Source organism: Equus przewalskii, chromosome 2, assembly GCF_037783145.1.
Source record: "Equus przewalskii isolate Varuska chromosome 2, EquPr2, whole genome shotgun sequence".
NCBI classification, from domain to species: Eukaryota; Metazoa; Chordata; class Mammalia; order Perissodactyla; family Equidae; genus Equus; species Equus przewalskii.
Genome location: NC_091832.1, coordinates 101,422,461 through 102,575,893, shown reverse-complemented (window position 1 = coordinate 102,575,893; position 1,153,433 = coordinate 101,422,461). Strand labels below are relative to the sequence as shown.

The following is a 1,153,433-nucleotide window of genomic DNA, read 5'->3' as shown; positions in this document are numbered from 1 at the left end:
TTCTGAAATATCTTTAAATAGAAGCATCTGCATCCACATAAAAAAGCCCTATGAATAATACAATCTCTAGATTTTAAAGCATAAACAAGTATATTAATGTTGCCAAACCCATAGAAAATTTCATGTTCATTTGACCCTAGTTTGACAGATTTTAACTGAACATGAAAAAACATTTTGTTTTTAGTTATCTGGAAGGTACTGACCCTCTTCTGATATTGGGTTTTAAGTAAAATGAATGCAAAACTCTAATGTGCTATTTCACCACCAGGAATTATATAATTCAAGCACGTAAAATGAAGTGATGTTGTAGCAAATATCAAAATAAGTCCACTCAAACTTCCCCCAAAAGAGCAATTTGCCAAAGCAAATTCTGCTGTAAACAATCAGGCAATGCTGGGAAATAGAAAGGAAAAAACAGATAGTTTTCCTCTTGAGAAAATATTTGACTTCATCATCAAGAGTGTGTTCAACTTTTTTTGCATTTTCTTTGCAAAATGCATTCTCTTCTTCCTCTTGGCCAGCATTACCGATGTCTTGTTAATCATTCTAATGATTTCACCCTGAAATGTTGAAAGCAAAGGAAATGGTATGAAAAACAGTAATATGTGTTTTTTCCTGAAGCAATTTGTGAATTACAGATATGCCCTAAAATGTTAGTTAAGAGGGATAATAATTTTTTGGATTCCTTGCTCTCAGATAATTCAGTAGGAATCCCCTCTCACGTTTCTGAGGAGTAGCCATCCAGATATTTCATGCCTATAATCGTCTATGATGTAAGCATCTCCACTCTTCAATGATGTCAGTCAATCTTCTCAAAGCCATTCACACTGTTCTTAAACAGTTGTCATGGTTAAGAAATCTGCTTTTCTGAAATATCCTACTTTCTGTTCTAATGTAATCTTATGAACATTGAAAAGTCTGACCAGCAATCTTCAATGTTAGTCTAAAAATACTTGAAAATTGTCATCATTGTCCTCCTAAGTATTCCCATTCCAAGTGAAAAATAGCCAGTTTCTTCAGCATTTTTGCAATAGACTTTGTTTTATTTGCTTAGAGGAGTTTTAGGCTCACAGCAATATTGAGCAGAATGTAGAGATTTCCTGTATACCCCTTGCCCTCCTCCACCAAGTCAACATCCCCCTATTATCAATACTCCCCAGAGTGCTAACTTTGTTACAATTGTTGAGCCTACATTGACACATCATCACCCAAAGTCCAGAGTTTACATGAGTGTTCACTTTGGTGTTGTACATACTATGATTTGGAACAAATTTATAAAGATATGCGTTCACCATTGTAGTACCATACAGATCATTTTTACTATGCCTAAAATTTTCTGTGCTCCACCTACTATTTATCTTTCCCAGCTCTCCACTCCCTTTTGTTGATCCTTTTGTTGTCTCCATAGTTTTTCATTTTACAAAACAGCATACACTTGGAATCATATAGTACATAGCCTTTTCGGATTGGCTTTTTTCACTTGGTAATATGTATTTATTTCCTCCATGTCTTTTCATGGCTTGATAGCTCAGTTCTCTTTGGTGTGGAATAATATTTCATTGCCTGTATGTATCACCATCTAGTTATCCATCCGCCAACTGCAGGGCATCTGGGTTGTTCCTACGTTTTTGCAATTATGAATAAAGCTGTTATAAATATCCATGTGCAGATTTTTGCATGAACATAAGTTTTCAACTCCTTTGGGTGAATACCAAGAAGCACAATTGCTGGATCGTATGGTAAGAGTATGTTTAGTTTTGTAAGAAACCACCAAACTGTCTTCCATAGTGACTATAGCATTTTACATTTCCACCACCAATGGATGAGAGTTCCTGTTGCTCCACGTCCTCACCAGCATTTGATGTTGTCAGTGTCCTGGATTTTGGCCATTCTAATAGGTATGTATTTATGTCTCATTCTTATTTTAATTTGCATTTCTCCGACGACATATGATGTAGAGCATCTTTTCATACGCTTATTTGCCATCTGTATATCTTCTTTGGTGAATTATCTGTTTTGTCTTTGGCCCATTTTTTAATCTGGTTGCTTGTTTTCTTATTGTTGAGTTTTAAGACTTCTTTGTCTTCAACTATTTTTCATGTGCAAAGTTTTCCAGCTCCTTTGCAACTCTACCTATTCTCTCACATGTAATCCAGTTTTTTAGTGTGATGATCACAAACTAAAATATTTTCTGTTGACAGAGTCTGACAACAGGGGGCAGTCGAAGCATATTTCTATTTAAGGAAACACTATGGATTTACTAAAAAGCAATACGGGAAAACTGTCCTGGGGAAGCCTCCATTAAAGGATGGCACTAACACTTCTTTTTGAAAGCACATTGTACTGTCAAGTTTTTTTCTTTTAGCTTGTAGTCAACTATTTTCACAGAAGGTCTTATAAACAGAAACTGGCAAAGAAAATAGTAGGGAGAGATGAGACCTATACTTAAGTGTATGAAATTTATGAACTATTTAGTAGAATTAAAACAAGGACAGCTTTACCCATATCACTTTCTAAATACGTACCAACCACTCAACGTGAGATTATGAGAATAATTACAGAAGGGAATCTAAATAAGTAACTGGGGCAGTTTCATAAAAATGATCATGTTGGTAGCACTCAGAATCGTCTTTGTCTAAAGTTCCCCAATCTTAACTGAAGTATGTACAATCTCAAGTATATGAGCAATAGGGGCTTTATTTGCATTTCTCTTCAAGATATAGCAACCAAAAAGGAATTAAAAAAGTAAACTTTAAAAACACATTTTGATGTGGATTTTCATACAAATATTCTTCCTACACAAATGACAGATATGTCTACAACTAACCAATTACAATATGATAATAATGATAATTCTGTGTAGTAGAATGAATTGTGATTTTTATAATTTTCTTTATACCATATATATTTTTATGTTTTTTTACAACAAAAGTGGATTATTTGTGGAGAAAGAATGTCTTTAAGCTATTTCCCAAGATATTTCAAATAAATGTTTTGATCTGAATTTTCCAGAAGTCCTTTCTTTCTTCTTTATTAATATCATTGATACAGAATTTTGGAAAATCATTACTGGCAACTCAGTAGTTTATTTACAATAGACTTGCCCATAGATTAAAATGAAATGGAAAAGTTAGATAATTAGTATGTTTATCATTCAATACAACATTAAAATAATAAGTTCAGATCAATTATTCAAAAGTAATAATGACTTTCATTCTTCATATTGCAAGTTTAGACTTGGATCTTTCACTCTTATCCTCAAGAAGAAGAATCTATGTTTAATTTTTCCTAAAATGCATAGAAATACAGTCTTTTAGACTAAATTCCCTTAGATGTGCTAAGAAAAAGACTAGTAGCTATATCCATTAGTCATTTCAAAATATTTTACAAAATTGTATTTCTCTGTTTTATACATAATTCTATTTTAATGGTCCATGGCTACATGTGGGGTGCATGAAAATCAATCATCAGCTAACAGTGCATGCATAATAGACAGAAAAGAAATCAAACTAGTTGCTTCCCTAGCTTGACCAACGGCAAGAATCTATAAATATTTAAATAGTACAAAATATACCATTGAGTATGATAAGATTGATCATAAGTACAAAGTAGTTCCACCAAATTCCTTTTAAATATATTGCCATGGTCAAGCTGTATTAATCTCTATAACATAATGGACAGGGGGAAAAGCAAGTCTTCGTTCCTAGGAGTTACAACTTACCATTTTTCTTAGTTAAATCTCTTGATGTATAAATCAGGATAAAATTATAAGTTTTATAAATAAAATTCAAACACCAAATAATATCATTATATGCACAAAATCACATGAATTCTAATTAAATCTGTGCTATTTGAAAAAATATTTTCTAAGGCCATGTTGTACTGTATTTGACACACAAAAACATCTATATTGTGAATCATGAACCAACTTCATGCTATTAGAAATAAAAGTGTCCTCCAAACCAATGGAAACTGGCATTCTTGTCTGAACAGAAACAGCCTGGAAAAAAATTTTCATTTTATAATCATTTCAATATACACATGATGACATTTGGAAACATCTGGTTTTAATGATGTCCAGAGGACATTCCAGAATGGTGGGGTCTAGATGTGCAGATATGTATAAAAAGCATTTCTTGTTAATTTTAATAAATGGAATGCATAAAATGGATAAATTCAGGCTAAAGAAAGATGAGAATCTTTATTTTGAGGGAATCTTTGAAAAAACAATCACAAAGTTAATTAAAATACCTGCATTATATACTGGCTGATGAGCAATTGCTTGACTTGCTGATCTGAAATCAAAGTCACAGTTGATTTTTAGCCAAGATTCTTGACAGACTGAAATAAATGGCATCAATTCAAACCATTCTGGCTCAGCATAATTGAAAATCAGACTCTAGAACAATAGCCTGCTAATTCACTATCACATGGCAAAAAAATTAAATTTGGCCTTGCCTTCAATGACCTTTGATTTTTATTTTTTTCCTTAATTTAGTAAGCTCAATACCCAACCTCTTATAGTTTACATAAAATAAAATTGATAATATAAGAAAAACCATCTAGGAATAGTGAAATTAATTTATAATTATTTTACACTAGATTCTAAGCCATAAGTTACTATGTGGATTTGGTTGTATATGCATGTATGTAGGTAAGCTAGGTTTTGAAAAACTGTTTCAGAATGTAGAACTGGTGGAAAGATTTTACCCCAAAGCACATGGAATTCAATCTTAGCTTTTCACCTTTGAGTAGAGGAAAGGTAATCTAAAGTTTTATTTTATGGGTGGTAGATGAAGTCAGTCCACTCAAAGTTGCTTTGCTTTCTAGGGTTTTTATCTGCGGGTCACTGGAGAACCCTTTGGGGGAAGTCTCATCTCATTTTATTGCTTTCCTGCGTGATAATATTTTCTGCTCTCATATAAAATATCTACTTATTTGGGTAAATGAACAAAAGTTGGAGACTCCTTTTGTGAAAAACAACACCCACAACACTTTAAATATGTGTATTTGTTGCCTGTATTGGGATAGCATATATTAAATTGTTCCCTGAAAAGAGTGGAAAAGTCTATGTTCAATCTGATGTTGTGTTTCGGGAGTGGGGGCAATGAACTAGTAGGGAGAGAGAGTTTTGAAGAATCAGCTGCCTATGATGTTAAATAAGGCAGTTTATTGAGTAGAAGTTATAACAGTAAAAAAAGTATTTTGAGGGGAATTTCCCCCCAAATAGCTATTTAATTGAGATATATACACCACTTATTATGTACCAAGTACTGTTCTATGTGTCTTAAAAATATTAACATCCTTAGTTTTCATAACAACTCTGAGGTAGGTATCATTTTAGTTCTACTTTATGATGAAGAAACTGAGGCAAGAGTAGCTAGGCAACTTGAGGAAGTTTAGTGAGCTGGTAAGTTACAGAGCTACTTGTATTGCTCTTACTTTGGTGTTGACCAAGACTGAAACTGAAATCCATTCAACTTTTAGAGAGACCTTGAGAAAGTCTAGGGGATTTATGCGATTACCAACTTTGGTCACCACCAAATTCTTAGAGTCGATATAGTGACAAGTTCTAGAGTTTATTCTAGAAATTTGTTAAAAGTCTGATTACACTAGAAGCAGAAAATAAAAGTGGCTGCTTGAGTTATTGTAGCATCGCAATATGAGAGGTACAGTAGAGAAAGGAGAAAGATGGTCTCTACAGTCACTTCAAATAACTCATAACTGAATATGAAAATTCTAAGATGTTCCTGGGCTTGAGAAAACTCAAATATGTTTTCACTACCTGACTGTTATAGTTTTCTCAACCATGAAAACACAATAACCTCTCAAAATAGGTTCTGAGAAAGCTTCATAGACTTTTTGCATCGATTTCAGAATTCCAAGCTCAAATCTAGCCTCCCAAGCACTTTAGAAAATTCAATTCAATTGAGATTTCTACAACTCTACTCTGTAGTAAGCAGAATCAAGATAGCTTGAAAAAAGTTCATTCCAACACACACTCACGTTCACATTGTATATATGAAGTGTATTTGTATACAAGCGTGTATATATGATGAAAAAATAGAAAATACAGTCCTTTCATTAGCAGATTTTATAATTCACCTTGGAGCCCAAAATAAACCTATTGAATAATTATTAGACGAAATAAAAAGTTGTTTGTGTGATGGCAGTAATTTTGAAGGTATTTATTTATCTTCTGCCCCCAACCCTTCCTTCAAGGAAATTCTTACTTGGAAACTAACATGTCAAACATGTTCCTGTGGTTAAAGTGCATGTGGAGAGGCAGGTTTCTCCCACCTGAGCAGGGCCATCCCGCTGCAAAGTTCCTGAGAAGCTGGGCAGGACTGTGAATGGAGCAGAGAATGAAAACCACTGACAGACATTCAGCTCAAGGACTGTACAGTAACAGAAAGGTCATGTGGTATAAGATGTGTCAACCAAACTCTACACTGGTGAGTTTCAATAAGAACTACACTATAAATGCAGAATTCAGGTATATTTATTTATTCATGTATTCATATATTTTTATATTCAGACTAAATGGTTAAGACACTCAACACAAACTATTCAATCTGGTAATATTTACGATTTCCAAGCTCAAGGCAAAAATGTCAAGTCTGTCTTTCTTTTTAAAATTAACATTTCACAAATTAATTCATTCTGCTGTGTTCAAGAAAATTTAGTAAAGTTATTCAAGGAATAATAAGTTTGAACAAATAAACATATTGTCTTGATGCGCTTTTTTTCTTTTTTTCAAAAATAGGTACATGCATTTCTCATGAAGAAAGAGTTAAAAAAATAAAAAACCATAGGGAGCTAAACTATACTGGTATTTTCTAGCTTTAAAATAAAAGCACTGTATGTACAGATATTTAATAATATGACATGGTTTAAATTGAAAGCTGGTGAAAGTCACTGGTGAAAGTTCATTATCATGAACTAAAATCATTTAATGTAATTAAAATAGAATGGGAAAACTTATTCTTTGCAATTTGGCATATTCCTTCTAATAATAAAACAACTTTGTTTATAACAAAGACATTACTCATTTATTTCCAGAATGGATGCCAGAGCAGCTACGTTGGAAAAAATAAAATCATAATGCTAAAAAGAAATGAAATAAAAATGTTACATCTTTATAAAAGGTATATTTTTTATTTTTTAAAAGAAAAATAATAACTAGTATGTATTGACCTTGATTGTGTTCACTTTAATATTAATACTTCTGAAGGTGGATGTAGCTATAATTAATTGAGAATTTACAAAGATCCATGCTGGTGCTAAACTTGGTTCATAGGTATCATTGCCTTAGTTTACTATTTAAATTAACATTTTGAAAAGCCGAACTCTAGGGAGATTAAGAAACTTGTTCTGATTTACAAAATCAAAAAATGGAAAAGTAATTTTACAAACTCAAGTCTCTCTTGCTTTAAATCATGTGCTCTTAATCCACAATTCTATATCCGGAACCCTTAAAGAATAATCTTAGAAAACTTCTTGAAACTAGTAATTTCCACTATCTACAATAAATAAATAAATAATAACTTCCTTCTTCGTAGTGTTCAGCTATTATCTGCTAATTGAAGGACCAATCTTAAAAGTGATCCATCTTAAAAACAAAAACAGTCATAGCTCTTTACATCAATCTGAATGTTCCTTCCAGATGGGTATGTACAAGGTGAAATGAAATAAAAAGAACTGGAATACATTAATTCAAGATTGAAATTCATGAATCAATTAAAGATTCACGGTGATTGCTACCTGTACTTACATAAATATGTAACTGTACAAATATTTTCTTCTGCCTGATTAGCTTATATTTATGTGATAATCATTTTATATTACATAGAATTTACCTTTTCTTTCCCATCCCGTTTATCTTTGAATTCTCATCACAACTCCATGAATAGCTCATTATTATTCTCATTTTAAAGATATTCCAGGGATGTCAATTAATTTGACCAACGGCATACAAGGATCAAACAGCGGGTTTAGGAGTCAAATTGAGCCTTTGGATCCCACACTGTCTCATCCCAGCTTGCTGGCCTTTCTAGAGCCAATACAATGTGCGGAGCTTAGCAATAAATTCATTTGTAAGTCATGTTCACCATTTTTATTTAAAAATTATGTTTACCCACAAAGATGAATTACACATTTTTGATAAAACATTTGTAGTATTTAATGTCAAAGTGCCTATCTAATTCAGTGGGTCATTTCAGCATTTCAGTAGGGACAAAGATAATAACCAAACTTTTTGATTCTGTCTAAACAAAGTAAATATTCGATTTATAGAATTTTTCGTACAGCAATAATTCAATTTAATTCTGTGTATACACTGAATAATATTAAGGAATTTTTATGGTAATAATTATAGACAATGTTACTAACACAATGCCTATATGGAAAATGTTCACTAATATTTATATGTATGTAGGAAAAACATGCATAGTGATATTTACTTGAGAAAACATTGTTATGACTCATTACTACAAAAATTCAAGTCTGTCCATACGTAATGAAACTGCCACTTACTGTATAGTCCATCTGATCCTGGTCTACAACTCATACTGACTGTGGTAGAAGAACTTAATATTAAAGTCATATATGTGTTATATAACAAGACACCTCCATAACTCAGTAATTTAAGAAAGAATAGAAGTTGATTTCACTTTCATTGTCAGTGTACAATGGTACAGTAATTCTACTCTGATACACGATTTAGGGACACCAGCTCTTTCTATTTTGCTCCAAGATTTTGATATGTTGGTGGCATCATATTTTAAACTGTCAAATTTGTGTCACTGTATCCCTGCCAGGCTCTGTATTCCAGAGGGCAGGGAGGAAAAAGAATATGACTGAGCATGTGTCTGATGTTTAAACTTAGATTCAAAAAAACAGTAGATACATGCCTACTCACATTCTGTGGGTAAGAACTGAGCCATATGGCTATATCTAGCTGCAAGGGAGGGTACATGGCTGCCAGCATTAACTCTATTAACATGGAATGAGGGGAAAATGACTTGGCACGTGCAGCTACTAGTCTGCCATGGTCCACCTCTTTTGTCACTCAAAACTCCATGCTTATTTTCTTTCCACATGTAGACACAAGCACTCCTTCCCCAGGGGAGACAACTCAATAATACATTCAGATACTACCTCTAAGATTTGGGATGTTGGGCTAACGTACTGTATTCCCCATCAATTCCAGATGAGGCTCCTTGGTGTCTTTCAAAATAAAACACTTGTTATCTAATTCCTCCCTCCCCCAACATATATATGCACACCTAATGAACACAAGGCAAGTTCAGCAGTAGGAAAAGATAGTCATAATAAAATCTTTTATTCAGAAATGGAAATAATTAGAGATATCAAGTAGTCACTGGTTCATAAGAATGCTAGAATCCTGAAGGATGGAATTCCACAGATACATTCCCCTGCCCTGACACTGAAGAATTTCCTTAACTCTAGGAAAAACTACCTTCTCTCTTTCAAGAAGGAGTGAAAATATGCCAGTGTGTCTACAGCCTTGAAATTGAAGGCAAGGGAGAGATTAGATAAACGTGAAGATGTAGAAAGTCCAAATATAAGGAAATAATTAAGGTGACCACATAATTTCTCATCAAATAGGGACACATTTGAGAGGGAAAGGTAACACTGAAAATGATTAACAGCTCTTAATTGATCTACTAGGAGCATAAACCAGGATTTTTCTAGGCAAATTGCAAAGCATGTTCATTGTGTTTGAAACTAGAAAAACTGTAGCTATGTGAGAAGGCCTGTTTAGAGAGAGCTGTGGTCATAGATAACTCCTTACATGGAGGAAGGAAGATTAGGAATGTCGAGAATAACTACTCAGATACCCAAGCATCTCATTTAGTCCTCATTCCCTTGCTACCGCCTTCTGATTCAGCTCTGATGTTGAAGTCTGTATAAGTCAGCCTTCCAGAACACAGTTGAAGAAGGGACAAGAATGGATCATGGAAGGGATGGAGGCATGGAAGGAGAGTTAGTGGAGAATTATCCAATACATATCTTCTATTAAAAACAAAAAAGCTGACAATACTTTGGTAGTGTTCTTACCTCCATCCACCATATATTCATTCAACAAATATAACAGCTACATGGCTGCATCCACACTTTTCTGAGCAGCAAATGAATTCTCTAGTTTACAGTGATTTCCCAGTTTCCACATGGGCCCCTTCATTTATTTTAGTTACCTGGCAATAGGTGACTATATCAGCACCCATAAATATCTGATATTGTGATGCTTAAATTTAAGGAACAAATAAGTCAGCAGAAGAGAGTGCTCAACGTAGAAAAGTAGAGAAAGAATGGTTATTAGAACAAAGTCTGAACATTCTAGAAAAGAGAGTCATTTAATCAATAAACTCACATACTTGGCAAGTATATCCCTAATATAGAAGTAGAGGCATTAGATAAACTTAACTTAACACAAGTAAATATTTGAATTACATAACTCCCTTTGCCCTGTATGAAATTGCCAGGCAACTTAGTTTCTACGTGGAGGGTCTGCACTAGTCAAATTGATAAAATTGTCTAGTCCAGCACAGCCCAATAGAAATATAATGAGAGTTACATATGCAATTTTAAACTTTCTAGATGACATATTGAAAAAAGGGAAGAGGAAACAGGTAAAATTAATTATACATTTTATCCCAATATGTAAAAATAATTTTATTATGTAATCAATAAAGAATTAATGAGGTTTGCAATTTGTTTTATAGTAAGTCTTTGAAATCCAGTGTGTAGCTTTTACTCACAGCCTAACTCAATTTGGACTCGACACATTGCAAGTGCTCAATTGGCATATGTGGCTGGTGGCAACCATTTTGGATAAGGTAGGCCTAGACTAGTTAAAACCTATGTTTCTCATTATAAATTTTAAAGTGTGTACTTGTCAAAATCTTGTACATTTAGTTGTTAGTCTTTCTGAGTTAATGTACCATGGATCACAGATAACATGGAAGTTCTTGGTCTGTAAAGCTAAAAATCATGTCTTACTACCTAATAACTCCCTCTATACATCTACCTGAACTAGCAGCTAATTAGACAGTAATTAGTACTGTCTAATAAGCTACTTCTCTCTCATCAGCAATTACTATAGCTCATGACCTAAAATGTGGGGATTATCACTGTAAATTTTCTCTTTGAATATTCTCCGAAATTATATTTGACCATTATGTTGTTTTATTTGAATTATTAATCAAAGAGGGTAAGACTACTGCTGACTATTTTCTCCAAATCCTCTCAAAAATACTCTGGAATCTTCTTTAAACAGTCTTTCTTTGCCATGATATATCCTTTAAAAGGTTATAGAATTGTTCCAGCTGACTCTTTGACCATCACAGTTTGTTCTTTAAGTTCAAGACAAATGTTTCACTCTCCCCTGCCATTGGTCGAAAGCATTGCCCAGGGCATTGTTTCACTGCTTTCCTTATTTAACATTACCATGAAAGGGAAAAGGGGGCCTCTTCCCCCCCGCAGCCTTCTGCTCCCTGTCTTGAACTACTTTGCTTTATGTCACTGATCCTCAACAAAATCCAGCCTGTTTAAATTAAAGTACACGGCATTATCTACATTCTTCTGGTGAATAGCCTGCATTTTACATGCTGAAATGTTATTCATCTTGCATTATTTACTGCTTGTATAAATGGACTAGTTTCCAAGATGTTGTTGAAACAAAAACAATAACAGAAGAAGTTCTATTAGGAAAAGGAGCCCTCTGGCAGTTCTTGCTTCACAGTCCATTGCCTCCCACAGTCGGCAAACTGGAGCTTACTAAAAGTAATTTAGGCTAATGTCCGGCACCAGGCAATCGAAATAAGGTGCCATTATGGAATAATGCAAACTGCATTTAATTCCTGGTCGGAAATCTTGCAGAGATCTTAGAATGAAACCCGTGGACATCCCTAACAGGCCTTCCTGAAACAGGCAGCCTGTTGTCCAGAGTGAGAAAACAGGGTTCCCAGGAACTGCCTTTGCTGCACAGTGAGGACCACCGTGCAGTAGGGATCACCAGATCTGGGGATCTAAAGGATGTTACAGATCCCACTTTGGGGATTCAGTCAATTATTAATGATAATGCAAGTCAACAAATATGTAAATATGTGAAAATCTGGGCCAAACCCCGTGAGATGTAACATATTAATAAACATGAAATTCAGACTACTTGAAACTGTAAAAGTTATGGGGAGAGAAACACAGACATCATGATAGGAACAAAAAAGTAATAGTAAAGGGCTCTATAGAAGCTGTGGAATTCCGGAGGAGAACACAGACTATAAACAATAGAACATATAAGTAGGATTATTTACTGAATTCCATGGAATGTATTTATATGGAGTGAATCTAGTTTTTTCTCCACTTGCTTTTATGCTAACGTGAAAAGCTAGCTTTTATCTTCATCAGCTTTTATCTTCATCAGCTGTTTATGCAAACAAGGATAAAGAACTTTGATATAATCTATGCCATCTAATAATAAAAGAAAAAATTCCTTGAAGTGGTTCTATTCATGTAATATAATATATAATTGAGTCAAATCAAGTATCAGGAATAATATTCTCTTAGAGAAAATTCAATCATTTTTTAGACAACAGCGTAGACAATATTATACCATCAAGCTGGTATAATGCTGACACGTTTTTTCTATCATAAGAATACAACCTAAATCTCTATCAAGTCCTTTGCCTTTGGCCTGATAATTAATAGTGTCTACCTATTGACTGCCTCCTTTTTTCTTGTCTCTCTGGGAGTTCTGACTGGGCAGCGTGGGTCTCTCACTTAATTAGAGCTGCTTTTTCAGATCTGATTGGCTGTAGTACACTTCTTAGCTTTTTGTCCCCTTTCTTTCTTTCTCTTACTTTTCAAAGTGAAAAAAGATTTATTCAAGCCATGTGTTGGGGAAGGCAGACTAAACAAAATTTATCTCCCAAGTCTGAGAGGTATTTGTGCACTCTTACATGTAGCTGTCTAGAGCTTTCTAGAGCCCCAGGTACTTATTTCTATCACTCACCTGTCTCCCCAGAGGAGAGAGAAATGTCTTCCTTTTCTACTGCCCAGCTTTTCCAAAGGAGCATCTACAGAAAAGGGCTTGGAGTCTCTGTGAAGTTTCATCAGTTTTTTATGTATTCATCCTTGCTGGGTTTGCATAGGAACTCCTATGGGCTGAGAAGCAGATTGAGTGTGGACCAGGGTACAGATGGGAGAAGTTTCCATCTTACACTGAATTTGAAGTCATTTTCTTTCTAAACTCCTAGGTTTTGGCCTCGAGTCGGCTTCACAGTGCCAATTTTTTTTTTTTTTTTTTTTTTTACATTTATGACTCTTTATCTGAGTCCTCTTTTTCTTCAGTCGGGTTTGTTTTTCTCTGAAACTCAAATTGTGGACAAGGTTCTAATTCTTCCTCATGTTTGCTCACGAGATGTGTCTGGACATCTTTTAAATGTTCTGCTATATTTAGATGTGCTATTTGTCTGCTGGGTCCACCCAAAGTTACTCAAAAGGACACGGGATTATCTGGCTCAGCCAAAACATTTTATGACATAAAATTTCTGAAAATGGAATAGACACAAATGCCTATTTTGAAGAAATAGCTTTAGTAAAGTGTGTTTATCAAAAATAAGTCCATATATTTTTATCATAACTTAACATGCTCATTTTGTGTTTGGAAATGTAGCATTTTGGCTTAATAAAGAGATATTATGATTAATAATACACTTTTCATGCCTATTCTCAACAATGATTAAATGTAATACAGTCATGCATCACTTAACAACAGGGATACATTCTGAGAAATACTTTGTCGGGCGAGTTAGGTGATTTCATCATTGTGCAAACATCATAGAGTGCACTTACACAAACCTGGATGGTATAGTCTACTGCACACCTAGGCTATATGGTACTAATCTTATGGAAACACCGGGGTGTATGCAGTCTGTTCTTGACCAAATTGTCATTATGTGGCACATGACTGTGGATTGTTAGATAAATAGCCGTGAGTGTGGGTAAGTCACTGAGGCACTAAGTCCTTTGGGAGAGAGCAAGATGATCCTTACCACAATTGTTAGAGCAACATCTGACTGCTTAGAGAAATGGACTGAAATTAACCAGCATCTCAGGTTGAAGGACTATGTTCTAAAAATTATTGATGTCTGTAACCACGCATTCATAATTGTAATCCTGCTTCTGCCTCAAATGCAATTAGAATCGATTATATGAGGACACACCCATTGTCACCACTCCCTCAGATGTAATGATTGACTGCCTGCACTTGCAAGGGTGTTGTATTGACCAGCAAGCAAACTGGTTCCTCTTCCAGCCAGCGGAAAGTGCAACCATTCTCTGTCGCCAGACTCACTTCTGAGCAGCTGTTTTTTGCTCTGTATCTGGGCCACCTTGATGTCCTGACACACTCCTCTTTGCCTTTCTTACCCTTTGAAACCTGATTGCTTTTCTACATTCCCATTCCCAGAACTTTGCTTATTCCAGACAACTATTATTACCTGATGTGCAATTTTTCCTTGTACCCCTAACTTATCATCATACTGAATGAGTTCAAAATCTCTTGTGTGAAAACCAGTGAATGCTATTGACAAATGCTACTGATCTTAATCAATGGGGTAACAAAATTATCTGGGAAGATTTATAAAAATACACAGGTCTGTTCTCACTTCAGCAGCACATGTACTAAAATTGGAACAATACAGAGAAGATTAGCATGGCCCTTGTGAAGGATGACACATAAATTTGTGAAGCATTCCATATTTTTAAATTTCTAGTTACAAAGTAGATAAGTCAGGGGATGTAATGTACAGCATAGTGATCATAGTTAATAATATATATTGCATTTTTGAAAATTGCTGAGAGTAGATCTTAAAAGATTTCTCATTTTATCATCACAAGAAATTTTTTTTTTTACATATATGGTGATGGGTGTTAACTACACTTATTGTGGTGATCATCGCGCACTGTAAACAAATATTGAATCATTACGTTGTATACCTGAAAACATATACACCGAAATATAAGGTTATATCTCAATTAAAAAATAGACATAGATCTGTGTCGAACTCAAGTGCACATGGGTAAAAAAAAGCAAAATTTCGTCTCTCTCACATGTCCAAAACCCATTCCGTTCTTTTTGTATATCCTTCCAGGAATATTAAATGAATATTCCAGGATATATTTGCTTTCATTTTCCAAAAATTGGGGTCATACTTTGTTCATGAGGATTGTTCTGTTCAGTACTTTGTTTTTCCCTTTATAACATCTTCTATGGATATCATCTCATTAGATCTGATTTATTGTTTTCCCAACTGCATATTATTTAGGTTTAGATATTTAACCCAACTTCCGTTGTGGAAAATTAAATTGTTCTAAAGACCAGGCTTTTATAAATGGTGGTACAACAAATACCTTTGTCTATCTTTACAAACTGTGTTAATATTTTTCTAGTGTAAACTCCTAAAACCGGAGTTTCTGGGTCTAAGAGCCTATGCAAGTTTATGTTGAACAGATCCTGCCAAAGTCGATACAAGTGTTTAGACTTTATCAACAATATATGACAGTGCCTGCTGCTCCCTGCCATGGCCCAAAATAGACATCAGCACACTTTTTAATATTTACTAAACTGATAAGAAAATATAGTCTCTAACTGGACTTTGTTTGTAATTTTTTACTTTTGAGTGTAATTCTTTACTTTTTATTTTCTTTCTGTATTTATAGGCATTTTTATGTAGTTTGTTGTGATTTGTCTGATCCTACCTTTGATGATTTGACTAATGAGTTGTAGTCTTTCTCTTTATGGATTTGTAACATAATATCACATATTAACCACATTAGTGATTTTTCATGTTTTGCCAATTTCACTTTTCAAAATTTGGATTTATCATTTATGTTTCCAGGCAGATTTTTGCTTTACTTAAAGTAATAATTCTTCAAGTAATTTGTTTGGCTTCTGTGTTCTGTGCCATGAAAGAAAAGATCTTAACTTTTCAATAATTCCTCACGGATTCTCATAAGCCTTTTTTTTTTACCCAGTGTTTACACATCTCATCCATCTAGATTTTATTTTGGTTTAATAGATGAATTAGATTTTTTTGAGCATTTGGTTATGAAAATTTTCCAACATACATAAAAGTTTTAAGAATTTTACAGTGAACATCCATATACCCATCACCATGTTTCTACAATTACATTTTAACTAATTCAAGTTACCACACATCTTTCCATCTACCATTTTTGAGATAGATATTTAACTTTACTAGGTAGAAACTTAACACTACAGATATTATTGCTTCTAACTTTGCCATCTTATTATAAGTTACTTTTCATATTTTATCACTGTTTGTTTTCTAACTTTTGCTGGAAGTTCTGTGTGTTTTGTTAACATCTGGCTTTAGAAGGTACACAAATTATACTCTCCCTTCTTCAGAACTATAAATAATGTACCTAAAATTTATGTTTCCCAATTTATCTATTTTCACTAATAAACAACTTTTCACTATGAAAAAGGAGAAAATATGAACACCTATATTCCAACCTACTTCTATTTGTCATCTTTACTCCAAATTTACCTTGTTCATGTTTGTAACATTTCCAAATTCTTTTAACAATTCCCTCCATTGCTTAGTCTTTAATTAGTGGGATTTGGTGCTCACCATCTTCTTCTTTGAAACTTTACTTCTCCATTCCTGAGTTCTTCATTTTTCTTCATTTCTTCATTGGTTGAATATTTCTGCCTACTTTTTTTAAATAGTTTTTCCAAGACTAACTTTTTGGGCTGTAATCTCCGAGTCTGACATGTTTGAGAACATAAAACACATGCCAAATTTCTCTTTCCCAAAACTTTATAGACATTGTTACACTTTCTTCTACCAGTGAACAAAGCTCTGGGAAGTTGACGTCAGCCTTATTTCCCTCTCTCTTAGATGCCTTTACAGCTTTTTCTTTTTTGCCAATCCTCTGTTTTGTTTTGGTTTTTTTGCTTGAGGAATATTGACCCTGAGCTAACATCTGTGCCAATCTTCCTCTCCTTTGTATGTGGGACGCTTCCACAGCGTGGCTAATGAGTGCAGTAAGTGCATACTGGGGCTCCAAATCTGTGAACCCTGGGCTGCCAAAGCAGAGCATGAGAATTTAACCACTACACTACTGGGCCAGCCCCTGTTTTTGTCTTGAAATCATAATATTTATGAAGATACAAATGTGTGAGGATTATCCATTAGCGATTTTCCTGGTATAAATAGTACATTCTCATCTACAAATTCAATTCTTTATTTAAGAAAGCAATTCTTTCTATAATTTAGATTTTTCTTCAACTCTCTGTTCTCTTATCTAGAAATGCCAGTTATACAGACTAGACCTCCTTTAACTTTTATATCTATCCTCTTCGTACTTTCATTTCTTAGTTCTTTTCAACTTCATTTAACGTGACTTCTCTTATCCATGCCAACTCAGTTTTCAACAGAATCTATGTTTTCCTTCTAATATGGCATTAATTTTTTAAATAATTTAACATTACTACAAATTTTCCCCAAGCTAGATTCACTCGTTTTGTAATCCCTTTTAGTGACAGTAATTGTCTGAACTTTCATTAACTATGTCTCATTGTTTGAGCTCCTTTTAAATAATTCATTTACTGCTTACTTTGTTATAGAGAAGTATTTTTTTTCTGTGAAATTTTCATAGGGCAATTCTTCTAATTGAAATACTTCATTGATCTTTTGCTTGTTATCTTTTATACTGTCTCTTGTTCTCATTTTAATGCTTCATGGACACTATTTCTTTTCATTTTTGGTTACTACTCTTCTTCCATTTGGGGTAATTTTCACAGAGCCTGCTGATGCTGAAGAGTAGAGTGGGGGTTAACTGGCGGGAGGCATTTGAGCCTCAGTTTGCACTTTTATCGTTCTCATGTCCACCTGCCACACTTCATCATCCTTGAAAGTTAATCTCACATTTAGATAGTGCATGATTTGAAGGCAGAGGTCATTCACATTTATCTTATTGTATTCCCAAGTTTTAAGGCCGTCTCATTAATTGTACTTCAAATAAATTTGCCACATTGATAGCCTAGCTCCCAAACCTCATTTCTGATCTCCAAAACCCACTAAATCTTTGATCCCCAGCCAGCAATTTCACCTTTTGGCACATTCCTGGCTTTCCTTCAAACCTGACTCCCCATAAATCTATCTGGGTCCATGGTTACCCTTAGCTCATTGTGACAATGTCAATTAGAAAATCATAATTAATTATAAATGTCCCTAAGTGAACATGGATACAACAGATTAGGGTGTGGTATAATCAATATATAAAAAGAAAAAAGGCTGGCAGTAACTATGTCAATATGTTACCAATTGTCTTCCCTAAATTGAGAGATATGCAGATGATTTTTCAATTCTCTTAATAATTACATTTTATAATTTTCTACATACTTGTAGTTTTATTATTTTATTGTCAAAAATAAAAAGTTTATTTTCAAAATAGCTTTTTTTAAATTGATTTTTCTTTCCTTTTTTTAATTGCCTGAAAACTACTCCATATGAATTTCTATTATTAGAGCTATGAGAATTAGTGAACAAGTATTTCACTCTTTTCCTATGTTATTGGTACAAATTTTATTTATGTTTTCTCAGTCTTGGGGGTTCCTTGGTCAGTTTTGTTGGTCCTTTTTAGAATTTTCCAGTTCTTTTTTTTTCCTAATCTTTTTAAGTAAAGCTGTTACTACTACACATGTTATCCAGTTGGGGATAAATGCTGCATTCTCTCTTTCTTGTGTTGTTTTTAAATATACTTCAAGGTGAGGTCTAGCATTAGCTGTATGAGGGTGTTTGAAAAGAATGCATTCAAGTTTATGTTTTATGTTTAAACTGTTCAAAATAAAACCTGAAAATAAGTCAAATATCTTATTTTCTTAAAATATGTGGTTAATTTGTGCATTTATATAACTAAAATCTAAGAAGTATCATTTAATTCTTTGGAAACTTTAAACACGGAGCCCTCACCAGTTTTCTCACTAGATTGTATGATATCCTGCTCTGACACTTTATGTGGTGGCTAAGATCATAAGCCAAAGTTTTTGCACGCGGACCATATTGAAAGTATTTGGAGAGGTTTGCCTACTTAGTCTCTAATTAGAATTTTTCACCAAATTTTAGCAGAAAATAAAAGTTCGTAAATTCAGTGTCTTTGGCATTTTGTACTATTTGCACATGGAAATGATCACGAGAAGAACTGCGCCGCCCAAGCAGCAGCTGTAAAAAGAATGTTTTCCAGGAAAGTTTAGAATTAAAATTAAAATGTGAGACAAAAGTAAAACTTAGCATAGCAATAAAATAAAAAGTATTTAGATTTTTCATGTGTTTTTAGAGTAAATATTCAAATTAAAGATGAAAAAGTTCCTTGTCATGAACTTCCTGAAGCATTTACTACCATGTTTCTAGATTTGTGTGTAAACACATCAGGTCCAAAAGGGCTGTATGTGACCTCGGGGTTCACTCACACCACTAGCTCTGGCGCTTCCTCAAAGCACTTAGAACTCCTAGTAGCCTAAACCCTTTGTTCTGTCTCATCCTTCTCAACAGATCTATCCATCTTTAGGCAGTGATCTGAATAAAAATGATCTATGGCATTCAATTTTATCCGTTATCGAGGGCTTTCTGTCTCTTGACTTTTTTCTTCAAATTCCTTTTATTATACTTAAAGTGATCCTATCTAAGGGCTACCTCTCCCTTCTACATTCTTCTATCATACACCAGAAGGCTACCAGTATGCTACAAAATAATAATTTAAATGCTAGTGCAATCTCCTGATGACCAAGAGTACACTGTCTTGACTGTCACAGAAAACATAGTGATAAGATATGAATATCACTTTCAAAGTCATTTTGAAAAATAGTGTTAAAAATATTCATCAGCTATTGAGTATGTGTCATATCCCCCCCATAACATTTATTCAACCATCGCAATTTGGTCCATTTCAAAATTCGCAATAATTCTGCTCCTCCTTGGAGCTTCCGTAAGCTTTCTAATTAAAACAAATAATCCACCTTTATGTGTGTGATGCATCCTCTTCTCACTTCTGTCACACTGGATGTGGTTTTGTATCTCCAAAATCCACAATTCCAATTTAATTTAAATTTCAAGAAACTATATGGTCCTACTATAGTAAAGGACTGGACAAGGTGCTAAATATACAGTGTGGATACAATGGACATGACTGTACTTTGTAAGATAAATTAGCAACCATTTGCTGTTTTATATATTGAAGTTTTGTATGGAAATTCTTTTGAATAAAGGAAAAACTGAAAATAATATTTGAAAAATGCTAATTCTGACTCAACTACTACTGTGTTTGTTAGATAATCAGTTATCGTATATAAAGTCTAAACAATGTTTTAAAACATGTTAAAATTAAATTTTATACCATAATATTACATGCAGATGGAGACAAAAAAAATCATTCATTTCGGAAATAAATGCTTAGTTGCATCGTCTTTTATACCCACAGTCTTAAAGAGAAAGGTATTCATAAACCTGAATTGGTAACCAATAGTTTTTTCTTCATGGGTTTTAATGAGAATTTGTTAAATAGATGATTATGCAGATGGTTGTTTAGGAAAAGTTATCTCATAACACTTTTTTTTACATCTTTTCATTTTCATTTGAATTACTCATGTTAATCTGTTGATGCTCTTAGAGTTTTGAGAGCATATTTCATTTTCGAGAGAATCATTAGCATGTGAAAGAAATAATTAGAATGATAGATCTACTTCTATCAGAAATCATGAGACCCTCAGATCTACATGCATTCCAGATACAGAAAAGACAAAAAAAGAGAGAGCAAGAAAAATGTACAAATATATTTGTGTTCTATAAAAATGCAGGTGTTATTTGTTGCCAAGTCTTACATCACTAGATGTGGTTCCGAGGTACGCAGAATCTTGTTATGATTCCTGCATTCTCAGACAGTTAGATAGGCTTCAAACAACTTTGAAACTTTTCAGACTAGTAGAAGTAAGGATAACTATTGTTTCATGTTTATGTTTTATATTCCAAAGGAAAATACTTTTAAATAAATTTTCGGTATGACTTTTTTAGTAAGTTTTAAAGTCAGCGGAGTATATTTCCAATCATGTAATGATTCGCAAGTTATGGTTTTTCCTCATCTTTTGTACCCAATTGACACTTTCTTTTAATAGTGTAATTTTTTTAAATTTTATTTATTTATTTATTTTTGGGGGGAAAACTAGCTCTGAGCTAACATCTGTGCCCATCTTCCTCCACTTTATATGTGGGACGCCTACCACAGCATGGCTTGCCAAGCAGTGCCACGTCCACACCTGGGATCCAAACCAGTGAACTCCCAGCCACCAAAGCAGAATGTGCGCACTTAACTGCTGTGCCACCGGGCCGGCCCCAATACTTTTTAAATAAATTATACTTTATAGAATATTGAAATCTTTAGAGCAGTGTGTGTATATGATAACAAAGCTAACATCTCCGAGAAAATATTAACCTCATCTAAGGGTCTTGATAAGTTCAAGGTACATGAAAACAAATGAGGATTTTGTTTCAGTATATCTAGATTTTATCAGAATTTAGTAAGGAAGAGCTGTCTGTTGAATATGAAATACATGATGACTGGCTACCAAATTGTCACAAAATGATTCTGATTTTATATATAGCTAGAAATTTTAAAATTTTAAGAATTCCTCTAAAAAGCCACAGGAGTGGAAATTTTATAATATTCCCCCTAGTTAGCTTGTTTTAATTTCAGTTGATTTTTATCTAGCAATAAATTAATTACATGTATTCCTTAGTGATTCATCAATGTATCAATAAGTTGATTGATATAACATATATGTGTATATCCATAAATACTATGGAAAAAAGAAAATAAATTATAAAATATATTTCCACTGATCTTTTTTTTTTTTTAGGAAGATTAGCCATGAGCTAACTACTGCCAGTCCTCCTCTTTTTGCTGAGGAAGACTGGCCCTGTGCTAACATCCATGCCCATCTTCCTCTACTTTATAAGTGGAACGCCTCCCACAGCATGGCTTTTGCCAAGCGGTGCCATGTCCTCACCCGGGATCGGAACCGCTGAACCCCGGGCCGCTGAGAAGTGGAACGTGTGAACTTAACTGCTGCACCACTGGACCAGCCCCTCCACTGATCTTATAATCTGGTCATTCTTTTAGAAATTTTCATATCGGTATATACTGTATTTAAGTAATTTGAGATACTTTAATTGTGGTGAATAAGTTATCATTTGTGACATAGCAGAAATATTACTGACTTTGGTGTCATAAGACCTAGAATCCAGTCCTAACTATCCTGTAATCCCTTACTGATTACGTTCATTGATCTTAGGTGGTCCTTCAGTCTAAAGTAGTAAGTTTTAGCAAACTAACATCATATTCAGCACAGTGTTTTGAATCAAGTCAATTCCCAATAAAATGCAAACGAATTAAAGGCATTGCATTTAAATAGTTGGAGGATTGTAAATCTGCCACAATTGTACAGATAACAGGGAAAAAACAAAAAAATATTTCCTGTTAGAATTCTTGACATTTTTCATGGAACTGTGTCTTTTGCTTTACTTTCCTCAGATTGGTTGATGGTCGTAGAGCTTTGAACAAAATCATCATCTATTACAGAGAATGGCTAATAGAATTTTAGCTATATTCTCATAGTTGACTCTTTAGTGATTTATTTCCTATAAAAACATTTTGACAATTTATTAAATATGTCATCATATGGGTCATTTTTGGCAAGATTCAATGAGCTGGGGGCCGGCCCCGTGGCCAAGTGGTTAAGTTCACACGCTCCGCTTCGGCTGCCCAGGGTTTCACGGGTTCAGATCCTGAGCTCAGACATGGCACTGGTCGTCATGCCATGCTGAGGCAGCATCCCACATGCCAAACTAGAAGGACCCACAACTAAAACTATGCCTCTACTATGTACCGGGGGGCTTTGGGGAGAAAAAAGAAAAATAAAATCTTTAAAAAGAAAAAAAGAATTTAATGAGCTACCATTGTGAGTGCCTGAGTTATTAGTAAATATCCTACAAGGGAACAGGACAAAGAGAATGCATATAATAACCACATTTTTTCATTTACAGGAAAATACACTTTCTTCTTTTGCTCCTCTCTCATCTCCTAAATTTTCTTGATCCTTCATTGATGGCCTCATGATTTTTACTTAATTGAGATGTGATGCAGTGTATTTTTTTTTTTTGAGATCTGAACACACAACTTATTTATGCCGATATAAAGAAATGATTTTCTTCCTTTTTATTAACATGTATAAGAGAAGCTGAATAGTAATATTTTCTTCTTTGGAGTCTACTCCACATCCTAAACTTTATTTGCTGTGTTTTAATCAAGTGAATTATCCAATAATAAGTTTAGTACAATGCAGAAGACAAAGTAAAAATATATATGAGATCCTCACAGATCTTGTTTTGCAGGTACATTAGAGAAGATGCAACACATTTAAATAAATTTCAAAGAGCTTCTGTACCGTGGCTTATATTTTTACCTTGGGTTTCCAGAATTTTGTTGTTATTCCGTTGCAAGACTCCTTTTTATGTCCTTATTATCCAGACCCGTACTAATTGGTACATATTGCTTGATTTCTTACATATATCCTAAGTAAAAGTATTGAATTAAGAATTAAATTTGACTTTGAAATGTCACCATTATAACTTTCTTTCAGTGGTAGTTATTTTCTTTCTTTAAAGTCAGTTTATATTCATTAATGAAGACTAGAAAGGGTACTACAAAACTTAGTTAGACAGAGATAAACAGGAACTTTAAGTTATTCCTCTTGTTTCCCCTTCAAGGGATTATTTCAGTATTTGAGTGCAATTGACTTCTTCCAGCTTTCATGATCCTGGTCTGCTTGAGGTATTGCTTATGGTTGTCACATCTCCTACTGTGGCTTTAAAAGTGATTTGAAAAGTCTGTTGTTTAAAACTCTCAGGCAGATGTTACTTTTACCACCACAGTCAAGCATGGCTCCTGTGTGTTTGACTTTCAAAATCCCTGCTAAGTTTCTTGCTGAGATCAGAAATGGTTTGTTTATTAAATCTATATCTTTACATAGTGTGGGGGGTCTAGAAAGAAATACCAGCTCTCTGACAAGATCCCAAGGGAATATATACCTACTTAATCTTTCATCCAACACCATTTTCCAGTAACAAAGATGTATGTCTAGAGTTATGAAAGGAGCAAATAGTGTTTTGGCTTTCATCAGCATCAAGTTGGTTTATACACTACCAGGGACTTCCAGAGTAGACTCTATAGTTGTTCCACATATGAAGCCAGAATATCACAAAAGCCTACTTTTGTTGAATATGTTTGGTGTAGCTTAATATTCACTATTGAGTTTTCATCATAAATAATTTTTGTACCTCCAATCAGTATGACATAAAGATGAGAAATGATCTATGATTAACTGATAACTTTGTACATTCAATTTAAACCATGAATTCAATATAAATTAATGACAGATAGTTGGTGCTATTAAGATATTAATTTACCTACTTTGAACTACATTAATGTAATTCAATTACTTGGCGCTAGGCATAGAGAAAATAAACACCAAATTCTATGATATGATTTCTGCTGAAAGACACACTGTAATCGATGGAATCAACACTGAGAAAAAGCTAGTTACATCAAGAATCTATATTTGTTAATAATTTGTAATAGAGGTGCCATTCCTTAATTCATATTCCTTCTAAGAAAGTAGGCAAGATATTTTTATTATGAGAAATACTAGGAAAGAGAAATAAGTAAAAATTTTGGAAAAAAACATATTTTAAATCACCCAGAATTTCACCCCTCAGAGATAACCACACTTTATTTGTTGATACCCATAATTTCTCTATCTTAAAAGAAACAAGTTGTTAAAAAATTAATGTAGGTCTTATTTCAATATATTAGTCATCAACATTAATTATCAAATTTATAGTTAACAGAATTAATACATAATGTTATCACTAACTTCAAAAAGAACACCTTAGTTGTAATTATGGCACACTGGACTATGGTGTAGCAACGATGTTTACTATACTGATGTTTAATTTCCTCATTTGTTAAACGGTAATGACATCTATGTCGAGAATGCTTATTTGCGATGTATGCATTGTGTGATGGGTAGTGCCTGAAGCCATGACAGGGAAAAAAATATACAGAGTATTTTTAGCCCTAAATTCCCTTTGTAAATCACAAACTAAAACCAGTAATTTATTTCTGATACGACATTACTTTCCACTTTCAGAGAGGGAAGTCACCACAAAACCTTCTTCTTAACACAATTTTACTCTTACTTTAAGAACAATGTGATAATTTGCTCTTTGTAAATTTTTGCCTAACTTCCCAGGTGTATGTTGGGCCTTTAATCCATTTGACTGGCATCTTTGTAAAAAGAGGAAAGAGAGATATACAGAGACGATGGCCATGTGTAGACAGAAGCAGCAATTTCAATTATCCTTCGATAAGCCAAGGAATGCTGGGGGATACCAGAAGCTTAAGCAAGGAAGGATCCTCTCCCAGAGTCTTCAGAAGCAGCCTGGCCCTGCCCATACCTGGATTTCAGATTTCTAGCCTCCACAGCTGTGAGAGAATAAATTTCTATTGTTTAAAGCCACTCAATTTGTGATACTTCAATGCGGGAGTCCTAGGAAACAAATGGTTAATTTAGAAAAAAAGAAAGTTTAATATCAATGTTCTAAGATTTTAATTTAAGAAACTAGAAAAATAGATGCTACCAAATAATACAACCCAAATAATATGAGGAAATGAAATAATAAAGATACAAACAGATATCAACGGAATAGAAAAAATGTTAACAAAGTCAAAAATTGGTTCTTGAAAAATATTTTTAAAAATGAAAAATCACTGGCAGGAATGGTAATGAATAAGAGAAAAACATAAATTACCATTATAAGAAAAAAATCAAGGGTTACCACCATAGATATTACATACATTATAAAGAATATAAGGGATTTCATAAGTAATTTTGTGCCAATAAATTTGAAATCTTAGATGAAATATGGAAATTCCTTGATAAACACAACTTATTAAAACAGATACAAGGTGAAATAGAAAATCTGAGCAGCCCAATATCTATAGAAGTTATATATTCCAACAAAAACTTTATCTACAGAGAAATTTTAGGCCCATACGATGTGCCTGTGAATTTTATCAAACATGTAAATAATAAACAGCTCTAAATTTATACAAAACCCTTTGGAAAATAGAGGAGAGTGATACACTTTATAGCATGTTCATGTAAAGTGAGCAAAATTCTAACATCAGGGCCTGTCCCATGGCCTAGTGGTTAAGTTCACACGCTCCCCTTTGCTGGCCCAGGGTTCACTGGTTCAGATCCTGGGTGCAGACATGGCACTGCTCATCAGGCCATGCTGAGGCGGCGTCCCACACAGCACAACCAGAAGGACCCGCAACTAGAACATACAGCTATGTACTAGGGGCGCTTTGGGGAGAAGGAGGAAAAAAATAAAAGAAGATTGGCAACAGATGTTAGCGCAGGTGCCAATCTAACAAAAAAAGATTTCTGTCTAAAAGAAAAGCAAAAAAGAACTCTAACATCAAAATCTGATATAGACATTAAGGGAAAAAAAAGATAGAGTATAGCCCTATAGAACAAACACACGTAAATCTTTGACAACGTCTTAGCAAGCCAAAGCCAGCATTATACGAAAAGGCACAAAACTACTGTGCCAAAAGGGGATTTATCCCAGTAGTGAAAGACTGCCTAGACATTTGAAAATTTCTCAATGTATTCCACTACATTAATAAAATAAAGGGGAAAATCCACACATCACCATTTTACTAGACGCAATTCAACACTTATTCATAGTAAAACTCTCAGTAAATTATGGATATAAGATACACTTCTCACAATTATAAAGGAAAGCTATGAAAACTTACATGTAATGTCAAACATAATGGTGAAATATTAATTGTTTTCCCTTTAATTTGGGGGAAAATCATGAATGACTGCTCTCCCCACTTTTATTTATATTGTCTGAAGTCTTAGCCCTAAAAATAAACAAAATGAATCAAGAGATACTATATGTAAAAAAAAAGAAAACTGAAGAAATAAAGAAAGCAAAAATTAAAAGCACAAAAATTAGAAGAGGAGTAAAATGACTCTATTCACAGAAGACATGATGGTTTACATAGAAAATGGTAAGGAATCTACACAACTATAGAACTAATGACTAAAATTAATAAGGCTGCAAGAGGTACAATCTTATATAAAACTCCATTGTATTTCAATGTAATAACAGTAAAGACATTGACAAATTGACTTTAAAAATACAATTCTCAATACTGTCTGAAAGTCAATAACTAGAAATTAATTTAGTAAACAAGGTGAAACAAAACACCTGTACATTGATAACTATAAGAAATTACTCAGAAAAATGAAAGAATATTTCAATACATGGAGAAATGTGTATTCCTGGATTAGAAAATCAATATTGTTAAAATCTCTATTTTTCCCACAAAGATTTTCACTGAAAATGACAAGCTTTTTCCTAAAACATATATGGAAATGCAAAGAACATATATAGCCAAACAATCTTGACAATGAAAACAAATTTGGAAAACTTAAAATATCTCACTTCAGGGCTTACTATAATGCCACACACCTAAGATAGTCAGCTTGGTTTTGGCATAAGGATATGTTAAATTGAATCAATGGAAAGGGTAAAGAATCTAGAAACAGATCCACATTTACAGGGTAAATTGACTTTTGACATAGGCTCCAAATTAATTAGGATAAAAAAGCTTTTTCAAGGGGCTGGCCTGGTGGCATAGCAGTTAAGTTCTTGTGCTCCACTTCCGTGGCCCAGGGTTTGCAAGTTCGAATCCCAGGCATGGACCTGAGCACTGCTTATCAAGCCATGATGTGGCAGGTGTCCCACATATAAAATAAAGGAAGATGGGCACCAATGTTAGCTCAGGGCCAATCTTCCTCAGCAAAAAGAGGAGGATTGGCAGTGGATGTTAGCTCAAGGCTAATCTTCCTGAAAAAAAAAGAAAGAAAAAAACCTTTTCAAGATATTGCATTGAGACATTTGCATATCTAATTGTAAAAAAAAAGAAAGAAAGAAATTTTACTCCCTATCTCACATCAAAAATTAACCAATAATTTCAGATGGACAATGAAACTATACCTCAAAGCTAAATGATGAAGATTCTAGAAGAAAACAGTGGTCTATTTTCATACCCAGACAACGGTCAAAAAATATTTTAGAGAGGACACAGAAATCAATAACCATTAGAGAAAAATGTATAATTAGTTAGATTTCACCAAAAGGCAACGTTAAAAATATTATGAAGTAAATCATAGACTAGGAAAAAATAGCCGAGAAAAGATTCAAATGTTGATTAAATACATACATACACACACATGCAATTAATAATTAAAAGACAAACATCTCAATAAAAAAATGAGTGAAAGACTGAAACAGCCACTTGACTAGGAATATTTTTAAATGATCATTAGCATCTGAAAAGTTGTTTGATATCATTAGTCATCACGGAAATGCATATTAAAATTATAGGAGTGTACCACTACACATCCCATCCACCAGAGTGATAACATTAAAATGATTCACAAGACCAAGGTGGTGAGAATGCTGTAGCAGCTTGCTGATAGAGTATAAATGAGACGACCATTTGGAGTGAAGGGGAAATAAAAAACAGTCTCAGACATACAGGAATTGAGGGAATGTGTCTCTAGTAGATTTCCTTTGTATGAAGTGTTAACAGAAATCCTTCAGAAAGAAGAAAAACGATACAGGTCAGAAACTCAGATCTACATAAAGAAAGGAAGAGCAAGAGAGAAGGATGAATGAAGATAAAATAAAATTTTTATTTTTTAATTCTTAACAGATCTAACAGATAATGCTTTGTTCATAATATTTATAGCAGCAATGTATTCGGTGATTATAGCTTATGGATAAGTGAAATGAATGACAGCAAAGTTATATGAAATGGGTGGGAGGAATTGGGAATACTCTTATAAGTTGATTATACCACACAGGATGTGGTATAGTGTTATTTGAAAGAGAACTTGGATTAGATGTAAATTAATACTGTAAATTCAAGGGAACCACTAAAAGGAGAAAAAAAAGTAAAATGTTTTTAAAAACTCATTGAATAAAATCACTACAAGTCTATACTAATGTAAATGAAGGAATGAATGAACAAATGAATGACAGAAAATGGAAAACTTTGTCTTGCAAGTGTGCTGAGCAGATGGTGAAGGATGATGAAGCTACAAAATTGTCAATGGATTCCAAATCTAGTTGACAGAAGATTTATCAGAAACAGGACATTTACATTATCTCAAGGTATCTCCCTACAAATCAATGCTTAATTAAAATGAAAAAATTTAAATTTACAGCTGTCAGACAAGACCATAACAAAATAATAAAAGTGGACATCTGCTCTATTGAGATAAACTGTCATCAGGAGTTTTCTGATAACGATTGACTAAGACGAACATATATCAATTCTGTAGTATTTCTGCCAAAAACGCATAACCTGAATATTTTTGTGAGGTAACTTCACTCAAATTCAAGTTGAGGGATATTCAATAAAATAATCGGCAGGGATTTTGCAAATATGTCAAAGTAAAAAAAAAAAAAAGCCAAGAAAGGCTGAAGAACTATTGCAGGCTGGACAAGTAATGTAGTGTGTGATCTCGAATTGGATCATGAAACTGGGGGGAAAAGCTATTGTAAAAATAGCCATCATTTGCACAGTTAATGAAATTTGTATTTGGATTGTAGATTAGATAATAATATTGTATAAATGTTCAACTTTCTGATTTTGGTAATTCCATAATTAAAATGTATAAGAGAATGTCTTGGTTCTAAGGAAACACACATAGAGGATTTGGGGGGTAAATAAACAGAATGTCTTCAACTTACCCTCAAGGTATTTAGAAAAAATCCATGTATAGATAGGTAGATATAGGTAAAGACATTGTAAGTAGATGGATACATAGATAGGAAGAAAAAATGACATATGAGGTAAAATGGAAACATTTGGTAAATCTAAATAAGGTATATATGGGAGTTCTTTGTAGTCCTATTATAACTTTTCTGTAAATTTGGAGATACATTAAAATTAAGATATATGAACAAAAATTACACTAATTTTTTTATTTTTAAAAATTTGGAGCTATCAAAAATATGCTGTAGTTATTGGTGTGGATAACTTTATACTGCATAGAAGAAAATGTAAAATATATTAAGAACGTAAAGAACTTTAAAGATTTCCTAGAAGCTTCTGACTCCGAAATCCATGCTCTACTCACAATACCCCAAACAAGGAATTTTAAAACTGATAGATATATTTATTTAAACATTTTACAAACATTTATTTTTTTGAAAATACATTTTATGCTCCTTTTTCTTTTACAAAGTCAAAAGATATAAAAGTGTCTAAAATGAAAAGTACATCCTGTTCACACTTTGGCTCATATTTCTTACCAGTTCATACTCCCAGTGATAGCCTAACCACATATAAGCATATATGTAACACTTTTACTTATTTACATAAAAAGATAAGTCAAGGTTCTTGATCTCACTTATTTTACTTAACAATATATCTTAACATGTATTTCAGTAGTATATTCTATAAACTAATGAATACATATTACATCCCATATTTAAAATACCAGATCTCCAGTTGATATCCATTTTGGTGCCCCCACATTTTTGAAATCAAACAATGCTACAGTGAATATCCTCATCGTCACATATATGTGCACACATATGAGTACTTCTATAAGAGAATTCTACAATTGGAATTTCTTGTTCAAAAATTACGTGCCTTTGTAGTTTGATATTGTCAAAATGCCTGCTAGAGACAATATACTATTTATGTCCAAAAAGTACATTTAAGAATGTCAGTTTCCCCACTCCTGAAAACACAATATTATAAAGCTTATTTTGACAAATGGATATAAAAATTTTTCTCATTGTATTTTTAATTTGCTGTTCTTTTGAATGTCGTAAGGCAGGCTGGTTTTCATTTGATGATTTTAAAAGGCAATATTTTTACTTCTTTTTGGAGGAGGCTTTATTTATGCCTTTTGCTCTTTTTATATTCTCTTGTCAATACATATTTTCCTACTTTTAAATTTTTTATATTTTACATATATTTTACTGATATTATCTCCTCAATCTCGTGTCATAAATATTTTTTAAGTTGATCTTTTGATTTTGAATATATACATACTATCTTCCATGGACAATTACACACATTTATAGAATCACATTTATCAATCTTTTCTATTTTAAATTTCTGGGTACCATCCCTAGCAAGGACTTCTTTGCTGTCATTATATAAAATGTAAGTCTTCAATATTCTCTTTTATTCTTTCTTTTTTTACACTTAAATTTTTATTTTTGCAAAATTTCTTTTGTTTAAGGAGTTAGTTGGCTAGCCGAGTGTATTTATTCGCTATGATTATGCAGTTGTTCCGACAGCGTTTCTATGCTATTTTGAAGTACTCCTTTGATAATATTTCATTGTTACCCAAGTATTTAGATCTATTTCCAGTTTCTGTTCTATCATGCTTTCTACTTCTACACCAGGAGCAAACAATTTTAATTTAGTTTTATAATATATATATTTGATAGAATATATCATCTCATCTCTTCTTTTCCTTTTATTCTTTCCCTTATAACTATTTTTTTAAGAATGTTCCTGGATATTCTACATATTTTCCAAATGAATGCTACAAATATCTCTATTCCAAAAGAAATTAGATGAATAATTTTAATGATAGCTCATTAAGCTATAAATAATGGGAAGAATTGTCATCTGTGAGATTCGAAGTCCTCCATTCTAAGAACAATATTTATCTCTCAATTTATTCAGATCTCTTTTAACCATCAGTAGCATTTTATAGTTTTCTTATTAAGTTTATACCTGGACAGTTTTACCTTCATTTCTGCTGTTTTAAATAGCAGGAGGCTTGGTAACTGCCTCTTGGATTAAATTCAATAGGTTCTTTAAACTTCAATTTATGCTGTTGTCCTTGGGTGTGGCATTTGGGGAAGTTCTAAATTCTTCAATAACCATACCAGGCAGATTAAGAATAAGAAAACAGGTTCAACTTGAAGACAATAGTGATGCACTCTAGGAGACTGCTTTCTTTTTCATCCTTCCTCCCTCCCTCTCTATCTTTCTCTCTCTTTCTTTCTTTCTTTTTAATGCAGCTGACTCCTATGTCTAAGAAAAAATTAGCAGTATATTAGGGACTCAGACAAAAGGCCCGAGTTTGAGATCAGAAATTTGGTTCTAGAATCTCAGAATATTCAGTCGGCAATGGACATTAGTTGAAACAGGTAGAACTTAAGAAAACTTGTCTGATAGGCTGACTTCATAAGTTACTGTGAAAAGAGATATAACAAGGAGTCCTGTGTCTTGACATTTACACAGACGCCAAGAGTTCATCACTGTATGCTAGACATTGGTTATGTTACCGAAGCAGGTTCGTGTTTGCCCGCCGCCCAGAAAGCCAAACACTGAGACGGCAAGATTGCAGCAGAGAGTGTACTCACAAGGAAGTGAGAGCATGCAAGGAAGTGAGAGCATGAGCCTCAAATTTGCTTCCCCGAAAATAGGGACTCCGGGATATTTATGGGATGGGGACAAAGTGGTCTGAAATGTGGAGAGAGGTGATTGGAGGGGAGGAGAGGTGAGGTAACTGACGATCTGCGCAAGCGTAGTCAGACTCCATGTGTCTTCACGGGACCCATGTTCACAAAATGGTGACGTTGGCATGATCTGAGCATGGAATTTTTAGCCTCTTGATGTCAAAAGGTCGCCTATTGGGCATCTGAGCAGGCCCACTTGATGAGTTGGTGGTCTCAACTGGCCTGAAGTGGACAAAGGAGTTCTAATTCCTGAAAAACAGCTCCCATACCCATCACCATGGTGATCCAGGCTCCAGGGAGATGTTAGCTATAGGAGCCCAGTAGGAGTCAGCATATTGCCTAAGCAGCACAGTCAACAACGGGCGGGTTAAACAGCTAAAAGCTATAATCAGTAATTGCAAAAAGGAAAAAACTTTGGTACCTAAATACTTAATCATCAATGGCTGCTTGCCTGTTTCAGTTATGGATCTGGTTGCATAGTCCGGTAGGAAACAGAAGCCTGAAAGATTTCACAATTGTAGTTGTTATCCACCTACCCCACTCCCCAACACACACACAAATCACTGATCTAAGAGACAAAAAGATTATTTTAAACCCCTCCCTGCAAATACTATCTTAAACCGCAAATACTATCTTAAACCGCCCCCCCAAATAAGAGAAATTGGAGTTAAAAGGAACTGAAGACTACTAGCATAATTCTTTCCCCTTACATATGTTATGTTGGCTTGGAAACTGGAACAGGTTAGCATCCATTGGTCCCTGAATCAAGCTGTGAGAAAGCAGAGAGGCAGAGGTAGGGGAAATATGCACATGGAACTAGAGCTCGGTCTCTGTGCCTTATGCACTGGGGCCTCCCCAGTGGCCATTGTCTCCTAAGGACCTACAAATACCTGCTTTGAAAACATAATCAGCTCTGCTCCAGAAGTCTACACTGTGACGACTTTCATTACAGATGCAAAAAAGCCTGAATGTATTTTTGCTTACATTACCATGGAGATTTCTATTTAATAGATTACAATTCTGGCATCCAGACCAAAAGAGCAATTTGAGAAATAAACATATCTATGTATCTAAATTCCAAAGTAAGAGCCCGTTTGAGAATGTGTTTTCCATTTGCAAATTTAACAAATTTCCTCACATGGAAGTGAATTACTTAGTGTATTTTCAGCTTGGAATTTCATGGAATTTAGGCATTATCCATGAATAAGCTTCATGAATGAAGCCATCTGTCTAATGCCACTTTCTTATGGGATCCCAATAGTAACAATGGAAAAGAGTGTCAACAATTTTCTCAACAAAGAGTATAGTTCATTTATTTAATAAGTATTTATAACTGGGACTCTTCTAGGCTTTAGAAATGCAACATTATAGACTAAATCTTAGCCCTCATGGAGTTTACACTCTAGTTGGGATAGACATGTAATAATAAATTTTTAAAAGATTAAGTTAAGCATATTACATGTGTGTTACTATGAAGATAAAAGTGGCCAAGGAAGGACTCAGTGGGAAGTTGAAATTTTGATAACGTTTTAAGGAGGGAAGGGCACCCAGCTGCATCTCACTTGTCTGTCCAATAGCGCGTCTCGCACATTTGCTCCAGCAGTTTCAGCATGCCTCTCTTCTGACTGGCTGCAGGCGGTGAGCTACCGCTGTCGAATATTTTGGATATCATTCCTAAGTAGACGTCAATTCGTTTCCCAGCAACCTCCTTCCTTTTTTTTCCCTGAAATCAGCAACCTTTCTCTCTGAATCTTAAATCCAGCTTTCTGAGTCCTAAGGTGATGGTCCCAGAATTAAAGTTCAGCCAGAGGCTGGCCAATCACAGACCTTGCCAGGGTTTTTAATCCTAGATCTGAGGAAAGGTTCTCAGTGTCCTGCTATCAGCAAAATGGTGACCTGTCAAGCAGAACAACTCTGCCAGCTATCTGCATAAAGGCCTCTTCCTCTTTTGGTGTGCCTGCTTGAAGTTGAGTTTATGTAACTTGTAAAAAGTAATCAAAATCAGATTATGTACCAGACACTGTGGTAGGATCCACAAAGTAAACACTGTTAGGACATCTCAAAATTATCCTAGAGAAACCTGATTTAATTATAAATGTAAAGCAGAGAGCACTCACTATCGCACAAACCATCTCATTTAATCCTCGTGAAACTCTATGTGGCTTACTTTGACTCAGTGACTTTCTAAATCCACACAATTAAGTTGCAGAGGTGTGATTAAAACCAAGACTCCAAAGCTAAATTATCAAAGTTATAATTTAGTGATATCTAGGATGCTAGAATTTGGAAGAGAAGCTATGTTTTTTTTTTTTTAATTTTACAAATATTTATGGAGGGGCCGGCCGGGTGGCACAGTGGTTAAGCGCACATGTTCCGCTTCTGGGCTGCCTGGGGTTCGCCGGTTCAGATCCCAGGTGCTGACATGGCACCGCTTGGCAAGCCGTGCTGTGGCAGGCATCCCATATATAAAGTAGAGGAAGATGGGCACGAATGTTAGTTCAGGGCCAGTCTTCCTCAGCAAAAAGAGGAGGATTGGCAGCAGATGTTAGCTCAGGGCAAATCTTCCTCAATAAATAAATAAATAAATAAAACAAATAGTTATGGAGCAGTCAGAAGTGAAAAAGTAGTAATAGTGAAGATAAATGCTGTGACAGTTCAGGGAAAGTAGAAGTTGAGCTGCTCCATAAATATTGTAGAGAGAAAGGAAATGGGGAATATAGTCTACTTGTTATTGTGCCTTTATTATATTCTGCGTGACTCTTCCCCTTCCCTCCAATCAGGCTCCTATTTTCTTTTTTTTTTTTTTTTGAGGAAGATTAGCGCTCAGCTAACATCTGCAGCCAATCCTCCTCTTTTTTGCTGAGGAAGACTGGCCCTGAGCTAACATCTACACCCATCCCTCTATTTTATATGTGGGACACCTGGACAGCATGACTGGATGTGTGGTGTATAGGTCCACACCAGGGATCCAAACTAGCAAACCCCGGGCCTCCGACGTGGAACGTGTGAACTTAACTGGTCACCACTGGGCTGGTCCCCAGACTTCTATGTTTTAATCTTAATACAAATGTGACAGAGAATTTATTCCCAAAGTTAACTTTCAGCTCCGTATAAAATTTGACTCCAGCATTGACAATTATACAAAGCTTCAGAATGTAACAGGTAATTAAAAGTATTGTCGACTTTATTATACGATTGTATTCTCCTAGCTCAGTAATATGGACAGGAGTTTTCTTCAATTTACAGAAAATAAACAAATGAGTGTTCGCATGTTTAAAAAATGATTACTCAAAGCAATTTAGCCGACAAGGGACAGAACCAGAAACATAATCCAAACATTCTAAGCATTAGTTTCATATTCTCTCTACCTAAAGGTATGCACATGTATTATAATTAAGAGTCAGGTGAATTGGTTGTCGTTTTTTGCTTTTATTTTTTTAAAATCTGCTATCAGCTGGTTACTTCTTCAGGAATTAGCTTTGAGCAATAGGAGTAGAAAAGATCAGTTAATTGTCTGTTGTTTCAAGGACCAGAAACTAAGACCTACACAAATATAGAATTTACTGAAAAGACAGTGGGAAGTTCCCCAGAGAGGACATGTGTGACATTGGAGGCATGGAACTGGGGTTTAATGTGCTGTCAAGATCGAGGTGGTGACTCACTCTGCATCATCTTTCTCACTTACTCCCAGAAGAAGCTGTCTGTTTCCTCCTTGAGTCTCCAATCTGGGAATTTGATTTCTCTATTGATTCATAATCTGCATTTGTCCTTAGCTTTACTCAGGTTTACTGTGGTGCTGTTTCAGCCTTCGACTCTAAATGAAACTTCAGCTCCTCAGCCTAGAGTATGAGTCTCTGAGTCTAATTTTTTTCTCTTTTTCTTTTTGTTTTTTGAGAAAGATTAGCCCTGAGCTAACATCTGCTGCCAATCCTCCTCTTTTTGCTGAGGAAGATTGGCCCTGAGCTAACATCCGTGCCCATCTTCCTCTACTTTATATATGGGATGCCTGCCACAGCATGGCTTGACAAGTGGTGCACAGGTCTGCGCTCAGGATCTGAACCAGTGAACCCCCAGCTGCCGAAGTGGAGCATGCTTACTCAACCTCTGTGCCACTGGGCCAGGCTTTGTACTTTTTTTTTTAAAGATCAGTCCACTCCTTAGCCAGTCAATTCATTGACTCTGTTTAGGTCAAATGTATACTCTGATCTAATCAGATATGGCCAGAAGGATGAGTCCAATAACACAAACATGGGTGTCCTACATATCTATTACTAAGAATTTGCTCAGAGAGAGTTATATGAAGGGTTATGACATTTTGTTAGAGTTAAGAAAAACTTACTTTAAACCTTTATTTTCCCTAAGAGGGTACATTATCTACATTCCTACTTTAACTCTTCTCTTCACTTTTTTAGGTGGGGGAGATTGGCCCTGAGCTAACATCTGTGCCAATCTTCCACTATTTTATATGTGGGATGCTGCCACAGCATGGCTTGATGAGCAGTGTGTAGCTCCATGCCCAGGATATGAAACAGCAAACCCTGGGTTGCTGAAGCAGAGCATGCAAACTTAACCACTACACCACCAGGCTGGCCCCTCTTCTCTTTACTTTTACCTCAGTAGATACAGGCAGTATTTCAAGGCTTCCAGATGAAGGAGCTCAGAAAATGTTTGGTAAATGTGTTCTTCTGGATAAGGTCAAACTATTTTGCACCTGAGGAATTTCTAATAAAATCAATAGCCAGAATAAAACTTCATAGAAGCAAAAACACGTGAACCATGACTGACAAAACTATGTGAGTGTGACAAGAAAACAATTGTCAGGGTTTCTTGGGAGCAAATCACCAAAGTCTGGGCAACACTACTGTGATGAGCGCAGATTTAAAAGTACAGATCATTCAGAACTATCAGCTTCTGAGTATAGTGGATTTTCAGACTGACTTTCTTTTTATTTTCTTAACATTTCATTTAGAAAAAATAACAGACTTATAGAAAGGTTGCAAAATAGCACAAAGAATTCCTGCATATACTTCACACTCAGATTCCCCAAATGTGAAGAGCTCACCATACAAAATATAGACAGTCTATGAAATTTTCTCAACTATTTGAAAATAAATGGCAGACATAACTCCTCCTGACCCTAAAGTCATTTCCTAAAGACAAGGACTTTCTTCTATAACCACAGCACAATTATAAAAATCAAGAAGCCATCATTGACGTAATAAAATTACGTGCTCTGTCGACTTTGTTCAAATTTTGACAACTTCTCCACTAATGTCCTTTACGTGGTCAGGAATCCAATTCAATCACATGTTGCATTTAGCTGTGATGCTCTTTAATCCCCTTTACTTTGGAGCAGGTCTTTAGTCTGTCTTTGTCTCTTACAACCTTCACACTTATGAGGAATACAGACTGTCTCTCAGTTTTGGTTTGTCTGATATTTCCTCATGGTTATATTTTGTGTTTTGTATTTTGATGGAATATCACAGAAGCGATCTTGTATTCTCAGTGTATCATATCAAGAAACACATAATGTTGATTTGTCCCATTACTAACGATCATAAGTTGATCCCTTGGTGATGGCGGAATCTGTAAGATTTCTCTACTGTAAAGTTACTGTATTTCCTTTGTAGTCAGTAAGTATGTCGTGGGGAGATATTTTGAGACTGAATCTGATTTCTCATCACACTTCCATCTCCTGGTATCGAGCATCCACTGATGTGAACCAGTTATTGCTTTGATGGTCAGCAACAGTGACAACGCTGATTTTATTAGTCCAAGTGATTTAAATGTTCTGGACTCGTCCGGAAACCAGAGAAGAATGAATATTTCCAAATTTAAAGTAATCAATTCAGAATTTCGTTTCTAAGCAACTTGCCATTCTGCTTTCTTAGTGATGCATACTGCACTAGTAATTGCAAATGAGTTTTAAGAGGAAGGGTTAAAATGAATAGAGGTAATGAAATTTGTATTTACAGTGCGTTTGCATCCCTTCCTAGCTTATTCAGTAAACTGAAAGATCAATGCATTTGTCATTTTCTTTAAACTTCACTCCATTATTTTTTGTTGTTTAATTGCGGGGGTTTCTGCTTATTTATTTATGTTTCCTCTTACAATTCTTTTTCTCCAAGTGGCAATTCATGTGTTAGATTTCATCCACTTATTCGTCAATAGCACACCAAGCAATGCTGCAACCACCAATTCTGAATACAACAGACTTGTTTAATTTGACTAATCAGTTTTTGAAGTAAAACATTATGGCTTTTGCCTTTGTGAGCCTATCCTTGTTTTTGGTCTGAGATCGTCTTCACATGGGACTCTTTCTTTCCTCTAGATCTATATATAAGCAAATACTTTAGACATTTTCCCTCAGCTACGCTGTGACATTAACCTGAAGTTCTCGTCCCCTACAACATCACTCATCTGTGTTGAATCAAATTTTCCTGATTCAATAGTAGTAAACTCCTCTTAACCTTATTAGGTCTTTGAGTCTTTGTGTTTCTTTTATCAGTAACATGTCATAATCTGCAAAGATCGATGTAAATAATGTTTTAAAACCAAGATATAGAAAAATTTATTAAAGATAAAATTCTGACTTCTCTGAGAATAACAGTAATGATAGGAAATATGCACTATTTTATACTACGGTTTCACATCCCCTATCTCTAGGATACCAACCCCTGTTTATAAAGGTCAGCTGCAGGATATTAAAAATGTTTGCCAATCGGCTCAGGTAAGCATATTCCTGGTTCATCTAAGCTTGATATAGGGTGGCCAGTGGGGGATCTCTCAATCTTGCTGGAGGTTAAGGGGGCCTAGGCTGGAATATACACAGAATAGCCACAGTGGGAGTAAGCAAGTAAGGACTTAAAGATTAGTGTAATGAGTATTTTAAGTATACTCATTCCTAAGTTTCACTTGAGAAATAAAAATATGAGTGGTTTATCTTTACCCTAAGTGAACAAACTATGATTTATAAAGGAAATAAAGCATAAGCAAAGATTACCGACTTCCTTGGTGTTCTTTGTATTAGTCCATGGTGAACTGAAACAAAAACACTAAAAAAAATATCTAGCTGAGTGTATGGTAGACTTATTACTGTTCTTATCTTGCACAACAAAAATCTGTTATGCTTTATTTTTGCACTCAATGTATTTTTGAAATCTAACTGGTCTATTAAAGCCTAAAATGATTGGTATAAGTGACAGAAGTGCTCAAGTAAAAGAACTTACTGAAAGCTGACTATTTGTGAACTAAATGTGGAGATTTCATTGGCTTAGACTTTCAGGGTATAATGAGAAAATATGCATCTTGGAAAAAGTGATGGAAATATACCAGTACCTGTCTATCACAGCAGAATCAAGCAGATTTCTATTTCTCTGGTTTAACTGTTCCTTGCCAACCTTCACCATCTTAGAAAATTAAATAATAATATTAAAAGACTAGAAAACTCTTCACCTTGATATCAGAATGTGGAAAATTTTATCTACAGTCATCAAATCTTAGAATCACAGATGCTTAACACACTAAGGGGACATTGAAAACCATCTTATTCTACCTCTCCAGTAGTGGTTTATTCAGTGCAACGGGAGGATAGGTACTATTCTTTCAGTGCATTTGCATATCCTTTTCTTAGCCACACTCTTCCAACATCTAAATCAGAAAATGTTTTAAAGTATCTAAACAAATTTTTGTGACACAATGATTTTTCTCTGTGCCAGTATAAAGGAACATTTTGTATCTATTTTCAGTTCACCAGAAGATCATTAGGATATCTCCTTTGTCCTGGTAGAACAAACCAAAAGTTTACTATCGCTTGTGGAACAGGCTGGTATCACCCCATTCTTGTGTGTCTGCTCTTTATGAGTCTGCACATGTAAACCCATGAAAATGAAAGAGCAGAATCCATCTCTAGCACTTTGGGATTCTACTAGCCCAATTCCACTGATGCATTTGTCTTCAAAGGAAGTCAACACTTAAGATGCATATTTTGAATTGACATTGCTTAGAAATTTGGTTCAGATAGTCAAAGAAGAATAAAACAAAAATCTACATTATAAAATTTTGTCCTGGCACTGTAGATTGTAATAACTATGGACACTGAAATAAGCTTGGATGTAAAATTCCACACAATGAGGAAAGGCAATATATTCAGTCTAAAGGGGGCTGATATCAAAGCAGTATAGTATGTGTTATAAGATGTGATAATTAATACTAACTTTCTGGCTGTAGTGTCTAAAGAAAATCTTTAGCAACCATGATCGACTTCCAGTCTTTTTAAACATTTCTCAAACTGCTAAATTTGACAAGGCATTACTCTGCTGACCGTGTACAGTAAATAACCAAAAGCATGGAACGTGTCATCGAAGGACCTACTGTTGATGAAATCATCGTGATTTTTATAGCCTAGCTCACTTTTACAAGCAGAAGTGCTGTAAGGGTCAAAGCCCTGTTTCATGTCATACGGCAACTGAACGAAGCTGAACACCCACCGTGAGACACCGAGGTGGCCAGCTGGCATGGTGGCGGCTCTGTAATATTGTTTTGCCCACCCACACAGTGTGTTTTCAACCAGTAAATAAAGAACACAACAGTAGTTTTATAAAATTGCCAACTATAAACAATTAACTCATTAGATTAAAGGATTGATAGTAAAAAAGAGAGACAGAAATGAGAATCTTAAATATGCTGGAGGAATAAAGGCTTTCCAAAGCAATGAACAGACCAGGAAAAAAAATGTCTCTTAAAATGCTATCTGAGACAATACAGTCTGCTACTTTCAAGTTTCAGCCAAGAAACTACAGATCAGAACTAGATTTAACTACCAGTTTTAGCTATAACATTAACATGTAATGCACTGTAGCATATATGCAGTACCTTTCTTGGCATTCCAAAAACCAAGCACTCCGTGAAGTAGAACAGGCTATATATTAAGTGGGCTGACATAGAACACTTATGTCATGCTCCAATTTCAGAACCTAACACAAAAACCTGACATTCTGATAAATGAAAACTAGCCGGGTAGCTAGGATGATTTAAATAGCCAAGACCTCTCTAGTGAACAGTTTTACTTGTTGAAAACAAAAGAAGTTTATTATGTTTTCTAAATTGATTAATAGATGCATTAGCAGTTGTTTTTATTCTTTGAAAAATAAGACAACTAAATTTTTAAAAATTATTTTAACCAAAATAATAAACACAAATTGAAAGAAAACTTGCTTTGGATTAGATCAGGGTGGGTCAAATACTCCCATAGAGACAGTACACTTTCCTTGAATACAGTTGTTAGATAATTTCGCAGGTAAGAGATGATTAAAATTTTGTTCTTGTTTTTTATATGAAGAACTCTGATGCTCTACAACTTTAAGCTCCATTTAGCCTATTGTTCTTTTTCTGAACCTTCTGTTTATTTTTCATTTGTGAGGCATTTTGCACATATCTCTGCATGCCATTTCTGCTGGCTTACTTTGTAAACTATCTGCAAGTTTTTTCAAATAAGCTGGAAACTGTGATTTCTATTGAAGGCATGTGATCACCAAGATAAAAGGTAATTAGAGAAAATATTATTTTAAAATTGGCCTGATTCTACTACAAGAGTAAATTATTATTGACCCTTTTATTCTGGTTTGAGGTTTTATAGATAGCCATAAGAGTCCAGTGAAACTTAAAAGTTTTCAAAGATTCACTCGATCATAATGTTTTCTTCTGCAGACGTCTTCAGTTGTGAGGGTTGAAGGAGGGTAAAAGAGAGGATGGAGCAAACCTGTCTTCCGTTAGTACATTTTGATTACAATTAGCATGTTAGCATGAATTCTTTTTATCAAATTCCCTTCTAAACACTTATAAGATGCTCCACTTCCCTCCCAAGTGTGGCCGAGATTCTGGATTCTTAGGATACAACCTTGGAACTTGCCTTCAGTTATAGAGAAACAAAGGAGAAAGGAAAAAGGAATTCTAGGTCATGTGACTTCAGGAAGCAAAGAACTGAAACGGCCAATGTATGTGGGAAAATGCATTGTCTGCTGAGGCATCATAAGCAAGAGGACAAGAAGGTGGCATCTAGAATACTTTCCTGAGAAAAGATTCACAGGGAACTGGAGATTTTGTGGAGTGCTACTTAAGGGTTCAAAGAGAGAATTCTCAAATAAGCAATTGGATTGATTGTCAATGGCGACACAGGACTGAGATATTGACTAATTATGGGGAGATGGAGAGAAACAAGACTACAAGTGGAGATGAAAGATTGGTTTGGTATAGAAGAAAAACTCCTGGTGCCCAGCACAAGGGTGCCCTGAACCCTACACAGCTGAGAGCAAACACGGAGACTCAGCATTTGTGCAGGGCAGAGGCAGCATGGTCATGCTAAAGGAGAGCACTGAAAACAGAGTTGGGAAATCTGAATTTTAATCAAGATTTTTGAATTATCTAGCAATTGCAGAAACGTTACTTTAAATCACTGAGCTAAGCTATCATCATTAGAAAATATTACATAAAAAGGTAAATAGTAAGGCATATTCAATTTCTAAACTCAATGTCAGTAAAATGGAGAGAAAAAGAGGACCCTCACCATGAATATCACCAGCTTCACACACAGTACTGCCTATGTAAATTGCATATTTTGTATGTATTTCCCAGCTTTAAATGACTTCATCGAGGATGTCATACATTGATTGGGTTTAATCAGTATTGTCTTAAAACTTTCCTTTTGTACCACCCCAGTGGAAGCAAAGAGCACATTTTTTAACTGTATAACATTTGGAGCTGGGCATTTTTTCTTTTTGTGATACATATCCTTAAGTGGTTTAAAACAATCATTAGTTCTGATTTATGTCTTGTATATATAGAAAGTAAACTATTCTCTCACTGTAGTAGTTTCCAAAATACCATTTTATAAATGACAAAGTATCTAGTTAACAAAAGAAACTGAGGTCATTAATAAGGAAAACTGCTTTTCTAGAAACCTAAACATCTGAACAGCTAAGCTCTGAATAGAAATAAGCAATTTAAAATTTTGTGATAAGACAAATATGTTACTATGACACCACTGGAGGTACATACGTTGAACTTAATTTTTCTCCTGGGAGTAAGAATCGCCTGCCAAGGGAATCCATCATTCTGGGGTTACACTGGGAAGGAGGGACGACAAAAAGAATGTTCTCTCTTGTTTAGGGTTGGGAGTTGGGAGAAGCTCCCACAGCCATTACAGAAAGATCGTGTCTTTAAATAAAAATTTTGACATTCTTCAATCTATGTTCTCTGAATTCGTTCTTCTGTCTTCTTTTCAGGGTACACTTGCAGGATTTTTTCCCCAGAAAGGAATCACCTTGAAGTGTAAGAGATGAGTTCACATAGGCGGTTTAATGTAATTGTGAAGGAGCCAATAAAAATCTCAGGAGTAAAAAAAAATCTGTAAAAATAAACTCAGGGAAGTCATCTCCTCTTCAGCTTACTTCCTGCCAGCCTCCAACAATCATATTGAACTCAAGGGGTGAAAATGTTATTGCATAGGCTTAAGAATTGTTTGCATAAAAAATTAAGCTGGAATGTATAGTCTATAAAACAATGTGTCACAGAGCAGATAATTGTAAGAATATTGATTTTTAAAATATTTTGATTATCTGAGAAACTATAATTGCAACTGTATATTGCTCATCTTGTCAACCAACTGAAGCAATTGGATAAATACCTCATTTACTTGATAACATGCTTTCTCTAAATAATTTATACTTTCCCACAATTATAAATGGGAAATGTTAATAATACCCAGATGGGAAGGGGGTGGGGGGAGGGCGAAAGGGGTGTGGGGGCACATACGTATGGTGGTGGACGGCAGCTGCGCTTTTGGTGAGGAACATGACGCAGCCTATACAGAAGCTGGAATAGAATGATGTACACCAGAAATTTACATAATGTTATGAACCAATGAGATTTCAATAAAAAAATATAAATAAATGAATAAAATAAAATTAAGTTAAGGAGTTAGCTAAAAGGTATTTTTTAAAAGCTCATACAAGTGATTATAATTCTGTCCTTGTTTTTATCTGTTCATTTTAGTTGTTTGAATCCAAATTTAGAAAATTCTTATACCTGAAATGTTTTTTTATTCATGTTCTCCTGTTTTAGATGTAGTCCATTTTCCCCTCTGGCGTGACACTGTAGCTACAGAAGCCTGTCAGCTATTAAAGGAAATAGCTACAGGGAATAAAAGTTCTAGACTTTCAAAGAAGAGAAAATGGTTAAATACTCAATTTGACAGTTATTTCCCAGAAGTCTAATCCCATCAGGCTTTTATATAATATTTTGCAAGGAAAGAAAATTTACTGAACAAATAAGAGGCAATCCAAATGTTTTATAATCTTTGGAACAACCTCAAAGAAGTAATGTAAGTAAAGGTACTTGGAATAATTATTTTTCAAACTAATAATCATTTTACAAAACAATCATACCACATCTTTCTATTTCTTTGTACTAAGGCATGCTTGAAAGTTGCCACAAAATAAGACTTATAGGGATGGTAGTGGCAGTGAAATTTCTATTAGTGGTGATAGCTAACATGATTTTTCAAGTAATAGAAGTTAAAATATCACTGAGATAACATTAGCATCTTGCTGTAGCTGACTTACTGCTGAACAAAACTCTTAGGAGTCTATGAACTACAAAAAGTCATAACTATCATTAAAATTTGGGTTAATTCAAAGAACATAACAAAGCCAGCCCTGATGGCCTAGTGGTTAAAGTTTGGCACTCTCACTGCTTCAGCAGCCCAGGTTCGTTTTCTGGTCCCAGAAAAAAACCACTCATCTGTCAGTTGCCAGGCTGCGGCATGGCTCTCATACAGGAACTGAGAGGACTTATAATTAGGATGTACAACCGCGCACTGGGGCTTTGGAGAGGAAAAAAAAGAAAAGAACCTATCAGTGAGCACTTTAACTAATAATGCTCTGGAGTGTATATATCAGAGCATCGTGCATTGAGATGACAAGGTCAAACCATTAGGCTTTTATACCTGCCACTTGCTCAGCTACCTGATGAAGATGTGAGCTGCTCTGGGAAGGGAGTGTCCGCAGGGGCAGCTCACTGCAGCTGAGGCAGACCCTGAAGTGGCTGACAGGTAGGGGCTGTCTGCTAACTCTCCTTTTGCCTTGAGGCAAAAAGTCCTTCCTCAAATTTGGATCTGGGCAGTGGATTTACCTGTCTATCACAAGGGTGTCAACATCACAGAATGTGGGAAGTGGTCAGATTTTGGATGTATTTTGAAGGTAGGGCTGAGAGAATTTCCTGAATGGATTAGATGTGTGCTGTGAGAAAAGTAGTCGTCAGGAAGATCCCTAGATTAGGTGCTTTTTTGTTTGTTTGTTTTTTACCAGCGTAAATGCATGAAAGGTGAACTACTTTTCTTAAATAATAAAGGGGTGGATTTGGAGGGTGTAGAAATGAAAAGTTTTCTTTAGGGCATATCAAGTTTGAGCTATGCATTAAACAGCTCAGGTAGATGTCAAGAATATACTGAGACATATGAGGTTAGTGGGGTGGTGGGGGTGGAAGTATGAGTTTCCAGTCATAGGATTAGACAGGAGTGAGGGTTGAGATGAGACAAGAAAGCCAAGGATAGAGCCAACACTTAAGAGTTAATTCAACATTTAGATATTAGAATGATGAGAAGGATCCAGAAAGGAGACAAAAAAATTTCCAGTGAGATGATGGAGAAAAAGAGAAGTAAACTGAAGAAGATGTTTCAGGTTTAGAAAACAGAGATTAAGATGTTTCTAAATCATTGAATCTTAATGTTTTCAAGTTTGGGTGGCAAAACTCTCCCTTGATTAAAAAGGAATACAGCTGACTTTTGAATAGTGCAGCATTGTTGAAGTACGACATTTTCTCTATAAAAACAAATGACTAAGCAATAGCCATTGGCTTTCACAAAGTTGCATTTAAGTATAAAGACGCTTTTGGAAATGAAACATGAATTAACTTTGACAAAAAATACAAAGACTTTAATATGCTTAACTGTAATGATTGCCCAGAAAAACATTGCAAATCCGGTCAAAATGTATTCTCCTAAACACACAAAAGCTGAGTCCTTTCTACTTGGTCAGTGGCTAATCTTACATGGGTGTCTTGCTTATGAAAGAAGTTTTTCGTATTGGCATAACACTAAAAATAGTGTTAGCTTAAGTTTTTCTCTGGCACTTTCCTTTTGTTGTGTTAACTGTATGTGTAAAACTTATTCTTGAAACAAAGTTGTACATATATTTAAATTATTTTTAAAATAAAAAATTACGTTAAAGTCTTTTACATAAAAAATGAGAATGAACATGAAACCCATCGGAGACATGCTAAAGGAAGTTAAGCTTTGTTGCAGACATATTAAATATATTGCCCATTCAGCACTTGGGCAAACGTTATAATGCAGTTTTATCACACCAAACCATTAGTGTCATCAATTAGTGTTGTCTTAGATACACTGAAAGTACGGTAGTAGGCTACACGTGGAAAAAATAGTTTTAAATGTGGCTCTAATGTGTGATAAAAAATAATGAAAAACTATTTTGTTTATTTAAGAAAAAAATCTCAAGGATATAATGCTTATTGACCACTAGTTTTCCTTTAATGAGTATCTTCAAGGATAAAATTAAAGTTAATATATTTTACTCTTTCCAAGCTGATATGCAGATTTAATACTTTTGAAATTTATTTTTTTAAATTCCCATATAAAATTGGATTTTCTAGTTCTTACTCTTTCAATAACACAATATTTATTGAAAAGAAGTCTTTGTTATGAGGAAACTGCATTACATGTTAATTACCATGTGACCGCACGTGTCCTGGAAAAATTTTTCAAATTAAAATGTTTATTTAAGTAAACCAAAATTATATTTGGGTACATTCAATCAGACTAACGTTTGTTTCTCGTGGAAATACTTGTTTAAGTTTCAATTTGTTAAAGGTTGTTTCAATCATTGTATTGTTTACTTTTAAGACACTGAGGATAATATGACATTTTTGTAATTTGCAAAGACATATTGCAAGTTAAAATATAGTTTACCCATGAAATAATCTCAGCATGATTGGAATTTAGTTTAAATTATGTAAATGGTGAAATCCTGCCATAACTCAATAAGTAAGGTCCAAAAATTCAACTGCACATAATATGGGCTAGCAGTATTGCAAGGTTAACGAAGACCAAAAGGGTGTGTTTTGTTTTAGTTGGTCTTCCAGTTACTATGTGGCAAAAGAAAAAGAGAAAATGTTGTGATTTATTTGTTTTTATTTATTAAGCCAGCTGGGAAAGAGACTAATCATTACATAGAAAGTCTATACCCTATACTGAACTGAGAAAGACTGAAATGATCACGAGACAGTTATTTCTTAACACTTCCTGCTTTCACCCCATCACCACCAAGAACAAATTAGCTTTCACCTACCCTGCCCCTTTTTGAGAATCTGGGTTGGCCAGAGCATTGGCATTATTCACCAATACCATATAATCTGTATTTTGATACGATGACGATTTTTATGTAATTTGAAATAGCATCTACTCAACAGCTTGTACCAACAGTTATTTGTTGGTGCATTTATCATCTTGCTTATTGCCAAGGTTTATTTAGTTGATCTGACAGGCTGGTTGATGGCAATATCTCCTTCCTCCTTACTTTCCAGAGTGTTTGTTTCATTGACAAGAGTGGTCTTTCAAACTAAAGAATAGTTTTGCCAACAAGAATGTAAATGGAGTAGTTGTACTTCTCTAAGGAAAACTCTGAACACATTGCATCTGTTTGTTTGAAATCATTTGTAAGGTTTATAAAACTGTATGTTTTATTAAAACAGTGTTTTGTTAAAAAGTAAACATTGTTTGCAGTATTTTCTTTAAAACATTAGTGCTCTACTTCAACCCACAATTTGTTTCTTACATTTACCTTTTACTTTGTCTTCACCATATACTGGGGCTTGTGGTAGCTCATGACAATACGAATATGAATAATTCACAGCCTTTGTGCCCCAGCTACTCATAGTCTTGTGGCAGTGAAAACCATATAAAGAGAAATTGTAATAAGTGTGATAAGGCAATAAAAGAATACTCACAGGACTCAGTAGTGCCACCAAGGAGCAAGCAGATTTGAAAGTAGAACATGCCTAAATGAAACGTTTGAAAAAGATTTCAAAATTAAAACCCGGAAAGTAATAAAATAGATTAAGAATTTGATGTTCTTTTTAAAGTTACCATTCATAATAGAGCAGCAATTCTTTTCAAAGACTGGGGAAAAGGGAACCCTTACTACCCTTAAAGAAGATGAAAGAGGAGAGGGGCAGTTATCACGAGCAAAAATATTTCAGTTTCTGCTCTTTCACATACGGGGCTCTGGAATACTTATACTAGGATTCATAAGACACATAAGCTGCAATCTCATAATGAAAAGATGATTACATTTCATATATGCCTCCCTTAGGGAAGAAAAAATATGATTTAAAATGAGGTTAGCCAGCAAATACGAGTTTAATTTCAGGATGGGTTTGGATCCCAGGCGTAGCTTTAGAGCCATATTAGCAAGCATTAGTTTTGTTGTGTTTTTCTACCAAATCCTTTAAACATTTCTTTGGGGAGATAAAAATAGAGATTACCAGAGTTCTTTTAATGCCCTATTCCATTGTCTCTACGACCAATTCCAAGGGGAAAATGCCAGAGAGACTTTACAATGAATAGCATTGCTGTGCTGTGGGATATCAGACAATATGAACTCTAAAGCAGCCTCTGAGTGGCTCCATCTTTTGTTGTTCTAATTCTACCAGCTTTGAGCACTTAAGACAGCAAATGGAAGTGAATAAAAACAAAGTACCGAGACTATAGATAATTCCACTCTATTCAGGATTTCCCTGAGTCCCAAAGTTCAAATTTGGGGTGTATTTGTTCAAGGAAAAAATCCTACGAAAAACATTCAATATGCACTCCTTTTAAGTCATTTTGAACACAGTGCTCCTGCATTATCTACATTTGTTCCTGTTTCAGATCTACATTCTTTTTCTAAAAGTATTTATTTTTATTCTATCTTAATTCATTCCACTTGAATTACTAAATTGTACTGTATGCCACACGTGTCCTAATATGATTTTGATAAAGGCCACTGATAAAGCTTTTGAATTATCAAATGAACAGTTGTTGGTTTTCTTGGAAATTTGCCCCTTAATACATTACTACTTTTACTTTCTAATTCCTTCTTACCACTCTCTTCCCAATTTATGCATAATTAACCACCCTCTCCAGGTGCTTCTCCTACCTTGACGGCCATTTTCATTGGCTTTTACTGATTTTCCTTCTCTTCCCACTTTGTAAACATTAGTGTTCTCTGAAGTTTTGTCCTTGGCCCTCTACTCACCTCTATGCTTTCTTCCTGAACCATTTTGTCTGCTTATATATTTTCAATATAGTTCAAGTATGTCAAGCTATCAAATCTGCAATCTTCACCAAGCTTTCTCCCCTAGAATCTTCATATGCTGTATACCTTAATTGGATGCTCCAGTATTATATCTTATTACATGAATTTGAAAAAGACCTCCTTCATTTTCTAATCTGATCTGCAAATTCTCTTGCTTATGTCTTATTTCCACTCTGTATTAATTGAAACATATTCTTAAGAGATAAAATTATGAGTGGAAGGAGAAAAATCTTGTTCCAAAGAGAATGCACTTTGCACATACTTGACTCAAAGTCAGCCATGTGCCAGCTATTCTAACCATCAGTCAATAACTGAATTGTGAAAACAATTCCTTCAGTAGTCATTGCCCATACGGAATAATTTTTTCTGTTGTGTTCTTTATTGTATATTTGAAATATATGACTGGTATAAGCTATGTACATTTATTCTCTGGCAATTTTATTATTTACAAAAACCTTAAAAATTATACATAGTTTCATTTTTCCTCATGGGTGATTAATGAAGTATCACAAGGAGAAATAAAGTCAATTCATATATTGATTCAATTTACAACTTGATATTGATATACGTTTTCCTAAACAGGAGTATCTTTCAAGCAGAATTGGTGAAGAACAAATCATAAAGAAACTTTTAGAACTATTTAATTATATGGTGTATTGGAGGTATTCTTTATAAGCATGCATGTATACTCATCTCTAACGGGAAGTATCGGTCTACCTCCAGCATCAGTGAAGAACATTCTCTGAGTCTAGATGCTTACTTGTTGAAAATTACTGATACATTAACCCAGAGCAATGTTTTTAAAATATAGTTGATTTTAAAACAGCTGAAGACTTTCTCTGATAGAGACAAATTGGGAACATTTTGAACTTTGTTATTTTGTGCTGTTGTCTTTTATTATTTTGGCTGGCCAAGAATAAGCTTTCAGATTCCTTTAAAGATGTTAATTATTTGATTACAAATTCTTTTGTCAAAAACAGTTTTGTTTGTGTGCTTCTGACTTTAAGTCAGAACTAGTCAACACTGGAAAACTCATTCTCACATAGTTTGATCTAGGAAAAGGCATAATCTAATGTCAAAGTATATTTCTTCGTTAAAACCAGTTTGTTCCAAAGGTAATGCATCTGAGATACTAATAGCAATATACATACATATGCCATTTTCTTTCTATTAACCTATATCTTTGTTCCTTGAGAGTAGACATTCGGAAATGAGCTACTAGCTATATTTCAGTATGCAGTTTTATAATGGGATTGGCATGTGAAATGTTTATACTGTGAAATAGAATAATATAATAAAATACCACTTAATTCAGATATCTACTGTGAGAAGATATACTGTTTCATTGTTTATAATTTTGTCAATTTAGAACAAATGCAATAAATTGCAAAGGAGGTGTTTACAATAGCTCATAATCTTAAAATAGACATAACTCACATAGACTAGAATGTAATAAATATTACATAAAATCCTATTGAGCAGGGAATCAGAAAAGAATGCCCTTCTGTTTTTTAATTTGTCTGTTCTTTTAAAAAATTGTTCAAATTTACTATAATGTCTTAGAAACATTCAGTAAAATCCAAAAATGGAGAGAAGGATACTAAAGGGCACGAGTATCAGCCTGAGTCTAGTCAAGAAACATAAATTACACCAGTTCTTTTAACAAAGAGAACTTAACATAAAGAATGGTCGACCAGCTATTGAGAAACGAAACATAATAAAAGAGAAACTGCGGTATTATGTTGGAAACAACTATAGGAAGCAGGCATCACCCGTAGAACCAGGAAAACAAAAGGAAGAGGTTGGGCTTACTAAACCTTCGAAATTTCGAACGGGGTCCCCCTAAGCGGAACTGCAACCTCCTAGGGGTGTTGTGTGTCTGGCCCTAATGTCTCAGAGCTTAAAAGAGGCTCTCTAAGGGGCCGGGACTCTGACTTCTGAGGAGGGGATGTCTCCTGGCTCACGCTAACGCCCAGGTCCCAAGGTCCCAAGTGCAAGTATTGGAAAAACCCCACACTGCTGCCACTGAAGTGAACCCACCACTTCTGACGTGAAGAAGCAAAGCTGTGTGCCATAGAGAAGAAGAGGAAATCGAGCTGAAAGAAGCAGAGAGAAAGGAACAGTTTTCTTTCTCTTCCAGCCTCCCAATCTCCCTTTAACTCCCTCTATTGGCCGAGTCTAACAGAAAGTCAGCTGACAAAACAGGATTGCGGTTTGCAGAGCTCTGGCTCCCCAGTCATCATTGTATAGAAGGATGGATTAAGAGTGAAGAAAACTAGCTTAATAACTAGCACAACTGAACAGTAAAGACGGCGTTGTTTTGGAGGTGAATTTTAAAATTGTGAAATCAAATTGAAGCCACAAGTTTTGCTGACCTGGTCTAAACCCTAAAGTTGACATAATAAAGTGGAATTTGGAGAATATTTTTAAAGTTCTTGATTGTTACTCTTATGTCAGTTCTTTTGAAAAATACAACAAATCTGAACCTTAGAGAGGAAAAATAAAAATAAGTAAAATGTAAACAAGAGAATACACATCTATGTACTCCCCCAATGCCCACACATACAAAGTATAAAGGTTACATCTATGATAAAAGGTAGCCACATGAGTTAAAGAAAAGGAAGGCTTTGTAATCTGACCATCAGAAAGACAGGAGTCAGATTTCTTAACAGCTATCCGCAATGTTTGTTTATGGTCCCTGAGAGAGTATCCTGTGCTTACGTGTTTGCAAAGAGAAAACTTCTGTTAAATAGAACATAAACCAACTATTTATTTCCCCCACAATTCCCTGAAATGTTATATCTACCTTCATCAAAAAAAATAGTTGGCTTTCATTTTAAAATCACATTCTAGAAAAGCAGTCACGTTTGCTTATATTTTTGGGTGAACTATCTCAGAATTTTCCACTAAACAGTATGGTCCTTAGTTTGGGGTGGAAGGAAATTGAATGACAGAGAAGAAGAGAATTGCTGCAAAGGAATTTTTTTCAGAGCTTATCTTTATGCTAAAAGTGGCATAGCTTGTACTATGTTCTCTAATGGGAAGTATCAGTTTAAAAATAAGTAACTATTACTAGTTTGATATATTATAACTATTCTGAAATATATGCGTAGGAAAAATAAAGGATCTCTATATACATGCACTTCAATTTATCTCCTACTGATATGTATAAGTACATAAACACTTATGCCAATTTTATTTTACAGTAGCAAAAATCTGGAAAGGCCACATAAATAATTATTTGCTTACAATCTTTTAAAAAGTGGTTAATATTACTGAGTACCTTCTAAATATCCTGGGCTATTTTAGGTGTTGCAGATACGTAGGTGAAGAAATAGATACAAACCCATGCCTCATGCAGCTTACTTTCTAGTGAGGAGCAGCAGTCAACATATAGAGTATGTTATGTGGTAATAAATTATATGGTAAGATATAACGCAGGAAGAAGTATAAAGACTGTCAATGGAGGGGAGTGTTGTTATAACCTAGGGAGATAAAGGAAGGAAGGCCTCACTGATAGAATGTCTTAAATACAGACAAGAAAAGGGAAAGAAGGGCTGACCTCGTGGCCGAGCGGTTAAGTTTAGGCGCTCCGCGTTGGCGGCCCAGGGTTTCGCTAGTTGGGATCCTGGGCATGGACATGGCACTGCTCATCAGGCCATGTTGAGGTGGCATCCCACATAGCACAAGCAGAGGCACTCACAACTAGAATATACAACTGTGTACTGGGGGGTTTTGGGGAGAAGAAGAAGAAGGAAAAAAAAAAGATTGGCAACAGTTGTTAGCTCAGGTGCCAATCTTAAAAAAAAAAAAAAGAAGAGGGAAAGGGATAGTGAACATCAATGTTATCTGGGAACAGCATTCCAAAGAGTGAAAGTTAAATGCAAAATACCCTAAGAAAGGGGCAAGCCTAGAGTGTTCAAGTAACTGCAAGGAGACTGATGTAACAAAGTTAGCAAGGGTCAGAGAAGGAAAACAAGAGGTCATACAATGAAACCTGTAGAGATTGGCCTGGCAACTGTAGTTCAAGTGGGTCAGAACAACAACAGTATTTGCACTGGCTGCACAATGTCACCTTAAAGTCAAACTTCTTCATATTTCTTCCTCACAATTAATTCCCTTCACTGATTTTGTAAAACATGATTACTGCTTTCTATAGCTATTATGGGAAGGAGGACAAATCAAAGAGCCAAGCAAAGTTATTTCCAGTTTAACTTGTAATAAAGAGGAATAGCTCAGGTTAAGTGGCTTTTTAGGTTAAACAGAGTTGAAATCCCCATGGCACATATAGGTTGAGCCAATGGTATCAAGGAGTAAATCATAGATTATCATTTAACAATAATCTTTGTACCAAATTCATTCCCATACTTTTTTCTTTTGATAATTTCCCATCCCACCACTTTCCCTTCTAGAAAAGTTATTTATTTTGTAAAGGTATTAAGCAAGTTTTACCCATGTCATTTTTTAGTAAAAGGAAAAGAATCAGCAATAGCAGTTTTGAAGTTTGAATGCATAACTTATGTAAGAAAACAGCTAATATTTGCCCACTTATACTTTTGAAAAAGAGGCTATGTAAATTAATTCTTGAATAAATAAATAAATAAAGGAAAAAGGACAAATCTTCACTGCAGACAAACTTTATAGATATAATTTTAAACTTTTCTTAAAAGACATTGCAGATTTTATAAATAGAAATACGTAATATGTTCATAAATGGAACAATATTATCAATATTTCAATTCAAAATTAAACTATATGTTAAATAGAGAGGCAACAAAATTTTCACTCAGATATTTTGAAGAACTCTGAGTCTAAAAATGTGAATGAAAGACTAACAGTTGACAGATACCTAAAACTTAGATAAAGAAGATCAGAGAAGTGGGCATGACCTACTATTTCTGATGATGTAAATGCCATTATAATAAGACACAGAACACTACAATAGAAACATGTAAACAGATCAATGAAGCAGACCCAGATTTATATGAAAACTTGACAACATTAATACGGAATCACAAATTAATGATGAAAGGATAGTAAATGGAGTTAGGTAAACTGTCTCACTACATAGAAAAAAAAAATTGATAATCTATTTTCTAACACAATATATAAACTAAGAATCATGGTGGACTAAAAGCCTAAGTAAGAAAAGTAAAGTTTTGCAGTATATCCTTTTACACCAGACATTGGAAAGATTTTTTTTAAAAAGATCTGTAAAAGTACACACTAAGCAGAAAAAGAAAGAAAAGAAAACATGGAGTTGATTAAAATTTTTTAAAATAGGCACAAACACTTAAAGAGAATTAAAACCAATTTTATAAAATATCTTTGAGAAAAGTAGAAGAGGGAATACTTCCCAACTCATCTTCTGAGGTCGGTGGTACCCTGATACTAAACCATATAAAAACAGTACAAAAAACAAACAACAGACATATCTCTAATGAACTTAGATACAAAAGTCCTCAACAAAATATTAACAAATAAAATCTAGCATTATTAAAAATAATAGACCATGAGAAAGTGAGATTTATTCCAAGTATGCAAAGCTGGTCCAGCATTTGAAAATTAATCAGTGTAATTAACAGGCTAATGAAGAAAAATCATATGATTGTATTAATGGATGCAGAATAAATATTTGACCTAAATATTAATATCTATTATCCAATATCCATTAATTTTAAAAACTCTCACCAAGTTAAGAATGCGGGGAACCAACTAAACTTGATAAAGAGCATCTATAATATCTTATACCTAACATCATATTGGTAAAAGACCAAATGCATTCCCTCTAAAATGTGGAACAAGTCAAAGATATTTGCTCTCACCACTCTTATCCAACTAAGGTTCAGAAGTTCTAACCACTGCAATAAGATAAGAAAATAAAAGAAATACAGATCTTAAAGAAAGATAGAAAACTGTCCATAATTGTCTCTACAGGAAATTCCAAGAAATCTACCAAAAAACCTCCTAGAACTAATAAGTCAGCTCAGCAGTCTTGCAGGATGCAATAACGCACAAGAATCAACCCCATTTCTGCATACAAACAATGAACATGTGGAAATCAAAATTAAAAACATAACACAATTTATAATTAAAAAATGATGATGAAATAAGTCAAAGAAGGCCAAAATAAATGGAGAGAAATGTTGGAAGACTTAACACAGTACAGATGTCACTTCTCCCTAAACTGATTTAAGGGCTTACCACAATTCCTATCGAAACTCCAGTAAGGCTTTTTTATTAACATACCAAGTTTATTCTAAAATTTATATGGGAAGACGCAGACCCTAGAAGAGCTTTAAAGTCATGAAGAACAAAGTGAGAGAAATCACTCCACCTGGATATGAAGCCTGCTATGCAGACACAGAAAACAAGACTATGGTACTGGTAGACAGAAAGACACAAATAGCTCATTGCAATAGAATGGAGAATCCTGAAATAGAAGCGTGCAAATAAATCCAACTGATTTTTGTCAAAAGCGCAAAACACAGCAATGGAGGAAAGATAGCCTTTTCAACAAATTGTGCTGGAACAATTAGATGTTCATAGGCAAAAAAAAAAAATCCAAAATAACTAAAACCAAAAAAAAACACCTTGCTTCAAACCATGGCATTTACATTAAAAAAAAAAAAAGCTCAAAGTAGACCCAGATTTAAATGTAAAAAGTAGAGATATAAAATTTTTAGAAAAGATGTAGGAAAAAACATTTTGGGTCTAGGGCTAGGCAAAGACCATGATCCATAATAAGAAAAATAGATAAATTAAAGTTCTATTCTCTATCAAAGATCCTGTTAAAAGCATGAAGACACAAGCTTCCTGGGAGAAGATATTTGCAAACCTCATATTGGACGAAGGACCAGTGTCTAGAATATATGAAGGACTCTCAAAACTCAATAGTTAAAACAACAACAATAATAACCATGCGATTAGAAAATGAACAAAAGGTATGAACACACATTTCACAGAAGAGGATATACAGATGGAAAATAAGTACATGAAAAGGCATTCAACATCATTAGCCATTAAGGAAATGCAAACATTAAGCCACAATAAGGTATCACCATATACCTACCAGAATAGCTAAAATTAAAAAGCAGTGACAAGACCACATGCTGGCAACGATGTGGAGAAAATACATCAATTTTACATTGAAGGTAGGAATGTAAAGTGGTACAGCTTCTCCAAATATTGATCGTCATTTTCTTATAAAACTAAACTTGTAACTACCATACGATGCAGTAATTACACTCTTGAACATTTACCCTAAATAAAGGGAAAATTTATGTTTAGATAAAAAGCTGTTCATAGTAGATTTACTTATGGCAACTTAAACTGGAAATAATCCAGATGTCCTTCAATGGGTAAATGGTTAAACAAATTGTACTTCATTCATACCATGGAATACTACTCAGCAATAGACAGGAATGAACTATTGACACACACAACAAATTGATGACTCTCCTGACCATTATGCTGAGTGAAAAACCAATCCTACAAGGTTACATGCTATTTTATTCTATTTATAGAACATTCTTGAAATGATAATTTTGTAGAAATGGAAGCAGATTAGTAGTTTTAGGGGTTAGGAATGAGGGGATGGGGGTATCTCTAAAAGGACTATAGGAGAGGTCCTTTTGATGATGGAACTGTTATGTATTTGACAGTTTAAATGTCAATAACTTCCTTGTGATTGTGTAGTATAGTTTCACAAGATGTTACCACTGGGGAAAATGAATTACCCTTTGTTACCTCTTGCTTCTACATGTGAATCCACAATTTTCGCAAAATAAAAAGTTAAATTGAAAAATAAGCATATTTCTTTAATGTGGATAGTATAGACGATGTTAAGATTGAGCAGACAGATTGGAAGAAGATGCTTACACTCTCTAAATTAGAGAAGCACTAACACAGACTTTCAAGAAATTATTAGAGTAAATGGCAATCTATAGAAATATAGGCAAAATATGAACATATAATACCTATAGGACGATACTCAAATGGATAATAAGTATAGGGAGAGATATGAAAATTCACTGAAAATCATATACAAAGGATATTACCACCTACACACTACGTCTGCAAAAATTTAAAATTTAAACATTATCAATTGTTTAAAGGGGTGTGGGGACCTAGCAACATAGCAATCCTTCTTTGTACATTGCCCACTACATTCAAACACCATTCCATTAGAGGACATAAACAAAGATGTTCTTCTCAGTGTGTTTTATTGTAGGTAGAAGTCTAAGACAACTTAGACATCCATTAAGGAAGAATAGATAAGCAAAATGTGGAGAACACACAGTAAAGAATACTGAGCAGCTATTAGAAGTATCAAATTAGATGTAGACACAGTAAGGTGGACAAATCTTAATATTATAGAAATAGAATGTTGCCATTTACTTAATAAAAATTTTGTCTCATATATATAAACACACAAAATCAGAACTGTAAATTTACAAGAGTACATGCAATTACAAGCGTACATATCTAACAAATTAAAGGATTTGACAATACGTAAGAAGAGAATTAAGAACGGTGTTAAAAGGAATAAATAATAAGAATAATATTATTGAAAACTTGAATATTTTATTGATCATAGTAGGCCCATTGCATAGCTCTCTCACTCCTGTTCCAGAAATAGTGACCAGAGTCTAAAACCAAAAACAAAGAGGTCTTAATTACCTGATATTCTAAAAAGACCTACCAGTAGCTGAGGCCAGACCCTTCCCTCAGGACTTATTACACGTTGAGAGGTGGCTGACCCAGCTGGACCACCTCCAACCATCACCCCAGCAACCACTTATCCCTCAATTCACAGCTCCTAAAATATCCAAAAAGACTGATAGAGGGGAGCCCAAGGGGACTGTAGTGACTTTCCTGATTTCCCACCTGTGATGAGACATTTCCACCACGTAAGCCAAGTGAATAATGAAAATCCCAAGGAATCACTTGTAAAGCTTGGGAGAGCTGAGATATCTACAGCATAGGATCTACAGGATTCTTTTACTTTGAAGATTAGTTTCCAGACAGAGATAGAGGGGAGTCCAGGCCCAGAGACGCCTTTCTGTCCAGTCATTCTGGATCTGCCAGGTTGCTTGGAGAAATAACTCTATGCATTTCAGAACTCATCATGCTGTATAAATAAAAATCAGGACTGAGCCACACATTTGGATATACAAAGGCCAAAAATCTGCAATGCAGTCATGTGGATAAAGGTGTCTAGAACATCTGCCTGATTCTTCTTTTGTTAGAAGAGCCTTCATTGTGATAATTTCATCCAAAAGAGAATAAGGATAACATCAAGTTGTCTGGTCATCAAGTTTCTAAAAAGGGGCGCACCACAATTTAAAACAGACTATAGGCCAGGAGGGCTACACTGGGATAAACTTATCATCAGTGTTTCAAAAATGGTATTCTTTAGCAATTTATCTCTATATATTCATATTAAAAAAAAAGAAACACTTCAAAAACATGATGCTAAGTTAGAAATCTGATCCTTCTTTGGTACCCTACTGTCTCTTACCCCTATTTGGTCTATCACCATTCTCTATATATTTTATGGACCATTTAATGCTTTGAACTTGTTGACTTCTTGCCTTGTCAACTGCCATCATCCTACACTAAGCTAGCAATATCTCTAAACCTCCGTATTCTAATTGTCTCTGGACTTACAGAATTCTTGCTATGTCTTTCCAATCAGTTTACTACACTCAAGCCAGAGTGACCATTTAAAATTACAATTCTAATTATACACGTATACCACAGTGCTGCCTTCCATCCTTCACTTAAAATATTTTGAGGGTTTTGTATTGTGTATATATTAGACTCAAGGCAAGGGGGACTTTATGTGGCCTACAAGTCCCTGCGTATTCTTACTCCTCCTAAGAAAGACTGGTAGAATTGCCTATTGGTCAAACAAAACTGAATTTCTTAGCTACATTGCAATAGATGAAAGGTCACCTTGACAAAGTCTTTATAGTATGTTAGAAGAAAAAGCCCAGGGGAGAATATTTATTGAGTTTTGAAACCTGGACTCTAGTGGTATATGGAGAGTCTTTCAAAGCAGGAAACTTATTAGGATTGGGCACATTTTGTGTCACAACAATAGCTTAGGATTTGGTGATCCAGCTTAGAAGTGAGTTTTCTTTAAGTGAACTGTTGTTTGATAAGTGAGTTGGCTGTCTGGGAGAGCAATGTATTCTTCAGATCGATGAACTATTTTCCCAGATTAGCAACTATTTGTTCAGATAGATTGGTTTGTAGGAATTTCCCAAAGAAATCAGAGAAGTTATTTATTGGTTTGCAGCCTATTTTCCAGGACAAGAATTTCTTGAAACCAATAGGAAAGTCTCGTTGACTCAGGTGACCTCAGTTCTCAGTCCTTGATAGTTAAACTTTGTGGAGGGGTAAGGTCTCAGTTCCCATTCTTCAGCTTGAGTTTATACTAATTTCTCTCCTTCTCCAGCCATAGTCCCTTGAATATAATCAGGGCCATGTAGATACCTTGGTCCCTCTTTCAACAGTGCTTTTGCATATGCATTTCCTCCTGCATGGACCTTTCCTCCTTCTCCTTTTCACATCTTAAGCTCTTTTTCTTCTTCATAGCTTGGTAATCACGTCCTTGGAGAAGTCTTTCCTGACACCTCTGACTTTGCTAAATCAGTCTATTTTGTGCTCTCATAGTTCCATTAATTTCTCATTTGTAGCATGTATAGTTATAATTTTGTTTGCAAGATTATTTTATTAAAGAATAACTATTCCACTAGACTAAGCTTTAAGAGGAAGGTTTCATGTTGCTTTGGCTCATTCTTAGACTCTCAGTATCTATAACATTATCAGTTACATATTAGTTACTCAAATATTTGGATGAATGGATGAATAGAAAACATTCCTCTACCTAAACAATGCCTCTGATTTGGCCTTCTACAAAAAGTAATATCCAAGAATAAACAAATGGGACTACATCAAACTAAAAAGCTTCTGCATGACAAAGGAAACTGTTCAAAATGAAAAGACAACTCACCAACTGGGGGAAAGTATTTCCAAATCATATATCCAATGAGGGGTTAATTTCCAAAATATATAAGGAACTCATACAACTCAACAACAAATAGATGAACAACCTGATCAAAAAATGAGCAGAAGATATGAACAAATATTTTTCTAAAGAAGACATACAGATGGCCAATAGGAACATGAAAAGATGTTCAACGTTAGAAATTATTAGAGAAATGCAAATCAAAACTGTGATGAGATCTCACCTCACACTTGTCAGAATGGCTATTATTAAAAAGACAAGAAATAACAAGTGTTGGAGAGGATGTGCAGAAAAGGGAAAACTCGTCCACTGCTGGTGGGAATGCAGACATGGTGGCACAGCCACTATGGAAAACAGTATGGAGATTTCTCAAAAAATTAAAAACCGAAATACCACACAATACAGCTATTCCACTTCTGGGTATTCATCCAAAGAACATGAAAACACTAATTCAAAAGAGGTGTACACATCCCTATGTTCATTGCAGCATTATTCAAAATAGCCAAGATGTGGAAGCAACCCAAGTGCCCATTGATGGGTGAATGGATAAAGAAGATGTGGTATATATACACAACAGAATACTGTTCAGCCACAAAAAAAGTTAAAAATAATGCCATTTTCAACAATATGGATGGGCTTGAGGGTATTATGCTAAGTGAAATAAGTCAGACAGAAAAAGACAAATAGTGTATGATTTCACTCATATGTAGAAGAAAGACATATAGATAAGGAGAAGAGATTGGTGGTTTCTAGAGGAGAAGAGGTCGAGGGAGGGCAAAAGGGGTAAAGGGTCGTATGTGTATCGTGACCGACGGAAACTACACTTTTGGTGGCTAACTTGATGCAGTCTATATAGGGGCTGAATATGATAATGTACATCTGAAACTTACATAATGTTGTAAACTAATTTTCCCTCTATAAAATAACCTTTAAACTATAATAATAATATCCAGAACTAAACCCTTAGGCCATGTAATTATCACCAGCAATCTTGAACTCATCAGTGGAGAGAAGATTCTGTGGAGTAAAGAAGCAGTTTTTCCAACAAGCAAGGTGGGGATTCAGCATCACACAATTTAAATGTTTAAAGAGTATGACCCTTTTTTTAATCCCAAATTGCTGAATTGGGACTTATCAGTATGAAAGATGTTAACCAAAGTGATTCATGGTTAATTAGGATTATTGAAAAACAAGTTATTATGTAAGAAAAATCTATTCAGAAGAGGAAAATTTTTCTCTCTTCATTTCACTGTATTTTCTCAGACGATGTTGTGAAGCCACATGTAAAAATGGAAATCCAAGTTCAGCATCTGTAGACAATAAGAAAATGCTTTATTCATTATAATTAGAGATGCTAAGAAAAGTGAATATGAGACCGATATTTTAAAAGCACATGTTTTTTCATATTTTTTTCTTAAATGTAGTTTAGTTTTATGTCATGGGGGAAATTATTGACTGAGAGTATCCAAGCCTACACACACACATTCAAGGTAGATGAGAGAAAACAATAAAATATTAAATAATTTTAAATGTAAGCCAAATAAGCCATTTGTTTCTCACTTTCAACAGAATGCCATAGACTAAACTTTAGTGAATTGAAATTAAATAGCATTTATTAAGCATCTACAAAGGCCCAGCGCTGAACTTAGTACTGTAGGTACAAAAACAGTATGAAGAAGGTGAGGTCCCTTTCCTAACTGGTTCTAAAGTGAAGGAGATAGATAAACAAGAAGCTGAATGAAATACATTTATATAAGGCCACGTGGTAAAACAAGCATAATGCATACAGATGTGAGCATGACTGACATGCCAATGAAGTAGACGTATTGATGAAAGATTTGGATATCCAGAGAACATTAGAAAGAGAAGGCAAAACACAATAGACTTTGTAAAAAGAGAGCCTAAGAAGATACTATAACACATTTTGTTACACTCATTTTAAGCATTTTCTTTCTAGGTCAACTTGTTTGAATGCAGTCGCCTAAGAAAAAATTCATTCTGAAGTCATACGGCGCTGTTTATAGGGATGTGCTGCTTGTGAGGACTTAATTCAAATAATTAAAGAAGCAGAGTACACAAATGAGGATGCCCTAAGAGTGCATGGACATGATGAACAGTAAGTATGAGAATCATAATTATGGAGCCAGGCCCATTTGAAACCCAAGTACCAAAACTGGGAAACATTTCTTCATGAAGTTTTCTCATTTCTGCACATCTTGTAAGAAGCACCAATAGCACTCTGTTTTGGATTATCCTTGCAAGGATATTTGTAAAAGGAAGAGTCTTTGATAATGTCTCCCTCCAGATCAAAGGGCAGTCATGCTCGTTGCTCATTATAAAAATTGGGGTTCCCTTACTCAAGATTCCTCTCCTTTAAGGCAACGCACCATATGTGCACACATCCATCTGGGTTCTTCTGCTCTATTTCATGGGACATGAAAGCAAAAGGAACTGATGTAAATTTGTGGATGCTTAAGTTGCTTGTTGTGCTCTGAATCAGGAATCTTGAGCCCTCTAATAGCATTAATAAAACTTGTTAGCTTACAAGTAGGGTAACATTTCAGACCATTTACAATTTTTGACAGCTCTTTTAGTCAGTTTGAACTGCTATAACAAAAATAATATAAACTGGGTGACTTAAATAACAAACATTTATTTCTCACAGTTCTGACACCTGGGAAGTCCAAGATCAAGGTGCCAGCAAGTCCGGTGTCTGGTGTCAGTCTGGTTCGTGGTTCAGGGATGACTCTCTTCTTACTGTGTCCTCACATGGTGAAAAGAATGAGGGAGCTTCCTGGGGTCTTCTTTTTAAAAGGCACTAATCCCATTAATGAGGGCTCCACCCTTATGACCTAACCATCTCCCAAAGGCCCCACCTCCTAAAACCATCACAGTGGGGATTAGGATTTCAACATATGAATTTTGGAAGGATACAAACATTCAGTCCATAACAGCAGTTTTGGCAATGAAGATGGGATACAGACAGAGACATGGCTGTCTAGAAGAGGAAGGATAAGATTGTTATAGGCCAATTAACAGGATTTGAAGGAATACCATCAGAATAAGTAGCAAACGTGTAGACCATACCATAAGACCATTTGGGCAGTAAATAGTCTTCTACTTTATTGCTTGTTAATAAAGAAGAATTTGGGCAGTTGTTGTAGGCCGAGCACTAGAAAATAGTTTCAGTCATAGTTTCCTGAAAAGTACTTACTGCTTACTACTCTTTAGGCAGGCAGCTTCCTTGCCAATCTGATAGTCACCCTCAGTGTCAGGGTGGTTGCTGCCACCCTCACATGTCCCTTGCTTCTAGGCCTTTTTTGATCAATTTGCCCAATTATCCACATTGAGGGGCAAATAGTCAGATATAGTGCACAAGCATAGAGGCATATATTAACAGGGGAATCATTTCATAAGCTATTTAACCTGTGAATTATTTTTAGATTATCACCTAAGCATTGTACATGTGCTTTTACGGGACTTCCTATAGTTACATTATTTATAACAAGTATAGAACAGATAAACCAATACTTGAAATGATTAGCATAAAATGAATTCTTAGGCATAATCTTAATCAGAAAAGGAAATTCATTCAGGGTTCTAAGATAGATCGACCATCTCAAGTCACTGAGCAGTCATTACTCTAGCCTGAATGCCAGTCTTATGACACTGAGCAAATAAAACAGTAATTAGTTAGAATATTATAAGTCATACAAGAATTCTAAGGAGTAATAGAAATAGAAATTGCAATCTAGATCACAAAAAGGAGCCAATGCCAGAAGAGAGCCTACTAAAAGAATCAAGACTAGATTTAGGGTGGCCCAGGACATTCACTTACTTTTTCATGTTCTCTAGAAGAGATGCCACATTGGAAGATTCATCAGGTATAAAAACACAGCATTTACTTTGAATGATTGCACACATACCACCTTGGAATGCGGTTAAAAAAAATCTGAAACTATTCTATTTTAAAGGCCAGCCTTTCTCATTAAAGACATCTCAATATTCAATAAGGATATTCCTACCTGACTATCATTAAGGACTTGTTGAGTAAATTTAGTCAGGGCTTCTATACGTGATAATATAGCCACCAGGTGGCCATACCAGTGGAACACCGAAGGAGCCCATCTGTCCTTAAGGAGAGGAAGATTGGCAATAGCTGTTAGTTCAGGGAAAATCCTTCCCTGTGCATCCAAGGGAAACCCAGGGTGCAGTGTCCTAGCCACCCAGGTGGTAGTCAAGGCCAGAGGTTTGTTCCTCAGAACTACTGGGTTCCATCAGGAGTCACTCAATAAATGCCTGGCCTTCAAGACCAGCCTGTTCCAACCACTTTCTTTAGGTATGATAGTATTATGAAAACCTTAAATAGAACAATTATAAAATGGGTATATGGTTTCAGCATTGCAAGGGTTTAAGTGAGGAGATACATGGTTAGGAATACAGGCCTGATCCAGAGTCTTGGGACAGCCATCTACAACAGATGCTGTCTTCTTCTCATCCTGGTTTGCAGGTATTTTTCTTGGTCAATCAAAGTCAGGTGTCAGAAACAGGAGTTGAAATCTATTCAGGTGGAAGAGACTTTTAATGTGAAATGTGTATCCATGAGTTTATGCCCTTTAATTTTGCAGTGCGTGGATTGGTTAAAAGTACCTGTCATGGTTCTTTCCAACAGGGCTGCAGAGAGTCTTTTATTTGATGCCTCTTCCAATAAATAAATTCTCCAGGTTATTTAGTCTGTGATCCTTAAAGTCTTCACCTCCTGGGAGCTCTGTGAAAGGGATCAGCTACCAACCTTTTGTTTCTTTTAGGCACCTCAATGAGACCCTGTCAACAATGTAATATATATCCCTTAGGCAAAGTTGGTTGATACATTTCCTCATCTAATTGCATAGGCTGTCCTGTTATTATTTGAAAAGGACACTGCTGATGTAAATCAAAAGGTGTAGAGCTAAAATTAAGAAGTACTAGCAGAAGAGTTTTTGGTCATGAGAGATTAAGTGCTTCTGAAAGCTTTGTGAATTGATAATTTTGATTGTAGCATTACTTAAAATGTTGCATTATTGTCCAAATGCCACAAATAGATTTAATCATTTGTCTGGTGGGATGAGATCCCCAGTTACTGAATAACTTGGTAGGTTATTCAGTATTACCTGAAGAAGAACTATAATTTCCGATAATTTACCTACTACTAAAGCCATTGCTCTTCTGCAAGGAAAGGTCTTAACCCAATGTGAGAAGACACAGATCATTACTAAGATATTGATATCATTGAGATGATGGCATTTGAACATAGTTCAATTGCTATACCTCAAAAAGTCCCTTAGGAAGGGAAAAGTGGCCTTGTGACCCATGAAATATTTTCCCAGGATTATATTTAAGACACATAATACAATGAGCATATGCTTTATGAGCCACTGTGAGAGAAAGTTTTCAAAAATACTGTTTTCCCCACAAAATCATATTTTCAGGTGCCCAGTGGGCAATTGATGCATATTCTGGAGCAGTGTCAATTGTGCTCCAATAAGTACCATGGTTGATTATCAGGCCAGAACCACATCTGCATGGTGGTGTCAAAAATTTCCCCTTTTTGTTGCCACCTTTTTTTCTCCTCTTGCCTGGCAATTTCTTGATCCTGTAGCAGGAAATCTTACATCAGGTTAGCAGAGTTAATAGAAAGTAGTGAGCATTCTCAAGGTAGGACAGCATATCCAGCTTGATAATGTCCTTGATGGTCATTTAAGTAAGACCTATCTGCAAACCAAATTAGATAATACGATGTAGTCATGGTTGTTTTCCTCCTCTGGTGCTGGAAGCAAGGTAGCAGGATTAAGAGAGTGAATAATATTTACCTATGCAATATCACCTAAGAAAGTTTATCATCATTTATTTGACAATGCTTCCCATGAAATTTAGCATAACAAAGAAGCCTAATTAGTTCGGTAAATCCCTCTTTATAAGGAGAACAAATTTCTTTGAGGAGTCCTAGAGGTCCTCTGAAAATTCTGAAAGAAAAAATTTTTTTTTCAAGTCAAAAGAAAGATTTCATTTAGGAACTGAATTTTGGGGCAAACTTGTCAAAAATACCAAAAGGTTTCAAAACACTTGGTGAAACATAGTAAACACCTGATCTTGTGTCACTCTGAAAGGGAAATAATGCTTAGTTTTCCATTTAACCAAAGTGGCAACAGTTGTAGAAGACAATAGTTAAAAAGATACTCTGTTCTTTTAATAGAGAGATTTTAGCCTTTTAGAACACAGGAAATAATTTTGACAAAGCATAGAATTTCTGTCTTTTGGGTAGATTTACTCAAAAATCAAGAAAAACCTGTTATAATCTCATTATCAAGAGCAGAATGAAAGTCCAGGAAAATTACCCTTTTAAGAAAGAGAAAACTAAATTCTAATTTTGCACTAGCTTACTTTTTTTTTTTTTTTTAAAGATTGGCACCGGAGCTAGCAACTGTGGCCAATCAGTTTTTTTTTTTCTGCTTTATCTCCCCAAATCCCCCCTGGTACATAGTTGTGTATCTTAGTTGCAGGTCCTTCTAGTTGTGGCATGTGGGATGCTGCCTCAATGTGGCCTGATGAGTGGTGCCATGTCCACGCCCAGGATCCAAACCAGAGAAACCCTGGGCCACCGCAGCGGAGCACACAGACTCAACCACTCGGCTCTGGGCCCGACCCTGCACTAGCTTACTTTTGACATTAAAACTCATTCACTTAAATTTATTCCAATCTTAGACAGCTTGACCACACATAAAACTCTTTTCCTAAATTTCCTTTTCACTAAACTTTTATAACTTTCTTTTTACATTCATAATTTGTCCCATGCCATCTTCTTTTTTTTCTAGTTTTTATGACAAATTTATCTTTCTTAACAAAACAAACAAAAATATTTCCTTTCCTTATACCTTCTTTACTGAAACATACATCTTACTTTCCTTGAATACAAACATGTTTTCCTTACTAATTTTTAGTAGCTTTAATCACACATATTAATTAGAATTCTTAACCCTTACAGAGCTTAATTTTTAGTGAAAAGTAAGAAGTAAGACATTGTAAACTTTTACATTAACATTCTGTGGCTTGGCAAATTCATAAACACTTTTTATAATTTCTAGAAGCATACTAATTTATAGTAAAATCTTTTAATAAAATACAAGATGTCCTTACTAATAAATCCAAACATCTTTTAGTTTCTCTGTAATAAGAAGCCAAAAGTAGATAAACATATATTTAGTGATTAATGTCTAATATTTTATCTTATGTGAAAATGACCTAGACGCCCAATAAATTTCTATCACTTAACAAAATTCTAAGATTTCAAGTCACCAAAAGGTTTTGAAGTTAAGTACATACACCATAACATAATTATTGTTAAAAAGTTCACCCAAAGATTTATCTTTTAACATCTATTTAATTTACTTCTTTTCAATAATTATGTTTAGATGGTTTACGAAAACTTCATGAGACATTAGACAAAATCAGCTATAATTCTATGCTATTTTGCTGACAAACTTTGTAACAGAGATACATGAGCTTATGTGACTAAGAAACCCAAGCTGCATGAAATAATTTATGTAAGTGCTTACTTTAAGCCAATGAAAGAGCTCCTTTAGAAATTATACCACCTGGAGGTAGAAAAATATCACATATATAACATATATAGACATACACAACACATAGACAGATACAACAGTGATTTTATAGCCTCTGTTTTAAAATTTTTCCTTAGATTTTTGGGCAAGGGTACTTTCGTAGCAGTCTACATCTCCATAAGCTCTGCCCCTACACACAATCTTTTTTGAGACTTTGGAATCTGGGATGGTCTAAATAATAGCTCCCAGAGAGGCCACAATTTTTTTGAGATAAACAGAGGAAGTTAGTTACTTATCAAAGGACTGGCATGCTCATCCAATCATTTTCTTTAATTTTCTTCTTTCCCATTGAGTACTTAGTTTTATCTTAATTTAGGAAAGAAGGCCTAAAATAATTCCTAACAGGCTTTGAATATCAGCTTCCCATTTGGCCTAATTTCTGATCAAAAGTTACTAAATCCTCTCAAATATCTTGTCAGTTTTCAGCCAGGACAAACAGTAACTATTCCTAGCAGCATTAAACAATTCCATTAATTTTTAATTTCAGTTTCCCCTTGACTGTTTAAGAATAGCAGTTTCCCAGAAAATCTCTCAGGGTCTCATTAACCCTGAGAGGGGCTCATATTGGGTCCTCCTTCAAATGTAGATTACAAGGGTATCTGTAAAAGCCATGATTTAGAGGTGCACTTCTTAAATGATCTTACATAAGTGGCATTCTCCTTCTAATGGCCAATGTACAAGTTTTGGAGGCTCAAAGGAGCACCAAAGTGGCCACTATAATTTTAAATTGTCCCAGGTTATCATGATCCAAAGATCCAACTATTTACATTTATCCTCATTCTGTTAAGCACTTGCAAGTATTCACTCCACCATACGTATTGTACATGAAGCCAACCAGAGTTCCAGGGGGAGGCTGCCAATTCGGGAACTAGTCAGCTTGCAGAAGCACAATTTCCCATTTTCTTTTAGTTTCATTTTACTGTAAAGTCTAAGCAATTCTAAGGAAACTATTTGTTCAGAATTTAAAGACACAATTCTTTCCAATTTAAAGCTATGTTAAATATGTCAGCCTGCCCTGTTCACTCCAATGTTCCCCCGGTGCTCCTCTGGCCTAGGAAATTCCCCCTAGATTCCTCTTACCTGGGAAATATACCAGTACCCTCGTGAAACACCTAGTCTTAAAACTTGAAACAGCTCAAGTAGAAGTCAGGAGCTATGACTTAAATCAGGATGTCCAAGTTTCAGGAGAACTCACTAGGGGCACCTGAAGAGTGCCATGAAGCTAAGGGGCTCAATGGACATGTGTTGTACCAAGCAGTGGGTCAAAGTAGATTCCAGGTTGTCTCCAGTGGGTTTCCCTGAAATACTTCTGTACCAGACTGAGAAATGTCAATGCAAAATAACAATAGCCATTCTATAGATAAGAGAAATAAGGTGAGTTTTGCTTGAGCCAGAGCGAGGATTATAACCTGGGAAGGTCTTAGAAAGTGTTTCAGAGAGGCATGGTTTTCAGTACAGTCTTACATCTTTTTAGAACAAAGAACATACATTAAACACACCCAGGATACGTTTTCAAAGTTTCAAAGAGGTATTTAGTTGCAAATTAGCAGGTCAACAAGACCCTAATGTCAGGAAAGGCATTACTGATAGGGCATTCTCTTTTTTTTTTTTCCTTTGAGGAAGATTGGCCCTGAGCTAACATCTATGCCCATCCACCTCCACTTTATATGTGGGATGCCAGCCACAGCATGGCTAGGGAAGTCTACATTCTTATCTTAAGAGGGCGCATTCTTTAATGGTTAAGGCAGATGTACAATGTCTGTTTGACAGGCTATAAGTCAGGCTTCTTTAGTTCAAGCTGAATCCGTTTTGAACCTGAATAGTTACCCCATATACCTCAATATGTGAGAATCTCTTGTCATTAGTTTGATTAGCTCTCAACAGTGACCTTGCTGCTCAAAAAAAGGAAAATAAATTTATCTGGCATATTACTCATTTGGCTTATAGTGAGAGCCAGTCACTTCCTCCACACCCCGAATCTCTCACTCCTCCTTCACCATGACCTCAATTACTTTAAGGTAAAAGAGAATTCTGTGTAGCAGCGAGGTCCCCCTCTCTTCAAGGTGGACTGAAGCCTGTGCACATCCATGGAGTATGCTGAGGAACTTTGGGGAAGGAAGAATTCCTGCTTTTATGGCTCTGTTGAACATGGTTCTGTTGGGGAAATAGATGCATGATTTTAGCTGACGAGGTTTGAGCAAGACTACTAGTGGGGAAATGAGGTAAACATGATCTTATGGGTGGGGCCGTATAAGATCCTATTGTTATTGCTCTTACATCTGAATGTGTTGTGGGAAATGATGTGTTATATGTTGGTACTTCTCCATCACAAAGCACCAGACAAGATTCTGCTGACTGAGAAAGTCTGGCAATAGAGAAGTACTAATGGGACAAACTCTCCTGCCATTTGCTCCAGTTGTTGGATCAGGATTTAGTGTGACTGCTCCTACCCTCTGCTGCCTAAAGCATTCACTCTTTAGTTGGTGTTCTCTCAATTATCTTCTGAATTGTCTTGGCAAGTCAGGGCCTCAATGGTACTGACCATGACGCTATCACACCTGTCAGCAGGATTGACAGATAGACACACACGTAATTCAGATGGCTCTTCACCAAGTAAAGTTTCTGCGGACTATGTGAACAGATTCATAATGCTTAACTCTGCTGGCAGTCAAGGAAAATCAGTTATTTCTTTGGACAACCTCCTGGCTAGCAAAAAGAAGGCTTAGCACCTTATTGAAATTTGGGGGTATTGCAGATAATAAATGCCTCATTAGTGCTTTTCTCTTGATTTTTAAATATTGGCTGATCCACAAAGAAGCATCCTTTTAGTAGGACCCAAACTATGCTGTTTGGAATCTGTCCGTTTAGCTGTGACATGCTCTCTTTGTGGTGCCCCAACATAAATGACTTTTTTGAACCATAATTCTCTGACCCATGGTCATGCTGATGGAAGTCTTGAACAAAATGAGGCAGCCTACTCTCAGAGGCACTCCCTAGGGTTTTGAATGCATTGCCTCCCTGACATGGCTCTCAAGTATACTCCACTTGAAAGCAGCTATTAGATTGTTGCTAGGACCTTGTCAAAACGGAATGCCTTACCAAGTGGGCTTTGTGAATCTCTTGCCTGATATTCCCGTGATGGAGCAGATCAACTTGTACTCAGTAACTAACAAGGTAGAAAGAACCCTAAAGCCTTACTTGTCCATTAGAAGTGGTATTTTCAAAGATACAACCTGCCTAGCCCCAGTGACATCTTGGCTTTACATGAAAAAGTGGCAGTAATCCTCTCCTGTGCCACCTGGAGCAAAACTGCAGCCTCATTAGGGCCTTCAGTTCACTGAGGCTCCCTTAAATGCTGGGACAAGATTCACCAATGATTCAGCTAGGCTGAAACCCCCTATTATCACTGGGCCAGTGATGTTGTTCAGCTTTAGAATCAGCTATGTTTGTCCAAAAGTAGACGAGGTCACTCTGCTTAGTGGGCAGAACTCAAGGCCGTTCTTATAACTCTGACCAATCCTTTGATGAACTTTGTTATATTTTACTGACTCTTGGCTCATTGCCAATGGACTGAGTGTTTCATCTCCCACTTTGAAAACTACAGACTGGCAGATTTAAAATATCCCTTTTTGGAACCATGAAATTGGGAAACAAATGTTGGCTGCTTATCAAACCATCTAGGTCACTTATGCACATGCTCAGACTAAGGGCCCATTCTGGGATAAGTCAAACTGGAAGTAAGCTGCTGCTCAAGGCTACACCACTCAAATCGTCACCATTTCTGCCTGAACCCATACCTATGGCAGATATGCAACATATTCAGTGTTATATCTGGCTACAATATGAAATACTCCATGGTTTTCTTTTGTTTCTGACCTAGGAGTCTTGTGTCTTTTACCAGCATGCATGGAAATTTAGCAGGCTAACATGTTCACTTGTAAGTTGTATAGAATCTCAGACCCTTCACAATTCTTGACACTTACAGATAAGCATTTTAAAATCTATGATTTGGCAGATGTAATATTTTTCATATGTAATATTTGGATTGTGGGATGTGTATATATGCATGTGCATGTGCACTTGTCTTGGTGTTTCTGTTAATAAAATCTATTTATAAAATTTCATTTCATTTGAATATGCATAAAAATGAGAAATTTAGATTATTCAGAAGAGAAGTTTCCAAGATATGCTTTGTAGAGACAATGCAAATTGAAGTGCTAGCTTAAATATTTTTCCAAGTAAAATTCTTGCATGAATAGATACTAAATCTTTAAGATGACTACTATTTAAGAATAAAAATATTTCAATCATTCAGTATTCATGTCAGCAACAAGTAGTAACAAGTTAAAAGTTGTGTTATTATCATATAGATAGCACCTTGTTAGTGCTGTTTTTCTACCTTTCAATATGTTACTTATTTCTAGCAATTATAAATTTAGTAGTTTTATTATGCACTAAATCATTTTTTTCCAAAAAATTTTAAGTCTCTATGAAACGTTGTAAGTAAATTAGTGAAAGTAGAATATTGAATTCCAAGAATGGGTAGTAGAATTTGAAAATCTATGATTTAAATTATTATTAATAACAAAGAGTTTTTCCCAAAATTGTGTTTCTTTTTCCATGGGAAAATAGATTTATTGGATCTACTGCCATGCAAGCTACTGCATTACATTCCGCCGGAACAAATGACAACTGTGGGTTGGTTTTCATTGCCACAGAAAACAGATGAAAATTTCAAAGTTAGCTCTTTTGGATTGTTTCCTACATATACAGTACCAACTGAAAAATCACCCCCATCCTTAAGAGTGGGAAGGTAAACATTCCCTTGACATTTGGTGCAGCTTCTTTATCAGTAAATACAATCATGGATAAGGGAATAAATGTTTTACAGACATGAATACTGTTTCTCCCTGGAAGAGGCTATGAATCGCCCTGCACGATCATCTGTTCTAAGATTCAATGTCAGTCAAGCATTTGATGGAAAGTTTCGCCCAACAGAGTGTTATGAAAAGAAAATATCTTTTGACTTTTTCTTTAAATGCTTGGAAGTCATTTTACATTTTGGCCTTTTTTCTCTCCCAGGAGTTGGTTACATGGAAAGTTATTTTCACACATATAGTGATTCTAGCATTGCTAATTGGAAAGGGGTTTGCCACTGTTTGGTGCCTTGTTATTTAGCAACCACCCTGTGAGGCTGGGCGACATGAGGAAATTCCTTTTAGAAAAAAAAAAGACAACAATGTTATACTAAAACTCTGTTTCACTTTTGTACGAGAGAGTAGCAAAACATAGCTCAACGCAGAGTTCTCTGAAGGCTTTACTCCACTATTTTGTTGTCAGTCTATATATAATATGCCAAGTAAAATATCAAAAACTCTCTCTTTTCATCTATTATTTTCTCATTTACTTATTAGACATTTTTTTTCACAAATTAGGGAGTCTAGAATTCTTACTTGACTGACACAGAGGTCACATTTTCAGGAAGCTTTGAAAACTTCCTAGTTATTATACCAAGTTCATATAATTATACCAAATTCATGACTTACAACACCTACACTTAACCAAAATGGGTATGACACCTTCAGTTTATCACTTGTAGATGTGTAGTTTTAATACGACTGATATGCTGTGTTTCTTTAAGAATACGAAAGATTAAAAACACATGACTACATGAGGGTGGCCCCATGGCCTAGTGGTTAAGGTCGCACACTCCGCTTCGGTGGCCCAGGGTTTCACTGGTTCGGATAGTGGTTGCAGACATGGCACCACTCATCAAGCCGTGCTGAGGCAGCGTCCCACATAGCACATCCAGAAGGACCTACAACTAGAATATACAACTAACTGTGTACTGGGGGACTTTGGGGAGAAGGAGAAGAAGAAGAAAAAAAGAAGATTGGCAACAGTTGTTAGCTCAGGTGCCAATCTTTAAAAAACAAACACATCACTGTCAAAAAGCTTGACCACTTGGGTTCTGTCTCTAGAATCCCTTCAAACTTGAACATGGGATGCATTGGGTTTTCTCTGTTTATATGACTGACTATCCAAATCGCCTAGAACACTGCATGAAACATAGTAAGCAGACAGGTATATAAGCACCTATACTTTGGAGTTTCCAAACCATTAAAATTCTAATTGCTTTTCCCCATTGTAATTAATTCCTATCCAAGGTAAAGTAAATGTTGACAAAGTGGAATGGTTGCCATTTTGAGAAGTCAGAATTCTGCTGGAAAAATTGCTTTTAAGAATATATTGATTCCTTTTTTTACTTCAGACGTTCTAGAATTACCATGAGGAACAATACTGTGATGTTTACACAATAAGACCTTTAACTCTTGTTTTCTAAAGAATATAAACTTAATTAAAGAAGCTTAATAAAGTTCTACAAATGAAGCTCCTCTTGCAGAAAGTTTATACATAATCTGTTAGGTTTCACAAAAAATCGGTGGAATAGTGATTATACCTCAAGTAAAGAAAACAACTACAATCCACATAATTAATTAAGACTTTCTTAATCCTAAAATAATTGGTTCTTTTCCTGGTTGGCCAAATAACAATAATTATAACTTTCTCATAGTGGTTATTGTTTTCAAATTCACTTTGGGATCAAAAGGACTACAAACCCACTCCCTTTCCTTGAGTTCTGTGTCCTGTGTGGCTTGATACACAAGCATGAGACAGACAGGAGATCAAAAAACCATCTTCATTCCTAAATAAAAGATAAATGTGACGTTAAAAGATGTGTCTTTATCTGTGGGAGAGCAAGTTTCTTCATAAGTAAGATAACTACGTTATTCAGTTTCCTAACCAGGACACTTTTGAAAGGAAAAAGGAGCTATGTTAATAATTATATTAAGCATAAATTGGGACCATCCTGACAAACCGAGACATATGTTTACACTATTTGTAATGAACCACAGACTTCAGCAGATGCACCCATCCTCTACCAGACTGTGCTGACTGATCCCAGGCCTCTCCTGTGGAAACAAATCATTTGGCTTCATAGGGGAAGGCAGAAAATAGCATATATTCTTAGCAGGCAGGTTTTCTCACAAGAAGGAAAGAATTGAGCGAAGCATTGTCAGTTTACTCTTTCCAATTGATTGTGTCAAGCCTCTAATGGTGGAGGGCATTAACAAGGAGGGACAACGAGAGGTCAGGGGTTTCACACCAGTAGATCTCTCTCCATATGGAAGACAACATCAGGAGTAAGTCAGAAGCGCTGCTCTCCTATCCCCCAAAATCTTATACTATTTGTAAGCACCAGTCCTTGTACATTTGGGACAAGTGCCTTCAGTGTTTCAGATAAGGTGTGTTTTAGCAGAAAAACAAAAAATTAGGGTAAGTTCTTAGCTCTTGTGTTTCCAAAGACTAATCCCAAAAGAAACAATATAAAGTTTATTCTAAAAATAATTTTAAGAGAACAGATGACCAGTTAGACTGTTTTCATAGCCTCTGGCCATGGAGAGGAAAGAGAAATAGACTGATGGGAACAAGATGGTTAGATGTTGTATGTGACCATAAGAAAAGCTGGGGCTTCCTGCTCTATAGAGCATGACCTTGGGGTAAAGGTGGAAGGATGGCACAGGAGAAGAAGCCCAAGAGAGGTTTATGCACATTGAGGGCAGTTAAGAGTCTTGCTTCTTGAATAGGAGCTTCGTGAATCCCTGTGCCCAGTAGTTAAATAGAGTAAAAGTACTAGATGTGGCATGAATGAAATAGGCCTAGTATAGGATGCAAAAGGGTACAACTTTTTTTGTTTTCTGAGCTGGAAGGATAAGTTACAGAGACCCAAGGAACTATTTGACCATTAGTTTGGGAAAATGGAGTGGGGACAGCATCAGGGAGACCAGATCAGGCCGCAGAATAAGGTTCAACAGCCTTCCGTTCCTCCCAAAGAGGCCAATATAATACAAAAATCCCGAGAATTCATAGCAATCCTAAAAAGAAGGAAATAAATCCTAAACTACTAAGATAACAATTCTGGCTCACAAAAAAAAAGAGTAGAGGAAAAATTGAGTCATGGAAAAACAGTTATATTGAAACATACATGTATATTTATTATTTTGACTTTTTTTGTTCATGGATGCTTGATATCTTTTAAACACTCTTCCCATATTTGGGTAATTCGGATAGGTCACCCCAAGAAGAAGAAAAATTTCTCTCTTACAGTCTCTGTTGTACATTCACAAGGACGTGACCCAGGATCTGCCTCTCACATGTCCCTGCAGGAGGCTCTAATGTGGAAGTGAGCACTGTCGGGACGGGGCAGCTATGTGAAACAGATATTTTTGATAGGGTGAAGGCAGAAGCATACAGCTTTTGAATGGTAACACTCTAAGGAATTCTGTGTTCAGTGCTAGTTTCGTTGCTAAGGCTTCCATAACAAAGTACCACAAATGAAGTGGCTTAAGCAACAGAAATTTATTGTCTCACAATTCTAGAGTCTAGCAGTCCGAGATCAAGGGATCGGGAGTGTTGGTTCCTTCTGAGGACTGTGAGGGAGACTCTGTTCTATGCCCTTCTCCTAGCTTCTGGCAATCTCTGGCCTTCTTAGGCTTATTGATGCATTATTCCAATCTCTGCCTTCATCTTCACATGACATCACTCTCCCTATGTGCTTTTCTGTGTCCGAATTTCACTTCTTTCTAAGGACACCACTCATATCGGATTAAGGGCAACCCTAATCCAGTATGGCCTCACCTTAATTTAGTTAATTACATCTGCACATCACTTTCTGAAGTCCTGGGGCTTAGCATTTCAGCATATGAATTTTGGGACACAATTCAACCCATAACACTAATATATTGATATGTGTTGTGCCATAGTGATAGCAAAATTGGTATTTCTGATAGTACACCCCTTGTAGTGAAGTTGAGATATTATTATTGGCAGTATAGCTTCTAGGCCTAATTCTTGGCCTTCCGACAGATTCTTGGGCTACTTAAATTCTACTTTTCTGCCTAGACTAGAATCCAACTTATATATTTATAAGTATACAAGTAAACGTAACCAGAGATGCACACCTGCGTACACACACATGCTAATTAAACTGTAGCATTTTTTAATGAAAATATTCAAGGTTAGTTTAATTTTGTACCATTCTCAATGTATTATCTGGAAGACAGGATGTATTTTGTAGGGCTTCAATAAATATTTTTTGAATGAATAACTAAATATTTAAGACTTTTGTGTTGGAATTAGCTAATACATAAATAGTCCTAACATATCCATCTATCAGCTGAGATCTGTGATTAAAGGACCAAGTTATTTGCTTTGACACACCTTCCTTCCAGATGGTCTTCTTTTATGCAACCAGACTATGAACTCTCCTTTAGAAGGAAGTCGAGGAATATACAGCCAATGTTATTCTGGTGCCCATCTTCCTACTTCCTCTTGTCAGTTTTTACAGTGTAATAAGATTTCCAGGTATCTTTTATGGTTCAGTTTTCCCTGATATTTTATTCTATATTTAAATTTTGCTTCTGCTTTATTTGAGTAACGTTTTCCTGGTTAAAATCTTGGTTGATTTTGCTTATTTCTATACTAGTTTAGTTTTAAATTTTGTCAACTCAGTTTACTAATTGGATAATTGAAGGTCGTGTCATTTATACTGAAAGATTAGTTTGCAGTATTAGTCCAAGAAACATTTTTCAGTTATATTAAATGATATAAGATGATTAAAGAAGTAATGCACATGAACTAAAGAATGTGTGTAGCTTATATAAGACATGAATAAACCATATGTTGTAGGGAGTTTGGATTTCCATTGGAAATATAGTAATTTAAAAAAAAGTTATAGCCTAAACACACATTCAGTCTGTATATTCACCTCACCAGGATATCAATTGGCATTATTAAAAGTAATTGAGCCGAAATCTTTGACATTATATAAACAGCATCCCAATCTAGGAAAAATATGTTAGGGTCTTTTCAAAATCTTTCTACTTAATTACATGTTTAAAAGTCTCTTCTACTAAATTAACTTTAAATATGAAACTATGCATTGAGAAAATAAAGCAGAAAAATATGGTGGCCACAAAAAATCTCCACATTCTTTGAGCTTTAGTTTTTAATATTTAAAAAGCAAGTAAGGAAGACAATTATAGTTAAAGACAGTATGAACACGAAGATCAATCATTTCTGAGCTGGACACCATACAGGAAGTTCAAAGGTATTGTCTCCTTACTTAAATTGCACAGAAGGCAGATACTGGTAATCTGAAATAAAGCACACTTTTACTTTTATCATTTTAGTGATTATATTAATTATCTGAGCTCTCCAAATGAACTGAGAACTTGAAGCCTCTTTCAGATTTGAAATATCAATCTGGAAGTTCCACCAGGGAGCACAAGCTTTGAAACAGGAAAAACCAATGTTTTGACTTGGACTGGGTAAAGCTAACAGATTAGGAGGATGGAAGAAATATGATACCCTCCATCGATGTCACATGACTAGTGCTAAGGCCAGACCTAGATTTTGTTCTAAAACATAAAACTAACTTAAACATTCTGTTGGAGAAGATGCTCTAAACTTAGATTATTTTAAAAAAAACTACAGCTATGTAACAAAATGGAAGTTGAATGCCGTAGGGTAGAGCAGAGCTTCTGAAATTAGCGTGTATCAGCATTACTGGAGAGCTTGTTAAAAACATGATTGTTGGGCAACACTCCCAGAGTTTCTAATTAGTCCTGGGTCGGCGCTGAGGATTTGCTTTTCTAACAAGTCTCCAGGCAATGGTGATGATGCTGCTGGTCTGGGGATCCACTCTGAAAGCCACTGAGATAGAACAGTTATTATGTCTCTGTCTCCAGCACCACTTCCTATATCCATGTTACTTTTTTGGTTCCTGACGGCATTTGAATTGTTGTCTGCTTACTTAAGTAATGGAAACAGGATAGAGAAAAATTACTTTGGGTTGAAAGTAGTCATTCTAGGAGGGAGAGTGCAAAAGAGGAGAGTTAATTCTGGGAAGTTATTGCAGGTCAGTCCCAAGACAGAGGAGTTACTTTGGGCCAAGTATGGGGTGGAGGGTGTCTTTCCTTTATGGATTAGACATCAAGACTTGGTCTGCCCTGAGGCACCATACAACAGAGAAGGTAGGACGGAAGAATTCTGTGAAATTGCTTGGGAACTTTACCTACCCACACAGGGTACCAGCATGAAGTTGGCCTTTCTGGTCAGAAACAATGCCAGACAGGATTAAGGGAAAGGAACCAATGCCTTTAAGTCCTTAAAAGCTGGCCAGACATGTCAGTCTGTGGTTCAGATTCCAGCTACCTTCAGAAAAGTGAATCTGTATGTAAACTTATCTGTGTCTAGATTCCATGTTTTATTTGTCTTCATTTCTCCCTTCTTAATAAACTTACTTTGGAATGTTTGTCCACGTTAAGCCAAGATATCTGAAGAAGGAGAGTGCCTGTACAGACTAACTGTAGTACCAGCCATAAAATACATCTGCCAAGAGGAAAAGAGGCTTGGTCAAGCCGTGGTATTTCATTCTGGTAAAACTCTTGAACGTGGACAATTATGACCATCTACGACAGCTCTTGTCTTCATACGTGACAATTCAGAGTGAAAATAAACTGGAAAAATGACTAAACATCTTATTTCTCAGAGGCAGAATCACAATATACACGGATACTGTTACTATATAGAACCTTGCAAAAGATTGCAAATAATCAACCGTGCCTATTCTCCATAAAGAATACTGCCAAGATTACAGAATTGTGTTATAAGGCCTCACATATCTGATGCAAGAAGGGAAAAAAATTTTAGACATCATTTTGCATTTTGTATGTACATATAAAAGAGAGAAGAAAGCCCTTAAGAATTGCTAAAATAACATCGTGGCATTTTTAAGACTTTAAATAATTTGAGGAAGAAAATACTTTTTCAGAAATAATTTAAGCCATCATTTGGAGAGTGTTTTTCTACAAAATGAGACTTATGGTAAAAGGGCAAAAAAAGAAAATCATGAAAGATAGCTTTGTTAAATGTCAGTGAGATGTGTCTGTTATTCTTCTGCCTTGCAGGCTAATAAAGTGCAAACCAGTTACTTTCCAGACAAGGTTGCTATTAGCTCTCTGTAGAAATTAATGCACTGTAGGGACTTTCTACCACAAGAAAAAATGCTCTTAAGAATTTGGAGTCATCCAAGCCACCCAGAGTGAGTGTTTTCTGGCACCTGAGGTGTTATGATTGCTATGGTCCTGTCACATGATGCTATTTTCTCAAGTAAATGTAGTTTTTTAAATGCCATAAAGAACTTTGCCCAAATGCTTCAGCTACCAGCCAAAGCTTTTTTTTCCACCCCCCAGCTTGAGAAAGGGAGCATCTGCCATTAAAGAAAGAAAATAAAATCTTTCCACAAACTCAAAATTAATTTGAAAAAAAAAAAAGCCAATTGCAACCATGCAATAATAGTAAGGGATGCAATAAAAATCACAATTAACAAAACAGGCGCTGACTTTTTCCATAGAGTCAATTTTACCATTACATTGATATTTGATGGGCAGAGAGCAAAAGAGGGGCAAATAACTTCTCTTCCCATATTCCGCTTACTGCTTCCGGGACTGTCATGACAGGCTGCAGAAACTGGTAGAATGAAGAAAGGAAGAGGATTTAGAATGAGTTTTTAATTCATTGATTGGTGATGTCAAGCCCCCCAAAGAATAATGTTTCCTAATTATCTGCCTGACATCAGTTGCAGGCAAGCAGTGGAGGCAGTGGGGACATAGAGCTGTAACATTTAAAAAATGTGTGTAGATAGACACATAGATATATCAATACCTTATAAATACATAGATATAGATTATTTTTTCTAAGTGATTATATATACTGTTTGTTCTAATGCTAAAGGCAGGGAAATTTGAGAAATAATATAGATAAGGGAGAAAAAATGAATGTTTGTTAAAAAATATCTTTTAATGGGCACTAAAAGATTAGAGCAAAGTTGTTAACAATATCTTATTTATATAACATCATGATTCTCTCAGAATTCCACAATAGACTATTTAATACTGAAGTGTGTGCTGACCAAGTTTGACGCAGAAAAATAGAAGCATAGGTTTGTATATCATTTTGGGTTATTCTGGGTGCTCTGATTAGCCAAAAATAATTTCTATTAGAACAATGTATGGTTTACGTCAATGTTTTAAATTATTTTGATAGAATAAAGTTCTGTGTTAGAACATAATGTTCTAACAAATTTCTGAGCACTCATGGATTACTTTACGGTCCTGACAATTGTATATAAGGTCATTTAGCATGGCACATTTTACATCCTGACAGAGGAGCCCCGTGTCCCATGACTGTAAGCATTAGTGCTAAACACTTCAGAGGAAGATGTATGTTATCTACTTTAGTTGACTAACCTAAGGTGAAACCACTGGAATCAGCCCAGCTTGGTTTGTATGCTTTAGTGAAATACTTTCGAGAACTTGTTCAGCCACGAAGCTCTTCCGCCATACAGAAATGCATAGCTTGTTATAACTCTTAGACTGGAGAAGCAATTCCTGTGGCTTCTCAGAAAGCTGATCTTTCTGACTTTAAATATGGAATAGCTGAACATCCCTGACTGCTTTGCAGTATTGGGAGGGAGGCTGCTAAAGATATAGAGATTGCAGCTGTGCTTATTTTGGAAGGCCCACAGTGCAGAGTCAATTGTTGTGCTTAGATTAAAATGCATGGCTGAGATTTCCAAGGGTACAATGAATAATGGACCAGAATAGGCTATCTTAAGAGTAGATGGGCATCTGTAAAACGGAATACTGAAAGAGAATGTCAATTAAAATTAACATCTGAACCTAGGCTTAAAGAAGCAACTGCACTGTCCCGGGATGTGGGTCCTAGCTGTATCCTCATCAGTTGATGCGAAGGCAAAATACTTTCTCACTTTTTTCTCTTTGGCTTTTCCATTTATTTGTGGAAAACAAAACAGAAGAAAATAAGTGGAAAAGATAATGTTTTTGACCACATATAAATAAAACTTCTTCGATCTCAGGAAAAAATACTTTGTTTCACACAAAATTATGAGTTTCAAAATGATGCTCATATTTTCAAATCTAGAGATATTAAATGAACAGTTATTTGTTCCATGCACTATATTGATGAAAGCTCTAAACATTGAGATCATTATCACTTTGTGTTAAATTCAAATGAATGATCACATACGTTCTAGTCCTCTGGTTCGTCTTAATCATGTTTGTGTAATTTTTATATTATTTTCAAAGGAAATGTCTAATGAAATAAAGCATTTTTTGAAAGAATGGTTTTTGGGCTCCTCCATTCCCTATCAGCAATCTGTAATATTCACAATTAGGTAAACACCCTGGGCTTACTGTCCTCTTAAATAGAGTCTCTTTGAGGATATGAACAAATGAAGACAATTATGTATAATTGTTCCATAATATATCCTCTCTCTAATGCTTCAGTAAACTCTAAACACTATGAAAAATATTATTTAAGAATAAGCGGTTTAGTATAAAATTCCCACCCATAAAAGCAAAAAATAAGGAACAAAACAAACATACAAACAGAGTTCCGTAAAAACGAAAATCTTGGGAAACATAAAACATAAGAACAATGTGGCTTCCTATTTTGTTTTTAGCAAGAAAAGAAATATAAACCAGGAACTGTAGTTTTACGATCTTTATAAAAGTATCTATTATTTTCATATTACTTGTTTTTGATGATCCAGACTGTTTTAGCCTAATGATTAATGATACGTTGCTTCAGATGAAACTGCTTAGAGGCCAGTTTCCAGGAAAGTGTCCACTGACAGTTATTGTTTTCTGTGGGAGAAAACTTCAACCCACCAAAGGACAGAGTAAGTAGCAATATTTAAAAAGAAACAAAGAAAGACAGAGAGAGAGAAAGGGATAGGTATGTCTGTAATGTTACCATATAGATCCTAGCAAAAGATTGCAAATAATCGAGTGTGCCTATTCTCCCTGAAGAATCCTGCCAAGATTGCAGACCTTGTGATTTGAGGCCTCACATATTAGATGCAAAAAGGGAAAAATATTCCTTTCTTGCAACTGGGAAGGAGGGACATCTATGTATCTTTCCTTTTAGTTCAGAAAAGTAAAGCTCAAGATTTCTTGTGCTGGAAAGTTGCTTTAAGATACATAGAAGAAAGGTCTTATACTCGTCTACATTTCAATAGAAACTCAAATATATTTGGCCTAACGTTGCTTTCTTGATTTAAAACAAAACAGCAACAAAAACTTTTAAAGGAAAATAGACGTTGTCTGTTTCTGGTTATTTTGCACTTAAGTCATTAAAATGTTGCTTTCTTGGTCTCTATTAGCTATGCAAAATCATTTTCAACAATTTCAGTAATGATTTTAGCTGTATTTCTCTTCAACGCAGGCCTATTTTCCAAGTACAAATACATTTGAACAAAAGATTTTGATTTTTGTGAGAAATTTCTCCAGATGTGAATTTTGAAATAAGGCTCATGTTATTATCCTGGTTTGAAATAAAACATGGCTTAAGGCAAAAAACATTTTTAAAAAGGAGAAGAAAATGCTCGATAAATAAATAATTAAACTTTGTTTGCCATTTTTATCCATAGATTTTGATGTTTGCCATAAAATAACATTGGCTTAAGAGATGGGGTCTTGGTTAACTTGAAGCCAAGCAGTTCAATACTTAGGAAAATAATAACGAATTTAGTTGAAAAACAAGTTACTTGCGGACTCCGCTTAATTCATATCGTCACCATTTTGTATTTGTGTGTATTCCAGCTTAGTATGAGTGACAGTGGTAAGCTGAACTGCATTATTTTAGCCATATGTCTATCCCTTGAGCAATCTTCAGTCATAGGTAACCAATACGACCAAATATGTCAGTCACATAGTCAAATTAAAATAATTTAAATTTAAAAACATTTTTCATCATTTTTTCATTTCATCATGCATGATCTCTTGTCACCAGAGAGACATAATTTATAAGAAAAATTTTGCATTATCAATTTAAAAATGCAGCTAATTTTACAGGACATTTGTTGGCAAAATATAAGTGCTTATATCTATATAATCTGTATCATTTTTTAATCTATCTGCTTTTCTTTCTGTCATGTATTGGGGTGAATAAAATTAAATATCATCTGGATATTGTTGCATCTTTGACACACTTCTGTTCCTTCAGTATGAAATTTCATATGACTATAGCACACGGATACGATTTTCACTCATCAGACTGGCAAGCGATTTAAAGCTTTCTACCATTCTTTGAGGAGACAAGGGAGGGTAGGCATTCGCACATTCATGGTGGGTGTAAAATTTGGTAACAGTCTTCTGGGGAACAATTTGCCAGTATACATTAAATTTTAACTGTGCCCAGGAAGCTCTTTTACAGAAATTACATCATAGTACAGATGTTCACCGAGGCATTGCGTTAGCAATGGACACCACTTACTTTTCCATCAATGAGGGAATAATTAAAATATGATAGATCTGTAAAAGTGGATACAGAGCAGCCATGCAAAAGAAAGAGGAGATATATATTGAATGCACATGCTATGCTCAATTATTAAGAGAAAAAATAAAATGAAGAATAGTATGTAGAAGGTTATCCTATTTTCCTATAGACAATAATAGCTAAATGAATTTACGCATATCAGTAAGAAAGTTGCCTGGAAGAATATCACCAAACTCAGGTGGATGGATGGAAAGTGGACACTGAGAGGGTCTGACTCCTTCCCTTTTATGTTACACTTATAAATCTTAGAAGTAAAATTAGTTTACAGATTTTTCTGCTAACATCCAATCCTCAAACCAGCACTTATTCCACTTGGTCAGCATTTTTCTCTCTTCCTAAAAACTACTCTCCATCCAAAATAAATATTTCTACTGTGCCACAAAACAAATTATTCAGCTTTAAAATTGCAAAGCCTTTGCCATATAGTAAATTCCGCTAAACCATGGCAAAACTCCATCTTCAGTTCAGAAAAACATTTATGTCTGACCAGTGGGAATGATGATAAATTGTTTGTGTTACTCTTTGTCTTCTGGGGAAATGTTTTCATTAAGTCTGAATGCTATCTAATGATTGAGGCAGGAAAGTTTGAGAAAAGCGACTACTGTTATTCAATCACTGCATCCAGAGGACATTAAGATGGATCAAGGAGGGAAAAAGTAAATGGTAACGCTATCTGCTCCTGGGCTCGTCTTGCTACCCAAGCTCCCATTGCAAGAGGTGGAGTGAAACATCTTTCTCACTGACAAGTAACTTTCTTTCTCTCTTGCAGCAAAGTATGTTATACTCTATTGTTGAATATTTTCTTAGTGTTATGAGTATATGTGTGTGTATGTGTGTGTGTGTTTAATTCACAAGGAATGGCAGAGATTAAATAAGTGTCTGAGAAATACGTTCTTTTTGCTTTCCCTAATATTGCCGCATCTCAAATTTTAAAATAATTTCATTGCTGCAAACAATTCTATAAGCTCCATAACATGTATGGCTCTGTCATTTTTAAATATATTAACAATTTAAAATATTAAGAAATTGTGAAATAGATGTGTTACTCCATATTCTGCTTTTTGAGTTAAAATACTAATCATTTTCCATGTTTCTTTATAAACATGATCCAATAGCATCAAATCAAGAAAATCGTTATAATATATTTAATCACAAACAACCCCTCAACATTTGGTATACTTCAGTTTTTGATACTATCTATGATGTTGTGGTGAATATATTTATATTTCTGGATTTCCTCTCTTTTAATTTATTACCGTTGGAGATATTTCTGAAAATAAAATTACTGTATTGAACAACATGAGTTGAGAGGCATGGCTAAATTGCCCTCAAGTTTAGCATTACATAGTTAGCAAAATATTGATAATATTGTCAACTAGGTCTTATTAAATTCCACAATAATTTAGAATATTTATATACCATAAAACAAATGGTAGTGAGTAACCAATCCTAATTGATTTTAATTTACTTATATATTTAAATAAGGCAACGTAGTTTTTTCAGAAGTTTTGAGGTCCTATATCTACCTGGCTACTGAAAAGTTCAGTCTCGTTTTATTTTGAGGCCCTTCTTCCTTCCTGGCTTTCTGTGGTTTTATGCACTGCGGTGATTTGGAGTAAATATTGTTGGTCTTCAGTTTTTTATGGTCTCCACTGCAGTGTCTGTCATCTACGCCAATCTGATCCATTCACATTTGCCAAATTCATCTACCCATATTTCTACCTAAGCTTCTGAGGCCACCACATCTAAGGTTATGCCTTTCCATTATGCTTACAGTTAAAATTGATTACAGTAAAAGGATACAGATTGAAATCAGCAAAGGAAAGGCACATGGGGCAGAGTCCTGAAAGGGACAGGCACCCACTTCCATGTGTCTTTTCCATGTGTCTTCTCCTGGTAGAATCTGAAAGACAGTGCTTAACCTCCCGGCAATGATGTGTGACAAAATGTACGAAGTATCACCGACCACGTTAGCTCACCTGAGTCTTGGTGGGCAGCCTTTTCACTGGGGGCTGGTCACTTAGCCACGGCCGAACACCTTCAAGGGCCACAACCTTCTTTGGTGCTCGCAGGGTGGGGACAACCCGGGCACCCGGCGTTGAGTCTTTGCTCACACTTAGTCACTGTACCTGTCTCACTTGAGTTCTTCAAAACAGAAGAGTCCTTTGTTTTCTTAGGGTATGGCAACTCCTAACTCCTTAGAAGGTCTTGGAATTTAAAAAGGTAGAGCTTTTCTTTGAAAAATGTAACACTTTTTACTCTCCATAATGTAGGGAATCTCAGACTTTCAAGAACAATCACAGTGACTTCCCTGCCCTCTTTTAGGAGAGCAAGATAGAAAAAAAACTTCTCCTTCGTCTTGGACACACTCAGAAGAAAAAAATTAATCCTTTATCAGGTTATTCTGTCACAGATATAATATATTCCCTGAGTCATCACAGTTATTTTAAGATGCTAAATTATGAGGTTGATTTGTTACACAGCAAGAGTGATCAGAACTCTTAGATTTGCACATATAGTTAATAAATTATATATGAATCATTTTATGACTGTGCTTGGCTTCCATTTGGACAGTCAAATTCTGCTACATGAACTAAAATTTAAAGTTGTTTATAATATCTCTTTACAAAAATACAATTATGAATTTCCTACTGATGGATTCTTTTGGGCTTCATTTTTTTTGTTTTGTTTAATTTAAATATGTCATAAAGAAGTGATTATTAATTTTAACACTAAATATTAGCAAACATATGGGCACATATATTCATATGTCCAACTCCATGTTCCTTACCACACAGAGCAAACTTTGGAGAGCTAGCTACACTCACTTTTATGTAGTCTTCAGGAGGTGACCTATGCACATACGAGCATCTACTTCTATCTATAATTTTTATACAGATTTTGCTAAATTATATGCTACACCGTAACTTGGTTTTTCCTAAAATATATATCTTGAAAATCATATAACTATTTTCCTGTGTCTTGGCTTGTATTTTAATTTTACTTATGGCACTTTAACCTTGTATCTTTTTTGATGGTTTTGTAGTCAAATGTATTTTCTTTGTGAAAGTCTAAAGATTTTGGTCGTACTCTCAAAGACCATTTTGGCTCTAATACAGAAATATTCCAAATAGAAGAAATATTAATATCCTTATATTTTGATATTTCCCCTTCTTATTTATTGCCAAACATTTTAAAATCATAAGTGAGTGAGATATCTCCCAAAGGACTACCAAGTCATCACAATCACATTTTTAAAAAAATATAGAATTTCTACTGATTTAAATTAAATTTTTATTATATTTCAAATTATCATTTTTGCTATGTATTTATAAACTTCATAGCTAATTACCTTGATATATCTATATATGTACCATCACAACAATGTTTTAATTATTGCATTTTGTCATATATTTTAATACCTGGTAGAGCTACTCCATGACTTCATTTTTATTTTCAGAATTTTCTGGGCTAGACTGGCTTGTTTATTTTGCAAATAAAATGAAGCAAAGGGAACATAGCCTACTAAACTTTTAAGTGCATATAATGCCAAAGAAGCACAAGCCTGGATTAAAAAGCCTTTTATGGTTCAAGTCTTAAAACAAACTTCAGGCCTCCAAAGATATACTAACAAAAGTGGCAATGAAAACTATATAGTCACTAAGGAATGTACACTTCACAAAACTCACTTCAGATGTGTCCTTGAGAATAATGATTAAGAAAAAAATCTCCCAGAGACCCAAGGACCACGGAAAATATTGAGAAAGCAAGTTCTTCCCAGAAGGCAGAATTTCATCTTGGGAGATAGAGACAATGTCTCTCTCCATGGCAGAAAACAGATTTTTTTCTCATCCAGGATTATAATCATATACTGTGTCATTGTATTATAATAATAGAAGAATGTCTCCCACTAGGGCAAAAGTTAGCAGAATTGGTAGTAGTGTCTTTCTAAGATTGGGAGTTTCCTAAGCTCAGATTCCTCAGCTGTGATACAGATCCACTGAGTGAACAGTATTAATCTGAGACACTCTAGTCATAGGACTTGGGGTTTCAATAGAAACTGATGCAAACACGATGTTCATGTTACATGCCGTACCATAAGTGATAACAGTTCTTTGTCTTTGACCCAGTAGTCTTGTGATTTTTCTCATCATCAAAGACACTATAGCAGAATAACTGTTAGCTTACAAGTGGGGTAAAATCTGTGACCCTAGAGAGTTTTTGATAACAACTTATATTTTCAATGTTTGGGCCACCTTAACACCAGAAGCTATATTGGATGGGATACAAAGAACTGCACATCAGGTGACGAAGCTGGACTTTATGCTACATGCAGTTACCAGACAAGAATTTGCGTTATTACTTTTGGTAAGAAGATGAGTATGGGGGCCAGCCCAGTGGCATAGTGATTAGGTTTGTGCACTCCACTTCGATGCCTGGGTTCATGGTTCAGATTCTGGGTGTGGACCTACACACTGCTCATCAAGCCATGCTGTGGAGGCATCCTACATATGAATTAAAGGAAGATTGGCACAGATGTTAGCTTAGGGCCAAGGTTCCTCACCCAAAAAATAAAAAAATAAAAGGTGAGTACGTTCTGTTTGTGTAGAGTTAGTAGGTGAGGTTTATCGCCACCAAATTCACATGTTAAAGTCCTAACTCCCAGTACTTCATACTGTCACCTTATTTGGCAATAGGATTGTTTTATATGGAATCACCTGAGATGAAGTCATTCAGGTGGGCCTTAATCCAGTGACTCATGTCTTTATAAAAAGAGGAAATTTGGGCACAAAAACATTCACACAGAGAGAATGCCATGTGAAGATGAAGGGAGGTATGAGAGTGACACTTCTCCAAGCCCAGAAATGCCCAAGATTTCCAGCAAACTACTAGAAACAAGGAGAGAGGCATAGGACTGATTCTTCCTCATAGCCTTCAGAAGGAAGCAAATTTACTGACACGTGATCTCAGACTTCTAGCCTCCAGATTAGAAGGCAATAAATTTCTATTGTCTAAGTCACTTGGTTTGTGGTCCTTTGTTATGACAGCTCTAGCAAACTAATGCATGTAGGAGAAGGGTGAAACGGATGTATGGAAATCGGAAGAGCAGAGTCTGCTAATTGAATGCCCAATATGTGTCCTTTTACTTCTAAGATCACATTTAAACTACATTTTCCAGTCTACCTTGTATTCTGGTAGGGACATGCATCCGAGTTCTGGCTATTCCAACGTAGATATAAAGGGCAAAAACACCACTCCTGAGCCTGGGCATAAAACCTTTGACTCATTATTGTTCATGACCTTTCTTCTTTCAGTGGTTGTCTTTGAAGCCATGTTTTGAAGACAAAAGAACCAAAAAATTTTAAAAAGTGAGTCTCTGAATCAATTTACTTTTGAAGTTTATGAGAGTGAAAAATGTGTTAAATCACTGAGATTTTGGATTTTATGTGCTAAAGTTGCTAACGTTATCTTGACCAATACACAATAACAACTTCCTTACCACTAAACTGAACACATTAGACAGATACATAATTTGGGAGCATTTTGGAAAGTGTAGTGTGTTGGGATGATGGGTGAGTGAGGAGATATTGAACCACAATTCTACTTTATTGGGTAGTATTTACAGTACGATTTAATAAAAGATACTTTGTTGGATCCTATATGTACTGAATAACATGATAAGAGTGGAGAGAACCACACTCTTTGGTGGGAGGATTACCCAGATTTCCATGGGGGAGGAATAAGCATGAGCTATCAAAATGCTAACTCTAAGTACTTCATAATGCAACATTTTCTGAACTTAAATTGCTTTCTATTTGGATTTAAATTGGTTTTAAAGAAACATGTTTTTCTTAAGATATTAATTTTCCCTGAGCACCATCTACGAGTGAATACTTTAGATTTAAAAGATAAACATGAAGAGCCACTTCTAGAATGGAGGCATGAGGAGAGCTGCAGGTTAGCTTTCCAGCAAAACAACCATAACTGGTGAAAATTTTTAAAAGAGAAAATATTTAAAGTCTATGGAGACTTTCCTAAGGGAATACAACAAATTAAGAAATGTTTATTCAAGAAAATCTGCATTTTGGTAAGAAGAGCAATAGTCGGCCCTTGAGCCTTAATCTGCTCCCTCTCCCCCAACTCCAGAGATGAGCATGACAGCATCTCTACTCTTGGCAGATGTTGTGAAGAAGGTAGGCTTTCTCTGCCTTCAGCAACCAGTCAAGCGCTGCAGCATCTCCCTAAGGGAGGCAAACGACCAGCATTTATCATTCCCCCAAGCTCCATGTTGCAGAGTCTAAATTCCAAACTAGTGTAGCCAAAAGGTTGGGGCTTCTTTCCTCTGTCTGACTTTCCTTCTTCCACCCAGCCCACCCTCATAGGGTGGTGGTTCTGGAGCTGGGAACCTGATGGCTACTGTAGCTATTTAACAAGAACATGATTGCCTTTTGACCTTGTTCCCAACACAGACAGAGATGAATCTTGTCTTGCTGTTTTCTTGTTTAACTTGAGGGGTAACAGGAGTCTTGAAGATTTCTGAGTTTGTTTTTCAGGACAAAGAGAATGCCCTTGGGGAGAATGTGATCATCAGATGGCTGGCCCTCAGCAGCCATTGAGGCTCAGAAGTAAGATTGCCCAGGGGCTTATTGGGAGTGACCCCTTTGTTTCCCCGAAGCTCCTCCTCCAAATCTCCTCAGCTCTATAAAATCCTCTTGATTTCTGTTCTTGGGAAGGCAGATTTGAGTGAACCCAGGCTCTTGCCTTCTCATTTCAGCCAATTAGAATAAATCTTTCTCCACGTCCAAGCACTGATGTCTCAGTGTTTGGCTTCTTGTGCTTTAGGCACACGAATTTAAGATTAAGATGTTCAGTATCGGGTCCACCTCAGGAGAGGAAGACTGAGAATACTGGGGCCCTATGCATTCTTGCCCCAATCTGCTTGTAGGGCAGAGGTTCTGTTTAGGTAAAGGCAAGGTCAGAAGGCCAGAGGCATCTGGTCCACACGGAGCCTTGCTCATAAAGCAGGAGTGTCTCTCTGAGAGAAGTGGGCTACTCTCTCTGTTCTCAGCTCAGAATCAGTGGCTAAGAGATTTTGCCCAAAGGGCAAAGAAAGGCCATAAGAACCCAGAGCTCCAAAGCTCTTCCCAAAGGAATTGACTATATTTAGAACAGAGTGTGGGGAAATTAATGCATAAGGTAATCTGAGAAACAGTGGAGATTTTGGTGGTAGGCAATTTAGAGGAGGCTGATTGCACCATGAGACCCACAAATTAATCTATGGGCCAGCTGCTCTATCAGAAAGAACTAGGGAAAGAAACAGATAAGAAAGCCTTATTGGAGTCAGAACAAACCTTGAAGATTGACCTCAAAAATATCGCTGCAGGGCCTCAGACTTAGTTGGATTAGTCTGGGGAGAAATTTACACCACACAGCATGGTCAAAACCAATAAAGCAGTCAACTGACAATTAGTAGAGCCTAATTGCTGTGTGTGATACCAACAGAGGCAGACAGCCTAAAAGAGAGAAACATGAGAAAGTCAGAGGGCCCTGCTAAAGCCACTGACATACCAGGGTGTTTGTGCACATGTCTAAGGCTGGCTACACCCTCTGAGGAGTGACAGTAGGGGCCTTACACGATACTTTATTAAAATAGCCCAGCCAAGTCTCTAAACAAATAAGCAGACAACAAGCAAACAAACAACAACAAGAAGCCCTGGAGAGGGCAGACCAGTATCCAGAGTGCTACAATATATTATCAAAAATTCAGTTTTCAACAGAAATTTGAAAAACATGAAAAGAAACAGGAAAGTGGATCCCATACATAGAAAAAAAGCAGGCAACAGAAACTTCCTGGGAGAGGGCTCAGATGTTAGACTTAACAGACAAACATGTAAAAGAACCATTATAAATATATTCAAAGAAATAAAGGAAGTGATATTTAAATAAATAATAAAGGTAAAATGACAATGTCTCATCGAATAAAGAATATCAATAAAGAAATAGAAATAATAAAAAAAGAATCATATGGAAACTCTGGAATTGAGAAGCACCATAACTGAAATAAAGCTTTCACTAGAGGGGCACAACAGTAGATTTAAAATGTCAAATGAAATTGCTGGTGAACTTGAAGGTAGAGCCATAGAGATTATGCAATCTGAAGAGCAAAGAGAAAAAAATTAAGAAAAAGAAACAAATCTTCAGAGAAATATGGGACACCAACATACACACAATTGGAGTAGCAAAAGAAAAGGAAAAAGAGAAAGAGACAGAAAAAATATTTGGAGAAATAATGGCTGAAAACTTGCCAAGTCTGATGAAGATAGACAAATGTTCACTAAGCACATGAAAAATGTTCAATTATCCTTAAGCATCAGGAAATGCAAAACTAAATCATAACGTGAAACTATCTCACATCCACTAAGATGGTTATAATCAAAAAGATAAATAAGCATTGGCAAGGATGTGGACAATTTGGAAACTTCACACATTGCTACTGGGAATGTAAACTCGTATTATTACGTTGGAAACACTCTGACAGTTCCTTAAAAGTTTAAACTTGAAGTTATCATCTGACCCAGAAATTCCATTCTTAGGTATACAGTAAGAGATTTGAAAACACATATCCGCAGAAACACTTGTAAACAGATGTTCATAGCAACATTATTTATAATAACCCAAAAGTGGAAAGAACCCAAATGTCCATCAACTGATAAACAGAAAAATAAAATACCATACATCCATACAATGGAATGTTTTCTTCACAATAGAAAGAATGAAGCATTCATTCATGCTGCAACATGAGTGAACCTCAAAAAGATGATGTTGGGTGAAAGAATCTAGTCGTAAAGGCTACATATTGTATTGTTCTGTTTATAAAAAATGACCAGAATATTAAATCTAGAGACACAAAGTAGATTAGTGGTTGCCTAAGACTGAGAGCATTGGGGAAGGAATAAGAGTGACTATGAACGTCTACAAGACTTGTTTTTGGATGCTGACAAGAGTCTAAGATCAATTCTAGTGATGGTTGTCCAACTCTGAGAACATACTAAAGACTATTGAATTTTACACTTGAAATGTATGAATTATATGGTATGTAAATATGTGCGTCATAATCTCATTAAAGACGTTATATTTTTAAAAAGTGTCATCATAGACCTCAAGAGGTTTACACTCTACTGAGAAAATAAATATATTTATAGGAACAATCAAAATTTGATAAGGGCCATGAAATATTTATGAACAAACTAACACTGTGTTGCTAACTGCGTTGTGGAGCTGTTTAATTTTAGAGGACTAGATTAGAACTAATGTAAAAGGTGGAACTTGGGCTTCAGAGTGATATCCATAGATACTGAATGTACACTGTGAGAAAAGAATGAGAAATAGAAAAGATAGCATCTTCTGGAATGGAGTAAATTGCACAGCAGAGAATTGGCTTTGAAAAATGCAACATCTAACATGAGAAGGAACTCAAATCATGGCAGGCCTTGGATGTCAGGGTAAAAAGTTTGTTCAATACTCTAGCTTGAGAAAGTTTTTCAAAGATTTAAGTAGGGTAGTCAAAAATGACTATACTAGTTGTTTGCAGTTTCTTGGTAATGGAAATTTCTCAGTTTTCAGTGATGGTTGTTAAGGAATTTTGATTGTTGGAGATATACAATTTCTCAAGGCTGACTTGGTTTGTAAGGCTTATATTTGTTTATTCTCAAGAAATACTACTTTGAAATATGACAAAGTTGTTCATCTTTCATGGTCAGCGAGAAGACTGGCAGATGATACCCTACTAAAATTTATTTGCATTCTCTGTTGGTTTTCGGAAATCTTAATTATCTAGAGTAAATTAAATAAAGTGATGTTATAGAAAGTTCAGAGATTTTGATCACTTCCTAGATTTTTACTTACTATCAGATTCATGCTTTTGGAAAAGTAAAAATTCTGTACATTCAAATCAAGAATCTTGGATTTTTTTTATTTTAAATGACTGCGGAAATGTCACCTAATGTAATATTATCCTGCTATATCAGCAAGAAAATTCAACCCTAGCAGAACATGTAATATAAATTTCTCTGATTCAGTGTCACATACTTTCCAAAGTTAGTCTTATAAATTCAATATTTAGCTTCAAAATGTAAATATTACATTTTAATAGTGGCATTGTTATCGTTATTAATTTATTATAATTATATGATTTATTATTTATTTAAGTATTTTTATGGCTATGTGTGTGTTTTAAATAAAAATAGTCATAGAACTGAAAATTATATCAGAGATATTAACTGCCACATCCACCCTTGTCATTTTGTAGATAAAACTGAGTCCAAGAAAGATTGTGAGGGACACATGGGCTTACTACAATTTCAGTGCCAAACCTGGGATACAGTTCAAACATCTTAAATTCAAGTTCAGTGACTTTCCTTATATACTATCCAATAGATTAGCTAACAATAGTCTGGATCATATAGGAAACCTAATAAAAACATGTGACATGGTAATAAATGATTTCTATTTCGGGGGATTTGGACTGTATAGGATATAACAAGCCCCAAAGCCGTTTATTATCTTCTGCTATATGGCATTCAGTTATGGGGCCCTATTCGAACTCAGATCTTTGAGGATGGCAAGGGGTCGGTTAAGTCAGTTCAGCCAAGCGCTAAGTCCTCGTGTTTGGCTGCAGTGCTGCTGGTATTTGCCTACCTCGGAGTGATCACAGTCTTGCTGAGTGCTCTGATACAGTATGAGAGACAGGAATTGCATTAGGCTTGAGAATCAAGATGCAGTTACCTTCTGCTTTTTTCCAGATTTCCTGTGTGACAAACGTCAGAATTAAACCGTTGCAACATTCAGCACATTTTTATCCAGATAAATATTGAAAACATATTTAATGCAATATTGAAGGGATTATAGCATTCAGAAAAGGGAAAGTCTGACTAATGCAGCAGCTGCACCGCATTCCAGCGCACTCAAGCCATTGCCAGCATTTATTAGCCAGTCAAGTCTTTGACAATAAACAATCTGCGGTCCAGCTCATGCTCTCTAGCAGATAGTTGTTGGAAGTTTGTTTTCACAACAGTATTAACAGCTCTTGTTTCTGCAGGTTGCCTATTGTTAGCTGCTTAACTGACATCAGAAGGCTTTTGGTCAAGCTTTAAATGGACTTTTAATTGCATTCTCACAGATGATATTCTTATGATAATGATCCATTTTGCAGAAGGTAAGTAAGTTAATATATATCAAAAAAGAGGAATCCCAAAATAGAGTATCTGTTAATGGCAAAAATTGAGCTGGTGGCTTCTTAAAACTTGTATCTAAAAATAAAATGTATCTAAAAACAAAAGATGTGTATCATTTTTTTGAGCCTTCTTCCAAATGAGATGTCACTGTTTACATCTCTTTATAGCTTATAGCACGAGGTTAGAGTCAGACCTGCTTTGCCACAGCTTTCCACAGAGAGGCCATAGTGGTTACAGAAACTGTGTCTTTCCTGATTGGATGGTCTTTGCTCTGAATGAACTGTTTCCAGGTCATACTAGTTGTTCAATATTTTAAATATCACATTTGGATAGAATGGATCATTAATGTAACCAAAAATCATTTTTACTAGTGAAAATTGGAAGGTATCCAAATGACATGCCAAAGAAATAATTAAAACAAGAAGAACGCAGTCTGTGCAGGATGGGAAAGAACTGCAGTAAGCATCGCATATTCTGTCTAGTCTCATTTTGGTCAGTAACAAATATTTATGGAATACACAGCAAAGCCTGGGAATAGAGTTTTTGTTTGTAAAATAGAATAAAGCTAAGTGACTCAATAAATTGTTGAAACAATATATACATTTATCTTTGTCTCTTCAGGCTCCTACCTACTTGAACAGACTGAATGGCTTATAAACAAGAAACATTTATTTCTCACACTCTGGAGGCTGGAAAGTCCAAGGTCAAGGCACCATTATGGCTGTGTTCTGGTGAGGACCTGCTTCCTTGTTCGCCGATGGCGTCTTTTTGCTGTATCCTCACAATGGGGAAGGGACAAGGGATCTCTGTGGGGCTTCTCTTGTAAGAACACTAATCCCACGCACGAAGCCTCTACTCTCAGGACCCAAGCACTTCCCAAATGCCCCACCTCCTAATATCAACATCCTTGGGGTTTAAGATTTCAACAAATGAATTTTGGGAGGACATAGATATTCAGACCATAGCAATATTACACTTGCATATTCACAATTTGATAAAAACAACTAGTCTCATGAGCAAAAATATCAAAATGAAGTGAAAAGTTTAATAAACCTTCTGGATACATGTGCCATTGTAACATTCAGGTTAAAAAATGTGTCATTTTTTTACTTGTATTACAGAGAGTATATTTGCCTAATATAATAAATAAAATACACATATTTTTCTTACATTTTTCCCAAAAAGAACTTTGATGAGTAGATGGAAATACAATACTTGTTTGTTCAAAAGCCTTACCGGTTCATGCATAACACTACAGATATTTATTCAGCTAGGACTTAAAAATGCTAATACTTTATACTGTTTAGCAGTGAAATATTTGTAGGGAAAGTGCCTTTCTGAACATTTAATAGTTATATCCTAAGACTCAGTCTAAATACTTCTTTATGTAAAGAAAAGTGTAATCCCCTTCTGTGAAGACTTCACCACTTCTTTTGTGCCTTATTGTTTTTTATTAAAGTACCTATAAAATTGGTAATGATTTTTTGTTTAGATTTTCCCCACCTATCTAAAATATATATATATATATATAAGCTCCTCAAGGAGATAACAGGCATGGAAAATTATATAATGTCATACTACTGACTAAGAAAAAAAGCTTTTTAGAAAGCAAAATTATAACACTTTGCTTCAACACGTTCATTGAATCAATAGGAGCAACCATAAACCATAAGTCTGGGATGGGAGATTATGTTGATTTCGTATGCTTCCACATCAGCACATTAAGTAAAGGCTATCATATTTTTGTAAGTATCTGTAAAGAAATGATATTTCTATGAAGTAACCACCTACAGCTCTGATGGGGATAGAGTATTACGCCTCCCCATTCTCCCATTCCTACAAAGAAGATACTTTTCTGAGAGTTTGTGTTATCAAAATACAGGGTTGAGTTAACTCCTACATGACTCCTACATATAGACAGTTGCCTCTCTAGGAAAAGGAAAAGATTGCTACAAGGTGGAAAGATTCATTTTATAGATTAATATAAATGGTTAACTGATCTCAAATAGGCAATAACAGTTAGCTTGGACTTAAGTTTTGAAGTTATTTTAAACCGTGCTTTAAATTTTATCTATAGTCCTATAAACTATCCTATGATCTGGCTTAATTAAAATAATTCTGTTAATTGAATACATTTATTTTTATAGATACTGAATAATGTTTTACCTTAATTCTTTATCATATACATCTCAAAAGTTTAACTGCCTGAAAGTTTCATAACCTCTTCACAAATATGATAAAGAGGCTCTTAAGATAGTAATTTAAGTTTAAGAGGTATGCTTAGATTATTCAAACTTAATTTGGTGACCCAATTGACCACATTTACACATTGTAAACCCCTAGAGACCAAAAACAAAACTAAATATGCTACATTAAATGTTTAAAGGTCACATTACTTTGTTACATAAATGTGGATGCTTATAAATATAGAATTTCATTTTTATGATGTTCGTATTTATGGGGGGAGAAATCATATTGGTTACGTTTCTGTCACTGAAATAATTTCAAAAGACTTTCTAGATAAAACATATTAAAGGTAGATAAATAAGAGAAGCCAATGTTTAAATTTTAATAGTAAAGTATATAAGCCTCTGTATACATGTAAATATAGAGTATGAATTGCTAGTAAAATGCTATATGTGACTAACATATTATTGGGTCTTTATCTTTTGCATTAACTTTTATCTTTATATTTGTGGTTTTACAATTGAAGTCCTAGAGATATTTGCATTTAATTTCCTGAGTTTAGATTTCCACTTTTACCTCAAAATATTTATTGAGGTTAATACCCAAGGGGAAAAGTTTACTTTTTTGGGGGTCCTTTATAACTTAAAAAGTCTGAAAATTATTTCTACTATTTTTTAGGAAACTATATCCTCTTGTAGATTAAATCCATGAATGAAATACTTTAATCAGGCAAGTTGTTATATTAAAAAAATTATGCAATTTGTAAATGGAGTTGAAATGGAAATCTGTGTGTGATTTAAGTGATAAAATAGTATTATAATTATGAATTATGGAAGAAAAACATCCCCTAAACTCCCAGCACATTTACCTGGGCTTCATTGAATTTTCTTTTGTGTTTATGTTCATGAAGAGTCCCAGAAAGTTCTCAAAAGGAAAAAAAAAGGAAACTATGTCACCACTGGCAAATAGGATGTCAGCCACTATAAGAGTTCATGGCTCCCTGGCTGTGAAGACCAAGTCTTGTGGTGAAGAACACTGCCTTCCTCCCTGTTATAATCATTCATTAACGTACGCTTTCAGAAAATTGCTTTTGATTTATATCAATGTAAATTCAATAGCTGTACTAACTTTTTTCACTATTTTGTAAGTCTGAAATTGTAAAAGTGAAAATTTAAATATTTTTTAAGAAGAAAAATAAATGAACCAGCGTGGTCAGCCCACGGCTGAGCTGTTCAGTTCTCCACTCCACTTCGGCGGTCCAGGGTTTCACCAATTCAGATCCCGGGCATGGACATGGCACCACTTATCAAGCCATGCTGAGGTGGCATCCCACATGCCACAACTGGAAGCACCCAGAAGTGAAAATACACAACTATGTACCGCGGGGCTTTGGAGAGAAAAAAGGAAAAATAAAATCTTAAAAATAAATAAATAAATAAATAAATAACTAAATGAACCAAAGGCACATGTTTCAACATAAGTAACTTCAAAACTTAAAACTCTTAGAAAAACTTAAAAACTCTTAAATCTGTTCTTGTTATATATTTACATTTCGGAAACCTGCAAAACTATTGCATATATTCGTTTTATAGTATGTACATCAAATAAAGAAGAAATGTGTGACAAAGGAACCGATTATTTTCATTTAGAACTGATCCACAAGTGAGAGATAATTTGAAATTTTGCTTTAGAAATATTTAGTTGTCCCCATGTTTATCCCCTATGCCCTAAAATTGGGAAATTTGATTCTCCCATATCCCAGCAGAGGGTAGGAGGTTGATTCCATAGAGAGCATATAACAAGAGTGTGTCTAGATTGAGGACAACAAGCAGGTGGAAAATGGAAGCATTATACAGAAAACGTAGGATTAAGTCAAAGTTTACCTTTTTAATATGGAGATACTGTCCCACCTCCAACCTCTTCTCATACTCAGTTCCCAAAATAGAGGCATTCAATATTATATCTTATAATCGTGAGCTCGCTGACACGGTGGTGGGGTTGAAGCTTCTGAATCTAACAATCAAGCCAGATTACTAAGAGAATTTAAGAAGTACTCATCAACAAGGGAGACCCATGTTTCATAAGACATACTTATCTAGACAAAGTTTCAATCAGATTTAAATGCCTTGTATTAAAAGATAAGCAGACAATCATAATCAAGAACTATCTGGGGAGGTCTCCAATATGAAATAAACAGACCAAAAAGATAAATAAGCAAAAAAGGAACCTGAAGGAAACACAATAGACAAGAAGAAAAAATTATTATCATTGACATTCTCAGAAGGATAAACGTATCTGGGCAAGAAGACCAAGATGTAAGAGAAAAGGGAGACTCAGGCAACAAAAAGGAACTTTTGGAAATCTAAAATATATAGCAGAAGTGGAAACTCAATATATTGACTGAAAAATTAAATTAAGGAAGTGTCCCATAAAGGAAATCAAAAAGACCAATTTATGAGTAACAGGAAAGTAAAGGACAGAAAATCAGAGGATCAGGTCTGGAGTCTCAACATTAAATAAAAAGAGTCCCTACAAGAGAGAACAGAGTAAGAAAAGGGTGAGAAAACAAATTAATCCAAGAAATTATTCTCAGAAGGAAAGAATTTGTTTTTTGAGTAAATAGACTGAACAAGTGCTTCGAATGCTGGAGGAAAATGGATCTGCCTCTGCATATGGTTCTCGAATTTCTGAACATCGTTACCAATGAGAAAAGCATGATTTTCCTAGATGGAAAATAAAAATTATTATACAAGGAATCACAGACCACATCTGAAGCTAAAAAACAGTGGAGGATGCCTCAAAATACTGAGGAAATGTTTTTCCAATCTAGTAGTATTCTGTTCCTAAAAGGGTATCAATTGAATGTGATTGCAGATATGTTGATATGCAAAGTGTTAAAAAACTATTTACCTCCATGCACGCATTCTAAAAAAGCTACTACTGCATAGGCTTAAAAGAAAATCAATTAATAATTAGCTAATTAAAGCTACAGGGTTTAAGACATAAAAAAAGAGGAAAACAGAATCCTAAAGTGAAAAAGAAGGAAAGTCTAGAGATCAAACAAGTCAGAGAATTTCAGAAATTGCTGGGAGACACGTCTCCAAAAAGATGATTTTTGTAAGGACATTTGATGCATTTGCATATATTTAGAAAGATATTTTATTTCTAGAGGTAAACTTAGGATTGGTGATTGCTACATAGAACTGGTGATTACTACATAGAAAAGTAAGCAAATAGAAAGTTAGCTACAGCAGGGAAAACAGTAAGTCGTTCAAGAAAAGAAAAAATAACAGTAATATTCTGTATGACTTAGATGCGAATTATGTCTAGTCATAATAATATAAATGCAGACTATTGACCCAACCAGAGCTATAACTATGTTTAGAAATGGACAGAAGGAAATTGTGCTTGTGGATGTGGTGGGAAAGAGAGCTAAATGCTGAAGACATAGAGATAAGTAACAAATGCAATCGCTAACATAATTAAAAGTAATTGCCTCTGGGAAACAGTAAATGATAAGAGTTTTTTTTGAGGAGGAGTTACAAGACTGACATTTTTCATAAAGAAAAGTTTGACTCTTTAAACAACATATAAGTTTGAGAAAATTAAATATAATTTTGACTAAGAAATGATCATTTAAAAAAGCGATTATATGAAATGGGAGAATAAAATACAATTCTGTCCAAGAGAGAAAACCTCATTCTTGAGTGCTTAGGTATGGGGAGAAGAACCATAGTGACAGCAAAGCTTATGGGGAATGCTGGATTGTGGGTAATTCTACATGACCTATACAAGTGTACATCCTCAGTCTTGCTCCTTCATTCCTCTGAGACTGCTTGCAAATTCGTTGCAATTCTCTCTCAATGATCACCAGATGGAATGTTATTATATATTCTATTATATTCTTTGATCTGATAGAATACAGTTTACATTTAAATCTAATCCAATTTTATGAAGAAAATGTCTCATGTTTAAAATATCACAAAATGCTAAAAGAACATTTATGGTACAATAAAATGCATGATTATAAACACTATTACAAATCACACCACACATAAAACCACTTTAACTTTTAACCAGATTATTATCTGGAAGACAATGGACACATTCTGAGATCCAGAGCCATTGCTCCGATGTTTTAAATTAAAATGGAATTGTGCCAGCAGAAAAAAAAGACCAAGAGCATGGACACAAAAAATAAACAGAATAAGCCTAAAAAGTATCAAGACAAATTTAATGTGTTCTAAGAGAGCTGTGATTTGAAATCAAATATCATTGAATTATTTTAAAATCATAATACTAAATTATCAACACATTAACAGATTAATTTTGAAGCTTTCCTGCAGAAAGGATCAGATAAGTGTATTACACTGGCCCGGAGAATGACATCACAAATAAGTATATCCATTTTGCAGACTGTTGGCCAAACAACAACATATTTGGCAGCATAAATGAGTAAGGGAAAAGAAGTATGCTTTTAAACTTCTCCAAAATACTCTTGTTAAACCCAACTCATGATTTCAGATTATGTACAGCCCAGGGTTAAAAGGAACAAGGATGGAGTTGGATTCAGACTAGATATGTGTTAAATTGGTAGAAATAAATGTCGTGAGTGCTAATAGTCAACATGATTGATTACAAAGAAAATTATTTTCCAAAATGCAGCATTAATTGTGTTTTTCAAGGAAAATTTCATTAATAAAATGGAAATAGTTTACTAAAGGTGCTTAGTTTGTTAACGCAAAAATAATCATTCAACCTAAACCGCTAAACAACTCACTTTATAAAGTAGAACAGCAATTTATGTTTATACTTTCAAAGTTGTGTGTGTGTGTGTTTCAAGGTGTGAGGGGGTTGGCATTTTGTTCTTGGAAGTTTTCCTTAATTTTTCGTCATTCGAATACAATTCTATCATGAAATGGAGTTCATTTTAAGTTCAGATATAAAAAATAAAATTGTATACCATATGCAACTGACTATAACCAAATAAAGATATTTATTTTAGTTTAGGAGAGATGATCAAATACCTAGGAGATTCTAGAAGCCCAGACACTGCAATCCATAACCAGGTATGGAGGTCTGATTCAAGCAACACGTCTACCCAAGAAACCTAGAACAGAAAGACAAGCCTGGACCTGAGTAAATGCATTTCTCATTTATGAGCCCATGAATGTTTTTCTATCCTAATACGAGCTTTTACCAAAAATATTCCTCGTTTTGGTCTGTGGTTAAAATTCTCTTGATTCTCTCTTCTCAAAGATCTGGAAGCACATGAACCGTCCGAAGTGATATTCAAAGAGCCTAACTCTAAATTTCATAGTGTCAGAGTAGTAAAATATGTCCACTGTTGAATGAAACTTGGGAAATATGAAGGCATGTGGCCTGTTACATTTTCCTCACTTGATTCATTGTTACTGTTCTTTGAGACTGCTTTACCTGTGGCAGCTTTATGCCTTATTTCCGTCTACATGCCTCTGTGTGTTGTTTAATTCAGATTAGTTAAAATTATAATATTGAGTTCAGTCACAAAACTCAGTCACCCCTGCCCTATTGCCAGCTTCATAACTATTTCAGCAAACCTTTAGAGTCAAAGATTGACCAATTCAATTAGTTGATTCAGTCAAAAGCCTATCAAATTTATCTGATTAATGTAAATTTATTCTATTAAATTCTGTGTGAATAAGCAGATGACTAGCTCCCTATAAGTAAGGTATATTTTAAAACATAAGAGCAAAGCATAAGAAAAAAGTCCAAATCTAGCAATGCTTTTTATACATTTTTGAAAGTGTAACTTTGGAGCCAGACAGATCTATGTTCATTGCCAGTTTGGGGACTATGCTGACTCTGCCGCTCCCTTATCTGGGACACTGATTGGTAACAGTACTTGTAGAAATTTTTTCAGTGTGGCCTTCCACAAGCCCATCCGCCCCAGAATCATCAGAGACCTAGATAAACACATATTCTTGGGCCCTAACTCAGATTATTAACCAGTATCCCAGGTGATTTTCACGCTCTCTAAAACTGAAGAGTTGCGGGGTTAGTGTGTAGATTAACATTAACAACCAAAGCATTTAAGGTTCTGGTAAACTGAGCCAACTCTGAACCTGACGTTAACGGGGGAAACCGTGAATTCTAAAGGCAATGTTGCCAAGGTTTTCGTTGTAAGGAAGGAGGAGGAATCTCGTTAGGACTGCTCTGGGACCCCAGAGGACCGCAGACTGGTGTGGTAGGACCAGAAAGGGCACAGGCTTTGAAAGGGCCACGTTATGGCGTGAGCACTAGAGCTGTTAGAAAGCCCAGCCCTGAATGCGTGTGGGAGGAACTGACATGAACATGATCTTGTGGGCTGTGTGGTTGGAGCGAGCGGACTTGCAGCAGGGAAGACATGACTGCGCTGTATCCGTTACCTTCCCCCCCAGGGCCATTCCTCCTCCTCAGATACTTCACTATGGCTACATGAGCACTGCCTTTACAGCATTCTAAAATAGCTGGGAGGGGGCCGGCCTGGGCCAAGCGGTTAAGTTCACGCGCTCCGCTTCAGCTGCCCAGGGTTTCGCCTGTTCCTATCCTGAGCGCAGACATAGCACCGCTCATCAGACCACGGTGGGGCGGCGTCCCACATGCCACCACTAGAAGGACCCACAACTAAAAGATACAACTATGTACTGGGGGGGACTGGGGAGAAAAAAAGCAGAAAAAAAATAAAATAAAATAGCTAGTAAATGCAGTAGAGAATTTAAGTTGATTCATCCACAAAAAAAGGAAAACAAAACAAAGAACAAAACTAAAAAGAGTATCTGATTAAGCTAACAACCAAAAAAAAATGTATAAATTCTGCTTCTCCTTTCACTGCCTTTGTACGCAGGACAAAGCCATCAATGACAAAGCTTATTCCATTAATACATATATAATTAATTCAAACTGTGTAACACTCGTATATGATATCAAGACTCATTTAAGGAGATAACCAAAATAACACTATAAACAAAGTATTCCATACTGTTTCAGTTTTTTTGGCAATGTATTAGAATTAGAGTCAAAAGTAGTATTTTGTTTTATTCTGGATTAAGCAAATTGGCTAGGTAGAAACACATTTTTGCTAAGTATCTAATTAAGAATGAGAATAATGTGATTTCATGTTTAAAATCATGACCTGAATGACTCTGTGGAATTTTGTAAACAATTTATTTTTTTACAGTTCTTTAGATGCAATGTATGAATGTGTTCTCAGGCTATGAAAATAAATTAAAATTCATTATGCAGGAGAAATGTGCATAAGGTGCAAGAATGATTAAAGGAAATATTTAATAGGAGGGAGAATGTGAAAGACTTATCTTTTATTGTTCCCTAGATAACGCATACTATGGAATTTAAAAAATGAGAATTGGATTACACATGGACGTTAGAAAGTACACACAACTCTCTGTTTCCTGGCTCACCATGAACGACAGTAGGTAGAAGAAAATCATGGAGAACCAGGCTACACGAAATAAGAAATGGCCCGTGTTATGTTTTGGAGCGGAAATAATGAGAGGCCTAGTGGTTTGAGCTTGACTGGGCACTCAGCTTCGGTTTAAGGATTTGTGAAATCCAATCTCTGAATTTTACATAGCTTAGGGGGGCCAGGTATGCGTGTGACTTGTCCACATGCACACCATTTAGTGGACAATACTTTTATTCACTGTACAGAAGAGGCAGAGATATACGATGCCTTTAGTCAAATCAGTTAAATTTAATAGTTCAGGGACAACAACGGGCAGGTAATCTTTACCTCAGGAGTAAAGCCCTAAAAGGGAAGAGTGTGTATGGCATTTCTTATAGGACTACTAGGATTAAATTTGGAAGGAAAATGGAGAAATGAGTTAAATAAGTCCTCTTTTCTTTGTTAAATAGAATTAGACTTAAAAACAATATTAAAAATTACATTTTGAAAAATTCCAAGGAACTCCTGTGGTCATAAAATAAGCCTGATCAGAGAAGAGAAAAAAAAATAAAATAAAAAAAGGAAAATAACATACAGTATATAATTTCTTTTTCCAGCTTTACAAAGCTGGAAAAAAAAGTCCTGACAACAAAGCTTGCACACCAAGAGCTAAATACTTCTTAGAATATCACTATTTTAAATCCTAAAGTTTCTATGGAATATTTGTTTTATAGGACTTTATAGCTACTTGGTTTATGTACGGCAGGAACCGAAGGCTGATGTTTATATTAGTTCAGTCTGTGAAATATTTTTGATAGGCCTATTTATGATTTAGACCTGGCTAGGATTTAGATTGCCTACAGCTCAGGTTTCATGTTGGTCTGGCAATTTTTCCTTCACGTCACAAAAATTTTTCATCTTGAACACAACAGCCTTACCAAATCATCAGAGGGGAAAATGTTGACACATACACACGCACAGCCGCGAAACTAGCCTGGGAATCTGTTTCCCCATGCTTTCTCCAGGAATGTTGGTGGTGGTCTTTAGTACTTGCAGCCTGGAGGACTGCACAAGACTGTGCTCCAGAGACCCTACACAGCGATGTCTCAGACGATCTAGCGAAGGCCACTGCAGGAAAATGGTTGTCTGTTTTGTGTAAGTCATCTCCTTGATGACACGCACACAAGATCTTTAGCTCGTCCTGTTTAATGATGAACATAAACTCTTCTTAAACTTTATCTAAACATGGAAGAGTTGAAATCAGAGTGGTACAGTCATTAGATAAGACCAAATTGCTACCAATGTCAACAGATCTTAATCGATTCTTAGGCAGTGCAGAAACTTTAGAAAACTTCTTCTCCTATGTCTCATTTCAGAGTTCAATAAACTGACACAAAGAGAAGTGAAATATCTATATTCACACTGCGTGCTAGGAGAAAAGCTAGTTCCTAGTGTAGCCTAATGTCATTTTTCTTTCTTTCTTTACACATTTGACAAAAAGAAGAAAATTATTATTATAATTAAGATGTATATAGGTAAGTTAAATAAAAATTTTGTATTTTCAATTCACTGAACTTGGAAAATATTTTTGGCAGATTTGAGTCCCAGGACAGTCTTAAAAAAATGGAATCAATTTGAGTGACTTGATTTTATTTAACTAAGACTGGAAGGTACGCCTCAAGCATAAAAAAAACCTAAAATTCAACATTTGCCAAACATCTTCTAAGGCAAGCACCGTGGGAAACATTGGGAAATGGAAAATGAAAAAGACACAGTTCTGGTCTAAAACATAGTGTAGTCTCCTGTGGCAACATATTAACTCTACAACGCACAGATTATTAAAGGAGTACAACTCCGCAAGAAAGGTGGTCAATAAATATTTGTAATTAGTTTATTTTATTAGCTAGATAAAATAGTCTTGAATTTAGTACTTTGTGTATTTTGTACAATTAAATCAACTTTTAGTATCATGATATTTGAGAAAGTTCATCACTAGCACAACAGATTAAACGGGCTAATTTCTCTACTGAGCTCTTTGAAGGCTGTAACATCCAAATCATTTTGGACCCTCTTACCAGAGTTCTAGTATAATTTTCAAAAATGTAAAAATCTCAGGCAAATATAAAATGAACACCTGTTAAAAATGTTTACTTAACTCATTAATTAATGAGTAAACCAGGAAAATGTGTAAATCAGTCTGAAGAACATTTGAAAAACAAAGTAGAAGCAAATGAATAAAGTTTCAAAGCAAGATTGTTGGGTTAAATGCAAAACTGGTTAATGTCCAACAGGGCAATAAACCATAACCTTTGAGGTTAACTTTTCCACAGGAGAGAAACTATTTGCATACCCATCAGAAAAAGAAAATGCAAGTTGACCTCTGCCAGTAAAGAGTTATAAAAATAGCCCAATGGATAGAAAACCAATCCAAAGTGCAAGAGCAGCACTGGCCTGATAGAACACTCAGGGCTCTCTTTTGCCTATTTTGAAGTTTTGGAAATCTTTTTCTCATACCAGCATGCCTTATATATTAAGACACTTTGCTTTTGTTCACGAACTCCAAATAATTTATGTTTTCGACCTTCTGTATTACTTGCAGAATCTCTCTGGCCTGAGTTAGTCCTATGGTATTTTTGTAAGCAAGTACATTAGCCAGCTGACTAACTTCTGTAACAGAGAAAAGAAAAAAGAAAATTTCTGAGAGGGAGACTTTATTTATTTGGAGAACTAAACTTTCTAACCTTTCTACTGTCTAGAATAAGTTCAATTTAAAGTCTATTTGAATGTCTGTTTGAGGTCCAGAAAATTTAAGATACCTTCATACTTCAGCGGGTGTGTGGAAACTTTAAATTTACCAGTTGAAGTTTAAACACACTGAAAAGGATGAAGATAACGGATTTCTGAGCCCGTTGATCTAGAGTGGCCCTGGACAATTTAATCCGTCTGTTAAGCTCCTCAAGAGCGATGCTTTGGGAAATTTCTTTGCCTTGGGGTTTTGCCTCAGGCGATCGAATAGTTTCCTTGTTTTGTAAGACAAGGATGCAGGGGCATAGAGTTGCTGTTATCACGCCAATTTACATTCTTGCTTATCCCTCGCTGCGAAAGTAACAGTAAGGGAAAAGGTCTGCTAGCCCAGTTGGAAGAAATGGAAAAAAATGACTTCCAAGTCTGGGATACAGATGAGAAGGAAATCCCGAATATATGAAGTAATAGAACTAACTACTGCATGAAAGAAATGAAAATTCATCATCAAGATGTTATTAAAATTATACAATATGTTAGCAAACTATAGTTTGCTTTATAACATATGATTTGAAAAGAATATATGACTTTTTTTAAAAAAAAAAATCACAAGCTAGCTGGTAAAGAACCCTAAGTAGGTACAGTTTCTCTTTGATCATGTAATCTTACTATGCACGCTAATGGTGGTTAGTCCTAACGAGAAATGTTGACTTGACACCCTGTGCAGTGAGGCCGACCCCTTCGCTGGTAAATTATACTTCAATATTTCTTTCGTGCAGTCTTTGACTTATTTTTAAAAAGTTAACTAAATCTGCAGTTCTAACAAGGCTGATTTTTAGCAAAACAAAAATGCCTAGTTGTTGAGCCAAGGTTTAAGTTACATCAACCTCATAAGCTATAGAATAACTTTCATGAACAATATTTATTTACCTTCAAGTTTTATTCTAATGTTTCTCATTATTTAATAGTAGAATAATCCATTTGGTTTTTCGAGAAATGTAACCCCCATATATTGCATTGTTCCTATGGGGAATTAGGTGTTAATAATTCTGTTTTGAATAAAGCTCATATTACCAGGTAGATATTTCGAGAATTTTTGAAGTGACTATTATGTTGCGATATTGTTTCTGAACAAAATCTTGAATTTAAAAATTGCAAAAATCATGAAAAAATGTATAAGCTAAAGTAGTATAAAAATGTTTTGAGACGATTTTCTTTAATTGCATTTTCACAAACAATTCAAGTTTTTTTAGCTTATTATGATCCATATTTCTCATTCACTCAAAGCATCATTTCACTGGATAGTAAAATCCAAAGTAGGTTTTCATCCTTCCCATAAATCTATTTTGGCAAACTTAATTGCAGTGGATATCAATAAAATCATTTCGAATTGCTTACTATAATCAAGATTACTCTTATTTTTTTATCTAAACTAGTATATAGGTTCAAGAATGCCAGGACTGTTGTTTTGCTCACCGCTGTATGTCCAGGACACAGAAAGAGAGCCTGGTCCACAGTAGATAATTTTTGTTGACTGAATAAATTAATGAATGTTTTAAATTTGATGATATTCAATCTGCATCACGTTAGAATTACTGTAAAACATATAGAATGGATTTTTGCATTATTGTGGGATTTTTTTCAAAACAACTTTTAAAAATTAGCCTTTGATGCTGGTTGGAAAGTTACTCATGTTTTGTACAAATTGTGGCAAATATAATTAAGGCCAACTATCACTCCAAGAAAATCTCTGTTGTGTACAATACATCAAATCAATTTTCATACAGTTGTTGATCTAGAGCAAAAAAAAAAGTCATTCTAACATAAAAATCACTCATTTCTAATACATGGAAACTTAAACGTGGTATTTTTATATAATCTTGCTCATAAATTTATCTTACCATCTGTCTGGGCAAAGCGAACGGCTTCCCTTATTTTGGCAACGCTGAATGAATGCGTTTCTACAGGCAGCCTTGGCATATTTATTTTATACTCTTTCCTGAAGGTTACAAAGTATGTGCTGCATGATCTAGAAAAAACTGTGTTAGCAACTAAAACCTTAACTGTGAAAGCTATGATTCTTGTCCTTTAAAATCCCTTGAAAATCTCATATTTGATTTTCTTAGTCCTCTTTCTGATAGTATAGAAAGCAAGATAATTCAGTTGTGAAAACGAGCAAAATTTCTTCTAATATAGAGCAGCTGAGTGCTTTGCTGTCCTTACAAAGAATCCACTCCTTCTGTAGCCACAGGTATTTTTTTCAATCAAGTTTCTATTATGGGTACAGTGTGGTTGATTAAGGGTTCTCTTTTCTTATTGTAGAAAACTTAGAAGAATAAAAAGGCAGAGGGAGCCTAAATTGTTTGAGTTTGTGTTACATTGGCCTTGAAAAGAAAGAGAAGAGGATAATTTAGCCAAAAACAACAAACATCCAGTTACCACGAATTTCAAACTCTCAGGTTTAGAGTGAAAGAGACCCATTAATTCAGGGATGTCAAGGCTGCTGTTGAAATTGAATACAAAAAATTACTGTCCTGTGAGTTGCTGTAGCTCGTTTCCTTTAGTAGATAGTGTTTGGGGGAATACCTAAGCTTGCTATTTAAGCCCTTTGTAAAACAGTGAAAAAGGGTGGAGAGAATGGAATCATGTTGTCTCCAGTTCACATCTACTCATTCAGGATCCCAACAAAGTGCATAAACTCTGGCTGCTAAGAGAAAAATAGAAGTAACGGTTTCCTGAGAATTGTTAAGCCAACATGCTATTAAATATACCACCTAACATTGTTCTTTTCCTCTCCTTTTTCACTCTTGCAGCTACCACATGTGATGGAAGGAATCCAAGTTAAACACTCTCTCCAGAGCATGCTCCAAGACAGATGACTGGGCCTCAGGCTTGGCCAATACAATGCACTTCTATTCTCTATTTATTTTTGTAGTTCAAAGACCTGGCAGTAACCAACTTGATGCCTGCCATAAGGACCAGTGCACTGTTGATGACTGCCCAGTGATTTTTATATCTGTATGCCAGCTACTCAGATAGACCACGTATAAAGGGTAGGGGGATTTTAGAAAGGAAAAGAAACCCCAGCTTCCACTGAGCTTTGAAATTTCAGATGATATACTGCCAACTTACAGACCCTACTTTAATCAGAGCAGCCACATGAAAAGACTGTTTCTATTTACCCTAGGTTATTTAGGAAACCAGTGATAAGTAGGCCATGCAAAATTTCAACTTCTCTTAAAGTTGGCATGTTCTCCTCAACTAGAGTTGAGTCTTGATTTCATTTTCTGAGTAGAAATATTTACAACGCTGTCATACACGAGTTTTAGCCTTCCTTCTGTCTACCAACAAGTGGGCTTTTTAAAGAATGCTTAGGGTTAATTGGAAGTTGTTTTCTAACGGTGGGCCCGTGTAGATTTAAATAATGACTAAACTGCTTTACTGGTCTAGTTCAAATTTCATCAAAATTGACGTTAGCTAGAAAAAATTAACATTGTATTTTAGTTTTAAAGTTTGTATTCATATAATAAAAAAGTAATCTTGCAAAACAGATAAAGTAACAACTGTAATATTCAGGAGTTCATTAATATTAGAAAGGAAAAAGAATTAGGGAACCAATTTATTCTTTGGTGAACATTGAATACCTTTTGTGTTTTGTTTGTTCAGAGTATTTTGGTTATCTGTATCATGAAGAGATTTTTGTACAGTCCTTGATATTGTGAAAAAGTACTATACTTTGTGTTATCAAAATACAAAAGGAAGTTCCCTTCCTTGATTAAAGTCAATATTGCATCACTTCACATTGTAAACTTTCCACTTCTTACTTTTTATCTGCCAGTTCACACTTTACGACTGTAACAACTTTACAAGAGTAAAATTCCGTTTACACCCTTACCATCTTTCCATGTCTTGTGCTACTGTTGTCATATTTAATTTTTAACAGAATCTCATCTAAGGATGTTAATTTTTTGTTCTAAACACTCAATTTTATTTTAAGGAAATTAGGAGAGAAAAATATACTCTTTTATACTTACCTCCTTCTTCCCCTCCTTTTTTTTTCACTGTTTCTAATATTGCCATCCTTATTTATAGAATCAAGTTCCCATCAACCCAACAAAAAGCATTTTTCAGCATTTCTTAAAGGACAAATGTGCTTGCAATGAATTTTCTGGTTTTTATTTATCTACAAATGTCTTTTTTCATCCTGTTTATTTCATCCATGAAAGGATAATTTCACTGGAAATAGAATTCTGGGTCAACTGCTTTTTCAGCACTTTGAAGAGGTCTTTCTGTTGCTTTAGCTTCCATGGTTTCATATGAGAAATCAGCTGTCATCTATATCTCTGTCTCCCTGTGTGGAATGTGTCTTTTTTCTTGAAATGACTTCATGGTTTTCTTTTTCCTTTGATTTTCAGCCCAGCTGCAGTTTTTTGTTTGTTTTTTTATCTGTCAATGGATAGTAGATTTTAATTATCAATTGTGGGAAAAATCTGGTCATTATATCTTCAAATGTTTTCCAACCATATTCTCGTTGTCTTCTCCTTCTCAGACTCCAGTTATACATACGGTAGATTGTTTGATATTGCCCTCAATTTCTGATATTCTTCTTCAATCTTTTTTTTCTCTTTTCATCATATTGGCTAATTTCTATTTATATGCAGTTTCATTGACTCCTCTTTTCTGTCACCCTCAAGCTCATCAGATAATTTTTCTGTTCTAGAATTTCTGCTCTAGAATTTCTATTCTAGAGTACTGCAATTTTTCTGTTCTGGAATTTCCAAGTGGTTCTCCTTTTTATTTGTCCAGTTTCAATTTCTCTACCAAGATTCCTTATAGAATTTAGAAAGACTATACTTTCCTTTAACTCTATGAACAAATTTATAACAGCTCTCAAGACCCTTAGTCTGTTAAATCCAACATCTGAGTCATCTTGGGATTAGTTTCTATTCACTGCTTCTTTTCCTTGACTATGTGTCATAGTATCCTTTTTAAAAAATATGTCTAGTAAATTTGATTTAATATTAAACATTGCGTATGTCATGTTATAAATGTTCTTTATTATGTTATATTCCTCTGAAGAATATCACTTTGAATTCTAGAATGTAGTGCAATTACTGACTAATTGCCTTGAAATTTTAGAGGCTCAGTTTACACTTTGTTCCTGCACCTCAATGAAAAGCCTCTGTTTTCCAGGCTTCTTTAACTTGGTAGGACTCAACCTCCAAACTCGGACTCTGCTAGGGATATTGTTAAGGCTTGGTGTTAGGTTTTATAGGTATGTATTTAGAGTGGGATTTACTCCAGGGCATAGTACTTACTCCCAAACTATGAACTTTCTGGGACTGGATGCTTACAATATTAAGAGATTTCTTTTCCATGTCTGGGCAAGAATTCCAAACAACTCCCAGTGTGGCTCTACCTTTCTTATCTTGGGTTTGTTCTTAAACCCACAGCCAATGCTCTCTAGTAAGCCTTGTACAGTATTTCCTAATACATGGACAACCCAGCCCCCAGCCAAGAATTTGCATCGGACTTGCAACCAGTCTTCTGTCTTCCCCTCCAAAAAGCTCTCTTCTCTATGTTGTTTCAGCTCCCTGCATTACAATCAAGAAATCGTATCCAAGCAGAGCCACGAGAGCTAAAATCTTCGTGAGAAAACGGTTTACTATGTGAGGTAAATAATGTAGTCATGTTCCTTTCAGTCCTCAATGGAGTGCCTTCTCTCATATTGTTCATATAATATGAATGCCTTTCTTCCCTACCTGGCAGTTTTACCTCCCGAGGAAACTCCCAAGAATGCTGGAGGTTACTGAGCCAAAGGGATCAAACTTCCTACTTTCACCTGTAAGAAATAAGCACGGAATGCTTTCTTCAGCAGCCAAGGACCTCTTACTGATCTTTCAGTTGGATCTGTGTGGCGTTGTTGGCCATACTAAAATCAGATGCTATCTTTGCTGAGGTTCATTTAAGCGGAATTATCTCAGGGGAAAGTGGGTAAGAGGAAAGAGGAAGAACTCACGTGCTCTCTTTGGAGATGGGTCATGCTAGCCCTGCTCCTGACCCCGCTGCCGATCCCGCCATCGCTGCAGGCAGAGAGCTAGCCCGCGGTACAGTCTGTCCTGGCTTGCCTCCTTGAGATGAGCAGCAGTTCACCGGCATCATCAAATTGAGTTGCCCTTTATCTGCAGATCTTAGCCTAGATCTAAGGCCTGAGGAATTTCTCTCCACTTCTATTTCCAAAATTCTGATTTTTTCCTTTCATGATGTAATATGACTTACCCCCAGAGTTCTCCCAAATTAGCCACTAAATAAAACAGTCTAATTTTCATGAGCTCATTGATTTTAGCTGCTCGTTTTCTCCTCAGACTACTATACTTTAAACATTTGAATGACTTTCTGCTGTTATCCAGCATCCTGACTTTGTGCTGTTCATTTCATTTTATGATATCAATGCACCCAGGTATTGGTCACCAGTATTCTCTCTCCAGCACCAGTGTAAATAAGAATCTGGAACCCATGACTACACATTTGGGATGCATTATTCTGTCTGACTACCCTCACTACATTGTCTCCCTCCTGAGCACTTTTTATTCTGTAGAGGATGTTATGGTTCCCCACACAAGTCCCCCCTTTCAGATTGAAGCACCCAGTTCCCTGCGTGATGGAGATATTGCCTCATGATGGTTCATAGCTGAGTCTATACTAAGAAAAACAGCAGAATTATAGTTAACCAACCTGGTGTCTGTATTTTTTGCTGCCCCATACCTGAGCTTCAGGTTACTCAGAAAAGCAGCCTATATAGAAAAGAAAAAACTATCAGTTGATGCTCTGATAAAGAAAGCAAACAGGGGCTGGCCGCGTGGGCTAGTGGTTAAGTTCACACGCTCTGCTCTGGTGGCCCAGGGTTTCGCCGGTTCAGATCCTGGGTGCAGACACTGCACAGCTCATCAGGCCATGCTGAGGCAGCATCCCACAGGCCACAACTAGAGGGGCTCACAACTAAAATATACACAACTATGTGCCAGGGGACTTTGGGGAAAAAAAGGAAAAATAAAATCTTAAAAAAAAAAAAAAGCAAGCAAACATCAAGCTCTGAGATGTTTATAACTAGCTACAGTATAGACCCACTACTTTCATTTTCAAGGTAAAGATAAGAGTCAGGCAGGCAGCAAGACTCCCTTCTGTCATCACGATTATGCCCTGCACAACTCTAAAGGCCAAAGTTGCATTGCAGTCCCTCAGAATCGTGGAGTACACAAAACACACAAACGTACGTGTAGCCCTTCAAGGGAGGGCTATATTTTTCTCTTCAAAACTAAATTATAAGTTCCTTTAATATGATTTCTCTAATGGAAAACTACTTATGACATTAGGTGGCATCAATAAATGAGCACAAGGATGTATCTCCAGACCATAATCCACAGTTGTGCATTAGAGAGCTGTGGCAAGAGCTTTCTAGCAAGTCTATGATAGCCTGATTGTTAGAACTTGGAGTGAATTTTCTCTTAGACATTGTACTGTAATAGTGATCAGATTTCTTATTCAGCAAGGCGTATTAAATCTATAACTTAACCTAAGTAGAAAAATAATACTTAAGAAACTAATTATCATTTCATCATGGTGCTTGGTTCATGGTTACTATACAAGAAATATGCATTGAATGACTAAATAGATTAATAAGTGCATGTACAGCATGGCTTCTGTGAAAACATGCTTAAAATTCTGATTCAGGTCGTAGCTGCCATTAGACACTAGTATTCTTTACATAGCCTTTCTCTCCAGCCCCAATCCCAGCGGCTGGGTCAATACCGTATCCCCTTCCAAGCATCAGTGCGAGGGAAGATAAGGTGTAGGGATATTGATCTTCCATTCCTACAGGGACCTACAGATACTAACACAAGAGGAGCAATCTGATGGGGAGTTATCTGGGACGATGGTGCCTTGGGAGAGAGAAGTAAATTAGGTGGAGCTCTGGAAGAGGAGCAGGACAGTGGCTCTCCACAGTGACAGCCTACATAGAGATTACTCTGGGGGTGTTTGTGCGAGCGCACTTCCTCTAATAGCAGCATTTCCAATTCACAATCACCATGATGCCATTGGAACATGGATGCTCCTGTGGGGCAATGGGAAAAATGGCCATTTTACTGACCACAGCTATGCAACTCTTTAAGCGGCCAAGAATTGCCATCTTAAGAGGGGATGATGACATTTTCAAACTGGATCCAGATGAATACTCAGATGGAACAAGTCTTTGGGGACAGATCCAACCGCAGGTGGAAATTGGATCTGGCAGGCAGAACACAATATTTAAAACAAATGGCAACGGAACATGGCATCAGAGAAGTACTAACAAGTGATTTCCACAGCACCAACTAGAAGTCCAGGGTGAGGTGATATTAGACAGGCAGAGAGGGAGACATGAAACAGGCAGTGTTCTTACACAAGGAGCTGCTGAGTAGCAGGAGTCAGCCACATAGGGGAAAAAATTCTGGTCCTTGAGCTATAAAAATGACTAAAATTAAACAGTGAAATAGAGTGCCTGCCACATACTGGGGAAAATACAAGGACTAAGTTTTAGGAATATGGCAAAAGTCCCTTTGGCAGAACAGGGACATACAATTTGAGTCAGACCAATTTTGTTTTGGACAATTTGATAGAGTCCCTGTATTTGTTTAATACGCAAGGTCAAGGTGGGTCCCAGAAACTGAGGAGACAAAACCTCTTTCTTGGAAACAAGTTTTTTTAGTGTTGGGAAAACAGGGTTATAGCTGCTCAAACCAGCAAGCCCAGCAATCTAGGCCTGTGTCAGCTGTTCTATACAGCAGGTCTTTACATTTTCATTTCCTACCCATTTTTATTTTCTTCCTATTTCATCCCGTTCTCTTCTTGTAATACTAATGTATCCTTGTGCTTCAAATCTCTCTTAAATTTAATTCAGTCTGTGGGCTAAATTTCTTAAGCTCTATTCAAATGTAGATCTGGTTTTGGTTTCCCTCTCTCTGCATTTCCCTCTCTCTGCATCTTCTGCAGTTAGCTATTTATCTACCCCCTTATATGTTGTCATTTTGTCTGCTTCTCTCTTTGCTTTTTAGGCTTTCAAATTGCCTCTTTTTATCTTTGCCCAATACCTGATGCAGCACTTTGTACCATCAGGCAAAATGATTTCTGAGCATAGTTTCATATTTGTAATGTCTAAAGAGTCTTTAGTTTAATTCCAAGCGACACCCTGAATAAACCATGCAAATCATTAAGTTCAATTTGGAACCGGCAGTAAATAGCACCTATGAAAAAATCCAAAGTGACTACACAGAATTCTTTAATAACGTTTGATGACCACACATATGGCATTGAATTGATCAGAGTAGAATTATCTATGAGTACATAAAGGATTTTCCATTGAGTGTTTCCATAGTTATTTAACTTTTCATGATTAATAATCTGGAGAAGAGGAAACCCAAGCTCAGGAATAGACATGAACGATGTCCTGGAAATATTGAGAACTCAGGAATAGACATGAACGATGTCCTGGACATTTTGAGAACTCAAGTAACTGCATCATGGGATTTATACTTGCTTTGAATTGGAGCTGTAAAGAAAATTAATTGACCAACAATCGCAATCAATTTATCCCCTAAAATCCAGATGCTTCACCAGTTCTCTCTTGGAATTTTCAAGATTAAATTAAGGATGAAAAGGGTTTTTGAATTTTTTTCTTTTTTTAAAGATTGCACCTGAGCTAACAACTGTTGCCAATCTTTTTTTTTCTTTTCCTCCCCAAGTCCCCCACTATGTAGTTGTATATTCTAGTTGTGAGTGCCTCTGGTTGTGCTATGTGGGACGGTGTGCCTCAGCGTGGCCTGATGAGCCGTGCCATATCCTTGCCCAGGATCGGAACCAGCAAATCCCTGGGCAGCTGAAGCAGAGCGCACAAACTTACCCACTCCACCACGGGGCTGCCCCGGACTTTTGAATTTATGTCTGACATGGTAAAGATTTGTTGACAGCTAATGAAATAAGAAAAAATCATTAAGAAAACAAACAGATGGACTAAAGAAAAGTCTTCCTAATCACTTATGCTTGACAATTTTCTAGCCAATTAACATAATTTACTATATTTCAGTGAGTTTTCAATAAAAAATAGAAGCTTTGTATTTAAAATAAAGCATTGATAAACAGATGCAATATAATCTCCTAATAATCTAGGAGGCAAGGAAACATAGGCGGAGGCTTTGCTCTGTTTCCTGTAACTTGTGTATTGTGTGTTTTACGATGGGAATACGCAATGACACCTGCAAAGTACTTTTACCAAATATGGTACCAGAATCTGATCAAGTCTCTAAATTTAACTACACATTTATAGGAAATATAAGAAACAGAATGCAAGTTAAACAATACCAAAGGGATGCAATTAGCAAATTTTATACTCCAGGAAATTATACATGACAAGTGTCCTGGTCTCTTCAGCAAACAAACTTCAAGGAAAAAGGAAAACAATAGAAGTTTAGAAAAGAAAGAGATGGAAATTATAAGAGAAATTTCATTTAGCCCCGTTGTAATGTATGGATCTTATTTGTATCTTGATTCCAACAAACATTCAGTAAAAGATATTTTGAGACTATCAGGGGATTTGAACACTAACGAGATATTTCATAATATTCAATTTATTCTCAATAACTTGTTTATAGTAACAAATTATGTTTCAAGATGAGTGCTTATTATGTATAGAAACATACTGAAATATTAAAGATGAAATAATATAGTTCTTGATTTTTTTTCCAAAATAAACCAGAAGTGAGGGGAATTGGCAAGAGCTGTAGACGAAATAAGATTGGCCAAGAGTAAATAAGAACAGATAGTACATTTGTTTAATTATGACGGTCTGTACATATTTATGTATTTAAAATTTTGCATAATAAGCAACTTAAAAATAGTAGTCTCAGAATTGCATCTACTAAACATTTATTGTTCAATATAGAATAATAATCATTTTCCAAATTGAGATATATATATATATATATATATAAAATATATAACTACCTCACTAAATTCACCTATTAAATCTGATAATTTTTATATACATTCATTTTGGATTTTCACTAAATAAAAACACCTCATCATCTCTTTTTTTCCAACTATTCTCTAGCATAGTGATGCTAATGATGAAGATGATTGTCAAGTGCTTGCCTAGGATGGTAATTACCAGAGATAATTAATTATAATAGACTTTGTATTGCTAAAATCAAGGGAATCATTTCAATACCTTCATATGCCCCCTAAATTTGTTCTATTTAGAACCATTTGATACAACAAGCTAAGTTATACTTAAACATGAATGTGTTGAGGAATTTTCCTTTTAATATAATTGTCCCTTAAAAAATATTTTATGGAGGCTGGCCCTATGGCATAGTGGTTAAGTTTGGTGAGCTCCAATTTGGTGGCGTGGGTTTGTGGGTTCAGACCATGGGTGCGGACCTATCGCACCTGCCAGCCATGCTGCGGCAGAGACCCACATATATAAAGTGGAGGAGGACTGGCAGAGATGTTAGCTCAGGGCTAATCTTCCTCAAGCAAAACAAGAGGAAGATTGGCAAAAGATGTTATGCCAGGGCTAATCTTCCTCAGCAAAAGAAAATATATATATATATTTTATGGGAACAAAAAGAATAAGCTATACTTACCCCTGGGAGAGGCCTTTTCAATCACACCTGTATAATTCTTGGTTTGGGCTGCAAGTAAATAACTATAAAGTTATATATATATATATATATATTATATATATATAAAATAAAATAAATAAAAATGATATAAAATAAAGTCTTTAGAATTAAAGAGATAACCAACCATTTAGAATACGCCTTGATAAGACGCATACACATCAGACACCAATAAAGTCCAATTATTTTGGTGAAAAAGTTAGACCCACAGAAATAGATTCATATCAGGCAAGATTCATAGAAGTGCCTCTGAAATTTAGCTTGGTAGTCAGTCAACATTTACTTCAGTGAAAAACTTTTTTCCTCATATATCTTGGAAAAAATTTAAGAAAATGTACAGCAAGGGACTATATAGTGAACTGGTGACAAAGAGCAGAGGCTCTGGAGGCAGACCACCTGCATCTGTTCTCCTTAGCGAGTGAGGACAAGCTGCTGAGAATCCTCGCCTCGGTCACTCAAGGGTAATGGCTCATGATCTCAAAGGATTGAATATGTGAGTTATTACCTGGAAAAGCCCTCAGAAAAGTGCAGAAAAGAGGAAATGCACAAGTCATCAGCATTGTTATTTTTATTATTATAGTCATTATTATTAAATATGTGACTAGAGACACACAAAAAAAGATAACACGTAGGGGTCTTTAGCATTAGCTCTTCATCCATTAATATTTCAAGAGAAGAATATTAAACACACAGAGATAATTTCCATTCATATCTTGATTTAACACATAATCATTAAGAGCTTACTACATGCCAGGCATTGTACTTGGCATGTGCAAATAATTAGTAAAACTTGTCCCCTATCCACAGGTGCTTTTAGACTTAAAAATTATTAAAGACACCTAAGTATTATAGGAGCCATGAAAGAAGTTCACAGAGGCTACCATAGATGGGAGGAGGAAAGAGTGGGGAGCTTGAACTTGAAGAGAGTGCCAGAAAAATTATTTGAAGGAAGACAGTATTCTAAACTCTCTGGAGAGGTTTAGGAGGATTTCTTCACCAGATAGCCAGGAAGGTGGCAGAGAGACACAAAGATCTGAAACAGCCTGATGGACGTGATGCATTCCTTTATTTCTCCTTTTATTCAGCTTCTAAGGTTTGGATGCCAGCCCCTGCAGATGCTGCTCTGAACAAAACATACAAGATCTCTGTGTTCATGAAATTTACAAAAGACAGTGAACAAACTAACATGCAATATGTCAGCTAGTGGTTGAGTCTATAGAGAAAAGAAAAGCATAGTAAGGGGATAGAGAGAGACTGGGGCATTGGTACCCTGTAAGGCTAGTCCATTGAGAAGATGACATTTGAGTAAAGACCTGGAAGAGGTGAGAGCGCAAGCTGGGTGGAATAGCTTTTCAAGCAGAAGAAATAGCAAGGGCAAAGACTGTGAGGCCGGAGCTTGGTTAACATGTTTGAGAAGGAGCCAGGAGGCCAGTGTGGCTGACACGGAGTGAGTGAGGAGGAGGGTTAGGACCTGGAAAAGAGATGAGAGGAGAAAAGGGAAGTAGGAAGACACAAATGGCCTTTTAGGGCGTGGGAAGATCTTTGGATTTTATATTGACTGGAAGATTTTGAATAAAGATGTGCTTTATTCACTTTAAGTTTTAAAGAACTCTGGCTAATGTGTGATTAGATTGTACACGGCAGAGGTGGAAGCAGGGAAATGAGACATGAAGTTTGCCCAGTAATCTACATGACAGAACGTCCGTGCTAGAGTCAGGATAGTGGCATTTATCTAGTGAGAATCAGTCAGATTCAGAAGGCACTTTGAAGGCACTGTCAACAAGATTGGCTAATGGACGAGGAAAATGAGAGAAAGGCAGAGCTCAAAGCTGACTCCAAGTTTTAGGACTGGGCAACTGAAACGTGGTGTTTCCATTTACTGGGATGATAAGACCAGTGTTGAGAAATTGAGTTTCTTCTGGGTATGTTAAACTGGAGATGTCCATTACACCTTCCACAGAGATAGGTGTAGTCTAGCTGCTGCAAGCTCTTTGCTACAACGCGAACATCAGACTCAAAGGAGGCATGTTGATGAAAAACGAGGCTGGGGAGTAAGCAGACTTTATCACGTGGGAGGCTTTATGTGCATACCAAGGACGTGTATGTATTTTACCTTCCCTGACTACAGCTGGCCTGTGTTACAGGAATAAGCATCTCTTATTTTAGTTGGCGCTAAATCACTTTGAACCAGTGTCCACTTCTGGAGCCTACACCTCTTGTAGCCAGATGTATGATGAGTGACCAATAGCTCTGTATTACTCTTTGCTTCCTTCCTTACCTCTTGCCAGGGACTTTGCTATGGGTGATTTTGTATTTATTTATTTATTTATTTATTTATTTAAGATTGTGAGGGAGATTGGCCCTGTGCTAAGATCTGTTGCCAATCTTCCTCTTTTTACTCGAGGAAGATTGTTGCTGAGCAGCATCTCTGTCACTCTTCCTCTATCTTATGTGGGATGCTGCCACAGCATGGCTTGGAGGGTGGTGCTAAGTCCACACCCAGGGTCTGAACCTGCGAACCTTGGTCGCTGAAGTGGAGCTTAAGAATTTAACCACTACACCACCCCAACTCCCCTGGGATGTTTTGTTTTGTTTAGATTTTTTAATTTTTCCTTTTTCTCCCAAAGGCCCCTGGTACATAGTTGTGTATTTTTAGTTGTGGGTCCTTCCAGTTGTGGCATATGGGATGCTGCCTCAGCATTGCCTGATGAGCAGTGCCATGTCCACGCCCAGGACTCGAACCAGAGAAACCCTGAGCCACTGAAGCAGAGCACAAGAACTTAAGCACTTGGTCATGGGGCCGGCCCCTCATTTTGTTTTTAATTTAATGAAAAGAATTAACTCGAAGATCTATTGGAAATAAAAGAAGAAAGATAACTTAAGACCAGATAATTGAAAGTCTTGAAAATCAGTGTAGTTTAAACATTATGGATAATTAAATGGGCATGTTTGTTAAAATATAGCATGCTTAAGATTATGGTTAAAGAAGTTTAATCCAGCAGCAATATCAAAAATAGATTGGACCTGAGGAAGAATGACAGTAGAACTAGAATTAATGTAATTAGCAATATGAGACACACCGGCAAAGCCATAACAAGAGACATCCAATCTCTTCTCCCGTTTTTTGATTATTTTTTAATGGCATACTATCCACTTATGACATTTAACAACCTCTCTTCAATTGCTGAAAAGAAAATTTAGAATCATTTCCTATTTTTCTTTCTTCCAATCCTATATCCAATTGGTTAACAAGTACTGTCCTATATATCCCAGGTTTTTGGTGTTTTTATTTACCTTTTACTTCATTCTGCTAATTCTACTTAAATTTCAGAAAATCATTATGTTTGCCACTGCAGAGATCCTCCTCAACTTAGATGAAATCATTGCTACCTCCGGCTGTGGTCGTAGTGCCCTGACGGTTGACGGCGACTTTTTTTTTTTTTTTTTTTTTTTTTTTTTTTAAAGATTTTATTTTTTCCTTTTTCTCCCCAAAGCCCCCCGGTACATAGTTGTGTATTCTTTGTTGTGGGTTCCTCTAGCTGTGGCATGTGGGACGCCGCCTCAGCGTGGTCTGACGAGCAGTGCCGTGTCCGCGTCCAGGATTCGAACCGATGAAACACTGGGCCGCCTGCAGCGGAGCGCGCGAACTTAACCACTCGGCCACGGGGCCAGCCCCCTGACGGCGACTTTCTTGATGATGTGTCTTGTTTACCTTAGAAACTCAGTGCTGTGCTTCGCTTTGTTCCTGGTGGAGTATACAAATCAACTCAGCATGTGATTGTAGAATGAAGAGGTGAAAGAAAATTTTTAAAATTGTCTTTATAATATGTTTTATTTTTCCTCTGGGAATATTTACATTTATTATTCCCTTCCCCCTTGTTTATACCATCTCCTATTAGTAAACATACTTACTGGTTTGAAAGTAAATCTAATAAAAATAATCATTTCCTTCCCTCATACTACTGTGTACTTCTGAGTTAGAGGATAGAATTGTTAAATATGTGAGGGGAGTAGAAAAAGACCGCAAGCATCATCTGAGGTTTAAAGTTTTGTATTCATAAATGTGTGATTTTTGAGACACAATCATTGAAATTCCATACATAAATTTAGCTTAGGTCATCTGTAAGTAAAATCAGGGCCATGATTTTATGTTGCATGTGAATGAAATATATTGTAGGGTGAATGAATAATTTTCCCTAGTTTCAAACTAAAATCACATTATTTCCAAATTGATCAGCTAGCTGTCATGACAGATGCCAGCTTAGGAATTATAATTCTCCTTTAGTGGGGTTTCAAGATTATAACTTAAATCTGTTTTTGTTTTTTTTTTTTTTTTGAGGAAGATTAGCCCTGAGCTAACTGCTGCCAATCCCCCTCTTTTTGCTGAGGAAGATTGGCCCTGAGCTAACATCTGTGCCCATCTTCCTCTACTTTATATGTGGCACGCCTACCACAGAGTGGCTTGCCAAGTGGTGCCATGTCCGCACCCAGGATCTGAACCGGTGAACCCCAGGCCACAGCCAAAGCGGAACATGTGAACTTAACTGCTGCGCCACTTGGCCAGCCCCAAATCTATTATTTCTTTTGAGTACAAATGGCACTACTGAACTTATTAGACTTTTGTTTTAGTCCAATTTTTTGAAATAAACTAAAAGAGATAATGCCTGAGAGGATCTGAAAATATTCATTTTCAATTTTGAGAAATTATAGGGAATTTCTGTTCTGGTCTCCATTAAGAGATGCCACGTTTGTATTAAAAAAATTTTTTTTAAACTTTCAACACTTCTGGGACCAGCCACATTGCCTTGTGGTTAATTTGGCACACTCCACTTTGGCAGCCTGGGTTCACAGGTTCTGATCCCAGGCGTGGACCTACACCACCCATCAGCCATGCTGTGGCAGCAACCCATCTATAAGGTAGAGGAGGACTGGCACAGGTGTGAGCTCAAACCTAATCTTCCTCAAGCAAAAAAAGAGAAAGATTGGCAACAGATGTTAGCTCAAGGGCTAATCTTCCTCAGAAAGAAAAAAAAAAAAAACTTTCAACAGTTCCAATAGCAAGACCATCTACATTTTCTTTTTCACATTCCTGTTTCCAAGAATATATAATTGAAAAATGCCTTATTCTTTAACTCTATCCTATTATTTTGGGTAAGTTCAATAACATACATCATAAACTTTAATGGCATTCATATTTTCAAATGTTTTCCTCATAAAAATAACAACTTTTAGGTACAATCGTTATTAATTAAATTATGGTAGGGGTTGATGATTTAGAGTAATATAGCCTTGAAAGACAACACTCATTTTTAAAAACATTATGAAAAAAGGATTCCTTATTTAAAAAATTATACGTAAATAAGAGATATATCTGATGTTTCAGAATTTCAGAAAAATAGCTTAATTGAGAAAAATATTTTAAAGTGTGTGTCCTGCTTCTCTATCCATCACAATTAGAGAAAATTACACATTTTACAACTATCAAACACTGTTACCAGTGAATGGTATAAACTTTATTAACAATTTCATGCAGCTATAGACTTTATTTGTGAATCTAGTATTATAGATTTAAAGAAATCTAAGCAAACAAAAATAGTAAGTGAGTGATTATAGCAATGAATCTCTATCATAAAATATTCAAAACATTCACGTTTGAAGTATGACTACTTTTTGAGAGAGTCTAGTGTATAATTGGAATATAATTATAAATAAAAAAATTGAACAGATGATAATACTCTTAAAAAGGGTAAGATTTTTAGTGGTTTTCTGAGTATGCATTTTATTCTATTTTGGTGAGAAATTAGCCAATAGTTTATTTTTGACAATTTTTGTTTTGTATATAGATTAATTTTAATCAAACATAATTGTTAATAACATAATTTTCGTGATATTACTAAGACCATATTTAAATGCTACATCCCTCTGGGTGAAATTTTGGTGACTGGGCTTGTAACTTCTTTAGTAGACCTTGGTCAAAAATCCAGCTTGAAACGAGTGGGTCTTAATTCTTTCCAGGCTGCCTATGAATCAATGCTGGTTTATTGGGAAAGAGATGAAAATTTGTGCTGCAAAACCATTAGCACTTTTGAGACTACCATATTGCTTGTATTTTAAGAATGCAAAACATAACAAAAAAATAAAATAGAGAAAAAAAGAAAGAAAAACGAGCCTTAATTCCTCTTTCTCACCATGGAAACAGTTTTAGGGAAAAATATATTTTATTAATTAATGTTCCTCATGCATATTAGATGGTACCACACTGAGTGATGCAGTGTTATAAACAAATAAGTGGTCATTTCATTCAACTCTGAAGAAGAATAACAGTTATTTTTTAGTGAGTGGGGACTGTTAACTATTGCTTAGTACCCATTCTCTCCACTTTCCACTTTGTAATAAAACTCTCTGAATTTTTGCTGTGTGCATTAATCCAACAAGCGACTACACTTCCTAATCGGACTTGCAGTCAGGCATGGCCTTGTTTGTACATTTAGGCTGATAATGTCAGGAAAATGTGTTGTGAGCAACTCCGACGTCATTGCTTTAAAGACAAGGATGCTCTCGCTGGGCGCTGGTTTCCCTTTCCCACTTCCTGGGGAAGGGCAACCCTGAAGCAACATTGAAGTCTGGTAGTAACGAGAGCAGAACTGCTCTGCCAGGAGGTGAGTGCTCAATTTAGATTGTTATAGGGATGAAAATATCTTTTTTCCCTTTGTTTTTTTTTGGTGAAGAAGATTGGCCCCTGAGGTAACATTTATGCCAATCCTCTTCTATTTTGAATGTGGGACACCACCACGGCATGCCTTGATGAGTGGTGAGTAGGTCCATGCTGGGGTCTGAACCAAACACACGAACTCCAGGCCCCCGAAGTGGAGAGAGAGAACAAAGCCACTACACCTCTAGGTCAGCCCCTCTTCCAGATTTGATCACAGTATTTTGGAGTCTTCTTGTTACAGCAGCGTAACTCTTATTCAACCTAATAGAGTATTCAAATACTATTACTAATGGAAAAAATCTTTACAAATATTTAGTCTACATGGCATGCTACAATAAAAATATCTTGAAAGTTACCAGACTCTATGCATATTCACATAATGCTAAAGCTTTATCTACATTACAAGTATCAGTGAAATTTTAATCTATTTGGAACAAGGCCAGGAATGAAAAGGAAAGAAGGGATGGAAATAAAGGAGACGATAAAGAATCAATTTAGAAAGAAAAGAATGCTGAAAGATACAGCAAACAGGGAAGACAAACTAAAATATTGGTATGTGACTAGAAACAGATCAAATAGAAATTATTTTAATAAAAAGGCCTTTTTTATACTCCTAAGCTCTTCCATCATCTTTTTAAAAATATAAACAGAAAGTTACCGCTACATAATCCAGAGAAAAACATTGTATTTCATTAGATAAAAGTAAACTAATCATTATTGAAGATATGTATGCTGCATGTTTATGAAGACAAGCATAAATCAAACTGGCTTTCAAGAAGAAATGTGTATTTCTTTGTTTTTTTAAAATATTTTAAAATTTAACTAATATCAAAATAATATTTTACTTTTGACTGCATGTTTGAAATACTGATATGTTGAACTAAAGTAATAGGCTTCCATGAGCTCTTTGTAGGTTGTCACATTTTAAATGGACCCAATTTACTAATTTCATCTGTAAGTAAAGAGTTCAAATGTGAAATCCACAAGCATTTTAGGTAACAAGCATTCCTATCAGTCAGCAGTGAACTGTTACCTATTAAAATGTGGCATAATAATGGGATCTTAATACTTTACCATCCTATTCTCTGCACACATATCTGGTACAGAAACCAGATTGGAAAAAAACAAAAAATTCCTACTCCCTTTCTTTGAGGCTCAACTTTCCATCAGATAATTTTCATGAATAATGGCAAATTTCACAGTTCTGATTTTCTTTCTATTTTTCTTGCAGAAAATTTATAAAATAAAACCACATTGCTTTAAAGCAGAACACATGGTTAGCTTTTAGCAGAAAAGTGAAAAATCTCTAGTTTGTCCACCACTGTAATTATTGGCAGCCGCTAAATTCTTCATACAACATAAGGCATAAATTAGCTAATCACCAACATGCGTGTAGCCGCAAGGTAACAACTATTAACCTTGGGGACAAGGGAGAAAATGAAATAGGTTAATAGATGATGACAAAGAGATAAGATGTTTAGTTATATGTTGATTAGGTTTTGCCACATGTCATTTGTTTTAGTCTTCAATGCCAGTTGTTATTCAACATTTTTATGAAAAGAGGCATTTTATGATATCAGTTTTCATTTTTAGTGGTCTCATTGCAAGGTAAGTTTCTGCATTTGGGCAAGAAAAAGGAAAATGGCAACAATGCAAACACAGTCACATTTTTCTAACAGCATAAAACTAATGTTAAGTCACCCTGTCAACGTAGATTCAGAGCCAAAAGGGAAAAAAAGAGTAAAGGACTGTATGTGATTTGTTCCACTGTCCAATTTTGCTGAGGACTCTTAGTTCTGCGATTAGAAGCTGATGACAGCTCACCATGTTTAACTTGAATGTGGAGGTTCTTTTTCACAAATTTGTGGGAAAAACACACTGATGAGGATTTTTACATTTGACAAACAACAATGCCTAAGTACTAAAGTTTCAGTTAATAAAGAATAACTTAGATGAAAATATCAAATGAATAATACGCTATCCTTCATACGTAAATATAACGTTAATGGCCCACTGTCAATACAGCATACACTGCTGAATTTCTTCCGATCCGTGATGATGGATTTACACTCATTAATTCACAACTTTGCTCATCCCTCTGTGATCAACCACACACAAGACACCTGACTGGGAACCGGTTCATGGGACAGAGGGAAGCTGGCTGGAATTCACGAAACCTAACTACATCACTTACGCTCATTAGTATGGTGACTAGAGACCAAAAAGAAAAATGGAGCAGAAAATAAGCATTAATGGCAAACATCCCAAAAGTTGAATTTTAACTCATAAAAACTGACATTTGTCTCCTCTTTGCAGCTCGCAAATGATTTTTGTATCGATTTTCTTGTTCAAAACTTAGTGCTATTCCCAGTAAGCAGGACTTACAATCACACCATGTTATAGATATGAGATTGTGACACAGAGGAATTAATGTAGTTAAAAGTCAGATTGAGGACACAGAATTTCCTGATGGCTAAGATCTGGCCTCTTCTCTGAATTCAACTCCCAGGTCTACCTCATAAGAAGCTTTATGACCTCTGTAAAGTCAATTATGATCTCAGCCTAAATACCTTTATCTATAAAATAATGATAACAATAGCGTCTACTTATGAGGATGCTGAGAAAATTACATAGGATGATCATATAAAGTGCTTAGTATTAAAGCTGGTCTCAATAAATGCTAATTTTACTATTAGTTTTATTACCATTACCCAAATATCCATAATCATCTCAGTACATCCTGCTTGAAATTGTAATAATAGCATTTACTTTAAATGAATCTTTTGTACAAAATAATATTACAAAATTTCAGGTACATGACATTCAGTTGTGAAAATTCTTATCGTTGTAAGTCAGAGGTGGATTCTAACCCTGGCTTTGCCACTTTTTAATGTGATGTTAGGCCCATTAGTTAACTTCTTTGAGTCTCCATTTGCACATTTATGATATTGGGTTAATAAAGTCTGCTCTGCCATACTTACTGAGCTGTGAGGATCAAATGCAAAAGGACACTGACAACTGGAAAGTACTGCACACATGTAAAGTATTATTAGTACTTGGGAAATAATTGTTGGTGAAATTGAATCTTTCTGAAGAACTCTAGCTTTTCACCATCTGGTATCACCTTGCCAATTTTCAACTGCATTGTACCTTACAAAAAAAAGATATCTTTCAGTCTTAGTATTTTGTGTTTGCAAACATTTTCCTCTCAAAGCAATTTTAACAAAATTAGAGACACCATTAGGTAACCATCAAGCAAGATACTGAAGTATCTGATTCATTCATTTCATGTTCCATGTGATCATAGGAGTTAAAATGATGAGACAAAATGGGACCTCTAAGCCAGCACATGTGTTTCATTGTATGCTGAGTTGTAAAATCCTGAACTCTGATTTTTAAAGTAATTTCTCTATGACTCTTTTCAACAAAAGCAGTTTTGAACATGTGTTAAAGTGTAAAACAATATCGCTTTAGAGGGGTTGGGATTAATTCCAGTCTACCCTGTGATCTGTTAACAAATGTGTCAGCTCCATTTTGATTTGGGGCCTTTCAATTGATAAGAGCTAAGAAGAAATGGCTTCGATTTTTGGTCCCTGCATAAGAATTAGAGTTTTGATGAGGAAAAAAAAAATATGACCTTGCTAATAGATTGTGTTTCTTTGGAAAAGATACTCAAGAATAGTTTACAGAGAGACACAACCTAAGCACATGGCATCATTTAATGACTATTTATTTAACAATTCTGTACCACGCACTCTTCTAGGGCTTGTAAATAGAGCAGCGAACAAAACAACAAAATGGAAATCTGTGTCCCTATCAAGTTTGCATTCCCAATGTATTATGCAAGGTAATAGAAAAGACGGAAAAACATGTTTTCATGGTTATATGTGAATTTAGCTGAATACTTTAATTTTAAATTCACCCCTATGTGTGTCTTCTAAGAGATGTTTATAAAATAGTTTGTGAAAGGTGAATGAAAATCCTTGGGTTTATTCAAAGATGATTGAAGGAAGCATTTCTGTTGATCTCTTAGAGCAGGTAAAGTTAATATGCTTTCAGTAAATTTGGAAGTCAAGAGTAGGTCACGTGGATGACCCTAAGTTCTCCCACCTTCTGTGCGCAACCATTACTTTACTATCACAAGTAGCTCCAGCCTCCTCCCCATGTTGTGTCGTGCGCTTAGTGCACCCAGCCTCTCTGCAAATTCCGCTGGCGTTCTCATGGTTCTCATGTCAGGGATGACACTGACTCAGGTCCCTGAAACTGCTGACTTCTTGATCCTAATATTATTTCCTTTTCTGTGACCTTGACTTATTGTCCATTTGATCTGTTCTGGACCACACCCAGATTCTTTCATTCACCCCTAACTAGCCCACTCAACTCTTTTCTGTCTTCTGGATGCCTTATACTTCTCCCCAACATTGCTGACTGAAGAGACAAAATTCCCAATACCTTTTTACACAAACTATTTTAACTTTATCCAAGTCTCTCCCATTTAGGCCCACCCAGGGGCCTTACTCTCTGCCAATATATAAAAATAAATAAATAAGTAAAAGCCAATCAAGGGACTTGTTTCAAAGAGACAAGATTATTGCTTTTCCGCCCCTAGAAAGAAGATGTACAATACACACACACATCCACTTCCACAGGAACAAACACAAGTGTATATAGTACATATGTATACTTAGTAGAAAATAAATCTCTTACCATCTGCTTAGAATATCATCTGCTTTTGATGACTATTACTAGGTCTCAGGAGGACATGGATTAAGTTCTGCCTTCATTGCTTGTTTTTCAGGTGATATTGGACAAGTTAACTGATATTTGCCTCACTTTAATCAACTAAGAAATCAGAAAAATACTATGTCAGAGGATTGTCGAGAAAATCACATGAGATAATAAACATGAAATATAGACGCTATAAATTAGTCGTAAGCACTCTTCACTTGCAGCAAGGTAAATTTGTCTTTCATGATCTCCGAATTCTCACTTCCCTCTAGTCTGTCTTCGGTCCTGCTCTTTCAGGGACCTGATCCTTCACTCTAAGCTCCTTCCAGCCCTCCTGCCTGCAATGCTTTCTTTTGTTTGTAATTTAATAGACTTCTTTTTGGCACAGTTTTAGGTTCACATAAAATTGAACAGACAGTTCAGAGAGTTCACAGATACTCCCTTTTCCTCTGTCTGCCACAGCTTCCTTATCATTAACATCTTGGCATTACTGTTGTGTATTTGATACAACTGATGAACTGGTATTGATACATTATTGGTAACTGAAGTCCATAGTTTACACGAGGGTTCCCTCTGTGTTGTGCACTCTATGGGTTTGCACAAATGCAGAATGACGTGTATCCACCATTATATCATCACACAGACTAGTTTTACTGCCCGAAAACCCCTGTGCTCCACCTGCCCAACCTTCCCCAACCAGCATCCCCTGCCAACCACTGATCTTTTTACTGTCTCTGTAATTTTGCGTTTTTCAGAATAATACAGTATTTACTCTTTAAAGACTGGCTTCTTTCACTAAGAAATATGTATTTAAGTTTTCTTCATGTCTTTTTGTGGCTTGATAGCTCAATTCTCTTTAAGGCTGAATAATATTCCATTGTATGGACCTAGCAAAGTTTGTTTATCCACTCACCTACTGAAAGACATCTTGGTTGCTTCTATTTAGCAATTATGAATAAAATTGCTATAAACATTTATGTGCAGGTTTTTGTGTTTTCAGCTCTTTTGGGTAAATATCTAAGGTCACGGATGAAGGATCATATGGTGAGACTATTCTTAGTTTTGTAAGGAACTGTAAAAATGTCTCCCAAAGTGGATGTAGCATTTTCATTCCCACAAGGAATGAGTGAGAGTTGGAATAAATTTTGGTCATTTCAAAATCACATTGTTTTCAGGGCCAGCCTGCTGGCATAGTGGTTAAGCTCACCTGCTCTGCTTTGACGGCCTGGTGTTCACTGGTTTGAGTCCTAGGCACAGATCTACACACCGTTCATCAAGCCATGCTGCGGCGACAGCCCACATACAAAATAGACAAAGACTGGGACAGATGTTAGCTCAGAGACAATCATCCTCAAGCAAAAAGAGAAAGATTGGCAATGGGTGTTAGCTCAGGGCCAATCTTCCTCACAAAAAACAAACAAACAAACAAAATCATTATCTTCATCTTTCTCCCATTTTTAAATTGGGTTGTTTCTTTTATTATTGTTTAGTTTTAATAGTTCTTTGTATACTTTGAATAGAAGGCCTTTATCATGTATGTGCTTTGCAAATATTTTATCCCAGTCTGGCCTTTATCTTTTTTTTTCCCTTGAGGAAGATTTGCCCTTAGCTAACATCCACTGCCAATCTTCCTCTTTTTCTATGTGAGCTGCCACTAGAACATGACCAGTGACATATGAGTGGTGTAGGTCCATGCCTGGGAACTGAACCCAAGCCACTGAAGTGGAGCATGCCGAAATTAACCACTAGGCTGCTGGGGCTGGCCCTGTCTTTTGATTTTCTTAATAGTGTCTTTCACAGAGCAGAACTTCTAAATTTTAATCATATCCAAAATATCAAGTTCTTCTTTCACAGATTGTGCTTTTGGTGTTGTAGCTATAACACCTTGCCAATTGCAAAGTTACATTTGACTTTCTATATTTTATAGTTTCATGTTTTCTTCCTTTCTTTGTCTATTCTTTCACCAATACCACAATATCTTGATCACTATAGCTTTTATTAGTAAATTCTAAAGTCTGCAAGGACAGTCCTTAAGCTCTGTTGTCTTGCAGGATTGAATTGGTTATTCAGGGTCTTTTGTCTTTCCGTAGAAACCTGAGAATCAGTCTGCCCATATTCACAAAGCAGCTTGCTTGGATTTTGACCGGGCCTGCATTGAATCTGTCGATCAAGTGAGCATTGACATCTTAAAGATATTGTCTTCCTATCCATGAAAGTGAAATATCTATCTATTTAGATTCTCTGATTTCTTTCATCACGGTTTTGTAGTTATCCTCATACAGATCCTGAACATCTTTGTTAGATTTATGTCTGAGTGTTTCTTTATTTTTGATGCTAATGTCAATTACATTGTATTTGAATTTCAAATTTCAGTTGTTCAGTGCTGATAGATAAGATCTCAATGGACTTTTGCATACTAACTTTGTATCTTGCAGCCTTGCTATCATAGCTTACTATTTATAGGAGTGTTTTGGTCAATTTGGGGGGATTTTTAAAAAATGAGCAATCATGTCATTCATGAACAAGGACAGTTCTATCTCTTCCTTTACAATATGTATGCCTTTCAGTTACTTATAATGTCTTACTGCATTAGCTAAGACCTCCAATATGATGTTGAAGAGGAATGGTGAAACAGGTTTTCTTTGCTTTCTTTCCAGTCTTAGAGGGAAATCATCCATTTTCTCGCATTAATTTTGATGCTAGCTGTAGGTTTTTTGGAGATGTTCTTTATCAAATTGAGGAGGTTCCCTCTATTCTTAGTTTGCTGAGTTTTTATCATGAATGAGTGTTGGATTTTGTTAAATGCTTTTTCTGCATGTATGATGTGATCATCTGACTTATTTTTTAGTGTGTTGATATGATGGATTACATTAATTGATTTTCAAGTGTTGAACCAGCCTTACATATCTGGGATAAATCTCACTTTATTGAGATTATATTTCTATTTATACATTGGTGGAATCAATTTGCTAATATTTTTGTATCTATTTTCATGAGAGATATTCATCTGTAGTTTTTCTTTCTTGTAATGTCTTTATATTATATTGGTATTTATGGTAATGCTGACTTCATACAATGAGTTAGGAAGTGTTCCCTCTGTTTCCATTTTCTGGAACTGATTGTACAGAATTGGTGTAATTTCTTCCATAAATGTTTGGCAGCATTCATTACTGAAACCATCTGGCCCTGTTGCTTTCTGCTTTGGAAGGTTATTACATTGATTAAATTTCTTTGATGGAGACCAATATATTCAGATTATCTATTTCTCCTTGTTCAATTTTGGGTAGATTGTGTTTCAAGAAATTGGCCTATTTCATCTAAGTTATTAAATTTGTGAACATAGGCTTTCTTATAGTATTCCATTATTGTCCTTTTAATGTTCATAGGCTCAAAAGTGATGGTCCCTCTTTTATTTCTGATATTAGTTATTTATGTCTTCTCTCTTGCTCGCTCCCTCTTTTTTTTAGCCTGGTTAGCACTTAATCAATTTTATTGATCTTCTCAAGAAGCAGCTCTTGGTTTCATTAATTTTCTCTGTTTTCCTGTTTTCAGTTTCATTAATTTCTGCTCTAAGTTTTACTGTTTCTTTCCTTCTGATTGCTTCAGTTTTATATTTCTCTTCATTCTCAAGTTTTCTAAAGTGAAAGTTTAGATTATTGATTTCAAATCTTTCTTCTTTTCTAATATATGTATTCAATGATGTCAATTTCCTTTTAAGCACTGTATTTATTGCATCCCACATATTTTTATAGGTTGTATTTTGTTTTCATTCAGTTAAAAATATTTTTAATTTCTTTTGAGATTTCTTCTTTGACCTATGTGCTATTTAGAGGTGTAGCATTTAATCTCCACGTATTTTGAGTTTTTCAGCAATCTTTCTGTTATCGATTTCCAGTTTAATTTCACTCTGGTCTGTGTGAACACGCTTTGTACGACTCTTGTTCTTTTAAATTGTTGGCCCAGAATGCAGTCTATTTTGGTGAATGTTCCACATGAGAAAAATGTGTATTTTACTGTTGTTCGATGTAGCATTCTATGAATGTAAGTTAGATCCAATTGATTAATGATGCTGCTCAGTTAAAGTATGTCCTTACTGATTCTTGGCCTTACTGATAGAACTGCGTTGAGGTCTCAGAAATAGTGGCTTTCTCTGTTTTTCTTTGCAGTTCTATTGCTTTTGCCTCACACATTTTATTTTGATGCTCTGTCATTAGCTCTATATACATTAAAGATTCTGTGTCTTCTTGGAGAACTGATCCATTTATCGTTAAGTAATGACTCCTTTTATTCCCTTATAAATCTATTTATTCTTATGTCAGCTTTGTCTGATATTAATATAGCTGCTCTAGCTTTCTTTTTATTTATATTAGCATGCTATACCTTTCTCCATCCCTTTGCTTTTAATTTGTTTGCATTTTTATATTTAAAGTGGGTTTCTTGTAGGCATCATATAACTGTCTTTTTTTTCTTATCCACATTGTCAGTCTCTGTATTTTATTGGGGTTTCACATTGGTGTATTTATTGGTATATATAAATAATCTCTTTAAATATATTTAAAGTTTTGAAGTGGTTCTTGATATAGTTGGATTGATATCTACCATTTAAAAAAAACTGTTTTCTATTCATTGCCTTTATTTTTTTTTAAATCTTTCACTCTTCTTCTAACTTCTCTGGTTTAACTGAATGTTTTATATGATTCTATTTCTCTCCTGTTTGCATGTTAATTATACTTCTTTTTAAATTTTTTAAGTGATTGCCCTAGGTTTTGCAATATACATTTACAACTAATTTCAAATAACACTGTACCACTTTGTGGATAGTGCGGGTATCTTACAGCAGGGTATTACCACTTCCTCCCTCCCATCCCTTATAATCCTGCTGGCATTCATCTTATCTGTTTTACTAAATATACTGCTGCTATTATTATTTTGGAAAGTCATCTTTGAAATCAATCAAGAGTAAGAAAAATAAAAAGTTTTATTTTCCCTTCATTTGTTCCTTCTCAAAGACTCCTCTTTTCTTTATGTAGATCCAAATTTCTGACCTATATTATATTCATTCTCTGTAAAACTTAACATTTCTTACACCACAAGTCTACTTGAGAAAGTCTTTATTTCTCCTTCAATTCTGAAGGATAATTTTCCTGGATTCAGTATACCATGTTGACTTTTTTCTTTTAACCTTTAAAAATTTCCTTCCACTTCCTTGATGCTTGCATAGTTTGTTAAGAGAAGTCTAATGTAATTCCCATCCTTCCTCCTTTATAGTTAAGTTGCTCCCCCAACCCACCCCACCACCAGTTTCTTTCAAGACTTTCTTTCTGTCTGTGGTTTTCTGCAGTTAGGATATGACACGCCTAGGTGTAGACTTTTGGAATTTATCCTACCTGGTGTTCTCTGAGTTTCTTACACTGTGCTTTTGTGTCTGTCATTAGTATTAGAAAATGCTCAGTCACTATTATTTCAAGCATTTCTTTTGCTCCTGTATTTCTTTCTTGTCCTTCTGGTATTCCCATTATGCGTATGACACACCTTTTTTAATTGTCCCACAGGTTTTGGATATTTTGTTCCTCATTCTTTTCATTTTATTTTTCTCTTTGCATTTCAGTTTGGGAGGTCTGACCTATCTTCAAGTTCACCTACTCTTTTCTCAGCTGTGTCTAGTCTACTGGTGACTCCCTCAAAAACATTCTTCATTTCTGTTACAAAGTTTTTGATTTCTATCATTTTTCTTTTGATTCTCAAGATTTCAATCTCTCTTCATATATTACCCATCTGTTCTTAATTGTTGTCCATTTTTTCCACTAGAGCATTTAGCATTTTAATCATAGCTTTTTTAAATACCCAATATGGTCATTTCAAATTCTCTGCCATAGCTGGGTCTGTTGTCTTTTCAGATTATGTTTTTCTTGCTTTTTACCATGACTTGCTATTTTTTTTGGTTCAAAGGTGGACATAATGTATTAAGGGATAGGAACTGACATAAATAAGACTTTAGCATGAGATTTTTATTTTATCTTTTATATTAGTCTGCTGTAACACACTACCACAGGCTAAGAGGCTTAAGCAATAGCTTACGCCTTTCTCACAGTTCTGGAGGCTGGAAGTCCTAGATCAAGGTGTTCATGAGTTCCATTTCTCCAACGGCCTTTCCCTTTGGTTTGCAGATGTCTGCCTTCTCCCTGTACCTCACACAGCCTCACCCCTGTGTGTGTGCATTCCTGGTGTCTCTTCCTTTTCCAATAAGGACACTAATCATATTGGATTGAGGGTCCACACTTATGATCTCATTAAGTTAGTTTACTCTTAAAAGGACCTAACTCTAAATACAGTCACATTGGGTGTTAGGGCTTTAAGATATAAATTTCGGGGAAACAAAATTTAGTCCATAACTATGGGCTAGCAGTAAGGCTGTGTTAAATATTTCCTGTAGGCATCAGAGAATGCAATCTCCTCTAGTGTCCTTGTTTTTATCTCCCAAGTTGCCTTTGGGTTTCCCTAAGTATTCTTCCTCAAGTGGAGTCTGTCTTGCAGCACTCTTGGTTATCACAGCACTATTGTTATCCTAGAGTCTTTTGATGTGGTGGCAAGATATCAGGGAAAGGAAGTGTTTTATAATCTTGTGATTAAGCGTCTGTCTTTTACTTGTTGTTTGCTGTTATTTTGGTGGATGAGAGACCCTAGGTTGTGCTCTTCAGAAGAGTATCTTGGCTTCCTTTTTCTTTCCTCCCCTTATGTGAGATAGAAATTGCAAAGGGACTGGAGTTGGCTATCTGTTCTTTCCCATGTCATACAAAACTTTGTTAAAGTAATTTCCCTTGAGGGTTGGCCTTATTTGCAGAGAACAGAAGGAATCACAGAATGCTCTGAGTGTATTCCATAATGGTTGCTATTCATTTCACTCTGCCAGAAGCATGAGTAAATTTTCCTTAGAACTTCACAGTAAGAACTGGTGGGGCTCCTGGAAACTAAATTCTTGAAAGCATGGGGGTCCCACCTAAATTTCACCCCCACCCCTGGAGATTTTTTAACTCTCATGCTAATCCATATTGAACCTCCAGCAATTCATCAATTACAGTTTAGGTGTTCCTAATGGTACTGGCTCCAGAGATGAGCTCCTGCTCCTGGGTTCTGCTCTCCAAAAATTTGATTCTCTGTATTTCCCTCTATCTCCAGGTTTCTTGGAAGAACTTTGTCCATGGAGCTCAATTCTGTGATGATTTTAAGAAGAATTGTTTTTCAGTCTGTTCACTTTATGTCTTGTGAGAATAGGAGTGGCAACTTCTAAGCTCTTTACATGTTGTAGTGAAAACTGGAAATTCTTGGACACTTTTTGTTCCCTATAAAAATTGTCCTACAATTGAAAGAGTGCATCCCCCTTTTTCCATCACCACTTGCCTGCCTAATTCCTCAGGAACACAAAGTAGTGTTCCAGTATTTCCAAGATAGATACTAAGCAAATGACACAAAAATTGATATCACAGAGCTAGTGCTTACAATGGACTAATGTGTGAACTTTTTGAGGTATATTTATAGCATCATATTAGGGTTGTACAATTATAATAAGACTAATGGGATCAATACCAGCAGACAATAGGAATTTTTTTAACATAAGCAAAGAACGTAGTTTATTGTACACAGACAACTACACAAAGCAGGAGACACAGCCACTCTCAACTGAGGGCTCAAACCTTCCCAGAAAACCAACCAACACTGGTGTTCAACCACTAATGATATCCTCTGATCAGGTTGAGTGTCCTGTCTCATAGTCTATGCTATTATCCATTTCAACATAATGACTTTGTATGCACATGGCCACTATGGAAAAATGGAGAGCAGAAAATAGACAGTGACATTCAGTAAGGAGATAGTAAAAGTCCTGGGAAAACCAGAAATGGTGATAGTCTTGAGACTTTAAAAAAAAAAATACAGTACTTTTCCTAATTTATTCTTATTGATTCTCCTAATCACTCTACAAAGAAATGAGCATGAATCGTTATTTCCATATGGAGACAAGGAAAATGAAGTCACAGATTGCTAAGGGATTTATTCAAGATTTTAAAGACAGTAATTCAAATTAGGGATTTGAACAGAAGTCCTTGTGCATTTCTGCAACTGTCTGCTGCACTGTGAAGTGCCTGCATGAAGAAAATAAAAGAAAAAGAAAAAAGGAAAGAGAGAGAGAGAAAATTATATTGTTCAAAATTTCACATGCTGAACAATAGCTGTTGAAAGGATTCTGAGGCCCCCACCACAATTTGTGGTTTCCATTTCCATTTTAGTTGTCTTTCAGCAAGGTAGCTTACTCTGTTTCTGGTTACCTACTGAAGCTTTGCAAGTATAGGTATTCGGTACAGGCTTCATCTGGATAGGAATATCTAAGAACTCATTTTTCTACATATGCTTTGCAAATTTTCAGTGGAGCAAAGCATTTAGCACAGCATGTGGTGTTAATGTCATAGATGTGATTTAGTATGTCCCTGAAGCAAATCAACCAAAGATGATTTCCGCCCAATATTCTTGACAATTCTGGGATGCACAATGGAAATTCTGATGGAACATCAGTCACAAAGGAATTGTTAAAAGACTTGTGTGACAGAGACTCTTCCTAAAACAAATCTTACAGAGGTACAACCCAAATATTAAAAACTAGATTTAAAATAACTTTTATATAAATAGTGTATGAATGCTAAATTCTCATTGTTTTCACTCCCTCCAGGATGGATGTAGGAAAAGTAGACAGAATATTGGCCTAGGTCTTTTACAAGAGATCTTGTGTTTTATTTTCCATTATTAACTTCACATTCAAACCCTCATGTTCTCGTATTCTTTAAACTAGATACTATAAAACATACTTGTATGTTTGAACAGAGATATTATAAGGATTAAGAAAATATTCACCACCATCTCAGTTCATCAGACTAGCATGGTATATGATATCTACAACAGTCTTTAAATAACGCCACATATTAAAGCCTTTGCAATTTGCTTGATTCCAAGTTATTCTGTAAATCTACAAGAAATACAAGCATACATGCTCCTCTTTACCATTATCCTGTATCAAGTGTGGGCAAACTACTGCTCACTGGCCTGATACTGCCCTCCACCTCTTACTCTACAAAGTTTTTCAGGAACATAGTCAACTCATTCGTGTGTATTGTTTTTGGCTACTTTCCTGCTACAATGCAGAATTAGTAGGCGTGATAGAAACTTTATGGCTCACAAACCCTAAAATATTTATTATCTGGTCCTTTACATAAAAAGATTCCCAATACCTGTCCTATGGGATATCCTCTACCTTTTTTACTTTTACCGTTTCTGATCTTTGTTAAAGTTTTTCGTTATACTTAAAATGTTCTCATTCTTCACCAAATATAAATAACATAAAAGAATAACTCCCCAAAATAGAAAAGAGAGCACTGTACATTTTCTTTGTGCCATTTTCTACTATTTAAATGACCAATGATTCACAGTACGCATCTTTTATTAAGTACTAGTTGTATGGCAGAGCCCATGATAGGCACTTTACATATAATCTTTCTAATACTCAAAGCAGAATAAAAGAAGCAGAAAAAAAGACCTACTTCCATGTAGTAAAGTAGCAAAAAATAATGCCTATTCACCCAGAGAAATAATTTCTTTCTCTCTGTAACAGCTGATGAGAACATTGTTATACATTTATATGCAAGAATTACTCTGAGATATACATCTGGAAATGGAATACTCAATTTCTTTCCTAGACCTGGTCTTGTACTTTTAATTAAGTACTCTGTATGACATTGTCATTAACCCGTTACTCAAACCAGAAATACAGGCTATTTCTTCATTTTCTGACCACTTCTCACAAACTATTCTTTTTCATGTCTTACAGATTTTACCTTGTAACTTTTTTTTTCTGCTTCAACTGCTGCCATGGTTCAGATGCTCAGTAAGCCTTATAAACTTCAATAACATTTCTTGTTGGTTAATATAGTTCTTATCCAGAATGTGGGTACAGCAGCCACTCCCCTCTTTGGAGGATGTGCTCCTCCTCTTTCCTTTTACATACACACCTCAAGGTTCAATTGAGGGCTGACATTTTCCTATGTGATTTTGTCTCCCTGGCCACAGTGATTTGATGAGAAATGAAAAATGAGAATTTGACCCAATCTGAACCGATCATGTTGTGCTAAATCTTTGACCACCAGAGTGAGTAACCTTCAGGTGGGTATGGACCCAAGTCAGATTCTTTCTTTTTAACTTTCTGACCTGACTTGGGTTCTTCTCTGGTGGCAAAGCTAGGGAGCCATTGGACAAGGGGCTGCTGTCAGCCTTGACTCCAGCCTTTTGCAAGAAGAAGGTCTGTAGTGAGAGGAACTGAGCTGGACTATAGACAGCGGCAGGAATTTACTAGATTTTTTTGCTTTCTCTCATGTGAGTCCTGCCCTATTTTTTCTTTTCCCAAAGTTTTCTTATAAGGACCAAAATATTTCTCTCATTTGCTTAAACTATTTCAAGTTTGGTTTGTATAACTTGTAACTAAAAGGATCCTGATTAATATTCTCTTAAGTTCATCCCCGAATCCCTCTAAATTCACCCTGCACATTGTTGCTCAGGTTATCTATCCAATTTCCTCTCTGAAATACTCAATCCTGCATTAAAACTGGCAAGATAAAATCTGAGTTCCATGGCCTACAGACCTTCCAATATTTCACTCATCTAATTTTTCAGTCTGCCTTTCACCACTCTAGCCTTAACATTTTGTAGGTTGCGGTTTCCTAAATACACTATGCTGGTTCACACCACAATTGTTTTATTTTGTTTAGTTCTCCTTTTGATTAAAATTTCCTAATTTTTTTATCTTTCCTTACTAATTTCTGCTGATTGTCCAAAACTCATTCAATGTCAACTTCACTAGAAAGATTCCCATGATGTATTCATTCTCCTTCCCTGTTTCAAACTGGCCAACATATGTCTCGATATGTACATGTGCTCCCATGTCACACTGTACATATATGCAGCTGTGCTGACTCCCTCAAACAGAATATCAGTTTTTTCCAGTGTCTCACCATGACTTGTTTATCTTTTCATGACAGCCTGAAATTTAAGAGGCATTATTATAGTTTTATTGAATCTTGGAGACGTGGCTTTCACACCTCAGTGTGTATAAAAGCCCCATCGGAGGCTTTTGTAAAATGCGGGTTCAGAGGCCCCAATTCCTTTAGATTATCTCGTAGTAAATTTGGGTCGAAATTCAAGAACAAATATTTTCAACAAGTACCCAAAGGACTTATTCTGAAGGTTATCTTTTACAATTTTAAAATAAAGAATGATAAGGTAGAATATGCAACTTGAAAGTTCTCTTAACCATCAAATTGGTCCTTACCATAATTCAAAATAAGGGAAGAGAACTACATTCATTCAAGAATGGTACCATATAGGGGCCGGCCCCATGGCCTAATGGTTACGTTCACATGTTCTGCTTTGGCTGCCCAGGGTTCACCAGTTTGAATTCTCTGGTTTGGATCCCAGGCACAGACCTACACCTCGCTTATCAAGCCATGTTGTGGCAGGCATGCCAGATATAAAATAGAGGAAGATGGGCACAGATGTTAGCTCAGGGTCAATGTTCCTCAGTAAAAAAAAGAGAATTGGTGGTGGATATTAGCTCAGGCTAATTTTCCTCAAAAAAAAATAAAAAAGGATTAGTGCCATATACATGTCCCGGGGTAAATTACATATTACCCCAAGGAATATGTTTCTGGTACTCTAAGTGGCTTATTATTATCTTTTACATTTACAAAAGTTTAAAGACATAGATCTGAAAAAAAGTAATATAGAAAAATCCAAAAGTAAGGATTATCAACTGACAATTTGAGTATATGTAATTTTTCACACATAACTCCAAGAATTTTCATTAACCAATTAATTGTTTTCTTGGGAAAAACGTTTTTTTACTTATACAAGTAGCAGTATCTGGACAGTAAATATATTTGCGGTGAAGACATAATGGAAGATGTTAAAATTAAATTTTATCTCTCAGATATAAGTTTTAAAAATTCAAAGTCAAGAAAGAAATAATAAATGTACTTGGCTACTGAAGATTAATTTAACACTGTCTGAGCACAGAAATCTTACCAAATAGTGACATAAAAGTAAATCAAAGTGAATTTTGGCTCTTTCATTTACTATAATGAATAAAATAAAATCATTTACTATAATTTACTATAGCATTTACTATATACTATAACCCCAAATAGGGTACATATTTGGCTTAAGAAAGAATTGGTGATAAGTATGTTAAATATAGTCAAAATTTATTTCATAGCAAATTAATTTTTAAAATCTTAACCATAATAAATGTAATTCTATTAAAAAACATTTATCAAGCATTTTTTAAAAAATTTTATTTACAAGATCTATTAGAAAATACATGTTTGGTACATTGTCAAATATTATCACAGGTCTACTGACCAAATGTCAGCTATAACACCTAAAATTTAAAAGAAAATTTTAATACTGCATTCTTCTTAAATTCAGAGTAAGCATATACTATGTTGAAGACAGAAATAACCCAAAAAGCACACACTGATATATTTCTGAAGTTAAATTCTATAGTTGAGGGCTGGTAATTACATACCTAAACTATCCCATTAGTTCTGGTCTAGTTCAGATTGACCCAGAGAAGAGAAACTTCTTTTGGAGCAAATGCACTAAATCCACAGGTAAGAAAACATTTTAGATTTACATAGACTTAGATTGAAATATTAGCTCTGATAATTGATGACTAATTAATCTCCTTAGGCTTTTTCCATCTCAAAATAATAATTTCTCTCTTGCAGGGTTCTTATCACACACAACTTACATAAAGCGTGTGGCCCAAAGCTTTGAAAAAACTAGGCACAATTGAAGAAGAGTAGGAACTCTAGACTTTTTTTCTATCCTAGTGTTCCAAGGTATGTTAACTTGAGTTATTGAGGAAAATTAAGAAGTGTAATAATTATTATGAGTATCTTTAAGACCATATTTTCCAGAATTCAGTTAACTTTTAGAGTCATGAATGACTAATATAATTTCAGCTGTTTTATTTTATTCTGTTGTAAGATACATCATAGTCGACCAGACTGACATCTGTGGCTGTCCCGAACTCTGTCCTCTAGTTCCTTGGGCCTGAAAGAGGACTGATGGTCTGTTGATACTAGAGTCATCCTGTGTGGTGCTCATAATAACCTGAGCTCAGGCTAAAAGCTATAAAAACCAAAAAACAAACAAACCAAAAACAATGTTGACAACCCTTAAGAGAGTTCTTGTGCCTTCATGTAATTATTCTGTTCTGTTTTGATTTTGTAATTTGTCCAGAATTTGTTATTATCTACTGGAGGTTGGGTTTAATCAGGTTTTACTCAGCTGTCTTGTAAGCAGAACTCGATGCAGTTATTTGTAAAGAAAAGTTAAAATGCACTCATATTGTTTGGAGAAATTCATTAATGTTGTCTGACAAAAACTGAAGCTTTGAAGTCACTGAAGCATCTGGTGAGAACAGAAATTTTTCATCTCTCCTCCAATTTCAAATGGAAAATAAGAAGATAATTGAAATGATGTTGGCAAAGGTAAAATAAACTGTTTGCATCTTGATTTAATGAATAATGTTAATATGAGCTAATTTTCTTTGAAGGAGTTCTTGGAAAATATCAAAATTGTATTTTAAAAGAGTGCACATTAAGTACTCTCTTAAAATATATTAGATAACTATTTAGGATCTTTTACTTTTTTAAGATAATGTGCTGTATATTTTGGAGTGTTAGCAAATATTATTGTAGTTCTCCTCTTTGTCTATAAGTGAACATTAGTTGGAAGTCTTTGCTAACAGAAATTAAAATAACCACAAAATCTTTAGTCAGTTAATGGATTATTAAGGGTTTTGCTTGTTATTCTCCTCATTTTAGCTACTTTTCTTTTGACACCTGGCCTTTATTTGAAGTCACATGTTTTATTTTAACCCCTCTCTAAAGGAAGAAATGGTTTTGTAAGTCAATGCTTTTCTTTAAGTAGTTATATTTTTATCATTTTTAAATTCCCCGTTAGCACTCCAGATTATTATGGCCAGACTTAGAACCAGACATAAAAATAGTTTGCCATTTGTAAGAAATTCAACAGTTTTATGGGTGAAATAACGAAAAAATCTTAAGGAAAATATTGTAACAAAATACTCCCAGAACATTCTGTTAATAATATAGGCTATCACAAATAAAAATTTTAAATAATTTGGAGGCATGCCAAAAATATCAACTCTGGTTATATTTTGTGAATAGTAGGTACCTGATTGTTCAACTAACAGCTGAAAAAAGCCTTTGAGCCTCATTAGGCTCTTTTTAATATCTTTGATGTAGCTGAGAAACTAGACATAAATACGATTAGCCCTCCATATCCACAGGTTCCACATCTGCGGATTCAACCAACCATGGATTGAAAGGTCTACGATGGTTGTGTCTTTACTGAACAAGTACAGACTTCTTTTGGGTAGTTATTCCCTAAGCAGCACAGTATAACAGATATTTACATAGCATTTACATTATATTAGGTATTACAAATACTGTAGAGATTATTTATCATATACGGGAGGATGTGCATAGGTTATTTGCAAATATTATGCCATTTTATATAAGAGACTTGAGCATCCCTGGGTTTTGGTATCCACAGGGATCCTGGAACCGGTCCCTGGCTGATAACGAGGGATGGCTGTGTGCTTAAGGACTATGTCAGCTGCTAGTCTCTACCAAAATATTCTTTATTATATTAATTGATCCTATATTTTATATTCTTTATGTGATTAACGTTGAACCAAGTATTATATTTGATGAGGACTGCAATTTCTAATATAGATATACCTCTTCCCTGCATCTTGATAAAGTTTAATGTTTGTTAATTTTGAAGATAAATATCAACATTCAAAGTTGTTTAAATTATCTGTTTCAAAAGCTTTAAACAAATATACTATTTGTCTCTTGTAATGCTATTATAATAAAGTCTTCCCAGGACAACATTGACTTGTAACTTGCAATCCCTATCAAGAAATTTCTAAGTCTATGAAAATAGTCTGCTAGAATGCTGTTTCTTTTTCTCACATAAATACCAGTTTTGCGTAATAGTTTATTTGCAGCATTGGTAACTATCTTTTGACATGGAATCACATTTGGTAATTTCATTTGACGTTATTTTAGTCATCTTCATTCAAGAGGAAAAATTGAAAGACATTTTCACTTTTCCATTGTGAAGAAGCAGATTTATAAATAATAATGTCTTAATAATCTTTACAAAAATCTCAAGAATATTCCAGAAATCTCATTGACATTTTCAGAAAAACATTCCCAGATATTTGGTTTGGGTGGTTGGGTTATTATTTGTTTAGCTTAGTGCAGCAAGAATTTCATCAGTACAATTACTTCTCATCGTAGGAAATTAGTCAAGCTTGTTCAGACCTTGATATTTTGCAATTTAAAAACAAGAGAAAAAGAAATGGAAACACTGATATGAAATTAGGGACATAATATTAAACGACACTTTACAAATCTTTAAATGTTTAAAATTTCATTTGTGTTTTGGCATGATTTATGTATTTGACGTTAACAATTAAGTTACTGTAGACTCTATGAAATCACTATTAAAGGTAAAAACAGTGGTAGTTCACGCAATATTTTGAGTGCATGAACCGTGACTCGTGGGAATAGCGTAATAATTTCAGCTTCAGCTATTTTTCGTCATTTGTTTTGTGGGTTAAAATCTGCATTGGAATGTGCGCTTTTGCTTCGGGATCTTCATTATCAGGTACTTTTCTTTGCTCAGGCATGCACTCGATTACCATCTCTAAGTACACAGCCTTTATCAATTGCTTTCTATAAAAGTTATACTATCTCTCAAATATTTACTAACTTATTAACTGTGGCTGTGCAATGAGATTACCATAAATATAATATACATATATATGTATATATATGTATATTATATATATGTGTGGTATCTTTCTATTTATTGTATTGCATTATATATTATATATATAATGAAATTGTTTTAAGTTTACAGAAAAATAGCAAAGACAGTACAGAGAGTTCCCATACACAATGCTCCCAGTTTTCCCTATTGTTGAAATCTTACATTAGTATGGTATATTTGCTACAATTAACTAATTAATATTGATGCATTATTATTAACTGAAAGTCTATACTTTATTCTGATGTCCTTAGTTTTTACTTATGGTTCTTCTCTTTAGGATCCCATCAGGGATAGCATCTTACATTTAGTTGTCACATCTCCTTGGGTTTCCCCTTGCTTTTATAGTTTTTTGATAACCTTGATAGTTTTGAGGTGCATTTGTCAGGTATTTTAAACAGTGTCCCCTTATTGGGATTTGTCTGCTGTTTGTCTCATATTTAGATCGTATAATTCTGTTTTAGGAGGAAGAACAAAGAGGTAAAGTGCAATTTTCGATACACTATATCAAGGGTGCATACTCTCAGCCTGACTTATGACTGTCCATGTTGACTTGATTCCTTGGCTGAGGGAGTGTTTGTCAGCTTTCTCTACAGTCTAGGTTTCTGTTTTCTCTCCACTTTCCGTGTTGTACTATTTAGAAGGAAGTCACTAAGTGCAATCCACAAGTAAGGAGTGGCAAGTTATGCTCCATCTCTTTGAGGTCGGAGTATCTACATAAGTTATTTGGAATTTTTCTGCACAGGACATTTATCTCTGCTCTCACATTCATTTATTTAAAATCATTTATTTATTTATATCAATATGGAATAACGGCAATATATTTTATAGTGTGGTTATAACGTAATACTTCCTTATTTATTCCAAATGTAAACATTGGAAGCTCTTTCAGATGTCTTCTGTGTCCCTTTGAAGTATACCTGCATCACTATGTCTTTAATGAATTATTTTTCAAAATGTTTTCTTTTATTTTGCTGGCAAAGATTCACCCTGAGCTAACATCGGTTGCCAGTCTTCCTCTCTTTTTTTCCCTCTCTAAAGCCCCAGTACATAGTTGTATATGCTAGTTGTAAGTCCTTTGGGTTCTTTTATGTGAGCCGCTGCCACAGCATGGCTACTGATGTGGTTCCACGTCCAGGAACAGAACCCAGACCGCCAAAGCAGAGCACACCAAACGTTAACCACTAGGCCATCAGGGATGGCTCTAAAATATTTTATTTCCTCACACTACATTATGCTCTGGCCTTATACATTTTCTGCCCAGCCCTAGAATTAACCATGTCTCCAAGGAGCTCTGATTTCTTTTATTGGAGAATAGTATTAGAAATCAAAATCGGGATACTAAGTGTGCTTTTTGCTACTAAGGTGTTATGGCTTCTTACCCTCACAACAGACACAGTAAGAAAATATATGTGTGCATAGCAAACCCTTTATATATACGTATCTGTACATATTTCTATGTGCAACTATCTCTACTGATATGAAGCTAAACATGAGCTCGTACTGATGTCTCTAACTATCTGTTGTCGCATAGATCACTCTAGTCTTCCTCCGTCCTCACTTATTTGTCAACACTCACTCCAAAAGTGAAAATCTGGTTCTCACCATCTGCCATCCATTTACTTAACCATTCATTTCCAGCATAGCAATATCAGAACTGTTAACTCGTTCCCCCTTAAACAACAACCTGATAAGTTAGTTTCTTTTGCCATTGCTTTTGCAGACTCTGCATTTCTAATGTCATTAGCTTAGCACCTTTTCTTCTTCCCCCTTTAGTGAGGTTGTTTCACATATTTACCAGACAGTTAGATTGTTTTGTTACATTCTGTATTCCCTCGTGGAATTCCCTCAACTTCCTAATTTTTAAAAAATTTGCATAATTAAAGTTTACCCTTTGTGCTATAAAGTTCAATGGGTTTTGACAGACACATAATATCATATATCCACAACTACAGTGTCATGTAAAATATTTTCACTTCTCTAAAATCCCCTGTGCTTCACCTATTCAATCTTTCTGCCCTGCCTCCAAAACCTCTAGAAACTATTGACTCTTTTTTACTTTCTCTGGGGTTGTGTCTTTTCCAGTCCGTGATATAATTGGAATGTAGCCTTTTCAGACTGGCTTATTTCACTTAGTAAATTGCATTCAAGATTCGCCCATGTCTTTTTGCGGCTTGATCATTTCCTTCTTTTTGTGCCTGAATAATGTTTAATTGTATAGATGTACTACCATTTGTGACATCTTGATCACTTCTGCTTTTTGGCAATTATGAATAAAATTACTATGAAGATTAATGTGCAGATTTTCGTGTGGACATGCTTTCAAATCAGTTGGGTAAATATCTAGGAGTCTGATTGCTGGAATTTATGGTAAGAAAGCTTTGTAAGAAACTGCTAAAATGTCTTCCGAAGTGGTTGTACAATTTTGCATTCTACCCAGCAATCACTGAAAGTTGTTGTTGCTCTGCATCCTAACCTTCAATTCAGGTGGTCAATGTTTAGATTTTAACCCTTCCAAAGGTAAGTAATGGAATTTCACTGTTGTTTTAATTTGTATTGTTTTAACATCAAAAGATGTTGAGCATTTTTTCACGTTTCCTTGCCATCTGTATACCTTCTTTCAGTAGAGGTCTGTCCAGATCTTTTGTACATATTTATGTGGGCTGTTTATTTTTCTTATCATTGAGTGTTAAGAGACCTTTGTATATTTTAGATAAAAGTCCTTTATCAGATATATGTTTTGCAAATATTTTCTCCCAGTCTATGGCTTGTCTTTTCGTTCTCTTAACAATGTCTTTCAAAAAACAGAAGGTTTAAATTTTCATAAAGTTTAACTTATTGATTTTTTCTTTCATGGATAGTGCTTTTAGTATTATACCTAAAAATTCATACCAAACTTAAAATCACCTAGATTTTCTTCTATGTTTCCTGCTAGAGATTTATAGTTTTGTATTTTACATTAGATTTAGTATTGATTTCAAGCCAAAATTCGTGAAAGTCATAAGGTCTGTGTCTAGGTTCATTTTTTTGCACATGGATATCCAATTGTTCTACTACTCTTGGTTAAAAAAAGACTATCCTTTCTATTTGGACCATCTTTGCTCCTCTGCCTAAAATGAATTGACGATATTCTTGTGGGTCTATTTCAGGTTTCTAGATTCTGTTTCACCCATCTACTCTTTTGGAAATACCACACTCTCTCAATTACTGTAGCATTATAGTAAGTATACATGTTAATACGAACCCTCCAACTTTGATCTTCAACATTGTGTTAGCAATTCTAAGTCTTTTGCCTTTCCATAGAAAGTTTAGAATTAGTTCTTTTATATCTATAAAATGGATTGTGGAGTTTTAATTGAGTCGCATTAAATCTGTATATCATATTGAGAAGAATTGAACTCTTGACAGTGTTGAGTATTCTAATCCATGAACATGGAATACTTCTTCATTTATTTAGACCTTCTTTGAAAGCTTTCATCAAACTTTTCAGTTTTCCACATATAAATGCTTTGCTTATTTTGTTACATTTATACCTAAGTATTACATTTTTGATGCTATTATAAATGACATTTTTTTAATTCAAATTTCAATTTCTATTACTTGCATACAGGAAATCAACTGATTTTTTTATACTAACTGTTTGTTCTGTAACTTTGCTATATTTGCTTATTAGTCTCAGGAAATTATTTTGTCAGTTCCTAATAAACAATCATCTCAGCTGTGAACAAAGTCATTTTTATTTCTGCCTTTCTAATCATTACGCATTGATTTCCTCTTCTTGTATTATTGCAGTAGGTAGAACTTCCAATACAATGTTTTGATAGGTCTTCTTTTCCTTGCTTTTGGTCTTTGGTCTTGATTCTTTAAAGAGAGAAAGCAGTCAATTTTCTTACCAAGGAGTATGTCCACTCTAAATTGCATCATCTCTTCTCCTTGCTTTAAACTAAAATTATTCTTCTTTCTTTAATTTCCTAGGGGAAGCTTAAGTTCTTGGATTTTAGATCTTTCTTCTCTTCTAATATGTGCACTGATTATATAAATTTCCCTCTAATCACTACTTTTGTTGCATCTCACAGTATTTGATAAGTTGTATTCATTTTATTTAGTTCAAATATTTTTTATTTCTCTTGAGACTTTTTCTTTGACTCATGGGTTATTAACAACCTTGCTGTTTAATCTCCAGATATCTGGAGAATTTCCAGTTCTGTTTCTCTTATTAATTTCTAGTTGTATTCCATTGTGTCTGTGACCACACTAAATTTTTAGCCTGTTGTTTTTGTGTCTTCCTGCAATGTACTGTCTTGTGGGATTTTCTACTTTGTGCCAACGTTCAGCATACATTGTGATGTTGAAAAGAATGTTTTAAAGACTCTTTCTTAAACATTTATATCCCTGCCTTTAATGAAAACTTAAAGTAGAATCCCTGTTTATTACATATCCATTTTGTTTCCTTCCTAATATCATCAGCTATTCCCTAGATCACAACAGGTCATGACACTATTTGCTTAATCACCTCAAATCCACTATTATGTTAGCTAAAATTAAATAATGAAAAATTTAAATATAGTAAATAAATTTACTGTTAAATATATTGTAAATGCCTATTATTAATCTTATATGACTCAATTGTTTAAGCAAAAATATTCTCATTATCTACGGTTCAGAAGAAAGCAGCAGGAAATCCAAAAAGAGATATAACTTTTCCATGCAAATTTGGAAAAGCACATTTGTAATTCATGGGCTCATTTTAGACATTTATAATGAATGAATGTTGAAAGTTATTAATACTTGATTCTACATACTTTAAAATCTAATAACTTACAAAGCTCAATACCTTTAAAAAATAGATTCCAATACGCATATGAATTTCCTGGATGTCCTGATCTAAATTTGTAATCATACTTATTTTTTAAACAGCTAAGTATGCCCTACTTTCAAAGTTTAATCGTGTACAGGAGACAGAACAGCTGCAAAAAGAAAAAGTTAGGCTCAGGTATTCTAAAAGAAACAGAGAGGTTATGGAAATTTAGAAAAAAAGATGCATTTTTTCTTCCAACTGCAGAATTAGTGAAGGCTTTGTGGAGAATTTGGTGTGTGAAGTGGGTCTTAAAGAACAGATAGAATTTGACCAGCGGCACATGATGACAGAACCCATTCAAAAGACAGAAAAGAGTAAGGATTGTGTACCTATAAACATGATATTTGATTTTACAGTAGTCCTCACTACACTAAGGAGAGAAAGGATTCCTATCTATAGATTTTGAGAAGATACTATTCTTGTTGCTGTCAGGTTGCATAGGGTAGAGAAAAGCACGCAGGTTTTTGAGACAGAAAGACCAGGCTCTAAATGCTAGTTTTTCTGCTCCTCTTTGTGTGATGTTGAAAGAAACTGGTTAACTTTTGTGAGTTGAATATTTCATCTGTAGAATCTAAATAATAATGCCTAATTCACCACTGCTATAGGATAAATTGGAAGGAGAACACATCAGAGTGAGAGTTAGAGTGAGAAGGAAAACAGAAAAGAGCTTTGCAGTCTGACAGACCAGTCTATAAATTAGAATTCTTTAATTTATAAACCGTGATCTTGGGAAAATTACCATCACCAAGCTTCAATTTACTCATCTACTAAAGATCAATAATTATACCCTGTGAAAGGTGCCGTGAGGATATAATTGAATCGGAACCAAGTAGACACCCCATAAATCGTAGCTACTTTAGGAGTTGGGACTTCATAGAAAACTGGAAAATATGAAATATTTCAGAACAATGAGATAACATGATCAGAGTTTTATTTTAGGAAGATTTATTTGTCAAAAAGGCACTGCTTATAATTTTAAACAAGTAAGTTCAAAGGTAGGGAAAACAATAAGTTGACTCTGCCAATCGTCTAATTATAAATTAAAGACAATCTCAATGTGGTTAGTGGTAGGTAAACTACAAAGAACTAGACATTGAAGTTGTGGAATCAATGAGACTTGATGATTGCAGCCTTTTCCCGAAAGAAGGAGCTGGAATTCAGTCAAAAATGTTGCAAATGGTATTTTAAAAATATGCTGGTGGCATTGATTAAATAAGAACATTAGTAAGAGAATTAAGTTCAGAAAGAAAATTGATGAAAATATTGACATTGTTGACAATATTGACACTCCCTGATCTCAACAGGGAATATTAGTGGGAATAAGGAAATAATTACATGAAACACCTATTTAGGATGAGGGAGTAAATTGGAAAAAAACAGAAATATTCCTTTGGAATGTATCTAAGAATATGAACATTGGCAATATGAAGAGTATATTTCAGATGTTGAAAATGGGTTCCATGCTACTGCTAGAAGCTGACTTTTGAGTTTTCCCTGACCAACATACTGACGCTTATACAGGTTACAAGTTCCACACACATCAGAAAGTTTTTTTGTTAGATGGAGAATGCCACTCTGAGTGATTCTAAGACTGTGGTTATACATTAATTTAATGATTCTTTATTTGTATATAACATTCTTTATCCATACAGAGCATGCCAACATTCTAATAGTCTTTAAACTTGCATACACAACTGATCCAAATTTTGCAGTCACTCTACAAGGACTTTAAAAATGTACTATAACTAATGGACTTTAAAAAAAATAGAAAAATGGACTATCAGATAAAAGATGAAGTCATTCAACAGAGAATGGGAATGCATTCAAAATAATCATACAGGGCCTGCCCAGTGGCATAGTGGTTAAGTTTGAGTGCTCCACTTTGGTGGCCCGGGAGTTCACAGGTTCAGATCCTGGACATGGACCTACACATTGCTCATGGAGCCATCCTGTGGCAGCGTCCTACATACAAAATAGAGGAAGACTGGCACACGTATTAGCTCAGCGAAAATCTTCCTCAAGCAAAACAAGGAAGATTGGCAACAGATGTTAGCTCAGCAACAATCTTACTCACCAAAAAAAAAAAAAAAAAATCAAATAGACATTCTAGGCCTAAGATATACAAGATCTGAAATTTTTAACTCAAAGAAAGAATTTAACAGTAGAATGGATTTAGCAGAGGGCAGAGTAAGTAAACTGGAAGAAAAGTCATTAGAGCATCTGTACATTGAAAGAAAAAACAATGGGAAAATAAAGGGCCTTGGAGACAAGTGGGCTCAAAGGATTTGAAATGCCACCTTGGAGATGGCTTATACATTATTTATTAATAGCTGCCTCACAGCCAAAACTGTGTGTTTGTCAACCACATAATACCCAATATTTCAAATGTGTGAAGTCTATGCGTTATTTGTTTATATATATAGCTAAAGGTGCCTTTCGTAGAATAAGTAGTGCAGAGACATCATGCCACAGATCATAGACAGATTTGAAAATATCACTGTTTGTTTACCTTTCACAGTGTCCTATAAACTCTACTCTCATCAATTTTATGGCTTTTATCAACGAAAATAATTGAATCTTATACTCGATGAGATTTACAGACCTCATCTAAAGCCAACTTGACCAAGCTTTCAGGTTTTGCTTTAACTTGCTCCTACTTGGTCCAATAACTTTATTTTGAAATAATGATATACTATTATAAAAAGGAACTTTTTGTTTAAAAAGGTGTACTTGCACTTATTTTATTTAATACATGAATATTTTGCCTTAAAACTAGGGGCATTAAACACAGTAATATGGAGAATTGGGAGAAGTCTGTACAGGAAACTCCAGGTTAAATGGCAGGTACTTGATTGGCCTTCTTAGCTCTGTAAATGGCAGCCAAGGAGTATTTGAACAAGACTTTTCCCTTAGTAGAGCGCAGTGGATCATTCCAAGGAAAAGATTTGATCAAAAGTTTCTGTTAGTAAGATGGATTCTTTTACTAGACGTTACCACCTACAACCATATGCAACAATTTAGTCTTTGCCAAAAGGATATTTACAGTAACAGTGGATGTTACGTGTACTACTCTGAAACAATGGGATTGTTTAAAACTATAAATCAGTGAAACAAATCAAACAAAGTGTTTTTGGAGATATGTAGACACAGCTACAAACATAGCCAAAGAATGAGGTCAATATGTCATTATGTTGCCTCCATGATAAAATATTTAATGTCGCTCTACACAAGCTACTTCAAAGGAATATAGAGTCATGTTTTATGCTAGTTATTAAAACAAACAGTGAATGAGGTTCTAGTTGTTTCATCTTCCCTAATCTAATTTCCAAAACAAAGTTTGAATTTCTATATTTCCATGGCTTAAAAGGAACTTATCGTTGGAGACCTACAGCTAGAAATGTTTGGAACAAAAGCCTGCAGATCTGTGTGGATATGAAACAAAATAGAATGAAAAAAACATGAGTACCACTCTGATGACTGTTCTCTGCATAATGTCGTCAGGTGATGAACATATTGTTGATGCATCTGGAAATGAAAAGTAAACATAACTGAATCCTCAGTGTTGTCCTTAAAAAGAAAAACAAATTATTTAGAAAGTACAAAGTGAAGTAACATTCAAGCTGCTTTGTCCAAGTTAAGTGGCCTGAGCCAGAGAACACTCTCTTCAAGAAGAAATTCTTTGTTATAATATAGAAAATACTTTAGTTTCATTAGATTATCTTCCATTAAAAAATCATAAATTAAAAGAAAACATTTTGCCATATCTCTCCATGTTAGACTACAGAATCACAAACATAAAAAATAGTTTCCACAATTTTTTTCTAATAATATCTTCTTGGAGAATAATGATAAATGCACATCTTTCTCAGTCGAGTTTCTTACTTACTATTGAAAAGTTAGTTTAAAAAATCTAATCAAGAGCCAGCCCTGATGGCCTAGTTGTTAAAGTTTGGTGCACTCTGCTTTCACAGCCCAAATTCAGTTCCAGGGGGCAGAACCGCACCACTTGTCTGTCAGTAGCCATGCTGTGGCCTTGGCTCACATAGAAGAACTGGAAGGACTTACAACTAGAATATACAACTGTGTACTGGTGCTTTGGGGAGAAAAAAAAAAACAGGAAGATTGACAACAGATGTTAGTTCAGGGTGAATCTTTGCCAGCAAAAAAAAAAAGAAAAAAAGGTCTTAAAAATAATCTAATCAAAGGCATATACATGTTTGTATCTGTGAACAAAAATTCTTCATGTTCTTGGTAATGGCTAATCTCCAGTAGCTGAATATTTTTCCACAAACTCATCGTAATCAACATCAGCCTCTCCAATAATGAAATATTTAATGATTTAAATTTAATTATTAATATATTTGATTCCTTGACTAGACTGATCAGAAAAATAAAGTTTTTATCCTACTTCTGTGGGTAATTTATGACACTTATATTCTTGGTAAAGAAAGCAAGGCATAACTATATTCCAATTTCAGGAAATATCTTCTTTAGAGAATGGCAATTGTTAACACATTAATATGAGATTAACATAAGGTTAAGCTTATGGTTGTCTCATTAATTGAAGAATCAAGTCTGGTCTTATTAAAAAACAACTCTATGCATTCTCTCTGTTTGCCATCATTATTAAAATTTCAGGTATTTGGGTATTGTTAAAATTGAATGTTTAGCATACATAGGATACTTCCTTGGGAACAATTTAGCACGAGTCCAGAGGAAGTAAGCAGAGCTAATGCGCTGAGCTAGGACAAGCTGGAGAACTTTGTGTCAATCATCTCTGCTTTGAAAACAACCTCTCAGCTCAGAGATATTAATTCTGAGATTAATCTAGTAAGCGATGTGGATTTTTGGATAAGCATGCTTATGTATTTACACATGTTACTGTTTGTGTTTTTAGTTAATAAATGTTACATGCTTATTGTAGAACATAAGGGAAATATAAGAAAAATAAACAAACACACAACAATCATTCTGCTTCATCTGGTAACATATTTCTTTCCAATCTCATTTCTATTTATTTGAAAAAATCTTTCTTAAAAATTGTTATTACAGGGTACAGGCAGCCTGACTTCCAGCCTCTTTTTTTTGATTCTTTATTTTGGAATTGATTTAGATTTACATGAGAGTTCCAAAGATAGTACCGAGTATCTATCCTGTGGACTCTTCACCCAGCTTCCTCTACTATTAGCATCTTATCTAACCATAGAGCATTCATTAAAGAGATTAACATTGGTTCAATACTATTACCTGAAATGCAGACTGCACTCAGATTTCACTAATTTTTTCGCTATCTTCCTACTGTTTCAGGATCCAACACAGGATACTGCATTGAATTTAGCCAGCATTTTTCTTTTGTAGAACCTAACTTTAGATTGTGTTTGCTTTTGTATATGGCCTTTATAAATGAGCAGGTTGATTATGAAACCAAGAAAGGATCCTAGAGAGACAACTGTTGTCATAGATATCTAAAAAGAAAAAAAAAATTAGTGAAAAAGCTGACCTCCATTAAATGGAAGAACTAGGTTTAACTTTCAGGAGGGAATATGCTTCAGGCAACTGAAGAGGACACGGAATACTGGGTTGGCCTCAAGCGAGGGCTTAGAAAACTCCAGATGTTTTAACACACTACTCGGTTGTTGCAAATTAAGCTGAAAATGAAAGAGCAATCTTGTACCTGTCCTAGGATAACAGAAGGAGAAGGGAAGAAGGAGAAAGAAAGGAGCTTATACTTTCCATTAAGGAGTCATGTTGTTCATATTCTAAGAGTTCCACCCACAAATGCTTAGAGATGCTTAACATCTCTGGCTTTAATTCAATGGCTCGCTAATTGATATTGCATCCCAAACCCCACTTCAAGGATTCTAAACATTTCTCCCAAGTTTATGTTTCGTACCAAACTCATATTTTCATCAGAATACGTTTTTTTCTACTTTATTAAGATTAAGACAATTCCAGGTGCCAAACCCAGAAAGAAAATAATTTATTTATCCTCCTAATTAAAGAGGAAAATATAAAACATAACTGCCTGGCAGAATTTGTGTTCTACTTAAAGGTCAGGATCATGATTTTATAGTAAAATCAGTCAACATGGTTGTGTTTACATTTGTTTTTATCATATTTTTATAGTGCTAGTCACATAGAAAAAAGTACACAAATCATAAATGTACAGCTCAATGAATTATCACAAAGCAAACACCTTTGTACCAAAACCAGGTCGAGAAACAGAATATTGACCACATTCCATAAGCTCCATTTGTGTCACCTCCCAATCAGTAACCTCATTCCTCCCCAAAGTAAATTGCCACCCTGACTTCTAGTATGATAATTTGCTTGTTTTGGGAATTAATATAATTGGAATCATTTAAAATGCATACTTTAGTGTCTAACTCCTTTCTCTCAATATTTTGATTATGAGATTCATCTATGCTGTTGCATACAACTATAATGAATTCATTTTCATTTTCTATAGTATTAACATTTTATGAATATTCTTCTACTTATTTTTTCATTCTTCTAGTATATTCATATATCTGGACAGTTACCATTTTCAGCTATTAAAGTAATACTGTTATGAACATTCTGCACGTGTTTTGGTTTTATAGGTGCGTGCACTTGTTGGTATGCACTTACTGGTGGGATTTCTTGCTTTATGCTGTAACTATGTTTACACCGTGACTAAACTTAATGGAAAATGCCAAGGACTTTTCTGAAGGGAATGTATCAATTTAGTGTATAAAAATGCCTGTTGCTCCATATTCACGCCATCACTGGTATTGTTAGTCTTTATAATTTTCTATTCTGGGGGGATTGATATGCTATTGTGCTTTTAATATGCCTTTTCATGATGAGTAATGATGTTCAGCAAATTTTAATATGTTTAGTGGCCAATTGATATGCTTTTGGTGAAATGCGGTACTTCAAATATCTTCACCAACATTAAGGTTCTTTTTTCTATTTCTTAACAACATCTTTTGATGTAGTAAATTTTATCAGCACTTAACTTGAGCTCTACCTTCTTAACAAAGTTTTAAATATAGAATGTTGAATTGTTAGCTATGGACACTGTTTCAACACAGACTCCTAGAACCCATTCATCTTGCATAACTGAAACATTATCCCTTTGAACTTGAAACCATTCATTGAATAACTCCCAATTTCCCCCTCCCACCTGGAAAAGCACCATTTTACTCTGGGTTTCTATAAGCTTGACTATTTCAGACACTTCACATAAGGAGAAATCATGAAGTATTTGTCCTTCTGTGACTGGCTTTCTTCAGTTACTATAATGTCCTCCAGGTTCATGCATGTTGCTGCAAATGGCGAAATCTCCTTCTTTTTAAGGACGAATAATATTTCATTTATGTACGTATCACATTTTCTTTATCCATTCATCAGTCAATGGACATTAGTCAATGGACATTTTTTTTCCATATCGTGGCAATTGTGAATAATGCTGCAATGAATATAGAGTGAAGATATCTCATTGAGATCCTGATTTCAATTCTTTCGGATATTTATCCAGAAGTGGGAATGCTGGATCATAAGGTGGTTCTATTTTTAGCTTTTTGAGGAATCTCCATGCTGTTGCCCATAGCCTCTTCACCATTTTACATTTCCACCAAAAGTATATAAGGGTTCAAACTTCTCCACATCATCACCAACATTTATTGTCTTTTTGTTTCTGTAACCATCCTAACAGACATAAGGTGATATCTCATTATGATTTGATTTGAGGGGATGTCTCATTTGGTTTTGGTTTTGAATTTTAAGAGCAATAATGTTGCTTGCCTTTTCATATACCCGTTGGCCATTTGTATGTCTTTGGAGAAATATCTATTCAAGTCCTTAGCCCATTCTGTAATTGGGTTATATGGGGGTTTTTTGCTGTTGAGTTGTAGGAGTTCCTTATATATTTTGGATATTAACCACTTAACAGATATCTGGTTTGCAAATATTTTCTCCCATTCCAGAAGTTGCTTTTACATTCTGTTGATTGTTTCCTTTGCTTTGCAGAAGCTTTTTAGTTTGATGTAGTTACATTTGTTTATTTTTGCTTTTGTTGCCTGTGCTGTTGACGTGATATTCAAGAAATTATTGCCGAGGCCAATATAAAAAAATTTTCCTGATTTTATCTTCAGGAATTTTGCAGTTTCATGTCTTATTTTTAAGTCTTTAATCCATTTTGAGTTGATTTTTGTGTGTGGTGTAACATAGGGGTCCAGTTTCATCCTTTCCCATGTGGCTATCCAGTTTTCCTAGCACCATTTGTCGAAGAGACTGTCCTTTCCCCATTGAATATTTTTGGCAACTTTGTTGAAGATCAGTTGATGCTTTGTGTGTAGATTTATTTCTCGACTCTATATTCTATTCCACTGGTCTAAACAGCTGTCTTTGGGGCTGGCCCCGTGGCCGAGTGGTTAAGTTCACGTGCTCCGCTGCAGGCGGCCCAGTGTTTTGTCAGTTCGAATCCTGGGCGCGGACATGGCGCTGCTCATCTAAACCATGCTGAGGCAGCGTCCCACATACCACAACTAGAAGGACCCACGACGAAGAATATACGACTACGTACCAGGGGGCTTTGGGAAGAAAAAGGAAAAAAATAAAATCTTTAAACAGCTGTCTTTATGCCAGTATATGCTGTTTCAATTACTGTAGCTTTGTAATATTTTTTGAAAACAGGAAAATTTTATTCTAGCTTAACAAACTTATCCAGGGATACCTCAAAGCAATTTCTCATTTATGTCTTTATTGTTGCCGTACTGTTGAGAGTTGTAATTTTTAATGACAAAACTCTAGAGTCATTCACTTCTAGATTTGATTTTACACTTGCTTACTGACCAGCTATGTGGCATTGAAGAAGTGTTTAGTATCGCTGAGCTCATTAACTCAGGTAAACATTGGAAATAGTAATAATTTTCCTTAGATATTCATTCTAATGGGCAGTGGGACCAGCCAGTTTACAAAGCTCAAATTATAATAAGTAAGGTAAATCAACTATGGCACATATTATATATAAAATAATTTCTCCTAATTTAAGAATGAAATTTGATTTTTTAATATTTTTCATTTTACAAATAGAGAATTTGATGATTGGCCATCTGTATATTCACATGATGTGGTGGCGAGTGCTAATATCATACCATGTACATTTCCTGTGTTTCAAGGAAAATGTGATTTTGAACTCGGCACATGGGCTCCCAGAATAAAGACTTTGTTCGCCACCTCTCTTGAAGGTAGTTGTTGGCGTGGAATAATTTCTGGGAAATGAAAAGTCAACAATATTTGGGAGGCATCTGTCCAAATTTCAGTTATGTCTTTCCAAAGTAGGGACCTGCTGTGCCCTTCTCTTGTCTCTGGAGTTTCATTTACTAAAGATTGCCCCAGGTGACAGAGTGACATGCACCCATGGATTGTCTTATGCTTCTGACACCATCAGTAGTAGTATCTACTCAGACTCTCTCTGTCTTAAAGAAATTAACTAACTTAAAGAATTTAAATAAATCTAATTTACGTATTTCTGTCTTGTCTCTTCACCTAAAATCTAGTAGAGAACAATCGTTAGAAGTGTGGACTGTCTGAGTTCAAATTCAAACTTATACCACTTACTAGCCTGTGGTCTTGGGTAACAGTTAATTTCTCTGTTTCAGTTTTCTTTCTATAAAATAGGAACAATACTGGTGTCTCTACTTCATAAGGTTGCTGTGAGGATAAGATGCTTCATGTGAAGAACTGTACCTGTCATATAGCAATCACTCTATAAGTATTTATCTTCATCACTATCCTCGCATCTCTAGACACTTTGGAAGATACCTTGTTATATAGATGTTAAGTAAATACTTACTGGCTGGATTTTTTTTAGTATTTTTGCTCTATCACATTGGCCAAAACGAACTGTATAATCTATGTCATTTTTTGATATTATTTTGTGTCTCACCTCTGGATTTAAGAGTCAAATAACAGCCATCTACCTTATCCTACATCAGCCCTCCAAATAATTTGATAGTATCTAAATTCCTGTATTAAATCTTTTTCTGCTTAAAAAATATCTTAAATGTTTCTGCTTCCTGCTATGAAATTGATGGACTAGCACACACACCCCTACTGTGGTCTAAAAAGCAGCACCTAGTTATTAATTATTAGAAGTTACATATACTCCTTCTGCCCTCTTGTTTTTCTAGAATGCAAAGCCTGGAATGGAAAATGCAATTCCATCACATACATGATCCTAATATTTAAGTTATATGTAGATGTTTTCATTTGTTCTACTTTTCTTTGGAATTCTTTGCCAGAAAGGTACCTTGACAGGTAGATTAATGAAAATAATGGGTATAGATGAGAAGTACATTTCATTTCACTTACAGATATTTATTACCTGACTAGTAAATAAATGTTTCCATATTACTAATTTATACCTCCCTGTTTTGCAAAGTTTGACATTGTAATATTCTAAAAAGTGTAGTCATTGATAAAAATATTTTGAAGTTGTGTACTAACAATGGAATTGTTTCTGTGAGAACAATTTTAAAAGGTGATTATTTTACATTAGAGAGAATGATGAGTCCAGTTTGTTTGAAGCTATTTTTCTACATCAAAACCATTTTTGTTGCAAATTTCATTATTATGCATATATTATTTTCAAGAAATTTCATTCGCACTGAATAAAACATAACAAATAAGCCTAAAACTTCACAAATTCAATCAAGGCTCTTTGTAAAAATAAAATTTATTTCTCCAGAGAGAGAGACAGAGAGAGAGAGAGAGATTCCATGTTGCTGTTTTATAATAACTAATGCCAGACTCCTCAAAAGGTTTTATTAAAATTTCTATAAAAGGGCACTATGGCCCAGAAGTTTTGGGAATAATTTGTAGCCAAACACACATATACACGCACACAAGGCAAAATGATCCTGATAAGGACCACGAATGTCTCTCTTACTCGTAGAGTGCATGATGCAGAATTGAGAGAGCTGTGAGCTATGAGCTGTGTTTACTCACACTCTACCTGTTTGAGAGGCAGTATAAGCTAGGACTGTGGTGCTTGGGTTTAGTATTCCACGTCCAACACTGTTGTGGACCAAATGCTTTTGTCTCCCCCAAATTCATACGTTGAAACCCTACCCACTATGTGATGGTATTAGTAGTTGGGGGTTGGGGAGGTGATTAAGCCATGAGGGTGTAGCTCTCATGACTGAGATTAGTGCCCCTGTAAAAGAGACCCCAGAGAGCCCCGTCATTCCTTTCCGCCATATAGGAACACAGCTAGAAGACAGCTGTCTGTGAACCAGTAAGCAGGCCCTCGCTACACACCAAATTTGCTGGTGCCTTCATCTTGAACTTCCCAGTCTCCAGAACTGTGGGAAATCAATTTCTACATTTGTAAACTGCCTAGTCTATGGCAATTTGTTATAGCGGCCCGAAATGACTAAGACAAACACTATGTATGTGATTGTGGGAAAATTACTTAACCTTTGTGCCTCATTTGCTCCATCTTTAAATAAGAATAATAGCATCAATTTATGTAGTTGTTGTGAAGAATAAATTATATATTAATATCTATAAATGTTAGCCATTCTTCTTCTTTTCCGTGTTCAGTCTACTTCTTCCAAGAAGCCTTCCTAGATTACCTAAACACACTGAATTCCCTTTTATAGGCAGTAGTATGTATTTATATTAATTATATAGCACCTGATATTTTACCTCAACTGTCCATATGATTGATATATCCATATGATTGGCAGTAAAGGCAGAGACCTGATAAGGTATAGACTGAATACCACATACTTGTGCACTGCTTATCTTTGGCTCAGTAGAAAATATCTTTGCATTAGTTGCTTTTCTTGGATAAAATCAAGTAAATAAAACTCAGTGAAGGCTAAATTTACACTGGAAAAATCACAGAGTCCTCATCAGAAATTTATACTGTAGGGTCAAATTATACCATCTATATTTTCTCTGTTAGTGTAGTGACTTTTATGAGAAAACCAATCCTTTTCACTCTTCTATTTTTTCATTCAATTAATAAATGTAGTGTGATGTAAGTAAATCATGTAGTATGAGAAATCAAGTATCAGTGGTTCATTATTAATCAATAAGCTAATTCTTTGAATTTTGTGCTTACATTTGAACTGAATGCAAAATATTAAAAGGAATTATATGTACAATAATGAAGAATGTAGTTTCCATGACTATTAACAAAAGTTATGAAAGAGCATGGATAACATATTATCATCTCATCAAATAGAAAATAACCTCCTAATAATGCAAATACTTATTGTTATTATGTATGATATCTGTCTTTTGTGATGTCCAATACCGTATAAGACAGAACTTGTCTCTCTTTACAACGTCACTTTACAAAAGTATTGTTAAATAAATAAAATGACTATTTACATTATTTTAAAGGGCATCAGAAGCACAGATATTGACTTTGTTCTTAAATAAGATATACATCACTTAGTAATGTTATAGAACAAATGTACACTTTAATTGAAAATAAGAAAAAATAAGAAACTTTTGTTAAATTGCAGGATATTTGTTTCATTCCCTGGCAGTGTTTTTTAATCCATATAGATATTTAACCACAGTCAACTATAGCTTAATATCACATTCGGTTCTTATTTGTACATAAGCTCTAATGCTTACCGTTTGTGGTTTATGTTCCTGGTCTGTGGACTTCTGCAGGGAAAAAGGTGCCCTAGAGCTGAATATTATAGTTAATATTCATACACTGCACAAGTTGTGAATGAAAATATGTCACCATACGTTGGCCTTCATAAAATTTCAACACGTTGTTATGAAACCCTAACCGTTAACATCTTAATCTTTTGACAAGTAAACATAGTTAGCTATTTTTTAGATCAAGCAGAAATGACATTAGAGTACAAGAAATGAAACTTTCGGAAAATACATTTTCATTTGCAGAAAATGACTGTTAAGTACAGCTTTAGCACTTTCACCATGTGAAAGGAAGTTTTACAGTAAACCACACACATAAAATGGTATATTAGCAATGTTTCATTCAGACCACAGGCAACTCTTGGTGGCAACATGAATTTAAAGCATTTGCCACTTACAATATTTTAAGATCAAATTAAGAGAAGTTTAAATATCATTAGTGTTATTAAGCATCATCTAACGAGTTGACAAATTATTTACACAAAAGCTGTTGAGAGAATGAATTGTTAGGATAATCAGATTCTGCCTTATGGAGAAAAATATCAATAATCTAGGTGACCTGATTTGAAATGTCACAGATGGCATGCTAACTTTCTATAACACACAAATTATCAATTTTTCTCTCCATTGATAAAAGAAAGAAATAGGAATACATTAATAACATATATTGCCATTTCTATAATTAAACGTAGTATGTTTGTTCAGAAACCACTTCTCTGTCTTTTTTTTCCTGATTTTTTTGGAGATTCTAATAGAATAACATTATTTTAATGAATCTCACTTCAATGAAACAGTAGGAAAATAAATTGCACTTCAAGTGATGCTGATATAAAAGACCTCTTCCCACGTAAATTACTATAGGTAAGAGTATTCATCTTTACAACAATTATTTCAAGCATATGCTTAGGAGTAAAGCAGAACAACTTTGTGTAAATTGTATTTTATAAGAAAGGATGTAGAACAAGGTATGAATGTATGTAATTTAATGGAAATACTATCACTAATGGCATAGATTGCCAAATGGGGTTCTCTGGTCTCCAGAAGCTGTGTTTACGGCCTTTTTCCAAAGTGACTTAATGGATTTTTAAAGCCACGTCTTCAGTTACATTGCTCTTGTTAAATGGAAAGTTGAAGTTTAAGCTTCTCCTGATTCCATTTAGTGGAAAATCTCTTTTGCATAATCCCACAGCTTTTCTTTATTGGAAATATCTTTCATAAAAATTTGTTATGTGAGTTTCTCTGTATTTAGAGTTCATGGAAGAGTTTCAAAAAATGAAAATGCACATTTTGACCTTAAGGCTTCCACCTTATTTAGGTACATTACTGGAATTACCTCTGTTAAATAGCTCCAGACTTCTCAGACCACATAAGATTTCATTAAGGGAAGAGAGAGCATTGTAACATAAAGCATTTTTTAAAACATATCTTCAAAATAATTCTTCCATATATATTTCATTTATCTAGTAAATATTTGTTGAGTTCTTACTATCTGTTAGAGAAAGGAACAGGAATTGGAATTATACAGATACATGAAACAAAATTCCTAGATTATTCCTGAATAGACTATTTTGTGTTACGTGCTTTGAGAAATTTTGCATACAAAAACTACAACTTTGTTTTCTGAGCTGTAGTAGTTTTTATAATTGACTCATTATTTGCAAAATAATGAAAAATCTAAAAAATCTATGTCAATAAATATAGTATGAATGTGTCTGATTCAAAAGCACATACACATTCTTTCTTTTCTCATATGAAACTCAATTAAAATTAAGAATTGAAAAAAAATTGAATGTGAATCATCTGCTGAGGGAGAATGTTTTTTTCATTAATATAGAAAAAAAAAGGAAGGCATATAGAAAGAGAATGGAGATGTGGTAATTGAAAAAAAGTTCTGAGGAAACCACGATTAAGAATAGGGAGAAGAGACAGTGGATTTAGAAGTAAACAACTTAGGGGCCAGCCCAGTGGCACAGCGATTAAGTGCACAGGTTCCGCTTCTTGGCAGCCCGGGGTTCACCGGTTGGATCCCAGTTGCAGACATGGCACCGCTTGGCAAAAGCCATGCTGTGGTAGGCGTCTCATGTATAAAGTAGAGGAAGATGGGCATGGATGTTAGCTCAGGGCCAGTCTTCCTCAGCAGAAAGAGGAGGATTGGCAGCAGTTAGCTCAGGGCTAATCTTTCGCCAAAAAAAAAAAAAAAAAGTAATACTAAATAAATTTTAAAACCTCTAAATAAAGTTTTTTCCCTGAATAGACCTTGACTCAGAAATGTTAAATACGATGGATGGTTGAACTGAACTAATGGATTTGAAAGCATGTGGAATAATCCAATGTTTGTAAATGGAACTGCTGACACTGTTCATTACTCACCCTAAACGTTAACTATGAATCTTAATCAATAACAAGTATCAACACCTCTAAACCACCTCCTCCCCCAAAATCACATATTTTCTGGGACAACTAGGCTTTCTAATGCAGACTTGTGCTAGACTAAAACACCTACATTTTGCTATTTTTGTGTTAAATATGCAAGTTCCAGCCTCCTTTTCATTTACTCTAAAAGGAAGACTATCAATCAAGGAACCCAACCCACAGAAATAGTTCATAGTCAGCATTTATGTTGCATTATTTTACATTTAAGGGCCAAACAATGACCACCAAACTTTTGAAAACGGCTTGAGGACTACGTCGAGCAGCAGTTGCCAAAATATTACTTCAGAGGACACGGAAGTAGTTCAGAAAACAGAAAAGAACTTTAAGAATAATGCTAATTGATAACTTCAGAGAAATGTGGGAAAAGATTGCATTTGCTACCACCTCACCCCCAAAACAAAATCATTGAGAGCTCAAAAGGGTTCCCAGTGGGAATGTCACCAGCAAAGAGGACAGATGAGGACCACAGATAGTATTTTTCATCTTTGTCTTATCTGTACTATTTAATTTTTCTCATATGCAAGTATTAATTTGATTTAGAATTAAGTAGTTAATAATACCCCCATAATAAATTCTCACAGCTTTCAAATTATTCTTTATATTGATTTAAATAATTGCAACGTTGCTGATATGCCAGATTTATAATGAATATTGTCCTGCTGCTTCTTCAAAATCTCCAAATTGGATATTTCAAAGGCAAGTTATGGTTACCAGCTACCACTCTGCTCTCCCTCCCCAAACCTGGTCCTTTGCAGAGTTCTGCATCCTGTGGAAGCTCTCCAGCACCTACTCAGGGTACAAATGATAAACTAGAAGCCTAGGCAACATCCTTAACATACTCTCTCATGCTCTCTTGAGCAGTAAATCCATCACCAGGTACCATCTGTACTCCTATAGTAATTTATCTTTCTGAATATCTGCCCTCACCTTCACCTCTCCAGGAACAACTACTCTTCTAATTTCATTTACCGTTGATTGGTTTTGCCTTTTCTACAAGTTTATATAAATAAGATTAACTGTATGTACTCTTTCGTGTGTCTTCTTTCACTCACCATATGATTTGAGATTAATATATGGTGGTGTGTGTTTGAGTACTTCATGGATACAAAACTTTACCCATTTTGCTGTTGGTGGACACCTGCTGTGGTTCTTTGTTTGGTTAGATGAATAAAGCTTTTATGCATATTCTTGTACAAGTCATTTTATAGACATATGTTTTTATTTCTCTTTGGTAAATAAGTAGGATTGAAATTACTGGATTATTAGGTAGTTGTATGTTTATGTATGAAGAAGTTTTTGTGAAATAAGTGTATGATTTTACACTCCCATAAAAAATGTTTGGCAATTCAAGGTCCTCCACGTCCTTGACAATATATAATATTGTCAGTCTTTTTGCTTTAGTTATTCTGGGGAATATGTAGTGGCATTTTATTATGATTTTAAGTTGTAGTTCTCTGCTGACTAATGAAATTAAACACATTCCCATGTACTTATTGTCCTATGTAAAGTAATACCCTTTGTAAACTGTTTAAATCTTTGCTCATTTTATTATTGAGCTGCTTGTATTTTTACTGTTACATTAGCAGAGTTCTGTATATGCCCTGGATAATGGTCCTTTGTCGGAGATATGTTTCGTGAATATTTGTCTGGTTTCTTGCCTATTAATTTATTTTTAAAGTGTTTTTTTTTTTTTTTTGATGAGCAGAAGTTGTTTTTTTTTATCTGGTATCTACTTTATTATTTTTTATGGTAATTGTTAATGTTTCTTGTCTTAGAAATCTTTCCTGCCAAGTAAATAAGATATCCACTTATACTTTCTTCTAGAAAATTTATAGTTTTAGCTATTATGTTTAGTTCTACCACCTAAATCAAACCATTTTTGGATGTGACATGAAATAGTTGTTGAGGTCCTCTTTTGTTCCTATGGAATATCCAGGGGCTTTTTCTAAATGTCGTTTATACTACTAAGAAACTTTCATTATATTACCAGTTTGGTGAGAACTTTTAACCTAACAAGGTGATGAATGGGGTTTTTTTAAAAATGTTTTTTCTGCATCTATCAAAATAATTATATCACTTTTCACTTTTAATCAATTAATATGAAAAACTCCATGGTTGATTTCTGAATGGCAAACTGATGTAAGATTACTAAAATTAAACTCACTTGGTCACGATGTGTTAAACGTTCTTCTATTGCTGGAGTCTCTCTATTAATCTTTTGCTAAGGAATGTTATTCATACGTTCATGAAAAATACTGGTCTAATTTTCTTTTTTGTAATGTTTTTGTTATGTTTTAATGTCATGGTTTTGCTGGCCTCATAAAATGAGTTGGGAAATATTCTCTCCTCTTCTATATTCTGGAAGTGTTTGTGTAGGATTCCTTTCTTTTTTTCCTTACTATTTGGTAGAATTCACCAGCAAAACCATATGAGACAATTTATACTTCCTTTCTCATATTTTCCCATTTATTATTTCCCAATAAATCTTTTAGAAAAATGTGTTTCAGTGTATGCTTCCCAGAGAACCCAACAGACCCAGTGATTCAATTGTTAAAGATATAATAATATTCAGATTTTCTGTTTCTTCTTCTGTTTGTTTTTAAAGATATGAATTTATAAGAATTTGTCATCTTGACCTAATTTTTCATATTTCCTGGCTTAATATTGTTAATATCTGTAACAATTCCTTCATAGGATCTGGAGTAATATTGTATTTTTATTGTTTTTTCTCTCTCTTGATCTATCAATCAAACTTGCCAGATGTCTTATCAATTTTGTCTTTGTAAACCCTCAGGTTTTGATTTAGTTCAATTTTTCATTGTCATTTTTCTTTATCAATATTTAAACAATTATTTATCATGTAACTTTGTCAGGTTTAATGTGTTCCTTTTTTTCTTCATTCTATAAAATGGATTATCATCTTATACACAGGTAAAGCTATATATTTCTCAGTAAGTGCAGCTTCCGCTTTAAATCACAAAATTTTGATATGTTTTCCTTTAGTTATTATTCACTTTAAAATATTTTCTAACTTCTTTTTTTAGTTATTCTTTTTCCTATCACTTCTTTAGGAGTTTATAAATGTCCAAATATTTGAGCATTTGATAGTTACACTTTTGTTTTTATTTAATTTCTAATTATGTTCTACCGTAGTCAGAAAAAATACTTGAATGATTTCAGACCTTGGAAATTTGTTGTTTCCTTAAGTCAAAGCATACGTCTAATCAGTTCTGCTAAAGGTTTCATGTGTACCTGAGAAGAATATGAATTCTCTCATTGTTGGGTGTAGTGCTATGCCAGTTAGGTCAGATGTGTTATCTCTGTTTTTTAAACCTCAATGCTGGCACAGAAAAGCTTTAACCCTCCCTTAACTTTCAACCTTTCATTGACCTAATAGTTAATGAGGGACTCTGAAAGCAGCATTCAGTTGTGGTGGTTGTAATTTTTTATAACTTGGTTTTTAAATTGGCAATCTTTGTCTTGGGACTGTTATTGGTTCCTCTTATTTTTAATGCCATTGTTGATTTTTATAGGTTTAACTTAACCTCTTCCTATTTGGGCCAACACAAGGATGCACTTAAGATATTTAAACAATATTTTATCTAGCTTCTTTCTTATTGTTTAAACAGGAGAATGGATGAACATTTCCATTTTACCACATAGCCAAGAAGAGCATCCCATTGGTCTCTTTCTGATGAGGAATTTTTTAAATTGGAAGCCCTTTTCGAAGCAGCATTTTTCTGACAAATCATATGTAGATTGGCCAGAGAAGTTAGCTGAGAAACAAGAAGCTTCAAACCATGTACAGAGTCTTAATCATGTCTTCTGTGCAGTCATTCCAATGAGCTAATTCTCCACAATCCTCACCTTGAGTGAGTAGGGAATTAACTTAACTCACAATAAAGTCAGTAAGTTATAGGTTTGTGCGTGTGTGTGCGTGTCTGTAAAATGACTTACCAATTATTTGTTCCCCTTCAGTTATCTGTGATCAGTAGCTCAAAAGTTAGTTTCCATCTATCACAGCCCCCCGTCCACCCCTGAGCCCACTGACTTTCTGCTTCCTCTACAGTTGCTGTAGTCTCTCCACTCCTGCTCTACTGTATTGTGGCATGATACCTTGGACACTTCCATAGTAGATACTTACACCTGGGTTAGAGTTCCAGGTAACATATTTATTTGAGAGCATTGGGGTCAAGAGACATACTTTTGGAAAGCTCTGTGCTGCCAAAGATTTATTGAGAGACGTGTTCTCTTTGAATCGTCCCTTCACCGAGTCTGCTTTCCATGTATTTGGCCGCTATTCCTTGTAGCTTGTGGTTTGAAGTGTGAAAATGTGATTTCTTTTCTTTTTGATTGCTTTCAGGGAAGGAAATGAGGTAGAAATACTTTTGCTTAAGTTTTTTTTTTACATAAAAATCAAGAACAATTTTAAGCCACGCAACTAAATTTTCTCCATGCCTAATTAAAGAGGCAAGTCTAACCTCTGTTTATGGAAAGAAAAAGAGAGACAGAGAAGACACGGAGAGTCTGTTTTGTCTGGGTATCTTCTTATGCAGCAAAGGGCCTTAGAAGTGTTTCACTTGTAAATTTTCACTTAATTATTAATGAAATACTGAAGCATATATTAAAAAATTAAGTATTAATCAATTTGGCCAATTACTAAAAGTATGGGGATTTAAATTAAGTCAATAGATGAGAAGATGTAATATAGAGCTAAAAGTTTTCCACATATTCTGATTCCTTAAAAGCATTCCATTCAGTGATGTTTGAAGTGATAAATTATATAAACAAAGAAAGGCCACCACATTCTCTCAGACACTGGCAAAGAGAGACTCAGACCAAACTGGCATTAAATTAAAACCCACATGAAAGTTCTCAAACCAGTGACCATGTCGAAAATTAAATAAATGGATTTTCACAACCTGAACTAACACAGATGGCACATCTGGCATCTCGAGGAGCCCCATTGGTATAACACATGAGCCATTCCAAATGTTAGGCAATAAGATGCATTCACTAAGGGTAACCCAGGGAACACCAGCCAGAAGCATATGGCGATTGTCTTTACCATACAAAAGTTCGGGTTGAGATATATGCAAGGAATCGAAGACATTCATGTAGCACACTGTCTTAGAAACAGTTTTTCTGGCCACTCTGCTCTTGCTTTGTTCCAAGGCTCTACTGAAAACAGCATGTAGACATGTGCCCAGAAACTGCAGAAGAGAAACACAAGTTTGGTGCAAGGTTATTAGCCAATTTTTGATACTTTTTCTTATATTTTCTGAAACTTTTTGCCTTGCTTTAAAAGACCTAATATGATTTAAAGTATCTTTCAAGAATATGTAATGTTTAATATACCGAAATAAAAATGTAAATAAGAAACAACAAAAATAAAATTTAAAAAAGTAACAGAGGAAAGCTAAGATTACTGCATGCCGCAGTATTCTGTGCTTACATATTTTTATACATGAAGAAGTCCACAAATCTAACAGGAACAAGTGTAAAGTGAATTCTTGGTTAGCCATACAAATAGATGGCAAGACCTAAGAAAGAAATAATATGTTTGAATATGGTGCATGATTTAAGGAAGCCATTTGCTATATAAGACCTTGTCTCTTGCCTTGACGCTGTAACTCCATAATTTCTCAACTAATACCTGCACCTCATACAACTCCAAAACCATTCTCACCATTTAAAGTTTATGTTTATTTGTTTGAATGGTTGATATATTTATTCCCTAATAATAGAACACAGGCTTCATTGGAGTACAAGTCATGATCCTCTTTGCTCGTCTTTATATACCAAATTGCTGACACAATTTGACCATTTCTACCTTTGTTAATACATTGAGATGTTTATTTAATTTTACTGGATGCTATTAAATAATGCTTCTGTAATTTGGGTATATGTATACAGCCCTTTCTGCTACAATATGATACATGTATTCTCACACACTTTGTATTATGTAAAATTGTGCACCAAAATAGCAAGGCATGCTGGAAATACCGAGTTCTGGGCAAACCACTTAAAATATAGCCATCTTTGTAACCAGATCTCCAACTAAAAAATAAGATATAAATAAATATATGATACAATAAATTATGCTTTTAAAAAGGTGAAGGGAGTTTGAGGTAAGGAGATATAAGGAAAGGTAGAATCCATAGAATTAATGAGAAGACCAAAAAACATAAAAAAAAAAAAAAAGGAGAAAGGAGCAACAAGCACTTTCAAGATAGAAAGTACGTTCAAACTGAGTCTAAATCTGGCTGGTGCTTTAAGCTGTGTAAATGAGCCTTCTTTGCATTTGGCCACCATTATTGAAAACACAAACCATAGGCAAGCAAGAAAAATGGTCCTGTTTGTATTGACATGCAGGTGTTGTCATGGTGATAGACTTTATTTTAGACTAGAACTAGAACACCAGGTGAAATATTCCCATTAAAGAGTAAGACTGATAAAACTCTCCATTCACGGGACTATGGCCAAGGTACAGGGAGAAAAGTCACTGGATGCTAGTCAGAAATCAGTCACTACATGCCACTCAGTGTAGACAAAGCAGAGCTGTAGGGCCACAAGAAATGATGGAGAATACATCCTTCAATGAGAGGAAATAAGTCCGAAGGAACACCATAAAAAGAAGCTGAAGAGTCCAGAAAAGATCAGTAAGGAAAGGAAAGAAGAAACTAGACCTTGCTGTCAGAAGCTCATAATGTTTTAGACATAATGAGTGCTATAGAATTATGTTAACTCTCATAAAGTAGACAAATTTCTCATCCTAAGTTGTGGACAATATTATTCTCAGTAAACCTTTTAAGTATCTTCCTAAACGCCTGGGTTGGCTACTGCCTTTGGCTGCCTGATGTGCTTCTTTTCTACATTTCCCCAGTAAGAGATGGCACACCCCCATCACAGAGGAGGGCATGTGATTCAGGCCTGGACAATCAGTATCCCTGTCCACAGGATTTCATACAGGGAAGGCATGGGACAGAATCTTAGCCAATTAATATCATTTTCCAGGATTGTTCTAACTCAACCCAGTGGAGAAAATGTCTTTGCTTCTTAAGTCACAGAACCAGGGTGTGAATATAAAGCTGTGACATTGTGGTATTCCTGTCAACACAAATAATTCATAACCAATCTATAAATCTAAATTGAGTGAGTTTATTTTGAGCCAGATCTGAGTACCATGTAGCCTGGGAGAGTCCTTTCACAGAGGAATGGAGCCCCCAAAAAAGTGGGGGTGTGCAGAGTGGTTATATACCATCAAAGAGCATGTACACGTAAGATTGGAATGTTCCTTGTACAATAGTCACAAGATTGCCCAGCTGGCATAGGAATTCACACAGCAATTGATGAACACAGCAGGTAGCAGGTCTGTGGGCACCAGCTGGGTGGTCACAGGGTGCACACAGCAGGCCAGCCATCAATTCCCAGGCTAGGGAGAGATGCTTATCCTGAAGGCAATGTCAATGGGGGCGGGAGAGGGGGAGATACAACCTTATCTTTAAGGGCATTGTTCTTGTCCTTGAGATGTAGTAAATGCTTAAAGCAGACACACTGCATGTTCAGTGGCCACATCAAGCCCTTTTGGAAAAACAGGGTCAGCTCAAATTAGTTTTACACGAAATGGCTTCCTTATATACTCCTATGTATCCTATTGCTTGTCATTTATTTATCGTCTCCATGCAAAGAACTTGAGTACAGAAGGAGAGAGTTAATCTAGGCACAGACAAACAGAGATGAGTAACAAACGGAAATGAGAGACTGAACAGAGAGAGAGAGAGAGAGAGAAAGCAATATCAAGGCAACACATGTTGCCTCTTTCTAAAGTCGCAGAGCTACCCTAAATCCTACAGTTCTCTCTTTGCCCTATACACTCTTGGTAGTTTTCTGGTAAATTGTCTTTTTATTCTGAAACTAGTTTAATTTGAATCCAAAAAAGTTCTGAATGATCTCAAGTTAAAGAACCCCATTTTGTTTTAGTCTGGGTTCTGGGCCAGATGGACATTGCCCGACAATGTCAATTATGATTCTGGTACCCCTGTTAGGTAAAACAGAACAGAAGAACACAGCAGAGGATCTAACCAGAGGGGAAAAGGGAGGCTATAAATCTGGACCTCCTAATTATCATTTTTAAAAATATAAATGCCTGCCCCTTCCTCTAAACATGCTAATTATTAAGCGCTCAGGATGGGAAGCAGGGTAAGTATTTTATACAGTTCCCCAAGTGATTTTATTTCTCATCTCATGCTCAGCGCCCCTCAGCCACCATCACTGCATTCTAAAGAACTGCATTCTAAAATGTTTCTTTACAAAGATTGCTTCTGCCTTTTGCTACTTACACTTTTACAATCCACTGTATAAACTATTAGGAGTGTAATCTATACAGTTTCAAGATTCAACAAAGTGAATTTCCCCAAAGAATCTAAATGAAAAAGTAAGTTGAAATAGTAAAATAACATGATTTGAAAATAAACGTTTAAGGCTTTGTCTAGATATTTGTTGCGGGCAGCATAAAATGAGAGAAAAGATCTCAAATGTAGCAGAAAATATTATTCCCAATTATTTTAGAAGTCACTTAATTTAGCAGAACTAAAATGCCACACTGCTGTAATACGCAAATTTGAAATTGGAATAAAACTTAGCTGTGCTATAATGACATGTTATAGTGTTTCTCCAAAATGCCACAGCCTGAAGGACTCAAGAGATTAGCTGTAACACCGACTAAGCATGAGATGCTTGGTTTATGTCCACCAACCCAATTTTAGACTCCCAGTTCATTCCAGAGCATTCCTTTTGTTCCCTGTGGGTTTCTGAAGTGCCTCACAATTGCTAACAAAGGGCAGTTCTAGTCTGTTGCTGCTACAAACAATGCGCTTGAATATCTGGCAATGTCACTGGTGGCTGGTTACCATGCTGAAAACTGTTTTCTACATGACACTGCAGTTGCCAAAAGACCATTGTTATGTTTCACTGAATCTCAGCACACATGGTATTATATTTTATCTGCAATTGGACTGCATCTTAAACTGCTGTTGGCTGGGCAGAGTCATGAGTAGTTGACATTGCCTGGGGATTCAAGAACTTCATCAATTCTTGAATAATCTCACAGAATAGTGTAGTAACTTGGATTTTCTCCTGATGGCATTCCTAGAGGAGGGCAAACCCTCTATGCTTCGGTAAACAAAGCAATTAAAAGAACATTTGAGAAAGGACCATCAATCCAAGTTTTTTTGCGGGTGTGCGTTGTTTGTTTTTTGGGAGGGGTTTGGCGAGGAAGATTGGTCCTGAGCTAACATCTGTTGCCAATCTTCTTCTTTTTGTTTTCTCCCCAAAGCCCCAGTACATAGTTGCATATCCTAGTTGTAGGTCAGACTAGTTCTTCTACGTGGGATGCTGCCACAGTATCGCTTGATGAGCTGTATGTAGGACTGCACCCAGGATTCACCCTTGTGAACCCTGGGCCACTGAAGTGGGGCACACAAACTTAACCAATTCACCAGGGGGCCAGCCCCCAGTGAATCCAAGTTTTTGTTTGAAAACCTCCAATAGACATCTGCCATGAGATCCAGAAAGTGCTCTTATCATGTGATTATCAAATTGCAAAATGGTTGGCAGAGGTCTGAAAGAAAATATCAGACACAATAGTGTAGAATTCTTCATGCAACAACTGGTACAAAGGAAGACAATGTGTAAAAAACAGAGACACCAATGATTCCGGGTAGAAAGTCAATCAGAATAGTCGCTTCTGAATGTGAAGTGTCTTGTATACATTCACCAAAAGTACATCTATATTAACTTTTAGAAAATGTTTTTTATAAGAGCCCATAAACTGGAATGTATATCTCTATTTTGTGCATTTACAAAAATAAATTTTATCAAAAATTCAAAACATGAAGTAAAAAATGGAAAAATACATATGAAAAATAATCACATATAAAGGTGAACAAGTTGAAATCCCTGATACCTAGGAAAACTGACTCCTAAATACTAAATAACTGCTAAAATTCTCAGGGTCATGCTCTAAGGCAAAATAATTTCAGTATAGGGAAAAGACATTTTTATTTATTTATTTTTAAATTTTAATTAAATTTTAAATGTTCACAGGTATAAGAAAATAATGATTTAGCTACATTTAATATGAAATCTGGAAACTCTGTCAAATTTCTTAAAATGCTTATTTCATAATGCAAGATACCACTAATCAAGGAGAAAATTTTAGGAAAGAGCAGGATTTATTTTCCGAGGACAAAATAATAATTTTAGAACTTTTAGTTTTTCTTCTTGAAGGAATTTTCTCCTGAATTTAAAATGATTTATATTTCTAGATTTATATTTATATTTCAGATTATTAGTAGGAGGGTTGGTATTAAATGATCTGCTATGATATTGACTAGCACTTATCCTGATTTATATTTTAAACAAAAGATGATTACAGTAGTTAATAAACCATAAGAAACTTGCAGATGGTTAATTTTAAATTCAAAGAATGAGCTATTTGTCTCCACTATTGATTGTTCAGATATTTTGAGCCACTGCTGAAGAAAATGAGAATGTTCTTGAAAGGATACATATGCCCATTATTTATGTAAGTTTCTCAAATGTAAAGGATAAGAGATTTCAGGAAAAAGAATTTCAGAAGAGAGCGACGTGAGAGTGAAAAGAGGGAACTTTTTATCACCTAACCCAGAACTCTCGTCCTGTCACCACCGTACAGTAGTCTGTGGGCTACACACCTCAATGGATTTATCTTTTATAACAGCTTTAGAAAATTTGTGGGAGATGTAATAGTGTAAGTCAAGTTTTATTTTGAAGTTTAAATGTTTACATTAGCATTTTATTTATTTCCCTGCTTATTTCCAATGTTCTATCAAAATAAACCAAGCAGCTCGCAAATAAGGAGAAGCCCTCACCCTCCACATGTTTATTTTTCATCTTGAATAGTTAGGAATGGTGCTTTCTAATGTCGTTAAATTCTTTTAACTATCAAAGAAAAGAAGAGGAGGCGGGCCAGCCCTGTGGTATAGTGGTTAAATTTGCAGGCTCTGTTTCTTCAGCCCGGTGTTCCCAGGTTCAGATCCTGGGAGTGGACCTACACACCACGCATCAAGCCATGCTGTGGTGGTGTCCCACATATAAAATAGAGGAAGACTGGCACAGATCTTAGCTCAGGGCCAATCTTCCTCATCAAAAAAAAACAAAAAGAAGAAGAAGAAGAAGAAGAAGAAGAAGAGGACAGGATAACAGAAAAGTATGAGGCTAATAAATGGAAGATAATTATCCTCATTGGTTCATCTCTTACAGAGGAAAAAGGTAACAGAGAGTGGGAGGGAGGAGCAGGAAGTGTCCTGAGAATAGTGTGTATTGTACTTAAGAGACTTGTTGGATCATGATAAGAGGCAGTATTTTCAAGATAATTAGTATTAGAATGTGCTTTTTAAGGTAAATAACCCAAAAGTCAATGTAATAATTAATGGGAAAATATCTGATGGAAACTTTTCTATTTAAAAACCAACACTATCAAATTGCACTCAATAAACATTTCTTCAATAGATGGATGTATCCATTTATACAAAATTAAAAAGGAGCAATGATAGGAGGGAATTTTATTAAATATTTTCCTTCCTAAACAAAATAGGAAGGAAGTTCTTTCAATCAAGAAAATTCTTTTGCTATTAAACAGCTTTGTACCACAGACAATTATAATTTTAATCCATTTTATAACGCCAGCATAACTCGGATATAAAACTTAGAAGCACATAGCACTACAACAACAATAAAGTTCTTAATTACATATTAATATAAATTAAGTTATGCTAAATAAAATTTTAATTTATAACCCAAAAGGGTATTTAACTGGACACTACAATCAAGAGTTGCGTATCCTGGGAATGCAAGATATTTTAATTTTAGGAAATTATTAACATATCACCAAATTAATACATCAAAGAAAAAAATATATAAAAGTCAATAGAGGACGATGAATTAAACTAAAATAAGAATCAAAACCATTCTTGATTTTAAAAAAACATTTTCTCTTAAGGGATGTTTCAGCACTATTCTGCTGCATCTACCTGTTCACGAGCGTCAGATGAGTAGACGATGAGCAACGAGCAATGGAGCTGCTGATGGAAAACAAGCAAAGGCAGAAACAGTTCGGAAAATTGGAAATACAAAGAGATAAATAAACAGGAAATTTCTTTTTTGCTATCAAATGGAAAGTGATAAAAACAAAATCCTCTAAAATGGTATAAAATAAGTCATAAAATAAATGATGAAAACATGAATTCTTTATTTGTAACTAAGATTCTGGGATAGAGGAACTCCATACATTATTGAAGATAAATGTAGCTATGATGTAAATTAGTAAAAAATTCAGACGTTTTATCTGCTAATGTACTTCAGCAATCTTCAATACGTGTACATTCTTAAGCTTGGAAATTATACATCTCGAAACAAGTTTTGAGGCCACAGTGTTGATTTTCTGCCATGATTTACTTACAGTTGCTGTTTCCAAGTCGTATGAATGAAATTTAAAAAATAATAAAAGTAAAAGGCATGCCTTCATTTTAAAAATGATACATTTTTATAATAAATTATACATTCTCACTACATCTTTAAAGAAATGTCACAATATAAAATTTTTGCAATGTATTAACTGAATGAAAATAGCTTATCATGTACTTGAACAGTATAATCAAAACATTCCAAAAAGAAACAGAATAAACCAACTGGTAAAAATACACTGGAAGTAAAACTGGACATGGATCCCATCAACATTAAAAGTGTTTTTGACTCATCATAAGATCCTACGTGATTTGTGTTTCTTTGAATATATATTTTTTTAAATGGGCTTACTTTTATAATCAGGAAAATGCCTTTTTGATAAAATATTTTGTATGTCATATTTAGTTAAATACTGTCCTATGAGGTATTTCAAAATATATAGAACATCCATAGATTCAAAAGACTAAGTGAGGGGCAGGCCTGGTGGGCACAGCGGTTAAGTTCGCAAATTCTGCTTCTCAGTGGCCCGGGGTTTGCTGGTTCGGATCCCGGGTGTGGACATGGCACCACTTGGCACGCCATGCTATGGCAGGCATCCCACATATAAAGTAGAGGAAGATGGGCACGGATGTTAGCTCAGGGCCAGGGTTCCTCAGCAAAAACATGAGGATTGGCAGTAGTTAGCTCAGGACTAATGTTCCTCAAAAAAAAAAGAAGACTAAGTGAATTTCTGTAATATTGGCAATAAATTTTATCCATTATATAGCATGTTTATATATATGAAATTATAATTCTTCCTCTCTAGTAGGTACTGAAACGCATAGCCTAGTATAACTAAGAATCTTTTAAACTATCTGAATTTTTCTTTTCTTATATTATTTTTCTGTCCTAATTGCACACTGCTGCCTGTCCCATATTGTCTATAGACATTTTATAGTTTCTTGTACCAATACAATTATTACTGTGACAAGAAGGAGATATTTCTCTTGATCAGTATCCCTGTAGGAGATGACAGGCAAACCAGCACAAGAGATTCTCTTTCCTTTGGCGATCATGACAGACAGGAGACAGTGCGCTCCATTCCCCGGCCAATGCCGTTGCTGGGATAGGTCAACCATTGGAAGACAAAATGGGATTTTGAAGTTGAAGTGTGAAACATTGAAATGATTGACAGGCATGAGTTCTGTATGAGACCCTTCTCCACTGGTCCTTGTGGTTTTCATAAAAATGATAAATATGTGATTTGTGTGGTGAAAATAGACTTCTCAAGAAAGTCAGGAAGAACTGATGTTTTGCTTCCCAGTGGGAACTTAGTTGACCCCTAAATACCTTATGCGGATGCCAGAGCAGAGACAGAGATGAGGGCAGGGGTCACAAAAATCGAGGGGATGGGTGTTGGAAATGCTGAGACTGACAGGAGGAGCTCAGGGCAAGTTTCCCTTAATCACTGAGGGCAGGAAATCTTTGAGGCGATGTTAGTTTCACTTTACTGAGAGAGATTTCACCGTCTCGTCTCTTAATCCACGTTCACATATTTAATTTAAATAATAACGTTTTCCTAAATGATATTGCTAAGGAGTTTTTCTCCAATATGCTTTGCAGCATATCTTGCCCCAGGTACTTATTACATTTAATAGCAGCTTTTTCCATTTCTTCAGTGCTTTGTCTCTCCAAAAATTAAAACTTATGCTCTGCACATTGAAATTTTTTCTGTTACTTTGGTTTATCAGCAAAATGCCAGCTGAAGCTCTGCGCTTTGCCACGTGTCAGTTGTGTCAGAGCCCTGCTCATATTAAACAGGAGAGTGGGTTTTATACCCAACTTGTTACAGGAAGAATAGATTTCTTAGTAAGCCAATTACAAAAGAATCCACTATTAAGTAGAAACAGACTCATTAAATGTCACTCCATGGTGACCAATAAATATTTGTTGCATGACACTTGAGTTGCAGGAATTGGTTTTTCTACATCAGGTCAAATCTGGCTGAGCCTATGCTTGCCAGAGTTGGCTGGAAATCGACTCTGAATCATTGCAGAGAGCCCCTTTCTCACTCTTTCAAAGAAATGAGAACCTTAAGTCATCAGGACCTCAGCCCATCGTAGTTATCTCGGAATTACTTACTTTTCAAAACATATGGTTTATTCAAAGCACGTTTTAACGTCCTTGGCACCCATTTCCTCTCTGTCAGGCTCCCCCCGAGAGCTTTAAACTTTTTTTTACATAGTTTCCTGTTTTAAGACATCACCACACTCTGGGGGCAATGATGTTCTTAAGACGCTTCCTGGGAGCAGAACACAGATGTCCACCCCTCTCGAAACGCACCAGTGCTCCATCTCTGGGGCTCAGGGAATAGAAGCACCTAGTTCTTCCCTTTTCCTTCAAACAGTTACCTCCCCCTTCCTGGACAAGCTATCTGCTATTGTGATGCCAACTTTTGAAAAAACAGAGGCCGATTAATCCTCCCCTAGAAAAGTAAATCCCAGCTTGGAAAGCTGGCACAACTTACGGTAGCACGCTATCTTCTGATTCCACACAAATGAAAACAAAAGACAATTGTTATTCTGGCTGATTTTCCTGTTGCACAATTAAACCTCGGCCTCTGACTATAGTAATTGAGGTTTTACTCTTTAGTCTCTCTTCTCCTTCACCGCCCCTCACCTCTTATACAGCATCGTGTCCTGCCAGGTAGCCTGATAAATCTCTCTTGAATCTGTCCGCTTCTCTCCACCTCTCAAGGAACTATCCTGGATTAAAACATCTCATGTCTCACCAGGACAACTGCAGAGTGTCTACCCATTTCTACTCTTGTCCTGTTCAAATTCCTTCTTCAGAGAGGGAGGTGATTTTAAAATACAAATCTGAATACGGACACATCCCCACCTTCCCACACACTCCTTGCTTAAAGACTTTGAATGGCTTCTCATTTCTCTAAACATAATGTCCATGGTTTTAGCTTATAAAATCCTGGACGATTTGGCCCTTCTCTAACAGCCCAACCAATTTTACACCAAACACCACCTTGCTCTCTGCATTCAGAGCACTGCAATCATTCACTCTCTCCTTGGGTCCCGGTCCCTGTGCCTGCCAAACCTCTTCTAGTCGTACACCCACAACAGCCACACAGAGGACTCTGTCATCTGCTCTTCTCTCTTGTTGCAAGGCCATTTGTTGGTTGTTCCTGAATCTCCTACTCCTTCTTCAGACTTCAGTTCAATCAGTACTTTCATAGAAAGCTTTCCCTGATCCTTATTAAATTACGTCCTCCTTCTTATAACTAGTCCTTCACAGATTATCTCAGCATTAATTTTATAAATTATTTTTAATGTGTTGGCAGATGTCTTCATTCTCTGTGAAGGCAGGCTCTGTAAGTTTTGTTTATTGTTTTGTCTACACTCTGAAATACAGTTTCTGGCACTTTGCAGTTGGTGAGTAAATATTTTTCAGAGGTAACAATACAACTATGTAGTGTACAGTAGCCATTTGGGTGATTATTTGTAGTTATAGTTATGATTTTTTTTCTTCTTGTGGACTGCAGTGTAGAGGAAGCAAAAAAGAAAGCAAGTAGTCACACATTATGGGAAAGTTCCAAAGAATATTGTTAAGATTGTCTTCCCTCGGAAAATGGAAAATAAATCTAATTTTAAATATCCTTTATCTATATATATTAAATATTTTTTGGTTTAAAATGGAAAATAAATATTTGCACCTTATGTCTGAAAGAAAGTGAACATTAGTTGTCTTTTTCCACCCAGTAAGGTAAGAACCTGTATTATTTAGGCGACTCACTCCAGTATTAGATGTTGAGAATAGATGCACTAATGAAGACTCAGCTCTCATTCCGCAGATAGCGATACTGGAAGACAAGCACCTTGAAAGGGAATCTGACCTGATTCTGACTGATTTTAACCTGAAATAACTGTGCACTAAAAAATTCAGCCTCTTACTCAAACTCGGGCTATTCATGTTGGTATGCTACAGCTACACTGTTCTAGTTACACTCTGAGACCCTCAACTCATTCTGGAAAGAAAAGTTGAGGACCAGACAACCAAGTGACAGTAAAAAAAAAAAAAGCCATGAAGAAAGAAGCCATTAATACTGCCAAAGGAGGAGGATACTTGGGCCATGAACGTACTCTGATATAAGAAACTGGTGGGATTACTGAGGATTGACAAGTCATGATAACCTGTCCTGTGTCCACAAAGTGACAATAAATATATTTCAATTTCCTTTAATAGAGTGTGCAATTTGTGTAAGTCATAGGGGTAGCTACGGATATTGATAATAAGTGGTACAGCATAGTCATTAGGTATGCAGGGTGTAGAGTCAGGCTACCTGAGCTGGGAGAGTGGCTTTACCTCGTTTAAACTATGTCATCTGGGGCAGTGGATGCATCCTTCATAATCTTGTTTCTCTTCTACAAATGGGTAAGATAGCATTTCCTACATTATAGGGAGTTAAAATGAAAAGGATAAATAGTGAGTGCTTTGTATAATGCTTGGCAAAGAGTATATACTCAATAAATTGTAATTATTATGTGTTATTGATAATCACAGCACTATTATAATTACATTAATCTGAAAACTATTTTACAAAAGCAGAATAAACCTAATTTTAAAACGTGTTTCTGTTGTTTTGATGAATACTTGTCTATAGGAAAGATGACTTTTACATAATGAACAAAAACTAAATAATAAAGTATTTAATGTAATATTAAATTGGAACTTGTTTAAATAGTTTACCTATAAATCTTACTTTTTCATATACAATAGTTTCCAACAATACTATTTATAAAAATGAGTCATGATTTTGAAGTTATAAATATTTAGAATAGGAAGTATCGAAAGTTAAACCAAAACATAAAAATAACAGAGAACTAATTTTTTTTTAAAGATTTTATTTTTTTTTCCTTTTTCTCCCCAAAGCCCCCCAGTACATAGTTGTATATTATTCGTTGTGGGTCCTTCTAGTTGTGGCATGTGGGACGCTACCTCAGTGTGGTTTGATGAGCAGTGCCATGTCCGCGCCCAGGATTCGAACCAATGAAACACTGGGCCACCTAGAGTGGAGCGCGCGAACTTAACCACTTGGCCACAGCGCCGACCCCAACAGAGAACCAATTTTTATTGAACCTTGTTTTCAAATTCTGTTGATAAATTTTCTAGCTTGTTTGGATAAAGCTATTTTTTAATATCATCACTTTCTGCAGTTTTTCATCGTCAGTTTTTCAGACCAACAAAGGAAAAGAACTTTAAACAAAAAAATTATTAATCTCATCCTTTCTTTCATAAATTGTAAGAATAAAGTTTAAAACAAAAAAATAGTTTCATACACTCTCATAGAAATCTTTATTTTTCGTTTTTAATACATGAATGTATTTAATACATGAATGTATAAATGTATTAATACATTTAATACACATTTTCAATTACTTCTTCAGTGTTTGTCTTCCCAATAGACTGTAAGCTCTTTAAGGGCAAGGCCATGAGTACGTTAATCAGTAACATATAATGAGTGACATAAAATTATGTGCTGTATGAATGAATACATGATGAACATCTAAAGAATGAATTAATGAATTAACAAGTACATGCTCTTCTTAGCTTATTTAGTAGTTTGTATTTATTTGATATATTTTAACGCCAATTGCAGGGTATGTTAATGGATTGGGAGAATTAACATAGTTAAAATGTTCATACTTCCTAAAGAAATCCACAATTTCCATGCAATCTGTACCAAAGTCCCAAAGACATTTTTCATGGAAATAGAACAAAGAAGTCTAAAATTCATATGGAACAACAAAAGACCTTGAATAGCCAGAGGAATCCTGAGAAAAAGGAACAAAGCTGGAGGTATCACACTCTGTGATTTCGAAATATACTACAAAGCCGTAAGAATCCAAACAGCATGGTACTGGCACAAAAACAGGCACACAGATCAAGGAACAGGATCAAGAGCCCAGAAATAAACCCACACATCTATGGACAGCTAATTTTCGACAAGAGAGCCAGGAACATAAAATGGAGAAAGGAGAGTCTCTTCAATAAAAGGTATTTAAAAAACTTGACAACCACATGCAAAAGAGTGAAAGTAGACCATTATCTTATACCATACACAAAAATCAACTCAAAATGGATTAAAGATTTGAATGTAAGACCTGGAATCATTAAACTTCTAGAAGAAAACATAAGCAGTACACTCTTCAACATCAGTCTCAGCAGAATCTTCTCGAATACCATGTCTCACCAGGCAAGGGATGCAGAAGAAAAAGTAAACAAATGGGATTACATCAAACTAAACAGCTTCTGCATAGCAAAGAAAACCATCAACAAAACAAAAAGACAACCTAACAATCAGGAGAAGATATTTGCAAATCATATATCTGATAAGTGATTACTGTCCAAAATATATAAAGAACTCATACATCTCAACAACAATAAAAACAAACAACCCATTGAAAAATGGACAAAAGATCTGGACAGACACTTTTCCAAAGAAGATATACAGATGGACAACAGGCACATGAAAAGATGTTCAACATCACTAATTATTAGGGAAATGCAAACCACAATGAGATATCACCTCACGCCCATCAGAATGACTATAGTTAACAAGACAAGAAATAACAAGTGTTGGAGAGGGCATGGAGAAAAGGGAACTTTCATACACTGCTGGTGGGAATGTAAACTGGTGCAGCCACTATGGAAAACAGTATGAAGATTCCCCAGAAAATGAAGAATAGAACTAACATATGATCCAGCTATTCTACGTCTGGGTATCTGTCCAAAGAAATTGAAAATACAAATGTGTAAAGATATATGAACTCCTATGTTCATTGCATCATTATTCCCCATAGCCAAAACTTGGAAACCTAAGTGCTCATTAATGGATGAATGGATAAAGAAGATGTGGTATATATACACAATGGAATATGAGTCAGTTATGAAAAAAAATGTGAAATCTTGCCATTTATGACAGCATGGATGGACCTTGAGGACATTAGGCTGAGCAAAATAAATCAGATGGAGAAAGTCAAATATCATATGATTTCGCTTATAAGTAGAAGATAAAAAAAACCAACAACAAACAAACACATAGATACAGAGATTAGGTTGGTGGTTATCAGAGGGGAAGGGAGGAAGAAAGAGGGCAAAAAGGGTGACATGAGTAAGGTGATGGATGGTAATTAGTCTTTGGGTGGTGAACATGATGTAGTCTACACAGAAATTGAAATACAATGATGTACACCTGAAATTTATATAACGTTATAAACCAATGTTACTCCAATTAAAAATAAAAGGAATAACTGGGAAATTACAGTAAAACACTGGTAGTGAGCTTTGAATATAATTAATAATAGACTACCAAGTGGGGAGACAAGTCACAGGAGACAATGTAAACTGATCGATAATAAAAATGTAAAAATGCTACATATAACAAACTTGTTCCTGGAAAAGGGAATGAAGCTTGGAGAAATAACAGAAAATAGTATAGTATAGCATGATATAATATGGTATAGTTTAATACAGTATATTGCATTATGAAGGTAAAATCTGAAATATATTACATTTGCTTAAACACTGGTAGGGAAAAGGAAGGAAAGGAAAGAAGGATTGTACTAATCATATAATTACACCCATAGTAGGGAACTATCAAATGTTGATTAAAGAAATAGAGAACAAAGGGAATTATATAAAATTGTACATCTAAATGTAATCATTGGAAAAAATTATAAAACTTCCAAAATATCAGACCTACACACACACATGGAAAAGAAAGAGACCATTTGGTAACAAAAATTGAAACATAGGAAACAAAGCAAACAATTTTGTTAGAAATTATAAAATCTCTACTATCAAAAAATATGAAAGAGCATGACTTGTCTAATAAAAGAAAAAGGTTTGCAACAATCTGGGCAGCATTCATACCAAAAAAACCCAAAAGATGAAAAGGATGAATCTTGGCAAGGGCAAGCTTTGGGCATTTTAACTTGCCCTATACCCATCAGTCTCTCTCTAGTTCTGGGACAGTCCTGAAAACCAATGGTCTGTAATTATGCTGAAAACCAGCAGCCAAGCCGTTGTTCAAGGAGTTGAAATAGAATTGGAATTCTTACAAAGCCCCATTCCCAAAGAATTTCCATTATTCAACTCGCCAGGAAATTCTGTAGAAAACCCTACTCACAGACTTGTCTTTATTTGATCTGCTTCAGACCTCTTGAGTGAGATCAGCCTTTTTCCTAGGTGAGTTAGTCAAAAAAATTTGCAGTGCGGGTATGAGAAAACGCCAACATATTCCTGGAAATCTAGAAGGCCACATAAATGCATAGGGCTTTGCACATGACATGGGAAACTGTGAAGCTCTGTGAAAACAGAAAGTGAAGGCTAAAGCATAGTTGTACATCACCTGGCCGAGTGGTGAATATCTGTCTCACCGTGTACACAGAGCCCTTTGGCAGATGCTGGGAGACCTGTTGGTTCTGGACATTCAAGGAGATCTCTGTCCAGTCAATAACCCGAAACAAACTGACCAGAGACAACATTGGTCACACACAACAAAGAATACCCACTTTCCAGAAGTAGTCCAGGAAAGTCACCAGACAAATGAACAGCAACAGCAATGATACCAAACAGAAACAGCTATAAACCCTGGGGAGGTAGGAAATCTAATTTTCAGAGTTGGTACATTGCATTATTCAAAATGTTCATTTTTTGCCAAAAAATTACACAGCGCTCAAAGAAACAGTATGGCAAAGACATAGGAAACAAACAAACAAAGAAATAGATAATAGATAATGCGCCTGAGGAAACCAGGAGACTACACAAAAACTTTGTCAGCTATTTAAAGTATTTTCAAAGAACTAAACCGAGGAAACCAAATATAAAGAACTACAGAATAGTATGAGAACAATGATCCATCAAACAGAGATATGAATAAAGAGATAGAGATTACAATAAAGAAATAGAAACTTTGAAATTATAAAGTATAATAAAAAAAATTCACTCTAGTTGGTCAACAGCAGATTTGAGCAGGCAGAAGAAAGAATCAAAAAAATAATTGAACATAGGTCAATTGAGATAATCCAGAGCGAGGAACAGAAAGAAAAAAGAATAATGAAAAGTGAGCACAACCTGAGAGACTTATGGGACACTATCAAATGCACCAACATACATATACTGGGAGTCCCACTAGAAAAAGCAATAAAAATTCAGCCAGAAATAATCTTTGAAGAAATAATGGTCCAAAACTTCCAAATATTTCATGGAATACATTAATCTACACATCCAAAGTTCTCAACAAACTCCAAGAAAGATACTCAAAGAGATTCATGTATAGAAATATCATAACCAAAGTGTTGAAAGACAAAGAAAGAATCTTGAAAGCCGCAGAGAGAAAGAACTCATCATGTACCAGGGAATCTCCATAAGATTAACAGCTGATTTCAAATTTGAAACCACTGAGGCCAGAAAGCAGTGTGATGATATTCAAAGTGCTAAAAAAAAGAAGACTGTTAACCAATAATCCTATATTCAGCAAAACTATCCTTCAAAATGAAGTATAAATTAAAACATTCTTTGATAAACAAAAACTGAGAGTATTCATCTTTATCACACTTTAGGTACAAGAAATACAAAAGGGAGTTTTCCTTTTTTAAATGAAAGACACTGGAAAATAATATTAATCCAAATGAAAAAATAAAGAATATTGGTAAGGGTAACTACATAGGTAAATATAAAAGACAGCATAAATGCATGTTTTGTTGTAACATTGTTTTCTCCTATCTTATTTAAAAGATGATTCCATAAAGCAACAATTATAAATCTGTGATGATAGACACAGTGTATAAAGTAATGCACATGCAATGTATAAAGATGTAATTTGTGTGACAATAATGGAACAGAGGGGGGGAAGGAATGGAGCTATAGAGGGGCAATGTTTGGTACACTATTGAATTTATGTTGGTATTAATCTAAACTAGATTGTTATAAATTAAGATGTTAATTGTATTCTCCAGATCAACCACTAAGAAAATAAATTTTAAAACATAGTCAAAGAAACAAAAAAGTAAATTTAAATGGTAAGTTATCTATTTAACATAAAAAGTGGCAGTTATAGAGATAAACTAAAAGACACAAGAAATGTAGAAAACAAATTGCAAAATCACAGACATAAATCCTAAATTATCAATAATTACGTTAAATATAAAGGAATTAAACATTCCACCCAAAAGGCATAAATTGGTAGAAAGGTGAAAAAAAATATAATCCAAACATATGCTTCCTAAAAGAGAGAGAGTTTAGATTCAAAAACACAAACTGGATGAAATAAAAGTTGGAAACTGATATACCAGGCAAGCAGTAACACAAAGACAGTTGGAGTGGCTATACTAATATCAGGCAAATACAGACTTGAAGACTGGATAACAGTTTGGCATTTCCTCCAAAAGTTAAACGTAGAGTTACCATATGACCCAGCAATTTCACGCCTAGGCAAATTCCCAAGAGAATTTAAACATATGTCCACTTAAAAACTTGTATATGAATATTCACAGCAGCATTACTTATAATAGCCAAAAATTAGAATAAACTCAAATATCTGCTAATTAACACATTTCACAATTCAATAAAATATAGACTAAGTTATGAATATTAATTGAAAAATCCTAAGGTGTTTGGAAACAGAATCCAGCAACATTTTTAAAATGAGTTTATTCCAGGAATGTGATTATGGCACAATATCAACGGACATTATTATAATATATTAGAATTTTAAAGAATATAATTAAATCATCAGTGATATTGAATACATTTACCAAAATTCAACACCGGTTTTGTATAGAAAGAAAGAAAGAAATTAAATAGAAATAGATACCTCCTTAACATTAGTAAATATGTCTATTTCTACCCAAACACTATCATCATACCTAATGGGGACCAGTGGATACATTTTCAACAAAGCCAAGTATGAGACTATAATGGTCTCCCATTTACTTAATATTGTATTGGAAAACCAGTTAATGAGATTAGACAAGGTAAGAAAATACACATCATAAAGTTGGAAAAGAGGAAATAACTATCACTATTTTCAGATGATATAACTGTATATGTGGAAAATCCAAACATAATAAACAATAACATAAAAAAACAGCAGAACAAAAACAATGGAAAAAAACATTGGCACAAATTTAATTTGAATAAATAGATTCCATATGCACAGGCAAACACAAATTAGAAGATATAATGAAATAGAAGATCCTATTTATAAATGCTATACAATGCATAAGATCTGAGCATAAATTTAACAAAAAGTAAAGGAGGAATATGGCATGAAAATTCTTTGGGTGTTCACAAGACTTAGAAAAATGGCAACTACAATCATGCATTGGATATTCAATAGCATGATGGCATAAATCTTCCCAAAGTATGTTATAATTTAATATGATTCCAATAAACATATTCACATTTGTTTTTCCTTGAACTAGACGAAGTAATTCTAAAGTTTATATAGAAAACAAAAATTTAGAAAATAGCTCAATAGGAGTAAGAAAGTAGGAAAGAAGACTAGACATACCAGTTATCAGATCTTACTATAAAATCTTAATTATTGAAACAATCTTAAATTAGAGCATGATTAAGCTGACAGACCAATGGAACAGAAGACAAAATTCGGAAATGCTCCTTATACAAATAGGAGTTTAGTCTATGATAAAAAAGATCTTCAAAAATAAACGGGTAAAATATTATCCATTCAATAACATTGGTTAGGACAACTGAAAAACACTGTAAAAAAGCAGTTAGATCCATACCTCATAGAAAGATAAGTTCAAGTGGGCCAAAGATTTTTATGTAAAAAAAAAGTCAAAGAAACCATAGATACACTACAATGAACCCAGGAGAATATTTTATAACTTTGGAATAGAGAAACTACTACAAAATAAAATCCAACTATCACAAAAGGCAGGTTTGATAATATTGATTACATTACAAAATAGTTCTTCCATCACAAAGAAACTTGCAACAGTGAAAAATAAACAAAAAAAAGTCAAAAACAAATGATAAAGTGAGAAAAATGCATGCAACTCTTGTGACAAAAAGATTTCTCCCTAATATACACAGACAGCTACAAATTCCTAAGAAATAGATTTTTAAAACCAGCATAACAATGATCCAAAGAATGCGAACACAGTAGTCATGATGATTCTTTTAAAACATAAGCCGTACTATCCCACCTTCTGGTCAGTCATCTCCAGTGACATAAAACCCACAAGTCAGATCTGCTGCCTCTCTGCTCTCATCTCCTAGTACTCTTGCTTCACGCGTTTTCTCCAGATACACTATTCTTTGCTGCTCCTTTAGCACCAAGCACACTCTACGTCAAGAGTTTTGTATCTGCTGTTTGTATTTTCTGGCACATTCTTCCTAGTATACACACGAGTCACCACCTCACTTCCTTCCGGTGTATTCTCCCTGATTGCATCTTATAACTGCAAATGAGCTTCATCCTGTGAGCCACCTATCTGTCTCTCTTACCTGTTTTATTTTCCTCTATGGCAGTAATCCCTGTCTGAAATACTTGCATCGTACTAATCTGTTTCTTATTTTTCTACACCCCCCTAAATGGTAAATTTAATTAAGGAAAAGTTTTATTAATTTTGTTCACTTCCAGTTTCTCTAGCAGCTAGAACAATGGCTGCTTTAAAATAAGTGTTCAAAAATTATTTGTTGAATGGATGAAAGAATGAACAGATAGTTCAAAGAAAAAGATGTACAAATGGCTCTGATATATAGAAAAAGATAAATTTCAGTCATAATAATTAAAAATACAAATTAAAACTCCACTGTAATATAACTATTAAAAATATATCTTACAGGAAAAGAAAAGTGTTTTATAGACTGTGGTATTGGTAGGAGTGTACATTAGTATATCCAGTAAGGAGGGCAATGTGTAAGTATCTACCTGTATGAAACAAAACAGCCTCAATGCCTAAAATAACAAAGGTTATTTCTCGTTTACACTACATGATTATCTTAGGAAATGGCAAGATGGTTCTGTGTCTCACTCAAGGGGTAGAGAAGTGCAATCTCACTTTGTACTTGGGGGAAGAATAGGAATATTGATGAGCAATCCTAGTAACTATCATATTCCAAAATTACAAATATATGTTAATATTTATGTATATACCCTTTGTTTCAGAAATTTCATATAAAATTCATCGTACAAATATTTCAGCAGATATGGAGGAGGATAGGCTATGTTTAAAAGGTTATGCATTGCAGTATTGTTTTTTGGTGTATCTCAATATTGATTAAATACACTTGGGCATATCCATGCAATGGAATGATATGTAGCTAGAAAACAAAACAAAACCAAAACAGAAGCTCTCATCCTTTAGTCTGGAAATATCTTCCATATCATTTGTAAAATAAAACAAGCAAAATGCAAAAAGTCTATATAGTATGCTACAATTTTTGTAAAAATGAGGGGAAAAAGTATATATCTGCATTGGCTTTCATATGTAAACAAAATTCTCTAGAAGAGCAATAAGGAATTAGTGATAGTTGTTATCAGTTATGGGGACAGAGACAGGATAAAGACTTTTCACTAAATACCTACATTTAGCTTTTTTATCTGAGCCATGTGAATGCATTATCTACCAATAAATTTTGAAAAACAACAGTCAATTCTAGAACCTTAGCCATAGTCTCACCTTCCAGATTCTCAGTGGGACAAAATCATTTGTACATTTCTCTCTTTTTATTAATTTAGAAGTTCACTAAAGATAGGGGTCACATCCTATTATTCATCTTAATATTTATGCAATGCAGTGGCTAGCATACAATAAGTTCCATGTATATTTTAAATATATCTTTAAATTTTATTGAATTAAATTGAACTAACCGCTCTTCTTCATTTGTAGGCTTCTCCTAACTCCCCGCGTCCTCATATTCTCTTACTGCTCTCTCAAAGTAAGCCAAAATGTCTCCAAATATGTCATTTCCAAAACTATCTTTCTTCCTTTGAACCCAGATATCTCATATGAATAGGTCTGTCAGTCTCAGTATTCTAATGCCTTTGATTCACACATGTGGGTACAAGACCCTCTGCCCTCCTCCTTCCCCAGTCCTCTAAAATGTTACCTATTCTGCACCTACGTTACCTTAGTGCTTTTAGAAAATGCTTTTTCTAAAAAGAGCCAGCATTTTATTTCTCTCCCCAACATTAAATGTCTCTCAGCAAACGGCCCTAAGAACTGTAGTGCAGTTGTTTTCTACTTTTGGAAATCAGGCTCATATCAAGCTGTTCCTATCTCAGGACTATGAATATAGCCTCTTTCTTTCTTTGGGCATATTGTAAATTCTCAATACATCAAACAAAACCATATTACATATAAATATATAAAGCATATCATAAAACCAATTTTAAATGAGTTTTATTTATAAAACTTTAGGGATTTATAGAACCACTTCTATCTTTTAATGAGTTGGAAGAATAAGATTTCACTATACTCAAGATAAAATTAAGGGGCAAACCAATCAGATAAGGACAGAAGTAGAGGTCTTCCCAAGTTTGTCTCTTAGATATATGCCATCTAATTCAAACAGATTTAAGAGTCATTTGAACTCAAGTCAAGATGAGAAGTAGAATTTATCAAGTACCGGCCTTCTTAGTCTAAGTGCGGAGACCTATCAGTGTCTGTCTCTTGGCTACCCTCTTTGTAATAAATGTAGGCTTGATGTATAATGAAAACCAGCTGAGTAGTTTAAGGTACGGATGCCTTCTTTTCTTCTTCTTCCAACTGAGATTGGTCTTACTCTTCATAATCTCTCACAGCTGCCAAAAATCCATTTTATCTTTGCATGAGGTGAGGTTTCCATTAACAACGATTAGAGTCGCAGAGGTCAGACGTCCAGTGTCAGATGTGCGACTGAAAAAGAAGTACTGAGCAAAGAAAGTGTCTACCAATAGGGGATAAAAATCATTTCAGAATCTTTGGAACTTACAAAAGTGCTTTGTTCTTTCATATTCCCCTTGCTTTATTGTTGACAAGATAATTTTGAAAGAAAAGAGAAAGAAAGGAGAATTTATGTAAGAACTCATCTATTATGGTGATTGAAAAGAAATTAATTGAGTCAGAACTTGCCTCACAAAATTTTGCCATTTGGATTGCTGATATCTTCAAGTTACAAGCCATAGTGAAGCTATCTCTGGATGTAAACTGTGCTGGTAATTTCAACACTTGGTCATGTTGGAAGATTCTCTGGTCCAACTCCTAACACAGACATCAAAGAAGGCAATAACAACCCACATTCTTTTTGAATAAAAAGCTGAAGTATGTATGTGTGGAAAATACAGCTGATTCTACACACCGGTATTAAGAAACTGCTATCCATAAGAGTATAAATACATATGTAGATATTGTCATGTCATTCATTCGTTTATTCTTCCATTCAGCTGGAATATTCCATTCCATGTATTTGTTAATATTTATTGAGTGATTTCTATGTATCAGAACTACCAAATTAGAATTTCCTGAGAGTGGTCCATGATTAAATTCTGGAATCAAATTCCAGTTTATTGTGGTTCATGGACAGATTTTAAAAGCAATAATCTTGAAAGCATGATCTGAGCTTTATTCATGGCTAGTTGAATGTAGTGCATTTTATCATAGGACTGAAGAAAAATAGAACGAGGAAACTGCAGAATAAAATTGGCAGTGAGACCCAGAAAACATTTGCGATAGGGTCTGCCTGGATGTCATCTCGTCGATATTTAACATCTATATCAATCTAAATATATTCATAAGTGAACTCTTTATTTTTTTGGTTGAAATTTACTCTTCTTTCTATAATTACTAGCTCAGTAAATCAGCAAATAATCAATGGTGAATCATTGATTACTGGGTGACTGACTTTTGCGTGAAGACACAGACAGGTTCCACAGGAATCTCATTGACTACCCTAATGATCACTCCAGAACCTGAAGCGTCTAAGCCAGAATTTTGCAGCTTTACTGCAGTCTACTTCCAACCCCTTTCACTTTTTATTTTCTATAAGTTCACCAAAATTTCAGATATGTTGAAAAAAATCCATTCTTTACTGAGTATGAATCAAGGTACATATACAGGCTCAGTCTGCCATCTTGCAAGCAGTAGTCCATATAATCATGTTCTGTTTTCCAGTCATTCAAGTACAACCAAAAACATAACTTAGTATAACTTAAGTTACAAATTCAACATGTGCAGTTTTCCTTGTTTTATGGAAAATCTATGTTGCTGAAAAGCTTGCTTAATAGCAAATCATGATTTTTTATTGGAATTTTGGTATAAAGTTACTATCTTAGCATGGAGGAATATCTTAGGAAACAGAAAATGAAATATTTAGGATAGGATGAATATATTGGTTGTCTTTACTTTTGCACACTTGGAATAATAATGACTACTAAAATTATCAAAAAACTGTTCAGTTTCATGATATTTTTCTATGTATTAACCATATTTTTAATCAACACAATCTTTTGCCTTTCTTCAAACCAAAGGAGTATTTCTTCCAAAATGAACTCTGTACTTTCATGTATGTGAATGCAACTTTGCCATAAGTCATAATGATTCATACTCTTACAAAGTATGAGCAAAGAACATGTCTATCAAAGGGGAGAAAATCAGTTCTTACTGATGTTATTGAGCAATGGATGCCCTACCTGACACTATGTGGTGAAGTATAGGTAGAAAGTGCATAGGTTTTGGAGGTGGACAAATCTGGATCTAATTTGTCTTTTGGATATTTGTCGTCTTTGTAGCCTACAACATTTTCCTTAATTTTTCTGTACTCAGTGTATAAACGGAAAATCGTTAGTATTTCAAAGACGAGTATTTTTGTTCTAATGATTATTAGATTGGTTTCCTTATTTCCTACAAAATAATATACCCCCAATTAACAATTAATCTAAATTAACATATTTATGTGCCATAAAATGAAGTTAATGTGTATGCTCAACATTATACATATGTCATTGATGGAGTTATAAAGCAAATTTGCTTTAAACAATTATTATTATACATGAAATATTGTTTCCTTCTGCCCTGATTAATATTAGGAAATTTATACATGATATTTATTACATATTTAATTAAAATGAAGATGAAATGACATAATCAATAATTGTCTAGTCTTGGAAAATTGTATTTCCTAAGTCACACTACTTATGATCGCTTTGTGATACCTCATCTTAAAATAAACTCATATTTTAGAGAGGTGAAATTATGTAGTATAGCTCAAAGTGAATATTGTGTGAGAAGCTTGGTTTAAGATCATGTTTCCCCAAATATTTATTAGAAACTTCTTTCAAATCTTAATGTATCACACATTTATCAGTTGACTAGCTAAGTTCAGCTCTCTACACTTCATACTCTAGCATTTCATATATAGCATTAACTTTTGCTTCTTTTATTTAACTTTCAAGTAATTTGACTGAATTTTGAGAAAAGTTACTATTGCCAAAATATTTGGACAGTTCAATTTATGATTCCAAAAGTCAAAGAAAAAGGATTTTAAACTCCCAAAAATGTGATCATTAATTTTATTACTTTGAGTAATTTAACATCATGATTATCAATTAAGATAATTATTGTTGCAAGTAACGTGAAATAACATCTCACCTAGAATGAACAATAAGGACAATTTACTATCTCGAATAACAAGAATTTTCAGCATTGGGTGACCCAGGGTTGTTACTTCAGCAACTTATTGTCGTTATCAAGGATGCAACTTCTTTGAATGTCTTCACTCTGCCATTCTGAATGTGTGGCCTTGGCCTCGGGCTGGTGTACCTCATCTCAGGGTGACTGTCACCATTCCAGGAGTGATATGCTAGATGCAAAACCCTCTACCTCATATAAAAGGACACTTTCTTAATTAAAAGAATAAGCTCTTTCTCAGAGGCTTCCCAGCAGACTTTGCCTCATATTAACTAGAATTCTCAGCCAACCACCAACAAGGAAAATGGAACTGCATGATTGGCTTAGAATGATAGGAATTTAGGTTTAAATCGTGTGGGAGAGGTTGGACATCTAAATAAACTGAGCCGAGCCAACGTGGATGACATGGTGAATGGCTCCTGCATAGGCAATAGCCAGTTCCTACTACAAGAAGCACAGTAAATTTCTCCCATACTCCCTTTCATTGAATCATATAATCTAAATTTAATTCTAATATCTCCTCTGATACTTGACTATCATATAAAACGTTTTGAGAAATGGTTATGAAGAATCTACTGGACGTCTCCTGTGTGAAACAGCCTGGACAGCAGGCATATTGCTATATCTAAAAAACAAAGGGCTGTGATTTCCAACTCCAACAAGACCATGCGCAATGGGGCAAGGTGAGGTCCTCAAAGGAAGAGTTCTAGGAAAAGAAAACAAAACACTTTCATCCCTTTATTTGTTCCCTTATTCTTTCGTTAATATTTGAAAAGCTTCATATTTACTATGTGGAGATAGTGGACAAACTACTAGTGACAAAACTAAAGAAAAATTTCCAATTATGATACTGCTCTCAAGTTAATCATGACAGCCAAGTAAAAACCAAATAATTGGGCAATTATAATACATTCCGATAAGTGCTATGGCAGAGATATGCAAAGTGTGCTATGGAGACGGAGAGGATGAGCATATGCCTTGGACATAATTTCAGAGGCTGCATAGAGCTTCCACCTGCCAGAGAAGGTGCTGTGAGGAATCAGTAAGTCTTAAAGCATATGGAGTCAGCTAAATGAAAAGGAAAAGAGATGGTGTCCTGGGGAAATGAACCAAGGAGTGCGTGTGTGTGTGTGTGTGTGTGTTATGAGAGAAAGAGGAGGGAAAGAGAGACACAGAGAGAAACTGATTTGAAGATTGAAGAGCACTGGAGTCTAGACAGCAAAAAATAGTGAGTAATAGACATGAAGCTGGAAAGTTGGGGCCACATCAGGAAGGGTCTTTTCTAGCAGATCAAAGAGTTTGAAATAGCACCTTGAAGGCATTAGGAAGTCATTCAAGGATTTTTGAGTAAGACAATGACACAGTTATATCTGAAGTTAAGGTTTATTCTGGCTCAAATGTGGAAGATTAAATTGCGTCTGGGAATAGATTAAATACAGAGAGATTGCTTAAGAGCCTGTGTTAAGTAACACAAATGAGAAATTAGAGCTGTCTGAAGTGGGGTAGTGGTAGACAGAGAGGTTTAAAAGGAAGGGACAAATTCGAGTAATACGTAAGGATAAAATTGAGAGGATTTGGTGACAAAATGTTGTGGGGAAATAATTCAAAATGGGTAATCAAGGGGGCTTGTCAACTTTCTGACGTGCGAGCAGTCCTCGGGGGTCCTGTCGTCCACGAGATCAGGATGTCCCGGTGGAAGAGTCTTGGAAAGCAATCAAAGATCAGTCTTGGGTTCATCACTGCAGTGTACCAGGCAGATGTACTTGTTTGGCTGCGTATTTCTTCTCTATTTTCTCCTATTTGAAATACGATTCTTCATATTCCATCTGAAATGTGCCTCATGAGAGAAAGCATCCCAGAAATCTTCCTAGCACATCGTCAGCACGACTCTCTTGTCTCTATCATCTCACTGGCCCTGGTCTGTCATAAATCACAGCTTGTGCCATATGTTTGTCTGGACAACCAGATTGTGAGGTTCTTACAGACGTAATATTTTTCTATTCCTGTATGAAACTCCTCAATGCTTAGCCAAAAAAATAAAAGCTTGCATATAATAAGCACTCAATAAATGTTTTTTGAATTGAGCCAAAAAATAATATTCTTCATTGAATTCCTTTAAAATGAACACAATAGCTGTTTTTGGTCCCACTGTTGAGTTGAAGGTAAGGTCATTTCTTGCTAGCAGGCTATGACTGACTTTAATTAAACATTTTATACCATTCATCTGCTGCTGGGGAACGTGTCTTTTAAAACACAGGAAACATTAATCTGCAGATGAATAATATAAAATCTTTTTACAATATTTTCCTCAGTTACAAGGAGATTATATACTAACCACAATATTTCTGCTCCATTCTAGAATCATAGAAGTATGCATACTATCAATAGACACCTACAGTGAGGGTAATAATGTGCATATGGTGCATTATAACATCCTTATGCTAGTTTTGAAAACTGAGAAAATAAAAAAATAACGAATGGAGAATATTATGACTTAAACAATACAAGCATGCACATTAAGTCAGGTCTTTAAAGGACAGATTTCACATGTGGGAAACATAAGTGGGAGCATTATATGTTTCACTGTGTGCTAACCCCTCATCTTCCTTCATTTGGTTGACCTGTATCATTGCACTGTATCAAACACTGTGGGTGTCCAACATTACCCTCTAGGTGGGAGTGATGGCAAGAAAGGAAGGCAGGCAATGTGTTGACCAGGCAGCAATCTGTACCAGAGCAGAGGAAACAGAGATGGGGCAGATCTTGCCATGACCTGTAATGTAAGTATGCAATGCCCAGGTTGATAGAATTGGTTCATAAACACAGCTATGTCCAAGAGGTAATAGGTTGAAGCAATGAGAAGTTGAAGGCAGAAGAGCTAAACACAAAACCAAACCTGAAATGGTTTGGGAGCTGGAGAGAATGACCGCTTGTATTCAGTTTATTTCAATCCCACTTTTGGCAGACAGGAGAGGTGGTAGGACATCTTGGGGAGTCAAAAGTACTATGAAAAATGTATACTGAATATTCTACCACTTCATTTCCCTACTCTCACCTGCCTGGTGGTGCTCATCTAGGAACAACTTTCCTGTTCTCCATTTTAGTGAGAAGCAGGTTGATATGTTTGTATTGTATGATCTGGTCTTGATTTAAGCTCTTGCAGATAATCTCAAGCCTGATGATGCAGAGGTTTCCATATTCAAGGTACTGAAGATGACAGCACTCAAGATAACTGAGCCCTCTCTTCTTCCTAAAAGATTCTTCTCTTGTCTTCCAAAATTTGTGAAACTTCTTTTTTCAGTATCCAGGAGCTTTTTCTGATTCTCTGATATTTGGCTAAGGAGTCTTACCCATTTCCACTTATACTTTCCTTTGAGATTTAAACTCATATACAAGCTAAATACTTGACTTCTCCACTTGAAAATTTTACAGGCATCTCAACCTTAAATGTTGTATAACTCAATCTTTTATCTCTCCTCTCCACATTCAGTCACAACAACACTTTTTCATCTCCCTCAGCTAAATCCTTTCCAAATTTCCAATAACCTCCAAAATACACCCTGAATTCTTCCATATCTGTCCATCTGCATTGGCACCACTCAAATCCAAACCACCATGATTTCTCTCCTATGCTGCTTGAAAGAGCCTCCAATAGTCTCCAAGCTTCTTCTTTCATACAAATTTACCCACTTACCCATTTCCCTCACAGCAATGAGAACAAAATTTTAAAATGGCAGGTAATATCTGGTCAGTCTTCTGTTTAAAATATTTTAGCTTCTTTATATCTCTTTACTTTTAAAATTAAACTAAATCATATACCCAGGATCACTTTTCTGTCTACTCGTTGAGTACCTACCATACTGGGCTTGCATCAGTTCTTAGGATGCTCCAAACTCTTTTCGGCTCACAGATTCTGCTTATGCTTTTTGCACATGCAATTTTTGCTGCCTGGAATGTTCTCCCCACCGCTATTTCTTTGTTGACTTTTCCTCATTCTTCCAGTTGCCATTAAAACACCATTTCCTCACAGACAGCAATAGCAATCATGGAAAATTGATGCCAGTCTCCACTATTATTTCCTCTCAGAACACGCTTTTACTTCATCAAATCAGACTGTTCAATCTCAGTCTCTTCTGCCAAGCTGTGGACTCTGTGATGACAGGAATGTCTGCTTGTATCTCAGAACTTTGCTCGGTACTTTGAACTTTGTAAGAGACCAATAATCATTTGTGGAATAATGACCTAATTTTATGACCTTTTTATATGTGTAAGGGTTATCAATTTCTTTACTGACTTTATAAAACACTGTAACTAAGATTATAAATCACAGAAAGTTGTTTAGAAATTATGGCAAATTATACTATTTTTGTTTAGTTATTTATATTTTCCTTTATATGTTGCTGATTGTTAGAAATAATTTGGGATTTTTTTCTTGCTTAATGTTTAATCTCAAGGTGCACTCAGGAAGCCATTGCAAATTTTACTGTTAGAGTGACCCAGAAAAATATTTTTTAAAATGTGACTATCAAGTTTGTGTTAATTATATACTAATCATTTTAAGTGGTTGGGTTGCTGAGGACACAAAAGACTCAAACAGTTTTTCCTCCAAGATCTCCTTTGTTACAAGCAAAGGGTACAGAGCAGCAACAACAATGTAACGAACGGTATGTATCGAAAAGACTCCAGAGCTCTCAGGTGTTAGTGGCCCTCCCACAACTGGGCCAGGGCAAAAAGGATGCATACTGCCATCTGGCTGTAAACTATCAGCAAAGACCTTGGTACCAGGAAATGCAAATTTTGCTTCGTACTGAGGATCTCTAGGGTGAGCTGGATATATAGGCATATTCTATTTATGTCACCAACCCTAACTGTTAAACTGCTCCCACCCCAAGGCTCCCTGGAAACCACACACTAATCATAAATTTTACTATTACTACTAAACAATGTTGGCAAACTTGAAATCATTTGTTCCATAGTTTCATGGTTTGGCCAAGAGTCAAGCATGCAATCAACCAGGTCAGTTGACACTCATAGTTTGCAAGTGAGAATGGAACTTACGGCATGCATAATATTTTATAAAATTCTTCCATACGCTACCACATTTAAATTTCACACTGATCAGTGGAAGGTACTATACTTTCCGCTATGATACAGAAGTGGATGTCAAACTCAGAGAAGTTAGATGACCTACTCAGAATCAAATAAACAGCAAACAGAAGCACTGAGAATGAAACGTTTATCTTTAGATGTTAAGTCCAGTTGTGTTTTGTTTTCTATTGCACCAAAACTGGCTTCCAAGCAATATACCTTCTTCAGATGTCTCTGAAATGCCTATGAAATGGTTGATACCACAGCACAGTTGATTATTATCTACATTTGCATTTCCTATTCATCTTTCTTTTATCGATCCCAAGTACAATCTACCCTGTACATCTATATGCACAATTCTACATATGCCCTATATCTTTCCCGTTTATATCAAATTTGAATAGTGAATTTCAGCCCACCCATCAACTCTGATCTTCACATCTTCCCAAGGCTTATGATCTTGCATGTTTTTGTCATTCTCTTGCAGAAGAACATCAGGGGAGCGGAGGAGTGTGTGCAGTTGCCCTATCTAATAATTTACCTTCTCAGAGAATGGATTAAATGTCTACCATATTGTAGGAATAGAGATGAGCAAGATTCAGAAGATCTTGCAAAAAATACTTGCAGTGTTAGCGTGTGTGTGTGTATTTCCAATTATTTTATTGACTTCTATTTCTCTAGTTTTCTATTCATGATCAGACGGTTCCTTGCAAAACTTTGCATTTAAAGTTCCTTGAATGGTGATCTTCATGAGTTTTTCTCTGCTTGCTCAGCCTCAAGGAATCAATACTGAATCTTTGCATCTAATTTAATTTAATTCAGCCATTATTTATTTTCCCTTCTCACGGCTTACCAAGGTGGTGGAGTTGTTTTGTTCGCTTGTTTGCTTTGAATGGAAGATTAAACATTACCAACTAGAAGTAACAGCACAAGCTTTAGAATTAAAAGCCATGAGTTTGAGTCCTTCTTTTTATTTTATTTATTCATTCACTTATCCATTCATTCCCTTATATAAAATGAGCAAAAAGAATGATCTACTTAGAATTATTTGAAAGAAGAAATGAGGTTGTGAGAGTAAAAGTTTTCTGTAAACTGAATAATATTGCTTTTAGTTACATTGTTTAGTTATGAATGTTTTTCTTCTTGCATAAAATAGAATGTCTCCCTTTTAAGACAGGAGACATGATAGACTAAGTACTCCATTTTTCTCCTCCCTTCAATGACAAAGTGAAAAGATGGTAAAGAAATACAAGAGCCATAATCTCTAATTACAAAGAGAGTAGGAGAAAGGACATCCAAATGTGAGATTTGCACACATTTCTGGAAAGCATAAATCAGATGCAGGGGTGGTTAATAGGTGAAATACGGCAGTGGAAAAATTAGACTTGGATATGGACAAAGGAGAAAATAGTCAAATGGAATATTATCTGCCAAGAATCTGGTAAGATGGTGGAGATAATTTGCAGGTTGTGAGAGAATTGGAGCTGAAAACAAGGCCTGTAAATGGAAAAGTCTAGTCTTATAATCTTTCTCACCTTACTTTCTAACTTCCAGCTATTTCTCCAGGTCGTATATTGGCACATTCTTTTATACAGAGATTGTGTAAATCATCTAGGGATAACAAAAGCGATTTTCTGAGGGTGCTAGTACCTCAGAATAAAACTTTCTCTTTTTGAAGTTCCAAAGGCTACTCAAACAGTTCAGTCCAGGTACACGATCTCCTGGTGGTTTTCCTGCCTTGTTCTTAGATACGAATAGAAACCCAGAGATTACCAGATATTTGAAGAGAACTTACAATATTAAAGATTATCCTGAGAAAAACAATAAAAAAATTAACAGTAGAAGAATCATATAATTCTGGAAATAGAAGGGAAAAAATCCTCAAGAAGCTACAGAACAGGATTCTTTATAAAATAGCAATCAGAGAATAAGCCTGGTACTGTGCTGGCAAGCCTCTACTACCTGAGGCAGGAAAACAACCAAGGCAATGTTCTTTTAAAATTTTATAGATATCATATCAATGCACCTTCCAATATCTTGAGTAGCATCTTTAAAAATATTAAATAAAGCAATCACCTCACATTTGAGTAGCATGGCTCAGATATCAAAAATGCAATTCAGATTTTCATAATACAGCATCCTTTATGGCAGTGCTTAATTATATATCTCATCTTCTCAAGATAGAATTTGAATAGCTTTACAATGAGGTGCAATGATACAAAACAAATGTATGGCAGTAGGAAGGAACACAGTGTTGTCCTTAAGGATAGATATTCAGGGGCAAACCTGCCTGGGTTTGATACTAGGAGTACACGTTACTAGGTGTGCAAGTTACTTGATATATATGTTCCTTATCTGTAAAATGGGGGTAATAATAGTATATGCCCACATGGTCTCTAAGAGCATGAAATTATTCAATGTATTAATATTTGTAAAATGCTTAGAACTGTATCTCGTAGGTGTTTAGCACTCTAATAAGCTTTGGTTATGTACACACAAATGAAATTAGGCATCGCATCTTTGTCCAAAATTAGCATGGTTACTTCAGCTCTTTCGAATTAAGTGTTAGCATTGTGTCTTTCTCCATCTCTTTACTCTGTCGTTATATTTAAAGTGAGTTTCTTTCTTTTATTTTTTGTGCTGAGGAAGATTGGCCCTGAGGCAACATCTGTTGCCAATCTTCCTCTTTTTTTCGCTTGAAGAATATTAGCTCTGAGCTAACATCTGTGCCAGTCTTCCTCCACTTTATATGTGGGTCCCTGCCACAGCACGGCTGAAGAGTGGTGTAGGTCTGCACCCAGGATCTGAACCTGCAAACCCAGGCCACCGAAGTGGAGCACGTGGAACTTAACCATTATATCACGGGGCCAGCCCAAAAGTGGGTTTCTTATAGACAGTTATTGGGTCTTATTTTTTATCCACTCTGACAGTCCTTGTCTCTTAGTTGGTATATTTAGACCATTCACATTTAAAGTGGTTGTTGATAATTGATTAATATATACAATATTTATAACTGTTATCTATTTGTTGTCTTTATTCTTTGTTTTTTCTTGTCTCCCACTTTTTTTCTCTCTTCTCTAGTTTCAGTTGAGCATTTTACATTGTTTAATTTTCCTCCTGTGGTAGCATATTATTATGCTTATTTAAAAAACTTTAAAGGATGCCCTAGCATTTGCAGCATACAAGTCCACTTAATTAATCTCAGCTCACTTTCAAATAACACTATACCACTGTACAGACAGTGCAAGTACCTTATAATGAGTATTCTGAATTCCTCTGTCCCGGCCCCTATAATGTTGCTATCATTCATTTCACATATCCATAAGCTACAATCATCAGATACATTGTTATAACTATTTTGAACAGTTATTTATTACATTAAGAATAAGAAAAATAAAAAGATTTGTTTTACCTTCATATATTTCTTTTGTAATGCTCTTTATGTAGATCCAAGTTTCTGACTTAAACAAATTTCTTTCTCTCTGAAGACCTTCTTTTAAGATTTTTTTGCAAGACAGTTCTACTGGTGACAAATACACCCAATTTTGTTTGTCTGAGAAAGTCTTTATTTCTCCTTCACTTTTGAGGTGTAATTTGCTAGATTCAGAATACTAAGCTGGTGATTTTTTTCTTTATTAACACTTCATATTGAATACATGAAACATTTTGCCCCGTTCTCTTTTTGCTTGCCTGGTTTCCAAAATCTGATGTAATTCTTTTGCTTGTTCTTCTACAGGTAAAGTTCTCCACACCACCATCCTCCGTCGTCTTTCAAGACTTTCTCTCTTCGATTTTCTGCAATTTGAATATTATTTACCTAAGTGTAATTTTTTTGGTGTTTATCCTAATAGGTGTTCTCTGAGCTTTGCGAATATGTAGTTAATTTTTGAAAATTCTCAGGAATTATTAGTTCAAGTATTTCTTCTGTTCCTTTCTCCCTTTCTGATATTTTCTCTCCTTCTGGTCTTCCTGTGGCATATATGTTAGACCTTTCATAATGGCCCGTCATTCATGAATATGCTGTTCTATCTTTTTCATTCTTTTTTTCTCTTTGCACTTCCATTTTAGAAACTTCTATTTGCATATCTGCAAGCTCACTGATTCATTCTTAGCTCTGTCCATTCTACTGACGAGCACATCAAAGGTTTTTCTTTCTGTTACAGTGTTTTTGATTTTTAGCATTTTTTAAATTCTTTCTTTGAATTTCCAACCCTTTTCCTATAATACCCGTCTGTTCTTGCATTTTTTTCTGTTAGAGTTCTTAGCATGTTAATCATAGTTATTTTAGATACCTGATCTGATTGTTCTCATATCTCTATCATAGCTGAGATTGGTTCTGATGGTTACTTTGTCTCTTCCGACTGTGTTTTTTGCTTTTTAGCATGCCTTGTATTTTTTGTTGTTGTTGAAAGCCAGACATGATGTATCGAGTAAAAGGAACTAAGGTGGACAGGCCTTTAGTGTGAAGTTTTGTGTTTATCTAGCTAGGAGTTAAACTGTGTTTACTGTTTGCTGTAGCTGTAGTGTCAGAGGCTAAAATTTCCTCTAGTGTTCTTTTCCTCTCTCTTGTTGTCTTTTGGTTTTCCTATAGACTCCTAAAATAGGGTCTAAAGGTTACAGTAATTTTAGGTGTAATCTATTATTATATAGGATCCCTATTGATGTGGTTGTAAAGTATGGGGGGAAGGATTCTATAGGCTTACAATTAGGTCTTAGTCTTCTAGTGATCTTGAATTGGGTATTTCCCTTCCTTCAAATCAAAGGCTAGAGCAGGCTGGAGTTATTTACCTTTTTCAGGATGGTTAGGCTTTCGTTAGACTTTAATTGGTTAGGCTCTGGTACAATAGTTTCCCTTGAGTATATGCCTTATCAAGGAGAACAAAGAGCTCTTGCCTTATTTCAAAATGGTTGCTTTTTCCTTCTCCCCGCTGGAAGCACAAAGAGATTTTTCTCAGATCTTCACAGTGAGAAACTGGCAAGGCTCCTGGAAGTGAAATTCAGGAAATTTTGCCGCCCTCCTCACGAAGATTGGGCTCCCTTGGATTTAGTCCACACTTAGCCTCAAGCAATTTGTCAACTACAGTATAATGTGTTTCTCTTAATACTGGCTTCTGCTTTGGTCTTTTCTTCCCAATAAACTGTGATTCGCTGCATCTGACTATGTGTCTCTCCAGCTTCCAGGGCAGAAGTTTACCCCGTGAACTCAATTCTTTCATCTAAGTAGAGTTGTTGATTTTCAGTTTCTTCAGCTTTTTTCTTGTTGTGAGGATGGAAGTGATGACTTCCAAGCTCTTTATACGTTGAACCAGAAACCAGAACTTCAGATATTGCATCTTAACTTAAAAATCTCTGCCCATTGACAGCCCTTGGACAAAGTCAAAATAAAGATCTGCAAATTGGAAAATAAAGCAATGTGAGATTTACATCTTACATGAAAGAAACGAAAGATAAATACAAATCATTCTCAATTTACGATGAAGTTACATCCCAATAAACCCATTGTATGTTGAAATTATCATAAGTTGAAAATGCGTTTAATATACCTAACCTACCAAACATCATAGCTTAGCCTAGCCTACCTTAAACGTGCTCAGAACACTTAAATTAGCCTACACTTGAGCAAAATCATCTAACACAAAGTTTATATTATAATAAGGCATTGACTATCTCATGAAATTTATTAAATACTGTACTGAAAGTGAAAAATAGAATGGTTGTATGGGTACATAATAGTTGTAAGAGTATTGGTTGTTTACCCTCATGATTGCATAGCTTACTAGGAGTTGTGGTTTGCTGCTGTTGCCCAGCATCATGAGAGAGTATCTTACTGCATATTGATAGCCTGGGAAAAGATCAAAATTCAATATTCAAAGTACGGTTTCTATTGAATGCCTTTTGCTTTTGCACTATCATAAGATCGAAAAATTGTAAGTTGACTCACCTTAAGTCAAGGACCATATTTACTTCCTGCTGATTGAATATTAAACCCTCTGTATATAGTAGTAAAGTCATAGAAAGTTCTTAACTTGCCTACTGTACTCAAACAATGGTCATCTTTTCCTAGTTTTCATTAGCTTATTCTTGCAATATGAGTTCTGTGGCCTCTATTTATAGTCATGTTTCCTGTTGCTCTCTTTATGGGCCAACTTACATCTTTGGAAATAGACAGGGAGGATTTCAGAATGATTTAGGAACCAGATGGATACAGTGACTTGCCGTGTTTTTTTCTCTGCCTATGAAGAGAACATCTGCTAGATATGCTGAGATGGAGTATGCTTTTGTCTTTGGAATGAATCAGACATCTTCCTGTATTTCCATTCTAAAGAGAAAATGTTGCAATAATGCATTAAAAAAAAATCCAAACTGTAAGTAACAACTTGCTGAGACACCATGGTGGAGTTATGTTTTATTTTAGGGTCTTTGATAGAATGCATTGCCACTGCACAAAGAGTGCAGAGAAAAGTGGGCTGCGACCATGCCTACCACGGTCTTCTTTAGGTTGTTAAGTCTCTTGATAAGAAAACACAGGAAATATTAATAATCTGACAGGAACTGTCAAGGTTCACATGGCAGTCTTATGCCAAGCAGGCTTAATGATACTTGAAGAAAAATAATGCTAAACAAGCTGGAGAAAAATCTGACCGTAGAATTGTCACCACTTTAAGGTCATTCCTTTAACATTAAAAAATACTACACCTGTTAGCAGCTAAGATAACAATTCCCCATCTTTTGGGTTATAGCATATTACTGATTATTGACTATCACAAACTTTTTTTTTCTTAAAGATCGGCACCTGTACTGACATCTGTTGTCAATCTTTTTATTTATTTTTTTCTTCTTAGTCTCCCCAAAGCTCTTGGTACATAATTGTATATTCTAGTTGTGAGTTCCTCAGGTTGTGACATGTGGCATGCTGCCTCAGCATGGCTTCATGAGCGGTGCCATATCCATGGGCAGGCTCCGAACCAGTGAAACCCTGGGCTACTGCTTAAGCTGAATGAGCGAACTTACCTACTCAGCCATGGGGCCGGCCCCTGTCACTAACTTTCAATTCTGCCAAATAGTATATAAGAGATGAACACTCTTAAACACATATATATGACAGATATAGAATTCTTATTTCACAAACTTAAAAATAGATCTTGATTGAGACTAGCTTCTGGTAGCTACCACTACATTACTTCCATAAACTCCTCCTCCCCCCCATCACATATTAGTACCACAAATGCCAAATCCCACAACACTAAAGATATTCTGTTGATGTCAATAAGCATTATATATACTTTTAATTCTCTGGTTATTTTCTGGTAGCTTTAAAATACAGAAATTACTTGTTGTCTAATACATGCAAGTACTCATCCAAAGATATTTCCTCCTCTGAAAGATCCTAAAATTTTATTCAAGCAGTACTATAATAAAATTATATACAAATCAATTATATGAACTAAATCAATTTTATCTTCATCTGTCCCACCTTTCCATATTCAAGCTACAACCATCCCTTTTCTGATTTACTGAAATAATCTCCTAACTAACCTTTCCAAATCCACACTTGCCCTCTTTCTTTCTTTCTTTTTTTTTTGAGGAAGATTAGCCCTGAGCTAACATCTGCTGCCAATCCTCCTCTTTTTGCTGAGGAAGACTGGCCCTGAGCTGACATCTGTGCCCATCTTCCTCTACTTTGTATGTGGGATGCCTGCCAAACATGGCTTGACAAGCAGTGCCCTGGTCTGCACCCAGGATCTGAACCAGCGAACCCTGGGCTGCCAAAGCAGAATGTGCACACTTAACCTCTTTGCGACCCGACAGGCCCCTACACTTGCCCTCTTTGATCACTTATCTGCATAGCATATTGATTGACCTTATCCAAAAGCATATTTGATCTTGATGCTCCCACTTAGAACATACATTGCCATCCATCTCTCTTTTGATAAAGACCTACAGTGCTCTGCATGCCTTAGCCCCCATCCATATCTCCAGCTCTCTGTGCTCAGTATCACTCAACTTCTTTCCTTTCTTCATACACGTCAGGCTCACACCACCAAAGGGTCTTTTTCCTGTTGTTTCCATTGTGTGGGGTCGTCTTTTCTCCACTTTCTACTTAGTTAACTCCTACTCGTCCTTCAAGGAAGCATTTCTTGCTCCACTTCCTCCCCAGGTCACCAGGTCACCAGGTCAGAGCTTCTATGAGCTACTGTCAGCTCACATACATTTTCCTCCGCAGAACTTAGCACTAGTGACTATTATGCCATGACAAGGACATGCACCAAACAGATGCATTTGAGTCTTGCCTGACATTTAATTGAGGGAGGCATGAATGTGCTGGAGTAATGTACTCCTGGTACATTTTTACAGGAATGGACGTGCACAGGCATACATTAAGAGGGAAAGAGAAAGAGAAAGATTGAGAGAAAGAGAAATGCAGAGCTGAGACCTTCCTAATCAATGACACATTTTAAAAAATGTAAATATGTACTTGTGTTTGCATTGAAATGCAGATGGTGTTTATAATTGTATTAACACGGGATATAATACAATGATTATGCATCTTGTTTCATATTTGTTTTAAAAGTTAATACAGTTGTTCCTCATTATTCTCAGGTTCTATATTTGTAAATCCATCTACTTTCTAAAACTTATTTGTAACCCCCAAATCGATACTCACTGCACTTTCGTGTCATTTCTGGACATGTGCAGAGCTGCAGAAAAATTGGACTGCCCAACATGTCCATTTCCAGCTGACGGTGAAGAAGGAGACTCTCTGCCTGCTCGTTTCGGCTCTCATCCAGAGACGACCAGAGGATGGAGACAGTGGAGGCCATGCAGTGTAGGGCAGGAAACGCTTTGTCTGGGGCCTTGTGGAGATGTTTAGTCTCAACACCAGCACTTGTTAGTTGAGTGGCCTCACACAAGTAACTTAACACTTTTGAACTCCTTTACCTCTTTTCTTAAAGAAAGAAAATAGAATCTACCAGTATGAGTGGATGAGTTGTTATGATTTAAAGTTATCTTTCTGAGATATATATATATATGTTTTTCCCCCTAGGAGCAAGAGTTACATATTTGCTAATTCAAAATTTTCTTGGCAACTTTCTAGAACAAAACTAACGCAAATAGCAAGAATCGATTATACATTAAAAATGAAGTGTAAATTAAAATTGATGGACCTTTGAAGCAAGAAGTCCATAGACCAAAAATTGATAACTGATGGCCAAAAACAGAGTTCTAAATTTTAAAATGAAGACTTTTATACCCAGGCAGATTAAAACACTTTTCCGAAGTAACACAGCTATTCATTGAGATAAATATATCCAGAACTCAGATATGTCAGTTCTTTCAGAGTACTAAACTTTTCACAAAATTATACAGACTCTGTCTCTTCATATTTCAGTCTGTCTCTCTCTTCAAGAAAGTGACATCCAAAATAAAAACTGAAGAGAGAAAGAACATTAAAATACAAGGACCATTATGGGAGGGAAAGCTGTTTGCAGCAGTGGGACCTTTGGTTTCTTATCCTCTCAAAGTCCTGCTTGTTCTCCTACAAAATGGACATAATTATATCTACTATTTATTTAAGTTTATTATTCTGAAGGTCAAACAAAGAGATGATTTTACAATTTAACCTAAATCTCTAAATGATAATGGAGAAAGTCTTAGATAAATTAATCTGCTATATCTGACTCTGATTAAAAAAGTACCAAGCAGAAACAGTTTCGGATTTGAATAGAATTTAAAATCTTGCAACTCATAAGATTTTCAGACTTTTTTCTCATAAAGAAACAGCTATTATGGATCAAAACATTAAAACTTCGGTCCAGCTTGGTGGCATCGTGGTTAAGTTCATGCCCTCTGCTTCAGCAGTCCAGGGTTTGTGGGTTCGGATCCCAGGCATGGAGCTCCACATTGCTCATCAAGTCAAGCTGTGGTGGTGACCCACATATAAAATAGAGGAAGATTGGTACAGATGTTAGCTGAGGGCCAATGTTCCTTATCAAAAAATTAAATAAATAAAATTTAGTATGTAGTTATTTTGCTTTGTTTTTAACAAGCTACCTTCAATAGGAAGTTGAATATTCACTAATTTTTTCTAATATTTAGAAGCTACCAAGAGAACAGTTCTAGTGAAAAGCTAAAATCACTTTTGACCAATTTCTCTCTATTGTGGTACTTGACATAGAAATGTGACAGCAGTGACTGTTACTTACTTGTCTCCATAACGATAATCTTTAGCTGAGTGTATGGATGCCTGCAATAAAGGTTATGTTTCCCAGCCTCTCTTGCAGCTAGTTCTGGCCTCATATCAAAGTTCTGGCTGCTGGGTTTGAATAGAAGTGTTATGTGACAGCTACTGGGAAATCTCCTTGAAAGAGAACTAAGGCAGGTTCTTTGCCCCTTCTGCTCTCCTTCCTCCAGCTTCAACCTGATCTAATAATACCTAGAAAGATATCTCTCAAATACTATTGAAAATAGATTAAAGGAGAAATGGGAATAAGTTAGACCAATTAGGAATGTAAATTCAATAACCCAGATAAAAGATGACAGAGTGGACTCCTAACAGTGCAATGGAAATGAAATTGAAGGAATTTAAGGTAGCAATCTATTTTTAAAGGAATTTAAGTTTAGGGAAATAAATACATTCACGTATTTATTATGTATTGATTGCTATATCCTCTCTCCTGCAAACATGTTGTAAATACAACCATATACTGAGTGATCCAAATTCTTCTCTAAGGAAATCAAGAAAGAAAGAATAAATAAACCAATAATGAGCAGTTCAGCTCTTCAATATCAATTTCTTTTTCCCTAGGATAACTCGTTATAGGTGTTATTTATGTTCCCAGCTAAAAGTGAAGTGCCCAAAATGAAATATAGGTACAAGTTCATGTTGATAAGTTAGGACTTTATTTTGCCATTAGCTGTGATGATAATATTTTTGCTTCATGAATCAATTAAAATATGAATCAATCCACTTCTAATAAAATTACTGGCTAGATTCCATTTCCTTTTGCAATAATAGTGTGATGGGGGAGGTCAGACACTGACATTCGTTGAGTTCCCACTATGTGTCAGGACTGTGGTTGCGCTTTATATCCATTACTCTCACAAAAGCACGGTGAGGGTAAATAGAACCATCATTTTATAGACCAAAAAGCAATAGCTCAGTGAAGTCAGGTACGTTGCCCAAGGTTGCATAGCTAGGACATGTATTTAAATCTAAGTCTGTCATAGTGGAAACAGGAGCTGTGAACACACACTGCCATCCAGGCAGAGTGAGCAGCATTAATCATCTATAGAAGAGCTTGTGAAGTCTTATATGGATCAAGTTTGTGAGGACTAAAAAGGTCTTGCTATTTCATCTACAACTTTAATCAAGTTTCAAAATGCACTACCGACCCTCGCAACCAGTAAGTTCCACGCAAAGCCAATGGAAAAAGAGATCAAGAAGACAGATGGAGCCTTTGGATCCCGACACAATTATTGCCTTATGTTCTCTCACATGATCCCTGTAAAAATAGGGCAGCTTAGCTGTCTCACTCAGATGAAAATGTAATAAATGTTTACACGATTCATCACTTAAAGAATCTAAATTTAATTTCCTACTTGGACTCCTGTCTGTAATAAAAATATGGAAGAAACAGCCTGTGTTATCTACCTCTTGAGAATGACAAGTTACAAAGTGGGATCTTTGAGATAGCGCGCATAGATCTTTCCATAGCTCTTGCTTGCGTCGCTGCAGCTGTCACAGTCATCAGTATAGACTGATTTAACCACACGATCAATCTTGCCTACTCATCAACCAGCTTCATTTGAAAAGGTCATCAAAATCACCCAGTTCATCATTAGAGTGGCTAGGTATAGAAACATTTTGATTATCATATTTCATTAAAATGACATTTAATTGACCTTTAAAGGAACAGCAAGTTTTGAAAATTGGTGACTGTAATTTCAACATTTTTAAATGGAAGAGAATGTTAGAATCAGAGGTTTCATAGTGAAGTTTTAAATTACTTAAAGCATCATCCATTGACAATAAGTTATGATGAATTTTGAAGGCTTCATACCTTCCAGAGGCCCTTATCTATCTTCTGCTTACTGAAATTTCAATGTTTAAGATTTATTCTTTCTTTTACCATGATTTCATTTGTATCTATAAAAGCAGTCCTTGAATTTTAAGGTATTTATATTCAAATGGAACTTACTATGTTAGAAAGCTCCCCTTTGGAAGAGCTGAGTACGGAGTGCACTGATAATGAGTGGTTTGATAAATAGGCAGAAAGGGCATTTGGAACGGATGTAGAACAGAAGACAGGTAGAGAAGTAGCAAAGGATTTTGACAGAATATTAATGGCAGAGTTTGTCTATTTATCAATTTTTACTAGAGATACTTTGCCTTCCTTTAGTAAAAGAATACAAATCCTTGCAGGTATTCACAGATTTATTTTATTTTACTTTACTTTTTAAATTTTATTTTATTTTAACAAAGTTAATATCCTAAATGTATAAGAGAACTGACAACTGTGTGTACAAAATATGATTATAAGTGAGTGTTCCTGAAGAAAATATGTTTTCCTTATGCTGAGACACATTTTTTGGTGTGGTAACTACACATATTAAGAGTTAAATGTATGTGTACATTTTAACTATTAGCAGAGATTCACTTAAAAAGGAAGAAAAGTAAACGTTAGTTACATAATGGACATGAAAGAGAAAAAATTAGAATAGTTCTTGGAGTTAGATATTAAATCATTGAAGAGGGAACAGGCTAAAACACCCACCTCCCAGTCTTCCCCTCAAAGGGTCTAACTGCACACTTTACAAGCGACCGATGAACTTTCTTTTCTTTGCGTGTCACTTGCTCTATTTTGGGACTTTGTGCCTCTCGTTTAAAGGGAATAGTTTCCTGAAATGTTTGTGAGATATTTTCGTCCACAAATCCCATTCATCTTTCTGTCATGTTTATCACTGGCCCTCTGACAGCTACTGAGGAAGGGAGAGAGCTTTCTCAATGGTGGTTCCAAAGGGTCCCACTGCACCTGGGTCGAAGTGCTGCCTAGTATGTTGGAAAGCTTTGCTTTGTTTCTCCTGTATCCAAACTAGAACTTGAACTGTCAGCTTTAGCCTACGAGCCTGTTTAGCCAGTTTTCCAGAGATAGAGGTAGGAGGATGGCAGAGATTCCTAGCTTGTCCAAGTGCCACTGCCAAACCATCACCTGAAGAGTGCCCCCGCTACTCTTCTTGTGTCTTCTCTTGGTGCAATTGGAGCTCCCCAGAATCATCCCTGCCTATTCCTACCAGTGCCGCGTTCTCACCAGTTTGTGACTGGCTGTGGTTTTACTGACCTACAGATGGGATTCTCTCTCTGTCTCGCCTTTCTTTCTTTGTCTCTTTCTGTTTCTCGTTCTTTCTCAGGAATTATTCTTGTTATCTCCAGAGTTATTCATTCTAAAAAGGCCTTTTCTATCATTTGCTATGCTTTTAAGTAGAAAGAAGGATTAATGGTGATGCACTTCTGCTCAGATCATTATCTCTGGGTCATTTTAAAACAAAAAGTTAGGGGCCGGCTGGTGGCACAGCGGTTAAGTGCACACGGTCCTCTTCGGTGGCCCGGGGTTTGCTGGTTCAGATCTTGGGTGCGGACATGGCACTGCTTGGCAAGCCATGCTGTGGTAGGTATCCCATATACAAAGTAGAGGAAGATGGGCACGGATGTTAGCTCAGGGCCAGGCTTCCTCAGCAAAAAGAGGAGGACTGGCAGTAGTTAGTTCAGGGCTAATCCTCCTCAAAAACAAAAACAAAAAGTTAAAGTCATGAAGGCTGTTCAATGTTCTTTAGAGTACCAGGGCCCCATAATTCTATTCTTATTCACATTTGGTTTTGTTTAATCTTAATCCCCATTTCCAACTCTTCCTAAATCCATTTTAAAGTTAGCAAATAGTTAAGGGGAATTAGCAAGTTTAAAACATCTTTAACTCTTCCTTCTCGTATCTTCATATGACATTTTTCCTAACAACATATTATCTGGTAAGGAAAAATATTATTTTGAATATAGTTAATTCTAACATAACTTTGAATATTAATCCTTATGTTTCTTTACCAAATTGTAAATGAGATTAATTTTTAACAAATTAAAATTATACAGTTATTAGATACTCCCTTAATCATAATCTCTAAAGAATGGTTCGGTTGGTTCAGCTGGGGCTCAGGGAGCTGAGGGTTTATGGTTTAGGGGCTGCCTGAACCCTGGGAGCTGCTGCCAGTCTCGACACCCTCTTGTTTTAGATTTGCTCTTCGCTGCATGAGCACTATTTCCGTTTCATCCCAGGGTTAGCACAGTGCTCACGGTCAGTAGGCCCTCTATCGGTGCACGGGAAAGGATAGACGGTAAACCAACGGAATAAAGGAAATGACAAGGGAAAGTAAAAAATTTAAAGGAAGATTTCTCACCAAAACATAACTTACCCAAGTGATTTTCCTATATTTTTAAATGGCCAATAAAACAAGGAAATCTGTAATTTTCACATGACTAACTTTGCATTACTGCAACAAATTTATCTGATTATGTTATTATCAATTGACCTGATTTTAGACACATAAAAGCTCACTTCAAGTTTTCTTTAAAATGAATAGAAACAAAAACTCTACTAACATTTATTGTCAAAAGCGTTTATTGAATACTTGTTTCAGTAAGGCACTGAGGAAGCCGGTTGCTATGAGTTTTATGCTCAATAAGCCTACAATCTAGTGAATTAGGAGTAAATAAGAAATTGGTGGTTTATTATGCATCTTTGGAATTTGTATAAAAACTAACTTTAATTACACAGTATAATAGTCTATTTCCCTGTTTACTCAGGAATGCTAACATTCCTTTTAAAACAACAATGGTGTCCTTATCCAGACAATGATCATTAGTCATGAGGTGACCTTGGGTATTCGGCCAACTAAAGACATTCTTACCTGGCACAATTAACTAAATGAATTAAAGGAAAGACAAGGGAGGTCAAATCAGGCATTATTTTTGTTAACTCTTTCTAGCATAGTCCACAGTATGTATGGAAGCTTTCTATAGTCCCCAAAATATACAGATTATGTGGTTTAAAGACGGAAATTACCTCGTGTATGGTTTAAATGTAAACTAAATTTCTCACCAATGGCCTTTATTTATATCTCTAGTATTTACTAGGATTGAGTGTAAATGAAGGAAAGAGATTTATAAACTCTTTCATTTCATTTTCTTAGTTTCACTATAATCTCCCTCTGAAAACTTGAAGTTCCATTTTATGAACTGAAAACATTTACTGTCAGTAAAACTGACTGTCAGGTTGTAAGAGTGATGGAGACAAAATTGCATATAAGTTATATAATTTTAAGAAAAATGTCATAAAGATATAGTTTTGTTTGGCTTCCAGACCTACATATATCATAAATTTCCCCAAAAATTAGAAAGAAGAAAAAAAAGCTGTCCTATTCATAAAGCAACTCAATTTTAGCCAGGAAGGGTAGAACTGCATCGAAGTCATAAGGTCTCATCTGTCACACAGAATTTTGTTTCCTTTCAAAATTTAACTATGTAAATACTGAATTTTATTTCATAAGAAGGGATAAATCAGAGTTTCTGAGTGAAGAGCAGGAGTGAAGAAAAGGAGAAAATTTGGCAAAGAAGGAATTTTTCCTCTTCTCTGCATCCCTCTTCCTTCAGCATATTTTATCTTACTCTCTAGGCGTTAATTGTACATTATCCTCTTTTGTGTCCTTTCATTAAGTTCTTGTTTTTCTTCCCTGTGCTGCCTATTGCACCATTACCAGAATATGAGCAAAGTAAAGTAAAATTCACACCACCTAAATTCACAGGTTTGTTAGCAGCTATATTAAATGATTTAGCAGAGTGTCTGGGAACATTTGGGTAAAATGATGTTAGCCAGGTGAACCGTGGAGATTAGCGTTGAGATTGGGAACAAAAGACTCTGGAATCACTCAGCCTTGAATCTGAATCCTGACTCTACAGCTTCCAGAATTAGGTGAACTTGGGACGGTGGCTCCCCCAAATCTTTGTTTCTCCGTTTGGACAGTGAGAGCAACATTTCCTAGCTTGTGTCATCTTTGTGGGGATCTCAACAGGTTTCATATACAAAGCAAGTCCTTATCGTGTGACCAAACAAAAACTCAACGGCTTTTAGCAATTTTTACAATTTCAATTATCTATTATTTTACACCATGTCATAGAGTGAGTGGAAGGTGTTCGCATAAATCTACAGATAGATGTACATACACACTTTTAAGATAGTCAAGTATTTCTCCATGAATATAACACCTTCAATTTAAGCTATAATCATTAGTTGTAAACACCAAGAGCCCTGTTTTACTCTGGGAAGCAGAGCATACCTTCCAATATGAAGTTTTCACAAAAGGAAAAACTAAATGTTTTAGAATATGACCCTCAGCAATGGACCCAGAGGCACTAATTCTCTCTCTCTGATCAGCCATTATTCTGTTTGCTTCTTCTGATCCTGTTTCCTGCCTGAGAATATCTCTCTTTTTGTGCTCATTTCAGATTGACTTTGTATCTATATAGATTTTCTTTTCCTATGTGATTTTGTCTGAGACCCTAGACCCTGGCTTAGAGTTCTCCCTGAGCACAACCAGAGATCCTTGGTCTACAGAACATTCTAACTGGGATTTGTTGTCCTATTATCAGCCCCATCTGTTACACCCCATCTGATAAATCTGCTTGCCAGATTTGGACCCTACTTGTCCATCCTGCTGCAGCCCATGACTTAACACGAGTTCACATCAGTATACGCACACATTCCACATGCGTATATGTGTACAAGTAACCACAGATTAGAATGGAACTTTGTCAAACGGCACATTGTGATAATTTACTCCTCTCTGCCTTTCTGCTCCTAATATTGATTTTAAAAGTAAGGATGTCTGTCTTCATCATAGTTAATGATGAATAAAACTATTTCAATATTTTAAGGACTCTACAATAACCAGCCTAGCACCTTGGTAAACTATTATTATTCAGGAAATGGGATAATTTACTATTTGTTTTTGGACTCTACAATAACCAGCCTAGCACCTTGGTAAACTATTATTATTCAGGAAATGGGATAATTTACTATTTGTTTTTATGTGTCCACCATGGAAATTAACCATCTCTCAGACTATAAATAATGTATAGACTCTCATATTCAGCCATAGCTCAGTTTGAACAAAGTAGTCTCAAACTTCATCAATGTTATGTCATAAAATCTTAGGTAGGAAGTAGGTTAGAGATAATAATTTGCGTATAGAAAATCAGAATTCATTAGTGGTTAGCTAATTTTGTCAGGATCAATCCCATAATAAGTGTTAAATCATTGTCTCAAACTCAGTCCTTCTCGATCCTAGCCTAAAAATCTTTATCTCATGTGCTCACTAGAATGGAACTCGTGAATACTGTATCTTGTTTCTGTGATTTTGATGATGGAAGATAAGTAGCATGTTTTTATAGGGAACATAAAGTCTAAGTTTAAGGGCTTGCTTTTTGTTTGCTTGTTAGAGTTGTCTGTGACAAGACTGGTCCTGTTTTAAGTGTTTAGATACTGTACTGGAAACTATGTATAAATAAATGCCTACCAAATAACTTGAGCTTTAATTTTAAGGAAATTACAATTGTAACCCAATGATCTTACTGGAAAAAATTTTTTGTTGTTGTTTTTGAGAAAAACATTTCTCACCAGATAGACATACAATGAAATAGTAATTTAGTAACTGTTTCAACAAAAGAATAAAATTGACTAATTTAAAAACATTCGAAGAGACTGTTCCTGGAATTGAATGGATTACACAGGCTTGTCCAGGTCCTTAACTGAACCTTCAAGAAGTCCATGCAACGAATGGTTTCACCCAGTGTCCAGCTGCCCAACAATAACTAGATAAGTAAACCGCCTGTGGCACAGGGCCTCTCACTTCTGTCACTTTGCAATATTCCAGCTGGAATTCATTTCTGGCAGGTTTTCCCTTTTGCTGTCCCTTACTTCCTGCTGGAAGCTTACCCTACTTGTTGGCATTTACTCTGGAGTCGAAATTTTTCTCCATAGTTTACTTCCCTTAACTCTGGGTTTTGTTTAGGTCTGATTCACCAGCCTGTACACAATGACAGCCTTCCCTTCCTCATGTAGTCATGTAACCAGATGGAATCCATTTTCCAGACATTCTCATTGACCTGGAATTCAAAGAACAGACATCCCCTCACCAAAAAAACAATGCCCCCTGAGTCCTCACCACCTTCAGTATGCTCTCATAGTCAGCCACTTGGGCTGACGTTTCTGAGATCAGCCCCAATAAACAGAACCTATCCAGGGGCTCAGAATCTGGTCAACATATGGGGGCCTGCTTCTGTCTCAGATAACTACTTAGGGTATTTTTCTCTTCTCGTCTTCCTAGAGTCTTCTTTCTGTTTTCAGATCAACTGTACCTTCTCTTTTGTGCCTTTGTTAGGATAGAATTCATGATATTTATAAAATCAAGGAGAAGCATAGAAACATTAATTTAAAGAGAGGGTGTTACTCTCTGCCCAAAATCCCACTCTAAATACTTTGAGAGAGGAAAGAAACACAGAAGCATAATTGAAAACTTAAAATGTGCCAAGTACTGTGTCCAGTGTTGCAAATACATTTTACGTAACAAAATCTTCATATAAGTAAGTGACACTTTATAAGTGTAAGAGACACTTTATTCACTCTCTTATTACATAGGGTTAACTGAGCTTGAGACAGTTTTAAAAGATTTTATTTACCAAATGACATTTAAATGCAAATATGATTGGTGTGTATAATTTTGACTTCTGCTGCTTTATCATGTTTACTTGTCATATGTCCCCTTATAAAAAATCTTATTATCCATTATTACACAGTGTTCTTCCTCTATAAAAACAGCTATAGTTATGTCTGCCAAGATATGCATTTAATAAAAAGGTTACTCCTCATCTGTATGTTTCAAGTTATACCTAAGTATTCCACTGCTAAAGTATTTTTTTCTTCCAATTTATTCTAAGCTTTAATTTCTGGGCATAGTGAAATAATATGCCTATTTCCAATTAAGTGTTTATTATTCAAAGAGTCTAACATTTTTGGATGGCCTCTTTTTAAAAACTCAGAAAAATAATGTGTAAGATTGCATAACAATTCAAACATTTGGAACTGTTCCAAAACCAGGTGAACTTCAATCCTTTTCTCCATAATCCAAAACAGATGATTACATTGGTGCATGAAATATGATGTACAGTAAGTGCAAAAGAGGCAAAAGGACTAAACAAACCATTATGATTTAATAAATGAAATTTTAACATATTTTACATATCATTTGCTATTTAAAAATGAAAACCTGTTGCAATACAAAAAAACGTTAAGATCACTAGAATGTAAACAAATAAACAAGCGAAAAATAAATTCATCCATCTTGAGTCTGTTAATCTGACAGTCAAGGGAACACTGACGGGTGAAGAAATTCTTTAAGAAGGAATAGTCAATGGTTTTTAAGTGCTGGAAATAGGAAGGCAGTTTCATGGTGGTTATGCTAATTTAACATTGAAAATGAGCCCTCTGGATAATATGAAATGTGTCCATCAGTACATACACAGTTGATTAAAAGTCCCGTTGTTCGTTGATTAGAAAAGTGTCTTCAGTCACATCCAGTAAGGGTCTGGCAAACTCAGGCACTTGAACTTCATGGTCCTTGATAACCTTCTGATGACTAACCAATTGTGATGAAACACTATATTTAGGCTTAGCATTTCTATGAGAATATGGCTGTAAACAGAAATCTTGCCTTTCATAAGATGTATTTCTATCTTTTAATATCTTGAGATATTCAAAATACTATTAATAATATATATATTGAAAAGATCATAAAATGATAAAAAATACAAAAGACTGAATTTTACAAAGCAATTATTACAAGGGGGAAAACACCAACAATATATTATTTTTATCACTGTTTTTGTTGATGCATCCGTTAGCTAATTATTGTTACTGTACTTACATCTGAAAACACATAAAAATGCAGTCATGTTCTAAAGAGTGGTAATGTTAAATTAAATTTTTTTTAAAGACCTAAATCTAAAAATACCTCAGAGATGAAATTGTGCAGTCTCTTGGCATTCTTCCTAGAATGGGTTAATAGTTAAGAAAATGAACCTGCGTACAACATGGATGGTTTATAGAAGATAAAGACGCAGATACCATGTAAGAATTACACTTTCAAAGTGTTGAATGGAAATTAACTCTGTGAGTATGTGTATATAGTTTTTTTATATCTTTTTTCTTTCTCGTAAGAAACGGTAGTTTCTTAAGAGATTCTTCTTCTTCATAAACACCTACTGAGTACTCTCTCTGTGCAATATTTACTACTTTTAAAACACATTTGCTTTTCTATAATTCTTTTCTCTTTAGCCACTAAGACTGTGGTTCCTATATCTGCAGAAAGAGGGAGGGGATACAATTTAGTGTTTAACATTCTCAAGGCTTAATTAGCTAAAGTTACAGATTTGTTACTCACATGAAAATTAGCACTGCCTTTGTTCACAAATGGAACTACCCATGTAAAATATACTAGTAATATTGAGTGATTGTCTATCATTTACAATTAACATCTAATCAAGATATAATCATACTAAAATGAGGTAGAGATTCCATCTCTTTCCTAAATTCTAGCTTTTATTAAGCTAATTATAAGTTATTCTGTGTTTCAAACTTATTTAGACCCTTTCCACCATCAGAAGCTTTTCCTAATTAAACTAACTGTGTATAATAAAGTGAAATAAACCAAAGCAAAAAGCCTGCTCTGGAGGCTGTTTAATCAGTTTCTTTAACTTTGCTAAATTAAAAAGAAAAGAGGTCTTAATTTTGGTCAGTAGACTTATTTTCTTCTTGGACAGAAAAGTCATGCTAAAGGTCAAAGGTCAAGTATATCTTCTCTCTCTCTACCTTGTATTTGAAGCATCATCAAAAGCTTATAATATTAAGAATTAGCAAGTTGAGGAATAGGGAAATGGGTAATTTGCCATCGGCGAAAACAGTTTTACAAGTATTTTCTGTGTGATGTGTTTTCTTCATTTACATTATAAAAGTAAATATTCCTCAATTCCACTCTTCCTCAATTTCTCAATTCCTCGGTTTCACTCTTAAGTAAATATTTATTCATGTTCACAAATAATTATTAAAAATTTACTCCAGCTTCGTCTGTAAAACTGAAAGCAGAGAAGCAAGCTAAAGGTAAATCAATAGAATATTTGAATAACTCTTGGTCATCAATATCATGGAATATATGCAAAGGTTAAAACAAAAGAGAGACATTAAAATGTACTAATTTAGGAATGTTTTCAGTGCACATTTATTATAATAAAATGGAGCTGCAAAGCATTACATGCTGTATGACCAATTTATGCCAAATGTGCACACAAGCTTTGCATTTCTATTGTGTAGCTGTGTTTGTAAATGCATAAAAATACATTTGGAATTATGCATCTTGAGCTGTTTTTAGTGATTAGCTGTGAAATGTTTTTGTTGGGGTACTTTTACTTTTTGATATTATACTAATTTTTCATAATAATGCATTTGTGTATTTCTGGGGTTTCAAAAATAAAATCCCAAAAGAAATCATATGTATACACACTTTTTAAAATTTTATATGTAAAATATACCATATACAGTCCATCTTTAGATATACAGTATGCATATATTATTTTAGCTACATCCTTAAAAATACCAAAATTAAGAAACGTCCTAGTTATATATCATTAAAAACACAGTTAATTCAAATAGTTTATCAGCACAATGCAGTATCATGCATCTATTTAAAATGATAATTATCCAAGGGTTTTTAAAATATTAGTGCAAGTCAGAATATGAACCCAAAGGCATTGAATAGAATATCTTCTAAAAAGGAAATGTATTCTAAATGTGTTCTAATATATTCTAAAAATATATTCATCTTTCATCAAAAGCTTATAACCCATTTCTCCATCCTCAACTTGACAATTCTTAACACTTAAGCTTTTGATGTCAAAACTAGAGTATAAACAGATCATGATCAGGAAGTTAGAAAATTATGTTGATCTGGTGAAAAAGACATGAGTCTTGTGTCAATAAGGGAAAGATAAATGATTAGCAACTTTAGTGAGCACATAAAGCTATACAAGAGGGGCTGGCCTAGTGGTGTAGTGGTTAAATTCATGTGCTTTACTTTGGTGGCCCAGGGTTCACAGGTTCAGATCCCCGGCTCAGACTTACAGACCACTCATCAAGCCATGCTGTGCCAGTATCCCACATAAAGCAGAGGAATACTGGCACAGATGTTAGCTCAGTGACAATCTTCCTCAAGCAAATAGAGGAAGATTGGCAAGAGATGTTAGCTCAGGGCCAATCTTCCTCAGGAAAAAAAAAAAAGCTACACAGGAAATTCATAGTTCAAAAACAAGCGTACTTCTTTGGTCTTATTTCTTTAGCAATCAATGCAGTTTAAGAAAGGAGATCTGTTTGAACTTACCACTTGGAAAATGCTCCTCTGAGTGTCAGACTATGTCTTTTTCTGTGGGTTGTGTTACACTGCTCCATTCAGCAATAAATTCTACTTACATAGTCATATTGTGAAAGTTGATTTTCAATTTTTTAGAACAAATCAATGGACAGAACTCAGAAAGATCTAAATATTTTTTGGAATTGAGGATAAATATTATAAGACTTTGCATGTGAAAGTAATGACATCACATACAGAATCAGGGCCTGAGGTAGGTGGGTGAAGGTAGGAGAAGTGCACTAAATTTCTAATTTTTCACATTGTGGGGATCCAAAAGATAAACTCTCTGGTGAATGGATCCAGAACTTGAGGATCAAGTATATTGATAAAATTTATTAGTGCAATTAATTTTTTTAAAAAACTATAAATGATACAAAATAATAAATTCAAGTTAAACAAGAGAAGGAGGCAGAGGTAGTGATTCATGGTATAAATGAGTTTATTCCCTCATCATCCTCCATGAAACACACATAGAGAATATTTACAGTGGATTTGCTAAGAAGTTATTTAGAATCAAGTCCACAAAGAGAGAAAAATTGAAAAAACAAAAAGCTATTCTGAAGGAGAAAGACTGAGGATTAGAGAATATGATGCAGAAATTTTTAAATTTTGAATGCTGACTTGTTTAATTTTTAATATACACTAAATACTTCCATTAAAAAAAATAAAAGGATAATATGCCATCACTAGGACTTAGAATTTTACATCCAAATCAAAGTTCATTTCAATTAATCTTGACATTAAAGCAATCGGTCTTCTGGTCAACAATTTGAACCCCGCTTTCTGAATCTTGGTGTAACAGAATCAGTTGGTTATAGAGGACCATTACATTTATAGCATGTAGTCCAGTTATAAAATGAAGTTAAATGATTTGAAATAATCAGTAAAAGTAAGGTGCTAGAAACAATGTAATATATTCTGGAGGACAAGACAGAATTTTGGGAGTTGATTAATAAACCCTAAAAATTTAAAAGAATCCTCTGTTCAGATTGCTTCATTATGTTTTTAAGAAGTTATTCCACGTTAAGTAAACTGAATCTTTTAAAGACAATGCGTTATTGTCGTGGTTTATAAAGTTAGACAAGTAAGATGTTAATTTTAAAAAGTCAGTTCAAACAAGAAACAAAAATAGGTACATGTGCATATACACACATATATTTGACTATATTTCTCAGATAAATCAATTCTTTCTTCAAAAGATTCTGATTGTTATTTTAAAGTATACTTTATACTTAGACGAGAATTGCCATCTTACAGTTTCTAACTATGGTTTCCTGTGTTCCAGTTTACCTAAATTGCTCTCTTTACCATCTGGGTTCCTCACTCTGGAATATTCTCCAGTGAGTTTTTCTCTTAAAGTGTGGTGCCTAGAACAGGATACAATATTTGAATGTGTTCTGAGAAACAAAGAGAAGGACAAGAATATCATCTTTCTTATTCTCTAAACTATAATTCTACCACTATACCATGCAGCTTTTTCATATTAAGTTTATAGTCAGCTAAAATCCCTGTGTCTTTATTAAATCAACATCTGTTGATATGTCTATCATTTCCTCCCATCTTAAGAAGATTTGGGATTTTTAAACCAAAATTCAGTTTTCTATTGTAACATTTGTTCCATTACTCCAGGCTATCAAACATTATGAGACTCATCCTATTTCTCCATTCAGGCCATCTATAGTGTTATTATTAAATACCGTAACAAATGCCTTAAAGAAGCCCAAATATACCATAAGCTCTGCCTTTGATATACTATGACTTTATTTAAGTTTATCCATATTAAGAGTTGGTTCTTACAACTTATCATTTCTTCTTGTAGGATTTAGCAAAATGATTCTTTAATAGTTCGTTATTGATAAGGTAAACATCAAGATTACTGTTGAGTGGAATGCACTATCTTAATAATTCTGAAGGTCTATTTGACCATTCCTCTCCTTTCACTTTCAAGTCTCTTCAAGGTTTTCCAGAAACCCTAATAATTGAGAAATTGTTCTTGAAAAACCACTGTCGTAAAACTTTTCCCCTTAAGTAAAACACGTTTTTGAAAGATAAACCTAGTAATACATAACACAATAGTTTTAAAAACACAATAAAATTATATTTAAAGAAAGCATATTCATACACGGAATTTATTTTTTCTTATATTGAATTGTTATGTAAATACTCATCTTCATTCCTTCTTATTTAACTTCAAAGGAAGTTTTTTCTTGTTTCAGTAGATAAATTGCAATATTTTTTTGATGCAACTGTAAATCTGCTGTTGAAAACCAAATTATTTGTGGTTTCCTAACATAGAATTGCTCTTTGCTCTCTTAACTTCTCTTTCACGGAAGCCACTTGTAGAAAAACATTAACAGGGGAAATAACATTTCTGTATCTACTTCATGTCTCCCTGCTCCAAAATCCTCATTCTCCATATTTCTTTTCACACAGGATTAATAGGAAGAGAATGAAGAATGACATGTCAGCTTCTGGGATTGAGTTTTCAAACAACAGTGAATTATTTTCTATTTTTCCTTTAAAGATGATAAACTTTTCTCAGCTGTTCCCTTCTTGCTAGGAATTTTCTAGTACTATAAATTAAACCACAGCCCTTTTTAAATATCTACCTATAAACCTGCAAATTTTATGTACATTGCCTCTGATACAACTGCTTTCTCAAGGAACTTGATTTTTGCCATAGAAACTTCCATTGACTACTTTATAGAATATAAATCTTTTACCAGGAACACACTCGAATCTGGCTTAATTATCCTCTGTTCTACAGAGGCTTAATTCTCCTCTGTTCTACACCATTTCCAAAAGCTATTGGGAATCTGTAAAGATTTGCTTGATTTGTATGCCAAATATTCATTTACTTATGATATACATGTTACTCACCACCGCCAGTCTCCTGGCTCGGCAACTGTGGGATATTAAACAGATCCCTATCTGCAGAGATCCATCAGCAGTCTCCCTCCTCAATACACCACTTTACAGTTTTTGTTTCTCCCTGGGTGTCTCTACGCACATCAAAACCTAGTATAATACCCCAAACTAGCTCACTTGCCAGGCCTCACCTGCGTCTTGGCATCTTCTTCTCAAATTAGAACACAGAATCTATGTTGTTAACCTTGTTATCAATTCCCCAGCACCTTTGCATTCACGCCACTCTTGTTTTGTTATCCACTTCACTTGTCATCAGTATTCAAGTATATTTTCCAATGCTATTATTAACTGTTGACTCCCCAAAACACTACAAAACACCCCAAAAACTCAAAAATACTATTCTTAAAGCAAAACTAAGTTATTAGACTTGCTGGAATAAAGAAGGATATTACCTTCACAGATCTTCATGATGCTTCAAAATAAGAAATTGAGGTGGAATATTTACGGGGATTTGGGTTTTAGGTCCTCGTTTGGAATAGTTTTAGGGTAGGTCTGATTGGAACTGATTGGGCTTGAGCAGAGTTTATATCACAATAGCTTCAAATTGGGGGCCACAATGAGGCAAGGATTTTGAAATGAGTCTTGACGATCAAGTTCCTAGTCTTAAAGATAAAGCTGTATACTTGGCTTACCATCTCTCTTTTCAGGAACAAGTATTTTTTGAGGCAAATGTCTAAATTATTTTTATTTGGTGCCAGCACTGTTTAATCCATGGACAAAAACTATGACCAGTCTTATTATTGCTTAATATACTAGGTTAGTTTCAGTTCTCAGTGTGTACCCTCCCTAAGTCATTTTAATGTCTATTGTTTTCTCTTTGCACCCTTTTCTGTGCATGTACTCAATAAATGCTGATCCCTGTATCTAAGTTGTACGAATGCCATTGTATTGCTCATACTTTAATATGCAGTACCAAGAGTCTTTGCTGGTACATGGTGTATCTTCAATTCAATCTTCTGTTGAATAAATGAATCATTCATAGAACTTGAAATTTATATAAGAGATTTTATTTACTTGTAGCATAAATGGCTTAAGCATCAAATACAAAAATGTATGCTAGAAATAATTTAAGCCTTTGTTAGGATTAATTCTTATCTCTAGGTTTTTGTTCAACATGTAAAGTTTACTTATTTAGTAAGTTTCCCTTTTTTTTTTTTTTTGAGGAAGATTAGCCCTGAGCTAACTACTGCCAATCCTCTTCTTTTTGCTGAGGAAGACTGGCCCTAAGCTAACATCCATGCCCATCTTCCTCTACTTTATGCGTGGGACGCCTGCCACAGCATGGCTTTTGCCAAGCAGTGTCACGTCCGCATCCGGGATCCGAACCAGGGAACACCGGGCCACTGAGAAGCGGAACGTGTGAACTTAACCACTGAACCACCGGGCCAGTCCCAGTAAGTTTCTTTATTAAGAGAGACAGAGATGCTAGTTCAATGTTTGTATATAACATAGAAATGGCTTAGAACATGTTTGATTGGGAGTGGAGGAAATTCAAGAATGACTTCCCTGAGGAATTGAAAGACTTGAGCTGCAACTTGAAATATGAGGGGAAATTATCTAGGCGATGGGAGAATGCATTGCAGGCAAAAGGACAATATATGCAAAGTTTATGTTGTAGGTTGAATCATAGTATGTTTGACAAATTAAAGAAACTCATTTTTACTGGAGAGAGCAAGGGAGAGAATGATTTAAAATGATGCTAAAGAGGTGGGCAGTGGCCAAGCCATGCAAGGTTTTGTAGGCTATGTTAAAGAATTATCTGCCTTTATCCTAAAAGCAATGTGAAGCCATTGATCTGTTATCAGCGGGGAAGTGATGATCAGATTTGAGTTCTGAGAAACTTACTCTGGCTGTTCTGTGGAGAACGAGTTTGTCATGAGCAACCATCCATTTAGGGAGACCACTTGAAGTCTATTGAGGTGATCAATATGAGATGATGGCAATGGATTTGGGTGGCAACAACAGTAATGGAGAGAAGTATAGAAATCTGAGAAATATTTAAGGGGTAAAGTAGGTAGGAATTCACATCAGTATGGGTGTGAGGGGGGAGGAGACAACAAGGATTGTGGAACTGCATGATTTGTGGTATCATTACCTGAGCATAAGGACACTGAGTGAGCGTTGGTGTTAAGGCAACTATCTCAAGTTTAGTCTTGCACATGTTATGTCTGGAGAGATTTTAGAAACATGCAAGTAGAAATGAAAAAGAAGTAGTTGTTTATATATATTCGGAGTTTCCACTAAAGTCTGGTCAGGGGATTTATATTTGTCAGTAATGACCTTGTATAGCAAACTATAAATGTGAGTAAAATCATCTAGGTAAAAATAAATAATAAAAGAGCCTTATAGAACTTCCAACATTTAGGACCAGAGAAGTTGGAGCCAGCAGGAGTTTTAAAAAGAGGCCTATAAATGTAGAAACAAAATCAAGAGAACATTATGTCCTGGAAGCCAGTGAGAAAAAAAAAAATTAAGAATTCCATATTGTGAAAGGTTGCCGAAAATCAAGTAAGGTGAATGAAAACTGAAAATGCCATTAGATTTAGAAACACAGAACTCATTGGTGATCTCTGCTCTTTTTAAATACACCAACCTTAAATTTGATCACTGTTGAAAAAGTAAAATGACATGTAGAGTCCAAGGGGAAGTCTTCTCTAAGTTACATCCAGAAAAGATACTAGAATGCAGAAAATGAAATCCCTGACAGCAATAACATAAATCACAAGGCTGTTATTAGAGACAGGGACTGGTTTGGCCATAGGAGGCGATACTTTATAGTTTTAGACTTCTAGCTGTTCAACGTGAACCTCAAAGAAATCATTTTTGTACTATATTAATGTGTTATTATCCATGTCTGTTTGTGAATAAACAGCCCAAAATAATATAGGCTGGACCTTCTATGCTTGGAGTTACTTTAAATACCAACTGTCGGGAGCTTGATATTTATGTCAGGATAGGCGGTGGAGCTCCTTGGATGCGATTTTGAGGCAGGTCTCAGAGAAAAGTGAGCCTATTGAGATTTAAGGTAAGAGATTGAAAGGACAGGAGAGTAAATCTGGCTACCAGCTCTGTCTTCCATAAAATTTCTCTCTAAGTTAAAAAATATGTTGCAATCACAAGAAATTTGGGAAAACATAACAACTCTGAGAGTTGTTTGGTTTAGTTGTTTTTCTTTTATTTCTTGTTTGTTTCTATGGCAGTGCCTACATTGGGTATGTAATCCTTTAGAAATACTGTTATGTTAGGACATAAAAGGCATCCTTGGGGCCGGTCTGGTGGCATAATGGTTAAGTTCGTGTGCTCAGCTTCGGCAGCCTAGGGTTCATGGGTTTGAATCCCAGGCACAGACAGACACACCTCTCACCAAGCCATGCTGTGAGTGTCCCACATACAAAATGGAGGAAGGCTGGCATGGACATTAGCTCAGGGACAATCTTCCTCAAGCAAAAAAGGGAAGATTGGCAGCAGATGTTAGCTCAGGGCCAATCTTCCTCACCCCTCAAAAAGAAAGAAAAGAAAAGAAAAAGGGCATCCTCCTGTATCATTTAAAGTGACTAATACTTGAGGAACACAACATAGTATTTACTCCTTCCGGATTTTGGAAGCTATCTAAGTGGAAACAATTTAAGAGTCTTCTTGATAAGTAGTTATTTTTCATGATTTTTTAACTTATAAATTGTGTGTTATTACAGTTTATGTTAATGTGACATAAGATTGATATTGAATATGAGATGAAGCCTTAATACCTAAACTTAAGTATTAAATACTTAAACCCATTTGTCTTGCCACAGTAACCCACAACATGGGAAATGTAGTATAGATCACCAATTTCAATTATATGTGAATTGTTTGAAATGTGCTAACCCTTAATTATCAGGAATATTAATTTTTTTACATTGTAGAGAAACAGATTATTTCCATATGAGCATATATTATGGGAAGTGGGTTAATATAATTTCAAAATGGTGCTTAGAGGGAAATTTACAGTTTTGAATACATACATTAGAAAAAGAAGACAGATCGAAATCAATAATCTAAGATTTCCCTTAGGAAACTAAAACAAGAACAGCAAATTAAATTCAAAGTAAGCAAAAGAAAAGAAATAATAAAAAGTAGAACAGATCAATGAAATTGAAACAGGAATTCACTAGAGAAAATCAGTGAAACCAAAAGCTGGTTCTTTATAAAGATTAATGAAATTGATAAAATCTCTAGCCAGGCTAAATAACAACAAAAGAGAGGAAACACAAATTAGTAATATCAGAAGTGAAAGAGGGGACATCACTACATATCCCATGAACACTAAAAGAACTATAAAGGAATGTGGTGAACAGCTCTATGCCCACATATTTGATAACCCACGTGAAATGGGCCAATTCTTTGAAAGACATAATCTGCCTAGATTTACACAAGAAGAAATAGGCTATCTGAATCGGCCTTTTAAAGAAATTAAATCAATAATTAGTAAGATAGCTTTCCAAAACAGAAAGCACCACACCCAGATGGGTTCACGGATGAATTCTACCAAGCATTAGGAAAGAAATGATATCAATTCTCTACAATCTCTTCCTGAAAATAGAAGCACAGGAAATACTGTCTAACTCTTTCTGAGTCCAGTATTACCCTAATATGAGGTTCTCACACTGGTGATCAGAGGAAAATTCTCTCATGGGTGGGGGAGGAGAAGAGTGACCATTTTGAAATACATCAGAGCAGTTTATTCTTCTTAGCAAAGCTGCCCCTCGAGATACACTATTTTACAACACAAAATCCTGCACATGGAAGTTTATAGCAGCTTTATTTACAATGACCAAGACTTGGAAGCAACAAAATTCTTCCATAGGTGAATAGGTGAATAAACCGTGGTACATCCAGACAAAGGAATATTATTCAGTCCTAAAATCACATGAGCTATTATGCCAGGAAAAGACATGGAGGAACCTCAAATGTCATTGCTGAGTGAATGAAGCCAATCTGAAAAAGCTACATACTATATGGTTCCAGCTATATGGCTTTCTGGAAAAGGCAAAACTGTGATGACAATAAAAGGATCAGTGATTCCAGAGTTGAACTGTGAATAGGTGGAGCACAGAAAATTTTGGGGGCAGTGAAAATAATCTATATGATGTTATAATGGTGGGTACATGTCATTACACATTTGTCAAAACCAATAGAATGTACAACACCGAGAGTGAACCCTAATGCAAACTCTGGACTTTGGGTGATAATGATATTGCAACATAGGTTCATCAATTGTAATAACCGTAGCACTCCAGCGTGGTATGTTTACAGTAGGGGAGATTGTTTGTATGTTGAGTTGGCAATATATAGGAGCTCTCTGTTCTTTTCACTTAATTTTGCTGTGAACTTAAAACTGCTCTGAACATGAAGTCTATTTTTCAATGAAATTATATTATTAAAAATACGCATTTGTAATACACATATTTATCTTATACTTCCTATAGTTAAAACTCAACAGACAAATTACTTAACATTTCCCAAATATATTTTACTGCTAGACTCATTTTCCTATAACATCTCTTTATATCCCTTAAGAGTTGGATTTCAGACAATATTTTCTGTAAAATACTGGGTTTGGATAAACAGTAGTAAAGAAATGCATAGAGGGGCCAGCCCGGTGGCAGAGTGGTTAAGTGTGCACGTTCTGCTTCGGTGACCGGGGTTTCGCCGGTTCAAATCCCAGGTGCGGACATGGCACCGCTTGGCAGGCTATGCTGTGGTAGCCATCTCACGTATAAAGTAGAGGAAGATGGGCACGGATGTTAGCTCAGGGCCAGTCTTCCTCAGCAAAAAGAGGAGGATTGGCAGTAGATATTAGCTCAGGGCTAACCTTCCTTACAAAAAAAAAAAAAGAAAAGAAATGTATGGAAATCTTCTGCTGTACACTTTACTTTCTATATTAAATTTATATTATTACATTATATATTATGTAATTATATTATTATATTGTATCATTACATATATTATATTTTTTATTATAATACATTATGTTATATGTTACTCTCTGTATTAGGGTTCACATTTTTTGTATTTTATTTAAAAAATTCTTTTTAAACAGACATAAAAAAAAAGAAATTGATGTATATGAAGCAATAGCGGTAAACCAAAGGTAGAATGTACTCCTATTTCCTGACTCACAGTGTCGTCAACCTTACTGCCAAAAGAAGTATCTATAATTTGCCATGGAGCTGTGATTTTGATTGTACTTTTCTCTAATCCACTCCAACACACACACACACACACACACACATGGGCACATACACACACACACACACACACTACAATCCCCATATTGAATATGAGGGCCAGGGCGACTGATCTCTCTGTCAGATCTTTGTCAGCACCCTATTGTGCTTCTCTGGTGGACCTGCCTGATTTTATAGAAACTTGCTTCCTCTCTGTAACTGTGTGCTGACATACGCCTACTTCTTTTGACTTGACCGCCTGCCACTCACTTTCAACTTGGTTTGAATCCCTGGCACTTAAATGGCTCTGCTATTCAGTCTTTGTTTTCTGTTTCTTCCCACTCTATTTGGAAATCTTACTGATGACCTCAGACTGCGCACTTGGATTTGACGCCCTGTGTGCTCCTTTCCTGTTGCCACGGAGTCATTAGACTTGGAGCACATCATCTGTCTCCAGAGTTACAATATCTGTGCTTTCTAACCTCCTGGGTTTGGGTCTGTGCCTGCCAGACTTTCACTGTCTTCAAGGTCCTTTCAGTTGGACTCCTGATCTTGGCTTTCAATGGTCTGCCCCAGCTGGCTCTGTGACAGTTTCCAATACTCAGCAGACATGAGAGAAGGCCTCCCTTTCCTGTTACAGCTTTTGGTAAGTCAAATACAACACTTCCTGCAAACCCACAGGGCTTATCTTCAAGGCAGGGCAGTACTATTTTCAAATGGCACTTTCTTGGTGAGGTCTTCCCTCAACATCTATTTAAAATGCCAACTTTTTTTCTCCCCATCACACTCCTTGTTCCCTTTCTTGGTTGGATTTTTTCTCCATAGCATGTATAATCTTCTATCATACCATATAACCTATTTGTTTATTTTACAGATTGTCTACTTCCTGCCACTGAGACATAAATTCCACGAGTGCAGAGTTTTGTCTGGTTTTCTCAGAGTTATATCCCATCCTTCTAGAAGACTGTCTGGTCCACAGGAGGATCAATAAATATATGACATGTGAATGGATAAATGAATGAATATGGATAACCCCTGCTGGGGCAAACTGGGGGGTAAGAACGCTGCAACCAACAATTTCCACTCTGAAAGTCACGGAACTTTTATCCACCAAGACTGGCCCAGTGTGGTCCTTCCTAATTTGCACTTTGAGCGTCCATGTATACTATAATCTCACTGAGAATTTTCTAGCAAGGAAATCAAAGTTAACTCTAGCTTACTGACATAATCTTGAAAACAAAGTGAAATTTCTTTTTTTAATGCGCAGATCTCAGTCCAGTTATTGACAATGAAAAGCAGTGTGGCTTACTCTCTTTTCGTTTTTATTTCATGAGAAGAAGATCACACTGTTCAGGGATTCCAAACTCTAAATCTCTTGAAAAGGGCAATTTGTTTTCCATCATTCCTTTATTTTTCTGCCTTTTGTAACTAAAAGTATTCTTTATTCTCAGTGAAATTTTTAGGTTTGAATCGGCCAGTTGAGAGGAGCGGTCATCCCTCCTCCCATTGTACAGCATCTGGATTGCTTCCTCTTTTTGGCTATTATAAATAAAGCTACTATGTACACTCATGTCCAAGGTTTTGTATAAATCTAAGTGTTTAATTCTTTGGGATAAATGCAAAGAGTGGAATAGCTGGATCATGTGGTAATTGCCTGTTTAGTTTTATAAAAAGCTGTTTTCTGGAATGGCTGTACCATTTTGCCTTCTACGAGCAATGGATGAGTGATCCAGTTTCTCTGCGATGTCACTAAAATTTGACATTGTCCTTACTTTTTATTTTAGTCTTTGTGATACGTGTGGTAAGATACCTTGTTGTGGTTTTAATTTGCATTTGCCAAGTGAATAATGGAGTTGAACGTTATTTTCTGTGTTTATTTGTCACGTGTATATCCTCCTCAGTGAAATGAAAAGTTTACATCTTTTGCCCAGTTTCTAACTGAGTTCTTTTTTTACTATGGAAGTTTGAGAGTTCTTTATATAATCTAGAAACTAGTTGTTGTCTAATCTGAGCTTTAAAAATACTTTCTCCTGGTCAGTCACTTGTCTTATTATGCTCTTAACCGGGTCTTTTGCAAAGCAAAAGTTTTTAGCTTTGACAGAGCCCAATTTATCAATATTCTCTTTTATGGATTGTGCTTTTTCAAATCAAATGTAGGAACTCTTTGCCTAGTCTTATATCTTGAAGATTTTCTCATATTTTTTTCTAAAATGTTTATAGTTTTGTGTTTTAAGTCTGTAACCCACCTTGGGTTAATTTTTATGTAATATGTGAAATTGAGTTTAAGGTCATCTTTCTAATTTGCTTTTTTTCTTGTTATTTTCAGCCTATGGATCTCTAATTGCAACAGCTTCACTTGTTGTAAAGACTCCCTTTCTTCCATTCCATTCTTTTGCAGCTTTGTCAACTATCTATTGGAAATATTTGTGTGAGCCTATTTCTGGGTTATATGTTCTTTATCATTAATCTTTCTGTCTGTCCTTCTACCAATAACAAACTAACTTGATTCATGTAGCTATATAGTTAAGACTTTATATGAAGTAGAGTGATTTCTCCTACCTTATTCTTCTTTTTCAAAATTGTTTTAGCTACGCTAGGACTTGTGTCTTTCCATGCACATATGAGAAAAAGCTTGTCTGTGTCTGCAAGGATCCTTGCTGAGATGTTGATGGGAATTTCATTCATGCTTTATGTCAGTTTGAGCAGAACTGATGTCTTTAGTATATTTCGTCTTCCAACGTATGAACACAGTATGTCTATCTATTTATTTAGATCTCCCTTCATCAGCATTTTATATTTCAGCATATAAGTCTTATACATGTTTTGTTAACTTTATATCTAACTACATCATTTTCTTTGTAGCAATTTTAAATAGTGCTGTGTTTTTAATTTAGTTTCCACATGTTCATTGTTAGTGTACAAAAATGAAATTGATTTTTTTGACTGATGTTGTGTTTGTGACCTTGTTTAATTCATATATTAGTTTTAGTAATGTTGTTGTAGATCCTTGGGATTTTCTATGTAGACAATCATGTCATTTGTAAATAGGGAAAATTTTCTTTCTTTCTTTTTATTCTAGAGAATGTTTGCTTCTTTTTCTTACCTTATTGTAATGGTTAGAACTTCTAGTACCATATTGAATAAGATGATGAGAACAGACTTCATAACCTTGTTCCTGATCTTTGGGAAATCAGTTAGTCTTTCACTCTTATGTCTGATGTTAGCTGTAGGGGTTTTGCAGATGGTTTATGTCAAATTGAGGTATTTTCTCTCTCTTCTCAAACTTGCTGAGAGGTTTTTTTCTTTTCATAATGATGTTAAATTTTGTTAAATGCCTTTTCTGTATTAATTGATATAATTATATGATTTTTTCCTTCTTTACACTGTTGACATGGTACAGTGCATTATTTGATTTTCCAGTATCAAACCAGCCTTCGATAACAAAAGTAAATTCCATTTGGTCATTATGTATCATCATTTTTATACATTGTTGAGTTTCATTTTCTAATATTTTTCTCAGGATTTTTGCGTCTACTAAGTAAATGAGAGGTGTTGGACCGTAATTGTCTTTATTTTGTACGTTTTTCTCTGGTTTTTCTATCAGTATAATACTAGCCCAATAAAAGTGAGTTGAGAAGTGTTCCCTTCTCTTCTATTTTCTAGAAGAGATTGTATAAAATTGACATTTTTTGATGCATGATAAATTCTAAGTGAAGCCAACTGGGTCTTCTATTATTTTTCGAACTTTTTAAATTAAAATTCCAGTTTCCTTAATAATTACAGGATGACTTGGGTTATTTCTATCATCCTGGTTGAGTTTCGGTAGTTTACATTATTTTAAGAGGTTGTAAAATTTATGACCATATCATTGTTCATAGTAATCCCTTATAATTCTTTTAATGGTGGTGAAATCTGTAGTGATATTCTCTGTTTCATTCCTCATATTGGTGATTCGTATCATTTCTCTTTTTATCTTAACAGTCTTGTTAAAGATCATCATTGCTACAGACTTTTTTCTAAGAATCAATCTTCTGATTCTCTTAATTTTTCTTTACTGTTTTTCCGTTTTCAATTTCACTGATTTTTGCTCTTATTTGTACTATTATTATCCTTTCTTCTACTTACTTTGGTTTAATTTTGTTCTTGTTTTTCTAATTGTGTGTCACAAGAAATTACATTGATTAGAAACTTTTCTTCTTTTCTAGTATAAGCATTTAGTGCCATAAATTTCCACCTCAGTACTGCTTTAGTTGCATCCACAAGTTTTGATATATGACATTTTTATTTTTATTCAGACCTATTTGTATATTTTTATTTCCTTTGAGACTTACTCGTTAATGTATCAGTTGTTTAGAAGGATGTTGTTTAAATTCCAAGTGTTTAGATTTTTGCTATTATTTATTTATCCTGTTTTCTTTCTTTTATTGATTTCTATTTGGTTCCATTAGGTCAGAAAACATAGTCTGTATTATTTAAATCCTTATAAATGTGCTGATGTTTATATTATACATCAGGATGTGGTCTATAATGGTGAATCCATGGATGCTTGAAAAGACTATGTATTCTGCATTTTTTGGGGTGAAGAGTTCTATAAATGTCAACCAGATTCTTTTGGTTGATGGTATTTTTCAGTTATTCTGTATCTTTGCTAATTTTCTTTCTAGAAGTACAATTACATATGGAGTACTAAAGTTCCCAACTAATATCTTTGATTTGTTTATTTCCCCTTTCCCCTCTATCAAGTATTAGTTTTTTCTTCATGTATTTTGAAGTTCTGTTGTTTTGCATGTGTGCATTTAGGATCACTGTGTCATTATGTTGAACTGTGCCTATTATCATTATGTAATGTCCCTCTTTGTCCTTAGTAATTATCTTTGCTATGTAATCTACTTTAACTCATATTAATGAAACTATTCCTGCTTATATTTTTATTGATGCTAGCATGATATGCATTTTTCTATCTTTCTATACTAGCTGTGTTTCCGTGTTTGATGTGAGTTTTTTGTAGATGGCATATAGTTGAGTCGTTTTAAAAGATTCATTTTGTAAATCTGTGTTTTTTAGGTGGTATCTTTAGGTAATTTACATTTAGCGTACTCATTGATATGTTAGGGCTTACATCTGGGATTTTATTATTTGTTTTCTGTGGGTTTCCTCTGTTACTCAATGCCCTGTTTCTCTTTTCATGCCTTCATGTGGATTACTTCAATATTCTTTTTTTTTAGTACTCTATCTTGCTTTATGTACAGACTGTTTTAGAATGTACCACTTTGCATACTTTTCTAGTGATCACTTTATGTATATAATATATATGTAAATTGTCACAGCCTACTGATATTGGCATTTTACCATTCCAAGTTGAGTACTTCCATTTTGATCTGTTTTGGTCACCCCATAGAAGAATAATGACCCCTCTATCTAAAATTGGTTCAGATATCTAGACTGGAAATGTCACATATGCACCACAAAGGTAGGAAAGGTTTATTTTTGATCACCTAACGAGAAGGACAGGCTCCCAAGCAGATCCACAAATAACTTGAGAGAATAAGGAAAGGATATTTGGTCGGTTTTTATTATGCTTAAGGATTAGCTTTGGGGTGAAGGTTTCTCTCTGTGGTCTGAGGCTTATTTGGTTTGAAATTCCCAAAGAATGGAGCACTTGGGCTTTCAGATCAGCTTCCCCAGATGTGGGGCAGAGGAGAATGAAGATTGTTGGGCTTTAAACATTGGTAGCTATCAAACAACAAAAATGGATTTAAATTCTTTATTACATTCACCCCTAATGTTTGATTGATGACTGAAATGTGCCATATTTTATTTGAAATTGTTTCATTAGCCATTCTGATGCATATTTGTAGCCATAGACTGCGAAGGAAGGAAGAAAGAAAAATTAAGAAAGGTAAACTTTCTGTAGCACGCAGTGTTCAAGAGTCCAGGCTTGGGGCCGGCTCTGTGGCCGAGTAGTTAAGTTCCCGTGCTCCACTGTGGCGGCCCAGGGTTCAGATCCTGGGCGCGGACATGGCACTGCTCGTCAGGACACGTTGAGGCAGCGTCCCACATCCCACAACTAGAAGGACCTGCAACTAAGAGATACAACTATGTACATGGGGGTTTGGAGAGATAAAAGCAGAACAACAACAACAAAAAATATTGGCAACAGTTGTTAGCCCAGGTGCCAATCTTAAAAAAAAAAAAAAAAAGAGTCCAGGCTTATGCATTCTGTGAAGTGAAATGTGTGCTTTGGTCACTGTCAACAATGTTTGGATCTCTGAAAGGGGAACTCTAAAAGTAGTGCCTTAGTGGGGCCTTGTATTGTGGCTTTAGTGCAGAGAAAAGTGAGACATAGACTTATATTTTGGGTATCTTGGATAAGAAATTGTTGTTGTCATTGGCTGGCCCAGATGGTAAGATCAGTGGAAATGTCCCGAGAGCCTCTAAAAATGTACTGGTGGAGCTAGTTGTTTGCCAGGGCATCCAGTGTTAAGATGACTCCCTGAAGTTAGACCAATTACCCTGACCATTGGGTCTTGTCCTTGATCAGGGACATCTTGGCTAAGGGATGAGAAGCAGCAGCTGTCCAGCAAGTTCCATCATATGTTATGGTACAATTATCATCTATAATTTACTAATTCACTTTTCTGATCACCTACTTGATCCCCCAAAGTTCCCAGTGTAGCCAAGGAGTCTGGGAGAAGGATGACCTCCTCCAATACAATAGCATCTGGTAAGGTACTAAAGACAGTGAGGACAACCCGCTCACATAGGTAGGGTACACCAGAGGGCTCAGATTTGACTCTATCTTGTAAATAACATTTTTCATTTTAACAAGCAGCTGTTGGTGGCTATGTAAAGCTTGTAGAGTGCATCATTCATGACCCAGGGCAGGATGGGCTGTTTGACACTCTGTGTCTTGGGTTTAGAGGGTATTGGAGCCTGTGTTTCCAGGAGAGCCCCCGCAGAAGCCAACATCTGCCTCACTAAAATGTGTGATACATGGGGCTAAATAAAGCAATATCTTGAACCATAATTCCATGAGGAGCTTGTGGCCATCACGGCTGTAGAAACTCCAGGAGGCATAACTGGAGGTTTCCAAAGCCTCTATAGTAAAGCAGTCTCAGCGGGACGCTAATGGGCGTGCCAGTTTTATTGCAATTTGAATAGATTCTGCGGACTTTTGCTGTAGGAAATCTTTCAAGGTGGTCTGATTTGTAACAGCCTAAAGGGGCTTAAGTAAAATTTTTAAATGAGGAATATGTTGCCACCAGGATCCAAAAAGACTTAAAAGATACTGGGTTTTTCTTAACATTGTAGATGCTGAGAGGGTAAATAGCTGTTTCTTGACAGTGTCAGGCATAGAGTGGCCATTGGCTTACCCAAAAATTCACCAATTAACTGAGGTGGTGAGGCTTCCACTATGTGTGAGGCAATGACTCATCCCCTTTTGTGGGTTCCTTTGTGAGTATTTGTGTGTGCTGAATGAGTGTATCAAATAAATCTCCTTGGAGGAGAATACCAACAATGAAATATCATACATGTGTTCTGGATAAAGTTGGATGTGATTAAGATACTGCCTGCTAAGACAGTTGTGAAAGTAATTTGTGAGGGCTATTGAGGCACCTTATATAGTCAAACCCTTTATTACAAGGTCCATTTACTTTCCCCACTTTAAATATAATTGTCTCAATTATTTCCTCTACATATATTGAGTGACAGAATAGATGTTGTAAATTTTACTTTAATCACCAGATACAATTTAAGGAACTCACAAGGAGAAATACAGTCTATTATATTACCCATATTTTTTACCACTTCTGCTTTTCTTCTTCAATTTCTGAAGTTACAATCCTTTTTCTGTTATAATTTCTTATTTGTTTGGAGAGCTTCTGTCAGCTATTCTTCTGATGAGTAAGATTTGCCCCAAGCTAACATCTGTTGCCAATCCTCCTCTTTTTTGGCTTGAGGAAGATTAGCCCTGAGCTAACATCTGTGCCAACCTTCCTTTATTTTTTGTATGTGGGATGTCGCCACAGCACGACCAATGAGTAGGGTGAGGCCGTGCCTGGGGTCTGAACTGGTGAACCTTGGCTGCCAAAGCAGAGTGTGCCAAACCTTAACCACTCAGCCAGGGGGCTGGCCCCTGTCAGCTCTTCTTTAAGAGTAGGTCTACACTCAAAATGGACTGAAGACTTAAAGATAAGATCTGAAACCATAAAACTCCTAGAAGAAAACAAGCTCTTTGACATTGGTATTGGTAATTATTTCTTAGATATGACATTGAAAGCAAAGCAAAAAAAAGCAAAAATCAAGTGGAACTGCATCCAACTAAAAACTTTTGCATAGCAAAAAAAAAATTTAACAAATTAAAAAGGAACCTATGAAATAGGGGAAAATATTTGAAAACCATATATCTAATAAGGGATTAATATCCAAAATATGTAAAGGACTCATATAACTCAATAATAACAAAGAATAAACAATCAGATTAAAATATGGGCAGAAAAATTGGATATTGTTCCCCAAAAGACATCCAAATGGCCAACAGGTATATGAAGAGTTCCTCGGAATTCCTAATCATCAGGGAAACCCAAACCGACACCACAGTGAGATGTCACCTCACACCTGTCAGCATGGCTATTACCAAGACATAGCAGGTGGAGAAAAGGGAACCCTAGGGCACTGTTGGTGGGAATGTCAACTGGTGCTGCCGCTATGGAGAACAGTATGGAGGTTCCTCAGAAATTTAAAAATTGAACTACTATATGAACCAGGGATCTCACTTCTGGGTTGCTGTCCGCAGCTGCAAAGGGCAAGGAATAACAGGTACCGTCAAGGCTACTTGGTTGTTTAAGTAATCAGAGTTTATTAATTTATTAATAAAGGGGAACAGAACAAGGAGCGGGGAAACAAAGATCAACAAATTGGTCCTTACAACATCCATACCACAATCAGCCGGGGAAGTCCCAATAGTTTGTATGGCGGGCAGGAGTGCCAATTGTCTGGGTCTGAGGCAAAGCATCCTTTCCTCAGTGAGACTTCCAATCGTCCTATTCCTGTGACCCCCTTTTATCCTAAGGTTTCTCTTACTTTGAGTTATTTCTTATTGTTCCCACGGATGGGATATTTCTAAAGTCTAGTCAGGTACCTGTCTGGGTGGCCAGCCCAGACAAGGAGCATGACACAGGACATATTCTTTGTAACTTGTGCCTTAGAGTCAGGGCTGAAGTAGCCATCTTTGGCCCCGAGCCCAGACACATTCCTTCACGTAGGGCCCAGGCCCAGTGTCCTTGGAAGGTGGGGAGGTCAATGAACTCTGTACGTGGTTATATATACAAAGGAAGTGGAAATAGGATATCAAAAGGACATCTACACTCCCATGTTTGTTGCAGCATTATTTATAATACCAAGATATGGAAACAAACTAAGCGTCCATCAATGGATGAATGGATGAAGAAGATATATGAAGAATACACACACACACACACACACACACACACACACACTGGAATATTGTTCAGCCATGAGAAAGAAAGAAATCCTGCCATTTGGGACATGAATGGACCCTGATTGCATTATGTTTAAGAGAAATAAGTCAGACAGAGAAAGACAAATACTGTATAGTATCATTTATGATCGGAACCTAAAAATGCCAAACTTGTAGAAACACAAGAGAGAATGGGGCTCACTAGGTCCTGGGGGCTGGGGGATTTGGGGAGATGTTGGTCAAAGGGTACAAACTTGCAACTAGAAGATGAAAAGGTTCTGGAGATCTAATACATAGGTAGTGATTATAGTCAACAATGCTGTGTTATATACTTCAAAATTGTTAAGAGATCACATCTTAAATGTTCTCACCATGAAAGGAATTGATTGATGTTATGTGATAGAGGTGTTAGTTAACGTTCTGGTGGTATCATATAACAATGTATAAATGTAACAAATCAACACATTGCACATTTTAAATTTGCACAATATTATATGTCAATTATATCTTAATTTAGAAAAGGAATAGATCTGTGTGACAAATTTCTTAATTTTCCTTAATTTGAGAATATCTTTATCTTCTCCTCTGTCCTAAAGGATATTTTCATTGAATATATAATCCACAGTTTGACAATTATTTTTTTTCAGGACTTTACAAATATTTTTACACTTCGTTCTGGCTCTATAGTTTTTATTGAGAAATTTATCTTCATTCACTATGATGTTCTATTAGTAAAGCATTGCTTCTCCCTGTCTGTTTACAAAATGTTGTCTTTATTTTTGTTTTCAGAAATTTAATTATGGCGTGTTTTGGTGTGACCATTTTAGTATTTATTCTGCTTGTGGTTCATTTAGCTTCTGGAATATATAAGTTTATATCTTTCACCAAATTTGGGAAATTATTAGATATTATTTATTTGAATATCATTCATCCCTACATTCTTTCTCTTCATCTTCTGGGACTCCAAAGATACAGATGTTAGATCTCTTGTTATTTTCCCACTGGTTTCTAACACCCTGTTTATTTTTTTTTTCAGTCTATTTTCTCTGTTTTCAGATAGAATAAATTTTATTGATCTGTCCTCAACTTCACTGATTCTATCTCTTCCAATTAATTTTTAATTTAGTTATTGTATTTTTGTTTTTGAGGAAGATTAGCCCTGAACTAACATCTGCTGCCAATCCTCCTCTTTTTGCTGAGGAAGACTGGCCCTGAGCTAACATCCGTGCCCATCTTCCTCTAGTTTATATGTGGGATGCCTGCCACAGCATGGCTTGACAAGTGGTGCCATGTCTGCACCTGGGATCAGAACTGGTGAACCCCAGGCCGCCAAAGTGGAACATGCAAACTTAACTGCTGTGCCACTGGGCCAACCCCATAGTTATTGTATTTTTTGGTTCTATATTTGCATTTAGTTTATTTTTATAAATCCTATTTCTTTGCTAATATTTTCTATTTTTTTCACTTGTCTCAAATAAATTCATAATTACCTGTTGAATCAATTTTAAGACTGCTGCTTTAAAACCTTTATCAGATAGTTTCAATATTTGGTTCATCTAGGGATTGGCATCAGTTGATTATCTTTTGTCATTTAATTTATGATTTTATTGATTCTTAGTACAACAAGAGATTTTCAGTTGTACCCTGTACATTTTAAATATCATCTTGGGAGACCTTTCGTCCTATTCCAATCTTTTATTTTGGCAGTCGCTTCCCGGTTTCGGTTTAGCTTGTGGGTTCTGGCACCTTTTCTGGCTCTACTGATGAAACCTCTGGGGTCAGATCAGACCCAGTACTACTGGCAGGTGTGAAGTGGGATGTGAGGTAGGCTGCTTGAGTTTTGTTGTTGTCACTGCTGTAGGCAGATCGGGTCCCCACTGTTGGTTGGCGAGTGGTGAGAGCTGGGTTAAGATAATTGGGATCTGTTGGTGGCACTCACAGTGGCCAGCAGATGTGAAGCAGCGGGGCCAGCTTTTGTTTTTTGAAAGTCAATTTCTTATCCTTCATGAATTAGTTCTCTCAAAATGCATCAAATATCTAAGAAAATTAGCTGCTGCCATGTCTACAACTTTGTAACTTTTTGTTCAAACCTTTGATATGACATTTGATGTGAGATATTTGTTTATATACTTGTCTGACCGAAGAGGTATAATAGATAGCAAATAGATACTTTTCGAATAAATAACTCCAGATTATAATATTGATCACAGGAAAATTCTACTCATTTCCTTTCCTTCTTCCTTTTGTCCTACCCCTGCCATTATCGTTACGTGGTGAGTTGAAATAGCTTTTAAACCACTTGAAAAGTGCCGTGAAAATTCTGAACAATTTTAAGCCAGGAATTCTGTTTTAAAGCCTTATATTAATCCATCTACCATCTAATTTCTTAATTGGTGCAAAAAAAAAGTGGTATTAACAGAGCCCTTCTTTGCAAAGAGCCAAATTAATATTTTAGAAACCTTAGGAAACTGACATAAAAGCTTCCATATAAATACTAAATGTGTAGTTTTGCTTTCCTTTATGTTTATTTTCTGCTCTGAGAAAATTACATTTATTAAACATACAAAAACATTTATCATATTTCCTTTAACTGCGGTTCTGAGTCTTGATATTTTTCATGATATGGGCATGATAAATTTGAAGAATTTAGTTTCTGTAAAAATAATTCCCACATGGGCACAGGTTTTATGTTTCCTCTTTACATAAAGAACTGTACTGTATTTATTTTTACATTTCTTTTGTAATGTAACATAAAAATCATGCGTACATTTGGCTATCAATGTATAGCTGTTAATTTAATTAGATCCAGTTCATTTTATATCTTCAATAAGTCCTAAATAGTGAAGGAAATTCCACAAACTTTTTCAGTTATCACTTATAACATTCTTCAAAATATTTAATTATCTGGGGACTGATAGCATATGACATGTAATAGTTATTCAATCTTGTTTTATAATTCATTCATAGTATAAAAGATTTCTAAATCTGAAGACTCTCCTCTCAATCATGAAGTAATTTCTCATTTCTAGACTCAATGAGAAAGGATCCCATGGGCCTATCAATACATAGATCTCAGGGCTATGTTCTGGAACACAGAAAAGCTGTGTAAACTCTCCTTTTCTTCTTCGCTTCCAGTTTCAACCTGTAAGCTCTCTTCTGAAATCCTGTTACCATTTATTATCACCTTCGAAGTTCTTCAAACAAAAATGTCTGCAGAGTGGCATTCGTCCTCATTTGCCACTCCTTTTCTTGCTGTGTACCACCCAGTCAAGCATGCGTGTTCTCTTTTCATTGTCATCATTTTGAGAGAATGGAAAGAAGTAAGATAAAGCAAGTAACAAACGTTAGTTTTAAAGAAGTCAAATGCTAACGATGTCTTCCGACATTTCCCTCTTGTGGTGCAACAAGAATGATTCTCTGAAATTGATTCTGAGGCCACACTCTTCACTTTGGTTTTCCTAGACAACGCGCTCATTCAACAGTCTCCTTCCCTTCTCTTAATGGAAGGGGTTGTGTTTGAAATCAGCTTCACTTAGATTATTGGTGTCTGTACCCAACTGGTGTGATTACATTGGAACCTGCTTCTCCACGGGCCACCCAAGACCCCAAGTAATAGGAAACTGATTTTTCATGCCACACCTATCAAAATCTAGAATCTAAACACACTTCCTAGCATCTCATTATTCTTCCATAAATAAGGTTATTTTAAGCTTCACCACATAAGAAGGGAGATCAAGTGTTGTTTTTGGTACTGAGTTCTCTTCCCAGGAAATTAAACCTATTGATTTTCCATCAAATCACCTGTATTTTTTTTTTTTCAGGGCAAGATTTGCCCTGAGCTAACATCTGTTGCCAATCTTCCTCTTTCTTTTTTTTTTCCTCCCTAAGGCCCCATTGCATGGTTATATATCCTGGTTGTAAGTCCTTCTAGTTCTTCTAGCACGGCAACTGACAGACAGGTGGTGTGGTTCCACAACCAGGAAACAAACCTGGGCCGCGGAAGCAGTGAAAGCGCTGAACTTTAACCACTGGCCCATCACAGCTGGCCCACAAATCACCTGTGTAGTTTTACGCAATGATGAGTATTGGAGTTCGCATGGCTTCTCTTGGTAACGCTTTCTTATTATGCTTTCCCAACAAATATTGCATTTTTACCCATATTGTATAACATGATATCATTCTTTCCAATCCCTGTCGTATAATAGGAGGCAGCCATATAACATTTCTATGTTGTTCTAATATCTCCAAGCATTTGTTTGAGAAAACCAAACAAAACTCTATCCATCTGCTACTAAACTATGAAGGAAAGAAGGCATGTTGTCATTTTTACGTATCAAACATGTAAGGTGTATTCTCATTCCATTTAAATTTCTACCTCTTTTAATTGACTTTTCCCTAATGTGTCATTGCTGAATGAATTGTAACATATTTAATATTTTGAAGATAATGTTATGAAATTCTGTTTAATTTTTTCTTAAACATATTGTCCTTAAGTTGAAAAAAAAAGAGCAGGAACACTGGTAACTTTAAGCAATATTCATACCATGTAAATTTTATCTGTATTGATCTGATTATAATAGTAATATCTGCATGTAAGTTAAAACTCCAGAGGTATAGAAAAAATTCTGTTACTTATAATCTCTGCATCCATTGATAACCACTGTAAAATTCTTGAGTTTATATTCCCAATATTTTTATATAGGTATAAACATATTAAGAATACATATGAAGTTAAGATGATTAAGAGTACGTATGATGTTTCCAGTTGTTCAACTTTTTTTTCCATTTATTTCTCTGTACTGGTTTGAAAGTTATACACTCTACTTCTATTCTTTAAATAATCACTTTAGAAATTGTACTATCAACATTTAAATTACCCAAGAAGTATTTTACTCTTCTCCTGAGCAATATAAGGACTATTAATTAGAATTGGCTTGACTTACATGCCATCACCACTATCATCACTACCACCAATATCATGATCATGATCATGATCATCATCATCATCATGACTGTTATCCTATACAGCAGACATAATTTTATAATTTTATTTGCTCAGTATTCCTGTAGCATTTCAGATAATCCCCCGAGACCCTTCCCATTTCTCCTAATAAAATTATCTAAAAATTCCTTTAGATACTTTTCTGGGTCATAAATCCTCAGTTGGTGCTTACTTTTAAATATTTATCTTCTTCCCTCCGGTCCTTGAAAGGTACATTTTTTATTTCAAATTGCTACATTTAAAGTTATTGTCTGTTGGTACTTTGAAGACCTTATTCCATAATATGCTGGGTGTCATTTTTGCAGTAGAGACGTTTTTTCTTATTCTGTTACGTTTTCTTTTTTGTGCGCAGGGTAGCGACTAGGTAACCTGTCAATTTTCCCGGGCTTCTTTTAGAGCGTCCTTTTTGTATCTGGCACTCTGCAGGTTCACTGTGCTGTGTCTCGTTGTGGATTGGCTTTAACCAGCCTGCCTGGGCTTCTGTGGATTCCAGTTTTCAATTTGTTTGCACCTTTTCCGATTGTAATCTCTTCACATATTGTAAATTAGAATAATATGTCTAAAAATAAACAAGAAATTAGCATTTAAATAAATTTCCCCAGATGATGTATCATAGCTGTGGCGAGAAAAGGTGTAAAATACAATTTGATAAAATATCTGACTCTTATAATGCCACAGACAAATGAAGACCTATGAATGCTTCTCTCTCTTATCTTAGGACCTATAACCTTCTTTATGCCAATATTTTTCTACCATAATTCCAAATGTTTACATAATGATTTGTCACTATCTGTTCTTAAGCATATTTTTATACCTTGCTAGGTTTCAGACCAAATTTATTAAGGAAAAACAAAATGAAGGAAAACAAAATAAACCTTTTTTTTTTCGCTCCACCAGCTTAATGATTTTTATTAAATTACATTTTTGTATAATTGGATTACTGATTGATTTTTGTGAAACAGAGTAAGTGTTTTTATTATAGTTTACCGCTTAGTCCAAGTCACAATGTTCATATGCTATATTATGTAGGGATTGGAACAACTAATTACTGTGCTCTACAATTGACTTTGTTTATCCTCTCAATGAGACTGTGGGTTTAAAACCTAGTGACCTTTTCCACACTAAGGAAGTATAAGAAATACTCATGAAAAAGAGAAAGTAAATATACTTGAAAATTATCCAAAACACTTATGATGAATAACTATGAAACAATTCTATTTCAGTTCTACCTTTGAAGAGACAAGATATATTTACTTTCTTCTTTTTTTTTTTTCATTTTTCCCTCTTTCTTTCATAAAGAAAATGTGTCTTCTCTAATGGTATGATTACTTCAAGCATCTTAAAATAAAATAATAACATATTTTCTAGGGATTGAAAACAAAACAAGACAAAGTTAAACATGAAAGTGGAAGCAAAAGAACTTAATCCTATCTCTATTGTTAATAATAGAGGAAAAGTTTCAAGTTTTGAAATAAAAATACAAAATGTCAAAACTCTTTGTTAATTTCAGGCAAGTGCTGTTTCTATTATCTTTTATATATTAAGTATTTTCTTTATTGATTTTTACATTATATACGTTGAGGGGAATAAAAATCAAATAAATAAATATTTTTTCAGAGATATTATTTTAAAATATGGGGTCTGGGGAAATTTATTATCATTATTGATATTCTTTATGAATAGAAATATTTCATTGAGAATAAGGCAAACATCTACTATGTATATCAAAGCCCGACTGAAGTTACTTTCAAAGAAAACAATAATTACATAGAGTCTCAAACACTAAAAAGATATGGCCATCTTACAATTTTCTTTCCAAGTTAGATTTTCATCTGTTATCTTATTCATTAAACTGAAATATGTTTGAGTATATTCTATTGCTACCACACATAACATTACATCTCACTTTCTAATTTGAACTGAATATATGTATGGTATATATTGTAGATTAACTACAGAAAAAAATTAATTAGAATACATTTAGTTTGAACTATCCAGTCAGACAGTTTATATGCACAGTTGTGTAAGAGGTCAGTAAACCATAAAAAATAGAGGCGAAATGTGTAGAGAGTAAGTGGAAAAAATTAAAATATTAATTAGATTTATTAGATTAGATTTATACATTTATACATATTCAAATATTAGATTAATACATTTTGGCTTTTATTGTTGACTTTTCATTAAGAAAAAATAAGTTTTCAGAAAGTTCCATGTATTTGAAAATATAGTTTATTGAGAAGCATACTATATCACTTCTTTTAACCTATTCATTTTAATTTGTTTATTTGCTTTAAATTCAGAAAAAAAATCATTATGCTATTTAAACCACCACGTGCTAAAGAAGTGAAGAATACTCTGAGAACATAAAATGGCTGTTTGTTTTTCTCACTCCTTACAATTTTATGTTACAACTTTAATTTCCCCCTGAAACCAGGAACACATACTAGCCCATGGAACTGTAAGGTCTGCATCATTATTTCTTCCCCTTCTCATGTTATGTTTTGTGGTTGGGATCCATCATAAATATTAGTATTATCATCTGGATCCAATTAAATGTAATAGATATGCAGCTTTGGAAAATAACCCACTTTTTTGCCTATTAGTAAATAATATTGATTCTTCTTTACACAAATCACTAAAATTCTGTAACACCCAGTAAAACAATGGTTTTTAAAAGCTTGCCCAGCCTTGTGTGTAAAATTTTATTTTCGGAGTTTAATTCAGTCAGATTATTTTCATTGTTTTCTACCATAATAGCCATGAGATTACCTACTGACATAAAATATTTTAAACATCCATAATTAAAACCTAGGGGGAAAAAAGACAATAAAACTTCAAAACTAGTTTAAAGCTTTGCAGTAATATTTTACTGCCAAAGAAAGCAGATAAGACCTTCACACTGTGCTGAAAACTGCAGGTAATTAATTCCCATGGCAGAGAAGCGAAGGAAAAGCACATTCCATATTCTCAGGGCAAAGTGTACAAGGAATTTGCAGCAGATCCTGTTAGGTTTCAGCATTGACCTGTAAGGGACACTTAGAGTGGACGCGGGTAGGGGAAATTGTGAAGGTACAAATTATATAATAGAAATGCTTCCGGCAGAAAATCACCCACCGCAGGAGAAAAAGCTCTAAATAATACAACAAAAGGACTTATTAAGTGTCTGAGCTCTTTACTAATGTCACTTTTAGCCAAAGCATTGTCCTGCTTTCCTAACTCGGCCACATTTAACTTCGGATTTAAGTGTCCCTGACTTTTGCTCACTCTGCTTTCTGATATTTAAAGACCAGAGCTTTGTTCCCTTTAGGATTTGTAATTCCGACTTGCCTCCTCCCTTTTAGTCATTGATTTCAAGGGGTAATCTGCAGTTCCTCATTAATTCAGGGAAATACGTGTGATCTCATCAATCCTGGCAGCTGTAAAGTGAAGCTGGGAGCGGAATGAGGAGAAGACAGAGAGCTGCGCACCATTAATGAGGAAACCTTGTGATTTTCCTGGATTTGGCTAAGACTTGACTGTTTCAAACTGTCTGCAATGTGTTTGATATATCAGGAGGGAGTATAGTAAACAATCACCAGAAGCCTGAGCAGATCATAACATCACATACGTGGCATTTACAGCACATAGACTTTCTTTTAATTCTTCACAAGTCACTTTCAGGTGGGCAACATTTGAATATCATGATTATGAACATATGTAAAACAAGGAAAATATATTTTTACCAGTGAATATCTATATTTTAAAATGTAATAGCCCCAAAACACAACTTGACCAAAATGTTGTCTCACATATGCAATGAGTTAATGAAAACAGAGGTTGGATGAAAAATATACAATATCTGATCCTTTTTGAGGGCAAAATTCACAAAATGGTTTCAAGACATCTATGCAAAAATTTTTGAGAATAATCACCCAGGTAAAGAACTCAATGTGATCCCATCGATTATTCCTATTTTTTCCCTACACTTCAAACAATTTTAAGTATTTCAGAATTTTAAAGGCTATGGGAAATAAGCACAAAGTTCCTGAAGTTGTAGGTGCCTTGTGAACATATCAAGTGCTATTGAAATTGCTGAAAGATTTTGCTCATGTGCGCCAATAGATTCTTCTGCCATGCCAAACCATTTGGATAGGTGAAAAAAGAGAAATATGTGTTATTTTCCAGGAAGTACTTTAGAAATGGTGCTCAACAAACCATCAGGCTTCTAGATACTCACAACTATAGTCACAGTGGTGAGGGGGGTGACTGGAGGGCCAAGTAAGCAATGTTCTGGGTCCTCTCAAATGTACTTTAATCAGAGCAGGTTTGCTTTTATCTGCTTCACATTCTGCAAAACTTCTGCCACTTAAACAGCCACTTCATTACAAAGGCTGTTCTGGTATGACTTAAAAGATCCAGATCTCAAATGTACATATGTAAAAAGGAGAATAAATTAAACTAAACTATTAGAACACATATAAGGAATTTGCTGTCGTGGTCCTTGTGCGTGTGCTTAACACACATTGCCAGGTAAAATTTACAATTAATAAAGGCTTTTCCACTCCATTGTAGCAGTTTCAATTTGTCCTTATCACTCAATGCAATAACTCATAAGAACATGGCAGTAATTTCTTGATAATCAGAAGGGCATTCATTAGTTTTCAGAGTTATGAGTTTTTGTTTTTCTGGTTCAATTTGTATTGATCCCCACAGTGTGCATGACATACTACGCAACTGTGACAATAAAATATGTGACTTTTGCAAAATTGAAATGCTCTGAAGTCTGGATGCGTGCTTTTCCCTGAAAAGCTATTATTAAACCAATGGCCTCATAAAAATCTATTTTAAAGTTAAACAATCAATGACTGTGATGGTTACTGTTAGGTAGATATCTCAAATGGATTCCTTTGATCTTGAAGCAATTTAGCCACATAAGTATCAATATCTTGTTACATAAAACAATGTTTTTTTCCCCAATTTTCACAGATTGGAGACAGAGAGAGAGAGAGATTCAGCTTAAGGACTCGCTTCTGACAGTAGGAGCTCAAATCTTCTGTCTCAACTCTAGTTTCTTCTCCAATAAATCCAAGTTGCCATTACAGTCAAGCTTTGGGTGGTATTAGTATATTTAATGGCACAACAACCATTGGATGCTTGTCTGATTTCCTCTATCCTATACACAGAAAGAGAGGAAAGCACACACTTTTCTTCGCTATATTCGCTGTGTCCCCCTTAGGCTTGAAGCACCATTGATGCAGATTTGTCTACCAGCCTGAACTATCAACAGGGTGAATTTCACATTCTGGCTGACGTTGTAGCTTATTACATATATTATTTTGCCATTCTAGATTGTATGGCCCCTAAAGCATTGTATTTTATATCTCTTGAACGACTCACAAAAGTTCGTACAGTTTCTGGAACGTTGAAGTCCATATCTATATCTATATCTATCTATCACCTATATGTGTATGCACATCACACAGATGACAGATGATTTTTGAAAGATCTGAGTTTTAGAAAGGAGACGCAGCTCCTGATTTTAGTTTGTGCTTAGAAAAGAAGGCATTTGTTTTATTCACCCTCACTTGACTCAACCCCTGGCTGATGTATAGTAAAAGTGCACATGAAAAATGTGGTCTCAACATGCCATCTTTCTAGAGGATAAAGAAATATCAAAGTCTGTACCATTTTCCCCAATGTAAAATTATTAGCAATAATAAAATTTTGAAAGCAAAGAAGCACCACCAGGTTGACTCTCATAAAGCTATTTGAAAATCTAGAAATAAAATAATGTCTATTTAAATGTATGAGTTGCAGTTCTTACCACAAAAGTTGACTTACTTTCTCCCCATTCCTCTCCCCCAATCTCCTTATTTAATTCAGATTCCTTTACTTTATTGGCGTGGTCATTAAAGTATGACAAACAAAATGTTTCTTGCTTTCAAAAGTATTTGAGAGTGTTAGGTTCACTTTTGGTTTCAGACTAATTTAGGATAATCATATAAGTTGTTGACAAATAAACATTCAAGAAATTTTTATGAAGGATAATCTTGGCAAACCACAATAGCCTTTAAACTTTGCTTTAAATTAAAATTCTAGCAGTTTATTATGTTACTTTGTGCCAGGATAAGGCTATAAACCACTCTCATATTCAAAAGAATGTTTCCATTTAAAATTTACAATTTACAAGTCTAGTAAGATATTGGACCTCATTCTATTCACAGAAAATCTACTAAGTTGTATAACTTACCTTTATTAGAAAACTAACTCACATTGTTTCTTGAATTAACTAAGTTAATAGTTTTTTATGATGGAATTTTTGAGGTCAATTAGAGATAATGATAGAATCTTAAAATGAAGTTGCTAAATGTGTAGTTAGTTTAATATAGACGGGTGAGTTTATTATGAAGATAGTGCATTCAATGATTCATTTTTAAATCAGTTTTGAACTTCATATTACTTTATGATCATATCTATTTAGATAGACTGGCATATTTAATTTTAGAGTATAATTTATGGAAAGTATTTAGAGGACTATATGAAATACATTAAAGACATATGGCATGTGGTTTCATCCACAAGAGATGCCTCATCAACTGTAAGAAATATTACAGCCAATAAGTTTATTGCTCATTATACATACTGGGTACTAAATTATAGGGCAGTTTTTTGAGAACATGAATTGCAATTCTTAAAATTCTTGCAGAGTTTCAAAATGCTCAATTATGGGACATAATTGGTTATTTTTTAAAAATTTAAATGCTTGCAAATAATTTTGGCAACTGAGTTTTTCATGAATAGTATCTAATACAACAAATTCATACTCTGAATTTTTGTGCTTAAATGATTTAAATTCTGAGTACTATGGATGATATTCTCTCTGAAGATATATTTAGTAGCATACATAAGCACATATAAGAAATTGATTTCTGTAAGAACCATAAAGATCAGGATTTTAGTTATGACGAGTCCTATAAGAGGTTCTTAAAAAAAGGTGTGACTTGAGAGATAGAGTTTGAACTACTCCAGGGGACCACAAGCATCTAGATTAAACTCTTTTTAGTAGTCATTATTTATTGGATAACATAAGGGGGGGGGGGCGAGTGTTTACAAACCATTTATAATCTTCTATTCTATCTTTCCTTGAAACATAACAAAAAGTGCTTCCAACTGTGCAGATATGTTTTTATAAACACCAAGAACACATAGACGCAAATACAGGTATACACAGGTATACACAGTGAGTAAGATTTCCCAAGACTGGAAAGTAGCAAAGATATGCTATTGAAATTGAAATGAAACAAAAACATATGGTATATTTTGTGGTGAGTAAACTACCAGGGATAATTTAAAATAAATGGAAGAGGTAAAAGATCTTCAGTACATATACAAACTATGGAGAAATATAGACCAATCTCTGCAGCTTGCTAGCTGTATATTTGTACAAATATAATACAACTAACATCAGTCATGAATGTATGATTAATAGGTTCAGGGAAATAATACTTACTCTATTTTAACAGATTAGAAAACTGATACTTACAAACAGTACCTAACTTGCTCATGATCAGACAAGTATGTATGAATGGCAACTCATGATTTGAGTCCAAATATAATTTCAAAGTAATATCTTCATTGCCTCATGGCGTGGTTGTATGGATTACACGAGGTAACATTTGTAAAATACCAAATATAGCATCTGATGTATGGTAGATATTGAATACTAGCCATATTTATTAGACTTTATTAGCAATTGGTGCTTACTCTTTGGGAGGTTCTGGGAAGTTTAATGAGAAATGATTTTGCATATCTCCTAAAGTCCGTTTCAACTCCATATAAACTGATTATAATCCTAAAGAAAGACACTTATGAATATAATCTAAAAAGAGAAAGAGTAATAAGCTACCCCTCTCCTGTATGATTCCAGTACTCTGTTTCTGATAGTGACAATAGTTACAATAGTGTTTGGTACTCGATTTCCTACTGCCAATCTCAACAAACAGGAATTTACTTATGGTAATAATCTTAAATTCTATTGTTTATTGATTATATTTTCATGATCTACTGATGTATTTAAATTCTTCCAGAATCCATGCCAAAGCCTACCGAACATTTTTGAGTGGTCTGGGCGTGGTTGGAAAGAAGGGAGTTCCTAGGAGATCAGACCCTTCCTAGCAGTATTATAAACATCATCCTAACTTTAAACCTATCTCGTTTATTCAATATTTCTTCCAAAATTTATACTCCAGCCTTATTTTGTCCCAAATATTGTGCAAAACATTGAAGATACAGTACTGTGCAAAGAATCCTCTGTGCCTTACCAGCATGTCCTTTAGAGTCTTTACTCAAATTCAGACAAGATAAGCTGCAAGAACAATAGCATGTGATAAATGCTTTGATAGGGAAAGAATAGAGTTCCCCAAGATCAAACACAAGGAAACCTTGCGCAGTCTAAGAGAGTCAGAAAAATCTCCCCTGAGAGAATGAGGTTAAAGCTGAGAACTACTCCAAATTATAAGCTGGGATCCCTGGTTTTGATTTTTCTCAATCTCAATGAAAACCTTTTTTACTCAACAGGTCATACTTGATATAAATTTTATAGACTTGATTATATTCATATATTTGGACTTTGGGGTCAAAACCAAATGTAACAATAGTATTAAGCAAATAAGTTCTGAAAAAAATGAATGTGTCATTTCCCAAATCTGTATTTTAAGTGAGTATATACGCAATTACTCTTATGCCTACTGGAGGAGGGCGGAGCTGGACAATGTGACTTGCCTGCCTTGTGAATGAGTGTGTGTTTGTGTGTGTGTGTATAGTTTTGTAATAAGCCCAAAGAGGTTTGTATCTGGTGACATAATCTATGGTTTCTTGCTTAATATTTCACAGAATAAGATTGCACCACAAATATTGTCGTTTGTAATACTCTGAATCTAACAAGATACAGTAAAATTTCAGAAAGTCAAAAATAAATAGCAAATATAATTCAGAAACAGAGAAATATGAATTATATAAAATAAGAGATAGATGTTAGCTAGACTAATAAAAGATGAACGTTAACTAGACATTGTGGTGATCATTTCACAATATACACAAGTATCAAATTATTATGTTGTATACCTGAAACTAATGATAATGTTATATGTCAATTACACTTCAATAAAAAATTAATTTTTAAAAAGTCATATTTTGGTTTAAAAAAATGAAACATATAGGCAGCTCTGTATTCCTGTATAAGTGTTTCTGTTCATCTTAGCCATAAATACAGAAAGGTCATCATGATTACTTTTTGATTATCTATTTATACCATGGGCAACATAGATAAACATATCTGATCATGACACAGAACCAAATTGAGCAGTCTTTTGGTAAATGAAAAGGTATATCAGTTCTTACATGATAGAAACAAAAACCAGAAAGCTTTTCCTTCACGATACAAATAATTGAACCAAAGAGACAAATTTTCTCCCACCAAAACAAAATAAAATCTGAACTTCAGACAAGTGATGTAATGAAATAAGCGTAAAGTGAGAGTGATAGATATCAGTTATTCTTACCATCCTGTGAAGAATAAAATATAAAGGAGTACAGTTATGGACAAAATTCAAATATTAGCTAATATTTATGCATTTCTTATGTTTGAGGCTCCATTCTGAGTGATTTACATGTTTTTAATCCCAAAACAATAATTAATCTTTATTTTATTATTATTTATCTTCATTTTGCAGATGAGGACAATGAGGCAAGTTGAGAATGGTAGTTTTAATATACATCCATGTTTGTGGGGACTCCTTCTTTCACGAGGCACAGCCTGGTCCCCTCTCTAGAGTGGGGGTTGAACTTCATGCCTCGCTTATTATGAATAGAATGTGCGTGCAGCGCAGTGTGTGACTTCTGAGACTCTTTCATATAAGACATTGTGGCTTCCCCTCTGATCTCTCTGTCAGATCAATTGCTCTGAGGAAGCCAGCTACCATGGTGTGAGGACTCTCAAGCAGCCCTGAGAAGAGGCCCATGTGATGAGTAACTGAGGCCTCCAGCCACCAGACAGCCAAGATTGGAGGCCTGCTGCCAAAATCCATCAGTGTGAACTTGGAAGTGAATCCTCCAGCCCCAGACAAGCCTGCAGGGAAGCACACCCTTGACTGACACCTTGACTGCAACCTTCTAAGAAACCCTGAATGAGACAGAAAATGTGAGATAATAAATGTTTATTGTTTTAAGACGTTAACTTGGGGGATAATTGGTCACACAACAATAGATATGGTGAGTTAATTGACTTTGCTAAACGGAGTACTTGAAAATTAAACCCAAGACGTATGGCTTCAGAGCTGAGGCTCCTCATAGAGAATGGTAATAATAACGGCAGTCATTCGTGAGATTCTGCTGCATGCTAAAAACTCTCCTCACACTTATAATAACACCAATCAGGAGATAACATTTTATTTCACTCAGGCTCACATGGGTTGTGTTCCTGTTCAAAGCCACCATGCCATCTGAGTGGAGAAAGTGAAGAATGTTAAGGATTAATTTAGGGCTATAAAATTGATTAAATTAGGAAAATAATATAAGATTTGATACTGAGATTTTAATACTATTTTACATTAATTCTATCTACCAAAACTAAAAATTAGGTAAAAATGATACTTAAAATCATCTTATAATTTTTATAAATTTCATAGTATTAAAGATGGTACTATTATTACTTATAATAATACCTAAATAAACCGATTAAAATAAGAAATTAACGAGTGGATGTATACTAGATGAGAGACTGAAGGTGAAATGTCATCTTATTTGATGTAATATTGTCAGAGATCAGCAAACTTCTTCTGTAAAGTGCCAGATAGTAAATATTTTAGGCTTTGAGGGCAATAAGAGTTCTGTTGTAACTATACAGCTCAGTCATTGCAGTACAAAAGCAGCCACAAATAATACATAAATAAATGGTATGGCTTTGTTCTAATAAAACTTTATTTATAAAAACAGGTATTGGACTGCATTTGATCTGTGAGCCACAGTTGGCTGACTCCTTGTTAAATATAAAATATTTGATATAAAGGAAATAATAGACATCTCTGGTGTATTTTAGTTTATAGATTACTTTAGCATATATTACTGCCATTCCCAATCTTATACAATGCTTTTCAGAAAGGGTGCGCAAAGAGACAGTGCACAAATTAACAAACAGAATTCAGTTTTTTTCCCTGATCACAAATAAAACCAGAAAAGACCAGAACTAAAGTTTGCAAGGGAGGAGGATGGAGGGAATGAGAACAAAGCAGGATAGGCCTGAAGATGTACCAGAGCAGATTATCCTGAAATAACAAATGTGGTCAAAGTGCTGGAATTATAGCGGGAAGGCTGTCAGCTGTTCTTAGCCCATTTGGGCTACCGTAATGGAAAACCACAGGCGAGGTGATTTACGAACAACAGAAATTTATTTCTCACAGTTCTGGAGGCTGGGAAGACCAAGATCAAGTTACCGGTAGATTCAGTGTCTGGTGAGAACCGGTTTCTTGGTTCACAGACAGCCTTTTTCTCTCTGTGTCCTCACATGGCAGAAGGGGCAAGGGCGCTCTCTGGGGCCTCTTTATAAGGGCACTAATCTCATGCAAGAGGGCTCCATCCTCATGACCTAATTACCTCCCAAAGGCCCCACCGTCAAATACCATCAGGTTGAGGGGTAAGTTTCAATATATGAGTTTTGGAAAGACTCAAATATTCAGTTTGTAGCATTCCAGCCCTTTGCCCCACCAAATTCATGCCTTTCTCATATGCAAAATACATTCATTTCATCCCAATAGTTCCAAAAGTCTTAACTTGTTCTGGCATCAATTTTAAAATCTAAAGTCCACAGTCTCATCTGAATATCTGCTGAATCAGATGCAGGTGAGACTCAAGGTATGATTCATCCTGAGACAAAATTCTTCTCCAGCTGTGAACCTGTGAAACCAAACAAGTTATATGCTTATGATACACAATGGTGGGACAGGCATAGGATAGACATTCTCATTCCAAAAGGGAGAAATAGCAATGAAAGGAGTGACAGGTCCTAAGCAACTGGAAACCCTAACAGGGCAAACTCCATTAGACCTCAAGGCTCTAGAATAATCCTTCTTGGCTTGATGCTTTGCCTTCTGGATCCACTGGGGTTGACACCCACAGATTGGTGTGGTGCTGCCCATGCTGTGACTCTCTGCTAGGGCCCCACCCATGCCATGGCTCCCCAGGTTGTAACCCACGCTGCAGCTGCCTGAGGGTGTCCCACCCCCGAGACACTGGGCAGGGACATCCCTGCTCACTTGCACCAGAGTCAACCCCATCCATTGAAATAGTTCTGTTCCCTGGGCGTGTGGTGGGAGTTTCAGCACTGATGATCTCTGAATCCCCTTCAAGGGGTCATTCTTCCCTTGCTAGGAGGAATCGTTCCTGTCATCTGTTGAGATGGCTGTTTAGGTCCACACTTTCTATCCATACTAATCTTATCAAAAGGTTCCTTGGCCACATCATTAGTGTTCTCTTCCTAACATGCTTTCTTATATTTTGCAGTATGGGTAGAATCAGAATTTTCCAAATCCTTAAATTGTAGTTACTTTTTCTGTAATAATTGTATCTTCAAATCATTTCTCTCTTCTCACATTTTATAATAAGCGGCCAGAAAGAAGTGGGCCATTCCTTCAACATTTTGCTCAGAGATTTCCTCAGCTAAATATCCAATTTCATCTCTGCAAATTTTACCTTCCACACAATGCTACAACATGAATAAAATTTAGCCAAGTTATTTACCACTTTGTAACAAGGATCAGTTTTTCTCCAGTTTCTAATAATATGTTCTGCCTTTCCATCTGAGACCTCACCAGAATGACCCTTGGATCTGTATTTTTACTAACTTTTTGTTCATGATTACTTAGGTATTCTCTAAGAAGAGTAAGACTTTCCCTTCTGCTTTCCTCTTTTCTTTTTGAGCCCTTACCAGAATCATCCTTAACATCTGTTATTTCTAGCATGTACCTCAAAACTCTTCTAGCATCTACCTGTTACCCAGTGCCAAAGCTGCTTTCACATTTTTAGGTATTTATCATGTTAGCACCCCACCTCTCAGTATCAGTTTTTGTCTTAGATCAAGGTGCCAGAAGATTCAGTGTCTGGTGAGCACCTGTTTCCTGGTTCATGGATGGCTGTCTTCTTGCTGTGTCCTCACATGGCAGAAGTGGGGAGGCAGCTCTCCAGGGTCTCTTTTATAAAGACACTAATCCCATTAATGAGGACTCCACCCTCCTGCCCTGTTTACCTCCTAAAAGCTCCACCTCCAAATACAATCACACTGGGGATTAGGTTTCAATACATGAATTTTAAGGGGACTGATGGAATTTTCCAACATTCAGTCTATAGCAATGTCTACGTTATTTTCACAAAGTGGACTATTAGATGGTCATTAAAAAGAGTATGGTTGATTCTCATTACTCATGGTAGGTATGTTCCATAAACCTGCTACAAATGCTGAATCAGGGAACACAGAACCATCGCTCCTAGGGAAAATACAGGGTTAGGTTCCGTGCGGCCATAACATTTTGTCAACTAATCAATAGATGACCTTGTTTTATGCGTGTATCTATTCAAAGACATCTTATTTAATATACATTTCTTATAAATAAGTAATTTCAGAGTATTGGAATGATTTAAGGTCAAGAGCTCTGGAGGCCATGGGTGTTACACAGGTTTGTTTGCCAACATTCTTGTAAAATAAGTCAATCTCAGCAGCATGGAAAATCTGCACTTACACATACCCCTCTTCCTGTATAACACTTAGTAGGTATTTTTAAAATTCTGCCACAGCCTCCTGATCTACAGAACCAGCCTCATCTGCAAGTTTAACATTTTTCAAACTGTATTGACTTTTGAGACATGTGAGTCAGTCAGCTGTAGCCGAGAAGGGTTTAACATTTTCATGACCCTGGGTAACGTGCTTGTAAATTTCTTTGGCTTCAGCATCACAAGAATCCTGTCCACTATGCTTTTTTTTTTATCAGTCGTCATCTCATGAACTCACAAATGTAGCTACTTTTTCATCTTTTCCATAGCTTCATCCCACTTTATAGATGTTACTAAGCACTTCTGGAATGGCTTCACAAACAAATATGCAAATTTAATCTTCCTTTTTTGGATGTGTCCTATTATTGATTCATTAACATTGAACTCAAATAATAGTATAAATCAAGAATGAAAGTTTATCTAACATGTGTCTTCTCTGTAAGACACATCACTGACTTTTTGCACTTAGGAATGCTAGATAGCCCTTGGGCGCTATGCTTCGGAGCCATTTTAAACAGTGAACTCACCAACAAAAGCATACAACTGTAAAAAAAATGTGCACTAAATAGACAACAGAAAGGACATCTGTTTAATAGAAGAGCTGAAATAAAACAACAGTGTCACCTTGTTTGACCTCAGCTGGGAAAATGCACATCAGACAACTCAAATTTCTCACTGCTCTGAGAATGTCTACAGATAAACTTAAAAGCCCCAGGAGTATTGATTTTGGAGTTACAAATAAACTTTAGTGAGTAGGAAAATTCATAAATATAGAATCTGTGAATAATGAGGATTGACGTATATAGAAAGAAAGAAGACTGATAAATAATATAGTATATTACTTTCTTTACTCTGAGCCACTTGTCAAATATTTTCTAAGCATTTGATACTTGATGAAAAACACCAAGTTTACTAGGATTTGTAAGAATTCAGTCTGTTAAAAAGCATATTTACACATATGTACAGGGAAATGAAAAATGGTTAGCAGTAGAGAAATTAGTTATTGTACATTCCTGGTCAATGTTAATAACTTGCTGTGCTTAAAAGCTTTAATATACAATTTATATTTTGCATAATGGCAGATGAGTACAGAAAAGAAAAAGTAAAGGATTCATCCCATTAACAATGGAGTGTGTGTGTTTCTCTTCATCCCTGTTGTGCATCTCTACTCGGACCAACACTCTCCTTACTCCTCCTATATTCCATATTTTTCATGCCAATATATAAAAATGAATAGAGAGTAATAGAATGATATTAATTAAACTTTGATAATATGCATTATCTGCTTTGCTACAATTTTAATAGCAAGGTAATAAATCTATGGAATTTATAAAAAGTGGAAAAGACCAAAAAAAGAAAAAAATATGATTCATAATGTTATTATATTTTTTGTTTTATTTTCTTACTATAATGATACTTAAACAGGTGGAATGCACTGACAAGGTAAGCTTACATGTAAGTGTTAGGCCATCATCTTTTTTTTCAATAAAAAATAGGCCATCAGTTAAAATTTGCATATGTAAGTTTGTCAACAACAATCTGTTTGCTGAAATCATACCAGTGTGTGAGGTAATGGTCCCTTAAAGGTAGGGACTGTGATGTATTCAGGTCTGTATCATTAACTTTCTGCACACTTGCCGGGTTTACAGTAGGCCCTCAATAAATAGCCACTGTATTAAATACATATTTCTTGTTGAAAAAGCAAGTATCCCAATTTTTAAAGTTTATTCAAAAATATGTTTCAGGCATATTAAAAAAAGTCCTTTGGGTCTGTGGCAGATTAGCGAAATGAAATGATATCTATGGGTAGTGAATGCAAATGAAGAAAGTATGTGTTCACAATGAATTAAGTAAGTGCTGCAGTGAAAAAAATTTTGCCTTCTGTCCCACAAAGTTGGGACCATCTGTTTGATCATAATTATTAAGGAAATAAAATGATTTCTGAGGTTTTGTTGATAAAACTTAAAGATACCGCACGACTTTTCGATTGTGTGCAAGAGGATGGTGAGTTCGTAGTTCTTACAACATTGGCGATCTTGCTACGTTAATTTCATTTGAACAATGTGGTCAAATGAAATAACTAGAATAACATAAGAAAAACGGTGTGTTAGTGAAGTGTTAGTATAGACATGCTGGAGAGTTTAGATTAAAAGTCATAGCAAGAATTTCACCCATGAGTAGAGCAGAGCCAGTACAGATTACTAAAGCCAAGTATAATATGTTCCATATGCTTAAAACTTACAGACTATGAAGTATATTATATAACTGATTTCATTTTAATTAGGTTTTTACGTCCTAGGTCTTCAAAACACTCACACACACACACACACACACACACATACACAAATTCCATTCTTCACATACATGGTGTATAGCAACTTTGTCATCATTAAGTTATATAAAATAGAATAACCTTTTAGGTCTAGAGTTTTAAAAGATACATAAAATTTGAGCCAGCCCCAGTGACCTAGTGGTTAAGTTTTGTGTGCTCTGCTTCGGCAGTCTGGGCTCAGTTCCCAGGTGTGAACCTACACCTCTTGTCTGTCAGTGGTCATGCTGTGGCAGCAACTCACATACAAAAAAAAGAAAGATTGGCAATAGATGTTAGCTCAGGGTAAATCTTCCTCAGCAAAAAAAGTAAAAATAAAAGAGAAGATACATAAAATTTTACTCATCAAACAAAAGAATGAAGATAGTTATACTAAATTCCTAGTTGCATTACACTATAAATAGTAAACCATATTTATTCTTAGTGCAATTGAAAGAGTGTATCACTTTGATGCTTGTATTCTTTCTAGCAGTTCTGATTTCATATTCACTTTCAAAAAAAGAGAAAAGAAAAATAGAGTAAATTATGGTGTACATATGATGGAATATTACACAACAATAACAAAAAATGAATAGGATAGAATGTTACATGGCCATAACAAAGAATGAATTCTGCAAGTGACCGCAAGGATGAATCTCACAGCAATTATCTTTTGTGAAAAAATCAGGGAAAGCTTACTTACTGTACATATATGATAATTTTATTTAAGAACAGAAAAAAACAGCTTGATGGTGATAAAGTCAGAATAGTTCTCTCTGCTGGGGGTTTGGGAGGAGTTGGGGCTTGGGGAGATGTTAACTGGGATAAGACATGTGAGATGCTTCTTGAGTGCTAGAAATGCTTTTATCTGATCCCACTGTGCCTCTAAGACTAATGCATTTTATTCTATGTTATTCTTAATGGAAAAGTCTTTAAAAAGTACCTACCACATGTAAATATTAGCCATGCTAGATTAATTTATTTTAAATTCAATGGAGAAGGAATACATTTACACATTTTCCTAATGAGATAAAATAGTTGCTCCTATCTATTCAAAACTTTGTTTCTACGTTAAGAATGTTCTACCATTTAGTATATCACTTCTATAAACATTTGCATATAAATTTTTTAGATAAATAATAATTTTCTCTCAAATGTTTCATGTTATTTGCTTTGATATGAGCAAATTGTTCATATATGTAGAAAGAAAACATTTGATATCGTATCAGATTTTACTGTATTAGGCAAAGTTGCATCACAAATGGTTGATACATTCTGTACCAAGGTGTGACATGCACAAGAATGCTGTACATAGTTGTCCTGGCTGTGCACTGTATAGACATTAACTGAGCCACTCTCCTCATAGTCCACATGAATGGTGGCCCCTATAGTTATTCATTGCAACATGCTAAACATTCATACATACTATATAAGCACAGTGTTTCCCAAGAAAATCTACATCATCAACAAAATTATCTACACACACTCTAATACTAAGCTCTAATGTCTTTTTCACATTTAAAATGACTTCTCATTTAAAAAAATTTTATCTTACATATGAAAAATGTTAGGAGGTTTATAGGATCAATTCTTACAAAGAGTATTCATCTTATTAAAATCAAAACAGAAACCTACAACCCTCATATCGGTTTCCTACACATCTTGCAATGAGATTGTGGACCTAATGTGAACTCAGTTCTACTATACCTTAAGTGTTTCCTTAATATAATAAATACAATGGTAATTATGATTATTTTATGTTCATCTAGAACTAGATAATTATAGAAAACTGATGCTGTATATTGGTACATACATTCAATTTTTAGATAAATGTAATAGATCCATGGACTTTCATTCAAGAAGGTTTATTGAGAATGAATTAAGTCATTAAGAAATGCTTAGAAACACTACAGTGTGCAATAAAAGGTACTGTGTTATTTTGGAAGATGAAAAATGTCAGTTATGGATAAAGTAGTGAATAAACTCTATCACAGTTCAAAGGAGAGTAATAAATGTAACATGGTAAGAGAAGCTTTATTATGGAGATAGATATGGGCTCAACTTCAAATAAAGGAGATTACGTGAACAGGCAGACGGAAAATTCAAGTGACAGATGACATTATCAAAGGCATGGAGGTTGACGGGGCAAGGCATACTTGGAAAACAGTGTGGGTGTTTGTGTCAAGAAGAACTGAAAATAAGCGTGGCCAGGAAATAAACATAGAGCTAGAAGGTCCTTGATCCTCTGCTAACGAAATCCGACTATGCTGTAGGCAGTACAGAACTATTGATTATAAAGTTCAAGGAAAACAAAATCAAAGCATGGCTAAAGACAGAAAATACATGTGGAAATATTTAGAATAAATTTGAATTGTTGGTGAAGATCAAGTAATTAACTAGTGACTAAAATCTTGTTTTATACATCATACTTGTTTTTCAGCATACATTAGATATGATACCAGTGGTCTTTGCCTTCAGGAGGACAAAATGATACACTCTATAAAAATAGGAGTAACAAAGTTTCCCTAGACTGACTCCCACTGCAAAAGTGATCTTTCCTGTTTGTATAAAACCTCAGACCATTACATAAACCTTTTATTTTATTTTTTAACTAAAAACAAGAGCCATGTATTTCCCCACTGGGGATTGTATTTACCATGTTTACTCAAGACGAGAAAGCTCTTCAGAAAAGCAACATATTTTCAAGATAATTTCTCAAGCCTTGTTTGCAATGATGTGAAATTTGATATTGTCCATTGTGTTTGTGTGAGCTGCATATAAGGTGTGCTGTTTCACTGAAACATATTTTTATTCTCAAGTTTATTATTAATAATGAAAATAGTAAATGAGTACAATTCCATCGCTGAGTCATATATTGGCTGGAAATTTGGGTGAGGAAGTAAAAGCAGTGGTCTGGAAGAAGGAATGGAAACATGCAGAGCGCAGGAGAAGAAGAAAGAATAACAAAAATGTAGATAAGTGAATTGGGAATTTATATAAATGGAGGAAATCATGTTCAGCAATAAACTCAGCAATATGGTCCTAAAAAGGGGAAAATGGGAGAATATTAAAAGTAAACATTCATAAAATAGAATTAAAAGCACAGAATGACATGGAAAAAAGTCAGCATTTTCTAAATCACTTAAAGTACATGTGCAAAGTATATATGTTTGGAATGGCATAAAATAGACTTTAAGTGCATGTGACTCAAAATATGACACTATTTTAGATTGAAATGATACATATTAAAGTAGTTCAAAATATCTTGGTAAGTACTAAGGAGGGAATAAAGATATTGACTGTTATAAGTTTAAAATCAAGCCAGCATTTTAAGAAGTACTGCCTTTCCCTTGAAACCTGTTCTTTTTCCGGTCTACGTTTTGCCACTGGCAGTATCATGTTTGCCCTGAACAATCCAATGTGGGTTTAATTAAGAAGCAAAAAATTCTACCATTCTTAGATAGTGCTCCATACTTTACTATGATGTTTTCTGATGGGCATTAAAGTGAGCCTTGAGGAGAATGAAACAAAAGAGTAAATATAGTCAGCATGTAAGATAGAAGAAAAGCATCAACTAGATTCTGTTCATTGTCTCATTGTTTGAATATGTTAGTGAACTGTGGAAAAGGAGGACCGGTCATGAGGTGTTTTACAAGTGATATGAAAATCCAAGGTAAAACGTCCATATTTCCCAGGAGATAATCTGGAGAAGCTGACTTGGATCTAGTTGAGTAGCTGAGGAAGGGGATGCGAGGAGTAAGTGCCAGTCTGCCTACTGAATCGAAGACCCTGCATTTGGTACAGCCCACCCAGCAATAAGATCCTTGATGGGCAGAGTCCTTCAAATGCCTGAGGATCCTCAGCTATCAGTTCACATTGGAGAGGCAGACAATGAGAAGATAAACTGAAAGCCTGCTTGTGTGGAAAAGTCTCATCCATTAGCTTCTCTCTGGACTTTCCTTAAAGTTCTCAAACGTTTTTTTATAGTGTCTTAATAGTACTCTGGCAAATATAACAACTTCTCTAATTTCTCTGTGCATACACAGAGTTTTGATTTTTCTAATTTAAAGTTATTTTCATTTATTATTGCTTCCTGTAGGATGGATCTTTTTTTGTCTTTTTGGGTCCTTCCTTCTGTAGTTGATGGCTTCCATAATATGTCTGTTAATATTTGGTTGTTTATTCATATTTTAGAATAAAGTACCTATTATTTGGCTTGGGTTTCCTCTGTGACTGAGTGATAAGCTTCTTCCATGAGTGGCAAGAGTGCCTGGGAACTCTTAAGTGTGTATGTGATGGAGCATGGGGAGTGGGCCAGGGACAGGGGCCTGGCCCAGTTTTAGGCTTCCCAAACTGGGAAAGCTGTTGGAAGTTGCCTCTCAACCTGTGACATCCCCAGAAATGAGAAAAAGAATAACTTTACATTGGAGAACAAGCATGAACTGGGGCCATCCTGAGCAAAGCAGGATATGTTCATCCTCTTTGTGGAGAACAGATGCTTAAGATCACACAGAAGCCAGAATGATCCAATATTTCCCTTTTGCACCTTTTCAGTGTAAATACAAAAGACTTGCTTAGTCCAGAATTGTTATCATGGATCCACCGTCACTGGGGACACAGACTCTTTCTGTATTTCTACTCAAGTTTCTAACACCAGATTCCAATCTCAAGATCAACTGCTGGTCAAAGATATCTACTGGAGCTCAAAATATCACAGCTCAAAGAAAGACAGACAGAAAGGGAAAAATATCTATTTTATTTTAAAGATTCCATTCTCTCTCTCCTTACAAATATACTCAGACACACACACGCATAAATGATGTATTATATATATAATACATGCGGGTAGGTGTTCATAGTGTTTATATTTATGTAAAGAACTTCTATGGGTGGTTTTCTTATTTTTATAATTTGGTTTGTCTCAAAATATTCTTTACTAAACATGAACACTTATCCATGTACATATGAGCAAAATGTTCTTTAAGACGTATGTGGAAAACAGAGTTGTTAGGATTATATATATATAATATATACGCCTCCCCCCATATTGTACCAATTCCTATTTCTGGCAAGAATATGATTATTATCAAATATTTTAATGTTCACTAAAACGATCAGTAAAAAAAATTTGAATTTTGTTAATTACTAATGAAACGAAGTTTCCATTCATGTGTTAATTGTTCATTTGCATTAATTTTCCATGCTATTTACATTTTTGACCATTTTTACATTAAGTTGGTTGCCTGTTTTTCTAAGTAACCTCTGAGTTCATGTTATATAAATACAAATCTTTTGTAATATGTATTTTAATTGTTTTTATATCAACTTGAAACTAGTTTTAATATTTTCTATTCTATATTTTTTATGCAAAAATCTGCACATTCATGTGATCAATGATGTCAGTCTATCCTTTATAACTTTTGAATTTTTTGTCTTCTTTCCAAAGACTTCCCTCACTCCAAAATTGTGAAATAAAACTATTTTGTATTTTCTCCTTTTATTTTTTGCACTTAGCACTTTAATTTGCCTGGATTTCATTTTTTTTCTTTTTATTAAGATTATGATAGTTTACAACCTTGTGAAATTTCAGTTGTACATTATTGTTAGTCATGTTGTAGGTGCACCCCTTCACCCTTTGTGCCCTCCCCCTACCCCCCCTTTCCCCTGGTAACCACCAATCAGTTCTCTCTGTCTAAATGTTAACTTCCACCTATAAGTGGAGTCATACAAAGTTCATCTTTCTCTATCTGGCTTATTTCACTTAACATAATACCCTCAAGGTCCATCCATGTTGCTGTGAACGGAACGATTTTATCCTTTTTTTGGCTGAGTAGTATTCCCTTGTGTATATATATATCATATCTTCTTTATCCAATCATCAGTTGATGGGCACTTAGGTTGCTTCCACGTCTTGGCTATTGTAAATAATGCTGCGATGAACATAGGGGTGCATGGGACTTTTGGAATTGCTGATTTCAAGTTCTTTGGATAGATACCAAGTAGTGGGATGGCTGGGTCATAAAGTATTTCTATTTTTAATTTTTTGAGAAATTTCCATACTGTTTTCCATAGTGGCTGCACCAGTTTTCATTCCCACCAACAGTATATGAGGGTTCCTTTTTCTCCACAACCTCTCCAACATTTGTCACTTTTTGTTTTGGATATTTTTGCCATTCTAACGGGTATAAGGTGATATCTTAGTGTAGTTTTGATTTGCATTTCCCTGATGATTAGTGACGATGAGAATCTTTTCATGTGTCTATTGGTCATCCGTATATCTTCTTTGGAGAAATGTCTGTTCATGTCCCCTGCCCATTTTTTGATTGGGTTGTTTGATTTTTTGTTGTTGAGCTGTGTGAGTTCTTTATATATTATAGAGATTAACCCTTTGTCGGATAAATAACTTGTAAATATTTTTTCCCAATTACTGGGTTGTTTTTTTGTTTCAATCCTATTTTCCCTTGCCTTGAAGAAGCTCTTTAGTCTGATGAAGTCCCATTTGTTTATTCTTTCTATTGTTTCCCTTGTCTGAGGAGTTATGGTGTCCAAAAAGATTCTTTTGAAATGGATGTCAAAGAGTGGATTTCATTTTTGCATGGTATGTAACATGAATTTTGTTTAAAACCAGATCAGCTATCCTAAAATGAGTTATTTATTTTATTAAATTGTTCATTTTCCATTAGGGATTTAAAATACCTATTTTTAATTTTACAATATATTTCATATATTCTAAAATGTGCATTTTATTTTGATTTATATTTTTAACCCACAGATGCTCTAGGCTGGATTTCTGATTGCAATGGGAAGCTTCAAGGTAGAAAATGGCAAGTTCAGGATTTTTAATTATTCATTCAGGCACAGTCAAAGCACCAGAAAGTGTCTAGAGCATTTGAAGAACTGTCATGCTGTATGGATAAAGTTGAAAACCAGATACTGAGATTGATTCAATGATCTACAGTATTAATAAATAAGTTAACATCACAGTCTCAACAGGTTTCTGGCATATTTAGGCTATTTAATAACTACAAATTTTCTTAGTCAGGCTTCTCCAGGGAAATAAAGTGTATATATACATATAGAAAGTAATATATAGAAAGACTATATATAGAGAGAGCAAGAGATAGAAAGTCTAAGTGTATATACATACATATAGAAAGTATATGTATATATTGACATAGTAGATATATATATGTAAAGAGTGTATATATGTAGACATACAAATATACAGAGAGAATATAAACATAAATTTATTTATTTATTTCTTATAAGCAATTGGCTCACAAGGTTATGGAGGCTAAGTCCCAAGATGTGCAATTGGGAAGATGAAAATATGGAAGAGCCAACGGTGTAATTCCACTCCAAAGGCAGGACAAAACAATGTCACAGTGCAAAGACAGTCAGGAGGAATTCCCTCTTACGCACAGAAGGGTCAGCTGCTTCAGCACTATGTTAATATCTTATCTATTTTGCCAGCGGTATTCCTCTGATATGTTTTGGAAGATGGTGAGAGGAAGGGTCATATTTGCATGTAAATTCTGCAGAAAAAGACTGCCAGGTGACAATGAGCAAGAGGGACAGAGAGCCACAATTGAAAGAGATCTTCCCAAGAGAACTGGCTATGGCCACCGTGGGTGATTCTAAGGGAAGTTCCGTGTTCATCATTCTGATTGACCTCCACTGTGGCACTGTGGATGCAGGCATGAAGATTTAGGAGAGTGGGGAGCAGAATCAAACTTTCATGAAAATATTTATAAAGTATTAGGAGCACAAAGCACAAGTGTTGGAGTGGCTGGTGATGTGTTAAGACACTTCTGAAACACAGAATTACATGAAAGTGGCCACAGCGACTCGGAGCTGGAATATCCCATATTAGTACCTGAGTAGAGCATGTCAGTCCGGTACCATAGCAGGGTCAATAGCTGCAATTTATTTGCAGTGCTTAGACATCATCATTGCTATTTTCAACTTTGCAAAAAATAGACATCAGGGAGTGTAAAAAAGAAGAATGGCTAATACCACCTGCAACCTTGTGTGAAACTGTCAGGGAATTCAGATGTGTGTGGAATATTAGAATGCTGGGAGGTCTCACAGTATTGAATGGAGTCAAAGTCAAAGAAATATTCCAATTGTGTGATTCCAGATTCCACTGAAACTCCGTCCCTCTATGGATTATAAATGCTCACTACACACAACTGATACTAATTTACTATGTTTAATAGAATATAAATTGAAGTATAGTTATTTTGTCACAGAGAAATAAAAGACAAATGTATTTTTCTTTCTCATTGAATTCCTTCAAACTAAGAGAATATACTTATATAAAAATTGTGTGTGTCACAGGTCTTAACAAGATAAAACATTTTTTTAAACATGTTAACAGGGCATGATTGTTTGGAGTGCAGATAACTCCAAATTATGTGCTACAAAAAGTATCAAAAGTGTATATAATGTCATAGTATTCTTTTTGTATATTTATGGCTGTCCAAAAGTTTCCATGTGATAGAAAGCCCTTCAAACCATCTCCACTTCTTTGTACATTCTTTACCTGTTCATCATTACCAATATACTATAGGATATAACGTGATTCTGAAATCTTTCCCAAAATTTAGGTTTGGGGAAATTTGCCAGGAAGATGTTGATCACTAGGCATTGAAACATCGATGATGAGGAGAACTTACCAACATCACCAGGTGTGCGCCACACACGCACACCCACACACATACACAGATGTGTGCCTATGCCCACTACCCATATGGATCAATGTCTACCTTGGGCATATGCTCAACATTGTCTTTCTTTGCGTGGCCTGTGCCGTGCAGATTACTTGGAAACTTCCAAGCACATCCTGGTGATACTTATGCTTTCTGATTCCTTAGAAATTGTATCTTCTTTTGGGGGTAGGCAAACAAATCTATGAAGCCTAGGAGACTATGACATTATTTTTCTTTTTCTCAAATTCACAGTAAGCTGCTATGAATATAGTTTTTAGGAATGAGTTCTGTAGTAAAACTTCGGTTTTAAAAACTGAATCTGAATTTTCTAGCTGTGTGACTATGAACCGCAAATATGGAAACTTTTCAAGCCTTGGTGCCTGTGTCTGGAAATGTCGTGAGTAATTATACCAGCCTAACAAGATCCTTGGGAGGACTTAATGGAGTAATGTCTAGAAAGAGATTAACACAATGCCTGAACTCGTAATAAGTGCTCAATAAATTGTCAGTAGAATTATCATTATAAATTATAGGGAAAGAAAACAAATTTTAACTTCAAAATAGCTTTACTTGAACACCTAAAGAGAATATCAAATTGGAGCAGAGATTGTGGTTTTTTTCATGCTTTCAGCAAAAGCATATTTTTGAAATGATTCATATTCTTTTTTCCTCTTCTCTTTTTTCCTTCTCTTTCTCTTCTCACCGTTACTCAAACTTGAGATTTGTCTCTACCTTTATCATAATTCATTTAGTTTTGCCAACAACTTAATTCTTTTAGTCCTTAAGCCAACTAGCTCCGCTTTGAGTCTACTGGGTGCTTTTCCATACACTCAACTGTAAGTACAGTTTGCTTACTTTGGCTGACCTAATTGAGTGCACATTTTATAATGTTTACCTCTCTATGAAATTTTACCTTTTGTAAAATTGTACATGATGATTAGCTACATAACAAGGATTTATGACAAAGAAATGTACATGAATAATTTAATGATTTCCATAAGGCTCTAATTCAAGATTCTCATTTTTTTCAGGTTCACTCAACTATTGATATCTGAAGATGAACCCGTCTACTTTATACAGAAGTACATGAAGTGCATGCATTCCACAGTTTTCCCATATAGACGATGAAACGAGAAATCACTCAGCACATTATAAGCATAATTGGATTTAGAATTTATGTATCATTAGCTTCCTGTCTAATATTGATCTGGGCGACAGTCCTACTCATGTTTAATTCTGACAAGAGAGGCCTAGAACCAAAACAAATTTGAATCCCACTTGGTAAATTCAGTTTGTTTTGGGCTTGTTCCATCCTGTCTTAGGCTTCACCCTCAGTCAAATCTTGAAGTGTGTCCTATTTAAAGTCTGCTAAATCGCCAGCTTAAACCTGTGTTCCCACTTGCTCTTTCACTATACTGATTCTCAGTGCCCCTTCCTCTTCTCCAGATGCTTCCTTAACTCTCTGTTACTCTCTGGCTGCACAATTCTTTTATTAAATTAATTAATTTTACCTGATTTAAATCAATTCTCTAGTCAAGGAGGAAAGTTGAAATCTCCTGGTCATTACATTTCTTGGCCATAGCACTTGTCATGTTCTCTACTTAGGTATTAGTCATATACAGCTGGGATAAGGGACATCATGGAGAGTAAAGTAGTGATCAATAGAAATGTGTAAGATCGGAGAAGATTGTAACAATCTGGAATCACCTTGACAATTAGTTTTGTAAGTTTTTTCTTTAATAATGATCTGAAGCTTTTTAAAAATAATCTGTCAAAACCCATAGAACTCAACAATGTAAAGAGTGAAACCTAATAACGCAAATTTTGAAAAAGTCAGGGGAGGAGGTTGAGCGATCCTAGGATAGACATATCTACACCGGGATCGAAAAACTAAATAAATGTATCACAAATGATGGAATTCAGATTTCTCACTGTTGAAGTGGGAGGTTATTTTTAAGCAAAGGGAGGAGAATGGAATGATCCATATGGTATTGGATTAGAGGTGTAGACATCAGTATGAACTCATGTTCAGCTTAATATAAATATAGATGGTCACATATGGAAATATTTATAGAGATGTATATATACATGAGTGAGTATACACACATGCATTTCCTTGCTTTGTCAGCTAAAAGGGCCCAAAAGCCAGAACTCACAGCAGCAAAGAGCATACCTAGCACCTGGATCTTGGCTTTTAATATCTTCATTCGATAAAAAGAACCAAGACTCCTTAGAGAAATGGTTGATTCTGGGACTAGGGCAGGAGATAGATAAGATGAGCTTCAAACATCTTGTAATGCCAGAAAGTAAGGAAGTGTTCAAAACAAACAAAGAAACAAACAAATCCCACAATGATAGAGGTATTTCAAAGGGACAAAAGATCAACTGAAAGAGCTTCCAAATGGCCAATGCTGGAACAATATAAGCAACAAAATAAGTAAGGTATTATGGGATTATAGTTCAGAGTATAAAATAAATATTTAGATTCCATACTGACATAAATGATGGAGTAAATAAATACATGGAGGATAAGAGACAAATTTCCCTTGGCAAAGAATTCCAAGTAATTTGTAGAGTTGCTTCACCCTCAAGGAGGTGGAGTATGATTCCCATTCCTTAAGTGTAAGCTGCACATAATGACTTACTTCCAAAGATCACAGTATGGGAAGAGGGGTCCAAGAGTAACTTGTACATACAATGGAGAAAGCTGACAAACACAAGCTTAGTCAGCTTATCAACACTGGTATCAATAGGGATGTCATGTTGATAGTACGTGCACTTGATATGGTATGATGAGAAGGGCATTTTAGTTTGTGGTCTTCCTTCCCCAAACTCATAACCCCAATGTTAAGAGGCAAACAACAGACAAATCCCAATTGAGGGGCATTCTACAAAATAACTGATCAATATTCCTTAAAACTGCCAAGATCATAAAAAAACAAGATGACTAAATGTAATATGGTAACCTGAATGGGATCTTGGAGAAAAAAAGGGATATTAGGTAAAAACTAAGGACATCTGAATAAAGTATGGAATACTAAACCAATATTGGTTGTTTGATTGTGGCATATGTAACATATTAACGTGAGATGTTAATAATAGGGAAAACTGGGAGGGGGAATATGGGAACTCTGTAATATTTTGGCAGTATTGTGAAAATAAAGACTATTCTAAAATAAAAAGTTTGTGTAAGAAATCTGTTTTACCAGCAGATTACAAATAAATTACCACACTCAGAGGGACATTTAAGAAGTTTTTTTTTTTTTGACTGCATAACAAAATACTTGGCTTTTTTGAGTAGGATTTCTACATTATATATTTAGAGGTTATTATAGAGATATTGTAATATATATTTAGAAGTTAGCGTATGCATTCTAAGGAGAATAAATTTATTGATTGATTGATTTCCAAGTTAAAAATAAAAATATAAGTTCAATTTTTAAAAAGCTTTGCGATTTACTGAGTGATTTCATATAGTCTCTGATATTTTGTAAAGAGAGTAGAGAAGATATTGCTATTCATAACTTTATAATGAGGAAGCAAGCTCAGATATGCTAAATGACATGTTCAGACCCATACGAGAGTCAGCACTTTGGAGAGTCAGAACACAGAGATAATCTCCTTCAATTCAGTGATTTAGTTTTCAACTTTGCCCTGAAAAAACTTCAAATGAGGTTCTTAGTCATTTGTAAGACAAGGACATTTTAGAGTGCTGGAATTTACTTCAACTACCTTCAAAGAGAACGAGGTTAAATGATGTTCAACTACAAATAAGCAAAAAATATAATTGTACGTTTTCTCTTTACCTTCCTTCACTGTTAGGGCCTAATTTTTATTTTAACTTAAAAAGAAAGAAACTTCCCACAGTTTTCCTGCCAGGAGTGTGGATCATAGCAGAGCTATAGATGCCCAGCCTATGAACAGACTGACCCATTCATGGACTCCAAGACCAGCATGCGATGATAAGTCCAGGTACCTAGTCTTCTCAGCACACTCAATGCAAAGATTTCAGACTCACTCATGACATCCATACTTCTTCCCTTTGATTCTAGCACTTATCTACCGACTACTAATACTTTGGCTTCTATCTTAGCCTAACAAAAGGAAGTACTCAGCTTCAATGAAAACAGAACTTCACATTCCCTTGGTAATGGTGGCATACTTGCTTTTTCTTTGCCTTTTTGCTGTTTTTCTGCCTGCCTGGCATTTTTTCTCCTTCAATAGTTCCCTTTCATGAACTAACTCCCCCATAATTTCCCTCTTGATCAGGAGAGACTGACTAGAGGTTCCACATCCAGAGGTTGGCACTTGACCCGTAACTGGCTGATCAGCTCATCTCTTCCCTGTAGCCACAGGAATTTCAAGAATGGACATGTAATAAGAATTGACCTGATGAAATTCAATCCTGGGACTTGTAGGAGTTAAATGACAAAGTTCTTCACACTGCAGTTGGTTTTTTGTTCCCCCACAGTTTTATTGAGGGATAATTCATATATTAGAAATTGCACCCGTTGTAAGTGTACAAATCAATGATTTTTAGGAAATCTACCGAACTGAGCAACTATCACTAAAATCCTATTAGAACGTTTCCACCTCCCCAAAGAGTTGCCTTGTATCTGTGTGCAGTTAATCTCTTCTCTGATGGCAGTCCTAGATAATCACTAATCTGCTTTCTTTCTATAAATTTGCCTTATCTGGACATGTATTATTGGAATCAAGCAACTTGTGGTCTTTTGTATCTGGTTCCTTTCACTGAGAAAAATGTTTTTGTTTGTTTGATTTTTGAGATTCATTCATGTCGTAGCATTTATCAATAGTTTGTTCCCTTTTATTAACAAGTTGATCTTCTGCAGTATGCATACACTGCATTTGTTTATCCATGCAGCATGTGATGGACATTTGCATTATTTCCAGGTCTGACTATTATGAATAATTCTACTATGAATATTTACCTACAAATCTTTGTGTGGCTATATATTTTCATTTCTCTTGGCTAGATTCCTAGGAATGGAATTACTGCGTCATAGGGAAAGTTTATGTTTAGCATTTTAATAAACAATTGAATTATTTTCTGAAGTGGCTGTAGCATTTGACATTATACCCAGCGATGTACAAAGTTTCCACTTTCTTCACGTCTTTGCCAACACTTGATATCGTTTATATTCTTTATTATAGTCATTCTAGTGGGGGTGAAGTAGTATCTCTTTGTGGTTTTGACATTTTTCTAATGACTAAGAATTTTGAACTGCTTTCCTGGCTTATTAGCTACTCATATATCCTCTTTAGTAAAATGTATCTTTAAATAACTTTACCATTAAAAACAATTAGTCTCATTATTGTGTTGTTAAGTGTTCAAATTTTTGGATTCATATTCTCTATCAGATGTGTAATTTGCAAACATTTTTTTCCCAGTCTATGGCTTCTTTTCATTTGCTTGACGATATCTTTTGAAATGGAAAAATTTCTGATTATGATGAAGTCAATTTATTATTTCTTTCTTTTAAGGATCTTGCTTTTTGTACCATATGTGAGAGTCCTTGACTGGCCCAATTTCATGAAGATTTTCTCCCATGTTTTATTCTAAATTTACAGTTTTAGGTCATACTATTATTCAATTCTTCCATCTGCTATGGAATAAGTGTCTAGATTCACTTTTTTCCTCATATCTAATTGTCCCAGCATCGTGTGTTGAAAATATTTTTGCCATTGACTTGTCTTGAAGAGTTTGTTGAAATCAGTTAACCAGAAGTGTAAGGATTTATTTCTGGACTCTCAATTCTGCTTAATTAATTCCTGTGTCTATCCTTATGCCAGTACCACACTGCCGTTATTATTGTGGCTTCACAGTAAGTTTCGAAATTGGGTAGTGTCAGTTCTCCAACTTCATTCCTATTTTTAAATAGTATTTTGGCTTTTCTAGGCCCTTTTCATTTCCATATAAATTTTAAGACCATCCAGCAAATGTCTACAAAATAAGCCTCCTAGAATTTTGATAAGTATTGAAATGAATTAATAGGTTAATTTGGAGAGAATTACCATCTTGAATATATTTTACTTCCAATTTATGAAAATACAATGTAGCTCCATTTATTTAGATCTTTAATTTATCTGTGCAATGTTTCATAGAACGCAGTGTAAAAATCTTACAATTCCTTTGTTAACCATATTCCTAAGTATTTCTATCCTTTTGATACTTCCATGAATGAAATTTTGTTCCTAATTTCATTTTCAGATTATTCCTTGCTAAAAATTAGAAATATAACTGATTTTTAAAAATATCAATCTTCTTTTAAAAATATTTCTTCTTTTAAAAATATTAATATTCTTCAAAATAGGTAAACTGATTTATTAGTTCTAAGATATTTGTGTATGTCTAAGATATTTGTGTTGGGGGGGTGTGTGTATTCCTTGCATTATCTACTATTAGATATGTCATTAGGTCACGTCTTTTGCAAAAAACAGTGGTCTTACTTCTTTCTTTCTAATCTGAATGTCTTTTTTTGGTTGTTTGTTTGTTTGTTTGCTTGTTTTCCAGGGAAGATTAGCCCTGAGCTAACATCTGCCAATCCTCCTCTTTTTTTTTTTTTTTTCTGAGGAAGACTGGCCTTGAGCTAACATCCGTGCCCATCTTCCTCTAGTTTATATGTGGGACACCTACCACAGCATGGCTTGCCAAGCGGTGCCGTGTCCCCACCTGAAATCCAAACCAGTGAACCCCGGGCCACCAAAGCGGAACATGTGCACTTAACCGCTGCACCACCGGGCCAGTCCCTACTCTGGATGTCTTTAATCTCTCTCTTTCCCTCCTCTTCTACCTCTTGCATGTGTGTGCACCTTATTGCAATGCCTAGAACTTCTAGTACTATATTATGTAGAATTGGGGAGATAGACATTCTTGTTTTGTTCCCATTGGTAAGGAATTGAGAACCTTTTCCTTTGCACCATTGAGGTGGTTTTAGGTGTGGGTTTTTCATAGATATCCTTCATAAGATAGAGCAAGTTCCTTTGTACTCATAGTTTATTAAAGCTTTTCATACAGTGTCGGGTTTTGTCAAATGAGGTTTCTGCATCTGTTGAGATAATCTTCTTTTTCCCCTTTTTTCTGTTATAATGACACTTACTTTAATTCATTTTAGTGTGTTAAATCCACAACTGGATCATGATGTATAACTTTTGTAAAATGTTTCTGGATTCAGTTTGAAAATATTTTGTTAATGATTTTTATGTTCATATTCATGAAGAATATTAGCCTTTAGTGACTTTCCTTGAGTTATCTTTATCTGGCTTTGGTATATTGCTGATCATGACCTCATAGAATGAGTCTCTATTTTCTGAAAAAATTTCTGCAGTATTGGTATTATTTTGTCTTTAAATACTTCAGAGAATTCACCAGTAAAGTCATCTGGGCCTGGCTTTTCTTTTTCTTTTCTTCTGCTTTATCTCCCAAAATCCCCCCAGTACATAGTAGTATATCTCAGTTGCAGGTCCTTCTAGTTGTGGCATGTGGGATGCCACCTCAATGTGACTTGATGAGGGGGTACCATGTCTGCACCCAGGATCCAAACCAGTGAAACCCTGGGCTCCCGCAATGGAGCATGCAAACGTAACTGCTCGGCCACGGGGCCAGGCCCATAGTCCTGGCTTTTCTTTATGGATATAGTGTTAATTACTAATTCAGTTTCCTTCTCATTAATGACCTATTCAAATATTCATGTTCATCTTGAGTTTGGTTCGGTAGTCTGTGTCTTTCTAAGAATTTTTCACTGTGTTAAGTTGGCTAATTTGTTGGCATAAAGTTCACATATTCCATTTAATTTCTATAGGGTCAGTAGTGATGTAGCGTCTCTCATTTCTGAATTCTGTAATTTGTGTCATATATCCTTTTTTCTTGGTCAAACTAAAATTTTGTTAATTTTGTTCATCTTTTCAAAAAGCCCACTTTGGTTTCATCGTTTTGTTTCATACTTTTTTCTGTTTTCTATTTCAGTAATTACTAGTCTAATCTTTATAATTTTCTTTTTTCTGTTTGCTTAGTGTTTAATTTACTCTTCTTTTTCTAATTTCTTGTTGTGAATGCTTAGGTTATATACCTGAGATTCTTAGGTTATGCAGCTGAGACATTCAAAGGTGTAAATTTTCATCTAAACATTGCTTTAGCTGCATTACATAAATTTAGAAATGTGGTGTTTACGTTTCATTCATTTTTAAATATTTTTAAGTTTCTCTAGAGACATCTTCTTTGACTGATGAGTTATTTAGTAGTATGCTACTTAATTTCCAAATATTTGGTATTTCCCAGATTCCTTTCTGTTATTGATTTCTAATTTGATTTATGACCAGAGAACATAGTTTGTATCATTGTATAATTTGATTGTTTTCAAAGTTATTGAGACTTGTTTTAAAGCGTAGCTTGTAGTCTACTTCGAAGAAACTTCCATGTGTGCTATTTTCAGTTGTTTCTAGTTAGATTATGTTCTTAAAGTATAGACTTTTCTTCGTAACTAGTAGATTGAAATCTCTTTGGTTGTAAATTGTAAGAATCTGTTTCATAATAGAATTGCCCTTGCTGTGTAAAAGAAAATAAAACATTGTAATATATGTAGGCCACTGTATAAGATGAACTACTTAGTTATTTTTTCTTAACTCGTGGAATAATACTGTTATATCTTTGGGGGTATTAACCCCATTCTTACCACTGTGCCACAAAAATGTCTTGTCTTCATTTAATTGTAACTATATTAACTAATAACTTCAGTACTTTTAAAGCAAAACAAGCCACTTATGGCCCTTCTAACACAATGAGTCATTCTAAACAGCATATTCAATGTGCACTTTCCTTTTAGAGACCCCAAAGGAATATGTACACACTGTTGTGCTCATGGGATATTTACTCATGGCATATGCCCTTGACTTATGGGTGGCAACTCAGTTAGTATATGCCTGTTCTCTAGGTTCATGAAGCAGAATGGTAAAGACAATGAAATGACGTTAATATTTGATTGGCCAAACTAGAATGGGTGATTGCCTATTAGTGTTGCCATTGTTTCGATAATTCTCACTAATATATCCGTGTCAGCTATTTAAATCTTTATTTATGTTTCTTGAAACCAAGGATTTTCAGAAAGGTATTTCAAGGAGACACTAGTACTTAATAAGGACATTTGTAAATTTTGTTTGTAATATAATAAGATATTTACAAGATCCTCAGGAAGATTGATTCCAGTTATACATACATTTTTACAGGATCAACAATTTTATTTCTCTGTTAAACAAATGATGATTAAAATACTGAAGGAACATTTTGAGTAATATCTCTTTCTTGATGTCTAGAAGCAAGTTTCTAACATAAATTAACAGTAGAACTTTCCTCTTTGGTTTAGATGGCATAATGCCTTGGCGACAACACCAGCATTCTTATAACTTTTTTAGTTTTTATTATATTTAGTTATTTTTCTGGTAAAGTCTCTGATATAAATCCTTTAATCTGTTGACAGCAATTGACTATAGTAATACAGTAATCTCCTTTGTATTTTCCATTCCTTATAAATTCAAACTTGACTTCAGGTATAATATTGTTGCTGTATATTTGTACTTGATGACATTTTATGTAATTAAAATGAGGAATATCTGAATAAATAACAAGATTTATTATTACTTATTTATTAAAAATGTAAGATTTTATCTTGCATTTATCCATAAATATTTTGATTAATAGAATATTTGAGAAAAATACCCATAGTCACATGAAAGTTTTTATACTTTTACCAAAAAAATAACGATAAGTAAAGCACTTATTTTTAACAGCTTTATTGCAATGCAATTCACATACCATACAATTCACTCATAAAAGTGTTCTATCCAATGGTTTTTAGTATTTTCAGGGTTTTGCAACCATCACCACAACTTTAGAACATTTCATGACTTCAAAAATAAACTCCATGCCCATTAATGATCATTTCTCATTTCCTTCAAAAGCCCCCACCCCTAGGAAATGACTATTCTACATTCTGTCTTGTAGTCTAGACATTTCGTATAAATGTAATCATACAATATGCAGTCACTGGTGACTGGCTTCTTTGACTTGACATAATGTTTTCAAACTTTGTTCAAGTTGTGGAGTGTATAAGTACTTCATTTTAATTGCAGGATAATATTTCATTGTATGTATATACCACTTTTTATTTATCTGCTCCTCAGTTGATTGACATTTGGGTTGTCTCCAATTGTGGTATATTTTTAGGAACAGCACTGCCATGTGCCTTCATGTACGAGTTTCTGTGTAGACTTATCTTTTCAGTTCTCTTGGATATACGCCTAGGAGTGGAATTGCTGGATCACATGGTAATTCTATGTTTAACAGTTGGAAGAACTTCCAAACTGTTTTTCTAAGTGGCTGTACCATTTCATATTCCCATCTGCGATATATGACAGTTCCAATTTCTCCACTTCTCGTGAGCACTGGTTATTATCTATATTTTTTGTTACAGCCAGCCTAGTGAGTATGAAATAATATCTTATGGTGGATTTGATTTGCATTTCCCAAGTGAGTAATGAATTTATACTTCCTTTCATGTGCTTATTGGACATTTGCATAAATTCTTTGAAAAAATGTCTATTTCAATCTTTTAATTGGGTTATTTTTTATTATTGTACTGTAAGTGTTCTTTAAATATTATGGATATAATAATTTTTATCTTATCAGATAAAATATGGTGGTAAATAATAATTTTACCTTAACGATAATCATTTTTTCAAGCATTTGCTCTCATTCTGTGGATTATCCTTTCAGTTTCTTCCTGGTGTCCTTTAAAGCATAAAAGTTTTTAATTTTTTTGAATTTCAATTTATTTTTATTTCTTTGCTTGTACTTTAGGTGCCATATTCAACAATGTTTTGCCTAACCCAAGGTTACAAAGATTTACTCTTATGCTTTCTTTTAGCTGCTTTATGATTTTAACTCTTACATTTTGGTCTATGATCAATTTGGAGTTAATTTTTGTGTATATCATCAGAAAGAGATCTCACTTCACTTTTTGCGTGTGGATATCCAGTTATCCTAGGCTCATTTGTTGAAAAGAACTGTTATTCTTCCTCCTTTGAATTGCCTTGGAGTACTTGTTGAAAGTCAGTTGTATATCACTTAACTTTGTTTTACAATCTTAAATAATAGCTTTTCCGCTGGACCTTATTGTTCTAATCTCAAGTAAATACACTTTAATATTTATCGAATGACTCTAATGAATAATATTTGATTTCTTGATGTATTTAGTATCTTGTATCTCATACATTATCTAGATTTACTATCTTAATGAATGCATGGGTCAATGGTGTGCTAAATTTTAAGTGGTAAATATATAGTTATTTTCCTTCTTGATAAATTAAACATCAAAGCACTCTGAATTGATAAACTTTAGAAGACTTTAGACCTAGATTTTCCTAAATATGACAAAAATGTAAATTGCTACTGTAAATATAAGGCACATCTCAATTAATTAGATTCTTGATTAAAATCTATATTATCAAAATAAATACTAGTTGGGAATATTAATGTTTGTAGATTATCATTTATCATGCTTCCTTGTTGCCAAACATCCTGGAAAACCCTAACCTTATCAGAAGAATTCTTGGGTTGACGATCCCACTTGCTCAAGGTCAAACAGAAATTTACCAGCTTCATTTGCAGCTAGTACCCAGGCAGGTGAGTTTACAGACAACAAACAGACTTACCAGTCAGGGACTTCAAATTCTCAAATAAGTAGCTGAGGGAATTAGGCACAGGACCTGATCCATTTGCCTAGTTATAGTGGCACCAGAAGCATACAGCATTTATGGGTATCAGAGTTTGCAAAGTCTCACACCTTGCAGCAATGCTATTCACTGGGAGGCCATAGCTGCAATTTCCTCTTGAGCTTGACTGCTGGGTACCAGCAGGATGGCATTTTCATCAGGCTAGATTTGAAGTGGTGTTTATGGCATGATTCCTCAAAGTTTAACCTTAAACTTGTTCTCTAGAAAGTCCAACAATTACATAAACTACACAAATGTTCTCTAGTGAATTCCTTTTCTACTTAAAGAGACAAAGCAATTTTTTCTTGCTTTCAACTGACAACCTGATTGATAAAATATAGTATCTCATCCTAGAGTATATCACTATTAATCATATATGAAGTCATATTGTCAATTTAGTAACAGAATTTAATTCAAAAGAGAATTGACTGAAAAAATACTATTCCTGAGGTATCACAGAAGTTTTAAAGACAGGAACATCTACTAAGTTCTATCATTTCCCTAAAAGATTCATGGGTAACCATGTGGATTTATACACAAGCAACTAATACAAACTTGGCTTTGATAAAATTATCTAAAACACTGTTGATAAAAGGTAACACTTAGACACAAACAATATTGAGATATCAGCATTTTTAGATGAGTTGGTACTTGTGACCATAGAATAAGAGCTTCTGGTTACTTCTGTAGACTCACCAAAGAGAATTTGGATCTTACGTTTTCATTCCTCTGAGTTTTTAAATAGTGTATTAGAGAAGTATAATCAACTTTAAGCATTCTTCTCAATTCTAATCAGGATTGCACAGAATTATACAGGTAAATAAAACCTACAAATTTTTATTGTTTACTCATAAAGGACTTAAGTTTTTAAAACCAAACTTTTCTAGGAAAAACTAAACTTCCTTCCTTCATTCATTCCACAAATATTCATTAAATTCGTATGTGCCAGGCACAGTACAATGTATCATGCTAGTAGTTTGGTACTAGGATTTGTGTTTTCTCTTCTTTTTTTATATATTATTTTCTTCTTTTTACACACACACAAATAAAGGAATTATTTTTAAATCTTACGCTATTCCATTCCATGTTCTCTGTAATGTAGGTTGGTGGCTATGATTTGTTTGTCAGTAGATATGAAAAGCTAAACAGGTTTACTGAGGTCTAAAATATTCTTGTGTGTTCAGAGACTTTTTCAGACACAGCTGGAATATTCAGTGTAACTAAACGTTATGCTGTTTTTCTTTTCTTGCCACACTGGACCTGCAGGATGAAATAGAAACCAAGGTCACAGTTGGAAACAGTAATAGAATTCCTCAGCCTATGAATATGATCGCATTGGCAGTCTTGGACTCCTCCTTTTCTATACTATTGAAACTCCAGCCAAACATTAGAGCCAACTATATATAGAAATGTAATATCAAGTTTATTTTTACGGCAATCAATGCACTTAAAGCCAAGTTTAACAATGAGATTCTACCACACCCTGAAGATTGATAGCAACACTGAGAGGGAGATGAAATGGTTTAATGTTCTTGAAAGTTATCAGTCAGAAGCTCTACAGTGACTATATAAAAATCTCATTCCCATTTCATCTTTGGTTTTCATTATTCACTATCCTGCTGTTAATTTTTGTTGCTCTTTAAAAGTGAAGCATACCACAAAGTAAAGAAATCAATTTTTATAGAAGACAACTATGTTAGAATCTTTGATCACATTATCTTAGGTAGTTTTTAAGAAATGTATCTGAGATACGTATTATAACTAATTTCCAGATGACAAAACACACTGCTTGAGGGTGAGCAATGCCTCTACACAAATGGAGAAATATATTAATATATTCTTTCACTTATTCAGTTAATCACTCAACAAATATTTATTCAGCACATGACAGGAATAAAATATTTTAAATTTGGATTGTAAAAGCTATAATGAGATACTGTGTTTTGAATTATATTCTGAATATTATCATATTTTGAATTTACTAAATTACCTAGTGTTTTTAGGGCTATTTTAACCAGGACCTTTATTTTCATGTACTTTGTTTCCATTGTTCATGATAACTGTGCTGAAATCCTGTTAGTTAAAGTGTTAGAAAAAATAAAAAATAAAATAAAGTGAGAGAGACTGGTTAGAATATAAGCTTCATGAGGGCAGGGATTTTCTTTCTTGTTGATTAGTAAAAATCTCCTGAATCTAGGACACTGCCTTGTTTGGTCCTCACTAATTATTCCTCTGAATGAATGAGATTGCAGAAAACTGATGCTTTTGTACGGAAGCAAGAAAATAATGAAAATAATTGTCTCAAAACTGTTCCAATGAAATAAATAATTAAATTTATAACTAGTTGAACATTATACTGAGTTGGAAATCATTATGTATTTTCTAGCTTAGAAGATTCACTCATAAACCATTGAGATTGCTTTATGTCATTCCACGTGCTATCAGTATGAGGTAGAGTATAAAGTTGAAATATTAAATTAGGAAATAAAAATAAAATTAATTAAAACTAAACATGCGTCACTCAGAAATAACCACTGTTAAGATCTGGAGTATAGTCTTTCAGGTATTTTGATATGTATTTATATATCTATAACCATTCAGTTATTCATTTGTCCCACCGTGTGTCCATCATTAGTAAACTCAATATGTCCCTACCGTATGTCATTAAGCTATAACTATTGTTTGCTCTTTCACTGACTTATTTTGCTTTGTTTAGCAATTGTAGAAGTGTGGCAACATTTCTACAGCAAAAGTTTTGCACACATCCATCGTAATAATTCCTAAACTCCAAATTGGAGATTCTAGAGTATGGCAATTTTTATGGTTTAGAGAAAATGAAGGTATTTATTGACTCAACAATACAGTATCCAACTATCATTTTCTTAACACTGAATATTGTCATGTTTGTTAATCCTTACCAACTTCAAAGATATCTTAATTTTTATAAGGATATTTGTGCATTATAGTGCTTTAACTCTGTAGTCTCTCAGGAAACTGGCTGTTTTTCCATCTTCTGCACCTCATGGAGTAGTTCTGAAAACCTTCAGCTTCACTACAAGCACTCCAAATACGATTCTGAATGTTTATTAATGCTTGTGGACTTTTGATTCCAACTGTTGATGTCTACTGTTGATGAATTCAGACTTCTTCGGTGTAGTTAGCAACCATTAGGCTGCAACTGCAACACATTTTAGTAATGGTTACAATCTTTATCTCTTTTGTGTTCTGCGATTTTTGTGTGTGTGTTCTACAATCTAGACTGTTATTTCATGATAGATAATCTTGGGGAAGGGATGCATTCTTATAACAGCTGCTAGCCATAAACCATTCTATGTTATAGTTTAATTTTTCTCATTCAGCCAAAATTTGCATATGTTTTGGCAGAAGATTGTTTTTAGGACTCAGCAGCAGGCAACTTTATCCATCAAGCACACTTGTGAGAAAGAAGTAAATAGAATTTGAGCAGTAAATTGCTGAAGTTGAATGAAAATCGAAAGTAGGAAATCAACTAATTTTCAGTGTCATGTTTCTCCTATATCAATGTTATAGTATATTTATTATTATTATCAAAAAGTCCCTACATATTGCTGTAAACATAAAAACGCAGTAAGCTTGTCAGTGATCACTCAGAAAAGCAATTTTTTTTTCTGCTTTTAATGAAAACTAGGGTCATAGAATGAAAATAATTAGAGCTTGTTTTTGCAAATGCCAAACCTCAAGAAGAATGAGTACAGATGGTTTCAGCTAGAGACTTTATTGCTGCAATACACGAACGTTTCCTTACAACCTCATTTATACAACAAATATTTACTGAATGGCCAATATATGTCAGGCACTGTGATAGATGCTAGAGATAAACGGTCAATAAACAGATCTTACTCTTACTTTCCCAAGACATTTACTCTAATAGAAATTATAGGTACTTGAGTACAAATATGAGAGTGCTATACTAAAGGATAAAAGTGCTAAAGTGTGTGGAAGTGACAAGAGTTTATGACAAAGTCTAGAAGGATCAGTGAAGACTTCACTAAGAAAATAATATTTAAGACCTTAATGAGAAGTAAGAATTATCTATGTGACAAGAGGACAGCATTCAAACTGGGTTTATTAGGAATGAATGCCCAGAGGTGAAAAAGTTCAGTGCATTGTAGGAACTTAAATGAAGATATGATTCCTTGAATAAGAGATGTTATGGGAAAAAGAGGAATGCCAGGAAAGAGCAGCCAGGTCCAGATGATCTGGACCTGGGTAAGACATGTTTAGAAGTTTGATTTTATCCTGAAGAATTGGGATAACATTACAGCGTTTTACAGAGGGCACTTACTAGAGCAGATTTGTTTATCTGAAAGAACACTCTAGCTAGTGTGGAACACTGATTGAAGAAAAACACCACTTAAGGTGAGGATAGCAGTTTGACGCTTGTTTTGTTATTCAAAGGATGCACATATTAGCCCAGACTGATGACAAGGTAGCAGCTTGGTTTATAGGAGAGGGAGTGAAGACAGAAACAAATAAATGGATTTGAAAGAGATTTAGGATGCTTAATTTTAAGGCTTTGGTGCTGGATTGTATGTGGATAGATTGGAGAAGACGGAAAATCAGTGGATGTCTCTGAAGATTCTGGGTGAAACTCTGTGTGTTTGGGTGTGTCACACACTATGTGATCACGAAAGAAAGACCCAGCACATTGAGAGAAGAACAATGATGCGGTTAAGCTTGTGAATATTGAATTTGATCTTCCTATGTGTCATAAAATAAAAGTATCTTACAGGCAAGAGATAAAATATCTGGAACTCAAGAGTAAGCAGTGGATATTGTGGAGTTTCAACATCCAGCTATTAACTGGGGATCTAGAAGTTGCTAATCTCACCCAGAGAGATGACACAGAATAAAAAGGGGAAAGGTTCTTGAATAGGATCATGAAGGAATCCAAACGTGGAGATGAAATTTTCAAACTCAAGCTTCTTCTGTGGCCTGTCAGGTGTCAATAGTTAATAAAACAGTCCAAGTGTAATAATAATAACAGCATAAGCTGATGATAAGTGTCCACTGATTTTGTGACTCAGAATCAAGGTTCAAAACAAATGATGGAAACTGTGGAGGGCTCCAGAACAAATACCTTCAAGGGAGTGCTGTTAGTCAGCTTTAACCAATTTTTCTTACAAAATTTATCAAGGAAAGCTCAAACTCTAGCTGTTACCGTGATTTTTAAATATTGACAAATAATTATCTTTAAAAAAAAAAACCCAAAGCTTTGTGACTATCAAACAAAACACAATGGTGGACCAGACTCTACATAGGGTCATTCCATTCCATTTTAAGGAATGAAATGAGAAAAAAGAGAACCAATAGAGGAGACTGGGGATGTACGAAGAGAGGTGCACAAATGCAGTGATCCTAAAGAGTTAACAGTCTTCCTCATCCAGAACCAAGTGGGTAAGTGGCGATAAGCTGTGGGATAATAGATCCTTGTGCTTGGAAAGGGCTTTAAATATTAAACAGCCTGTATTGATATTATTCACAACATTGCCTTAAAGTCTTCCATCTCCTACTGTTCATCTTCGCCGTGTGGGATTTATTATGCTCCCACGTGCATAAGCTACAGTGCTAGTTGTTAGCTACTAAACATAATAGATAGTTCACCTTTTTCGTAAATTTGTGGTTTAACATTTTCTGTACTTCCAACATATTATTTCAGGAACGTATTCATCCTAATTTTTTTTTAACTTTAAGATACTTTCTCCTCCTTTTCTTTTCTTAAATTGCACAGCAATATATCCTTATTGGATAGTTTTCTTGATAAGATTTTGCAAGTGCTCCAACTGGAACAGAATGTGGTTGCCAAGATCTGTGTAGTGGAAATGACAGAAGCACATTTATTTTTTGAGGGGTTTATTGGATAGAAGTCAAACACTATATTGACTTGGCTCTAACAAGGTTTCTGCTATGCACCCCATAAGATATTATACTTTCTTGGCAAATATGAAGTGCTAACTCCTCCCTTTTGCAATTGAGGCATATCCTGCCCAAGCAGAAGGATGAACACAATAACCTAACAGGTATTTTTCCAACCATGACTACTGTGATCTAAGTCCAACAGACAGCCAGAACTTTTTAAATATTTCATTTTAAAATAATTACACTTAAATTATCTTAAAATATATCCTATAAAATATATACTTGCTTTGACATACATTGCAGTGTTCTGAGCAATTTCTTCCAGCTATATTTTCCTTTATCCTAAAGTTTTCAGAAAGAAACGTGGGAAACCCAATATCCTATATATTTTCAGGAGAACCTCAAAGCTGGATTAAATTTGTGAAGGGTAATATTTTCTCAGGAACTGTACTAATGTAGTGGACCCTCAGCTTTCACATTTTCTTATAATTAATTCCAAAATTTACAAATATCACCCTGCACTGTAAATTTCCTCATAAAACTTGAGAAAGTATGATGAAAAGACAAAACTATGAATGATTAATATTTTGAATTTCTACCATATATTATTTGAATCATTGACATAAATCTGAGTATTTGAAACAAGTCTCCAAGTAAAGTCCATAATTTTGTGCAAATTTTTCCTATAAATGTTTGTTATTAGTGGCGTCAAGTTGGTTCTAACTCCCAGTGACCCTGTGTACAGCAGGGCAGAACCCTGCCAGATCTTTTTGTGCCATCCTCTCGCCTTCTGGCACTATAGTAGTCTGGAAGCTCCACTGAAACCTGTCCACCATGGGTGACCCTGCTGGTATTTGAAATACGAGCGGCATAGCTTTCAGCATCACAGCAACATGCAGCCACTGTAGTATGACAACGAACAGAGGGTTGACAAAACCTGGGCCATGGCAGTGAGAACACCGAATCTTTACCACTAGACCACGAGGGCTGGCTGCTCTATACTGTACTTCAATTAATTCTCAACATGCTTGGGTAGTCATCTATGTTCATCTATCACCCAAGTAGCATATTCTTTCACACATAGGCACACAAAATTCATACTTGTACTACAGCAAAATTAATGTTTACTGTGCTTTATGGATTCTTTGGTCTCCTGTAAATGAAAAAAGCTGGAGATATTGAAATCCCAAATGGCAAAGTGAGTCAAAAGCTCAAGAAAGAAATAGTGGAAAAGACCACACAAGAAATTATTTTATTCTTCTTCTCCCATTCTAATGATGTGTTATGTGGTTACCACAAAGTGAATTTATCTTGAGCCTCTCTCTGTATCCAAATGATTCTTTCTTGACTCCTGTTTATTTCTTATTGTCTTTTTGTTTCTCTCTCATTATATTTTCTTTTTCTAACCACTTTATTGAAGTATAATTGATATACAAAAAGCCATATGTATTAAGTATATATAACTTAATGAGTTTGAAGATAAATAAATACCTGTGAAACCATCACCACACTTATTTCATAAACATATGCATCCACTCCAAAAGTTTTCTCCTGCCTTCTTTATTTATTGTTATCATTGTTTGTGTGTGCATGTGCATGAGTGTGTGTATAATAAAATCATTTAACATAAGATTTACCCCCTTAGCAAATCAGGGAGTTATTAGTCAAAGGGTACAAAGTTTTGCTTATACAAGATGAATAAGTTCTAGAGATCTATTGTATAGCATAGTGCCTATAATTTACAATACTGTAGTATAAACTCATTATATTTTCTAATCTTTAATCCACCCTCGTGTTGGGCAAATAAAGCTTGTGTCAGTTAAAATGTGGAAAGGAAATAGAAGAAGCAAAGGAGAGTTATTTTCTCTGAGTGCCTCCTATGTGCCATTAATTATGATAAGCAGTTTACTAGCATCCTTTTCAGTATTCACACCAAGCCTGAATACCTCAGTGTAGCACATATTTTTCTTCCTTACTGCTGTCCATGTTTATTCCATCACTGAGGCACCAAATACCTTTCATATCTCTTATAAATATCTGTTATCACACCACTTTCTCTATCTTTTCAAGTCTAAGCCATTATAATTTTTCAGTAATAAATTTCTAATTACTCTCCCTAGATAGACTCTTATCTCATCTCATTCTATTTGCTGTACAGGCATACGTCATTTTATTGCACTTCGCTTTATTATGCTTTGCAGATATTGTGTTTTTTACAAGACCTTTCACTAGCAAAAAGATTACAACTCACTGAAGGCTCAGATGATGGTTAGCAGTTCTTAGCAATAAAGTATTTTTAAATTAAGGTATGCACACTGCTTTTTTAGACATAATGCTGTTGCACACTTAATAGATTACAGTATAGTGTAAACATAACTTTTATATGCACTGGGAAACCAAAAACTTTGTGAGACCCACTTTAATGCGATAATCACTTTATTGCAGTGGTCTGGAACTGAACCTGTGATATCTCTGAAGTATGCCTGTATTTAGAACAATATTAAAAGTGCATGCTTGTCATGCCATTTCAGCAGCTTAAAATCCTCCTGACTCTTACATAAAACCTATATATTTTCAAATATGTGTTAAATTCCCAAATGATTTGCTCCTGTCTGTCCTTCCAAATTTACTTAGTGTCATTCTCTAACATAATGTCCAGAATTATTCAGTCCCTCAAGTGCAGTCATGAGCCACGCAATGACGTTTCAGTCAATGATGGACTGTGTATACGACTGGGTCCTGTAAGATTAGTACCATATAACTTAGGTGTGTAGTTGGCTATACCATCTACGTTCATGTAAGTATTATAGTAAAGGAAGAACTTTTCCTTTACTCTTAGAGGTTCTTTTGGTTGGTCTAAGAATTAAAGTGACATGAGATAGATTAAAAGAAAAACACAAACATGTATACAAATATGTCTACATGGGAGAAACCCAGGAAAACTGAGTAACTTGCCAAAGTGCAAAGCAGTCACCTTAAATACCATCTTCAGCTAAAGACAAAAGAAGATGGGAGTAGAGAGAGTCAGGGACTTCAAGGGAAGGGAGGTAATTCACGGGTAAGTGAAAAGGAGCAAACATTTGGAAAACAAGTGTTTGGCCACACAGAAACAGAAGAACACAGAGGGGAGTCCAGCAAACAGGTTTCTCTAAGTTCCTCCCCATCTACCAGCTAGTACATGTTATGCTAAGGTGATAGCTTGCTTCCTGACACAGGTTTTTGGTCTGAATTTTTTTCAGGCAGTTAAGGGCGAGATAAGAAAAATTGTCCAAGTCTTTTGTTTCTTGAAAATAGTCAGCCTAAAATAATCCTCCTGTTAAAGAGACACATTTTGGTGTGGCAAATTTTGTTCCCCTTCAGTACACTCCATGATGTTCACACAACAATGAAATCGCCTAACAATGCATTTCTCAGAACATGTCCTTGTTGTTAAGTAACCCATGATGGTATTCCAAACTCTGTTTACCTGTACAGCATTTTCACATTTCTGCCCAGATTCCATTAGGTCCTCCAGCCTATACTTTGAAAGAAAGCAATATTTCTTTCTGACAATTAATTAAATTTATATTTAATTGTTTTATATGTGTCCTTCCACTCTGGATTGTAAAACCCACACATCTCTACTGTGGAATATATATATATACACACACATATATACATATATACATATATATATATATATGTATTATATATATATATACACCTGGCATATATTAGAGAGCTAACAAATATTTGATAATGAATGAACGAAGAAAAAAATAACCACATTTAAATCGTTTACTCTTATTTTAGGATATGAGATTCCAAAATGACCTCACTACAGATGATTCACAAAGGTACTTAGGATTAAAAGCAAAACACAGAAAATGTGTTTGAGCTACTCTTTGTGCTTGTGTGTTCCTCCTTAACTAATATCACCATGTTAAAGATGATTTATGAGATGAATTATGAGTCAATTGAAAAACTTCTTTGTTGTATTATTATTTAGTACATCCAAGTAGTATGTATCAAACAGAGCAAATCTAACTTACTTTTAATTTTTTTTTAAGCTATGGGCAAATCCAAATGGAGCAAATCAACTTTTTAATATCCCAAAGGAAATACCAGTACCGTGACCAGATGAGCTTTCATTATCAACAATTGTTTCCACTTATCTTCAACTCACAGGTCAAAATGTGTATTTTGGAGTATTTGGAGGATATTTTTAAAAATGGAACAAATATTCAAGGTATTGAATTTTTAAATTGAATTTTTAAATCGTGAAACAGAATACTTTGGCTTAATTCACTAACAAAACACCGCAATTGAATTTAAAATCATTTTTATTCATCCATTCATTACTTCTTCCCCCATTTTTTCGTAATTCCTGGAGTCCCCTCTGATGCTTGTTTCTCCTGCTGTTCTGTAGCTTCCCAGAACCGCGGGACTTTGTCAGCAGATCCCTCCAGGGCTGTTCACCGTGGTGCAGTTGGAGAAGCAGTGCTGACTATGGTGAATAGTGGGGCCTCTGGAGCCAGCCTGCCTCAATTTGAATCCTGACTCTGTCACTTACTAACTATAGAAATATTTTCTAAGCATCAAAAATGTGGAGCACTTCATTTGATGGCTTTTGGCTCAAAGTGCAAATGCTTATAAGATTGATACTGTGCCTAAAAGCCCTAAATAAATAATCTGCCAACCTCAACATTAAGCCAAATTTCTGAGGGAAAGTATCCTATGATCTGATGTTACCTCAACAATTTGAAACATGTAGCTTACAACATCATCATTACAATGTAAGGCTCATTTCCTTTAGGCATTTTCTTAAACAAAGACAACCGTACACACACATACACACACATAATACAATAAGAGAGAATTTCGTGCTTTGTCAATATGTTGAATGAGTTATTTGGGGCAATTTTTATTAATTTATGTACTTTATAATTTTCCCTTAAGGTAGGAAAATGTCATTTAACTGTTGAATCCCCATCTTTCAACCACCAGAAGGTAAGTTTATGATTTCAGTGTGTATAGGCACATTTTCTTGAAACATTATAAATAACTAATATCAATTAATAAATAAGTTACATTAGACTGCTATGGCAATAATTGCCTTACTGAATTAACACCATGAACACACTTCTATTCATCTTTATTTCATTCTTACAATGTGTTGTTGATATTAAATTATTTCATCTTAGGTAATCATATTTCATGGATAACTAGAGAAAAGTAAAATAAATGATTTTTTTCTTATTTAAGCAACACAGCAAAATATTTGGAAACTACATAGTTAATATAACAATTAAAACATGCAAATTATTTGAGCAAAAAATATAATTTAATTAAATATTTTCCTACATCCTACAAAGTTTGAGGTAGTACTACATAGTCAAAAAATGACCTGGGGGGCTTAAAGATATTTTTTTTTTTTGATGTAAGCTCTCGTGTAGAAAATTTAGAATGCATTCTTTGGCTATATATGTGCTCTCTCACTTATAAAGTCTGTGAAACATACAGCACAACATACTGCCAATGGCATGATGACATCCAATGTAAGGGGAATATCTTGGCTAGGGTACCACACCCAAGGTCATTCTAGACTCAGTTTAGAGAAACATTCAGTACAGGTGTATGCTGACTCTGGCTGAATATGAGTCAGAAATGATTGAAGTCAAGAGCATAAGGCCAATGTAAGAGATGGTCAAGAGGACTTTGGTTGTCTGATTAAAGAGAATCACTCATAATATAAGAGCTAAAGAAGAAACAAAGCCTTTATCCTAAGAGCTGTGTTGCCATCCAGTGGCTCTTTCCTTTCCCTTACAATGTCATTATTAAAGGGTTTCTAGGGTTAATCACAAAACTATTTAGAGTTCTAACGGACTTGAAGTAAAGAAAAACCTTCTAAAATTTAGCAGTACAATTGGCTTCTGTATGAAACAATGAGATTCTTCAAAAATGAGGAGTTCAGAGGCTAAACATTCCTTCAGTTGGGGATATTACAGAAGGATTTATTGCAACCATATCTATCTCCCTGTATGTTTCACCTGTCTATCCTTATTCTTTCTTCCTAACTAGCTCCAGAAAATAAAGGAAACCAGTGCCATCACTCCTACATAAGACAGACCCTTACATATTTTAAGGCAATTCTTTGGTACCCCACTATGCTCAGTTAAATTAGGGCAATATACATGTTTCTGTTCCCAAGGACCTTTTGATTTCTTGGGTAAAAGGTACAATATAGAATTTGGTAACTCCAAGTGTCTGGCAGGTAAGTGGAAGTTTTCATCATCTTCGTCACCAGTGTTGCAACACTGTGGTCCTCACTCTTTCCTCAGTCAGGTGCAGAGCTCAGGCTGAGTCTGTCAGAACGATATTGAGGTTTCCCAAGTCACATGCAATTTCAGACCAACACATTCTGTGTGATAAATGATCAGCTGCTGACTTGAGTCACTTTAAACTAATTTTCTAAATGTCTTCTCTCTGGTATGGCTAAGCATCATGTGTGCAGATTCCCTTGCCTTCTCAGAGTCTGGCACACTCCATGGAAAATCTGGATATTTCACAATACAAGTCTAGTAAAATTACTCTCCACCCAATCCAAACAGCAAGAGCTCTACCACAAGAGTTTATGGTTCTTTCCAGAAAAGTATGATTTGGGGGATAAATATTCTCGAGTCAGTTGCATTGTTGTGGGAAAGTCAGCCACAGCCACTAAAATATAACATACTTCTCTCCTCTTGTGCCTAATTTCACCCTGAGTTAATTGGAGGAATCAACCTTCCCAAGTTGATTATTTGTGTTAATCAGCCCTTTACCTCCCTCGAAGTTATCTAGTTCTCTTCAGATATGATCTATAACTTCCTTTTAAAGCACTCAGACATATTCTCCAGGGGCTGCTGTGAAACACCTGGAACATTATTCGAATTATGTCCCTTTTCTAATATCCATGCATTACCAGCCTATTTTTTTCACTGATACTAGAGTAAAGTTGAAGTTGCAAAATACTCTTCTGCAAATAACAAAGCACTGTATTTCTTCAATATTCTTAGATCAGCTAAAGATGATGAAGCTATCTTCAAGGTACCAGCTTCCTCTTTCATGCAGGCATAAAAAGAAAAATCACATATTTTTATAGCCATGATATTTAAGGATTGGTATACTCTTGGTTAAAAATGAGAGAGAAGCTCAATTTCAATGAAACCAAATTTGTGAAGTCAATACTTCTGTGTCAGATCCTACACCAAGATGAGAATGAAATATACAGAGCCCATGCTGATTTCAGTTTAAGGAAAGAACTACCATTGTTGTTTTGTGCATCATTGCATGTCTGTCTCTGGATTAGATTGAATACATATGTTGACATTTGGAAATTGTGAACAAACAGTTTCTAAAATCCTGCATTAATACATTTTGTGATATGAAAACATTTTATTACACAAAATGAAAATTGTTCATGTCCATCTGAATTATTCAGAATATTAAGTAGTCTTGATCTTCATATGCTCACATTAATGGATGTTTTTAATAATAGATTAATCTTTCTCAACCTTATGGAATATTGATATTTCTTCACATTGTATTGAGTGATTTACAATATGTAAAGCACTTAGGCAAGTGTTTGGCATATAATGAACATTATGTAAGCATTTGTTATGATAAATATAAATAATTATAGGAATATACATTAAACATAAAGTAATCTTAAAGTGACACTAAATTCTATTAAATTGTGAAGCACTTATCATGAGACATCAATGTATTATATCTTCAATGTTATAGAAATGGATGAGTTTTGAATTCATGTATGTTTGAGTTATTTTTTATGTTAGTACACAGTTCAAGTAACATATATGTTCAATTATTTTTATATTATAATGCGTGAGAGTAGAAATTCATCTTTGGGCAGAAAGAAGAAAGAATTTACTTGATAAAACATAATTTTCTCTGAATATAAGCTGATGTGATAAAAACATTCATTTTGAAAGCAAAACTTACGTTTTCAAATGACCCCCCCGAAAGTTAGTCTGAGTGTAGTAGTTCTGCATACTTAAAAAAAAAGAGGAAAAGAAAACAAAGAAAAGGATATTCCCAGAGTTGACTGGAAATGTTGACAGAATTTTGCACAGGTTGTTATGCAAGGCTGGATTAACTGGAAGGCAATAAAAGTGTGACCAAAAAATCATGGCTGGATTCCAAGATATTTGCAGTGTTTTCTGCTATGGCGTGGTGCAGAAATCCTAACCTCAGCCTATGGACTTGGAGAGACACAGAAGCACTCTACAAAGTGCCATGCTGTGTATATTGTAATCATATATTGTAATCAAAATCAACAAGTTGCTTAAATAATGCAGGTGGTGAACAATTCTGATTCTTTACTAAGTTTTTGGGTACTATGCACATCTATAAATTACTCTACACTAATTCTTGTGACTTTTTAAGATAGATTCCTAAGGATTTTAAACCAGAGATAGCAGAGAGAGAGAAATTACCTTAAATTTATGTCAGTTCTAAGAGAATTACTACTTCATTATTCTATAATTATTTTATTTGAAAAAGAATTATGACTAAAGTTTGCTCACGTGATGTATAAGATATTAGTACTCCAAGGAATAAAAATTGGTCTAAACAACTTAGTTTTAATGTTCTTTAATGGATACTTGATGAAGTTAAAAAAAATTAGTCAATACAATGAGGCTCATAGAAATCGAAGCAGATTTAGGTAATATATGATCCCCAAAATACTTCCACCACATTCTGCTGCTTAGACAATCACAGAGGGAAATCAAAACAGCTATTTAAAATACAACATATATGGGGCTAGCCCAGTGGTGCAGCGGTTAAGTGTGCACGTTCTGCTTCAGCGGCCCAGGATTCACTGGTTCAGATCCCGGGTGCAGACATGGCACAGCTTGGCAAGCCATGCTGTGGTAGGCGTACCACATATAAAGTAGAGGAGGATTGGCAGCAGATGTTAGCTCAGGGCTAATCTTCCTCAAAAAATAAATAAATTAATTAATTAAATAAAATACAACACACACACGTGACCTGATTTAACAAGGAGCAAAGGACTTGAATAGACATTTCTCTAAAGATGATATACAAATGGCCAACAAATGTGAAAAGGTGTTTACCATCACAAATTATGAGGGGAGGGCAAATCAAAACCACAAGGAGATATTACCTCACACCCATTAGGATGGCTACCATTAAAAGTAAATAAATGAATAAATAAATGAAACAGAAAATAACCAGTGTTGGTGAGTATGTGGACAAATTGGAACCCATTTACTGTTGGTCTTAATGTGAAATGATACAGCACCAATGGAAAACAGTATGATGGTTCCTTAAAAAAATAAAAATACAATTTGTATATGATCCAACAATTCCACTTCTGGGTATATATTCCAAAGAATTAAAAGTAAGATCTTGAAGAGATATTTGCACACTCATTCATAGCAGCACTGTTCACAGCAGCCAAGATATGCAAATAACCTAAACGTCCATTGATGGATGAATGGATAAACAAAATATGGTATATACATGTAATGGAATATTATTCAGTCTTAAAAAGTGAAGGAAATCCTGTCACATGTCACAATATGGGTGAGTAGCAAGAACATTATGCTAAATTAAATAAGCCAGTCACAAATGAACAAATACAGTGTGATTGCACTTATGTGAGATGTCAAGAGTAGTTAAATTCACAGCTACAGAAAGTATAATGGTGGTTGCCAGGGGCCGGGGAAGAAGGAAATGGAAGTTGTTGTTTGATAGGTGCAGGGCTTCAGTTTTACAAGATGAAGTTCATCTTGCTAATAGAGAGTGTTTGTACAACAACGCGACTATGCTTAACACTACTGAAATGTATACTTAGAAATGGTTACGGTATATTTTGTTCTATGCAATTTTTACCACAAATAAAAAAATGATTAAGCAACACTCAGTCATTTATTGAAAATGTTTGTTTGGAAACAGTCACTAGAAAGTAAGAACTTTGCTTCTCTCCTTTATGTCCATAAATATGGATGTTTTTCTTATGTGATTGTGTTTTCTGTTATGATAGAGATCTATAGGACAATCAGCTGGGCAATTCCAGCTCTTAAAACTGTTTATATGGTATGTATTTCTCCATCCTTGTACTTTCAACCCATTCGTGTTTTTGAATCTAAGTTGTGTCTCATAGACAGCATATGACAGGTTCTTGCCTTTTTATTCAGTCTGATAATCACTGACTTTTGTTTGGGATGTTTAGACCATCAGCATTTAACCAAAGTACTGATTGATTATTAGCTGGATTTGCTTTGACTACATTGTAATTTGCTGTCTGTATACTTTTTGTCCTGGTCCTTAGTCCTTAGTTCCTTGTTTGCTGATCTCTTTTGTGTTAAACGTTTTCATTGTACTTTTGATGACTTTTATTATATATTTTGTTACTTTCTCATAGATTCCTCTAGAGATTACAATATTTGTCTTAACTTTTTACAATCTACTTCAGATTAATACAAGTTTAACTCTGATAAAATATAAAAACTTTGCTCTAACATAGCTCCATTCTTTTCTCCTTCTTTTGTGCTCTTATCACCTATATTGTATCTATGTACGTTATGAAACCAACTGTAGGATGTTACAATAATTGTTTTATTCAGCCTTAGATTTCTCAAGAAGTAAGAGCATGAATGAGAAAAACACTATTTATAGTACTTTTATATTTACTCATATACTTGCCATTTCTAATGTTCCTTATTTCTTTTTTTATAGATTCATGTTATCACTTGCTGATTTTTTTTACAAATGGAAGGATTTCCTTTAGTATTTCTTGGATGTCTGATCTAGCAACAAATAATCTTTGTCTTTATCTTGGAATGTCTTTATTTAACCTTCACTTTTGAAAAACAGTTTTGCTGAATATTGAATTCTTTTTTTTCTATGTAGATAGTGGTTTTGTGTTGTTTTTTTTTTTTTTTTTTTTGCTAAATCATGACGAATCCTTGTTCACATTTTGCTTTTTTGGGTTTTTTTTGCAGGGAAAGATTCGCCCTGAGTTAACATCTGTTGCCAATCTTACTCTTTTTTTTTTCCTTCTCAAAGCCCCAGTGCATGATTGTATGTCCCAGTTGTAAGTCCTTTTAGGTCTTCTGTGTGAGCCGCCACCACAGCATGGCAACTGACAGGCAGTGTGGTTCCGTGACCAGGAAGTGAAGCAATAAGAGTGCTGAACTTTAACCAGTAGGCCCTTAGGGCTGGCTCTGAATATTGAATTCTTGGTTGATAATTGATTTCCTTGCGTAGTTTAAATAATGCCATCCCGCTGCCTTTTGTCCTCCTTGCTTTAGATGAGAAGCCAACCACTAGGTGCATCAATGCACACCTATACCTATTGAGTTGATTTTCTCTTTCTGCTTTCAAGATTTTCTCTTTTTCTTTGGCTTCTTAGTGGTTACCTCTTTATGTGCTTAGCTTAGTGCTGAGCTGGTGTTAAAGAGAGGTTTTCCTCAAACCCCTTGAACCAGTAAATCTTTCATCATCTGCTAACGTATCTGAGTGGATAGGAGAGTGCATTCAAATTCAAATCTTTTTAAAAATCTGCCCTGACTTTTATTTTGCACTAGATGCTTTTGTGGCTCCTATGCACATGTGTACATGTTGAGGGTTGGTCAGAATATATGGTTAGCTTGAGCCCTCTCAGGGCTCACTACACACACACACACCCTTAGCCAGTAATACGTTTGCCACTAACCATTGTAATCTCCAGCTGGTAGGGCCATTTGTCTTTCTGACTCACGCAGCTAGGTCATTTCCCCCAACAATGCCACTGCACATGAGCATGGTGCACATTTCTCCAAATTTTCTTTGCAGCTTTTCTTTTTGTTAGGCACAGAACTGGAAATTTTATTTAAGTGTTTTTGTAGGGTGAATATGCATAAATAAAATTTATCTTCAATATAAAATAATTATTTGACAAATAGCTTAGTCTATTTGTAGTAAGTCCAAAATAGCTTTTGAATTTTCATGGAAAGAACACCTTATGGATACAAACACAACCCAATCTTCATAATTTATTTTTGTGATTTTCTTATTTTTTCACAGTTTTATTGAAATATGATTGACGTACATCACTGTATAAGTTTAAGGTGTACAGCGTAATGGTTTGACTTACACATATTGTGAAATGACTATGGCAACAACTTCAGTTAGCATCCATCATTTCACATAGATAAATTAAAAAGAAAGAAAGAAACATTTTCCTTGTGATGAGAACTCAGGATTTACACTCTTAACAACTTTCATATATATCATACAGCACTGTTAACTATAGTCATCATGCCGTACATTACATCTCTGGTACTTATTTATCTTGTAACTGGAAGTGTGTATCTTTTGGCCACATTTCCCCAAATCCCCCTTCTCCCCACCCCCACCTCTGGTAACCACAAATCTGATCTCTTTTTCTATGAGTTTGGGGTATTTTTTTAAATTTTAGTTTTCACATATAAGTGAGATCATACAGTATTTGTCTTTCCCTGTCTGACTGATTTCACTTAGCATAATGCCCTCAAGGTCCATCCATGTTGTCACAAATGGCAGGATTTCCTCATTTTCTATAGTTGAATAACATTCGATTGTATATGTATACCAGAACTCCTTTATCCAATCATCTGCCCATGGACACTTAGCTTGTTTCCATGTCCTTTTTATTGTAAGTAATGCTGCTACAGACATGGGGGATTTGCAGCTCCTTTGATGCTGGTCCTCACCGCTGGCCCATCTCCGGCAAAAACTCCAGTCTGCCTTACCTGGGAGGTGGTTTGAGACTGGAGCTGTCCTGGGCAAAAATGGCACAGATTTCTTGTGTTCTTATGAGTGGTTCACTAGTTTTTTAAACAAAATGCTTCTCAAACCATTATACACATTTTGCCAATTTCCAAAACTTTAAAGTGTTTTGTTTTTTTTTTTTTTTGGTCAGGTTTTTTCAGTTTAGAATTTCCTTTGGAAATTCTTTGGACCTCTTACTTCCTCACTTGGCCATAACCAATAATGATCTGGCCCTCTCTGCCTATATTTTGAGCATTTTTAAAATCATTCTTCATCATTCATCAGAAAAGTAGAAATACATTTATTTTTGTTATGACATCTGTGCTTTTTCGCAAGTAGTGAATACTAATCTGAAGATCAATGTAATCTTTACAATGTACGTTTCTGAGAGTGGTTGTGCGTATTAATCTGGTTTTTCATAGTACAGATTTTTGGTTCTCAAACGGGAGACTTTTCCCCAAAGAGAAATCTGGCAGTGTCTGGAGATATTTTTGGTGGTTGTGACTGAGGACAGGATCCTATTAGTATCTAGCGGATTGAGGAAAAGGATGCTGTTTAGCATCCTCCCATGCACAGGACAGCCCCCCACAACAAGAATTATCTAGTCCCAAATGTCAATAGTGCCTCTTTTTAGAAATCCTGATCTATATTGCCTTTCTGCAATTGATACGTGTCGTCCTTCAAAAACTTATTCACATGTTTTCTGTGAGGCCACTCCTGACACTTTAGGAACCAGCAAGGAATACTCTCACTTTCTGCCACCGTATAGCTGGAACATGTTGATAGTATTTAGTATATATTCATTCTATTGTAATTATCTGTGTATATGTTTCTATCTTCTCTAATATAATATGAGCTCCTTAAGGACAATAGTTTCTTAGCAACATCTGTATCCCCAGCAATAAGCACATGACTTAGTATAGAGTAAGCCCTCAATATATATTAGTTAAATAAATAAATGGATGGAGGATGGAAGGATTAATGGAAGGAAGGGAAAGAGTATATTTAATGGCAATTAAAGAGATGCAGGCTTCTCATAAGAAGGCGAGGAAGAATAAGATTTTTAAAAGTTTACTTTTCTAAATGCTTCAGCTAAGTACAAACCACAATTTTTTGCCTACAACTTTTCTACTTATTGTAAATAATATTTAAGAAACTATAACTATACTGTAAAATTTAGCACCAAGGTACTGTGCAAATGAAAAGTAAGTTATTAAAAATTGATCAATATCTTATGGGTAGCCGGTTATTTTGCGTAGCACAAAACTCATCCGTAGCTACTATAAACTGCATCTTCTGTACATAATCAAAGATGACGTGCTTCAAAGATAGTAAAATCAAAGATAGCATGTTTCTCTTTCAGATCCATGCTCCACCTTCCACCCAGCCCTGTAAATATGCCTTTATTAATCTGTCTTCAAAGTACATGATTTGAATGAGTCTCATATAGTTTTTGATGGGAAGTTGGCAGATGCAAGCATATAGAAATAATTTCTAAGAATATGTTGGATATTATACATGATGTTACAACAAAACTTGAAACATTATTATTTCCTATACAGTATACACATGTGTAAACCCTATAAACTTCATACAGGCAAAGGAACTACAGACATCTTTCAACTCCACCCCTCTTCTTCATTTCTAACGTCATTGTCCCATTTTAGACTTCCATTATTTATTATGTGCGTTATAATTGCCTTTTAACCCCACTCTTCCTGCTTCCAGTATTGCTCTCTTTCAATCTACAGTCCATAAAATTATCCAAAAATGCAAATCTAGAAGACTAAATCACTGCTTAAAAATTAGCAATGATTTATTACTACTAAGGTCAAATCTAGACTATATTTTTTGAACTGCTTAGGATGTTAAAGCACCGACTTTCCAACTACTACAGGTAATAGAAAGCTATTCATTCTGGACAGCTAATAATTATCATATCTCTTCAATTTTTGTAAAATTAGTAACTGTTACTAAGAAATTACTAAGTTCAGATTGGTATAAAATCTAAGCTATGAGAAATGAAGAATGGAATAGAATTCTGAGACCTACCTTAAGGCTACAAAGAGATCAGAGATACAATTAAAAGGCAACCAAAATCACAAGATGCTCACACAAATTTTAAATATACTTTTTTCCATTGAATACCTTTTTTTTTGTATTTAGTAGTATGTGAAAGCAAGCATGCAGGCATATAGTCCATTTACATTACAGCTGTTTGTTCAACACTGAGTATGTAATTGTAAGCTGAGCCTGTGGTCATCACTTAACACACATATCTGGAATGCCTGACACTGCATAAGCATCTCATCCTAGTTTTTATATTTATTAATTTTAATGATAATATCGCTGCAATTTATACTAAATGCATAACAATATACAGCCAGAACAATATATTTTAAAACATCTTAGGGAAATTTAATAAATAATAATCATAAACATTTAAAAAAGACAAATAAGAAAGCAATCAGAGAAGAAAAAGCATTTCAGTCACAGAGCTAAGTTTTTTCTTCACTCTTGATCTCTCCCTCTCTCCATCCCTCCTTCTCCCTATGTCTCTGTCTGTCTCTCTCTCTACGTACATACGCATACATGCCCATGCAGAGTAATCTACTGTTTAAAATATTATATTCTTAACATTTTCCTTTAGCCATAAATCTCCTTTAATGACAATGTTATATTGTGTGAAAATTGTGATGTTATTTAACTGATCTCTTCTTTTTAGATATTTAATTTACTTCTATTTTATTTCTTTATGAACAATGCTGCAGTAACGGTCCTTGTGGCTCTGTGTGTGTGTGTGTGTGTGTGTGTCCAGCCAAAATAGTACTTAGAAATTATGCTTTTGAGCTAAAGGACATGTTGCACTGTAAGAATGTCAATATGCACTAGCCAGAATGTCCTGGAGAAAGTGGACCTATGTTTTTAGAAACTCAAAACTATGTAGTTCTTCATGTGCTGTCTTTAAACACTGTATTAAATAAGCAAAAGGGAAGAGATTGGCTGATTTGATGTATTATATTTTATTTAAGTGTAGTTGTCTGTGACATAAGAAGTGATTTAACAGAGTCCATTTTACAAAAGGTTTGTTTACTCTTTCTATCATTTGCCCTTCCTTTTCCCTCCCCCCCAAATCCCTTCCTGGCTTCCAAATTACTGAAATATTAAAGGAAAATCCGTCTCTTATGATTGCCATAGAGCTTAAAACTGCACTTTACAATTCCAGCAAATTTAATCTATTTTTATAGCATTTATTTTGAGAAAATTTTCATTTTGTAGGACTTAAAGGTGAGTGCTGCCATCTATAGTCTTTCCTATCTATCAAGCACTGTTCTTTGTTCTTCATATCATTATTCCTTCCATCTCCAAAACAAACAAAGAAGTAGATACCAATTAGGCGAGGCAGTCATTGGGGATTTGGGGAGCAATTCCTAAGCTTTGTGCCAAGATTAGTCCTGCTATTGTTCTTTATATATTTCCTTTAAGGGTGCATTTCTGTGTGTCATTATTAAAATTAAAGTTACTGATACAGATATATGAGCAGAATGATCCAGCCTGATAAGTAGGACCATGGTTTGACACTGAAATGAGCCAAGAGCTAAATATTCTATCAGTCTGCAGCGACATGATTTAGGGACTTGGGGAGACCTCTGATTGTAAGATCGCTGTCACTGAAAATGGCCAGTGGCAGAGTGGACTAGAAGGCACAGGCTTATGGAGGTTACGTGTATGGGTGTGTGGGTATGCATGAGTGGACGTAAAAAACAGCATTTTCTTACTTTCTTTTACTGGCTATGGACTATACAATGATTGATTTTGCTGGTATTCACACTGTTCTCGAAGTCACTAGTGAAATTGCAATAAGTTAGCGGATTGTGGACGGGTACTCACATCCACTCCACTCCCCCACCTGGGGAATTAAATTGGGTTGTTTTGGATAATGAAATTTTAAAATCTGCTATATTTTTAAGTAAAGATAATTAAAATATATTTTACCCTGTCTTATTTATGTCCAGAGTTGAACCATACGGCTCTTCCGCAGTAGGATCCATTAGTTTTCTGTCTCCCAAAACATGCCTTTAAATAAGTTTCTCAAAGTCATACAGCTAGCAACTGTCAAGAGTGAAAGGTGTACGCTGAGTTACTCTAAAACCTAGTCAATCACTGCGTTCCTCTGCCTCTTGGTTAATTGCTACTACTTTTACTACAAAAGGTTACTGCTTTTGAGAGTAGTTAGTAAATATCCATTAGAAATTATGGATAAAATTGTGCTTTTAGTCCTTATCTCTACCGGGAAAAAAAAAGCAGTCAAATATCCCAAACATTATGTCTTGGCCCAATTATTCTCTAAGATGAGAAAAACTTTGCATTTTCTGTTTTATTACACTTCTGTGTGTTGATTATGGACAAAGCCCAGGATTCTGTATTGGGGGGCAATGTTTTCTGGGGTTTACAATCTATACCAAATAAAAAAGGCATCCAAAAAGACTATTCCCAGAACACTTTAGTAAAATTGCCTGCTTCACTTAGTTTCAAGTACTACTACAAGCTCGTAAATCAGTAGACATCATTGGATCAATTAAAGGCAAGAACTGATCTTAGTCTTGCAAAGTCTAAGATCTTTACTTCTTTTTTAAAATTTTTTTCCAGCTTCGTTGAGATATAATTGACACATAACATTGCGTAAGTTTAACATGCGCAACACGATGATTTGATACACGTCTCTATTGCAAAATGATTACCAAAATAGGATTAGCTGACACATCCATCTCCTCACATAACTACCATCTTCTCTCTTCCAGGTCCAAGTCTAGAACTTGGAGAATGCTTATGGAACTTACATCCTTGAAGTTTCAATTCTCTGTCCTCAGTGCCAGAATTGTATTATGTGGTTTCCAAGTCCTTTCTACCTCTATTTACATAGCTTTCTAGCAACATTTTATAATTTGATGACATAACAAGGAGATATTATTTTCTTAAAGGAATTTTAAATGTTCACTTAAAAAAATTATTTTCAATGTTGATTTACTATTTTTTAAATTAATTCTAACATTGATTTGGTCTCATTACAATAGAATTCAAAGTCTTATTTTTAGTGGTATACTTTACTTTTGATTGATTATTGAGAGAGACATATATAGCAATATTTTGCAATTGCCTCTGTAGTGATCTAGCCATTAAGATACATTGTTTAGGGGCCAGCTCCATGGCCGAGTGGTTAAGTTCTTGTGCTCAGCTGCAGCAGCCCAGGGTTCGGATCCTGGGCGCAGACATGGCACCTCTCGTCAGGCAACATTGAGATGGCGTCCCACATCCCACAACTAGAAGGACATGCAACTAAGATATACAACTGTGTACGGGGGGGGTTTGGGGAGATAAAGCAAAAAAAAAAAAAAAAAGGATACACTGTTTAGGGGCCAGCCCAGTGGCACAGCGGTTAAGTTTTCAAGTTCCGCTTCTTGGTGGCCCGGGGTTCACTGGTTCGGATCCTGGGTGCGGACATGGCACTGCTTGGCAAAAGCCATGCTGTGGTAGGCGTCCCACATATAAAGTAGAGGAAGATGGGCATGGATGTTAACTCAGGGCCAGTCTTCCTCAGCAAAAAGAGGAGGATTGGCATTAGTTAGCTCAGGCTTAACCTTCCTCTAAAGAAAAAAAATAAGATACACTATTTATTCAACATGAACCATATTTGACTCATACTTCATCTTATTTAATCTTCTTATATCATTTTAGATATGCATTATTTCTAGTTTACAGACACATGTCTTTGGGCAAAATTATGTGTGTAAAATTCCATAATTTTTAAGAGTACAATGAATGGTTTATATTTAACCTATTTAAGATTCAATGAGAAAATACATATAGAAATCACACATTTTCCTTTATTGAATTATTTTGGAGAATGTTTGTAAAATGATCATGACTCTTTCCATTGCTTTAGGAGCACATGTTTGAAAAGCCCTTTGTATATTTTTATTATATATTCTAGCTCCTCTTATGCGGTACTATCTTAGGATTTTTGAATTCTAAAGACGATTTTGACAATAAAAATTATTTGGGGCATATTTGTTTCAACTGAAGAGCTGTATTTTGGAGCAACAAATATTTCTTGTGATATACTTGCACAGCATTCAGTAGCCATTTGCATCAATATATGTTGTTTAATTTTTTGATATTAATATAACATGAAAAAACTTTTATCAAATATTTAAACTCAATAAAAGATTAAATTATGTGATGAGTTTTGTTTAAAATTGATTCTGCAAGTAACTCAGTAATTCTATTATCTTATAAAAAATAAAGGTTAGAAATTTTAAAAATATTGTCCAACTAGGCTACTTTTTTGTTGTTGTTTCTTTTTTTGTTTTTATCATGAAAAATATGATTTTATATCTAAGCACATTCTAGCCTGATAGAGAAAGATAACAATTTGACAATCACTTTGTTATTATATTTTTGTGAGTTAGAAGTCATTGTCAACAGAAAGTAAGATTTTTCTTTGCTATGTGTGTCTCCTTTATGAACTTTAAAAATCTACAATGATGCTTATCAAATTTTAAAATAACATGAAAATTAAAATAGTTAAGTTAGAGAGAGTAGTATAAAATAGATCAGAAAAGCAGTTTCTTCACTTAACACTTATTCTATAATGAATTAAGTCAAATTGCTTCATACAGAGGCCTACTTTAGGAGTATCAAACTGCTAATGTTGTCATTTAATCAATATCAAATCCTTTGGATTGCTATAATCCTACTTTTTTACCTCACACAACATTCTTAAGTTTTAACCTGCATCATAATGTAGTACATACCTTCATATATTATGCTTTCAACTTATTAGGAATTTGAAATATGCAATTAGTTATCATCTTAGCATCATCCAGCCTGTACTCAATGTCTATTTAATTAATTGATACAATCTTGATATTTGGAAAAATTGAATGCTCCTTAAAAACAAGACCTAATTTGCAGATTGTTTGTAATGTGCCTGGTGCTTTATAAATCCTCAGAACAAACCTATATAATAAACACATGCATGCATACGTACATACATATATACATACATACATAGCTCGCTCTTCATTTCACAAATGAAGAACCTAAATTGCCACAAGATTATTAAGAAAGATTACCCTCTGATTCTCTGCTAAAAGTTTTATTAGACTAAAACATATCATTGTCTCAACCGTTAGCACTTTATTGAAACTGTAAACTCATAATACAAATTATAAATTTTCCATTTAAAACTCTTGTATTCTGAGTTATAGCATAGATACTTTAAATATAAAATATTTAAATGTATTAGTTAGTTTTTCGGGTAGGTAATCACTTTGATAAAATGTAGGGGACAAGAATATAGATTAGCAATTTATGCATATTAAGGATAGGCTCCATTCAGACTCTAAGCTGAGTAAAAATAGAGGCTCATCAATGAAGTATTTAATATTTTAAACCAAGCTAACTTTCAAACAAAATTAGCTCTATACTAACCTTAAAAAATATTTCTTCACAGCAACCCAGAAGGTCAGGATGAATTTAAAGTTCTCAGACTCTTCAGATATCTGTGTTTGAATGTGTTGGCCAGGGGAGAGTCAGACCCTTGCTTCATGTTTTGAACCCACAGTTTGCCCCTATTGTCTTCCAATCTCTGGCCTTTTTTTACTCCTGGAGGGACGTCATGCACACAAGTATGAACATCTCCACTCTTACTTAAAAAACTTTTAAGCTTCATCCAAACAGCCTCTCTAAAGAGCCTCTCCTTGGCCATTCCATGGACCTAGAAGGGTGTGCAGGCCAATGTGTTCTGCCATAAGGTGGAAAGACTCAAAGAAGAAGCCCATACAGCAAATGGGGACATGGCACTGGGCTATTTGGGCAAGACCTTCTAAGGTCCTGGATACCTGCAACATGGTCCAGAAGGGGTACCTGTGGGTTCTGGTTGGTCATGACTTGTTGGCTCTAAAGACTTCTCCCAGAGCATGGCTCCTTGTTGCCCTGGTATAAAGAAGGTAATGTTTACACTATGTATTAAATATAATAGTATTTTCTATCCTATTTGCTAAGCAGAATCAATAGATTCTAACTAATATAAACAAGTGATTGGACACGTGGATCATCAACATCATCTTTTGATCAACTAATTCTTCCTGAGAAACACTAACTCACGTATTCGGAAGAACTCACTATCCTCCATTTTAACCCTCACTATATAGTGGGGGCTGTTCTTTTTGTCATAGGTCTAAGGATGCACACACGATCCATCCTGCCATAGCATTTTTCGTGCTAAAGCTAGATAAGGAGAATAGTTCTCTTTGTAGTAGAGAAACTCTGAGATGTGAGACGGAAAGGAATTATCTGGGAAGCCATTATTTTCAACCATCTGGACAAAAATCTAAGAAAATGACGCCAGTATGCGGAATAAAGCAGGGAAGGGAGATAGGAAGTTTCAAACAGTGTCCCTGATCCTGTTAGGACTGAGCCAAGCCTCAACATGGTGCTTTGCTCCAAGGCTTAGGGACTCTATGACACAATCCTCTTTGAGCTGTTCAATACCCTAAATTATACGGACATTATCAAAAAGAATGAGAACTGCAGAAATAGCCATCGGCTTACTAAGATAGTGTTCCTCTTCACTTTATCTGAGACTATCATTTATTTTGCACTAGTTTGAGAGCAGCTTGCTTCTTAATACTGTGACAGATTTTCCATCTCTAACCTGTGAGTGCAGGGGATTGCTGTGAGTGCTAGAGGCCATATGGTGCTTCTCTGCAGTCATATGGAAAACCAGCTGGGCCGCCTGAAGATTTATGATCAATTGTCTATGCTCAAAGGCCATCAGCCCATTGAACAATGGCTCTTTCTGAGTTGCTGTGTGAGGGAAATAACCAACTATTGTAGTGTTCCTTTGTCAACAGAAGAAGTTATTAACTCAAATTACAAAAGTTTATACTTCAAATGGGCTCTTTAGTTGATAAGAAAATTAATAAGTGTTTTGAAAGAAGTTTTAGTCTTCTAACAATAAACATACAACAGACACAAACATACACACAGAACACATACTTACATCCACTTACACACTTCCTGGTGTAATTTAAGTAAAGATTGCCCTAAAAAGTCATGATTTTTAAATGTTTTCCTCATATTTTCATGATCGTTTTATTCTAAGTGGAACAAGCTTGGAAAATATTTCATGAATCTAATTCTCATTTGTGAGTCTTCGTATCCAATCATCTAGTGTCCTCTCTATTTTGGTGGCTAACTGCTTTGGGGAAATATTGTATTCTCTTCAGGTTCTCCTTAAGTAAATTTTGCTGAGTTTATTGGTAATTTTGCCACATGTTTACCACGCCTATTGGCATGTGCACATGTTTTATATCCACCTTGTTCCAGGAGGAATTTGAGAAAGAATCTCTATAAACTGCTTTACTAGTTTGAGTAAAAGTCTTATTTATTAGTACTTCATTTTCAATATTGTTATTCTAGAAGAGAGCTGTTCTTTTGAAAGAAGAATGGAACACACTTCCAACTCTCTTGCCCAGAAGCAAAATGCAAAGAATGATAGAAAGACATAAAATGAGACTGAGACGGAATTAAAAGTGAGGCCATTAATTTTATAATCTGTAATTTATTTAAGATAAGAATTTGGGATTAAAAAAAATTTTATCCGTTACATTGCATTGAATGTCACATTTGAATTATTTACTTCCAAAGGTTTTATGTATTGGAGTAAACTCTGTCCTATAAACTATATTTAAGTGTCTGATATTTTTATCATTATGAATTTATGACATATAGTTATTTAAGTTTATTGACATGCTAATATACTGCATAAAACCCAGCTGATTGTTTTTATATTGTAAATACAGCTCTCCTTGTTTTATTTTTGTAATGAATGTCTACAAGCATCCCTAATTATGATTAATTATAAAAGCTCAAATGAATTATAATATAAATGAGATTTTTTTTGACAGAATCTCAAACAATCAATAATTGTTTATGTCCTGCTCACTAAAACAAGAGGATCAGGCTACTACTCTCACAATCTTTATTTGGTTTATATATGTATGTCTCAATACCACTTCAGGGAAAATGAAGATCCATTTTATAATTTAAAAATCTATTCATAGTCAAAACAGGAATCAGTAAACTTTGAATTTTGATTAATTCTTTTTTTTAATTAACGGAAGTTTTTGGTGATGTACTATCAATGAATGCATTTTGAGCTTATAAAATTATTTTCAATTTACATTTACATTCATATATAACTTTTTCCTAGAATATCATCAACATCCAAAAAATCATTCAAATACAGCCAAAGCAAATATTACTTTTCACTAAATTAGTTTAAAAAATTATTCAATTCAATTTAACAGTAGGTATTTCTTTTCTATAAGTGGCAAAAAGTGAGAGAAAAGAAATTTTGAAAATATGTACATTCATAGATGTTAAATGCTATTACTAATATTAATGTTATCCAAGTTTACAAAAGTATTAGAAAATTCAATGAAGTTTTCTATAGTTATTTAGCCTTCCTAAAGAGTTTTCCATTGTCTTTGTTCTTTAGATAAGGAAAACATTTGTTTCCAAAAATTTGCATTGGGTATGAATTTGACTGAGAAAAAAACCTGACGCAAAACTGCAGAGGATCCTCCACAGCTGTACGATTTATGTGCTCTCTTATTGCTTGTGGCTTGTTATATTGGGGGAGATTATTAGCTTAGGAAGAGAAGAAAAATGTGAATGGGTGATTTCCAGAAAATTATTGATAGAAGTATTAATCTGTAAGAACATGTATGCCCTTTATCAAATCCTTGAGCGTCCCTAAATACATCTGTTATTACCAAAAGAACTCCTTGGCTGTAGAAAGTCTGTACCCTGTGGAATCATAATGGCAGAATTCTTCTCAGAATATATATGGTCAGTGTGACAAAATAAATATAGTGAGTAAACAGTAAAGTTGTCCTCAAAACAAAATTTGTCATAATATACCTATATGTACACAATAATATCAAACACAAGTGGCAATCATGAACATTGATTAAGATCTGTAAAATATTTTGAAATTTCCATTTTTTGAAATTAATCATTATACATGCCTTGTTTAATCAGAAAATATAATTTGTGCTTGCTTTCAGCTTTTCAAAGAACTGAAACTACTCTATGTGTGCTTGTAAGCTTAAACCTGGAAAAGCTTAAGCGTTTATTCTAATTGCTCTTTAGCTCTTTGCCTTTATTGCGACTGCTAAATCAATGAAACAAGGCAAAAAATTAGTTCAGACTTTGGGACATAGCGATCTTATAAGAACAATGCCTAAAATTATAATGGTTAAGGATGTAGATTTTTAAAACTCCAAAATATAATTAAGAAACATGAAAACAGTATCTGAAGCTCATATCTATTTGCACTCCGGTAAAATCAGACCTAATGAGCTCCCTGTAGTCATTAAAAAATATAAGAGGTGATTTAATTGTTTTGGGGGCTCCCAGCCTGATGCTTATCCCAGAACTCCAGCCCAGACAAAGCATATTTATCATGCACCATAATAAGTGAACCTATAAACTCTATAGAGCAAAATGATATAAATCACCAGGCAGTAAATAGTCACTGGACCTCTGGACTTTTAGAATTCCCACTTCTTCAATGAAGCAATATGGACTCTGGAAGAATAGTAGAGGCAAAATTTAATGATGTAGAATAGAGATGACAACTGTTGGACTAAGGGAATAAATATTCACTGGACTTATGGGGTTTAAAAAATTCTCATTTCTTTAATGAAGCAAATGAATTCTTTATATGGTTGAAAATATATGAAGATGATCTATCAAAAAGGTTGCATACCAGTGGCCTGAGGGATTCAGCTTAAGAATGTGCTGTGTTTGCACTGAATTGAGTAGGTAGGCAGTGTTGATTCCAAATTTAACTTAGCTGTCAACACTTAAAAATCTTCAGTTTTCCAATAAAAATTCATTTTCTAATTATTTTAAAATTGAAAGAATCTGGTATCATGGTACCTTGTTCACACACAGTGAGAATCCGTTAAATCTGTGGAGCAGCTGCTTCTTACACAGGGTGCCCATTTCCCAGTTTAACATGATTTGGCCCTCTCCTTCTCTGAGTCATAAAGGTTAGATTTCAAGTGGAACTGCTTGAAAGCCTTCCCTGCCCATCCACCCACTCGGTTTAATCCTTCTTCTGTTTCTCTGCACTATATTCATGGCAATTATCACTATTGAAAATTTCTTCTTTATTTACTTGTTAATGATAAGTCAAATTTTTCTGGAACATAAATACTCAAGAGCAGGAATGTTGACTGTCTAACTCCTTAGCATGTTCCCCAGGACTTAGAATAGAGCCTGGTATATAAAGAAGCCTGGTATATAAATGAATACCTTTTGGATGTCAGTTGTCATTTATTTGCATGATGTTTCTGTTGTTTTGCTCAGATTAAATAAAAATATCAAATTCTTCATGTAGTCAAAACTGTATCACAAGTAAGAAATATAAGATTAACAAACAGGACCATGTGTCAATTATATTCAACTTGTCTCATATTTTCTTATCTTCTTCTCTGGAATTTTTTTAGTACTATTTCTGCTTAAAGTGAACAATTATACCATTGCCCTTAATCAAATGATCTTTCCATTTCTTGTTGAACTGTAAAAGTCTGCTTACTATATATTAGTCTTTATAAAAATATTGATTTTCACATTTTTTAACAGTACTATTTAAAAACCATTATAGCTTTATTATACACTGGTTCACACTCATTATTTTATCCAGAACTTTTTTTTTTCATAGTGGTACCTCTTTACCTTGTTAATTTTTCCAAGTAAACTCAAAAATGACTGCCAGAATTGCAACACATTTATTCATCTATTAGAAGCAAATTGTTCTGTCATATCATCTCCATAACCTCACATTACTATATTAATTTCATCAAATAAATAACATACTAGTTTGATGAACGTTATTGTTTCATATATTGGTAGACAAATATTTTTAATAGATTTATGTTAATTCCTTTGTGTTTTCTTCTTCTCATTCGTGATTATTAAATAACAGTATCTCTAGATTTTTAACATAATTTCTCTATCCCAGAATTCAAATATGCTGTTAACATACTTGAATCTGGTTGTTAACAATAACAAGGACGTCGATGATCTAAAGTTGTATCTATCCTCATTTTACAAAAATATCTATCTTTTTCAATCTTTTTTTTGTGACTATTGTAAGGAATTGATTAAATAAAAATTTCCAGGGGAAGATATTCTATACTTATTTATATCAAACAATTCAAAATAAAAGACATTGAACAAAGAAGTATATGTATGGCATATTTTGGTAGAATGATGAAACACAAGAAATTGTGTTACTATATTAAGACTTCCAGTTTCAAGATATTATGTTAAATTATTGACTTTTTTCCAAAACCAAGGTACATCATCATAAATGAAACCAATCCATACAATAAATTATTTAATGTATCGAAAAATCACTGCAAGTCATCTCAAAAGTGTGTTTCTTTCTAGTTTTTATTTTTTATTAGTCATTTATTTAATTATGAATAATATATCAAATAAAAATGGATAAAAATTCAATTTCAACTTCCAGTTCTGGCCAAGATGGAATTTCTCTCTGAATCTCACCATTACAACTAAATGTCTTGGCTATAACACAGTCAGCAGAACCATAACACAACCCTGGACTAAAATAAGCACAGGAAGACTCTGAAAGGTAGAAAGAAGGAAGTGAACTGCCTGGAGACTTCAAGACTTGAGGAAGAACACAGCAGTGAGTTCTCTGAGTTTCCTTATGGTCTCCCATATAGCTTGACTAGGGTGCTGCAGAAGGCTCCAGCCTGGAACTGCCAAGAGGAACAGATAAAATTTCCAATGAAAGCTTAGTCTTCTAGGCACAGGTTTGGGAAAAGTGTGATCTGGCAACATTTGTCCACTCCAGCCAAATACCAATGGAAACCCTTCCCTCCCACCATGATTTCAGTGGTGAAGAACAGGGCAAACTGATCGTCCGTCTCCCTCCCAGTGGTAGCAGATGGTGCTCTAGCTATTTTACCAGAGTAATGTCATCAGGGTCTAATGGTGAGGTAAGCCTCTACCCACACCATACAATTAAGAGCATAACAATGTAGCGTTAGGTGGAAGTAGTTATCACTATGCTTCATCGCCCCACCCCCACCCAAGTGTCAGTGGAGCCCAGGCAGGAGTGGCACATCCACCCTATCTTACATTAATGAAATTGACTGAAGCACTGCAAATTGAAGCTAGGCCATACTCCACTTTTTCCCTATCCCTGTTGTCAACAGGACTCTGTTGGGGACCTGAATTTTGACACATACCCATCAGTAATGAGACTGAAGGAGGTGGTAGGAAGCAGGGTGAATAGGCACTCTGATTCCCTCCACTCACTCTAGTGTCAGTTGGCCCCAGTGGGAATTTATAAATAAACTGACCAACATAGAATCCTAAAAAAATTTCAAGTATTCCCAGGAAAATAAGAAAAGATAAACAGAGAGACAAAAGCTACAAGAACAAACAGAAAACAAGCAATGAAATGAAAGATTAAAGCCGTAAGATATCAATAATTACTTTAAATATAAATGGTCTAAATACACCAGTTGAAAGACAAAGATTGGCAGAATTAATTTAAAAATATTAGGCCCAGCTACATGCTGTTTATAAGAAATTCACTGAAAACTCAATGACAAAGGTTAAATGTAAGTAAAAATATGGGGAAAAATATGTCATGCAAACATTATTTATTTTAAAAAGCATCAGTAGCTATGCTATACCACACAAAACAGACTTAAGAACAAATATAATTGTTAGAGATGAAGAGGAATGTTACATAATGATAGTAGGATCAATCTATCAAAAAGATATAATGATTCTAAATATTTATGCTCAAAAACCAGAGATTTAAAATATATGAAGCAAATTGATAAAGAAAAAAGAAGAAATAAATAAATATATGATTATAGTTGGCAATTCTAACACCCACTCAGCAATTGATAAAACTACCAGACAGAAAATTAGTAAAGATATAGGAAAACTCAACAACACAAACAACACATTCAGACAACAGGAACTAATTGACATGGATAAATATCCAACAGCAAATTGCACATTCTTTTTTAGCACCCATGGAATATTCACCAAGATAGGCTGTATCCTGGGCCAAAAAATAAACTTCAACAATTTAAACTAAATGAAATCATATAGAGTGTGTTATTTAAGATACTAGAATCAAACTAAAATCAATAATAGAAAGACAATAGGAAAATCTCTGTATATGTGGCAAGTAAGCAATATATTTCTAAAAAACCCATAACACAAAAGGGAAGACCAAAAGAAAATTAAAAATATGTAAAGCCATAGAACTGAGTAAAAATGAAAATACAAAATATCAAAGTAAATGGGACATAGCTAAAGCAGTGCTAAGAAGGAAACTTATACCACTAAATGATTACATTAGAAAAGAGGAAAGATCTCAAATCAAAAGTATAAGTTTCTACATCAAGAACCAAGAAACAAAGAGCAAAATAAATTCAAAACAAGCAGAAGGAAGGAAATATAAAGATAGAACAGAAATCAAGAACTTGAAAACAGGAAAACATAGAAAAAAATCATTGAAACAGAGTTGATATTTTGAGAAAATGAATAAAATTATTAAACCTTTATCAAGACTAACAATTATAAAAAGAGAGAAGAGTAGGAAAATTCAACCAAGATGAAATGGACAGTCTGAATAGTCTTATAAAGTTAAAGAAATTGCATATATCATTAACAAGATCCCCCAAATAAATCTCTGGGTGCTCACGGTTTTACTTCAGCATATTACCAAATATTCAAAGAAAAATTAACACCAATTTTACACAATAGATTCCAGAAAATAGAAGAGGAAATACCTTCCAATTCATTTTATGAAGCTGCTCTTACCCCATTACCAAACAGAACAAAGACTTGGAAAAAAATAATTACAGACGAAAATCTTCCATCACCTTAGATGCAAAAGTCCTCAAGATAATATCTGCAAATTGAATCCAGTAATATATAAAAAGAATTATAAATCTCATGGCCCAATGAGACCTTTTCTAGGTGTGCAAGTCTGGCTCAACATTCAAAGATCAGATAATGTAATGCTCTATAGTAGAGGCTACAACGAAAAATTGTATGATCATATTAATTGACACATAAAAAGCATTTGGAAGAAAATCCAATATCCTTTGACAATTTTCAGCAAACTAGAAATATCATCAGAATTTGAAAAAGAGAATCTGATAACAAACAAAAAATCTACAGCAAACATCTTATTTAATGGTGAAAGATAATGCTTTCTCCTTAAGATCAGGAACAAAGCAAGAATGTCTGCTTTCACACTGCTATTCAACATAATTCTGGACTTTCTTGCCATTGCAGTGGAAATAATACTGTCTACATTTGCAGATGACATGATTGTCTACATAGAAAATCTCAAGGAAGCTAAAATAAACAAACTCCTAGAACTGCTATGTGAGTTGAGAAAGGTAGAAGGATACAGGACCACAAAAATCAATTGTATGTCCTTACGCTACCAGCCAACAGGTGAAAACTACAGTTAGAGGGATAATACCATTTGCAATTGTTCCAAAAAAATAGAAATATTTGGGTATAAGTCTAATAAAATGAAAGTATAATTTTCATCCTTAAAATTACTAAATGGTCATGAAAGAAATTTTAAAAAAGCAAAGTAAATTAAAAGACACATCATGTTCCCGTATTGGGAGACTCAACATAGCAAAGACACCAATTCTCCTCAAATTGATATACAAGGTTAACGTGATTCCTATCAAAAAAAGCCAAGGAAGGTTTTTGTAGACACAGGTAAACTTATTCTAAAATTTATGTAGAAAGTAACAGGCCCTAGAACATCTAAAACAATGTTGAAAAAGAAGAATAAAAAGGGAGGAATTATTCTAGCCAATATTAAGTCGTACTATATAGCTGCAGTAATCAATAGCATCGATGTAACAGTAGAAACACAGGTCAACGGAAGAGACTAAAGAACCCCAAAATAGACCACACTAATATTCCTAACTGCTTTTTGACAGAGGTGCAAAACAATTCAATGGAGGAAAGGTGGGCTTTTCAACAAATGGTGCTAGAGCTATTGGAAATCCATCAGCAAAAATAAATGAACATCGATGTAAGTTTCACACCCTATAAAAAACTAACTCAAAATGGATGACAGACAATGTAAAGTGTAAAAGTATAAAAATTTTTAGAAAAAAGACACTGGAGAAAAACTGGCTTTCAGGGCTAAACAGAGAGTTCCTAGACTTGACACCAAAAGCGTGCTCTATCAACATAAATTGTACAGATAAAGTGAACCTCATCAAAATTTAAAACTTTTACACTGAAGAAGATGAAATGATAAGCTTAGTCTGGGAGAAACTATTTATGAACCACATATCTAACAAAGGACTTGCGTCTAGAATATATAAAGAACTCTCCAAGCTCAACTTGGGGAAAAAAACCCCAATTTGGAAATGGATAAAAATCATGAGCAGACATTTCACTGAAGAGTATATACACATGGCAGATGAGCACATGCAAAGATCTTCAATATGTTTAGCCATTAGAGAAATACAAATTAAAACCACAATGAGATATTACTACACAGTTATCGGAATAGCTAAAATAAAATATAATTAAACCTCAAATGCTACTGAGGATGCGGAAAATGTGTGGGTCACTCATACATTGCTGGGGAGAATGTAAAATAATACTTCTGCTGGCAATTTCTTACAAAACTAAAGTTGTATTTACACATGGCCCAGCATTTTCACTCTCAAGCATTTACTCCCCCAAATGAAAATTTACCTTCACCAAAAATCTGTGTACAAATGTTCATAGAAACTCGATTCATAACACTCTCAAACTGGAGACAATCCAGATGGGCTTCAATTGGTGAATGGTTAAACTAACTGTGGTACATCCACAGTTGTAATACTCAAAAATGGAACACTACTCAATAATAGAAAGGAACAAGCTATTGACACATGCAACAACTTGGATGGATCTCAGCGGAATGTACTCAGGAAAAAGCCAATCCCAAAAGTCACAAACTATTTTATTCCATTTATGTAAATTTCTTGAAATGATAAAATTATAAAAGTGGGGAACAGTTTAGTAGTTGCCAAGTGTTGATGGGGCGATAGAGGGAAGTTGCTGTGGCTATAAAGAGAAGGAGGGACCTTTGTGGTAGAAGTATTTTGTATCTTGACTGTGGTGGTGGTCACACAAACCTGCAGATGTGATAATATTACACAGAACTAAATACATATGAATACATGTGCCCACACACACACACAAATGAGTGTAGTAAAATGGGTGGAATCTAAATAAGGTCCAGGGGTTGTACCAATTCAATTTCCTGGTTTTGATATTACAGTCTAGTTATGGAAAATGTTACCATTAGGATTAATTGGATGAAGGGTACTCAGGATCTCTCTCTATTTTTCTTTCAGCTGTATGTGAAACCTGCAATAATTTCAAAACAAACATGTTAAAAATAAATCCAAACCCGGGCAGAATCCTTATCTCAGCAAAGGAACTCAGAAATTTTCGCTATGTGAAAAATGAATAAATAAATTGATAATTTCCATCTTTTTCTTCTATTTCTTCATGAAAATAAGTCTAACTCTAAAATAAATTCTCTTCAATGCTGTCTTGATGGATGATCAGAACAATTTTACATGGCCATGTTTTCAGGTAAAACCTTACTTCCCTGGCCTCTACAGTTCCATCCACCAGAACACCAAAGTTCCACATGGTCTTATAGTTCTTACAGTTCCACGTGGTCCTGCCAAGGGCTCTCTATTTTTCCCCAACATTCCCTGCTTCACTATAATCTGTCTAGCAGAGTAATCCCTGAAAGAATGTTTACAATTAGAATTGATAAACCAACCATTTTTCCACAAGATTAAAGCAGAGATAATCTCATTAGGACCTGCAATCCTATTTACCTCAGCCGCAGTAAGTCAAGACTCAAGGAGACTCATCTCCTACTCTCACAATCTCACATTCCTCTCTGACCTCAGAAACTCTCACTATGCTCTTGAGAATTTGTCACCGATTATCAGAAAAATCACCTGTATAAAAAGCCCTATTCTGAGTGTTCCTCTGCTTAAAAGCATGCTGATGAACATGATCTCACTGTTTAGAGACTAGGATGCATAAATTGCAACTCTCTCAAATGTGTATGTGTGTGAGTGCATGTGTGTATGGGGTGGACGTTCTTTCCCAAACTCTGTTACCGTAAGCCAGGCTCCTCACTGCCACTTGCACACATTTGTTCCCTGTGTCTCTTAAAGTCTGCAGCTCTCTGGAATTATAGGTCACTGCCTTCATATTGACTGAGGATTTTAACATCTGAATTCACCACCTCTTCTTACATAATTTGTTATGATTTCAGTATCAACATACCAGAGACATGTAGCGCCCTAGTCTTCTGTCCCCTTGACTGCTCTTCCCGTGTCCCATCTCAGTTACTCAATTATATGACGAAATATAAAACATTTTTATTTCCACTAAGTGCGCCCCCACCATTATCTCTATTTAAACACTTCACTCTGTACCACAGTCACATATCTGTTCAATATTCCCCCTATAATATCTCAAGTCCGGTAACTTTTCAAATGTAATGGCACATAGAATTTATTAAATATTTTCATTTGTCATTCTCCAACTTTGAACTGATTCTTTTTTTATCTGACTTTCAGAAGTTCTTCCTTCCTACATCTTCAATCGTGATGTGCTGGAACCAGCTCCTCTTGCCTCCTGAGGGCCATTTGTGTGCATCTCTCCCCACCTCATGTACAGTAGTGTTGAGTTGATACCTTAAATATTGATATCACTTAGTAAACATTTTCTAGCACACTACTGCCTTCTATTCCCTTGTGCTTGAACTCATTCACATTTTCCTGGTAACAATGTGTCCATGAATAAAGATCTGGCTTTATCTTCTCTGTACCTTAATCTCTCTCTCTCTCTATCGCCATATATATGATGACTCATTTTTCTTTATAAGCCCTGTCTCCATATTTAATAGTTATTTGTTCAGTTATGTAAAATCTACCTTCACCCATTAAAACATAATCTCTACAAAAGGAGGGACTTTTTTAAGCGTTCCCTCCTCTGATGTGTAAAAAATCATCTAGAATAGTTTCTGGCAAATTAATATTAATAAAAATATTGATAAGTTTTATTGAATTAATAACTGAATAAAATGATATGAATAGTTTTGAAACATATGTAACATATGTGCTATTCCTTAATTTTTTAATGTAATATTTGATTTGGACAAAGAATATATGTTATATCTAATCATAAGGCATAATAATAAAATACCTCAATTTTAAGAACTCAAATATTACCAACTCAGTGTTTAACTTATATATCCCATTTCCTTGCTTCCCCTAAGTGCTCACAATTGAGTTAAATTGGAGTTTGTTATTTCTATGAAATTTAAAAGTAGTTTCATCGTAAAAACATACCGTTTCATTTTAAAGTTGTGTAAAATATCATACCATGAAGAGTCCTCAAGAACGAGTTCTTCTCATTCTCATATGTGTTTTTCAAATTTAAGATGTTGTATGCAGTTGTAGTTTATTTTCAGAAAGTGAATATCATGCTTACTTAGCCACTTTAAAATAGATCGCTATTTCATATACTTGCAGTTTTTAATATGGTGAAGAGTACTTCTAAGAAAATTGTTGTAAATATTTCCTGGTACACCCTTCCAAGATTTACTCTGGAGTAAACTGAGCCAATTATACTTCTATTTACCCTAGGAATCAATTGGAAAAAAATATAAAAATAATGCATTTAACATAACTGTGAAAATATAAATTGCTTAAGAATTATAAGATGTGTAAAAAATCTACATTGAAAACTATAAACCACTGTTGAGGGAAACTAAGAAAGACTTAAATATATGGAGAAATACACCATATTCATCTATTAGAAAACTCAATACCATTAAAATGTTAATTCTCTTTAGATTTATTTAAAGGTGCAATATTATCTCAACCATGTTGAACTTTTTAACTCAAAAAAACAATATTTTACACTACAAAGTTTAACAAATGTATTATTTATATTGTTGGAGTTTTGCACAAATATATGTCACAGTTATTTTTAGCATAACGTGGAGAATTAAAAGTTTGATCTTATAGTAAGTATTAATGACTCCAAGGATCTAGGAAGGTCCCAGGTGCTCTATTTTTTTTTTTTTTAAAGATTTTATTTTTTCCTTTTTCTCCCCAAAGCCCCCCGGTACATAGTTGTGTATTCTTCGTTGTGGGTTCTTCTAGTTGTGGCATATGGGACGCTGCCTCAGCGTGGTCTGATGAGCAGTGCCATGTCCGCGCCCAGGATTCGAACTGATGAAACACTGGGCCGCCTGCAGCGGAGCGCGCGAACTTAACCACTCGGCCACGGGGCCAGCCCCCCAGGTGCTCTATTTTTAAGAGACTTCCAGGTGATTTTGATACATGCCAAAGTTTGATACTTTGAGTACATATCTCTGTACGCAGTCAGTTTTTAACTTTTTAAGACTTTAACTTCTTGGGTTACTAATTAAATTCTGAATAAAACATGGTAATTGAAGACCGATCAATACTGCAAAAGCCACAACTTTAAATTTTTGCCTTTCTGCACTTACTAGAATACATCAAATTCTTCTCTTTCTTAATGTCCTTCAAAAATATATCAATGCTTAAAATTAGAGAGGTAAACATGACTATTTCTACCTAAAAATTTTACAAATAATCTTGATAATTATCTGTTAAAATGATATTGAAAAAGGAAATATTGTTCAATACTTCATAAGATAATAATTGCACATGCTTTGTGAAAGCTATAGAAATGTGAATTGTAATTGAATTTTATTGTTATACAAACTGAAAATTGTCTCTTAAAATTGGCAAAGCACAATAAACTGAGGGTTATTTATTTGACTATTTTGTTTTAAAAGCTACCATTGCCAAGTGTTGAAGAAAAAGGCATAAAACCTAGCTAATGCACCTAATCCTACACAACAGGGTATATTTTTCTCCAAGCCATCTGGAAAGCAACTAATGCCTTGAAGCATGAGAATTGATAGTTCTTTTAATTTTTTTCCTTGCCAGTGTAGGTCTTTAAAATATTTTATGACTTCTAAGTCAGACATGTCAATGTTTACATCAGAATACAAAATGGCAGCTGTGATCGAGGTCAAGAGCCTATAATATTCAACAAAATTTCTCAAGTTACATATAGCATATTGCATATTGTCTTGTGCAGGAATTTATGTCAAGAGTAAAACAAAACAACATGAAATGAATTCAAATTCAGTATATCTTAATAAGATATTTACCTGGAGTATTCCCAATCCTTATATATATAAAATGGTGTATGACTCATGCAGTGAATGATTGCTTAGAACAGAAAATTCACTCAGGATGTATAATGGACCTTAAAAGCATATCATCTGTAGCAATATGCTTATCTATTAAATAGAATTAAAAAATAATTAACTTGTGTAAGACATTTATAACCACAAGTCAAAAATCTTAGAATTTAAACATTTTCTAGCAAAATGTACACCTTTGCAAAGCAGAAATCTCCTCTGTAATATTCTCTGCCAGATATTACCTTGCATGACAAAGAAGGATAAATCAAAAACAATAAGATGAACATGAGTACCTTCTGAGAGTATTAATAACACTTTTTAAATTTTTCAGCTCTTACATGTTTGGGGCACAAGCATATACAAGCAAGTTAAAGAATATTATTGAGTACTAACAAAAGTTGGAAATAGTACCTGGTGTTATAATCACATTAAGCCAGGGGTTAGGATTGCTCCACTCTTAAGTGTTCTTTAACAAGCGAACACTATACAGAATAAAAAAATAGTCATGAGGAAAAGAGAATCCAGCTTTATTAATATGTTTTAAAATAAGATCTGCTTCTTTTCATCTCCTTGAATCTAAAATGGTCAGATCTGCAGAAAGACAGAGAGAGCCAGATTGAGTAGGCTGGCTATAGTTTCGATCTCATGGAAGCAGGGGGCACAACGAGAAGAGGTTGACCAGTCCTGTATGAGAATTCAGTCCCTTCTTACACGGGCTTAAAACATGGGCTGCAGAACTGCAAGAAGCACACTGCCACGGTAGCTAACGTACAAGTTCTTGCCTGATAACCATGCCTACCTGCACTATATGCACTATAAATGTCCTCACCTTTGACCATTCAAAATAGCAATTTCTTTCCTGGAGGGTCTGTAGAGGGTGGTCATGGGGGACGTGCAGAAGAGCATCATTAGCTGAAGGGATGGAGTCTGCTGTCTCACTAACGCCAAACCTGATCCTGATATGATGTGTCCACTGTCTTCATGAAATAGGAGAATTGGAAAATGATTTTCACATGGCAAATATTTTAAAGTTTTAACATTAAAATAAATATGGATGTATTTTCAACAAATATAAGATTTCACTAAATTTTAAAATAAGACACAAAAAATCAAATGTTTGTTTTACACTGGGTTGCAGCAAGCTTCATTCCAAAGTGAATTGGAATCTCCCTTACCATTAGCGCCACCTTGGAAAAAATATTTTATAAGTTGTAGGCTAACGACAAATCGTAGGATCTGAACTCACCTTTTGAGCCCACGTGGCGCTTACTGGCTACGAGATCTTAGCCATTGCTTAATATTCCTGTGTTTCATTTTCCCTTTTCTGACAAGGAAATAATTAACACGTAACTAGAAAAAAATGCATGTAAATAGTGACTTGCATAAGAAGTCTTCCAGCAAAGAATTGCCTTCATTGCTATTATTTAGAACATTGATTGTCTTACATTGATACTATCACTATTACTGTCACTACTACTACACTGTTACCCACTCTAATTCTACCACTGGGAGCGCTGTTACCCTCACTGGACACCGGCTTGAATGCTGCCAATGGTGGTAGGTTCAATACTATCTACAGCAAAATCTGTGTTGTTAGATAGTTCCAGGGTTTTGTGATTTTTCGCTTCTTCTTATTAAACTAAAGTCTGCCTCCCAATAGTTTGTATCTATTTTTTAAAAATTTTCTCTTTATGGAAACACTTTCCCTTTGCAATAACCCTTATTCAGATATCTGAAAAGAGAGTCATATGTGAAGTTTGTTTCCTCAATTTTCTCAAACACTTTCCAGCTGAAGTGGCTCCTTTTCTCCTTACTGTCTTGATCTCCCTCGTCCATACATGGTTTGGTTTGTCAGTGTCCTTTATAAACATGGTGCTCTGAATTGAACAAAGTGTTACTCATGCCATGAGAACAACAAGGGAAATATGAAACTTCTTTACCTTGTAATTGGGAAAATTATTGTTAACTTTATTTAGAATTTTGATATCTTGTTTCCATTAAACTTACTAGTATTTTGATGACTTCCCCTTCCTGGCCTCTTTAATAAAATTAATCTTCTAATCCTCATGCTTTCACTCCTTAATTATTTTTTTTTGAACACTGCACATTTCTCTTCATACCTACCATACTTTAAATTATCTGTTTGGCTGTCTCTCTTGTGGGACTTTGGGTCTTTGTGCACAGGGAAAACCACATTCATCTTGATGTCTCCGGTGTTTACTGAATAAACATAACAGCGAATGACTGGATTGGGAATTCTAATTTTAAAAGTCTGAGATCTGGCATTTCACTTTTAAATTCATATGCTTTGTAGTAAAATATCCAGTCATAAAACTCTTTCCAATAATTTATTTAAAATGATGAACCAAGAAATAAAAAACATCTACAACTTACTTCTGTAATATATATTCAATATGTAGAAACATGAGCGTTTTGTTCTGTTAATGTGCAACACAAAATCAGTTAAAGGGTCATTTAGATAATGCTATATTGCTATGAGCACTAGTGCAAATAATATTCCAAACATATTCAAAAAACACAGATTTCAATAAATCCTATATAGTGCTACATTAACAAATAAGATTTTGTCAAGGACAATTTTCTTTAGCTCAAATTGTTAGGAATTTCTTTAACAAGTTAACTCTTTTAACAAACACATTTGTCGTAATTTTCAGAACAAAATCACAAATTGCTAATGCAGATAACTTTCCCTCTATAAATGTCTGTGTAAAGAAATAATGATTTTCTCAATAACCTAGAAATCTGAGGGGTTTTTTTAATTGCATCATAGTATTTACAGATGGAAAAAAATTTAGATTTGCAAGAGCCATCTGTTGATGAATACTGTAACTTACTATTTGTTGGCACTTGTTTCAGGATAAATCATTTCAATTTTGCATCCATTTTTTGTAGTTTCATAAAATTCATCCCACTTAAGATGCTGCTATGAAGTGTTAATGGAAAAAAAATAAGATTATTATCTTCAGTAATCTTAGAGCTGGGAAATGTTCTAATGACAGAGTCTCTTCTTAAATTTTTTAGTTTTAGTAAGGAGTTAAAATTTTTCACTTTTTTTCCATGCTGTGGCTGTGACTATATAATGACGAACTACCTAATATAGTTCATTTGATCACCTCAGAGCAACTTAATTGAACTTTTGAAAAAAAATTAGTATTTCTCTTAAAACAGACAACAACAACAACAACATAAAGCAAGACAAGACAAAAAACTAAGCTCTTTTTAATCAAAGTTTGGAAATTCTTACATAGCCAACATTAGTTTCTCTAAATTCAAGGGCACTTAGCCCACCAACTAGTTGAGTTTTACTTTATAAGATTACAAATTTTTAATGATCTTAAGAATATTAGCTCAAAGTCGATTCTCCACGTTTATTTTTTTAATATTTATAATGTTTTCCTTCATTTTTATCCTCTTGGATTTGCTGTCTTTTTTGATATAACAATAAATAACAAAACCAACATTTAAACAAAAGCCATTAGAAATCGTATTCAAATACTTTTCTGAAGAGCTGAATTTCAGCAGTGAAGGTTTGTTGGGCCCTTGAAATATCTTCTTTGATCTATATAAGAGCAGTATTGGCTTATAAATACTTTTAGTATATATTCCTATCCCCCCCCAATTTATTCTCAAACTCACAATTTAAAGAAAATGAAGATGTAGAGATCGTTAGGATTTATGCTTTTTGAACCTTGAGATGCTGAACCTATTCAGCATTCTGAATGAAACTTTTATAAACTTTTACGAGATGAGACTTTAGATATTCATCATATAAGCACAAGCTTTTATTGGGGTTCCATATTGAAGTAGCAACGCATTCATCTTTTCCATTCAAAGAAGTAATTTACTGTAGAATTTTAAATACTTACTAAATAATTAAAAGATTCTTTATAATCAAGAAATTAAAAGTAATAAAATTCTCTTCTCACTGTCATAATGTTTATGTCTTCATAGCTGTGAATTATTTTCTAATTTAAAAAAAACGTATTGGGGCTGGTCCAGCAGAATAGTGGTTAAACTTCCACACACTCCACTTCGGGGTCTGGGGTTCATGGGTTGGGATCCCAGGTGCAGACCTACTCCGTTCATCAGTCATGTTGTGGAGGCATCCCACATACAAAAAGTAGAGGAAGATTGGCATGAATGCGAGCTTAGGGTAAATCTTCCTCACACACACACACACACACACACACACACACACACACACAAACCTCCATATTTCTTTATACCATTTTTATAAGAGGAGGGGTTTCCTTGGCACCTACACAGTTCCTACACATTTGGCACCTCCTCCGTGAAGCCTTATCTGAACTCTTCAACCACACACAATATTGTCTCCCCACTCTCAACTCATTTCACAATAATAATCTGCATGTCTTTTGAATTATAGACCCCCTGCTCTTATTTCATTGTTATTATGCAAAAATTTGACGTGCTTTGCCACCCCCTTTCCCTTCCACTATGAAACTGGAAGCTCCTCAAGGCCATAGGCCATGTGGTAAATTTCTTCATATTTTGTCACTGTACCAGCACTGAATAACACAGAACAAATGATTAAAAAATACTTTCTGAAGTAACTTATGGTTTTGATGAGTGTTTATTGAAACTAATTTTACGTCAGAAGAACAAGTGTGTGGGGCAAACAGTATTTAATCTCTAATAGGAATTGGCATAAGTGATCATAACTCTGGCAAAAATCATGCCGCCAGTCTAAAAGAAAACAGCTGGCTGAGAACCAAGTTGCAATTCTCAGTATTTTTTTCAAGGGTAAACTTAGGGTGAATTAAAGCTCTGAAGTCTACTAAAACAAGAATAACTAAAACATGTAAATTATACTTTTTCCTCCCTGTCAACTAAATAGGGATGGTTTTATAAGCATGGTTTAATCCAAAAAGCAGATGTAGTTTTTCCCTACAATACTAAATAGAGCCAACTGGCTTGCACAGTACTTTTTCCCCCTGTGGTTATTGGAAGTGGCAGGTTGAAAGAACTAAGAATTATAATTTCAGGACATGGCAGTAGATGCAAAGAATTGAGTTCCAATCCTTCAGAGGAAATAGAAAAAAAATGGAGAAGGAATAAAAGAGGGACATTTAAGGGAAGAGTACTGGTATTAAACATAATGATGTCAACCAGAAATTGCATTCTGAAATAAGCAATGACAATACTAAAAAGCAAATATTGGGGCCAGCCCTGTGGTCGAGTGGTTAAGTTCATGCGCTCTGCTTTGGCGGCCCGGGGTTTGCTGGTGTGGATACTGGATGCTCACCTACACATCGCTCATCAAGCTACGCTGTGGTGGCATCCCACATAGAAGAACTAGAAGGACTTACAACTAGGATATACAGCTATGTATTTAAAGGGCTATGTATTTATGTGTTATACACATAAGTTATGTACGTATGTGTATAACTATGTGTTTATATGTTAAATAGATCAATTTCTATTCAACAAATTTCTTAGATGTTTGTTATCGTTTAATTGCCCTTTCTGCAAATATTTAAGTCCCTTCCTCAAAGAACCCAAGAGGTATCACATTTTTCTGGTATGATGGTCTGGAAACTCTACTTGTTAAATCTACAGACTTTCCCGGATAGGCCTGTGAAATTTAGCTCTAACATTGATCAGACGGCTTCTTATCCCTTTCTGTATTTGTACAACATGGCTTCGTGCCTGCTATTCCATAACTATTTTTTGGCATTATATACAAGAATGCAATATTCAAATGGGTCAAGTACCTAATTTCCTAGTCAGGAAAACCTCATTCTGCGTCTAACACTGACACATATTAGCTGTATGCTGTAATGAAAGCGGCATAAACTTTAGGCTTTTTGGTTTTTGAGTTTTTAAAAGATTTAAACTAAATCTATGTAAAGCACTTCACTCTATACCGAGCACACAATAGACATTCAATAAATGGAATTGATTCTTATTAATAATAACAAACAAACCTAAGGGCATCACAGAATTTGATCTTATAGTGAAGAAGAAGAAGAGACATGAAATTCCAGTTCTCTTGAGGTCATGAAAGAAAGATTTTAAAAGTCCTGATAAATTGGACATTCAAACTTGCTTCTGCTTCCCCAGCCCAAAGTCCCTAACCAGAACCACACTGTGCAAGTCATGAGTCCTTAAGAACTTTCTAAATTGATTGGTGAAGGAGTTAAATACTTCCTTACAAAGTCTGAATTATCAATGAGAGTCTTACAGACTTTTAATTCATGTCAATAACTAGCTTTAATCCAGAATGAGGAGCTTCAATTAGGTATTCAGGGTCCCAGGAAGGAAAATTAGCATTTGAACATGAATTCAAGACCTTGTGACCGCAGGCGATAGACTACAAATAATAAGAAATATGATGTTTCGTAACCACTTCTATCCTATGTATTGTATTATATACTAGGAATTCAACAGTGTTTAATAAGAAACATGGGATATTTTTTGTTGCGATTTGGGTCTGATTATACAGCTAAAACTAGTGTGGATTGCATAATTACATTTAAGTGTGGGTGCCAGGAATCCCATGTTCTTTGTACCTCATAAGATCTACAAATACACCAGGAGGGGGAAGCCAAAATATGGGAGTTTTACATATGTACTACAGGCTTTCAAAAGGATCAAGAATAACAAGGACAACAACAATAATTACAAGAGCAACTAAAATGTTGTGTGTTTACCATACATCTGCTAGGCACTGTTCCGTGCTCTTTATCTATATTAACTCATCTGTCATCACTAGAACTCTAGGAATTAAGTATTGTTATTATCTAATATTAAGAAAATAATAGTTATCAGATATTAACTATTAAAAATGTGATATGAAGTATGAAATAATGTAAAGTATAAAAAAATGTAGCCACAACTAGAAGGACCTGAAACTAATGATATACAGCTACGTACCGGGGGGGATTTGGGGGAGATAAAGCAGAAAACAATATATATATAATTCATTCTAACAGGAGCAGAGCTTTTCTCCCAAGAGAGGTTAGACCAATTATCTATTCCTATCGCTCAAGATGTGTTCAAATTTATAAAACTTTTTCAAACTTGTTTATTTACTAAGTATTAACCTTGGGGAAATTATTTAACCTCTCTTATCCCAAGTTTATCCATATATAAAACTTGGATAATGTGATGGTTCATTTCATGTGTCAACGTGACTGGGCTAAGGGATGCCCGGATAGCTGGTAAAACATTATTCCTGGATGTGCCTGTGAGGCTGCCTCCAGAGGAGATTAGCCTTTGAATCAGTAGACTGAGTAAAGAATATCTTCCTTACTAAAGCAATCATGTCTACTGTGTTAATATGGCCACTCCACCTGCTTGAGAAGAGTTAAAACCTAGCTGGGACTATAGAGCTGAAAATCAGCTGCAAGTGAAAATGAAAAAAGTAACCTCACTATTAACAATACTGGGAGAACAGACACTTATAAAGGCAGCTGCAAGGTTAGTAAGAGACATTGTTTCTCCCAAGGTCATGCAGCAGCTAGAGAATAACAGAACAACTGTCTCTAAGTAACTACTACTTTCTTACCAATAATGCTCAGAGACTCACTTTGCTATATTCATCTCTTACTGGGGATGCTCTGTTGCTAAACTATCCTTACCTCATGGCAGCAACCAATCCCTAATTAATCCTCGTTCTCCTAATCCCACCACAGAAACAACAACTGATCTATGCTCCTCATAGTCGCCTCTTCAGAATCCCTCAGAGGAAACTCAAACCTTACAAAAGATGCTCCCCTCCTTCCTCTTGCTCAGTGGCATATCACAGTTCTCCTGGAGTGCCCTCCTTTATTGCAGAGTGAATAAATGTGATTTTGTCAGACTACAGCTTTGTGCCCCGTGGGTCTTTGGCATTAGCATTTCCCTCAGATTACCATTTGTCATCAAACACATCCATGCTTCCCACTAACTTGGAAATCCACTACTAAGCCATGTAGTTCCCTCCCACAATAGATTCCTCTTCACTCATCACTGCTTCATCTATTTTTCATTCTCCAATACTGACCACTTGCTTCCACTTATCTCTGACTCCCATGACTGTGTTATATTATTAAAGGGCTGCTTGGCAAAGCTATTGACTCTACTCTCTTATATCATGAGGCTCTTTGGTCTTTTCTGCTGTAAACTACTTTGAATGGCCTACTTGACGCCTAATCTTGAATATCTCACAAGCACATAAATTCAGTATGTTAAAATTTAAAGTCTTGATTTTCAAACTGGAACATGGTATCTACTGTCTTTCTCATTTTATCTCCACTCTACACAGTTGGTCAAGCTAAACACTCAGTGCTCTCCTATACCTCACCCTCTCTTCAGTAGTCCAATCCATCAACAAGTCCTGCCAGCATAAGCTCCAAATACTAGATCTGGAACCATCCTCTGCCCCATCTTTATTGCCATCAGCCTTGTCTGAGCCATAATTAACTCTCACTTGGTCTTCCATAATAGGTTCTCAACGGTACTTCCAATTTATTTTGGTTATTTTATGTATGGATTTTTAGTTATTTAAATTTTATGTTTACATAATTATGTTTAAATTATACAAAGTAGAAACCTCCTATCTTTAGGTTTCAATTAGCATCCCTGTGCTAGGTACTTTGATAGACACTGGAATATTTGATGAGTTTGTACACTTTCCCTACCCACGGGATAGGGGACAAATAGACAAGGAAATCAAGGATTAGAGTATGAGAAGACAAGGGAAATGACTGAGAAAAAAGGGGAATGGACGTAAAAAAATAATAAGAATATTCATAAGGTCTTTTGCCATGAAGCTAATGAAGCTCAAGCTAAAGGACCTCTCACTTACAAGAATCCATTTCAAAGCCCTGAGAAGGGATTCTAGAAATGTGTTTGCATGGTCATATGTTTTTGTAAAATGTGCAGAAGTAAGATATTTTAACCACAATTGTAAAGACCGCTGTCTTTTTTCCATTCAGACCTCCCTCAGACACATCTCCTTTCATCAAAGGTAGCATTGCAGTGGCCACAGACATTTTGGGGAATCTAATACAAGGAAGTTGAGTTGGAAATACATTTAGTTTTGGTTTAGTGGGATATATTTTTGTGGTTCACAGTTGTCTCAGTGTATAGTTATAGTCTTGCAAGCCATCATGCAACAGTAATGACTGCAAAGAATGTACTTCCCCTTGACTATGCCAATTCACCCATCATCTTGATATGAAAGACAGGACTAGAGGTCGTATCACATATATCCTGATATTTAGCAACTTAAATTCAAAAGAAACTTGATAAAAGTTTTCCCAAGTTTGCTCTGGATCATAAACATCTACATAACATTACTAATAACAAATTGTGAGACAGGGAGCTTTTCAAAATGCCAGCGATAATAATTTTCAAAGACATTCTTATTTTTCTATTCTTATAGAAATTTGTATTATAATATCACTGTCATATGAAGAGGCAATCAAAAGGAAGAAACCTGATTTTTTAAAAGTATCATATACTTTTGACAGCTAATAAAATTATTTTATTATTGTTATGGATATTGTGATATTTATAGTATTTGGTAGCCTTTAAATGTTTGTCATTCCAAATAACTGTGATTACACCTAAAGAGACAAGTAATGGAAGAGGGAGCAAGGGATCCAAATTGTCGTTTTAAGAATGTGCTTTAGACACCTGTCACTGAAAAGAAAGGAAAGAGGGAACCATTTTGTGGGTGCCAGGGGAGGAGCCTGAGGAAGTTCTTACTTGATGGTTTAAGATTTGGAAAGAAATAGATGCCTATTTCCAATCACTAAAAATACAGGGAGGACATAAAAGAAAAAATAAGAGTGTGGGATCATATTGGAATGGCAAATGCCTGGAAACTCACATATATTCCCAGTCTGGGATGAGAAACCAGATCTTTCCTATGTTTGCCTGATTTTTCTTTATAGTTCTCAGAAACTGTGGTGCAAGAGCTATTACATATGAGGTAGATAGCAAAGAAGGGGAAGTTTGAGAGAAGCCAATAGATTGTGAGAAAGTGAAAATATTTGAATCTAGGGTGGCTAATTGTAGATATCAGATACAAGATTGAGCTAGTAAAAGGAGAGGAGACAGTGGTCAAAGGATAAAACATCAGAGTACAATTTTTGGAGTTAGATAAATTAAAGTTATTGATATGATTGAAGGTGTTCATAAGAATTAAAAAATGGGCAAAGGTTGCATAATTCAAATCTTAGTAGTGGACGAGGAAAGGATATACCAAGCAGACAAAATAGGATGCACAAATGCTACTCCATTAACAAAAGCTGCTCCTTCCATTGGTCTTATCTCATTTCTCACTTGGAAAAAAATAGATAAATAAAATTCTTTAGAATTTTTACATTTTTAGTGAATAAAGACTTTCAGCCAATATTTGATTTATTTTTTAGTATGATGAAACTTAAATAGAATGTAATATTTTTCTAAAGAATCTGAATTTGATTTTCTTTTGCTCCCATTAGCTCTGCCCTTTTAATTATGAAATTAATATTATTTGAGTTTCTATTATATTCACCAAAGATGAAAATTGCCTCTCTGAGGTCTCTAATATCTAAAATCTATCAGAATTTCCTACTCCATGAACAAAATAGTTACTTTCAAAGTCAGCCTCCCTAGATCAGGATGTGAGAGTTAGCCCCTAAACTATGTGTCACAGTTGCAATCAAGTCTGAATCAATCTGATCAGCAACAACACCAAAGGAGGCGAGACAGAAGTTGCTACGAGAATTGGAAATTCAAAGTTATGGCTTTGTTTTTATTATTATAATAATTTCCATTAACATTTTTCTTACATTTGAGTTTTGTTGTTTCAACATTTTAATGTTCCTGTAAGCTAAACTATTTAATGTAATAGTGAAAATAATTTTGTCTCGAAAAATTCCTACCAATTTTATACTCCAATTATAAAAACATTAATGTATCTCATAACTCTCAGATTTCAAACAAGCAGGGGAAAAAGTTCTAATGCTGAAAGAATTTAGGGCTGAATGGGTAGGACGAATGTAAATTAAGAGGAAAAAAGTATACTCAAAGCCTTCAGTTTTAGTTTGAAAGTAATGTAAATGGCAAATGCAAATCTCTATGGATTTTCTTGTTATATCTTCCGTCAGTTGTCTTAATAAGAGCCTTTCCCATGGTGTTAATTTTGCCTTTGAAGAAGCATTAGATATTGTTGAATTTCCAATATGTTGCTATGGTGAAGAAAGTTTTGCTGTCTGCTCTTTGAAGGAAATTAAGCTGAAAGGGTTGTGTAGTCTTCTGATTATTCTTGATTTTATTTTAAAGTTTGCAGCTGGGAAGAAAATCTTCCTCAAAGAAGTATGATATATGACTTGGTCAGGAATCAAAACACTTTGAAGTGGCTCCTGAGCCAGTGAAAGAAACCATCTGTCTGTGAAATATCTGTGAATGAAGTCTGACAGTAAATATCAGGGAAGCGAGGGTTAGTGGCAACAGATTGCCACACACAGTTACAATACACACTGAAATTGCCTTCTATATGCACATTCATATGGACATCTAATTTTACTGATGAATAGCAATGATTGCTTGGCAGATCTAACCCATCATCAAATGCTTTTTGGCATCTGGGTCGGGATGTCTGTTATTTAACCTCTTGAGAATGATCTAATGGGAATGGACTAGAGGGAATGTGGAGAAAATGAGCCTACTAGACCAGATTATTGAGGGAATTGTCCTGGTCAATAGTATCTCAAGAGGTCCATTCCTTCTGATCAATAGATTTCTTTACCTAATTCACTCATTAAACTCAGTGATGATCAGGAGTGCTTCTTCATCTCTGGTTTCTTTTAACTAGATTAGAATTCCTTAGCACTACATTTGGGGAAAAAATCATGCTACTTCCAGAGGTAAACCCAATTAATATGTTCGTAAAATGTCTCCCGGTTTTGATCTATGTAAACGTACATGTAATATATATGTTCATATAGTATGCTTTTCTATAGGTATATTATACTTAAATAAAAAGGCACAAAATATGTACAGAACCAATATTTGAAACTTTTTCATATAAGATGCCTTAATGTTATATGGTATATATTATACTATCATTGTATTATTTAAAAATATAATTTTGATGCCTGAAACCCATATAGGCAATACTTCATTTAACCATTTTTTTCTTTTCCAGTTATTCAATATTATAAATAGCATTTTATCAGATAAACTTATGCATAATAGTCATGATATTATGAACAATAATTTGACCATTTTTTGAATTATTTCTTTAAAGTAGGATACTAAAAATGTAATCCTGAATAAATTGGTATTTGGTACCAGTTACCTAATAAAATTAAATTTCCAATAGCAACGTATAGAGTATTATTAATTTGTTTCCTTATAACCGTCAAGCCTTATTATATTTTAAATTTCTGCCAAATATAAGCAAAATATTCATTGATATAATTTTCATTACTATGAATATTAGTGAGGTTGGGTAATCTTCACTCAATTTCTCTTTGCAGGTATTGTTAAATTCTTACCATATATAAATATGTGTGTCATATTATGATATGCAACATGATATACACACATATAACTCGAACAAGATAGTGTTTATTTTCTGGGCAATTTTTTCTGTTATATACCTTTAAATATTTGTGAGGATAACATATCATTTGCCTACTGGAGTTATATATTTTAATATTTGGTGACACAAGTATCCCCTCAATATTCTTCCCTTACAAAATTATTGTGGCTAGTTTTGCCTATTAATTTTTTCCAGATACCTCTAATATTAAATTTTAGTTTTTTAGACAGAAAATGTCATTTATTCATTAAAGGACATTCAGGCTATCCAGTTTTTGGCTGTTATGATTAAAGCTGCTATAAACATTCATGTACAGGTTTTTGTATGAATATAAGTTGTCATTTCTTATGGATAAATGCCTAGGAATGCAAATATTGGGTCATATGATGGTAGCATGTTTAGGTTTTTTAGAGATACTGTCAAGTGATTTTCCAGAGTGATTGCAATATTTTACATTGCCACCATCAATATATGATAACATATTTGCTCTGCATTCTCACCAGAATTTGGAATTATCACTTGCCATCTTCAGTATTTTCTCAATACAACAGGTTAATAATTCTTTAGAAATGTTAGTCTGATTGTATCACTCCTCTTTACATGTCATTAGGAATAAAATGCAAAATGCTTGTCAGAATTAAAGCTAAAGTACTTCCAATGGCTTAAAGTGAATACACGTATGCCCCCTCCCTTTAGCTCTCCGACCTCATGTCTCCCTCCTCTGTGCATTGTTCTCTGCGCTATGGCAATACCTGGGCCCCTGCTGCTCATTAAATGAAAGGCAGGCTTCTACTTCACTGCCTCTGCAGTGCTCTCTCCTTTGCCTGGAGTGCTTAACCCTTGAGGTAGTCCCAAGACTTTCACCCTTAGTTGCTACAAGCATTTGCTCACACATCATCTTCTCGGAGAGGACTTTCCTGTCAACCAATTTAAAATTTAAATTATACTCATATGGCCTCTGTCCTTCCTTATTAACTTTTCCTTTTACATTTTTACCACAGTACTTATAACTTATCAATTATTATGTTATTAATTTATTTTAGATACTTTCTATATCCTTATATAATAATATAAACTCTTTTGTTGATTATTAAATTCCTAAGGCTTAGAACGATGTCTGGTACATATAAGGCATAATAAATATCTATTGAATGAATGAATTGAAGAAAGAATTTTCAATGGTCTTAATGATACAAGTTAAGTTGATAGCAATTAAAAAAATTCTCTTCATATAAACCTCATAGTCTAAATACAAATTAAAAATATTTTCTTAAAATGTACATGAGAAAATTTTAAAGCAATATGGATTTGAGAAATGAACATAGATGATCTCACTTTCTAGAACAGTCTTTTGCCCGCTTTCTACATAATTAGAACCAATGGATGCAGGTCTTTCATCTAAGACTTGGGCATGGCTCTTAAACATCCTTCTTTTCTTCTTCAATGGAAAGTAGATTATGTCATAAAGATGAGTGCTGGCCATTTTGTGTGGAATATTGGTCAAGTGAACTGAAGAATTCTTAACTGATGATTAAGTTAATCTTTCTTTATGGACTGCTGCTATTGTCTGTTGGGGATGTGGAGAGTAGAGGGAACTGTGAAATGAAATACTGTCATAAGGGACAACATATTTTATGATGTAGTACATCAAGTATCCTTGGTCTTTGAATTTAAATGTTCTCTGCTATTTATTTCTGGTTGCTTATTTTTCAAATATCAGTGAACTTGCTGGGAAAATATGTAATGTCTTAAAATGCTAAAATATAGATCACTGTTTAGCTTTTTCTTCTGGGAAATAAACATTTGACATAGTGTAAAATATGGCTGGGATTATAGCAAGTATTTTTATGTCTAAATCATGATCTACCATTGTGAAAGAGAGAGAGAGAAAGGAAGAAAGAAAGGGAAAACCACCAATATATAATCAGCAATGTTGTTCATGCAGTATGTAAATGGGAATCTAAGATTTTAATTCAACTAGAATCATCAAAAAGAATACATGATTATTTTGCATACCTATTCCCCACTACATTAATACTCTAGGGGATATTGTTGCTTTAAAAGAGATTAGAAACCTCTTACCTTTTATTATGTCACAAACTAAGCCAAACAGAAAATAAGCTAACAATGTTTAATATTATGCCACACTTTATGCAAAACTTTTTCTAAACATTTTAATTTCACTCAAATCCTTGTAACAACATATGAGGTAGATACTTTATTATTCCCATTGGCAGTATCAAAGTCACCTAGTTGTCAAACTGAGGGACTAGGGGTGAACCCACGCTATCTGACCCCAGAGCCCATGCTCTTGTCTACTATACTATACTGTCTTTTTACACGCTAGAAAGACACTATCAAATAGAAATAACAGACATCATTCTATTATTGTTTTTATTGATAATAAAATTAGGAATAAAGTCATTTATTTAAGCTAACTTTCTAGCAGTAAGCTACAGAGTCTCCTGTTCTTATTAGACCGTGGACATTTCAGTCTGGCTGTGCGGTGTGTGTGTGTGTGTGCACCCACGCGTGTAAGAGGAGAAGCCAGAATTCTACAATGCAGTAGAGAGTGAGGAAGACCAGGAAAAAGAGTATAAAGGATTTAATCTAACATAATAGGGGTTCTTTGGAGACTTTCCAAGATGTGTTACATTTAGTAAATACAATAAGATTTCTATGTTTAGTCTTCAACTTCTGTTTTATCTTACTCACTGTTGTCACGTATCAGATATTCTATGATATAACTAAAGAAGTCTGTCTCTATGATAAAAGCAAGTATTCAGTATATTCATGGGAGAAACTAAATTTTATTCTGATATTCTATCCATTTTTATATTTTAATACCACATGCCTATCATGTAAGTCATACAGGACTGACGCACTTACTAGTGTTCTCGAGGTTTCTAAGTCAACTAGCTAGCTCAGAAAAAATATATTGCTTATAATTTTCACAGCAGTCATCTTACATAAGTCCACAGGAAAATATAGTCATGGAAATGCATCTTCTATCTATGTGGACATTGTTTGTATCCTACCAAATCAAATCAATGTCTTTTGATAATCTATCACACAAAAAATGGTACTTTTTAAAGAAGTCCTTGTTTCGAAAACTCTCATGTCAGTTATTGCATTTACCAAATATCCTATCTATCTTATTTTCTTCACTTATAAGAAAATTCTACCAAAAATTGACAGAGTAAGCCAGTGAAAGATATTCAGTCTTATATGTTCTTATATCATGTGCATTCTCTTCACCTTAGTTTTCTGTCATCCAAGGAAATGTGATTTTGAATATTTATGTCACATTTCTTTATTATTGAGACAAATAGTCAAATGAAGTAAGACATAAGTGTAATGAAATTTACGTAACAAACATGAAATACACTTTGTATCAATCCCTTTTCATTGAATTTAATTATTATAAATTGCATAAATTGTTGGTCGGTTGTGTAATCTTCAATTCTAAGTATTGTTACTTGATTCCTTTTTCCTAAATTGCAAAATCTCTGCAGAATACTTCAATATCAGGTAAAACCTATAACACTAAGAATTTCATACATGTTGCATATACTGTATTTCCTGTCTCAGTACTTCACTATCTCTAACCTTGTTTTACAGAAGAATTGAAGCAGCTTACAGAACACACACGTAGAAAATGATGGCACACTAAAAAGAAACAAAAGTTTCAGACCAAAACCAAAATGCTGGTCTTGAAGTAAAATCAGATCCACTTTAAAAAATGTAGATGAAGGGCCCCGCATAATTGCTATAGTTCAGCTTTACATTCAGTTCTGACTTTCTTGGCAACCAACACAAGATACAGTTTATTGTATGGGGCTCCACACAGGAGAGCACTGAGTGAACAGTTGCAATTGTGCAGCAACTGGAAGAACAAACTGAGCATCAGTATAATTTATTTTAGAGATCTCCAACATAAAACATACAGTAACAACATCAACACTCCTCACAGTAAAAAGGTTATTCAGGAGGTTATCAAGAGCTGAAGGAAGTTATTCCCATGGGAGTAATTCTCACTGGGGCCTTTTTAAATTTATGGAGGTGAGGGAGGCAGTACTTGTGGTTTGTAGAAACAGGCTAGGGATGGCAGACATGCTCCAATGTGTACAATAGTCATGCACAAGAAAGACTTATCTAGAGACCTACCTGAGTTGCAAATGCCTTGCTGGACATTCACCTGGATGAGAAATATATTTACAAGTATTGGAGCTTAGAAACGAACTCTGTTTTACATAAAAATGCAAAATATTTCTTTCACAATTTACTATGCACAGAAGGTAACTACTATTAAATCAATCGAAAATTTTATTGGTTTGGTTTGGAAATGTGCTAAGAATGATTTTTCCATTTGGGGAAAATAACATCACCATGTCAAAAGTATTTTAATCGCCAACCTCAGATCTGCATCAGCCTATTTGTGTAGCTGTCCCCTTTGCCCTGGTGCCTGGTTCAGTGGGTGGGTACAAGTGTGTGTCTTCTTCAACATACCTCCCAGTGTAGTCATTTCCATACATTTTCACATTGAAAACTATTAATTTATCATGAATTACTTCCTTCTTATTTATCCTTCATATTAGCATTAGGGCTTTATATAAGGTTTGCTTTTTGATTTGAAGTTTTATGTGAGACTAAACTTGTACTATCTACTAATTTCTTTTCAGTAAAGTGATTATTAGAAATATTTGATGTAAAAAGTGAAAAGGAAGCTTTTGCTCTGGTGAGTTTGAGAATCACTGGGTTAAGGTAACTTAGGCATGTTATTCATTTTTATGATGCTTAGCTGAATACAAGTACAGAATATAACATAAATAGAGATGGAAAAAGTGCACATCCTTAAAATTATTTCCCCAGAGTATTAAATCTTTCAGTTTTTAGTGAGATATAGAGAATTAATCATTTGAACAAATATTTTCTAGTAAGTTGAGAAAGTTTTAACATTCTTTCTTGCTATTAAGGAAAGATTCATCTGATTCAATAACATTGAACTCAGTTCTACAAGGGATAAAAATCAAAACTACTGGAAAATGACAAATTCTAATATATGAAAATGTGGTTAACAGAATTGGAATGTGCTTAATGGCAATATTAACTACTGAAGAAGACTGAGTAAAATAAATCATATAATTTGATTTAAATTACTCATTTCTTCTCTAAAATTTTCCTTATCCTGAAACAGTGTTGTCTCCATAGGATTATGTGGTACACTAAAAATAAAATAATAAAGAAAGAATCATGGGTAACTGTTAAGTAGATTTAGGAGAAGGAAGTTAGTTTCATTCCTGAAATTTTTCAGCTCTTTTTATCCAGACATGAATTTAAATCTTAAGAATTAACTTTATGATTTCCTAGGAGGTGACCCTACACAATGTCTCATTTACGAGAAAACCATCTTCAAAAATTAGATTACAAGAATTGTCACAAATGTAAAACTGTGTCTTCAATGTTCACATGTAACAGTACCTGTCACAAATTTAATTGATCCTGAAGATAAATGTGCAATTCTTCCTTTTTCAATTTCTTTTCCTCAACTGTGGGCAAAGAAGGAGTTGTCCATATCCAATTTTAAAGTTTATTGGAATGTTTGGTTAGAAAATGAAAAGAAAGTATAAATCTTGGACATGGACGTGCACAGATGTTTTCAATAAGTATACTGACATTATAAATGACAATGAAAGCTTCTTTGGGGGAAAGGTTTCCTGTGCTGCTTTCATTACTGTTGTTTTATAGTGGTTATATTTAGGTCCTAGAGTAAGAGCAGGTACCCAATAGGAATGTCCAGCCATTGAGTCTTGCAAAATTAACTGGGTTTATTGTGTGAATTAATTTAACTTAACTTTGTTTTAAGATGTGAAGGCAAATACATACAGTATTCAATCATGTATCAAGTGCTACTTTTATTTTTCAAGTAGTAAGTGGCTCCTTTCTTGCATCAAAGAATCAAACAACACATAACGTACATCAAAAAAAGTTTATGTAAACTTTTTACATAAAGTTGGGAATCTCATTCAACCTCATTTCTCTAACTTCTATTCCTTTTTTCCAGAAAAAGAGAAACAAACACATTTATTCTTGTTTTGTATCTTCCCAGTTTGTTCTCTACACATACAGCCACACACCTCTCACACATGCGGACACCTGCATCGACATATTTATGTACAAGGGACCGTACTTTGTGCATTACTGTGAATAATATTTCGTAATATGAATTAAAAATTTTATGCTGAAAATTCCCACATCTCCACACAATATGTATTCATTATATTTAATTAATAGTAAAATTTAATTAATAAACTAAAATAACATGGTTTAGTGTTTCCAAAAACAATATCATTAGTTTTTCTAAAATGATATAATTTAGAATTTCAATTAGAAAATATCGGGAGAAACAATCTTGAAACTCTGTTCAGGATGAAAGTAGTTTGTATATACACAAGCCAGAGCTGAAGGACATCTTAGTACGTGGGGCATTGGATAGAATCTTCAAAATGGCATTGCTTTCATAGTGAAGCCAAATTAACCCTAGATTAGCAACTAATCTGAACCTGTCCCAAAAAAGCTTTAAGACAAGTCTTAAAACAACCAAATTTATTCTAAGTAATTTAAGTGCGTATCAGAACAACTTCAACAACATTTAAAGGGACATAACAAAATTTAGCAATCAACAATATAAAATCACAGTGCTGACCTTTGGTGAAAAATTATCAAGCATGAAGGAAGCAGGAAAATATGACCTAGAGAAACATAAAACTAACATAGGTGATGAACTTAGCAGACAAGGATGTTAAAACAGCTACTATACATAAACTACGTATGCTCCATGAAGTAGAGGAAAATATGAGCATGATGAGAAAAAAACGCAAAAAACGACCTAAGCAGAAATTCAAAAAAGAAAAGCGTAATTTCTGGGGAAAAAAAAAAAGAATGAATGGAATGAATAGCATATTTAAAACTACAGAACATATTTCAGTAAAATAGAAGAGAGAACGTTAAAAATATTTCAAAAAAAGAAACATAAATAGACAAAAGACTAAAAAAAAATGTAATCCCCAGATAGCTATGCACAACATTGAGCATCCTAACACTTGTTTATTGGGAATCCCTAGGAGGAGAAGAGAGAGGGCAGAAAATTTACTTAACAAATTAATGACCAAAAGAAATCTTCAAATTAAATAAAAATGATAATCTCATAGATCTAAATATTTCAATATACTCAACCAGAAAAAAAGGAAATGCATACCAAGTCACATCATAATAAAATTGCTGAAATCCTATGATAAAGAGAAAATCTTAAAAGCAAACCAGAAAAAATAGACCCATTACTTATAAGATTAAAGGTGTGCAGCAACTGGAACACATAGACGTTGCTGAGCGCAATATTAAATGTCACCACCACTTTGAGAAATGATTTAACAATTTTTTTAAACGTTAAATATGCATATTACTATGTGGAACAGCCATTCAACACTCAGGCATTTACTCAGTAGACTGAGTAAAGCAGATTGCCCTCCCTAATGTGGGTGGCGTCAGTCAATCAGTTGAAGGTCTAAATAGAACAAAAAGACTGAGTGAGAGCAAAATTCTCTGGCTTGACGGTTTGACCTGGGATATTGGTCTTTTGTCCTTGACTGGAACTTACATTATAGGTCTCCTGCTTCTCAAGCTTTCCAGTCTGGGACTGGAAATTACACTATAGGCTCTCTGGTTCTAAGGCCTTAGACTCAGATTGGAACTCACACCATCAGTTCTCCTGGTTCTCAGGTCTTTGAACAAAGAATGGAACTTATACCATTAGCTCTCCAGGGTTTCCAGCTTACTGGCTTCACATCTTGGGGTTTCTTAGCCTCCGTAGCCACATGGGCCAATTCCTTATAACAAAACTCTTTGTATATAGATAGATAGCTAGGTATAGAATAGATATACATATCTTTATATATGCATTTATACGAGCGTGTGTGTATATGTTTATCTTCATATATTTCTTATTGGATTTGTTTCTCTAGAGAATACTGACCAATATAGATTTCTGTACGAAAAGTGGTTCTAGAGGAATAGAATTTAAAGGATGAGGCTTCTGAATTGGTTCTGGGGTTTCTGAAATTGGGTCTTATCAAATTTGAAGACACTAAATCTGATTAGACTTAAAGACACTAATGACTCTATTTACAGTAGAATGAGAACAGTGATAGTTCATGGCATGATCTGGCAATAGAGATACACAACATGTTACCATGAGTACTCCTAATCAACCACTTACAAGAAGCAAGGAACTGGATGACCGTGTATATGATATGTTCAAACATTTTTTGAAAACTAGTGAATATAAAGAGATTGGAATGCTAGAGTGGATTTGTCATTTAAGACCTATTCATTCACACTGGGAGGGTCCAGAAGATACGCCTTTCACCAATACTGTGAGAAACTCCAGAGGGGAGCTCCAGAATACCTGCAGAGCTCTTTGGTTGCTCTTCTCTGTAGTACAGACTTTACCGTGAATCACTGAATTCAGAAAGCTAAATGCACTGGGAGTAATTGGATCCTGCGGTGGCAGGGGCCAAGTGGCAGCAATCAACCACTAAAGGTAAGGCGGGCATGGTTTCTGTAATAGACAGCAGAGTCAAAGCATCCATAAGAATAGTGTGACTCATGCAGACTGTGGCATTGGCTGGTTGGTCATGGTGTTCCTAGAAGTGAAATAGATAGAAATCTTACTAAATTCTTACTTCATCTGTGTAAGCAGAAACATTCTAAGTCAAGTGAATAAAAGTTTAACCTGAATCGTAATGACAGAGTCAGGGCCTCTTTATCAATTCCCAGATTTGAGCCACTTTACTGACCCAGAACCTCTTGAATGAAGGAGAGGCTGAGTCCCTTTGAGAAACAACTCTGATATACTACTAAAAATTTATATGCTTAATCTTTCCCCCAGCCTCCCCTACAGGAACTTACACTCTTTTACCAGAGTAGCTGCATCAGGGAAAAGGAAATAATCAGAATATTGGGGGACTACCAGACAGTGGCTCTGAACTGACACTACTTCCAGGAGACCCAAAATGTCACTGTGGTCTACAGTCAAAGAGGAGGCTTATGGAGGTCAGGTGATGAATGGAGTTTTAGCTTAGATTCTCTGACAGTGGGCCCAATGTGTCCCTGAACCCATCCTATGGCTATTTCCCCAGTTCTGGAATGCACAATTGGAATAGATATTATCAGCTGCCAGAATATCCACATTGGCTCCCTGGCCCATGGAGTGAGAGCTATAATGGTGGGAAAGGTCAAGTAGAAGCCACTAGAACTGTCTCTACCTGGGAAAATAATAAACCAAAAGAAATACCTTATTACAGGAGGGATTGTAGAGATTAACGCCACCATTAAGGACTTGAAAGACACAGGGGTGGTGTTTCCCACTTCAACCCAATTCAACTCACCTATCTGGCTTGTGCAGAAGACAGATGGATCTTAGAGAATATCCATTGATTAGAGTAAGCTTAATCAGTTTCATTGCTTGAGAAAATTAACACATCTTCTGGTTCCTGGTGTGCAGCTATTAACATGGGCAACAGTACACCTTCGCTGTCTTACATCGGGGATATATCAACTCTCCAACTATATATCATAATTTAGTTTGCAGATATCTTGTTTGCCTTTCACTTCCACAAGATATCATACTGGCCCACTCTATTGATGGCGTTACGCTGACCGAACCAAGAGAGCAAGAAGTAATCTAGAATTTTTGGTAAGACATTTGCATGTCAGAGGGTGGGAAATAAATATGGCAAAAGTTCAGAGGCCTTCCACCTCAGTGAAATTCTAGGGATCCAGTAACGTGGGACATGTTGAGAATACACCTTCTAAGGTGAAGGATAAATTTTAGCATCTGGCGCCTGCTACAAACAAAACAGAGGCCCAACACTTACCTGGCTTGTTCGGATTTTGGAGGCAACATATTCCTCACTTGAGTGTGTTACTCTGGCTCATTTACTGAGTAACTCTAGAAGCTGATAGCTTTGAGTGGGGTCCAGAACAAGAGAAGGCTCTGCAACAGGTTCAGGCTGCTATACGAGCTGCTCTGCCAATTGGGCCATGTGGTTCAACAGATTCAATGATGCTTGAAGCATCAGTGGCAAATTGGTATGGTGTTTGGAGCCTTTGGCAGGCCCTAGAGGTGAATCATAGCTCAGGCCCTTAGAATTTTGGAGCAAAGCCCTGCCATCCTCCTTTTGAGAAACAGCTCTTGACCTGCTACTGGGTCTTAGTAGATACTGAAAACTTAACTACAGGCCACCAAGTTATCAAGCTATGTATATCTTATTGGTTCCATTTCTCTGGAGAACTCTGATTGATACACATGTCCAAAATAAGATTTGTATTCCAAGGTTCAAAGCAACATTATTTAAATTATCCAAAAACGGGAAGCAATCAACCAGTGAATGAACAAACAAATTGTGGTGTATCAATACAGTGAGCAAGACAGCAATTAAAAGAACTGTGAATACATGCAAAAATTTTGATGAATCTCGAAAGCATTATGTTCCGAGAAAGAAGGTGGACAAAAACGTTTACATACTGTATCATTCTATTTATATGACATCCTGGAAAAGGCAACACTATAGCAAGAAATCAGATTGGTGATTGCTACAGGCTCGGCTTAGGGGAGTGAATTGACTACAGGAGGATATAGTAGAACCATTTTAGAGTGATGAAAAAGTTCTATATCTTGATTGCAGTGATAGTGAATGGCTGCATACCTTTGTCAAAACTCTTTGAATCATATACTTAAAATAGTAAATTTTGTTTTATGTACATTTTATCTTAACAAGGTAAGTTTAAAAAAAATTGAACTTTAAAGAATTGTCTCCAAATTTTACATAGAAAAGAACAAGAAAAGATCACAATGTGAACTAGCTGGTTAAGAAGAAGATTTTAAAAAATTAAATTGTTATGCACTTTTAAAGATCTCCTCCATAAATTTTAGTAGTAGTAATTCACCAAAAAAATTTTCTTCGTTTAAGTGTAGCTACATTTCATCATTTTTAAGGATGGTACTTAAAAGTGAAAACAGATATCTTTTTGAGTAAATGGCCAAAAATGAATTAGAAAATCTGAGTAAGAGCTGATCGTTGCATGAAGTGAAATTGATTCCGTCTGGCGCTCGCTGGTTGCAGGTAATGTCAAGTCTTATGTACTCCATCTCCCTAACAAAAGTCAGATTCCGCAGAGGGGGTGGAGTGAGTCTAGGGGAAAAAGAGATCATTTGGTATGTACTTTGGCAAGATGTAGGTAGCATTCTAGAATAACGCTATCTATAAAACTGGTTGGCAGTATTTATAAGGAAAAATGTCTGCCATTTAAAATTATGTTATACACTTCTTTTAAAAACGCCTATAACAGAATATAATACTGCTCATCTTTCAGAAATTGCTGAACAGATGCTTTTTATTTATATTTTGTTCAAGTACAATATTTCATTCATTCCTAATTAAATGTTTATATGGCTCAAACTTAGGTTAACTTGAAATTATGTGTTTTATTTGAATTCTGAGAGCAGGCAGTGCTCCATGCCATCATGGCATAATGTAAAAGGCAAATTATTTCAAAATATTTTCTAGTGAAACAAAGCTTTGTGTTCTGCACAGAGCACTTTACATGCTTAACAATGAAAATTCTCCATTTTTGTGAGCGCTATAAAGAGTTATAATGATTATTTTAAACCTGTCTTCAACAAAAGTTTACTTTAATATGTCATTTTGGGCACTTAAACAATGAAAGTTCTAGAAGTTTAGACAAAATGTCCACACCACAAGGCAGAGACGATCTGAATTTTCAAAACTTGTAGCTCAGAGGGACTAATTTGGGGAAATTTATGAATACTCATTTTTAAAAGTTTCTTGGCAATGTCATTATACAGTGCTTTTAATAAAAAAAAAAAAAAAAACGTGGAAGTAGCCATGAGGGGCTTCATAGTGAATTTGGTGAGGAAATTTAGTTTCTTAAGTGGCCCCTCAGAGTGTGTCCAGACATACATGTAGTAATGTCATTCTAGTGACTTCTCGTAGAAGATATTTTGGTAAACCATCTTTAGCCACCAGTATATGCTCTGATGCTTTGAGAGGGATTAAAATTCATGGCGAGTATTTTAATCATCTTCCTATTAGAATTGGAAATGGGTTTTCTTTTCTGAGTCAAGAATAAGCAAATCATGGTGAAATTTAACACAAGAATGACAAAGATCTGTGCCATTAAGGGTGTGATTGTGCGTCACATGTTGAACTCCATAGTTCAGAAAACCAATGAGTTTAGGATATCTTATTAGGAAAGAAAAATTTTTTTCATTAACATTCGCATGACGTTATTACATGTTTGCTTTCGTGTGATTAGATCTCTTATTGCAGTCTTACTTGGCGTCAGATAGAAAATTACTCTAATTATCTGAAACAAATAATATTCAGAAAATATTTATCTGCTGAAATGGTAAAGCAAAATGTAACGCACAAGATCAGAAGGACTCCATGCTAAACTTAACCTGGATGATAAACTATTGTAAACATCATTTGTAGAACTTAAACAACAGACAAAAACAACAAAAGCAGAATGCAATCTTCCTTGGCAGCCAGAAGATAGCACAATGAATTCATACATCATTTGGCTATTACTCTCATCCAATGAATCTTCAGAGTCTTTGTAGACAATTTAGAGTTTACCTTTCAAAACAAACTAAAACAAAAAACCAAAATATGTTGCTTATTGTTATTAGTCTTTAAAAATAGAACCATGTAAAACTTCTTTTCACCAAAGTTACTTCTTAAATTGATATTTTGGTTGAAAAATATCAGAGCAAAAAGGACCAGGTCACCATGTGATAATTTTTCAGTTTATTATTTAAAACAGAGAGAACCTGTGGGTAGCGGTTTAGAGAGAGAGGTGGACTGGAGAGAAACCAGACCTCAAGAAATGTTGAACTTTTGTGATAGTTTCAGATACTATTCCAAAGATAATTTGATCACTTTTTTTTCCAAGATGATGGCAAGAAAATATATATGCCCTGAGCCATTATTTTTATTTCTTTTAATATTAATCATTCTTTCATATTATGGTGGTAGTTTTTCAGCTATTTATAAATATCAAAAATTATTTTTCCAATTAATTATTTTCCCTAAAATATTTTTTCCTTAAAAAGATATATGATTTATTGTTGCCAGTTTTTTTTTTCTTCTTCCTCTTTGGGCTTCTGCAAAAGAAAAGGGAAGTAAGAATAATCTCAATTACCTCTAATTAGAGACTGGGAAAGTCTTTCTTCAAGATGGCATGCATTTTCTTTATGGTCTTTCTTTGATGTCAGCACTTTCTGATTTTTCTTTTCTTAATATGAAACTTTAATCCCCTCCAAAAAAAAAATTCATCTTGACTTTAAAAATGACAATAATTTAGAATTATTTAAAAATTCTGTTTCTTAAAATTATGTCATACTTCTGAAGCATTTTATCATTGAAAGAAAGATAAAACATATAAGAAATAACATTGTCAGAAAACATGGTACAACAATAGAACAGATCTTGGGATTACTAGATGGTAACATTTGGGAAAAGAATGGTTCCAGACAGAAAAGTAGCCTACTGCCATTTGGGGAAGAGGGAGGAAAGGAAAAGCATGTATAATATATGGCTGTATCCACAGAAATATCAAGAATTCTGTCACATTGGACATTGTTCTGGTTAGTTAATGTTATACAACAAATTCTCCCAAAATTTAGAGACTTAAAATCATTGTATTTTTGTTCAGGGTTTCTATGGGAAGGGCTTGGCTGGGATCTCTTGCTCCCAGTCTCTCATATGGTAGTGTCAGATGGGAGCTGCAGCTGGGACAATAGGGGGGGATGTGGTGGAACAGGGGCCTGTCCAGGCACCTCTTTCTTTTCCTGTCCTCTCAGGGCTTCTCCATGCAGTCTCTCTGTGGAGGCAGCCCACGGGGCTGTCAGATCCTCACAGGACAACTCAAGGTTCCAGTGCAAGAGTTCTGGTGAACAACATGGCAGGTGCCCGGCCTTGTATGACTTGTCCTCAGAAGTCACCTAGCATCACACCCACTGAACTCTAGTGATGGAAATAGTCACAAAAGTCCACCTAGTTCTGAGTGTCACCTTCACACTGTAAGAAGAGCATGTGAGATGCCAGACATCATTAAAGTTGTCTTTGGAAAAGTCAACTTTATTAAAAATGTATTCTTTTATTGTTTTATTAAAACTGATGTCAATTTATAAAATATTTACTTGGACCTAAAAGTAATCCAAGAAGAAAAGATAACTAATCTAAGTAGAAAAAAATTATGTCAAAGAACCACAAACATGTCATAATGGACTTCATATTTTTAAAAATCAAGAATAGCGAGACTTCCTGGGTGGTACACTAGATTAGCATGCCTTGACTAGTATTTTCATATGCTGTTCTTCCTTCAACAATCAAGATAACTAAAGATTGTTGCAAAAAATGTACATTATAGTCACAGGACAATTTTTTTACACACATCCTCACTCAGTCCTCACTGCTTCCTTCTAAAATAAATAATGTTTTCACTGTGTATAAAATAAGACAAAGGAGAGGGAGTGGTCAGGCGATTTTGAGTTTCTAAAGACACAAAGTTGGAAAATGGCAAAACTGACATTTAAATTTAGATAGTTCTGATTCTAAGGACTAACACCTATTCCAGGGTTAGCAAAGTGTGACATGGAGAGATGATTTGAGGGGGTTCATAGCTACAGACTCTAATGACATTGATTCAGAGGATTTGAAAATGATTTGCTTCTTTCTTCTTGTTATATTCTTATAACAAGAATAAGTCAAGATAGGGAGCCACAGTTTGGAAATACTCTGCTTCGGATTCATCTCTAATACTTGACAAGTCCCCTTTCCAGTAAAGAAAAGAAGGCCTCAGGCTAGAACTTTTGGTAGGCAACAATATCTATATAAACTTTTACATTTCTTTCCTTTTCATTATATTTATTTTAAGCTGTATTAGTGGGCAGTGATAGCTGTCGTCTATTTACTAAGAAAGTGTACATTATAATTTTCAGGTCTCAAGTCAACTTAAAGGAAAATAGTAAATCCATGGCAGTTCATGTGGTATGTACATACGTGAAACCTGTGAAGATGAAGCAGTCCCCGGACTGAAGTCCAGGATGCCCTACTACCTCACACACAGGGGGAGGGGAAAACCACTATTAGAAAAGAGTCTTAAAATATAGCATTTCCAAATATTCACATTTTTTGTCAAATATAATTTTATAGTTTTACTTAGCCCTCTATCCTAAATTTTGTACACATGTAAGTGTTTCCCATTGTCTTCCCTCTTCATTTCTAGTAAAGGCAGCACATACTCTGCAGCCAGGAGACAGATGGATGGAATCTTCCTAGACTGCCATAATCGTAGTGAACAGTGGTCTCCAGAAGGAATGCCAGGAAACAGAGAAGTCAAGTACCATGCATACACTTCTCTGATTTGGCAAGCTCCCAAAAGTCAGAGACCATCACCAATTTAACAGTCACGGAATTGCAATAAAAAAGGGGGCGGGCAAAAAATCTGGATTGTTCCTGTCCATGATCCCTATATTATAAAATAACATTAATAATAGTAATGATACATTTAAAAAAACAAGTAAACAAACAATTCCTATCTCCTTCTTGCCAAGGAAGCAGTTGGCTTGAATAAGGGTTGGCTATGCCTTCATGTAATGATTACTTTCACTTTTAATTTCATAAAACAATTGCTTGACATATTAATTTTAGGAATTATCAAGGATTATAGTGTTATATGTCTCAAAGCATTATATTTATTTTAAGAATAATTGACGTATAAGTTAATTTTCATTGTAATGTGGTTAATTGAAATAATCTCTAAATTCCGCAAAAGCGGACACCAGCTTTAGGGGTTCACAACCGTAAAATGCCCCAAGTTTTCACAATCGCCACTACTTTTAGGTGGTCCACTCTTCTCAGAGCCCCTCATATTTAGAATATGGAAAGTTAGAAATTACCTTATTGAAATCAAAGTCAGATTGAAGACTTATTGAAATCTTTTGTGATGCTACAAGGTTAAGCACTAAGTCTTAAATTTGAGGTAAATTCTTCCAGTTCCACTCTAAAACAACAACAATAATGATGAAAAACATAAGTGTTAGTAAAATAGAAACTACCCTCTCATCAACACAGAAAAATTATTTCAGGGAAATTTATGGATAATTCTAAATAAAAGTTCTTCACTATTTTAGTTCACATTGATCATATTTATACCCTACCTCACTCTCATAGCAGAAAACATATGAGATGTCAAAACATCTTATGTAAAAAGAATTTAAATATTCTAAAAATACATACGTACAAGAGATACTGCACATATTTCACATGGAGCATTTATAGAGTACCCCCTCCCACTATACATCCCAAAATGTTTACAGGTTCTCATTGTAAGACAGTCTTTAATATATAGAACATAGGTGGTCAATAAATTATTTTCCTAAGTCTTGTGAGTGACTTAAAAAAAATCCACCGTGAAAGACCAGATGGCTCAGCAGATTGGCAATTTACGAGCTAACTTTAATCTCTCACTGGACAAAATGACTAAAGGTCATTGTCATCTGCCATCTGCCATGTGGCATGTGAATAATGACATGGTGGGCTCAGTCTTGTTGCCATAGACAGGTGCCTACCATAGAAGAGATGAACCTCATTCCAATTGGAAATAATTTATTTACATCTCCAAAGAAAGACCTTTGATAAATGATGAAAGCTGAGTTTTCTGACTAAAGTTGAAAACATCTCCAGGTGAAATTTAATAGAAAGTAAGGGACTAATAAAAGTGATTTCTAAACTTTCTGTTTCAAAAGAGGACATCTATTTCCCCTGGTATTTTCATGACATTGAGTCAATATATCTTCAGAATAAGAAGTTATTATTCACCTTTCAAACTTCTAACTTTGCAAAATATTTTCCCAGTAATTATGGGGAGGCACCTAATGTTAGAAAACATTAGGTATCAATAATAGATGTGCACAAAATATATTATTTTAAATTTTTATTTCTAAATATACAAGTATTTAAGTAAATGAGATTTTTAACTACGTACGACTAAGAGGAAAGAATGCACGCTTGAGAGTGAGAGAGAGAGAGACTTGGCAAAAAAAATTTTATAAACATAATCTTGTTATCCAAACTTGAAAAACCCAAGTATTTAAATATATTTGCCAACATATGTGATTTTATGCTATTGTTAAAGATAACTATAGCATAGTCATAACCCTAAATATCCTAAATAACCCTAAATATCAGTTATTGGAAGGAATCTGGTTAATGTTTGGGCAAATGTTGAGTCGAAAATTTGTGGTTAGGATTTCGTTCTTTGTTATTCATTTTCCTTGAACCCAGAGTGATTAAAGTCTGCATGCATTGAGGCATCTTTATACCACGAATATCTTGCCAAAAGTGGGTTCTGGTGATTCTAGAGAAGATCTTAGGGGGTGCAGACTCATTGCACTTAAATAACTTTGAACCACAGAGCTATGAAATTATTCACGTTTAATCCTTCTGATTATATAATGAGGAATCTCATTAGCATCCCTCTGAGTCAGTGCTAATCTCTCCTTTTAACAGAGAAATAGCAGGCAACAGAAGTCATGATGTTGACAAGCAATGAATCTAGTTAAAATCTAATGGCATTGTTGTATTTTAATTTTATTTTTATTTATCTTCACAGCTATTTTTAATTGATCATACCTCTCACAGAATTTTTACTTCTTGTTATAAATTTTTTAGTTGGAACTATTTAACATTTTAAATGTACTTAGTTTAATGTAGAGTAGTGCTACTCAGGCAAGGGAAAAATCAAAAAGGAGATAGGACAATGTTTTAAGATTATGTAAATAATGCACTAATTTGGTTTATTAAGTATTTACAAAATATATTTATATTGTTTCTTGATTCAAAAAAGTGCAATAACATATTTTAATAAGTATACTTTTAATTATGTCAGCCTTTGCCAATTCTCCAAATCTACAGCCTTTTTCTCCCTTCAGCTCCAGCCTCTTAACCCATATTGTAGGCCAATAGAATCTATTTTAATCCTAGATAGGTGATGCATCCAGTATGCTAGACTAATTTTGAGATCTCTTAACTAGTCCCTTGCTACTTTTCCACTACTAACCTGGTAATCCAGTCTGATAAATTAATGTTTAACTTGTTCCTGCAACCTTAATTCTTAACTTTTGCCTCAGGGATGGTAACAGCTTCCTTATTTAATTCATTGTAATTGAGTTAATGATTAATGTCATGGTTCTGAGCACCTGGTTGTCCTATCTGACAATTCCCACCACCTGCTGACAAATATCTCTGACTCCAATCAACACCCTCTCAGCAGAATTTGAAGTACTGAATTTTTATGGATGCCCTGCCTCTATACGGGTGTTGGAACATTCTCACTATTACTAGTTAGACTCCTAATAGCAGTAATTTTCTTTCAGTTACAACCCTTTGGATATGATATTCTTCCTAAAGGAAGAACCTCTACCCTCACAGTGGGTTCCCTGTTCCCTACAATTGGTGGGGGGGGGGGGTCTCACATTCACTACCTTATATTTTCCTCCACTTGACTGAGCTTCTGGGCATTCTCTGTTATGAAACAGACAATAAATACTAAGATGATTAAAAGTAAAAAATGTTTCATTATTTACTTTAATCATATATATTCACACTGTATTAACTTTCAAAATGAAGGTATGGACACCTGCTTTGAAGGATATCAACTAGAGTAATGTGGTAGAAAGGAGGGGAAAGAGAGAAACTCATTTAAGTAGAGGGGTCATCTCAAAGTGATGATTTGGATATTACTTTTTCAGGCATTGAGGAACTTTACAGGAAATAAGTATTTACATATATTCTGATCAGTGCTACCGAATTTTTATTGAAAACAAGTAAAATTATTTGGCAGTATAACACATAAAAAATAAATAAGACAAAGATTCTGCATACAAAATATTTACAATCTAATAGGCTTATCAGGATATATAAGTAGAAAAAGATCACTATCTTATAATAATGCCCAACTAATTATGTGTATGCATATACACTTACCCTCACAAATGCACAATTTGAAGTAAAAAAATATTAGGTAGAAAAGAGGTACAAAAGGTCAAGCTAGGACAGATGAAGAGGCCACGTCCTACCAGGGAGAATAAGGAACTCTTCATGTATGGATCCGTTCTATGTGACAGAGACACAGAACGTGAACAGGGCAAGGATACAGAGAATACACAGGAGGGAGGTAATGCGCAAAGGCACAGAAAAAGAAAAGCATAAAGTCTGTCCAGAAAGGTTTAGTTAAGGCATTTGGAGAGAAAATAAACGATCAAATAGTAGAATGTGTGAATAAAGCAAAGCAAAGTAGGTTTCCTCGTGTTAGTGCTTTGTGTAGGCGCAGCACATGTGCATTATACACACATTGATTTTAGATACATATAAAAATGTACATTCATTGAGATGATCACATGATTCAAATTACTTAGAGATACCTTCTCAATACACAAAAGTCTATAAAACATGTATGTGAAATACCTAATACCTAATTTTAGAAAATGTAAATTAGTGCTGCCTATTGCATAAACACATTAAAAGAAAAAGCCAGAGAAATCCTGTTTAGCAAATCAGTGCCCAAATGCAGTTCAGGTAACTAAAAGCCCCCGAGTGAGTAGTTGTGTTTATAAGGCTGTCTTGCACTATTCAATTTTAAATAAATAGCAACACTAAAAAATAATCACATAACAAATTAGAGAATGATATGCAATGGAAGCTGTACTGCCTCTTGCCCAAGCCTGAAAATGTGGCAGAGATCATAACTGGTCCTTGTTCTAACAAGGTGTGAAGGACTACTGAAAAGGAAGAAAAACAACACCCTTGAGATTGTTTAAGAGATATATCCAGGCAATCTCAGTGACTTTAGGAGTTTTTAGGGGAAAAAATTATATTTTTAAGAATAATAAGGTGTCTTGTTTAAACCATTAAGTATCTATAAACTATTTCTATCTATTGGGAAGTATAAAGATAAAACTAAGCTTATGTTTGAAATATTACAACTTAATTGAATCGGGACAAAAATTAGGATGTTTTAATTCTCCGCAGTTTATCTCAATGGGAATACTAATTTTATGATTTCTACACTGTTAAAAAAAAAAGTAGGAAATTAGAATTACTGAATGTTCCCAGTGTGATATAGCCGGCTTTTCTTAAGAAAAGTAAACTGTAGTAGATTTTCTTGCTTGAAAACTGTATTACTTTTGAGAGTCATTTTAATAAATACTAGGATTACCTTAGTTAAAAAGTGACCTGGTAAAAAAAAGCCTTTTTCAGGGGGATGGGTGAATACAACAACCACAACCACCTGCATTTGCAGGTGCTTTACATTTGATGCATGCATTTATTCAATAAACATTAAGTAGCTGTGACATGCGCAGCAGAGTCGTAGGGACTGAAGATTGAATGGTAAAGAACACAGACAGTACCCTCTGCAGACAATTGTGCTGTTGTGGGGAGACAAATAATAAGTAGACAAGCAAACAAATAATTTCAGATAGTGACATATCTTCTTTGCAGACAATGAAATTTATTAAAGAGTGACAGTGGCGATGGGGAGAGAGCTACTGCCTGGTTTAGATAAATTGGTTGCAGAAAGCATTATGGAAGACGTAGTTGGTTGGAGCTATCAATGAGAATATCTGAGGAAAGAAAGTTCTGGGTTGAAAGAAGCACAAGTGCCAAAGTGGGAGTTAGGAGTGAGCCTGGAATGTTTAGGAAACACAAAGGCTGAAGTACAGTGAGAAGGCGAAGAATCTCATGAACCTGAAAAGGTAGGCAGGAGCCAGATAATTGAGCATGCTGTAGGCTTCACTAAGGAATTTAGATTTCATTCTAAATGCTATAGGACGCTGGCAAGAGACCCATAATTGTCACCCATCTACCTCCTTTACATGTCCATAGTGATAGAATATGTAACCACCCAAAATTGGTGATGGTGGGGAACACTTTATCAGCCTCTCTTGCAGCTAAATACAGCCATATAAGTTTGCACCAATGAGAGATGAGCAGATGTCTCAGCTGGCAGCCCAAGTAACTTTCCTTAAAAAATAGATGTTACATGTCTCCTGTTTCCTTTTTTCGCAGTTTCATTTTCTTTCCTGCTGGCTGGAATGTGGATGTGATGACTGTAGCTGGAGAAGCCATCTTGACCATGAAGTGATCTTAGATTTGGAAGTCATCCACTTTATATTTAGATAGGATGAACTACGGTCCTGAGGACCTTATGGGAGCACAGTCATGCTATCAGCTTGGACCCCCTTACCTTTGTACTGTTATCAGAGATAAAAATAAAATTCTCTCTTACTTAGGCTACTGATATTTTGAGCCTTTCTTAATCACAAGCAAACTCAATCTTAGAGGATTTCTCTTAATAGAATTTTAAGCAGAGAAGGTTATGATTTCTATGTCTACTAGAAGGAAAAAAAAAAAAAAAGCCCATAGTTTGGCTGAAGCCTTGAAAGTCAAGAACAGCATAATATGTGCCAAGTTCCTCCTCGTTACAGAGTTAGGTGATCTTCCACTTATTTGGGACTTGGAAGGAAGTGATCGAAAACTGTTCTGCCTCTTATAAGCCAACACCCATCTAGGGGAACAAATGGATTAATGTTGAAAAGACCAGAAGAGAGAGAGAGCTTTTTGGATTCTGTGACACTCTGTGGAGAGTCATTTCTCCTTGAATTAAAGTCAAATGAGAGGAGCTGTAAGGGGAATAAGCAGAAAGTTTGACACAGATCCCTTACTGTTTAGGGGGCGCAGTGACAGAAATCTGAAGCTGAAAAGCTGTTGCTAACTGCCCGAGGCTTCCAAGTTGAGGAAAACTGTGCTGTCCTTCCCAAGACAGTGGGGCCAAAGCATATGTGACTGTTTCTTGGGAGAATAAGCCAGCATGAAGTTGTCTTAAAAATTATTAAGCTGGAGGGGTGATAAGATCCCAAAAGAAAGGTGTAGTCTGTGTGGCCTGAACCACTGTTTGCCCAAATCTTAAGGCTTTTGTTCTTGAGTATCTAGTGAGAGCAGAAATAAAATCACTCACCTCAGAGGAATTGTATTTAGAATTTTTCCATGAGGACATTTCTGAGGAACCTTGAAAGTGCTCTACTACAGACAGATCTAAGTCCTGCCATGAGAGCATTAGACCAGGTCGCGGTATTATCAGTGACATCGGGCCTTTCCTGCTTATTGCTTCTCTTCCTTTCCTCGGTCTGAATGTGGAGGATCCACAGGCAGTCTTCTCCGGGACAGGGAGAGGAGAGGAAGTAGGGGCACAGAAGGGGAGAGGGAAGATGCTGCCACATCCCACACTGCTGCTGGTAGCAGGAAGCAAACCCAGGCTGGAGAGGAAAGAGGCCTGATCTTTAAATACTGTTTTTGACTCTTTGCTGGCCATGTTCATAACCAGACTTAACAATTCTTGTGATTAAAAATAAAATCGTATCATCTAAATATGACCAAGAAATATGAAACCAGACCTAAAATCGATTCAAGAGATAGGATAGAGCTAGCTCAAAGAAAAATTTAAAGAACAGGCTGCCTTGATGTGTGCTCTGTGTGTGTATGTGTGTCTAAGTAGGTATATGTTTGAAAAGGAGAGATAAAGCTATTTTTTTTCACTTGCACCCTATTGACTTCTGCTCTTTCAACACATAAGTGACATAATTTTTAAAAATGCACATTGGCGGGGCCAGACCAGTGGCATAGCAATTCAGTTCATGCATGCCTCTTCCATGGCCCAGGGTTCCCCATTTCAGATCCTGGATGTGGACCTAACACTGCTCATCAAGTCATGCTGTGGCAGGTGTCCCACATATAAAGTAGAGGAGGATGGGCACGGATCTTAGCTCAGGGCCAATCTTCCTCAGCAAAAAGAGGAGGATTGGTGATGGATGTTAGCTGAAAGCTAATCTTCCTAAAAAAAATAGGAAAGGTGCACATTGCCTGTTTGGACTATAGGGTTGCAGGAATAGAAGCTGTAAGACAATTTCAGTAGTTCATGGACGTGATCAGAGCAGCTTGAACTATTGAGAAGGCAGGCCAATAGGGAAGGAAGTGAGTAAACTCAGTGTATATTTTGGAGGTGGTGCCCAAAAGATTTCTAGGTTCAGAGACTTCATAGCAGCCTGTCTCACCATCTCTGGCACAAATAGCTTCCCTGTTGGAGACACTAACCACCCACCCCTTTTTCCTGTCTGTTCAGTCACATGAACATAGAGAGGAATTGCATGTTTACCATTCTATTATACACTAATTCCTGCTGATCCTAGCACCCTCCTCATATCTTTTTTCCAAACTGATTCTTGGATGTGAATTCCTTACCATACACTTAAATAACATTAGTTAAGTTTATTTTAGATGATTTAGAGAAACATTATCCCAATATTTAATAAAACCTGTTCATAACACAACATGAACAGTGGAATAAAAAGTTATATTGCCTATATTCACTATCACATGGAGAAACTTATAAACCAATAAATGTAAAAACAGACAATTTTCAGAATTTGCTATGACAAACGTCATATGGAACAAAGCTATATTTGAGGAAAATTGTTGCCCAGAATTTATAAAGCAGTTTTGTTTTTACAATGCTATTTATAAAAACACTATCTGAATATAACACTATAATTCTAAATTTATGAGAAAAAAACAGCCATCAGAAAGTTGGGCAGTAAGCTGCCGGAAACCTCCCAGTTCTACTCTAAAGTAACAAAATGGCCAAATTACTTTTTTTTAAATAATAGTCAACATCTTTGAATAATCTTTTTCATAGAATATGCAAAGCTGTTCAACATTTTCTTTTTCATTTCAAGGACATGTGCGCCAACAGTATGTATGATGTATCTTGTAGGGATTTTGAGACTAGCATGACTTATATTCATAATATTTGGATATTATGTATTTTTCTTGGACTTATCTACACATCTGTGTCAGTGCCAGCAAGAAAAATGAAAAAAAAAGAGAATTTGATCCTCATTCTCAAGTGTTTAAAGCTATAACTGTTCGTGTTCTTTGCTTTCCTGTGGCAGGGCAGATGTCTATTTTTCTCATGCAGTGAACTGGCTGGATCTAGACTTCAACAGCCTCGGGATAATCTGAAGAGTACACACCTCACAGCAGCACCAGGGCACAAAGACCATGCTGCTCTTGACTGACAATGGGAAGGAACTCAAACCATTCTTTTGTCTAGACGCTCTCTTCCTCCCAAACTTCAGAATAAACAAATTCAAGACTTGCAGCTGCATTCGTGTTACATACAGACAAGATGGGTAAACAAAATTTGACTTTCTTCCTGTCAGAGTAGGCATGGATCCTGACAGACGTGTTTCCTACACTGTGTATACCACATTTCATTGCCAGAGGAAAGGCCTAAAGAACAATGCGCCTGTGCCTCTGTGTGACGTGTGGACAGTGGACAATCGCCACATATTCTACAGATTCTGTTCTTTCCCTTTCATCATAGATACAGTCGCTAAAGTTATATAGTTTTAATTCACCAATATTAAACCAAAAGTCTGCCTAGAATTAACACAGCTTTACGTTTTTCTGACTTTACTCTGTTTGAGATGAAAGAATAAGCAAATTGAATTGGACAGAATAAAATTTCACCTAAGTTCTTGCAGAATATTTTAAAGAAGAAATCCGGATTTATGGCAAACAAAGTATTTTATTCTAATTTTTCCACTCCACTGTTAACAAGATATTTACCTATACCTTACAGCAGAAGTGCCCACAATCGTAGTAAACAAAGCTTGCTGGTATAAGATTAATTAGAAATAAAAGTACATAGTCATTTCACACAATAAGTAGTTCCAATTTTTAATGGAAATTTTCTAAGTGGAGAAGTTTAGTTTGAAATGCACGTATCCACAGCATAGATGTTTCCAATATATAATCTCTAGTATTTTGATGCTTTTCTTAGCTGTATTTTAGTAGTCAGGTAAATCCATTTGGTCCTTGAGACAGATGTTTCTTGTGCCCCATATCACATGCTTCTCAGGCCATTTGTGATTTCAGCAACAGTGGGTAATTCTGAACATGCCAATGGCACCTAATCTCGAGCATGCTCTGTGGCTCCCTGCTTTTCTGCCTTAGGGCTTTCTCTGAAGATAAACCTCGCTCATTTTCCAGTAGCTACCACCCAAAAAGGCAGTGTGGCAGATGGAGTTAGTGCCTCTGAGGAGAATTTTCAATTTAGCAGGAATGATGGAAGTAGGTAGGCAAATGCTGTCATCTCCATTCTTAGGATGGACAATGCAGAAAAACATTTTGTACATTTCTGAGAAGTTCCTACAGAATCAAGAGCTTGTGTGTTAGCTATAAGTGACCTTGATAACAAGCCTTTTATTGGCTTTTCTTCCTTGCCTGTCTCACTCCCCCACGTCCTTCAGCTGCTTCCTCTGATCACCTTTCAGGCAATACGCTAGCACCCAAGTCCTTTTATTAGTCTCTAAATTTGTGAATCCCAAACTAGGACAGTTACCAGCCAAAGAATATGCCACACAGAGCGAGGTAAAATGCTCCTCTCACAATAATCCAGTTAATTTCACATCAATAAATTGAAATACACACCATCAATGCATGTTAGCACTTTGAGGATCTTGAATTTATATGAGAATCTAATAGAATATATAGACCTTTTACATAGAAAAATGTAAGGAGCCCATTTATCAGGAAATCCCATACATAGGCTGAATTCCATAAAATGCAGATTGAGAACTTCTGCACTCAATCATTTTTATAATTTTTTTTCCTAAAGATTGGCACCTGAGCTAACAACTGTTGCCAATCTTCTTTTTTTTTTTTTCTGATTTTTATCCCCAAATCCCCCCAGTACATAGTTGCATACTTTAGTTGCGGGTCCTTCTAGTTGTGGCATGTGGGATTCCGCCTCAGCATGGCCAGATGAGCGGTGCCATGTCCACACCCAGGATCCGAACCGGTGAAACCCTGCGCAGCCAAAGCGAAACGTGTGAACTTAACCACTCAGCCACCAGGCCGCCCCCGTTCATAATTTTTTTAAATAAAATTTTTTTCAGTTGTTTATTCTTGTCTACTTCATTTTATGCTGTATAAGCAAGTCTCTGAGCAAAATCTCAGGAGGTGCATTTTGGTAAACTCAGGTAAAAGGACAACAGCATGTTGTCCTCTGTGGAAAAGGCCACAAAGATAGTCTCTCTTTCTTTCCCTATGTCCTCCAAATGTCCTATCTATTGGCAAAATGAGGACTTCATAACCTTTTCAAAGATAGTTTCATACAACATTTTCCAGGGATTGCAATGCTCATCAATGGGTAGAAAACAGAGCTAATGAAAGATGTTGTTCCTCCCAGCCCATCAAAAGTTCTGAGCCAAAACTTTCTTTTGTTTTTAAGTTCCTTTGGAAAATTGAAGAAAAGAGTGAGACTCCTGAACAAGGAGAATTCTGAACTATCAGATATCACTCTGTAAAGAAATTTCACTTCAACTGCTACTCAAAAAGAATATCTTCTTCCTCAACCCTAAAGATTGTCTGCAGCCAAGAATCATAAACCACACCACATTACCTATCTTCTGCTACCACCTTGTTGTGAGTGGATAACATTTTTCAAAGAATTTTGCTTGGTCCTGGGCAAAGACAAACACTGTTTTCTCATAGTTAAGATATAGCAATTCTAAAACATAATGGCTCTGTAATAGCCACAAATCATTTGATGTATCATCATAATTGAAATTGCAGAAATTAAGACACAGTTCTACTCCTCTTCCATACAGTGTAGATTACATTGTATCTAATATCTTCTCATCCTTGGAAAGACGTGTATATACATATACATATATATATATACTTAGTCAGGAAATACTGATGTCAGACGTTTGGGCTCATGAAGGCTGCAGTTGACTGTTATTCCAAAATGAACTACCCCAGACTAGATGTGACACTGAGAAGAGTCAGGATCCTGCAGAGATTCCCACCCATATGGGCAGGATGAACAGTGTCCCAAAAGGTGGGGCAAATTAAAATAGTAGAAAATTGTTTTCAAGTGAGGCAGATCCGAGGGCAAAGTTGCAAAGCTAAAAACCTAGAGCTATGGGGACTTTCATAGGAAGCATATTAAAAAGAAATTATCTTCCTATATAATTATCCCCTTTAATTACATGAAACCTTTGATTAATGTCTGATGCAGCTGTAGAGCCAAATGCAAATTATTCTGATGAATAAAGAGATTGAATATTGGAGAGAAGAATGGTCTGTAATGAATCAAGGGATTGGATATTAGAAGGAAGACTAACCTGTGCCACGTTTTTCCTTCCCCTGATTCCTCTGAGGAGAAATCACCCTCCTATATAGGGAGACGCCAGGGGTTTTAGGTTGAGATAAGCATAATCTTAAAAGCAACACATTAGTTTATGCCTAGAACTCTTTTAATGGATGAAAAACATTTAACGTCACTTTTAATTCTTAACTTGAAGGAAACCTGGAAGAGAAAGAACAGTGACGTAAATTCATACTACAGCATGATTAGTTAAAATGTGCCCCCTTTGAAATCCATCAGACTCGAAATCAAAGGTTGGAGCAGAGAGCTGTAGAGACAGTATGAGCATAGCATGCACCTAAAGGGTTGCAAATGTGCGGTACCACAGGGAAGATCCAAGCTTCTATTTTCAGTTTTGCTTAGGGTCACTCTAAGACTTTGATTCTTAAAATTTGAGATTTCATGATCATTAATTAAAGGCATTTCCATCTTAGGGTTGCTAACATTTAATTTTGTGAAATGGGATGTAAAATCAATCGATCATTTAATCAAACGAATTCAAGAATGACTTACTAGATACCATAATTTCATTAAAAAAAGAAAGGTTTAACCATTGCCACACTGGAGATACGTGTGTGTGTATACACCTATATATGTGTGTATTTACGTATATGTGTGCATATGTATATATATTCACATACATGCATATATATACTTACATACATACATATATACGTGTGTGTATATGCACTCAGAATTAGTCGCTTAAAATTAGTCTCTTTTTTCATCATGCAGATAATTTCACATCGACGTGATGTCTGAAGTTTCGGTGATTATCTCGTTTCCAGGCAGAGTGGGAAGTTGGAAAAAACCTGGAAGAGACCATTGAACCCCTGAATCAACCCACCTTGAAGGCCATCCCACTTCTAGACTTTCTGTTTTGTGAGATAATGCATTTCTGCTACTTGCAGATGAGAGCATCTTAACCAAAACAGAGAGATGAAGTGTGTTGGTCAGGACTCTTTCAGTTTCAACTGATGGAAACTCAATTCCAACTGCTTAAGCAAAAAAGAAGACATAATACTGCTTGGCATAACAATATAAAATGGCTCTCCATGTGGGCAGCAGAAGCCATGTAGACTTTGTGGATTTAGAAAAATGTTTTTCTTCTAGTAGTCTAGAGCGTAAACTAGCTTTCAGAATTAATATTTAGCTTTGCAAAATTATGTGTGTGTGTGTGTTCCAAACATTACCATTTGGAAGACTATGGGGAGAATGAGTAAGCGTTTCTATTTCATATTGATGGAGATACACTGAAAACTGTCCTTTAAGTGCCCAAGGCTGCCCCATGTTTTTTCTACTGGGGCCCTGCATGATTATTCTAGACTCAGACTTTAGGACAGATGCTGTCGGAAGGTTACTGTGTACTATGGGTCACCCCAACTTTGGGTTAGTCCATCTGCATGATCAGGGTTGAGCTTTTCCTAACTGGTAGAGGTACCCCTGGTGAAGGATTGTCGAAGGGGTTCATCTCTCAGAGAAGGGACAGGGAAGTTGTTTTCAAGTCAAGAAACATGAAGAGACCCCTGTGAAAGGCTGATATTTCTTTATTTAGGGTTCTTGGAAGAGTTCTATTTGGAATCCAGCAAAATTGGTTTTTAAAATTTACCTTAAAAAAAATCGCTACATTATTCTCCCCATTTGTGACATAGTGGATAAAAAGAATCATCATAGATCAACATTGGTCCTCAAACTGAAATTTAGGGATCATTCCATGAGCTGAAATTCTATCTCAAGTTAGGACTGTAAATCATCTCCCTTTGGCATTTCACCTCCTAGCTATGTCTGTTGTCCCTCTAAGATGGTAATTCATAAATTGACTCTTACACAATTCGGGACTGTTCCAGGGATTACAAAAGCTTGAACTCAAGAAAGCCCCTCCTCGTTGAAAGGGAGTAAAGTGCATGAACTCACATTGCATTGAGCAGTTTGAAAACTTAAATTGCTTCAAAGTTTTAAAGTCAGCAGGTGAAAAATAACTTAGGTGAGTTTAGAATAAGGAATATCTATATCATATTGTAAGTTTTTATTATATAGGAATGAATAAAAATGAGGTGGGGCAGGTAGATACATCCCAAGATCTGTTGCCATTTTGAATAGTATCCAGATACTTGCAGATGTTTATGTAAGAATTTTCTCGAAGCATTCTGTAATTCTAAGAAGTACTTTAATAAATGTTCTGTTTATACTCATCTCCGAAGAGTTCATTTATCCATGTGTATCAGCACGTTTCTCTAATGTGCTCCTTTGGTTTCATGCCACCTAATTTCTAAAAAGTAAAATTACCTAATAATGAGCTCCATTTCATACATCTATAACTAAACTCTCTTTTATGAATAACAAATGGATGCTGCTTCTAGCAAATTCTGAACATAAGGAATATTGTTATGATAGGTTTCCTGTGGTTGTTTTATCCTCTGTACTCCATATGTATCGTTTTTAAAGGATTCAAATTACTTTGAATAATAGAGATATTGGCTGTTCATGAGGAAATCAAACACATTTAACTGCTATTTTCAAGTTTATTTTATTATTTTACAGCTCATATTTCTTTTTATCCAGAGTATCTAATGCCAAAAATTTCAAAAGGACTTTTGGCAGATATGTAAATAATTTGGAGAGCAAATATCCAATTAATAAATTTTGGCAGATAGTCTTTTGGATCTGCATGAGAAAAGAAGACTATTTTAATATCCTTGACCAGTTCATTACTACCGACCTACTTCTGCCCACGCATGGCAAACGCTCCAGGTTTTATTTGAGGGCAATGTGACCGGGCGAATCAGTCAGTTACTGAAGCTTAAACGTTCAGATAACGTGAAAGTGGTTTTCTTTCTCTCAACCATTCTGCTGTTTTCTAAAAATAAATTGAAGGAACTTTCGTTCATTTACTTTTCTTTGAGTACTGTTTTTATTCTTAATTGCATATTAAAGTAGAAGATGAAAAATGGTTTCAATTGCTATGATCTCACACCAGAGAGGCAGCTGAGGACAGGACCCTGACCATTTGTTCTCAGAGCACTTTTTCTCTTCACAATTCTGCTCTTTGGTTCTGTAAATCTGTTCAAGACAGAGACTGTTAGCTGACTCTGAGGTACTCAGGAAAAAAGCAATGTCTAATATTCTTAAGCTGGGACAAAGTAACCCTGTCTGATTGTTTTCTCTTGTGGAGGAAATGATGAGACCTGGAACAATTTCTAAAATGGAAAAACCAAGACTTAACCTTTTCAATGAAAGGATTTAATACCAAAGCTTAATTTACAAAGCAAACTTCCATTACTGAAAATAGCTTTTAAAACCCCAGCCTTATTTTAAAGGTCACACAGAATTTCTTTCATAATGTCCCTTTATAAAAAGTATATATCATAATTCCAAAGTTTGCTATATTTTGCCTTTCTGCTACATGAATAGCTCCAGAATGCTATATGCAGATGTTGCTTTCCATTATTATCAGAAACAATTACTTTGAGTGTTCCTGGCTACCTTTAAGAGGAAGAGTGCATCAGACACTGTGACACAGAGTAATGCGATTTCGCAGAAGCTTCATGTACTAGTGTCTTCAGTGGACCATCAAATCTGAAAGGCCTTCTGGCCATTTGACTACTTCACTAAGACTACAGAAGGCCCTCTTCATTAAATCTTTATCCTTCAAACCATAATGACTATTCTTGGGGGCAGTGCATGAGCAAAACTCTTCTGTCTAAAATCCACTGTGGTCATGGAATCTTGTTTTGTTTCTTCCTAATTTACAACCACATCTAAAATATCACTTGTATATTTTAAGTTCTAATGCCTCTTACATGGTAAGATATTTCCTGAGATTGTGGAAATACATGTATACACAACACACACACACCCCACCCCTACATACACACACACGCATCATGTAATGTACATTTTTTTTGTGCAAGGCTATGGATATAGTCACACACATTTCACAGGTCAAATAACTTCATGTGTCCTTTCTTCTGAGGCTGTGATCATTGTTGTGTAAGAACAATATTTATTATTCTCCAATTCAACAAATAGTGAAATCCTACTTTGTATGTGTCTCTTTTTTTAGCAGTTTTATTGAAGCCTAATTCACATTCCTGAAAATTAATCTGTTTTAGGTGTAAAATTATTTCTGGCGAGTTTATAGAGTAATATAAAAATCATCACAATCCACTTTTTGAATATTTTCATCCCCCAAAACATCTCTTCTCTCCATCTGCAGTCATTTCCCCTTTATACCCATAACCCTATGCAACCCCTATTTAACTTTCTGTCTCTTTTTTTTCACCATTTTATGAATAGAATTGTACATATGGGTTTTTTTACATCTGGCTTCTTTCCCTTAGACTAGTTTTCTGAGGTTCATCCATGTGGTAGTATCAGTAATCCACTCCTTTCTATTGCTAAATAGTATTCCATTGTGTGGATATAGCACATGTTGTTTGTGTACTTACCATTCGATTGACATTTGGGTTGGTTTCAGTCTGGGGCTTTTGTGAATAATGATGCTATTAACATTAATATGCATGTCTTTATATGGACATATGGTTTTATTTCACTTGTATATATACCTAGGAATGGAGTTGCTGAGTCTTATGGTAAATTCATGTTTAACTTTTTAAGAAACTGTCAAACTGTTTTCCAAAATCACTGCACCATTTTACATTTCCACCAGAAATTTATGAGGGTTCCATTTTTACCACATCCCCACCAACACTTGTCTTTGTACGTCATTGTGATTGCAGCCATGCTACTTAGTGTGAAGTGGTGTCTCATGATTTTGAAAAGCATTTCCCTAATGACTCATGATGTTGAGCATCTGTTTATGTGCATATTGGCCATTCATTTATCTTCTTTCATGAAATGTCTATTCAAATCTCAGGCACTGATCTACATCGGGGGATATAATACAGAACAAAATAAATGCCCCACCCTCACGAAGCTCACTTTCTAAGAGCAGGGAGGCAGACAATGAAAGTATATAACCATGTCAAATGGTGTTATGTGAGATGCAGAAAGGCAAAGCAATGTAATGGGCATAGGGAATATCAGATTGGGGGTGGGCGTGATATTCTAAATAAGATTTACAAGGAAATTCTCAATGATAAGTAAATTGCAGAAGCTCCTGAAGAAAGTGAGAAAGGGACCCATGTGTATTTACAGTGGGTAGATGTATACATATTTGGTAGCACATCTGCATTAAAACAGGTAGTATCATGAACAACTATTTAATTCAGATGAGCAATAGCACTTTCCATCTTCCCATCAAGCATATTGTTATTTAAAGGAGAGCTCAAGTCTTTGACAGAAATGTTAATGTTATTTATGAGCTCAGAGTTTTTTGAGTGCTTTTTTTATAGTCACTTCAAAAAGTCCACAGAGCCGATTATTGTAATATTTACATAATCTGTATTATCTTGTTAATGAAGTAACAATTTTCCAAGTTATCACTGCTGTGTGTTGGTTTTTAATTTTGTGTCATAGAAATATGATAGTTTACATTCTGTTTGATAGGAATCCATTTCTTATACTGTTGGAAAATGGTCTCTTCTCACTAAAAGAGCTAGAAAAGCTTCATATAACATCTGCCACAGCATCATGACAAAGGGCATCTTGAATAACACAGAGAATGCAGACACAGAGCTTCTGTTTAGATAATATTAAAGCACCTCACAGTTATTTTTGTTGTTTGTTAAAAATGTATCAGGTTTTTGCAATTTGCAGAACATTCTAAGGAAGGCATATTGTTCTATGATAAAAGCTCAGAACTAAAATTGTACTTAGAATAAGTACATAAGCAAAACATATCCTTGTAGGGTTAATAAGAGACACAAGACACTCCAGCACAACAGAAGCAACATGGGTCCTACAGAGGAGACTGAACTCTGGACCAGAAACACATCTCCCTTGTTACCCCTACCCAGGAAGAGTTATATGTCGTAGTGAGAATTTGGCGTTTAATTCCTGAGTTTGAATCATTTCTCTTCTACCTGCTATCTCTCTGAGGTTTTCAGGTATTTTGTTTGGATGGATGTTTTTTCTTTTTTCTTCTTTTTTTATTTTTTTGAGAAGGGGCAGGCTCGTAAAAAAGAAAGTGCGTTTTCATGACATTGGCCTCTAGACAGATTCTGGCATATACCTCTGAAGTCAGGAGGCAACTACCAGCACATACCAAATTTCTGATGCTTATTTTCCCTTCCCTTAGGTCTCTCTAGAATGGTGTCAGTGACTAGAGATGTTGCATGAAACTTTGCTGCCTGTTTTGGGCATGACTTTTGCTTACAACAAAAGGATCTGGTTGGAATTAGCCATACAGACCAAGCCAACGCCCATGAAGCAGAAACTTTGGAACTATCATCATCAACAGCATCATTCAGATTGAGCATCACATTTCAAGGAAAGAAAAGATGAGAATGGCAGAGATAGGGAGAGGTGATATACAGTAAAGTGCTTAGATTTTTAATTAGTAAGGATGGGACAGGCTAGAAGTGGACTAATGTGGCAGTAAAGGATATCAGAGACCAAAAATAATGGACTAAAATTCTGAAGCCCACAGGTGTTACGCTGAGTGTGTACCATGGAAAAACATGGACATGGTCCTGGCCTGATAAAGTTTATCACCCAGCAGGTAAGACAAACACTAAAGAATCCAAGAAAAGCAACCATGTTAATGCTTCTTCTTAAGGTAATAACTGGGTAATATGAAAAGGAATAATAAAAACCACCTAGATTAGACTGTGGAGTCAGGAAAATCCTGAATTATGGAACTTAACAATAGGGTTTAACAGGTAAGAGTCAAGGTGATTATTCAATGCAGAAGGTACAGTATGTTGAAAAGTCTTGAGGAATAAAAGCACTTAAATTGTGCAAGGACTAAAAAGACCAAAGAGTCTGGCGCAGGGAAAGTATAGATAGACAGTGGCTAGAAATGAGCTTTGAGAATTAATTAAGGCTGGATCATGCAAAAATGAATACCTAATGGAAAAGATTTGTGATTTTATTTTAAGATCAATGAGAAATAGTTGAATAATTTTAAGCAAGGGTTTACATGACCCTCTTTACCTTTAAACAAGATCACTCAAGTTGCTGGGTGAGGAGTTCATTAGATGGAGGCAAGGATGGACATGACAAGGCCATTTGGAGGCTAATATGATATCTCAGAGGAGAGAGGACAATGACATGGACTAGAGGGAAAGCAGTGAAAATGCAAACCAATGGAAGGATTTGATATATGCTTTTGAAGGGAAACCAACAATGCTTGGAGATGAATTGTGCAGTGGAAGAGAGGCAGCAGGAAGTGAAATTTCCAGGTTTCTGCTTCATATAATTGAGCCAGTTACTGAAATGGGATGAATAATAGGTGTGAAGGGAAAGATCAAGAGTGCCATTTAGGGCATCTTAATTTTGAGATGTGTATTAGTCATCAAAATCAATATATAATTGCCATTTATATATAGGAATGTGGAGATCAGAAGAGAAATCAGAGACAGAGATAATAATTGGAAAGTTTTCAGAAATAGATGGTATTTTTAAGACGGGAATTGATATGCTTGCTTTGGATGAGGGTGCATAATGAGTAAAGACCTGAAAATATCCAAAGATTTTAAAGACTTGGAAAGGGGAGAAAAAAATGGAAGCAAATAATGAAAAAAAACAACTAAAGATACAGAAGAAAAAACAAAAGAATACGTCATAAGAGGCGATAGAAGAGAAAATTTTCACAAAGAGAGGGACAGAGAGAACTTTTGAAATACCTCTGAAAGGTTAAAGTAGACAAAGAGAATTAAAAATTCTACTTTGGGAGGGTCAGCCCCAATGGCCTAGTAGTTAAATTTTGGTGCACTCCAATTCAACTGCCAGGGTTCAGTTTCTGGTCACAGAACCATACCACTCGTCTGTCAGTGGCCATGCTGTGGTGGCAGATCACACAAGAAGAAAAAAAAACAAGAAGACTGGCAATAGATGTTAGCTCAGGGCAAATCTTCCCCAGCAAAACAAAACAAAACAAAAATCCACATTGGATTTAGCAAGATGGAGTTCATGGGTGTTCTAACAAGAGCACTTTCAGTGGTAAACTGAAGGGATCAGAGACGAAAGGGAGTTGGAAGGGAGGAAGCCAAGGCAAGTAGTTTCAGCAGAGAACTTTATGAGTAAGGGTGGTGGTTACTGGGAAGATATGATTAGAAAGGATTTTTGGAGAACCGTGAGGTAGTGAGTCATTTTAAAATGCTGATGGAAATGACCCAATGGAGAATAGGCAGATGAAAATCCAGAAGGAAAAAAGCATTAGATAATGTATTTTGGTTAGAGGAAGTTGGTCTGGCATTTAATTGGACCAGGCTAACCCTAGAAATATTTTACTCAGACTGAGTCTCCAGGTTGAGCCAAGAAAGGAAGAGAGAGCGTGACAGGTAGGATATGCATGACAGAAGTATGAACAATACCTGCCCACAGTTTTATTAGATGTCCCATAATGGAACTACTTCAAAGTTCTTTTATTTCACTTAGTCCTATCCATTTACTAAAAAATTTAGCAATCTTTAAAACATGAAAAGGTGACTGTGTGCTTTCTGCAGAGATACCAGATATGAATAATAATTAGGAAATACTGCCTGGCTTTGTAGAAATCTTAAAGAGAAAGAATATCCGAGGGAGAAAGAAGGATGTGACCATGGAAGAGAATGCAGGTCAAGTCAATAGCTTTGGGGAGATGGTAAAAGTGGGTGAGCAGTGACTCTGCCCAGGGCAGGACCCCAACATCACAAGGAAGAATTCAGTCTGCCTGCTTGCACCACACAACCTGGTGGTCTTTCTATTTTTATCCTGAGTTTCGACAATGTCTATAATCTTCCCCTCCCATATACTAAAAAAACGATGTCAAACCAAAGTGTGAATTCTAAAATTTCCCCCATTTTTTTTACAAAGGCTTCACCAAACTTGGAGATGTAGTAAAGATAGGTTATGGTGTTTTTAGAGACTTTGTGGTTGTAGAACACTTAAGAAAATTAAAAAGAATTCTGTGTTTTCAGAAATGGTTAGATTTGGAGCAATATCTTTCGGGAAACAAATTTCTCGTAATAATATGTTAAAGGACGTAGAGACGGACCTCTTTTAAAAATAATAATAAAACTATAATCAGTGATGAAAGACCTTGAATCACCTGCTGACTCAAATGATGGACTGAGGTTCTTGAGAGCGAAAACCTTACTGACTGCCTTTTCCCACGAGGTTTCCAGTAGGCTTTGGTTTGCTCCTGGCTTGAAATTCCAGTACAAAAGGCTTTCTTGTGGTGACTGCACTCTGTTTTTTAGATGTAGCCAATGCCAGGAAATGGACTGAGATGAAGAAATATAGTGTGTTTTGGGTTTTGTTTGTTTGGGGTTTTTTTGGCTTTGTTTTGTTTCTTCACTGAAAAATTTGCATCAAAAAATGAAGACTCCTTTGTCTCAGAAGAGAGTTTACAAAAGTGAAGTGAGCTGGTGTGCTCAAAATGCTTCCGCGACATTGAATATTTAAATTAAAAAATAAAGTACTGTTTGCCCAATAGCAGACTCATGAAACTTGCAGAATTTGTGGTTGCCAAAACTCGGGAAACTTGTGCTAGATTCAGCCAAGGGGGATTTTAGACCTCTCCAAACTGCTATTTGTATATCATTGTGTAGATATAGGTAATGTGGGAGAGAGAACTTGGTGCCGAAATTAGGGTACTGAGGGAGACGAGGATACGGTCCTTCTCCGCATCAGGGAATTCTGAACCATCTTCTGTTCATTACAATTTGTAATTCTGCTATTCAAAGTGAAGGGAAAATTGAGTTCAGCTTCGGTGGTCTGAAGCCCTCCCACTTTGTTCTGCGACCCCATCAACAGGGAACTTCTAGCCTGAAAGTGTCTGTGGCACTCCTTGGACACCCAAGGAGAGTAAGTCTGCTTAGAAAGTGATATTAAAATGTCAATTACAAAGCCATTTTACGAATAAGTTCTGAGTTTATGTCCCCAAGCAACTTTAGAAGAGGTCACAGTGTTGCTCTAGGTGCTGGGTTTGCATAAGGGGTATAATTTGAGGTTCCTTTTGCTTTTGCTTTTTCAAGAAAAATAAGGTCAGCTCCTGGTTTTCTAACCACAGTCAATTTCATATTAAATTCCTTCCTGAATTTTCACTTTCTAACAGCAAAGTGCTCTGGAATGGTTTGAATCACATTATATGTGGAAACACTTGCACATTTTGAAAATTAATGCCTTTACAGGTTTAACATTGTTATTATTTTAGGTCGTTGCAATCTAGTAGACATTTTCCAGTAGATATGTCATGACAGTATTTTATATTATATTATATATTATAATAGTATTAATGTAGTTATATTATTATATTTATTTTGATGTGAAATTATTTTATTTCTTGAATTGGGAAGAAATTGCGTTTTAGCTAACCTGATAATTTGTGTACACACACACATGATTGAAATCTTCTCAAAAGTCCTTCCTTCCAGAATTTTGTCTAGATTCCCCAAGCTAAACTGCTTAATATAGGCTCTGAGAGGAACACACTCTAAGAAAACATAAAAGTAAAAATATGAATAGTTGTATAAACAATCCTTTTAATGATTTCCATTTTCATTAGTTGTGTATAAAAATCCTATTCTCATTTTTAAAGTATTTTTCAAGATTTTAAAATCTAAAATTTTAAAGACATGAAATGTGTATCAAAATAAGACAGGAATTTGCTTAGAGATAGTAAGAGGGAAGAAGGAGTGCTGTGTGGTCAAGAGACCATGTAGGATTGAGCATCAGGGGATCTGGGTTAACATTCCTGCTTCACCCCTACATAGAAAATAACTTTAGTCTTCTGAGTAAAAAAATCACAAACAGAAAATAAAGAATTTGGACAGGATAACATCTTCCATCTAGTCCAAGCCTCAACATTATCCTGCTCTTAGAAATAACAAATATTGATTTCCATGGTGTTATTTTGTTTAGCTTCTTTCTTTTTTCTTTTTATTGGATCACAGTGTGTTTATTTAACTTAAATTTAAATATGTTTATTTAATTTTGCTTTTATGCATTCCTGAAAAATTTATGCTGTTTGTGAGCACGTTTTCATTTTCATCAGTGGCCATATAAACAGGTATCTCTCCTTTATTTTTCCACTCAGTACTCCATTTTTCAGATCTAACCATGTGTACATCTGACGATCTGTTCCTAACTGTGGCACATGTAGTGTTTCACAATGTAAATTTTTTACATTTACTTACTCGCTTTCCCAATTATGGAGACTCAAAATTCCCCCAAACTCTTCACTTCCACCAATATTTCTGCAATATCCATTCTTGAACACTTTATAAACATGTGTTCTCACATGTTTCTCTTAGATAAACACCTAGGAATGGAATATCTGGGCTAGTCATAGGGTATATCAATAATTTGACATACTAATGGTATGGTGTTCTCCAGAATGTTGAATGCCAGAATTTACTCTCATTATCTGTATACAAGAATGTCTATATCCCACATCCCCACCACCATTGGTATTAGCCAGCTTTCTAATTTTTGGCAGTCTAACAGTGTAAAGTGAAAGCCTTTATTTAAATTTCCATTCACCTAATTTCCAAAGGATTTGAACATCACTTCATATGCATGTTACACTTCGTGTTTTTTCTGTGACCCTTCAGATCGTATTCTTTGCCCTTCTTTTGGGGAAATGCTGCTTTGGAAAAGTTCCTTGAATACTCCAGACATTAATTCACTGTGGGTTTTAGACGTTGCAGATGTTCCTCCATTATTTCATCTATATTTCCTTTGACATGATTCTTCTTCATTGAACACAAATAATTAATGATGACATCATAAAATTAATCATATTTACTATAGTTCATGGTTTTGAAATTATGTTTAAAAAAATCCTTTATTCCCCTAGATCAGAAAGGTAAGCCCTTATACCGTTCTCTATAAATATAAACTTAATTGTGTTACCATTCATTATTATGTCTGTGATCCATTTGGAGTCCACTGTACATACAGTGATATATTAATAAACAAATCTTTTTGATAATTTTAATTTGAAATAGTTTACCATGCTAGTTTAAATGCATGACTAAACTATTTCAATACTACTACTTCAGAGGAGATTCTTTTCCTCATCTTTTGTAGTAGTTTTATGGTAAAAAATATTTTTGCTATGAACTCATTATTCTTCCCTGGAGGTGTTGGGTAACCACTCTAGTAAGCATAATGGGGTCAGAGGGAAAGGCTATAATCTGTGCCAGGCACAGTGAGTTTAAAGAGCGGTGTGGTGAGACACAGTCAGAGGGCCCTTGTATCCCGGAATCACTGAATGACCCGCCTTTGCTGCCACCATCCACCAGACAGCCCTACTGCTCAGGGGTTGACTTCAAACCCTTGGGGAGGAACAACAGGTAGTTTCTACAGGAGTTAAGGAGAAAACACTCACAGAAGGCTCACCACGTTGCCTGTTTTCATCAACCTTCCTCGGCAGGGTCAGCCTTTCTGCTGTTACCATGGTGACACTGGCCTAGTAGCCTGTGGCCTGGAGACCTGGGAATGATCTCTGATTTCTGTGGATAAGAGACAGGGGATAACTGTGCCAGGTCAACCCAGGAGCCTGGCAGGAGCAGAACCGAGAAGCTTTCCTTCTATTCCTTCTGCTTGTTCTCTTCCTTGCTGCCTCCAAATCCCCTCCGCCCAGTTTGCAGTCAGTCATCCAGCTCTGAAAAGTGCCAGTTCAAGACTGTCTGCGGTCTCTCCAGGTGCATCTCAACATCACGAATTACACCACCTGAAACTTTTCTGGCTTTCTGAATTCTACAGAGCACTTTATTTCTTATATATTAACTCATTTAATTTTTACAACAATCCTATGAGATAGTTATAGCAGTTATAATTATTTCTAGCTTTACAAATGAAGACACAGAAGCTTAAAAATGTTAAAATATATAAACAAGGTCATATATAGACCTAAAATTTAGGCTTTTTTGATTCTGCTATTGTGGTAGTTATTGTTACTGATTCTATCAATTATTTTTTTCTAAATATTAGTTGTTTTGTAATTAGAATATGACGAAGTACACATAGGAATATACCCAACATGTTAATTTATAAATTATTTTGAATGTATTTATTGTAATAGATATGTGGGAAAGAGATTCCCCTGAAGATCGGCCACATATGCAACTGGATGACAGATTAGAGGATGAAGAAGGCGGTAGAGACTGATGTTTTATCATCATTCACATAATTGTTTACTAATATACTCTTCATACTTAGAAATTACAACTTTTCCATAAATTTAAAAGCAAAGGAGAGCTTTTGTAGTGATTAACGTTTGTGTTCCCATTTGTTGCTATCTTTCACTACCCTTCAATGAATGCTGTGTTAGAATTACGTCTGAAAAGTTATTGGTTTTAAAAATTTCTTTCATTTCATCTTGTGTATTTAATGAGCAAATTCAGCAGCAGAACTATTTTTGATATTATTATAAAGAAAGAATAATTTGTGTTTTTCTGTGTAAGTTTTCACACCGTTCTGGGTGCTTTCATTTTTTTTCTTTCTCTCTTTCAATCTTTTTCGTTTCCTCATTCCTTTTTTCTTTCTTTCTTCCCTCTTTCCTTCCCTTTCTTTCTCTACCTAGCTACATATCCATTGATTATCTACCGATCTACCACTTACATACTTCACAAATAAAAAATAAAATGACTTTGAGCGCCTATGATTGAAAGCCCATGTCTGTATTTAGTCCAAGTGTATTTGACTGTGAGAAAAAAATGTGTTGCTTTGATTACTAGAAATGAATTCTTAAGACAAAGCTAACTTTCTATGCTTTCTTTTTCAAACAACTTTATTACAGCACCAGCGTTTAGGAAGGGAAGACATGTCTGTTTAAAACTATGTATTCAAACTTGTCAGAACTTTGACAAAGATAATCTTTTCAGGCTGAAAATTTCCATGCTTGGTCTCAGTAAGAGTATTACCAAAAAGGAAGACATTTGGAGTTCAGCTGTTTTTGTGTTAGCGATGCACAAACATGGGAAAAGCAATATTTAAGAAGGTTTTATTGTTCTCTGCTTTCTCAACTGCTCTGTTTTAACATATATTTGAAGATTGGTGGTGGAAATGTCCCTGTAAGTCTTTAGTAACACTCTGTGCAGCTCTTCAGATACAAACATTGTTGCCCTTTTCAGATAGGAACATTGCTGTGAAGTGAGCTCAATTTGCTGACAGAGCTGGTTTCTGCTAACAAGTTCCACAGATTTGACTTTGAGACACAATTATACTCTGATGTGTTTGTAAACACATAATGTTAGGACTATCTTTTGAAACATGTTTAAGTATATTTTCCTAAAATTGTATCTATATGAATGATGACAAAATAAAAATATGGCCTCATACACTTTCATTAGACTTTTTAAATGATTCTCTTCCATGTATTTGCTCAGCTAATATAGAATCATACAAATTAAAATCAAACTATTTTATGACTTCTATCTAGCTTTGATTCTCAACTTCAGTTAGTATGATAATCAATTTGATTAGTTTAGATAGGTATTCTGATCATCTTAGAACTAATCTACCACAGTAAATTGGTCAAGAGAGTGGACGGTCCTTAATTGTTGCTGGGCTGACCGTCTGACTGAAGTACCATTAAAGCTCCTCTAAGGAAGGAGTCCACTTGAAAAGTAAAGGAAACAATGAAACCCTGCTGACCTTAATTACTTTTCTGCCTGTTCTCAGCTTCTATTCAGTAAAATTTAGGCCTAGACAAGTTGGGTGTATAAAAATCCCTTCCAACCCTAATGTGTCATGAATCTATAAACGTGTTCATGGTTTTTTATTTTTGGATCTCATATATCTAGCAGGTTCCCAGAAGCAACATTAATGAAGAAGAGGATCTAAGAAGAGGTTCTAAAAAGGAGCAGTGTCTAAACAGCTAATATAAAATAGTATTTTCTCCAGCCAGTCAGGAAAACCCAACTCTTTAACCTAAGACGTTCTGGACTGGAAGAAATACTAACTCAAGTGGACGACAAATTTTTAGACTTTCACCCAAAAATTTTGAAATAATTTTGCATTTTACTTTACAAAGATGGGTATAGATAACTATGTTTTAATAGAATGTTATTTTTGGAGATGCAGATCTTATTCTATAGACATAGGAATAATTCATTTAATTAAAAATTAACATGAATGGTTCATGCAATTATTAATGATCTGGTGTGTCTTTATATTTTTAATATTTTTTCATATCTTTACAATAGAATTTTTTTCATAAACTTTGATTTAAATGAGTAAGTAAGTTACACATTTTGGAAATGCAACAATTTTAAAAAATAGAGAGCAGTTCTTCTGTTAGTTAAATCTGAGGCAAACCTTTATTTCAGGAGGAAAATCATCCTGAGGACTCTAAAAGTGCCACCTGGACACCCTTTGGATTATGGCTTCCATAAAGTCTAATTACTTTTCCTATTGAGAAGGGATATATATCAAATTTATATAGCCTTCTGTCATTATCAGTGATAGCATGCCAGATGTTCACAGTTTATCATTGTCATAATGTTTCAAAGATCAGTGTGAAATCGTGTACAGTAAAGAACTGTCTAAGCAAGTTTGAATTTTAAGCTTTATTCGTATATGTGTAATCTCTTGTGTATGTGTGTGTATGTTTCACTATTGCGTCAAGAAATATATTGGTGACTACTTAAAGGTCAGAAGATAATTCTAAGTATAGACAATGATTTGGTGTAATGATATAGTAAGTATAATTCTGTAATTATTTCTCCATAAGACTTGATATTGCAGCTTAAATATCTATAGAAAGGAGGCAGGATTTAAGGATTTGGTGAACACAATGAAACATGTTTGTATATCTTGATATTTACCATTATTATCCTTATTTTGTAATCTTCAACAAATTCAATAAATGGTACTTTTTAAAAATCCTTTTCAAAGCATCAGCTGAATATACATTTGTGTGGGTGTGTCTGTAGAAGTGTAAATATATCAGAGCAAATAAAAAGAGTCATGAGCATAACGAATGATTCAAGAGAAAACGTGCACTCTTAGAATTCAAGACTGAAACAAAGAACAGCTTCTTTTAACAGTGATGGGAAACTTGAGGATATTTGGTAACAGAGACTCTTGGAAAAGCTCATAGAAGGACCTTACTCAATTGGATTTGGATGCAAAGGCCTCTGTGGTTCAGCTTTGGGTTGGAATAGAGTCTCCACAGATGAAGAAACATAAAATAAAAGTAATCCTTCACTGATTTTCACTCACTAGGCAACCACTTCCTAAATCTGAATGCAATACCCTTTGCTATGCCTCATTCTTTCCAGGTTACTTTTGTGCGTGTTACATATCAATCCTGCTTTAATAATACGAACTTTACATACTTTCAAGGAGCCAAAAAGTAAATGAGCATTGATAGTTTCTCCAATATATGAGTGCCAAGAATCACCACTTCTGAGTAGGTAAGACATGGAAAATCAGAATAAACTTTTAATGCTACATTTAATTCAATTCTACACGTACTAAACTTTAAAAGTTTGACCATAATGATGGGAATACAAAGGTGAAATCACAGCCTTTTTTTCCCTAAATATTATTATATAATATGTATAGAACTATATTCTTTTCTAATGTAATAGAATTACGATACATATTCTATCATGAAATTCATAGCTCCAAGATTTTTCTAATACAGTACATATACCATATTTTCTGTATTTCCTACTCCATCATTATATTAGTATCTTCTACAGCTCATATCCTATTTTTATTTTAGAGTAATATTATTACATATCTCTAATGGAAATATGCAAACCTTCTATGGGTAAATTGAGAAAGGGCATATTAAATCCTGCTGGGGGTGGGGGGAAAGCGGGGACCTGGGGAAGCTCCTCAGAGGAAGTGAAGTTCACTGTTCAAAGGTCAGCCTATTTAAATAGAAATCGTTTTTCAGGTTTACATCAGAGAATTTAAACCTCCAGCTCCCCTCGCATGGTTTGATTGTTTTTGATGCTTTTTTTTGCGAGAAGCAATAACCTAGCTGATGCCACTCATATTTTGTTTAACACGCATAATGCTACAAAATATTTAGATTCATCTAATATGAACAATCAGAATATTTCATTTAAAAAGCAACATTTCCAGCTGCTCTTAAGAATCAGACCATGTGGCAAAATTAAACCCTCGTTTCTACTTAGCAAGAGTCTGCCGAAGGACATTTGTTCCCATTTGCCCACCTGGTCTACAGGACTCATTTCACTCGCTTGACTGGGCAAGATAGTCATATGAGCCTTCACCCCTGCTTGAAAAACACAGGAAGAAATGTTTGCTGCCCTCGTTCTACCTAAACAGCTATATTACCTTAAAGAAAGAGGAAAATGTTTCCCAGAAAAAGAAACAAGAGTTAGAAATAGTCCTATCCATTCAAATTGCCAAAGGATAAAGTTTATCCACTTCTTTATAATTTCTAAATGTTTACACTAAGATTCTCATAATAACATCATCCTAGATAGTTTAACAAAGGTGAGTAGAGTCTCTTTGTAAACCCTGAAGAATCTGGTTAAAGAGTATGTAGATAAACGGGAAACAAATATGTATGTAATTGTCTGTTACAATCAAGTAAGTTACGTGTGTTCATCAGAGAATTTAATATGATTGACCTAAGTTTATATTCCCCAGTAGAAGGAGGAGGCAAACTCAATTCTTTTCAGTAACCAGTATATTGTTTGCTAGACATAAGGTGCAAAAGAAATCTAAATGAGGCAGAAGATTTGCAAAACACTAGGAATTCGTTTTATCCTAATCCTCTTGGTGTAGAGGCCATTGTTTCTAATCCATGGATTACCTATTTTTTTATCTTCTTATACTTCTACTAACCATGGACACTTAGTTTTCTTCTAAACTCCATTCCCTCAATTATCAAAAGTGCTTTTGTTGTCATTGTTTCTTTTTAGTGCATCTTCCTAACAAAACTACCTTCCAGGAATTATACACTGGACTTCTCTCCCTTCTTTTTTCTGCACTAGCTAGCCAAGGTTTAATTCCTACAATCAGGTGAGCAGTTTATGCCAACAGCCAAGAACCCACCTAAATATTTTATCTACTATTATAATATATTTATTCCGGCGAAAAAGACTCTATTTAAAAATGTTTTTCAATATATGATAGCGTTCTTATAATTTCCAAAAATCTGTCTAATTTCCTGGTTAAAACATGTGAATTATAAAGAGATATGTGAATTATCAAGATATTTCTCATTATTTCAGGGAAGCTCAAAGTCCTATGCCACATGTTTCTGATATTTTTCTACTATGAGAAAAGTGTCTGAATTTATTTAAATTTAGACATACAGCAAATGTTTGCTTTAAAGTTATTTTTATCTTTTCTTTTAGTAAATTCATATTTAAATTTAAATGTTTCACCAAACAAAATATTCTGGATAATCTAGATTAGCGTTTCCACAAATATGTTCCTTGCGAAATATTTCTGAAAAATATTGTGTTCCACAAATATAGAGTCTTTGTCCAAAAACTAAACAGCTCTGCAAACTATTTCTTATCCTAAATACAAAGTGATGAAACAGAAACTGTCAGTTTGTCAATTGTTTAATTCAAATGGAAAGAAATGAAACTTCTACTACATGCATATGTGTTACTTTCAATTTCTTTCCTATCCCCCCTGAAGTCTACCTGAACACATGGCTGAGTGAATTCAACTCATTTTTGCATATTTCAAGTATAAATCAAATGTATTAATTTAGCATAAAGAGACAGGAGATTCAATAAAAAGTGAATATTTGATTAAAATAAAATGTCAGACCACCTCCACAGTGCTTTATATGACTGTCCAAATCTAGAAAATTGCCCTACAATTGAGCATCATTATATAGAAGAAATATCTCCTCACTTTCTGAAGTTACAGCATTGTATCACTTGTATATTAAGCCATGAAAAGAGTACATTTGGGTATTGAAACATGATGCAAGTGTATATGGTTTCTAAAAAGGTGATATATTAAATATTCTTTTGGATAAAATAAAGTGTACAATCTGGGTTTTCTTATTAGGATTAAGGAGAAGTATAACTAACGTATATTTTCTACCTTTATTACATTTTACAGCTTTTATTTCCTCCCTTATTCTGTGATCCCAGATAGGTATCTAAACATAAGGAAGGCAGACTGTTTTCACAGCTGCTCTTACAAAGTTATACCTATGCACTGCAGACCACACAGGGGGAGCACAATTGCTCAACTGTTAAAGCAATACTGAGGGACAGTTTACTCAAATTTATTTAGTTGCCCAGCTCAATGATAATTTCTGTGTGCATATACTCTATCAGTATGGGAACATATCAGTAAGGAGACTTATTTTGAAGAATTGTGTTTTGGAATAACATGCAAGAAAGGAACAGTACATAGTAACATTGTGAAGTAGTTAAAGTCCCATGATCTTGAGAGTAAAAAGGTGGTTGATTGTGTCCAGTTTGCCCAAGAACATGCCCATGACATCTCAAACACACTCTTAAGGATAAGAAAGAAAGAAATGCTGTAGAAGCAGTAGGTTCGTATGGAAGATTGTATTCGGCTTGCCAAATTGATTTCTCAGTAAATTCAAGGGAATTCCACATTTCCTTTTTTATTATTCAGCTTAGATTATCACATCCATTATACACACACACACACACACACACGCTCCTCATAACCAAAATCTGTCATATGTATATAGAAGAAAGTGAAACAGAAGGAAAAAACAACATAAGTATTGAGCCTGATCCTCTAATACATCGAGCGTGTCTACAGTCAATATCCACCCCTGTGATCAATTGCATTTCTAACTCATACGTAGCCTTAGAACCAGGGAATTTAAATGCTTCAGGGAAAGGATGGAAAACCTCTCAGGTGTTTATGGGTGTGATGTGGCCTGTTCTTTTCAGTTAAGAACATGAAGATGAGGATTTCATATTTCAGTATGTTGTTGCCTTCTTGAAGGCAATCCTTAAAATAGCTTTTAAAAAAGATCATTGATTAGTAGCTATGAAATACCAAAACATAAAAATTAACATTTTGATTTTTATTTCTCTATTTTATTGACATTCAAACTGGTTACAGGTTTATTTAATTCCACATAGAAGTGAGGCCAAATCACTAAAAAGAAAAATATCAGCTCATCTATTAATGCCATATTGCTTCCAATAATCCCCTAGGAGGCTTTGCGCTAGAAATGTGCTGCCAGACTCAGTTGCTTTCTTATTAAGTGGTATATTGAAGCTCCTAGATCCTGGTCAACAACAATCTAAAGTTCCTGTGAAAATCAACTTCCTTCTACAGGTCTATCTTTTCCTACCTGCCGCTGTTTTCACCTCTATATTTTTAAGATACTTGATGATGGTGTCTATTTTTCATAAAAGTAGCTGATATTTGCTGCATTTTTTTACCTTCTTTTAAGCATTTTAAATGTAATAACACATTTAATTTGCAAAATACAATATGAAATGTTTACAATCAAAGATAATTTAAAGATGAGAAAACTGAATCAAAGAGAGCTTAGGTTCTTTCTGAAAGTCCTATAGCTAGTCAAGTGGCAGAATAAGAATTTGAACCCCAGCAGACTGGCCTCTGAGCCCAGCCTCATAAACACAACGTTAATCTCCCTCTGCTCAGTGTCCACTCTTCCTTTTAAAACCCTAACAAAAGATAACGCTAACTGTGGTCTCCAAGGAAGGCTGTTTGCCCATCTATAACTAGCCTGAACATCAAAAGGGTTCTGAATGTGCATAGAGTTCAATAAAAAATGAAATGTTCTGGCGTATGTCTGAAAATAAATATAAGAGATTAGGACAACCAAAGGCTAGCAGCAACACGCTACGTCTCTATCTGAATCTTGAAGACTTGTGCAAAAACACTGTTTGTAAGCATAATAAAAAATGATAGATGTGAAACAAGAAAAAATAATAGGTAAAAATATAAACATTCCCCTAAAACAGATTTATATGGCACTGCTACCATTTTACTGCCTTCAAAACTGTGTAGTGATAATATTTAGAATGACACATATAGTGATCATAGTGTTATAGTTTTTTAACTTCATTCATAAACATACTGTCAGTTGATCCTCATTGTTCCATGAGGTGGGAGGATGGGGATCAGCCTTCTTACAAAGGTAAGAAAACAAATATGAAGATTAAGGTCCAAAAGCTACATGGGAATATATTTCAAATCTTTTATCACTAGTTTTTTTGGGGTTTTTTTTTTTTTTTTTGAGGAAGACTGGCTCTGAGCTAACATCCATGCCCGTCTTCCTCTACTTTATATGTGGGATGCCTACCACAGCATGGCGTGCCAAGCAGTGCCATGTCCACACCTGGAATCTGAACCGGTGAACCCTGGGCCACCGAATCAGAACATGCAAACTTAACCACTGCGCCACCGGGCCAGCCCCTATCACTAGTTATTTTTAAATAAAAATATTGTTTGAGAATATAATCTCATGAGCTCTAAGAAAATGTATAAAATACTAAACATTAGTTCGGAAAAATAAGTAGCATAGCTGCAACCACAAATTTGATCCATTTTAATTTGAATCCACACAAACTTTTTTTGGATTCTTCTACTTCAGAAATACACAATATTTTCCCAAAGTCAACTTTCACCAATATTTAATTGTAACTTTAGCACCTCCTTTTACTCTTTCATCTCTGTCTAATGTAGTTAAGAGTTACTCCAATAAAAATCAACAACTTTATACAAAGACTTCTATCTTTAGAGCTGAAAACATCAGAATATTTGTTGGTCTGAAAGAAAACATCTGGATGTTTTAATTTTTCACTTTTCGCTTGGATTTTAATGTCACATAGACATAGTTGTATTCCAGAGACATGAAAAAGCTTTTTTTTTCAATATTTGATTTTTTTGGCCAATTCTTCAATTCTTAAGGCGTCTTTTTTTGAGCCATTTTTTTCCTCTTTGGCTAAATTCAAAGGAGGTTTATATTTCCACTCAACCAAAGTAGATTTTAATTGCAAAAGGTGTTTTTCATTTATTTTGGATTCGTCAAGATTTCCTTGTGGGTATCGTGTAAGTAAAAGTGTGCAGAGTTAGCACCTTCTTTTGCAGTTGAGTTTTTTATTGAGATAACATTGACCTACATGGAAAAGCAGAGGTTATATAATGTGCATTTTGATGAATTTTGACAACTGCATATACACAAGTAACCAATCCACTGTTTAAGATATAGAACATTTTCATCACACTTTTCTTTTCCCCATTGTCAATCTCTATCCCCCCTGGCAAACAGAATTCTGATTTCTATCACCAAATATTTCTAACACCATATTTTGTTCTTGAGCTTAGTATAATTGATCTTTCTGAATTTTGTGTTTGTAGATGATATGAGGTAATAGTAGTGTATTATTTTTTGCCATTCCTTTTTCTAGTTTCTCAAGAACCATAGGTTAAAAAAGACTTTTCTTTCTCCACTGAACTGACTTAGGCTAAAAATTGACCGTATAAATGAACATTTATGAACTTTCTATTCATTTTATTGATTTGTTTACTCTTATGCCAAAAGTACACTCTCTTCATTACTATAACCGTATACATAGTAACGTTGACATCAGGTAGCATAATTCCTCCATCATTGTTCTTATATTTTATGATTACTTGGACTGCTGTTGGTTCTTTGAATTGACATATCATTTTAGAATAAGTTTGAAAATTTCTACTGGAGTTTTGATTGGGAGAACTTTGTAGCTGTGCAGTTTGGAGAGAATGAAGTTAATATGGATCTTCCAGTCCATGTAATCGGCATTACTTAAGTCATCTTTAATTTCTCTTAGCAATGTTTTTTTCATTTTCAGTGTACAGATTTTACACATATTTCCTAAATCATACCTAAATATTCACGTTTTGACTTAATTTAAAATAGTATTTTTAAAATTTCTATTTCCATTGGCTCTTTTCTATAATAGAGCAATAAAATTGATTTTTATTTACCTTTTACCCTGTGAGCTTGCCAAAGTTACTTATTTATTCTAGTATTTTTGTTGGGATAAGAGGGGGGTGAAAGATTCCTTAGGATTTCCTTATGTGACAAAGTGTGTTTTCTGGGTATGAGGAAGATGCTAACTTTTCTTTCCAATCTTTATGTCCTTATTTTATTCATTGTTTTATTGACCTGTATACAACATTGAATATGCTTAACTGAATGGCAAGAACAGACATTCTTCAGAGGAAACATTGTCTCATTCCTATGGTAATGTGGCTGTGGGTTTTTCATAGCTGTACTTTATTACACTGAAGACATTATTTCCAGTTTGCTGTGTTTATCAAGAGTGTGTTAAATGCTTTTGTCTCCATTTTTTGAGAGGATAATTTTTTCTCACTTATACATTTACATTGATTTGTTTTTTAATGGAAAACTAGCCTTGCATTCTTGAGATAAACCCAAATTTGTTATAATGAAAATTCTGAAATTTTATTAAGGATTTGTGTTTCTGTATTTAAAGGGATATTGAGGGGCCGGCTCCGTGGCTGAGTGGTTAAGTTCGCCGTGCTCCGCTGCGGCGGCCCAGGGTTCCGACCCTGGGCGCGGACATGGCACCGCTCGTCAGGCCACGTTGAGGCGGCGTCCCACATCCCACAACTAGAAGGACCTGCAACTAAGATATACAACTTTGTACAGAGTGGGGGTTGGGGAGATAAAAAGCAGAAAGAAAAAAAAAAATGATTGGCAACAGTTGCTAGCCCAGGTGCCAATCCATAAAAAAAAAAAAAAGGAAGATTGGCAACAGTTGTTAGCCCAGGTGCCAATCTTTAAAAATATAAATAAATAAATAAATAAAGGGATATTGATTTTTTTCATTTTTATGACATCATCTAAGTTCATGTTTACCATTTTCTCTCTCAGTCATGTAAGCATATATGAGATATTAGGTATGTATATATGTGTGTGTATTTTTATTTGTTGTATTTTGTTTTTTACTTGCTGGATTGTCAGTTTTAATAAGGTTATTAGTCTAATTCTAAGGTTGGAATAGACCAAATTCTTTTCTTAAAATATGGGTTGGACTTTGATAGTCACAGAGTTTGGTAAATACATGAGGCAGCTTTAAGGCTGACTCGTGACTTTCCAGGACTGAGCAAGGTTCTATTTGAGTCTTGGTAACAGTGGAGAGGGAAGAAAGTATGAGTGAATTAAGCCTCAACAGCCTGTGGGTTCCCGGATATCTCTGAATCAACCATTACCCTTTACTGTCAGGAGGAAACAGCATCTCCCTGCAGGGCCCAGTAGGGACATCAGTAATGGCCTGAGTCAGGATGCGTTTTCTGCTGCTCCGGAAAGAGGCCATACCCTCCTCTGACTCTTTCCAGGAGGAAAGTGCATTTGAGGATGTGAAATCTGGTCCCAAGGACAGTAATCAAGGATTTAGGTTCAAATTCAAAGGTGCCAGGCTGAAAAGATTTGGGAATCTCCAGGCGAAATGACTCCCCAATCTTTTATAAATGTTTAGCTAAAACCTGTCATCCCTTCACACTTCAACGTCACTTAAATTCAAACTGTATTACCATTAGGTTGTACCTGCTCCTTTTCTAGCTATGGTGTGTGGATTTTCCTCTAGGGGACACTCCAGGGAACAGTGAAAGAAAATTTCGTACCAAGGTGGATGTTGTTGTTGCTGTCATTTGCTTATTTAGCCTAGGCCCCAGATGAGGAATTGAGACTGTCCCAGACGCCACACACTGAGGCTTCTAGGGTTTCTGTTACTTGCATCTGAATGTATCTTGACAACTTCACTTTGTTGATGTAAATCCGCTTCACTGCAACAAGTGTACTGGCAACAAGTAGGCAATATTACACCTTTGTACCCATAAAGCTGGGAGGCAGTCACAACTGAGGGCTCCGTGTGACTGCGCCAAGGTGAGTACCACTTGCTTGAAACTCTTTCCAGCAAGAGAAACATCCTCCTGTCCTGACCTAATTCTACTGTGCTCTGAAACTTTAACTCTAAAAAGTAAAACACACCTTTCCTCGTAGACACTATCCAGTAGGCAATTACTTGTAACTATCTTTTAATTTTCAGAATTCTTACAGAAAGAGCAAGTCATCTTCTCCTGTATCCCTCACCCTTACACAAATACTTTTTCCTCTTTGAACTGGTAAAATAACAAGAATTTCATAAATATTCCCAAATCACAGGGTCTCATTAATTTTTTTGTATTTCATTCTGGACTTAAGCTGTCATTATTGCACCTGTTAGAATATTTTGCACACATATTAGATTTGACATTTTAAAGATAGCTGCTGTCAATAAAAATTATAGATATTTATTTTAAGTAGCATGGCTGGAAATCATCCAACAGATCCTGGAGGAAGCTACATCAGAACGAGGGCAAAAGCATCCAAAATATATTCCTTTTCCATATGGTATCAGAGGCCTAAGAAATGTCTAAGTTGGTTTTTAGCATTATTACTTAATGAATTAAAATTAATCTATACAAAAATATTTATAATGGCATGAGTTAATTTTAAAACAATATAGTTAAAAATATTTTTCATTGATTTCCCTGTGTCATAGATAATATTGGCCATTATTGAATACTGTCAACCTTATATTCTTTTGTTTCTTCCAGCTTTTTAAAATTTAATTTGAAATGTAATGCATGCTCCTACTTTTAAAATAAGAGTGAAAAGACGTAAACTTTTCCAACCGAAAGCTAATTTTCTCATTCCTATAAATGATCGAATTGGTACTCACACATACTAATACACACACACACACCCCCTTTATCCATAAATTAGATCATAGTGTAACACTATTATGACACGTTTTTTAGTTTAATATTCATTTAACCACATTTTAAACTCTTTTCCATATAGATGTAAATAAATATGCTTCACTTTTTAAAAATATAGTAAAACACAAATAAAATTTACCATCTTACCCATTTTAAACGTATAATTTATTATTAAGTATATTCACTTTGTTGTGTAGCCAATCTCCACAACTTCTATTTTACTGTTTAAGTGTTGTGCGGGATTTCTTATATGATTATATTATGGCTTATTAAGCACTTTTACTTTTGATGAACATTATAATTACTACCATGTTCACTTAACACGGAAATAAGAAGCTTGTATATATCTTTGTGTATTTCTGCAATTTTATCTTAACTGAATAAATTTCTGTAAATGGGATTTCAATAACAAAGTGTAAATGCATTCACATTTAGACATATTGAAAACGAGAATTTTTCTGTAATTATTTTTCATTTATCCTTATGGAATATTTCTAGAGAGTGCAAAACATTCTCTTGTGTCCTCTTATCCCTACACAAGAACTTTAGCCAAAACGTCCTCTGAAAGTGCTGAGTGAGTCTGCACCCCCAACAAGAGGTACAGACAGGGCAGCTATCTTCCCCAAGGCTTCACAGTCCTGGTACGCTCACCGGTCTCAGTCCTGTTGATGTTGTGGAAGAATATTCCATCATTCCCTGCCTTTAATTAGGTTTAAGATTGATCATCTTGTGGGGCCAGACTGGTGGTGCAGTGGTTAAGTTCGTGTGCTTTGCTTTGGTAGCCTGGGGTTCACTGGTTTGAATCCTGGGCACAGACCTACGCACTATTTGTCAAGCCATGCTGTGGCAGGTGTCCCACATATAAAGTAGAGGAAGATGGGCAGAGATGTTAGCTCAGGGCCTACCTTCCTCAGCAAAAACGAGGAGGATTGGCAGCAGACGTTAGCTCAGGGATAATCTTCCTCAAAAATAAATAAATAAATAACTTTTTAAAAAAATATTTAAAACATGAAAAAAGGAAAAAAAAAAGATTGGTCATGAACTAAACTAGTCGCATTTGGCCCTTTTTTTATTGCAATTTTTTATGTTTTTACTGATTCACAGAAAATCTTTGTAAATTAAAGAAACTAGCTCACCTTTTGCTACACTAACCTCAAGTACAGTTTTTGTATTTGGCTAAGATTTGTCAATTTCATTGATCTTTTCAAAGAATCATCTTTTAGTTTTGGTGATTGTCTAAATTTCCTTCCTATTTTCAGTTTCAATGACTTGTGCTCTAATTTTTATTATTTCCTTTCTTATAAATTGTTTGAGATTTACATTGCTTTTCTGACTCTAAGTCCTATAGTGGAAGATTTGGTTACTGATTTTAGACCTTTCTTATTTTCATATATATATATATATATATATATATACATATATATATATATATATAATTTCCCTCTAACTGCTGTTTTCACTGGATCCCACAAATTTTGATGTTATATTTTCATCCCTTCCCCACTTTTTCTACTTCATCCGGACAGGAGGTTTATGCCAAACAGTCTAGTTATTCATTTTTGGATATTCCATAATTCTCAATTTATTGGAAATATGACCATTCTTATTTCCAAATTAAACTTTAAATAAATATACACACAAAAAAATTACCATCAAGATTAGACACATGTAGAGTTGTTCATGTAGAAATGTCACTAATAAACAATAATTGTTAGTTTCTATAATTCCTAAATTGCTTTCTATAAACTCAGGTAAAGGTCTATGTTTCCAAAAACATTTGTACCTTCAATGAAATATTATTTAAAAAATAATATTTTTCTGAAGTTAATGATTTTATTGTATAGAACTTTATAAATCACCTTACAAAAGTGAGGATTAGTGTCTAGGAATTCTTGCACCATCTTGGACACTTCCAAATTAACATCACACCACATACCCAGCTTAGCGTTTATTCTAAAAGTGAAATGTTTTTAGAAAAAAATAAAGAAATGTTCAGTCAGCATAGTGCACATTTGCTGAAAAATCCCTTAAAACACAGCAAATCAACCAAAAGAATTAAAATTAAAAAAGGCAATGTTAGCAGGGGAAGGGAGGGATGGGGTGGCCACATTGGTCTAGCATCACTTCTGAGAAGGAGCCACCATAACAATATAACATGCATCAAATTGCAGGAGCATGCCTGGAGTTAACAGACAGTGTCACCATAGGAGATCTGTGTATATGATGTTGAATTTAAGTAGAGTTCTTTTTATAGATTCATTCTAAGAATCCTCACAAGAGAGGTGTGGAGTTAGAGGCATGGCAGGCGTTTGGAGAAGTGAGGATTAACTTTCTGAAGGTCTGTGTTATCAGTGAGTTCCAGACACGGTGTGAATTGTGAGGAGAGGTCATATGATTATAAGCACCATCTTCTTCATCTGCACTTAGCTTCTAAAAGGATAATGTCCAGGATTAAGATTTCAAGACAAGAAACAAATTCATAGTTTAGAAATATCTTTAATTTTGATAATGAAATTAACCTATTCATAGACAATTTTATGCCTTATACAAATAAACATAGCCATAAACAGCATAAGTTCTATCCACATAAATTTTGCCACAGTAGCTGGCTCATTCGAAAGTAGCAAAATAGACCAAAACACTAAAAGGCACTGTCTAGAAACCCCAATAAAAGCTTTATTTGATTTGATCCCTGATCAGAGAGATTTCCACTGATTTAGAAGCCACACATATGGCAGGAAATTTCTCAAAATGCTTCCACATCTGGTTCCAAGCCCCCACCTTCAATCCCTCGGGCAGCTGACTGACTGAAAAATTAGAGAACACAACAATTTCAAATTCAAATTAAAGAATACTATCCAATCAAAACTCATACTAAATAAGTCTTAGGTAAGGAGATTATCCATCCTCCTCTGTAACATGGTGGGCCTCATCTAATCATTTGAAGGCCTTAAGAGCAAACTGAAGTTTCCTTGAAGAAAAATTCTGCCTCAAGACTGCAGCCTCCCTCCACCTGGAGAGTTTTCAACAGCCAGTCTGCCTTGTGGATCTGTAACTTGCCAGCCCCCCCAATTCTGTAAGTCAATTCTTTGAAACAAATCTCTCCTACATAGGTAGATGGATAGATAGATAGATAGATGATAGAAACAGGCAGACAGACAGTCTACTGGTTCTGTTTGTCTTGAGAACCCTATACAGTGGGTATAAAAGATAAGCAATAAATAAAGACCAGGAATATTGATTGGCATATCTGAAAAAAAATATATTCCGAGATACAATAAGTATAATTTTTTCCTAAACTGAAACAATATATGTGTTTTCATACAAATATATCTTACTTTGGGTAAGGAAAAATTAATGAAAGACAATCAACTAAGAGATATATCCTCATGCAGTTGTTCATGAAAAGGTTTAAAGAAAGAATGCTGTAGGTATCCTGGCAGATTAACTGAATCAACTACAAAGAAGAGAAAATCAGGATGAACACAGTCCTCTTAACGTGAGATGCCGGAGAAGATGAGCCAAGATGGATGGACTTTTGATGGGAGGAAATTAGGTAAAACATGGACTTGGAAAACACAAAGTTTTTTTTTTTGTCATTGAAAATAATAGAAATATATTATCATATGGGGGAAAAAAAGGAAGTCTGTTACTCACATACCTTTCCTAAAATATAAAATCAGAGAAAAATCTATACTTCATAGTCAATCCTAGTCTTTCTATGTGTAAAACATCTAAAAACAACTAGTTTCTCCTAGAAAAATAGCTCTGGAAAGCCCTAGATTAAAGATCAATCCCAGAAAATATGGAGATGAAGATAGACAGCTTTTATCATTTAAGGTAAAAGTTAATTTAAAAATTTAAAAATCCAAGAAAGCCCAAAATAAAGAATTGTTAAAAAAAAGATTAAGTAGAAAGAGTGGCAAATATTTTAATTAGAAAATAGGTAAAAGATAAAAATAGGTACTTCACAAAAAGAAATACCAGTGAACTGCACATAAAATAACCTCTTTAAAACTCAAGAAATCCAAGGAAATAGCCATACATAGCTTTTTGCCTATAAAATTAAAAATTATGAAATGCTTGTCAACTTCAGTGTTGGCCAGGCTGTGAGGTAACAGGAATTGTCTTTGAATCACTGATAGGTGGATAAACAGATGCAGTCTGCTTGAAATCCATTTTTGCAATATATATTTGTTATTTAAGTTTAAAATACGAACACTTCTTGCCTCAGGGTTTCCAATATTAGAGAAGTAGGCCACGGTAAATAATAGCACAAACTTGCAAAGATGCATGGGCATCGCTGCTCATGGTGCGATCTAAAATAGTGAAAGGTTATCGGTTGTTAATTGGTTAACTAAGTTATAATAGATCCATAGACTAGAATGTAATGTAGGCATTATAATTATCATGGATACCTATATCTGTTTATGGAAATAACCACAAATATAAAGTTACATTGAAAAAAAGAGGTTTACAAAACAGCATCTCTGGAAGAACAATATCACTTAAAAATGTATATAAAGTACAGAGGTATCTGAAACAATGGTCACCTAACTTTCTTCTGCATCATTTTTACATTGCTTACATTTTATATACTGCACATAAATGCTTTTTATGATCATACATATTATCTATTTAAAGAAACCCTGTAAATATTGTTGGAGAAAGGATTGCTTGATAATTTAGATAAGAGAATTATATGGAAAGTGCATTTTTTTTTATTTTTTTATTTTTTTTTTAAGGATTGGCACCTGGGCTAACAACTGTTGCCACTCTTTGGGTTTTTTTTTTCTGCTTTATTTTCCCAAACCACCCCCCTCCCCTGGTACATAGTTGTATATCTTACTTGCTGGTCCTTCTAGGTGTGGCATGTGGGACACCCCCTCAACATGGCCTGACGAGCAGTGCCGTGTGCGCGCCCAGGATCCGAACCCTGGGCCCCCACAGCGGAGCGCGCGAACTTAACCACTCGGTCACGGAGCCGGCCCCGGAAATTGCATTTTATAATACAAAACACATGCTTTTTAAATCTAGCCTTAATGTGACATTCCATTAAATAGTGAAGCATTAAGGATCTGTGGGAAACTACAACCTAACAATACGTTTTCTTATGTTTAGTCTTATTGTGCTTACAAGAATGTTAGTAAAGAATCCTAAATTTTGGTGGAAAAATCTCCCAAAATGCTTTCCCCAAAACTCTGAAATGACGAATGGAAATGATATAGAACCAGTACAAAACATACTAATACTGACAAAACAAAGACTCATGTTTTAAAAGTTAATGAGGTAATATTCTAGAAAGCAAAAAAATATAACCTGAGAGGATATCATTTTGGCTTTGTGTTTTGTGTTTACAGAAAGACCATTGTTACCTATTATTTGCTCCATCTTTTTGAAAAAGATGGAAATTACATGAAGCCCATGTTGAGACATTAAGATCTAGTGTATCTGCTGAGGTTGGCACTTTTTTCTCTCATGGTCTATCAATTTATATTCGTCAAAGCACAATATTAAAACAGAGTCAAACTGGAATATAATTTAAAAGGCAAAATATTTAATTATATCACACACTCATCAAGAGAATAAAAATGATAATTCCAAATCACAAAAGCAAGAAAACATCCAGGATTATTCAAGAGTTAGGAATCGAAGAGACATGGATTTTCTAGTTACTGAAAAAGTCAATTTACTGGGAAGAAGGAATGAGTCATCTGACCACACTATACCGTCGTGCGTCACTTAATGACCAGAATACCTTTTGAGAAAAGCATTGTTAGGTGATGTCATCATTGTGTAAACATCACAGAGTGTACTTACACAAACCTAGAAGGTAAAGCCTACTGCACACCTAGGCTATGTGGTATAGCCTTTTCTCCTAGGCTGCAAACCTGCACAGCATGTTATCTTCCTGAATATTGTAGGAAATTGTAGTGCAATGGTAAATATTTGTGTATCTAAACATGTCCAAACATAGAAAAGGTACAGTAAAAACACAGCATAAAAGATAAAAAGTGGTACACCTGTAGAGGGCACGTACCATGAATGGAGCTGCCAGGACTGGAAGTTGCTCTGGGTGCGTCCGTGAATGCATGGGGAGTGAACTCGAAAGTCTAGGACATTACTGAACACTGCTGTAGACTTTATCAACACCGCACACAAATTTCCTTTCTTCAATAGTAAATTAATCTTACTGTAACATTTTACTTTATAAACTTTAATTTTTTTTTAACCTTTTGACTCCTTTGTTTTAATACTTAGCTTAAAACACAAACACATTGTACAGCTGTACAAAAATATTTTCTTTCTTTATAACCCTATTTGTAAGTTTATTTCTATTTGTTTATTTTTTTACTTTTTAGTTAAAAATCTTTTTTAGTTTTTTGAATTTTTTTGGTTAAAAATTAAGGCACAAATACACATATTAGCCGAGGCCTACACAGGGTCAGGATCATCAATATCACTGTCTTCCACCTCCACATCTTGTCCCACTGGAAGTTCTTCAAGGGCAATGACATGTATGGAGCTGTCATCTTCTAGGATAACAATGCCTTCTTCTGGAATACCTCCTAAAGGACCTGCCTGAGGCTCTTCTTGAAGAAGACTCACTCTTTTCAGAAATATTTCCATGGTGGTTTGCTTGGTTTCTTTCTTTTTTTGATCTTAGATTTGCTTGTAAACAGATAATACACCATGAACATTCCTCTCTATTAATGAAAACCTTTTGGTTTTGAGGTCCATGTTTTTAAACTTTTTAAGGAGCTGGTTGAGGTCTGCAAGCTGTTAAACTCTTCACTGTGAATTTTTTGGAGGGTTCTTCTTTTTCTTTTCCTGCACTTTTCTTTTCTCTTGCCTCTGCTTCAGCTATGCATTCCTGTTCCAGTTCCAACAAATCCTCAGGAGCCACTTCTAAGAGCTCCTCAGTCAACCTCATCCACACCTGGGTTAAAGTCGATTGCCCTCTCAACCACAGCCTCATTGACTTTTGCAACCTCCTCATCCTTGGCAAATCATTTGAAGTCATGGATGAACTTCTTGAGTATCTTCTTCCAGACGCCATTCATACACTCCTTGGTGACTTCACCCCAAGCCTAAGCAAGGTGCTTAATGCAGTTATAAATGTTGTAATCCTTCCAGAATTGCATCAGAGTCTTCTCGGTATCTTCCTCAGTGGCAGCAATAGCCTGGGCAAAGGCCTTCCTCAGGTAGTAGGCCTTAAAAGCTGCTATAACTCCTTGATTCATTGGTTAGATCAAAGAAGTGGCATTTGGAGTGAGAAATACCCTTTGATATTGGGATGATATCACCACTAAAAGGAGCATTATCAACAATAAGCAAAACTTTAAAATGTATGTTATTTTCCAAACAGTATTTCTCCATTTTGCTGTCATAGCAATTCAGGAGGGCATCTTGGGAGAAGATCTGTGTCATTCATAACTTATTTTTCCTGTAGTATACTGGTAGTGTGTGCTTATTGATACGCTTGAAGGCCCTTGTGTTTTCACTGTCCCAGATCACAAAGAGTTTCCATTTGTAACCTGCAACATTGCCCCCAAGCAAGACTATTGCCCTATCCTTATAAGCCTTGAAGCCTGGCATTGACTTGGCCTCCATATGTATGAAAGTCCTTTCAGGCGTCTATTTCCAGAATAGAGAGGTTTCATCCATATTGAATATTTGCTCTGGCAAGTAGTTTCCCTCCGCAATAAGCTTATCCAGAGTTTCCAAAAATTCTTCAGCTGCCTTCACATCAGCCCTTGCAGACTCACCACCCACTTTCACACTACGTAACGAACAACGATTCTTCAACCATTTAAACTACTCAGAGCTAGCAGCAAATTCAGCATTGTAGTCAGGTCCAGTCATTTCTTTCAACATTACAAACTTTTTGCTTAGGTCATGATCGTCATAGTGCTGAGAAGGATAAGCTTCTGTATCTGGTCTTCAATCCAAGTCATTAGAAGTTTTCCATGTCTGACATAGCCCCTTCTCAAATTTTTGTTAGTCTCATTGCCTTCTATGAAGCAAATCCTTTAACATCTTCCATCACTTTGTTCTTATTCTTCAAGATCATAGCTATGATGAAATGGGACAAGCCTGACTGGTGAGTAATAACCGCCACTCATTTTCCACCTTTGCAGTTCCTAATCACTTTTAATTTTGTTTCCAGGTCAATCACTTGACATGGCCTCTTTTGGGCAACATTAACAGTGGATTTTGTACACTTAGGGGACATGATAAATAAAATACAAGATTAAATCAAGCACAAGAGAAGATGATGCAATCACAGGACATGTAAACCCAGGAAGTATGAGGCTGCTGCCAGTGCAACATAGCATACTGTTTTACAGTAAACTTTTTTTATACTTATAAGGAGTATACTCTAAAATAACAATAAAAAGTATAGTATAGTAAATACATAAACCAGTAGCATAGTGGTTTATTATCATTATCAAGTATTAGATACTGTACATAATTGTATGTGTTATACTTTTATACGACTGGCAGCACAGTAGATTTATTTATACCAGCAAGTAATGCTTTGCTCTACTACTTTATGATGTCTAGGATGTCACTAGGTGATAGGAATTTTTCAGCTCTACTCATCTTATTGGATCATCATCATATATGCAGTCTGTTGTTGACTCAAACATCGTCATGCAGTGCCTGATTGTAGTTGAAATATCACTCAAAATTATTCTTTTGTTACACACTAACATCTCAGCAAAATCTATTGAGCAATAGAGAGAATTTAGACAACATTTCCCTGGCCTAGAGCTTGCAAACTCACAATCTTTTCACCTATATTTTCAGTAATTTCTTAGTTGACTTAACACCTCTCAGAGGACAACCTTTTTTAATATTTTGCAAGTTGGTGGGAAGAAGTGTCTGACTGTTAACCATGTAAACCACCAACACCAAGTTGTCAGGATCAAGAAACTGTGGCCCACCCATAATAGCCTCATAATGACCCAAGGCAATTCTGACCAAACAGATCCTGATATTCCATCTGGACCAGCCATATAAATGTAAGTGTGTCTATTAGCAGACCTGGTCCAACAACTTCAGTAAGTTAAAGAATTGAAAGTCAAATATGATGTACATTCCCCGCCCCCCCCCCCCCAATTTATAGGCTCCTTATATAAGAGGACAAAAAGAAAGGTGGAAGAAAGTGGTTGGGTTGAATCGGTTTACTGAGTGTGAAGGTGGCCTCTTGCACAGCAGGGGGTCAGCCAGTAGTCTGGAATCTATGCTTTAAGTGTAAAGCAGCCTTTTCACTGTGCCTCAGGGGTCATTTTAAAGGTGTTATATAAACATTTTATAGGTATTCTCTGGCTGTTGCTTTTTTATAACTGTCCATCTTATTTCTCTTGGAGATGCTGACCCAGCAGGGGGTGAGGTAATGGCCAGTTATGAAGAACGGAATGGATTGATTTCTTCACCCACTCATCTTTCACCTACTGTTTAATGACCACCCAGCTATTCCCAGCAGACAAAGAGAAATCAGCAGGAGTAGCTTAGCTTTGAAAGGACAAACTGGAGGATGTTTAGACCTGGAGGTCTCCCCAATGCCACTCAGTGAATGAATGGCCAATCCCTCTGTGCTTCTTCGAATATAGGCAGGGTTGTATTTAATCCAGGAAAAACACAACTAAATCTGATATGAGAAGAATGATGGGCAAAAGACCTGGAGAGATTCCCTCCCTTGTCATTCTGAGGAGTAAGTAAAATTCTTTGTGTAATGCTCACATAATGGTTAAGAAAAACTTCAGTGCCCACAGCACAATTTTGAGATTGTGTGTCTACTCAATCTATGCTATGGAGGGAAAAATGATGCTGAAACTTATAGGCTTTTCTTAAAATACTGAGGACTTCACTTTCTTTAAGTCTGGCTCTGTTATATTTTAAATTTCACTGAAAATGTAGTAAATAATATAGATAAAAATGTACAGCAAGAAGAGAAATTTTGGTTATTGTGATGGCTAGTCTTACATATTAACTAGGCTATAGTTCCCAGACATTTAATCAAACATTAATCTAGGTATTACTGCAAATGTATGTTGTAGAGGTGATTAACATCTACAATCAACTGACTTTAAGTGAAGGAGATTACCCTTGATAATGTGGATGAGTCTCATCCAATCAGCTGAAGACCCTAGGAGCATAAAACAGATTTCCCAGAGAAGAAATTCTGCCTCAACACTTCAGTTTAAAATCAACCCGAGTTTCCAGCCTGTTGACTTGACCTTCAGGTTTCGGTTTTTCAGCCCATATAACTGCATGAGTCAATTCCTTACAATAAATCTCTTTGCATATTTCTATCTATCTATTTTTATTGATTCTATTTCTCTGAAGAAACTTGACTGATGCAGTTATTAAATTTTAAGTTTGTCAAAAGATATACATAAATATATATTAGGATATACAAAGTATGCATATAAGACATTCTAAGGAATCCACACACAAAAACAAAACTATTAGAGCTAATATATGAGTTCAGCAAAGATGCAGTATACAAGATCAATATACAAAAATAAATTATATTCTATACTGTAGCAATGATTTATTTGAAAATGAAATTAAGGAAAAAATCCACTTATAATAGCACTGAAAATAATAAAATATGTAGGAATAAATTTAACAAATGAAGTACAAAGGTTATACACTGAAAACTATAAAATATTGTTGGAAGAATTAAAGAAGACCTAAATGGAATGATATCCCATGTTCATGAATCGGAAAACTTAACATTGTTAATGCCAATACTTCTTAAATTGATCTATACCTTCAAAGCAATCCCCGTTAAAATTCTAGCTAGTTTCTTTGAGGAATTCATGAGCTGATTCTGAAATTCATATGGAGGAGTCCAGAATAATAATTGTGGGAAAAAGGACAAAATTGGAGGATTCACAGTTCCTAATTTCAAAACTTAAGACAAAGCTACAGTAATCAAGACACTGCTATGTTCTCACCAAAAATGAAAGAATTTTAAAAAGGTAAATGTGTGAGGTGATAGATGTGTTAATTAACTCAATGGGGGAAATCCGTTCACAGTGTATACATATATCAAATCATCATGCTGTACACTTTAAATATCTTATAATTTTATTTGCTAATTATACCATAATAAAGCTGAAGAAATAAGGATCAGGGTATTAACAAAATTTTTAAAAAAGAAAGAAAAGACATTGTGGTACTGGTAAGCATGGATACATAGATCAATGGGATAGAATTGAGAGTACAGAAATAAACTCTCATATTTATGGTGAATTAATTTTCAATAAAGGAGTAAAGAGAATTCAATGAGGAAAGAATAGTCTTTTCACCAAATGGTGCTGGGACAACAGGATATTCAAATGCAAAGAAGGAAGTTGGACCCTACCTCATATTATATACAAAAATTAACTAAAAATTGATCAAAGGTCAAAATTAAGAGCTACAACTCTAAAACTCTTGGAAGAATACATATATTGTATGTTCACATCTTCAGTCTACGTAACAATTTCTTAGATATGACACCAAAGCACAAGCAACGAAAGAAAATTAGACGGACCTCATCAAAACTTAAAAACTTTCTGCTTCAATAGATAGTATCGAGAAAGTGAAAAGACAACACGTTGAATGTGTGAAAATATTTGCAAAGGATAAATCTGAAAAGACACTAGTCTCTAGAATATAAAAAGAACTCATTATAACTCAACAGTAAAAAGACAACCCAATTAAAAAATGGTCAAAGGAGTTCAAGAGAAATTTTTCCAAAGAAGGTGTACAATTAGCAAACAAGCACACAAAAAGATATTCAGCATCATTAGTCATTAGGGAAACGCACATCACAATCGCAGTGAGACACCAGGACACATACTTCATGTAATTAAAAAGACACACAATTGTCCATCAAAAAGACAGATTAAAAAAAAGATGGATAATTACAATTGTTTGAGAGAATGTGCAGAAATTTGAACACTCATACATTATTAGTGGGAATACGAAATGACACATCTGCTTTGTACAATAGTTGGACAGTTCCCCCAAAAGTTAAACATAGAGTTACCATATGACCCAGCAATTCCACTCCTAAGTGTATACCCGAAAGAAATGAAAACATATGTCTGCTCAAAAATTTGTACACAGATGTTCATAGCAGCATTATCCAAAAGGGCAAATAAACTGTTGACAGAAATAATCCATAATCAATCTATAAATCAAAATTGCGGTGAGTTTATTATGAGCCAGATCTGAGGACTAGCCTGGGGCCTTCCTTCCCCAAGAAAGGAAGGGCACCAAAGAAGTGGCTGTACAGAGTGGTGATATGTCTTCTGGAACAAAGAGCACACATCACATATGTAGGAAGGTCCCTTTTGCAATTGTCATGAGGTGCTTAGCTGGCACTGCAGATCAGTGAGCACAGCAGGCTGGCAGTCACAAGGTGAACCGTCACAGGTTGAGCAGAGCAGGTCAGTAATTAATCCTGAGTTTAGGGAGAGATGCTTAACAGGCCACATCAGACCCTTTTGGAAAAACAAGGTCAGGCCGAATTAGTTTTACATCAAATGGCTTCCGTGTGTACTCCAATAAGTCCTATTGCTTCTCATTGATTTATCAAAACCAAATGTCCATCTGTCAGGAACGGATAAACAAAATCAGTATATCCACACAATGAAATATTACTCAGCAGTAAAAAGGGATGTAATGCTGATACATGCTACAATATGGATGAACCTTGAAAACATTATGCTAAGTTAAAAATTCAGACACAAAAGCCCACATATTCCATTTATATGAAATGTCCAGAATAGATAAATCCATACAGACAGAAAGTAGCTCAGTGGTCACCAGGGCCTGGGGTGGGAAGGGGAAGAAAAGAAATGACTGCTAACCTGGTAAGTGGTTTCTATTTGTGTGAATAATAGAGCAAAAGAGTGTTGTGATTTTGATTAACTCACCTTCCACCACCTTCAATTTGAGATATCTTGAATGCCTTTTAAATTATTTTAGATAGGTAACAAAGATTAAATTTAGTCAGATTTCTTATTCTTCATTTTTTGGAATTGTCACTGGAAGGCATAGTCATGATATGGCTCCTATTTACACAATTTGGCTTTGATGTAATAGTGTATTCTATCATTTTTCTCCTCTCCCTCTCACCTCCAATTCCACCTCAGCATTCCTCATCATGCCCGCTAGCAACAGCGCTTTCTAACGCAAGCTGAGGAGAGCAGTAAGGCACATGTGATATGCTTCTGGTACTTGCTCCAGTCAACCTCTTTTCTCTGAAGTGTTCCCTAACCTTTTTGAAAATAAGGGAATGAGGAAAGAAGAAACAATAAAAAGTGACAGAATTAGGTCAAACGGCTTTAATATGAGAAATTATGACAGTTAGTCGTTGTTCATCGCAAATATACTGCTGGCAACCCTTGCAACAGGGTAAAGACTGTTGTCTCATTCTCAGAAACCCTCTGCCTGGGGAACAAACTGCCCTCTGCCCACACCTTGCTAGGTGTTTGTGTTTGCCTGGTTAGAATCTCTCTCAGTCTTCTCTCTCTCTCTGTCTGTCTGTCTCTCTCTCTCTAACTCTCCCTCTCTCTCTGTCTCTCTCTCTCTCTCTAACTCTCCCTCTCTCACTTCCATTGTCTCTTCTTTCCTCCTTCTCCTATTTTCAAAAAGGTTAGGGAAAAGAGGTTGACGAGAGAGACAGAGAGAAAGAAAGAAACAGAAAGAGATAATAAGAGAAATTGGAAGGGATACAACGTTGATGTCTAATTTAAGGAGTTAGAACACTAGCAAAAACATAAATATCTCTGCTTTGGTTACTACTTTATATTTTACAAAGCATGTTTATCAGCCACAGAGTGCACTCTCTCTTGTTCCGCCCGCTGTTCTCTGACCTGAGCTCAGCAAGGGGATTTATCCAGGGTCACGTGCTTCTCCTGGAGCTACGCCCAGGCCTATGGTCTCCAAATCTAACGCTATTTTCATCAGACATATGGGAATGGCAGAAATACATATTTTTCTCATCAATTTCCAACTTTAATTGAGTTTATTTGTGGCAAAACATATATTAGAATTTTTTTTCTATCTTACATCATAAAATGGAGAATTTCATAGATTAAAAATCACTGAGTTATTTTCAGGGATGGTACTTTTCTTGCCCTTTGTCCCTAGTGTCAGTTTTCAAGGTATCACTCCATTTTAAAATGAAGGTTGTGTTATTATTCAGGTCTGGTGAGGCCAGATCAGGAAAGGACTGCCACTGAAAAGATAATTTGTTACTATTACTAAAGGGAGGGAGCACACCATGCTAAGGAAGGCCACATGGATTTGCTTAAAAAATGCAAGGCCAGAGGAGAGTTTAAAAAGATTTAGACGACAAATACAAATCTTCATTTGAATGATAACTCCCTTCCTCCCTGGGGAAGCACTAGAGTCCCTCGGAGGCAGAGGGAGTAACGGGAAAACCTGCGGGGTTTGCGGGAAGGAAGCAATGAGGCCAGGTAAGGCGGGTTAGGGTTGACTAGTTGGAATGACCTCAGCAGACTCAGGGGCACAGGAGCAGTTCTTAATTGCCTGGTATCTGCCCCTGGGGTGATGAGGACAGGGGACCATTGGCCCAGAGTGTAAAAGCCCCATAGAAGAGGTGGAAGGAGGGTGTGCGCTCTGAAGTGGTTAGCTTGCTAGAAAAGGAGCGCCCACAGTCCAGTTCTTCACTCTCTCCAGGAATTGGCTAGCCCTGGGAGGGGCAGTCTCTCCAGGGTCCAAAGGCTGAGATATTAAAACATCGGAATGAAAAAATATGTTTAATACGCCTTCCTTGCTCTCTTTACTTTAAAATCTACCCTCCGATGCTTTTACTCTAATGTTTAAGTGGCTGACATATTAAAATGTTACCGTCCCCAGGAGAGCGCACACACAGGCAGGCCTCATCAAATAGGTGAGTTAAGTACATGCTATATAGCAGGTTCTGCCAGAGGTTCCTCATCACCTGGGAGTCGGACTGTTCTACTCCCTGTTTCCAAGAATAACAACTGCAGGCGGAGCGAACACAGTGTAAAGCACACTACAAATATTGCCTTGTTGTTTGTTTATTTCATGACTCTCCTTTGTGATATTTGGACAGCCTTGTAAGTGAGAGTCTAAGCCAAACACAAACCAGCATTCTCAAATAAATATGCAAGCAATAATACGAGGCTTATCATTAGTTAACCACCAAGCAAATGTTTTTAAGTTGTCTCGGTGATATTAGTCAAACACACAACTTCAGAGAACCAAAAAATCTCCCCAGGCTTCTGACCCTTCTCTTCCCTTCCTTTAAAATGTTTGTTATCTTTCCCTTTTTGTCAGGGAACACTTTAAAAAAACGTTTTCCCTAGACTCTTTATAAGAACTTAAACTGCAGAAGTTCTATTGAAATTTTTCTGCCCACTATTTCCATCTTCATTTTAGTTAAATTTAGAGAATCAACCCAGTAAAAGGTGGCATCCTGTATCACAGCATAATTGAAAGAACAAAGCAGACGTGTTTATAGAGTGCAAGGCCAGATGAGACTGTAAATTTAAAGGTCAAATAAAAATTATCATTTGAATGTATTAATAACCTTATTCCTGTTACTGCACAAAGGACACAATCTGCTCGCCACAAGACAGAAGCCAATTGTCAAGAGGCAAGATAGTGGCAGAGAAAGGGAATTTATTAAGCGATGAGGCAGCAAATTGGAAGATGAGGGGACAAAGTGCCCTAAAGAACCATCTCAAGGAGGGCACAGAAACTTGAAGCAGTTATATAGGTCAGTGGGTTATAGCGGAGGAGACTAGGAATGTTGACCCTCTGGTGTTACAGACTGGGAGTCTCCACACCAGGTAGACTCTCTGTCCAGGGGTCATGACATTCCTAAGGAACTCAAAAGCATAAAGTCATCATCTTATTGCAGCTGGGAGGCACATACACAAGGAGGGGTTATAAAATCTACAGAGCAGGTAGATCTGGAGGGTGCATATCCAGTTGGGTTAGTTAATCAGAGGTCATTCAAAGCTACAATATGGTTTCTTTACAATATGGCTTCCCTTATGTCAACCTTGTGTTGAACGGGTATCATTCCCTCTCTCAACTAAAACATCCATATTTAAATATGTATATGCACTATGGTAAAATTTGTATTCTTGTCTAGCCATAGTTTTAATTTAATTCTCAAATATGAGAGCTTTCCTTTTAATTGTCCACTCATAAAATTTTATTAATCAGCCAAATTTCTAAAACATGACAATCGTACTGCTGAAAATCAGCCACAGTTTTGATTTACAGGTCTGCAAAGAATTACTTGGTAGCAATCAGAATGAATTGCACAGCTCATGTCCAAAGCTTTCTCATATGGTATAAACACAAGCAAATGGTATGGTAATTCTCCTTGATTGCGCTAGTTGGGGGAATTTAGCAGAAGCAGCCAAAAGCTAGCTAAAGGTATGCTATCTGCTGGACTACATGTCATAAAATAGCTAAGCATGTGTACTGTCGATTATATATATATATATTTAAATTAAATATAGAGTTTCTTTCTAAGCCATGTCACTGAGAAACAAGTGCTATTAAGAATGCAGAGCCATCTGGTATACAGATACTGAATTTCAGGATTTGCTTGAGCTAAGGTGGAATTCAGCATATTTAGTATAGCTTTCCAATTCTCCCACAGCATAGTTCTGTTCTTCCATGAGTTTTGTTGTTTATAAGTATTGTGGATATTCAAGGACAATAGAGGAATAAAATGAATAAAAGAGAGTTGACTTTCTCATTTTAGAAATACAATTCTTGCTCCATATTATATGTCTGTTAACATGTTTTTGTAGCCAATTTTATGACTTTTGCACCAAATCAAACTTCCGGAGAGCACCCCAAGGTGCTAGCAGCTCATAGTCACTCTGAAAAAATTAATATCTTTAACAATATCAGCATTAATATCTCTAACTCAAAGTGTAAACACTAATAACATGGTGCTTGGGTTCAAAGTAGGATTTCAACTTTCAAAATATATCTCTGCTCATCAGCTGGAGTTCTAAAGAATCGGGTCACTGATTTCACGATGTCCTTAAGAGTATAAGGAAAGAACTACAATTCGTAACTATTAGAGTTTTCATATTAGGTTAAAAAAAGAGTGTAACAAATCATAAGCATGACAGATATATGACTTAAAAAGACTTCGGGTGAAGTTTCCATCTACTTCTGGAACTAAGGCTGCTTCATGGGTCCTAGGGTGCAGGGGGGTAGTGACAATACACTAACACTGTAGGAAAAAGCTCCTCCAAAGTCTATGAAAAGAGTGATGCTGGATTCTACTCTCCCATAAACGAATAAAACAGCAACAATAACAACAAAATACAAGATTATCCAAATGCATAGCATAAGAAAAGACAAAAGGTAGTAACTTAAAGTAAATTAGCACTTTTAATGCTGAAAATAAGCTACTTATCTATTTTTAGCCTTTCTGTTGGGGAGAAAAGATGAAAAACCAAATTCCTAATATTTAATGTGTACATACCATGTACCAGACCTTGTGTAAAGAAAATTATAAACATTATGTCATTTATTCCTAGAACAACTCTAAACCATAGGAACTGTTAATGTCCTCTTCTTACAAATGAAGAAATGGCATCTTAGAAGAATAAGTAACTCCCCCAAGTCCAACCTACTGAGTGAGTGAGCCAGGATGGGAAGGGCTCAAAAGCTGTTTCTAGGGGTGACAGTTAAAAATACCTCTAAATGCTGTTGATAATTTATGCTTCATTTAGAATAAATTTCAGAGCATTTCTGAAAGTCTTTTTTATATTGTTAATTTTTACAAAATACGACTACCGGTGTAATTTAATTTCCCCTAACGCTATATAAATAGCCACGTTGAGACAAATCCCTCGTCACACAGCTAAAACTATAAGGAGGCATCTTCAGTAGTTTTTTAAAAAGAGGTGGTTCATTTACCATCAGCAACTCCTGAGTCAGCTCACATCAGAAAGGCTGCCTGAGTGAGCAGGGGATTGTTTTTCCAGGGGTAGAGGTTACTGAGGGGGAGGAAACAATAGAAGCTGGAGAGTTTTGTCATGATGCTGGTTAATGCCTTATATGGGAAATTTCTCTCTTCACAGGAACAAATTTTAACCAGGGTCAGTGGAAAATAACTTTGAATCTTGAGAAAATTGCAGGGTTTGTCTTACACTCTTGGAAGGTACATCTGTCAGGACACTCAATCAAGCCATCATGTTATTGCTATTTCTTCAGAAAAGCTAAGTAAATAAGAATACAGAGATTCCATCAATTTAAGCACAAGTTCTTATCCAAGGCTCAATACTGGATGAAAGCAGTCTGGAACTTCCCATAAGGCAGATGTTGTTTCTACTCTAATGGCTGACTTGACAACGGAAGGGAAGAAATGAAGATAAGGTGGAAGGAAGGTAAAGTTTAGATTGTCCTGGTTTGCAGTTCTCTCAGTAATGACCAAGGATGACATCTTAGGTAGGATATTATTTAGTCTGTCTGATAGATAGGGTCCTCATTTATAAAAAGAGTATACACAATATTAAAAGTTGTTATACATATATCATAAGTTGTTATATATTTATGTTATTGTTTATTGTCATATTTATGTAAATTGTTTATACATATATACATATAAAGGTTGAGAGCTTCGAAACTAGTAACTATTATTATCAAAGCAAGTGAAGCCTTAGCTGCATAGCTATTTTTAGTGGTTGCTTTGGGTGTCCTTTTTAACAGAGCTTCCTGAAACTTATTTCTCAAAACATTAGATTTATAAGATAAAAATATAGGGATCTGTAAAACAAAGATTATATAATAATGTAAATTGTGAATTTCCTAAAATGAGAGTATACTAATGTGATAATATATAAACATTCCCTGGGTTACTTTAATCATGGCACCTTTTTATTTTTCCTATAGGGTATCAATTGACTCCTGAGACAATATAATTATAATGAACATATATTGCTTTTTCCCAGGTATCTTTCTACAAAAATCAGCAGAACAATCATACATTGAATAGATGTCTCAGTACACACTGGGAGGAAACAGGGAATTATACAGGCACCGGCATTTGAAGGACTTAAATTGATCTAGAAGACCGCTAGTAGTCTTTGAGAATAAAATTGGGTTAAGCTTTCAACCTTCTGAATTCTATAAGAAAGCAAAAGCTTAGGAAATTCTCTTTTCCTTTCCTTTAATTCATGTAGCCACTTCTGACCGATATTCAAATAATGGAAGTAGTAAAAACCCAATTTCTTGCCCATAAGCCTGAAGAGACTTCAGAGTTAAATAAAGGATAAAATCCCAAAGATAAAAGGGTAGAAAATCTCCTTATCTCCATCCTGTTTATTTACTATATAAGAGAATCCTTTGATATAAGAAAAAGTCTATCCCAGGCCAGGGGGCGGGAGGAAAAGAAAAGGTTGGATATTTTATTTCTGTAATGGGTAATTATTACAGGAACTAAAATAAAGAACAACAACAACAAAAAAAACTGTTAGTAGAAGATTGGGGGAAGAACATGTAACCTAAAGCATATATTCATTCTTTTGATAAAATGAGTGCCTGGTATTATTCTAGGTGCCGGACATAGCGCAGTTATGAAAACAAAAGCCATTTTTGCATGTGCCTTAATATCTGCTTATTTTCCTTAGAAATCAGAGACATAAGGTAAAATGAGTAGAAAGATCATACCTGGGAGAAGACAGTGGAAAGCTAAGGGTCTCGAGATGTCAATATTTATATTGTCCTTCCTTCATTAATAGGTGTTTCCCACAGTGTCAAATGATGCTGCGAGAGTAAGGAGAGGAGAAAGATATGAACACACTGACAACAGTATTTAGTGGGATGATGGCCCAGAGGCCATCATTTTGTGGTGGGTTGAAAAGAAAGTGTTAGATGAAGAAATGAACACACTGTTTGTGAACATCTCATCTGAAAAGTTTGCCTCTGAAGACAAGAAGAAACTAGAGCAGTAACTGGTGTGTTTATTTTATTTTAACTGGACAAATGCAAGTGTTTAATGGAGAAATTTAAGACTTAAAAAGTGAGTGCAGAGAATTGTAGTTGAGAGAGAAATTAAATACGCTGGGAAGAGAAGGAACAATCTTAGTGTAAATTTCTGAGAAATTACGGAGAGAAAAAAGTGAAATTTGCCTTAAACAGGCAAAGAAACTGCTTTTCAAAGGAGAAAAAGAAACGATGCCTTCTTCATTTCACTACTTCTCTAACTTTAACATGTACAAAAACAACTAGGGAGCTTGTTAGATGCAGTTTTCCATTCAGCAGGTCTACAATTTCTAACATTTCCAAGTGATGCCCATGCTGCTGGGAAGCAGAGCACATTTGGAGTAGCAAGGCTTATTTCTATGTTTAGTACTGAGGAATGAGGAGCTCCCAGCATCTGTGTATAATTTTCTATTAATTAGAAATGGTCATCAAACGTTTGGAGACAGGAGAACAAGGATAGTCAGAGCAACAGTGGTTAGAGAGTTGACATAATTTTTCAGAGAATGAGTGAGTTGATTGGACTTGAAAAACACGGCAAAAATTATAAGCAGTGTATTGAGTGAGTGGTCATCAGTTTATAACAGAACTTGTCTCCGTTGATGCGCCTCTCCCCATGTGCTCTGTTGCAAGGCCAGAGAAAATGCATGGTTGGGATCATCCAGGGTTAGGGTTGTGTGGGGAGATATGACATAAAAATGACAGACAGGCAAGAGTGTACGTGTAAACTAAGCTAGTTAAAGAGGGCAGTTACGAATAGATGGTGCTAATGAATTGAGAGCAGTAAAGGGATCAATGTATATAGGTATTACTAAAGTCAGAGAATCTTTTTTATTTTTGGTTTTATATTTTACTCTTGCCATATGCTTATACAGTGCTATTTAAGATAAGCTCATTAGAGTCTGATTCATTCAGCAGACATAATTAAGAAACATAAAGCTGGGAAATTTCCATTTCTGTTATGTTGATTAGTAAAGATCTTTAACCTAAAGGCCTAGATTCTAATGTTATTCTGCGCATGTTCAGAATGTACAAGGTAGTTCTATGAGGTTAGCATTCTGATCAAAGATCTAAGGCATTGGTTAAATGCCTACAAGTAGAATATTGGGAAAAGGATGGAACTGTTAATAAAAAAAACGACTGTTGTCAGAATCAACTAAGAATGTTTATTAATATTAATCAGCTAAGCAGGATTCAGAGTTCATAGTACAGAATAGAGTTCATTACCTGGAGAGAAGCTTTGCTTAAACTGTATTTAGCAGATACAGCTGGGAGAATAGATCATGCTACAGGTCAGCATACCAAACACCACAGATCTGCTAAAGACCACCAACAAAGACTTTGGTCTTCTCTTCTGAGAAGCACTGACCCGTGAAGATCATGTGTGAGTCAGGCCAGATTGGATAGCAAAACAAAACTGGGCATCAGAAGAAAAAAAAATACTGCTCAAAAAATCCTCGAACAAAAGTCTCCTTACTAATGTTCTACTGCTGATATTTGAAATACAAGATTCTCTTTGTGCAAGGCTAACCACCTGGGATTTACCAATCTCTTTTCTCTTCTTTGAAGTACTCTTCCTGTAAAATAGACACACTCCATTCATCACAGAATAGTAGACACAATTTAACATAAAAATATTTTATTAAATCATAGGAATTTCAAGGTATCACATAACAATTAGGTAGCCAAAAGTTAGAATATTTATATTATTAAATTAATTTGGGTTAAAAGGGAATCTCTTTTGTTGAAGTTTTGAAAACATGGGAGCCACTCTGTGTCAAAAATTCCTAAGACCCTGTCCTATGGATCTGTGTCCACTACTCAAATTTAAATAAAATCTGGTTTCAAACCCACATGTATGCCTATTCTGTCCCAGTAGAACTGGATTTTTCATTCAAAAATACCTTAACCTCTTTTGTTTTCCAACACCACACACAAGTTTTTACTTTTTATCTCTGCTGTTTTTATTTTCTTTATTCTTTATCAATACTTATGAACTTAGAACTTACCTGAATGATGGTATTACATTGGGTTAAAAGCATAGATTATGGAACTAGATAACCTGGGTTAAAACCTCAGGTCTGTGCCTTCCTGGTAGGGTTAACCTTGAGCAATTGACTTAATCACTTTGGGCCTCAGTTCCTCTCCCAGAAAATGTAAAGATGAAAGCAGTGCCTAGTTTATGAAGTTCTGGTTTTCACAGTCTTGGCAAGCTGTGAATGCTATGTAAGTGTTTTTAAACCAAAAATTATATTGTACAGAGTTGAACAAGCAAGGGATAATTTATTCAAGGCTGTTGCAATAGGAGCGAGAGACCAGAACTCAGTTTGAACTCAACTCTGCTGAAATAAAAGTTGGGAGAATTTTTAAGCACCGAGTTGAGCTAGTGAAGACGTACTGGAGGACCCGGAAGACTTTAGTGAGGGAGATTGGTCAATATGTTGAGCATGTTGAGTTGCGGAGTTATTCCTGAGTTTGAAAATGCTTTTTCTTTCCCCTCTGTGATTAGACCATCTTTGTTAATTGGCATCCATGGAAATTAGGCCCTACAGAGACTGAGAAATCAGAGTTCTATCTTCCTTGATGATTTCATTTAAATGGGATGGCCTCTTGATCCTTGAGGAAGTTATTCTTGGGTTGGAAGAGTGGCAAGAGGCTTTTAAAAATATTTACATCTCAAAGGGATAGAGCAAGAATTTAAAATTACAAGTTTTCTGAAGTAAGGAGAGGTCAGGGCCTGGAGTCAGGAAGAAGGCTATCTAAAATCCAGTCAAGCTCAGGGGAAATTTAAGGTCATCTTGGTCAGTGTCCATTGTTGCTTTAATTATTATCATTATCGTCTGTTTGAAAGTCTGAACTAACTTTCTCCACCTGGGTATTGAATGCACAAAAACAGATTTTTAAAATATTCTTGGGGTGCTATCAAATGACATTAAGATAATATTTTTTTTCAGGAAGCCCAGAAATGTCTGAATTTATCCCAAAACCCTTATCTTTACTAAAATTTCCAAATATATGACATAGGCATGAAAATCAATGGCAAATAGAAACCAAAATATCACATGATTGTAGGTGTAAGGGGGGAAGACAATTCCTCTAGCCTGTAGGTAGTTCTGGCTGGTCTAAGAATTAAAATGATGTGAGACAGAATAACAGGGGAAAATAAAACAAAGTTTAATGACATGTATATATGGGAGAGACCCAGGAAAGCTGAGTAACTTGCCAGAATGGCCAAAGCCTGTCAAGTTCAATACCATTTTCAGCTAAAGACAAGGGAGGATGTTGGGGGTACTGGTTGGGGCCTTTAAAAGGGAGGAAGGCAATTTACAGGGAGATGGAAATGCAAATACACCAAGGATAGGCAAGGTGCCCTAGGAGACACAGTTTGCATTACACTACAGTTATCTTATGGATTACTTCCTTTCTGGAACAGGACTTCTATCTTAAATTCTTTTAGGCAGTTATGGAGGAAGGTCAAAGATTCTTTGTCAGAATGTTTTGTCCTTAAAAATAATCAAGGCCAGGAGAAACATTTTGGGGTGGCCAATTCTGATCTGCCACAAAGGATAAACCAAAATCCCAAAGTAGAGAACTCTAATAAATAAGATTAAGTCTTATGGAATAACCCTGTTTCCTAAACAATTAAACCTAAGTAGAATTTAATTAACGCAGACCATGCAGCTGAGGACTACTCTGTCTTTTCCAGCTAAACCTCATTTACCTTGGAAGAATAAATAAATAAATTAAATAAATAAATAAATAAAATGTAGTTTACAACTTTACCACACATTGGCCACCAAAAAAATAAAAGTACACATTAGAGAGAAAGTTTGGCCTTTGACAATTCCTGTCATGAGTGAATAAGATAGGATGAGAAGACACATCTATGTACCCTGGCTTTTTAATGTTAAATGCTCCCTAGAATCCAAAAACTCTGTAGCATTTCACCTTCCATGGAGAGACTATTAGACATAAGGGGAGTTGGTAGAGGGCAGAAAGAAGGTAACACCTGTCGACGAAAATAATCCATAACCAATCTATAAATGAAAATTTGGGTGAGTTTATTCTGAGCTTAAATCTTAGGATTATAACCCGGGAGAGTCTTTCCACAAAGGAACAGAGCACTCCAAAGAAGTGTACACAGGGTGGTTATATATCCTCAAAGAGGGTGTTTCACATATATTGAAATGTCCCTTCCACAATAGCCACAAGATTGCCCTCTTGGCACAGCACTTGAAGGACACAGCAGGTAGTGGGTCTGCTATCTTGGTGGGCGTAGCAGGAGGCAAGTCTATTGTCTCCAGCTGGGCGGTCACAGGTGAGTGCAGCAATCAGTTTCTAGCCTAAGGAAAGATACTTAATCCTTAAGGAGACACCAACATTGGGAGGGGGAGGGAAGTTGCACCTTTATCTCAAGGGCCTTTTGCTCTTGCCATAGGGAATCTCTAAAGCAGATATACAATGCATGCTCAAGGGCCTTGGTCAGCTCCTTTTGGAAAGACAAGGTCAGGCCGAATCAGGTTTACACAAAATGGCTTCCTCATATACTCCAATATATCCTATTACTTGCCATTTTTATTTGTCACACCTCTTTTTTTAAAGCCGTGACCCCTTGATTATCATTATTTCTCTTCTTTACCCCATTGTACTCTTGGACCCATTGGCAGATGATAGGCCAATATTTAAAGAAATAAAGTCTTGGATAGCCCTTCTTGTCTTCAAAGAGGGCTAGTCTAGAGTTTAGGCTTTCAATGTCTTGCCTAAGGCTCTTTGCTATTTCAACTCATCAGTTTGTCATCTTCTACTGTTCTTCCTTTCTCACAAATGTCCTCGTCCAGGATTCCCAAGTTCTCTAGACTGCTGGAGTCATTTTGTTCTTTAAGATTAAGATAACTGCTCACATGACCATCTCATGAATGGTTTTCATTCCTCCTAATATTACCAGCAATGTTTGAGGACTTATGTTTCTTCTCAGCAACTCAGTATGTGCTTTTATGTTCCCACTAAATTATCAAATTCTTTCCTTAAACTAACTATAATTTGTGACCCACAGTCTGAAGAGGATCTCCTCCAAAGAAGACACAGGCGGTGGTATAAAAAGTAAAAATTGCAAATGGAAATACAAGTGTGCTTTATTTAAAGATGACTTGTCTCCCATCATCAGTGAAGTGCACTGAGCATCCCATTTTCCTAAACTAGTTAGACGTAAAAACCTTTAGTCTCAACATCTAATCCCTTTATTGGGTTAAGACATAGAGAAACATATAGAAATATACTTAAAAAAAAAAACCTAAAGACCACCAAAAATCTCTTAGAACTAACAAATGAATTCGGTAAAGTTGCAGGATACAAAATTGATATACAAAAATCTGTTGCATTTCTATACACTAGTAATGAATTATGAGAAAGAGAAATTAAGAAAATAATTGCATTTACATTGCACCAAAAAGAATAAAATAAGTAGGAATACATTTAACCAAGGAGGTGAAAAATCCGTATGCTGAAAACTATAAGACATTGATGAAAGAAACTGAAGAAGACAAAATAAATGGAAAGATATTATGTACTGATGTATTGGAAGAAATAATATTGTTAAAATGTCCATACTACCCAAAGCAATCTACTGAATCTGACAGGAGATTCATTGCAATTCCCTATCAAAATTCCACTGGCATTTTTCACAGAAATAGAATGAATAGCCTAAAATTTGTATGACATCACAAAATATCCCAAATAGTGCATTTTTAATTTTCTGGAATCAAGTGCAGGTGGGAAAATTGGGAAGAAAGTGCCATGCTATTAATTTTTGATGACTATGTTGTAAGATAAGGAAATTGTAAAGAGAGGTGTGTATAGTTTAATCAAAGTGTTTAGAAATATGTAATAGACTATGATTTGTGTGTATCAATGTGACAAGTGGTTCTGCAAAATCTTGTCATCCAAGCAAATGTTTTATATTGTTTATTATAACAGTATAATGATGTTAGGTTTAGATCTTCAGCAGGGTATGAATACTTGGAGTTTACACTTATTCTGGAGGATAAAAAGGTTAAGAGAGAACAGTAACTAGGGCCTCTTTCACTAACGTGAAATACCAGGTGAAAATGGTACCATAAAATATGGGGAAGCAGGAGAAGATGAAACTAGGGCTATAAAGGAAGGGTTTACTCATGTAATGTGGGAAAAGAGCCACTTTCACTGAGATTAAAGTATTAAGGGTGGAAGCAAATGCACATAAATTGGGACAAAAAAGGTAGGAATTCGAGTCATATCCAAGTAAAGGCATACATTTTCTATGTATAGTAGGATGGGGATGGTTTGTAGGAATCAAAGAGAAGATATTAGAAAAAAGGGCTTAAGAAAACCGATAAAGATTGAAATAGATGTGAGAAATGAGAGAAGGATTTGAGAGAGGCAGCACAAAGTATTTTATGCATTTTTGAAAATCCAACTGAAAGTCGAAATATGAGTTTCTCGTGGGACAAATCAATAGGGCATGGGATTCTCTCCATTGTAGGTATAGGATTCTGGGTTAGTGTTTCACAGATAAGTGTGGAAGATGAGCTGGTCATGGTGGGGGTAGTAAGGAGTAAGGCCTTTGAATGTATTGGCAGAAGAAATTGAAAGATTAGGTGGCATAGCCTGGATGGACAAGAAAGTAAACAATAACTGGGAGAAAGATAAAAAGAAGAGACTGATGATTGATGACATTAGAGAAAAAAATAATTAGAGTAAAAGAAACGGATTGCTGCGGTCAGAGGGTGGGATAGGATATTTGAGGTTTGAGCAATAGTTTCACATTGAGGGATTTTGCATCTTTTCTTGAACTTATTGCTCTCTTCTTATTGACGTTCTCAACTCCTTTCTATGTTCTCTCCTTTGCTCACTTCTCTCTGCCAGTATTCATATTGTAAAGATAGAAGATGCGTTCAACCCTTTCATCTGTCGAGAAGCACTTCTTGCTTGGAATATGAGCTAATATTTAAAAGGTAATGGACACTTTTTATATAGAAAGACTAAATATCACAATAGCAGCAGTATTTCAGGAGCTTCATATCATCAGACATAGTGAGAACTATATTTTTAGTCCTGGTTTATTAGCTATACCACTGCTGAAAATAAGTAAAATATGGTAGAAAATGCATAAAGTCTTAAAACAAATTGACAATCTGGCAAGGTATACTAAGAGGCAAAAAAAGAAAAATGTGATTGAGAGATGGAAAGAGCATCAAAGCTGGCTTTTCCTGGGTGGGATTTGCTGAATCCTGGTGAGCTGTCTTTGCAGAGCACAGCGGGCAGAAAGAAAAAACATCCAGAGCTTACCCAAAGTTGGGAACGCGAGAGGAAATCCCCCACATTAATCTCCTCATTGTGTGGGGTAAACTAGAAATAAACCTGACTCCCACCAGAAAGATTGCAAGGGAAATTGCTTCCTTAGACTGTGCACAGAGTTAGACGGAAGAGAAAAAAAATCTCTCTTGATAATTTGTCTCACAAGATGGCACTCATATGTGTTTACAGAATTTTATACTACCCTAAACATTGCAAGCTGATAACTTTAGTTTAAAATGGTCTCAGGTTGTTGTCCTCCCGGAGGCATAGTAAAAGTCCTCTTGAGAAAGCCACGGTCACTATTAGCTGCAAAGGAACCCCAGAGACCCAATTCCAAGAATATAAAGTGGCAAACAAACAAGCAAATGAGCGCCCATTAGACAACTACCAGAAACAACACATAGCTGAATCTTTAAAGCATAAATAAGAAAATTACTCATTTGGTTCTTCTCACATATCACAAGATGATGCTCATAGATGACCCCAGCAACTTAGATTGGGCTTCGATGCAGCTCAGATTGGATCCTTAGATCTGGGTTACATATGCTAGCAGTTGCAAAATGTTCTTGGCCACACACTACATTCAGAGCGCTAACTGTACTTGGTCCTGAGCACATAGTGATACTGATCTATAGGTACTTGGGTGAGGAGGCTATCCTCACAGAGCTATCACATAGTTGGGAATAAAAGCATACACATTAAAATCAAACTGAATTGAACATTGTAAATAACAAATATGGATGATTTTATCTGAAAAAAAAATGTGAACATGTCTTCTCTATGACTCCTCACATAAAGTTAGCCTATTGCTGTCCTGGAAACTCTGCATAAGGAGACAGACTCTAGATAGAAAATTTACTAGGTCCATCCTGCTTATATCTCTCTCCATAAATAAAGAGGATAGAATTACAGTTTTTCGGAATATTTTAAGAGGCTATACTATCTGTGCCAGTCCCTCCCTTCCATTCCTGTTATCTCTTTAACATGACACCACTGGACCAATTAGATGAGTACCTCATGCTTAACCCTGGTAGCATTTTGTTTTCTTTATCTCTTCACCAGATCTGGGGCAAACCAAGATCCAAGGTATTAACCAATAGCAAACTACAGCCTATCATTGACATTGCACTTTAGCCTGACAAATGACCAGTTCCTTATCCAGCATTCTTGGAAGCAATGAAAGCATCTTCAATAATCTTTAAAATTACAGCTTAGGTTTCCATAAGCTAGATTTACCAGCAGACAGTTTTTATGTCATTGGACTAACTGAACTGCATTGCAATATGATTCTCCTCAGCAAGAGATTCCAGGATTCATTATGCAACTATGTTCCCAAATTAGAGCCTTTATGTACGATGACATATGACAGGTCAGAATGTCCACGATTTTCCCAGGATGGAGCTCACAGCAGAAGAAGAGAACATCTCTTTAAATTTTAGGAGAAAAACAGTCTTGCTCAAGTCATACATATCACAAGTGTATTGTTTCATTAGGGATACGTTTAATAAACTCATTTTCATTTGCAAAATGAGGTTGAGAGGATAGCTTTATTTTGTGAATCTTGGCCCACGTGACTGGAAAAGAGGAAGGCAACTCAGACACCAGTGGTAGACTGGCTCTGTGGCAGATAGGATTGCTCTCTCCAAACTCCAGGATCGGGTATGTCTTTACTTCTAAGGACAGCATGGTCATATGATAATCCGAGGACCAGAGCTAGAATTTAAGTTCTGACGGTCCACAGGTAGTCTTGGTGCCCTTACTTAGTGAGTAAGCACTGAAAGCCAAGCCCTACTTTCTGTTAGTAAACAATGTCTTGTTTACTTCCTGTCACTTCCTGGTGATGTCAAGTCCTGATTTCAATTTCTGAGCCGGTTGTCCCCAGGCTGGAATTTAGCCCATTCTCACTACAGAGGGTAAGTATGGCCTCATGATCATAACTTGTAATGGCTAGCTCAGTGTCTATTTAAAAATGTCAATAGCCACCTCAACATGGTTCTCACGCAGAAGAACAGTGTTAGTTAATCCCTGGGGAGAGATTTCCTGTGCCTGAATGTCATCAAGGAAACTTCATTAAGTATTGTGTCATTATAGTAATGATCTACTTTCCTGTTTGAAAGTTAATCTAACGCAGGAAGAGAGAAATCCTGCTTTTTCTTCCATCCTGGGCATCAGTAGTTTTCAGAATGTTGCACACAGCCCCAAGGTAATTAAAAGATGCCTCAGGGGGCTGCTGTGAAAATAAACAACCATCAAAGAAGGTGAAGTTCCCGCCCTTCCATCCCACACACTTCAACTACAAGACCTTTTTTTTTACTATCTCCTGCATCTATGCAAGATTTATTTGAATAAACGATTTCATTGATTACAAAAAGAAAAGCGAAAACCACTGTTCTATTTAATCAACTAAAATGATATTTTGTTGCAAATTATTTGGATAAGCACAATTGTGCAGACCTCATTTTATGCATAAATGATAAGTTTGGAAAGGTTTGTTTGAAACCATAACAACAAAACAAAACATCATTGTTGTTGTCCTTAAGTTGCCAAAGATGACCGACTATGCCTGGTGGGAACATGCTGTATGCATATGTGCGAATGCCTCATACTTTACAACTATGAAAATGAAAGTCTGCGCATAAAGTAATGCATAATAGCAAATTATTCACTAACGTTTATAAATATGTCAGCCCAGCCAGTAAGTTTTGATGGAACTTACTGGTTGCTGTCTTCTGGTAAAGAACGATGGAGATCAGTGATGACACACAGATTTTGTAATTTTCACTTCTTAGTTCTATCAAAGGTAGGGATGAATTTTTAGGTAGTCTCTGAATGAGTTTAGCATGTGAGCACAATCTCTTGCAATTGAGAATGAGACATACTGTATAAGAACTCATGTGAATCTTCCCCAAGCTGTTATCCAGATTTTGTGGGGTCTTGGAAGACATACGTTCCAAAATCAATTTGATGTTCTTGATTGCTAATGTTTGCTTTATGGCCTTAACACTAAACATGTGTATACACATGTGGCCACTTAACAGTCTAATGTCTCTGCATTTGTGCAGACTGTCAAACTGCAGTTAATTCACCTAAGGGGATCTTTCCTGTGAGATGGGTCTTTCATCTTCACGAATTTGAGATGACGGAATTTGAATAAATTGTATGACTGGATTTAAGAGACTCCTTTTCAAAGTGTTCCATTTGAAGATCTCTTGAGGACAGGCTGAATACAATCTTCTGCCTGCACTGATACATGTTAATGAAGAAAATCTGTCAAAGGCTACGTGACTTATCTCACATCTGATTATTTACATTGGTTATTTACTCGTGTAAAACTTTCTCAACAGTGATATTTGTTACATGCAATACTTCAGAGTAAATGTTTTAAATTAAAATAGTGTTGCTCTGTAAAACTGCTTCACATTTTAAAAGATTGCATTTTTACAATGTTTAATTTAAAAGAGTCAAATTGCACTTGCATATCTTCCACATCTGCATCTTCCCCTATTTATCTTTGGCTAAAAATATTGAGCACTCTTTTTGTTATGAGGAAAGTATATAAACATTGAGCTGTATATTATCAAACAGCTCTCTTTTTTCTTAAGTTTTTTAGAACTAACATGAGGTGCTTTACCATAGAATTAGAAATAGAAGTAAATTGCCTTATTTCACTGCATTGTTAGCTTTCATGTTGAAATCAACTTCAGCCTTTCCTGGTAACAGAGAAATATATGATACTCATAGAGAATTTTTATCTCATTCACTTCCAAGTGTTTACCTAAGAGATCAAAATATGTATTCCTATAATATAACATTGTTTTGTCTTCATGGAAGAAAAGTGAGCTATATAATTTGTTGATTTCAATTCGTTTTGTAAGTTTCCCAGAAAAGTTCATAAATTAGTATTTATTTTAAGTGTTTGAAGGGTATTGAAAGATTTCTGTATAACCTTTTCTAACCCCCATAAAACTCATTTTCATTACTTTTTTCTCTACTTCACTCTAAAAATTATGTTTGTGTTTCTCTTCCTTCTTCTTTGGTTCCTCGCAAGTACAAATGTTTCTAAATCAGCTTTTGTTATCCATTTTACTTCTTTGACTGTTTGTGCAAAACCTGATGCTCACTTTCTTCAAATCTAAGTGAACTGTATTTATTTTAGCATACACAATGATTTTATCTATTAATTGGGTACAGGTATCCTCAGAGTTAAGTTCTGAATAAATTTGATGGCTAGTGAATCTAATTTTACTCTTATCTCTGAGATCAAATCAATTATATGACAGTTATCGGAAGAGAGCATAAAGGGAAGACTCCATATGGTATAATGCATTTATTGTGTCCACGTGGACATGACCTAAGACTTTAAAAAATCAGACTAGCCTGAGAACTTGTCAAATTATTTTTTTTCAAATCTTGCATCATTATTTAGATCTAGCTAAGCAAGGAAACATGTTCTGCAAACTTCTAAATTGTAATTCTTAAACTTACATTCATTCATTTTTTTCGTTTATTAAATATTAGTTGAGCAACATAAACCCCAAATGCTGGAGAAGACCCTGGGGATGTGTGGGCTGTTTCCTACTCTCCTGGAGCTTGCAGCCCTGGCTCCATCATGTTTGAACTCATCTTTGTATTTCTTCACCTTTCTGCCTCACTTTCCTTATCCATAATATGTGAATCACAATAGTATCTACAACATCATTTCTGCAGATGAGAAAATTAAACGATGACACATATGAAGTGTTTTAGATCAGTGCTGGGCTGAGAATGTTGGCTCTTACCACTAGTAGTAGTGTCAGCAATAGCAGCTAAAAGAGATAAATATAAGAAATAATTAATTATAAATGCTGGAAGTTCTATAAAAGAGAAGTATAGCAGCTAAGGAAGTGTATAATAGGATGACCTCACAAATCATAACTATTTAACTATAGATAATTTGCCTAAACATGTAAAAGTACAACAGAGACTACTGTATATCCGAAGTCTTTGATAAAACATCAAATAACACTAAAATTTGTAAATGAAAACATCATATCTGTAGGTGTATCTTTTCATTCCTATTGTTTTTCTAAATATTTACCTTTAATTTTTCTCAATTTAACTATTTCTGGATAAACTGTAAAGAAGGAAGTTATTATGAGCCTCAGTAGGTTGGAAAAAATAACCAAGTTACAAAATACAAAATGGATAAAGGAATATATGAGAAAATGCTGAGATAGGTTTTCACAGCCTTGGTCTCAATAGCAATAATAAATCGGCCATAAAAATTCCGATCACATTCCCATCACTCCTAATAACCCCTCTTCTCTTAGATGTAATTACACCAAAGAAAACAGTGGTCTAATTGTGTGGAGGAGTCCCTCCATTTTACCAAAGTATCTTTGAAAATATGTTTGTGTACTGATAATTAGAAAGGTATTACGTCCCATGAAGCATGTCACCACCTTTTATATACTAAATGCTCAATGAACATGTGAGTGTAAAGGAGGAAGGAAATTATACATGAATTATTGTATTAATAATGAAATTGATACCTGTTGTCGAAATAACTTTCTAGGCCCAAGATGGAGCCACTCCTGCTCCAGATGCCACATCAGCAAACTGAAACTTGGATAACTCTTGTGTCCCTGTAAATGTTCTGCTTGACCAGAAACGCAGTATATCCAGTCAGCCAACCCTCAAACAAAACAGCAAGCCAATTCTGGGCCTCCTCATTCCAAACAAGGTCTACTACTGGCTCCAGCCTCTCAGATATTTTCTATTTTCTCTTCTTTATTCTTTGTTCTTTCTCCTTGATCCTTTAAAAGCTTTCTGCCTTCCACCCCATTTTGCAGTAGACAGGAGACTATCTACTTCATGAATTGTTACATGAAGTTTGTTTGTATGAGGTAATTGGTCTTTAATCATTTTTTAACAGTTTTGGGTTAAGCGAAACTGGTAAGGAATGGACTCTGAAGCTCACTGCTAAAGGCCTGCAGGACAAGGAGATGCACTGGTGAGGCACCCACTGAACCTTTGGAGCTCATTGTTCCTTTTGTCATTACCAAGGGCCATGGGTAAGTCACTCTCAGATTTGAGCTCCACTCTCTTGTGTGCAGCTCTCCAATTCAAACAAACTTTATATATACATATACATATATATGATATATATTGTTCCTAGAAAGGTTCTGGAGTCCTGAAGAGATTTTGGGGTCCTGAAAAGGTTCTGGGGTGGTTATATTGGGAGTTCACAATTGGGTGAGAGCCATTAGTGAACTCACAAAGCCTCGCGGTAAGTACACAGCATAAACAGCTGGGAGACTTGGGGAAATAATTTAAGACAATAAATTTGGGCTGTTTTGACCATCAAAATCAAAATCTATTGGGCACAAGGCAGACTATAGGGTGTCCACCACTATGAAGAAATTTGCTAATGGGAATCTCGGAAACCGGAGCCACAAAATTGTTTGGCATGGGTCGAGCACTTCAAAGCTGTTAATGTGCTGGCCACTGAACTCTAAGACGCCCCTTGATGGGATAAGCTGGTCACGGTTAGTTTCATGCTAGGTCACCTGCCAACCGCAAGAAAATTTCTGTATAACGAGGTACACTGTAAACACCACAAAATTCCCAACCCAGTGGCACATCCTTCTTAGGTATTAATTTGGCTCTGAGAGACCCAAGGCTTAGCTAAAGAAATGGAATCCTTAAGTTTCAAAGAATTGAGCATATCACCTTCCAACACACCTGCTTATTTTATGCCTAAGAAATGGTCCCAGAAGCTCTAGATGTCCAAAAAATGGCAAAATCTTAGTAAGACAAGCTAGAACTACAATAGAGACTGTGGGGAAGATTCCAATTAGACAAGATGACTCATTTAGGAGGAGTTGAGAGCAACAGTTCCCAAATCAAATAAACAGAAGTGGATACCTATTTTAATTGTCATGCAGAAGCCTCCAGAAGGCTTCGAAATTCCAAAATACCTTCATTTAAAGATTCATTGCAAAAAGTTAATGAAAAATTAAAGACAAAAGAGGTACCTAAAACCAAAGGCTCTAAGATGAACCTGACCCCTACAACTGCCCAGTATCCTCCTTTACCTGAAGACTCGGTCTACTTATCCTTTGTCTGAATTGTCTTTCCACTCCAAAGAGACTACAAGACACAAACAAAAGTTAAAGCTTTAGGCACCAACTCAAACACCCTGATATCTACTCTCAAAAGAGGGCCCCTCCAGGGGTTGATGGGACTCCGAGGGATTCTCTGGTAAACTGCTACTGGTTATTCCCTTAAATAGCCCAGTGGAAATGAAAATTAATGGAAAATCTTGTTAAATTCTAGTAGATACTGAGGTGACCCTCTCTACTTTAAACCCACTCACTCTGGAGCTTGAAGATGGGATCCTGGGAAAGCTGGCAGAAGCTGGCAAAGGGAATTCTTAGCAGGGTCAGCTCGCCAGATCTCTGTAGTGCCCTGTTGGGAGAGGAAGATAGAATTTCACACTGTCTCTTACTGGTTATCGATTCTTTTCTCTCCCATCGACAGCTATTGCCTTCTTGTTTGTCTCATTTTGTTTGCTGAGAACTTGGCTTGGCTTTCTGCCTGCCTGGGACAAGCAGGTTCCTGGGTTTTGCACATGCAGGCAGCTCAACTATAATTTTGGGGGACCAAACATACAATCAGACAGAAATGTGGGTTGTACTCCATTTGCAGCTAGGGTCCTACAGACTGTTTCCAGCTCTCGGGGGAATCGTCTAAGTCTGTCTTTCTTTTGGTTATCTTTGAGAGGGGCTCTGGAACCTGGGAGGGTAGAATCTTTTCCACCCTCTTTGGGGACTCCTCTCGTGTCCATGAGGTGGTTCAATATTGCCAGGAATATTTACTGTTTGTCACAGCTTAAATGTGACAATATATTTTAAAGGATTTTTTTTTAAGTAGCTCCATGGTCAGAAGTCAGCCAGATTGAAAGCTGATATTCAAAGCCTGATACGAATTTTATTTTAGGCCTTCTCTAAGCTAAATGAAACTATGTACCCAGAGGGAAAGAAAATCATTTCAGTTAACCTTACTGATTCTCTCATCTTGAATATCAATATTACTGGAAAATTTGAGTTAAAAGGCTTTTTTCACATGGGTCTCTCACTTTCTCCTTGTAGATTTGTCCATTTTTTGCCATATATATGTTGAAGATATGTTACTATGTGAAGATAATTTAAGAATTAGTGTACTATTCAGGGTGGGCACATTCATTTTAATCTGCATATTTAACTTAACAAAGACTAAAGTCCATCCATAGATTTCCCTTTTCATAAGCAAGAAAAGATACTAGGAGTTTTAATTCTGTTACCCTCTTGTACAATGAAGAGAGGAATTGCTGTACAAATTTTATGTTCACCTTGGTTTTTACCTACTGTACACATTTTAGGCCTGTTTTGATTTTTACCACTGTAAAATGTGTATACATACACATTTAATATTTGTTAGATTTACCTATAAGTCCTTGTGTTTTGTTTTGTTTTTTAAATCTTCATTTAGAAATTCCTTTAGTGAGAGTTTGTCAATATGAATTAACTCAGCACTTTTTGTCTGGAAATATATTTAATTCACCTTCTTATTGAAAATGTGTATATAATTCTAGATTGACACTTTGCTTTTTGAAGGTTAACAAATCATTTTATCCCTCAAACTTTATTTTCTAGGAACCCTAGCTTAAACATACATATTTTTAAGTTTATTTGGTTATATACTGCATTAATTCAAAACATAAATGAAATTCCTAATGTCTATAATACTATAAAAGATTCTGGTAACAATGATTATATTAATCAATAATGATTCCTGCCAGACCCAGTTTCATCCCAACTCAAGGGCAGGAATTTGTGCCTCACTCTGTAACTGACCCAGTAAGGAAACATATCATGAAATTTGTTCTTGTTAGTGGCTGGAACTTGGACCCAGCTGTGTTTCTGGCAGTCAGACTACAGCCAGAATCAACAATAGGTCCACTGCTCTACAAAGCTTTCTTCGTGGTTCCCACCTCCTTTCAAAGTCTCATGATTGCTCCTCCACCTGGTTCCTTAGGCACACATTCCAGGCCTCCACTCTGACCTCCATCCACCCACTAGGGCTGGATCCCTGTTCTGAATCACATCCAGCATCTCTGTGAGCCTGAACCCTTTCCCAGATGCTGTGCATTCCCTTGCCTTCAAGACTTGGATCTTTCCCTGCATAGTCCAGCTGGGACCTTTCTCCAATGAGATGACTAAGAATTGTGCTGTCACCACCATAAGAATTATTTCACTTTTGCCCAGTCTTTCACTCTGATGCCCTCTAACCTGCTCAGTGGTCCTTAGGGATATAGACCAACTCAAGCTGCATTTGAGAACTTGTGGCCAAGCCCATAGGAAGAGAAGTTCTTAAATTCTAAGCTTTCCCTATTCCTAGTTTTCTTCCTGTCTCACAACTTTTGGAGAACCAGCATGCCATTGCCCTAAAGTAACACAGGTTTTGACTTACACACGTTTCCAAACAAGATCTGGGATTTAAAGATTTAAAGCCTCTCATCCAATGTACATCATTTTCACTCTGTTTAAATATTTCTAAATCTCCAATGGGAATGAGGTTTCCACTATCAAAGTAATTCAACATATGGGTCTCAGTGATCCAGTACAGGCCAAAACACCGTGGCGATGGGTCTGACAGACCTCAAGTTCTTTTACGGCAAATTTTACAAAATGTCGTATTAAAATAAGATTAAATTTGATGTCTATCTTTTTAACCTTTGTTAAGTCATTGCAAATGCTAATAAACTTCAAAAAGAAAGTACGAAACAAATTCACTAAATATATTGCAAAGCTTAGGTAATGAATCTACCAGTCAGATGTGAGAATACTCTACATGGGAGGGTAGACTAGCCAACCTGACTGAATTCATTTCAATATCCAACAGCATTTTCAATATAACTTTTTGTTTGTCATGCATCCTTCTCCTAACGAGCAGCTTAAGATCTCAGAGAGGCATAATAATTAAACTGATTCTGATGTGGTTCTAACTATATTCTGATTATATTCTGTGCCACATTAGAATTGTCTACAATAGCTATTGAGAATATTGCTGCTGTCCTTTTATTTAAGGGAATGCATAGAAATTGGCTGGACTGCATCTGGGACCATGCCTATCTAAGAATCTATGACCAAAACACTTCAAAATATTCAGTAGAACTGTTAAAAATTCTTTGTTGATGAATAGAAATAACAATAGCTGATACTTGCTGAACAATGTATGTGAAGCAGAATTGCTGCGATTAACATTTAATCCTTAAGGGAAAAGGAAACTGGCACATAACGACATTAGCTTAATAAATCAAAACTCCCCAACAAGGATTGATGACATGGAAACTCGATTTAGGTTTCTGGATACACGATACCATGGTAGTTAAGCTTATGGGTTTTGGAATTAGACTAGGTAATTTCAAATCTTAGCATTAGTGTTACAGTCTTGAGATCTTGAGTAAATCATCAAGTTCATTAAATGTAAATTAGAGAAATTAGTATCTACTCCACAAGATTGTTAGAAAGTTATATATATGCAATAAGCATTCAATGTGATGATTACGTAAACTTTTATTAATTTTTCAGCCAGGCTCTTTGCTCTTAACTCTTCTACTTACTCTGTGACTTAGGGATAAAATAGTTATGAACAGGCCATGTTCATAGTTCTAATTGCCAAAGAATAGGTAGACAAATTAGTAAATAGTACACATGACGGGGCTGGCATGTGTTAAATTGTTGATCATATAAAGTATGGTTACATGTCAGATACAGAGTGGGTACATCCTATACATCTTATTACAATGTCAGTCCAACCTCGGTATGCAATTGTCAACATAGTTATTTACACCTACTCTATGTTCTAGGACTGATCAGTTTCTCATTGTTCTTTTCTCACTGTGCCACTTTTCTGTAGACTCCCTGCAGCCATGCTATACCACCTCCCATATTGTTTTGCACAATAGGTGATAAGTTAATGTTCATCAAATGTACATATATGTACCTTTAGTTGCTGCTATTCTTATTCTTTTCTTTTTCTGAGAAAGATTAGCCCTGAGCTAACATCTGCCACCAATCCTCCTCTTTTTGTTGAGGAAGACTGGCCCTGAGCTAACATTCATGCCCGTCTTCCTCTGTTTTATATGTGGGATGCCTGTCACAGCATGGCTTGACAAGTGGTCCGTAGGTCCGCACCCTGGATCCGAACCGGTAAACCCCAGGCCACCGAAGCAGAACGGCGGAACTTAACTGCTGCACCACCGGGCCGGCCCCCGCTGCTGAGATGCTTAATAGCAGCTCTCCAGATTTATGCAACAAGAAAGAAAACTGTGTGTCCTCCAAAACGCCTGATGCCTGTGAAAATTTTATCTGTACGAGCTGTTCATTCTGTGTTATGCTGCCACAGTAGAAGGGACTTTACAAATTCACCAGGCTTTGGGGGAGAGAAAAATATAATTTCTCAGCTGCAAATTTCTCCCACAGCTGAGATATGACTGATTCTGTGGAATATTCTAGACTGAATGATCTGTAGTATTCTGAATTTTCTTTCCCATTGTGTGGGCTACATTAACACCTGCCCAAATAGACCGAGTTTTCCACACAGTGGAAGTACAAATCACACAGAAGCATGAGGGGAATCAAAGTCAGCAGTTGCTTATTTTTACAAATTGTTATTTAGGACTATGTGCACATAAATCAGAAAATTGCATCTCTAATCTGCACCTAGAACTTGATGTCCGGATAATTCAAAGGTAAGATATTTATTTTAAAAACTCCATGTGCCATTAAGGTCTACAAGGGAACATAAAGGAAGTGAAACACTTTTTTTTTTTCTGCTGTCAATATTTACATGAGTAAAATAAAATCAATCATGTGGGTATTAACATTCTTAGTATCATTTATATAATCTTGGGGAAAGTCTTTTATCTAACGTAAACTTTTTTCTGGCCAGAATCAGGCACCCTTTTAAAGAATTTTTATTAACCTAGGCTAAAGTTCCAAATAATTTGCAATTTGAGTGCAGCAGTATAAAGACAAATCCAAAATGCATCTGCTAAAATACGTTTCAAATTTGTATTTTCCAAAATGCGTGTTTCTGTTCTCTTTCTAACTTTTCAATTACATCAGACACAAGCTCCTTTTGACTAATAAATAACTTTATTTTCCCCCTCACTATCCTGAAAGGAAACTCAGAGATAAAATAAGGCTTTATAAATCCTGTGGTATGACTATTGTAGGATATGTAATGAAATAATCAAATGCTTTCACCAATTTATAATGAATAAGTTTTTATTTAAGTGACAAAGTCCAGAAGGTTTTCTGCATATGAAATAATGGAAAATAAAAGGCAAAGTTAGGTGAGCATTAAATATAAACTTTTATTAAGGTAAGTAGTGATAATCTAATCTTACTTGTATATGATAAGAGAAAGAGGAAAATAAAAAACATATCAAGTTAAAAGTTCACATTACTGGGGCCAGCCCCATGGCCTAGTCAGCAACTTGGCTTTGAGGTTTCAGATCCTGGGCACAGACTTACACCATTAGTCAGACATGCTGTGGCAATAACCCACATACAAAACAGAGGAAGATTGGCACAGATGTTAGCTCAGAGCTAATCCTCTTCAAGCAAAAAAAGAGGCAAATTGGCAACAGATGTCAGGTCAGAGCAAATCTTCCTCATCAAAAAAAAAAAAAACGTTACGTTATTAACTGCAAAAGTGAAAAAATTAGGATGTGAGATACCGATCTCATCTTGTCAGTAAAAGTATTAACATGCTAATAAAAGTAAATATATATGAAATATTTATCAAATTCTTACCAAATCAATAAGAACCTCTCATTTTATACTTTATTTACTATTAATGCTATGGCATCAAAATTATGCACTTACCGACTAGACCCCTGAGGGAATTTAAATGTTTAATAGCATCTGTACAATTTGTTCTAATTAATCTTCTCTCTACGTACTGATATTCTCCTAAAGCACTAGGCTCTTTGTGAAAGTTCCTGTAATTTTTGCTTTCAGTATTATTGTGTCCAGATGTACAGACACTTACATTTGTGATAAGTTTTGGCCACAGAATATTTATAAGCAGTGTAGTCTGTGAGAAAATTCTTTGTTATGCAGGACTGTTCCATGCATTGCATTTCTGCCCTTTGCCCACTAAAGAAGCCTCTCCTCAATCATTATTACCAAAAACCTCCCCAGTATTTTCCACACCCGCAAACCCCCGTTGGTGTGCTGCCCGTTGAGATCACTGCTCTATGGGACACTGGGAACTGAAGGAGCTGTTAAATATATGGAAACACCTGACTTGGAATGATGTGTTGCAGTAACAGAAGACTTTGGAAAAAAGTATTCAAACATATATAAATGTCTAATTACACATATATGAAAAAAGTACAAAAATTACATATCACAGAAATCGGGTTTCTTAAAGTGACAGAAAAGTTTCTCCAAAGATTGGCACTCTGTCCTAAACTCTTCCTTCTCTTTGTCCAAGAGTCTGATTTCATACAAGCCTTCCTTTACTGCATTATTCTTCCTTGTACTCTCTAGTCTTTTCCTTAATCAAGGCTCAACATCTTCTCTCTCAAAGACCAGAATATTTTCCTGGCTATCTCCTAGTGTTCAGTTAGATGCACCTTATATCTACTTTCTAATAGAGGCCTGTCCTGGACTGATCTATCTTTAATAGCCATCTCACCTCATCCATGTCACTTCCTCCATCATCCAACAGTCTTTCTCTCCCCAGTGTTACCGTACCAGGTTCCTTTTTGCCTGCCGCCCAGAAAACCAAACACTCAGACGATGAGATTGGAGCAGAGAGAGGGTTTAATCACAGGGCAGCCATGCAAGGAAGCCAGAGAGCATGAGTCTCAAATCCACTTCCCCGAAAATAGGGACTCCGGGATATTTATGGGATAGAGGGCAAAGTGGTCTGAAATGTGGAGAGAGGTGATTGGAGGGGAGGAGAGGTGAGGGAATTGATGATCTGCGCAAGCGTAGTCAGACTCCATGTCTCTTCATGGGACCCATGTTCACAAAATGGCAACATTAGCATGATCTGAGGCTGGCGTTTTTAACCTCTTGATGTCAAAAGGTCACCTATCGGACATCTGCGCAGGCCCAGTTGATGAGTCGGTGGTCTCAACCAGCCTCGAGTGGACAAAGGGGTTCTAATTCCTGAAAAACAGCTCAAACACCTATTACCATGGTGACTCAGGCTCCAGGGAGATGTTATCTATAGGAGCCTAGTGGAGTCAGATAGCATACCGCCTAAGCAGCACAGTTAACAACGGGCTGGTTAAACAGCTAAACGCTATAATCAGTAATTGCAAAAAGGAAAAAAACCTTTAATTCCTAGCTACTTAATCATCAATGGCTAACTCTTTGTGGGTTTCACCATCATGGTTTCATTTCTGTTGCAGCATCTACGTCATTTTGTTCCTCCCTCAGTAGGATGTAAAGAAGGCAATGACCATTTTTATGCTGTTCAAAACTGTGCCCTCAGGGCCTAGAATAATACTGGCCACACAGTAAGCAGAGTGTTGGGGACCTGAGTGAAGGAGTGCATCTCTTATTCCTCTCTGGAACACGTAATCACCCAATATCTTCGCAACTGATTTCCACTTGTCTCTAATGTCTGGAACTGCTGCTTGGCTTTCCTATAGATCTAACAAAGAGCTACATACACGGGGATGAGGGTCTTGTCACAACTTCCAAATTTATTTTAAAGAATAATGTTGACATTCATTCCAAACTCAGTTCCCTTACCCTGCAAGTATTTGCCTTATATCTCACTAAAATATACAGCTTTTAATTATTTGAATTTTTCCCTAGAAAAGTTTATATGGTTGAAATCATTAACAAATATGCTTGTGTTACTCATTTACATTTTTACTTAATATTGGTTCTTTAAAATTTCATTTTAGTGTTAAATAATTTCCCCAAAATAAAATAGAATATGGCCATTCCTGGTAGTCAACTGATTTTCTCACGTTAGCTTTCCTTTCCAGATGCCATGGTTTTATGTAGTGTAAATGATCCTCTCATTACCAGATGGTATGAGAAAGAAACTGCTTCAGGGAGGTATATGCTATATAAGCCTGTCCATTGAGTAGCTATAAAAAACCAAAGCTTTGTAAACCAGCCAGTAAAATATCTGAACTCAGCCGTGTGGACTGCGGAATGCAAACACTGAACTCCTCATCTGACCAGATGTGGACATTCCTAATGGATGATAAGTTCAGTCAACCAATAAAATGTTTTCAGCTTAAAGCTTAAAGTGGTGATTATAATGCTAATGTTCTTTGCCTAGAAAGCACAAGTGAAGCAGAGGGATACAAAGAAAAGCAAATCATCTTGCAAACCAAGTATTTACCAGACTGTCTTCATTTAGCCTATTTTTAGAACTCCAGAACTTACCATATGCAAGATATAAAAGAATTATAGAAAGATTGAGATAACTGCTGATTATATTTTATTATCACTCCAAACCTAATCCGAATCACCAGTTTAAATGCAGTGATTCTAAGTGTGATTGTAGAAGAGGCATTTATCACGTAATTACTTATCAAGAAGATGACTCCTAAATATTTACCCCCTCTTGATCTGAGATATTTATACTTGAATTTTCAACTATTATCAGCTTAGGTTGTATAAACTAAATTCAATCTCATCTTCCTCTCTAAATTAAAGGCTCTTGCTGATTCCTCTGTTCGCTCTATCTTTACCACAGACATAAAAGTCAAAAAAGAGACTGACTCTGTGTTCCCAGCCTGATGGCTCACTTGTCATCAGTGAATTCATTATTCTTTTCCTTTGCTCTCACTGCTTCACGTATTCGTCTTCTGTTCCATTCCCACTCACCCGGGAGGACCGCATCAGTGGGTCTCTGGACAACAGAATGAACTTCAGATTTTCAACTTTTTAACCTAGACAAAGGATATTGTTGTCCTGAACCTGAAAGCCATGTTATCTTCATAGCAGTATTCTCTTCAAGAACAGTATCCCCCTTTTGTCCCTCTAGACTGAGTCAAAACTCATTGAGATAGTCAGGGTCCTCCATGATCTGGCTTTAGCCATTCAACCTTATTCCCCAAAGACATCGATGTAGATGTAGATTTACATTCAAATAGGAGAGCTCACACCTTTTTTCATTCTTATTAAGTTTTTAAGCTCCTAGAAATCAAGAAATTTGGTTCTTAGGATCCTCCGCATCACTGCAGCACTTGAAAAATATTTATAAATAAATTACAGTCTTTTTTAAAAAAATTTTATTCCTATTTATCAAATACTAGCTGGGGTACTGAATATATTGAGTTAAAAACATAAAGCCACTTTAATTATCATTCATTTGGTGCTATACATTCAAAATACACATATTCAAAGTATTTGTTAATTTCCTGTTATGCGTCAGGCACTATTCTAGTTACTAGAAATATAAAAGTAAACAAGACATGCCAAGTTGTGGCAGCTTCCTATTGCTATCTACTCTGAGCCCTCATGTCATAGACTAAGCTTTGAAATAGCTGGTTGATTTTATACATAGATATATATATATATAAATTGTTGATTTTACATATACACACACACATATATGTATAAATTTTTTCTTCATTCAGTAATATAAAGAAACTCTGACAAAGGACAGTTTTGCTGGTTCACTTCATCCTTTTTACTGACCATGTATATTTCATTCACCAGATCAACAGTTTATCATGAAAAATCCTCAGCTGTCACTTTATTTCAATATTTTTATGTTGAAATAAATCTGCAAACGTAGAAGCTTCTCCTTGATAATCATGGACTGAGGCTGTTTTCTTTAGCTGATTTTAAGGTAAATATTCAGAGTTATACTATTTTCACAGAAGTGGCTATATACTTATTCTCATGTTTATACCATAAAAATATAAACAAATATTTGTACTTCACTTCCTCACTAGTGTATATTACTTTTTTATTTTCATTCCAATTCACCAATCTTTATAAAATTGTCATAAAAATTAAAATATTGTGCAATGACTACTTTGTATGGTCACTAGTTACATGACTTGAAATAAACAACAGAAAGATGTAAATGAATTCAGAGACTGAAGTGCAAAATGTTCTAGATTGGCACAAAAACAAGAATCTGGATCTATGTCAACATTGAATTTCATTCGGATTCCTGAGTTCATAATGTAAAATGACATCCTATTCATTCAATTAACTTGTTTGAGAGACATTCTTCTCTATCTAACTCATATTTAGAATTAGAATAAAACCGAATACTCATGGTACGCATCCCAATCCTTATGGAATTCTCCCACATTTTTAAACTCAAACTGCTTCCATTCTGATCTTATCTACTCCTGGATATACATATCAGGTTCTGTAACTCCTATCCAAATTTGTGGACTTATTTGAAATTTTAAAAATTCAATTTATCAAATAGATTTTACTTTTCCTTCTCTCTGACTCTTTGTACTCTGTATGGTACCAGTAAAATTAATTCCACCTCTGCCTCCCAAGTTAAACACAGTCAGGTTCAGGTTCTACACCCTGCCCAGGCCAGCCTTGGCTCCCAAGAGGGCAAGAGATTCAAACAATTGAAGATACTATTGGTTCACAGTCTCCAGAGTTTCCTACATGAAATCTAAAATTAAGCCCTTTACACAGAGGACAATGAGAGACCGAAGAAAGAGGCAGAACACTGCAGATTGGTAGGTAGCAGGTTTACTAGGCAAGGGAACTTACAAATGAGGCTTGTCTGGGGCAACTGCAAGATGAGTAGGTCTCTGCACCCACACGCCAGAATCTTGAGAGTTTTTATAGAGGCCTTAACTAGATTCAGTCATATGTTCAGTCCAGGTAGCCTCAACAACACATTGCTCTCTCAAGGCTGCATCCTTGAAAATGGTTCCCACTTCCCACTGTGGGATTGGTGGGCAGAACATACATTCCAAGGACAGGGGAGGGGTAAGGAGCCTCTGATTGCCCGGGTCCAGCTCACAGGTCAACAGGTGGTCATATCCTCTTGATGACCTCCTCCAACACATACTAAAATGATTCATTTTATCCTTCAGAAGGGAATTATTGTGTTCTTAATTTACTGGATATGCATCTTACAATTAAATAATCAGAAAAGTATACGTGATTACAAATGTGACTTATCAATTCCTACTTAATTTCCTCTTTCAAGTTAGACTTTTCATGAAGTCTGTACTTTTTTGACATAAATGTAGATGCTGATAATGTTGATAGTAGTGATGAACCCATCACTACATAATGCTATGTGGAATCCATTTATTTATCAGAGGTGAAAAACTCAAAACAGTTAGTCAACCTTCAGGGAAGATTATTTACCTATATAATTATACTGTTATGATTCTGGCTCCATTTTAATGAATATTTTCAGTCCTTTAAAATATTTCCAAATATCGCCAAATTTTATTTAGAGTTAAATTGTAGCCATCAATAAAGAGTCATTGATCCTTCTGTGTAGGCTGGGATACTAAAACACAAAGAAATGTTTTAAATTATAAACAACGTTACAATCTAATTTGGAAAGCAGAACATATATTTTTTAAAAAAGTAAAACCACCAAGAGGACCATTCCTCATGTTGATGATCATTTTTAAAAACAAATGTTAGAGATATTCCTAGAACAGACATTGCAGAGGGTTCCATCGGGCTGGAAAGAAAGGCCTCATTTAGATTTTGAAGTGAGCCTTGAAGGAACAGTTATCCTTAGATTTAAAAAAAAAGAGAATTTTAGACTAGAATGATTAAGCAGTGGAAACTGATCTGTATAACAGCTAAATCATTGAGACGGTAATCAAGACAGATTTGATCATCACTTATTTATTTGAATTGAGTTCTTTCTCTTAACTAGTTTGAATATATACTTTTAAAAGTATATGAGTTGGTCATCTCAATTTTTTCCAGGTGGGTCTGCTTTTATCTCATCAGTGTCTACTCTGATATATATTGTTGAGTTTATTTGCTTTACTGAAGCAGACACTTAAAATTATTTTAATTGTTTTTGTTCTTTTGAACTCTGAGAATCCATTGAATTTGGAGGAAGTAAAAATGAAGAGAACGTTTAACTGCTTGGATTAAGGGCAAGATGTTAAATAGGTTTTTTTCTTTAAATTTGTAAACAGCAAAGCTGACTGATAGCTCATTTTTTGACTCCACCATTCCCCTTCCTTGTCATTATATAATGTCCTGTTCTCATCCCCTCAGGGCTTTTAGTAAGTTCAATGAATATAAAAATGGCGATAGAAGTCATCATGTATTTATATGATATCATAATGTGGGGTCCATGTACTCATCTAAGAAAAATAGTCAATAAAACTTACTCAGTTCTCACTTTGATTTTCACTCTGAACAGTCAATTCTAATGCTATTCCTGAAGAATCTGTCATAATCAAACAGTGACAATCAGGAACAAGATTGCAAATAGTGGCCAGCCGTGGTGGCCTAGTGGTTAGGTACAGTATGCTCTTCTTCTGTGACCTGGGTTCGGTTCCCGGGCCCGGACCTACACCACTCATTTGTCAGTGGCTGTGCTGTGGCAGCAACTCACGTACAAAAAGAGGAAGATTGGCAGCAGATGTTAGCTCAGGGTGAATCTTTCTCAACAAACAAAAAGACCAAAAAACAAACAAAAATATTACATATAGTCCTTAGATCATACAGTAGTATATGGTTGGGACTTAAAATACCTATTATTAGTAAATTCAAAATCTATGTTTAAAAAATATAATTGCAATATATATAATATTTATTATATAATAATATTATATAATACAATCACTAATAAGTTCCCACATATTAATTTTCTCAGGCCCTTGTTAAAGCTGAGATTCAGAACAGTGGTGGATAGGAGGTTAAGAAAAATAGCTGCTAACAAAATTAAAGCATTCTCTGTGTATGATGTAAATTTCAAAGTAAAGAGAAGATAAATATAACGGTTTATTTTGAGAATTTCTAAAATTAGAAAGGGGTTATGATTGCATAATGCTGTAAATATACTAAAAACCACTGAATTGTACCCTTTAAAAAGATGGAGTTGATGGTACGTGAATTATATTTCAATAAAGATGTTCTACAGAAGGAGAGGAAGGAGAAGGGGGGGGAGGGGAAGGAGAAGGAAAAAGAACCAGCAACACTAGCAGACCCAGTTTCTGGTTAATTTTAGATGATGGGACCTAACATAAGGACACCACAACGTGTCTAGTGGTCCAACTACAATGGTTCACCATTCTGGTGTCTTTACCCCTCTTTGTCACATTTTCATCCCTAAGGAAAAGGCATTTCATTGGGTTAGTTTGTGACTACCTGATATGGGGGGTCTTGCTAGGTAGGAAGGGTACTAGCTCGGAATAAGAATGAAGGAGACCAAGAGCAAGCGGCGAGAACACGGCAATCTGCTGATATTCCTCAGGTGCCAGCAACCTGTGGCTCAAAACTAGCCTGCCTCCTGTTTGTGCAAATAAAGTTTCATTGGAACACAGCCATGGCCATTTCTTTATGAGTTGTCTATGACTACTTTTGCACTACAATTTCACAGGTGAGCAGTTAGGACAGAAAAAAAGTTAATGTCAAATTTTAGGAAATATCATATTTGGACCTGGTGTACAAAACTTTACATCAGGCTCAGGCCTTTAGTCAACTATTGTCCTTTGCTAAGAAGAAAGGAAGAAGATAACATGAAGGATACTCCCCCGGAAGATCACTGATGCTTTCCTGTGGCTATGGTAAGTGATTCAAAGTACTTTCCTAGTGTAATTTTTTTTTGAGGAAGATTAGCCCTGAGCTCACATCCGTGCCCATCTTCCTCTACTTTATATGTGGGATGCCTGCCACAGCATGGCTTGATATGGAGTGCGTAGGTCCACACCTGGGATCTGAACCAGCGAACCCTGGGCTGCCGAAGCAGCATGTGGATTTAACCGCTGCACCATCAGGCTGGCCCCTCCGTGTGTACTTTTCAAGAAAAAATAACTCTTGCAAGTTTCATGCTGAGGAATTTAACAATTTCTGATGAAAATTTTTAAAATGCTAGAATAGTTAGAAATCTATTTCTTTAGCAAAATTATAATTTTGGTTGCAGTTTTTCTGAGGTCTATTCCTAAAGTAAGAGAGAATAATCTTCCATTCCAGCCATAATCAAGTTATATTTCTCAAGTTTCCAAGACGGAGTTCTAGCTTTGATTTTCCAAAGCTTAGGAAATAGTCTTAAGTCATCAGTACAGATTGCCAGCTCTTTAGTCTCTCACTAAACTCTGCTATATAGTTGTCAGAAATCTGGCTGAGGGAATTATTTAGGGAGATGACAAAAGGGATATTTTTTGTTTTTATTCCTTTAACTGCTCCTGTTTTATTTGCAGAATTATTTGGGGCACCAGGAATTGTGCCACATTATTAGGCCACATTACCTGACTTTTATGCAGAATCATTTTCACTAAAACTTATTCTATAACGTTGTTTTAAAGTTGAAAAATACTATAATTCCAGCTATTTGACACACACTTCCATGTGCTTATTAAACTGAGGGGACATTGTCTAACACGTCTAATGGTGCCATCTCTGTAGTATTCCAATGGGAAGCTTCTGTAACCGTGGGCCCTCTGGGACCAGTTCAACTGACCCCATCTCTTATCAACAGACTGGTTAAGAATTGTCTTTCAGAAGATATGCAAAGTCACAAAGCCAGGGCACGCACAAAAGAAGAAATCTTGACCTGAAATGGCTACAGAACCAGAGATCCTCTTTCCCATGGAACCCAAGGTTTGGGACATGACTGGAACTTGAATGTCAGACCCTTATCAGAAGTCAGGGTTCCTTCATTCAGGAAGATCTGGTGTTAAAATTCCTTTCTCATCTCATCAAAAATGTTTAGAACCCTATCATAAAAGTTTAGAACCTCACCATAAATGTTTAGAACCCTGTCAGAAATGTTTAAAACTTTACCATTAATGTTTGAAGCCCACCAATCAAAACCTGTCCCACCAGCATTCCTGCGTGCCAGCCCATTCTCCCCTACCTCTTAAATTTCACCCCAAATCTTGAATTGCAGAGACAGATCTGAGGGCACACATCCCCTGTTCTCCCTGCAGATTGATCTCACAGAATAAAGTTGATCTTTTTCCCCAAATGTTGATGCCGTAATTAATTGGCTGTTTATGTGCCTTGGGCAAGAGAACCCTGATTTTATGCAATAACACTTCAATTGGACTTAATGTCAAGGAAAATTGTTTTCTTCCTGAGGAATCAGCTTGTTTCTTCCCTTATAATGAGAGCAGTGTAACATCACAGTTTCCACTTTGCCTTGAGTGCCAGATATCTAAAGGCTTATTCACAGCAAATCTATTGACAATTACTCTCAACATACTGCCTTTTTATTTTTGTCTAAATGTTTTCCATATTTATTCACATTTTCGTAATGTGCTTTGTGTGATACATTGGTCACTGTTGGGATTTATTGTGAGGAAGTTTCCACAACCCATTTGGGAGTGTGGCAGAAAAGAAATATAAAACAAAGCTGCAAGAAAATTAAAAAATATTTGGGGAGTGTGTATTGTGTATTAAATGCCTTTTTATTTCGTATGGAGTCTGTGAAAATGGTGCCAATTGCTTGACTGTTTTAACAATACAATAACAAGGTTACAGATTTATTTTCTTCATAGAAGCTTTTAGTTCTTGCTTTATTAACATTGAAGCTACGTTTAGGGATAATTTATCACTATCTTAGTTTATAGATTAAGAGACAGAGCAGAAAAGCTAAATGCTCAGTTCAAGGTCCCACTGCCAGGAAATGGCCGAGCAGTGCAAGTACTTCCTGGGTCAACTCTAAGTCTTCTCTGATGTATGTCTTTTGTTAAATTCTTCATTTAGGGTTTTATAATCACAATTTAAAGGTTATTTTTCCTCTTTTAAATGAAGAGAAAATTATCACTCTATAGTCAATTGTAATTTATAAAGCAACTTCAAAATTAAACTTATTTCATTACCACAGCATATTCTCAAAATGACCCTTCAAACGCTATGTCTGCCAACATTTAGGTTTTATTTGTTTTTATATGTCACTTGACATTTTACATACAAACATACAAAATTGTTCAAACATTAAAACATCCCCCTTGCATCTAAACAAAGGATATATGCTCCTAAAGCCCCTTTGCATGTAAACTTCCCATTTTTTGTCCTAGGGGAGAAAAACAGCCTATTAGCTTCCAATCGGAAATTAAAATTCTCTTTGCACAGAAAATATTGAGTAAATGTATTTTTAAATAAGCCAATCATCATATTCTACTTAGAGTTTTACTGTATGCTTTGTAATCAGTATTCTTTTGTACCAGTAATTTTTCAGTTACATTTTTTTAAATTAACAAAAATCTCTATTAACCTTTTGTGAAGAGGTTAATTGAGAAAAGAATATCTATTCATAATAATATTCACTTGAGTCAAGAAGTTTGAAGGAAGAAAATGACATAATGAGCAATGTGCTTTGAAGCAGAATACTTCAGAAAGTCTGTGCTATATTTGATTGAAATTGGATTAATTGGGACTTAGCAGTGATTTCCCTTAGTTCACATATAGCTCAAAATTCTGAAGACTCTATTGCCTGACTAATCCAGTATATAAAAATCTTTCTTTTTTTTTTCCCAGTTTTCAGGAGTGGAGGGGACGGTAGGAGGAAGAAACCTAAAAGGAGAATTCCAATTTACAGTGATCAGACATGAGCTCTGTTTGGGAGTATATGGGTGCATAGATACCTTGTAATGTAAGATTCTGGTTTGCACACACTTTGAAGACCAATGAGTTGACATATAAAGTTTACATAAAGTGTTTATAAGAATTTCATGATTTTTTTTTTTAATATGGGCACCTGAGCTAACATCTGTTGCCAATCTTTCTATTTTTCTTCTTTTACTTCTCCCCAAAGTCCCCCAGTACATAGTTGTATATTCTAGTTGTAGGTCCTTCTGGCAGTGTGATGTGGGACGCTGCCTCAGCATGGCTTGATGAGTGGTGTCACGTACACACTCAGGATCCGAACTGGTAAAACCCTGAGCTGCCAAAGCAGAGCTGGTGAACTTAATCACTGGCCACAGGGCCAGCCCCTGATAATTTTTTATATAATATAACATTGCTACAGTAACAAAGAGTATCCATATACGAATACTATAATTGTTTTAGGTATGTTTATATTTCTTTACAGTTTACATCATAAACTTTATATATATGTCTGAGAGAGATAGAGTTTTTTAAATGGTCTGAGTAAATGCAAATTAGATGACATAAAGCAAATTTTAAAACATAGAAACATAGACCCAAGGCAACGAAAGGAACCCCAGTATAGCACTTGGTGTATATATTGCTGTTTGAAAATATTTAAGTTTTAAAACCATTCAAAACACATGATCAACTAAAGTAAAGAGCAGCTAGGGATTTTCCAATTTATTATTTCCCAGTTATTTCCAAATATTCCAAATGTTTCCAACTATTTTTATCTCATTGAATTTTTTTGTGTCTTTATGAAGGAGATTGTCCCTGAGCTAACATCCGTGCCAATCTTCCTCTACTTTGTGTATGGGACACTGCCAGAGCGTGGCTCGAGAGTGGCATGTAGGTCCACACTCCGGACCAAACCTGTGAACCCTGGGCCGCTGAAGTGGCGCGCAGGAACTTAACCACTATGCCACTGGGTTGGCCCCATGAATTTTTTTTTAAATACAATAATAACAATTACTGTTTACTGAGTATGTGCAATGTGCTAGACTTTTAAAAGTATATCACACACATTCGCTTATTTTACTCTGAAAACAAATCTAAGACACAGGTAATTTTAGTATCCCATTTTAAAGATGAGAAAACTGCAATATACAGATATATATGTATGTAAATATATATATATTTTGAAAATATATATAAACTTGGCATCAGATGAATGAAAAGCTTCTTAAAAACAAGAAATCAAGGCATAGCCTGAGATAAAACCAGGCTGAGTTATTAATTCTAAAAGTTGCGAAGTAAATGTTAATAACACTGCTGAAAAGAGAATGCCACCTCCCCTCCAAAACAAACAATCAAACAAAGAAAAAAACAGCTTAGGAGGGAAAAAAGGAAATAGAGGAAATAGGAATAACATATTGATATGAGTTTGTAACACTGTTTTTCAGTTTCGGATCACACTCCTACATGTGGATGAGCTGAGGTTCCACCTATATTCACAGTGGGACAGAATTAAGAAATCCTCTCTAGGTATCATATTTCTTAGGAGTATATGTGTGTGGGGAGGGGTAGGTGTAGGACTAGATATTTCAAAAGAGAATTTCTAAATATATGATAGGCTTGAAAACCCATGGTAATTCACGTATTTTATTTGACATGATCTTGGGAACCAGTAAATTCATAAAACACACAATACCAGAATTATGTATTAAGGGTTTCTTAGAAGTTATTTAAAAGATAATCTTGTCATCTCTTCCACATCCCCATTCTCACACATGCTTAATTTTCCAACGAAGTAAATAAAGCAAACGGAGCTTGGGAGAATTGTCTAAGATCACTCAAATGACAAGCTGCACACATCCACACTGGCATTCACACTCCTGCCTGTCCTTCCAGTTCCTTAGCACCTCAGAACTCCAAACAGCCAGAGACAACTTCCGTTCACTGGGGAGTGTTTTTCAGGCCTTGGAATCAACTCAGGTCTGAACAGTCTTCAAAGCAATCACCAGTCAGCAGATTCCCCAGCAATCCGAAAAGCACCTGGGAGATCCAGATTGTCACAGAATCATCTAAGTAGTTTGGAAATGTGTTTTAATGAGGTGCTTGTCCTTTGGAAAAAAGGCTTGACTCTAATTAAAGGTGAAGCCAAGATTTTTTTTGCAGTTTCATTTAAAGATGATTTGGGGAGGTCTTTTCAGTTTTAAAAGCTGCATGACTCCATCTTTGGTCAAACTTTAGGCAGAATTTGCAATATTACCAATATATATCCAAACAAATATTAAGGGAATTTATACTTTACTTTGTGAGGAGAGTGTTTTCAAATGGTGTTGAGAGAAACATGTGGATTTCAAATTTATCAGATTACTGGAATTTGGAGTTTTAAAAATTTCAAACCACTGAGTTGTTATAATGGCTAACAAGTGATAGGTGAAGAGGTCATTTTAGAATGTCTCCTCCATTGCAGTGGAAGCTTGAACTGTACAAATGTACAAAAATATTTATTTGAATCTCTTGCTCTGCTTCTAAATTTACCCCAGAAATGGATTTTAGAAAGTTTTATTATGCCAGAGGTAAAGGCGATTTTAAGATATGAGTTCAAAAGTTTCAATCTCATTTCTAACTTTAGAAGCTGTTATACTGTTAGTAAAATTTTTTCTCTGAAAAAAGCAGTCTTGCTTTCCTACTGTTGTTAACTTTAGTAATTATTGAAATGTATCACATTGTAGCAAATGTGTGTCTTTAATTATATCTCCCTTTTATTGTGACATACATTTTCAATTTTATTAGTGAAAAAAAAGAATAAAGAGTTAAGAAAAAGTTCAGGAGAGTATGTAATTATCATGCAGGTAATTTTCCTAAATTAATGTCAATCCCATACCAGTTCTGTGATTCTTAACTCCATAAAGGAACAAGGCCAATTTTGAGACTTCTTTAGGTACCACTACTAAACTATACAATGTAAGAGGACAGAGTCCCTTGGTAAAGATCTTATGAAACGACAATCAGAGTCTCTCAATAATTCCTTACAGTTGTAGCACACGTATTGCTGATTGAATATTGACCGAGCACCAAGCAGCAGACACCGTACTACCACTGGAGAAGTACAAGTTTCTAAGGCTTGATCCTCTCATCAAGGAGTTTAAAGCCTAGTGGGGGACAGATAGGCTTACACATAAATAATTACAATATTTTATTAAATTATTTATCATAATCCTAGGAGGTCACAAGATACTTGTAAATTACAATAAGGGAGATCAGGGAAAGCCTCTTAAAATCAATATGTTAGCCGGAAAACGAGTAGGATTCTCCAGGAAGAAAAGTGGGTTTATGAACAGGCAGAATAGAAAAAGCCAGACACAGTAAGGTAGGTAATTTCTCATGTTTTTTTAATTCAATATATATGCGGGAGCATGGTATGGCAGCAGATTAAATTCTAACATGGTGGGGGACAAGTCATACTAATAAATGTATAATTTATTCTCTGAGTGGTGGAAAGACATTTAAAGATGACAGGACAAAATCAGATTTGCCTCTACAGAAAGATCAGCATTGGAATGAGAAAGTCACCTTTGATGTTTTGTGAAAACCTGGGGAAAGAGAACCAATGTAAAGGCCGTTGAGATGAAAAGGGTGAAATTTGAGCTTGACTTACTAAGTTTGGCTTCACAAGTTTGAGTTCAACACAATGTGGTACTTGTATGAAAGAGTTTTAATTTTTTTCAATAACTCTACCAAATTTTTGTCAAATGCCCTATCTTCCTGAGTAGCAAGAACAATTAAGTTGGGGCCGGCATGGTGGCACAGTGGTTAAGTGCACACGTTCCGCTTTGGCAGCCTGGGGTTCACTGGTTCGGATCCCGGGTGTGGACATGGCACTGCTTGGCAAGCCATGCTGTGGTAGGCATCCAATGTATAAAGTGGACGAAGATGGGCACGGATGTTAGCTCAGGGCCAGTCTTCCTCAGCAAAAAGAGGAGGATTGGCAGCAGCTAGCTCAGGGCTAATCCTCCTCCTCAAAAAAGAAAACAAAACATTAAGCTTACCAGTGACAACTGAGTCTACTCCAATAACTTTCCAGTAAGTTCTAGCTTAAAACTTAGTTAAAGACAATTCAAAGCATCCTCTCAAAGAGCCCATGTCGAATTTCCTGCAAATACAATGAGTTGTTACCTGTAGAAAGACCTGAGGATGGGGAATAATTCTTGGTACCTTGAAGGTTGGCTTTCTCAGTCATAGTAGAGTACAATGCTATTCTTTGATGTGACCCATTAGAAAGCAATTGAATGCATGCTGATGACTGTAGATATTAAAGTTTACAGATATGTAGTAAAAATATATATTTAAAATGATAAATCTAAAAAATTAAAAATTATAAAGGAAAAAAGATAAAATTTTAAAGAGACCAAGCTGATTTCTATATAAAAAGTAAAATTAACTAGAAATAAACAAATGATGTCACCAAATATTTAGTTAAGTTTTAATCAGGAAAGTAGAGTGAATATGACTAATGGTAAATAGAAATTTATTATAGGAAGAATATCTTACACAAATGTGGAAGGAACTCAGAAAGCGAGAGTCTGGAAGTTGATATACAGTGAGAGAAAGAATTACTGATCCATCTGCCTGCAGTACTAGCACAGATGGAAAAGCAGATGTTTGCAGGGAAATGCAACTCACTAAGTATATCCAGGCACTAGATTGGAGATGCAAAATGGGGGATCATAGAGCAGCTTATGGTAAACTCCTGCCTTGGGGAGTCCACAGTCAAGCATCTGGTGGTGGGCCTTTAGCCAGTGTTAGCAGGGCCAGCATTTGAGAAAACAAACTGGGAAATGAGTAGAAGACAAACTGGGACCCACTGACAACTTATGTGTCTGAAACTTATCTGACCACACAACCTTCTGAGAATAATGACTTTACTTCCACCTTCCAATGTTCATGCATCTTTCTCTTTTGGCCAACTCTAATCTGTACCACAAAATCTAGCTATGCCAACTTGGCATTTTTATAATCATCTTTTAACTATATATAATTTCCAAAAAAGAGATCATCAAAATCATGCTTCTGTCTACCTTCATGCAATTCTCTGTCTTACAGACAAGAATATGCTAACACTGAGGCAAAAGAGACTACACAGAGTCTCCCTTTGTCTTTGAGTAAGGCCATTCTTCTTCTAGTTGAGTCACACTCTTCCTCTGATGCTCTATAACTCAAATATTGACAAATAAGTTTCACTGCTCCACACATACTTTATGTAGACAGTGGAGGAATGAGAGATGAGAAAAAAGGGAAAACAGTTGGGTAATACACACCCACATGCATGCATTCACATCAAAGTAAAGAATAAATATGGCTACTAAGGTTTTTTTCCTGCAACTGGTCATGTGGTCATAGCTGCTATTTAAACATTCTTCTTCCCTTTGCCTTCAGCAAGTAGCTCATCTGTTCATGGCTCATTGCTTAGTACATTTATCCAAGCCTTCATTCCTTGAGAGTCTGTCCCAGTAACAGTCTTGTCTGTATCTAGTTGTTTTATTTTCCTATTGAAATTTATCACATGATACAGATGCACTAGGAGGTCCCCCAGAGGGTCCTTTGCCTTACAGATATACTCCTCCCTGTCATCAAGAATGAAATTGAGTATATTAACAACCCATTTTACCCTTGATAATCAGGACAATCTCTTCCAGAAAGTAACTTCTTTTTGGTCTATTGGTTCAGTGGTACGATAAACCCAAAGTTTCCAGGTAGCAGTTTCAGCTTCTAATTTAGTGGAACTGTTGCTTTGTCCTTTTGTGAATGCAGTCCTCCTTTGAAAACTAAGGCCTTTAAACTAGCAGAGCCCAAAGGTACACACTCAGAAAGAAAAAAGATTTTTTATAGAGAATCTTCAGAGGTGTGAGGGAAGCACTCTGTTTGCCACATCATGATCCCTAAATCCAGGAATCTGGTTTTGAAAAAAGAGTGCCATATATTGGTTGCTCAATCAGAGTATATACCACATTTTTAAGGACATTATCCCAACCAAGCAAAGTACTGCTTTTCATGAATCATGAGTCATACATGACTCTTCAAAAGGTCATTAAGCTATTCTATCAGACCAGCTGCTTCGGGTGAGGAGGAACAGAAACCACTGAATCATAATAACAGGAGCCCATTTCTAAAACTCATTTGCTTTAATAAGTTCCCTGGTCAGAAGCAATGCTCTGTGGATCACCACAATGATTAAGAAGACATTCTATAAGTCCATGATTGGCAATTTTGGCAAAACTACTGTGAAAAGTAAAGGTATATCCATATCCCCAGTAATTGTCTATTTCAGTGAGAACAAAGCCCTTTTATCAGAGGTGTTCCAATGTAATCAACCTGCTATATCGTGGGATCAGTGCTGGTCAATCTTGTTGATGAATGGGCACTCAGCAATGTCTAGTATTTTTTGGCCTTGTTGGGTAAAACTCCACATTTCTGAGCCCTTGTAATAAGCTCAAGTAATAAGCTTGCTTAATAAGACTATTAAGCGAGAACAATGGTGGCTGAGGCAAGAGGCCAACTGACATCCGGGGAATAGGTCATCTTAGTTACCAGATTAGTAAGATTCTTCTCAGCTGAGTTTGCTTTCTGGTGAGTATTTTGTTTAATGGAATAAAAGTACCTTTACACTCTTTGTCCATTTGCAGAAGACTATCCACAGTCACCCTCCTCAGACTACCTTGTCACCAATTTTCTAATGGTGTTCTTTGTTTGTCTCTAACCATCCAGCCAAATCGTTATCTTCTGCCAATAAATCACTGAAACTCTGTATCTCTTTCTGGATAAAATAAATAGCATGCATTGCTCAAAGCTCTGCCATTTTGAGAATTTTCTTTCACCATTTCTTTCAGGGCCACCCTTGAAGCAATAGTTCTAGGTTTATCGAGTTTGGGGTGGAGCCGGCAGAATCGTGCAGAACAATCACTAAACTGAAGCTGACATTTTGTTTTTCTTTATCAGTCAACTAATCCTGGGGAACTTGCCGTGAAGCTATAGCTCTGCACTGAGAGAGAGGAGAGGGTGAAGCAGGAGGAGAGGTGGTGAGGAATATGGCAGGGAACACACTCGCTCACACAACTTCTTTATGGCCTCACGTCCTGCTCAAAGCCAATCTCATAGATGACCCCCAGGCATACCCAACTGTATGTCTCTGTGGGTCAAACTACATGCTTTTCGTGATACGTCTCTCACGTCTCATAGGAACTTGGTGGCCAGTGTTTAAGTGTTCAGTTTCTACTAAAGCCCAGTAGTAAGAGAGATGTTTATGAGGTTACTTCTTGTTGTTGTTTGTTTGTTTTTACTGAGATCAGACAAAGACAAGTACCACATAGGCATTTTTTTTTTTTTTGTATTTTTGTTTTCTCAAAAGGAGAATAGTATCTACAGAGGATGGCGTTATCTCCGCTATAAAACCTAAGCATCTGTGTTGTGATTGACATATAGGTACCAGCCAAAGTCTCCCTACAGCATCTCTATCAGTTGTTGATAGCTCAAGCACAATTGTCTCTCCTGAAAAATACATGAACATAGACTCATTGATTGGACATTGGAATCCCAGAAAAAGAGGAGAGAGTAATGGAGCAGAAAAAATATTTGAATAAATAAGGACTGAAAAATTCCCAAATTTGGAGAAAGACATAAACTTACATATTCAAGATGCTCAATGACCACCAAATAGAATACATTTTTTCAAAAGAAAAAATATATAAAGGCACATTATAGAGACCCAGAAAAAAAATCATTACATCTTTAAATATGTAAGAATGACAATACACATGGCCAAAGACTGAAGTATTGTGGTTTGAAGTTTCAAAAATTAAACCCTTCCAGTTGACAAGCTCCCTTCAAGTATACGGAATTCCTATTCCGTTGTTCAATGCCTTTCTCTTAAAGAAGAATGAATGTATAAGAATTATAAATATTTGAGGAAAGTCAATGTCTTATGTTGGCTTCCCTAGAAAAAAAATATGAGACAGCTTACACACAACTGAGTTTTAGGGAGTAATAGGAAAGCCCATAAATGAATGAGGAAAACAGGATAGAGAAGGGTAAAGTGCTAAGTAAATATAATGTCTTAGGAAAGTTTAGCTTTGGAAGGATAACATGGGGACTATGAAAAATAAAATGACATTGCAGAATTGTCTTCGCCTTAATGAAAGGGGCCCTTTTAAGCCCTGTGTCAGTCAGTCGTTATCTGTGGTCTGCCCAGAGAAGAAATGTAACTTCCCAGGCAATGTGGCTGAGGGCAATTCTCCCCAAGAGAAGGCAACTATAAGCTGTGAACTATTAGCCAACACAATTATCAAGTAGAGAATGGTAAAATTAGCCTGGTAAAGAGGGACTGGTTAGGGTGCAAATAGCATTTACTACAGACAATAACATGAAAGAAAAAATATCAAGACAAAAAATTTTAAATCTAATGCTGATTTGATAAGAGATAATTGAGGAAAAAAGAGAATGTGGAAAAGTCCAATTATTTATCTTTAAAAATATTAGAGAAGATTTTCAAACAGTTAAACAAAAGTGGAATTATATTTTAAAGAAAAAAGATTACTTACCAATGCTCATTATAAACTCAGGGTGGTGGAGGAAAGAGGAGAAGGTAAATAAATAAAACAAAAATAACTGAATTCACTAAGAATTCACCGAAAGTAAACAGGTATTAAAGGAAATACAACAATTCAAAAAAGTGTTGAACAATAGGTGAGGTTGACATCTAACCTGGTTTTTCCTTAAGGACATTATCCAGTTTACACTGGACACTAGACAAGGCTCAATCATAAAATGGCAGCCTCAAAGGACTGAGTCAAAAGTCAGAGTTCTGAACTGTCTGGAAGGTTCGAGGGAGTCACATTGGGTAGAACCTCAAAATACTCATGCAAATTTCACTCAAATGCTTGGGAGATTTCCAAAATGCTTGTGCATAAGACAAAGATCCAAGGAACTTCATAGAAAGCAATATTTGGCAGGTTAATTAAGCTGAGCAGATAATTTTTTTATCTTTTGAGGAAGATTAGCCCTGAGATGACTGCTGCCAATCCCCCTCTTTTTGCTGAGGAAGACTGGCCCTGAGCTCACATCTGTGCCCATCTTCCTCTACTTTATATGTGGAAGGCCTACCACAGCATGTCGTGCCAAGTGGTGCCATGTTCATACCCGGGATCCAAACTGGTGAACCCCAGGCTGCAGAAGAGGAACATGCGCATTTAACCACTGCGCCACTGGGCCGGCCCCTGAGCAGATAATTTAACAACCACCCAGTGCTGGGGAGACATAATTTGGAGTCAGGCTGAGTCAGAGTGGCTTAGTAAGCACATCACATTTTCCACTGAAACTCTAGAAGGGCTATGCCTCAGGAATTAGAACCATATTTTATGGCCAGGAGATATGATCTAGTATTAAGGACATATCTACCCCAAAAAAGTTGAAAACCAAAACTCCACACCATCATAGTGATCCAGTCATTTTATTCCCTGCTGGACCAACACTAAACATTATTTGAAGGAAGACAACAAATTCCAGGGTCTCTGTAATATATCATCTACAATGTCTAGTATATTAAATAAAACTTAGCGTGTATGTCGTGTAGCAAAAATGTGTGAATCATAATTGAGAGAAAAACTAGACAATATAAGCAGACCTATAGACCAATTAGTAGCTCAGGAATTTAAAATAACTTTGTAAATATGTGACAAAAAATTACAAGAAAGGGAATGCAAAAAAACCATGAAAAATTATTATTTTCTCATTTCCATCTTATATCATAAAATAAAATTCCATGCATATTAATAATGGAAGGCATATTAATAACAGCACCCTCATACCGAGACCACTCTGGTATTTGCTCACTTTGACTTACCCTAAAAACTAAATGGATTAATAAAATAGGTTAAAAAGACACATGAATGTTTGATTAATAAATAAAACTAAATATCATCCCTACTTACTAGCAATTGCAACAGTAAAAATATTGAAAAAAAACAAGTTTCTCATTAGCTATAGAAAGTAGTTATCTTCTATTTAGAGATAAACTTCATGAGAACTGGGTTGGAACAAATGAAGAAAGTTACAACTTCTAATGGAAAAAATTTAAATAAAATGTTAATAAATAGATATACTATGTTCTTAGCTAGAAATACTAACAGCTATAGAAATATCTGTTCTCACCAAGTTGATTTATAAATTCAACATATTTATTTTTCCTTTTTTATTTTTTTGCTGAGGAAGATTAGCCCTGAGCTAATTTCTGTGCCAATCTTCCTCTATTTTGTATGTGGGTTGCTCCCTCAGCATGGCTGACAAGTGGTGTATTTCCATGCCCAGTATACAAACTGATGAACCCAAAGTGAAGTATGGTGAACTGTAACCACTAGGGCATCAGGCTGGTCCCTAAATTCAATGTATTTCAAATTAAAATGTCAACAGAATTTTAAAGAAATTACATAAAATAATTCTAAAATGTATGAGTAGATGTAAGCAGGCAAGACTATTAAATTTCATTCTGAAGATGAATAAAATTGTTATGTGGGAGAAAAAGACATAGGAGTGATGAAGTAAGACCTACCTCATATTATGATCTACTTTAGTATTTAAAACCAAATCATACCATGTCGATAGAGAAATAAAGATCAATGAAGAACAGTTGTGAGCTTCTGAACAGGCACAACTTTTTGATGAATCTCTGCCAAGTCATAAGTAAATTATGGAAAAAGAACAAAGAATAAGTAAATTGTAAAAATAACCAAAATTAATAAATCCCATTGGAAAATCCTGATAGCGATGTGATAGGGAAAACATGCTTATTAGACTATAAAGACTTGCAAGGAGGGGATGAATTAAAAAAAGTTAAAAACTCAAATGATAGAACAAAGAAAAGAAGGTATAGCATTTCTCACCTTGCTGAAGAAACAAAACTTCTCTTGTTTTATGAAGTCAAGTAAAACAATAACAATAATTGAAGAACGTCCAAAGCATATTTTTAAACTTTCTTAAAATGAAAAAAAAGTTAGTCAACCTTGGGAAGATGTAAATGTACACTATATGTATATATGAGATATATACTTATATATTTTATATTATATGTTATATATTATATCAATAAACCACACAGGAAGAAGAAGGTAATAGTAAATATTTTATTGCATGATTTTTCAGACAAATTAAGTATTAAAATAAGAAAAAGATTTTTGAAAGAGCATTCTTGTTTTAGATAATTATTAGACCATTTTTGACTGCCTGAAAACATTTTGAGGGAAAAATAGCTATGGCGAAGTCATCTGTGAGATATACTACTGCGATAATAACGAGCAGATGGCTTGATAACGCTAGCCAAAGTTTAACGCTAGCCAAAGCTAAGTCCAAGTTAAATGCTATATGTGGGCGAATTTTTATGTAACAATTAGGTGAGTTACAAGAGGTCAATATTGGAACACAAGAGGAAAAGCATTTCTAAATCAGGAACATGAAATTGAAGAACAGGTACAAGTACGACAGCAAGTGCCATGCCTCAATCTTTCCACAGTCTATTTATAAAGCATAATCTTTGTGAAATGATGAATTTCATAAAACGCTGAGTAGCACACAGTATATCTCCAACTGTAAAAAGAACATACACTGTATAAACAGTTCTTTATTAGGGTACCTGTTAAGGACTTTTAATTCTACATCTTTTTAATGTAGATGAATTAACATTACTGTGGGAATTTTAACTTGGAATTTCCGGACTCTTGCATGCTTAATTTCTCAATGTTAATGTTCCAATACCAGATCTGAATGACTACACATCATGAATAGTCTGTCTGCTGAAGATGTTTCTAGAATGTAACATTTAACCTTTAAAAAAAATATTTGAGAAGGAAGAGGCAACAAAGCAGAAACAATGAGAATCTGTTCTGTCGATTAGCAGCAGCTCTCTTTATTAATAGCTGGATGAGAATGTGAACAGGAATAAACACCCACAATAGTGACAGAAGGCAGAGAAATGACAGAAAATTAATGATTGTATTGTAAAATGTGTGAAAAAAAACCCCTCAGATTGTGGGAGAAATGCCCAAATGATCCAGCTTAATAATCAATATCTGAGATAAAAAATACAGAACATGATATTAATAAGCTTTCACTGACAAACAAAACAAGGCAAAAGTGCCTTTTGAGATAAAATCTATGCACACAAAGATAGCTGCCAGAATGAGGTATGATGCTAATCATTGGTACCCAAGGAAACTTCTGGGCTATTAATGAGCCTACCTCATGAAGGATTTGGCATAAGCAACAACAGGTGGAGGTGCTTTCACGCGTACCTAAATGCTGCTTGTTTTCTGCTTGATTGTTTAAACCAGGAAAGTGGTAGAAAGAACTGTATCATTATGGTTTGTCATGTTTATAAGAGAACTTCAGGTTTGGAGACTGTGGTGACTAATTTGAAACATTATATTTGATTACCTGATTCACCCTAATCAGGCCCTTGGAGGAATCCCAGAACAGATGTACATGAGAATGACACCATTTTTAGAGTTTGATGATAACCAGTGGGGCTCCCTGACTCTCACTTGGCCAACTCCTTGAATTATTGGACACCATTCTGCCTTCCCTCCAGTCTTGTATGCTCAATATGCACACATAATTTCTATTTCTCTTTCAATCATTATTCAAGCGTTGGGGAAAAGTTGAATATGCATCTCAAAGTAAGGAACTTGTGTGTTAGTATTCAGTATCCCAAAGTTGTTGATGTGATAGGAAAATACTGTCTTAAAAAATACTCATAATTTAAAAATTTTTAAAGACCTTTTTTTTCACTTTTCCTCCAGCTTGTTTCCTGACTTTAATATGAGCAGAATTTGTATTGAATTTTTAGTGAAAAACAAAAAAGTATGTCTTTGGGTGTGAGTTGCATTCCAGTGAATTAAAATACACTTTTAAATGCTGAAAAACTTTTGACAGTAAGTTCGAATGACAAACTTTAGAATCTATTTGTTCAAGTGGAACAGATGAGTGTTGAGTTTTATCACCAAACCTGCCCTAATCACCAAAAGAGAAGTGTCTTGATTAAAAAATGTATTGTTTTAGGCATCACCATTATATAAATGCTTATTGAAGAGCCAGTGGGCTCACAAAATATAAACAGAAATACAAGCTGACATCCTTTGCCACTATAAACCTAAATCATCGAGGGAAAAACTATAGCATGCATTAAAACAGATTGGTAATTGAATGCTTATTTATTCTTTCTAAACAAAATAGTGAAGTAGGCAATGAATGCTTGTTGTGTCCCTGCCCTACTCTTTTTGGATGTCACCTCTCCCTTTGGATATGACAGACTCCTCATTGCTTAGCAACTTGCTCTTTCCCTCAGATGCCAAGCTTTCCCTGTTTGCCTCTGTGGAACTGCAGAACATGCTTTTGGACTTTGCATTGCTCTCTTCTCATCCAATTATATTCAAATACTCAAGTGTTAATCAAATATTCTACTCTTTATTGCAATTACTGAGAAAGATATGGAAATTGGAAAAGAAAATCACAATCATTGCTCCCAGAAATTCGAATCCAGTATAAGAGAAAATATGTGTAAGCAAATAACTATAACAAATTAGAAAATGAGATCAAAGACATTGCTGGAAACTGGAGGAAAAGGAGGTACAGACAAACCAGAGATAAAGAAAGACGTGCTAAAAGCAGAAAAAGCAAAATAAAAATATGGAGGCAAAAAGATTCAAGATACACGGAGAATAACAATTACGTTGCTCTTGAATGGTGGTTGAGGGAAAATAGTCAAAGTGTGTCTGGTAGAACACTCTGGTTCAAATCATGAAAGGCTCTGAATATTATGGTGAGGACTGTAGGCTTCCTCGATGGGCAAAGATAGGCAAAGATTTTTGAGCAAGGGATAGACATGATTAAACTTGTGATTTAACCAGTGGTAATTAACTTGAGCAAAGAAACACAAAATAAATGCTTTTAAAATATTTTATGACAATTGGTAAGAGCTAAAATGAAGGTGTGAACTAAGTTAGTAGTAGTAGAAAAGGTATGTACAAGATGAATGTGAGGAAAACTCAAAAGGTGAATCCAAAGATAGAAACACAGAAGAGTTTAATTGAGCCTCATAGTGTCTCACTAACTCCCTGCGTGACTTACAGTCAAGCCTAGGAGGGAAGGGCTATGTTTTGTTAGGCTGATTCCACATTGCCTAGAAGCACGGCTGGAACATGGTAGGGAATTAATAAAAAACCTGTGGAATGAAGTAATCTAAACTATCTTGATATCAACAAAGATTTTATACTAAAATAATACCTAGGTCTCCTTCAGACTCAGAATTGTATTAACTTTTATCTGATTTTCTAATTCTCAGTCAAATGATTTAAATAAATTAATCACTGTCAAAAAAGTGATATTGAGTGTAAGTACAAGGCACTATCTTACATCACTCACAAAAATGAACATGAAAACGATTAAAGACTTAAAGACCTGAAACCACAAAACTCCTAGAAGAAAACATAAGGAGAAAGCTCCTCGACATTGGTTTTGGCAGTGATTTCCTGGACATGACAACAAAAGCACAAACAACAGTAGCAAAAATAAATAAGTGGGACTCCATCAAACTAAAAAGCTTCTGCACAGCAAAAGAAACAATCAACAAAATGAAAAGGCAACCTAAGGGATGGGAGAAAATATGCGCAAACCATATATCTGATAAGAGGTTAACATCCAAAATATATAAAGAACTCATACAACGCAATAGCAAAAAAAAAAAAAAAAAACAGAAAAAACACTGATTAAAAGTGGGTAAAGGACCTGAATAGACAGTTTTCCAAAGAAGACACACAAATGAGCAACAGGTATGTGAAAGGGTGCTCAATGTAACTAATCATCAGGGAAATGCAAATCAAAACCACAATGAGAATGAGATATCACCACACATCTGTTAGAATGGCTATCTTCAAAAAGACAAGAGATACATGTTGCTGAGGGTGTGGAGAAAAAGGAATCCTTGTTTACTGCTGGTGGGAATGTAAATTGGCATAGCCACTATGGAAAACAGTATGGAGGTTCTTCAAAAAATTAAAAATAGAACTACCATATGATACAGGAATCCCACTTCTGGGTATATACCCAAGGGAATTGAAATCAGGATCTCATAGACATATCCACATACCCACATTCATTGCAGCATTATTCACCATAGCCAAGATATGAAAACAACCTAGGTATCAGTCAATGGATAAATGGATAAAGAAAATGTGGTGTATATATACAATGAAATATTATACAGCCATGTGAAAGAAGGAAATCTTGCCATTTGCAACCACTTGGATGAACCTTGAGGGCATTTGCTAAGAGAAATAAGCCAGACAGAGAAACACAAATAGTGTATGATATCACTTATATGTGGAAACTAAAGAAGTGAACTCAGAGAAAGAGAGTAGATTGGTGGTTACCAGGGGCTGGGGATTGGGGGAAATGTGAAGATATTGGTCAAAGAAAACAAACTGCTGGTTATAAGATTAACAAGTTCTGAGGATCTAATGTACAGCATGGAGATTATAGCTAATAATTTAATATCATGTAATCGAAAGTTGCTCAGAAAGTAAATCTTATCACAACATAAAGAAATGGTAATTATGTGATGGGATGAAGGTGTTAGCTAACGCAGTGGTGGTCATCATTTTGCAACATATAAAGGAATTAAATCAACACATTGTATCCCTTAAACTTATGACAACGTTACACGTCAATTAGCTCTCAATGAAGCTGGGGCAAAATATATCCAGCTAGCAATATTAAAATATTTTTAGCTTCTTTTTTTTCTGTTTTTTACAGTCAATTTTCCTAAAATTTTTTTAGTAAGACGTTAAGAGGAAAACCCACTTTGGTTCAAAAAGAATCTCTTTTACTCGATGTTTTATTCTTTGGCAAGTCAACATAAAAAAATCATAGCATATCTTTCAATCTGGTAGTCTTGATATCAAAAACTGATAGAAATAATGGTTACTCAAGGGTACCTTTATGGAGTTTGGGTTATTTCAGTCCATCAGAACACAAGAGAGTAGCTCATAAAACCTCGATAGAAGTACTCCTTCCCAAAGCTATTATCTCCATTTAGTTGGAGCCGTGATTTCAGGGTCTGTTCCTCTCCACCTCCATCCATCTAAGCAAATGTGCATTCATCATGCATCAGGCATGATAGGTACTGAGGAGATATTGTTAAATAAAGCAACACCAGGGATAAATAAAGAAGACAAGGCCTTCAAAGGATTTAGAGTTCAGGTCAAGGTAGTTGCCTCAAAGATTTTCCAAGTAACTTTGAACCATAGAAACATACAGATGTCCACAGTCAACATGATTTCAGAATTTCTCACAGCTAGTTTTATTAAAACAGAAGCACAGTCTCTGAGCATACTCCACCCTAAATAGACTACCTGACTCCACACTGCTAAAATAGTATTCCAAAATAGTAGGCCAAGAATTTCTGCCACCTTCTGGAACTACAGAGATTAAAGCAACATTTTAAAAGGATAATAAATTTGAGCAAATAAAAAAAGAGCAAACAAAGGAGAATGATCTGAAATTCTTTTAGCATAATTACAGAACTGGAGTGACATTCATTCCCTTCTGTAGAATTAAGCATGAAATTATATAGTACAGGAGATAACTAGAATACTAGTAGATTCAAAGTTTCTAGTTTGATCCAAGCTGTTCTAAATTGGCAAAAGAAAATTTTTTTTAAAGATTGGCACCTGAGCTAACAACTGTTGCCAATCTTCTTTTTTTTCCCCCTCCGAATTTCCCCAGTACATAGTTGTATATATATTTTTTTTAGTTGTGGATCCTTCTAGTTGTGACGTGTGGGATGCCGCCTCAGCATGGCCTAATGAGCAGTGCCACGGCCACACCCAGGATCCAAACCAGCAAAAGCCCTGGCTGCTGAAGAGGAGCACATGAATTTAAACACTCGGCCACAGGGCCAGCCCCCAAAAACAGAAAATTTAAAATTTGTTTAGTTTATAAAATTATTGAATAGTGTTTATAACCATCATTACTAAAAGACATGTAATATATCATATGTGTTTGTATAAGTTATAAGTTATGTTTTATATATATATCCTGACATATATTAGACTATAGATAGATGATAGGCAGGTAGATAGGTAGATCGATCAATCGATCGACTGATAGATAATCTCTTGGTAAAATGTGGACATTCCAAAAAGAGTGTCAATAAACAATATGAGAAACAACACACATTAAACCTAGTGTGTATTTTCCATAAGTAAATCATGGGGAATTTTGCTCTACTGACAGTCTGCTTTGCAATGTTTCTGGTCTTTCTCAAAAGAAGCCTTCGAAAACCCTACAGCAGTGTTGATATGCAGTGAAGCAACTGCGTGGATTTTTATTTGTTGTTGTTTCCAAGATACAGATTGACGAGTGTCTTGCTTGAGAAGATAGCCAGTATATTTCTAGGTAACTATCTTCAGATGTGCGTGAAGAGCTGTACCTTAGAAGAGGATTCCAAGTGATATGATAACAGAAGAAATCCAGAAATACAAACAGACAAAGCTTATAATAGGTTTTGAAATCCAATGAAAGATAGAATTTGCATCGACTGTAACCACTATCCAGTCATTTTAAATACACATCCTCACAACCTTATCTACAAATGGCAACCTGCACATTTTTTACTATTACCTCATTCTGTAGTTATGTTTCATGTCTGGGTTTACTAAAAGAAATGCCTGAATTTACCTTTGAAGTTAGAAAATGTCCTGGACCCTATAGATTATTTGCTGAAATCTGGCAAAGGCCTGGAATGATTGTATTTTTCCAGCATTATCAGGCATTTAACCACCCCAAGCCCCTCTTATTTTGTGGTCTCTGGTGTAATTTCTGGTATTTCAACATGCACATCACTAGCTACTAGCAATCTGGTTTCCTTTTTTCTTAAAATTTCTCCTACACTTCAGCACTTGGTTTGCTTGCTATCCACAGGCTGACTGAGCTCCACGTGTGAGCTGACAGAGCGCCTTCCCCTCTCGGAAGAAGAACTAAATTCAGGAAGTGAGTTCTGACAAGGGCATGGAGCAAAGCATTTCTGACGGCTTCTACTCCTCTGGTTAGGAAAATCTGTAGGCATGTTTTAAATTGTGTGTGTGTGGAAAAGAATTGTTTTGTTCAATATGTTTACTTGCCATATAAAGGAAATATAATTCCAAAGAAATTAAGTGACTGTTTCAGAAATTTGAAAATATTTGCATTTTGATCTAACATTTCTAACGCCCTCTCTAAAGGAAAAACTTGTTGAACTGAACTTGTTTTAAGCACATTTCAAGTCATAAAACAATTGAAAACTACTAGCTTCATATTAAAGCTATGAAAATAAACCTACATTGATGAAACACTTAACTAACTTTGGACCAAATTTGATGAAAGCTTTCCAAACATTTGTGAAACTTTTTACAATCCTCCTTACATGTGGGATTGGCAGTAAAACCTGATACCAGGGGCAGATTCTCAAATAGATTTCAAAACTAATAAGACCTGTCAGTGTTCCATTTGAATCATTAAGTGTACACAGTCTCTTCCCATATTTACCAATAGCTTCCTCACGCGCTGTGGTTTGTCCATCACCTCCTGCTGCTAAACGCAATCCCACCCCCAATAGAGCCATCGCCTGCTGTAAGATACTTTGTTTCCTTGAAATGAATTCAAAGAATCAAAGCAGATTAAGGACTTTTTGCCTTTTGCTCGTATCCCATTTTTGTTGACACAGGATTATTTTTTCTAGATATTGGAATAAAAAGAAGACTGAATTCAGTCAGAAAACCTGTAGACTACAAATAGTAAACAAATTATTTATAAATAATAGGGGACTAACTAATTTTGTGACATGGAAAGAGTCAAATAAGAGTTTTAAGTTTTCGGTATTACATTTCGTAAACAGGAAAAGATCAGCAGAGACTCAGGGATGAAAGATATGTTTCATTTTGAGCAGCAACTTTAATCAATTGGTTGTGGATGCCCGGGGCACTGATCTGAGAAAGATTTTGAGAAAAATGCATCCGGGCTCAGGAGAAGAGTGTCAAGACTCACTCTGCTTGAATGTCATGGGCATGGGTTGTGATACCTGTGGCAAGGGTGCCATGTAGTTACCATCTCTGCCCAAGATAACGTGTAAGATTGTTTCCAGCTCTAATAGGCTATGATTCACTTATTCCTCTCTCCTAAATTATTTCTATCACCCGAAGGAAATAAGTCTATTCTTATTTTCACAGCTGGGGAAATTAATGTCAAAGTGTATTTTGAAAGCTATAAAGTACCCCCTGTACCCCTTCTTAAATGGACTTTTAGTGATAATGTTTATGCTCAAATAGAAGAGTGAACTGGTTATAAAAAATAAAATAACAGAGGAATAAAAGGCTTTGCCGGTACATGTGCTCAGATATTACTTCCAATTTCCACAATAAAAAGTCAGTTTCCTCCACAACAATTTAAACATGGCCCTGCTAACTAAAACTACTCTCAACTTACTACAGAAGATAGCTTTGCCCAAGCAAGGGAAGTGAGATAAGGTTCTGAAAATAACTCATCATAACAACTGCTGCATCTCTTACTTGAGTCTTAATCTTGACTAATTTGTGGATATTTATTAAAGGAAAAGCATTTTGTCAGACTCCTAATAACATGGAGTTCTCAGAACTCACTTTGGAAAAGACTGATATAAAAAGCAACAATTTATTCCATGAAAATAATATTAATCCTAATTCTGATATTAATGTAATAGTAATGGTAACATTAGTAAGAGCTCATATTTGCCATTTACTTTGTGCCACTGTGCTAAAAATTTTGTATGTATGAATTCATTTAATCCTCACAATAACCTTAATATGTTTTCTTATTATCATAATTTTAGATGAAGAATGAGTGAATAATTTGTCTCAGATTATTTAGCTAGTTGAGTTCATGATTCAGACATAGGGATCTGACCCTATGATGTCTTTAATTTGAAAGACAAAGCAAAGTCACAACAAAAGACAGGTATCGTGTTTATGTCTTACAGGATATTTATTAGACTAGCATATCTGTATCTGACAATGTATTTATTAGATTAGCATTAGAATAAAACCCACAAAATTGTAGTACTTGTGGATCTTGGTTTATTCCTTTGTTCAACAAATTTTTTTTAGTGTTTACATGTGCTGAAAACTAAGACAGGTGCTACAAATACACTTACCGGAAAAGATGCAAGATTCCTCATTGCACAGAATCTAGAGTTGTCTACTTCTGGCCATAGATGTGACACTGAGACCTGCGCTATGCAGGTAAGGAACATTATATTCACTATAATATGGTAGAGTATGGTGAAGCAAACCAACATAGTAAATTATACACAGTCATACTTAAACCACACAAAAATTAAGTTTAATGACCTTATATCAATGGAGAAAAGAATGCACAAAACTCACAGCTTACCTACCTAGCCGGCTAACATTCTCCAATTGCGAGACCTGTCAGGATCTTAGAAAGAAGTGCCTGGGATTCCATTTAACAAAGCATAAACGAGAAGCAACCCAGAGACATCGATGGCAGATGAACAGTCTAGGCTGCTTGCTGACCTCAGTTGATGCCTGAACTCAGGAATGTTCCTCTTGTAAGGCTAAGACTGTTGCATAGTTGCTGAGTTCTTAATTTTTCGCTCCATTAAATTCTGTTGTAAATAATAACAATAAAACTATCTTATTGAAATACCTGGTTTATTTGGCTCTCCAAAACCATCTCTAGGTGAAGAGTTTCCTATCCACATATAACTCAATCATGAATAGCAGTTACTGAGGATAAGAATGTAACGTTTCTGCTCCTGCAGCTTAAGTAGCAAGGTTTGGGGAACATTCAACAGGCATTCCTGTATTGAGGATTTTGCAATCTTAGTTGTAATATTGTGGTATTACCAACACTTTACAAATATTTACTTTATCATTGTCACTCATATTGAAGCGGAAACGTCATGCAATTTCCCAAACAACGTAAATCCTCATAGTTTTCATTAATGAATATATTCTTACAGTGTAGGCCCTAAAAATGGCGGTAATACAAATGTGCTTTGTGTCTATCTTTCTCTTCGAAATTGAATTCGAGCTAGAAAAATATATATAGCAGTTATTGGAAACACATGATCTTTTTGATGCCTACTGATTGGACCATCAATTAATTTTATTTTTTAGCTCTTCCATAATCACTCATGACATGTCATTCACTGGCACAGTGTTACTCTGCCATTTTCAGTGACCCACAAGTAACCTTCCCCAAAGAAGCTTAGGAAACTCTATTTTTTCCTTTGGGAAAATTGGAGGTCAGCTGAGAGGTTGCTTTGGTAGAAAGGGTTAAAATTCCACTGGCTAACTCTCCTGAGGGATTACATATCTCAAAACAAAGGAAGCCAAATTGTTCAGTTTACCAAAGCATGCAGAAAGACAGAAAAAGCATCTGTCCAGAAAGGACCCTACCCTCATGATTATAATCCGCTTTCTCTTTGTTGGCTGGCTCGCTGAATGCCTTGCTGTAGCCTTTAACCTGCTGAGGCTAAGGAGCAGCCTTGCTGAAAACCCAGACTGCACAAAGATCACGCGAAAGCTGCCTGGGACAGAGTATAAATCTTCACTTCAGCCCATCAGGATGACACCATGCCTTCTTCCAAGTCTCAGAATCCCAAGCAGACCTAGGAGATGAGTAGAAATATAAATTGAAGCTCCTTCATGCTTAAGTTCTTGCCTTTATGATTCTTATTCCCATAGATGGATTAAATTTTTACTATTGGGGAAGAAAGTTCTTTCTTAGAAACATACTCATGTAACAAAGTTCAAGTTTCGTTTCTCCTCCCTTTGCTTTTCAGGGTCTCTACTTAATATCCACTGCCCTCTCCAAATGTGAATCTAGCAAATTTGTTCACTTGGGTAAGTTTGGGTTCCAGGAACACCAGGGGGCTCTTTGGTCTTGTGTTTACATTTAAGGTCAAAGCTATGGAAAGCCTGTCACACAGCTTCTTCCTGAACATGTTGGCTCATTTATTTCAAGGGTTCCATATTCCCTAGGAAGTTACTCTTTCCAAAGTCAATTTTAAGGTTAAGCAAATATTAGTGCATCTAGCAGTATGTCCCATGTGTTTTTCACTTTGATTTCTTTTGCATGCAAAATCCTAAGACAGCGTCATGAGTTCTTTAGAGAAAAGTTGCTCTGCGCTTCTAACAAGACAATTTTCCTTTTAGATATATTTACCCACGTGCCAAGGTGAACGGATCTTAAAGATGCATTCAGAAAACTGTAATTGATGAGAGCATAATCCTAGATTTGTTGTATTACTGCAAAATACTAATACCAGGACTGGAAAGTCTAAATTTCTGATTTTCTGTTACATACCCATACAAAAAATGTTTATGTAATTGTTCATAAAAATAGAAGATTAGAGAAAACCTTCTGTCCATCTTTAATTCCATTGGACCTTCTGTGGTACTTCATTCCATGAACGCAGGTTTGTCTGACCTCTAACCTGTATTTTGGGCAACTAAATTCAGTTCTTTTCAGTTGACAATGGTAGGTAGCTTAACATACTTAGAAAAAAGAGTTTTATTTACTACAAGCTAATAATGCTTTATTTTAAAATATTGCCCTAAAATTATTGCATCTTGAAATTAAAGTTTCTGAAGAGATTAATTGATAGTCTCATACTTTCGTCCATTTAATTCTCTGAAATGATAATATTCTGAATAATATTTAGTGATTCTAAATCATGAAGAATGTTGCCTACCACAGTGAAGACTTTAATTCTTAAGGTTCACAGCATTTACACAAGATTAAAAATTGATATAGATATATGTACATAGAATATATTAATGTACATATGTGTATATAAATTTATCCATATGCATGAATATATATATATATTATTAAGGCACACATTTCTGCAATTTTACTTTATACTTTAACAAACATGTTTATACAATGAGGTGAATTTATCCTAAATATCATCTTAGTACAAAATTTTTTTTTTTTTGAGGAAGATTAGCCCTGAGCTAACATCTGCCGCCAATCCTCCTCTTTGTGCTGAGGAAGACTGGCCCTGAGCTAACATCTGTGCCCATCTTCCTCTACTTTATATGTGGGACGCCTACCACAGCATGGCTTGCCACGTCTGCACCTGGGATCCGAACTGACGAACCCAGGGCCACCGAAGTGGAACATGTGCACTTAACCACCATGCCACATGCCAGCCCCCAAAATATTTTTTATTATATATTTTACACACACAAGACTGTGTTCAAAATTGAAATGCTTTTATTGTTTAAAGTTAGGTGGCCTAGGGTCAGGTCTTCATCCTACTATTTACCAACTTCCCCTTGGCACTCCCGAGCCTCATTTCCTAGTGCCACATTTTGAAATACTTTCACTACTATCTGCTTTAGATTAAAAAGGTACCTGCCCTATTTGTTTGCTGAAGGCCCCAAATTAAATACTACTTGGGAAAAGAATTAGTAGCTATCATGCTCAAAATGACCTTACATAATTTAATTAGTTTTATGCAATGTTTAGCAAACATATTTCATACTTAATTTTTAAATTATGCTTACTTATGTTTTTCTCATTATTCCTTGCATCACTGTTCCATGACAGCAATTTCTAAGGCATCAAAATATTTATGAAGCAGCATTTTTATTTGTATTTTTATAGCCAAAATATTAACTTAACCCTATTTTATACAAAGGAACAAAGTGCAATTATTAATACCAGTAAATAAAATTTATGTGTTTGGAAAATCTTGAAGGAAAATGAAACAAAAATGACAGAAAGAGCTTATTGATCCACTGACTCAAGTAAATTATTTTTACTGAACCGTGTGGAAGAGACCACTTCACGGTCCTCATGGGCTTTTCCACTGAACAGGCAGTGTGTCTCTTAGATAAATCTATACTTCTAACTATGGGTCTCTTAGTTTCTCCCAAAGTCACACAGCAGAGGACAGGTATGAGGAGTCTGGATGGTAGAATTGCTTACAGAATTCACCTATTAGAACGGGAATTTGGGGTATAAAATCAAGCTGGACTTCGGTTTGCTATGTGAAGTGATATGAATAAAATTCCTCTGCTACTGGTAGCAGTAAACCAGCAGTCAGCTTTCCTTATATTTTTCTCCGGTATTCCTCAGGCCACTCCATGTTTTCACCATTTCCTCTTGCATTAAGCACAGCTATATCATGCCTGAGCATAAAAATGAAGATCAAACTGATTAATTTGTTTACCTGTCCTCAAGTTTTCTCCCAAATCAATGACTCAATTTAGTTCCATGCACAGTGTCCAATCAAATCACGTCTCTCTGGTTTTACTTCCTTTCTGTTGCATAACACAATATTAAATGTTAGGATTCTTACATGAGTGCAGTATTATTTTGAGACTTTATGAGACACTAAGTGAGGAAATTCAAATTTATGATTCCTTCAGTAAGCAGAAGCTGGCTGCATTCGGACAACTCACATGTACCAGAACAGTTTCTGTCAGAGAGGCCTCAGAGAATCACATTTTTACACTTTGGAAAATACCAGAAGAAATTCTTGTGCTAAAATGGCAGCTATGATTTTGTTTGTTTTAATCATCATCATCAATGAAATACTGTTCGCTCTCTAAAATATTTGGAATGTGATGCTTTCAGATTCAAGGTCAGAGTTGAGGGCTCTTATGATGAAAGGAGCTACTTATTGGTGCTAGGTCATTTCATCTGGGGTGGTGATTAGTGTGCTAACCCGGATCTGTCATTGCCTGAACGAATCTGAAAAACAGAGAACCAACACGAGGGCCTTGCTTATGAAGAATCCATACTCACTTGTGTTCCGGTCATGGATTTATAGCCTCACAAAGTGTCTGCCCTCTAAAGACTTTTGATGAGATATACAGAATAAATGATTTCTCAGATTCCTTCCTTCCTCCTCAAATCGTTGATTATTTTGGGGGTTTGTATCCTGTATGGAAGCTTATTTCAACACTTCCTGTTTTCCGTGCTGCTTGTTGTACATGGTGCTGACTTGACCTGCTGCATGTCATACTTTCCAAGTTGGCAGCTGAGAAGGGCTAGGTTAGGCTCACCTCAGTGTCTCTGTCACGGTGAACGGTGACCTTATCACTCAGTAAGCACATGGAGACGAGATCGTCAGGAACTTGTGAAGGCTTTTCCAAGTTTAGCCCCCCCCCACCCCCCCCCGCGCTCACACTCTCCATCTCTGTTTAGTGCTGTGCCCTATCAAAACACATCTTCATGAAAAGATCTGGCTAACTCATCACACTATGATTTATAAAGCTTGCTGTGGTGTCATTCCCAGGTGCATTTGAATTTTAACCCCAGACAAGGAGCCTTAAGTCAAAGGAACGACTCTGTAATTAACTTCAATAAATTATGGTTTCTGTGAGCAGGTGAGAGATGAATTTAAGAAGTTAGGGGATGGGTTTCTTTTTACCCCTGAAACCATATATTAATAGATGCTTACAACTCTGTGATAATGACCATTTAAGCATCAAATCATTAATACCTTTTTCTATTTCTGTTATGGAAATGCAGAAATCTTTGCCTAGGATCACATAAGAGGTGATGATGGGAATTAAATTTTTTATATAATAGTCAAATCAGAGGGAACAGAAGGACCAACTCCCAAATTTGAATATGTGCCTAAACTCTCTGAGTCTTAAAATTCACCTGCTTCATGATACAAAATCCTAGATGCCTATGCTCTTCGTTCTCCATCTTCCCTCACTAATAAGAAATAGAAAGATGTAAAACTAAAGGTGAATACCTTGACATCCATTCCCAGACAGGCTCCCTGCTGGATCTGTTTTCTGCTTGGATGACTAAGTCGAATAACACAGAGGGGGATCTCTTTTAAATTGGATGTTGTGGAGAGTTACACAGTCTAGATATTAATTTGTTGGTCTTCCAACGTGTCAGTCTCTGAGCTTGCTGAATAAAGAGATCACGGGGGTTTCACAAGCTGAAGACTGCCGTGACCCTGTTTATAAAACTTCTGAGTTCATAAACAGTGCTTCTAGGGGTTGAATAGCCTAGAGTTGTAAGAAGCAACAGTGTTGACTATGGCAAAAAGCAATGAAACAGGGCCTCACATCTTAGGAAGAGCCCTGGGAGATCCGATACAAGGTCATTTTGCCTGAACACTTCCATCTCAGAGGTAGAAGCGGGATCTAATGTCCCTAGAAGGAAACTGAGTGGTCTAATTATGAACAGCCCAACATTCTCAGTCTCGGGATGTTGTTCAGTGCAAGGACTTTTGAGTCAATAGTACCTTGTCCCCAAACAAGATATGTTAAAATCAGTCATCATCATTTCCTGGCTCTGTGACAATGAGTTAGCTACGTAACAGCCTAGAAACTCAGCTTTCGGCACTACAAAGTGGTGATAATCATGATTTTCCCTATCTTATAGAGTGGTTGTGAAAATTAAATGAAGTAATATTGGGAAACATCCTGACACATTTTAAATGTTCGACGTTATTATTGTTGCTGTTGTTGTCATTTCATAATCCTTATCTCCAAAGGTAATAAACTGGAACATCATCACTTATCAACTCTTCTGAAGGAGAGAGAGATGAAGAAAGAATAAACCATTTTTTTCTGTCATCACAAGGGTAAACATAACATGGTGTCACTGCTTGAAGTTTAAGCTAAGACTGCTCCGAATTTCTTCACATCTGAATGTTGAAACCATACTTGACTTTGGCATGAGGCAATGTCATTTAATATGTTCATATGGTCCTGCATGCCGTTAAGCATGCACTGTGTATTATTTTATGATGTTTGAGTTGGACTCACACTTTCTGGGTGCACGTATTTGTGTTTTTTCAGATTCTTGTGAAAAGCTGGAGGAAGCTGTTTCCAATTTCATGACCGTTTATCACTAATCCAGAATGACTGTAGCATTACCTCCAGACCTACAGACAGGAAGCTCCAAGAATTAGGTCCATCATATATTTGCCCAGAAGCTCTGTTAAACCAGTTTTATGCTTATATAGATGAAGGTGACAGTCTGATGGGAAAGCGGATAAAGTACTATACTGAACCGCAGAATGGGAAAAAACTCAATTTATTTAACGCAGCAAAAGATAGAGGAACAATGATGCTAGTGCTTTCAAGTAATTGCTTGTTGCTTTCAGTAATTGCTTGTTGCTTGGTCTCTTGAACACTCACTGTTTCTTTAAGTTTCTAATAGTCTCTTTATAATCACCCTCAGCTGTAGGTTTCATTCATGAACAGATTTAATGGAAAGAGAGCCAAACCATGGTTTTCACTTGGGATAGTCCTCTTAATCAGACATAAAGTGCACTTTTCCTGGAAGACCTTCAAATGAGTTTGAAAGTATTGCAGCTGTGAAGTAATTAAGGTGTTTGGAGTTTTCAAGTGATTTGTGTGAATAGCATCACACATGTCAGCGTGTTAAGGAACACAATGCTCAGGAGCAGCTTGTGGCATCCTGAAAGAGTCCTCCTTAAAAACAAATGTGGATGACCTGTGATGGAAACTTGTTTTATTTTAATGATATTTTCTTCATTCAGTCATTCACAAGAATATCTGAAATAGATCTATATAAATGGTGCTTTATTTATAGCAACTCATTTTTAAAAAATAGTTTACTCCATATTTAAATGTATTCTTCATTAATGTTATTTTACAAAGCAACTTAAATTAAAATTGAAGTTGAAAGAATTTAAATTTATCTTTTAATTCTCAAGGTCTATGATAAGTTGCCTTTAATAATTTAGCTTTCTAAATATAAGAAAGGCTTTTGGACAAAGATATTCATAGCAGTATTATGCGAACTAGCTAATTTGGAAAGAATCAAACAAACCTTTAGAAAATAGTTGAAAAAAATCTATGGGGCATACATTCATTGGAATACTATGTACTTGATAAAAATGTTTATAGGAATTTATTAGGCAGGAAAAATCATTGAAAATACAGTTTACAAATTTCACTCTATAAGAAATTTTTATATTAAAAATATTAGAAGTAATACTTTCAAATACTATTTTTGTAATGGAACTATAAGCCTGATCAAATAATTTCTCTATTTAAAATGCTTCAATGACATCCAATTTCTTCTTAAACAAATTCCATATCACTATTCTTTCCTCATTCTCTAAACTCTGGTCATACTGACATTCTTTCAAAGATTCTTTTTTGCGGGCTGGCCCCGTGGAGGAGTGGTTAAGTTCACGCGCTCCGCTGCAGGCGCCCCAGTGTTTCGTTGGTTCGAATCCTGGGCGCAGACATGGCACCGCTCGTCAGACCACGCTGAGGCAGCGTCCCACATGCCACAACTAGAAGGACCCACAACGAAGAATATACAACTATGTACTGGGGGGCTTTGGGGAGAAAAAGGAAAAAAATAAAATCTTAAAAAAAAAAAGATTCCTTTTTGCTTCAAGAACTGCATTGCGCGGACCGGCTCCGCGGCCGAGTGGTTAAGATCGCGCGCTCTGCTGCGGCGGCCCAGGGTTCGGATCCTGGGCGCGGACATGGCACCGCTCATCAGGCCACGTTGAGGCGGCGTCCCACATCCCACAACTAGAAGGACCTGCAACTAAGATATACAACTGTGTGCAGGCGGGGTTTGGGGAAATAAAGCAGAAAAAAAAAATAAAAGATTGGCAACAGTTGTTAGCCCAGGTGCCAATCTTTAAAAAAAAAAAAAAAGAACTGCATTGCGATGTTCCTTCTGCATGGAATGTGTTCTTCACTCCAGCTGATCCTGACTTCCTTGAATAGTTACCTTCCAAGAACTCTCAAATATTAGTTAATTCTTCGTTCTTCTTGAAGCCTTTTCTAATTCAACTGGGAAATAAAGTTCCCCCAGTAGATAGTCTCAGGCCTCCTTGAAATTCACTTTCATATCTCTTTTGACAATTTTAATTAATTATTTGGGTAATTATTTAATGTCTCTCTCCCACAGTAGAACACAAATCCTTTTAGATCAGAGACCACATGGATTGCTACCACGTAGCACAGTATCTGAAACACAATTGGTATGCAATAATTTTGTTTATTGTGTCAACCTTCAAAAACAGAACCTCGTTTAAGAGGCAAAGCGTTTATCTGAGATCAAAGAATTGCAATTCGGGGAACACAGCTTCACGTAGAAACCCAAATAGTGTCCCAATTACAGTGGGAAAGCAAAGGGGTTTTGTGAGAAAAAGAAGAGGATAACTAGATGAATTGAAAGAGGAAAGAGAAAAAACTATCTATTGGTGTTAAGATGCTCGGCTACTCTTGGTTATACATTGATCGGCTATTGATTCTACCTTCAGAAAGTCCACAATCTTCGGTCCTTGTGATCAGGATGTCCGTTTTCCTGCTGACTTCTCAAACAATAGTTTGTAAAACAATTGCAGGTCTCGTCCCAGTCCAAAGGTTTGCCCCAGTCTGAGATTTAATGAAAAAGATGAGCAAAGCAGTTCCCCGGAATGGCTGCCCCGGCTCTACTGAAAATGGCTCCACTTAGGTCAATTTTCACAGTTTGAACACAAATTGTACTTCTGGTAATGGTGGAGTGGTTCATATCAGACAAACCCTCCCACAGAAAACAATGATAAACACTGAGCAAAATACATATTTATACCCATACACACACATATGCGCGTACACACATTCCCCTGGAGACAAACAAAAAGCAGGCAGACACTAGTGAGTAGTAAACACTTTGGCAGAAGAGAATAGCACTTGTTGAGTTTCCCATGTTTATAGCTTTTCTCCTGAGGGAAGTTTCAGTCACCACTGTGAAGGCCAAATCTTTGATAGAAGCCTGATCTCTAACTGGCTTGAGGAATAAGAGGAAAGACTTCTGGGCTCCCATAGCAGCTGCGAAGTGGAGGGGAAAATCCCACACGAGAGCAGCAGAGGGAGAGCCCACATTTCTGGCTGGTCCCTGAACTATGCGTGCACTGGGGGCAGACTCGAGACAGCCCAGCTAAGGTGAAAGAAGGCAACATACATTTCAGCTGCTGCCCACTGCAGAAGAGCACAATTTGGAATTTAAGTTCAGCCAAGTTAACTGCCTGCTAAAACAAGAAATCAACACTGTTTTGGCCTGGGATTTATATTCACTACAAAAATGTCTCTGAAGAAGCAGCATTTATGTTGATACACGAGGGATTTGTAGGAGTTAGGAGGAGAGTAAAATAAAAATGTTTCTTCCAGAGAGAAGAAAAGCATGTGTGAATGTCCAGTGCTAGGAAAACTTGGCAGATTTTGAGACACAGCAAACACCAGTGTGGCTGACGCATAATAGGGAGAGGGAGGGAGGGAGGGAGGGAGGGTGGGAGAGAGTGGCATGAAATAAGGTTCTCATGTTAAGCAGGGGGCAAATAATTTGGGGTCTTGTATGTCATGTTACTTATTCTTACTTTATTTTAAATGCTTCCAAAGACTTCAAAGGGTTTTAAGCAGTGTAATGGCACGATTAGATTTTGTTTTTAAAAGATTATTCTGGCTGCAATACTGAAAAACCATTGCTGGAGGATAGAGGTAGATAAAGAAAAACCAGAATCTCTTGATATTTTTCAGCTATAATTGGATATTAGGTGGAAGTGAGTAAGGTTGAATAGACTAAAGATTGACACCCAGGTTTCTGGCCTGAACACTAGTCGTGCTGGTTATCAAGATACAGAAAATTGGAGGTGGAGAAAACTTGGGGAAAAGTTTAAGAATTGATTTTTTTAACATATTGATGATGTTACTTGAATATATTGGTCTGAAGGTCATAAGAAGATTATAGCTTAGCGATAGAAATTTGCAAGTCATTGTTGTAGAAATGGTATTTGAAGCCATGAAAGCAGAGAAGAGAGAGTGAGAAAGAGTACAGTGAGACGTGAAGTGGACCCAAGAACAATCTCTGAATAGCTTCAATATTTAAAGTCCGAGTAGAGAAGGAGAAGCCAGCAACAATGGAAACTAAGAATCCGGAGCTTCCAGGGAGGAGGGAAGAACCATTAGTAGCGTGTGGCCTCACAAAAGCTCGGGGGGACAGGGTTCACGAAGGAGGGAGGAGTGAGGGCACAGTAGCTGGTTGAACTCACCTTCCTGCAGATGACAGTTGTAAATTATCGACCATAGTTTTTAAAAATTTGAAGGTACTGGAAAGCAGCCAAATACAGGCATTCGTTGGAGAGGTCCATTCATAAAAGGCAGGAACTGAACCTGTTGACAGTGGGTGATGGACTCCAGGTAGTCTACTAAACTCTGATTACTTTTATACATTTGAAATTTTAAGTAGTATGTATATTGACGTGTATTTATATATTCCTTTTAAAGATGGGATTCTCTCGAGGATGTTTAAAAGCAGATTGAATCAATCCCCAGAGCATTAGGGGCTGAAGATGTGGGAGAAACAGTGAATAATGGACGTCCCCAGAACAGTGCGGATGCTAGCCAATTGGATTTTATCATTACTTAACCTAAGTCTCAATTTATCTCTAAATGGCAATAATACTAGTGCTTACCCACCATCCAAGCCTTTTTCAATATGAAATAAACTAAGTTCCTGACCACAGGGTTTAATAGATATTTTAATGATGATGAAGGTGATTGACAATGATAGCTCTGAGATAAAACTCAGCAACTAGAAAGAATATATTTCAAAACACACACACACGTGCACACACAAACACATATATATTCACAAACAGAAGATTGCGAGTAACACTGAGGGGATATAAAGAGCAGTGAAATAATCTTAAGGAAGCAGTTATTTGCTCCCTTGAGTTTGAAAAGGATATATAATAAACAAAATAAAGATAGTTTAGTAAATAAAAATATTTTATGATTTGAATGACATTTAATTTGAACTTCATGTTCATAATACGTAGAAGTTTGAACTCTGGAGACAATTTTCCCGGCTTTAAGTCTTGTCTCTGCCATTTGTTCCTCAGTTTTACCATCTGTGAAATGGGGCTAATAATAGCACCTTTGTAGTGAGAATTAAATGAATAAATAATAATGTGGCATAGACTAGGTAGATGTTGACCAACCCTATTTTTTTTTCCTGGGCTCTGAAGAAGATTGCATCTCCAGGCTTCCCTCTCAGTTAGGTTGAGGCAACACCACTGTGTTCCTGCCAAAGAAGTGTCATGCAAGGTGATGTATGCCCCTTCCAAGTTGTGTGATAAAATATTTGGCATGATCTTTGTTCTCTTACTTTGCTTGTTGGCCATTTCAAGCAGAGTTGGAAAGAGTGAGCATCTTCGAATACGACATGGACGGCTGACTCCTGAAAACCCAAAATAACTGTGACATGAATGAGAAGTAGATCTTTATTGTTATAAGCCCCTGAGATCTGGTTGTTGCTTTACACAGTGCTAGAAATGGTTTCCCAAAGTAATATCACAGTACTCAGAGCGGTAGCTAGCCAGCACACAGTAAGTGTCCAACAATTGCTAGCATTTAAAATATTGCTGGACTCCAGAGAGCCAAATGTCAGAAAATATATTAACTATAGAAAAGATGCTCTAAATATCCAAAATAAGATTTCTTAATTCTGAAAACGTTATCTGACCTTAAAACTAAGTATGGAAAATACGCTCTGTGTTAACTGTCATACCAGTAGCAGATTACGTTTATTAAAACAAGGTGCCAAACACATTTAGAGAGGTGAGCTAACAAGCTAATATTGTTAGATAAATAATTTTATTGGTATAGACATTTGATTCTACGCTGTGTGCCATATCACCTAGTATGTGGATTATCCTCAATCCAATAGCACTCTGAGCTCCATATTTCCTCTAGAAGTTATTACCAAGTCACTCACTTATTTTCTCTTCTCCAGGTTGAAGGGATATGTTTTTCATTTATTTTTATAAGCACTGGAAATTATATTGCATGCATGTATAAGTTGAATATATGTGAAAATACATCAAAACACTGAAAAATGTGCTTGTTTGTATCATATTTAAAGAATACATATCATGGAGAAACAAGAGGTATTTAAAAATAAAAATAATTACTCCACTCAGTATCACCCAACAGCTTCCACAGCACCATATAAATTTCAAATAAACAGCTTGAGCAGAAACTTTCAACTAGAACAGGGCTACACAAAGACTTATATTTTTTCCATATGGGGAGAAATTATCTACATTACAGCCATTTTATTGTTCATTGCAGAAGGTTATGTGAAGCAGATTGCATTGAAATTTTTTATTTCCTTTAGAAAACCAAACCTGGGGTTTTTTTCTGATGAAAGTGGGTATAGATTTAGCACATTCACTGAACCCTGTTACAGGCATTTTTTAACCAGAGCCAATAACTGTGGACCTCTCTTAATCGCTCACTGACTACATGGTGTGTGTTAACAAGAGACACACAGAAGCCGTAAAGGAAATCGCCCCCAGCTGTCCGGGACCTTGATATTCAGATATTCATGTTTCCATATCCTTTCCCAAAGCTGGGGTGCAGGAAAAATCTTCTGGTCCTCATGTGTTTTTATTCTTTTGCATGGAAGCATCCAAACCAGTAACAGAATCTTACAGTGATGTTCAGGTAATCACCAACTTCCTCATTAAAAAGGATCCCTCCTAGATTTGTAAGAATTTCCATTCTGTTTTAGGTCTTTTTTTCCCAGCTGAACATGTTGGAAGTGTTCTAAGCACACAGGAAAAACGATCCTGGGTAATTCTACTTCAAAATCTCTGTGTTAAGCAATTTTTAATGACATCCCATTACCTCAATATGTTTTGTCCAATTCTAAAACAAAGGTTAAAAACAATGACTGAAAAAAAAAAAAACCTCAGGACCAAAACCAAATGTACTTCATCATTTTATCGAATATATGTCTTATGAAATGTATAAAATTCCAAGTATCACTCATTTAATTTACTCCATTCTTAAGTATGTATGTCCCTCATACTTGGGCACTGAGTTAGGTACAAAAAATACAAATGTGAAAGACAGAACAATGACCTTCATGGAGCTTACAATTGAATTAGGAAAAAGCAGAATGAGGAAATCAGTAATTATTAATATTGTTGATTAATAATAAATTATAAATAATATTATTTGATGAAAGTTATAATAAATATATATACACACATATATTCCCATCTAGTAAGAAGAATCAAGAGGTCAGATAACAGTGATTCTTGAGATCTCCAGATTAAAACTGGAGAACAGAAAGGCATATAACTAGAGGCGAGGTGGAACAGCATGTGCAAATGCATGACGACAGGAATAGGAATGATGCCCAGAATCCAGAAATCAGGACATTTCAGTCAGAGTAAACAATGAATACAGCACATATGATGGGAGATAGGAAAGGGGGGCTTATATGACATACAGACATGCAAATTTAGATAAAAAGAGTCTCCTGAATGATGTACATCCATCTGCTTTTATAGAAAACAAAACAAACAAAAATATACCATATTTCTCGGATAGAGTCTATTCTAGAAAAAGGTAGGGATGAAACAGAAACAGCAATTCTACTTGATGGAATGATCAGTTCTACTTGATGGAAAGAAATATTGGACCAAATATAACAGAAATAGCATCCAATCCTGAGAATAATGAAAGAGGTAAACCAGTGTCTTTTAAAAATGCTTCGTATTCCTCTCTTCATTTCTCAGGGATTATGATAGCATAATCTGTGTATACTGTTTTTAATTCCTCATAAGTGGGTTGCAGTTATGGTTTATTTTCATACATGACTTCTACGCCTTAGACTGCCAGTGATAGGCTGTACCTGTTTGAAACTGCAAAGGAGTTGAAGCATTCCTGGTTCTTATTCAAGTCCTCTTATGGAGTCCAAGGAGCGCACAGAAATATGGCCACTGGAATCTCCTCCCACATATTCAATGTATTAATTTTAGTCTTTGTAAAATAAAGCAGCCTGGGGTGAAAATGGTATTCTTAAACTAAATTTACTACTATTTCTAGATGTTTATATTAGTTTAGGTTTGTTTTGTAATAAAAAAGAATGAAACAGCAACAAATTATGGTCATAGCTAAACGTGGTCTCTGGGAAAGGTACCAGAGTGTCCCTTTGCATGTTGGCTGCATAAACTGAGTTCATTTCCAGTCACTTGCCAGCTTCCTCCAAACAGCCAAGTCAAAAATCCTGATGTTCAGTTGCTGGGACAATCCATGGAACAAGTGTGGTCAGCAGTACAGCTGCAGAAACCACAAAGTATGCTGATAAAAGAAGTTATTTGCTCAGTAATCTTTCAGAAGATAAATCTAGAACAGAAGATGTATTACTCCATAAATATTGTTTCTTCTATCCCATTATATAGGGTGTCAGTCCTTTGAGAATTTTAAAGAGTTTTACCAAAGATGGCTTGTGAAATAGGTATTGTTATACCAGTTTTCGGAGGGGTCAGAGCATGCTTCTCAAATATATATAGAATTATAGTGCTGGAATGGATATGAAATGTATTGGGTTCAACATTTTTCTTCTATACATGAGAAAACTGGCTGTGAGAGTTGAAATGGCTTGCGGAAAGTGACAGAGCAAATAAGCAGAGACGGTCATAGAACTTAGGTGTCCAGGCTCCTGGTTCCATGCTCTTTACTATATACCCCGTAGCTGCATTGTTTTCACTAAATATTCAGAAGAAAATACAAATTAAAACAAAACACTCATACAACTATCTACACCCTGGCCAATTTGGAGTCTTTCTCATACATAAAAGCATCTACCTAGACATAGAAAGCATCCCTTTGGGCATATACTTGCACCCAAATAGGCAGTTTCCAAAGCAGAGTATTTTGCACAGTTGAAGAAGTAGTTATACCTTCAGATGGCTCCATCTCCATGAATAGAAGAGCTTTACCTCTAAAGTCATTGAACAAAGACTGACTTTTGTTTCTTATGGTGACACAAAATGATTCCAAAATTTAGATTCTAGTGTAAGAGCACGGGATTGAAAAAAAATATGTTCAATTTCATGGACTGTCATTTCACTTTATGTATGAAAGAAACCTGAGGTCATGAAAATATAAGTGACTTGCACATGGTCATACAATTATTACTGAACTATGCTTGATAAATAATCCTTACAAAGTATTCATGCAGCATCGATCTCTTGGACTTTAATCCAATGATTATTCCTCCATGGAGTGATAAATCACCTCGCATCCCTCCACTCCCGTAGAGAAAACATGAGAATAAAACTGAGAATAACTATTTAGGTAGAATTTAATCAAATCTAAATCAATTTTCTAACTAAAGAAAATTAAATAGTTTCAGACATTTGACCCTTGAAGCTTCTTGTACCATGACTTCACTGCATGTTTTGTTACATTTTCTAGACTCAGCATATTTTTCCTGACAAGTAGCAGCACTTCTAGAGTTCCCATGACATATGACATTTTGGGAAGGCAAAAAACACAAAATCGCACACACATATATACAAACTTAAGGGACTGAAATAATAAACACACACTGCAATTTCAAAGAATTCAAATTCAAAAATGGAATTTAATTCTCTTCTAATTTGATGAGTAAATTAATCTCCTTGAATAAGAAGAAGAAGACCAAAAAATAACCCTAGAGTATGACAACTTGATTTATACTAACTTTCCCAAAATGTATTGAGAAAAATCACATAAGATCTGTTTATAATATCAGTTACTTAAGATGGTCCTCAAAATAATCATATGAGCAAACATGCTTCACATTATCTCTATTGTTTTGGAAATCCACAGTGAATTAGCACTTCTGGGAGGTCCTACATTGATAATAATAATAAGTGAAAATCCTGTTGAATCTTTTTTTAACGGTTTCCTCACACTTATTTTAGCACAGAATGCTCTCTTTTTCACCCTTAAACCTAGCATGAGATACCAATTGTGCTGTAAGTACATGGGCAATGCTACTCAATAAAATGTAACACACTTAAAATTATACAACTGTCAAAACTATAACAATTTAATTTTGTAAAGAATATTCCTCAAGTCTCTTTAACTTTTCCCTAAATCCTATAATAAGACATACAGATAGTTGTTAACTATAGTTAAACAAATATCTGTAGTTAGCCACATGAGAATTCCTAACTCATATAAAATGTAAAATAAAATGCCTTAACTTGAATGTTCAAGAAAAGAAAAGATGAAATCAGTGAAGGTGTGCAATTATTAATATTTGAATTTGATTTGAACATTAAGCTATTATTTGGGTGATGGCAATTCACTATTAAACAGAAGTCACTAAATAACATTTGCAGTGACACTTGACAAAATATTACCCTTCAGGGAGAATTGCAAGCATGGATTTGATCTAAATCTTCACTAGCAATACAGGTTAAGATCCAAATAAAGGAATTTCTTAATGCGTCAATTTTGCCATTTTATATAACTGTGCTAAATTCCATAAGAATTATAAAGAGATAACCATAAAGAGTTAAATTTTCAAGCATATTATGTCCACATACAGATCATTAAATATCTAAAAAAGAAAACTGTGCATTGACCAGAATTATTATGAATATATACATATAAATCTAGTAAATTGTAAGTCTTCCAACTCTTCTATGGTGAAAGCAGTAGAAGGATTAGTGGAAAGCAATCTTAAAAATGGTCATGCAACAGCCTCTTTAAAGCAAATATTTTTTAATTATACATTTGCCTAAAGCAGACTATCCCTGAGCTTATTCAGGACCTAATATGTTCTGGGCACTAGAAAGGGAAAGACCCAAAGATGAAGGAGACAGGATTTGACATAATATTCTAATGGGCAAGTTAAAAAAAGAGATTAATAAATACACTGTAAAGTGAAACGTAATAGAATCATTTAAAACAATAGTATAAATGCACAGATGGAAGTCACTAACCTAGACTAGGGAGGCAGAGAAGCTGCATAGACACTGGTATTTAAAATGGGTGTTGAAGGGTGAGATTCCAAGTGTAAAGGAGCTTCCAAGTGGAGAGATATTAGCGAGGCATTCAACACGGAGAGAAGATCATTTCAGAAAAGACAGAAATATAAGATCTATGACAAATTCAGGGAAAAAACAGAAAAGGGTTGTATGTGGCTGGAGTAGGAAGAATACCAGGGGATGAGGCTGGAAACACAGGTTGGAGTCAGATAAGGAAGAATCTTATATGCCATGCTAAGGCGATCTATATAGAGAAGCAAAAGACACTTCATTTATAACCAATCAAATGCACTTTTTTTATAACGTTATTTGAATTTTCAGAGATCTGGGACATTCAGAGTTAGGTTGCTGCTACTTTCCCAACCATCTCCTCCATTCTTCTTTCCTTCCTGGAGTTATCCAAAATCTGTTATTGGGATGGGATAAGTGTCACATCCTTTCTGTGCTTTTCAGTCATCAGAAATGTTTTAATATCACTCTGAATAGTGTATTGAACTTTCGCCTTTCCGAAAACATTGGAAAATCAGAACTCTTTTTTTCTTAAAGAAATTTAGTATTTGTCACCGAAATTAATACTTCAATGTTAATAGTTAATAGCCTGTACAAAAAAAACAGATAAAACTTTCTTTCTAGAAAATTAAAATGTTCTAAAACTATTTCATGTAGATTTTAGAAGTCAATTCTTGAGTCTTGGGAATGGAAAAGTTAGCCTATAGTTTTTTTATCAGTATTATTTCAGGACCTTGGAAAAGCTACAAGTGTCTTTAATTTCTCCTGAAATTTTCTTGCTTGGCTGCAATGATATAGAGTTTTGGATTTTTATATTTTAACTATTGCCAGATCCCTAATCCAGTCATCCCTGCCACTTTAAATTTTATCAATCTTTTGGGGCTCATCTGAGTAGAATCTTATAAAATGTCTTTACATGTATTGCATTACTCTTTCACATCTTTATATTAAGTTCTTTTCCTTTAATTCTGGGCAGAGAGACTGAGTTCTGAGAAACATGGGGACAACTGTATGAATCTGGCATGATATTAACAAGAGCTCTGAGTTAATCCCAAATCCTTAAGTGGCAATATCTCTTCAGCTCAGTGGCACAGGGCCTGGGTTTTTGGCCTCAGAATCCTTTCCAGTATGTCAATAACTCATACATTCATATGTGTAATTCTTTTAATAAAACAGCATCACTATAGGCAAAAATAATGGATAGCATTTTTAGGAAAGAGCTTATAACACCCTAAGTGTGGCATGTGACTACTGATAATGATATTGTATTTTGTCACCTATAGTATCTGGTCTTATATGTATCATGAAGCTCAGATGTTGTGTTCATGCTTCACAAACACAGAGTGCAATTACATAAAGCGCTCTGCTTATTTTGAATTAGCTAGAATTTTTCATTGAATATTTTAAAGACAAACTGAAAAATTCAAAGCAAATAAAACTCAAAGGTTTTGTACTTTTGCATTTAAGCTTTCACCATGATGGATGACTCATGACTCATGAGATATTTTAAAACACAAAATACTATAAGTCACCCCTATAAAATTGTACAATTCTTTGGTTGTTTTTCAGATTACTATTCATTTTCTACTAGAGTGAAGATAACCCAGGGTAATCTTTCTGAGAAAGCTTCAAACATTAAAATCTAACCATATAATTACTCAATTTTGATAACTAATTATCACACTATCATGCTGTAGCAATTGTTACCCTATCAGAGATGAAGTGAGACTTCAATAGTAATAAAATATCTATTCATACCTATTCATGTATATACACACATATATATCCATATATATACACATACCTATATAAACATATGTATACATATATATCATATTCATATATATTCATACATATTTATGAGAGCCACCATGTACAGATATCACACGGAGAGTTATAATACATGTAGATTCTCAGGTTTGTTTTTCTGAGATTCTGCTTTTTGTTTTACAAAATGCATTCTCCTCCTATCCCTGAGGGTTGGTAGCATCCAGGGCAGTCTCCACGGGAATAGAAATGGGAGAAGGCTAAGGAGAAGTGGCTGCTGTCTTCCCTGCATTCTCAGAATTACTACAGCAGCGAGCTTCTTTCTGCAAATTACTGAAGGGGCCTGGTTTAGAGCAAGCGGCCCTAGGTTGAGGTCCTGCTTTTCCCACTGACAAATTGTGTAACCCTGAGGAAGTCACTTACCTTCCCTGATCTTTATTTACTATTGTGAGAAATAAAGCCTATATGCAAAATTATTTTAGAAATACAGCCTCCTAGTCATATCTTATATACTTTTGATTACTGATCTTGGTACTATTTTCTGAGACAATAATTTCAGAGTCAGCAGCTACCTTATTTTAAAATTTCTTAAGTGAATCATCAAAAGCCAGAAACTCATGCTCTGTTAGTCATAAAAATTTTTCAGGCTATAAACTATATGGGAATATAAAGCTGAAGTCAAGCACAATAGGTGGAGTTCAGTTTTCTGCTACTTAAAGGGCAACGTAATTGTGATTCAAGTGGTCTGGGTGGCCTTGTCTCACTCCGTAGACTATTCTGTTGAACTATCTGGGAAGCACAGTTGACAGACATTATTTGAATATTTAATATAAACAGAGCACTGGCCTGAATATTGAAATTTGCACAAGATCTACTATCATGCACTTGAGGAATTTATAGTATTTGTAATAGAAAAGCCCATGCAAAGCTAGAAAAGTTAGTCTTCCATGCATCCATTCGTTGAATTATTTATTGAGCAAATATCTCTAGATGATCTTCATATACCAGGTACTTGGAAAATAAAAATGAGACAGATATGTCCCTCTCCTCAAGAACATGCAGTTTCATTGGGAAGCTAGTAGGTAATGTAACAAACGTAGTATAGCAAGAAGTGGCATTTAAGGGAGTAATCATTTAGGTAAGGATTGGACCTATGAGCTCTATTCCAATTCCAAGTTATTTTTAACATCCCTATTTTAATTATGGCTGTATGCTTCTCCAAACCTCTTTTATCCAAATTCCAAATTAAGCTTATCTTAAGCTGCTATAGTCCTTCACTCTAGGTCCTTACATAGAGGAAAAGTAGCAACAACAAGAAATAAGACATGACTTTTAATTTCTCCATGTTTCTTATGCCTTCCAGTATGAATTTCTCTTTCTAATTTTAAAATTACATTCATTATTTTTCTGATTATAAAAGTAACACTGAGGCTGGCTCCATGGCCTAGTGGTTAAGGTTGGCGTGCTCCACTTTGGCAGCCTGGGTTCAGTTCTGGCCACAGCCCTAAACCACTCACTGGCAGCCATGCTGTGGCAGCAACCCACATAAAAAACAGAGGAAAATTGGCACAGATGTTAGCTCAGGGCCTCAGGGGAAAAAAAAGTAATACATATATATTATGAATACATTGAAAAATGAAAACCTTTTGTATAAAAACACAAGTAGTTATCATCCATATGTCCAGTACTAGAAATAAGCCTTGTACATATTTTGATACATCCTTTCAATCACACACACACCCCCCAACATTGCTAAATTGGAAGGACTGTGTTACTGGCCTACACATAAGGTCCATGAGGGAAGGCAGAACTACCTGATTATAACCAAAGAATAATACAGTACAGTAAAATTTCTGTTTTCCCTCAACAAGCCTGCTGATTAACACTATATTAAGTTACAAAGGAAATAATACTAATTTTTTTCTCTCACTCCCAACACATATGAAAGGGAGGGGGCCATTACATTCATCTCTAGAGAACCAAACTACAGATAACACACTCCTTCATAGGGACAGGTGATCATCATTTTACGGGCCACTTTTCTGATTTCTAGTCAGCAGAAATTGCAGAGGTTTCTGTCAGATATCTCTGGTGAGGAAGTTTGCACAAAAAGATTTTGTTTTATGATCTGAAATAAGCATATTTGGCACATTTATTAAGCATATAACCTCTTGTCCCTTTTGGAGAGAATCTAGATTTAAACAAAAAGGCTCCAAATAAATAATGGAAAACATATACCTTCCTGGTCAACGTCAATGAATAAAAAAGAGTTTCCACTAATTTCCCAAAGTTGGCCTGACCAATGATTGTGTCCACTCTTTCAAAAGACCCATATTGAAATAAGAATGTTACCAATGGATCTACTGTTGTCATTTGATGGAATGCACAAATCTAAAGGAGGAAAACGAGCCAATGTCTTGTAAAAATTGAACATAAAAGAGACCTCAGCAACATGCATTTAACCAGAACATCCAAGAGCTTAGACAAGTAGGACACAGAAGAAGATAAGAGAAAATAAAGGATTAATTTTCCAACCACAGATAGGTTTTAAGGCATATAGGACCAGGGCTTTAATCCCTATCAGCCGAAAATAGAATGGCCAAAGCTTTTCGAGTAAAACATGTAAAGCACATTAAAAAGTATCAATTATTTTTTGTCAGGGGTTTTTTAATGATATACTTCCAGGATATCATACCACACACTAGTGTATATATATACATATATACAGGTGTGTATATATATATATATAACTATATATGCCTCATATACACATATATGATAAACACACAAAAACAAGATAAATTATAATCCTTTCACGATGTTTTAGAATAAACTATCAGATCAAAATAGACTTTGGTAGTAGAACCAACTAGAAAGGTATAATTATAATTATCAGGATTAGCACATTATTAGGTATAAGGCTACACTAACCAACTTGTTACCAATGAGAGCTATAGTTAGTCCAGCTGAATGAGCAGCAAAACCACATCTTGCAGTGTCATCATTGATCCAAAGGCAGGGTGCAATACAGGGCCTGGAAATATGAAATTTATTTGAGAGGAACTGATCAAAAGGAAAGTATTACATTGAGAACACATGGAGAGCACAGATGAAGGTAATTTAATGCGAGCATTGAGTATTGTAATGTACCAAAATCCAGAGACCTAGAAAACAGTAGAGTAAGGAGCTGCAGATACAGAACAAAACTACTTTTTTGGTGTGAATAAATAAGTCTCTACTAAATTATGTGACACTAAGAAAATTAGAGTTGGTTTGAAAACACACATCTTGCCATCAAGGATGGAATAAGTTAAGGTACCCAAAAGAACCATTTGCAAGATGAAGATGAAACAACCACCCAGAAAAAGGAACAGATAACCAAACAGATAACCAATGAGGATATCATGTGTTGAGTTACCTATTAATGTTGAGGGATTGGGATTAACAATTCTAATTTAGTTATATATGTACCAACGTGATGTATTTCCAGACTATTCTGTTAGAGGAGGGGAAGCAGTCACAACACATAAAATTCTCAATCCTAAACCAGTGAGTTAGTAACTTTTTTGTTTCAAAAGACTTCTCAAAAAAGTCCACAAGTGGTAATATATTCCCTAAACGACTCCTCCTAAATACAAGTTTTAAATTACAATAGACTCTTATACAATAAAATGTCAGAAAAATAAGCTAAAAAAGGCAAGAAATACGGTGCACGGCTTTGGAGATGTTAATGCACTTATGTTCCTTTATCTCTGATTATGACATTATCCAGAAGTATCCAGGATTATACAGATTGCCAACTTTTTAGATGCTATGCCCTAGTGCAAAGGAAATGTGTTTTCCATACAAAACCACTACATGCAGATACAATGAGCCATATTTCCAGATACCCTTTACCAGCACTCCACTTTGGCTTCGCATTAAAACAAAATTTACTTAGAGGCCCCACAAATAATAGCTCTCCGGTGTCCAATTATTGCTTCACGATTCAAGGAAACATCTACTTATGGAAAGGCATTGGGCCAATCACAAGTTCAAGTAATAGCCTTTGAAAATTCAGTGCTATATTTTGTTAGTTTTCCTATAAAAACGTTCAGCATGACACTATGTATGGGTTAAAAAGTTGCACTGTTGTGTGCAAAAACCATATGCCGTGACAGGATGTTATATACATAAAACTCAATGTCAATACTTCTGGTACGTGTGAATACATATACATAAATATGTAATTATAACTAATTAATAATGAGTTCTTGGGAGATGTGTAAAAATAAATGTATGGGCCTAGCTTCTAGTCTCGGACAAATGGAGAACTAGCTTGAGTTGCTGCCTCCCTCCTCGAAAATCAGTCACAGAGAAATGTAAATTACTCAAAAGCACGAAGGCAATGGATTTGAAGAACTAATAAGAAAACTGTGACAATTTACCTGAAGACAAAAATCTAATTTTGAACTCGAGAGGGATAAATGCATGCATTTAGAAGCATTGCCCCAAAATAGATAACGTCAATGAAGACACAAATAAATATACATAGACATTTAATAACCACTCATTAAATGGTAAAACAAGGCGGCAATAAGGCAGTGAGTATATGGAATACATAGCATGATTAATACACTTGACCTAGCTGACAGAGAGCCGACAAACGAATAGAATCCCCTTATCAGCTATGAACATACTTTGTATCCTTTTCATTCATTTAAATTTAAAATTTATTTTATGGTCCAGAATATGATCTATCTTGGTGAAAGTTCTACGTGCATTTGAGAATAGCATGTTTTCTGTTTGTTGGGTGTGTAGCACTCTGCAAATGTTAATTAGGTCAGCTGATTGACAGTGTTGTTCAAGTCCTCTATATGCTTACCAACTTTCTATATACTTGCTCTGTCAATTAATGATGGTGGGATGTTAAAATATCTAACTATAACTGTACATTTATCAATTTTTTTCAGTCCTATCTTTTTAAAATATATTGTGAAGCTCTTTTATTAGATGCAGACCATTTAAGATTCTCTTCTTGGAAAATTGACCCCCTTATTGTTACACAGTGACCGTATTTATCCCTGACAATATTCTTTGTTCTGGTCTATTTATCTGATATTAATACTGGTACTCCAGTTTTGTTTTGGCTAGGGTTTGCATGGTATATTGTTGCCATCCTTTTAACTTTTATTACATTTTATTTTATCTATACCTTCATATTTTAGCATGGTTCCTGGTAGACGCCATATAGTCTGATCTCTTCTTATTTGAATAAAAGGTGACAATCTCTGTCTTTTAATTGGTATGTTTAGACCATTAACATCTAATATCATTACTGATGTGGTTGTTTAAAACCTACCATCCTGATAGCTGTTTTCTATTTGTTCCATCTGTTCCTTTTTTTCCTCTCTTTTTTTCTGTTTTTCTTTTGGATTAATTGAGCAATATTTATGATTCCATTTTATCACCTCTATTGACTCATCATTCTCTTTAAGAAAATTTAGTGGTTGACATAGGTCATACAACATACATATTTAACTAATTAGAGTCCACCTGTAAATAACATTCATAGTGTTTCACAGGTAGTGTAGGGAACTAAAGAAATTTAAATTCTTTTGTATAGAGTATGTCTCTAAAAGTAAATTTATTCAGTATCTGCCTAAAAATATCTCCTTCTGACCCCATTTATGAAAGATATTCTCCCTGGGCATAGAATTCTGGGTTGATAGTATACAAACTTTTTTTCTTTTAGCACTTTATAAATGTCACTTCATTGCCTTCTAGCCTGCATTTTCTGGGAAAAAGAAAGTCATGGATTTTAAATAAGACATGGCTCAATGAGCCAACAACTAAGTATTTATTTAATGATGTATGAAAACTGGCTCACTATATGGAGAAAATAAAGCTGGATTTCTATACCATTGTATAGAAAAAAAGGTACACCCCCAAAGAATCAAAAATCTAATTGTGAAAGATGAATCTATAAAGTTAAGAGAGGTTAACAAGAGGTTACAGGGACAAAAAGCTCATGAATTCTACAGCATCTAACGGACGCTTTGTGTCAACAAAAGGACGAAGCATGATGGATGAAGTTAATAAACCAATTGTTTACTATTTGAAGAAAGCATTTGTCATATCTAAAACCAACAAAGGTCTAATATCTAGAATATATAAAGAACTCTTGCTAATCCACCATAAAATACAACAAATCAAAATAATTAAAAAAATGGGCGAAGGATGCGAACAAGCAATTCACAGAAGACTCAAAAGAAGGCCACTTAGACAAAGACATGATTTGCACTGTTGACGGTGGAAAATATTAGAAAACTAAATAATGTAAGTGTTTCTGGGGAAGTAGAGATATGAAAAATCCCATGAACTGCTTGTTTGTGAGAGTTATGGAGTTTATGGCCCACAATAATATGGCCGAACCATTCTGAAGAATAATATGACAGTTTTAAGTTAAATTCAATGTAGGTATAAGCTATGATCTAGATAAAGTCATAATCCGAATGTATATCCCAGAGCAATTCTTACACAAGTATGAGGAAATATATGTGAGTGTTCAGCCCAATGTTGTTTTTAGTAGAAGTGACTTGAATGCAATCCAGGTGGATTGGACAATAAAATGTGGTGCATGAACACTATGTAATACCGTACAGCAGCTAGAAAAAAAGGGCTAGGTCTAAAAAGAGACATGAGTAGATCTTCAAAATGTGTTGGGTGGAAAAGAAATAGAATGAGTTTATAACATTTATGTAAATTAAATGTATAGATATAAAAAATAAAAGCACATGTAAGTAAATTATGCGTGTCAAATGTATCAGAATGTTTATGTATGGTGGAGAGAAATATAAGTGGAGAAGGAGTTAAAAGAGAAGGATGGAAGGAAAAAAGGAAGAAAGGATAGGCTGAAGAAAGAGGGTGAAAAAAGAAAGCGTCTTGCATAAATCTCTAATAACGGCATCCTAAGAACTTGGGACTATGATTAAGCAAATACTCTGTCACAAGTTCAAAATAGGTTAATAGATGGATCAATAGAGATTTATTTAAGTAGGTCTGTAAATAAATGAGAAGCACATCAACACATGTATTGGTAGGTGGGTAGATGGGAGAGAGAGACAGAGGGAGGGTGGATGGATGGATGAGTAGATAAGATGATACAGATGGAGAGATAAATAGACAGACAGACAGACAGACATAGGTAGACAAAGAGGAGACAAAATCTTCCTTGAAATTAAGTGGTAAAGTTAGAGGCACAATAGTAAAAATTGTGACATTTCTTAATGGCGTTCTAAAATGTAAAATTTATTTCAAGTATATATTCATGAGAGCTATAGGCTAATTCCTCCACCAAAGGTCCAAGGATATGTTTTTTCAATATAAGGTGAATTTTCTCCTTTATAACATTCCTCTTTTCCACCCTATACTCCACAAACTCACTCATGAGCAACTGGCTACCGCTTTTATCTACAAGTTTCTAGCATAAACTCCTCCTGGGACAAATACCACTATTTTCAAACAGCCTGACAATGTACATTTTGTAAAAGTAAGAAAAATAATCAATCATCCAATAATTTGTACCTTTATGTGTTGGCTCATTTAATCCTTACAATGGCCCACTGAAATAGAAAGGCTGTATTTTTTCATTATATTATGCGGCTTATCACCAATTAATCTGTGAAGATGGATTATTGTGATATTTTTAAGAAATGACTATTTTCTCATATTGCCTTCATTATTCTTTCCCTTTGCCAGCTTGTGCAAATTTCCATTAACAAATATAAATATTATGAATACCTTATGGTTCATCACATGTGAATAAAATATCATTCATATGGATGATGTAGAAAATTCAAATCCATAAATAAAATTCCTTTTTTTGCTAATACCAGAGTGGTAAATTTAACCAAAAATGGTATTGGATTATCCTAGTGAGATTGCTTTAGCAATAACTGTTCCAATTAACGCCATTTGTGTTTTCCTTCAATGTGTTTTGTTCCTATCTCTTCCTGTGCTGAACAAAACAGAATGATTCAATTTGAACCGCATGCCTGTTTAGCTAAATGAGATTATTCAGTGGTCTAGTTAATCTTGAGCCATCGCAAGGCCTCAGATAGAATGAGGTAATATATTCTATCCTCACGAGCCCCTTTTACTTTTTCTAACGAAGAGAGGTTTATGTAGTGGGAGAGGCAGAAGGTCTTAGATCATAATCACCAAGCACTGGGATAACAGGGGAGACCAGCCAGTCTATATGTGTGAATGCAAAATCCTATCTGTGCAGGTCACTGCCAGCATTGAAGGAGATGGGGGCATGAAGTTTGTGCAGAAACTTTGCTTTTTACTTCATCCAAGTGGGAAAAAAAAAAAAGGAATAGCCATTCTGACCAATACTACACATGAAATCTTTGGTATTTTGCTAATCTTTCCACGGTACAGATGCACTTCTCTTGACCAGCCAACAGGCTTTCAGTGATCATGTCATCTTCTTTCAAATCTCTTTCAAACTGTTAAAGACCTAGCCAGCGTCCTGCCTCCTGTCATCCTCCCACCCCCCTTCCATACCTTTATTCTTCATGAAAGCTGCTTTAAGGCTTTCCATAGTCAAGGGACAGTGTTTTCAGGGAAAACACTTTGGGCTGAATATGCATTTGATCAAAAACATTTGAAATGTGCACAAAAGCAGCCAAGTCAGAAAAAGAAAAGGACAGCTGCGTAAAGATGTCATAGCTATAAAAGAGCTGGTTGTAAAAGCACTGGCTAACTAAATGGCGGAGTTAAACAAAGCATGGTTACGACTATCCTGTCCTCTTTCCCATTCCTTTCTATCTATGCATATAAAACTCACTAACTAGCATTGTGTCATTGTCCTAAATTCTAATTTCACTTCATTTTCTTGACAATCCTGCTTTCATGTCTGCCAACAGAGAAAAAGACTCATTTTGATCAAGTTCTTATACTTTTCAAAATATTTTGCCCACTCTTCTTCCAACTGTATGCGTTTTTACTGTGAATAAATATAGAAAAATACACATTACATGTTAACACTATTCTTTCTCTAAGAATTCACTGCATGTTTTAAAATGGGAAATATCTAGGGCTGGCCGGTGGTGCAGCGGTTAAGTTCGCACATTCTGCTTCAGCATCCGGGGTTCACTGTTCAAATCCCGGGTGCGGACCTACACACCGCTTGTCAAGCCATGCTGTGGCAGGCATCCCACATATAAAGTAGAGGAAGATGGGCACAGATGTTAGCTCAAGGCTAATCTTCCTCAAAATAAAAAAAAAGTGGGGAAATATCTAAAATATTCAGGAACTGCTTTGAATAACTTAATGGCAGACATCATAAATTCTAATTTAGATATAAGCCTACAGCAACATTGTTCAACATTCTCCAGTATTAAAACAAGCAAACAAAACAAAACAATAATAGCTTAGCTAATTTGCCCATGAAATGCCCTAAGGTTATGTTAGGCTCCCTACCAGTACATTCTTGTTGCTGACACACTCAGTGGAGTAGCACTGGGCTCGGTAGCAACAAGGAAGTATAAAAGTCCAGGCAGAAGATCAGCAATTAAATATACAAAAATATAAGAAGGCAAATACCAGTGTGCAAAGCACAATGTGATATAACAAGGTAATGCACAAGGTCATCAACAAGGAAAACCCTCAGACAGGACCGCCCATGACGGGAAACTCAAGCTCAAAAACAGCTGCCCAGGAAGAACCTTGAGATCCAGTCAGTTAGGAATCAGTTACTATTGGATTCCCCCTCCTCCTGGTGAAAACGTCTGAGTGACTCTGGCCTTAAGTCTCTGTAAGCATAAGACTAGATGGCTGATACAAGAATGGGTTTGGAAAGATCTCTAGATGGATTTCTCTAAAAAGAGAAATTAATCTTTAGTGTGATCTTCAATGTTGTAATTGGAGAAACTTAAAGGCATAAAACCTGAAGGTTTTATGACACTCAGATTTAAAAGACAACTTTGTATAAAATCTGAGAATAAAACAATTATATATCCAAGATTATTTTTCTATCTATCTACATCTATCTATCTGTCTATCTATCATCTATCTCTAAAATGACTGTTAATTTGGAAGTTTTTATGAGAAAAATCAGCACATTCATGGGGAAAATATCTCAGGAACACAATATTACACAACTGCTTTATTTTATCTTGTGATGTTATTCATATCATTAGCTCACGTCATTTAACAGTTGAAAGAGACACATTGATGTGAGTATAACATAAAACACAGTTTCTATTCTTTCCCCAGATTTATTCATAAAGATCTGATATTGTCTCTAGTAAATCAACATGTGACATTTACATGAGTAATCATTTTTTATGTAGTTCTCATTACTGTTTTTTAAATTAATAAACACTGTAACGACATACATTTTGAAAATATACTAATATAAATGTTTCCCTTGTTCATTTGTGATACAAATATTAACACTTTTTGAGCTGACACTTGTCAGCATTGGTGTTCCCTTCTGTATTCAATTTTTGTAGGTAATTTGTTTTGCTTTTAGAGAACACAATATCAATTTGCTCTATTTTTATTTCATTACTAATTATTAGAATACTTGGACAATTAGCTAATTACTAAGAACATAAAAAATTTTGTTTCTAACAATATTAGATTAGACTGTTAATCCATTTGTTTTTCTGTAATTGAGGAGAAATAATGTGTTAACATTTTAATGATTTTTAAATAGAGTCTACAATTAAAACTTCAACAGGACTTGGATTATGTAAATTGTTTAAGGAATTCAGTTTTTGAATTAACCATTCATAACTTAAAATGATTGTTAATGAAATATTTAAAATCACAACTGCCTTCTCTCCTATTTGAGTAGGCACAGTCCAGTAAGTCCTTTGGAGTCTCAGGGTCTTCCAGGGCCTCAGGGTCATCATTTGCCACATTTCACAGTCTTCCTTAAGAGTATAAGGTTTAATGCATGTTGACCAATAAATCTCTCCCACACAGGTTTATTTTTTCCAAAATTGCATCTCTCTCATAAAGAGAATGTCTGTGTTTATGTATGTACACACACATATTAATGGATGCATAATCATCCCTATCCATATTTAGAGACAGAGGTAATTTATGTCCTGGTTAATTGGTTTCTAGATAACAAAGGATTTACACTTGTACATCTTCTAATTGCATGTTATGTCTCATCATCTCCCATACACCGTCTACAACTACCACCAGATTTTTCCTAATTATGAATAGTCATCTAATTCTTATCAATCACTATGCAGATTTTTTAGGCACCAAACAGTTATCTTCATTTCAGAACCATAAAATCATCCCAGTGAATTAATATATAATTTCGTTATATATTCTGCACATCGAACAGTTAAAATTGCTGCCTGGTCCTAGTTGACGGTCGCTTCTCTGATGAGTACCGATCTGATTAAGTTATTGTTGTATTTGACAATTTTTTTTACTCTTTTGTAACCTATATTTTAAAATAATTGTGGTTTAAACTATTGAGCTTCGTTATCCAAATTTATTTAGTGATCTGAACTGCTTTCAATAGAAAATTTTTTAAAAAGTATTTGTGAACACGTATACTTATATTCCTATAAAGTTCCACTATCTCATCTATAATAGTTATTTTTAATGAATTCTTGTGCACCTCTTCAAGAAGGAAGATAATCCTCTTGAACTGACTATGTAGGTGATGGTTAAAGTCTAACAGCTTGCTAAATAGTACTGGCTAAAAATAAAAACTACACTGAAAAACCTCTGAATATGAGGCAAGTACCTGGAAGGCCTGTCACTCCTATCTAGTGGGTGCCTTTGACAGATATCAACAAGCAGTTGTCACAGTCTGCCGCTGAGCACATGGTCTAAGAATCTGTCTCAACACTTTGCTGCAGAAAGCCTCCAACACTTGAAAGCCATTGCCATGCTAGATGAAACTTGATGGCCAACCAAGACACAGCAATGATGATTTCTGTAATATGGCCACTTCTTAACTTTACAGAATTATCCCTCTCCACTTTTCTCCAAATTTGTTTCCATTATACCAAGTGTCTCATAGCCTCTTGGTAGCCCACCTCATTTTCAACGCTCTACGGTAAAAATGCCGTATTACTTACAGGGCCTTTAAACGTAAAGTTGGCCATTTACTACATTGCTCTATTAATTAATCATCTGTCTCCCCAACTACACAATGAACCTTGAAAGTATGAATAATATTCTATTTACCTTTCAATCCAAGGCAAACAATAATGACAGGAGCACAGGAGGCATATATTAGGAGAACTATTAAATGATTGAAAAAGTTAATGACTAAATAGCATCTAATTCTCTTAAATTTAGGTAGGTAGTGTCTCTAGATTTCTTTTATAATTTCCAGCTAATAAAATTATGAGGACTTGAGCTGAATTTGACTAATAGCGTATTAATAAATTATAGTATAACTACTGTAAAAATAATAATGTATTTGTGAATGATTGTATCATTTGCTCCAGAAAGGCTACATTTTTATTACAAAAGTAATAAATAAGGGTTGTACCAATTCTAATAAGAGATGCAAATGTAAAGGTTAATAATGCCCACTCCAATCATGCTTTTCTAAGGTACCTACTGTTAATAGTTCAGTGTATATGATTCTATACATATATAATATCTTCTTGGTTATCTGGTTATTTAAAAATAGGATCTATATATATTTTTTTCATTATATTGTAGTTATACTTTTCAGAGAATGCATATATACAGAGAAAACTCCCTCTTTATAATCACTACACAATGAACAAATATCACAATTCCCTCAACCATTATTCTTGTTGAATATTTAGGTAGGTTATTTAAAGTTATTTTGGCCTTTCTTTTGTTATGACTATTCTCCCAAAATGCTTCAGTGGCACACTTGCATTTTGCTTTTATTTCTACTGAATAGATTCCTAGAAATGAATCTGATGCACCAAAAACTATGTACATAAAAATATTTCAGTAGCTACTGACAGATCGTAGCAGTTCACATTTCTACTAAAACTATGTGGCTTTGATTCCCAGACCCTGAAAATTCCTGAATGCATTAATTTTTGGGGGGGAAGGGCATTTTTTAATTTAATAAGCTTTTTAAATTTTAGAACAGTTTTATATTTACCAATTTATTACAAAGATAGTACAGAGATTTACCCAGTTTTCCCTAATATTAACATCTTATATGAGTATGGCACATTTGTTACAATTAACAAACCAATACTGATACATTATCATTAACTAAAATGCATACTTTATTTAGATTTCCACAGTTTTTCCCTAATATGCCTTTTCTGTTCCAGGATCCCATCTCGGGATTACATTTAATTGTCATGTCTCCTTAAGCATCTCTTGGGTATGAAAATTTCTCAGACTTTCTTTGTCATGAGTTCATAATGATGTAAATAAATGATTGAATAAATAAATAAATAAAGGAGAAAAAACAAATTTCGTATACAAAAGGATTTTTAATAATTTATGTAGAGATTTTGCTCTCGAGTAAGGAGAGCACAACTCCCCATCTTTCCAGTGTGGGCTTTTTCCAAAAAGGACTATGAAAAGAAATGGAGAAAGAAAGAGTAACTTTAAAGTGGTAAACTTGACAAATACTACTTCAGGTGGGTGATCAAAGTTAACAGTGATAAGACATATGGGTAGTGTATACCCTTGATACGATATGATACGATACGATATGATATGATATATGATGAGACTGGTACTCAACCTCTATAGTCTTCCCCCAAATCCATAAACCCAGTCTAATCACAAGAAAACAGCGGACAAATCCCAACTGAGGGACATCCTACAGAACACTTGACCCGTAATCCTCAACCTGTCAAATATTTCTAACGTTTCCTAATGCGCTTAATGAAAAACAACGATATTTTACTAGCTCTACTTCTCAGAGCACATTAAGATCTGAAAATGGAATGACTGATTCTCACAGTATCTTGTACATTGTAGGAGTTGAAAATTGTTGAATGGATGAATGAATAAGCTATTGCTTAGTGCTTCCTAAGGAGTCTGTATCTAACGTTGTTGATTTGTGATGTTTCTTTTCGATGTCTCATCTGAACATTTCTAGGCCCTTTAAGAAACAACCATTGGGAGAGAGCTGCTGCTTTTCATTCTAAAGGTTGTAAATTGATTCCCTTTTAATGGTAGCTGTGATATTTGGAACGCTTTTTTGTAAACTTCAAACTTTTTATATCAATTTGGATATTTACAGGCTGTTTTAAGCATCAGAATGCAAAATACTTCGCTTAAAATCATGCACACACATTAAAAATCCCATAAACAAAATTTTCCAGTTTTAAACATACCAAGACACAAACAATATCACATATGGGAGAACAAATGGAAAGAGCTTTTGCCAATGCCTGGGGCCTTTGGCAATATTAGTGCTTGGTACAATCTTTTGAAGAATTCCAAAGCGTGTGGCAAACTGTTCCCACGCACAAGTTACAGCCAGGGACACAGCTGTACTGTAATAACGGGTCACTTGGAGTATATATAACTGAACCAGGGACTGGAAAGACCCTTTTCACTCCTCTGCTAATTTGCTAAGCAACTTGCATTCTTCCCTCATATCACCACTCAAATATCCTCTTATGAAAGAGATGTTACGAAGATGACCAAAATCTTTTCTGTAAACTACTTGGAGATTCTGAGCAGAAATATTGGATAAATACAGCACATTACTATGACCAAAGTCACCAACTATTCAGTAGGCAAATCCCATTATAATATTCACAACTTATATTTGACGTCACTGTTATAACACGCTTCCCACCAGCATAAACATGAACTAATCATTTATTTGTCAATAGTATAAAGCCAAGTTTAAGCTCTGTGCTAACTTTTATATATTCATGAGAACAGTAGCAGGCTTTTTCATAAAACTTACCCTGAAGAACTCTCTGTGTTGCTTTGGCAGTTTCTAAGAGATGCAGGTGGCTAACTTTCACTAGAACTTAATTGAAAACTTATTCATTAGTTATGCATTGTGTGTGAACAACAACAACAAAAACGCCAAACAAAAACACGTTTAAACATGCTTCAGAGAGGATCTCGAAGGGCGAAAACCTCTTTCCAACATTTTCAAGAATTAAAGTAAAAATTATCTCTTTCAACTTGATGAAAACATCGTTAATGGTTTTATAGCTTTAGTAAAAACATATTCTACATAGCTCCTTCTTTCTTTGTTTTTCTTCTTTAGTTTGAAGAAAGGCCAAAGAAAATCTAGAAGCAGATTTTACCCTAAAAAAATCTTGGCTTAAAAAAAAAAAAAAAGAGAGATCTCTTCTTGTTTAATGCCCTGAAAATTCCTGAGCCAGAAGATAAATACAGTATCTAGGTGGCTGCTGAAGAAAAGATGTGAAAAGTTTTGCTGAGTTTTTGTCTCTTTCAAAGGCTGTGATTGAGGAATACAAGAAAGAGCTAGAGAAGATAAAGAACATAATTCCATTTGATCACATAACCATTGAGGATTTGAATGAAATCTTCACAGAAACCAACTTAAACAAGAAGAAGCATCCCTATTGGCCTCACAAGCAACTGAGAATTTATAACCCTGAGTCTAGGGGAAAGCTCTGGCCCTCATATGTAAACTCTAGACATTAAAAATAATTATATAGCAAAAAACGTAGATATTACAAAATGATAACCACAATAAGGTTAGTTAAAGATCCAATTTAGGGTAGGATTTTTTTTTTTTTTTACCTTTTTCTTATTTTTTTTTTATTACCCTGGTGGACACCTGGGGGCTGGAGTAGGGCCCCGTCTGGGTGGGTGGAGTTTCCCAAGAAGGCAAATAGGGTGCAGCTGGAGCCTGCAGGGTGCGCTGTGTGACTTCGAGTGTGTGGGGAGAGTAAGTGTGGTCCTGATAGAGAGGCAGGGAGAGGAGAAGATGGGCAGGGTCAGCTCAGAGAGTGGTGAAATCAGGCCTCAGTCACTGCAACTGCCACCACTCATCCCAGAGCAAGTCCAATCTCAGAGGATCTCGGGAATTTGAATAAATGCCAAAGGTTTGCAGGGATCAGGACTAAGTTTAAAATAATACCTCAGATTCTTTAACCAATAAATTAAAGATGACATACTGAGAAATACAATCCATGTTAATAAGTTAATCACAGTACTGTGCATATGGAGACTACACAGCATCACAGGCAGATAAAGGAAGATGATATACTGTAGCGTCTTTATGGCGACTGGAGTTTTTTTCACTTCTAGAGTGAGATTTCACAGTCTGGCTATGAACATAGAATAGCTCTCCATTTTCAATATCTTTATTCTGACAATTAAAAATGAGTGTTTTCAATGTTCTTTCTGTCCATGTTAGAAGCATTTGAAAGCACGTGAGAAGACTGAGAGCAGTGTGTTAGTTCTCTGATCAGGTGCTCACGGTTCATTTACTCAGTATAGCCCCTATAGCTACCTTGTTAGCTGTTACCATCATTCATTTATATAATTCTCAGGGATATACCATACACTTCCATTTCATGGTTATCTATTGTTTAAATGTTTAAAGATAGAAAACATAAGAAACACTAATAATTGATTACTAGTTATTGAAGAGAATAAAAAATACTCATCTCAAGATACTCTTCATTTCAAACTGTTGATTTGATTAAAAATTTTATATAACACGTAGTGCATCAACTTAAATAGTTAACCTATATTTTCATAATTCTGTGTGTATTTTTATTTTGAATAAACTGAAAGAAGTTTTGGGTTTTCAGTTTTTTTCTTCCCTGACTCAAAATGCATTGCCATTTAATACAGCCTCTTTTAAGAAATACGCTAGGTTTAAATTTTCTGTAACACAGAAATATGCTTCTATTATTTCTAAAGAGCAAATATAAGTCCAAGCCAGAGTAATTAGTCCAGAAAAAGAAATAACAGGCATCCAAATTGGAAACGAAGAGGTAAAATCATCTGTTTTCAGGTGACATAATCATATACATGGAAAATCCTAAAGACTCCACCAAAAAAAAACCCCTTTGGAACTAATAAATGAATGCAGTAAAGTTGTAGCGCACAAACAACAAACTGTTGAAAATGAAGAAAACAAGACCCATTTACAACACCATCAAAAAGGATAGAATATTTGGGAATCACCAAGGAGTGAAAGACTTGTACTCTAAAAACTGCAATACATTGATGAAAAAAATTAAACACACAAATAAATTGAAAAACATCCCATGTTCATGCATTAGACAACTTAATATCGTTAAAATGTTCATACTGCCCAAAGCAATCTATAGAGTCAATGCTATTCCCATCAAGTTCCCAACGGCATTTTTTGTGTGTATGTGAGGAAGATTGGTCCTGAGCTAACATCTGTTGCCAGTCTTCCTCTTTTTGCTCGAGGAAGATGATCCCTGAGCTAATATCTCTGCCCATCTTCCTCTACTTTGTATATGGGACACTGCCACAGCATGGCTTGATGAACAGTGTGTAGGTCCACCTGGGATCCAAAACTGTGAACTCCAGGCCCCCAAAGCAGAGTGCACAAACTTACTATACACCGGGGCGAGCCCCCCAATGGCATTTTTTACAGAAACAGAAAAAAAAGTCCTAAAATTCATATGGAACCACAAAAGAACCAGAATAGCCTTAGCAATCTTGAAAAAAAAACAAAGCTGGAGGCATTACACTTCCTGATTTCAATATATGTTGCAAAGCTACAGTAATTAAAGCAGAATGACATTGGCATTCAGTTGCACATATAGATCAATTGAACAGAATTCAGAGCCCAGAAACAAACCCATGCATACATGGCCAACTGATCATCAACAAGGGTGCCAAGAATACACAATGGGGAAAGGACAGTCTCTTCAAAAAATGGCACTGGGAAAACTCAATGTGCACAGATAAAAGAATGAAATTGGACCCTTATCCCACAGCATACATAAAAATCAACTCAAAATAGATTAAAGATTTAAATGTAAGACCTGACACTGAAAAAATCCTAGAAGAAAACATGGGAAAAGCTTCATGAGGGTGGTCTTGGTAATGACTTCTTGGATATGTCAACAAAACACAGGCAACAAAAGCAAAAATAAACAAGCGGAACTGCATCAAACCAACAAGCTTCTGCACAGCACAGGCAATAATTAACAGAGTGAAAAGGCAAGCTACCTACAGAAGGGCAGAGAATATTTGCCAACCATATATCTGATAAGGGGTTAATATCAAAAATATGTAAGGAACTTCTACAACTCAATAGCAAAAAGTTCAACCAGATTAAAAAGTGAGCAAAGGATTTGAATATATCTTTCTCCAAAGAAGACATACAAATGGCCAACAGATCCATGAAAAGGTACTCAACATTACTAATTGTCAGGGAAATGCAAATCAAAACCACAAAGAGATGTCACCTTATTTCTGTCAGGAGGATTATTATAAAAATTTTTTTAAAAAGGTGATTTTTGGTGAGGTTGTGGAGAATTTGAAATCCTTTCAAACTGGTGGTGGGAATGTAAAATGGCGCACTCTTCTCCATTTTATTTAATCTTGTTGGAACTCCTGCTACTTTAATTATTCTTGAATTAATCATATCCGTGTTTTATATTTTCTCTCATATTTACTGCTCTTGTCCTTTTGTTCAACTTTTTGTAAAGTCATTGACTTGATCTATCAAATTCTTTTGTTTTTATTGCTGTGGCTTATTTTTATTTGTTTGTGTTAATTACAAGATTCATGCGTTTAGTTTCCATGAATCTTCTCTTATTCTCTGGTATTCTTTTTTACAGTATTCTGATATTTTTAAAGGAAGAATCTCTCTTAAAATAATGAGACTAATTAGAGAATGTTTAATTTATTTGTAAGAATTTTTGTTTTCGTTGTTGTCTTTCTCTCCCTAAAATATCTACTTCCTCTGGGTCATAGTTTTTATTTCATTATCTTGATCATTCTCTCTTATGTTTCTGCTCTCCTCAAAAGAATGGTTATCCTAGGCTGTTTATTCATTTTTAATAATAAGGCAATAAAAATAAATGTGTATATGTATGCATGGCTTGTTGCTGGTGGACATCACTACTCCTATGATGTGTAGGAATCTGCCCTCGATTTTGCCCAGCCCCTAAATAAGAGAAAACTAAACCTTTGCTTTGGTCATTAGACAGTCACACTAGATTTCACCAAAGTGTTCATTAAATTTAATTGGAGAAGCATCTCTGTTTGGATTTAGTTTAGATTAGTTTCACTTTTTGTTATTTTGTCTGAGGGACAGTCTGCAAGCAGAAGTGGGTGCTGATTATTCTTTTTTTCTTTTTTTTTTTGTGAGGAAGATTGACCCTGAACTAACATCGGTGCCTGTCTTCCTCTACTTTGTATGTGGGATGCTGCCTCAGCATGGCTTGTTGAGTGGTGGGTAGGTCTGTGCCTGGGATTTGAACCTGCGAACCCCAAGTCCCCAAAGCAGAGCACAGTGAACTTAACTACGTCACTGGGCTGGCCCCAAGGTGTTGACTATTCTTCACACAGACTTTCCAAAGACTTAATGCCTTTCTTTTCAGTCTCTTGTATCATTTTCACTCTTCACACCTGATAGTCCTGACACTTGAAACGTTCCTGGGTTCTTATGATAGGTTATCTCCCTCCATGATCACTGCACCATAGCTGAGCCATTCTCCCAGCTGTGGATTCCTCGGTCCTGCTCCACCAGTTAACACTCATCCACCCAGGTTCTTTTCACCAGAGATTATCTGAAATACCTCTGGTATTTTGGTTGTTAGGGGTTTTGCAACTATAGATATTTTCATAGCTGCCAAATAGAAAACTTTCCCAAAGCCTAAGAGTTTTAACCACTTTCCACATAGTAAGAATGTGTCTGAGAGACAACTCCATAAAGTGAAGTTATCGGTGTACGACACATATGCCATAATTGTAGCTCTCTGAATCCAGATGGAATGGTCCTGTTTGTACCAAGGGAAATGATCTCTCACTATTAGTATGTTGCCTGGGTTCACACTGTTGGCAGAAGAGACCACACTTCCTGTTGCCACCCTGTGTACTAGGAAAAAAAAAATCAGTGCATGTGTATTATGAGGGTGTGTGCTCCCCTTCATTTCCAGTAGATCACTTGGTTAGGCCATGCAGATTTTTTTAATGCATCAGTTGCTATTCTCACATTCAATATTGACATCTCTGGTTATCATGGCCCTTAAAATAAAATTTAGCCTATTTTGTTCAAGTATCTTTCCCTTACCTTCAAATTTCAAAATAGTAAGATGTTGTCCCAGCACCAGCTGGTTTCAGAGGCTCTTTCTCATCTTGCATTATTTCATATTTTATTTGAACTCATTAATTAGAGCTACTTTCTTCTATTCTTATAGTAAACTCTTGTGCTTTGGAAGAAAGATTCACCTTCACTATCATCAAGAGTGATTTTTTTTTTCTCTCCTAGTATTACCAGATTCAAATATTCTGACTGTGCTTTCAGAATAATTTTCCACTCCACCTCAGTGAGCACAGACAAATTTAGGCTTATATGATTCTCGGCTGCCATGTGTGCAGGCTTTGGAGATAGCTTCAACCTCTCAGTCATGTTATCTCCTTTCTTCAAGAGAGCTTGGATGTATATGTTTTATTCAACAGGTCTAACAACACCTTCACTAGAAATGTTTGTGTCTGGGAAGATGGGGTTTCCATGAGATCTTAACTCTAATTAATAAATCTTGGAAGTTTAGTGACTAAAAAGATTTTTAAGTCTTCCTTTTGGTTTCCGTGGGGATATAGGGAATTTTTATGTGCCTACACATTCTCCCGAACTTCATTACTTCCACAAACATGTATTGAGCTTCTACCATGTAAGCATTTTTCTAATTTATAGAGATCCAATGGAAAGTCAAAGTCCCTGCCCTCCCAGTCTTGCGATGCAGACAGAAAATTGAAAACAATACCAAAAAAATGAAAATATCTAGCTGTGTTATATGTGATAAAAAAGTAGAAGTACATGGGGGCTGGCCCCGTGGCTGAGTGGTTAAGTTTGCACACTCTGCTGCAGGCGGCCCAGTGTTTTGCTGGTTTGAATCCTGGGTGCGGACATGGCACTGCTCATCAAGCCACACTGAGGCGGCGTCCCACATGCCATAACTAGAAGGACCCACAATGAAGAATATACAACTACGTACTGGGGGGCTTTGGGGAGAAAAAGGAAAAAAATAAAATCTTTTAAAAAAAAGTAGAAGTACAGGGTAGGATAGAGAGTGATGAGAGAAGTTATTACAATGGTTGGTCAGTAAAAGGAATGTGTAAACAAAATCCTGGATGAAATGGAAAGTGGACAGGGTTAAGATATGGAGATCAAGCATGCTGAACAGAGAGCAGGAAGAACAAAATTCTGAAGTGAGAACAAGCTTGTAAGATGAGTAGAAAGATAATTGTAGCTACAGAATAGTGAGTGAGATGAAAAATCATGAGACGATTGTAGTGAGAGAGGCATGAGGACATCGTAGGTTAGTTTACATCTTATTATGAATGAGATGTTAAACTAATTAGAAGTGTTCAGTCAAGGGAGTTTCATATTTAGTTTATGCTTTAAAAAATCTATTTTTATTGCTTTGAGAAAAATTGTCCATGGAAGACAAGATTTGAGGCAGAAAAATCATGCAAGGCTTTCTTAGAAATCCAGGAGGGAAATGATGATGACTTGGACTAGGGTGCCAGAGAACTGAAGATGATGAATGTGGTCATCTTTTGAAGATGTAGCATATTTTGAAGATAATGATGATATGACTTGCTGATACATCTTATATGGTTATAATAAAAGAGAAGAAGATAGGATGGTTTCTAGGAATTTTTCCAGAGTAACAGGTGATGGCACAATTTGCTAAAATATGGAAGACCAGAGGAGTGATAGGTTTATCAATGGGGCATACAGTATTCTGTTTTGGATGTGTTGAGTATTTATTACACATCTAAATGGAGATGCAGAACAGGAAATTAGATATGTAATATATAATATATAAGTAATACATAATATATATGTGATATATATGTAATACATATGTAATGAGGACTATGAGATAAATTTGAGAATCATCAACATACAGATATGATCTAAAGCCTTATCCACATTAAAATCATGTTTGTAAATAGAGAACAAAAGGCAGCCAGGGTGCAAACTCTGCAGCATCTTAATATTTAGAGGCAAACAATGAAAACTACCAGCAAAGAAGATCAGGAAGATGTAGCTGTGGGAGATCAGAATTGGCCACCCCAAAATGTTTCTCTTTGCCTTGCCTTGATTATTTTTAAGAATGAAAGACTCTGAAAGAAACTTACCTTCCCCCAACTGCCTAAAAGAAATTTAAGATAAAGGCCCATCCCCAGGACAAGCCATCACCATAGATAACTCTGGGTATCCAGTAGACTGGGAGGATCCTTGCTAAGCCCACTCTTATCAAAGTTCTATTTACCAACCATTTGCTTTTCCATTTCCATGTGAGTTGCCTTCTTCCCCTTTGAAATTCCAAAACACTACCCCAACATCCTCCTTTGTCTTTAGCTGAAGATGGTGTTTAAGATGAGAGTCTCGGCCACTTTGGTGAGTCGCTCAGTTTTCCTGAATCCCTCCCATGTATACATGTTATAAAGCTTTGTTTGATTTTCTCCTGTTATTCTGTCTCATGTGAATTTAATTCATAGCCCAGGCAGAAGGACCCAGAGGGTAGAGGATATGTCTTCCTCCCCTACATAACCAAGGAACTTGTCTACCAAAGTCTAATTTCAAGATAAAATTTAAATTTTTAGAAAGGGTCTATGGCTTATATCTCAGATAAATTCTGATAATAAAGGCCATAAGTTTATATTTCCCATAATTTTTGGGTTATTACATGGATCCTAAGACTTCCCTATTGGTGTCAGTAAATGATAAAAAATTTTGTACAGATTTGCAAAAGTTGCCACAGGAGTCATCATCAGCTGAATCCCAAGCCTTTTAAAAAGTTTTAATTGAAGTATAATATACATACATTAAACATGTAAAGTGCACTAATATTAAGTGTATATCTTAATAGTTGTTTGTACTTATGCAGATATCTTTTTTCTGACACCAGATTGCGTGCTTCTCCAACACCAACTAGGTATCCAACAATTCAATTCAATTCTGACATCAACTCCTTGAGTTAGTGCAGACCCCACAGGTTAAGGGATCAGTCCTACAAGACTGCCCCCACTTCAGGCACCAGTTTCAAGTGAGAGATCACAGGGGAGAGGCACTCATAATTCTGACCAAGTGGCTATAAATCAAGACTTCCCACATATCCTTCCTCAGGTTCCATAATTCGTTAAAATGACTCACAGAACTCAGGAAAACACTTTACTTACATTTACTCGTTTATTATAAAGGATGCAACTCAGGAAGAGCCAATGGAAAAGACGCATAGGGCAAGGTATGGGAGTAGGAGGAGGCAGTGTAGAACTTTTATTCCTTCTCAGAGCATGTCCCCTTTGATGTGTTCACCAACTCAAAAACTTCCCAAACCCTAACATTTAGGGCTTTTATGGAGGTTTCATTATATAGGCATGATTGATTACATTACTGTCCATTGGTTATTAACTTCAATTCCAGTCCATCTCCCATCCCTGGAGGTCAGGGCGTGGAACTGATAGTTCCAATCCACTAATCATGATCTGGGCTTTCTGGTGACCAGCTCCCATCCTGAAGCAATCTAGAGTCCCCAGCCACCAGTCATCTCATCAGAATACAAAAGACACTCATCACTCAGGAGATTCCAAGGCTTTTAGGAGCTCTGTGCCAGGAACAGGGGGAGAAAACCAAATATCTATTTGTTTATTACACGAAAACGCATACATGCTCTTGAAGCAAAACTTAGATCAAGATATAGACTATTTTTGGAATTTCTTTCCCTAGTGTGTTGATAACTCATTCAGGCCTGCTGTGCTTTCAGCTCCAGCATCAACAACCCCAGTGGACCTACCAAGAACTCCCCTGACAGAGCCAGCTTGAGATTCTACCGACATCTCAAAAACAAATTTGTGAGAGGTTTGATCTAGAGAACATCCTATGATACATAATGAATCTTCAAAAGATCTTCAGTTGTCTATAATTGGCAGGCCAAAGAGAAAGATGAGAGAAATTTCTGAATCTGAGTTTGCCTGCCATGAAGAAACAATAATTCTACATAAATATCAGAGCAGTCCAAAAGACTACTTGTCAACCAAATATTTTGACCCTCTCTCTTCAGGGCAAATCGTTAACATTAAGAGACATTTTCATACTTTTTCCAAAGTTCTCTAGAATATTTTCTAAATATACCAAGATTTCCAAATATATGAGATTCCCCAACCACTCTCTCCTATAGTTTCTAGAAGAATGTGGGGCTCCAATAACGCCCTGAGGCATTCTTTCTCTCCAACAGGTTAAACCTAGAGAGAAAAAGATTACGTCCTAGTCAGCCTTATCTGGTAATACTCCCTCCACAGACCTCACTGTGACTCTTAACATCAGGAAACAGGAGGACATTTGGGGATCCTAGAATTTGGAGCAAAATGTTTCCATCTATCTTGATCCCTTTTGTTCTCCATCATGACAATATTTATTCTTCACTTTTTCCCCTGATTCATTCTCCACCCTTTGTTTTTGGCTTGCTCTGTGACTTGAGATGAGGAGGAGTTATAAACTTAAAGCCTATTCCTCCCCACTTTCACTGGCCTCTGACTTCTAGTTGGGTTCAGCCAATGAACATTTTGACAGAAGATAAGAGAACAGGAGGTCAGAGAAGTCATGAGCATTCCCTCAAGTGTCTTGAGCTTTTATGGACTCCAGTAACCGTTTCCTTGCAGTGTCGCTTCAGTTTCCGTTGTAATGGCTTTGTATGTTGCTGCATCCTTGGTTTCTCAACACCCCTGTTGGTTCCCTTAGCCCTTCTCAGACCTCTTTAAATAAGGCTAACTGTGCCTTCTATTGCCCCTCAGGACCCTGACTAATAAAGTCCTTTAGCCTACATTTAACTTTTTCAAATTTCTTATATGCCAACATGAGGAGAGATGTTAATGGATCCTGGGACCGAGAGAAAATGTCATTGATTAAGATTTCCTTAATATGTTCCCTTATATCATTGGCTCCCAGAGTGTTCTCTACAGAATTATACCCAAAGGTTCATGGGTACTGTAATTCAATCTGCTTCTCCTTCTCAAAATCGACATCCCACTCTTGAGGAGGAAAACTTTTCTCCTTCCTTGGGGCTTCTCCTTTCGCTTATCTTTCCTTCGCGTGTGCTGTATCCTTGCCTTTATGGCCCTAATTAGTGAGGGCAGTCTGTGGTTGACTTCCTGGGCTTCCTGGTTTCCATCCCATGGGAAGCATAAACATAGAGAAAACTGCTTTCAATTAGCGAGACTGCTCTGGACAGAGTCTCTTAGATCCAGCATACTCTTGCAGCCACACTCACTACCTATCTGATGCTGACAATCGCTTTTGAAAACTTCTTTTCTGTATTCAATTTACTGTTTGAATTTTTTCCTGCCTCTCACAGGTCTACATGCTTGAATGAGATTTGAGTTCTTGGTGTATTAACAAACAGCACAGGTTTACTTCTTGTCCAATTAATGCGTCATACCTTGTGATGGTAGCATTTGATTCACATGTTGGCAAAGATCTTCCCATCAATTTGCAATATTCCTCAGAGACTTTCCAAAAATTAAAGCAATCCAAGTTTACATTAAAATTCCAGATTGTTCAATGCAGGGGTAAGAACCTTTCTTTACAGACAATAGTTTCCGGATAAATTCAGCTAGAAATTTATTGTGAGAATCATTATTATAAATTTGTATAGTGAAGCATAGTCCAAACTCTGATTGAAACATGCATTTTTAACTTTAGCTCATATCCCCTTATCCCACTACTTCAAGGGCTCCAGTGGGTTCAGCACAACCATCTCTATGGTATTTTTCTCCCTATGAGAGGTGATTCCTACTACCATCCCCACTTATCTTGGACTGACTCCCAGTCTTGGACATCATTCCAGTGACAGTTTGGTGATATGATGCAGGGTATCTAGCTTGTTTCTACAGTGTATGTTGATCGAGGCTTGCCAGACAATCACACTAACCTTCACAATCCTGAAAGGTAGCCCTCACATACACTATGTGCTATAAATTCTGGAAGGATACACAGGTATAGCTCCTTCCCAGGAGAAAAGAAGCAATCTTAACGTGAGTGGATCACAAACACATGGAGCCAGAAGAGCGTCAAAACCTTTCTTTCCTGTAAACATTGAGTTGTCATTCATACATAAATGGAAGCCTCAGGCTGATTTACAGAAATATCATCTCCCTTTGGTCTGTCTCCTTATGCAGAGTTCAAGTCTGGGCAGACTTGAAACAGGCTCCATCCTGGAAAGGCAGTAGTGGAAAATTACAATAGCTTAAAGAACATAATATTTAGGTCTTCAGGAGGTGGAGCCAAGGACAAATACTTCTTTCCATTGTATTAAAAGTTCTTGCTCATTCAAAAAGGCAGAAAGACCAAAGGAGATTAAGAATAGAAAATCCACTCCTGCCACGTATAAATAGGGCAAGAATAATCTGGTAAGGAAACTGTAAGATAGCTATTGTCCCACTGATGTTAATTGTTATTCCAAAACTAAATATTTAGTGTGTTGTTTGTTAATGGATCAGAAATCTAAATTTTTAAAATTTAACAAGTGATGAAAATTCAGCTAATCCTTAAAATGAACTCTCATTGGGTATTTTTAATACTGTGCCATATTTGAATTTTAATATCTTTATTAAACTTTAAAAACTTTAAGAAGTTTTGAGATTAAGGGAATCTAAATGAATTTATAGTCACATTGCCTCCCATATATCATTATGTATAGCACTGAGAAAGGAAGATGTCAAGAATCAAAGAATTTTGCTAATATTGTCCTGTAATTATTAACATATACTTTCATTTTGACTTCTGAGAAAGACTGTCTAGGTATTCTTGGACTAACACTTATTCTGAACAAACCAATAAATTTGGAACACTATTTACCGAGTTGTTTGAAAGGCATAGGAGATGTACCTAGGCGGTGAGCTTTTGCAAGACAAAGATTCAGAAAACAGAGGACGGACAAAGAGATAAGTCCTACAATTGATGCCACTTTACCTCTTGAGAAATTTCTTTCTTCCAAAAGGGAGTCTAAGGAGGTAAAAACAGCTTCTAGTAGACTCAAAGAGCTGGAAAGATAAAACTAAAGGATTTGCCAGAGGGAGGCTCTGGAAAACACCTTAAGTTTTAAGTTGAGATGCCAGGCGCATCTAAAGTACTAAGTACCAAGGGTTGAGCCAGTATTCCCAAGGGTACACCTCAACCAATTGCATATTGAAGCCAGTGGATAAATGCTCAGGTCTTCTGCAATTTCAGTGAGTTTCTGGGAGACATTCTGAACAGTTTTCAGGAACTCCAGTGGAATTGAGTCCCCTTGCCCACAGAGCAGACTTCATAATAAACCCTTACATTATCTTTTCCTCCTTCCTTTTCTCAATCGCCTGGTTATCTCATTTTTACTTCCTGGAATAACATTCCAGATATGCTATTTACATCCAAATTATTTTTTAGGCTTTGCTTGGGTAATGAAGTAGACATAGAAAGCAGTTGCTGGGGATAAAATTCTAGAAATAGATTATTCAGTGATCAGAGAGAAACAAGTACTCTATTGCTGGTAGTAAGTGGAATGGTGACAACTCCTGTCATGTTAAAGCATTATGATTATTAAGACTAACTTTCCTTGCAGTGGAATGGAATAAAACACAGCTTAAATTGGAAGCACTGACTTATGCAATAATGTGGAATTTGAAAAGGGTGGGGGTACTTTTTTATAAGAATTTTGTGGAGTTGGCCGACTTTGCTAACTGATAGAACAATTTAAGAAGTAGAGTGATCAGCTGAAGTCAGCCAACTCCCAACTCAGAAAGTGTTTGGTTGATAATGCTGAAAATCTGGCCAAGGATTTAATCTTAAGGGTGACAAAACTACAAAGGGGACTGAATGTACAACCTTACATATTCTCCTATGCTAAAATCAGGGCCTTGAGAAGAAAGAGGAAGAACACTGAAACCCAAAAAGTCACATGTTTGTGTGTGCACCTGAGAACCTTGAGCTTCCAAATTTATTCTTATGAATCTACCAAAGGCGATCACTTCTCCTTTGCTAGAGGAAAACAGTCTGATCTTGCCCAGAGACCATTCAATGACTTCACCTAAGCCCAATGCCTCATAGGGTGATGCTTTTCCTCCTTAAGATGCATATCACTTTGCCTCCAGAGTAAATAAGGGTAACATGTCAGCATAGGCCAAAGGGGAAATACAGTCTCTACTCTTGGAGTTTATAATTTCCTCATGGAAAGAATTGCAGGAACTCAATAATATGTACCTGTAGGGGCTGGGAAAATATGACAAAGAATGAGTTTGTGGATGTTGCACTAAAAAAGATGTAACACAAGGTGGAGAGAAAAGAGTTTCTCCCATGATTCAATCCTCATATGCTGCTGGAATGGCCCTAGAAGCTTGGACATGATAATGGCCTACAGAAAATCAGATAGAGATAGGTAAATTGCTTTGGCAGAGGATTGAGCTCAAGTAAATAGGAATGTGAAAATAAATTTATTGTATAAGACCCAAACACATTTGATGACTATGCTCCTTAAGAGTAGATGGGATCCAAAGATACTCACTTAACTACTGCTATAAGGAATTCATTTTTAGGAAGGCGTTGGGATCTTTGGTCTAAATGGTTGCTGTCCTATCTAGACTAGAGCTGACAATAGCGAACATTTTCATGGAACTGGACCCCATGGTGTCAATGAAGATTATAGGAGTCTGCAATAGCAGAGGTCAGGTCATAGTATGTAATTGTCAGAAGCAAGATGGACTAATTAAAATACTGGAAAGCGAGGCTGGCCCAGAAGTGCAGTGGTTAAGTTTGCACATTCCGCTTTGGTGGCCTGGGGTTTGCCAGCTTGGATCCTGGGTGAGGACATGGCACCACTTGTCAGCCATGCTGTGGCTGGTGTTCCACATATAAAGTAGAGGAAGATGGGCATGGATATTAGCTCAGGGCCAGTCTTCCTCAGCAAAAAGAGGAGGACTGGCGGCAGATGTTAGCTCAGGGCTAATCTTCCTCAAAAAATAAATTAATTAATTAAATAAAATAAAATACTGGAAAGCAAGGATAAAGTTACAACCAGAGTGCCCAGACCTCCAGGAATCTGTGGCAATGGAAAATAGATTAGACTGATGGTGACTGTGAGATAGATAGACAGCTAACCAAAATGTTTTGCCCTTTATAAACAGGCAAACATCAAGATCTGGTGAGTTAAAATTTAAGAGCTGCAACAATGGAAAAGTGAAATCTCACACACGTAGTCTCTAGATCTGAGGTCATTTTGAGACCCTAAACTGGTCAAATGAAAAAGCTGCCAGCTCCTTTTGAGAAAGAAGACTAAAATGCCATTATGTTTTCCAAAATGAAGCTAAAGCTATTTGACGCACACATAGGGGAGTATCAAATTGATATAGAGCCCAAATTGAGACTTTTGCTAGAGTATCCCAAACTCTTATATGCTACACTAGTTCCAGTGGAGGCTTATGGAGGCAAGTCCTAATTCAAATCTATTTCACAGTGAATTCAATTAGTCCACAGCCTCCCCTTAGAATTATTTCCATTGTCCCCAAGTACATAATTGTATTGTATATACTTACAAATGGGAAGACACTAGATTCGTTCCCTGACCTATGGATTAAGAGATGTTATGGTAGGATGAGCAAAGTGGAAATCCCTGAAACTGCCCCCACATTTCATCAAAACTAGTAATGGGAAGCAACAGCACATGTTGGGAGGGAATAAAGAATTTAGCATCACCCTCAGAAATTGAATAAATTCAACAACAGTGCTTCCTACCATTTGCAGAAAGATCCTAGGGCTGCCACTAAAAATTTATGTACAATGAAAAATTTCTAGAAGAAAACTATTTATCAAAACTGACATAAGAAGGAAAATAAATCTGAATAATCCAACATCTGTTGACTATGAAATTATATATTCTTTCACAAAGCAATCACCAGGTCCATGTGGCTGCACAGAGAGTTATTCCACTCAAGGAAGGAATAACACAAGTCTTAAGCAACTCTTGCAGACTAATTTTTGTGTGAAAACTATCAAGATTTATTCATGAGTATTTTATTTTTTCAATGCTACTATTAACGCTTTTGGTTTTAAATTTTATTTTAAACTGTTGCTTATATATAAAAATTCAATGTTTCTTACATATTGCTCTTATATCTAATGATTTTGTTGCATTCGTGTATTGACTCTAATAAATTATATGTAGATATCCATAGATTTCCTAAATATACACTCTTGCTATCTGTTAATATATTTCCTTATTTCAAATCCATACAGCCTTAATTTCTTTTTCTTGTCTTATTGCAATGACTGTGATCTTCAGTAAACTACAAAACAGATATGGTGAGAATGGACATCTTAATCTCTTTACTATATCAAGGAAGATATTTTAAATATTTTACTGCTAAGAAAGAAGCTTCTGGGGCCTTCCCCATAGCCGAGTGGTTAAGTTCACATGCTCTGCTTCGGTGGCCTGCAGTTTTGTGGGCTCAGATCCTGGGCGCAGACATGGCACCGCTCATCAGGCCATGCTGAAGTTACATCCCACATAGCAAAACCAGAAGGACCTACACTTAGAATATATAGCTATGTACTGGGGGGCTTCAGTGAGAAGAAGAAAAAAAACGGAAAACTGGCAACAGATGTTAACTCAGGTGCCAATCTTTAAAAAAAAAAAGTTTCTATTGGATTTTTACTGATACTTTTCAACAGATTAATAAAATTCTGTTCCATTTCTATTTTAAGCTTTGTTTGTTCAATAAGTCATGAATGGTATTGACTTTATCCATTGCTTCTCTGCATCTATTGAAATGGTTATACAATATTGCATATATTCTATTAGTTTGGTGATTGATATTGATTGACTTCACATGTTAAATCAATTTATTTTCTTGGATTGTACTTAATTATTACTTGTTAACATTTTTATATATTACCGGATTTTCATTCATGATTTATTTAGAACTTTTAGATTTAAATTTATGAGAGATTCATTTGCAAGCTAGTTTTTATGTTCTACCCTTGTCAAATTTTTATACCAAGGTTATGCTGGCCACCTAAAATAAATTGAGATATATTTCCTCCGTTTATAATCTTTTTAATATCTGAGTAGTTGGTAGTATTATCCCCTTTTTCATATCTGATTCTATTGTAATTTCTCTTTTACTTATTATTAGTATGATAATTTATTTTATAACCCCCTGTGGATCTGTTTCCATTGTCAGTGTTTTATTTGGAGTTAGTGTTATTTTTTTTAATCGCCTGGCATTCCTAGCAATTTTTATTGTTTGCTTGTGTTGTGTACAAAAAATTGTACAGATAATTTAAAGCTCAATGTAATGGAATCTTCCTCTAAAAATGATTTATTTTGTATCTGGCTGTCAGTTAGACTAAGGAAAGATCTCCTAATCTGAGTGGAAATTGAGCTAATTCAAATGTGGGCTTCAGATTTTACGAGAATTTTTCTTTTTCCATTTCATTCCTCCTCCTAGGGTACAGTCTCTCAAGAAAAAGAATCTCAAGGAAAAGTCTGGAGTGTTCATCACAGGACTTTCCTTTGATAGGGCCCAAATTTCAATTTTTGTTCCCCCAGCCCAACGAGCCAATCAGAAGTTCTGCTCAGTTTATCAGTCATTCAACTGCAGCTTTCTGCTGAACTTTTCAATCTCACATAACAGCAAAGGCTTTGAGTGGAAAAACTGTGTCAAATGTAGGGCTTAGCTTTATGCATTGCATTTCTCCTCAGGATCATAACCCTTCAAATCCTCACTATCTTCGTGGCTCTCCAATAACCTCAAATGTAGATAGAGATAAATGTATAGGTAGATAGGTAGACAGATGAATGATAGATCAATAGAAGACACACATCACATCCATTCCATTATTGGCCAAAGCAAGTCAATGGCTAAGCCTTACCTCAGTGTGTGGGGAGAAGGTTCTTCCTGCCAGAAGTAGCATAGCCTATGCACTAGACTATAATACAATCTACAACAGGTTTACTGCCTTTGAGAATGTTTTAATGAGTACCACTTAAAAATATCATAATTGCTTTTAATAAGGGCAAAGACTTACCCAATTATGTTTCTGTAAACTCAACGCATTGTTATGAATTATACTGTTATTTTGTTAGCTTTAGGAAGAGTACATATCAAATACTATAAACTGTTGTGTTCTTAAGTAGTTTTATTTCAAAAGCTTTCCATGATAAGTAAAAGAGATCAAATATTCTTTTATTGTGGAAAATAAACACCAAATTAATACTTGCAAGATGCAGTGTGCCTAAGCTTTCGTATCATTTAGATAATGATTTGTTTAACAGACACATCTGGAGGCTGAGGTTGCTTGGGACTGTGATGGATGTAAAGGGAGAGTGGGATAGGAATTGTGGCTGTTCTAACCTGCACAGAAGCTAAGTATGACTGAGTCTTTTTGCCGCATATTATCACCAGAGTTCATTTCAATGATAAACATAAATGGGTGAAAAATATGTTTTCAATATAATCCCTAGCTTCTTCCTCTCACATTAAAACTCAATTAGATGATTAGTAACATACCCAAGAACTCATGATGACATTTTCTTTCCTGTTGTACTTACATCCTAAAACAGATATTCCTGTTGAGTTAAAAGAAAAACATGCTACTTTTAACTGGAACACGTTTCTTTAGTATCCAAAAATGATAGGCCGGACTCAACATGAGGGGGAAAAAACACAGCTACAGTGTAAATGTAAGAAGCAAATGAATAAAACACTCCCCAAACACAGGGTCTATTAGCTCTCTGTGTCCACACAAATTCGTGTCCACACAAAGTCGTCTGAATTTCCAGTCCCAAAGAGGAAGTACAGGAAGCCTCTAGTCCAGGCCCCAAGACCCAGATAAAGTCAACAAGGGTGTTGGGCCAACCCTGGGCCTAACTTCAATGATTCCATCAGTCAAGATTTTATTATTTCCAATCTTCTTTTGATTATTTTTTCCAAAGAAATCAGAAAGACAGCTGACTATTTGTTTATGTGATGGGTAGAGATCGGCTCTTGCTAATCAATGTAGTATGCAACAGTATTTTATGCACACAGTACCCATCAGAGAGGAGAGTAATATTAACAGAACCTTTCACGAAGGCAAAAATTTTGCATCAGAAACTATACTTGTTATTAATGAATCTCAACAAGTAGGATACACTTGTGTTTAACATTTCTTTTTTCTGTAAGGAATCAGTGTTTTATAATGTTGACATTTTTAAGAGCATAAAAGGCATAACGTATTTTGGAAAAAATTTGTAATCACTACATATTCATGCTAAAATGAACTCTCATACTTTTTCTTTCAATCCTTATTTCTCATTAGTCGTTTGTTCTTTTGGAACACTATTTCATTTTTCTCCACACAATTGGTCCTTCTACAGATTGCTGCAGAGCACGGAAACCTTGAGGTAGGAAAGGCCACAATGAAATTAAAGCTCTGTCCCAAAGCAGTTGGCCAACAATGCCGTGGAGGGGGGATTGGAATTACTCTAAAAATGTGTGTTTTAGAACTCCTTGGGGAACCCTTTAATCAACTTGACACTGAATTAGCTTTTATTTATTCATTTTCCAAGATCTTGTGGATCTTGTTTTAATATAATACTCTCCACGGTTAGAATAGGCAGAAGAATCAGAATTCTGAGTCTGTTTCATGTACTATTGGTCTCTGAGTATGTGAAGAGTCTTTCCTATCAATTTTTCCAGCTGTAAGCCTAGGTTTAGCAACACTAGCTAACATTTGTTGAGCACTCACTATGTGTCAGGCTATGTTATAAATACTCATTTAATCCTTAAAACAACCGTATGAGAGTACCTTTATCATCATACACATTTTATGGGTAAGAAAACTGAAGGTATAGAAAGGTTCTTAGCTAGTAAGTGTATAGCCAGGAGTCACAATCAGATAATCTTGTCCAGGACTATTAACCACCACCATCCTTATTTACATAAAATTCTGTACAAATAAAACTGTTATTATATCTAAGATTTTCTGGGATATTCAAATAAAAGTAATAAATATGAAAAGATGAGTTTTATCATTTATTTGTTGCTTCTGACAAAGCATGAGTCATTTCTTTTAGCCATCTCTTTATATTGTACAATCCCAGATGGAAAAGTCTGCACGACACTGTACCAACACATTCAATTATACAGTAAGTAGAACTGTTTAACCATATTGTATTGAGGAGAAATTAAGCATTTATGGGCCAAGAATTTTCCTTCATACAGCTTGGTTCATACTAGCTTTCGCAAGCTGTCTTGTCCATTGAAAAAGTATCTGTGAATAGTGCACCGTGAATAGAAAATATTTCTGCAGATGTTTAGCGGTATTCATAAGTTCCTGCAAACACCCACAAATTACCCCCGAGTCTTGGCTAATTTTCACTTCATAGATCTGTGAAATATTTTAAAATAAAAGAAACATGTCAGGAAATCTTTGGTTGTCTGGTTTTTCTTTCTTCACTCCTGGCATTTTATCTCTTACCTTGTTTTGCCATATTTTTCTGCGCAAGAAATATGTATATATTCAATCAATTTATTCAACATTTCCTCATGAGATATTTCCAACACAAAAATAAGTTAAAATAATTTTAGAGGCAAGATCTTTAAATTCGTCACCTATCCACTGACATTAACATTTTACTTCTTTTGTTTCGTCACACATGTTTTCATCTATCTATCTATCCATCCATCAATCTTCTGTTTTGATGCAAAGTAAACTGTAGATATCTGTAGCTCACCTCTAAATATTTTGGCATGCATATTATTAACTATTATTCAAATTGTTTAGAATGTTTTTCATTTTTATGTAAAGTTTACATTCAATAAATTCAGATCTGAATTGTACATTTGCTGAGTTTTAACAATCCATAATCTGTGTATTCCAAACTCCTATTGAGAGATACCATCACCCTACATTCAATACTTTTTAAAAAATAATTTTAACCCACATTCTTTTCTGTCTGCCTTGTATGACCTATCCCTAACAACTCTCAAAGAATCTATGGTCCTCTTTTGTCAACTTTAGAATATTGAGCCTAACCAAATTGAGAATTATCTTAAGAACCCTATTGTTCCTCACACAGAAAGCTACCCAAAGGAATATGAAGCCTAAGTTCATTGCTTGGAGGCAGTTTCCAGGTTACAGAACAGGGAGGCCCTGTGGTCTCACTGATCAGAAGAAAGAAAAATCAGAAGTGTGGATAACAAATTGACTAGGATTTGCGTGGCAAGAGAGAAAGAAGCTGGCGAGAGTTCCAGAAATCTGTGAAGGGGTCCCATCAAGCATTTGGTGGAACATTAATCTACCTATATCAAATAGAAAACTACCCGATGTTGGGAAAAGGACCACTGGAAAAAAATAACCTGAATAATTCCAGGAGGTCAATAGGGTGGAGAATAACTTTTTTTCCCAGCCAAGTCAGAATAGAAAGATCTTCCAGTACATGAGGTATAAACTAGGGTTCTCAGAAGGCTATTACCTTAATAGCCAAGTTAAATTAGTCTCAGACTAAAGGCTGCTCTAGGCTCATCTTAACAAAGCTAAAAGACAAGTCATGATAGGGTCAAACTGATGTCAAGTAACTTATCTGCCTTCCAGAAAAAAATCTAAAATTATCTAAATAAATAAAATCTAGGACATAACATCTTAAATTTACAATGTTTGGCATGCAATTAAAACTTACCATTCATACATAGAAACATAATCCAGAGGGAAAAATCTCAACCAATAGAAACAAAAGTAGAAATGACAAAGATGATGTAAACAGGAGAAAAAGACATTAGAACAGCTATTATAAATATGCTATGTATGATTAAGAAAGTTGAAGAAATTATGAACATGATGATCAAAGAAATAAAATATATAAAATAAAATATAAAAATAAATTGTATAGCCAAAACAATTTTTTAAAGAAGAACAAATCTAGAGAAGTTATACTACAGTCATGCAAAGTAGTTTTGGTCAATGACAGACTGAATATATGACAGTGGTCCCATAAAATTAGTACCATATAGCCTAGATGTGTAGAAGGCTATACCATCTAGGTTTGTATAAGTGCACTCTATGATGTTCACACAACAACAAAATCATCCAATGATGCATTTCTCAGAATGTATCTCCGTCGTTAAGTGACACATGACTATACCTGATTTTAATGCTTATTATAAAGCTATGTAACAAAGAAAAATGTGGTATGGGGAAAAATATAGACAAGACGTATGTGGAACAGATGTAGAGTCCAAAACTATGAATATACCAATATGGTTGATTGATTTTTAACAAAGCACTAAAGCAATTCAAAATGGGAAAAGGAAAGTCTTTTCAATAAACAGCACTGCAAAAATTGCCTATCCGCATAGGGAAAAAAAATAAACTTTGACCCTTACCTCACACCATACAAAAAATTAGCTTGTGATGGATCAAAGACCTAAATGTAAAAGCTGAAACAATAAAACTTCTACAAAACATAGGCTATCTTTTTATCTGGACTAGGCAAATATTTCTTAGATACAGAATAGATAGAATACAGATTTACACAGAAAACAACAGTCATTAAAAAAGAAAAATAATAAATTAGACTTCATCAATATTAAAACATCTGCTCAGCAAAAGCTTCCATTTAAGAAAACTGACCAGTAAGCTACATAGTGAGAAAAAATATTTATAAAACACATATCTGACAAAAGAATTATATATAAAATATAAACGAATCCCATAATTTAATGACAACATAATAAAATAGACAAAAGACTTGAAATATACTTTACAAAGGAAGACATATGAATGTTAATCATATATTAAAAAACACTCAACATCACTAATAATCAGATAAATGAAAACTAAGCTCCAATGAGATAGTGCTACACAGCCACTAGAATGGCTAAAATAAAATAAAATACAAAGAAACACTTACAATATCAAGTGTGGATGAGGATGTGGATCAGGTGAAACTCTTGTACATTACTGGTGGGAATATAAAATGGTATAATCGTTTGTCAAAAGTTTTGGCAGTTTCTTATAAAATTAAATATACATCTACCTTTTGTCTAGGAATTCAACTCCTAGTTCTTTATCCAAGAGGTGTGAAAATATAAATCAACAGACATAGTTTATATAATGTTTATATCAGATTTATTCATACTAGCCAAACCTGGAAACAATCTAGCTGTCTGTCAATAGGAAAATATACAAACAAATGGATAAACAAATTATAGTATATTCATGTGGTGGAATACTACTACTTAGTAATAAAAAGCAATAAACTGCTGACGTAAAAAGTGATACAGTTGTCAACAGACTATAATTAACAATACTGTATTATATACTTGAAAATTGCTGAGAGTAAATATTAGAAGTTCTCATCACACAAAAAAGTGGTAACTATATGAGGTGATGTATGTGTTAACTAACCTTATTGTGGAAACCATTTTGCAATGTATATGTATATCAAATCATCACACTGTCCACCTTAAACTTACACAATGTTATATGTCAATTATATCTCAATAAAACTGGATAAAATCACATTATGAGAAAAAAGATACAGATGAAATTCATACACATTATATTTGGAGAAAGAAACCAGACACAAAAGAGCACATTCTGTATGATTCTGTTTATATGAAGTGTTAGACGAGTAAAGATAATCTAAAGCGAGAAATAATTAGAATAGCAGAGGAGAGGGAGCAAGTAGTGTTGACTGGAGAAAGAGATAAAGAAAATTTCTAGGGTGAGGAAAAGTTCTGTCTTGAGAGATTTGTATGTTACATTTCCGTGTATATATGTACCACCTTAAAACGATGAGAATTATCATAAAGTGGGTGGGGGTGGGTTGGGGGTTATGTAGAGGAAACAAGAAGGGTATAACATTGACAGTTGTTGGAGTTGGGTGATGGGTAGGTACAGAGGCGTTCCCTATACTATTCTGGTTTTTATGTATACATTTGAAATTTCTATAGACCAAAACAGTTCCTTATTCTGTCAGTTTCTTTGTATATATGTATCTTTCAAAGGCAAGGCTGAAGACTTCCTTGAAGTCACCAAACTTGCAAAATTTTGAGTCAGAAGCTGACATTTTAGGAATTCAAACTCCATTTAGATTGTTTCATTTTGTACATAACTCTTTCACAGCAATTTAATAATAACTAATATCATAATTTAAATTTGTAAAGCATGAATGATAAATTTGTTAAGGATTTTTGACACATTCGCAAAACCAAGGAAAAGCTCAAGTTTGTTTGAGTCAGGCTTGAATTTTTAATCCTCACTAACTGGTGACCTTGGATGAAGCCGCGTCATAGCTCTGAATATCAGTTTCCTTATTTGTAAAATTAAGTTGGGGCTATCATTAATGATCTCATTTAATCTTCACAATGACCTTGCATAGAAAGTATGTGAAATAAATATTCAATATGTTGGGGACGTTATAGATATTTAATAGAGTTTAGCTTTTCCAAAATTACCAGTGCTTCCATCATTAATTTATTTTCATCTCAACAATATCAGTTATGCTCAAATACATTATAGTATTATAATAGAAATGGGCAATTCTTGATATTATAGAGACTGAAATTACCATAATTTTTATATAACACGTTAATATTCTGTTTCTAGAAAATAATAATATGTTAATATTGAGAAAGATACTTTGAAGAGTATATGAATGATAAAATCAAGTTTTACTTGGGATATGTTAAAATTAGGAAAAATCCTGTATTTTAAACAAAATATTATTGTTGGTAGAATAAGAAATGTATTGTCTATAAAAAATGTAGTATATTTGCAAATTAACAGTAAGGTTAAATATTTATTATTTTAATTTGGAATAATTTAAAAGATCCTTTAAATGGCACCAAAAATTTTCCCTAAGGTTGTGAGAAATTTTCCAAAATATAAATTGGATCATGTTCATAGTCTAGAATGATTTTAATAATCCATGTAAATGATTCATGTATTTTCAGTGCTTAATCTTACCCCCAAATCAACTATATTTTCAATCTTGTCTAAGCATGAATATTTCTCTTGATCAGTAAATGCTGTGTTGTCTATAAAATTCACTGAAACAATTTTATATAAATTTTCTTCTTTCCCATCTACTGATGGTAGACTCATAAATTATGGGTACTATGTTACTTTGCATTTCATTGTTTAATTTATCCAACATTTTATTTTTGTTTTCATCACTCTCACTAAATTATTTTCTTTGCAAGGACATTCTTCAGAAGAAATATACACTTTATGATTTTGACAGTTGTAGCCAAATCCATAAATAGCAGTAGGAAGCTTCTAAAATGGCCCCCAATGATCTCTGCCTCCTCGTATGGATGTCTTACATAACCTCCATCCTTCCAGTGTGGGCTGGACCTAATGACTCTCTTCTGAGGAATACCGTACAGCAAAAGCGATTGGATGCCACTTTTGAGATAGAATTACAAAATGGGCAGGACTTCTGTCTTGCTTGCTCATTCCTTATGTATCTATCCATCTCTTAGAATCCTCTCTCTGGGGAAAGTTGCTATGTTGCAAATAGTCCTATGAAGAAGTTCACACAGACGTCTCTGGCAAAAGTCAGGAAGGACCTGAGGACTGCCGACAGCCACAGGGATGACTACAGCCCCAGCAGACATCTTAATTGGAGCTTTATGAGAGACCCTGAGATGGGGCAGCCAGCTAAACCATGCTATTTCCTGACCCATAGAAATTCTGAGATAGTAAAGTTCGATGTTTTAATCAGCTAGGGTAATTTTTTATGAGGCAATAGATAACTAATAAAAAGGACAAAAGAGCTGTGTTAAATTGCATGGTGGCAAATCAGCTAGACTCAATCACTGGCTGGGGATTAAGCCCTAACAGTAGCTCCCTGGTATCTCCTACTCAAAAGTAAGTTTTAAAAATTTTTTTTAAAATTTTAAATTAAATTTAAAATTAAAAAAATTGAAAATTGAAAATTGAAAAATTAATTTAAAAATTTAATTAAAAAATTTTAAAACAAATTTTTTTAAAGTAAGTTTGAGTAAATTTATAAATTACCTCAATTATTAACCTTTAGGAAAGAAACATAAGAAAAAAATTAATTAAACCACTAATATTAAATATTTGATTATCACATGTCTACCTCATTCAAAAAGTGTAATTCTTTTCTCATATTTATTTCATTGTTATTAGAATACTAAATGTGAGAAATAAAAATGGGGCACAACAAGCTTCTTATATCCCATAACAGCTTCTCAACTTCAGCTACGATAGACTCTAACGACAATGCCACATACTGGGATTAAAATCTTTTTATCAAGATTTATTGGGTACTAGAAGTGAATTATGGTGTTCTGTTCAGTCTCACCGTCTGTGCTTCCCTCAGTCATGGACACTGGTTATCATTTACTGCGAGCATCACGCTCTATGCTCTACGTACTTCTGGGGAGCTTGCCTTTAAAGCAGAACAACCCGCTGCAAGTAGCTGTACCATGATGAATGAGGAAAGTTCCTTCAGTGTTTGCTTTTCTCACACTTTCTCTATCCCTAGACGTGTTACCTACCACATGCCATCATTTCATACAAGCGACCTGAACCCAAGAGATGGACTGTTTTCCAGGACTACAATTTTGAAATTGTCAAAATTGATTTAAAAATCAAAACAAAAACTAACAAATTATATCCCATAAAAAAGGAAGGTCGAAGTGGTTTTAATTTTAAAAGATTTATTTAAAGTTTTTTGTTGTTGTAAAAAAAAAAAACAAACAGGTTTTGGCATCAATGCAATTTTTCTGCCAACCAAACTCCAAAGGAGGCTTCTCTGTGTGGGACTGCCATCTAGTGGACGGTTCAGTGGGACTAGCGAACCACAGAGGAAACGGCCTGGTGCGGTGAGCAGAGCCAGTTTGCTCCACAAATATTTATTGAGCATCTGCTATGGGCAAGGCCCTTTCTTCTAAGCTGTGGGAGATTGTTTAAACGATTAACATCAAACACTTAAGATCCTGAGTTCAAATATTCATTTATTGTTTTATCTAGAGTTTTAAAACCACAATCTGCCACACAGTCCCTTTTCATCTCAGTGACTCAACGTTATTTTCAAGGTACTGTGACGCTCAAAAAGCCTCTCTTGCCTTCCAGACCCTTCCCCTCCTCCTATCACCTAATCTGTTATGAATTGAAAGGAAAGGATGAAGGAATAGAGGAAGAGTCGTTTTGAAGCCATCCAGAGCTTTGGAGAATCAATGTATAATGTAAATGTTATTGATATTGTAATTTCTACTAGCACCTTTCACCAATGACTAGCAAAGTTCCTCAAGAAAAGTTAGTTTTCCCTAAGCAACAAAATCAGATGTGACATTTAGTGTGTAGGCTCAAGATTCATTTTTATCTACGGAGTTTAAATGATGTTTTAAAGAAAACTCAAATAAAACCACCTTGTATGAAAATGTATAAAGCTTGTATATGTAAAAAAACTTTAAAAGGCAAAATAGATGTATAAATGAATTCAGTATAAACAATAATAATGTTGAAGAACCATTAAAAAGCTGATGTTTAAGCTAACATTTTAGAGAAAGTGACATCACCAGCAGTTTTTGTAATAGCCTGCTAAAATTTTTAAAAATTGAATTCTATTTCCTTTGTTTTGCTTGAGGAAGATTGTCCCTGAGCTAACATCCATGCCAATTTTCCCCTATTTTGTATGTGGTTTCCCACCATAGCATGGCTTGATGAGCAGTGTGCAGGTCTTCACCCAGGATCTGAACCTGCAAACCCGGGACCGCCAAAGCACAGTGTGTGAACTTAACCAGTATGCCACTGGGTCAGCTCCAAAATTAAATTTTTAAGAGAGCCATAGACATTTATTTTAAAATTAGCTTAATTATGAAAACAGTATGACATAGATTTGTTCATTTTAATTATATTTGTTGTAGAATTTTTAGACTGGCAATTGCAAAAAAAATCTCTTAAAGCCCCAAAACAGGAATGCTTAGCAGACTCAGAATGAATATCTAAAATTTCTTACAAATATTCATGAGATTATAATGATATATTTCTGAGGTCGTTAGAAAAACTTAATTTCTAATATCTTTCCACATCACAGTTAGCTAAAAATAATATTCAAAATTTGTATAGTGCTTTGCTGTCCATAAAACGATTTGACAAATCTTATTTTATTCACACATCTGTGAGCAGATATTTGTTTCCAATTCGACACATGAGATATTTCAATTTCTAAAAGCTGGCAGACCAGTACTTCTCCTCTAGTCAATCCAAGGTTATTATCTGGAAAACTCTTGTGAGATTTTCAGTTACTAGAAGATGTGATTAATCTTCTTTTTTCAGTGTAGTCAATGGACTTAATCAAGAATCAGAGGGAAAATCTAAAGTCCATACAGAAGCCAAAACATAATTATGTACACTTGAAATTTACATAGTTATAAACCCATGTGACCTCAATAAATTAAAAATAAAGACAATAAATAAATCTCATTTTAAGTGCATTTTTCTACTATATATTTGATAGAAAATCATGCTTTACTGTCCTAAACTATATGTACTATACAGAAAAGGAAAGGTAGTTTTGGGGATGATTTACTCCTTATTGCAAATTCCTCTTTTGTCTGTCCTTGTCTAGTTCAATGTGTGTGCTAAAAGATTTTTATAATATGTTTCACCTGAATTTCCTGAAATACTTTTGTGATCCCAAACTTAACAAGTCTTTCCTCTGAAAGATTCTATGTTTGCCTTTCAAACACACGCATCGTTAATCCAGCCCATGACTTAGCATCAATTTTCTAACATACGCCTACAATTCTTTGTTTGTTTGTTTGTTTGGGTTTTGGTTTATTTGGCTGTTTCTCGGTTTTTAGTTCTCTGCATGTTCCAGCATGAATTTTAGGTGGCACGTTATCCTGTAGTATTTTTTTAGAATACTGCCAGTTAGTGTCTCCTCATCACTGTCACTGTCACTACCAGCAATACAAGTTTTATGAAAACGTCATAAAAGACTTCAGTTGGTCCTTTCAAATGCGAGTATAGTGATAATAATGCAGTGTTTTCTTTGTCATTAAAACATCACGACACTGTTTAATCAAGTCAACTAAGTTTGGTGTCTGGAGATGTTCTTACTGTCTGTGTGATCTCTCAAGTCATTTTTTCTCTTCGTGTCATAGGTTGCTCATTTACAAATAGAAGATAATAAAACAACATAGGATTTATATGAGATACAATTGAAATTATGTTTTAAGACACATAGTAAAGCATAAGGCAGTATACAAAATTTGCCCTTACAAAATGTTTATATGAGACGTGTCCTATATCTTTTAGATAATTTTATTTTTTATGCACATGTACATACTAATTTAATTAGCTTATAATATCTTTCAAGGCAAAGTTTTAAACACAAATAAGAAACACAATAAAATTTTTGAAAACATTTATGACTTTTGCATGTGATTTGGGGAAGAAATGGAGAATTTCAAGCTAATGTGTGTGTAGCCTTTATTTTGGTTCTTTTGGATTATTCTTAAGGTATAATGTTTTTTCTTAGTGGTCAAGCATTCCTTTCTTCTTGCTTAAAAATGATAGTCCAGTTTGAAACTAAAGATTTATACAACATACTCTTCATTTAAACCTTATATAAAGAAATAAAATCTTTTATTTCTACACATTTTGAGCTCCTAGCTTCATGCATTTATAGTGTGTTACATTTCCCAGCTTTCTCATATTTAAAGTTTTATGGCCTGTTCTCCAGATTCAGGTAGTAAAAGGTTAAAAGGTATGTTTGAATAGACAGAAGGTCTGCAGAAACATATTTTAATTAAAAATAGCTTGGAATAGAAACCCTTGCCCAGTTTCACCATAGGTTGCATCAAAAGCTAATGAGCAAATAAGAAATCTGATCTGTTCTCCAATGAAGCCTGGTGTAGTGTGCATGTGCTGTTGCATATTGACCTAAAAATGTCTGCTTGGAATTCACCCAAATTCAGCCAAGGTTGTCTAATCACTAATTATCAGTTTTTCATTTGCATAAATAAAAAACAATGGGAGCAAAATATACCTCAAGCCAATATGTTTGGAAGAATAAAGTAAGACTGCACATTGGAAGAAAAATTTCCGAAAAATCTTTAGCAGAAGTTGTATATTGAATTAGCCCATTCTCTCCTTTAATAAATCAGCCTACTCAAATATCTTGTGGCAATTTTCACAGGTGATTGCACAAAGAAATTAGAAGCATATCTCCGAATGGGCATAGGGCCAGACAGTTTACGTGCCCTGGCCCACACTTACCTGTATTAAGTACTTAAAGACCAAAATATTAGGTACTTAAATGTCCCTTCTCCATGCCCATATGCCATTCCTCTACCGATAAAGTAAAACAAGAGGGAGACTACGAGTTCACAATAAGCATTTAGGGCTGCCTAGTAAATGAAGAAAAGGCACTTAAGTATGAAACTATATTGCACTTTGGGCAATTAGTCCAAACTCCCTGCAAGGTTATCTCCTGTCCTGCAAGATGGATTGGTGACACACTCATGGCTTAGATGGGTTAGCCAGCAAGTTCAGGTAGATATCTAACGGGCTGATCTCTCAAATGGTGGAGACAAAAAAATTTAGAATTTGGTGGCGGCCATTTTCTGCCATGTGAACCAAGTAACAGAGAAAGCTCATCTGCAGAGAGAAACTTAAGCAGCAATGAGAGGGAGGAGCACAGATGAGAGTCAGCGGGTGTCCATTTTACATTCCACATGGGTTTTTTTCCTGTTCCTGGTTCCACTTCCTGTCAATAATGCCCAGTTGCACTTCTGCACTTGAGTTCCATTTAAAAATTACAAACCAGGGGCCAGCTCCATGGCTGAGTGGTTAAGTTCGTGCACTCCGCTGCGGCAGCCCAGGGTTCGGATCCTGGGCGCAGACATGGCACCACTCGTCAGGCCACGTTGAGGCGGCGTCCCACATCCCACAACTAGAGGGACCTGCAACTAAGATATACAACTATGTACGAGGGTTTGGGGAGATAAAGCAGAAAAATAAAAATAAAATAAATAAAATAAAAATTACAAACCCAAACTCTACATCCTTAAAGCAGATTTCTTTGTTGGTCTGTTTGTTTAAGCTGGCTTGAGTTGACCTCTTATTTACAACCAAAGAAATTCATACACCAAATCATGAAATTGTGAGGGGCTGGGGAAGGAAAAAGCTTATTCTAGAGTTTAAAGTTCCTTCATAAAAGTAAATCACCTAGAACATCAGGAATTTTTCAAAAAACAATATTTTCTCCTTCTTCCAACTATTGTTGTGTTTTTTTACCCTACTTTACCGATATCCTGCTTTCCTCTCATTCTCATTCCACCAAACCCCATCTAACACTTCTACTTGATAAGTAGTACATTTTAAATTATTAAATAGATGACCGATACAATATTAATTATTAATATAATATAATATTATATTAATTAGATTTGGGTTAAACAGAGCAAATTGTTCACTTACTCTACAGCTAATATCAGCAAAATTTTTGGTATCTGTGTGGCCTGTGTAGTAGCTAGATGTGACACAGGCTTTTAAAAACCCAGGAATATAATCTGACAGTATTGCATAATGCAATCTTTTGTGAAAGGACATTAAATAGTAATGGGGTTTACTTGAACTTCATGCCCAAAAGACTGAGTACCTCATGTACTAAGGTTTGATATTTACATTTTGCTTTAATCTAAATGAACATCAATTATACATGTGTCTTGTGCCATGTCAAACTTAATTGAAGAATGTGCATAATTTATTAGCATAACCTTTAGATTTTTCAAATGACCAATATTCTCAACGATATAATTCACTCTCCAAGAAGCATAAAGCCTTCTTTTATTTGAAAACTTTACTACATCTATATCATCTGGCAAGGAAAATTTGGTCTTGCTTTTTATGTAGGTCATTGTATCTTTCTTTTTTTTCAAGAATTCTAGAAACATTCAGGAAAACAATCTATTGCTTACATTTACCTTCCACTGTGCAAGTACTCTTTATCATTATCTTTAATTATTTCAGTCCTGTCTTCTTCAATTGTCCCCTTTTAGTGTTAAAATCTATACGTGGGAAGTTCAGGTTTCAAAATATATGTTAATATACATTTTAGAAATTTTACAACAAGGTTTTCAGTAATGTGCTCCTACATACAGAAATACTTATAGACACAATATTGTTGAAATAAATTTGATGTAATATGAATATTTGGTTTTCAGATTCATCAAAAGTATTTTATGTTTCTGGAGAATTATTAATTCTGAAGCAGCAGGTTGTATATTCAATAATAAATGCATATTTCACATAAAAAAGCAAATCTTTTATTTGTGAAATCTCACTTGAAAATTGTTCTTATGCAGTGCTCTCCAATAGAATTTTTTGTGATAATGGAAATTCTTTGTACTGTTCAACACAGTAGCCACTAGCCACATGTAGCTATCGAGCACTTGAAATATGTCTCATGTGAATGGTAAATTGAACTTTTAATTTCACATAATTTTAAACATAAAGTTAAACAGCTACAATCTACTGAGAACAGGGGACATGGAAAGAATACAGAAAATATGATCAAGAATATTAGATAATTTGAAGACAAAAAAATTGGAAAGAATTTTGAAAGGGAGGCAAGGCCCATGGTCTATAAAATGTGAGTGTGTATGAAAGATGATCATATTTGGAATGTTTAGAGGAAGGGTGAATATAAAGGAATCCATTGAAAGAAATAAAAATGCTTTAAGTATAAAAGACACTGTATTTCTGATGTGGCAAAAATCTAGAGTTGCCAGGAAGGAACAGAATCTACAGTTAAATAAAAGAGGTGGAAGGCAAAGAAAACTTTCTTACTGCTCTTCAGGGACTCATGGCCCAATGATGAGATAGACACACAAGGGGCAAAATACATTGAGAATTGCTACATACAAAAGTTGATATGGGCACAGAGGAAGTTGTCATTTACTTTCTCTGGGGGAAATGAAATTATATTGATGGTTAGGATTAAGGAAGTGTGACAGAAGAGGTGACATAAAGTTTCCTTGAAAGACAGATCGAGAACAGCAATTCTTATACTATTAATAACATGTGCGAAGGCAGGGCACAAAGGTTCTTAAATTTTGTATAATCAGAAATGCCAGTGGAGGTTGTGAAATGTGGGTATTCCCAAGCTTTGCTTGAAGAGGTTTAGCTTAGTATTTGTATAATTAACACTGCACATAGCAATCACCGTTGATATGTATTAACTCACTGAGTCCTCGCAATATTTTGATATGTGCTATTATTATCCCCATTTTACAGATTCCTAAATTCCTCCAATCTTGATTTAGTAAATCAAGGATGCAGCCTAATCACTGGTAGTTTTTTAAAGTTCCCCACGTAATTCAGATGTACATACACAATTGGGAACTGTTTTTTCTTTTCCTTTTTTTTTTTTTGAGGAAGATTAGCCCTGAGCTAACATCTGCCACCAATGCTCCTCTTTTTTTGCTGAGGAAGATTGGCCCTGAGCTAACATCTGTGCCCATCTTCCTCTACTGTATATGTAGGACGCCTACCACAGCATGGCTTGACAAGCAGTATGTAGGTTCGTACCCAGGATCCGAACCGGCGAACCCCAGGCCTGCGAAGCAGAACGTGTGAACTTAACTGCTGTGCCACCGGACCGGCCCTGGGAACCGTTTTATTAAATCAAAGGAAAAATTATGACTGGCTATTTCAGTTAAAAATATAGGGAGTTCTTATGGATTTAGGAAAGTAAGTGGCCCTTGGGGACCTTTAAATCGTACTATCATTTATTCATTCAATCATTCTTCCACTAACGTACTGTGTGTTTGTTGGGGCTGCAAAGCTAAGCAAGATATTAACAGAAAATCAAAAGAAATAAATACTATCTTTGGTTTCCATGCATGTATAATGCATTTTAAAAGAAAAGTTCATAAAAGTTCCACAAACAAATGTGCCACTAGGTATCAAATGGGTAATATATATAACAAGCATTCAAATTTCAGAAAATAAACTATGGGTCTGAATATTCACAATAAAGAAAGTTAGACTTTAGGAAGACCTTTAAAAAATCAATGGACTTGAGGCAGGCTGAGGAATATGGGCAAGCTATTCCACTCATTGAACAAAATGATAACAACGGCCATGAAGAAACCGGCTCGGTAAAAATAACAGATTATTTAGAACAAAAAAGTATCTTCAAAATAATAGGAGATAATTTATGGTGGATAGATTGAGTCCAGATTGGCAGGTGCCTTGAATGTAGGGCTGATGAATTATGATTTATCTTCCAGACAATCACAAACAAATATAGAGATCAGAATCATGGAAAGAGACATAGTTACAACACAATTTTTCAGTGTCAGTTTAGAGTTAACTAAAAATTAGGGTAAGCAAATCTTATTAGAAGTACATACTAACTTTGGTGGCCTGCCCATATCCGTCTACGACCAGTCTACACTCTAAGCCTTCACTTTCTACTGCAAGAACCTGTGATTCTGAGGGCTTTTTCTGACAACCAGTCTTTGCTAACTTTTACTGGAGCAGACCACGATGCCAAGGAATAAATGCCTGAGAGCAACTCTCAACCAACTGGAGAAAGAAATTGACAGATAAATACCCCAGCTTCCGCAACCCTCAGGAGGAACAATTTTGAGTGGCACTCAATACAGTTTTAACAGAAGGACTAAGATGGATGGATGCCTTACTGCTCACAGTAGTAACCTGCTCAGTACTACACCCTGTATTGGATATCACCCCTAATCTGTCTCACTTCCTCATCCCCTCTACAGGTGCCCTTCTGGGACAAACTGCCAAATAAACCATTTTCCTTCAAACCCTTATCACATGGCCACCTTCTGGGGAAATCAAGCTTATCACAGGTATCGCCAGAAGCGGTTCTAGGAAGGAGACACTCAGGATGGGATTGCGGAATTGCATCCCTTATCATTCATATGGCCGTAAGTACCCAACTGCTGGTGAGAAGTGGGGTAGAAAACACAAAACCAAGTTCTTTTAATGATCTCTGTTAAGTCATTGAGGATTTTACCTCATAGGTTTTATATACAACTTTATATGTTAGTCAAGTTAAGTTAGATTTTCCTGTGGTAAGAAACACTCCCAAATCAGAGTGACTTGAAACAGCAAAAGTTCACTTTCCACTCATGCTGCTACAGGTCTACACAAGGACATCTTTGTTTTGGAAATCAAGCGATAGAGCATTCGACATCACAAATGTTGCTGATCACCCTGACAGAGAAAAAGAGAGAGTGGAAAAAGACCCAGTGGTTCTTAAAGCTTTCTCTCAAAAATAACAACTGTCACTTGTACTCACATTTCATTGACCAAATTAATCCCCCTGCTGCAACCTAACTTCAAGAAGGTTTCCAAGTGCAACCCTACTATGTGCCCTGTGGTGGAATCAAAACTATTTTTTTGGACAGCACCAGTGACCATCACGCCTCTCTCCTGACTTCATGATGTTTTTCTTTTGTTTAATCCCTCTTTGCCCCTGTTTAGCCATTGACTTATTTTTCCCGTCTTTAACACTTTGAAAAATCTTTGATGTATTATTTTCAGTCATTTTCCAGTTGGGATTTCAGCCTTTCCAGAATGAGGCTTGGTGAAAAACAATATAAAGAGAGACATCAAACATAGCACTTAGATAGTCATCTAGGTTTCCTGTGCATTAAAAACAATCAAAGATAATATTTACTTGTTTTCCTTTTACGTACATTTCAAACACCTTTTCCAAGTCCAGTCTTGAGCAGTAAATCTAGGAGGTGATTTTTCTCTGAGGAATTGGCCCTCTCAGTGAGAAAGTGTCAAGGAGCAATGCTGGCGGTGCTGCTCTGTATCACTGTGGCAGAGCTTGTTCAAATAATTTGACAATTTCTTGTCATACGTATCAGGATCTATTAACCAGCAACTTTTCATTTACTGACCTTGCTCAACATGGAAACAAAATGTTTAGATGTGTGTTTCTAAAAGTAATAACACAATGGTTTGCATTGTGTCAATAATGAACACATTGCTCTATTTGATGGAAAGAGAATAGGCAGCCTCTTTGCGTTTTTGCTTTGCTGTGTTTTTCTTGTTCTGTTGGATTCCATTTTATCCATCTTTGCTAAAGGAATTATAATGCAAATTTTAAATTGCAGCTGTCTCTATGAAATGCTGGCTTTACTCTATGCTTAGGTGAATAAAGGACTTGGGGTAATAAATAAACAAAATTTGGAGTACTTGCGATGATGAGTATGAGTAGATTGATCATCTTATTTTAGCCTTAACACACATGAGATGGGCACTGGTAAATGTTGGAACCATGATTCCAACCCATGTTATGCTTCCTGCTTCTTCCCAAATTCACGGCACTTTCCCCCACCCATTTAGGTAGTTTTTAATTCAGTACGTAATTCAACAGTTATACACCACTAGGGCAATAATTTTCTATTTTTTAGCAAAACATTTTTAAGAATAAATAATAGTAGGAAAGGAAGCAACAGCACAATAAAGGAAAGTACAATATAAATTGGCATAGTTATACACATTTTAAGATTTAAATGATAAAATAGGGAGAAAATTTTGCTCTGCAGATGTTTCATAATTTCATTACTGCTATATGCTAACAGGATGTTTGCAAGATCTGTAGTTATCATTCAAAGGCTAAACATACACATATGATAGCATTGAACGTATATGGTGACAAAAAAAATGTGTTGGTCTGGGGTGGAGCTGAGGAGTTAGAAATAAGCAATCAAGGAACCAATGCATTATGCTGACAGTAACAGGAAAACTTTGAAGTTTAAAAAGAACACATTTTGCCAGAACTTGCAAATGCACGTCAAGACTGATGTTTACCGATCAGCTGATTAAACCACAAGCACATGAAGACAAGCGATGGAGAGGGCAAGCTCCCAAACTCTGACAAGCCTCTCAGACATAAAAGGTAAAGCATTCCAGAAAACTGTTTTGCAATGATATTTTAGTTTTTATCCACAGTTTTGTTCTCTTAGGCACTCTCTGATCATCACATAGAGATGGTCCGTTCTCCCGCTATTGTACACAATTATGCTCAGCTGGATCACAGTGAAAAACAGCTGAAAATGGCTGTTGGGATTTCACAGGCTAACTCAAGTTCCGAAGGGAACCAGCTGTGTAACAGAAACATTATATTCTTAAGAGAATGGAACTCCTGTCCCATTTAGGTGTCCAAGTAGTGTGCATAAAATTTAACTGAAAGAAGAAGCCAAAAAGAAAACATGTTAAGGTTGTATGTTCAAGATATCTTATTTTTGGTTGAAGATCTCAAGAATCTCTTCATGTCTTCAGAGCAGATCCTATCTTTCATCATTGACTAAAATGATTCTTCAAAAGAACAAATTATTTGTATAATCACATTTTATTTTATGTTAATCTTATGGCTTTTATGACATCCTATCTTTCCCATGTGAATCAGGCACTATGAGAAACTCAAATGCAAGCAATTATTTAAATAACATATACATTATTCATTATTGTCTTCTTAGCGATTACGCACAACATTCCTTCATGGGCTGATTACACTTCCGCTTGTCTTTTAGATTCACACATACTTAATTTCTAGCAAAGATGTTTTAACACACATGGCAATCTGTCTACTGTAGTTAAGGTCTTTTCAGGCTTCCAGAGAAATTTTAATAATGGCATTTTAAAGTTAAAATTTCTGCCATAAGATTCTGCAATGTTTTAGAAAGACAGAATATCTGCTGGTTGATGGGCACCCTTCTACAGTCTGAGTGAGGCAATTATATGAATTCTAACAAAGGCAATCAAATGTCAAATACAAATATAGTTTTGTATCTGGTCAGTTGAGCCTTTTTGTCTGTGTGTGTGTGTGTGTGTTTGCACATATACTTAACTTACAAAAAGTTAACAAAGAACTTTGAATGCATGCATTGAGGGCATTAACTCTGTTCTGATTTGGTTTGGCCTGGCTAACTAGCTCCCCATCTGTATTTCTTCAGTGAATTCCCACAGGCTTACATCCTGTACCTTCAGATTTTTAAACACCGAATGCCGACAAAGGCTTTGCCGCCCACTGTGGAAGGAGAAAAGATGTTCAGTTTGCTCCTCTCTGCTGAAAAACTATGCATGGGCTGAGGACTGAAAATCTCTTTCCATCTGTAACTTGCACACTGGGTTGCATAGTTATAAAATGTAAAGCACTTAAAAAAGGTTGGTGCATAGTCAGCATCAGTGTCTTTTTATTGCTACTAAGGTCACTCTACCTAACTCATAGAAGTAAATCCTTTAGTAATTAAAATGGTGAATGTCTCCCTAGTACACAACTGTCTCTTTTGAGCCAAGGTTGCATATTATCTGTATAACAAGCTGTCTCTTCATCAGGGCCTGGTATAGTTCCAACAAATCCTCATTGATAGTAATGGTGATAATTTGTGGTGATATTGTGTTTCTCTCATCTCAACCTTCTCCAGAAAGTGGTGAGAAGAAATTCCCTTGTTGCCCTCCAGATTGTTCCAGCTATGCAAGGTGAAATTGGTGGGTATTTCCACAGGCCTACCCCAAAGTGCACGGCAATGTCTAGCAAAAGGACATCTTTATATTACTGGAGGAGTCCATCTATGAAATATTCAAAAACAGGCAAAAGAAAATCATATATTTTAGTAATGCATACATATATGTTAAAACTATTTAAAAAATAAAATGATTTTTAAAAGAGTCAGTATAAGGGTTGGGATCCTAGAGACTTTTGAGGTTCTTTCAATATATTTTTTAACTTGGGTGGTAGCTAAATACGCATTTTATCTAAAGTTATTCTTTTAAGTGTACATATGTTTCATGCAGTCTTCAATTCTGTGTTATATCTCACTGTAAAAAAAAAAAAAGTAACAATGTGGCGATGAAGAATATCTTACTTAATCATTACTTCTTTCCCAAACCCTATTTGCTAGAATGTTAGCCAGTCCTCCTATGTGCACCCATAATCTTTGTTCACGCCCTCACCATAACATTTTTATCTTATATTGAATACGTTCTACGTCTCCTTCGTTAGACTGTGCGCTTCTCCTAGAAAATCATTCTATTTTGGTACCTTTGTAACTCTGCAGCCTAGGGTAGAGAATGGTATTAGATAGCCCCTAAATAAATGCTCCCTGTGACGTTCGTTAATCAATCAAGCAATCACTCAGTTTAAAGGAAGCACAGTGACCACTGGTTAGTGGAAAGAGTGGAGGGTCAAAACTTCCTGCCACTCCTACCCCAACTGACACCAAATGCAGCGTAGCTTTTGGCAAGACATTTATCTTCTAAGTCTTAATTTTCTCATAGGTAAAATATGTGTAGTAATATGTTTACCTCACAGAATCTAGCAATTTGAAATGATAATTTACAAAAATAGGGTATATAATTTCTTGTCACTATCAGGACACTTTTGAGGGTAAAAGGGGACATTTAAAACAATTAAAATTATATAATTTTGAAATATTTGATTAGAAAACACTTATATGTTATTCTTATAAAATAGTTCTACTCAAAAACTATTTTCAAAATAAAAATTGCATGTATCTATACGTACTAAAGTAAAATTTAAAAATTTTACTTTTGTTTTCTGATTACAAAATAACATAAGGAGAATAGTTATACCTTGTAATATATTTATGTATTTTAATGTTTCTTTGCCATTTCTGTCTTTAATACTGTCACTAGTATAATTTTGAAGAATGTATTACTTCCTAGCAGAACAAGTATCATTTTTATCAGATAATGTGTATGCACTTTAAATGTAACTACCATTTACTGAGCATCTTCTTTTTATGATGAATAATTTGCATATGGTAAAATGTGCAAATATTAATTGTACATCTCAAAACTGACATATGTATGCACCATATGTACCCTCCTCCACATCAAGACACAGAATATTCCCATCACTCCTTTCGCCTCTTTCTAGTCAATCTCCCTTCCAAACCAGAGGCAGATACTATCCTGATTTATTTACGTCACTGTAGATGAGTGCATTCTGTTCTTGAGATTCGTAACAATGGAGTCATACTCTTTTATGTCTGCATCTATGTACTCTTTCATGTTTGGTTTCCTTCACTTGGGATTATGTCTGTGCTATTCATCCATATTGTTATTTCCACCATTCACTCATCCTTTTTTTAATTGCAGAAAGGAATTTCTTTATACAATGGACCACATATGGCTGCTATAAGTATTATTTTGGAAGTCTTTTGGATAACATATTACGCTTGCTTATTCCTCTTAGAGAGACACAGAGTGGAATTGTTGGGTCATAGGGCAGATGTTTGTGTAACTTTATTAGAAAATATAAACAAATTTTTGCCAAGTGGTTGGATCATTTTATACTCCACAGATAATATATGAAAGTGTCTGTTGCTCCACAGTTTTTAAACAATTATGCTTACCAAAATCATATTTAGTCTGAATGCATATATAATAATATTTATACATTTTGACAACTAGACCTTTTGTTGACTGGTAGAATATCACAAATTGATTGGCAAAAACTGTGAATTATATGCTCACCAAAAGCAATTCCAAGTTTTCCAATTTAGTAAGAACATGATTTTTACTATAATGCCATGCTCTGCCATATATGTGTTTGCACTATCACTGCAAACACATATAAATTATCCTAATGTGAAATCTTTAATTAAATTTATAACAGCATGGACGATAATGTCAGATGTTTTACCATCAGGAGAATGATCCTCTAAAAGTAAAGCTTTGATTCTATGATTTGAAGTGGGAAAAATTCAATTATCGTTGGAATTAATTATCTGATTTTCTATTGGAAGCATCTAATGATGCATATATAAAACTGTTTGCAAATTCTTCTGTTAATGAGTTCACAATTGTTGCATCAAGTTCTGTAGATCCACACAAGAAAACTTTGAATAGAAAACTGGTAAAGTTAGTTTATAAAATAGTCACTTAATATACATCAAAAGTCATGCAGACAGAAAGCTATTTAAATACAACTTCTCCTGCAGGCCGTGTTAAATATTGCAATGATCTTCTAAAAGTAATTACTAGCATTTAAAGTACTGGCTGATGCTTCTTTGGCACTATCCTGATTTCTGTGTTGCCGGGGCAGCCCTTATATTTGTTCATTAATGTCAACAAATATTTTGTCAAGTTACACAAATCATCAACTCCCTTGAAAAACTGAATTTCAGTGATTAAGTTTTTCATTAAACATGCACTTTTCATTTTGAGCATCTTATTGTGGAAAAGATTTATTACAACATTAAAAATCATTACTAAGTTATGTATATATATAAACATACACACATATGTATGATTGTAGGTCCACCTTATACAATGTACAACTACATGACTATAGCAAGAATGCTCACAGTATTCTTTGTAATCTCGAGAGCAGAACTGCTCACCCCCTATTGATCATACATGTTTCATATATACTTAACATATAATTTCCCATGTTTCCCAATCACTCTGATTACTAGCAAGCTGACAGCTTCATGATCTCTTAGGCAATGGCGCATCTTCATACTCTCAGGGAATGCCTTTACACTATATTCTTTAGAAATTAAAAACTGAGTATCTTAGCAGCCCAGGCCCCTTTCCTTGGATCCCTGGTTACCATGGAGTGTGCTGGCTTCCTCCCCCCAGGCATCTGGATGGGACTGCTCACCCCTTGCTCACGCTCTTCATCTTCACCCACACCCTCCACATGCTCCTCAGCCTCAAGACTAGGGACGGTTGCAATGACCACAAGGCTTCACTGTTGCTTTGACCCAGATAATGTAATGCGTGCTTCTGGGGGGTGACTAAGGAATGTGATGGCGTCCAGGTTGTCACTTTCTCACCTGGGGTCACGCTGGACGAAAGTGCTACCAGGCTGGCTTCCAGTGTGGATTCCAATCTTCCTACAATAGCATAAATCCAAGCCACCTCAACCTGTCTTGCTCCCTCTTTTCTTCAACTCACTGATAGGGACTTCCCTGGGGCTGCCTCCCTCCTTGCAACCTACCCACAGGTGTGCACATTTGTGTAGATACTGCACAAATTTCCTAGGCCCAGTCATTGTGAAGGAAAGGGGACATTACTTCCAGAGATCCTTTGCTCTTTATTTACTTTTGTCTCCCCAACACCATCCTTCGTTGACTATGAAGGCTGTTTTGGAACAAATGCTCCCTCCTCATACTTAACAGGGATCCCTGCTGCAGCAAGGAGCTCAAGGCCCCTGCATTTGGGGGGTGTGAAGTACGATTTAAGTGTGTGTCCTGCTTGGCTATCACTAGATGATGCATTATTTGGTAATGTGCTAGAAATAAACGGTACAATGAGGTTTTTTTTTTTGTGGTCTAAGAAAGAAGGTATCTACATGGCAGGGTTGGATGTGATAACTAGATTTCTGGCATTTTCCCACCAGGAGTGCCTGGCAGTTGGCTGGGGTCCTCAGTCATTTCCTTCTTAATAAAATAAAAACAAGTCACCATGGGGCTGGCCCCGTGGCCGAGTGGTTAAGTTCGCGCGCTCCGCTGCAGGCGGCCCAGTGTTTCGTTGGTTCGAATCCTGGGCGCGGACATGGCACTACTCATCAGACCACGCTGAGGCGGCATCCCACATGCCACAACTAGAAGGACCCACAACAAAGAATATACAACTATGTACCAGGGGGCTTTGGGGAGAAAAAAAGGAAAAAAAATAAAATCTTTTAAAAAAAAAAAAAAAAACAGGTCACCAAACAAACAAACGAAAAACACTTCCCACCACTACTGGAGATGCGAAGGAGTTAGCTATCTCTAGACATGTATAGCTGAGAGCAGTTCATTTTATCAGCAAGCGTTCTGCATTCTCTTTGAAGAGAGTTTAGTTACTCTGTATCTATACAGGGCCGGTGAGGGGAGAAAGAGACTGGTCAACTGGCATATTTAACTACATGTTAAAATAATAACTGTTTACTGTCATGCATCTCACATACTACCAATTAAAACTATAACAGAAGCTCAAAGTACAATGTGGGAGTTACCAAACTTGTCCAAGCTTTTCTTTCTTTCTTTCCTTTTTTTGGGGGCGGGGCGGGGGAGAAGATTTGCCCTGAGCTAACATCTGTGCCAGTCTTCTTCTATTTCATATGATGATCACCACCACAACATGGTCATTGATGAGTGGTATAGGTCTGCACTCCGGAACTGAACTCTGGCTGCCAAAGCAGAAGAGGTCGAACTCAATCAATAGGCCACAGGGCCAGCCCCTCATCCAAGCTTATTTTAATACAAATTAACACTTTGTTAAAAATTAAAAATCTAGGACAAACAATAAACTAAATAGAACACCATGATAACTGACAAAAATAGGGATTACCAGGGCAAACATAGTTGTAATGTTGTTACCCTATACATGCAGCATCCAGTATCTGTCTGGCAAAAAGCTAGTGCTCTCTTTCTGTTTTCTATAGGTACATAAAATAGTCCTCATTAATGAAAACCTATTTTGATTCTCTCTCCTAATGCTCGAAAGAAAAATGTACCAGTATATTAAATAACTTGTTTTAAAATACATAATTTGAGTTACTGTAACTAAGAATGGAAAGAAGCCTAAATAGCCTGTTTAATGTCTGGTCATTGCAATGGATGGATGAAGGATGGATGCATGGATCGACAGTCTGAGACACAGATTAAAAACTAATGATAAATAGGTTGTTCCTCTGTTTTAACATGACCTAGATATAGAACATAAACTGTCCAGAGAGGTGAGGTCCATGAAGACCAGCGGTGGAATGCTATCTGGCAATTTTCAACATTACCCTGGATTGCATAGCCCCTTTCTGTTGAACAGAGCCACAGAACAAAGTTTGCCATTTGCCAGAAGTTACACCAGCTAAGAATATCATCTTGAATGTTCTAACATTGCAAGGAATCTGTTATATTAAAAAAAAAGTTATTTTCAACTAATCCTTCCAACCAGCCAAGGAGATCTGTGATGCATCAGGGCTGCCCCATCATGTTTGGGATGTGCAGACAGCTCTCTGCGAGTCTTTGGCAGCGGCCTGTGAATCTGCGCCGAAGGGAAGTGTTTTAAAAGTCGCTGTCTCTTTATTTTTGTTGTTGTTTCTCCAAATACTCAGTTTGCAGCAGCATCTGCTATCTCAGCTCAGACAGTCCAAACAGATGTGCCATTACCTCATGTGATGAGCAGGCCTCTTGAACAATGCGCCTGCTCCTCCTTGGCAGGTAGTCCTAGACGCTTTGTTTAAACCCAGTTGCAAAAATAGCCTGAACCCACCAGGGAATGGGAACTAATGAGAGGCAATTTCTCTGCAAACTTGGTGAGGAGGATAATGGACTCCTTCTGAGTCCCCAGTTTTATTAGTATTTCCATTTCAGCAAAATGTGCTTTCGACACAGCTTTCAAATTATCACTGAATTTATCAAGCCCATTTTACTTGAGGGTGATGCTCTGGATGAAGCAGATCAGGAGATGACTTCAGTGTTTCTAAATATATTGTGAGTGTGAAGTGTGAGTAGTCAAACTGTGATGTCTTCGGGCTTTGTGTCCTGTTGCATAAAATGAGCAAGTGGGGCCCCAGACACATACACTGATTACAAGCAGCAGCTCTACACTCTAGGTGCTGCAACGCCTATGGAAGGCTGCTTCCCCTCCCAGAGAAGGACCCAGGAAAGGAGCACAATGATCATTTCTCCTTTAAACTAGCTGTTGAGGAAATAATCTATTACCACCAGCATTCTCCCCCATCTGGCTGTAAGCCTTTCCCATGAAGATCCTTAACATACCGGGAAGATAAACCTACTTGCTCATCCTTTTGGACAGAGTAGCTGGACTTGGGCAACATGGGCAATGATTTACTCTCTGGAGGCAACGTGCTATGTAGTTCTATGGACATTTCCTCATTTAAAATCTATACAACGTAAGTAAGCTATATATTACTATCTGAATTTTACTAACATGGAAATTGATGTTAGTATCTTCTACAAGTTCACATCTAGAAATTGGACGAGAAATAATTAAAATTCAGTTGTATCTAACTCCAAATTTCATTTTCTTTCTACCGTGCCATCAGCCAGGCAAATACCTTTGGGCATATTACTTACAAACTCTGAGCCTCAATTTTTTTTTCTCCATAAATTGATTATTTCATAGACTGGATGAAAATACAAACATGCACACAGACACATGCGCACACAAATGCAAAAAACACACACTCATGTATACTCGCATATTGCTTAGCACAGAGTATGGAGCCTAGTAAGTGATCGGTATAGGGTTGCTAATTTCATTTTTATATTATTTATAAAGTGTAATAACTATTAACCACTTAGCACTTATCCATCCAGAGGGTTATCCGACCTAAAACAAGTGGCCCAGAAAGAGCATTATTTACCCCAAATAATGATTCCTTAATGATGGTCTCTCTGGCCACTTGGCTATTGAGTACGTGAGCTTTTTGGAATGGGGATGCTTCCTTCCAGAGAGAGGGCCCACTGGGTACATCACCACATTGGCCTTCACACTGGCACAGCACCAGCAATGGCCTTGGGCCCTGGGGCTCGCTGTGGACATGTTAACAGAGGTTGTGTCAGGTTGATGGTAAGGTGGATAACTTGTTTCCTGCTTTGTTTCTCTAGCATGGTGGCTGGGATCCTGGCCTCTAAAGTAATTTAGTTGCTGTATAATCCTGAACAAGTTATTTAACCATTTAACCATTTAAATTGATGAAAAAGATTACTCGCCCATATAAAATGTCTAACATAATATACCTCAAACATGACCAGTGTTCAATAAATGTCAGCTGTTATTTTTGTTTACTAATACTATTATCACCACTGCTAACAATGAGAAAACTATTATTTTTATTTGAATGATATTTGTTCTTCCTACAGCTGTGGAAATTTCAAAGCAGGTCAAATACTTACAATAATTGACACAATTGCCTAAAAAAGACAGAAATGAAGATTTTTTATTATAAGAGGCATAATTGAGACACAGTTGTGTGTGATGTCTCAAAATTATATATCCTGTGGCAAAAGGCAAGTCAAAGGCCTAAACATTGCTGGAAGCAACAGAAAAAAATCACATTAATAGCATGCATATTCAATAATGGAGATTTTTTTAAATTAAAGTTTTTGTATATGGGGATATTTCCCATCAGTTGGCCAGTGAGGGAGTCCTGGAGGGGAAAGAAGGGAGGGAGGGATGCTGGGAGGAAGGGAAGAAAGGAGGAAGGGAGGAAGGAAGGAAGGAAAGAAGGAAGGAAGGAAGAAGAGAGGGAGGAAAGAAAGGAGGGAAGAAGGGAGGGAGGGAAAATCTAGAAATAAACTCTCCTTTTCTTCATATTTCTTTGATGTCTGCTTGACAATGTGTTTTGAATGATTTGCAGCTGTGTCTTCCAGAACTTTAGAGCTTGGAAGGTGTCTGAATAATAATTCAGTTTGAAACTGTTTTTAATGAAATATGACATAACTGAAGCACAAGGAACTGACTGATTTTCCAAAGGTATTTGTGTAGGAGATGGGAAAGGCAAAGAGAGACATTTAGCAGGGTGAAGAGATTTGAGGTGAGTCTAACTTTTTAAATGACTTTCAAATTCATATGTGGATTTTTGTGTCTTCATTGCCAGAGCAAAGAGTGACCCAGATAACCAGTTTAAATGTAAATTGTTATACAGGACACTGCTGAGATCTTTGGAATTAAATTGAGAAAAGTACAGTTTTTCCAGATTAAGATAATACAATACTTATTTCATTGCCAATAATTCCATTTGGTGCAGAGAATGGCGTAAAGCCAATGCGTTTTTTTGTTTTGTTTTGTAACTTCTCTGGGGCAGGTTTTCTTCCACATACAGTAATTAGAAATATTGTCAAAATTTGTCAGTGACCAGCAGGCAATTTCACACTTCAAACAGCTTTTTTAGTTAAAGAAAAATACAGCCTCCATAACATTTTCCCCCACTGAATACACTTTTCTCTCTTTTCAAGCCACAGCGGTGTGCTGAGTTAGGGACATGGAGCATAATCACAATTTTTAAAAACTGATTGTGTTAAATGAGGCAAGTCATACAAAACACTTGTTTTTCCTTGTTGCAGTATGCAAAGAAAAGAACTACCATCCTCCTCAAAAATTAATAAGAGAAAAATAATCCACAAATAGTACGCTTTTTACAAAGAATCCTGACATAAAGAAATGGTTCCACCAATCTCTATTTAATGATGAATTTTGTTTGATTTGGTTTTGTACTTAAACTACATCCCTATAATTAAAGATAGAGTTATAAAGGTGAAGAGTTTGTCATCACAGAAAACAGGGCATTTCATCACTCAGATTTCAGTATGCAAAATTGATAGCCTTTACTTTGGTTCATTATAAGCTTTGTCCCTATTGCAATAACAAAAACGTATTTTTTAATGTGTGTATTCATATTTATATAAATACAACACTTCTCTTCCTCTAAGGATTACACAGAATTTCTAAGCTTAATTTGGTCATGGATATTGAGCAAAAATTAAAAAGCAAAAACTTGCACTCAATTCAAAACAAAAATGAAAGATATTTAACATTAAGTGATCTGTTTCATTTTCTTCAAGAAATTTCACCGAGAAAGGAAAATGGATAAAATAAGCCAAAAGGATAAACAGTAGGAATGAAAAAAAAGAAGAAGAGATTCTTGAGGAAATTTTAGTCTTATAATCAAAATTTAAGAGAAAAGGTGTGGCCAATCTTGTGGTGACAAATGCATGAATACAGGACAAGTTTTCTAAATAGTCTATATTTTGAGGAATAATAAACTTAGAAAGAAAGACAGCTGTTGAGATTTTTCTCTTCTAGTATTTGATAGTGGCAGAAATTTTTCCTTCTCCTTTCAGTTTGCTGTTATGGTCATGAAATAATTTGTTACCAGGTACGTGTACAGTATTTTCTTTGTGAAAGGAACATAGACTCCCTAGCCTATTTTTAGAGCTTATTTTTAATTTTTTCTTTCCTGGTCCTCCCTAAGTCTCTGCATGTGGCCAGCCATTGTCCTTCTAGTCGCTCTTCTCCTCTCTTCTTTGCCTTCCATCAATGGGTGCCCTCCTCCAGCAAGCAAGGATCCCTTCTTGGCATTACACCATTTTTTTTTTTACAACATCCTAACAAGCTACCCAGATTTTTCTTTATAAGTAAATATAGACTAAAATAAACTTGTCATGATATAATGGAAAGTCAGCAAAACTTTTGTTCAAATTCCAGCTCCAGAACTTGCCATCTGCATGATTGTGGGCTAGCTGTTTAACCTGAGTTTTATTTTTCTTACCTGAAAATTAAATGACTCTACATGAAAACGTACATAAAGGCTTAAACCAATGTACATGATGTAGTGTATATCATAATTTAGTTTCTCAATAAGCAGTAATTGCTGCTAATATTGCTATCAGTACTACCAGCACAAACACTACCATTAATAACAAACTTTTCTTGCTCATCTACGAAAGAAGAGAAATAATATTTTCCTGGATAACTGCAAGAATTGAGTGATGTAATTTACATAACACAACTGAAATTTTTAGTTGCTCCATATTTTATTTTTATTTTTAATTATTTTATATCTACCATTAACATAGTAAGATTATATTAATTATATTAGAAATTATATTAAGAAAGTATTTTTTCTTCTCCATGAAAACTCCTTCTGGTAGGGTTAAAAAGAAGAAGGCAAAATCTTTTGCTACCGCTTCGATACCCCTTCCTCTAATTGAGCTCCCAGCATCAGATACCCAGTGTCCCTTACTTTCCCAGCTTCACTAATTAATAGAAGTTAACCATATTCATACTTCATTTTAATATCCAAAAATAATGACTTTCACACGCATCAGGTCTCAGTGTGACATAGACAGTTATGTTAGTTTGTTGAGACTGTCATAACAAATTACCACAGATTTGATGACATGAAACAACAGAAACGTATTTTCTTAAACTTGTGGAAGCCAGAAATCTGAAGTCAAGTGTTGGCAGGGCCATGTTCCCTCCTTAGAAATCCCCTCGGGGAGAATCCTTCCTTGCTTCTTTCTGGTGGCTCCATGCATTCTTTGGCTTGGGACTACATAACTCCAACCTGCCCCCATTTCCACGTGAACTCCTCTCCATGTCTGTGTTTTCTCTTCTTCTGTCTCATAAAGACACTTGTCATTGGATTTTAGACCCACCTGGATAATCCAAGAAGATCTCCTCTCAAGATGCTTAACTCAATTATATCTGGAAAGGCCCTATTTCCAAATAAGATCACACTCACAGATTCTGGGAGTTATGTTATATTGGGCCCACATTCAACCCGCTATAGTAGGTCAGGTAATATTGCAGAAGAGGAAAACTGATCCTCATAGAAGTTTCATGAATTTTCATAGTTTAAAGTAACAAAGCTAGTAAACAATGGAAATGGGGTTAGAATCCAGGTTGTAATTATTGGATACTCATGTGTACTGGGGAAGGACCTTGACCCAAATCAGTAGGTAGATGTTACTTAACTTAACTTTTCTCCAGAGTGGTGTTTTGTGACATGGAGAATGGGCTGTAAGGTCTAATAAGCCTTTAAAATGGCGGGTTAAATAAGGTTAAGTGGTATTCTTTATTTCAGAATGTAGAGCCTTCGACATGTTAAAGTACACTTTCTATTAAAAGAAAAAAAGGACACTAGATAGTATACGGCATTTCCCAAACCTATTTAACCCTGAAATCTTTTTTCCCTCCCAGAATATCTCTTAAGACTAGTTTTTGTAGCACACATCTTGGAACAGTTTGGTCTAAACTGAAAATAAAAAAAAAAAAATTGTAGGATTGCAATGTCTGAAATTTTGGGCCAGGTAGGAAAGAGAAGTCCTCAGTGAGAAAAGATGTGTGACAAGGGAACATCCCACAGGAGACAATACAATGAACATTTACTGATTGCCTACTCTGTTTAGGGAAGTGCTATATTCTGAATACAACTGATGAGCTCCCTGCCTTCTTGTAGCTTACAATGTAGGTAGAAAGACAGTCCTTAAGCAATTAATTTGAAGAAAGTATGGTGAACTTTACGCCAGCAGAAAATACATTGTGAAATGAGTGTATACAATGGGGCGCATTATCTACTCTAGGAATTGGGGAAGTGGCATTTAAGCCGAACCATGGGAAAAGAAGCAGGTCTAACAGGGTAAGAGGAAAAATAATTAAGTTTCTGTCTGCCAAGATTCAGAGCTAAGAAACGCATCTATATTTTGAGTCGAGTCCAGGAGGAAAGAATTTAATGTTACTCTTTTGATTTGGGAGATATTAACAAGCCTTAAAAAAAATAAAACCTCAAATTCAAATTTATTGTAAATGATGCACGAGACAGAATCTTCACTCCATCTTTGTGCCATTACCCCTTCCTGACTGCCATGCCATCTCTCTCCCCACTTCTGTGCTTCAGATTATCCTTCACCAAATTCCTAAACCTTGCCCCTCCTTTCTCAATTCCCATTCCTCTCTTATTATAGTGGAATACAGCTGCTTAAGTACAACAAAATGTTTTTATGAAAATTACAAAGAACTTGCATTACAATTTACACTCAAAGCTACCACTGCAATTTTTATGCCCATACAAATCGTTATAAACCACAGAAAGAAAAGGCCTGCTTCTCTGAAAGAATTATGTAGTTATAAGCATTCCGTTCATATGGTTTCCTTGGGGCCAGCGAGGTTGAAAAGTGACAGTACGGCACAAGGTATGAAAGGTTGAGAAATTGCAACTAACTCACAAGGAAATTCAGTGACTATTTTCTAAGTCAGTTTGTAAATATACAAATCAACAATCAGATCTAAAATAAATCTGTCATGATTTCATGATTTTTTAAATTCTAAAGTAGCCCAGTATGTATTCTTTATACATTCTTTCACTTTACTCTGCTTACTCTATTCTCTGCTCTATCATGCCAGTGATGTTTACTGCCTATGCTTTTTCTCCCAGATTCATGTATACTGCTGCTGAGCAACTCTGACTTTCCTACTTTGAGTATAAGCCAAGAATTGACATCAATAAGAACAACTTTGGGCCAAAAATATTATTCCCTAATGAAAGTACACACTCAAATGGTATTTTCCAAAAATTCTCAGCTTGGAAAACCAAGAAAAATGCAAAATGATTTATGGAAAGAAGAATCTCTAGTACTTGACATTGAACATTTTAATTAGAAATGCATATGGGCCATATGTTAAAATTGTATTTCAATGTCTATCCAGAGCAACCACAGTATCTACCAGGATATAAGTTGAAAAGAGGGATAAGTTGTCTTCGCATCTTTTAAAAATTCTTTAGAATCTCTAGAGAGGACACGGAGAGTCCAAGTAGATTTGGGCTGATTTAGCTGGACTCTTACATCTATATATTATCACAAGCTTTCATGTTGCAAGTAAGGCACTTCTATTCATATCTCCATGAGGTTACTAAAGAATGTATAGAGCAAGATTCTTTCACATGCAAAATTTTTAGGGAGACACGTAATGATATTTCTGCCTATAAAAGTATCACTCAGAAAATTAACAATCTATGTTTAAGTCAGCATAATTACACAGTAATCATTTAAAGTGTAAAAGATTCAACTTTTTCATGAGCATCATAGTAAAACAATAAATCCAGTAAGGTTTTTGAATCTGAATTCTGTCAAACCAAACTTGCATCTGTTTGATGACATGCTACTTAGCAGGAGGTGGTGGAAAGAGCATTGGCGTGGGTTCTGGCAATGACCTCAAAAGTGCATGACTTTGAGATAGTCTCTAAACTCTGAGATTCCAGCTTATCATCTTCAAAATTATGATGTTATACACAATTGTTTTCCAAGATTTCTTTCTTCTAACAATTTCAACCAATTTATGAACCTAAAAGCTTTTCGTCGTAACTCTCTAAGTGATGACTGCTCACCACCCACATCAGAATTATCTAGCACGGTTGTTAAAAATGCCAGTTCCAGAACCCCACTCCAAACCTACTGAATTAGGATCTCAAGACGTGGGTTCAAGAAATCTACATTTTAAATTAACACTTCAGTGGATTTTCCCTATAGTTTGATAACCACTAATATATAATGGATTATTTCGATAGTTATGTAGCATTCCATTATGAGTATTGTGTTTATTTTACAAATCAAATTAATAACAAGAAAAAGGACAGCTTTCATTTGTATAGGGATTTATAGTCACAGTTTCAAAGCTCTTTTCTCCCCACCCGGGACTTTTTTCTATTTCACACTAGAAGAGAAATTTCAAAGAAACAGACCACAGATTCTCCTGAAGTCCATCAGGGATATTTGCATTAGCAAATTAGGAATGAATGTTGTTAAAATAACAGAAACTCAGGTGACAAAGATTCTGTTCTTAGACTCTAATCTGGAAGTCATTATTGTCAGAGAAAATGTTGTTTTTGCAGTTAGTATAAAATGTTGATCCATTGACTATCTCATTCTGATGCAAACCAACACGGATCACGGCACAGTGTGAGATACAGAAAATAGCAAGTGGACATGAAAGAAGGGAGTAGATAGCAACCAAGCACAGAACAGAGACTCTTCCTCTCATCTTTATTTGATTAAAAGTTTTACCAGTTTCATTGTGAAGCAACAGTAGATTGCCAAGATGTATTTTATATTAACAGTAGTTTGCATTGTATGCATTTTATGGCTGGAATATGGATAAAGATGTAATATCCTAATCTGAGATATTAGGCAATAGTTCCCCCTAGTGTTCCTGTCTTTGCTCTGAACAAACAAGCCTGTTCTATGCCAAACAATCTTCAGGACTCTTAACTATCGTGAAATATTGGGGAACACATAACTTGGGGATCTGGTCATAGTCTTTGGTTTTTAAAGTCTTATAGTAAAATTTTAAAAATAATAAACAGTGAATGCACAAATGGGGATTTAGATATACAGTAAACATGATAGAATATACTGGTATGTATACACACTGAGGAAAAGGTGCTAGAGCAGTTTGCAAAACCAGACCACGTATGGAATCAAAACTCCATGTTGGGGACCAGTTGAAGGAAGCCGGACAGATTTGGTTCTGATGGAAGGCTGAGGCCAGGATGCTAAAACGAGCTACAGTTGTGCGAAGTGTGACACCTGCATAACCCTCACACACAAACACAAATATACACAGGAACACATGCCCAAGTACACAGGCATGTGCTGAAATGGGGCCTGTGCACTCTGGGAATCAAGGTGTTGAGAAGTGGGAGATACTAAAGACTTGTGCTTAATGGAGTCCAATCATCTTTTCTACGCACCGCCCCCTTTGAAAGACCTGGGCCCTAGAAGGGAAAGCTCTTTCCTTTCTTAATGGAGAGAGAGGCTCAAGGATATTGAAGACTCAGTGCAAAGATTAATATACTAAAAGATATTGGTAGTGGTGTGAACAGTAGCTCACACCCGCAAGATGCACACTTTACAAGAAGAAAAGGATCTCCTGAGTAGAGAGCAGTGAGACTTTGTGTTAGAGGGGAGACAGGAGTGATGACAGAAAGCATGGATCCATGGGCTAGAGCCATGTGACTCCCCAAATGGCCCTCCCCAGGATAAGCTTCACAGCTGACTGCTACCAGAGAGAACCCCCAGACCCAGAGAGACCCTCCTCCTGGTATTGACTGCAGAGGGCCCAGCTGGCTGCAGTAACGCTTGGAGCAGTAGCACCAGGGTAGCTGCCTCAGTGACAAGCAGCCCTCCAGGTACCGGGCACTGGCAGTGCCCAAGAACCCCTAGCTGCTCAGCTGTGGAAAGTTTGGGGACTGAATCCTTTTGCCAGCCTCTCTGCCACAGGCCATCAAGCAGAGGCCTTCTCCCACCACTCTGACCATGGCACCAAGATCTGGAGCATGGGAAGTGCTGCACACAGAAGCAACGGCACCTGGACAGACACTAGCAGGCTTTGTGAGGAGCCAGCCCCACCAGCATCCTGGAGTGTAATAAGAGCTTTGAGTACTTCTGGCTCCAAGAGCGCAGTACCCTGCACACAGGTGAGTGCCCTTTCCTGTGTCCTGAGTGTGAGAACTGTTACAGCTGAAAGGAGTACCCAATCTACCACCTGTAGCTCCCCACCAGGAAGAGGCCCTTCCACTGTGCCAAGGGCAGCCCCAGCCTCATGCTCAAGAAAAATTTTGTCAAGGACCAGCAGAAGCACGCTAGGAAGGGTGAGAAACACACCAGTCACTCTCCCAGCCTCCTGGACCACAGGCCAAATATGATCAAGGAGAGAACAGTGTAGGCTTTCTATGAAGAAGCCACTTGGTAGGGCCTCCTGATCCTCAGGGACCTCAAGCAGTAGACTGCCTAGCCCCTGGGCCTTGCACCCATCACCAGAAATTGCTGTGAGCATAACAGAACACCCAGAGAACCATGCAGGGTCACTTGCAGACATCTCCACACCTCACATCAGGATCGGAAGTGCTGGGTCCCCTGGTAATGACCAAGATGTGGTTACCTATGACTCAAGGCCTGTGCCAGCTGGGCTGAGAACCTGAGGGTCATGGAGTCATCCGTACTTTGTTTTTTGCACTGATTGTTCATTAAAATGACTGATGTGTAGATGAAAACAACAACAAGAACTCCCCCAACCCAGGAAGAACTCACTATGGTAATCAATGATAGTTGTTTTGATTGACACAGACATGCACTTCCCAAATCTCATTTGAAGGAAGAAGTTGTTGCCCTGGCTGCTGGGAGTGCTATTGGCAGACAGTCTTCAGCTGTCAACCCCTTTAGGGATTGCCTCAGCTATAGAAAGTGATCTTACCCAAGGTCACATCATTGCCAGAGTGAACTACATCCGAAGGCTGCTGGAGGCAAGGGTTACGATGACCAGCTGTTTGAATTGATTTTTCATTAAAATGACAGATGTGAAGATCAAACAAACAAACCTCTGCTCACCTAGGAATTACTCAGTGCTAACCTGTGATAATCAATCATAGCTGCTTTGATGGATGCTATAAAGGGCCATTTTTATCTTCAGAGCTCCCTGTAGTGGAGCTGAGTTCTCAGACCTATGTTACTCCTCATCTTCTTCCTCTGTTCAACCCTGCTTCTTTTACCTCTCTTCCATAAGCATTAATTTCTAGGACTCTCCCAAGAAAATATCTGCACATTTAACTTCATCCTGGAACCTGCTTCCTAGAGATCCACACCTGGTACAGTTGATGCCAAGAGTGATCCAAGAAAGCAGGCAACCAGATGGGTCCTGGAGCTGGATCATTCATCAGCAGCTGGCATCAAGGACCCATCCCTGTGGTAGGTAAGCACAGGATATTCCCTGGGACAAGGAGGTGGTCAAGTTGTTAAAATTTCACTTGTTTTGAATCAGAATAATGTACTAGCAGAAAGGAATGCACAATTTATCACTTGTTTGAAACATACGGAGGAAATGGTAAATTAAAGAAAACTAGCGTTGAACTGGCTAAACTCAGTGTTTGCTTTACTAGAAGAGAACAAAAAGCTGGCATCAATTAATAGGCAGCTGAAAGCCAAGTGCCAGCATGTGAAACTGCCCAATGCCACCCTCAGCCACTAGAGTACATCAAAAGCAGTATGGTCGTGAAGGAGGGATGTGATAGAAATGTATGTCACCAGTAAGGATTTAAAAGATGCAGGAGTGTGGGCTCCAATCATGTCTCTGTTTCACTAGTCTATTTCCTAAATAAATGAGAAAGATCCTGTAAGATAAAAATAGACCACCACAAACTTAACCAAGTAATAGCTCCCCTGGCAGCCCCCTTGCCAGGTATGGTATCTTCTCTAGAGTAGATTAATAGAGTCTTCTGGACATGGCATGCAGCCCTTGATTTGGTGAATGAATTCTTTTCTACCTATAACACCATCAGTAAAAGTCTCACTAAAACCTCACAGTGACATGGAACAGACAACAGAATACATTCATGGTTTGCCCCAGGGCTACATTAACTCCCCTATGGTGTGTCTCAACATAGTCCAAAGAGATGTGAACTACCTGGCCATCCATCAGAACATCATATAGACCCACTACTGGACGCTTTGAGACACGTGCCTTACAGACGTGAGATAGATCAACTCTATGAGGATTCAAGGCCCTGTCGCATTCACATCGGTAGTATTTTTAAGGATCCAGTGGTCAGGGGCATATCAGCAAAATATATTTCATCTTGCACCTCTCAGTTTAAAATAATCTTTTATCTTCCCATGGTACTAAGAATAAAGTTCAAACTCCTTCCCCCGACTTAAAGATCTGTGTGATCTAGAGCCTGCCTTTCCTCTGAATTTCTCTTTTAAACTCCTCCTTGTTTCGGGACACTGTGGCAGTTTTCTACTGCTGTGTAACAAATTACCACAAACTTACCTACTTAATACCTGTCTATTATCTCACAGTTTCTGTAGGTCATAAGTCTGGCCATGGCCTAACTAGGCTGGCTGCGCAGGGCCTCAAAGCGAAAATCAAGGTGTAGGCTGGGGCCATGTTCTCATCTGTGCCCTCTGTCAAATGCATTCAAGTTGTTGGCAGAATTTAGTTCCTGTGGTTGTAGGACTTAAGTCCCCATTTTTGCTGGCTGGTGATTGGGATTGTTCTCGGTTCCTATCCATGTGACTCCTGCCTAGGCAGTTCACAACATGGCTGCTTGCTTGCTTTCAGGTTAGTAGGAGAACCTGTGTTGCTTGAGATCTCTCTGGATTTTTTTAAGGGATTTAATTAAGTCTGGCCCATTTGGATACCATCCCTTTCTTAGAGTCAACTGATAAGGGAGTTCATAGCAGCACTGACTTTAGTGTTTGACTAACTGGAGGAGGCATGTGTGCACTAGGGGGTGAGAGTCTTGGGGGACATCTTAGAATGCTGCCCATCACAGCGACCAAGACCCAGGCTCGCCTGAGATTCTCCTCATTTTAGCCCTGAAAATCTTGCACTTCCAGAAACCCCTCAGTCCTGGACAAACATTCCCCATCTAAACTCCGATCATGCTGGCCACCTTTGTTTCCTCAAAAATGTCTAGCCGAACTACAACTAGAATATGCAACTAGGTACTGGGGGGCTTCGGGGAGAAAGGAAAAAAAAGGAAAAGAAAACCCTAAAAAACATCTAGCCCATTTCTCCTTAGGATTTAACATTAGCCCTTCTACCTGAAATGTATTTTCTTCTTGTCAATCACTTTTTCATATTACATATCATCTTCAGAGCTTACATTCTCTTGAGAGGAGCCAGAAACAAAAGAATAGTTGTAATGAATTAGTAAAGGGATGTCCAGATTAAGCAATGTTTCCGGTCCCCTGCCTTCAGCACTCCTGCTTCTCAGGTCTTCAAACGCATATGCCTTCAGACCTGTGGGGAATCTACATCATCAGCTCCCCTGATTCTCAGGCCTTCAGATTTGGACTGAATTAAACAACCAGCTTTCCTGGGTCTCCAGCTTGCAGACAGCAGATTGTAGGACTTCTCAGCCTCCATACTTGCATGAGCCAATTTGTCATAAAAAATCTCTTTCTATATATATCTATACCTACATATAGATCCTACTGGTTCTGTTTCCTTAGAGATCCCTGACTACTAGTACACTCAGCCAAGGCAGGTGTGTTATGCAAAGGCCAAGGCCTTGGTACAGAAAATGTGGGATCCTGCAACATGAGATGGGGAGACCTGGATGTATGCACCTGGGGATGTTTTGCTTTGCAGACCTCAAAGACCCCTCTAGGTTTACAGAGGTAGCCAACCCTTCCATTTTAAAAGCTAGCATTTCTACCCTGCTGGAAGATGTTGCAGGGCAACCCCCACACAGCTGCCACACAACAGATGAACCCCTCAGGAGCTACTTTCAGTACCCTTTCTGGTTGCCACCAAAGCTACATTCCTCTACAGCCTTTCTGGAGAGGTATAGGGCCTCATAAGTGATGAAACAGACTATATGACCAAAGAGTTGTAAGAATTAGGTAGCTTGTACAAGTAGGAGCCAGGAAAACTCTCCTTGGGTTGGAATTTGAGGATGCTTGATTGAGGGGGCTAGAATGTAAGACTAAATAAACAAGAATTTATTCACTTGATGTCTTTCTTTTTGGGATACAGAATTTAACACTCTGGTCCTAGAAAGGACCCCAGGGAATGGAGCAAACTCCCTACTAAAGTGGTTAAAGAGTCCTGGAAAAAGCAAAAGCTAATGCTCAGTAAACTATAAATGTCTAAGTTACCCTAACAGATGGCAGAGAATGGAATAAGGAGGCTAGGTCAGTGGCTATGCTGGATGGATATATAGATATAATGCAAAGAGACTCACCTGAATCCAAGGTACCACAGGAGGGACGCGAGGATACACTATTCACCAAGGACATTTAGGTATGCTCTGGTGAGAGGTGAGAATTCATCTCATTCTGGTGAGAATGCTCCGTATCATTAAGAAGTTCACTGGTAGCTCACCTCTGCAGGCTGGGACTGAAGATAGTTGTTGCTGCCACAGACCCGAGCTTATTAACATCCATGGGGATGATGCCCCCCACCAGTAGAAGCCAGGTGGCACTATTTAATTAGCAGAAACCAGGAGGCTGCAATTGTACTAATTACCAGCAAGGTCGGAGGAGCGGCCAAGGGGCCCTCAGCCTCAGGGAGTTGTGGAGGTGGTTAACAGGGCATAGCATCCCTAGGGACAAAACAGATGAGCTGTCAAGCAGGGTGCTGCTTAACATCTACAACCAAAAAGGCAAAAATGCAGGAGCAGAGTGATGAGGGCAATTGCTCCAATAAAAAATAAGGGGCTCTTGTTCATTTCCCTCAGCCAGTTTTCAAATCTGGAACCCATTGACTAACAAAGTGGCCAGGTCCCTTGAAGAAAGAACCTTGCAGCAATTACACATTGTAATGATTCCCCCAGTCCTTCCTCCAGGAGCTCTGGCCATTTACTCGAGTCACTGTACGGTGAGGTAAGAGGAATACCGAGACAGCTGGAGACTGGGGTCTGAGCTGACATTAAGGCATCATCCGGGCCTCCTAGTAAAGTAAGGGCTTACTGGCACTTTAAGCACCGATTACATAAATTATATAAAGTGGTATTATAAATGGCATCCTGGCTAAAGCCCACCTCGCAGTGGACAACTGGGACTGACCAAGTATTCATTTCTCTAGTGCTCAAGTGTATAATCTGAATTGTTATACTTTGCAATTAGAATAATTCCCACTTCCTTGGCCCATAGGGAAGAACACATAGTAGGAAAGGCCAAGTGGAAGCCTAGGAAACTGCCCTCCCCCAACCAAGAGAGTAAATAAAAAATACTATTACATCTCAGGGTAGAGAGAGCGGGATGGAAGAAATTAGGACGACCATTAATGATCTAAAGAATTCAGAGGGGATGCTCCCAATCATATCTGCATTGAATTTGCCAGTCTGGCCCCTGGAGACACTGCATATGTTCTTGAGAGGGATTTTAGATTATTGCAGGCTTAATCAACCAAGCTTATCACTGCTATTGTGCCAAATATAGTTTCCTTGCTAGAGCAGATTAATAAGGCCTCAGTGACATGATATATGACCATTTATTTGGTGAATGTATTTTTTTATTCTAATTAAAAAAGAAAATCAGAGCTCACATTCTACTAGGATGAACAAAAATATTCACTTATAGCTTTCGTCAGAGCCATATTAACACCCTGCCCTCTATCACAAAATAGTACAAAGAGATCTGGACCACCTGAGTATCCCCAGAGTATTACATTGACCAGTTACTTTGATGACATCACGCCAATGGGGCAAGACAAGCAAGAGATGGCTAGTACACTGGAGACCTTGGTAAGACATATGTGTTTCAGGAATTGAAGGTTAAGCTGCCACTTTAGTGAAAATTTAGGAGCGCAAAAGTCAGGGGCCTGCCCAGATATCTTCTCCAAAATAAGAGGCAAATTATTACGTCTTACATCCCCTATCACAAAGAAGAAAGCATAGTGCCTAGTAGGCCTCTTTGGATCTTGAATTATCACATTCCACACCTAGGAATGCTGCTCCAGCCCCTATACCAGGTGAAATGGAAGGCTGCCAAATTTGAGCTGGTCCCAGAGGAATAAAGGGCTCTGGAGCTGGTCCAGGATGCAGTACAAGCAGCCCTGCCACTGGGCCAAACAATAGAGCAGACTCTATTGTATAGAAGTATCAGTGATGGGAAAAGATGTGGTATGGAGCTTATGGCAAATAGCAACAAGAGGATCATGAGGCAGGCCCTTGAGATCTGGAGCAAGGCCACAGGAGGTAACTACATACCTTGTTAAGGAACAGCTGCGGGCACACTGCTGATCCTTGGGAGGGATGAGATGCTTGAACATGGGAAAGCCTGCACTGCCAAGTAATATGGTCGGATGGGCCCAGGGATTCATGGTAAATTGGAAGTGGTAGATCCGAGACTGAGCCCAAACCATGTTTACTATCAGACTTTGTTACTGGTTAAAGACTTCCTGTTTTATTTTCTTCTACTTGTAATAAATATTACAAGGTTTTTCTTTATTGATAATGATCAGCTCATTATCTTTTAAGATCAGGCGTTAACAACTGTATTAATTAATCTTAATGAACTTTCAAAAGACCTTTTAAGTTACTATATTGTCCAAAAGAACATCAGAAATATTTCAGTGTCCAGAATTTGAAGAATTTCCTTACAATTGTTGAAATGATTTTTTCATTCTTTTAATCATTAGCTTTAAAATCATTTTCCAAAAATTAATCTAGAATTACCTTCAAAGAAAAATTATCTCTAATATGTAGGGCTTTTTTGTAATATGCCATAGTAAAGTACACTAGAAAAATATTAGCAAAGATTTGTCAACATTTACAAACTATGCAACGGTAGTAGTATATATAGTTCTTAACATGTTGTTTTAAATTAGCAGTTTGTACAATCTCATAATAACTCTGAGTGCTTGTGTAAGATAACACATTTTCCAAAATTCCAAGATATCCAAGAGGAAAGAATATTTGCATTTTAGGGTAGATTATACAATGAAATATTATGTCACCATTAGAACACATGTTTTCAAAGAATGTTAAATGGCATGAATAATTCCCATGAGACAATATCAAGTTAACATAATCTAGACATGCACTTAATATAATCACAGCATGTTTAAATGTCTTTCCTTTCCATGTATTCTAAAATGAATATCATTTTATAATGTGTAAAATAAATATACATTATATGAATATGATTAATTTTCTTCAAAGCTACTATGGAATTATTGAAGCCGTAGAAGATAATCTCTTATATTCATTTATTAAAAGGTTTTATTTCCTATCTAGACACTTGATAGACAGCAAATGACAGCATAACTTTCTCCATGTAGTTTTATCAAATATCCATTTTGTTCAGATGGTCTTCATGATAAAAATGTATAAGGTATAATAGTAATGCTGTATATGTTTACGCATACAGAAGCCCTGTGCTAAGGACACACAAAGCATTGTGTTGTACTAAAGACAGCACCGAGAATCTATTGTTAAATTATATATACTTACTGCCCAAAAACAAAATGAAGCCAATGTTCACAGAATAAAATTATTTTTCACATAGATATATACATATACATATGTGTGTGTGTGTTTGTATCTTGCAAATCTGTACTTAACATGTTCAATCTTCTAGTATTTGTACTTATGTAATACAATTATAAAACTTGTTTTAATATTTTTGCCTATTAATTCTAATATTTATCTCGATTTAAGCAAGTTAAGATAAAGTCACAACTGTGGGCCCTTATATGACCGGTATCTTTATACAAAGAGGAAGTTTGGACACAGACACACTCAGGGACAAGATGGCTGTGTGAAAATGGAAGCAGAGACTGCAGTTAGGCAGCCATAAACCAAGGAACACCTGAGGCAACCAGAAGTTAGCAGGGGAGCGGAACAGATTCTCCCTCCCAACCTTCAGAAGGAACCAACTCTGCCAACACCTTGATTTCAGACTTCTAGCCTGAAGAACTGTGATAATACTCTTGTTTAAGTCACTTAGTCTGTGGTACTTCGTTACTTCAGCCTTAGGAAACTCATTCATGAGGGAAAACTTTCTGAGCTCTCTACCCATGCCCTGTGAACAATGAGATTTTCCAGTCCGACTGTGGTAATAGGTTCTCAGCTCTCTGTGAGGCCTGACCACCGTTACCTCAAATCCTTTGAAGTGGTTCATTCTAAAGCTTTGAGTAGTTTCCTCTCCTGTATACACTGATCAGTACTCTGCTGAATACTCATGTGTACCCTCTGCAGATCAGAGTTTTCCCTCTGTGCAGTTTTTTTTCTCTCAGATGCTCTGTCCTGCTAACTGTAGCAAACTTGTTCCTCCCCTAACTCTCAGCTCTGTCTCTTCACCTGATGGAATCCACTGGGCCCCAGCTGGCTTCCCTCTGGGCTGCAGCCTGGAAACGCTCTCAAGACTGTCAGCTCAAGGTGAGCCATTATAGGGCTCACCCCACTGTGTCTCAGGGAATACTGCCTTTCATCACCTCGTGTCCAATGGCCTGAAAACCATTGTTTCATACATTTTGTCTAGTTTTTTTTTCATTGTTTCAATTGTATGGGTAGATCTACTCTGTGTTACTCCATCTGGGACAAAGTGGGAGTCTATTCTCATTTAGGTATTATTTATTTTTACTACCAGCATATTTTTATAAGTTTCTCTGTAGTAATTTCCCCCACAGTATCCAGAATGAAATTTTAAAGATATACCTCAGGACATACCACTGCTTTACTTTAAGAGAATCTTAGAATAAAATCCAAAATCTATTCTGTAGTATGTAAGCTCTCTTCCTTGGTCCGGTCCTTGCCTATTTATTTGACCTCATCTCCACTTGAGTTGCTGTGCATCGCCATTGGCTTTCTTTGATTTCTTCACATGTACAAGGATGTTTATCCTGAGAGCATTTGCACTTGCTGCTCTCTGCACCTGGAATCCTTTCCCAGAGATTCTCTCATCGATGTCCATCCCTCATCCTTCAGATCTTGGTCCAAGCCTCACTTCCTCAGGCAGGCTTCCCCTAGTCTTATCTAAAGGAGTCCACCTGCCTAGTGGCTCTATTACTCTGCTGTATTTTCTTCATGCCATTTTTCCCTATCCGAAGTATCTTAGAGTTAGCTGCCCATTTTCCCTTAGAATATAAATTCCATGAGGAATATGAATTTTACTTTCTTTTTCATAGCTACATCTTCGGTTTATACACCAGCGTCTATGGAATAATAGTGCTCATTAAATGCTTTTGGCCACTGAGTAAATTAATTTAAGAAAAGAATGTAGGCAGCTAAAATATAAAACATAATGTATTCGTCTTCTATTCTCCAGAGTCATTAATAATTTAATGATGCTTTGCTTTATCCTTTATTTGTAATTTAGAGAGGTAACTTACATGCTTAAAATGCATTTTATACTGTTTACCCTCACACAAAATAATACGATATTATTGTAAAATAGTTATGTTTATGCTATCTGTTCATGTTACAGTAGAAAGAAAATAAGTTAACATGCATATTGTATAAGGATTAAAAACAATTTTCTTCTGGACTACCTAAAAATGTGTCTCTGGCATTAAAGAGTGGAATATTCAGAAACTTCATATTTATATTAGAGTATTTATTATTCCCCATCATCTCTCATTTCCATAACTATAATTTGTACTATTGCTCTGCAGACAAGCCAATCTTCAAATGTGACACTTGAGGAGGAAATGTAGCCATATATCTTGGTTGCATTAAAAATTATAATGACAGGAAAACTCCAAGCAAAATATTTATTAAGTGAAATTCTTAGTGCTATATAAGAGAGCTGTAACCGTGGTATATCAGTCTTAGAAAAATATTATTCTTATCTTGTGGACATATGGGAAATGTGAAACAAGAAGATAGAAAGAGTTGTACATGTAAATGTATGCCTTTAGCTGGAAATTTGAGTTGCAAAGTCTCTCCTAATCTAGAATAATGGTTTTTGTCTTGTAGGAGGGGAGCGATCTTATATCCTTTTATGCAAATCAGATTCCATAATGTGGACAGGCATCAAGTGAATAAGCCTTCTTTCAACTTTTATTACAAAGCAACATTAATGAGGTCATAAAAAGGTAACTTCAGACACTACAAACTGTAAAAAGATTTCCATCACAACCAGCCAGGGTCTTTGTCCTCAGGTTTTGTTAAGCATCTGCCTGAATTTAATGTATAGTGTATAATTTTCTATATGTTGAATTTTATACGTTTCATGTTTAGCAAAACGTATATGTATGTTCACTGACAACTTCATTGTATGTATTCACATTTGATTATTTTCTCAAAGGAACCATTTACTTTTCCAGGGGAGGAAAATGATGTAGATGTAAATATTTCTTTCTTTTTTTTTTTTTAAAGATTGGCACCTGAGCTAACCACTGTTGCCAATCTTCTTGTTTTTTTCTTCTCAAACCCCCCCAGTACACCTAGTTGTGAGTGTCTCTGGTTGTGCTGTGTGGGACACCACCTCAGCATGGCCTGATGAGCAGTGCCATGTCTGTGCCCAGGATCCGAACCGGCGAAACCCTGGGCCGCCGAAGCAGAGAGCATGAACTTAACCACTTGGCCACGGGGCTGGCCCCAATGTAAATATTTCTTGTAGACAGATAATGATGTTCATCCTTAACAAATATTCCAACTGGAGTTTTAGAAAGGGGCAAACTACATACAAACTTATTAAATGTGTGAACAACCTGGTTTTTGAGGAAGGGGCCAATTGCTGTGGGCAAGTATTTCTAAATACTGAACTCTAGAGTTACATGTACTTACATAAGCAAGGCTGGGAAACTACCGTCCTCTCTGGCTAAATGATTAAGAACAATAAGCATATGTTCTCTGTGGGTAAGCCCACTCCCAAGAAGGAAGAAAGGCAGGGGCTATGCTACATAAAGGTCTGAGCTGGTGGACAGTCCAAGTGGTAGGACAACCTTCTCTACTTAGGGACACAGGCATATTCCATCTGTAGCTCTATGTCCTAGGATGCTCTCCTCATCGTCATGGTCAAAGATGGCCTACTAACGCTGTATCTTCATTCCAAACTATTGGAATGAGAAACGCTGGGCAAGCAGGTTCCTTTTAAGGGTATAATCCAGAATTTAGATCCATCATTTTGTTCACATTTCTTTTTGTTAGAGCTTAGTCACACGGCCACAAATAGCCATAAGGGAGGCTGGGTAGGTATGATGCTGTGACATATAAATTTGGTCTTCCTCTGCTGTTCCTGGCACAGAGTTCCTAAAACCCTTGGAATTTCCTAAGTGATGAGAGCAACAAAGATGTCTTTTCTGATGTTAATGAAGTAACTTTTGGACTGCACCCAAGGATGGAGACTGGTTGCCAGGAAAACCAATATTATGACTGAGGGTTGAAACTTTCAGTCCCACCCCCCTGACTTACAGGGAGGAGAGAGGAACTGGAGGTTGAATCCATCACCAGTGGCCAATTATTCAATCAAGCATGCTTATGTGATGAAGTCTCTATAAAAACCCCACAAAAAAGAGTTCAGAGAACATCTGTGTTGGTGAACATGTGGTGATTTGGGGAGAGTGGTGTGCTTGGAGAGGGTGTGGAGGCTCCCCGCTCTTTTCCCATACCTTGTGCTATGCATCTCTTCTATCTGGCCGTTTCTAAGTTATACCCTTTTACAATAAACTGGTAATCTAGTAAGTAAAGTGTTTCTCTGAGTTCTGTTAGCTGCTCTAGCAAATTAATTGAATCCAAGAAGTGGGTCATTGGAATCTCCAATCTATAGCCAGTTGGTCAGAAGCACAGGTGAAAACCAGGACTTGCAATTGGCATCTGAAATTAGGGGGAGGGGGTGCAGTCTTGTGGGCTGAACCTTTAAGCTACGGAATCTGACACAATCTTTGGCTAGATAGTGTCAGGATTGAGTTGAATTGTAGCACACCCTGCTGCTGTCTGAAGAATTGCTTCTTTGGTGTGGGGAAACCCCTCCCCCAGGTTGGAATTAGGAGCAGAATCTGTCAGTGGGCTTTTCATTTTATTTTATGAGAATGTAAACAAAAGAATTTAGTTCCATGTGAATTTACAACTTATAATCTAGACTGCCCACTGTTGTATCTTATATTTATTTTGGACATGTGAAAGGTTCTCAGATAAAAGTATACTTTATATATTTATATATATTTGAATTTAATAGCCTATAATGTTCCAACTTCAGGTTCAGATAGCAAAGAATACTATATTTACTTAATCTATTGTTTCTTGAATCTATTGTTTCCCAAAATTTCATTTAACAGATAGAGTTCAGATATTGAAGGACATCCTAACAAATGCATCAAAACCTATTCAGTTTCAGAAAATTAGACTTTGGGAGAAAGAGTTTGGATTATGAAGGATACCTGTGATTCTGTTCTGCAAGCAGTGGATAAACAGAAAATGGAGATACTATTAATTTCTAAGACGCTGAACACTCCATAATATTTCTTCTTGGTTTATAGCTTGAGCTCTTTTGTATCTGCATGCTCCCTAATTGTTGGTGTTCTCCATAGGTTCCATCATCAGCCGACTTCTCTTTACTCTGTACATATTCTTCCCCTAGAATATCTTCCATTTTCCAGTTGTCAATTACCACCTATCTTCTAATATAATATGATGCCTGGTAAAAACTTGAAAAGTAGACCAGCCACTTCTCTTTCCACAGATAAAGAGGGGGAATCACTCAGAATCAGAATGTTTATCATTATGTGAAAAATTATTTGAGTGGTCTCCATTAGTTACATAAATATTAGCCAACTAGGAATCCATTGCCCTCAGAAATGTTGTTTTAATCCACCTATTTTTCTATATGCCTAATATAGCTAAGCTCAGTTTATTTACTACCTAATACAAAACTTATAATAATCCTATAAGGAAAGTTTATAATCATCTCAAGTTTACAAATGAGGAAGTTAAGGTGCAGAGATAGCGGTTATCTATGTCATGTGCTTAGAAATTGGAAAGGCCTGGACTTGAAATTAAGTAGCCTTAGTCAGTCCATAGCCCATATTGTATCCCGTTCTTTGCATTATCTCCTACAACTCCCTAATGCAGCCCTTCGTCTGACACTTCTACCACAGCAACACACTCCTTCTGTCTTGTCCTTCTCAAATCCACTCCCATTCACCCATGGGATCAAGAGCGACCAAATTCATTTTCAGAATTACCCATGAATCGTGGGCCTGTCCCCAACTAGGTCTGCAGTTTCGTCTTTATAATTTATACTCCAGCAGTATCAGGCTGCTTATAATTCTGTCCCCTCACCTTGTTCTTCCTCTTCTCAACCTTTGCTCAGATTTTTTTTCTAACCCTCTACCTGAAGATCATTTGTTTCCCGTTTTCCCTCCCTCCTCTACCTGAATAACTCTTAGCCGTTCTCTAAGGTACAGGTCAGTATTACCTCCTCCAGCAATTTTCATTGACACATGAAGATGAGTTGTTAACCTTCAGGATTTCCATAATGAATTTTTGCATACCTCTATCATTTCTCTTACCACATTGAACTTTAATTAAGTTACTTTTTTTCTGCTTCAGTGCTGGTGTCACCCGAAAGTCCAAGATTACCTTATCTTTTTCTCTCCAGTTCCTAGTTCAATGCTGAGCATATAATAAGGACTCAGTGAATGTCCAGTGACTCAACAAAACTCACAGAAAATAAAACCAGAATGTGAATTTATTACTTGTCACTTAAAACTGGAATTAAAAGAGGAGCAGTCAGTTTTCTGACAAGCTACATGGGAGAATCTATTAGGATAAACCAGGCTTTGTTGCAGAACACACAACCTCAAAATTTTAGTGGTTAACACTGTAAAAATTTGTCACATACATAATCCACCATAGGTCTGGAACTCTCCATAGCAGCTCTCTGCTATGAATAACTCTATGACCCAAGATGCTTTGATCCTGTCCATAGTGGCTTTCCCATCTCAATATGCAATCATCAGCACTTTTGTTACAATAGAGGAAGAGAGGGACCTAAGAACTGTGCAGGGGTTTCCACTGTCTTATCCAAGAAGTGCCTTACATTGTGTTTGTTCATGTTTCAATGGCATAAACTGGTCACATTGCCCACCTCAGTGTAAGGGGGCTGAAAAGTACAGACTTCACTTCTATTCAGGAAGAAAAAAATCCAGATATTGAAAATTACTAGTAGTGTCTACCATAAAGAGTAAATCATAACTTAAGCATATTGAGGCAAATTTTGAAGTTAGGATTTTAAATTCTTATAAAAGAAACTTTAATCTCTGCATGAATCAAAGAAACGAATTACACTTAATTGGAAACAGAGTATTTCATCACTCTAGTTAATTTTCAGAGATTATAACTTTCATAACACTTTTAATAAAAATGGTAATAATTATGAAGAATGGAAGTCCATACATTTTTCTAGAAATACAAATTTTCTATTTTTATAAGAACAAACCGAGAAGAATATATATGGACCACATCCGTTCAAACTTTTATAGATTTATTGTGTCTTACATCAACATTATCCTGCGGACCTACACTGAGTCATATCATAGGAAAGAGTCATATAAACTCACTCAGTAGAATATCTACTTTAGAGAGGTTAAAGAGACATGTTCCCTCACGTGAGAGTTTCCTCTTATCATAATACACGGGAAAATTGGCCCCAGATATCTGACACAGGAAAACAAGCAAATAAAACAAAAACAGATCTCCCAGATAGTTTGCTATATTATTTTGGGTGATATAAGAATTATTGTATTTTGTCCTTTGTTTTAATCACAAGGACTCCTGGTGTCATGATGTTACATCCCCACTTCTGTCAGGTATTGCATTTTTCTGCACTGATATATTGTTTGGCTTTATTACTTTCTAGACCATATTGTGTTTTCTTGTAATTCCTTTAATTATTTTATCCTTTAGAACTTTACATTCTTACAATCCTGTGAAATGTGGCAGATGATAGATAACCAAATTACTCCTGCGTTCATCTGGGGGAGTAAGCATAACCACTAAGGAAATGTAACCTTTACGTCCTCTAGTTAGCCATTTCTATTCTTGCAGGCTTATAAGGAAAAACTCTTGTGTTTCTCCTCTGCTATTCACACAGAACACTTCTGTGACCAGACTTGTTGTTTCCTTCCCACATCAACCAGCTGGGTGTCCTACAATTCAATTCAGGTCTGACACTATCTACCTGAAGTTAGTATCAGATCCCACAAGTTAAGGGCTTAGTCCCACAAGACTTCCCCCAATTCAGACACCAATCACAAATCCCAGGTCGTCACCTATACTTCTGGGTGACTGGCTATAAATCAGGGTTCCCATAAACCCTGTCCCGGGTTAGATAATTTGCTAGAAAGTTTCAAAGAACTCAGGAAAACACTTATATCTGTTGGCGTATTATATAATAAATGATATAATAAAGGATACAGATGGACAGCCCGATGAAGAGTTATATAGGGTGAAGTCTGGATGAGTCCCAAGCACAAGAGCTTCTGTCCCTATGGAGTTGGGATGCATCTCCCTCCCAGCACGTGGACATGTTCACCAACCCGGAAGCTCTCTGAACACCATACGTTCAGGGTGTTTATGGAGGTTTCTTCATGTAGGCAAGATTTATTGATAACTCATTTTCTAGCCCCTCTGCCCTGCTTGAAGAATGGGAAGTAGGGCTGAAAGCTGCAAGCTTCTAATCATGGCTCGGTCTTTCTAGTGATCAGTCCCTATCCAGGAACCCATCCCAAGTCACCTCTAAAACAAAAGATGATCCTATCACCCAGGAAATCCTGAGGGATTTAGGAGTTCTGTGTGAGACACTCTTATCACTCAAGAAATTACAAAGGTTTTAGGAACGCTGTGTCAGGAACTTGGGTCAAAGACCAATTAATTTTTTCTTTGCTATATTCTTTCTTTAGATAGTGCTAAAATCCTTCACTCAGATGATGGTCTCGTCTTCCTGGTAGGAAACCACTTTTTCCCAAGTGGTTTAGAGATTCTGTTGATTTCTTTTCTCTTTCAAATGAGTTTATTCTATGTTTTAACTCAGTGATGACAGTCTTTTTTGCTTACGTGAACATTCCATTGATGTGTCTCCCTCAGAAAGTTGTCTAGTGAATATACAAGTTATATTAAAATACTCAAACATCAATGAAAATTATTAATTGCCAAATTCCTTTCTTATATAGCCTGAAACTTTCTTTTGACTATTTATTATAGAAAGCACAATTAAAAAAATAATCATAACAGCTTCTTGAAAAGTTGTAGTTTAAGCCATGCATTCTTATAGAGCTGTGGTTCTTTTAATTTCCAGGTGAGGGTTGGGGGAATTTGATAAAAGGCCTTGATCATTTTCTAAGAAAACCACATACATGTTAGCACGTGATTTCAAAGATCTGTTCCCATCTTAATGCTAAGTCTCTCCAAAATGTTTCTCAAAGAACATTTTCTTTTCTCTAACTAAAATCACTTTTTGGCAGTCTTATTTATCCATCATCTCCACAGATAGCTTCAAAAATCTTAGTCTCAAATCTCCACCTCTTTGATTTGCTTACAAACACCTCCTATGTGATGTTGGGTAACATTTCCTCTGTCTCCTCCGAATCCCCATAGCATTGTCCTTGGCCTTTCTTGTGGGGCACACCACTTTCAACTTTGTATTAGTGTCATCTCATCCAACAACTGAAACTTCCAGTATTTGCAGGCAAGCTTGTGCACAGGAACTCCTATTCAAGTTTGCTAAGCAGTTCCTGACTAGAAGAAAAGCAGGGGGAGGATCTATTTTCCGATTTTTTAGTGGAAAAATATATAATTTGTAAGTCAACCAAAACTCTCAACTATTTTCCAAAAATGTAACCTCCAGAACACTGTGAAGTAGCACTGAATTTGAATGTGAAATGCTTAAAGCATTTCTTCCTGAACATCAGTTAAGATGGCTTTGTGTAAACTAATGAACTCTTTCAGCACCAGCTACATCCAAGATGCACATTCCCGCTTTTGACACAAGACATGGCTTTCAAAATGTCTACACCTAACTCTGATAGTCATCAATTGAATTTAGAATGTAACTCTAGAATTTTCTTGCATATTGTTTAAAATATCTATATCATTTTGGGGTGAATATTTCTTTTTCTACATAACCATCACCCAAAACATTGTATTGAGAGGTATGTATGTTCTATGAAGTTTTGATACTAAAAATAAAGAAGTCTACCAGGGAAAAGGTTAAACAGGGAGAGTTTCTGCTAAGGTCCCTTCAGTTGCAAATAAAAGAAACTAACTTATGGTAGTATAATTAGGAAAATTATTAAAAGGGTATTGGGTAACTTCACAGAATCCAAGGAGGAGTTGATCTCCTAAGCTTCAGAAAGGGTAGGAATAAGAGGCATTTTAGAGATCTTAGCTGTAGAAAGTCTTATACTTTCTCTTTGTAAGAGGATCATAGGCCTGCTTTAGCCACAAATCATATTTTGTTCTGCCGATCAAAACCCAAAACTCACAGAAGAAACAATCTAATGGGCCCTGCTTGACTGAGGTGTCCACTGATAGGCAAATCATCTTGGGCTGGGAAGGGTCATGCAGCATAAACATGGCTGCTTATAGACCATCCATATGGGTCAGCAGGGTCGTTCTTAGATTCAGAAGATTTAGCATATGGATGCTAAAGCTGTTCTCTATTACTTGTATCTGATTCATCTATAAATCTCTACTGAAGCTAGCCTGGTGCTATTTTCACAATAAACATATGCTGAATTCATATTGTTTCCCTTGCTTCCACTTTTTTTCTAAAGACCTGTAATATATCAGACAGTCACTACTCAAGCATAGAACTTGGAAACATGTATTATGCTGTTTCATTATAGGAAGTTCTTAAAGTTAAATTAATCCAAGGCATTTTGATACAACTGTTATTCAAAAAAGCATAGAGTTTATTTTTCAAGTTAAAGTAAGTTGAAGTTGTTGGAGTAAGCTCCTTATGAAATTATTAAAATAATGCTGTCTGAGTGACAGGCAGGGAAATTTAGCTAAACTGTTATGAAAAGAGTTGGTTCTTTGTTTTCATGTGTTTTTAAAGATTCTATTTATACCCATTCGGTTCTCTTTCTCCGCCTCTTTACGGAAATCTCATGAGTTGTGTGAAATATGGATGAAGTCTGCCACACATGACTTAAAATACCAAATACTTTGAAAAGTTTTAAAGTAGCTTTATTTCTTTGGCCTTCATGCTTTTAAAAATCTAAATTTGTTCAGAAATATACTTTATTTTTTCTAAAAGCTGATGTGTTATAGCATAGTTAGAATCAAATATAAAGCATAACCTGATCAGAAAATCTTTATTATTATAATATTCTTTGAAGAATATGCAAAATTATATAGCTAGTTTCATGAACACTGACTGCAATATTTATTACTAAAGGTAAATGTGAAACCTCATTCTTGCCTTCCCTGTCTGTCTTTCTCAACTCACAACACTCTATATTTTCAAAGTGAAATCACTTGATTTGAATTGCAAATCTTATCACATATATAGTTTTATTCTTTTCTATCTGGATGAGTGACAGTGGTATATAAGAGTTAACAAACCTTATCCAGTTTTAAATACATTTCTGGTATTGAAAGCTAACAGAGCTGAAAGATGAATGGAAGAAAGCTCAGCTCCTGTATTCATTCTTTTATTTGTGTTCTGAAAGGGCCTTATGGAGAAAACCTGATAGAAATGTCATGGCATCACTAAATAGATCGAAGTCCAAGGTGGGAAAATAAAAGGTTGGCTTTGCTGCTTCTTTTGTCATTTTATAAGGAATGGATAGTGCTTTCAAAATGAGGGCCTGAGGCTATGCATGTCCTTTAATTTCTCAGACCCTGAGAAGAAGCAAGGCCATCTCTCAATGGTCTACTGAAAGAAGCCCTTAAAGAAACTTCACGTTCCAAGAACACACATCCCTTGTGAGGATGACAACAAAATTGGGAGGGTGGGGGGGATCTAAATTAAGGAGGAATATATTCCTGTGCAGGGGAATATCCAACACCCACTGAAGAGCTGATCTGGGAATATTATCAGCATGGCTGCACTGGAACTTGTTTTCTGTGATTTGTTGCGCTTTGTTTCGCTGGAAAATGGGGTTCACCTTTAAATTGTGTGTGAAGTAGAGTGATAATTTGGGCGTTACAAGAGTTTTCAGCTAGCTACATTGCTAATATGTGACAGTCAAACAAGTAAAAATACTACACTCTGAGAAGTTCCGAGCAAACTTAGAAATTTGTTTCTCATTTGAGGCTACAAAGTATTGTGGAAAAGCAAGGTCTTTGCAGTGATGCAGTCTTGAGTTTATATCCTCACTCACTTCATTTCTAAGTTTCTACCTTGGCAAATTAGCTAACTTTTGGGCCTCAGTTTCTACCCTTCTTAAATGAGGATAGTCATATAGAATATATTGAGCCCTCTGCAGGATTAATTGAAATAACATAGGTGAACCATCAGCACAAATTAAACTCGCAGTAGGGATTAATTTCCTTCTCCCCGTTGAAATTAATTTGGCTCTAACGTGGATGGTTGCATTTACTTTGAGGTTTTTTTAATCGATGGCAATGATTTTAGAAGGTTAACCTATTTCTGCCATTTGGAATAATTAAAAGTGATTAATCATTTATTTTTACAGAGTATTACTTGTTAGTGATTAAGTAAAATTAAGATTTGGAGTTCGACTTTTAGGCAGAATAAATGTATGCTGTATCTCATCCTTTCTTTAAAGGGCAGAATATGCTTAATATACATTTGTCCTACAATATGATAAAACCTGAAAATACAGCATTCTTTTGCCTAATAGTGTAGCACTGCTATTGGTAATGGAATGATAAAATATTTATACTGAGAAAACAGGACAGCTATAGTTTTAACCTAAAGTTAAGTGAGAAAATAAAGTAAGTGATATAGATGTTAGCTCCACAGTTTACACAAAATAATACCTATAAACAAGTAACGCTATGTCTCTGTTTTCCTGGGACAATTCTGCGTTACATTTGAAATACCAATAATATTAATAGGGCCTGCTTCACTTCTAAAAGAACATTGCTAATATAATTATTAGAAGAAAACACATTTTTTCTTTTATAGGCTAATTTTGGGGCAACTAGTCTACGATTCACCATTCAGATGTAATAAAAGAAAATACTGATGATTCAACTACAGTAAAAAAAAAAAAAACTATCATATGGAAAAATACCACAAACAAAGTCAAACAAAAAACTGGAAAAAATATTTGAAACATATATTATGGATGAAAGGCTAATGTATAAAAGACTATTAAAAACTAAAGAGCAAAGACTAAATCCTCAATTGATTAAAAGGCAAAGTAATGAACAGTTTATAGAAAAAAAGATACACAAAAGATCCTTAAGTATGTCACAAGATGCTCATTGTCACTCTTATTAAGAGAAATGCAAATTAAAACTACCACAAAATACCACTTTTCATCTATTAAATGCATAAAAATTCAAAAGCCTGACAGCACACTCTGCCGGTGAAGCCGTAAGGAAACCGACCCTCTCAGACACTGCCAGTGAGAACGTCAAATGCCACAGTCCCACTTCTAGGGGTGAACCAAAGATACAACTCCGCGAATATAAAACATCATATGAACAAACTTATCCACTGAGGTATTATTTGTCATAAGAATACACTGGCAGGAACCTAACACAATGGATTTCTGTGGAAGTATAAACAAACAAGCATGTGAAATCGCCGTAAACCTCTGTGGAATGATTTCCAAGACACATTAAGTGAAAACCATAAGGTGCAAATAATGCTTCATGCTCCACCATTTTGTAAGGAAAAAAGAGAAATAAGAAGGCAATGCATGCACTTGCTATTTTTGTGGAGAGAAACCTAGCAAGAAAAAATCAGGATGATGAAAATCACTAGAGAGATCACCAGAGAGAGGGGGAGGAAATGGTATTAAGGGGCGAGTTCTGGCAGCGAGAATTTGCTGTGTTTAACTTTTTATGTGGTTTTGACTTTTGTACCATATTAATATTTCACATGTACAAAAATTAAATCATAAAGGATAAAATAGTCAACTCCAATTTGCATCTAAGAAAAACCAAATAAACCAAAGTTTATTTCAAATTAAGAACAATTGCAAAAAATATAATGAATTCAGGTAATTTGGAAAAAGTCCTCTGACAGAATACACTTAGTGGTAGCTATTCTAAGGACAAAAATAACTGCAAAGGAATTACTTAGTTGATTTGTTTATAGTTGTGGTATAAATGTAGTTAAATCTAAAAGTCTTCTGTTTGTGATATAAGAAGACAGCACATAGGTAAATATACTGATTTACCTATGGGAACCACGGGATTCAGTGTAGAAGAAAGAAAATATAAATATGTCATGTGAAAGGTGATGAAGAACTCTGTGGAAAAGTGTGTGTGTGTGAGTATGTGTGTATCTTCCAGCTCTTTGAACAGAAGAGCCTAGAAACAAGGACACCCCGTTAGCAGTATGTAAAACGTGAGCTCAGGTCTTCACTTTTTTTTTTTTTTTTTTTTTTTTTCCTTTTTCCCCCCAAAGCCCCCCAGTACATAGTTGCATATTCTTCGTTGTGGGTCCTTCTAGTTGTGGCATGTGGGACGCCGCCTCAGCGTGGTTTGATGAGCAGCGCCATGTCCGCACCCAGGATTCAAACCAACGAAACACCGGGCCGCCTGAAGCGGAGCGCAAGAACTTAACCACTCGGCCACGGGGCCAGCCCCCTCAGGTCTTGATTTTTAAGTACCATTTCCCATTAAAGGGAACTAAGACTCCTTGAAGAAATGACTGATTTCAGCCTACTAATTAAGCGGAGCCTATCAGCTTGAGTTTGTATCTTAGATACACATTTTAAGCTATGTGACCTTGGGCAAGTTACACAATATAGCTCTGTTACAATTTCCTCCATTATAAAAATGAGAAACATTGTAATAGCTAATACTTATATGGCTATACTATTTACCAGGTACTATTTTAAGATCATTTCTGTTGTATTGGCTTCTTGAAAGTTGGAAACATGAAATGCAGAAATCATTAATTTAAAAATGATATATTTTGCTTACATATTTAAATATAAACATAATTTTAAAAATATATAAAAATCATGACGGACAATATATTTGTTCCTTACCCCTCAAAAAGATTTTGCAAATCAAAAATATACTATGAATGCCAAAGAAGGCAAATAGCAAAGGAGATGAAAGCCACTTTACAGAAAATAAATAAAAATGACTAAAATAAGTAGAAGGAAAGTTTAAACTGACCAAAAATCAAAGGAATACAATTAAAAATGAGTTATAATGTGTCACTTTCAACTTAAAAATATTAAAACCAAAATAATAAAAATTAAAAGCTAGTCAGTGTTAATGAGAGTTCATGTTAACTGCATGTTAAATATTAGGCAGGACTCTAAATTTGTGCAAATTTCCAAGCAATTCACATGGGGATCCCAGAAATGTGTACAACTTTGACAAGTAATTCCATTTCTTAGAATTTATTCTAAGTAAATAATCATGGTTTGTACAAAGACATAGTTACAATGATGTTTTCCTTAGCATTATTTATATTATCAAAAAATTGTAAACAATCTAAATCATATACAGTGAAGGCAAATTCATTATTAAACATCCACACAGTGGAACACCATGCAGCTATTACCAATTACATTAAATGAAATTACATTCAGTGTACATTTTTACATTTTAAAATATTATATTAAATTTTTAAAGTAGCACATTTTTAAAATATGTATTTTATGATAATAGAAGAACACTAGAAACCTATACATCAAAAAGTCAAAAGTACTTATCTTCAAATTGTAGTTTTAGGATGACTTTTATTTTCTTTTTGGGCATGTGCATTTTTAAAATTTTCATGGTATTTCTTTTTTATTGTAATCAATGTATAACTTTTGACATGAAGAAGAGAAGATACGAAAAATAGATTCAAATTATTACATACTCTTTTGAAGGCAAGATCAAGTCTTCAGAAAAACACACCGAGATTCTAACATTTCCTCTTCTTAATCATAATACAATTAACTTGCTCAATCAACTCTAAACTGTATTAGAGCATCCTTTCAGAGAGCTGCATTAATTGAGGAAAAGTAATTAAGTAACTTGAAACGATTTTTAGGTATTCTAAAGAGAACTCCCTCTATTTGAGTGTTTTGAGCCAAACACAACTGTTCCTGAAGATTAGAGTTGGATTTGCTATTTTCTAAATCCCAAGATCATAACATGTCACTTTCTTGCATCATTAGAATTACGTTCATCTAATAGGAAAATGTTATGAATAAGCAAGTGATGAGTTTTAAAATAAGAGAGAAATGAGCATAGAAAATCAGACCACATTACTAGTTTTCTGAAAAACTACTCTGGTGATTAGATGAATTTAGCTTAGTATGATCAAAGTTAATAGCCCAGAATAAGGATTTGTTTATTTTTTAGTTAAATGAATTTGCAATGCCTGGTTATGGAAGCTTTCCAAAGGATCAAAGAATTGAAAAAACGAATATAAACAAAAGGTATGATAAATAGCAGTGTAACAAGCTAGGGTAGGCAAAAGACTAGAGAGAGCCAAAAGGCTTAGAGGGGTATCTGGTCTGTCTTAGCATCATCAGTAATTATATGAAACTGATGATAAATAGGGATAACTGAAAGTTTCTGAGAATATGAGGATTATACCAGTATCTTAAAATATATTTATAACATAAATAGACATATATTTATGTATATTCATACTCATGTATGTGTAAGGGGTGTGTGTGTGTACTGAGATATTAAAGAGAGATTTGCAAGTTTAAAGGAAACAACGTAGTTTTAAAGTAGAAGACAAAACCTCAATAAAAATGCCACTCAGCAGGTGGGGAAGCTCGAAAATTTAATCGTCCTAATAAGTAATATCTTATTGTGATTTGTTCTTTGTTTTTAAATATCTCATCTTAAGCCTTTTTTTTTGCTGCTTAAAGAGGTGGCTGTTTTATTTGAGAAATTGTCCCATACATTATCAGGTGTTTTGGGTAATGAGATTGTTCCACTGAGAAAATGCCAAAGTTCTTGGTCATTGATTCTAAATCCCTAATACGATTCCTCCACTGAAAAAATATTTAGGAATTCTAAGCAGGATTTACTATATGTACCAGAATATTCGCTCCATGAGGACAGGGTGTTTGGCTTTTTCTCACTGCTGTATGCCTAGTAGAATCTGATATTCTGTTTGATACATTATTTTATGATATTACTCATCTTCCAGATTGTTGTTACTCTCTACGCCTCTTATTCTACAGTTTAACATTTCTTTATAGTCTTTGTTACAAAGCAAAACAGAGTCAAACATAAAAGAAGCAATTTAAATTTTAATGTTTTGTTACCCTTTAACTTGAAACACTCCTAAACTTACGTATAGTTATGAGGCCATGTAATATTATAATGAAGGATTTAATGATTTTAATAATACCTACAGGTTTCAAAATACCTGAATGATCAAAATAATGAGTAGCAGCATTTTGGGCAAGTTAAACACTTGACTACTGATAATGTTTCAAATCATATCCAGCAAATGATATTTTTTAACTAAAAGAATTAAAGTTAGGATGGACTTTTACTTTATCTCAGAGAAACAAAAAGGCTACAGCCTAGAAAACTAACATCTCCTGGTCAATGAGAAAATGACAAACTTCATCATCAAGAGTGATGATGCCAACAAGAATGTAAATCACAGCATCCATACATGGAGACACTCCTATCTTCTGGGCATCTACTCAGTCCTAGTACCATCCCTGATCCTCCTAACATTGCTGAAGATTGGGTGCAATTAATCCCATATTGAATATGGCTAACCCAAGTGGAAATCATGCAATTTGCTCAAGTATGAAGTGAAGGCAGGTATCAAATTTGGACATGTTTAATTCCAAAGCCCGTATCCTTTTCTCTCTTTATTCCTCTAGTGCAATTAAGAGCCTTAAATGAGCAGTAGTGGGACTTCCAAAGTTTTGCAAAATCTACAACAATAAAAATAACTAAAAATTAAGGAAAGTTTACACTTTCAGTCAGAGTAAGTTCTGCTGCATGTATTTTCATTCGGTCTAGGATAATGTTCAGTAATATTCTGGGAAGATAAACTAGATATCCAGTCTCTTGTGGAAAAATCACATATACTTTGATTTACGAACTTCCTGACTTCAGAAATGACGATTAATCCTTGTTATTTTGTCCATATAATCTACCTACACTTTCAGCAATTAAATGAAAATTCCTTTTAAAAAAAGTCTTTGTCTAAGTAACGCTTAAAGTTTCTGCATATAGTCTTATAGTCTCTAATCTTGACTCCATAGTAGTTTATACAGCTAGTGATCAATAACTACAAATAAGAAGAAATGAAATTATCTTTAGAACATCTCTATACTATTTAAGTTTTTTTATATAAAGAACCTTTTCCACAATAAATAAAAATAATATTATTTTATGTCATTCATGGATTAGTTTCTCTAAATATTGAATATTAGCTTTTAAAAGCTATCTAATGGAGACATTAGTTATGTCTTCAAAAAAATAAAATGTATGAAATATTTCATAATATTGTTATTTCCAAATTTATTAAGCTTCTTTTATCTTATGCTTTCCTATAATCTGGGCCTAAGTTTATTATAATAAAAATAGAATTTATTATTAATTAGGTCAGAAAAATAAACCAAGTCATCTGGTCTGAGCTTTTCTGTTTAATCTTCACTCTTGTGTCCAGTCCAGTAAAATGTTGCTGAATAAAAACTCTAAAGTCATTTACACAGTCATTTCTCCAAAAAAAAATATAAACGGAGGAAGCATAATAATTCTTAGAGAACTAACTGTTGGTAGAAAGTTTTATTTTAAGTTTTTGATGTATTGTCAACATTTGGCTCTAATTACAAACTCTTGTAATTTACTTTAGATTTTGAATTAACATTAAATATTGAACACACACTATGATTAGTTGGTTTACAATTTCCCAGGCTTAAAAAATTTTGAATAAAACCCCCTTTACAAAATAGACGAACAGCATCCAAATGATGTTTCTGATACATCATAAAAAGAAAAGTTGTCTTGAAGTTCTCTGTAAACACAGGTGTAGGGCATTGAGGAAGAGGACTTTCCAGAAAGTTCTATCCAACTTTTGATTAGCCTGCAAGTAACCAGATGTTGCCAGCAAAGAATCTCCAACTTCCTTTGCACACTCTTCTGGTTAATAACAAAGCAGTTCTAACTAGACAGCCGTGTGATGTCACATCTTAAATATATAATTTTTTCTACCTCTATTAGCTCTTGAGTACTTCCATTACCTCTAGAGTAAATATAAACATTTACATTGTTCGTAATGCCATAAAAATCTTGCAACCCTGAGAAGTGATTCCAACTTTATGACATACCTTACTTTGACTTTATTGTTAATATTAATAAATTCTATAAAGAAAAAAACAACTGGCATCATTATAAACTGCTCCTGATTATTATATGGTCATATTCTGGATTTTTGATTCTTCTATTTAGCTCCTATATTTGAAAATTTACAATAACAGAGGTTTACATTTCTCTGCTTTATGGTGTCCTAAATGTAAGCAGATTGACTTGCTTTGTACATAGCACGCCTCACTCTAAAATGATGGTACAGCCAACCACCTGTTCCAAGGAAAGATCTTATAACAAGGCAGACCTCATGAAATATTTTTAAAATGATGTTTGTTTAACATAAAACATTATGATATTTTGATCCATCTTCCAGATGAAAAGAAGTGGAAATACATTCCAATATTTCTTTCTCCAAGTTAAACATAAAATTATATTTTATATTTTACATTATAACTTGTTTCAGTAATCCTGCCTAAAGAGTGAAAATAAGAATAGCCTCTTAGAAGTACAGCACCACATTATGGGACAGGAAAACATCTTGGAAGAGATTTTCCCAAGAAACGCCAAAAGTTTAGAGTAAGGTGGATCTGGTAGGAGGTATTTATAGCACAACTCTGTTGCTTCCTAGTTTGTGACACAGTGGGAAAATGACTTAATCTGTTGGTGCCTAAGGTTCTTTATCAACAAAATAGGAATACCTACTCTATTAGTTTTATATTGCTGCATAACAAATTACCACGAACTTGGCAGCTTACAGCATAGCCAATTTGGTATATTATCTGGAACATATTAGGTGATAAGTATAGACAGTAATTATTTCTATTATTATTAAAGGTTTATTTGGATTTAGGACCAGAAAAAGAAGTAAAAATAGAATTAATCAGAATGTTTAAGCATGATTCATGTGATCAAAAATGAAGTGTGAGGGGGGCCAGCCCAGTGGCAGAATGGTTAAGTTTGCGCGCTCTGCTTCAGTGGCCCCGGGGTTCGCCTGTTCGGATCATGGGAGCAGACCTATGCACTGCTTATCAAGGCATGCTGTGGCAGATGTCCTACGTATAAAGTAGAGGAAGATGGGCACGGTTGTTAGCTCAGGGCCAATCTTCCTCAGTAAAAAGAGGAAGATTGGTGGCAGATGTTAGCTCAGGGCTGATCTTCCCCGACCACCCCCCAAAAAATGAGGTGTGAGATTATTTTCTAAAACAGCAGTTTGGAAACTTTTTCTCTAAAGGGCCAGATAGTATAGTAAATATTTTTGGCTTTATGGGCCATGTGGTCTTTATCACAGTTCCTTAAATCTGCTACAGTTGAAGCATGAAAGCAGCCTTAGTAAAGACATAAATGAATTGGGGCAGCTGTGTTCCAAGAAAACTTTATTTACAAAACAGGCAGCAAACCAGATTTGGCCCAAGGACTGTAGTTTGCCCATCCTTCTCTAAAAAAAGAGAAAATAGGGGGATGTTTTCACTAGCTCCTGAACTTATCTTTACTAATTGATCTTTTTCAGAAAGACTATCCTATTGATACATTTTCACCACATAACTATTTATCTAGAGTAATACAGGCTTTGTAATTCATGTTTCTATCATAACTGGTTTGGGGGAAATGGTTTTTGATGAGAAAAAATCTAACATGAGAAGCTTAGAGGTCTTAGTTTTGCTCCTTTTTCTGGCCAGAAATAAATTACGAAATTCCACTGAGGCATTTTTTTCCCACCTAGAAACTGTACACAAAAAGTTGCCTTTCATATTTCTTCCAGAGGTGTTGTGACAACGATTCATTAGGAGTGTTTGACATCTAAAGAAGAACAAAATTGAACTAAAAACAGACCAAAGCCATATTCCCATTCTACATTAGGATCCTGGACGAAAAAAAATGCTTTGTCATTTCCAGGCCACTCTTCCCTGAAGATTTTTGTTGGTTATGAACACTGATTGCATGATGTTGTTCAAAATCAAAATTAATAATCCAGAAAAAGAATCACTTCATTTCGTAGCATTTGACTTATATCGACTTCTTGATGTATGTCATTTATTGGTTTTATACATTTGATTTGCCTAACTGAAATCATTTGATTAGGTTTTTTTCTTGCCCGTTTCTTAGCATTTAGCAAAATCTGAGGTAGCAGGAGATAAAAAATAAAGTGAGCAATAAACTTATTTTTGGCAGATGTTTGCAATAGCTAAGTCTGTTTAGAGCATAGGAAAATCAGGACCTAAATTCCGTCACATTTAAAGTCACTAAAAACAGTATATTAGTTTGTTCTAAGGAACATATAATTTCTAATTGACAGAGCATTAAAAATAGTACTCTCTCTTAGGATTCCTTATGTGGATTCCTTATAATTCAGTTTCAGTTAGTTGCAGACAAAAGGAACTTTTTTCTAAAATTGTGAATTTTTTCCAATACATATATTGATTAACACATGAATTGTTAAAATGTAATTGTAAACATTTTAATCATAGATATAGCAGATTTTTACTTAAATTCTTTGTTTATTCTAAAACTGTTACTCTTACAATAGTTCGTGTGATTAAAAGGCTTTTCTGTTAACCATACATGAAACAGTAGTGCCCCAAGCATCACAGGTCTCAAAATGGGAGCAGTCCTTTGTTATGAGCATGAAAAGTCTAGAAAAATGATAGCAAGAAATTAAAAATAGTCCTAGGAAGTGGGACTTGGTAGGCAAAGGTCAAAGGTCTATTTTCATTTATTTGTCTAACAAACAAAAACAAGGATACATTGAGGATGGCATCATCAAGGATCAGAGATGGGGCAAACGGAGGGAAGAATTAGATCTGGTAACAAAAACGCTGCATGTAATACACAAATTTTTAGGTTGATTCCTCTACTCTCCTTTTCTTTTTTTTTACCTCTGAGACAAATAAAATGCATCACATGCAGTCCTTCTAACCCTTAGCTACATATCCAGACACTGAGAGACACTTTGAAAAATGATACGAAGTGTCCTATGCAACCCACCAACTTGAAAGGATTGTTACTTCAAAATGTTTTCTTTTGTTCTAAGTTAAAAATAATAAAATAATGGGCTGAGCACAGTTTCAAATTGAACTGAACTATCAGGAGACTGTTTCAAATTAAACATGAACCGCTCCAGTGCAGCCAGCATGAAGAGATAAGAGTTCATGCACCTCAGTGAGAGTGTTCACACACAACAAACCCCTTCTTGTTTACATGCCTATTAAGAGTTCCCAGCAGCTGAAATTATTTCACTCAATTTGATTTGATTCCATTCTCCATGGCTCATTTACCAATTCCTATACAGGGCTATTCATGTTCCTTGGGAGAAAGTGAAGGTGAATATTGTATTTACAAAGGCTAAAGCCAGACAAAAAGGATTTCAACAATTGCTGGTACAATTCAGATTCCTCAATTCCCCTTCAGACTATCTTCTCTCTCTGGAGCTAAGCATTTGAGTTCCTTATTTCAAACTCCCAATGACCAATGTCAATGTAGGTCGAGGATAAGACTTCAAATGCGGCAAAGAGGCCAGATTCCCAGGTCTGAGGGTCTATTATCAGAAGGGAGGCCTTTGAAGAATAGCATCTGTACTTTCAGTAAGACATGATAAGAATATTTAGCATACTTACTTTTGCTTCCAACTTCTATAACCTAGTTCATGCTTATTTGCCAGCTGTTTGCAGAATCGTATTCGCGTTAACTGATGAAGAATTTGCTTTATTATTAAAGCAGATGCTCCTTATCATAAGTAAGTGTAGTTGAATCAATACCCACTTTTGGCAAAACGAATATACAGTGTTAAAAATCAGGGTAGTGTTTAAACTTTGGGATGAGTACTGCCTAGAAGGGAACACCGGGGAGACGTCTGAGGAGTTGGTAACATTCTGTTTCTTGAGCAATGCTGACATCACAGATGTACTCTAAGAAAATTTACCACTCCAGATGCTAGGATTTTTGCGTTCTCTGCATTTATGTTTGGCCTTAATAACAACGTAATTTCCTGTCTTTAGATCGGTCCTACAGGCCGTCATCTGGCCAGCCCACAGACTGAAAGAAGAGATGGGAAAGAGCACACGCAGCTCTGGATGGGATTGCCCAGGGTTTCAAGGAGAGAAAAGAAGGTGAAGGCCAGAAAGCAACAGCCCCTTTACTTTGAATCACTGGGCAAAGGGCTGCAAAGAAAGGCAACAAAACCAGAAATTTAAAAAGAATCATTTCATTGGTATACAGTCACGTGCCGAATAACAACATTTAGGTCAACAACGGACCACATGTACGACAGTGGTCCCATAAGATTAGTTCTGTGCAGCCCAGCTACGTGGTAAGCTATGCCATCTAGGTTTATGTAAGTGCACTCTATGATGTTCGCAGGACAAAATCGCCTAATGCTGTATTTCTCAGAACGTATCCCAGTCATTAAGCGACACCTGACTGTCTGCCAAAATACACAACTCTTCTCCCAGAAAAATGATAGTTATAGAAATATAATTATTTGTGAAGAATGTTTAAATCCTAGATAACTAAAAGAAGTCATATTGTTAATTGTGAATATGTGTATCCCTATATTCTACTTAATTTCTATAACATTTAAAATTTCTGTAAAGATGTCATAAAATTGTTCAGATATTATAATTCATTCTTTTCTGAAATATTACAAAAGAGAATTTGTAAAACATGCCTTGAAAAATGAAACAATTGTTTGAATTTAAAATGAAAAATGCTTTCCTTGTTATTTAATTTATATCATGGAATGTGGGACATCCAGAACAATTGTGACCCAAAAAATGCTGACAATATACTTGCTAATTGAATACGTTTATTCACTTACCATTAGAATTAAATATAATGAAACCATCATGGAAGGAAGTGTGAATGAAAAGTGAAATTATAGCTCTAAAATTTTATGTATTTAACTTGGAAAAAAGAAGGCAATCCATATTAACTCAACCTTGAACAAAGACTGGTGTAGTACTAAGTAAATATTCTACAATAGAACTTCTCTTCTAAAGTTCTCTTCATGTTAAAGGTTAATTTGGTGTTTTCATGATGGTAAGCTTATGCATCTGTTCAAGTCTCCACTATTTACTGAGAAAACTCCTAGGTTACCCAAAAGTAAAGTCCCAAGATGGAAAAGCATCTCTGTGTTAGCTAAAATAATGCTACAGCAATGGAGGTAGGAGGTAAAAAATATTTACTACCATTGAATGAGTGAAACTCAGTAAGTGATGTAGTTTAAATCAATTTGAAAAATGGTATGAATTGAATCATAATTTAAATAAAACATTGAAGAAACAATGTAAAAACATTTATTGAGTGCTCACAAATTGTTAGGAACCTGGCTGATGATTTTGTATGGATCACAGTTTGTCCTCACAATGAACTATGAGTTTGGCACTATTATTTTTCCCATATTTTTCATAAGAAAACAGGGTTAGAAAGATTAGGTATTTTACCCATGTTTGCAAAGCTAGTAATTTTTAGTGTCTGGATTTGAACCCACGCAACTGACTTTACAACTTTTGCTTTCAACTCTTATTTCAAGATGTATGCAGGCTTTGCTATGACAAGATGAAGCATTCTCCAAACTATCTGATTGTATTTATACACTCAGAAATAGAGATGGTCTGGATCAATTTTGTCTGATTTTGTGTTTTTGGTCAAATAAATACTAATCATGAAGGAATCTGGAGAAATAGAATTCAGCAGCAATCTTGTATAAACTGTATAAAATAAGGCAACAAAATATTTTATGTATATGTCAATTTTATTTTTAAAAACATATTGAAAAAGAAAAAGAATGAACAATTGAAAGTATGTAGTTTCTAGCTTTTAATCCTGTAGAAAGAAAATAAAGAATGAAGATACTTAAAAACCCAAGTTATCCTACAATTCCACGAGAGCTAAATTAAGGACAATAACAACACATGGAAGAAATTCCTTCTTAAAAAAAAGAAGCTGATTGAAAAGAATTATTTATAAATGTTGCCAAATATCACCTAATATTTCAGTCAGTGAATAACAATGAATTGAGGAGGAAAACAATGGATAAAACTCTTTGCATAATGTTGATTTTCAGATTACTAAATTTTCATCTTTTAACTATTTCTTCAGATGTCTTATATGTGCAACCCAGATGGAATCTGAACCAGAAAAAAGAAAAGTAAAAAGCACCAAGGGCAATTAAAAAGGGTTGAGGTCCTAAACTGTTAAGCAGTATCACATTCCTGCTTCCCCTTATTTAGTCAAGTTCATGTGGTTTTATTTACAAGCTATAGATTTTTCTGTACTTATTTTTCTGGAAAATTTTTCTTAAATAAACCTGATGCATGTCACAGTCCTCTCCCATAAGCTGAATACTTGCAGTTTCATTTGAACTGTAATGAAGTGACGCGATGGTGGAATAACAATGCTAAAAATGTAGGTGCAGGTAAACTGAATTTGGTAAAGAATCAAGCATTCATGCAATGGTTTGTATTCCTGTTAAACACCCCCTGGCAGTTTTCAGCACTAAAACATTGAGAAAGGGTAAAGCGTGCTTTATTTCAAAACTAAGCATAGAAGCCAGCCTCTAGCTCATCACTAACACTTTCCAGATTATTTAATTGGTATTTTCTTTGGGGGGAAAATTGTGCTGTGCACTTTTTTCACTTAGTATTAGCAGGATAAAGGCTGAGGTATGAAATAGGGACTTTTCATCACATACTGGATACAGATGTGCCTGATTTAGTTTAAATAAAAAATAATGACTTACAAACGTAAACATCTTAGAAAAGAATGCTCCTTAAGCAGTTCTCATTAACAGATAATCCTAAAAACCTGGTTAATGTGTTGCACATTTTATCCTGGCTTTTCATAATATATATGGTACAGTGAAGAACTTTTTCAAATAACTAGCGTGTTTCTTATCTATTTTCAAATTCATAAATTGATGAGTAAATAAAATGTGGATTGCTGCCTCTTTCAGAATTTCTAAATATATAAGATGGTTTACTTTTATTTCCAAGTAAAAAAAAGAATAACCATATATACTGATGGTTTCTCAAGCTGATTAGTTTCTTACTTTAACATATTATATGAAAACTAATTTTTTAACAAAATAATGAGCTTCTGAGAATTAAAGGCTAAAAAATATTAATTTTTAGAAAAAGAATGCAACATCAACAAAAAAATAAATGATGTAGCAATTTTTATATTTATCCAAATTAGCATGCCATATTTAAACTCGAACCCAAACCTGTAAGATTAAGGACAGTCACAGAAATTGTTATGCTATGTCTCAGAAAGTCAGTCCTTCCTCATTTAGGAAAAGTTTGCTTATCTTCTTACACTAAGAAAGCACATATAGGTGCTGGCCCTGGCCCACGGCATAGTGGTTAAGTTTGGTGCACTTCACCTCAGTGGCTTGGGTTTGCAGATTCAGATCCCAGCTGCAGACCTACATCACTCATCAGCCATGATGTGACAGTAACTCACATATAAAATAGAGCAAGATGGGCACAGATGTTAGCTCAGAGTGAATCTTCTTCAGAAAAAAAATAAAAAAACATATATATATGTATATATATATGAAAAAGAATGAAACTAACACTCAAATTTTAGTTCTTCCTTTGTAACTCTCAAATTAAACACGGTAGACTAGATTATGCTGTCAGCCCATGATTAAGTATAGGTAATTATCTAGTAAACTCAAAATGGAAAATTAGTATCTCTTTTATTTAATACTTTTTTACACTAAACATTGTAAATTTAAGAGGCTGTGACTTAAAGAAAAACTATTCATTTAAATTGCCTTTTGTGTAAATGATTGAGTCTTAGCCTATTATTCAAAGAAGAAACAAAGTGGGGCATATTTGATAAGCACTAAACTCATTCAACACACTGTTCCCTGAAGAGCGGTGCCAACCTAGTGAGTTCATTAGGTATGCGTTGGTAGCAACGCTAAAATCATGGTATCATAGATTGCATTTGTTTTTGTAATCCCCAAATGGAGCAGAATGCCAGGGACATATTTCTCAAGGAACATGTATTTTCAACTCACCCATATCAAAGATGCTCATTTAATTCAACATTTATAAAGATCATAAAATTGATTGTTTTGAATAACTAATAAACACCAAAATGTGAATCATGCGTGATTTACTAGACCACTACCAAACACAACAAATTGTAGATGGTACACAATAGTACATAATTCAGGTCTGATACCAATTTTAACTTTAGATCTGATACAAATTTAAATTAATTTTTTAAGGAAAAAACTTGTGTAGCCAAGGGAAATGTTTCTCTTCTGGTCTAGATGTCCTTCTTTCATTGTCCTTGTTTGTTCTCTCTCGTCTGTCTATGTTCTTCTGTATTCTACTCTGTTCATAGACTATACTAGTTTGCTAGGGCTGCAATAACAAAGTACCCTAAATTGGGTGACTTAAACAACAGAAATTTCTTGTCTCACAGTTCTGGAGGCTAGAAGTTCAAAATCAGGGTGTTGTCAGAGTTGCTTTCTTGTGAGGGCTGAGGGAAGGACCTAGTCCAGGCCGCTCTCCTTGGCTTGTAGATACTGTCTTCTTTCTGTGTCTCTTCACATACTCCTCCTTCTGTGAACAACTCTGTGTCCAAATTCCCCCTTTTATGAGGACACCAGTCATATTGGCTTAGGGCTCACCCTATTGACCTCATTTTAGCTTGATTACCTCTTTAAAGACCATTTCTCCCAATAAGGCCACATTCTGAGGTACTGGGGATTAGGACTTTGATATATGAATTTTGAGGGGACACAATTCAACCAGTGACACTAGCTGATCATCTAACACTTAAAAAACCCTTCTGTATAAAAAGGTTTTAATGCTAATGCAGAAAAGTTAAAATCTCTCTGCTTGCAATTATTTTAAGTTTATTATAAGTACAAAGTTTTCTGGCAACATTATTTTATAAGGAGTTCCTTCCCGCTCCTCTCCTATTTTGAGATCTATGAAACCCTGGCTCCAGCTGCTTTCCAGAAATGGAAAAGTTCTGGCACATCTTCCCACCTCTAGGCATGCTCTGCATTTCTTTCTGAGCTGTGCTCTGGGGAAGTAGACGTGTTTCACAGGTTGAAGTTTTCATATTGAATATGACCTGCATCAGACAGCATTACTGAAAAAAGTCATGGAACTTGTATACCCCTACCACACTATTAAAAATTCTCCTTGCTTCTATTGCTTGGTGGTACATAGTTTTCATGCCAATATTACAGCAACATAAAGTAAGAGTACTATATCATCAAAAGCAACATTGGCCAGCTAAGAATTATTAGAATCTAATATACCATGTAGATCTTGCATCATTAGTTTGGAAGATAGCCACTAATTTTGTGAATTTAATTGTTAGTGACTTAAAATTTTTCCAATAGTTCCTAAATTCATATCAATCTGATTAACACAATAAAAGCTTTATTTTCTTTGACATAAAGCGTGGTGGTTTCATCCCTCCTACTCTACTTCATGCTCCATGTTTGTATAGTCAGATATTATAATCTCTTTTGTTTATGTGTAATGAGTACATTAAAAAATGTTTTGTTTTTGCTGTGAATATTTTTTTGATTTTCACCTACTTATAATCCATCTCTTTCCTCAAATGACAACACTCCTGCTCTCTTTGAGGAACAACCTATCCCACCCTCATTCCATATTGTTCCAGATAATCACACACATCCATATGGCTCTAAGGCTTTGGTGAGAGGATTCCACAGTACTTAAGTCAGGAATGAACACATGTGCAAAGCCAGTTCAATGATACCTAATCCTAGAATTTCTCTTCCTGGAATTTTTAGGGAAAAAAAAAACCTTCTCTTTCTGTTGAAGTTACTACCTTATAGAATGAGAAGCCCAGATGTAATGGTGGCCAACACGTGGAGAAAGCCTGTCTGAGAATCAAGTCAACATAACAGAAGCAGACTGGGGATATGAATGTAGGGAGAGTGAATTTTCAGAATGTTCTCAGAGGACATGGATTTAGCCATGCCTGAAGCTTGTCTCACCACTGGGATTTTCACTTGTATGAACCAACAAATTTACTACGTAAATTTTTTTTTCTTACCCTTGATCAATTCAGTGTATAATGCTGGTTCTTCATGGTCACACTATACTCACTTTTTAATTATTTATTTCCCAGAGACTTTGAATGTGTATTTGAATAACTTTTCAAGAACTTTCCTGGATAGTGTTTTTTCCCCTGACATTTCTTACCTGAGATTGTTCTCTTTCTTTGAAGATTTTCATGACCAGTTTTGATGGAAATCTTAGATAAGAACTTATTTCTATGATTTGGCAATTTGGTAGCAAATAAAACACATGAAACTTACATTCTAATGAGTAAAATAGATAATAAATAAATAGAGCAATTAATCTCTGGTAGTAAGAATTCACATGAAGAATATCTTATATGGCAATGTTCTGGAAAGTGACTGAAGGGCTGCTTTGTATTTGAAGGTCATGAGAACACTCCCTTGAGAGGTTACAGACCTCTCACAGAGGTGACAGAAAGAGGTGGCCATGATGAGATCCAGGCAAAGAGTTTCTCAGGCCAAAGGAAGAGCTGGTGCACAGGTGCTAGGCAAGAAGTGGAGAGGGAAAGAGAGAGACCAACATGTGTGAAGTTTAGAAAGTAAGTTTATCAGATAATGTATTCAAAGTTAGGAGTTGGGCTTTTATTCTTTAAGGCATATGAGAAGTTACCTGAGATTTTTAGGCAGAAGAGTGTCATGACTTAAATTTTACAAAGTTCCTTCTCTGTGGAGACAACAGAAGCATAGCAAGAGGAGAAATAGGGAGACCAGATAGTAGGTTGTCGACTCCATACTTCTTCCTTCTCTTCCTGCCTCCTGTCCTTTCTTTTTATTTCCATCTTTTTAGAGAGAAAAGCAAAAGAAAACTTTCAAAAAAAGACAATCCTGTCAATCAATAACATAAGCTTCTAAGGCTAGAGACCTCACTTTTTCATTTCTCTTCGTCTAAGGCTGAGCGTGGTATAATGGATGTTGAATAGCTAATTTTAGACATTGAAGTCAAGTTGAAACATGAGTCATAAAGTGTGAGTTAAGTCAAATATATAATTTTTTACAATTTAAGAGTTTATCATGTTTTCTCCATATAATGCTTATTAGAAATACAATGAGGAAAAAATGTCCAATGCTTTCATACCCTGACTTGCCCTCAGTCATAATGGCAATTGAAAATAGTATTTCTTTAGCTTCGCCCTGAATCTGCAGATACTCCCGCTCACACAACAACTCTCCAAAGACCAAGGTTGAGAGAATTGATGACCAGCCCTCAGCATCATCTTATAGCATTGCCAAAGTCTGGGGGTTCTCCTTGCCAATGGAAGTAACACCAACAGTGCTGTTGACATCTTTGAAGAAAGAGCTGTTATATTGAGCTCTTAGCCAAGGACAAACCACATTCGAATTCATAGATAGCCTGGGTCAATACCATAGCATACTGCTTACCCTTGTTTAGTTTTCTGCACCTAATTTTTGTGCCTCAACCATCTTTCCCTTCATGTTTGCTAAATTCTTCCTCAAGTGGCTATTTGGTTTTCCCCTAATCCTCCAGACACACATGATTTGAAACATTCAAAATCGCTATATCAAGCTCCAGTTTACTTTACCATAAGCTACATCTCGGTTTCTCTCTACTACTTGCTGCATCCTGAAAATGATCTACATCCAACTGCTATGAAGCCTTTACTTTCATTTTCCCTACTGCCTGGAAAGCATTTGCTTCTCATCCAGTGCTAGATATGCCTTTGCAATGGATATAAACATTTTAAGATTTTCACAGACCAATGAAAACTTGGCCAATAGAGTAGTAAAAGAAAAAATCAGCCTTAAGTACACTATAAAGAATAGACTATATCAGTTTTGTTGATGTTTGTCCATTATAGCACCTTCAAATTTTAGAAATCCTTGAAACATTTTCGAAAATACTTTTCTCCTTTGCAACTTTAAATGACAAAAATTTAGTTACTCTATTTTTAGTTAAGAATTATTTGCATTAAGACAGATGAAAAGTATCACAGTTATCATTACTATTCTTTCCTTAATTGGAAAATAAATGTGAGGTTGTGGTCATATGATGTTTTACAACCTCTTCTCCTCTTTTGTTCTGAAATGTTCTTGGATTGAGTTGAAAGAAAACGGCAACATATGGTCCATTAGTTTAAAAGAGGTGGGGGAAGCACAGGGCGGATTATTAATGATAATAATTTATACTTCCCTTTGTATCTATATGCTGTTGCCTTGATGAGAATTTGGCAGGCCTCACAGTCAAATGAAGTTTAAGGTTAAAGGTTGAAATATGACAAAAGGAATTTTTGAGCAAGAAAGAAAGCAAAGAAAAACTGTCTACATTGGATTTTTATGAACTTCCAACCTGTCCTTCTGCAAGAAAGTTAGTATGCTAGAAACTAACATTTCTTATGTGACTTTACAAATATTGAACTAAAATTATTTTTTTGGAATTTCTTTACCTCACCTCACTGTAATTCGACGGTTGCTCCAAATTTTAGTAATTTAAAGCGAAAATCTGATATTTTCTTTTAGGTATTTGGAGGCAAATACAGTCATGCATCCCTTAACAACAGGGCTATGTTCTGAGAAATGCACCGTTAGACAATTTTATCCTCGTGCGAACATCAAAGAGCGTAGCTACATGAGCCTAGACAGTATAGCCTGCTACACAGCTGGGCTATACGGTACTGTTGTTATGGGACCACCATCGTACAGGTGGTCCATTGTTGACCAAAATGTCATTACACACGACTGTGGTCTTTCAGGTATCACTGGAACAGTTATGGGCGACTAGGTGTCTGTACCTCTTGGACAACAATTCTTAAAAATAATGACCAACTGGATGTTCACAGACTGCCTTGCAGAATAGAAATTCCAAGGTCGTTACATCCTCACATTGAATACATGAAATAATCTGCTCCTTTTGTGAATTCCCAGCCTTATCATTTCTTCAAACTTTTATTCCCTATTAAAAGCTCTAAAAGTCTATAATGAAGTCATCACATTTATTTTCAATGCTGTTTCCTGACACAGCACACCCCAACATCAGTTTTTTTCAAAACATTGATGTACAAAATATCATCAGCAAAAGAACAAGAGGCCTTCAAACATGTGTTGCTATTTTACCAGTGGATCCCTTGTTTTTCTAATGACAAGGTAAAATATTACCAAAAAACCCCTACTCAGGTTGAGGTGGGAGTAGAAAACCTATAACTCTGCCACTCATTATCCCCCCTCCATGATTCTCTCCCTGACCCTGGAGCAGCCCTCAGGCACATCCCAACGACCCTGGGAACTCTGGGAACTCATTTTGAAATCTGCTATTTCGTGAAGTATGAGAATGCATCAATCCTTAAAAGAATTAAAAACTGTTCTCAACAATTAATTGAAAAAAAACCATCACCAGATCTTATAGGCAGTATTTTTTTCCTCCTTAAATTTTTCATTGCAAATGGAAATATAAGAAAGCGTTTTGTCAGTGCAAAAAATAACTCGGCCAATAACCTGGAACTGTGGTCCTTGACCCAGCAAGCCTGAACAGCAGTTTAATTTGTCTGTTTACAGAGCCATGAAAAATCCCTCTTTGTATACTGTAAAATACAAGGCATATATTTCATACAGCTGGGAAACAGAGTGTGTGTTCTTCAGCAGAGCTGGCAGCACAACTGAACATTTTCCTTGTTAAAACTATGAATTCCTCTTTTCCAAGCTTTGTATTTAAGTGAGATGGAGAAGCCAAAAATAATGAAGTGGATAAAAATGCCTAATCACTGGAAAACACAAAAGATATAAATTATTCTAGCTAAGTGTGACATTTGGAGATACACTACAAATTTGTCAACTCCTTTCAAGCGTAATAGAAGTGTGACCAATCTGAATGAATTAAGACAAAGATATGGCCCCTTTTTCTTCTTGGCTTGCAGATTTGGTTCAGTGTTGCTGTTCCCACTGGATCAGGAACAAGCTCTCCTGGTAGCATGAGATTAGATGACCTGTCCAGAGTTAGTTAATAATTTGAACAGTTGCACAGTGTCCTGCTCTTAAAACATATAAAGCAGTTTAAATTATAAGAAGAGACTTATGAACAAGTTTATGAAAAATAAAATAAATAGGTCACAGTCCTGTAATTTAACAAGCTGTTCCTTCTTCCATGTAATAATAACTTCCTTTGTCAAGTTGGAAATCCACAATAGCTGGATGCTAACTTGTAGATTGATGGCAATACACATAGCAAAGAATTTGGTAACAAAAGCAGACATAAAAATTAGAATGTTGTAAACTGTTGATGATAATATAGGCCTGGAAAAAAGTTTTAATTACAATGCACCACAGCTATGCATTAACGTTAATGTAATACTTGGGAAATCTTTAGCGATTCTATATGTAGCATGCACAAATATGAAACAAAATGCGAATTGGGATAATCATACAGTACCTCAGTTTCCTTCAAAATATTCACTCTGATTTTCTTAGGTATTGTGAACAGAAATGCTGGTTAGACTTGCATTTTTCCTATAATTACCATCACTTTACAAATCTTGGGATTTTTAAGGTGTATTTCAGCAGAACAAAACAAAAAGTAATTAAACCACAGCTTTGCACAGAGTGTAATATTATCAGGTGAAAAGGAAAATAATTTTTAATTCTCATTTTCACTATTTTCTCTCAAAGAAAATGAGACACCAACTAGACTACAATGCGAAAACGGTTAAGAGTTCATTAAAATCTGCTGAAGTAGTGCAGGATATGGATCAATTGCTGCACTCAGAGCCATAGACTTAAGTTCTAGCTCAACTCCTTACTGGTGGGATTTTGTCAAGAAAATAAAATCTCAGCAAAATGAGAAAGGCAATGTCTGCCCAATCTATCTCAGAGGATTGTGACAATCAGAATAAAGAGTATAGTGATGAACATCAATATAATGGCCATACAAACCATTAGAGACTTTACAAAGTCAAGATATTGTTTGCTGATTATTCAAAGTAAAGACTTGAAGTAAAGTAACTGACAGAGACATGTAAGTTACCCTCATTGGAGACTACTTATTTAATATTATACATATATTATACATAACAATTATAGTTTCCTTAACTGTGTGCCACATGCTATTCTAAGTGCTCAATGTTAATTAATTTATTAATGTGATGAGTCTACTTTTATCTCCATTTGACAGGTGAGGGAACTACAGCAGAGAATGGATAAGTGACTTGCTAAAGGCCAGTCTCCAGTAAGTGATAGTCAACATACAGGTTGACTACAGAGTCTATGCCCAAAGCATCTCATATCTTCCCTGCATCTCTAAGAAGGTAATTTTTAAGAGAAGACCTGAGAATGAGAAGGGAATAGTGAAGAGAATCAAGTGAAGAAGAGAAACCAGACACAAATATCCAGACATGGGGAAGACATTTCTATTCTATTTATAAACTATATGAACTTTGTAAACTATCCTGAATCTTAAAATTTTTCTGATCATTAAAAAAAGGGTCAGGTGTTACCTCCAATTTGTAAAGAGCTTGAGAGTCACTACTTCTGTTCATTACAATGAAACAAAAATCTGGACAAACTAAAAATCAATGACTTTTCTTGGAGTCTTCAGAAAAATGAGGTTGTAGGGAAAACTGCCACCCTGGAATCTGGAGAGACAAGCTTATTTAGAGAGACACAGTTAAGATTGACTTACTGGAGCGGAAGCCACCAGAGCCATGAACTAGTAGAAACACTTAGTTGGTAATTTTGATGAATTTCTGGAGGCCAAGTGTAGACTAGTTGTACAGTGACAAACTCCTAGGGACTATAGGCCTAAGGTAGCTCCCACAGTTTCATTGCCTTTACCTCCAGGAACCCCACTAGGTGAATATCTGAGAAAGACCCCTTGTGGCTCTGGCACGGATGTAAGAAGAATAATTATTGTGAAATGCCCAGAACCTTCTTCATAATAAAGACCTACTCTCTGCAGAAAAAGGCTTGGCTGGAGCCTTTCCCCCAGTGAAGAAATGCCATCCCTCCACTCTAGCCCTCCTGCCTCACCTAGGGGAAAAATAAAAAGAACACATGATTAACAGGGGTTGAGGCTTCAAAGAAATGGATTAGAAATGCTTAAGTCAGAGAAGGGTGTATGGAGATCAGGGGGAAAAAGCTATAGCCCTGCAGAAACACTTGTCAAAGTCACAGTCCTGAGACACAGGCACACGAAAACACTGAAATACAATCAGAAGATTGTAGAACGTTCCTGTTACCCCAAATCTTACCACCACACTAACAGGGATCCAATATAAAAATAATGGATTAGAAATAAAGGAGGAATGCTTAGGGAAGCCCAAAGTTAAGGGGGGAGACCAAAACAAGGACACTAGAGACATTCAACACCTCTAATTACACATCTATAACTACAGCAAACATTAAACGTAGTCTAACTCCTAGCCAGAGTAACTTAAATCCCCACGCTAAAGTCTATTTACTATTATCCAATGAAACATGTCTGGTTTTCAACAAAAACTTGAAAGAAATGCCAAAAATCAGGTAAAAATACAGTCTGAAGGGTCAAAGCAAGCATCAGAAAATAGACTCAGAGAATGATACAGATGTTGGGATTGTCAGAGAATTTAAAATAACTATGATTAACATGCTAAGGGTGATAACGGAAAAAGATGACAATATGAAAGAACAGCTGGGTGACGTAAGCAGAGAGATGGAAACACCAAGAAAGAATTTTTTAATTGCTGGAAATCAAGAACGCTGTCACAGAATTAAAGAATGCTTCTGATAGACTCATCAGCAGACTTGACGTGGCTGAGGAAGGAGTCAGTAGCATGAAGACAGATCAGGAGAAATTTCCCAGCTGAAACACAAATAGAAAAATGAATGAAAAAACAAAACAAAACATCCAAAATAGACAATTTCAAAAGTTGTAACATACACAGAGTTGAATACCCAAAAAAGAGAAAATGGACCAGAAAAAATATTAGAAGTAATGTAATAAGGAGTCTGACTCCGTTTATTGCTGTTTGATTTCTGACATCTTTTGAGCCTCACCCTTTCCGCTTTCACTTCTTTCCAACATTTGGACCATCCTAGGTGTTCCTTCTTTTCGGGCTTGTAGGAAGTTCACACCAAGCATAGGAACTCTCTCCTCAGCCCTATACCCAAAACACCATAAAACTGCAAGGAAATCTCTTTCTCTGCTCTCTCAAGGCATTTTAGCATTTGCTTAGGAGTTTCCCTGCTCTTCCCAGAAAGCCTTATTGAATAATAAAATGTGAATAATAAAACATCATACCCTGTTCTGTGTGTGTGTGTTTGCATGTGTAAATGTGAGTGTCATCATCTGGATCAGCATCTGTATCAAATTTTGAGCTTGCAGCATCCTGTCTCTGAGGATTGGTGACAACAAGTAATAATGGCTGAGAACTTTCCAAAATTAATGACAGACCTCAAATCACAGATCCAGGAAACTCACAGAGTACCTAGTGGTATAAACACCAAAAAAAAATACATCTAAGCATATCACATTCAAACATCAGAAAGACAAAGACAAAAAGAAAATCTTGAAAAAAGCCAGAGGGAAGAAAAAAATCTTACCTATAGAGGAACAAGGATAAGAATTAGAGTGGAGCTCTCATAACCATGGAAATAGGAATAGAGTAGAACAAAATACATAAAGTATTGAAAGAAAATAAACCATCAACCTGGAATCCTATATCCAGCAAAATTATCTTTCAAAACTAAAGGAGGAATAAAGCATTTCCCTACAAACAAAAACTGAGGGAATTCATCACCAGCAGAATTACCTTGCAAGAAATGTTTAAAAAAATTCTTCAGTGAAAATAAAACAGATCTGCATAAAGAAATGAAGAGCATTAGAGAAGGAATACGTGAAGGTAATATGAAATCTTTCATTGTTTTATTCTGAATTGATCAAAGCATAAATGTCTGTTTAAAGTAAAAATGGTAACAGTGTATCGGGTGATTATAGTACGTCTTCCATCTGTCCACTCTGAGCCTTGAGTTTGTCTTTAGAGCTGAGATGTGTTTCCTGGAGGCAGCATATTTTTGGGTCTTGTTTTTTAATCCATCTGGCCACTCTGTCTCTTTTGATTGGAGAATTCAATCCACTTACATTTACAGTGATTATTGATCTATGAGGGTCTAATGCTGCCATTTTATCACTTGTTTTCCAGTTGTTCTGTACTTCCCTTGTTTCCTGTTCCGTGTATTTCAGACTGCCAGTTCAGTTTGGTGCTCCTTTGTGATGGTTTTCTGAGTTTTCTCTTTATTTATCATTTGTGTCTCTGTTCTGATTTTTTGTTTAGTGGTTACTGTGAGGTTTGTATAAAAGATCTCGTAGATGAGATAATCCATTTTCTGCCAGCCTCTTATTTCCTTAGTCTAAGCTGGTTCCATGCCTTTCCACTTCCCCGTCTAAGTTATTGTTATCACAACTTATTACATTTTGTGTTGTGAGTTTGTGGTTAAAATGAAGTGTTTATAATTATTTTTGGTGCTTTCCTTCTCTTTATCTTTAATGTTATAATTGTTTGCTAACCTGTTCTCATAGAGAACTGGAATTTTCTGATTTTGTCTGTCTATTTATCTCCTTGCTCAAGGCTTTGTAAACGCTTCCCTTTTTTTCAGGTATGAGGGCCTTCTTGATCATTTCTTATACAGGGGGTCTTGTGGTTAAGAACTCCCTCAGCTTCTGTTTATCTGGGAAAGTTTTTATTTCTCCATCATATCTGAAAGATAGTTTTGCTGGATAGAGTACTCTTGGCTGAAAGTTTTTGTCTTTCAGAATTTCGAATATATCATTCCACTCTCTCCTAGCCTGTAAGGTTTCTGCTGAGAAATCTGCTGAAAACCTGATAGGGGTTCCTTTGTAGGATTCCAGATTTTTCTGTATCTCATTCATTGTGTTCTTCATCTCCAACATTTCTGATTGCTTTTTTTAAATAGTTTCAATCTCTTTTGTGAAGAATTCCCACTGTTCATTAATTTTATTCCTGAGATCATTAAACTGTCTTTCTGAGTTTTCTTGTAATTCATTGAGTTTCTTTATGATAACTATTTTGAATTCTCTGTCATTCAGATTGTAAATTTCTGTGACTTCAAGATTGATTTCTAGGTACTTGTTATTTTCCTTCTGGTCTGGAGTGTTAATATACTTTTTCATGCTATCTGATTGGGTGAATTTATGCCATCACATAGTGGTAGTATCTGGTCACAGATTCCACCAGCCACCACTCAGGGGTGACTTCAAGATTGATTTCTAGGTACTTGTTATTTTCCTTCTGGTCTGGAGTGTTAATATACTTTTTCATGCTATCTGATTGGGTGAATTTATGCCATCACATAGTGGTAGTATCTGGTCACAGATTCCACCAGCCACCACTCAGGGGTGGGTGGGGAGCAGAAGCTGTGTTTTCTGAGCCCTCCATGAACCCTGGCAGTTGTACCTGTCCATTGGAAGCTGTGCCAATAGGGTCCATCCATGTCTGCCCACTGACTGCTGCTGCTTTACACACGTAGGCGCAGGCACTCTGGTGGGTATCCCCTGCTCTGGCTGACTGGCCGAGCTGGTGTGCCAGGCAGGAGGGGAGGCGGGTAGCTTTCTTTCATGTGCATGATTCCTGGTGCTCCCACTCTGCACTGACTCTCTGCCCACCTGGGCTGCTCAGCTTGGTGGGGACACTCCCATGACTGCTTAACCACCTTGGTGTGGAGCTTCCTGTGGCCTGGGAGCCAACTCTGAAAGCAAAAATGTTCCTGCAGAGGGCTGCCTTTTCCCCCTTCTCCTCTCAGAGTCACAGGCCAGGCACATTGTGAGGTTCCACGTCCTAGATCACTGACCACTGCGGCTGGAGGAAGGAGAGGAGATCCACTTACCTCCTTCCATTGCTGCCCAGGGAGTCCAGCACCCCTACCCTCAGACATATTCCTGTGTGGATCTCTCAGACATCTATTATGTTGTATGAATGTCCTCTGTTGGTTTATGAACATCCTTTTCATTGTATCTTAGAGCGGAGAGACTAAGGGAAGCAGCTCTCTCAGCAATGATGCTGATATCACTCCTGAAGAAGGATAGATTATAACATATGGACAAATGAAGTGAATAACAGCAATGTCATAGGAATGGGAGGGAAGAAAGGGGGATACTCTTTCACAAGGAACCTGCAATACCTGGAGATGGTACACAATTACTTGAAAGTTGACTTAGATTATATGAAAAGGATATTGTAAAGTCTAGAGCAATAACTAAAAATTTCCTGAAAAGAATTACAATTTATACTCTAAGAGAGATCATAAAATAAAATGGAATTATAAAAAATGCTTGATTAAAAAAGCAGAAAAAGGGCCAGCCCTAGTGGCCTACTGGTTAAGTTCAGCACACTCCGCTTTGGCAGCCCAGGCTCAGTTCCAAGGTGAGAATCCACACCACTCGTCTCTTAGTGGCCGTGCTGTGGTGGCAGCTCACGTGCAAAAAGAGGAAGATTGGCAGCGGATGTTAGCTCAGGGCAAATATACCTCAGCAAAGACAAAATAAATAAATAAAAAGCAGAAAAAGAATTGGAAGGGGAAAACACAAAGCACAAAGGAAACAAATAGAAAACAGTTGCAAACATAGTAGATATTAATCCAAATATATCAATAATCATTTTAAATGTGAATGATCTATAATACACCAGTTAAAAGACAGAGATTGTCAGAATGGACTAAAAGGCAAGACCCAACTCTATGTGGCCTACAAGAAATTGACTTTCAATAAACTAAAAGTAAAGAGATGGAGAAAGATAAACCATGATAACAATCATCAAAAGAAAGTCAGAGGGACTATTTTAATTTCAGACAAAGCTGACTTCAACACAAGGAAGATTGTCAGGAATAAAGACAGGGATGACATAATGACAAAGAGGTCAATTTATCAAGAAGACAATATAACAGTCCTATACCTGCATGCATGTAACAAGTGAGCATCAAAATACATTAGTCAAAAACTTACAGCAATAAATGAGAAATAGACAAATTCACTATTTTAATTGCAGACTTCAATACCCCTCTGTCATAAGTTGATAGATCAAGCAGGCAGAAAATCAGTAGGGATGCAGATGATCTCAACATCTCTGTCAATCACCTTGGACTAATTCCCATAATCTATCCATTAACAGCAGAATATAAACTCTTCTTGAGTTCACGTGGAACTGTCACCAAGATAGACCACATTCTAGACGATAAAATGTACTTTAACAAATTTAAAAGAATATAAATTATACAAAGTATGCTCTCATAACACAAAGGGAAATAGACCACAATCTCACAAAATACTTCTTTCAGTTTTTGGATCATTCTAATTTTACAAAGGCCATTTTTTATTTTAAAAGGTTTTACCTATTCATCCCCTTTATTCTTAGTTCCCTCGGGCTTTTGGAGCTGTAAACAGTAAGTCTAATTTCCACTCGAAATTGCAGCCCTGCAGATATTTTAAGACATGCCTTCACAAGCAGTTTTATAAACAAGAAACGTACCCAGTTCTTTTGATCCTTACACATAATCTAGTCTCTAAACACCTCAACCTCTTGGTTACTTTGCACTCATTTTCAAGCTTTCTTGCATTCCCTTAAAACATTATAAATGCCTACAACACCTGATGGAGGAGATTTCCAGTTAAGATGACAATTCAACCTATGAGTCTACAACCCTCCTAAGAAAATAATAGAAATAATTCAAAAGAAGAGGGCTATCTTGTCCAAAGAGATCATTTGTTCCGTTAAATTTAAAGTGAATAAACCTAAATGGTTTCTCAGAAGTTGTATGACCATTTAATGCTAAAGCCAAAGGAAAGCACATTCAGTATTTTACTCACCTAATTATGCATTAAAATTTTTCTCAATTATTAATGTACTTTTCATAAAATTCAAGATTCCATTTAAACATGAGGCACACAGTAGGTCATCAGAACTTATGGCAGGACAAACTGAACCACTCCTTATTAAGTGTCAGAGTAGATCCATTAGTTGTAATGAATGTATTCTCTGGTGGGGGATGTTGATAATGAGGGAGGCTGTGCATGTATGTGGCAGGGGATAGATAAGAAATCTCTGTACCTTTTGCTCAATTTTGCTGTGAACCTAAAATTACTCGAAAAGATAATAATAACAATAAACTCTTTAAAAAGAAGGAAAAAATCCTGAACCACTCTATGAAATCGGGGTTCATTACATATACATTGTTTAAACATTTTGATGAAATTAGTAGACAAATATATAGCAATAAAATTCTGGAAAAAATTAAGTGTTTTTCCTGATGAATATTCTCTCTTCTCATTCTGAGTCAATTCAGTCAATATGGTCTCATTAGCTATGCATATAGGTATGTGTACAATCTTGACTTTTCTGATCAAAGTGAGAAATGTAAAGCACAGGAAAGGCAGTAAGGTGTCTAGCTGTACTTTGTAGACACAGATTTGATGACAAAAAAGATTTTGCTTACTTGTCCAAATCCTTCTGAAATTCCAAGCATGTGAAATTTTTCCTGGTAATCTAATCATTACATCTTTGGAGAAATTTCCAGTTATTTTGTACTTACTGAAAATTTCATGCAGATAAAATTCTTAAAACAACTTTGAGAAATTAACTTGTGGATGGGAATGGAATGTGTTTTGCCGGACTGCAGATGAAAAAACAAAACCTAAGAACTGATAGGTATTATATTTTATTTTAAGTTATATATTTTCCCTTCCAAGGTCATATTTATCTGATCATAAAATAGAATTATCAAACTTTAAAAGAGCCAAATTTAAATTAACAAAATAATCTGAATTTTTAAGCCCTTTAGTAATTGTCATTAATATCTGTATGCAAAAATAAACACTTCCCTCAAATATATATAGCTGCTAGAGAGACCAAAAGACAAGTTTTAGTTGTATAACTGAGCATTATGTGTTCTAGGGGATTTAACCAGAGTTGATATAAATATCTGTGTGTGAACTTAAGTTTCATATTGAAGGGGTGTAAAAATTTTCTTTATCCTAACTAAAGTTTTTTCAGCCATTTAGCCTGAAAACAGTTTAAAAGAAATTGTCTATATGAGAGTGATATACTTTTTAAAAGATTTAAGCTGGAATCCCCACCGGCATAATTACTTTGAGCCCTTCATCCTTCCCTGCATCACATCCACACACTTCTCTTTAAGGTCTAAGGATGGATTCATGCACTATTGTCTGTCTCTTCCACTCATGTGACAAACAGAACACTCGACCCCAAGGCACAAAGTGAGAACTTTTCTGAACCAGAATGCTAGGTCAGATCTCTGAAAATTTTACTGTTTCTATTTGCTGTGAGGTAGTAATATTTCTCTTCCCATCAAGCAGAAGTTTCTCCCCCTTCCTTGTCTATCACGGCTCTTCAAATTCCACATTTTGTGGATTTCACATGGCTGATCTAAAACCTTTGATAGTCTTGCTCTGGGGTTCTATGAACAACCATCACTGTGCATTGATCCCTGGGTTAGGCAACAGGTATTTAATGAGTTAATATTAGGTATTTAGAAATAACAGAATCCCTCATATCTGGTACATTTGAGATCAGCCATTGATTGGTAGGATCATTGTAAAAGGAAGCTTAATATGGAAATCATCAAAAAGGTGACATAGTCATAACTTAAACATTTCATTTTAAGTTAAAACATAGAAATGCTTGCTCATTCTCCATTGTAGGAATAAGGCCATTTCTTGAAGAATGGGTCTACTGTTTGTAGTTTCTCATCATTTTTCTTGCATCAGTTATACACAAAATGCATCATTTACTATTGCCAGTTTGGATTTCTTTCAAGAGAAACTAGAATTTATAAAAAGAAATGCAAGGCAATCAAAAGCTTTCTAGCACTTTATAATCTGCCTCCTCAACAATCTCATAAGTTGTTTTCAAGTGCACACTTAATTTTGCAACTAACCTGTATTCAATTTTTCAATCATGCCACTTAATTTTCACAGAAGTAATCATTTTTCTGTTTGCTTTCCTCTTTCACTGACTTGTGCAATATTCAATAACATGTAATTAATACAACAGATGCAACTGGTACAAAGAGTTTTGAAAAGACACTACTTAGCTTACAGTTAAAGTGGTAGGAGCAGAAATGCAGAAGTTTCAATGTTCTGTGGGCTCTAATCAGTATGTTTACAGAGAAAATGGAGAGCATCAGTTAATCCAGCAGTTGGTTAAGGGTAAGCCATTTAAGCCAATTTCTTTTGCATTTACCAAAGTCGTCAGTTTATGTAAAGATTTGAAAAGGGCTTAAATTGTTTGCAATATGATCTGATCTCCTAGGGCAGAACTTGATCCATTTTTCAATCTCTGGATTGATTTAATTGTTATTTTTTGAGTTCTGAATTGAAGGAGAGGAAGTAAAGTATAGTAGGAAGAAAACTAGAGTAGAAAATAGAAAAAAAAAAACAAGTCCCATCTCCTTGTCTTACAGCCTTGGGAATAATAAAATAAAAGTAATGATCTATCTCACAAAGTTGATGTGAATGTATAAAGAAATATGCTAAAGTGTTTGTTAATCTTCCAAATGTTTTCCATTCACATTTTAAAGAACATTATTAGTCTGATATTTTTTCTGTTACTTAAGTTTCCTAGCAGAATATAGTAAATGACTGGTTTAAAAATATTTATTATGTCAATTTAGCTAACAAACAATTTGAAATATGGTATTCTCTACATACGAATATTATTCTATAGTAAGGCAAAATTTTGAAACCATCTCTGAAAACATATTTTGTACAAACACTGCCAGAAATATTTTTAATGAACATTGTTATTATAATCAAATATAAGAAATAAGCAAAACTTACTATGCCATGCACCAGTACAAGGGTCTGACTTTTGGTTATTTGGAATTCACAGTTGGATTAACCATTCTATATTTCAGTCATAACATTTACACTATTTCTTTGCCAAAACTGGATTTATGCTCATTCACCATAAGAGGGAATATTCATTCTATTGCATTATATGTGTTGGTAAACTCTAAGGCACAAAAATCAGGTTAACAGTGCTTCCATTGTTAGTTTTTTATCACATATCTGTACATCAGATTTCAAAAACCAAGGACTCATGTTGAAATTGGCTAATAACCAAAACACTCACTGTCAAATTAACTGTTCCCATCTGAGGCGATAAATGGAGAATTCATAACTGTAAACCATGGCACATGAAAAATAGCTCATTGACATCTGTTCTTAACATCTGGCTTTTTAATCGATGCACCAAAGCAAAAGGGATATGCAATTCTATTTTGCCTCTCAAGAATTAGCCTTTGTGATCAGTTATGTCTGAACTATATGCCCACATAGCTCGGTGAAATGAAAGGGTTTAGTGTTCTATTAATAAAGGCCAAGCATTCAGGCACATGCACAGTTACACCTATCTTTTATTCCACAATAACTCACTACCAGCAACATCATGAGACAGTATTAATACAAGCGCTCTTCCCCAGGAAAAACAAACAAAGGCCACACTCTTTCTACTCCTTGTCCCCAGCTTTTCGGGAGAAATACTGCCTTATTAACTTTAAGAAAAACAATACACATACACACACGTATATAGTTCCTCAAAGAATTCTTCATAGGAAGACATCTTTAAATGAATTATGTATCTGTTTCCAACAAACACTGAGAAGTAAGTTTTCCATAAGGTTTTTCAAACTCACTTAATATAAAATAGACATAAAGTACAAATGTATATTGGTTGGCTTTACTAAAATATTTCTACAAATGCAGCAACAAAGGGATACACAGTCGAATGAAAATAAAAGCAAGTTAAAGTGCTGAAAATTATAATATTGGTGACTAACACGCTTGTGTCAGGAAAATACTCAATGAGTCTGGAGACAATGCTTAGAGAACCCAAAACAACAGTTGGTTTAGATGGTTCACTAATAGTGTGACTAATTCATCCAAGAATAATTTATGTAAAATTTTGTAAAGGGGTACAATGAATCAAATTGTCCCAGGTTTGCATAATGATGTCTGTATCCTCAGGAAATAGACAGACTACAGATCATTTAAACCATAACTTTTGGCCTAACTTTTAGGTTTATAAGCACGACAGGAATGGTCAAAGTTGCCCATAGCTTGAAGTCTTTACTTGTCTTACTTTAGAGACACGGGTCTAAGCCAAATGAAGTTATTCATTTATTAAGAACTTACAGTGCACACAACTTGCCAGACCTCACACAAGTACGTAAGAATGCAATCATTGTATTTGCATGGAATTCAATCTAACAGAGTTAAGCAAACTAACAATTGCCTATAGTGTGATATGTGATAGTAAGAGGAAATACCCAGTCCTAAATGAAGGACTACCTAACTCAAACTAGGAGGCAGGAAAGGCTTCCTGAAGGAACTGACTTCTAAGCTGAAAATGGAAAAATAATAGAGTGGCGTGTGTCCTAGGTGGAGGGAACAGTGAGCATGCAGGCACAGGGATCAGAGAGAACAGGTAGGAAGAAAGAAACAAAAAGAAGTGTGGTGTGGCAGAAGCATAGCGTGAAAAGGAGGAGGAAGTGTGATATGAAATAAAGCTAGAAAAGGAAGCAAGGTATAGAAATTATGTAAGACCTTGTACACTATGTTAAGATTTTTGGACTTTATTCAAAGAGCAAGTGAAAGATTTTAGTAGGAAATCGACAAGATAAGATTTGAGGTTTAGAATGATTACCATGACTAATATACGGTAAGAGGATTGGAGAGGGGAAAAAAAACAGAGGTATTGGTAATCTTTGAGAATCACAATTCATAGCACTTTTATTACTGAATACATGAGGTACCAATCACTCCTCTGGAATGAAATTAAATGTATAAAACTAGGTGTTACATCAATCTGTTTTGCACATCTCATTGATGTCTTCAGAGGAAAAAAGATATGTTAGTACACAGAAAAGTACTGTTTAAAGTTTATATAACAGTAAACCTCATTTTTTCCTTCTTAGGAGATCTTATGAGAAATTTATCTCAGGAATTTTGTATCAGTTAGCTATTGCTGATTAACAAACCACTCCAAAATTCAGTGATTTAAAGCAACAATAGTTTATTATTCTAGCTCACAAGTCACATGGCTGGAAATAGAGTGATTTAGGTTGGGGTGTCACTCTTGCATCTGGAGTGTCTCACATCCTCCTACTGGGACTTCAGTCTAACACAGGTATATCTTCTCATGGCAACAGCAGATGTGCAAGATGGAGTAAGCCCGATCAAAAAGCATGTTTCAAGACTGCTCGTATCATATATGTTAACAAGCCATTGGCCAAAGCAAGTAACATAGCTGAAGTCAGAGTCAAGGACTAGCAAAGAAGGTCAGCCCAGAGTGGAATGACTCTACAAAGTTAGATGATAAAGGGCACAGTTATAGGAATGATGAAGAATGAGATGAAGAATTGGGCTAATGATGCTATCTACTAAAATTTAGCACCAGGAAAAGTTGCTTGTCTTTCTTATATAAGAACACAGTCATTGTAATAACTATGTTATCCTCTTTGGTTTGGCCACTACAAGAAACTGAGGTACATTTTTGTAGCTATCATTAGTAATTGTGTAAAATTTAACCACATTATAATCATTGGTGCCTAGCATTGTATCTGGTATGTAGAAGATATCAGCATATTCTTTTAAATGTTGTTAAAAGAAATTTTTACATTTAAGGTAAATATAAGTTAATAAATATATAAAAGTGTAAATCACTGTTGAAGTTTAAAGAAACAGTTTAAAGAGATGCAAAGGAATAATATGAATTAAATTTTCTATAAATTATTATTTTTTAAATACCACCCAATTCAATGAGTCATTGTGGGGGTTAAATGAGAAAACTACTCAACTTTATGATTTGGGTCCTTAATATTCCCCCTCTTCATATAGTAGAATTTTAGAGTTAGAAAGAAACTCAAAGGCAACAGTACTCCATCCAATGGAAAACAAATTACCTCTCCTATACCTTTTAGATCTGCCTGCACAGAGCAACAGAGAACACACATACAATGAATTATACAGAAAATTATCTCAATTACTCTGTGTGTGTGTGAGGAAGATTTAGCCCTGAGTTGACATCTATGCCCATCTTCCTCTATTTTTTATATATGGGATGCCACCACAGCATGGCTTGATGAGCAGTGCGAGCTCCACACCTGGGATCCGAACCTGCAAAACCCGGGCTGCTGAAGCAGAGTGCACAAACTTAACCACTACGCCACTAGGCCAGGCCATTCATTACTTTTTAAATTACTCTTTAATTAGTTTATTGATTACTCTTAACACCCTATATTGCTATTACTTTGGTTATAAGAATAAGAAAGCAGAGTATTAGGAATATGCACTTTTTATTTGGAAGTGATATAATAAGAATTAAAGATACTTTTACTATTTATTTATTTTATTATTTATTTATTCTATTGTTAGAAGAGGAAAATACAGAAACAGTATAGAAAGCTACAAAGTAAAGAAAGAAGGAAAGGCTATGAACAATAGAGTGGATGAGAAAATAATTATGTTATGTCCTTGCAAGCATTTAACTGAATGTGCAATGACAAATATTACATATTAATTTCTTTCAGAATATCTGTTCAGATATGGCAATAATAGAAAGAAAATCAGATTATATTATGTTAAACAACTTTGAAAAATTACTTCTCAAGTTAAATTCTCTAACATTAGTAACTGATCTCCAAACCTATGCACAGAACTTGATAGACATCTTCCCAAAACTGAACTTCTGCAAGAAATTTCTGCCCTCAAATATTGATGGAGACTTAATTTGAAATGAAGTCCAAGAAACGATAAGAACTCTCTTCTTTGTGCACATTTTTGATGCAGTAGATTAGCACCACAATACAAAGCTTGAATTTTATATTAATTCTTTATCAAAATAAGGAAGTGCAAATAATTTATAATCCAAAAGAGGTGAAACAACACAAAAAGAAAAAATATACAGACAGAAAGAGAGAGAGAGACCAATGACTAATTTCAAAGAAACAGTCCCGAGCATACTGGATGCTTCCTCACCTCGGCTCTCGTGCACGAGCAGTACTCTAGGTCTGTGCATGACGTGTTCCTGAAAGGACGTGCAACCGGAGAGTGGAAGAAAGCCAACCAACAGACTTCCATGAAATAAGCGCATTTTGTCACCAGAATAATAAATTTTGGACACATTTTTAAATAACATAGTTATATTGTTTCATATATGTCCTTAATTTTGCTATTTTCCTTTGCATTCCATTAGTTCAGTGCTCATCTCAATAAGGCTAACTATTCATGAAATAGCTGTGCTAAAACATATGAAATGGCTGTTTCTGAAAATCAAAACTATTTCATAAGGTTCAGCCTAATTCATGTCCATTTTATCTTTAGTCAATTAATATTTTATTCTTCTTAATACTTAATACTAAAATTCTAACATTTAATACTATCAGAACTTTCATCTCTATTTCTCTCTTATTTTTATGTAAACTAATTACATAACTACAAAATTAGCGACATAAATAAGAAGGCTCTCTAGACAAAGACAGTGAAACCATTACTGCTAAATAATTGGCTGGAAGGCATCATACAAGGTGATATTTTAAAATATTTCTTCATTTGCTGATGTGCAAAAGTGTGAGCCTGGTATAGAAGAAACCGTTTAGGTGTGGTAGTTAGTAATGCCCAGGTACTATGGAAACAATCCATATATGACTTGGTTCTTTCTGAAGGAGCACATTATTTCACACTCACCTAGATGTTCCCAGACTGCGTGACTCAGTCCCTGGCTTAGGGCATACACAGCTGGTCCTCTAAGTAGCATGGAGCTGTGGCTTTAGAAGGCCTCAGGCTGTGTTGGCTTTAGGTATTTGGAAGTGGCTAGGCTTCTATGCCAAAACATCTCAGCCTTCTGTCTAATTTTAGCAGAATGTGTGAACGTTAGTCCCTCAGCCTCGTTCCTCCTGCTTCAGGCATCGAACTTTTTACAAGGTGTTTCCTTGGGTGTCATCCGACAGGCACTTTCACACACTGCTTGGGGGAATGGAAGTCAAATCAACATTTTGGAAAATAATTTAGCAATTTTTATAAACAATCTTAAGCATTCTCTTTCACTTAGACCCAACCAAATTCATTTGTAGGAATCTATCGGGGGGGAGGAATATATATATTTTACATAATGTATACTATACATATAAAGATTTCCTCACAACAATGCTTATCAAAACCGTATTCATACTAAGGAAAAAGTGAAAGTTAAATCTCTCAAAATAAAGAAAAGAAAATGTTAAAATTAATCAAGAGTATTCATGAATGGCATAACATGCAGCCACCGAAAATGAAAAATTATAAAACTCAGAAAAACAGTGTACATTATAAAGATAAATAAAATAAAGAATAATCTCAACTACTTAACATATACAGCCACACATCGCTTAATCACAGGGATATGTGCTGAGAAATGCATCACGAGGCAATTTTGTCTTTGTGCGAACATCACACAGTGTACTTACACAAACCTAAATAGTATGGCCTCCTACACACCCAGGCTGTGTGATACTAAACTGACGGGACCACCATTGTATGCGCGCTCTGTCATTGACCAAACTTTGCTATGCAGCACGTGACTGTACAGGAAAACACAGTGGAAGAAAATTATTTGAAAATATTATAAAAGGTATACCCAGGCCATGTCAGTGTGTTTAATATTTTATTTGTTTCTTTATGATTGCTTGTTTTTACAAAGATGCATGAACAGTGACAAATGTGACCAGAGACCAGTCATATTTTATTAGTTTTTCTCCCAATTCCTGCCACCAGAAGTAGGGAAAGGAGGAGGGTACCTTGTTATTCGCTGGTCTGTCTCCCCGACAGAGGGTCCATCTGAAGGGGGTGGTCAAGCTCCCTTTGATTATCTGCCCCTAAGTCTCACCTTGCTAAGTGTCACGTGGAAGTGAATTATTATTAGCACATCTGTTGTATCTTGCTCAGAGTGAAAACTTACAGTGACACTTAGAACTAAACCACTCTTGGGGTCAGCACTGACAGACCAGGGCAAAGTTGGTATTTATCCTCTGGTACCACCATACTCGCATAAATCATCTTGATTTCTGCTCTCGTTCCATATTTGCAAGCAGATATAATGACAAGTAACTTCAAAAAATCACTCAGGTAATCATGTGTTAACATTATAAACAGATAAAAAATATAGACACTAAAAACTTAAGTAAAAGCCTAGTCAACTAGGACCTCATGTGCCAGATTTTCAGAAAGTTTCAAGAACACTTCCTGGAATGTATACAGCTGTTCTGCCTTCCACACCTTGGCCGCTGTGCCCTGATTTTTCTTGGTTGATTCCAGTAGCAGAATGTCTCTGTAAACAGCATCCATCTAGCCGGCCTCTTCTCAAGACTGAGGGTTCCTGCGGGCTCTGACTTACATCCTCCAAAAGGACATTTATGCTTGTCTTGTTTCTTCTTTACCTCAGGCATGTCATATATAAATAAAAAGTATTTGTTTTTAAAGAAGCTGAATGTCTTTCTTTTAACAGACATTTTAAAACTTCATTGCTCAGCCCAACAGGCTGATTAATTCTCCTCCATGCAAAATTCCATTAATAGGACCAATTAAAAATGCACTAGGGGCCGGCCTGGTGGTATAGTGGTTAAGTTCGCATCTCTGCTTCTGTGCCCAGGGGGTTCGGATCCTGGACATGGACCTATGCACTGCTCATCAGGCCATGCTCTGATGGTGTCCCACATATAAAATAGAGCAAGATAGGCATGGATATTAGCTCAGGGCCGATCTTCCTCACACACACACAAAAATGCACTTAGAACAAGATATAAGCAGTCCTGCACATTTTTGTTCTATCTTAACTTCTCTTTTTTTTGTGGCTATCACGTGCAATCTGTGTTCCAGCCATCTTGCACATGCATGCTCTTCCTCACAATGAGAATTGGATGAAAGGGTGTAGATGAGTCAGGATAAATCCATTACAATTATTGGAAAAACAACTAAAGACACATGGCCAACTGATGCTAGGTCAATAAAATCTTCTCCATATGTGCAGGGCATCTCACTTTAAAGTTGACTTTTTTCTTTAGTAAAAACACAAGTCATATTCATTTTAGGACTCATATTTATTATATTACTAGGGGAACTTTGGTGTAAAACATTCAAACACAAATTTCCAGTCGTTAGAGACTGCAAAGGCAAAGTCTGGTAATTACATCAAAGGTGTAGAACGACATTCAGACAGTTGTGATGCCTCTTTCTATGTAAAGTAAATTAAAAATGCCATCTTTGACTTGAACAGTCAGAGAAGGCGGTTTTATTCCATATGAAAATTCCATGTAAAATACATAAACAATAGTCATTGTCCCATAGTCAAGTTCTGGTAACTCCATGCAACTAAAAATACCGTTAGAGGGCATTATCATAGAAATGAATGACTGATGGTCTTTTTTTGATTGCATAAAACTTTAGCAGTTTGAAGCATCTTTGATCTCATATACCAGTAAACTTAACAAGACCTTGAAACTTCAAAGATTAACTTTACAGGGCAAAAAAAAACAAACATGAAATAAAAAGAAAACTGGAATATATAAAGTATTTCAAGGCTGCAAACAGTCATGGATTTTGTTCTTGGGAAGGATAAACTACGTAATGTAACAGATGTTGTATTTCAAAATAAGATAATATTGATTCTGCTTGAGCATATGTCTAAAGTCACAAGTACCAATGAATATTTCAAATGCCCTAACAAAAATACAAATAGAAGGAGCCAAGAGTAATTAACTTAAGTCCTGCCTAATTTTCCTCTACATCATATAATTGTGGCTATGTACTTATTTGCATATTTATAATCAAGTTGAAGGTTAAAAACTCCTGAGACCAATTCCTGTACTTTAAAAACCAACTTAAAACATCCACACTCTTAGATACAAGATAAATTATGGACTATTCATTAATCAGTGTTTACTCCATTATCCAGTATCACATATAACATTTGCAGTGGTCTACAATAATGACTTGGAAATTGGTACATTAACAATGCTGTTTTATGATGGCTGTACTGATAAAAAACAGTGATGAGTTCATGATCTCAATGAAAGAATTAGTTACTTTAAAGGAAACAAATTAAATAGAAAAGTAAATGGGTATGGTACAAATAGATTTGTATTTTATCTAGATAGTCAATAAGATGCCATCAAAAGTTATTTCTATATAGTACTTTTCACTATCAAGATTTATCTTAGTTACGTGTTTTGTTACCTGTTTTTCTTTCTCCCTCCTTTACTCGTTCACACAAATATACATTTAGTGCAAGCTCCATAAGAGTATGGAAATGTTTTACTTTCCACTGTGTGTGTTTGTTTTAAACTATATGCTGTGAAGCCAAAAACAGTGCCATGAATACAATAGATTTTAGTGATTATACTTAAAAAATTGCAAACATATTCAAGATTTTTTAGCTATACGTGTAAAATATGCATAAATTTTGACATTTAGAATAATTCTACTCTTCATTTTCATAATAATAGGCACTTTACAGACTTAATTTTTTAGATAAATCACTTTCCTATAAAGACGTAATGTGACATCACTTAAAATCAAGAATATTGTAGTTGATTAAGAAAGATGTCAATAAAAAGGAGAAATAAATATTATTTGACAAACAAGAACATCAGTATTAAGTTTCTAATAATTCAAAAATAATTTAAGAAATTGATTCTTTGACTCAATGAATATATATTTCTACTGTTAACTAAATATACAGGTGATGACAATCAATCTACCTGTTACTAATAATTGTTGAGAAATCTCATAGAGAATGATGTGACCAAGGTAGCAACATAGGTTGTTCCTGACTTCATCCCCACCCCACAAAAGAAGAACAGACTAACAACTATTCAGGAATAAGACACCACTGAGAAAATCTGAGAAAGCAGGAGTGAGGCTGAAGCACCTCCCCTGCACCACAGAGACCAAGAGAGACTGCATTAGAAGGGTAAGAGAAGCAGGTACACGTTGACTGCATTGCCCCTTCCCCCAAGCCAGTGCAGCACCATGCAGCAGTCTCCCCTGGGCCTCTGGCTTCTCCAGTAAGAAAAGCGAAACCATGAGGGACAGCCAGCTCCCTGCGTGCAGCACTGTGGGTCACTTTACGGGAGCCACCACTCTGATCTCGCTCCATAGGGATTGCAGAGGAATCTGCTATGCTCAATCACCACGAATTTGACTGGACAAAGAAGCAGGTAAAGGCTTGCAACACCCAGCCCATGGATCTTGGCAGACTGAGTTCACACCTGCAGCGCTCAAGTAGTAATCCCAGCATGTTTGCTCATCTGCAGAACCAAGTCAGCAGCACCTCTGACTAGGGAACTTGGTGGGGTGCATGATCTGCTGGATTTGGATCCTCAAACAAGGAATTTTGCCAGCCATAGAGCCTAGTTTGCCCATGCCCAGGCAAGGAACCGAGTCACAGCCTTCCCCGCTGTGGAGAGTGTCTCCTGGCCACCTCTGACCAGAGGGGCTAGTAGGAACACTTGGAAGCTGTGTAGCCCAGCAATGCTGGGAGCTGAGGAGTGCGTGGTCAGAGCTGATCACCCACAGAGTAAAGTCAGTTCCTGGATTGAAAGATTCCTGTGCTATGCAACAAGCAGAGGGGTTAATTCATAGCAAAGGCTGAGGGATAGCTCCTAGTCCCTGCCAGCTGGAAAGCCTGTTGGGAAATTGAGAGTTGCCTGGGGCTAAACCTCCCCTTCCTGCCCAGGCAAGGGAGCTAAAACCTACCTCGACTCACCTGCTGTGGCTTGGGGGTGAGAGGCATCTGATCAGAAGAGTTGGCGGCGAGAACACCTGGAAGCTGTGCATCCTCAAGCGCTCAAGCTGAAAGAAGGGCAGGCAGAGCTGATAGTTTCAGGGAAAAACCAACAGACTTGTTTGGCCAGGAAATTTGAGGCCTAGTGAAGATAACAACAAAAGAGCCAGGCTTTGAGCTGCTTCTCCCAATACACCCACATAGGAAAACTAATTCACAGCCCTAATCATTACTGAATACAGCCTTACGTGCCCAACCAGAAACCTAACCAGAGCACCCAGAAAACTACATAGCCCGTGCAACAGCCGTATGTACAGTGGCACTTGAATAGGGAGCATAGCCTGTAGCTTTCCCTGTCTGCAGAGTAAAACTAGTGGCCTCACTGGACCAGGGATTTCAGTGCACACTCTTGCTTGACTCAGGTCCACAAACAACAAGCTGTATAGACTTTGGGTCCCATCCTGAAGCCCTCCCAGGGCAGGGAAGCTAATTCATAGCCCAATCTACAACTGAATATAGTAGCCAGTCCCAAACACCTAGTAAGCCTGACCAGAGAATATAGGCAACGCAGAGCCCATCCTACAGCCTCAGTTGTGTAGAGAACCAGACCAGCAGTCCTATCCAACTCAGCCAGCGGCACACTCCCTCCATCTCCAACCTGAAAGCTCACAGATAGCCTTGCCCCAAAATAGGCAATAACAGCAGGTCTCACCTGCCCGAGGACATTACCAGCAGACACACCCAGAAACCCAAACCGGGCTGACTGAGGAAGGCTCATCTCTGCTAAAGCAAATCTGTAAAGTCTGGAAGAGGAACTCGATTTCTAAAGTGCAGAGATACCAATGTAAGGAATCAGGATCATGAAAAACCAGGTAAGAATGATACCACCAATGGAAACTAATAAAGTTCTAATAACTGATCTTAAAGAAATGGAGACCTATGAACTGTCAGACAAAGAATTTAGAATAATCCTCTTAAAGAAGTTTAATAAACTACAAGATCACACAGAAAGACAACTAAATGAAATTAAGAAAACAATGTATGAACAAAATGAGATCAACAAAGGAATAGAAACCATGAAAAAAAGAGACAGAAATCCTAGAGGTGAAAAATACAGTAACTGAACTCAAGAATTCAATAGTTTGAAAAGCAGACTTGACCATGCAGAAGAAAGAAACAGTGACCAGGAGGATAGGACAATAGAAATTATCCAGTCAGAGGAGCAAAAAGAAAAAAAGAATAAGAAAGAGTGAAGAAAGCCTACAAGACTTATGGGATATGATGAAAAGAAACAATATTTGCATTATGAGAATTTCAGAAGAAGAAGAGAAAGAGAAAGGGGCAGAAAGTATATTTAAAGCAACAATGGTTGAAAACTGCCTAAACCTGGAGAGAGAAGTGGACATGCAGAAACATGAGGCCTCAACCAAGAATGCTACACCAAGCAAAGCTGTCCTTCAGAATTGAGGGAGGGAAAAAGATTTTCCCAAAGAAGGAAAAACTCAGAGAATCCATTACAACTAGACCCACCTTACGAGAAATGTTAAAGGGAGTTCTTTCAGTGGAACTCAAAGGACACTAACTAACATCACAAATACAGAAAAAAGTAGTGTAAAACTCACTGGTAATTGTAAATACATAGTCAAATTTATATTTTGTAATTTGGTAATGGTGATGCACAATTCACTTACAACTCTAGTTTAAAAGTTAAAACAATAAATGTAGTAAAAATAACCATAACTACAATAATCTGTTTCTAGTTACACAATATGGAAAATATGTAAATTGTAACAGCAATAACCTAAAAGGTGAGGGAGAGGAGAAGTAAAAGTGTAAAGTTTTGGAATTCTATTGAAATTAAACTGTTATCCACTTAAAATAAGGGATTATAATTTTAAGATATTTTATATAAGCCTCATGGTAACCACAAGGGAAAACCTGTAGCAATTACACAAAAGAACATGACAAAGAATTCAAAGCACAGTGATACCAAAAGACATCAAAACACAAAAATAGACAGGAGGATAAGAAACAAGGAACAATGGATCTACGAAACAACCTCAGGGGCCAGCCCCATGGCCGAGTAGTTAAGTTTGCATGTTCTGCTTCATCAGCCCAGGGTTTCACCCATTTGGATCCTGGGCACAGACTTAGCACCACTCATCTAACCACACTGAAGTGGCATTCCACATAAGAAGGACCCACAACTAGAATACACAACTATGTACTGGGGGGCTTTGGGGAGAAGAAAAAAAAAAGATTGGCAACAGATGTTCACTCAGGTGCCAATCTTGAAAAGAAAAATATAAACAGCCTGGAACCAATTAACAAAATGGCAATAGTAAGTCCTTACCAACCAATAATTACTTTAAATGTAAATGAATGAAATTCTCCAATCAAAAGACATCAAATGGCTGAATGGATTAAGAAAACAAGATGCAATGATATGATGCCTACAGGAGATTCACTTTAGCCTTAAAGACACACGTAGACTGAGAATGAAGAAATGGAAAAAGTCATTTCAAGCAAATGGTAACCAAATAAAAGCAGAGGCAGCCACAAACATCAGAAAAAGCAGACTTTAACCTAAAGGTGGTAAAAAGAGACAAAGAAGGTCATTAGTACCCAGTCCGAAACACAGGCCCCATGGCTGAGTGGATGTTTGTGCACTCTGCGGCAGTAGCCTGGGGTTCCCTGGTTCCGATTGTGGGTGCAGACCTACACACAGCTCATCAAGCCATGCTGAGGTGGCATCCCACATAGAAGAACTAGAGTGACCTACAACTAGGATATACAACTATGTACTGGGGCTTTGGGGAGGAAAACAAAGAGGAAGATTGGCAACAGATGTTAGCTCAGGGCCAATCTTCCTCACCGAAAAAAAAAAAAAAGCTGGCAACTTTTTTAAAAAAGAAGGTCATTACATAATAATAAAGAGGTCAATACATCAAAAAGATATAACAATTGTAAAAATTGTGTGTCCTACATTGGAGTACATAAACATATAAAGCAAAAACTGGAGAGGCTAAAAGTAGAAATAAACAGTAATACAATAGAGTTATGGACTTTAATACTCCACAGTCAACAATGGATAGTTCATTCAAACAGAATCAATAAGAAAACAGTAAATTTCAACAACTCTATAGACCAAGTGGACCTAACAGACATATACAGAAGATTCTATTCAACAACAGCACAATACACATTCTTCTCAAGCATACATGGAAGATTTTCTAAGACAGACCATATGTTAGGCCATAAAACAAGTCTTAGTAAATTCAAGAAGATTAAAATCATACAAAGTATCTTCTCTGACCACAATGGCATGAAACTAGAAAACAATAACAAAAGGAAAACTGGAAAATTTATGAACACATGGAAATTAAACAACACTTCCCTGAACAATCAATGGATCAAAGAGGAAATTAAAGGGGAAATAAAAAAGTTTTTCGAGACAAACGAAAATGGAAACACAATATACCAGAACTGATGGAATGCAGAAAAAGCAGTTCTGAGAAGGAAGTTCATAGCAATAAATGCCTACACTAAGAAACAAGAAAGATCCCAAATAAACAGCCTAACTCTATGCCTGAAGGAACTAGAAAAAGAAGAACAAACAGAGCCCAAAGTTAACAGAAAAAAAGGCAATAATCGAGATTAAAGCAGAAATAAATGAAATACAGAACAGAAAAACAATAGAAAAGATTAAACAACTAAGAGTTTGTTCTTTGAAAAGATAAAAAAAAAAATTGGCAAACCTTTAGCTAGACTAACCACAGAAAAAAGAGAGGACCCAACAAATAAAATCACAAATGAAAAAGGAGACGTAACACTTGATACCACAGAAATACAAAGGATCATAAGAGGCTACTATGAACAACTATACACCGACAAACTGGACAACCTAGAAGAAATGTAAAAATTCTTAGCAACATACAACTTATGAAAATGGAATCAGGAAGGAATAGAAAATCTGAATGCATCAAATACTAGTAAGTAGATTGAATCATTAGCCAAAAATTTCTCAACAAAGGAAAGTCCTGGACCAGATGTCTTCACTAGTGAATTATACCAAACATTTAAAGAAGAATTAACACCAATCTTTCTCAAATTCTTTCAAAAACCTAAAGATGAGGGAACACTCCCAAACTCATTTTATGATGCCAGCATTATCTTGATACTCAAATCAGAAAAAGACACTACTAGAAAAGAAAACTATAGGCCAATATCCCTGATGAATACCAATGCAAAAATTCTCAATAAAATACTAGCAAACCAAATTCAGTAGTACATTAAAATGATCATTCACCACAATCAAGTGGGATTTACTCCTGGAATGCAAGAATGATTCAACATACACAAGTCAATCAATGTGATACATCACATTAATAGAGTGACAGAAAAGAATCATATGATCATCTCAATAGACACAGAAAAGCATTTGATAAAACTCAACATCTATTCATGATAAAAATTCTTAACAAATTAGGCATAGAAGGAAAACATACCTCAACATAATAAAGGCCATACACAACAAGCCCACAGCTAACATAATACTCAATGGTGAAAGGTTGAAAGCTTTTCCTCTAAGATCAGGAACAAGACAAGGGTGTCCTCTCTCACCACTCCTATTCAACATAGTACTGGCAGCCCTACCTAGAGCAATCAGGCAAGAAAAAGAAAAAAAAAAGGTATCACAATTGGAAAGGAACACATAAAACTGCCTGCATTGGAAAATGACGTGATTTTATGTATAGAAAAGACAACCAAAACACTGTTAGATCTAACCAATGAATTTAGTAAATTTTCAGGATACAAAAGAAACATACAAAAATCACTAGTGTTTCTATACACTAACAATGAATTTTCTGAAAAAGAAAGAAAGAAATTGATCCCATTTACCATAGCATCAAAAGCAATAAAATACGTAGGAATAAATTTAACCAAGGAGGGGAAAAATCTCTATCCTGAAAACTACAAGGTAGTGAGGAAAGAAATAAAAAAAAGACACAAATAAATGGAAAAGTATCCCACGCTCATGGATCGGAAGAATTAATGTTGTTAAAATGTCCATATTGCCCAAAGCCATCTATAGATGCAATCCCTGTCAGAATTCCCATGGCATTTTTCACAGAGATGGAAAAAACAATCCTAAAGTTTGTACAGAGCCACTGAAGACCCTGAGTAGCCAAAGCAATCCTGAGAAACAACAAAGCAGGAAGCACCACTCCCTGATTTCAAGCTATACTATAAAGCTATAGTAATCAAAACAGTATACTAGTGGCATAAGAACAGATACATAGACCAGTGGAACAGAATCGAGATCCCAGCAATAAACCCAAACATATATAGTCAACTAATATTTGACAAGGAAGCCAGGAATACTCAATTGAAAAAATACAGTCTCTTCAATAAACTGTGCTGGGATAATTGGATATTCACATGTAAAAGAATGAAACTGGGCCCCTATACCACTCACAAAAATCAACTCAAAATGGATTGAATGCATTGAATGTAATGTAAGACCTGAAACCATGAAACTCCTAGAAGAAAACACAGGAATAAAGATCTTTGACACAGGCCTTGGTAATGATTTTTTGCATATGACACCTAAAGCTACAGCAACAAAATCAAAAATAAACGGGGACTATATGAAACTAAAAAGCTTCTGTACAACAAAAGAGATCATCAACAAAGTGAAAAGAAAATCTACGAAATGGAAAAAAATATTTGCAAACCATATATCTGATAATGGCTTAAGGTCCAAAATATATAAAGAACTCACACATCTCAATAGCAAAAGAACGAACCCAATTAAAAAATGGGCAAAGAACCTGAACAGACATTTTTCCAAAGAAGATATACGAAAAGTCCACAGGTACCTGAAAAGATGCTCAACATCACTAGTCATTAGGGAAATGCAAATTAAAACCACAAGGTGATATCACCTTATACCTGTTAGAATGTCCATCATCCAAAAGACAGGAGATAACAAATGCTGGCATGGATGTGGAGAAAAGATAAACCTTGTGCACTGTTGGTGGGATTGTAAATTGGTGCAGCCACTATGGAAAACTCAATGGAGAAGCCTCAAAAAATTAAGCTAGAACTACCATATAATCCAGCAATTCCACTTCTGGGAATATAACCAAAGGTAACAAAACACTAACTCGAAAAGATACCTGCACCTACATGTTCACAGCAGCATTATTTACAATAGCCAAGACATGGAAAAACTCTGGGTCCATCAATGAATGAATGAATAAATAAGTTGCAGTATATAGAAATATATACAGTGGAATATTATTCAGCCATAAAAATGAGGAAATCCTACCATTTGCAACAACACGGATGGACCTTGAAGGCATTATGCTAACTAAAATAAGTCAGAAAAAGACAAATACTGTATAATCTCACTTATATGTGGAATCTAAGGGGAAGAAAAACAAACTCATAGAATAAGAGATCAGACACGTGGTTACCAGAGACGGAGGGTCGGGGGAGGAGGAATTGGAGGAAGGTGATCAAAAGGTACAGATTTCCAGTTATGAGACAAATAAGCACTAGGAATATAACGTACAACATGATGACTAGAGTTAACACTGCTGCATGATATATAGGAAAGTTGTTAAGAGAGTAAATCCTAGGAGAAATTTTTTCTCCTTCTCTTCTTTATATGTATCTATAGGGGGCAATGGATGTTAGCTGAACCTATTGCGATAATCATTTCACAATGTGTAAATGAAACCATCATGCTGTATGCTTTAAACTTATATTGTATGTCAATTATTTTCTAATAAAACTGGAAAAAATATGAACAAAGGAAAAAATGAATTCAGAATATTAATTTGATAGATATTTGACATATAGTTTGGAGAAGTACAGATCCTGGAGTCAGAAGGTCAATTTTATGACTCTTGTAAAAATTAAGGTGTGAACAGCTGAAAATGATAAAGAATTGAAACATGGCAATAGTTTTAGTGATATAGTTGAGTCTTTTCATACCAAAAATAAAAATCCAAAACCTCTGGAACTGGTGATTATGATAGATAAAAGTAGAAGTGAGTAAAAGATAACTTCTATATTTTGATATCAGAGAATAAATCATTCATTGTCAGAAATGGAGAAGAATTAAAAAAAATCAGATCAGTCTTCTAAGTTGTGGTTAAATGTACGTGAATGCTAAATTTTATATTCTAATGTTCCAAGCTATCTATCTACCTATCTAGTTATCTATCTTAGTCATCTATATATCTATCTATAGTCATCTATCTAGCTAAAGTTTTACTTACTGTTTGAAACTTAAAAATCACTACTTTGACATTTTTCACCACAAGCTCATTGTCACCACCAGAATTATTTCTAGCTATATGAATAAAGGAATATGTTCCATGTCTATTAGAACACTGTGATTTATTTATGGTAAGAAACTAAAAAATAAATATGTGGATAGATATGAGTACATGGATGTTTGCTAACACTGTCTGAGAAACTTGACTCTGGGACTCATGATCACTTTGGATATAAACATGACCTCTGATATACAAATATGTCAATTTTCTCTTTCTCAAATTTGACACATAATGATGTCATGATTTTTATTAACATCTGACCACAAATGCATTCAATTGGTACAACCCCTGCTCCTTTGTGTCCACATTGTGTAATCCTCTTAACCAATGAGCATATTTAATAAATTGAGTGACAAATAACACTAAAAACATTTCTTAGTCTTTCATAAATGATTATGAAGTTGCATAATTCTACTTCCAAATGCAAAGTACGTTTATAAAATGAAGAAAATAATATTTCCCAGCAAAAACTCAGAGAGTTGTTGATAGGACCAGAGGAAGATACGTACATACGTGAAAGTATTTTCAAATTACTAATTTCATTGTAAATACATTATTTTTCAAAAGCCAAAAAAAGAAAAAAAAGAAATCTCATAGTAGACTGCTTTGGAATTACAGTATTAAATAGAATATAAATATATACAAAGTAAGCAGCATCCTAGAAGAACTCATTTCATATTAATGAAATATTTCGAAGTCAACCTGTTTAGTTTAAAGGAATATATGTGCTTAATTCTAAAATCCTGGAAAATAAATATTTTACATAAAAAAAGATTTCAAGGCCAATTGTACATATTAGTATTGCCATCTCCTCCATCCACAGAAATTATATTACTAAAATATGATGTAAGGTCATTCTTTAAAATGCCCTTGAAATTTAGAAACTTTCCTACTTTCACATTTTAATGCTATTGATTAAATTTCACAAGAATTTCCATAAAAATTAGCAAATCAAAGGCAATTTTGCAACACCAGCAAACGCACAAAACATTTTCAGATCTTCCAGAGAAAATAAAACTAGCAAGACTTGGCAATACCAACATTAACAATGAAGAAAACCCAGTTTCGTATGAAGCAAAATGAAATTGCACTAAGTGCTAAGAAAAAAGATTGATTTTCATTGATCTTCTCACTTTCTATACTTTAACTTTTTAAATTAAAACAACGTACCAACACAGCAAAGAAAAATTTCTAGTAAAGCAAAAACTTAATCCAATCATCCTAATATAACTCAAACTTCTTAAATATTCACATTGTCATTGTTCAATTCAATCCCATGCCTATTCTCTCCTCGTTTCTCATAAAAATATTAATTTCAAAAAATATCTGTTTTCTTAAAAGAAAAAAACGGATTTTTACTTCTTTGTGGATTATTTTTAAAAATTATGATTTGTATTTTGGCATATATATAAATATGCTTGTCACTCAATCCTACTATTCAATTTACAATCCTACTATTTTATTATTTCACTCTGGGATTATGCACATTTCTTGTGTACTTCTGGTTGTTTGCCCATTGTTGTAAGCTAGACAGTTGATGGCAATTCTTCTAGATTTCTATCATTATTTTCCCTGACACTGTGCCTTTCAATTGAACTAACCTACCATAACCTACCATATATTGCACTAGTGCCCATTGTAGCAACTGCCCTTAAGTCTTTCTTTTCCCTCCAATTCTTGATATCACTGTGTGTCCCATGTCTACTTGTCTTTGGACAATTTAACTTCAAATTTGCCTCTCTTTCTGTCCTTGGATTGAATGGCTCTTCAGGTATTTTATGTGGTATAAAGCGCTTCACATTTTTGCAATTTGGGCAGGGCTGGGAGTAACTACTCATTTCCACTCCACATTGTCTCATACCTCAGTTCGGTTAGCACTAATGGCTGGTGCCTAGGACAGCTAGAGACTGGCAAAGCATTAATTTTTCTTCCTGTTGTCTCAGAGCTGTTTCATATTCTTACTCAGAACAGTCTATCCATCATGGTGGCCTAAGGATAGTCAAATGTCCAACATATCATCTAGAGTTCCAAGAGCTAGTGTCCCTAGAGGCCTGGGAGAAAGCTGCAAAGTTTCCAATGAACTCACCTATAAATTTCCAGAAGGTCATTTCTGCTTTATCTTATTGATTATATAAGTCACTACTGCCATCCCAGGCTCAAAGGGAGGGAAATTAGATACTGCTGCATAACTGGGAGTAGTAGCAAAGAATTTGCAACTCTCTTTAATCTACCATGGTTATAGACCCTGGCTTAGTTCATTGAGGCTTCCATCCAGAATATTCCCACCTTGACCAGTCAATCCTTCTATTATAGTACTTAAAATACATTATTTTATTTATTTCATTATATGATCTTCAATGTTATGGACCGTTTTAATTTTCTTTATTGTCATAGTGCCTGGTAAAGAGTAGGCATTTCATAGATATGTATTTGTTGAGTGAATGAGATTAAAAGTAACTGCTTGAGACAAAAAAATGATTTTGAAATTCTTCAAAATAAATGACACCATTAGTTTTGTGTTACACATAAAATGAATTTGAAACTCCTTAACACTCAAGCTCCCTCATAATCTGGACTCTCATGATGTTTCTAGTCTCAACTTTCACCATCCCTTGACTTTCTCCCCTTCTTCATAATTTAGTAAGGCCAAACTACCCACCACTACTCACACTATACTTTTCCTACCTCTATCCCTTTGTTTAATATACATCTGCAATTCCCTTTTTCTCTTTTGCCTGGTGAAATTTTTTTTACCTTTTAACCCCAAGTCCACATATCATTTTTCTGTGAAGACTTCACCTAATCACTCAGTTAATCACTTCTACTTTTTGTTCCTACATCTCTTATCAGTTATTACCCCTCTGCATTTTAGTTGCTTACTTAAGAACTGCCTTAGAGTCATACTTCACTGCAGGTGTAATTCCAAAACGTATTCAAGGGAAGCCCAAAGGATGAATTGACTTGGCTGTGAAATCTGGCAGAGGAGCCAAGCTAATTGAGCTCTGTATCTAGCTCTGGCTAGCTCTGGCTGAATTCCAGGCTCCATTTCCTTTCTAACAAGGCTTGTGGATTGGGACGGGATGCTCCTGAAGTAGAATAGGTATAAGGGGAGCTAATGACCTGGCAGAAGGCTGTATGACTGCTGGTACATCAAAGGTTGTTTCCATTACAGGGAACCCCAATCACTCAAACTGAGAACACATCATCAGAGATCCACTTGGGAGACTAATTCAGGTGGTCATTATCCTGTATCATCTACTTCCTGGCTTCCCACTTTACTTTGGTCTCACTTGGTAGTAAATCCACAACCCCATCAATAGGTAGAGCACTATTTACTAATCTTCACCTCAATCTTCTACAAAACACTCCTTACTCACTCATCTAATAACCTCTACTAGGCACAGTTCTATATGTAGGGAATTTCTCATTGAATGACATAAACAGATTTCCTGGTCGATAGCTTAAATTTCAATTGGAAATATAGAAATCAAGTAAACAAAAACAGCATAAGAAAGTCTTAAGTTCTGTCAACAAAGCAAAACAAAAACATAGAAAATGATGAAGAATTTCAGAGAGGGTGGACAAGTTACTCTTTGAAGAGATGACATTTGAAGTGCAACCCAGCCAAGGGAAGGCCTGTCTGAGAAAACAGCGCTCCAGGCAGAGGTACAGTGAGTGACAAAGGACGAGAGACAGGGATAAGCTTGATGTGGTCCATGAATAACAGCGTGATTGCACGTTAGAAAGTGAAATGTACAGTAGTAGGTATAGTCAGTCCTGTCAGGGCATGGTAAGAAGGTTGATTTTAGACAATGTGATGGGAGTCATTGCAGAGTTAAGCAAGGAATTGGCATGATCCAACAGATTTTTAAAGATCTCTTTGGCAATTACGTGGAGAACGGATCATAGAGAAAGTAGAAAAATAAAGGTAGTAATTAAAATCATGAACACAGACAAACCCCCTAGCAGTAGAACCTCCAGCTCACTTCTAATAAATATAACTGAATTTTTTAGGAAATAATCAGCTAGGGCTTTTGCTTGAGGCCCAACAAAGAAGCCATTCAATTTTGAGTTGTCAAATTTGAGAGACAATTGCCCTGTATCATTAAGATTTCCTATTATAGTGAACTCCAGGGCAGTGACAATGTCATAGGATTATATTTACAGTGAACCTCACCTATCGTATGTCACATTCATATGTCCTTAAATATCGCCAGAATAATTCATTTCTACAGTGTTTTGTAGCACACAACTCTAGGGCCCCACGCAAGCACTTGTCTCTCTTTTAGTAAACACCAAGTCCACTTAATCATCTTTTTGAGAGGAATACTTGCACTTTCCATGGACACAGTACTACCTCAGGCAGAGATAGAATACATCTCCTTCCAAAACACATAAAGTGACAATCCAGGCACATGTCCCTGCTTAATAAACCAAACTTCCTGAACCAATTGCATTTCATTTCCCTACATCCGCAACCATATATCCAACTGACTATGGCTGTGGTTATACCTTGGTCTTATCTTTTACATTCGACAAAGTTTTGTTTCTCATGGCTAAGACCTAGGTCACTAAGCTATAATTATCAGTAAGAGTTCTCAGTAGTTAGGAACAGAAATTAACCCTGTTTATAGCTTAAGCAAAAAAAAAAATTGAATTTATTGGAAAAAAATCAGGGTCTAACAGAAATAATAGGAACCTGGAATATCAGCTTTGGAAAACTGACAGGGACCAAGGACTTCTGAGAAGATGAGGCAATGAAAAATATAGCAAAGTTCACGCAGATGGAAGAGGCTGGTCCAACACAGTTGTTGCCACTGGATAAAATATGACCTCTACTCATCTCCATGCCCTTGCCTTGGCATGAGGTCTAGATGGCTGAGCCTAAGCTACCTGCTCATTCTGGATTCATGGGACTGGAAAGAGGATCCGGTCCCTTTTGCTTCCATGTGAGAAGCATGCATTCCCTCTCACCAAGGCAACACTCAATACAATTTTCCCGAAGGGAGAACAGAATACTAATGGAAAGAGAGGAGAGGTGGAATGGTGTCCAGCCAAAATATAACAAATTCAACTATTCTTTTATAGGTTAGTTTATTCAACAGGTGTTTATTGAACTATATGCTGGGCAGTGTTCTAATCGCAAGAAATAGCTCTGAAAAACACTGAGAGATATTGGAACAAGGGTAGGGAATAAAAGTCAACAGGAGGGTAAATATTTTCGGACTTTTTAAGCCTGTAAGCCCTTGTAAAGAATTTGTACTTTGTTCTCAGTGAAATTTTTGAGTTTTTAGTGAGAGGAATAATATCAATTAACCTTTTTAAAAGACCACTCGGACTGCCAAGGAGAGAATAGAATGCAAATGGATCAAGAGTGGAAGCCGGAAGACTATTAAGGTTCTTGAATGCAAGCATCAGAAACATTCAATGACTAATTTATACAAGAAAGGGACTATCTTGGAAGAATCAAGAAAGGGTGGACAATAGAAAACACAGCCAAATGAAGATAAAGACAGAAATCTGGTGGTTTGCCCTCCCAAATGCCACTGCCACTGGTTACTCAACAATTCATGTGCTAAACTTTCAAAATCTCTACTGGATTCTAGATGCCTCCATATTGTCAATAAACATTTTCCCAATTTTCCATGCCTCTATGCATCATTCTCTTCAAATTCAAACGTCTAAGTGATATCAACCAAAGGTCTGAACTTTGTGTGCCCATACTCGAACTTTCATAGGATGAGACAGAAAGAATCTGGCCCCTTAGTTTCTATAGGGAAAACCAGGGGAGTGCCTCCAAGCAATTCTCACATGAGAGAGAACTCCCTAAAACTAAGCTAGAATGTTAAGAGTCAGCAATTCCCTCGATAAATGTCCACAGAAGGAAGCCAATATTTATATTCCAGTAAGACATGAAGGGACCTTAGATCCGGACTTGAAAGGCAGTATAGTGGAATGGCTGAGTGCAGACTATGGAAAGAGATTGTCAAACCCCTTCTCTGCCACTTACTACCTGTGTGATATTGAGCAAGTTACTTGATTCTTCATTTCTCTAGATCCCTTATCATTTCAAAAGAAATAATAACAGTGTCTATTAGGGATTATATGAACATTATAAGAATTAATCCAGGAAAGGGCTCAGTACTAGGTTTGAAAATTAGTAGTAAGCATATTATAAATCTTAGCTACTTTTTAGAGTGGTAGCAGTGAGTATGGAAAGACGTAATGAATAAAATGATTATTGGAAAGAGAGTTGATGAGAATTGTTTAATGGTTGATATGAAAGGAAGGGAAGGAGATCACGGCTGACCTCTAAATTACGATTTGGGGAAGTATGGGGATTGTAGTACTATTTACTGCAATTCCACCAATCTCCATTCCACCTGTTTCCTGAGTTTGATTGACCCACCCCCAGCATGCCCATGAACTATTTTGTATAAAAACCTTCTGGGTTCTACCCAGCTCTAGGGATAATCCAACACATTATCCCAGTCTTGAGGGCAGTTTCACACCTGTCCCAACACACAGGGAACAAAACTATTTACTTTATATCTGTTCATCTAGCATCTATATCCACCTAGATCAGTACCTATAACAATGACTCAGAAAATTTCCAGAGCTTTCATAGAGTTCTATGTTTAAATGACTACCATCCAGCTCTTTCCAAAATATAAAGGGGTTAACTGGTATTTGGTGAACATAATCTAATGTGGTCTATCTCAAGCTTTGAATCTTTCTGACCTTTGCCGTGGAATGTCAGATAATCATGGGTTCCATAAATTAGGACGTGGATGTCTTTGGGAGACTATTCTACTACCATGCCTTCTAAAGAGCAATATAAGTAAAATAGAATTAAACAAACCAAAATTTGCCCTAATAAGATTTCAGAATGTTCTTTTAGTCTCTGTAGTAACAGCAGAGTACCATAAGCAAGGCAATATACTTCTTTGTAGTTTAACCAATTCCACCTTCAATATCGCATCTCTTCTTTGTTCAAAAGTTTAATTAGGGAGGGATAAAATTCTCAAAACTGAAAAGAAACTTTAAAATTTAATTGAACAAGTTCATAATGTGAGAGAAGACAAGAATCAAAATTCGCAAGAAGAAGCTTTTTAGATTGTACCCTAGACAAATATGTAATAAATGTAGAAGAAAGACAGAACATCTTTCTTAAAATCTAGGCCACCCAGTAAAACTTAAAAAAATAATAATAATATATGATCAACAGATTCTCTGGTTCTTGATTGGCTGAGAATTTTTTTTAATCAGATCTGTAGTCTAAACAAAGATAAAATATTGCAAAATCTTTAAAATTTAGACTAAAGAAAATATGATTAAAATTTCAGGAAAGCTGCTCTCTCATTTTTCTTTGCTGTTTAAAAGAAGGCATTTTTTTTCACAATGTGTATCTGCTAAATAAAAAGAGGGAAAGCAGTGAAAATAGCCCAAACTTTCCCAAGCTTCATGATAGGGAGGAGGGCCAATAAAGGTTATTATAAAAACAAGACCAACCCAGAAAACTAAAACTAAACAGGACTCCCTTTTATTTCCCAAGTTGAATTTTCTTTTCTGATGTAATATCAAATGAAAATTGCATGGAACAAAATTTTGGCATCTATTTATCACACAAGAACATTTTTTGAAAAACCATATATTAAATGCTTAATTCTTCTACTGAAATAGTGAAGGAAATTTTGGACCATCATTAATCATACCAAAGCAGTATATTACTCCGAAACAGAAAAGGATGTTCTTATAAAGGCAACATAAAGGCAATATCAGAGTGGAAGCCAAACTAATTATATTATGCTTTGAAGTATAAAACCTGCAGCAAAGGACCTACATGACCCTGTTGGAAACAATTTCAAGTACTAAGCTGCACTTTGAATAAATTAAAACTGTGCTTTGTGTGTTTGTGTGTGTGTGTATAAGGGCATGAAGGAACAGAAAGTTCTAAACACAGTCATCTCAATTCATGCTCTGTCACTAAGAAAGTAGTTCTTTTAGTGACCCCACTATAAAAATTTACTACTATTTTTGCTCCCAATAAGGGAACAAAGTGAGCATCAAAAGAATAATATCTGTTTACAAACTCAAATTCAAGAATGAATGTGGCAATATCTGAAAAGGATCCATATAGCTGCAATATCTAATTCATCATCTTTTTTTTTTTTTTTTTTTTTTTTTTTTTTTTTTCTTTCTCCTTTAAGCCTCTCTTTTTCTATTGTCTTTTTTACTGGCATCTTTTAAAATTCTCATCTATTATCTATCTATCTGTTATCTATCTATCTACCTACCTACCTACCTACTTACCTATCTATCTATCCATCTATCTATCTACCTATCTAACTGTCTATCTTTTACTGTCTTCTTCAATGGCTTCTACTCTTTAATCTCTCACCCCTACAATTGTACTTAAGTTTGTTACTGGCTCCATCTTTCCAAACTCCTCTCTCTCGCTCTCAAATTCTTTCTCCTTTAATTTACTTTTTCCTACTAACTTATCCTTTTTAAACTTGCCTGTTTACCTTCCTTTCCTCCCTCCCTTCCTCGCTCCCTCCTTCCCATCTTTTTTAACTCCTTTTTTTCCTGGCTCCTGCTTTTAATTTTTTCTTGTACTTTTTTTTTTTTTTTTACATTTTTACTGGTACTTCCTTTTATAGTCTTTCTGTCCACCTGTCTATCTATCTACCTGTTTAACTATAAATTGTCTATCATTCTATCTATATTTTAGGGCTTGTTAAAAATTATCATTGCTTTTAATCTCTGAATCTCTTTCACATCCAAAGACAGTGGTACTTGATTTTCTTACTGGCTCATCCTTTTCAAACACCTTTCTCTCTCATTCTCATATTTAATCTCTTTATACTTTTTGTATTGACTTGTCCTTTTTTCTCATTCACTCTTTTCTTTTTTTTTTTTTTTTTTTTATTTTTATTTTATTTTTTTTTATTAATGTTATGATAGATTACAACCTTGTGAGATTTCAGTTGTACATTTTTGTTAGTCATGTTGTGGGTACACCATTTCCCCCTCCGTACCCTCCCCCCACCCCCCCTTTTCCCTGGTAACCACCAATCAGATCTCCTTCTCAATATACTAGTTTCCACCTATGAGTGGAGTCATATAGAGTTCGTCTTTCTCTGACTGACTTATTTCGCTTAACATAATACCCTCGAGGTCCATCCACATTGTTGTGAATGGGCCAATTTCGTCTTTTTTTATGGCTGAGTAGTATTCCATTGTGTATATATACCACATCTTCTTTATCCAATCATTAGTTTCTGGGCATGTAGGCTGGTTCCACGTCTTGGCTATTGTAAATAATGCTGCAATGAACATAGGGGTGCAACGGACTCTTGAGATATCTGATATCAGGTTCTTAGGATAGATACCCAGTAATGGGATGGCTGGGTCATAGGGTCTAATTCATCATCTTAAACAAATAGGTAGTCAAAAATATTTGTTGACTATCAATGTAAGAAAAATTATCCATCAAAATGACCCTGTTTCATAGTTAATGTACCACCTTTATATTGCAATATAACTATCTGCATTGTCACATTTGCATGTTTCACACAAATGTGCTTGCTGATATTTTAGCTTGGTATGCCCTTTCCCTAACTTTGCACAGCTAACTCCTTCTTGTGTTTCAGGTAAAGCAGCCAATTTCCCAGGAGGAGAGAGAGGCAAATTTAGAGTAATTGGGGAGACTTCAATGAGGAGATTATTTATAAAGATTATTTACAGGGCAAAGAGGCTCCCAAAATTGGGGCTAGCAACAGTATAAAAGTCACCATCCCAAGGTCTGATTGGGCAAAGAGAGTAGCAGCCTCTGGACCCCAAAAAAGCTTAACAAAGCTACAGCTGTGAGAGAGGGCCCCCATCAGGAGCTATGGCCTCAGGTGAGGAGCACAGTTCCCCAACCCACGAGCCAACCCAACTGGAAGCTTGAGAGAAAGGGTGGCTAGTTTGGTAGTCACTACCTCAGGAGCACAGGGCAGGATGGAGAAAATGAAAAGTAGATAAGGGAGGGGGATGGAAAGAGAATATTCAGCAAGTTCAGGGATCTTCTCAATGTTCATTTAATATCACCTCCTCAAAGACACTTTCTTGAGCCTCTAATCTAAAATAGTAGTCTAACACACTCATGCTTTATCATGCCATACCATTAGAATCAACTAAAAACTAGCAGAGTTTTTAATGTGCTCTATACATTACTTGAAGCATCTGGCTTTTCCTTTTACCTAAAATTTCTAGACTGTCCTGAAGAAGCACCTAAATATTATAATCATTACTGTAGACAGTGTATTTTTCACATAAGTGATAAGACTAAAAGACTTAGACACTGGGAAATTCAACAATGAACTTTTATGTATCTGTTGGAGCTTCAGGGCCTCCAACACAACGAGGGTCAGGGTAGACATTTGCCCTGAAATAAACAGCTGTTCTCTGTGTTGGTTACATGGTAAGGACTTCAAGAAGTCATTGCTGTAGGCTGCTCTACATGGCCGTGGCATTCTCTATCATTGATGGAACTGTTGCTGGTCTCATCAGCCAACAGAAATCTGAGTGAGATTTTGAGGAACTCTCTTCCTTCCCCAGAAAGACTCCTCTAATTTTCTGCCCTTGGAATTTCCTTCCAGGCTTGCACAAATCAGCTGACACTGCCTCAGCGACTGTGGAGTTATTGATGACCATGGAGACCTCTGGAGGAATGTGTTTGCAGATGGACACTCTCTGGGTTTCAGCACTGTTTCCAGGCCTCCTCTCAAGCAACGCAACAAGGCAACGCCTGAAATGGAGTTCATCAGGCAGGACTGTTCTGGAAGCCAGCGGTTGTCTATATAAGCATCAAAGAGAATATAGGAGTTCTCTCCCTGTAGCACATAAACGAGATAATGGACTTCAGTTTTAAATGCAACTCAAAAATCCTGAGGAATTTTGTTACAGGAGGTAAGAAAAAAAATCTAGACTTCCTTCTCATGGGAATAGATGAGACGAGAATTGCACAAATTTGCAGTCTAAAATACAAGGAAGAGTCTGACTCCATTTCTTCATGTGTGACTGCTGCTAGCTTTTAAGCCCTACCGTTCTCTTACCCTTGCACTCTACACCTGGCAAACTGATAAGAAAGCCTGGACTCTCCCTCCTTTAGCATCTGATGGAGATTTCAACCATGCAAGCCCCTGCCCATCATGGGACATGTCACTCCAGCCCCACCCCCATACAACACCACAATTAAAACCCAGGCCATCCTCCTGCCTTTCTGCTCTCCCCCAGAACCCTCAGTTATGTAAGAAATAAACCATCTCATGCCTTCTTGTTATGTGTGCATATGGCGTCATCAGTCCCGACATGAACCAAATTTTGCGTGGGGGTCTCCCTCGCTTTTGCAGGGTGGCCATAAAGCAAAGGAAATCTGACCTCCTTTTCTACTTCGAACTAGTGAAGAAATACCAGTTACCCACAACTCTCAGTCTCATTTTCCTAACAGGTTGCAGCCGTTTTCTTCCTAATTCCTAATATAGCCTGCCTTCCATTTCTTGACGGTTCCTCAAACACCTTAAACTCTTGCCAATTACAGCAGCTTCAACTAGAGTCTTACTGTGGGCAGAGTGGTCACTATGAAAACCTAAACAAACTGAAGGTGAAGACAATGTAGTCAATGTGTCCAAAGTCTACGAATTTGTTTGATTGTGTAGTTGCAGCAATGTTAAGATGTGAAGTTTTGCCAAGTGAATTAGCACATACACATATCTTCCCAGAATTCTCTGCTCCAATTCCACCCACTGTAATTTCTCACCTCTTTCAAGATGCCTGTTATTAATTTAACTGGAAATTTCTTAAAACTTTATGCTATGTGCTCAGGGATCTAATGAAAGTCATCTGTTAGTACCAGTTTGGATACGTTGTTTGATGTTGAATTGAAAATTAATAATGTTACATTTTCTCAAATAAAAGGATAACTTGTGGTGATTTACATGAGATAATTTTATTCACTGAAAAACTTTTCAGTGTAACTACAGTTTATTTCAAAGTTACTGGAAGATCCATCCACCTTTAAAGAAAATAGTAATTTAAAAAAATTATGGTTATCATCACAGAAACAAATTTTGTTTTTTATTTTTTCTTTCAGGGATTTTGCAAAAAATGGAGTAAAAGTCCACAATATTGGATAAAGAAAACTAATTAACTTGGGCCAATCGATGTATTGGGACAAGTATGTAAAGTGGAGGGGACAGGAAGAATGGGGGTATGATGTAATTGATTCCCTTTAAGTGAAAAGTGGCTTTTTATTTTTAAAGGATGTCTTTGTCAAACAGCAAATACAGTAAGCGACACACAAACCTCCTGGTTTCTCACCTCATTACTCTCCCCATGATAAGCCTTCATTTCAGATTTCTTTTAGGTACCAACATTTCCAGTTCGTTTGGCTCTTCCCCATGGCCCTTATCTGACCCAAAAAACCCTTAAGCACTTACGATTCAAAGACAGCATATATTTCTGCAGAGAGCCAGAGGAGCCTAGAGCTAGTAATAGGTTGTTAAGATTTAACAAGGGAAAATAAGGGCCCCATTAGAAGTCTAAAATGGCTTGGCTGGGAGGGGAGGGGGAGGAGATGGAATCCAAAGTTTAAAGAGATTGGAAATAGCCATGTTAAAAATCGTTTTAACAATCAAGTTTAAAAATAGACTTGATTAAAATGCTTAATAAAGCATGCTGCAGAAACAAAAATAAAAATTCAAAATCATTATCTACATATTGTAAAAGTGAAACTGATGTAAGATAATTTTACACCACAGCATTAAGGCCTATTCCCCCATATTTAGGCATCTACATGAATGTCTGTGTGTATATTCACGGAAAAGTAATTGGTCGTTCATGTCACAGGAATAGAACTTTTAAATAATGTGCAAAAATTTTCATAATGAAGATTACCAGTGTCATCTCATCTGCCTCTTTTTATAAATGGAGGTGAATCTAGCTTTTTGAAGGAACATGAAGAGGACAACTCAAGAAAGTTAAATCAAAACATTCCATTTATAGTCTATGCCAAGAGAACTACTTGTATGGTTTTCTTTTTCTTTTTCTTTTCTTTTTTTGCAGTTTAAATTGATCAGTGTTTGGTTTTTTGGGGGGGAGATTGGCCCTGAACTAACATCTGTTGCCAATCTTCCTCTTTTTTTCTTTGTCTCTCCAAAGCCCCCCAGTACTTAGTTGTAGGTCCTCCTGGTTCTTCTGTGTGGGACGCCACCTCAGCATGGCTTGATAAGTGATGCTAGATCCGTGCCCGGGATCCAAACTTGTGAAGCCCAGGCTGCCAAAGTGGAGCACACGAACTTAACCACTCAGCCATGGGGTCAGCCCCTGTTCTATTTCAATGTAACTTTTTTTATAGATGTTCTCAATCTTGGCATTAATTTTCAGCATATTTCTTGCACTATTTAATTCAATAAATTATAAAATTAATATGCTTTAGTAACAGTTAACTTCTGAGTTGCTCTCAGCAGCCTAAAACGTGGAGCAATTTTCTTACTAAGGTTTAACCTACTGGAGTAAAATTCACCCATTTTAGAGTCCAGTTCTGCAAGTTTTGACAAAGGTGTACAGTCATGTAACCAGCACCATCATCGAGACAGGGAACAGTTCCATCACTGCTCAAACTTCCCTGCATGTATAGCAGTTTAGTAACAGCTACATGTTTTTTTGAGGAAGATTAGCCCTGAGATAACATCTGCCGCCAATCCTCCTCTTTTTGCTGAGGAAGACTGGCCTTGAGCTAACATCTGTGCCCATCTTCCTCTACTTTATATGTGGCACGCCTACCACAGCATGGCTTGTCAAGCGATGCCATGTCCGCACCTGGGATCCGAACCAGCAATCCTGGGGCAGCCAAAGCGGAACGTGTGCATTTAACTGCTGAGCCACTGGGCAGGCCCCAATAACAGCTGCTGTTTAAAAGTCTGATCCATGACAAAAACTCAATGTCTTGCTTTGTTTACCTTAGCTGTCATTAATAGAGGACATTCAATTATAGGATTACTAGACACAAAATCAAATATAATTATTGGGTGACTTGACTCTCGTGTCCTTCAGAGTAGGGGACACATATTATGCATCTCATATGCTGTCTCTCATCTCCTTTTGAGCCCTCCCCCAATATATATCCTTTCCAACTTGTTTCCAATATAATTCAAGATGTTATATTTTTATTTTTGTTTTTCTTTGCTTTATACAGACAACCCCCCTTCTGATTTGTATTAACAGGAAAGAAAATCTCCTCAAAACGACATTACCTCACAAGCAAGAATGTAGCACCACATTAGTTTTTCAAGATTGGATAAAGCATGTTTAGGGTAAATGTGGACATCAGCAGTTTTAAAACCCAAATCTGATGCATCTGGCACTCTTTACTGTCTTAGAGGTTTCATCAGTGGATGCTTAAAAACTTTCTCCTGGCAGCAAAAGTCTCCAGTGAGGTTTTTATACGATTTGGTAAGAAATGCCTGGTTTCAGAAGTCATTCCTTTCAATCCCTAGGGAAGCATGGCTGCTAGAGTAACTCTGCCCGTGAGCTACCTGCTGCATGACTTTGGAAAATCTTATACAGAAGCAATATTTAAGTTAAAAAAGACAGTTTGAAAACCTGTTTTCACTTTGTGCATGGTAAAAGTTCTAACTCTCTCCATTTTGTTGGCTGATAACTGTTTCTGGTTTTTTGTTTTGTGTTTTTTGTTAACTATTTTTTAAATTAAGGATGGGGAAAGAAAGTTAGAGACTGCCTTTTGGAAGTAATAAAGCATTCCTTTTACCATAATTAGTCTTGGGATGGCTGCAAAGCCCGTCTTCACATCCCCATGATCCCTCAGTGCAAGATGCTATTCATGAGTTGCTGGAGAGTCAATGCAGGGAAATTGACAGAGACTCAAACACAGAATGGAAGCTGCCTGAGGCTCTGCACTGTCGCTCGGGATGCATGAATTCTGAGGAGTAGCGTGGAACTGGATGGACCATAGGTGGTTTGCTCTGTATCCATGTACCACACCCTATCCATTTATGCATGGAGTATGTGTATGAAAACTAGAATCGTTTAGATTGATTCTTTTTAACACCCTTTTCTTGTAAGTGCCAACTCCTGTTGCAGTACGTCAGGCATGGATCTTCCTCCTGTTACACTAATACTCCACAAAAATAAAGTTCAGCTGGCTTCTTTCCTTTGAATTTCTCAGCCCTGTCCAGATATTCTTGGACAGAATCTCAGTCGTTTTAGCCTCTAGTAAGAGTTTAGAAAGCTTCAAGCATTCTTTACCCTTCCTAGAGTCGAAGTAATACTCATGGAATACTCCTTGCAGAAACATTATACCAGTGATTCTCAAAATTTAGTGTGTGTCAGAAATATCTGGTGAGCTTATTAAAACACATATTGCTAGGCCGCATCCCCAGAGTTTCTGATTCACTTTGTCTGGGGTGGTCCAAGATTTTGCAGTGATAAAAATTCCCAGGTGACTTTGCTGCTGCTGAGCCAGGAACCAAACTTTAAGAACCATTGATTTATATGATCCTTTCTGGTAATTGATTACACCAATTAGTAGAATAAGGAACACTATTGTTTTGTTTGTAATTTTTCTTCCTTTCCCATAACAGTAGATGGCCATTCACCGCCCAATACAACTATCTCCTTACAGATGTCTAGCTGTTACCTGCGCAGTTCAGGTATACTAGAGGCTTTATCTCCACCCTTCTCAGCTCTCTCCTAGATCTCACAGTCTTAGAGCCCACAGGTATTTTACAGACTCACTCATCAGCAGGTTTCTTTAGACTTGGCCAATGAGACATGATCCTGGAAGATTTTAAAGGCAAAAGATGAGAAAGCACCATTACTTTCTGGTGGTCATTGTGGAAAGGCGAGTGGGCCCTGGAAGATGGCAGACGTGGTGTTTTGCCCTCAGTTTGGGGAGTCTTCCCACATATACTTGGACGCTGGGAGTAGCCCACTCAATTATTGGTGGTTTCTTTGTGATTCTTGCACTTCCAAAAGCATTGAAGATGGCCTTCCTAAATCTTGCTCCCCCAGGATTCCTAAGGTTGGATATCTGGCTGCTAATTTCATTTTAAACTTATTCCTACTAGAATACCTATGTGGCTGCTGCTTTACTGAGCAAATTCAGAATGATACCATGGAAGGTAGTATATCTAGGGGAAAGATGAAATATTAAGAGAGACAGTTCTGATATGGCTTCTTAACCCCCTTCCATGGCAGTAGGGAATACAGAGTAATAAGACATCACCATTTGTCCTCTCCACAAAAGAAAGATCAGACTTACCCTCGTGATGAAATTCCTTTGTAAATACAACAGCTCCTTGAAGAACTGTTTAGATTTCTCCAGAATTGAGGGTTAATATTGCCTGACTGTTTTGGAAACAAAAAGCTATATTTATTATTCTTGTGTATATTAAATGTATCTTTTCAAGCAAGTAGGGGCAAAAAAGTGTTTGTGGTATAACAATGTTTTCAGCCAAAAATTTTAAAAACAAAGACAATAAAGCAAAAAGCAAGACCCTGCTGTAGTTAAGGCAGTTGGGAAACGCTCAATACTCTCTCACGGAGAGTTTCCTCACACGTCAGTGAACTAAAATCTCTGACAAACCTTTCAGTACCTGCACTGGAGTGTTTACTCAACTTAGATCCCTGAAGAATCCTTCTTTCATATAATACCCGCTAACATTCCTCAGACATATTGTTCAACAAAGCCCCCTCTGGAAAATTTCAGTCCTTAAAAAGAAAAAAAAAGCATTGCTAGAATTGGACAGGGAGGATGGCGCAATAAAGGAATGCCCCTAATCTAATAAAAAATTCTGAAAACATATTGGTTGAGATTCTTAATAGCAAAGATGTGATAATTATGCGAAAACTATCAGAGCTCGGGTCTATTTATTAATATATTTATTAGGTAATAAGGAGAAGTTTTTTTGTTTTTTAATTTTATCATCAATCTCTTCATGTTTCCCTCAGGATAAATTATTCAAATATCTATAAAAGGCTCTGTGCTAATTTTATGATCAGAAGTATGAGGATGAAACTGGATTCTAAGCCACAGTGAAAGGGCCTAGGGGACTAATAAGAGAAATAATCAGTATTTTCCAAGGAATAAAAAGCAGAGAGTTCCAGACCTGAGACAAAACAAGGAAAGAAAGGATGTACGCAAAAGCAGATTTGAACAGAAATCCAAGGATTTTACAGGCAGTGAGGGATCTGGCTATCCCAACAAATCCTCAATCTGCCTCTACTTTTAGAGCCATGTGGATTTTCCACGGTTTCTCCACACCCTTCTCCTCTTCAATATTGTCTCTGCTGGAAATTTGACCCCAAATATAATAGCTACCAGCAGTGATTTTGAGCTAAAAGAATATGTGATTGGAGGATTTCTACATCCAACTCAGAATGATCTTTTAACTCTTTATCCTAAATTAAGATACTGTTTCAATAAAATCTCAAAAGTCAAAATTCAAAATACAAATCTTTAACTTTAAATTAAATCTCCTAATCATTAACTAAACTTCATTTCTCATATCCCATCACCATTCCATTTTTTGTCTAGATTCCAGAAATTGCAAATAAATTTGCAATTCAGTCTTTCAGGCATTTGCCAACAGTTCAAGGAGAGCAAAACACGACAATAACAACAGAAAATCCAAAGGCACTTCATGAAAGATGTGGTTGACTTTCCATGATGAAATATATATTAAAAGAGAGTCTCTTGCTGCAGCGAATTTAGGGGACCAAAACAAAGGGGATTGGGTGGTTCACAAGTGGTTGGATTATAGAAGTAATAATTATACTACATTTCTTAAAAATAAGACTCTTCCTTTTAAGGCTTGTACCTCTTTGGGGCTAATAAAATTTGTAGTTTGTACCCAAAAGGCAGGAAAGCATGTTTCTTTTAAAAAATAGTCAGCCAGTTCATCTCTAACTGGCCCACCATTGGCCAAGTGGGTCTATTGAGACCCATCTAAGTACAAAATCAATGTCATGAGTTAGAAAAGACAAAGTGTGTGTTAGCTGTAATGAAAGGTTTATGGCAGAAATGTCAAGACCACATACCTGTTTGTTCATCTACTTATTCAATTAATTTGTCAGTGAGAACTCATTAGACACCTACTGTAAATCCCAGACCAGGATCAGCCTTATGCATTTCTCAAGTCCATAAAGCTAATGTTTAGAAGCACTTGATGCTCTTTGTTTACACTTTTTTCATATTTTTCCCCCAATGGTGAGGACCTAAGTTACACAGCCTGTGTCCCACTGCCAAAAACTCCCACATTGCAGAATTCCTTTTGTGTCACATACCCAAGAATTGTCCTATCCCTAGCTCTAAATACTCTGTCCATTGTTATTCTCTCCATTCTCCAGTCACTCATTTAGTAAACATTTACTGTTAACTTATAATGTCCCAGACGCTAATTAAGTAGTTATTAATAACAAAAATGGCATTAGTAAAGAGATTATCTCAGCCTTCAATAAGACAGTGAAGTTAAAAAGGCAACTATAAAATCACGTAATAAGTACGTAGGAAAGAAGTCACCGTATGTTGGCAAGAGAGTGAGCGAGGTCAGGCAATGTTTCCTGAGGAGATGCTTCCTGGGCTAGCTCTTGAAATAGGTATTATTCAAAGGAAGAAAGAATAGGGTGAAAAACAACCAGACAGGGAAAGAATATTGCAGGAGTCCAAGGCAAGCAAAAGCAAGGATCAGGTGGCTTCTGATACTGCTGCCACCAGTCTACTGCCACCACTACCTCACCCCCTGGGAGAGGTGACCAGACACGGAATATGGAGCCAGACCACAACACTCACCATGTCCAACCTTGCTTGCCAATTGCCACCTCAGAAGAAAGATGGCCTCAAGACTCACTCCTATTTTCAATGTCTTATTCTAGGCTATCTCTGGGTAACGCAAATTTAAATCTTCAAATCTGAAATCGAGGAAATATACAAAGAAAGCACTGGAAAAAATACCACATTCTTTTTTTTTTTTTTTTTTTTGAGGAAGATTAGCCCTGAGCTAACTGCTGCCAATCCTCCTCTTTTTGCTGAGGAAGACTGGCTCTGAGCTAACATCCGTGCCCATCTTCCTCTACTTTATATGTGGGATGCCTACCACAGCATGGCTTGCTAAGCGGTGCCCTGTCTGCACCCAGGATTCAAACCAGCAAACCCCAGGCCACAGAAGCAGAATGTGCGAACTTAACCACTGTGCCACCAGGCCAGCCCCAAGGTACCACATTCTTAATGGGCTGCACTATCCAATGTGGTATCCATTAGCCACATGTGGCTATTGAACATTGAAATGTGGCTACTTTAAATTAAAATGTGCTATAAGTATAAAATACACATCAGATTTCAAAGACAGTACATAAAAATGAACATATAATATTTTGTGAATTATTTTTATATTGATTACATATTAAATATGTAATTAATGCATAATATATAATCAATCAATACACACTAAATGGTAATATTTGTCTATATTGCATTAAATAAAATATTATTAACATGAATTTCACCTATTCCTTTTTACTTTTTTTTAATGCAGCTACTAGAAAATTTTAAAATATATATGTGGCTTGCATTATATTTCTATTGGACAGCATTGCCATAGACCAATTCCAGCATAGTGGGGATGCATGAAGGGTTAGGTTAGCAGTAAAGAAGCACAGGGCATTATGGGTGACTGATGTGGCAAAAAATCCATGGCCTAAGGCTTACATTTTAGACATTGACTGATGAAAATAGGGATTGGAGACATAGTAGAGTTAGTCTTAACAGTCTTAGAGGAGGGTAGACTCTATGCCTGGTGGCAGAGACCTTGACACACTTGGTTTACTGATGAGGGACCCAGAAGCTGGGCTTTTGTCAAGCTGTGCAAGCTGATCAGATGCCACAGGTTGACTCTCAGCAGCGGTTCAGGCCTGAGGGAGGACGGACACAGGATATTTTCTCTTCCAAATCAAAGTATCCTATCCCACAAACGAGAAAATATATACATATATAGCCTTCCTTTCAGGTAAACTTTGCATAATTTCCTTCAAGAAAGCACATATTAATTTCTGTACGAGATAAAATCCTAAGTCCAAGTCTAAACCCTACAGAAACTTGCAAAATTTTAAAATGACAAAACAGATGTCATTAGAAGATAACTGTAGTCTAGTTAGAATATTAAAGATAGAATTAAGCCAGGCTCAGTAATTTGCATGGGAGATTTGTTTTCCAAGAGAAAATCCAGAGTTGCCAGAGCTGGAATTTAAAAAAAAAGAAATGTGTCACAAGTTTGCTCATTCTTAATCACAATCAGGAATTCAGAAATGTGTTCTTGCAGATATATTTCAATAATTAAATAATATATTTCAATAATACTATTTTAATTATAGTAAAATTGAATAATGTCTGACACCTGATTCACCCTACTACATCATTCTGTTGAAAAAATTAAGCAAGGAAAAGTGAAGTTGGGAAAAATCAAAGTAATTTCCACTAATATTAACCACACAAGCAAAGAAGGATAAAGAAGAAACACAAAAACCTTGAGGGTGATTCAGACTAGATACTTGTTCCTTCAGGCTTCTGATCAATAACACTCAGTACAGCAACAAGAGAGTCGTCTCTAGATCACTGGATCAGTAGTTCAAAGTGATAACAAGATTTGGGGAATGCTGAAGGTTATTTTGAGACTAACAGCCTAAGAAACAAGAAATCGGATTTCGAAAAATTCTGTCTGTACAGTTGTCATTCTCATTCAATTGAATTCTCACACACTTTCCCGAATGGTAGGAAAAACAGAAAGGAGTTAAAAAGAAAGAATCATTCAGAATCTGTATGTTGCAAAAGACTCAATGTTAGATAAAATATATGCAGCCATTTACACTGGACTTGAAATAAGAAATCTGAATGGAGCTAAACATTTCGGAAAACCCAACATAGGCAGGAAGGAAAGAAGGAAGGCAGGCAGACAGGAAGGAAAGAAGGAAGGAAGGAAGGGAAAGAAAGAAAGAGGCAGGAAGGGAGGATGGAAAGAAAATAAATGGGTGCATTATTCTAATTACAGCAACTGTAGAACTAGGATTTCTAGTCGTACCTAAAAATGATCCCATGATAAAACGGTGATAGTCAGGAGTTCTATATCCCATCTTTAAAACGTTTCTCTACTTGGTCCACAATAAATAAAATTAATTAATTATGAGTAAAAGTGAAAATAATACAAAATCTGTAGGGCTCTCATACATAACATTGCTTAATTAAAACAAGGAGTTCCAATCAAATAAGTTGCATTTCCATAAGAAGTAATAAAATTATTCACCAATCACTTTTTGGGTCTAAGTTATAAAAATGCCACAAAAATTAAATAGCTTTTTAATCATAAATTGACCAATTAATTAGTGATCTATGAAACACATACCATTGCTATTTGCTTAAATGTATATTTTATATTCTAATATAGATGAATGCTTTATTTTTTCAACAAGTGAAGAGAAATATTTAAAAACCTAGAATTTTATAACTCTAAAAAAAACCTGTCAAAAAATACAAAGTCTCTTAAATTTCCATTATAAGTCACTCTTCCAAAATTGAGCCTAGGTATAATTTGAAATAATTTACAACATTTTACTTGAAACAACATCTATTTATTACTTTCCATATAAATAGGCTATAAAAAAATTCTCATTTAATCCTATTTTAACATGTCTGTTCACTTTTGAACTTTTTTACCAGTATCCAAAGAAAAATCTTTCTGTATTAATTTTATTGATCTCTTTCATAATTTTTAAAAGTTCAGCATCTCATCTTTTCCAAGAAAAATATCTCACTTGTTATTCATATTTGATTATGACTCAGACATTGTATAACTGATGTCAATTTGCTTGCCTCATCAGAATGATTTTGTGTAAAGATTCCTCAGTGTGGGGGGAGGTGGAAGCGATCCTACTCTAGGTGTTCCGTCTCTATCCCCTCAGCACTAGCATCTGGTACTTACCTGTGACGCTTCATCCAAGGCTTTCTTTCGACAAGGGGAAGCTCAGTAGTGCTGGGGAGTTAACTCCCTCCCAACCCCAGCAGCCTCAGTTATTGATGAATGGGAATTGAAGAATAAATACTCCACCTTCCACTTCCCTTGAGTGGGGGTGATTCTGAGAAGTGTTCCACATTGTGTCAGTAATTTTTTTCTGATCCATTTATCTTAAATTTGGGGAAATGATTACTATTTGTAGGTTGGAAATCTGCCATTTTTATTAAATGCCTACTCTCTCCTTGTTTCTTTTATTTATGTAAACTGAGTTGTTGGAGGACTTCTCCACATCTGTTCCACCTAGCTCATTTGGTTTTCTATCGTGTCAAATCTGCTTTTGACCAGTCTAGTAAAGCTTTAATCGTGTGCCTTTGTTTTTCATGTCATTGCTCTCCCTTATTATCCACACATATTTTCTTCTTAACTCAGACCATTCTCATTAATGTACATAATGTCCTTTTATGGAGAAGCAAACTTTTTCTAAAAACTCCTTGGTTCATAAAATAATAAACTAATCTCTGAGGATTTCCCTCTTTGCTTTTATACATTATTTTTTCATGGATTAGATTATACATTTTTCTGATTTCTAATTTTGCACAATGATTTAATCTTCTTTTGCTGTCATTTTGATGTTTTGAGTCTCCCCCAAATTTTCCACATTCAGTGTGAAGATAAGGAGAAGGGAAGTGAGGATGATATTTCACCCTTAATTTTTTGCCATCTGCCTAGGTATTAGCAGATGGCTCTTCCCCAGACCTGAAGGCAGTCTTGTCTTGTGTTATGCACCCTAGGCTCCAACTCATTGCCGGTATTCAACAAATGCAGAACCTACTTGTAACCGAGTTCCCATTCAAAATCCCTGGGCATTTGACAAGAGACCCAAAACCTGGCAAGATCAAACTTCATAAAGCCAAAGAGAAGTAGTTAGAGGAGATTTACATGATTGAAATTTGACTGGAATGTAGCAGTATTAGGCGAGACAGGCCAATTGTCATTTTTTCATTGTGTACCAAAAAGTAAGTGTGACATTAACCCAGGGAGTGTTACAAAATCTTATCAAGTATGAAAAAGACCAAGGTATCATAGTTGGTTAATTATGGTACCTGAGACATCTGGTTGGGAGCCATTAGCAAAATAATAAGGTACCAGGCTTCTGAGATAAGGGGATGAGAAGACTGTATATATTTCTTTCAGAATCTGGACTATGCTTTTTTTTCTGTTCAAGTTACACTAAAATCCTTTTCTTACAGGCTTTTCCCTCTCTTCCATGGTTTGATAAAGTTGGTCAGCATACATGTAAAACCACATAAATTAGAAACCATTATAAACGAGAAAACGGAAATCAGTAATCCATTTCTCAGAATATCGAATTTTTTAAAGATAAGACATGCAAGGTGAGAAAAAAGAAAATTTTAAAAGGAAATGAAAGATCCAAATTCTTTGCTTTAGTTTCAACCTGATAAAAGGTGATAGTATATATTACAGCTCAGGTTTATAAGCAAAAGATTTTGAAAGGCAAAAGAATCTTATGTTTTTCATGTGTTCTTTTGTTCAATTATTTTTGGAAATCCATGTTGATGTGTTATCTTTATCTTTAGAGTAGCCTAATCTTAAAACCCTCACTTTTCTGTTTAATATTTCCTGTTTATGGTTCACATGAAAAGCAGTCATGGGGAACAAGAACATGTTTTCTGTCATCTAGCTGTTTTCGGTGTTGATGTAGAAAAACTGAAAACATCTTGAATAATCATGTGGGACTGATGATAAAGCATTGTTTTGACTACTAATGATAAGTTACAAAGTTAATAAATGATTCTTATTTAACCAATAGATAATTTTTTCTTAAAATTTAAGCCTGCCAGTCCAAGGTAGAATAAGTATTGAGAAAGAAACAATAACATTTTCCATGCTATCATGCCATTTGTCCACCAATCATATACAATTTTCTTTTCTTCCTCTGAGCCAGTACCCACTGCAGACCCTTTGAGACCCATAGTGAATCACCCTTGTACAGCGACATATTCAGTTAACCAGCCATACACACAAGTCCAAAATTGCAAACCTAAAAATAATAAAACTATAACCTTCAAAGCACTTCTTACGTTAAAAATGCAAAATAATAGATTTTTTAAATACAGTAAGGGATAATTTCCTTATTCATCTATCTAAAAACAAAATTCTTGTCAGTGTGTTTCTAAAACCAATGCAGTTCATGGGATACTGATAAATTAGTATTTTAGAGATAAGAGGGTGGTGGGAACTCAAATTAAGATATCTACTCTCTGACTCACCAGCACAGCTCCAGACTGTATGCTTCCAACATATAAATCTATATTAGCCTAGTTTCCTTGGTGAGCTCATGGTGGACTGTCTCAAGTCTGTAACCCATTATGATAATTCATACAGACATTATAATACAACTGTCATCTGACATCATCTCCTGTGTGGCTAAAGGACACAAATAAATCCCAGCTCAAAAAATAAATAAAAGCAAGAAAGAGAGAGAATTTTAAAAGGTTTTCAAAAAATGTTTTAGAGTAAAATTCATTTTTTAAAGCTTCTTCAACACTCTCTGCCTCTTGATCTATAATGATCCCTTTAATTTGGCTTTCCTGCTGAGCATTCGAAATTCAGAGTAAACAATTATTGAAAAAATAATGAAGTTCAAATTAAAAGTCCACAAACAATAGCATAATTAACTGTCTTAATAAAATCTTGGAAATAAGCACCAACCCAGATGCCAAGGAGCAGAAGGTAAATCTAATGAAGACCTGAGGAAAATCAGGCATCAGCCCATGGGAAATGCAGAACTACCCTGCCTCTCCTCTATTATCCTTGTTTAATCTTCCTCAGAATTAGGTCCCTGGGGTAATTTCAAGTATGTATTCTAAAGTTAATTGCTCTTCTTTTTTTTTAGACTTAATGATTGGAGGGTATGGGAAAAATAGAACTACATTTAAAAATGTGGAGAAAGTATTCAAATTATCCACATTTAAAGGTTGTTTTCATGCACATTTAATGGTTTTAGTAGAACCACATTTGAACAACTAAGGTAATCTATTGAATTCAATCTTACCTCCAGAGCCATTATCTGCTACGGCAATAACATGAGAATTATAGCGTAGCTTCATTTTATAGAATGTTCTAAATGAATAGTTAATTTTATCCATGTTAATAATGCAAAGGAAGAGAAAGTCTTGGAGAGTATAATGCATACTATAAATACCAAAATTTCAATTCAATGAATAAATAATTTAATTGCACAATAGCATGCAATAATGTTATAGAGCAGGTTTAGTAGCTTGAAAGGATTCGCTGATCTAAAATCATGAACACAGATTTCTATTTCTCTGAATAATATTTTCCTATACACATAATTCAAGTTAAAATTTGCACTGAATGACTTGAAAAAAGTTTAATATAGAAACTGTATGAGGCAACTTAGATAAGATCACTTATTGTAGCGCATTAGAATGGGAACAAACTGGACAGGAGTCAAGTATTGGGTTCCAAAGCTTTGGGTAAATAAAAGTGACCTAAGACTCATTTTTCTCTTGAAAATGAAGATATGGAATAGATTACTTTTAAGGCCCTTTCTAGCATTAAAAATGTTTAGGTACTGAAGGAAAATTCCTACACTACACCTATCAGATTGCAGATAAAATTATTGCCAAGTGTTTGGAGAAGATTTCAGGAAAGAGCTCTCACACACTGCTTGTGAAAATGCAGATTTATAAGACTATGTTGGAGAGGAATTTCTTACTATCTAGCATACAATATTATATGTATATTTTATATATTTTATAGGTATACACTTTCTATGTGTATATAGTTATTATATAGATGTACATAAATATGTAAGACAGTGGTAGACTAAATAAACTGTTACCCAGCGCCAGACAAACAGTGACCCACAAGTGGGTGCTTTTGCCCAGAGTTGCTTGTGCCAGTAGAAGGAGACCAGGTTCAAAATAGCAGAGCAGAAACTTTATTCTCAACAAAGAATGGAGAAGGGAGAGCTCATACTCTAAACACACATTCTCCCTGAAGACAGGGAGAAGGGGAACTTTTAAAGGACAAGGGCTCATGGTATCATCAGGGTTCTGAGAAAGGATGGTGACTTCCAGGAACAGTAGGTGCATGAATAGTCCTCTGAACTCCTTTGCCCCCAGCATCAAATGTGCCTAGCAAGCTCCATTTCTCCCCCAGCCCCCCAGCGCAGAGATCCTAGCATGGTAATGAGGCAAAGGTGACTCTAGGGTGCCTCCAGGTCCTTCTGTGCAGGTGCTGTTCCCGTGATGAGGCTAGACCTGGCTTAGGGCAGTTTGCAGCTGTGGATTCTTTGAAGCTTAACTGAAAAACACCTCAAGGGAAAATGTCAGGTGTGGGGCAAAGCTAAGTTTCTCTGTTAAGAATACCTATCCGTGTGCCAGGGATATGTATGAGTATAAGACCAAATTATTAATTAAGACTAGATCCTCCGGACTGGTAGAATATACTGTATTAACAGTGAGAAAACATTCCTTAAATTTAAAAGCATTTTCATGGTTACTGTCAACGTAAAATAACCAATAACCATTCTATAGACAAGAGGGACAGGTGAGTTTTACTTGAGCCAGCTCGAGGATTACATCCGGGGAAGTCCTTCTCCAGAAAGGAAGAAAGTGTGTCCGAGAAACATGGTATTCAGTACAGTCTTATACCTTTTTTAGAATAAGGAACATACACTAAACACGCACAGGAGGCATTTTCATCAAAGTTTCAAAGGAGTATTCAGTTGCAAATTAGCAGGCCAACATGACCCTGATGTCAGGAAAGGGACTCATAAGGTATCACCAATAAGGCGCTACCAATAGGGCGTAGGAGGAGAAGTATGCACTCATATCTTAAGAGAGTGCATTCTTTACTTTAATGGTCAAAGCAGAGGCATAATGTATGTTTAACAGGCCATAAGTCAGGATTCTTTAGTTCAAGCCAAATTAGTTTTGAACCCGAATATTTACCCCACATACCTCAATGTGTGAAAATCTCTTGTGGTTTTCTACCATTCTGTGACTGAATTTCCTCACCTGTAAAATATATATCCTTGTGCCTGCTATAAAAGGTAAAACATGTAAAGTGCCTAGCTAACTTGGCTCTCTATAAAGAGAGGCAGCAACTTGGAAGAAAAAGCAGTTTCGTGGAAAGAATGTAGCTTTAGAACCACATAAAATTATCATCAATGACCTTAAAGCCATCTAAAAAGCTATGTCTCATCCATTCTTTTCTTCATCTTTACTGTTAGCTTTTATCTTTATCTTTAAAGATAAGATGTTTCTCATTCTTTTCTTCAAAGTAGAAATATTGTAGCTAACTTTCCACCAGCACACACCACTTCAACTCAACCTGCCATTGAACACCTGACTTCTGATCTTACAGGTCAGCCGGATGAATACAAGACAAGTAAGTGTTGTAATCGGCCAGTGCCTGAGCTCTACTAGCGTTAAGTATTTAGATATTTTGAATATCATCCATTCTTAATCAATACTGGCGTAATCAATTTTTTATTATCTTGGGGCAAATCTGTTTAAAAATAAATAAACCATACAGGTAAATAAAAATTTCTGTAAGTCTGTGAAAACCTCTACAATTTAAAGGGCTTCACCTGGGGGGCCCACCTAATAAATCATAGCCATCAAATATAGGAATGACTCTCCCCTTCCCAAAGACCGGTAATCTGAAGGGACACCCTCCCACCCTCCTTCTGCCAACCACCCTCCTGAGAAACAAAGCAGTCACCCACTTCTCAGAGAAAGAGAGGAGGAGCTCAGGAGACATGGAGCCCATGAGGGAAGGAGGAGAGGGGAGAAGAGACCCCAAGTGGAATAATTCAGCTTAGAACAAATAACTATTTTTGTTTGTTATTTTTTTTACTTTTTCTCAGAAATACAAGCTTTTTACTCAAAATTCAAACTTACATTGAAGTAGCAAAAAAGAAAAGAAATCATAAAATGACTACTTATATACCCTTTACCTACAGTCACCCATGGTTAATATTTTACCCCATTAGCTTTCGCATTCTCCACCTATCTATACACATATCTACATATTATGCTATGTGTGTGTACTTGCATGTGTACACAAACACAATTTTTTCTGAACCATTTAAGAATAATTTCCATATACCATTGTCCTTTACCCCTGAATATTTCAATGTGCGTTTCCTAAGAATAAGGATATTCTCTTACATAACCACAGCATCACGCTGTATTTATTTTTCAATTTAAATTTTATTTAACACCCATATAATAGTTAGCCTGTATTAGGGACCCCTTGAATCCTGGTTCCACCAATTATTGACTATATGACCTTGTGCAAATGACTTAACTCTCTGTGCCTCAGTTTGCTCATATGTGAAATCAGAATAAAAATAGTACCTACTTCAAGTGGTGCCTAAAGCAGAGTAAGTATTATATAAGTGTTGCTAAACACACTTTCAATTGTAAGAACAAATGCAGTTTTTACCATGTTTGCAATTAATAGTTACTTGGGGTTGTCCATGATCTCCTTCACCTGATTATTGGATTCCAAAGCTCCTCTCTACTTTCATACTCCCTGTTATAAAGCATCACCGGAAAAAGTATCCAGAATCCAGTGTTTCAGGGCTCATTCCACCTCACTATGCTTCTGCCTCTAAATTCTGACAGTTTATTTATGCTCTTTTCTGGCATTCATTCCCATGTTTTTACAATGGCATGCAATGAATCACATGCCCCTTTTTAAGTAACTTTGGCATAAAACTATCTGTTTGTTAAATATGTATGTCATTATAAATAGAAATTGAAATCATGATGGCAGCTAGATATGAAGATTGAGGAAGGCGTCCTACAACTTTGTTTTTGATCTCTAACTTCAGTCAAAATATCGTTTATCTCATTCAGTATTTTAATTATTATTATTTTTGCTATTATTATGAGTGTATATGATCTATAGGCCCTACTAGTTAGCAAGTGTCCTGAAGAGAAGGACGATACCTTATTTTATTGTTCAATCCATCTGAAGGGCCTTCATATGATATTCTGTCATAAAAAGATGAGAAAGGAATAGGCAGCTTGAGGAATGAACCCAGGCTGAGGGTCACCTTCAAAGAAAAGGGTAGTCTTGAAGTTCTGAACAATTTGATAATATTTGATGTAAGTCGGGGAGTAAAAGATAGAATAAAATTTATCTAGCAAAGGTTACTGATGATGTCTCTGAGGTCAGGAATACAAGTCAGATATGATGTTGCTTGAATAGTTTACGGCCCTTGCAAATGGGCAAGTCCAACAAGGACTTGGATATAGATGGAGAAGCCAATGATAGGTATATAAATTTAGGAGCCTTCAGCATATAAGAATAATACAAATCTAGAAAGAATATAAATATATCAAGGCAAGTCCAAAAGAAAAATGTCAGTTAGGTATATATGTATACAAGCTAATAAAGAAGTGAAGGGGTTGGCCCGGCGGCACAGCATTTAAGTTCGCACATGCCGCTTCTCAGAGACCTGGGGTTCGCTGGTTCAGATCCCAGGTGTGGACATGACACCACTTGGCAAAATCCATGCTGTGGTAGGCGTCCCACATAGAAAGTAGAGGAAGATGGGCATGGATGTTAGCTCAGGGTCAGTCTTCCTCAGCAAAAAGAGGAGGATTGGCAGTAGTTAGCTCAGGGCTAATCTTCCTAAAAAAAAAAAATGACAAAAAGAGAAGTGGAATAGTTAGTGAAAGGAAACAAGAAAGAAAGGTCATTGAAAAGAAACAAAGGTGAGTGCAAGGACCATTTAGGGGAAAAGTGAGCCAGAGAGACAAGCTGGAGAGTTGGCAGGGCGGAGGCCACAGTGTCAGGGCCACGGAGGAATAGATCTACCCAGAGACTAACATTCCATTGAAAAAGAAATGCCACACACGAGAAGTGTTTGTGTTTTTAAAGTTTAGAGTGTCTGTAAAACATTTCTCATTACACTAATCTCCAGTGGAAAAAGTAATATACCTTTCAAAACACTAGATTTGTAAATGCCCAGGAAAGTCTAATTTCTGCCATCCTCATAATGTCCTGTAATAAAAGATGAAAAAGAAGCCTTTAAAAGATGTTTAGAAATAGAACAAGCAGTGAGGAGAAAATTTCCTTTTCCTTTTAAACAAATTTGAAAATGGGCATGCTTCCAACTAATAAAAGAATGTTTACTTCCACCAGGCCTATCCAGCAGCCCCCGGAAGGCTTACCAAGCAATCCCTTGTCTCAGGATCATTTCATGTCAATCATGATACTTATACACAGGAAAACATGCATGCAGGTAAACACACGGTGCTCAAAAATATGACCAAGCATGGGTATGTGTCCCATATCCATTATTATCCTGAGGAAAGCCACTTCTACTTATGAGAACTAAGTTTATCAAAAAGCAGCCTGATTAGTATCAGGGATTCATCCACAAATAAGAGTTAGGGATGCCATGAAAGAAAAGGGCCAGGACTTACTTTTAATTCATCACCGAATACATCACAAGCCATCCACTGTATCAGTTACCATTAGCCATGAATTTAGGAAATTAAAAGAGAGAGATGATTGAGTAAACACAAATGATTGGGTAAGCCCTCTGTATGGCAGTCCAACACACTTTGTTAATTAAAAGCTGATTCTCCTACATATTGACTGTATGAAGGACTGTGTGGTAGGGCTTAAGGGACATGGGGCTAGAAAACAAGCCATGCAGGTTCGAAGCCTGGTTTTGCTCTAATCCGTGTGAAACCCTCAGCTAAGCCCTCTGTGTACACAGTGTTTTAATGGTAAAATGAGAAGAATGGACTCATTCATTTTTCTTCTTCTTTAAAAAAATGGCATTTTGCTCAAAGAAATTTTATATGGAGCCCTAATTACTAAAACAGTGACTCTTTCCTCTTAAGGGTGAGAGAAAGAGGCCCAACCACCAGGTCCCTCTCCTACTCTACCAGCCCACCATGGTGACCCCAAAAGCTCCTCCACAAAATGCAAGTGTTCCTCAAAAGGCAACTCTTTGATTTATTCATTTATTCAAGAAATCCTTATCAGCAAACCATTCGTCAATCATGGGGAACACAGTGACAGTGAGAACACTCACCTTGACCTTAGAAATCACTGAGTTATATGGTTCCTAAGTTCTAAGTGGCGATTGGTTTCTCGATGTTACTCAGGCACCAAAGCACTCCGAGGCTGGTCTAAGTATGTGATAGGCTCAGAGCCTTGGTGCTTTCTTCTTTGATGGGGTAAAATTGTTCTGCAGACAAGTGAGCATTGCTTCCATAAACTTTAATTATAAAGCTCATCTCCTCACACTCAATACTCTAAGGTATTGTCCACATAGTTGTAATTGTGTTAAAATTCTGTTGATTAAATTTGCACTTAGAACCAGTATGCAATTAGCAGTTTCAAGATGCAAGCTTTTCAATTCCTCTTTAACATTCTTCCAAAGTTTGAGAACCTGGTTCCCTCCCCCATCCCCAGACAGCGACATGCTGTTATTGCTCCCCACCTAAGCCTGCTTTTCTGAAACCTCCCAGTTTCCTAAACCTGCTTCTATCACATAGAATATATGTATTCTTATTCTTGTTTCCTCTTAACCCTATTATCTCTTGGACAATGTTTGACTAGGCTGACAAACTAATCCAGGTTAATGAATTCATATATAACTCTTTCAGGGAAATAGAGCATTTTAAAACAAGTTTCAAGAGTCAGATCCAACTCAAAGAGGTAAAGAAAAAAGAGAAATTCCAGAAATCTTAGAAATCCAGTTGCACAGGTACTTTGGGCCAACAACTTTGGGACCTGCCTCAAATTTTGCCACTTATTCAATCATCACTTTTCCTTAAGAATTTTCCCTGGAGGCTTGATGGTGTTTATAATATGAAGTTCTTTTTCTTGGTATTTTTTTGTGAGAGAATTTGACCAGTCCCACAGCAGGCTTTCCTGTTTTCTTGATACTCCAAAATACGTAGAATCTGAATTTTCATCCTTAAGTGGACTTTTATATGTCTATAATTGTCTCTTATCTTCTCTTTTACACCTTAATGTTAACTAGGTTTGCCTAACTGCTATTCACATTAAACTACGAGAGGAACCAATTAAGAAGAAAAAAACATATTAATACTAATACTGTCTCTAACCTGTGATAAATCTTCTACCAAAGTCAACCAGGAATTGTAAGTGATCTTCGCTATCACATAGCATATAAATTTACAGGATAAAACAAGATCAGCCAGACTGATAGCTAATTATTGCAAACCTGTATACTTGACCAAAAAAGATTCAGAGCTGTTAAATATTAACCACACATTTTTAAACTTCTTATGGCTGTATTATACTATGATTTCCAGTCTCACCATTGTGCAGCTCTTTGCCGTATGCTCAAATGTGACTGTCTCATTCTCCTACTTAAAACTCATTAATACAAGTTATGAGAATCTTCGTGATCTAGACCCTGCCTATTTCTCCCGCTATATCACTTTTTACACCCCACTTCTGCTTCCTCTAGCCTTTTGCTCTCTTGTCTCGTGCCCCTTCTGCTCAGCTTTGCCTCCTCACCTCATTACCCACTTCCTTTGTCTAGCTAAGGACAGTTCTACCTTGCAGCTCCCAATAGATAGCACTTCCTCGAGAAGTCTTCTGTGCCTCCTCAGGGGTTTAGATCCCTCTTCCACTACCCTCTGCCTGCCCTATCAGCAGTTTTCACAGGCTATTGCATTGCCTCTTTACCTGTCTCTAACCTCTCCTCTGGTGTAAGCAACATGAAAGCAAGACCATGTTTTAACAGGCTGCTTTGTATCTCAGCACTGAGCTCAAGAAGAGCATGCATTAGGGAGTCAAAAACAAATGCTGGATAAATGAATGAATGAATGAGACAAATTATATTCTACTTATCTTTTCCCAAATTTTAGCCTTTTTCAGGTATATATATGTAAACATACAGATACATATATACACATATATACATACCTATTGATCTACAATATACAACCATACATTGCACATATACACATATACATGCATATGCAGTCAACACATGTATATAGGCACTGATGAGTAATTTGTAAAGGTATTTATATATATGCACACACACACACACACACGAGAAATGTCACCTTCTTACCCTAGGTTTTACAAAAGTTTTGGGTTATTTTGCATATAGTGCTAGCCTTTTTATTTTACAGCTTATATTATAACCAAAGCAAAATGAAACTATAAAACAGTCTTGAATATATTTTTATAGAGGAAAAGTCTTAATTAAAAAACACAACTTGCCTCAAAGAAAGGACATACAATTTTGTTAAAGTTTGTCCCCCATGATGTGTTAGAAACTAGTTTGCATGCATCCCTTTAAAAATGGTTTGATCCTCTTAGCTAGAAAACAGATGGCACAGGGATATCTAAAGGGCAGAGAAGAAAATGAACTGTGGTCTGTCCAGAGTACCTTAGTTTGGAGCTCTTGATGAAGAATTTGAAGAAAAAGGCACTGCCAGCAAAGTGGGCAGAGTGAAGGTTTCCATCATGTGATGTTGGTTCTGTGTAGAAATCACTAGATCACAAGAGAGCCAGCTTTGGAACTTACTCCTTGGTGCCAAAAGAGGCTTTTCCAAAATTAATACAAAATTGCTTTAATATTCCTCCTTTCTATAAATTTACATTCACGCTGTAGGTTTGGACCTATTTTTGAAATACTCCTGCAAAGGAAAGTTAGCAACCCCACAAACAGTTTGTGAGAGTATTAGAAGTGCCAATTGAAACAGGAATGCAATAACATTGTGAAATCGCATTATCTGTCAAGTTCTAAAGCTTATTCAGGTGCTTATTTAAATCCTGGGAACCCATAGGGAAATGAACACGGGATGACTTTTCATTCAGGTTGCCACAACATTTCAGTCGTGAAACTCCATAGTGGTCCACCAGACACCAAAAATAAAGTTTCAGCAGTAAAACAAGTGTCAACAAACCCCATGCTTCTGTGCAGAAATAGCAGCTACTAATAAGGTAACATCAGTACATTATAAATAATCCCTGGGATGGTCTCAAAAGGGATCTACGGTATCAAACACGTGCAGCAGAAATAGAGTAAAGGCACCTCCGAGGCTATCCAGAAATGGCAAAACAGAGTCGTTTATAGCACAGCTTGTCTGAAATATGCCTGTCAGCTCCAGGTGCCAACATCCACACTTTGGAGGAAATCACCAGGACTTTTCATGATTTGATGGAACAAGCAGACAAGAGGAATGTCTCAGTGTCAGAGCTTTTAGTAAAAGAAATTAATATTCATCAACACATCTTAACTTCGTCGACAGTTTAAAAGTTGGAATGAAGCATGTCATTCAGGCTAGGAGGTTCTTGGTCCAAGTTAAACAAACTCAAGGAGAATGTCTGGTTATAAGTATGCTTGTTCTATACCCTAATAGGACTATGCTTTCAACCTTAGAAATACCCAGGTGCTAAATTAACCTTTTATTTTATTTTGAATGACTCTGTTAATGGATAAATTTATTCCGATTAGAAAAATGTGATGTCAATGTTTAATGGCAAAATGTAAAAATCATCATACTGTTTAGATGCTTGCTTGCCCCAGTGGACTTAGCATTCCTTATTGTATATCTTGGGTCTGGTAAGATATGTGCCTCACATACAGTATGCATTCAATTAACATTTGGTCAACAACTAGAGGTTGGACAAACACATTTATAAATTCTTATCATCAAAATAGCTAATAATAAAATAGACTGACAAAAAGAAACTTTTCATCAATTAACAAAAAAATAGGAGAATAAGACTATCAATTCATTTACCAATGAAAAGGGTACAGACTTTCTTCAGTAAAAATTAGCATACAGTGATGTCAGCACCTCAGCAAAAATGGCAGAATAAGGAATTGAAAATTCTACCCCTCCTTAAAGCAGTTTTAAAAAACGCACAAAACTTGTCAGAAACAACTTTTTCAGAACTCGAAATTAACCAAAGTCTTGAAGCAACCTGAGGAACACTTATTCAAAAAGAAAAAAGAAAGAAAAGAAACAAAAAACCCCAGCTAATTCTTGGCAAGAATGGTGAATTTTGTGGCTTTGTAGCTTACCCCAGTCCCATCTCCCAGCCCCCCAGCTCAGTGGCATCGGTGAAAGTCACAGCCTGCAAACCCAGTACCAGAGGGAGCAGATGGACCTCATTCACAAAGAATTATAACTACCACTTGTTCTGACCTGTCTAATGACGCCCTAGAAGATCAGCACAAAAGACTTTTCTTTATTTCACTGTTGGAACTGACTAGCTTATTTCTAAAGCCTATTGCTACTTCTGAGGGAATTTGTCAAAAATATTTACAGTGTGCTGTGCCTGAGGTGATAGATAGCAGTTAGGGCAAACAACAGCCTAAACAAAAACCTTGGGAGGAAAGGCTGGGGAATGAGATGTCCTTAAGGACTTTCAAAGCTTCAGCATCTTCTTGGGAATCTGGAAGTTCATGCAAATGCTCAGGGCTGTGCATGTGCTCAGGAAAGACCTGCGGAGCCCTAAGCTGTCTTCTCCTGATAACCTCAAGGCTCTAAAAAGGTAGGAAGTGAAGGCTATGGGCACGATTTTAAACTGCCTGGATGAGCACAGATGGTAGGTCCAAGACACACGGAGCACCTTGGGAACTAATGGAAGATATTTTGGGTTCCAGATGTTTAAAGAAATCTCAAAAGTAATAAAATATTTAGAAATAAAATTAACCTAAGAACTGCAAGACTTGTGCACTAGAACTACAAAACACTGTTGAAATTAAAGACGATCTAAATAAGTGGGAAGAGCTTCCATATTTTGAGATTGGAAGACTGAATATTGCTAAGATGGCAATCCTCCCCAAATTGCAGGGTTTGCAGATTCAAAGAAATCCATATCAAAATTCCAACTACCTTTTATTCATAAATGGATGAACTGATCCTAAAATTCAAATGGAAAAAAAACACAGAATAGCCAAAACAATCTTTAAAAAGAAATCACTGTTTACCAATTTTATCTCAATTAAAAAAAAAGAAAGAAGTCACTATAGTGATAGTTAGTCTTATACTATTCAAAATTTCTTACCTGAGTCAGCTGGAAATAAGAATAATGTACAACAGCAGGAAAGATTACATGAGTGTCTTCTATATAGAGATTTTTTTAACCGAAAAAGGGCTTATTAAATTACAAACTTCAGTTCTATTGTGTAAAGTTAATCCGTTCAAAAATCTCATTTATCCCTCTTTCTCCTTCTGATAATACTACAGATGTTATTGCATATGGGGCATTTCTTTCCCCTGCACTGTGCTGGTTGGTGGTGACGTTTTTTCAATATTTATTCATAAAAATACAGATAATCATAGATTCTCAAAATGAAAGTGGAGGAAACAGACAATTCCATTCATTAGACTGGACAAGATTAGAAGTGAGAATTTCATCTATCTCTGTTTTCAAAATATGATTAGATAATTTTCTGTCTTTTTATTTTTGTATTTTTTTTCTTGTGGGAACAAAGCAAAACAAAACTATGGATGTTTACAATGGCACTAGGAAAGGCAGCTATTTCAATAGTTCAATATTCGTGTTTCACAACCAAGTTAAAAGAAAATTACAGTTATTGTGAAGTTAACATCTATTTATTTTAAAAGTTAGGACACATGAGTAATAAATTCTTATACTCCAAGGATGATGTCATATCATTTTTTAAAGTACAAAGAAACTTATAAATTAAATGCTTAAAAGTTAGGAATACCAATTATTAATTCAGTGTGCCTGTATATGTTTATTTTTCCCGTGGGCAGGACCTTCAAGATCTGTTGCAAATAGGCTTCTGTTCTCTATATCTCCACTTATCCAAGCTGTTTTTTTATAAAACTGAGATTGCATCTCTTTGGAACCACTCTGTTCTCATTTTCAAGGAGTACACCTGGCAACATCTTTCGTACATTATGTTCATCTAAAGTAGCACAAGACTCTGGGAGCTGGCAACGTTTCACTGGGCATAGCTGATATTTCTCGTGCCTATCAAGCTAAACACAACATGGAATTATGGAACCAGGCAAAGGTTTTAGGTTGGCAGAAATTTCTATTTTTAGTCACATCATCTAAAAGCTTTCCAAATTATCAACTTGTACACCTCTATCAGGGTTCTACTTGTTTCTATACTCCCATCAGTAGACACCCTGACAGGTGAGATGAAACAGAAGTATGGAAAATTGGGCAATGAGAGTTGGAAAAATCCTGTGAGAAATAAATTATATTTCTTTCTCAAGTCCCTTTTTCTGCTTTCCCCGCCACCTCCCTTCGCCCACCCTCCAGGCCCACTAAACTTGAGTTTTACTCAAGCAGAAGCTGCTTCTTCTGGAAGCCAAGTTTGTTCTTTCGTTCTGTTTTTTGATAATATGAAGATTTTGTTGAAACCATGGAAAATAAGTAAAGGATGAATATTCTAATAAAAACATCCAGAATTACTTTTAATAGCAGGTTAAGAGAAGAGAGGAAGTAAAGCTATGCCATAATCTAAAAGAAAGCAAAATGAAGAACCTATTATATTTGCAATATTCAGAATTTATTCTGATTTCTAGTAAAGAAACAACTAGTTAAAAGGAAGAACATTTTCTAGTGGATTCTTAGTGCCTGGGTAGAAATTCTGACAAGAATGTGGAGTTATTTTCTTAAAGTTTTAATTCCAATTGTTAGTGATAATAGCTACAATAATGGAAGAAAATTCCAATACACATTTTGTTAATTCTTGACATAAATTTTTCAGTCTTCATTGAATCCATTTATTTATTTTTTTGCTGAGGAAGATTCCCCGTGAGCTGACATCCGCTGCTAATCCTCCTCTTTTTTTGCTTGAGGAAGATTAGCCCTGAGCTAATATCTGTGCCAAGCCTCCTGTATTTTTTTGCATGTGGGACACGACCACAGTGTGGCTGGTGAGTGGAGTAGGTCCGAACCTAGGATCCGGGCCCACAAACTGGGCCTCCAAAGTGGAGTATGTGGAACTTTAACCACTCTCAGCCACCGGGCCAGGCCCAAGAATCCTTTTAAAATATCTTTCTTTTAAAAAACATCCAGTGAAAGCAATCAAGCATCCTGTAGATTTCAGATGAATTACAAAGCATATTGGATAAATTAAATGGCAAAGTCAGTGTTCGGCTTCAGTTGCAGGTTTCCCAGGCAGCCCTTGCCAGTAGAGTTCTGATTTAGAGTCAGCCAGTGAGGAGAATGTGAATAAGATTTTGAAAGTAGAATGGAAGCCAAAGCTATTACTTCCTCATTTTCTGCCTGCAGCACAGCCGGCATTCTCTTGGTATTCAGCCACACTGGGTTGTGCAGTGGCCTCTGGGTGTTCCCCTAGGAAACATGGACCCACTGACATGCTTTATCCAGCTGTGGGCCACAGCAGCTGTTACCTCCAGTAACAGATTGGCACAACAATATGACATTCCTGATTACCTGAAAGCTGAGCAAACCTGAGAGCTACCAGTTGCCTTCTTTTACGCTGATTCTTCAGCCCTCCCATCAACCTTGGAAACGCCCAATCCCCTGTATTAAGACTCTTCCTTCTTGAAATACCAGTGTTTTCTGTTATTACGACGGAAACTTCAGTAATAATACATGTCAAATGAATGCTCATCTTGAGATATTTTTGCTTTTAGTCTAATAAGATGGCATTGCTAAAAACATTTTAGAATGATAGCCTAAATAATTATCTCAATCTTTGGATAACCTTGAGTGGAGTGTCAAAATTCCATCATTTGAGGGTGGATTTGATCTTTGGAAACAGCTAGAGGCTGCTTGAATTTGAAAGTGTTACAGTCTAAATTGTGTCCCCGCAAAATTCAGATGTTGAAGTATCTCAAAATGTAACTGCATTTGGAGATAAGGTCTTTAAAGAGGTAATTAAGTTACAATGAGGTCATTTGGATGGACTGTAATCCAGCATGACCAGTGTCCTCATAAGAAGAGGAGATTTAGACACAGACACACACAGAGGGAAGACCGTCTCAAGGGAGGACGAGATGGCCATCTACAGGCCACAGAGAGAAACCTCAGAAGACATCAACCCCGCCAACACCTTCATCTTGAGCTTTCAGCCTCCAGAACTGTGAGAAAATGAATTTCTGTCATTTAAGCCACCTAGTGTGTAGTACTTTCTTATGGCAGCTCTAGCAAACTAATTCAGTCATCAGCTAAATAATGCTATTTTGAGAGTGAAAATATTTGTGACTATATGATGTTACACTTCATTCTTAGAAGATTCTCATAAAATGTCTCTAAGGATGATTCTAAGAGAGGACTACCGGTATGTACTAAGGAAAGACCAAAATGTTGATGTAAACCTCCCAAGGTGGTCCATTTTGGCAGGAATAGCATTCATTTAAATACAATTATAGAAGATTTATTTTTAAAGTCCTATTATATCATTATAAGTTCATATGAAGAATATATGCATGTAAACAAGGTTTACAAATATATCTATATACGTGTAACACAAATTACCATATCATCATTCACGCGATACAAGGACAAGAAATAAACCAACATTTTAAAACTAGTTAATCACATTAGGGAACTAGAAAAAAGAATGGACTGAAGCCTAACTGAGAGCTGCTCCATGACGGCAAAAATGTAATTTGAAAGGTCATAGCTATCTTTATTTTTCATTTCAGGATGCAAAAAACGTGATATACTGTCCTCCAATATATCATTTGGTACCACATCACACTGTTGAATATACAGTGTTCTAACAATATATGTTCTTGCAAAGAAAAAGCAGAAAACTTGATCTTTGTAAGGTATGAGATTTTGTCAGTGTTGTGATGTGTGAGATATAAATGCACCTTTAAGACTAGATAGATAATCTATCAAACACATCAAATAGGAAAGAGTTAAAAATAACTGTAATACTTTGGCACAACTCAAAATCAATGCAAGTATTGCTGCTAGATTCTTATTCACAAATTATAGTGGGTCTTCCCTTTGTAACTGCAATTTAAAAATTATTTTTGGAATAAGTGTTATATTTGCATAATTCAAAAATAAACTATAAAATGGTATGCAAAGCCTGTCTCATCCCAGAGCGCCTGACCCTTGTCCCCACCTCCGTGGGAATTCACTCTTTGAGTTTCTAATTCTCCTTCCATAGTTTCTATATATATACACTAACAGATACACATGCAGAGTGCTTAATATACACAAGGGAGCATGTTGTAAACATTTTAAGACAGTTCCTTCTTAGTACTTAATAGTCTCCCTTTTTATAGATATATCTTATAGATATACCATAACATATTTAGTCAATGAACTAGTGCTGGACTTTTGTACTTTTTCTCATCTTTTTCTATTATCAATAAAACTTCAATGAATAACCTTTTGTTTTGTTTTTAATGAGGTAACATTGGTTTATAACATTATATATGAATAACACTTTATAATTGTCATTTTTAGAGTGGTTAAGAATGTAGATTAAATTTCAAAAGATGAAATTGTTGAATCAACAGATTAGATAGATATGTAGATACTACTTTTGCATTTTTAGATATAGTGAACTCCTGTAACACCATAATTAAGATCCAAAAATTCAACTGTATAAAATATAGTGTTGTGTTTTTGTAAGTTAATGAAAACCAGTAATTTTCAGTCAGTCTTACAGTCAGCATATATAAACGAAAGCAAAAAAAGGAAGTGTTTCCATGTAATTGTTTTCTACATATGGGAAATAGAACAATTACTACAAAAAGCATGCACTAATACTTCACTGAGATGGTCCTGTGGGGGACTGGAATTGGCCACCCCAAGATACATCTCTTTGGCACAAGGATTATTTCGGGCTGGTTACTTTTAAAAGCTGCAGACACAAAAGAAATTCTAAAAAGGAGAATTGACTTACTCTTTGTTAAGATGCAATTACATTTGTAAAGGAAAACTCCATCTGTAAAGGTGTCTCCCTCTCCGTACCAGGAAGAAAGGGGGACGACCTTATCTCTAGAAACTCTTATCAATGCAGAAGGCAAGGACTTAAATCTGCATAATAACCTTACTCTTGTTTACTGTGCTTTTCTGGTCATCTCCCATAACTGACTCTCCCCACCCCCAACATCCTCCTTTGCCTTTAGCTGAGGAGGGTATTTAAGATGAGAACCTCTACCATATTGAGGAGTTACTCAGTTTTTCTGTGTCTCTCCCATGTATACATGTTGTAAAGCTTTGTTTAATTTTCTCCTGTTATCCTGTCTCATGTGAATTTAATGCGTTGTCCAGCCAGAAGGACCCAGAGTGGGTAGAGGAAATGTCTTCCTCCCCTACAGTCCCAAGTGAACATCAGGCTTTCGATTTTTAACCACACACTATTCCTCATGCAGAAGATAAGATTAATTAGTGAACTCCCACTTGAAAACAGAGCCAATGGTCAACAGCACTATGTTCCATTCCATACGATGTCCCAGATGTTATATGAGGTAGGTTACTTCATTGTCAAATTGCCATTTGTTTGGTTGTGCAACTTTATTCTTCAATCGGCCATATCTGAGAGTTCTTATTTCCTCAGTTTCACCAACTGAGTTGCAGGTGCATTTTAACACACTCTTAGCACTGTACCAAAGAGAAGAAGAGAGAATTTGGTAAATTTATTTATAATAGGTCTTCCGAGAAGTACACAATGATTAGCCTTTATTTTAGATCACTGTTAGCCTCCACGCAGGTCCCCTCCTTCCCTCTGTAAAGCACTACTTGATGAAGTAACTATCTGACCTTATACCTCACTACACACAGGAATTTCCAATGAGGACAGCTTATGTCTCTGCTCCAATGCAGTTAATCTAAAAGTCCCTCGAGTCTTAGGTGTTAGTAATGGCAAGGCCCCACATTAGGTCAGCCCAACCATCCTTTGGCAAGGCCCATTTCTGAAGTATCTGATGTTTGTCTTCTCTACTTGGTCCAAGCCTATCCGTTGACTTCAACATTTTAAAATTTAAAAAGTACACTGGGGAATCCCAAAATTTTCTTCTCAAAGCAAATCAGCAGTTTATAAAATCTTGAAAAAATGTAAGAACCTTATTTTTCTAAATCTCAAGAGACAAAGAAGTTCTAAGGAAAGAAGAATGCTTATTTATATTTCTCCTAGAGACTGATATGTTTAATTGCTGAACATTTTTGGTACTAATTATAATATTTGTTACATGTAATAATTGACATCAATATTCTGAGAATTACTATGCTGCAAAACCTATTTAAAATGGCCCTTTTTATGTCACATGAAGAAAATGGTCAAGACAGCTAGACAGGGAAGAATGAGACCACAGCTATTGCACTTAAGACAGAGTGCTGCACTGCTGGAATTGCAGACACACAACAGTGACACGCTCAGGGATCACAGACCTGCCATCAAGTGGATCCTGTAAATAGATGTTGCCTTGGAATCCCTGAGAAAGCTGAAAATCCTGACCACCCAGTTTTTACTAGTGCTGATATTATACAAAAGCCATGTGTAAACTGTCGGAATTCAGAGATTCTACATTTATATCTATAGACTCACAACAATGAATCCTTCTTTACTTCTGACTCTGAGTTAGTGATCCCATTTAACAATGTAGGACTTGATATGTGAAATAACATACACTTTAAGATTAAGATAAATTATATTGCTTTAAGATTTCTGTTTCTGATAACGGCCAAATAGTATGTTGCAGACCCATCCTCTGCCAGAATAACTAGACAAGCTGGGGAACATTTTAAATCTATTTGGAAGTATTGGATCACTACTAACACAGTAGCAATTTGAGGAACCAGAACTGTAGGGGGAAAAAAAGTTCAGAGAAGTGAGGCTGACATTTTGGGCCATTCCAAATGGTTTTCATATGCCCTTCGGTAAAAACACGTATGTATTTCTCTTGAGTTTACACCTAGGGTTAGCATGACGTGTCACAGAGTATTTATGTCTCCACTTTGACAAATAGTGCCAAGGTTTTCAAAAATGGTTGTATAAATTTACACTCTCATCACCAAGTAAGAGAATTCTGTTTGTTCTATGTTCAACTAATTTTAGAAAGTTTTATTTGTCAAAAGATACCATTAACAGAATTTTTTAAAAAGCCAAACCAAAGAATAGGAGAAGATAGTTGCAATGCATATATCTGACAAAAGACTTACATCCAGAATATATAAGGAATTTCTACAAATCAATAGGAAAAAGACGAAAATGGAAAAATGTACAAAGGACTTGAATAGGCACTTCACAAAATACAATATCCAAATTGATATTTTACATATTAAAATAGGCTCAATGTCATTACCCATCAGAAAAATGCAAATTAAACCCACAGTAAAATACCTTTATATACTCATCAGAATCCTTAATATTAGAAAAATGCAAAAAATACAAAATTTTTATTAAAATAGCAAGTATATCTTCAAAACGGAGATAAAAATACTCTATAATCCATCATTTCTCTTGCCAAATATGGGACATTCTTGAGCACTAAAAAAGAATACAGACAATAAAACATCATAACATTTTTTTAAAAAGAGCCATGAATCCATTAAAATGACAGAGAAATGGTAAGAATGAATTTAACCAAGGATCAGCAAAGCATGTTAATGCCATTGGATGAAAGTATGTTGGGGAACAGAACACAATTTCAATGTATCGTCTTGCAGATTACTTAATGAGTTACTTTTACAATTGAAAGAGCTAGCAGGAACTACCTAACTAAGTAATCAAAGTTAGCATCACCAAAAAACAGAATAAACTAATGTTGATGTGATGGAATAGAAAGTACACAGCATTATATACGCAAAATTCTTGACAAAACTCTTTAATCTGAATCTAATATTAGGATACAATCAGTAAGTCCAAAATATAAGACTTTTTGTAAGACATCAAACTTTTTTAAATGACAAGGTCATGAAAGACATAAAAAAGGTGGATCAATGTTCTAAAGTGAAGGAAAATAGAGATGTGAAAAACAAATGCAATGTATCAACCTTGATTGCATTCTAGATGGAACATTTTTGGAAAAATTGCAGAAATTATAGTATGGACTACATTTTAAACTATATTACTGAATCAATGTGAAACACTGACTTATTTCCTTGGTTATATCTATTCAGCAGTTAGGTAGAAGAATGCCCTTGTTTTTAAGATTTGTAGACTGAAATATTTGGAGTGAAATATCATGATATCTACAATTAGTTTCAGGGGCTGGCCCCATGGCTAAGTGGTTAAGTTCGAGCGCTCCACTGCAGCGGCTCAGGGTTTCTCTGGTTTGGATCCTGGGCGCAGACATGACACCACTCATCAGGCCACATTGAGGTGGCGTCCCACGTGCCACAACTAGAAGGACCCACAACTAAAATATGCAACTATGTACTGGGGGGATTTGGGGAGAAAAAGCAGAAAGAAAATAAAATAGATTGACAATAGTTGTTAGCTCAGGTGCCAATCTTTAAAAAAAATAAAATAAAATTAGTTTCAAATGGTTCAGCAAGAAGAACAAAATGACAGATAGATTAGATAGATAGATGGATAGAGATGGATGGATAGATGGATAGATAGATGATAGATAGATGGACAGGTAGACAGATAGACAGAGGTATGGATCAGTAGAGAAAGAAAGCAAATGTTTCAAAATATTAAAAATAGGTCAACCTAGGTGAAAGATTTCATTGTACTATTTTTTTCAAATTTTCAGTAGCTTTGAAATTTTCAAAATAAAAATTGGAGAAGAAATGAGGATGGAAAAGACATTTTAGACTAAAAACAAACAAACAAAAAACCCTGAGAGGATTCAGTACCAGCAGATATGCATTAAAGGAAATATTAAAAGAAGTTCTTCAATTAGAAGGGAAATGAATCACAGTTGGAAGCACAGAGACGAAGAAGAATGACAAACAACATAAAGGGTAGATGCTTGGTAATTATAAATGCATATTGACTTTGTAAAACAATGACAGTAATACGTGGTGGGGTGTGAAATATAAAGAGAATTAAAATACATGGAAGAATGATACAGAAGGCAGGAGGTGACAACGGATTTCAAGCATTCTGATGTTCTTTCATTGTCCAGAAAGTGGTAAAAGCCTTAATTTATATAAGTTCAGGATGTTTCTAGTACACTGATTGATAACTGTGAAAAGAATGGCTGGGGAATATATAATGCTAAGCTAAATAAAGGGAAAAATGGAATAATAATAACAATAATTATAATAAATAATCAAAAAAGAAAGGAAAAAGTAGAGAAAACATTCTGTAAATCAGATGGAACAAATAGAAAACAAATAATTATATGACAGATTTAAACTCAAATATTTTAAATGTAAACAGACTAAGTACTCCAAACAAAAGGCCAAGATTGTCAGTATGCATAACATCACTTTTAGGAAGTCCTGTGTGGAGTCCAAAGTCGAGTCTACAGGTTTTTCCTATAGTCCTCAGAACACCAAGGGAGAGGAGATGGGATGGTCAGGGCAGATAGAGATCATGTGGTGTTTAACGTTTCTTTTCGTAGATTTTGCAATGACATTTTTACAATTTTATAACTTTCTAGAATAATGAATATGTCTGCTTGCATGCCATGAGTTGTAATAAAAAACAGAAAGACAATTTATTTTCATCTATTTTATGTGAATTTGGAAATGGCACACATTCCTTTGTAGAAAGTCTGAGGCCTTCAGATAGGCATCCAGGGAGATTTTTTAAAAATATCAAACAAGCAACAGATTTCATTTGAAATGCTCAATACTTTTCGTGCCTCCAGATCGATAACATTCCAGTTGTGTTTAAATAGTACAAAAATGGTGTAGTTTCATAAAATGTCCCTTAAAAGTACACTCTCTGTACTTTTAAAATAAATATCAGAGTTAATTATACAAAGGAGAATTCTATGCACGAACATTTTTGAAATGGAGAGTTTTATGACTATTGGTTAAGTCACAGTCAATCATCCATACCTTATATTTGTCACTAGGAAAAAAATCAAATATTCTTAGTAATAACAAACTTTCCCCTATTAAAAATGTAATAATATTCCAGATGGACTGTTTTAAATTCCAATGCTACTATGTAGAGAAAGTATTAGTATTTTTCAGTTTAACATTCAAGCATAGAAAATTCTACCTTGTTAATCCAAGAAGACCAAAAGTCCAAAACAAACTTAAAGTAGTAAGTCTTGTTTGTAGTCAGTATCTTTAAGCAAATTTTCTATTTTCCTCCTATTTCCCTTGAGTCCCTTGCTGCAATTTAGTATGAATTTTATGAGCACCACTGATCTAGAAAATTGCTCTTAATTTAGAGTAAAAAATAAGATAATCCAGAATGAAATTGCTATTGACCACAATTCCACATTTGCTGTCATAGATATATGTAAAAAGATTCTAAAGCTATTTTTAGAAACTGTGACCTTTAGGTTGGATAATGAATTATTCTGTTTATCTCAAAGCTTTCAGAGTTACTCTAAAATTCATATTACAAAGTAAATCTTTTGTTTCAAACCATTTTTCTTGTAAATTTTAAAACTTTACACTTAAATCACTACAGAATGGAAATCATCAGGAATTAAAATATAAATTGTTGGTCTTGTTTTCAAATCAGGCAAATTATTACCCTCTCAGTCACATACGAGCCTACAATGAGTAGAAGTAAATTTTGTTCTTATAATAATGATAATAATCAGTTTTAGGTAACCCTGGGCAATTTTCAAAATGTTTCTCACTATTTTATTTGGTCCTCACACACTCTTGTGGTTTAGAAGAAGAAAAAGGACAATTCTCAACATTTTATAGATATGGAAATAAAGCTCCAAGAAGTGTAAGTAAACCCAAGTTGGATGGCTATTGGTAGGTTAACTTGAAGTGTGACAAATTAAGTGCTATCCAACATATATCAATACCTTCAATGTTCAAGCTCTCCCTAGACATTGTTTGGAAATACTTCTTACAGCCTCTGTGTTTCGTTGTTGCTATTGTTTATGGTAATAGTGATGGTATGGTGAGGTTTGGTATGTACGTACACATAAGCCCACATAGGAAGAGAAAGGAGGGGAACAGAAATTAGATAGGGATGATAAAACTAAAGATTAACTAAAGGAAGAATTTTGGAAGAGAAGAAATCTAATTATCGCAGCCAGGTGTCCTTGAAGAAACACAAAGAAATAAAAGAAGTAAATGGAAATCCCATTAAATTGGAAGGAAAATCACTTACGTTTTTGCTAACAGTGTTCACTTAACTGAAATATAAAAAAACAGTATTTGAAAAAACTGAGAGAATTTTGCCAGCAATAAAAATATTTTTGTAGATAACCAGTCACTATTAATGGAGAATGCATAATGAAGGATTTTAACGTTTTAAGTGGAATGCTAACTTGGTTTTTGAGGTAGATATGAAACTATGAAAAGCCGATATAAAATTCTTACATCATATAAAAGAGTTAGATAGCATACTACATAGTGTCAAAAGAGCAACAATTTACAAGTGATATCAGACTCATAATTTCCCTTTACCCTCTGCTGCTCCTGCAGTCTTCTGGATCTCCCCTTAGAAGTTTCAAGGTGATGCTTAGAAATTCATTTTTCTCTGTTACAAATAATATATACCTTAGGAGGCATTTTTTATGGTATATGGACTTGTATCTAAATATTCAACACTTTTATTACTTTTTGATTTAAAGGGATTCCAACCTCCCACACCTCACTTTCTTAATTCCTAACATCCTTTTTCCCTTAATTAATTCCTTAATCTTTGCCTTTACAAATCCCATTTAGATATGCCTCAGTACCTTCCTTTTTCACAAACTGGGATTTACGGTCCCTCATCTTTCATTATATTTCCACTTCCTTTGTACTTCTAAGCCCCAGTTTCCTCTCTTGCTAATTATTTCCAGTGTAAATGAGCCCTATCATGTGATTATAATATAGCAATGGAAGATGCAAGCGGTGAAACCAAACTAAAAGGGGCTGAGGGGCTGTGCAAAGTTTAGGGGGGACAGCAAATGATTGCTTGGCTTAAGAAAGGAAAGCTGAAGAAGTAGGGGGAAAAACAGAATAGCATACTAAGCATTAGCAAAACGTAGCTTCCTTACCATTGGTGGTATCATGAACTGACTTGGCAATGTGTTCAATCAGAGAGAGACTGGTTAGAGAGAGAAAACCACTGTATGGCCAATAGTTACAAAGAAAGAAGGAAGTGAAGAGACAAAGACATTACAGAGAATGTGACCAAACCGGGCCACTTCTAGGCTGAAAGAAGAGATGGTAGCTTGACAGAGGTCTTTAAAACTTCACATATGCAAGGTGTGCCAGAAAAGCCATGAAGCTAATCACAAACGCAAATATTGCAATCAAAAGCTCCTCACATAGAAGCATAGTTCTAATAATTACAAGTGAAGTTAATGAGTTTTGCAAACTGACATTGCACAAGAATTCTGTTTACAGCCTATTGGTTTGATGGTTTATATATAAACTATTAATATTTTATGCTACATAAAATTTTACTACAATTCTATGGCAAAAATGCATCGGCCATATTCTCTCTATTACCAGAAGTACCCAGAAAGGGTAGACAGGAGCACAGATTCATGAAAGATTCCAATGAAGAAATTACATTTATAATTACACACAGAATTCGTATTATTTATTTATGGTAGAATAAAAATTCACCTGTTGTAAATATGTAGACAGAAAATATTTACATATAGTTACATTTTTGTACAGATTACAGTATGGGGAAAAATGTCCTTATAAAGATTTAGCAAAGACATGGAACAGCTCTAAGACTTATCTACTTTCTAGGATGACTTGGTTTCAATTTTTGCTCTATTATCTGTGTGCTTATGGCTCTCAAGTCCTGCAGTCTAAATGGTGACTGAAGGACTTCCCTTAAATAAGAGAAAAAGCTTGAGACAAGGGCTTCTAAATACAAAAATAAAATTGTCACTTGAGAAAAGCTACACATAAATACTAAGCAAAAGAAGTTTTTCAAAGTTTTCTCTCTTCTTTATTTTTACTTTTTGTAAAGAAGATTGAACCCGAGCTAACATCTATTGGCAATCCTTCTCTTTTTGCTTGATGAAGATTGTTGCTAAGCTAACACCTGTGCCAATCTTCCTCTGTTTTATGTGGGATGCCATCACACCATAGCTTGACGAACAGTGCTAGGTCCGAGCCCGAGATCTGAACCTGCAAACCCAGGGCTGCTGAAGCAGAGCGTGCAAATTTAACCACTATGCCACCAGGCCAACCCCTCTCTCTTTTCTTTAGGTTAGATTATTTTTATTGATCTGTCTTCAAGTTCATTTCTCTTTGTCATCTCCATACTTCTTTTAAGCCCATCTTGTAAAAATATTTATTTTAGATATTGTACTTTTTGCTCTAAAATTTTTATTTGGTTTCTTTTTATATTCTCTATTTCCCTGCTGAAAATTCCTATTTTTTTATTCATTCTGAATGTATTTTTTCTATTAACCATAGTTATAAGAAGAGATTTAAAGTCTTCATCTGACGTATCCAATTCTGAGTCTATGTTGGAGTTGACCTCTGTGGATGGTACCTTCCCTCAATAATGGGGCACATTTTCCTACTTCTTTGAATAGCTTCTAATTTTAGATTGCATCCTGGACATTATCAATATTCTGGGTGGAAACTAAATTACCATATTTCTCTGAAGAGCGTTGGTGTTTATGCAGATACTCAACTAAGTCTCAAATCGCATGCTGTTTTCTTTTCTATGGTTGATAATTCAACTCTCAGCTCAGGTCTTTTAGCCTTAGCTGAAAGCTATATTGAGTCAGCTTCTTGCATCCATTGTTGTTCAAGAGAGTTGGGCAAGTTTACACGCCCAAAACTGGGACACCTCTTTTCTGATCCTATCCTTCCAGGATTCCACCCTCGTTTTCTGGTGGTGTGACTGCCTCACACTCATTCTGCTCAGGCCAAAAAAGATAATATGCTTCTATTAGTGATTTTGACAACCCAAACTACTTAGTGACATAGCCCTGTAGTCCAAAGCTCCAAAAATGGAACCCTCACACCCTATCCGTCTCACAGACCTATCAGTCTCTCCTGCCAAGTTTTAGTTGCCATTCCTTGTTTTTGTTTACTCTCCAGAGCTTTCAGAAGACTGTTTCTTTTTTCAATTTCATCCAGAACTTATAGTTTTTACCTTAAGAATGGATAGACCATAAGGAGCTTAATCTGCCGTAGTGGAAATGGAATTTTCCATACATTTTTTAAATCAGTTCTTCTATTAACATTATTTTGAATACCATTTGCGTCTCTTAATCAATATACAAAATGTGGTCAACAATGCGCTAAAGTTTAGAAATATAGGACTTCCACAAAATAAACTCTTAAAAACATTTTTTAACTAAAAGTGCAATGGATAGCTAATAATATCTCATTTCTTACATAGTATATTAAATATAAAAAATAGATCAGGAACTTAAATTACTGACAGTGTGTTAGATAATTTGATCTGGAAAATAAAACACTGAAATCAAGTTTGGAACACATTTCTACATTAAAATACTGTTTGTCATTTCATTCCCTAACATAATGATAACATGAAGATAAATAGGTATAGGTAGATAGATCTTAGTCATACAGATAATCCTTTCAATTCCAATTCACTTATAGTCTGCCGGTCTCCATAATATAACATTTCAGTTACATGATAAACTCAAAAAACAACTGAGAAAATTTTGAATATTCCTATTTATCTCTGTGAAATTAACTCCCTACTCCCCCACCCCCGCACCTCGCCAATTATCTTCCGTGTGGGCCAATGAAGTTAGGCCAAGAAAATATTAGTGAATGCATGAATGTTAAAGCGTTTGGTCTCTGTTGTGCAGATTCTTATTGTTAAAATAGATTGTCACCAGGAACCAAGTTCAATTTTGGAAGAGCCAGTTAATGGATTGCATTATACAATAGTGGTTGAGAGAATCATTTTGATGTAGTAGCAACATAAAAAATGAGATGCTTCATTTGCAGAAAAATTCAAATGCATGGATAAAAATAATGATGGGCATCACAATCCCTGACTTCAAAATACACTACAAAGCTATAGTAATCAAGACAGCATGGTACTGATACAAAAACAGGCACTCAGATCAATGGAACAGAATTGAAAGCCCGGAAATAAAACCACACATCTACAGTTAATCTTTGACAAAGGAGCTAAGAACATACAATGGAGAAAGGAGAGTCTCTTCAACAACTGGTGTTGGGAAAACTTGACAGCCACATGTAAAAGAACGAAAGTAGACCATTCTCTTATGCCACTCACAAAAATAAACTCAAAATGGATCAAAGACTTGAAACCATAAGACTTTTAGAAGAAAATATGGGCAGTACACTCTTTGACATCAGTCTTAAAAGATCTTTTCAGACACTACGTCTTCTCGGACAAGGGAAACAATAGAAAGAATAAACAAGCGGGGCTTCATCAGAGTAAAGAGCTTCTATGAGGCAAGGGAAAACAGGATTGAAATGAAAAGACAACCCACCAACTGGTAAAAAATATTTGCGAATCGTATATCTGACAAAGGGTTAATCGCCATAATATATAAAGAATTCACACAACTCAACAACAAAAAATCAAAGAACCTGATCAAAAAACGGCCACGGGATATGAACAGACATTTCTCCAAAGAAGACATATGGATGGCCAATAGACATGTGAAAAGATTCTCATCATCACTGATCATCTGGGAAATGCAAATGAAAACTACAGAAGGTATCATGTTACACACATTAGAATGGTTATAATAACCAAGACAAAAGATAAGAAATGTTGGACAGGTTGTAGAGAAAAAGGAACCCTCCTACACTGCTGGTGGGAATGCAAACTGGTACAGCCAGTACAGAAAACAGTATGGAGACTTCTCAAAAAATTAAAAGTAGAAATACCATATGACCCAGCCATCCCACTACTGGCCATCTATCCAAAGAAGTTGAAATCAGCAATTCAAAGAGACCTTTGCACCCCTATGCTCATTGCAGCATTAGTCACAATACCCAAGATGTGGAAGCAATCAAGGTGACAATCGACTGATGATTAGATAAAGAAGATATTGTATATATGTACCATGGAATACTACTCAGCCATAAAAAATGACAAAATTGTAGCATTCACAAGAACATGGATAGACCTTGAAGGTATTATGTTAATTGAAATAAGCCAGATAGAGAAAGACAAACTCTGTTTGATTCCACTCTTCTGTGGAAAATAAACAAACACTTGGACAAAGAGAACAGGTTAGTGCTTACCAGGGGGAAGGGGGGTGTGGGGTGGGCACAAAGGGTGAAGGGGTGCACCTATAAGATGACTGACAAATAATAATGTACAACTGAAATTTCACAATGTTGTAAACTATCATAACCTCAATTAAAAAAATGATAGGGATAATACTAAAAATAGCAGCTATTTCTCTCAATGATGTTAAGCATTATCAGGTCATCCTAGCCACTCTGATAATTTCTTACCAAAGGGCTCCAGTAGCAAGCTACCTTCTCACATTTTATTGAACATCCTCTACTTAGTCTCTCCATCTCATGGCCCTAGGCATTACCAAGCTTCTCATTGATGGAAACTTCTTTTTCTGTTGTTACTAGACTCGTATAAGCTATACAATATTTTCCCAGATTGCAAAGAGTTATATATCGATAACTTTGAGCTAACTGTGCCTAACCATTGTGTCTATATTATATATCTTTCTAGATTTATATCTAAATTTAGGCTATAAGCAGATGTCAACTAATAAATTATTTTCAATCAGGATAAGTTTCTCTTTTAAATGCGGGGTCTTTGTCCAAAAGACAAAGCAAGAGTGTAGAACAGGACATACGCAGTAATGAAGAGAGGAAAAAGTCAGACAGAAACTATCCAGGCAAGATAGAAAATAAGAAATAGTGGAAACTTCCTCTGTTAGATCTTAACAGACATTTCTCCAAAGAAGATATCAGATGGCCAAAAGGCACATGAAAAGGTGTTCAACATCATCAACTCTCAGGGAAATGCGAATCAAAACTACAATGAGACATCACTTCACTCCCACCAGAATGGCAGTAATTAACAAGACAGGAAACAATAAGTGTTGGAGAGGACGTGGAGAGAAGGGAACCCTCATACACTGCTGGTAAGAGAGCAAATGGTGCAGCCACTATGGAAAACAGTATGGAGATTCCTCAGAAAATTAAGAATAGATCTACCATATGATCCAGCTGGGTATTTATCCAAAGAACTTGAAAACACAAATGCATGAAGATACATGCACCCCTAGGTTCATCACAGCATTACTCATAATAGCCAAAACGTGGGAGCAACCTAGGTGGCCATCAAGGGACAAATGGATAAAGAAGATGTAGTCTATACACAATGGACTACTACTCAGCCATAAGAAATGGTGAAATCTGGCAATTTGTGACAACATGAATGGACCTTGTGGGTATTACGCTAAGTGAAATAAGTCAGAGGGAAAAGTAAAATACTGTATGATCTCGCTCATAAGTAGAAGATAAAAACAATGACAAACACAGAGTAACAGAGATTGGATTGGTGGTTACAAGAGGGGAAGGGGGAAGGGAGGAGGGTGAAAGGGGTGATTAAGCACATGTGTGTGGTGATGGATTGTAATTAGTCTTTGGGTGGTGAACATGATGTAATCTACACAGAAATCAAAATATATAATGATGTATACATGAAATTTATATAATATTATAAACCAATGTTACTGCAATAAAAAAAAATCTATTGGAATGCCAGATCTAGAGTTTTACCTTTTAGCAATCTGAGTGTCTGTTCTTTGTGTGTTAAATGAATAATTTGTTAAATGAATATCCAATGGTATGTCATATCAAGAAACAATAGTCATAATGTTATATGTCAATTATACGTCAATAAAAAAAAGAAAGAATAGCGACTATTAGTGAAGGACCTATGAAAAAGTGAAAAACATATAGATTTCATTGTTTTACAGTAAGATCAACTAAGTTGATATCATCTATGTCAATGATGAACATTTAATTTCAAAAATATAATTATGTATATTATTACATATGTTATACTCAAATGTCTATATTTCATTTGAAGTACCACCAAAATGTGTCCTATGTTGATATGTATATATCCACAATTCATAATTTTTTGTTATAGTATGAATACCACCAGTGTCCATAATTCATTTGTTGACACTCTTGAGTTTTGATGTTCTTTTTGTTTGGTTGTTTTTGAGAATTTTTTCATCATTCAGCAATTTTAATCCATTTCAATTTAAGTTATTGCTATTTTTGTTTTGTTCTGTTCCCTTCTCAAGGATCTTCTTTAGAATATGAAATAAGTGTACTGATTATTTAAAATTTAAAATAAATCTGCTCCTTTTAATCATTGATTTAAAAAATTTTGAAATCATATTATCAAGCCCTACTTTATCAATACTAGAACATAAGAAAAGTAGAATGCCAACCATCAATGTAGAAAGAATGAACAAAATATATATTCATCATTTGGTAAACATCAAAGTAGTAACTGATACACATAAAGGTCGTCAATAGATGTTAAAGCCAGTGGGTGAAAAATTCAATGAGGTAGGGGATATTAGAAAATAATAGAATATCACCCCACAAAATATTAGTCAAGTACAAAAGGGAGAATGGTGACGTTATATTGGAGAAAAGGAACGGATAGAAACTAGATTAGGTAATAAAAGTTAATATCACAAGTACTGGGAGAAGCTGACATCATGTGTCTCCTGATGGGAAACACTGAGAACAGCCCTGCATTGTTTCTGTGATATTCCTGCCAAGAAAGCATGGCCTGAGTCTGTTCATGAGGAAAGATCAGATGGACCCAGGTTGAGGGCACCTGATAGGATCAAGTGATTGCATTCTTCAAGACTCCAAGGACATGAGATAAAAGGAAAGGTTGAGAAACATGTCAAAGAAAGCTGATGAGACCTGACAGCTAAGTGTAGCATGTGTTTCCAGATAGGATCCTGGATGAGAAAGGAAAAAGTGACATTGCTGGGACAGTTGGTGAAATTTGAATGTTAATATTATATCAATGTTGATTTCTTGATTGGGAGAATTGTATGATGGCAATATAGGAGAATTTTGTTTGGGGGAAGAAAGAGAGTGAGAGACAGAACAAATGCAGTATTATGTGAACTAGAACTCTAGAACATGGGATTACTTTGGGAGAGGAAGGTAGGAGTTCTTTGTGCTGTCTGGTAAATAGCATGCAAATTTTAAACTATTTCAAAACATAAATAAAAATAAAGAAGCAAATTAAAAGCAATAAATGAAAATAATGAAAAATTCAACATAAGTTCTGTCCTGTGAGACTTAGAATACAACCATTATTGATCTAGATATTTGGCAAATAGGATAACGTCTTTGAACTTTGTTTCATATTTTTATCTTCCCCACGCAGATGAAAAGAACATAATTTTTTGCCACATGTGTAATGCACTTCAGAATCTGGCTCCACAACACAGTGATTAGTTTGGAAGGCCCCCTGGAATTTAAGGAAGAGTCAGGTCATCTCTCTCCCAAGATGGAACTCAGTAGAATGAGGCTGACTGAAGCTCAGTAGCTGAGTTCATTTGTTTATCAAATATTGGCTGACTGATGCCTGACCTCTTGGAGCTAGCTGAGTCCCCCTGGCTGACTGGTTGGCTGAACTCCTGGTCTCTCTTCCCTCAACCCTCCCCACCAACTCCTGTTTCTGCCTTTGCTATTTTCACTGGTTGGCTGCCCTTCCTGAGACTACTGAAGTATTGCCAAAAGATTGAGAGTACCGGTGATGATAATAAAGTTGACTCAATACAGGCAGAGACCTCAGATAAAAACAAGAAAAACTCAGAGTAAAAAAGCATTACTGCACACTGTAATGTGCAGCAGTAAATCTTTTTGATTATTTGAACTAGTTGACCATGGTCCACTAACTATGAAGTAGGAGAGCAGTGGCATAATTTCATGTATAAATTTTTTGGCCAATGACATTATTAGCTTCAATCTGGTAGTAAATTTACAAAATGTAGCAAGAGTGGAATAGAGATGTAAGAAAAGATTTAAGATGTAATAAGTAGTTTCTAGGGTCTAGGCACTCTACTGAGCTTTTGGAATAATCTTAGCCTTAAATCTCCTTTATATAGTGAGGGAACCAAGGGTCATAAGAGAAGAGCCCAAATTGTGCCCAGAGTTTGTCAGACTGAAAAGGCCTGTGCCCAGCTGCATGACTTGGCAAACTGAACTCCCTTGAACAAACCTACCTATGGTCCATTTCATATTGGACCAAAGTGTTTCTACCAATCACTCAATCCTAGGGACATTTACTTTCCAAGCTAAACAATCATTTATACTTTCTTTTCATTCATTTCATGAGATTATTAATATTTTTATAAAATTTTTAGTTATTCAATGTCATCTGACTGCCTTCATTAATAATATATATGTCTATATGTTTGTGGCGGGAAGAGAATCAGGGTGTTGCACATAATTACTCCCTTATTACCTTGCCTAAATAGATATTTCACATTTTATTTTCCTTAAAAACTTATGTAGTTGTTTATCTACTGTAGCTGAAAGTACAAGTTATTATGATAATAAAAGGCAGTGTAATTCATCATCCTTTCCTAATGATATATGCATTTTAATATATTTTTGAAAAACTCAAAGAGATTGCAATCATTCTAAGTATTTTGGTTAAAATTAACAGCAAAAGAAGTCCTTTTCGGACAAGGAGTCTCTTTAAATCAAAATATGTCAGCTATACCAGCTATTTTCACTGGAAAACAACCCAGACATTATCCAGACATTTGCTTGGCAAACTGGTTCACTGAAGTGTCTCTAATGACGAGAAAGAGAGAGGCTTTCCGAAGTGGACAGCGAAAGTCAGGGAACTTCTTTGAAGTCACAAGTTTATATGTTAAGTTTGTAAAAAATTCTGTATTACATCTATAATAACTTAAAATTAAAGTTATTTACTCTTTTTTAAAATTAACGCTCTAGAAGATGTGTCATAGTTACCTAGCGTTTCTCCTACTCTCCCACACTCTGTGCTATAGCGAAGCTCATGCTCTACTTTGCAAAGAGGAGCTTTATATAACAGAAGGAGAGGTAAAACAATTAGGAAATATTTGAAGAGTTGGTGTGACTTAGCACCTATCCAATCACATGACCTAGGTGACAACTTTTCTTCTTCTGCATAAAGTTTTCCCTTTTACTGACTCATACTCAGGAGGCCATACATTTGAGTGTGTGTATGTGTTATATGTGCATATATATGTCTTCCAGTAATGAATTTGATTTGATCGCCCAATTTCTCCATCCCATTCCATTTTGTAACAAGGGCTTGACTTTGTTAGACCTAGAGAAAGCTAAATAATTCAGTTTAGACCATGAAACAGAAAAGTAATCTATACCCATTAGTATTGAGGATACTCCAAGTACTGAATGCCCTTAGAATGAAGAACGGTTTACTTCTTCCACAATTTTGTAGAAATCTTGTCTTTTGGCATTATTAATAACCAGTGGATAAAGGCACTACCAAATTAAAGAATCATTCAGTCGGTCTGAGTAAAAGTCTAAACTAAATCACAGAAAGTAGGTCAACCAAAATATCAAGTTCAGAAAATTAAAACTGCGGCTCTCAGTATTGCTTTTATGTATGACTTGACTATACACATATAGCCATTTTCAACAACTAGCTGTAAAAACCGTTACGATAAGGAACTGAGCCAGAAAAAATAAAGCAATATTTTTATATAGTTCAAGAAGTTGAAGATGCAACATTCCACAAAAACCATGTCCAGCGATGTCCTGATTGCTACGAAACAAAGAAATGCCATTCTTAAGTTAGAACAGTGTTCCTAAGTTATCAGTCAATACTATTTGATGTAAATTCCCTTAATCATCCTCAAACAGGATACTGAATATTTTGGATAGCTAATACTTAAAAGTGAGCAGTATGAAGCCAGTAAAGGAAATAACCTGTAAGAAGGGTGGGTGACCCTCTTTCTACCCTGTTCAAAAGGCTGTAGTACAGAACTTTGTAAACAAATGAAAACAGTGAAAAGATATGGGTAAAATGATCTAATTCACAGTGCATTATAAAAATGCTACATGAGACCTATCTTGGGTCATCACTCTAAAATGTCCCTAACAATTTATGGAGAGATAATGATGAGTGGAGTGTCTATAGAAAACGTTTAGCTCTGGATAGGAATGGAGAAGAGATGCTTGTTTGAAATGGAGAGATATTGGAAGTTCCTGGCTGTAATCAAATCAGTTTGCAAATGGTCTCAGTAAAGATGAAAGAATGAACACAGTGTCAAGGGCAAGATAGTCAAAGAAGCAAGAAGGGTTTTATTACAGCCCAGAAAAGGAAATAAACTGTCAGTTGTTGTCAGTAAAGTAAATGGATCTTTCACGCTGAGCTCAATATTAGCATATGATATTTCATACACGCACGCTATAGTATTTTGCTGTCTTAATATAGCTGAATATCTTAATGTTGCCAACCATATTAGCTATTCTTAGGAATCCTATGAAAGGGAAATATACTATCAGACACTCTTTATGTCATTTCCTGGTTTCACACCTGATTTGCCAGTATTGTTTTTGTATCATTCCTTGAAGAGAATCAAAAGCCTGAGACATTCTGAGTGCTTAATTTCTAAATTAGTGAAACACTTGGTAAGTCAAATAAATTTTCTTATTATATTGCTTACGTTAGCAAAGATATTCACTAGTAGTAGAAGCTTGGATGTCCAGGATCACAATATATGGAATGACACCAAGGAAAAGCATAAAAGTACAATAGTATTAGTACTCTTTCAGGCAGAAAGTTCAATTTAATCTAGTCTTTAGAAAAATAGAATAGGTAGGATCAATAACTTTTAAAAAAGAATCTATTTCATTATTTATCTGGAAATTCTGTGGTGTAACTGGATCCAGGAGTTTGTAAGATGCCCTCACAGCTCAGTTTCCCCACCCACCGGGAAGGATTTCATCAGGTGATTGGCAAGTCGCTGATTTAAACTCAAGATATATAAGATATGTGTGTATTAACAGCTTTGCAACATTAGGGATAAAAGTCACTTTTATAAGTAAGACTTTCTCAATGGCTAAAAGGAAAAGCTTTCCTTAACTCATAAGCCCATACTTGAAGTACATTGTAGAAAATGAGCCCCTTTTAAGAATGAGGGGTTTGTTTGTTACCAGCAGAAAAATAAAAGAACAAACACATTCCCTCTAGTAGTCTAGAGTTCAACATAAACTTAGACCCTGAGAGTACTAGCCAAGTCCACGAAAGGGATTTTTTTGAACTTCATAAAGGAGGGGTCAGGTGCAACAGAGTGTATCTGAACGAGAAGAGGATCACAAGTGTTGTGGGATAGCAGGCGGTATTCCAACATTGTAAATCAAGCAACCAAAAATGTGGGTTTTTTGTTTGGTTTTTTTCTTTTGGTGAGGAAGATTGGTCCTCAGCTAACATCTGTTACCAATCTTCCTCTTTTTGCTTGAGGAACATTGTCACTGAGCTAACATCTGATCCAATCTTCCTCTGTTTTGTATGTGGGACGCCGCCACAGCATGGCTTGGTGAGTGGTGTATAGGCCCAAACCCCAGGCCACCAAAGTGGAGCACGGGAACTTAACCCATACAGCACTGGGCTGGCCTCTAGAATGTGTTTTAATATTTTTAGTAGCCCTAGGCTTTGTAATAAATTTTTGTAGGGTGCCATGTTTTTTAAAAAAATTTATATGAGAACTTCCCCTTTAAAACTAAAGTCAATCACTGTAATTTAATATTTAATGGCTGTGGACTATAAGTGGTAGTGTGTGAAAGTTAATTGATTCTTTTTCATGTCCTTTGGGGAAGATATTTTCAATCATTGGCAGTGTGTAGTATCGCCTACTCTTTCTCTCATTAACACATTCCATCAAAAATGCAAAATGGAGACTCCCGTTAGAGTCTTATGTGATAAATTGAAATTTTTCCTGCCAAATTTTCCATAATCAATCAGGATACCAGGGTTTTTAGACCCTGTTTAAAATGCAAATACCAAAATTAAACATATTGAGGTACAAAGAGTTAACATTTCTATCTTTATTAAAACTAAAATTATCCCAATACTCTAAAAGAAATCTTACAAGGAATTTCTATAATATTATCCATAATATTACTCAGAGTAAAGATATGCAACCTCTAGTTATCCACTGAAATTTCTATTCCTTATCATTCATATGTGAAATAAGAATAAATAGAATGTTAATAGTTATAAAAGTGCCTTGCACAGACAAACCAATATGAAAATTAAGTGCTATCTTTTGAAAATAATATTTTAAAGTCATTTTTCAGTTTTAAAAATACCTTTTTAATCCACTTAAGAGAAATTCAAAATTCAGAATCTTTGTTTAGTTCAAAGTTTTACTACGAGTTGACATTCTAACACACAAATTAATTCAAAAATCAGTATATGTATATTTAATGTTAATTTGTAAGTTAAGCATCTATCCACAGCTGCTTGATTTGCAACACCTAAAAAGCTAGATCTATGTGTAAAACTGTGAAATGGGATTTATTTTGGTATCAGTTTACATTGCCCATTAGGGAAAAGAAAAGAAGAATAAAATATCACAATATTGTAGAGATTATGAATATACCCTTAATATGATGGCAATGTCATTACCAAATCTTATTTCTATATAAAACTCTATAATAGTGCCTATAGTTTCATCTTGCTTTCTTTTTAATTAATATGGCACTTCTTCTTCTTCCTTTGTGTATTTCCTTTAGTCATCCTTATACTTTTCCTCCCATAAAACTTATTTTGGTTTAGTTTTGTAGAATTTAAAAAGTCTAAGTCATATTAAAAGCGTTACTTGCAAAAAAAAAAAAAAACCTTGAAATTTTAAGGATACAAAATCTATATTTTCATCCCATCACTTGTCCATTAGAATTTGTCCATTGAAATTTATTACCTCTGAAAAAACAAAATGAGCTGCTGCTGTCTTTTTCTGAAGTATACTAGAGATACGTGTGTACTAGAGATATATGTGCTAAACAGAGACCTCTTTTCTCTTCATTTTAGTCCTTTAAAACTAGTACTCCAACTAATTACTTTTTCTAAGTGAGCTCGAAATTGCCTGATTTACGACTCCAATTACCACCAGCTTTAAATTAATGATTTCTTGACGGCACAGAAGGTTTATAGCAGAATCAATGGAGGACACTACATGGTAGGATTAGTGTGTGGTGGTGTGTGTTTCTCCTAAAATTTTTTGGATTTCACATTAAATAAACTGAGAGAGGCTAATGATTTCACAATTCAGACTTTTGTTTTGGTTTTTGGCCTCAGGTACTTAATAGTCATAACCTTGGGTACATTGAAATATATAAAATCAACAGTCAAGTCTTGATAGGAAAAGATATGAAGACAGCAAGAAAATGTATTTGCTGTCATAGCTCAGATCAACTTAGAAACAATCGTGAAGCTGGTTCTACGCAGACATCATTCAGAAACTTGAAACAAAATCGGTCACAGCATACTAGGCACAACTCATTCATTCATTTATTCATTTATTCCTTTATTCAGCAGGTAAATTATCTAGTGCTACCAAATCCCTGGTTCTATGCTAGGCAATATGTACACAGCAGTGTCTTTGCCATCTAGGAACTTAAAGTCTAATAAGGGAGATAGATATTAAACAAATAATACTGCAAACAAGTATATTACAATTGTAAGGCAGGCTATGGGGGAAAATTTGGGCTGCTATGAAAGAATATAGACAGAGACTCTAAACAATTTGCTTAGTCTCTGGCTAACAGATCAAGGAGGGCCACCCTGAGGAAGTAGCATTCACACCAGGACATGGCAAAAAAGTGGAAGGCAGTCAGATAACAGTAGAGGAGAAAGGATTTCAGCCTGAGAATAACTTAAGAAAAAGCCCTACAGCGTAAGGAGCTTGAAATCTTTAAGCAACCTCGAGAGCGTGAGTGAGATACTAACATGTAGGGCACAAGGTATTGGAGGTTGGAGGTAAAGCAGAAAATAAACCTGTAGAGAGAGAAAAGGAGCGAAAAAGTGAGGAAGCATCAATTATGCAGGACCTTATAAGGACCCGTTAGGGATTTTGAATATTATCCTAAGAGTCAGAAATAAGCATTGCCAGATTTTCACAGGAGATGAGGAGATTAGCATTTGAAATAAATCATTCTGTTTGTTCTGCAGAGAATGGATTACAGACAGGGGTTGTGAAGAAGGGAGACTAATTAGTGAGCTTCTGCAGTACTCAGGCAGTAAGGAATAATGGCCAAGACTAATAATGTCAGCAGAGAGAAGGAATTTGAGACCCATTATGGATGTAGACTTGTTAAGAATTGCCAACTTAATAGACATGAGGAAAAATAGAAAATGAAGTCGAGATTAAACCCATCCCAGTATGAATGAAGTTGTTTATTAAGATAGGATACTTTGAAGGAGAATCAGTTGTGAGGTAGGAAACCAACAGGAATTTTTGACATGCTCTGATTGGGATTGCAATGGACTAAATATTTGTGTCTTCCTAAAATTCATATGTTGAAATCCTAGCCACCCATGTGATGGTATTAAGGAGTGGGGCCTTTGGGAGGTCATTAGGTCACACAGGTAGAGTCCTCCTGAATGGGATTAGTGTCCTTATAAAAGGGACCCCAGAGAGCATTCTCAACCCTTCTGCCGTGTGAGGATACAAGGAGAAGGCAGCAGCCTGCAACACAGAAAATGGTCCTCACCAGAACCGGGTATCTCACACTTCCATCTTCAAATCTATGAGAAATAAATTTCCGTTGGCTACAATCCACCCAGTCTTTGGTACTCTGTTTACAGCAGCCTGAACTGACTGAGACAGAGAAGCTCATGAGACAACCAATTAGAGAACTGGGGGTTGGGGGTTGACAGTAGGATAAGGGTCCAGAAATCAAAAGAGAGGTTTACTCTGTTATTGTAAATGTGCAAGTTATGAAAGTCATGAGAGTGGATGTAATCACTTCAAGGATTCTCATTTAGAGCCACCAGGAGGAACAAACCTGCTGTCACCTTGATTTTGGCCCAGCGCCACCCATTTTGGATTTCTGAACTTCAGATCTGTTAAGATAACAATTTTATGTTATTAGAAGCCACTAAGTTTGTAGCAACTTGCTACAGCAGCATGACGAATAAAAACGGCAAGTAATAGGATATATTGGAATATATGAGGAAGCCATTTGGTGTAAACCTAATTCGGCCTGACCTTGTCTTTCCAAAAGGGCCTGACCGAGGCAGTTGAGCATGCCTTGTATATCTGCTTTAGAGATTCCCTATGGCAAGAGCAAAGGCCCTTGGGATAAAGGTGCAACTTCCCTCCCCCTCCCAACTTGACGTCTCTTTAAGGATTAAGTATCTTTCCTTATGCTAGAAACTGATTGCTGCGCTCACCTGTGACCGCCCAGCTGGAGACAATAGACTTGCCTCCTGCTACGCCCTCTGAGATAGCAGATCCACTACCTGCTGTGTCCATCAAGTGCTGTGCCGACAGGGCAATCTTGTGACTATTGTGGGAGGGACATTTCAATCATATGTGAAACAACTTCTTTGAGGGTATATAACCACCCTGTGTACCCCCACTTCTTTGGAGTGCTCTGTTCCTTTGTGGAAAGACTCTCCCAGGTTATAATCCTCAGATTTCAGCTCAGAATAAACTCACCCGAATTTTCATTTATAGATTGGTTATGGATTATTTTCGTCGACAAGCAGTAGGAAACTAATACAATCCCCAGTCACTACAAACAACAAAATGTTATTCCTTCCCTTTATTCTATAAGATGAGGGAGAGGATGGGTACAGGGAGGATAGACTGGGTGGTGAGTGAGATAAACAATAACCACAGAAGATATGGTTTATTGCCTATAAGGTAATGAAACAGTTCTGTAGCTAACCATCCCAGAAATTTTATCCTAATGTTTATTAAATTGACTACACACACACAAACACACACACACATTCCTGCCTTCCTAAAAAGCATTTGAATGAGTTTTAACACCTTACTCGTTCCTTCATTAATTAATGAGTTGAATAAAATACTTGACAAGTGTTCATTTTATACTTGTATTAGAATTACGATTTTACCCTTTTGAAAGCATACTTTAACAGAAGAAAAGCCATCCAATGGGTCTTAGAAAAACAAATATAGAAATAATAGAAGGCCCAGGAGAGAATGGTGTTCTGGAAGCCAGAGGATTAGAATTTCAAGAAGTGTTAATAGTAGGGATGTACAAATAGGAGAAGCTGGTTGAGGACTTAGATGAGTGATTGAGATAGGACTAGTAGGAGGAGAGAAGTAATAGTCAATAATGTTTAAATGAATTAATAAGTCAGTGGGATATAAGGAAAAGGAGAGAGTAGGACCAGTGACTCTTACAAGAATTTGGGTCATGATCGAGAGAAAAAAACATGGTTAGCTAGTGAAGAAAGCAGTATGGTGAGAAATAATCTCTTTGGCAGAGGAAGGTTTGCTGAGGAAGGAGCTAACAAAGCAGAGAAGGACAGGAGTTCAAATAGACAGGGTGGAGGACAGGGAGGAGAACTTTGGAGAAAGGCCCTGAGGACATGCTCAGAACAGAGCTGAAAAAGACCTCCTTGTGAAAGAGAAGGGAAATGTCTTCCTCTGCATGAGAAAGCGAAGAAGAGAGAAAAACTGGAGGTTTTAGAGTAATTTCACACCCAATAAACATCATTTTCCTTATTGGTTCAGAAACCAGAAGATTTGACCCAGGATTACGGTAACAAAGGGGCTCAAGTTGGGAACGGGCTTGATTTTAACAGAAAGTATAGGAAATGCAAGGAAGGGTGAGTAAAATAACCATGGAACATCACTGGGGAAAAACCTGAGGCAGAAACCTGATTTGAAATCAATCAGACCTATCTGTTTATCTTTCACATATTCTCAATCTTCTCTTCAAAATCTCTTAAACACACAGTGTTCTTCAGCATTTGCTATTTCAAATGTTAGTTCAAGTTTCGATGTTCACTTTTTTAGGTTTAGGTTTTTTTAGACTTTGTTTTATTTATTGCTGAGGAAGGTTTGCGCTGAGCTGACATCTGTGCCAATCTTCCCCTATTTTGTATGTGGGATGCCTCCACATCATGGCTGAGGAGTGGTGTAGGTCTGTGCCCAGGATCTGAACCCAGGCTGTCAAAGTGGAACACACCAAACCTTAACCACTATGCCATGGGACCAGCCCCTGGACTTATTTTTTAGAACAGTTTTAAGTTCACAGCATATTGAGCAGAAGGGGCAGAGATTTCCCATACACTCCCAGCCCCTACACATGCATAGTCTCCCCCATCATAACATGCATCTACTATGGTGGCTACGTGGCATTATAAATTTGTCTAAACCCATAGAATGTGCACCAAGAGTGAACCTTAATGGAAACCATAGACTGAGTGGTAATGATGTGTCAATGTAAGTTCATTAATTGTAACACAAGTTTTAGCTTTTTAAAGGCAAGTCATTTCTAAAATACTCTCTCATTGACAGATCATGGGAATCCACCTCCATCCCCGCCCCCGGCCCCCCCCCCCCCCCCGTTCCTCTGACTGCTTAACCGGAAGCCTCGGGTCAGAGGGCCTGAGAAGTAACGGATGCATCTTTGATCAGACAATTACGAGAAACACATTCTACCACAAAAGGATTTTGTAAAAGAGTCCCAAACTTCCTTGCCACATATCTCGAAATGTCTAAGAAGGCCTGAATTACAAAACTGAAAATATTTCTTGTGATTATAATTCTGCTTAGCACTGAAGTGTAAAAGGAAAATTCAATGCACTATAACGATGTCGCTCCTATGAGTGGTCTCTAAAGTTCTTTAGCAAATAGTAGACAGAGGTCCAGTCCTGAAGAGTCTTCACTCTCAATTTTCTTTTTCTTTACCTTGGGCTGTGGCACAGACTAACAATGGAGTTTAATTCTGTGGTCGGATATGTGCTATGGTCTCAGCAATTGCATTATTCCAAGTGAGATAAATCAGACAAAAACAAGTACTGCATAATGTCACTTATATGTGAAATCTAAAAAAGCCCAACTCATAAAAAGAGAGAATAAAATGGTGAGTACCATGGCCTGGGGGTTGTGGATATAGAACAGATGTTGCTAAAGGTAAACTTGCAAGGAGTAGCAAGTAAGTCCTAGAGATCTAATGCCCAGTATAGAGAAAATAGACAAGAGTACTGTATTATAATCATCAAATGTGCTAAGAAACGAGATCTTAATTATTCCAAACACTAAAAGAAAATAATTATGTGACATGATAGAAGTGCTAATTATTGCTACAATGGCAATCATTTTACAATATATAAATCTATCAAATCAACATGCTGTACACCTTAAATTTACCCAATGTTATATGTCAAATATATTTCAATAAAAATTGTTTAAAAAAAAGAAAATGTTGGGAAACACATTTATAATCATAAACATAATGTATATGGATTTAAGTATACCAAATAATTTAAAATAATTTTATTACTCTTTCTTTTCCTTTTTAGCATCTGCAATACCACTTTTTATATATTGGGATTTTGAAAAACCTATGATATAGACCAATATATATACTTTCTCATGTGGCAATATGGAATTCACACCCCTACTTTTAGTCTATGATGTTGTTAAGGTATTTCTTCAGCCGTCGTGTGATTCATCCATGAAAATCATTAACATCTGAAACAACTTAGGTCCACAGTATTTCACTATGACTGCAGGTTATTGAGTTACTTTTTAAGACAAACCTATCTGTGGAAGCCATCTACACAAAAGTTATCATTATACTCCAGAATTTAAAAAGATTCTACGTTAGCATGAACAATACAAAATGAAGAGGAAAAGTATCTAGAAAGTACAAATACAAAAACTAAGCAATGTGGGGGCCAGTCCAGTGGTGTAGTGGTTAAGTTTTCATGCTCCACTTCAGCAGCCTGGGATTCACGGGTTCAGATCCTGGGTGCAGACCTACACACTGCTCATCAAACCATGCTGTGGCAGTGTCCCATATACAAAAAATTGAGGAAGACTGGCACAGATGTTAGCTCAGGACCAATCTGCCTCACCAAAAAAACAAACAAAAAAAACGGCAATGTGGTTTTGAAAATTTTGGTTCATTTAATCCCTTCAAATTCTGAATTCTTATGAAAATGGCTATAGTTTTTGAATATTAAGTTAATGTAAAAAATATAAATAAAACTTCTGTTTATAATCCAGATTGCATTATTTGAAATTATATTAATTCATTTTAAATTGCAACTACAGAAAATTAAATGATGCCACATGTTTAGATAACTATCAATAATAAACATCATTTCTTAAAGGATAAGAAAATCCAGGGTTCAGTAGTCTGACTTCTTTACCTGTTTCTCTAGCCATGGTTCCCTATGTGATAAAGGACTCATGTACACATTTTAGAGGATACGTCAATCAAATCGACAAATGTAACCAACTGGGTCTTTGGTCTCAAATTTCTTTGCTCACTTCTCCCCTGATGAGCTAGGGCAGGCGTAGGGGCTTGGGGAGAAGTCTCCATGTTCTCCACATGTAATAATAAGATAGTAATAGCTAAGCATCGTAAGTATTTCCTATAAACCAGACCCTGCTTTAAGCACTTTTCACGTATTAATTTAATTTTCACAACCACTTTCATCACCCATTTTGCAGATGATAAAACTAAGGCTCAGAGGAGTATAGTAACTTGCCTAAAGTCACCTACCTGGTGTGATAGAACTAGGATTTGGATCCAGGTACTTTAATTCCAGAGACTACATTATTAACCATTATACCTCACTGTTTCTCTGAATGTGGGAGAGGGGGAACACAAAGCAATTCAAAGGAAGAAGTGTCAAGAATGCATTTAACAGAGAAAAGGGTACTTGCTACTCATAGCTCATTTCTCTGAAAGCCCTATTCTCTAGCACCAGGGTCCAATCACAGCATGATGGACCTTCTACTCTGGGAATAGAGTGGAGGGGAGTAAGAAGAGATGATCCATTATTCCATCTGTAAGGCATAATTTAAACCCAACTCTCCCCCATATTTTCTCTAGTTGTCCAAATGGGTTAACTAAACTAGGTCTTTGTAAATGTCCTTTTGATCTTGTTCTTAGAAGTCTCTCAAAGCAGTTTCATGCAGCCATATTGGAGTATGTGGGGAGAAAGGAAAAACCAGGAATATTGACCTGTCTTTATTTAAAATGTTTATATATTGCTCATCAGTGATTTTTCTGCATTCATTTTTATTTTTAAAAATACTGCATTACCTTTTTATTTGTCTCGGTTACTGAGGGTTTCTCGTTTGTTAGTTTATTTGTTTTAGTGTCCCCTTAAATTTCGTGCCCTAAGCTCATGCCAGGCTGGCTCAATCTACTCTCAGCCCTCCCTTAAAAGTATAAGGATGCTACCTCAGAGCACTATATTCCAGTAGGGCCCTGCTAGATTAAGCATAAGCATCAGATAGAAATAACAAATGTAGCTAACAACACAGTGTCACCTCACTGTGCCTATGGCCCCTACACAATTTGACACTTGTCAAAGTCAATACTAGAGTAAGGTTATGGAAATTAGAGTCCACATATTACCTGCCCTATCAAAAATTCTGTCAACTAGAAATTTAGATTTTTTTCTTACAGGACAATGTTCCCAAGATTCTGATTTACAAACAATGTGTAATAGGCACTTGCAAAGCTGACTGTGTGAAAGTCTTAAAAACTTTTATGTTCTCAATATTTGATAAAAATCACTGTTAAATTTTTTCTTTACAGAAAAATCACTGTTTTGACAATTTGCATATTTTAATTTGTTAATTTGCACAGTAAATATTTTTGATTATTTATAATTCTCCCATAGTGAATTATTTATACTTGCTGTTTGCTAATTTTTATATTATCTTGTTCATGCTTTCCTTATTAATTGACAAGATTCCCAATTATTATGTCATTGGCCTTAACTTCGTCAATTACCTTTTAAATTTAAATTATGGTAATTAGCCATACTAAATTTTAACATTTTATGTACTCAAATTTGTGAATCTTTTTCTTTAGGCATTAGGTCTTAGAAAATCCTTTCTCTGTCTGAACATATAAATATTCACTTATATTTTGTTCCAGCAGATTTATAAGTTCAGTTTTTCCATATAAATATTTAACTCATCTGGAATTTAGTTTGGTGTAAGGTGTGAGATTGTTTCCAATTGGCTCCAACACCATTTATTCAATTATCCATTCTTTCCTCACTAGTTTGAAATGTCATCTCTATCATATACTGAAATTCCATATATAGTTGTTCTGTTTCTGCATTCTTTTCTGTTTCACAGATCTTTCTGTCTAGTCTGGCACAAACCTACTGCATATTACTTTTATGGTTTAATAGCACATTTTACAATCTGGTAGGGGTTTTGCTCTTCTTTAAAAATAATAGTTCTGGATATTCAGTAACTTTTTTTCCAGATAAATATTAGAATCATTTGAAAAGTTCCAAAAAAGTCCCACTGGGAGTTTGATTAGAAATGTGTTAAGTTTATAGGTTAGCTTGGAGAGAGTTGATGTCTTCCTCTCCAGAAACATGTCTCTCACCACTTGCTAAAATTTTTTCTATGCCCCTCAAGAAAATCTGGCTATTTTCTTCAAATAGGCATGCACATTTGTTGTTAAATTTATCCATATACACCATATATACTGTTACTATTCTTAAGGAACTATTTTCCTAATATATTTCCTAACTATTTATGTTGTATATCTTGTAACAGACATGTTAAAATGGAAAGAATAGAGCTTCTCAGCAGTTCTTGTTTCTACTCTTGCCTCTGCTCATCAGTGGCCCCAAGAACTTGGGCAAATTTCTAAATATTTCTGGTCTCTCATTTACTAATGGGGAAAGAACTACTTTGTCCATGTTCCAGGGTTATTATGAGATTCAAGTAAGATAATGTGCTTAATAGCATATTATTATACAACACAATACTAAGCTATGTAAATGGCATGGTATATTGTATATAAACAAACATTAACTACATCTCCAAAAATTAAAATTTTTAATTTTTAGGTTTAAAGTACCTAAATCATTGAAGCAAACTATTTGTATTCAGATTATTCAAATTAATATTTGTGCACTTCACTTTATATATATATTCACTCAATGTTTTAAAAGTTAACAATCTAAGAACTATGAAATAATGGAACATAATCTGATTTATGTTTTATTTTATTATCATATTTCATATCCATATTAGGCTAAAATCATATCATGAGAATATACAATCAAAAATTCTTCAACTCTTTCTAAAATGGACTCAAAAATGGTATCAAAGACACAAATCTTTTGTTTTTACTTAATTTTAAAATTTACAGATTAGCTTTTTTTCTTGTTTTATTTATATAATATATGGAATATACAAAGATAAAAGACAAATGTGTCTCATCACTAAAAATGGCATTTTCTTGAATGCACTGTGCCATAAAAGTTAGTTGTGTAACGATTTTATTTTATTTATTTATTTATTTATTTTTTTGGCACCTGAGCTAACAACTGTTGCCAATCTTTTTTTTTTTTTTCTGCTTTATCTCCCCAAACCCCCCGTACATAGTTGTATATCTTAGTTGTGGGTCTTTCTAGTTGTGGCATGCGGGATGCCGCCTCAACATGACCTGATGAGCAGTGCCATGTCTGCGCCCAGGATCCAAACCCTGGGCCACCGCAGCGGAGCGTGCAAACTTAACCACTTGGCCATGGGGCCAGCCCCTGTGTAATGATTTTAAATGGATATGTTGAACTACACTTTGGTACTTCTATGATGGTTACTGTGATCACGTAAGTGGTATAAGAATATAACTGCAAATACACACATTATATATACAGAAAAACAAATAGCTCATGAAAAACTCTGGACTCTCATATAGTAAATTTATAGAACAGACAGTACTAAGGCCTTTTTAGATACATTTCAATGGTGCAAAATATGCAGAGGTTCTGGGTTAAAATTAGTTTAAAACTGACATAGAGATCATTAGAAAGATTAGGGGCCAATCTACAGAGAAGGGAATTGGCCCAACAATCTGGAAAAAGAAAAAGCCCCACATTTTATTCTTGTGAACTTTAGCACTTAGTAAAAATTTTAGTTTTTTCTATCTTCTTCAAACTAAAAATACCTAATATTTCTCTCAGTACACATGCAAAAAATATCTTTGTACAAATAATAAACTTCTACTCTCATTTCAGTTAATTAGAAAAACATCAAATTCCATCTTCTTGTTATTCAGGCTTCAATAACGAGAAAGCATAGTGCGGACCAAAGTCAAAAAAATAGTGCATATTGTCATCGGCAACTTCACCTTGACTATATAATATATATGTCATTGCCATACTTTAACAGATTCTTTTAATGGCAATCATCAGTAATTTTTCAAGGATAGAATGATAAGAAGTTTTTTCCTCTTCACTGTACAGCACAAAGACAAGTAAGATAGGGTTGATTTGTGGAACTTTAACGACCCACCATAAAAATGAACTATGAGGAAAAAAGAATAGGTTTGCACAGCAGAGGTATCTTCAAAGAAATCTCCTAGCCAGTGATTCCCAATTCCAGCATACTTATATCCAACCATATTGCTGCTCTAAGACTTTCTCATCAAAAACTTCAGACCTATCAAATAGATTGAAAAGGAGATTTTCCCATTTTTCAGTTAATTGAATAAATGAGGAAAATTGGCCTATCTGAGGGAGAAAATTATTCTATTTAAATACCTAATACATGTCTATTTTTTATAATTATTTTGATTTAGATGTTTGGAGTGATCAAACTTACAATTTTCTTTGATTTGCATGAACAGAAACATTTCAAAATCCAGACTTTTCCCTTTCCTCTGGCTATAGAAAAGTCTGCTTTTTAGTCATTACTATTCAGTGTTCTCTAAAGGTATAAAGAATTACAGCACTGAGTCCGATAATCTTACATAATTGAATCTATCCTACAATACATCCCATTTTTCAGATAAAGGTGAATTGTCCTCATGTCCTACCACGTAACTCAATGTATTTCTGCCCTGTGTAATATTTTACTTTACTTTAGTGTCTTCAAAGGAGTCACTCACTGATAATCAAAATATATGTTATAGTCATGGTGGGCATTTTGATTTAATTGTTGTCCGGTCTCAGCAAAACTGAAAGAATGGTTTTGCTTACTGAATTTTTGTTCTAAGAAATATTATCAAAACTTCAGTGTCTTATGACTCTTTCTTGTAAGTTTCAAGTCCCTGAGAATTTTTAACTTGAAAAATTTTTAAAAAGAGTTAAAATAAAAGGCTTTGCAAGCAAGATGCAATAAGAAGTTTAATTTAAAAGGATTAATCGTTACCAATTTAGCATCAAAAGAATTGCCAAACAAAGAGTTCCATATGGGTCATGTCACGGAAGGCTAAAAAGGATGCACCACTCACCTCCCCCTCTATCTGGCTCCAGAGGAAAAAGAACAAGTAAATAAATTTAAGTCTTAAAAGAACATGTGGGTTTCTTTAGAATCATGCCTCTACAAGTCGGATCCACATTATCAGAGCCGCTGAGAAGCATGGGGATTCATCTATAATTCATGTTTTCACCATAGAACATGGAGGAAGCCACTTTCAACATGTCCATTCTGCTACCCACATGTGCTTACTCCTTAGAAGTTACTGGATTGATCTGATCTACACGAGCAGTGACTCTGGCCAAGGGAAAGCTCTGTTCTTCCTTTCTCTCATCTCACTTTCCTCTCTCCTTCCTTCACAAAGAGTGTTCTAGGCTAGATTAAAACACTATTCTTTTTATACACAAGTAGGCAAGCACTGACAGGAAAAGACAAAGGATGGGAGAATCATGGATCCTGAAAATTCAGTGAGTAAATTAAGTGACTCCAGGGCCAGGTTTCAAATACCCCTGGAGCTACTGAGTAGCTGTGTGATATCAAGTAGGAAACCAATTCTATCTGAATCTCAATTGTCTAATCTACAAAATGGGTTGATATACCTACATGTTAGAGTTCTTAGAGGGTTTAAACTGTAACAAAATCCCTTATACATACTAAGTTTTCAATTCATATTAGTCTACTATGAAGCCTTTTGGGGAAGGAGTTGTAAAAACAGGAAAATAAAGATTTATCTGCTTATGAAACAGACAAAACCAAATATTCAAGAATAGCTTTGGGGCCGGCCTGGTGGTTGAGCAGTTAAGTGCGCACGTTCCGCTTTGGCGGCCCGGCGTTTGCCAGTTCAGATCCCGGGTGCCAACATGGCACCGCTTGGCAAGCCATGCTGTGGTAGGCAGCCCACATACAAAGTAGAGGAAGATGGGCACGAAATTAGCTCAGGACCAATATTCCTCAGCAAAAAGAGGAGGATTGGCAGTGGATTAGCTCAGGGCTAATCTTCCTCAAAAAAAATAAAAATAAAAAAATAAAGAATAGCTTAATTGCAGTATTAAGACATAATACTAGTATATAATGAAACTATGTCTATCTATATTATTCACTTAAAAGTACATATAAAATATTTGAAGTTCTCAACTATTATATTAGATGCAGAGTAGAAAATATCTAGTCTTGTATTTGTATAATATTTTTCATGCCCAGGAGATACAAAATAATTACAATAAAGATAAATCAAAAGAATCATAGAAGCATATTATTCAAAATCTTTCTTTATTTTATTGACATTTATTTCATTTTTATGCCTGAGCTGTAGGCTGATAGCCCTTGGAAAATTTTAATTCATGAAAATTTCTTTCACATATTAAGCAGATTGTCTAGATGTGATAGCTAAAAGTAATCTGTAAAAATATATGATCAGAGAAGGTTGATAAAGAGGGAAGAACTGACAAAGCAGAGTGAAAGTAGATATACTGGATGTTAATTTATTGAATCTCAAACCATCTAAAGGTTCGTTATTCCCAATTATACTTATACGTTTGAGTACTTTGAATTGTCAATAATAGAAAATTCAACTCAAAGCATCTTAATCAAATAAGGGGATTTATTGCAGGTTGAAATGTCCCAGGGTAGGTTTCTGGTAGGATGAGACGAAAGTTCTGGGTTCACATCTCTGGCATTTCTAACTTTTGCCTTCATACATGAGCTGTGTTTAGATGGGCTCCTCTCAGGGTCACAATATGGACGTCAGCGACATCTGGGGTCATAGTTCCTCACTTACATCCAGGAAAAAGAGAGAAGGCATATCATTCTATAACACTCTCAAAAAGCCCTGAGAGTTACACTGATTAGACCACCACTGCACTAATTCCTATGGCCAAGGGAATACCAAGTGCTGGTTGATTGAAGTCTATGTACTTGAACTAACCCCTTAAGGTCAGATAAGTCCAGATTCACCACCGGAGTTTGGGATGGGATCAACTGCTACCAAAGTACAGGGCTGCTACACACAAGAGGAATGGCAGAAAGGATGTTGGAGAGACAACTTGACTATCCACTATGTGCATACGCCACAACTGAAATCTTTTATGAAAATAAAATTGCATGACATAACTAAGAGATCATTTATCACACAGTATAGTTCAAGTTTTATTGAGTGTGCCAGATCCACAGCTGCCTATTATAATTAAAATTAGTCATACATAAGGGAAAACTCCTTTACTACGGTGGCACAGCTGACTCAACATAAACAAGCAGTATAAAAAGTATTATTTATATCATTAAAGAGCAAAGTTCTCAGTGCTACTATCCCAGGTGTTTCTGGACAGAGTTTACACAATAGAAAACAGGGTCTATCCAGGAATACAAAAATGTGGATACTGATTCATGCCAATAAAACTGGAGAAACTAATTTTCTGGACTCAGAAATGTTAGCTCTCTGAATTGAAAAAGAAAAAAAGGAGTCTAAGGAGACCCATGATTGATTAAATGAGATGAAGTCAAAGAGAATAAACAGCCAATAGTATGTCCTAGGCTAGCATATTTAGTCCTCGTATATAAATTCATACAGTTAAAACAGATTGTGAGGGATGAGGGGAAGAGGTGAAGCACAGATAACTGTTAAGTTGGTGAAACTATTCTGTACAATACTGTAATGGTGGGTTCTCGACACCAGCAGCACAAAGAGTGAAACTTCATGTATGCAACTTTTAGAAAAACCACTTAGCAGGTCAGAGGATCCCAGGATGGAATGCAGAGTGCGACAAAAGAACCTATCTTTATTACAAATGTACTAATCAACTTTCCTGAAGGGGGTGAGGGGAAAAGTCGCTGACTTAAGTTTAATTTTGGAAACACGTGGCAACTATAAGATGAAAAGCAAAAGGAACAGCACACAGCATTATGAAGTTGCTTCCAATGGAGGCATGGGTTATCAATTTGGAAGCCACCATATTTGTATACTGGAATTGACTAATTAAATAAATGGATGGTAGATGGTAGGAGCCAGGTTTCTCACTATTGGAGCGGGAGGTTACAGAGAACCAAGAGGAGGAGACTAGAATGATCCATGCAGTAATGCATTAGAGTTGGAGACACCAGTACTAAATGACATTTAGCTTAATATAAATACAGAGATAAATACAGAAATCCTTATAGATATGTGTATGTCTATGGAATAGTATACACACATGTATTCACTTGCTCTGTCATCCGAGCACCAAGGACTGCTACCTCAGTAGCAACAAGCACATCTAGGGCCTAGAACTTGGTTTCTAATATGATTTTCTGATAAAAAGAACCAACAATCCTTGGAGAAATGACTGATTCTAGGAATGGAGAAGGAAATATAAAGACGAACCTGGAGCATCGTGCAGTGCCAGAAAATAAGGAAGTACTCAAACAAAAACACGATAATGGGATATGTCAAAGAGGCCCACAAGCCAACGGAAAAAGCTCCCAATGGCCAAAGCTGGAACAATTTGAGCAGCAAAATAAATAAAAAGCATTGGATTATAACCCAAGTATAAAATAAATATCCATGACTCCATACTGATATAAATAAATGATTGAATAAATAAATACATGAGGCAGAACAGGCAAATAGCCTACACAGAAGAATTCCAAATAATTTATGTAGATCATTTATTCTCGGGGAGGTAGACCATAGCTCCCTACTCCTAAGAGTGCCTGCACATAGTGTCTTCCTTCCAAAAAGTGTAATAAGAGGGAAAAACAGTAACATCACAGTGGGGAAATCTTAGAAACACTACCTCCACCAGGTTATCAAGGTTAACATCAATAGAGATAAGTCATGGTGATAATATGGCCCCTTGATATGATATGATGAGAACACTACCTCTGTGCTCTTCCTCCCTAAAACTCATAACTTCAGCCTAATCATGAGAAAAATAACATACAAATACCAACAGAGGGAATCTACAAAACACCTGCTAGTACTGATCCTCCTCCCCCAAAAAACTGTCAAAGTCATAAAAACAAGAAGTCTGGGAAACTGTCACAGCCAAGGGTAGCTGAAGGTGACACGATCAGGGAATGTAGCATGGAATCCAGATGGGGCCCTGGAAGGGAAAAAGTACACGAGGTAAAAATTAAAGAAATCTGAATAAAGTATGGATTTTACTTAATAATAATGTATCACTGTTGGTTTATTAATTGTGACAGATGTACAATACTAAGTAAAATGTTAATAAAATACGGAAAATGAATGTGGGGTATATGTACTATTTTTTCACTTTTTTTCTGTAAATCTAAAACTACTCTAAGATGAAAAGTTTATTAATTTTTTAAAAAGTCCTAGTGAACTAGGAATAGAAAGAAACTTCATTAAGTTCATGAAAGTTATCAATAAAAAGCATCAATAGAACATAATAGTGAAATGTCAAAATCACAGCATTTTAAATGAGGAATGACTAAAAGCGCCCATCCCCACTTCAAGATTGTCATGAAGGGCCTAGTTATTATATTATGATGAGATCAAGAAATAAAATGTATATGAATCACAAAGAAGGAATAAAATCATTCTTATCTTGTTCTTTTTTTTTTTCTTTTAAGATTTTACTTTTCCTTTTTCTCCCCAAAGCCCTCCGGTACATAGTTGTATATTTTTTTAGTTGTGGGTCCTTCTAGCAGTGCCGTTTCCGTGCCCAGGATCCGAACCAGTGAAACCCTGGGCCACCGAAGCAGAACCTGTGAACTTTACTACTCGGCCACTGGGCCGGCCCACATTCTTATTATCTTTAAAAAAAAGAAAAAAAAAGGATTGTTATCAGGGGCATGTTCAATATTGGAAGACCTAGTTAATGGTTTATATCATGAACAGTGGTTAAAGGGATCATTTTGATTTTAGCTTATGTTGCTAGCACATAATCAGCTGAACTACCTAAGTTTCAATTGCAGGAAAGAAGAACTCATATTTAATTGTTCACAATGAATCAAAGCAATCAATACTTTCACTCTCCTCAAATGATTAAACCTGATAATAATGAAAACCATCAAAACAAACCCTGGGGAAAAAACCCTCAACTATATTGTAATTTTAATTATTTTTCATTACTAGATGTTTTTAACAGGTCAACTTCAAATTCGCCTGACCATTTAAGACAAAGAAACATTGTAGTAGTTAATTGTGTGTTTAAATTAACATGCAGAAATACAGTAACACTTGGCTTATTAACATTGTTGGAATATATTCAACAAAAGCAAATTTTCCAAAAGAGAAGTTTATTGCTTTGATCACTGATTCTTTTTATTCTAGTCATTTTTACATTTTTTCTAAAAGGTACAAATTCTCCACATTTATCCAGCATGATTTAATCTTTTCCTGAATATTCAGAGCATCATGTTATATACATCACGTTATATACAGTTTCATAGACCTAGCTACAAATGTGAACTTTTGTCACCAATTGTTCTAAATGTATTTCAATGGCTATGTTTTTATATTAATTGTTTCCGTGTGTTTTCTTCATACTGAGTTATTTCACTCAAAAACATCCCACAAATATTTGTGATGTGCCCACAATTTGCCAGAAATATTGTAATACTGAGGATACAGCAGTGGACAAAACAGACAAAATTCCCGTCCTCACGGAGCTTAGATCCAGTCATTTCATAGTGTTGTCAGGGCTTCTATTTCTACTGATTTCCCTCCTTTCCAACATCAATATTTGCTATCTATTGTAAATTCATAAGATTTCTTTGAATCTTGACGAGAAAATCAGATTATTGACCTTGTTAGATCAGTAACTTCAATGTGATGCACAAGAAATTCTAAATCATTGGTCTCTGAATAGCAAATAACCACATATCTTTCTTTGAAGCTAAATGCTTTGTTAACCAATTTCTGACAGTGCTACTGTGTTTAAATAGAAAAAAGGAATTAGAACTCTATAAGTAGGTCAGTATTAAACCTCAGACTACCAAGTAGATGGGAAAATGTGAAGCAATTCAACTTCCTGCTCAAGTAAAATGCTTCTCTGAAATTTATACCTGCAAGCCTTCCCACATTCTGTTTACTCAACTGCAAGGTTCTCCCTACAACTTTACCAGAAATTTTCCACTGGTCCTTTAAGATCTAGCACACGTTACTTCCTCTGGGCTGCCATCTCCAGTTTCACCAGGCAGACGCATTGCTTCCTCTTCTGGCCTCCTGAAGACATTGGTATGTACATTTATCATAAAACACATCACATTGTTTTAATTGTTCACTTGGATATTCGGCTGCATCTGTGCGCTATGAGCTCCAAAAGAATGGGATGATGTGATATTCCTGCTTCTATCCTCTGGGCATTTGAAAGTCAAGACATAGAATGGGTTTCCAAAATCTTTGTTAGAGTAGTGTAGTCTAGTGGTAAGTAATATGAGCTCTTAAGACCAGGCTTCTGTCCTGGCTCCATCAATCTATTCAAGAAAGCTGTGCAGCCTGGAGCAAGCCTTTATACCCCCACCTCACTGTAAGAATCTATAAAGCTTAGATAATAATAGCTCTGATCTCATAGAGTTGTTGTATAACAAAAGAAATAATTGATCTAAAATATCTAACCAAGTGCTTTGGAGAGCTTCATTAATGTTAACTTAGTTTTATTCTTAAGTTAATTTTAACTAATCTTACCATATTTGGTACGCAGTTAGTAAGACAGCAATATTTATTGAACTACATTGTAGACAGAGGAATAAATTCCACTGGAAAAAAATTAAACGACTCAATTCTTGTCTGAGATGGGTTCATAAATTTATAGTTAACTACATGCAATTCTTGCAAATGCTGTGTACATATCTCTTGGTAGTTATGCAGACATTAATTTATGAACAACACATATGAACTATGCAATCTTCCAAAATCTTATAAACAAATACTCTATTTATACCATGTGCAAATATTTTCTGGGATGTGTTTAAATCAGAGGCATGTGTTTTGACAGAGAGAACTGGGAAAAGGCACTCTCTGTCTTCCAACTCTTCCCACTTAATAGGTGAGATTTACATTTTCTCTAAGGTGAAGATATTAAAGTAAATAGAAAAATTCCTCACTTTAAGATCATCTGTACTTGTTAGAGTGAAGAGAATAGCTGAGGACATTTAGCCCTTATGTGAAATAAAAGCACAGGAGATTAATGTAAACATGTTTTTATTTTAATTATCAGAAAACCGATACATCCCTAAACTTCATTTCACTTGTGAAGGACCTAATGAAGAGACAAGCCCTTTAATATCAGGCCAACCATGTCGGCCAGTGGAGCAAATTTTAAACACCCAAGACCTTTAGTTAGGGAGTTAATGCTTAAATGTTTGGTACTGAAACTTAATATTCTTGTTCCAGACCGTCGTTACAAGTACAGCGAAACTGTGCTGCTGTGCTGAGGAGCTCTTCCTTTTAAAATGACAAAATATGAAAGCTTTTAATGTATTGCTGAATTGTGTGCCAGCTAAATTTATCATAAACTCTTGAAAATATGAAATGATGGTTTGCAGTTGCACTTCTCCAGATGATGAAGCGGGTTTATAGCCAGAACCAGACGCTGGTCTGCCATCAGCCCCGATCAGGCTGAATCAGGCAGCGCTGAGCAAAGGTTGCCTGGGGCTCAGCTTTTAAAACAATGTGACAATGTAATAATTCCTTCCATCACAATGTTTCCTATCCAAAAAAAAAAAAAGCTGATTCCCAAATAATAATTGATCTCAGCATTCTGATGCACCAGCCAGCCAAAACCTGTCTGATCTTTTTAATGCAAAATCACTACATATCAAAAATTCAAATCCCATTGTCTAGGACTTTCAGATCGTTTGCAAAACACACTGTAGTCATTGTGTTATGGTCTCATCTTCTAACTGGCTGCCTGAGGATTTGGAAATCCCTGGTCATGTTTATCTATTTCTAGTATCCTAGTAGGAGTTCAGTAACCTGGAGCTCTCTGCAACTTGCCAGCCAATCAGTGCTCAGGGAGAGTCATGCATGTGATGAAATTTGTGTGGAGGAAATCCCAGCCCCACAACTCCTTCCCTAAAAAGTTGGGGAGGGTGCATACTTTTCAACACTGTCTTTTTTTCCCTCAACAGACAGTTTAAGCAAAAGCAACACTGATGAGGAATAAACCAAGCGTTGTCCTCATGGGGCCTGTACAAACAGAGAAAGTTACAGGACTCTCACAAACAGCCAACAATGGCAGCTTCACTGCTCAGTTACAGGAAGACTTGAAGGATAATGAAAAGACAGAAAAACATCATTAGCATGAACAACAAGAAAGAATGAAAGAGCAGCCATATTGTTTGTCCTAGATTTTTAGAAACCTGCCATTTACAATGGAAACTTTTGGTGTTATTCAATTGCATTGAAAGAAATTTAAAAAGCTTAATACAGTTAAAAATACAAACTGTAAATCTAGGAGAAAATCATCTAAAAGTCCTATTGACTTTATAGCTTTATCTTTTCTCCCTGAACAATAGAACTTTTATAGCATGTGAAGCCCGTTTGAATCCATTTCTTTTCTTTTCTCGTTAACTTACCAACAGCTGAAAAACCACCTTCACTTTCTAAACTACGCTGAGCATACGTCACTATGCACAGATTAACTACCACAAGCTGTTTTAAACTGACAGAATAAGTTCTGAATCGTAATATAAAGAGTGGTTTTAAATACTTATTTTCATTCAAAAGGTACATCGCATGCCATTTATGAATCAAGAGTATAACTTTTCTATGTTGCAATCTGTATTTTAAATAAAACAATTTTTTTCAAGTTTTACCCATTGCTACAATATTCTTGATGAAAGATATCGTGTGATTTTCTTCACGGGGCTTAGCAAATTGTAGTAAACTCATCAAGAGAAAATCTTTTTGAAAACGCACTTACAGTAAAACACAGGACACACATATAAAGTAGGGCATTTAAATTACATTAAAAGACAAATATGGAAACTCACCAATCTAGAAACCATATTTTAAAGAAAATTATGGATGTCTTGAAAACTTCAAGAAGGTGCAGACAAGAGCTTTGACTGTTTGGACATTTGCTGTACGCTCTCCAAAATGTTCTTAGATAGCATCAGCACCAAATTCTCTCTGCATATCACTGTAAATCTTATCTTTTACCATTGCCCCGAAAAATCTGGAAGATCTTTAAACACACAGCATAAAATTCTAACTTTAAAAATAATACAGTATGTATGTATTCACACTGACCTATCTACTATAGGAATAAATTCAAATTGACAAATATTAATGGAGTTTCTCCCCGAAATGCACAAAGCAGAATGCAGGTCCTCAGCTTCTGTGGGACGTGTCTGGCACTAGCCATGGTCTAATGGTCCAATGGAACCATCCCAGGCATTCAGTCTGGCACTATCGTAAATCCTTGTATCAAGGCTTATCAGTGAAACAGTTACATCACAGGGAGAGAATTTTAAAAATACACGCTGAATTTAGCACATTGCACTTTTCCTAAAGCAGCAGCGAAGACATACCTTTAACTCAATGCATGTCATTCGGTCAAGCAACCTTGAACGTAAATACTTATTAAATAGATTCATATTTTCTACTGTTTCAATTTGGGTTCCTACTGTAATAATATTTGTTCTTAATTTGTCTCCTTCAGGGAATGTGAAAATATCCAACTGAATTAATGAGGCAAACACACTCGCTTTGAGTTTAGAAGCTAGAAAGTACATGCCCCGGTTGTGCTGGGACAAGACAATGAAGAGAAACCACGGGCGATTTCTCAGAAGATCGGATTTAGAGCACTGTGATTTCAGAGGAATAGTGTTCATCGAAGTGACTCACATCTAGAGCACAGTTGAGAGCTGCCTCAATTATTTCTGACAGATAACTCCTCTCGTTCACAGAGCGTGTGCGTATGAAAAGTCATCCTCAAGTATTCATAGCTTTCATCAGTACCATAAAACAATTTCAAGGTAATAAGCTGTATAAATAAAACTGATGAAGTCCATGGACTCTTTCAAGATTAGGGATCCTGGTTTGTTGCTTGTAGCTTCCATTTTGCTTCCCTGCTTTGGAGCTTATTTTAATCTTGAACTATCATTATTAGTAACAACGATGCCCAACTAGTCATTGATTACCAAAGATTACATAAAGGAATTTGTATCAATTAAGTTTATTTACTATATCCAGAGCTCACTTTCTGAAAACAAAGCCCTAAAATATGACATAACTATACTGTCCCCTTTATATGCATTTTCTCACTTTATCTTAAAACAACTGTTTGGAGTATACGTTATTATTATCCCATTTAACACATGAGAAAAATAAAGATGTGAAAGTTTGTCACTTCCCCAAGACCACAGAACTTGTGGTTTGACCATCATCAAGCCTATATTCTTCAGCACTATGCCATGCAGCAAAAAAAAAAAAAAAAAAATTTTGTGTTTATGCCAATGCAAAGACGTTGTTATTCAGTCCTCCCAACAAATGTTACAGCAAATCAGAGGACATTTCCCTCCGCATCTGAGCAGTCTTATGGTTCAGAGATCGGCAGACTCCTATCAAGGGCCAAATCTAACCACTTATTTTTGTAAATAAAGATTTTTGGAACACAGCTATGCTCACACTTTCACATGATGTCTGTGGCTGCCTTCACACTGCAACAAGAGAGTTAAGTAGCTGCAATAGACATCCTCAGGCCCAGAAAGCCTAAAACACTATCTGGCTCTTTACAAAAAATATTTGCCAACCTCTAAATTACATGACTGACAAATATAGGAAAGTGGTGACATAAAAGCATTTTGATGGGTGGAGGGTCTTTTGCCATATATCAGCTTATAGACAGGAAGCATGTCAAGTAAAATGGGATTTATGACACAGATATGCATGAAGTAAGGGAGTTAGGAACGACAGAAATCAAAGCTAAAGTGAACAATGCACTCACAGAGCACTCACAAGAGCACCTTAAAAAGGCCAAGTTACCTGTTGGCTTTTTTTTTTTTTTGAGGAAGATTAGCCCTGAGCTAACATCTGCCACCAATCCTCCTCCTTTTGCTGAGGAAGACTGGCTGTGAGCTAACATCCATGCCCACCGTCTTCTACTTTATATAATGGAACGCCTGTCACAGCATGGCTTGACAAGCGGTGCTCAGGTTCGTGCCCAGGATCCCAACTGGCGAACCACGGGCCACCAAAGCAGAACATGGAAACTTAACCACTGTGCCACTGGGCTGGCCCCACTGTTGACTTTTAATCTACTAAATTAAATGGAAACTCTGATGTGATTTTGTTGACCAGCCCTGTCTAAGCAGATCCATGAAATCCTTTTGTGAGTAAGGCCCTACAGTTGTCACTCTGAAACATTATTCGTATTTCCCATGTAAACTTGAATTTACATGGTATCAGGAAAGGAAAGGTCCCCATTCCACTTGAGAGCTGATTATTTTCCAATTTTAAAGAACAAAGTGGTCTTATCTGAAAATTTTTTAGGTAGGTTTAGAATTACATCACTCTCCGTTGTTAATCAGATGATTTTGATCATTAGCTCTAGTCATTGATTGGCACAGCAGTTAGCCCCTGGAAGTAACTCTAAAAGGGAAAGCCCAATGGAACATTGATTTGCCCTAATACAGTATGTGGATCCAAAGGAATTTAAACATCTCCAGCCTGAGAGAGGACTTACACTTAGATAATGACTGTGTGCATGCACACACACATCCTCCCACACACATACACACCATCACACATACCACGGACCTCCTCAGAAATTTTTAGCATCCTACATTATTGGCACATTTCCAATGAGCTTAAAAAAGCAGCAAAATTCCTAGTTGATGATACAATTTCCAAAATCACTTCCCAGCTTTTCCCTGAGCCACCAGTTCTTAAAACATGAAAGAAGAGAGGGCACTATTCATTTGAAAAATGGTCTATAAAGTTCGTATGGGAGGCAGAGAGAATTTGCCAAAGTGATTAAGCCCATGTGTGAAGGACTAAGCAAAACCTTCAGGCATTCTGTCACACGTTATTTTCACTTGTTTTTCAATTTACACAACCATGTGGGTGGCCACATGTCTATTTGTTTTCCTTGTTTTTCAACAAGTGAAACTAGAAGTTGAGAAGGCGAGGGTAGAGGGGCATGTTTTTTAACTCATAGAAGACACGGTTTTATTATTTTCAGATTGAGCCGATGTGCAATTGAACAAGTTCTCTCACCAGCCGAGCCCAGAAACAGATGGTAACTGTGCCTAGGAGGTTGCTTTTGTGCAGCTTACATATTTGAGAACATTTTTATCTTTCATCTTGCTTAAACAATGTTACACCCTCCACTTACACAGCTGGCATCCTAAGACAGAGTGAGAAGACCAATCTTTATATAAGAATTTCACAGTGAGAAAAAAATCAGATTTCTTATCATGTTGGTGTTAAAACTGTTGCTTCTAAAAGAGCATTCGCATAACTTTTTAAATTTACATTATTCAAGAAAAAGTAAATATTACATTGGATATTATGAATGCCTTACATTTTAAGCGTGGTTAGCAATGAACAATTTGCACAAGAAAATTTCGATAAGTCAATTCTTCTTTAATATGCCCTGTTAAGCTCCTATCATGTACTGGGTAAAAGAAACGACCTAAGAACTCTGCAATTGGAACAAACTGTACAATAAGTTATAACAAGCTAGCATTCAGTGTCAGCATGTTTCTCATTTTAAAGATCATATTTCAATACAATTTTTACATGACTTTAATAATTCATTCTGGCAAAGAATTCCAACCAAGGATTTCTACTACTTTACTCAGCTCAATTTCACTTTTACATCTATGTGAACAAAATAAAGTGGAGTAGGGGAAAGCATCGAAAAATAAAAGCCTGACATCCCACAATGTAAAAATGGTGGCATATGATTTATCTCAACAGAATTTTTCCTTTCGCAGATATATGATTTTTTTTTTTTACCCCTTAGTGAGTTTATCATAACTTCTCTGTTCGTGGAACAGTATCATGATCAGTCCTGCCAAGAGCCCTCTTTTGTTTTACATTATTTTTCTCTTTCATTTCTCATCAATTCATCTCCCCTTATCCCATATATACCTTTTAATGCACTTTATCTGTTTTCTTGCATATTCATGTACCCTTGAAAAAGACAGTTTTCTTGTGTGTGTGGTGTGTATTTTAATGTATACAGGTGGTACTTTTCTATAATTACGCTGGCTTTTAAATTTTTACTCAAAAGTCCATTTTGAACATGAGCTCAAGTTTATGTAGATATTTATATTTCAATTATTTTTAATGGCTCATAACATTTCACATATACATTCATTATATTTAATCTATGTGTTTCCATAATGATGAATATCTGGGTTATCACTAACTCCTCACTACTACAAAAATGCATTGATATCCTTTATACTTTCGACTTTATGGACCTGTGCAAGAAGTTCTCTGGAATATATGGTTAGGATTTCCATATAAATGCATAATTTCATTAATTTCTGTTGATTGCTCTCGGAATGACTGTATTGTTTTAGTCTTCCATAAGTAGACCATGAGTCTTCTTGTTTCCACACGTCTACACATTCACTTGGTATTTTCTGACATGTTCATAGTTGCCAATCTGACGGACTTAAACTGGCAAAAATAAACCTACTTTCCCTCCTCTGGTTACTAGTGAGATTTATAATCACCCATTGTTTAATGATCATTAGCCAATTTATATATTCTCTTCTGTGAATTGTCCATCCATATACTTTGTCTATTTTTTTATTGGGGTTTCTTATCTTTTTGTTGATTAGCAGAAGTTCCCTGTGCTTTCTAGATATTAAATCTATATTCATTTAAAATTTTCCCTAAATCTTTCATCCACGTCCTACACACACTTAATGTCATCAAGTCCATCAGTTTTCTTTTGATTTATGGCTAGAACACTTTGCCTTAAGAAGTCTTTCCCCATCTCATAGTTACAGACATTACCCTGTATGTGATGTGTATGTATGTGTGTGTGAATACACACATATATGCATTTCATTATATTACTTTTCATATTCAAGGCTTAGTTATTTGGATGTCACCTTTGTATACACCCTGAGGTATAGATTCAACATTTTTTATTATTTGTTTTTTATTTACTAAGCTGTTTTTTCCAAGATATTCACACAGCTCATTTTTGCCCATCTTTGCTCATTGATTTGTGATGCTATCTTTGTCATAGATCAATTTCATCTGTACATAGGACTCCGCATGTCAGCTCTGTAATATTTTCCTTTAGTTTATTTATATGTTTCTACTTTTATACCCATGCTTTTATTTTTTATTGAAGTATAATAAATACACAAAAGGTATATAAATCATGAGAGTACAGCTAAATGAGTCAACCTTATTAAGAAATAAAATATCACCAGCACCATTCCCAGTCAATAGACCATTTCTCCTTCCCAAAGATAATAACTCTCCTGATCTTTAACACTATGATTATTTAGGAGCATATTAGTTAATTATCAAACATATGGTAAGTTCTAATAACTGTTTCGTTTTTATGTATAGACTAATTCTACTATGGTAGAGAACGTACTCTGTATGGTTTCACTCTTGAAATTTGTTGATACATACTTTATTCTCCAGCCTAAGGTCAACTTTTATAAATATTTCATGTATACTTTAGTGTCTTCTGCTGTTTGTCTCTCTGCTTGCTCAATCTTCTATAAGCTTAATGATTTTTTTTGCTTATTCTATCAATTTTCAGAGGTGTATTAAAATTTCCCACTAAATACATGGCATTGTCCTTTTCTCATTTCAAAACCCGTCTTGCACATATTGAGAAAATGCTATTAAATGCATATACATTGTGAATTTATACATATTTCTGGTAAACTGGCCTTTAATAATTACGAAATATCTGTCTTGCCGCTGTTTGTTTTTTTTTTAAAGATTTTATTTTTTCCTTTTTCTCCCTAAAGCCCCCAGGTACATAGTTGTATATTCTTCATTATGGGTCCTTCTAGTTGTGGCATGTGGGACGCTGCCTCAGCATGGCTTGATGAGCAGTGCCATGTCCGCCCCCAGGATTCAAACCAACAAAACACTGGGCCAGCCTGCAGCGGAGCGCGTGAACTTAACCACTCGGTCGCGGGGCCAGCCCCTCTTGGTGCTAAGTTTTGGTTTAGATCTACTATCTTGTCATTTGCTTTCTGTTTGTCCTTCCTGCCCTGTGTTTGCTTTTCTCTCTTTTTATAGTTTATTTTGGATTGAATTATTGTGTTATTAATCTCATATTTCTTGTATAGTTACTCTAGAGATTACAATATGCACCCATGCATGCATTTGTGGATGAATATCCATGACTACAAAAATTAGTACTTCATGTCCTCCAGGAAATTACAAGGCTCTTACAATGCTTAAATTCTATTACAGCTCTCTTTCCTGACTTAGGTACTATTATTGTCATGTACTTTATTGTATAAATACTTTCAACCCACAAGTCATTATTATTATTTCAGAGCAAACGAAATTCCTTTAGATTTATCCATATATTTGCCTTTACTGTAATCATTATTTCTTAATACTTGAGATTTCACCTAAGATTATTTGCCTTCTGACTGAAGGAGCGCATTCTATTATTTTCTTTACTACAAGTCTAACAATGATGAATCTTCACATTTTCTGTTTGTTTTGAAATGTCTTTAGAGAAAGCTGGAAGAGCGTCAATCCTTCTCTAAAAATCCAGACCAACTATAAAATAACATGTTTTCTTGACCTCATGAGAGAGATAAGTTACACAGAAGCCAGGAATGAATTCCACAGAGGGCAGTTCCCTTTGAGAAGAGACAGGAAGCACAGACTGGCTCACCTGTGGAAAAGCGTAGGAAGAAGAGCTGTGGCTGCCATACAAATGGGTAAGGAAAAACAAACTGAAATTTTAATTGATTTCTAGAGGCTAGGTGTAGGACAGCATATAGACTCCCTGGTACCCCAGACACAAGGTGAAGGCACATTCACTCCCACTCAGGTTCCCTGGACCTCTCCTGGGTATGCACAGGAAAAGGGGAGCAGCAGATCAGAGGAATCCTTGCTCAGTGGACGAGCCTGCAGGAGAGGTGTGATGACTGGTGTGGAAGAGGCACACAGCATCACTAGCTTCTGCTCAATTGCTGGGGGAAGGGCAGGAATCCCTGTCACTGGCAAAACACAGGTAAAGACACATTGCTGGGGGGAAAGAAAAGGAGAAACATCTTTATTTCAAGTTCATTTCAAAAAGATATTTTAAATGACCAAGTGGAAAATTATTTCCTTCCATTGCTTTAAATATATAATTGTGTGATTTTCTGGCTTCTATTATTTCTCTCAGTTTTATTTTTGCTCCTTTGAAAGTAATTTCTCTCTTAAATTTTTAAAATTTTATTGTTATTTTGGTTTCAACAGTTTTGCTACAATGTTGAGGTGTCATTTTTTCTATAATTATCATGTTTAAAATGTGTATTTCTTTTGAATTTATGGTGTATGGCTTTTATCAGTTTTTTAAAATTCTCAGACGTTTTCTCTTCAAACGTGACTTCTGCCCTCATTCCATAGTTCATTTTCTTTTGGGACCTTCCTTTTCTCTCTCGTGCCTTATCTTCTGTGTGTTCCAAATTTTTGTCTCTCCATGGTTTTTCTGAATAATTTCTTCTCTGGTGTTTTAAATTTAATATTTTCTCTGCATATACATCCAATTTGCTTCATCCCCTGGGTGCCTAATTTTGTTTCTTGGGTTTTATTTCAGTTTTAGAATTTCTATTAAGCCTTTAAAAAAAATAACATCTATTTCTCTTCCAAATGCTCTCAATGTTATCATTTATGACTGATTTTTTGTTTACTTGTTTGCTAGACAACATGTACAACAATATATAAGAAAAACTTCTGAAGATAATTTGATGATGGTAACTCTCTCCAGAGAAAATTTGCACCATCTTTTGACAGGATGGTAGAGGCCTAATCATTAGTGACTATTAATCTAATCAGAGATTGAGATGATTTGCAATTGGGCCTCAGTAGGTGTGACATCTGATAATATTTCTACTTCATCCTTATTCTTACGGATTAACCCATGGTGGCCCCTGCCTGACTTCGAGCAGGTTACCAGGCTTCCCTTCACAAGGTTCTAAACTTCAATTTTTGTCTTCCTCGTTGCTTTAATTGATCAAAAACTCCGTTCCACTTCTCAGACTCCGGGACACCTCTTCACTATTTGGTTTATGCGCCTACAGGAAATACGGCACCGAATCTGGCTTACCTCTCTGAGCTTCCTTTTTCTGCTAAATGTTGTTCCAGTGATATTTTATTGCCTTTTTAGCTTTCTTTCACTTTCAAACAGATCTTTGTCTTAATGCTTTGCCCAGCTTTTCTAGTTGGACTCTGCTGGAGATTAGTTCAAAATATCTAGGTCACCATTACCAAATGCCTATGTCTCTCCACTTTTGTTAATATTTTTTAGTGTTGGAATATTTTTCTAGATTCTTGTATATTGCTTATTAGTGTAATCCTTAGATTTCATATTTTAGTTTTTACTGTGAACAATATCATACAATATATATAATATTATACAGGAATATATATTATTTGGTATATATTTGCTTGATGTTGTAAACAATGTGGTTGATTTTTCTAGATTAAATTTACATCCTGAAACATTACTGATGTCTTTTATTAGTTAAAATAATTTTGTGGCGAATCAATTGGGTTTTATGTATAGATGAACATATTATCTCCAAATAATGCCAATTTGTGTGTTCTCTTCTAATTCCACATGCATATTATATATAAACATGCAGATTAATTTCAGATTAGATTTATAACTGCAAATATCATATTGATCCTAATGTAGGCTTGTATTCTTAGTATGTCACCTAGTCCTTTCAGTCTACTGGAAATCTATATCGTGCCTTCTCTCTCCTCAAACTACAAGGCCACATCCCACAGCTGATTCAGCTGTTGACTTTACCCAGAAACAAACGGCAGGGAACTTCAATAAGTTCTCATCAGCATAGCTGCCCATTTACAAGCATAATAGCCAAATATTCCGTCCTCCTTTTTGTTATTATGGTTAAATTGTCTCGGCTCTTGTCTAAATGATCTCCACTTAGGTACTACCCTCTTGCCTACTGAATCCTTGGCTCTAGCAATCCTCCCACTCTCTTCAGCATCATCAGTTTTTCTCTCTCAACTGTATTACTCCCATCAGAATATAAACATACTATCATTTCTGCAATCTTAAAAAAATACCTCTCTTTACCTACTTTTCCTTCCATCAACCACCCCATTTCTCTTGTTCCCTGTATAGTAATACTCCTTGAAAGGGTTGTCTATTCTCATTGCCTTCAATTCCTCCTGTTTTCTCTGGAATTCACTTTAATCTGGTCAGGTTCTGACCACAGAAACTGCTGTTGTCAAGATCACTGATGACTTCTATTGTGTTAATTCCAATGGCCATTATCCAGTTATCATTATACTGGATCTATCACCAGCATTTTCTACTATTGATCACCATCACGCAACCCCAATAACAAAAGATTTTCTTCACATGACCTCGAAGACATTCCATTCTTCTGGTTTTTCTCCTATCTTACTGGTTATTTCTTCCCAGTCCCTTTTTTTGTTTCTTCTTCCTTTCCCTGAGGACGTAATGTAGAGATCCTCAAGGGCTCACTCCTTATCTTTTACATTGACACTGACTTCCATGGGTGAATTCATCTAGTATGCATTTAAATCCTGTTTATGTTCTAATGACTTCTAAAATTTGATCTCCAATATAAGCCTCTCATTAGAACATTAGACCCTTATATCCAACTTCCTACTTAATATTTCCTTAGATGTCTAATAGACATAAACTCGACAAACTCCAAAATCAAACTCCTATCTCCTTCTTCATCTCTGCTTCTTATGAATTTCTACCCCCTCAGTGATTAGTAATGACATTACTACACTTATTCAGACAACAATATTTGGCATTTTTTCTGAACTCTTCTTTTTCTCAAACCACACATGCAATCCATCAGCAAATTCTCTTAACTCTGTCTTCAGAATATATTCAGAATCTGACCACCTCCTACCACTTTCACATCTACCATCCTCATATAAGCCACCATTATCTCACTCTTAGATTATGTCATTAGCCCCCAAATTGTCTCCATGTTTCTGCTCTTCACTTGTCTAGCCTACTCTCAATTTAGGATCTAAACAGTTCTGTTAAGAAAAAAGAGGACTTTTTTCTCATATTTTCCCATATCAGTTAGAGATTAGACCTTCTGTTTCCTCTCTGATGTTATTTCCTGCTATTTTTTCCTTAGTTTATTCTGAGCTCCAACCACATTGACAACATCTATATTATTTCTCAAATGCATTAGGACCTTTGCATTTGCCATTTGCTGTGCTTGGTATGTTCCTCTCCACCTATCTATGTGACTCACTTTCTCATAACCTTCTGTCTTTGTTTATAATCACCTTGCAGTAAGACTTTTACGTCTATTTTAATTTTATGTCTATTTTCTGTTGGTAGAATGTAATCCCCATGAGCACTGAAGATTTTTTCTTTTTATTTCATTCACAGCAGTATCCTACACCTTAGAATCACACTTAGAACATGGTAGGTGCTCAATAAATATTTGTTGAACAAATGAATGAATGAACTACTGTGACCTGAAACTCCAGTACTATTTTGAACAACAGTCACATCAGGCATCTTTTTTCTACTTCCAGATGTTAAATGGAATGCCTCTAGACCTTCTTTGTCCACTATGAGGTATGTGATAGTTATCCAGTATTTAGAATGAACCAAGTTCAAGACCCTCTCTCCTATTTCTAGCAGTCTTTTTTTTCTCTTAGTCATTGATGTGCTGATTTGTATTGATAAGTTTTATAGTATTAAACTGACTTTGCAGTCCTGAAATAATGATGTGATTTTTTTGTAAAAAAAAATGCTAGATACATCTTTCTCATATTTATTTAAGATATCTTTAAGGATTTTCATTCAGCGACATTGCCTATAATTGTTTTCTACTGTCTTTGCCCTTAGAATCAAGATTTTACTAGCCTTCTAAGACATAATCTGTAGCTTTCCCTTATATTCTATTTTCAAGAACATCTCAAAGAAGATGGATATTATTTATCCTTTGAAAGGTTGTTAGAACTCACTTATTAAACCATTTGGATTGATGGATTTCTATGTGTATATCTTTCAATGCATTTTAATTTCCTAAAGGTTGTTGATCCATTTTATTTTTAGATTTTGGACATTTACTTTTACAAAATCCATCTATTTAATCTAGGTTTCAAATTCGGTTGCATAGATTTGTCACAGTCTTCAAACATTTTAAAACACATGTTTTTCGTTACTGTATTATTAACATTCATATTTTGTTTTTGTTGTTTCCCTTTTTGAGTTGACTGACCTTTCCAAAGGGTGGAAAGTTCTGTATATATCTGTTAGGTCCACTTGGCTTATAGTGTTGTTCAAATCAGCTATTTCCCTATCACCTTTCTGCCTGTGTTCTATCTCCTATTGAAAGTGGGATTTTGAAGTCTCCTACTATTTTTGTATTGTTTTCAATTTCTTCCTCCAGATCTGTCAATAGTTGTTTTTATATTTAGGTACTCTAAATTGGGTGCATACACATTTTTAAATATATGTCTTCCTATTGAATTAATGCTTTTATCTTTAGAAAACGACTTTTGCCTCTTGCTGACAGTATTGGCATAAAGTCTGCTTTATTTCATTTAAACATGGTCAGTTCTGCTCTTTTTTGATTACCATTTGTATGGAATATGTTTGCCCATCCCCTCACTTTCAATCTATATGTATCCTTATATCTAAAGTCTCTCTTGGGGGCAGCATTTCATTAGATCTTGTTTTTATTATCCATTCAATCATACTATGCCTTTTTTTCTGCTGAGGAAGATTTGCCCTGAACTAATATCTGTTGCCAATCTTCCTCTTTTTGTATGTGAGCTGCCTGACAGATGAGTGGTTGAGGTCTGTGCCTGGGAATTGAACCTGGGCCAGTGAAGCAGAGCACATCAAACTTAACCAGTTGGCCACCAGGGCTGGCTCCAGTCTATGCTTTTTGATTGGGAAGTTTAATCCATTTACATTAAAAGTGATTGCTGATAAGTGAGAACTTAACAATTGCGATTTTGTTAATTGTTTTTTTATCTGGTTTGTAGTTCTTTTATTCCTCTCTTCCTCGCTTGCTGTCTTATTTTGTTATTTGATGATTTTTTTTTTAGTTGTTAAGTTTGATTTCTTCCTCCTTATCTTTTTTGTAACTACCATGTTTTTTTCCTTTATGGTTATTTGAGCCTTGTATAAATCTTCTTGTAAAATTATAACCATATTATGCTTCTGTTACCAAATTTTTGTGATTTTTAGTTATTCCTGAACTTTTGTCGTTTAGCTTTTACATTAGGGTAATTTGTGCACCACATTATAGTGTTATATTATTCTGTATTTGACTATACATTTGCTTTTACTGGTGAGATTTATACTTTCATATGTTTTTGCATTGATATTTACTGTGTCTTCTGTTCCTCCTTTAAGTGTTTCTTGTAAGGCAAGTCTTACAACGGCAAACTCGCTTAGGTTTTCTTTGTCTGGAAAAGACTTTACCTTCTCTCATTTTTAAAGGATAGCTTTGCAGATTATAGTATTTTGCTCACAATTTTTTTTCCTTCAGTACTTTGAATATATCATCCCACTCTCTCCTGGCCTGCAAGCTTTATATTAAAACCATTGGTAGTCTTATGGAGAGTTTGTACATAACAAGTTGCTTTTCTCTTGCTGCTTTCCAAATTCTCTATCTTTGACTTTTGACAGTTCATAGCGTGTCTTAGTGTAGATCTCTCTGTCTTCAAACTATTTGGGATCCTAAGGGATTCTTGAGGCTGGATATGTTTTTCTTTCCCCACTTTTGGGAAGTTTTCGATTATTATCTTTTAAAAATATGTTTTCTGTCCCTAAATCCCTCTCTTTTCTTTCTAGGACTCCCATAATGTGTATATTGGTTCGTTTGATTGCTCCCATAAATCCTGTAGGCTTTCTTCACTCTTTTTCATTTTTTTCTTTTCCTCTAACTGGATAATTTCAAATGACATATATTTCAGCTTACTGACTCTTCTGCTTGATTGAGTCTGCTGTTAAAGGTCTCTTTTGCATTATTTTGTTCAGGCATCACATCCTTCAGCTCCAAAATTTCTGTTTGATCCTTTTTTATGTTTTCTATCTCTGTTGAACTTCTTGTTTTGCTCTTGTATAGTTTTCCTGATTCCATTAAATTGTTTGTCTATGTTCTCTTGTGGCTTACTGAGCTTCTTTAAAACAATTATTTTGAATTCTTTGTCAGGCATCTCAGGGATCTCCATTGCTTTGGCATCAGTTACTGGAAATTTATTGTGGTCCTTTGATGGTGTTGTGTTTCCTTGATTTATACTGTTCCTTGTATTTCTGCATTGTTGTCTGCACCTTTTAGGAAGCAATCATCTCTCCCAAACTTTCTGGATTGGCTTCAGTAAGGAAAGACCATCACCTGCAGGGAGGGGGCTTGGGAGGCACCAACTAGGGGAGAACACAGGAGCACTCTGTCTAGTGGCATGCAGGTTTCTAAGTCTAGAGTGTGTGGTGGCTCTAGGTCTTGGGTTTGCAGCGAGTTGGGGGCTCAGGCTACTCTGATCTGCAATGTTGGCAACTGTGTGGTCCTTGATGGCAAAATCTGTGGGGGGTCCAAGGTGGCTGTGAAGGATGTGGGGTCCTCAGCAACCCCTCTGAGTCCAGTGGTGAGTATGTTTGCATAGGTGACAGGGGTCAGGGACAGTGGCATGCATGCATATGGCTGCTAAGGCCAACTTTGGGCATGTGTGCAGCAGTGGGGAGCAGCAGAAAGCATTGGGGTTAGCTGTTTGTGCACACATGTTTGCAGCAGTTGTCCACAGGCACACACACAGCAGTAGGAGCCAGGTCTGGTGGCAGAGGGGTAGGCGATGAGTGCACACATGGTAGTCATGCTGTTTCCCAAGGCCAGGGTACCCACAGTGGCACTAACTGGACTGGCTTCCAGGGGGTGGCAGCTCAAGAAGCTGGAATCTGCAAAAGCAAAATCTGTGGCACCCTCAGGGGTGAAACTACATGGGGTTCATGATGGCTGCAATGACTCTTGGTTTCCTTTAGCAAAAGCTACTTGGGTTCTCTGCAGAGCAGGTCACTGGGGTCCACAACCATAAATGCTGTAGGGTCCCCAGTGGTAAAAACTGCTGGGTGTCCATGGCAGTCACAAGGACTGTTGAGATCTTCAGTGGCAAAGGCTGCTAGGGTCCTCTGCAGAGAAGGCCACTGGGGCCCATGGTTGCACCTACCACATGGCTGATATTGACAGCCCTCAGCCTTAGTCTTTGTTCCTATCAGTCTCCAGATATCTCAGCTATGCCAATTTCCCTAGCAATCTGGGTGGGGTAAAGTCAAAGCAGATCCTTCAAGCAGTGCCCCAAAAGGCTGGGAAAGCTGGTCATTCATTCTGCTTTCCTTTTCCTCTGTGAGGAGAGCTTGTGGTGCTGAGCTGTGCCAGCCTGGGGGATGGGATAATGCTGGCAGCATGAAATTATTCTTCCTAGCCTTTCTGTGTAGTTATTCTCCAGGGTTTTTTTTTGCTACTCTGTGTTGCTGCAGCTTCTTAACTGGACTCCTGAGCTTCCCCAGAGCTATTTTCACTCATGGATAGCTATCTAATTGTTTTCATGTGGAGATGAAGGCTGGAATCTCTACTCTGCCATCTTGCTGATGCCACTCTTCTCTCTGGGGTGTGGGTTTTTTAAAAAAGTAATTCCAGTGAAACTTGGCAGAGTTTTGTGGCTATTTCTCATTCTTTTGCTGCTCTGCTAACAAGCTGTTATTTTCACTAACTCCAATCACATTGAAATCTCTTTTGTCGGATTGACAAAAGAAAGTTCAAATTCATGAGGCATTTATAGTATCTTTATATTAAAAGAACAAACCAAAATATCTATATTAAAAGGTTGTACAGTTGGCTTCTGTGTATTTCAGGAGAAGACCCACATTTTTTACCAAGACCTCATGATATAACTTCAAACAAAACTTAATAACTATTTTAATAAAGAAAAAAATTGCATTTTGTGTCTTTGGCAACATGGGACAGATCTAGATTAAAAAATAAACTATAAAACCAGCTATTCTTCCCAATATTTCCAAGTATCTGTATATTTTGTATTCTTTAGATCTTTGAGGTTTTCAACCATGTGTTTTGTATCATATAACATAATAATTAAGTATTGAACAGCTTAAACTACTTTATACCTAGACCATTTGTACTCATTCTATTTATATTGTTTATTTCCAGAATAAGATTTGCCATTGCATAATGAAATAAGAAAAATCTTCAGCACTTTAGAATCATTAAATGTAAAGTCTAGAAAAGAGGTAGAAAAATTAAATTATTAAAGGTAGAGTAATATTGTTCTTTCCTAATACTTACTGGTGATATTCAGTTTCTCAAGTTATTGTGTTACACAGGAATTCTTCTCTTCATTTTAGCCAGTTAACGTGCTTGAGGAATCATTTAATGCACTCCCCTCCTCTCTGAATACCTTCAGGTACTTTCGCTCCCTTTCATGAAAACATACTGAATCTAGTATTTCTCTGAACTGACAAGGGAAAAGCAGAGAAAATAGAGAAACAGATAACAGGAAAAGAATGAGAATGAGACAGACATTGACAGGATGAGGAAGGAAACAGGGACAGTTGAGTATATGTAGATATGGGATTTTAATATTGTTTTAAATACCTTCTGAATTTCTGAAATATTATTTTGACTTCTTCCTCTTTGGTTTTGTTTATCATAAGATAGTATGTTGCTGTGTAGTAAGTACCTTTTGATGAAAGCTTTCTATTTGTATTTCTTTTGGAAATTTTAACTACTCACTTTCACATATGCCAGAAAGTATGATTGGATACAGACTCATGAAATCATAGCAATTTATTGACTCTGATTCCATGCTCCATGCCTCTTTACATGCCTGAGGACATGCTACAAAAACAAAGTCAGCAACACATGCATGACAGTCTCAAGGACAGATGCTTAGTGGGAAAAACTGTTCAACATCCAAGCCCTTCACTGTGCCCTGAGGCACTGCTATATAAAATAGAGCGTTATGTGATTGGTGAAAGAAATGGATCAGCAGGACTCCGTCAGCTATGACATGTGGCATCAGGAGATGACTGTTTATCACTGTTGTGCTGAGCTCTTGACATTGTTTTCTGCTTTGGCTTGATAAATTTGATCTCTGTAAATCCCAGATACTTTTTCACAAGGAAGGGCTTTTCAAAAAAACACTGCCAGATACTTTTGTTGTGAGAAAATGCTGATTGTTTTCAAATGATCTTGTCCTTAAGGGAAAATTGACTTGAGGGAACTTTTTGTAAATTGCGTAATGGGAAAAAAATGAACTGTCAGGGAAAGATGTTTTCCTTGACTATCCCTTGCCCTATTGTGATCCTGATAGATTTTTCATGGTGGCATTACTTCCAGCATAGGTTAAACTCACAGTTATCTTTAGAGAAAAATTTGAATTATGGCATTATTTGGGGGGTTTCCACTAATAAAAAACTGGGCTTAATTTACAATTAATTCAGCTTTTTCTAGCCAACAAGTTGGTGACACTGAATCAGATTCAAACTCAATATTCTCCTAAATTAGATAGGGTATTCTATATACTTTCTGGTCATCATTTTTTCCATATATACATATTTTAGTATACTCTTTGCAATCAAAATAGTTTGAAAGACCAAATAAATAACTTTAGTGAAAGATGATAGAGTCTCATAAATTAAGAAAGTACAAATCAGAACACAGGAGGAAAATTTTGGAGTCCAAATAAAAATAAACAAGCAAGCAAACAACTCTAGGTCCAGCATGGTGCACAGTTTCCATGTAGCCTTTAAATAGCTAGTAAAAGTTATTGTTGATGACTTATATAAACATCCTTAAAGCACCACATTGAAAACTTTTAAATCTCCTCTGTTTCTAATAAAACTTCTATTTCAAACCACTATACAAGATGATACTGCACCCATGAAATCAAGTGAATATTTTCAGTATTTATCATATAATGATAATATAAATGTTAGAATTCACAGAGTTCAATAACTTATAATGAACAATTTCATATAAATGAACAGGAAAGCACATACTTTTAGTCTGATGCAACATAAATATTTTTGAAAGATAATGGCAGAAACATGTGGATGTCATTAAGGAGAATATGTATATTTAGACAATATGCTAAATAAATATTACACAATAATTTACATTTACTGATAAACATTTATATTTCAACTACAGTTTGTAAATTATATGCAAAGTACAATAACGTGAGCTCAGAGCCCCAGTGTGATAGGAATTCATAGACTAACAACAAAATATACAAAATCAAAGTTCAAATCAAAAGTTTTTGATGGAAAATTACATCATCATCTACAATCTCTTCCTTAGACCACATTGATATTTTACACGTTAGAAAATAATGCCAAAGATATACGTATTACATATTTTTATACATGTATAAAATAGATATACATTTTATATATATTAAATACATTCATATATGTATATGAAAAGTGTTGCAAGAGACAAGTTACAGCACTTAACTAAGGCTTAACTCACACATGCTTTCTTAATGAAATCTCAGATGCTAAAATTGTGCTATACTCAACTAGACAGAAGTACCAAAAATAGAAATAAATACCAAAAATAGAAATCCTCCAGCTCCATCCAATAGTTGATTATTCTTAGATTTAACAAGGAAAATCTGCACTGTGACAAGGTTTATTTGAGATCATCTTACGTAATTTGTCTTTGTTGAATTAAGTAATTAAAGGAACATATCATTTTATTATTACATGAAAAATCTGGGGCCCAGAGACTCAATTTTTAACACATTAGGATCCTTCAAAAGCTGCAATTACAATTGTATAACTCCCACACAGAAGAAAAATAATTCAATGGAAATCTGAATTACAACATTCCTGTTCCTTGAGATTTTCTTTTAAGATTTCCACAAACTTTCAAGCGTAATCAAAAGAATTAGTGAAACTCAATGTGAAAAAAATTTGAGGGTTTTTTTTTTTTAATGATTATTCCTGGTGTCTTTAGCACAGAGGTGTGATTACAAGGTAAAGAATTTAGTGCTAGAAAATCTGGGATCAAATCCCACCTCCAACTATTAGAGAGAAAGTTACTTAACTAAGCTGAGGCTAAGTTTATCTACATGTAAAATGAGTATATCCATATCTGCCATATCTCCTTTAGGCCTTTTTCAAAGACCAAAGAAATTGCTCCTATGAAAGCACTATGTGAACTGCCAAACAATAAATATGTTATTATTTCATTATCACATTCGTTAATAATGCAATAGAAGGTTTATGTTAACATAAACACTAGCACTTACACATTTGAGTTGCTAATTTATTCCTGCAACTTTTCAGTCCCTGGAGGAAAAGATCATTGAAATTATTTTCCTAATATTGTAGTTATATTAGGGAAACTGCCCCCTAGAAATTATACAGCATACCACTTATAAGAATATTTCAACTCAGCATGGTAGGTAAGTATTTATATTACTTTAATCATTTATAATTCTTCTTTTCCCACGTTTTCACTCAGAATTCTCAGATCATCAATATAATTTTTAAAAAAGGAAAAAGAGAAATAATGTACAGTTTTTCTAGTTTATCAATATAGTGCTCATCTGCTAGGCCAATTTACTATAAATCATAGAGCATAGAGTGGAGAAATGTTTAGTCATGGATCTACCATGACATATGATGGATTTTTAAATTTACATTTTCTGTTTGAATGGGAACCACCGCAAGCTGAGAAATTAACAAGAAAATGAGTCCCTGGTAAAAGTGAATAAAATCCTTCCTCAAGCTTCACAGGATTTCCAAAGCTAAAGGTATGCTAAAAAGAAGCTCACAATTTCAAAATTATAAAACACTATAAGAAAAAGTCAGCAGGCATAACACCAAGGGAATTAGACCACCAAGAACTTCAATTAGTAATCCTCTCAGATGAAACTATAAAATAAGTATATTTGAAATAATTAATAAAATAGAATAATCAGTTAAAAACAAGAAAACACCTCATAAAAAAAGATTGGAGAGATTTGGGGGTAAAATAGAAGCATAGATTAGAACATAGGAAGACAAACAAATAGAAAATAGGAAAAGAGGGGTTAAACAGCATCAAGAATAAAATGAGGAGGGACTGGCCCAGAGGCATAGTGGTTATGTTCACACACTCCACTTCGGTGGCCTGGGGTTCACAGGTTTGGATCCTGGGTACAGACCTACACATCACTCATCAAGCCATGCTGTAGTGGCATCCCACATAAAATAGAGTAAGATTGGCATAGATGGTAGCTCAGTGACAATATTCCTCCAGCAAAAAGAAGATGATTGGCAACAGACGTTAACTCAGGGCCAATCTTCCTCACACACACACACACAAAAGAATAGAATGAGGAAGCTTAACTTTTGAATAATAGGATTTCCAAAATTAAAGATTAGACAGAATGCAGACAGGCAAAACTTGCAAAGATAATGATTGAGACGTTAACACATTTAAGGGTCTCCTTAAATCCTTGTTCCATGATGCAACAAGAATTGAATGTAATAAGTGAAAAAGAATCTAAAACTAAATTTATAGTAGCAAAAACTACAGAACTCCAAGAGAAAGGAGAACTTAAAAGCAACTAAAGAGAAAAGAAAAATTACTAGGAAAGAATTAAAAAAATAAAATGACTCTGATAGGAGTTTTCTCAAAAGAACAGTAAATACCAGGAAAAGAAAAAAAGAGAAAAATACATTCAAAATATTGAAAAAATAATTCTCAACAATTAATATATGTCTAGAAAACTAATCAATCAATATAAGGATGAAATTAAGGTAGTTTCAGACAAACAAAAATTGAGACGACTTGCCATTAACATACTATTTCTCAAAAAACTACTAAAGAATGTACTTAGGATAGGAACCAGAAACATGACAGTATTGAAAAAGGAAAGTTAAAAATTCATATCAGTCATTAACATAAATGCAAAAATCCAAAATAGCAATTCTAATTCCACAATACATAAAAAATGATAATTAAAAAGTGACTAAATTGTCTTTACCCCAGTAATACAAAGATTGGTTTTAGTTAGGAATTGTAGAAATGACTTTCACTACATTGGCAGATTAAAAATGGGAAACATGATCATCCCATTAAGTATGGTTAAGATTTTTACAAAATTAAATGTTCATTCATGATAATAATTCTTAGTAAACCAATAATATAAAAATACTTTAGCTCAATAATATAAAAATACTTTAGCTCAATAAACTTGATTAATCTATAATGATATTATTCAAAGTAAAGAACATGAAAAGTTATCTGTATAAATTAGGGGAAAAAAGGGTGTCCACACTCACCGTTTCTATTCAATATTGTTTGCTGAAGGGATGAAGGGATGAAACTCCTTACCAGATGGAAACTTGAATCTACAAGAGAGAATAAAGCAATAAAAAATGACAATTATGTGAACAAATATGAGATAGATATCTTTCCCTTCCCTCTTTATAATTTTTTAAAAACACAAATGACTGAAACAAAATTATAATGCTTTACTACTGAATTTTTAACACAGATAGAGCTAATGTATATGGCAACATATCACAAAGGTTGGGGGGGTTAGATGGAATTAAACCGTTAAAATCTTTTCACTTGTTACATAAAGTAGTCCATTAAAAACACTAACTGGACTGTGATAACTTATAGATGCATTTTATAATCTCTAGAGAAAATACTTAAAAATAATTCAGAGTTATAGCTAACATAAAGTGAAGTGGTATACTAAAAATATTTAATATAATGAAGATAGGAAAGGCTCAAAGGAACTAAAAATTAGGCAGAAGAAATAGAGAACAAAAAAGCAAATAGAGAAGAAATTGTAAGATGATGGACCCATATCCAACAATATCAGCAATTACATTAAATGTAAATTGACTAAGTTCTCCAAATAAAAAGCAGATTATCAGACTGAATTAAAAAAGCAAGACCCAACTATATGCTATGTATCTTTAAATATATAGGCACAAATAAATTGAAAATAAAACGGTAGAAAAACATTAATTATGCAAACAGTAAAGCTGAGAAGTTGGGAGTGACTACACAAACTCATATAAAAAGACAATATTACAAAAAATATTGCCAGAATTATAAAAGTATACTTCATAATGGTGAAAAAGGAAAAGTGAACATAATTACAATATGTAAACACACAAAACAATATAACATTATTTCTAGATACACTACATATATATGCAGTAAAAGTGCAAATAGTTTGGTCATAACATTTATGAAAGTGTTCATCTCCAGGAAGAACAGAAAGGATGGCACTTGAAATCTGGGAATATAAAACACTTCCACTTTATTTGTAATGATTAATTTATTTTTTTATTTTTATGTTTTTTGCTGAGGAAGATTTGCCCTGAGCTAACATCTGTGACAATCTTCCTCTATTTTGTATGCGGGTCGCTGCCACAACATGGCCACTGATGAGTGGTGTAGGTCCTTGCCCAGGAGCAGAACCCAGGCCACCAAAGTGGAGCACACTGAACTTAACCACTAGGCCACAGGCTGGCGCTGTAATGATTAATTTATTGACCAAAGAAGATCTGAGGCTAACAGAACTCCTGTTTTCATCTTGGCTAAATCTCAAAAACAATGTTGGGTTAAAAGAAGTACACAAGTTTTAAAAGAATGCATGGAGTATGATATAATTCATATAAAGTTATAAGACTTGCACAATAATATATATTTATTCTTTATGAAGTATGTATGTATAAAAAATATGAAACATTTGTGGGAAGATAAATACCAAATCCAAAATAGTGTTTCCCTCTGGACCAGATAAATTTTAGAATAAGGAAAGGCACAAAGGCAATTTCAACTGTAAAAATAACTATTTATTCCTTAAGAATGACGTTTTAAAAAAGCAAATAGTATGCACTATTTAGATGTCACCAGCCTAGATAAAGATGTATGGATACTCATTATATTATTCTCTATACTTTCTCATTTCTTGAAGTGTGTGTGTGTGTGTGTGTGTGTGTGTTAGAAGAAAAAGTGAAAACTGAGTTTTAGATTTCAGGTCTGTCAGGTCTTCATCAGGTATAGTGTAACCCAAATGAACCATTATTTCCTAGCTTCTGGGAGACTTTGCTTTTCTGTTTTACCAGCCTCATAATCAAACAAAGCATCATTAAGATTGAGAATAAAACATAAAAACTACTCTCCCAAGCTCTATCATTGCTCCAGATAAAGGTATTGATCATCTAATAATACAAGACAAACTATTTCTGGTTCCACTTTCTCTAAGCATCAAAACTATTGCTATAGCTAATACAGTTATTAACTTTAAAGGAATTATCACCTTCAGGAAAGTACAAGCATGACCTTTCCAGCAAATAAATTAAACAATGCCATCCAGTTGATTCCCAATCAAAAATACTTTGTTGGTCAGTTCATATTTCTAATAGTTATCCTCATAGTAATGAAATAATCACGTTACAGGAAAGAGGAAATCCTAGAATCACTATCATCATGCATAATTGGATTACATGAAAATCAAATGTGCTCACAAATCAAGGAAGACTTTGACCATAATATCATTAAATCACTCTACTTTTTTGTTTTTTTTGAGGAAGATTAGCCCTGAGCTAACTATTGCCAGTCCTCCTCTTTTTGCTGAGGAAGACTGGCCCTGATCTAACATCTGTGCCCATCTTCTTCTACTTTATATGTGTGACGCCTACCACAGCATGGCATGCCAAGCAGTGCCATGTCTGCACCCGGGATCCGAACCAGAGAACCCCGGGCCACCGAGAAGCGGAACGTGTGAACTTAACCACTGCACCACCGGACTGGCCCCTACTTTTTTAATACAATATATATTTTATTCTTATTTTGTTATTTTACCATCTAGAGGTAAATGCTAATGTTCCAGTCTTTAAGCAATCATTAAGATAGGTGTGATATTTATGCCTTCCTCAACTCCATCATCATTCTCCATCCCTTTTTTGGTTAAATAAAAGAGAGAGTAGAACCACATATGCCTGTATTATAATTTAGCTATTTCATGTTCTGTATCTTGAAATGAGTAGTGGGTCCATGGGTGAATACATTGGTTAAAAAATCACCAGGCTGGACAAGTTGAATTCATAGAACAAAATATGTGAATATATGTATATTTTATCTCTTTATATGATAAAAATATAATATTGCCAGAAAGTGTCTAATATCGATTACTCAGATAATACATAAAAATAAAAATAAATTAAAAACTAACAAGAAAAAGTTCTCCTTGACTATCAACTGCCAATCCAAAGTTCTCTCTTGGAAGTATCTATGATCATGAATTTACTATGTATAGATCATTTTATACATACATGCATGTTGTTTCCTATCTCTCTGTCTCCCGACCTCCCCTCCCACCTTCCCTCTATTTACATAAGTCGTATCAGGTTGTGGATATCAGCCTTCACTTTACAACTTTCACTATATTATATGTCTTGAAGTTATTTAACTGTTAATGATATTCCATGTTTTATTTAGCCATTCTTCTATTGACAATCTTGGTTATTTTTATGTTACCCTACAAGAAAAAAATATTTCTATACCTCTGTTGTACATAGCTCCTTGGGGATATTAAAAGTTTTTCTCTAGAGTAAAAGTGAAAAACATTACTGGATCTTGAGGTATGTGAATATTAACTTTGAATAGATAATGCCAAATTACCCTCTAACGTGACCATAATAAATTATAACAGGGTATGGAACTGGCAGTTTCCCTATGCTCTCAGAAACACTTGGTATTTTATTTATTTATTTATTTATTTATCAAACTGAAAGATTAAAACGATAAAACATGAATTTAATATCCAATGAGAAAGAGGACTTTTAAAATTTGTCATTGGTATTTTATATATATATTTTTTTTAGGTAATTTTGTTGAGATTATAATGGTTTATAACATTGTGTAATTTCAGATGTACATTATTGTTTATCAATTCCTGCATACACTTCATCGTGCTCACCCCTAGTAGTCTAAATTTTATCCATCACCATACATATGTGCCCCTTTATACCTTTCACCCACCCCCAACGCTTTCCCCTCTGGTAACCAATAACCTGTTCTCTTTATCCATGTATTTGTTATCTTCTACATATAAGTGAAATCATGCAGTCTTTGTCTTTCTCTGTCTGGCTTATTTTGCTTAACATCACATCCTCCAGCTCCATCCATGTTGTTTCAAATGGGACAATTTTGTCTTTTTTATGGCTGAGTAGTATTCCTTTGTGTATGTATATATATATATGTGTGTATATACCACATCTTCTTTATCCATTCCTCTGTAGAAAGGTACTTGAATTGTTTCCACATTCTGGTTATTGTGAATTGTGCTGCCATGAACATAGGAGTGCATAAATCTCTTTGGATCATTGATTTCAAGTTCTTTGGATAAATACCCAGTAGTGGGATAGCTGGATTGTGTGGCATTTCTATTTTTAATATTTTTAGAAATCTCCACACTCTTCTCCATAGAGGCTGCACCAGTTTGCATTCCCACCAGCAGTGTATGAGCATTCTCTTTTCTCCATATCCTCTCCAATATTTGTTGTTTTTTGTCTTGGTAATTATAGCCACTCTCACTCGTGTAAGGTGATATCTCATTGCAGGTTTGATTTGCATTTCCCTAATAATTAGTGATGTCAAGCATCTTTTCATGTGTCTGTTGGCCATCTGAATATCTTCCTTGGATAAATGCCTGTTCATTTCCTCTGTTCATTTTTTGATCAGATTGTTTGTTTTTTTGTTGTTTATTTGCATGAGTTCTTTATATATTTTGGAGATAAAAAAAAAAAGACCCTTGTCTCAGGTATTTTGTATTTCTTACATAAATGACCCAATCATATCTTTTGCTCATATTACTTTAGTTTTTTTTTCGCATATTTCTTGGGAAGAAATTTATATATATTCTGGATAGTAATCTTTGCCAGTTATTAGGATATTACCATACCATATTTCCAGTAATACTATAATAGTTTACTTTGTGCTAAAGTAGAAAATGGTTATATAATTACATTTATTAATATTTTCTTTCTTTAGGAAGAAAACTTGTCACTTGTTTAAGAAGAACTTCCTTATCACAAGGTCAAAAATATTTCTGCTTTATTTTTTTCAAAAACATTTACAATATCACTTACTCATTACCTTATTTATTTATTTTTACATTTTTATCTTGAATTCATCTGGTGTTTATTTTTGTGTGTATGAATGAGTTGGGGTAGGTCTTGAGACAGTTCTCCACAGGTCTCTCATATCTGTGTCATGCAAGCAAGGTTACAATTGTCCTTTGTTACAGATTATCTTCAAGGATGCTACTACAGTGAACAGTAAACAATCTTTGCATATGAAGATAATGCTTCCCCCCTGAGCAAAGGACAATATGCTTACTGCCCATAAGAATAACTTATAAGATGGGGCCGGCTCCGTGGCCGAGTGGTTAAGTTCGCACGCTCCACTGCTGCGGCCCAGGGTTCGGATCGTCAGGCCACATTGAGGCGGTGTCCCACATCCCACAACTAGAAGGACCTGCAAGTAAGATATACAACTGTGTACAGGGTGGGGTTTGGGGAGATAAAGCAGAAAAATATATATATATATTGGCAACAGTTGTTAGCCCAGGTGCCAATCCTTAAAAAAAAAAAAAGAATAACTTATAAGAATAGGTTCCCTAAGCAAAGGATCCCTCTCTGTAATGCAACCTGCTTTCTGGCAAGTGGCCTCTGGGCCTCTTTGCGGAAACCTGTAGGAATTGAGCATTGGGAAACTGATGCAAAAATTGCAACATTCTGGCCACTGCCATTGCAGTGAGTAATAAAATGTATTTCATCTCTGACTCCAGAGTCTCATTTCTTCTACCAGCATCCATGAAACTGTAGCAGGCTAACATGTTAGCTTATAAATAAGGGAAAGTCACAGACCCTTGACAATTTTTGAAAGTTTGGAAGCTAATTTTATGTTTTTGTAAATCAATACTAATTACCGTAAAATTATTACCTTCTAGCCTTCTCCTAGTGAATTGAAATGTCACGTTGATCATATATTAAATTCCTTGGTGATCTATTTTATTGGTTTTAATCGTGTTATCAGTTTATTCTCTTGCATCTTCTAAGTCGATTTGAAGGTAGTTATTGCAATGGGGATAGAGGCTGAAAAAACACAAGTTTATTCGATGTCTATTTAACTTCCATATTTTCTTCCTGGACAAGCTAAAGTAATCATAAAAATATGACAAAAGCCAAGATAAACGAGGAGACTTGGATAAAGCAATTTTAAGAATCTCAATGAGTTCCAGGTTCTTTTTTTTAAGTAAATTATATCCAGTGGTAAGCTGGTAAAATTTTAACTAACTCTCCGGAGTGAAAGGTGTGGGAGGAAGCTCCGATTGGCAGCATTCTCTCTTTACATTGTGTAAATACTCCCATCATGGTCAATTTCAAGCTACCAACATGACATTACTGAAAATAGAGTTAGGAAGAAATGAACAGTAGCATACCATAATGCAGTATTTCCACCTGACAGATACAATAGATATAAATAACCTCAGGAACACACAGTAAAATAATTAGGAAATAATGTCTTATTTTTATTATATGTTTATACATTTATTTTTAAACAATAGCTATGTTTAACAAGTGCTCGCAAATTCCTGAAAATTTAACAATCAGTTCTCATGATCCAGAATGAGCTGGCTCTAGCATACCACTGATTGTTCAAGGCCTACGGAGGAAACTGGATGTGACGTCTCTAAATCAGCATTTGTGACCTTCTAGAGAGCATGAAGAATAGAAGTAATGTCAGAAAAATATACGAGGAAAGATTAAATTAATAATTCTACATTCAAATAAAATGCATACCTAAATAATATAATTCACATTGTCTTTGAATTTATTTCCAGAACAGAAGGAAATGGAAAACAGACTAGGTAAATTTCATTCACAAAATATTATCCACTAGACTGATCACATCTTTTTCCTAATTTCTGCTTATGACAGGACATTGGTAAAAGGCTTTGGAAAACTGGAATGACAATATCTTTCAGTTACATCCCATTCTGCCTTGACTATACAGATGCTGCCTAACTTACTTTTATTTAAAGGGAATTAACATCCTTGTCTCTACCATGCTCCAATATTTGTTTTGATTCTCTCTTTGAAGATTTGAATGTGCTGAAATGAACAGTAATTAGAGAACATCTGAGACCAAGTATTCAAACTTCCAATCCAAAAAGGAATTATTCCTGAGAAAGTTCTGAGTAAAGACAGCATACAGTAATGGAAAAAAGAATAATAACCTTAATTCCAGTGTGTGCTACCACAAATGCAGGAGTTCGTATGACATACGTAACTAATCTTGTTTTTATAAAGAGAGAGCCAAAAGCCATTTTAAATCATCAGATATTGATGGCTAGCCATGAACTATAAAGCCAAGCAGAAAACATGGCAAAAACTGACCTAATTTTCTTCAAAGAAGAAATAGGATTTCTAGAGGTTTCTTTTTAATCCTTTAATCACTGTCTTCCTGCACATCCCACTTCTTGAGAGTTGAGGAAGTTGAAACTTATTTTAACTGGGCAGTGAAGTCAGGAGGGAAATTTTATAGAAAGCTAATTAAAATTATAAACTTACAGGACAGAGCAGGGTATGACTGATTTTACACATCATAGCCAAACACAACATGGAAAGCTAAAGAATTTTCTTTCTTTAATTTAAGAGTAGGGAGTGAAGAAAGTTGAGACAAAAAGACCTCATGGAGGCAAAAACAAGCATATGGAAAAAGTTACTTAAAACATAAATGCTAAACTATACCAGAATGTTCAACAAGCAACTTATTTTTGCAGTCAAAGGCATAAGAAAGGAGAATGTAAATGGAGCAAAAAATGAAGATGAGAAAAACAAAATCAAACCAAGTGGGCTTTTTGGATGCTTGTCTAACTCCCACACTTATGAAAAAGTAGAATTTCTTTGATTTAATGAAAAGAAAAGAAAATATATCTTCAATGATTTTAAAGCATCCTAGCCATCACAATATGCAGTGCACTGACATCGTTTGAAGTGTGATTGCAAACATAGCGTCTTAAAGATTTGCATGACTTACTAGATGAATTAAAAATCAATACAGCTTTGATCCCTAAATCTTCTTAAGAGCTGATAAGTATTTTAGTGAGCAAATGCTGGGGTTTTTTTTTTAAATACTCTAGGTATTTAAGTGAGCTATGATTTTGATGACAGCATTCTGCTGCAAACACCTGGATATAACGTGACTTAAAAAAAAAAGAAAAAAAAGAGTTAATGTAATGCACACTAAAAGCTTTCATTTTGACCTGAGTACAATATAGTAGCATTTTTCACATGGATTGCTTCTGGTTTTCTTGAATAAAATTCTGTCCTCTTCTTGCCAATAAATACTACGCTGTGTCTGACATTTTATTTTCCTTGACAGGAGGAAAAGCAAATATAAATACTAAAGGGAAATTGGATAAAGTGAGTCAATGAGTATAATCAAGCAACCAAGATGTTAGAACCTGGAGAAATCATTTAGTTTACTAACTGTGAAAACTTTCCAGTTGACGTAAGATACTATATTGGAATTTACATGGCTTACGATTTGGACACAAGTAACTGAGTCCTCATCAGGAATACAATCGGGTGCTTAAATAATCATCATTTCTTCTTTTATTGAAATATGTGAAAATAAATGTAATCATATCACGTATAAATATAATCCCATATATTGAACCTAGTAAACTCAAAGCTATAAATTTCCATTATATTTTCTCCATTGAATACCTCATTCTTCGACTATTCTATATTATTCTAATATTCAAAGAGAGCATTTCTACTTCTCCTTACTTCTTTCATACAACATAAAATTCATCCACCATATCTGAAAAAAAAATAAAATCCAGTTCTTTCTCTGTGTTATATGATCCCACTGTTAGTGAGGATAATATACAGATAGTTGGTTTTTCTCCTATGTACAGTAGGCATAAACAGTTCATTCCAATTTGGGTTATCTCCACATCCTAATTGATTTTTTAAATTTACATCAACAAAATGCACTCTTTATGGTGCGTTTTATATAGTTCTCTGGCCTTTGACAAAGCACAGAGTTGCGTATCCACCACCACGGTCACGATACAGAACATTTCCATCACTCCCAAATTCTTTCTTGCCATCCTTTTATAATCAATCTGGGAGTTTTTTGAACCTTACACCATCCCAGTCCTGTAGCAGGCCCTGATTCTAGATACATTTCAGTCGTGTAAGAAAATAAATTCCTTTTGAAGGTTTAAGTTTGGGTCATGTCTTTTGTCACTTGAGTCTAAAAGATCTCTGATTTGAAACCCTAGGAAGAATAATTAATAAAATTAAGATTATTCAACCTATAAAAGAGATGCTTTGGAAAATGAAATCTGTCTTTGAGTACTAAAAGAACAAATATTTGATAAGTCCAGGTAGCAGAACTGGGATCAAAATTTTAATGTGGTATTCAAGAAAAAGTAGAAGAACATACTTCTAGGATTTTGTGAAAAGAATTAAAGCAATCTTTGAGCTTTGGCCTAAAGTATGTGCCTTCTAAGATTAACAACTTATGATTTTGTAATTCTATGAAGGGACGGTGACAAAACTTATGAATGAAAATGTAAAACACTCAGTGATTAAGAAGCTTTCATACAAAGAGGAAGTACCAAGGTGACTCAATACCGTGGAAAAATATAGACAATATCAGAAAAAAAAGATGTTCAGAGAAAGAACCAACAGGAGAGGAAGATGAGCACAGCAGGGTTTCAATAGTCCTGATTTTCACAGGTGCAAGACGTGAACCTCAATTTCATTTTTCCTACACCCTGTTAATATGTATTTGTATGACGATGGCAAAATCATTTATGTCCTCTGATATTCCAACCTGCAAATGAATAATAATAATAAAATCTCTATTGACTTCATATAGTTGCTTTCAAGACCAAATAAGATAATCCACTTGAAAGAATATTTTTAAATTATTCTAAAGTTTTTTCATGAACATGCCGTTATTTTTCTTTTTGTCATTATCATCACATGTGGATTTTAAAGAATGACTAAGTATAGAGAGATGTGTGTGTACTGGAAGAAGACAAAAGTATTTTTTTTATCATAACGCTGTCTTTATGCATACTTTATGCAAGAAAGGTCTTTTCATGCAAGTCAAGTTTGAGTGAAATTATATCATAGTGTTCAGTTCCTCCTTCCCACTATTCTCCCCAAATCCCCATGAGTCCCAAGAGTAACAGATGATGCCAACCATCTCAGGAGTTTTATTCATGCCCATCTTTGCTAAGACCCTAAGTAGATTTTCATGCAACAGCAGTGAACTCTCAGGTCAGATGGGGACATCACTAGTAGTGAGAAGACAGCATGGATGATTGACAAGGTCCAGAGCTGTGCTGCAGTGGCAGCTGTCTTATTCTTCTTGGAGGCAAGGAAAACTTAGATATTGAAAAGGAGAATTCCCAGCTAGGGAGTATAATTGCCCAAAAAGATGTTAATAAAAGCCTGTTAGCAAACCAGACAGGAGGCTGAGCATTCTTTAGCTGGGAGCATTTCCTATTCAGTGGCAAAATGAATAGGCTGTTTTGTTTGCAAGGGAGTTGCATGAAACATGAATATCAGGAAAATTCATTAAAACTCTAGGCCTGAGAGTGTATATAGCACTGTTGCTGAGCAACCGAAAAAGTTTTATTTATCCAGGAAAAGGCACATTGAGACAGGACATGTGATTGAAAATATACATGTATCCTAAATAATTGTACACAGAACCACTAGCAAAAACACAAAAGAAAATCAAGGCTAGCCTGGAATATATTTAGAAAAATGAGAATATCATAAAAGGCAACTATCCAAAGGGCCTAAAAAAGGAATTTCATGACTCATGAATCTCACTTATTGTGACACTGGAGTAACAGACAGTTTTTGATGAAGAAAATATAGATGAAATCGATCACTGAGTGGCATAAAAAGGTCAAATGAGGGGACACTAACAAAATATAACTAAGCAAATTACAAAGATAAGTCAAACACTTAAATGCAGTCACCTCACGCCTTTCTATTCTATGTTGCCAGCACCCTTCCAACATACCATACCTATGCCCACACATGCAGTTGAGGTACAGGGGTCATTAACGTCATTTTGAGGGAGGAAAATAACAATGTGGTGGTGACATACTGCAGAGCACATTCAAAAACAAGTTTTGGGGGCAGGCCTGGTGGTGCAGTGGTTAAGTTCATGTGTTCTGCTTAGGCAGCCCTGGGGTGTACAGGTTTGGATCCCAGGTGTGGACCTACACGCCACTCAGCAAGCCATGCTGTGGTGGCAACCCACATAGAAAGTAGAGGAAGATTGGCACAGATGTTAGCTCAGGGCCCATCTCTCTCACTAAAAAAAAAAACAAGGTTTGTTTTGCTTTGTCTTGTCTTGTTTAGCTACAGAGGAGGTTGTGTTGTGTACTCGTTTGCAATCACAAGACATTCGGGTGACTTTACTGATTTGCTCAGATTTTACTTAAAAGTATAACAGCAGTTACTGTTTATTGAAACTCTACTCAGCAGGCCAGCTCAGCTCTGAGACCAAAGGAGAACAGCCACGTCCAATCCCTGTGGATCTAAAGAAGAAACGGGAAGAAGAGGACTTAGTTTTCTGGTCTCCCCAGCACCAAACAAACAACATCAAAACAGTTTCAGAAAATGGCCAGAACTCAAATTGTCTCAATTTCAACAACATGTATGTACTTTGGGGATCACTCTGGAGCAAATGACAAATGTGCTCATGATCAAGTTCTTTCCAGCTGATACCATTGCTGCTTTGCTGGCCATCTTTTCCATGTTCCACCAGGAAGATTAAGGGAAAATCTCTGGGCACTGCTGGCATCATCTGCAAGGGGCCAAAGCTGCAAGTTTCTGCGAGAATGGCTGGTGTGAGATCGGGGTTAGTGTACCCCTATGCTTTACTTAGAGTGATGAAATCAATCTTCTAGATTTTACTTCAACACCTTCTCTCACTGGGATCTAAGCATAGACCCCAGCCAATGGGAAAGTCTATTCATTCCCATCCTTCCCTTTCGGTACCAAGACTCTTTGTCCAGCCTAAATCCAGTATCTAAAAAATTATTCTAGCACAGTTAGTGTGTCATCATTGTCATCATTGTCACTGTTATTGTTATTTTGCTAAGAGATTCCCCAAAACTACCTTCCTACCACTTTGTCAGTCTGCCAGATATGGTCAAAGCATGAGTCTTTTCCAGGAGGTTCCTCAACTCAGTGCAAATGACCTTCTTTGGGAGCCTCTCCCACCAGTTCACTGAATATGCTCAGATGTGCCTGAGCCCCAGCAATGGGCTGAATGTTTGTTTAGACACAAGCTGAGATCCCTAATAAGCATATTTATGTTTTGAAGCTGATAATTGGACTCATCTTCTATGAAGGTAAATATTTTTACATCCATTTCATACTAAAAACGCCCTGTTGGCTACCCACTGCTTGCATTAGTGTTTAAGTGCATTTCTTGGAACTTACATCAATAAGGGGTTCCATGAGGAAAAGTCAGATAAGATTGAGAAGGTTTATAGTCTACATTTCTCTACTGGAATGTTCAAATTTCCTTATTAAAACCTTTGCTCAAATAGAGAATTTAAAAAATTTTTCCAAAACCAATTAACTTTTACCTCCTTAATGACTCTTTCTCTAACAGCCTCTTGACCAAATTTCCTCACAGGCATATGTGCTAATTTTGAATATATTCGTTCTGCTATCATTATACGTACCACAATGTATGCTTTTTTAGTTTTATATTTTCATTTCGAAATAATTTCAGACTTATTAAAGGTTGCAAAAATAGTGCAAAGAATTCCCACTTACCTTTCACTAAGCTTGTCTAAAAGGTAACATGTTACAAAACCACTGGTAAGCACCAGACAGGTAAGCACAAGAATGAGAAAAGCAACAGTGATAGCATACTATTAAATAGTCTAGAGAAACCACTTGTCCCACTAACATCTTTTTATGATCTGGGATCCAACTGAGGATCTCATGTTGCATTTAGATGTCATGTCTCCTTAGTTTTCTCTAATTTGTTACAATGATTCTTTCTTTGCTTAGGATTCAAAACCATGACACATTTGAAGAGAATACCATTATTTTATAGAACAACCCTCATTGTACGTTTGACTGTTTCCCCGTGATTAAATTCAGGGTTTGCATTTTTGGTAAGAATTCCACATAAGTGATGTTGTATTCCTCTCAGTGCATCAAATCAGGAGACAGGTGATGGCAATATGTCTGTTCCTGGTGATGTTCACTTGGATCACTTGATTGAAATGGCGTCTACCAGGTTACTTCAATGTAAAATTACTTTTCCTGTGTAATTAATAAGTATCTTTTAGGTTGATATTTTGAGACTACCCAGTAAACCTGTGCCCCACATTTTTTCCAATTAATTCTAGCATTCATTGATGCAAGAATTATTGCCATATAGTGCTTGCCATATAGAGATTTCTATTTCCATCCTTCCTTTTCCATTTATTACTTAGAATTTTACTCTAAGAGAGAGTGCCACTACTTTATTTATTTATTCATTTATCTATAACTCTATGGAATCACAGATTTTTATTTGATTTTATGAATTACATTCATTATTATAATTATTTATTTTGTTGCTCTCATTGTCCCAGATTGGCCATTGGGAGCTCCTTCAAGTTGGTTCCTTTGTCCTTTCAACATGCAGTCTTATGAATTTTCCCTGATCTGGACCTGGATCAACCACTTCTGCAAGCTGGTCTCATTCCTTTAAATGGAGAATGGTATTTAGAAACCAAGATATGAAAGCCTGCTGAGCTCATTGCTACCGGGGCTTTACTGCTTCTCAATGAGCAAAGCTAGAAAACAAAGTGTATATATACATACATATCTCTGTATGTGTCTCTATACACATATATCTGATTTCAATCAAACACCACAGAGTTCATTCTAGTATTATGCAGTCCATATTTGTGACTCCTTTTCTGACAGTGAGAAACCTAGTTTTCATTGTCTACAATATGGTTACTCATAAAGTAGCTTCAGAATTGCTAACCCATAATCGTGTGAAGAAAAATTTACTGACTATAGTACCATATTTGTGTACATTCATTTTTGTCTTTGGCTTTACAATATCAAGTCAAAATACTGTTTTCCAAAGTTAATTAGGTTAATTGTTTTTCTTCCCTAACCTCTTAGTGTACCTACGTTGTCTGTAATACAATTGTGTTTGTTACTTACTATTTTTACTCTAGTTTGGGTTCTCCCTATGTCCTGGGTGATTTTAATTATTTATTTATATTTTACACAAGTGAAATATTACCAGTATACTAAAGTGAAACTAAGCAAAGAAGTAAGCTCAGAGTGCCGCTCCATCATTCTTTCTGTACCATTCGCTTCTTCCGATTCTTTCTACCTGTTTTCATACATCTCCTGTAGCTAAAAAACCTCATCAGTGTCTGGTTTATCCTTCCTGTGTTTATTTTTGCTCAAATAAGCAGATATCTATTAATTTTTTTCAAAAAACAGAATTTTGATTTAATAATTAAACCTACTTTTCTTCTATTCTCTAGCTCATTAATTTCAGCTTTTATGTCTATTGTTTTCTTTTTTGTGCTCTGTTTTGATTTCAATGTTGTTATTCTAGTTTTTAATGGAGTAATTAATTCACTTTTAATATTTCACTTTTACTATATTAAAAGTGTTTAGCGATGGGAATTTTTAAAATACACCCCATAGATTCTGATATTTTTTTTAAAGTCTATAATTGCAATTTATATCTTTCCTTGTATCTGAGAGTTTAATAAGTAGTTTTTAAATTTCCAGATACAGGAAGCTTATGGTTTATGATTTTGTTGAAAATTTTAGCTTTGTTGCATTGTGATTAACAGTATCATTTATAATAATTCTATTTTGTAGAATTTACTGAAGTTTCGTGTTTGTGTGTGTGTGTGTGAATGTGACCTAATCCATGTAACATTTTGGGATGTTACATAGACATATAAGAAAACGTTTATTCTCTTATAAGAGTGTAAAGTTCAATGTATATCCATGGAATTTACCTTATTGATTATGTTTTTAGTCCTTCTACCTTCTTACTTACTTTGTGTGCATTTCATCTAAGAAAGAGGAAAGCAGTCCCAGATATACAGGAAATAGACCTCGATACTGTGAAAGCTGACCTAGTGTTCTTATCTTGGCCGATTCTGTTAAACATAACTGAATATCTGACAAGGTCACTTGTGACTGTGATGAAGTGAAACAAAAACAAGACCACTTCATAATTTTGTCTAAGAAGAGACTTAAAAACACTATATAAGGTCACTATATAAACCATAAAATGCTAGATATTTCCCTATATAGCTAGTATGAGAAGCTTCTGTCCCTTTACCAGTTACAGCTTTAGCCTCACTATAATTGCCCTCCTTCTAGATAAGGTTTATTGTTATACAAGTAGAATTACCCTCACTTCCTGACAGCACTCTTCTATCAACTCTTCCCACATCTCCTAAAGAAGCCCAACTCTGATAATAAGCCATTGCTAACACTCTCTTATTGGCACACTATGTTTCCCCACACTGTGCAGTTTCCCTCATTGCGCTGACCATTAAACTCAACTAGTTCAGCAACAGATGTTACTGGTGGTCTTTGGCTGGAGGGCTTCACACGTCTTATACTAAGAGTGGTCTGTTAAAGTCACCTGTTGTCTGTGTGTTTCTATCTATGTAGTTTGTTTCATAGAAGTGGTTGCTGTGTTACTGGGTGCACAAATATTCTTAAGTGTTATGACATCATTGTGACTTGTGGTGACTACATATATTGTATTTAGGAAGGTTTGACTTTTTGTTCTAATGGATGTATTTGTACATATATATTTTGAGGTCCTTAATCCATTGTTTCCTTATTTTATCTTTTATTCTCTGGCTTTTCAGCTTTTAATAGGATCCTTAATTTCCATCTATTGCCTATACAGCAATAAACGAGCTTATTCTATTTTAATTTTATCTTTCTCTTCTCCTCCCTTTTTAAGCTGCACTTTTCTACTTTGTCACAACAATATTGGCCATGTTTATTTCATCCTCATCTCTAACTTTGTTTTAAACTTTGACGTGTATGTGTGTGTACATGTCTGTGTGTGTGTATTTCTCACCATTAACCCTTTTACTGTAATATTCCCAGTCATCTCTTGGAGGAGGAAATTCGTCCTCTAGTAAATTTTTAAAGAAAAGCTCACAGGTGTAGAATTCTCTGTTTTGTATGTTAAAAACTTTTCCTAGAGCCTTGATGTTTGAAGGATAGCTTAGTTCAATGTAAAATCCTTGGTTCACATTCTCTTTTCTTGAGTTTTTTAAAAACTGCTGCCCTGTTGCTGCCTTGCTTTGTATGATGCTTTCAAAAATTATGATGCCAGTCTAACTCTTTTGCTCTTTTTAGTATTTGATTTTTACTTTATCTTTGAAATCTAAGTTTTAGGATATGTCTTGGGGTTGATTATTCCAACTTACTTTTCCCAGGTAGCTCATGGAAACTTCCAACATGCAGATTCATGGCTTATTTTTATTTTTGGAAAACTTTCTTAGATTATACCTTTAAATATGAGTTCTGTTACATTATTTTGTTCTTTCATTTTCTTCAGAGATATCAGTTTTATAAATATCATTCTTCCTTTGCATATCTTCTGTTTCCACCATTTTTTCTCTGACTTATTTTAAACTACTTTCTTCATCGCATTTACATTCTGTTGGTTGCTTTCTTAACTTTCTTCAATGTTCCTTGTAAAATTTTTATTTGAGACTATTTTCTGTTGCACACTTTGTAGCTTAGTCTTCATATCCAGGAAAATTTTTCTAATATAATTGTTTTCTTCCACTTTGGGGTTTATTTCTGGTCTTAGTTTTTGAATTTCTGATTCAAAATGTTTTTCATATCCCCAAATGTTTGTTCCAATATATCTAATTCAGTTTAGAGTGTTGCGTTAAAGGTTTCTTCTGTGTCACAATTTTGGGGTGGAGGGTAAAATTTTAATCAATTAGATGTGTTGGATCACATTTTGACTTTTTGTAATAATTCTGTATGGATCTAATTATTAGTTTCCTGTGACATTAGGGTAGTTTAAAGACTCCTAGTTCAATAAGGTCCTCTTCTATCAGTCCAACTATTTTAGTGGATTTTTGGGTAGTTTTGGGGGATGGAGAGTAAAGTTGTGCATATTTCAATTATTTGGTTCTCTTCTGTCTTGCAGGACTCTAAGATTCCCCTTTAGCTGCTTTTCCTCTTCAACACCCAGTTTCCAAAGGGTGCTTCTTCCTTTCTTTCCATCTTTGTTTCTTCATTGAAAACTATGCATCTCAAAGACTGCTGCTTCATACCATGAATATTTTAAAGTCCCTTCTCTGTAGTTTTTCCCTGATTTATTAGGACATTTTAAAAATACTTTCACCTTGAGTGTGGACTAATTCTTTCTGGTGATGGTTTCAGATCAACTTCAGGCCTGTCTCTAGCCCCCTCTTCTCTATCCTTCATGATGAATCTCAATCAACCTCCACCTGGCTCCCCACCACCACCACTTCAGCATAAGATCATTTACTGAGATTTTATTCTCTTTTATTTACAGTTATAGTCAAGTTTGGGAATTCTCTGTTTTCAAACTATGCTGAAAATGCAGTTTTTGTGTAATTTTACTTTTTCCTAAAGCTATGCTGTATTATTTTTGGAGAAAATATTGAGAGAGGCATGACTTGGCTGCCTTCATTTTCTTCAGCTATTTACAGGTCTGTTACAATCCTTGCCAGCCTGTGATGACTTGCATGAATATAGGAATCTTTGAGAAAGTATAACACATATTTACCAATTAGAAGTTATTGGTATTTTAAAGTTATACTTAACTCATGACAAACTAAAATAAATTGCATTTTGATGGGTCTTTTTAATGCTTTGTTTTTAGCTTAATATATGTGACGGTTTGCTATTATTTTTGTTATTGTTGTTCTTGTTATTACGTAGGCTAATTTCTTTGGCACATGTTTGATTCCTACCAGTAGCATACATGGCAGACTGTCTATTCAATAGCTATTTTTCTCTTCTTCTAAGTCTGTTGAGTCCTGATTTTCATTCTGGTGTTTACCTTTGTCCCATTTAAATTGCGGAAATAATGATTGACAGGCTAAACAGGATTATCCCACTCCCTTGACTGCCCACTGAAACCTGAAAAGAATTCTGCTGGAGAGATCCTGTGAAAGTTTTTTTACCATAAATATTGAGACAAGGAAAAAACTATCCTTTTTCTGCCTCTGCATGTTAGAGTGTGAAGATGAGACATTTAGACCTGCTGTGATCATGTTGCAACTATGAAGGTAACTAATACTCTTAGTATTGAGTGAAAAGAACCTGGTTTGTAATGTGGAAATAACTTGAAGTTTTAACCAACTTTTAGTTTGTCTTACTTTCAGACTTTTTTTATGTCAAGTAATAAATTTATTATTGTTTAGGATAAATTGAGCTGGTGTTTAGTATTATTTGCTAATAAATTTAATCCACATTATAGTTGTGTTTTATTTTTCCAGCCTTCTTATTTTACCAGTATTACAGTAAGAGGGAAGACTAGATCACATATTGAGGCTCCTTTGGGTAGACGTTACAAAAAATGACACAAACTAAGGCCTAGATAAATGCTGATTTTAAAAAGGAATATCAAACAAACAGGAATCTTTTTGAAAATGTAGGGTTTTGCCAAGAAGCGAATAAGTACTTTTAATAGTTCTTAAAATGTTTATTTTATTCTTGAGGAAGAGTTCCCCCAAACTTTGACTACCCCCTTATTACTTTGGCAAACTCTTTTCTTTCCTACAAGTGATCAAAATTCCAAATTCATAGCGTATTAATTGATCGTTTTTTCCTGTATGCTACATTGTTGGTGATATTACCAGTAGCATTTCTGTCACATCTTCAGGATGTTTCCCATTTCAAGCTTCACTTAAAATACCTGCATTAATTTCATGAATTTCTGTCAAAAGGTATATTCAACAAACTTTGAAAACCCAATGTGTTCAAGAAATCATCAGAAAATAAACAGGATGTAAAATAATACCACCCTTTCTTTTGAAGTTCATCAGATAGAAGCTAAAATTTAATATTTGAATTTTCCATTAAACTTGAGTCCATGGTAACTTCATTTTATTGCAAATGTTTGCCATTAAAGTCTACTAATAAGGACATTCCTTCATATATTCAAAAGATTAGAGATGTACCGTATGGAAACCTCAGAAATTCTTTTATGTTTCTTTGTTTTTCTGAAAGTTTGATTAAAAAGAGGCAATCCGTGGAGCAGGAGGGAAAGCAGAAGGCAAGTGAAAATAGCCTTTCAAGGAGAAGGAAGCATTCACCTGTGTCCAATGCTGTAAAGAAGCCAAAAGACAGGAGGATTAAGAACTGGCCACGGGATTCAGCAAATAATGGACATTGGAGACTTTGATAGGAGTAATCTCTGTAGAGTGAGCGAGGGAGCAGAAAGTCCATAAAGCCCATGAGAGAATGAGAGTAATTACAAACTGTGAGTACAGATAATCATGTTGTCACATTTGTTTGAAAAGGGATCAGGGAAATGGGATAATAGCCAGAGGGAAATTGGGGGTGGCAGTCAAGGGATGTTTGTTTGTTTGTTTTCATTAGAAGGCATTATAGATTTTTCTTGTTGTTGGAATCTTTTTTGTTTGTTTTTTGGAGATTTTTCTTGTTTTTTTTGGTAGGCTGGTAGTAATAATCCAATAATGGAAGGAAATGATGAAGCAGAAGGAAAGAGCAGAATTGCTGGAATGTGGTCTTTGAGTGAACAACAGAGAAAGGATTCAGTGCAGAATTATAAATACTGGCTTGGATACAGACAATTCAGTAACAGGCAGAGAGGCAGAGTTCACGGTCACAGATGATGGGACTAATGTGATAGGAAACTATAATAGATCAGCTTGATTGCCCCTTTCATCTCTATGAAATTGAGAATAAATCAGGAAGTACCAAAAGTTTGGTCAAAGGGAAGAAGTTATGAGAAAGACATCCAGGAGAGAAAAGGTCTAGGGAAATAAAGTGTGATTGATGGGGAACCGTAAGGACACATTTGAGTTTAGCGGTCATGACAGTTGAATACATGATACTTGAAATAGAAAAGTATGAAAACATACAAGTGCAGTGAATGAGCTTAGAATGTTTCAGTATAGCCTACAGTGGGTATACGAGTATTAATGTATTTTCTTGTTCTGAAGGAATGAGAATACTGCTTTAAAAATACATTTTATTAAACTTCTTACATAAAGTGATGATTCACAGAAGAATAGATTTATTCTTTAATGTGGGCTTCCCATTTCATGTCCAGGCTCCTATCACCAATTTATCTATAAATATACCAGTCTCTTTTCCTTTCCCTTAGCCACCCAACCTCCATAATATACTAGATTTTGCAGATTGTCATATTTAAACCCTTTGTTCTAATCCCTTAGTTATTCAATTACCATAATTTCAGGCCACAAACTTGTGTATAAAAGAAAAACTTTATATTAAAAATTTCCATAATTCAACCGAATCTCTTGAGCTCACATTCTACCAGATTGTCAGTAATTATTATCCTTCAGTTAGGAAACCCTCTCCCAATTCCCCTCTTTGCATCTAAGTTCCTGAGAGATGACTTAGTGTCAAGATGTCATTTATCTCCTAACCATACTGGCATGTGGTGAGCCACCAGGCCCTCCATTTCTTGGCCATGAGTCTTGAGGTTGATGTTTAGTCACCCTTCTTTCTAACCACAGAATCCTTTAGGACTATAACCTTGAGTCACCTCTTTCTCTACTAGACTAAGATTGCCAAAGGCCTGGAACAGCAGGGATGGGTGGAAGATGAGGGATGGGGAGATATAGAGAGAAGGGAGGACAGGCGGGAGTATATGCTCTGCCTCTTACTTTCCCCCTCCTTGCCCATCGCCTTCACCAATCCTAGGGCATCCATCTAAATTCAATAACGGAAAGAATTTCCCTGCCTCAACATTATGCCTGAATCCACTCTGTTATCCTCAGTTTTCCTCAGGGGCTAAACTTTTGATACTCAGAAGCCAGAAGAGATCCATTTTTCTCTGTTTTCTACGTGACTAATTCCAACATATCCCTTTTCTCAGGCCCAGGCCCAGAACTGTCAAGCTGCTATCCACACCACCATTATTGTCACCCAATTTTAAAGAGTAGAGTGCCCAGGTGTTACAGAAAATAGGAGGAGAGAGGGAGAACACTCAAAGTTTCAAAACTATTTTCCTGCCTGATAAATGTGATAATGATGGTTCCACATTTGCTGAGCTAGGAGGTGAGAATCAGAATGCAGAAGTACAAATAGAAATAACACTGGGGATGACTTCCCTGTGAAACATTATGCAAGGAAGCAGCACAAATGCAAGGCATAGTTACACTTCCAGCACTTACTTCTTTGAAATTGTCTCAGTTGTATTGCTGGAACACCATAACAAGAAGTATTCTCAAAAAAGCAGATACATATGTGTGTGTATGTGTATATATATGTGTGTATATATATATATATATTCATATATACATATATTTAAATCTGGCTACCTAACCAGGGTATGCTTCACCATAAAATCAAGTCAGAAAAAACTACAGTGCTTTCAGAATTTCAATCTCTGCTTTTAGTTCCAGCACATCTGCAGGAGTAATAAGTTTTGTGATTTCTTAGAGGCTTGTGGTTAACCTCGCAGCATGGAATGAATTATCTATAATTCCATCCTTCATTAAAACACCCCTTCCATGAAACGTGTCAATGAAGTCAGAACCTGGCTGGCCACGGATCAAGCAGAGCACTGACCATTCACTTATTTTCTTCCATTATATTCCTTACTTGTAGCAAAATACAGTCACTCATTCCCAAGAGTTTTAAGCTGTTTATGTTGTGCCTAAGTTAAGAACACCTATAATGCTGTAATTTGAACAGGGCAAACATATATATATATCCAAGTTGAATGCCATACAGCATGTGTAAACACAAATATCTTTGACCTCAAATGAGATTGAACGATTGAATGCAATCATTCCTCACTCAAACTGCACAAATGTATTTGTTTGAAGCACATTTAATAATATTTAGGAAAGTCTTTAACTCCTAACCCTGCCCACAAAATCTAAAGTCCCCAAACAGTGCTAAGTATGAGAAAAAACAAAGGAAAACATCCGTCCAAAAGTTGTTTTGGCAACATTAATTCCACATTTTCACTTCTGAGCACATGCAAATCACTCGTCTGCCATTCTCAATTCCTCCTTTCACCTCTTGCTCTTCACGACTTTGGGAAAAGTGAGAAAGTTTAGGTAAAGGGCATCTCTCCCTAATTTTTAAAGTCAATATCTCTACTACTGTGACATAATCAACCCTTAAGATCCCAAAATTATAAACACAGCATCCTCTCAGTTGAATACGTGAGGGGATTTGCCGAAGGCCATCGTGTAGACCCTAGCTGAGGACTGTAGTTAGCAGTCATTACCTTCCAACAGCTGTTGGAGATAAACAGATATATTCAGTATGTAATAATACTGAAATAACCGTATTTCATATATAAAATAGCAATAGGTAAAATAACAACAGAATTTTTACCTGAATTGAAATAGAAATCCAAAACTGAACTGAATGTACTTATAAGTAAGAATTCCATGAGCAGTTAATGACTATATTACCCTTCAAAATCTTAACAAAGGTTCATGGACCAATTTTAGGACAAAAGAAAAACAGTTACAAAAGGTGTTTATACAGCCTTTGAATATTTCAAATATTCAAATCTCACTTCAAGAAGAGATCATGTAGTTTAGTTTCCCTTCCTCAAAAATATGACGAACTGGGGCCGGCCCCATGGCCGAGTGGTTAAGTTCATGCACTCTGCTTCAGCAGCCCAGGGTTTCGCTGTTTCGGATCCTGGGTGTAGACATGGCACCGCTCATCAGGCCATGCTGAGGCAGCATCCCACATGCCACAACAAGAAGGACCTGCAATTAAAATATACAACTATGTACCCGGGGGGCTTTGGGGACAAAAAGGAAAAATAAAATCTTTAAAAAAAGAAAAGACTGAGGAATCCAGGATTTGCTAGGTCATTTCTTAAAAGAAAAAAAAAAAAATATGACGAACTTTTTCAGGTACTATAAAGGCTACTAATAAATGACTCTATCCAATTTACATAAATGATATTAAAAGGAAACATATTTTTAAAGTTCGAATGATTCATTGTTTTGAATAATTGTATTGCTACATATGCCAGAAATAATTATTAGAGTGCCAAACCACATATCAAAATCAGGTGTTTTATTTCCAGCTTAATATATACTGCTCATCTTTTTTACTCCCTATATTATTCTGGAATTTATTAATATGGAGTTTTATAATATTTATGATAAAATTTCTAGTCATTAAATGCAAATTTTTCTTAAACTGTTATGGTTTCTACAGCTGTATTTGGAGGTGTAGCTAGATGAAGAAAAATATTGGCTTTGTTGTAATGAGAAATAAGAATACTACTTAATAAGATTTACTACCATGCTATAGAAAGGACTTCTAATACAAGCAAGCATAATCAAATTGTGTCACAAACTATTTTTATACAGATGTTAAAACTTTTTGGAATTTATTCTAACCAAAGAGTCCTGGGATCTTTTTTTTTTTTTGGCACTGAGAGGAGTCTTGGCTAAAGAGTACCATAACTTCACTCCCTTCTCCTGTTCTAGAAGAATTCTTTCACTGATATATGAAGGAATCCTTGGACACATTCCTGTTGTTCGTATTCTCTTCAGAGTGGGGATTAGGTGTCATCTGCATTGATAACAGATTTATGCATTATACACAAGTTTCTTTGCTAAGCTTTCTTTTTCTTTTTAAATGATGGAAAACTTACAATAGTATTTTGGTTAACTGTCCTTATGCTCAAGTAAATTCTTTTTCACAACTGCAGTTTTTGTCCAAATAATGCTTCCATTATGCTTTTGGAACTGAAATCTATAAATGAGCTTTATCTTTACTACACGTGAATTATACCTAGGTTCAGGGAAAATAAAAAGATAAGTTTTAGGCATGGTGGCTAAAATGGTAGGGTTTTCTTAACACCCTTTTAAATTCCCTAGTTTCACAAGGGTTTAGCACAAAAGCAGTAAAGATGCATATTCAGGACGTTCTGGATTAAAAACTCTAAATCAAGACTGATTTACTGCCTACGCCAAGAAAATTCTAAGTTCTGTTTTTTAAAGATTAATTAGAGGATTGGTTCTATATGACCTCAGTGGGGGGTGCAGGGTCCCTGAACCAAATCACTTGTACTATGTGTGTGCATAGCACCGATGTGCCATGCTAAATGTAATTCTCCTTTTCCTCCTTCTGGTTTTTGAGTATTTTCAGCCAAGCATTTGTTTAAGCTATAAGCTTTGCAAAATCAAGAAAGAAAGGATCCCCAAGAGCTTTCATGCCATTGGGATTTAATCAAAGAAATCTGTATCACCACTTTCCTGATAGCTATCTCTGCTCTATCCTCCTTTGAACAGCAGCAGTATCACTTCTCTACTCTTCTTACAACAATATTTCATAGACCTAACTGCCTCACATTTTTTCAAGCACATATGTTGTCCAGCCAGTTGAATCACAAGCTCCTTGAATTTAGGGAAATTTACCTTATTCATCTTTCTACCTTACACATCATTTTTTAACATATTATATTGTAGATAATTAATATGGGTTAAATATGACTTAAAAATCTAACCGATTTCATTCCTTCTTATAAGCAAAAATGTCTAATGTATTCTGGTAATGAAAAAGTCTAACGAAAGGAGCCAAGAAATTCATCACGACCTAGTGTGAATGAAGTTGATAATCTTCTATCACTTAGTGAAGAACTTTAAAATAGTCACCTTCAGAAACACTTCAAATTTCCATCAGAAACCAACAATGCAGGACAAAATATTCAAAACTATAAGCTTCTTCAGTTATCCATAAATAAATAAGAATACCTATGCCATTTTGACATAGTATACTTCTAAGATTGGCCACAAAAATCATTATTTATCTTCATGTAAATAGCTTAAATGTGTTTCCTTCTACACACACTGCTACAATTTAGTTTCAGCTCTTCCAGGAAAAACATAATAAGAGTGTATTCATTGTAGGCAGTGCAAATTAAACCCAGAGAAAAGTTACTACAAAGGACATTTCCACACATGCCCTCCATCCCAGGTTCCTAGAAGACCCATTAGGGCATTCAGTACCAAAAGGAGAGAGGCACGTTAACAATTTAATTTAAAATCCTTTGGTAATTTGCAATGGAAACTTGTAAGAGCTGGATTTAATCTAAACTGTGTTTCAGCTCTGTAGTGTATACATACAGTTTTCATCTTATGTTTCAGGCAAGAATACTGAATACTGAATACCAATGAGTTTGGGAATTGGGATTGAACAATAATAGAAAATACTTTTTGAGTAATCACTTCTGAAATTCCTCAGTATATTTCTAAGTTCATCCTCTTTAGCTTTCTTACGGTTTCTTAAAACATATGCCTCAAATTCCAGGAGGAACTTTTTGTTCTTCTATAATTGTGGAGTTGCCAATCAGATAAAAGTTTGAGGGCTGCACATTTAAGATTAATGGAGGCATATTGATGGAATTGGGGCTCTAGGCCTTCAAGAGGACAGCTATCCTCAGTAATTCTGAATCAAAGATGAACCCACCTGTGCTCAAGTGTCTTAGCTAAGTCTTTTCCATTCGTGACAGCCCTCAAGGACTTGTACTTTCAAGAATGTACCCTGGAGGGCCGGCCTGTGGCCTAGCGGTTAAGTTCCTGTTCTCCACTAAAGCGGCCCAGGGTTTCACTGGTTCAGATCCTGGGCATGGATGTGGCACCACTCAGGCCACACTGAGGCGGTGTCCCAAATGCCACAACTAGAAGGACCCACAACTAAAATATATAACTATGTACTGGGGGGACTTGGGGAGAAAACGCACGAAAAAACAAAAAAGAAAAGAATGTACCCTGATATATTGAGGTGTCCTTGTATTTGATCCTAGACCAGGCCTTACTGTCCTACCCAGGCTCTATGTGCATCAGAACCCTAGACTATTCTGGGTGAGAGCACGAGTGAACCCTTTTACAAAATCAAAATAACTTTTTAAAGCAAATGTTACCTAGTGCTTTCTTCTACTTTGGTGACTACATTCTAGGATGAACAAAAATCATCTATTGTGAATATTTAAGATTCAGATTCAGAATATTGAAAAGAGATTCTGATTCAACAGGTTGTAAGTGAGGCCCATGAGTTCATTATTTTAAGAAGCCCCCCAGATAATTCTAATTAATGTGAAATATGCACATGTCGGTGCTTTGAATCACACATGGGAAGCACAGTATATGTTCAGAACATGAAAGCCCATCTCTCCATCATTACACCATTTCAAGAAACACTGGTATTAATATTTATAATAGGGCATTTCTATCCTAGTTTATTAAGCTCCGTAATAATGTACTATTTTGTCTTAGAAACTTATGAAGGAATTCAAGAGTAGTTGAGAAGAAATTGTCATGTTTTTTTCAAATGTTTCTTATCAGAAAACATTTCTAATTCTCTAACAACCAACTGGACAAGGGCAACATTATTCCAATTATTATAACCATCATAATTATAAATTAATTATAAAGTTGTTTTAATTTCTCTGAGGGAAGAATTCCTCATTCATAAACTATAGAGTTCCTGTAGCTATAGTGATATCTGAACTGTTTTTATGGATGATGTTTTTGTGTGGGTTGAACATGACCACTTTTCCATTGATCAGATAAAAACTGAATCATCAAGCCATAAAAAATTATGAAGCCATGATTCCATTCAAGCTATTTCTTAAACCACTTTGTCCATTTTCTTTAGTTTACTCTTTAGAAAAACTATATATATAAAGCACTATATTGAGATTTGTCAATTAGAGGCTCTAAGCTGGGAAATGAGAGATATTATAATTCTTAAATCCCATTTGGCCAAACTTTTAGAAAATTGGATCATGAAATAAAAAGAAGCAAAACCTACGTCAAATCTGTCTGCTTAATAGCTTGCTTCAGCACTCTTCTAATACCACAGTGGGTTTTTCTTTCAAAATTAAGCAATTTTATAAAAAGACACTGTTCTTACCCACATCCTCCCATTCCTTATTGTTGGCCCATCTTCTGCCAGTCTCAACACATACAAATCCATTTTGTATCCTCTTCCCTCACAAATGCTGAATCCAAATCCTTTGGCACCTTTCTCCATGTCCACTGGGAAATAATCAAAATCCTTTGGGGTTAAGGAGAAAATGGAATAATTGCTTAAAATAAAAAAAAATTTTGAAAATTTAAGTACCACTAGTGTTTGTTGTCAAGCGTTCATATAAAAGATCTGCTTCACAACTAATTTGGGCTAACGTCAGCAAATACAAGCAAAACAGGAAGTCCAGCCACGCCTATAGATGTTTCCCATTATAAAGACAAAAGTACAATCCTGCAAACAGGATATTAATTTGATCTTTATGTTTGTAGCTAAATAACTAATTTAGTGAGTTATTGTATTATTGGACAGTGGCAGTGCCATGATTTCATTTACTTATCCTTTATTCAAAGGACATTCAGCAGTGTCAAATGTACAGTCTGTCATTATTTTCTCGGCCATTGTGTATGCTTTCCCAACCAATGTACTATATTGTTTAAGTGGGTTTTCTATCATTGGTTTGAAAAGTTGTAACAAATTATGATTTTTAAAAAGCTCGTCATGTTTACATTTAAAATACTCAATTCCTTTTCTGTAATCCTGAATGATTTGCCTCAAAATCATGTCATCAGAGTGATGACATTATCATATGTCATATAGCCTCTGGAAAACTCCACTGGATGATTTTGAGCAAATGAGAGTGACAGGTGACCTCAGTGAAAATGGTAGGGTAGGTAGATCCACAGGTTGTCTAACCACAAAAACATCAAAAAATCAACCAAAACTCTCAGAACCAACTTTGTTAAAATTCTAGAGAATAGTCAAAGGTTTACAGCAACCAGAAAATACTAAATCAAGAAAAAACCAACTTAAAAATGGTAGGAATATAAACCCATATACGTCGTGGCATTATTGACAATAGCCAAAATGTAGAAACAACTCAAGTGTCCATCTATGGATGAATGGATAAGCAAAATGTGGGTATATATACAATGGATTATTATTCAGCCTTAAAAAGGAAGGACATTCTGACACATGTTACAAAGACATTATACTAAATAAAGTAAGCCAGTCATAAATTCATAGTCACAAATTCATAGAGACAGAAAGTAGAATGGTGGTTGCCAAGGGCTGGAGGGAGGGGAAAATGGGGAGTTATTATTTAATGGATACAGAGTTTTGGTTTTGCAAGATGAAAAAAGTTTTCGTGATAGATGGTAGTGATGGTTGTACAACAACGTGAATGTATTTGATGCCACTGAAATGCACACTTAAAAGTGATGGAAATGGTAAATTTTATATTACTTGTATTTTACCACTATTTAAAAAATAAAGAAAAAACTTTGAGAAGTGTTAAAAAATTAGACTCAAGCAATCCTGAGAAAAAAGAACAAAATGGGAGGCATCACAATCCCTGACTTCAAAACATACTACAAAGCTACAGTAATCAAAACAGCATGGTACTGGTACAAAAACAGGTGCACAGATCAATGGAACAGAATTGAAAGCTCAGAAATAAAACCACACATCTATGGCCAGCTTATCTTCGACAAAGGAGCTGAGGGCATACAATGGAGAAAAGAAAGTCTTTTCAACAAATGGTGCTGGGAAAACTGGAAAGCCACATGTAAAAGAACGAAAATTGACCATTCTTTTTCACCATTCACCAAAATAAACTCAAAATGGATCAAAGACCTAAAGGTGAGACCTGAAACCATAAGGCTTCTAGAAGAAAACATAGGCAGTACACTCTTTGTCATCAGTATTAAAAGGATCTTTTTGGACACCATGCCTTCTCAGAGAAGGGAAACAACAGAAAGAATAAACAAATTGGACTTCATCAGACTAAAGAGCTTCTTCAAGGCAAATGAAAACAGGATTGAAACAAAAAAACAACCCACTAACTGGGAAAAAATATTTGAGAGTCATATATTTGACAAAGGCTTAATATCCATAATATATAAAGAACTCACACAACTCAACAGCAAAAAATCAAACAACCCAATCAAAAAATGGGCTGGAGACATGACCAGACATTTCTCCAAAGAAGATATACAGATGGCCAATAGGCACATGAAAAGATGCTCATCATCGCTGATCATCAGGGAAATGCAAATCAAAACTACACTAAGATATCACCTTACACCCATTAGAATGACAAAAATATCTAAAACTAATAGTAACAAATGTTGGAGAGGTTGTGGAGAAAAAGGAACCCTCATACACTGCTGGTGGGAATGCAAACTGGTGCAGCCACTATGGAAAACAGTATGGAGATTCCTCAAAAAGTTAAAAATAGAACTACCATACGATCCAGCCATCCCACTACTGGGTATTTATCCAAAGAGCTTGAAGTCAGCAATCCCAAAAGTCCTATGTACCCCAATGTTCATTGCAGCATTATTTACAATAGCCAAGACATGGAAGCAACCTAAGTGCCCATCAACAGATGAATGGATAAAGAAGATGTGGTACATATATACAATGGAATACTACTCAGCTGCAAAACAGAACAAAATCATTCCATTTGCAATAACATGGATGGACCTTGAGGGAATTATGTTAAGTGAAATAAGCCAGCTAGAGAAGGATAATCTGTGTATGACTCCACTCATATGAGGAATTTAAAAATGTGGACTAAGAACAGTTTAGTGGATACCAGGGGAAAGGTGGGGTGGGGGGGTGGGCACAAAGGGTGAAGTGGTGCACCTACAACACGAATGACAAACATTAATGTACAACTGAAATTTCACAAGATTGTAACCTATCATTAACTCAATAAAAAAAAAATTAGACTCAAGCAAAAAACAAAATGCTGATCTCCCCTTCTTGGGGTCATCTTCAATCTTTAAGTGATTTTCTAAGAGGCCTCGTCAACAGGCTGACTGGGGAGGAGATCACGCCTTTCTGTCCTCCTCACAGGAAAAGAAGATCTTCAGCTCTCACCAGAAGCATCCTCTGCAAAGCTAAACACTTGAATTTGCAGTCCTCTAGTTATATTGACTGGGTGAAATATATTGATGGACATTGATGGGAGAATGGTGGTAAAACTGAGTCTACACTGGTATTTTCTAGGGAAATAGCTGGCCTCAACTACTATTGGTTTTCTAAGGAATAAGGAACATTTACAACCTTTAAGGCCCTTAGCCAGAGTTGCAATTCATGTAGACAAAAGAATACCTCTTGACATGACGTTACAATTTATTTTATAGGTATGCGGGAAAACGTGATAGCAACCTTAATAATTCTGCCACTATGAATTTCAAGGAATGTCTCTGATATTCTTTATTCAGGAGTGTAAATTCCAAATTACAAACTATCTTTTTTGTAAAACTCAATACATTTAATTTAATCAATGTTTTATCATTCCAAGTAAACTCTATGTAAATTTTTATCTTTTAATTAAAATCCTACATTATTTTAAAACCTAAAATATGAGCAAAGTTTTGAAATGAAGTTTTTTTGGCCCTCTTCTAAAATAAAATTCAATTAAAAAACTTAAATAGTTTTCCCACAATGGTTTTAACTTACTGTAGTCATTAAAATCTGTATAATCTTTGTACATATCTAGCTTTTATTAAAGATAAAAGTAGATCCAGTTCTTTATTTGCATAACCATGTTATTTGACCATGATTTCTAAGAAATAAAGTGAAGCCCGAAAATCATTTCATGTTTATTCTTTGCAGTTAATAATATTGTTTATTGAAATATTCTGACATGAAACTACTGGATGAGGTCCTAATTATGGAAAATACGTTTAATTATTAAGTCACATTAGAAATAAGAGATGTTTCCCTAAATTTCATTGTGAAGTGGAGAGAGAGGGGTCCTATTAAGTAAACTGATCGTAGACAAACGATTATGCTTTTGTTTGCTCATGGTGATCCTTGGTATCAGCGTCCGTTGGCTCTAGTCCAGGGGATACTATTCTAGTTGTACTCTGTGTGAATGGAATTGGGCCACAGAGGCTGTCATCCTCATAGATTCTATGCCATAGAATACAATGTGCATTGTGTCCTCTGGTGGTGTGCGGCTTGGCAGCATTGCTCAGAAATCTTTTCTTTTTCTTAATTACTTTTATTAAAGCAAACAAAGATATACAAAGAAATAGGAATTTGAGTTTAAAAGGAGTAAATGTGAAGCCAGTAATAAAATCACTGGTCAATTATAAAGTTAGAGGGAAGTGAATTATTCCTTCATTTCTGTACCATAAAGTACCATTCAACATATTATATGTAAATAGAATCATGCTGGATTACTGCAAAGGACCGCCTCTGAATTACATCGAATCACGCCCACTAGCCTAGTTTCGATGCCTTCAATGAGACTCTGCCACCCAGAGTAAGAATGGAAAATAAAGGCCAAGAGAGAAAGGGAGGAAAAGAAGTTTGGAACAAGAGTTCGTCAACTTAAGGCTGAGGAATTTGAGGTGCAGGTAGCAGAGGATAGAGGAAAGTCTCAGGACCAAATAAGTCTAAAACAGAAGGTCTTTTCTGCTCTTATATGCAGAATTTGCTCTCATCAAAGTACCAGTTCTTGTTAATATAATAATAACACCATGGGGATTTTCCCATGAGCCAGGTACAGAGCTTAGGTATTTGTATACCTAACATTTATCTATATCTTCATAATGAACTGTGAAGTAGACATGTTTCTTGACTTAAAGATGAAAAAGTTGAAGCTTTAAAGGTTTAAATATTTGTTCAGAGTCACACTCGTTGTGGGTAAACTCAAGAACCTAACTCCAAAACCTAGAGGCTCCTAAGCTATATGCTGCTTCATTCCACCTTCCACTACCATGCTTCTTCTCTGACTCCATGTATGCATTCCATTCACTCACTGAACGTTTTTTAGCACTTGCTTGGTGTGGTTACTCTGCCAAAGAGATACACAATCGAATAAGGCATAGTTAGCTTCCATTCTGCAAGAATTCACAATCTAGGAGAAGAAAAAACAAGATATAACAGAATACAAAAGTACCGTGTTACAGGTAGGAAGAAATAGATGCATGCACAAGGAAGCAGCAGGAAACCTCAAAATCAAGGGTAATAAATGTTTTCCAGAGGGTGAGATTTAAGTACTCTTTGTAACACTTCTCGACGCCTGTGTTAAGTCTTATTATAACCTATGCACACAAAAGTGTAACCTTGTTCATTTACAACATGCAGATGAGCAAATCTATCCTGCACTAAGTCTTAGTGAGTAGGCTTCCTTAACCAGGGAAATGGCCATTATTTTCAGCTCTAGCGATAATGAAAAATATCTCAGTAAAAGATGAAAAATAGAGATTTTTTTGTTTGTCCCAGCTTTTGTTCCTTGAATGAATGATACATGCTATGTCTTCGATGCCACTGTCCTCCTCAGCCCTAATCCATTTGTGATATCAACCAAGGCTATAAGAGTGACACCGTCCCAGACTTTCATAGATGTACTTAGTGCAGGAAAGAGCTGACTACATCACTCTTTCTTCCCTTAAGAGCAAATTGGTGGAGTAAATTGCACGACATTCATTTTGAGTGGCAGCCAACAGTTCGAGGTGGGTGGGAAGCATAACACCATTATACAAAAAATGAGGTCGGGAACTAAACGTATTTTTCTGACTCAGAAGTGGAGTTGATCCCTCTTTTTTGGCTATGTTCTAGCAGCTGATGCTTGACTCAGCATCACTGAGCATGGAACTTGCCTACCTTAGACATTCAGAATATTCCTGTAGCACAGTTTTCTTTTTATTAAAAGTAATAATTCTGCTCTTACTTAAGAGAATAAGATGATTGCTTTTGTTTTTGTAAACATTTTAAGGAAGAAAAGTCAACCAGACCTGTGTACAGAGAAGAGAAGAAATAAAATTGTAAGGTCCAGTACCTATGCTATTATCTGCATAGTAAAAGTTAAAAGTTGGGTGAATTTGGGTAGTGACAAGCATGGATCCCCAAATAATACAATATCAAGGAAAGAGTAGGAATTCACCAAAAAGAATAGGCTACAGGGCCGGCCCAGTGGCATAGCAGTTAAGTTTGCATGCTCCGCTTTGGCGGCCAAGGGTTTGCCAGTTAGGACCCTGGACTCAGACCTATGCACCATCTTTCAAGCCATGCTGTGGCAGGCATCCCACATATAAAATATAAGGAGTTTGGCGCAGATGTTAGCTCAGGGCAATCTTCCTCAAAAAATAAAAATAAATAGGATAAAATTTCATTCCATGTAGAGGAAACAATATAAAAAGGCACCAAGGAAGGGAAAAAAAAAATGGCTTGTTCAGAAAACTTGTATATTTTGTCATGACTAGAGACTTGCAGTAGAAATGTAAGACAAAATTACAATAGAAGTATAAAGAACGTATTGTAAAGTATCTCCTTTGAAAAATATCTATATTTTTTAGCATTGCAATTTCCAAACACTATTGTATAGATAGAACTTTTTTTTAAAAGCTTTTAATTTTCCTTTTTCTCCCCAAAGCCCCCTGGTACATAGTTGTATATTTTTAGTTGTGAGCCTGTCTAGTTGTGGCAAGTGGGACACTGCCTCAGCATGGCCTGATGAGTGGTGCCATGTCTGCGACCAGGATCCAAACCGGCGAAACCCTGGGCCTCCCAAGCAGAGCGCAAACTTAACCACTTGGCCACGGTGCCGGCGCCTATAGACAGAACTTTTAATCTAAAAATGGCTAATATGAATTTCCAAGAGGTGAAAATATAACGCAGAATTTCCTAAACTTACTATGTTTAACCCATCTGAAATTAGGCAATGTTTTAAAATTGATAGGTACATTTTCTGTGGCAGTGTTTCTTTTTAACCTTCCTCACCACCCCCCACACACAAAAAGTTGGTTTTTAAATTTTTTTTTGAGGAAGATTAGCCCTGAGCTAACATCTGTCACCACTCCCCCTCTTTTCGCTGAGGAAGACTGGCCCTGAGCTAACATCCGTGCCCACCTTCCTCTACTTTATATATGGGACGCCTGCCACAGCATGGCTTGACAACAGGTACATAGGTCCACACCCAGGATCTGAACCAGCAAACTCCAGGCCAGTGAAGCAGAATGTGCGATCTTAACCACTGCACCACTGAGCTGGTCCCAAAGTCATTCTTTTTATATAGATCATGTGTCATAAATCTATGTTGTGTAAAATAGAAAGAATACAATATTTGATTATACAGTTTCCCCCTGGTTAACACCTATTAATAACTTACTAAACTAGCGTTCCTTGATATAGTTTAGAACAAAGTACTGTAGGCATTAGTCAGTTCCAAGTTTCATTTAGTGGGTTTTTCAACTTTACCCTCCTAAGATTAACTTTCACATTGATATATAGAAAAACAAATGAGCTTGGGCAGTGGAGCCTATAATTATTTCCAACACTCTCTTTGGGAAGACTTAGTGAAACCTCATCAGTTGATGAAATATTGTCACACAAGTGCTCCCATATTATAGAAGTAGCACAGGTAGGAAACCAACTTCCTGGTTTTCAGGTTCTACATCTTATTGGAGGGAAGTAATTTCTCCCACATAAAACTTTTCTACCCTATGGGGATCTTGAATATAATGTATGTGTGTATGTTGCAGTGGTGTAGGGGACTAACGAAGAAAATAAGAATCATGTGAGTTGTTATTTGAATCACATTACTTTTAAATTGAAATTAATTATACTCAAGACAAAATTTACTGCATAATTTTATTAATCAATTACATAGATTACATCCCAGGACACGCAGGAAGGGAATAACCCTGAAGCTGGGAAGACCTTACAAATTTTGACATTACAGACTCTAAATGAATCTATAACTCTTCCTGCACTGACATTAACAATATGAAACCCAGGCAATATGAAGAGGAAGGCATTGTGATAAGACAGCATCTTGAGAGAATTTACTATTTTATGAAAACAATGAATCTGGGATTGACACTGGATTATATAGCCAGTATTTATCACAAGAAATGAGAGTTATTGAGTATAAAAATCAGGTTGTAGACAGAGGAAAGTAAGTTTAATCCATTATAGGTTTGACATTAAGACAGGAAAGTGTTATTTTTTTTCTTGTAAATCTTTTCAGCTTAAAACTAATTTTTTTCTCTGTGTTGATCTATATTTTACTGCTTCAGAAAGTCACACATTTTTCCACAATTTGAGCATTTTGAATTGAGTACACAGAGAATTCATAAGTATGGATAATCACTAAGCCAGTAGAATGACACATTTTGCTACCCATCATTTTAAAGCCATGTCTGATAGCTCTGTCTAAAATCCATTTCATACGATTTGTAGGATACACTCAACAAATTCACTGTGCATTCATCAAAGGAATAATCAAATGTACAGTGATATGTTTCCAGAAGACTTTGGAGGTAGTTTGGGACTGACCTCTCCTAGCATCTTTCCTCCTGCCTATGCCCTCAAAGCATAGATGTAGATGAACATGGCAGATTGCTGGAAAGGTCAACAGAGTTAAAACAGGGTCTCTCAAGGTGAGGTTGCCTCTATGATGTTTGTCATTTTGTTCACTGACATGCCTAGTAAAACATCATTTGGGCCAGCAGATGTCTTGTTGTGAGTACCCTTCTTAACATATAAACAAATATCATGTTCCCTATAATTGTTTTATATATTGAGTCATATTCATTCCCATAGGGCCACCGTGGTTAGTACTTTATTAATCCTAGGAGAAAGTTACTAAAAGTTGAGATCCGGTTCCTGACCACAACCAACATCAAATCTATCTAAACATGTACCTGCTAAGCAAATAAATTACCAAAGTAGAGTAGCATATGAATTTATGTAAATTAGAAGAATGAGTATAGAGCAATGTATTGAAACAGTCATTTGGGTTTGCTGAATATGAAGCATGCAGAATTTGATAATGTGAACAGCAAAGAGAAAATATGAAGATTGCCATTTGCAATTGCACAGAAGGAAAATGCAAGATTGAGAAGTGCAAAATGATAGTCTCATTGATAAAAAGGGGATTGAAACAGTATGCTAGTTTGAAAGTTACAATCAATGGAAGAAGGAATAATTAATTTGCATTTGAACATGAAAAATTTAAGGTAAAGCTAGTTGCTCTACTCTGAAAAAAGTGGTATTGTCTTCTACACAAACAGAGGCATGGAATTAGAAGAAAATGTGGAAACATTCTTCACATTCAGGTGCTATAAATTCCCTAAAAGAGGGCATAGGCACAAAGGGAGAAGACAGGAGAAGTCATGGGATGGTTAGTGGATTATCTTTCAATAAATTTGAAATATCTGGCAAGGGTCTTTAAATTAGCGTTTGAAAGTAAAACACAAGAAAGTATATATAGAAGTGAATCATTGAAACTTTTTCTTCTGGTATGATCTTAGAATCAATTTTTATCAGCAACATATACACAAAAATCAGTTGCACTATTTCTGGGTGACATTCTGGAATAAAAATGTATATTACCCAGTTTATATATGCTCCCTGCTGATGAAACACATATCCAAAAGACTTTAAGCCATTTCAAAAAGTATAAACAATCCACAAAAGACTAATAATTGCCATCACTGGAGTTGTTCTAAAAAATATGCAGAATCTAAAAAGCAAGGTAAGGGAGCAAAGGTATGTGATTAAGGAAGCTTATAGCATGCTAAAGCATCTACCTTGACGGGGAAAATACATTTGAATAAATAAGTTCCAGCACAGCAGTTTAAAAAGTTAGTCACTTTACTTCATATTTCTACCTTTTATTTTTAAAGCAAAGGAAAAAGCTAACTTTTGCTCTCTGACTCAAATCTTTTTAGAAATGAAGTAAGATAATAACTAAATTTAATTTTTAAATTCATCCTTTTTGGCAATTTTGTGAGTTAATTCCTAGAATAAAGAGTCTGCCTTCAGCTTTTTGACTTTATATTTTCCCTGACTTTCCTTAGCTTTACATGGTCAAGACCTGGTTTTCCTTGCAAGTAGCCTGAGAGAATTAAGTTTTGTCATGGTTCACAAAACCAAAAAGCTAACATCAAAATCTTCTTACCCTAAACAGATTGCATACAGGTTAGGAACTTCAAACATAATAATCAGCAATATGGTTTCAATTCTAGAGGGGCTGCAATGAAGTCTGTAGTCAATGACACAGTCTTGTCTAGTCTGTCACTGTGGGTAACAGTGCAGAAAAAAAACAATATATGATGCATGACAGATGAAGAGTGAGGATTGAGAACCAAAACAGACGGAGTGCTTTGCTCACAGAGCAATTGAGCTGCAGTAATCAATTTACCTACGACCAAAGGAGTGTTAGGATGGTGAAAATTCCAGGGACCGATTGCATTCCCATCTTGGGAATCCTAGGATCCTGCTGACAAACACAGCACAAAAACAGGAGAACGCCTATCACTCCCAGGCAGGAGGATCTAGACCTCTTCATCAGCAGGCGCCGGGTTCCCTTAAATAAAAGAGGCTTTCTTTAGGCACTAGAGAAAACATTTACTTCATCCAGTGTCAGATTGCAATAATGCTCAACATTTCCAGACACTGTGGGGATCGAGGTTAAACACACCCTTTCAAAGTGGAACCTTAGCTAAAACATGCAGCCTGTTTGGCACATAGCTCTCCCTGATGAAGCCTCAGGCGGCTATCCTCCACCCTCACACTCCCATGCTGGGAGAAAATTTTTTTAAAAATTGTCAATTTTCTCATTCTTATCAACTTTCCAAACCATTTTTAGAAGCTGGGGGGTGTAAAAAAGGTATGCAAATATTGCTCCAGTTTAAGAACTTAATCTCTAAAACTGTGACAAAGTTATCAGAGACTTATAGTGAATAACCACTTATGCGGAGGGCCGTCTTCCATATTCCAAGACAACTCTAAGGAACGAGCGTTGATTTTTTTTTTAAGGGAGACAGGAAGTAATTATGTGGTTGTGAAAAAAATCCATACTCTTATAGAAAAATCTCCTGAATCATCAAAGTCTCCTATTTGTTAAATAGTTTGACAATATTAGAAAATAAATTTGAACTATGAAAGTGATTTTTAAATGCAATGGTCTTCACACTGGTCTATAAATGACATGTGAAGATTACCACCATAATCTCACCAACAAAATTAGAATGAATTTAACAGACAACAGATGAAAGTAAGAATATCTCTGCATTAGATAAAAGACCAATTATCTCAATACAGACTATTAAAAGACAGGGCTTAAAACAGAGTAAGACCAATTGGTAATCAAGAAATATCTCCATTCCCAGTTGTTTAAAATGTATTGATAGAACACCGCATATCTCTTAGGTGGTAGAGAAAACAAGATGGATAACATATTAATTACATGGTCTTTGCCTTCTTTTTTACTCCCTTACCCCATAACCACTTCAAGAATTTATAATCTTATATAGGAGAGACTTAGATACATAAGCAGGCACATTTAATACAATACAGTGTTTTATATTAAAGATATGCATAGGGTTCTTATACTTTAGGAATTAGGAAAGTCTTCCAGGAGATGTCATTTGACCTAAATCATAAAGCCTAGAAGCGAACCAAGGGATGGAAGACCAGTTGGGCTAGTTGGGCTGGGGAGACTGTAATTCATAAAATTAATGCCCCTGAGGATCAGTTAGACTGCATGGTAAGTAATCATTTAAAACTCTGGTATAACGTTAAGCTAGTATCCTGAACATTGATAACACAAGAGACCTAGAAGCAATATTCCATTTTCAATGGCTGGCAGTGAGTGTTGAGGAGAGGGAAGAAGGTGGATGACTTCCCTCCCTTAAGTTATCATTTCATACAAAGTACACTTTATAAATAAAAGTAAATATCAAGTCATGGAATACTGCTCTTCAAACCAGTAAACTATGAGTTTTATGTATTCCCCTAGAGATCCCTTTAATCTCAAATCTCAGACAGTTCAACCTTCAAACTCTCATAGCTTAAAAACTTTCAATCACATTGGTTTGATTGGCTAATAATTAATGGTAGACTCTTGGCACAAAACTGTTGTTTTCTTGGCTTTTAATATCACATCTACATATGTACATAAAACGAAGGACTGCAGCATTTATTACATTATTTTTACAGATGCAGTTGATAGAAAAACACAACAACAAATTTAATCGGGGATGAGTACAGTAAAATTATCTTAATTTTGAATCACATGAGCAGTTGGAGAAAGATATTTTATGGAAAATTACCTCTCTTGATTCTGAAAAGTACACGTACAAAATAGTGCAATTCTCCACTGAGTCTTTATGTATCAACCTACTGCTCTTTAGCATCTTTTATTATTCCTTTCTCCTCATATCTTAGCAATTTATCCTACATGTGTGTTTATTTACTCTAGAGCCTATTAAATTACAAAATATATTTCTCAGTGATCTCCTGCAAATTAACAAATAGCTGGATGAGTTATAGAGTAAATACAGCCTCACACTAGAAGGTGCAAAGCTTTGTGAGAAACTTCAGAGAAAATGTTTTTCACACCAAAAGATTATAGAGAATCTCTCACATGCAAACAGACTAAGACAAAAACACAAGAGTATTCATACCTGTAAAAATAAAAATGTATTAGACTTGAGGACCTTAATCTTGAGGGATTTTTACTTTGGTAAAGAAAACATGACATATTTTGCAGTTTTAAAGAGTAAATTTTATATGATAAATTCATTAAAAATGTCATAGAACTTACTCATTCCAATGAAGTCATTCTTTGAAGATTCATTAATCTTTCCAGTCACATGGATCCATTTTATAAGGCTTTTCAAAATTTAAATACCATTTCTCAGTTACAAAATAGAACTTTATTGAAAAAAGTCAAACCCTTCTAAAAGGTGAGAAATTTGTCCCTACATAAAACAAGTGGAACACTCACAAATAGTATGTAACTATAAAAGTCATACATATGTCAAAACATGAATGTATTAATTTTAAAAACCTTAAGATGACTTGAGGAACATTTTAAAATATTAGGAGAAGCTGGATTAAAAGAGTAATATTTTATATTTATACATCCTTTCTCTATTATTTTCATCTTATTTCCCAAACCAAGCTTTAAATGCCTCATGTTAGAACTATTGACCTCAGGGACCACCATGATCTCCATCATACACAGCACTAGGAAAACATTGGAAGTGTATGATGTTTATTGGGAGTGTAGCTAATATGTCACTGTTGGTTGCCCTACATGGGACACTGTATAAAACATTTAAATTAAATATACCTTCCTTTAAAACTTATTTTTCATGTATTTTGACATATTAGGAATCATATAATTCAGAAATAGCTCAAGTAAAGAAAGTAAAGAGATTGAACACAACCTCAATTGGCGTTGTTTTGGGGACCATAACATCTATTTTTAGTTTGACTCAACCTTTTGTTATTCAGACTGTTGTTTTGACCTTGAGTAGAGATAGTCTACAAGGTTCCTTCTGAATAAAGACTCTTCCTGGAAATTAAGATCTTCACTCTGAAACCAGCAGGGATATTTTCTGATGCCTCATGTTGTAGAGAAGTTGTGCAGCTATATTTTTACTAGAATTGCAAATCAAACTAAAAAAAGTTTAAAAGCTGTTTACAGATATGCTTGCTATAGTAACTTTACAATACTAATTAGTTTATAATGACTGCAATCATATTTGCAGTTGATGGTAGAGATTCACTTTTCTTAGGTGAAAAGAAACAATAAAGAAAGCACAGACCCTCCCTTTTTAAGCAACACACCCTTACAAGCATTATCAAATGAAACCTCAAGTTCCCTCAAAGTCCACATCCAAGAAGGAAAATGGATAAAGACAAATTCCAAGACCCTTATATTTCAACTTTTGTGTCTGGTACTCAAAGAAAACTGAAATCTTTTTATTTAAAATTGCAATGACCTTCCTGAAGAAGATTTTAAGCCCAGCATGGTAATTATAGATTGGCATGTTGACAAATCAGTGTTTTTGGCTGAGAACAAATTAGAACATATGGATGGAGGCAGATATTCCTAACACCCCAATTTGTTCCACATTTTTTTAGCTTAGAAGTCCAGAGACCTAGCTACAAGTTCAACTGCTAACACTTAACTGCCTTGTGACTGTCTCAGTCTTTTAATTTAGCTATGCCCCAATTCCCTCATCTTTGTAAGCAATGGGTTTTGAAGAATAATATCTGTACATCAGAGGACTGTGTAATCAGATGGGTTTTCACCTGTGAATGACTGCTGAGAGGAGCCAGGACGGTTTTCACATCTGAGAACGGTGACACTGAGAGATTATAGAGCTTGCTGCAATAACTCCGGCAGGCAGCTCAGAGGCGGAGGAGGCAGAGCATGTGAAGTGGGTCACAGAGGCACAAGGCAGGCAGACCCAGTGGGACAGGCAGAGCAGTGAGAACATCTGGAGGAACGGGCCTGTGGGAGTTAGAAAAAACACAACCTGAACTGTGTTCCCCTTGCCTCTGCCAAGGGTCTGGTGAGTCTCAGCTATCATCTATAATCAGGACCACTGAGAGGAGGAATTACAGAATAAAGATAAAGAAGTGAAGCACGATGATAGAAGGGAGGCCCGAAGGAAGGGAGCAAAGTGAGGTGAAAAAGGAAAGAGATCACATCTGTAAGTCTATCTACTTAGTCATTTGCAAGACTACAGGATGGAACAAAAGACTGAAGAGTGAAAGTAAGAAAGTCTATGAGACTGCTGGAAGGGAAGGAAGACCAGGAAGATAATCTTTAGGAAGCTGCACTTCAAAGGGAATAAAGGCAGCTGTTTAGCAAGGCCTACGTGATGGAAGCCATTTATAGCACATGAATTCAAAGACAATACAAGATTAATAGCAGCTGATACATACATGAGCTCTTAACATTTTGCCAAGTACTGATAATTTGTTATAATTCAACCACGAGAAAGAGAGATGTTAGATGAGAACTTCAAATTGAAAAAGAAGTTAGCTTAATTATAAAATTGGGGTAAAGTATTTAAGCCATATTGTGAACATTATAATGAGCTTATTAATCAGATCTCAGATAAGGAGTTTATTTTCTTTAGGAATAAACAGTGAAGATGGAGAAATTGCAATTTGATTAAAGAGATTGTACTATGGAAACTGTCTGAATGAAAGTATAGGCAAGATTGAGATTTTTAATGGAAGAGAGAAAGACAAACCATGGTAAGAGGCTGACAGATTAAATTCACTAATATTGTCTAGAACAGTGCATGCTTCATATAGAAATACCATATATTTTTGTTGACTCGTCTTATCAAGATATAAAATTCAATATTTTATTTCACATAATTTGATATAGCTCCCATTCTGTCTCACTTCTGGAATTACAAGCAGACATGGTCCAGTTCTCTACAGAGAGCCAGGGGTCTAAAATAGATGTGCAGTGGTAGTAGGCAGGCACCAGAAGGCAGAGATTGAGTTGCTCATCCTGAAAAGCACAGAAAAAAAATGCAGTATTCATAAGGCAGCTGGCATACAAAGGCCAGGATCAAAGAGTGCCCTGACTGCAAGAAGATGGGTACCAGTATCTGGATATTGTACCAATAAGTAGTAGATCCCCAGGCTATGTAGTCAAGAATAAGAAAAAGGAATGATATTAGCTAGGCAAGGCCCCAGTCCTGTAAAAACACATATCAAGACAAAGATTTGAATACAAGAGAATGTTTGGTTAGCTAGAACTACTTTGACCCCCCTCCTTTTGAGGCCAGAATTCTAGGTAGCAAAGAAATATGAGAATTTGTTAAAACATATATTGCTGATGTCACTAGGCCAGACATCTAGATGCTTTTGTACACAATATGATGCAAATGAGTTTGCACTATGGGAAGTATCCATATGCTTATAACCCAAAACAATCCAAGGAAGGATTCCTCTGGGAATTTAGTGGGAACAATTTCACAGCAGCAGAGGCTATGAGATATGGATGACTGTGGAAGAAACATATGAAAGAAGGACCGGGGAGGAAAACTAAAGGACCCTGATCAGTGCCAGCAGTGCCTTGAGATGAAAGCAGCTTGTCAACAGAGTTCACATCTAGGTGGCAAATGGCCAGTTAAATACAGTTGAGTTACAAAGGGGCACTATTGCAGGTGACTCCAAATGACAGTGACTTTTCATTTTGAAGGGTTTAGGGGTCAGTACCATGCTAACTTTAAGCTACTACAGTAGACATGGGGAAAAATATTCTGTACCTTGGTGACTTTACCATCCAGTACCTCCACACACAGTGGCCTCTTCTCTCAGACAACTGAAGTTTGAATCTAATATGAAACCCGCCAAGCTCCAGCAGAAGCTGGAGATAACGGTAGAACAAAGAGAAGGAGCAGGGCAATGGGACAAAGGAGGAGCCTAAAAGCAGACACTATGGTATTGATATATTTAAAGTCTTAGGTCAAATGTTGGATTCATGGTTTTAAAGGTTTTATGCTTCATATCTTATACATTGCATGCACTTTTTTGCTTCTTTAAAATATTAAATAATAAATTTGAAAATAGAGAATAGAAACGAGTTGGAAAGTGAATATGTGGACTTGGAGTTAATGAAAGATAAAAGCAAAGGAAATAATTAAGTATAAACATAATCCTGTTTTTCCCAAGACTGCCCATTTCCCCTATTGTCTCTGTGTAATTATTAAAGTAATAGTGCCTACTTTCACACTCAAAAGTGTCCCATTTTGAACACCTGTCCCCCAAGATTCCTGACCCCTGGGAACTGTGACTATGATGGATTTCACTCTCCTGATTAGGTTATGTTATATGGCATAGTTGGCTTTATGAAAGAGAGACTAACTGGGATGGACCCAACTTAATCAAGGGAGCTCTTCAAAGGAACTGGGCTCTTCCTGAGGAAAGAGATTTGCAGTTTGACAGGAATATATACAAGATACAAGAGATATTTTCCATTCCTTGTAAGATGGAGCAATGTGACACAGAAAGCAGTCGGACTCTAGTTGTTGAGAGCAGCACCTGGCTGACAGCCAATAAGGAAATTGGGACCTCAGTCCTACACCCACGAGGCACTGAATTCTGCCACAACTATGTTACCTTGGATGAGAACCCTGACATCCAGATGAGATTACAGCACTAGCCAACTTGATTTCAGCCTTGTAAGACCTGGAGTACACTATACCCAGACTTCTGACCTACAAAACTATGAGCTAATGAAGCAGCTATGTCTGCGGTAATTTCTTACACAGTAATTTAACACTCATGCAGTTACCCCAGAAATACTTGAATATTCTAACTTTAGCTTCAAGCTGTATGGTATGAAAAAAATTAGCAAAAAATTTTAAGTTAAAAAAGCACAGATTTCAAAATTATGATCAAATAAGTTGCTAAGCTATATTAATGATTCTGGCAAAGTAAAAGGTCATACCAGGAGCAAGCGTCTTTCTGAGACCTGCAAACTCTTAGACCAAAGCTGGTAATAAACAGTCACAAGGCTTTACTTGCAAAATTTGACATTTCAAGTTTGTGATTTGTGGTTTGTGTGTTTAGAAAGAAATATTTCCATTTGATCACAGAAAAATTCCAGGTTGGTCATACATTCAACTCATGATAACTTGAAAAAAAAAATGAAGTTACAGTATAGTGGCATAAGTACAGCATATTAGTAAAAGTTCACATTATAAAATATGGTTATATTTATATTCATGTTTATATTTCTAACTAGAAGTTCATTAGGAAACAAACCTGATAATACAGTCCTACTCTTTAAATACTTCTGTAGGTTTGCTCTTATAGTTGCATGAAGAAGACAGTCATTCAAAAGGAGAAATAGAATACAATGTGATAAGTACTGCAAAAGAAATGTAAACCAAGTAATAGAGGAACAAAGACAAAGAAGCAACAGCTGGATTTACACTCAGAACTTCAGGTATGTTAGAAAGAACAGGTGAATTTTGAGCTGCATCTTTAAGGATTATGTTTCAACTATTAATTGCTATAAAACAACCAGCCAAGATAGAATCCAAATTCTTTGTCATGGTTTGGTATACAAGATCATCGCAATTGTTTCTTAATCTATTTTCATTGCGTCTTTCTAGCGAGTTACTCTTTTCTCCTACCCTGCTTCATATATATTCTAAACGCACTGAAAATTTGACGTTCCTTAAATATGCTAACCTCTTCACAAATCCTTGCTTTTATGCATTTCTACATCTTCTATTGATATTTCCTATCTTTTCAGTTTTTCAAATTTCTTCTCCTCAGCGGCAGATACTATTTTTCAAAGACTGACGTAAAAATATCTCAAACCCCCAACGCTCCTCTAGAACGTCACAGCTTCTCCATCAAGAGTTAATGTCTATGTCTCTTCCTGAGCCTGAGTGGGACTTTTTGACTGCCTCAACCAAAAGTGTATGGCACAGGCGACAAAATGTGAATTCAAGCTAGGTCATAAAAATGCTATGTACCTCCACCTTGTTTAGTTCGAACCTTAGAACCCAACTACCATGCTATGAGGAAGGCCATGCAGCCTGTGGAGAAAGTCATTCGTAGAAGACCCACGGACCTTTCAGGCGACAGCGGGCATCAACTAGCCATACAGTGAGTGAGTCACCTTGAAAGTAGGTCCACTAGTCACTATTTGAGCTGCCCTAATTGAGCCCATATAATTTGTTTCTATGAAGTACTGCACAAAATACAGATTCATGAGTAAAATAAATGATTGTTTTAAGCTGTTAAGTTTGGGGGTTGTTTCATAGTAATAATAATTGGACTATCACCCTTAAAGATACAGCTCAAAATCCGCCTGTTCTTTATAACATTCCTAGAGTTTTAAGTGAATTCAGGTGTTTCTGCCTTTGTTTGCTCATCTTCCACTTAGTTTATATCTCCTCCACAGTACTTATCACATAGTATTTTATTCGTCCTCTTGAATAACTGTCTTCCTTTAGGTCTATGAAACTCTCAAAGGTAGGAACTGTTTCATGTCTATCTGGTGCCTGAGCTGGTGAAAGGAATGTATAAAATAGATACTTAGAAAGTGCTTGTTGATTTATTGAAATATAAGCTACATTAATAAAGAACTGAGAGAAAACACAGCAAAGATAATTTGATCGTCGTGTTGAAATGACCGTTGCTTCTGTTTGCTTAGAGGCTTTCCTTGCTGGTCCTCTCTTCTGTTTGTAACAGATTCCATTGCTTTAGACACACAAAACAAGGTAGTCCAATTATAAACCAGTGTCCCCAGCTGTGATCACAGGTCAGGAGACGGAAACGTGATCCAAGTTTAGTTGAGTTTATGAGACTCTTTTTCCTGGCTATTTGAAATGAGTGGAGACACCACCACTGAGGGCTATTAGAGACTAGTTACCTTAAGTCAGTTCTCTAGTTCATAGATCAGTAAAATTGTCCTGTAGAGGCCCAGATAGTAAATATTTTCAGCTTTACGGGAAACAGGGTCTCTGGCACTCCAATTCTGTCATTGTAGCATAAGAGCAGCAATAGACAATGCATAAACTAATGGGTGGGATTGTATTTCAATAAAACTTTATTTATGGACACTGAAAGTTGAATTTCATATAATTTTTATGTGCCACAAAATGAATATGAATAAACTGACTAAGTTTCTGTGCTACCTTGTGCAACTCAAAGTGAAAAAACAATTCTGGAGAAGAAATTTAAACGTAATTTGAACTTAAGGCTGCCTTTATTCTCACGCTAAGTAACTACAAGAAATGGTTTTTAGTCAATTTGGTTTTTGTGGTGCACTAAGGAAAACACTTGTACAATTCAGTCAGGTATTTGACTATTTTATCCCGTCATTCCACTATTTATGTACGGACCAGGAAGAAGCTATCCAGTTGCACATAAACACTAGCCACTAGCCAAAGGGCATAGGAATCAATCCTGTTAATACGTTGCCTCCGAAAACAAAAGTGCATATCCGTCCATCCACTCATCAATTTTCCGGGTAGGAGAGTGTTTCTTAACAATACCATTCAAGACAATAATATAAATACTTTTGCACATCTATGGTAATCATGAACTGGTTATAGTTATTAAAATTACTTTTAATATTTTAATTTTTTGAAAACCTTCAACTGGTAACTGCACACTGTCTAGATAACAAGTATCAGGAAGCTGTTTAGCACTGACAAATGTCTGTCCTGTTTGTTCTTCTCTGTGAGTCACATGTGCGTGATTTGATATTTCATTTAAACATTTTTTTCCTATCACTGACTTTAAGTCAAAACCGAATGACAAAATTCTATTAGAAACATGAGGCATACTTAAGTACACCCAATTCTTTTAGGTCAAACCTTTGCCTCTGCTAGAGTCTAGAATTTTTTTTTCCCATTTGTGGTATTTTTACACTCATGATATCTATTTTTATACTTTTACATAAATAGATTTTGTCTCCTGGAGGCTATGAATTATACCCTCTGCTTAAGTTTTCCCCAGGGTCTATGATTCACTTCATCCTTTTCTTCACAGCTATGGGATGGCTGACTCTAAGTCAACATTCAAATCCTTTAACTTTAATGACAAAATCTATCTGTGCCTGGGTACACATACACAGAGCTGTCATCAAGAGAAAATAAGATTGTAAGGCCCCCTTTAAGCTTCTCTGGAAGATCATTTAAATGGCTGTCATTTCTACTTTTTCAGCTTGTTCATCAAATTAGGAAAATATTCAAGTGAGAAAATTAAATCCTTATTTATCTTCATACTTTGAAAACTGCCATAGGCAGCATTAGATGACTTTACATTTTTCTTGAAAATATGCACACAGATATTTTCGTCTGAAATTTTCTGTAGTTGTTGAAAAAATTCAAAATTGGGCCATGTATATTTATTTAGACAAGTTATGATTGTATTCACATCCAATCGTGTTAGAGGGATTAATATAAAAATGGGCATAGCAGTGCTGAGCGTTGCCCGTATTATGAGCAACTCACACGTGAAAATCCCAAATAACAGTTTTCAAAATTCCTCTTACTTCTGTCATGCTAAGGTCACTCTGCTTCCACTCTTGCTGTATCTAGGGACTTTTGGAACACGATAATGTCATTTTCTTGTCCTGTCCTGAAAATTCTCTGACCAATAATTTAATTATTTTTCCCTTCTTTCTTCATCAAGGAAATACATAGTGTATACAGAAATTTGATGGGTTTCCCATTCTGTCCATCATCGTTCACAACTTAGGGTATGCTACTTTAGATGTATATACTCACAGCATAGAAAAGTCATATACATTAACTTGATTTTTGTGGTACATTAGTGAAAGCACTTGCACATTCGGTTAAGCATTTGACTATTTTATCCGGGGGTTCTACATGTACAGACCGGGGACAAGTTATCTGGTTGCATATATTCTATTTATGACTATGTCATATATAGACATTTATATGTTTATATAAAACCTATATCATGTGATGGATAAGTGAGTGGGCTCCAGAGTCAGATTGTTAAGGCTTAAATCCTAATTCCACCAATTCCTAAATGTGTGAAATTGAGAAAGTTACTTAATTGCTTTGTGCCTCAGTGTCCTCCTTAGCGAAAAGAGGTAATAATAGCACCTATCTTCCTGTATGAGGATTAGGTTATTTTACACAGGGGAAACACCTAGAACAGGATCTGGCACATGGTTTGCACTCAATAAATGTTTAGCTATTTTTGCTCACTTTAACTCCTTAATTTCTTCCCATAGGTTTTCCAATTCTCCCAGTCACCTTAAGAAAAGCTCATCATTCCATATTTGAGCTAAATATATACAAAGAAATGTCAGAAGAAATAAATGGTCCACATTTCCCTAGAAACAATTTAAGAAAACCTCAAAGAAACTGGGCCATCACCACTAAAAATCTCTCTGATATGCCTTTTTAGAAACTTTGCCCTACTATCCATCTATCTCTTTATCTTTCTACATCTCTTGAATTCAAAATAGCAACATTTTCAAATTTTGAATTCTTATTTCAAAAATAACTTATTTTTCTTATTTCTATTAAAACAGTCACTTTTTTAGAAAGCATTTTATTCATTATGGGTTTAGTTAGAGTTATGCAGATAGTCTTTGATCCTTGATAAAAAAAAGAAAATGTTTTAGCTTTCCACATGAAGGGCAACTCAGTTAAGAATCCTTTTTTTTTTTTTTTTTTTTGAGGAAGATTAGCCTTGAGCTAACTACTGCCAATCCTCCTCTTTTTGCTGAGAAAGGCTGGCCCTGAGCTAACATCCATGCCCATCTTCCTCTACTTTATATGTGGGACACCTACCACAGCATGGCATTTGCCAAGCAATGCCATGTCCGCACCTGGGATCCCAACCGGCGAACCCTGGGCCGCCAAGAAGCAGAACGTGGGCACTTAACTGCTGCACCACCAGGCCAGCCCCTAGAATCTCAGCACCAATGGTGCTGGACCTGACCCCCAGACCTCAGTAATTTTTACCAGCTTTTCTTTCTCTCTCTTGCTGACTCTAGTTTCAGCTGAGTTCACCATGTTCCACACTGAGCAAATCATCTGCACTGCACTTTCCCCGCACACCTGCCCCTCTTCCAGGTTTCACTCTAAACTCTGAGATGGCACAGCCTGAGTGAGGATCGTCTTTGAATCCTTCTTTCCCCTTATTTCTCATATCCAAAAGTCACAAAGCTCTATTGAATCTGCCCCCTAAATATCTATCTAATCCTTCTGTTTGGTTTCATCACCGCTGCCAAGATCCTAGACCAGGGCTCCCACAGGAACCTCCTGAATCTTCCCTAACTGACCTCCATATAACGAGGCTCTTTTCCCTCCAACTCACTCTTCATGATGTCAACAGAGTGAGCTTTCTAAATTGCTTCTTGTTACTCCACATATTACAAGCTTTCAAAGGCTTTCTATTACTCTTGGGATAACAGGCAAAACCTTTAACAAAACTGACTACACCAGCTGGGCCCTTTGCCTTTCTAGTCTCATGCATTCATGGTGCAGTCAATTTTTTTCTACTTCTCCCAATATATAGCAAACTGCCTATCCTCTGCTTCTGCTGGCAGCACTGTAGTTGTCCCTCTTTGCCATTGAATCATATTTTGACCTACCTTTCTCATGATCATCTTTCCTTTCTTAAGGAAAGGGGCAGATGCCCCTGCCCATGTTGGATAACTTTGAAGCACATTGTATTTCCTCTTTCAAATCACTTGTTACTCCTTCTGGTAATTTTTCGTTTAAAAAAACAACTGCTCCCTGATCTCACCACCACCCGCCTACCCATTGTAAGCTCATGAGGCTAGGACATATTTTAGAAGTAAACTCACAGTTTACTTCAGTCCCTTGTTTATGGAATAGTGTCTGACACAAGGACAAAGAACAATAAATATCTGTTGCACTGAGTGTACTTGTCAGCCTCTCCAGGCTCCATAGAAAGACAGTTTGCAACTGTAAGAAGTCAACCAGGAAAGTGTGAAGGAGATTCAGCAAGCAAATACAAAATCTCAACATATTTCTGGAAGAAAGCAAGCAAATAAAAGTGTGCCCTCTGATGAAATAAAGAGGAAACTGCATCCCAGAATATGCTGTGAGGGGCTGCATCTAAGATGAGAGTACATGCCCACTGGAACCCAGGAGAAGATCCCACCTCAGAGCCAGCTGCTATGACAGAGGGATAGAAAGGGTGGGAGTGGCTGAAGACACAAGGCACTGCTGGTTCAGTCCTGTTTCATTCTCAGAGCAGCAAGCAAAGCAGTGCTTATCCCCAGGCAAAAAAGCAAATATGTTTTCTATAAATTGTTTTTTAAACATGAGGGAGGGAAGCACTGGCTTTAGAATTGTCATTGTTACCATAGATTTACACGTGGGGCCCACAACCGGAAAGCTGTCATCCTATCCTCTCCCCCAAAAGAGAACCTGACGGTGGACTTATTTCACCCATGAAAACAGTTCCACACCCATTATTCCTCCTACTCCAGTGTCCTATCAGGAAATAGAGAGCAGAGAAATTCCAGAACCACCTGGAAAAGTCAATCTGGCTCTTCAACTTTCAATAGAAATGGACACTAGGATCTTCCAACATAAGGAGAGATGAAAGAGCAAGTCAAAAGTAGATAATGGGACTCAGGAGAATCAAAATAATTTGGGGACCAAAGAAAATATTTAAAAATTCCTTAATGGATCTCTTATAGAGATACAAGAAAAATTTGGATTTGTAAAGCAAGATCTGGAAGTTATGAAAAAGCAATAAAAGAGAACAAGAAAAATCTCTTGGAAATTAAAATATATAACCACTAAAATAATTCAATAAAAAATCTATGATGTAAAATGCAAAAAATGTCTCAAGATACATTTCAAAAGACAAGAAGATGAGAAATATGAGAATATATGATGTAAAGGACCAATCAAAAGGTTCAGTACCTGACTAACAACAAATCCATAAAAAGGAATTAGCGAGAAAGAAATTACAAAAATTCATATAAAAACATGCCATATAGGGCTGACTTCCTGAGTGTTAATTAATAAAATATCTAGACCTGGATACAGCCTTGTGTACTTTGAGAATGCTAAGGAAAAAGAAAAGATTCTACAAGTTTCCGGGGAAAGAAAACATACCACATACAAAGGAACAAAAATAAAACTAGAGTAAACAGGTCAAAATTTGCACAGTGTGACTCAAATGCAGGAAGAAAAAGAAGAGGCGCTTTGGATTCCTATTGATGAAGATTGGATGGAGGCCTTGGGAATATGAAAACTTATATACATGCACTTAAAGGTCAAACTGCTTTAAATGAGTCACTATGTGGGGAATATTCGGGACCTTTAGTTAGAAATACCCAGACAGGCTCTTTGTCTGTTCCCAAGTATTCTTTCTACTCACCATCTTCTTGCCAATATGTTATCTGGGGACTAGAATCACTGTGAGTCTCCCAGCAATAACCCTTTCCCATTGTGGAGCAACCTCGGCTGGGCTAGTCCGAGACAACATGAGAAACTGTACCATTACCCATCGACTTATGGCAACCCACTAGTTCAAGGATAGATTCAGGGATGAGCATGTAAAAATTTAGACACATAAAATTCAAAGAGAAATTCTCCAGAGGTTCCTTGTGAAAAGTAGCCTTGCTCTCAGGAGAGAGACAAGAAACACGTGGCCATTCTCTTTCTCCAGCCATTAGCCATGGGTTTGATGGGGCAATCTTATGTGATACAAAAATAAAAATATAGTTAACAGAGGTAAAATATAGAGAGGGTGGAATGTATAAAGGAAAAATTTTCTTCATCCTACACAGAAGAAGACTGAGGTTTGGATTGGAACGAATGGAATGAGATGTAGCACATTATTTAAAGTTGCAATGGTAAACAATAAGAAAACCCTAATCATTAGACTATCAAATTAGTACATGATGAGTCGTAAAGACAAGGAGTAATATTTTGCTAAATCTTAACTTTCATAGAGGCAATAAATACTGTAGGTAAATCTAGAAATAAACATAAAAGCATAATAATTAGAATTAGGGAAACATTCACAAGAAAAGAATTAAGAATTTCATCAGATATATTTTCCTATTCATTAGTTCTAATATACTGCTTAATGCTTCCATTTAAGTGTTTTCAATTGTTTCAATTACAATTTTCGTTTCAAAATTCCATTTTTGTTGATTGCCCAACTTTGTGATTCCATTCTTTATTTATTTAAATATTTCTTACATAGCTTATCTATGTTTTTTTTTAAAGATTTTATTTTTTCCCCTTTTTCTCCCCAAAGCCCCCTAGTACATAGTTGTATATTCTTCGTTGTGGGTCCTTCTAGTTGTGGCATGTGGGATGCCGCCTCAGCGTGGTTTGATGAGCAGTGCCATGTCCGCGCCCAGGATTCGAACCAACGAAACACTGGGCCGCCTGCAGCGGAGCGCACGAACTTAACCACTCGGCCACGGGGCCAGCCCCCATAGCTTATCTATATTTTGATTGTAGCACATCTAATATCTAAATCTGGGATATTCTATAACTCTATATTCTGGGAATCTAAATCTGTCACTAATTGTTTCTGCTGATGCATACATAGCAGCTTGTCTCGTCTGCTTGGCGATCTTCGTGACTTCTTCAAACTTAAAAATCTATAGGAATCCTGAAGGCCTAGAGTGGAGATGTTTTTCCTACTTCTCCTCATAGCCAGAGGGTGCCACAGACTTGGCATAATTTCAGTCGCCCTCTCAAGTGGACACGGGAGTCCTAGGCTCCGATCTCCTGCCCACAGCCGGCTCAGAGCATTTATCTGCATGGCAGTGCTTCTTCGAGCAGCTGCCTCCCGTCTCTCAGGGCATACTTTGCTGAGCTCTAGACCTGTACACTTTGGTTTGTTTGTGTTTGTTTGTCTGTTTTCAGAGGCGATGGTAGAGGATGGTCCTTGAGGAAAAACAAAAGTGTGGTCTATGAGGACTCCAGCTGTTCTACAGCAGGAGCGTGCTCCAGGACATCTAGTCCATCATATTGCCAGAAGCAGACAATTACTCAACTCAATCCTTCAATTATGTTCTGCATTTCACCTCCTAGAAGCACTATCCCTTGTCTATACCATATCATCCCGGATGGAGTCCCTCCCCTTCTCTCTCCTTAGCACCACCAAAAACAAGAGGCAATGATGGAATCTTACATCATAAGGTAGAACCTCTAACAATCTAAAATTTAATGTTATATAACCTCAGCTGCTGAGGAATTATGTGCCTCTCTCTTTAACTTGGACCACTTTCTTCTTATCTGGGCTTGCCACATGCACAAATAATGCTATTCTTTCTGTTGCAGATCAACTTAGCTTCTCTTTTTTCCAACTGTGTATAGAGGTCCACATCTTTCTGACAAAATATATATATATGTATATATTTTATGTACATATACATACATATATGTGTACATATATATGTATTTTTATACTAAGACTATTCTTCCCTAAGACAAATTTCTCCCACTCCTCTCTTTTTCCTTTCTGCTCCTCCTTTACTTCCAGATAATATGTGAGACACAGATGTGTTGCATATTTTATCAAGTGGCAAAAAACAACTGCTTAAAGTTTTAAAAATTGATCACTCAGGAAACTAGTTAAAGGTTATCCTTAAGAGGTCTTTCATCTTTAAATGGCTATTATTTATGAAATGGAAACTGCCCTTAGGTTAAGAAGTAAATCATTTCATATTTTGTCATTCAGAAGAAAATTAATTCTCTTGCAGATTTTGCATTTCTTTATTTATAAGTGTATTCACCACACAACAGGTGATGAAGGAACCCACAGAACCCAGGGAATCTGAAGAACATATTCCAGTGCCATCTGGGAAGTCAAAGAGATAATTAAGATATCGCCTGTGGTGGGAGAAAGGCACAGATTCCATACCAAAGGTGCAAACATTTACCAAGTGAAAGTTTTGAGCTTACATCAAGTGACTTTCTTCTTCAAGCACTAAAATTTTGGGCATGGCCTTCTCCTAAATAATCCACTCCTTTCCAAGAATGATCAAATTACTTTACAAAGATTAAATAAAAAGTCTTGGCACTCAAACTTCAGAGTTGTTTCCATTACAATACTACAATATTTCTTCATATCACAAGTTAATATTCAAATGAATGTTAATGGATGACAATAAACTTTTTAAAAAGTGAACAGATAGACCATTAAGCTGAATTACTATAAGAAAGAAGGATAATAGAGAACATGGGAGAATTTGTATAATTGTAAAAGACTGTTGTGTGAATAACATGTATGTATTCTACCCCTAAACATCTTTTTTTCCAGACCACCCACTGTATTATTTTTGCTAAAAGTATACCATAAATTTATTGATTGTCTCTAAAATTGTGTTACAAAGTGTCACAATTTTTAAGATATGTGTTATATAGTGAAGGTAGGAAGGTATTGATGAGATTCAGCAGCACTAAGACAAATGATTTCATTTCAGAGGGAATTAGAGTGGAGAGATCAATCACTAGAGAGTTAAAGCGTTATGTCTATACATAACCTCCAGAATAAGTCATAGTATGTGCCTTCATTCCTTTTTTGTGTACAATAGTTTGAGGTTGCAAAGCACTTCCACAAAAATTGCTTCATCAAATAAATATAAGTTAGTGATTTTTGTTTTCTTTCACTCCTTGTATGACAGTCATGAGTTTTGTGAGTTTTACCTGAATCTGAACTGAGTTAATAAATATCAATCCAATTTTGGAGACTTAAATTATAACCAAATACACTAGGAAGACAGGCTACTGAAATTAATCATATTATAAAAATAAAATGTTATTGTAATGCTGCTGTTGACTCCTAATGCACTGTTCTCCAAACTTCTGCATTTCACTGATCTTTTTGTCATACCTTTGCATAATCTGTACTATCATTTACTTAGCGTTTTTCTTTTTAAGGTTTCACTGTTCTTAAGATAGCCTTCTATCTCTAAGGAAATCAAGATTTAGATGTACTTATATTTTTCTAATACACATAAAAATAAGCAGCAATTAAAGTTAAAAAGAAGATGGTTCATGTGCCTATCTCTAACATTATTTTCACATTCTACCAGTAGTATATTTACCTCACCCTGGAAAATGCTATTTTAACTATATATTTTATATGCTGTACATTTTTTAAATATTGTATTTTCTCTTAAACAATTATGTGTGTATTTATCAGTACTTATTAAAGCGAAGTTATGAATGAATATAAAAATATAATTAAAGGACATGGGTCAACAACGTGATCTATCTTCAGGTATAATTAGATAGAAATATCTGTCGAAGATTTATGGGATGTCCAAGAACATGAGAAAAACAAACGAACAATGCTACCTTTTCTTTTTTTGGTTGGGCTTATGTTGAATATTTGATTCTGTGCATCTTTCAGACTGATAAAGCATGTGTCCTTTCCCATTTAGATTTAGAATGGGTCTATTCATATTTTTTCAGTGAAAATACAATTTCAAAGCTCAACTTATTCTTAAATAAAAATGGCATTATTCTTTTAAGTTCCATTAGTTTATGAAACTGATACCTCCTAACTTGATAAATCAAATGATAAAAGACCACAATGAAAACTTCTATGACATAAGGAATTTTCCAGGCTCTATTTATTGGCTAAAATATTTTGCTAACAAAATTGAGTAAATTCCATGAGTTCATTTTATTTCAAAAACCAGTAAAGAAACCAAGAAGAAAAACTAGGTGCATAGATTACAGATGGTCCTAATGTTTACAGTGACCAGATTATTCAATAGTTTGAGCAAAGGGTGCTTATGAAAGTTTCAAAAGATAATCAAAAAAGAAATACTGAAATTGTCTCATATATTACAGGGTTTTTTTCCTCTAGGGTAATGGCTATTAGAAAATGTACTTAAAAGAGTAGTACCGATTGTAGTTAAAGTGTACAAGCATAGAGCAATGAGGCTAATGCATTATGTATTATAAAATATCATGTCATATTATTCCACAATTGGCTGAACTTTCCTCTAATAAAATCTTTCAAGGAAATCTTTCCAAAATAGAAACAAAAAACATTTATTATTTAACCTGATTTCAAGATTATTTAAATTAAAAGGTATATTTAATCTCATTATGCCAAGATGAGAGGAATATTCCTACTATCTTTCAAGAAGAAACTGAAATACAGAAAAATAATGAGGATAAAATACCTGAAACAAAGAAAAGAGAAATGAAAGATATAAAAATACGTCAAAAAGTAATTTTAGAAATAACAATTATACTAGAAAATTAGCCAAATCTCGAATATTATATAAAACATATATAATAAATGAAAAAACCTCTTATCTAGAAATACAACTAATAGTGTTAGGTATCATTCCTGTTTTCAGCATAATACATTGATAAGTTTTGTAGGCCATTGGATCTTAAATTTTTTTAAATGAAGAAAGGATATGGGTATTTCAGGTTTCCAGTCTGGCATGTAAGGAGGTTAGAAGTCACCACTCCATGCTAATGACAAGTAAAAAGTTGAATAAACTGAAAAAAAAACAAAGAAAAAAATAAGCTCTTCTTAGATCCATCAGAGAAGTGAGCTCACAAGGTAAAATGCTGCCCCCAAAATTGGAGAGACAGACGGGTAGATGCAGAGAATCAGAACTCACCAAAGCAGAAACCTACCAGTAGAAACCTCCATGGGAACCAGCCCAGGGTAGGAAAAATCTAAAGTGTAATTGACAAATCGCTGGAGACTCAGTGTGAACAAGTCTGCAAGTTAAAAACTCCCAGGGGACACAGTCATAGGGGAACTTCCACACTCTTGTGAGTTTTACCTCCAGGAGCTCTACCAGATCCTCATAGTGAATATCCAAGAAAAGTCCCCTTATTCTTCTGGCAGCAGGGTGGGAAAATTAACCATTTGAAATACCCAGAGCATTCTGTTCTTTTTAACAAAGCCTGACCTCAAGAGAAACTATTTTACCAGAAACTAAGCTGATAGGGTTTTATCAAAACCTAACCTACCTGGAGAAGGGAATATCAAACTCCAGCATACTCTAACCATCCTTTCCAACCTAAAGGTTGGGGTAGGGGGTGGCGGGAAACAGCTGTGTGGCACTGGTGAAGTTCACCGTCCAGGCTCACTGGCTCACCAAAAGACTGAGACCTAATCATAGAACTATGGATGCTTCCCCTCCTCCCACACTACCACTTACCAAAGGCCTGTTTATCAGAGTTCCTTTAACTCAATGCAGCACGTCTACCTGTCTATGCTAATATACAAAGCATATGAAAAGGCAAAAAGAACATAGTTTGAAGAGACTGAACAAATATCAGACTCATAGTGAGATATGGCAGGAATGTTGCAATTATCAGGAAGTTTCTTAAAACATATAATTAATATGCTAAAGACTTTAATGGTAAGAGTAGACAACATGAAATAACAGATTAATAATAAGCAGTGAGATGGACATTCTAAGAAAGAATCAAAAAGAAATGCTAGAGATTAAAAACAATGTATCAGAAATGAAGAATGCTTTTGAAGGGCACATAAGTAGACTGGACATGGCTGAGGAATGAACCTCTGAGTTTGAGGATATGACAATAAAAACTTCCATAACTGTTTAAAAACATTAAAAAACTAAAAAAAAAAGAGAAAAAGAATGGAATACGTAAGAACTGCGGGACAACTACAAAAAGTGTTACATACACTTAATAGGAATTCCATAAGGAGAAGAAAGAGAGGAAGGAACAGAATATTCAAAGCAATAATGACTGAGAATTTCTCCAAATTAATATCAGACACCAAACCACATATCCAGGAAACTCAGAGAACCCCAAACAGGACAAATACAAAAAAAAAACAAAACCCAAAACAAACAAACAAAAGACTACTCCTAGGCATATCATATTCAAACTACAAAAAATCAAAGATAAAGCAAATATCCTGAAAGAAGCCAGAGGGAAAAAAATTCTTACCTACAGAGGAGCAAAGGTAAGAATTAAATCTAACTTCTCCTCAGAAACTATGCAAGCAAGAAGAATGGAGTGAAATATTTAAAGTGTTGAGAGAAAATAAAACCACCAACCTAGAATTCTGTACCCTGTGAAACTGTCCTTTAAAAGTGAAGAAATAGAATTTCTCAGACACACAAAAATTGAGGGAATTTGTTGCCAGTAGACCTGCCTTACAAGAAATGTTAAAAGAAGTTCTTCAGCAAGAAGGAAAATTAAATAGGTCAGAAACTCCCATCTACATAAAGAAGGAAGGAGCAGGAAGAAGAAATAAGCAAAGTAAAATGAAATCTTTTATTTTTCTTATTCTTAATTGATCTAACAAATAACATTTTGTTCAAAATAATAATAGAAGCAATGTATTCGATTATGTATAAATATGTGTATGAATGCTTATGTATAAGTGAAATGAATGATAGCAATGATATAGGGGCAGGAGGAAGAAATTAGGAATTGTTGTTATTACAAGGCACTTATATCCATGAAACAGTATAATATTATTTGAAAGTGGACTTGAATTAGTCATAGATATACATTGCAAACCACTAAAAAAAATTTTTTAATAAAGTAGAATTAATATGGCAAGAAAAGAGAGAAAATAGTGTCATATGAAAGGCTCAATTAAAACCACAAAAGGCAAAAAAGTGTGAAGGATAAAAATAGGAAAAAAAGAACAAGGGCAACAAATAGAAAACAGTAACAAATAGGACAAATATATTATTCTACTAAATTAATAATTACTTTAAACATAAATGACCTAAATATACCAATTAAAAGACAGAGGTTGCCAGAGAGGATCTAAAACAATACCTAACTATATGTTGTCTAGAAAAAAACCACTTTAAATATAAAGACTGTTATGACATAAAAGTAAAGAGATGGAGAAAGATATACCATGATAATACTGATTAAAAGAAAGTAGAAGCAGCTATATTAATTTCAGACAGAGCAGACATCAGAGCAAGTTATCAGGGATAACAAGGGACATTATATGATTAAGGATCAATATTACAAGAAGACATAACACTCCTTAATAAGTATGTACATAACATCAGCACTTCAAAATACATTAGGCAATGACTGATAAGACTGCAAAGAAAAATAGATGAATTTGCTATTATATTTGGAGACTTTAATACTCCACTATCAGAAATGGACAGATCCAGCAAGCTGAAAATCCATAAGAACATAGTTGAACTCAACAGCACCATCAATCAACTGAATATAATTGACATCTATAAACTACTGCATTTGACAACAGCAGATTACGCATTCCTCTCAAATTCACATGGAACATTTACAAAGATAGAACATATTCTGGGCCATAAAACACATCTTAACAAATTTAAAAGAGTATAAATCAATGTCTGTTCTCAGATCACAATGGAATTAAACTAGAAATCAAGAACCAAAACATAGCTGGAAAATCCCAAAATACTTGGAGATTAAATGATGCATTTCTAAATAACACAAGAGTCAAAGAGATTTTCCAAAGTAATTTGAAATAAATGAAAATAAAAACACAACTTATCAAAATTTATGGCAGTGAAAAAAGTGCTTAGAGAGAAATTTGTAGCACTGAAGGCATGCATTAGAAAAGAAGAAACATCTAAAATCAATTATCTGAGCTTCCACCTTAGCAAATTTTTTAAAAAGACAGAAAATTAAATCCAAAGTAAGTAGAAGAAATAATAAAAATTAGAGCAGAAATCAATGAAACTTAAATAGAAAATCAATAGGGAAAATAAAATCAAAAGCTGGTTCTTTGAAGAGATCAATAAAATAGATAAACCTCTAGCCAGGTTAACTAAGAAAAGTGAGAGAAGACAAAATTTACTAATATCAGAAATGAAAAACGGGACATCTCTACAGATCCCATGGACAGTAAAAAGATAAAAAAAGAATATTATAAACAACTCTATGCCCACAAATTTGATAACTTAGATGAAATGGACTAATTCCTTGAAACATACAACTTACCAAAATTCACACAGGAAGAAATAGATGATCTGAATAGTCCTATAGCTATTAAAGAAATTGGATCAGTAATCATATTGATCTTCAAAACAGAAAATGTCAGGCCCAAATAGGATCCCTGATGAATTCTACCAAACATTTAAGGAAAAATTTTTACCAATTCGCTACAATGTCTTCCAAAAGATGGAAGCAGAGGGATAGTTCCCAACTCATCTCATGAGGCCAGAATTGCTCTAATACCAAAACCGGACAAAGACATTACAAGAAAATAAAATTATAGACCAATATCTCCCATGAACATAGATGCCAAAAAATCTCTAGCAAAATTATAACAAATAAAATCCAATATTGTATAAAAAGATTTATACACCATGACCAAGTCGAATTTATCCCAGGTATGCAAACCTGGTTCGATATCTGAAAATCAATTATGTAATCCATCACCTCAACAGGCTTAAGAAGAAAAAGTCACATGATCATATCAGTCGATGCAGAAAAAGCATTGGAGAAAATTCAACATCCATTCATGATAAAAACTCTCAGTAAACTAGGAAAAGAGGATAAGATTCTGCACCCAATTCTAATGTGTGAGTGTTTTCTCTACCACCAAGCAATTCTCCAATACTAGCTGAATGTTCTACAATTCAACTCAATTCTGTCACTATCTACCTGGAGATAACATCAGATCCCACAGGTTAAGGGCTCATTCCTACAAGACTGCCCCCACTTGAGATGCCAATTGCAAGTCCAGATTGTTACCTGTGCTTCTGACCAACTGGCTATAGACTGGAGGTTCCCACAATCCCCTCCTTGAGTTCAACTGATTTGCTAGAGCAGCTCACAGAACTCAGAGTAACAATTTACTTACTAGATTACTGGTTTATTATAAAAGGATATAATTCAGAAACAGTGAGATGAAAGAGATGCACAGGGAAAAGAATGAGGGAAGGGGCACAGAGTTTCCATGCCCTCTCCAAGTGCACCATTCTCCCAGCACATCCACATGTTCACCAACCAGGAAGCTCTCCAAATCCTGTCCTTTTGGGTCTTTATGGAGGCTTCTGAAATTATATTCAATTAAATCATTAGCCGTTGGGGATGGATTCAATCTCCAGCCTCCTCCCCTTCCTGGAAGTCAGAGGGAGGGGGGACTGAAGTTCCAGCCTCCAACCACATGGCTGGCTCCACTGGAACCAGCTGTCATCATTAGGTGATTTCCAAAAGTCTCTGCATTAACATAACAAAAGACAATTTATAGCTCTCATCATATGAAATTCTAAGAGTTTTAGTGCCAGGAATGGAAGAAAGACCAAATATATATATATTTTTTAATTATAATAATCACAATATCACGGAGGGGAACTTCCTCAACCTGATAAAGAACATCTGCAAAAACCTACAGCCAACATCATACTTAATGGTGAGAAACTTGAAACTCTCCCACTAACATGAGCAACAAGGCAAAGTTGTCCTCTCTCACCACTGCTTTTGAACATAATATTGGAAATCCTAGCTAATGTAATAAGACAACAAAAGGAAATAAAAGATATACTGATTGGGAAGGGAGAAATAAAATTCCCTCTGTCTGCAGATGACATAATCATCTATCTAGAAATTCCGAAAGAAGTGACAAAAAAAACAAACCCTGGAACTCAAAAGCCATTATAACAAGGCTGCAGGATATAAGATTAACATAAAAAAGTTAATAACTTCCCCATATGAACAAGCAGAATTTGAAATTAAAAACACATTACCATTTACATCAGCACCCAAAAAATGAGAAATTTAGTTTAAATCTAACAAAATATGTACAAGATTTATATAAGGAAAACTACAAAACTCTGAAAGATCTCAAAGAAGAACTAAATAAATGGAGAGCTATTCCACATTCATGGAGAGAAAACTCAATACGGATTTCCAGATGTCAACTTGATCAATGCAATCCCAATCAAAATCCCAGCAAGTTACTTTGTGGATATCAACAAACTGATTCTTAAATTTATATAGAGATGCAAAAAACCCAGAATAACCAACTCAATATTGGAAAGGGGCAAAGTTGGAGGGCTGCCACAACCCAATTTCAAGACTTACTGTAAAGCTACAATAATCAAGACAGTATAGTACTGGCAAAAGAATACACAAATGAAGCAATGGGACAGAACAGAGAGCTCAGAAATAGACCTATGTAAATACAGTCAACTGATCTTTGACAAAGAAGCAAAGGCAATACAATAGAGCAAAGGTAGTCTTCTCAACAATTGATGCTAGAAAAACTGGACATCCATATGCAAAAAAAAAAAAAAATGAATCTAGACACAGACCTTACACTCTTCACAAAAATGAACTCAAAATGGACCATAGAATTAGTTGTAAATTGGAAAACTAAAAAACTCCTAGAAGATAACATAGGAGAAAAACGGAATGACCTTGGTTATAGCAATGACTTTAGAAGTTTTAGATACAACACCAAAGTTATGATCAATGAAAAAAAGATTGATAAGCTGGAATTCATTAAAATTAAAAACTTCTGATTATAAAAGACATTGTCAAGAGAATGAGAAGGCAAGACACAGACTGGGAGAAAATATTTACAAATAAATATCTGATAAAACACTGTTATACAAAATATACAAAGAACTCAAAATTCAACAATAAGAAAATGAGCAATTCCATTGAAAAATGGACCAAAGACCTAAACAGATACCTCACCAAAGAAGATATACACATGGTAAATCAAAATCCAAATGAAAAGATGTTTTAGCATAGGAAAAGATGTCCAACATCATATGTCATTGGGAATTACGAACTGAAACAACAATGAGATACCACTACACACCTATTACGATAGCCAAAATTCAAAACACTGACAACACCAAATGCTCGCAAGTATGTGGAGCCACAGGAACTCTCATTCATTACTGGTAGGAATGCAAAATAGTACAGCCACTTTGGAAGACAGTTTGGCAGTTCCTTACAAACCTAAACATACTCCTACCATATGATCCAGCAATCATGCTCCTTGGTATTTACCCAAATAAACTGAAAATTTATGTCCGTGTAAAAACTTTCACATGGATGTTTCTAGTAGCCATATGCATAATTCCCAAAACTTGGAAGCATTCAAGATGTCTTTCATAGGCAAATGGATAAATAAACTGTGGTACTTCCAGACAATGGACTATTACTCAGTGCTAAAAAGAAATGAGCTATAGAACCATAAAAAGAAATGGAGGAAACTTAAATGTATACACTGTGTGAAAGAAGCCAATCTGAGAAAGCTACATACTGTCTAATTCCAACCATATGACATTCTGGAAAAGGCAAAGCTATGGAAAGAGTAAAAAGTTAAGTGGTTATAGGAGTTAGAGAGGAGAGGAGGATTTTTAGGGCAGTGAAACTATTCTATATGATGTGACAGTGGTGAATATATGTCATTATACATTTGTCAAAAACCCACAGAATGTACAAAACTAAGAGCGAACCCTCATGTAAACTATGGACTTTGGGTGATAATGACATGTCCATGTAGGTTCATTGATCGTAACAAATGTAACACTGTGGTGTGGAAAATCAAAATAGTTGGGGAGGTTGCATGAGTGTGGAAATGGAGGTATATGGAAACTGTATTTTCTGCTCAGTTTTGCTGTAAACCTAAAACTGCTCCAAAAAATAAAGTTTATTAAATTCTTTTACAAGATTATTTCCAATGCTATGCAAATTAAGCAGGCTTTGCCAATGTGCATAGCATTCCTTAGTAGAAAGATAGGCAATGAGGAAAATGGACTATTTGTTAAGAAGAAATTAAACAATTATTGGTAAAGCACAACATTTTCCATGGTACTCTTCAAAATAAATTTTCCTTTAGGAAATAATTTAGAGAAACTCTATTATATTCTTTTTTGAAAAGCAACAGTGCATATTTACTAAGTCCTAAAGTAAAGAAACCTATTTAACTTTGTTTAAGGCAGTGCTTATCTATTCAGCAAACCCTTATAGTGTATTACCTTTGCAGAAGGTACTCTTCTAGGCATTTTTTCTAGTACTAACTCTTAGCTAAACTTCTCACAGGAGCCCTTTGAGGAAGCCATTATTTGTATTCCCATCTTAGAAATGAGTAAACTGAGTCACAAAGAGATTAAGTTACCCAAATCCACAGCCAGTAAATTGTGGAGCTGGGATTCGAATAAACGTGTGTTAAGCATAGAACTGCTTTCTAATATAAAACTATGAAGATAAAATGGAATTAGTACTCTGATGCACTTTGGGAATTAATGGTATATCACATTATAGTTTTCAAAAGTGTTTCCTTTGGATTCTCTCATTTGGAAGTACAATCACCCTAGAGATAGGTGTCACAGAGATATTTTATAAATATTAAACAATTTTTTCGAAGATTTCAGAGGTCATAAGTGATGAACTTGAAATTTCAGTTTTGGTTTACTGAACTCTGAGGTCTGTTCTCTTTGCAATATGCTCTGTTAGGAAAAGCAAGGTTTTCTAGAGTAGAGATGAAGATGAGCAAGGGGGAGGCAGGCGGGGATGATGAGCTCTAAGCCTGGAAAGGGATTTGAAGCCTAATTGTAAACTGTAAGGAAGCTCACTTCCAGGCCAAGGCATTTGGATATGAATAGAACAGAAGAAAATGGTGAATCAATGAGGGTATTTTTGCTGATCAGAGGACAATCAAAGCAGTTCTCTGTAAAGGTGAATCTACACAACGTTGTTGGGCACAAAGAAAGCGTGGAAGCTGGGAGAACCACAAAATTATTAAATTAGCAGTGTGGTCTAAAATAAAAGAGCCGTCTGATCAAAATAACCAATATTTTATGCCCCTTAAGTATACAAAAGAAGGTTTACATATGTTACATTAGAGTAAAAACCAAACATATTTACATAAAAACTGAGCAATTTTCTCTCTATTTACTGTTTTGCTACATCTCTACTATCCTATTTCATCTATAGGCAGAGTGAAGTTCCTTCTCGGCGTCTCTTCAGGAAGAGAATACTAATTGCTCTTTTGGACTAGAGAGATTATTGCTACCCTATTCCACAAAATGGGGGAAGCATGTGCTGTAAACACACAAGAGACCCTTTGCTAGCTGCTATATGTCATTTATCTGCATGTTACAATGAAAGCTCCTTATTCTTAAAGGCATCTGGGCTCTTTTCAACTTATTCTAAAGCCAACAAATACAAAAGAACAGGTCTTAGGGCAATTATATACTGCTGTTTTCACATGATTAGGTCAACTTGATAAATACTCAAAACTGAAACAGAACTCCAAACCATGTTCACAAGGACGTAAGCACAGCCTCCACAGACTTTTCAAGGTTGTGAGAAGAATATGATGCTAGAATCCCTCCAAAAAAAAAAAGAAGGCAAATCTGAAGAATGGAAAATCAATTGTGACCATGAAATACATATGCATATAGTTTTTAATGTGATTTTTAATATTGGATAACCAACCCAAAACAGCTACATATGTTCCCATCTTTGGGTATGAGTTCAGTCTTAGAAAAAATGATCTCATGAGCTCACACACTCACCGCAGACTTGCAGAGCCCAACCCTAGGCCTGTTTTCAGGCAGGCTAGCATGCAAACAGGGTCAAGGCCCTGCAAGGATCCCCATCCTGGCTTGGGGGAAGAGCGCACATTTTGAGCCCATTTCTGCCGGCGCTGTCAGTATATTAAGCTGCAGGCTCATGCAGTTTCTATTCTCGTTTCCATTCTGTTGCTTTCAATGTTTTTGGAATCAGTCGAAGCTGAAACATCTTGGAAGAAAAGTTTGGTTTTTTGAACCCCCTGGTTTCAATTACTTTTAAATCTGACGCACAAACACTGCTTTTAAAGATATGTGACTAAAGTGCCAAATAAGGATCTTTTGATTTTTTGAAATACATGTGGTTGAAATTTGAGACCTGGCTGCTGCCAAGCTGCAGCTCAGGGAATAGAATACTGGCACAAGAAAACGAGCTGTTGCTCAGGGGATAATGTTAGAAGGAACTGTCCTACAGAAGGAAAATGTAAATTTTCATGATTTAGCTTATGCTTGTGGGACAATTCCATAATCCTTTGTTAAACATGTAAAAGATGAAATGCTGACTCTCCTGTTGTTTATTCAGGTTCTCAGCTATAAATTTCTCATACACGTAAGCCTGACTTAGATTGAATCCTTATAATAATAATTTTTAAAAGTACATTCACAAGATACCATGACACACTCATGCTAACTCAAACTTCCATATTTTTAAGTGTAACCTGAAAGTAATAGGTATTGATTTCTCTAAAAAGAAAACTACAATAGTTTAATAGACTCTTCTGGTACAACTGGAATTGTGGTAAGATCATTTGCGCTAAAATGTTTTTGGAGGCAAGTATCAAAATATAATTTACCTGTTTGTGGCAGGTACTTTCAGTGAACCGCTCCAATAAATTATGCTAGAGCACTCATTGTAAAAGTCACTGTGGTTCACCATCTAGTATTTTAGCCAATGCTACACATTAAAAGAAAAATCATCAGTACTATCATTTTTGACTAGCTAATGGTAGATACCACATCTGGCAAAATATACCAGAAACTCGTCTATCAATTGAAAAGATGTAAAAGTTGAAACTAGATTGTGCTGCCAAAGTGGACCATGAAGAAACAGCAAAATTATGCAGGAAAACTAACATGCGATAAAGTCAAATAGCGGTAAATTTTAAGAGTCATAACAGAAATAGAAAAAGTACTATTTAAATATTTCCAGAATGTATCACCAAATCCTTAGAACTGGTCACCTCAGAGAAGTAGGACTAGAGGAGAAAAGCGGAACCATTACTATTTTTCATACATTCTGTATTGTTTGAATTACTTGTGTGCTAAGTGAACATATATTACTTTTAAAATAAATGGCTGTTAGTTTGCTTTTTTAAATTCAACATAAATTTCAAGAATCACCATACTCCTCCAAAAGTATTTACTATGTACCCTGTACTTTAGAGTAACAAAAAAAAAATATGAAGAAAGATAATAGGTCTCTTTGGGACTTATGCTAAAGCTTCAGTTATATGACATCAAGTCTACAGATTAAACGGAAAAATATAAGTCAGCTAAGTATATGCTTGGCATGATAGAGCTGAATGTCCAGATTAACGCAAATTTTACTATTTATCCAGATGCTTTAATAGTGTAAGGCATAATCACAAAGACAGTATCTCCAAGTAGGAATGAAGGACAAAATAGATAGATATCATATGACTTAAATGCATATATATTACTATAGTAATTGTATGGGAAATAATTTGAGAAAATACCTGAGGGTGGTAAGAGCATTTTATGAATAGTGTATGTTTACGGAAGAGTCTAGAGTAGAAAGTGTTATTTTTTTTTCTAACTCATCTTAAAAGCCTTCTGGAAAAAATAAAGATTTCAGAAATGTTTCTCTGGAAACTAGATAAAGTTTGATAAGTTTAAGAAGACGATAGATTCCAATTAGAGACTTGAAAAGAAAGATGGAAGCAGAAACTGATTAATGGTGAAAAGAAATTATGATATGAGGACTAAAAAAATAACAGCACGATTAAAGTCCGGGTATCATCCTGTAGAAAAGCCCACTCTCCCCGAGACGCCTTACCTGGCATTTCTATGAATACCTGTAGTTGTATGAATCATGTTGAAAGAGATTACACATCCCTTCCTTTGACCTGCTTTTACTCTCTCCCTAACAGACAACTGAGCCTGAAAGGATATGGACTTAAGAAGGTTAACGTGAAAAAAGGCCATCATAGAAGCCTTGATTTACCTTCTGAAGTTTAAGGATTTGATGCAGCAGTATACTCTGTGACATCAATCTCATTAAATCACCGTTCTATAGGAGGAGCTGTTATTATTCCACTACAAGAAACAGAATGTCTTTTTTGGTTTTTAAGTTAGCTAGTTTCATTTTCTAAGTAATGCATGCACATCGTGTTGTTTACCACCAGACTGAGCCGTGTCTTATGCTGATCTACATGTGGGTCACTTTCTCACGCTGAGGACCGTAGTCTGAGAGTAAAGATTTCTAAGCTCCCCTGCATAAAGGTGTTCGTGGTTCAGGCTTAAAGTACTTCATTTTCATGAACTATATTTAAGGTGATAGCTATTGCTCCAATTTACTGACAGATATATGCAAATCCTGGAGTTTAAGCAGGTTGGTGGTCCTTCATATAGAGAGTACAAATTTATGTGCTATAACTCTATCCTACCACCTTGAAGAGTATTTGTTCCCCTTTGGAGCTGAAATAAGGGAATTTATAAATAAGTCTGGATTTTAAAACATACTTTTTCTTCTAGTTGAAGATAGAAGGTAAAGCATATAAAAATTACCTCTTTTATTCCCAAAATATAGAAATGATAGATAACGGCTTCTTTTTCATTTAAAATATGGAGATAAATCCATAAACTAAACAGGTATATATCCATGAAGCATAAAAGAATAACTCAGAATGTAGCCCATGAATATAGAGCCAAATACAGGCTATGAGGTCACAGGCTAGACCTGCATAAACCTGGGAGCCAGATCTGTGCCTTCTTCCTACGAAAGGGAGCAGAAATAAACTACCAGACTATAGCCCAGCACAGGTGCCAAGTTAGTGGTGTGTGGCATGGATATGTGCCACCGGGTGGGCAAAGAGTTTTAACAGCCACCATGTTCAAGCCATACATCTTAGAAGCCCAGGCCAGAAACAAACATAAAGCAATTATACAGACTGTCACAAACCCTCAGAGGATGAGTTTACAGACAGATTTACAAAGAACAAAAAGTACATGTATTATCAATGCAACAAATATTTATCAGGTACCTACTATAAGCCAGGCACTCTGCCAAGTGCCGAGGAAACAACAGCAGAAAAGAAAAATAGTTATGAATCCATGCCCTTATGGAGCATACAGTATGCACCAGCAGGAGTAAAACCAAGCACACAGTAAACTAACAAACACGTCAGAGGGTTCATTGCCTCCAATAGGAGAGAATTTGAACCCAAGAAATCAAGTTAATAAAGTAATTTGAGAAGATGTTAAGAAAACTGTGTTTAAAAATCTCAAAGAGATAAAAAGAGAAAAGCTTTTAGGAAAGAATGATATGTGGCTATGAAACAGTAGACAAGAAAAAGAACAAATTAAAAATTTTGCAATTAACAGAGTCAATAGGGAAATTTAAAAATCCTTTAAACTATAGGCTAAATCTTAACTTAAATAAATTTAAAGATCAAATTAATGAGTTGGAAGATAGAAGTAAGGGAATCTCCCAGAAACTAACAGAGAGGAGAGAAAGGGAAAGAGACAGATTAAGAGATCTGGGGAACAGTTTAAGGAACCCATATATTTGCCTAATCCCAGAAAGAAAAAAAAAATAGAAAGACCACAAAGAGGTAATATTTGAAGATATAAGAGATGAGATTTTCCCAGAAGTAATGACATGAATCTTCAGGTTAGAAAAATAAATCTACCAAATGCCTAATGTACATCTCTACACATCATAATGAACTCTGCTACTTTTAGCAGCAAAAGAAAATTTTTAAATTTCCCAATAAAAGACTAATTTTCTGTAAGGAAACTTCACCAATTAGATTGATGGAAGACTGCTTATTCACAGAAATATGTAACAGAAGTCAGACAATTAATATATTTAGAAGGCTGTGGGAATGAAGTACTTCATTATATACCTGGTCAGACTGTCACTCCAGAGTTAGAATGAATTAAAGACATTTTTATGAATCAAAGACACAGAAATTTTAGTCAATCTCTCACTAAAAAAAAAAATTATAAAGAGTATATTTCACCAAGAAGAAATTGACTATGTAGTGAGCCACAGAAATAAAGCTTCCACAAATTCCAAATAATTGATATTCTAAGACTGTTTTCTCTCATCACAGTCCTATTAGGTTAGAAGACAGAAATCAACAGAACTAAACAAAAAGGACAAAAATGCCACATATTTGAAAACCATAAAAATCACATTCAAGTAATCCAGAATCCTTAAGTTAAGAAAAGAAAATCACATTACATTGACCAGGATCTCCAAAATGATTAATGGTTTGAGCAGCAGTGATGATAATGGGCATCGCTTTTTTAAATGCTTTTCAAGTAAAAAATTAAGTACAATAATTCGCATGGAATTTTGGTAGATATGCACAAGCAGGTTAAGTAAAGTGCTCTTCTAATACACACATACACAAACACACATAGGGACGTGTACATGTGTAAAATATTGATTGTTATTGAATGCCTTTTCTGCATCTATTGAGATGATCAAGAATTCTGCTAATAGATGATGAAATATCAGGGACAAGGTAGTAAAATATTGATGTCAAGTCTTCCTTGCATAATTACTATTAGTTTTGATGTGTTTTTTAAATACTTTACATATTTTCTCAAACACAACAAAATTAGTTTATAAGACATCTCAATGATATATCCAACAATGGAATTTGTAAAAAGGTATTTACTCTCTCTTTTTACTAGACTTTTTTATTTATTGAGAAAATAAATTAAAACTCTTGGTAAGTATTTAGACAGTAATACAGTGAAAAGAAGTTCTCTAGTCCCCATTTTCCAGCCCAGGAGAACCACCCTTAACTGTTACTCTCCTTAATTCCAGAAGTTGTCCATGTGACCTATGTATTTATCACTTTAACATAAATCCTACATGTCAGTACTGTTCTGGGGATTGATTTTTCTGCTTAGAAATATATTTAAGAGATTTTTTTTATGTAAACATATGGACCTACTCTTCATTCTTTTTAAATGGTTGCATAATATTCCATGGTATAGGTATAGCATAATTAAACAGAAGACATTCAGGTATTCTCCAGTTTTCACTATAATAAACGGAACTGAAGAAAACAACTTTGTAGGTATGTCCTTGCACACCTGTGCAAGCATACCACATGATAAATTCCTAGAAGTGAAATTTCTGGGTCAATGTACATTTACATTTTTATGGATATTGCCAAAATTCCTTAAAAGAGGTTAAAATAATTTCAACTTCACTACCTTTAAATGAGAATTATTACTTCTCCATTCTATACTCTTACATACTGTATATTAACAGATATTTTAGCTTTAAGAAAATAAGTGAAAATCAAGTCCTTATTATCTTAATTTTTATTTTCTAATTGTGAGCAAGATTATGCAGTTTCATATAAAGGTTGTCCATTTGCACTTCATTTTAGTGGGTTGGTTGGTTATCCAATATTAAAAATCACATTAAAAACTATATGCATATATATTTCATGGAGAAAATTGATTTTCCATTCCTCAGACTTGCCCTTTTTTGGAAAGATTCTTGTATCATGTTCTTGTCACAACCTTGAAAAGTCTATAAGGCTATGCTGTGTCCTTGTGTGCAGCATGATTTGGAGTTCTGTTTCAGTTTTAAGTATTTGTCAGGTTCACTCAATCATGTGAAAACAGCGCTATATAATTGCCTTAAGACATTCTTTGTGTTTGTTGGCTTTACAATACTAAGTTGAAAATAGCACAGGTATCTGTAAGAGAAAGGAGGCCTCACTGTAAAATGCAGATAAAGGACATGCAGCAATTGGCAAAGGATTCCTTGTAGATTTACAGCACGTGCTTCTCCCATTTTGTACAATAGGGTAGCAATAGTTCTCTTTTCCTAAGAGAAGCCAGGAAAGAACTTCACTTCCTGTTCATGCTTTTACAAAATTTTCCAATGTTATTAGCCTTTTTCTTATTGATTTTTTATGGGCATAACCAATAAATAAGAACACGTATTGTAAAGAATATATATCTTTTGTAATAATTGATTAAAATTAAAGGAAAATGAAGAGAAGGAGAAACAGGAAGAGAAGAGGAAGAAGGAAGAGAAGGTGAAGAAGCAGCCACCTCTCATAGGAACTGATTTCTTTCCAGTGACTTTCCTAAACGTTCGATCCTTGACTCTTGCTGGTCCCTTTAAACTAAGCTTTTTGGTAAATTGCCTTTAGAATGGGCATGTAATTTGATCTCTACCATCTTAATAGAGGGGAATCATCTTTGCTTCCAAATTATAAATCAACCAACTGATTATGTGGCCTGATTCTTTCAAAGTAGGAAATTTCTTAAACAGTTTCAACAGTTGAGTACTTACCAACATAATATAAAACTCAGAATTAATTACCATATTTTAATTTAAATCATTTTTTAGAATCTGCTGGCTATCAGGCAACATTTTGTGCCAATACTTACTCTCTAAAATAACTTAGCTAGAAATTGTGGGAAACATTTTAAAACTAACTCTTGTTGCGTTTCATCAGAATTCAGCTCTTTCTAATTTCCCACAGAGACTATAATGTAGTTCTCTTAGAGATAAAGTAGTTGGTTGGCTATACTTGTATTCTGGGTGGGCATGATGCACTGAGGTTTACTAGCCTTAGGGCCTTCTGGGTCCTACATCCTAAAGCACATACAAGCCACCTCTTAGAACTTCACTTTTCTCAATTACGCAGCTAGAAGACTTCATAAGATGTTTTAATTTCTCAAAGCTTTGGAAACAAAGTGTACTGAATATATGGTCATATCTCTTCACTAGTTGCATATGCAATTATACAGTTTTAAGGTATAAAATTGGCATTTCCTATTTGTCTTTTGGCATTTAGCATGATACACACAAAATGAAGAAAGATCGTTTCACTAAAGAACCAGCATAATTGAAATATCATACTCAAGTAGACTATGCTGTGAAATTTGCAGTCATCGCAGCATATATTCAGGAATATCTATTGATAATTACCATAGAAGGAACGAAAGACTATTCCATGTGGATGCAGATCCCCAGAGAGACTGACGATGTGATGGTCTACACGGCTAAAGCAAATGATAGTACAAAATGGATTTTCCTTACAAGTTATATTTCTGGTCTGCTAAAATATGACAGGGTTAAAATTTTTTTTAAATGTACAGACACATTTTATGAGACCCTATAATAAACTAATATACTTTAAAGAAAAAAATCAAGGAAATTTAATTACATAATTCACATGCATTTATTTGAATAAGGTTAAGTCAAAAGGAGAGAAATTATTTCAAAGACATAATTTGCAGATATTTATGTAAAAATAGATTTCTGGTTATTAAACTATTTTTAATGAAAATATAAGAGTTAACAAAACACATCAAGGTCAAGCTGCTTGAAGAAATATAATTCCTTGGAGATTTTGATTTAAATCTGTAGCTTGGACTATCACCCCAAAGAAGTAACAGCTTCAGACACAAGAGATATATTTTCTCAACCACACTCAAGTTAACCACATTTACCACGGAGAAAGTCAACACCTAAGATACACAGCAACTGGGAAATGAAATGTCATGGTCAGTGTTTGCTTTTAATATAGCCTGGTAAGAGCAACACTCTATACACAATAGAATTTAGTCCCATTGTGGATGTACATGTTTAGAAATGGCATTTGAGCCTTTCCCGCTCTCCCTCTCCCCAAAAATGGTTCAGCTGGGTTCATGTGGGTTTGGCCCACAGGTTGTAGTTTACAGATCTCTGCTCTATTTTCTAAACATTGTTGCTGTTACAATCGAGTTTTGATAAAATACATGCATGCTCCAAATTAGCATGTGTTTATTATTTACCTTTAATAAAAATAGTATTCTACAGGTAAGTTAATTTGGAAAACTCTGAGTCCTGACACACACAAACTCAGCTATTCTAGCTGCCCTCATTCATTTCAAGAGTAAATTCAAAGGGGTTTGAAATAACTTGAGCTCAGTTTGGGCACAGTTCACAATTCTAACCCCTATGTCTCGATACACTACTGCATCTGTAAATTCAAAATAAACAATGGTAGTATAGTGATTGTAAAGATAAAGAAACAGTACTTGAGGTACTTTAATATTGTAATCCTATGAACAAATAATTCTCTGAATCTTGCGGGATTTATTCTCTTGAAGGCATTCTTTTTTTTTTTTTTTTTTTGGCTGAAGAAGATTAGTCCTGAGCTAACATGTTGCCAATCCTCCTCTTTTTTTGCTTGAGGAAGATTAGCCCTGAGCTAACATTCATGCTAATCTTCTTCCACTCCTTATATGTGGGTTGCCACCACAGCATGGCTTATGAGTGGTGCAGATCTACACCCAGGATCTGAACCCGCAAACCTGGGCCACTGAAGTGGAGAGCACCAAACTTAAGCACTATGCCACAGGCCAGCCCCAATTCTCTTGAAAGCATTCTTCATGTATTCCTCTCCTACTTTTCAAAAAGGTACTTTAATGAAATTTAGAAGTATTAATCCATTACTTTTTTGTCTTGTAAATTTTTTACTGGCATGATTATATACACAAAATTCACTACAAGAAAATTTCTCTGTCTGCATTTCTTTTTCTGTTGTTATCACTATTAGTATTGGTTTCATTTCATGATTATTACTAAAAATAATTCTGTAATATAAAGAGTATTATAAAATAATCCAATTTGGGGGTCATTTATGTTAGATACAGCACTGTTCCAGGGGTTTATTAAGCAAGTATATGCATTTTTAGCATTTATTTCCTTGGTAAAAGGTTTAAATGTTTTAAGAAATATAAAAAGAATTAATTTAAGATTAATCTGAGAAACAATAAAGTGCTAATAATATATTAGAGAAAGTTCAGAGAATACAAAGATTGAAAGTTCACAGCACTAATCAGACACAATAACAGATGTAAATAATAAGCAAGCTGCAATCACAGTGAAAGAGCATAGTTTAGGAAATGCATATTATAACTGAGGACAGATGAACTCGAATACTGACCCCATCATTAGTTGTATCTGATACAAACATGATTTCCTCAAAAGAAGCTGGGTTGCATATAAATCTAACCATTTTCAAACATCATCAGAAAGTCAGACGGGAGACTCTTCTCAAAAATCTTACACCTTTGTTAGTAGTTATATGTCAGTCTCTCAGGAGATGAATCACTGGACTCATTAAATATTATATCTAGGAAGAATAGGGTTACTAATTTGCCTGAAATTAAATATAATAAATAATTTAAATGCCTTTAATATCACATTCTTTAGCATTTAAACATATATGGCTTTAGAGATGTTCATAACATAGTTTAATTCAACCACCTTTACTGAGAATTCACTAGATATGAACAAGAAATATCAATACAAGCATTTGAAAGTTCATTTTTCAACCAAAAGTAAAGAGAGTGGGGAACAAAATGATAGCGCGAGAAGAGAAGGGAATGTTAGATTACCACACTGGATCTCAACTGCAAAATAGGTGGTATGCAGAACTTAATTAAATTCCATTGTTTCACTGTCAGAGCAAAACGCTTCATTTTTTTAGAAAACCTCGGTTTTGCATGGGTGATGTCCTTAACAATAAATATCCATATTATTCCTGATCTTTTGTTTGCTCTTTAACGAGATTTATGAGCTCTTCCACCACTACAAAACAGCTGTCTTGCATGTGCCATCCACTAATTGAACACAAATCCAAGAACCGTCATAGCAAGAAGTTTAGGTGTCACCAGGATGGGGCTAAAATGTCAAGATAATTCCAGAGTTCTATTATCACTGAGAAAAAAATAAACGCACAACCTATATATTTCCCCCAAAATCTTTTAAAATTATGGGTTTCGAAGATTTTGAAAAATCCCTACAATCGTGAATTCCTGGTGCAGTGAAAGAATACTGAACTAATCAGGAAACCTGGGCTGGAAATCCAGTTATTCACCTAACCGCATTAAAACACAACTTCGTAAAATAAGCAAATTACATCCCTAGATTGTTATGAGAAAATGATTCTAAAGACAAAGAGAGGTCAGGCAAGAAGAAATTGCTTTTTAAAGATAAAATAATACAAATAGATTCATTAGGTTAATGTATCTCTAAATGCAATTTAAGAAAATAAAAGAATCTTCCATCTATAGTTGCTAAAGCAGTGCTTAAATGTTCACCTGAGTGGCCAACTTTCTTCCCTCCAAATCATTACAAATTAAATAAAAATTTCTACAATGATTTACATGAGTCTCTTTGCAAAGATAGTCCCTCTATTAATCATATTCTATATATGAAATTCTGTGATTGTGATCTGAATTATCACAACGTAAATATGATTCATGAGGTGGCATTTCAGGAAAAGTTTTGGAAGAGTTTTTAAGTCAAAGACAAAAAAAAATAAAGCCTCAAAACTTTGCAGCTATGATTAAATCTCCTGTGAGAGGGAAACATATACAGTCAGTGGAGAAGTCAGCAGTGATATAGTAATTCTATCTTTGGGTCTGTTTTTATCGTTGAACATAACATTTTGTGCACTTCGTTTTATTTTCAACAGATAATACATGTATGTACTAGCTTATAAAAATTGCAATGAAAAGCAACAGTTTCTTCCTCCTGCTCCCAACCCCAACACAAGCCAGAAGCAAAAATTTTTCAGTATTTCTTGTTTAAGTGCATTTGTTGGTTACTTCCCCAGTTCTAAGTACCATGTTGCTTCTTAATTCTGCTATTTAAGCAATCCATACCAGTTCTCCACTAATTAGTAACCGGCTGGCTTTCCTTTGTAAATGTTTCTCTCACTGTTTTCAGCCTTTTTGCTTTTTATCACTACGTCTAGAAGTTATTCTTCAATTTATATTCTAGATTTTTCTAAATTGAAGAGCTTTTTTCTGTCCTTTAATTTTTCCTTTTTCTCTCATTGACTTCCTTTCTTTATGAACATAATTCTTGAACTGTTGAGGTTATTAACAAAAATTTTTTTAAGTTATCATCCCATTCCTGAATTGCCCATTTCTCAGTCAATTGTTACTTTTGTGTGTCTTGGTCTTTCTCACTCATGCTGCCAATTCTCCTAACAGAGCTGGTGATTGTGATTTCCTTTTGCGTGTTTGAGGAAAGGATTATGCTGATTATGGAGGTAGCTGGCCTGCAGGCGGTCATCTCCACCAGGCTTCTCTCAAGTGGGAAGTTGACTGGAAGTTCTGTGCACATGACTTAAGGGTATTGACTGACCTTTTTGGGGTACATGTACGGGGGAGGCAGCGTTGGTGGAGGCCCCACCATTGTCAGGATGTGGACAACTATTTTGGAGTGCCAATATCCACTTTAGTAACCTTAGCTCTCCCCAGGAATGTTATTCATTTTCTTTATAGAAGAGCCCTCCGATTTTCTTGCCAGCGAGTAAACACAGAAGAGGTATTCTGTGCTTGGGGTACAAAGGGCTGGCGAGCGTAGGAACACTGTCTGGCATGAGGGTTGCATGACAAATCTTTAACTAGCCCCCTACTCCAGCTGCTCTTCTCCTATCTATTCTTGGTGCCTGCCTCTGTGGTGTTCCACCTAAGAGTCACCTGCTAACACCTCTGTAAGCGTCATAGGAGCTCCTCCTCTTAAATAGCTTTTGATACAGTGTTGAACCCACTCTCCAGCTCATATTCACTTTCTGACTTCTAAAGACTTGTTGAAACCTCTCCACTTCTGATGCTCCACCTCCATTTTGCTTCATTGCCGTGGATTTATTCCCGTTTGCAGATAGTTTCTATTCTCTCAATGCAAGTTCCTTGAATACCATTTTAAAGAATTTTATCCATGGCACAGTAAATTAATAACCAACGAAATATTCCAGTGTCTGCTTAACTTCTACCTCCCTAGAAAAACAAGGTTTTTCTTTTAACTTCTATTCATCCTTCAAGTCAAGCATCACCCTTTTGGGGAATCGTCTCTGATCTCTGTGTTAGGTCCCCCTTCAATAAACTCTCACAGCATCTTAGGGTTCCAGCACAGAGTTTATCACAGTGTGCTTAACTAGTTTCTTTCCCCCTTGAGGCCAGGAGGTCCTTGATAACAGAGGCTGAAATGTTTCTAAATCACATACAACAATAGTGAGCATAATTTCTTATCTGCAATGTTTTTTGAATTAATGTAAAAAAAGACCCAGGAAAATTTCTAAGTAGTACTTATTTCCCAGAGAGTGTTCTCTAGGATGAATTCTAGCCTCACAAACTATTAATATGGAGCTAATTGGTCAAAAACGTTTGGAAAATAAAGCTATACATTCTTCTAGTAAATACACAATTCACTTCTTATCATATTAAAGGTTCTGAAACAAACTAAAGAAAAAAATCATTAAATCTGATTAGCTTGGTGTTTCCTAAAGTTTCTTAACTACATAACAATTTGTTATGAAATGACGACTAACATCCCACAGCTCTGGTGCTTCAAGACACAAACATGGGGAAAGATTGACTTAGTGCATGCACGATCTATGGAGCAAGATAGAAAAACAATATTGAACAGAAATAAATAATCAGATTGGGGCAGAGACCAGAAAAAAAATTAGCAAATTCTATGAAATCTGAACTAAAATGCGATGATTCTGGAAAGGTAGGCTACCTATAATCAAGGAGGACGTGAGGATGACACTCTTCCAGGTACTCGGGTTGCATCAATCCACAATCAACTCTTCATGGAACTTACTTCTTCATGAGTCTTGATGGAACTTATATTCTAGAAAATGTGTGTAGTGAGCAATCTCTGTAGCTCTCATCAACCGCGGCCAGGTGGGAAGTTCTGCTCAGTGTTGCCAGATCTTTCGATTTTCCAAGATAAGCCAGAAATCTGGTATTTTAGGTGAAATTTTCCAATTTTTGAATGTTGGAAACTAATTCAATTGTTGAAAAACACCGTGTGGGCCAAACATCTACAGGCCAAAACCAGCCTTTGGGCCATCATTTGCAACTTCTATAGAGACTGCCACCTAACCCTCGGTGATTTCCTTTAGATCCAACGTGGTATGATTAGTTCAGAGTGTCTGAATAATCCTTTAAGATAACTTTTCAGGTCAGCTCTTTCATTGTTTAACTTATTAATAATGTTTTTCTTATTCCATATTAAAGTAAAATTGTACCCAAAGGCAGGGAGAATAGGCTGGAATACCACAAAAAAACTCTTCCCAGCATATAATGTATCACATCTATATTTCTGGAAAAAACATAGCATACTGCTTTCTGACAGCACGATGACCAAGACCACCCCAGACACGCATTATACAACCCTAAGCTGTGTTTGTTCAGAAGAGAAATAGAACAAAATTTATGAGCTTCACTTTAGCTCATATCAATATATTTCAAGCAGCAGAACACTTTTTCATTTTGCAGGTGGTGCTTTAAAGCTTGTATGATAGATTTTAAAATATCATCCACAAGAATCCTAAGCCCCTAAGACCCATTAATTAACCCTGTATTATCAAACATTTTAAAATCAATCATTTACCTCTCCGGTGCGAGCTGAAGCAAATGCTAACAAGCACTTTCACCTTAATAAATTAAGCGTCATTTCAAAAAGTTGTTAGGTGTATGTTCAAACTGTATTATGTGTGTTGTCAGGGTGATTCGGGTTATGAAAAATTCTTTATTGTGCATCTTAAAGAATTACCTGTCTATAGGGAATCCATTAATTTCTTTCTGTCATCCTCCTCCACTTCCCTCTAAGCCACCCACTAACCTAAGCATTCTTGAGCAAGAGCCTTATAAGAAGTGTTTCTTCATGCATGTGCAGTGTATTGGGTAACTAAATGAAACGCAGCTGGGAAATATGAAGTGGACATTGAAGTGACTCATTAGGCAGCTGCATAGGATAGAAAGAAGAAAGTGGCAGGAAAATTTACCATGAAGATGCCTAGGGTCATACATACCATTTCCAGGGGATGACTAGAGGCAACATAAAATAAAGCTCTGGGGAAGAATATGGAGCTGTAAGGTCTCAATGATCGACAATAATAGAAGTAAGCCTTACTAAAAATATAGATTTCCAGATAAAATTGAAACCAAAAACCATTGAATCCAAGACTGTGACTAATAGAAACAAAGCTGGAGGTATAAATGATTAAAACGAAAAAAGCTAGTAATATTTTAAGAGAAGTCACTGATTAACAGAGAATTGTGGGCCCTAAATTGTTTGTATTTTACTTTGTTTCTTCATCATACACTTAATGAGGAAGTTGATACAACATGCAGTTCATGAAATTTGGAGCCAGAAACCCTGTGTTTAAATCTTAGTTTAGCCATTTTCTATCTGGATGAATGTGTCTGTTTCCTAATCTGAAAATAAAAGGGAATAATATAGACTGCATTAAGCTATTTCTGCAATGATTCAATTATATTAATTGATGAAAAACTAGCATTATTTGAAACCAGACCAATTTGGATACTTACTCTATCACTTATTAGCTGCCTGATACGTGGAAAATATTTGTCTCTAAACCTCAGGTTATTCTTTAAGAAATTGGTAAGATAACATAAATCACAGGATTGCGATTATTAAGTAGGATAATATATGCAACGTATTAGCACAATGACTGCTTATTGTACACCTCAAAAGTTCATTTTCACCGGAAAATGAAAGTACCTGAAGAACAGTTCATGTTCCAAAAATCTTAGTTGAATCTGAACATGATAAATAGAAGGATAACTTCTCTTAAGCGCAGTCATACATATTTATCTTTTATTTGGAGTTTTTAGCTGTAACTAGGATGAACAGCAATAGCAGCCAGTGCCACACACACACACAATCTTAAGTAAGGTGGTATTTTGAGAAGCTCAATGTAGCTAAATATCCTACCTAAGCAAGAGAGGAAAGGTACTATGATATGGATTTAAGAGAGCATTAGCTAAGATAAGCTCAGAGAAAAAGTGTTCTAGAGCTGCCAGTAAGCATTAGAAAGCTAGCCTGTGAGAATTCAGAAAATGAAAATAATTGTAACTTGAGAAACAGCACAGACTGTAGCCAAATGGCCTGGTTTGCCTCGTGGCTGTACCGTTCGGGCAGCCACGCTTTTTCAAGCCTACAAGTCGCTTGGTAAACGTGGCCATCCAATTAGGTTCCTAATGCTGTGTCATCTCTCCAACCAAAACTTTTCCAAGATGTCCCCATTTCCCCACCATTTAAGTACAAATGGAGTCTAGGCTAAAATCTCACTAAATTGAGAGGTCAACTCACTCCTCCAGGTTTAGCTCTCATGCCACACTACAGAGCGCTAATCTCCAAGCATACTGGGTGACGCCCCCCACTCAAGCACTTCCTGAGCCCCTCACATTCAGCTTTCTCTCTGAAATGCCTTCTTTTCTGTCTTTTTTTGAGTCCCCAGCTAATTGAAAGAACCTTGAGAACAAGTAATGTTTACATACCTTTATACACAACTGTTTCCGCTAACAAAACACTTCCATCCGTTCACTCATTCCCAAATACCCAGGCTCAATTGAGTGCCAATTACGCAAGAGGCATTATGAGAGATGCTGCAGGGGAAGTGCTAAAAAATATTTGCTGAATTTAATTAAATCTTCAGCTGTAAAGATAATATGCTTTAGCTATTATGCATTTAAAACAGCAGTATTGGGATTTTGGTTTTGTTTGGGGACATGTGCTCGCTTTAAATGTACAGAGGCATAATATTTAGAATTTTCAAAAGGATCTGTGATTCAGTAACTTCCCTCTAGCAACAATTGCTGTCTACTTTGAAAAAAAGAGAATATTTTAAAATTAATCTGTGGGCCTGCCCAGTGGTGCAGTGGTTAAGCTCACACATTCCACTTCTCGGCAGCCCGCAGTTCACTGGTTCAGATCCCAGCTGTGGACATGGCACCACTTGGCAAAAGCCATGCTGTGGTAGGCGTCCCACATATAAAGTATAGGAAGATGGGCATGGATGTTAGCTCAGGGCCAGTCTTCCTTAGCAAAAAGAGGAGGATTGGCAATAGTTAGCTCAAGGCTAATCTTCCTCAAAAAAATTAATTAATTAAATTAAATTAATCTACAAAGTCACAATAAAGTGTCTACACTATTGTTACACTGGCCCTCATTTTACAAAACAAGAGAAAATTGTTCATTATTCAAAATACACCAAAAAAGAAAAAATATATATAAAATCAAGCTGGTACAAAGAACGCTGTGTATAGAGAATGGAGTCAGGATAATTTCAGCAAAACTTCTCTTGGTAACAGGTAAAACAATCTTTTTGACTTCAAGTAAGTTTTTCATACATTTCATAATAAATCAAGTATATGAAATCATCTTGATTTTTGCCATCATGTTTAATCAACGTTTCGTTGCAATGTAATGTTTTCCACTTCTCCATTTAAATTTTTCTAGGTCTAACTTGGAACTCCTATATTATTAATAAAACATGAAGTGACATAATACTCCTTGATTTTTCCCTAAATTTTCCTAACTAATAGCTGTCTCTTGTTTGTTTAATATGGGATTCATAAATTTTTATATATAACAAAAAGTAAACAAGAAAATTGTGTAAAAAAATAAATAAATACACTACAGAGTGTTAACAAATCTGGAAAAATGGGGAACCTAGTATATTTTCACACTTTTCTTAGGTTAACAATTGGATCCATTGCTTTAAACTTAGAGATATTTCAACTGAGAAAATGTCAAGAGGTTGAACAAAAAATACATTGAGCATATACTGGGAATGTAAAATATACTCTAAAAAATTGTTTACACAGTGTTTCCTAATCAACTGGACAGTCTTTAAGTATAGACAAGATTCAACAGAGAAAATCTACCTACAAGTAATTGGAGATTGTTTCTAAATCCTTCAGTTAGCTAGATTGTTTTCCAACTCTCATTTATCTTAGCTCCAGAGAACACTGTCACCATAAGTAGCAACCAAGTGAACGAGTGGTTACATATTTTATACTGCTTTGAAAGATGACCTATTTTAATATGAAATACAGAATGTCTAACATGCTGGCCAGTGGCTTTGTTCCCTCTTGGCTATAAAATAAACAACCTCAAAGAGTATCTGGTAAAACAAAGGCCTGGAGATTTTTAAATATTCGAATGTTTAGCACTGACAGTTTGAAAACATTATTACGTGGTAAGTAAATGGAAAAATCAAATTTTCCATTATTACTATTAAAATTATTTACTATTAGAGTTACTAAAGTAAAGTTACATTTAACTTAAAAGTTTGATGTGGGTTTATTTAAATGGAGTCAATGGATGCTTAAAAAAGATTACAATTTGTACAACTGACTTCATTTCCTTGACTCATCAATAACCTGAAACTGTAAGAAGTATTTACATGACATCAAATCAAGAAGCTGCTGAGAAAACTAAAGAATTCGGTTTAGTTTTCTGATTCTTTTGTCCATAGAGAATCAAATAAATTTATTGCCCTTTTTTTTCCTCATGGCAGCTTTGGATCTTATCATCAAGTTAGAATCCATTTGGCTGTATTGGCTACTGTAGGACACTGAGCTCATTCACATTTAAGACATTTTTCAAAGTATTCATAATATTTTGGGGTCACTAAGTTCTAAAAATTAGTCTCCCAAGAGTAGGAGAAACGGCAGAGAAAACAAGTATAAAATGTTTCTTATCTCCTAGCCCCAAGAGATACAGTAACACATGAAATGGCCCTTTTGAGCAATGGTCCCTGCACCTATGCCAAGCTAGTAATGGGCTAAAGAGAGGGGCCAAGGTGGTGATTCAGTCAGATACAGTCTGTTTCCTTTACACTCTCTCCAAGGGCAATCTACTTCTGGCCCCTCTATTCCTATACCTAGAAACCTGAAACTTCCCCTTCCAGGATTGGCAAAACCATCTCTCACTTGTATAGATAACTTGATAACAAGAGAGCAACACTAATTATTCTGGAAAGACTTTCTGTCTGTATTCAGGAATGAGAACAACTAGGAGAAATGTAGGAAGCAATGGTGCTATAATTTTAAATAGAAAGAAGAAAAGAAGGATTTTAAAGGCATCAGAGATGTCCACTGCCAAAAGGCAGCCCATCAGAGTGAATTTCCCAGACATTAGTTCCGCAAGGTACTCTGTAGAAAAAGGAGATTTACAGTTCAATATCTCTGGAAAATAGTGCCTACAATACACTTTACCCTCTTGAAGTTATACAATGTATCTAACAGATAAAATTCTGATACAAAAATAGCAACATTTAGGGGCCTGCCTGGTGGCATAGTTGTTGGCATAGTTGTCAAGTTCTCGCACTCCTCTTCGGTAGCCTGGGGTCCACGAGTTCAGGTCCTGGGCGTGGACCTAGCACCACGCGTCAAGCCATGCTGTGGCAGCATCCCACATAAAATAGAGGAAGTTTGGCACAGATGCTAGCTCAGGGACAATCTTCCTCAAGCAAAAAGAGGGAGATTGGCAACAGATGTTAGCTCAGGGACAATCTTCCTCAGCAAAAAAAAAAAAGCAATATTTAAAATCCTTATTTGGTTAACTCAACATTTGCAAAACTGATTTGACTGTGATGATTGCTATGGATTGAATGTACATGTTCCCCCAAAATTCATATGTTGAAGTCCTAACCTCCAGTATGATGGTATTAAGAGGTGGGGCTTTGGAGAGGTAATTAAGTTCAGATGAGGTCCTGTGGGTGGAGTCCCCATGATAGGAACAGTGCCATTATGAGAAGAGGGAGAGACACCAAGGCTTCCTCTCTTCACCACGTGAGGACACAGAGAGAAGGCAGCAGTTTGCAAGCCAGGAAGACAACCTTTACGGGAAGAAACCCAACCGTGCTGGCACCCTGATCTCAGACTTCCCAGCTTCCAGAACTGTGAGGAATCAATGTCTGCTGTTTAAGCTACCCAGTCTATGGTGTTTTATTGTAGCAACCCAAACAGACTAAGACAGAGCTTTTTTTTTATTTCTTTCTTTACGTTATACCTATTGTATAGTCACAGCACAGGTTGTACATAGGAGAGGGGAATAAACGTTCACTTTGGGAATTCATCACTTCAGCTATATTTGTGGGGAACAGATGTGAGGGAGGAAATCCTGGAAGCAGTGGAGGTCGAATATACCATCGGAACAGACGAGGGAGTGGGAGGAATCAAAGGTGGCTCCAGGCTTTCCGGATTGAGCACCTCAGGTGGTGACGTTGTCATTGACTGAGAAGAGAAGGACTACAGGAGAAAAGGGTTATGGGGGAAGATCAAAGCACATCCCCAAATAATAAGACTACACTCTGCATGTGCATATTCCTTAAGCAACAGTACAAAACCTGCCTCATCATTTTATTTACCTTGGGATATTTTTAAAAATATAAGTCCTGAGACCAACACATAGATTTTAGTTTCAGTAGGTCTGATGTGGGGTCAGCCACTTTACATTCCTACACAACTTCTCAAGTACCTCTCAAGATCGAACTCGCTTGAGGGTCACAGCTAGATCTTTTGTCTAGCCAGATCTCTTGCACTTAGCAAGTCTTAAGTACTATTGATTGAAAGAAGGACCCTATAATTCCAGGGCAGAACAGGGTTAGAATCTTGCATTTGGAGAACTAGGAAGTAGTGAAACTGTAGAGAGAAGAGGAAAGCGAATACAGGCAATCAGGATTCCTGAGACCTAATATCTGCTCAAACACTAATTGGGCGAACTTCATTTGCTTCATCCATCAAGTAACCCATAATGACGCTTCTGACTCCAAAATGCTGTGTTTTCAAGATAGCACACAGTGAGTGTTTGCAATGGGTAATTTAGGAGGACAATGGCCTCTTATTTTATCAACGTGGTCGGGGTATTAAGGCTAATTGATCTTCAGTAAAGGAAGAATGTAGTTGAAGGGCCATAACTACTAAGATGCATTCTATATAACATTGATGTATAGAGTTCAAGAGATTGTCCATGCAAGAGTATTCTCACAAGTCATGCTACCAAAATGTTCAAAATGATTGCACATCATTGCAAAAACAATTTTTATGGCAGGATTTTGTATCTTCTATGAGAGACATAATTTTCTTGAAGTTTGCTGAATTCAGCCTGAAAACCGCTTACACCACTTAGAAATCTCCTGACTAAATTCAAGAGGCCAGCTCTTGATTTTCAAGTTTCTGTGAAGAGTATCAAAGGAGAGTGGAGAAAGAGAAGATGATTTCAGCCCTCAGAGCACTCTTTCTACAAGAAAGGCCAAGGAAGGGCATACTGAGGTCGAACCAGGCCATGGTGATGGTGTTCACATTGTCGCCATAGTCCTGCCACAAGTAGCAGTTATCTTTTAAGTTTTATTATTTCATTCAATATTTTGTGAACTTACTATATCAACAATACTAGCTTAGGCATCTCTTACATCTTCCTTCTTTAAGTATACCAACACCCTAACCTCTAAAAATCTATAAACTTTCCAAACAGAAAAACAAAACAAACTACTGAGCCAGGAGGACACGGTATAAGCATATTACTCACCACTCCATTTTTAATTTTGCGTTCAAAACACTGATTTTATTTTTTCTTCTTAATTTGCTTTGGATAAGCTATGCTTAAGCTTTTTCTCATCTCCTGAAGAATGGAAATATTTACAGCAATGTATCCAGTCACTGCAAAACAATTTCGTTGTCTCATGGAATCCATTATAATGGGATTTTTACCTGCTCTTGATTATTCCATGACCCCTCCCCCACTTTCCAAAACTTTTTTTTTTTTAGCCAACAGTCTGATGAATCCAACATGAGATGCCTGCTACACAGCTGTGTATTGATTTATGCATGACTATATATCTCATTTGGCTCCTTCTGGTGAAATTATTTTCTCTTACCTATAATATCAGAGCAAACTCTACCCCAGATCCGCTTTCTGCTCTTTCTACCACTACATTCCTAATAGTCACAGAGCTAGAATTTGTCTCACTTCCAAATTGGCTTACTCACTCCTAATTATTTAAAAATACTCTGTACTTTGAAACATGACATTTTACTGAATTATGAACCTTACAAAACAGATGCTAACTAAGAAAACATCTGATACTAAAATACATATTTTTCAATACTGGATTATGATCTTCTGGAAAACAAATTTATAAGGATCATCTGGTTGCAAAATGTGATTTTAGGGTCGGAACACTGAAAGCATTTAGCATATTTTTGGTATATGCATTGTAAAATTCAACATCAAGAGAGTTCTCAGGACTTCAGGATATGCTAAATGTCAGAAAAATCGATCAAAGTTATATGGTGTCCTATATGGAAAAACTATGCTAAAGATGCCCAAATTGTTCCTGATAATAAAAATGACACTGTGGAAAAATTCATTTCAAAATAGTACTCACTATTACAAACCACTCCTAATCGCTGGCACATTCACTACCGCTCTTCAACTCCCAGAATCTTACCAATCACTCGGACTGTTACAATCTTACTAGTGTCTGTGTTCTCTCTTCCATGCGGTGCTGCGGTCTACTGGTGTTAGTCCTTTTGATTCTTTTGTTAAACACACCTTTAAACACCTTACAAAGGATTATACAATGAACTCTGATATCACTAAGTTAACTTTAATATCATTATAACTAACAAAAACAAAATTCACTTGGACATTTTAAAACTATAAAATAAGTGAAAAAAGTGTTTTTCAAGTCCCAGGGGTGAGGACAAGGAGCTGCCTGGTGGAGAGAAGTACAACTAAAATCAGCCAGTAATAAGAAGCAGCAAGTGGTAATTCTAGTCAAAACGTTCTTAGATCCTAGAGCCATGATAAACCTCACAAGACCGAGCCAAAAGGTCACTATTCATATCTATTTTCTGTTATTGCTTTCTTTAAATAAAAATCACATTGTTACTGTTGGCCAAAAGCCACTTCAGTGAAATAACCACTACTGAAAATTCAAACTGGATACCACTTATAATTTTGTGAAGAAGAAGAAAGCTGGTATGAGTATATTAAAAGTCATACACATTTCTACCACATTTTTTTTAAAAATTGTTGAAAGAAAAAAAGGAAAGTGAGAGGAAGGAAGGAAGGAAGGAAGGAAAGAGGGAATGAAGAAAGGAAAGAAGGAAGGAAGCATCTAGCTATCAAATCTTTCTCTAACACATAACACACACACACACACACATTTTGAGATTTGTCCACAAATGCCAGGTTCATACTTGACCTTCTACAGTGACAAAAATCTCTAAACTTCAGCTTTCTTTGCTATAAAATAGCCAAATAGCCAAAAATAGTATCTTAAGCTTATTTATAAATCATATACATCTGATTAATACTTTTATATAGCATATCAAAAAGTCTCTAGAATATGAAAAAACGATAAAAGAAGAAAATTTATACTCTTTTCCTTCATTGGGAAAAAGGATGCATCAGCTCCTACTACGTACATAGAATCTTCGTTTAGAAACAAGTAACAAAACTACAAAAATAAACCAGTTGAATATTTTTCAAGATTATTGCTCTTTTGGTCTATTTTTCTTATTGAGTTCATAATAGTTTACATCAATGTGAGATTTCAGTTGTACATCATTTCTTGTCTGTCACCACATAAGTGCTCCCCTTCACTCCCTTTCCCCCGCTTCACCCGCCTTCCCCTGGTAACCACTGAACTGTTTTCTTTGTCCATGTGTTTGTTCATATTCCACATATGAGTGAAATCATCTGGTGTTTATCTTTCTCAGTCTGGCTTATTTCACTTAGCATAATTCCCTCTAGGTCCTTCCATGTTGTTGCAAATGGGATGAATTTGTCTTCTTATATGGCTGAGTAGTATTCCATTGTATATATGTACAACACATCTTCTTCATCCAATCGTCGGTCGATGGGCACTTGGATTGTTTCCATGTCTTGGCTATTGTGAATAGCGCTGAAATGAACATAGGGGTGAAAATGTTACTTTGGATTGCTGATTTCAGGTTGTTTGGGTAGATACCCAGTAGTGAGATAGCTAGGTCATATGGTAGTTCTATTTTTAGTTTTGTGAGGAATCTTCATACTGTTTTCCATAGTGGCTGCAACAGTTTGCATTCCCACCAGCAGTGTATGAGGGTTCCCTCTTCTCCATACCCTCGCCAACATTTGTTATTTTTAGTCTTAGTGATTATAGCCATGTTACCTGGCATAAGGTGGTATCTTAGCGTAGTTTTGATTTGCGTTTCCCTGATGATTAGTGATGTTGAACATCTTTGCGTGTGTTTATTGGCCATCTGTATATCTTCTTTGGAAAAATGTCTGTTCATATCCTCTGCCGATTTTTTGATCAGGCTGTTTGTTTTTTTATTGTTAAGTTGTGTGAGTTCCTTATATATTACGGAGATTAACCCCTTGTCAGATATATGATTTGCAAATATTTTTCTCCAAATTGGTGGGTTGTCTTTTTGTTTTGATCCTTTTGCCTTGCAGAAGCTCTTTAGTCTGACGAAGTCCCACTTGTTAACTTCTTCTTTTGTTTCCCTTGTCTGAGAAGACACGGTATTCAAAAAGATCCTTTAAGTTCGATGGCAGAGAGTTTACTACCTATATTATCTTCCAGGAGTTTTACAGTTTCAGGACTTATCTTCAAGTCTTTGATCCATTTTGAGTTTATTTTTGTGTATGGCGTGAGATAATGGTCTACTTTCATCCTTTTGCTCGTGGCTGTCCAGTTTTCACACCACCATTTATTGAAGAGACTGTTTTTTCTCCATTGTGAGTTCCTGGCACCTTTGTCGAAGATTAGCTGTCCATAGATGTGTGGTTTTATTTCTGGGCTTTCCGTTCTGTTCCATTGATCTGTGTGTCTGTTTTTGCACCAGTATCATGCTGTTTTGATCACTATGGCTTTGCAGGACGTTTTGAAGTCAGGGATTGTGACGCCTGCAGCTTTGTTCTTTTTTCTCAGGATTGCCTTAGCAATTTGGGGGTCTTTGGTTTCCCCATATGAATTTTAGGAATCTTTGTTCTATTTTCATGAAGAATGTCATTGGGATTCTGACTGGGATTGCATTGAATCTGTAGATTGCTTTGGGTAGTACGGACATGTTAACTATGTTTATTCTTCCAATCCATGAGCAAGGAATCTCTTTACATCTCTTTAAGTCATTATCAATTTCTTTCAGTAATGTCTTATAGTTTTCATTGTATATGTCCTTCACTTCCTTGGTTAAATTTATTCCTAGGTATTTTATTCTTTTAGTTGCACTTGTAAATGGAATTGTATTCTTGAGTTCTCTTTCTGTAAGTTTGTTATTAAAGTATAGAAAAGCAAGTGATTTTGTAAGTTGCTTTTGTACCCTGGAACTTTACTGTAGTTGTTAATTATTTCTATTAGTTTTATGATGGATTCTTTGGGGTTTTCTATGTATAACATCATGTCACCTGCAAACAGCAAGAGCTTCATTTCTTCACTCTCTATTTGGATTCCTTTTATTCCTTTCTCTTGCCTAATTGCTCTGGCCAACACCTCCAGTACTGTGTTGAATAAGAGTGGTGATAGGGGGCATCCCTGTCTTGTTCCTGTTCTCAGGGGGGTGGCATTCAGTTTTTGCCCATTGAGTATGATGTTGGCTATGGGTTTGTCATATATGGCCTTTATTATGTTGAGCTTATTTCCTTCTATTCCCATTTTGTTAAGAGTTTTTCTCATAATGGCTGTTGGATCTTGTCAAATGCTTCCTCTGCATCTATTGAGATGATCATGTGGTTTTTATTCCTCAATTTGCTGATGTGGTGTATCACATTGATTGATTTGCAGATGTTGAACCATCCCTGTGTCCCTGGTATGAATCCCACTCGATCATGATGTATCATCCTTTTGATGTATTGCTGAATTCGGGTTGCCAAAATTTTGTTGAGGATTTTTGCATCTACATTCATCAGTGATATTGGCTTCTAGTTTTCCTTTTTCATGTTGTCCTTGTCAGGCTTTGGTAGCAGAGTGATGTTGGCTTTGTAGAATGTGTTAGGAAGTGTTTCACTTTCCCTAATTTTTTGGAATAGCTTGAAGGCTAGGTATTAAATACTCTCTGAAAGTTTGGTAGAATTCACCAGGGAAGCCGTCTGGTCCTGGCGTTTTATTCTTTGGGATTCTTTTGATTACTGTTTCAATCTCTTTCCTTTTGATTGGTCTGTTCAGATTGTCTGTTGCTTCTTGGTTCAGCTTTGGGAGGTTGTAAGAGTCTTAGAATTTATCCATTTCCTCTTGATTGTCTATTTTGTTGGCATATAATTTTTCTTGTATTCTCTTATATTCCATTGTATTTCTGTTGTGTCTGTTGTTATTTCCCCTCTTCCATTTCTGTGGGATACAGCAAATAGTGGTTCTAAGAGGGAAATTTATAGCAATTCAGGCCTACCTCAACAAAGAGGAAAAATCCCAAATAGACAATCTAAAAGCACATCTAAAGGTACTGGAAAAAGTACAACAAACTAAGCCCAAAATCAGCAGAAGGAAGGAAATAATAAAAATCAGAGCAGAAATAAACAATATAGAGACTAAAAAGAAATAGAAAAAATGAAACTAAGAGCTGGTTCTTTGAAAAGATAAACAAAATTGACAAACCTTTAGCTAGACTCATGAAGAAAAAAAGAGTGAAGCCTAAAATAAATGAAATCAGAAATGAAAGAGGAGAGATTACAACGGACACCTCAGAAATACAAAAGAATACTATGAAAAGCTATATGCCAACAAATTGGATAATCTAGAAGAAATGGATAAATTCTTAGAAACATACAACCTTCCAAAACTGGACCAAGAAGAAGTAGAAAATTTGAATAGACTGATCACCAGTAAGGAGATTGAAACAGCAATCAAAAACCTCCCAAAAAATAAAAGTCCAGGACCAGATGGCTTCCCTGGTGAATTCTGCCAAATGTTCAAAAAAGACTTAATACCTATCCTTCTCAAACTCTTCGAAAAAACTGAAGAGGAGAGGAGGCTTCCTAACTCCTTCTATGAAGCCAACATTATCCTGATACCAAAACCAGACAAGGACAACACAAAAAAAGAAAATTAAAGGCCAATATCACTGATGAACATCGATGCAAAAATCCTCAACAAAATACTAGCAAATCGAGTACAACAATACATTAAAAACATCACACATTATGATCGGTGGGTTTCATTCCAGGGATGCAGGATTGCTTCAACATCTGCAAGTCTATCAATGTGATACACCACATTAACAAAATGAAGAATAAAAATCAAAAGATCATCTCAATAGATGGAGAGAAAGCATTTGACAAGGTACAGCATCCATTTATGATAAAAACTCTAAACAAAATGGGATAGAAGGAAAATACCTCAACATAATGAAGGCCATATATGACAAACCCACAGGAAATATCATTCTTAATAGAAAAAAACTGAAAGCTATCCCTCTAAGAACAGGAACCACACAAGGATGCCCACTGTCGCCACTCTTATTTAACATAGAATTGGAAGTCCTAGCCACAGCAATCAGGCAAGAAAAAGAAATAAAACGGATCCACACTGGAAAAGAAGAAGTGAAACTGTCACTCTTTGCAGATGACATGATTTTATATCTAGAAAATCCTAAAGAATCCACTAAAAAACTTTTAGAAACAATAAAGGAATACAGTCAAGTTGCGGGATACAAAATCAACGTACAAAAATCCGTTGCATTAATATACACTAACAATGAAGTAGCAGAAAGAGAAATTAAGAATATAATCCCATTTACAATTGCAAGAAAAAGAATAAAATACCTAGAAATAAACTTAACCAAAGAGGTGAAAGATCTGTACACCAAAAACCATAAAACATTGTTGAAAGAAATTGAAGAAGACACAAAGAAATGGAAGGATATTCCCTGCTCTTGGATTGGAAGAATTAACATGGTTAAAATGCCCATACTTCATAAAATATAGATTCAATGCAATCCCTATCAAAGATCCAACAACATTTTGCACAGAAATAGATCAAAGAATCCTAAAATTTATATGGAACAACAAAAGACCCCAAATAGCCAAAGGATTCCCGAGAAAAGAGAACAAAGCTGGAGGTATCACACTCCTTGATTTCAAAATATACTACAAAGTCATAGTAGCCAAAACAGCATGGTACAGGCACAAAAACAGACACAAGGATCAATGGAACAGAATCGAGAGCCCAGAAATAAACCCACACATTTATGGACAGCTAATATTCGACAAGGGAGCCAAGAGCATATGATGGAGAAAGGAGAATCTCTTCAATAAATGGTGTTGGGAAGACCAGACAGCCACATGCAAAAGAATGAAAGTAGACCATTACCTTACACCATGCACAAAAATCAACTCAAAATGGATTACAGACTTGAATGTAAGACCTGAAACCACGAAACTTCTACAAGAAAACATAGGCAGTACGCTCTTTGACATCAGTCTTAGCAGTATATTTTCAAGTACCATGTCTGACTGGGCAAGGGAAACAAAAGAAAAAATGAACAAATGGGACTACATCAAACTAAAAAGCTTCTGCACAGCAAAGGAAACTATCAACAAAATGAAAAGACAACCTAACAATTGGGAGAAGATATTTGCAGACCATATATCAGATAAGGGATTAATATCCAAAATATACAAAGAAATCATACAGCTCAACAACAAAAAAACCAACCACCCAATTGAAAACATGGGCAAAAGATCTGAACAGAGATTTCTCCAAAGAAGATATACAGGTGGCCAACAGGCACATGAAAAGATGCTCAACATCATTAGTTATCAGGGAAATGCAAATCAAAACTACAATGAGGTATCACCTCACTCTTGTCAGAATGGCTATAATTAACAAGACAGGAAACAACAAATGTTGGAGAGGATATGGAGAGAAGTGAACACTTGTACACTGTTGGTGGGAGTGCAAACTGGTGCAGCCACTATGGAAAGCAGTATGGAGTATCCTCAGAAAATTAAGAATAGATCTATCATATGATCCAGGTATCCCACTGCTGGGTATTTATCCAAAGAACTTGAAAACACAAAGTCATAAACATACTTGCACCCGTATGTTCATTGCAGCATTATACACAATAGCCAAGACTTGGAAGCTACCTAGGTGCCCATCAAGGGATGAATGGCTAAAGAAGATGTGGTATTTATACACAATGGAACACTACTCAGCCATAAGAAATGATGAAATACGGCCATTTGTGACAACATGGATGGAACTTGAGGGTTTTATGCTGAGTGAAATAAGTCAGAAGGAGAAAGTCAAATACCATATGATCTCACTCATAAGTAGAAGATAAAAACAACAACATGCAAACACATAGCAATGGAGATTGGATTGGTGGTTACCATAGGGGAAGGGGGGAGGGCAAAAGGCATGATTAGGCTCACATGTGAGGGGATGGGCTATAATTAGTTTTTGGATGGTGAACATGATGTAATCTACTCAGAATTCGAAATATATTACAACGTACATCCGAAAGCTATATAATGTTATAATCCAATGTTACTGCAATTAAAAATACACAAATAAATAAAATAAAAAGAAAGGAGTTAGAAATTCAATAAGTACTTGCGTAATGAAAAAAAACTGAATATAACAAACAAAATTCTGACATTCATATGGTTCTTCAGGAGTTATTTGAGAACAGCTAATATTTTAATGGCAAAAACCTAGATTTGAGGCAAGAATTTTATGGCCTTAGGAACCACTCTCCATGACATTGACATTGCCCCTGAACATTGCTTCTCCTATCATCATGCTGCTAGTAAAGAATCACTATCTTGGGCCTGGTGAATCCCGCCACTTCCAACATGAGGTAGGGAGACAATGTGATAGGAATTTTTCCTGGCTTCTGAGTCTTGTTAGCATTCTAGGAGAGAGTCTAGCCCTGCCAATAGGCTATCCCTTATCTCATTTAATAATGTTTATCATTTATTGAGCAGCTAACCTAAACCAAGGACTGTTATAGTATGTTATATACAGATAGAGTCATTCCTACCTCATGCAACAGAAAAAGAAGATGGCCTCAAAGTGATTGAGTAACACTATCCAAGGTCATAGAATTACTAGTAAATAGTTTAACAAGATTTCAAACTCCAGTCTGTTTTATTTCAAAGCTAGGGTTTATCCTACTTATGTCATGCTGAATTTTATTTATTCCCTAATTAAAAATATAAATGCAAAGAAGAAAAAATGTTTTGCCTTCTAGAATACTGTACATATGAAAATGTATCTGCATAGTCATACTAAATGTCAAAAGACAAATAAAAAATAGTTTTGAGTTATATTAATAATCTAATATCATAACTATACACACATACATATATATATAAAAATAATGTAGTAGTCATTCTTTTCTGTCAACCTGGCTAGACTACAGTCCCCAGTTATTCAATAAACACTAATTTAGGAAATGTTATGAAGGTATTTGGTAGATGTGATTAAAGTCCATAATCAGTTGACTTTAAGTAAGGTGATTATTCTAGATAATCTGGGTGGACCTGATTGAATGAGTTGAAAGGCCTTTAGAGTAGAACTGAGGATTCCATAAAAAGGAAGATATTCCACCTATGGATTGCAACTTCAACAGAACCTGAGAGTTCCAGCTGCCCTTCCTGATGGCCCGCCCTAAGGATTTCAGACTTGCCTTGTCAACCGTCATATCACACAAGCCAATTCTCTTCATATGTATCTCCTACTGGTTCTCTTTCTCTGGTCAAACCCTGACTGATATATATATCTTCCCAAGTATCTATTTGTAGCCATGTTTCTTAATCTCACCTTTGCAGTAATTTACTTAAAATCACCAAGAGCACTATGGCAGAGACTAGCTAGCCATTAACCAAACCCAGTTCTTCTTCCTCTTGGACACTCATATAGACAATATTTCCCAGCATCCTTTGCAGTTAGATGTGGCCATGTGGCTGAGTTCTGGCCAATAGAGCATGAACAGAAGTGATAACCACTGTTTCCAGGCTTTGCCCATACAACATAACATTTGCAATCCCCCATGCTCTTCCCCCTTCTGTGGTAATTTTAGAAGCCAGGTATTGAAGAATACCAAGCCAATAGATAGAGGGAAACTAGGTTATTGAATCAATGCTTTCACGAAAGCTGCCTGTAGTTCAGGAAAGTCTGTTTTGGGCCTTTCATTAACAAGAATTAAATTTCCATTGTGTTAAGTTACTGAAATTGTTGAATTTAGATTTTACATAAGTTCTGGTACCTTAACTAGCACAAGCCCTTTCCATTCTTTCCATAAGATAAATATTCCAGCTTATTACCAACAAAAGCTTGAAATATCCATCACTACTGTATATGTCTCTTGACTGAATAGCTTAGAGATAAATTCATTGACTTTTACTCTATCTTATTACTTACTGAAAATGCCAAAAATTCCCAAAGAACCAAAACATTCTGAAATGTAACAAAGACCAGAAATATTTAAATTATCTAGATCATTGAAAAATATATTATTTTATTCCACAGAATTATTCTTAAAGTATTTTTAATTAAAGAGAAGCTTATGTCATAAAAAACTAAGAAGATTAATGCAACACACTTCAGATAATTTACAACGTTAAGCATGTCTGCTTACTGTCCCTATGCATTTCAACGTAATAAACCAGAATCTATTGTGCCTCAAAAGGGACTAGCGATTTGCTATTGGTAAAGAAAATAATACATTGTGTGAATGTGAATGAAAAATGTGCACTTCACAGAGATGTGAAGCTGTTCGCATCTCTGACCTACCCTGTACGTGTATTTTGACAATAGCAGTGCTACGTCTGCTGTGGCCTGCCACCTTGTGTTCTCTCCCTAAGTGCACAAGCAATTTTACTTTTTTTTTAGTACAATGAGACATGTTATGAAAGCTCATGTGTCAAGGATTTCAGATATTTTGCTTCAATAAAAAGAAAACTCAAAATCACCTCTTGCCTTTGGCTGCATCTTTGTATGCACAAAGAAGTGGAAATTTAATGCAAGTGTCAAGACCCACATAATCCTGTTATTGAGGGGGAAAAATTAGAGATGAAATGATCCAGACTTGCTGTGCATATTGGTCACATTTTTCAGATTATTCCTCAACCCTCTCCTTTACTGGCTTCCATTGTTTTACTGTGTAGTCTTTATAAAGTGCCTAGAAACTCAGGAGATAAGTTAACTCAGCACTCTTAAGATCTCCGACTCCAGACAATGTACTTTGGTGGAAAGCCAGGTTTATGTCCTTAGGGGAAGCTTTAGGGATAAAATGATGGAAGAGGAGACAGAAAAAAGAGAGTTATAATCACTCATACAAGAAAAAAGAAAGAGATGAGGAGGAATATTGGCTCTGACGAAAAAAAGGTGGATTCAATCAAGTGTATTCATAACTATGGTGAGGGAAAATGAGCTCAATCAGAGAGAATACAACTGATCCTATAGATGACAAGTGTTGATTTGAAGAAAACATTCATAAAATATATAATTTCTTAATAAATCATATACTGAAAAATTGATAAAAAGAAGAGACTTCCATCAGGCAAAGCTTTAAAACTACCTGTTAGAGACTGTCCAATTCCAAAAATACAAATATAGGTATAAAAAAGATCAATTGATTTTTCATATATAATTGATGTTGGAGGATTCAGTGTTCATTGATCTAAAACATATCCACATACGTCTCTGCAACATAGCTATAAACCTTGATAGCAAATACAAATACTTTAGCTGTCACGTACAATTTAATCTCAGTAAAATAATCATATTATTAACTTTGAAGAACTATATCTCTCTACAGAAGAATCTGCAAACTAGCTAAATGCCAAACTTAGATTAAAAACATATTTTTGTACCTTGTTGGTAAACCAGAGTAAATATGTTTCTCATAATCCACCAGTATTTAATGAACATATGATAACTGTCCTATTAAACCTAAATTAAATCCTTATTGGAAAGATAGTTAAAGTGCAACCGCAGCTTCTTTTTATGTAAATTATAACTATTCACAAAGACCAAAAGCAAATCTCAAATGCAAACTTTCTGAAGCGATTATATAGTCTGATTTAGGAGAGTGGAAACTTGGAAACCAAAAGAAAGCAAAACTTGGAGGGAAGGGAGTTGACAGGCATCAATAATTTTTTTCCTTTTAAAATTTTTCTTCTTTTATTTTACACTTTTGCCATGAATTCCACTGGATTCATTCAGGTATCCAAACAGAATTTGGGATCTAAATTGTGTCTATGCTTTCCTCCTGCCTAGCAACCCAAGTGCTTTTGACTGCCTCCCAGAAAAGGTGCCATTTTTCCTTCTGTTTATTTCTCTGTATATCAGCATTCTTCTGTTTGCGTCTGCTTTAATGGCAGCCTTTCAGTATGCCATGCAACGTTTTGCTGAGGGAAGGAAGGTTTCTGACTGACAATCATGGGTAGTAGACCAAGGCTGAGGGTTTGCAGGAAGAACGAAGCATTAGGCCCGTCTCTTGTCTAGGAGCTCTGAGAATGTTTATAGCATATTCTGTGTGAGGAAATGTCTGCAGGAAGGAAAGTCCCCAATAAAGTTTGTTTGGAATTAGTTGTAACCTCCCGGTTTAAGGATATTGCACGATTTGAGGATGACATCAGGTGGGAATAAAAGACAGAAATAAGACCAAAAATGTGTTTTACTTTCTTTTCAGGCAGCCAAGAATAACTTGCTTTGCATGATCATGGAACCACTTCAGTAAAATATTTAAATCTCAGGATTTTATGCATAATAAACCCACAGGAGCATTTAAGCCCTGAAGAACCTCCTTTTCTTAATCCAACCCCATAAATCGCTACTCTGCAAAGCATAAATTATGTGTACCTGAAAAATACGTTCAAACAAGTCTTAACAGGTACGCTATATTACATATCTCTTATTCTTTTGTATGGGCTTGACAAGAACAACCTGGGTACTAGGCACCCTTTTATAATATCAGAACTCTGTATCATTGACTCATCTTGTACCCAGAAACAAACAGGAGGCAAAACTGAATGGCTTGCACAGTATGTCCTCTTTGATATTGTTGTTAGAAATGGATTTAAAACAGTAAAGTGATGCAAAATTAATAAGAATTAACAAACTATTCCAAAACTAACTAATTCATTGTTTATAAGGCCACACCACTCAGTAGTGAACGGAACCAATTATTTGATCAGTGCAATATGACACAGATGGTTAAAATAGTCCTACAATAGTAAAACTTGTATTTTCACATTCTCATTACTCAAAAGATCTCATCAGTTCTATTGAAGAAATGTACCAGGCCAACACATACTATGAGAATTAGACAGAATTCAATAAACAGTTCAGTCGAAGCCAATTAGTCTTACCTCCCAAACAACTAAACCAGAGTAAACTGAAGTAAGATTTGAGATATTTCAGCATATTTCTTGCCATAATGTAGCCCAAGTCTACTATACACAGAACACAATGATTATTAGAGTACCGAAAATTTCATAGGACTCATGCCTCCTGCATGAGAAGGCATTATTTGAAAGAAGATTACACCTTATTCATCTAGCCAAACCCTGAGTTCCAGAGAAATGGGATAAATGAGACCAGGGACAGAAGAGTTCATAAAGTTCTCAGACGTAGTGACCTAGCCATTAAGGAACAACAGTAGAATTCCCTGGCCATCTAAGAGACTACAGGAGAACTCTAATTGCCTTCAAGGAAGAAATATTGAAAGCACAAAAAAACCCATGGGAGGACAAAGGTGACCCAAATAAAGATTCCTCCCTCTTAATTTGGGCTAGGCCCATCCTATTCCAGACCAACCTAGTTTTAGGTCATTTCCCACCTCTTCCATTACTCTTTAAGTTAGTTTTTCCAAAATTGCCTCAGTCTTGTCCCATCTCTCTTATAAAGATGAAGAAGGGAACAGATGTCAAAATATTTTCAGCTGCTTGGAATGAAGACTCTCAATGAAGAGCATTATTTTTGATGTTGCTATTATAATTCTACTGATTCTTTTAAGAGTATCTTGAATCTATTCATCTAATTATGGGTCACAAAGAAAAATGTGTCGCAACTTAGACGGTTTCTTCCTGCCTAAGTCAATCTTTTTAACTTTCAAAATCAACATAAGTCTTTCAGAAGGTCACATCTTTAAGCCAGCCACGATATCATGGCTGGAGAGTCACAAACTAAGCCTGATTTCTCTTTTCTTTTCTTTTTTAATACTAGAATGCCTATTTAGTAATAAAAATACAACTGTTAGGTACTACAGTTAACCTGACTAGTGCATTCTCCTTTCTCCCTGTTGTTCTGAGACGAAGCCTGATTTCTGAAGCCCACTCCACGCTTTGCCCCTACCCATGAATAACTCTTCCCTCTGATTATAGCTTAACACAAAGACTTCCAGCTCTACTCCATGTTTGGGAGCCATCATACTTCCCCCAGCAAGTATATGTGCTTGTATTCCCATTGTTCCCATAACCTCAGACTAGAAAGACACAAAAATGCAAGAAAGACTCCAGTCCAGATGACTACACATGTGCCAAACTGAACTCCAGGATAGTCGAACCCTCCACTTATACAGCCCCAAGTGCCCACTCTGTTATTTCTTGGAGAGAATTTCCACATAGTAATGGGCCACCTTCCACTTCCCTCACACCCACCCAAATGAGTACAAACTTCACAGGGCCAGTACTCAAAAGACTCATTTCAGTCCTTAGATTATTCCACTGTCTAAAATGCTCTCTCTCAATCCACAAGAAAAAAAAAAAGCCTAAAAAATCTTACAGTAAGAATTAAGAAAAAGAATCAGACTGTATTTATTCACTTCACTAGAGCAGAACATTCACATCATTTATCGTTACTCAAGCACGTTCACAACATCCCCTTTACCTTTCTGCAGTTTACAGGTTTGGTTTCCTAAACATGGCATTAGAAAACCTTTACAAATAAAAGAAGTTTTTTTAAAAAGCTGGACTCTCCATCCATAAATTTTTTATTGCTATCTAAAGAGCAGCCACAGGAACTCCCAAGAAGGACAGAGACCAACCCCACGTCTTGAACGTGGTGGTGGTTGTGTCTTCCTTTGTTACTTGTCATCAAGTCTAGATGTTTGTTGTTGTTTTTAGATGAAGAGTCTGTATTATACCTGTAGACAAAAATTTTGATTCTTTATCCATTAAATGTGCCCAGATATATATAAAGAGAAGTGGAGAGATTCTATGCTAAAGAGACATTAAAGTTTTCTTTGTGGAGAGATTCTATGCTAAAGAGACATTAAAGTTTTCTTTGTTTTCACTTTCAAGGAAGACGAGAAATCACTGCAATCTTAGGATTGCAAGGAAAGAAGGAAAAATATGAGGAATAGATGAGTAGGTAAAAAATAAAAAGAAGCTAGATAGAATTTGGGGTATTTTGGAAAGAAATGTTAGTAGACTTCACACAAAAGTGGTAAAATGGTAAAAAAAAAAAAAAAAAAAACCAGCATTTTCTCCCATTCTCATCCACCCACCTCAACCACTGTCAAGTTGAAAACCGTTGATCATTATAAACAAAATATAACAATGGTGAAACACATTCTATTAGATCATTGAATTAGCATTAGTAGCAATTCTACTCTCTATACAAAATGTGGATTCTGCCATTTAGACATAGTACATACTATTTTATATCTTCTTAAATCATCTTGTCTTAATCTTGGAAAAATAATTATTTAATTGGGGAAAGCATAATGAGGAAAATATTTATTTAAAATATGTATTTTATTGTCTTATACTTTCTTTTGTGTTGGCTCTGAAACTTGTACTTGTTTATATTATAGGACTTATTATATCAAATTCAAATTATTTGTGTATATGGCTGACCCAACTAGATCCTGAGCTCTAAATGATAGCTATCATGTCATATTAATCTGTATACCTTCTAACCCAGAGCTCAGTGTTATTGAATATGTGAGCTCAAGACATATTACCCTTATCTATGCAGTACTTTGATTTCAGGTATGGTTTTGTTGTGCCTAGTAAGGATCTATAATCATGAAGAAAGATGTATTTATTAACACCAATTTTAGGAGCATCTCATTCTATATATCTGCATTTCCATCATGAATAAGAAATTCTGAACTTTATATTGATGGTTCACTTTGAAATATACCAGTACATTCAGAAATAAGTCAGGCTTGGGGCCGGCCTGGTGGCGTAGTGGTTAATTTTGCATGCTCATCTTCGGCATCCTGGGGTGGTTTGGATCCTGGGCGCGGAGCTACACATTGCTCATCAAGCCATGCTGTGGTGGCATCCCACATAGAAGAACTAGAAGAACTTACAACTGGGCTGTACATCTACGTACTGGGGCTTTGGGGGAAAAAAAAATAACGGAAAAAAGAGGAAGATTGGCAACAGATTTTAGCTCAGGGCCAAGCTTCCTCACTAAAAAAAAAAAAAAAAAAAAAGTCAGGTATATAGTCTGTGTTTATACCAGAATAACACCTTACACGTTTATGATGTTTCACAACTGTCAAGATACTTTCACACACATTATCTCTCTTTTACCTCACAATCTATATGAAAGATAAGGAACCTGGGGCTCAAAGGTCTTAGAGACTTGGGCAAGGTCTCATGTTTAATGTGTGGAATAGTCAGGATGAGGTTTCCTGAATCATCACCTAACACTCTATCTAATATCCCACAGCCCCTCCAATAGCCAAAAGGACCAGTCATAGCATAGAGACATTATATCTTGAATAAGGGAATTCTATGAACTTCAAGAGCAAACTCAATAATTTACATTCAGTTTGGTCCTCTAGCTTATAATACAATCTTAGCAAACAAAATATCCTAATTAGGAGATTTTACTAACCCTTGTGTAACTCTTTTACAAGATTACACAAGGGTATCATACTATATGAGTTGATTTTTTTAAAAAAACTTTCTTCTATTATTTAAATAATAGATAAGAGGGAAGAATTCAATGTGATTGAAAGTGATTTGACTTAACCCTTTACAATCATAGTGAAGATTTTCTAGCTTCTTCACAATTTTATTTCAGTGGTGTTCAGTTAAGGAAGCTGTAATCCAAGGAGAGAGTCCCATCAGATCAAGAGATTGCTAGCTAAACACCAGCTACATTTTACCCATCTAAACACATTTTATCCATCTAAAAAGATACAGGTGGGATAGACATCACCCACTCCACTATTCCCCACTCACCACATCCAGCTACTTTGGCAGCAGAATGGAACTCACATCTTCCAACAATCTCTTCCAGTTCCTTAATTCCATTACTCTAACTGGCTGCACCACAATCAATAGTCAGACTTCTTCAGTTATATCAAAAAGATTTACATATATTTGAGACGTTAAAATAGGAGGGAAATAGGTTGATGCCTTACATTACGTTTTTTTATGTCTGAATTCCCTTTCTGTATTCAAATACTTCTTTTCTCCCCTAGTGAAATGGAAACTTATCTCATAATGTTAAAACTTAAAAATGTCAAGGGTTTATATCTGAGATTATATATATGTTATATATATATATATAGGTTATATATATGTTGAAGGTTATTCAATCAGTATTAAGTCCATATGGGTAAAAATGATTTCGGCCTTGATATCATTATGTCACTAGCATCTACTCAAATGCCTGGAGTTAGCTGCTCAATAAATATGAAGGGAAGAAAGGAGAGAAAGGGGGAGGGAGTGGGGAGGGTAAGAGATGAATAATTTGACCTAATGAAGAATTTGGCAACTCATTTATTTCAAGCTCTTTGGAGCATAAGCATACTATAGAATAAAGTGAACAGAATAAAATACTTTGCTCTTTGTTTCATAGTAAAATATTCATATTTACTCCAGTAAAATTGTGCTCTGCTTTTTTATTTACGTCTTGGTCACTAGTCATTGAATGGACATTAACTGTGCTAGAAAATAAAACCTGCATAATTAACTCAAACGCTGTCTGTGGCACGTCCTTAGTGTGGCAATTCTGGTCTACCATCCTCTCATCTACACTTTTTTACACTATTACTACAAGTCAAAATATACTATTTGAGCGCAGTTCCTATTTGCTATGATAATTTAAATTTGTGTTCTGTGACTGCGACTTCTACATGTGTCCACATCAAGGAAGCAATGCGCATGCAGCAGCACCCAGAAATTGCAAGCAAATACAGGATTTACACAGGAAGTTCCCAGTTTCTTGTCATTCTGCTCTGCATTCTATTTTTGTATGCTACTTTGAAAGTAAATTTTGGTATCTAAAATGTGGATTCTTTCTTTATTTTTCACTAGATTTTGAATATGCCCACCTGAATAATGTGACTAAGTAGGAAAGAACAGTTTGCATGATAAAACCCCAATCTTCTAACCATTAAACTCCTTTGGAATGCCAGAGATAAATTCAATTTATATTTTCAGGACATCAATTCGATAGGTTTTAGATTTCTCCTCCTCATATCTCTTACTACCACCATATCCAAATTCTAACAAATTCTTTGATTTCCCATTCTCTACTTTTTCACAAAAGACAATTCTCCTTTTGTGAGACTGACCAGCAACAGCAAATCACCAAGTCACTTTCCCACAGTCACTGGGAGCTCCTTGCTTTTCACTGACAGACTAATTAACATGAGCCAGTATGTTACGTGCATCGTATTTAATGATGATACTTTGGCCTATCCAATCTTCTTTCATGTTAACACTAAACACTATTCCATAATCATGATTTGTCCTTTTAGAGAGAGAGAGCTTCATCCAAAGCAGTCTGAGACAATAAGAAAAACTCACTCTCCCCTAATTCTAAAGGCACTAGTGAAATACGAGGGGCAATATTTCTCTTCCTTCAATATGTATCAGTCAATGCAGAAGACCAAATATATATTGAATATTGTTGTTCAACTCTTATACTTATCAAATAAGGCCCTTATCATCTAAATAACCAGGACCTTGAGTTTCCTGGTGTTATCAACTGCTGAATTCATGCCAATTTCTCTCTTGTTCATATTTCAGTGCAGGCTAAGCGGCAACCACACTTGTTCTGCTTTATCGAAGACGGTAGTCCAACCAAAAAAATAATTGGATATATCTGTTTCCTGTTTCACAAAGCTGGCATTTTGCTTTCGGCACTCTTCACTGCATTAACGCTTCTCTCAATTAGGCAGTGAGAGGAGAGGGAAAATATGCACACAGTGCACTCTGGCATTTCAAGAGCAGTCACTCCAGTCACTTTCAGCAGAGCATGTTGTCTCCTGATTTAATCCCTCTTGTCAGTTGCTCATCATAAACTGTATAAGTATGTCACCTATATTTTACAATTCACAATTCTGCAATGGGAAAGAGTATGTCTATTAACGTACAATAAAAGAGCAAATTTCGAGCCACAGGAAAGCAATTTGCATGCCTTTAAAATTTTATTTGAAATCAGACAATGTATGTTCACTCTAATTGCCAACATATAGTAACTGATAAGTTTTACATATGTATGCATAGAGAGAGAGAGAAGAGAGATCGGTCATCTCTAAGTTTACATAATGATAAGTACGCTTATCCAAAATGAGAACATGGGCAACAGATTTGCAAACCTCAAACTGAGGATTCCCCAGTGTATCTGTGAAAAGTCAGATCTTGCCTAAGCAACTATAACTCAGCATTACAGAGTTGAGTGTGAAAAAAGGCATTCCTTTCTCTACATGAAGTCGTTTCTCCATCAGAGTTAGCAATGAGGCTAAAGACGAGATAATTGCCCTTTGACATGATATATATTTCGAGTTTTACATTTGTCTTTCTGTTACAAAAATTAAAAATGAACAGAAACCTAAGATTTCCTGGATAACCTCGTGTCGAGGGTGTGTGCATCCCGCCATTTAATCTCCCTGCTCACTCACTTTCTGCATGTCTCCCTATGCTCCTTATATCTAACCCATTGTTCTTTCACTTTGCTTTAAAACCTTGTTCTTTCCTGGCCCACTAAAACTTCTATTTTATTGCCAATCATCCTATTGTCGTTCTTCTCTGCCTTTCTATTCAAAATAGTGAAAAAATCCTATTAGTTTATGGCACTTTACATTAGGGGGCACAGACTGAACCCTAGCTGTTGTCGTCTTTAATACATTTACTTAGGTGTTATATGAGGATTTATATGAGAGTCATTTTTTAACTCCATAGAGTAAAGCATTTGAAAGAATAGATTCTTTATGAATAAACTTAAATGTAACTAAGTGTGACCTCACATCTCCTAGCCATGAGAAGCCAGGATTCAAAAGCAAGAAAAAAAATTCCTATATTAAGGAGAAAAAAGATCGTTCTTAGCAAAACTCACTACATGAGGCTGTGGAAGTAAAGAGAGGCTTTGTGTAAGCAACTCCAGCATTTTCGTGCACGTTAATGGAAACGAAGTACTTTAGATAAAAAAACCAAAGATATGATATAGTCTCTGTCATCCAGGAGACAAAAAAGCAATGAGGAGATAAAATACACAATCAATATAAATAGAGCACTAATTGTGAAAAGAGGCACAGAATGAGAGATGGCAAGATGGAGACAGAGAGAAAATGAAGCCTGCACTGTGTGCTGATTGGTGAAAGAGACAAGAAGGAAATATACCATATCTCCCTTTATCTTCACCAAGAAAAAGGTATCAGGCAGAACTGGAGCCCTAGCAAACCCAGAAAAAGGAAAACTTGATAAGCGTTCTACTTGCTTGAAGTTTGGTTATGCACTATGGTGAGCACTGGCTTATTCACTAATTCCACAGGTGTCTATGCCTATCACGTAGCAGGCATTGTCCTAGGAAAGGGAGCTTACATAGCACTTGTCCTCAAGTTGCTATCAGTCTGTTAGGGAAGATGAAGACTCAAAGAGACAATTATAAATGCTCAGTTAGAAAGGCACAGAGACTGTGTGGACGATTATAAGAAGGTCCCATAAAACTCCAGGAAGTTTAAGGAAGATTTATCTGAAGAGGAAGGGAAAGAAAGCTGAAGAACAATGGCCCAAACCAAAGACCTTCCAGAAGATCTGGGGCATTAGAATAGTTATAAACTGATGTCAAAAGTGCTGTCCCTTTTGCCTGCCTTCACTCTTTCCTCTCTCCTCTCTCTCTCTCCTCTCTTTCTCTCTCTCTCTCCGTTCTCCATGCCCCAGGCCCTGTCTCTCATCCCACGTATTCTCCTTCTGATTACAAAACACCAAAGTAAGTGGCAGGGCTCACAGCTTTGGCCTTAACTCAGCTATGGTGGGATTCACGCGTGTCTTGGCATTTATGATGGATCAGTGGGGACGCCTTCTGGGAAATGATTTATGTGATAGTTTTGGAATGAGGAAAGGAAACATTGGGAAAAGACAGAATTTTGTGCGTCCTAGATATTGCTTACCTCACCAAGTCTCATGGACTCTTATCTGAGCCCAAGGGAGGGAAAGGCTGTAAGTCAAAACTGAAGTAGCATTTTCCAGAAAACCCCTGACACAGAAGTACCACTCTGGTGCCGAGTTAACAACTATAAGGCACTTTAACTCCTCAGAAACAAAGATATAACCAATAGATATCTTCCAACTTCTTCAAAGAAAAAGAAGGAGCATTTTGAAGGGGTTATTTCTATTATCATATACTGACAGAATTTTGCAAAACAAAGTCCTTTTCCATCTGTTGGACTCTCTCTCCCTTGACCTTTCTACAGCAGGATTTCTCAACCTCAGCATTATGGGATCAGATCATTCTTTGTTGTGAGAGCTATGTTGTGCATTGTAGGACACCACATCCTACAAAGGCTGACCCCACTAGATGTCAGCAGCACCTCCCCCCTGGTTGTGACAATCAAAAATGTCTCCAGACATTGCCAAATGCCTCTGAGGGGTGCAAAATCATCCTGCTTATGAGGCCGGCCTGGTGGCATGGTGGTTAAGTTCACGCATTCCACTTCAGTGGCTTGGGGTTTGCACAGGTTCGGATCCCAGGCCTGGACCTATGCACCACTCATCAAGCCATGCTCTGGTGGCATCCACATATAAAGTAGAAGAAGATTGGCACAGATGTTAGCTCAGAGTCAATTTTCCTGACTAAAAAAAAAAAAAAAAAAAAAAAAATCCTGGTTGACAACCACTGTTCTACAGTAATGTGTAGTCATTTAGTACTTTAATATTTGCTGTCCTGTGTCACTCCCTAATTTTTCCATGAGTATCTCTCCCTAATAAGCTCCTACCCAGTGATGATCACATAGTAGGTACTCATCAAATACTCACTGATGGAAGGGAATAAACCTTCACAGCAATGCATGTTTTTACTTTTTCTAAATTCCTTAAAGTTGAGGCAAATGCATGCTTTCCCATGTGGACCTCCCTCTGTGAGCAAACAGAACAGGCCAACAAACCAAAGGCAGAATTTGGCTCCAAGAAAGAAATGTGTAGAACGGAGTTATTTATTAAGACCAATCCAATCTGAGAAACATCTTTAAAGATAATTTATCTTCCCTTCAGTTGCATCCATTTTCCTCCGGGGAAGCTTTATAAATGTGTATAAATGTTTGTAAACTCTTGCTTTCTCATGGTTACAAACTAAAAGAGCCTATTTATTTATACTGAGAGGTCAAGACTGAGGCTATTACTGACCAGAGATGCACTAAGATAATGGTACTCTACTAATAATATTTTGGGCAAATATTTGTCAAAAGTATAAATTGAAGCTCCCTTAAATGAGTTGGATCTTATATATCCTTCCCACAACTCTGAATTCTGAAAAAAGTCTTAGAGCAGGAGAAAAACCACAGGCAAAATAACTATGACGATATGAAGCTGGGCAGAGGAGGAAGTGAATCATGGGCAATAAGAAACACAAACATGGGGGAGTGAGATATTCTGAATGGTATGCAGCATCTGAGAGGGAAAGTCAAGCTTGAAACTTCATACTCTACAAATCAGGGTCTGATAAATGGCACACCAAAGGAGGCTGGTATCATGTCCCTTGACTGAGTCTATTGCCCAAATGTTTTGCATTTGAAGGTCTTGATGCATTTATGAGAAGCTGAATGAACTTTCGTGGTCAGCTCAGAAATGTTGGTTCTTGAGGCCAGAACGCTTTCAACCTCATCATTTCCTAACTTGAAGACAGGAAACTGGAAAAGCTTCATGAAGTGTAGGGGAGACAGATTTCATGTTTAACTGTAACAGTATGTTTCTCAAAATATTTAAACGAGCTGGGGAATAAATCTCTTAACTAGAAAATTAATAAACCAAATGCATGTGTTTTATCCATCTCAGAATCTAGTGTTGTATTTTCCTTAAATACTTTACAGCTTTAAAACGAGAGAAAATACCAAAAATTTGAAAGAAATTTCTGTTTTTCTCTTTCACTCACATATGGTGGAAGTTTTCAGAGGGAGGAAGGAAAGAAAGGGGACCTCACATTTACTGAGCATTTACTACATGACATTCATTGGATCCTTCAAAAATGGCATTTCCTTTAACCAGAATAATCCTATGAGGCAAGCACCACATCACATAGATGGAAAAACTAATGCCCAACCCATACAACTAGCAAGTATCAGAACTTGAACCCAAAAAGTGTATGTTATTTCCCTATTCTACCCTCTCAGTTACCGAAAAAAATGCAAAGAGTATTTTCCTGAGTTTTTTCCTTTATTTTTTTTCTCAAAGAAGTAAAAGTGAAAAAAAAAAACTGTGTTAGAACTCAAAGATGCTAGAATTTCTTTTTCTTTTTAAGTGAAGCCTAAGAAAAAACAATCCTTTGCCAATATACTTACAGTCCTCATATTGCACTCAACTAAATCCAGGTTAAGGTAACAAAATATATAATTTCAGATGAGGATTATCATTTAACAATGAAATAGAAAATAAAACACCTAACTGATGTCAGATGTAACTGAATGTAATAGCTTCTGGCAAAAGTATGCACAACATTTACTACAGTTTCAGGGGGTTTATTTTCAGTTTAATAACCATAGTTTAGTGAATGTTTCTGAAGTACAAATCAAGATATATTCTTTTCTCTTTTTGCCTAATTATTTCTGACTTTGAGTCTATCATGATGAAACTAGAAAAGGAAAAAAGATTGTACAAATCCTTCTGTGTTGAAATTTAAAGTAGTTGTACACAATTTTCCTATTAGATACCCCATGACTGTCCACGTTGATGGGTTGATAGGTCTACACAGCTGATGTAAAGCGTACCTGGCATATGGGGAGAAAAACATGGCAAGTAGTAGGAATAGCACTCAACCAATATCATTACTCCAAGAACATTGGCCCATACCCAGAATCTCCTTCCATTTTCCAAGATCTAAAAGAAAAGCTCAAAGATGCTCTTTCCCATTCATTAAGTGCCACCACAGGAGCCTCCACTGGTTGGTGTTGCAGTGCTGAAACTCTCATTTGCTCTAGAAAAAAAGGGAATAGGTGAAACATTTGCTACCGAAAGATTTGACTTAAAGTAAAATCATATGCTTCCCCTCATTGCTCATATTAATGTATGGTGCATTAAAATTTAGTCCCATAAGTCTTCACTATTCAGGCATTTAATCATATGGAAAATGTGGTAATTTAATTAAAACAAGCAACATAGGTTAGATATCCCTTGGGATACAAACCTGGAAAATGATCTAATCCAGGGGGTCTCCATTGTGAAAATGTATTAATATTAGACCACAAGACCACAGCAGAAAAAATGCTGCTCGTTTGCAAAGCAGTAATCTGATGCAGAAGCAACTTGCGTTTAGGAAGCCAAAGCGTGCACCATTCTTTCTGGAATGAGTGGGAGTTTATAAGGGACTCTGCTGCCTCTGCTCTCATAGTGGCCAGGAAAATGCTGCAGGAGATGCATTTTCAGAGAGAAGAACTCTATGTTTAGAATATAATTGCTGATGGTTCATGTTATGATAGAGAGTCTGTTGAATGAAATTCTAAGACCACCTTTTCAGAGCATGATATTTATATTTCATTTTTTAAAATGTTATCTTTGTTTATGAGAAACAATATTTACCAGTGTTATGTGAAAACAAAATTAATCTTACTTACACCTGAGTGTCTAATTGCCAAGACTGTGGCTGCTAACATAGGAGTTCCCCTTTTCTAATTCTAAAGTCAAGCTTATTTCCATAGACTAGCCAAATGTCATAATCCCCTTGGTTCTGAGAATCTAAAAAAAGAAAAACAAAGAAAAAGGATCAACCTGAGACTCACAAGTGTCTATAACAGCAAAAAAAATTCTTTTAATTGACTCTTCTATCAGTCTCATCAGTATGAAACCCTTATAGCATTCACTCTTTGCCACTAAGCCCTGAAAGAATATAATAAAATTCAAGACTTTTACTTGGTTGGGTTAATGTTAATATGTTTAGCCATCACCCAGCTTATGGAATCTTAGGTTGACCTATTTTACCAATTGTACACCCCTTGGAAGCGTGCAGTAGTCATGATGGCTTTTATTGAGTAAGGAGGTTAAGAGAATTTGCCTGGGACGTGCAGCACTGATTTGGATAAGAATATCACAAAAGCCCTAAGATACACTTCCTGGACCATATTCTATCCATCACAGACAGTTCTGGAAAAGAAATTTAGTAGGCGACCTAAGATTTCTCGTGATTTCTGGAGCTTACTAGATATTGTACTATTTCTACCCTAACTAATCTCAGTCAAACCAATATAAATGGGAAAGAGCACTTACAATATTAAAATAGCGCCTCGAAACCTCTTTTACTTTTGTGGTTTTCCTCACTCTATCAAAATAATGCTTCCAGTACTGAGAGAGGGTCTACCTTGTCCCAGGCAGACCCAATTCAGCAACTCCTGCAGTTGGCCCGCTACAAGCATACCTAAGAGATAAAAAGAAATTTTAGAAAGGTGGCCAAAAAGATTGGTGGAAACTAGAAGACATAGCATCCCAGAATCCAAAAAAGAAAAAAGAGAGTTTCAAGAAGACTGGGTTGAATAAGAGTATCAAAATTCAAGAGGGATAAAAACCAAAATACAATCATGACCTTGATATGTTTAAGGAGCAACAAGTAGTTCAGGATGGTAGGAACCAAGGATGCAAAAGAGAGAGTAGTACCTCAACTCTAAGAGGTAGAAAAAGGGCAGATTATGTAGGATTACACACTCTTGCAAGCAGAGTAAATGTAATAGGAATTCATTGTGAATGGGAATCCAGCTATACTTTTGAAAGCACATTCTGACTTTTCTGTGGAGAAAAGACTGTAAAGGGCAAGAGTGAAAACAAGAAAACATTTTGGAAGGCTATTGCATGGGTCTAGTTGAAAGGTGGTTCTGGTTTGTACTAGGGTGGTAGAAGGGAAGGTAGTGGGAAATTATCAGATTAAGGGAAATATTTTTAAAGTAAAGCTGGAAGGATTGGATATAGAGAGTAAGGGGGGGACAAAAAATAAGAATGACTTGGAAATCTTTGGTCTTAGTAACTGGATAAATAATAGTGTCCTTTAATTATAGGGAACAACTTTAAGGAAGGTGATAAAGAGTCCTTTGTTGGCTACGTTAAGTTTGAGATGACTATTAGACACTGAGGTAGGGATGTCAAGTAGGAAACTATACACATCTGGAGTTTAGGGGAGAGTTGAGAGCTAAAAATAAAAATGTGGGTGTCATCAGGATATACATGATATTTAAACAATGAGAATTAGTGAGATCATCTGTGGAGAAAAGAAGGTGAGGACTAAGCAAGCTCTAGGGCACTCCAGCACATACATATCAGGAAGAGGAAAAGGAACCTGCAAAGGAGAAGAGAAAGGATTAGCCCACGAGGAAGGAAGAAATGCAGGAGACTAGACGTCCCTGATATAAGGGGAAGAATTATTTCAAGAGCTGCATCAAATGTAGCTGAGAGTTTAACACAATAATTGAGAAATTATTATTGAATTTTATATCATGTATTCATAGGTAAACTTTACAAGAACTGATAATGACATGATGGGAGTAAAATCTTGATATGAACGAATTAAAGCAATAATGGAAAGTGGAAAAGTTGATACGAGTGCTGTGGTGCTTTTGTACGGTGGTGCTTTGAGTAAGCTGGAACTATGTTTTACAGGAGCCATTCTCCATACGGTTCTAGACTAGAGCTGGACAAAAGAGAAATTTGCATGGAGTATGTAGCAGAAATCATTCTTCTCTGAAGATAATCAGTTAGAGGCAGTGAGAGACAGACGCAGAAGTCAGCCTCACTCTCCTCTCATTCCACATGTAGTTCTTCCTGATTGCCAGCCATGTTGACCAATAGCAATCTCAGGCCCACCGTCAGGTCCAGAGACACCAGTCTTCCATAAACTTCTCCTTTAGATCTGCTTCATGGCCCTACAGTAGCAGCTGGACATGCCTGGCTTTCCAGAAGTCTCTGACTTGTTCACCCACACCAGTGTTTCAGGAGAGTGATTAGTGACTTTTCTAAAGTCCTCCAACTCTCCATTTTGTAACCTTATTTCCCAGCTTCTCCCGCTTATAATTCCTATAATTAATTCCTTATTTTATAATAATAATTATTATTATTCCATAATGCTTGAACGGTTTCCCTGAGTATAAATATAAAATTGGTACAAGTGTAAAACTTTTCAAGGAGTTTTGTTCTAAAAGGAAGGAAAGAAATATGAAGCAGTCGGATGGAGATTTAGAGTGAAGCACAGGTTTCTTTTCTTTTTAAGGTAGGAATTATTATGGCATATTGGTATGGTAATGGTATTGATTCAGTAAAAAGGATAAACTTTGACACAGACAGAGAGGAGATAATTCAGGTGTAGAACCCTTGACTAAGCAGATGGGGTTCCAACAAAGAGTTGGTCTTAAACAGATTCCGAGGTGGATCATCCATTGTAATGGAAGACAGAGAATATAAGCACAGATGTGCAACAAATGATAAATTAGAGGGTGATAAATTAAGATGAAGTTTTGTCTTCTTATTGCTTTATCAGCTGAGAGGGAAGAATAAGAAATAGGTGTTGAAGGTTTGAGAAGGAGAAACTATAAAATAGATGTTGATGCATAGGAGAAAAATTGACTAGGAAAATATAGTAGAACAACTGGACAGAGCTGAGGGGGAGCTTGAAGCCTGCGAAAAATGAGAACAGTGCACTGAGTTTTCTGTTCATTGGTTGGTTAGTTTTTTCAGTATGTCCATCTATTGGTTATGGGTCTGGAGCAGAAGACTTGGGTTTAACCGGGATAGATGTTTGCTAAATTTAGATGATGGAGAAACAGAGAAGCATGCAAGGGAATGATTTTGGTAATAGGCTCTACCCATGAGAGGGAGCGCAATGGGAACAATAGCATTAAATTTCTCAATTAGGCATAGGTATTCATCCAGAGAGTGAGCTAATAAAAAGGCAGTAGAGTTAATTAAAAATGGGAGGCTTGACATCTGTGTTTTGGAAGTGGTATGTCTATGGTAGTAAAGTCTATGGTTTGACCATAGAGAAAAGTGAATGAAAAGAAACATATTGGAAGAGGTCTCTGTCAAGCCATGAAACTGAGATGCATTGGTATAGGGTAGAGCATCCTTGAGGAAATTGATGCTGCCAAATAAGTATCATATTGTCACAGCAGAAAGACAACAGGGCTGGAACTAGGGTGAGGCAGCAAGGCAGCTAGGGTGGAAAATTTAAGGAGGCATGCACTCTCAGGTGTCGATCCTGCACTTGCATTACATCAGTAATGTTAACCTGGACGTTAAGAAACATGAAGAGTAATAGAAAATGGATATCATCCATTGAAATAATAGAAGCACATAATTTTTAAAAATTAAAATTTATATTCTTTAATAGATACAACTTTACAGGATCAGTAAGGAGTCTGCTAATAATAATCAGTATGCTATTAGTACAAAGAATTATCAGTAAAGAGAGTTACTCTAGCATAACATAACTACATTGCTGACTCATGGACCTGAAACAGTCTCATTCCCTTTAACTACCTCTCATTGCTTAGAGAAGGCAAAGTGATTAGCAGCTAAGTGTTGGGAAGTAAAGCCATTTTCCCCTTTTACACCACATAGTAGAATTCTCATTTTGCTATTTCCTATTCCCTGACAACAGATTTAGGGGTTGATTTTAGATAACTACTGAACTAAAACTGACTTCATGAATTCTTTCTGGTCAGTGGTCATTCTCTTTCTTGAACCTAATGAATCTTTAAGGACTTTCCTAATGTTACATGCCCTCAAATATCCATTTACCCTCTCATTCAGATTCATCACAGTATTTCTGACACATATTAACCTGGGAAGAAAGGAGAAATGAGGATGTTCTACTGACACTGAGGAAAATGTGATAAGTACCACGAGAAGAAACTTATTGGAACAGAGGATTCTTAAATGTGTTCAAAAATTCTTCTGAGAATTCTAGATAGACTAATACAGTGAAAACTGCTTTCATTTCCCCATTGGAGAAGCTATTTTCATTTGTAAATAAATCTACTTCATTCAGGCTTTTGTCTCTAACTAAACCCAGATTGAGGTTCCTGGCGTCCCATCAGATACAGCGCTAACCTACGTTGCTTTGAGAAGATCATGACGTCTTATAGCGCAATCCTCCACTTCAGAGCAATCATTATAAAAATCTCCTAATACCTTCTGTGTAACTTAAAACTACGTAAACCACAGTATACGTAATGAATGGTGATAACGGCTTTAGTAGTTCATCAAAAAAGACATCGCCCCTACTTTTAGAGAAGACATAAAGATAGAATCTACTATGCTGAGCCAAAACATGTAACCATGAGTGATATTTGCCATCCCAGGGATGTAATTAGACTCCTTTAGAGAATGAGCAAAGGCTTAAAGCTACCACCTGAAATAATTACTTTAAAGGTCAAAGAAATTAAACATACTCAAAAATCCTATTTCTGTTAGACCTTTATGAGATGACTCTAATCTGCAATTTCATTGAAATAAGGGGAAATATTAGTCCAGGTCTTCCCAGAAGCAGATCCAAGATGGGATTAAGCACGTAAGGATTTTATTAGGGAAAATGCCTGAGGAAGTAGGGAGGGAGTCAGAGGAGCCTGGCAGAGACGCCAAGCCCTTGACACAAGCCTGATTCCGAGTGAAGGATAGCAGCATCCCAGACCGCCCTGGAGTTCGAGGAGGCTTCAACAAGACTGTCAGGGAGTTCGAGCCACAGTCACCCATCAGAGGAGACCTGTGTCTGCCGGGAACAGGCCTGCCTTATTGTCCCTGCTGTGCTCTTATGGACTAGAAGCATGGCCTCTGTGCAAATGCAGTGACAGATTTCAGAGCACAGCAGCTGAGGCCCTCTGTCAGTTACACTCCCTGCAGCTGGAGGCACTTTCTCACGGCTGCCAAAGGGGGGAACGTGACCAATACTCTACTCAGTATCTGACTTGTTCCTACATTTAAACCTCACTGGCGTTTTACACCTTTCTTAATTGGCCTGATATTGTTAATGAGAATAATCATTGAAATAGCAATAGAATATGCATATTAGGCACACACACATACTAATTATTTTAATCAGGAATTCAAACTGGCATCTCAGTCTTGTTCCTACCCAGATACATAACTTTGGTCTGATTTAAAATGATTCGCTATATATTTTTTCTTTATTCTTTCTCTTTTTTTCAATCTTCTTTCATCATACAGTTTTAGATATTAGTGTGTTTCAGTGTAGAGTTTTTGGTTCTATTTTATTCAAATGCCTCATTTAAATTTCTACCTAAAGAACTTAAGAACTTCTCTGTGTGCTCATTCTTTATTAGAAATATTTAGTAATGCATCCTTCACCATTCTGAAATTAAATGTAATGAATTTTTTGCCATTTTGAAATTGAAGTCATAGATAATATCAACTATTTATACATATAATCTAAAATTGCTATGTAAAGAGGAAAATAACAGTATTTCTAACAAATAATTTTAGAATGTCATCATGAAAATGTTTGGAAATGACTATATTAAACAATACCATGAAGTAGCTATGTGTTTGCACTATTTAAAATGAATAATTTTAAAATTAAGAAAAAGAAAAGCTATTCTGTACAAAAAGTTTGAGAAAATTGAAGAGTACTAAACAGACGAACAGTAGAATCAAGCTAGTGTAAAGATAAATTGCATGATCCTATTTATTTATATATGACAAACTAAAGAGGGATATAATTGAGATAGAGGTAACATAAGACAAATGACTGAAGTAAAGGAAGGGAAATACCAAATTATTGCAAATATCTGGGCCCCATTTATGACTTTTTAATCCAATTACTTTCCTATATGATGATGTGTGGTAAGTAGAATTCTAAGTTCTGCAATGACTCACACCCTTGTATAAGCTCCTTCTTGTGAGTGTGGGTAAGACCTGCAAGTTGCTTCTAACCCATAACATGTGGGGAAGGTGATGGGATATTGTTTCCAGTTATGTTATATGACAGAGGAATTCTGCAGATGTAATTGAGGTATTGAGTCAGTTGGATTTGTGTTAACAGAAAAAGGTATCATACTGGGTGGGCCTGACCTAATCAGGTAAAACCTTCAAAAAATAATATACAGGTCAGAGAGATTCTTCTACTGGCCTTGAAGAAGCAAATCTCTATCTATAAGCTCTATGAGCTGTAAGGAAATGAATTCTCCTAACAACCACATGGGCTTGGGAGAGGATCCCAAGCTTCATATGACAGTGTGTATCCCTGCCAACACTTTGATTGTAGTCTTGCGAGACACTGAGCAGAGGACCCAGCTAAGCTGTGCCTGAACCCTTAACCCACAGAAACTGTGGGACAATAAATATATGTTCTTTTAAGCCTTTAAGATGATTATGCAGCAACAAGAAAACCAACAAAACATGAGATGGAGTAGTGATTAAGAAACACAGAAAACAGACGCTTATCTTAAAATTTAACCACACATATTCAGCGTCCAGCACTTACAAAAACCTTGGAAGGATGCATCCTTCAATAAGTGACACATGAATAAAGAATGGATTGGAAAAAGAACCAGTAATAAAAGAATATATGGTAAGCCTCTAAGGACACTATCAGAGCAAGATTAAAAACAACAGGTAAGCCATTATTAAATAAGTTATGCGTGTGTCTAATTGTCACAACATAAATTTCTTATCATTTTGCTACAAAAAACTACATATTATAAGCTGAAAATAATATGAAATACTTTAACCTGTATTAATGAAATGTGATAAGATTCCAGTGTCTCCACTTACTTAATAATATTTTATTTGAATCCTATTTTTTAAAAGACTCAAATACCCTTTGGTATATTTCCAGTCATTATTTGGTAGGGGCTACAATGAACAAGATGGAAAAAGATCCTTCATCTTCTGGAGTTTATATTCTGTAAAAAAGAGAGACAGAAAGTAAATAATAAAGAGTAAATATTACACGGTGTGTTATAAGGCAATAAATGCATGGAAAAATAACTATAAAAGGAATTGGGGGGAGGAGAGATTGCTGGGATAAAATAAGGTGGTCTGGATAGGTCTTATTAACCCAATACTTGATGGAGATGAGGAAGCAAGTTGAAGCTCTATACGGAGGAAGATTTTCTCCAGGCAAAGGCAATAGCTAGAGCAAAGGCACTAAGGTACAAGTTTATCAGGCCTTCTGGAGAAACAGCAAGAAGCCTAGTGTGGCTGCTCCGGAGTCAGCAGGAGGAGAGTACAGGATAGAAGGTGAGAGAACTAACACTGAGAGGCCAAATCACATGATCCTGTAGGGCTTGGAAGGACTTTGAATTTTTCTCCTGGGTGAAATTGGAAACCATTGCAGAGTTTTCAACACAAAGAGATGTGATCCGATTTACGTGACTTACCACAGGGGCCCAGCAATTGTGTTGAGAAGAGAGTGTCAGGCAGCAAAGAAGCAGGGGACCAGTAAGGAGTCTATTGTAATCATCTAATCATCCCAACAGAACAGAGGGTGGCAGTGGAAGTGGTGAGAAGTGGTCAGGTTCTGCACATAAGGACAATAAAATCTCTTGAAGTATCAGATGTGGGGTTTGAAAGAAAAAGAGCTGTCAAGATGGATGGCTCCAAAGTTTTTGGCTTCAGCAACTGAAAGGATGGAGTTATCACCAATGAGTTGGGAAAGTCCAAGCTGGAGACTTAAATCTGACCCATTATACATTTTTAAAGCGCATCCAAGTGAAAGCAATATATTTGTAGATCAAAGTCCTTAAATCTATCCTAAATAAGTTAAAAAAATTGTCACATATATGGAACTAGAAAATTCTTGGTAAGCGAGTTTGTTTGTTTGCTTGCTTAATATAAGTTTATTTACAAATCACAAAATTCCCTTTATTTAATGAAATTAATCTCATTTCCTTGAAGCTTTTCTAAACACATTCAAAAGCTATCACATTATTTTCACAATTTCACTAATAATATCAATTATGATGTGTATTTTTTATTAACTAAATAAAAATATAAAATAGTATCGAATTTTTAAAATTTTAGACAATTTACTTTGGAAAGCCATATACTGTGTGCAGAATGAGATTGCTGTACAATATATGAAATAATCTATCAATCAAGGGGTTAACCATAATTCTTTTAATAGAATTAAAAATAATATTCATTAATTCGTTGAATATTTCACTCAGATTCCTTAGATTAAGAGTTGTCAAAATATAAGGCAATGAATTCCTAAAACATCTGGTGCTAGTTTTTTAAATGGACCGAAAACTTACATAGTGAGCAATCAAAGCTGGTTCTATGCCTCTAGCGTAAGTAATAACACTAGAAAAAGTAATTTTTTTCCATGAAATATCTTTTAAATATTTTATGTATTAACAACCCTTTAAAGTCGTTGTCAGTAAGTTTGAAAGTAACGTTTACTTTATGACTATTTCATTCCTTAGCAACCTTTTCCATGCCAGCAATAAAACTTCATTACCAGGATGAAAATTCACTTGACTGCAGTTCATTACGTAGATAAATTTCAACATGTTTCATCATCTTGACGATATTAATCAAACACCACTCATAAATGAAATAGACAAGATTATTATATTTGGATTTCTATCATTTAATGAAAAGGTTAATTTTGCCCTTATATTGTATCAATTATAGCATTTTACAATTCTTTGAACTATTCCATAAGGAACACAGTATTTACCCTTCTGATTAGAAGATTTTTTTAAACATTCCCAGGACTACCTGTAACCCTCTGATGAATGAAATAGCTTACATATCTTCCAACTTTATCAATATGTTTCCTTCTAAAACTTTCCCTTACCCTTGACTGTTTCATTGCTTTATTAGGAAAACAAATGCATTGGCAGGGTAAGCATGTTGATAACTGTTCAGTTGTGGGAAAAGTTATGAATTCCAATATCAGTATTCAACTGAAATATTATAAAAATACTTTCTTTACTTGATATTTTAAAATAATGGATAAATAATTATAAACAAATGCAAATGAAGATGTTTTATGTTAATGAATTCAATACCATAAACGGTTATATGATTTCCAACATGGTGAATAATTTTTAGAAAATTCTATACAGAATATTATGCTCATACATATTCCATATCCATTTTTTCAAATATGATTTTTATCTTTTCAAATACGAGTCCTCTGTATATTAGAAATATTAACCATCATCAGATTGTCATAGGTAATGTAATTTTTCCCAGGCAATAGTTGTCCTTTTGACTTTGATATGGTCTTGTAATTCAAATTTTTCATTCTTCCTTGTCAAATATATTTATTTTTTCTGAGTTACCACTCTTGTTTAGAAAGATTTCCTCTGTGTTGGGCTAATAATTATAAAATTTATTATTTTCTTATTAGATTTTTAACTTTGATCCACTGAAATCCCAGCTTTGTTAAAGTTTTTGTCAGATGGATAACCAATTATGTCTATTATTAAATAACTTAGTCTTTTTCCACTAAATTGCAATATCATTTTTCCATTATTTTAGGTCTCCTTATGCCCCTGATTTTATGCCTGGATTCCTACTGTGCTAAACTAATCTGCTTTTCGATACCTGTGCCAATGCCATGCTGTTCTGATTGCAATGGTTTGGTAGAAAGTTTTAGTATCAGGCAAGGCACTTAATATTCCTTTCTTTCATACCTTTCTTAATATTGTGAGACATTTATTGTTTCACATAATTTGTGAAACCACTGGTATTCTGTTCAGAATTCTATTAAATATATGAATTAATTTAAAAGAATTGTTATTTTTATATTGTTTTCCCACCCAACACAATCAGCATCTCTCAATTTTTTTTTTGGTTTTTGTTTTATGTCCTTTAATAAGATTGCATTTTTACTTTCTTTTCTAAATTAGGGAATATAATGCATCAAGACAAAACTAAACAATATATAAACATACAATGAATAACTAGTGAACATCATTATAACTATCACTTAGATCAAGAAATAGTACATTCCTATCACCTAAAGTTCCCCCAACCAATGTGTCTCTTCCTAGACAGACTGAGCAAGCAAGGCTTCTAAGTGCTATCAGCATGGCCTACCCAACCCCCAGCACACACACAGACCTGGTTCTTATTGACCTGAGAGGAAGGTTGAAGGGAGTAGAAACAAGAGATACATCTTCCTTTAATCCCCTCCAAAACTTTTTCTTTTTAATGAAAATACAGAGAAGGAAGCTTGAATGAAATATTGCTAAAGTGCTATAGGTTTATCTTTTAGCTTTGAGATAATATTAATTTTATTAAACAAAATATTCCCAAACCACTTTTATTTGGCTTTTAACTTTGAGATAATTTAATTTTATTTAGTTTAATAATAATACTTAAATACAGTCCCACAATATGTAAAATAAAATACGTTGGGTTGTTTACGTATAAAGAAATTGATATTAAAAACTGACAGTATTTTCCAAATAGTTGGGCCAAGCCAGGTAAAAATATCAGAAAAAAATATGGACAGTTGGTTAAAATATACTTTTTTGGAATAATTCAGGTAATTATCTCAATTATCCACTTCAGTTAACTGTATAGATCCCAGCTAAAATCTCAAAATACCTGAACAGTTTCTTGAAACAAATAACGTAAAATTGATTTTTATTGAAAAGCCACTTGAATGGACCAATTTCTCTATGCCAACATAGGGCAACTACACAAAATCTAAATAAATAAATTATTTTAAATATAATGAGCCCATTAGTCAAATGTTTATAATAATCACTATCACACACTAAGTACTACATTTAGATTAAAAGGAACCTCCAATCTCATATGAAGTCACAAAATTTAGGAATATACATAACATTGCCCCAAATACATATGATTTATAATATAATTTAGCTCAATATTGTATAGATTTTATTTTCAAGTCTTCCTGTGATATAAATTTGATATCTAGCCTCTGTAGAGACAAAGGCAATTTATATTTGAAATAGTAGTATATTTTTGCCTCCATATGAAAACTCAGCTTCTCCTCAAACTGTGTGTGTGTGTGTGTGTGTGTGTGTGTGTGAAAGTCAAAATTAATAGATTATGGTAATTAGAAAGGAAATTTGGGGTAATGGAAGAGCCAGAATTTTGGGCCTCCATGATCTCAAACAGGCAAGTAAAGGAAAAATTCAATAGAAATGAAAGAATTACATAAAGGAAAGAAACATTTAGGAATCTTGAATATGAAAATGTTCTGGTACGTGATCTCAGAATTCTACAACTCCATTTAAATTTAGATAGATATATTTTTCTAATGACAAGGACTAAAATTATAGGACATGAAAATTCAGCTCTTTAATGGTATTTTTCTGGTCTGATTGAATTGATTTTGCTCCTTTCATCTTCTCTTTTTAACTCTTCATGCCTTTTGCCTATGATGCAAAGGGTGCAAAAGAAGGGAAGTCCGAAGATGTTCTCAGGGAGTGAGTGTGTGGGAGAGGCTGAGTCTGAGAGGAACACCTGGTGCAACCAGTCCCAGACGTCCCTGCCCCGAAATAAATTCTGTTTATTTAGCACGGTATCCTCAGTGCCTGCCCAGTATCTGCCCAGCACAATAGGTGCTCTGTAGATATCACTAATAAATGAATTCTTCATGCTAAATCCAAGGTATCCAATTATATTTTAATCACAACAATGTCTGAAAATCAGCATCACCTTGTGAACGTGAACATGGATACAGTTGGCCAATGAATTGTTCAGTGGTCAAGGACGAGGGCAAGGCAGACTGGGGTTGGATACTGGCTCTGCCACCCACAACTTAGGTAACTTTCAAAATTTACATAAACTTTCCATGCCTCAGTTTCCTCATCAGTAATAAAGGTATCTGCATCATGACCATTTTGTTTCAATTAAAAAGAGTATCAGGCAAGTTTTTAGTGCTTACTTCTAACAATTATGATGACTAGTAGCAAGTATTTGGATGATAATCAAAGGACAAACAATTTAGTGATCATAATAGTCCCTGAGTCCAAGATATAGATCTGATTTAGGATATGAGGGGCAGGTGGCTTACCTTAACTTAGCCATACTATGTATATCAATGCCTTATTAGGATTATCAAGCAACCATCCCAGCATTCCTAATCAAATTTTTTATTGAACAGAAGGAGCCATTTGAATAATCAAAGAGCAGACAACTTTAGTTTCCTCAAAAGACTACCATACTTCTTTTCAACGTGGCTTATCACTGAAGAAATATTTAAAATTCATTGAAATGAAAATGACTTTAAAGGACGTTAGGTCAGTATATTATGTATCAGGATAAAAAATATCAAGATTCTGGGGTTGGCCCCGTGGCCGAGTGGTTAAGTTCGCGCGCTCCGCTGCAGGCGGCCCAGTGTTTCGTTGGTTCGAATCCTGGGTGAGGACATGGCACTGCTCATCAGACCACGCTGAGGCAGTGTCCCACATGCCACAACTAGAAGGACCCACAACGAAGAATACACAACTATGTACCATGGGGCTTTGGGGAGAAAAAGGAAAAAAAATAAAATCTTAAAAAAAAAAAAGACTGCACGAGCTCAAATGGCTTAAAAAAATCAAAATTCTAAGTTGAAACAGTAATTAATTCTATGATGCAGATATAGATGAATAGAGGTATATATCTATGTATGAAAGTTCTAATTGGCTACAATGCAATTATGCACTAATTACCCAGAGTTAAGTCAAATTTCACAGGTTTAGGGCGCAGTCTTCCCTAAGACCCCCCTCACTTCAGACACTGGCTACAAGCTCTGGGGTCTCCAGGCTACCTGAACCTCTGACCAACTAACTATAAATTCAGGGGATCTCACTACCTCGTCAGGTTTAATAATTGGCTGAGATGACACACAGAACTCAGAAAAACACTATACTTATGATTACAGTTTTATTGTAAGGGACATAAATAAGGATCAATCAAATGAAGAGATGCATAGGGTGAGATCTAGGAGGGTCCTAAATGCAAATCTTGTGTGTCCTCAGGACATATCATCCTCCTGGCACATTGATGTTCATCACCAACCAGGAAGCTCAGCCAAGCTTCAGATGTCCAGAGTTTTATTGGAGTTTCATCACTTAGGCATGACTGATTGAATCATTGGCCATGTGACTGAACTCAATCTCCAGCCCCACTCTCCTCCCCAAGGTCAGGAGTTCAGGCCTATATCACGTGGTTCAAAGCCCCAACCCTCTAATCACCTGGTTAGTATTTCCAGCTTGGCCAGTCCACCATGAGTCACCTTGTTAGCATAAACTCAGGTGTGGTCCCAGGTGACCACTGTGAATAACAAACTCCTATTGCTTGGGAAATTCTAGGAACCAGAGACAAAGGTCAGCCAAATGCTTTATTATACAAGACTGACATTAAATAAAATTGTTCAACATACCTTTGAAGGCATCCAAATAAAGTTATTGACATGTTATGTAGTGGAATTTCCCAGCCATTAACAAACAAGTTGTTTTTTATAAATAATGTCATAGGTCCATGTACAACTCTTACTAGAATTCAATCAATTATAAATCTATTAACGTAACAGTAATGAGTCTCTCTAGTTTTTAAGGTTTCTATCCCTTGTGTCAGATATAAAAGGAAGGCAGGTGGGGCTGGCCCCGTGGCCGAGTGGTTAAGTCTGTGTGCTCCGCTGCAGGCGGCCCAGTGTTTCGTTGGTTCGAATCCTGGGCGGGGACATGGCACTGCTCATCAAACCACGCTGAGGCAGCGTCCCACATGCCACAACTAGAAGGACCCACAACAAAGAATATACAACTATGTACCAGGGGGCTTTGGGGAGAAAAAGGAAAAAATAAAATCTTTGAAAAAAAAAAAAAAAAAAGGAAGGCAGGTATCTAGTGTAACTAAAATTAAGGTTCAGTTTAAAAAGCTGCACACCATACACACCTTAACGACAAAAACGCACCAGTGCAAAGCACCACTGGGTGGTTAATCCTTAGTCCTGTGACACCATCTGGTGTAACTCCCGCAAGAAAACTAATCAGCCACTATGAAGGGCCAATAGCTAGAGAAAATATTGTTGTGTGATGTTGGCCTGTTTTCCAGCTGTGCCAGCTTACTCACCCTCTTGCTTGAATCTGAATAAGATCCTTGTTTATCAGACACAGACTTTGGTAAAGTTCATGTGACAATGTTCCCAGGATTCTTTCCAAGAAATCAAATCTGCCTGGTCTTAATAAAACCGCTTTCAGCATGACTGCTGAGAGGGACCCAGGCAACAAAGGATGGGAGCTATTATAGCCACAGTGGAATCAAGAGGTCACTACTACAGGCTTCTAGCTGTCAGGAAAATAGCAGTGAACCTAAATAATTCCAAATAAAGTGAATTTAAGAGCGTGAACAAAAACGAAGAAAAAGAAAACAATGTAGTTCTTGAAAACTAGTTTCTCAATGAACAAGATCAAAGCATCAGGATTTTCTTATAGACTAGCCCTTCTCTATTGTAAACCATAACATGTAAATGAATTTTTCTACCACATTAAGTCTTCAAAGAGAACTTCCTATCTTATCTAGGATATGAGTAGCATTGCTCCCATTTCACAGATTTAAAAAAGGAAGAAGAAGAAGAATGTTCCTAAGGCACAACCATGAACTCATAGAAACAGAGTGGAAACTTTTACGTTCACTTAACAAATCAGGCCACACTAATTCTAAAGGAAACCTTAAGGAGATAATAGCACGAATGGGTGCTATTCTCCAATTGTGGGTAAAACTCTGGCAGCTGTGTGACGCACACTGCTCTGAAAGAACTGGGAGAGAAAAACTCATCTGTGAATCCTAAAAGTCAGAAAGAGTCCGCACTATCCTTCTCATTCTTAACTTTCCTTAACGAGATCCTTCATTCCTCAGGTGTAGAAATCATTCAATTCTATTTAGAACTTAAAATGTTTTATCTCTGTTTCTAATTTGAATTAGTTTTCTATTACTGCTGTAACAAAGTGCCATAAACTTAGAGGCCCAAAAACAACACAGATTTAGTATCTTACTTACAATTCTGGAGGTGAGGTCTGGAAGAGGCCTCACTGGGCTAAAATCAAGGTGTCTGCAGGGCTGCATTCTTTCTGAGACTCCAGGGAGAATCTGTTTTCTTGGCTTTTCACCTTTCTAAAGACTGCCTGCATTCCTTGGCTCATGGCCCTCTTGCTCCATATTCAAAGCCAGCAATGGCCAGTTAAATCTTTCTCATGTCACATCACTTCTACCTCCCTCTTCCACATTTAAGGACCATTGTAATTACTTAGAGACCTCCCTAGTTTAAATTCAACTGATTAACAACTTTAACTCCATTTGCAACCTTAATTCCCCTTTGCCGTGTAACCTAACATACTCCAAAGTTCTGTGGATGTGGACATAGGCATCTTGGGGTGGGGGGAGGGTCAAAAGTTTATATACATTGAAATAGTATAGTCTAGTTTTGTGTGAGAAGACAATAGTAGGATTACCAAAATCTCTAGCCCTACAACAAATAAATAAATTTTATAATCTTTTTTTTCCAAAGATTGGCACCTGAGCTAACAACTGTTGCCAATCTACCTTTTTTTTTTCTTTCTGCTTTTTCTCCCCAAATCCTCCCAGTATATAGTTGTATATTTTAGTTGTGGGTCCTTCTAGTTGTAGTACATGGGACGCCGCCTCAACGTGGCCTGACCAGCGGTGCCATGTCCGCGCCCAGGATCTGAACCAGCGAAACCCTGGGCCTCCACCACGGGACCAGCCCCAAATTTTATAATCTTGATCAAATAAATCAGGCAGCCTCTCTAGGCCTCGGTTTGTTCATCTAATTAACTTTTTAAATAGTCATTAATTCTGAAACAATTAATTAAATTGAATTCATTTTATTTATTTTCACAATTGAATAATAAATTTTAAATGAATCATATAAAACATGACAGTTTTTCATCAAAGGACTTACATTCACAGTTTCATATGCAGGCCATCCTATAACGATCTTCCTATTTTCTTTATTTTTATCAGCACTGGAACATTCTGATTGTCAAGTCATGATCTCTAGTAACTATGACCTTTGGAAACCTACCTAGAAGTGATTGTTCAGTACTCCATATTTCTAAAATTCGTTTCAATGAGCACAGGAAACAGCTTTCTATTTGTTAATATATTACTCCTATCATTAAATTATCAGACCTTCAAAAAAATTCCAAGAGTTGAGGAGACTATCTGAGCCTCAACTGCTAAAAGTATTCTACTAGAGTCAAACTGAGATCTCTTGGTCTCAACCATAATTAAAATGGGCAGAGGATCTGCCCAGGTTCACAAGCACATGAAAAGATGTTCAACATCACTAATTATTGAGGAAATGTAAATGAAAACTACAATGAGATATCACTTCATGCCTGTCAGAATGGCTATTATTAAAAAGACAAGAAATGACAAGTGGTAGACAGGATATGGAGAAAAGGGAAGCCTCGTACACCACTGTTGGGATGTAAATTGGGATAGGCACTATGGAAAACGGTACGGAGATGCCTCAAAAAAATTAAGAGTAAAACTACATATGATCCAAGTTTACCACTTCAGGGTATTTATCCAAAGAACACAAAACACTAATTAGAAAAGATATATGCACCCCTATGTTCATTACAGCATTATTCACAATAGCCAAGACTTGGAAATAGCCTAAGTGTCCATCGATGGATAAAGAAGATGTGGTGTATATATATATACAACAGAACACTACTCAGCCATAAAAAAACGATGAAATTTTGCCCTTTGCAACAACATGGATGGACTTTGAGGGCATTATGCTATGCAAAATAAGTCAGATGGTGAAAGCTAAATACCGTATGATTTCATTCATATGTAGAAGATAAAAACAACAACAACACATAAGCAAATAGATAGATACAGATACAGAGAATAGATTGGTGGTTACCAGAAGGGAAGGGGAGAGGGCAAAGGGGGTAAAAGGGCACATTTACAGTGACAAGATGGCAATTAGACTTTGGGTGGTGAACACAATGTAGTTTTCACAGAAATTGAAATATAATGATGTACACCTGAAATTTACATAGTGTTATAAACCAATGTTACCTCAATTAAAAAAAAATCAGTGTAATGTTGACTATTTGGGATGGAACTGTAATCATGAAAAGAATGGAAATGGCAAGTAGAAATTCAAATTAACTGGGATAGGGTGAAGGAAATAAAGAAGACATTGTGCAAGATGGCACAAGTAAGAAAAATGGGAAAAAGATGAACTATTACAAAGAAAAATATATGACAAATATAAGATGGGAAGAATAAAGCCAATTATGTCAATTGCACAGTAAATGTAGACAGGCTGAATTTCATCATCAAAAGGCAGAGACTGCCAGATTTGGTGAAAAAAATCCATCTGTAAGTTACTTGTGAAAATATTCATAAAACAAAGGAAAAAATATATTAAAAATGAAGAGATAAGGGGGCTGGCCTCATAGCCTAGTGGTTAAGTTCCATGCATTCCACTTCAGTGGCCCAGGTTTGGTTGTCGGGTGTGGACCTACACCACTTATCAGTGGCCATGCTGTGGCAGCAACCCACATACAAAATAGAGGAAGACTGACACAGATGTTAGCTCAGGGTGAATCTTCCTCAGCATGAAAAAAATAAAAAAGGAAGAGATAAGAATATCATTTAAAAAGTATATCAGATGCAAAAGTACGTTTATATGAAACCACTTGAGGAAGTTTCCCCAAAGGAACAACTTCAGCAAGTAAGAGTGATAATAGTTTGGTTTTTCCTCTAAATAGTTAAATCATTTTCATTATCTTTTCATTTATATTTGTTTATTGGCCCTTTTAGAAAATACAAAGAATGGTAACCAATGACAATTTTAAATTTGACAAAATCTCACATATCAACTTTACACTCAACCAAGAATTTTGTCTCACAAGCCTGCACAGTCAGGCATGTTGACCCATTGACTAAAGTAATGGTGACCGGCCTTCATGAGGCCTGGCTCCCTCTAGAAAGCTCCTCTTTCTGCCAAAACAGATTTGCACAGCAAAACCGTATGATAAGCATTCAATAGACATTAGCTCTCTTCAGTTTCCCTTCTTTTTTTGAATAGAAAATAGAACCATCTAATTCCTATTTGTACATTCCAGAGGCATAGCCAAGGCCATAGCTATAGCGATTTAGCTTGTTTGAATAAGAGCTGTGCAGATAACAATGTAATGTGGCCTATTACTCAATTTCATTTCTAGCTGTGTTATGGTTAATGAAGCCTATAGGCCAGGAATCCAACCACTTCAAAACAACAGCTTTAGCAACCGAGCAGATGTATTTCATGAAATGCCACTTGAAACCTGTAATGACTCTCATTGCTTCAACTGTAATTCTCTGATCATCAGGGACAATTTAAGTGAATGAAGACCCCTTATTTAAACCACTTGCATTGCGTCCTCAGTTTTCTTAGTTCTCCACCTTACTAATCTTTATGATACACTTCAGTTTCTTTAATTTTTGTAGTCTTATACTTTTTTTAAATAGTTGTGATGCTTTTAATCAAACAAAAACTTTCAAGTTCTGTTTCAAAACACTGCAGATTCAAAGTAAACTACACATATAAATATATATATATATATATATATATATATATATATATATATATATATAAACTTCAAACAGATTAGTAATTAAGGATAAAAAGATACCATTTGAGCACAGAAGCCCTAAAGTTAAAATGATGTGTTTTAGGTTAGGGAGCAGAAATGTCAGCAGTTTTCCAAACTCTTTTGTAATAGAATTGTTATTTGAAGACTAACTTACTCACATTCACCATATTTTATGAAGAAATGGGGGGAAAATCATGAACATTTAGGTTTGGCTGATATTCCACAGAATAGTTGTTTTACCCTGAAAACGCAAGCAGAAATAGAAACAGGCCTTGATGGATGTAGTCAAGAATTTTAAGATGGGAGAGGTAAGGATGTATCCCAGACTACAGTGCTGAATCCCATTTTTCAGCCTTCAGTATGATGTATGAACACCTTGTGATGCAAAAATACTAACTTAAAAGGCGCCTGTGTTTTTAAAAGGGAAAATTTCCCCCCAATGTAATCCAATAAAAGTTGAATTCCAGCTGGATATTTTTCTATTTTCTTTCCAGCTGCCATTCACTAGTATTAGACTAAACAGATAAAAGTGACTTAAAATAATTAAAAATAGACTTGCTTTAGAAAAACAATACATATAATAATAATTCGGGTATAGTCAAACCTGGCACTCCCATTCATGCCTTACTAGGGAAAAATCTGTGCTGTAGAAAAGCAGGGTTTATTCCTACATAAGCAGGAACACTGCCATTCTGTAAATGTCAATTTCTCCTTTCTTTTCCTGAGAAATTAAGAAAATAAGTTAAAAGAGAATCTTATAAAGCATTTTGAATGAGAAATATAAATTTAGCTGTAAAAGTAAAAAGACTTAAAAGGCTAAAACTATTTTGAGAAGCTCATGAACAATTTCATCTTAAATCAAGATATACATAGTCTTAATTTTATGCTATTTCTTTTCTGGGAAGAACACCAGTGTTTCCTATATTTAAAAAATAAATTTGCTACACTTCAAATTTAAATACCTGGGTCTCTTCCAAAATACTTTGGAAAAAATAACTAATTTATTATTAAATAAAATAATCAAATAATTGGGAAGGTAATTTTTTTAAAAATCTTTACTTATTTTATTCAAAAATAAAAATTATTACTTTTCAGAGCAAACTGAACATCAAAGATATTTTAATTCAGGAGATGTCTTACTCATCAATACAAATCTAAGATCAGAGCATGACACAGCAGGCACTCAAAAATTGTTATTAAATTAATAAATAAATCAGGCAAATGTTTATAAGTGTGGATATAAGTTTATTAACCTAACTTTCATAAAACTTGATATATAATTATTCCCCTGCAAAGAAAAATTTCAAATCAGTGCCCAAAAATGTATTACATCCCTCAGTCACTATGTCAATGGAATTTGGAGTTGAAAATACTCCTGCAAAATAGATTTGTGATTTGCTAAAACATATTGTTAAAAGCTTATGTTTTGCTTTTTGGTACCAACGGGGCAAAAATGTCACTAGTAGTTTTGACCTGAGTTTTATCTTCCACACCTGAATTAAATTATATTTTTCTTGGTTACAGATGAATAAACACATTTCCTTCATGGCATTGTGCCAGTAGAATAATGCACCTGGAATATGTTAATTTTCTTAATGACCTCACAGTCTGTCATAGTAAGCTAATCATATCCAGACAACAAGATTAGCATCATTTCTACATTTAGAAAAAAGCCACTTAAATGCCAGCTTAATTATTATTAAGATTCATCTCTTCATTTATTAATTTAAGGTCCAAATTTTGTATGACAGTGTTTTCTCCCAAACTTCCAAGTGTTTCTTATTTTCTGATACTATTTAATTGTTAGGTTGGTTTGACATACGCTCTCAAAACAACTTTAGAATTGTATGCCCTTATTTAAAATGCTGGATGTACTGGGGGGATTTGGGAGAAAAAGGAAAACTAAAATCTTTTTTAAAAAATTAAAAAATATAAATAAACAAAACGCTGGAGAAAAGGGCCTATGTACATGTTCAGTAATTCAAATCCACCTAATGGCACCACATATGTTTTCTGTTATGATATGGTTACGACTTTCACGCATAATATGGGGAATATATGTATTTTTTCAACTCTTTTTATCCACATCCTCTAAAGTTTATACCTCCGATGCAATCTTATACTTAGCACTATCTAAAGAGTTGAGCCAAAACAACCAATTCCCTTATTTTTGTCCCATCAAAACCAGCAGATTTTGCTTGGCAGCAGAACCCATAAATAGGTTAGAATTTGTTATACTTATATAAAGCAGTAAACAAAGTATCTACTCCCTGATTTCTTTACACCTAATGTGCTTTATATTACCATAAATATTAATATAAATATAAAATTAATAAATATATTCCTCGTGGCCATAATTATTTGATATCCATACTCAAAAAAAAAAAGAAACATAATTAAACTAGTTCAGGATTACAATTAAATAGATTTATCCATTTTGAAACCTAAGCTACACATACATGCAAATTGAATTTTATTTCAAATATTTATAAACAGTTGATAATTGCTTCAAGCTTTGAATCAGTCAGCCAAGTTAAAAGCATATTACTTAGGGGAAAAAACTGATGACAAAAGTTACAACCCACAGAGATGTCATCCCTGAAAATTTTACCATTCTTAGAAAAGTCTATTTCATTTTCACCTTGTTAAACAGATTCAATGACTTGTCACAAAAGAACGAAAGTATTACAAATACTTCTACAATGTGTACCTCTTGTATAGTTGCTAATTTTTCTACAAATGAAGTTAGTATCAAAGAGCAGAATAGCAACAACGACTCTAGAAGGAGATTGCCGTTATAAGGAACCCAAAGGAACCGACATGGAAGGATATGGCAGGATTCGGGTCATTTTGACTGATATATCCTACATTATATTGGGACCCACAATAAGCTCAAAAACTTGTTGACTGTCCTACTGGTTCACATCTTGCTTTCAGGTTATTCTCTCCTGTGATTTTGTCATATAAACGTATTAGCCTTTGAAAGAGTGACCTAGACAGAAGAATTTAGGAGAGAAATGGAACATTATCCCACATGTGCTAAAGGGATCCAATGCATGCAGTCACAGTTTTTTGAAGTGGGTATGGTTTTTGTATCTTACTCTCCCCTTATAGAGATGGGGTTTTATTAGACCTGATCAATATCTTCTTACTTACTGGATTAATAAGGCCCTGTAAGTAGTTAATAACTTTTGAGAAAGAACTTAGTGCTATTTAAAAAAAAAATGCCCACAAACATCAAGTAGATTTTTTTGAAGAGCCGTGTGTCTTGATGCAACGTACTAGGCAGTACAATTTAGTATAAGAAGCATGGGCTTTGGAGCCCTGCAGATCTCTGTTCAAATGCCAGCTCTGCCAGTTTCTAATTTCTAATTTCAGTCAAGGCATTTAACCATACTGAATTTAATTTTCTCATCGGTAAAATGAGAATTGGGTGGAAGAGAATATGAACAGCAAAATGTCTCCCTGGGAACGTGGCATCCTTTTTCCTCTGTGCTGCTGATACACTTCTTTCTGATTTTCACTGCTCCCTGGGGATGGGAACCCAGCATTGAGCCTGATCACAGGAGGTGCTCAACTGATTCCACTTCCCTTTCCTGAGAAGCTATTAAAATTAATGACTTAATTATATCACTATAGCATTACCTACTAAGAATATCAAAATACTAAATCAATCAAGAGTTAGCCAACTTGTCACAGCAAGCTGTAATGAGTTTGAAATATATTCATTTACATGAAATCATTGACTTTATAAACTGTCTTAGGGGATTTTCTTATCCCTAATTTGCCCAAGACAATTAAGTGTTTGCACAGTGATAAGTCAAGGCATCCTCTAGACTAGGGATCAGTAAACTGGCCAGATGGTCATTAATTTAGGCTTTGCTTGCCACAGGGTCTTTGTTGCAGCTACTGGACTTTGCTTTGTAGTACAAAATTGGCCATAGACAATAGGTAAACAAATGAGAATGGCTGTGTTACGATAAAAAATTATTTACAAAAATTGGTTGTGGACCTGATTTGACTCACAGGCTGTAGCCTTCCAACTCCTGTTCAGTACTGATGATCTCTCAATATCCATCAATGATCACTTACATGATTTCTTATATTCCTGATATTTCCTATCAGTCAGCCAGATGAATATGACTATATGTAGAGGTTTAGAGAATATATTAAAAGAACAATTACATATTAAAAATTAGGTATAAATTCCTATCATATTCTTCTTTTTAAAGATATTTAGTAGAAAAATATAGAAGAGTGGACCAAGAAGGGAAGATGGCTAAATTTGTAACTAATAGTGTGATTCCTAACTAGCATAAAAACCCAATATAATATATCTTCTAACTCCAAAGGCCATAGTTCAAAGCTCCAGTCAGTCAGGAGGGCATTCCAAGTAATACTGGTACACCAGTTACAAGTTATGCAAGTAGCAGTCAAGAACAACAGAAAATTCTCTCTAGGTAACTCCAGTAGCTGGAGACAACATGAAAAACCAGAACAAAATATTTTAAATTTGTCCACCCACTTGCAATATGATTAAGCCCAAGAATTATAAATTACTGTTTCTATAAATGCAAAAGAATTTTTAGACATTTGAACAAATGGAGAGAACAAAGATATTACAAAACATTTGGTGAGCCTCCTCCACAAAGCATGCTTCAAACCACAGAATTGAAAACAAAGTCAAAAAAGTAAAAGATTGTTATGTGAAGATGGTTGAATAGTTTTCCTCCATTGCACTAAAGGTCTTTCTAAAGATCAACATTAAAACAATCAACTCTTTTTCCAGTTTGTCAATAAGCTCTCTTATTACATTGTGAACTCAGAGGCATGAACAATGTATTATTCAACATCTCTGTAAGTACAATATATGAATAATAGAGATACATTGGACAAAAATAGTAGGTGCTAAGCAAATTATTGTTCAATTTCACTTAATAATCTAACTAGCCTTAATGGAAGATAGAAATCATACAATTGCTCATTATGTTATTATCACAAAATCCATTCACCTAAATAGCAGGATATTCCCTGAAAGTGTAAAACTCTATCTTCTGTCCCTCAGTGCTGTGCTGCAAAGACCAGAGCTGTTTTAAGGGGACTGTAAAGAATTCAGAGCTATGCCATTTGGCGATTCGAAGCAGGCTCCTGTCCCTCTTAATTAAACAAATCCCTCAGCATTGCATGAGCAGGCTGCTTTCCAGGATAGAAGAGATGTCACGCAGATGTTTCCAACAAAATTTCCTAAAGATTTACCTTGCTGAGAAGAAATGATTCCATTCAAAGTAAGAAGTTTGCCGATCCTGTAAGGATGAACATGAGCAGAAGGGTTGGAATTTGCCTCTTTTTAAAAGAAAACATACACGCAACATACAACCAGACACATATTCAGAATGTCCAGACGTCTTCACCATGCAGGGGAATGATTTTTAAAACTCCACAGAAATAAGAAAAGGCACTGAGAGAACGATGAGAAGGTGTGTAAATCGGAGAAGTGAGACTACACAGACCTCTCTTAGGTTGCCAACTTGATTAGCTCTTCTCTTTTACGGAAAGATGCTTTAGTCATTGACACGCCAAAAGAAGGACCCAAAACTTAGCCTGATTTCAGGTCAAAGGTGAAAGAAAGAAATGCCAAGAAGACAAATGCTTACAGAAGAGACCTGTGAAACAAAGCAGTAAAGATAGGTTTTATAGCTCTGCAGTACAGAAGATGAAATCCGGCGTGGAATAGATCCTGTCTGCTTGTGAATTTTAATGCAGATGATGGAACAAGAGGGCATACATAAAAATTAGGGAAAATCTGATTTTAAACAGATATCAGGCAGCCCTTCAGTGCAAAGAATCATAAATGAATGTATGGAATATCAGGCAGAAAAAAATCCGTTAAAAACGACAATAGCATATCATCCAAGTTAAAAGAGATTATAAAATATTATGAAGCTTCATTGGATGACTACAAGAAATTTCTTAAAACTTCATTATTAATTAATTTTTATTTTTATCACTTCAGAACAACACAACAAAGGTGTTTATTAGTAATAAATGATGATAATAAAGCCAAAATTAACATGTAGACAAGATTCTGAGTTTCTCATTTGGAGGTTGTCGCTCTACTATCTTGTCATCATAGCCTCAAATGGTGAATTTGGTGATTTCCAAGAAACAAAAGATTAGATTATTTTGAAGTCTAGAGTTCTATAACGTATCATATTTTATTTAAAGCAAAAGTAATGAAGGAGACTAGTTCCTCCGTTGCTGCTGTATTATAAGTCTAACATTGTAAGTCTCCTGAGGAATTTTTCTGTTTTACTTAATGGACACTTGAAATTGAGTAACTGAACTTTTCTTATTAGCTACTAGAAATTTAAGAGCCACATTTAGCAGCCAATCAAACAACTAAGTAACCTTTGCCATTTTATGTCATTTCCCTATATTGGTTTTACCTTATTCTTTTGCAAACATTTTTATCATATTCTAATTTACATAATGATGTAGGAATATGGATGTTACATTTTAATGATTTGGAATAATTTCTTGGAATATTAATTACTGGATCTTTCTTGTAGAACTGCACCAGAAAACATGAAAGCCCGGATCACCCCTTTACTTTATCTCAATTTCGTTCATATTGGCCTTGTACAGAACATCTAGAAAACATAATTTATTGGGTGGCCAACATTATCCTCTTGTTTCAAATGAGACTATACAAAGAGGTTCAATAAAAAGAAAAAAATAAAGCAAACATCGAATCTACAGAATGAATGTGGAAACTGAGAAGTCTGAAAAATTCCATTTTATAAAACACCCATCCATACATTCATGCTTCATGGGGATTCAGAAAACCTCCCTGCCCCGGCAGCTCCCAGCTCAATGGCTCAGCAATGGATCCTGATTTTAACACCATGGTGCTGATCCCCCAACACTTGTGAGAATCCACATTTCATGACACGTGGCTAATCCTTGAAATTGTCATAAGTATACAGGATACCATTTTGTCATGGGATAGACAGGGAGGAAAAACCTCTGGTTCCTTCCCCATAGTGCTACCATTTTTCCTTCTTTCATTTTTGTTCTCCTAGTCCCAGAAGCGCTTCTCCAAAACTCGCAATCAGAAAACTTAGCCTACGTAACCCTAGTGGTACTCAATGAATTCTCTGCTCATATAATACTTGTTTTTTGGTTATAAGTGTTTGAAGAAGGAAGGAAATGAAAAAGACACACTAGGATTTCATGGATTCTGAAACTGTCACATATAATCTCCTGCCAATATCCGTATTTCTTGTCTCTTCCCTAATAATCTTTTTTAATAGCCCAGGCATTAGCATTTCTCATTTTTGAATTTGTCCCAGAAAAATTAAAACTATGAATATAGTTTAATAGAAGGAGCATATTTACCTGCTATGTACCTTTGTACTGAACCAAAGTTTCAACAATTTTTGGTTTCTTAAATGCTTATCAAATTTCTTGCTTATTTCTTGCTTGAGAGAATGTCATTATCTATCACACAAACTTATTTTTTATAAACTTTTCAAAATAAAAATATAGCCACAGAACAGAGGAACAACAAAAAGAAGGAGGAGGGGAAATCAACTTAACAAGAGGATCACCATGTTATCAGGACAGCTTTTTCAAAATGCATGCACTTTCTTCTCTCCTCTGCTTCAAACTCTGAACTACACATTTCACATGGAATAGACCAAGAAAGGGAGAAGAGTGTTCATAGTTTTATCATCTCTTGTGAAGGTTCTAAGAAAGAATGACTAGTGTTTTAATCACTGCTCACAAGGTCATTGAGTGCACTTTATCCTTGATACTTTAGAAGCTCTAATCTGAACGTGGCTATTATTTCAATGTACCAGATGAGCAATTATTTTCTGGGAATGTAGTATGAGAGACAGAGAAATAATATCATAGGGATCAAATGAAATTAACTTAGGTTTTTCCACTGTTATGACTTGATCCATACAGAGAGAAGAATATTCTCAGCATAACCTATCCGACCATACAGTATTTCACATTACTAGACTGGTTGGTATTCTATGATAGGAAAAAAATTGTGCAGAAATTATTTTCTAGAGGTCAACAGAAAAAGAAATTTTTGCTGGAAATAAACTAGTAAGCCCTTGACTCATTGGAAACAGTTGATTTTTACACTAAAGTTTCCAATTCATAACATTCTTAATCTAACATCTGTTAATTAATTCAAAACCAAGAACTGTAACTCCACACATTATACAGCACTTCACAGTTCACAGCACACTGTAAGGCAGAGTATCTCATTTGATCCCACTAAAATCTACTTTATCACCTCAAGTTTCAGACAGGAAAAATGAAGTTCTGAGAGATTAAAGGACTTGCTGTGGTCATTCAATGACCCTGCCAGGTCTCTGGTTCTTAGTCTAGTGTCCTTTGCTCTACCTCCTGTTGAAGGTTAATGTTAATTTAATTAAGTCATTACAATTTCCACATGGTGACTCTGACAATATTCAGTTATTTCTCCAGGTTTTCTTCATCTAGACATTATCTTCCTCCTGATATCTCTTTGAAAATAAATTACTAGAAGAACTTCAAAGTCATAGTTAGGCTGTACTTCAAAACCTACCAGCAGGATGTGGGAGTCACAAAGAAGTTTCTGAGGATGGTGTGTGTTGGATTCCTGTTAGCATCAGAAAGAAATGCTGGGGCTCCTATTAACAAGGAGGAATTGACAGATGTCTTATGGTTTGCATATAAATTAGAACAAAACATGCCTGTGCTACCAAAAGGAAATTACGCTATCCTTTTTAGCATCATGTACAACTAAATATTTTCTAAATATTGTTAAGGAGCTGAAAAATAAAAAAATGACTAATGGTGTTATAGTGTACCAAACAGATTGGTAGAAGAATATCAACAATCTAGGATATGCAGATGACATCAGAAAGCAGCAGTGACTTGAAATGACTTCTGATGAGAGTGAAAAAAGAAAGTATCAAAGCAGGAATGCATTTAAACATCAAGAAGACAAAAATCATCATTGTAGAAGAATTACACAACTTTGACGTAGACACTGAAGACACTGAAATTGTTGAAGATTTTGTTTACGTTGGTTCAGTCATCAATTTAAATGGAGACTGCAGCCAAGAAATCAAGAGAAGACTCAGACTTGGAAGGGCAGCAATGAAAGGACTGGGAAAGATCATCAAGTGCAAGAAAGTGTCATTAGAAGCCAAGGCCAAGATTATTTATACCCTCGTATTCCTAATTACTATATACAAGTGGGAAAGCTGGACAGTGAAGAAGGCTGACAGGAAAAGAACTGATGCATTTGAAATACAATATTGGAGGAGAGCTCAGCAGATGCCCTGGACTGCTAGAAAGATGAGCAAATGGGTCCTACAGGAAATTAAGCCTGAACTATTGCTGGAGGCAAAAATGATAAAACTGAGGCTATCCTGCTTTGGGCACATCATGAAAAGGTAGGATTCTTTGGAAAAGACAATAATGCTGGCAAAAGTAGAAGGCAGCAGGAAAAGAGGAAGACCAAACATGAGATGGATTGACTCCATAGTGGATGCCAAAAGCATGAGCCCATAGAAGCAGAGTATGGCTGTTGTGGACATCACTCATTCACAGGGTTGCCAGACTTGATGGCGTGTAACAACGTAACAACAACAACCAAATAGAGACCCATTTGTACAGTGGATCAGATGTAACTTAGAGAGCTTGCCAGAGCCATGAAAGAGTGTATTCTCTTCGTGAGCGCCAACAATTTATTTTTATGAGCAGTAATTCACCAGAGGGTCAGGCACCATTAAAGTCAATATAAAGCTCTGGAAAGAAGCTTCTTCTCCAGCATATGCTATATGCCTCCTCAGGAATATAGTGGCAATTTAAATAAACCTGTAAAATTCAATTTCAAAACAAATTAACATAACCTCTTATAGAAAATACGAATGTTTGTGCTTACCCATTAGTACTTTAGATCAAGCTAAGGTTTCTATGTCATTTCATCTGCCCATGTACCTTGAGCTGCACAGACGATATCATCTGGCTCTGGATAAAAATGGAGAAATTAGTCATTCAGAAATTAAAATATTTTCTCAAAATTATGTTAATTAAGAATAGGATCAAATTAGAGAAAGAACTAAACTAGCCCATGCCATTACAAAATCTCACAAAGCTGTTCCTTAGTTGTGTACATTTTAAAGAAGGAAAGATGAGAGGGATGAAAGGGAGAGAGAGAGAAGAGGAGGAGGAGACGGCAGGCAGGCAGGCATCTGAAATTACAACTTGATGAGCCAAATTTCTTCTAAATATTTTCTAAGCAATTATTCAAAGAATAAAAGAGAGCTTTTAGGGGAAATAAATATAGCTCTTCAACCACCAAACAATAGTATATGTCTCCAAACCATTTGCTTATTAATAATTCAGCTTTTATCACCAAATATGCTTAATGATTTCAAGTGTAAAACTCATGAGATGTCATTTCAATTCATTCTTAGAGTGTTGTCTTGGCAGTCGGTGGAGAGAATTACAGGAATAAGTGGTCTGGCTATATATAAAACAAAGGCAGAAACATGAAAATCTCTTCTTCAAATGCTAGACTGATGAAATGATTTTAATGGCTTGCATTCTATTGTTCTTCATTCTTAAGAATGGATTATATTTCTGGAAACTGACTTGACTGATTAGGTTTCCTCCAGTCTCCTTCTGGATTTTGCTGTTGAATATGATCATTTCTATCACATGAACAGCAGGAGCCAAGCATCTGCCTCTATTGTAGCTTCCATGGTATTACTGTCGAATGTGTGAGCCAGTAGGGCCTTGCTGAATGAAGTCCACAATTCAAATCATAAAATTTTTCATACACCAGAGAACTCTTTGGAGGCAACCCAAAGGTGAAATACAATTTCTATCCTGAAGAGCTATTCTCTACAGACCCATGAGACACAAAAGAAGTAAGCTTTAAGAGCAGGGTTTCTCCAAGTGAAGTCAGTGGACCAACTGCCTTGGAATTATCGACAGTGATGAATAAAAGATGAAGATTCCTGGGCACCTCTTCAGATTTATGCAATCAATTTCTAGAGGCAAATCCCAAGGAGCATCTGCACAAGCTCACCTGGTGATGCTAAAATTTTAAAAGCCACTGTTCTTGAAGCTAAAACTGCTCTAAAAAAATTAGGTCTTAAAAAAAGTCACTATTCTATTTTTTTCTCACTATTTTAAAGTCTTGAGTCCACACAACCCTTAGCTTTCAATGATGTCCCCCTAAAGAAGATTTATGAAGCATTTTTCTGAATTGGACCAGTTTCTTATTATATGTTGTCATGTAACCCAAATGGGTAGGGTATAACAATGCTGGGAAAATGTCCCACCAGGTTGCTAAGCATAAAACTTGAATGAAATAGCTTAATTCCAGTTGCATCAAGAGAAATCATGGGATAGGACTTTTCAAAAATATGTTGCAACATAAAATAGGAATTTAGTTTAAAATTTCTGATTGACATTTCTTTCCCAAACCAGATTATAGTGCCGATGACACAGTATTGAGATGTACACACATAGCTCATGGGTAGAAGCCTATGGCTGTTTCTTTGCCATATCCACACTTGCCACATATCCTGGAACTTATTATAATTCTGTTGAAGTGGTCAGACTGTTCTTAGCGTGCTTGTTTTTTCTTGAGGAAATCTATTGCCCTTTCAACAAGGAAGCATTCGGTTACCAAGCTCTTCCTGGTTAAAAATAATTTGCAAACTCTGCCTTGTAAACACTTGCAGATATACCACAGAAGTCCCTAGAGCTACCCTGGAAGTAGACCAAATTTATCTCAAACATATCTTGCTCATGTAAAATAAATATTGAAACCATTATTCCAGAGAAACTATTTTTCTAAACCAGTTTCTTTTCAAAGTGAAAGGCAAAGGCAACGCCTCAGAGTTTGGAAAGGCAAAGGCATGTTTGGTGAAATCGCCAGTGCGGAATAGAGATTGAAGGAACAGATGCCTTCCCCTCTTCCTACTAGTATAGGCTGTGCTGCTCATCTTCACCTGTCCTTTGTAAAAGGAGAAAAATGGGGGCCAGCCTGTGGCTGAGTGGTTAAAGGTCTGCGTACTCTGCTTCAGCAACCTGTGTTCACAGGTTCAGATCCTGGGGGTGGATCTACTCCCCTCATGACCCATGCTGCAGAGGTATCCCTCCTACAAAATAGAGGGAGATTGGTGCAGATGTTAGGTCAGAGCAAATCTTCCTTACCAAAAAAAAAGAGGAGAAAATGTAACTTACTCTCATCAATTTGCCACCTACATTCAATATTTAGTCTAAAGTTGAGGTTGCAAAAATATGGTCCATGGGCCAATATATCCCAAAGATAGTTTTTGTAAACAAACTTTTATTGGAACAGCCACACCCACTTATTTGCATAGCATCTGTGACTGTTTTCCCCCTACAAAGTCAGAGTTGAGTAGTTGCAAAGAGACCCTAAGGCCCACAAAGCTAAAAATTTTTACTATCTGACCCTTTATAGATACAGTTTGCCTACCACTAATCTAGAAAATATCTATAGTTGCCTCAGTCAGGATTCTTATCCAAAAGAGGTAAGTAGAGGCAGAGGTGGTGTCCAGCATGATACAGTAGGACATTTTTATCTGAACATTGTTGCAGGAAGAACAGACAGCTTGATCATCCAAAACAATGTTTATTCTTCTTATACAAAATAATTTCTTTCAAAAGTAAGCATTCTGCTAAATTGCTGTTTTGAGAAGGAGGTCAGGAATGACCAAGATAAAATAATGCTTGTGGAAGCACTATATGCCCAAACCTTCCTCCAGATACTGCACCTGCTCTTGCTGCTGTATCTTGGTCATGATAAATATGAGAGACCTCCTCATTTCCCTACAAGAATACCACCAGTAAATTACTTGTTCTTGCTTGCCTACATTCTCTCATCCATTCACTCACCCAACAATTGTTTAATAAGCACCTATTATGTGTCAAGCCCTGTGCTAGGAGCTTAGTATAAACAGACATGGGTTGGTTCTCACAAAAAGGTTTGTCAGGTGTAAATTTTGAAGCAGGTGGTCTTAGATTTGAACTTACAAATAAAGAGAAAAAATCAAACCCATAAATGTCTTTTCTCCTAGATTAAGTATATTATTATGTTATGACCTACAATTAGGCAATGGAACTTAGCACAAAGTATCAGCTTATAATATAATAGTATAGATAGCTGTCATTATATTTTCCATCATAACTTTTCTTAAGTAGTCTAAAATATACTGTTAGTTTGTACTTTCGTTGAAAGTTTGGGAGCTCTATCAGATCTTAATGAAAAGGTGATTCAGACAAGTCAAGCTGTAAGTACAACATTGTATAACGAGCTCTAGGAGAGGGCAAATGTAGAAAAATAGGAAAGCAACAGAGTAGGGAGTTAGGGGAGAGGTGTTACCTGATAGAAGTGGTAATATTTCCTAAATATTAAATATTAAAAATATTAAATAGGAAATATTAAAAAGGAGGAAATGAAGAGTGGATGAAGAGAGGAGATTGTACATGGCCAGGTCGACCATGTAAAGAAGTTTGGTTGGTTTTTTTTGATTGAGATAAATGGGAAGCAATTAGAAGTCTTAAACAAGGAGTAGCATGATTACATTTTTCTTCATAGACTGCTCTGGCTGCACAAAAGAAAACAACTAGAGAAGAATGAAGACTGGGGGCACTAAGATCGCTTTGGAAGCTGGTATAGAAATTCAAGAAAGAGATGATGGAAGCTGATCTATGGTAATACTAGTGGAGACGAAATGAAGTAGAGAGATTCAAAAGGTATTAAAATAAACAGAACAGAAAAATCTATCCGATTTGGGGTGGAATAAAAGAAAAGAATCAATCAAGAATGACTTTTAGTTTTTTGCCTTGGGCAATTCCCTGGGTTGTGGTGGCATTTGCTATGATTGGGAACACAGAGGAGGGGCAAGTTTGAGAGAAAGATGGTAAGTTTGGTTTGGGACACTTTGAGCATCTCATCCCTGAGGACCATCCAGATAAGTTGTTGAATATGCAGTTGGGTAGGTACACTTGAGGCTAAGAAGATTGGAAATAAGGATGAGTCATCAGTGTATCAATAGTAATTGAGACAATTGGGATGGAGGAGATTACCCATGTTGCATATTTATAGTGAAAGAAGAAAGGCCCACAAACGAATCCACCAGGTAGAGGATGAGAATTCTGCAAGGAAAAAAAAAAAAAAGGCTGAGAAGGTGTGGCTAAGTAGGCAGGAGAAAACACATAGTTTTGAATCAGAGGAGTCAAAATAGTGTTTCATGAAGAAAAGAATAACCCATTATATCAGACATGTCTGAGAAAAAGATTATGATAAGACCTAAGATACATTCCTTAGATTTACTGTCATTGCCAAGTGTGGTGACAGCAGTTAGGGAAGGGGCAGAAGCCATACTGCAGAAGGTCTAACAAAAAGTCTGCAAAATGTGAGTAAAGAAAATCATAAATCCTCATTGGGAGATATTTTTTTAAAATCTTCTCTTTTTGGAAAGGCATATCATGTTTTTTGATAGGGACACCAAGAATTGTTGAAATGTAAATTCTCCCAGTTGATCTATAGATTAAATGCAATTCCAGGAAAATCCAAATAGGGCTTTTTTATGGACTATAACAAGCTCATTCTAAAATACATATCAAGTCATAAAAGCTTAGAAAGAACAAAAACACGCCTGAAAAATAAAAAGAAATGATTTTGCCTGAGAACATCAAGACCTATTATAATGTATCATAAATATGACAGATACAAGGTATAGAGATAGATACAGAATATGAGTGAGTAGAAATGGAGAGAACAGAAATAAACCCACACATATATAAATGAGTTCTAACTGAGCTGGCATTGTAGATTGGTGGGGAAAGGATTGACTACTCAGTAAAGATGCTGGGAGAGTTATTATTCATTTGAAAAACAAAGAAGAAAAAAAGAGACTCCTTACATCACACTCCACACAAATCTTAAATTCCAGATATATTAAGTACTCTGTTTTTATAAAATAATAATCTATAAACCTTTAAGTTGACAATTAGCATAGTATCTTAATGAGCTTGGGGTAGAAAAAGATTCATTAACAAGACATAAAAGATACAATCATAGAGAAAATGATCAATTCAGCTACAATAAAGTTAAGAATTTCTGTCCTTAAAAGACACCATGAAGAGAATACATGAACTGTAACCTTGAAGAAAACATTTGCAGTATCTATAAACAAGGCTTAGTATTCAAGGTATGTAAAAGTGCTTATTAATCAATAAGAAAAAGACAAACAACCCAAAGTAAAAATTGCAATAGACATAAACAGACATTTTACGCAAGAGGAAACAAATGGATCATAAACATGTGAAAACATGTTCATCCTCATTAGTAATCAGGAAATGTAATTTAAAACCACAATGAGGTAAAATTTTATGTAAAAATTTAAAAATGAGTCAATGTCAATTTTAGCAAGAATGTGGGACAAGAGGACTTGTGCACTCAGCCATTGCTGGTGTATGTGTAAATTGGTACAAACACTTTGGAAAATATTTGGCATCTAAAGTTGAACATGTGCGTATGCTGGACTCCTGTAATTCTACTCCTAAGAGAAAATCTTACATGTGTCCTGAGAGACTTGCGTAAGAACATGTGTAGCAGCATTGTTCCTAACAAGCATCTCAAATGTTATCAAAACAAATGCTCATCAAAACAAGCGCTCAACAAATGGGTTAAGTTATTGCTGTTATGTGGTTACGTGTGCCATGTGGAGTGAAAAGATAACTCATGGTACATTCATATATTGAAATTCTCTACAGCAGTGAAAATGAAAGCTATAGTACTACACAACACCAACAAAAGTGAGTATTGAATAATACCGAGCAAAAGATGTAAGGCATGGCGTATGTACAACATACGTTACAATTCCATTTTTATTAAGTGCAATACCAGAAAACTGAATGTACTATTAGAGTACATGCATGTAGTTGGACACAAAAGACAGAAAGGGAAAATAACGTGATCTGGGAGGGGTACATTTGCATAATGTTTTATTTCTTAAGTTGGATGATGGGCACATGGGTGTTTCTTTTATTTTTTATAATTTTACAGTACATATTAATTTATATACTCTTTTGTATAATATATTTTCTAAATGTTCTTAAGGAAAATATCACGTGCCCTAAAAGATACGGAATCTTTGATGAGAAAAAACATTTTAACTAATAGACTTTATCTAACCCTTTAAACATTTTAAGATTGATTGTTTTTAATCCTTCAACCTAAGATAGGAAAGTAGTAAAAAGAATTGAGCTAGAAAAAAAAATTAAATGGTCTAACAGAAAATGGTCAGGAGAGAAAAAATTACCAATAAAATGACTCTAAATGGATTACAGGAGAGGAAGGATAGAGGGGAGTTAGGAAACACTGAACAAAGTGTTAAACTGGCATACCGTTTTCTGCATGCCGCTTTATTTATGCCCCCTTCAATAATATAATGAATTAAAGATCCAAAAACCACAGATAAAGAGAAAATGGCTATTTTCTAGAAAAAGCAGAGAAAAATTAACTTGCTTCACTTTGTAAGTGTTCATGAGGGAAAAAGTTTACTGTCTGTTTTCATAAGTCATATTTCATTAGCGTGAAAAATATAGGCGAGAGGAAAAGAATATTTCAACACGAACGTACTTAAAAATTTACTCAACTCTTTACTATAGTCATATAACAAACGCATGCGAAGAGATGTGCCATAATCAAAGAGGAATTACCTATGTGGCTGTGCTCAATAATCAACCTGCGAAAGAGCCAAACTCCCAGAGGGTGTAAGAGATCTATTTAGGTGGTATTATGTATTTTATTCAGAGGAGGTAGCTGGACACTTGAAGGAACTAGAAATGAGTTTCCCTACTTTGAAACTAGTCCAAGCGACGAATGAGTCATGACCAAATATTTTTACAACCTACTAGACATTCAGTGATCTTTGAGCCACAAGCTGACAGTCTTCCATCATTCTTTGGTGAGCAGGTGTCACCACCACTAATTAGGCTTTTGCTTAAAATCGGCTCGGGGGGCCAGAAAGCAAAGACGTCTGGAGACTGAACAGCGCATTCATGGTCTGCCGTGGTCCTAGCCAGGTTGGCGCAGAGGCTCCCAGCCAAGCCTAGCTGGTAAATGTAGTATGTCCATGTCTAGTGTAATAAAGAGAGGATTTTCTCTTACAGAACTGTTGATCTGGCCCCTCTACCAGCATTCAACTGGCAGGGCCAAATTTTTTAAAAATGTAGTTTTTTGATGAACAAGTCTTTATTTGAATCAGCCATTGTGGAAATCTCAGTCCCCTAAACTTCATGACTGACATCTCACATGATACCCTGTGGTGCATTCTAGTAAAAATCTCTGTGCCCCAGATCAGAAGAATCGCAGCATAGACAGATCAGCAGGTAAATGTGCTCCATGAGAGACTGCGTTATACTATAGATGTAGTCCTAGAAATAGGCCAGAAAACAACATTCTCTAAATAATAATACTCTCCAATTATACAGAATATTACAATTTATCAAAAAATGTCACATATCACAAGAGGTGGAAAATTTTAATTTTAGAAGTAAAAAATTTCCCCAAGTTCATACAGGTCACGTAGGATTGAGTCAGGACATATTCTGAGCACAAGTTCAAGTCCAGTGTTGCATTCACTACACCACTGATGCCTAAAAATAGGAACAAGAATAATGATAGCACCTACCACTTTTAGCCAGCACCTATGAAGTGTGAGGCATTCTGTTATGCACTTTATACTTCTGTGTCTAAATTTAAAATATTGAATTACATTGAAATGCACAGCAAGAGATGCTATGTTGAATCCTTTGATTACAATTAAGACTGTTTATCAGTTTCATAAGTTTAAATGCACATGTTTTGCTCTAAGAGGAGCATAACTCTATTGATTATATATATAATTATATACAGGGAACTAGCTACAAGGACAGTATTACAAATTAAAGATTGATCATTTTATTAAACTTTAATATTTAAAACAAATGTTTATTGGCCATTATTTTTATTTCATTCTTTACCCTTAGTATTAGAAAAAGAAATTGTTTGGTTTAAAAGTGAATGTAGGCGAAACTCCCTCTAAATTAAAAGTGTTATCTGCATACCTGATCATACATCATTTTATGAAAACTATCACAATTACCCTAAAAGGTTCTACTTAACAGATATTTAGTGAAAGTCTGCTATGTTAATAAAGCCGGAGATACGCAAAAGTGAGATCAGAAAATATCTATCTTCAAAGACTTTATACTCTAGTAAGAAGAATAAGAAATACACAAGTAGAAGATAATGACAATTGACCAGAATCAAATATTTGATTTCTCTAAGTTCTTCTAAATAGAGAAGGAAATATATTTTAAATTAACATGCAATACATTAAAATCAACATTTCAGCAATGGTAATCCTCTAAATCAACTAATTGTCTTTAAAGAGGCAACTCAAAATCAATTCAGAGTGGTTTGAAATGAAATTATTTAGTCACAACATTGGTCCTTAGGAATAAAGAGAGATGAGGGACAGAGACTGTCTCTTCGTTTTCACTGACTCATTTCAGCACAAATAATTTATTGGTCCCTGTCATTGGCAGAAAATTTTTCATTTAATACACAAGCCTTCAAATGTGCACTGAAAGACAAAGCTAATAAACTAAAATTTCTAGCTTCAAGTACAATATCTAAGACGAAGAATCTCAAAATCATTAGCCCACATAAATATTCTCCTTCCTCATTTCCCATCCCAACCTCCTTCCCTCTCTATACACACACGCACTCACACACACACCCCCCACCTGAATCAGTCCTTCTGACATACAACACACACTCACACACACACACCCCACCTGAATCAGTCATTCTGACATACAACACACACTCACCCACACACACCCCACCTGAATCAGTCCTTCTGACATACAACACACACTCACACACACACCCCACCTGAATCAGTCATTCTGACATACAACACACACTCACACACACACACCCCACACCTGAATCAGTCATTCTGACATACAACACACACTCACACACCCCCCCACGCCTGAATCAGTCATTCTGACATACAACACACACTCACACACACACACCCCACACCTGAATCAGTCATTCTGACATACAACACACACTCACACACACTCCCCACACCTGAATCAGTCATTCTGACATACAACACACACTCACACACAGCCCCCACACCTGAATCAGTCATTCTGACATACAACAACCTGATTGCACATCCATTACTTTTAAGTCCACTTTTAGCTTAACTTAAACCAGAACATTGTTACTGATACATAGAATATAACTCATGGCAATTCGGCATGAATCCTTAAACGCAGCCCCATATGCTAGAGAAGCAGAAAAAATAATATGATGCAGATTTCTAACTCTCTTTTTAGCTCAGAAATCTTATCATGCAATAATTAGAGGCATACTAAAAATCCAAATAAAGAGACCGTTTGCTGTATAGATCTATAAACTGGATATAGGTGTTACAGATGCCAAAACACAGAAAGATTAGCTCTCAGCTCCATCCCCGCTGAGGAAGTTCCCTGAAGGATGAAAGAGCCCTGGAACAAAGTGAGATGCTTTAGCTGATCAAGCCCTATTTGGTCACTTTCATCTTTGCGATGCATGGAAAAGGAGCCCCTTTCCTGCCAGCTCTTGGCACTGTGACCAGGGAGAGACATAAAGGGAGGCGAGGCAAGGCCGGCACAAAAGGGTAAGTGGTTAAAGGCAGCAGCCCGTTCCAAAGAAACAAAGGTGCTGGCAGGAGATGTTAACAACGAAGACGCTTGTGCCTCCATGGTAAATAAAATGGCAATGGCCTAATAATAAACCTGAAAGACACAAGTGAGGATGGCTGCATGCAAAGTGGGGGAAAACCTTCCAATTACTGCTTTAGACAGCCCTATTAATCCTTAGGAGCACTCCCGACAAAAAGTCTATTCAATTTTCCCTCGATGTGTTCCGTCTAATGGGAGCGGTATTATGTCTGACACCGAGGGTAATTACCTCATGAGAATTTCACATACAGAGAAGTAAAGTCTTTAATTTTCTGCAGGTGTCTTGGATACATTCTGTATAATTCCTCGCCCCAAAATGAGGTGCACATTCCTCTTCGGCAGAGCTGCTTTCAGATTGGGATGGTTTGCATTTGAGGACTGAGTAACAGTCATTCATCTCAGCCGCCATGGAAAGCAGCGCATAGTATATTCTCCCTTCATCACATCACAAGTGCCATTAATACCTTCAGCAAAGCTGAAAAAATTATATATATATATATATATATATATATATATAATGTGTATATACACATACATATAAATCTTGTGACAACACTCCTCTGGGTCACAAGCATTAGCAGCAGATAAGTCGGTAGGAACCTTTCTACACACATTAGGTAGGAGAGTTCCAACAAAACCATAACCCCGCAGGGAGGCACTGAACTGTTTACTCCTGCCAGTTCAGGGAACTTGGAAACAACTGAAATTGCACAGGAAAGAGGACAAACGGAAAGGACAGTATTTAAGGCTGCTTTGGTCCCGAAGTAATTACACGTGTAGCACGTCTTGTTGATTATTCTAAAGTAAAGACTCCTTAGTCAAACACGAATGGATGACATTTTTTACTGAATTATAGCGAAGAAGTTTTATTATTTTAGCATCACCTGACAGCAGAGATATGACAAAGGGAATGTTTAATGTAATAGCTTAGTACAATATGCACCAGGGAGAAAAAAACCTTTTTTTCAAAAAAGTTGTTTTTCAACAATGGAGCAGTCAAGCGTATAGAAATAGGCTGTAATGTGGCAAATTTTACTCCACTTAATGGAGAAATGATTAAACATTACTTGGAGTTGATGACTTTACTACTGAGACATTCTTATACCGTATAAGAAAAATGTACTTTTATTTTTTCTACTAGGGAGTAAACCACACGAACAAGACCACACCATTTGGTGTAATATATGTTCTTTATGATCCTGTGCTTTCTTAAAAATCACATAATTAACTAGAAAAAAATGGCACTTAAGACATCACAGTATGGTTCATGGAAATCGAGGTGGCTGGATCCTTTTATTTCTAAGTTGTTTCCACCTCTAAAATGCAACAATTTTATATTTCAGGAGCTATGCCTCCATGGGGAAAAAAGTACCCCCTTCTACCAGCACTATCTGCTGCTCAGGGGCTCATAAACAGTCCAAGCTGAGGAGATTTCTTTCTTATCCAGGCGTCTTAAACACATTTTTGATTGTGTTCAGGTCCCAGAAAACCTAACCAAGTCTAATAAGAACTTTTTTATTATAGTTCAATTTAGGCAAAAATTATCTCCTTGAGAGCAAGTTATCTTTAATTTTCCCTTTGAAAGTAGAATGTAAAACCCTAGTAAATTATTCCTTGGAAAAACTGTCTTCTTTTCAAAAGCCAGAGGCATCCTTTCAGTAAGAGAAGACTAAGGATGTGCTCACGTTCTTCCTCCTCTCTCACCCTGAAAATCCCAGGACATGCAGCCATCAGTGCTTCTGGTAAATACAAAGGACACGCTGTTCTTGGCATCCATCACTTCCCAATAAACCCAGTAAGGCCAAGATATCCATCAAGGCTTCAAGTCTTAAACTCACTGGCATCCTTCAAAAATTCCCCAAAAGTCTCCTGACGTTAAATAGATTGTGAAAAACTAACCCAGAAATTTCCATAACTAAAACGCGTACACAATATATGCTTTAGTTAACCTACAACTCAGTAAGAAGTATAGACTTGCTAATTCCCAGTTACCCTGAATGTTCAGAGTTAATTACTAACGTTGCTGTTACTTGGAGCAAATGTCACAGGCAAAGGAGAAGAAGCTACCAGTTATCTACTGCAGCGCTCTGTTTGCAAGAAGACACAATCAAAGCACTATGCTTCTCTTTTACAGGAAGGGAGTAGGAAAACCTTGGTTACCAACTTATTTGTATAAAATGGTTCTTTATGAAATCTTTGTGTACAAGTTCCAAATTTCTCTCTATAAAATGTCATGGCCATCAAATATCGCACTGTCATATAATTCTCCTGTATATTCTTAAAGAGACATTGTCTTCCCAATTAGGTCATGTTAGTAAACACTATCTAAGACTGGTTGAACATAAATCTGAAACATAATTCAGCATAAAATATTTAAAGTAGAATAATTTTCACTAATACCCATAATGCTCACTGTTTTTTCATGAGAGGTTTTTCAAATACCCAAACCCTTGGCATTTCAGAATAGACTCAGGAAAGAACATTACTTCTTACTCAAAAATTAGTTCCAAACTAATACAGAGGATGGAACAAGAAAGCATACATGGGAAATAAAATGTGAAACAGATGGCAGGAAGCCCTATGTGAAGAATTATACATGCATAGATGATCCAGCCAAAGAAAGTTATTCGGTATAAACACTAGGTCCATTCAAGAGATAGTAAAGAAGGATGAAGTGAAATAATCTAACCAATAAGTGTGCATCACTGGGCAAAAAATATATTTAAAATGTACTATTTGTGATGTAATACATATTAAGGTATTCTGGTCCCTAGCGAGAAATGAAAACAAAACATGCATTATTCATCCTCATTTGCATTCAGTAATTCCCATAAAAATGAACTGAGTAGGACATGCATTCAAAGGCTGTGTGGACTCTGATGTGTTATAAGATAAAGCTTTATGGCAGAGCTATATCATTCGTGGGTTTATGACAACAGTATGAAAGGACGAATGAAGGTTCAGAATATAGAGTATGCTGAGTATACAGAAAAGAATGTATTTATTAATACCCATATTATTTTTCTATCTCTGAACTGATTTATTTTTAGTGCCTCTGATGTCTAATGCATTCTGAAAACTGTAGTCAATCTCCTTTATTTTTATTTCAGTCCTCCTTGTGGCAGCCATGTATGCTTTGCATTTCATAAGCACTGAAAACAATAACATGGATTAGGATCCCCAAATTGAAATTATGAAATTTCAACAGTTTACAAAAATCAGATTTAAGGGCTAATGGAAATAGATTTATGCAACACATTTTTGACATTTCCGTTTCTCATTCTTGTCAGTATAGCGCAAAGATGACTTTCACAAAATACGAGTACTGTCAGCTTTAGCCACACGTTTTAAAAATATTAAGACAAAATTAAAATAACCTCTTCCAAGCCTTGTAATTTTGATTTTGTGTTAAAAACTATATAAAGTTGAAAAGACTGGAGAATCATTATTTTCTGAAGCACTTACTATCTGCTAGCCACTGTTCTATTGACTTCACTTATAGTAGCTCATTTAATCCTCAGAATCCTCTAGAATTGCTTACTGTTACTTACCCCTATTTTATAGATGAGGAGGTTAAGCAAGCTTGCCACAGTAATACAGTCAAGTAGCAGAGCTGGAATCCAAATCCAGCTCAAAAATTCACTCACAGAACTGTTACACTGTTATTTTCTCTACCTAACACATCCATAAACATTCTACCTTAATTCCTAATATAATTTGGGAAGATATTGCTGACTGACAGTAAGGGAGCTATGTCTGTAGTTTCTTATTGGAATATTCTTTGTCTTGGTTTAGTTTATTCACCTGTTATTCTCCATTATCTAATAACAAAGAATATCTCTTTTAAAAACATTTCCCTTACTAGACCTAAATGAGTAAAATAGATCCTGATTACCCACAAAACTATTCTCTTTAAATTTATACACAGTTGACTGACTGAATGTGTGTGCGAATGTGTGTGTGGTATTTATCTCTCCAACTGGAATCAACAAGAATTTCTTTGAGACAAAATAATCTAATACTTAATTCCTACACCACAACTATACTGCAAATTTATTACATTTTACAGCAGTATCTTGCAAAGTCATCTTGTTGCCAGATATAATATTTAACTCTCTGACATCCAATTGATATTGTTTTCCTTTATATACATTTTTAAATTTTAAAATCTATATGCATTACACAATCAAAACATTAAATCAAAAGGTAGAATCACAATCAAAATATTAAATCAAAAGGTAGAAATTACAAATAAATAAAATTAAAAGTTCCAGGTATTCCAAAGGCCATTGTTTTCCAAACTTCTTCACGATTTTTCCCATATTTATATACTCATCTGCACAGTCTATGATATAAATGTTAATCACGTCTAAAAAATATCTTCACAGCAACACCTATTGGTGTCTGACCAAACAACTAGATACAGTAGCCTAGTCAAGCTGACACATAAAATTAACCACCACAGCTGTTCACATGTAAATTTCAAATTTTGGGAACTTTGAACTTCACAGAAAACCAATATTAGTGAAACTGCTCTTGCTATCCTAAATCATAAGCAGCATATCTTAAAGCTTCAATGATTCCATAAATCTGAGCATATCAAACCTTGAATAATTGTGCAAAAATGCTTTCCACATAATGAACACGATTCTACTGAGGAACAACTCTACTAATGTAAAGGAAAGACATTTAAAGCTTGAATTTGATTTTAGAGACCACACAAAATACTGCAGTGTCCTACACCAAATGCCATTTCAGCAAATGGAAAGAGAGCCTTGGCATAACATCATGGTGTTGTGACGGCTTCCTTCCAACAGACCAAGGGACAGGAAAAAACGGGAAAGTCACTACTGTACCCAGAAGCAACATATTAATGTCAAATATAAATCTGATGGTACTGCATACATTACATCAGTCATCACATTCACACCTAATTTCATTATGAAATCAAGATTGGAAACTCCTGGCATCCTGGCATGTAGTTTCAGGGCACAGTCAAAACTCATGTCACCTGAGGCACTCCAGGCAAAATTCCAGACTGCCAACAGCACTACCTAATTTGCCTATGCAGTTGCATATTTTTGCTGCAAAGATAAAGAGTGCAGTATGATATTTGCTTACATTTGCCAGATAAGTGGCTTCAAAGGGCTTGTTTTTCCAACTGTTACGCAATAAAATTCTGAGATCATCAGTTCTGCATTTGCTTTCTGGTCTGAAGGAGAAATTGACCTGGGGTTGTATTTAATTTAAGTGCTTTGCCCACAGCACTTAAGGCTGACTTGTAGTATATACACTTTTCTTAAAATGCTTTCACTAGTATATTAATCCTAAATATTACCACCTAAATTCTGAAACAATCGTAATATAATATTGATTGCCATATCTTTGCTGTTTAGTGGGTTAAATGTAAAAGATTTATGATCAACCCTTCCAATAGTTATAGATTAGACCATATCAGATTGAATAACTATCCCTTCAGTGTTATACGTGCTGGCCTTTCTCACTTACACATACATTCAGTCAGCCATGGTATCACTCAACAGAATTTAGTAAGCATTACTTTGTTCTAGGCATGAGCACACAGGACATTCATGGATAAACATGTCACTCAAGGACATGAGGCTCAAGCACTTGAGGACGCAGTCACTCAAGAAGCTGACAGTCTCCTAAGGGAGAAAGAGAATTAACAAATTAAAACGGGGCACAATAAGAGCTAGCGTTGAGTACCATGGGAGTTCGGGAAACTGCAAATCTCAGTCTGACCAGGGCTCAGGCTTAACATGGAGTGCAATAAAGCTATCTGTGAAGCAGTATAAAGATTAAAAGATTTCTGAAAGGCAAATTCTAAAGCATTATTCTGTAATGATACAAATCTATATAATAAACATAGACTGTTCTTGTTTAATCTCACCATATGATGTCATTCTGATTATAATCATTCTGATTGTAACAGATGACGTAAGTGGGGCTCAAAGACATTTATCCAGCCAACTTTTCAGAGTACTGTGGTAGATGGAATAATTGCTCCCCAAAGATATCCACATCCTAATCTGTGGAACTGGTGAATATGTCACCTCACAGGGCAAAAGGGAATTTGCAGATGTGATTCAGTTAAAGGGTTTAAATGCGGAGATTATTCTAGACTATCTCACTAAATCCAATGAGAGGGAAGCGGGAATGACAGATTCAGAGAAGGAGATGTGACAACAGAAGAAGAGTTTGGAGGGAGAGGCCCCAAGGCGAGAAATGTGGGCTTCTAGAAGCTGGAAGAGCAAGGAAATGGATTCTCCCCTAGAACCTCCAGAAGGAACACAGCCCTGCAGAATCTTGGCCTCTAGACTGTCAAATAATAAATGAGTGTTGTTTTAAGCCACTAATGTACTTGGCATTAGTATAAGTGCTTTGCATGAGTGAAATCATCTCAGCCTCACTTACCATGAGTCAGGAAGTGCTAAGGGATTTATGTTATATTTAATCCTCACAACAATCCTTATAATGTAGGTACTAGCTTTATTCCCATTTTACAAATGTGGAACCCAAGGCACAAAGAGTTAAAGTAACCTGCCTAAGGTCATACGGATAACAGAACTTCATCCTGAACTCAAGCAATCTAAGCTGTCTCTTGATTTGAAATAAGTTTTTTTCCATATTCACGCACTTAGTTAAAATCAAAAACAGTGTCTTAATCTGTGTTTCCCAAAAAAGGTAGAGCCTGATAAAAAGGTTTGTGTGGAGGTAGTTTATATTAGGTATAGATCTTAAGAAGTAGGAATAGGGGACTTGTAATAGTGAGGGAGGGAAGAAGGGGAAGCCAGTTCAGGGATACCTTACAAGCTGGTCTCACTGATAACAACTAGAGTTTCATCCCACTTGGTACCGTCTGAGAAGTGTGAAGAATGCATCTCAGAATTGTCCACTCAAGGGACAACAGAAGCAAACATTTATCCACCAGCTCACATTCCCCACTGATCAAAGGTTCCCCACTCAGTTTTAACTTCTCACACTTTCAGGGCTTCACATCCACCAGAATAGCTGAGTGGGTCCCATATCTCCCACATGGAGGCAGCTGAGAAGTTGCAGGGTGACAGATACTCAATGAGGTTCCGTCAGGTTACACCTGCCCCAGCTGGTTGCTATAGCAACCACTGGAGGAAAAAAATGTAGGCTGAAAGAATCTAACTTTGGGCAAAGAGGAATCTGACACAGGCTAGTCTTTTGACTCTAAATTCCAGATTCTTTCCATAGTATCATCATGCATCTCCTCAAGTAATCACTTATTTTTGCAGTGATACAATCTGATGTTTTGAAAGATTAGGTTTCTGTGAGAATAGTTGACCGGTAAAATGTATTCTTAACCATATAGCCCATGAAAGGTGGGTTATGCCGTTTTATATGGATTACTTTTGCCTCACTAAACATCAGTTAAATTCCTGGAAGACCCATATAATAACATATACCACTTGTTTTTTCCACAATATCCGGTTCAACAATGGACTCAATGTAGAAACTCCAAAAATATCTACTAATTAATGTTTATTTGAATTTCAACCTCTCAGATATTAGTTTTATTACTAATTACTGCAGGAATTTAAATAGCCCCACTAAGGATTTTTATAAAATACTTTATTCATGTTTTCATGCTCCTTTAAAATCTGTTTCCTTTCTTTCTTCTTCTAATTTTAATAGTTTAGTGTTTTTCATCCAAATATAGCACATAATTTGCCTTCCGTCACTAGACAATAGAATCACCAAGGACCAAGCCTGGAAAGCCTGAAAATGTTTCTTTCCAGTTGAATCACAATCCAAATTGAACAAAATAAAGCTTCAAAAACTTCCTGAGCATAATTCTATTTTTATACATTTGCCATTTTTACAGAGAACTTTTCCTCTCAGTTGGATGAAATGTACACCACAGCAGATCATCCGGATAACGAGAGCATTAGAATGTAGGAAAATGTGGTCATGTCTATTAGCTATTAATCTGATTCAATCATACAGGTATAGTGGGAACTAGTCGGTTGTGGCACATTATTATGTAATATATCTGGCTGGTAAATGAAAGACAGCCAAGTGTTTTGTACATTACCATCAAAGGAACATCACTTAGGATATAGCACTTTTTTTATTTTAACACTCTTTGTTTGTCTCCCTTTCGGGACAAAAATATTCCCACGAAGAAATATGCACACTAACATAAAGAAATACAGAAAGTAAACTTTGTTTGTTAGAAATATTCAAATTTGCTTGAGATTTTTCGATCTCTTCTTGGTTATTCCACCTATCAGAACAGTGTTTGTTTTAGGATAAAGTAAAGCAAAAACATACTACCGAGAATCACTGTCATTTGTGCCCACAAAAGTTAAAATGAAATCATATACCAAAAATTCTTATCATGTGGAAGACTAATCTGCATAATTGGCTAAAGTTACTTTAAAAATTTATTCTTGAGTATGATTTCATTTAGTGAGTAGTTGCATCAGAAATAATTTTCTATACATGTATATCATACACATGAATTATTTCTTATTTTCATTACTTTAAAATCATTTAAAGTTATTGATACAAAAGATACTCTCCTTATCTGCATTTAATAGAAATGGTTTTTAGAACATAACTGCATAAAAGCATTAAAAATTAAAGTTCATTAAGTTTTTGAAGTAATTAATACTTGGTTGGATAAGCCACATACTCAGGATTTTGGAGGCTGGAGGATTTTGTGAGGCTCATTAATCATGTTCAAGTACACCTTGAAAAAAACATCTTATGCCAATGAAAAGCACTATTCAACTATGGTAATAAATCATCAATTCACAAGGAAATGTAGAGCCTCAGGTTTTACTGGCTCATCAGAAAGACCAGCATACCATAAACACATAAACTCGGTATTTGGTGTCACTGTTTTTAAAATATCGGGAAAGGACCAAAAAAATCCTGTCTTCCAAATAAAACTAAGTTTCCAAATTTTTAAAATCATACACTCACAAGCTTCTTAAGAGCAAGCATGGACCTTTAAGGAGGGCTGTTTGGAGGCCTGACGCAATTGTGCAAATGGCAAAGGCCAGAAATTTAAAACCTATTTTTCAAAGTCAACAACCCAGGCTTTGAAGAACAATATTTTTTAGAACTAAACAAATATTTTCCATGCTTCATTAGAAGAAAAGAGGCTATCACATTGCAGCTGCAAGTTGTAATTTTACAGTAGGAAGTTTTTTATGCATACTGATGTTATGTTTCTTCCTCCACCTAAGTTCCCATATTTTCAGTGTTCCTACAGTAGGATTTCAGAAAATGGCCTCCAATTTCTGAACACACCAATGAGCGTGTACTAGAGAATAAGACTCTGCAGACTTCCTGCAATGCCAGGAACACCACAGAAAATGTGTGAAACACAACATACAGCAACTTATCCTGTACTGGCCCATCTCTGGCTGGTTGAAATTATAACATGTAATTTATCTTGCAGGAATATTTTTTCTACCATCTGTGTCAAATAATTCAATTGTCTAACAGCACTAAAAGGTATGCAAGTAATATCAGGAATGATATTAGACTCTGAAGAACCTGAGGTCTGCCGTATTGGGGAAGCAGACCAACAGAGAAGATCAAAACCCAAAGAAATGTAAAACAGAAACCTTCTTACAACATAAAGACTTAGCCATCCAACATCTCATCCAATAATTAAAATAAACAAAGTATCCATTTATCATGTTACAGTGTCTGGAATTCTCAGTGGAATAGTTTCTGACAGTGTTCTGAGAAATTTCCTTTGTTCACTCACACGAAATAATCTCAAACCAGATGTAGGACGGTCAGCCAGGTTTAGATGGAAGAAGACTTGTATTCTCATTAACCTGTTAGGTCAGTAATGCCATGTAGAACCATTTGGTTTAAGGGAATAAAGGGATATGCTCCTCCAGTTTCAAGAATTTTCTAGTACATATTACTTGTTCTTCTTACAACTTCTTTTCATTCAATACAGATATACTTTCATCATATGCTTCCTTCTAGAATCTACCAGAGTGTTCTTTGTTTTTCAAACTTTCTATTATAATTATATGTGTGCACTCGGCTGAGTGGTATGCTAAAATCCAAGGAGAAAAAAAGGTAGCGAAAAGGAAAGAAAACAGAGGACAAGGCCGGGGGTAGGAGGTAAACTCTGCTTCAATGCCAACCTCTGTGAGCTATGCCAACAGCTCAAATCATAATGTCCCAAACAGTGCTGTAAGCTAAGCTGGAACTGGCGCCTTCACTAGCTAAGGGACCCGGTAGCAAAAATCAATAAGCTTCATTTGTTAACCTCCTTTCCCTTGCATGAGGGTAGCGCAGGCTTTCACATTGATTACACTCAAGATGGGAAAGAAATAGAATGGCTGGCTGTGTCTCAGGAAATGGGGGGCAAAAGCCCAAACCTGCAATGGTCCCTGTGATAAGGATCTGATTTTAAAGGATTAAGTCCATGGTGTGTCTATGAAGTGTGCTCAAGATGAAGACTGGAGATTAAAGACCTAATTTTAGATGAAGGGTCTGAAATTTTGGTTAGGCCCAAAGAATAAACAAGGTCCAGCACCTGGAGCGAGAGCCCCTAAGGCCATTGTACGCCCAGAGAATTTTGTGGAAGGTGTCGTTCTAAAGGCAAGGAACTATTCAGATCAAATTTGAAGTTGATTTCTTACTGGGAAATAAAGAAAAAGTAAAGAAGGGCCAAAAGCAGGTTTGTGAGGTTTATCTTGAGGTTTATGACATTCAGAGCCCTGAACTTGCACAGGCATCTTCTAAAACTCTAGGAGGGAGCTGAGCAGTGTGTTCATAAGTTTCTGAAAATTTTGCCAATGAATGTAAAATTATTCTGATATCAAGAAGAAATTTAGAAAGACATGTAGGCTAGGAATATCCAAATAAGTCAAGTAAGAAAATAAACGCTCCTGATTTGGTCCTATATGAAGGATACTTTTTTAATCATCTCTAAATTTATTTAAAAACTGAGAGAACTTACATTAAAAGATTAATGGAATATTAAAAAAGCAAAAAGATTGATGATTAACACAATAGAGTGTAAAATAAAGTATTTTGACATAGAGGGTAGAATTACAAAAACAATTTAGATCATATCCAAAACAACAGTTTATTAAGAGGATGAAATAAATTTTAAATAGGAGTAAGAAATAAATTCTTGGTTTGAGTGATAATTTCAACTAATGAAGAGATAAGAATCAAATGAAAACAAAAAAACCCAGTTTTTTACTGATTTTATGCAAAATGATAACATTCAGATAATGTAAAACTCTGTAATGATGTCATCAATGACAAACTGGTTCCTGAAGATTATGAAATCAAAGAGGATTTAAGATTAGATGCCACACCAAAAAAAAGTGGTTATACTCTGAGAAAGCTTATACATAAAACTCAATGGAGGTTTTCTTCCATTTGATAGCAATCTGAAAAATTGTCAAAAGATTACCAATAATGAGTTGTAAAGATGAAAGAGACTTTCCTAACAATAATATAATATATATACATACAGATATATATATATGATCAACCATGCTAGAGGAAAGATCGAATTACACTTCTGTTTTCCTCTTTGAAAAATATTACAAAATTGTTTTCATATGAAAAATGATTAGTGTATGCAAGCAAAAGACGTGAAAAAACTGTATTATAGAGATATGAATAGGCAGTTAATTAAAATATATTTATGAATTTTGTGATTATTGTACTACTTGTCAGTTTTCTCACGTTAGTAATTTTTGTGATTTTTTAAAAATTCTAAATAATCTCTTTAAACCTAATTCTTTATTTGTAATTTGATATTCCTTTTCTTAGAGATAATTCCCTAACTTGTGTAAGTTTCAGGCTGTACAGATCCTGAAACCATTCCTATCTTGAAATCAAACATCCATTAGCAACTTGAAAGGAATAGAAAATGGCACGGCCACCAGGAGGAAGCAGCCAGCAAAGGGCACAAGAGTTACCAGGCTTAACCAATGACTGATGCTTAGGATCATGGAAAGCTGCAGTATGGCTCAGGAACTAGGATGCCTTCCTGGTTGTCAGACTGGCCCTTAACTGGGGGAGAGAATGCAGAATTCTGTTGTATAAAAAGGTGCTAAGGTCATCCTAGGCAAAAGATGTCCCATTTTCAGATTAGGAAGATTAATTCCAAACCCCACCAGATGGCTCCAGATGAGACTCTTAGTTCTGTAGAAGCCGTCTTCGTATCAACAGGATTATGAGTAGCAGTTGATTGGTTAGTAAGAAAAAATAAAATATGGTCGTGATGCATAAAGATGAGACACTTTTTCAACACTTCATTTTAACTTAAAATGTCTCAGCGAACAGGTCTTGACCAGTTGTTTGACGTAGGGTCAAAGGATTGCCTCCGAGTATAAGTCACTGATTGGTATACCACATTTTTTTTAAAAAACATACCCATAACACTGAGTTTATAACTGTCAGTTTCATTTTCTAAGTAAAATTAAAACTCAAAGATTCTTATAAAGTAATTTGCTTGTAGACTCCTATATTTCTATGACATTTTCCAACCATTTATGTTAGTGTATTCCATATGAAATTGTCCATTTTTAAACATTTATGGTCTATAAAAATGGTCAATTCACAAAGTTCATTTGTGACCTACAAAAACAGCAATTTTTATATACTTTGCATCTAATTTGATTTTTAACGACTGAATTTTTGAATCTTTAAAACACAATCAATTTACTTTCCATAGAAAAAAGTATGTCTTTCTGAATATATCTTACATAGATTTAAATAATGCTTAACTAAACAAATATATTAGTGATAAGTAAAACCTCTATAAACCAGATTAATGGAGTCTGTAATATGCTGCTCAGATCCCCCTTTAGGACTAAAGGGTTTATTCCCCCAGTTGCTGGGAGTTGCTGGCCTCAACTGCCAAGCTCTCCTTGGGAATTACCTCTGCCGAAGAGAAAGTCACTTCCTGTGGCAGCTCATAGTCAATGACTGGTCAACATGAGGGGAATAAGGTCCAGCCCCTTGGCCTCCCACTTGATACATCTCTAAATGGCCATCTCTGATTGAGAGATTTTTGTATAGATGGATCAAACTTTTTCTTTTCTTTCTTTCTTTCTTTCTTTTTTATTTTTCTTGGTGAGGAAGATTGGCATGGAGCTAACATCTGTTGCCAATCTTCCTTCTTTTTTTTTCTCCCCAAAGCCCCAGTACACAGTTGTATATCCTAGTTGTAAGTCACTCTAGTTCCTCTACATGGGATGCCACCTCACCATAGCTTGATGAACTGTACTAGGTCTGTACCCAGGGAACTCCCAGCCATGGAAGCAGAGCACACGAACTTAACCACCTGGCCATGGGGCCAGCCCCAGACCCAGACTTTTTGAGACTGTGTTGCAGCCCAACTTCTCCTCTGCCTAAGCCTGTTTCTTTCCCTCACCTTCTCAGGTATTGATTCAAGAGTACTTCTTATATAAATTCTAGTAGCTCAATCTCCATCTCTGCTTTCCAGAGAACTTAACTGTGAATAAAATAGCTGATTCTTTATTGTAAGTATAAAACTTAGAAATTTATAGGAGCAAAGGTGCATGAGAACATCACAGAGGAGCCAGCTTGCAGGAGCCTTGCAAGTGCTGTAGGCTATAATCAGTATGTTTTACAGAGAACATTAATGAGATGACAGGTCGGTTAAGAGGTCAGCAAAGAGATCTACTACACTCTGCCAAGCTTGATCAAGATTGTCTCCAGTACCAGAGGAGAAGGAACTTGAATGGCAAATGTTTTCTACTTATAGTTCATCCTGGGTAGAGAAGACAGAAACTGGCAATTTCATCTGAACACAAAGGTCAGATCATGGAATCAATTAAATTGACTCCCTCAGTAAGTGAGTGGGATAATCCACACAGTAATCTAATTCACCTTTGAGGTGTGTCCATTATGTGAGCAGGAAACTCCCAAGTGGCCCAAGGACAGCCCATCTCATTCTGATGGGAATCTCACCATAAACTGTGTGAGCAAAGAACGTTTCAGATTTATTACATCCTTGACTCTTTTATTTTCCATAGTCCTTCTCCTTATAAGTAAGGAATTGAAAAGATAAGACATATATTACAGTGGAAAACAACTGTGATTCAAAAAACTGAGGAAGTTCAAGCCATTTATATTCAAGAAGAAATCTACATAATTTTCATGAGTAATCCATTTAATTACGTATGTACTAAGTCCTCTTCAAAAGAAGAAATCAGGGTTAAGGCACAGTTTTGCGATTTCCGCATAGTTCTAGTTCCACAGTCTTTGAAGAAATAGCATAACAATCCCAAAAGAATATTTCAGCTGTCTACTTGAGTGGGAGACAAAAACATATCTCACCGCTGAAACCTCGTCTTACGACTGACGTTGTGGAATGAACAAATCAGTTCAATATACATTTTACTATAGGATCAAAGTTGGAAGTCACTGGCAACCCAATTCTCAAATCAGTCTTTTCTATTTTTGGCAGCACATAGCTACATCTCTTGAGTGCATCTCTTCAGGTGTAAGCACATCATAATCTAGAAATATGTCTGAATCTCTATTCTCTTCTCTAAGTTGAAAATAAATGCCAGAAACCAAATGAATATCCCCACAGCGTTACATCATATCTTGACTTTGGCGCAGACTGAAGGCATTACCATCATTCTCTGCGTTTATCAAATTAAAGCAAGAGTCCTAAGGAAACCAGATAATCACCACATATCTTCATTTAGTTGAACAAGACAGCCTACAGAAGCAAAATAAGGAGACGCATAAGGACTAGCATGCATTTTGGAAAGAAATTCCCAGAGGGTTCAGCTAATTCCTGCTTTAAAACAACTGCCTATATTCAGATGCCAATGGAAAGATGAAACCAGTGGCTATGGCCATCTTATTTAGCACCAGACAATGTGTTTGCAGTGGCTACACGTGCAGCAGGGCACCAAGCATCCCACCTAGCTTTCTGTAGAAGTTGATGGTTTGAGGGAATGCAGCTGCTTCCAGGGGAAAAAAAACCGCAGATTAAAATTTCAGAATGTTTTTCCTTTGGGTTATTTTGTACTTGTGAATGGGAAGCTCACGCTCTTATGCTTTCTTTCTACACACTCACACACATACACACACACACACGTATACACACTTCATACTCATGCAATCATTACCAAAATATAATGACTGTGGTTTCTGAAAGTCAGATGTTGTCTTGACCCGTGATTACTTCAGATGACTAAAATAAATTCAGACAAACACTTTACACTATAAAAGGAAAAAAAAAGATTTTAATGTGTTTCTCCACCATGCACAAGCAAAGGGTATGTATGGAATATGCACAGGTCAGGGGAGAATGTTTTCCACATAGTAGCTTTTAATTCCCACTTAATTTCAAAATAAGAATGAGACTTTCTTATGTAGAAAAGTGGGAGAAGGACATCTGAAGCAGATGGAACAGGGAATGCAATTCATAGAAATACAAAAGAGCTAATGGACAATTAGGGAACAGCACATCAGCACCCCCAAAGGCTATGGCTCTGATGCAGTGGACACACGCATAGTCCACAACACAGGTGCCCCTGCCTTTGGCATGTACCCCTGGAAATGCCCAGGCTAACTTTCCACCAAGGCCAATCTATCATGTATAGCAGATCAAATCTGATGCAGAACCCCAAAGACACATTCGCAGAAGGAAGTTTAAAGTAACATATATCAAGCATTCTAAATTAATAAGAAATATAGGCTGAAACAAACTGGAACGTATTTTGTGTTTTCCAATTTGCAATTCTGCAACAAAACCCTGCTTTGTCATAGCCTGATGTCTTTCTGCAACCTGTTCCCCTGGGGAGGTGTTCCTTTCCATGCTCCTACCCAGACAGGTCCTTGTGTGCCTAGCTCAAAAGCTTACCTGCTCTGTAAAACCTTTCTCCACTGCTACTCTTTAATCTTCAAGCAAGCTAGACATATCATTTTGTACGTTTAGTGTAATTTATAATAATGGTCTTCGATTTTCCCTCGTCCAGCCCTTTCTTTCCTGCCCACTCTGGACCATGAGATCTTAAAGGGCAGAGAGTGAGATTTACTCTTTTTCCAATCCTGGTAGGTGGTACAGAACCTGACTGACAGTAGGTTCCCAGTAGATGTAGGACAGATGAGTGTTTTCTAGACTCATGCCCGCTGTTCTTGATTTCTTTTATTTCAATTTAGGAAAACAAGTATCTTGCTTGGTAATGATGATGATACTTGCTGACATGTAGCACCTCACACTCTGCTCCAACAAAGGTTGATTTATAAGAGACTGGGCTTGACTGTCTAGTGCCCAGCTGGCAGAGCCTCTGAAATTTCCCCACAAGGAGTGCCCCTGGAAGCACATTTGTGCTCTGTGGACACAGAGTCAGATTTGGCTCTCACCTCTAATTCTTACCATCCTTCTGGAAGACAGAAGGGATTTGTGGCCTTAATTTCACCATATATTACTTCAGAAAATATATTTATAGCCTAAACGATCCCTATAATCTCCTCAAAGGGGCATACAAACCCACACACACACGGAGGAAAAAACTCTTTGTCCTTTATTTAAAGAGCAAACTACTTCAACAGTAATCCTGCCCCAGAACACAAGTTTGGCGCCATAAATAAGCATCTGAGTGAGAAAGAGTCTTTTCCTTCTCTGTTAGGAAATCTGTCCCTACAGCGTGAAGAGAAATAATAAGTTCAGGGATGGTTTCCTTTATGTTATATACTTCCTGGCAGTTCTATATGTTCCTTTCTTTAGCTTTATAATACCTATATAATTTCACCTTCATTCATTCATGCCATAATTTAACTTTAACAAAAAACTAATAGAAAGAAATGGTGACTAAAAGGAATTCTATAAATAAGTCACCGGGAAGTAATGTACAGTATGGTGACTATAGTCAGTAATACTGTATTGCATATTTTAAAGTTGTTAAGAGAGTAGATCTTAAAGTTCTCATCACAAGAAAAGAACATTTTTTGTAACTCTCATGGTGATGAAAATTAGTCTGATAGTGGTGATAATTTCTCAATGTATACAAATATAGAATCATTATGTTGTACATCTGAAACTGATATAATGTTATATATCGACTATATTTCAAAAAAAAAGAAATTCTAACCAAACTACCTGACCTACTGGCCTTTATTTATATTTCCACTAGCACCACATTCACACTAATTTGACAAATTTCCAGCAATCTTCTGTTTAAACTTTAACTACAATACCCTACTATGCTTACTTAGAGTCAACTTCTCTATCCAACCCAAATTCATCCCTGAGTTTTGCGCGGTGAGTATTAAGATCTCAGATAACAAGCTTGTCAGAAACATTCTCAGAGTCTCTGGTCCCTGAGTTTGGACAGTGAGGGACACTGTACACAAGAAAGGGTGAGCGTGCAGAGAAAACCCAATGGCAGTGGAAAAGGCAGGACAGAATAGTGCTTGAGAGCACAGACTCCAGAGCCACTGTGCCAAGGTCCAAATTCTATAACTGTAGGCAAGTTACTTAACATTCAGTTTCCTTATCTATAAAATGGTGATAACAATAATACTTACTTCATAGGGTTATTGCAAGGATTAAATAAGAGTATACATATTTAAAATATTTAGACTGCTACTGGACACAAGGTAAGCTCTAAGTATTTACTGTTATCAATATTATTTTTACCAATGGTATATCCCATCAAAAAATATGTGAATAAGTATCAGTCCTCTGAGTTAAAAATTATTTTAACTGAAATGCCTTGATTGACCATTCTGTGATCAATGGCATCACTGAAGAGTCAACTAATCAAAAGCAGGCCGTGTAGTTTGCTTTATCTTTAGGGCAAGGTGCCATGAGTTTTAAAGCTAGAAGAAAAATAATCATGGATAGATGGATATCTCAAATAAACTTATCCTTCTCAGTTTCATAATTCTTAAACTGCAATTAGTCCCTCTAACAATCACAGATTATACATCTGCTATTATATCAAGAGCTATGAATAAAGAGCAATGCAGTAAAATACATGGTCACTTTCCTCAACAAATTTTGATGAGAGAAAACCCAGCTCATATGAAGAAACTGGTAATTAAGTGATAAACACTAACTCTAAATGCAATGGGAATTCTGAAAGAAAGAATGATCAATCTGGAAGGAAAGACTCTAAGGACAATGGAAGGAGGCCCGGGTTATGCTTTGAAAGGTAGAGAAAGTTTAAATAAGAAAGGAAGAGGGAGCAGGCCTCCCAGGCAGACAGCTTGGGCAATAAGTAAACACACACACACATATATTCTTATTGGCTAGGAATGAGTGACAAAGTTAAAGTGACATTGAGGGGACTGGTGGTGTGAGTGTACACCCAGACCCTATGATTGAGGTTAGATTTTATGTTCCTCATGTTTCCCTTCAAAATGTAAATGTGTTTCTCACTTTATATGAAAGGGAATGAGATGCTTTGATAGATGACACTCTTAAAGACATGTCAAGGCTTCATGGAACAACCTCAAATACCATCCAGTTCTCTTGATATCTTGTGCCCTGGTTTCTTTTCTCCCTTCATGTTCAATTACTATGGACATTTGCATGAAAAGGGGATCTTTGTTTCTCAGAGTTCATCTGCTCCAGTAGCCATTTACTCTTCACTTCATTGTCACTCATCTCCTCAGCAAAGAGAGGGTGAGGACTCAAAGTAGAGAATAGGGGCAGGAACAGACATACTCCCAAGGACCAGAGACTGTTGTCATGTAAATCAGCTCAGAAATAAAAGGGAAGAGAAGTACAGAGAATGGGTTTTAGAAGCAACTAAATAAAATGGTTTCCATGGGGGCAACAGTGGCTCTTTAATATTTATCAGTGTCACTGAGTCCTTTTTGCAACAGTAATTCATCATCATAAAGCCTATTTCCACATAGCTTCTTGGGCATTGCATCATAGTGAGGGTACTCTCTTAAAAGAAGCCACTACTAATGTCTGTGCTGGTTTCAAAATGCTAGATTCATGCTAGTGGAGAAGATGAGCAAAACAAAAGAGAATAGATGCAAACAGAAACATCATATTTTTCAGAAGGAAAACTTACTTTGAGCTGTGGATCATAATATGGACTTTCAATCTTTAAAACAGAAAGTTACTATCACACTAATCCTATATGTCATGGATTTATGGGAAATCATATGAGTATGGACAAAATGGCAAACAATGAAATTTGATGCATTTCACCAAAATTCTCTTTGCATAACATAAATTTCATTATACTGAAATGTGCAGCAAGGAAACATGCACAACAGACTGTGAGAAAACATTCGCTATCTGTTTTCAAAGTGTTTAATGTGTTATGGTTAAGAAAAAAGAGTCTTAAAACGTTGCTGTCAGCAGCTCCTCGTTCGACTGACAGATTCCTTAGCAAAGGCTAACGGGGTGAGTAACCCTGGAAGCAGTTCATGCATGCATGCAGCATCAGTTTTAAGTGAGCTCTGGGTAAATTTCACCCGATGAACTCCTTCTAATGGTAAACAACTTCACCATTGTATAGTAAAAGAACCACTATGGAAACCTAAGAACTATTGATGGGACAAAGGAAGCTGAGAGGACAAGAGTAAGCGCTTGAAAGTTATATAAGGCAACCTTTGCTTCAGAAATCAGTTCAACTTCTCTCTGAGTGGAAGAATCTAGACAAGATGGAAAACAAAGGCCATTATCTTACCTTTTGAGTCAGTGAGAGAACGAGAAGAAGAAACTGAAAGCCAAGAAAAGTTTTTGTTTCCTGTTGTTTTGGTTCCCTCCTCCCCCACCCACCATTGTATAGAATTGCAGTGTCTGATGGCATTCATTAGGGAGATGTAGCTTGAAATGGGTGTGCCCCAACCTGCCACATCCCAGGGTCACCTTGAAGACAAAGAACAGTCAAATCTGCAGGGAGCCCTTACTGGACTCTCTCTCAACTACTGTAAATTTATGCTGAGAGCCTCATAATTAGAGAATGGTAATTTTTAAAAAGTAGAGCAATGCCAGATTCATTTGGAACCTAGAATAATTTGTTTCTGTATCATCTTGCTTTATATAAGGTCTTCCATCATTTATTTAGACCTCATAATCAAAAGACAATTGTATTTTTTGCCTCAAATCCAAAGAAATGAAACTGAATGCATTATTTTCTTTCAACAAATTTGTGTCTCTCCCATGTTCTCTTGCTAAAGAATTGTTACCTTCATCTGCCCAGGTACCCAGACCAGAAATCCTGGGAGTCATCCCTGAGTGTTCCCTCATACCCAATCAGTTACTAGTTCTTATTCATTCTACTGCTTTAGAATCTCTTTCATAATTAGCCCCCCTGCTTCTGCCCTAGTTAAGGTCTTTATAGCTCATCTACACTATTGAAGTAATGCACTAACTTACCTTTCCTCCCCCAGATTTCCTCCTATTTAATAATCGTGCACACCGCTACCAAGGTACTCATTTGAAAATTCCCACAGTTGCTTCTCCCTACCTTTAGTACAAAATGCAAAATCATCCTGATTTGGTCTTTATCTGACAGTCCATGCTCATATCTTACTCACATACAGCTTCTCTGCAACAGCCATGCTAATCTACTACTTGTTCCCTGAACGTGGCTTGCTCTCTCTTGTCTCTTCGTACTTGCACAATTGGTCCCCTGTCCTCTCCTTGGCCCACCCTATGTGCCCTTCAAGTCAGGTGAAGCACGTTCTCTTCTATGATTTCTTTCCTGATGCAGAGTCAGGACTCTCTCTTTCATCATCTCATAATATCTTTGTGTCTGGCCCTTCACACAGCTAAAAACAGAAACTCACTAAGGCTACAAACAAATGGGCATTTATTTTAGGGGTTGGAGTACAAATGAGGGAGCAAGACCCCAGAGGAATGCTAGAATACTCCCCCAGCCAAGCCTCAAGGAGATGGAGCATGGTTCAGGAAATAGAACAGCATCCAGCACCCGGGGAAGTTCTCCTGCCTTATCTCATCATCCTCAGAAGCAAGAATATGTTAAGCCTTTTCTCCTGCCCTGTCATTAGTATACCACAGTATCTTCCAGCTTCTGTTCCCATTATCAACTGCCTGACTTTCTCTATATATTGAGTTCAAACTATTTGGAAGAGGATCAAAGCAATTAGGCACCATGATCACTACTGAGGTATTCTTTTCTACCACCCTGATACTGTCCAGCTTGCAGATGTGCCATGTAGGGGCAGGTCAAGTGAGCTGTGGCCAGAGTGGCAAGTCCACTGGGCAGCAGTATGGTGATCCATGGTGAAGAAATCTCAAAAAGGAGCTGTGGAGTGTCGGCATTCTCAGACTTCTCACATCCAATATAACCTTGTCTATAACTTACAAGGAACTTATCACATTGTCATACTTACTTGCTTGATTGCATGACTATCTTCCAAAAAGACTGTGAGCTCTTTATGAAAACTTTTATCCCCTGAGCTCCAAATCCACTGTAAGAATATAGTAGGTATGCAATAAATATTTGCTGAATAAATGAATGAGTTAAGAGTACACACACATGGGTTCGATAATTTTATTTTGGCATCAAAAAGTTATTTTATTAACAAAGTTCTTATAAGTATCTTGTTTTTATATCCCTTTTACCCGAAGCATGTTATCCAAATCTCTACTCTAAGTCTCCTGGAGAATTACTGAGTGGAAATTCCCTCAAATCATAGCACCAAAACCTCCCACCAAAAATAGCAGCTCTGGTATGCCTGGAAGATCACGAAATCGTAGCATATCAGGGCTGGAAGGGATCTGAGAACCATGTTCTCGACCCCCTGCCCATTAGGATACATACAACAGCTGCTCTTTACATGAGTTACACACTTCTCCATAGGTAAAGGGGACCACGTGATGAGCTCTGTTCAGTTGTATGCACAATGCAAGTCCACTTCTTTCTTTCCCATGGATCCATTCCTCAGTTGAGACACTTGATAACATGTTGAGATAAGGAAACCTAAGCCTTTAGAAGATAAATTGCTTGTTCAAGGTCACACAGTTCTAATGGCAAAGCCTGATTCCAGGCCTCCTCATCAGTGCAATGTTCTTTTCTAGTTCTCTGTTTTGCATTCCTCAGTCCCAAAGGTCCAAACTAATATTTTAACCTCAATGTTCACCTTAACCATTTGCTACCAGAGGCAAGAGTGAACATAAGTCCATATAAATAGAGAATTCAGCGAACTGTATTTAAGAGAAAATACCCATTTGCATATAATGTACAGGTAAGGACAAGAGCAGAGACACAGGGAAAACAGTAACTCTAAGAAATTCTTCTGTAATTCAATGAATTGGTCGTTTAGTAAATTGACTTTTGGCATATTGGCTTTTAGCATATTCACCTACAACGAATTCTTAAGTACATAGCTGTACAAACACACATAGTTGTGGGCTGACTCAGAAGTCTCATATAAGCCATTATATATGAAGAGTCACATAAAATAGCACGATATAAAGTACAATAATAGTTCTTTCCCAAACTGGTTAATGTTCAGTTGTTTTGTAATTTAAAAAATATCAGATACTCAATTGATTTAAGCCCATTGTTTTCCAGGCTTTTAAGTTACAAATTAGCAAGTTTCTGCTATACTGTTCATACATTTAGCATATCTGTGGTAATTGAGAACAGAATTTGGAGGCTTACTAATAGCAAGCACATGAAAGGGAAGATGAAATGCTGATTACGTTCATGGATTAAAACAAGAATCTGTGGTGTGCGAAGTGTTTGGTATTTAAACTAAGACTTGATGAAGATCAACATCAAAAGAAAATTTAAATTAATTACTATGGATAATATGTTTGCAGATCCAGAGTAGGAGAACAAGGAAATGCAACTGAGAAGTAAAAATGACCAAAATATTGGCCTACACTCCATTTAAAATGCATACTGCATTTTCCCCTAATCTTACAGTTATTAATGCTTTCTTAAATTGCCAAGCTAATAGCCACATTTACACTACTTTTCACTACATGAGTTCACATATATGTTAATTATAAATATACATAAATGCAAAGAAAATAAATCAAGAAAAAAGGAAAAAGAAATCCCAGACTCTTTCCCATTTACTCTTACTTACAAAATTTTGGGAAATGCAGTCGTATCCAAACCTCCCTCGTTTCTGCAGGAAAATACAGCAATAGGGAGCAGAGAAGGGGATTCAGTGAAAACCAACCTGGGCATTTTCACTATTTCCACTTCATTCTTTCACATCAGACTATCACTCTCAAAACTCTTTGCTTTTTGATTGTTGTTGTTATTATTGTCCTTTCCCTTCAAAATGGTCATTTCTAAGACCCAGCTCCTATTTTTCTGCTCTCCAACCCACTGACTTATTTCTCTCTCAAGAGAATCCAGAGGAATTCCTTCATACCAGGAAACACTAGGCCTCACCCACACTCCTCCCCAAGCTAAAGGTGGGATTTTCTCCAACTTGTCCTGGGACTGTCATATGATTTCTGGACCCTGCATCTGACTTCTCAGAAGGAGCCACTTACCCTCTATCCCCCAAGATGAAATGACCCACAAACTATGCCAAGGGTTTCTAGATAAAATGTAGGTTTCCATTAAATCTGAATTTCAGATAAATAATGAATACTCTTTAATATAGGTTTGTTCCATACAATGTTTAGTACATACTTACATATTTTTTAAATACCCGTTATCTGTAATTTAAATTTAACTGAGAAACCTGTATTTTTATTTGGTAAACCCAGCAATCCTGACTTGTAGCCCTCTCTGCTTTTGAAAGCTTCTATTTCATCTCCTCCTCTAGGTTTTCCTCACTCTTGAGCCCTATGTTCCTTATTGTTTTCTCTTTCTTTGGAGGGATTTCCTATGGCAGACACAAATGTATATGCATGAGGAAATATGAGCATACACATGTAGTCAGAAAAGTTTGATTTCAATAACCCCAGTAACATACGGCTGAAGGATAAGGCCACTGCCAAGATTCCCTCAAGGATTTTCTGATAATTTTCCATGTCATACAAAAGAAATTCTTCCAAAATGGTCTTTCATTCTCTAATTTATGCCACCACAGCTCTTGAGAAGATAATGCTAGGGAGAAGGCCTTCTTCTCTGAATTGGTAGCCAGATCCAAACATACGTTGTCAACTAGTAAATAGAAAATTGTAAATAGAAATTGCCCAGATTTTGACTTGGTATAGAAAAGTCCCAAACTAAATACTCTATTATAACATTTTAACCTTCTAAAACTGTCCACAGTTTGTCAACACTTTAAGTGTAGGAAAGAAGAAAAGCCAGTAACTCCTGTCTCTCTCAATCATCTTTATTTTTCACTTTTGCTTTCTCCATTTGTATTGAAGCTAAAAAAACAGAGAGGCGCCAGAAAGAAAATGCTGTGTCATGTACACACACACACAATCAACTCTAAAAAAAAACATATTGGAAAGTATACATTGAAATGTCAGTCATCCAAACTAGTCAGTAAATTGTGGATTCTCCTAGTCAGTATGTGGATCAAAATGATTTCTTAAAAAACAAACTCTCTTTATCAGTTATCCTGATGACATAGCCTGAAAGACAGAAGCCAAAATGGCCTAAAATAATGCCTGCTTTCTTCTGTCTCTCTTCTAAAGACCTAAGATGCTCCAAGATGATGGCTCCTGTGCTGGAAGCTGCTTCTATTGTTGAGTTTCCTATGGCCAGAATTACAGGAAAGTTATTAAGAAAAAGAAGGAAAGGTGGCTGTTTTTTTAATTTTCCCCTAATGTGTAAAGAGGACACACTTGCAATGTGTCCCAGAAAGTGACGTCCTTTAAGACTCTGGGACATACATTTATAGGATTTAATCTAATTCTTGTTATGAGAGTAGTGACTTAAGAGAACACTATTCAAATATGTAGACAATATAAACATCAGGCCACAAACTCAAGCATGTGAGAGATAATCAACACTTCTATAAAGCAAATTTAACTTAACATTTCAAGCTGTCATCCCTATGAGCCAGCAGGAAACTTATGGCCAGCCATTAAAAGAGTTCCATGGTTCATGCCAAAGTTTAGACATGCTATAGGCAGCACCAAGGGGCAGGGGAACTGTGGTTACCTATAGTATCTATTAAATGAATTAGTGGGTCTGGTGCTACAGGTTAGTCCTGAGATGCCTACTGACCCTCTCTGCTTGGCCTCTTCATGTTCAGCAGCCCTCTGACGATTTCTGCCATGCTTGGAAAGCTTTTGCAAGGTTGCCTATTGTCCCGCCAACCTAGATGTCCCACGAAGGCTCTACTCCCTAAGATCTGGTCAATATGCTGCCAACAATCAGAGGAGGTCCACTGTGCTCTTGGGGTCATTTACCGTTCCCCTCCGCTTCTCTAAGGAAATAGTAAAGCTATATCAGAGGGAAGTCCTTTTCACCTCATGATTCTTTAAGATAATTATTTTATAGCCAGTAATTACCATCCATTAAGCCCTTCAGGTTTGCAGACCGTTTCTATTGTTTGCCCTGCGACGCCTCCCTGAGGTTAGATTACACAACCACTGTCGATGGAAAGGAGTAGCTAATGGGATGAAGGGAGGAAATGCAGGGGAAAAAACTCACACACTAATTATCTTGAAATATCACAGAGTCCAATATCTAAGCTCAAGCTCAACTAAAAGTCCCTGCTTTTAAAAGAGAGAAAACAAACCATTTATGTTCTAAAGTCAAGGCTTTAGTTTCTATGTTTTATTTGACCTTGAAACAGTCTACTGCAGAGAATATTTTCAGAGTCCGTGCTTGACCAGAAGACAAGTTTCAGGAATACACAAGAATAGGATGTCTATATTCTCTTCAGAATGTGGTGATATTGATATATAAAAGACAAATATACCAAAATATAATCTTAAATAAATAATCAAAATTAAATGTAGTCCTTCCTGTTGTTACAGGTACTGACAAGTAGAATTGGCATATTCTTTTCTGTTAAGGATGAAAATGATGGTCAATATGAAAGCAGCACCTCATTCTTTACATTCTGGCAGATTTACAAACCAATAAATATCGCAGCAATGTTCTTTTTAGTGCACATGTACTGGTGAATTTTTATTCCAGGAGATGTATCTCTTTTGAATCTAACATGAAAATTGTTCAAGCAAATCAAGTTGGGCAGGATGAAGCTGAAGATTTTTGAAGTGTGAGGCCTTTTACACTTATTTAAAAACAGAGAAGGGGACCCCACTTTATAAATAGCTTTATTTTGGCTATTCATGATAGAACAGCTTTCTAAAAAGTAGTTTGAGGGGACACATTCACAGAGGGAGGAATGCAACTGAGTAGTCTTGTTCTGAGTGTACAGGTTGCCAGCAGGGACACAGAAGGCTTCCGACTGGAGCTGAAGGACCACCTAGTGTAATATACACATCCTATGGACTGGATTCTATGACCTCCTAGCAAATGGAACATTTCAAAGGCAAACTCTCCTAACATGCTTTGCTGAAAATATCAATAAGCTTCTTTTTGCCTGAGCATCAAACATGCCAGAATATAAGAGGCTCAGATTAAATTCTACATAAGGAGTAGGAGAAAAAAAACTGAAAAAGAAAAACTCAAAAGAATGAAGAACTTAAAAAAAAAACGATTTCATGAACCTCAATTAGGATGAAGAGTGAGCCTAAAAGAAGAAGGGAAGAGCTGTTTAAATCTCAACTAGGCCATGAGCATAAGGCTCTTGGAAGTAACAACACAACCCTGGCAGCAGAATGCTCAAAATGACCTAATGGGCCTCTCAAATTACTCTATGATTCAAAAGTCATGTGTGTCTGGTGTGTGTCCACCAAGGCTGGGAGCACGTGATTGGAAACCCAGCACAGCATTGCCTGGTACCACATGTGAGTGAGGCAGAGCACATTTGAAGATAATGAATCTATTTTAAAATGTGAGATTTACTGTGATTCCTAATCCAAATTTGGAAGTCTGTCTGCTTCTTCATATATACTAGCATGTTTATTTTAATTTTGGGTATATTTTAGAAACATGACATCATTCCAAGGAAATAAAGAGAGAGAACGGAAGAAAAGATTAAGGCAGAAGAGTTTCTGATAATTTGCTGAAGCTTCTGGAGAAGAGAATAGGGGCACAGTTGGTGATTCATGTAGGCATATATTACCTGATTTGAATAAAAGCAGTTTTTCCCCCAAATACTGTCAAGATGGCTTTTATACTGAAAAACTCCATAAGGAAATTTGATACTTCCTTAGCGGTCTACAGGCTACTTCACACTCTCCTTTGCCACAGGAAAGTAGGACCAAGTAGGTTCTGTGCTCTACTTTTCTATGTAAGCCCTACATACCTATAGTGGCACTCCAACCACTCGTCTTCCAACCAGTTTTATAGTGGCATTCCAACCACTCATCTTCCAACCAGTTTTATCTCCCTCCAAACTTTTCTCCACATGGAACCACACTGTTCTTTCAAAAATGAAAAACTAGTAAACAATAAAGGCATAATCATGAAAGAAATAACTGATAAGTTGGACTTTATTAAATTTAAAAACTTCTGCTCTGCAAAAGACATGATCAAAAGAACGAGACGACAAGACACAGACTGGGAGAAAATATTTGCAGAAGACATATCTTAAAAAGATCTCTTATCCAAAATATACAAAGAACTCTTAAACTCAACAACAAGAAAACAACTTGATTTTAAAATGAGCCAAAGACCTGAACAGATGGCTCACCAAGATACACAGATGGCAAATAAGCATATGAAAGGATACTCCACATCATATATCATCAGGGAAATGCAAATTAAAACAACAATGAGATACCACTACACACCTATTAGAATGGCCTAAATCCAAAGCACTGACAACGCCAAATGCTCGAGAGGGTGTGGGGCAACAGAAACTCTCATTTACTGCTGGTGGAAATGCAAAATGGTACAAACACTTTGGAAGACAGTTTGGCAGTTTCTTACAAAACTACACATACTCTTACCATACAATCCAGCTCCTTAGTGTTTACCCAAAGGAGTTGAAAATCTATGTCCACACAAAAGTCTACACATGGATGTTCGTAGCAGCTTTATCCGTAACTGCCAAACTTGGAAGCAACCACGATGTCCTTCAGTAGATGAATGGATAGACTGTGGTACACCTTGATGATGCAATATTATTCAGTGCTAAAAAGAAATGACCTATCAAGCCACGAAAAGACACAGAAGAATTTTAAATGCATATTACTAAGTAAAAGAAGCTAATCAGAGAAGGCTATGTAGTGTATGATTCTAACTATATGACATTCTGGAAAAGGCAAAACTATGGAGATAGTAAAAATATCAGTGGTTGCCAGGGGTTGAGGGTGGGGGAAGGATGAATGGGCAGAGCACAGAAGATATTTAGGGTGGTGAAAATACCCTGTATGATACTATAATGATGAGTACAAGTCATTATACATTTGTCCAAACCCACAGAATGTACAACACCAAGAGTGAACTTTAATGTAAACCATGGACTTAGGGTGATTATGATGTGTCAATGTAGGGTTCATCAGGTATAACAAATGTACCACTTTGGTGAGGGATGTTGATAATGGCAGAAGCTATGCATGTGTAGGGGCAGAGGGTAGATGGGAAATCTCTATACCTTCTACTCAATTTTGCTGTGAACCTAAAACAGCTCTAAAAAAATAAAGTTTTTTTTTTTTTTAAAGATTGGCACCTGGGCGAACAACTGTTGCCAATCTTTTTTTTTTTTTTTCCTGCTTTATTTGCCAAACCACCCCCCCGCCCCGGTACATAGTTGTATATCTTAGTTGCAGGTCCTTCCAGTTGTGGGATGTGGGACACTGCCTCAGCATGGCCTGACGAGCAGTGCTATGTCTGCGCCCAGGATCCAAACTCTAGGCCACCGCAGTGGAGTGTGCAAACTTAACCACTCGGCCACGGAGCCGGCCCCAAAAATAAAGTTTTAATGACGACAAAAAGAAATCCAAACATAAACAGATCACCCATTGCTAGCTTAATGAAATGCCTTTCCATGACTCTTAGTATGAAATCCACTATATTTAATGTGATTCTAGCCCAAGGCCTACCTCCTCAGCCTCATGCTGCCCTTCTCTGCTCACTGTGCCTCAAACTCACCTTCCTTTTGTCCCTCAGATTGCTTCAGAATTTTATGAGGTATTTATCCAAGAACATATGATGTTAATATATGTTTGCCACTGGTCTTTATCCATGACAATAAAGATCCTATAGGAGAAGGGTGTCAAGATGGCTGCATAGGCAGACTCTGAACTCACCACCTCCCACTAACACAACCAAGTTACAACTATTTTTGGAAAAATTACACTTGAGAGAGAACTGAAAACTGGATAAAAAGAACCCCTGCAACAAGGGATAGTCCTTACTGAGGCTGAAGCAGCAGAAATTCCTGTCTGGAGAGGAAAAAGCCACTTTCACAAGCCACAGAGCTTCACGGCCACCCAGCCAGGAGTAATCCTAAGGTATGCAGCCTTCCCTGGAGGAGCAGGGTACCTGAGCAGGGGAGTGTTGCTACTATAAGCATCCTCTGGACTCAGCACAACTGAGATGAGTCTCATAATATCTGGCATTGCTGGCTATTAACTACAACGAGGAATACCCCTAGAAAAGCTATTGGACATAAGCAGAAAAAAGCCAGCTCTTGAAGGGCCCACACACAAATTCACCCATTTTGGGAAGCAACCTAAAGTCACCAGAAAGAAAGGTACACAGTCCTTTGGGAAAAAGAGACTCACCTGATAGGCTCTGGGTACACCTTGGTGAGAGGTGAGACCTCTCCAGGGATTGAGACATTGGTGGCAGCAATTATTGTGACCTAGTACAGGAGTGCTGACACAGACGCTGGCAGATGCCATTGGAGTTCTTCCCCTGGTCTGTTAGACCAGGTTCTGCCTTGCCCACAAGAGCACCAATTTAATCCAGCTCAGCCAGGACAGGCAGCTCACCCTAGGGACTATCCCACCCAACAGCAAGCCCTTGGGTAACTTTTCTGCCTGCATGAACTGAGTGCCTGGATGCTCTATGGGCAGGTGAGTGGGTCTGCCTCTGTGGGGCAGGGTTTGCATGAGGAGTGGGTGGAGAATGTGGGGTATTGGTGGAGTATGTGGGGGCCTCTGCAGTGGGGTGACTGGGTCTGCTCCAAGGGGTCAGACAGTGTGCAGGGGCCAGGACCGTGTTGATGGCAGGTGTGGTCCTGTGGGCAGTGGGGTTTATCGGTGGCAGAAGTGTGGACCTGTGGGCCATGGGGCCTATCAGTGGCAGAAGACCTGTGCTGTTCAAATAGTCAAATAGGGGATCAGCCCCATGTTCCAAAGCCTGAAACAATGGGTTACTCCTATGACTAGGGCCAGGCCCACTCAGCTGCAAGCCTGAGAGTGCTGACAAGAGCCTTGCTATATACATGGATTATTATATATGAACCTCATGGTAATCACAAACCAGAAACCTATAATAAGTACACAAAAAATTAAGAGAAAGGAACCCAAACATTATACTAAAGAAAGCCATCCAACCACAAGGGAAGAGATCAAGAGAAGATGAAAGGAACAGAGAAGAACTACTAAAATACCCAGAAAAAAAGTAACAAAATGACAATAAGTACATATTCATCAAAAGGCATAGGATGGCCTATTGGATAAAAAAACTAGAACTATATATATGCTTCATACGAGAGACACATTTCAGACCTAAAGACACTTACAAACTGAAAGTGAAGGGATGGAAAAAGATATGCCATGCAAATGGCAAAGAAAAGAAAGCTGGGTGGCAATACTTACATCAGACAAAATAGACTTTAAAACAAAAACTATAATAAGAGACAAAGAAGGGTATGACATAATGATAAAGGGAACAATCCCCAACAAGAGAATATAACACTTATAAATACCTGTGTACTCAACATAGGAGCACCTAAATATATAAAGCAATTATTAACAAACATAAAAGGAGAAATAGTAACACAATAATAGTAGGGGACTTTAACACTCCACTTACACCAATGGATACATCATCCAAACAAGATCAATAAGGAGACATTGGCCTTAAATGATACATTAGATCAGATGGACTCAGTAGATATATATAGAACATTCCATCCAAAAACCACCAACTACTTATTGTTTTCAAATGCACGTGGAACTTCTCCAGGATTGATCACATATTAGGCCACAAAACAAGTCTCAATAAATTTAAGAAGACTGAAATAATACCAAGCATCTTTTCTGACTGCAAAGGTATGAAACTAGAAATCAACTACAGGAAGAAAATCAGAAAAGCCACAAATATGTGGAGATTAAACAAAATGCTACTGAACAACGATTGGGTCAATGAAGAAATCAAGGGAGATATAAAAAAAATACCTGGAGACAAATGAAAATGAAAATACGACATGCCAAAATCTATGAGATACAACAAAAGCAGTTCTATGCAGGAAGTTTATAGCAATACAGGCCTATCTCAACATACAAGAAAAATTCCAAATAAACAATCTAACAGTGCACCTAAAGGAACTAGACAAAGAAGAACAAACAAAGCCAAAAATCAGTAGACAGAGGAAATAATAAAAATCAGAGCAAAAATAAATGAAATAGAAAGTAAAAAAAAATAGAAAAAATCAATAAGCCAAGAGGTGCTTCTTTGAAAAGATACACAAAATTGAAAAACCTTTAGCCAGACTCACCAAGAAAAAAAAGAGAAATGAAAGAGGAGAAATTACAGCAGACACCTCAGAAATACACAACATTATAAGAGAATACTATGAAAAGCTATACACCAACAAATTGGATGATCCAGAAGAAATGGATAAATTCTTAGAATCATTCAACCTTCCAAAACTGAATCAAGAAGAAATAGACAATTTGAATAGACCAATCACCAGTAAGGAGACCAATACAGTAACGAAAAACATTCCAAAAAATAAATGCCCAGGACCAGACAGCTTCCCTGGTGAATTCTAGTAAACATTCAAAAAATACTTAATACCTATCCTTCTCAAACTCTTCCAAAAAGTTGAAGAGGAGGGGAAGCTTCCTAACTCATTCTATGAAGCCAACATTACCCTGATACCAAAACCAGATAAGGACAATACAAAAAAGAAAATTACAGCCCAATACCACTCATGAACATTGATGCAAAATCCTCAACAAAATACTGGCAAATCAAATACAGCAATACATTAAAAAGATCACACACCATGATCAAGTGGGATTTATCCCAGGGATGTAGGGATGGTTCAACATCTGCAAACCAACATGATAAGTTACATTAACAAAATGAAGAATAAAAATCACATGATCATTTCAGTAGATGCAAAGAAAGCATTTGACAAGATACAGCATGCATTCATGATAAAAACTCTGAATAAAATGAGTATAGAAGGAAAGTACCTCAACATAATAAAGCTCAAATATAACAAATGAGAAATATCATTCTCAAAGGAGAAAAACTGAAAGCTATCCCTCTAAGAACAGGAACCAGACAAGGATGCCCACTTGCACCATTATTATTTAACATAGTATTGGAAGTTTTAGCCATAGCAATCAGGCAAGAAAAAGTAATAAAAGGGATCCAAACTGGAAAGGAATAAGTGAAACTCTCACTATTTGCAGATGATATGATTTTATGTATAGAAAACCCTAAATAATTCACTAAAACCCTTTTAGAAATAGTAAATGAATACAGTCAAGTTGCAGGATACAAAATCAACATGCAAAAATCAGTTCTGTTTCCATACACTAACAACAAAGTAGCAGAAAGAGAAATTAAGAATACAATCCCGTTTACAATTGCTACAAAAAGAATAAAATATCTAGAAATAAACTTAACCAAAGAGGTGAAAGATCTGTACACTGAAAAATATAAAACATTGTTGAAAGAAATTGAAGAAGATAGAAAGAAATGGAAAGATATTCCATGCTCTTGGATAGGCAGAATTAACATAGTTAAAATGTCTATATTTCCTTAAGCAGATTACAGATTCAATGCAATCGCTATCAAAGGTTCAAAATCATTTTTCACAGAAATAGAAGAAAGAATCCTAAAATTTATATAGAACAACAAAAGACCCCAAATAGCCAAAGGAATCCCAAGAAAAAAGAACAAAGCTGGAGGTATCACACTCCCTGATTTCAAAATATACTACAAAGGGATAGTAACCAAAACAACATTTACTGGCACAAAAACAGACACAGATCAATGGAACAGAATCAAGAGCCCAGAAATAAACCCACACATTTATGGACAGCTAACTTTTGACAAGGCAGTCAAGAAAATACAATGGAGTTCAACAAGTGGTGTTGGGAAAACTGAATAACCACATGCAAAAGAAAGAAATTAGACCACTAACTTAGACTAACACAAAAATTAACTCAAAATGGATTAAAGACTTGAATGTAAGACCTGGAACCATTAAACTTCTAGAAGAAAACATAGTTCAGTATGCTCTTTGACATGGATCTTAGCAGCATATTTTCAAGTGCCAGGTCAGATCAGGCAAGGGAAACAGTAGAAAAAAATAAATGAATGGGACTACCTCAAACTAAAAAGCTTGTGCACAGCAAAGGAAACCATCAACAAAACGAAAACACAGCCTAATAACTGGGAGAAGATACTCACAAATCATATATCTGATAAGGGATTAATATCCAAAATATGTAAAGAACTCATACATCTCAAAAAAAAAGAGAAAACTAACAACCCAAGTAAAAATGGGCAAAATATCTGAACGGACATTTCTCCAAAGAATATATACAGATGGCCAACAGGCATATGAAAAGATGTTCAATATCACTAACTATCAGGGAAATGCAAATCAAAACTACAATGAGATATCACCTCACTCCTGTCAGAATGGCTATAATTAACAAGACAGGAAACAATAAGTGTTGGAGAGGATTTGGAGAGAAGGGAACCCTCATACACTGCGTGCGGGAGTGCAAACTAATGCAGCCACTACGGAAAACAGTATGGAGATTCCTCAAAAAATTAAAAATAGATCTACCATATGATCTAGCTATTCCACTGCTGGGTATTTACCCAAAGAATATGAAAATATGAATGTATAAAGATATGTTCACCCCTATGTTCATAGCAGCATTATTCACAATAGCCAAGATTTGGAAGCAACCTAGGTGCCCACCAAGGGACGAATGGATAAAGAAGATGTGGTATATATATGCAATGGGATACTACTCAGCCATAATAAACGATGAAATCTGGCCATTTGTGACAACATGGATGGAACTTGAGGACATTATGCTAAGTGAAATAAGTCAGAGGGAGAAAGCCAAATACCATATGATCTCACTCATAAGTAGAAGATAAAAACAACGACAGGCAAACACACAGAAACAGAGATGAGATAGGTGTTCACCAGAGGGAAAGAGGGGAGGGAGGAGGGTGAAAGGGTGATTAGGCACATGTGTGTGGTGATGGATTATAATTAGCCTTTGGCTGGTGAACATGATGTAATCTACACAGAAGCTGAAATATATAATGATGTACACCTGAAATTTATATAATGTTATAAACCACTGTTACCACAATTAAAAAAGAATAAACAACAAAAAAAATAACAACGAAGATCCTATAATCTTATTCATTAAACTACCTGGAGGCAAAACAGAAAATTTGATCCTAGGTTTCCTTTCTTTCACAGCATTGCACTTTCCACTCCATCCTCTCTCCTCCTTAAGTTTCTCTAAATCAGTTCTAAAACCTTCTGTGACTCTCAAGACATACTATCCCTTGAATTTCCCTTGGTTCCCAGCCCGCTGTTCTAGTTAACCTGGTCTGCTCCCCTTTCACAATGCTTTTCCCCACATCCCTGTCACTGCCCATGATCTTCCCATAACTTGGAACACTATGGATTGTTCAAAGCTAAATGGATACTTCCCTTCTCTTCCAAGCCTTCATTCGGCCCTCTTCTCTGAATTTGTACTCCTCTGAATTTTTATAGCATATTGGTTTGATTTGACACAGTATTACATCATAGTTTTGCATAAATATTCATTATTCTAATTTCTCATCTTTTCTGGAATCTACTTAAAGATGGAGGTCGTGAAGTCTCACTCTTCTGTACACCCCACGGCTTCTAGCACAGTGCAGAGTAGTACGTGATTGGCTGATTTCATGACAAGCCTTTCCAGAGGCGATCCAGCTCTTATTACGTCTCATGCAAAGAATCAGATCTTCATAAATCTTGGGCAAATCTTCTGCCTTCCTAAAAAGTAGATGTTTCTTTTCACATAGAAGTGTCCATGTGAATCCCCCCTGAGTTCAAAGGAGACACAATCAGCACGCTGGGCTTTCAGGGGTTTCTTTTGAGCAAAAACATTCTGGATTTTGAGCTCCACAGTATATCTTGCTTAGAGCTCAAATAATAGAAAAAGAGAAGAAACAACATTATTAAGGAATCTGACAAAATTTTATATATGCCAGCTGTGAAAACAGTACATGCTGCCTTCTAAGGGACATATATCTGAGTACATTCCTTGGAATGATGCTGGATAACTATGATAATATAATTTCAGGACTGGTCCAAATATTTCTGAAGTATCTGTTCTACAGATTTTTAAAAATATAAATTCAAGCTCCTCTAGTTCTCATCAATGACAATATAGTTTCCAAGTGATTGTCTTCCTAAGAATTACTCTTATTGAGAAGTATTTTAAATTTCCTTTTTTTTTTCCCCAACAATAAATGGATTGACTATTCAAAACTTCAAATGTCTGGCTTCCATTATTTGGGCCTTGGGTACCACTATTCTAAAGAAGACTCATGCTACTGTTATCTATTTGAATGGCATATACAGAATATATAGAGAGAATAACCAACTGTTAATATGTGAAGGGCAAGTTATCCAAGAAGTTTCCTGGATAAGAACACCACCACCAAGAGAAGCAACAACAGCAGGAGTTGTTTACTGAGCACCCCAATATACAGACATTTTAAGTAATGCCTTTTTAATCCTCACAGAAATCCAAAAACTATAGACATTATTCTCCCCCATTTTACTGTTAAGAAAACAGATTCAGAGGGCAAACAACAGGAACAAAGCAGTCAGAATTTGAATATTCAAAATTCAGTATTTTTTCATAAAAAGCAAGCAATTGGTAGCTCCTGAGAGTTCAGAAAGCTTGTAAAGGCCAAATGAGTACACTGAGGGTTTTACTTTCAATCCCCAAACATTCAACATAACATGGAACACACCACAGTACATGTTGCAGTTACATAAAGGACTCTGAAAGCCAAAGTTGCTTCACTATATAAGAATTTTTTCTCTTTTAATTACAATAATAACTGACATGTTTTTATACCAACTGACAGAATCTATGCAGAGGTGACATAGAATGCAGTTAGTATAGCAATCCGGTTTGTTTGTTTTTTTAATTTTAACTTGTTATTAACCTATTATGGTTGATCTTCCCTGTGGAAAGACTATACATTTCCACCCTACTGACTTTAGGAGTGGCTATGTGACTTCCTATGGCAATGAAATGTGAGCAGAATTGTCACTGGTTACTTTTGGCTGGAAAGTTTGAGAATCAGCATATGCTTTGTCATCCTCATTTTCCACCTTAACCCTGAGACCACCAATAAAGCTGCTGCATCAGCCTGGGTCCTAAAGTAAAGCCACAGTCAACCCTTAATGGACATGCAGCATGAGTAACATATAAACCTTTGTGGTTATAAGCTGTTGAGATATTGATATTGTTTGTTGTCACAGCATAACCCAGCCCATCTTAGCAGATACAACTGTCAAGTACTCCTTCTAACCAATTCTCATTGTACTTGATTTCTGTTGCAATAATGCTGCATAATAATCAACCCCAAAATTCAGTACCTTATAACAACAAGCTCTCATTTCTCAATCATGGGTCTGAAGGTTGGCTGTAGCAGTCTGTTCTTGGCTGGGATATTATCGACCCACAAAATATGTCTCATTCTAGGACCAGTACCTACCTGTGCCAATTTACTCTCATGGCAGATGGTAGAAATAACAAGCCATCAAAAAAATACAAGTAAATTTAAACCCTCTGCTTGTACCTCACTACTAACTAAGCAGGTCACATGACTAAGTCCAAAGTCAATGACTACTCCACAGGGAGGTACTGCAAAGAAGTACAGTACAGAGAAGGAGTGACAATTGAGAACAATTATCCAGTCTACCACAGCCCACTCACTTAGTCACAAATACTTACTCTCTCATACAAGAAAAACTAGCCCCTCCAAGACATCCCAAAAAGGATCAATAACAGCATTAGGCATGAAGTCCCAGATGTGTGCTCCACACTGGATCCACATGTAGTTGTTCTTGATCTAAAGACCTGTGAAACCATAAAGATAAGTTATCTGCCACCTCTTCCATAAACCTAACATAAATGGTGAGACAGGGACAGAATATCTGCAATAAGCACTACCATTTCAAAAGGGGAAGAATGGAAGGCAAACAGAAGTCACTGGTTTATAGGTATTCTAAATCATTCTGGAAAGATAAAAACTGCCTGGGATAGATACTGTCTCTTGATTAGGCCCATGTCCTGCTTCTCAGGAGAAACTTCCCAATCCATTGTTTTCCTTGGCTATTGGCTCCATTCTCTGGGATTTCCTTCCTCTTCCTTGGCCATATCTGAAGAGGGCATTGGAGAACACGCCATCATTGGCTGATAAGCAGCTTTCTCAGCCTGCTTCCTGGCTATAGAAAGTTAGAGGATCCAAGTCCTTTTAAGTCCTGAACTCTTACCGCCTCTTTTAAGCCATGCTGATGATACTTTGTAGCTCTCTCAAAAACTTCTTGGTCTCTTGGTCTTTATGTACAGGACTGCACTCAACTCCATCTGGCAAAAGCCACACTATAATTCTTTTTGAGACATGCCTCTCTCTCTAGACCCCACGAAGGCAGTAGCAGTGATTTTGTGTAGAGGTGAGTGTATATTCAGGGGGAAGGAAAGAGTTGAGGGACTCTGAGGAAGCTTACAAGGTTTAAGTCAGATATATCAGACAACCTGATCTCTCTTTTTTTAACCTAATCTGAATCCTCACCTTTCAGTGGGAGAATGTAATCTTTTAATATGATTATAACTTTAATGTGATTATGTCTATATACTTTAATACATTTGGACTTGTTCTTTCCATATTGTTTTTTTTTTTTTTAATAAATCATGCCTCTGGTTGTTTCTTATGTACTTTTCTGACTGTTGTTTGATTGATTAAATTTTCTCATTTCATTCTTTTCCTTTGGTGATTTGGGAGATATAAATATTATGTTTAGTCTTTCAATATTTCTCGTTACATTTGTAACATGAACGTTTAAACATTCTATCAGTGAATAGTTCCTAAAGCAGTACCTGAAAAATAGTATATGTGTAATAAATCTTTGTTTAATTAATTATGACTGCAATCTTAACATTATTTAAGTAACTTATCAGTATTTCTTATACCCACATCTTTCCCTTATATTTGTTTTTTTCTTTCACTTTGCTTAAACAAACTTTTACTATTTCATTTAGAATGTTTCTGTGATTAGTAAACATTCTGAGCCTTTGCAAATCTGAAAAAAATATATAAAGTTCAAATCCCTATCCCATAAACTGTAAACTAGCTTAGGAATGTATAGCATTATGGATTGGAAATTATTTCCCCTATAAACTCTGAAGGTATTTCTTCACTTCATTCTAGTCTCCAGAGGTGCCAATGAGAAGTTTAATGCTAATCTGATTTCCATTCTCATAAGAAATACATTTTTTATTTTCTGAATCTTTAGAATTTTATCTATTTTCTTAGTTTTGAAATTTCAACACAATATATCTGTTTGCATGTGGGTCTGTTTTCCTAGCTCAGATCTCACAGGTCAAGCTAAGGCCCAGTCTATCATCAATTCTGGAATTTTTTTTTCTATCATTTCTTTGATTATTTCTAACTCTCAGAAACTTCTATAATATTGATAATTATATCTCAACTTTTCTTTTATACTTTCCATCTATTTGTCCTTTCATGCTATATTCTAGAATTATTTTACTTAATCTTGCAGCTCATTAATTCATGCTCCAGTTATGTAGCCATGCTATTAAATCTATCTATTCAATTCTTTATCATTTATATTGTTTTTCATCTCCAAGACTTCTTGTTTAATGGATGAGATACAGTTTTTCATCCCATTGGAAATATTATTTATCCTTATTTCAAAGCCTTTTTCTGCATGCTTTATTGGCTCTCTTTTTTCAGGTGTTGTGTTTATTAAGTTCATTGTCACTAATGCATGATGATTCTCAGTTATATGCCTATGATTGTATATGATAATTCTTATTCCTCTGTTTATAAATACTATATCTATTTACTGTGGTCTCTATCTTGCCACCACGCAAAAGGAGTAGGACAATCTACCCAACAAGGAAGTGTCAGCAAACATTTTACTGGAGTGATGGTTTTCTATCCTACTTGGGTACCATAAGCAACCAAGAGTCAGCCTTCCTCTCTGACCCAAATCTTCAAATTCACGATTCTAGGAAAAAATATCAGTGGCTTGGAAATTTGGAATTGGTTGTGGAGCAATTCACCTGCTTCTCCCAGTATGACACCCCAATTAACTGCTTTAATTTTCCCTCAGGAATGCCTCTGACCTTTGGATCCAAAGTCCTTAAATGTAGAGGTCCCCTAGAGATTCCCCAATATATTTTACACTATCCTATTGTGCACTTTGGGGGCCATAGTTTCCTCAGTCAACTGATTTCATATGTTTTATTATAGTCATTTTCTTTGTTTTACAACGTTATTATGGACTTATTATTTTAAAATATCTAAATATTTTCTCTATTTAATTTAGGGATTTGAGGTGGAAGGAAAAATAGGATCATGTGCTCATTTCTCCATCTTGATCCAATCTCCTCTACAGTTTCATTTAGTTTATACTATTAGCATACTAATTTTATTAATGGTCTTTAACAGATTGTATTAAGATAAACTTTAGGTCCACCCAAGTCAAAATAACACAAATTATGAATCAGTAGAATTTAAATGGATGATATTTTACTGCTGATAAATGAGGCTTTGTCTATACAACACCTAAACAAACCTGTGAACTCAAGGGAAAAACAAAACCAACTGAACTGAATTTAAGAGAAAATGCTTTGATTTAAAATAGTTGCAATGGTGCCATGCAGACACAGACTGAGTTGTACTTGACCTATGAAGTCACTAAAGCAATTAGAGATTATGTGATGTTCTTCACATAACGCAGCCAAGTAGCCACTCGGTCAAGAATAGCCCCCAATGAGTACTTGCTCTCTGAAAATTCTTTTGGGTTTCTTTTTCAGCTCATTCAATTTATGACCTTGTAGGGAGAGCCAGGAAAATGCATCATGTACCACCCTGTGAACTAAGGAACATTTAGTTCACATACCCTCCAGCTCTTGCACTAATAAGCAGCAGTAACACCACAGCAGAAATTATCTCTAATCAAATTAATTCTCCTTAATATATAACATGTGGCCAGGCAATGTGACCCTTCCAAAACTGTATTTTCTAGAACACTGTGCTTATTAAACTTTTCTCTAAGAACATATTATGAATAATCAATGACAATCTGCTTCTCATCCCCCCTAAAAATGCTCAAAATGTGGAATACCATCTTAGCCAGAAATGTCTCTCCATTTTTAAACTATTATACAAAGAAGAATTTTTGTTATTTGTGATCATATCTTCAGTTCTGACGCTAGAAAGTAAGAAACTATTTGAAAAATAATGCTTCTGATCTAGTATAGTGGACATCTGTGGTTTCAACATCTGGGTTGGAGGCAGAATCTCAGCATGGACAGAAAGGGAATATCCTCAGAGTCAATTAGATACATCAGAATTTTTGATGAAAAGAAGCAATTCCTTTAATAACAAAGGCTGTTATTCTTCTTTCAAATAACAGCATGAAAGCAATTCTTTTCACAGAGAATCTGGCCATATTGCTGTCATACCCACAAAATCTATTATTATCCAGTATCCAAAGAAGAGAGCTCCCTCCCCACCAAATAGTAAAATGATATATGGATTCCATCTACAAAGCTTTCCAAATTAGAAATGATTTCTTCAGAGGAAATATAGGAAAGACTTTGGAATGAAAGAGAACACATTTCAGAGAAATGAGACAGATCTATACCACATGGGAAGAGCCTTGTGGCACTAATAGCATCAAGCTTGTTTGCTATAGAGGGAGCATGTTGCTACCCGACAGGGGAAAACGTCAGAATGTTGTTTTATAAGCACTTTTTAAAAAAATGCTCATATATTGAAACTTTAATCAAGTCTTATAGCTTAATTTTCTCATTTGTATCACTGTGTAGCAATAAAAAACATGTGTGAAGTAAATCTCTTATTTGGTATATATCAGCAGTATGAGTTTACACAGACACATGCTCCTACTTGAAATTATTTTCCTTTTGTGAATGAACAACACTACTCTGATTGGAAACCTATTTATTTTTAGTGTTAAACCCACTGGGGAGGGAGCGTATCTAATTGAGTGGTAAGCTACGCACTCTATATTGATATACAATACAAGAACAAGAGGGGAAAATGTGAACCAGATTCTCCCAGTACCTAAGTTACTCCCCCTTACAAGTTAAGCATCCTTGTAAGTTCAGGCCTGTAGAGATACCTTCCACTGTCTGCCAGACCTCTAGAAAAATACCAAGCTTCAGAAGTATTTATATCTTCATAGTGTTAAGACTACATCTACAGCTATCCAACTTAGTCATTGACTAGGATAGTACCAGAAGAATCTATATCAGTAAAACACATTCCAGAAATTCTAACTTCAAATTTTGATTTTTTTTAACATCTATTAATGATCCCCCATGGAAGATGAAATGGTGGTATATTATTGTTCCTTCTTAAATCAGGCCTTCTCCAGTCCATCATGTTTCTGTTCATTCAAATTGTTTCTTCACATGAAAGCTTCCTTTGAAGTTACTATTTCTTCCTTTGCATAGACAGCTGAAACACGATAGCATGGCTTCTTGGTCTGCAAGTGCTACAGCTGATATCACTTGTATTTTACAGAGTGCAATAGTATTCTCAACTAAAGTCAAATAATCACGATAATCTCTAGGAAACAACCTTCTTTTGTCAGTCTACACTAACAAATATGCACATAGATTAGATTTATATTTTGATCCAAATTCATCCATTAATTTCCATCCCATTTTCCTCAAGGCTTAATTTAACAATTAGGTCATTTTTAGCATTAAGGTATTTATTAACAAAGACTCTTGTTACTGCTATGTCAACTCCTAGATAGCAGGAAATTTGGTGCTTAGGAAAAACCCCCTAAATGGTACCTTAATGTCCTAAATTCACCCAAATATGTTAAAATCAAATTGAAATGAATATCAAAAATGGACACATAAACATACCGAGTACAGTATGTATAAATAACACCTACAGCTCATTTCTCAAAAGAGTTTTATATGATAGGAGGTAAAATTACCTCCTAGGTTAGGAAAAGAGGAGTGAGATATAAGAATGGGCCTAAATGGGAAGCCATCTGCACAGGTATACTGAGATACCAGAGATCAAGAGGAATAAGAGGAACAGGAGTAGGAAGAGAGAGTTCATGAAAAAACCTGGTCTACAGGTGAGTTTTTCTGCAAATTGGCTAAATCCGCTACAGTGTCTAGACACCACTTGGCAGACACAGTAGGCAGTCTCAGTCCTCTTTCCAAATTGTAAAACACGCTCGATTAACAACAGATTTTAATACTCAGCTGAGGACACTGTTTTCACTGTATATTTTTTCATTATTATTTTTCACTCAATTCTATGAGCAAATGCAAGGGAGAGGGCCTACTTTTGTCCTGATGAGAAATACTCTGCTGATTATTTGAAGTTACTTGCTCCTAGCTGGGGTGGTTGCAAAGTCATTCTTTATCCATTCTTCAAGAGCGAAGAGAACAACTAGATTTAGCTCCATAACTACCTTAGACTCCGGTGTCCAAGTATTCTGATCTAATAGGTATGTTTACATTGACTGACCACATTTTTCACTACCCATTAAATTCTACAGGACTTCATTTAAAAAATGTAAAACACAGACCAGCTTCCCCAAGCCAAATCTAAGCAGCATACTGGTGCTGGGGAGATAAGTCCTCAGGGCATACAATGCTGACAGAGTTGGTAGTTGTAAAGCTTACTAAGAGGGTGCTTTTCTCAGATGTGTGCATGCTTTCCAGGCTAACAAAAAGATAATGCAAAATAAGTGAGAACTCCTTCATTGTGCACGAATGTATTCCAAAGCACAGGGACCTAAGAGACAAAAATGGGAAAACTGCAGCAAAGTTGTGCTCTGGAGCCTTGCTAGAGCCCTTTAATTCCAAGATCTAAGAAGGAGGGTCCACGCATCAGACAGCAAAACCGATGCTCAGAAAACTGGCAGCAGGTCACAGTCATTCTCACAGGCAGTCCAGCTTTAAGCTCTACAGAGTCTGGATGGAACAGAGGAGACAGAGGACACTTAAACTGTTGAAAATACGTTTGTCTCTCACATAAGAAAGCAAGGCTGGAAAAGCACCAAATTTTCATTCTCCAGTGAGAATAAACACAGTTATGTCCATACTTTGTCTATTGTGTTTGCAAGCCAACGAAGACTTTGAAAAACATACCCTCTAGCTCTGATTAGAAAAGAAAGACAAATAAAACTCACTCTCATCAGAGGTCCCAGATGCAAAGTTAGAAATATGCCAAGGACAGCCAGATCATGACTGCTCACAGAATACATCAAGTGCCAGGAGAAAGAGCAGACCACATAAAACAACTTCACTATTTTTACCTAGCAAATCAGGAAGCTATTTCTCACTGAGTCTTCGAGTTCAGGAGAGCATCTCTCCAGCACTCTCCCTCCTCCCCTTCACACCACGCCACGGAGAAAATACGAACGCCGTCTCACATCTGGGCAAAAATGGAAACTCTGACAAGGCGATTGTCCCATGACAGCTCCCTTTATGTTGTCACAGAAACATGCATATTTTCTAAATAATGCCCCCAAAAGAAGAACCATCTATGATTTCTTCCCTGAAAGAGCCCGCCCCTTCTGTGTTTACCACATTCAATCAGATGTCAATTCCTGTGTCTTTTCTCTACAGTGTCTCATTTTTGTTTTCTCCTTTCCATTTGCTCTTTTACAAACATAGATGACCCTCTTCACCTCAACAGACTAGCAGAAGAGAGTCCTAAACACTCTTTCTATCGTTAGTACTTCTTCCCTTTCAATATCATCCTTCCTATCCCAGATTTGTCATTCTGTAGCTCAGCTCTTGTCACTCCCTTCCGCCGCTTACAAACCTTCAGAAGTTCTTCCATCGCTTTTGAAATAAAGTGCAAACACTTTTGCTTTGCACTGAATGTCTCCATAATCTTGACCACTACTTTTCCAGGCTTCCTCACATTTCTTGTACCCTACATTCCAATCACTCAGGCATGGACATAGACCATGAACATACATCATTTTTCCTATAATTTTTTCACAGCAGTGGAGCAAGAGGAAGGGGTGAATTGCCTACTGGTTCTCAAAGACTGCCGCTTAGAAAAGTTCTTTTGGCCAAAGCAAGTCATATCTTCTAGGAGGTAGTAAAGGACAAACTTGACAAAAGCCCATAAAAGGAGAACAGGAGTACTGATGAGGCATAACTAATGACCACACTCTAAAATTATCAGGTATTAAATGGAAATACTTTACGTGAAATACTTAGAGATGCATCTAACAAAATAAGTGCAAGACTTATACACTGAATACCACAAAAAATTTCCCAAGAAAGATTTTTAAAGGCCTAAATAAATGGAGACATACTGTATTCATTTATTGGAATTCTCAATATTGTTAAAACATCAATTTTCTCCAAATTGATCTATAGTTTTATCATATTCCCAAACAAAATTGCAACAGACTTTTTGTAGAGATTTATAAGCTGATTCCAAACTTTTCATAGAACAGCAAAGGACATAGCATAGTCAAAACAACCTAGAAAAAGAAAACCAAAGTTTGAGGCCTCACACTTCCTGATTTTAATATTTATAGAAAGCTACAGAAATCAAGGTAGTCTAATATTGTCATAAAGATTAGACACATAAATTAACAAAATGAAATGGAGAGTCTAGATGTAGACTGACACTGATATGGTCACTTCATTTTGGACAAATGGTGCCAAGATAATTCAATGAGGAAAAGAGACTCTTTCCACAAATAGTGCTGCAACAATTGGACATTTATCCACCAAAGGGGAGAAAAAGAATCTTGTTATTTAACTTGTAACTTACACAAAAATTGACTCCAAATGAATTAGAGGCTTAAATGTAAGGGCTAAAGTTATTTTTAAGAAACATCAACCATAGGAAGTTGATAAATTAGACCTCATAAAAATTGTAAACGTATGCTCTTAAAAAACAATTACAAAATTAAAACATAACCAACAGAGAGGGAGAAAATATTTGCAGTGCTTATATCTAATAAAAGACTTGAATCTAGAATATATAAAAGCCTTTTACAACCTGTTACTAAGACAGAAAAAAAAACCCAATATAAATAGGCAAAAAATTTCAACAAAGAATTCACCAAAGAAGATATACACAGGAGAAAGAAATATATAAAATGGTGCTTGACATAATTAGTCTTTAGGGAAATGGAAATTCAAACCACAATGAGACACTACTAACTTTCTACTAGAATAACTTTTTAAAACAAGACTAAGTGCTGGGGTGGATGCAGAGCAACTGAAACTCTTATGCATTACATTGCTGGTAGGAGTGCAAAATGACACAGCCACTCTGGAAAACAATTTGGGAGTTTCTTATTAATTAAAGCATATACTTACCTTATGACCTAACAATCCTACTTTTAGATATTTACCCAGGAAAAATGAAAACATATATAAGTGAAACTGTATATGTCCACATAAATACCCATATGTGATTGTTTATAATTGCCAAAAATTGGTCAAAATCCAAATGTCTGTAACTGATGAATGGATAAACAAACCGCAGTATATCCATATAATGGAATACTACTCAGCAATAAAAAGGAACAAACTACTGATACATGCAATAACATGGTCAAATCTCAAAAATATTATGCTAAGTGAAAGTAGCCAGACATCAAAAGCTACATACTGTATGATTCCACTTATATAATATTCTGGAAAAGGTAAAAATTTTAGAGATAGACATCAAATCAATAGTTGCTGGAGATTGAGAGTGAGATAGAGATTTTCTGCAAATAGTTACAGGGAGGTTTTGGGGGTGATGGTAATGGTTTGTATCTTGACTGAAATGGTGATGACAGAACAGTGTACACTTGTCAAAACTGTACACTTAAAAGAGGTTAATTATTATAATATGGAATTTATACCTCAGTAAACCTGACTTTAAAAGTATATAAAGCTTATAAAAATATAAAGAGCAAGGCATAATTAATTGTTTCATTCATTAATCCATTGCTTTGTGAATCTTAATCTTGCCCTTTTCTTCCACACTTTGGAGTTTTGGCTTTAAGGTAAAACACCTAATGTTTTTGCCTACCTATTAGATAAAATGCTATAATAAATTTTTTCACAATGATAAGCACCCATATCTGAGCCTCTCCCTTGATAACAGAATGATTAATTTCACAGAAACATTCATCTTTTTCTTTAAAATTCTACATGTCCTCTTACAACCCTGAGAGAAGCTGAGAAAGAGAAAAGGATGTCTGTGCAAAAACTTTTTTCCTCTTAATTTCCAAGCAATAGGATGTATCTAACCCAAAGTTACATTAAATTTCCCTCACCTGCTTTTTTCCTTCTTTCCTTGTTTCTTTGATTCTAACTTTTCTGTAGAGTAGGAACTATCTAATATATTGGGGGGGATGAAAGCAGACAATGGAAACTCTAAAGTCACTTCTAGATTTTGGATTATGTTACTAAGAACATTAATGCACTCGAAGAGACTCACTAAAAATGCTCTCCAACTAAATGAAACTTAAATTCAATGGCTTTGGCAATAAAAAATTATTTACAAAATAAATAAGCAATTTACCCCCACTCCATCCCATCCTCATAACCCCCATTACATGTTTATGTTTAGATTTTTATGTAACACATTCATTAAAGGAAAGCTAAACCTTCATTCCTGCAAAACGTGTTTTACTGGTTCATAAAGCAAGAATAATAGCTCATGCTTTTGAGTGTTTTTGAGTCTTGACTGTTTACTGTATATTAGCCAAGCATTGTTTCAAGTACTTTAATTTACTCTTCATAAAAATCTGAGGCAGATCTTATTATTATCCTCATTTTAGTGAAATTTAGGAAGTGGAAACACAGAGAATTTATGCCATTTGCCTAAGATCACATAGCTGTTGAGTGGAGGAGCCCGAATTTGAACCCAGACAATTATGACACCCTTACATTCACCCATAACTTCGATTCAATAGTGCCTCTCAATGAGAAATCTGTTACTAAAACAAAAGCATGTTTGTTTAACAACAAATATTTAATGAACATATACCATGTGTTGAATGACTTCCTGGGGACTAGGGAAACAACAGTATTATGTTAACTACAATTCTTTTAATGCCCCAATCTGCAAATAAAAATTTTAAACAGTTGGGAAACATAAGTGTGTTTTCCCTATAGGTCTGCCAACAACTACTTTGTACCCCTAAGTAAACCACTGGATTTATCAGAACTTCAGTTTTTTCTATCCAGGAAATGAGGAGGTTGCTTTAGATAGTTCTTTAGGGTCCTATCTATTTAGACCTATGACATTAAATTTAAAGCCTACACAGATTGCAAAATTCTTAGAATTCGTAGAAAATTTCTTCATTTTCAGTCCAAATCCATAACATACATGGATTTCCCATCCCACATAAATTATGAAGATGTAAAGAAAGCTAAAAACTCAATTAATTTTATATTATTTTATGCTGTTATTTTATTTTTATTATTGATTGTACACATTTGAAGAGAAGAATACTTCAGTACAATTTTCCAACTTTTAAATCAGATTTTTAATGATGAATTGAATTCTTCTATTAGCTTAAACTAGAAAAAATATTTTAAAAAGAAAGAAGGAAGGAATAGAGGGAGTGAGGGATGAAGAAAGAGAGAGGGAAAAAAAGCTAAAGGAAGACACTCAGAGCTACCTCTAATTTTTCATTTGTTTGTTTTGATTTTCCTTGGGAGTGGGTGAAGAGGAGGCGGGTTTGGACAGAAGAACGTGATACATCCTCTAAAGCTTTCCTCAGGATTAAGTAAATTATCATTTCTTCTCTTCAAACAAGGATAACTCCTTAGGAAGTGCCAACATCTGTTTAGAGAGAACATCTGTTAGGCAATTGGAGATATTAGGAGATAAGCTGCTTACTCAGACAGTTGGGACATAATGAAGAAATCATAATAAACTGGAAAATTAAGATTAGGATCTGGGCATAATTAGCAGTTCTTAAGGTGCCAAATGCCGTATTTTTGAACACATAATTAACGAGGTTGGAAGCTCCCAGTGATCGTCAGCAACTTCAGCTGATAGTAACGCAACAATCTGTTCAGAAACATTTATTAGGTAGTGGGGAACAGGTTTACTCAGTGTCAGTCCTTACAAGTGAGCACATACTGAGATTTTGTCAGCTTGTATAATTTCAAGGCACAGTTCACAGTAAGGCAGGCCGCTGTAAGCAAAATACGAGGATTTTATATTACCTGACACCAAAGTATGAGACAACTGCTTTAATTATATGCAAATGTGTGTGTTGTAAGTGTAAAGATAGTAATGGTAACAAAACATTGTTATTTAGATCTTTTTCATTTCTTAAAGTTTCACATACATGATCTTCCCTATTTCCAACAATCCTGTGAGACAGATTGGCCATACAATCTCTCCATTTTAAAGTGAGGAATCATCTCCAACTGGTTAAGTGATTCGAGCCAGTTATAGGTCTTAAAAAAATAATAAATTCAGAAGTTTAATTCCATACAATACTTCCAATTAATTCATGAAAAACAAGTCGAATATCCCAGAATTCAAATTTTAACACTGGAAGGGAACTTAGAAGCATTATCCAACATATTCCCCAATCATAGCCCATCCAATACACATGCACACATGTGCATGCACAAACACACACACTTATTGAAGGCTTGCAGCTCTTTACTGTAGTTTCTGGAAAATCTCAAGTTAAAATTCAAATTCCTGATCCTTCCATTATACTAGCACTATAATTTCCTTTCTTCAATCTGAAGAAAGATAAATTTAATCTGCCATAAATTCTTCTTTTCAAATGAATTGTATGGTTTTCAAGTTCCACACTGGGAAAAAAGATACATTTTCTGAAAACATTTACAATTTCAGATTTTTATGTTGATAAAGATATTTGTTTACGGGGGAAAGAGTAAATTCTGAGATAAGACTATAAGGCTGATTAAGGCTAAAATTCTAGGTTTTTAATAATTCCAAGCAACTGCTCCTCTGATTCTTTCCATCAAAGAGCCTAAAGCACAGACAAGTCCAAATGTCCACAGAAAAATATCCAATTTCCCCCAAGGTAAGCCCAATATCAGTACAGCAGAAAGGGCTAACTGGTTCAACTTAGGCATTGCTTCTTGCATTGATAAAGCTGTCACTGTGGAATCTGAATCCAGTGTTACCTATTACTCTTCCACCTAAAATGATAGCAAACATTGGGCAAAGAATTTTGATTAGTCAGTAGGTTTTTTGTTTGTTTGTTTTTGAGGAAGATTAGCCCTGAGCCAACTGCTGCCAATCCTCCTCTTTTTGCTGAGGAAAGCTGGCCTTGAGCTAACATCCATGCCCATCTTCCTCTACTTTATATGTGGGACACCAACCATATCATGGTGCGCCGAGTGGTGCCATGTCTGCACCCAGGATCCGAACCGGCAAACCCCGGGCCGCCGAGAAGTGGAACATGTGCACTTAACCGCTGCACCACCAGGGTGGCCCCAGTCAGTAGGTTTATTAACCACTTAACAGGTGTCCTAGACTGTTGGTAAAAATCAGGACACAAAAGAAATATAAGATGTGGGAACTGTTCTCAGGAAGCTTGCACTCTGGTTAGAAGAAAACTGGCGTGTGAAAATCAAGAAGTCGAGGATGATAAAGTACTAAACAGATTGGAACTAAGCACAAATGCAAGCTGAGTTCAGAGACACACATGTCTGTGCGACAATCCTTGTTGTTCCAAAACTATGAATCTGTTAGTCTATGGAGCACAACATGGAAACTTTACATGAGTTTCTTCCTTAACATTTTCAGAGTATATCTGGGTTTAGACACGAGTATTTCCAAGCAGTAGAAGGCGACTTCAAGCACAGCTACTCCTCTGTTAGCTAGATTACACTTATTGTTGTCTGGTGCCACAATTGGTTCAAAATTATATAAGAGAATTGGAAAGTTTTATTGCTGTCTCCTCAGCCTTGCAGTCGGTGGACCGGATCTTTGTGGTATATTCTGTATAAGATCAATGAGGCTGTTTGGTTACTGATGTTCAAGCAAAACCTGCTATTGTTAACACCACTGTCAGAGTCAGAGCAGGTCACAAATCCTCCTGAGGGATCAAAACTTATTGGGGAGGCACATATTTCTTGTACTTTTATTTCCTAGACTTTTGTTTGATTTAGATATTGGGCTTATATCATAGAAAATAGGAGAAATGTTCTCCAAGATTCTGATAATCTGCTGTAATTGTCATAAACCAGGAAAGACATCAAAAGAAAATTGATCTTGCTCTAAAAACAGTTAGAAAAAAATATTTGTTGCCAAGTATTCTACAGTTAATATCAATATTTTAGCATAATTATCCAAGTTTTAATTTGTTCATAAGCAACAGATAGATCGATATACTTATCCCTTGAGGATATATTTTGCAATGAATTCTTCTGAGAACTGGTACTGAGAAGGCATGTGATATAATCAATCTTTAATATGATAAAATGGAGATTCTCATTTTTAGTGAAGGTGGGAAACTGCTTACAACTTCTTTGAACCATTTCCAGATCCCTACCACCTTAGCCCTAATTTAGAGGGTAGAACTTTGGAGATTTGAGAAAATCTTCATCGAAATTCTGAAACACATGCAGGAATATTTCTTGAGAAAAATATGCACTAGACCAACATGTCTTGATGCAGTCTATTTCTCCATCTCATGGATAAATAAATATATGCAGAGCCTCATCTAAGGGCCTTAATTTTCACAAAGGAATGTCAACCTCACCATGCATTTGTTAGATTCTGAAGTATTTGTAGCCAAGCATTCACCTTTCTTCAGCTGTGCAAAGATAGACAGATTTGACTCATAAAAATATAAACTCTAAAAAATTAAAATGCAAATGAAAAATTGGAATAATATTTATAACATGTATGACAAAGGACTAGCATCTTTACGGTACTAAGAATTTGAAAATAATGCATTAAGAATTTTTAAAATGTTTTCGGCAAAAGAAATGATAAGAAGTTGAAGTGACACAACATTTCTGAAGTGCAATTTGGAAATATAACCAGAATAACTGGTAACATTCATTCAATGACACAAATAGAGCTTAGCACTCTTATTTAATATCAAGTGCAATCCTCATAACAAACCAATGAGGAAGGTCATACTATAATGCCTAATTTTCAGATCAAGAAACTGAACCACAAAAATGTTAAACAACTTATCTAAAGTCACAGAAACATGAAGTGGGAGAGCCAGTATTCGAATTCATGCAATTGGGCCTCAGAGCCTTAAAATTCATAGTGACCCTTGAGCCAATCAAAATTTCTAGTGTCTTCTAGAAATTTTTTCTAATAAATTATTAGGGATTCATTCAAACATTTATACACAAATATGTTGAGGGCAGCATCATTTGTAATAGCAAAATCTTGGAGACAACATACATGTCTAATACTAAGATACTGGTTGAGTAAATTATGGTTACCCAAACACTAATTAAGCAGTCATTTAAAACCATTTCTTAATGAACTTTTAAGGGCATGGAAAATGGTTAGATATATTGCAGTATGAAGAAAGCAGCATATGAAATATGAGCCCAAGTATGTACATAAGAATTAGGTTTGTATTAATAAAGAGCAAAATTGCTAGAATGATGCATATCAAAATGTTAATGGTTACTTCTTGCAGATAAATTATAAATTTCATTTCTCAGTTTACAGCTTTCTGTGTTTTAACATTTTCTATAAAAATTCATTTATTACATTTACTTTGTAAGTTGAAAAATTGCATACTAATTGTGGCATAACCATAACAACTCTGTAAGCCCTAATTATATTCATTCTATTTCTCTCCTTTAGTTTCTACTTTTTATTTAATTTTTCCTTGCATATATTTCTTTTCAATTTCTTACTTATAGTTTACAATTGACTATTTGTGCTTTTATTGTAAAAGGTTTTAAATCCTAATGGAATCTAGCATAAAAATTCAAAATGTAAATAGTTTAGTAGCTTATTCTGAAACTCCCATTACATCCATTACCAGATCTAAAACACATGTCTAAAATAACACACAAACTTGAATAAGTTGTTCTTTTTAACCAAAAGCAAACCCATTATACTGTCCTTTAATGTTTAATCCTCCATCAGCTGAACATTTTACATAAATTTTCACAAAAACATCATTTGATCTGAGAACATCTGCCAGAGCCTGGAACACATTTCTCCAGACCTTAACTTGAAGTTTGGTGTAAATATCATATACATGCTCTCCCAGAGACTTCGACATATCATAATTTCCTTATACACAATTTTGTGTGTGACATTTATTTGCATAGACATCTAATCCTCCTAAAAGCACTTTCATATGCATTATTTCAATTAATCCCGACAAGTCTACAAAACAAGTATCACTGGACTAACTTAGATAAAAACGTCATCATGGGCTCTTATATCTGATTCCCAAGGCTATTATTTTTCTAATGAAAGCACAATACTTTCCTTAGCAGCACTAGCAGATTTGGCGATATTGACGCCACAATATATGTCATGCATCAGTGCTTTCAGAGAAGCAATTTTGGGACCACCGGAATTTTTGGTTCAGTCCAACTCAATACTATTTATTACAACCATGAACTAAGATTAAAAAAAATTCTGGGAGTACACATACATTGTCCGCTCATATGTATATGTCTGTCATGCTAGATAGAACTTTGCTGAAACGTGTGTTTAGTGTATACTAAGTATCCAAAAGACACGCGCACACACAGTCTTTTCCTGTGGAGAATAATCAAGCTGAAGATGTGCTCTTCCTTTAAGATGAAACACAGACTTCTCATTAAAAGTCAAATCTTTCCTTTCAAAATACAGAATAAAATGTTCCTTTTTTAAAACCCCAGATGGCTAAATGTATGCTTTTGAAATTTTTCTGCTTGAGAATATTCTTTTGCCTAATGATTCCCCTGAGACTCTCCTCTCTCTCAGTTCTCATAACAGCCTCTTCGCGTCTTCAAACACTTTGCTACATTGAACAAGGATAGCCATTTCCTTTTTCTTCAAAGTTCCTCTTCCATTGGCTCTTCAACGACTCTCCCTTCTCTCTAATGACTCCCTAAACAGGTCACATTCTAGGACTCCAAATGATTCAGCCCCTGTTTTCTCTCTCTGCTTTTGCACCATCCGCATTATCTTTGAAGACACTAGTGATATAACTTCTAAAAATACCTCTTGGTCATGATGATATTTTCCTGAGTTAGATTTTAGCTTCTCTCTTAATTTTTCTGCTCTTAGACAGGAACTACAAACACAAAGGTGAGTTTTTCCGATACTCTAACCTTTACCTACCACAAGAAAGTAGGCACCACCGTACTTTACGGAGATAACTCATATATAATGACCACAGAACCAGAGAGCTATTTTCAGCAGCAGGATTATCAATAGGATGAAAAATGAAGTGTTTGTGGAGAAGAGAAGATCTAGTCCAGTGTGATAGTAACCTAGTTAAAAATCCTAAAACTTGCAACAAATGAGAGTTCTCTACATACCGTCAGCCTTTTTTCTTCCCCCAAATCATTTTATTATAGGATTTCTACTGAAGACATCAAATGACAGATTCTTGAACAAAAATACAAGAGCTAAGGTGTTGGCATTATGGATGTATTTAATGCACCATATTTGAGCTCAGAGTTTCTAAGAAATGTAAAAATGTCTGACTCTGTCTGTATAAGTGTCTATCTTAGGAAAGTGGTCAGAAATGTCGATGCTCTCAACCATCATTGTGAAATTGTGCAAAGTATTAACCACCATATTGAAAGATCCATAGTTTAGCCTTCTTTGCTCTCACATGTGCTTAGCCTTGACTTAGCCAAAAAAGTGGGCATTTAGCCTCCAAAAACAAGTGGTTGTATTCTGCATATTCTCTTCTCCTCTTGATGACACCCCTGATTGCATCTAACCTGCCAGCAGAACTGGACTGAAAAACAAGAGCTTTCATTTGGCCGCGAGAACAAAGAACAATTGTTTCTCTTAAGCAGTGAAGTTTCTAACGCAGCCAGAGGTTACAGAAAAGAATCCTCATAAGGGAAGGAGAAAAAATCTCCATCGTGTCAGCACTGTCAGTGACCAAAGCCATACTCCAATGTATGACCTATGGCCCTCAAAGCAGAGGAATATTTCTTCCTCTATAAAGTGAGTGTTATTTGATTAAATGAATGTTTCTTTAATAAACAGCATACTAAAGGTCTTTCGAAAAGCTCTGAACAATCCTCTTATCCAGAGCCAAATAACAGATATATTGGCAAAAACAAAACTTTCATCCAAATTAATAATGTCTTTATATATCCCTGTCCAAATCTGCATTGGCTCAAGACTGGGAGGCATTTCCCCAGTAATTGTTCTCTAACCACTGAGTTTTCAAGCAAAGCCAGCATCCTCTGTATTGAAGTTAACAGGTCCTATTTCTGAGGGTGTCTTTGTCTTCCTGGTCATTACCACTATGTGATATTCATTAGTCAGTCACAAAAGAGCAAATTATTTCACATGTCAGTACAAAGGCACTTTGGATCGATTTAAAATTAAAAAGTAAAATATGATGTAACTTCAGTACAGGATATACACCGTCCCCTCCCCACTTTCCTTTTTTATCTTTCCTCTTCGTTCCTTTTTGAAATCTGATTTGTTGGCAGGGATAGACTATGTGCATATTTTGAAAATAGCATTAGTAAAAAGGAACCTCCTAGTGATATTTTAGGAGCTTGAATGAGTTGATCATCTTGGACCATCACCTTTGTGCACCATCCCAGACATAAAATCACTGCTCATTTAGGTCCTAATTGGTATCCATCTTGGTGATGTTGGCGAATTAAGCAAGCAGATCATTCTCTCACCTCTCTCTCTGAGATTTCCCCATATTCCAAGATCCCTGGTAAGGTGGTAAATAAGAACATTTACTGTTTCTTGTAATATATGCCACAATAATTCAAAAAATAAGCACAAAATAAACAGAACAATCCTTTCGTCTTCAAAATGAATTAGTTTCTCTCTGAGAGCAAAATAAAACAAAACTTGGATCCCAGTATCAGCTCTACAACTCAATAAATTTACTTCCTAGACAATCAAGAGCCCAGAACTCTGACTCAGTCAGGATTCTCATATCTAGGATGGGCTTAGAGTGGGGTGACCCTGGTCCACAGTGATTGGCATGGATCAAATAATTTACTGAGGAAAACACAAAAAGATGACCTCAGGAGCCAAGAACAGAGTTAGACATGTCAATTTTTTATAAAAGAGTCCAGCTGTTTAGTAAAAATTAAAATAAAATAATAACAGCTATTGTGTACACATTGCTTACTCTGTTTATTTGTTCCAACCTTATAACAACCTCATGGGGGTTTATTTGGGGGAGTATATTAGGTAGGGTATAAGAGAAGCAGCTGTCAACAAAGAGAATGAAAGTACAATGGCTCAAACAAAGCAAAAGTTGATTTTTCTCTCTCATGTAAAATTCCAGGACAGCTAATCGGCTTTGCTCCCTGAGGTCGTCCAGGGATTCTTTGGCTGGGGCAGCTCTTCCTATCCCAACCCGCGGTCTCCATCTCTGTATCTAAAGTGACTGCTGCAGTTGTCACCACGATCCAGCTAGTGCGAAGCACGAAATAGGAAGTTCAAGGAAAGCAGTGGGCCTCTGAGAAGCACCCAGAAGTTTGCACACATCGCTTCCTGCAAACAAGCAGGATCTGAAGAGATTCACCGAGGTGTCTTTGCATACAGAGTCCTTAGTAACAGGGGTACTTGGCATTGCAATGTATGGAAAATGTATGGTTGAGATGTTTATCTGTGTGATCTTGGGTAAAACATTGACCCTCTCTGGACCTCCATTTCTCTATATGTAAAATTTAAATGTTCAATGATATCATTTCCAAGGATCCCTGCAGCTCTGAAATTTTATGATTATGTTTAAAAACATGTACATGTAACTATAAAACCAATAATGTGTGACAGATTAGGAATTTAGAGGAACCAGATTTTGTCCAATCTGTCGCAAGCTGAGCTTTGGAGAAGCTGCCCCTTTTGTTTCACTACACAAAATGACTTTTATGTAACATTAATCCCATAAAATGCTCTGAGAAAAAAGGGCTCTAGGCATTTTAATTGGAATACTTTGGGTTGTAAGTGGGGAAAACGAAAGAACTAAATTAAGGAAAGAGAAGAATGTTTATAAGGAATATGGAATGTCACATGGAACCTAAGGTCAAGAATATGACTGGACTCAGAAGCAGCTAGGTCCAAGAACGCAAATGCCCTTAGGACTCATTCTCTTTCTCTCCTCCCTGTTTAATTCTTCTCTTTCTTGGTAAAAAACAAACAAACAAACAAACGAAAAAAACAGGCTCCTTTCACTTCTACATGGTGGGAAGAAAGGCTACGAACAGCTCCTGAGTGTTATACTTTACCCACAATTCAGGCAACCAGGCAAAACTGGCCCCACTCTCTTCCAGTTCCAAATTCAAAAATCCTGGGACAAATACTTCTTGGCTCTGCCAGGTCAAGTCCTCCCCAGGCAAAGCAGCAGAAGGCGGAGTCACACTGTAACGTAGCTGCCTCTTTACATGCAAGGTCTTTTTCGTTTTATTCATTTATTCTCGACTTTGATAAGGATGCCTCAAATATCACAAAATTAAGCATATTTTTTTTTTAAGATTTTATCTTTTCCTTTTTCTCCCCAAAGCCCCCCAGTACATAGTTGTATATTCTTCGTTGTGGGTCATTCTAGCTGTAGCATGTGGGACGATGCCTCAGCGTGGTTTGATGAGCAGTGCCATGTCCGTGCCCAGGATTCGAACCAACGAAACACTGGGCCGCCTGCAGCGGAGCGCACAGACTTAACCACTCGGCCATGGGGCCAGGCCCAAAATTAAGCATATTTTTGGCTACTGGTTGGCTATAGTCTTTACCATGCTGAGAAAGTATATTTTTATTCTTAGTTCTTTCTCTAAGAGTTTTCACCATGAACAAATATTAAAATTTTAACAAGCGCTTTTTTTTAGGGACTCAAAAGCAGTCTTAAATAAAGCAGCAGCTGCTGCACATTTTCCCATTATACTATGATTTGTCTTTCGGAATTTTTAAAAAATTTTTAATTTTAAACTTTTTAATTTAGTTTTTTAAATTATTTTATTGAGATCATAGTGGCTTAAACATTGTGTAATTTAAGGTGCACCTTATTATATACCAGTTTCTGTATAGACTGCATCGTGCTCACCATCAATAGTCCAGTTTTTATCTGTCAACATACATATGTGCCCCTTTATCCCTTTCACCCACCCCCTTCCCCTCTGGTAACCACTAATCTGTTCTTGCAAGTAATTCTTGAAGGGAATTCTGGGCCCATAATCTCACAGGGGTGCAATACACAAATTTAGAAAATGCTGCCTTAATACAGACTCTTCTTAGAGAGTCACAAAGTGTATTAGCAAAATTAAAGCTGTAAAAATCTTAAAGTAAACTATTTAAATTCATGTTCCTCAATAAACTTTATAAATTTGAAAAAAATGTTTATATACATATGTATGCATAATACATTTGAATACATAAATACATATAACACATTTGAAAATTCTTCTCTGTAAATTAATCTGTGTCACTTATTCCAACTGACTTTACTCCATAACAGCCACTTTGTAGCTCATTAACATTATCAAATAGCTTGTATGTCTCCATATTAACACTCTGGGTGCCCTGGAAACCCAGTAAGAGATGAGTTTACCCTTTGACTATTTTGAAATCCAGATGAAATAAGATAACACACAGTACTCAGGTTTTTTAGATGTAGCTATATTGTGATAAATAACTAGTTCACAGAAGCAATAAGGTTAAAGAAAGGTATGGGCTCTCCTCTAAATTTTGCTGAAGGAGGACATTTCTTTCATTGGGAATAGCATTAACTGATAAACCAAATCATGATTAAGCATTGTTCTCCCCAAAATAACATGTAGTTTAGCACAGTGTGATAAATGACACATGATTGGTACTTATTCAGTGCTGTAGTATCTTGAAAGAAGAAAGCAGTAATCACTTCTGGTTTGAGCACGAAGGAAAGGCATTAAAAAATGAGTAGGATTTTACTAGGCAAATATTGAAGGTATCTCTATGGTGGAATTCTGAGATGAGGAAAAAGCATGTATAAATGTACAAAAGTGAAAAGCTCAGGACACAACCTGGCAATGCTAAATTACGTAAATAGGTCATAAGCTACAGTACATATCTGAAAATAACAAGAAGTAAGGGGTAAAAAAGGATTATGCCTGAATTTTGGAGGCTCTTGAATGCCAACTTAATGAATTTGGACTTCATTCTATAAGCAGCAGGGAGATTTTGATAGTTTTATGTTCTGTTTTTTTGGTTTGTTTTTTATTTTTGTCAAGGAACTACAAAGTTCAAGATATTGCTTCAAGAAAATTAATGCATCAGTGACGTGCTGGAAAAGGGAGAATGCAGGGGCAAGAGAAGCAGTTAATCTCCTCTTCCTTGATGTGGTAGATGGTATTTTCCAAAGATAGTTACAGCAACATCTCACATCCCCCATGGTCTTCTTACAATGTGACATTGACATTACTCCTATCAACTGTTGGGGTCTCTATCTCCTCCCCTTGAAGCAGAGTGGACTTTTGTGATTGCCTTGACACAGAGTACAGCAGAATTGATGGTATGTGACTTCTAAAACTAGACCATAAAATGCTACGCACTTCTGCATCATTCTCTTAGGATAGTAGCTCTTGAAACCCACTTACCATGCTGTGAAGTCCAAACTAGACCAATAAGAGAGACCATATAGAGAGGCCACAGTATAGGCCTCTCTGTATAGGTTGACAATCCAATGAAGGTCTCAGCCAACAACCAGCATCACCTTCCACACATGTGAGAGTAGATGTCTCCCAATGTTCCCAAACCCTAGCCACAGAATCACCCCAAGTCTTCAAGTCTTCCCAGCTAAGGCTCCAATGTTGTGAATCAGAAATAAACTGAATCTTCTGTACAACTGCTAGGACTAGGTTGTTCCCTGGGGCTAAGTGGACTTCTCAGTGAGGGACAGAGCTGCAAACCATCAGCTTGGGTATCTGGCTGAAGAACTCCAGAATTCACTACAGTCTACCCCTTGCACTGCTCAGTTTTCTCCCTTCTCATAGTAAATTCACCCCATCTGGAAACAGTTTACACCATGTTCTGATTGGTCTTGTTTTCTTGGAAAACTTACAAGAGAAGTGTTAATAGAATGAACTACAGCCCCCACTGTTACAATTCTTGAGGCTGTAACTGTTAATCAGCAACCCCCTCTCCATTGCCCTCTCTAGATTCCTCTTATCTGTGGCTGGTAGCTCTAACTCACGCTAATTCTAATGACAGACAATTCTCTGCTTTCCAAAGAGTGAACACAAGGAAAAAAATTCTCTCCTCTTGCCTCTAAAATTCAGAATGAGATCACATTTGTCCTCCACGTTCCCTGGCCATTTCCATTGAGATAATAGGAGAATGGACTAGGCAGATTAGCTGGAAGAATGACCCAGACCTTCATCTCTGTGAGTCTGAGTCCCTAGTTACCATGATCTCAGCCTAGGGCTGAGGGGCATGCGAGCACCAAGAGATGCCCAAATGCATCACCTAATCCCAAACATATTATTCCAGGCTCACGTTGTCTAGCAGCAGCCCTACCTCTCCCTGATGATTGGGGTCATTTACCTCTGCCAGTGTGATGACTCCATTCTTGCCTATTGCCTCCTTGCCACAAAAAGCCTAAAGTGATCAAAGGGTTTGCAAAGCATTGTGCTTCTTTCTTAGGGGTAGAGAAGATGTAAAGGATCTGTACTTTACTTTGGAGGGGATGTCACAGTTTGACCCAGACCCAAATACCTTTACTAATGTTATAGGTGCTTAAATCTTCCATAGGGTTCATCTCCTCCCTTCTGCCTACCAAGCCTTCCAATGTACTTGTCTTTTCTTGCTCATTTGGTTCAATTACCAAGATATCATCAATATAGTGATCAATAAGACCTAGTTAAGATGTTCTGTGGAATGTCCAGACAGTCCAGATCCTTTGGACTATATTATGACAAAGGGTAGGAGACCTAACATAGCCCTGGGGAAAGATTAGAAAAGTATGCCATTGTCCATGAATGCAACCTGTCTCTGATCTTCCTTCTTAATAAATTTATGACCTTGGGAATGTTTTTGTGCTTCAGTTTTGTCTTCTATAAAATAAGGACTAAACATACTATCTACTTCCTAAGTTGTTATAAGAATTAAAGAAGTTAATAGATATAAAATGTCTAGCATATCTTCTGATAAAGAATAAGCAAGCACTCGCTGAACAGTAACTTTGAAAATTAGCTAATCTCAGACATTGTCAATGTTCTTCATTGTCTTCTACTCATAAATATCTTTGCTTTTTTATTTGCAGACAAATTAAAGAGGTTGATGTCAGTCTAAAGAGAGGTTTTCACTCTATCTGAAGTAAGAAAGATAAAAATCTCTGAACAAAAGGGAGCTATGACTCTCAATAGTCCAAAAAGCCCAAGAGCATATCATATGACCACTCATAACCCATTCTTTCCATCCACCAGTCCACCTTAACTCTTGAACCTTTTGAAGAAACACTTTTCAAAGCCCTAGTAACTACTCACATATATCACATGCAGAGTTTATTGAGAGTTTTATTGCTCAATAGGCATAGTTATACAATCTGCCTCAATCCCAAAATGACTTGATTTAAGAATTCATAATAATACTCCAACAAGGAGGATTTCTTTATTATGTATTTCTTTACCAAATACATTTGGTAAGTTGAGTTTCTAGTTAATACATTACACAGGCCATAGAAATTTAGTGACCAGCTTCTAATACAAGTGCAGCGCATTCGGTCTTCCTCAGATACTAAAACTGCTGAAGTGGAGTCATCTGTTCCGCATCCTCTGGAAGAACATAGAAAAAGTTCACTAAAGTGCCCAATACTTGTTCAGAATAGAAGAGTATCTAAAGGGAAAGTGGTATTATGTGTATTCGGTTAAGTCCCAACTCTACCAGTTAGGTATGAAGTCTGGGAAAGGTAACCCTAATATCTTCAGCTTCCTCAGATGTAAAGTGAGAAGGACATTAATATGGTTGCTTTGATTGAAGGAAATAACTCCTGGAAAGTTACAAAAAATACCTAATGTATAGGAAGTATAATCATAAATGTTAGCTATCATTATGACAGTAAATACTGTTAAAGTTACTGCTTATTTTCCTTTCTACACTTTTAACCTACCTAGATTTTGGGTCTTCAAATGACTACTTTGTTGAAGATCTGTTCGTTTTCTTAGTTTACAGAATTTAACACAACAAATTCCTGCATAAGGAGGAAAAACTTGTTTTTAAAATCCTATTTTATAAACTGAGACAAACATGATACATTTATTTAATGCTTTATTTAAAAGAAAAATAGCACATCACTTCAATTTACACAGAAAACCCATCCGCTCTGCTTATTAAAGATTTTCCCTCTCTGTGTTTCTCCACACAGAAAGCACCACAACTGGACTGCACATTGGCAGAGGTGAAAGAAAGGCTCCCTCGTTCTTATGGGCTTTGCTGTTCCATCCCTGTTTACATTTTTCAAATGCTGGGTCTATAGCTCCTCTGGAGTATTTACCCATCTTTCTTGGGACTAAGTTTGGCCCACCCTGTCTTTACATCATGAGGGCTCCGATGGGAAGTAAGCAACATTAATTCATGTTAATATTAACAACAAACAGACCATCCTCTGCTTTCCAAAGAGTGAACACATGGCACAAACATTCTCTCCTCCTGCCTCTAAAACTCGGAATGAAAGCTTATTTCTCCTCCATATTCCTCTGGCTACTCTATTGAGATGCTATTAGGTGAACTGAACACATTTGTAGAAACTCTAAAACTCAGAAGCAATGTTTTAACTTCCTTTGTAGAGTTCTTGATCTCAGAAGACTTATCCAAAGCTGATACGTACCTGGGAAAAAAATCCATTGTATTTTCTCTTCATGCAAAAAAAAAAAAGAAAGAAAGAAAAGAAAAGCAAGCTCTTTAATCTCTTGCCTAGTTCCAATGAAACCTAGCCAAGAAAATACTTCAGTCAGCAAAAATTAGTATGTGAAGGTAGCATACAGAAAAAAATAACCTTGTCTCCAATTATACTTTTCAAGGTCTGATCGACAATTAGTGGAAAAGTCAGGATTGCTTTATAGGACGTTCTGACTAAAAGGTAAGTTGACTTTTTTTCTTAATAGATCTGGAAAATTTTTTGGAACAAAAATCATTGCTGAGTGAGGAAGTTTTATTAAAATCCTTGAAGAATTTTTCAACTGTGGAAATACTGTGTTCAAGAATAAAGTTTTACTGCATCTATTAAAAATAATAAAAGTGGATCTATTAAAAATAATAAAACCAGAGTAAAATGTGGATGTAACACATGCATGGTAAAGTTGCACACTGTAGCATAATCAGGAAGTATTCACTTCATTATTTGATAAGTATATTTTCTTTGTTAAGTTTATCTGAGTGATTTCCTAGTACCAGACTTACATATTGTACATGAATGCTGTGACTAATTCACACATGCATGTCCACTATAACAAAACAAGTATATAAGTATACATGAAGGTTGAATCATTCTAGGACCAATTCATATTTGCCCAATATTTGAGTGTCTATCTAGCGATGGATACTTTAATATTTCTCACATAAATTATCTCATTTAACCTAGGGAGTTAATAGAGGGTTGTGTTTAAGAGCTTGGACTCTAGAACCAGACTACCTGAGGTCATAATGTCAGGCCTGTTATTTACTAGCTGTGTGATCTCGAACACATAAGTTTCTTAACCTCACTGTGCCTCAATTTTCTAATCAAAAATACGGGCATAGTAGTTTTAACTACTTCAGAAGGTGGTGTGGTGATTAAATGCAAATGTATAGATGTAAATTCTCAGAACAGTGTTCAGAAAATATTAGCTATTATTATTCATGAGGTGAATGTTATTTTTGACCTATTAGATAAGGAAATCAAAGCTCAATCACTGACTTGTCAAAATTTTCTCAGGTACCTGAAGGAATAAGCATTTTTGTAGTGTCCCATTCAGAGGAATGAGTATCAGATGGCTGCAAACTGACCTCGTTTGGTAATTCACAATTATTGAGTTATTTTGGATGAGTATCGGTAGCTTTAATAGTTCTCCTAATATCTCAGCCTTGATGCTGAGTATAATAATGCTATGAATGAACGTTTCAGACCAAATCCTGCCATGCACACACTTTTAACATTAGGAAGCCACAAAAATACTAATGCAACTAGTTCTACAGGCTCAATGAGGTAGCAGCTCTCTACAGTTTCAGGTATTCAACAGTATCCTTCATAAAAGGTTAATACACAGCAGAAAAGCAACATCCTAGAGGCAGGACTCAGCTACTGCAGTAGGAGTCAGGTGAAAAGAAAAACCCTTGGATGAGTGCACTCACACCAGATGGGTTTGGGGTCCTAAACTGAGAGTCATTCTCAAGGGATATAGGCTATCAAGTCTACTATGTTCTGAAATCCTGCCCATGCAGGAGCCCCAGCCCAATATACCTAGCCAATCACAGATACACATCTTGAATATAACTAATTTTACCAATGAAAAAACATTTCTACATCCAGTGCTCTCATTACCGTGGCATCTGGTGGAGTTCTGAGATGAAGAGAGCTGAAAGCTTGGATTAGACACTTCCAAAGTGTGAGGATGCAGTTACAGCTTTTCAAGTGCTGGCCAAACCCTCACCCCCCGCTCCCGGCCCAGCATGCATATTCTGTATTAGGTTATTTTAAATTTTAACTACCCGCATTCCACCTCCACTATACAGATTAAAACTGACCACACACATACACACAACACTGCTTATGATAAAGTGTTTAAATTATGAACAATAAAACATATTATTCTTTAATTCTCTAGAAACTTCTTCTAAACTGACCTCTTGAGAGTTTACCAGCCTGTTTTGTTTGACATAGCCACTACTACACAGATCTTCAAATTCCTGACTTCTATTTAGGCAGTATTCTTGTGCCTGATATTAGTTCCAGTCAACACTCAAACAATTATTCTATCAGATGTTAGTATTAGACATTACCAAAATGCACGGCCTGCTCTTCCCTCTCTCTGTCTCCTAACACTATATATATTTATTATTTCACCTCACTGAGACCTAAAGTCTCTGACCCCATTTCCTACCTTCTCCTAGAGACAGTAGGAAAGTGATGGAGCATGTGGAAGCTAGAAAAGGAATAACCCCAACTGAAGGTACTCGAAATAAAAATTGTTGAAAAACACTATCCATATTTTTCCCCCAGATCCCCCACCACCACTCTTAACCCTACTATGATCTCTCATGCAAACTGCCCTAACAAACATAAATGGCTTCAATTCAATGGGCATTCTTTCACTTATACTCTCTTGCAACTATTTCCTCCTTTTGGGTTCTCTGACTCTACTCTTTCATGGATATCTGCTGTCTTCTATGGCCATCATTCTCATTAGTGCCCATTAATACTTGTATTCAGTACAAGTCTTGGTCTGGATTCTTTGGCGGAACTCACCCATTACTATCTATATCCTGAAAATTCCTATATCTCTATCTCCAGGCCAACTTCATCCCTTAGTTCTACAGCTCTGCCATCTAACTATTGATTAGACTCTCCACTCAAATGTCCCACTGGCAACTCATACTCAAAATGGTCAAGACTGAACTCAACATCTCTCTTCCCCTGTACTCCTCCACCACTACAAGTCCAGCATCTTCCCTTTTATTTCCCTTCTATTTCTGAAATTACAATCACCATTCTCTAATCACCCAAATCAGAAGAGTCGTCATCATTGTAAGTACAATATGTTTTCCTCATTCCCCCCACACAATCAGTAAATAATTCCTCTCAAGTTTACCTGCTAAGTGTTTTTTGGTGCTGCCTTCTATTCTTATCATTATCTTAGTTACGAGCCTTCTTCATTTTTTATCTAGATTACTGCAATATCCTCTAAGTAGTTTCCCTGTTTCTATATTGCTTTTCCCCTCCAGTCCTTTCTATGTTTGACACCAGAGTGATCTAAAATTCAAATGAAATGAAGTCATACCTCAGTTTATAATGATTTAATGGGTACCATAGCTTTCATGATAAACTCCAAACTCCTTAGTGTGTGTATGAGGTATTTCATGAACTGACTACCTGACCCTTCAATCACATCTGTCACCTAATATATTGATATTCTTGAAGGAAGTAAAATACACCATATTCTCTACACCTTACTGACATGCTAGTATAAAACAGAATATCCATTCCTCCCAACTCCCACACTGCTTAATTTTCTCCACTTTCACCATTTAGCTCGGATTTTACCTCCTCTATGAAGTTTTCCCTTACTTTCCCAATGGATTCAGAGACCCTCCAAAAATTGCAGTCCATATTTTATATCTCACTGAATTATTGGTTTATTTGTCTATCTTCCCCATCAGACTCCTTAATGAATGGCAGTGATTCCCAAGGGCTTAATACAGTGCTTGAAATTAGAGTGCAATAAGTAATTACCTGATGAGTGATTGCCATATAATCAGAGACATAAAGAGTACTTCTGGGTTCCTTGTTGCTCAGCATCCTGTTGATAGGCCCACAAAGAGGGCCTTTAATTTAATATGTGTCCTTCAAGAATTTGGCTCCATAAAAGTGACATTTACTATAATTTTGCCCCTAGTGATTATTTAACACCATCTACAGTTTGTAATTAGTTGATTTAAAGTATGATTGAATGGATTGACTCATTGAGTTAACCCACAAGTATAACCAGTAACTTTATGAAAATATTCTTATTGGGTTCCTATCTCAAATAAAGGTCCCTAAATTAGACAATTTGAGATAACTCTGGCAATTTCTTTAAATTTGTTTTTGTTTGTTTGTTTTTGGGTTTTGTGGGGGGTTTTTAAATTTTTTTCCTGCTTTTTCTCCCCAAATCCCTCCAGTACATAGTTGTATATTTTAGTTGCGGGTCCCTCTAGTTGTGACATGTGGGACGCCACCTCAGTGTGGCCTGATGAGTGGTGCCATGTCCACGCCCAGGATCCAAACTGGTGAAACCCTGGGTCACCAAAGCGGAGCGCATGAACTTAACCACTCAGCCACAGGGCTGGCCCCAATAACTCTGGCAATTTCTAATGAGGTCTTTAATGTCAAAGCTTATCACTGATTACTGAGCTAAAAAGTAATAATAGTTATTCTTCAAGTGTTCACTCAGTTTCATGCGCAGTGTATTACAGACCGGTGGTTTTCAACTAGGGGGCAGTTTTGCCCTTCAGGGGACAGTTGGCAATGTCTAGAGACACTTTTGGTTGTCACAACTATTCGAGAGGCGCTACTGGCATCCAGTGTGTAGAATCCAGGAACGTTGCTGAACATCTTACGATGCATAGGACAGACCCCCACAACAAAGAATTGTTCAGCTCCAAATGTCAATGGTGCTGAGGTGCTGAGGTTGAGAAATCCTACTTAACCAACAGGAACATTGTATGATGAGACAGTATTAATCCCATGTTACAATCAAGAAAATAAGACCTTGAGAATTAAGTATTCAAAGTTGCTTAGTTAATAAGTGGTGGGACCAGAATTTGAACCCATGCTTGTGAAACCCTAAACTCCTGCTCTCTTCAATATAGTAAGTTGCCTCTACCCAAAATATTTAATAACTATCACTTTTTTAGACATAAGGATAACTGTTGCATATGATTGAATGATGTATTGTGCAGTCATATCTCCCAAAATAAAATACAGAAAAGTTTAAAGTAATTGCAGATCAATTCTTTACAGATGACTATGAGAAATAGTGGACTCTCTACATCTTTTTTTAAAATTTTGATTGGCAATGATATTGTGGTTCTGTCTTTCTGGTTAGTTTTGTTTCTTTCTCAATGACCTAATTTATCAACAAAGTTGTTAACCTGCAAAGCCTGACGCTATTTAACTTTATATACATTTACATGTGTTATCTCTAATTTTCAAAACAACCCTTCAAGGTGGGTGTTATATTCCCCACATTGCAGATAAGGAAACAATATTTTGTTCCAGTGAACTCAATCAGCCTGTGGAAAAGCTTAGGGAAGAACATGTTAAAACAGCTTCTATAGGTTTTAAGTTATCAGTAATTGCCCAAAAATCTTTCAAAAAAACTCAAATAATCTAGATGTATTTTTTTTAAATGAGAATCTATTCGCTCTTTGATAGTCACGCCAGCTATCTCTGTACAAATTTTTTTTTTAGCATGGCCAACTGTAAGCTTCCTTTTTATAGTTTTCCTCCACTAAATCGGAGCAATTGTTAAATGGCAAGCCATTGATTAAACCACGGTTTACATGTATCATTCTCCCTATGAATGAGTAGAACTTTTTATAATTAACGCTAATGGTACTCTTGCTGTAATCAGTACTAGCTTTGAGTCCCAATTTATAGTATTTGCTTAATATACTTTCCCGTTCACATCTTATCATTTTTCCATTAAAGAAAATAATAAATTAACCTCATGCTTAATAAACACAATATACAAGGAACTTCCCGGAATACATGTACTCACCAAAAACTGAGAAAAAAATAGAAATTACATAACACTAATTTCTATGTGTAGATGTTTTTTCTTAGGAAGTATTTCTCATAATTCAGCTCTATTTATTTAGTCACATAATTAAAATGATAAATACAGTCACATGCACATTTACACACACCATGGTGTGCACTATCTCTAAGTTTCCTGGAACAGCACAAGTTTAATTCATCATAAAAATAACACGCACATATACAAACAAATACATATAATACACATATAGTATGTATGTATTATTATACATATATAGTATGTATATGTGTGTTTTATATGATTAATTAAAGAAACAACAGCACTACTCAACCAAGAATTTTTTTAAGTATTTGTTTTCAAGCTAGAAAGGAGAATTTTACCTTACATCACCCAGTTTTGAAAAACCCCAAGGATAAAGTTTAAAACAACAATAGGAAAGTTAATAGAAAAGTACATATAAGAGTATTCTAAAATGTTGCTCTTTTTAACCCTAAGAATTCTTTAAAAACACATAAAGTGTGAAGGCTGGGTTTTCCTTGGTCCATTTATACCTCTCCTGTGCCATCTAGTGTTTTTAGGCGATTACAATGAATCCAGAGTGTTAACACTTTTACTATGAATCCAGAATCTAGAATAACCTGTTAACACTTACAGCTTGTCTGCACAGTCAGCCTCAGGCAAGCAAACAAGTACCTTAAACTTGGGCTGCAAAAGGGTGGTTTTATTGGGTTATGAAAAAATTGCAAATGAATAGGACTTTAATAGCAAAGGAGAAAGCTTTAAAGTTAAGTTCAGGAACTGCGGCTAACAGATGTTGAGAAAATAATGCATAATGGAGCTATTGAGTCTCATTAGATTCATATACAGTATAATAGAAGTAGAATTTTGATCTGAGGCCGCACATCTGGATGGGAGAAAGTAATAGGAAAAGGATAGAGTGAAACAGAACTATCCTTCCTTATTCACAGTCGAACATTTTTGCCTCTCTTGTGGTCTGGCTACTGTACCAGATTCGGTCATAATACCCACCATTAGAAATGGCTGCCATGGCTATTTCATCCCCTCAGAGTAAAATCCTACTTTACTACTTTTATCCAAATGTTCCATTAAATGCACAGGCTTTCTGCATGGAGCCAGGTAGGAATCTTCCCCTGCAAGATATTGGATTTTAATTCGTTCTGTGTGAGATACTGTTTCATCAGACATGAATTTCTCAATATATTAATATATAGAAATATTTCTCAATTCATGCCTGAAATCCCTGATCTGAGCAACAACTCAAATAACTGAACCCAATTTAGATCAGACACCCTTCTTTAAATGGGAATTAAATAGACTGAATAAATGAAACCTAATGAATTGACTCCATCTTGAGTCAGTTTAGGATTTCACACAAAAATATCCCTGGTCTTCATGTTCAGGTCTAATTAAAAGAATACTTAACCAAAATCAGTTAATTGTTCCCAAAGTGGTGAATTATGCTGCTGTTTCTCATTCAAATCTCATTTCAGGTGCTTTTTGAATTTTACAGGAATCTGTATTTCTGTACAGAAAAAGAGAGGAAAGCTGCGCATATCTACTTTTGTTCCTAGGCCTTCGGGGAAGTAGAGTCAAGAGTCATGGATAACCATTAGTAGGAGGAAAGGGAGAGTTAGCTATCACAAATGAGCGATGTAGTTTGTGGAATAAAACTGAGCTTGAAAGTGATTTTTAAACTCTTTCCAAGCATGAGTGGTCAATCACTGCATTGCTGAATTATTAATCTGATAACAGCTATCATTACAGAGCTTTGCGATTGCCAAGTTCTATACTCAGCTTTTTCTTTACGTTATCTCAGCCAATCCTCACAAGTGAAAAGTTAGGAAACTGAGGCTTAGTTAGAAAAGTTCATGTAACTTGCTCAAGGTGACAATAGCCCATAAATGGCAGAGCCCAGATTCATTCCTGAACTGTCAGACACTAAGGTTCATGCTCTAAACCACTACCTCCCCAGTGGTGGAGACACTGTCTGAAAGTCAGCGCCCCTGATGTGCAATTCTTAGGTCAGTGCCTCCCCAATCCTACAAAAAATAAATTCATAAAAGAAAAACAATAGAATTCTACCAGAATTTATGACTATTCTTCTGAGATGCAATGGAGCATCTCATTTTGGGTCAGCCCAGTGTGCTCTCTAGTCTACCACTGTCTTGAGATCACTTTTTGTCAATACCTTCATGATAATAAGCAAAAAGGTTATCACAATGATAGCATCCCAACTCAAACTCAGTTCTCCTTTACAGCAGCACAGACTCCCTTTGCTATCCAGTGAGGTCCTAGACTCACACAAAGGCAGTTCAAGGAAATTCACTGAATAAGGATATCCAGGAAGTAATTCCTAGGCACTAAGGATATCCTGCTGGCATAAATTACAAGCAGATTCCATCTTGGTAGATTGATCCAGGTTTATAACATTAAACAAACCTTTTCAGGTATCACTTGTCTTCACTACTCTCTGTTAGTTCAATAGCCCTTAACGCCAATGCTTAGAATTTCTCTTCTACCTTTCACCCTAAATCCAACACTGGGCCATTTTGCTAAAACAAAATACATTTTTCATCTCTGGAGGAAGAGGGACATTCGCTAGTTGGGTCCCTAAACTGTCCACTTTGGATTCTGATGAAGCTTATTCTTCAAACAGACAGGAGCACCCAAGGAAATTCTACTCCTAGAAATCCTGTTTTCTTTCATTGTTATTCTCCTCCCCTCCGTTGTTTTCACCTGTCCCTCTTTTCCCCTACATTTCTTAGCACACAAGCTCCAGCTGGAGGACCATTCTTTCTTGAAGAGTTGGCCACTATATGCCTTTCACCACATTCCTCTTTCAGAGATGCTGCTATGGACTGAATTGTGTCCCCCTAAAATTCATATGTTGAAGCCCTAAACTTACCAGTGTGATGTATTTGAAGACCTTTGGGAGATAATTTGCTTTACATGAGGTCATAAGGGTGGGGTCCTTATAGTGGGATTAGTGCCCTTATAAAAAGAAACACCAGAGAGCTTACCATCTCTCTCTTTCTGCAGCGTGGGGACACAGCAAGAAGATGACTGTCTGAAAGCTAGGAACAGAACACTCACCACAAATTGACCATGTTGGCACTCTGATCCTGGAATTCTAACCTCCAAAACTGTGAGAAAATAAATTTCTGTTGTTTAAGCCACCTTGTCTAAGGTATTTTGCTATGGCAGCCCAAGATGACTAACATACATGTACGATACTCATTAAATATTAAATATACCCACCGTCTGGTTCTGAGAGTCACAGTGTCCACCAACGCACATTTTCAAATAATTAAGATCTGCTTTTATACATTATCAGATAAGCTACCGTCCCATCTGGGATAAATTTCTAGTCCACGATAATTTTGGTGAGGAGGGAAGTTTTGCTAGAAACAGAAGTAACTGGAGAGACTAGAGCAAAGAGGTCACACAAATATCAGTCCAGCAATGTACACAGAATAGGGATAGGGAAAAGTCAAAATCTAAAACCAAAGATTCAAGAGAGAAAGGATGATCAAGAAAGTGAAGTGAGGGGCAGTACTTAGCTCAGGGCTAATCTTCCCCCCCACCAAAAAAGAAAGTGAAGTGAGTATTGATATATTAGTACTGAAAAACAAGTTTATAGACTTTTGATTCCTTTAACAGTCAACCATCTAACATTCAGCATTCTGAGCAAAGGCTTACTCTTACCATCATAAACCTAGGCAAGCCATCAAGAAAGATCTACTCCTAACCTCCTCAGGGCCCCAACTTTTCATCTGAAGATTCAGAGACTAAACAGAGGAATTATTGAGTTGAGTTCCACAGACTTCTGTGAATTCCATACGCGGAACTCAGGGTGCTATGTATCTTTTGAAATTTTAATAAAAACAATAGATATATGTACTTTTTATTGCACACAAAATTCCATGTAAGCATGTGTGCATATGCATGTGTGCGTGTGTGCATATACACACTTATTATTCTTGGAAAAGAATCTGGAGTTTCCATTAGCTTCTCAAAAAAGGTTCTTTCTCAGAACGTTTAAGAACAAAGATAGAGAACTAGAAAGTGGTCTCATTATATTTAAGGGGGAAATTGCCAAGAAGAAAGCATGTTCCATGATGGGATGTAGAGCAAGGCTCCAAGCCCAGGTGAGAAGAACCAAAAGAGCAAAATAAGGAGATGGGGCTCCTTAAACCTCTGGGTTGGGAGTCTGAACAAAGTTCTCAGAAGCAGGGAACAGGGCGGAATACCAGTCCCTATAACTGGGCCAATGTAGGGAAAAGGAGGGAAGAATTACAGCTAAGGAGGAGCGCAGGACCCAGGGCTCAACCTGGGAACCAAGTTCCAGGCCTGAGGAGACCCTCAGGAGCCCAGCATCCACAGAGGTCCTGCAGATCTGAAGTCTGTGAAGACATATAAATTATAATACCCTCCAGATTGGGCGGAGCAACTATTATCATTGATAAACTTTCTGCCGAGGGCAACGGAACGAGTGAGCTTAGAGGTGGAGGCTGTAAGAACCGTGGTGGAGGGATGAGGCAAGTTTAGGAAATGAGGTAGAGCTAATTCAATGGAAGTGAAACCTGCAAGACCTCGAGCCTCCGGTTCTTATGCTTTAGTCCTCCTAGGATTTTCTAAGGAATTAACATCCTACTTGATATATCTCAAGCTCATCTGTTTTCCTAGATCTTTATCATCTAGACCTAGCAGCAAATTCCAGGTCTTCAAAGACAAGCCTCAGTGCAGTTGACCAATGACATGGTAATTCTAAAAGAAGTTTAATTAGTGGTATTTAGATAGTCTTTTCCACCTATTAGTGGAAAAGGGCAGAATTTTAATTATATTATAACAAAACCAACATTCTCTTCCAAACAAAAGGAATATCTTTAATTCCAACGGGACAAAAGAAGGAAAAAGTATCCAGCATTTGGCTTTTATGATTCACTTCTCACACTTTTCTGCTTTTAAAATTTTCACTTTATAGATGGACTTCACTACCCTAGATATAAAGGACAGGAGAAAAGAACACAAAGCTTTATTTTGAGTAGCCCAAAGCCCATTAGTCTAAAAGTGTCAATGTTTTATGGTTTTAAGAAACTGTATAAATTGCACTTGTTTGTGTAAGTTCATTTTCCAAATGTGTGAACACAAATGCCTATTGTCTATGAGGAAAGTTCACGCTGAGCTACAAGCGAATCGTACAATGGAGCTCTCAGCGAAGCAGCAGCCTCTGCCAAGCTAGCCATTTTGGTAAGTGGTCCTAAATTTGATACAGGGGCACATAATTTTTTATTGTTTTCCCAGGGGGGAAAAGCTCTTTTTACAGAGCGCAGACCAGTAACGATTTTTTTTTATTCTTGCTGACACAGCTTTTTTTCTCTTTTACACAAAAGAATCTGAAGCTATAATTTTTAACTTCCTTTTGTTAAAACTGCACAGAAGACCTACTAACTTGTGTCCTTAAGCCCTGCCTTATTTTTTACTCTACATATCATTAAAATCTTTCCCCACTCTCTGCTCAGCAGTTTTTCCTTTCTAAGTCAGCATGGTAATTCATCGTTTGTATTCCCAGAGAGCTGCACAGGCAGACCCAGCTCCCACAGTTTTAGCCTATCCTTGGAATTAGTGTGAAGGTTAACTTCTTCTGTCTTCTTAGTCATTTAGTGTTCTTTTAGAACTATTTTAGATACAACGTAGCCTCAGAGAAGCAATTCAAATTGGCAAATAAATCTTCTGAGTACATCCTTCATTAAAAATTAACAGCTAGCACAAGGGATCCTTGCGATGGAACTGTTCTGTATCTTGACTGTGATGGTGATCACACAAATCTGCACATGTAATAAAATTAAATAGACCTAAATACACACACACATACACACAAACGAGTCCATGTAAAACTGATGAATCTAAAGAAGGGTGATGGAGTATATCAATGTCAATGTCCTGGTTATAATATTGCATTATAGTTACGCAAGATGTTACCATTGGGGAAAACCAGGTGAGGGGTATATGGATCTCTCTGTATTGTTTCTTTCTTTTTTTTTTTTGGAGGAAGATTAGCCCTGAGCTAACTACTGCCAATCCTCCTCTTTTTGCTGAGGAAGACTGGCCCTGAGCTAACATCCGTGCCCATCTTCCTCTACTTTATACATGGGACGCCTACCACAGCATGGCGTGCCAAGCAGTGCCATGTCCGCACCAGGGATCCAAACTGGCAAACCCCGGCCCGCCAAGAAGCAATACACACGCACTTAACCGCTGCACCACCAGGCCAGCCCCTGTATCGTTTCTTACAACTGCATGTGAATCTAAAATTGTCTCAAAATAAAAAAGCTTTTAAAAAATCATTAACAAATTATACATTTTGAGGCGTTTTTAATTTCATCACCTAAAAGAAGTTATTTCTGAAACATTTAAAAGACAATGAAAATGTGCAATATAGCTAATAAAAATTGTCTTTGCTCTGTCCCTCCCCGATGCATGATTATGAATTGCCACTACCAGTAAGAGCAGCCCCAAACCCCTCAGCAGAGCCAGGACATGTCATTTTTAATTTTCTGATTTACAAAAGGTAACCTGGCTTTGATTATGTGCCCGTTTGCCAGCAACAGGATCTCCAGTTGGCTTCTGAGATTTTCAAAGTAGACTCACCAGGCATTTTAATTTCAGCTGTGTATTCAGATGCGCCAGATCACAGCCGTGATGGAAGGGTCCTATGTCAGTGTTGCAGGTGCTACTTCTCAAAAACAGTCACAGAAAAACATCTTAGAAGTGGATGTCTTCCTAAGATATGAAAACAGAGATCTCCTTTAATGTTTTCTCTTGCATTTTTCCAAAACTAATTTTTATGGCCTATATCAAATGAATAGGAGAAATGGATGAATTAAACCAGAAAAATGAAACTGTCATCTAAATTTTCTAGCATTGCAGTTAGATTCCAGTTTAATAGTGTGACATGAAATTGCTTTAAAAATTTTTATATCCTAGTTTCTGCTATCCTGTCTGCACAGTCTCTAAAGCTCTGCAAATTAACAGACACAATCTCACTTAATCTTCAAACTGGAAACACAAAGAAGCTTAGTTTCCTTAAAAGTAATCTCCCGTGCCACAAATCCTGACACCTTTCAAAAGTGGCGTTGTGAAGGGTTGGCTTCAAACTTCTAAACTGATGTTAATCAGACCAGCTCAATCAGAATTGTCTAGGACTTGAAAAAAAATGCAGGCTGTGTATAAATTTTTTACAAAATCATGCATGCCAGAAAACATCAAAGATCTACAAATTCAAGTAAAATAACCAGTACTCGCAGCTGCAGGAGAGCTAGAAATTTTTTCAAATGTAGTTCATAGATAATTTGATCCAAACAGACACCTACACAGAGAACCAATTCTGATATGGGAAGAAAAAGAATGAAGCTGGCATATGGCTATTCGTTTTCTTCAGCAGGGTCTGTTTTGAAACACAATTTTCTTCCAATTGTTTAAAGCAGCCCTATGGTTCCAGAAACAATGATTAATAAAAATGGAGTTCCCAGACCCAGGCTCTGCCCTCTCCATTGAGAATCTGTGAGCCCACCCTGAAGTTGTGTACAAGGGGAAAAACCACAGAAGCAGCTCAAACACTATAAATGTCTAGGATAAAAAGTATCAGTCTAGTAAATCTTCTCTAGATGAACTAATTAGAGGGAAAAGTTACAGAAATTACTAGAAAGTCTAAAATATAGGCTACTTTAAAAGAAGTTATTATTACTTTTACTCATATGAAACTTATACTTACATTTTAGATTAAACCTATATGTATGTGTGGACATATTACAGGAAAGTATATTATACAAGCAATATGAAAAATCCTTAGCCAATTCCTAGCAACTTTTTTGTGGTCATTCTAAACTGCTTAGGCATTGTACCAAATGGCTGATTTAACACTGCAGAATATAGATAAACTAAAAGCATAGTCTGTTTTAAGGGCATGGAGGTGATTTTACACTACCATAACTTTATTCTAAGTATGTTTGTTTCCTTTGTGTCAATGTAAAGCATGCAATAGATAAACTAGAGGAACCATTTTCAAGGAAAAACATGAAAACATTTTGCCTTAAGTAGTTTTAATATTGCTCTCTGCAATTTTGTTTACACTCATAGTTTAGGAAACTGTTTCTTTAATAGAACTTCCTCCTACATAGGAAGCCATTTCCACTCCCACCCCCTCCAAAATTTCAAATTACCATACAGTCTCAACAATGAGTTTTGACTGTGAGCCTAAACAAGACAATAAAGCTGATTTTCCCATCATTTCCATCACCTGGGGCATTAAAGGAACACACTTGGTTTCCTATCCCCCTGAATTAGTTTCCATGCTATTTTCTGAAGTGGTTCAGTGGCTGTTCATGCTAATGCCAAGGGCTGGATCAGCAAAAACTGGCTCATCTCCAGGCTCATTTGGAGAGATGAGCAAAAAGGTGTGGTCAACATCTGCCCACAAGATGGCTTGTTTGGAAAGGGTTAAAGGCAGGCTATCAGTCTCCTGCCACTGTTTCCAGCATTCGCATCAGTCATGGGAAGTGATGTCACACACCTGCAATGCACATGCAAACTGTAAACACTTCACCAACATTGAATTTGAGTCTCCCACCCAAAATCATGCCCAGCTGCCTCACACTGAGTTCCTCAGCTGCCAAACTTGCTTGTCTGCATAGCATCCGGAAAACGGATGGTGTTACACTAACAACAGTTAAGTAGGTTCAAGATTTATACCACCAAGTTGTGCACAGTTTTGTTTTTTGTTGATTACTTCTTGCTGTTTCTAGAATCACAGAGGTGGAATTGGAAGAAACACTAAAGATTATGTAACACAGTGCTCTCATTTTACAAATAATTAAACCATACCTCTACTACAGCTTTTATCAATTATTCCCATATCTTTCTCATCAGACTCAAGGGCAGGGACCAGGATTTGAAGCACCTTTCCATCCCTAGAATTTAATACCTAGCAGATATTCAAGTTTGTTAAATGAATGGAGGGATGAAACAATGGATGGATGGATGGATGGATGGGTGGATGGACGGACGGATGGGTGGATGGGTGGATGGGTGGATGGGTGACTTCTTTGAAAACCATCTCACAGACCTATCCTGGATGAGTAGAAACAGTAGGCTTCAGCAATTTACTCAATTGTTCTAAAACTGAGTTTATTTATCCTTAAAATGGTAATAATAATAGTATCTTCCTCAAAAGATTGTTATGAGGATTCCTTGAGTTAGTGCTTTTCAAAAGTTCCATACAAAGCTAGGCACAAAACAAGAATTCTATAAATACTAGCTTGCTGTTATTTTAATAATGGTAGTGATATAAAATCATCCTCCATTTCTCCTCATTACTATCACTCACCAACCTCTTGGTTCATCCCACATAGATGCCAAAAGCTTTGCCCCCTGACTTGTGGTCTTTCTCTTTTCCTAGATCTACCATCAGTCTGGAGTGAGGTCAACATCCATGTGAACAACTCAACACGCCCTATCTTCACACTTCACTGATATTTTCATCTTCAATACTTGTATTTTTTTCTCTCAGCTATTTATGTCCAATGACCATACACAAATGTTCTCTCTGGAATCAGTCTACCTGAATACTAATGCTAGCTCCATCAGTAGTTACAGCTATGTAATCACTGACACATTTTTAAGCCTCTCTAAAGATTTTTGCTACCTTGTTTACAAAATAGGAATGATAAAGGGACTTACAGTGCTTGATATTTAGTAATATTCAATTACTATTAGCTTTTATTATTATCAGCCAAACTATGCCACCTCTGAAATATTGAACCCAAACAGTAATATGTAACGTTTGGACACTTAAGTTATTCCAACTCTTTTACTATTGTAAATTATCCATAGCAGAAATCATAGCCTGAAAATAAATTAGAAACAAAAAGAAAAAAAGTAAGAAAATACAGAAGTCCTTAAAGATAATAAAATAATTGAAAAATATAATCACTGGGCACCCAAAAAATAATGATGATAACAATAGCAGTTTACATTTATTGAAAATATTTGTAGGGCACTCAGAGCAATACTTGACTGCAAAGTATACCAAAATAAGTACGTTATGTGAATTACGAGTGCCTACCACGTACAGGCACAATTCTAAGTACTTCCCATGATGTGTTTTGCACACACAGATGAGAAAACTGAGGTTTAGAGAAACTCAGTAACTTATCCAAGTTACACGTCTAGTTTATTGCAGAGCTGGGATTCAAACCCACAGACCCAAGGTCACACTGACAGTTCAAACATGGTGTAGTGGGGTTTTGGAGCCAGTCAGTCTGATATCAGAGCCTGTGCTCTTAATTACTTCCTCTCCCTAAATTACTAATGTTCCAAAATACAGTGACAATAGCTTATCTTAAAAAATATATACACACATACATTTATTCAATCAAATTTTTATATCAAACTCTTTCATTCCAACCAATTGGCTTTTGGCTAAATCTTATACTGTTTTCAGCCCCAAGAGCCCTATCCTTCAGGGGTAGTGTTAGCCATCACATGTGAGGCCCTGCCAGGTTTTCCCAGGCTTGCACAGATGGGGACTAGGCCCTCAGTCTCAGCATGTCTTTCCTGTCCTTCAGAATTCTTCACTTCACTGATGATGGATGAAGACTTGTACCTAGACGCAACTGAGTGAGTGTAATGGCAACAAACATTTTTCTGGGTGCCATTCCACCACCACTATGTCAAGCTCATTTTTAATACAAAGATTAGTCTGGTGATACTATGGAAGAACAGGTTTTCCTGCCACCATGGAGTAGAGACTTAGGCTACACATGGTCTAGCTTGTAGATGATCGACTTCAAAGGCATTCCTTCTGGAGTTTCTGGGCAGCAGTGGACTCCAGGTACATCTTTTCTATAGCCATCTGGCACTCATTTTTTAGTTTCACCTCCTGGGTTCTCACCAGGGCCACAAAGTAAAGGAAGCAATAATTCTTCTCTGGCCACCACACTTCCTAAAGTGGAGTCACCTGATAGTTCTACACCCACTCTCAGAACAAAGTAACAGTTTCCTGCCCAGGTCAAATGTCTATTAGCTGAGATGTGTGTTGGGCTCCGGAGTAAGAAGTCAGGTAATATATGAGAAAGGAGGCAGCAACTCAGTAATGCGATTTGTGGTCTTCTGATTTCCTGGAGCAGGAATTTGGGAATTGGGATAAAGGGGCAAAAATAACATTCTTAGCTTGTAGTTCAGCAGAAACCACCAATGATAATCTTACTGAACATATCATCATTCTTTATCAGCTTTTTACTCTATTTCAACACAGCACCATTATAGAGGGAAGATAATTGCTTAAGCAAAACATTTCTTTTTGTTTAAGCTGTCTTCTCAAGGTTTTGCCCAACAATTACAAATTATAAAGAAAAGATGTCTCCTGTATATAACAGAATACTGTCATCTATAGATTAGTTAAAAGAAAATAAACAAAGATTTAGTTTTAAATTCCTAAGTGTACTGCTGAAAATGGCATCAAAGGGATTAAAAAATATTTACATGAATTATTAAATGTTCGGCTTTAGATACATAAGGATGTGCCTTAACTTCTTCACAAATAGAAAGGATTATCAGCACATAGCTTGAATAGCAACAAAATGTCATTGGAAATAAATCACTTTGTCAATGACACCCATATCGTACACTTCCTTACCCCAACTCACTCCTTTCACCTCTCTTACCCATGGATACACATTTCTCCTCTGTATTTGAGGCAGTTTAGGGTGTTTGCCTGAAGTAGACTCTAATACAAAAGCAATAAAAGATAAAGAAGACGGAAAGTAGTAAAAAGTATATATGACTTTCAAGGTAGCATACACTTAGTAAGTCCAGATCTTTGTTCTTCACCACAATATTTCAGTGTATTGAATTGTATTTATAGTGTAATTTTCTTTATTAATATATGAATTTTTGCCATTAACTGGCTCAATATTCTTCATCAATTCTCTCAACCTTTTTGATTTTTGGTTTTCTCACCTGCAAAATAAGATAGTTGCCCCACCTAATCTTGAAAATCACCCAACTCTCTGAGAGATCTTCAACAAATTGATCTTGATTTCACCTTAGTTCAACTTAGTCCAAACTCTATTTGCGTTATTGGAGTCAAGTGCCAAATCAAAATGATCATTTTCATCAGATTGCACAAAAACATCGGAGACCAATAGAATATTAAAACATCAAAGAAATTCTTTCATCAGAATAAGTTTTGCCTCATGGAGAATGATTACCAATAGTTACAAACTAGGATCTGCCAGCTCCCATTCTTTCTGTGTTTGAGGAGCTGCCGAGTTATCACTACCAAACTTGAAACCCAGCTCTGCCCACCGACATTAAAGGCCTGCCCCGAGGCAGCTGAAATACACGAACACAAACACACACACACAGTCCTTCTGCCCTGTCCCTAAACAAATAAAAATTTTTAACAGAGCATGGCACAAAAAATCACACATCAACATCAGTTCCTGACAGTGCTTGCTATATGCCAGCCCAAGGCGGGTAGTCAGGTAGAGGAACTTTTACAAATCCTCTGAGCTGAATGTTCTCCTTTCGGCTCCTCTACCATAGTCACTACTTCTAATTCTTCCTGGTCCACGGATCTGCTCGAGTGCCACACAAAACCACAGAAATGTCTAAAACAAGTGCTGAAAGGAAGGACTGTAAAGTCCCAACTGCACATATGAAAGAAAAAATATGGGCATGAAATTGTCTTCCAAGCATTTAAAATATACTTATCCTCAATTTGTAATATTTGGATTCCAGAGGAATTAAAGACTGTGAATTAAAATAATGCATCAACTAGAGAGCAAAAATGCATCATTTTTGGCTCAGCCTGTTTTCTGTGATGAATCAGAGTTTGTTTTTTCAGTTTAACTCAATTAGGCATAAACATGAAATAGCTCAGAAAAGCAGAAGACAGCAATAGTCTCCTGACTTCTTAACTGTTATTGTGACATACAGCCGCCTCTAACTCTACACAATTATCCGAACCATTTTCAAAAAGTTAATATTCCTACTCAGCTCTTACATGTGAAAAGTTGCTTTTAAGTATCGCGATTTCTAAAATAGTATCTTATAAATTGTGTACATTGATAAGAATTCACATTTATATTAACAAGCAACCAATAGCCAAGTGCCCGCAGGTCTCTCTATTTTGGTTATATTCTAGAGAAGTAAAAACTAACCTTTACCTCTTTAATATTTTATGATCTACATACTCCTCTACTTTCTCCTCCTCACATCCACCTTAATTTCATTTTATCTTCACAGCAATAGGGTAAAGAAAGTTTGTTATTTTCAGTTCATAACTGGAAAAAAAAAAAGCAACTGAGGTTAAGGGAGGTTAAGCAACTTGGTTAAAGTCTCCCCGTTGCTACATGACAGAATTAGTAACCAAACATAGGCCAATACGACTCCAACAAATAGTAGATTACATTGAAACAACCAGTGTCACCTACGAAGCCCCACTACCTAAAAAAATAAAGCTGATCCACCTTCACCAGAACTCCTCCACTCAGACAGACTGCCACTGCCAGGGCTTATATCACAGGATACCTTACTAAATGGCCCCTGAAGTTTCAGACTGAAAACAAATCTAAGGAAACAATATGAGCCATCAGCAACAACCTTGCTTTCCAAAGGAATCTGTGCTGTACAGCAGATCCTGAAAATTTTCATCCATAAGTGTGACATTTGATAGCTCTCAAAACTTTATTTTCATTATTTAAATTTTTTTTCCAAAATCTTGTTTCATTTAATCCAAAGTTTGGAAATAAGATGACACACTTTTCTTAACATCCTACCCTTTAGTCTTTACTCTTTTTTCCTATCTTTATAATACCTATTTTACATTGCTTTATATGTACTAATGATTCAATATCACTAAAAACTATTAGGGTTTTACATAACAGAAAACATCAGTCTCTGAATTTAAACATTTCATTATACAGAAAGGGTAGGAAAGCAAAAAATAAAGACTTTCAGAACCACTAAGTATATTTAATTGGTCCTCTCTAAGCAGCAGTATTAGCCACTAATATTGAGTGCCTATTCTATGCCAGGCACTGTACTCAGTGCTTTATATATCCGATCCCATTTTATTCCAGCTTCAAGCTTTCGAGCTATTACCAAAAATACATTTAAAGAGAAAAGAACAGGGGGCCAGCCGTGCGGCAGAGTTGTTGAGTTTGGTGCCTTCCACTTCAGTGGCCCAGGTCTACAGTTTCCTCAAGCAAAAAAATAAGGGAAATTGGCAACCGATGTTAGCTCAGGGCTAATCTTCCTCAGGAAAATAAATAAATAAATAAAAGGAAAAAAAAAAAAAACAGATTAAGAAGGATTAAATAACTTGACCAAACTGATACAACTAGTTAGTGACAGGACCAGCTCTCTACTCAAGTCTGTCTGACTTGCAGATTTTATTTATTTAGTTTGCCGAAGTCAGACAAGCCTAAGTTCAAATCCTAGTTCTCTCACTTAAAACAGTGCTCAGACTGTTTGGAAAGGCAATAAATTTACTCTAAAAGGTTTCCTGTAGATGAGAATGAGTGTAACCTGTTCAGAAACACCTACCTGCTGCCTACCTGAAACTGCCTACCTGCTGGAGCAGAGGCTTCTCATTGGAAGGTGCCTGTCCATTTTCTAAGGTGCAGTTAGATTGGGAGAAGATGGTACCAAATTGACTTGAGTGCCAATTTTATAAACCATATGTAGTAAATCACCCTTCAGTATAGCAATTATATAATAGCCAGAAAGAGACAGTTAACACACTCTAAACTGTGCAAACCCCACTAGCAAATCATTTCTGAAAAAACAGCCCATACGTTTCATTCAAACAGCATCCTCTGTAGAGTCACTGAATTGTCAAGGAATCAGTAAAATTATCATCATCAAGTAAAATGGCTGATGCCCTGTCTTGAAACTCTGACTAATTAGAACTGCGTGTGCAGAGGATCTATGTTTGTCCCAGTGGGTGACCACAGTGACCTTTCACGTCTGCGGATTTGGTAATACATCTCGGGTTGGGCCATACTGGAAAGTATGTTTGATGTCCCTAGCCAAGAACTGATTCATATGATTCAGAATGTCAGAATGTCAATATAATCTCCTCTTCATTGCATTTTTTTTTGCATTTTCTTCCTGAAGTGTTATTAGTAAGTCACCTGCAATGTATATGCAGCCATATACCCTTTCAATGACCTGACTCAGCTCTTCGGCAGTATCTTCTCAAGAGAGGTCTGGGAGTAGAAGAGCAGAGCACTAATGTCAGATTCCATGTTCACTGGCAGGGATGGATGGAAAAGTTTATATAGCACCTACACAAATGGTAGTTCGAACCAGTTATTATTCCCTTGCTTTCCAAAAAGTAAATGCATTCCATTTTCCACTTTTAATTTACTGGGGGGTAAGTATTTTATATATGAAAGGTATTTTCAGACAAAGAGATAAATCCTTGTTAATATATACCACTGCACTTCCTTATTTCTCATTCTCAGACCCAGTCCTATGCATCAGACTGTAACAGTTATTGTCTGTACTGAGGACCGTTCCATCGGCTCTACCTATTACTGCCCTGGCCACATGGCAGCTGAATTCTAAGCTGGCTTAAACAATTATTTAAGTAAGTTAGTTTTATTTTTTAGGGATCCAAATGTTCCTCTCACCTAACAAATGAATCTCAGCTTTATCACTGTACCAAGATAAACCCATAAATGGGAGGAAATATTGGTGTCATTGTGGAAAAATAGGAGGGGAAAAAGGAGGCTTCCTCATCTAGCCTACCACAACACAGACATGTTTCAAAGCCACTCTTTCAGGTTTGTGTGAATAAAACTTTATGTATATGTCAATCTCATGCGACTACAAAGGATAAAGCCAAAGATGACTATAAAGAATCAATTGATACAAGGTTGAAAAAGGACTCAAAACAGCGCCGATCTGTATTTGGGTGCTACAGGACTTGTGCCTTTATTTTCTTACTTAAAATGGATAGAAAGAATTTAGTTACAAGCATATTATGAGAATAAATGCTCAAGGAACGTTCCACAGCATGACTCTGAAGAGGGGTCTAGAGCATTAATTCAAAGCAAAAATGGCAGATATGACTGCCTGGTTACCTAAGTCTGTATTATGTTTCTAGGGCCTGTCACACCTGTCAATGGGCTTGATAACCATACTAGAATTAGGGTCCAAAAGCTGCCTGAACTATAAAAGTCTCTCTATGACACAACCTACTTTAATTTTGTGGCTTATGGAAGAAACACATTCCAAAGGAAAAAGAAAAGCCACCACAACAGATTTTAAAAGATCTCTTACCTATCTTAGAATCTCTCAGCAGAATTTGGGAAAAGGATTATCCATATAAAAATGTGAACAAGAAGAGAATAAATAAGAGTCTGAGAGTTATATTTGTCTTTCTTTATGAAGACTCGGATTCTGAAACAGCAGCAGCCATTCTATTTATAAGTAAGTGTGCATAATCAAGTCACAAATACCACAGCTATTTAAGAGCATTTGGCAAGAGATATTCACCAGGATTTAATCCTAACACTGGAATTCTCCCCAAGTCAAAAGAGTTCTTCTAAATCAAGGATTCTTAGCCTGGGGTCTGTGAATAGGCTTCAGGGCAGAGCATAATATTGTATGATAAATTCTGTGAGGATATGGATTATATATATTTTCCTATGGAGAGAGCATGCGGATTTTGCAAAGGGGCTTGTGAACTTAAAAATAAAAAAGGTACACACAAGGGTAGCCCAGTGGCGTACTGGTTAAGTTTGCGCATTTCACTTCAGCAGCTGGGGGTTCACAGGTTCGGATCTCAGGTACAAACCTACACAACGCTCATCAAGCCACGCTGTGGCAGGATCCCACATACAAAATAGAGGAAGATTGGCACAGAGTTAGCTCAAGGCTGATCTTCCTCATCAAAAAGAAAGGTAGAAACAACTAATTTTGGTCTTGAACAAATGAAACCATATTATCTGTGCTAGTTTTTCTGTTTTAAGGGTCTCCTTTTGATAAATCTAACAAAGCCACATGAGATACATAAGACATTTGAACATTACCACTTAGTTACTAATGACCAATGACTTTCTCTTTAACTTATAAATGATTCTCAGTAGAGTACAATCATAATACCCATCTCCATACTCGGTCAATGTTGGTTGTGACTATCTGTATCTATTGCAGTGATTACATCTCAGTGTTTGATTAGTGCAGGTCATTCCACACCCTCCAGAATTCCCATGCATTTAGCATCTAACGTAAGTTCTACAAAATATTTTTCTAAAAAAGGTATATTCTTCCCTTGCTTACAGTCTCTATCTTCCTTTCAGACTTAGTATAATCTCAAAAACTCAAATAGAGGGGCCGGCACAGTGGCGCAGCAGTTAAGTGCGCGCGTTCTGCTTCAGTGGCCTGTAGCTTGCCAGTTCAGATCCCAGGTGCAGATCTGGTACCACTTGGCAAGCCATGCTGTGGTAAATGTCCCACATATAAAGTAGAGGAAGACGGGCATGGATGTTAGCTCAGGGCCAGTCTTCCTCAGCAAAAAGAGGAGGATGGGCAGCAGATGTTAGCTCAGGGCTAATCTTTCTCAAAAACAAACAAACAAAAACCTCAAATAGCATCTCATTGATATTTCTGGTGAAACTGATGAGTATGAAGATGGAAAATCTAGTTTTAATACTACTACTAATAATTTGTCTTTACGGATCAACTTTCTTTCAAACTGTTCCACATGCTCTCTTTTATTATTTCTTTTATCATCAACATACAGTATAATGTTTAAGATCTCAGGTTCTGGAGTTACTGGTTTTGAATCCCAAATTTCCCACTTACCAACTATGTGACCTTAAAAAATTTTCTCAACTTCTCTGAGCCTTAGTTTTTTTCCAAGCCTAACAATATAGTACCTACATCACAGGTTGTTGGGAAGACGAAATAAGAAAATGGGTATAATGTACAGGGCCTGGTACATAGAAATGTTTAGTGTTAGCTAAGTGTTATTTCTTAATATTAATACATCACATGTGTCATAACTAAAGAAATGTTTAATCTGCAGTAAGACAGGTCTCATCAAGAAAGTCAGGCCCAGGAAACTAAATAGACCAAAAGGAACAGGCCAGCATGACTACACAGTTCAAATGAGTTAAGAAACAAAGAGCAGTCCTGGCACTGGTGTGAGGTGGACAGCACATAATGGACAGAGCACTGGAACAGAAAATGTGTAGAGTTCCACTTCAGAGAGGGGCAGCTTCAGGCAGTGGGGACCTAACTTCTTTAACCAGAATTCAGATTTAGCATCCATTCTGACCACTCTCAAGGAAATTTCCAGACTCTCAAGTAACTAATGTATTGAAGGGCTTTGTTTGGGAAAACACAGCAAAGCATCATATTGTGTCTACCTAAAAGAATGACTTGATGCTAACTGATTATTTAGTGGACTCATAAGAATCTCCTTGGCAAGGGCCAAAGTTGGCATAGAAATTGGAGATGAGGTTGAACCTGTAGGTAGGTGTTAAGTAGTCCCAGCTGCCAGAGGTAGAAGCCAAGTAGATCATTATTCCATAAACATTTACAATTGGACCCCCATTGCCAAAAAGTAACAAGAATAAAATATCTACACCATCGTCTTAGGGATTTCTACTAGTCTCCCATCTCAAAAATACTATCACTATATCACTATCCTACCTGATTTCCATTATAGAGCATACATTTTAGAGCTGATTCTTGTTCTCTGTCTTCCCCTCTGGGTCTTATGTTTTTGGACTGTTTTTTGCTAACCTAGATCAACTGACTTGGAAGTTGGAGCATGCTTCATCTTTGCAGCATTCCCTCAGAGACTGCCCTCTGACTTTTTGGCCCTGACTCTCAAGACCTCACCTTGGCTAGAGGCCCAGATTCTAACTCATCTGGGAGGAGAGGTAAAAAAGTATCCAGGAAAAGGCACTGAATTTGGAGGAAGAAAAGCTGGACTTGAGTCCAAACTGTGCCATTAACAAGCAGTGTAGCTTTGGATAATAACAGCTAATGTCGATTGAGCTCTGAAAAATTAAATAATATTTAATCCTCACAAAACCCTGAAGTAAATTACATTATTATCTCCATTTTACAGTTAAGGAGACTGAGGCACAGAGAGGTTAAATATGTTGCCCAAGGTGACAAGGCTGGGGAGTTACTCAGTCAAGGCAGTCAGACTCCCAGGCAGTATGCTTCATTGCTTCACCGTCTCTTCCCTTCTCAGGAGACAGAAACACAAAGCCAACCTTCAAGAGGTGAGAGACTGTGAGCCTAAAACAATCGAAAGTCTCAAAACCAAAAATGTGATTTGGACTCTATGTGTTATACAAATAAATACAAAGCATCTCCCTTTATTATTGTGTTCTTTCTTCTGTTTTAACTTTTCAGTGTTTCTGCTACCCAGAAATCATAGTTCTTTATTCTTTCTTTTTCTACCTTTAAACAAATAGATTCTTCACAATTAAAATTTATCTATTTTCCTCCCAAGTCACTTGCTCTGGCACATGTAGAAATAGAGTGTGACTGTGTCTGATTCTCTCTAGGCCTCCTGCTGTGGGAATATTCTTTCCTGGCTCATAACTTTATGGTCATTTGAAACAGCAATTTGTTACAATTGAACATCCCATACAACATCTCTGCTTTATTCCATTCTTTAATTTTTCCAGGTTTCTAAAGCTTTTGATATCTTTAGCCTAACGTTAATATTTGTTACTGTGTAAGCTGTCAACCCCCTGTGATGTTTCTCTGGCAGTACACTCCCGCTTTCCAGCATGAGGTCTTCAGACTGCAGCCTTCACTGCTTCATCTTCCTCATTCCATTCTTCCCATGACTGATTTTCTTCCGTTCTTGATACTCTTTTCACTTCAGCAGATCATTCTCTTCCCATCAGTTTTAAAAGTCGACCAGTAGAATTGAAAATTACTACTGTAGAGAGATTCCCTAAAGGAGTTATTCCTGTTGAAACAAGTTCTATACAATTTGAGGCTTCTCAAAATTGCAAATTAGCCAGTAGTGACCAATGGGCTCCAAAATAGTGACTATACTACTCCCTGAAATATCAGAGAAGACAGATCCAAATGCTTTACAAGTGTCAGAGTTCTAACGGAAATGAGATGTTGAGAGGCACAAACTGGGCTAACAGGCTTATAAATTATAACCACTGTTAGCGGAAGCCAAAAAGATGCCTAAAGATAAAACCACGTACTCTGGGAGTTAGGCTTATAAACAATCCAAGTAAAAGAACAAAGAGCTGGCACTATGGTGATGTTCTTAACCTTCTCTCTGGAAAGATGGCACCAAACACTCTCACTACCATGACCTTTACTTTATGTTTTTACTATTAATATGTTCCTCTCTTTCTGACATATTTAGGAACTTTTTCTTGACAGTTGCTATAGTTTTGTCTGGCCCTTTTTATGTATTTTAAACATTCACTACTTTTCTCCCATTATTATTAGATGAAAATATCTAAACAACTACATTCAACTTGCACTATGATCGTCCTTTTCCTGCTTTATACTTCCTTTCATTTAAACTTTTTTTTTTTTCCTGGTAGGGAATTTCAGAGTACTCACAGAATGATAGGATAATATCAGCTCTGTCATTTTAATTTTTCCTCTCCCTTCCCCATGAGCATGGGAATGTTGTTACAGTGATTTGTTAGGGTCCTTTAAAAAATTATATATAATTTTTATTAAAATATAACTAACACAGCGCTATAAATGTACAAAAATCATACCACCTTACCCTTCTCCTTAAGAAAGTCTGGCCTTCCTTCTAACACCGTAAATTAGTAACACCTGCTATTGAACTTAGGCGGATTCTTCTACATATTCTTTGAGAATTGCTTCTTTTGTTTACATTATGTTTTTGAGATTTATCCATGTTGATTCCTGTAGCAGTAGTTGTTCACTTTAATTCTATATGCAAGACCATTGCATGAATACATTGCCATTTATTTATCCATTCTGGACATTTGGGCTGTTTCCAAGTTTTTGCTATTATGAATAATACAACTATAGAAAATCTTAACTTGTTTTTTGGTGTATATATGTCCACCATTGCATTGGATACATATATACCTAGCAGGGGAAATGATAGGTCAAAGGAATATGTCTTCAATTTTAATACTTCCAGTTTCTCAAAAAGTTGCACCAACAGCAATAAGAGCTCCAGTTGCTCTACATCCTCACAACACCAGTTATTGTCAGTTTTATGTCTGTTGTTGGTTGGCCATCCTGGTAAGTGTTAAAGATACCTCATTATGCAGTTAATTTGCATTTCCCTGTTTACCAAAAGAGTTTTTACCAATTGGATATCTTCTTTGTGAAGTCCCTATTCAATACTTTGCCTACTTTTCTACTCAATCATCTGATTTTTCTTTATTGATTCATGAGAGTTCTTTACATATTCTTTGTCAGTTTTATGTATAGTAAATATTTAACCCTTTGTCAATTATATGTATAACAACCTTTCTCAAAAGTATAGCAAATATCTTCTCCCACTCTAAGCTTGCCTTTTCACTTCTTATTGGTATCGTTCAATGAATAGACATTTTAATTTAAGGTAGTCAAATTTACCAATCTTTTCCTTCTTTTGTGTCCTGTTTAAGAAAATTTTGCCTAATCTAAGGTCATGAATATATGTCCTATACTATCATCTTGAAGCTTTATTGTTTCACCTTTTACTTTTAGATCAACAATTGACCTGGAGTTGATTTTTTTATACAGTTTGATGCAGGCATCAAGCTCGGTTTTCTTTTTCCAAATAGGTATCTAATTGACTCAACATCACTTAATGAAGAACTGTCACTTCCCCACTCCTCTGCAGTGCCACCTTTGTCATGAATCAAGTATGGTCTGTTTCTGGTCTCTCTCTTCTATTACACTGGTTTATTAGTCTATCTTAACACCAACTTCACAAAGTCTTAATTATCTTGTAGAGTAAGTCGGAAACATTTTTTCTTTTTCTTTGATAATTCTTAACTCTTCTTAGCTCTTTGCATTTCTATATGAATTTTGGAATCAAACTGTCAAAGTTTACCCAATTGTGGTAAAACTGATTACATGATTTGTAAGGCTTTGATGTTTTTCAGCAGGTAATCAGGCACATAATTTCTTCATGGAATGTCTCAACAGAAGATTTTTCTTATTATGACTGAATGTTCTGAATGTTCGTCCAGCTCCTTTCTGCTGGACGGAGCTTACAGAGCACCCATCAGTAGCTCTTTAGCTCACAGAGCACTTATTTGCACTTCCCTCCACGAGGGTTCCTGTATTCTGCTCTCTCTGGTTGTCTCTAAAACCAGATCTCTACAGAACTCAGGATTGGTGTTTGATGATGCTATTGTCCTCTAGTTTCTAATCCGCTCCCTTTTTCCTTTTTAAAAATATATTTGGCTAAAACTCCACACTTCATTTGGTTGGTTATTTCACCTTTCTTCCATATCAATGAAAACAGCAGCCAAAAAATTGTTTAGACAAACCTCAAAATTCCGCCTGTATTCAGAAATAAGAACAACAAAGCCAGAATCATTTCCCCTCCTCAACAACGTGATCGTGCTGCTCATTTCTTGAACTAAGAGGGCTGCTGTTAGATCACTTTTATCTTTGGTCTTTGATTGAAACTTCAGTATAAGTCCAAATTCTTTCTCCAAGAGAAGGAGAGAGAAAGATTGACTTTGAACTCAGAACAATTTGGGTTCAAATCTAGGTTTGACATTTAGTAGCTGTGCTTAGGGAAAACAGTTTGGTGAGAAGACTAGATGTAATAATATATTTCAAGCTTCTAAAACAGTGCTTAGTGCTTAGGAGGTTCTAGTCAATTGCTCCCTTTTCATTGTTCTAGTTGAGTACATTTCTCTTTCTTAAAACATATTTTATAGCAACTATAATCTTTGTCTTTTGGTGCTATGATTAACCTTCTGTTTTCATTCTTAATCCTACCATGCCTCTCACTTCTATTCTATTGACACACAATAAAACCTCAAGACTTAATGCTTTTATTATTGCTTAATAATCTTGTTCTTCTCTAATACTCTTAGCTCTAGTTATACCTACTTTTATCATTTGTTGATAAATTTTTCACATCGTTTTTTGCCTTTCTTATTTCTGCTCATAAATTCTGTTACCCTTTTTTGTAGCTGGATATCTTTGTTGATTCTTATGTTGACGGCATGCTATGCATCCAGTGTCCTTAGGTCAGCCAACTCCCTCTGGGCACTGCAGCCTTGCTTGTCAGTTACCTCCATCACTGCCCCTTCTAGACTTCCCACTCCCACAAGCCACCTCTGCATTTGCTTGTCACCTCTACAATGATGCAGCATCTTTGCCATCTGCCTCGTCACCTACTGAAGCCACATACGGAGAGAAGTCACTCTATTCGAAGCTAATTTAGAAAGATGTCTCCTCCTCTTTAGTATAACATCTCATCTGATGCAGTCCACTTGATGCTGCATTGAACACTCATATCATAAACAGAGTTTAATGGAAACAGATCTTTTAATTTTTATTCTGCATCTGGGAATGTAATAGATACAAAGATAAACATAAAAGAACCCTACCCCTTCAATGACTGGGGTGTGGTTGGGTCAGCTCACCTGGCTGACTTCTTCCCTTAGGATGGGGTCTTTCCAAAAAGACTCCTAAATTCCTCTTACAAAGAAGCACCTAGCAGGCAAATTCCACCAAGTTCCCAGAGAGGCTCAGACATGTCTAAATTAGCTATGATCAAGAATGAACTCCAGCTAGGACCCCTGTAGCACTGTCAAGTGTACCAAAAACACTACCTTTGTATACTATATTAACACACATTGAGTCCAGGAATGTGGCTTCTTGGTTTTTTCTCCTAAAATATAGTTAGATTCCCCTCCCAATACTACCCTTCTTATAATATATGGCAAAGGTGACTCGACCTTTAATAATTTTTTCCTTTCACATCTCATTTGGAGTCACACACATCTACTTATCTGATTTTCCCTCTTCACTAGAATATAAATCTTCTGAACATGATTGCATTCTTAAGACATCCATAATTGTGGTTTGAATAAAGAAAATTCCTACCCTGTAAGACTTTCCTCCCTTACTGACCAGCAAAAATATCCACAAATCTAGGCCTTTCACATACAATATATTTCCCTTTGGGTATTCAGTCTCATTGCCTGCACCAAATCACATCCCCATGTCTCTCACCTCAAATCTCCAAGGTCTCTTAAAATGTTCTGTGCTTGTAAAGCACAGAATCACAGCATGCTCACATCACGGAGGTCTACAGAAACCAGGAAGTTCAAAAGCTTCAGAATACACATGAGGAAACGGAGACAAAAAGTTTAAGAGACTTGCTCAAGGTCATACAGGTGGAAACAGCTTCACCGGCAGTTTTATTTATTTTATTTTTTGATGTGCAAAAATAATATCATATCCTTAAAAAAATTTGTTGCTATCAGAGCAGAGTTAATTTTGGGGGGCAAAATTTTTCATCCTAGAGTACATTCCTCTTACTATCATTTGGTTTTTGCAGCCTTGGTTAAATCAAGTACATTCATTAGGCAAATCTGATATACTCAACATAATACAAAGCATTACAAAGCCAAAATTTGAGGAACCTTAAAGAATCTTGGGAGCAGACACAAATATTTCTTCCTCTTGGATCCATCCTATCTGGCTAGGATTCTAAGGCAGTGATAAAGGAAGTGGATCTTCTTGTCTTTCTGTTAAGGTGGGACCAGGGATCCAGGATGATGGATAAGAGACCTCAAATGCTTCTCATCCCTCCCTATCACTCAGGAGTAGCACTGAAATCCACAATCCTTTCTAATTCTCTTCATTCTCTTACTATATTAACTGACCCAAGGAGTAACAGTTGCACTAAAAACTATTTTGAATTATCCATATTACTATTTTCCTCCTTTATTCACACAATCATAGCTATATTTATAATAAAACTTGGTTGTCTTAACATTTTATATTGTTAAAAATATTTGTTAAATACATTTATTAAAGAGAGAGCACAACATCACTTTTCTCCTTTAATTTATAGTTAGAAAGCATGGTCATGATATCATCTTCATGGATAGTGACTGAACTAAGATAGAGACAAGGATCCCAAATTAACATCCTAATGCATCATTTCATTAGAACCAACTATTTTGATTTATCCATTTACCTCAAATTTATTTATTGCCAACCAACCTATGCTGTCAAGGATTACATGAAAATTCTTGCTGTTGAAGGGAATTTGTCTACTGTTTTCCTACTTCGTTGAGTTTCTGAATCAAGAATCACTACTTACAACTAGGATATACAACTATGTACTGGGCTTTGGGGAGAAAAAAAAGAGGAAGATTTGGCAACAGATATTAGCTCATGGCCAATCTCTCAAAAAATAAAAAGGAATCACTGCATGAAATTTTTGACTTGATATAGTTATCAAGTCATTATTATATACTCTGCCAAACATCATCTACCTCACTCTTAGTTACAAGAGTACAAAATAATAATAATAACATATTCAGAGTAAGCCATAAAATAAAAATTGGATCATTCTTCTTAACATTGAAGAAAAAACACCAAGAGTGAAGGAAAGAGCAGTGCCGTGCGTTCCAACACTAAATGAGGAACGTGTTCAAAGCCAAACCTCAAATGGAAACTGAATGAGCTAAACTTTTTTAGTTTTTTCTAACAGCATGAGGAAGGAGGTAAATATTTTTATCCATTTAGTGCCAGCAAGCCTTTATTTTACAGTATACTGTTACAATTCTTGTCACTGAATCATGAGTGTTCAGAATAAGGTATGGATTCATGTTAAAAGGCCTTTTTAATCATTCAAAGATTATACCTCTCAACATCATACAAGTGAACACAGTTCTCCAATTATCTCTCTGTGAGTTTGATTCTTTTTTGGAAATTGATTACATGAGGTAATATACACACGGCTAGGCTCACTTTATAATACAAGTGTAATTCTAGTTCAGAAAATGCAGCTTTTTAAAAATCAAACAATTAAATCTTCTCAAAATCTAGACATTATCCAATACAAGCCACGAGGAGCAAATGCTTAACTTATATTAAGTAGCTCTTGTGGGGCCCGCCTGGTGGCTCAGCCGTTAAGTGCGCACTTTCCACTTCTCAGCGGCCCAGGGTTCACCGGTTTGGATCCCAGGTGTGGTCATGGCACAGCTTGGCATGCCATGCTGTGGTGGGTGTCCCACATATAAAGTAGAGGAAGATGAGCATGGCTGTTAGCTCAGGGCCAGGCTTCCTCAGCAAAAACAGTAGTTTTTGGCAACAGTAGTTTTTGGCAACAGTAGTTTTGGCAGTAGTTAGCTCAAGGCTAATATTCCTAAAAAAAAAAAAGTAGCTCTTGCATCAGAAAGATGGCACACTCTAACAGAATAAACTAAAAGCCCAGTGCTTAAAAACGAGCTGCACTGCAATCGCTTTATCATTATGAGTAATTTGCTTAATCACAAATCAGTAGAGAACTTTGGAATTAAATAATTGCTTTGGCGTCCTGGGGTCCACCAGTTCAGATCCCAGGAGCAGACATGGCACCGCTTGGCAAGCCATGCTGTGGCAGGCATCCCACATATAAAGTAGAGGAAGATGGGCATAGATGTTAGCTCAGGGCCAGTTGTCCTCAGCAAAAAGAGAAGGATTGGCAGTAGTTAGCTCAGGGCTAATCTTCCTCAAAAAAAAGAATAGAATACTTACACAGACTCAAAGTATCGCTCACAAAATGCTTATTAATTAGTTATTAATAAGTACAAAATACTTATTAATGAACTGTAGAGCAGATAAACCAGGTATGCACTAAATTAACATTACTAGTAATGCCACAAGTTAAGGCTTTGTGTTTCCTGATATAAAGCATCACTTCTGTAACATTCCTGCCAAAAAATATATATTCTGAATCTAAGCATAAGGAAACATTAGACAAATCCAAACTGAGAGATATTCTAAAAAATAATTGGCTTGTATACTTCTAAAATGTCTAGGTCAAGAAACAAAGAAAGGCTGAAGAATTGCTCTAACTTGAAGGAAAGTAAAGAGACATGGCAATTAAATGAGACTCTTGACCTTGAACTCGTTCCTCCAGCAGAAGTTTTGCTTTTGCTGCTGTATGTTCTCCTGCCCCTCCTCCTTCCCCTCCTCTTCAGCCTCCTCCTCTTTTGGTCTAGTGCTATAAAAGACATTGGGACAATCACTCAAATGTGGATGGGGTTTGTGAGTTATATAGTATTCTTGTATCAGTGTTGATTTTCTGATTGTGATATATATATACACTGTTGTGTAAGAAGAGGAAATAGACACAGGTATTTATGAATAACAGAGGATCACGTCTACACCACACTTTCAAAAGGAAAGAAATGATAAATGACAAAGATAGATGATGGGTACACACATATATAGGTACATTCATACATACATGGATACGTAGATAGAAGAGGTAAATGTGCTAAAATATTAACAATTGGGGAATTAGGATGAAGGCTAAACAAAATTTCTGTGTACTGTCCTTGCAACTTTTCTGATGCTTTGAAAGTGTTTCAAAACAAAAGCTTTCAAAACAAAAGCAATATTGTATCTCCTCCCTCCTCTTTTTTTTTTGGCTTGAATTCCACAAAAATATAAATGACCAGTTAGAAAAAGTCATTACTGTATTTTTCTCTTACATTCTCCTATAGTTTTTCAAATTTAAAAAAGTCATAAAAGCTGCAATATTAGGAAAAAAACACTTCTATTAAACCATGAAGATTGTACAATTTCTCATTTATGTGATCATTACAGGCTCTTTTCTTTAAGTTGATCACAGTTCTGAGTTGTAAATACATCCGGCTTTGTGACTTTCTCATAAAATCTATTAAGGTTTCTCTTAAATAAAATGCATCCCTGTAGAAAGTCTTTTGACCTGACACCACACAGCATTGGAATAAAAAGTACTTTTCCGGTGAAGTAGTTGAAAACCCACAGTCGTTTAGTGATACATATGTGCATGTTTGAACTGAAAGCATGAGCCTAGTTTGTATAAGGTTTGTGGATATATAATTACCAGTATTAAATTATGTGTTGGACATTGACTTACTGCCATATTTATTATCGCTATTAAAAATGCTGACTGCAACATGACATGTTCTTCTTATGATAATATGTAGCCCTTATCTAAAATAAAGCACTCTATTTTCCCTTTGCATGACCCTTGTGAATGAGATCTAATAAACTTCACAGACTTTTCAGTGGTGGAAGCACGTTGGGAAGAAAATCCAAGTACTGATTACCTCTAAAATTAACATAAGAACACAAAGTTGAAATGTTATTTAAAATCCACAGAAGCTGATTAAAGAGAAAAATAGTAGCTCTGGCTATAAAACTGAGAGCATTGCTTTACTCTAAATAATTGGACATAGCCACAACCCAACACAATAATTCCACTCAAAAATAGAAGAAACTGAGAAAGCTGAGCTGTTAATTTTGAGAGTTATGTTTCATTTTTGTGTTGTTTAGTTTACCCATTCATGTATGAGATATCTCACACAATAGGCAATAAATACAAAGTATCTACCAAACTAACAGTTTCTTATGTTCACAATGTCAGAAAGAAATGAACTGTGCTTGCTGGACGTCCGCCTTTAAATTCGGTCACAGTCTCCTGGACAAATGCTGAGTACACTCTTAGGGATGAGAAAGGAGTTGTGGCTCACACTGAGCATTTCCTAATGCCAGGCAGACCCGCAGCAAGCCTTCTCCCGCCACAGTCACCACACTGTCCCTGCTAAAAAGGCCTTGAGGTGCCTATTAAAGGAAAAGACCGTGAGGTAGTTCTATTGGGGACTACTTTTTAAAATATTACAATATTGTTTTAGCTGCTTAAGTAAAGCTGTGAAAGAGCAGGGCTGTGCCATTCACCTCTCCTTTGCTCTTCATTCCACTAGGGTAAAAACATTTTTAAAGACGAAAAAGGCAACAGGTACTTAAGAGGGCATCAGCAGTCAACAGGAAGAACAATCCCCAATGGTCTTGTAGAAAGAGGAATTAATACATTCTCACAGTAAGATGCAACAAGCTTTGAGTCAAAAGAACGTTTCTTAAAGGCCAGAAAGCATAATCCTTTTTACTTCCAATCTAGCCTGAAGCAGGCCTCTGTGAGTCCCCAGGCTGTACTTCTCCCTAAAGAAGGCTTTGCCACCTCACTGCAACCTAAGTTTTCATTCATTTGGAAAACACGTCAACATTCTAACTGCAAATCAAAAGAAAAAGCACAATTACAACTGAGAGGAACAAAAATATGGCTTACACAAAATTTTTAAAAATTAAAACTAATGCCCCATCTCCCAGGATCCCTGTCAGACTATCACTCAATCAACATCACTGGGCAATAACTGGCCTCCATGCATGAGGTTTTAAATCAAATCTCACTCTAAAAGCTGGGGTTTAGGAGTACTACCTAATCCATGAACTGATCCTTTCAAAACTCATGCGCTCTACTTAAAAACACAATGCAAACTCTTGTTACCAGTTGAACTATTTACAAAGATATTGTGCTCTGGTGCAGAGAGATAAGATGAAAATTTATAACTTTTAGTAAACTAAGTAAAACTACAATTCATTTTTATAGTCTGATTTTATTTAGTTTTCTGATAGCATAAGAACATTCTGATACAACTTCAATTGCACCAAAATTTCAAAAAGTTCTACATCAGGAGTTGTATTTCTCTTTGCTATCATGAGCTACGTAGCCCTTGAAACCCAGATGACACTGTTGTGAACTGACCTAAGCCAATCTGGTGTTGCACACTCTTAGGATCTTTTTGGTAGAAAATGAGTCAGTGAAGGAGAAAATGGTTAGTATTTCCCACAACTTCATTGGTTCTAACTGAAGCACGTGTTAAACCAGATTCTGCCCCACATAGATATTCATTAAATAAGCAGACACAAGAGTTCCTTCGACATGTGTAACGACGTTCCAGCTCTGTCCTTTCAGGTATCCTTGCATGAAAGGTTAATTCAGCCAAGACTGTGGAACCCAGTGCAAAATAGAAATGAGGAGTCTCTTCTTCAAAGATTATAAGAATTTCAAGATGGTAACAGCAGAGCATTATACCAAGTGTGGGTCCCTTCTAAGCACAGGCCCTGTATGACTGCACAGGTTACATGACCACACAGTCAGTCGAGCACAAGCATAGACACAAGATTCCAGAGACAAGATTCTGTTACTTTTCACTCGGTGTCAGGCAACAAGAGGTTTTCCTGAGTCAATAGCTGGACTAATAACTGATTTGAAATCAAGCCTGAGGTGCCAGCCCTAACTGTAAAATCTTCAAATCTCACTGAGTTATTATATCCTATTAAGATAAGTATGAGGAGCGTCTCTAGTTATAGCCAATCCATATATACTAAATACTTTTAATTTTACCATTGAAAGCCCATTTGCAAGATTCCTCATACTGGTTAGCATGCCACTATGTACAAACGGAAACTGATTTCTGATATTCAGTATGTTCATTAGCAAAATCAGATACTGATACAAACATCAGAAATTCTCACAATAGCTACCTCTGTATAATTGGCTTATTGCTTAAAATATAGAAAATAAACCTTGAATGGTGCCTTCCTGATTCCACAAACCAGGAATGGTGCCTTCCTGCCAACTACAAATTGTCCCTCTAGTTGATAGGGAGGGAAGCTTAAACCAATTGGCACATCTGTAATCACTCTGACTATAAGCCTATCTAAGTCACAGCCATCATAAAAGAGACACCACCAAAGGACATGAGCTGCAAACAAAAGAAGGTACTGGAATTGTAGTGTGACTTTTCATCAAAACTGGGAATTCTCACTCAGATACAAGAAGATAAAAGAAAGCATTAACTTTGCTACAGGTGAGGAAATAAATGTAATTTGCAAGGAGGAAAGTAACAGGCGGTACCTGAATTCGTAGTGTTTGATTATCCCTGGTTGATGAAATGTAATATCCTCTTGCCCTAGAACTGAAGTAAGTTATCATTCGTGCATGATGCTACAACTCTGTTTAGACCTTCAGGATTTGACAGTTGTCAGCACAACCCTCCTCTGGGATCCAGGACCCAAAATTTAAAGAGAAACTTCCTCTTACTTCTCCCTTACCTCCTCTTTCTGTTCTCACAGATACATCCCTCTGACCAGAAATTCCTTAAAAGATTTGGCAATTAAGCAAAGCTTCCAGAAGGCCCAGGCCACGAACTAAAAACAATAGATAAAGTGAAAATTCCAAAGACTGAGGATGGCAGCCTCAGTCTTGGAAAAAGGAAAAGAAGTAATACACCCAGAACGAAAATAAAACCCAGAGTTAGCTAAGAAGATCCAAAGAGAGATCAGGGAAGTGCAGGTCAAAGGACGGGCTCAAAAAATGTGAGATCTTGGGGCTGGCCCAGTGGCCGAGTGGTTAAGTTCGCGCGCTCCGCTGCAGGCGGCCCAGTGTTTCGTTGGTTCGAATCCTAGGCGCGGACATGGCACTGCTCATCAGACCACGCTGAGGCAGCGTCCCACATGCCACAACTAGAAGAACCCACAACGAAGAATACACAACTATGTACCGGGGGGCTTTGGGGAGAAAAAGGAAAAAATAAAATCTTAAGAAAAAAAAAAAAAAATGTGAGATCTTAACACTGTCCTTCCTTCTCATCACAGAGGGTCAAGTTTTTAAATATATTTCCCTAGTTAATCCTCATAACAACCTGCAGGGGCACTTAGTGACCACCCCCTTTTCCAGATGAAGAGACTGAGAGGTTAACTAATTTACCCATGATCACATGGCAAACAAATGGCAGCCCTCAGTTAAAACTCAGGTCTAACTCCATAATCTCTACTCTTGACACTATTCTATGTTGCCTCATGATGGGAGAGGATGAAGGTAGTTATAGAGTACAACGCAGTAATGGAACACCGATTACCAGCATGAATGGAGAATTGTAGGGATGGACGATGGTAAGTGATAGATAGATAGATAGATAGATGGATAGATAGATAGATAATCACATTTTACTGGCTTCTGAATTCTTGATCTTAGAGTAACATAAAGGCAGCTTTGCTCCCCTCAGTTGATAGCACAATAAAAAAGCCAACCCAATAGCTCTAGATGTAGGAAATATGAATGTGTCAGCAAGTCAAGGTTGGGGTCTTTCCATGACACTTAGAACCAGGAACAATAGAAAGTTAATTCTATTGTCACAGGCCTAATATAAATTTACAAAGTTAAGTTCTTTATAAAATATTCAATTGTCTTTCTGAATAGTCTATAAATTAGTTCATGATTTTTTGGCATACAGATAAACCTTTCATAACTTTGACAGAAATAGACAGGAATAAGCCATAAGACAAAGGAAACAGACTACAATAAAACATCGTCAATATTTCTCAAGTGCCATTTTAAAAGAAACAGTGATGCAAGGAAACTGAAAACTGTGGGAACTTTTCTATGATTTATTCACTCTTTTAAAATGTACATTTGGTTAGAAATTCAAAATACAGCCATTTAAAATTAGTAGTATTAAATACACAGTGAGAATGGGGAAATATCATAAATGTCTTTCAAAGAAATAAACAATCTATAAACTAGCAGAAGAAGCATGTAAAGCGATTATATAAATGAGGTTTTCATTCTGAGCAAATGGCTTGACTGAGCTAAAAAGCAGTTGTCTGCAGAACAAAGAAAAACAGAAAAGGGAACTCTGTGTCTCTTGCTGTGCATCGTGATCCAGAGTGCATATGACTCTAGAGAGAGGAATTACTTGATGTTGTTGCTTAACTAAATAACCCTTGCAGAGATGTCCAGAGGCTACACCACAGCTTCCCGTCTTCCTGTTCTGAGATCTTCTGATCCGTAAATTCTCCCCAAAATCATTTTGCCTGAGTTGACATTGCGTGAGCACTCTTGTTTTGTTTTATTTTGACATTCCAAACTGTACATCTGTCTTTGGATTTTTAAAGCTTCTTCTTAACCTGCTGGTCTCACACTAAATGCCCCACTGTAAGACGGGAATAAAATGTTTCCACTGTGCAGTTTTTCCATTTACTCAATCAGAAGCCACATGAGGCATAAATCTTAGCAGAATTCAGTGAATTCCACATAAACTTTAAAATTATGTCTCAGATAAAATAATATAGATCTAATGTGCAGAAACCAGGTTATCCATCATGTGACATAATACAATAGCAGTTGACCTTAGAAATAAAAAGAGCCTGAAATAAAGTGGTATAGCACTTATAACGGAAATAATAATAATAGTTAAGATTTACTGAGCACTGCTATGATAGGCACTCTGCTGAGGATATAACATATATTATCTTTTAATCTTCAAAATAATCCTATGAGATATATGCTAAAAATATTACCATCCCCAATTTACAAATGAGGAAACTGAGGCATAGAGAGCTTAAGAAAATTGTCCAAAGTCATGGAACTAGTTTGTGGTAAAGCCCCGACTTGAACTCGAGCAGTCTGCATCTGGAAGCCAGGCCCCTGACAACTCTGCACGCTGCCTCTCAGTCTGAATAAAAAGACAAGGAAATGCTGCTCAGTGTTTCACCCAAAGGCAACTAACTAAAGGAAAGTGGAGAAAGGTCAAATATGACTCCAAAGTTAGGTGACAAGAATAGTGCTGTCATCAAAGAAAGTAAAAAGAATTTAGGAAATGCTGAGTTTAAGTTCCAACAGAACGACCAGGTGGAGAGGTCAAGCAAACATTTAGAAATACAGGCCCAGAGCTCAGAAGGCGAGGCCTCAAATAGACATTCGGGAGTCATCTTCACAGAGGGGATGTTTAGAAAATTGAAAGCAGATAAGATGCTTCAGAACCTATGTAGAAACTATTTCTTGACAATATTTCTAAATTTATTCTATATTTGTTGGTCTTATATCTCATACTTCTTATTTAAATTTTGGTGTTTCATATTTTTCCAGAACTTTTTTTCACTTCATTTTGATTTTCCAGATTTATCAGACTAGAATTTTACACTGCAGGAAGTGGTAAACTTTTTCTATAATGGGCCAAATAATAAATATTGTAGGTTTTGTGAGCTATGCTATCTCTGTCATCACTATTAAACTCTGCTATTTTAGTAAGGCAGCAGCCATAGAGATTACACAAATAAGTACATGTGGCTGTGTTCTAATAAAATTTAATTTAGGGACACAAGTTTGAATTTTATGTAATTTTCATGTCACAAAATATTCTTCTTTTTATTTTTTTCAACCATTGTAAAATTGTAAAGATCATTCTTGGCTTATATCCCTTCCAAAGTGAAGGTAGAATTGCTGTATCCGACTCCCTCTACCACTCAGAAAGAAGCTCAGTGCCTACTGGGCATCTTCAGGTTGTGGAGAGAACGTATATCTCATGTGAGCATGCTGCTCTGATCCTTTTTCCAAGTAATCCAAACAGCTGCCAGCTTTGAATGGCACCTAGAACAAGATAAGGTACTGCAACTTTTCCAAGATGACGTGTAAGCTGCTCTAAGACTTGGGGCATATGATCCAACTAACCCAGTGGTCCTTAGAGTGTCTTTGGTAGATAGGAATGGTGTACAGAACTTTTATCAGGCTCTTATAGGTAAATCACAGTCCAGACCTATTGGATTTTAAGCAAAGCTCTACTCTACAGATGACTATTCTCCTTTTGAAAAAGCAACTTTGTGGCATGCTTTTGGACCTTAATAGGGGCTGAATGCTTGGCCATGGCATGCAAAGTCACCATGTGACCTGAGATCCCCCTTATAAGCTGGGTATTGTCTGAATCACCATACCTTAAATTTGGGCCTGCACTGCCACATTCATCATCAAATGAGAGTGGAATATGCAAAATTAGGCTTGAGTAGGTGTTATAAGCACAAGCTTGAGCAAGTGGCCTGGAGTCCATGGCCCCTAGGAACATTGTGAGCTATACCATCTCTGCTACATTATCTTCTCTCTCTCAACCTGTGCCTATGTTCTCATGAGGAGTTCCCCATGACCAACTGATTGAGGAACAAAAAAATTTGGCCCGGTTTAGGAGACGGTTCTTCATGATATGCTGGCAATACCCAAAGTAGACAGATACAACTTACAGCCCCACTCTAGAGAGGCCGTGAAAAAAAATTATGAAGTTCTATCTTCTCGGTAGTAATGACTTCAATCAGATGTGATTATTTGCCTTGCCTGGCAGGAAAGACTGCCAGGGTGACCCCTACTGTTCCATAAGTGGTGGCTAACAGTTTTGCTAGATGCTCAGGGACTTTCTGTAACTCAAAATTACAGAGTACCCAATGCTCTTCCTCATGCTCTCCTTTTCCATGATAGATTATACCTTCCAGAATACTGTACACTTCTGCCTGTCATCTTCACCAATGGCTATGTTATATTAACTAGAAAGTTACAGAATAGTATAGATAAGGATAGATATAATAGATATAGAATGAAAAAAGTGCAGGGATAGACAAAGAAGTAGTAAATTAACCTTGTTCATCTTATAAAAGTTTTCACAGAATAGAGCATTTGCTACTGGCTTTCTAATTGACTGAAGTTTGTACCTCTGAAGAATAGGTAAGTAGTGGAAGAAGTAGAAAGTTACCTTTTTTATACCTGAAACTCCTGTTTTGTTTCAGGCGTCATCAACTTTTTAGCTAGTCAAAACCTCTTCCATAGTCTGAGATAAAATTGATTAATTGTTCACATCTATGCACTTTCAAAATTATTTTGATTAAATATGGTAGAAAACAAATGAAGTAGTTCTGGCTAAGTTGTATTTTAGCCCAGAAGTCAAGGCTACTCCTTCAATACTGGGCACTTTAATCAAATAATTTATGTAGAAGAGTACATCCTAGAAGCTGTAGGAACTGGAGGGCATGTGCATGAACCCTGGTAAAGGTAAAAGAGACTTTACACCCAATGCAGAGAAGACATGAGGGTGAGATACCATAATAGAATGGCTGCCTTCAAATATTTAAGAACAATCATAAAAGGCAGATCAAAGTATCAAAAGGTAGACCTAAGTACTCATTGATAAATTTGATGAAATGGGAATGGGTTTTGATAGGTTTTGATTCAATACAAAAAAAAATGAGTTGCCCAAAAGAATTACTCAACCAGAGGCTGGTCAATCAACTATCATGGGTTTTATGAAAGGAACCCTTGCATGTAAGAGAAGGTTGATCTGTTCTATACAATAATCTAAAATCTTACCAATGTGTTGTTTTCAGGAGAAAGACAGCTCCTCTGAACTATAAAATAGAGCATTTCTTTTCCAACCTGTAATACCATCTTTTTTAAATGACAGTTATTGAAAGAAAGGATTTTATGATCAAAACAATGTCAAATAAAATGTTAGAAGGTGGGGGGTTTTGCTAATTAATAGGCAAAAAGGCATTCCCAGAAATTTCTCTAGGCCAAATTATGTGTAGAGAAAGTTTTCTGTAATATCCGCTAAGCCAACTAATATATAACAAAGCTCTGACTCATATGGTAGAAGTCAGTCTCACTTGGCAGAGAAATTCAACACGCTATGGGAAGAATCACAAGGTTTAACTATATTACAGATTAAAGATTTCTCTTAAAACTTGCTAAAAGAAATATTTTGAAGTACTTACTTTCTGGATATTGAATGCTTAGACACTGGAAATAGTTAGAAATACGATATATCAGTTTTTCTTCAGAGAGTTCAAGACCCAGGGGTCCAATTATGGTCACTTGGAAGAAGCATGGTGTCTCATAATTAATTCCACACATAGTGTTTTGTTCTGTAGGCTTTATATATGAATGTGAGCGAAGCAAAGGAGTAAGAAAGGAACCAGTGATTTAGAATTCTCTTACAGCCAGTCTATACTAGTAGCAGGAGATATGTCTATTGTGTGAGTAAATCAGGGTGGGTTTCTCATACATACTGTCCCCAAATGCACCTTCTCTTGAATTATCCAGATGGTTATCAAGTTCCTAATAACTTTACTTGACAGTAGTGAGGAAAAAATAATCCCTGACCTCTAACATTCTAAATATCTACCATTCCCACTTAGCAACCTTGGCACAAACCTTTCATTGGCTATCTTTTTCTAAGCTCCCATTCCTTTTCAGCTGACTCCCACCTCCACCCCAATTCTCCACTACTAGTTCCTCCACTGACCTCAAGAGTGTGTCTGTTCTATTGTGAGTAAATCATCTATACCCTCCATTTTAACATGTATACATTTTCCAGTCCCTCTCCTTAACCTGACAACACCACATATGAGAAATCTCAATAAATATTAATCTCCACACTATGTTCAACACAACTGTCAAGAAAGAAGGATTTTACACAATTTGTGCTCTGCATCATTCAGCAACCACCATTTCTGACAGTTATCTAATGATTTTTAGCATGCATTTGGCCTGAACTTCTCTATTTCCCCAGTTCTCCTCCTACCTCTGACTCCTCCTACCCTAGCTTGTTTGTTCTCTTTCTATTCCCTAAATGTTATGCCTCAGAGCTCAGTCTTGCTCTGTCTTCTCTTTATACATTATCTTGTAGCAATGTCATATCTTCAACCACATTTTGGTTAGAAGCTTCTCAAATCTAAATAAACAGTCTAACTCCTACCCCAAACTCCAGATCTTCACGTCCAACTGTCATGTGAATTTACCATCTTCTCGTCCAACCAGCACCTTCTTCTTCTCTTATTTCTGTTCATTTGCTCCAGTACTTTCTTGTTCACACGGGCAGAGTAACCGAAGAATGATGTTTGATTTCTCCCTCCCTTTCTCTCCAACCATTCATCAAGTTCTATCGATCCATTCTTACTAACGTCACTAGCATCTGTTCTTCCTTTTCATTTCTAAAACAGCTTTGTAGTTCCAGTTACTGCCTATCACTATTGCCATTGCTTCCTACTTAGGCTGCCCTCTTCCAGTTCATCTCAAATACCTTCAAGCCTGTGTATCACTCCCAGATGAATCATTTCCTGCTTAGTAATGTTGATGGCTCTCTGTTGCCTACTAAATTCATTTAAAATCTGTGGCTTAACATTGAAGGTCTCAAGTGCCCTCTATCTACCCACCAAGCCCCACATCCAACCACTAAACAAACATGACTTGAGTTCCTGCTTAAAGTTCTTCAATCATTTCCCATTGCCTGAAGAATTCAATCCTGGGATAGAGGATGTGGTAATGCTTCTTCCCCACTCTTCCAGTCTTCTAAACACTCCAGGTCTTTTAACTTACTCCTTAATCCTCTTTTTTGAAGTGGTATTCATCTTCTAATTTGAAAGTTTGACAAAGCTCAGTTCCTTCCTCTTCTTTCACAATAGGACTCAGAGAGCAGACATTTTTCTCTGCTTCTCCTTGCAGTAAGAGAAGCACAAAAAGCAGGGCTCCATGTGTGGTGGCCTACAACTATTCAGTGCTGACTATGACTAGGTGAGTAAGCCTGCCTAATTCTGAGCTTCAGTACTAGGAAGACCACTATTGTCACACATCCATGTCACTTTTTCCCATATGAATTTTATCATTAATAAAGTTGATATTTAGTTCTGTTGACCTTGTTGTATCACTCAACTGATTTATAACTCAAGCTGGAAAAACAAGGATGCCATTTACAGGATGCCCTCGAAGTCCAAGACACGTCATGTTTCTTATTCTGCCCACCTCTTGGCTTCATCCTGCCACTCTCTACATGCATTCTGTACACTTACTATGCTACCTATAATTTCCCAGATGTGCCTTCTTATTTTTACGATCAGAAATGTTAACATGCCATTTCCCATTTGTGGAACGCTCCCAAACTGCTGCCCTTTATTAAAATGCTTGAAGACAATTTGAATTTTATTACCTCTTAAAAAGCATCCTTGATATTCCCAAGAAACAAATCCAATTTTGGTCCAGGTGGGCCCTACTGAAAATCCCATCAACTGTTGTAAAGTGTACATATCACATTATATCTTAGTATGTCAAATCATAAAGAAGGGATTCAAATTCCACTGAAAAGCTATCATCTAAAAACACTTCACTATACATTCTCTAGATTCAGCATGCCTATAATTGCCCTCAAAAGGTATATTAATGAGCAAGTCAAACAGCTAAAAGTTGAAATAGGATTTAGATTTTAAAAAATGTTTTTTAGGAAATCCTTGAAGATGGCGCCGTGAGTAGTCCTCTTTGTCTCTCCCCCTTCGAGTCTACAATTATTTGGACACTTATCGCTTGACAAAGGATATCCAGACAGCATCTCAGGACGTCTGAGAGACCCACGCGACTATACATCGGAAGGCGGATGGACTTTCCTCCAGGAGGATGTGGAAATAGGTGAAAACTCTCCGACCCCGACGAGCAGCCTAGTACCCGCAAGCGGCTTTCTTCCAACGGACGCCCCCAGAGGATCTACACACATCTAGGGCAGGAGCGAGCACACAACAGAGGAGCGACGGTGGAAACAGGTGACCAGAACCCTACCTAAACCCCCCGCAATTACTCCTAAACGCAGAGGGAAACTTTGGAGTTGCACACCTGAGCCCGCGGGGAGAGTCTCTCCCCGCCATTGGCGGGGAGTCCCCGCCGGGGGTTCGCGGTGCCCGGAGGGTCCCAGAGAGAGTCGCTGAGGGTACAGAGGTCTCCCAGCTGCCGTTGCCCGCCCCGTGGGACTAGGGATTGCCGGAGATCTTAGAGAGGACCGGGGCTGGGGGAAGTTTCAAAGGCCGGCTCTGCAACCCGGACGGGAAGCGCCGGAGTTCCGCCCGGGCAGCAGACAAAACTCTCTGTCTGCCATTAGCAGAGGGGCCACGCCGAGCATTCACGGCTCCGGGAGAGGCCTGGAGAGAATCCCAGAGGGCGGGGCGACCCCCAGCTGCCGTTGCCCACCCCGTGGGTCTAGGGATAGCCGGAGATCTCGGAGAGGACTGGGGCTGGGGGGAGTTCCAGAGACCCAGCTTCGTAGCCTAGGGGGAAACCCTACAGGCTCACAGCAGCCTTAGGGAAAGCCTCTGCACAGCACCAGTAGAAGGCACCCAGCCACCAGCCACAAGGCTGGAAGACCCCAGGGCAAAAGCAGCATAGCTAGGTGAACTAACCACAGACTGTAGAAGATGCCAATAGCTCTCCTACGACCCATAGAGGACAAGTGAGATTTTGTGGGTGCCGACAGCAACGGAGCGACAAATATAAGTGATCCCACCCCTGGCCGCTGGAAAAGCCCATAACACCGTTGCAGACCCCAAGGAGAGAGCACATCTAGGTGGGCTGCAACAGTAGGCACCAGCAGCCTGAAGCCCCCCTGTGACGGCCCCCACAGCAGAGGAGGGAATCCAAAGGGCCACTGTGGCTACGAGGAGGGGCCCAGGCCCAGTTAGCAACTGCGGACAGGGTTCCTGGTTGGTGCAGTATAAACAGCTGCTCCCCCACCGCAGCAGCTGAAACAAGTGAAAGGAGCAACTAAACTCTATCTCCATGCGGAGGCACAAATCAACAACATCAAGCAATATGAAAAAATACATTAAATCTCCAGAACAGAAAGAAAGTAACAAATACACAGAAAACAATCCCAAAGAAAATGAGATATATAACCTAAATGATGATGACTTCAAAACAGCCATCATTAAAATTCTCAATGAGTTAAGAGAGAGTTCTGACCGTCAACTCAACGAGTTCAGGAGCTATGTCACAAAAGAGTTTGATACGATAAAGAAGAACCAAACAGAAATATTGGAAATGAAGAACACAATAGAGGAGATTAAGAAAAATCTAGATGCTCTGAACAGTAGGGCCGATAATATGGAGGAAAGAATTAGCAATTTGGAAGATGGCAATATAGAATTGCTGCAGGCAGAGGAGGAGAGAGAAGCAAGACTAAAAAGAAATGAAGAAACTCTCCGAGAATTATCAGACACAATTAGGAGATGCAACGTAAGGATTATAGGTATACCAGAGGGAGAAGAGAAGGAGAAAGGGGCAGAAAGCCTATTCAAAGAAATAATGGCTGAGAACTTCCCAAATCTGGTGAGGGAGATGGATCTTCAGGTGACAGAAGCCAATAGATCTCCAAACTTTATCAATGCAAGAAGACCAACTCCACGCCATATAGTAGTGAAGCTAGCAAAAGTCAACGACAAGGAGAAAATACTAAGGACAGCCAGGCAAAAGAAACTAACCTACAAAGGAACCCCCATCAGGCTATCAGCAGATTTCTCAGCAGAAACTTTACAGGCTAGAAGAGAGTGGAATGATATATTCAAAAATCTGAAGGACAAAAATCTACAGCCGAGAATTCTCTACCCAGCGAAAATATCCTTCAAATACGATGGAGAAATAAAAACTTTCGCAGATAGACAAAAATTAAGGGAGTTCATTGCCACAAAACCTCCTCTTCAGGAAATCCTCAGGAAAACCCTCATTCCTGAAAAATCCAAAAAAGGAAAGGGGCTACAAAACCAAGAGCAGAGGAGATAAGTAGAAGGACAACAACAGAGAGTAGCAGCTCTACATCAGAACAGATTAAACCATGGGACGAGAAACAAAGGAAACTGAAGAAAAGCGGAAAACAAGACACAAAATGGTAGTGGTAGGCCCCCACATCTCAATAATCACTCTAAATGTAAATGGATTGAACTCCCCAATCAAAAGACACAGAGTGGCAGGATGGATCAAAGAACAAGATCCAACAATATGCTGCCTCCAGGAAACACACCTCAGCCCCAAAGACAAACACAGACTCAGAGTGAAGGGATGGAGAACAATACTCCAAGCTAATAATGAACAAAAGAAAGCAGGTGTCGCTATACTAATATCAGAGAAGGTAGATTTCAAAGCAAAACAGATAAAGAAAGATAAAGAGGGACAGTATATAATGATAAAAGGGACTCTCCACCAAGAAGACATAACACTTATAAATATATACGCACCCAACACAGGAGCACCAAAATTTGTAAAGCAACTCTTAATAGAGCTAAAAGAAGACATCAACAACAATACAATAATAGTAGGGGACCTCAACACACCATTAACACCAATGGACAGAACATCCAGACAGAAAATCAACAAGGAAATAATAGAATTAAATGAAAAATTAGACCAGATGGACTTAATAGATATATATAGAACACTTCATCCAAAAACAGCAGGTTACACATTCTTCTCAAGTGCACATGGAACATTCTCAAGGATTGACCATATTTTGGGAACCAAAGCAAACATCAATAATTACAAGAGAGTTGAAATAATATCAAGCATCCTTTCTGATCATAATGCTATTAAACTAGAAATCAACTACAAGAAAAAAGCAGAGAAAGGTGCAAAAATGTGGAGACTAAACAACACGCTTCTCAACAAACAATGGATCATTGAAGAAATTAAAGAAGAAATCAAATTTTATCTGGAGACTAATGAAAATGAGAACACGACATACCAAAACATTTGGGATGCAGCAAAAGCAGTCCTAAGAGGGAAATTCATCGCAATACAGGCCCACCTCACTAAACAAGAAAAAGCTCACATAAGCAACCTCAAACGACACCTAACAGAACTAGAAAAAGAAGAACAAACAAAGCCCAGAGTCAGTAGAAGGAGGGAAATAATAAAAATAAGAGCAGAAATAAACGATATTGAAACAAAAAAGACAATAGAAAGGATCAATGAAACAAAGAGTTGGTTTTTCGAAAGAATTAACAAAATTGACAAACCCCCAGCCAGACTCACCAAGAAAAGAAGAGAGAAATCGCAAATTAATAAAATTAGGAATGACAGAGGAGAAATCACAACAGATACCAAAGAAATACAAGAGATCATAAGAGAATACTATGAAAAACTATATGCCAACAAATTGAACAACCTGGAAGAAATGGACAAATTCCTAGACTCCTACAATCTCCCCAAACTGAATCAGGAAGAAATGGAGAATCTGAATAGGCCAATCACAAGTAAGGAAATAGAAACGGTAATCAAAAACCTCCCCAAAAATAAGAGTCCAGGACCAGACGGCTTCTCTGGAGAATTCTACCAAACATTCAAAGAAGACTTAATACCTATTCTCCTCAAACTGTTCCAGAAAATTGAGAAAGATGGAGAACTCCCTAACACATTCTATGAAGCCAACGTCACCCTGATCCCCAAACCTGACAAGGACAACACAAAGAAGGAGAACTACAGGCCGATATCACTGATGAACATAGATGCAAAAATCCTCAACAAAATTTTGGCAAACCGATTACAGCAATACATCAAAAAGATTATACACCATGATCAAGTGGGATTTATACCAGGGACACAGGGATGGTTCAACATCCGCAAGTCAATCAACATGATACACTACATCAACAAAATGAAAAACAAAAACCACATGATCATCTCAATAGATGCAGAGAAAGCATTCGACAAGATCCAACACCCATTTATGATAAAAACCCTCAGTAAAATGGGTATAGAAGGAAAGTACCTCAACATAATAAAGGCCATATATGATAGACCCACAGCCAACATCATACTCAATGGACAAAAACTGAAAGCCATCCCTCTGAGGACAGGAACAAGACAAGGGTGCCCACTTTCACCACTCCTATTCAACATAGTACTGGAGGTGCTGGCCAGAGCAATTCGGCAGGAAAAAGAAATAAAAGGAATTCAAATAGGTAACGAAGAAGTAAAACTCTCGTTGTTTGCAGACGACATGATCTTATATATAGAAAACCCCAAAGAATCCACAGAAAAACTATTAGAAATAATCAACAACTACAGCAAAGTAGCAGGGTATAAAATTAACGTGCATAAATCAGTAGCATTTCTATACACTAACAATGAACTAACAGAAAAAGAACTCAAGAACTCAATCCCATTCACAATCACAACGAAAAGAATAAAATCCCTTGGGATAAACTTAACCAAGGAAGTGAAGGATCTATACAATGAAAACTACAAGACTTTCTTGAAAGAAATTGACGATGACATAAAGAGATGGAAAGACATTCCTTGCACATGGATTGGAAGAATAAACATAGTTAAAATGTCCATACTACCTAAAGCAATATACAGATTCAATGCTATCCCAATCAGAATCCCAAGAACATTTTTCACAGATATTGAACAAACAATCCTAAAATTCATATGGGGCAACAAAAGACCGCGAATTGCTAAAGCAATCCTGAGCAAGAAAAACAAAGCCGGCGGAATCACAATCCCAGATTTCAAAACATACTACAAAGCTACAGTGATCAAAACAGCATGGTACTGGTACAAAAACAGGTCCACAGATCAATGGAACAGAATTGAAAGCCCAGAGATAAAACCACACATCTATGGACAGCTAATCTTCGACAAAGGAGCAGAGGGCCTACAATGGAGAAAAGAAAGTCTCTTCAACAAATGGTGCTGGGAAAACTGGACAGACACATGCAAAAGATTGAAAATTGACCATTCTTTTTCACCACACACCAAAATAAACTCAAAATGGATCAAAGACCTAAAGATTAGGCCTGAGACAATAAGTCTTTTGGAAGAGAATATAGGCAGTACACTCTTTGACATCAGTTTCAAAAGAATCTTTTCAGACACTGTAACTCCTCAGTTGAGGGAAACAATAGAAAGAATAAACAAATGGGACTTCATCAGACTAAAGAGCTTCTTCAAGGCAAGGGAAAACAGGATTGAAACAAAAAAACAGCTCACTAATTGGGAAAAAATATTCACAAGCCACTTATCCGACAAAGGGTTAATCTCCATAATATACAAAGAACTCACACGGCTTAACAGCAAAAAAACAAACAACCCGATCAAAAAATGGGCAGAGGACATGAACAGACATTTCTCAAAAGAAGATATGAATATGGCCAATAGACACATGAAAAGATGTTCATCATCGCTAATCATCAGGGAAATGCAAATCAAAACTACACTAAGATATCACCTTACACCTGTTAGATTGGCAAAAACATCCAAAACCAAGAGTGACAAATGTTGGAGAGGTTGTGGAGAAAAAGGAACCCTCATACACTGTTGGTGGGAATGCAAACTGGTACAACCACTATGGAAAACAGTATGGAGATTTCTCAAAAAGTTAAAAATAGAAATACCCTATGACCCAGCCATCCCATTACTGGGTATCTATCCTAAGAACCTGATATCAGAAATCTCAAGAGTCCGTTGCACCCCTATGTTCATTGCAGCATTATTTACAATAGCCAAGACGTGGAACCAGCCTACATGCCCAGAAACTGATGATTGGATAAAGAAGATGTGGTATATATACACAATGGAATACTACTCAGCCATAAAAAAAGACAAAATTGGCCCATTCACAACAACGTGGATGGACCTCGAGGGTATTATGTTAAGCGAAATAAGCCAGTCAGACAAAGACGAACTCTATATGACTCCACTCATAGGTGGAATTTAGTATATTGATATGGAGATCTGATCGGTGGTTACCAGGGAAAAGGGGGGGTGGGGGGAGGGCACAGAGGGGGAAGTGGTGTACCCACAACATGACTAACAAAAATGTACAACTGAAATCTCACAAGGTTGTAATCTATCATAACATTAATAAAAAAAAAAAAAATGTTTTTTAGCTAGAGGATCCAAAAATACCTGAATCCTGCCCCAGACCACAGCTGTCCCTTGCCATAAGGTTCCTAAGGAAACAGACCACAAGGAATATTGGCAAAGGAAAAATAAAGAGGAAAAAACCCTTTATTATTAGCTGGGCAATGGGCCCTAAACTCAAGTGAAGACTATACTAGTAAGCTAGAATTTGCTGTGTATTATGTTAGAGACCTAAGAGGACTCTGAGTCCAAGGTGGGACCTCAGGTCTTATCTCTCTCTGGCCAGCTACACAGAGGAAGAAACAGAAAGATGCTAAGTCTGGAGGAGGCCCTGAGTCTGGTAAAGCCCAGGCTGGAGATATATATGAGGAACTATTTGCCTAGAGATGGTATTACAGGTTTTGAAGCTAGATGAAATCACCCCATCAATGACTGAGCCCTGGGGAGATAAAGAAGCATCACCTAAGGCTGGAGGAGTGTCCAGAAAGAAAAAAGTGGGGAGTATAAGCTATACCTGAAGCCAAGAGGGAAAAAAAACACTTCAAGGAGTATACATGTTATTATTCAAATTCTACTATTGGGTCATATAAAATGAGGACTGAGAAAAGCCCTCTGGGTTTAGCAACGTGGAGATCACTGATGACTCTGAATACCCAATGTTAATGGTAGAAGTCCCGGCTTCATCACTGACTAGCTGTGTGACAAGAGACAATCTTTGATTTTTTAGTCTCTCAAAACCTCAGTCTGGAGATGACGATGATGATGATGATGATGATGATGATGATGATAACAATGATTCTTAATTCAAAGTGTCATTATGCAGATTAAATGAGATAACATATTAAATGCTCAACACAGGCCCTGTCGCATCACAAGCTTTCAAATATTAGCTGACTCTTAGTCCTGGAAGAGGTCAAAGGCAAACCAATACCGCTTGCTCCTCTTTCTTACAGAGGCACTATGAGACATTCCACAGTTGTTCCTCACATATGTTAAACTAGTTCTTCAGCTTCCTAACTCTTCTTTCTCCTCCCTGAATCTTAAAAGTTATCCTCTCCAGTTATTCATTTGCAAAATTAAACTTCAGAGCATTTCCATGAGACAAAGCAGCAAGCTGTTTTCTAAGTAGCTCCAGGTACTTCTTAAGAAATGTATTTTGGTACAAGAAATAAAGAAGCCGAACATCTCTCTTTCATCTGAAACTCAAACCCCAAGTTACAGCTGCTATCCTAAGCAGTTTTCAGTTAGTGCTGAATACATATGCACACAGTAAATATGCATATGCAGTAACAGTGGAATATATAGCCTCCAAATTTATTGTACCTAATAAAATTGTGTGCTGAAATGGCCCTATCTGCCCACAATATGTCTATAGTAGAATGCTGGTGACCTAATAAAAACTTTAATTCCCATTTGACATTCTTCATAGTAGTAATCTCTGTGCTGACAGGTGGCTAGTAATTTCAAAAGTAATTATGGAGATACTATCTGCAGATGTTTGGGAATGTACTACAAATTCTTGTAAACGGGCGCCATAGGAATATGTGGAAAATGATGGCTGATATAACTTTTACTATAAAGAGATACATTCTCCTTCAGAACATCTGGAAGACCTTGTGTTTGAAAGAATTAGACGTGGTTAACAGGGACCGCACAGAGGACCTTGGCATTTCATAAGTACACACGGCTTCGTGATGTCAGCAAGACATTGATTTGGTGCGAGGATTTTAAGTCTTCACCCTACATCACCTCCCTCCTGGGCTAGACTTCAGGACAGGAGCCAGATGGATAATTCCTCCCTTTTCTTTTTCCAACAAAAGGAACAAACTAGGACAATATATCAAGTTTATAACTGCTAACAAAAGTCAATGGATGTGCATGGACATGTTTTGTTCCTACAAGTGTTCTTTAAATGAAATGTTCTGCATGCAGCTGGAATGAAACTCTTGGTTATTCAGCTTCTCAAATGATGACAGTCTCAAAAAAGTACGAATATTATTTGTCAATAGCTGCATTTTTGGTAAACAAATTAAAATAATGCCTATATACACAAGTAACACAGGTCTTATCCAAAGGCAGCTTCCTACTAGTTCCTAATTCTATTTGACATTATTTCTTAAATTATGGAATGCATCAGCAGAATGTATCCCTGCCATAGTTAAATCTTCACTATTAATGATAACATGATCCACCTAAAATGTGTGGACCAATGCATTGTATGCATAATTCATCCTCCAGTAATCCCAAGTTTCTTGAACTATCCCTCTTTAAAGCTCACACTTTTTACTTTTGTAGAGTAAAAAAGTTTTGTCTATAAAAATGCTCTGCAGTCTACTACTAGGAATCATATATCTGAAATAAAATATTAAACATTTTTTCTTTGTATTATAGCACTAAATTCTATTTAAAATAGTCGTGGCCCTTGCTAACAATATTCTTTACAATTTCAAGTCAAAAATTACTAACTCAAATAGTTTGATCCCTCACAACTGTCAGCTCTTTTTCAGAGATACTAAATCTTATAAATGACATTCATATGGAACTTCGTGAAGCACTTTTACACACTTTTCATTATTTAGGTTTCACTACAATCTAGTGAAACAGGCAGGAGTGATTACTCTGGTTTCATCATCCATGAAACTGAAGCCCAGGAAAATAAAACAGTTTTTGGATTATATGCCTAATACACACACAAACCAGGGAACATGAACTGAGATCTGGTTCCTAGCTGGTTGCTTTTGACTACTCAAGAAGCTTGTCCAGCAAAAAAGGTCACATTCTAAAAGACAGACTTCATCTTCAAAATGTTCAGCTCTTTGTCACAGTTATTCATATTGGTTTCTGTGTATTAAAGAATTAACCTTACTCAAACAGAGGTCTGCTTTTGCCCTCTTTAACTGGAAAGTGATCTCTAGGAAGAATGTCTTCGTTTACATGGGGCCTTGACCACTTAACAGTTTAACAATGTGATTTATGACGAGGGCTTTGGGCCACGTAGTAACCACACTACCTCCAGGAGGGGTGGAGACTAAAAGTCACCATGTGGGTAGTCAAGCATGGAGCCCCAATAAAACTCTGGACACTAAGCCTCAGAAGAACTTCCTTGGTTAGCAATACTGTTTATATTATCACATGTTATTATTGGGAAAGTAATGGAAGAGGACACAGGGAGAGGACAACTGGAAGCTCTGTATTTGGAACCTTTCCGCACTCTATCATGCACTTTTTCCCTTGGCTGATTTTAAGCCATATCCTTTCACTGTAATAAACCGCAACTATTGAGTAAAACAGCTTTCAGTGAGTTGTAGGAGTCCTAGCAAATTATTGAACCCTAAAGCGGATCTTGGGAACCCCCAATGCTGCAAATGGTGTCAGAAGTGAAGGTAGTCTTGAGGACTACACTTCCTAACTTCACAGTTAGCTAACTTGTCACCTTCAGATGAATGTAATGTTTCTTCATAGGATCAATTGGTTAGTCCTTACCTTGAAAAGAAATCCATTTTAACTTCACTGGGGAAAATGCAGTTTATTATAAAAACAATTTTGTGAGAATTACCAAGATTTTGACTCTACCAATATAGAAGACAATCATTCAGATATAGTATATAGTGCTTTCTCTCTCAACGATAGTCTACTTTCTTTGCTGTGATGGAAGAAACCCAAACTACAACATAATGCCCAATGTCATATGTATGATACCTCTTTTCTTTCTGTTACAACTAAATAAAGCCAGCAAGTTTAGTCTCTAGTCAACTTGTCTACCAACAAGTAGAAATGTGTCACTTCTACTTCCAAAGCATTAAATGGGTTTCTTCAGAAAATTTTGGACAACACAAGTCAACCAAATTAGTAAACGAATATCCTGTTTTTAAGCACCTAAAAACACTGAGAAATCTAAGAAACTGATACCCATATGTATAACAAATCCAACTTGGAAAGTGCATAATTCATAAAGTTTTACATATTACTTGAACACAAAACTCTGGGATCTACATTGCACATGCATCACTTGATTCCTCTTTTCCAAGAAGAGGAGGTGAAAAAAAGATCTTTAATCCCTTAAGAAGCCGGGTGCCCTAAACATCTTTGTAAATAGTTTCTTGTTCCAGTGACCACTGAACAGCCTTTTAGGCTTTAGAGTGTGCCTGAAATATAAGCTTTTCTACTGGAAATAAACCTAAAATGAAGAAACTGTTATCTCCTAGAAGATGCCACTGAGCTCCCTCAAATTTCCTCACTGAGATGTCAATTAAATGAAAAAACCTTAAAAAAAAAAATCTCTTTTCTCAATGTCCCCAAATAATTATAATAAAGGTAAAGTATCTCTAATTACTATTGGTCTCAAAGAAGATTAATTTAAGGCCTAAAATATGTCTAACCTCCTAGAGATGATGCAGTCATCAAAATAACATTATTTCATTTAAGTTTCCCCTGTCACCAGAGAATGTTCTACACACTCTTATGAAAGTTTTGATACTGAGTAAACAATTGTATTATATCCTACCTGCCTTCCTAAGTAACATGACTTTTATTTTCCTCAAGAGGCACTGAGTTGGTAACATTGACTAATAAGCTATAAAACAGTACTTAAAGAAGAGACATCAAAGTTAAATGATAATCTAAAGGAACCCAAAGAAGCATCTGAAAAAAACTAATGCATACTTAAAGGCTGTTCCCTTTCGAGTTTTATTTGGTCAAACTGATTTTTCTCTTATTCTGCAAATTAAAGGGGAAAAGCTGCTCCAAACTGATTAACCATGTCTTTGATGTCACCCAAAGCAAATACGAGAGGACCAAACATGCAACGCTTCTTGACTTAAGAGAGGTCTACATCAGTAGCATTTACAGTCCCTTATTGTATAGAGGTTCAAGTCAGCCTGCTGTAATCACAGCAGAGGGTACAAGATTTTACATTCATGAACACATATCTTTCTCTTTATAGGCCTTTTGTTTTACAGGCTCTTGAATCTGTGAAAAGCAAGACTTTATGAAGATTTTCCATGGGAAAACGTTCATCAGTCTTAGCAATGGACCAGTTATCATTTCATCAGCATCACACTGAATTTCATTGAGGGCCAAGGCTAGTGACTTTCTATTGGAAATGCAGATAAACAAACTGGCACAAAAGGCCTCCATGTCTTTGATCAGAAAATCATTTCTCCCAAATTCTTTCCTCACAAGCTTTTCATCCTCTGCTCTCCTCGTTTCCCATTTTTTTCATGCAGCAAATCCTTGTTCTTTGTATAAGACTCAAGTCAAATATCACATCTTCTCTGAAGCTTTCCCTGACATAACCCTGCCTCCCTCCCTGAGGTCATCACATCATCCTTAGTGCTCCTTTAAAACTTAGTGCCCAGCTCCACTAGCATTTACATCTCTATACTGCAGTTATTTGCTGCACTTTTTCGATTTTTGTATCCTCAGCACTTAGCAAAGCCACATAGTAGGCATTCGGTCAATATTTATGGCATTAATAGATAAGTAGATGAAAGAAAGAAAAAAGTTCCCCTGAGATTATGGTTAGTTTTATTTATACTTATACCCAGAAAAAACTAATAGCCATGAACATTAATACAAATTACAAAAATCTTCATGAATCCAAACAAGAAGTAAATATAATTTCAAATAATTTCTGCTATAGTAAAACCAAATAGCAGTATTAAATTTCTGCTTATGATAGTACAAAATTGACCACATAACAAAGTCGTTCTTCTTCCATCCTCAAGTTGTTCAACATCCATAATCATTTTAATACTTCTGATTATAAACCAAATGGCACATCTGACTTAATCACCTGAAAACAATATGGCCAGCATATGAGGAAGAAAAAGTGGTCAAAATGTCCAGTAGGAACGGTCACCTCTCGCAATAATTCTTACTGAATTTGTTTTTGTATTCTTAGATTATGTGAATATTGAAACTACATCAAAAACACAGTCCTGTTTCACAGATTCACAGAATCATTAAACCATTAGTTTTATTGAAAGAGGAGACCGGAAAATAAGGAGTCAAAATGCCTACAAGTATTTACAAAGTGAGTTAAGCCTCCTTTATTTTACAGATAAAAAAACTGAATCCCAGAGCCACTGATTGACCTATAGAAGATCACCCTTCCTATTGACTCTGGTTCATGTTAATGAAAGGCAAGCAACATAGCTCCAGAGCTGCGTTCAACATTTTTATTCTGCCATCTCCCATCAAAATCTCCAAGTATGCAGGGGCTGGCCCCGTGGCCGAGTGGTTAAGTTCGCGCGCTCTGCTGCAGGCGGCCCAGTGTTTCGTCGGTTCGAATCCTGGGCGCGGACATGGCACTGCTCATCAGACCACGCTGAGGCAGCGTCCCACATGCCACAACTAGAGGAACCCACAACGAAGAATACACAACTATGTACCGGGGGGCTTTGGGGAGAAAAAGGAAAAAATAAAATCTTTAAAAAAAAAAAAAAAAAAAAAATCTCCAAGTATGCAGTTTGATGATACCATTTGTACATCCAAATGAGAAAGCCTGAGATCCTTCACATCGGATACAGCAGTTCCCATAGAATAGAATGCTGACAGGGTCTAAAACGAGCAACTTCCCTCAAGAAGACATGGAAAGTAATGGAGCTTATGGGATAATAAGGCAAAGTCTGGTAATCTACTTCTTTCTAAATCAGTTCTACTCCTACACTAATATCTCATTTATATGTTTATTTAGCAGCATTCTGAATCATTACAACAGACTGCACTGCTTACCCTAATCAATCACTTCACAAATATGAGTAGCTATTACCAGGTTTACTAAACAAGAGTTTTCAATTAGTCAAAAAGCTCCTATTGAAAAAGCCATTTCAAAGATCAAGCCCTACTGATAATGGATCAGAAACAGAAATGGGTTCTTGTGGGGTCTTTTTGTTTGTTAATGATTGCTTAATTCCCTAAAGATTACTCTTCAGTGTCTAGCAATGTGCTTCTTGTATTTGAATATTAATGACAATTACCTGAGGAACTGTCAAAGAAAAATTGCACCAAACAAGTTAAACAACCAAGGAAGACCTTATTCAAGACTGTTACAACAGGGGAGAGAGACTGAACTCAACTCTGCTGAAACAAAAGGGGGGTAGTACTTAAGCCCTGTGGCAAACTAATGGAAAAGGACCTAGGACAGTAGTGAGGAGGCTGCTCAATGTGATTAGACCATCTTTGTTGCTCATTAGCACTTACTGAAGTTAGCTTCCTACCCTCCCAGGCAGTCTGAGAGACAGGGGTGCTCTCTTTCTTCATGATTACATTTAAAGGGGATGGCTCCCAGGTCCTTGAGAAGACATTCCTGGGCTGTAAAACTGATAAGAAGCTGGGAGAAGATTTACACCTCAAAGGTGCAGAGAAAGATTTACAATTACAAATTTTCTAAAATAAATGCTCTAAGATAAGGGAGATCATCTAAGAAAAGGGAGATCAAGGGTTTATATCACAAAGAAACAAGTCTAGAGTTTAGTCAAGCTGAGGGCCATTAAGGTGGTCTTGATCAATGCCAGCTAAACTACAAATTCCTGACCTCAGACATTCTTATTCAACAGGCCCTGACGTTGGCCCAGGAAACCTGAATTTTTAACAAATATGCCAGTGATTCTCATGCAGGAGTTCCATGGAATGCCTAACAGGTTTCAACTCTTAGTTGTTTGGCTTGTTTAAGCCCTGTGTTAATACAGAGGAAATATCCAGGCCCAGAAAGAGGGTCATGATCAATTGACAACATGTGCAATAAGCAATGGACAGGCATGGAAAGGGTCTGTAGGTACACTGTGTAACTGCCATCCGCACTGGGTGTTTCCCTGATGGTACAACTCCCATCAGTGGCTACTTAACAATTTCATCCAAAAAAAAAAAAAGAGTTAAATCTGTAAAGTCTATTTCCTGAGTGACCCAGTGCATTAAGTTACCCTTGAAACACTGCAACTTTAAAGAGAAGCTACATGGCTTAGAATGGCTTGGACAGCACAGAAAAATTTCCATTTGTAAGTGCAAATTCAGGAGCCTATTACCTTATAGCCATTTTGGGAGGTACAGTGGTCTAGAGCATATTGGTACATTTTTTCCAAAGTACAAAACAAGTTATTGAACCATGAACCCAACTACCATTTATGAAGAGGCATAATGCTTGATGGGTCTCTTCGGATTTTGGAGGAAATATATACCATATTTGAGTGCACAGCTCAGACCAATTTATCAAGTAATCCCAAGGTTGCCAGTTGTAAGGAGAGCCTAGAGCAACAGAAGGCTCTGCAGCAGGACCAACGTGCACTACAGGTGGTCACTTGGACTTTATGATCCAAGAGACACAATGATACTCAAAGTGTCTAAGGCAAATAGGGAAGCTGAATAAAGCCTCTACCAAGATAATAAAAGAGAATTGTAACACAGAACCTCCAGATTTTACAACAAAACCATGCCTTCTTCTGTAGAAAACTATTTTTTTTTAAGATTTTATTTTTTCCTTTTTCTCCCCAAAGCCCCCCGGTACATAGTTGTATATTCTTAGTTGTGGGTCCTTCTAGTTGTGGCATGTGGGATGCCGCCTCAGCACGGCTTGATGAGCAGTGCCATGTCCATGCCCAGGATTTGAACTGACGAAACACTGGGCCGCCTGCAGCGGAGCGCGCGAACTTAACCACTCAGCCACGGGGCTGGCCCCTGTAGAAAACTATTTTTGCCTTCAAAAACAGCTCCTGGCTTATTGCTGGGCCCTGACAGAGATTGTGTTCCTAACTACAGGACATCAAGGGACCATGTGAACTTAGATGCCCATTTTGAACTGGTGTTATCTGACTCCTCCAAACAACAATGTTAGGTGATGCAGCAAACCATCATCAAGCGAAAATGGCATATAAGTGATGGGGATTGCCTGGAACACAGGAGTTAGTTGGATGAGCAGGTGGCTCAGATTCCTATATCACCTATTCCTGCTTCATTGTCTCCTCTCCTCTAATCCATACTCAAGATATCACAAGGAATTACTTTTGATCATTTGAGTGAGGAAGGAAGAAAAAACCTAGTTCACAGATGATTCTGCATAATATGTTGTCACAACCTGCAAGTGGACTGCTGCAATTACATACCCATCTGACGATGCTCGGAAAGAAAATGGTGAGATAATCCTCCCTATGGGTAGCACTTCAAGCAATTCACAGGGTTGTCCACTTTGCATGGACTGAGAAATGCAGGAGTAGAGATGTAAAGTGGTCAAGTAGGGGCCAGTCCCGTGGCCGAGTGGTGAAGTTCACGCGCTCTGCTTTGGCGGCCCAGGGTTTTGCTGGTTAGGATCCTGGGTGCGGACATGGCACCACTCATCAAGCCATGCTGAGGTGCATTCCACATAGCACAACCAGAGGCACTCACAACTAGAATGTACCACTATGTACTGGGTAGCTTTGGGGAAAATAAAGTGGTCAGTAGCTAGCTGTTTAGCTGAATGGTCAGGGAATTTGAAGGAGTAGCACTAGAAGATTAATGAGAAGGTCTAGAGAAAAAGTAACTAGAAGGACCTCTCATTATGGGCCAGAGTGATGATATTTGTGCCTCATGTGAATGCTCACCAAAGAGCATCACATGCAGAGGAGACTCTAATAATTAGGTAAACAGATGACATGTTCTATGGATGTCATTCAACCTCTTTACCCAATCATCCAAGTGCTTGTTCAAAAGACACATGTAGATAGAGCCTCAGCAGCAATGGAGGCTAAGAATGGGCTCAACACCATGGAATTTCACTCTCTAAGGCTTTTCTGTCTACTAACTTTAAGTATCTAAATTGCTGACAGCAGAGATGACTGTTGAGTTCCCAAGATGTCACTATCCCCTGAGGGACTTGGTCAGCCACCTGGTGGCAAGTTGAAACATTAGACCCTCTGCATCTATTGTAGTATGTGGTTTGTCCTCACTAGCATAGACACATATTCTAGATATGAATTTGCCTCCCTAACCTGTAATTCTTCTGCCAGTATCAACATCATTAGACATATTGAATGCCTTATTCACCATCATGGTGAATATTCTGCACAACATGGTTACTGACATGGACTCATTTAACCACAAAGGAAGTGTGACAGTGGGCTTGTGCCCATGGATTCACTGGTCTTAATACTTAATACCCAGAAGCACCAAGTATGGTAGAATGGTGGAATAGCCAAATGAAGCCTGACTCACAGCACCAGTTGGCAGACAATCCTCTCAAAGGGATGGATTCTATCTTACGGAATGTAGTATATACTTTGAGTCGGCTGTCTCTCCATAGTTAGAATACATGGGTCTGAGAATCAAGGGGAAGAAGCAAGAGTGACTCCTTCCACTGATATACTAAATAATTCCCTAGCAGAATTTTTACCTCTGGACTCAGCAATTTTGAGCTCTGCTAGTTTGTAAGTCTTAGTCTCTAAGATAGAAATGATTCCACTAGGAAAAGCAACACTGGTTCTGTTGAATTGAAAGTTGAGACTTCTACCAGTTGTTTCGGGCTCCTCATGACACTGAACCAACAGGCAAAGATAAGGATTACTTTACTGACTGAGATGATAGATTGTGATCATCAAGAGAAAATTAAATTTTTGCTATACAATGGAAACAGGGAAGGCTATGTTTGGAACCTAGAGAATTTCATACCCAATAGTAAAAGTTGATGGAAAACTACAGTGGCAACAACAACAAAAAAAAACTGGACCACTGAGAATTCAGACACTTCAGGAATAAAGATTTGGGTCATTCTACAAGGTTACAGGACATTGACTAGTAGAGGAAGTACTGGCGAAAGGCAAAGGAAGGATGGAAGGGCAGTGGAAGAAGGACACAATAAACACCAATTATGGCCTTTTAACTATGTACAGAAATTAGAGTTGTAGTAGATATTTTTCCCACCTTTCTCACTATTTTATATAAGGATTTTTGTTGCTGCTTAACTTTCAGGTTAGTTTTTGATTACAAATTATTCAAATGGAACTATGACTAAATTGAGGAGTCATGAACATCATCCATTATTGGATACCACGCCTTTGCCCGAGGATGGATGCTGCAACTTTTGGGACATTAATCTCTCTTTGGAGAAACAGAGAGCATACTCCTTCGTATGCAGGTTATTTGCATCTTGTTATTCTAGGGCATTAAAGTTACTATTGTTGTGTAGGGAAGTTCTAACATGGGTAAAAGAATGTGCATGGATGCTAAGTAGCCAAAAGAGTAGACTATAGCTGCTTATTAAGCTCCACCCACATACTCTGCTTTGCAATGCTGAGACTGGGACTAAGCAAACTATATTTCTCCTTTGCCAGCTGCTTCTGTATAAATAGAGTTCTACTAGTAGAGGCACTAAATTGGAAAGCAGGAAGAGAAGAGACCGGACTTGCTCCGCCTGCTTTGCTTGCTCTTCCTGACAGAACCACTCTAGGAACTGCACTTCAAGCCTAACAGCAGGAGTCTGTTCTGGCAGGAGTTGGCTCCAACCACAGGCCCAGAAACAGCCTTATCATAACATCTTAATTGTATCAGCATCAGGTGGGCAGCATCTTTCCTTAAGTGGTCCAAGTCTCAGCTCCACAAATCCCTTCCTTTGAGCTCCTGAACTGGTAGTAGCAGCTGCATACCACTCTCTTCTCATATGCTTGGGTTTTAGTGTTCTGGAGTTCTTGGGTTCTAGGATTCTAGGTTCTAATAACTCCAACTTCTTCCCTTGGTTTCCTCATCCCCATGGGTGGTGGCTGCTTCCTGTAGTTATTACTTTCGTGTACTTTCAGTGTCTCCTTTTTGCCTTGTCAGTTCTCCCAACTTCTGATGAACCAATTTCTACATCACAATCTCTCTGTTAAAATAACTACTGTGGTTTTTGTTTTATAATCTTGGTATCTGGGATATTACATAAAAGACCAAACACATTTTTCTTTCCAAAATGTACATGGAAATATATTTTACAGAAAGTTATGCCATCCATCACCACCTTGGGTAAATTTGACAAGTATCTGAAAACAAGAGGTTTGGGTTAGATTTAAGAAAAAGTTTTCTCATATAACTATTTTCCAGTTGCCCAGGTCAAAAATTTTGGAATCTCTCTTTGCTTTTTTTGTTCTCATGCCCCACATCTAACCAGTAAAAAAAATCTCATTGCTCCAAATGGTTAAATTTAGTTAAAGTCCACTCACTTTTATCACTTTCATGGTTACTACCTTGGTTGTACATTGAAATCACTTGGGGAGATTTAAAATTATCAATGCTTGCTCCCTCCTGCAAATATTTTTATTAGTTGCTCTGGGTTTGGCCTGAGCATTGGTGTTTTTTAGAAGGTCCTTAAAGAGGAGCCAAGGTTGAAGAGCACTGACCCTCACTCAGGCCACTATCTCTTTAAATTGTATTATTACAATAGTCCCCATCTAATTTCACAGCTTCCACTTTTGTTCTCCTTAACTCTAAAGTTTTACTCTCCACACTGCAGCCAGGGTGATGTTTTTAAAAATTTACCTGATAATTCAATGTCTTTCCATCACAGAGTAAAATATAATATTTAACTATGGCCTATAGGCCTTATATTATCTGGCCTCAGTAACCATTTGCCACTTTCTCCTTCTCTCTCACCATCCACCAGCACTGTCCTCCTCCAGTTTTCTTGAATACATCAACGATGCTCCAGCCTTAGGCACTTTGTATTTTCCAGATATCCACATGACTCTCTCTTCATTTCTTTCAGGTCTCTATTTTAATGTTACCTTTTTCCAGAGGGGCCTTCCAGGAACACCCTATATAAATAGTTCCCCCCAGCCTGTCACTCACTATCTGCTTTACCCTGCACTACTTTTTTTCTCAGAACTACCACTACCTGACATTATATTATGCCTTCTCCAGTAGAATATAAGTTCCATAAGGGTAGCAATTTTGTTGCGTTCACTTCTGCATGCCTAGTGCCTGGACAATATGCAACACAAAACAGGCACTCAAGAGAATCAACCGAGATGGTGACACAGGAGGCTCACAAACTCCCTTCCTCCCAGAAATGTACAACTACACAAACAGCAATTCCCTCCGAAAAAGATCCATAAACTAGCCAAACGACTCCTAAACGTCAGATGAATGTGAAAATACGCATATCAAAACAGGAATGAAGACAGATTCTGGTCATAAACCCTACTCCCGACACAGCACCATACAATCAGGAGGGAACGCCCAACTCCTTGCATCTCTCTGAGGAGTGAAGGATTTAGACCTCAAATCTAGCACCCCAAATTTTAAGACTCCCTCTGGAGAGAAAAGCACCCATAATATCTACCTCTGAAAATCAACAGGGCTTGTGTCCCGAGACCTACGAGGCTAGAATACAAAGAAACAATTTCTTAACCAGCATGCAAGCACTAACTGCAGCTATCCCCCAGGGCTCAGCATAGAGGGGATAGGCAAAATTACTCACTTTCCATCTTTCCCAGAAAAAGCTTTATTTGCATACTTTAAAAGCTACTCCCTGAAGGCCAGGGTTTCAATAATGAAACATTGGACTTAAACTACACATTATACCAGATGGACTTAACAGACATATACAGAACATACCATCCAACAGCAGCAGAATATACATTCTTTTCAAGTACACATGGAACATTATTCAGAATAGATCATACATTAGAATACAAAACAAGTCTTTATTAATTTAAGAAGATTGAAATCATATCAAGCATCTTTTCTGACCACAATGCTTAGGAAATTAGAAATCAATTACAAGAAGAAAACAGCAAAATTCACAAATATGTGGAGAATGAACAGCATGTTCCTAAACAACCAATTAGTCAAAGAAAAAATCAAAAGAGAAATCAAAAACTACCTTGAGAAAAATGAAAATGAAAATATCAAAACTTACGGGATCCAGCAAAAGCAATTCTAAGAAGAAAGTTCATAGTGATAAATCCTTACAATAAAAGAAAGATCTCAAATAAATGAGCTAAATTTACACTTCATGGAACTAGGAAAAAATGAACTAAATAAGCCCAAAGTTAGCAGAAGGAAGGAAATAAAAACGATCTGAGTGGGAATAAATATAATAGAGACCAAAAAGACAGTAGAAAAGATCAATGAAACTAAGAGCTGGGTTTTGAAAAGATAAACAAAATAAACAAACTTTTAGCTAGACTTACCAAGAAGAAAAGAGAACTCAAAGAAATAAAATAATACATGATGAAAGATGAGACACTACAACTTATACCAGAGAAATATAGAGAATCCTAACAGACTACTATGAACAATTATGTACCAACAAATTGGACGACCTAGAAAACATGAAAAAATTCATAGAAACATATAACCTACCAAGACTGAATCATAGAAAATCTGAACAGACTGATTACTAGTAAGGAGACTGAATCAGTAATCAAAAACCTCTCAACAAACAAAAACACAGGACTAGATGACTTAACTGATGAATTCTATCAAATATTTAAAGAAGAATTAATACCAAGCCTTCTCAAAATCTTCCAAAAACAGAAAATGAGGGAACACTTCCAAAATCATTTTTCAAAGCCAGCATTACCCTGATACCAAAGCCAGACAAGGACGTTACAAAAAAAGAAAATTACAGGCCAATATCTGTGGTGAACATAGATGCAAAAATCCTCAAAAAATATTAGCAAACCAAATCAATAACACATTAAAAAGATCAGACAAGATGATCAAGTGTGATTTATTCCTGGGATGAGAGGATGATTCAACATACACAAATCAATTAATGTGATACACCACATTAACAAAAAGAAAGATAAAAATTATATTATTATGTCAATAGATGCAGAAAAAGCATTTGACAAAATTCAATATCCTTTCATAATAAAAACTGTCAACCAACTGGGTACAGAAGGAACATATTTCAACATAATAAGCCATTATATATGACAAGCTCACAGCTAACATCATACTCAATGTGAAAAGCTGAAAAGTTTTCCTCTAAGACCAGGAAAAAGACAAGGATATCCACATTTGCCACTTTTATTCAAAATAGTATGGGAAGTCCTAGCCAGAGTAATTAGGCAAGAAAAAGAAATTCAAATCAGGAAGAATGAAGTAAAATTGTCTCTACTTGTAGATGACATGATATTATATATAGAAAACCCTAAAGAACAAAAACCATCCACCAAAAAATTGTTAGAACAAATAAACAAATCAAGTAAAGTTACAGGATATAAAAATCAATTGCATTTCAATACACCAGCAATTAACTACTGGAAAAAGAAGTTAAGAAACAATCTCATTCATAATAGCATCAAAAAGAATAAAATATATAGGAATAAATTTAAACAAGGAGGTGAAAGATCTGTACAATGAAAACTGTAAGACACTGATGAAAGAAACTGAAGACGACACAGATAAATGGAAAGATATTCTGTGTTCATGGATTGGAAGAATTAATACCGTTAAAATATTCATACTACTCAAAGCAATCTACAAATACAATGAAATCCCTATCAAAATTCCAATGACATTTTTCACAGAAATAGTAAAAACAATCCTAAAATGTGTATGGAATAAAAATCGCTCTTAATAGTCAAAGCAATCTTGAGAAAGAAGAACAAAGCTGGAGGCATCATGCTTCTTGATTTCAAACTATATTATAAAGCTATAATAATCAAAACACTATGGTATTGGCATAAAAACAGGCACATAGATCAATGGAACAGAATAGAGAGTTCAGAAATAAACTCACACATAAATGATCAATTAATTTATGACAAAAGAGTCAAGATTATACAAGGGGAATGGAGAGTCTCTTCAATAAATAGTGTGGGAAAAACTGTATAGCCCCTTGCAAAAGAATGAAACTGGACCCTACCTTATACCATACACAAAAATCAACTCAAAATGCATTAAAAACTTGAATATAAGCCCTGAAACCATACATCTCTTAGAAGAAAACATTGGTGGAAAACTCCTTGATATCAGTCTTGGCAATGATTTTTTGAATTTGACACCAAAAGCAAAAGTCAACAAGTGGGACTACATCAAACTAACAACCTTCTGCACAGCAAAGGAAGCCATCAACAAAATGAAAAGACAACTTATGGAATGGGAGAAAATATTTGCAAACCACATATCTGATAAGAAGTTAAAATCCAAAATATACAAGGAACTCACTAGAAAAAAAATCCCAAATAACTCAATTAAAAATGAGCAGAGAGGGCCAGCCCTGGGGTGCAGTGGTTAAGCTCACACGCTCCACTTCACCAGCCCAGGGCTCACTCGTTTGGATCCTGGGTGCACACCTATGCACTGTTTGTCAAGCCATGCTAAGGCAGGTGTCCCACATATAAAGTAGAGGAAGATGGGCAAAGATGTTAGCTCAGGGCCAGTCTTCCTCAGCAAAACGAGGAGGATTGGCAGCAGATGTTAGCTCAGGGCTAATCTTCCTCAAAAGAAAAAAAAATGGGCAGAGGACCTACATAGACATTTTTCCAAAGAAGGCATGCAAATCACCAACAAGTACATGAAAAGGTGCTCAACATCAATAATCATTAGGGAAATGCAACTAAAAACCACAATGAGATATTACCTCACATCTTTAGAATGGCTATTATCAAAAAGACAAGAGATAAATGCTGACGAGGATGTGGAGAAAAGGGTACCCTTGTACACTGTTGGTGGCAATGTAAACGGTTGGTGGGTATAGCCACTATGAAAAATAACCTGGCAGTTCCTCAAGAAATTAAAAGTAGAACTACCATGTGATATAGCAATCACACTTCTGGGTATATGTCCAAAAGAAACAAAATCATTATGTCAAAGAGATACCTATACTCCAATGGTTATAGCATCATTCTTCACAATAGCCAAGGTATGTAAACAACTTAAGTGTCTGTCAACAGGTGAATAGATAAAGAAAATGCAATACAGAAACACACACACACGCACACACACACACACACACACACACACACAATGGAATATTATTCAGCCTTGAAAAAGAAGGAAATCCTGTCATTTTTGACAACGTGGTTGAAACTGGTGGGCATTATGTTGAGTGAAATAAGCCAGACAGAGAAAGACAAACACTGCACGGTTTCACTTAAATGTGGGACGAAAAAAAAAATGTTGAACTCATTGAAACAGAGTGTAGAAGAGTGATTGCCAGGGGCTGGAGGGTATGGGGCATAGGCAGAGGTTGTAAAAGGGTACAAACTTTCAGTTATAAGATGAATAAGGTTTAGGATTTAATGAATAACACAGTGACTTTAATTGATAACATCATATTGTATAATTGAAATTTGCTAAGATAGTAGAAGTTAAACGTTCTCACCGAAAATAAAAAAAGGCAAATATGTGAGGTAATGGATGTGCAAAAACAAACAAAATAGGTACTCAATGAGTGAATGAATAAATTATGCTTCAATCTGTCGGTTATTGATAGATTTATTAATAAATGATAAATGAATTATTGCAGTCGACATTCTTTTCAGTCCTCACATTGCACAATTGGTTTCTTTTCAATAATTCAATTTAACAAACATATATTCATACTCTCTCAACTATCACCACAAGAAATGATTCTACAACAGTATGTTGTAGAATATCTAAATATGTCATATCTTTTGTAATATGTAAATATGTTAGGATTTAATATACTTGAGCTAAAGGAAACAGAAAACATAACATATTAAATCTTAAAATCCAGCAGTGTATAAATTAAATTAATTTCCCTAGACTTCGGGTGTTAAAAAAAACTTCAATCTTCCTCTTTTAGGTGCTACATTAAATCTGGAGCAATCTTTTGCATCTAATGAGAATTCTGACCCACTAGTATGAGAATTAGCCCCACTGCTGAGGATCAGTGAAATCCTTAAAAGCAATCTAATACTGTGAAAGAGCACAGTGTTTTGTGCTCTGGGGCAAAAAATGTGACCTGGGGCAAAACTCTGGCCCTCTTGTTACCTAAGTTTCCTTATTAACCGAAAAGATGAGTGAATAAAATATTTCTAAGTCTGTTCCACATCTCAAAATTCTTATGATTCTAAGAAAGATAAATTCATTTTCCCAGCACAATCCACAGTTAACTGTTTCATGTTTATTTTTAAAAGTTAGGAATTGCTCTTAACTGTCTCTGGCCCTATATTTTTATCACTCCATATTTTTATTGATAGTTACTTATCTTTGAATGCAAAATATTTTCAACAAGGAAAAGTTGCAAAAAGATTTAAACTTTGGGTCCTATGGTATGCTGCAGTCTTCTTGCACCAGGTTGCAGAGCAGAGTATGACATTTTCAAGAACTTTGCTGGCCAGCACAGTGGTGCAGTGGTTAAGTTCACACGTTCCACTTCAGCGACCCAGGATTCGCCAGTTCAGATCCTGGGTGCGCACCTACACACTGCTTGTCAAGCCATGCTGTGGCAGGCATCCCACATATAAAGTAGAAGAAGATGGGCAAGGATGTTAGCTCAGTGCCAGTCTTCCTCAGTAAAAAGAGGAGGATTGGTGGCAGATGTTAGTTCAGGGCTAATCTCCCCACCTCCCCCACAAAAAAAAGATAGAAAAAAGAACTTCGCAAGCATGGTATTAGATACAACTAACTTTAAAAGTTAAGTTATATACTTACAATTGAATGGACTATATATTTTCTTAAAAGATAAAACTCAAAACTGATCACTTTCTAATTATTTTACATTTTACTATTATCTATGCTTTTGAGGTTATTTCTATTTTATCAGTATGGTGAAATGGTTAGATACTACACATCTCTTCCCAAATCCATGTTCAGTAGCAACATGTTGGTACCTTGAAGTCAGCCATGTGGGAATACTCACACTATAGAAATAGACAAATGTTACATATCAGGTCTCTCGCCCCGCCCCCATCGCCCTGCAGCCTATTGTTAAACATTTGCCAGCACACTACCATTTACATCACAGACTCAATTATACTACACTGCTTTATAAGTTAGAAATTAATAGGGGCCGGCTCCGTGGCCTAGTGGTTAAGTTCGTGCGCTCCGCTGGGGCAGCCCAGGGTTCAGATCCTGGGCGCTGACATGGCACTGCTTGTCAGGCCACGTTGAGGTGGCGTCCCACATCCCACAACTAGAAGGACCTGCAACTAAGATATACAACTGCATGGGGGGGGGGGGAGGGTTGGGGAGATAAAGCAGAAAAGGAAAAAAAAAAAAAAAGATTGACAACAGTTGTTAGCCCAGGTGCCAATCCTTAAAAAAAAAAAGAAAAAAGAAATTAATAAACCAAAAGGGACAATATTTTTAAAACTCAAAGACAAAACATTCCGTATTTTTTTACTGGAAGACTTTCCTAACTCTGCTGAACTGATAGTCAGTCTTTCCTTATGAGGCAATGAAAGAAAATAGCACATCTGGCTGAGACTGACTGGTGGTTCAACCAATCAGGCTTTTTAATTCAAAGAGAGAAAATAACTTTCACATTATTTCTCTCAAGTAATTGTCAAGAAAGAAAATCATCTAAGAATCTGGAATATTTGTAGAGTATGACTGCTATATTCCAAGATTCTAGACCAGAGCTATGTAATTTTTTTTCTGTAAAGAGTCAAATAGTAAATATTTGGGGCTTTACGGGCTGTACAATCTCTGTTTTAATTAATTACTCATCTGTACCACTGAACGTGAAACCAGTTATGGACAATACATAAAGGAATGGGCATGGCTGTATTCCAATAAAATTTTAATTACAGAAACCGGCAGCAGGCCAAATTTGGCCCATGAGCTTTAGTTTGCTGACCATTGTCCTAGACAGTTCCTAGAATACTGTGCATGTTAATAAGTATTTATTAAGGAAACTTGTATTAGTCTGCTTGGGCTGCCATAACAAAATACCATAGACTGGGTGGCTTAAAAAACAGAAATTTATTTTCTCACAGTTCTGGGGGCTATGAGTCCAAAATCAACATTCTGGTGAATGCAGTTTCTGGTGAAGGCTCCTCTCCTGGCTTGTGGATAGTCACTCTCTCACATGGCTTTTCCTCAGCAAGCATAGAAAGAGAACTCTGGTATCTCTTCCTCTTCTTATAAGGGCACTAGTTCTATTGATTAACGCCCCATTTGTGACCTCATTTACCTTTTATCACCTCCTCATAGGCCCTATCTCCAAATACAGTGACACTGGAGGTTAGGGATTCAACATATGCATTTGGGGGAGGAACACAATTCAATTCACAGCATTCCATCCCTGGGCCCCGCAAATTCATATCCTTCTCATGTGAAAAGCACATTCACATGATCCCAACAGGCCCAAAAGTCTTAATTCATTCCAACATCAACTCTAAAGTCCAAAGTTCAAAGTCTCATCTAAATATCATCTAAATCAGACATGAGTGAGATTTGAAGTATGACTCATCCCAAGGCAAAATTCCTCTATAGATGTGAACCTGTGAAACTGTCACCCAGGCAAGTCCCTAAAACATTCTCTATGTCTAATGCTTTGTTTTTAAGTTATGCTTGCTTATAAGAACCAAGGCAGAACAATGCCAGATAGCCAAATGGCAGAACCAGTTCAAACCAGAAAGGTCCAAGAAGATAATGGGGTGCCATGGGCAAAAGGAAATGTGTGCAAAAGGTGCAAGAAGGGAATGTTTGTGCATGCCCCAAATGCCCCCACCCAAGTGATGACATGGAGACCCCTCCCCCTTCACATCCCATAAGAACCCTGCTCACCTTCCCTTCAGGAAGAAGGTGTTTTAGAGCAGGAGCTCTGCCTCCTCCATTCATTAATCAATGAATAGCTTCTGCTCTGCTATTCTGAACCTAGTCTCGTTCTATTGGCACAAGCAGCTCCTGGTGAAAGGACTCACTTGCGAGTCACCGGTCCTTTAGGGCTCGGTAACAAAACCAGACAAGTTATGCACTTCCAAAATACAATGCTTTGACAGGCAAAGGATAGATATTCCCATTCCAAAAGGGAGAAATTAGAAAGAAGGAAGGAGTAGCGGGTTCCAAGCAAGTCCAAAACCCAGCAAGACAAATTCCATTCGATTTTAAGGCTTGAGAATAATCCTTTTGGATCAATGCACTGTCTTCTAGGCCCACTGGGATGGCAGTAAACCCAGGGCTCTGTAGGGCAGCTCTGCCCCTTCAGCTCTCTACAAGGGCCTGCCCCTGAGGCACTGAGCAGGACATCCTGGTCTGCCAAAGGTGAAGAGGAAACAGAAAAGGAAGCAGCCCTGCCCTCTGGGCATGTGGTAGGAGGAGCAGCCTTGAGGACCTCTGAATCACCTTCAGGGCCATTCTTCCCTTTTCTTGAATGATAAAGCATGTGTGCAGCAGAATAGCTCTACCATCCTATCCTGTAGAATCTAAGAGGCCTCCATCCCTCATTTTGTCCCGTCTCTGTCCCCTTTCAGTTCAAACCAGGAAGGTTTCTACTTGTATAGTATAATCTCATAATCTCTTTATCAAGTGACAGCCTACCACACTCCTGCTGTTCTCTTCAGAACACCCATTCTTGATTTTTTGCAATATGGACAAGCCAAGAATTTTCCAAATCTTTAAATTCTGGTTCCTTTTTACCGAGCTATTCCTTCTTCAATTCATTCCTCTCCTTTCGCATTTTACTATAAAGCAGTCAGAAGGACCCAGACCACACCTTCAACATGTTGCTGTGAAATATCCTCAGCTAAATATTCGACTGCATGGCTCACAAGTTCTACCTTCCATGAAATCCTGGAACACAGTTTACCCAAGTTGTTTGCCACTTTATAATACAGATGCCTTTTATCCAGTTTCCAGTAATCTGTTCCTCTTTTTTTGTCTGATACTTCACCCCAGAATGGCCTTTAATGGCCATATTTCTACCAACATTCTGTCTGCAGCAACCTAGGCTTTTTCCAGCATGCACCACTTCGAGATGCCATAAATATATACCATAGACTGGGTGGCTTAAACAACAGAAATTTTATTTTATCATAGCTCTGGAGGCTACAAGATCAAGGTTCCAGTGATTTAGTTTCTGATGAGAGTTCTCTTCCTGGCTTGTAGATGGCTGCCTTCTCACTGTATGCTCACATGGTCTTGCCTCGGTGTGCACAGAAAGAGAAAGAGGTCTGGTCTCTCTTCCTCTTCTCATAAAGATGGCAGCCCTATTGGATTAGAGCCATCCTTGTGACCTCATTCAACCTGTATTACCTCCTCATAGGTGATTCCAAATACAGTCACAATGGAGGTCAGCGCTTCAAGATACGAATTTTGAGGAGACAGAATTCAGTCCATAGCAGAAGTGAATATCAGAACCAGCAATCTGATTTAATTACTGCTTTTTACTCATAACTTATATTTGCAAAACACTTTACAGTTTACAAATCTTTTTCCTGGGGCTTACCACACCTTATACAATGTATATAAAGACTTGGCCCATAAAAAAGAGAAATCTGTCTAGAACACTATAACAAAGAAATCTCTCCCTAACCCATTCCCCTCATGGACTTAGCTTTTGAATACAAGCATGAATAGGATAAAGAACTGATTTATCTGATGGATTACTTTATCTGTCTGTCCCATGCAACTGCTTCATTATGGTGTCTTAAACTTGTCAAGGAAAAGCCTAATACATTGCAGCAAGCACATTCTTTGCTGACAGTGAGGTAAAGTTTAGTTGCACGGGTCTTGCTATTAATAATTGTGGTACTGTTGATGTTAGAATCAAGTCCAAGAGATATCTAAACTTCTCTTCATCAGCATAAAACTTGGCTGGGCTTTTTTTTTCCCTTTTTTAAGCATCATTGTGAGAGACTTACATTTCCATGGCTTTATCAAACAGATCATTAGAAAGGTTTTTAAATTGGGACTTTCTTTTTCCGAAGTATTTCAGTACAGATAGCCAGCTGGAATCTATTGATGGTTTCTGTGTATGTAAGTTCGGGAGGGAAAGAAGGGGGGCTTGAAAGAGAGAGATGGAGTATTAGGGCCTCAATCTCCATATGTGTTTCACCAAATATAACTGCTTTATTCTGGAGTAACATTTTGAAAATGAATGTAAAATTGCCTATAAGACAGAATAGGTCAGAAAAAGCAATTTCACTGTTCTTATTTTCATTGGCATCTATAAAAAGTTAAAATTTTTTATGATTTCATCCCAAGTTTATTCTCATAACAAGGTATTTTTTTCACTACTTTGGAAAGGACACTTTAAGACAATTAATGTTGCAATATTCCATGCATTGCAAAATTGGTACTATATATCAAGCAATACCTGCATCAACCTACACAAGACAAAAATAATTATATCTGAGAGTTTTGAAATGTACATTTTGAAGATGACTCAAAAAATATATATATTGTGATCTCAATTATTACTCTCCCTCTAAAGGAAACTAATCCATGCTGCTCTTCCTTGTTTTTTTTTTTTTAACCATTTAAATCATTTTCTAATGCCATAGTCATGTAGGATTACTACAAAGCTCACTGAAACCTCCAGAAAGAACAGGAGATCTGGAGAGAGTGAGACCAGGGTTTTAGAACCTAGGCTATGGTGCTGACCTCAAGGAAGATAATCAGAAGCTCAAATAAAAGTGACCAATATATCGTAGTAAACTGGGCTCAATCTAAGCCAAAAACTTTGTACTTTGGGAGCTAGTCTAGCAAGTGAGCTATGCAAACAAGAATTTCCAGGCAGCGGTAATACTCTGGGTCAAGCAAATGGGCAGTGGGGTTTTAATTCCAGGTGATCTCTTTGGCTTCCAACAAGCCATTAACCATCACTTGAGGGCCATGGGGAGTTGGGAATCAGGGCTCAAAGGACTCTCAAGGCAGGGTTTCAGAATCTGATAATAATTAAGTTCCAATCATTAAGATCCTTATTTTATTTGTTAAAAGATTTCCTAACTGCCCCACCTTACAGTAAGGTCACTTTTACATTTAAAAATTTGCTCCTTAGCAATACTCAACATGTATATAGTGCTTTGCAGCTTTCAAAGAACTTACACATACATAATATATTCTTCACAGCATACCTGAAACAGGAGGATAATAGATATTTTCACACCCACTTTATCAAAGAGGGGACCAAGAATTGTGTAGCAGCAGGGCCTGGGCCAGGACCCATTTGAGTCTCTCTAGTGCTTTTCCAGTGTGCTGTATCATGATGCCTTTAAGGAAGCAGATGATGTAAAACTCCCCCTTTCTGATCTTTTCCATATGTATGTGAGAGAATGTAGATGGAAGCAACCCACTGTCTTGGCTGTGCACTGGCCCTTGTCATCACCCTGTTCCTTCTCTAAAACCTTAAACATCAGTATTCTACTCAGAAGAAAATCTCCCAACTTTTTGTTGTTTCACTCCCACTAAACCCACTTGAACTTAACTGAGATCTTAGTCTCTTGAATCCTCCTTTTTGTCTTCCCCATTTAGCTCTCTCCAAATCTTACAGTCTTTATTATCAGTATCCTCACTTTTTCTCATCTCTTTGTCCTGCCACATCTTCCCGACAAGGTCCCTGTCATAGATCAATCCAATTCTCTACCTCAAGGCCAAGTTTTAGAGAAACCCTGAGTTGACATGATGCAATGTTTGTCTTTTTCTCTGGCTAGGTTACTTTCCCATTTCTATAATAAGTGTTCTAAACTTTCAGCACCATCCTAATGCTCTTATCCCACCTCTACCCTGCTCATTTTATCAGACAATATTTTCTACCTCATCAAGGTCTTCAGGTGCAAGTTTTCTTTCTCCCAAGCTTTAATTGTCTTTATAGCATCCTTTGTTCATCTTTGCTTTCTCCTCTTCCTTTGCCTTGAATCTCATTCCCTACCCTTGGATAGTCCTCCTTACACAATCTCCATCATTTCCACTATCTTCAATCTATCCTTTAGTGCCAGTTACTTCCCTAAATAAAATAAAAAATAAAAGGAGCAAGCTTCTCCCAACTTAAAAGGAACTCGGATATTTCATCACCAAAAAACTTCACAAACAAATTTCTTAAAAGAGTAGTCTACATTTTACGTATCTACTTCACCTCTTTCCATCCTACATAGTCTAGCCACCTCAGATAAATTTCTGCACTGTCCATAATGCAAAAGATCATAAACTAGTCAAAGAAGTAAAATGTGTCAATTCAAAAATGGTCTATTTCTGCTTTACCTTGCCAAGAACCATCCACAATGTGAAACATAAAATTTTTTAAAGTTTGGTTATATATATGATCCTTTAGGAGGGGTGCTTTGAGGAAAAAAAATATTACTTCCATATTTAATTTGGTCATTTATAAATATATTCTCCATTATTCCAATTATACATTGAAGTTATTATATTTTCAAAGAAAAGTCAATGGAATAGAACCATATGGATTAGTCAGGCATATTTATTGAAGATAGTTTGCATTCTATTAAAATTTCACAAAAATAAAACATCTTTCATAACCAGAGTATCTTCACCATAGTTTGTTTTTTCAACAAGAAAGTCAGCCTTTAATGGGGATAAATAGGTTGTTTCTTTTTTTAATATTGTCTGAGTGTGTTTTTACTTATAGACCTAAAAAAATTAGCTCTTTATTCAAGCTTTTTGTAATCCTTCTACTCCAGTCTCCAGTGTATTGATTTTACATTGAATGACTGTGAAGCAGTTTCAATACTCAGATTTTACTCTTTCACGTCCTAAGTGCCCACATCTCTTACTTGCTTGGAGTCTGAGTTCATTTAGACATGGTCTAGCTTCTATCAGGCTGTAGGCCAAAGACCTCAGAAAACTGCATGACTGCTTCAGGAATGTTTTTATAGTTCCTCATCCAGTTTAAGACAGATAGAAAACGATGGTATGTCAGAAAGTTCCATGGGGATATTATTGGTGTGTTCAGGCATGGATATATTATGCGGGAATGGAGCATTTACATTTAATCATGGAGCAGTTGTTTAAATGGGAAAAAATGTTTATTCAAATGTATATAGATTATGCAGTAATTGCCCTGATCCTTAAATGCAAAACATGGCTTTCTCTCTCTCTGGTATTTTGGAATTTGACCCCATTTTGAGGCAAAAACAATGTTTAACTGCCTTTAAACATGCACAGGAAAGGCTTTCAGGCACCGGTTGTTTCCCAACTGGGAATCCCTTCACAGTAAATTGCATCACTTACTCTCATTGTGGTGATGGTGGGGTATCAAAACCAACCAAACCAGCCATGATGTGGGCTGTTAACACAGGAAGGTGCAGAACCCAAGTGCAGCTAACTCTAAAAAGTAAGCTGCTATTCAAATTAACCATGATACTTTGTAAGATCTATTTCTAGTTTTCAACCCATTGGGATACATACAATACATGTTTCTATAATGAAAAGATTTTGAGGAGAGGGCAGATATTTTTTAACAATCAAGGATCACAAGGGAGCTTATTTGTTTCTCTCTTCCTAATTGTCACATAGTTAACTCTATATTATTCTGAGGCTGATTACCCAATTGTGGACTCTACTAACCACTGATTTCCCTCATTTTCCCTCTGGCTCCTGGCCTTTTGGACAACACATTGCTCATTAGCAACCCCACCTAAAGCTGGGCAGGAGTAACAAAATCTGCTGAAACACAAACCAGTCTATTCTGCTCCTTGTTAGTAGTTTTGTAGAAGAGGACATGGAAACTGTTCATGAAACCAAAGTTTTTGGATTATGAGTAGATGTCAATTATCTATGTATCTCCAGCTCTCAATACCACAGATAATTGAGAGTTGGTCACATTACCAGACATTTAAGTCACAATAATCTATCCTTGTTTAGGTTTATCTCTGCTCTCTCCACTCTCTTATACTATAATACTGTTTCCTACATGTCAGGTTTTGTGATCAGCCAGTCTGAAACCTTCCTTAAAATTATTTCAAAGGTAGCGGTCATCTCCCTCAGCAACTGAAGTAGCAACAAAATACTAGACATCTGCCCATGCATACTACACTTGCCCTGGGAATAATAAAAATAAATAAAATCCTTGAGTTCTGCATTTAAGGTAGACTCCATGTGTCATTTACTTTCGTCACATAAAACACATTAAGTGATACAGTCTGACAAAAAGAAAAAATTTAAGCCTGTCAGATCTTTAGAATTTAATAAAGTTTTAACCACTATGAATTTGATGTGGATGTTTTGAGACTATTAAGTTGGATTATTTTTCTTCTTTGTTGTATATGAGATATATTGGGTTTTAATTTTAATTTTAAACATAAGGAATTCAAAGTAAGTGAAATGAAACTGAAATCTTATCTGTGGACCAGGCTGGAGTTTTATATACACATATATTAGACCATTATGCTCCATCATGATGTTTTAATTAAGCAGAATAAAAGAGATTTGAGAGGAATCTAGAGTGGTGTATAAAGAGAGCAAAAGTTCAACTGAGGAAAAAAAGAAAATCAAAAGAAAAGATGTTCATATGAACATGAAAGGCAAGGATCTAGAAATTTACCATATTGCTAAAGTCAATAGTAATGAACTGACATTATAAGATTAGCATGAGTCAGATTCAATGCAACCTCTGTTGTCATCCCAGATAACACTCATGGGAAAGAAAAAAGGACCTAAAGATTAAAACAAATCAAGAGCAAAATGATTATTTGTTCATTCATCCAACAACTATCAATTTAAAATCTAAACACTAGGACCAAAGAAGAAAGCTTTCCTCTGCTTGCAAAGAGCTCCAGAGAAATAATAACAAAATGAAACGTAGGTGATACTGAAACGCGAACTGTACACCAACAATCCTTGAGCTAGCAGGTGACAACTAGAGACTATTAAAACTACTTAACTTTCCCAAGATATTTCAACTATTCCTTCCAAGATTAATGGTGGCAATCCCTTATGCAATAAAATCTACTTTGTGTTTGTTTTATACCCATTATAACTTAATCACTAAAGAGACAGTATCATTAAAAAACACAATATTTTCTAATCCCCAATGCTTCACTGCAACAACTATAGAGAGAGAACACCCAGGATGATTAACGTCAAGTCCATTCTATTCCTTCAATAACATTTAATGGAGTACTTCCTATATACTAGTTAAATCCCTTAGCTAAAGTACTCCCTCTCAAACCATAGTGGTTATGCTCCTAAAAACCCTGGTTGGAGAATTTGTACAATCAGAACCTAAAACCTTATGGGAAAATTAAATCAGGAACACCTGTTCACAACAGAACCAATGAAGATGCTGTTTTGCCTTCTTCTAAAGCTATCATGGTTTTTCTACTCTTGGCAAGATTTGAAGCAGTGTCATCCCCTACCCATCCACTTGCTTACAGTCTCAAAATAAATATTTGTCCATTTAAGGACTTCACAATACTTATTTAAGATATACTTTCACTGAATGGCACATATTATTACTATTTGATGTAAAACACCAAGTGGTAATGCCTTTGTGCAAAAATAAAATAATAAATTTTCATGATCTCTAGGGTAAACTTGACTAACTATACAGAGAACTAAATGTGGGCTGATCGATATGGTAGCCATTGGCCACCTATAGTTATCAAGCACTTGAAATGAGGCTCACCCAAACTGAGATACGCTTTAAGTGTAAAATGCATACCACATTTCAAATATTTAGTAGAAAAGAGACATCGTTAATAATTTTTATGTTTACTGCATGTTGAAGTGATATTTTTTATATATAGGGTTAAATAAAACATTACTAAAATTAATTTCATCTGTTTCTTTTTAGCATGTTTAATGTGACTACTAGAAAACTTAAAATTATAAATGTGGTTTGCATTATTTTTCTGTTGAATAGCACTTGTACAAAGAGGAACCGGCAAAAAAACAATGTGAGTACATCCTTTCAGAGACACCCAGCATTACCCAGTGACTGCAACAATTTTGAAACTTGGAGTCACTTGTCATACTCATAACCTTGATCCAAAATTCTTCCATTTATGGAAAATATTATAAAAATATAAATCTGCATTTTCTGAAATATGCCCTCATTTATAGTAGGGGAGAAGAATCTGTTAAGCCCCAGCACCTGTAACTGACAATTAAAATTGGAGAAACAGAATGAGGAACCTGCTCTGATTTAACCCCTTGGGTTCGGATTTAGGCAGTTGGTCAGTATAACTCTAAATTTTAATACCTAACTTTATATATATTATATAATATAACAATAGCTCACATTGGTAGCCGAGGTTTAAATCAACTCTTCCTTAAACCATATTCCGAAGAGATCAGTAGCAATGATCCAATCTGTTCTCCCAGACATACTTCACACAGACTAATAATGCACAGGGAACTCTTACATGCGTTTCTAACAGACAGTTTCTACTAAATTTGGCTTCCTTGTTTTGAAAACCTGAGTTAAACAATGTAAGAAGATGAATCGTATTTTCTGCATTAAATTATAACTTCTAAATTGTTATAATTTCAAAATAAAACTATAGAAAAAGCTGGATCTATACAAAATACAGTGTCAGAGTATCTGCCCAAAGTCTGAAGACTAGGTGAGACAAGAGATTACAAATGTCTAGTTCCCGGGGCTACATCCCATGGAAGATCTGCACAGATATTTTTATAATTTGGAGTTAGTTGCCGACATTTAAAAATCACAAAATTTTACCAAAAAACCATGCTTTCTCATTTCTCTAGGAAAACAAAATCAGAAGGATTGTCAAAATTTCACATGTGCTGTCCAGCTCATCAGAGTTCCCACTACTTCCTATTGACTCACACTTCATCTTCCTTACCTGACTGCTCCTTGTGTGCTTTTGAGTTTGCAACTCCTAAACTAGGGAAAATTTTGGTAAATGCATAACAACTGTTTATGTCAGTTACTATAGGACACCCAGCATTATCCACAACATGTGGGCGCAAGGACTTTCACTAGCCCTTGAATACAAATAATCTCACACACCCACACACAAATGAAGGCACGTTTTCTTAGGGTGGTTGTACATAGACGCATATCTGAAACAAGGATTTAAGTACAAGTAATTTACTTCATAGGTGATCCCACAAAACAACAGTAGTAAATAAGGTGGTAACACAGAGAAAGATGCTAATACAGTGTGGAGGAGTAGGTTAATACAATGGGAAGCTAGGGCTAAGTTGTGCTAGGGACCTCTGCAATTGTCCCACTTCAGAGTTGTTCCACCTGAGGGGCAAAGAAGTGGGATATTTATACACCAACTCTTGTCCATCATAAGTCAAGTGCTTGCCGTAGGCGTGTTAGGGCCCCAGCACTTCTAGTCCCATCCTCACTGACATGACCCTGTCACACACCCATGAGCAAAGAAAGATTCAGGCAGAGAGCTGGAGGTGCTTACATCAGGAAACCATCAAGTTGTATGAAACAGTGAGAAAATACAGGCAGGACACTGACATTATATGCCTTAGTCTGCCCCTTGCACCAGAGAGATCCATTCACATCATTTGTTTATTTTCCACTATCTTGTTCCTAATTCTTCAAAGTGGGACAAACCACAATTTCTAACACCAAAATATGTATAACTATCCTATGTTTTCCTTAACTTGACTAGAACTTTTGCTCATCAAATTTCCCCTCTCAATAGGTTTACCCAGATCTTCATCCCTGAGGGATCTGAGCTTCCAGTTACCAGCCCCTCATCAGGCCATGACTGATGCCATTGCAGAGTCATGGCTATCACTAGCCATGGAAGTAATAAGAGGTACCACAGTAAACCTTCTCTGTTCCAGGCCTACTTCTCTCTTCCCCAATTAGGCAGCAGGCAACCCTGTCTCTTCATGACAATCAGTCATTACTCCTGCCAGTATAGTGTTTCCTTTCTTGCTTGATGGTCTACTAGCATGAAAAGCCCAAAATTACCAGTCAACCGTTGCAGCTTTAGGTTTATGGATCCTTACTGTTAGTTGCTTAGTTGAACCCTTAGTTGAAGCATACCTAACCAGGTACCAGAACCTCTAATTCAGCAGAGGCTAAAGTTACAGGGGCAGAAGCACATATTGCAAATATTGAGTTTAGCATCGACTGCTGACAGGTCAGGCATTCAACAGGTGCAGTAGCTAGAATAATCTTGGTGAGAGAGAGCACAATGCTAACAGACTCATGCATATCTTTCATTAGTGGTCCTGTGACTACTCCATTAATGAGTCCATTGCTCAAGAAGCACTTGAGTGAGTGAAGACAGTCTGGCTGACCTCTGCTGGATAAGTCATTTCTACATTGGTGAGCATCGATGTAAAACTCAAAGATCCACGCATTTTGTGTCCACTCCCATATGTCCAGCTGAATGTCTGTACCCCGTACTTTATTGTATTCAATCTTTCATCTTGCTCCATCTAGGCCTCTTAGCAATGAGCCAAGCCATTGGTCACCTCCCAGGAGTCAGTGTATATCCTTACCTTATGCCGCTTTTCTCCCTTCAAAAAGTTAATGAGCGAGTGTACTGCTCAAAGATATACCCTCTTGGAGGACTTCCCCTCATCACTCTTTCAGGGCCATCCCCAATGGGGCTGTCAGGTAACAGTAGCCCATTTTCAGTTTGCAACAACATGTCAAATCAATCTAACCATGAACCAGGCCCGAGGTTTTCCTTCTTTTGACAGCTGAGGATAGGTGTTGGTACAAGGAAAGGTGACATTAAATGTAGGTGACCTGCTTGTGTGACCTATTTATGTCCTCCAGATATGCGTGAGCCTGCTTAACTTTATGATTTTGTGGATCTGATAATACCCAGTTTATGATGTGTAACTCAAGTCATAGAGTAATTTGGTATCCCAAACTCAGGCACTTAGTTGCTTTTTAAAACGTGATAATTCTCGGGGCCAGCCTGGTGGTGCAGCAGTTGGGTTCGCATGTTCCGCTTCCCAGCAGCCCGGGGTTCACTGGTTCAGATCCTAGTGTGGACATGGCACTGCTTGGCAAGGGGCCATGCTGTGGTGGGCGTCTCACGTGTAGGGTGGAGGAGGATGGGCATGGATGTTGGCTCGGGTGGGTCTTCCTCGGCAAAAGGAGGAGGATTGGCAGTAGTTAACTCAGGACTGATCTTCCTCAAAAAAAAAAAAAAGTGATAATTCTCTGCTATAAGCATCATGGCTTTTCAAGAACCCTAGGAGTATAAACTACAACTTTCCTATCCAAATTTGCCAGAGAATCTACATAACATTTTAATCTACTAAATACCTCTGGTACCACTGGATCTGCTGAGTCATATCACCCAAATAGCAAGGCTACTTACACCACACCCTGAACTTTCTTCAGAGATCTCTCTTTCTCTGAGTCCCAATCAAAATTTGCAGCCTTCCAAGACACTCAATAATTAAATTGAGGCAATATTTCCTATTATGATATACCATGCACTGGGCCTCCTTCTTAGTGATGGGAGGTATAAAGTATAATGACTTGCCTTTAACTTGGAAGGCATGTCCTAGTATGCCCAAGATCAATAAATGCATAAAAACTTTATTGATGTTGAAAGCCCCTGAATATCTGTAGTGTTAATCTTCCACCATCTAGTACTCATATGTCTTACCAGATCATTCAGAATATTTGCCACTTTGAGCTCTCCAAACCCAGGTCCGGGAATGAATGTGAAGCTTCTATCAGCTAATAAGTACATCTATCCTGATTATGTATGCAGGGACTGGGTAACTAGCCATAGATTGGTCTTTGGACCCATTTGATCCACTGTCAGATGAACTTGGGCCAGGATTCTATCACCTGTGCTCCATATGTCCCCATTCTAACAAGGGCCATGAAAGTATTTTTGGGTCCTCTAGTATTAGTGTCAGCCCGGCCCTATAGCCAACAGTCCTTAAAAGATCTGGATACTTTCTGTGCAGTAAAGTATTTAACTTTGCCCAAAGGGAAATCTGGCCTTTGCCCTCACCTTCTGAGAAGTAATCTCTAAGCCTTTAGAATGTCATGCATGATAGGAGTGTCTTTGCTGAGGGCCTTTGACCATGCCATAGAGTCTTACAATGTAATTCATAGTGGGGGCTTTGAGACATGTGGTATTAGCTCAACCTCCACAGGGGCTAAAGACTGATGCCAGCCACACAGACAGTTAATCACAGAACTCCAAGAAAGATTCTGTACAGCAAGGCTCAGGTGAGCTTCCCTGGTTGTCAATATTCCATGCATATTGTTATACAACTTTGCCAGCGGGAGTTAACACTGTCCATGACTGTGGACACAGAGACAGGACACTTGGAACCCTCCTGGACTCTGCTCTACGCATCTCTTCCCTTAGCTGATTTTAATCTGTGTCCTCTCCCTGCAATAAACCTAACTCTATAATAAAACTCTGTATTTATTTTCCTGTAATAAAACCATAACTATGAGTATAACAGCTTTCACTGAGCTCTCTGAGTCCTTCTAGAAAATTATTGAAACTGAAGGTGGTTTGGGGAACCCCTGAACTGGTAACTGGTATCAAAAGTAAGGGCAATCTCATGGACTGTGTTCTCTCTAACTCTGTATTCCCCTTTCTCTGGTGTACAATTATTCTGGTTAACAGTCACATTCTTTTAAGGAAAAATGTGAGAATATCAACTTTACATTCCGACATTGAAGGATACTTTCTCAAAGGATTTTAGCATCCCCTTCAACCAAAAGACTCTGGGTCTGAAGACTAGGTTAAGTCTAGAACCTAGATGCCAGACTATATTTTTCCCATTGCAGTAGTTAACAATACTCCTGTGCTAATCTACAGTTTGCTTATCTTTTTGTTTGTTTGTTTTATTATATATGTTAAGCAATGCCTTTGTTGGCTGTCTATCTCACTCCTAGGAAAGTATGGTATGGTGTATTAGCCATTTCCACAGATCCCTGAGAGTCAAGGTCCCCTACTTGTCATCCTAGCCTTGTGGCCAGACCATTGTGGTATTTATGTCCATCCTGCCTCTGACAGTTAAGTGCCAACACCTAGCCAATCATCCTCACTAACTTCAGAGAGCTCAGTTCCATACCATCATTTCTTATCATCAACCCTGGTCTACAAATGACAGCTCCACTAAGCTTCTTGATGGTGCTGGTGCCCTGTTCCACCCCAACTAACACATTCCCCATCACTTCAATAAATGAAGCAATCACTAACCCTAAGAGAGAACAGGCAGCTGGAGGGTCTCTGGTCTTGCATATTAAATCTATTTTGATATTCCCATCTCTCTGGGCCTTTTGTCCCATCCTTAATTCTCTGTCAAGACATCTCTCATCTCCACCTACTTGCTATTAGTCATCATTGTTTTCAAGTTTCAAGGAGCCATTCTAGAAGAGAATTAGAATCAGTTCCAGGTGTTCATGCCAGCATACTAAATCCTGAGTTATGGAAGAGTTCCCCTATATAAATAAACTCTCCCCTCTTCAGCATTATATTCTTTTCTTCTTGCTCTCACACCTTTAAGATTCATTCCCCATGTATGTTCTCCTAGTTCCTGCAAAGGCATATTAGTTAGATCCAGCAGTTTTTTGTGGAATAATTACTTTCATCTCATAACATAGTAACGCCTCCCTACTCAAGTCATGCTGAGACTTGACTTTTTTTTTTTTGAGGAAGATTAGCCCTGAGCTAACTGCTGCCAATCCTCCTCTTTTTGCTGAGGAAGACTGGCCCTTAGCTAACATCCATGCCCATCTTCCTCTACTTTATATGTGGGACGCCTACCACAACATGGCGTGCCAAGTGGTGCCACGTCCGCACCCAGGATCCAAACCAGCGAACCCCTGGCCGCCGAAGCAGAATGTGTGCACTTAACCGTTGTGCCACCAGGCCTGCCCCTGAGACTTGACTTTTTATTATTGATCTATGCAATGAAAAGCCACAGGAAGAGGCAGGGGCATAGCTTGTGAAGGACAGTCATCATCTTGCAAAATGTCTACCTTATGTCCTCTGTAAGTAGTTTCTAAGGCAATTGAGGTTATTCTCTTCTAACACAGGAGAAAGAGCAACTTCTTCTGGCCAAGAGGCATAAAAATAATCTAAGGCATTCAATCTCTCAAACCCAGTCATCTAAATGTGCTAATCCCAGATCTCAGGGTTGTATTCCATCCGTATCAGGGCCCTTTTCTTAAGTGTAGGAGAACTTCCAGGACTATGAATTCAGCTTCCTCTGTAACCTCTTTATTCTTACAACAAAATCTTGGGGCTGGTTCTTAGCACAGCCTGTTTTCTGGCTGCTGGAGATATGAGTCTCTTTAAAAGCTATCATGGAGAACTTCTGGTTTTCACACCATATCTGAAGACAATATTTGGTTGATCTGAGCCTGTTACATTCTTCCTTCAAGACTTCTATGACCATTAACAATAACCATCCAACTACATAGGTCTTATAATTATCACTGCCCCTATATCTTTCAAGTATAGAGTTATTGCATGGAGCCAGTGCATCCCCTCTTTACCTGTACCTCATCCCAACCCACTAGAGGCAACAGTATTAGTAACTGTGATATTACAGATTATCAAGAGTTTTTGACAGCACCCTCATCCTCAGCAATGAAACTCTTCCCTCTAACTGGCAAGTTAATGATCTAATTCAAGATCTGCTTCCTAGTACCTCATTTCTGGTACAAACTGTCTAATGTTGGGTTCTTCCAGAAGCTGACCCTGAGATAAAGATTTGAATGCAAGTACTTATGTGGGAGATGATCCTAGAAATGATAATTTGGGGAATGTAAACTAATACACCCATCTCTGTGATAAATATTCATGAGTCGAGGTAGCCTGGGCCTGATTGTCCCTGCCAACCCAACTTTGACTTCAGAACTGTGAGTAGTGCTGTATTACTATTCAACAGGCAGACCACACACATGCTCAGGACACCAGCAAAGGGCACATAAAAATAATACTCATCTTCAATAAATCTGCCCAGAAAAAAAATCTAAAGAAAAAATCATTTCCCTTCCAGCAATCAAGTAAGTGTCGTATGATTTACTGCTGTTTTTATCTTCAAATAATGGGTATAAGGAGCGCAAATCTTTTCAGTGATGAAATCTAAAATCATCTTAATCTGACGACACACTCTACCTACTCATTGAAGATAGCAGGTCAGATCCTGCTGGGCTCCTTCTTAACAATTTTAACACCAACTTTGAGTCAATTCTTCAGCCAAACTTCAAATAAGATCTCTTCTGAATATCATGTCTGGTTCCTCCTAGCACTCTCCTGAGCACTCAAACCCACCCACGCTCTCATCCAATATGCTTGCCCTGCTTCCAGAGAGCACTCTCTTCCCTCATCTTCTTCATCCCCCAGAACAGGAAATTCCTGTCTCCCTTATTCCTTCTAATGAGGGAGGTTCACTACCAAAAAAGAGAGAAAGAGAAGATATACATATTTCCCAGAGAAAACTTCAGTCAAAAGAATTATCACAGAAGTTTTTACCTTTTTTCCTCCCACTCACAATTTAGAAATTACTTTTAGTAGAAATCATACTTAAGTTTAAAAATAATAATTTTAGTTAATCATACAATTTATTGCTAAATATCTGTATTTTATCATGGAGAAATTTTAAAAATAAATACATGAATGACACAATTACTAAGCACTCCCTATCTACCAGGCACTGTACTAAGTGTTTAAGAGGGATTATGTTATTTATCCTGACTATATCCATTGTTATAAATGTTATTTTTATTCCCATTTTAGTGATGAAGAAACTGAGACTTAAAATATTTGAATTTGGATCTAATGGGAATGCTTGCTCTTAACAATTACACTCAGTTTCATAGATTAAAAAATATTTGTTGAATGGAGTGAAGTATGGAAGAAACAAGATAGAGAAAATGAGAAGGAAAAAGCTGGAGGGGTTCTCTAGAGTGGTTTGGACCCATTCCATTAGCCACTTTGGAAAACTCTATTACAGCTTCCAAAAGAACTGCTATGTCATTCCGTCTTGCCACCTCGACCTCAAGCACTGCTTGTAAACCTAGGCTTAGACACAAGTGCGTATATACAAAAGCATGTACACATTTCACACTTGTAACAAATTCCAGTTGAGTAAGTAAAAATCAGATTGACTCTGTGAAACAGACCTGAAGCCATCATTCCCTTGTTCTACCAGTTTCTTTGCTCTCTCAGTTTGGAGACACTGCACCTTCAGGCCGTACCTCTGAGCCCAAAGCCCCTGCCTCTCAGACTAAACATGCTGATTGCCAACCAAAACAAACATCTTTACTGACAACCAAGTTCTGCCTGGATAAATTTTGCTTAAAAAAAAAAATACAAAGCATGCTCTGTCCCCAAAGGAATTCTTTCCTCCTCTGCTGTTTCTTCACGTGGAGGAGAGAATCTGATGATATGTGAAAATAGCTAGTGGCGCTCTGACTCAAGTATTTCACAGGGATGTCTGCACGGCTAAATTTAGGAAGAAGAAAACTCTTGAAATTAGTATAAAAATGAAAAGTTAAAATCCTGCTTCAACTCTACATCGATCAGTCTTTCAAAAAACTGCTAGGGAGCAAGTATGCTGTTGCTCTCTGGTTAAGTGAATCTGAAATTACTAACAGATACATAATTCCAGGTTTGATCTCATTTCTTGCCTGGCTTTGCTTTTAACTCTGTAGATCCACGCTAAGGATTCAAGCTGCTTCCCCAGCTCATAACAAGCCCTTTTCAGAGACAGGTCTCCCGGCTTCCCACTGCCTGTATTAATGAGAAGCATGAGTTTCAAATCAAACTTCAAAAGAACAATTTTCTTGGAACATTATCCTGTAATGAGTTTCCAATACAACCTTCCTCAGGGGTTTACTACCTCTACAGAAAGTAATTAATGTAGTGAGACAAAATCTAGAGTCCTGGAAAAAGGAGGCCAAAAGAGCCTAAATTTGGGCTAGATTTGGTATTTCCCTCATGCTGGGTGGCGGGGGAAGGGAGAATTGAATCCTAGTGGTGTTAATACACATATGGGTCTGATTCCAAAGGCAGAGGTTTAATCTCACTCACCTTTGGAAAACTAAGTTAGTGTCTTTAGACTTAAAGTTCCCTGATGTATGAGGATACGACCCCGTTCAATATTATCCCACATAGCTCATGCAACATGAACCCCATATAAATACTCCAAAACCACAATTGATTGGAATTCTCAGGGAAAGAGATGTTCTAGGTCATTGGATTTTCTCGTCAAGTCAGAAATGAATAGAAAAATCCTTCCTATTTAACCCTCAGGATCAAAAATGTTTATAAATGCATTAATCTATTTTCCTGATTTATTAAATATGGCATGGAGAATATAATTCAATTTCTATTTTATGATTCAGATACTTATGCTCCCTAAGTTCATACTTCTGGGGATCAATCACTGTAGGGCTACAACTCTGAAGTCATAGGTTAAGAAATCGAGGCAGCACTGCACTGACATTAGGTTATAGTCTAGAAGAGTTTAGTATAAAGTCATTACCGATTAGGCTTTTGTTGTCCTTTTACCCATTTCTTACAAAATTTCAGGGTTAAAAAAATTCTGATTAATGAGTGATTCTGATTGTTTAAGAGTTTGAATGTTTACACTAGCTCTGTGTAGCTTTTCTTGGGAAAAAAAAATTTTTTATCTTTGATCTGAGAAAAAGCCCATTTCTAACTAGCTGCATGGTTCACATGGAAATCACACAGCCTATTGAAAAATAAAGTCACACAATATAAATCAAATTGAAAGCAACCTAAGCTTATACCTCTGGACCTAAGTTGCTGTTGTTATTGTTGAGGTGGTTGTTTTTGCTGTTGTTTTGGTAAAACAAGACTGTTATTATACAGTGGGAGTACCATTTAAATTCAAAAGCCATCAAAAGTTATTTCTGCTTCAGTCCAAGAGGAAAAGACCTTTCAGTAATCTCAGGAGAAAGTTTTTTAACTCAAATCCTCCTGAGCTGTGCAGCCCTGGAGCAATGAAAGATAAATCAGGCCAAAGTCACGCACACTAAGACCTAGAATGAGCAGCAAGACTAACCACAGCAATGGTGACTTCAAGTGCCAGCAGGCACAGAAAGACCTTACGCCAGCAGTTTCTTACGTCCCTATTCTCCAAATGTTGTGTTTTTCCTGGCAAGAGAGGAGCAGAAGAGGTGCATTTCCTAACTTGTCAATGGCCTTATGCTTTCTGAGTAAGAAGAGCATTAGAGAACACACAGGATTCCTCTCCTTTCCGTCTGCTCCCTAGTTGCCAGCAAGCCAGTGTTTATGGCTTCTCATGTTCACTAACAAATATCCTCACCATCAGCAATTCTAACTTGGTGTATCCCTCACTGATGATTATCCAGAGTTCTGTGCCAGGCAGAGGGGCTAGGGGGAAGCGGAGGGGCATGGAAAATTGCAGGGGAAGGAAGGGAAGGAGAAAAAGGGCACCAGGCAAAGAGAAGCCTGTTACACACAATCAAACAATTGATTCATGTCAACAATACTAAACCTATGTTCATTTCTCTGCCTTTCCTACCTATTTTTAGTAGAGCTTTGCCAAGTACAAGATCAAAACGAAATTGTTTCCATTTGATTCTGTCCATATGCTACCAGCAAAGTCTTTAAGTAATACCTGCGTTATTTGTCTGTATGCAAGTAATAGTCTTCTACTTAAGAGTAAGACGAACAGTAAGTAAATTTCATTTTTGACCTAAGGCCCTAATCTGTTTCAGTGTGGATCCACCAAGACCTAAACTTTCAGCAGGTCAAAGGACAGATCCTTCTGTCTAAAAGTTGAAAGTCTTTTTCATTTCCAGATCTCATCCAAGTAGTCAACTACTTAGGACTTTATTGACAGAACCTTGGAAAGACAGGGAACAAGGTTAGATAAAGACAGGAGAAGAATGTAGAGTTTCAGACAAGCTGTGTATACTAATAGTGATACTTAAACCACTACGATTTCCATTTCATTGATACTAATTTATTTCAGATTGCTCCAAGGTGCTGCTAATCAAAGCCAGCAAATATACACCAAGACAAGCCAAAGGGGGAAATGACCTCCCTTTACCCACGTCAGTTGTCAAAAGGGTGGTAAATAGTCAGAATGAATAAACCCATAAGTCTATGATTAGAAAAATGTTCAGTTAAAATGCTAGACACAAATTTGTAGAATATTTGTTAGTGTCCTAAAATCAGTTTCAGATATCAGTAGTCAGATCCCTGAGTTCAATGTGCCACTGCTTTTGAAACTTCTTAAACGTGTGCTTAATCAGAAAGAGTTAAATGAAGGGTCTTGAACAGGAGGAAATTTCTTAGGAATAAAGAATAGCTACCCATCAATGACAGGTTTGAAATCAAAAGATGAGCACAAAATCAGCACAACTGAAAAGAGAAAGAAATTGACACTTTTTCAAGCTAATATAAACTTTAAGTTTACAATTAACTGTAAGTTTAAACTGCATTTAAAGAACAACAGACCCACATTTTTGTCCTAATTTGTGAAAAAAGCAGAATAGTTGAGGTTAACTGAAAAAAATCTTTTTTTAACTACTTTGAAAATAAAGTTTGAAGCAATGGACTAGACCTCCTCACAGCAACCTGGATGTATTTTAAAAACATAGTCCTAAGTAAAATTTTTAAATGTAAGAAACAGTGTAAGATCTATAGCAGAGAATCATTTATGTAAATGTGAAAAACATGTACAAAAAAGCAATAATAAGCATTTAATAAGAGTATACATCAAAATAAAAGGGTACGCAGTGAATATAATAGAATAGCTATCTGTGGGAGTGAGGGAGGGAAGAAAGAGTGGAGAATAAAGATAAAGAGAATAAATTTTTTAAAATAAACCTCTCATGGATCAATGATGGCATTGTACTATGAGCTAAGAAATACATCAATCTTATGGACAACAGTCCAAAAACTCAATAAAGTTTACATGTAAATGTGACAAAGTTAAAAAGCTCCAGGTATAATAAGATCAACAATGGTTAATGAGTTCAACCTGAAATGCAATTATATCAGGCCAATGATTACCATGCCTCTGGTTTAGGACCCTAAGAAATTTGTTGGGAAAAATCAATAAGAAATGCTACGTAAAATCTGCTTTTTTCCCTTCATTTCTCTCATTAAATTTAATCTCAAAATGAGAGACTAAAACCAAATCTGGGCTTTGATCTGCTCCAGTGCACAACCATCTTCAGGTATATGTGGAAAGGGGGTACAGATTTGAAATAGTATGAAGAAGGAAACTGGTGATGAATTGCATATGAAGGAAAGGGTGAGGTCAAGGAAGACACTTCTAACTTAGAGAAGTGTGGGGATAAGGCCTGAGAAGAGGGCTGGTGAGGATTAAATATCTCTATATCCAGTGCATTAGTGATTTTTAAATAGCCATTTCTCACAACCTCCTCCAATGCATGCCAGTGCTTTAAGGTCAAAGGTCAAGTCAGGTACAGCATTTCTATAAAGGAGTTCTCTGATGATTTGGTTTAATCCAGAGGCAAAAGGCAGGATATTTTTAAATCTTCTATGAACATTAATTCTCACGATTGAGGTTTTGATGAGCACAGAGGAGCAGAGAATTTGAGGCCATATTACTTAACTAGATTCTTAAAAGTCAGTCATCCATATTAGACCACCATCTAAGTAACAGGAAGCTTGACAGTTGTGGCACATGGTATTTTCTAAAAATATACCAATATGCACCCTACCCCACATTCTCCCTTACAATATGACGTTTGCACTTCTCCACCAAGAACTGGGGTGTACGCTCCCTCACTTTCAACGAGGTGGACTTGTACCAGGTTGAAACTGCTTCAACCTATAGATTATGTTGAAAGGGACACTGACTTCCCAGGCTTGGTCATGAAAGATGATATGGTCTCCACTTGTCTCTCTCTCTCTCTCTTTCGCTCTCTCTCTCCTACGATACATACCTTGAGGGCTCGGAGCCAACATTTGAGAAGTCTGGCTATCCTGAAGATGGCATATGGGAAAAATCATATGAAGAGACTACATAGACAGAGAGATATCTGAGGAGACCCCACTATTCCAGCCCCAAGCTGGTGGAGTACTCAGTCCTCACAACCTGACATGAGTGAAGAAGACTTTAAGAGATCCTCACCCTAGTCACAATCTTACCACAATGGCATGAAAGACCCAAGCCAAAATTGCCTGGTTCAGCCACTCCTGAATTCCTGACTACAGAAGCCATCTGAGATAAAAAATAAATAAATAAAAAATCATTTTTGTTGTTTTAAACCACTAAAGCTTGGGGTGATTTGTTATGCAACAATGGATAAGTGATACGGCAGTCTTTCATTAAAGTTGAAGAATTTGAACAGAATGTGCCCCTAAATGGATGGGTACCCCACCCACATGCAGAGAGAAAATCTGTGATTAAGCCTCAGAGCTGGATGGTTAAGATTCTCATTTATTTGTTTTTGTTGTTCCTATTTGCTAACATTCGCTTACTATTTCCTTGGTACCAGGCACTGTTATTCCCAACAAGCCATTGAAACATTTACTATTTTATTGCCATTTTACATTTGAAGGAACTAAAGCACATTTAAGTAACTGACAAAATTCAAAAAACTATCCATTGAGAAAGTATCTTCCAGTGGTAATCTGATTCCCAGCCCACACTTCTAACATCATGCTCTACTGCTTTTGGCACTTTTCATGGTTGAGCTCAATGATAAACTTTTGGGAGTGATAACAAAACTGAAGCAGAACTATAAAAACACAAACTTGTCTAAATAAGCTTACTGAAAATTATTACCGTATAATCCTGCTTTGTGCTTTGTGTACCCAAGCAAAAATACCTGTAATGCTCTAATCTTACAGACCAATAATCTAATTAGTGAGTGCAAAATGTTAATATACAATGAATCTAAGCACATTAATATATAAATCAGAACAATTGCCTTGACTCATAGCAAAGGTCATTAAGAGAATTAAGAGGCATATGTATAAACTGGGACCAGGAGCCATATGACAATTGTGTTAAAATGCATTCTAACACAAGATAACAAATACTGAGTGCTCAAGGAATGTTAATGTTGACATAAAGAATGTTATTTATCTAACACAAAGAGAATGGAAGAAGAATCAACAAAAAAATATTTAATTTTTTTCTCAATTCACAGAAAGCACTGTATTTAAATCAACTGCTTTAGAATGAAAGTGCTGGCAGGAATTCAACATAGTTCATTATGTCTCCCGAGGCATCATTATGGTGTGTTTTCTTTTTTAAAAAAATCACACTTAAACACTTTCTCTCTTATAAACTGTTAAGAACTATCACTGTATTACTATTTCATGATGAAGTAAGTGGTCTCAGCATGTGTGTGGCTAGTTGTGGGTGGGATTGGAGTGGGAAGTCCTCATCAAAATATACACCATCATGATCATCCAAAGCATTTCTCACAGGATCTTGTTCTATGGCAGCATGGTGAGTGCCACATTTTGACTCCCTCACTGCCACACATAATTTGCCAGCAGTCCATAAAGCATTATTTTAGTTCATAAAATCTAAGAGACTTTTTTCTTCTATTTGGCATGAGTTATTTAAATAGAAATTCTAAATGCAGTAAGAAATGCCCAAAGCACAATTTCCCCAAAGCAAAATTTTAAATTACATTTCCCTAAGGCTCAGTAACATTGCATGCAATACTACTGGTTGAGTTCTGGAATCATCTTTTAAAGACACAACAGTAGAATTACATCCCTGGCTATATAACCCTAGGCTAGGCCAATGGAGAAAAACGGACAAGGTCATTCCAAGCAATGGTGGAATTTGAGAAAAAACAAGCAAAAAGAAAGAACCGGACAGAGACTGACCACAGTTCCTGCCTACTACCTTGGAAAACTAAGATAATCACAAACAGAACTGGATTCTCAATAACACTACCCTTGAAATGGCCCTTTGAAATACCAGGAATGACCCCAGGAGTTGTCATCTGTATCTCCCAACTTGAACTAACACTTCGGTGGGGAAAGTCTCCTGAGTGTATACTTCCACAACTCCTTTGCAGCCCTCCTTAAATCCCCACCCCAGTTCATCCTGCTTTTCTTCTCTGTCCCCACCTCACTGACAGCTTCTATCTCTTATTTACAAAGTTCCTCTTCACTGTGTTTATATGGTCACCTGAAATTCATATGGAATTGAAGCTGGGTATAAATATTTACATAAAAATAAAAGATGCCTGGGACAGAGCTGAATGCACTTCAAATTCAATATATCTAAATCCCATTTATTCTCTTTTCTCAAAATACACCTCCCGACTTTTCTGTTACTATTAATGATACTAACTATTCTCCTAGTCTCTCAAGCTAGAAGAGTACAAGTGAACTTCTCCTTCCATTCCTATAAGGAACAAAAACAAAATAAAACTTGTCTAATTAATTCTTCCTTCAAACTTCCTTTTGCATCTGCCCCTTCATTTCCATTTACACTCCCATCCCACTGGTTCAGACATTTAACTTCTCATGCCTGAAATATTTCAGGCACCACCTAAGTGGCCACCTAAACTGGATTCTCCACCCTAATCCACCTTGCACACACCATAAGAGACCTCATATACCTTATCCCTCCTCTATTCTAAAATTTTAATGGGTCTTTGTTGCCTCCAAATTAAAGTTCAAAATTCTTAACTGGGCTTCTAAGTCTCTATCTGCCTTCTACCTACCCTTTAATTCTATCACCATGTCTAGTGTTGGTGAGCAATGAGGAGTGTTGAGGGAACTGGAACTCTCACACACTGCTGATGGGAATGTAACATTGTACAACCACTTAGGAAAAGAGTTTAGCAGTTTCTTAAAAATTTGAACATTCTTATACCATATGATACAGCCATTTCATTCCTAATTATTTACCCAATATAAATGAAAGCATAGGTCCACACAAAGATTTGTAAGTCAACAGTCATAGTAGCTTTCTTTATAATGGATGGAAGCAATCAAAATGCCCATCAAAAGGTGAATGGATAACCCTATGACCCAGCCATCCCACTACTGGGTATCTATCCTAAGAACCTGAAATCAGCAATTCCAAGAGTCCCATGCACCCCTATGTTCATCGCAGCATTATTTACAATAGCCAAGACGTGGAACCAGCCTACATGCCCAGAAACTGATGATTGGATAAAGAAGATGTGGTATATATACACAATGGAATACTACTCAGCCATAAAAAAAGACAAAATTGGCCCATTCACAACAACGTGGATGGACCTCGAGGGTATTATGTTAAGCGAAATAAGCCAGTCAGACAAAGACGAACTCTATATGACTCCACTCATAGGTGGAAGTTAGTATATTGATAAGGAGATCTGATCGGTGGTTACCAGGGAAAAGGGGGGGTGGGGGGAGGGCACAGAGGGGGAAGTGGTGTACCCACAACATGACTAACAAAAATGTACAACTGAAATCTCACAAGGTTGTAATCTATCATAACATTAATAAAAAAAAAAAAAGGTGAATGGATAACTAAATCATGCTATATCTATCCAATGAAATAAAAATAATGAACTATAGATACATACTACAACATAGGTGAAGCTCAGAATAATTATACTGAAAGGAGTCAGACAAAAACTCTTCTATAAAGTTCTAAAAAAAGCATACAAGATATAGTGACAGAAAGCCTGACAGTGGTTGCCTGGGAACCCAGAGGTAGGAAGATAGGAGGACTGAAGGGAGAAACTACAAAGGTGCTCTACGAAACTTCTGACAGTGATGACTATGTTCATTATCTTGATGGTGGTGATGGTTTCACAGTTACGTATATGTGTGCAAAACTCATAAATTGTACATGTTAATTATTCACTGTGTATTATGGGTCTATTATATCTCAGAAAAGCTTTTAAAAGAAATCTTATCTCTGATCAGTCACCTTCCAGAACACATTCCTTGAGTCAAACTGGTCAACTAGTTAACACAAGAACACATTGTGAAGCTTCACACATCTGTATTTTTCCTGCTGCCATCCTCCCACCAGAAATACCCTACTGTTTGCCCTTCAGAACACAGCTGATTTGACACCTGCTCCATTGAGATTTCCCAGACCCCTCCAGTTTGTAGATTTCTTCTTTCTCTGAATTTCTAACTTTCTAATACACTCTCACCATCATTTGGCAAGTCTAAACATAGCACAGAGTCAAACTGAAGTTTGAGTCCTAATTCTCTAGTTTACAGCTCTGTGACCTCAGAAATTTACTTAATCTCTCTAAGCCTCTGTTTCTTCATCTCTTAAACATTTATAATAATAGTATCCATTTGATAAAATCATTGAATGTAAATTGCTTGGTGTAATAACTAGCATAGTAAGTATCCAATTTTTGTTGTCTTAGATTTACCATACGTTGCTTTGTGATGTTTCTTATATGAAATATTTTTGGAAAAGGTGATAGAGTCATCTGTTCTTCCTGACAGTGTCTACCAGAAATAATTCCATTTAATCCCTTTACATAATAGATGATAATTGGTTGGTCTGATTTTTTTTTTTCCTGCCAAAAGCCTTTTGCTCAATATGGAGAGAGAGAAAGAGAGAAGAGGAGAGGAGAGAGGAGAAGAGAAGAAAGGAGAGAAGAGACCAGTAAGTTTTGGATTTAAAATATTATCTTGACTATTCCAAATATTACAGATTTTCTGCTGAGTAAGCTTAAATTGAGTCCAGACATTATATTTAAATAACAAAATATACTTAGTCACACTCAGAATTTGACTTTACTTAGCTTCAAATAATAAAATAATCACCACCAAGCATTTTTAATCACATGACAAGGTACAAAGAAGTTTGTGATAAGCTCAGGGTCACCAGTCTAAAAAGTGGCTAAGACACAATTTGAACCAATGCTTGATGTTATGATACTTTTAACAATTTCATCATTGATTTCACTTTCATCAGCTACGTTTTGAACAACAAAACTCAGATTATAGCCTTTTAATCGTCAATGATTTATTTGTATTAATAGACTTACATACTGCTACATCTCTTTTAATAGAGGGTACTTTCTTCTGGACAGTGAGTCTCAAAATGCCTTGGTTTTTTAAAACATTTATTGTTGAGTAGGTGTGGTAAAATTTTCCCTTCAATGAGAATTTTTCTTTGAGGAAAGTGAGGGAACACTGAGAGACAGCTGCTATTTTATGCTTTTCCTTGAGAACTTAGAATAATTCATTTCGTAGCACTGACAATGTCCCTCATTGTTTACCTAATTCAATATCAAAGGTGTTTATTTGACTTTTCTTCCAATGGAGCCACACAGATTTAATTAAGAGAGATGGCCACCTCTCTTTAAGCAATAGGAAAGAAGATATCACCAATCCAAATAACTAGACAACTAATTGGTGCTTTGGTAGCTTATGCTTCAAGCAGAACTTCACCTTTAGAAACTCAGTGCCTGGGTGAAACCCAGTACAAAGGCTACCTTGACTACAAACAGTTACAAGTTGAAATACCAACAAGCATAACTATATGTTTGTAATCTTATATAGTTAGACCAATCGTAGATGATCATTTCTAAACACTGTTTAAAGAACTAAGTATGTGAACTTCTGAAGAGTAATCACTGATTTTTTTTAGCTAAGCTGCACTTTAGCAATTAATTCAGAGGCTTATTATGTACTTGACCAATAACATTTGCAACATTATCCCCACATTGTTATGATTTGTAATAATAATAGCAGTTATCAAGCATTAATTATGTAACAAGCACTAGTCTAAGAACTTTGCATTGGTTAGCTCATTTTATCTTTACAAGTCCATGAGATCAGTACCAATCACCGGAGACAAGGCATAACAAAGTAAGTGATGCTATGAACAGCATTATTAGCATTGTTAATAATGTGCTCAAATATGGACTTATATCTCACAATAAAATTTAAAAATTGAATTTCAAACAACTGCTTCACTTACCACTCAAGAATCTATCCAAGTAAAAGATCTCATCATATCTTTCTAAAGACATGGATGCTTGGTGTTTTCATCAAAATAAGGAGAAAACTTTCATGAATTTTAAACATAGCTTCCTTCTTAAGAAAGTACATAATGCAAACTTGGAGCAGTCAAGATATATATATATATATATACTTTGCACTATTTAAATATGAATAGCGTTTTACTGTTAGAAAATCCAATAAGAAGCAAACAAAAGATGAAAGAGGGCACCTACAACCTTAGAAAGCATTAAAACAACTCACAAACCAGAATGACGTTTGGACTGTTTTGACTTTTTGTGTGTTCTAATGGATATTTGTATTTCAAATACTTTCAAAATCATATTAGTTTTATAAAATTCTATTTTCTCCACCCCCAAATCTTCCTTTTCCTGCTTTAAACCAATCAATTCAAGGTCTTTGGGGACTGCCAATTTGGAACATCCTCTGGCCTTGACAATTGGCAGCTGGGATAAATCAGTTCATAAAATCCAACTTGTCAGCTAAAACCAGTCATATTTTTTAAGCAAGACAATCTGTTGAACAGCTTAGATCTTAAATCCATGAAAAATATTTGCAAAAACACATTTTGTACTTGCTCTTCCTAAGTTTTGAGGCTACAGATGTTACAGAAAGCACCATTCTGGAAACTCTCCCAACCATCTATTATCTTTCTCTGAAAATTTGAAGGTATCTTCTGGGCTCCACAGATAGCAGCAAACCAGCTTCTGATAGCCATGGGTGGGAACACATATACTCAATGTAGTAGGAATCCTTACTTCACCCTGGGCAGTTACATGGTAGCTTCTATCTGCTGTGCAATTGATCCAGTTCATCACAAGCCAATGTCATCATTGTGCAGTTAGACTAGCTTCCAATACTGACTCTGTTTTAAGAAGAAAAATTTATGGTATAGATTTCAAATCAATTGCAGAGCTTATAAAACTAAGTGATTTTAGGCAAAGCATATCTTCTCAAGCTTCAATCTCCTTCTCAGTAAAATGAGAGGGCTGGAATAACCAAACCAAATTTCTTTCCAATTCTCTAATTCCATGATTCTACTCCTTCCCATTGCTTTTACTTAGCAGGAAACCTAAGATACTCCCTCACCATTGCCAGCTCTTGTAATTTTCCAAGATCATAGTGGGTCAGTCTCCACAGAGAATCACGCCATAAATAATGATGGGTTTGGTGAACATTTTTTCAGACTTCATCATACTCGACAAAGTATAGGAAGGTTTCAAAAGAGATAACTGTTGGTGTTCCCCATGGAACTTCCATTTGATCATCATTATCTCTTAATATCATAACATCATGACACTTCCTACCATTACTGTCAAGGTGGGCAAATATACTTCAGGCAAATGATCACTCTCCTTGGCCTTGCTCCAGGTAAACATCAATCACTGATGACACGTCTTCCTTCCATCAAGCCAAGAGCTCTCTCAGAATTTTCAATTTAACCTTTCAGATAGCCATCACCAATTATTCAGAACTGGCATAGGTAAAAAAGTACATCTGAAACTGTGATCTATACTTTAATTAGTACCAATCCAAACCCACTGCTGTCTATACATCTCTAACTGGATATGTCCCAAGACATACACTCATTCTCTTCCCACAAAGCATCTCCTTTTATAAATGGCAATACCGATAATACAGATATTCAAATGAGATAATATTTTGCCTCAAACTTACATATCATCAATTAAGTGCTGCATATTTTACTTGCTAAGTAGTTTTAATGTTTATTCTCTCCATTTCAAACACTTTCCTGTCCAAAACCTTCTCATTTTTCTTCAAACATATTGCAAGAGCTTTTTAACTAAGTTACCTTGCCAATGATCTTGAGAATACCATATTTCCCTATTTTTAAACCCTAAAATGAATCCTAATGCATATGAGCATGACAGACTCCAGTTATTCAAAGATCTTACATGGCAGCTCATGGGTTCATAACCATGTAAAAGTTGTATGGCCTTTTATGACCTAGTCTTGGAAATCAGATAGAATCACCTCCACTACACTCTACTGGACAAAGTAGTCCCAAGCTCACCCAGATTTAAGGGACACTTGATGGGAGGAGTGTCAAAGAATGTTTTAAAACCACCATACTCATCTGTTTCTTTCATATGTTATGCTCTAGAAAAACTGAACTGATAGCTCCACAGTTACGCCATTGCACATGCTGTTTTCCCAGCATTGGATATTGTGATGGCTAATTTTAGCTGTCAGCTTGACTGGGCCATGGGATGCCCAGACAGTTGGTTAAACTTTATTTCTGGATGTGTCTGTGAGCGTGTTTCCAGAAGAGATTAGCATTTGAAGTGGAGCACTGAGTAAAGCAGATGGCCCTCCCCAATGAGTGGGCATCAGTCAATCTGTTGAGGGAGTAAACAGAACAAAAAAGGCCCAGGAAGCCTGAATAACTCGGACTACTGAGCGGAGATAATGATTTCTCTTGCTCTTGGCTCTCCTGGTTCTCAGGCTTTTACACCTGGACCGGAAGCTATACCATCAGCTCTCTAACTCTCAAGCCTTCTAACTACACCATTGGCTTTCCGGGGTCTCCAGTTTGCACATGGCACATTGAGGCACTTCTCAGCTACCAAAATTATGTGAGTCAATACGTTATAATAAATTTCTTCATATACATCTCCTGTTGGTTCTGTCTCTCTGGAGAACCCTGACTAATACAGATACTCTCTTTCCCTTCTCTGGAAAACCCCTACTCATTCTTCTAATATTATCAAAATACTACTTCCACTGAGAGCTTCCCTGACAGCAACAAGTGAACATGAACTCCCTCCATGCTCCAGTAACATCTCACTTCTTAGACCAGTACTTCTCAAGGATACAGATCACCCGGTATCTTATTAAAATTCAGACTGATTCAGTAGGTCTAGGGTACAGCCAAAGATTCTTCATTTCTTACAAGCTCCCAGGTGATATCTCTGTTGCTGTACCAAGCACACTTTGAGTAACAAGAGCCATTCAAAGAGCCTACTCAAATTGCTGGTCCAGGGTGGACTGCTCCATCCAAGGAGAGAGCTTCGGCACAGGGGCAGGCTGCAGAGCATGCAGCAGGGAGAGAGGCCAGAATGGAATGGGGAAAGTTTTAGCAGGTACATATGAGCAGGCAGATTGTTAAAATGTGTATATTTCTGAAATCAGGCAAAGAGGAAAATTTGAAGTACAGGCTAATAGGAGGGAAATCAGAGAAACCAAGCCAGTAGCTAGCAAAGGTTTTAAGTGAAGGGTGGGAAGTAGAAAATGGGGGAACCCTAAAGCTAAGGAAAAGCTTTTTGTAAGTTAGAGGTAGTGAGGGAGCCATCAGGGCACCAGACAAAAATTAACATTTTCCAAAACATTTGCCTACACCTCCATTAAGGAAATGTCATTTTATATTGGATTTTTTAAACTTGCATATCTATATCTAAACTATACTTACCATAAACCTCCTGAGAAAGTGAACTGTTCCTATTTACTAGAAAATGGTATTTAAGAGCATACATATGCTTTCTGGGTTCATAGCTTAACTCTGCCACCATCTGGTCTGAGACCTTAGGGAGATTATTTTCCTTTTTTTTTGCTTTAGTTTTCTTAAGCATAAAATAAGGAATATTAATTATAATGTCTGCACATAGGAATGTTGAGAGGATTAAAAGAGAATATATGTAAAAGTGTCTAGCCTGGAACACAGTAAGCCTTAAATCAGTGTTCGATATTATTATAAGGAGGGAGCGTGATGTCTACGAGTTTGGGATGAGAATCCAACTATCACAGTAAAAATCTCTAACTCTTTTATTTACTAGTTGTGTGACCTTGGGCATACTTCTTAACTCCTCTAAGCCTCAGTTATTTCAACTGTAAAATTGAGATGTTAACAGTGCCTCCTTAATAGAATCATTGAGAGTATTGAGATTATCCATCCCTGATACACGCAATAAACTTTCAGTAAATACTAGTTATTACTTTTATCAGCAAGAGCAACAAGAAACACACAATTTGGCACATAGTGGGCTTTCCATAAATGTTTGTTGAATGACTAAATAAATTAATCAGTGGTTAATTGATTAGAAATGGTTAACATTGATCTCAGCAATTTCACTTCCCTTCAAGAGTTTACAATAATGCCAAGTACTTACAGAAAAACTTGTCTTAGGACTTATGCAAGGAGGAGGTCAAGTAGAGACACTGGGTCCCTTCTATCTTCACTTTCATCTTTTGTTATATGTTAAGCTTCCTTGGAAGTTTCACTTGAAAACTGTTTCCACTGCTAAAGAATAAAAACTACGTCATATTTTCCATAACTATGTCTTCTCCTACAGACCACAAGGAATAGCACAGCATACTATTTCTGGTTACATACATGCTAATGGGTGTAAATATCTAAACAATAATAAAAATTAAATGAAAGGCAGCTATATCATCACACCAGTCCCCATTTATCTACTGCCTGAGAATCTAAGAATGGATCTGGCTGGGAACAAATATGACATTGACCAGCCTGTCAGAATTAGCGTAGTGCTACTGTAATGGCAAAAGAATTAATAGGAATAACAGTCCTAGTTCCAAAACACATGGTGGGAAACCTCTTGCTGACAGAAAGATACAGGATAGGATTCATCTCAGCATTCCACTGAACGTTTAAAGTAAAAACCACAACTCAACTGCACTCCAAAGAATTTGAGAATTTGGAGAACATTTGATTGCCCCATTTATAAGTGTCTGGACTAGACCCCTAAAAGGGTCACACCCTCTTCTCAACTAATGTTTATTAAAGAAATGCATTTTTGGTGGTATGAGGATGTTTTCCTTTACCTCCTATTAATGTTGTTAGACATGGCATAAAGTCAACCATATTTTGTTTCATAAATTCACATAATCTTTCTTCTGTCTTCTATTTGATTTGGAGGTGTAACAAAATTTTAAATTCCAGGAGGGAAATTTTCTGCAATTTCTTTCATATGCAATTCAATGCTCTTCCTTCTGAGAATTAGCACTCGGAAGGCACTCTAGACGCCCCTCAAGAGAGGTTATACATATTCCCATGGCTACATATTGCAGACATTTCCATCTTAATAAAAATCCTCCCCACTAGTTTGTTTTCTGTGGGTTCAGATACTCAGTGTTCTTTATATAAGTAATGAGCCCTATGGTTTATGCAGATGGAGAACACAGAAATCAAATGATGGGACTAACCATATTCTGCAGATTATTGAGCAAGAGAAAATAATAATCATCAATGTATTTTAGACTTATTTTCTCAAATGATGAGACTGAAAAAAAATGATCCACCTCACTCAGCAGAAGTTGAGCCTCAGTATTAACATAGCAATGGATGAGGATATTCGGATTTCATTAGGAGATGGCAGTCAGCTCGAGGTTATAGAATATTTCAGTTCTGCCCCTTTCCAGCCACTCCTTAACAAAAAAAAACTCCTCAAAGACTATGACCAGGGTTAAGGAACATTTTATTACTAGAAAACACCTTGGTGCCCAAATCCCATTATAGAACTCCAGTGTGGCCCACACCCCACAGAAGAACTCAATTTCCCATGTGGATCTAAGGAACCAAACTTCAAGAGCAAAGCCCAGACCCAAATCTAAAATCTATCCATCTAAGAGATGTGAGAGCCTTCCTTTGTGAGGTACAAAGAGCCAAGAGGAAGAAGTGTCTGAGGATTTTCTCCTAATATCTAGAGTGGGCTTTCCCATACTGTGCACCCCAGACCTTCTCTGGAATGAGGGCAGGGGAAAGATGCCAAGGAAGATGCGTCCAGGCCTATGTTTTCTAGACTCATGGGAAAAAAGTGAGCACCCTTTTCCTACATAGGCTGCCGTTTTGGTCAATCCAGAGCAGCACCCCCACCTCCTGAGTGTAGAATATGGTATGCTATCAACTGTGATAATCCTTGGGGTGAAGGCAGAAAAGGGCTCTAAACTCCCTGGGAGGTCAGAAGGACTGACAAAAATACATCTCATCAATTATTCCCAACTTTGTATAGGGGAAGAAGGAACAAGTTATCTTTATATTCCAATAAAAACCTAACAACAGCTGACAGAAAATCGTAGAATTTCAATGAGATGTTACTGATATGGGTATATAGTGCATTTGATATGGAAGCAAGAAAAAATAGAAACACTGCTAAATAAATTAAAACACGTGGGTAAAAAGAAATTTATTTAGTACTTATACATGTTTATACTGTGAATAACCATTTAAGATCAACTTTCTGTCTTTTTAAATAAATATTTTAGAGTTAAGATAAAAAGCCACAATTATTCAATTAATTTTTTCCTTCGCGATATGTAATGCTGAACAGGGATCTTATACCTGGGTTGTAAATAAACCAAAAGATATGTAACAAGGGCATGAATGCTATGGTGAAAACCACCCCCCACTCCTGCCACCAATCTTCCCACAGATACTATCATTTCACCCACAGACTACAGACTGGGTCAGAGGACTGTCTCAGTTTCCATGAACTCCTCTAGATCTGAGAGCACTCTTTCAAATCAGATGTGTATCCTTGCAGACACAAAATGGAGCTATAAGGGAAATATTGGGAATAAAAGAGAATACATATCCTAGGTCCTCACCCAGTGGCTTCTGCCTCAAAATAAATGTTTCACAGGACAAAATAAATATCCTCCAAGGTTTCCCACTTATTACCATATTTCCCATAGCCCCAAAATTATCATTTTATGAATCACATTCCTATTGTGAGCAACTGACGGAGTACTTTCACTTATATATAATGTCTCTCTCTTATTGGGTAGATGGCGATGATGCAAACGGCTTATGAGGGTGATCTGCATTCCTTGCTCATACTGTGTGGTCCAGAGATTTTATGTTCATGTTTTGTCAACACCATTGCCAAAACTGTGTTAAAATCCTGATGACAATCAGTTCATTGTACGCTGGTAGTACCATAGTGAGTTTCTCCAGAAACTTTCATCCATATTCATTAGTCAGGGAAAACATCTTAATGATGGAGGCATATTACTTCTACTTTAATGTGAGTTACAGGATCCAAAAACTGGTCACTTAGACCTCCTTCAATGCAGCCAATCTCTAATTAGAAATTCCACGGAAAATTACAACTAACATTTATTGAGCTCTTTCTATGTGCCATTCCTGTTACAGACACTTTGTACCCATTCTCTCATTGAATCCACACAACAATCCAGTGAATTAGGTGCTATTTTTTCCTCATTTTACAGATGAAAAGTCTTAGAAAGAGCTGCATTTAAGCCAAAGCAAAATGAGTCCAGTTGTATGCATTTAACCACTATATTATCTTGCATTCACTATAACTTGAAGTCTGAGGAAAAAAAGCAACGACGGAAAGGTATTGGCTGTGTAAGGCTCATGCCGCTTGCATTCCAGTGTTTGTTCACTGCCTAATATGTAAATGAAGTATTCTAAAGTTTATTTTTTTCTCTCCTGGCTCTTTTTCGGGGTCATGAGGGATGTATAACTTTAGCTGTATAGGTCAAGTACCACATGCTTGTTGAAGATTCCATCGACCTGACCAGCAAGAGAAAGATATTTTGTACAGACTCATTTCCTCTCTCTGTATAACAACAATTTAAATTTCTTCTTAAAGCCCAATTGCATGGACCATCTGTTCCAGTTGGCTCTTCTCCTGATTCATGGTGGCTACGGAGGGAGGTGAGGAAATCCATTTGCTGGGGGGGGAATCAAGCAATGTTCTATTAATTAAATCTGCATCACTGTTGTCAATATGCCCAGGGGCCAGGGTGATGAGTACATTTTATAAATCAAATAAACGAATAATAACTTCTAGAGGTTGCTAAATGTAAAATGTTTGATGAACAGAAACTGAATGAATCCAAACTGTGGCTGAGGGTGATCCTTGCTAATTAAAACATACAGTGAAAACATTAACCTGATTCATAATCTAAATAAAATTCCATATCTGGATGACTTTCCACCTTCATAAATTTTTTTATTACAACAGAAGGCAATCATGGGAAAGTCATCCTTAAGAACTCAGTATTTTTAACTTTCTGACATGAAAAGACAAAAAGAAAAAAAATGAAGAGAAACATGAAAACTGCCATGTTTATAATGATTCCCCTGCACGTACCACATCTCAAATGCTAGGCCCTTACTCCTGTTTTTAGGGACTGGCTTAAAAATTCAGAAACTCTGTAAAAAAGAAAGAGAAAAAAAGGAGGAAGGAAAGGCACTCAGGAGAGAGTGAAGGAGAAAAGAAATGAAAAAAAAAAGAAAAGAAAAATGAAAAGGGGGATTTCAAATATCTATAAGAACCAATACATTGGAATGAATATAATAAAACTCAGGCTTCAAGGTCACCTAGCTTTGAACCTTAGCTGAGCATGAATTGTTTACGTTCTTGACTCAAAACAGCAAAAAATACAGCATCACTTAAAATTGGAGAGAGTGAAGCTGAAATTTACTGCAAACTTTTCAGCACATTCATTTTTTCCAACTTTTGGTTTATTCGTAATGTTTTCAACATCAGTTTCTGTAGTGTGAATACTAATCAGGGCAATGGCATTCTTCAAGGCATGGTGGGCCCACCAGAGCATAGTTAGATTTAATTTTAAAGAAATAAGCTCTGTTTGTTTTTAAATCAACAGAACACCTATCAATTGAAACAGAAGGTCTGAAATTGAGAATAATACGCCTGAATTTATACTCTTTGAAATCAATGGGAAATCCAAGACTAAAAAACATATTTTCTTTTTGCTACTGATCTTCTGAAATAACTTACAATAAGGAAAGAAAAGAGGGAAGGAAAGAAATAAATGCACAATCTATGAGCACTCACAGATATCAGCCCCACCAACTCTTGGCGCCAGCAGACAGCAGTCCACCTCAGTCTTTGATCTTAGCAGCTTTGTCTGTTTACTCCAGTGTGGCATAGAGATAACGTCATTTTATGTGGGTGACAAAACAGGAAAAATGTAAGGAAATATTGATGCAAGGACTTCTAAGTTTCATTGGGTGTACTAACACCTCAAATTTAATCATCCTGCGAATCTCTCTAAATTTCCCTGACACTTAGATTTCAAAAATATTTATTCTCTATTTTAACTAAATTATGTGTGCATCCTCTTTTTTAGCCACAATGTGATTAAATCCTTACAGAAGATTTTGTCACTCAGTCTAATTTTATATTAGTGAAAAATGCATTATTAAGTATTTGGGAAAACAAAGTATTTTAGTTGGCAAATGTTAATCATGCTGAAGTCAATTTCCGTATTAAAAATAAAACAGCCCTTCTCTTGATTTAAATAGACCTTTCTTAAATCATGTGTGCTGGCCCTGGGGTGGGTGTTAGGGAATAAGGACTCAGCCTCCTTTGCATAATGTAGTATGGTCAGTTGACACAAATGTGTCCTAGGAACTAAAGCTCATGACATCTGCTGTTCTGGCACTGATCATGAAGGTACCACGCCCACTTTCTTCCACATGATTGCCAACATGCCATTAACCTCTAACTTCTGGAGTAATGTTAGAAACGTTCCCACAGCACCTCCCTACAGCACAGAGCACAATATTAGAGATAGGAGCTCCATAGGGTATTGCAGATCCAGTGGAATTCTACAAGAACATTCTATAAAAATAAATACAACTCCAAAAACAGAAGTTCTTTAGTTTTTATGATGAAAACAATAAAAATCAGAAAAAGATTTCTTAAAAATCTTGAATTGTTTTGGCACAGCCTCATTAAAAATATAAGAATTTAGAATACAAAAAAGAGAAAGCAGAATCACTTATTTCTATGCAAACACAAAATACATATTTCGGTTTTCACTACTTAATAGATTTTTTTCTCTTAAAATAATTTAGGAGGGTGTTGTTTAGGAGTACATTTGTACATAAAGGAAGACTGTAACAATGTCTAGTAATTGATCATCAATAAACTTTTAAAAATCATGCTCCAAGCCGAGTGACCACTAGAGATTTTGGTGTTTGTTTACTTCTAACTGGCTTTTACTGAACATAACTGGGTTACAGGTTCACAAATGATGTCCCTAAATGAAAGTAAATAGAGAAACCAGAAGAACTTTTTCACTGAAAATTCACAAATTAGTTCAGACAGATCTGGGAAATTATAATGTAAACAAACCAAATGCATGCAACTGATAATAGACTCTGGCTTATGTATGTTAGATTTGATGGTTTTGCCATGACTACAATGAACTCTTTACTCTATAATTTTTTATCTCGTCTATTTGGTACTAAGGTTGCTCTCCTAAAACCTCTCAGCCTTAGCCTAAGGTCTGATTTTCAAACCTAGCAATAAGCTAGTACGAGCCCAGCCCAAATATATCTCAAATAATAGACCAACATTTCATTGGGTTTCCTTTGATGTTGCATTGCACTGTGCACGTCTTCTGGCAGAGTGGATGAAGGCTATTGATATAAGGTATCCAGTCAAAGACATATGTTTACAATTATAGCCTTCAAAATAAAGAGAGGATACATAACCATATCCCTGAGGGTATGGAAATTACACCATTAGAGAAGCATGGCCAGAAGCCAATGGTTTGTACTGGTATACCTAATGAACAGTGTATTTCCATCTCCAAATGTGCATTCTATTTATAATAACATAAAGCTGTTTTTTAGATGAACAAAAAATTAGGCATACCTGGCACAGCCACATAACTAAAGGCTTGAGAATATTAAACTGATAGACCATAATAGTGTCTGGCACAAGGAAAGGTATGCTTAGATGAGGGTATGCTGGGAAAAGGTGCTTGCATATACCACAAGCAAAATTACACCCTGCTGTGCAGAGGAGAGCACACAAGACGGGATTTGGGAGATGAGGTCTCTACATTACACTTTGAATTGTTACCAAATAGCAGCTTCAGAATCAATAAGCAAACTCCTCCAATGACCTGGATAATAGGCAATTTCCAAGTTTCAAGGGCAGAGTGGTGGTGTAAATTCTATGATGTCAAGGCCAGTGATAGAAGGGTGGACTCCACATTAGATTCTGAGCTCATAAAATTTGGAAGAAACTTAAGGGCTGCCACATGTCCTGGCTCTTGCTCAAATTTCCTTGCCTGCTCTGAATCAGGACAGAGAAAAGTGAAAACTGCTCACCACGGGGGTCCCCAGCCCAATACCTGATCTACGAGTGCCAACGTTGGTATCCATTGATGCATCTTTTCTGCTTGTGAAACAAGAAGAAGAATGTAAAAGTGACTATAAGGGAGAGAGATAAACAAGAAAATCTGGCAAGTGACCTCAGCTGCATTGAAACACTGAAACCTGAGGGAGGCTGATATTTGCCATATGTTATTCATTATACCAGAAAGAGAATGAGGAAATGGTATGAGGAGCAACTCTATAGTCCAGCAAGAAAAGGGAAAGAAGTAATGGAGAATGTCGTGGAAATGGGTATTTCACAGTGAAATCCGCCTGTTGTAGCTCAGAGTATGTTTACCACTTTCCAAAGTGTAACCTAACAAGCCCATCGAAAGTATATTGTCCTTAATTTTACAGGCAAAATCATTATAATCCTTGCCAATGTAAAATAGGCTCATGTGAACCAACAGAAGATCCCACAGGCCTTCAATCATAAGCGCTAATAAATTTCTTCTCATTATCTTTATTAATCCATCCATTCCTAAAAGCTGCCTTGGTTCTGAACTGACAGTTTACTTTACGTTTAGCCAGGGACATAGGAGTTCAAAAACAGATCAAAAAGAAAACTAAAATTTTGAAAAACAAAATAGAAGGTGAATATAGCTTGTAGGCATTTAGTAAATTAGTATTAAACACTAAGATTCAGAAGCTCAACAATATATTTTAATGCTATGAAGTGAACTGTGTATCCTAATAGAGCATGCACAAGAATAGTAAAAAAAAAAAAAAAAAGGATTTCTATACTTTTTTGGAACTATATAAAGGGCTTTGGGACTTCCAAAAAGTATAGGTAATGGCAATGCATTCAAAAGCGCTTAACTTTGGCCATAAGGAAGACTTTCTTACCTTAAGGTTTATGAGGCACAGGGGTGTGTTGCCAGGAAGAGCTGTGACGACTCCACTGATATACAATTTTATCAATAGGGTATAACCCATGAGTCCAAAGTCATTTAGATAGCAACATATCTTGGGCCAAAAACGAAGTATCGGATATAAAAATCACTTCAAGCTCTAACATTCCATGAGTATATAGTGAAAATAGTGTAATTTGCATCACAGTTGTTTTATTTTTCTAATTCCTTCGAAGGTTAAATAATCATGGACTTATACTATCTTAAACCTGAATCTTCAAAAGTCTTCTAATCTCTCTCATTTTATAAATATGCAGTGTTACCTTATACAATATGTAGCTGAAATAATAAAAAGCTGTGAGCAGAGAAATTTAAATTACTCCAAACTCCTACATCCTCAGCTAAATTGATGGGCAGACCTTAAATCACCTTTTATTTTTATTTAGTTTGACCCTGATCCTTAACTTTCTGATTCTATCTGTTCAGAAATCACCACTGCTCAAGAAAGACAGGCGCACACCACACAGTTGTATTCTTTGTTTCTTTGTTTGTTTAGTTGTATCCTTTAACTGAATAGATCTATTGATGTGTTAACTAAATCTTCCCTGTTTCAGGCCAAAACAAAAACGCAGAAGTTGATTTTCTCCTCCTCTCATTTGGGTCTTCACAGTCACCAAAACAGCTTTTGAAATCATTTTTCCTTGTGGGAATTATCCAAAACACCCTCAATGTAAGTGCCATGAAAAAGGGGAAAAATTGAGAAAAAAGCTTTCTGCTTGTCTGCCATTAAAAGAAACAGACTGATTCAAATTGTTGAAAAACTGAATGAAACAGCTTCTTATTTTGGCTCAGTCATGGAAACAGATGTTCTTACCTGAAAGTAGGGTCTTGGTGAGTGTCCGCCCAGTTATCTGAAAGGTAGGTAGCCATGAGTCATCCCCTGGCGATCAGCAGTTGACCCACTTGAGGTATTATACAAAGGATCTAGGTTGCCCCCTTTGCAATTAGCAGAACTCATCTGTTTTATAAGGATCTGACAAAAACAGAGTAGGATCCAAGATATCTATGGCCCTGCAAGGCCTTGGATACAGCCTAATGGCAGTGAATGGAGCGGGTCTCCTGACCACTAGTCAGCATGAATCCATTTTATATATCACAAGCCCTCAGCAATAGCAGAGAGGTGTTCAAGTATGGGCACAAATGAAAGGGGTGCCTATTCTTGGGTCTCAAGTAATTAGCCCCAAGTCTCCCTGAGATAGCATCAGGAATAGCCACATGTTCATCTTTGCATAGTGAAGGTTTTGGAAATTAAGTTCCTAATTCATCACTTTTAAAAGAAGCAAGAGTCAACCAAAGAAAAAGAAAATATGTGGGGCATTTCATTAAGGGATATCATACTGCCTTGAGTGTCTGTTATGTTAGACTATTCCAAGATTTCTTCACTATCTTGACCCTCAGCATTTTGCAGATTCTCAGGATTTGGGTGAAATAGTGGGAAATGAAAGAGAAAAGGGATGTGAGTGGGATCTCTGAGTTAGTGGACAAGAATGGAGCTTCTTTTGGTCATTTCTGTCAGTCAAACTTTAGGAAAATTTTGGAACTTTAGATAATTTAGAAACTGTAGGGAAACTTTGGAAAATTTGATTCCTAAACATAAGAAAAAATAGGGGAATATGGGGAAAAGAAAGATAGGTAATTACATGCAATAAGATAAAATAGAAATACCCACTTCCACAAGCCACACACATGCACACTCCACCCTACACTAACATGGCAGCATATTATAAAATTTTAAATGCTGTGCTGAACTGCGCTTACACAGGTGAGCTTCTCAGGCAAGGATCATTTCCTTTTCATTTTGAAATATCCAGAGCCCACATCAGAGTTTAGCACAATGCCTGACAAACTAGTAGCTGCTCAGCGACATCGGTTAATGGAACAACCTCCCTCCACATCTTTCCATTCAGCCAGACTAAGTTTAGGACAAGAAACAATAGCATTGAGTGTCATGGTGCATGAAAGGAATAAAAGCACATCATCAAATACGTGATAAATATACATCTTTTAAGGGGAGTTAATGGTAAAACTTTTAGAGAAAATTCTATTGTTCTTGGATTTCTAATTCAGAATCTAGATTTTCTTGTTCCACAGAGGCATAAATCAGTAAGAGAAGATTAACTAGAAATTTGGTCAGTTGCCTTTAGTTACTGTGTCACATTTACTTTGCACAGGAAGAGGAGTGACCTCTGGAAAGAGTGTTTAGCCCTTGGCAGAACGAGAATTGGCCTCACCAAACTTTATAGAAATAATTAAATCTTGGTTCAGAAAATCGATCTTGACTGAAAGCTCCCATCCTTTTCTACAGTTTTCTTGTATGTCTTTGGGGTAACCTGACACTTACTAAGTACTTACCATGTGGTAGGCATTGTTCTCAGCATTTTTGCAACATTAATATATCTAGTCCTCACAATGAGTGAGAAAACTGAGGCACAGAAAAATCAATAGTCTTGTCCAAAGTTACATCACTAGTTAGGGGGAGATCTGGGACTTGAGCCCAGTCAAGCTGGCTCCAGAACCAAGTTTTTAATCACTATATTATACAAGGCAGACCCTTCACTTTTAGTTTGATGTGCCAATTAATTCAGGATGTAAACTCTGCCAGTTCAAAGTCCAAATTCCTCCTTAAAGCTATGCTTCCCTGTTGTGGGTTCTCTCCTATCTTCTCCTCTCCCCTGAGATGATATCTGGGTACATAGAGAACACTACATAGCAGCCTGGCAGTAAAGAAATGGATTCTTACGTTGTAGACCTGTGTTGGCATCAACTGTATCATCTCACCCTGCTTGGTCTTTGAGTGTTGGCTTCTGATCCCTCTGTTTTCCTCTTGTTGTAACAGGGTTACCCATTTCCTTAGGACAAGTGCTAGCAACTGATAATGTTGTAGTCCTTGTCATGGCCTCTAGTTGTAATGTCTACCACATTCTGTGCCCTCCCAACTTGACCCTAGTTCTCTTCCAATTCATCAGAACTCAGCCTTCTTTAACTTCCTCTAGTGCCTATGTGAACTTTTGGATCTCCTATTTGCCTTTCTTGGCCACAGAAAGCTGGGCTGTATCTCAGTTCCTCCATCTGCACAAGCCTGTCATACTGCCATTCCTGCTCTACTATGGGTGCTTCATGTTGGTTGAGGCCCTCTAGAGACTTCCTCTTCCCAGAGTTCCATCCAAGAAGTGGTAACAGCTCCCTTTGCTTTGGGATTCAAATATATGTTTGCTGATCTCTAGCCAGCCCCTTGGGTTGTAATGCCAAGAGAGAGAGGGTGGATTGTCAGGGTGATGGGTGGGCCGGGGATCAGGCCCTGCCCTTGCATCTCATCTCTCTTACTCTCCTCTCCTCTCCTCTCCAGGATTTTCTTCCCCAGTTCAGGAAGGGTTTTCCTTATTCCTGGATAGGAGAATACTGTCTTTATAGTATGTCCTAAATCTTCCTCACCATGAGTTTACAGTACTTCAATTCTAGCTCTCTAGCTTTGGCTTCTTTTCTTTCAATACATTTTGGTCTTTTCAATTAAAATATTTAGGTTTCTCAAGTTTTTTACACTGAAATTGGCCTCAAAAACCTATTTCAGATGGTAATAGCTGAAAATTGACTCCTTTGTCCTCGTCTGGGTGTTTCCTTTTCTCTGAAGCATCAGATGTCTACGTCTCAATAGGTAGAAGCAGCAAGAAATACCAGGAGTGAGAAATACCTCACATAATCACCTTAGCCAGTGGAGGACACTTCTGTCAGGCAGAAATCTTGCATCAAACCACTTCATATGCTTTGGCTAACATAAAAATGAAAATTCTAAAAATTAGAATGAACTGCTGTAAATTTAAGTTTGTTACATTTTTCCCCACTGTCTTCCCTTTCTAAAGTTGTTTGAAAAACATTAGGAATAATGGGAAGTCTTTTTCTTGATACAATATCACTGAATAGAGGATTTAGTGAACTCTTGGATTTAAACAGGAATCATCTGTTAAGAATTAGGAAGCTGAATAATGTTAATTCATTTATCCATTCTACAGGTATTTATCACACAGTTGCTCTGTGGCAGGAGTCATGCTGGCTGAGGATACGGTGGTAAATAAAATAGATAAGGACACTGCTGTGATGGAGGTTACAGTATGTCAGAGGAAAGCCACTGAATAAACAGCAACACCAGGATTCTTTCTTGAGGATAAGTGAGAGTTACCCTGCTGGAAGCAAGGAGCAGTGGGCAGCTAGCTTTCCAAGCAGGAAATAACACTGGTAAAAGCCCAGCAATGGGAAGGCACTTCATCAGTGTGAGCCCTCAAGGAACTGAAAGAACACCACGTGGCTGTATCATAGAGAGAGAAGGGGAGTATAGCAGAAGACTAAAGTGGAGAGGTAAGTGGAGACTAAATTGTCTGTGGCCTTATGTGTCATGTTAAGGATTTTATAGTGGAAGCCCCTGGATAATTTTAACCCAGAGAATGATGTTATAAGGGTTGCACTTGAAGAATTTTGCCATGATTGCAGTGGGAAAATGAATAGAAGAATGGGTACAACAAAAATCACTTTACGGGTATGCTGTGGAAGCTCATTTGACAGATAATGGTAACCTGAACTTGGGTGGTGGTAGTGGAAATGGAGAGAAGTGGGATGATTTGAAGTATGTTTTCCAGCAGAATGATAGGACTTGGTAATAGATTGGATGTAAGGGGTAAAAGATTTGAAAGATCAGTGAGGGCAGTGACCACGACCTTCCTATTCATCACTGTATTCCTGACATCTAGTATAGTTCCTAACACATTGCAGACACACAATAGACATTTGTTGAAGGAATAGGTGTGCAAACGGGTTGAGGTGCTGTGCTTTTCCTGGCCTGGGAAACACTAGAGAAGAAGCAGATTTAGAAGTTAATACCATGAGTTCAGTTTTGGACATAGGGAGTTTGAGACGCCTGACTCATTCAGGAAAACAACTGCAGGCACTGAATAGATGAATCTGCCACTCAAAAGAGAGATCTGGCCTGGAAATACTCATTTTGGCATCAGGCATATGAAAGGTAATGGAAGCAGAAGAATAGAGATCACTTAGGAAAAAGGGATTAGAACGAGAAGGCAAGAGTGTCTAGAAACCCAGTCCTCAGGGACCCCAACACTTAAAACTCAGGCAGAAGAATTTGCCTCCTGTATCCAGCAAATTTTTCTAATAGTGAATTACTGTGTCATATAGACTACCTCAAAAACTCAAAAGTTGAAAAATATTTTTGTGTTATTAATGAACATTTATTGACAATCTTCCTTTTCTCAGATAATCTCCTAGGTGCTGGAGATACAGATCTAAGACACACTCACTGCCCTTGAATAGCTTAGTGAACCAACTACCCGTGTGATTACATTCTGAATTGCTCCATGTTCTATGATACCTAAGAGGAGGTGACCAAGATTAAGCATTTTCTGCCTTCATCATAAAGAGTGCTCTGGGTTCAGCTACAGAAAAATAAAGTTATATTTCTGCACATCTGAGTCACGGTTTACACATTTTAAATCTGCTATACTGGGTACTGACCAATTAAACCATTATATGCTCTCTTTTAGAGACACAGAAAAGGAGACATAACAGAGTGATACGGAGAGGATTCGACAAAAAATGAAAGATCAGATCTGCAATGACGTCCTGGGTGACTCATTCAAACAGTGAACTGCCTAGTATAAAACACTACACAAATCTCTCCCTTTCCAAGAGGAGTTAGCAGCGACCAGAAACGATGTGCTCAGAGCAGGTCTCTGGGAATCCTACTACTCCCCATTTGAGGAAAAACTGACTGAGGCTTTTGGGTCCATAAACCTGATCTCCAAAAAGGTATAGATAGCATTTGAGGCTCAGGAAGAGAGTCTTCCCCCACACCCTCGACTGAACTGCCTTCTAGACTATGATTTCCAAAAAAGTAATAATAGGATACATATATTCAAGCCCTTTCCCAGGCACATCTCACGTGATCGTGGACATAACACTGTTTGTGAGTTATCCAAAGTTTTGCTTGCAGGCCCAGCGGTCATTTAGGAGAGATTAAGCACCCCCTTAATCTCCATCAGTCCACCCCTAACAAATATACAACCTAAGTAAAAATAAGTGTGCTTGCTCTGTCAATGCAGCCCCAAGATAAGACCTGCTGGCCCTTCTTCCAACCAAATGTTGATCCCTGGTTTCCGCCTATTAAGAATTCTGAGACTGCCTTTGGGCAGTGAGGTAACAAATCTGAGACTCAGAGAGATTAAGTAATTGGCTCATTTCAGAAAGACAGTAAATGATATAGCTAGTCCTCAAACCCATGACTGCTGATTCCAAAGTAATTTCTCTTTGTAACTATTTGCCATTGCCATCCAAATCACTACACAAAACAACTTTAAACAGTAGATAGGAGAATTTGAGAGAAGAAAGGTACAAAGAACATTTTTATCTGAAACGCTTCTAACCTTAATGGGAATAGAGTTTTGTTTTGTTTACCACTATATTCTTAGCTCCTGACACAGTACTGATTAAGTGGTCAATATTCAATATGCAGGTACTTAATGAAAATGAGTTAGTTAAATAATTAATTGATGAAGTGATAATCAATTCTTAATGATAAGATTTACTATGCTGAGTACATTTTAAAGCTGGTTCTACAGAATGTCTGACATTTTAAATTAGGTTTGAAAACTATACTACAATAATTGCTTAGGTGACAGATTTTGTCAGAGTGTATTCTCAGGACACCCCGTGTTCCACGGCTTTGGAGTAGCAATATGTCACTTTCCCAGAGCAATGACAGCATTTGCTCCAGCTAATTTATAACAAAATTTCTAACAAAAAATAGATGAGGCAAAAAAGAGTCATCCATTTCTATGGAAAAATGTAGCACAAAACCAAAATAAATATCAAATAATGTTATGTGTTTTTGAAACTCCATAGTCATTAAAAGTTATATGTCTAGTCACGTGAAGTTATGTATTTTATTAAAAATGACATCAATTTTTACTCTCTTGTAAAATCATTACTCTTAAAAGTTACCCAGAAAAAATTTCTCTTGATGAAGACCAAGCTCCCAGAAAGCTCTAAATCCTAAAATTGAGCTCTTCTTTTTGGTATAGTGTACAAAAAAGAAAAAGAAGAAATATCTTTGATTCCTTTAAAAATGGAAAATGTGTAATCATTCCACACTCACATAACTCAAAACCAAGTAAATGGTTTTTTCAAAGTTTTCCTTAAAAAAGTATTAAAGTGATACTATGCATCAATCTAGAGTCCAATAATATTTTAATTATAACTAAATAAATATCCAGATAAAAGCTTCTATAAATCTATCTTCATAATGCGGTTTTTTTCCAAGGAATGCAAGGAGATTTCACAATATCCTTCATTCATACAAGTTATTTTCCCTAAATCATATCAAAGTCCATTTTATAAAACTTAAAAATAACAAAAGCAAATATTTATTTTAAAATAAATGTCCAAAACTCAGTTTCCATTTGTCAAATTCAAACCAACAGTTGATGGATGTCTAAGCAGTAGGAACCACGCATAAAGCATAACTAATCACTATTATAATATTATTTTTTAAATCTAGATTTCTAGTCTCATTTTTCCTACGATTATCCAAATCAGAAAAAAACCCTGTTTGGGTTTTCATTTTTTCTTCACTTGCTGGCCATAACCTTTCTTCACTCTGATCTTTTTTCCGTTTTTGGATGCCTTGTACCTCTTAATATGTCATTTAAACTATCCATTACATTATCTACTAGCCAATAATACCATAGTAAGAAAATTCTTCCAAGATAGTAATACATAATGTTACATTTTAGATAGTTTTGCACAGTTTTTTGTTTTGGGGGGCTTTTTTTGAGAAAATTAGCCCTGAGCTAATTACTGCTAGTCCTCCTCTTTTTTGCTGAGGAAGCCTGGCCCTGAGCTAACACCCGTGCCTATCTTCCTCTACTTTATATGCGGGACGCCTACCACAGCATGGCTTGACAAGCAGTGCCATGTCCGCACCCAGGATCCAAACCGGCGAACCCTGGGCTGCCGAGAAGCAGAACGTGCGCACTTAACCACTGTGCCACCAGGCCGGCCCCTTTGCACAGTTTTGATTCCCCATATGAGGCAAATCATTCCTTGCTTGCTGATTTCTTTCATGAAAAATAAAACTACTAGCTCACACAAATTAAAGATTTCTATTTCCAAAAGAAATGCCACATGGATACTCTTAAGCTTTTCTCAACATACTAGGACTTTCAAAAATAATTTGCTATTTTACACCATCCACAATGTATTACAGTGTATTACATAGTAACCATTTTGGAGCAAGAGCTGTAAAGTGGGTGTTCCTACAAAAAAGAGAACAGAACTCTGTTATAGACATAACAATATATTAAAGTTGCAAGAGCTTTGCCAGATGGAGGGGAATCTGCTCCCTGGGTATGACTGTCCACTCAGCACCTCCAAGGCATAGCCCATTGAATCTAACAATCAAAGACATGAAGACAGTAAACTCAAAAATCTCTTTGAAGTTTCCAAACTCAAAGCCTATGTGCTATATAGCAGTGTCCTTGATATTTTGAGGTGGGGAACCATAAAGTAAAATAACAACATACTCTTTCCTATGCAAACAGCTCACATCCTCATGGGACCACAAAACAGTATAACTTATGTCCTATAATTGACATGTTCAAGTAATGAGAATGCCAAAAGGGTAAAGATAATTCTCTAACTCAAGAAAATATTCAAGACCCTTATTTTGTGTATTCATAACTCAAAACCACTAGAGCAATAAAGCACATTCTTGGCAATATCAACCTCTATCAAGCCTAACTTGAGTAATATTTTTTCCAAGTAGAGGTGGTTATCAATTATGTGTCTGTGTAAGAATAGTAGCAAATGTTTCTATTTATTTTTATTTATTTTAAATTTGCTTGCAGATGTTGCCATGAATATTACCAAACATTTTGTCCTTTCTGCTTTTTCTACCCCTCCCGCTTCTCTCCAAAATTTGTTCTAACTTCCTAACATTAGGATTTTTATTTCACTCAGAAATCAAGAAATCAACATTAGTATAAAGAATGAGCTCAGTAAATCTACTATTTTCATTAATAAGATGTTTCTTTTGGCCATGATTTTCTGTGCAATCCACCCCACTCTTCTGTCCAATGTCTGTCAAATAAGAACCAAGCCTAGCTTTCTGCAAACACTGGCTGTTCCATATGGCTTCATCCATTCCTCCAGGACTCACAAGAGGGATGATTTGCCTGGTGGTCTTCTAGCCCAGCCACTAAATAATAATCTCACACTTACAGGATTTCCAAGAAAAGTATGATATTTAGCACATAAATGGATAATGTGAGATGTTAGAAGTTTGGGCAGATAATTAATCACAGCTCTTGCCCTAGGGATTCTACCTAGTTTGTGAGAAGGACATCGAAAATGAAGGGGATAAAAGATCTTTCACCCAGATACACGAATTCTGGTATGCTTAGTGCTTCCATCATGTTCCCCCAAATCATGACCTTGGAGTCATTTGTTTGTCACCTGGAGGGATACGAGAGGGAATGCTTGCATCTTACAAGCACCATAACCATAGCCCTGGAGGGACTATGGACACTGGGCTTTCCCCAGAGAAATGAATGAACAGAGTGGAAGCTGGAAGTTTACACCAATACCACTCCTTCCTTGAGAGTGGAATGTAAGTCCTTGTAGAGAAATTCAAGGAGAGAAATATGTTCCCTCCTCCTTACAGAAGAGTAGAATAAACAGGAAGAAAATATTTTAATTTTCTCCAGTAACCTGGTTGAAGAGTTTGATACCAACATCAATTTCAGACTTAATTTTGCTGTTACATTTTGTTGCCCAAAAAGTCATTCTGCTCTATGCGTAGATTTTTATGAAGTAATGTTAGAGCTTTTATCCAATGTGAAATATAACTAAATACTGACATTCATTATATACCTTTCCAACAGTGAACAAAACACATTTTCTATCATAGGTATGCAGTTATTTTGCAAAATGGAAAAGTGAGCTGGTTGTTGACATATCTAAGAGGTAATAAAGGACAAAGAAATGAGGAGATTGGTTAGGAACCCAGTCGAAAGACATGGGAATGGCTACTAATTCTGGACCTTGTTTTCAGATGACTAACTCTTAGACATTGGCTCCCATGTAACACAGAGCAGAAAGATCTGAACATCGTATTTTGCTTTCAAACTTTATCTCTGTGACATCCAAATCACACATAATCTCAAATGTTAAAATCCCCAAGAGAGATTAAAAACTTAAAGAAGAAATCATACTATTGTGCAAAGTGTTCTACACTGTAACTTTAAAAAAAAGATCTGCTGGGTTTTAATTTCCTTAACTACAAAACAATTATCTCCAAAATCACTCCTAATCTAAAATTCTGTAATTCTAAAATTGCTTCATATAGCTAAATTTTACAAGATAGTGCCTATTTTGAATACAGATAATAGCAGGAATATTAATCAATTTTTGATAGGGAGCCAGTGTGGACCATTATCTTTCATTTTACAACATAGCATATGGTTTTGTCTAGTAGTTTAGTCGATAAAGGTACACACACACACACACACACACACACACACACACAGTCTTTAGACTTCTTCTGATTCCTTAGGTGATCTTATCTAGTCTCATGTCTTTAAATACTATCTATATGTGAACAATCTCCAGTCCAGACCTCTCCCTTGAACTCCAGTCATCCCATTTTCTACCCGATATCTCCTATGATATCTAATAAGCATCTAAAGTATAATGTGAATGCCCAACACCAAACTTTTATTTTCCTTCCCCAATACCACAAATATGTTAGCATGGATGCTTTCCTCATCCCAGTAAATGACAAGTCTATTCTTTTAATTTATTAGCACCTTCCCCCAAATAACAGAATTATTCCTGATGCTCCTCTTTCTCCTACACACCACATCCAAATAAATCCTTTCAGCTCTGCCTTCGAAATAAATACAAAATCTGACCACTTCTTACCACCTCCACAGCTACTACTCTAGACCAAGGGAGCATCTCTTCTCCTAGACTATCAAAATATCCTCCTACTAGTCTACCTACTTCTACCCTTGATTCCCCTGAAGACTCTTCACACAGCAGTCAGGGTTATCCTTTTATCATGCAAGATGGAGATGGATCACATGACTCCTGTGCTCAGAACTGTCCACTGGCTTCCACTCTCAGTTAATAACCAATTCTTGCCTGTCGGGCTCTAAATCCTTTAGTTTGGCCTCCTTTTCCTCTTTGACCTCATCACCTTCCATTCTCCTCTTACTCATTGTATTCCAGCCAGATGGCCCCATATCCTGATTAAGTTTTCTTTTTTTTTAAAATTATTTTATTGAGGTCATAACGGTTTATAACATTGTGTGATTTCAGGTGTACATTATTATTTATCAGTTTCTCTATGGATTGCATTGTGTTCACCACCAATAGCCTAATGTTTGTCCATCACCATACATATGTGCCCCTTTATCCCTTTTGCCCACCCACTATCCTCTTCCTCTCTGGTAACCACTCATCTGTTCTCTTTATTCATGTGTTTGTTTATCTTCCACATATGAGTGAAATCATGCAGTATTTGTCTCTGTCTGGCTTATTTTGCTTAACATCATACCCTCAAAGTCCATCCACATTGTTGCAAATGGGACAGTTTTGTCTTCTTTATGGCTGAGTAGTATTCCAGTGTATGTATCTATGCCACATCTTCTTTATCCACTCATCAGTTGATGGGCACTTGGGTTGCTTCCATGTTTTGGCTAATTGTGAATAATGCTGCAATGAACATAAGGGTGCATAAGTCTCTTTGAATTGTTGATTTCAAGTTCTTTGAATAAATACCCAGTAGTGGGATAGCTGGATCATATGGTATTTCTAGTTTTCATTTTTTGAGAAACATTCATACTGTTTCCCATAGTGGTTGCACCAGTTTGCATTCTCACCAGCAGTGTATGAGGGTTCCTTTTCTCCACATCCTCTCCAAAATTTTTTATTTTTGTCTTGATAATTATAGCCATTCTAAATATATAATATGTCACATGGTGATAACTCTTACAAAGAAAACTTGAGGGGCCAGGCCCATGGCCGAGTGCTTAAGTTCACACACTCTGCTCCAGCTGCCCAGCGTTCGCCAGTTAGGATCCTGGGCAAAGACTTACACATTGCTCATCAAGCCATGCTGCGGCAGCACCTCACATAGAAGAACTGGAATGACCTACAACTAGGATATACAACTATGTACTGGGGCTCTGGGGAGAAAAAAGAAAAAGAGGAAGATTGGCAACAGACATTAACTCAGGGCCAAGCTCTCTCACCAAAAAAAAAATACTTTAAAAGAAAACAAAAGAATCTGCATGTTCTTCTGAACCTTAAAAAAAAAAAAAGCTGGTTTGGTTATTTTTTTTCAAAAAAAAAGCAAACGATTGAGTTTTTAAGTTATAAAACTTGATTAAGTTTTCTTTATAAGAGTTATCATCATGTGACACATTATATATTGACTTTTGGCTTTTCTCTCCCTTCCAGCTGGAATATAAGCTCTTCAGAATTAGGGGCTTTGTTCATTTTGTGTGTGGCTACATCCTCACAGACAAAAACATTGTCCAAAAACAGTACATCATCAAAAAGTATTGTAAATTAAATGAAGAAATAAAATGACTTCTATTTCACAAAGTATTATGCTATGCACATCTTTTGAAAGACATAAAAAGAAAAAATAGACTGGGGAATAAATAATTAATATAATTGTTATATAAAGAGTTCCTATAAAAGAATAAGAAAAACACAAAGACCAGAATCACACCTAAGATATTATATTCCCTGACACTTTTTCTCTATGTTTTATATACTTCTATGGACTTTTCAAGTGCTGAACTCCCTGCCAGGAATATCCTTTCTCCCTTCTTTATCTTGCAAACTCCCAACCATCCTTCTAAATCCAGATTAAATGGTATTTCTTATACGATATCCTGGACAAAAGAAGAAATACACATGATAAGCATATATGAATATGCTTGAACTTCCTAGTAATAAAAATGTAGAATAAAATGACAATAAATAATTTTCATTCTTTAAAATGCTTAATTAAAATCTGATGCTGATGAGAGTTATATTAAAATTGATAGTCATATATTGTGTGCTAGTGGGACTGAAAATTGTAAAACACTTTTGGTAAGCAATTTAGTAATATGTTTGAATATATTCATTGGATTTTCAAAAAGAGCAAAATATTAGAAATAGTTAAATAGAAAAATGGTATGAATTTATTAAACATATTAAGATATGTATACAAAATAGAATATTATTCAAAATTTAAAGTATGCGTATGCCGATAATACCGTAAAGTGAAAAGAAGTGTTAATGATATATTAAGCAGAAAAAAACTCTCCTCCTAGACCCAGACTCTATTCGGTGGTTGTGAATTATGGTATCACTACCTCTGAATCCATGGTCTTGTGGTCCCCACCCATTATCATTCCTACACAAAGTCCCACTCTCACTCCAATAGGCCCCAATAGCATTACAGCATAATGGAGTAGGTGCAGCACAGCTGTCTCCTTCTCTAAAGGTGGAAGACATCAGCAGATGCATCATGGTGATCATCAGTGTATCATGGCGGACATCCATTCTGAGGAAAGATGTCTATCCATATTTAACACCCTAGAATTTCAAGCCAGGAAAATCACTGTTATTAGAGGTAGCACAGCATTTAAAGGAACAGATGTCCCAAAAAATTAATGTAAATGATACTGAAAGTTTGATTAGAAGCCAGAAAATTTTAGACTCAGTGCACCAATCAGAATTCTATCGGTCTTAAGGCCTATCACTGGAAAATGATGAGAAAAGACCAATGAAAACCAATTTGCCTCTACTGACACTGAAGTTCTTACCTTCAAAAGATGATCAGGAACCTCTGATTAGATATGAAGTATCTTCTAGGTCCACATACTTTACACAATATTTCTGAATCATATGGTAGGAGATGGAGGAAATCAAGCTGTTCTACAGTTCTGTTCTTTATTAAACCCTTCTGCCCTTTGCCTTAAACACGCTTTGAGTTATAGTTCCTTGGATGCCTAGGAGCCATAGGACACCACATTAATTACAGTGTATTATTATTAAATGCATTATTTCAGAACCACATCTGTAGACAGATTTGTTTACACTGTGAAGGCATGCCCAAACCTGTTCTGCCTGATTCCTTTATAGCCTGTGGAGTTGCTCTCTCTCAGTGCATAAACCGAAAAAAATCAATTATACCCTTTCTCAAAAGGAAAGTGTTAGCAGTTCTCTACTGAGGAAGAAAATCATGGAGAAATAGACTTTTTCAAGATGTAGAAAGATCAATCGCAAGAGTAAATGTGAAGTGACAGCCAAGGAATTTTTGAAAACGGGATATTAAGGAAGATTTACTCTATCTAAAACCAGAACTATGGTAATGTACATGAAAATAGCATGACATTGGTGCAGAAATAGAAAAGTAGAGCAACAGAACAAAACTGACAGCCTAGAAACAAGAATACACATACTTAATGTGTATGTATATGATGTGTGATAGATAAAGATACAGATATGCAAATGTTTGGTTAGGGTGATACTTCAAATCAGAGGGAAAAGTAGTCAATATGTGGCAAGTGGCAACTGCACACACATGGAGAAGAGGTAAAGTTTTAGTGTCTCCCATCACAGTATAGACAACTATGATTTCCAGAAAAGTTAAAGAGATAGACATTTTTTCTAACTATGAAAGTAAAGACTTAAGGGGATCACTCTCATTTTTCTTTTATACTTTGACAGTTTAAAAATATATATTTATCTCATATCAATGAAGCAGAATAGGGAGTCCTGAAATAGACCCACACCTCAACGGTCAATTGATTTTTGACAGGTGCCAAAGCAATTCAAAGGAGAAATGAGGCTTTTCAACAAATGGTACTGGCACAAGTATCTATATGCAAGAAAAATGTACTTCTATCCATAGCGCACACAATTTACAAAAATTAATTTGAAATGGAATATAGCCTAAGTGTAACTAAAATTATAAAACTACCAGAAGAAGACATAGGAGAATTCTTAGTGACTTTGGCTTAGTCAAAGATTTCTTACATAGGATACAAAAAGCACAAGTTATATAAAACTCATAAATTGGACTACACCAAAATTAAATGTCTTGCTCTTTTATAGACACTGCTTTAATAGACACTGTTAAGAAAATGAAAAAGCAAGCCACAGCTAGGAGAAAATATCTGCAAAGCATACTTTGACAAGACTTGTAAACATAAAACATAAAAACTTCTTACACCTCAATAATATAAATGCAAACAATGTTTAATGGATATTAGATTTAAATAGCCAATGTGCCAAAGAAAATATATATATATGGCAAATAAACCATGAAAAGACACTCAAAATCATTAGCCATTAGGAAAATGCAAATGAAAACACAATGAGATACTACTACATATCCATTAAAGTGGATAAAATTCAAACAATTGACAAAACCAAATTTTGGCAAGAATGTGAAACACCCCTGAACTCAAACTGCTGGTGGAGATGCAAAATGTACAATGATTTTGGAAAACAGTTTGGAAGTATCTTAGTTACAGTTAAACATATACTTACCATTTGACCCAGAAATTCTACTCCTAGTTATTTACTCAAGAGACAGGAAAACATATATCCATATAAAAACTTGAATTTGGGGGCTGGCCTCACGGCTGAGTGGTTAAAGTTCCAGGCACTCAGCTTCAGTAGCCCAGGTTCACAGGTTCAGATCCCAGGCACAGACCTACTCTACTTATTGGCCATGCTGTGGAGGCATCCCACATACAAAGTAGAAGAAGATTGGCATGAATGTTTAGCTCAGGATGAATCTTCCTCACAAAAAAAAAAAGACTTGAATTTGAACCATCATAAGTAATTTATTCATAACAACCACCAACTAGAAACAATTCAAAGGTCAGTCTTCTGTGGATAAACAGATTGCAGTGTGTCCATACAATGGAATATTAATCAGCAATCAAAAGGAACCATCTACTGCTATATTCAATAACATGGGAATCTCAAAACACTATGCTAAGGGAAATAAGTCAGACACAAAAGACCACATATTGTATGTTCATTTATATGAAATTTTAGATAAGTTAAAACTATAGTATTAAAAAGTAGATCAGTGGCTGCCAGAAGCCAAGAGCAGGAGGAGGCAATTAACTGCAAAGGGGGATGAAGGACCTTTTAGGGGTTATGAAAATGTCCTATATCATGATCAGAGTGGTAATTACACACAGTACACACATGTCAAAACTTATCAAAACTTTAGAACTGATTAAATTATAACGTAAAGCATATCTCAATACAGCTGATTTTTAAAATTTATCAGAATGGAAAATTTGAAATAGTCATTATGTGCTGATTACATGTTTGTTTACATAGAAATCCCAAGAGAATCTATCAAGAAGGTATCAAAATAAACAAATACTGTCAACATTATTGTTGACAATGCAACAAGATCATCTGAAAAAAGTATAAAACTTTGTTATACCATAATCAATTTGAAAACAGAACACAACAAAGGAATTCATGAAAAACTTTCAAAGAAAAATATAGACAAATTCCTTCATAAATTTAGGGCTAAAATTTATTTATGTGACAAAAAGGAATTCATAAATTAAATACTGATTCTTTCATCACACAGAAATTTAAAATTCCTATGACGAAAGATACTATACTAATTATCTATTGTTGCTTAACAAATTGCCCCAAAACTTTGAAATTAAGCCATAAACATCTATTATCCTCAAGTTTCTCAGGTTCAGAAATCTGAGATGGCTTAGCTCCATGGTGCTGGCTCAGGATAAAGTTTGTGCTCAAGGTATTAGGCAGGCTGTAGTCTCTGAAGACTCAACTAAAGCTGGAAGGTCTGCTTCCAAGTTCATTCACATGGCTGTTTGGCAAAAAGCTTCACTTCCTCACCATTTGGGTCCCTGTATAGGACTACTCACGACATGATTCCTAACAGAACAAGTAAAACATGCATGCATGAGATAGAGCAAGAGAATGGAAGATGCAAGTCACAGTCGTTTTATAACCTACTCTCAGAAGTGACATCCCATCACTTTTCCCATGGCCTGTTTGTTACCATTCAAGCGGAGGAGATTACACAAAACCATGAATACCAGGAGATAGGGATCATTGGAATCATCTCAGAGGCTGCCTACCAAAGACACCATTAACAAATTAAAAAGAAGACACTGACAAGGAGAAAATATTTGCAATACATGTAGCAAACAAAGAAATAGTATCCCAGAACACACAAAGAATTCCAAGAAAGCAAAAAGGAACAGGCAAACAATCCAAATGAAAAATAAGCAAATTAACAAAACAGCCCAGGGGCCGGCCCCGTGGCCAAGTGGCTAAGTTCACATGCTTCCCTGTGGCGGCCCAGGGTTTCGTTGGTTAGGATCCTGGGCACGGATATGGCACCGTTCATGAGGCCATGTTGAAGCGGCATCCCACATGCCACAACTGGAAGGACCTGCAACTAAGATATACAACTAGGTACCAGGGGGGATTTGGGGAGATAAGGCAGAAAAAAAAAAGATTGGCAACAGTTGTTAGCTCAGGTGCCAATCTTTAAGAAAAAAAAAAGAATAGAAGCAATTCTAAACATTTAAAAAAAAAAAAAACCCAAACAAACAAAAAAACCAGCCCAAATATATCTGGCAAATATTTATCTGGAAGGTTGCTTGACTCACTAATAATCAGAAATAATGTGAAATAAGATAAAACATATCCTACTATTTCATACCTATTACATTAGTAAAAATTAAAAAGCCTATCAATACTTGGCAAGGATGTGGGGCCATAAAGTGTCTCATATATTCAGGTAAGAGTGTAAAATCACTTTGGAGAAGAGTCTGGTGATTTCTAGTAGAGAAGACAATGGAAATACTCTATGACCCAACAATTCTTATCAAATACATACCCTAGAGAAACTCCCACACATATGTCCCAGACAACAGTCGTTTCCAGACAAGTGAAGAATGTTCACTACAACCTGTTTATTTTTACAAAATTCTCAAAACATCCTAAATATTCATCAACAGGGAAATGAATAAATTAGTTATACAAATAAATACTATAAAACCAATAAAATGAATGAATTAAATCTAAGTATATCCACATATATAGATCACAAAAACTGCATTAAATAAAAAAGAAAATGGTGGAATAATATGTGAAGCATATTCACATCCACACAAATATTTCTAATACGCACAAAGCATAATTATACTATTTACAGATGCATAAAAATAGCAAAAGTACAAAAACATGAATCATAAGGATACATTTCAAATTCACCACAGGAGCTGACTCCAGAGAGAAAAACAAAAGGGCATTATTATAATATTAAAATTGGAAGAAAAAAATGAAAACGATTAAGTTTGTTAATTCCAGAGGTGTTATATTGTTCTTCTAATTTTCTGTATTTATTAAATTTTTCACAAAATACGCCACTTGAGCACTTGGGCACCTGACAACCTAAATATGAGTAAGACATACTCTTTGTTTTAAAGGAACTTACATTCTCATGTTAGTGAGCTCTTACTGCATAAAGAACCCTCTTAAAACTCTGCAGCTTTAAAGAACAGTCATTTATTCTCCTGCATATGTGATCAGCTGAAGAGCTGCAGATTAAAGCTGCACTTCCGGGGAGAATCTACTCTGCTCCACAGGGATCTCAGGGCTAGCCTAGGCATGTCCTGTTCACGGTGATGGCAGAGGTGCTGAGAAAAAACAGAAACACATGAGGCATCTTGAAGCCTAAGCTTGTAACTGGCAAGTGGTCACTCCCCCGAATTTTGCTGGACAAAGCAAGTCGCATAACCAAGCCGAGCTTCAAAGAGTGGGAAAGATGGCCTAGCACTCTGATATCTATATCAGTTCTGTCACTATACATCCACTGTGTTCACCTATTTCTTCTCCTATCTCTCTTTTTGGTCTTAAACTTCTTCTTAACACAGCATTTCTTCCTAAAGTAGAATTGAAAGATCTTTTGGCATTAAGGTTTAGGTTTCTAAAAGTTATAAAGAGATTGTTCAGATGGTAGTTAAACCAAGTGTAGTTCAAAAATAGTCACATTTTTCATAATTAGATATTTCTAGAGGAAAATATATGAAAATAGCCATATTTCCTTTCCTCTTATTCAGCTTTGACTGAAGCGGAATTAAATTTATTTTAAATTCCATTATGTTTCTAATTAAATTATCACGCCAACAGAATAAGCACAGTAAGGAACAAATAAATATCACTCCACTAATTCTTGTTCTTACTATGAAAAGTTTAAAGCAAACTAACATGAAAAAAGTCTATAATAAAGAAAATAAAGGACACTCATACCTTGTGCTTGTATGACTTGTCTGGTGGGCAGTTATTAATTTATTGCCACTTTATAGATGAGAACTTGAGGCACAAACAGATTAAAACAATTTTTGAGTGGAATTAAGTTAAAGGAAAATTAAAGAGAAATTTTCGAGCGGGAATACCAGGCCTTCAATCAGAGTGTTTTGACTTCTCTCCCAGGAATCTTTCTACAATATCAAGCTGTGACAATAGATGAATATGCATTTCTTTTCCTGAGTCCAAGAAGACACTAGTTAAAGATGATGGCTGCCTGATGAAGCATCACTGAAGAGACCAGAGTCTCACTCCTCAAGTCTTCCTACCTGTACTTCTTAGGTTCATGAGTTTCTAAACAGCCTTTGCTTCAAGAAAAGCCTTTTTTAATCCTTACATCATTTTATTCTACTTGACATTTATTTTCATCAGAAATTTACATCTCATCCCTATCAGTCTCTAATTTTTATTTAATCATCTTAGTTCCATAAATATTCATGTTATCAGCTCTTACTTTCCTTCTGAGCCATGCTGTTTCTGTTATTTGGGAGCATCCAAATGCTTATTTCAGTATATTTTGCAGTAATATGATTTCAAACAACTCAGGGGAAAAAAAACAGCTGCAGTCATCTCATGAAGGAGATAATTTTTTTTTTTAAGATTTTATTTTTTTCATTTTTCTCCCCAAAGCCCCCCGGTACATAGTTGTATATTCTTCGTTGTGGGTCGTTCTAGTTGTGGCATGTGGGACACTGCCTCAGCGTGGTTTGATGAGCAGTGCCATGTCCACACCCAGGATTCGAACCAACAAAACACTGGGCTGCCTGCAGCGGAGTGCACGAACTTAACCACTCGGCCACGGGGCCAGCCCCATGAAGTAGATAATTTTAAAGAAACTTTTTCTAATTTTTCCTTATACTTAAACCTTCTAGTCCTGTGACGATTAATTTTATGTGTCAACTTGATTGGAGCACAAGATACCCAGATATTTGGTTAAACATTATTTCTGGGTGTGTCTATGAGGGTGTTTCTGAATGAGATTAACATTTGAATCAGCAGACTGAGAAAAGCAGATTGCCCTCCCCAGTATGGGTGGGGCTCATCCAATCCATCAGAGGCCTCATAACCACAGGCCCTCTAGGACAAGTTCAACTGATCCCATCTTAACAGAGTAATTAAGAGTGTTTTTTCAGGAACTGAGAAACTATCCCTCATCCAGTTCAGGCTGGTTGAGACCACCAACCCATCAAATGGGCCTGTGCAAATGCCCGACAAGCAACCCTTTTTGGTGTCAGGGGGCTGAAAACTCCACCCTCAGACCATACTAACATCACCATTTTGTGAACATGTGCCCTATGAAGAGCAACGAGGCTTGACTGGGCTTGCACCGATCATCAATTACCTCAGTTCACCTTACCTCCAATCATCTATCTCCACACTTCATCCCACCCTGCCCTTCCTCCCATAAATTTTGCCCCAAGCCCTGGATCAGGGAGGCAAATCTGAGAGTTTACACCTCCTGTCTCCTTGCAGATCAATCTTGCAATAAAGCTTTTTCAACTTTTCTCAAAAGCTAATGCTGTAATACTTGGCTCTTCATGCACATCAGGCCAGAGAAACGCAACTTTGTGTGGTAACAGCCGAATAGAATAAAAGGCTGAGTGAGAAAGAATTCTCTTTGCCTGATTATGTTTGTGCTGGGACACTGGTCTTCTCCTGTCTTGAAACTCAGAATCTGACTAGAATTTAGTCAGATCTCTTGTTCTGAGGCCTTCAGACTTGACTGGAACTATATCATTGGCTCTCCTGGGTCTGGACTGCTTAGCCTCCATAATCATGTGAGTCAACTCCTGATAATTAATATATACATAATAAAGAGCTGGCTTGCTATTTATATAGAGTGATATAAAGAGATCTGGAGAGAGAGATAGAAGAGAGAGAGAGACAGAGATAGATATCTCCTGTTGGTTCTGTTTCTTTGGAGAACTCTGACTATACAAGTCCCAAAATAGAATCATGAAAAATTCCATGGCTGACTTTTTGAGTAACCAATCAGACAATGCCCTGGGCTATTAACTTACTTGCATAAGAATTTTGATATTTAAATAATTGGAAATATGGCAGGAGGCCAATTAAATAATTTTGTATTTAATAATGTAGAATGACAGAATATTAGAACTAGGAGACATTTTAGAGGTTATCTAAACTCAACCCTTTCGTTGCATACATGAGGAAAAAAATTTTAGAGGTTAAGTGACTTGCCCTGGCCAAAGCTAGTTAAAGACAAAACCGGAAATCAAACACAGGTCACCATATTGTTTTTATCCAATCTTCTTTCCACTGCAGTACACTGTTGTTTTTATAGTTGTAATTATAGTTTGACTTGAGGTCTCTGTACTTTCCTGGTCTCTCATTTTCAACATATGAACACTGGAAGATGGCTAGTTGAGTGCAGTGGTGTAATCTGTTCCCATGGAATAAAGTTTACCATATATCCTACCAAGCAACAGTCAGCCACCAACAAAAACTTCCCAATACAAAATTATGGTGATTATAAGTAAAGAACAGAATACATTTTACTGCCTCTACATTTACACAACTTCAAAACATTTTTCCAAATCACTAGTGGACAAAGTCCTTTTTGTAGGGATAATTTCACAGTTATCACACGAGGAAGTATTGAGAAGTTTGACTAACTCCACAATTCAAAGTAAAAAGCAAAGAGATGGGATGGATGACTGACAGCCATGTACACAGGACAAACTCCCTGAAAGATAAAACATACAGAAACTGAGAAATATCAAGGAACTGTTCACACACTGGCCACAAAAGAGATTTAATGCTACCCATAGAGGGGATTCGGATTAGAGGATGGAACCCAGATTACCTAACACCAACTGGATGCTGCCCACTTGAAACTCTAGGTTCAAATACTATATAGTAGAAGATCATTTACCCAGAATGTCCAGAACTTAACTTATCTAAGATGATCAGATCTCCTGAGTTTAGATATCAACAATTTTAAAAATATGATCCTTTTTCAACACCTTTTAGATGTGATTTTGATTAAATGAACTAAGAAATAAATACACACACACATACATATACACATATATTTATACAGTTACACTTGATCATAGTCACTGGAATTAGGTCATCAGCCCACACCCTGAACTGCACTTCAACTATTACCATTATGGGTTATTATCTAAAAATCTTTTTAGAACTATTGCTTTGTTTGTATGCTTCTGATACCTAGTCTCAGTCAAAAGAGAAAAGAATCCCACATCACTTCCACATTAACTTTAGAAAGTAGTATTATTTTTATTATTATTATTTATTATTTTCTCCTGTTAATTTGTATTCATCTTATAGTTTTCTTATAAAAGCATTAGCAATGACTGGTGATCAAAGAGAAATGGGACTTTTTCTGCTGGAAAAGTAGAATTAAGCCTGAATCTTACCATCTCTTCACACACACACAGACACTCTTTCTATCCTAACTCTGTAACACTGCAATTCCCTCCTGGGAATTCCAGGATGGAAGCAGAGCTCAGTTAGGTTGTTATGACTTTTTCTTTTAATAACTGAACCCAAAACTACCTGAATCATGGCAACTATAAATGAATTAAATTGAAAGAATTTGCTGAAAAAGTCAGTTTTCTGACAGTTCTAAATAGAAGTATTGCTGATCCCAGTAAAAAGCCTTCATATTGCATAGTGTTCAACTTGCATAGTCCGGAAGAGAGCACAAGGATAAAGCACTGGTAGAAAACAGTTGATCCAATACAGTTTACAACATATTCTAAGCAGATGATTGTGGCCGGGGGGCATACTAAGCACTGGGATCAATTACAGCCAGAAGTAAAAAACAGTACCTAAGTGGACAATGTACAGGTGAACGACAGAGAGATAACTGTACTGATAACAATGTAGAGACAACTTTTTTCTCCAGTTTAATAACCCTTGTATGTAAAACCCACTAGCAAACGAGAAAATACACTTTGGGTACAATAACAACAGTGACCATTTCCATAAAATGATTCTAAGATTTAAAAACAAATCTATCTTCAATGTCCTACTCTCATCCTGTTCAACATATTTCTCCCCAGCTTCAGACTATAACTCATCAAATGCCTTGCAGATCACATGTGTCCATCCTACTTAGACTGGTTGAGTAAGGCTATCCTTTATGTGTATTAGGCAATTCCTTCCTACACTACTTGCCAAAAAACATGTTCAGTCTCTTTTTGTCTTATGTTAAAGTTCTTCAGGTTAGATTCTAGTTGGGAAAAATCAGTTAAACTGCTGTATTTATTTATTCTGACATTCAAAAAATGATTTTACTTGCTACAAAGAGGAAGTATAATTTAAACATCTGCTGCTAAAACACCCATCTTTGATATAAGGCATGCCCATTGGCACAGTAATAAGTACTCCCAAAAATAAATACATAATGCATACTCTAAACACATTTGTACCACACACTGAAAAATGAAAGGAACAGATTTCCTTTTGGATCACAGATAAATGCATTTCCCTGGAAATAAGGCTCAGCCAATTTGTCAAAATTATTGAGTTCGAAATAAGAAGTCTTTTTTTTCAATCTACTGAATTTAAGATATTTGGACTTCATGTAACAGAGGAGATTTAAATAGCTTTTGTGTGCACGCTGTCATTCTGAAAACAAAGACTATAGGCACCTGCTTCTAAATTTCTCCCCAAATGCTCCCCGGAAGCCAGAGAGATCTAAAACAGGAGAGCTCAATTCGTGTCTTCTATCTCATTCATAAATTTCTAGGGTTTAAACCAAAATTGAACACAATTTACATCTGCAATATTTAGAATGAGTTAAATTTCATGTTCAACCTACACTCCAAGAAAATGTTGAAGTTATAAAGGCATTATAAAATCATAACACCAGGCAAATTCTGACAGTTCTGTAACCTCCTTCCAAGTGGAACTTCCATGTTAACTAAGTTAAGAGTGCTTGCTCTTTACCATGTTAAAGATAACCAGATCCATGCCCTAGGGTCTATCACTTCATCTATAGCTCTGATATTTATCTTTGAAAATCAGCAAGAGATAAAAGTTTCTTTTTTAACACTTAATAAACAGCAAACATATGTTCTCTTGATTTCTCATTTTTTTAAATTAACATGAAAGCACACATAGAATAGCAGACTCTGTACTCCATTTAAAAGAACTCTCTTCTACACACTATCCTGGAAAGTCTATTTTTCAAGAGAAAAGTAATTTCACAGATGCATATGAATAAATAAAAGAAATTTTCAGATGTCTGAAAAAAATTTCTCTCTAGTCAATGAACCAGAAACAATGACTGCTTGAAGAAACTTATAGCTTTTTCTGTTTTAAAAGTCCTGTTAAGTACTCCACTGAGCTCTGGTCTAGAACCAAAATCTTAAGTCTCTTTTCTTCCTGTCATATATTGTAGAGACAAAAATACCCATAAAAGCACTCTAGTTTTTTTTTCTATGAAAGCAGAGTCATATGGGGTCCATATTTGCATTTAAATAAACCCTTTTTGTCTTAACATTTTTTTGCCACTTTAACTTTTATGTTAATTCATAGATTTATACTTTTGCTCATTATTATTGGCATATTTGTTCAGTTTTTTGTCTAACGTAAATTAGAAGCATCCAGTACTCTCCATCACTTCATCTCTACTGTCAAATAACCAAGTCAAGTCAACAGCTTGAGAGCCAGCCTTAGTCATCCCATACTCCACTCCCCTATTTTCTTGGTGCTCAAAGCTCCACTCCTCCTTAGTCTTTCCCCAATTATACTGTGACTCCTGGACTTTCTTCCTACCGTGTGCTTCTTGGTCACTGCCAAATGACTGAAAGATATCTTTTTATCTACTTTCTCCCCACTCCGAGTGATACTAAATCCTCCTTTCACTCCCTTTTCTTGGCCTACCTCATCTTTGTTCCTCCATTTCCAATTGGAAGATACACAGTTACTTTTGTTTTAATAGAGATGAGGCTTATTTTAGCAAGTAGCAAAAAGATAAAAATTAAATTTGAATAAGTTGAACAAGCTCTCTATACGCAAATATGGCTTCTCACTGCCCACACTTCATATATAAACATATGGAAATGGTAAATAAAACTTTTTAATTATTTTCCCAAAATAACCTTTCTTATGTGATTCAGCCTAAAAGGGGTAAATAAAACACATCTGGTATCACTCAGAACTTAGGGAAAAAAAATTTAAGGGACAGATTTCTGGCTTCATGGCAGCCACCAGCAAATTTCCTAAACCCTTATTAATCATTTCTCCAAAATGTGGCTCTCAGTTTGACATTCCATGAGACAATGTCCAATTTAAATCTTAAACCCAAAGTTCATGTCAATCTACATTGCTGTTTTTAAAGAAATGGACTTATTTAACTTCAATAATTGGTAATTACTACCTAATGCACAAAACAGCCATTTTAAAACTATTTTTATGATTTTTTTCATCAGTTTAGGATTCAAGATCCAATGATACCAGTTTTACTTAATTTTTTTCTTAGTGCTCTTATTTCCACGTTTGGTTTTTTATTGCTGTCTTAAAACAGACTCTTTACACCACCATTGTCTGTTTCCTTGACTTTTTTTTTTTTTAAAGATTTTATTTTTTCCTTTTTCTCCCCAAAGCCCCCCCAGTACATAGTTGTGTATTCTTCGTTGTGGGTTCTTCTAGTTGTGGCATGTGGGACGCTGCCTCAGCATGGTCTGATGAGCAGTGCCATGTCCGCGCCCAGGATTCGAACCAACGAAACACTGGGCCGTCTGCAGCGGAGCGCGCGAACTTAACCACTCGGCCACGGGGCCAGCCCCCCTTGACTTTTAACCATTCTTTACTCTAAACCAAACCCGTGAGATACAAAGTTGTTTATGCATTTTACATAAATTTACCCCAGATAAAGAGTTTTCTTTATTCTCTATTCTGACACATCCTGGTATATATAGTCAATCTACTTTACTCCAGGTATTCAGCCACTGAAGGAAGCAGTAAGTAACTTCGGCAAATGTAGCAACCAGACTAGCTTCCAACATTGTAGTATAACTATGATCTATTCCGATGGCAGCTAGGGCCATTTGAGGAAACCTGAACCTCTGTGAAGCATGAATATGCACCCCCCCACCACCACACACACACACACAAGACTTCCTTAAAGACTCTTGTCAAAATAAGCAACAGGAGAATTCACTACCCTAAGGTCAGAGTAGACTTCCCAGGAAGAATCCAGACAGGAATAAAATACGGATCTAACTGGATCATGATTGAAACCCACAGTAGGCTCCATAAATGGCCCAGTTTTTGAGTTTGTGACCATAGGAACACCTCAATAACTTTCTTTTGCCATATACAGGACCTGTGGCTTCTAAACATGGCTAATCATTAGAAATACCCAGGGAGATATTTTAAAATGCAGAATCCTGGGCCTTACCTTCAGAGACCCTGATTCAAAAGTTCTGAGGTGGGCCCAGAAATACTACCCTATACCACAGTTTATCCTAATTAAAATTACTACCTTCACACAAGAATTAACTGGAAAGAAAAATAACCAATCCCCTAGAATTGTCCTATAGTAGTAGTATATTAGCATATCTTCCAACAACAACTAAAACAGCAAAAGAGATCCTGTACCCACCTTCCTGTTGATAACTTGTTACATACATGGATGCACTGGGTGTAAACTGACCTCTTCTAAGTGGATGACAGTATAATATCAGTTGCTATTTAAATCCTGATATACATGTCACCTGTTACTTTATAGTTTATGCAATATTACTTTAACCAAAAGCAAGACACAAGAAATTCTTATTATTAAATTTATAGATCATGAAGTGATTACTAAACTTTGAAACATTAAGTATGATATAGTTACGGTTTAATCCAACATTATGAACATTTGGTGAGAACAGAAAAAATTAATCAATCATTTACATATAAAGCGAAAAATATTCCTACTACTATTCTTATGCTAATGGGAAGCAGAAAAATTCAAATAGACTCTTTAGCAACAGAAACATTTTAAAAAGTAGAATCCTTTTGGGGCTGGCCCAGTGGTGTAGCTGTTAAGTTCACGCAATCAGCTTTGGCAGCCTGGGGTTCCCCAGTTCGGATCCTGGGCACAGACCTATGCACTGTTTATCAAGCCATGCTGTAGCAAGTGTCCCACATACAAAGTAGAAGATGGGCACAGATGTTAGCCCAGGGTCAATCTTCCTTAGCAAAAATGGGAGGTTTGGTGGTGCATGTTAGTTCAAGGCTAATCTTCCTCCAAAAAAAAAAAATCCTAGCATCATCTTGGGGCCAGCCCAGTGGCATAGTGGTTAAGTTTGCACCCTCTGCTTCAGTGGCCTGGGGTTCACCAGTTTGACTCGTGGGCATGGACCTACACACCACTCATCAAGCCATGCTGAGGTAGCATCCCACATAGGAGAGCTAGAATGACTTACAACTAGTATATACAACCATATGCTGGGGCTTTGGGAAGAAAAAAAAGGGTGGAATCCTCTTCAAAATATGCAACAAAGGCTACATTAAAAAAAAGTAGTTGTTCGCTGAGGAACTATACGCTGTAAGGACTTGAATTTGCCTGTTCTTGGATGTGAGAGGTCCTCAGTTTTTGAATAAGATTAATCTTTTATAAACACGTCAACATTTAATTTCAAATAAACGTTTTTGTCTCCTTCGAAGACCTAATTTAGTAGTCTGCTTGGGAGGCCGTAATATTTCAATAATACAACTTAAACTAGTTTTGTAATTCATGTGCCATCAGAGCCAATAGAAATTTGAACATTATTACTTTGAAGTCATTCCTTGAAATTGTTGCAGTCATAGAATTATAGAAATAAAATATAACCTTAAATGTTCCAGTCAACTTTTCATATTACACATGAAAAAGGAAAGTCTAAAGACAATTACTTAGCCTTTACTGTTAATAAGGACATTAACTCCCTAAATTTCCTAAATGTTGTAAAGCTAGTTATACTTGTAAAACCAGGACTATCACCTAGAACTAGTTACTGGATCAAGAAATAAACAACAATCTTACCCAAAATTCTTTAAGATCTGGTATTTCTGCATTAAAAATATTTGTTAGAGGGGCTGGCACAGCGGCATAGCAGTTAAGCTCACACACTCCGCTTCAGCGGCCTAGGGTTCGCCAGTTCAGATCCCAGGTGTGGACCTACACACTGCTCATCAAGCCATGCCGTGGCAGGTGTCCCACATACAAAGTAGAGGAAGATGGGCACAGATGTTAGCTCAGGGCCAGTCTTCCTCAAAAAAAAGAAAATTGTTAGAGAAGACAAGGCACACAGCTCATTTGATTAATAGTGCTCTTCAAAAGTATTTTCAAAATCACACAGCTAAAGTTAACAAACAAAAATATCCACAAAATTATTAAAATAAATATACTAAAATGATGGTAGATTTTTCAAAAGTGATGACAAAAGTAAGATGAGAAGTCCTCTTTTTGCTTGTGAGAGTCTATATCAGAACAACTTTTTCTTGAAATCTTTTTAAACTATATACATCAAAGGCCACATTTAACTCCATGAATTTTGATGTAGAAATTGACCTCAAGGCATTTATCCCTAAGGAAATAATCAAAGAAACTAATCATTTTCTACAAAAACATTGACCATATGTGTAACAGTGAGGAAAAAAAACAAAAATTGGAAGCAGCCTAAATGACCATCAAAAAAGAAATAGCCCAGGGGCCTGCCTTCCTGGTTAAGTTCACACATTCTGCTTTGGCAGCCCAGGATTCGTGGGTTTTGATCCCAGGTGTGGACCTATACACGACTCGTCAAGCCATGCAGTGGTGGAGTCCCACATACAAAATAGAAGAAGACTGGCACAGATGTTAGCTCAGTGACAATCTTCCTCAAGCAAAAAGAGGAAGATTGGCAACTGATGTTAGTTCAGGGCCAATCTTCCTCACCAAAAATAAATTAATTAATAAAAATAAAAAGTATGAAAAAAAAGAAATGGCCCAAAAATCTATGGAAGAGTCATGAATCATTTGATAGAATATTATGCAACTGCTAAAAATTATGTGTTTAGAATAATTTCAGTGACATGGAGATAAAGGCTCGCAATACTATAATAAAATTTAAAAGCCAGGTATCAAATGATTATACACTTGATATTTGATATTTGATTATAAATGTGATGCAATTTAGTCATATATGTTTATAAAAATGATTTACAGAAAATAAAACATATGACAATACTAGCAGCGGTTATCTCTGGATAATAGAGTTAAAAATGATATTTCCCTTCATCCTTATACTTTTCTATATCTTCCCAACTGTTTACAATGAGCATGTGTTTCCTTAGAAATAGAAAAACAATCTTTTAATTACAAGAAAACCTGAAAGCACCATCTTATAGCACAATTTTATTCCCACTCCTCTGTCAATAGTATCATATGCCTTTCTCAATAAGAGTCCTATCTCAATTTTGGTCATTACTTATCCCAGCCAGTCCTTCCTTTTTCCCTTTCTATTCCTGTTATTGTTTAGTAATATAGTTTCAATCTTAGGATGTTTAGAAAAGAGGATAAACTTAAAGGTTTGTTGTATGCCTAAATATATCCCAAAATAAGCACATAGATTCTAGCTTAGAATTAAATTCTGAGACCCCAAACCTCTGAGCCAAAATGTCAGAAAGGCCGTCTTTAGCATTTATTAGTAACAAAGAAAGCAGATGCTCAGGCTTCAAATGAAAGAATATCTATCCATATAAAGAGGGAAAGGATATTAGTCTGAGCTCCTTAACACTAATCAAGTTTAATTCCTAAAGATTTTAGCTCTTTATCAAGTTATTCTGATCTTCCACGAAATGCAACATAAGGTTATTACTAACTCTGTGATTACTAGCCCAAATGTAAATACAAATGCAAATACCCAACAAAATGTTGTCAAATATATCTAAGGCGAACTCAAAAGCAAATTATTTATATATACTCTTCATTAAAACCTACCATAGCTCCCGGTAGAGGTTGGAAATTTAAAAAGGATTGAATTTAACCTCATGTACAAAAATAACATTTTTATTCTGAGTATAATAAGGAAGTACTCTGCATGTCTTACACAGCCAAAGGTTTACTGAACCAATGGCTATACTTGATTTTGAAAAAAGAAACAATAAGATATCCTCATCATTCCACTAACCTATAGAAAAATATTTAATAGTCCCAATGATGTAAGGCACAAATGGTTATCCTAGTATTCAAAGCCTTTCCCAATTTCACTCACTGGGAAGTGATGTACTCCAAAATAAGTTTACAATTTATTTACAATTAGCAAGCAACAATTGACATTGGTCTTGATATTTGAGCCTAAAAATCTGTAGGCCAAACTCTGAATTTGAAGTGATACAACCAAGATACTATATCATTCAAACAGCCTGCTACATCCCTCATTGTTCTTTTTCCTTATCCCCTCCACCACAAATACACATGCACCACCACTACAACCACCATCACTACCTCCATTACCACCACTACTATCACCATCACCACAAGTGACAAAGAAAGAATAAACACCACCCCTTGATGAGAACATCTGACATTTTACCTCACAAGTCACTGGGATGGTTTTACAGCAAATGGAAAATGGACCTTAACAGGGCCACCCTTCGGATTACAGAGCTGTGTCACTCCAGAGAAAAACTTTACCATATAGCTCACTCTCCTACACAACTTTGTGAAGATTCTACACAACTGAGCCATTAAATTAACTGGGGAAAAAAGCCAATTGTTCTAAACCTTGGTAAAGACTAAAGTAAGCTATTCCTTTCTTTTCCATCTCTCTACTTTTTGTCTCTAATTTCTTACTATCTTCCTTATCTCCACATTTCCCTTCACTCTTCCCTTTAGTCAGTCACATATCTAAATCTTCCCTCTCTAGGAGGGAGCTTTAATCACATGCACATACACACACACACACAGGCTTAGTCCCCAATGTTCCTGAGAGTCCCAAAATACCTTATGTAGAAAGAAAATAGGTAAGACTTGTAAAAGGATACTACAAAATGAAAACAACATACGATGGCATCAAAAAGCTCTAATAATCTCTGAAATTCATAAAGTAAAGGAAATAAATTAGTATAACACTGTCTTAATGTGCAAGTTCTGTCACACTTGGCTGTTGGTTGATAGATTATGTTGAACACTGCCTCATGGGAGATGAGGGAGAGTGAAAAGTTTGGTAAGTACTAATTTTAAATAATTAATATTAAATTGTATGAAATCCTCGAGGAAATATATAATGTCAAATTGTCAGCCTCTGCTTATTCTCTTTCCATCTGTGCCTAGGCTGTTCATTAGGACACACCAAATATATATGTTGTTAAATTTTATCTTTGCTAAATAAATTATTAATGAAAAGTTACAAACAGGTTCTGATCAAATCACAAAACACTTTTTGCTACACATCTCAACGGGGAAGACAGAACATAAAAGCTAACAGAAGTATCATAAGATGATGTTTCAAAAAGTGAAATCCACAAACCATCTACATGAAAATCATTCAAGGAGTTCATTAAATGAATAATCCTAAATGCTACCTGAGACATACTGCAAATGAATCTCTGAGTTAGGGCCTGAGAATTTGCATTTTAAAAAGCTCACAGCTAGTTCTTAGGCTCAAGAAAGTTTGAGAACCACTGCTCTCAGAGACGGCACCAAACAGCTTGATGAACCCAAAAGCAAGTTAGCCTCCATCTTCCTAAAGCAAAAGTCAATACGACTTTCCTGGTTTTCCTTCTCAAGTGCTAGATGATTCAAAATAAACTGTTCTATTTCATCCAGTTTATCTAGATAACTGATCCCAGTCATTGTTTATTACATTTCATTTTCCAAAATATATAATCCAAATTTTTTTCTCAAAGACTCACTATTTGCACAGGTAGTGTAATCTGCTTTATGCCAAACTATTTGTACACAAGTGTTCAAGTACTAAGCCTGAGTACTTCCTGAACTGGTATCTAATGGGGAGATTTGCTAAATCCAAGCCTTTGAACATCAGTTGAAGAAAATATATGTAACAATAAAATAACTGCAAAATGGGAAATAAGTGCTGTAAAATTAGATTATCCCATTACAGCCTCTGAATCATATAGTTATTTAATCATAGATAATGATTATTTTAATTTCAAACTGTTACAGAAGTCAATAAATAAAAACAATTGATGACTTCTAAAAACAGCATTAACTGTCCATATATATGATGCCAAAAATTTAAGGTGTAATGATTAAGTGTGTAATGGCATTGACACTGTGAAGGCTACAATATGCCTGGAATAGATTACTCTTTGACAAACGTTCTTTACTTCATATTAACCTTGAACAATTATAAAGATTCCCCTTCCAAATTCAATGCATTAAAGAAGTAAAATAAGATCAAGGAATTATTATTAATGTATTTTAAAAGTTTCCTAAGTCATTATTAATAATCAACAGCTCACACAAGGAAGGAACTATCTTAGCAGAGAATATGGGTGAAACAGAATAGGGTCAAAAGAACTTGAATGCATTCCTGCTAAGATTTTTATTAATTCCTGAGGAGGAATTGGAAATTAAGGCCAAAAACCCTCTGCTTAAATGAATTTTAATTTGTATCATTTCACTCCCCAATGTAACTTCCACCATGCTCAAATTAATCCTCTCAGAATCAGATACTTTTCTAAAGTTCTGAATTAATATCCTCTAGATATTATAGTCCATAGCTGAAATTGCTAGAAACGTTCTGACACCCAGAATGGATATATTATATAATAATAGAGATTTTTGGTCTGAAAAAGCTTATTATTTTATAGAAGCATGAGTCATTTGCATTAGAAAACTATAGACCACAAAATTATTTTAGTAATGCAAATTCAAGTATAAACAATTAATTTCTATCATCTAGCACCCTAATCATATTAGTCAATAAAAAAACTGGTTTATGTCCCTGCCATCCAACATCTTGTGGAGTAGTTGGTGATTAACAAGAAAAAATTTTAACAAGTCTAAGAAGCGATGTATCAATTATCTTCCTGTGTTTTTCTGGTTATACATTCTGATAACTAGTACTTTTCACAAATTTTAGAGGCTTTTAGATAAGAGAATTCAGCTACAGAATAAATAAGATCATGTAATGTCATAAAAGTAGTCATTTCAGTAGTGGTCTCAAAGCTGAGTTTGAATCTTGCAAACTCAGAAAGTCACCTAAACGTACACACACAAAAATTGTTCTCCACTAACCTAACCCAATCAGGAAAACCCCCAACCTAATCCCAGGTATCCATTAAAAAAAAATCACAGAGTCAAAATGAATTTAAATGGTTATTTTTAACATAGCCTAAATTTTCTCATAGGTCACAAGAATTACAGATTTGGAGGAAGAAAGTTAACTCTGAATAAAGAGGATGAAATATTTCCTTCTTAAAAGAAGTGGGAGCTGGCTATCAGCACAGACATTTCTAAATTGACTTACTGGCTAAAATATTTACTTCTCTTTATTTATTTTCTTCTTTCACTCACAGCCACTTCTCTGTCTTTTTAGTTGTTAATAGAAAACAAAATGGAGGCAAGGTACAACTCTAGTCTTGTATCTAGAAAGAAATCCATGCGTAGGACTAGGCTAAACTATCAAGTAAAGCTGAAGCAAAACACTCCCTCAACCCCACTGTACAATACTCAGCATGCAGAGGTGATTGGTTTGCAACTAAGCCACATCAGCACTCCACAATTAATGTCCACACACTATACATCAACCTGCTTTACAGAGTGTTCAACTACACCTTCACCTATAGAATGTCTATTAAACATTATTTATAAAATCTGCCATGCCCTCAGGGAAATCTATACCAAAGAGTCAGATGAGCAACAGGTAGAATCAATGACTGATCCCTTTTATCAGAGTTCAGCATGAACGAAACATAATATTCTGCACTTTTTTCTGTGTCGATATAGATAACAGCAAGAAAATATTTATTCTAGTAGTAAGTTTGAGAGAGGGAAGTAGGTAGATGGTTGTGAAAGGTATGGAATGGGGAATTGATTTTTTTAATCATAAAATCAAATAGGAGTAATGGTTCCCTAAAATGGCTCACAGTTTCTTTGTTTGATGATCTTGAATTATTTTTTTAAGTGGACTTTATTTTTTAGAGCAGCTTCAGGTTCAGAGCATAATTGAGTGGAAAATACCAGTTCCCATATAACCCTTGCCTCCACACACACACACATCCTGCCCCACTATCAACATCCCATACCAGAGTGGGACATTTGTTACAAGTCAGTATGGCCCAAAGTCCATAGTTGACATTAGAGTTAACCTAGGTGTCATACATTCTGTGGGTTTTCACAAATGTATAATGAAATCTATCCACCATTATAGTATCATACAGAATATTTTCACTGCCCTAAAAATCCTCCATGCTCTGTCTGCTCATCTTTCCCTATTCCTTAACTCCTGGCAACCACTGATCCTTTTACTCTTTCCATAGTTTTGCCTTTCCCATAATGTCATGTAGCTGGAATCATACAGTATGCAGCCTTCTCAAATTGGCTTCTTTCACTTAGTAATATGCGTTTGAGGTTCCTTCATGTCTTTTTTGGCCTGATAGCTCATTTCCTTTTAGTGCTGATTGATATTCCATTCTCTGGATGTACCACAGATTCTTTATCCATTAGCCCGCTGAAGGACATCTTGATTACTTCCAAGATGTTGGCCATAATGAGTAAAGCTGCTATAAACAACTGTGTGCAGATTTTTGTGTGGATGCAAGTTTTCAACCCATTTGGTTAAATACCAAGGAGTCCAATTACTGGATTATATGGTAAGAGTATGTTTAGTTTTGTAAGAAACTGTCAAACTGTTTTCCAAAGTGGCTGTACTATTTTGCATTCCCACCAGCTATGAACGAGAATTCCTTTTGCTCCACATCTTCACCAGCATTTGGTACTATCAGTGTCTTAGATTTTGGCCATTCTAATAGGTTTCTCATTGTTTTAATTTGCACCTCCCCGATGACATATGATATGGAGCATCTTCTCTATGTTTATTTGCCATCTTTACATTTTCTTTGCTGAGCTGTCAGTTCAGAACTCTTGTCCATTTTTTCATTGGATTATATGCATATTATGTTCATGAGAGATGTTGCTCTGTAGTTTTCTTGTAATGTCTTTTTCTGGTTTGGTATTAGGGTAATGCTGGAGTTAGGAAGTATTCCTCTGCCTCTATATTCTAAACATATTCTTCTGAATGTTCCTTCTGAATATCTATCTTCTGTAACATTTTAAGCAAAATTTAGGAGGACTTCTGCTTCCAGCCAAGATGGGGTAACAGGGATCAGATTTTCTCTACCACCTGAAACAACTGAAAAACTAAAGAAAATAAGTGAAACAATGGTTTTCAAGACACTGGAAATCAGGCAACAAAGGACAGTGATTCCAGGAGACAGAAGACAAAATAAGGTAGGTCCTGCAATTGCTGAAACTTACTGCCTTGAGAGTTCCCGGTCAGCTACACAAGAAAGGGGAATCCAGGTGGTATGGTCTGAATGTCTGTGTCCCCTCAAAATTCATATGTTCAAAACCTAATGCCCAAGGTGGTTGTATTAGGAGGCAGAGCCTTGGAAGGTGATTAGGTCATAAGAGCAGAGCCCTCATGAATGGAATTAGTGTCCTAATAAAAGTGGTTCCAGAGAGGTAGCTCGCCCCTTCCATCATGTGAGGATACAAGAAGAAGTCTGCAACCTAGAAGAGGGCCATCGCCTGACCATCCTGGCACCCTGACGTCACACTTCCAGAACCCAGAACTGTGAGATATAAGTGTCTGTTGTTTATAAGCTACCTAGTCTGAGGTATTTTGTTATAGCAGCCTGAACAGCCTAAAACACCAGACAAAGCCAGGAAGATTCCTTGAGTAGAGATGATAAAATTGGGAGACTGAGAAAACCAAGATAGCTAGAGTTCACAAAGCAGAGTACCAGAGAAGAGAGAGCTGTATATGGAAAGAATTCCAGATTTCTATAGCGGGTTCTCCTTGAATAATCATGTGACTACTGATCAGCATATGCACATGAGGAAACTACTCACAGCCAAGGAAAAGACCTAACTAACTAGAAGGACTAGAGGAAACAGTACCTAGCACTCACCCAGGGCCAAATATAGTATACTGTATTACTGTATTATAATGGTGGTATGTAAATCACTCTTAATTTTAGTGTAAAAGTTAAAAGACAAAAGTTAAGAGTGACTATAACTACAAAAATTGGTTAATGTATACATGATATAAAAAGATGCAAATTGTGACATCAATAGCATAAAGTGTGGGTAGGGAGAGAAGTAAAATTGTAGTTGTGATTGAAGTTAAGATGTTAATACTTGAAATAGCCTATTACAACTATAAGATGTTTTACATAGCCTTATGGTAACCATTAAAAAAATACCTACAGAAGATACAGAAGAGAAAAAGAAAAAGGAATCAAAGAATATCACTATAAAAAAAAACAGTGAAACACAAAGGAATACAGTAATAGAGGAAAAGGACAAAAGAACAACAAGACAGAAAACAACTAACAGTTGTAACAGCAAGTCCTTCCCTATCGATAATTACTTTAACTGTAAATTGATTAAACTCCCCAATCAAAAGATGGAAAGTGACCTAATGGATTAAAAAAAAAGACTCAACTATATACAGTTTACAAGAGACTCATTTCAGATTTAAGGACACATATAGACTGAAAGTAGAGGAATGGAAAAAGATATTCCATGCAGACAGTAAACAAAGGAGAGTGGAAAGGTGGGGAGGGAAAATTGAAGGAAAATGTTTGGAAGGTGAAGACTTCCAGTTTTAAGGTGAATAGGGATATAATGTATAACATGATGAATACAGTTAACACTGCAATATGATATACAGGAAACTTGTTCAGAGAGTAAATCCTAAGAGTTCTCATCACAAGGAGAATTTTTTTCTTACCTTTTTGCTGTATCGTATGAGATGATGGATGTTAACTAGACCTATTGTGGTAATCATTTCACTATATATGTAAATCAAACCATCATGCTGTATATCTTAAACTTATACAGTGATGTATGTCAATTATTTCTCAATAAAACTGGGAAAAAATATTTTAAAAAGAAAAAGAAAAGGAAAGCAGGAGTAGCTATAATCATATCAGATAAAACAGACTAAATCAAAAATAGTCACAAGAGACAAAGAAGGATATTATATAATGATAAAAGGATCAATTCATTAGGATAATATAACAATTATAAATATATATGCACCAATCAGAACACCTAAAAATATTAAATATTTAAAATATTAAAAATAAAGCAAATATTAACAGAAATGAAGGAAGAAATAGCCAGAAATAAAATAAAAGTAGAAAATTTCAATTCCCCACCTTCAACAATTAATAAAACATTGAGATGGAAAACCAATAAGGAAATAGCAGACTTGAACAACACTATAAACCAAATGGACCTGACATGTACAGAACATTCTACACAACAGCAGCAGAATATACAGTCTTCTCAAGCACACAAGAAACATTTTCCAAGATAACTCACATTTTAGGTCACAAAAAAGTCTTAAATTTAAGAAGATTGAAATTATATCAATTATCTTTCCACCCACAGTCATATAAAACAAGAAATTAATAACAGAGGGAAAATTAAAAAGTTCACAAATAAGTGGAAATTAAACAACATACTCCTGGACAAACAATGGATCAAAGAAGAAATCAAAAGAGAAGTCAGAAGATATCTTGAGACAAACGAAAATTAAGAACACAACATACTTAAATTTATCGGATGCAGCAAAACCAGTACTAAGAGAGATGTTTACAGTAATAAACACCTAACTTAAAAAAGAAGAAAAACAGGCCGGCCTGGTGGCGCAGCAGTTAAGTTCGCACATTCCGCTTCGGTGGCCCAAGGTTTGCTGGTTCGGATCCCGGATGCGGACATGGCACCGCTTGGCAAAAGCCATGCTGTGGCAGGTGTCTCACATAGAAAGGAGAGGAAGATGGGCATGGATGTTAGCTCAGGGCCAGTCTTCCTCAGCAAAAAGAGGAGGATTGGCAGCAGTTAGCTCAGGGCTAATCTTCCTCAAAAAAAAAGAAGAAAAATGTCAAATAAACATCCTAATTTTACACCTCAAGGAACTAGAAAAAGAAGAACAAACTAAGCTCAAAATTCACAGAAAGGAGGAAATAATAAAGATTAAAGCACAAATAAAATGAAATAGAGAATAGAAAAAAACAATGAAATGAAGAGTTGGTTTTTTGAAAAGATAAACAAAATTGATAAACCTTTAGCTAAACTAAGAAAAAAGAGATGACTTAAATGAAATCAGAAATGAAGAAGGAGACCTTACAAGTGATGCCACAGAAATAAAAAGGGTCATAAGAGACTATTATGAATAGGTATATGACAACAAATCATATAAGAATGAAATGAATAAATCCCGAGAAACACATAACTTACCAAGACAAAAATCAGGAAGAAATAAAAAATGTGACAGAGTCATTAGGAGATTGAATCAGTAATCAAAAACCTCCCCAAAAAGAAAAGCCCAGGACCAAATGGCTTCACTGTGAATTCTACCAAATATTTGGAGAATTAACACTAATTCTTCTTAAACTCTTCCAAAAATCTTGAAGAAGGAACACTTGCAAACTCATTTTATAAAGCCAACATATAGATGAGGAATATTCTCATATAGATGAGAAAATTCTCAACAAAATATTAGGAAACCGAATTCAACAATACATTAAAAGGATCATACACTATGATCAAGTGAGATTCATCCCTGGGGTGCATGGATGGTCCACCATATGCAAATCAGTTAATGTGATACACCACATTGACAAAAGAAATGATAAAAATCACATGATTATGTCAACAGATACAGAAGAAGCACTTGACAAAATTCAACACCCATTCATGATAAAAAAAAAAAAAAACTCTCCACAAACTAGGTATGAAAGGAATTTACCTCAACATATTAAATGCCATATATGAAAAGCCCACAGCTAAAAAGAGGAAAAACTGAAAGTTTTTCCTCTACGATCAGGAACAAGGCAAGGATGCCCACTCTCACCACTTCTATGCAACATAGTACTGAAAGTTATAACCAGAGTAATTAGGGAAAAAAAAGGAAAGAAAGACAAATAGACAAGGCATCTAAGTCAGAAAGGAAGAAGGAAAATTATCTCTGTGTATCTCTGTTTGCAGATGGCATGATCTTACACATAGAAAACTCTCAAGATTCCACAAAAAAAATTTGAACTAATAAATTCAGTAATGTTGCAGGATACAATAACAATATACAAAAATCAGTTGTGTATTTCCATACACTAACAACAAACTATCTGAAAAGGAAATTAAGAAAACAATCCCATCTACAATAGTATCAAAAGAATAAAATATTTAGTAATAAACTTAACCAAGCAGGTAAACAACTTATTCACTGAAAACTATAATACATGTATGAAAGAAATTAAAGAAAACACAAATAGATGGAATGATATCCTGAGTTCATGGATTAGAAGACTTAATAGTGTTAAAAAGTCATACTACCCAAAATGATCTACAGATTCAATGCTTTTTCCATCGAAATTCCAAAGTCATTTTTACAGAAATAGGAAAAACAATCCTAAAATTCATGTGGAACCACAAAAGGCCCAAAGAGCCAAAGTGATCTCAAGGAAAAAGAACAAACTTGAGGCATCACATTTCCTGACTTCAAAATTTATTACAAAGTTATGATTATTAAAACAATATAGTACTGGCGTAAAGACAAACATATAGACCAATGGAACAGAATAAAGACCCCCAAATAAACCCATGGATATATAGTCAACTAATCTTCAACAAGAGTGCCAACAGGGGCCAGCCCCATGGCCAAGTGGTTAAGTTCGTGCACTTCACTTCCCACAGCCCGGAGTTTCACTGGTTCGGATCCTGGGCACGGACATGGCACCACTCCCACTCATCGGGCCACGTTGAGGCAGAGTACCATGTGCCACAACTAGAAGGACCTACAACTAAAAATACACAACTATTTGCTGGGGGGATTTGGGGAGAAAAAAAGAAGGAAAAAAATGCTAACAATACACAATGAAGAAAGCATAGCATCTTCAACAAATATTGTTGAGAAAACTGGATATACACATGCAAAAGGATGAAATCAGACTCATCTTACACTATACACAAAAATCAACTCAAAACGAATGAAATTATGTAAGATCTGAAATTGCAAAACTCCTAGAAGAAAACACAGGGGAAAAGCTTCATGACATTGTCCTGGCAATGATTTAATGACATAAAAGGACAGGCAACAAAAGTAAAAACAGACAAGTGGAACTACATCAAACTAAAATCTTCTGCACAGCAAAGGAAACAATCAACAGAGTGAAAAGGCAAACTATAGGATGTAAGAAAATATTGGCAAACCATATATCTGATAAGGAGTTAATATCCAAAATATATAAGGAACGCCTACAACTCAATAACAACAACAACAAAAGACCTGATAAAAGAAATGGGCAAGGAACTAAATAGACATTTATTCATAGAAGACATACAAATGGCCAAGAGGTATATGAAAATGTGGTCAACATCACTAATCATCAGGCAAATGCAAATCAAAACCACAGTGATATATCATCTCACACCTGTTAGGATGCTTATTATCAAAAAAAAAAAAAGATAAGTGTTGACAAGGATGTGGAGAAGCTGGAACACTTGTACATTTTTGGTGGGTGCCGCCACTATGAAAAACAATACAGAGATTCTTCAAAAAACTAAAAATACAAGTATCATATGATCCAGCAATTTCACTTCTCAGTATTTATCTAAAAAGAATTTGAAAACAAGATCTTGAAGAGATATCTGCACTTCCATGTTCATTGCAGCATTATTCAACATACTCAAGCTATGGAAACAACCCAAATGTCCACTGACAAACAAATGGATAAAGAAAATCTCTTATATAGATACAAAAGGATATTTTCAGCCTTAAAAAAGAAAGAAATTCTATCATTTGCAACAACATGGATGGACCTGGAAGACATTGTGCTAAGGGAAGTCAGTCATGGACAATTACTGCATGATTCCACTTATATGAGGTATCTAAAATAGTCAAACTTTATAGAAACAGAAAATAGATGGTATTTGCCAGGGGGTGAGGAGAAGAGGAAGTAGGGAGTTGTTCAATGGGTATAAAGTTATAGTTATGCAAGATGAATAAATTCTAGAGATCTCCTATACAATAAAGTGCCTATAGTTAACAATACGGTGTTGTGCACTTAAAAATTTGTTAAGAGGATATACCTCATGTTCAGCGTTCTTATCATAGAAAAAAAAAGGGACACAAAGAAACTTTTAGAGGTGATGCATATGTTTATTACTTTGATTGTGGTGACAATTATCATGGGTGTATGCATATATATATATATGCATCAAAGTCATCAAACTGTACATATTAAATATTATAGTGTTTTTGTATATCAATTATACTTCAATAGAGCTGTTTTTTAAAAAAAAATAAAGAAAATAAATGTATCCACCACTCAATAAAGAAAAAATCCAAGTAAAGTAAAAGATGGTTGACATCCAATAAAAAGTTACCGGGCATGCAAAAAAGCAGGACAATATAATTCACAATAAGGAGGAAAAAAAAAGTGAATTGAAACCAAACCAATACTGACAGAGATATTGGAATTAGCAGACAGTAACATTAAAACAGTTGTAACTTCATTCCATGTGTCAAAAAAAGTTCAGTGGAGACATAGAAAGATTTTTCAAAATGATGCAAATCGAACTTTTAGAGATGCCAACCACCATATCTCAGATGAAAAATACATTTAATGGGGTTAGTTAAATATTATTTTCTGCAAAAGAAAAAAATAGTAAACTTTAAAACATAGCAATCAAAACTATGCAAAATGATATACACAAAACAAGAATCAAGTAAATAAATAAAACACAATATCAGTGAGCTGTGGGATAGCTTCAAGTGGTCTAACATAGGTATAACTAGAGTCTCTGTAAAGGCAGGGGACAGAAAAAATATTTAAAGAAATGATGGTTGAAATTTTCTAAATTTGAAGAAGAAAAAAACAAACTTGAGCTTGAGGAGCTACAAATACATAGTCCTTCTGTAAGAGCTCACAGTCTAATAAGAGAAACACACATTTAAAACTTGATATCTGCAATAATAAAAGAATACACAAAGAGACAAGATTCCACAGAAAAGGTGACTGCTAAGTACATTTTTTTAAAGATAAATTGAAATTTGGCAGGAAAAGAAGTCATGGAGATGGGAGAACGGCCCAAGAGAGGACATTCCAATCAAAATGAGTGGCATCAACAAAAGCACTAAGATATGAAACTGCATAGTCTCTTAGAGATGGGCAAGTTCAACACTGCTGGAGCACAGATAGTATGGGTAGTGACTGGGAGAGGGGAAATGGACTGGAGTTGAAGACACTAGAGTAAAGACGAAGACTGTGATGACTTTGCCTTCTCGGCTAAGGTGCTTATCTTAAAAGCCATAGGAAGCAATTACAAGGTTTTAACTGGAAGAGTGGCATAGTAAGATCCATGTTTTGAAAGGTTAGTATAAGCCAAGCCTGGAGGTAGAGGAACCAGTTAGAAGCTGCTGCAATAGTCAAAACTGGAGACAATGAAGGTTTGAAGTAAGGTGGGGCAATAGAGTGATAGAGAGGAGAAACCCAGGAGATGTTTGAGGACAGATCCTGGTTGATATTTAAGAGCTAAAACCAGTAAGCATGGGTTATTTGTTGATTGTGGGGAGATAAAGAAGGAATCAAGGAAGACTTCCAGATGCCATCCAGGTACTACTTAGAAATACAAAGATAAACTGTAGCCTCTGTGCTATAAGCTGAAGTTTCCTTCATTCCATTTCCCTTATCATCACTCCTCTGACTGATTTCTGCATTCCAGGTATTCATTAAAATATTTTGTTTGTTCAAGAAACCCCTTCCTATTCTATTACACATTTATTTCATTGTCATTGCCTAGTTCTCATTTTAACATTTGCATGGGAAGGAGATGTGTTCAAATGCGTGAACTGCATTTGCCTCTTGAACTAATGAATATCATCCCAGGTAGTCACTGAAAATGAACACGTGCCTAATTCAGTACTGAGCCTTGGTGAAGCACATTCATTTACTGATGGAAAATTATACCTATTTCTTGGCAGGGAGAGTTTAATTTAGTGTGTATTTTGTTCTTGAATTTGGATTTCAGTGGTATAATTATTATGGATATTACTGGTCAGATTAAGTATGAACTTTTAGAACTGAAATATTTCATCCACATTTATTTTCTTCGATTTATTTTGCTGGTTCTACTTCTCTCGGTTTAAGCAAGAATAGCAGCCTGCTCTTTTCCATTTCAGTCTAGTGTCAATGTCCACTTCAGAGCACTTTTTATTTCCTCAGAACAAAGCCTTTGCTGAGCCCAAGGATCGTGGTTAGTGACCACATGGAATGGAAAGGGCAAGAAAACCAGACAAAGGGACAAAAAACAGCTGGAAACCATTGAAGAAAGCTATAGAAATAAAAGCATGAGGAATAAAAGTAAGAATATGACTAATGCTTGATATCCAGTGTCTCAAAATATTTTGCAAGTTCTGAGTTGTCTTTTCCTGGGTAACAGCCTTAAAAATCTATGTCCACTGTCTATCTTAAATCTCTTCTGGAATGAGGAGGTGTCATGCCTACATATGAACTAAATCAAAACAGAATAGCAATCATCAGAAAAGACTAAAATCTTACTGTGCGATGGACAAATGAAGCTTTCTTTTGACAATAAAATGGCTCTGACTTGATACTTTGTTGATTTAGTGTTTTGACTTTTGACATCCAGTTTGAGAACTCCAGCCCAGACCAGTTGGAAACCATAATACCTTCTCCCAGATCCATGAGTTCAGGGATTCTTGAAGGTCAACTGTTATTCAGTTTAATTCCTCACTATTTTATGAAATTGCCTCTCCAATTTCTTGGTATCTCCAACAACAACAGAACCATATTTGCCAAGACGCAATAACTTCCTGTCAGATACCACCAAAGGAAAATAATGGCACCATGAATATTCACATAGGAAAATATGAAGTTTGCCTTCATGGATAAAGTTATTGCTCTAAGCACATCAGAAACCACATCCTGTTCCTAATACTTACCAACCACCACCCTGAGTATCCTGCTGGCATCATGAGCCTTCCATGAATAATTAGTGAAACACAACAGGTCAGTTTAAACAAGGAGATGATGTTTTTCCACCAAATTTTCAGAGCCCCCCCCCTTTAATGAGAAAAGAAAGAACACTTCAGTGTCCTAATATAACTTGGACTTTATTCAGTCCCATCCCAACAGGTATAATTAGTGAAGAGTAGGTCTGGTCTGTGACTCTCTAACCACGTCAATTCATATTCGTTATAAAGATTCCAGAGTCTTTTTCTAGAAGAAAAAATAGCATTTCTTTATTTCTCTGGTGTTTTGGCATGAGTGAAGGATAAGTTTTCATACTTACTGAGGATCTACTATGTGCCAAAAACTATGCATGTTATTTTGTATATATTATTTCATTCAATTCTTCTGGCAATCCTATCAGGTAGATGGTATTATTCTCCTTTAGCAAAGGCGGAAGCCTGTGCTCAGATAGGTTTAATAACTTACCAAGTCCTGTAGCCAATAAATGGCAGAGCTGGGATTTGAATTCAGGTCAACTGTCTATACAACATCATATTGCCGCCTCTGGGCTACAATACCCACAGATTTAATTTTCCAGTTGTTTTCCCCTGTTTTCACTCATAGATCCTTGTATGTTTCCTAATAATTCTTACCTAATTTATCATTATTTTATAAATTTGTTGCTTCCCACGTTTATGTCCACATCATCCACAAGATTGTAACCTGTTTGATGGCTAAGATCATGTCTGTCTTTTTCATCTTTGTATCCAAAGTACCTGGCACAGAGTAGTAGTAACTCAATAAATAGCTGTTGAAATTAAAGAATAAGTAGACATTCCCCTTGGTGAAACTTCTACTCTAGCCATATTAGTCAACTCATACTTCCTTGACTGTGCCGTGCTCATTTTACCTCTGCAGTTTGGTTCCCATCATTCCACATTCCTGGAAAGAACTTCAGTCTTCACTTCCTATCCACCTCCTACTAAGCCACTAATATACAGCACAAGGCCCCTCTTGCTCCAGCAATCATCCTGTCCATGGTGAAATGCCGACTATCCTTTGTCTCTGAATTTGTGTAACTTATTTTCTACTCCATTCCTCTAATGCTACTTTGAAAACTCATTTTTTGGTATGTAATTTATCTTTTATCTTTATGAGTGTTGGGGGGGTTCACCTCTAAATTAAAAGATACATGAGAAAAAGTACTGTGTATTATAATTCCTTATCCCTTCCCCCAAAAAACTAGCACTTATTATATATAAAGTAGGTCCTTAAATATGTGTTGAATAGGTAAATAAATGAAGACTTAGAAAGCAGAAGACCCTGTAGAAGATTTAAAAATTAATGGTAAGTATTATCTGTGGTGAAACAGGCTGTGGGTGTGAAATTAAGTCAGGGTACTTTACTACCAGGGAGACTGGTTATTTAACTTCAGCCTTTCTTTTACTTAGAAAAAGTAGTAACCCAGGAATGTGTGAGAAGAAAGTATACTGAATGAGAGCAAGTGGTGCCTTTGGTGCCATTCCCATGCAGAAGTTTATATTCTCCCCACAGATCGCGTGCTCCTTCCAAGCGGACAGGAATGCCGCCAATGAAAAGAGACACTCCCTATGTTCTCTCTTCTCCCCTCAAACTTTCTGTTGTTGGCTACAAGTAAAGATATAGAACAGAAGCAAAAAGAAATTACCAATGGGATTTCTAGACCACTGTAGCTGTTACTGCACAAAGGACACACAAATAAATCATTATTTCATCATTCTCATCTGCCTGCAAAAAAAATTCAACATCTCTAACCTATTTTAATTTAGGTTGCCAATAAACAAAAAATGGATGCACTAGAGATAAAAAATTGGAGCTCAGAAGGAGAAATGTGTTATTTCAAATTAAATGAAGGTTGAAATGTTTAGTTTGGTGGATATCTCTTCATACAATTGTCTATGGCTGAATTTTCCATAAAGTAATAAACAGCCACTCAAATAGTTCTGTATTCAGAGATGTCTGGCTCAGCAGGCTGTGATTTAGCCCCTTAGGTAAGTTCAGGTCTGACATGGTTTAGAAAGATCAGGTTCTTAGGTCCTTGTTGCAGCAGCTGAACTCTTTCCATCATCCCAGCAGCTAGAGAGGACCAGGTCCTTCAATGCTCAGCTCCATCCATGCAGCTGGCTCTGCATTGCTGACTTACACTAGGAAAACAGAGTGAGAGGCCCCAAGACTCACAGACATAATATAAATAAAAAAAAATAATAATGCATTCATGGTTCCAACTGTCCACACATTCTCAGTTAGGTTTCACCTCTGTTATATTACTCAGCATGTGGTTTCAATTGTAACAACAATGCACATTTGTTCAAGAGCATGCTGGCTGTTAACTTCACTTCTCACTGTGTTTAAATATGCCATGGCCTGTGACTCCCTTTTAGGGGTCAAGTGTCTGGCATGTGCCTGCTGTGTTATGGTTGGTATAATCTTATAGATTATCCAAGCTACAGAACCAGAATCTTTGATGTCAAAAATACCTCTCTATATGTAAAAGGTATATAACGTATATATACTGAACAAGAAGAAAGGCGTAAAGTGGAAAAAAGGGCAAACAAGCCATCTTATAACGGCCATGAAAAGGCCATTCACTTGCTGTTTCTGAACTGACTGACATCCAGCACTCGTAAGGCTTTGCTCCCTCTTCAAAATATAGAAGCCAAGCTGACCACCTTTAACTGTTGTTCACTTGGAGATTTCTTTCCTCACACTAAACGATTGTATTACACTTTGGAATTTCACAGCAGAATTTGATACCACTTGGTATTTATCGAAACATTTATGTTCACAGCTTTCAGTATTTCAACGTCCATGATTTATGGTTCCCTTACCTCCACACTTTTAGCGATAGCCTCTTTAAGAGGACATAAAAAGTTGAAAGGAATTCATGAATCCTATCTAAGGAGCATCCTTTTATTTTCAGCTATTAAGGATTTTCATGTTGTAACAGAACATTGTGATGTGATTTCCCTAAATAACAAGGCCCCAGAAGTCATACGAGAATTTTTGTTCTTCTAAAAAAAACTAATGACACTTTCTGGCAGTTCAAGAATCATTTTCCAATTTGTGGAAATTCCTTTGGAATAGTGTGTTTTCCTTCTACTATGTTGTTCTTCACCTTTACTTTCATTATGTATAAAGGCAAACAGTCAAGTAAAGAGTGCTATCTTCAAACTGGAAGATCTGAATGCATATTCCAGCTCTGTCACTCACTAGTCATGATAGTTAATTCAACTCATTAGAACCTTCTATGACTTGACTTCCTCAAATATTAAATGGGACTAATAATTCTTCCTCACAGGTGAGTCTGAAAATGAAATTAGATAGGGAGTGGAACAGTAAGCACACAAACGTGTTTGTTAGATCATTGATCAAAGATTCAAAAAGACCAAAGTTTGGGAAAACTAGTTTCTCATGGCTACCAAATGAAAGAAGAAAAGAGCAATAGGATAAAAAATTCTGAAGGAGGAGAAAATTTCAGAACACTAACCACAACAATAACCAACATTTATATTTAGAGATGTCCCTATTTTCCACCATAGTAAAAAGTATGCCTTCCTGTCCTCCCTCTCTCCAAGCCATGAGAGCCATGTTGCAGCCGCAAGGTGGTCAAGCTGTGTTGCCATCCTTGGAGCTTTGTAGCATCAGAGGAGGCAGTTCAAACCAGATATCCAGTCATTGATTGGCCAAAGATCTCTTTTGGAATTTAATCCCAAGTCAAAATGTGTCCAACAAAATCTCCAAATAATAAGGAATACATTAAATGTTCATTTACCACCATTGTTCACCCCTCCCAAATGTTCTCAGTGCCCAAATCATGTTTTCTGTTAGTGATACACTCCCTCAACTTACGCATTTGAATAAGCATTACATTCCAGCAGAACCCGGAGGAATCTAAACCTAAATCCTATTTACTTTTCCCTTTTTCTCCCACCAAGCCAACTCATCCAGAAATCAAGATTTATTTAGGATAGGGCTTCCTCTGAGGTTCTCCCAATTAAATCCTATTTACATTTCCTAATTTAATTAGTGTATTCAAGTAAGCTCCTCTACCTTGGACACTAAACAGACCACCGTCTCTCAAAAAATGCAGAGAGGATGACGGCATTTGTCTTTATGTTCTCAGGACCTGTGATCTTAACAGGGGTCACATTTTGCAGAAAGATTAGCAGTTAGTCTGGGAGCCTTGTTTCCAACCATAGCCTTCTTCTTACTATACACAGACTTGAAAGATCTCACAAGCACACATAACCTCAGCTATTATGTCCAAAACCATACGTCCAGTTCATACCTGTCTCCGGGGTTCTAGAATACGTTTCCAACTAGATGTTCCCACTTAGATGTTCCACAGGCATTTCAAATTCAACATGCTCAACACCAAACTTACCTTTCTCCATCTATCACTTCTTGACTCTCAAACTTGATTCTTTCCCTGAATTCCCCAGTTTGGATAACAGGCCTCAAATCCAAAATCATAAGATATGATGTTGCGATTTATAATAAGAAATATATATTTGGTCTTAAAACTCTAGAAAATTCCTAAGTGATGAGAGCAGCAACGTTGTCTTTTGTTATGTTAATGAGGTGACTTTTGGATGGCACCTAAGGATGGGGGCTGGTTGCCAAGAGAGCCAACTATGTGATTAGAGGGTCAGAACTTTCAGTCTCAATTCCCTGACCTCCAGAAAGGAGAGAGGGCTGTAGGTTGAATCAATTGACAATGGCCAATGATATAATCAATCACGCCTATGTAATGAAGCTTCCATAAAATCCCAAAAGGACATGGTTCAGAGACCTTCTGGGTTGGTGAACATTTGGGGAGAGGGCATGGAATCTCTGCACCCTTTGCCCTAACCTTGCTCTATGCATCTCTTCCATCTGTCTCTGTTCCTGAGTTATATCCCTTTATAATAAACCAATAACCTAGCAAGTAAAATGATTCGCTGAGTTCTGTGAGCCACTATAACAAATTAATCAAACTCAAAAAGGGGGTCATGGGAACCTCCAATCTATAGCTGGTCAGAAGCACAGGCGACAACCTGGACTTGTGATTGGTATCTGAAGGGAGGGGAAAGTCTTGTAAAATCATTAATGTAACCCATCTTATTAATAGAGGTAAGCAGAAAAGTCATATGATCATCTTCATAAATGCAGGAAAGGCATTGAGAACATCCAGTGCCTATTCTTTTTTTATTAAAAAACTCAATAAATCAGGAATTAATGGATACTGCCTAAACACAAAGTCCAGAATCTTGCTTAGCGAGAAAACAATAGAGGCTTTTCCACTAAAGTTGAGATTAGCACAAAGATACTATCTCTACTAATTCTTAAGATTGTGATGAAGATATTATCCATGCTACTAGACAAGAGAAAGCATTTGGGGGTATTTGAATTGGAAAGGAAGAGGTAACCCAAATGAAGCAATAAAAAGTTACTACAAAAATTAAAAATTGAGTAAATTAGCCTATTAAACAAGTAGCCTTCATATCTACAAACAAAAACTGATCAGAAGATAAAAGGACAACAAAAAAGAAAAAAAAATCTAGAAATTAAAACTTTATCTGAGTAAAACTATAAAACACTTCAGAAATACTCAAAAGTACCCTTCAACAAATCGAAAGTCATACTTTGGCTTTGGATAGAATGACTCAATATCATAAAGATGTCCTCCGTAAGCTAATTTATAAGTTGAATGCAATCCAAATTTTTACTTTAATGTTATAGGTGTTTTCCTGGAGCTGGATAACTTGATCAAAAATTCATTTTTAAAAACAAACAACCAAGAAAAGCTAGAAAAATTTTGGAAAAGAAGAGCAATGAAGACAAATAAGCACTAACAGACTTTTTGAAATACTATCAAGCTTCTATAATTAAAACAGTCTGGTATTGGCCCCAAATTAGACAAACTAATGAAACAAAATAGAAAAATCCAGAAACAGACCAAATTACATATGAATACTTAGTTTATAATAATGGCAGCATCTCCAACCACTGAGTGTATCAATTAAGATCCAATCAAGCGACAAACAACACAGTAATTTTTTGTGTGTGTGTGAGGAAGGTTAGCCCTGAACTAACATCTGCTGCCAATCCTCCTCTTTTTGCTGAGGAAGACTGGCCCTGAGCTAACATCCGTGCCCATCTTCCTCTATTTTATGTGTGGGACGCCTGCCACAGCATGGCTTGACAAGCGGTGCCATGTCTGTACCCGGGATCCAAACTGGCGAACCCCAGGCCGCCGAAGCGGGATGTGCGAACTTAACCCCTGTGCCACCAGGCTGACCCCCAACACAGTAATTTGAATAAGGAAATTTTAATATAAAGAATTATTAACTGTGACAAGGAGTTGGAGTACAAGAGATTGGCTAGTAAGAGGTAAAGAGAACTAGCAGATATAAGGAGCAGCCACTACCTCTAGTGCTAAAATAAAAGCATCCAAGAAAGAACCAACATACACACACACACACCCCCTCCCAGGACTGAGATCCAGACCTTGTTGGAGAAAGCACAGCCATGGAACATTGGATGGCAGAGAAATTGCTCTACTGACACACCAGCAGGACTCATTGAAATGTGCCCTCTGGGATGCTGGGAGAAGTCATCCTCAAAAAGTTTCCATGCTGCAAAGTCTGCTGCAGAAGCACATAAGGGAGTTCCAGAGGAAGCTTCTGACCACCGGACACTGCTGACTGCTGGTCACTACTGGAGCCAGGTGCTGGAGAGCTGCCTGAGCAATAGGAGCCTGGCCCTAGGGAAATCCCTTTCCCCTCCAGGGTCCTTCCAGCACCCTCTTCTGAGAAAATTTAACATGTGCCAGTTGACTAAAGAGAAAACTTTAGTGTTACCTCAATTATTACAGAATAGCCAATGAAGAGTGGATTGGGAGCTAAGCAAAAAAAAAACCAAAGTAAAAAATAATAATAAATGACAATCAATGAAAAATATTTGCAATTTATATAGCAAAGGCAAAAAAACTGATATTCCTGATACATGAAGAGCTTTTAAAATAGAGAAGAAAAAGGTCAACAACTCAAACAAGCTAGGAATGTGAAGAGAGTTTATAGTAAAAGAAATGCAAATGGCTTTTAACCAATTAAAAAGATACTGGATCTTAGTCTTTATAAGAGAAATGCAAATTAACTACACTAACTAAACCATGACAGATACTATATGTGTGTATATATATGTATGTGTATACACATGCATGTATATATATACATATATACTATATACATACATGTACATACTATATATATACACCTATATGTGTATACATGAGTATATATAGGTGTACATATACAAATAGTACATATAGTATTCACATTTGTTTATATCTTTTTAAAAATGGAAAAATAAAATGTAAAATTTTTAAATGATCACCTATAGAGGATGGGAGTGAACAAGGTAGAGGAACCAGAGAGAGAAGCCCGACTTCTTTATAAATAGCTTGTTTTATAGATTTGCCTTTGGAATCATGTAACTGTTTTATATAATTATAAAATAAATTTAATTTACCAAAGCAATTCCTAAAAATTGCAAAGAAAATGAGCATAAGTATATACACATTTAATGGCATAACCACACAGAGAGTACCTATTACAAGTGACTCTAAAACAGAGTAATTTGATGATGCATCTTAAGTCATTTTCGGTAGTCATACTGTAGGTTGGCATTATTATTCTGAGACTGTTGTGAATATACTGTGAGAACAGCAAATGAGTAATTATCTTCCTGTTGTTAAGAACCAAGATTTTGAGCAAGGTTGAAAGGAGATAAACATGTAAAATAGATAAATAAAAACTCTTTTGTCCTGGTTTTACCTATTAGTAAGAATTCATGCTCTAATTTATCTTTTAAATATATATATATTTCTATGTTTCTTACTATATATATGCCTCTTTTATATATATATTAGCCTCGATGGCCTCTAAATACCATATCCCACTAAAAGGAATTAGGGATCTTTGAATAAATGACTGATCCCAGGTCTGGCACAGGAAATGCACAAGATGAGATTGGAACATCTTGTCATTCCAGAAGAAGCTATCAAAGACTACTGATGTCACGTAAAAAGTCTCAGGAACCAAACTGCATAAGTTACAACTACAAAAACTTGAGACAATATTTTGAAATGGAGAAAATGTATTTCAACTCATGTGTTCAAAATGATGCTGCCATGAACCTCCTCCCCACCAAAAAATAAAGACATCTTTGTAAGACTTTAGGTAACTACCATTATTTCGAAAACTTGTATCTTTTCTTTTCTTTTCTTTTTTTTTTTTTTTTTTTGCTGAGGAAGATTAGCCCTGAGCTAACATCTGTGTCAATCCTCCTCCACTTTATATGTGGATTGCCACCACAGCATGGATGATGAGTGGTGTAGGTCCACACCCAGGGTCTGAACCCACAAACCCAGACCACCAAAGCAGTGTGCCAAACTTAACCACTAGGCCATGGGGCCAGCTCTGAAAACTTATATTTAAATAGAAAGAATGAAAAGTTTTTAGTGCCTCTTTTCTACAGCCTCTACCTTAGGGGAATGATAGTCAATGAGGGAAAGATTTTTAAAAAATTCTGCAGCTAATAATAAAAAGGATAATACAATTAGAATATCACCATTGTGCAACCCATAATGAAGTAATGGACCTAGACAGGAACATCAAAGATTGGTAAGTCACAGAAAGAAATGCCAAGACATTATATACCTCCTAGGAAGTACATAATACCAGGTAAGAAGTAATCTTACCCAGAAAAAGGTCAAACCTGAATCTGATCAGTTCTCTAGATCTGAATATCAATTTACTGGAAATACAAAGGAGAGAGAATGTGTTAAACAGCTCCACAGCTGTTTTCTTTCAAGAAGAAAAGTAGAGAGGACCCTATAGACTGAAAGAGACTTAAGAAATATGATTAAGCAATCACAATGTATGCCCTTAGTGGATCCCCATTCAAACAAATAAAACTTAAAAAATATATAAGATAATTGAGAAAATGTGAATACTGACTGGGCATTTGATGGTATTAAGAATTTTTTTTGTTATTTTTTAGGTGTGATAATTGTGATTGTGTTTTTTATAAAAAATCTTTATCTTTTTGAGATATGTAATGAAATATTTACAGATTAATACGATATCTGGGATTTGATTTAAAATATTTCTAGGGTACAAGGACAGGGATGCTAGTGGTTGTGGGCATAGATGAGACAGGATTGACCGTGTGTTGATGATTGTGGAAACTGGGCGATGTATGTATCAGTTCATTTTTTATTATCCCCTCTTCTTTCATACACACTTTTAAATGTCTATAATCAAGTTTATAGTAAATGTAATGAATAATCACAATCAGATACAATCCAATAGACTAAATAGCAGATATATAGGAACACAGGATTATTTAGTAAGAGTCAAGATTAGCGCAGGTCTTAACTTCCAGCTAAGTGCTCTTTCCACACCGGATCATACTGCAGGAGCCACTCATTTCCACCCTCCAAAACCCTGGTTATCTAGTGAAACAGAAGCCTATATAAATTTAATACTATAAAGAAAAAAATCCCCACTATTTCTCTTTCACAAGAGGTCTTGCATGGTGCCTAAGGAAAAGAAATACACTCCCAAGAAAGACTTTACTTGTTCAGAGGGACCAAAACCAGATCACCAAACAAATCTCAGACTATAAATTGCAACACCTGAAAACAAAAATATGGTTTTAGACAACATGAAGGAAAAAAACTCTGTTCTTAAATAAACCTCACAGAAAGAACCTGGATGAGGATCTAATTGCAGCCATATATTCAGAAACATTAAAGAATTTTCCACCCCCACTATATCATGCTCCAAGAAACCAAATGTAAAGCAACGTTATTCTTTAATCATAGAAATAAATCCACTTACTGAAGACAATGCTTATGTATAAAATGTGCCATTGGCAATAAAAAAGCTCCCTAAGTTCACACGGTGACACTTTAGAGGAAGCACTTGGTGGGTGAGTTATAGGTGCAGACCCAGGCTCTGCTTTCCAAGAGATGCCTTTTATAGTTTCCATGCTGAGCTTACCGTCTAGAGCCTAGAATGTGTTGTTCCATCCCAGACCTTCAAGGGTCCACAGCAGCCTAGACGAAACTGAATTCTGAAATTAAATAACATTTCAGATCTAATAGTTATTTTGTTCTGCTATAAATCTATTAGACTAGAGAGGTCACAAAAGAAATGTGCCTGGCCAGGAAGCCCCTCTCCAAGCCTATGGATTCACATTTCACTATGATTTCTTCAACTACCTTGTAAATTTAGTTCTATTTTTAATAATAATAATAATAATATCCAATACATATCCTCCAAGACAGTGTCTCTTTGCAAATACTAATAAATTATCTTAAATAAAGATACACTTAGAATTTTCCGGGAAATCCAGCTACACTAAAAACAAATCCAGACCTTACTGATTTGGATTATATTATATCTAGAGTTTAGGATTTTACTGGAGATTACATCAGATCACTCAGTTGGCTCAACTTTCAGTCACGTCTCTCGTGTTCACTTCCACTTGATATTTAAAATATTTCCATCATGTCTACTGGTAAAGCAGAAGACATGAGAGAGGGAGGAAACTGGGGAAGAAACTCTTTCACATTTACACTTAATTTTGTTTATTATCATACAAAGCTCTTTGTGACACACTAGGTTTCTGATCTCTTAAAAGGCAGAGACGTCTTCTGGGATAATTAGCATAACTCTGCAATAACCCACCTTAGCTCTTCTTCTGCTCCCTTTCTTTTCTGTTACTTCTGCCCTTAACACCACAACACCTAGAAATGGTTAAGTAAACTACATAGTTAAGCAAACTGTAATACATCAGCTGAATAGAATATTATACAACCTTAAAAGGCTGTTGCAAACACCATGCTGTAGCAGGGGAAAAGACTTGATAAACTCAGTAAAAAAATTTAAGATACAAAATAATATGTAAGACTTATTTTTAAACTTATTCCCAGAAAAATATGGAAAGATGGTTATCTAAATGTCAACTGTGCATGACAATGAATGAATTATTCCTTGCCTTCTAAATGTACATGCATTGACTCCTTAATAGAAAAAATAAATATTCACGATAAGTTTGATATGAAAGAATACTGTTTTGTTCCACATTCATGACTGGAATCATTAAAGTAAAGCCTATGTCACTTTAAGGGGGGGAGGGGCTTATAGAATACAAACACAAATGCAGATGTGAAAGTACATAAGCAACTTGATAAGAGTAGAATTAGGACATTATAATAAGGACCTTTGGGAATTCATAAATAATGCTTTCTTGTAGGATGTCAACTCTATCCCCAGTTTAACTCATTATTAAAGCATAAAGCTGAGCTAATCCAGATTATCTGCATTCCAAATACTTGACACTGGAATTAATCTTGTACTCACTGTCGATCAATGCTTTTTAAATGCTTGGCTGAAAGATAATTTTTATGAAAGATTGCATGAGAGTATGCGGACTATACATTCCTCTGATATAACCTTTCCTTGGATTAAGCCAGAAAAATCAGAAAACTTCATAACTGGACATTATATGGTCCACCCTTTCAAGTCCATTTACCATTACACTCAATCCTTCCCTCTGCACTGTTATGACTGTGTTTACTAAATTGCTCTTGAATTAAATGTACTGAAGCCATCAGTCTATAATGAAAGATGTACTGTTTCCATTAAAACACACAAAAAATACTATCATGTTTTATTGGTCCTATAAGTGTATTGTGGCTGTATTGCCAATAATAACCCTTCTTGCCTTGGTAGACTAGCCTGTAACAATATACAGGATTAGGTATATGTGTCAGGGTTCGAATCTTGCCAAGACCAAGATTTATATTAACTATGAGTACCAAAGAAGAATCCTATAGTTAGAGAAATGCACCGAGGACAAGTCCAGGATAGAATTTCGTGATGCATGGTCCATTACTATGTCACTGGCCATTTGGTTGGATGTAGCTGAGTTATACAATAAGGGTGGAGTGTGAAAAAAGGAGCTTGGTCAAGCTGCTATGTAAAACAGACAGTGAATGTATTGACATAAATACTTTACAGAATGTATCGCTTGTTTGGGATGAGAGAAAACAGGTGTGGCTCTCCTGCCACACAGTGGTCGGGTGTAACAGCCCCCATGACCGGGATACCATGCATTTAATTAACACCCCCTACAACTATTCCGTCACCCAGGGTTAATGGGTGATTCTTCCTTTGAATCGATGTCCTATAGAGGTATGATCACAGTAGACCTCAAGAATCATCTGCTGTTTGGAGAGGTTTTAGTGCTTGTGACTCCCACAGTTGCCTGCCAATCGGCATGGACCACTATGACTACTGGCTGATCCCGCCCAGCTGAACCAGGCGTCAAATCCATAAGACATTAGGAAGGTTTCCTCTACCAGTAAATCAGTGACCATTCATCAGATGGCAGCAAAGGAAAAAAATATATAACTCTTCTTCTGTTGCCTGGTAATACAACATCTTTATTTGAGAATTCTCAGCAGAATATGGCAGAAATAGTATACTCATAAAAGAAAAGCCAATGCTACATTATAATGGTTTCTGTTACCATTTCCATTCCTTTAAAAGAGACAGGAATAAAAGGTACTGGTGCCATGAGGAGAATCTGCAATGTCCAATGTACAACACCTAGTCAGGATTTGGATAACATTATAACCATTCAAGATGGGACAGAAAAGCATCAGCACAACATTGGTGTTGAATGGGAAGAAAGGAAAACCCTGAATAGGTTAACATGAGATGCAAAAGAAGAGCGAAATGCAACACCATCACAAGTACTTGCAAGAACTCTCCACGATTTCATGATGAAGAGGTCCTGTTAAGGAAAGAAACTCATTAAAAAGGCAAGTAAATAGAATTCAAAACAGACATCGACCTCCAAACCCAACTTCATTGCCTGGAATTGAAATTCCAGAGGAGTATAAAGTGACCAGATGCAGAAAACCATTTCTTATGCACAATTCTGGTGCTCAAAATTACGAAAGCCTTATTTACACAACTTATGACAATACTTGATATTCAAGTGCCGGTACCACATTATTCAGTGATGGCACCTTCAAGATGGCACCAACACAGTTCACTCAGTTAATTACTGTGTACAGTGTAGTACTAGCTTACACTATGCCACTAACAATGAAAAGGCAAGAAGACACTTACAGATGTATACATGAAAAAGTACTTGCATTTGCATGGGAAAGAAATCTCAACATTAACCTTTTATTGTACATGATGGATTTTGAGATTGCACATATGAATGTGATTTGACTACTCCTATCAAATGCACAAGTAAAAGGATACTTGTTTCACTTTTCACAATCACTGTAGCAAAACATATCTTCTTTGGGTCTAACACACAAGTATATGACAACAGAAAGTAACATCCATAAGTGTGTATCCATATTGTTTGGACTTATATCTTTGGAAGATGTAAGTGAAATTTTTGAGTGTATTGTGGAGACTGTAGAAAAAAATTTAGATGGCCTAATGGATCATGTTGAGAGTGTGACTGTCCATGGAAGCTGCAGCAGAGGCAGAAGATCAGAAGCTCCAAGATTTCCACCAGAAACCTGGAAAGTTTATACATCAGTACTGAATGGCAATTACAGGATGAACAACACAGTGGAAGGATGGCATAGCTAATTTCAAAAGCTGATATAGTGCATCATCCTTCAATCAGAGATTTACTAAAATGTTAAAAGACAAATAGCAAAGCAATGAACAAGTTATCACCCAGGTTCTTGGTGGCCACACTCAAATACAGCCATCAACTTCACAATACCAACAAAATCAAATGCACATAACCAAAATTGTTAACAGATATAACAAATATAAAGCCAATAATCAGGTTAGTATACAGTCATGTATCATGTAACAACTCTTTGGTCAATGACAAACCACATATACAATGGTGATCCCATAAGATTATAATGGAGCTGAAAAATTCCTATCACCTAGTGACGTCATAGCTGTCATAATGTAGTAGTGCAGTACATTACTCACGTGTTTGTGGTGATGCTGGTGTAAACAAACCTACTGCACTGCCAGTTGTATAAAAGGTAGCACATACAATTATGTACAATATGTAATATTTGATAATGATAATAAATGACTATGTTACTGGTTTATGTATTTACTGTACTAAACTTTTCATCATTATTTTAGAGTGTACTCTTTCTACTTATAAAATAAAAGTTTTCTGTAAAACAGTATGTGGTGTTATACTGGCAGCAGCCTCATACATCTCATGTTTACTGCATCTCTTCATTGAATCATTTTCTCCTGTGCTTGATTTAATCTCATGTTGTTTTGTTCATCATAGCCCCTACACATACAGAATCCACTGATAATCGTGCCAGTAAGAGGCTACATTGAATGACTGACCTGTAAATCAAATTAAAAGTAACTAAGGACTGTGGGCCAGACCAGTGGCATAGTGGTTAAGTTCACGCACTCTGCTTCACTGGTCCAGGGTTCGCAGATTCAGATCCCAGGCACAGACCTACATACTGCTTACATAGCCATGCTGTGGCTGCATCCCACATACAAAATAGAGGAAAACTGGCATAGATGTTATCTCAGTGGCAATCTTCCTCAAGCAAAAAGGGGAATATTAGCAACAGGTGTTAACTCATGGCCAATCTTCCTCACCAAAAAAAGTAATTAAGGACTACAAAAATGGAAAATCAGTGATAGTTATTGCTTGCCTGTCAGGCATGTCCCATTCCACAATAGCTACATCTTGAAGAACAAAGTAATGGAAGCTGTTAAAGGATATACTTTGTTGAAGGCAACAAGACTAACAAAAATTCTAGAAGTGCCTATATCAGACATGGGGGAACTTCTAATGACCTGGATTGAAGACCAGACACAGAAGTGTAGCCTTCTTAGCACCATGATGATCACGGCCACAGTAAAAATGCTGCTTGTGATGTTGAAAGCAAAGGCTGGACCTGACTATGATGCTGAAATTACTGCTAGCTCTGAGTGGTTTAAACAATTCAAGAATCGTTATTCATTACATAATGTGAAAGTGAGTGGTGAGTCTGTGAGTGCTGGTGTGAAGGCAGCTAAAGAAGTTTTGGAAACTCTAGATAAGTGATTGTGGAGGAAAATTACTTGCCAGAGCAAATATTCAATATGGATGAAAACTCCCTATTCTGGAAATGGATGCCTGAAAGGACTTTCACCCATAAGGAGGCCAAGTCAACGCCAAATTTTAAGGCTTTTAAAGACAGGATAACAGTCTTGCTTGGGGTCAATGTGTCAGGCTACAAGTTAAAACTTCAACAGGCTCCTTAAAAAATTTGAAAATATATACCCCAACACTGAAAGGTTTTCATTAATAGAGAAGAATGTTCATGGTGTATTATCTGCTTACAAGCAAATCTATGATGAAAAAAAGAAACAAACCAAGCAAATCACCATGGACATATTTCTGAAAAGAGTGACACTTCCTCAAGAAGAGCCTCAGACAGGTCCTTCAGGAGGTGTTCCAGAAGAACAAGGCATTGTTATCATAGAAGATGACAGCTCTATGGGTATTACTGCCCCCGAAGACCTTCCAGCGGGACAAGATGTGGAGGTGGAAGACAGTGATAATGATGATCCTGACTCTGTATAGGCCCGGGTTAATGAGTGTGTTTGTGTCTTAGTTTTTAGCAAAAAAGTTCAAAAACTAAAAAAAAAATTTTCACCTCAAAAATAGAAAAGAACTTATAGAATAAGGATATAAAGAAACAAAATATTTTTGTACAGCTGTACTATGTGTTTGTGTTTTAAGCTAAGTTTTATTACAAAAGAGTCAAAGAGAAAAAATAAAAAAGTTTATAAGGCAAAAAACGTTACAGTAACCTAAGCCTAATCTATTATTGAAGAAAGAAAAATATTTGTTTATACATGTAGTGTAGCCTAACTGTAAAGACTACAGTAGTGTCCAGTAATGCCCTAGACCTTTGCATTCACTCACCACTCACTCACTGACTCACCCAGAGCAACTCTGAGTCCTGCAAGCTCCATTCATAGTAAGTGCCCTATACAGGTGTACCACATTTTACCATTTGTGTGTGTGTGTGTGAAGAAGATTGGCCCTGAGCTAACATCTTCCTCTTTTTTTTTTTTTGTTCAAGGAAGATTGTCACTGAGCTAACATCTATGCCAGTCTTCCTCCACGTTGTATGTGGGATGCTGCCACAGCATGGCTTGATGAGCATTGTATAGGTCTGTGCCCAAGATACGAACCTGCAAAGCCAGGGAACCAAAGCAGAATGCACAAACTTAATCACTATGCCACTGGGCCGGCCCCCATTTTTTATCTTTTATACTGTATTTTTACTGTACCTTTCCCATGCTTAGATATGTTTAGATACACAGATACCATTGTGTTACAACTGCCCACAGTATTCAGCATAGTAACATACTGTATGGGTTTGTAGCCTAGGATATACCATATAGCCTAGATGTATAGTAGGCTATATCATCTAGGTTTGTGTAAGCACACTCTATCATGTTCACACAATGACGAAATCACCTAACGCATTTCTCAGAACTTAGCCCTGTTGTTAAGTAATACATGACTGTATACTTGAGAGCAATTGTTCATTGACTTTATAGTAACCCTGCCAAACTTCATGATGAGGAAGAAAAAGAATAAATATAAAATCCAAACTGCATCATGAATTACAATAAAAATAACACAAATAAAATTTTAATGACGTTAAATGTTTGTATTATTTAATGAATCACAGACCAAACATCTCAATGGACACTTTGGACAGGACCAAATATCAAAAACCTATGATCTTGCTGGTGTGGACCAAATGTCTCAATGGACATTTTGGACAGGACCAAGTATCAAGGACCCAGGATCTTTTTGGCGTGGACCAAATGTCTCAATGAACATTTTGGATAGGATCATATATCAAGGACCTCTGGGTGTGGACCAAATGTCTCCATGGATGTTCTGAACAGAACCAAATTTCCTGTAAGGTATTGTTCTTTATGTGGCATCATGCATGAGGGCCTACAAAAGAACTTCATCTCAGTTTCACTATCAGAAATTGTGTTTTTTCTCAACAACTAGTTACTTTTTACTTTGTGGGCCCTGATTCTTACCATGTTTCCCCTGTCCCTGGTGAAAAGTACATAGAGATTTGTAGCCTGTAATTTGTTCCACAGCCTCATTCCCGGCTCTACATACTTTCTTCACCTTGCTTTTCCATTCCTTCATGTTTCTTGTTTATTTTTAATTATTTTCTTTTGCCATATTATTTGAATCTTTTCAAGCTACTTTTGGAAGAATATAAGATGTGATTATTTATTTAATTAATTAAAATTTAAAAATTACACAGAAATTCCCACTTCTGAGGAGTCTAATATGCAGTCACCATTCACAGGACTAGAGCCCCTGACATATAGATAGCAGTCAATTAATGTCAGCTGTTATCATTATCATTACAGAATTACACATTGTAATGTCATAGTAGTGTTCATAAGCCAAATAAATGCAGGCACATGGGCACACATACACACACACACAAATACTCGTTTAATGCAAAAACTTTGACTACCCTCTTCATCATACTATTTTTAATGCCTAAAACATTGCATACACAGTGTAGGCAACACATAAATATTTTCTTAATAAATGAGTTACTGAACAGTGAATTCCTGGTATCACTATATTTATGTTTGCATATACTTTTGAACATACATGCTGAGGAGAAGTTTGGTATAGTGAAAATAACATGTATTTTTTAGATAGCTTGGGTACTATCCAAATGCTGCTAACTAAGAGATCTCAATACCAGACACCAGAGATATTTTCTGAGGCTTGCTTTTCTAATAAGAACTTTCTGGTGTTGTTACTAGAATTAAATGAAGCAGTATGATACAGCCTGGTACATATAAGTTCAATAAATGCTAATCTTCTTACTTTTCCTCTCCCTCCCTGCCAATGTATATTCCTATAGCAGTATTACTGATATGTGTGTGAGTGTGTGTGCATGTGTGTGTGCACGTGCAGAGAAAGCCTAATCCATTCAAAAGACATTACCACCAAAGGACTGTCTGTATTTCCCTCTATAACTTTCTTCACTAACCATGAATGATCCTTCTCTTCTCTTAGCTCCCATGTTGGCTATCTGACAAAAAAGGAGAAAAAAGTAGAAGGAGGAGAGATGAAGGGAGGAAGAAAGAAAGGAATGAAAGGAGAGAGGAAGAAAGGGAAGGAGGGGAGCAGAGAAAAGAGTCTGGTTGTCTCACTAGAAAAGAGGAAAACACATAGCAACTACTAGATATGAACAGAATATCCATTCAGAGTATTACACAATATTCAAATACATGTCACCATTCTTTCTTAGAAATCACTGATTGCGAGATTGCTAAACCTGAGCAATCAGCAGCTTGTTAGATATGCATTGTGCTTTTAGAGACATTCTATGTGGAAAAGAAAGTATATGAACTCCCTCAGAAATAGTAACAGCTTTAAAAAAATCAATGGCTCCATGGCTAACAAAATAAAAACCCTGACTACAGCCATCTAGTGCGCAGGAAGCTAAATAATAGGACTAACAATCACTCCCAGATGACTCTTGAACCCAGGCATTCATTGTGTTGTGTTTGGTGCACTTCATGATAAAGACTTCACTTTAGTGGGGTTTTTTTCACATCTGACACAAAGTTTTTCAATCTGTGATGAACTCTGCTTTTTTTCTCTTCATTCCAACACTCTCCCTCACTTTAAGGGAGAACAAAAAAGCAAGTATTGACCTCTAAGACTTTTGTCCATCTTTCCTTGACCTTCTCCATTCGTTCCATTCTTTCTCTTATCAAATACCACCTCGGCCAGGTCTCTGTCCCTCGTACAGGCAGCGCGCTGCTGGGAAATGCTTGCTTTAGCCTTTGCAGCACTGTGCTGGGATGAGGTATCAGATGACAGGCTTTCATCTGGATATAATTTATTTATTATATCAGTACTTTATATTAAAGAAAGTGCACCAGTGTGAAAATTGAAGGGAAAACACATTTTGGCTAAGGAATAACCTGGAAATTATTAAAGTCAAAAGCTTATGGGTCAAAGGGTAGCAGCTTCATGTTATTAAAATAATATGTTAATGTTTAAGTCATGTAACCTCGAGGAGTCTTTGAAACACCTGCGATGGAAATGGTTTTCACACTATTATAATGATAACAAATAGACTGAGGCTCACCGCTTTACTATTGAATCTACTCATGTGACTACATTTTATGAGCGAATAAAATGTACCCTAACATAAATATAATAAAGATTCGGCAAAATACCACCCTAAGTCAATTTTCTTTGCAAATCTGCTTTCTCTTTTTACTGCTACTCCCCCCTCAAGCTCCACCCTCTCCAACTCTTCCCCTCCTTCTCTTCTTCCTAGTTTTCATTTGATACAGCCGTTGCTGGGGGAATAGAGAATGAGGCTGCCACAGGGATAAACTAGAAAGCATGTTAACTGCCCTGTAACATATTTTCTGTCATTAAATAAAGATGACACCATGGACTAGATTCTGCCCTTTGCCAAACAGTACTGCAAAAGGTGTGTATCACCCGTCAATAAATAATAAATTATTTATGTCCACTTATTTCACTTTACTTGTATTTTGTAGCATTAGTGTCTAAAGTCATGTACATGCACACATACACACACACACATATGCTTCTCAAGATATGAATGTCTCCCATGTATCCCAAAAGTCATATAATACCAAGAAGCCCTCTCAAGACAGGCCAAAGGGCCACTTTCATCTATAATCGGTGAAATTACTTCAACTGACATTCTGAGAGGTGAGGTGCATCAGATCACAATAATTTGTATCTATTATTTTAAATAGATGCCAAATCTCTGCAATTCTTCCATGGGTACAGAAAACAGAGCATGTTGAGGGAAAAAAAATGAAATGGTTCTGCTATGCTTCAAACTGGAAATTCTAAAAAACTGAAGAAATAAAATGAAATCTACATTAAATGTATCCTTCCCCTCAATAAGTCAGCCAACTGATTATTAAAGAACAAGGTTATAGACTGAACTATATCTCCCAAAATTCATATGTTGAAGTTCTAACCCCCAACATGACTGTATTTGTAGATAGGACCTTTAAGGAGGTAATTAAGGTTAAATGAGGTCATAAGGAAGAGGACTTAATCTGATAGGACAAGTGTCCTTATTGGAAGAGGAAGAGAGACCAGAGATCCTTCTCTATCTCTCTACACGTCCTCAGGGGAAAGGCCATGTGAGAACACAGTGCGAAGGCAGCTGTCTGTAAGCCAGGAAGAGAGGCCTCACTAGAAACCAACCCTGATGGCACCTTGATCTTGGACTTCTAGCCTCCAGAACTATGAGAAAATAAATTTCTGTTGTTTAAGACACCCAATCTGTGGAATTTTGTTATGGTAGCCCTAGCAGGTTAATACAAACCAGAAGTCTTCTTTCGTCCCAAAACACAAGTTATAATCATAGAAGTAGAAAGGATCTTGAGATCAACGAAACCCCATAATGAAAAATAATATTCACTGAGGGCATGCTGAAGAGCCACTATTGAGAACGTTCTCCTAGAAAATAGTCTACGCATTACCATTGAGACAAGTCAAATCAACAGAGATGCATATTTAGACATTATTGTTCTGGTCCCTTTTTGTTATGGCATCAATTTGCACTGAGAGATATGATAAGAAATCACTGTGTGAAAATCACTTAACATATCTATTGTACACTTTCCAGAATATGGTCTTCTATTCATGATTATGATATCCTAAGGGGTAACAAGTCTCAGTAACAAAATAGCTTTTTCCACCTGAAAAACTTCTATCTTACAGCGACTATGACTCCAATATGATCATGTTTCCCTCTGTACTTAGAGCCAAACTTGAGGTCTGTTTCTAGCAGTTATATAGTTTCTCAAAGTATGCTTTCTGTGAACCAGTTTTCCTTATCTTTTATCCTCCCCTTCTTGTTTTCCTTTTGTATAGATTTCCTCAAATATTTATTTTGTGTTTTATGTGTTTTGCACGCCATCTCAAATTCTTTGTGGAATGATGAGGGAAATAGGTGCATAAATAAGTACATATCATCTCATCCAACCCTGTCACTTTAAGGTAGGAACCTGAGATCCAGAATACTTTAGTGATTTGTTCCAGGTCATGCAGTCAGAGCGTGGCACGGATAAGATCAGAAACTGTTTCCTCTCGCTCAGTCTAGTGTTCCTTCTTCTCTACCACAAAATTACCTTCCTGAACAGTGAAGGAGAAAGGAAATCACTCAAAAGGGAAAATATCCCCTTGGTACATGTAGCTCAGTGTTTCTCAAAAGGGGCAAGACAAGCCTTAACTGTGCTGTGCCAAACTGTCCCCACACTGAAGAATGTTCAGCATTCCTGGTCCCTGCCCACTAAATGCCATTAGAGCCCCTAGACATTATATTAACAAAAAAAGTTTTCTGACATTTCCCAAAGCTCACTCCCACTACATTTTTGGGTTTTGTTTAAATGAGAAACAAAATAAGTAGAAAATACTTCCCTGATCTAATGAAAAGTTGAGTCTTAGGGAGAAGTAAGGATCAGAGTTTAAAACAGATGCTTTTAACAGCTGACATTAAAACATCTTAGGAAGGTACAGTAAAGTGTTTGTAAAAATAACCACAACAATTTCCCTCACTGTCCCATGTCCTTTGGTTGCCCCTTCTCACATTGGCTTTGGCCTTAGCCACATGAATAGTTTTGGCCAGTGAGACATTAGTAAATGTGACACAAGCAGAGGCTTGAAAAGTAACTTATGCACCATGATTCTTTGGAACTCTGAGACCACCATGTGAAGAATATCAGGCTAGCTATCTATAGGATAAGAGACTTATCTATAGGATAAGAGAGCATATTCAGGCTGTTCTAGCTGAGGGCCACTCACCCTATAAAACCAACTGGTCTACCCAATTTTGACTTATAAATGAGGCCATCCCAGATCATTCAGCCACCACCAAACCTTCAGCTGCCACAGACACATGAGAAAGCCCAGGAGAGGTCAGCCAAGCCATCCTAAACTTAGAAACACTCAGCTGACCCACAGAATAGTGAAATGAATAAAATGGTTTTTGTTTCAGGCCGCTCAATTTGGAGGTGATTTGTCAAGCAGCAAAAACTAACGTTTATGAAAATAAGTTGAAAACCTGTAAGTTTGGAGAAATCCTTAAATTAAACTACTTTAATGGAAGCAGGAGCTCAATGTCAGAGGTTATTGAGAGATTGTAAACCTCTCTCTGTTCCTATAAGAACTGAAGAAATCTTGGGAAGAGGGGAATAGATGTTTAAGCCAATCTTATCAAGTTCTTAAAAGGCAGTGAGTCTCCAGTTGACATCCTGGAGAGACAGATATAGATATAGATATGGATTTGCATGGGTATGAACATGACATGGACACAGACGTAGATAAAGATAGAGAGAGAAAATTAAATAGAGATATATAAATATAGAGATCTCCAAGTAATTTGCTACAAGTAACATGAAATATTATTAAAAATCTCACATAGATTGTAAACAAGGCAACTCTCAGCAAAGTCATTAGTGAGAAGGAGTTTTTGTCACTTTCTTATAAAGAGTAATTCATTGAGGCTAATCTTTATGCCAACTTAAGTGGCACTTGTGTCCAATGCTGTTCTGTTGCTTTAAGAACTTCACCTTCAAACTAACACATGAGCCATGTTTGTGAGACTAGTTCCTGGTGTGTCTATTAATTAACCCAATACCTATTTGGACCTCTCTCTGATGTCATTTTCACTTCTTTTGTTAGTTTGTAGGACTTTCCTGACAAAGTAGTCAGCATTCTTCCTTTTCCTCCGTTCCCTCTCTAACTTTGATTAGCATCTTACCCTCAGCCCACCATGAAAGCCCCCTCTCCTATTATATTTCTGAATATATATATATTATACATATCTCTTGGGCAGCTATACTTAGAAACAAGCAAGCTCCTGATCATCTATTCCTGGATCATCTTTAAAGCACTAGAATAAATACTGGTCCCTACTACAATCTCCAACACCCAGTGTGCAATTAATACACATTAGTGAACTTAAAATACATGTCACCTCTTATTTAAAGGCAGTAATAACCATTATCATCAATCACATCTAAATATCTAAATTATTAGAATGGACAATTTGTGAACATGATCTTCAGTGCTATACTATTGTCCAAGCAAGAAGCCAAGTTTATTTTTATCTATGTTATGTTCATAAATACTGACTGTAACTATACATGCAGGCTATGGCAGATTGTATTTCCCAAAGGTGGCTGCAGCACTATCTCCTGTCTCAGACATTTTTCTAGAACCCTGCCAAACCCCGTCAAAATGTGGAGTCTAATTCCCCTACCCTTGAACTTGGGAGGGTTTATGACTTACTGCAATCAATAAAATGCGGTGGAAGTGATGCTGCAAAACTTCTGAAGTGAGGGAAGTAAAAGCATTGCAACTTCCATGTTGCTCGCTAGAACAGTCACACTGGAGCACTGAGCCACCATGTAAGAAGTCCAACTGCCATGAGGCTACCATGCTGTGAAGAAGCCCAAACCAGCTTATGCAAAGAAATCACATCTAGAAGACTCCTGAAGCTGATTCAGTGAAACTCGTTGTCCAGGGAATAATGATACCATTCACCATGATAAAGCATGTTTTCAGCTAGAATCTGCATTGACAGAGACAAGACCAAATCCCCAGAGAGGGAAACATCAAAGTTAGGTAGTTTCAAACAATAGAGTGTCAGGCACTAAGACAAAAGAGCAATCATATAAACCAGGTTCCTACAGTGCCCAAGGGCTCACCCTATTCAGATAAAATTCCATGCTTTGGGCAGCAGGAATAAATCTAGGTTCTACTTATCAGAGATGAAAGATCTCATAATAGAGTTTCTGTGTGCTGGTCCAGATTGCTTCAGGCATTGAGTAGTGTTGGGCTTTTAGGCTGAAGGTCTTCAGATGTTGTGGCTGAGCAGGAATAATGAAAGTGTGAGTGACTGTGAAACAGCACGAAGTAAAAGGAAAAGCAGAAGAGGGTGGCAAAGTCAAGAGCAGCTGAGCCTCTTTGGATTTAGCCAAGTCCAAAGGAGCTGCACATAGTTCAACTGAAGAACATTCTAGGAGAGAATAGCATGTAAAATATAAAGACAGATGTAAGAACAATGTGGCAAGAGCCCGAGTGGAAAAGCAGAGGCACACTTAAAATTGATGAGGGGTGAGGCTGACCAAGTGTTTTAGGAATAAGGAACGAGCATTATAGGAATGAGTGACCAAGTATTACAGGAATGAGTCCATGGTATCAAGGACTTTGAATGACAACTGCGGAGTTTAGATTTTAGCTAGTGATCAGGGAGTTACAGGAGTCTCCTAGATCTCGAGGAGGGGGAGAATCTGAGCAGGGAGTATTCTAGATCCCTTTCCTCCACTCCAACTTCAGTGACTATAATTTCAACTATTTTACAATTACTCATCTAGTAATCTTTCATATGAAAGATGTCTTTTGAAATGTTGAAAAAAATGACTATAATAGGACAAAGACTTTCACTGTACACCATTGGTCAGAAAAGTAATGTGATAAAAATAGTGTTTGAGGATTATTACTCAGCTTTGTTCAGGGTATAAACAAGAAAGTAAAATAAGCAAGAACTTGAAATGGAGACCATGAGAAAACAAAAGAGAAAGGAAAAGAGAGAAAATACTTTTTAAAATGAAGAATAGCTTGATTAAAGAAAGTGAGGTAACGAGACGCCCAACTCCTACTTCCCTTGTTATTCCCTGCGATCTTGTACCTCCCTAGGCTTTTTGGGTCTCTCTTTGGTCATTTGATTCTCCTTTGCTCTGTCTCTTTCTGTGCCTTCCATGCAACCTTTTTATTCCTCAGGTCCCACACACATCCATGATCACAATGCAGCTTTTGATTGGCATGATAATTCTGTGTTCTTCTCACTTGGCCTTACATGTCCCAAATAGTAACTTCTTCTAAAAATATTTTATTTTGGGGGCTTAGCCTTCTCAAAGTTCCTTACAGACATTACCTCATCCACTTCTCTTGAAAGTAGGTGCCTCGATGACACAGTGTCCTCAAAATATATTTGTGCAGATTTGGGGGTATATGTGTGCCTGGGACCTAAAAGGTGTCAATCTGGTCTATTTGGGATGAAAGATGGATGCTCTCAGGTATCAATAACTGCCAAAAGCTCTCTCATTCAAAGAGAGGAAAAACTCCCATCACCGGCATAAAAAAAATTTTGCATTTAAAAAAAAAAGGCACTGCTGTCCATCAAAGAAAAGAAACATAAGAAAAGACATTTTAGTTACTATGTTCCTTTTAAATTCCCAATTTTTACTTCTAAAACTTAGGATTTTATCTCTGGGGGCATTATTGTATTTTTATGCACTCCTAGAAAATAAATATTGAGTCAACCTGCTCTTACTCAAAAGTCTGTAAGATTCTTTTATATACTCACACATACACACATATACACACACACACACCATTTCCCCATACCACACACCAATTTGTTTAATCCTTTTCTGTGTAATGAATAAAGCAGACATTCTGGAGAGGAGACTCTAATTATGCAACTGGAACTGCCCAGCCCAATCCAATGTGAGAAATGAGAATAGCAGAGATATAAAGGAATCTTTGAGTGCCTCTCCTTCTTCCACACTCCTCACTCCACTGTTAGCGTTGTCTCATTTAGAGTTTTAGACACTGTGACTTTAGGACCCTAGAAATGTCTGAACTTATAACATGGGAAAATATTAACATTTTATTAACTTAGTAGAAGATTCCAGCCTCAACAGATTTTTTTCTCTCTGCTGAACATATGTTTAAAAGATTATGCAAAAAAATTTTTAACTTGAGCCTTCAGTTCCAATAAAGAATGACTCACTTGTGTATTTTCATAAGGCATAAAGATTATTTCACTTCAACTATGCTCAGCCTGTAAACCTTTGTTATGTACCTGCCCCTAAGAAGGTACACGTAAGTAATTAATGCTGCAACCCAAAATAAAAAGGAGATACTAACTAAAAATAAAATGAGGTAGAAAATTAAAATATTATATAGGAAGAAGAAACAAGTCCACTGAAAGTTCTGTCTTGCCTTGAGACCCAAGTAAAGATTAAAAGACCTTCCAAGGACATTTGATGGAAGTTGAACATCCAAAAAGACTGTGGCTCTTGTGAGGAGCAGGGTCCAGCTGTACTTAGATATAGAAGTCCATGGTAACAGGCCATGGCTCCTAGTCCTTTCCTCCAAACACAAGCTTTTGCTTTCTTTCTTAACAGTCCTTTATCCCTCACAAAACAAAAACTGTCTTACTGATTAACGCTGGTTTATGGAAAACTTACCTCTTAATGCATAGAAGAAAAAAAAAAAAAGCCTACCCCTCTCTAAAGAGTGAATCTTATTGAAAAGCCCCAACCTGTGGATTGGTTTAAACTGCTGATCAGTTTCCTAAACCTCTTTCAATAGAAACTACAGCAACAATAATGACAGTAACACAGCAGCAGCCTTGATAAACTCTTCATTCTTTTCTTCTTTACCCAAAGAGCACCTCCTACAGGTCAAACAGGCACACATGTAGAACCTAGGAATTGCTCTGACTATATAATTGTATTCTTACTTAAGTATCTTGAAATTCTCATGCCTAAACGTAAGTACAGGAGCTTTGCACAACAGACGATCATTTTGACCAATATAATAGCATTAACCTAAAAACTTTCCACTTAACCATAACAATCACTGTTTTATTTTAATATCAGTTCAAAGATTAAGAAAAAAGAAGTTAGTGAGGAAGATTTCCTTTTTCTTTTTAAAAACATCTACTAATCTCCCTTTTCTGCTACAACATCTATTTGATACCATAGCCACCTAATGGTGTACTCACATATTTGTAAATTAAAGAGAAACTGTAAATTTCAGTGCCCACAAAGTGAGAAGAAACAGCGAAGGCTATGAAATATCTTGGCACTAAGAAAGAATTTCTTGCCAGAAATCACTTCTCAGACAAATAAGGGGCATCAGGCTATGGTAGCTTTATGTCTGTTGCATCTTTAACTGAAGCAGGACTTTATAGACTTATCAGTGTTTTCAGCTTAACTAATCACTATTCAGAGATGTTGAATCATACGATTAGCTACCTGCTTTCCATAGTTCTTTCCCCTAAATAGGAAAATGAGAAATGGTGGGTATAGTTATTCCAGGTTGGTGGGATGTTCCAGCCAGATGTCTGTAAACCTTACTCAAAGAGCCCAGATTCAAGCTATCCACAAAAATTAATGGAAGAAAGGTCTATTTCCATTAAAAATACAGTCAGGCATGGCTTAACAACAGGAATACGTTCTGAGAAATCTAACATTAGGTGATTTTGTCATTGTGCGAATATCACAGAGTGCACTTACACAAACCTAGATGGTATAGCCTACTACACACCTAGGTTATAAGGTACTAATCTCATGGGACTACTCTCATATAGGCAGTCCATCATTGACTGAAACGTCGTTATGCAGTGCATGACCATGTATAATGGTCATAGCTCGTGCTACCCTTGAGGGGCTCTCAAGGCCTCCTCTCTTCAATTCCAAAAGTCAAGGGAAAAAATGCAGTCTTTCAACATGAAGTGGAGGATGGAGCTTTTACATAGAGGAGCAAAGTGATTTTAAGTAGAATTGATCTGGGAGAAAGGTTTTCTTCTCTTTGAACTCTTCTCACCTCTTTTCTCAAGTTTTGGCTCACCCTATCTCACTTGGTACTGTGAAATGAGCCTAGGTAAGACTTTCATTTAGAGGAAGGCCCTTGAATGGTGAGCCAGAAACAGAATAGAGCCTAGGAGTTAAAAAGAATCTAACAGCTTGATTACTGCTACCCTATCCAGGCTTTATGCTAATAGGTCAAAAGGCATCCTGAGGCTCCCTCACAGCCCAGCCCATTTTACGAAAGTAAGACACTCGGCAGTGATTTGGGCCCTTATCCCTCTTTAGTAATGGAATGTTTATTGTTCTGGAACATCCCTTAACAGATATAGCTATAATTGGAGATGTCTGACTACTTCTGCTCTCATATATTAAGACACGCGCATATCAAAGTCTAATCTATTTGTTCTCTAACCTGTTTATACCTTGTGCAAGAAATTGTATTAAATATAATCTAAACCGAATTAAGATGGTGCAAAAAGAGAGGAAGTTGTCTCAAAAAACACTAGGTCAAATGACTTGAAAGATCTAAATAAAGGTAATTATTTTAAAACACTGTTGAATTAAACTGATAGAAAAACAACTATGAAATATTCATGGAAAAATCAGAAAAATCTAGGGAATCCTGTACTCAGATTGTTTCACAGTGTATAAAGTTATGCTCTGCTTTAAGAAAACAAAACTGCAAGTTCTAGGTCACGTTTTATTGGTATTCCCTATGCATGAAAGATAAAATGACTCATACTCAGAGAAAAGGTGTTGTCCCTACATAAAACACTGGCAGATAAAATAACCTTAAGTTAAAATAAAATTTTTAGAATAGATATGCATTATTTTCAACATTTTATCATTTTCCACTTTGACTTTTATTTTTATTAATAAACTATTTCAGAAAAGAAGGTTTTACTGTATCTCTAAATCTACATGTCTATTTATATATTTAACAATACACATCTGGGATCCAACTGAAGTAAAAACGGCACAGTAAACAGCTGAAACAAGATTTGCCTTTAGCCGTATGTACCAGAAGTGAAGATGTGCTGCTGAGATCCCTCTTTAAGAAAGGACTCAATGCCCAGGGGCAAAATAATCTTGTTGGTTGACAGCCTTGAGCACTTAGCTCTTCAGAATCTGCCTCAGCTCTAGAACCAAGGTTACATTCTTCTCAAGGGGACCCCTAGCTAATGACCGACTGAGGCTTCGATACAAGGGGCTAGGCATTTCACTCTGATGCAGAACTACTTCAGATGATAAAGCTGTGCTAGAGCCCCACAGTGGGCTGGCAGAAACTTTAACACATCCATATCACAGTCTGATGACTCACCCTGCCCAATCCTGCTTCCTTCCTTTTTTTCCTTCCACAGGTGTGAGACCCAAGTAAACCTTTTGCACTCCTAAGTCCATGTTGAAATATACCTCCTGGAAAACCAAACCAGCACACTATATAATGGCACAACCAACACAGAATATTCCACAATCGTACATATTGGCTTAATTTGTGCCAGTTATTTTTACCACTTACTGAACCCATGACTGGAAAAAGACACTAAGTGACAGTGAGTTCATGACAATAAAGGAACAATGTAACTGATTTCCCACAAAGGTAGAGTCTGAGTCTAGCAAATATGCCTTGGATGCCTACCTGAACAGACTGCCAGGGATCCAGAGCTAATATTCAAACTGTGTTGACTATTATGTACCATGTCCTGCCAGAATTTGCAGCCAAAGCAGCCAGATTTTCTATCCAAGTACAAAGGATCAGTTTCATATATTCCATGAGAATGACCTTCAACAATTTTTTCCAAGTTGAACTGAGGAATGCTGGTAGTTATAGCTGGACTGACTGAGATTCTGATCAATACTTAACACCACAAGTTTGGTCAAACTGTGCCAGCCAACCTGATATACAATTAAGCTATTGTGTGACATATGTGGTATATGGTAGCTGTGCCACAGTACTTTTCTCCCTTTCCTTGTCAATTCCGGATATTAATGATTCGATATAAGTTTAAATATATGCACCATGACCCCAAGAACAGAAAGAAATAAGACTCAATCATGGGAAAAAGGGTGTTTCTGCTCTGCCAAGGATTAAGTCAGACATGGTTCTTGAGAGGAAAAGACAGTATACACATTCTGATTTACTTTCCTCTCTCTCCTGGGCCTCTTCACACCTTGGCCATGAAAAAGCCAAAAAGCAGAACTCAACAATTTATGTAGCAGTATGGAACTGATGGAAGGCAGGTATGATATATTAGTATAGCATAGGGCCTCCAGATTTAAGGAGAATCTGGCTTCTCCTATACAAAGAATAGCTAGGATTGCCAAAGAAATTAAATCTGAACCTTAAAGAATGTACATGTAAAATATTCACCAATGATACTAAACTCCTTAAGTGGTAAATCTCCTACTCTGTGAAACCTTGGGTGCATGGATTATGCCCAAGAGATCTCTTTTGGAAATGTCCTTTGGAACCAGATAATCAGTTATTTCCATCTAAACTTTTTGCTTTAAAACCTCATACTGAGATTAAAATTTAAAACAAAAATTGAGACAAGGACTTCCTACTGTTACAGTAATCACTAAAAAAGGAGATATTTAAGAAATTGAATAAGGGTGTTTCATGATTTATGATTTTACTTGGTAACTGTATGACATTTTTAAAGTCCTAAAACAAATAAATGGTCCTCTGTACATAATTTGAGTCAGCCATTGTACAATCTATTTAAAGGAAACTAAAATCAGGTAGAGCCTAATATTTACGCCAAAGCTAAAATGCAAGTGCTGCAATTTGGGGGAGTATCCTAGACTCTGCCAGAATAATTAATAACAAAGTCCCTCCAACTTCTGCTCTCTGTCTGATTCCAAAGCCGTATCCAGATTTTTAGGTATTTATTATAATAGCACTTCAAATCCAGTACCAAAATCTGTATTAATTATCTATTGCAGTATAACAAATTACACCATTACTCAGTAGCTTAAATAGCAAACATTTATTATCTCACAGCCTCTATGGATCAGTTCATCAGGAACAGCTTAGCTGGGTGGATGTGGCTCAGGGTCTCTCATGAGGCTTCACTTCCAGATGTTGGCTGAGGATGTGGTAATCTGAAGGCTAGACTGGGGCTAGAGGATCCACTTCCAAGATGGCTCATTTGCATGAATCTTAGTAAGAGGCTTCAGTTCCTTACTGGTTCTCAGAAATAGACCTCAGTTCCTCCCTACAAAAGCCTTCCCATAGGGCTTCCTGAGTGCCTTCACAACATGGCAGCGGACTGGCTTTCCCCAGAGGAAATAATCCCAGAGAAAAGGGAAGCAAGGAGGAAGCCACATGCCCTTTACTCTTGAAAGTTACACACCATCAATTCCATCATACACTGTTCGTTAAAAGTGAATCACTAAGGCCAGCCAGCTTACTCTTTTTTTTGCGGAGGGGCTGTGGGATTAAGTTTTATCTCTTGAACAGAGGCATATCAAATAATTTGTGAACATAATTTAAAACCACTCCAGGGAAGTATTAGGTTTAAAACAGCAACTTATAAATCATTATTTAGTGATTTTATCTTTATCCTGACCAAGGATCAGTACCAGATGTCAAGATAACCCAGAAAATAAAGATAGAGCTCTTCCAGACCAGCTGCACATTCAACATACCCTTTCTCAAAACCACAATAAGATCCTACTACACCCCAATTTAGAATGACTAAAATTTTTAAAAAGAAATGTTGACAACACCAAGTGTTTGAAAGGATGCAGAGCAATGGTAACTCTCAAATATCACTTGTGGGAATGCAAAATAGTATAGCCTTGTATGAAAACAGTCTGGCAGTTTCTTATAAAGTTAAACATGCATTGCCATATAATCCAGTAATGCTACTCCTAGGTACTTAAAAGTGAAATAAAAACTTATGTTCACACAAAAACTTTGTATGTGGGTTATATTAATCAGGGTTCTCCAGAGAAACAGACCAATGTGTGTAGGTTTTTATATAATTTTTTTACTTTTATATAAAAGTATGTCTATTTTTACATATATATATCTATTATATAGATATATATATGAAGAGATTTATCGTAAGGAATTGGTTCACATGATTATAGAAACTAGCAAGTCCAAAATCTATAATGTGGGATGGCAGGAGAGCTGATGTTCCAGTTTGAGTCCAAAGGCTATCTGATGAAGAATCAGGAAGAGCCAATGTTGCAGATGAAGTCCAAAGGCAGCCTGCTGAAGAATTCTCTTTTGAGGATTGGGGGAGGTAGGCCAGCCTTTTTGTTCTACTCGTGCCTTCAAGTATTTGAAAGAGGCTCATCTATATTTTGCAGAGTGATTAGCTCTACTCAAAGTCCACCAATTTTAAACATTATTCTCATCTAAAATAACCTTCACAGAATACTATTTGACCAAATATCCGGGCACTCCATAGCCCAGCCAAGTTGACAGCTAAAATTAACCACCACACAGGTGTTTATAGCAACTTTATTCATAATCTCCAAAATCTAGAAACAGCCCAAATATCCTCCAACTGGTGAATACGTAAACAAACTGTGGTACATCTATATAACGGAATACTGTTCACCAATATAAATGGATTAATTATTGATATATGCAACAACATGAATGAATCTCAAATGTACTATGCTAAGTGAAAGAAACCAACTCAAAAACCTATATACTATGTGATTGAATTTATATGACATTCTGCAAAAGGCAAAACTATAGGGACAAATAAAACATCAGAGGAAGAGTTAACTAAAAAAGGGGAACAGAAGAATTTGGAGAGGTGATGGAATAGTTCTGTATCTTGATTATAGTGGTGCTTACATGACTGTATGTGTTTGTCAAATCCACAAAACTGTGCACTCAAAAAAAAAAGGTGAATTTTACTGAAATTGTACCTAAAATAAATGAAAAAAACCTAATCAGCCATTTTACTCCTCATATCTAATAACTGTGTCACGTATACTCTAAAACTCACACAGCTAGGGTAAATGGTAGCTATGGCCAAATACTAAACATCAATCAACTATTATCCATTCTAGTCTCTGCAATTCACTCAAATGGCCTCTTCCCAACAATTAATGTAAGAATCCTCATTGGTTACATGAAGTGTTAGTGAATATCCCTTAGACCTCTGGTTAGCTTACACAAAATCCTAGCCTATCACTTCTAATCAGTCCTCAATTAAGGAAATAAAAAAAGCTCACACCATAGCAACCAAAGAGTCAAAAACTTCATTTACCATTCAAAGAAAGGGGAAGATTTGCCTCCAAAATGGCCACTCCTGACTCCTGAAAATTAACCACAGCTGTTGATGAAAACTAATCCAACTCCACAGGAAAGCCACAAAATTGGCAAGCTAAAAAAGAGCAATACGTCTCTTCTGAACAACTTTTAATCATGATCCCTCAAGAACTCAAGGCCAAAGCTAACATACCATCCATCCTCGGCTAAAACCTCATCACGGTTTACATACACCACTCTGGCATCTTCCAGAGGCAGTGGTCACACTTGTCCCTAATAAACCAATAAACCACTAAAGCAGTTCACATTGAGGGATAGACTCTAATAATCTAAAACTCAAAAATGCCAAGGGGAAGGGAAAAATATATCCACATAAATAAACTTGTGATTATACATCAGCAAGGAAAAATGGTGTTGCCAGCAACTGTTGCAGCCCACGGCAGTGTGACTGGAAACTTGGATATAGCTGGTGGTGTGAAAGAAAGAAAGATGACAGTTCTCTTTGTCAAGACGGCCTTCTCTCCAGCTTCCTCACCAAGATTTTTAAACTAAGCTTGGTATCAGATTTCATTTTCAATTCAACTGAAGAATTTCCTCCTAAGACTAGATGACCTACCCATATTGGGGTTTCATATCTTGTAGAAGCTCGACGACCCTCATCATGCTTGTCTATCCTAATATTTCACTGGGGTTTGGCAAAGATATTTCAAAAATGTATTTCCGATTGTCGATACAAGAATTTTTTTTCTAGTAGTCATATCTAAGTAGTGACCTACTACCTCTCATTTTAGCTGATTCATAAAATGTCTTCACTTTAGTAACTATTCTCTTCAAGTTTTCTCTGGCCTGGGTCTTTGTGTTGCTGAAATAAAAGAATCTAGCTAATTAGAGTGTCATATAGTTATATAGCCTTTATAGAAACTGTATCACTGCCTTAAGACAATCAAATATACTTCTTGGATCAGAATAGTAAGATTCCAACCTGTACACAAACAGGCATTTTAATGCTCTTTAACATGTTTTTTAAAATAGTGTGTCAAAGAAACATACTATGGAAATACCTTCTACTCTATTTTTAATCAACTTTACTGAAGTATAATTTATATACAATAAAAATCTCCAATTTTAAGGATATAATTCAATGTTTTGATAAATGCATATAAGTTATGCAATAGCCACCAAAATCAAGATACAGAACATTTCCATCACCTCAAAAACATTTCCACATGTCTTTTTGCAGTCAGGTCCCCTTCCCACAGGCTCATCGCCTGGCAACCCCCAATTTTCTTTACGTCACTGTAGTTTTACCTTTCCAAAATGTCATACAAATAAAATCACACATCGCCTAGTCTTCTGTAGCTTGTCTTCTTTCACACGGAAGAATATTTTTCAGACATATTATTGTGTGTATCATTGATTTTTTCCTTTCATTGTTGAGTAGTATTCCATTGCATGGATATAGCACAATAAGTATATTCATTCACCAGTTGATTGACATTTGGATTATTTCCAGTGTGTAGATATTATAAGTAAATGTTCACAAAAGCGTTTTTGCGTTGACATATATTTTAATTTCTCTTGGATAAGTATCTAGGAAAGGAATTAGTAGGTTATATGATAACTATAGCCATTTTAAATTCAGTCATTCTCATGGGTGGACAATGGCATTTAATTATGGTCTCATATTTCTCCTATAAGTAATTATGTTGAGCATATGTCCATTGCTTAATTGCCACTGATCTTTTTAGTAAAGTGTCTGTTCAAATATTTGTCCACTCGTTCATCATTTTTTTCTTCTTGAACTGTAAAAGTTTTTATATATTATGTTTCAAGTCCTTTATTAGACATGTGTATTGTGAATATTTTCTCTCAAGTCTATAGCTTGCATTTTCATTTTCTTAAGTGTCTTTTGAATAAGCAAAGTTTTTTATTTTTATGAAGTGCAATTTATCAAAGTTTTCTTTTATGGTTCTCCCATTTTCTGTCCTCTCAAAAAAATATCTTTGCCCAACACTAGGTCATAAAGACTTTCTTCTATATTTTCTTCTAGAAAGTTTATGCTTTCAGCTCTTATATTTAGATCTATGATCCAGTTTGAGTAAAAAGTGTTATATGATTTGAGGTAAGGCTCATATAAAGGTTTGTTTTTTGAAAGTGCATATCAAATTATTTTAGCACAATTTGTTAAATAGAATATCCTTTCCCCCATGAAATTACCTTTGTATTTTTGTTGAAAACCAATTGGCCATATATATGTGGGTCTATTTCTGGACTCTCTATTCTGTTCCATTTATCCACAGATGTGTCCTTATATCAATAACACACTGTTCTAATTACTACAGCTTTATAGTAAGTCTTTAAATTAGGTTGTATAAGCCCTCTTTGATCTTTTCCCTATTGTTTTGACTACTCATGATATTTTGAATTTTCATATCTTTTAGAATCAGGTTGCCAGATTGTACATAAAAAATAATCTTCTACAACTTTTATTGGGATTGTATTGAATAACAGATCAATTTGAGAAGACATGACACTTTATATTGTCATCTATTATATGAGCAGAGTATTTATTATATAGGTGTTCTTTAATTGGCCTCAGTAATATTTTTCAATATTTGGAGAGAGATATTGGACATATTTTTATATACTGATTTCTAATTATTTCATATCTTTATGCTACTATAAGTTGTACTATTGCTTAATTTGCGTTTCTAATTGTTCATTGATAACACAAAAATATAATTGATTTTTACATATTAGCATTTTAATTTGTGATCATTTTGGACACATGTATTAGTTGTAGAACCTTTTTTATAAACTCCATATGTCTTCTCCATAGACAACCAAACTGTCTCCAAAGAAAGACAGTTGTATTTCTTCCTTTCCAATCCATACGTCATTTGTTTCCAGTAACAATGTGGATCTTCAGTAACAATGAGAAATAGGAATGGTAAGAGAAGAGATACTTGCCCTGTTCCTAATCTTAGGACATTTTCAGATATTTCAAAATTAGATATGAAACTAGCTATAATTTTTTAGTAGATAACCTTTATGAAGTTGATAAGTTCCTTCTACTTTTACTTTGTTTAAAGTTCTTATTATGACTGGGTGTTGCATTTTGCCAAATACTTTTTCAGCTATTAAGATCATATTTTTTACTCTATTAAAATGGTGAATTACATTTATTGATTCATCATGATAAAACACAATTGCTTTCATGGGATAAAACCCACTTAGTCATGATGTATTGTATATTTTATATTTTGTTGGATTCAATTTGCTAAAAATTTTTAATGGATTTTTATATCTATCTTCATAAAGCATATTGGCCTATCATTTTCTTTTCTTGTGATATCTTTGTCTGGTATTATTATCAAAGTGATGCTGGCCTCATAAAATAAATTGAGAACTCTCTTCACTTCTATTTTCTGGAAGAGTTTGTATAGATTAAGTCTTATTTGTTCCTTAAACGCTTGATAGAATTCACCAGAGAAGCCATCTAGGTCTGGCATTTTCTTTGAAGGAAGGTTTTTAACTATAAATTCAAATATACATATTCATGTTATCTACTTTTTCTTGAGTAAATTTGATAGTTTATATCCTTCAAGAAATCTGCTTGTTTCATCTCTAAGTTGTACAATATATGACATAAAGTTGGTTGGTCATAGCATTACCTTATTATCCATTTAATGCCTGTAATATTGGTAAGGATGGCTCCTCTTACACTACTGATATTGGTAATTTGTAATTGGCATTGAACCACACAACTCATCTATCAGTAACCATGCTGTGGTGATGGCTCACAGAGAAGAACTAGAAGGACTTACAACTAGAATACACAACTTTGTACTTGGGCTTTGGGGAGGGTAAAAAAGAGGGGAAGACTGACGACAGATTTAGCTCAGGGCAAATCTTCCTTGATAAAAACAATGCTATGTCTGCTTTCCACAAATTTTGGTAAATTGTAATTTTAACTGATTTCAAAATATTTTTTAATACAACATGCCCTTTCTCTCTGGGCTCATGAGTTATTTAGCTCATTATTTAATTAATAAATATTTGGAGATATTCCAGATATCTTTCTGGTATACATTTCTAGCTTAATTCTATTATGGTGAGAGAATATACTTAAAACTTATTGAGTTCCTTTATAGCCCAGAATATGATTTATCTTCATAAATGTTCTATGTATATTGAAAAGAATACATTTTGTGTTGGCATTAGGTGGGATGTTTTATAATGTCAACTAGGACAAAATTGGTTATTAATAGTTTTCAGGTTTTCTACAATCTTCCTGATTTTCTGTCTATTTGTTCTATACATTTCTGAAAGAGAATTGTCAACATATTTGGCTATAATTGTAAATTTGTCTACTTTCTTTTTTAATCACTTATTTGTCATCTTTTTCTTCATGTATTTTCAAGCTCTATTATTAGATGCATGCACATATATTTTGAATTGTATTATTCCCTTGATAACTGATCCTTTTGTCATTAAGGAATGTTCTACATTATGCCTGGTATTATTTCTTGCTCTGAGTCTACTTTAATAATAATATAGTCACTCCACTGTTCCCATGATATATCTTGTTCCATCCTCTTGTATTTAATATGTCTGCATCTTTATATCTAAAGAGAGTTTCTTGTAGATAGCAAATACTTGGGTACTACTTTTTTTATCCAATCTGAAAATCTCTGCCCTTTAATTGTAGTATTTAGGCCATTTATATTTAATGTAATTATCAACATGATTGGATTAAAATCTACCATTTTTGTATTTGTTTTCTGTGTGTCTCATCTGTTATTGTTTCCTCTCTTCTTGCTTTATTTTTGATAAAATGAGGATTTTTTAGGATTCCATTTTATCTTTATTCATGACTAATTAGCTATACCTCTTTATTTGTTGTTGTTATCTTTAGTTGTTGCTCTAGGGTTTAAAATATACATTTTTTCTTATCATAGTTCATCTTTACATAACTAAAGTGTAAGAATCTTATAATAGTATGCCTCCATATTCTTCCTCTTCTCTTTTTGCTTTTGTTGTTACACATTTTATTTCTAGACAAGTTATAAATCCCATAATACACTGTTATTACTTTTGCTTAAACAATCATCTTTTAAATAGATTTAAAAATTAGCAAACATATTTTTATACAAACTTACTTTTTATACATTTTGGTGCTCTCCATTCTTTTATGTAGAACCAAGTTTCCATCTAATGTAATTTGTTTTCTGCCTGAAAAATTTATCCTAACAGTTCTGTAGTGCAGGTCTCACTGAAAAATCTGTCTCAGTTTTGTTTGTATATAAAAATCTTTATTTTACCTTCATATTTGAAAGATAGTTTTAACTGAGTATACAATTTTAGGTTTATGGCTTATTTTCTTTTTTCTTTCAGAAGAATCAGTTGTTTCTTTCTGTTTAAGAAACAACAATAAACCAGAGGTATATATAGCTAATTAGGCAAGAATAAAGACAAAACAGAATCCTAAAAAAAAAAAAAATCACTTATACAAAATAAAGCAGGAAAAGAAAAAACTGAATAAATAACATGGGATATCTATAGAAAATGACAGATTTCAACCCAACCATATTGATAACTACATTAAATGTAAATGCTCTAAACACTACTATTAAGAGATTATCAGGAACCTTGTCAAGACAGTGGCATAGGCAGACTCTGAGCTCATTTCCTCCCATGAACACAACCAGGTTACAACTATTTTTGGTAAAATTACCCTGGATGGAAGACTGAAAACTGCATAAAGGGAGCCCCCACAACAAGGGACAGTTGTGACTAAGGCAGAAGAGGCAGAAATTTCTTCTGGAGAGAAAAAAAGCCACCCTCAGGAGCAGTGGAGTTTCAAAGCCAGCCAGGCAGGAGCCACCCTAAGGTATGCAGCCCTCCCTGGAGGAGTGACGTCCTGAGCAGGGTCCCAATACTGCTGTAAGCATCCTTCAGACTTAGCACAACTGAGACAAGGGTCTTACTCTCTGGCTTTGCTGGCTATTAAATGCAGCGAGGAATATCCCCAGAACAGCTATCAGACAAAAACTGAAAAAGCCTGGGTCTTGAAGGGCCGATGCACAAACTCACTCATCTCAGAGAGCAACCTAAATTCACCAGAAAGAAGACTGACAGTCCTTTGGTGAAAAGAGACTCACCTGGTAGGCTCTGGGTGCATCTCGGTGAGAGAAGAGATCTCTCCAGAGACTGAGACATTGGTGGTGGCCATTGTTGTAACCTAGTCCAGGCATGCTGACACAGACCCTGGCAGATGCCATTAAAGTTCTTCCCCTGGCCTGTTAGCCCAGGGGTCTGACACACCCACTAGAGTACAGATTTAATCTAGTTTAGCCAGGGCAGGCAGCCCGCCCTAGGAACCAGCCCCACTGAACAGCAAGCCCTCAGGCTACTTGTTGGCCAGCACTGACTGGGTGCCTTGATCCTCTATAGGCATGCGAGTGTGTCTGCCTAAATGGGGCAGGGCCTGTGTGAGGACCAGATGAACTGTGGGGGGCACTGGTGGAGAGGTCGGGGCCTCTGCAGTGGGGAATCGGGGTATGCTCCAGGGGATTTGGAAGTGTGCATGGACAAGGACTGTGTTGAAGGTGTGTGTGGACCTGTGGGGGTGGGGCTTATGTGGACCTGTGGGGTTTATCAGCAGCAGAAGACCTGTGCTTCACAAATAGCCATAAAAAGCATCAGCCCCACCTTCCAAAGCCTGAAACAATTGAGTCCTCCCATGCCTAGGGCCACCCCCACTCAACTGCACTCCTAAGAAAACTAACAACAGCCTTGTAGGGCTAAGGCCTATAGCAATTGTAAGCCCCTGAGCCTAGCAACCAGCTACACTGGGTACCTACCCAATTAACATGAAAACTGCAACAGGAGTGTGCTGTTAGACCTTGCTGAGGCTGGTCTGACATGACAATGGTGCTGAGGCTCCCCAAATTGGATTTACAGACAGCTGGCCAGGGAAGGAAAAACTAGACTCCCTGGGTACCTGCATTAAGAGCAACCCTGTCACAGCAGAAGGACACAAGCAGCCCACAAAGGGGTCACTCCTGGATCATCTGGACTGGTGAAAAGAGGGAAGTATACTGCTGGGCCTCAAAAGGCATCTCTTACACAAGGCCACTTCTCCAAGATCAGGAGACATAGCCAACTCACCTAATAGATATAAGCACAGAGCAGGAGGCATAACGAGGAGACAAAGACATACATTACAAGCAAGAGAACAGGAGAGAAACCCAGAAAAAGAACTAAATGAAACAGAAATAAGCAACCTACCCAACAAAGAGTTCAAACAAAAACTCATAAGGATGCTCACAGATATTGGGAGAAGACTGGATGAACACAGTGAGCTTGTTAACAAAGAATTGGAAAATAGAAAAAAGAACCAATCAGAAATGAAGAATACAATACTGGAAATGAAAAATTCACTAGAGGGACTCAATAGCAGAGCAGATGATACGGAAGAACAGGTTAGCAGGCTAGACAAAAGACTAGAGGAAATCACCCAAGCTGAACAGATAAAAGAACAAAGAATTAGACAGAATGAGAACAGTCTAAGGGAACTCTGGGACAACATCAAGCACACCAACATTCAGATTATAGGTGTCCCAGAAGGAGAAAAGAGAGACAAAAGGGCAGAAAATTTATTTGAAGAAATAATAGCTGAAAATTTTCCTAACCTAAGTAAGGAAACAGACATCCAAGTACACAGAGCTCCAAACAAGATAAGCCCAAAGAGGCCCACAGCAAGACACATTATAATTAAAATGTCCAAAGTTAAAGATAAACAGAGAATCTTAAAAGTAGCAAAAGAGAAGCAACAAGTGACATACAAAGGAAATCCCATAAGGCTATCAGCAGACTTCTCAGCCAAAACCCTACAGGCAAGAAGAGAATGGCATGACATATTTAAAGTGCTAAAAGGAAAAAACCTACAGCCACAATACTCTATCCAGCAAGGTTGTCATTCAGAATGGAAGGAGCAATAAAGAGTTTCCCAGACAAGCAAAAATTAGTGTTTATCACCATGAAACCAGTCCTACAACAAATGCTGAAGAGATCTATTTAAGTGGGAAAGCAATGACCACAAATAGGGACAAAAAGATTACCAAAAAAACTCCAAAAATAAACAGGCAATAAAATCACTAGTAAATGTAAAACTACAGTAAAGGTAGCAGGTCAACCACCTATGAAGACAATATGAAGATTAAAAGAAAAAAGTACTAAAATTACCTATTTCAATGACAAAAAGGTAATGGATAGACACACACAAAACAAGAGACTAAATATGACTTCAAAAACATAAAATGTGGTAGGAGAGGAGGGAAAAAGTAGACCTTTTAGAAAGAGGTCAAGCTAAAGAGTCTATCAACTCAATATGGACTGCTATATATATAGAATATTATATAGGAACCTCATGGTAATCACAAACCAGAAACCTATAATAAGTAAGCAAATAAGTAAGATGAAAGAAATCAAATATATTACTAAAGAAAGCCATCAAACTACAAGGGAAGAGAGCAAGAGAAAAAGAAAAGAACAGAGAAGAACTATGAAAACACCCAGAGGGAAAAAAAAGTAACAAAATGGCAATAAATACATATTTATCAATAGCTACTTTAAATGTCAATGGACTAAATGCTCCAATCAAAAAGCATGGGGTGGCAGATTGTATCAAAAAACAAGACCTATACACATGCTGCATACAAGAGACACACTTCAGACCTAAAGACACTCACCAACTGAAAGTGAAAGGAATGAAAAAGATATTCCACGCAAATGGAAAAGAAAAGAAAGTGGGGTAGCAATACTTATATCAGACAAAATAGGATTTAAAGCAAAAACTATAACAAGAGACAAAGAAGGGCACTACATAATGATAAAGGGAACAATCCAACAAGAAGATGTAACACTTGTAAATATCTATGCACCCAACATAGGAGCACCTAAATATATAAAGCAATTATTAACAGACATAAAAGGAGAAATAGAAAGTAACACAATAATAGTAGGGGACTTTAACACTCTACTTACACTGATTGATACATCATCCACACAGAAGATCAATCAGGAAACACTGGCCTTAAATGACACATTTGATCAGATGGACTTAGCAGATATAGATATAAAACATTCCATCCAAAAACCACAGAATACACTTTCCTTTCAATAGCACATGGAACATTCTCCAGGATTGATCACCTATTAGGCCACAAAACAAGTCTCAATAAATTTAAGAAGACTGAAATAATACCATGCGTCTTTTCTGACCACAAAGGTATGAAACTAGCAATCAACTACAGGAAGAAAACGAGAAAAGCCACAAAAATGCGGAGATTGAACAAAATGCTACTGAACAACAATTGGGTCAATGAAGAAATCAAAGGAGAAATCAAAAAATTCCTGGAGACGAATAAAAATGAAAATACGACATGCCAAAATCTATGGGATACAGTAAAAGAGGTTCTAAGAGGGAAGTTTATAGCAATTCAGGCCTGCCTCAAGAAAGAAGAAAAATCCCAAATAAACAATCTAACAGCACATCTAAAGAAACTGGAAAAAGAAGAACAAGCAAAGCAAAAACTCAGCAGAAGGAAGGAAGTAATAAAAATCAGAGCACAAATAAACAAAAGAGAGAGTAAAAAAAAATAGAAAAAATTAATGAAACCAAGAGCTGGTTCTTTGAAAAGATAAACAAAATTGACAAACCGTTAGCTAGAACAACCAAAAAAAGAGAGAGAGAGAAGTCTCATAAATAAAATCAGAAATGAAAGAGGAGAAATTACAATGGACATCGCAGAAATACAAAAGATAATAAGAGAATACTATGAACAGCTATACGCCAACAAATTGGGTAATCTAGAAGAAATGGATAAGTTCTTAGAAACATACAACCTTCCAAAACTGGACCAAGAAGATGTAGAAAATTTGAATAGACGGATCACCAGTAAGGAGATCGAAACAGCAATCAAAAACCTCTCAAAAAAATAAAAGTCCAGGACCAGATGGCTTCCCTGGTGAATTCTACCAAACATTCAAAGAAGACTTAATATCTATCCTTCTCAAACTCTTCCAAAAAATTGAAGAGGAAGGGAGGCTTCCTAACTCATTCTACAAAGCTAACATTATCCTGATACCAAAACCAGACAAGGACAACATAATAAAAGAAAATTACAGGCCAATATCACTGATGAACATCGATGCAAAAATCCTCACAAAATACTAGCAAATCTAATAGAACAATACATTAAAAAGGTAATACATCATGATCAAATGGGTTTTAATCCAGGGATACAGGGACAGTTCAACATCTGCAAATCTATCAACGTGATACACCACATTAACAAAATGAAGAATAAAAATCAAAGGATCATCTCAAGAGATGCAGAGAAAGCATTTGACAAGATACAGCATTCATTTATGATAAAAACTCTGAATAAAATGGGTATAGAAGGAAAACACCTCAACATAATAAAGGCCATATATGATAAACCCACAGCAAATATCATTCTCAATGCAGAAAAACTGAAAGCTATCCCTCTAAGAACAGGAACCAGACAAGGTTGCCCACTGCCACCACTCTAATTTAACATAGTATTGGAAGTCCTAGCCAGAACAATCAGGCAAGAAAAAGAAATAAAAGGGATCCAAATTGGAAGGGAAGAAGTGAAACTGTCACTCTTTGCAGACAACATGATTTTATATATAGAAAGTCCTAAAGAATCCACTAAAAAACTTTTGGAAGTAATAAATGAATACAGTCAAGTCGCAGGATACCAAATCAACATACAAAATTCGCTTGCGTTTCTATACACTAAGAACAAAGCAGCAGAAAGAGAAATTAAGAATACAATCCCATTTACAACTGCAACAAAAAGAATAAAATACCTAGGAATAAACCTAACCAAAGAGGCGAAAGATCTGTACACCCGAAAACTATAAAATATTGTTGAAAGAAATTGAAGAAGACACAAAGAAATGTAAAGATATTCCGTGCTCTTGGATTGGAAGAATTAACACAGCTAAAATGTCCATACTTCCTAAAGCCATCTACAGATTCAACACAATCCCTATCAAAGTTCCAAGAAGATTTTTCACAGAAATAGAACAAAGAACTCTAAAATTTATATGGAACAACAAAAGACCCGAATAGCCAAAGGATTCCTGAGAAAAAAGAACAAAGCTAGAGATATCACACTCCCTGATTTCAAAATATACTACAAAGCCATAGTAACCAAAACAGCACAGTACTAGCACAAAAACAGATACACAGATCAATGGAACAGAATGGAGAGCCCAGAAATAAACCCACACATTTATGGACAGCTAATATTCGACAAGAGAGCCAAGAGCATACAATGGAAAGGACAGTCTCTTCAATAAATGGTGTTGGGAAAACTGGACAGCCACATGCAAAAGAATGAAAGTAAACCATTATCTTACACCATGCACAAAAATCAACTCAAAATGGATTAAAGACCTGAATGTAAGACCCAAAACCATGAAACTTCTACAAGAAAACATAGCCAGTATGCTCTTTGACATCAGTCTTAGCAGCATATTTTCAAGTACCATGTCTGACCGGGCAAGGGAAAAAAAAGAAAAAACAAATGGGACTACATCAAACTAAAAAGCCTCTGCATAGAAAAGGAAACCATCAACAAAATGAAAACACAACCTAACAATTGGGAGAAGATATTTGCAAACCATATATCAGATAAGAGGTTAATATCCAAAATATACAAAGAACTCATACAGCTCAACAAGAAAAAAAAACAACCACCCAATTAAAACATGGGCAAAAGACCTGAACAGAGATTTCTCCAAAGGAGATATATGGATGGCCAACAGGCACATGAAAAGATGTTCAACATCATTAGCAATCAGGGAAATGCAAATCAAAACTACAAGGAGATATCACCTCACTCTGATCAGAATGGCTATAATTCACAAGAAAGGAAACCACAAGTATTGGAGAGGATGTGGAGAGAAGGGAACACTTGTTCACTGCTGTTGGGAGTGCAAACTGGTGCAGCCGCTATGGAAAGCAGTACGGAATATCCTCAGAAAATTAAGAATAGATCTACCATATGATCCAGCTATTCCACTGTTGGGTATTTATCCAAAGAACTTGAAAACACAAAGGCATCAAGATACATGCACCCCTATATATGTTCACTGCAGCATTATTCACAATAGCCAAGACTTGGAAGCAAGCTAGGTACCCATCAAGGGATGAATGGATAAAGAAGATGTGGTATATATACACAATGGAATATTAAATCCGGCCATTTGTGACAACATGGATGGACCTTGAGGGTATTATGCTGAGTGAAATAAGTCAGAGGGAAAAAGTCAAATACGCTCATAAGCAGAAGACAAAACAAGACAAACAAACACATAGCAACAGACACTAGATTGGTGGTTACCATAGGGGGAAGGAGGAGGGCAAAAGGGGGGATTAGGCACACATGTGGTGATGGACTATAATTAGTTTTTGGGTGGTGAACATGATGTAATCTACACAGAATTTGAAATATACTACGATGTACATCTGAAAGCTATATAATGTTATGATCCAATGTTACTGCAATAAAAAAATGAAAGCAAAATAAATATACTTTTAAAAATTTTTTTAAGATTATCAGATTGAATAAAAAAGCAAAACTCAACTATATGCTGTCCACAAGAAACTAATTTAAATATAAACATGTAGATATATATTTTTCAGAAATGGATAGCAAAAAGATATACCATGCAAGAACTGTAGTATTTAGTATTTTAAAGCTATTTCTCCTTTGTATTCTAGTTGTATAGTTTTTGTTGAGACATCTTCATCACTTTTATCTTTGTCTCTCTGTATGTATGTGTCTTTTTTCTCTGAATGCTTTTAAGATTTTCTATTTATGACTAGTTTTTATCAATTTGAGTATAATGTGCCTTGATGTGGTTATCTTTATGTTTCTTCTGCTTGGGATTTGTAAGTCTTGGATCTGTGAATTTAAATTTTTCACTAAATTGAGACAGACCATTTTTCTTAAAATGTTCTTTGTGAATCCCCTCTTTCCTCTCTTTCTGGGACTCCAATTACACATACATGAAACTGTTTGGTGTTATCCATAGCTCACTGAAGCTCTGTACGTTGTATTTCCCTGGTCTTCATTTGGGGTCATTTTTATTGTTACATATTGAAATTCACTGATCTTTATTCCCAAGGTCAGATAATTGAATTTATTTTGTAAAGAAATTAAGTAGGAAAGTAACACAGAGAAAGCGTTTCTGTAAATGATTAACATAACCAGAATATACAGCATTTTTTATGAAAAAGACTCCAGAAAGACCCAAGATATCAGTACAGAAATCTAGATACAAAGAGATCAAAGGCTACATTGGGATTGTGGCACAAGGAAGTTGAAAGAAAGAGAAGTATGAAGTAGATATTTCAAAGGGAAATTTATAAGATTTAGTAGAGTACATAAAGATACCAAGAAGAGAGATACATCAAGATGAAATTGTTTCACGTCTTAAGCTACCAGGAAAATGATGGTAACACTTAGAAGTCATACAGCTTAGGTGAGAAGAGAAATGAGATTGATTTTAGACTGACTATAGGAGATTATACAAGCATAAGCATCCTGGAGGAAACTGGACATAAATGAAGCTCAGGTGAAAAGTCAACCCTAGAGAGATTTATATTTAGACATAATTAGCATAGAGGAACAACAAAAAAAGGATCAATTCTCTATGCAAGAAATTATATGCTGAGAAAAGCATAGTAGGCCAAGGGACTAGATCTTTATAAACAATCACAGGCAGAGAAGGAGAGGAGAAAGTATAAAAAAACAACAGAAATGAAGGAATAGTTCAAGAGAGAAAAGTAAATAGAGACTAGCTTACAGTCATACAAGCCAGTGGAAGAGTGAATAAGGGATGAGACCTGGAGTTTCAATATTACAAACTTCTGCAGAAACTTAAAGAAAAAATAAGAACTGAGAAAATGACATCTTCATGATACTCCAGTGAACAGTCAAATTAACAATAGAAATGTTTAATCATCAAACAGAAAGCAATAGCAATAGTGTCAGGCTAGAAGAAATTTACTTAAACGTTTCTGAGATGCTTCACCATTCTCTGACAACCAAGTGTGAAAGAATAAGAATTTCTAACCAAATACAGAGAGCTTCAAGTATGCAGACCTTTAACTACCAGTAGAACATCTAAAATAAGAAAAGGGGTTACAGTGAAGTGCCGTAAAACATACGCTTTAAACTAGAGTGCTTTAACATTCACATTTGGACAAAACAAGTCTACCCTTAAAACGTCATCACTGAGTATAACAAATAAAACTTCTGACCCTATTCTTAGTTTGGGTTTCCACAAAGGTTACAGATATGAAAGTAAAGTTCCAGTTAAAACTGAACTACAGATAGTCTCTAAATTTTAAGATCAAAATAATAGGGTATCCAAAAAGTAGAATTCGCATTTGTCCTTTAACCATTTGTAAATGTATTTCAAGTAAACCTAACTCTATAACTCTGCTCAGACCTCTATATGGTCTATTAAATCAAGCATGTTGAGCAATAGGAAGTAAAATGAGTTCTTTGGTGATTAGTATCCACAATTCCATATCTGACACAGTTTTCTTCAACCATCTTCCCTTTACTATTATTGGCAAACCCATACTCCAAGCATATTCACATTTTAAGAATCTAAAAGATGTGTCCCCAAATCATTTGTTCAGAATTTTGGAGAAAGTTCCTTTTAAAACTCATGCACAATAATTAGGTTAACCAGTGTCCTGACTTTTTATTTAAAGGCAGATATTGTTAGTGATAAACTATTAACGGATGTCACAAACTTCTGAAATTATAGAACTGTTTTCACCACTGGAATCTGTCACGTGTTTAGATGGGAATAATGACAAAATTCAAGAAACTTAATAATCTTACATGAAATTGAATACAGATAGACGAAAGTCAGACAGCCTTAACGGGTCCAGTCCAAAGAAACAGAAAATCATTTTCAGTTCCTACTTCCTGATTTCCTGTCCTGACTATTCCTATAAATACCATCATGAACTCCCTATTTTATGGTTGGGTACATTAACAATTCAGAGAATTGATAGAAATTATAATAAAGTTTAAGAAGATTGCTGGATACAAGATCAGAAAACAATAATTAATTTTATTCCTAATAGTAACAAACAATTAACATAATTAGTATCAAAATAGCTACTGTCAGAACTGGTTTGGTCTGAAAGTAACAGAAAACAAAATTATAGCGGCAAACAAATAAAAGTTTATTTTTCTCACATGGCAAGAAACCTGGAGATAAGCAGTCTCTTGATTCAGCTTCTCTACAATGTCAGCAAGTATCTAGGGGCTTCTTCCATCCATCTGACTGCTACGTTTTTTATACTTAGGTTTTGTCATTTCTTATTCACAGAATAGTTGAAGTAGCTCTAAGCACCATGTCTTCACACCTGCTTCGCAAGCAGGAAGAGCAGAGAAAGGATATCACCAGTAACATACCTGTCTTTTTCCATTAAAAAAAAATTATTCCTAATAATCATCCCATAGGACTTCTTAAGTATTGTTGGCCAGAACTAGGTCACAGGTCACAGAGCCACCTCAAGCTGCAGAGGAAGTTAAGAATTGCTACTAGATTAGCCAATACACAAAGTCTGCAATAGACTCTTTTTAAAAACTCACCAAAAGTACATAAGGTACCTATGAATAAAATTTAATAAAAGATATGCAATAACTTAAGAGAAAATAATAATTTATTCAAAGACATAAAAGAAGACAAATACATGGAGAAATATATTCAGGAATGGAAAGAATCAATACTGTAAAGGTAACAATGATCCCCAAATTAAACTATGATGGATGGAATTCCAATCAAAATCTCAATTTTTTATAGAAATTCAAAGTTTATCATAAATTTTAGCAGCTTTGTTACACCTGTCCACCTCAAGAGATGGATGGAGGAGAAAAGGGTGGAAAAATGTGTCTTTACCTGTATCTATATTTCATTTCTTTAAAAAGAGAACTACTCTGAACATGTAGCATAAGTGAAAAATTTGTATCGTATCTGGGAGTTTTTCGTTAATGCAGCATAACTAGTTTATCTAATATAGAGAGAAAGACACAAGCAATATGAATAAATAAATTATGAATTGAAATTTAAACATAAAACAAAGTATAGCCCAACTTCTATATGAAACAAATATGAATCCATCTATGAAATGGAAAAAAAAATAATAAGCACATTATACATCAAACTTTACCCAAATACTACCATCTTATCAGTTACTTAAATCTTCATTAACATGAAGTTTCTGCTATGCAGTGATTAACTCTGATAAGCTATGGATTGCCAGAAAAAGGTAACATGCAATCACCACAAGAGGTTAGATCACATTCATGACTAATAAGCCAAGGATATAAGATCTTCTTGGAAGCAAGATGACCACAGAGAGCAGGACTCAATGCCACATAGCAGAGTCCAAATTTCACCTTCCCTTGGAGTGGACTGAGGAAGAGCAGCAGTAGCTGTCAGCAACAGTACGTGCACTGATTCTGAGAAACTGAGTGCTTGCTACGCCATCACTGTTTTACCACTCCAAAAGAACTTACATTAACCATCTCTTTACTCCTATTTGTTTTCCCCCCAAAACAAATATAGGATGTTTTGGTTCTTGCATTAAAGTATCAGTGAGACCAGATTCATAGCTAGGGAAGAAAGCAGCATCAGTACCCAGGGGTCCTTGATCAATATTTCTGCCTCCAGGTTTCCAGTAAAGCCAATGTATCCTCATTCTATCCACTGACTCAGAACCTTAAATGGGTAGTTTTAATATGAATTTATTCTGAGGGCAAAAAGAAATAATTTTTCTCATATTATTTTGGAATAGTCTTTAAGTTTTAGGTGATGTAGTCAACTAGTGAAGCAGGAATAAGCTGAGTATGAAAAAGGCTTATGAAACAAAGTAAGTAAAGCAAAAGCACCAACTGGTATAGAATCAGTCACAAGCCACCTGTAAGACCCTAGAGAAGCAAAGATGCAAGCACAAGGAGGAAAGTCCCAGAGGTGGATAAACCCTGGCAAGGGAACAAAGGAACACGTATAATGGTTCTGTGTGACTGCATAGCTTGACAAATCCTATAATATATTTGACCTCAGCAGTAATCAAATCAATGAAGATCTACGCAATAATTATATTACATTCCTCCCCATCTACTACAATAATGAAAGAAGAAGTACACATATTGTGGGTGAGGGTGCAGAGGATGGACTCTTTCACATACTGCAAGTGGAAACATTCATTGGTTTAATCATTCCAGGAGTCAATTTCATGTTATTGATCAAACTTTTTATGTACTCATATACTTCCACCTAGAAATTCTACTTATATTAGTTTATCTTAAGGAAATAATAAAAGACAGACTCACTGCAGAATAATTTATAACAGCCTAAACAAGCCAACAAGATGGCGTATTAATTAAATCATGAAACATCCATACAGTGCAAATCTTGAAACCACTAAAAATATACAACAGAAGACTACTGAAGAATGAGAATATGCCCATATTTTTATTAAGTAAGAAGGCAGGTTATAAAATAGTATATGTGGTATGATCTCAATTTTGTAAAGCATACATACATACATATACATTTATACCCAAACACACAGACACAGACTCACAAACACAGAATAACATACATTTTTGCAAAAGTCTCATACCTCTGGATCACAGGCATCTCAGCAGTTTTATTTGGGCTTTTCTTTGGAGCAGTATATACCAAGATTCCCAAAGAACATGCTAGAAAAGTTCTATGTCGCTGGTTCTTGTTTTGCTGAATGAAGCACTCCATCTAAGGGGAAGAGTCACAGTGCTTGGGACAATAGAGAGACACCCCATGGGGGAGGTTAAGGTGTAGCCTGTGGAGAAAGAAAGAGGGATATGGCAGATAGCAAGAGAAACAAGGGAGAGAGAAGAAAGATGATTAGAGTATTTTAAGAAGTTTTGCATTGTGGTATGTGATTGAACTGCTCTTCTGTCATCTCACGAGAATTTCAATAAATGCTGCAGCACTTGACAATAATTTTATCGTGGTGCGGCTTGAGGAAAATGTTGCTTATTGGATTTGCTGATTTGTTTTGATGGAAATTTTTGGAGATGCTAAGCCTGGCCTCTGGGAGAATATTTTTATTTCATATAGGAGAAGACCAGGACAGGCCCACATGGCAAGGCAAAGCTCTGGGCACCAATTCAGAGAGGAAAAGGAACAGATGGTGTATAAATACTGCTAAGCAAAATACTCATCTTACTATCCAAGCCATGGTGGATCAGGCACTGAGAGCTCACACAAAAGACGATAGAAAGCAGAAACTCAAAGAGGAAAGGCAGTTGGCATTGATGATGGCCAACAACAGATGTCAGGAACTAAGTCACTAAGAAACTCACGTTCAAGGTAAGAAATTCAACTCACTTCGGCATAAGATAAGAACTTTCACACTACAGAACTACAGTACTAATCAGAAGCCCATTCCCTGGAGGGTATAGAATATACAAGAGGAGCCAAATATTTTAGGTTGGAATTTTAAAAAGAAAACCGAATCATTTGGACACCAAAATGCCAAAAACAGAAGAAAACATTTATTCAAACCTTAGCCAATGAGTTATTTTCATAGCTCTTATTAAGCTCCTCTGAGTTATACAAGGATTGTACCTTGAATATAAACTAGCACTAAGCCTAAAATTTAAAGGGGATATAGTAGCAGATTTAGAAAAATGTGAGTTTTGGAAGCCAGGCAAATTATTACACTTCTAATTTATCATGAATTTCTAAAACCAAAAAACTTTACTCAAAGGTCAAACTCCATTTCAAAAATAAACTTTGAGTATTGAACACAAACAAACTGCCAATTATTTCAGGATTCTGGAGTGTTCCTGCAATTTAATGCTAACCAGAACAGCATTTACAGCTATAACAGTAACAAGACTTTGCTTTGTGCCCCCAGCCCCACCACCAGCAATACTGAGATCTGAAATATAGGACCCAGAGAGGTAAAGTGAGCCTCATACAAGATTCCAGATATGGTGAAGACATCACAGGAACTTTCCTATGGAAAAGCAGAAAAAATAAAGATGGGTTTAACCATTGGCAAGGCTAAAACAGAAGACCTCACCAATAATCTTGCCCCCTGCATTATCTGAAAAGTACACCAAGGAAAACATGGAAGAAAGAAAAACGTTACAGTGTCTTGTTGACATGAATTCAAAATGCACTTATGCCCCACATTCTGCAACTTCCAATTTAAGCCCTGATTTTGGGGAAACCTAGAACTGAGAAAATGCATCTAAACCTACTAGAATGACCTTTCAATTCGACGCCACGCAACTTGTGCACTAGAAGAGAATAAAGAAACTCATAGGTCTTACATTTTCCCATATTTAAATAAAAGTATGGGGTTTTTGCATGTGATATTGTAATAAAACATACAGCTGTATATCCTGCAATAGGATACTGGCTCTATAAGAAGAAGATGGACTACCTGCGAGTGTAAACCGTTCAAGATTAGGAGTTAAACCATCTGAACTCACAGAGATTTCAACCTGATAATTAAAAACTGTCAATGATGAAAACTCATGAAAAGGAAACTAAGATGCTAATAAATACTCCAGAATAATGCTTAAGAAAGCAAGTAACACCAGTACTGGCCAAAAAGTTCACCATGTTGCTGTGCAGGTGCATCTATGATGCAATTCATTCCATGAAGCCATATATAAGCTCCATACTACCCAAAGCAGGAGTTTTATAGCTCATTAGAGTAGGAACTAGGTCTTACTCATCACTGTGAACCTAATCCTAACACCAAGTAAGCATTCAACAAATTCGTACTGAAGAAACGAATTAATGCAAAAACGAATAGGTCAGGCTCTGAGCAAAGATGAATTAAAATGTGAAAGGGAGCAATCTGAATAGCAAGCATGTCCTGCAACTTACTTGAAGGGCACTCATTCAGACACCAAAATCATCTCTAACAGAAAAGCACATCCCTCTACCCAGAAGCCCCAGCAGCACACACCTTGAGTACTTCACTTCTGGTTCAGATTCCAGAAAAGAAGTGCCACTTATGAGGCCTAAGCTAGGCACTGGTAGGAGAATGTGTGAAACTAGAATCAACCCAAGAGAACAATGAGAGTAGCTACCACTTAGTAATCGCTTACCACGTGCCAGGTACTGTACTAACCACTTTCTAGGCTTTACTCATTTACTCTTCACAAAATACTTTGAGGTATTATTATTCTTATTTTACAGATGCAAAAACTGAGACCCATAGAGTTGAGGCTACTTATCCAACATCATATAGCTAATAAAAAAATGAAACTAGGATTTCAACAAGGTCTGTCTAACCACAAAGACTTCTTTCTATTACAACACTGTCTGGAATGATAGAGTAGCTCCCAGTTTCCAGAGGTTCCAACAAACTAATTATATTCAGTCTCTTCAAGTTGATCCCAACCCTCAAAACCAATGTACTATAGTAGGGTTATGATGACCACCATGGAACAGAAGCCCTTGTGACACCTCCAGACTTTGTCATCAAACACATTTCACATGCATGAGATGATTTTTATAGCTAATTGACATATTCTGTAACCCGGAGAGAAACTGAATAGGAGAAAAGAAAAAAAGGTGGGGGGCTGGAGTAGGAGGGGGAGGCAATTAAGAAAAATAACAAGAGGGCAAGGGTGCAAAGGGAAAGGGAGAACCAGAGGCCAAGACAGACACCAGATTATTATTTGAAAGCTGTTACTCTGCTAAATGAAACCTGGGACTCCAGGGTCTTTGAAAAGCAAGTGTGAAGAAATGAGAGACTTTTGCCAATAGACTCAGTAAAAATAAGCAGGTACAACAGTGTAGTCCATTGTTTTGAACCTCCTTTAGCCTACTTAAACATGACAGCCAGTTTCATAAATTCCTTCCACTGCTTTTTCATTTCTGTTTTTTTTAATGCAGGTTGAAACCAGACTTTTTCTGTTCCTTTTCTCCATCTTTCAAATAAGTTCTAATAACAGATTTTCTCAAACCCCGCATCACCAAGATTCACAATGCTAATACATGTCCAGCTATGTTTCTAAGGGTCTTTGAGCTACGTTTTTTTTCTGGTGATCACTTTATGACTTTATTTTGCCCTGTCATTACTACCTTTACCTAAAGAAAGTTAGACTTAAGCAGTTCATCTAGTGTTACTCACGTTTTCTCCAGTAAAATTACACAACTATGAACTATGAACTCCAAAACCAAAACTTCAGCATCACATTAGTTTTTATTTTTGACTTTCAAATCACTTTAATCAACCATTTTCTTATCCAGCTTGGACCAAGAGGTTAGCCATGTCAACACTACCCTGGCTGGCATGCTGGAGTTCCTCCCCACTCATCCTCTGCCATAACCACTGTGTCACATTGTGCAGCCATGAAGTTGTATTTACCATTCATGAAGTGCCAGGCATTGGGCAAGGTGCCATTCCACAATCAGGGACAAACTCCATAATCTCTTTTCTCCTCTCATGGAGCCAGGCTAAAGAGTATTCTCTGAAAGAATTAAGATTCTGGGTGAATATATCCCACCATACATTCATACTGCCCAGTCTGAGTGGAGTTCTTAAGTTTGTTCAGAAATTCATCCCTCCATTCATCCATATCAATATCTGCTCAGCCCCCATCACGTGCCAGGCCTAATTCTTGGCACTGGAAATACAATGAATAGATGAATCAGACAAAATCCCGGCCATTGTGAAGCTTACAATTTATGAAAAAATACAAAATAAAAGTATATAATATAATGTCAAGTAACGATGTGTTATGAAGAAGCAGGAATCCGTCTAAATTTGGTTCCCTACCACATTCCCATTAGTGTCTCTTTCAATTCCTTTTCACTTTTCTCATATCTGCGATATTATATACAGTCCCCTGTATCTCTGTAGATTACATTTCCTTTAATTTTAAAGATAAGATGGAGGCTAGTCATCATTATACTCTTGGCTTCTCCAAAGCTCAACAAGTCTCTGTACCTTTACCCACTGTATCAGAGACAATGCTGTCAGCTGCAAGTAAATGTAAACTCAATCCAAGACAGCTTATAAAGGAAATTTATTGGCTTAAATAACTGAAAATTTTAGAATTAATAAGGCTTTGGACACATGGCAAAAGTTCCAGTTCTTTTGATTTTCTCTATTGTACCCTTTTCTATGTTTAAGCTTCATTCTCAAGCTGACTTCCCTGGACTGAAAGACAGGTGCCTGGTAACAGCATGCATCCTCATTTACATCCTGGGAGTGAGAGTGAGTCACTTTTACAGCACTGTAAAAAAGTCCTAAAAATCCTAAACTCTGGCTAAACTATTACCTTGTTTCATTCCAAACATCCCAAGCAAATGCCTTGGGATGACTGGATTGAGTCTAAACCTATCAATGGAGCAAAGGAGGTGGGATTATGCTGACTGGCTTAGGCCAATCAGGAACAAACTCAAAGCCAGGGTCAATTCCACTAACCTGGGTGGGGCATGGATAATAGGACATCACCACCTTTTCCCTGATTTATTCTTTCTTCCATAGTATGTTTCTGAAGAAACAGTATCCTTCCTCCTTGCTAAGACAATTTGAATTTTGGAATGACCACTGTTCTGAAAAAATTACACAAAATAAATCTAAAATTAAGATATACATAAAAGCAATTCAAATATATGTTTAAATTGCTGCTACATTGCGTTGTGCTATATAATTGTGTAGTCAAACTACTTTTCTAAAGCCTACTTTGATTAACTGATGAGTATTACAGAATTTTATCATGTGTATTTATTTCTGCATATGCTATATCTCTTAATATATCTGTATCCAGTGACTGTTTGCAGTAACCATAATTTAAGAAAGGCAAAATAACTAAGGGTTTAAACCACTTAAGGATGAAGAGCTAGGTCACCCTCCCAGGAAAAAAAAACAAAGCCTAGCTAAAGTTTTGGACAAAGGTAAGGGAAATCTGAACTGGATAATGGAGGAGAGAAATTATGAGCATTAATTATATCCTTGAGACCAACTTCAGTAGCAAGGGCTATAGCTTGTTTCACTCATCATCCTGGATGACGGCCACTGGCCATTGCCTTGAAGAAGACACTACACTGATTCGAATTGTACCTCTCCTTATAAGGATAAATAAAAGCATCTTGTTCTCCCCAAAAGGGAGACCCCATATTATAATGTGGAAGCTAAATATCATGGCAGAGTATATGTAGATCTATATCAGATACAATTTACATACAATCTCTGATAAGTCCAGCTCCCAAGACTTGAGCTGCTTGCTCAGTTTGGTTTCTTGTACTTCCAGTAAGCTCTGTTATCAAAAATAGGCAAGGAATATAGAATTTTTAATTAGTTTCTCTGTTTAATAAACATTTACCATCTATCTTTCACATGACAGAACAATAATCAAGGAATTAGAACATAATAACTAGTTAGACAAGTCTAAAAGTATGATGCACACAATTCAATCATTCTTTATTATTAAGAAGACGTGAGGATATTATACTGACTCTGATCATCACTATAAAAATCATCTATCAAGGTCTTGGCAAAACACAGGAGTGAAAATTAATAATGATTTATAGTGATTCAAGGCTGGATGTCAGAAATTTTCATGAATAAGCTTTTTCTTTTTTATTTCAAGAGAACACAATAAGAGGCTGTACACATATATTCCCTCAAAATGAAGCTGATTCCTTCCCCAGGAACAAAAAATATCTCAAGCAAAATGGCCTACTGGGGCCCAATGCAGTAGAAGAAATACAGAACCAATAAACACAGAACATAACAGATTTGTTCCCATACCAGTTATTTGCTACTAGGCAAATACAAAATCAGTACACTTTTCCAGGTTCCTGTCACTGCTAAAAGAACATTATCTTTCATGTCTGTACCAGGTCTAGCTATATGCTTCTCGGGTGGCTACTCTACAGTTCTTAAACTCACATAGCAGAACTTCACGTTCTCCTGTAAAATTTTACCCTGGATTCAGAAAGTATATAATGATTACTTTCTATGATTCATTTACCACCATTTTTTGTTCATTGTTTCATTTAATCTAATTTTCAAAACTAATTGCTAAAATTACTTTTTACCTTCAATCTTCTTGAAACACTGTATTGTCCTCTATCCATAGTTTTTCTTCCTGTCTGAAAGAGAGTAGCCCTTTTCAAACTAGAATAAACTCAAGTCTTTCTGCCTGCCAGCTTCTGTACACCATGATCATCAATATCTGATAATAATTATAATCAGAAGCCATTGGAAATATTCTCCCAGCCCATCCTTATCATCCATAGTCTCTTTGATCTACTCACTATGGCTATTCCCCAGCAAGAGGTCCAAGGCCCATCACTTGGCCCATAATCTTCTCTCTGTCCTAAATCAACCAAAATTCTCATTGCAGGGTAAGGTGAACCCAGACTCCTAAGCAAGACAAACTGGCAGGCAGAAGTAGAATCTAGAGCTGCCATCAAGACAGCACACTAATAAATTCCTTGGAAGTAGCTTTAAATGTCCACCTTTTAAATTAATACAAATATCACAGTAAAGACTTGCTTTGGGAGGGGCTGGTCAAGGCAAAATTTTAAAACAATTTTTTTTTCCTGGAGCACCCAAACCTCCCCTGTGAGTCCTTCCAGAAAGGCCATAACACCTCATGTAAAGCAATCAATGCATTTGTATTTCTTCTTCCATCTTAATAATAAAATTCATAGGAGAGGATCTCTTGATTCTTATTTAAAACATAGACTAAATGTGTCACTATTACCTTTCTTATATGAATTTTCTTTCCAAATGCAATACAGATGCACAAAATTAAAAGCTTTGTTCCAATTAAAGGTATTAGGAGCTTCCTATACCTTTATTAAAGGTATTAGAAGTAAGTTAGGGGAGTATAGTGGTCATATATTGCTTTTCCCTGCACAATACTCAGATTTTGCCATGGGATGCTAGCCTTACCCTTGAACACAGGTATAGTGGGACTGTCTAATGCAATCACGTTGGCTCCCCTAGATTTGAAGTTTTCAACACAATGTCTCAAAGACTGACAATTTTTGGTTTCCATTTCAACACAGAGAAACACCCTGAAATGGATGCACTTTCCTTCTTGCCCTACATCTCCAGAGCTTCTCTGGTTCCTGTGCTTTAGTGTCCTTCAATTCTGAATCCACAGTTCTCCAATAAATTTCGGTCTTTACTGTTTGCCGGAGACTCTTCCTTCTGCAACTAAAGAAGTTAAACTCACAGAAGGAAGAAATCTGGATGCAGAATAGTCCTTCCTCATTGCCTAAAATCATTCTATGTGGACAACTGTCTGTGCCACTGTTACAGCAGGCTGCTTCTACTTCAAATTTTAGAGAAACAACCAGCATTGATTTTGCATTTCATTTCCAGTTAAAATTCTCCCTTACACATAGCCTGAACTCTCCCTGGTGTTAATTTATTTCTAGTCTCTGACATTAGCAAGATAGACACTGAGCTATATGAAATTAATTAGAATTTTTTTTTCATTTTAATTGGAATGAGAATTAGTTTGTTAGGAAAATCACTGACTCTTCATGGTAATATCCCAAATGTCCAACAGCAATATTAATAAAATGCTTTAAGAACAGTGACCAGAAGAGGTAAAACAGAAATTGTCATATAAAAAGAGCTGAAGGAAACTTGTTTACTTGTTTTAAGCAAAAGAAAATTTCAGAATGCATTATGGTTACCTTTGAATATGTAAATAACTATCATCTAGAAAGATTAAAACTTACAGTAAAAGGTAAATGCTATAGGATGCCATATTTAGTTCAATGTGAGAAACGCCTTTCAACAACAATTTTCCAAAAACAGGACTAGCCACAGGGTTAGAAAGAAAGTTTTCCAACTCTGGAAATGTTTAAGAAGAGAGATAAATAACATTTGTATGGAAAGCTAGAGAATTCAACTCTCGAATTCTATATTTCTATGTACCTCAAACTAAAATTTCAGTTACTCTGCTTAATATTCACAGAATAGTGGTATCTAATATCTATTACAACTAAAATATGTTTCATGCAGGGGGTAATCAGGTATAAAAAGAAACAAAGGAATTCCTGAAAGTTATCTCCAAATGTTCTACAGTTTGCCTTTTGATTTCCTTTCTAGAACTGTACTCCTTGGATTCATGCCTTGTATGTTAAATATAATCAATTTTTTCATGTATGATTTACAAAATAAGTCACCATTTTCAAACAGAAAAAAGCCATCTAGGACAAAGCAGTAGCAGATGTACTTACTTATATTTTGGATTGGCAAATCCAAGATGGTCTCATCTCAGAGAAACAGGACCAGTTTATTGGCTAAAGTTTTCATATTAATCTGAATCAAATTTTTCTACCATCATTCCCATTATGGAAGATTTTAGTTCTGGATTTACAGTATTTAAGAAGGGTGGTAAGCACATGCTTTATGCAGGTTTTCTAAGAAGGCACTTCCAGATCATTGGTTGATGAAGTAATAAATGTAAGTCTTTGCATTCCATAGGCAGTAGAGGCACAGTAAAAACTTATTTTATAACAGGTTAACTTGTTACAGTGTTATAATATTTTTCTATCCATACTGCAAAAGGCCCTGGTGACGTGATTTATGTATAGAACCAAAGCTAATTCTATAGAGCACATTACAGTTGCAAGGGAGACATGGACTGGCAACTGCAAGCAGCAACACTTAATGATATGTCAGTTCTAAGCTAATCATTTTGTTTCCTTGCCTCTTCTTACCAATTTTAACATTTTCATAACTAAAAATATCCATCAAAATCGACTAACCATTAAGAAAGAAACTTTAGCATTGTACCTATACATACAGGAAATATACGCCTTATACACAAGAATTGTCAAACTTTACAAAGAAGTAAATTGAAATAAACTCATTACAAATATGCAAGAAAAATTTGCCTACATGTTGTCTCCATGAAGGGTCATATCCACAACTGACTTAGGGAATTTAACTCATTAGCTTAAACAATTAGAAATTAATTGACCTGGGGACTTGAAGGTAGCCTGAATGCATGAATGTTATGCATCCTATCTTACATCAAGGAAATTCAGATTCAATATTCAATATTCCAGCATGGGACCACCTAGTCATTTAACAATTATTTATAAAATTAAACACAGAAACCAACACACAGATATCATTGCTTTCCTTTGTCTTTTTGCAGTATTTTTATTTGTTACCTGATCACTTGAAAATATATAAAATGTATGTGTACTGAGAAATCGTTCACTACTCTATCCCTAAGTGTTTAAAAATATATTTGTTGTTGGGGCTGGCCCCGTGGCCGAGTGGTTAAGTTCGTGCACTCCACTGCAGGCGGCCTAGTGTTTCGTTGGTTCGAATCCTGGGCGCGGACATGGCACTGCTCATCAAACCACGCTGAGGCAGCGTCCCATATGCCACAACTAGAAGGACCCACAATGAAGAATATACAACTATGTACTGGGGGGCTTTGGAGAGAAAAAGGAAAAAATAAAATCTTAAAAAAAAAAGCATTTAAAAAATATATATATATATTTGTTGTTATGCTGTCTATATATCTTAAAACAATTATTTTCAAAGAACTTGACAAAGAAAAGAATGACAAATCTGGAGTCATTTAGCCTATGAAATGCTTCATGACCTTTCAAGATTGATAAATTCTGGATAGACTAGAAGAAAAAGGAATTAGGCGTCTACTGCATTAGCAATAAATGACATAGACTTCTTTCCCTCTTCCAGATTTAAAATCCCAGCCCAGACACAGTCTTGAAGGAGACAGAATGTGAGGAAGAGACTGAGCAGACCTTGTTAAGACTAGTGGAACTCCAAGCAGGCATCCTGCAACTTGTTCTAAATTGGAAAAAAACAGTCAAGAACATCATGGGAGGGTTCCCCGTCACACTGCTTCTGGAGTACTGTGTTCAGTTCTTAAATATTGTTTAGTATTTAACAATAGTATTACGTGCCTCTTATATACTAAACAATATTTAAGAACATCAACAAACAGAATATATTCAGAGGTAAGTGGTTAGGAGGAAAGTCATTAGAAACTGTCAGGAGGAACAGCTGAAGGAAACATGACTGTTTAATTTGGAGTAAGAAAAATCAGCAGAGCAAGAAAGAGCCATGACAAATATTTTCAATTCTAAAGGCTTTTCATGGGTAGGAGAGTTGAGAATTTTTGGTATGTTAAGTTACACAGATACATATTTAGCTCAATAAAAGGAAAAGATTTTAAAATGCAGAAATGTTTGAAGATGAAACTGACTGCAACACAAGACTAGCAGGCCTTCTATCACCAGAGCCACTGTGGTGCAGGCTGCGTAAGCAGTTGACAGAATTGTTACGGAGGGAAGCCAAGCAATTGGTTGTCATCAATATACCTGAACCATATGAGTTTCAAAGTACTCTTCCAATGATAAGATTCTGAATTCTAAAACAGAAATGCTATACATTAAGTGGTTTCACCATCTTCCATAAAAGGGGATTCCCACTGTTCCTTTGGAGTGTCTATTGTAAGCCTGGTAGGAAGACGACTTGACTAAAGGTAGTGAAAGGTCATAGAAGATTAAAAAATGAAAGAGTGAAAGTGTTCCATAAAGATCAGCATCCACACACACGCACACTCACACACAAATTCATTTCCAAACCCAAATTGGAATTAATAAAAGCCTTGAATGGAAGCATAAAGAATTAACATACTAAACCTCAAACATAAACATTTTGTCTATAGAACACAAACGTGTGGTTAGCTAACTCAAGGATGCACTAAGGTAGAGATGACTAGACAGATGACTGGAAACAGGGTAGTGTTACTAAAGCAGACCTAGAGTTCTTCCAAATTTCATATCAAACGAGCCCTGGAAATTTTCTGTATTGTTTGACTATTTTTACAATGAAAATAAATATCAGAATAAAAACAGTGAGACTATTTTCACTGAAGAAACATGTGGCAGTTTTAAAACATTTCTTCAAATTACTTGATACTCTCACATCCAGACGTGGGGTCAACATCCCCTCCCCTCAAATTTGGGCTCTGTGACTGATGGACCAGTAGAATACATCAGAGGCAATGTAGTGCCAGTTTCCACACCCAGGTTGTAAAAACATTGGCAGCTTCTGCTTCCTGACTCTTGGGGCACTCTCTCTTGGAACTCAGCCACCATTCTGTGAGGAAGTTCAAGTATCCGACAGAGAGGCCCACGTGGAAAGGAACCAAGGTGCCTGGCCTTCGGCCCCAGCTGAGCTCCACGCCAACTTGAGTCAAAGCCACATAAGTGAGTCATCTTGGAAGTGATCCTCCAGTCCCCCATCAAGTCACCCCAGCTGACACTCTGTCGAGTACACATGAGCCTTCCCCACTGATGCCTGCAAATTTGAAGGCTAAATAAATAATAGTTGTTCTTTTTTAAGTACCTAAGTTTGGGAGTGAGTTGTTATGCTACAATAGATATCCTAAATCAAAACCAAAACTGGCACTGGTCACATGCATCTTACTTTGAAATTTTCTTTTTTAAGCATCTATTGCTCTCTAATACTTAGAATGTTGATTTTCCATCTCTTCTTCTAACTTTGTCTATAGGATCTCTTTTCCTGGATTTTACATAGATAAATATATACACATAAAGATCTAATTTTTTTATTTTAGAATTTTATAGCACTCTTGGAGATCATTACAGATACTGGAAATCAAGCACAAAAGTGAATAAGGGAATCACCATAACTGGGGGGTATGGCGGTTAGGGGCACAGAAGATAAATATGCACCCAAATCAAAATCATCCAGGGTTCTCCTTCCCCTATTCCAGAAGAATATTTTGAACAAGAAGGGATTCTCTATCTCACTTAGTCCATTCCATGACATTTAATTGCATATATCATGCAATAAATGAGCAGCAGAGATGGGTCTCAACTGTAGGCATCATGACTC

General features: G+C 36.0%; 1 long non-coding RNA gene and 1 other non-coding gene across 2 annotated transcripts; one reads left to right on the top strand and one right to left on the bottom strand.

Annotated features, from left to right (window-relative positions):
- Window positions 1–14,685: 14,685 nt before the first annotated feature.
- Window positions 14,686–14,791, top strand: LOC139082113 (U6 spliceosomal RNA). The gene has a single exon (XR_011537843.1). It is a non-coding gene; the product is annotated as a U6 spliceosomal RNA (small nuclear RNA).
- A 918,615-nt stretch (window positions 14,792–933,406) lies between these two features.
- Window positions 933,407–944,204, bottom strand: LOC139078880 (uncharacterized). The gene is made up of 3 exons (XR_011532055.1): window positions 944,090–944,204; window positions 934,018–934,098; window positions 933,407–933,682 (listed from the first exon to the last, which is right to left on the bottom strand). It is a non-coding gene; the product is annotated as an uncharacterized lncRNA (long non-coding RNA).
- Between the last annotated feature and the right edge of the window lie 209,229 nt (window positions 944,205–1,153,433).